The 1,134,100-nt window shown below is 42.5% G+C and overlaps 6 protein-coding genes, 6 long non-coding RNA genes, 1 other non-coding gene and 2 pseudogenes across 30 annotated transcripts; 5 read left to right on the top strand and 10 right to left on the bottom strand.

Moving 5' to 3' along the window:
• The first annotated feature begins 36,940 nt into the window (after nt 1-36,940).
• On the top strand, nt 36,941-54,431 carry Mest (mesoderm specific transcript). 5 transcript variants are annotated; one of them, XM_074062998.1, is made up of 13 exons: nt 36,945-37,097; nt 44,107-44,222; nt 45,012-45,166; nt 46,758-46,837; nt 47,240-47,317; nt 47,421-47,557; nt 47,763-47,821; nt 48,923-48,963; nt 49,648-49,718; nt 49,930-50,031; nt 51,607-51,683; nt 52,647-52,710; nt 53,632-54,431. In XM_074062998.1, exons 3-13 carry the CDS (start codon nt 45,013-45,015, stop codon nt 53,747-53,749), a joined length of 981 nt encoding a protein of 326 aa, XP_073919099.1. In that variant the 5' UTR covers nt 36,945-37,097; nt 44,107-44,222; nt 45,012; the 3' UTR covers nt 53,750-54,431. The 5 variants fall into 5 exon arrangements, with proteins under 5 accessions (XP_073919078.1, XP_073919099.1, XP_073919105.1 ...); XM_074063004.1 differs by lacking the exon at nt 36,945-37,097 and adding an exon at nt 42,191-42,458; XM_074062977.1 differs by lacking the exon at nt 44,107-44,222 and having other exon boundaries at nt 36,941-37,097.
• A 736-nt stretch (nt 54,432-55,167) lies between these two features.
• Copg2 (COPI coat complex subunit gamma 2) lies at nt 55,168-201,918 on the bottom strand. Its single transcript, XM_020183816.2, has 24 exons — nt 201,767-201,918; nt 200,667-200,719; nt 199,805-199,885; nt 197,260-197,331; nt 190,687-190,766; nt 171,039-171,114; nt 169,466-169,558; nt 168,519-168,605; nt 166,936-167,093; nt 144,551-144,684; nt 143,421-143,488; nt 142,078-142,266; nt 106,913-107,008; nt 106,375-106,618; nt 104,484-104,559; nt 103,544-103,647; nt 102,402-102,527; nt 101,461-101,523; nt 100,835-100,974; nt 100,172-100,343; nt 57,202-57,299; nt 56,323-56,461; nt 55,944-56,042; nt 55,168-55,435 (listed from the first exon to the last, which is right to left on the bottom strand). The coding sequence occupies exons 1-24, from the start codon at nt 201,801-201,803 to the stop codon at nt 55,305-55,307; spliced, it is 2,616 nt and encodes an 871-aa protein (XP_020039405.1). The 5' UTR covers nt 201,804-201,918; the 3' UTR covers nt 55,168-55,304.
• Nucleotides 201,919-202,089: 171 nt separating this feature from the next.
• On the bottom strand, nt 202,090-214,644 carry Tsga13 (testis specific 13). The gene is made up of 7 exons (XM_074057666.1): nt 214,622-214,644; nt 212,851-212,929; nt 210,799-210,870; nt 209,746-209,955; nt 205,432-205,574; nt 204,634-204,761; nt 202,090-202,353 (listed from the first exon to the last, which is right to left on the bottom strand). The coding sequence occupies exons 1-7, from the start codon at nt 214,642-214,644 to the stop codon at nt 202,184-202,186; spliced, it is 825 nt and encodes a 274-aa protein (XP_073913767.1). The 3' UTR covers nt 202,090-202,183.
• Nucleotides 214,645-255,508: 40,864 nt separating this feature from the next.
• On the bottom strand, nt 255,509-256,483 carry Klf14 (KLF transcription factor 14). Its single transcript, XM_020183818.2, has one exon. The coding sequence runs from the start codon at nt 256,481-256,483 to the stop codon at nt 255,509-255,511; it is 975 nt and encodes a 324-aa protein (XP_020039407.1).
• Nucleotides 256,484-331,334: 74,851 nt separating this feature from the next.
• Nucleotides 331,335-496,395, bottom strand: LOC141419659 (uncharacterized). 5 transcript variants are annotated; one of them, XR_012444282.1, is made up of 6 exons: nt 487,731-496,395; nt 479,762-479,902; nt 477,562-477,649; nt 415,614-415,671; nt 383,295-383,401; nt 380,493-382,912 (listed from the first exon to the last, which is right to left on the bottom strand). It is a non-coding gene; the product is annotated as an uncharacterized lncRNA (long non-coding RNA). The 5 variants fall into 5 exon arrangements; XR_012444284.1 differs by having other exon boundaries at nt 380,493-382,909; XR_012444285.1 differs by lacking the exons at nt 380,493-382,912; nt 383,295-383,401 and adding an exon at nt 331,335-331,887 and having other exon boundaries at nt 487,731-496,390.
• On the bottom strand, nt 349,515-375,970 carry LOC141419672 (uncharacterized). Its single transcript, XR_012444296.1, has 2 exons — nt 356,692-375,970; nt 349,515-355,795 (listed from the first exon to the last, which is right to left on the bottom strand). It is a non-coding gene; the product is annotated as an uncharacterized lncRNA (long non-coding RNA).
• LOC141416825 (ATP synthase peripheral stalk subunit d, mitochondrial pseudogene) lies at nt 404,074-406,241 on the top strand (annotated as a pseudogene).
• On the top strand, nt 423,407-433,219 carry LOC141419667 (uncharacterized). 4 transcript variants are annotated; one of them, XR_012444293.1, is made up of 3 exons: nt 423,407-424,305; nt 427,357-427,416; nt 428,090-433,219. It is a non-coding gene; the product is annotated as an uncharacterized lncRNA (long non-coding RNA). The 4 variants fall into 4 exon arrangements; XR_012444290.1 differs by having other exon boundaries at nt 423,407-424,309; nt 429,218-433,219; XR_012444291.1 differs by having other exon boundaries at nt 427,357-433,219.
• Nucleotides 496,396-500,729: 4,334 nt separating the features above from the next.
• On the top strand, nt 500,730-789,414 carry Mkln1 (muskelin 1). Of its 7 annotated transcripts, XM_020183812.2 has the most exons (20): nt 500,730-500,868; nt 526,116-526,232; nt 629,561-629,678; nt 688,428-688,497; nt 697,006-697,148; nt 698,688-698,776; nt 700,564-700,673; nt 702,940-703,132; nt 718,069-718,146; nt 720,317-720,382; nt 731,157-731,269; nt 739,494-739,706; nt 748,451-748,672; nt 751,550-751,679; nt 770,191-770,338; nt 771,244-771,358; nt 772,844-772,983; nt 778,871-778,973; nt 781,848-781,902; nt 789,095-789,414. In XM_020183812.2, exons 5-20 carry the CDS (start codon nt 697,114-697,116, stop codon nt 789,214-789,216), a joined length of 1,932 nt encoding a protein of 643 aa, XP_020039401.1. In that variant the 5' UTR covers nt 500,730-500,868; nt 526,116-526,232; nt 629,561-629,678; nt 688,428-688,497; nt 697,006-697,113; the 3' UTR covers nt 789,217-789,414. The 7 variants fall into 7 exon arrangements, with proteins under 7 accessions (XP_020039401.1, XP_073918969.1, XP_020039400.1 ...); XM_074062868.1 differs by lacking the exon at nt 629,561-629,678; XM_020183811.2 differs by lacking the exons at nt 500,730-500,868; nt 526,116-526,232; nt 629,561-629,678 and adding an exon at nt 655,020-655,173.
• LOC141419671 (uncharacterized) lies at nt 551,249-563,315 on the bottom strand. Its single transcript, XR_012444294.1, has 3 exons — nt 563,199-563,315; nt 554,674-554,804; nt 551,249-551,425 (listed from the first exon to the last, which is right to left on the bottom strand). It is a non-coding gene; the product is annotated as an uncharacterized lncRNA (long non-coding RNA).
• LOC141419665 (uncharacterized) lies at nt 594,125-603,397 on the top strand. The gene is made up of 3 exons (XR_012444288.1): nt 594,125-595,851; nt 597,578-597,649; nt 598,641-603,397. It is a non-coding gene; the product is annotated as an uncharacterized lncRNA (long non-coding RNA).
• LOC141421091 (small nucleolar RNA SNORD45) lies at nt 720,439-720,522 on the bottom strand. Its single transcript, XR_012445776.1, has one exon. It is a non-coding gene; the product is annotated as a small nucleolar RNA SNORD45 (small nucleolar RNA).
• Nucleotides 789,415-800,008: 10,594 nt separating the features above from the next.
• Podxl (podocalyxin like) lies at nt 800,009-845,888 on the bottom strand. The gene is made up of 9 exons (XM_020183820.2): nt 845,444-845,888; nt 843,932-844,453; nt 809,839-810,501; nt 808,272-808,492; nt 808,006-808,077; nt 805,594-805,741; nt 805,311-805,372; nt 804,948-805,115; nt 800,009-803,739 (listed from the first exon to the last, which is right to left on the bottom strand). The coding sequence occupies exons 1-9, from the start codon at nt 845,886-845,888 to the stop codon at nt 803,542-803,544; spliced, it is 2,499 nt and encodes an 832-aa protein (XP_020039409.1). The 3' UTR covers nt 800,009-803,541.
• Nucleotides 845,889-922,334: 76,446 nt separating this feature from the next.
• On the bottom strand, nt 922,335-922,788 carry LOC109676712 (coiled-coil-helix-coiled-coil-helix domain-containing protein 2 pseudogene; annotated as a pseudogene).
• A 53,385-nt stretch (nt 922,789-976,173) lies between these two features.
• On the bottom strand, nt 976,174-978,446 carry LOC141417144 (uncharacterized). Its single transcript, XR_012441752.1, has 3 exons — nt 978,268-978,446; nt 976,824-977,130; nt 976,174-976,728 (listed from the first exon to the last, which is right to left on the bottom strand). It is a non-coding gene; the product is annotated as an uncharacterized lncRNA (long non-coding RNA).
• Between the last annotated feature and the right edge of the window lie 155,654 nt (nt 978,447-1,134,100).

The following is a 1,134,100-nucleotide window of genomic DNA, read 5'->3' as shown; positions in this document are numbered from 1 at the left end:
TGGCGCATGCGCAGAGCACAGAGTGGGGGAAGGGGCTGTAGAGTGGGCTCAACATAGGCGTTTTAGTGGAAGAGGGGGCACAAATACCACACCGGTCTCTCCTCCCCCCAGCTTCTTAAGGCCATTCGAAGGAAACACCTGAGGTACTTCTTCCACAATAAAGGACACAATATGAGCCAGGGTTGTTCATCAGGAATGAGAGTATAAAGTTTGTTAGTTTCGGGTTATTATGCAAATTATGCAAAACATCATGTGTAAATATAGTAATTATTGTTGCTCTAAAAGCTTTTAGTCTAGCTAAACAACGGCAGCCTTAATTGCAAAGCACTCACGCACACCATTCAGTGGTTCATCATTCATTTAACAAGTATTTAATAAGCACCTTATGAGAAAAGCTGCAGTAGGTTTTGTGGAGGATGGGAAGATGACTAAAACCCAGTCCCGTCGTCATGGAAACCATTGTGACTCCTGCCACCAGCCACCACCTGTTCTCATTCCAGATCTGAAAATTAAGTCCTAGCACCTTTACAAAACAATTACGCACACAGTTTGACTTGGCTCCTAAATGTCCCACCAAATCCATCAAATCATTTCCTTTTACAGGGAAGGAACAACACAGTAACCCTTTGTCCTTTGCTCCAAGTAGTTTTTCCAGCAGGGGAGAAAGGCTAACCTGGGCTGTTCAAAGGCACTAGCATTGTGAATAATAGCATCCATATGAGCTACAGATGATCCGTTCAGCAACATGGTCTCCCAAGCCCTAGTGCTTCAGCAACCCACTCAGACCCATGCGTTGGATGTGTTCTCATGCAGAGGTGCTGGACCTCTGAACTATGCTCACAGCTGTCTCTTACACTTGTTTCCTCTTTAACACCAAGCTTTATCCTAACTTCTCTTGCCCTTTAACCCCTCTAAAAGTCCTCGTCCCTCATCCTTCCACTACAGTAAGGAAGGGTTTGGGGCTGAAGAAAGTTGGGAGGGGGGCAATGAGGAGGATACTCATCTGTAAGCTCTAGCATAGCAAGCAGAAGTTTCTAGACACACTACTACTTCAAATGTATGCTTACCTGATATATGCAGGGAATCAGGGTGACCATAGAGATTATGGGTAGAATAAACAGGAGAAAGGAGAGAGATAATGAAGAACTAAACTACAAGGTGGGAGGAAAGGAAAGGCTTGAAAATTTTGGTAGGTGAATTAATAGTTATATACACAAGAAGAGATCAGGGAGCTCAAGGAGTAGGAAAGCATCAAGAATGGCTATCAATTTTCTAACTTGGACAGCTGAGTAGATGGGTGACGATGCATTCATCAAGCTAAAGGAAAATGTTCAAGAAGCCAAAGAACAGAAAGCGTGAGACCCTACATCTGACTTCCATTCCTCACTGTTTTGCTTCACGTCTTTGTATGCTCGTTTCTCTTTTGTTCCAGAGGGTATGGAAATATTAGGTTTACTGACTTTAGCAGTCATTGTGATTGTTGAATTTGGGCTGCATAGGAAGCAGATGGAGAGATAATGGAAATGTGGGTTCTTGAATCTGAGGCTGTGTATCTGGGGGTGGAGCAATTTAAATACATGCCCCCCCATTCTGATGTTGGAGGGTCCAAGGGCCACACTTTGCTCCAGAAAAGCCACCCATTTCCTTCACATTGTGCCTCAATGGCATCTTTGAAAAGCTTAAAGCTATAAAACAAAAGGCTTTTAACATCATGATTTCTTTTGGATCCTGCTGTGTTAAAACTGGATCAAAATTAAAGCCAGGTGTTTGTCTTCAATACGAGAAATAGGTAAATGGTGCAAAATGAGGATCCACAGGAGGAAAGCATTCAATAAATATACGAAGTGTCTAATGAAGAAATGCAAAACAAAATGCTAAATTCCATTTGTCAGAAGGCATTTTTCCCTCTTAACAATAATGCTCAGTGGCAAGTGACCCAGACACAAGCCCTCTTAGTGTGAATGAAAAGAAATGTGACCATTTTGAAGAGCAATTGAAGAGGGGGTGCTGAGGAGTCTCTAAGTCTTCAGATTTTAAGAATTTCTCCTAAGGAAATAATCAGAGCACTGAGTAAGAACTATCCACATAGACATTTACTGGAGTCTTTCTTAAAATGATGAAATACTGAAACAACCAAATTGTCCACCAAGTAAAAACTGATTAAAATACATGATGGGGTGTCTATGAAAGGTAATCTTTTAAAACCCTTAGAAAGTATGTTTAAGGAATAATTAAGGCAATAGAGAGCTGTTTCCGATATAGTAATTGAAAAGAGCATAAAACAACTCTTTGTTTAATATGATCCTGATTTGCATGGAAAAAAATACGGGTATCCACAAAAAAATTGAGAAAAAAAAATTAATGCAAACCATCTCTGGATTATAGAATCTGGATATTTGTTTTATTCTTTATACCTTTTATTCAGTTCACAAATTTTCTTCAGTGACTATGAATTCATTCCCCACTTTAAAAACCATATTCTCCCTCTAAGAAACAAAAACCTTGATGCTGACTGACTTCAGCCTGAAAGCTGTCTATGGCTTTTGTCTGGGCTGATTTAGACCAGAACTGAATTCTGGAGTAATTCCTCCATGTGAAGTGCGTGGTTCTTGGCAGTAAAAGACTCTCGAGGCACTCGAGTGAGATCCTTGCAATCAGAGTCGTGATTGCTAAGAGGTTCAAGCTTTGTTTAGAAGAGAAGAAGTTCTGATTCTTTTCTGTAAAAGTTCCTACTTCCACTGATTAATCTTATTTTTCCTGAAGTTAGAAGTGCTCTTGTGAACTTCCATTTGTTTGACGTCTGCTTTTTAACCCGTATGGCTTCTAAAAAGCTTTTAGTCTGCAGAGTTAGGGGGGTAGGGGGAGCCCCAGGTAAGTCAGTATAGCTGATGGAAGAGCTAGTAGTTTGTGTTTTAGGTACTCCTGTGCCTGCTCCCCAGAACTAAATGGGGATTTTGGTACCAAGCAGGCTGGTACTTTCCCATGCCTCAACCCCGCTGAACCCTCCTTCATCCTGAGTGCCTCTGCTGATTCAGCCCACAGCCTACATCCAATTAGCCCTTGTGTCCCCCCCCCCCCCCCGCCGGCCGTGGGTGTTAAGCCTGGTTTCCTGATTAAAGCCCAGCACCTTCCTCTCCCCTCGGACCTGTCTCCTGATGTTACTCCTTGGATACAGTCCTTGGCTTCTTTCCTTGGCTTCATCAACCCTCATTTCCCAAATGACATGCCTTCCAGATGTTTAAGGAAACAATTTGCTCAATCCAGTCCAGTCCTAGGCTCCTTTCCTGGGCCCCCAGAAATGGAACTGCAGCTCAAGCAGTGAACCCCTACCTGTGATGAAGTCCCTGCAGGCGTGGTGACAATTTTTTTTTTTTTTTAATCATTCTCCTGGTGGTAGGATACATCCAAAGGAGGAGCACATCTGCCTCTGGCTCAGGCTAGCATTGAAGAGCTTAGTCCGGGCTGAAGACCTCAACCATGCCTGCAGCCCCTCACCTGGGGTCATGCCACCTCACAGACTACACTACTTTCTGGTGAAACAAAGAAATGGACATAACTGATGTCCTGGTTGCTTTTCTGATGGGGTCGGCATATGCAGCCCTGCAGCCACCTCCTGGAGGTATCTTAGCCCGTGTTCTGTAATTTACAAAGAATAGAGGTTTATTTATACCATGGTGCTGGCATATGTTTGGCACCTGGCAAGGACCCTCTTGCTACATCCTAATATGGCAGAGGGCATCACAAGAAGAGCCTGCTTGCCAGAGGGAGTTCAATTTTATAACAAAGTCACTTTCGAGATAACCCATTCCCCCATTAACCCATCCATCCATGTGTGGATTAATTCACTCATGAGTGTAGAGTTCTTATGACCCCATCACCTTCCAAAGGTCCCACCTCTAAGTATTGTTAACATATGAATTTGGGGATTAAGTTTCCAACACATGAAATTCAAACCATAACAGTGAAACACATGGAACACATAGCCATGTGATAGAAGGGATACATGCCATCCCCTCCCAGAAGCTCCAAGACCTCCTACCTATGATGGAAGCCAGGGCATGTGGTTGTCACATGTCACGTTCTGGCCTTGGGCTTGAGGTTTGCCTAGGACATGTTCTTCCACAGCCCAGTTCTAACAGGGCTCTGAGGAGCTTACCTGAGTCACAATGGAGGAAAAGTCAAGGTTGGGAAGTGCTTGTGACACTCTGGGCACAAGGGACAGCCTATGCCCCATGAAAAGATCAGTAAGTGTGAACCAAGTATGTCAGATGGTCACATTTCTCAAAATAATCTAGAAACCTAGGATTTCATGTGAAATCTTCCAGCCAGTAACTTGCAAGCCCTGTGCTAAATTCTGCATGTATCATTCCTGATCTTCGTGATTTTTAAAAAATCAAGATCACACCCATGTTAAAAAAAAAAAAAAGCAAAAACCACATTTACAGGAATTCTGCTTCCATTTAGGATACAAAAGGCAGCAAGGGACCATCCTGCCCATCCTAACAATAAGAATAAGAAAGAATCTACAAAACCATGTTTCCTTGAATACTTCAGAGAGCTGAGGTCACAAAACAGTCACATAGTCTAACTCCAAAAGGTGACAAGCACCACTGAGGAGAGAAGGGACACAAAACTTTCACATTTGGCAGAGCTCTGGATGAAAAGATGGCAGCCAGGGAAGTGGGGGAAAAAGAACTCAGCTAAAATGTTCTCTAATGCCTAAGGTCTGAACATGGGTTCTGAGAAGCTATACCGATAACTCTCCTACCACCAGGAGAGTTAATTCTTTTCCCCTAGGCCCACCAAAGACACAAGGCTCAGCATAGCTTACCATGGGAGGAGCACTGAGAAGGCCTGGCCTGGCACCCATGCCCAGGAGCCTAGGCCTTGAAGAAGACTAAGGCAGGATCAGGAGAATCAAGAACAACCTCCTGCTCCAACTGTAGCTTGGTGACAAGCAACAAGCAATGACAACTATGGTGGAAGGGGAGGAAGGTATGTGGAGAAGAGCCCACTCAGGTGTGCAGGTACTGCAGGACAATGAGGGGAGCTGGATATACTGTGAAAACCCTTCAGCAGCCCTTCCCACAGCAAGCACACAAGTCTGTAGCCTTCCCTGGTACACTGAGGGTAATGACATCAAAATCCAAACTCAAACCAGTTTAGTTAACTGACCTTATGAATTCAGTCCCCCACCAGGATAGCCTAACAAAAGAAAAGGCATAATCATTTCCTACTTCAGTTTCTATATAATGTCCAGGATTTGATATCAAATTTTGACATAAAAAAGAAAAGGAAAATGAGAGAGGGGCTTATTGTCCGGAGATAAAGCAATTAATAGAACCAGGTTTTGCAATACGGATTCATTGGACAGAGATTTTAAAATAACTATGAGTAATTTGTTAAACGTTCTAGTGAAGCCAGGCACAATAGTGCATACCTGTAATTCCAGCTACTTGGGAGGCAGATATCAGGAGTATCGCATTCAAGGCCAGTCTAGGCAGAAAGTTAGTGAGATTGGATCTCAACCAACAAGCTGGGCATGTCTGTAATCCCAGCTATGTAGGAGGCAGAGGTAGGAGGGTGGCAGTCCAAGTCCTGTCCTAGGCAAAAAGCTCAAGACTCTATTAAAAAAATAATTAAAGCAAAAAGAGGCTGGTATCGTGGCTCAAATGGCAGAGCACCTCCCTAGCAAGTATAAGGCCCTGAGTTCAAACCCCAGTACTGCCAAAAAAAAAAAAAAAAGCTAGAATACACATATGTGAATACATGGAAAATTTTGGCAAATGGAAATTATACAAAAGGAAATGTGAGCAATAAAAAGCACAGTATCAAAGATGAAGAATTCTTGCAAGGCTAGCAGCCTGGAAACACCTGCAAAAGGAATCAGTGAGCTGAAGACAGTGTAATAGAAATGATCTAAAACGAAACACAGAGAGAAGGTCAGGGAAGAGAGTGTGGAACAGACCAGTAAAAACTGGTGGGGCATTATCCAGGAGAGGACAGAATCAGGCAGAAGAAAAATATATGGAGGGCGTTTTCTCCAAAATGAATGGGTGACAGCAAACCATAGATCCAAGATGCTTAAGTGAAACTCAAAACCAAACACTGAAATCAAAATGAAATCTACTTATGCGCTCAGCATAGCTGTTGCTGAAAGCCAAAGGCTCAGATAAAAGTTTCAAAGGCACCAGGGGGAGAAAATAGTATACACAGAAGAAAAAGATAAACTTACAGCAAACTTCTTGTTAGTGACTAACAAAACAAACGGCAATGGAAGGACAGTTTTTAAATGCAGAAAGAAAAAAGAAGTCACCCTAAATTCTAGAAGCAGGGCATGTATACTTTTGTTTGTTTGTTTCTTTTTTTCTTTAAAGGAGGAAGGATTTATTTTGGCTTCCAGTTTCAGAGGTTTCAATCCACCATGGCCAGAAAGTGGCAAAACAGCTCACATCATGGAGGCAAGTATCGTTTTAACATGAAGACAAAATAGATTTTGTTTTTATTACACAAAATGTTGCAGTTCTTTGGAAGAAAGAGCAGGATGCTAGTGGAAATTCTGATCTACACAAAGGAATGAATCAAAACAGAAATGATAAAAATGAGGGTAAGTACAAAAGACAAATAATTTCTATTCTCTTTAAAAGAAAGCCCACTGAATACAAATAGTAATAATGTGTGGTGGGATTTATAACATGCAGAATTCAAATGACACCAACAGCACAGAAGCTGGGAGAGAACATGGCTGTGTATTCGCTCCTGTAAGGCGGCATGTCACTTAAAGGCATGCTCTAATAAGTTTAACATGCATATTGTAAACCTCAGAGAAAGAATTTTTTAAAAAAAGGCATAACTAGTAAGTCCATGGTGGAGATAAATTAATTCTCAGCTTTCTGAAGATGGCAGAAGAGGGGACAAAAAGAACAGAGACAAAATAGGGCAAGTAGAAAACAGGTAGCAAGATGTTAGGTTTAAATCCAATCATCTCAAGAATTAAAATTGCTAGGCGTCTGTAGCTCGTGACTGTAATCCTAGCTACTCAGGAGGCAGAGATCAGGAGGATCGCTGTTCGAAGCCAGCCCAGGGAAATAGTTCATGAGAGCCTATATTGAAAAAACCCTTCACAAAAAAGGACTGGTGAAGTGGTTCAAGGTGTAGGCCCTGAGTTCAAACCCAAGTACCACACACACACACACACACACACACACACACACACACACAAAGAATTAAAATTAAGTACAAATAAAATAAATACAAATGATCTAAGCCAGAAGTAGGCTCAAATGGAGCCTGCTTTCTGTTGTAATACAGGAAGAATTTGTAATTCTGTATTGTTTGATTGTAATACGACAGCACCCATTCATTTAAGTATTGTCCATGTCTTCTTTCTCACTACTGTGGCAATGTAGAGACCTTATGACAGAGACTGGAGGACTTGCAAAACCAAAAATATTTACTATCCGGCCCTTTACAGAAAATGTTTGCCAATCCCTGGTATAAACACCCAAATTAAAAGGCAAAGATCATCAGATTGGATAAAGAAAGCTAACTATTTAATGTCTGTAAGAAATGACTTTACAAGTACAGATTGGTTAAAAGGTTGGCTATGTAAACACTGATCAAAAGAAAGCTGGACTGGGGGAGAAAAAAAATACAAAAACATTCAACAAATGCTGCTGAGAAAACTGAATTCTCACAAGCAAAAGAATTAAGTTGGGCCCTTACCTTCTACCACGGATAAAAATTCACTCAAAGCGAATCAAAGACTTTGTTTTTGTTGCTATCACAAAACACCCTGGTGGCTCATGTCTGTAATCCTAGCTACTTGAGGGGCTGAGATTGGGAGGACTGAGGTTTGAGGCCAGCCCCAGCAAATAGTTCAAGAGACTCATTTCCAAAATAACCAGAGCAAAATGGACTGGAGGTGTGGCTCAAGTGGTAGAGTGCCTGCTTTGCAAGTGTGAGGCCCTGAGTTCAAACCCCAGACCCACTAAAAAGAAAACAAAATGAAAATACCCAAAGAGTAGTTAATTTATTAACTGGTATGGTGTCTAGTCTAGCATAGGAAAGACACCAGTAAATATTTGTCAAGAATAAAAATTTTGGCCAGGTAAATAGTTCACGAGACCTTATCTCAAAAATACTCAACACAAAAAAACAATTGGTGAAGTGGCTCAAGTGGTAGAGTGTCTGCCTAGCAAGTGTGAGACCCTGAGTTCAAACCCCACTATGCTCTGCCCCCCCAAAAAAGTGTGAAATGATATAACTGTGCTCAGAAAGGTGTGTTGGAGGGCCAAAACATGGAAAGTCTCCCCTTTTTCACTCTGGTCATTTTAAACCTTTTTTCCTACTGTCTAGTGTACAGTGAAGTATTACAAGCTAATAAAATAATATCCTTTGATTGTTAAATCAATAAGATCCACACACGATGGAGGTGAAAACATGTCTGCAAATGTCATCCCAAGAAACAGGATGCCTCGGCGCCTGGAAATCTAATCAAGGCATGACGGAATGTGGAGCAAGCCTGTAACCTAATCACAGGCCTTAACAGCTGAAGCAGGAGTATGGGAGCAGAAGGGGGGTGGTCTGTAGGGAGTGCTGGGAAGCAGAGCCAAGGAACAAACATTTGTCATTATGTCTCTAGCCCTGTCAAGGGGAAGAGTTCTGTTTTTGACCATTAGACACAAATATGCAGTCCACCCTCTATCCCTATGGATGCCACAGCGCTCATCCAACTCCCTCCCTGTGCTCTGATTTCATGCTCACAAACAATTTCCTGATTATAATTTGGCTTCCCATGTAGATTTTCCGACAGGAGAGAATGCGCTGACCAGTCAACATGAACATCTGGTTCATTTGGCAAGCAGTGTTCTCTTTGTATAGGAATGCATCCGGGTTCTGGTTTAGACATCAGTCAGTTTCTGCACCCTGGGGACTGCAGGGGTGCTCATCCTCCCCACTCTTGCTAAGATGGCCAGCTAAGGCCTCCTTTATGTGAACCCTCACTCAGCATGGGTGGAGGACAGAGCACCACATGTCGGCTACAGCTCCTCTGGGGTCAAACCCCTCTTAGTTTGGACCCCAGGTCCAGTGTGGTTGAGCAGGATCTGGGCTCAGGGCTCTCCCTCCTCCTCAGAAATCTGGTACTTTGCTCATGATGCTCGTTTCCTCTTTCTATACTGTGGTTTCTTGATAATATGTTCATCCACTTTAGAGATCACATTCAAAAGTTGGGAGAAATACATCCAGAGAACATGGCTGTGATACGTCTGGTGAAGAAGGGTCACCCTGTCAAGGACTCAAGCATAATTGGAATGGAGGGTGAAGAAGAAGGAGGTCTACCTGTACATGGCTGAGTTGTTCTTGCTGGGTTGGTTGCTTGGACAATTCCTGTAGGTTCTGTGGTCCCTACTACTGATTTTGGTGGTTCTGTGGCTGTTCTGAGGAGCTTTGTCTCAAAGGGCTGCTTTGAATTCTAGAAAAAGTTCAGGAGTTAAGTTAATGAGATCACCGGGGGAAAATGACAAATGGATCAAGGGTGTGTGAAAGAGAGAGGCCCTGTGTCTATTCAGGAAGGCAGCATTGGCATCTAAGAAATAAACCCTGAAAATCTGTAATTACAAGGAGAAAAGTAAGCACATATCCTTCTTTTCTAGTAGGAATTTATTTCAGGGTAAGCAAATAGTGATTGTCACAAAATTCCTGAGGTGGGGTAGTTTATGAAGAAAAGAGGTTTATTTCGAGAAGCTGGGAAAAGCCAGATGATTCCATGAGGGAGCAACCAGGTAAACCCAGAGGGTAGGATGTTCTGCAAGACAAGAGACATGGCTTCTTCAAATCAAACTCATGGAAATGACTGTTCAAAGCAACTGAAGGACATCACAGAAAGGTGAAATGTCTGGCCCTAGATTAGATATCACGTGACTCTGGGCAAACTAGCTATAAAGAGCAATTTTTTAACAAATGGGGAATTTTGAATATGGATTGAATATGAGATAGAAACTTATAGAAATGGAAAAAATCACCAAAAATGATTTAAAGAGTATATTTGATAATATATCATTTAGTTAAAACATTGTATATAAGCATAGAAAGAATACAAAGATATTGACGTGGGTCTTAGCAATAATATATCCTATTTTTTATTGTGATAGTTCACCTACTATAAAATTCACCCTCTTGTTGCCATCTTCACTATGTAATTCCAAAACATTTTCATCACCCCAAAAAGAAGCTTCCAAATTCACTAGTACTCACTTCTCATCTTGCCCCTCTTCCCATCCCTAGTAGGTAATTGTAAGTTTCTTTTTCTATGTGATTTGCTTATTCTGGGCGTTGGGTATACATGAAACTGTACACCACATGACCTTTTGTGTCTGGCTTCTTTCACTTAGTATAATGTTTTCAAAGTTCATCTATACTGTAGCATGTATCATTACTTCTTTCCTTTTTATGACTGCATAATATCCCATTGTAAGGACATACCACATGTTGTTTATATATTCGTCAGTTGATGAGCATGTGTTATTTTGGCTGTTGGACTATTATGAATAATGCTGCTATGAACATTCACACACAGACTTTTGGGTGACCTCATATTTTCAGTTTTCTTGCATATGCGCTTAGAAGTGAAATTGTTATATAATTACTTTAACTTTTTTTTTTTTAACTTGGCAGTACTGGGGTTTGAACTCAGGGCCTCACACTTGTAAGGCAGGTGCTATATTTCTTGAGCTATGCCTTTTGCTTTAGTTATTTTTGAGATAGGGTCTCACCTTATGCCCAGGCTGGCCTAGACTACAATCCTTTTATTTTATTTAGGATGACAGGCAAGCATCACGGCACCCAGCTTTTATTTATTGAGATGGGGGCCTTGTGGACTTTCTGTCCCAGCTGGCCTCAATCTCCACCTCCCAAGTAGCTAGGATTAAAGGTGTGATTCACTATGTCTGACTTAAGTTTAATTTTTTTTTCTTTTTTGTGGTACTGGGCTTTGAACTCAGGGTATATACCTTGAGCCCTTCTGCCAGCCCTTTTGTGTGTGTGTGTGTGTGTTAGGTTTTTCCAGATAGGGTCTGGTGAACTATTTGCTTGGACTGGTTTCAAACCAAGATCCTCCTATTTCTGCATCCCAAGTAGCATGAGCCACTGGCACCTGCTTTGAGTTTTAAATTTTAATGAAGTCCAGTTTATCAATATTTTTCTTTTGTTGCTTGTGCTTTTGGTGTCATATCTAAGAAGCCATGCCTAATCTAAATTTATGGAGATGTGCCCCTACACTCTCTTCTCTGAGTTTCATAGTTTTTCTATTACAGTTAAGCTAGTCTTTGATCCATTGGGAATTAATTTTTGTAGATAATATGAGTGGAAACCCAACTTCATTCTTTGTGTGTGTATGTGTGTGTGGTACTGGAGTTTGAACTTAGGGCCTATACCTTGAACTACTCCATCAGCCCTTTTTTTGTGATGGATTTTTTCAAGATAGGGTTTCATGAACTATTTGCCTGGGCTGGCTTCAAACCGCGATCCTCCTCATCTCTGCTTCCTGAGTAGCTAGGATTACAGGCGTGAGCATTTGGGTATACCAAAACATTTGTTGAAAGGAATATTTCTTTCCACCACTGAATTATCTTGGCCTCTTGTTAAAAATCAATTGACCATAAGTGTATGAGTTTATTTCTGAATTCTCAGATCTATTCAGTTCACCTGTATGTCTATCCTGGCAGAACTGAACATTCTTGAATCCTGTGGCTTTCGTAAATTTTGAAATTGGAAAGTGGAAATGTGAGTATTCCCACTTTGTACTTCCAGGGTTGTTAGGCTCCTCTGGGTCCCTTGCATTTCCATTTGAATTTTAGGATCAGCTTGTCAATTTATGTAAAGAAAAGGCATTTAGGATATTCATAGGGATCACATTGAATTTTATAGAGCAACTGGGGGGAGCTTTGCTACCTTCATAATTTAAAAAAAAAAAAAATCTTCCAGCTGGCTGCTAGCTACTTGAGAGGCAGAGATAAGGAGGATCACAGGGCCAGCCCAGGCAAAATGTTCCTAAGATCCCATCTCAACAGAAAAAGCTGGGTGTGGTGGTGCACAGCTGTCATCTCAGCTACTGTAGAAAGTACAATATAGGAGGATCAAGGTTCAGGCTGGCCTGAACAAAAAGTGAGATCTTATCTACAAAATAACCAGAGTAAAAGGGCTGGAGATGATGCTTAAGCAGTAGACTGCCTGCCTAGCAAGTGTGAAGCCCTGAGTTCAAACCCCTGTACCACCACCACCACCACCAAAAAAAAAAAATCTTCCAATTCATAAAGAGGATGTCATTCCATTTATTTATTATTAAAGCGATGTTTTATAGTTTTCATTGTACAAGCCTTGTGTTTCTTTTGTGTTAGGACCAATGAATCCTTCTGATCTTTCCTGACCACATGCACCACCCTGGCTTTGAACGTATGCAAATAGCCTGCTAGAGTCCAGAGAATATACAGCTCACTTTAAAGCCCCATGGACATTTTATTCCCAGATTTTTCTTTTAAGCCTTTTGATTGGTCTATTATTAGTCTCAGCCATTGTTCACTAATTCAAGCAGCCATGAAGTTAAACAATTAGCTGTAATTGTTTTTGACAAACATCCCAGGGAAAAGTGGAGGGCTTTGCACTGATGAACTCTAATCAAATAAAGCAAGCTTTGCAAATGGGGTCTCCAGGGAGACACTAGATAGGTAAACTAATGACAATTCCTTATGAATGAGGCATTTAAGAAGCTGCAACTCCTTCACAGATTGGGAGGGGAGGGCTGCCCTTTCTACCGTGTCACACTGCTGGGTTTCATTGCAATGGCAGATGCTTCATCTTCAAGGTTACTGTGGAGCTGGGAGGAGGGGGCGTGGGAATGAGGCAAGTTAAATTCTCACAAAATTTAGTGTTTTTCCTGTGACTCAGTAGTTTTCTCTGAAGAAATTTTCTCTGGATTTCTGTAAACCTCTGGCTAATTCCCAGGGTCCTAAACAAGTTGATTTGGACAACCCTTTACTAGTTTTGTCATTGCTTTAATAGAGGAGTGAAGTTTGAGGTTCTTAGTCTACCATTTTTGCTAGAATTACTCAGCCATAGCAATTTCTTGGTGATGGTCAGGTAATGTATAATTTTGTTTTAATTTTCTAACTTTTCACAAAATATATGTGTTGTTTATTACAATAATAAGTGGTCATTTATACATAAAGAAAAAGAAATAAAATCTAAAACTGAAGTCCATGAAACTTCAGTTGCCATTTCATAGTGCTGTTCAGACTAGCGACCATAAACTAGAAACATTGTTTTACCTTTCCATTATTGGTTATTTCAGTTGTCACTGTCACTTTATCTCTAGAGATAAAGCCTTTAAAATGAAAAGACTGTCTGCACTTTTTGTAGGGGCAGCAAAGAGAACAGCGTGGTGACAGTTCCAGTTAGTGACTTTCCAGTTAGTTTTGAGGGAGTGCCCTTTGGCATAGGGAGGTGATTGTTAGGGTGACCATATTTATGCCTGGTTTTCCTGGGACAATCACAGTCTATACCTGTTATCAGAGCCTAATTAACGCGTCCACTTTTCACTCTCAAAAGGGCCCCAGTTGGGGTGATGAATTTTAGGGCCACCTTAGTTGTCTCAGCAGCAGGAGATGCGACAGTCCTCCCACAAATGCGGAACCACTGTGGACAATGTGAAGAGCCAGTCTGGTACTAGTCATGGAGCTGGGGATGGACACAGCAGAAAGGCCTGAGCACAGGTCCCCAATAAAGGCACAGAGGTGCCCCCTCCACACACACAGCTTCTCTGGAATCTTTTGGACTTCCATTTGGGAGCAGTTGTTGGTTCAAGCTGCTTCCTCCTGAGTTACTACACAGCAGTCACTAGATCCTCCTCCCACCTGCTCTGACAAACAGGAACCACCTCCGGCCTCTGTGTTATCATTGATAAGAACAGCTGTATCCTAGTCCCTCTGGGCTCCTTAGGCCCGAGAATGGCTTGGAACTTGTGGTACTGAGTTCCTTGGTTGAAGGAGATGCTGTCGTGACGATGTGATGATCTTTCTAGTGTCTGTCACTTGGCTAACGCTACTCTGAAGGTTCAGGAAAAGAGTCACGTTGGGCAAGAACGTGGGTAAGTGATCAGGATGGCAGGCATGGAGCTGAGTCCTGCTGCCTGAAGCTGAGAGAGGACAGGGTTCTTAGGCTTCAGGGTGACTGTTGATGCAAAATCCAGCTGTGGTCAAGAAACAGTGTTGGATTCCTCAGGGTTGAGGGCAGTCTTATTATTGGAGGAGAGGAACACCGGAAAGGAATTCTCCTTGTCTGGGACAAATATCTGAATGTTGCTCATTGAGAAAATAAAAGATATGAATTTAGAATCCTATGTCACTACCCCAGCAGTATAAACCCTTCCTATGAAAGGGATCTTTCAACAAAGTGGTCAGAAAGCAAGGGCGGGTATCACTCTCCGTGTGCCTGAGCTTATCCTCACTTGGAAATCATCCAGGCCTGGCCAGGGGTGTACATAATGCAATGCTTTTCCAAGAGGAGCTGGTGATTAGGTGTGAGGCAAATCAGCAGGTGGGGCCAAGCCTCTCATAGAGCATTAGTCCATATTGAACCAGAGTCAGCTGGAAAGAGACTTGATTCAAAAGTATTCTGAGCGTGCCTACAAAATCATCTGCCTTATTTATGCCTTTTCTCTCTTATTCTGTGAATATATTGAATAACATCAATTGATTTTTGAATGTTAAGGCAACCTTCCATTCCTGGGATAAACCCTACTATAGATGGACTTTCACGAGCAGATATTGGCCTGGTAATCAATTTGTTTGATTGTAACGAATGTGGTATCAGGGTCAAGGTATTGCTGGTCTTATAAAAAAAATTGAAAACTGTTTCCTCCTTTATTTTCTGAGTTTGTGTAAGAATGGTGAAATTTCTTCCTTAAGAATTTAATAGAAACCAGTGAAACTAGCTGGGCCTGGAGTTTTTCTTGTAGGAAGATTGTTTATACTCAACTTTATTGAGTTATAATTTACAAGCAATAAAATGCACTGATTTCAAGCATATAATCCAATGAATTTTGACAAGTATGCATACCCATGTAACCACAACTGCAATCAATCCCCTCCCCCTAAAACCTTCCCTGATTCCAAGTTCAAGAACATTCTGACTCGGATCCTACGCTACGTGGATCTGCTTCTCCTCTGTGGATTAGGTGTGCATTGTCAGGAATTTCGTCTAGCTAGAGTCATGGCATGGTTATTGTCATTCATCAGATTTTCTTTCTTCTTTTTTTAACATATATCTTAGTTTTAATTGGTACAGAGTAATTGTACATATTTATGGGGTACCGTGTGACCTTTCAGGTCATATATACACTAGAAGAGTGGCTCAAGTGATACAGTACTTGCCTAGCAAGTGTGAGGCCCTGAGTTCACACCCCAGTGCCACTAAAAAAAGAAAGAAAGAAAGAAAGAAAGAAAAGTACTTATTCTACTTGTGTTGTTGTAAGTATTAGCACTTACATTTAAAAAATTTTTTTGGTGGCCCTGGGGTTTGAATCAGGGCCTCAAATTTGCTTGAGCCACACCACCGGGCCCACTTAGTCACTCTTTATTATTAAATGTAAATATACCACAATTTGTGTGTCTGTTTACTTATTTGTTGACAGCTCGGTTATTTTCAGATTTTACTTATTTTTGGCAAGACTGGGATTTGAACTCATGGTCTGTAGCTTGTAGGTAAGTGTTCTACCACGTGAGCTGTGCCTTGAGCCCTTTTTTCCCCGCTTTACTGATTTTTTTTCTTTTTGATTGGGTCTCATACTTTCTGCGAGGGCCAACTATGGACTGTGATCCTCCTTCCTATGCCTCTCACATGGGTGGGATTACAGGCATAAACCATTATGCTGTACTCTTAGTTTTTAGCTGTTAGGAAAAAAGTTGGTATGAGCATTAATACACAAGCCTTTCTACGGACATGTTTTTACTTCGCTTGTGTAAATGGTAATAAAATTGCTGGGTTGTTTGGTAAGTGTATGTTTAACTTTGTAAGGAACTGGCACACTGTTTCCTGAAGTGGCTGAACCTCTTTGCATTCCCATCCACAATACATGAGAGTTCTAATTCCTTTTTCCCTTTCCTTTCTCTCTCTCCTTCCTTCCTTCCTTTCTCTCTCCTTCTTTCCTTCCTTTCTTCCTTCCTTCCTTCATTTCCTCTTCCAACTCCTCCCTCCCTCCCTTCCTTCCCTCCCTCCTCTCTCTCTTTCTCTTGTACAGGGTTAAATTTAGGATCTCATGCTTGCTAGGCAGGCACTCTACTTCTTGAGCCACACCTCCAGCCCTTTGTCCCTTTAGCTATTTTTCAGGTAGGATCTCGGCCAGCCTCAGACATTGATCCTCTTCCCTAGGGCCTTACATGTAGCTGGCATCATAGTCCAGTACTACCACTCCCAGCTTATTCATGGAGATGAGATCTCACTAGCTTTTTGCCTGGCTTGCCTCCAACTGTGATCCTTCTGGTCTCTGCCTCCCAAGTAGCTGGGATTACAGGCGGGAGCCACAGCATCTAGTTGTGAGAGTTCCAATTTCTCCATCTTTTCTCTAGCACTCAGTATTGTAATTTTTTAAACCTGTAGTCATTCTAGTGGGTGTGTAGTAGCAAATTACTATGGTTTTGCTTTGGATTTCTCTGATGACTAATGATACTATGTTTTTTGTGTGTTTATTGACTAATTGTATATCTTGTTGTGTGGGAAGTTTATTTTCATATTATTGAGTTTTCAGAGTTCTGTGTACATTCTGGATGTAAGTCCTCTCTCATATGTATGTTGTGAATACTTTTGGGAGGTTTCAGTTATAAGCTATATTTTTAAGGACTTTATTTCATTTAGGCTGTCAAATTTGTTGGCATAAACTTATTGATAAGGATTAATTATCCTTTTAATTCTATAGTGATAATCCCCTTCATTTTTAATATTAGAGATCTGTGTTCCTTATTCTTTGGTCCATCTAGCTACAGACATACCCATTTTGCAGATGCTTTAAGTAAGTGCCTTTTACTTTGGTTTTTCTCCCCATTTCTTTTCTCCTCATTAATTTCTACTCTAATCTTTATCATTTCCTTAATTTACGGGTTATAGATTTCCTTTGTTCTTTTTCCAGTTTCTTAAGCAGAAATTTAGGTTACTGATGAGATCGTTCTTCTTTGGGTCAGGTTGAAGTTTTCCTCTGAGCCCAGAAATTCGGACATAGTGCATTTTAGTGCCATTCTGTTCAAAATACTTTTCACTTCCCTTGTTGATTTCATCATTGATCCATGACTTAATTATTAGTTTGTTGTTTAAACTTGTTTTTATTTGGTCATGAAGACAAAAGGCTTTTGGTAGTTGATCTAGTACTAGACCCTTTATGGAGTCTTTGTTTTTTTTGTTGTTGTTGCTGTTGTTTGTTTGAGGCACTGGGGTTTGAACTCAGGGCTTCATGCTTGCTAAGCAGGCACTCTACCATTTGAGCCAGTCTGTCAGCCTTCCTGCTGCTGATTTGAAGATAGAGAGGACCACATGTCAAGGAGTGTGGGCCACCTCTAGGAGCTGAGAGTGACCTCTCAACCATAGCCAGCAAAGAAATGGGGAACTCAGTCGTAACACCACAAGAAATTGAATTCTCCTAACAAGAATGAGATTTCAAGTAGGTCCTGTCCCCCAGAGGTTTAGATAAAGACTCAATTTGGCTCATTAAAGTCTTGTAATAACCTGAGAAAACCCAGCCACAGCACGCTAGACTTCTAATGCACAGATCTGTGAGTTGACACGTGGTGACTGCTTTGAACGGCTCAAGTTTATGGTAGTTTACAATGTGGCAATAGAAAACTGATGCAGTTCAGCTTTCTCTCTGGCATCGTTCATCAGTCCCAAGTCTACTTCTGAAATGCACACAGTCACTCTAAATTTCTCAAGATTAGTGGGACAGAAAAATGTAAATTGGTGTTTGCATATTATATTTCTTTCCATCTTTTAATTCTAGACTGTTTCTTTTTTATGTCAAGTGTGTTTCTTGTAGCCATCATATACTTGAGTCTTGTTAGTCACTCTGATATATCTGCTTTACCACTGAACTTTGTTTATTTGGATTTAACTGAATTACATATGTGGTTTGGCTTATGTCTACCAGCCTGGAATTTTCTGTTCTTTTCATCTGGGTTTTTTTTTTCTCTTTTTCCTACTTTCCGTCTTCTTTTGCTTAATTGCATATTTTTGGTGTTTCATTGTCCCCCTCTATTGCATTACAGCTTTTTGCTTGACTTTTTTCTGTTGTTGTTCTATGTCATTTAATATCCACCCTGAACCAATTACATTGTACCTTCAAGTAATATTACATCACATTAAGTATGCAAGTGTACATTTTATATGCCTTCCTGTCCTTTGTGCTCTCGTTGTCATATATTTTACGACTACACATATAAATCCTACCATACATCGTTATTAGCTTAGTTTAAAGAAATTATAAAAATAGAAAATTTTATTTATTTTAACCCACATATTTATCATGCTCTTTAAGGGGGAGAGGTAGAGATCCTTTCTTTAAGAAATAATTATTTTTCTTCTGGTATCATTTTCCTTCAGACTGAAAGATTTCATTAACAAATCTTGAGGGATAGTAGTAATGGAAATAATATTTTGGCTAGGTGTTTGTCTGAAAACATCTTTATTTCACCTTCATTTTAAAAACATAGATTCTGGGGCTGGTGGAGTGGCTAAAGTGGTAGACTGCCTGCCTAGTAAGTGTAAGACCCTAAGTTCAAACCCAGCACCACCAAATATAATTTTTTAAAATGATTTCATTTTGAAATAGTTTCAGGTTTATAGAGAAGTTGCAAAGATAACACAGAGAGCTCCCCATAGGACCCCCATCACATCCCCTAGGACTAACAGCTTGCATTATTACATTATGATGATAAATTTGTCACAACTAAGAAGCCACTTTTTGCGGCACTGGGTTTCAACCAAAGGCCTCACGCTTGCTAGGCAGGTGCTCAACCACCTGAGCTATTCCATCAGGACTTGTTTTTGTGATGGGTTTTTCCAGATAGGGTCTTGAGAGCTATTTGCCCAGGCTGGCTTTGAACTGCTATCCTCCTGATCTTTGCCTCCTGGGTAGCTAGGATTACAGGGGTGAGCCACCATGCCCGGTAGTACATTTTTATTAACTAAACACCGAGCTTTATCTGCATTTTCACAATGATGCCACTCATGTCTTCCTTCTGTTTCCAACTCCCGTCAAGGGTAGAGACCACATTGCACTCGTTATTGTGTATCCCTAGTTGTTTGTGGTCTGTGAGAGCCTCTTGGTCTTTCCTTGTTTTGCATGAGTTTGACAGTTTTGAAGAGTACTGGTCAGTTATTTTTAAAGAATGTTGTTCAATTAGGGTTTTTCTAGTGTTTTTTTCACAATTAGATTGAGGTTCTGGGTTTTTTTGGAAGGAAGATGACAGAGGGAAAGTGCCCTCCTGAGCACATCATCTCAGGAGGTCAACATATCCACACAGCATCACTGGGGCTGCTAACCTCGATCCTCCTTCTGTGAAGGTGGTGCTGGCTGGCTTGCTCCATAGCACAGCTAGCCATTCTCCCTTTAAACTTTATTCTTTAGAAAAGTCAGCAAGTGAAAGGAAAGAGGACTTAAATTCTACCTGTTGAAGTGGATAACTTACATATATTATTTGGTTTTTACTGAAGGAAGACTTATCTCTTCCATTCACTTATTTCTTTACTTATTTATTCATTTACTCATTTAATCATTGTATCATTAGGGACTTGTGTACATTTACTCTGCACTTTGGATTAAAATTAAAACTGTACTGCTGTTTTGCTTAAACTGTTCTTGTTGGGCAGTTTGGAAATCTCTCAGGTTGGTCCCTGTGTCCTTTTGTCAGGCCACCATACATTCTTTCTTTTTTTTTTTTTTTGAGCATTTTCTTACTTCCTGACACTACAAGATGCTCCAGGCTTATCTTGCATTTTCTCCTACCTTAGCCCTAGTCATAATTTTTCTTTTTGGTGGTATTTTTTTTTTAACTCAGGGCTTCCTGCTTACTAGGCAGACACTCTCCACTTGAGCCACACCACCAGTCTTTTTTGTGTTGTGTGTTTTTTGAGATAGAATCCCACAAGCTATTTGACCAGGGTGGCTTTGAACACCAATCCTCCTGATCTCTGCTTCCTGTGTAGTTCGGGTTACAGGCATGAGCCACTAGCGTCTATCATTTTTAAAAGATGCCTGTTTTGTTGTACTTTATTTTTGTGGTGCTAGGGTTCAAACCCAGGGCCTTACATGTGCTAGACAATTACCATACCACCAAACTACACACCCAGCCCAGTTTTGTTTCAATTTGAAAATATTGTATAGAAACTCAAGCCTGGCCACTGGATTTATTCATTTCAGTTAGGTGTCACTGCTTTTAGATTTTTTCAGTAGACAGAGCTAGGAAATACACATACGTATATTAATTCATCAATAGATCTCTAATTGGTTTTCCATCTATGTTGTTTTACACATGCGCACAAGCTCTCATTGATGCCTCTGACTCCTATCCAGTCCCAGAGTTCATTCTAAACTTTCCCATCTTGATTTTGTGTTAGTTTCCTCTCCAACAATGGGAACCTTGCTCCCATTACCTTCCAGCTTTTTGCTTAATTTGCCTGTATCCATGTAAAGCCACTGCAGAACTGTTCATCTGAACTCCAACTAGAGAGCAGGGTTTATATAGTTTTTGTCTTTAAGCTTAAAGCTCCATTAAAATGCAGTTTCCTAAGTTCCTTTTTTTTCCATTCTCTTATCATTATGTCATCCATTTGAAATCCAGTTAGATTTGTCATAGTTTACCCTACATCCTGGGATTCCTCTAATGCCCTTGATCTATATCTATATCTACTTATATCTATATCTAGTCAGTCAAGATTACTGACTAATAATATTGGTATGATACCAATATTAAGTCTTGAAATCAGGTAATGTATTTGTCTCAGAATTGTTCGATGACTTATTTCCTTTGCCTTTTCATATGGATTTAAGAATTAACTTTTAGAAATCTACAAAAAAGTTTGCTGGGATTTTGCTTGGGAATGATTGAATCTATAGATGATAATTGATAGAACTGATAACAATATTGAGTCTTCCAGTCTGTGAGCATGGTATATCTCTCCATTTATTTAGATCTTCTTTTATTTCTTTCATCATTGTCCTTTAGTTTTCTTGCACATACTTTGTTAGAGTGATACCTAAGTCAGTTTTTTTGCAGTGGGAGGGGCACTACTGTAAGTGGTATTGTTTTGTTTCTTCATTTCTGGTTCCAGTTTTTTATTGCTTGTACATGGGAATGTATGTTAAGCTGGTATCTTGCAACTTTCCTAATCTCATTGATTGGTTTCAAGAGATTTACAAATGTAAATTCTTTGGTATTTCCTAGATATACAATCATGTTACAAGTGACTAAAGTCAGCTTGACTTTTTCCTTTCTAATCTATATGCCTTTTATGTCTTTTTCTTATCTTATTTTACTAGCTGGTACTACAACTTGAACAGAGCAGTAAAGGAGACATTCTTTCCTTGTTCCATATCCTGGAGAGAAAGTATTTAATCTCTCACCATTAAGCATAATGTTAACTATAAGGCTTTTTTTCTTTTTTGTAGCTAGTGTTTATTTTGTTAAAGAAGTTCCTTGCTAATCCTAGTTTGCTGAGTGTATTTTTCATGATATGATGTTGAATTTTGTCAAAATCTTTTTCTGCATCTATTGAGCAGTCCTGTCATTCCCCCCTCACTTAGTCCATTAATGTGGTGACTTCACTGATTGATTTTTGAATGTTGATACAGATTTGCATTCCTAATATGAATTTTACTTCATCATATGTATTACCCTTTTTATTAGTTGATGGATTAAATTTGCTAATACTTTGCCAACAATTTTTGTATGCATGAGAGATATTAGTTTGTAGTACTCATTTGTAATGTCTTTGATTTTTGTATTTAGGATAAAGTTGGTCTCAAACAAATAAATCAGGAAAGCTTCTGTCTTTTGGATTTTGTGGAAGACAGCATGTAGGGTTAGCATCATTTCTTCCTTAAATATTTAGTAGAATTCACAGTGAAACCATCTTGCCATGGAGTTTTTTTAGGAGGCAAAGTTTTTCTTAACTACAAATTTAATTTCTTTAATAGTCAAAGGGTTATCAGAACTAAGATTATCAATTGCTTCTGAAGCAAGTTTTGGCAGTCTGTGTCTTTCAACGAATCTGTCCATTTTTATCAAAGTTTTTTAATTTGGGGGCACAAGAGTTGTTTGTAACATTGTCTTATTACCCTCTTATCTGTGAGATCACTCTTCTTTTATTCTTAATATTGGTAATTTTAACTTCTCCCTCTTTTTTGGCTTTTAGCAAAGAGGGAGTCATTCAGGGGATATCAACATGCTTGGAAAATCATACTATATAAAGTGAACTCAAGCATCCATCTAAGAACATTCATGAACACTTTTTACTCTAAATGAAAATTTGGACTTCTTGGCATCAGGAAGGTCAACCTTATTGATCCTGCTGTGGACTCATGTAACCAGATGGATACCGAATTTGTGTTCAAACACAATTCTTTAACAACCTGAACTCCTTTAGTTTGCCTCAGTAGCACTAACAACCTTCGTCCCTTTAGACATTGGACTAGAGTACACTCTTGTGATAGGGCTTTAATGGCCCAAGGTCCTGGAAACGCGTTTAAGAGTTCATTCTTTGTAGACTAGTACAACCACTCTGGAAAAAAATTTGGAGGCTACTTAAAAAGCTGGACATCGATCTACCATTTGATCCAGCAATACCACTCTTGGGGATATACCCCAAAAGACTGTTACTCCAGAGGCACCTGCACATCCATGTTTATTGCGGCACTATTCACAATAGCCAAGTTATGGAAACAGCCAAGATGCCCCAGCACTGACGAATGGATTAAGAAAATGTGGTATCTATACACAATGGAATTTTATGCAGCCATGAAGAAGAACGAAATGTTATCATTCGCTGGTAAATGGATGGAATTGGAGAATATCATTCTGAGTGAGGTTAGCCTGGCCCAAAAGACCAAAAATCGTATGTTCTCCCTCATATGTGGACATTAGATCAAGGGCAAACACAACAAGAGGATTGGACTATGAGCACATGATAAAAGCGAGAGCACACAAGGGAGGGATGAGGATAGGTAAGACACCTAAAAAACTAGCTAACATTTGTTGCCCTTAACGCAGAGAAACTAAAGCAGATACCTTAAAGCAACTGAGGCCAATAGGAAAAGGGGAACAGGAACTAGAGAAAAGGTTAGATCAAAAAGAATTAACCTAGAAGGTAACACCCACGCACAGGAAATCAATGTGAGTCAATGCCCTGTATAGCTATCCTTATCTCAACCAGCAAAAACCCTTGTTCCTTCCTATTATTGCTTATACTCTCTCTACAACAAAATTAGAAATAAGGGCAAAATAGTTTCTGCTGGGTATTGAGGGGGGGGAGAGGGAGGGGGTGGAGTGGGTGGTAAGGGAGGGGTTGGGGGCAGGGGGGAGAAATGAACCAAGCCTTGTATGCACATATGAATAATATAAAGAAAAATGAAAAAAAATAAAATTAAATTAAAAAAAATAAGAGTTCATTCTTTTTGAGATAGTTAAAAACATTTTTTGGGGTAGAGGACCTCAATAAAGTTGATAAATCTAGTCATAACAATCAGGAAGAAAAGAGAGATAATACAAATTATGAATATAAGGAATGAAGGGGAATATCACCATTGCTCCTATAGATTAAAAGATAAGAGCATTTATGAAAAAATGTATGCTAAAAAACTTGGCATTGATACAAACTATCAAAACTCACTCAAGATGAAATAGGTCATGTAATTGAACTTGGAGACAAAATTTTCCTTCTCACACCAAAACAAACATGCCCCCCCCAAAAAACACTTCAGGACAAGATAACTTCACTGACAACCTTAACCAAATACTTAAGGAAAGAATAAAACCAATTCTACACAAAGTTTCCCATAAAACGGAAGAGGAAGAACCATTTCCTCAGCCATCTTACTAAGTTGCCAATAGACATTACAAGAAAAGAAAACTATATGCCAATATCTGTTGTGAACACAGACACAGAAATTCCTAAAAGTTTAGCACCTCAAACCCACATCATCAGTATTTAGCTGAGAGAAATCTGTCCACACAAAACCCTCCTCATGCATGTCCAATAATGGCTCTATTTATAGTGGCCTAAAATAGAAATGACCCCAATGTTTATATGGAAGCGACTAGATAAATGAGTGAGTGAGTAGCTAGCGAGTGCTATGTGTTTGACTCAACATGAGGGACTACCACTCAGCCCTAAAAAAGAATACACTATACACATAGCAACACAGATAGGTCTGAAAACCATTGGGTTAAGTGAATGAAGCCTGTCAAAGAAGAGTACATATCATGGGTTCCATTTATGTACAATTCTAGAGAAGGCAAATTAATATATATGAACAGAAATTAGATCAGTGTAGACCTGGGTGAGGACAGCAGATAGGAGGTGGGGGAAAAGGAAGGGCAATGGCTTACAAAGGTGAAGGAGGAAATTTGGGGGGTGGTGGTGAATATGTTCATTATCTTTATGATGATGGAATTCATGAAATGACATACTTTAAATATTTTTGGTTTATTATATATCGGTTATATTTCAAGAAAGCTATTGAACACACACACACACGTACCACCCCACCATACGCATACATACACACACACACACACACACACACACACACACACACACACACACACAGAATGGACACAGGTTCCGAGGAGAGCTTACATAGACTTGGCTCTGGCTGTCACCCATCTCTGGCTCCCCCTCGCCTAGCTCTTGTTCTTGGATTTCCTAGCGCTTGATCTTCCCTGGTTTTGGCTCCATGTCTTATCCTTCATTTCTTGTTGTGGTGTCAGCATTTCCAGGGTTGGAACTTGGGTCTCCGTTTTTCTGAAGTCCCTGTTAGGTCTCTCATTTGCCTTGTTTCCAAAGTCAAGGCCTTTTCCAGAGCAACACTTTGGGCTGGGACCCTTCCACTACCTCTCTATAAAACCGAAAGTTTAATGGTAACAAGAACTGGCAGTTCGTTTGTTTGTTTATAATGCCCTTGAGTTGTTAGCTGTAAAAATCCATCCGTGGATTACAGAAACATGAAGACAGGCTCACCTCTGCTGATGGTCCATCTCTAATCCTTCATATGCAATTTTCTTTCTTTTTCCAGGAATCATTTTAACCAATTCCACAGCCTCCAGTTGCTTCATCTTAAGAGCACAGAGTGCTTCACTAATAGCAGGCAGTTCTCTCTGCAATTTACGGCTTCACAGTTCTGAAAATTACAGTCATTTACAGTCCCCTCCATTAGCGCCCTGACCCTGGCCCATTATGCCTGCATGTGTTTGGTTCCTGATGTCTGATACTCCTTGTTGCTTTCCCACCTGAGATCTCCAAACTGAAAATGTTCCTTTTCCATTTTTTAGGGGCCTTCTGACCTGTAGTCGCTCGATATTAAGACCACAGGGTTGTTTTGTTTGTTTTCTGTTATTGCCTTTACTAATTCATCCACTGCAAACCCATGGTTTTCCATAGCTGCTTCTCCTACAGGGGACAGATGGCCAGGGAATGTTGATGCTTCCTGTGTCCTATCACCTAAGCCAGGTTTGCCTACTTCTCATCTACAACTTGTCTAATTATCTTAAAATCTCTCCAACTGTCAGTCCAACACCTGGATGACTCCAAGTTAGTGAATCTCCCCACTAACTTAAAACCTGACTCAGGTTTTAAAGGACCCCTGCATCCAAGCAAGCTTGCATCCAGAAGCCATCAGAAGCAAAGAAGGGCTGCCTTCAAGCTCTAGGGTGCATCAAAGTTGCACTGAAGATTTGTTGAGATGGATTGCTGGGTCGCATGAGCAGAGTTCCTGGTTAAGGGAACTGAGCATTGGTGTCTTACTAAATCCCGATGGGCTGCTCCTGCTCCTAGCCAGAAGGCTGGACTGCGAGCCACAGCTTGAGTTCACCCTCAGCAGTGGTCCAGGGTCCCCCTTTACATGTTAGCTGACTGTCCCATTGCTCTTGCTTCTGGGCAGCATGGATCTCTCAGTTTTCTGTTAGTTCTGAGTCCTCCCGCTATCTCACTGGCTTTTCCTACTCCTGGTCACCCAAGTAGGAGCCCCTTCTCTAGCTTGGACTCTCTGGGTCCCAGATTCAGAACCAAAATCCTAAGCCATTTTGCAGGGGTGTCCAGATCAATACCTACCAAATCCTAATATAGAAACCTCTTGGGACAGGGTGCCAGTGGCTCATGCCTGTAATGTAGCTACTCAGGAGGGAAAGATCAGGAGGATCATGGTTTGAAGCCAGCCCAGGCAAATAGTTCATGAGACCCTATCTGGAAAAAAATCCATCATCAAAAAAGGGACTGGCAGAGTGTCTCAAGTGGTAAGAGCTCCTGCCTAGTAGGCATAAGGCCCTGAGTTCAAATCCCAATGCTACCAAAAAAATAAACCTCTTGTATTTCCTGAGTCATTTTCCCCATCATTGCCTTGCCTTGAAACTAGTTGGTTAAGATCAGATATTTTGCATTAATAGCTCTGGATGTCCTCATTTGCACCTGGCATCTCAGGTTATTATCACGGGCATCAAGGGGGAGTCTCTGATATTTTTTATATTCCTACTTCTTTGCCAGTGGCTCTCTGAGAACACATCTTGTTAGTATGTGCTGGGACAGAGGCAAGGAGGCAGCCAAGTATATCCCAGTTTGTGCTCCTGGCAAGTCTGCATTTGTCCTTTTAAGTACATTTCTTTCATGTAGTCTAGTCTGGTTTCTAAGATTTCAGCCATCCTTAGTAGTGCTTTTTCTTCTCTTCTTTCTCCCTTAAGCCCTTGTGATTTTCCTATCTGCCATTTTCAAGTTAAGACTGTCTCCAGGGCAACGGTCCTGTGCTCCCCAGTGAGTTCTCAGCCCCTGCCCCTCTGCAAAGGCCCCTCCACTCTCTATGTGCAAATTGGATTTTCGGAACCTAATGCTCCAGGTGCAGGCTGATTGTCTTTTTTTTTTCTTCTTGTCTTTTCTTTCTTTCCTTTCCTTTTTTTTTTTTTTGGCCTTTAGGTTTGCGATTGCTTAGTTGTTTTTTTTTTCAACCGCCTAGGTCAAAGAAGCTATACTGCTAATTTAATTCTTTCATTCCATTCCACCGCGCCTTGTTCTCTGTTCTTTAAAATCCACTGTGATAATCAAGACTTATTGATTAAAATTTCCTGAGGGCTCCCAATCAGGAGAGAGAAAAACAGCAGTGTCCCCGAACAGCTTGTGGTCAGGCTGCAGATTTTGTACCATTGATCAAGAGTTGGTCCTTTGGCCTGTCTTTTTTGTTTTTTATGAGGCTGAAAAACACAGTCTATGTCTTGATTTTATAGTCTTTTTAACTATAAAATTTACTTAAATTGGCACAATCAATATACAAAATATTAACAGTAGTCATTTTGGGAGTTTGATAAACACTTCTCATACAGAGACTAGCAAAAACTATAGGAAGCAAGTTTTCCATCAACGAATCAGCCTGTCCTTAGCTAGGCTCCTTCTGGGGTGATTGTCATACTGTCTCAGAACTCAGGGAAGGAGGACCTGCACTGTCTTGTCACTGACTCTCAGCCTCTCAGAATGATGCAGTCTGTTGGTGGCCCATGTGGAAATAAAAAAGCAAAGGACGCTCAGGTACCAGCTAATGGAGATTTTCCTGGGGAAGGGCTATCACTTTCATTTTGTGCTTGTTACTTTTTATTTGCTGTTATGATGTCTTTTTCTTTTTATAACCCTTCATGTCGTTCCCATATTTATGAAAGCTGGGAACTCGAAGCCTCTGGGCTCTCCATCCCTCTCTTCCACCAATTCTTAAGCTAAAAGCCAGCTCTCCAGCATGCACTGTTTTAAGATGAACTTCTGACCCCAGAAACAAATCTGCCTGTCCAAGAACACCAGATTCCTCCTTCTACCAAGAGACGCTAATCCAGACCCCAAGCCAGGGCAGGGGCCCATACTTTCCACGTGAGATGTCACCAGGAATGCAGCTGCTCTGAGGGTTTGCGCGAGGGGCCCCCCGAGCCCCAGTGCCTCAAGAGTCTGCTTACTTTGGTTCTGCCAGCCCCGCCAGATGTTAGCCCTGTCCTCAGAGTCCCGGACCTTTCCATTCGGAATCCTTGCTTGGCTTGCTCTTCTGGCAGTATCTGGAAGCTGTAAAAAACCTAAGAACATCTTTGCTCCTCAGCTCGTATTCCTTAAAGACGTGCTTCTCACATGTTCCCAGCAAGGTCTTCCTGATGGCAGAGGAGAAAGCTAAACTGTCCTGAAGCTGAGAGGGAGAAGTACTGTGAACCGGGTATTGCCAAGGAAGAAACTGGCATTTGATGTGAAAATCCACACACTGTTTGCATTTGACTTCAGGGCCTGTTCCTGTTTGTGTTCATATAAGTGTTTCAGGTGAATTCCTGTCAGTGCAACAGCTTCATCCTGGAGGTTGTGGGTAGGTGGCATAAGAGGTGAAAGCCGGGGCTGGGTATGGTGGTACTGGGTCCCAGCTACTGTGGAGTGGAAATAGGATTGCAGGCCGAGATTGGCATGAGAACTTACCTGAAAAATAAAGCAAGAGGGACTTGAGGGTGTGGCTCAAGTGGTAGAGTACTTGTAATGCAAAGCCCTGAGTTCAAATCCCAGTACCACCATCTCAACTGGCAGAGTGGCTCAAGTGGTAGAGCGCCTGCCTAGCAAGCATGAGGCCCTGAGTTCAAACCCCAGTACAAAAAAAAAAAAACCAGTTTGCCAATACCACCATCTCTATGCCCCCGACAGCCCTTCCTACAGTCTTTTTGTTTAAAACAGAGTTTTGCTTCGTAGCCTAGGCTGTCCTGGAACTCGCGATCCTTCTGCCTCAAACTCCCCAGGGCCAGGATTATAGGCGTGTACCACCGTTCCTGACTCCTCATGCAGCCCCACCCACTCTCACCTGGATTCAGAGACCCTTCATTCTTCCTGACCCAACTCCCTAGCCATTTCCCTTGAGGGACTATCCAAACCCCACTGCCCTTCGTCTTACCTTCATCTCTCAAAAATTACCTACTGTTTGGCAAGAAAAGAGTTCCCCATCAGATGGCATCTTCCTTAGCTCTTCTCCGATCCATTTCAGAGAATGCTGGCACGCTACATGGCCCAAGGTTGCCCCCTCCTCTTCTCCGCTAGAGGAGCACCAGAGGACATTGCCTTGGGCTCCGTCCTTCTGAAGATTGAACACAAAATAATAGGTTTTTTTCCTCTGATTCCAAAAGAAGAAAATTATAGTCGTCATTACACTAGTCTTTGCTGCCAGGCTGCCTGTCCTGATAGCAGACCCTCTTCTTTTTCTCCTTTTGGAACCCACTCTTTAGTGTGTTCCCCTACCAAACTATCCAGGAACAATGTCTTCTGTCTTGTCCTTGTTCAGCTCCATGGGTGGTCCCACAACCCAGGCCTTCAGAGTCAGTGTTTGGGAAAGAGCATGTATCCAAGCCGGGCCACCATTGGTCCAGGGGCCAGGTGCAGTGGATCACACCTGTAATCCCAGCTACTTGGGAGGTGGAGATCAGGAGATTGTGGTCCAAGGCTAGCCCAGCTAAAAAATTAGACCCATCTCAACATAAAAATCTGGAAATGGTAGAGCACTTCTGTAATCCCAGCTACAGGGGAGGCATAGGTAAAAGAATCAAAGTGTAAAGACTACCTGAAAAATCACTAAAGCACAAAGGGCTGGGGGGGGGGTGTGGCTCAAGTGGTAGAGTGCCTGCCTAGTAAGCATGAGGGGCTTGAGTTCAATGCCAGAACCACATAAAAAAAAAAGAGTTTGTCCAGGACTTTTACTGCCGTGTCCTCCTCTAGGGTTGTCAAGCTAGTAGGCTGCTCTGTTATCATCAAAGGGGCTGAGGCCGCCCGAGAAGAAAGCCAACACAGAGGAGAGGGCAGCCAATAGACTGGGAAAGCCTTATCCACAAGGAATTCACTAGAACTCAGCTGTATACGATCGCCCCCTTCTTCAGGTGCTGAAGCAACCAATTCCTCCTCGATTTAGTTCAAGTCGCATTTCTGTCATTTGTAACCTAAAGAATCCAGAGGACTAATACAGAGGTCTCTTTGCAAAAAGACAACACATGACAGAAACACCTAGTAAAGTGAAATCCGAAGTGTTGTTATGTTTTTATGTCCTAGTTCAGAAATCTTTGCCTAACTAAAGCCCACTAAGAGTTTTCTTCCACAAGTCTCAGTTCTTGTAATATTTAGATCTGTGATTCATTTTGAATACATTTTTATGTCTATGATTCATGTTGAATTAAATTTTGTAAATGATGTAAGAGTCTGGGTTTTTTTTTTTTTGGTTTTGTTTTGTTTTTTCATTTGTGTGTGCGTGCATGTGTTTTGCAAATGTCTACCCAATTGTTTCATTTTCTGGAAATACTATCTTTTCACTACTGGGTCACCTTAGCAACTTGGTTGAAAATCAAATGACCAAACATATGTGGGGTTATTTCTAGGTTCCACTCTGTGACATTGCTCTACACGTCTATTTTTACACCAATATGACTTTTTGATGGTTCTTATATTTTATAGTAAGTCTTGAAATAATAGAAGTCCTCTAGGTTCATTTTTAAAATTGTTGTGGTTATTATAGGTCCTCTTCCTTTCGCCCTCCCTCCCTCTTTTTCTTTCTTTTTTTTGGTGATAACTCAGGGTTTCAACTCAGGGCAAGGCAGGAACTCTACCACTTGAGCCACTTTGCCAGCTCTTTTTTGTATTGGTTATTTTTGAGATAGGGTCTCAAACTATTTGCTGGGGCTGGCTTCGAACTGTGATCCTCCTGATCTCTGCCTCCTGAGTAACTAGGATTACAGGTGTGAGCCACCGTGTTCAGCTTAGTTTTCTATTTTCTATTTCGTCGATTCTGTTCTTCAGCATTTCTTTACTTTTATTTATTTTGGGCTTACTTTACTGTTCTTTCTAGAGTCTGTTTAAGTGTAAGATTAGATTTTTTATTTGAAATATTTCCTCTCGAATATAACCACTGATTGCTGTAAATTTCCTTCTTAGCACAGCATTAGCTATACCTGCCTATGTTGATATGTTGTGTTTCTATTTAATTCCAGTCCAATATTTAATTTTCTTGTGATTTATTATTTGACCCCATGGATTATTTACAAGTCTATTATTTAATATCTAAATATTTGGCGGTTTCCATATATTTTTCTGGCATTGATTTTTAATTTAACTCTATCATTGTTAGAAAACTTATGTCACAGGAATTCAAAATTTGTTGAGACTTGTTTTGATGGTCCAGACAATGATCTATCTGGGTGAATATTTCATGTGCTCTTTAAAATGAGTATGCTCTACTTTGGGTGTGTAGAGTTGTCTTTAAGTGGAAATTAATTCAACTTAATTGATAATATTCAAATTACAGCCTCCTGATTTTCTTTTTCCTCTCGAAGTTACTGAGAAAGGAAGTTCACATACCCAGTGAGCACTGTGCATCCTATATCCCTCTAGCCTCTATCGGTTTTTGCTTCAGCTATGTTGAAGGTCAATCATCATACACAATATTTTTAAAATTAAATTTTTTCTGATGAATTAGTCCCTTTTCATTGTGAAGCTTTTCTTTACCCATGGCAGCACGCCTTGTTTTGAAATATTTTTATATTGATGATGCCATTTTTCTTTAAAGTAACATTTTCTTGGTATTTATTTCTAACACCTTCATTGAGATATAATGCACATATAAGTCACATACCTAAAATTTACAATTCGATGGTTTTTAGTTTTCAGAATTGTGTAACCATCACCACTATCAATTTTAGAGTATTTTCATCATCTCTAAAAAAGCCCTTTGTACCTACTAGCAATTATTTCCCTTCTCTGCCCCTCCTCCAGCTCTAGACAACCACCTATATACTTTCTGTTCCTAGAGATTTGCCTATCCTGGACTTTTTATAGGAATAGCATTGTACAACACATGCTTTTTTGTCACTGACTTTTTTCACCCAACATAATGTTTTCAAGGGTTATCCATATTTTAGCATCTATCAGTCCTTTCTGTGCTTTTATTGGGGAATATTTTTCATTGTATGGGTGTACCGCATTTTATTTACGTGATCAGCAGTCGATGGACATTTGGGATGTATGTGGTGGATTTGTGTCGAAGGACTTGAACATGGGATGAGCAGAATGTTCTGGAAGAGAGGTCATGGGAATGAGGATAGTGGTTGGAAGGTGGATGGCACCTTCTGTGGTTGTAGAACCTTTGTTTATTTTTCTTCCTCATCATCAAAGAGGTGAGTAACTTGTGGATCTGACTTTCTTCGTGGCCCACCCTCCCCAATTTAACACCATGTTCCATTCCCCACTGTTCAGAGAGCAGAAGATAAACGTTTCTGAAATTCCAGCCTCTGTGCAGCGAAAGCTTTTCAAATAAATAATCTCATTCAACTGAAGAACTTCTAGTAGATGACACAGCATGGCGTGGTCTCTGGGACTCACACCAGTCTGTCTGTTAGCTGCTGCCAAAAACAAGAGCTATGTTTCATTTGGAAGTGTTCCTTGTTCTCATTTTAAGGTAAATCTTTACTTTGCAGACTGTAGGCTTTTTACCATTATCTGGAAGTCAACTGTGGAAGCCAGCGATCCTTTGTGGTAGACAACGTGACCAGGACAGCACACTAATAGATCTCAGCTCAGGGACATTCGTGTTTGATATCCACAGTACCTTTGGTACTCACAACTCCTACATATACAGCTGGTACCAACACAGTAAAGAGGGAAGAATTAATTTACAAGCATCAGAAAGTGAGACCCTTGGGGAATGCTAGGACCAGAGTTGGCCTCCCTCAGGGCACCAGAGTCCTGTCCAGAGGCCAGGTGATAAGCCACAGGCTGCAATTTCTATGGCAGAGAAAAGAAGGGACAAGGAACCTAGATCTTCTTTTAATTACAGTGGCCTAGAAGGCATTTCACAAGAAGGTTCACAACTTATCCTTGCTTCCCTGGCTCATTCAGATGCTCCTTGCTCCTTGGCCGGACCACAGTGACAGTTTCCAAACCAGTGCCTCCTCTTCAGGGTCTCGTTTTCCTCCAGTCTCACTTTCCCTGATGGGCTAAGACTGCAGTCCCTACTCCGCCTTCCCTTGAGGTCTAAAAGTAATGTTTGCTTACTGTATAGAAATGCAAAGTCAAGAGCAAGCATCCTTTTAGCCTAACCCACCTCTTTCTCCTGTGTAGTGAGGGGCGAGGTGACAACTGAGAGAAGAGGGTGCAGGATAATAGGGCTTAATAGGGACTCCATGGGAGGCCTTTCTTAAAGGCATTCAAATTTAAATCTAAAACCAACCAACAAACAAATCCTCCTGCAGACTAGCCCAGTCCCTGGGCTGCCTTCCAGGCATTTGTAATACAAAGACATCAGTGTCATCAATCTAAACACAGACATTATATTTAGATACGTGGTATATACGTTTCCCCACAAATAGGATTACATTTTCCCTTCCCAGACCGTTTTGAACTTCGCTTTTTCATGTAACATTGAGAAGTTTTGCATCTTGAATGACTTCATAACTAGGACCCTATAGATGGACATTTGCTTCTAGTTTAGAAAAAAAATTTCTTTTCTAAGTAATGCAGTATTGTTCATCCTTGGACATATGTGAGGGGGTTGAAGGTGTAGCATAATTTGACACAGTGGGATTGCTTGGTCAGTGTCGATAGCTGCTGCCAAAATGTCCTCCAAAAATGTTGAATCTATGTAATTCTACTAACAGTGTTCCTCTGTTTAATTTTGAACATTTTTTCTGTATGTGTCTCATTACTTATTCCCATTGGAATAGCTGCTCTCATTCCCCTGGGGGCTGGAGAGGACTACCCACAGAAAGTCTCTTTACTCTGCTTATTGAGGAATGGGAGGGACGTAAATATGTTTTGCCTACATAAAGTTAACGGCCTGTGGTAAAGAATGTAGACTTTTAAACAGCCTTCCATGTCGCTTGGCTGGGGAAACATTGGGGTACTGTGCTAGACACCTGGCATGGGTTTGGAGGAAAAGGTGGGCCTTCTTGAACTGTACTGGTCAAGTTGGACCATGGCCTCCACAGCCTGCCCCCTCCCTCCTGCTCAATGTACACATCACCACATCTGTGCTCCACTGTTATTCTCGTTGGGGGATGGGAATGTGCTTTCCCATCCATTTGGACTTCTGGAGTCCTGGGCCACACTGTCCTAAGCTCAGCAACCTCCTCCCCTTGCTTCTTGCTCTCATATGATTCAGATGAAAGCCTCCCAGCATTGTTCTGGTTTTAGCAATTTGCTGGGTTTGCAACCATGGGATTTCTAGGTGTCATCTTGTTTCCCTGCCATTCTGTTTGTTCCCTGGCAGATCCCCAAGCTCTCAAAACTCCCATAGAAGTTTGATCATGGCTGTATTATATCATTTACCACGTTTATTATCAGCTTATCTGTTTGTTTCTCTATCACTGGATTGGGAGCTAGTTGAAGTTCTAAACAGTGACAGCAGGGACGGGGATAATACAGCGCTTCTGTGCCTATGAGCCAGACACTCTAGTAAGTGCTTTGTGCATATTATATTAACTCACTGAGAGCTCACACGGCCCTCACCGTATCTTGGTGTCTCTATCTCTGACAGCTTCGCGAACACTGTAGTTACTTTCAATTTAGATTTCTCTTCCCCTACTTATCCATAGTCAGTTTTGAAAAAAAAAAGATTATTGGTTGACAATACATCAGTCTCTTAGTAAAAATATTCATTCCATTTATATATTAAGAACAGATGACATGAAATAATAACTGTATTGTTTGCTTGTTTAGCCTGACATCAAGATTATTTGTTTAGCTTTCTATATACCATTAGTCTAAATTAGAAAATTCTATTTCCAGCCACGAGATTAGAATAGCTATTTGAGTTCCCTTAAAAGATAAATTAACTCTTAAGCACTAACACTTTTAAGAATGATCTGCCATTTTTCAAATATTTTAATTCCAACAACCTTTTTATTCTTGGTGGTGGTACTGGGATTTTTGGCCTTGCTCTTAGTAGGCAAGTGCTTTACCACTTGAGCCATGCCCCCATCCCTTTTGCTTTAGTTGTTCTCAGATAGGATCTCCTGTTTTTTTCCAAGCTGGCCTCAGACCACTATTTTCCCACCTATGCCTCCCTGAATAGCTGGGATCAGACGTGTACCACCACACTCAACTTGTTCTTTGACATAGGGTCTCACTAACTTCTCTCCCACCCTTCCCCTGTCCCGGCTGGCCTTGAACTGCAATCCTCTTATCTCTGCCTCTCAAGTAGCTAGGATTATTACCAAAATTTTGATAAATGGATAAAAATGAGCAGAGAGATCTGGATTCAAATCCTGACTTCACAATTAACCAGTCCTGCAACCTTGGCCAAACTCCTTAATCTTTCAAAACCTCAGTTATCTCATTGGTAAAATTAAGATAATGATAGTTCTTTTATATGGTTTTATATGGTTTGGCAAGGTGTCTGGCACAAAATGACCAACAAATATTTGCTATTACTTATTCTTATCATTATAAAATGTTGGGTCGGCAAAAGAGACACAGAAATAAATGATAATGTCCCTGTCCTCAAGGAGTTCAAATATATGATAGATGAGACAAGACAGATCTGCCAACCTCACCACAAGACAGTGTGATAAGCACATCTGTTGAAGTGTGTGCAAAGGACAGAGATAACAGAGGAGTGAGGGATTATTTCTGTAGAAACGTTTCAGGGGAGGCAGGAGAAGATAGAACAACTAAATTGATATTTGAAGAATGAATAGGAGTTGTTTTTTTTTTTTTTGTAATCAAAGTAGAGAAGGACATATTTGGACAAGGAGAAGGGCACTTCACATGTTTTTGAGGAACTACAGTTAGTAACATTTGGTCAGATTCTGAAGTTTTTGAGGGTGGGCACGATGGGGGGATGGGGAGGGCAAGGCGGGTAAGAGAGAAGATTCTGGAGGAAGGCAAGGGCCAGATTTTGAAGTACTTTGCATGCCAAAGTACAGAGTTTAAATTTAACACGAGTAACAAGTTTTAAGAAGAAAGAGATGTGATCAGATTTGCCTTGTAGAAAATCCACTTTGGCCGATGGTTACAATGAACTGGAAAGGTGCTATGGTGGAGACTGAAGGTCAATCAGGAAGCGGTAGTGCTGGGCTACTGTCGCTCTTGGTCAATTAGAAAGGGAGGGACTTGGGACATTAAGATGAAGGAAATAGTGGGGTTCCGTCCTCAAAGCTGCCTGAACCCTGGGCCTCTTTCCTTGATGCCCCAGGTTCTGGGACTCGTGTGCGGGAGGCTGCAGTGGATGGTGGAGATGTTAGTCAAGCAAGACAGGGAAGACAGAAGGAAGCAAAGGAACGGATGAAGAAAGGGCCTCGTGGAGTGCGAGCGTCTGTGTCCCGAGTGCCTGTGCACTGAAGGCAGGCGAACACGCGGATCTGTGACCTGGAGTAGGGGCAGATTTGGGAGTCTTGGGGGTAACTACGAAGTTAGGGGGGGATGGCTGAGATATGGAGGGCTCCCCGCAGATCGTAAGTATCAAAACACCGCGTCTTCAGCCTTCACGTCCGGAAATCCCCTGTGGATAAGGCCGCGTACGACTTCACAGCGATGTCCCCAACGCCTTGGAGCCGCGTGTTGGGCGCGGCCTGCCATTTCACACCCTTTGCCATAGGTGGCGCTGGCGCCGGGCAGGGACCAGGCGGCAGCACATGCCGGGCTTGGGGGCGATGGGCCCAGGAGCCGAGGTGGCGACGCTCTAGCCCGAGCCGGGCATTCGGTGGCCTGGCCAGGTCTTCCCTGGGGACCCGGCTGAGGCCGAGAACCTCTGGCCCCAGGAGGCGCATGCGCACCGAGTGCCCCGCCATGGAGTCCCGTAGCTCAGGTCTTACCTGAATCAGGTAAGGGGGGAAGCTGCGGAACCCCACCCTCCCCCCGCACCAGGCCGGGATTGGGACCGGGCCCCACGTGGAGAGTGTGGACGGCGTGCGCGGGCCATGTCAGCCCCGGGACCCGGCTGAGTGACAGTGGCCCGGGGGCGCGAGGACGTGCGTGCGGCGTGGGGCTGGGGGGGAGGGGCGTGGGTGCCGGCACGAGGCGGGCCACGTGGGCGAGGGCGTCGCGGCGTCTCCCAGGACACAAAGGCCCGGCCCTGGCCCGAGGCCTGGCTCCCTCCAGCGGGTCGGCGTCCCGTTGGCGTCAGGACTGCGCTCTGGGAGGCGGCCTTGGTGGTCGCGAAGGTCGCCGGCACCCGGGGTGGCCGAGGGGTGGAGGGCGGGGCAGGAGGTGGCGGGATGCTTCTCTGGTTAGGGCGCAGCTGGGGACCCCAGCCTGTGGTGGGCGTGGGGACCCAGGGCAGGAGAGAGCAGGGACGGTGTGGATGGCAAAGGGAGGACAGCTGAGGAAGGTGTGAGTGACGAGAGCAAGCGAGAAACGCGGAACACCTGCTAGGGGTGACTCATCCCGGCTGGATGAATAATGTGGAAGGTAGTTTAAAAAAAAAAAAAAGAAAGAAAGAAAAGGGAAAAAACAAAGAGTCGCATGCTGCAGCCTTTCTTCCTCAGGCAGCCAGCTGGGAAGAAATTGCCTGCCTGTCTGAAAGAAAGTAGCCATGTTCCTTTAGGGGACTGTGGCGAGTAGTGAAGGAGATAACGACGTGGAGGGCTAAAGAGCTGCAAAAAATTAAAGATACCATTAGCTAATTTAGAATCCTTCAACCTCTTGATCTGTTTGAGTGGCTACAATGGCCCCCAGGTGCGGAATCCTGTGTCAGGAGGACCCGGATGCAGCAGTGTCAAGGTGTTCATTTGAGCTGAAGGGTTTATTCTCCGTTTCTTCCCTTCTCTACCACTCAGCTTTGGAATTTTTTTGGTACAAAGAATTTTACCCAAAACTTTTACCCACCAATCACATTAGGAATAAATTGGCTAAATTTGGTCAAGAGATGTCGATGTGGTTTTATTGATAATTTCTTCCATTTGGCTTGTATTCAGTATGAAGCAGCCCATTTTTCAGAGTTTTGGGCTCAGGGACATACCTAAGGGAAGACTGTGTCCCCTGGGTAGAGAGGTCATTTTGACCAAGTTCCAGTATCTCTCTGAGCCTTAGTTTATATCTGATGGGAAAAATACCTTAAAGGTCATTCATTCAATTAGATACCAAGACCTTCCATAACTGCTTCAGGGTTTCCCAGCCCCTAGTGACAGGGAACTTGTCATGTCCCAAAATGGCTGAGCCACTCAACCCCACTAGACGGCCCTGACTGTTGGAGAATTCTTTATGTTGAATTGACATCTGTTTCTCTACAGTTTGCAGTCACTGGAGCCACACAGAATAAAATGTCTAACGCTGCTTCCACAAATATTTGAGGACTGCTAACACATTCCTTCTTCCACTCACTCCACAAGGCTCCTTTCTTCAAACTAAACATGCCCAGTTATTTCAAACAGGGAGGCAGTGTGGGACAGAGGAAAGAACGCCAGCTCTGGAGCCAGACACATCTGCATTCAGCCCCCGACCCCCTCACTTGCTCAGACGGTGCTCTGAGGTGCTGTATCATTCTCTGAGATGTGTGAATGGAAACACTCATCTAGCTGCCTCCTGTGGGGATCAGGGAGATATATGTATGTGTATATATCTATGTGTGTATATATATATTGACAATCTGGGTGATGATTGTGCTCATAGTAGGAGCTTAAACTATGTGTGCTGTTATATCTTCAGTGACATGATTGACAATACATTTTAGTGGCTCTCTGAACACACTACTGTTTGTCTATGTGTCTCTTAATATGTGCTCTGTAGAACAGAATAAAACACTGAGTTCTAACTGGCATAATGGCATAGGTTTGGCTTATTCTGGGTACTTCTCTGTAGTCTATTGTCACAGTAGCTTTTTTGGAGCTGGGTCACACACTGAACCATTTTTCAACTAAAACCCTAGTTAGTCTGTTGTTCAATCTAGCTTTTCCCATTCTGAACTTTAAAAAAAAAGAGATTTATTTAAATCTGTAATTGTGGCTCTTAAAAATGGCAGTCACAGTTCTGTCCTGTTGTCTTAAGAAATATCCTTGGATTTGTCATATTATGGATCTAAACTGGGGTTAGAAAAAATATGATTATTGAGCTCTTAGTACCAGCCCTGCTGGTCTGTTACCACGGTTGTACATCAGCGAGATGGTAAATGTAGCCTTTCTATGCTCGTTTTTACACAGATCTCAAGTCTTACGTATGATATGGAGCCCGTTAGAATTGGAATGTGACAGGAACGTCTGATAAGCTGCTGGCCAGGGGAACACGGCTGACCGTGATGTTGGCCAAGCATGGTGTCTGCTTGGAAGAAGTGAGAGCGTGCCCCAAGAGCAAGCCAGAGGCAGACTGCATTTAGGAACACTGCACGCTCTTCCCAGGCGCTCCGAGGGTTTTACATCTTGGACCAGCTTCTCCCTCTGTGGAGGAAGTTCCTCTCCGAGGGCAGTCAGGCGTGGTTAGAGGTTCCTTAGCTCTGGTTTCTGGGGCATCGCAGCCGCATTTTCTCCCTGGACTTCTGAAAGCAAATTCCCAGCTTGAGCTAAACTGATCTCATAGCCTGCTCCATGGTTTTCCAGACTCCTTGCCTCTGTGCCTTCCAAACGGGAGCACTTTCCCCACCTAACCAAGATCTCGGTTCCTTGCCCTCCTTCGCTGGTGAAGTTGCTCCTAGGCCACCTTGTGCAGGAAGGCTTCTCCTGAGCCCAGAGTTTGGAATTCCTGCTGCCCACCTTCCCCTTCCTTCCGGGGACTTAAACTCTTCTCCCCACCCCCCAACTTGTTCCATGTGGGTAGACTTGCTCCATGGCCTTCAGAATAAGATCCTTTGTGGGGCATTCAGTCTATGAATTAGAAAATTGCCTTCATCTCGGATGCCTGTGCTTCTGGCCTGGTGAGAATGAAAGTGTGGAATTGTTTGTAGGACTCAAAGGTTCCATTGACAACAGATATGAGAACTATACAATGCAAAGTCTCTTGTCATTGTCAGTTCAAATCGGAATGCCTTTACTGTGTTGAAAGGACCTATTTACATTTCCTAAGTAATTCAGTCTTCAAAAGGTGGTGGTAGTTAGTTAGTATAGGTAATCCTCTACTTGTAAAGGGACTAATTTAAATTTTGTTAAGTAATCAATTAAGGCCGGGCAGGGTTTAAATCGGTCAGTGGCTTCTCGTTTTCTTCAGGAAGAATTGCAGACTCTCTTAGTAACTACTCTTTCTACTCTAGTTTTTTGCCGGTTGGTGCCGGCGCCCAAAGGAAGCACTGTTTTCCGTGGAGGTTGTGCGGCCCCGAGTCTCCGGTGCTGTGGGAATGCCCACCCCTCTGGCTGGAATGTTCTTTGTCTCTCTGGTAAATGTCTATTCATCACTCAAGACAAGCCTTCCTCCTTCCCCCTAATTACTTCCTCCCGTGTGCGTCCTCAGATTCTTGTACTCATTCATGCGGTGTGTGTTCGGGCCGCTTTGTGGCCGGCACCGTGGCGGGCTGCGGGGATATAAAGGTGAACAATGCTGTGAGCTCTGCCTTCCGCGTTAAGGAAGCGCGGGCCGACCAGTCACAAAGATGTTGCTAGGAAATCCAAAGGAAATTAAGAAAAAAAAAAAAAAAAAAAGCATCGGTTCTTGTTGGTGTCCCGCTCCAGGTGGCCAGCGTGTTTCTCCAGGGCAGGAGCCATTGCTCCTTTGCGTGTACCCCCCATGCTTAGTTCGCCGTAGGTGCTGGGCAAGCATTTTGTTTCATGCTCCTCTTGGAGGGATCCTGGTGGCAGCATACCCTGTACTGTGCCACAGGTTCTGATGTCTTAAGTAGGGGCATCTCGGTGTGGAGTGGGTGGCCCTGGGCCCCTGGCCACAGCTAGATCGATGCCCGCAGGCTCGGCTGGCCCTGCGGCCGCCTTTGTGGAATTGAGCCCGCCTGCAGTGCTGGCGGCGGAGCCACGGAGCTGGGGAGCAGCGGGCGAAAAGAGGCCTGCAGCGCCCCCGCTGGACCGACCCGCGCCTCGCTCGCTAGCGCGCGGTCCCTAGAACTGCAATTTACAGCCAGAAAATGCACATGCTCTGTGTTGCTCTGCACTTTTCACGGGCCTAACAGATGCCTTTTAAAGGATCGTAGATTAAAAAATGTACGATTTCCCTCCCCTCTAGGACCCTTGCACTGTGATTGCGTTGCATGTACATAAAGGGGCGTTTGCTCTCCCGATCGTGGGGCCCGTCCAGTGCCGCGTGGGACCCTTGCTGCAGGGGCCTCTGGCATGCTGACCACGTCCTGCTGCTGCAGAGGAAATGTGCCTGGCGCTCCCGTGGTGGCCTGAGCGAGCGAAACCAGACTTTCTGCAACTTTGGGCAGCTTTGCTCCATAGCGGCCATCCCGTGATTGTGCCCACTAGCCCTGATGGCGGGTCCTGGAGAGCTTGCCTTCCATAGTCACTTGGTGTGCTCTTCTCTTCCTTCATGGTCACCTATAGTTAGGGGCTGAGGGGGTTTCTGGCACTTGTGGCCCACGCTTTTGGACTCGTGCACTCACAGGGTTTGGCACCCACGCTTTGGGTGTGAAATGAGAGTGGGCACCACGGCAAGTATCCCATCCTCTTTGGTAGGTCAAGCGGTCACCCTTCATAATCGGGGGCCTTTGGGTGGTCCAAGGGGGGTAGGGCTGGGGGGTCTCAGGGGTTGGCCATCTGTGCGCGAAGCGTTAACTCCCCAGGGAAGGGTGTCTTCACCAGGGCCAGGAGCTCAGGGTTGGGGGTGGTCTGCGAGGGAGCAGCAGGGTGCTGGGGGGAGGGTCCACACCACTGAAGGTGTCCGTGATAGGGGTGCCCCATCTCTGCGATGGTGGCAGGGCTGCGGGGAGGGGCTCTGCGGCGGGAGCAAGCGGGAGGGGCGCTGCAGCACAGTGGGCGGGCCAGGGGCGGGGCGCGGGTGGGCTCTAAAAGTCGGTGCCCACTCGCTCTGCACTGCCGCGGCCACCAGCACATCCAGGCGAGTCTCCGCAGGCAGCAGCAGCCCAGGCGCCTCCTCTGCGGCAGCCGCGCCTCGCCAGTGGGCGCAGTGCCGCAGCGCACGCCCAAGTGGCTGCTTGCTGCTGCCGCGGGCTGCCCTGCGCGGGCCGTGTGCTGCGCCTCCGCGGCCACCGACCCTGCACGGCTGCGGGCGCCGCGCCGCGCCCAGTGCTCCGCAACCCTGCGGCGGGCGGCATGGGATAACGCGGCCATGGTGCGCCGAGATCGCCTCCGCAGGTGGGTGTGCGTGGCCGTGTGGCCGCCCCGTGCTGCACGGTGCTGCGAGAGGGGGTGTGGCGGGATCGGGCGGGCTGGCTTGGGGACCGACTGCTGTGGCCAAGACTGGCTCGCCAGAGAACCCCACCCTGCAGACCCAGCCACCGCTTAAACCTTCTCGTTGAGGGTGGGTAGGATGTTCCCAACTCAGGGTCTTCCCGATTTGGGATTAAAAAAAAACCCAGGATCGCTTGCGTGAGATTTAGGATTTTCAGGCCGCAAACTCACCCTAGTGTGATTTAGGATCTCTAGAGCCCGGTATCACTCAGGTACGAATTAGGATTTTTAGACCCGGTCATCACCATCGTGTGATTTAGGATTTTTAAGATCCTGTACTCGCGTGGCACAATGTAGGATTTCTAGACCCCGGGAACACCCAGGTGCGATTTAGGATTTTTAGACCTAGCGCGGTCGTCGCTATGGCGTGACTTAGGGTTTCTAGACCTCGGTGTCGCCCTAGTATGATTTGGGGTTTCTAGACCTTGGTCTTGCCGCGGAGTGACTTGAGATTTCCTGAGCGTGCATCGAGGTGGCACGAGTGGCCGCGACAAGCGGGTCCTGCTCCCTTCGGGTGTTTGCTTCCAGTCTGCGGCTGGTTCCATGCTCTCGGCAGGTTGGTGGAATCACATGAATGTACCTTTGCCCATTTACAACAAGAAATCAAGGCTCAGAAAGACCGATAAATTCCAAAAAGTTTGCTGCTAGAGTTTGCATTTATACTCCAGAATCTTGGCTCGATCAAATAATGGGGCTTTGACTTAAAATATTTGTTTAATCCATTTTGCCTATTGTCACATTGCTTCCCTACAAAGAATCCTAAAATGTCCTTGGGGCATTTTTATGACGGTGATTGAGACAGAGCCGGCTGGGTCCCCAAGGGGTTATCCTGTTTCTCGGAGTAGAAGAGCAGGGTGCAGCGCTGGGGCGCGGGAGTGGAGTAGTTGCCGCCCTCACCCCACCTGGGAGCCCCCCTTTGTCGCCCTCGGAGCCCCTCCCTGGTGCTTTGCTGAGTCATTGCAGACTCCGCTGCCGGGTCGGGAATGGTCAGCCCTGGGCGGCGTGAAAATGTGTGAGCCGAGGCACGGGACGCAGCGCTAGTGCTTTTTGTCATTTACCTCTCACGGAGGCATCGGATGGAGCCTGCTGCTGTTGCCGGCACCGGCTGTGATCTCACCGTCATGTTCCCGCACTTTCCCAGTCATGTCTAGCATTGCCTAGAAAGGTTGAACCAAGTCCTTGTGATTGTTTTCTGAGCAGGTACTTGGAGGGGGGAAGACTGCCCCAGCCATGCCTAAAACAGGCAGAGGCTAGAGATTCATTAAGGGCATCGTTTACTACTGTGAGATGAGTTTGCGGTGGGTAGGGGTTGCAGCCAGATTACAGGTAATACGGTGGCAGGCGGTGTGTGGACAGATGCACAGCCCTCTCCAGGAGGGTTTAGCAACTAATTTCCTGTATTTGCAGCAATTTTCTTGACAGTTCTAATTTTTACTTTTGGAGGGTATTGTTTCCATTCTGTTTTGAGAAACCTGCTGATAACCCCTTTCCATAGTCACCATGGGGAGTCACAGACTGGACAGAGAAGAAACTGTTTCTAATTCCTCTTTAGCTCTTGTCCTCAGTGTGGATAAACTGATCTGGACCTTTGAAGTCCTGGGCATGGCCAGGCTGGGTGTAGACACCAGTGCTCTCCTTCCAAAGACAAAATCAAGTCCTGCATGCTGGGTATGAGCTCTGCCTAATTTGGGGTGGGGGGACGTGTGGGGGGATGTCTTATAAATTAAATACATGGGAACTTGCCCAAGGGTCTACTAAGACAAGCAGAAATACAATGTGCCATCTAGACTTCCCAGGAGATTAGCTCTTCAGGGCCATAACAAAGCTGCTTATGTCCGGAGGAACGGGGGCTGCCTCTGTCTTCTTGCTTTCAGACTCTACTCTGACGCTTTCTCAGCCCCCGTGGGGCTGCAGTTGGCCCAAGAGTTGATGTTTTCAAAATCAGGAACAGCTCTCTGCTGAAAGCCAGGCAATAAGTTACTCTGTCTATCCATCCATCCATCCATCTTCTCCTCCTTGCTACCTGTCTATAGTTAAAGGCATTAGCAGTGAAAAAAACCTTTTTCTGGTGGGGGATGGTCTATAGCTGGCAAAGTTGTTAGAGTTAATATGAGGGAAATTATTAATTTTCCCTGGGAAAGCTTGATAAAGGCCAGGGAGAGCTCTTTAGCAGGTATCACGAGGAAGAGCACAAGAGGAGGGTTGCGGGGTTAAAGTGGGGAGCAGAGGGGAAGATTACATAGTGAAGTGATACATTCTCCCCTTCAAATTAGAATGATGAGCACATATGATGACTGCCCTACAAGGGGAGATGCTATCATTTTTTTTCTTGGTAAATGTCCTGCCGTGGTCCTCTGGAGGACAGTGTAGTCACTGCATGGCATGGAGGTTTCCCACCCTGAGCTGTCATTCTAGTCTGTGGAAGTGTCCATGTTACCCCCATTGCTTCTTCCACAGGATGAGGGAATGGTGGGTGCAGGTGGGGCTCTTGGCGGTGCCCCTGCTGGCCGCGTACCTGCACATCCCACCCCCTCAGCTCTCCCCTGCCCTGCACTCATGGAAGACTTCTGGCAAGTTTTTTACCTACAAGGGACTGCGCATCTTCTACCAAGGTAAGAGCTGGACTGTTGGAAAACCCTGTGGGCGTGGGACACACGCTAAGTCTCAGCTGAGGTACTTAGCGGTGTCCCTTGGCCTTTGGTGCCCCTTAGGGATGGAGGGGAGTAACCCCTTTTTCTGAGTAGTATACTTGAAGGACTGGGCTAATTTCCCTCATTCACTTGGGAGCAGAAGGACTCAGCAAGCTCTGGGAGGGAGGGGTGGACTTGAGTCCACTCTGCATGCATCTGACTTCAGTGGAAATTTTTTCTAGTCTGACTTGTATTCAGGTACTAGTTTTCTCTTTTGAGCGCCCCTAGTGTCAGGTAATATGTACAGTGTTGGAAGATAGGAGTATTATTGGTGGTGGGGGGGGGGCGGCATCCCTGATTTTGTTTTATTGAATTATCCTTTTGTTATATGTGTACCTAAATGTGATTTAAGCCTTCCACTGTCGTACCTAAATTCATTTACTAACGATTATCACGAATGTTGCTTTTCATGTAATTACCACACGTAATTACCACACGTCAGGCCTTGAGTCAGGTTTTCTACATTCACTGTTTCGTTTAATCTTCAGACTAGCACTTGAAGACAGGCGCCACTGATCTCATTTTGTAGGTGAAGAAACTGAGGAAAAAAGTTGGAAAACATTTCTTTTGGGCGGGGGTCAAGAGCAATAACGAAAAATGTTTGTCATAAACCGTTTTTCATTATTGCTCCTGACCTCCTCTCATTTGCTATATTCAATTAAGTAAGTATATAACTTTATGTTGGTTTCTTGGTTTGTTTCCAGATTTTCAATATTTAGTGTTACACAGATTAGTTATTTGTATAGGATTCTTAAGAACTATGCTCCTATGCTAAAGTATATAAAATTTTAATGGCTTCTAGTTAATTCATATTTTGGAAACCTTATTACCAAATTTGCTTACCACTGACAGTGTATCAGTTGGCAAAGCATTTTACTGTTTGGCTAATTTAAGGAATGTTTCATGATTCCATATTGTCAGATGCATTTTGAATATTGTCAAAAATGTTCATGTTGATATTAACCTTTTTTTGTTGTTGTTAATAGAATTTGGTAATAGTTTGAGCATTAGCTTTTGATACTGGATTGGGTCTCCTCTACTGAAATAAAAAGTGCTGATCGAACAGCATAGCTAAAGTGCTCACTGGGAAGAGCTGCTGTATCTCAGGGAGTTTTTGTGATGTATTAGTGATAAGGTAGAAGGATTTTTTTAGTTTGTATATTGTGATTATGTATTTTAACTGAAAATTTATTTTTTACTATGAAAAAATTAATATTAATACAAAAGAAAGGGAAATGGAGATATGCCTTTAAAAAATCTAGTTGAAAGTGAGCTGCCTTCAAATATTTTCACATAAAGTATGCTACTTACAATTTTTAAATATACAGATTAAAGGAATATTCCTCTTTCTACCTAAAACAATAAGCTTGTATTTTAAAAAGCAATGTGTCATTTTCTTATTATCAATTTGGTCATGGTTTCTTGTTCTCTGTACCATATTACTTAGATTTTAACATGTTCAAGCTTTTTTTCATATGGAGTTGGCCTAATCAATCTCTCTCCTTCTTCCCAGACTCTGTGGGTGTGGTTGGAAGTCCTGAGATAGTCGTGCTTTTACATGGCTTTCCCACATCCAGCTATGATTGGTACAAGGTAATGAAGTCAGATTTCTAAGTCCTACTATATCTTAAAAAAATCCAAAATCAAGGATTTTCTTGTCAGCACTGGAAGACCCTTAAAAAATTTGATTTGCTTAATAAAATAGCATTAAATGTTGAACTGTTTCTCATTTTCTGTAAGGGAGTAAAAAACTCTTTGGCAGTCTGGAAAGGATCACTGCCAAGTTAAAAATGTTGGAGTTCCGCCCTCAATAGAGATTAAATGCTAGGAACCAAGCCCTTTCCACAGGATCATCTGCAGGCTTGTGGAGGGTTCACAAGGTTTTCGTCCCATTGATGCATCTGTTTAGCTGAGATAGGGACGAAGCTTCTGTGCTGCTGGGAGTTAAGGGGGAGGCACGGGAGCAGAGTCCCTTTATTCCTTCCTTTCTTACAGATTTGGGAAGGTCTGACCTTGAGGTTTCATCGAGTGATCGCCCTTGATTTCTTAGGCTTTGGCTTCAGTGACAAACCGGTAAGCAGTGGTGTATGTGACCAGTGACGGGTGGCATGGATGTAGATGGATGGCTTAGGCACCTGTGACTTTATGCTGCGTTTCTGGCCTTTCCTTCCCATAGAGACCGCATCACTACTCCATATTTGAGCAGGCCAGCATAGTGGAGGCACTCCTGCGGCACCTGGGGCTCCAGAACCGCAGGATCAACCTGCTGTCTCACGATTACGGGGATATTGTTGCTCAGGAGCTGCTGTACAGGTTAGTGAAGCAACTTCTGAACTCGTCACAGGTTGCACTTGCTGAAGACGCTGGGAAAGTATGTTCCCAGACCTTTCTTAGCCCTTCCCCTTGGGGGTCAGGGTGGGCAGTAGGGGACAAGGTGGTGTGGCATGGAGTGGATGCTGTATTTAGCCACTGCACTGATGCCACTCAGCTGCCTGTGTGTCTCTATTCCATGCTTCAGGTACAAGCAGAATCGATCCGGCCGGCTTACCATAAAGAGTCTCTGTCTGTCAAATGGAGGTAATTGCCTTGGTGGTAGGTAGAAAGGCCACCTTTACATGTCACTCGAACATATAAATGATAATCTGATGATACTGGAAGCAAATGCAAGTAAATGAGGGGATCTTTTAAAGTTTTTGTGCAGTTTTGTGACCTGATGACATTTATGGATCCTTCTGAGGATGTTTTCAAATATAGAAAATAGAGGATGACCAAAGAAAGTGATTCTGTTGACATGTGATCATAGCCACAGTACAGTGACATGTGTTTCTCTGCAGCACTTTAGATAGAGAGATGTAGTGGCGGGTCTCGAACTGCTCTTGATTAGGAGTGAGTGAGGGCAACAGTTTTGCTGTGTAACCCTGTGGTGGGTTATGAAGGAACAGGCTTGAGGATACATCTGTACCATTAGATTCTTAAGCCCTATAATCGATGGCGGTGCCAAGCATCAGAAATTCGAGAGCAGGCCTTTTGGAGAGGTTTCTTTTGTGTGCCATTGAGTACAGCTTGTAAATCCATGACTATCCAAGCATCTCCAAATGCAGGCTTTAAGTGCAGCTTGGGAGAAGAGTCTGTGCCTTTACCAGTGATGCTCATGGCTTTCTTCCACTGGCTCTTGAGCAATGGAAAAGGAAAAAGTAGCTTTTTTTTTTTTTTAGGATTTACACTCACAGCCTCATGCACATGTGGCCTGTGCATGGTATGTGTGTAGAATCCAGACCATTAACTCCACCATGTGTTCTGAGCAAGGCGAGGAAGAGCTGGAACCTCGCTGTCATCTTTATGGATGACCATATAAATGATCTCTCCCATTTCTCTACCTGTATAATGGGGAAAATAGTTCCAGGGGTATAGAATTTGACTGGTGAAACAGAATTTCTTAGAGACATACATATCAGATGACTGTGCGGTCATGCCTCACTTAACATACATTCACTCCGATGCTGACTGAGAGCTGTTACTCAGTGTATGACTATACTAAGCGTTTATTTGTAATTTTGTTTTGGCAGTAAGGCCCAAAGGTGGCAGTGAATAGGGTGGACAGTTTCAGGTAATGAACTTGCGTTCATTACTTAGTTACTTAACGTTGTTGGTAACTAAGAGAAGTTTCTCCTTCTACAGGTATCTTTCCTGAGACTCATCGTCCTCTCCTTCTCCAAAAGGTTGGCAACTCCACTGAAATAGCAACTTGGCCTTAAGATTTGGGCTGACATAAAGCTGGGGACTTTTGAGGGCCACACCTGCTGTGATGTGATTAGTTCAAAGCTTCCTCCTTAGGAATTCACATGCATGAAGCTAATTTTTCGCTTCTGATGAAAACAAAGCAGGGGAAGTTGCTCCCACACAAAACTGAAAACTATTTCTAAAAATAAGAGATGGACAAATATTTGGAGTATACAACTATGTAAAGATTTATGCCACAAGCCGTGTTTTAGTAAATTGGGATCCTGGTCTAAACAATGTATGAGTTAAAAATCTTAGGGCTTTATGGCAGAGGATGGTGGTGTGCACCTGTAGCTCCAGCTTCTGTGAGATAGGAGGATGGCTTGAGCCCAGAAGTTGGCGTCCAGCCTGGGTAACGGAGAGACCCTGTTTTTTTAAAAAGTATTAAGAATTTAGTAAAGTGTAGAAATATAATATTAAAAGGAATTAGAAAGACATCTGTCTTCCATGAGAGAGGAATATAGGTTGGTAAAATAACAACAAAAAAGCCAAATACTTCATTTTTTAGTAGAAGTATATTTGGCTAATGTCTTTTTAGTTCCTTAAAGGCATAGACGCTTTTGTCCTGGTAGGCGCCATCTTTCTCCGGGTTCTGGATTCATATTCTCACTCGTTACCCACAGCTGCTGAAAGATGGAGGCGTGCTGTCGCCTGTGCTCACCCGGCTGATGAACTTCTTCGTGTTCTCCCGAGGGTGAGTTATTATCAGAGACTCTGTGCGGCCTGAGAGTGGTGTTGCTGCCATCACAGTTCTGCCAAAGACTGGGCTTTGATAGTCTCAAGCAAAGGTGTCGGCTCCTTGCCAGGGAGGTAGTAGAAGGGATTCGCAAATCAGTGAAGGGTCACACTGCATGACCTCTGAGGTTCCAGTCATACTTAACATTCCTGCATTTCGCACTCCTCAGTCTCACCCCAGTCTTTGGACCATACACGCGACCTTCCGAGAGTGAGCTATGGGACATGTGGGCTGGCATCCGCAACAACGACGGGAACCTGGTCATCGACAGGTAAGAGATGAGCCCTGACTTGAGCTCCCATCAGGCTCTTTGGGAGAGTGAGGAAGGATGCAGGATTGCTTGCTGTGTTTCTTGTCGGCTGGTTCCCTGTCACAAGAAGTGTAGTTAGGAACACGAGGCACACCTAAAGGCTTGTACGTTCCAAGGAAACAGAAATCAAGCACAGGATGAGCTCTGACTCTTAGCCATTAGGCACAAAAAGTATGGATAAACAGCTGTGAATTCTAACACTAATTCAGCTTGTGACCGACTGACTGGCACATGCTTCTTTAGGCTTCTTGTTGATATTAAATGTTGCAAAGTGTTTAATCATAGTGAAAGGAAATCCTGTGAAAGAAGCCTCATACTGCTTTCCAAGTGTAAGGTTCTTCCTTTTGCGTATCTTTCTGGTAACAACAGGGACTGAGACAAAAGACTTCGGTATCTTTATACAGAGGGTCCCGTGCCTTGGTTCAAATGAGACCATAGCCGCTTGCACTAAGGAACTAGAAATGGTGTTAATCACAGCTACTTGTGATGAGGCCAGCTGGGTTGGTAGAGCTGCCAGTGTTTTAACTGATGGCTTTTTTGAGAATCCTGCATCAGAGGGCACTTTCCTCCTAGCCAACCCCTACAAGATCCCTAAAGATTCCTTTTAATATAAAAAATTAAACACACATCTCTTTTAAAATTCTCTTATTTTCCTTTGCAAAGAGTAAATAGTCTGCTCTCTCTTTCGTGATACTAGGGCTTGAACTCAGTGCCTTGTGCTTGCTAGGCAAGTGCCCTACCCCTTAAGCCACACCCCCAGACCTTTTTAATTTTTTCAGATAGGGTCTTGTGTAGTCCTGGACCACAATCCTACCTCCACCTCCTATATAGCTGGGATTACAGATGTGACCTACCATACCTGGTTTGTTTTTGGAGATAGGGTCTTTTTCATCTGGTCTAGCCTCAAACCATGATCCTCCCTCTCTGCCTCTGCATAGCTGAAATTATTGCCCAGAAATACTATTTGTAAGAGTTGATACCTGACGTTCACAGAAATAACTGTCCTGGAGTTCTCAGGCAGAACAATTTGAACTGTTGAGTTTGAGTGCCGCGGTGTGGCAGTGGCATCTTACACTGTAAGAAAAGGCCTTCTTCCCATTCTATCGATGGTCACGCGAAGTACGTACATGAAGCTTTGTGCTCAGGAACTCAATTTTAGAGGTGGACATCAACTTATTTCAAAAAATGAGGAACTGAGGTCAAAGGATATGTGTTACGTTTTGAGTCACAGACCTGGTTAGTAGTGGAGCCAATTAGTCTTGAACCCTGGCTTTGGTCACATATACTCCACATCAACTCTTAGCCTTCCTAGATCTGGCTCCCTGCTTCATAGATGCACACGACCATAATGCTTATGTTGGTAGCAGGCATGATCCCTGCTGTATCCGCACGGTGGGTGACAAAGAATAAAGTAGGCTATTCCCAGGAATTCCAAGTTGCTTATGGAGTCAGAAATGTTCCTGGTAGCTCCTGTTAGACTTCTAAATTGCACTAATAAAGGTTTCTTGCTCTCCTGCCGACTTATCTGTGCTATAGTCTTTTACAGTATATCAATCAGAGGAAGAAATTTAGAAGACGCTGGGTGGGAGCACTTGCCTCTGTCACTATTCCCAGTGAGTATTTGTGTGTGTGTGCATGTGTGAATGTTTTATATTCTGGATAGGAAAACTTAGGGACGATGGGAGTTAAAATAACCACAGCTTGTATGACCTCCAATTAGGATTACCAGATTAGCAAATAAAAATACAAGATACTCAGCTGAATCTGAATTTTCAATAAATAGTTTTTTTGGCGGTACTGGGATTTGAACTCAGGGCCTCATCCTTGACAGGCAGGTGCTCTACCACTTGAGCCACTCTACCAGCCCTAACACTTTTTAGTGTGTGTCCTGTATAATATTTGGGACATACATATGCCCCCTGCCAAACAATAGCAACAACATACCAAATTAATTTTTTACCTAAGATTCAAATTTAGTTGGGCATCCTTCATTTCACTGGCAACCCTACTTCCAGTATCCAGAACAACTGTGACATGCAGAGTGAGGTGTATACGGCATTGGAGCAATATTGCAAATCCAGTTGGTACTGCTGGCGTCTGTGGCTTCTACATCCAATGCTGAACTTCTGGGACAGGAGGCTGTTGAGATTATTAACCAAGAGACTATAGGTAGCTTATGCTTTATTTGTCTCTTTATTCTTACAAATTAAAAAATTTAGTCAGTATAGTACCTCGTAGTTAGTGCTCAAGAAACTATTGGTTGATTTCAAATGTCATGGGAAGTTATAATGGAAGAGACTTGAATATTGAAAGTGGGGCTTATTCCTTTTGGTCAGGGCACAGAGGAGCTGGAGAAAGGGACCAAATGATTGTATGTGGGAGAAAATGTGCCAAATGAACTGACTGGCTTATTACTAGAAGTTCTTTATAGACTACCTAAATAAAAGAAGCTAAGTTTTCTGTCATAAAAAGTTTTACTTGAAGACAATCTTTTTTATGGAAGGGAGTTAATTTTAGGATAGTAATAGGAGAATAGATGTAAGCTGTTAAGAATTCTTTCCTCTTCTCTTTCCTAGTTCATTTTATCTATGGGCCATTGGATCCTATAAATCCCTATCCAGAGTTTTTGGAGCTGTACAGGTGAGTCTCCCTCACATGTCATTGTTTTGTTAGTATTCCATCCTGACAGAGGTAAACAGAATTACTATTGAGGGTTGCTGGCACTAGTCATTGTCTTTGACCTCATTGGCTGTTCGCTCAGGAAACATAATGAAAAGATGAATTGGGGAATCTTACTCTTATATAAGTGTAAAGATTAAGAGAATCAGTGATACATTCTCTTAATATAGCCTGTTTTCACTGTAATGGCTAGTTCATATATATAGAGGTAAGAAACAGCTATCATGTGAACTAAAGAATGAAAGTGGATGTATCTTAAATGTTTGCTTTAGACTGACTATAAAGCCAGTTCACTGAAACTGAACAGACTGTAAGGAGAGTGAGAACAGGTTACTGTGGAAAAAAGTGCCTTCTCATTGGTTGTTTACTCCCTCTGGGTATATACTCTGAAGGTATGGGAATATGAAATCTTGACTGTGTCCCAAGAAAATGTTCTATACCTTCTTATGCCCTAGTGGGCACAACCCAGTAGTAAACAGCTTGCTTCTGATTTGAAACGGAAACCCCTCTCATTAAGGGATATTAAGGAAGGTCTTTGTTATCTTTGCTTTGGCAGTGAGGTGCTGAGTGATCCATTTGTTGGATGCTTCATGCTTCTCTTAAGGAACTAAAAGTCACCCCTGTTTTGACAATTGTTGCAGAGGAGTTATATAGTCAAGATGTTGTCTATAGGATTATGAACAATCGAAAACTAGTTTGTATTAAGTGGAATTGGCAAGTTTATTTGCTTAAGACATAATTCCAAAGTAGAAGGTGAATAAGCTCCTAGTTGATTCCTTCCAGTGTGGCATGTCCGCAGGGGCACTTACCTGGGCTTCCCACTGGCTTACATCCCCCCTCCTCCAGCCTCAAGTTCACCTACGTGCTGTTCTCTTCCACTAGGAAAACGCTGCCGCGGTCCACAGTGTCGATTCTGGATGACCACATTAGCCACTACCCACAGCTAGAGGATCCCATGGGCTTCTTGAATGCATATATGGGCTTCATCAACTCCTTCTGAGCTGGAAAGAGTAGCTCCCCTGTATTATCTCCCCCATTCCCATATCTGTTGTGTATTCCACTTAGGAAGAAATGCCCAAAAGAGGTCCTGGCAATGAAATACTGTTGTCTCACAAAAGTCCACTTTACTCACATTGGTGAATAGAATATAGAAAAAAGGTAGCAGAAGCTCCGACTAAGGGTGACATCTGATCAAGTGTATGGACTTGCCTTTTGTCTTTGTGTTATTAGGAAATTCTGGTGAGCAATGCTTCTTACTGATGCAGAAAGACAGGCATTAGAAATTCTTTTGCATAAAAGACTTTGAAACACTTCGGTGGGCTTTTCTGTCCTACCCCAATTAGAATCCTGCAGTAAAGGATGAGGAGAGGGGCTTGCTTACCTCTCCTTCAGTGGCTTTAAGGGCATATGGTTTTAAAGTTCTTTAAGCAACCCTGCTTAAGTTAGAGTGAGAGTGAATCTCCTGTCATAACTTAGGATTTAGTTTCATCAGCTGCTTCTAACTGTAGACTTCTGTTAAAATAGATGTTGGTTTAAATAATGAAGTTTTCTTTAAAGACTATGATTTGCCTACACATGTATGTATTTTATAAGGGTACTAAATCTACAGACCCTTCCCCTGTCAGAGTAGTGAACCTTATTAAACATGTAATTTCTGAATAAATTGACCTAAATCCAAACTATTTACAGAATTTTCTAAAATCTGTAAATTTCCAGAGATTTACTGTTACTAGCTGGAAGGAACAATCCTACCAGCAAATAAGAGTCTGACTCCTCATGCTGCAGTGCTTAGAAGCATTCCTCCTGAGCTAAAGTGGAGGGGAGGGGGCCATTGCTCCACCCCAGTTACTGTGCTGAATATACTCTGATTCCTCTTATGATGACTGCGTGGCTTCCCATTGGCTGTCCCAGAGGAGGCTTTCTCATGGAGCTCAACCACTCCTGTATCTTACAGACAGGAGACTTCCCAGACACTTTAAGAACAAATTCTGAAAGACCTATGAGAAAATGGTGCTGAATACTTTTTTTTTTAAAGCCACAGTTTCATTGTCTTAGTAAAAGCAGGATTATTAAGGGGTTATTTTAAATTCATTTTTTAAAAATTAGCAACTTCAAGTATAACAACTTTGAAACTGGAATAAGTGTTTATTTTCTATTAATAAAAATGAATTGTGACAAAAGTGGATTCTGGCTTCCCCTCCCCTACCACCCTTCTGGGATAAAATTTTCCAATATTGCCAGGAGCTTTCACACATTAAATTAAAGAAAGAATACAATGAAGATAGGCAGCTGGAGTATAGAATAGTATTTGATTTTCAATTATCACCCAGAGCTGCAGTCATACCAAAAGCTGACCAAGTGAGGAAAAGAAAGAAAACAAACAAGAACAAAAAACACCAAAACCCAAACACAAAGACATTTGCTTGATCTGCTGGCTCAGGGCCAAATATTTAATTTGCTTTTCCAAAGTGTGTGATTCTGGGAAATTCATGCCACTAGCCTAAAAGCCCACTGACAGGGAAGTGTACATCAACTTCATCTTGCCCAGAAAGAACTTATCCAACAGAAGCCAAGATAACATCTACAGGTGTTCTTTCTTTGCTTCTGACAGTCACTTGCATGGTCACTCCATCTGCTAAGGCCAGCCTGGACCTCACCAATAAATCATAGCCACCTCTGTATACACCTGAGAGAAAAAAAGGAAAATCATTTTAGGAACTCAAAACAAGCTCTGAATAGCAAAATTTATCATATTCTGTCTCCATCTCCTTTCTATTGTTTTAGTTTAGCTTTTGTAGAAACTGTTGAGAAATGAATATTACATTTAAATTCTAACTTTTTCTTTAATATTTCCAAGAGAACCAGGTACATAGCATATTTAATAATACTGATTTGGAGTACTTTAACGGTCGTGTGTGTGGTGTGGGGCAGGCAGGGAATGGCATTGATATCTGTGTGAGAGATTTAAGTAAATGTTTTAAGCCAGATGTACATCTTAGAAGAATAACCTAAACAAAGCATGCAAAAACCCACTATTCATTTTGACTGGGATTCAAATTGTTGCACATTATGAGCGGATGGGACAGTATCTCATATTCTTTCTCAATATTCTTTCATTTATGGGATGCCCATCCAAATTCCTTCCTATTAAAATTTGCAACAAACTATAAGAGAATCTGATGAAAGTCTCTTACCTGCCAGATAGAGCGAATGAGAATTCTTGTTATCAGGTACTTTATCTGACCTCTCACATGGCTGCATGCCCAGAAAGGTGATGATGTTGTTGACAGCTTCTGTGTTGAGAAGATTTTTACAATAGTATTAGAAAAGTTAAGTGTGGGATCAGCCTCTGCACCAGCAAGTCCTGGAAGCTGCAAGTGTAGAGTGTTGTGGATGGTGTATGGAGGGAGGCTACTGGCCTAGAAAAAGGCTGATACAGTTAGATGGTGAAGACAGGGATCTGGCCTTTTAAGTAAATGGGTAAGAAATATTCAAAGAAAAAGGAAAAGCACACATTTCTTTTAGTCTTTACACTGCTATCAGGCAATATGGTAGCAGAGAAATTGTTCTCACCTTCCAGGGTTTTGGTAGAGCTGAGAGCAAAAGTCTCCTCTTTCTCAAAGGTATCTCCAACTTCTTCCCATGCAGCAGCAAAGTTAGGCTTCAATACCTTCTGAATGTGGTCAGACACAGTCACCTCAAGGTCTTCCAGCTGGTAGACAAGAAGCAGGGGTCAGTGAATGAAAGTCCTATGGGTGCAGAACAAAGATGTAAGGAACTAATCATTTATTGTTCTGTGCTATATCCTTGCAGGGGCCTAGGAAAAAAATCCTACCAAAATAGTTTTAAGGTATATAGTCTAGGTAGAGCTAATGCTACTAGGACTTAGCACAGGAAAGCAAGAAAAGTAGGACATCTGGCAAGAGCCAAATTCAGGATCAACATCTAATCCTGAGGTCACAGCAGTCACGTTGCCACACTCAACCATGGGGTTCAGGCCATACAGTACCTTCTAAACTCTGTGTTCATTAATAGCTTGATGTTTTTAAAGTTACGCCTCCTTCCTGTGAAGGCTTTTCACTCCATGATCTATCTGGCTATATTATATCAACTAAAAGTTGCTGAAGCAAAAAAACAAAACAAAACCCACATGAAATAAAACTAACTTCATGTATTATAAACTCATGAAAAAAATCATTACTTATTTTCATCTTGGTTATCCCTATTATAAGGAAAAAGGTCTTTTTCCCCCACTTTATGAAGTGGAAAATTTCAATTTTCTTTGGCATGATGCAATCCCATTACAGAAGAGGATTAGTCCTGGCTCTCCTAAGTTGTCATCCATTTGAGGAATCTCTTACATTTCTGTCAGCTGTTCCTAGAAAAATTCTCTCATAGCAGAAGTCACTTAATGTTACAAAGGTGTCAGAAGTGTCTGCAGGGAAGACTCACCACATACTCATCATCGTACCCATCCTCATCTGGCACTCCAGTGTTAGGGTCACAGTCCCGCACTGTAAACTTCATGGTGCAACTAAAGGTAGATGCAACTGGCAGAGAGAAGACAAGCCCACATGACTAGGTAGCTCAAGCATCATTACTTAGATAGCAGCATCTGTGCTTGACATTTTCAAAACATATGCATGCTCAGTTTCTAGGTAGCGTTCTCAAAGCAGCTTGCAAGAGGGTCAAAAAGACAGTCTCACAAAGTATGATGTTCTACATTGAGGGTTAGAGTGGTACAGAAAGAATGGCCTTGAGCAAACTGTGTGTTGGTATGAAGAAAGCAGCAGGGGAGATACTTTTGGGGGCTTTTTGCCAGGCCTGTCAAAATGGCCTGTATGTTGAAAAATAAACAACTACTAATCTAGGACAAAAGCAAACACACTGATGGCAAAAAGCATATAGATTATCAAAGTGACATTGAGTACATCAGAGTATTAATACTGTCTAGATTGTGGACTGACAGTAAGTCCACAGATCACCAGAATGAACTTGTTTTAAGTCAGTTTCCAACTGGAAGTGAGTAGGTCAATAATGATATTTTAGTACTGGTAAAGGCAGTACCTTAAAAATGGAAAAGTGAGTGAGCAATTACATGTTTCAGATGACTGGTGGAAGTCATAAGAAATGGAGTCGGGCACATTTTTGGAGAGGGAAGTCTTTATGAAGACAGGGTTTTCTAAACTGTTTAAAGAATTTAGCTCGCATAGATGGAGAAAAGGTATTTGGGGTTTAAGCTATGGTTTAGAGAAGGCTTGGAGGTACAAAAAGTATTAGAAATTGGAGTATCAGAAAGTTACTTGGGAGAGAGATAGGCAGAGAGAAAAAAGAACAGACTCGTATATAAAGAACATACATGACAGCTTGAGTAGCAAAATGCATGTGCTTAGTTTTAATTTCACATTTCATCCATTTATCCATCCAATGCTGACATTATATGTAAAGGTATAAGCAAATGTACTAGACAAAATTTAGACAAAAAGATGACTGAGACATGAACTTTGTCTCCAAGAGCTCATGGTCTAGTAGTTAAGTAAGTGTGGTGTGTGTACGATCTATATAGCTGTGATACCATAACTCAATGGCATAGATTTTATTTTGGTTTGTTTTTTTTTGAGACTGAGTCCTACTAGTAGCCCAGGCCAGCCTCAAACTTGTGATCTTACTGCCTCAGCCTCTAGAGTGCTGGGATAACTGATGTGTCCCACCACATCTGGCTCCACAGGTTCTTTAATAGAAATTTTAATAGAGTGCTATGTGAGGTTTCAGGATTTACAGCCTGGGGAAGTTGTAAAAATTGTGAAAGGATATAATTTAGCTGGATCTCAAAAAATGGCAGGAGAGCCGTGACAAGCAGAGGAAGTAATAAACAAAAGGCAAGACTCCAGAAATTCACTGGAGTAGTTAGAAACAGCAAGTTATGCTAACATAGGTGCTGATGAGATTTTGTTTAGCAACAAATTGTGAAATACCTTTTATTTAAAATTATTTTATGATGAGCTCTGAGGTAGTCAAGAGACTGAAAGGTTACAGATAAACTAGATAAAATAGTGACTAATTCAAATCACTAGTAAGAATCCTGTAAAGAATGGGTCTGAATTCAGAGAGCAGAGAGATCCACTAGAATGTATTAAAAACAGATGATGATAGTAGGTTGACCATATAGGAAACAGCGTGTTCCTATCCAGACAACAGAACCTGTTTCAATACTATAAGGGACTGATGAAAGAATGACTGTAGTTAAATTAAGGTAGGATTTTCTTTTGCAGAAAGAGGAAAACGCAGAAGTTAATACAATCCCAGAGTAGGTCAGCTGAGGTATATATTTTTTTCCAATGAAGGCAAGAAGAGATTATGACAAAGCTCTTGACAAGGTCATGATCAAGTAGAATGATGAGTCAGGATAGAGATTAAGTAGTAACTCATCTGAGCTCCAGGAAGCAATAAGGCAGATGAGGAAGAGGAATAAGGAGAGACAAAATCAATGGTAGAACATGGACACTGAATTTATGTAGAAGTAAAGAGAGAGGATGTACAGAGAAAAAGATTGAGGAAATAATAAGACTGGTATTAGTAGAGAAAATGTTCCTGATGTCTTTGTGGCAAATTCTTAAATGGTTTGGTTGGTACAGTGAGAGGTTACAGGGACTCTAGGTGAACTCCAGTAGTAATCTATCAGTGTAGCTAGAGAGGATGACTGACAGGAGGAGAAGAGAAGGGCTTTTCCAGGGCAAGAGCACAATATGGAATCCAGTATCATACTCTAAAGATGAGAGCTTCATGAATAAGGCAAGGAAAATAACCAAAGAGAACAAGGAAAGTATGCCCTGAAGACCTACATTAAAATTGTTCTCAGAAATAAAGCTTATCTTGAGAGGACTGGCTGAAAATGAGCAGATCTAATGATCTGCTGAAATCAGTAGAAAAGAATACAGAATTGGAGAAAGGATGGGTACTGGCAGCTAAGTAAGGAGGGATGTGTGAATTGTTTGCTGGTGTGCAGAATATGTACTATAGCAAATATATGAATAGAAATTTGGGAGGAAGTTGTCAGATCTCCACCACTGGAAGGAAGACTATGACAAAAGAAAAAAGGGGTTATGAAGAAATTCCAGAAATCTCTGTCAGAATAATAATTAAAGGAAAAGGGTATGTCAATTAGGTGAAAAGGGTAGAAAAAGAAAAAAATGAATGGATCTGAAATAGGCTAACTGCAGCAATCCACATAGGTCTGGACTGACCTGAGAAGAGCAGATATAGTATAGTGTGCAGAAAATCAAGGAAGATGAAAGCACATTGAACAATGATTGCCAAAAATAAGCAGCAGATAACTACCCAACATCCATGGGAATGCTACACTTTTGTTTTTCTCTAGGGTAAATGGGGAAAGGGGGAACAGTACAGAAAAGCAACAATAAAGTTAGAAACAGATGAAGTCAGACAATAAGGAATGACAGACGTTACCTAGAAAAGTAAAATAGCATTCCAGGGCCATTTAAGTCAGGAGGGAATAAGAAAGAAAAGGTAAATTATAAACAAGGGAATGGAAATGTATGGTAGAGGGTTGACAGGGAGCAGGTTTGGAATAGAGATCTTAAATGGGGAGTCTTGGACTGGTGGTGTGGCTCAAGTGGTAAAGAATGCCTGCTTAGCAAGCCTGAGGCCCTGAGTTCAAACCCCAGTGTTGCAAAAAAAAAAAAAAAAAAAAAATTGAGGAGTCTTGTTAGAGGTCAAACTAGGTCTAATTGGTCACATATTGGGCAGCAAGGTCACAGGAAATAGACTGATGAGGAAGAAGGACTTGAGTAGGAGGCAGCAGTAGACTAGCTCTTGAAGCTTTGGAGGGAATCATTAATTTAAGGATTTGGTTGAAATAATTAAAGGATTCTGGTTTATAATATAAGGAAGCTGATTAAGATGAATGCTGATAAAACTATTGCTGACAACTTTAGAGGTATTAGGCTTATTTATTAAAGGGTGTTAGGAAGTTTGTCCAGAGAATGGATTATTGCTATTAGATGGGGAAATGAGTGAAGATCATGAAGAGGCAAGTATATCTGCTAGAAGAACACTACATCCATGTATTCTATAGAGAGATGGAAAGTGAATGATGGCAGTTAAGATACTGCAGGTTATTGCATGGTGTGCCATTAAAGAGTTTCTCACAGAAGATACCCCTGCTTTGTGGAGATTGGTTAAAAATGACACATATTTCCTAGAGAGACTTATACAAAAATGTCACAGCTGGAAGATGGAGGCCAGAAGCTAAAAGGAGAAAACAGGCAGGGTTTAGGTCTGGGGATGGGGGACCTACAAAATGTAGGTAGGGAAGGGCATTACAGAGGGCCAGAATGAGTAATATGGGAAAGTGGCAGAGTTGAGAATGCAGTAGAAAGATGTGAGTTAAGCTAGATTACAACCAAAGACAGAAAATGTAAAAAAGTGGCTAAATAAGAATTAGTGTTATGAAGGAGTGCCATCTGGGAATCTTTGCTTAAATGATATTTGAAGCAACAAATAGGACCAATAGACTGAAAGGTCAAAGAGTTGAAATAGATCTGAGCCATGGCCAATTGCAGGAACTCTATGAAGGTCTGGACTAAACTGAGAATGTAAATATATTCAGAGTAGTGTGAAAAGGCAAGGAAATGAAAGAAAAGACTACTGAATTCATGAGAATGACATAAAGATAGATGATGGGAAAAAAGGAACTATGTGGGTAACATAGGTGTTGTAGGGTCAAGTGCTCAAACGAGTGGAAGAGCCCACAGAAAAGATGGGGTCATGTGAAGATGGACAAGTATTAACAAGAGGGAAAGGGAACCACAGTGTATCAAAGATCATATAAAATATGAAAGAGGAAAGAGACTGAGAACAGTGTATTGGGAGTACCATATGAAGAAGAATTAAGAGTAGGAGAAGTGGAGTGGGCAGATGGGATAAGAAATCATGTTTTCCAGAATGGGAAATCGTAAGACCTTATAATGTGGGTTTTGGGGCCTAATGTTGGATATTAATGCCAGACTTCAAAAAGCAGTATATGCAATGGGAGAGGAACAAGAACCTGAACAGTTAGAGGAAGATTTGGTGGGAGTTTTAATTAGAAGGATCAGGAGAAGATGGGTTAAAATGAACTCTGATATAAAGACACCAGGGGAGATCTTTTGAGTAGTTTGTCTACAGAATAGATGGTTAATACTGGGAGATGACTGGCTGAAGATCGTGTTGGGAACCCAACTTATAAGTAAAACTTCATTTGTTATTTCCATGTACAGATGGTAATGAGCTTATATATAATTAAGATATGCAAGTGGGGGAGGCATGGCTCAAGCAGCAGAGCACCTGTTTTGCAATTGTGAGGCCCTGAGTTCAAACCCCAGTTCTACTAAAACAAAAAAAAATTAAGATATAGGTGGACAAATCACCAATGGGAGATAACAAATTAATATTATGTAAAGTGTTGCATTGAAGTTATTCTTAGAAGTTACTCCAGCATGTGAATATTTTTTGCAAAGGAGAGACATACTAGAGAGAGAATCTTGCTAGGGAGTGTTGTTCAAGAGGAAACTGAGTCTATTTGTATGGAATACAGATGGCTTCTAAAAGAAGGGAGGTTGACAATAAGGGAACATATCTGTTTAGGGCAAGACAGGTAACAAGGAAAAAAGGACTGGGAAAGAAGCAGGTGAAAAATGGCAGGTACTGATTGGAGGGAGAAGACTTGATATTTGGGTCAAAAGACATGGAAGATGAGAGATTAAATTCAAGGAGCACTGTATAACCTAGAGAATGATTCAGAGATAGCATGGTAGTTAAGACCACAGCACCATAATTGGTCACATTTGTTGGGTATAAGGCCAGACTGCAGTGATGAACACGTGGGAGAGGCAAAGACCTGAAAGGGAAGGAGAGTCAGAAGTAGAGTCAGTCTTGATACCTTGTTGGGAACTTTTTAATTAAAGGGCCTGGGTGAGGGGAAGTTAAGAGCAATGTTTCTCAAAAATGTGTTGTGTAAGCATCAGCTAGGAATTTGTTAGAATATACATTCTTCTCTTGACCATAGGTCTACTGAAGCAGAAACTCAGAGGAGGGCCCAGCAGTTTAACAAGCTACAGTTTGAGAACTATTGCTTTAGATGAAAGCAGATTAAGAATAATTCTGGTATTGAGGTTTTGCTAGCAACTGTCAGAATTAGCTGACAACTGGAAAAGCAACTGAAGAGACTTGTGTAAAAGGATAGGAGAGAAGGAAAGAATGGAGGAAATGGAAACTAAAAAGGGGGAAGGGAATGATGGATTAGGCTAGAGGTGCAACTTGCAGTATGGTGAAATGGCCAATGGCTAAGGGCATTAAAGAATGACAGAATGAGGAAGACTGACCATGGGAGAGAAGGAACTCTGGGAAAGAATGATTTTATGTTAATCACAATCACTCCAGAAGAGAGAGGAAGGAAAGAATGTGACCAAGTAAGAATTGAGGTTATGAGGGGGAACTGTTCCAGGAAGCTTTGTGGAAGAGTGAGGGACAGAGACAGGCCATGAGGGAGGGGACTAAAATCCAGTGTGCAGAGATTGAACAGTGAGTGCTGACTGAGAGGAGTCTCAGCACAAGGAGTAGTATCCAGAAGAAACAATTGAATCTGTAAGAATATATATGATAGTTGGAAGGAGGAACAAAGAAAGTAAGGACACAAGATTTTCTAGAGCTAAATAAGGAACAAAGAGCAAAGGAACGGAAGTACAGTGAAAGTTTCTTGGTGAGGTGAAGGGATGATCTGAAGAAGGGCAGATATTAACTGGTGGGTTATATCAAATAGCTAGACGTAGGCTATGATGGAATAAGAAGGAAGAAAGTTTGTTAGCTGAGTTAAGGAACAATGTATGAAATACAGAAGATGGACTAGCAGTGAGGCAGATCAGGTGAACAAAAAACAAAACAAAAATAAAACAAAAGATCCAGAATGGCGAATATTGGTAACTTGGTCCAATTAGTGAAATTGGATGGGAAGGCTCAATGTAATGAATGGGGTATCCAACAAAGTTTCAAGGACTTGGATGGGAATGGGAATTAGAGAGTAGACTAATTCTTAATGTCATGGGAAGACTTCTGATTAAAAAGTTAACAGGAGAGGTTGTTTTAGTAAAATGAATTATTTTAAAAGGCATTATTTACTAACCTTAAAATAGATCAGGATGGACTAGTTAGGGAGCACTCTAGTAAGGGAGTGAGTGGTTTGTCTGTACAGAAGACTGTGTTTCTTGAGAAATAGTTGGGAATGATGAGGGAAGAAACCTGGGGAGAAGAGGAATACTGTATCCATTGCTTTGACAACAAAAATGGACAGGAACCAAAATGGACAGGAAAGCTATAGTAGAGAGGTTTTAATGTAACAGGAATGTTGTGTGAATTAGAGCCAAGTTTTGGATGGTCAGAGTGGTAAAAAGGTAAAGAAGCTGTGGGTTAAAAGGACATGGAACATTCTTGAGAAATATGTGAGATCTTAGAAGTGGATAAATGTTTGGTATTAAAGATTGCAGTGAATGGTGTATATAATGAGGGAAGCAGCAAGGGTCTGAAATGAAATAGGGTCAGAAATTAACTAGTTCTTTAAGTCTTAATGGGAATTTTTAAAAAGATAGTATTACATAACATTTATGGATATGCAAATAATTATTAAAGTTATAAAAATATGAGGATAAGTGTCAAATTCCAAATTCTCTTGGAAGAGAAAAAGGTAAATGGTTCTGGGGAGTTGTACAGAAGGTTTGATTATATGTGCAGCATTTTATTTCTTTAAAAAAGACATGAAGAAAATACAAAGTTATGAAGAAGTAGGGTAGTGGGTATATGAATTTTGGGACGATGGAAAGTTTAATTAAAGGGCTTGGTTGTTAAGAAATGTTAGAAGGGAAGATTAAGATGAATCTTGATTTAAAAGCCATCAATAGCAACCTGAAAGGCACTGGTTTGAGGACTGGGATGTAGTTCAAGTGAAGGCCCTGCGTTCCATCCCCAGTACCTCAACAGAGAAAAATTAAAAAGATATTTGAATGACTAATTAGAGACCAGGGTGGATAGTTTACTTGGTAAGAGGACCATCAAATGGGACCCATTCCCATTTGGTGGGAAGTGGGTGGGCATCATTAAGGGAAATACTTCTAAAGTATATTCCTAGAGATGACTTTGGTATCCATCCTTATGATTATAGATGGGGGCTATTAATACAGATTTTAATATATAAGTTGGTGCAAATAATGAAAGGAAATTAGGAAGAACTTGCTTAATGACACTCAAGTTTGTTCAGAAATGAAAGAACTGTTAGTATGAGGTATAAGAGAAACTAAGGTAACTACTGAGAGAGACTAGGAGAAAGTGAAGAAAAAGCTGAAATGTAAGTAAGGAGAAGGGAATATAGGATTTAGGCTAGGGGTGTAGAGCACGGAATTTTACAAAATGTTATAAAAGTTGAAGTATTAAAGAGCACCCAAGATGAGGCGCAATGAGAGACATCAGAATTTCAAGTTTAGTAAAGAGTTGTATGTAAAACCAGATACAAATCAAGGGTGGCAAAATAAGAACTGGAGAAGGGTATATTGATCTGAATGCTTTGTTGGAAAAGGATTTGAAGCAATTGGAACAGTAAGAGAAAGTGGTTAAAGTAAGATTAATGCAGTGGACTTAAAATGGGCCAGAGCAGGAATCCTAGGGAAGTCTAGACTGAATAAAGGAAACAGATTCAGTACTGAATGCAGGCAACAGGAAACTGAAGAATAGTGAAAGCTGAGTGTCGGACAGTATACATATCCAAGAGATGATTATATCCACTGGAATCATCTAGCCGATGGATTGTTGGAAGAAACATAAGGAGTTCACAACAAAAGGAGAAAAGGAGTATAAGAGCAATGTTCAAGTTGTTTACAGATGGAAACTTTTTTTTTGAATTATCATATATTTGATGGCAGAAATGGGTACTGCTTCATCTTTAAGTCAAAGATTATGACAGAAGAAAGAGAATAGAGAAAAGAAAAAAAAAGAAAAGAGAACAGAGGACAGTAAGTAAGGGGATACTATGAATTAGACAGCAGTTTTGAGTACACAGAATGACAAGAAACAATGTGAATCAAAGACACAGAATAGTCAGCTCCCAGAATAACTGTGTATATAATGGGAGAGAATCAGGGGTCAGGAAAAAAATAGGAACTCGCTCAAGGATGATGTGCTGGTGCTTGATGTCTTAATGGGAAATTTAAGTGAATGAAGCAATTGCCTGCTAGGAAAGGTTGGAAAGAGATAAACTAAAATTAAATTAAGATAAAGCCTGATATGAAATAATCCTAGAAATCTTAAAAACATCAGAATTAATCTTTTAAAAGATATAGATTGGAAGCTTGTTTTTTTTTCTTTAGAATGAATGATACTGATTGAAGACTGGTTGAGATCATGAGGTAAACCTCAAGGGAATAATCTGGCACTCACTGATATATTATAGAGTTGGTGAGTGAATGAGTGTACAATGTTTATGATACAGCAAGGCAGTCATTCTTGTTCTTACTCTAGAGATGACCCACATTCAGTCTTTTGAAAGTGTGTTCCTCTCCTAATAAACTTGCTGTCATTTTCAGTATTAAAAAAGATATGGCAGGACAAATGTAATGGGAGGCATAAAAGATGTACCAGTAAGTGTGAAATTAAAATGCCTGTAATATTAAGGAATCATTGTTAGGACTGGCTGAAAGTGAGAGAAGCAACGAGAGGATGGGGTAGGGTGATGCTTGGGTGGAGAGAAAACACATGAATTAGGCTTGTTATGCAATGTGCAAGGTACAAAATGGCAAATATAAGAATGCAGGTATCACCAGCTCTCAAGTCACATAGTCTACATAATAGTTAGCATGAAAAGCTATTATGCACATATCACCATGTGCTTGGAAAACCTGGTATAGTGACTATTTTTGTGCTAACAAAAACGATTCACTTGTGCATAAGCCTAATCGGAATGACATATTTCTGCTGTGATCATAGCTCTTCTATCAGTAGCTCAAAGATTTTAAAAATGTGTGATATTCTTGTCGTCTTCCTCACAATATGAGTGGGACAACTCAAGAAACTCATCAGTTGGTAAGTAAACATTTTCAAAATAATCCTTTTTTATATAGTTCATTTAAAAAGATACAGCATTTATTATTTATCTTGAAAATGTCATTGTTCCACGCAGTATAAAAGGAAAATGTAATTATGTTCTTTATTATAGTATGGGATCATTTTACACCACACACAAACATGTCTGCTAGTGAATGACTTATGTGCAAAATAATTAGGTATTTGTCCTTTAAAATGATTTACAAGACATCCTTAAAATTTTATCAGTATTTTAATGATGGTTGACAAAATATGTGGGGCTTTAAAAGGGAGATGAAGGGCTTTTTTCAAATTTAAGATAATATAGTATAGGCACTTAGTACCAAAAACTGTTATTTAAGTAGAAAAGATAATGAAAAATACTTGTACTTACAAAACAGTTGAGTCAGGAAGAGGACTGTGTAGTGAGGTAGTTCTTAAAGGAAGAAATAGAAATGATAAAGTGATAGCTAAAAACAGGACAGGAGAGGACTAGTGTCCAGGGAAAGAAAAATGAAGTTAATAGAAAAGTTAAGAGACAGGTTGATTGAAGTGGATATAAAACAAAGCAAGGGGTAGGGATTCTACCAGGGAACCAAATGCAGAATCAAAGCAATGTAGCACTGTAGGTAGGGAAGCAGAAATACTGGAAAAGGATTGAGCAATAAACATACCATAAGAATAGATACCAAATAGAAGATAGTGAATGCACAGGAATGATACACAGCATATGAATAGTTAATAAATATAGTTCTGTCAAAGCAGAATAGGAAAAAAGAAAATAGATGGAAAAACAATGTAAAATTTACACTTAGGTGGGAAAGGTCATATGAGAATGACATTGAAAAACAACATTTGCCATTATAATTGAATCAAAGGAAATAAGAATATAGGTGGAAAATAAGAAGAGACAGTATTATAGTTGATAACATTTCATAGTAAACTGAGTAAATATAGGCCAATCAGCATCACAATAAGGAAACTCAGAATCAATGAGGTCAGTAGAGCATGAGCATAACCAAGAAAAGGGATGTAGGATTAAAGCAAGATAAAAAAGACACTAAAGGAAAAAAGGATGACAGTGGGAAAGAAGCAAGTGTATGCATCAGAGAGAAAAGACAGAAAAAGGCAAAACAGAAAACATTGAGTTGTCTACTGAAATGTAATTCCAAACAAAAGAGAAGAACTTAAGAAATGAGTAAAAAGGAATTGAGTTGAGATAGGGGAAAGAGCTCCAGAGAAGAAGGGAGTTAAAAAGTGCTCATCTACGGAAAGGACTGCTAACGATGTCAGAAAAGACAATGATAGAGATGGGGTGAGAAGGGGCAGAGGATGTGACAAGTGAGAAGAAAAGGAGTTATAGATGAATAAGCCAAACTGGGTTATGTGGGACTAAAGCAGCCCCTCAGACAAATAAAAAATGAGATGAAAATATCCTCATTAATAATGGAAGGAAAACAGGAACAAAAGAAATACCTGTGGATTGACAGAGGTGAGATCCTTGAGTGAATGTCAGATGGCCACCAGTAGAAAGCTAGATGCATGAAATGTTAGAGGGAAGCTCAGGAAGTAGGTGGCATCCACAGCAGTGATTCTTAACGGGGATTGGGGGGTGGGTTCCACCCGTGGGGGGCTGTGGGCATGGCCCCCAGGTTGCCTATCAAAACATCAGAGAGGGAGCAGTGATCTGCTCACAAACATTAAACAACAGTAAACTCACTCACAGATGATTCTGATAGGCCATCTGGGGGTCATACATCCCCGGGTGAGAATCACTGGTGGAGGTGGAAGGCATAGAACGGAGATGGGGACAGGACTGGAGGGTGAGCTGACAGCTCCTATGAGTCGAGGTAGATGGAGGCATCAGAGTCATGACTGTCGGATGTGGGAGAAGAGGTCCTGTCAGTCCACGATGAGGATGATAGCAAGGAACTGAATGTAGCTGAGAGGCACCTGGAAGGATGAGGTCTGTTGGGGGGCATCCCTCGTCAGGGGAAGGGAGTGCAGCACCACCACTTCGGTCCCTGCTGAGGGACCTGATATGGAGGAGGTAGGCATGAGAGGTGGACAGCACAGTGCAGATACTTGTGTGGGCCTGGTTATCCAGAACAAAGGCAAGGACAGAGGGAAAAGGAGTCAGTGCTGGAGGCAAGCTTGTGAAAAGAGGTGAGTGCTGAGGAGGGGGAAGAGGAGAGAGGAGGCAGGGAAGAGAGCTGTGAGGCCCAGCAGTAAGTCAGGTTGAGGGTGGGCATGTTGGTGTAGTGGTGGGGTAGATATATGAGAGGGCAGGAGTGAGGGTAGAAGACAAAAGCACGGGTGACACGAATGTGGTAGCATAATCAGAGGCATATACTCCTGAGCTCGTTATCTGTAGACATGTTCAGAATGGAAATGAGAAAGTTTACAGGGAGCTGTGGTGGTGAGGATTCAGAAGGAACCCATGCCCTGGGCCACATGGAGATGAGTAAGGGCTGATGGGTAGCACGTGTAGATTTGGAATGGTCCATCTCATTCAGAGGACTGAATGTAGTGGAACAGTGTGTGCAGGGGTCAGGTCAAGAGGGGAATGTGCACCTACAGGTCTACAGAATGAAGAAGTCAGCTGATAGAAGGGTGGGTGGGAGGATGTGACTGTAATTCACTCTGTAGTAGAGACTAGAGCAGGAGGGCTGATCAGCTGTGCTCAGGAGAGGAGAGGAGTTTGCAACATATGGGAGAGCATGAGAGAGGTGGTTATTGTGCAAGAAGGAAAACCAGCAGGTGAAGGAGCCAGCAAATGAGAGAGGAGGCTATTGAGAGGCTCAGGGAAGGCGCTACATGAGGGAAAGCACTCTCAAGGAAGGTGAGAAAGTGAGGAGGACAGGTGAGCAAGCCCAGGAAGGAACTGAACTAGGCATGGTTAAGAGAGAGGATGATGAAGAGGTCGGGGGAGCCCAAGAAGAAGGAAGCTGTGGTGGTTGTAGAACCTAGAAAGTTCTGGAGACTGTGGTGTCAGTGAAGATCATGGTGAAATAACATGTTGGCAGGAAATGCCCCAAGTGAGGAAATGACTGTCTCTAATATGCTGGATCTGAGGAGCCAGGATGGTTATGGGTGAATTCAAACACAGATGGACTGAGTGTAGCAAGCTGGGGATACAGAGGGTGGCAATGGTGGGAGCAGGGAGGGCAGGTCATTAAGGGAGCAGACATGGAGGGTATGACTCCTGAGTGGAGGGATTGACTGGAAGGTGGCAGAGGAGGTTATGACTAGAGGTTGAAATGGAAGCAGAGGGTCTCTGGAGAACACACAGGGGAAAACATAAGCATGTCATGCATGTGTTAAATCCACAGCCAGGGTGGAATCAGACATTGGAGTCTGGCCACTATGACAAGGTGGTATGTGAAATTTTTGTTAGGTAAAAGAATTGACTACAAAGAAAGGCACAGGAGGCACATAAGAAGGGGAGGGGAGGTACAACTCATGAATTTGTAGAAGGTCAACCTTGAACAGGGGCTAGTTAGAAAAAAGGGTAAATTTCACACACTGGAGGTGTTTGCTGTCTCAGGAGAAAAGTCAGTTATGTGGTCAGTGTTAATGTCAGATCATAGGAGTACAGCAGAGAATCCAAAAGTCAGGCATTTGCAGAGTTGAGTTCTTATGAGAAACTGGGGGCAAAGAACCACAGTGACTTGAGTTAAATGTGGGAAACAGGGCAGTGTTGCACTTTAAGACACCTTCTGCACAGACGGTACTGGCAGGTGATCTCAGGGACATGGAACTGGATCCATACAGATTGAGTCCAGAATGTGGGGAGGACAACACTGCAAATGGTGGAGGAGAATCTGCTAATCAAGGCCAAGGAGACGCTCTACAGAGTTCACTGAATCCATGCTTCCAGCTTCTTAGGGTGGCTAGAAGTTTGGACACATAGTGCATGGGAGACTGACTCTGTAGTAGATTATACTAACGGCAGAGTAGGGTAGGAGGCTGACACTGGACCTCAATGCAGAATTGTAGGCTTAGATGAGAAGGTAAAAAAGGAAGACAAATAGCAACACAGGAGAAAGGAAGGCTCTATGGAATTGGGGGCCTTAAGGAATGGATGTAGGGCTTTTACTTTGGGTTAAATGATCCAGAGGGCAAGAGAGGAGACAGGAAAACAGGATGGAAAGTGGTATGTGCCTAAAAAGAGGGTCTTAAAGTCTAAACACAAGTGTTGTAAAGGTAATGTGCTAGGAAGGAAAGAAACAAGTGGAATCAGACAACCACAAGGGAGCCATGAGAGCTAGCTCTTTGAACAGGAGTGCCTGTGGTCAATGGAGCTCTATTGGGAGGAAATGGAAATGATGGAGGAGAGGAAAAAAGAAAGGGAGAGAGGCTGTAGGACTGGCTATAGAGATTTACAGGAACCTGCCTGATGAGAGTGAAAAAAAGAAAAGGAAGAAATTTTAGTAGAGGAAAAGTAGGAAAAGGCAGTTAAGGAAAATAATAGGGAGAGTAAGTTGAAGAACCGATAAACAAAAGTTCCAGAAAAGAATGTGAGACAGGGAAAGTATGGAGAGAGTATGAGCAGTGAGAGCAGGTCCAAGAAGTAAGCATACCCCTGTGGAGAAAAGAGGAGAAAATAGGAAGAAGTGGCAGGCAGGCACTAAGGAAGGTAAGAGAAGTATGAGCCACAGAGATGAACCAGGAAGCCTTTCCTTGGCCAAGGGGAAGGGGGGTGATGGAGAAGGATGAGGGGTGAGAAAGGAGAGAGAGAGAGAGGAGAGAGAGAGAGAAAGAAAGAGAAAGAGAGCGAGCGAGAGACAGAGAGCGAGAGATGAGACAGAGGGGGAGGGAGAGAATGCACATGAAAGAAGGCAGTAAGAAAGGATGTGTGATGAAGAAGCAGAGAAAGGGAGGTCAGCTATGAAGACAGGCAGACAGGATGGAGAACAGAGCTCAATAAAAGGAAAAGAGCCTAGGCAGCAACATGGAGACAGGCAGAAGGATAGGATGTAGTTCCAAAGTTGGAATGAAAACACTTAAGAGTGCTCAGGCCAACCTGCAAGCTGGCATGGGGAAGGAAAACAAAAGGGATGGACAGCAATGGGCAGGGAGGAATGTGTGATCTTAAAGTCTTGAATATTGTTGCAATGATGTAAATTTTGGGTCAGGGTCTTTACTAATAAGAGTCCAGTAGGGAAGGGTGAGATGGATGGATTTAAGTGTTGGAGTTTGGGGCAGGGATTGGGTCAAGATAAACTGGGTTGGACTGGAGGGCAGAGTTAAGAACAGTAGAGTGAGTATTGGAGGTGAGGGTGGGACATGAGGCAGATGTAGACAAAGAGGTAACAATACTCTTGAATGGAGTTGGTTGAAGATTCTGTTTTCATTGTTGAGGATGACAAATACAGAAGACCACTGAGTCATCCCAATGGTGGGATAAAATGGAAGGCAAAGGAGCTGGTTTATAGGAAACTGGGGATTTTCAGACTAAAGAAGGCTCTGCAAGGACTCCTTGTATCTAAGCAGAAAGAGGAAGAGACATTAAAGAAAAGAGATAATAGAAAGAACCAGAAAGACCAAATTGGAACCAAAGATATTCAACAGAAAGCTGAGTCACATTGGGGGGATGGCATAATGGGTAAGAACAGCTCTCATGAACACTGGGGTTGACTCAAGTCCTGTTACCAAGGATTAACAAAGAAAGCAATGTGGTGGTTTTAAGCAGAGATGCCAGGTCTGTATCAAGAGGGGGAAGAGATGAGATCCTTGAGTGAACGTCAGATGGCCACCAGTAGAAAGCTAGAAGCATGAAATGTTAGAGGGAAGCTCAGGAAGTAGGTGGCATCCACAGCAGTGATTCTTAACAGGGTTGGGGGGTGGGTTCCACCCATGGGGGGCTGTGGGCATGGCCCCCAGGTTGCCTATCAAAACATCAGAGTGGGAGCAATGATCTGCTCACAAACATTAAACAACAGCTACCTCACCCAGCGATGATTCTGATAGGCCATCTGGGGGTCATGCATCCCCGGGTGAGAATCACTGGTGGAGGTGAAAGTTGTAGAATGGAGATGGGGACAGAGATTGGAGGGTGAGCTGACAGATCCTGTGAGTCGGGGCAGATGGAGGCATCAGAGTCATGACTGTCAGATGTGGGAAACGAGGTTCTGTCAGACCATGATGAGGACGACAGCAAGGAACTGAATGTAGCTGAGAGGCACCTGGAAGAATGAAGTCTGAGGGGAAATCTCTCATCATCAGGAGCAGAAGGGAATGAAATGGTCTCTGCTGAGGACTGAGGTGGAAGACTGAAGTGAGAGAGATGGGCAGCACACAGAGGAGATGAGTGCATGGAGCTGGTTGTCCAGGAGGAAGGCGGGGGATGGGGGAATGGAGTCAGTGCTGGAAGAAAGCTCATGAAAGGAAATGAGTGCTGAAGGGGTGGGGAAGAGGAGCAAGAACACAGGGATAGGAGTGCCCAGGAAGACAGCAGTCCAGTTCAGCAGCACGTCAGGCTGAGGATGGGAAATTCTGTGTGAGAATGGGCTGGGCAAGAGTGGGACAGGAGTGAGGACAGAAAACAAAAGCATGTGTGGACAGGAATACTGTAGGATAATCAGAGATCCACCAAGTACATTTTCAGAAGAATATGACAGGAAAGATGTGAAAGGCAATGTGATAGGTCGTCTGGAGCCATGGATGTAGAGCCCAGGAAGGAGCCCATAGCTCATGTTATTGGGAGATGGGCATGCGTGTCTGGGCAGTAAGAGTGTTATCAGTACAAACTGATTGAATATGGTGAAACACTGGGTGCCAAGAACAGGTCAGGGAGTACACATCAAAGGAGGCTACTGAATTAGGCAGAAGATTCATGGACAGTAGCTAAAGCCTGGTGGGTAGGGAGGATATGACAGTATTTTGTTATGTAATAGAGGAGAAAAAAGCAGGAGAAATGATCAATCAGGGTCAAGAAGAGGAGACAGAAAGCTAGAAGTGTTCAACCCAAGGGAGATCACAAGAGCTGAATTGTTCTAATTGCCAAGAAGAATGAGAAAGAACAAAGGAAGGAGCCCAGCAGCAAAGAGAAAAGGCATGTTGAGAGGTTCAGGGAAGGTACTTACCAAGGGAGACATGCAAGCATCATGAAGGTGGAAGTGAATAGGGAACATGCAGGAGCTCTGTCTTAATGCAGGCAAAGTTCATAAGGAAGCCAAGGAAAGAAAATGTCAGAAGCTAAAATAAGAGGGAAATGAAAGAGGGATGTGAGGAGGCTAATGCAAAATAAGATCGTAGTGGTTATGGCACCGCAAAACTGTTGGAGAACACTATCAACAAAGCACATGGTGAGATGATGAAATACTGAGGGAACAGATATAAGCAAGGTGACAACTGTCTAATATACAGCTAGGATAGTTATGGATGAATTGAGAGAGCAGATGGACTCAGTAGAGCCCACTGGGGACAGAGGTTGGCAATGGTGGCAGCCATGAGGTGGTTAGGAAATGAGCAGACACTGAGGGAGAGACTCCTGAGTGCAACAGACTGGGAGGTGGCAAGGGAGGTACAACTGGCAATTGAAGAGGAAGTGGAGGTTCTTTGGAAAACTACAGGAGGGGGAATCACTGGAGATGGCCATGATAGGTTAAATTCACATCAGGGTAGAGAGACTGCTCTAGACTGCCACAGGAAGGTGGAATGAGGGACTCAAGTTGTGTCAGGGGAACTGAAGGGAAAAGAAAGAGACAGGAGGCATTTTGGTCATGGAACAACTTCATGAGCTTCAGGTGGCTTCAGCAAAGTTCAAAGGACCAGTATAGAAAATGGGAAGGCAGAATGCAGATATACACAACTGTGGACATTGGCACATCTCAGGACAAGTTGGTGGGATGTGTGGTATCCAAGCCAGAACTCATGAGCAGAACAGAGATGCAAAAGACCAGCATTTGCAGAATGGGGCCTTAAGGACATAATGGACAAAGTGACTCAGGTTAATTGGAAAAAACTGGTAGCATGCACTTTAACATGGCTCCTGCACAGACAGCAATGGCAGGTAACCTCAGGGACATGGGGATGGACTCATTTGGAGTGAGTCCAGTATGTGGGCTGATAGAAGATGCTTGCAAATGGCGGAGGTGCACACGGGACCCAGTGCGGAACAGGCATTTCGCAGTGACCTCTGAATCTGTGCCTCCGCTGTTCAAGGGTGGCTGAAAGGAGAGAGGTGTACCATGCAGCAGACAGACTCTGCAGGGGAACTGGGGAAGCCCCGAGGTGGGCAGTCGGGGGAGATACCTTCCAATCATGTGTTTTACAGGTAACTTGAAAAGGTAAGGATGATAGGTAACAAAATGAGAAGGCAAGGCTCTATGGGTGTGAGATTTAGGAATTCAGGTACTATGTTTTTGGTCTTTTTTTTTGGTTGGCTGATTCAGAAGAGAAGGGACAAGGAAGTGAACAATATGGAGATTGGTACCTGTGTAAAGAATAGGACTTCAAAGGTGAACATAAGTATTTTAATGTAGTGGATCCAAGAGAGTAAGAGGAAACTAAGGGGACCTGGACTACCTTAGGGGTAGTGGAGGGCAATTGCCATGGACAGGGTGCATTCCCTGTATGAAGCCCTATCCAGTGGAAAGAGGAACAATGGAGGAAGGAAAGATTGAAAGGAAGCAGTATGGAGACTGGTTGTAGACTCCTGAGGAACCTACTTGTTGGAAGGGAACGAGGGTAGAAGCAAATATGTTGGAGTGGGAGAGGCAAAGGAAAGGCAGCCTAATGGTAGGGAAAGACCAGAATTAATGGAAGAGCTGGATGAGTAACAGGTATTGGATGAGTAACAGGTATTGAATGCAGAAGACAAGGTAGTAGGGAGAGGATGGAAGGAGTTTGAGGAAGAGAGCAGGTCCTATGGAGAAACGACGGGATTTGTGTAAAGTGGCAGGCACTAAGTAATTAAGAGAAGTAACACCCTCAGAAAAGAGGCAAGGTAACTTCTGTAACTCCAGATGGCAAGGAAGGAATAGGCAACAAAAAAATGTGACTATGGGACAATGATGTGACGAAAAAGGGCAGTAACCAGGGGAAGACTGAGAATGCAAGAGGTACTCAGAGAGGATGGAAAGCAGTGAGCTGGGTGGAAGGGAGCTAGGCTGGACAAAATGGAAAGCAAGGAGAACTGAGAGAGGTCCCAAAGTCAGAATGAAGTTAACTTATAGAGTGCTCAGGCCAGCTGTAAGGCTCAGCACAGGGAACGAAAAGTGGAAAAGGGCTGAATACTAACTGGCAGGGAGAAAAGTGTGCTTCTGAAGCCTTGCACATTGTTGTGAATTACAGATTTTGGGCCAGGCTCTTTATTATGGATCCAGTAGGGATGGGTGGGTAGGGGGGAAGGTTGGGTGGCTGGGGTGGGATTAACTGGGATAGACAGGAGAGCATGGTTGGAAATAGTAGGGTAGAAAGTGGGAGAATTAAAGGGTAAGGGCAGAATAAAAGATATGAGAAGGTTCCAGGCACTGAGAAAACAATCTTTATTTATGTGAGCCTATAAAAGATTCCATCTCTATTGCTGAGGTTGGTTAAGTACAGGCTGGTGAGAGTAGTTGCAGGTAGGGTAGAAGAGAAGGCAAAAAAAAGGGACTGTTTTATAGCCCATAGGAAAGACTTGCAGACTAGGGCTCCTTATCTGTCATTAAAAAAGAAGACCGAAGATTAAGAAAAAAGAGAAAATACTAAGCAAATAGAAGAACCATATTAGGGCCAAAAGTACTGACACAGCACCTGGCAGGCCAATCTGGTGGGAGTAATGAGGAATGGGGAAGGGTATAAAAGAAAAACTAATGAAGATGGGTTGGCTCACGTCTTGTATCTTCAAGGAAGACCGAGTGGTGGTCCAAGAGGAGATGCTGGGTCTGTAATCAGAGGGGGAAGAGGTGAGATCCTTGAGCGAATGTCAGACGGCCACCAGTAGAACGCCAGAGGTGTGAAATGGTAGAGGGAAGGTCATCAACAGCAGTGATTCTTAACGGGGATGGGGGGGGGTGGGTTCCACCCGAGGGAGGGCTGTGGACATGGCTCCCAGGTAGCCTATCAAAACATCAGAGGGGGAGCAGTGATCTGCTCACAAACATTAAACAACAGTAACCTCACTCATAGATGATTCTGATAGGCCACCTGGGGGTCATACATCCCTGGGTGAGAATCACTGGTGGAGGGTATAGAATGCAGATGGGGACAGAGACTGGAGGATGAGCTGACAGCTCCTGTGAATTGGGATAAATGGAGGCATCAGAGTCATGACTGTCAGATGTGGGAGAAGAGGTCCTATCAGACCAGGATGAGGATGACAGCAAGGAACTGAATGTAGTTGAGAGGCATGTGGAAGGATGAGGTCCGTTGGGGGGGATCTCCCATCAAGTGCAGGGAGTGCAGCACCAGTACTGTGGTCCCTGGTGAGGACTGAGGTGGAGGAGGCAGGCAAGAGAGGTAGACAACGCACAGTGCTGGAGGCAAGCTTGTGAAGAGATGAGTGCTAAGGAGGGGGAAGAGGAGAGAGAAGACAGGGATGGGAGCGTCCAGGAAGAGAGATGACAGGTCCAGCATTAAGTCAGATTAAGGTTAGGTACCTTTGTGTGGGGTTGGGTTAGGCAAATGTTGGGGCAGGAGTGAAGGCAGAAAACAAAAGTTCTTTCTTTTCCACTGGAAAAGCAGAGGCAGATGTTCTCTAAAGGTATTTTCAGAAGAGTCTGAAAGAATAGATGTATAAGCCAGGTGTGGTGGTGTATGACTGAAATCCCAGCAGCACTCAGGAGGCTGAGGGAGGAGCATCAGGAGTTTGGCCTGTCTAGGCTACATAGCAAGACTCTGTTTCAAAAAATAAAAGAAAGAAATGGACACCTGAAAGGTTAAAAGTAGCAGTGATTGTTGAGAGCCAGAAAGAACATCCATCTTGAGACAGTGAAGCAAGCTAGAGGTACTGAATAGTCCAAGTGTATTAGGTACAGTCTATCACATGAAAGGAGTGAATATTTGTGATAAGGAGCTGTTCATACTACAGAGGACTTAGTGAATGTGCTGGGCCAAATCTCTGATGGTAGCTAAAAGAATGGTGGGTGAGGAAGGTTACAGTACTTTGCTATACACTAGAGTAGAAAAACAGGAGAAACAATTAACGTGGATTCAGGAATGAAGGGAGGAAGTAAAAAGTTTAACCTTATGAAGAGGCATGACAGAGGTGAGCAGGTCCAGTGGGCAAGAAGAAGGAGAAAGAACAAAGGAAGGAGAGCAGCAGCAGAGAGAGGAGAGGGATTGTGAGATTGCACTGCTCCAACAGAGGCATTACAGAGACCAAGTAAGAGGAGTACACCTGGGAATCTAGGAACGATTCCCTCCAAATGGGGCAAATTAGGAGATGAAGTCCTTTGAGACGAGAACAGAGCATGGATATTGAAACTAGGAATGAAGCAGAGGTGGGAGGAGATCTAAAGAGAATGAGCTAGTAGAGGATGTGGCACCTGGGAAACATCAAGGGCCACTGAGTTAACAAAAGGCATGTTGAAATTAATTAAGAAAGGTACAGGAAACAACTTTAAGGACATGACTGTCACCAGAGTTAGCACACCCAAGAAGCCAGGATGATTACGGGTAAATTCAGGCAGCAGATAAACTCTGGATAAGCATGTTAAGGACACAGAGGCTGGTAATGGTGGGAGCAGTGAGGGCAGGTCAGAAAGGTAGAAGACACAGAGATAAAGACTCTTGAGTGCATGATGGACTGGAAAGTGGCAGGGAAGGTATGACTGGAGGTTGGAGTGGAGGAACCAGAGGTTCACTGAAGAACAACAGCAGGAGAAAATTAGAGACGGTCATGTAAGGGTTAAGTCCTCAGCCAGGGTGAAATCAGAGAGCCCCTGCGCTGGGCTGACATGGGAAAGGTTATGGTATGTGAGAGTTGAGTAAGGTCAGGTAAGCTGAAGGGAAAAGAAAGGAACAGGAGGCACTTTGGTCATGAAAGAACTTTATGAGCTTCAGGTGGCTTCAGCAAAGCTCAAGGGGCCAGCATGGAAAAGGGGAAGGCAGAATACAGAGATTCCCACTTTGGGGCACTGGCACATCGCAGGACAAGTCAGGTGGGATACGTGGTATCAAAGCCAGACCTTAGAAGTAGATCAGAGAGGCAAAGACCAGGCATTTTCAGAATGGAGACCTTAGGAGATAGTGGGCAAAGGAGAAAGTGACTCAGGGTAATTGGAGGAAACCAGTGTGACATGCACTTAAGATGGCTCCTGCACAGACAGCAGTGGCAGGTAACCTCAGGGACATGGGGAAGGACTCATGTGGAGTGAGTCCAGTAAGTGGGCCGATAGTAGATGCTTGCAAATGGTGGAGGCGCAGGTGGGATGCAAGGCGGAACGGGCATTTCGCAGTGACCTCTGAATCTGTGCCTCTGCTGTTCGAGGGTGGCAGAAAGGAGAGAGGTGTACCATGCAGCAGACAGACTCTGCAGGGGAAATAGGGAAGATGGAGTAGGAAGATCTTCCAACTACTTGGGGTTTGGTAGAGCAAATAAATAAGTGAATTTCTAGTGCAGAGTGGAGCAATGTCCCCAGGCGACATCAAGAGTTGAACTTCCAGATGTGTGTTTGTGTGTGTCTTAATCCAAAGGGCAAGAGGAGGAAGATGGAACAGGACAGAAACTGTTGCGTGTGTGAGAAGAATCTTAACATGGGATCATGTTTGTTGTGAAGGCAGTACAGGCCTCACATGGAATGAGACGGGAGATCAGGATGATCTTAACATGTAGAGAGACACAGCCTGATGGGCAGGACTCTGTTGACTTTGTGCAGTCCTTTTGGGGTGAGGTGAGGGGAAGAGAAGCAATGGAGGAGTAGAAAGGAAGAAGAACAGGAAGTGTAGGATTGGCTTGCTTTAATGTTTTGTATCCATCTGTTGATAGAATGGGAAGAGAGTAGAAGAAAATGGTTGGCATGGGAGAGGTAAAGGAAAAGGCAGCCTAAGGAAAGACATGGTGGAATCAATGGAAGATCTAGGACAGTGATGCTGGATGACTGCAGAATATTCAAGAAGGGAGTAGACTGTATGAAGAAAAAAAATGCATGAATCTGGTCAAGTGGCAGGTACTAGGTAGTTAAGAGAAGTATAGGCAATAGAGGAAAACCAACGGAATCTTCCCTTGACCATGGAGGCAAAGAGAAGAAACAGATCACAAGTAGAAATGCAGCAGGAGTATGATGGAGCACATGGTGGTCACCTACAAAAGACAGTCAGGGAGAATAGAGAGTGGGAAGGAACAGGGAGAAGATGGATTTCAATGGGGAGCAAGGAGACAGGGGCAGTTCTAGAGTGAAAAAGAAGGCACTTAAGAATGCTCAGACCAGCCTGCAAGACTTGGTATAGGAAAAGAACACAGAAAAGTAATGGACATCGATAGGCAAAGGTGGAATCACTGAATTATTGCCTTGAATGTTGTTGCAAAATTTAGGCCAGGCTCTTTACTACGGATCCGGCAGGGGAAGGGTGGGTGGGTGGGTGGGTGGGGAGGGGTAAGGGATGGGATTTACTGGGTTAGATGGGAGGGGTGGGTTGGGAGTGGTGGGATGGGTGGGGGTGGGAGGGTTAGGGTGGGATTTGGGGTGAGGGACATGAGCCAAGCGCCAGGCACTGATAAAATAACTCTATTGTTCTGAGCTGGGAGACAATTCCATATCCAGTGTTCAGACTAACAGACACCTGCTAGGAGAAACAAAGGATCCACCTAAAAGGGAAAGAGTAGGTTCAAGTAGGCAAGAATGGAAAGATAAAACTAAAGGGCTGGTTGTAGGAAGGCTCTGCCCAGCAATCCTTGTCTCTGATTACAGAAAAAGAGGGAAGGCTAAGGAAAAGAGATAATGAAAAACAAACAGAAGAGATTAGGCAAAAAATATTGACAGAACACCTAACAGGCAGATCTGGTAGGGGTCATAAGGAATGAGGAAGGGTGTGTCTTTGTTAAAACAAAAACTCTCACGAAGACAGGGGTTGGCTCAAGTCCTGTATCAAGGATTAACAAGGAAGGCAGAGTGGTGGTCCAAGAGGAGATGCTGGGTCTGTAATCAGAGAGGGAAGAGGTGAGATCCTTGAGTGAACGTCAGATGGCCACAAGTAGAAAGCTAGACTTGTGAAATGGTAGAGGGAAGGTCATCAACAGCAGTGATTCTTAATGGGGATGGGGAGGTGGGTTCCACCCAAGGGGGGGCCTATCAAAACATCAGAGGGAAAGCAGTGATCTGCTCACAAACATTAAACAACAATAACCTCACCCAGAGATGATTCTGATAGGCCACCTGGGGGTCATACATCCCCGGGTGAGAATCACTGGTGGAAGGTATATAATGCAGATGGGGACAGAGACTGGAGGGTGAGCTGACAGCCCCTGTGAGTTGGAGTAGATGGAGGCATCAGAGTCATGACTGTCAGATGTGGGAGAAGAGGTCCTATCAGACCAGGATGAGGATGACAGCAAGGAACTGAATGTAGCTGAGAGGCACCTGGAAGGATGACGTCTGTGGGGGGAAGTCAGGGGTAGGGAGTGCAGTGCCAGTGCTGTGGTCCCTGGTGAGGACTGAGGTGGAGGAGGCAGGCAAGAGAGGGGTGGAGCACAGAGATGGGTGCATAGGCTGGTGGTCCAAGGGGAAGACAGAAGCAGAGAGGAATGGAGTCACGGCTGGTGAAGATCTCATGAAAAGGGAATAGTGCTGAGGAGAGGGCAGAAGGACATAGGAGGCTGGAGGGAGTGCCCAGGAAGAGAGATGTCAGGCCCAGGATTAAGGCAGGTTGAAGGTGAGTGCCTTTGTGTGTGGTGGTAAGGTAGGTATGTGTCGGGTGTAGTGAGGGCAGATGATAAAAATACATGGGAACAGGAACACTATAGCATAATTAGAGACCATTTCCCGTGAGCACATTTCTAGAAGAGTGTGAAAGGAAGACTATGAATGGATATGTGAAAGTTTATAGGGCACTCAGGTTGAGAGGAGCTGGAAAAAACAAATAGTTTGGAGCCTCTGGGATGTGTGAATGAGGGCATGTATAGAGAGTATGGATTTGGGAGAGTCTGATGCAAAGACAGGAAATGTGGTGAAGGACTGGGCATGGGGTGGAGGTCAAGAATTCTATAGAATGAGCTAGAGATTCTAGAAATGGTAGGTGATGAAGGTATAATATTTCTTTGATTGGCAGAAAAGGAGGAAAGCTGGAGAAACAGTTAACTATGCCCCAGAAATGAAGCGAGCAGGTGAATTTATAGACCATTTTTAGAGCATGACATAAGAGAGGTGATGTGATGTATTGGGCAAGAGGAACAAGAAAGAGCAGAAAATGGAACCCCGCACCTAAGACAGGAGAGGGCTATTATGAGCATTCCAGAATACACTGCACCCCGCACCTAAGACAGGAGAGGGCTATTATGAGCATTCCAGAATACACTGCACCAGGAAATCAAGGCAAAGATCAAAAGAAGGGAGTGCATATGAAGAATCCAGAAAATTTCCCCTCAGAGTATGTGAAAGAATGTGACAAAACCCATAAAGGAGAAAGTATGGCACAAGGAAGAAAGGATAATAAAGAGGTAGGAGATAATGACTTTGTACATGTATTGACATCAAGGTTCAATGAAGGGCATGTTGACACTATAAAAGATGAGGGAAGTAACTCCAAAAGAAGTGGTAATTGTCTCCAAAATGGTGGAATTCAGATAGCAGATAAGAGTCAGTAGAGCACACTGGAGACACAGGCTGGCAACAGGAAAAGCAGTGAGGAGGAGTTAGGAAGGGAGCAGATATTGAGGCTGACTCCTGAGTTGATGAATTGGCTGAGAGGTGACAGGGGAAATGTGACTGGAAGTTAAAGAGGAAGTGAGAAGAAACAGAAAGGGTCGATATCCAGCATGGAAAAAAGGAGTCAGTGGAATTAGCTGCTATGGGGAGATGGTATGTGGGACTCCATTTGTGTAAGAGAAGTTAATGGGAAAAAAGGGACAGGAAGCACTGCAGATGATAGAGAACCTCTTGAAAATAGGTGATCAGTGTGATAGAGGTGCCAACCCAGAATAGAAGAAATTTGAATGCAGAGTTTCTATAATGAGGGCATCAGCAGATCCCATGAGACATGTTGAGATGGACAGTATCAAGGCCAGACCTTAGGAGTACAGCAGAGAGGCAAAAGCCCAGATGTAGAGCATGACACCTGGACCCTTTAGAGAAAGAGGGACAAAATACCAACATGAATTCAATAAAACAGGGAGAGGGAGCAGGGCACCTTAAGATGGCACCTGCACAGATAGCACTGGCAGGTAAACTCAGGGACTTGGGGATGGATTATTGTAGACTGACTCCTTCATGTGGGTAGACAGATATTGCAGATAGTGGAGGCACAGCTGGGACCCAGTGCGGAACAGGCATTTCACAATGACCACCAAATCTGTGCTTCCACTCTTCAAGAGTATATGAAAGTAGAGAACTGTAGTGTCTGGCAGACAGGCCCATAGACATGGCAAAGGGGATGTGCGGTGGGTCTTCAAAACCAGTGTAGGATTGCAATTATACTGCAAGAAGTTGACAAAAGAGCAAATTTGTACTGCACAAGAGAGCAATATCCTGGGGGAAGTTAGTGGCTTGGTGTCAGCTTCTTTTTCTGGAGGTTTGATCCAGAAAAGAAGAGAGGCAGAAGGGAGAAGAGGTGGGAGACTGGGTCCTATGAAAGAAGAGGATCTTAACTATTGACAATAAATGGCTGTGACATTAGTGGGGCCAACAACAAGTATGGAAATAGAAGATCTGCTAAGTCAAAGGTGATGGACAAGGATGCATCTGCTTCATGGAGTCCTTTTGATGGCCAAAAGAAATAAGGCAGGAAAGGAAAGGATGAAAAGCAGGAAGTGCCAGACTGGCTGTAGAATATGTGGGAATGATTTTGATGGGACAGGAAGAGAAAGAGGAAGAGGGCTGGACTGGGAGTAAATAGGAAAAGGCGGTCTACTGGAAGCTGCAGGTCAAAATAAATGGAAGATATGGATTGCGAAAGCTAATAGTTCTGGAAGAGTAGGTAGGATATGGAGGACAGGAAAGTTTGAGCGGTGACAACAGGAGCAAGAAGAGAGAAGACCAGACCACAAAAGAAAAATAGGAGGCATGAATCTGCTGAAGAGGCAGAGTGCTTGAGAGAATTCGGGTCACAGAGGAGGCAGGGAGTCTTCTCCTGGCCAAGAAGGCAAACAGAAGAAGCAAGTCACAGCAGAAAGGCAGCATGGAAGTATGTAGCTACAGAAGGATGATGCAGTACACAGAGGAAATCACCTACAGAAGACAGACAGGGCACAGGAGACACCCAGGGATGGTGGAGAGCAGAAAGGAACAGACCCAAGCAGGACAGCAATGAGGAGATAAGAAGAGGGAAGTAGGAATGAAGGTACTCAGAGTGCTCAGGCCAGTCTGCAAGCCTTGGTATGGAGGAAGGACAGCAATGGGGTGACAACAATTGGCAGGGAGGAACACATACTCCTAAAGTCTCAAACACTGTTGTGATGGTGCAAATTCTGGGCTAGGCTCTTTACTATGGATCCACTGGGTAGGGGTGGATGGCAAGAATGGCGATTAGGGTCAGGATTGACTGGCTTGATGGGAGGACACGGTTGGGAACAGTAGGGGATGGGTTGGGAACATAAGCCTAGCTCAAGAAGACATCTTATTGAAGTGAGCTGGTGGACAATTCCATGTTGAGTGTTTATAGTGATGACTTATAGACTACTGAATGCACCCAAGCAGGAAAGAGAGACTAGTTGAAAGGAGGGTAGAAGGGAAGGAGAAGAGGTTGGTTTGTAGGAAAGGAGGAGGGACTTGAGGTATTCTGTAGGAGCATCTTATTCAGGAATAACATATGGGAGGTGCCATTTAGAAAAATGGACAAGAGTAATCTCCAGAAGACCATATTTGAATCAACCATATTGACAGCTGCCCAGTGTCCTATCAGTTGGGGTGGAGTGGTGTCTTCAAAAGAACTCTCTAATGCAGATTGGGGTTGGCTCAGGTCCTGTTATCAAAGATTCAACAAAGAAGGCAATGTGGTGGTTCCAAGCAGAGATGCAAAGTCTATATCAGAGGCAGAAGAGGTGATATCCTTCAGTGAACGTCAGATGGCCACTAGTAGAAAGCTAGAGGTGTGAAATGGTAGACGGAAGCCTAGGGAGTACAGGTGGCATCCACAGCAGTGATTCTTAACGGGGATGGGGGGGTGGGTTCCACCCGAGGGGGGGCTGTGGGTATGGTCCCCAGATAGCCTATCAAAACATCAAAGAGGGAGCAGTGATTTGCTCACAAACATTAAACAACAGCAACCTCACTCACAGATGATTCTGATAGGCTATCTAGGGGTCATGCATCCCCGGGTGAGAATCACTGGTGGAGGTGGAAGGCATAGAACGGAGATGGGGATAGAGACTGGAGGGTGAACTGACAGCTCCTGTGAGTTGGGGTAGATGGAGGCATCAGAGTCATGACTGTCAGATGTGGGAGATGAGGTTCTGTCAGACCAAAATGAGGACGACAGCAAGGAACTGAATGTAATTTAGAGGCACGTGGAAGGATGAAGTTTGTGGGGGTACATCTCTCATCATCAGGGGGAGCAGGGAGTATAGTGGTCCCTGCTGAAGATTGAGGTGGAGGACAGAAGCGAGAGAGATGGGCAGCACACAGAGGAGATGTTTGCATGTAGCTGGTTGTCCAGGTGGAAGGCAAGGACAGGGAGAAAGGAGTCAGTGCTGGAAGAAAGCTCATGAAAGGAGATTAGTGATGAGAAGGGGGAAGAGGAGAGAGGGAGCAAGGAAGAGAGTCATGAGACCCAGCAACAAGTCAGGTTGAGGGTAGGCACCTTTGTGTAGTGGGGGGGTATAGGTATATGAGAGGGAAGAAGTGAGGGTAGAAGACAAAAGCACATGATAGGAATGTGATAGCAGAATCAGAGGCGCATGCTCCTAGGCTTGTTATCAGAACAGAAATGAGAACGTTTATAGGGTGCCATGGTGGTAAGGATCCAGAAAGAACTCATACCCTGGGGCCACAGGGAGATGAGCAAAGGCTCAGGGAAGGCACTGTACTAGGGAAAGCACTCTGAAGTATCAAGATGGGTGGAGAGAATAGATACACTCCAGGGACTCTACTCTCAAAAAGAGTGTAAAAAGAGATAGCATATGTAATGACTCCATTGAGAAAGGCCATGGTATAAGTAGGACAATTGAGGGACAAAGGATAGCTGGAAGAGGCCAAATGAGAATGAGGTTGCATAGATAGAAGCACCGAGGAAAGAGTGGGGACCACTGTGCCAATGAAGGATAAGGCAAGGTAATGAAAGGTTGGAGAAATGGCTCTATGATAGGAAACAACTGTCTTTAACCAGGTGGAACTGAGAAGCTAGGATAGTTAGGGTGAATTCAGATAGCAGGTGGATTCAGTAGAGCTGGCTGGGGCACAGAAGCTGGCAACTGTGTCAACCACGAAGGCAGGTCAGTTAGGGACAAATATTGAGGAAGACTCCTGAATGCCTGGATTCAGTGGCAGTGAAGTACAACTACAGGTGGAAGTCAAATGGAAGTGGAGGGCCTCTACAAAACAGCAACAGGAGAAAATGCAGCAGGTAGGCCACTCCAGAGTAAATACACATCCACTGTGCCAAGTGAGGCAGCCACAAAAAGCACTGGGTGAAAGGCACATTTCTTCAAGGAGACTGATAGGGAAAAATGGAGAGGAGATGAGGGAAATGGGAGAAATCTCATGAATTTGTGTGGGTACTTCTTATTAAAAGAGCCAACATGTAAGAAAGGAAGGAGATATCTAGAGTTTCAAAATTGGGGTTGCTGTCAGATTTCCAAGGGTAAGAATGTGGTGTGTAGGGTAGTATCTCTTCACCATCCCACAGAAGCAGGGTTATGAAGAGAAACAAAAATGTGGGCATGTGCAGTATCAGGCCCTTTGAAGAATGGGTGATAAAGGGTCAAAGTGGCTTGGGTTAAATGGAGGACATTGGGCAGCACTGCACATTAAGATTGCTCTTGCACAGATAGTCCTGGCAGGTAAACTCAGTGATGGACTGATACAGACCAAATTTAGTATGGGGAAAGAAAGATGCTTATAAGTGGTAGGGTGTTAGGTAGGAAACAATGCGGTGGGTAGGAAACAATGCAGAGACATTCTGTCTCATCAAAGTGTTGGTATTTCTACGTTTCCAGGGTTGCTAAAAGGATGGAGGAGTATGTGTTGTAGGTACTTCCACAGTGCATCATACTAGCTGGGGCATGAGGGACTGAAACATGGCAAAGCACAGTACCTTCAGTGGAAGAAGGTAAGGGAAGTAGGAAGTTGGTACAGTAAGAGAGAACAAGACCAGGGTGAGGGGTGTTAAGGGATTGGGGACAAGGCTTCTTTAGGAGGTGGCTAAATCCAGAGGAGAAAAAAGGACAGGTACAAAGAATGGAGAGTGATCAGACATAAGAAGAGGCTCTTTATCTCTGTCTATGGTTCCTGTGCAATAGTGTTGCCAAAACAGAAAGTGAGAAGAAGATCTGGACAGCCTCAATAGAGAGGAGAGGGCAAGGGTGATGAGTAGAGGTCAAGTGGTCAACTGGGGCTCTGCAGGGAGAAGGGGAAGTTATGGAAGTGATGGAAGTGAGGAGAGGGTGAAAAGGAAGTGCAGGACTGGTGTAGAGTTCTGTGGGAACTAAAGTAAGAGGAGGGGAAGAACAGGTGAAATGGGAGTAGATGAGGAAAAGGCAACCTAAGGGAAAGAGGCAGCCAGAAGGAAGGCAATTCTTAAAAGAGTGATGGTCAAAAGGGGGAGGGTGGAAAGAGTTGGAACTCAGAGCAAGTAAAGAAAATGCATGCACACTGAAGAGAAAAGGAACAGGGCTGGTGGAATGGCTGAAGCAGTAAGAGTGCCTGCCTAGCAAGTGTAAGGCCCTGAGTTCAAACCCGAGTGGTGCCAAAAAAAAGTCAGGAGAAAAGGAACAACTCAGACAAAATGGCAGGCACTAGATACATGAGAAAAATGTGGGCAAAGAAGGGGAAGAATTCCTTTAGCATGGAGTCAAAAAGAAGAAATGGGTAACAGAGTGATATAGAAAGAAGGAATGTGATTTATGATGATACAGTAAACAAGGAACTCACCTATGGAAGACAGGCAGGGCACAGGGAGGATGGAGAGCAGTAAGCAGGGAGGAAGGAAGGCAGGCTAACCAGCAATAGGGAGAGAGGGAGTCAGCCCCAGAATTAGACTGAAGGCACTTAAGTGCTCATACAAGCTTGCAGGTCCCAATGGGGAAGGAAGAATAGAAAAGGGCTGGATAGCAACTAGTAGGGAGGAAGGTGTACTCTTAAAGCTTGAATATTATGGCAAGGATACAAAGGTCCCAATATCTTTACTATACAACTAGAAGTTGTGGGTTGGCTCTTTACTATGGATTTTGAGGGAAAAAGTGGGTGCTGGTGAAGACTTTGGGTCAGGATTGACTGAGTTGGAAGGAAGGACAGGGCTGGAAGTAGTATGGCTAAGTAAAGGATAGGGATGGGGTTGGTCTGTATAGTGGAAGAGATGAGACAAACTGCAGAAAATTTCTTTAAGTAAGCTGGTAAGAGGTTTGATGATGAGTGCTGAGGGTAATAAATACAAACATGGCAAAAGAAAATTGAAAATAGTAGAAGAGTAGCTTTAGGTAAAGTGCAAAGAAAGGAAAAAATAAGCAGGATTGTGAGGACTACACAAGTAAGCTCTGTAGGAGTTCTTTGGCTCTTGACTTAAAAAGAAGATGAAGGCCTAATAGTAATCACCCACAAGGCCAAGACTGCGGTAAAAAAATATTGAAACAAAGGAAGATAAGATACACACGGGACAAAGACATCAAAACACCACCTCTCTCATATAGACGAGGGGGTGGCTCAGATCCTATTAGTAAGAATTAACATGGAAGGCAATGTAGTGGTTCCAAGTAGGGATGCCAGGTTTGAGTCAGAGGGGAAAGAGGTGAGAACCTTGAGTGAATGTCAGATGGCCACCAGTAGAAAGCTAGAGGCATGAAATGGTAAAGGGATATCCAGGGAGTAGGTGGCATTCACAGCAGTGATTCTTAACGGGGATGGGAGGGTGGGTTCCAACTGGGGAGGGCTGTGGGCATGGCCCTCAGGTTGCCTATCAGAACATCGGAGTGGGGAGCAATGATCTGCTCACAAACATTAAGCAACAGCAACCTCACCCAGAGATGATTATGATAGGCCATCTGGAGGTCATGCATCCCCAAGTGAGAATCGCTGGTGGAGGTGTAGAATGGAGATGGGGACAGAGACTGGAGGGTGAGCTGACAGCTCCTGTGAGTCAGGGTAGATGGAGCCATCAGAGTCATGACTGTCAGATATGGGAGAAGAGGTCCTGTCAGACCAGGATGAGGATGACAGCAAGGATCTGAATGTAACTGAGAGAAACCCAGAAGGGTAAAGTCTGTTGGGGGGCATCCCTCATCAGGGGTAGGGACTGCAGCACCATTTGCTACAGTCAGTCCATGTTGAGGACTGATGTGGAGGAAGCAGGCAAGAGAGGTGGATGGCAAAGTGGAGATACTTGTGTGGTCTTGGTTGTCCAGAAGGGAATGGAGTCAGTGCTGGAGGCAAGCTTGTGAAAAGAGATGAGTGCTGAGGAGGGTTAAGAGGAGTGAGGAGGCAGGGAAGAGGTAAGTCAGGTTGAGGGTGGGCATGTTGGTGTAGTGGTGGGGTAGATATATGAGAGGGCAGGAGTGAGGGTAGAAGACAAAAGCACGGGTGACACGAATGTGGTAGCATAATCAGAGGCATATACTCCTGAGCTCATTATCTGTAGACATGTTCAGAATGGAAATGAGAAAGTTTACAGGGAGCTGTGGTGGTGAGGATTCAGAAGGAACCCATGCCCTGGGCCACATGGAGATGAGTAAGGGCTGATGGGTAGCACGTGTAGATTTGGAATGGTCCATCTCATTCAGAGGACTGAATGTAGTGGAACAGTGTGTGTAGGGGGTCAGGTCAAGAGGGGAATGTGCACCTACAGGTCTACAGAATGAAGAAGTCAGCTGATAGAAGGGTGGGTGGGAGGATGTGACTGTAATTCACTCTGTAGTAGAGACTAGAGCAGGAGGGCTGATCAGCTATGCTCAGGAGAGGAGAGGAGTTTGCAACATATGGGAGAGCATGAGAGAGGTGGTTATTGTGCAAGAAGGAAAACCAGCAGGTGAAGGAGCCAGCAAATGAGAGAGGAGGCTATTGAGAGGCTCAGGGAAGGCACTGCATGAAGGAAGGAACCCTCAAGGAAGGAGAGAAAGTGAGGAGGACAGGACAGGTGAGCAAGCCCCAGGAGGAACTAAGCAGAGCATGGTTAAGAGAGAGTATGATGGAGAGGTAGAAGGAGCCTATGGGGAAAGATGTTGTGGTGTTCACAGCATCTAGAAAATCTGGTACCACCATGTTAGTAAAGGACATGGTAAGATCAGAATATATCGGAGGAAATGCTACATCTGAGGCAACAACTGTTTCTAATGATTGATCTGAGGAGCCAGGATGGTTATGGGTGAATTTAAACACGGACTGGGTGCAACAAGTTGGGGACACAGGGTGACAATGGTGGAAGCAGTGAGGGCAGGTCAGGAAGGTGGCAAACACTGAGGAAAAGACTCCAGAATGTATGGATTAGGTGGAAGATGGCAGGGAACACTGAAATGGAAGCATAAGGTCGCTGAAGAACAACAGCAGGAGAAAATTAGAGACGGTCATGTAAGGGTTAAGTCCTCAGCCAGGATGAAATCAGAGAGCCCCTGCGCTGGGCTGACATGGGAAAGGTTATGGTATGTGAGAGTTGAGTAAGGTCAGGTAAGCTGAAGGGAAAAGAAAGGAACAGGAGGCACTTTGGTCATGAAAGAACTTTATGAGCTTCAGGTGGCTTCAGCAAAGCTCAAGGGGCCAGCATGGAAAAGGGGAAGGCAGAATACAGAGATTCCCACTTTGGGGCACTGGCACATCGCAGGACAAGTCAGGTGGGATACGTGGTATCAAAGCCAGACCTTAGAAGTAGATCAGAGAGGCAAAGACCAGGCATTTTCAGAATGGAGACCTTAGGAGATAGTGGGCAAAGGAGAAAGTGACTCAGGGTAATTGGAGGAAACCAGTGTGACATGCACTTAAGATGGCTCCTGCACAGACAGCAGTGGCAGGTAACCTCAGGGACATGGGGAAGGACTCATGTGGAGTGAGTCCAGTAAGTGGGCCGATAGTAGATGCTTGCAAATGGTGGAGGCGCAGGTGGGATGCAAGGCGGAACGGGCATTTCGCAGTGACCTCTGAATCTGTGCCTCTGCTGTTCGAGGGTGGCAGAAAGGCGAGAGGTGTACCATGCAGCAGACAGACTCTGCAGGGAAATAGGGAAGATGGAGTAGGAAGATCTTCCAACTACTTGGGGTTTGGTAGAGCAAATAAATAAGTGAATTTCTAGTGCAGAGTAGAGCAATGTCCCCAGGCGACATCAAGAGTTGAACTTCCAGATGTGTGTTTGTGTGTGTTTTAATCCAAAGGGCAAGAGGAGGAAGATGGAACAGGACAGAAACTGTTGCGTGTGTGAGAAGAATCTTAACATGGGATCATGTATGTTGTGAAGGCAGTACAGGCCTCACATGGAATGAGACGGGAGATCAGGATGATCTTAACATGTAGAGAGACACAGCCTGATGGGCAGGACTCTGTTGACTTTGTGCAGTCCTTTTGGGGTGAGGTGAGGGGAAGAGAAGCAATGGAGGAGTAGAAAGGAAGAAGAACAGGAAGTGTAGGATTGGCTTGCTTTAATGTTTTGTATCCATCTGTTGATAGAATGGGAAGAGAGTAGAAGAAAATGGTTGGCATGGGAGAGGTAAAGGAAAAGGCAGCCTAAGGAAAGACATGGTGGAATCAATGGAAGATCCCGGACAGTGACGCTGGATGACTGCAGAACAGAAAGCCGAACAGGATAGAAAGGCAACAAATCCAACAATGTAGCTGACTTGGAGAGTAGAGTTGTGAATCTGTGAAGCGACAGGTACTAGGTAGTTGAGAATAGACAGACAAGAACAAGAAGTCTCTCCTTGGCCATGGAAGCAAACAGTAGAAACAGGTCATAAGCAGAAAAGTAGCATGAAAGGATGTAGTTACAGGAGCATGATGGAGCACACAGAGGAAATCACCTACAGAAGACAGACAGGGCACAGGAGACACCCAGGGATGGTGGAGAGCAGAAAGGAACAGACCCAAGCAGGACAGCAATGAGGAGATAAGAGGGAAGTAGGAATGAAGGTACTCAGAGTGCTCAGGCCAGTCTGCAAGCCTTGGTATGGAGGAAGGACAGCAATGGGGTGACAACAATTGGCAGGGAGGAACACATACTCCTAAAGTCTCAAACACTGTTGTGATGGTGCAAATTCTGGGCTAGGCTCTTTACTATGGATCCACTGGGTAGGGGTGGATGGCAAGAATGGCGATTAGGGTCAGGATTGACTGGCTTGATGGGAGGACACGGTTGGGAACAGTAGGGGATGGGTTGGGAACATAAGCCTAGCTCAAGAAGACATCTTATTGAAGTGAGCTGGTGGACAATTCCATGTTGAGTGTTTATAGTGATGACTTATAGACTACTGAATGCACCCAAGCAGGAAAGAGAGACTAGTTGAAAGGAGGGTAGAAGGGAAGGAGAAGAGGTTGGTTTGTAGGAAAGGAGGAGGGACTTGAGGTATTCTGTAGGAGCACCTTATTCAGGAATAACATATGGGAGGTGCCATTTAGAAAAATGTACAGGAGTAATCTCCAGAAGACCATATTTGAATCAACTATATTGACAGCTGCCCAGTGTCCTATCAGTTGTGGTAGAGGGGTGTTTTCAAAAGAACTATTTTGTGCAGACTGGGGTTGGTTCAGGTCCTGTTATCAAGGATTAACAAAGAAGGCAATGTAGCTAGGTGCCAGGGGCTCACACCTGTAATCCTAGCTACTCAGGAGTCAGAGATCAGTAGGATTGAGGTTCAAAGCCAGCCTGGGGAAATAGTTGCGAGACTCTGTCTTGAAATACCCCAAGGGTATTTCAAGGGTTGGTGGAGTGTCTAAAGGTGTAGGCCTTGAGCTCAAACCCCAGATCTGAAAAAAAAAAAAGGCAATGTGGTGGTTCCAAGTGGAGATGCTGGGTCTGTATCAGAGAGGGAAGAGGTTATATCCTTGAGTGAATGTTAGATGGCCAACAGTAGAAAGCTATAGAGGCATGAAATTGTAGAGGGAAGGTCATCCACAGCAGTGATTCTTAACAGGGATTGGGGGGTGGGTTCCACCCGTGGGGGGCTGTGGGCATGGCCCCCAGGTTGCCTATCAGAACATCAGAGAGGGAGCAGTGATCTGCTCACAAACATTAAACAACAGTAAACTCACTCACAGATGATTCTGATAGGCCATCTGGGGGTCATACATCCCCGGGTGAGAATCACTGGTGGAGGTGGAAGGCATAGAACGGAGATGGGGACAGGACTGGAGGGTGAGCTGACAGCTCCTATGAGGTCGAGGTAGATGGAGGCATCAGAGTCATGACTGTCGGATGTGGGAGAAGAGGTCCTGTCAGTCCACGATGAGGATGATAGCAAGGAACTGAATGTAGCTGAGAGGCACCTGGAAGGATGAGGTCTGTTGGGGGGCATCCCTCGTCAGGGGAAGGGAGTGCAGCACCACCACTTCGGTCCCTGCTGAGGACTGATATGGAGGAGGTAGGCATGAGAGGTGGACAGCACAGTGCAGATACTTGTGTGGGCCTGGTTATCCAGAACAAAGGCAAGGACAGAGGGAAAAGGAGTCAGTGCTGGAGGCAAGCTTGTGAAAAGAGGTGAGTGCTGAGGAGGGGGAAGAGGAGAGAGGAGGCAGGGAAGAGAGCTGTGAGGCCCAGCAGTAAGTCAGGTTGAGGGTGGGCATGTTGGTGTAGTGGTGGGGTAGATATATGAGAGGGCAGGAGTGAGGGTAGAAGACAAAAGCACGGGTGACACGAATGTGGTAGCATAATCAGAGGCATATACTCCTGAGCTCGTTATCTGTAGACATGTTCAGAATGGAAATGAGAAAGTTTACAGGGAGCTGTGGTGGTGAGGATTCAGAAGGAACCCATGCCCTGGGCCACATGGAGATGAGTAAGGGCTGATGGGTAGCACGTGTAGATTTGGAATGGTCCATCTCATTCAGAGGACTGAATGTAGTGGAACAGTGTATGCAGGGGTCAGGTCAAGAGGGGAATGTGCACCTACAGGTCTACAGAATGAAGAAGTCAGCTGATAGAAGGGTGGGTGGGAGGATGTGACTGTAATTCACTCTGTAGTAGAGACTAGAGCAGGAGGGCTGATCAGCTGTGCTCAGGAGAGGAGAGGAGTTTGCAACATATGGGAGAGCATGAGAGAGGTGGTTATTGTGCAAGAAGGAAAACCAGCAGGTGAAGGAGCCAGCAAATGAGAGAGGAGGCTATTGAGAGGCTCAGGGAAGGCACTGCATGAGGGAAAGCACTCTCAAGAATAGAAAGTGAGGAGGACAGGTGAGCAAACCCAGGAATGAACTGAACACAGGCGTGGTTAAGAGAGAGGATGATGAAGAGGTAGAAGGAACCTATGGGGACAGATGTTGTGGTGTTCGTAGCATCTAGAAAATCTGGGACTACCATGTTAGTAAAGGACATGGTAAGATCAGAATATATCAGAGGAAATGCTACATCTGAGGCAACAACTGTTTTTAATGGTTGACCTGAGGAGCCAGCATAGACTGGGTGAATTCAGACACGGGTGGACTCAGTACTGCATGTGCACGGAGGCTGGCAAAGGTGGCAGTAGTGAAGGCAGGTCAGGAAGGGAGCAGACACCTAGGACAAGACTTGTGAGTGTATATATTGACTGAAAAGTCATATGGGAGGTACAACTGAATCTGGCATGGAATGGAAGATTCTCTCCGAAAATACATAGGCATAAAATGGTGTCTGGGCAGTGGAGGACTGCCATTATGGTTAAGTCCTTATCTGGGTTCAGAAGAGACCCTGAAGGATGTAGCCATTTGATGGTATTCATGAAGCAATGTGGTCTGGTGATTGATGGGAAATGAAAAGTTCAGGAGGAGATAGAGCTTCCCTAATTTGCTGGGGTTGACCTTGATAAAAGAGACAGTGTGGAGAAGCAGAAGGCAGAATTCAGTGTTACAAAACTGAGTAGTGTTGTCACATCTCTAGGGATAAGTCAGTGACATGCAGGATTTCATGGCCAGAGTGGAGGACCAGTGTATATAGAGAAATTCATGCCTGGAGATAAGCAAGTGGGTTAATACCCTTAACATCTTGTGCAAACAACTTCCCCAATGAGTAAATACAAACAGAAGCCAACCAATTAAGAAGGTACTGACAGAAACCATTAGAGGTCAGGAATTAGAAATCGTATGATAACTGTAAAATATGCAAATGTGAGCCAGGCATGGTATTGGTATACCTGAGACCCCAGAACTCAGGAGAGGGATGCAGGAGGACTGCCAGTTCAAGGCCAGACTGGGCTACACAAGGAGTCCCTGTCTTTAAAAAAAAATGAAAAAAAGAAAAAAAAAAAGAAAAAAGAAAAAAAACTTAAAAAAAAAAAACAACGAAAACTCAAGAGCTCAATATAAATTGAAATATATTTAACATGGTCTCCAACAACATTAGTAAACTGAAACAGAAGAAATTGGGGTTACAGGACAGTATTCCTTTCAAATCATCCTGGGAATTATTTACAAAATTTAGAGTTGATAAGATCACTAGTGTTGTCCTTTAAACTTCGCTGCATTTCAGAGTAAGGGAAAACGAGGAATGTGGAGAACTGAGTTGTCAATAGGGAATTTGGTGGATGACTGAAAGCTCCATAGATAATCACCTGATGTATGGGTAGGGGCAGGGATAATAAATGATCACGTAAGAGATAAATTAGTTAAGTGGCCTCTGAAGAGAGAGCTTGATCAGCAATATTCAGAAAAAAATGCACCTGGTAACCAGGGATATAGGTGAGTATATTTGAAGCTAAGAGGATGGAAACATTTGAGCACTAATAGCAGGTAAGGAGGAAGCTCATACATATTCACATTGGGAATCTATTTCAATGAAGAGTAAACAGGGCCTGGGCAGCACCAATAGAGCAGGTGTTTTTATTTTTATTTTTCCTAATGCAGAGGAGCAGAAGGAGTGACTGGGTACACCATGTTTGAAGTAGTCTTCTGGAATGATAGCATCATTTAAGTAAGGTTATCAGTCAAGATTACAGACAATGAGGACGATGGGGGATCATATATCTCATCATCTTGAATAGTACATCGACGAGGCTGGGGAGATGGCTCAAAAGAGCATGACAGAAATTTCAGTGAGTTTGAGGAAAGTAAGAGTAGGTAAAGATGAGTAAGAAAGTGAATAAGGAGTTCTTGACTGGGAATGCGGTCAGATCCTGGGACACCTGGAAAGTTTCATAATGGGTCAAATTTTAGGAATACTGATATTAAGACTTAAACAAGTTACAGTAATAAATTCAGGGGAAACAGTGATTGAATAGTAATGTGAATAGTAATGTCTTGCCAATCCAGCTCTGTCAGTATTTGAACAAAAATTTAAGTTCAGTGCTTAGCATTGAAAATGCAAAGTTTTATCAAGGCTTATTAGAGTGGACCCAGTGAGTGGAGGTTAGTCAATGTAAAAAAAAAAACAAACATACTCTAAGATGATTAATATTGAACAAAAAATAATGGATGGCAGACTACAGATACAGAGAGAAAGTTTTAGTCCATTGGATTTGTTGTGGGAACTAAATTTAAGATACACTTAAAGGAAGTGTAGGCAGAAAGCCCCAAAGTGAAGTATAAATAAAAGAATTATGATTTGTTATATGGCAGGGAGTATTTCTAAGTGAAAAAGAGTGAAAGGAAACTCACATACCTATACGGTTGAAGTTTATCTTAGTATGGATATTTTCTATGGAGGACTGTTTAAAATGAGTTATTTGCATTACTGAAATATTTCTAGATGATGAAAAATATGATGTCATAAAGCCTAGCATGATAATACAATAAATTAAAGTAATAAAGGTTTGACATGATTATGAATAGACAATGGAATAAAAATGGTAGTTAGGGATATTAAGAAGGTCCAAAGTGGGGAACAATTGGTAGAACTGTTACTGGTCTAAGAAATATTCAGAGGAAAGGAAGTTGCCAAATGAGAGTGGATGTTAACAAAGAATGTTGCCTTAGAAGTTTCTCTAAAACTTTGTGAATAAATGAGTAATTCTTAGAGGACTAAGATAATAAATGGGAGTGATTAAGTCAAGACCTATGATCAGTTTTCCAAGAAATTTCCCAAGCTTTGAGAGAAGATGTTATGGAATATGATGTTTTGGTTAAGGCAAATGTTTTCAGATAGGGTAGGTTTTTGTACACTTATTAAGTAAGGGGGAATGGAAAAGTTTAACAATTGAGCAAAAAAAGGTATATTTGATGTAACAACCTTTTGGAGGATAATGGAAGATAGTGTCTTTTGAAATGTGGAAGACTTGATTTTAAAACTGATGAAGGGAAAAAGTAGATAATTCCAGAATTAAATAGTGTCTATTATTTACTATGTGTCCAGAGCCATGTCAAACATCATACTTATTTCATCCTTACAATAATCCTAACAGGCTTACACAGATCAAATAATCTGTTCAAGACCATAGCCAGTATGTAGCAGGACCAGAATTCAAATTCTCACCTGTCTATAAAATGTACATTCCTTTCTATTATGATACATTATTTTCAAGTTGAAGGAAATCACAACCAAGAATTTCTGTTTTTTTCCCTGTAACTATAAGGAAAAATATTTTTCTGAAGTGAGATATGTTATAGGTGATAAATTTTGAGGTGACTGGTAAAATTTGGACTTACCTGAGATGAGAAAATGAAAAAAAAAAAGAGAAAGATTGGGTGAAAGACTTTCATTACCATTTATGTCCTAGCATTTCACTTCTTTCATTGCATAGCAAAGACTTTAGATTGGCCATGGATTAAAAGTTGGAGATTTCAACAAAAACTAAAGAATAGAAAGGAGTTTGTTTTTAAACAGGGTAAAAATGCTAGCCTAACTTTAAAAGTCCAAGTGTAAGACAAGATTCCATTCCTTTTTTCCAAGATGCATTGGTAAGAGTTTGTAACCAAATTCTATCGCTGACCAGGAAACACTGTGAGCTTAACATAAAAGAAAAAAAATCTCTGATTACAAATCTTTATAAGCAAAAATTAAAATCCCTAGCCAGCAGACCAAAGGTTGAAATTTCTGGACTAATTTGTGAGATCTATGTTTAACAAAGAATAAATTCCTTAGTGAAGAGAGATGAGGAAACTTTCTCTATTCTTCCCTTCTTGGTGGAAATATTTTGTTGTTGTTGTTTTCCTATCATATATGTAACTTCTGTAATTTCAATATTGTTGTTTTTGGTATTGTGTATTTTGGTATTGTAAAACTGTACTTATTGAGTTCTGTTAATTCTACTCCCTGGAGTGTGGGGCACCTGAGTTATAAGTTATCAAAGTGAAAATGGGAGGAGCTAGTATTACTCAGTTGGGAAGGACTGGATTTTTCAATGGGTTCAGCATTTCACTTCCCTCTGAAATTAAGTGGTAAAGCAATATCATCCCTTAAAAAAACAGAAACTTGATGAGAAGGTCAATAGGAGGAATTCTGAAGCAAGGAGAAATGGCTATTGGAAAAAACTGATAAAATGCAGAGTCTCCCAGGATGATGGCAAAACCACAAAGCTACAAAAAGGGTGGGCCCAGATATTAGTTTGGAACAAGTGAAAAAAACCCAAAAAACTAGCTTTACTTAAGAGTACAGACAGCTTAATTACTGGCTAGTGGACACACTTCAGACACAACTAACTGGAGAGAGAAACAGACCAGGAAAGAAAGTGAAGCTATAAGGAAATGGAATTAGAAAAACCTCACAAAGGGATAAAGGAGGTAATTAGAGGTTAAAGCCAAATGGCCTAAAGTACAAAGGAGAAATATCAGAGGCCAGATAGGAAAGTGCCTTCCCACCCAGGAGGTTACAGATCCAAGGTGGCTGTAGAACAGACATACAGTTCCACCCAGGACCACCCTGGTGGTCCTGGAGGGAACAACCTGGGATTCAGACTCAGCAATGGTGCCAACTTGAATCTACCTCGTGCCAGAGTCTGAGCAGCCTGGTCTAGCGCCCAACACAGCAGGGGCTCCCAGGACCAACATCTAAGAAGGGAGTTAGGAGAGGGGCTATAAAAGAAAGCAGGTTAAGCCCCAGATGTAACTGAAATGATGACCAGGGATAACTACTTACTAGTACTTTTATGATTTCTTGTAACTCTGTAACTTCCCCAATATTTGTTAATATTGTTAACCCTCTATCTGTTTTTCCTGTACTTATAAGTAGTAAAAATTGTTCAAAACATCAGTGTGATGTGTATGCTTATTTCTATGAAAACTGGGTAACAACTGTAAGTGTTTCTGCAATGAAAGTGGGAAGAGAACACAGTGGACTAGAAAAATTAAGTACAACAGATACCTGACATTTACAAGAGGGAGAGCACAAGATCTTTCCAAATCCCCAACTTTATAAATACTTGACACAAGCAGTTGGCTCTCTTTTAGCTTCCTTCCCCTAACACACACACACACACACACACACACACACACACACACACACACACACACACCGCACAAGGTCAAGTAAATGACAAAACCTTTCTCAAATTTGGATATATAATAGTTAGCTAAGCTACTTATTAGGGTGAAACACAGTCTCAGACAATAGCCTTATGCTACAGGACCTTCAAAAAATGGTGTGTTTTAAAATGCCAGCTATCTGCAAAGTAATCACATTTTTCCAGGATGCCCTAGAAAGAAACATCAGAGGTCATGATTCTTCACAGGAGGCATCAATCCCATAGAAAGCCTGAGATCCTTTTCGGACTACCACTGTATACATTCAGTTTCTCTTTTAAGATTAAACTGTCAGCAAATTTTACTCACTTAGTTTTAAAATTAATATTTCTGTAGCAGTAACCAATTTTATATACACACAGGCATACATACACTCATATAACCATTATTACATTAAATTATGGAAAAGAGTCATATTCTTGAACACTAAACATTTGTCCAGACATTCTTGGAGCTCAAGAGTAATGCATTTTTAATTACATAAATATCTTTTGCCTTCTATGGATTAGTACCTGCTGTAGGATCCTCATCAGGCAATCGAACAAGAGTGTAACATATTCCTGGTTGATTATATGTGAGGCTGGGGGCTGGGATGCAACACAGAACTTCATAGGAATCTGATGGTTCCATCTGCACTGTCACCTTCTCTAATAGTTGGTCATTGAGAGTATTGGTACAATCAAACTGCAAAGTCAGCAAATGGGTAAAGTTATGAAGGGTAAGAATTGTTTTGAAGCAAGCTGTTCCTTCCCACTCATAATCTACAATTCAGCTCTGGAATTCACTGTATCTTGCCTCTCTAGATAAAATTATAGGTTTCAAACATTTATTTTCTTCTTCTACTCCTTTTCTCTTTTCTTTCCCCTTCCCCTTCAGCTTCCTCCTTCCCCTGCCCCCACCTCCCTTTCTCTCTTTTCCATCAAATGAAGGGATCTCTATATCTCTGGAAATAAAACTAGAATTGTTGCTACATTAAATCTTTTTTTTTGGGCGGTACTGGGGTTTGAACGCAGGACCTCAAGCTTGTTAGTAAAATGTCTGTGGCACACCTCCAGCCCTAAATCAATTCTTAATACAAAAAACTAGAATCAGAACGTAAAAGGGGAAGTGATGTTTGTCTCCAAGCATACCAGTTTATACTAAATGCCTACAAGAATCAAAGGTACTAATCTTACCTGGAACACAATATGATCAGTAAACATGTGCTTGATACATCGAACAAAATATTCTGTCTCTGCTTCTGTAAGTTGAACGGGCTCAGAAGATTTGAATAAGGGTCCTAGATTCATAAACTCAGGAATGGCGGCCAATTGTTCTAGTAAGAAAAAAAGAAAAAGTAGGAAGAAAGTAAGATATAAAGAAGACAGGCAGAGACTTTACTAAAATGTTTTGGTTTTCATAAAATGGAAAAATGTTCTAGTTTCTATTGCCTTACTAATAGTTGAACACTCAACATGTCCTCAAGCTTAAGTGAAATAACCTTTTAAGTTAACAAGTTTATATATGCTGAATTACTAAAAGCAAAAGAAAGAAACCAAATTTCCAACTTCTTACAATTTAAGTTTCCTGTTAACCAAGAAGATACACCTAAGAACAATATTCCCAGTTAGTAAACTAGTAATTGGAAATTGGAAAGTTCATGGACTCTAGTTAGTCCTGGCAACTATAACCTATGATCTTCAGCCACACAAAAATTTCCTGAACTTCACACTAATCAAATTGAACAAGAGCAGCAGACTTTACTATATTTACAATGCTTAGGAATTATAGATCATTAGTTCTACCCATCAAATCATCATACCTTGAAAAATATCTTGCCTGGAAGGAGCCAACTTTTCTGGCTTAGGAGCCACAAGTGTGATTTCTACAAAGAAAGATATGAGCAATCAACTGAGCTTCCTCCACTATCAAGCTAACAATGCAGACAGAAAGAAATGAGGGTAGAAACCTCTGGCAGCTATATAATGGCTTATTGCTAAATTATACCAATAGGTTCTCTGTCACCTATTGTTTTTTTTTTGGGGGGGGGAACTCAAAGTGCATTTAGTGAATATAATGATATAAAAGAAAATGTAAGCCCTAAAATGTAGAATTTGCTTTAAATAGACTGTAGTGTATAAAAGTTACTCATAAAATGAGAACAAACTTATAAAACAAATCTTTTTGTAATCAAAACAGGGACAGTAGCAACAAAAAACCTCTGAAAATGATGAAAATTAAGCTAAGATCTTTCATTCCCAGTTCTTCTTTGTTCTACCCACTAAATACATTCTTTCTTTCTTTTCTGTTTATTCTTCTTCTCCTACTTTTGTTACCCATTCTGTAGAAATGATTTTTATGATCTTGTCTGACATTCTTTTAAGACAAACCTCCAACAGAAAAACTAAGAGATAAGAAACTCAGAAAACAAAAATAGGTGGTAATAGCACTATTTACTACTCTGAGATACACAGTGGCAGTGGCAACTAACCTCAAATGCTGTAACACTGCATTAAAAGAACCAAAATGAAACAAAAACAAAACTTTCATCTTGGGATATGTTTCACATTCTCAATTTTATGCAAAAATCAGGACACTTAAAAAAAAACCCTAACCAAAAACGTCATCTATTTTAGATCTGAAAGATTTAGGAATAACAATTAAATAAGCAAAACAAATATTAGAGAAAATATGTTAATATTTACTAGTTTTGAAAAACTACTTATAGACAGAAAAACTAACAGAATTAATTGTATTTATTACCTGCTTTCTGTTCAAAGACAGGAGCCATAGCAAGAGGAATTGATTTGAGATCAAAGGGTTTTTCTGAAGGCTCCAGTGTGTACTGGTGTAAGGCCTTTTCCATCCCTGGTACAGAGACCGTCAGGCCTGCAAATGTAGACAAATCTCAGCATTATAACCTCTTACCAATGATTTGTAATGTTTTCTGAAGGAAAGACACCATAACTTAAAACTCTATAACTCATATTATTAAAATAAAGGCTATTATATAAAACTGCCTATAAGCCCAGGCACTGGTGGCTCATGCCTGTAATCCTAGCTACTTGGGAGGCTGAGATCAGGAGGATCCTAGTTCATAAGACCCCCACCTTCAAAATAACAATAGCAAAATGTTCTGGAAGCTTGGTCAAGGAGTAAAGGGCCTGCTTTGTAAGCAAGTTCAAACCCCATTCCCACCAAAACCAACCATAAAAAAACCAACCCAAAAAAACAAAAAACAGAAAAACAAACCCTGCCTAATAGATTTCAAGGAAACATGGGAGAAGAGTATACAAATTTTCAACAAAATGTAAGTACTTCTTGGAATGTAAAGTACCTTAAGCTATATGGAGCAAGGAAAGCATAAGAAAAGGGAAAAAAGTAGAATAATCTAAGAAGGAGATTAAGAAAAACCAAGAATAAGCAATATTCTTTACAGCCTTACATACTTTAAGATGTATCTATATATACATATATCACTTAAATATATACATATACATATATATATATGATACTGAAGTTTGAACTCAGGCCCTTTCATCTGCTAGACAGGTGCTCTACCAAGTGAGCCACTTTGCCAGCCCCTTTTGCATGTTGGGCATTTCACAAACTATTTGTCAGGGCTATCTTTGAATCATGATCCTCCTGATCTCCACCTCCTGAGTAGTTAGGATTACAAGTGTGAGCCACTGGCGCCCAGCAAGAAATACATTCCTACAGATTTTTCTTAGGAATTTCCATTGCCAAATTATGAAATATTTTCCTAGAAATGGAAGTACATTCAAAGTAAAAAACGAAGCATTTACCTGGTGGAGTCAGGTAATATGCAAAATCAAAAAATATGTTTTCAAGACCCTACGTGGGGAGCAAAAGTGTATTTGTCTATATTCTTAGCTCTCACTGACCATTGAAAATATATGTAGCATTGAGTGTTGTCTGCCTCTGCTGCAGCACATTCAGGTAGAAGGTTGCTCGGTCCCGTACCTCATCATCAGTATCCATCATACACCTATCAAGGGGACACAGAATAAGCATGTTTCAATACCCCCAAGATCCCAATAGCTTTGCCACTATACCTAAAGGACGCAATTTGGTCATCTTACACTACCTTTAAAAAAGAGCTCAACAATAGCCAACACTGGCTTAAAGTCTCCACTAAATCTTAGGAACTATTCTGAATTACTAAAGAAATACTGCTTTTGTAAATCAGAAGCACTACATCAGTAGGCATTAAATAACTACAAATAGCATAGCCACATGAGATACTTTAGAATCTATTCCTGCATTGCAACCACATGATCCTGATAAAGACTTAGACCTCTCTATAATTAAAAATGAAAATACTACACTTTCCAAGGATACTAAAAAGATAAACAGAATTCAGAATCTAGGCATTGCTAGTGTTCAAATGGCAATTTGTCTCATTTAAGCCAGCCAGCTTTGGTTTGTGATTTATCTGCTCAATTATAAAATGCATCTTTTTTTGCTAAAACAAGTCACTTTTGCACCAAACAGGGAGTTATGCAGACCATGAAAACCTAGTATTTTCAACTCTTCATATGAACCACAAAGATCTCTTTGAAGGTAGTGCCTATGATACAAACTAAAGGGCATATACTTAGATTACTTCCTCATAATCATACTAAGAGAAATCTAAACTCAAATTTTACATGTATCTCACACATACATAATTATCAGAGAGAACAAAAGCTATATGCCTCTAAATTACTCTATCGGCTCCTCTCTTGGGCCCTACAATACATCTGGTATGGTACAACAAAGAGGATTTTACTACTTAGCCATACAGAACTTTTTTTAAGACCTTTTTTTTTTTTTTAAACTTACCTTTGTAAAAGTACAAGGATGCTTGGAAGAAGACTCTCATTCTGAGCCCCAAATTTAGCCAAAGCACTCACAGCAGCTATAATAAAGCAACATAAATACTGGTGTCTCAGAGTTGAGCAATAATCATCCAAAAAAAAATTAAAGAAGCAGCTAGTGCTCAATGGAGGTAAAGTCTCTTGTTTTATCGAGTGTTCCTTCATCTTATTTCTGCAAGCTCTAGAAAGCTCTATGAAGGAAAAAATCCTCCACGCATCAAGGAAAAAGAATCATGTGTATTTTCTGTAGGAGCTATGTCTCCACTCCACTGCAACTCCTTATATATCATCTGATGTGATGATATATAGTTCATAAGTTCTAATCTCAAACAGTGAGCCCCAAGTATAAAAACTACTATTAATTTTTTTCTTTCAACAGAACTATTATCGAGAGTACTGGGTGAATACACAGAGAATGAGACTTACAACAGAATTGGTGGTGGAGAGTAAAACAAGGAGTTGACACTAACTTAAACTAAACTTTGAAGAAAAAGTAGCATTAGCCAGAGGGAAAAGGCAGGAAAAGAGTATCAAAGGTAGACAGAATGATGAGTACAAATGACCTGTGCCCAGAAAAGAAAGCGTGATGTATTACTGGACCCAGGAGAGCAAGGCTGACATTGGACCTGTGATGGAGCACAAATGATTACAAGTGAGAGATGAGAGATAAATAAAAATTCAGATGTAGTTCAACCTCAAAGTTGTTAATAAAGGACACCAGATATGGGGTAAACTGGTGTATTATAAAGATTTTTTTTTTAAAGCAGAGTATGGAGAATGACTAGATATCTGTGAGACTAGAAGCAGTCAGACCAGCACTAGGCATCTGAAATGAATGAGAACCTAAATCATCACCAATGACAATGACTGCGCTAAGAAATGGACTAAGGGGCTGGTGGAGTGGCTCAAGGTGTAGGCCCTGAGTTCAAACCCTAGTACCACAAAAAATAAAGATAGGGGTTGTAAAGCAGTGAAAGAAGTTTCTATCTTCTGGATGATAAAGTGAGATTTCAGTTTGGGTTAGTTTGTATTTAAAGTGCCTTAGGTAGACTGGATATACAAGATAGAGCACTGAAAATTATCACCAGGAAGAATGTGTATATCAAAAAGATGAAACCCTACAGAGAACTAACATTTTAATCAATGGGCCTGGTAAGAGACGCTCTAAAAGTAAGACTGAAGAACTATAGAAAATACAAGCTACAGTGGAAACCAAGGGAAGAGAAGGCTTCGTGAAGTATTTAGTAAATATAAGCACATAAAGTTGAAAGGTGAACAAGGATAAGAACTGAGTCTAACTTGATTTTTCCAGCCAGTTTTTAAGTATTTTTGAAAAAAAGCTTCAGAGTGTTAAGGGAGAAGGTTAAACTATATTGAGCTGAAGAGTAAACAGAAAATGAGTTCTTGGGAGGCAGCTACTAATGGTATTTCAAGATTATCTCAAAGGGGAAGGAAAGTATAAGAGACAAGGGATTATAGAGGTTCTGCATTTCTAATGGGAGAGATACGCACCTGTTCATATGCTAAGGGGCAGGGAAGATCAGAGAGGAAGAATCACATATAAATACACAGATGCGCCCCCGACAAACTCAGTACACATTCATCTGATGGGAATGGGGAGCCACCACAGCATTCCTATCACACTGAAAGCCTGGGGTTTTGTCTTCAATCCAAGACAAAAATGTTGATGGAAACTGGAACAAAAAGGAAAAGCTATATAGCTGGGCCCAGGCTAGGCTCAATCCCATCATCAAATAAATCTTGCGAATTTATTTTCCAATTTCATTACCACCCTCTTGAGGTAAGTATTTCCACAGACAAGCAACTACATCACTGTTAGTGTTACCGTGACTTACCAGCTCTGACAGCCTCATTCTCCAGGACGACCCTATTAAAGATGAAACGGATATACTTGGAGGGGACAGGAGTTCTGGGGCCCTCTTTGCCCAGCAAGTGTAGAATCTTGGTAGCTAGAACAGTATGTTCACAGTCTTCAATAAACTCACACAGGTGGGCTAGACCTGCTTCTTTGCTCTCAGGATTCTCCTCCACAATGCTGATTATGCAGTCCACAATGGCACGCTTGTATTCAAAGCCTCCCTGGCAAAAGAGAAGATAAAACTGCCACTTGTTCTAAGGACACTTTTTGTAGAAATGCTTATTATACTCCAAGACGCATAACTTAAAGATACTCAAATTTCAGTGCCCTCCCTTCATTTAAAACAAACAAGTTTTTTTTTCCCTCCAAGCAAATAGCATGTTTAGTAATAAGACAGCAAGTGGAATTAAGCATACTATCTGAGAGCATACTGAGATGATACAGAATTATGCTTAAAACACTGTGATAGGTAATGATAATAACGAGAATTTAAGTGTAAAAAGTAGTCCACCTACATCATCTCGGAGCATGTTGGAGAGAAAAGTCATCATGACACTGTGTTTCCGAGGGTATTTCTGACAGAGAGCACTAATTGCCTGTACAACCACCACCTGCCGAAAAAGAAACAGAACATTCACCTTACAATGACTGCACGACCCCCACCTATTAAAAACACACATCTTCACAACTTTAACTTCTAGGCATACTTTCCCTGTGATTTACTGCAAGCTGTATTTACCTAAAATGATAATAATGGTTCTTCATAAAAGATCAGCAAGGAGATCCCCCCGCAGCAAAGTGAAAAACAATGGAAAAATAAAGTTTATTCAAGAGATCTCATCCCTTTGTCCCAAGCAAATAAGCACATACAAATTCTTAAAGTGAGCAGGACCCATAAAAAGCTTGAACAGACTGATTCCCAGAGAGGAAATAGAAAAAGCCTTGCACAAACTATTTTACAAAATAGTTTGTAAGGCAATGTTACCACAAATTTAAAGACCAATGTCAAGAAATGTGAAGGGTATGAGATTTTACCCTCTGTGCAGCTAACAAGTCAATCTGCCACAATTTCATGGGTGCTAGTAGAAAATAAGACTCCTGGTCAGAAATAGAAGACAATATATTACAGCAATAAAAGCAGACAGAGTATTAGTGTTTGGGGGGTGGCTGGGCAGGCACTCTACCACTCAAGCCACACCCCAGCCCTTTATTGCTTAATTTTTCAGATAGGGTCTCATACTTTTTGCCTAGGGCCAGTCTTGGACCCATGCTCCTCTTACCTATGCCTTCCACATAGCTGGGATTATAGGCGTGCACTATCACACCTGGCCCCAAATTCCACTAGACAAATGCAAAGAGAGCCAGAATAAAACTTGGATCCACAAAAGGTTGCATTATAGTATGGCACTTGTAAGAATGACACTTGACTACTTAACAATGGGTATTAAGCCTGCCTACTCTTTGTTCTTAAGGAAAACGTTACTAGACTAGATAGTAAATACATCTGCTCTTACTTCAGAGGGAGCACTTATTTCTAGGGCTATAAAGAAACCTGCCCTTTACTTAAGATGGAAACACTATCTTCTAAGGCTGAAAGACATTGTCTATTATACAAAGAGAAAAAGTAGGAGTAGGAAACAAAGGGTACTTAGTGCAAAATCTGCAAGATGAGCAGAAATGCAAATAGACCTACAGGGAATTGAGAACAGTCTCCCAACAACCATATAGCACCAAATGTATAGATAATACATTGTTTCAGAGAACAGAAAATGTTCATAATCTTTTTCTGAAGCAATGATAACTAAACCTAATTAAGATGATAAACATGTACAGAAAAATTACTGATTGAAACATTTGTGAATATTAATGTAAAAATTCTAAGTAATACATTAGTTAATAGGTAACAATACTATAATAAGAAAGTAATACACTACAATGAAATGGAATTTATACCAAGAATGCAAGGATGCTTCAACATTAGGAAACTGATTAATATAAGTCTTTTTTTTTTTTTTAGTGGTACAGGGGTTTGAACTCAGGGCTTCATGCTTGCTAGGCAAGTGCTATATGAACTTAAGCCACTCTGCCATTACTTTTTGGTGTTGGGTATTTTCAAGATAGGGTCTTGCTAACTATTTGCCCATAATGGCCTCAAACTGCTATCTTCCTGATCTCTGCCTCCCAAGTAGCTATGATTACAGGTGTGAGCCTGGTGACTAGCTTAAATCATCTTATAAATGAATCTAAGGAGAAAAATTATGTGACTACATTCAAAATGCTGAAAAACCTTTGATAAAATAAAATTTTCATTCCAAATAAAAATTGTTGAAAAACACTTGGAAAGCAGAGATCAGGAGGACTGCAATTCAAGGCCAGCCCAGGCAAAAAGTTAGTGAGACGCCATCTCAACAAAACAAGCCTGGTGTGGTAGTATGGGCCTGTCATCCCTACCTATACACAGGAAGTGTAGGTAGGAAGATCATGATCTGAGGCTAGCCTCAGAAAAAAAGTACTGAGAACTTATCTGAAAAATAACTGAAGCAAAAAAGGGCTGGGGCTGGGGCTCAACTGGTAGACCACCTGACGAGTAAGTGCAAGGCCCTGAGTTGAAACCCCTGTTTTTTAAATTCTTGAAAAAATAAGAATGGCTGAATACCTCTATAACGTAAGCATATAGATCTCAATCCTAATGCCAATACATTACTTAATAAGGAACCCCCATGAGATAACAGACAATGCAAGAATATGACTACCTCCATTATTATTTAACATTATTTGGAAGATTTATTTATTTATTTGGTGGTACAGGGGACTGAACTTAGGGCCATAAGGGTTCTATTGCTTAAGCCATGTCCTCAGTCTGTATTTGGAAGATACTAACCAATGCAATTAAATAAAACAATTACAGATATAGGAACTGGAAAAATACAAAATAAAACTGAATTTTCAGATGACATGAACCCTAGAGAGGGGTAGGTGTGGTGGTGCATATCTGCAGTCCCAGCTATGCAGGAGGCATAGGAAGAAGAAGTATGGATAACAATAAAAACAGCATGGTACTGGCACAAAAACAAACATGAAGACCAGTGGAACAGAATAGAGGACCCAGATATGAAGCCACACAACTATGAGCAACTTATCTTTGACAAAGGAGCTAAAAATATACGATGGAGAAATAGCAGCCTCTTCAACAAAAACTGCTGGGAAAACTGGTTAGCAGTCTGCAAAAAACTGAAACTAGATCCATGTATATCACCCTATACCAAGATTAACTCAAAATGGATCAAGGATCTTAATATCAGACCCCAAACTCTTAAGTTGATACAAGAAAGAGTAGGAAATACTCTGGAATTAGTAGGTATAGGTAAGAACTTTCTCAATGAAACCCCAGCAGCACAGCAACTAAGAGATAGCATAGATAAATGGGACCTCATAAAACTAAAAAGCTTCTGTTCATCAAAAGAAATGGTCTCTAAACTGAAGAGAACACCACAGAGTGGGAGAAAATATTTGCCAATTATACATCAGACAAAGGACTGATAACCAGAATATACAGGGAACTTAAAAAACTAAATTCTCCCAAAACTAATGAACCAATAAAGAAATGGGCATGTGAACTAAACAGAACTTTCTCAAAAGAAGAAATTCAAATGGCCAGAAAACACATGAAAAAATGCTCACCATCTCTAGCAATAAAGGAAATGCAAATTAAAACCACGCTAAGATTCCACCTCACCCCTGTTAGAATAGCCATCATCAGCAACACCACCAACAACAGGTGTTGGCGAGGATGCGGGGGAAAAAGGAACCCTCTTACACTGTTGGTGGGAATGTAGACTAGTACAACCACTCTGGAAAAAAATTTGGAGGCTACTTAAAAAGCTGGACATCGATCTACTATTTGATCCAGCAATACCACTCTTGGGGATATACCCAAAAGACTGTTACTCCAGAGGCACCTGCACATCCATGTTTATTGCGGCACTATTCACAATAGCCAAGTTATGGAAACAGCCAAGATGCCCCAGCACTGACGAATGGATTAAGAAAATGTGGTATCTATACACAATGGAATTTTATGCAGCCATGAAGAAGAACGAAATGTTATCATTCGCTGGTAAATGGATGGAATTGGAGAACATCATTCTGAGTGAGGTTAGCCTGGCCCAAAAGACCAAAAATCGTATGTTCTCCCTCATATGTGGACATTAGATCAAGGGCAAACACAACAAGGGGATTGGACTATGAGCACATGATAAAAGCGAGAGCACACAAGGGAGGGGTGAGGATAGGTAAGACACCTAAAAAACTAGCTAGCATTTGTTGCCCTTAACGCAGAGAAACTAAAGCAGATACCTTAAAGCAACTGAGGCCAATAGGAAAAGGGGAAGAGGAACTAGAGAAAAGGTGAGATCAAAAAGAATTAACCTAGAAGGTAACACCCACGCACAGGAAATCAATGTGAGTCAATGCCCTGTATAGCTATCCTTATCTCAACCAGCAAAAACCCTTGTTCCTTCCTATTATTGCTTATACTCTCTCTACAACAAAATTAGAAATAAGGGCAAAATAGTCTCTGCTGGGTATTGGGAGGGGGAGAGGGAGGGGGCGGAGTGGGTGGTAAGGGAGGGGGTGGGGGCAGGGGGGAGAAATGAACCAAGCCTTGTATGCACATATGAATAATAAAAGAAAAATGAAAAAAAAAAAAGAAGAAGAAGTATGGTCTAAGACCAACTATAGGCAAAAAGTACCACACCCTGTCTGAAAAGTAATTAAAGAATAAAGGGCTGGAGGCATGGCACAAGTGGTAGAGTGCCTGCCTGGCCACCAGGAAACCCTGAGTTCAAACCCCAGAACCACAAAACAAAACAAATCAAACCCTAGAGAATCAATATTAAAACTTAGTAAAATAATTCAGTAAGGTAGTAGTATATAACAAACATACAAAATATTAATATTTATATACATAATAATAACCAGCAAGAAAATATAAAGGATTAAAGGGGGGAGGGAAATAGAGGGAGACTGGATGATGAGTACCAAAACAGTTATACAGAAGGAGTAAGTTCTAGTGTTCCACAGCAGAGTGGGTGACTATAGTTCACAATAACCTATTATATATCTTATGAAGAACTAGAAGAAAGAAGCTCAAAGGCTACAACATGAAGAAATGATAAGGAGACAGAAATGCTAATGAACTACTCTGATCTGATGTACATGCTATATACAAGTGTTGAAATTTGATTCTATATCCCATAAATATGTACAACTATTAGATATTGATAAAAATAATTAAAATTCATAATAGCAAAAATATTTAAGAATAAACATTTAGAAAATATTCAAAATTAATTTAAAAATTCTTGAAAGGCACAAATGTATATTTGAATCAATTAACAGTCCTTGTTCTTGCTCAGGATGTCTCAGCATCATCAAGATACCTGTTCTCCCTATGTTAACTTATATACTTAACGTGATCCCAATAAAAATGCCAAGGAGACTTTTTACAAAGCCAGAAAACCTAATACTCAAGTTCATAAGGAAAACAAACATGCAAGAATAGCCAGAAAAGCAATGAAAACACAGAATTATGATAGGAAGAGAGCTAACAGATACTAGCACAGCCTATGAGGCTGTGTGTGGCAGTGGTGTACAGATAAACAAACCAATCTAATAGAACAGAAAGCCCAGAAATAGACTCCCAAATACATATGAAATTTTATTATGTAATAAAGATGGCATCTCAAATAACTGAGGCAAAGATGGCCTTTTAAATAAAAATTGAATGCAAGTGGATAGGAAAGGATAAGGTCAGATCTGTCTCTCACGCAACATACAGTAATAAAAATGCACTGGATTAAAGATCTAAGTGGAAAACATGAAACTGTAAGTGTACTGGAAGACAACATATGTGAATTCCTCTATACTTGAGAAAGGCTTTCTAACACTGACTCAAGAGTTAAATGCAATGAAAGAAAAACACTGATAAATCTGATTACAATTTAAAAACTTTTGCATAACAAAAGATATAATAAAAAAAGTCAAAGCTAGGGAAGGTGGCTCAAACTTGTAATCCTAGCTATGCAGGAGGTAGAGAATGGGAGAATGGCAGTTTGAGGCCAATCTAGGCAAAAAGTTCATAAAACTCTTGTCAACCAGTGGCTAGGTGTGGTGGCATGTGCCTGTCATCCCATCTACATGGGGAAGCACAAACAGGAGGATCAAGGTCTAGGCTGGCCTGGGCAGAAAGCGAGACCCTATCTTAAAAATAACTAACACAAACAGAGCTGGCAGAGTGGCTCAAGTAGTAGAGCAAGTGCAAGGTCTTGAGTTAAACCCCCCAGTAACCATCAAAAGAAAAAATAAAGATAAATGAACAACTGGGAGAAAAATATTCATAACACATTTCACAGATTATGAGCTAGTAAGTCTTCAAATAATTAAGAAAGCAAAAGACCAAAAATTCTACAGAAAATGGGAAATATCTTGAGTAGGCAATTCACAAGAGGTTATTAAATGACCTTTAAAAATATGGAAAGATGTTTAATTTCCCTCATAACAAAAAAATTCAAATTAAAACCATACTGAGTTACAATTTCTCATGGAAGAGGATGGCAAAACTTTGAAAGCTTAACATGTACACACTACTGGAGAAACTGTGGGAAACCGACCATCTCATACATTGCTGGCAAAATTTAGCATTCTCTATGAACTATGTATTTATTTGCCCTTCATATGGTGTTGAAGGAATTTACCCTGATGATATACTTCTAGTGTTTTGAAAAACATGCAAAGAATATCCACTGTAGCATTGTTCATAACTGCAAAACATAATAAACTAAATTACACATACCTGCTGGAGTACTAAAAAGCAGCTGTAAAGACAAATGAGGAGAACCTCTAATTGATTTAGAATGACTTCTATGTGCTTTTAGGTTAAAAAAAGAAAAGCACTGTACAAAAGAGCATACACACTATGCTATCTTTCATGTATAACAGAGAAAATAAGAAACACACATGTATCTCTAAAGCTAGACCTGAAAATTAAATAAAGTTGTCTTATGTGGAGGAAGGGTAGAAGAGATATGAGAGAAAGTGACACTTTTCTGAATATACTTCTTTGTGTAGTTGTGACTACTCTAAGCATTATAATGTTCTACATATTAAAAATTGGATGGAATAGAAAAAAAATAGAAAATGGAGAGGAAAAATACTAAAACTTAAAACAACCTGAAACAAGTGAATTTATCTGTACTACAAAAGATTATGAAACTGAGGCAGGCTAGAGTTAGGGAAAGTTTGGGACTCATACTGAAATAATTGCATTTTAGATCGACCATACTTCCTCACCTTGCCCAGGAATTACCAATGCCCCGCCCCACTCGTTGATACTGGATGAGAATCACCTGGTTCCTTCCTTCCTCTTGGTTAGGGTAGGTTTTAAAAACACCTGGAGAAGAAAAGCTTGCCTCCAGATTCCACCTAGGCCCCACCATGCTCCCTTTTGTATTTCCCTTCCCTAACTTTTAATAAACTCCATTTACACCACATGTGCTGCCATGGATTCTCCCTGCAGGACACAAAGAATTTGGAAGTCTTCTGATCACAAACTCCACCCAGCCACCAACATGTGACAACACCAGTCAGGAGAATCGGTGAGTTCCCAGACTCTATTTCCACTCTCTTTTCTTCTCTTCCCTGTTTCTCCAAAACCATAGCCAAGCGAATGAGTTGAGCTCTACCCTCAGGAAATGCACCTGGGAGATATGAGGTCTGCCCAAAACGCAGGCCTCACTGCAAGTCATGCTGCAGGGGTGGGCAGCCCATAGGACCCGCGGTGTCTGTCTGCCTAATGCACGGCTTGGAGTTCATGAAGAACACTCAACGCGGAGGTTCCTGCATCCCATGCTTTCCCTGGTTTCTCTCCCTGGCATCCCACGTTTTCCCTGGTTTCTCTCCCTTCACCCTTCTCTCTCCTGCTTCTTGGACCCCTGGGCCCAGACAACCACATGGCCTAGGGAGGGCAATTAGGGCCACCCCATGGCCCTGGGCAATGTCAGCTATTGTGGGCACCAGCAATGGCAGGTGTTTTCCCATGTACTCAGGCTGGGCTCCTCTTAGCCTACCCTTCCATCCTAATCTGTCCTGTGCTATAGGCCATCAGCCAGTTCCTGGAGGGCGAGTGAAGGGCACACCCCACCCAACTAAATGGCCCCAGGCCTTAAACTGCCTCTGGAGGTGCTACCAGAAAAATTTACCTTGGTTCTCCCATCAGGTAGAAGAGTCAGTGAAAGTAACAGTAAAGTCTATTAAAAAAAGAACACACTTTCAGTCTATTGAAAGTGGGCTAGAGTGAGAGCGATTGGGTCAGGTTTTAAGATTGAAAAATTTATTAAGAAACTCTTAGCTTTGGGTCATTCTGGCCCCTGGGGTGATTTCCTGGATTTGGGCCATAGTCTTGTTAAGAAAGACATTGAGTAATCTACTAGTTCCTGCTCTAATTGATAATTTGGTTGAAATTCCTAACCTTTGCTCTGTCTAGCTCCTAGGTTTGGGTCTTTGTTTTGTTAAATTCACTTCTGAAAACCTGCCTGCTCCAGACATAGTTGATGCTTAGGATATGGATTACTCTTGAGTAGAGAGTGAATTAAGCTTTAGAGTAGTGGCTAACTTCAAAGCATCCTGTGATAGCCTCTGGGCTCTGGTTACCTGATCTTAAACAGAGATTAGTAGAGCTGGAAAGTTAAATTAAAATGATTTCTTCCTGTCTTCCTCTTGTGGCCATCGCTTATGCCTACCTGCTACATATCAGAGGGACCAGGGATGCACACCATACCCTGAGTCGCTGGCCCCACCTATTAGCACCAGCCTAGGAGCATCAGCTCAGCAGCCTGGAGGCTTGCAGAACCCAGGGTCAGCAGGAAGGAGACTGGGAGGCTTGCGGCACTGGGGCCATAGTGGCCCCACCAGCATTAACAGCAGCATCAGAGGTAGCAGTAGTAGTGGCACCCATGTGCCCATGCTGAGGAGTGCCCGGAAGCCTGCCGCTGCTGTTGGGAATCACATGGCCTAGCAGGCTGGAGGGAGTGGAGCAGACAAAAAGTAATGCCAGCACTGGACACCTCCCAAGGCCTGTCACCCACATGGCCCAGGCCCTGTAGCAGTCCCATAACATAATCAGCCCCATGACATCTTAGGAATGAGGAATTCCCCACAGCTTGACAAAAGAAGAGGAACCGCCCAGGTGAGAGAAAGCTGGAAATACAGAAAGACCTACATGCACCAAGAACCTATAGGACTACACTACATCCTTTTCCTTGTATTAAGGCAGAAGACTTACATATATAAATAAATCAATCCTCCCAAGCTCAGGAGGCACACAGTTTCTGGACCCTGCTGTGCGTTTCTCCTCTTAGCCTTTCTCTATCAATGAAGTTTCTTTCCTGCCTATAACTCCAGTGCTCCAGTCTCTTATTCTTAAGAGTGTTCTGAGAGCAAGAATCCTCTTACACATCACTAGATTCCCCTGTGACATCTTGGTGACCCACAATGGGACACTCTTCTCTCCAGGGTGAAAGGTTCGTATCAGCTGTGCCTAACCTGAGACAGTCTGCCTGGGAAGTGACATGACCGTCCAGTATTCCTACGGATTCTGCCTACTGGGAGAGCCCCTCTGCTGCAGAGTAGTCAAAAGCAAAACTCTCTGGCTGCCTTCTCCTTCTGTTGGTAGAAAGGTTTCTCCTGAAAGTGGAAGGGGAATTTCTTGAGCCCACTAAGGCTTCCAGCAGAATCCAGTGCAACCCTCCTCAGAGTACAAAGTGCTGAGCCTATCCTGGGGTTTAAACAGGACTGCCTATTGCCACATGGATGAGTCTGAATCCCTCCAGCTGTCAGGCTTTTTCTCCCTCTTTCATGACCCAACTGTCCTTTTACCCCTGACAACACTGAGTGACCTTTTTCAGGGACATGGGAGCACACCATGCCTTCATTTAATAAGGAGATAATAAAACATCTTTGCCCTCAGGAGGTTCCCTGCCCTTTTGGGTCCCCCACTTTTCCTTGGATGACATATGCCCCCCTTGACTGAGTGCCAATTTGTGGGATTTTGACAATACCTCACCGAGCACTGTCCCCCCTTATATCTCTGTTGCCCCATCTTTATCTTCAGGACTATCCCAGGGAAAGTATTTGCACTGTTGTTTTGGCACACACACTTGAGTTTTCTCCCATGTCCGCCCCCAGAGTGCAAGGGAGATCGTACTTTCTAAAAGCACACCCTTTCTTTGCAGTCTTCTCCAGAAGATGCGACTGATCTCAGGCTCAGCCAACAGCCCCCAGCCTTCTGTGCCCTTATATCTCTCATTGAGCCCTTCCCCTGGTGAGCTGTCTTTGAACTGAACACCTTCACTAACTGGAGACATTATAAGTATTTGGTGTTTAAGGTTGGCAAAATCGCAAGTGGTCAAGGCCACGCCAGTAGGGTGACCATAACCTGGAAGGCCTTTTTAGCTTTTCCCTCAGTCTTGGTCACAGACAGCAGAAAAGACAAAACACAGGGGAGAGGAGGGATTTCCTTATTGGGACACCAATAAATAGGAATATCCCCTCCACTGTAGACCACGTGTTCTTTTTTCCAGATGGGAACTTGCTCCTCTTGAGTTCTGGAGGGGTCTCCCCTTGCCTGCCTGCTAAAATGCTGGAAGGACATCAATCCTGACAACCTTTGCAAAAAGGCTTTGATTTTCTTCTGCACTCAAGACTGGCCCCAGTACCCCCTTGGAAATCAGAAAAAATGGCCTGAGGGTGGGACTCTTAACTATAATACTATTCTCCAGTTAGATTTGTTTTGCAAGAGGGAGGGAAAATGGATAGAAATCCCCTATGTACAGCTGTTCTTTTTCCTTATAGAACACCCCCAATGGGTGAAATAGTGTAAGAGAGGTACTCAAACTCTAACCATGGTTTGTAAAAACATACCTAAGGAAGGGGATACCTCTAAGACATCCCCAACTGCCCTTAAGGGAGCCACTTCCTCCCCTCCTCTCAAGAGGAGTAAGGAGAGTGGCCACTCAACCCCCATGGCTCCCTTGCTTCCTTACTCAGTGGCCATCAGCTGCTACCCCCTCCAGTCAGTTCCCGGGGGAGTGGCAGCCACCAAGAAAGAATCTATGTCCTCCCCTTCAGATTAAGCAACCTTACGGAAATTAAATGGGACTTGGGCAGCTTTACTGATGACCCAGACTGATTCAAGCCTTTATTACTGTTATCCAAACTTTTGAACTGGCTTAGAAAGATGTCATGCTGCTCCTAGATCAAACCCTCACTTACCTGGAGCGGCAGAGTCCTTGATCAGGCCACTCAGGTAGGCAATGATTATCACCTACAAAAGTCCTTTGTTAAGCCTGCACCCCTAGAAGGGGAAGCTGAGGACCCCAGATTCCAGACTGGGGCCCAAACGTTTCCCAGGACAGATCCCGGATGGGATCCCCAAAGTGAGGCCAACGAATGGGTTAGACACCATTTCATTCACCTCACCACTGAAAGTTTAAAGAGGGCTAGAGTCAAACCCCTTAATTACTCCCAGGTTATTGCTATCCAACAAGGACCCAGTGAATCCCCCACGGCCTTCTTACAGCATCTAAAAGAGACCATTACAAAACACACCATAGTGGATCCCAAATCATAGTCAGGAGGTTCTCCTAAGAGAGAAATTCCTTACCCAATCAGCCCCAGACATTCGTAGAATACTTCAAAAGCTGGTGGCCAAGGGCGACAAAATGTTAGACCAGCTGGTACAGACAGCTACTTTTTGTATACTATAATTGGTACCTTAATAGAAAGAGAGAAAAAGACAGAAGGCACCACGATCTAGTGGTGGCTCTTTGAGAATTCCCCTCAATGGGGACCAAATGTCAGGACCTACTACCAATATGGATAGGAGGGACACTTCAAATGGGAGTGTCCACAAGGGGGGCGGCCCAGGAGACAGACCCTGCCCCCTCTGGAACCCTGCCCTCTCTGTAAGGGTAACCACAGGAAGTCACACTGTCCCCATCCCCACTAAGGAGAAGAGGACAGATGGCTCCCTTGAATGGTGGGTCCCACGGCCTCCTGTCCAGGCTCTGGTTCTTGACATCCAGACTAAAGAGCCCTGGGTAGAGTTGAGAAGTACAGGGTCATCTTCCTTTTGGATAGTGCAGCCCACTTCTGTCATCCCTTTCTCTCCAGGTCTCAGGTCTAACAACAAAGTCAGTGTTTGGGGCACACTGGGCCAGCCCCTAAAATGATATTTTACCTAGCCTTTGGCATGCTCTTGGGGGAACCTCTATTCCTGCTACTCATTTCTACTTGTCCCTGAGACCCCAATCCCCTTATTGGGAAGGGATCTCCTGTCCATACTTGAAGTCCAAATACTACTCCCCCCCTGTAAAGTATTTCTACATGCCCCTAACTGAGGAACAAGTCTGGATGGATGGCTCCACCATTGGGACAGACTCTCCTGTTTGGGTTCACCTATCCCCTCCAGTTCCCTCAAATACAATACCCCTTAAGTCTGGAGGCCTGGAAAGGTCTCCTGCCTACCATAAACAACTTTGAACAACAGGGCCTCCTGGTCAAGTGCTCCAGTCCCTACAATACCCCTATCTTGGCAATACAAAAGGGTCCTCTTTTGTGGGAAGAATTTCTTCTCCCACCAAGAGACCCCTCTAAGACTCAAACGGCCTCATCTCTGGGCTACTGCCTAACCACCAAGGATGGTGGGTCTCCCCTAAAGACAAGCTCCTCCTACCCCAAAAGGTCCTCAAAACTTTACATCAAACCTACCACTTGGTGTAAAAATTAGAGAGACCCTACAAGACATAATTAGGGGATGTGAGATCTGTCAGTATAATAACCCTTGCAACCAACCCTTTCCCCCTGCTGGGACTCAAAAGACAAGGCTCCTACCCTAGAGAGGACTGGTAAATTGGTTTCACCCACATGCCAGGAAATCCTCGCTCTCATTTGCTTCTAGTGCTACTCAACACCTTTATAAGGTGGGTTGAGGCTTTTCCTTGCTTCACAGAAAAGGCCAAAGAAGTGGTCAAAGTTCTAATTTAGGAAATCATTCCCTGATTTGGTCTCTCTCATAGCCTCTAGAGTAACAATGGCCCAGCATTCCAAGCTGAAGTGACTCAGGGGATTTCCAGGGCCCTAGGCATAAAACATCACCTCCACTGTGCCTGGATACCCCAGTCCTTGGGGAAGATGGAACAGGCAAATAGGTTACTCAAGTGGCACCTAGAGAAACTGGCCCAGGAAATACATCTTCCCTGGCCCAAACTCCTACCCTTGGCCCTCCTCTGCCTCTGAAACACCCCAGGCAAGTTAGGTATCACCCCTTTTGAGTCTCTTTATGGCCATCTGTTTCTCACTAATGACCTCATTCTGGACAGTGAAACAGCCACACTTACCTTCCATATCACCCGGCTAGCTTAAGTTCCAACAAATTGTAATCAAATTACACTAAGGAATCTCTCATGCTCCCTGTTCTCCTCCTTTTGTCCTGGTCATTTGGTGCTGGTTAAAATACCTCATGAATCAGAGAGCCTTCGGAGGCCCTATGGGAGGGCGATACCCTGTGCTTCTTTCCACCCCACAGGAGTCTGAGTGGCTAGACTGGAATCTTGGATCCTTATCTCCAGAATCAAGTGTTGGAACCCCTCAAAAGATGTTTTTCCTTAAGACTCAGACTCAGATGAACCACAGTACTCCTGCGAGCCTCTAGAGGACCTCCAACTCCTCTTCAAAAAGGCCCCTCAGGATAAGTGATCTTGTCTGCCTTCTCCCCTGGGGCCTCACATCCTTGGGATAGATAACCATGAGGCTCATCACGACTCTCCTCCACACACTTAAACTCTTACTTTTCAGTGTGGCCCTCACCCAGCCACCCTCATGTAATGAATGTTTTAAAGCTGCTTACTTTGGGGGCTCTAAATGATCTTACTTTTCATCCTACACCCACCAACCAAGTGGATGTTACTTGGGCAAATATACCCCTCAGGTTTGCATACACCCTGGTAAGCAGTACTGAAAGTCCCAGAGTTTGGGAAACAAACAGGCTATACTTGTAATGGGAGGTTAAAGAATGGGTCTGTTGACTTATCTGGGACACTGGGGAGACAGTGGAGTTCAGGACTCAGCCCAAGAACAGCTTGTTAAGGAGACAATTAAAAAAAACTATTGCCCCAACCAAAGCCAATGGCCATTCAAGGCTCCAGTTTATACGATGAACTCAGGGGTGAGATAGGCAGAGGGTTAGAGCACCCATCAATAGAAAAGAAATTCTTCACAGACTTGGCAGAGAAAATTGTCAGAGCACTAAATGTCTCAAATTGTTGGGTATGCAGAGGTGCCCTCATGAGTGAAGAGTGGCCTTGGAAAGGGTCTAGTTTAAATGCTTACCAACTTCTATTATGGAATCACTCCATAACTATCAAGGAGAGTGACCATCCCCAATCCTGGATTTTCATATCATAAGTGATCAGGGAGATTGTCTTGAAAGAACTGGGCCCACATATGATAATGGGTGGGAAAAACCCCTTGTAAATGGGTATTCTCTTATAATGAGACAAATCTAACCTGGAAGCCCAAAAAGCCTACCTGATACTGGGCATTGTCCTCACCCAAAAATGGCTCCTAATGCTACAAGTCCCTAACCAACCACAGCCTCTTAAATTGCTCTCCTACTAATGAGGCCAATCCATTTCAAAATGTCCCTGAGACTGGCAAACATTTAGCCTCACCAGCACTGCCCCAGGATGGTGAAAAATGCCAGATGGGTTATTCCAGATATGTGGAAAACGGGCCTACACCAGACTCCCTCCCACGTGAACAGGAAGTTGTATTATAGGGATTGTCCAGTCTGGGTTTTTCCTTTTACTCAACTCTCAAGGAGAACAACTGGGAGTCCCTCTCTTTGAAACCCTGGGGATCAGAACAAAGAGAAGTCTTAGCGTAGGGGATGATCAGAGGTGGGGAGAAGATGAATGGCCTTCCCAGAGGATTAGTGAGACCTACTGGCCAGACACTTGGGCACAAGATGGGAGTTGAGGTTACTGGACTCCCATTTACATGCTCAATCTAATTATTAGGTTACAAGTGGTGGTAGAAATTATCACCAACCAGACTGCTTCTGCCTTAGAATTAATGGCCAGACAACAGACCCAAAATGCATGCCACTATATATCAAAACCGTCTGTCCTTAAACTATCTTCTAGCTGAGGAATGGGGCATATATGGCAAATTCAACCATTTAAACTGTTGCCTTCAAATTGATGCCAACAGACAAGTGGTTAACAAACATTGCCACTAACATCAGAAAAATCACCCACTTCCCTGTACAAATTTGGGATGGGTGGAAACCTAACAATTTTCTTGGTGGCTGGTTCACATGGCTTTTCCCTTTCCTGGGACCCATTGCTGTTATCAGAGCTGTCCTGTGCTTCAGTCCATGCCTCCTTAACCTTCTCATGCATTTCATTTCTTTTCACCTAGACTCTATCAAACTCCAAATGTTATTCCACACCCACTCTTACTATCATGGACCTTTGGACATGCCCTTGGGTTTGGATCTCTGACTCCCGCTGAGGTCCTTCTTCGCCCCCTCTCAGCAGGAATTAGCTAAAGACTGGATCTCAACGTCCCATCTCCCTAACGGCAGTAAGGGGCTCCAACCCACAGGGGGTAGGAGGAGGATTTGTAGCAGTCCTATAACATAAATCAGCCATGACATCTTAGGAATGGGGAAGTCCCCACAGCCTGAGAAAAGCAGAGGAACCGGCCCGGGTGAGAGAAAGCTAGAAATACAGAAAGCCCCATGCATGCCAAGAACAGACCTATAAGACTACACCACATCCTTTTCCTTATGTTAAGGCAGAAAGCTTACATATATAAATAACTCAACCCTCCCATACTCAGGGGGCACCTGGTTTCTGGACCCCACTGTGCATTTCTCTGCTCAGCCTTTTTCTACCAATAAAGTTTTCCTGCCTGTAATTCCAGTGCTCCAGTCTCCTATTCTTAAGAGTGTTCTGAGAGCAAGAACCCTCTAATGCACCCGTGGATTCCCATGATAGCTCCATGGCCACCAGAGCACCTCTGCTGCTGTGAGTCCCCAGGAAAGACAATAAAGACAACAGCTCTGGTGGCCCCAAACTCTTTCCTGCAGTTGTCTTGTGTCCATGCCAGTGCTCCCCTGTCCCACACCATTGATCTCTTGCCCGCCATGCCTGCTTGCCCTGGGTACCCTGTCCTATCACTCGTGCTTCCCTTGTCCCCATGGCCTGCAGGGGTTGTGGAAGCACTCACCCCAAGGTCACATTCCTCTATCCCTGGGACACATGCCCTGGGCCCACCAGTAAGTGGCTGCCACCCTTCACTGATGGGATTATTTGCCAGATACTAAAGATAGTTTCTAAGTGTACTTTTTTTTTTTGGCTGTACTAGGGCTTTAACTAAGGGTCTTTACCTTGAGCCACTCCACCAGCCCTATTTTTGTGAAGGGTTTTTCGAGATAGGGTCTCATGAACTATTTGCCCAGGCTGGCTTCAAACCACAATCCTCCTGATCTCTGCATTCAGTAGCTAGGATGTAGGTATGAGCCACCCACCTGGCTAAGTCTCCTTTCTTTAGGGAAGCTAACAAGGACTTGCAGAATGGCACGAATGGTAGAACAACTGTCTAGCTAAAGTGTAAGGCCAAGAGTTCAAATCCCACCTTAGTTTGCTTCAGTTATTTGGTCACTTCATTAGGATAATAGTTGGGTTAGCATTCAGGATCAGTATCCCATTTAGAAACCCTCATGCAGGGGTATAAGAGATTGGCCTTCGGAGAACAGTAGGAAGTTGGGGTACTCCACCACTGTTTGCACAGAGAGGTCCACTGAGGGCTAGGTCAGAAGGACCTGCAACTGAGACTTCCTTGATATAAGATGGACACCCAGCTCTTAAAAAGTTAAAAAAAAAAATGCCAGGCACTGGCTAGGATTACACACCTGTAATCCTAGCTACTCAGGAGGCAGAGATCAGGATGACTGCGGTTCAAAGCCAGTAAAGGACTGATGAAGTAGCTTAAGGTGTAGGCCCTGAGTTCAAACCCCAGTACTGCAAAAAAACAAAACAAAACAAACAGAAAAAAAAAACTCACCAAACTCAATGAGTAAGTTCTCTTCATAGTCAATTTGAAATTATTTACTATTCTTTGCACCCTGCCTAAATTCGTCTCTTGCCAGATGCAAAACCCTAAAGTATTTTCCTGGTAACACTGAAGAAACTAAGTTTAAGCTAAGAAAAATTCTTTTAAATGGTTCTAATACTGCTAATGCCTTGTATGTGTATCTAAATATTATAAATCATTTATAGAATCAAAAGTGAACAGCTGCAGTTCTTTTATTTAAAGTACATTGTATCTAATAAGGTCTTTGACATTTCTGCTCTTTATGACAAATGCTGAACATTTTGACATTTAGTCCTGAGATCTGTTTGTCAGGTAAACACTGGTTTATCTGACATTGGCTAGATAAACGTTGTGTTTATATATATATATATATATATATATATATATATATATATATATATATATAAATAAAATATGCAACTGAGCATTGAAACTGAGGCTATTTGAAATTACTGACACTGCATTCCCCTAACCATTGGAAAGTTTAGGGTTTTTAATTGTCAGTACTGACAACCACTAACTTCTTACTTTACCTAATCAAAATTTAAGATATAAACTGCAATGCTGCTACTGGGTCCTTTATATGTTAGGCGTCTTTATGTTCAAGTATATAAACCCTCTAAAATAGTTATAAAAAGACACTATACCAAGCTGGTGTCTTAACCTCTTTTCCAAATTGTAATAAGAGCTTCAAGAACACTATACAAAATTAAAAGTAATTAAACTATTATGTCAATTACTAAATTGTTAACCACAGTTACTTTAAATTTTGCCATTACAGTTCTGATTCTTCTAAAACATTTACAGACAAGCCCATGAAAAATGACTCAGACAAGTGCTATCTGTCAACCAGGACACACATTCTTAAGTATTGGGTCATTTTGTATTTTCCTTGTAAAAACTTTATAACTGTTTATTGGTGACACTTTATGTTGGGGACCAGACATGAACCCTGGACTAGCATATAATGGGAGTTTGCACAGCCTCTCCATGTAGAAGTTTGCACAGCCTCTTCTACCATAATTTTCCTAGTACCTGGTGTCTTGATCTTTGTTCTCACATCTCCTTGAAGAACACAACCTGCTGTGTCTGCATACCAGCCCCATGATGCAAAACTAGATAATGTACCAGAACTGTTAGGAGACTCACAGATGCCAGATTAATCAATACCTTAGATAAGGTGTCCTGAGTGCCTTGATGATTCCAGAACTGATGTGTTGATGTGTTGTAATTAAGCTTCATTAGCTTAGAAAAATTAGCCCACAAAACCTCATTCCTTTTACCTTGCAATAAGAATTGCTAAAGCTTGATTTTTACCTGAGTCTTTTCCTTGTACTGACCTATAAAATAAATACTGTGGCTTAGGTAGGCGCTCACATTTCCCATCAGGAACGTGCACTCCTCCTGATCCCAGCTTTCTGTTTTATGTTTTATGTCTGTATGTCTGTATGTGTCTTATTTCTCATTCCCCACCGCTCTTAGTCAGGTTCATGCAGCATACCCACGCAGGTCCTGGGCAACTTTACGACAATTTAAAGGTGTCAGTACATTCCCTATGGGATAGGCAATTACATTTAATTAAGTCCAGCCTAAGATTCACTTTTTTAATAAACATTTTTGTTGCTTACTCTGGCCAGGTAAATGTCACATTGACACTGACTTCTGATCTGTTTGATGTGTTATTCCCTGTCCTCTGTGGGACAAACCTGACTTTCTGGAAGAAGCTATGACTTTTCAGGAGAAGCTTTTCCTGGCTCTGGGGGGCAAAACTGCCAAAATTGGCAGAATCTTCAGAGATGACTGTTCAGAGAAACAGTTTAAAAGGACACGACCTCTGAGCAGTCAATGCCCCCCAAATTCTTAGAGCAACAAGTGGCATTCAGCCACCTGAGACAGTTTAAAAGGACTACCTACACAGATGAGGGGACTGCTCCGGATCTAAGTGGAGTCAATTATACCAGACCTCTAAAAGTAACCAAAGCCAAGAGATTTTAAGAAGGGGATTTTATGCATGTGTTGCAATATTTAAGCCTTTTAGGCTTCTGGCAAAAGGAAAACTCTTGTCTTTGGCCAAGCCCTTCTGTTTAAGCAAAGGAAATTAATGTGAGTCAACTCCCTGTATAACTATCCTTATCTCAACCAGCAAAAACACTTGTTCCTTCCTATTATTGCTTATACTCTCTCTTCAACAAAATTAGACATAAGGGCAAAATAGTTTCTGCTGGGTATTGAGGGGAGAGGGGAGTGGGTGGTAGGGAGGGGGTGGGGGGAGAAATGACCCAAGCCTTGTATGCACATATGAATAATAAAACAATTAAAAAAAAAAGAAAAAAAGAAAGTGTGGGAGTTGGAGGGGAGAGGCAGGTCCCACCTGCAGGCTTTTAATATGGGTAATAGTTGTCTGGTCAGTCAGGGTGGGGTTTAGACAGTAGCAGGAAGAAAGATCTACTAGCAAAAACTGGAGATTAAAAGCTATGTGCCACAATGGTAGCACAATGCCTGCACTCCCAGTATTCAGGAAGGTGAAGGCAGAAAAAGAAAAAAAAAAGCAAAGGCAATATGACCATTTCTACTAGCTGTCCTTTTAACAGCACTCAGAGTTGTTTATACTCGCTCTTATATTCTACTTTCAATGGTATCTAACATCTGCTTAGGGACACCGTGAGTCTTCGTTCTATACAGAACTGACTTGTTGATGTTTACCCTCTAATTCGACTGGCACCTGCCCCCTGGTATCCTGGCCCTTAATTACCTCAAACAATCAGTTCTTAACTGCCCACTAAAGTGGCAGTCCAAACAGAGGGCTATCCAAGGGTCAAAAATAGCTACAGGTAGACACCTATAAAAAAAATAACCATAAGACTGTCATTTCTTAAAATAAAAATTTAGATTATTTATCTTTCCTGCTATATCTGGCAGGGTCCCGTTCCGATCCTCTTATCCATGTTCATGTTCAGGTCGCCTTCTAAACCAGGTTTCTCTCTTCCAGAATAAAAGCCTTCAGGACCCAATCATGAGACAATAGGGCTATCACTCTCTAGAGACTATTGAGATCTCCATGAACAACCTAGATTTCCATGAGAAACCTGGACTGTGCCTTGTGTCCAAATGAACCCCAAGGGAAAGAAATAGAAGAGACAATTTCCCCTTATATGTAGTCTGCTGCCCCTTGTCAGCTTGAAGCAGATTCAGAAGAAAAGAGAACTCCAGCACCTCTGCAACCTCAAAAAGATTTTTTTCAGGATCTTGTGTCTCAGGAGGAATTTGAGGCAGGATAAGAGTTAGGGAAAGTTTGGGACCCCTAGAAAAATACTGCATTTCAGATTGACCATGCTCTGGCTCAGGGACCGCCCTCAAGTGGCCCAGGAACTGCACATGCCCCTCCTCACTCATTGATTATTGGCTGGGAATCACCTCATTCCTCCCTTCCCATAGGCTACGGCACGTTTTAAAAGCATCTGGAGAAGGAAAGCACACTCTCTCTGCTTCCAGATTCACCATGCTCTTTTGTATTTCCCTTCCGTTCACATATATTCTTCATTGCGGGACACAAAGAATTTGGAAGTCTTCTGAACACAAACTCAACCCCACTGCCAACAAAACTGCACTGAAAAAAAAAAAAGGAGTTTCAAATAATTTAATCAACATTCACCCACTGTGTATGTGTGCAGATTTTAAAAAACCAATATGAACTAGTAGTTCTTTCCATACTACACATACCTATAACAACTGACACTGAAATATTAGCTCTTTGTTATTTTATTTAGATTTCAAAATAACTCTGTAAGTACTATTAGTCCCATGGTATAGCTAAGGAAACTGAAGCAGCCAGAGTTCATGTGACTCACCTTAGCTCACAAATCTGAAAAAGTGGTAGAATCAGGATTTAAACCCAGGGTCTGATTCTAGGGTGTATTCTCTTAACCACCAGTGACTCCTCCAAAATTAACTCAGTGACTGATATTTAAAATGGATCTTGTAAAGCTGGGCGTGGTGGCATATTAACTTTAATCCCAGCATGTGGGAGTCTGAGGCAGGACCACCACGAATTTGAGGCCTGGGCTATATGAGACCCTCATTTTGAAAAGACAAGAGGAGAGGGGAGAAGAGGGCAGGGGAGGGGAAAGGAGAGAAAGGGATCTTGCTTATGCATTTCTATTGGGAACAACTTAGGAGTAAAACTGCTGGGTCACAGGCTATGCATCCATCCAGCTTTAGTAAATACTGCCAGTTTTTCCAAAATTTCTATAGTAGCTTACATCCTCACTCAGCGTATGAAAGTTTTGATTTTCCATGTCCTCATCATTTGTTATTTTCTGACTTTTTTATTTTAGCCTTTCTGATAACTGCATTACAGTCTTGATTACATTTCCTTGATGATTATAAATTTTACATACATCCATGGTTATCTAAGAACCCTTTAGAATAGATGGGCTGTTGAAGACTTTAGACCTTTTGTTTATTATTTGCCTTTTTATTTTTGATTTTTGTTCTTTACATATTCTCAAATTGAACCTTTTAAGGCACAAGCTGTATCTGTATTACAAATGTTTTCCACTCCTTGATTGCTTTTTCATACTCTTTATGATTTTTTTTCTAAATGGAAATTTTTTTTTTCTTTTTTTGGAAGCCAACAGGTTTATTCAATGCCAGACCTAAGGAAAATGGAGGTTTCAGAAACCTTTTCATCTCAAAAGGCACCGGGGGTAAAAAGGGCTTTTGTAGGATGCAAGGGAGTTATAGATGAGGAAATCCCCTAGTTGGGTGGGGTCTTCCTCTTCAGAGAATCAGCTCCTCTTCATGAAAGTTAATCTGGATCTCTACTTCCTTGGGCCAGTATCTGAATTTCCTTTTTGATAATCAGCATCCCAATTTTCCTCCTCCAAAATAACCAATTAATAAATCTGCAGTTCTGAACACTTTTTTTTTCTTTGCTTTTTTGAATCCGTGTCTCACTTATGTAGCCCAGGCTAATCTGGAATTCATTACATAGCCTAGGCTGACCTTAAACTCACCATCCTCCTGCGTCAACCTCCCAAGTGCTGAGATCTGGACATTTTTCTAGGCTTTCACACTTAAAGTATAAATAGTTTCTGCCTACACTATTACATCCACATTGCCAGTCTTTCATCTCATTTCCACAGGACACTATAAGAGGTACTAAACTGCTTTTACTGAAAAGCACTGACTCCTTACTTGGGCCCACAAATTTGCTGAAAGTAGGAAAAAGCATAATATCTGTTCTTCATTTTCTATCTGTCTTTGCCCTAAGACATTCTCTTTTCAGTCACCTTGCAATCACCTTGAATTTCTGGAAAGACAGAACTGGTAACATCTTCATAACACAGGACCAAAACTATCCCAAACAGTAAAACCTCCTCAGGATGGACCATTCTCCAGATAACCTCTCCCAGAACAAGTGCTGAGATAATGGTCAACCAGGCTATACCTGTGACTGGAACTGTTTACACATACCTTTTGTTCCCTGTCCCCAGTTCTTTTGTTTACTTAAACCTATGGCTCATGTCTATACACTGAAGACAGCTGAAGATAGGCTGAGTGCTTACTTTGTCTCTTCCCACAGCATGTCCCTAGTAGTATAATAAATCTCCTTTCTCTATCTTTACCATGCTTCTTTATTTGGTAGATAGGGGTGAGTGGGTGAATCTGACATGTGAAATTCCAGGAGTTTGGGCCTTGGATCTTAAACTCTGGTTTTAGCTTTGGTGAGCCCTGCCAGGAGAAAACACCTTTTTCATGCTAGTCACCCATAGTTAGTGGACCCTGGATGGAAAGATAAAATCGGTTCCCAGCAACTGCTGGAATTGTTTTTATTCCAGGAACCTCTCATCTTTCCACTTTTTTACCATCATCAGGTGAAACAGAGAAATGAGCATCTAGACTGTAGAGTCCTAAAGTTTGACCTTGGTGAGTTCTTCCCAATCAGTGCACCTCGGGCCTTTGCCTTCCTTTTCCTTGTTGTCTGGAGGCTTCTGGGCCATTTGGGGTTCATCTGAACCATTTGGACTTTTACCATTTGTCTGACAAGAAATTTTAGATCCCTTGTTCAGAGACTTCTCTGAACATTTGGGGTCATTTGAGAATTTTGTGCTAGCAATTGGCAGGAAAGGAATGTGAGCAAACAGAAAACCCAGGGTGTGTTGGAGATCCCTGTTGTGAACTGCTTCGGAATAAAAAGCACTAAGTCCACCTTCCCCCTCTAGGGAGAATGCTAGCTGACTAGTCTACTAAAAAAGAGAGAGACAGTATCTAAGAGCGCACTCAGAATTAATGTAATTGTTTTTGTGTGTCATAATGTGCATTTTGGGTATGTCTCTGATGACTGGCATGTTAGAGGCTAAAATTCTGATACCTATAGTAACAGTCTTACTGGAGACTAAGACTGACTCAAAACACTTTTCTAGCATTGATTCTGGCTTCAGCTATCAAAATAAGCCTCCAAAAATGAGTCTTAAAAGAATAGAGTAGAGCACCCTCTCTTGGGACCTGCCCCTCTCCCTCTCTGGGAGCTCTACTCTTTGCTACTTTTCCATCTCAAGAAACTCTCCTGCTTTACTCACTCCCATTGTCTGTGAAGTTCATTCTTTGGCTTCATGAAACAAGAACCGAGAACGCCAATGCTCCACCAGCTAAACACCTAGGCAAGCAAGGTTGAGTGAGGGCTTGTGACCCACACAAATCTCCGTGACAATATGAAGCTACATCTCTGTTCTGGCCTCATCTACATGTCATTCCAGAGTGTTTCCATGCATTCACCTCCCATCAAATCAAATGAGGCTCTGTGCACACCTTATTATCCTCCAGTTCCTAGAAAAGTCTTTTCATTTCTTAGAAAACTCCACAATTACATACACAAAATCAACATACCTAATCTCAGACAGATCAAAATATGCCTAAGACCCAGGAGCCTGGGACTTCTGATTGCTTGGTTGCGCTTGCCCAATCTCAATTTCCTCTGAGACTGTACTTTTGCTTTTGCTTCAATAAGACTTGCTTTGTTAAAACTCTGTATATCTGCCCATGAATTATTTCCTCAGTGGGACCTAGAGCCTGCCATTTGTCTCTGGTGACAAGGGTTACAATTTACTTTTTTTCTCATGTAAATATCCAGTTGATAAACTTTCATAAGGTTTTTATAACATTTTTCTCTTAACTACCACAACCAATACCTCAAGTCAAAGATGTTACAAAAGGCAGACAATTTAAAACAATCAAAAACATGCCAAAATTGTAAATAGACTCTTAGTAAAGAGGATATAAACACTGAAATATTAGGTGGCAAAGAAACAGAATGGCAAACTGGGGGAAATGCATTTGAAATTAGAAAATTTAGGCTTTGTTCTTAGCTGTGTTGCTAATTCACTGTGTGACCTTAGGCAAGTTAGTTATCTTTCAATGCTCTATTTTCCCCAACTGACAAAAAATGACAAAAGAGCAGCATGAAGGAGATTCCAAGATGGCAGCTAGAGGGAGGAAGCAGAAAGCGTGCCTCCTATAGTGAAATCTTGGAGAGATGCTGGAGACACACCTTGCAGGCAAAACCACCGAGAAGAGGCAAAATTTGACCCCTCCACACCTCCAGCTGGTGCAGAGCATCTCCACTTCACCTTAAACGGAGAAACCAGGAGGGTCCCCGGGCTGCCAGTTGCCGTGCCCAGACGGCTTGGGAAGACACGGAAAAGGTGAGCTTAGCGGTACCGCGGTAATCCCACAGAAAACCCTGAGCCAGAGCAGCATAGCCCCCTGGACAGACCGACCTCCACCAGGGGAAAAAAGAGAAACTGAGTAATAAGAAATAAGAACAATAAAGACAAGGGGGAAAGAGGGTGGGGGGTGGGGTGCACTGAGCGCTGAAGATTGGGGGAAGGGAATCCTTCCGGGAATTGTAAATACAAGCCGGGCAGGCCAGAGAGGCTCTGGCGGGAGCGGGGGCGTGAGCCCAGCAACCAGGAGCAGGAAAGCTTGTGAGAGTGGTGGTGGGAGGAAAACTCCACAGAAGAGGGGGGAAGACCCACTTCTTACATGAGCTGTAAACAAACAATGGCTGGCAGGAGCAGCAGCACCACCCAGTAATCAGGAGCAGGAAAGCTTGTAAAAGTGGAGGTGGGAGGAAAACTCCACAGGAGACGGGGGAAGACCCAGTTCCCACATGAGCTGTAAACAAACACACAGGCCTGAGAAAGCAGGTGCAGTGTCACCTCCCCCAGTGTGCTTGGAAAGGGGGAAGCTTGTAGCAGAGGCTCATGCACAGGAGAACTCTGAGTAAACAAAGCCTGCAGGGCCAGATGAGTGTTAAGCTCACCCCTGAGATCTGCATAAATAATGCCTCCAGCAACAGCAGGCTGACAGCAGCGGGCAGGCAGATACCATTCACAGAACTGTCTCCAGACTCTTTTTTCTCTCTCCCTACCTTTGATGAGAAAACAACTGAACTACACCTGCATGCTGGAAAAACTTACTGAAACTGTATTGCATTTGAACTTGGGACACTTTGTGGGTTTTTTTTTTGGGGGGGGGCAGTTTTCTTCTACTTTATGCATCCCCTTTGATGAGACAACTACAGAACAACAGCTGAGGCACCATCTCCAGGATTGGAGACTGAGACAGACACCAAACTTATTAAGAATGAAACTTCATTGCATTTGAACTTGGAGGTTTTTTAATTTTTTAAAATTTTTTTATTTTCTATTTTTCACTTTATTTTATATATATAAATATATATATATATATATATCTTTCATTTACTTATTTTTTATTTTTATTCTTATCTTTATTCTTTTTGGTTTTTATTTTCAATCCTCTCTCTGTCTCTCTAAGGCCTGTTCAGCTTACTGTCGATTAGTACACTAAGGCTCCCTGTTTATGTCAATGAAACTTTCTTGTTTGATTCCTTGTTTTATTTTTTCATACTTGTCTGTTTATTTGTTTTTCCCTTTTCTTTAACTTCTTGCTTTCTATCTCCTCTCACCCTTCCATTCTAAATATTACCATTGTTATTATTACAAGCTAGAAAATACTTAATTGCACACAGTACAGGGACAGTAACAACACCAAGGACAATGACGGGAAGACAGAAAAAACAGGGAAACCAGTTTCCCCACAGCAAAAAACTAGTACAGGAACCAGAGGGGAATGAAGAAAACAGATACTCAGACCCAGACTCAACAAAATGAAGATAAACTATGCCAAAGAGCCCAATGAAGCCCACAAGAATAATTTAAAAGAAGAAATACTACAGATACTCAATGAGAATTTTATAGAGATAATACTGGATATGGTCAACCAAAATGTACAGAACACACTCAAGAAATTCCAAGACAACAAAAATAGAGAATTTGAAAAAGCAAAAGAAGAAATAAAGGAAACCATAGAAGCACTGTATAAACACCAAAGTGAAAAAGAGAACACGATTAATAAACAGATAAATGAACTCAGGACAAAAATAGACAACATTAAAGAGGAAACCACCCAGGATATGGAAAACCTCAGAAAAAAGAATGAAACAGAACTGCAAAACAAAACAGAAGGCCAATCCAGCAGAATAGAACAAACAGAAGACAGAATCTCAGAACTTGAAGATGAAATGGTAATTAAAGGAAAAACCGAAGAACTATTAATTAAACAACTTAAGACCTGTGAAAAGAAAATGCAAGAACTCACCGACTCCATCAAAAGACCAAACTTGAGAATCATGGAAATCGAAGAAGGAGAAGAGGTGCAAGCAAAGGGAATGCATAATATATTCAACAAAATAATAACGGAAAATTTCCCAAATCTAGAGAAAGATATTCCCATAGAGATGCAAGAGGCCTCCAGGACACCAAACAGACCAGATCAAAACAGAACTACCCCACGACATATCATCATTAAAACAACAAGTTCAGAAATGAGGGAAAGAATATTGAAGGCTGTAAGAGAGAAAAAACAAGTAACATACAAAAATAAACCCATCAAAATCACAGCAGACTTCTCAACAGAAACATTAAAAGCAAGAAGAGCATGGGATGAGATCTTCTTGGGCACTGAATGAAAATAACTTCAACCCCAGGATACTCTACCCAGCAAAACTATCATTCAAAATAGATGGAGCAATAAAAGTCTTCCATGATAAGCAAAAACTAAAACAATATGTGACCACAAAGCCACCACTACAAAAGATTCTCCAAGTGATTCGGCACACAGAAAGTGAAACCCAACTTAACCATGAAGAGACAGGCAGCACCAAACCACAGGAAAAGAAAAAGCAAGAAAGTAGAGGGTAACCTCCACTTAGGTATACACAATCAAACCTTCAAACAACTAAGAAAACTAAATGACAGGAATCACCACATACCTATCAGTACTAACACTTAATGTTAATGGACTTAGTACTAACACTTAATGTTAATGGACTTAATTCACCCATCAAAAGGCACTGCTTGATGAAATGGATTAAAAGGGAAGATCCAACAATTTGTTGCTTACAGGAGACTCATCTCACCGACAGAAATAAGCATAGGCTTAGGATGAAAGGCTGGAAGAAGATTTACCAAGCCAATGGCCCCCGAAAACAGGCAAGAGTAGCAATACTTATCTCTGACAAAGTAGACTTCAAACCTACATTGATCAAAAAAAGAGATAAAGAAGGATATTCCATACTAATAAAAGGGGAAATAGACCAAAAGGAAATAATAATCATGACTCTGTATGCACCCAATGTCAACACACCCAATTTCATCAAACATACCCTGAAAGACCTAAAAGCATATATTAATGCCAACACAGTGGTTGTGGGAGACTTTAACACCACATTATCATCAATAGATAGGTCATCCAAACAAAAAAATCAATAAAGAAATCCAAATCTAAAATATACAATAGATCAAATGGACCTACTTGATGTCTACTGAACATTTCATCCAACTTCTACACAATATACATTCTTCTCAGCAGCCCATGGAACCTTCTCCAAAATAGATCATATCCTAGGGCACAAAGCAAGCCTCAGCAAATATAAGAAAATAGAAATAATACCGTGCATACTATCTGATCACAATGCAGTAAAAGTAGAACTCAACAACAAAAGTAAAGACAAAAAACATGCAAACAGCTGGAAACTTAGTAACTCATTACTTAATAAACAATGGATCATCAATGAAATAAAAGAGGAAATTAAAAAGTTCCTGGAAGTCAATGAAAATGGAAACACAACCTACCGGAACCTATGGGACACAGCAAAGGCAGTCCTGAGAGGAAAGTTTATAGCCATGAATGCATATATTAAAAAGATTGAAAGATCCCAAATCAATGACCTAATGATACATCTCAAACTCCTAGAAAAACAAGAACAAGCAAATCCCAAAACAAATAGAAGGAGAGAAATAATAAAAATAAGAGCTGAAATCAATGAAATAGAATCCAAAAAAACCATACAAAGAATTAATGAAACAAAAAGTTGGCTCTCTGAAAAAATAAACAAGATCGATAGACCCCTGGCAAACCTGACTAAAATGAGGAGAGAAAAAAATCCAAATTAGTAGAATCAGGAATGCAAAAGGGGAGATAACAACAAACACCATGGAAGTCCAGGAAATCATCAGAAACTACTTCGAGAACCTATATTCAAATAAATTTGAAAATCTTAAAGAAATGGACAGATTTCTAGATACATATGATCATCCAAAACTGAACCAAGAGGAAATTAATCACCTGAATAGATCTATAACACAAAATGAAATTGAAGCAGCAATTAAGAGTCTCCCCAAAAAGAAAAGTCCAGGACCTGATGGATTCTCTGCTGAATTCTATCAGACCTTTAAAGAAGAACTGATACCAACCCTCCTTAAACTGTTCCACGAAATAGAAAGGGAAGGAAAACTGCCAAACACCTTTTATGAAGTCAGTATTACACTTATCCCAAAACCAGGCAAAGACACCTCCAAAAAGGAGAACTATAGGCCAATCTCCTTAATGAACATTGATGCAAAAATCCTCAACAAAATAATGGCAAACTGAATTCAACAATACATCAAAAAGATTATTCACCACGACCAAGTAGGCTTCATCCCAGGGATGCAGGCAGGGGTGGTTCAACATACAAAAATCAATAAACGTAATAAACCACATTAACAGAAGCAAAGACAAAAACCACTTGATCATCTCAATAGATGCAGAAAAAGCCTTTGATAAGATCCGACACCATTTCATGATAAAAGCTCTAAGAAAACTAGGAATAGAAGAAAAGTACCTCAACATTATAAAAGCTATATATGACAAACCTACAGCCAGCATTATACTTAACGGAGAAAAACTGAAACCATTCCCTCTAAAATCAGGAACCAGACAAGGATGCCCACTATCTCCACTCCTATTCAACACAGTACTGGAATTTCTAGCCAGAGCAATTAGGCAAGAAGAAGGAATAAAAGGAATACAAATAGGTAAAGAAACTGTCAAAATATCCCTATTTGCAGTCAACATGATCCTATACCTTAAAGACCCAAAAACCTCTACTCAGAAGCTTTAGACATCATCAACAGCTACAGCAAGGTAGTAGAATATAAAATCAACATAGAAAAATCATTAGCATTTCTATACACTAACAATGAGCAAACGGAAAAAGAATGTATGAAAACAATTCCATTTACAATAGCCTCAAAAAAAATCAAATACCTAGGTGTAAACCTAACAATAGTTGTGAATGACCTCTACAAGGAAAACTATAAACTTCTGAAGAAAGAGATTGAGGAAGACTATAGAAAGTGGAGAGATCTCCCATGCTCATGGATTGGTAGAATCAACATAGTAAAAATGTAGATACTCCCAAAAGTAATCTACATGTTAATGCAATTCCCATCAAAATTCCAATGACATTCATTAAAGAGATTGAAAAATCTACCATGAAATTTATATGGAAACACAAGAGGCCACGAATAGCCAAGGCAATACTCAGTCAAAAGAACAATGCTGGAGGTATCACGATACCCGACTTCAAACTGTATTACAAAGCAATAATGATAAAAACAGCATGGTACTGGCACAAAACAGACATGAAGACCAGAGGAACAGAATAGAGGACCCAGATATGAAGCCACACAACTATAACCAACTTGTCTTTGAAAAAGGTGCTAAAAATATACAATGGAGAAATAGCAGTCTCTTCAACAAAAACTGCTGGGAAAACTGGTTAGCATTCAACAAAAAACTGAAACTAGATCCATGTGTATCACCCTATACCAATATTAACTCAAAATGGATCAAGGACCTTAATATCAGACTACAAACTCTAAAGTTGATACAGGAAAGAGTAGGAAATACTCTGGAACTAGTAGGTATAGGTAAGAACTTTCTCAACAAAACCCCAGCAGCATAGCAACTAAGAGATAGCATAGATAAATGGGACCTCATAAAACTAAAAAGCTTCTGTGCATCAAAAGAAATGGTCTCTAAACTGAAGAGAACACCCACAGAGTGGGAGAAAATATTTGCCAGCTACACATCAGACAAAGGACTGATAACCAGAATATATAGGGAACTTCAAAAACTAAGTTCTCCCAAAACTAATGAACCAATAAAGAAATGGGCACATGAACTAAACAGAACTTTCTCAAAAGAAGAAATTCAAGTGGCCAAAAAACACATGAAAAAATGCTCACCATCTCTAGCAATAAAGGAAATGCAAATTAAAACCACACTAAGATTCCACCTCACCCCCGTTAGAATAGCCATCATTAGCAACACCACTAACAACAGGTGTTGGCGAGGATGCGGGGAAAGAGGAAACCTCCTACACTGTTGGTGGGAATGGAAACTAGTACAACCACTCTGGAAAAAAATTTGGAGGCTACTTAAAAAGCTAAACATTGATCTACCATACGATCCAGCAATACCACTCTTGGGGATATACTGAAAAGAATGTGACACAGGTTACTCCAGAGGCACCTGCACACCCATGTCTATTGCGCCACTATTCACAATAGCCAAGTTATGGAAACAGCCAAGATGCCCCACCACTGACGAATGGATTAAGAAAATGTGGTATCTATACACAATGGAATTTTATGCAGCCATGAAGAAGAACGAAATGTTATCATTCGCTGGTAAATGGATGGAATTGGAGAACATCATTCTGAGTGAGGTTAGCCTGGCCCAAAAGACCAAAAATCGTATGTTCTCCCTCATATGTGGACATTAGATCAAGGGCAAACACAACAAGGGGATTGGACTATGAGCACATGATAAAAGCGAGAGCACACAAGGGAGGGGTGAGGATAGGGAAGACACCTAAAAAATTAGTTAGCATTTGTTGCCCTCAACGCAGAGAAACTAAAGTAGATACCTTAAAAGCAACTGAGGCCAATAGGAGAAGGGGACCAGGAACTAGAGAAAAGGTTAGATCAAAAAGAATTAACCTAGAAGGTAACACCCACGCACAGGAAATCAATGTGAGTCAATGCCCTGTATAGCTATCCTTATCTCAACCAGCAAAAACACTTGTTCCTTCCTATTATTGCTTATACTCTCTCTACAATAAAATTAGAGATAAGGGCAAAATAGTTTCTGCTGGGTATTGAGGGGGTGGGGAGAAAGGGAGGGGGCGGAGTGGGTGGTAAGGGAGGGGGTGGGAGCTAGGGGGAGAAATGACCCAAGCCTTGTATGCACATATGAATAATAAAACAATTAAAAAAAAAGATCAGCATGAATAGTAGACATTCTTACGGAAGAATCTAAGAGGTAGAGTAGTTAATATCCACCTTGATTATACAAATTTACACTTAGAAGATTCTGATGATGTGATTTTGATATAACTCCAACTGTATGTAGAATGTATCACTGGCTCCTGTTGGAAAGCTTTCCAACAGTATCTATTTTATTTCTTCATTTCCTTCCTAAATGACTATAGAAGGCAGTAAAGAATGGGAAAATAGTTTCGAAAAGCATAGGAGAGGTCTAAACATAGTCATATCCAACGAAATGGTATTGTTACTCAGTTGTGATTAATCCCTTTGTATTACGAAACTCCATACCATCATAGAAAACAACTAAAAAATTACAAAAAATCAGAGTTGACATTTAATAGTGTACTTAGCATTTCACAACTTAATGAGGATTTACTTCATAAGGATGAAAAGCTAGGAACGGGTTGGGGGCATGCCTCAAGTGATACTGCGCTTGCATAGCAAGAGCAAAGCCCTGACTTTAAAAAAAAAAAAAGTTTCTTATAGTTTGAGAGTAAAACAAAAAACCTTTCGAGACAACATTCAAAGGTATCAAAAGGATTTTAACACTAAAATATTAATCTGGGCTCAGCATTAAGTCCTAGCAGATTCAGAATATGGTTCTTATCTTAATTTCTCTATTCTTACAATCTAGCACATAATAGATTTTCAACTGATAAAATGAGAACAAACAACTTAAGAAGTCCAATTAAGAGTAGAACAAAACTGCCACTCAGTATTTCACAGTACCATTTAGTACTAAAGTACATGGACTTTGGGTTCAAGTTGTTCTGCCATTTACATCTCTTCACCTTGTTTTTCTCATTTGTAAAAGGGATTGATCTCAGAATTAAATGAGATAATATATGTTAAAAAGGTAGGTAAATTAGTGATACAGGAAGAGACACTGCCAATTGTAGAAGAGTTTAGCTTTAACAATTTGAAATGGTTTTATAATGTTTTGCAACTCTTTATGACATGTTTCATAAATAAATAAAGATATAAATGTATTAGAAATATGTATTGCAAGTATACAATATATTATAAATGTATATTTAACAAACTAGTACAAAAAACAAATGTCTATGCACTTACTATATACTTTTTAGAAGGAGAATTTCCATTATCTGAAATTCCTATATGCTCCCCTTCCCCTCCAATCGAATTCCATTGCTTCCTTCTGAGAGATGACCATGCTCCTGAGTACCTTCACTACTTTCTTGCTTTCCTTCAGTTTACCAAATGTATCCCCAAATAATATATTTAGTTTAGCTTTGGTTTGTTTGTTTTTTTATAAGTATTTATACAAATGCTATCATGTTGTATAGAATCTTTTGTACGTTGCTTAACATGACATTTGCAAATGTAATATACACTGCATGACTGAAATGATCTCATGGCTACCAAAATGGAATTATTTTAGACTATACATGTTCAATCAGGCATGATGGCAGACACTTACAATTCCAGCACCCAGAAGTCTGAGGCAGAAGGATAATGAGTTCGAGGCCAGCCTGGGTTATTTAAAAGAAAAAAAAAAGGTGTAGCTCAAGTGGTTGAGTGCCTGCCAAGCAAGCAAACTCCAGTAGCAAAGAAAAGAAGAAAAAAAAAAAAGCAATGGGTAATAGAGGACCCAAAAGCCTAAAATATTTATTGTATGGCACTTTAAAGTCTGCCAATTCCTGTTCTTTTTTTTTTAATTTTTTTAAATTCATATGTGCATACAATGTTTGGGCATTTCTCCCCACTTCCCCCTGCCTCCTCCCTTACCCCCCCCCTCCCTTATCCCCTCTTACCCCTGGCTACCTGGCAGAAACTATTCTGGCCTTGTCTCTAATTTTGTTGAAGAGAGAGTATAAGCAATAATAGGAAGGACCAAGGGATTTTGCTAGTTGAGATAAGGATAGCTATACAGGGAGTCTACTCACATTGATTTCCTGTACATGTGTGTTACCTTCTTAAGTTAATTCTTCTCAAACTAACCTTTTCTCTATTTCCTGGTCCCCTTCTCCTATTGGCCTCAGTTGCTTTAAAGTATCTGCTTTAGTTTCTCTGCATTGAGGGCAAGAAATGCTATCTAGTTTTTTGGGTGTCTTACCTATCCTCATACCTCCCTTGTGTGCTCTCGCTTTATCATGCAATCAAAGTCCAATCCCATTGTTGTGTTTGCCCTTGATCTAATGTCCGCATATGAGGGAGAACATACGATTTTTGGTCTTTTGGGCCAGGCTAACCTCACTCAGAATGATGTTCTCCAATTCCATCCATTTACCAGCGAATGATAACATTTCGTTCTTCTTCATGGCTGCATAAAATTCCATTGTGTATAAATACCACATTTTCTTAATCCATTTGTCAGTGGTGGGGCATCTTGGCTGTTTCCATAACTTGGCTATTGTGAATAGTGCTTCAATAAACATGGGTGTGCAGGTGCCTCTGGAGTAAGCAGTGTCACATTCTTTTGGTTATATCCCCAAGAGTGGTATTGGTGGATCATATGGTAGATCAATGTTTAGCTTTTTAAGTAGCCTCCAAATTTTTTTCCAGAGTGGTTGTACTAGTTTACATTCCCACCAGCAGTGTAAGAGGGTTCCTTTTTTCCCACATCCTCGCCAACACCTGTTGCTAGTGGTTTTGGTAATGATGGCTATTCTAACAGGGGTGAGATGGAATCTTAGTGTGGTTTTAATTTTCATTTCCTTTAGTCAATTCCTGTTCTAAAGCATTACCCTTACCAAACCTACTTTCCTTATCATCCCAGTTTATTTTATCTTCTTTTTTTGGGGGGTGGGGGAGGGGTGGTGACACTGGGGTTTGAACTCAGGGCCTTATGCTTGCTAGGCAAGTGCTCTTACAGCTTGAGCCACTTTGCCAGTCCTAGTTTATAAATAGCTGTGAAAAACAACCTTTATAACCTCTCAAAGTTTCCCAACAATTCAAAATGTCCACTTTAATATGCAGGCTAAGTTTTTTTTTTTTAAGTCCAGCAGTATATGAAATAGAGAGTAATAGGGTCCAATATATGACATGGATGAGTATTAAGTAAGAATGTAAGTAAGAATGTAACAACACAGTCTTTTTACTTTTACCCTTTTAACTAAAACTTGTTCTTTTGATTATCTCTAACACTCACTAGTTCTATTCAACACTATTGTGGAAGTACTAGCTGTTTTAATAAGGTAAGAAAAAAGAAAGGAAAAGTATTTTGGTTGGAAATGAAGTAAAATTGTCTCTATTCACAGAGGATATGATTATTTATATAGATAATCTTCAAGAATGTATATTACAATGATTAAAACCAAGAAAAGCACTCAGCAAGGTCACAGAATATCAAGTTAATATGGAGAAGTTAAAAAGAATTTTATACACTACTTGTAAATAACTATTTCATCATTTGCTTTTTAGACAAAGATGTCAAAGAGTAACAATGGGCAAAGGAAGTCTTTTCAACAAATTATGCTGGAGTAACTGTGTATTGGTGTAGAAAAACACTTATCACATAAAGATTAACTCAAGTTGGATCACAGAACAAAATGTAAAAGCTAAAATCATAAAGCATTTAGAATAAAACATGACACACTATCTTTACGACTTAGAGATAGGACAAGGCAGTAACTATGAAAGAAGAAAATTGATAAATTACACTTCATAAAAATTAAAACTTTTACTTCTCAAAAGATACTGTTAAGAAAGGAAATTGACAAGCTATAGCCTGGGAGACAACATGATCATGTTTAAACTCTCACCTTGAACTCATCTGAGATTTCTGACACAAAAGAAGATATCTGCTTCATGAGTCTGTCCACACTGCTCTCGCTTCCTGTTTTCAGCAGTGTAGTAATGGCTAGGGTAGCAATGCTTCTGTTTGAGTCCGTGATCAAGTTTTCTAAGTCCAGGTTACAGGCAGTAACAGCAGAGGGGTGCTTCATTGCCACCTTGTGGAAGGGCAAGAAAAAAAAAAAAAAAGGAAGCACACTGCTGTTGATAAAGGCCAGAACTCAAATGTTAATTAAGGTAAGTGGCAATCCAAAGGGACCAGCATAGGTTAAAAGTAATTGCTTTAAGGAGAATGTTTTTAATTGATGTGGTTTATCATTTGATAAAGGAGTAATTACTACAGTATAGCACAGTACTTCTTTTATTAGGTTCTTACAACCTTTATAGCAATATCACAATCTTTTACTATAGTTGGCCAGTATTTCCTTATGGAACATGTATATGGGTATGTCTGTTCTACTAAATGTTGGGGTCTCTGAGAATAGGATCTACTATGGTAATATTGTTCAACAAAGACTTAATATCTTATTACTTACAAAACACTTCTGTAATTAAACAAGCAAACTCAGCCAAACTGGATTACCATGGTCACTAAAACAAGCCTATCATTCTCCCACCTCCTTGCTTTTGTTGATGCTGTTCACCTCTCTGCCTATCCCACATTGGTAGAGCTCTCTGACCCACAATTCTGAAAATGTGAAAACACTCTGCAAAGCCCTGTCATTAAAACTCATTTAATAGTGAAACATGACTCAAACTAATGGAAAGCTAAGTCTTTATCCCACTTTGCAAGGACCGTCATGTTTTGTGCAGTAATGTCAGTCAGTATGTCTTAATGGTGGGATGCTGCTCTAAGTCCACTGGAGTTAGTATAAAGAGAGAACACTAAATTACCTTTCTAAAATGCACAACTATATACATTCTGAGACACAGCTGGCTGCAGGATTTAGACAAAGGAGTCTTAGAACTGTTCAATATCTGCACTGTCCAATATAATACTAGCCAACTACATGTGGCTAGGAGTACAGCAAGAGGGAGTAGAATGACTAAGAAGCTGAGTTTCTTATTTAACTTTAATTTAAATTGAATACCATATTAAACAGTGTAGCTCTTAAACATAAAGTGCTAAGAAGTCAGAAATGAGTTACACTTTTCTGCTGAACAATAGTAAAAATGGCCATGCCTAAGCTACAAATACAAATAAGGTATGACATAAGCAGACATAAAACTTTGAGGAGAAACCCAATGCTTCACACTGAGTGTTCCTTGATTAAACAATGATATAAGCCATGGTTAGCAAAGGGATGCTTACCTTATTCAAGGTCCTCACAGCTGCATATCTCAAGGCTGGCTTAGGAGAGCTACAGAAAAGTTGAAGAACTAAAAAAACAACAACAACACAACTACTGAAACATGTGCATTTCATCATTCACATAGCTGAAAACAGAATGCATAATGAATTATATTCACTTACTGAATCAAAAATTCATAAGAAAAATGTATCAAAAATAGAAAAGCACTTTTTTGTTCAATTATTAAAAACTTTAAATTAATAGAAAACAAAGTGTACTTTTTTTTAAATTAGTACACCCATTAATATTTGATTTTTTTTTTAAAGTAGTACTTTGGTTTGAGCTCAGGGCTTCACACTTGAGTCATACCTCCAGTCCTTTTCTTGCTCTGGTTATTTTGGAGAAAGGGTCTAGTTTTCTGAGCGCAAGCTTGGACTGTGACTCTTCAATTTTTGATGTAGTTGGGATGACAGGCATGCACCACCATGTCCATCTTTTTTCTGATAAGATAGGGTTTCACAAACTTTTTTGCCCACTCTGGCCTGGAACCACAATCCTCCCAATCTTATCCTCCTGTGTAGCTTGGGAAGACAGGTATATGTCATTGCACCCAGCTATTCATTGAGATGAAGGTCTTGCAAACTTTTTGCCTGGGCTGGCCTTGAACCATGATCTTCCCACTCTCAGCCTCTCAAGTAACTAGGATTACAAGTGTGAGCCACCAATACCCAGCTAGTATTTGAATTTAAATGATAAAAATACTGATGGAGAGTAAATGGGCTTTCTAAATATTACAGGGAACTGAAGATATTAAACCTATTTGTTTTCTAAGTAAAATTCTTTCAAAAAAAATTTTTTGTGGTGCTGAGGATTTGAACTCAGGGTCTCACACTTGCTAGGCAGATGCTCTACCACTTGAGCCTTGCCCTCAGTCCACTTTCAAAAATCTTATGTGGGGAAATTTTTTTAAAAACGAAGTAACTGAGTAAAGAACAACTCAAACAAATAACCTACATATAAGCTATCAGAATGCAAGAGCTGTAAATACAAAACTAAGGTTCAAAACATCATTCTTAACACCTATTCTGCAGACCATCAAATTAAAAAATGTAAGAATATAAACAAAGGACAGCCATTGAATATAACTAACCTGAGACAGCAGGTGCCAACTCTCTTGCAGTACAGTTAGGAAGATGGATGATAGCAGAAGCAGCTTCATAAACAACCATTTCATGTTTATTTCGCAAACAGCTCTCAATGAAATCAAAGAGTGGACTCTCATGGCTGCCAACAAACATAAATAAGTCATTATTTAGATACCAAACAGAGAAGCAATATGAGCATCAGTTAAAAGTACAGATAGACTGAGACCCACTTCTGTACTGGTGGAGAAAGTATTGCTGAAAATTCACTTCTCAAAACAAATTGGTTTTGAGAATTTTTTTAGAACTTTAAAGTTAAACCAAAGATTTGTAACAATTGGTGAGCATTTATTTAAGAAAAACACCTGAATACTGGCAAGAATGGTTAGCTTTCTGGTGTTTTAACTTGACCTCCTTCCAGTTGCTATTCCCTTCTTTCCAGGCTGATCATAGCTTTGGAAACCAGTGGCCTCAGAACCACTAAAGCTGTGAAAGCCTACAGCCTACCAAAACTGTTTTAACATCAGAAAACAAATTCATACTCTACACCACATTAATATAAAGAAGGAAAACTGTATAATTGTGTTTTTAACAAAAAAATATAACATACAAAGAAACAGTGTAATATGGCCCAAATAAGGAAAAAAGCAGTCAATAAAAATTATCACCCAGGAAGCACAGCTATTGTATTTACTAGGCAAAAACTTTAAGTCAGTAATACAAATATGTTTAATGAGCTAAAAGGAAACCATGTCTAAAAAGAATTACAGGGAACTATAATAGCTGGGTGCCAGGAGGTCGTACCTGTAATCCTAGCTACTTGGGAGGTTAAGATCAGGAGGATCACGTTTTGAGGCTAGCCCAAGTAGGGAGTTCACAAGACCCTATCTCAACTAATAGCTGGGTACAGTGACTTACACCTGTCACCCCAAACTATTCAGGAGGCTGTGATTGGGAGGACTGCAGTTCAAGGCCAGCCTGGGCAAAAAAGCTTTGTGAAACCCCATCTCAACAGAAAAAGCTGGCTGTGGTGATGTGTGCCAGTCATCTCAGATACTAAGGGAAGAGTAGAATAGGAAGACTGCACTCCAGGCTAGCCTGGGCAAAAAGCGAGACACTATCTCCAAAATAACCAGAGCAAAAAAGAGCTAGAGATGTGACTCAAGTAGTAGAGTGCCTGCCTTACAAGCATGAAGTCCTGAGTTCAAACTCCAGTACCACCAAAAAACCAACCAAACAAAAAAGAATTAAAGGGTAACATAACAACGATGCCTCACCAAATAGAGATTATCAATAAAGAAATATAAACAATGTTTTAAAGGAACCAAGTAAGAATTCTGGATTTGAAAAATACAATAACCCAAATGAAAAATTAGCCAGGGAGGTTCAATTGCAGATTTGCACTGCATCTGCACTGACAGATGGAAGAGCCAGAAAACTTGAAGATAGGTCAAGATAAACCAGCCAAGGGAAATAAAGAAAAATAAAAAATGGGAAAAAAATGAACAGACATTTGAAGAGCTGTGTAACATGAACCAGGGCACGCACCAACTTTCCTTTAAGAGGAATCCTCAAAGGAAAGGAGAGACATATTCCTAGATAAGCAAAGAATGAATTCATTGCTAACGGACTTGCTCTACAAAAAATATTGTAAGAATAATTTAGACTGAAAGTCCGACTCCAAACAGTGATACTGAGAGGGATAAAGAACACCAGAAATGTAAATACGTGGATGCATATAAAATATTCTAGACATATTTTTATCATTTCTTAATTACTTTAAAGGACAAAATTATATGAAGAAATCATGATAACATTTTCCTAGTGGATTTATAACATATGGATGTTACATACACAACAATAACAGCAAACAGGAGGGAAAAGGGAATGGAACTTTATTAAAACAAACATTCAATACTTTACTGGAATTAATATTAATCTGAAGTAAATTCTGATAAACTAAAGTGTCTATTATAATCTCTACAGCAACAACTAAAACTATAAGGTTAAAATACTGCCAGAAAATGATACACTAAAAATATTTAGCTAAAACAAAGAAAGCAATCAAAGAGGAAGGATGAGAGAAGTAACATTTTAAGAGACTGACAGAGAACAAACAGCAAATGCCAAGCATATATCCAACAATATCAGTAATTATATTAAATGTAAATGGTCTAAACACCTCACCCAAAACATAAAGCCTGTCAGACACTTTTTAAAAAGCAAAATCAATTGATACAAGAGATACACTTTAGATTCAAAGTTAGAAGTAGGATGAAAGTAAAAAGATGGAAAAATATGCCATGTAGATAGTAACCATTAAGAGATCAGCAATGACTATATTAATAATAGACAAATAGAATTTAAGACAAAATACTACGACACAGAGAGACATTTCACAATGATAAAGGGATGAATACATCAGGGAGGGGTAACAATGATAAACACACACATTCAGGAGCAGAACGTCAAAATAACATAAAAAAACAGACAAAAAGAAAGAAGAAATAGATAAGTTGGAGTTGCCTATATCCATGCAATAATTGATAGAACAATTAGACAGAAAATCATCGAGGATATAGAAGATTTAAACAACACAATCAACCAAATCAACCTGATATATAAAATGGGAGATGTAATGACTTATTGCAAAATATACATCCTTTTCATGTGTATTTGGAGCATTTCCAAGGATTGATGCCAGGTCATAAAACAACTGTCAGTACACTTAGAGGGATAGAAACCATACAAAGAATCTCAAACCACATCTGAATTAAATTAAAAATCAACAACAGAAGTCAGGAAAAACCTCAAATATTTGGAAATTAAACACCACACTTCTAAATAACCAAGAAGGGGACCGGTGGAGTGGCTCAAGTGGTAGAGCGCCTGCCTGGCAAGTGTGAGTTCAAACCCAAGTGTACAAAACAAAGGGGGGGGTCTAAATAACCAAAAAGAAATCAAATTGGAGGGAGAGAGGCAAGGGAGGGGAGGGAAGGAAGGAGAGAGTAGGCTTCACATTTACTTTACCTTGCTTTTTTTATGAAGCAGTTTTTAAGCACATGGATACATAATCAATTACTGATTAAATGTTTTTTATAATATCCTAGAACTAAACTTTTTGTCCAATCTTTTCTTGGCTAGATATTGAACAACTCTCAAAATTTTGATATTATAAATAATACTGGGATGGATATGTTTCCTTGTGCACATGACAAGTATCCCTCTGTGGCAGACTCTTGAAGATAAACTCTTGCCCCTGTTGATAACCACAGGCACTATTGGTGTTTTTATTTTTCATAGACACAGCAAGACTACCCTCCCCAGCACTGGCTCCATCTCAACAATGTAGCGTGAGAGTGCTTACTTTCTAGTCAACACTGACACTACAAAATATTTAAAAGGTTTCTAATCTGATAGGTGAAAGTATGGTATGTTGTTTTAGTTTGCATTTCTCTAATCAAAAGTGAGGTGGTACTTCTTTAGTTTTTTTTTTTTTCCCAAGTCTTATCTTTGTTTTTGCAAATGCATTTCTCCTCTGAAGCTATCTGTAATAATCTTCATCCAATTTTCTATTAGGTTGTCTTTTCTCCTCATTTGGGGGGCAGTACTAGGGTTTGAACTCAGGGTTTTTGAAAGGGCCTTCAGCCCTTTTTGCACTAGTCATTTTTCAAATAGGGTCTGGGATCGCATGTTTTTGCCCAGACCAACCTGGACTGCAATCTTCCTATTTACAACTCCAAAGTAGCTTGGATGACAGGAGAGCACCACCATGCCCAGTTTATTGGCTGAGATGGGGTCTCACTAGCTTTTTTTGCCTGGGCTGGCATCAAAACACAATCCTCCTGATCTCTGCCTCCCAAGTAGCAGGGATTAGACCCGGAAAATTTTTTAATTCTAAAAGATATTAAAATATCTTAAAATTAAATTTTTTTTTGTTGTGGTACAACTTATCAATATTTTTCATTATTTTTGCATCCCAAAAGGTCGTGAAAAAGCTGGGCACAGTGGCTCAGGGCTGTAACTCCAGTTATGTGGAAGACAGAGATCTTGGTTTGAGACCAGCCTGGACAAAGGTTAATGAGATCCCATTTCGACCTCACCTGTGGTGGAGTGTGCCTGTCTTTCCAGTTACAACGGAAATACAATCACAGTCCAGGCTGGCCCTAGGCAAAAACACAAGACCCTATCTAAAAAATCACCTAAAGCAAAAGGACAAGGAGGTGTGGCTCAAGTGACAGAACAGTTGTCTACCAAGTGCAAGGCCCTGAGTTCAGACAGATCACAGTGCCACCACCAAAACAACATCATCAAAAAGGTTGGGAAGTTTTTTAGTTGGGTTTTTAAAAAATTTGTTTGTTGATTGTTTGGTTCTATATTTAGTTAGACCCCCTTTACTTCACCTGTAATGTAAGGATCTAAGCTTCTCAAGGTGCCACAATGCTAGAAATGATATGAACGATTAAAATTAAATGACATTAACAGATTAAAGAATACAATCATGTCCATAACTGCAAGAAAAGTATTTGACAAAATTAAAAACTACTCATCACAAAAATTCTGTAAACTAGAAAAAAAAGAACTTCCTTAATTTAATGAATGATTTCCTTTCCTTTCCCTTCCCCCTTCCCTTCCCTCTTTTCCTTTCCTTCCTTCCTCCCTCCCTCCTTCCTTCCCTTCCTTCTTTTCTTCTTTCCTTTCTTCCCTTTTTGTGAGATGGGATCTCACTATGTAGCCCAGGCTGGTTTTGATCTCACTGTGTAGCTCAAGCTGGCCTCAAAACCCCTGATCCTCTTGCTTCCACCTCCTGAATGCTGGGATTAGAAGCATGTGCCCAGCATACAGGATATATTCTTTAAAGAAAAAAACAGGTGAAAACCAAAAACTATTGCTTTTGAGACAAAAATGAGATATGAGTACCACTACTATTTAATATTATACTGGAGGTCCTAGCCAATACAATAAAAGTGGGGGGGAAATATAGGAGAAACAAACCAAAAATTGTCACTTTAAAAATGTCATCTATGAAAATATACAGTCATGATGGACTGCATTTACGACGGGGGACACAGACATCTGGGTTTGTGGAGTACACTCTGCTGTTCACAGGACAAAATCACTTAATGACACATTTCTTAGACTGTTTCACCATCATTACCCGGGGCTGCATAACTCTACATTGAAAATGAAAAAGAACTAACAGAGAAATATGACAGGCATTAACAAATCAGTTTAATTGACAGGCAAGGGTCATTTTGTCCAAACTGACCTGCTGCCCCAACTCCTGAAAAAGGAGTTTATTCCCTATTAACCTCCACTAAGCTGGACTCGGCCGAGTTTGTAAGGCAAAACCCAAAGCATGGACTCCAGCACCTTCCTATCACATCAGCAGAAGGCTAGCACTTTCTCAGCCATAAACATGGACTTGGAGAGTCCTGCCACTGGCATGCCACGTACTGTGGCTGTAAGAATGGGTCCAAGCCCCTGAGTATGGGAGCTTGGAGTGTGCTATGCTCTCAAACAGAACTAAAGCCCAAATTATGCCACATTATGTTGTTTCTACACCTCACCTCTGATCACAACAGTCAGTAGTTCGAATCCTTTCAGCTAACACTGTTTAAAAGCCTTAAAGCCCAAGGATCATAAACCTTCTGAGTGTGAAAACTGCCCTGCTAGACCTCTGTAGACTGACTTAGAATCAATAAGCAACGGAGGGACCAGAGCATCTGGTATTACTCCAGTCTGTATGAGTTTCCCCCAGTGCATGTTACTCTAGTAGAACTTATATGCGTTCTGCTTGGTCTTTTGTGCTTAGTTGCATAAAAATGGTCACAACAAATTGGGCATCAAGTTAAGTTTCTACCATGGCTTTCTGGAAGTGAATCAAAGCATCAGAGGTGAAAGACTCACTTTGGCATTTTAGCAGCATGGCCAGTCACTGGAATGTCTTATCCCTAACTGCCTATGGGAAATAACCTGAAAGCCCCAAAGAATGGAAAACTGGGAAAAAAGACTGCCCAGATATTATGGTTTGGATATGAAGTGTCCCATCCCTCACCCCCCCCCCCCAGGTTTGATCCCCAGTCAGTGGCTATTGAGAGGTGATGAGATCATAAGGGTGCTAACTTCATCAGTGGGTTAATCTGCAGTGAATGGACTATTAGGAAGTAGGGCCTGGTTGAAGAAAATAGGTCAGGGAGGGGGGATGTGGAGTTGGGGATGCCTTTGAAGGGTTTATCTTGCTCTGGTCTCTTTCTGTCTGTCTGCCATGAGGTGAGCTACTCTCCTCCATCATATGAGGCCTGCCATGATAATCTGTCTCACCATGCATGGGATCACAACAGAGTCAAGCGACCATGGACTAAAAGCTCTGAAACCATGAACCCAAATAAATCTTTCTTCCTTTTAAGTTGCTTTTCTTAGGTGTTTGTCACAGTGACAAAAAACTGACTAACACATCAGGAAAGAACTCCTTGGTTGTTAGTAGCAACATTGATGGGAGTCTACCAAGAATATGCAAACTCTGTTGAAGGAAAGGATAAATAATTGCTGAAAAAATTATATAGACACAGACAGAAATAGGGACACAAAAAAAAGCACTAGAAAACATTCTTACAGAAGGATAAGGGAAGAGGTTTTTCTCTAGCATACATCTACACTATGTTTTAATATTTTAATTATGTATTATTACTGTACTGGGACCATTTGTCTACACTATTACAAAACTATTACAATAAGACACTGTGCTGCTGACTCCCAGACAGAAATAGAGAGTAGTAGAAAACGGGAGCTCAGAAACAGAGCTCAAATAGTAACATCTGATTTATGATAAAGCTGACATTGTAGTGGGTATAGACACATATGACACATATTTCAACAAATGGTGCTGAGACCATGGAGCATTCATACGGGGAAAAAAGAAATTAAATTTCTACTTCATATCACATCCAAAAAATAATCCAAAGTTGATTATAGACCTAAAACATGGAAACTGAAATTATAATGCTTGAAGAAAATAATACAGATATATATCCGTGAACTTGGGGTAAAAAAGATTTCTTGATCAAAGCAACAAAAACATTGTCCCTATCAGATGTGGTGGTGCACACATATAATCCCAGCACTTGGGAGGTGGAGGTAGGAGGATAGTGAGTTCAAGACCAACTTGAGCTACATAGGGAGTTGAAGGCCAGCCTGATTTATAAAGTGAGACCCTGTCTCAAAAAAAACCAGGGATGTAGTTAAATGACAGAGTACTTGCCTAGCATGTACAGGTTCTGGATTCAATCTTCCATACTACAAAAAACCAGAAACAAACAACAACCCCCTCCCACACACACATGCTGTTTCTATAGTAAAAGATTGTTAACTTTGACTGTCTTACACTTACGAAGTTCTGTTCATCAAAAGACACCAGAAAAAGGAATAGATAAGCTGTAGAGTGGGAGAAGCTATCTACAATACATGCAATTAACAGAGGACTAACATCTAAAATACATAAGGAACTCCCAAATATCAATGGGAATAAAGCAGATAACCCAATAAAAAAAAAACTAGGCAGAACTTAAACAGGTATTTTAACAGAAAGGATATTCAAATGGATAGTAAACAAAGAAAAAGGTTGTCAAAATCATTAACAATTAGGGAATTACAAATTAAAACCATGATGATTGGCAAAGATGCTAAGATGATTCACAAAATGGTGCTGAAATAAATAGAGGTCTATATTAGTTTTAGCATCATGTGACCAATATCCTTGACAGAAACAATTTAAATTAGGAGGAAAGATCTATTTTGCTCAGTCTCAGAGGGTTCAAGTTGCTTGGCCCCATGCATTTGGGCATATGTATGTATATGTATATATGAATGTATATGAAAAAAATGAACTCAAAATGATCAAAAACCTAAATGTGAAAGCTAAAACTCTTAGAAGAAAACAAATTTTTGTGGACTTGGCAATGGTTTCTTATATGAAACACCAAAATCACAAGTAATCAAAGAAAAAAGTGGGTAAATCAGACTTGATCAGAACTTAAAACTTCAGGGCTGGTGGAGTGGCTCAAGTGGTAGAGCACTTACTTAGCAAGCATGAAGCCCTGAGTTCAAATATCCCAGTACTGCAAAAAAAGAAAAAAGACAAAAATTTAAAACTTCAAAGAACATCATCAAGAAAGAGGAAAAGACAACCTAAAGAATGGGAGGGAATATTTGCAAATTATAAAGAGCTATTATACTTCAATAATAATAAGACAACTTACCTAAATTTTTAATGGGTAAAGATTGTGAATAGACATTTCTCCAAAGAAGATATGCAAATAATAGGCACATAAAAAGATATTCAGCATCATTAGTCATTAGGGAAATACAAAGCAAAATCACAATTAGATTCATGCAACTTCTTTAACCCTTCTAGTATGGGTATAATAAAAAAAGAAAGACAATGATGGGTGTGATACGGACCCAGAAGGAAAACAAGAGCTCTCACACACTGCTGACAGGAAAATGGTGCAGCCACCCTGTGAAAAACAGTTCTTAAAAAGGTATACATGAATTACATTAGGACCCTAGGTATGTACTTATAAAAATGAAACATACGTTCACATAAAACACTATATACACTATTCATAGCAACATTATTCATAATAGATAAAATACAGATAACATCTGAATATTCCTTAATGGATAAATAAAATGTGGAGTATCTACACAACGGAATATTATTTAAACACAAAAAAGAATGAAGTACTTCCACAATACAGATGTACCCTATACAAAGATTACACCAAGTTAAAGAAGTCAGAAACAAGAGGCTATATACTACATGGTTCCATTTATGAGAATGCCCAGAATTGTAACGTTAATAGCGATTAAAACCAAAACAAAACAAAAAGGTGTTTTCCAGGTGCCAAAGAAAGGAGAAATGAAGAATGACTATTAATGGGCTGGGGGTATCTTTCTGGGCTGATGAAAATATTTTGGAATTAGTGATGATGTGTAATGAACCTTTCTGAATATACTAACACACTGAATCACGTACTTCTAAAAGGCAAGTTTTATAGTTTGTGAAAAATGCAAGCGATCTCTTTAGATTTAAAAAATTTTTAAATTTTAGCCTCAGAAAATCTAACACTGCTAGCTAGAATGTAAAATGATGCGATCACTTTGGAAAAATACTTTATATACCTATGAAGTGAAGAGATGTATATCCAATGACTTAGCAATTCCATACTTATATATACCATAGAGAAATGCATGCTTATATACAGAGATAAAGTTCTGGTAATTGTTGTGGTTTGAATGTATCCCCCAAAAGTTTATGGATTAAACCTAATCTCCAAATTCTTATGTTAATGGTATTTAAATTATATTAAATTGGTTAATGGTAGTTAGAGGTATTATATTAATGATATTTAGAGGCCTTTGGGAGGTAATTAGGATTAGATAAAACATAAGTTGCTTTATAGGAGGAAGAAATATCTGAAGTAACACCACGGCTCTTTCAACCACGTTAAGTGGCAGCAAGAAGGCTGAGCAGAGGCGAGCAGCTTTTGATTTACCAATATCAGAACTGAGCCAAATAAACATCTATTGTTTATAAATTACTTGGCCTCAGGTGCAGATGCTCCTTGACTTATGATGTCGTTATGTCCCATTAAACCCATCATGAATTGGAAATCTTTTAAGAAAAAAAAGCTTTTGCTACACGTAGCCTACCAAATATCATAGCTTAGCAACACAATACATTGTAGACTGTCTAACATGTTGATTGCACGCTGGGAGCTGTGCCTCACTGCTGCTGTGACTGCTCAACACCAAAAAGAGTATCCTATCACATGTCAAGAACAGGGAACAGAGCAAAACTCAAAGTACACTTTCTACTACATGCATATAGTACACCAAAAAGTCAAAAAATCCTGGGTGAAACTATAGTAAGTTGGGGACAATCTATTTTGTTAGACAAAAAAATGAACTAAGATAGCAATAGGGTGGTATTGGCACAAGGATGCTGGTGGTAGCAGTTTTATTTGTAATTGCCCAAATCAGACAACAAACCAAATCTCCATTAATAGATTAACAGAAGAAAGAAAAATCTAGGAAATTGCCAAGAAAAACATAATTTAAATGAAGTAGAACTATAATCAGAACCAAGGGTGGTTCTTACAACAAAACACTAAGTGAAACACACACACACACACACACACACACACACACACAACACAGGATTCTACTGATGGAATGTTCAAAATTAGGCAAAGTTAAACTTTTACTATTTAGGAATGCATCCACAGAGGTAAATATCTAAAGAAAAGCAAAGGAATGACCACCTTTAAAAGTCAAGGTTATAGCTTCTTCTGGGGGAAAATAGTCATGATCAAGTAGGATGATACCTAAGGCATGTTTGGGGTAGTAGAAATGTACTGCTTTCTAATGCATGTGATAATTGTATGAGTTTTTCATAGCAATCATATATAGTATACATATAACTACAAATTTTATGCATTTTTTTGTATATACATTATCTTTCTCAATTTAAATTTTTAAAAATCAATATTGCAGGGACCAGGAACTGGAGAAAAGGTTAGATCAAAAAGAATTAACCTAGAAGGTAACACACACGCACAGGAAATCAGTGTGAGTCAATGCCCTGTATAGCTATCCTTATCTCAACCAGCAAAAACCCTTGTTCCTTCCTATTATTGCTTATACTCTCTCTACAACAAAATTAGAAATAAGGGCAAAATAGTTTCTGCTGGGTATTGAGGGGGTGGGGGAGAGAGGGAGGGGGCGGAGTGGGTGGTAAGGGAGGGGGTGGGGGCAGGGGGGGAGAAATGACCCAAGCCTTGTATGCACATATGAATAATAAAAGAAAAATAAAATAAAATAAAATCAATATTGCACATTCTCTATTGAATACAGGGTTCTAAACATGAGGTCAATTTTATTATCAGAGATATACAGATCAACTAGTCTTACATTTTTGTACTTGATTTGTCAGTTTCTGAAAGACATGTGCTAAAATATACTACAAACAGATGAAGAAGACTTAATTTCCTGTAATTCTTTAAGATTGAAACTATAATAAGGGTACACAGTTAATTTTCCTGTTATATTTAGACCAGTGCTCTGTCCAAACACAAAAATCTCACTTGATCATTTTTAATGCTCTGTACCCTGGCTTATATTAGTATGGCCACACTTTTCTTTGTGACTATGTAGCTATTTTCTGATATAGTTACTATAGCTATTTCCTTGTCATTTTGTTTAAAAGTGCTATTTGTTTAAGGATAACAGATCTCTTACTTTTTTAATTCAATCTAAGGCTGGGCTTGAACTCAGTGTCTTATACTTGGTAGGCAGTTGCTCTACCACTTCAGCAACACTCCTAAGTCTTTTTGTTTTAGTTATTTTTCGAATAGTATTTTTCAGGTTTATGCCTGGGCTGGCCTGATGATCTTCCTATTTACATTTCTTACATAGCAGGGACAATAAGTAGGCACCACTACACCTACTTTTTATTGGTAGAGATGGAGTCTTGGGAACTTTGTGCTGTACTACAATCTTTCTGATCTTTGCCTTCTGAGTAGCTAGAATTATAGGCATGAACCACCACATCTGGCTATTCTGAAACTCTTTTAATAGGTAAACCCACTTATATTTACTATGATAAATAATACATTTTGTGTGCTAACCAGCCTCCAACAAGATCTCCCAAAATTTCCACTTCTGAATATTTCCATTCTTGGGTAGTCCCCTCCCACATTATGCCAGGGTTGTTCAGTGTGATTAAGAGAATACATGACAGATGATGTTGGGTCAATCTGAGATTAGGTTACAAAATGCTCATTCTGCTTTCACGCCAGGTTTTCTTTCTCAATTCATTTGCTTTGGGAGAAGCTAGTCACCATGTGATGTGAACATTCAGAGGGCCCATAGAAAGGCTTTCAAAGTGGGAAACTGAAGCAATGGCATTTGACTGCAGCCTCACCAACAACTTCATTGTAAATTCACTAGGAACCCCAAACCAGAACTGGCCTGTTAAGCCCCTCCCAGATCCTTGACCACAGCAACAGCGAGGTAACAAATACTTTTATAAGTGGCTAAATTTGAGGCCACTCTGCCACACAGCAAGAGATACATAATATATTTTTGCATACTTTCATCCAATTTATAGTTTTCTAGTTATATGCTTCACCTTAAGTATTTCTCTAACAACCTGCAATCTAATTTCTTTTTACTTGTTCTACTTTTTAAAAACATTTTTAAAACTTTACTTTCATTTTTTACTCTTAATTGCTGTTATAGTTTGAATGTGTCCCCCAAAATGCATGAGTTGGAAGCTTAAGCACCAACGCAACACCGTTGAGGGGTGGGGTTTTTAGCTGTTTAGGTCATGGGGCACTGACCTCCTGGGTGGTTTAAGCTGTTATCACAGGAGTAAGTTAGTTATAAAGTGGGGAACAATTTTGCCCCTTTCCTCCCTTCTTGCTTTTGCGAATGGGCATGGTCTCTCACCACATCAGGCCTTGGGCCTGGTTATGACACAGCACAAAAGCCCTTGCCAGATGTTGGTGCCATACATTTAGGCATCCCAGTCTCCAGAACCATGGGTCAAATAAGTATCTATCATCTATATTTCACCCAGTCTGTGGTACTGCTACAGAAGCAGAGAGGGACTAAGATGATTACTAACCAATACATTTTCCTGCAAAGTTTAATATCAGTTATTACCATAACATCGTTCCCAAAAGAAACAAAACAAAAAAACACAGTATGCTTTTACTACCATCTAATACCACTTTCTAAACATTATTTATCATGCCACCATTCTTGAAATTTTAGAATTTATTAAATTCTTAAAAATTAAAAACTTTTATACTAATTCTTACTCACAATTACTTTTTAAGTCTCACTGGTGCCCTCTGATTATTAATTTCTTCATGCTGGAGCAAATCTATATAATTCTTACAAAACTATTGGTAAGCTATTTATGGAAAACCCTTATGCTTCAAAGTGTCTTTCACCCTGCTTGTTGAACAACAGTGTGACTGGGTACAGAATTCTGTGTTGCCATTTATTTTCCCACAGCACTACCAAGATATTGCTCCACTGCCTTCCTGTATCCAGTGCAGCTAAGAGAAATATGAAGTAAAACCATGGATCTAATACCCTTATTTCCCTATGACTTTACCCTTGACAAAAAAAAATTCATTGTATGTGCTACTTGTTATCTTTGTCTTTCAGTTTACTCAGCATTTGGCTTTGTTTTTTTAATCAAAGGATTGTATTTTTCTACAGGTATAAGAAATTATCAATCATTTTTTAAAAATTAACTTTGTATTAAGTTATAATAAAAATACAAAAAGATGCATGAGTGCATGAGATAGTTGTTTGGAACTGAATGTTGTCTCTGCCTACCACATATATTGAAGTTCCAAACCCAGTGTGGATGTATTTGGAGATGGAGTCTTTATGAAAGTAATTAAGGCTAAATGAAGTTATAGGGTGGGGCCCTGATTACACAGGATTAATGTCCATGTAAAAAAATAGAGCTGAGAGGGTATACCATAAACTGGAAGCCATCTACAACCTAAGGGGCAGAGCTCTCATCACCAGACACCATTCCTGCTGACACTTTGATCTTGGACTTCCCAGCCTCCACTACTGTGAGAAAATAAATGTCATTTAAGTCACATAATTTGTAATATTTTGTTATGGCAGCCCAAGACTAATCTAATAGCCAAACTTGAAAATGGCCCCCAATGAGTCTTCCTTCCTGCTATTTGTTCCCTTGAATACAGCTGGCCTTTTAATCCAAAAGAATATTGCAAAAATGTTGGCTTGGAGAAAAAAAATGTGCTCTTTTATCACTCGTTCCCCAGAAAGCCAGTCTGAGATAGCCTGCCAACAGCATGTACCACAAGGTACCTTGGAAGGCAGATTCTTCAGCCTCTATTGAGCTTTCAGGTGACTACAGCCCTTGAGACATTCTTGTGTGTGTGTGTGTGTGTGTTATGGTATGGTATGGTGTTTGAACTCAGAGCCTTGAGCTTGTTAGGTAGGCCCTCTACCATGTAAGCCACAGCTCCAGCCCTTTTGGCTTTAGCTATTTTTAGATAGGGTCTCATTTTTTGCTTGGGGCCACCTTTGATCCCAATCCTACCTATGCCTCCTTCATAGCTAGACCACCATGACCAGCCTGCTGGTTGAGATGGTGTCTCACAAACTTTTTGCTGGAGCTGGCCTTAAACCATGATTGTCCACATCTCTGCCTCCCAAATAGCTGGGATTACAGGTGTAAGCCATCCCACTCAGCCCTGGCTAGCTAGCATCCTGATTACAACCTTATGAAATACCCCAAACAAAAACAGTCTAGCTACCATCCTCTCAAGTCTCTAACCCACAGAAATTGTATGGGAAAATAATTGTTCATTGTTCTTTTAATTACTCTTTGAGTAACCTGTTATAGAATAATACATAATTAATACAATGTGAATATCAACCCCAGAAGCTCACTACATGCCAACTCATAGGCACTACTTTGTTCCTACCTCAAAGGTAGTTGTGTGTGTGCATGTGTGTTCTTTGGTTTGAGTTTTTTGTGGGACTAAGGATCAAACCCAGGTTTCATGTATGCTAGGCAAGTGCTACCAAACCATACCCCCCATCCCTATCCTATACAGATTAGCTGCACCTGCTTTCTGAAATTAACATAGATGGAATGATAGAGAATGTTTGTTATTTTTGTTGTTATTGTTGCTGTTGTTATTGTTGTTGTGCTGGGATCAAACCCAGGGCTTTTCACACATTGGGCAAGTGCCCTACCACTGAGTTAAATCTCCAGACCCAGAATGTATTCTTTTGTACATGACTTCTTGGTGAGATTTAGCTGTGTGATCACATTCAACAGTAATGACTGAAGCACTGATGCACATTTGAACTGCTTCCGTTTCAAGCTACTATGAATAATACTCCTCTATACCTTTTTGTACATGTCTTTTCAAACACACTATACGCATATCTGTTTGGTAGCTGCAAGAAGGTGATTGAGATTTTGACTGGGGAGGGGTGCACGGAATCCACAGGTCAATTTAAGATGCCCTACAATTGATGAAAGGATTAGGAAAATGTGGTATTTCTATACAATGAATTACATTCAGCCATAAAAAAAAGAAACTGTCATTTGCAGGTAAATGGATGGAACTGGAGAACATCATCTTAAGTGAGCCAGGCTCAGAAAGCTTTCTCTCATATGTGGAAGATGGGCCCAACACAAATACAAGCAATATTATATATACATAGAAATACACAGAGCATGTATCCAAAAGTGAGACTGGTAAAGGAGATCAAGGGAGGAGGAAAAGAAGGAAAGAAAGATAGTGAATAATAATGAAATATTATTGAAATAAGACAAGGAACATGCTGAAACTGTTAAATAATACAGGACAGGGAGGAAAAGGGAGAAGAAATGTAGAGGAGGGGGGTTACATTGACTTAAGCACAATGCACATACAGACAAAAATGGCACTGACCAACCAACAGACACCTAAACAATGAGGGACAAAAATGAAAAACAGGTCACACTAAGGGGAGGGCACTACATGGAGGGAGAGGATTATAGAAGAAAGTAAAGAAGGTGAATACAGAATTTTAAACCTGTTGAACTCACCACAAGAAAAGGACTAAGGAAGAAAGGAGAAAAATGGAGGGGATGAAACAATTCAGGATAAAATATATTTACATCAGAATGTCATAATGAAACTCTCTGTATAGACATCTTAAATAAAAATGTCTCTTTTGTTTTTTCTCTCATAAATGGAGGACAGGAGCATAAATCAGGTCTTGTCTGGGGGTAGATACCAATGGGAGGAGGAAGGATATAAGGAAAGATTGTAGGAGGGTGAGTATGATAGAAATATTGTGAATTCATGTAAGAAAATGGGAAAATGAGACCTGTTGAAACTATTCTAAGAATGGGGGAGGGAATAAAGGGGAGTGATAGGGGAATAAAGGGGAATGATAGAGGGGGTGAATTTAACTAAAATATAAGTACATTTGTAAATGTCACAATGTACCTCCAGTACAACAATGATAATTAAATCTTTTTTAGAAGAAGATGTGACATCTGTACAATACTAAATATTCCAGTCTAAGAACATGATATGCACTTCCATTCATTCAGGTCATACTTTAAACAATATTTGAAATTTTTCTATACAGAAATGTGTATGGTTTTGGTAGATTTACTCCTAAAGATTTTATTTCAATGCATTTATAAATGGTATCATTTTTCAAAATTTTATCTCATTTGTTGCTTGTTGGAATAAAAAACAAACTGATTTTAGATACTGACCCTTTATCCAGTCACTCTGGTAAATTAATGTTTATTAACATCTAATAAATATACAGATTATTTTGCATTTTCTATATATACAATCATGTTGTCTGCATTAGACAGTGTTATGGCCTCCTTTCAGATCTCAGACACTTTTTTTCCTTCACTTATTCCACTAAGCAGGACTTCTAGTAAAATGCTACTTAGAAAATAGTAGGTCTCCTTTTCTCATTCACAATCTCAAGAGAAAAGCTTTTAATACTTCAACAGTAAACATAAAGATTACAGGAGTTTTCTTGTACACTTTCCAGAATGAAGATGTTCCCTTCTAGCCCTGGTTTGTGGACTTTGCTTTTTTTTTTTTTGTTAGGGTCTCACTATATAGCCTAGGCTGGCCTTGAACTCAAGATCCTCTTGCCTTAGCATCCCACGTGCTGGGATTATAGGCATATACCACTTTATCTGGCTTACAGAGGTATTTAATTATGAATTACCATTGAATTTATCAATTTTTCACACCCTTTAAGATATTAAGATTTTTCTCCTTTATTCTTTAAATGGAGTTTAGTCTCTTGAATTTATGGGGTTTAGCAGTACTGGGGTTTGAACTCAGGGCCTTGGGCTGGCTAAGCAGGCACTGTACTGCATGAGCCACACTCACCCTCCAGTCCTTTTAAGCTTTGGGTCATCTTTCAGATAAGGTCTCATATTTTTCCAGAGGCCAGTCTTAGACTACAATCTTCCTATGGTCTCCGTGTAGCTGGGATCACAGGCACATGCCGACATGCCTGGCTTATTCGCTAAGATGGGATCTTGCTGACTATTTGCCTGGCCTGGCATTGAATCATGATCTCCACCTTCCAAGTAGCTGGGACTACAGATATAAGCCACCATATCCAGCCTAGTCTATTGAAATCTGACTATCACAAAAACCTAGTACTCCTAAAATAAACCCATGAAGAAATACTTAATCATTATTTCTTTATATATCCTTTTTCCTCCATTTTCTCACCTTTCCTTCTGGATTCCAATTACATATATGTTAGGTCACTTGATAGTATCTCACAGTTCTGAGTCTCTATTTTCTTTAGTCTGTTTTCTGTCTGTTCTTCAAATTAAGTTACTTTCTACTGCTTTACCTTCAGATTCATTAATTCTAACTTGTTTGCTCTAGTCTCAAAGCCATCTCTCATCTGCTCTTAAGTCCATCCGGAATATTATTCACCTCAATTTTTGTTCCTGTGCAGCAGGAACCCAAAACACACATACTGTCAAAAAAAGATGCCAATGCCTTTAACTGCTGGATATATTGCAGGTATAATTAATTAATATATTACACAACTGGATTATCCAGGTGGGTACAATCGATCAAATGAGCACAGAGATGTGGTGAAAGAAGAGGTGGAAGAGACATAGTAGAAGAATAAGCCAGACAGATGCAAAATACAGACCTCAACACACCATTGTTGGCTCTGAGATGTGTAAACTAACACACAAGGGACTGAATAGTTGCCTTTAGTGGTTCACTAAAAGCAGAAGGAATGCAGGCAGCCTATAGAAGCATGGCCTCACCCCTGGCTGAAAGGCAGCAAGGAAAGAGGGACCTACAACCTACAACCACAAAGAAAGAAATGTGGCCAAAAACTTAACATGAAATTGGAAGTGGATTCTTCCCCAAAGCTTCCAGGAAGTAACAGGCACTCTGCTAATACCCTGAGGTTAGCCTCCATGAGACCTATATTAGACTTCCAACTTATAGAACTATGAGATCATAAATGGGTGTTATAAGCTGTTGCACTGTGGTAATTTGGTATAGCAGCAATTTAAAAAAAAAAAGGTATTGCTTTTTGTGGGTCTCCTAGAAAGTACCTCCCTGTATGTGCAGTTTGGTGGACGGCCAATGATAGTTTTCTGAGTTTAAGTTGATTTTGAGACTCAGCCCTTTTGTGGCTGCCTCATTTCTATGATTTCCACTCTAAGCTTTCAGTCAACTCTTCCAACTTCAAACTCTGTTCTGAGCCTGTCCAAGAGCCACGGCAGCCTTCTGCCATCTCATACCCAGGAACTGTAGAAACTCAGAAGAGCCAGAAATACACAGACTTCACCAAGCACAGCTTCTGTTTCTTAGTACCAATTGCCCTCCAGTTTTTACTCACCATCCACCAATACTTTGAAATAACAGTGGACTTTCTTTGTTTGGGGAGACATATATGTGTACTAATGATATAATCATAATTTGTAGGAGGGTTAATCTGACCAAACTACACCACCATCACTACAAGCAGGAAGCTCTAATTGAGTACTTTTAAATATTCCATTTTAATCTACTCTGTTAACACTTAAGATACACATCTCTTAGTTTTTTTAGTAGTTACAAGAAACTATAATATTCATCCTATTATAGTATAGCATCAAATAATATACTACTTGAAGAGCAATATAAAACCTTATGCATATGTAATTTCTATACCCCTTCCCCCCTTCCTTTTTTATACTACTGTCATGTATTTTACTTGTACATATTAGCTCTACATGTGCACTTACAAATTTTCCCATGGCTTTTTTATTTACCTACAAATTCACCATTCTTTCTTGATTTGGGTTTTCAACTTTTTACTGATTTTTTTAATTTAATCGTCCCTGGAAATTCAGGTATCCATCTATTACCATTTCTTTTGGGCCTGGAAAGCTTTTAGCAACTTTTATATTGTCAGTGAGCTTAACATAAATCCTTTCAGATTTTTATTTTCTGGCTGAAAATGTATTTATTTCACCTTTACTTAAAAGAATAATTTATAGGCTGTAGGATTCTGGATTGATAGTTATTTGTTCCAATAATTTAAAGATGTCTGCTATCTTCTAACATCCATTTTTCTGGTAAGAAGTCAACCACCAGTCTTCATTACTATAAAAAAGTACCTGAAGCCAGGTAACTTTATAAAGAAAAGAGATTTATTAAGCTCCCAGTTTTGAAGGTTCGAGGGTCTGCATCTGGTGATGGCCTTCTTGCTGGGAGAATCCAGAGGCAAGAGACAGAAAGTACGTCCACATAAGTGCAACCTCTGGTCTTTCCCTCTTCTTATAAAGCCATCAACATTCAAGCATTGGAGTTCCCCCGTGATGATTTTATCAAATCCTAATCACTTCTAGACACCACAGTCTGATGAAGCTCCCACAACAGGGATTAAATTTCAACCCACAACCCCTTGCGGAACACACTCAAACCACATCCAAACAACAGCAACCATTATTCTCATTTTTGTTCCCCTGGATCTAACATGCCAGTTTTGATTTGGCAACTGTCAAAGCTTCTTTTCATTTTGTTTTGTTTTTCTATTTTTTTACTTATGATATACATGATGAGGCGTAGTTTTATTTATCCTACTTGAGTTTCACTGACCTTTTTGGATCTGTGGTTGATGCCTTTCATTAATTTTGGAAAATTCTCATCCTTCATCTCTTCAAATATGCTTTGCTCCATTCTCTTTTCTCTCCTGAGACTTACATTACATACAAGTTAGACTTTGACATTTTCCCCAGGCTTAAGGTGCTCTACTTATTTTATTCTCCCTATGCTTCAGTTTGGGCAATTGTTATTGACCTGTTTTCAAACCCTCAATAATTTTTTCTTTCACTGTGTCCAAGCTACTATTAAGCCTTCATATAGATTTTTATTTCTGATATTATATTTTTGGTTCAATTTTTTTTCAAGTTTCTATTGCTCTGCTAAATTTCTTGCCCATATATATATTCTGTATATCTTTTCCACTACATCTTTTTTTATAATACAGTATTTTTATAATAGTTTTTACATTTTTTATAAGTCTCAGGGTTTTTTTTTAAAAAATTAGATTCAACAGAAACAAAAACACTCAACAGATAGCTTTAAAAGTTTCTAAATGCTTCCTACCAATATCTGTTCTTACCTTCTCACAGACAGCAACATTTGGTGGACAGGCACCAGTATAAGAACCACGCTTTAAGTACTGCTGAAAAACTTAGATACATCCAATTCAGCTAGCAGAACCTCAGTTCAAAATCTGACTGCAGAGCCAAAAAAAGGTCACTTAACCTAGATTCTAAGCCCTGATTTACTCATCTGGATCAGGTAAACAGCATCTATGATTAGGCTTTTTTATGAGAGCTCAATGGTAATGTTCTAGCCTCTCAGGAAACACTCAATTGTTAACTGAAACTAAATAATATAATTCATACATTTACATATTAAACACACATTATTTTCTCTGATCTACACTTCACTATATTTTCTGTGGATAGAAAAAATATGTTCAGTTGATCATCAAATACTCAAAGGACCTTAGAGCTTGTTTGATGTCCCAAATGTAAGCACAGGTACTAAGAGATCCTGGACAAAAACCTGACCTCTCTGGGAAGTCAGGTCTCTGGGAAGCTATCAGTTCAAGATGCAGGAGTGGCTGGCATGCAACTGTATTAGGCATGTTCAAGGATGACATTTAGAAATGAACTAGCATGAAATTCGTTCAAAGGAAAAGGGTTTATCTTTTTTGGTTTGTTTGTTTTGGTGGTGCTGGGGTTTGAATTCAGGGTCTTACACTTGTTAGGCAAGCATTGTACCACTTCAGCCAGGTTCCCAGCCCTTCTTGCTTTTCTAGTTATTTTCAGGTAGGGTCTCACATTTTTTTTTGCCCAGTCTGGCCTGTACCTTGATCCTCCTACTTATACCTCCTTAGTAGCGGGGATTATATGTGTGAGCCACTGTACCTGGCAAATTTTTGTTACTTAATTAATCATTATAGCTACCATTCAATGTGACCTTACTATGGTAAACATACATGACTTCAACCTTTACAACAACATGGACAGATGAGTCATTTCAGAGTTAAGGAAACTAAGGTCTAGAGATGTTTAGTTGCTTAAATCACAAAACTCAGTTCCCAGCTAGTTCCAAATTCTAGGCAGAAACTTTGGCCTGTAACAGGGCACATAATCTCACCCCAGTCATGGTATCAGACATGCCTTTAACGTTAAATGAGCAGAACACAGCTCAACTACCTTTATTGAAGCTATAAAGTTAGCCTCAATCACCAAAAAGCACTTAAATGAAAAAGTGTAACTTTTCATTTCCAGAAAAAGCAGTCCCATGACGAATATGTTACTGAGTGTATTTTTAAATTCTACAGTAGTTGCTTTAAAGTCACTGCATTATTAACTCCAAAATGTGTGTCATCGGTGAGTTTGCTTCTATTGATGCTTTCTCCCCCTTGGTTATGGTCACAGTTCCCTGCTTCTTTGTCTTTTTGATTATTTATTAAACATTGTGATGTAAGTATGTATCACCAGAAAAGTGTAGGTTCTTTTGTTAGCAGCTAGTAGTTAATCTGGGGCTCAGCTTTGTGCAGCTTTAACCATATTCAGCAATCTGCTATTTACAACTGATGTAAAGGAGAGATGAGGCTTCCCTTCTCAACATCACTTTGAACACAGGCAGATGCTAGAGATCTTTCTCTGCTACTTTTCATCTTTTCAGCACTCTCTGTTTTAAATTAAGCCGTAAGCCACTGGGCTAGGAAAGAAGGTCTTTTTTATTCCCTAGAGTCACTCTCAGTGATCTACTTTCACTCTCTGAAAGATCTCTCTTCTCTTTTTGGCCTTCTCCAAAAGATTGTTAAGGAATATCTGGTAAGGCCACATATGCCTCACACTTACAGAAGGATCTTGGACAAATCATTCACTTCAAAACTTTAACATTCTCATTCTCTTTTATAAAAAGTAAATAATATGCAAGATGATTCTAGCTTTCATATTTAATTACCTATACATCTTATGATCCAGAAGCATTTCTTGTTCAGTATCAGTTTGCTAGTATATTATGAGCAATCATAATCTGTTATATACATACAAAAGTGTACATATTAAAGTAAAAAATTATTTTACATGGAATCCCATATTTTTTTTTCATTTGGAAAACATTAAACTTATCTGTAAAGTCAGCTCTGCCCTAAAAATATTTATAAAGGCAATAAACTCAAAAGAGTCTTAACTTGCAAATGGAACAAAACTCAGGTTTAGGACACTTACCCATCCTCAGTTTCTTTTAGTAAGCGACTTGCAATTCGGATCAGCATGCAGTAAGCAAACTGTGACTTCAGACCACATTTGGTGAACTTGTTTAACATCTTGGAAACAGCAAGACGATCATTCTTCCTAAGGTGATAAAGTACTCCCAGTGCATGGTACTAAAGAACAAGGAAAAGAATTTAGCAGGAAGATTACAAAAAAGACAAAACACATGAAAATAGAATTACATGGAATTAGAAAAACAATTTCTAATTAAAAAAAATACCTATGTACACAAACACAATATTCTTTGAATTCTGAACTAAACACAATCAAAACTAAAAAGATAAGAAATTCTGACTTACCCCAAAGTTGTAAATTCAGACTAGACCAGTACAAAAGAAGTGTCTTACATACAACCTGAAGATGGCTCTAGTAGGTTCGACACTGGCCCACACATCCTCAGGTCCAAGGCTTTACCAGTGTTACAGACCTACTTATTTATTTACTTACTTATTTATATATTTTGAAACAGGGTCTTCCTATGTTGTCTAGGCTGGCCTCAATCCTGTGGACTGAAGATCTCAAGTGCTCCTCCTGCCTCAGCTTCCCAGGTGTTAGGACTGTGTCTGACACCACACCTAGCTGCAAGTCTCTTACAGGCTTTAAATCACTTATGGCCACCTTAGGAAAGAATTAATCTCCTAAAGCAGGCTAACGGGGTAAAATCATCATGATACACAGTGATCAGAGTTAGGAGTTGAGTGTCTCCCAAGGAAAAAATCACTACTGTATTTTCACATAATTAAATATACTAACATAAGAAGCTATAAACACTGAAAATGCATAAATACTCCCTCAAATACATATGGAGTATTTTACATACAACTGCCAGTTAAGAATTTAGTCTATTATCACAATGAAATGAAACACCCTCGTATTACTAACGTATGTTAATTCTAAAATATAGTAAGATTATTTTTTTAAAAATTCGTCTAAGCCACATATGGTGGTACACACCTGTAATGCCAGCATTAGGGAGGCTGAGGAAAGAGGGTCTTGAGTTCCAGAGTGAGTGCCTAGACTATAAAGAGTGAGTTCAAGGCCAGCCTGAGCTGTATAATGAGACCCTGCCTCAAGAAAAAAAAAATTAGCTTCTTCCTTTTTAATAAGGAATAGCCCCAAAAATATCATAAGGAGATCTTTTTGACAAAATGATTTCAAAGTGAAAACTGCTCTTTTTGTTTTTATAATGTCTATAATCAAGGCCTCAAAAACTTGGAAAAGAACATTTTTTTACACAAAATATTTTTCAAGTAAAAGACTGCAATGCAGTGTGAAGTATCTTTGGAATAAGCATTCGGACCTACTACTGAACACAAGACTCTTTCCCAAGCATTCCTACAGGAGGTCATCTAGTTTATACTAAACACACCAAGGGCTTATGGAAGTAGTCATAATTAGTGTGATACCTATTTGAAAATATACACTAATAGGTTGCTTAATATGCAAAGGTGTTTGCTTTTAGTTAATACTGGGGAGTCAACACATTGCTCTTAAAGAAAGCTGATCCTGAGACATAACATGACATTCAATGATAGTACCTGCACCATAATATTGTCACTTGATGCAGCTTCTTGGGCTTCATTTATCCAGCGTTTAACCACATCATAGCTTATCTTCATCATATGCTAAATACAGAAAAACATGAATAATGCATGATAATTAGAAGTTTGGGAACATTGAGTTAATTTTCTTGCAAAATACTTATAGACATTTCCCAAAAGACAGAAAACTTTGTAGCTTTATAAGTCTATTTGAAATCTTTATGCCTGGGGTAATAAGCTAGAACCTTTTTCTTCAGTATCCTTTGCAAAGGTAAATATGTGTTTATGAGCTGAAAGGGGTGTATGAAAGGAAGTAATAAACAGGAAGAACAGGAAGCACCGGACAGAATGGTGCTTAAATAATGCTAGCATAAGTTTTACTTCCAGGAAACACCTTTGGAAGAAAGAAACAGTGTGCAGTATATCCCCTACTGTAAAATCCAATCAATGACATTTCAGAATCAGGAATCTTGTGATTCAGATGCTCTAATGCATTCATATAGTTTTAACTGATTTAATCAAAAGCAATGTTAAAGGTTTTAATTAAAAAAAACTGTTTTGATGAAAAGGGGAAGGCAAACAAAGACCAGGAAGTGGGATGGGAAACTTCAGATTCAAAGGACAGATATAGACACAGAGAACCCAGGAAAGGCAAGAAAAAGGAGGCACGAGGGAGAAGTTCAGGCAATATGTTCAAAGAGAACAGCCTCTGTTTCTTCCCTGTCCTCTCTATAACCCTTACCCACTCCATACACACCTTTATTATATGTACAATTTTCAAGTTCCCCAAACCTTCCAAATATGAAATTTTCACGTTTTTACAGCTCATTTTAACTGTTCAAATACTAATAGATAAAACACATTTATAGTAATAAAGATATATATATTTTTTGAACTAGAAACTGTACCATTCATAAGAATCAGAAAGCTGCCTGCTCACTTACTAAGGAAGATACCAATGCAGAACTGGAAACACTGGGGACTTTATCCACAATGGCCTGCTTCATGTATCTTTCAATGGCTTGTAACATTGTTCCCTAATAACATTCAAAAAGAAAAAGCTGTTGAAGAAAACACTGTCATGCAAAATTACTACTTCAAAATAATTTGCAAAAGCTAGTCATATACTTATTTCAATGCAATATTTAGAATGCACTGAAAGGACTATTATAAAATATAATAATATTATTCCAGAGGATAACAATCCCAGAAAGCTCAACTAATCCAGTACAAGTTTCAAGAAAGGCATGTAAGATTCTATATAAGTAACCATAATGAAAGAATTAATCTCAAAATAGAGAATATCCCAGTTTGAAGGAAATACACAAGAAAAGCTGAACCTATTAATAAGGGATGTTATAAAGAAATTCATGTGTGGAGCTGAAAGTTGCTTTTAAAGTTCTGAAGATACTACTATGTGAAGGGAATACATTATATATGGATCCCAGGTAATCCTATAAATTAAATGTGAGCCCTGATCATTTTAGACACCTAAGAAATTAAATGTATAATATCCTTCTTTAGGAAACCCTAAGCATGGATTCTAGAAATAAAAGTTCTTTTTAACTTAACTGAAAAGAAAAAAAAAAGCTTAGCACTGGGAAAGTGGTGGCAGATAAAGATAAGTAAACTGACTTGGATCAAAATATTCAAATAAAAGAGTTTTATTCTTGGTATTGGCATGGTCAAGCCTTATACCGCCAATTTAATACTAAAAAACAACCATAACAAAACAATAGGGCAGCAAAAAATATTAAACCACTTATATTATTCCAGATTTCCTAAGTTTACAATTTGATCTGCCCAAATTTTAAATTTTCAGGAGGTTGGAAACATGCATATGAAATACCCAAGCATGAATGCACAGCTATGGTTATTCGATCTGCTTGGCAATGCTGACCTACCCTTCATTAACCTTTCCTACTTAAGAATCCCTGGAAAGAGACCGCCGAACATACTACATGACCTCATCCCTCTAGATATAACAGACTGGATGGAGATGAAACATCTGACTTGGATCAGGTGGATACAAGCCACGAGCTCACTCCTGGCTAGTCAGATTCTGCCTCTTAAAAATATGTGAACAAGGGAACATGACTCTGGTAAATGCTGGATTGCCACAGTAAATATCTGAGAAATCTTGTTGCTGAGTTCCTTCAAACAGCCCTATTTCTTGCTCTGCTGACAGGTTATAAGGTTTACCTTAAATTCTCAGAGTTCTGTGTTCTATAATAAAGCTTTTCTTTTAAACTAAATTTGAATGGGTTTTTGTTTCCTGTACATAATGTGCTCTAACTACAAAAGTTCGTGAGGGTAAATATATAGAGAAAATAGACTAATATAAATAAACAAAAGGGGGAAAAAAAAAAAAACACCTGAAAGGAAAAAAAGTCTGGAGCCACAAAAACTTCTCCGGTGGTCATGTTTCTTCCCACTGAAGAGTTACAAAGTCAGACTATGGAATCCCATTAAATCTTCATGCCACCTATAGACATAGATAAAACAAAGGGAACTTACATCTGTGATTCTGCAGAGCGCCCTGATGGCTGGGCCACGGTATACATCTTCTTTTCCAGTCATGTCCTTAGTCAGACTAAGAAAAATCGTATTAGTTAACATGAGCTCAATTAAAATGTTTTCTCCTGAGAAGTCAACTCCTACTAATTCGCAAGTGTTCTCATCATTATCTTAACACAGCTGCTGATCTGGCAAATATTTATGGGGCACATTCTTTATGCAAGTGCTAAACCATCAGGTAGAATTAGACTAAATCTAAAAATTACAACAGTGAGCAAAACAAAGTCCCTTGCCTTCATGGAACTTACATTTCAGTGGGGACAGAGATAAAAGTCACATAAACAAACTGAATAAATAATTTTAAATAACTTACAACTACTGTTTAAAAAAAATGGAAGCTGCATGTGGTGGCACACACCTGTAATCCCAGCTACTCAGGAGGCAGAGACTGGAGGATTACAGTTTGAGGTGAGCCTGGTGGAAACGTCAGTGAGACCCTAGTTCAAAAACAAACTGTACATGGTGTTGCATTCTATAATTCCAGCTACTTGGAAAGAAGAAGTGGGTAGATCATGGTCCAAGGCCAGCCCTGGGAAAAATGTGATGCCCTATCTGAAAAGTAAATGAGCAAGAAGAGCTGGGGTATGGCCCTGAGTTCAAACCTCAATTGGGGGAAGGCGCAATGCTATACACAGTCTAGGCCCAAATTCCCCCCAAATCCTGAAAGTTCATATGACTAGACATAACTTTTTACAGAAAACAGCAAAAATGATTAATTTATGAGGTATCTCTCTGTCAGGCATAGCTTTCTAAACTGGCACTCATCAACAGCTTCAGACCTTTCTGCTAAGCTTCAGAAACAGACAGAGGCATGGGCACCACACTGCAAAATTCCACATCCTTACGACAGAAAGGATTTTAGCCTTTCTTTCACCCTCTCTTTTCTAGTCCTCCGCTAATTTATGGTACCCCCAAATTAACTGTCAACCTCCACCTTCCCAAACTCTTGTCACATAATCCAAACTGCCTACAACCCTGACTCACTCCTTTAGGATACTCAGAGGAAAAAAACAGCAAATAACTGAAAGCCCTCTGATTTTTTTTTTTTTTTTTAATTTTCAAAGTAATGCATTTAGGTCTGGGGGCATAGCTGAAGTGGTAGAGCACTTGCCTAGCAAGCATAAGGCCCTAGGTTCAATTCCCAGAACCCAAATATAAATAAATTAATAATTTTTAAATATTCAAAAAAGCATACTTAAGCCTCCTTCATCTAAACTGTAAAGAGTTTCTTAAGAAAGTTTAAAAATATATATACACAACCACAGAGATTTATTAAAATACACACAAATAGATCTTTACTCTTCATACCTTTCTTTTTTACACAATAATATGACTTAAGATTCTTTCTAGATCAGCAGTTATATACTCAGATTTCTTCACTGGTTGGAAATATCTTTTCATACTAAAGTCATATATGAATTTGGGTTATTTCTGTACTTTCTTGTTCCTGCTCATGATGCTTATCTAAGTGATCCTGGTTGCTGTCACAGACTGTTTCAGATGATATTTAAAATCATTTGTCAATACTAACATTGCGCTTGGAAGCAGCCTGTATAGATTCTTTCTACTTTTTTAGGTCTTCTTTAAACATCACCCAAAACCTTTTAAGTTTTAAGTTTTATTCAGATAGGTCCTATACATTTCATAAGTTTACTTTTAAATATTTTATTAGTTTGTGTCCCACTATAAATTGGACCTTTTATTTATTACAAATTCTAGTAAGTGTTTTAGATATAGGAAAACAATTCTTTTAGTCTTCACAAAATCTCTGTAAGGGATTAGGACAATACCTACTTCAGATGAGAAAATCAAAAGAACAGACTAACTTATCTGGAAAGTAAAAGGGTAGGATTTCAAATCTAAACAATCTGGTGGCTGGTGGAGTGGCTCAAGTGGCAGAGCACCTGCTTGATGAGCATGAGGCTTTGAGTTCAAACCCCAGTACTGGGGAAAAAAAAAAAAAAGATTTCATCTAAACAATCTGGTATATTAAACATTTAAAAAATAATTTTGCTACCTCCTTTGCAATATTCTATTTCATTTTACCATGTAATTGAATCAGCTAGTACCTGTAGAACAGTTGTACTATTAGGCATTTCATCTTGTTCCTGATAAAATGGGAATGCTTCCAGTTAACTGTAATGCTATCTTTAGTCATGGTATACTGCTTCTGTAATTGTGTCAAAGCATTAGGTACCTTGTTTTAACAGTTAAACACTATTTTTCAACTATTTTTAAAAAGAACAGGTATTTATTTTGACAAATATCTTTTGGACATATAATCACGTGACTTTTGCCTTTGATATGCTAATGTAATAAAGTATGTGAGAAATTCCTCATATGAAATAAGCCATGGGATGAACCCTCTTTATTGTAATGAATTCTACATATTAAAATCTTATTTAAGATTTTTCTATCAGAAGTGATGCATAATATTGTTCTGTAGTTTTCTGTGCAATACTATTCTTTTATAAAAGTCAGGGACTCACTATGTAGCCCAGGCTGACTTCAAACTCTCCTCTCTCAGCTCCCAATGCAATACCATGCCCAGCTGCAATACTATTTTTCTAAGATAAAAGTTTAAGTAGAATTAATTTCTTCTATAAATATAGTATACTTAGGTTTTCAATCTCTTCTGAGGTCAATTTTGATAATTCATATTTTCATAGAAAATCACTTCCTTTAAGCATTTTCTAAATACTTGTATCAATGTTTTTACAAAATACTCTCAAATAACTATGAACTTTCTCAGTATCATACTTATTTTATTCTAATTTTGTACAAGATTTCTTTTTTCTGAATTAGGTTTATTTATTTTAGTTTTGTTTTAAGGTAAAAAAAAAAAAAAAAAAAAAGCTCCTTGAGCTGGGTACCAGTGGCTCATGCCTGTAATTCTAGCTACTTGGGAAGCTAAGATCAAGAGGATAGTGGTTTCCCAAGACCCCATCTCAACCAATAGCTGGGTGCAATGTCATGTACCTGTCATCCCAAGTTACCAGAGGATCAATCACAGTTCCAGGTCAACCTGAGCAAAAAACTCTGTGAGACCCCATCTCAACAGAAAAAAGCTGAGCACGATGTCACATGCCTATCATTCCAGCTACACCAAAACCCTAAAATAGGAAGATTACAGTCCAGGCGAAAATCAGGATCCTGTCTTCCAAAATAACCAGAGCAAGAAGGGCTGGAGGTGTGGCTCAAGCAGTAGAGCACCTGTCTAGCAAGTGCAAAGATCTAAGTTCAAACCTCAGGACTGTCAGAAAAAAAATAGCTATTTGATCTATTTAATCACTGTTAACTGTTTTTCTGTATTAAATTTTATTAATGTCTGCTTTACCATTATTAATCTCTTCCTTCTGGGTTTCCTTGCACTTTTATAAATTTTTTCTGACTTCGTAAGTATACCTAATTCATTGGTTCTGATTATTTTTTCACTGCAGTAGATACTATAGGTTGAAACACTGAAATCATATTCCAACCATTCCTTTATCATTTGCTTTCCTTTCCTGGCTGGAAAACTAAGAATCTAAATTTCCAGATTCTCTGTAGCTAGGATACAGTCATTTACATCTGACCTAAGATCCACCATGCAGATATAACCAAATAGACTTGAACACAGAGTAGGCAATGTGTAGGAAAATAAGATCTTCAGTCAGAGACAGCTGCTTTTTCTGGTATGGCTGTGATGGAACTTTAGACACTTCATCCTGTGTATATCACAGTGTTTATCAGGTGGTCACAGTGACTATTTGCTGTAGTATGAGTCTTTTCCCTAATGCACTTTTTCTGGTTCTTTAGGACGCAAGCTTGGTTCTCTGGACTTCTAAGGAAACCATAAATTAGATTATATTGTTAGCAACAGAGAATCCTGAATAACACTTTCATATTGCAATTTAAGTGCTAATAAATTTTCCTTTGAGCAAAGTTTTCATTAAAGTTTTAGGTTTTAGTGTGTATGTTTTTAAAATATTCTACAATTTCAAGTTTCACTTATACTTTGACAAAGTTGAAATTTCTTTTTATTTTTCCATTTTGATATATCTAAGTATTATTTATTATTATTTTTCAAAATAATTTATAGTTTGATTACACTGTAATGAGAAAAAGTCTTTGCTATATTTCCACCTTCCAAAATTCAGGGTGTTCAGGGCCTGAATGTAGACTCACCACTCTGTAAGTGTTCCATAAAGACTTGTAAAAGGTGACTTTCTATTATAAAGGTATACTCTTCCTCAGTAATAATTAATCTTTATAAAGTACCTTATTCAGATACTTTATATTCTTTGGTTTGGTCTTTTTATCACAAGGACTCATACTGTTTTGCTTCTATTTGCAGTTTTGGTTTTGGTTTATGTACTTTGATGCTATGTTAATTGAAATAATAATTCATTATAATCCCATCCTCATTTTGAATCATTCTGTATTTGTTATCTCATTCAAAACTTTTCTGCACTGAAACTAACTCCCTAATACTAACACCACGACCTCAGTTTCCTTTCAGTACTGTTTGCCTTGTGTGCCTTCATCAATTCTTTTACACTGAGACTTTACGTTATTTGTTTTATGTGAATCACAATGTATATAGCACATAGTTAGTTGTATTTTATTCTTTAAACTAACCTTTGTTTCTTTTAATATGCCATATTTAGGGTTAGTCTCATCAGTTTATTTAGTGTTTCAGCTCTATTTTGAACACTTCCTTTGTTTCCTATAAGGCAGTGGTGTCCAAAACAACTTTCTGCAATTTTGGAAATGTTCTGTATCATTCAAAAGAGTAGCTATAGGTTAGATGTCACTACTAGGCACTTAAAATATAAACAGTGAAGCTAACGAACTAAATTTTTTATTTTACTTAACTTTAGTTAATGTTTATTATAATTTTTGTAGACTTCTATAGCTATCTTAATGGAGAATGTGGCTAGAGGAGTTGTGTTTTAAGTGTTGTGTTTTCTTTCTGAAATACAGAAGATTTATATTGTATCTTAAGTTCCCTTTGTGGCTATCATAAAGCTCTGAAAGCTAAGGAGAGTAATATACATAAACCATCTTCTCTTTCATAGGCTCCCCCATCTATCACTTGTGTTACTATCACTCTTTTTGCATTATCATAGAAAATACTTTCATTATGAACATTATCACATTCATATTTTATCTTTAACCATTAATTCCTACAGTTGGCTTAACTTTATCTCTATAATTGAATAACTTCAATTCTCACTGCAAATTCATTTCCTACAATCTATTATAGAATTCACTCTTTTAACTTTTGGATTGATGTAATTTGAATTTTTAATTTTTTAAGAAAAGCTCATAGGTATCATGATCCTTAAATTCTTTCAAGTCTGAAAGTCTGTTTGTTGTCTCTGTACTTGAATGTCAACTTGCTTAGCTCTACTAGTCTCAGAGCTCGTTCTTTTTCTTATAGCTTTGCAGATACTGCCCCCACTCTTTTCTGACACTGGAAACTACCATGAGAGGCTGAAAACAGTCTTAATTTTTCTCACCACATTTTTTTTTAAACAGGGTTTGAGGTAGCCCAGGCATCCTCAAACTCTCAAACCTTCTGCATCAATCTCTTAAGCACCAGGATTACAAATGTGTACCACCATGCCTATCTCACTTTAAGTGACTAGATTTTTCTGCTGAAGTCTTATCAATTCTTTCTCTTCATAGTATAAATTAACCAGATGCACCTTGGTATTGGCCTCTCTGTTACAATTTTTGTCTGAATACAGTGCATTACTTTTACTTGTCAATTTCTTTCTTCATGTCAGGAATTTTTTTTTTCTATTTTACTTTTGCTTTATCTATAAATTGAGTTTCTGCTTCAGCAATGTCAAAAGGTTTGACCTCTCACCTCTATTAAGTTGCTCTACTCCCTTTTCTTTTTGTTTTGAATTGCAGCAGACACTATTCCAGACACTTAGTATTATTTAAAGAGCAAAAGACAAGGACTTCTGTCTTTGGCAAACCTCTGATAGAGGACAATCTAAGAAATACGTTAGGCTTTGCAGGCTATATGACCTCCTCACAACTACTCAGTTCTGCGGTAGTAGCATAAAAGCAGCCATATGCATCCATACACAAGAGTGGAGCTGGGAGCCCACAAAGAAAATTACCAAGCCTTGACACCTTGACAGGAAAGTTTTCCTGACTGGATTTCAAAATTGTTTTGTACTAGAGACTCCTTTCTTTCCTTCAATTTTCTGCTTTTTAGAATGGGAATGAACACAGGGTGAGTATCTGTCTATGCCTACAATGCCACTGTATTTTTGGAGCAAAGATGGAGAGATGTGTGGACCTGTGAAACTATAAGACAAGTTATTCTGCCCCAGGATGACTCACACCCAGAAACTCATCCACCCTGCATTTAGATGATTTAGATGATGAGATCTAGGACTTTTGAGCTATGAAATGTAGTAAGATTTTGAACTTGAGTCAATATAATAGGCTTAGTCTTTGGAGAATATTATGACAGGGTGAACATATTTTGTAGTAAATTGTGACGGCAGCATTAGGAAACAGGGTTGGCATGGAAAAGTCTGTTAGTGTTTTAGAGTTTGCAGACTATATATATATATATATATATATAGACTATATATATATATATATGTATATATATCTCCTCAACATGACTCAATTCTTTTGTAGGAAGAAAGCAGTCATACACAACATTAAACAGAGGCTGTGTTTCAATAAGATTTTACTTACAAAATTAGGCAGTGGTTTTGGCCAAGGGCCATCATTTGCCAGCTCATGCTCCACACCTCTGTCTTGTATTCCCTTCAATTTTTTGCTTTTTAAAAGCAAAAATTTTCCCAAGCAAAGGCTTGCATGAGGAATGTGTTCACAGGGAAGCAGCAGCACAGGGAAAGAGATAGGACCAATATAAAGTTTTCTCCAGTTGACCAATGGTGCTGGCAACTAGTTATTAAGTAAGCAATTATTATGGTTTGGATATGAAGTGTCCCCCAAAAGGCTCATGTGTTAAAAAGGCTTAGTTGCCAGCTGACAGGCTTTTTGTGATTTGATGGGATCATGAGGGCTCTGACTTAATCAGAAGATTCATAATTTCAGGGCATTATTGGGAGTTGGAAGAGATGACTCTAGCTGAAGGAAGTAAGTTATCGGCAGTATGCCTTCTGATAGGCGTATCTTGTCCTTGGCCCTTTCCTCTGCCACTCTCTGCCTCTGTACACAAGGAAGTGAGCCACTTTGTTCCCACAGTGATATTCTACCTAATGAAGCACTGACCCAGAAGCAGTGGAGCCAACTGACCATGAACTGAAGCCATGAGCCAAAATAAATCTTTCCTCCATTTAGTTGTTTCTGTTAGGTATTTTGTTACAGCAATAAAAAACTGACTGATGCAGCAATTTTCTAAGGAACCATATGAAGTACATCTCAGAATCACTAGCCCTCTTAGCCCCCACACTGAGCATTAACCTAAGAGTGTCAGTTCTCCCATAATTCTGGGGGATATACAGGTGAGTTACAAGGTGGAGTACCTAATCCCATTGGGCAGGAAACAAAACACACAGTACCTGCTTGAGCTAAGGCACTATAAATACAAGTGGGCTGAGAACTGCACGATACTGCTCATTGTACCACAGCTAGAACCAAAGATAAGGCCTGAAACCATGTGAAGTGGCTCAGAAGAGGTATCCAATACAGTCTACCGTACACATTTCTCAAATTTGTACATGTCCTCTATTAAGTCTACAAAAGACTAAACACAGGAAGGTGAGTAGAACATGGCAGAGCCCTTGCTGCTACAACTCATTCTAAGGCCACAGCTGATATTCATCATCTCCTTCCTATGACCAACCACCTACTCTATTTTTCCCTCACCCTCAGCAGGCACTTCCTCTAGTCTTTGTTATTTACCTGGTAGGTGACTCAAACCTTTATCCCCAAGGATACAAACTGTTTGTTGGACCATTGGTTGTTCCCTATTCCCTATTCACCATTAAAGAGAACAGGGTCCTCATGACCTAGTCACTTTCTATAGGCCCTACTCCTTAGAACTATTGGGCTGAGTTTTGTAGGGACACAAACATTTGAACCATAACAGATGCATAAATTCTATAAGTGGGTCACTGAGAATGAGGGTGAGAGGGGACAATCCTACTTCCTCTTCTTGATTATTATGTCACATACAGTAAGCTCGCCTTGTTCATGGATTTATTACATACCATTATGACCAAGTGTGGTCAAAGATCAATCAGAAGAAATTTCAAAAACAAAATTTTTTTAATTCCCAATCATGCATTGCACTGCTCAGCTGATGTGGAGAAGATCTCAGTCTGGTGTTATTGTCAGTTATGTTTAAATTATTTTGTGATCTGCCAAGTGTTTCCTTGCTCTTAATTTTATGAAACTATGTCTCCCAAAAACCAAAGTAAAAGTTATTGTAATCATCCCAAACCAAAAGAGGCTGTAAGTGATAAAGTGAAAATGTGAGATTTGTTGGAAGGTGGCATGTCTTTGGCAGGAGTTGGGTGGCATTCTGGGAATACTGAATCAAGCATGTGCAGCATAGTACTGAACTCTCTGTGTCCTGAGCACGGGCTTTCCTTGATGGCAGTCTCCTTGGAACCATATACCCATGGATACCAAGGGTCTACTGCATTGCACTTATTGTGACAGTAGTATACTTGCCATCAAGTTAATGCATATACTGCATCCTGGAGTAAGATTTCTCAACCTCTCCAACCTAGCACCTCAATGTGGCATTTAATAGGCCATCCCATCATTCCATTAGGGTGCCTAAGTGAAACAGACTATAATAAAACTATTGGATCTCATAGTCATGTCCACTACCACACTGCTTTTGCCATTAAACAGTAGCAATGTCATGTAGTATACCATGACAGTAAATCAAGAGCTATTTCCATCATAGCTTGGACCTATAGCAAATCCCTGGTTCATTTTATATTTCATGGTGGTTTTTGCTTGGTTGTTTGTTTTAGGTGGTACTGGGGATTGAACTCAGGGCCTCATACTTGCTAGGCAAGTGCTCTGCCTCGTGAGTTATGGCCCCTATCTTTTCTACTTTTAGTCACTTGTCAGATACGGTTTTGCACTTTTGCCCTGGTTGGCTTTGAACTGCAATCCTCCTGTCTCCACCTCCCAAGAAGCTTTGATTACAGGCATGTACTCCCATGCATGGCCTTTTCATGGTATTTTTGACACACCATTTTAGAAAAAATGGTTTAACAAATTTACCAACTTACTGATAATTTATTGCTTCTAAAATTTTAGTCACAATTAACAAAGCTTTTCTCTACATGAAGGTTAATGGGAAATAAATCCATGCTTTCTTCTAGTATGTTTATGGCTTCATTCTTAAATTTTTACATTCCTTATCCATTTGGAGTTTTGTTCACATATATAAGATATGGACTGGCATGGTTTGAGTGTGTCCCTCAAGGGTTCCTGTGTTGAAATTTAATCCCTGTTGTGGGTACTATGAGGGTGGAAACTTAATCTGACTATGGTGTTTAGAAGTGGAGCATTTAGAAGGTGACTAGATCGTGATACTAGTGCTCTTGTGACTGAGATCAGTGTCAGTCTGAAAAACTACAGTGGAGAACTAGCTAGTCTCTGCTACCATGTGAGAATCACTTTGGGGCTTAGGATTTTAAAATATAAAATTTGAGGAGACAAACATTCAGACCAGCAGGGGTTTATGGCAGGGGTTTCCCCTCATAAATCTTATACCTTTATTGTCAATTTATTCCTAAGAATTTAATCTCTCTATAGTTGTTGCTGTAAATGGGACTCTGTCTACCATGCTGACCTCTATGTGTTGTTTGTTCATATGAAGACTTCTAATATTTATGTTAATTTTATACCCTGCTATTGTACTAAATTCTTTTATTGAGTTCCATTTATTTTGATCATTCAGGGTTTCCAGGTATTCAATCAGATCATCTAAAAGCACAGATTTACTTCTTTGTTAACTCATTCATGTTTCATATTGGTTTCTCCTATCTAACTGCACTGCTTAATACCTATAGTACAATGTTGAATAGTAGTGAAGATGATGAAAAACCTTGCCTTGCTGCTGACTCAGTAGAAATATGTTTAGTGTTCCTCCCATTTTAAAAAAGAACAGAATTATTTTTGGCAACTTGTACTTCCCTAGGAAGTTATCCATTTCATCTAGGTTTCAAATAGATCTAAAAGACATCTGTTTGCTGAGTGCCACACCTGTAACCCTAGCTACTCAGGAGGCAGAACGCAAGAGGATCGCAATTCAAGGCCAGCCTGGGCAAATAGTTCATGAGACCCTATCTCGAAAATACCCAACACCAAAAAGGGCTGGTGGAGTGGCTCAAGTGGTAGAGCACCTGCCTAGCAGGCATGAGGCCCTGAGTTCAAACCCCATTACTACCAGAAGAAAAGAGAAAAAGTCTGTTAATTTGTTTCAGGATTTTTATATTTCTTCTGTTTCACTATTTTCTCCTTGTCATTTCTTTTTTTTTCCCCCCAGAGGTAGAGTGCAGTTTATTAATAGTTATACATTATAATGAATGCCCTCATGGATGAACTAGTCACTCTTGTGAAGTTAAGGTTTTTCTAAAATTCACTTCTTTATCCTTTTCTGCTCTGTTCTTCCATTGGGTCTTGCAAGTCTTCCAAATCAAGGTCCAAACACAAATGTTGTACACTTCAGAAGCTTCTACTGCCCATTTTTATCCTTCTGCTACATTTTTCCTGCTTTCCATCTCCACACAACCTAGCACAGTCACAGGCTGTTACATTATTTTAACACTTAATTTCAGTGTCTATTGTCACCAACAAAATATATCCTAGTCTTACAGATTCACAGTTTTCATTATCTATGTATTTGCTCTTTTCTTTGAACTCTTCAGAGATGAAGCAGAAGTTCCATGACCAACTGCTGTTTTATGAATGGTAGGGAGTGAAATAGAAGAACTATCCCCTTTTCCTATTTATCTATAATACATCTTCATTTCTTTTTTTTTATTCATTTATTCACATGTGGATACATTGTTTGGGTCATTTCTCCCCCCGCCCCCCTCTTCCACCCTCTCCCACCTTCCCTCCTCAGTTTCCTTGTCATTTCTTATCCACTCATCTGTTGAAGGGCACCGAAGCTGATTCCATAGCTTGGCTATTATGACTAGTGCCGTAATAAACATGAGTATCCGGGTATCTTTCTCATATGCTGATTCATTTCCTTGAGATAAATATCCAGAAGTGGTATACCTAGATCATAATAAGGTAGTTTTCTTTTTAGGTTTTTGCAGACACTCGATACTCTTTTCCATAGTGGCTGTACTAATCTCCAGTCCCACTAACAGTATACAGGGTTTCTTTTTCTCCACATCCTCGCTAACGTTTATTTTTTGGTAAGAGCCATTCTGACTAGGGAGAGATCGAGTGTCAATGCAGTTTTGATTTTCAGATTCTGATGGCTAAGATACTGAGCATCTTTTACTTCCTTTGAGAGGTGTCTTTTCAGGTCATTTGCCCTTTTTTTATTGGATTGTTTGTTCTTTTAATTTGATTTTTGAATTCCTTATATATTCTGGATATTAATCCTCTGTCAGATGAACAGCTGGCAAAGATTTCCTTCTACTCTGATTGTTTCCTTTGTTGAACAGAAGCTCCTGCCTGGTACTGAGGATTGAACCCAGGGCCTCACAACTAGACAAGTGCTCTACCACTTGAGCCACACTTATAACCATTTTGTTTGTATTTTGTTTTTGAGATAGTGTCTCGCTAACTTTTGCCCAAACTGGTGTCAAACTCATGATCCTCCTGTCTCTGCCTCCCCAAGTACTGAGGATTATAAGCATGAGTCTCTTATACAGAAGCTTCTTAATTTGATGTAATCCCACTTGTCAGTTCTTGCTTTTGTTTCCTGGGCTACTGGAGTCCTGTTCAGGAGATCACTAACTGTGACAATATCTTGAAGAGTTTCCCCTAGTAGTCTCTAGTAGTTTCAAAGTTTTGGGTCTTACATTGAAGTCTTGAAACTTCATTGAGTTGATTTTAGTACAAGATGAGAGATATGGGTCTAGTTTCAGTCTTCTATATATAGATATAAAGTTTCCCCAGCACCATTTGTTGAAAAGGCTGTCTTTTTCCCAAAAGTGTGTTTTTGGCACCTGTCAAGAATCAGTTGACTAGAGGTGAGTGGGTTTATTTCTGGGCCTCCATTAATCTGTCTGTTTTTATGCCAATACCATGCTGTTTTTGTTACTGTGGCTCTGTAGTATACTTTGAAACAGGTATTGTGATGCCTCCAGCATTGCTCTTTGTGCTCAGGAATGTTTAGCTATTTGAGGTTCTTTGTGCTTCCACATGAATTTTAGAATTTTTTAAAGTTGTATAAAGAATGACATAGATATTCTGACAGGGACTACATTGCAGTGAATCTACAGATGGCTTTTTGCATCCTGGACATTTTAAACATGTCCTATTAAAACAGTTGGCAACATTGATGCTTTGGTTTCAACAAGGAATTGACCCAGTCAGTTCCGGATTGCAAGTTCTACCTGTCCTGTGCCTGTTGATACCTACGCCAGCTCATGTTTCAGGTCTTCTCCTGTGCTTCTTCCAGAGTGTTCCACATGTGTGCTGCTTTGGTAAGGCACCCATCCGTCCAGGTCTTTCCTCAAGTCATTCCTCCCAGACTCTCTGGCTCTCAAAAACCCTCTTTCCCAGGTCTGTTCGCCAGAAGTATGTGGGTCTGTGAGTTTTAACCTTTCCTACACAATTTTACACAACTGGGCCCACCCCAGGACAAAGACAAAAAACAGAAAGGAGATAATAATGTGGTCCCCACCCTGCCACCAACTCATCACCCAACAGAAGCTTCTTTTCTAAGGGCTTCAGGTGACCACAACACCACTGTCAGACCAGAATAGTTTTACCACAACTGAGCTGGCCACAGGACAGTACTAAGAGAAAAAAGAGGAAAACAAAAACAAGGTTTGTCCCCCCATCCTCTGCATCCAGCTTACAAGTGGCTTTTTCCCATTAAACCTGTGCTCAGGCCAAAAAGATAGACCTCTCTGTTAAGTCTCTGCTGACTCCCCACCCCCACATCCCAGTACAGCGTTCCTAATTCAGCCTGTCCAGAGTAAAATGAAGAACAATCCATGAAAAGTGGCCATTATTTTATTGGTCATTGGCTAAGTATGGTTTGCTCTCGCCAAGTTGCCTGCTATTATTTTCTTTTTGGAGGCTTCAGGTGGTTGTCTTTGCATTCTTGCAGAGGTTTTTCTTGGGGTTTCTGGGAAAGAAGAGTTGTGATGGCCTTACTTCCTCCTGGCTGGAATTAAAAGACACCACTTTCATTTTTATTCACTACTGTTCAATAGGTTTTGAAGAGGAAGTTTATAACATGGCATCATTTCATCATCTCTCCTCAAAAGTCTGCCACAATTTCATTTGAAAAGAGAATAAGTATTAATCCAAATAAATGAAGACATCTGACTTGCAAACAGGACAGAAGAAAGCAAAAGGAAAACAGGACAAAGGAAAGGCTTCTCAAAACCTATAAAAGCCACCTTTCTTCTTTTCTGCCTAGGTGGCGCAGAGGAGGAAGAAGCATAATCTTTAAGATTCCACCTCCTTTGCTTGGAAGATAGTTTATTTAATGCACTAAACTTTCACTGCATTCCTAATACATGAAAGGTACTGTGGCAGCTATTAACGCCACAAAACTGTGTAAGATAGGATTCTTGCTCTGGAGAAAGAGTGCAGAGAGCAGAACATGGAATCAAATAATTACAGAACAATGTACTAAATACTAGAATAGAGGTAACAACAAAAAGTTGGAAGAATAACAGAGAAGACTAATCTGCCAAGAAGAAAAGGGAAGTCAATACATACAATGACACATATTGAGCTACATGAAAAGGAAGTAGGGTAACTCTAAGCACAAGAAGCAGCATGTAAAAAGACACAGAGAATCAACTAGCTTGCTAGCATGGGCAAGACCACTGGTTTAATCCCAGTACCAGAGATGTTTGGAAGCGAGTTTCACTGCTTTCACTTTCTTGTTCTAACCCATGTCCTGGCAGTCACTCCTCAGAAGTAAAATTGGGGACAACTATACCATTCAAACAGAAGAACTGCATCAGTCTTGTCTATTTCTCGAGTAAGTGGATGGATTTATAGTGTCTCAGTTCTCAACTAGAGTCATGTACAGTACCACAGCATGTTTTGTCACTTTCCTTGGGTAAATATCTCCAAGTAGAAACTGCCCCACCTTGTCTAAGGAGGTGATACCATTCTTGTTCCCATCTATCGAGTATTGCAGGTTTTGAGTGCTCCATAGAGTCTGCACTGAAGCAGACTTTGAGACTTATATTGTAACTGTTCTAGTCAAGATGGCATGACATCTTATGAAAGTTTTTATTTGTATTTCCCTGATGACTAACAACATTTAGAACACATCCATGTGCTTATCATCCATGCAACGATATTCTTTTGTGAACTATCTGCGACCTTGCACTTCCTAGGCAGATGCAACACACCCCCAGCCCTGTTTGTTTTCAGTTATTTTTCAGATAGGACCTCACGCTTTTTCCCCAGCTGGCCTCTTCCCACCTATGCCTCCACCATAGCTGGGACTACAGGCATGTACCACTATGCCCGGCTTACTTGTTGAGATGGAGTCTTGCTATTTTTTGCCTGGGCTGACATCAAACTGTGATCCTCCCAATCTCCACCTCCTAGGTTGAGGACTACAGTTGTAAGTCACCACACCAGGCTGCCTTCTGGTACGTTAACCTCTCATAGTCTTTTGCCAGGTAATCCAATCATCTGTGTGTACATAATGGTCATCTGCATTGTTAGATTTCTATTCCTGCTGAAACAAATTACCACAGTTGGGGCTTTAACAGCACACCGTTAATCATATTACCACTCTGTAGCACTGAAGCCCAACATAGGTCTCGCTGAACTAAAAATTACTGTGTCATCAGAGCTGCATCATTTTACATGCAAAATATATTTACTATCTTAAAATCCCCCCAAAAATCTCACCCACTGCAGCATCAATTCAAAGTCCAAAATCTCATCTAAATTTCACTGATTCCAAAGTTTTAATCTTATTATCAAAATCATTAAATTAGGTTCAGGTGAGATTCCTTTTCATTCTGGACCCATGAGACTAGAATACAAATTCCTTGCTCCCAAAACACAGTGGAACTGTCTTAGGATAACAATTACAGATCTGCCCATTCAAAAACAGAGAACATGGAAAGCAAAGTTGCTGGTAGCAAGTGATTTTAAAGTGTATTTTTGTTATGAAATTCTTATGCAGTGTGTTTTCTATGGCCATGTGTCTTCATTTTCCTCTGGTAAATACCTAGGAGTATAACTGCTCACAGGTAAGTATGTGGCTACTAGGCGAACTGGCAGGTTTCTGTCTGGGCAGAATTCTACATAGTTCTCAGTGCCACCCTTCACGCCCACCCTCTGCTTTTTCATAAAAGGCAGCTAGCACGCATTCAGCTCCGTCAGCCTCTTTCCCGCTGTAGAGTTCTGGGGTACTGACAGCCTTCTTCTACTCTGTCCTCTCTCTGTCCCTCCAAGTCCCAGCTGGTAGTGCTTCTGCTGGTGTAATATTCTTGAGCACCTTGTGGCTCTACCATGTAAGTACAAAGACTTACTCTATTACACAAGAGGCTCCTCCACAGATCGTGCTGGGCAATCCCATCTCTATTTTCAGCTTCGGCTTGGCTGCTTAGGGAATCTACAAGCTTTACAGCATTTGTGTGAGTGAATACGATGACCTTTTGATCTAAGGTTCCAGCAAAAGGTTGTGCCATGATGCCTTTGTTTTTTTTCTAGAGCACACATTTCTGACAGTGAATCTCTTGGTTGTAATAGCCTTTGACATTAGGGTAGACTGAAAATTTCCAAAATCATCAAGTCTTAACTCTCTTATCACTTAAGGATCTCCCCTGGATTTACTTCTCTACTTTCAAAGTTAACTAAAAGCAGCAAAAAAGAAGGTAGGTGCACCTTCAACACTTTGCATGGAATATCCTCTGTTCCTGCTTCCCACATGATCACATGCACAATTCTACTCGGTTTTCTGTAAGCTTCCGAATTATTAATTCTCTTCTGAGCCCCATATCAGCACCTTCCCTGTCCACGTTTTCACCAGCAGTCTACTCACAACAGCTTCCCGATCCTTACTTCTGAGTCTAGCACCATTATTAACAAACACATTTCTACTGGGTTTTTCTATCATGTGCCTCAAAAGTCTTCCAGCATATGTTCATTTCCTCACTCCAAAGCTACTTCCACATTTTTAAGTATTTGTTGCAATAGTACCCACTTCCAGGTACCAAAAAATCTGATACCTGTATTCAGTTTTTTCTTTTGGTTTTTTTGTTTTTGTTTTTTTGGCAGTACTGGGGTTTAAACTAGTGCTTGTCAGGCAGGTGCTCTACCACTTGAGCCATACCCCAAGTCCTTTTTTGCTTTAGTTATTTTTTGAATAGGGTTTTACATTTTCCTCTGAGGCTGGCCTCAGAGCACAATCCTACCTATGCCTCCCATACAGCTGGGACTAAAGATATGAACCTCCACACCCAGTTTATTTGTTGAGATAGGGTCTCACTCACTTTTGGCACTGGCCTCAAACTGCAATCTTCCCAATCCCCACCTTCTGGGTAGCTGGGATAACAAGCATAAGTCACTGTACCAGGACCTGTATTAGTTTTTTGTTGCTGCTATAATAAAGTAGCATAAACTTAGAGGCTTACGGCAATATTCATTTTTTAAATTAGCATATATTAATTAATGCAAGGGAATATCATTACTAAGTTTCCACTCATGCATATAATGTACTTTGATAAAATTCACACCTTTCATTTCTCTTACAGTTATGTGAGTTAAAAGTCCAAAACTGGTCTCCCTGGGCTAAACTGAAAATATCAACATGGCTGTGTTTCCTTGGAAGCTAAAGGGATTGCTATGACTTGAGTATGTTCCCCAAGGGCCCACACACTGCAAGATGAGTGTACAAGTAGTAGAACCTGCAAGAGGTGAAGCCTAGTGGAAGGTGATTAGGTCATTAGAGCACTGCTCTCAGAAGGGACTAATGTAGTTCTCTCAGGACATAGTCCTGAAAGAGCAAGTTATAATAAAATAAAAAAAAAATGGGGGCTAGGATGTAGCTCGGTGGTACAGCGCTTGCCTAGCATGCATGAGGCCCTGGGTTCGATCCCAGCACCAAAAAAGAAAAGACAAAAAAAAAAATGGAAGTCTGGCCCCTGAATCTCTCTGGCTTCCTGTTTTCCTGTGTGACCGTTTCTGCACACAGTCCTACCACTGTGATGCTATCAGCCATGGTGCCCTCCTCAGAGACCAAACAGACGGGGCTACACAATCTTGAACTTTCAGTCTCAAAAACTGTGAGCTAAATAAACGTCTCTTCTTTCTAAAGTACCCAGCTTTAGGCATTTTGTTTTCTCAACAGAAAATGGGTAAGACAGAGGGTGTGCATTTCCTTGCTTGTTCCAGCTTCTGGAGGTCATTCATATTCCCCTATGAGTGGCTCCTTCCAGTCTTCAAATCCAGCAGCAATGCAGCTCTCTGGCCTTGCTTCTGTCATCACATCTCTTTACTGACACTCTTCCTCTGCAGCCCACTTCATTTTTAGCAACCATTGTGTCCTTAAAGGGTCTACTTGAATAATCCCAGCTAATCCTATCTGCTTTAATTCCCCTTTGCTGTATAACATAGTTCCAGGTCCTAGGAACTGGGACTTGTACATGATTAGGGGACCATTATTCTGCATACCATATTTACTACTTAAAATGATCTTGAAGTAAACCATAATTCAAGATAGCCTAATAACACTCTGAGGGAAGTATTAACAGCTAAAAGAAACAACAACAACAAAAAAAACCCAGCTTTTAAAATTTTTCTTCAAATGTTTAATGAATGTAGCAATCTAACGGAAGGTTTTTCTGTTTCTCCTGTGGCAGACTAATACGACTCAAAAGTTTCCAACCCTTCTCCCTTGTCTGCTTTTAATACTTGGGCTGTGAAAGCTAAATACTCTTTTTCCTGGTCTCCTAAGTATAGTCATATAACACACTTGTGCCAAGTGAAGTCTAAAAATTGCCTTGAGAAAGCTACTGCATTCCTGATAAAAGAGGCAGATGGTGCTGGCACTCCCTGGCCCCTGCTCAGTGGCTCTCCTGCCTTGAATGTGGTGCAGAGCCAGTAACTCGGGCATCTATTTTGTAGTAATAGAGTATGTCCAAAAGAATTCAAGAGACAGTAGCCTTGCGGAATGACTGAACCAACACCAGCATATCTATGCCTCCAGATTTATAGTTATAGGAAGAAAAGTAAACTTCCATATTGTTTAGGTCATTGTTTACTTCTGTTTTTCTGTTATTTTCAGCAGAAAGTTATCCTAATTAAAACTATATATTCAACATACCTTCTGGTTAAACAAAAGCACCCTCCTTCAAAAATGCATTTTTTTGTACAAAAAACGTATTCAGTTAAATGAGTTATAATTAATAATTAAAAAGGCACTCTTTTAAGTAACATTTATCATATATAGTACTATAAATTGTACATATTTATTCTAAGACATTTGGGAAATTTTCAAGTTTAAAGAAAACAAATATTTACCACAATCTCAAATACCCAAAGATCACTTACTGGTAATATAGTAGTGTATTTACATTCACTTTTGTATATACATATGTAAAACATCTTGAAAAGTGAACTACATGGCATATACAGATTCAATACAACTCTCACTACAAATTTAGTGAGGATTTTTCCATATCATTAAAGATGTTTCAAAAACAGTTTCAAATATTTCATCATATGATAACATGGTTAATCAAATAATTTTAACAATGATAAGCACATTGTTTGCCCTTTTTGGTAGAATAACAATATTGCAACAAACACCGCTACATATACAGTATTGTTCTGTGTGTGTGTGTGATTCTTTTCTGAAGTTAGTTCCCACAGATGTGGTATTACTGAGATAAAGAGACAAACCTTTTCAATCATTTAATAAACACTGCCAAACTTTTCTAGAAAAACTTAATTTATTACTCAACCTTCTGTGTAAAAGAGTATCAAGCTCTCTTATAAGTACATTAATGTTGCTTTTTTGCCAATCTGATGAGTAAAAATATTGTATCTCATTCTTGAGTTTTTAATTTACACTTTTTGGTTACTAGCAAGAGTGACAATCTGAAGGTTTTAGTATTTTATATTACTTATCTTGTGAACTATAACTTAGTATTGTTTTTAAGTATGAGTTCTTTACATATTAGATGCTAGCCTTCTGATGTTATTTGCTGCAAATATTTTACTTGTTTATATATTTTTTTGTGAACTTTTTGAAGGTAATGAACCGATCAGCATTATCCTTTGTAACTTCTTTCTTTGCTTATCAGATAAGGAAGGTTTTCACATTATGACAACTGTATTTTAGAAGAGAATGCTTTAAGATAGCATTTAATCTTACTGGCAGTCAAAAAAGTAAGAACAGTAGAAAGAGAACAATGTGCAAGTATCTTTTCCTAGACTTTCATTACTCACATACCTGCTAGTGACGATTATCACATCCTCAGAGATGGTGGCCATTTCCTTGATGGTAAGGTAGCACATTCTCCTCAACGTTTGCTGGAAATTATTTATGAAAAGGTAACAGGTCATTCACAAGAAACTTTTTAAAATTTCAGTACAGTTAAAATTCTACTTAGGGTGAGGGCCCCAAGTAGAACAACAGTCTTTAAAACGTTCATATCTACCCAAAAAATCTTTTTAAAAATATCTGGACAAGAAAACATTCATAATATTACTACTTCTTAAAGACAAGCAATTGATGCATTCACACCCTGGAAAACATCAATGCAAAAGTTTTAAAATTCAATTAATTATATGGGTCTTTCTACAAAGAGGTCCATACTTTGATGGTGTAAGTCCAAAGACAGACTTTTTTCTGAAGGTGTTAAAGGCTTGTCCTAGAAAATGTACTTTTAAACTCTTAAAACAGTATGTGTGGAGAGATGTGCAGATTCTGTTCTTTCCTCAGTTCCGTTTAACCAGTGTTTCTCCTGAATCCTAAATGATTTGTGACTGGACGACCAACTTCCTATTTTGATTATCAAAATTTCCAGATGGATACCTAGATCCAAAGGAAGTGCTAAGCTAACAATAACAAAGCTTCCATTCCTCCCTCCTCTCTGCTCTACACAGAATCTGGCTTTTTCACATACTATCGGCAGCCATCAAACCCCAGGCTCCTCTAGTCTGTCCAGCTTCATTCCCTACTAAGGAACTTCCAATGTCCTATGAGTAGAGAAACTTGAAAACACCAGACCCAGTTCCAGAGTCCAGGCTGTAGAAAGAATCTGGTGGATTCTACTGAGCCTCTTGAGGAAAAAGAAAGGTGTGAGGATTCTCAGATGATTTAACAAAACAAAAGATCAAAGAGGAAGCCAGCATAGGGCAGCCCATATAAAGCCATATAAAGTTGCTATGAAAACAAAATGGAAAATAAGAATCAAAATTTCAGAGCTGAAGAAAATCCCATCCTACAATAAAAAATCTATCCCGAAAAACAGAAGAAAACTGGAAATGCAAAGAAAAATCAGCTAAAGCAAAAAATAAAATGGGGGCTCAACATTAACAGCCATCAGGGAAATGGAAATTAGAACCATATTTCAGACACTACCTCACACCCAACAAAACGGCAAACATCCAAAGACCAACAATACAAAGTCTTTGCAAAAATATGCTTAAGCCAGTAAAATAAACCACCCATAGAAATGCTGAATAAAATATGAACCAAAAATTCAAAGATGCAGCCACAGGCAAGATTCAGGGGTATCCACAGGTTCTGGCAATGAAAACAAACTACATATAGCATGCCAGAATCTTATATAAAGTATATGAAGAATTGGATTCTAAAAAGTATATTCTTCAGGCACAAGGAATATTATTCCAGACAATGATTCAGAAATACAGCAAAGAATACAAAGAGGTCAGAGGGGGAAAAAAGGCAGTAAAGACATGACTAAATCTGAACAACAAAAAACCCACAAAAATTAATATGTCATAAATTTTAAGCATTTTTGTATGTAAATGTGCATGTGTCTATACTCTAAATATAAGGTAAGAGTGTTCTAAGATTCTTAAATTTCCTATGAACAAGGAAAAAATAAAGATGAATGTTAGATTTTGGTAGTCAAAAACCATGAGGCAATTTTTAGGGTAACCAAGTAAAAACTACGAAACTATTATCCCATGTCTCTCTGTTGGTCCTCCTTTTCAATGTACTTTTTCTCTCTTCTTTCAGTTTCTGTTAGTACCTTCAAGAACACTGGGGTTTTTTTTTGGTTTTTTTTGTTTTTTTTTTTTTTTTTATCTTATGTCTCTAGTCTGCTACTAACTCCATGGAGTGCATTTTCTTTTTTTTTTTTTTTTTGCTTTAAAAAAATTCTGGAAGTCTATTTGTATCTCTTCTATTTTACTCCTTATTCTTGTTATGCCTTTCAAGAAGCTGATGGTGTTTATAATAGTTATTTTAATGTCATTGCTCATTCCACCAACTTTATCATTTCTAGGTTTATACCTATTGACTACTTTTCTCCTGATCATGCATAGTACTGCTTCTTTACATGCCCAATTTTTTTTTTTTTTTTTAAGATGGAGTCTCCTTACATTGCTCAGGTTGGTCTTGAACTCATGGGCTCAAGTGATCCTCTCTCCTTAGCATCTCAAGCAGCTGGGAGTAAAGGTATGCACCACCATGCCTGGCCTACATGTCTGATTCTATTAGATGCTGTACATCATGATATTTATATTAAGTGCTGGATTTTGCTGTACTATTTTATATATCATTTAATTCTACTCTAATATGAGCTTAGGCTAGCTGGGATCTGTTTTGGATTTTTGTTTTTTTAACCTTTGAGGCTTACTCTTAGGCTAATGTATTCCCATTACTTAAGTGATACCCTTCTAAGAACTGTACCAAATGTCTTATGTATTTAAAAGGTCTTTCTAATCTCACTGGAGGAAATATGCATTATTCTCAGTCTTGTGTTCTTCTGAGTCTTTCCTGAGCCTTGAGTAGTTTCCTTTTACACGTACACAAATCAATTCTTATCCAGACTCACAGGATGGGCCTCACTAGATGGCTGGCTAACTGTCATTTTCTCCCTCTTCCTTTCCCTCCTCCTTCTTTGGTTGGCTGCCCTACAAATTCAAATATTCTTGGCTTCCCCAATTTTAATATGTCTTCCCAACTCAGAAAGACAGGAAGTCTCCTTTACAGTCTGCCCTGCCTGGCCTAAGGCCTGCAACCTGCCCCTGGGCAGCTAACTAGTGTAATCCCAGAGCTTACCTTCTTTGCTTTCCTTCTTCAGATCATAGTTTTGGGATGCCTGTTAGCTAATGTCTGAAAACTGTCACTTATTTCATTTGATTTTATAGGATTTATGGTAGAAGAGTAAATCCAGCCCCTTTATTCTATCATAGCTGGAAACAAAACAGAAATGTGGTTCTTAATATCAAAATACAGGACAAATCATCTGGGGCTTTTTCTCTTTCTCCTTTTCTCCTCTCTATCCCCCTCTTCACTTCCCCTCCCTAGTTATTCTTTCATTATTAATTTCTAACACTATTCCATTAAAATTAAAGAACATAGTCTAGGGATAAATCTAATGAAGATGTATTGTAAGCAATTATGTGTATGTCACACTGTACTCCTGTACAACTAATATATGCTAATAAAAAAAACCACAAAGTCTATATACTGAAGCAGAAAAAAAAAAGAACATAGACTATATGATTTCACTCCTTTGAAATCTGTTGTCTGGTTTAATGGATCAATTATACATGGTTATTTTTGTAAATGTTCTTTTGTGTTCTCCATTTACACTTAATGTAGATAAATCTATGTATGCCATCTGACTATATGATTTATGTTTGTCATGCTAACTACTGTTTCTTTTCTTCTTTTTTTCCTGTTTATTTTCTTATCCTTTTTTTAACCCCACCCCAGATCTTTGGGTTTTTTTTTTTTTTTGTACTATTAGTTTGGAAGAGAAAAACAATGAAAAAAAAAAAAACCCAATGAAACAAAAAGCCATTCTATAAAAAGACCAATAAGATTTATAAACCTCCAGACAAACATCCTAAAAAAGAAAATATCTAACTACTTGGAAGGCTCAGATAGGGAAGATCACGGTTTAAGGGCAGCCTAGGTAAAAAGTAAGTGAGACCCCCCCCCCATCTCAACAAATGGCTGGGCAAGGTGGTGTATGCCTGTCATGTGGGAAAGCACAAACAAGAGAACTTCAGTCCAACCCAGCCCAGGGAATAAAGGGAGACCCCATCTCAAAAATAACCAACCCTAGCCAGGTACTGGTGGCTCACACCTACAACCTTAGCTACTTGGGAGGTGAGATCAGGAGGATCGTGGTTCAAGGCCAGCCCAGGCAAACAGTTCAAGAGACCCCATCTCCAAAATAACCAGAACAAAATGGACTAGAGATGTGGTTCAAGCAATAGAGTGCCTTCTTTACATGCATGAAGCCCTGAGTTCAAACACCAGTTCCACCGGAAAAAAAAAAAAAAAAAACTATCTCAAAAGTAACCAATGTAAAAAGGTCTGGTGGAGTGGCTCAAGTAGTAGAACACCTGCATAGCAAGCACACACAAGGGCCCGAATTCAACTTCCAGTACCACCAAAAAAAAAAAGAGGGAGAAAGAGAAAGAAAATACAACTGACCAGTATCAAAATGAAGAAACATCTCTACAGATTCTGCAGACACTATAAAAATTATGAAATATTACAAACAGCTCTATTTTCCATCCTTCCACAATTTCCAAACACCTCTATAATAGTCTCAGGCAAAGTCCCCTATTAACCTCAAAGTCTTCTCTGAGCATTCCCATCTCTTTCTCTAATTGAATGAATTACAGAAAAATAGAAACCTCAATCTCTCCTAAGGATTGTCCTGCAGCTTTCTCAAAAGGGGCTGTTTTATCTTCCATCACCCTCACACCATCAGATTTACAGATGAGGAAACAGCCCAAGTGGTTCCTTACTGCCATTTCAAATCTTTGCCCCACCTTTTTCACTGCACCTCTTTCTTCCCCAAAACACTCTGGCTTTAAAGCTTATGTCTTTAGACTGTTTCACCTGCTACCATTCCTGGTTGTACATAAGAGACTCCAGGTTGCTTTTCCTGCTTAAAAAAAATATCACTACCTATTCACTGTCACTCTCTGCAATATTATCCCAGTAATAAATACTGGTTATGTTATTATCCTTATTTGCATATGAACCTTATTTCTAAAACTGTGTCTTTTCCATTCTTTGGCCTCCTGCTATGGTGACCACCTACTTCCATTCTCACAGCCTCTATCAATAACAGCATCTCCTTCCATCTGACTTCCAAGCATCTTATACCCAACCTGACTCCAACAATTCTTTCAACTCATGATGAATAAAATCCACTAACCCTGATAACTTTTTCAGACCCATCACCAGACACCTGCCTGCAAAATTAAAGCCACACAGACCATGACCTTTATAACAGCAACCCTCTGAGCCCCATCCCAGCAGCTTGAAATGCTGAGGTTTCTAGTCTAATTCCTCTAATAAATACCTAATCCCATAATACTCACAGTGGTTCTGCTTCCCTGATTGAACTCTATGAACCTGACACTGCTTCTCTTATTGGATTAAAGGCACTATTGACCCTGTTTCCAACGGTTAAGAGACAGGAGTCATCCACAGCATGCAATGGCAAAATATTTAAATTATCATCTGCAGACAAGGACCTAGAGAAGACAAAGCTTTGGGTAAGTAAGTAATTGCTGCCAGACAACATTTTAATGAAAATAAGCTATTAAAACTATGCTAAAAGTAAGTTGCTTAGTAAAAATAATCAGTTAATTAGTTGCTTTTAATTATGCTGAAGAATTCTGTTCTTAGAAAAAGAAAATGATGAGCTTAGAGCTTTAAACACATAGCTCAATGTCTGGATAAGAGACCAGAAATCTCCAACTACCTTAATACAAAGCCTTATGTCATGTGGCCACAAAGCTGCGAAGGTATATCCTGCAGTTGCTGAATTACAATGCAAATTCAATTCACACCCTTGCAGGGCATCTTATGTTAAAATTAGGACTTTAACTGGCAAGGGTGACCCTGGAAATTGAGATGGGCACACAGGGGCAGATTCTAATGAAGCTGAGTACCTGGAACTCCTAAATTCTGCCAAATATCTTCTGCCAATATAAGCAATCTTTCATCCTGTGTCTTAGGAAATTAATCTCCCTTTGCCTGAAGAGTATATAAAGGCCTCCCCTGAGACAGCTGCCATACAAGTGACTCATGATCTTCCTGAGGAACTATTCCTAAAATGTCTCATTATCTAGACACATGGCCAGACTCAAATTCCAGTCTTGGGACTGTAAAATGTGGCCTGTGCTGATATGCAATACTTATGAAAAGAACTGCAAGATTTGGCCAATTTATGTTAACGTGAAATATTGAAACATATATCCCAGAATCCCCCTCCCTGTATGCTTCTATGGTAGAATTGGGCAGAAGAGAAACATATGCCATAGTCAGAAGACAGAAGAAAAGCATCAGCCATTATACTCTGAAGGTTAGGGTGATCTAGGGTAACGAGAAGCAGTTGTAAGAGGGACTGACAGATTTAGTTTGTCCTCGTTCTTTTTCCCTATTCTATGTTCCCATCCCCATTCTACGTTCAATTCTTCTTCTCAACTGCCAGTCCTCCTGACCAACAACAACCCCAGACTCACCAGAAACTTGACTAAGAACTGACAGATGTGGTCGCTATGTGCACTGACTTCTGTACCAATCCATCTTTGTAGTGCAAGGCAGATGCTAGGTCTTAACCATTTTTATAACTGCAGGATAAATTTGTACAGCAACAGCTTTCTACTACATACTTTAGTTCTTTCACGTTCACATGTTCTTAATGAGCATTTATAAATTTTATAAAGATAAACAATTTTTAAGGAATTTTAAACATTTCAAGCAACCATCTCTAATTTGAAACATTCTAAATTCCCTCAAAAAATAAATAAAAGGAGTTTTTTCATCCTAAAAGAATTTTAAAAGACTCACATCATTAGATTGAAACAATCGAGTCATTGCAAAGAAGGCTTCTGTAGCTTCCATAGTTCCAAAGTGTTCACCCTAGGAAAAGTTAAGACAGTTTTTAAAACTTTAAAATATAGGTATTAAAAATTATCTCTTTACTTCTGGAAAAATCTTTTAAAATTCAGTAAGAAAGTTTCTTTGTAAAAATTCTGCCTCTTGGTGGGTTTTCAGGCTTTCGATTTTAAAAACCTGCACAGCCATTTATCCACTTCTTGTTTAAAATAATTCAGTATCACACAATACACTTAAAAATTCTAGAATAGTGGTCTCTCAGCTTTTAGCAGAAAACTGTTTATATTTTCCTCAACAAAGATTTACAACAAGACAGACTATGACAGCAAGTAGTTTCTAATCAGAGCAGGACGTTACTACTGCAGCAGAGGCTGTACCTTATACATTTCTAATGCCCAGCACAATACCTGAGCTATCATAGGAGCATAGTAAATATGATTGTAAAGTACTATCTATGAAGAATTATAGAAAATGGAGTAAAACAAAGTCCAAGCAAAGGAGAGCCCAGATTCATCTCATTAATTAAGAAGACTTGAGAGCCGCTACAGATCCCAAGACCCTGGCCCAAATCCTTACAAACAGAACTTGGACCTGAGCTTCACACAGCATGCCTGGACTTTGTCCCAGGGGAATCCTGAAGGAGCCTGAGGTTTTGCATCTCTAACTGGCTCCCAGTGATGCCAATGCTTGCTCACAGTTTGTGAATAGCAAGGTGTTAGACAACCTATCTCACTAATATTCAAAACATTTCAGATCACAGACTACCTAAAATATTACCATTTCAATATTTAATTTCTTCATTAAAAAGCAATCCTATGTAACATGTCAGGCACAATCTCTTTTCAGAGCTTCAGACTTCACATAAAACACAATTCGTCTTCAATCTATTTGCCATGGGTACAAAATGTATAGAAATAAATTTTTATATAAAATGTTGAATGTTTAGGATTAAAGACAAAATATAACAAGAGTTTACAATTACTTTAATCAGAGTGCCTGACTTGCTCATCAGCAAGAGACTGCCCTTTTTCTGTCATATTTACTGAATATTTAGAAGCTCATGAACTTTTTGGTTATACTGGAAAATCTTAAGTCTCTACCTTTTGACTTGAAACGCAGAGAATATATGGCTCTGTCAACTCTAATAAAACTGAAAAGTAATTTTCCATAACGCTCTACCAAGAACTAGGAAAAGAAATAAAATGTTCTCAAACCTGTTTATGTAGTTAATTGTGATTATGCTGTGCTTGAAAATTTCCTTATCAAGATAGTGTTTCAACATGAGTTACCACATGAAAGAGGTATTGGCCAACATAAAAGTATGTGCTACTCTGGATAACTTTAACTACTGAAAATCCTGTTTATATCATGGATTTAGTCAATTTGGACAAAATGTATGCAATAGAAAGATAAACTGACTTTGGTTTGCATGTTTCTAATATGCTGCCACAAGGTGTTATGCTGTTTGTGAGCAGATATATTTTATTTAAAATTATAAGCTTGCTGTTCAGTCTCCACTTGTAAACAAAACTTTGTTAAATCCCTGGATGAGGTCTTCAGTCACAAAACAAAAAAGACAAAATATTCTCTTAGAATTCAAATTGGAAACTATAGTATTCTTAGCATCATATGTAAGCCACCTGAAGCCTATGGTATATATATATGCATATATGTATATGTAAATATATGATCTATAAAACAAAAACACATTTTCTATGGTTCTATATAGTTCATGAGGTCTGAAGCAAAAAACATAAGCAAAAATAAATCAATTACAATAGGACACAGAATCTATATTCTACAATTACAAATAATTTTTTTGGTTTTGTCTGCTTGTATTTCCAGTACATAGAACAGTACCTAAGACACAGCAGCCATAAAATTTGCTAAGTAACTGAATAAACACCATTCCTGAATGTGTATTATGCATCATGCACTATTCTCAATGCTTAATATTACTATCTCATGTAATCACTGCAATTTTATAAAACAGGTGTTATCATAATTCCATTTATAGAAGACAACATTAAGGTACATAATAGTTAAATTATTTGCCCAGAATCAGGTTGCCAGTAATACTAGAATAAGGATGATAATATAAAATCTGAATATTGATCACATCTTTAAAATATCATTATTATACACACAAAAAAAGACTGAATATCTGAAGTTTGTTTGCCCTTGCAGTGTATTTCCAGAGGTACATAAAGACCTCTAAAGACATGTAAATGATATGTTCTAACTAGTAATTGTTAAATTCAAAGCAACGTATTTATTGAGCATCTACTATGTGGTTAGCTAGCTTAACTCATGAAAATAAAAAATACATTGCAGTCCTTGAGCTCCAGAAGTTTTACATGTTTAATATATTAGTCAAACATTGTGGACTTTAAAATTAGGTAAATTTTAAAAAATTATGCTTTCCAGAAAGTACTTCATTGCAGGTTATATATTTCTATGCTAGGGCACAAATCTAAGTAAAGTCAAAATAATTTACCTGGTTCAGTAAGTAAAGAATCTTTGTAAGAATATGCAAACATCTTCTTGGATTGATGGGCGTTTCATTGAATAGACGAGCCTATGGAAATGTAGAAAAATTATGTTAAATATAGTGTAATTTCTATCTTTTCTAGCACAGATTACCACAAATCAATTATAATACAGACCACTTTAATGAAATATCCAAATAGCATTAGCTGTCTATAGCTCTCAATTTTCTATGGCACATGATAAATTATTAGATGTGGCCTTGATTTTCTAGTTCATAATCTCTAACTCATTTTCTTAGGTCAACTACTTCAACCTTAAGGGCTTTATCTGTTAAGAGTTACAATATTTATCAACACCATATGAACACAATGAGTTTCATATCTGTAACTTCTTCCAATACCCCTGAACTTAACACCTCTTCTGATATTTTATTTAAAATCCTTAATGCAGGGAAGAAGGGAGATAAAGGAGAAACATGGAGGGGGTGAATCTAAGATATATTATAAGCACTTATGTAAATATCACAACAAATCCCCCCTGTATAACCATAATATGCTAATAAAAAATAAAAATAAAATCCTTAACACCACGTCTTTGTAGTTCCATAAGCTCTAGATTCTCCTGTGAGAAACCCTCTTCCTTTTCCCTCAAGTCCATATTCTCTGAACTCAGTTAAATTCTTCAAAATGAATTTAGAGTTTTGCTCAAATCTAGGGAGAGTGATTCTCAACGTCTCCATCTCCCCATAGCAGTGCCAGCATTCCTTAATTCTTATTTTGGATGTCTTGATCATAGTATCCCAGAGGTTCTCTGCCCATCATTCTAAACTAGAACAGAACAGAAAAGCACAATATACTTCCAAGTCATACCTCCTGTAAGACAGCACTCTTCTCCAGATGTTGGAAAGGATTGGAACCACTACCTACAGCAGAAATAAAAGAAGGCCCTCAGTAGTTGCCCTGGAGTTTATTACCTGGAGCAGGGTACTGAATTTTCGGGAAAAGTGATCATTTGTTGATAATCATTACTAACATGCATATAAACTGAATTTCCAATCATTTTGATTCTGGTAGATGTCCTATCATTTCCATACTGAGAATTTGGACTTCTCTTTTGCAGAAACCTTGCCCAAAATGAGTGTCTTTATTCTGCCTTTTATTTTTTAATAAACCCCATAAGTGTTACAAACGTGTTATTTCCCCAACAACCAAAATGAGATTATGATAGGGCACTTTGCTGTCCCTAAAATCAAGCCCTCTGTTTTTCTAACAGTAAGAGGCAGAAATGAAGCTTCCCTGAGAATCACTTAGGGGGTCATGAAGGTTCATTAACCAACCCTCTACCACACTTTGTGAGAGCAGCTAAAACTGAGGGTTTTTGTTTTTTTACGTGGCCTGGCATCTTGCCCATTTGCGCTGGACCACAGATGGGTATGAAGACGCAAAGTCATTTCTGGATGCCTGAATTGAGTCTTGGCCCCTGAGGACAGGACAGTCAGGGCCATCAGGAAAACTGGAAGGCAGAGGCACCTGCATGTTCCCACGCGCACACGCACGCACTGCGGGGACGACCCCAGCCACGAGAGCAACTCGGGGTCCCCACTCAGGGCCTAACCCACAGCACGCTCGCAGACTGCACTTGCGCTCGCACTCCGCCCCCTGCCAGGGGCCCGCGGGGAGGTGGCTCCGAGGGGCTCCGGAGGGGCGGGGGCGGGGCGGGGACGGGTACCGGGCTGGGGCGGAGCCGCCGAGCAGCCCGAGGCGGCGCCCGCGTGAGGCCGGGAACTCGCGGCCCGAGGGGAGGCCCCGGCGCCGGGGGAGGGGCTACAGGCAAGCCCCCGGCTGGAGCGGACGGCCCCTCGCACGGCGGCGCCCACGCCCCCAGCCCCGCCATCCCGGAAAGCAGGTGACGGCGGGTGAGGGAAGGGGATCCCCGCGGCTGAGGGTGGCGTCAGAAGCCCCGCGCGTACCAGACTCCTCGTCCTTCTTGTCGAATTTTTTAATCATCTTGGACGACTTCCCAGCGCCCAGAACCACCGCAACCGTCCCAGGCGCCGCCGGCAAGCGGAAGAGGCTGCAGGAAGGCCGGCCCCATGCTCTCGCGCCGGTTGGGCCGCCGGGCCGTCACTCGGGGCCAAGGCCCGCCCTCCCGGACCAGCGCGGCCGCCCTCGCCCCCTGGGGACGCAGACACGCCCTCTGCTCCTCCCCCCCCCACCGCACAGGGGGCGGGGCCAGTGCTGCCCCCGGGTTCGCCACGCCCACCCGCCCGCGCCTGGCAGCCCAGGCCTGTGGTGGCAGCAGCAACAATGTGGTTTTATTTGATGGGTGATTTCTGCAGGCCCCTCAGTCCCTGGAGAGCAAGGCGAGAGGTCTGATGGGTTTGTTCTCACTTAGTGACAATGGCATTTTTGATAATCCACTGCTGAGCCCTTCCGTTGCGGAAGGCGTTTTCCCCGGGCGCGCTTCTGGTGGGCTTCTCTTGCAGAAGCGATGAAAGTATGAGTGGTTCCCAACGCACCTGGGAAGTTGGCATTTCATTCTCTGACTTCTTGAAAACTGCGACAAAGCACAAGACACCTTGATGAATATGTATTTCCAAAAGTTCTAGAAAGGGACTTAGTGGGAGAGGTGGAGGGACCAGAGAGCCGGTCTTTACTCTCACCGCGTACTGCGTTCCCAGTCTTTTTATAGTTCTGGATTCCTTCCCTTCATCCAAGCTAAACTGCCAGTTTAGTCTTCCTTGCTTAGTCCAACCCTTTTCAACTGAGTCCATCTGCCACCACGTTGACGCTTAGGTAACTAAGTTAACGTACACTCATATATTCACGTGCCTCTGAGCCTTTGCTAAAAGTGTGTGCTGGTTTGTTTTCTTGTCAGAGAGTGTGGTTAGCAAGCTTTTTCTGCCTTTGGCTTCAGTGGCAGCACTTTATCTAGATTCTCTGTTAACCTCTGCCTGGTAGCCTCCATTGTGGGATCTTCTTACTCCCACCCATCCCCATTTTAGGGATACATTTTGCCTTGTAAATGTCCCTTGAATCTGTTCCCTTATCCCTACTACTGTCATCTCAGTTCTGTGGTTGGCCTGTTGGACAGCCTCCGACCCAGCCTTCACAACTTCTATCCAAATCGTTGTTGGTGTCATCTTTATTTGGATGCCTGGGAAACACAGGGTAGTACTGAGGAGAGGAGATGTCTCTTTTGCTTAAAGTGGAAACACTAGTTCAACTCCCTGTCAGATTTGTCTTTGTTTAGGAAATGCAACATAATCAGCGCTTTAGGTACAAAAGTGAACTAAGCATTCACTCCTTTTTCTTAAGGGAAATTGCAAAGGAACCATAAATCTCAATAGATACGGCAGACACCTAATAGTTCTCCTTATAAATGTAAATCAAGCACATCTTGTGAAGGACTGTGCTCTTACAAAATTAGAGAAATTCTAATCTAGGTTAGTTCTAGATCCTAGAGAATTTCTTTCCCCCATAATGTGGATTTCGGATGAATAATGTTCCTCAGTCTTAATAATGGGATCATTTAAGAGTTAACTCCAAATTGACTAAATACACAGTGTTAATTATTATATTTGCCTTATCTGGCTTATAAAGTTCAACCTATACTTTCCAGATAGAGTTTCTCTTGAAAGAAATAGGTGTTTGCACTTATTTGTTCTGGGATTGGAAATAAACAGGCTTTGGGGAAGAAGGGACCTCTTTCCCTTCCTTGGGTCAAGGATATTGGGAACTAGGCAGAAATGATGTCAATAAACCTAAAGATTCCCAAGACTGGGTAACAGGAAGGAAACTGAGGTTGGGATGTGGCTGAGCCTGAGTGGTCCCTTTTAAAGCAAGATAAACCACTCTCTGCTGTTCCTCAACTTTTTTCTACATCTCTCAAGTTTTGTTTCATACCACAGGTTGGTTTTAGTTGGGTATGGGGAGTTAAAGAGAGGCAGTAGATGGGTGGTGGGTAGGTGAAGTAGCAAATAGGAATAGTTGGAGCAGAGAAGCCTGAAGAAGCCAGTTAAGGGATGATACAATATAACTCACACCTTTGGAGACATGGCTACCCTACCCTGAAGCAATAGTTGGTAAAGTCCAAGGGCCCATCAATTACATGCCTATTGCACACTTGTGTATTCAGTGCTCTGAAATGTTCAGTTTCAATGTACAATGCCCTTCATGGTTTAGTCCACCTGTCTCACATATTGTAAATGCTATCACTGGTGTTTGGAAGTGTCCAACACTTAGTATGTACTCCAGAAGTGTTGTTAAGTGACAGACAATATAGAGGAGCATTCTTATTAATACCCTTTTCCATACAACCTTATCCCAAACTTCCTCCACCCTATCTCCTACCCCAGTACCAAAGAGATTTATAGCCCTCTGAGACTCACAGACTTAACCTTTAGCCCTTCTAAAGCAGTTTTCCTCAAAGTATGATATGCAAAAACATTTAAAAATTTTTATATTTATATGCCAAAACCATTATATCTAATGTAGTATTATTTAGGATAAGTATTTTTATATCATTTTAAAGAAAAATGTCAAATAAGTAATACAGCAAACAATATGTCACTATGGTAAAAACTATGAAAGTGATAGGTGATGTAGTTTGGGAAACACTATGCTAGTGCTTTCTTGAAATTAGAGGATTTAAACAGCCTAGCACCACCTGAACTTCTGTTAGTCCTTAACTTCTCTACTACAAGGAAAAATAGCGTCCAGATCTCCCATGAGAGATGCCAATGTGCTTGTCTCTCTAATCCCCACAGACTCTACTTCCACAGCCCACATCTCAGACCAATAAAACATAGTGTTGAAAAAAAAAAAAAGAGCTTACCATCCTTCCTCTTATCTCTTGTACAAACTGGGGCAAAGATGAGCTGAGGGTACATTTTTTTCTGTTTCCTCAAAGCATAGATTTTCGAGTACTTCCCTTCACTCTTGAAGTCATTGTCAGTGGAAAACCTTAACAACAACAACAAATACCCAGTTCACTTTAGTAGATCCTGGGGCAGGGAATTAATGGCACCAATCACCTTAAAGTCAATTACATCCTCAAAGATTTCAAGGGAGAAGAAGGGACAATGACAAGAAGCTGTTGATTGGTCCAGAGTGGGGCTATTGTTCAATGACAAGGGATGTTTTTAGACCATAGTGTTGCAACCCTTTGAGATACTCCAGAATCTCCTCACTTCTCCAAACTAGATAAAGGTTGCTCCAATAACTAGTTTCAAATAAAACTTCTTTTGTCTGTCTTCTCATAGCATTTGTTCCTATACTAGTCTTTAACTGGCACTGAGGACACACTTTTATCCTGTTCCTTAAAACACAGAGCTTAGAATACAGCACTTCCTTTCATTCTTGAATTCATTCTCAGTGGAAAACATTAGTTTGGCATTGCTGTATCTCTTTCATTAGCATGTAAATGAGGTTGAAGATCATATAAGGAAACTGTCGAATATTACACAGTTGGACGTGTTCCCTACAAGCAAATATATGTGGAAAAGCATTCTCATCGCACCCATGCAATCCTCTTTGGGTCTCCTTTTGTGATTGTTAAGTTGTATTGAACAGAGACAGTGACATGAATAAAGAAAAGATGGGAAAGAAAATGATACAAGAGCCAGGACTTTACCTAAACCATTGTTCTTGCTTGGACGTAGGATCATCCAACAGGTTCACAGAGAAGATTGGTTTCGGCCCAGACTTGCATTTCTTTTTCTGGGGCATCAGGGGCAGGCAGAAGTTCTGGGTGGGTTTATGCTGATGGTGGATTTCCTGTGGCAGAGGGGAGAAGAGTAAATGAGGAAGCAAGCTGAGTTCCTTGGGATTAAAGACTGAACTGAGTTCCTGAACTAAATTACATGTCCTCTAACATGATGGAAAAACAAAAAACCTCTCAGGGAGGAAAGTGAATCTTAGACATCTAAACCCAAGGAAGCAGTTCCCTGTGTGAGTTAATATTTATTTGCTTCATTGCCAGATGACTTGTCCAAAGTTTGGTCAGTTAATTGAATTTGCCAGTTACTGGCCCTCGGAAGTGAAAGGCAGAGGAAGTTATGGCAGTCTGGGGAATGATTCAATCAGTGAATTGCTTGGGGAACCAAATATTTGTTAATAAATTGGGAAACAGATCCATGGACCTCTACCTTCCTTTATTGGAGATAGCTGCCTTATCCCATTCTTTTCTCTGTCTGCAGTGAAAAGGCTACAGAATAGGATTTGTGAGGTCATAATTTTATCATTCCTAAAGGTGATAGAATCACAGACTTTCAGAATCTTAAAGTTAGCCAATCTGACCATCTGATACTAATATGCCCTCCAGAACTTCACTTTGAAGAAATAATTCTTCCCATACCTAAAACGAAAATATCAATTTCATCTTTGATTAACCAATAGCTATTTCCCTGTACCTTTTTTTTTCCCAAGAAAAATCTAGTGCCTCTTCCACAGAGACCTCAAAAAATTTGAAGAAATCCATAATTTTCCCCTAGGCTCTATCTCTTCCTGGCTAAACATTGCGGATACCTTGAACTTTTCTTCATGTGGCATGGCTTTGAGTGCCCTTATTCTCCTGATTTACCTCATTTGAGACAGTTACAATTTATGTTTTTCCTAATATGTGGCAATCTGAAATGAAAACTGTTTGCCAGGCGCAGTACTTACATGGTACATCCCTGTCCCCATTCAAGTGTTTATTCAAAATCTTTACCTCTGCAGAGAGCATTCCTAACCACACTGTCTAAAACTGTCACTCACATGCCATCCATTCCACCCCTTTATCCTGCTTTGTCATGGCACCTGCCACATTATACATTCTGTGTGATCATTTATTTGCTATGGTCTGTCTAATCTTGCTACCTAAACTTCATTTAAGCCAAGATTTTGACTTAGTCACTGGTATGCTCCTAGAACCCCTTAATAGAGTCTGGCACATAGTAGGTACCCATTAAGTATTTGTTGAATGAATGAATGAGCAAACTATCAATTCATATATTGAGCTTTTTCTTTCAGAATTTTAAAGCCTTTGAAAAATACTTGCTGCTGCTGAACTATGCCTTTTTAATTCTGAACTTGTTCTCAATCTGTCTAGTTTTAAAAAACAGGAATCTGTTCAAGTTACCTAATTAATAGGTGTCTTAATGAAAGAGCACATGTATCTAGAAACTAAGACATAGCTAATGACCCTAGCCATAAAAAGAGAAGAAACCTTAGCAAAATGGACCTCATAGCAGAAGAACAGGAACTGAAAAGTTATTTCAAATCTAAGATGGCACTGGCTAAGGACCACCATCTTGTCTTGATCTTAACATATTACTAATGTGCCTCTCCTGCTTCCTTCCTCTCTCTCTCCCTCTTGACCTTCTCTCCTTCCCTTTCTCTCTCCTTTCTCTCTCTCTCTCTCTCTCTCTCTCTCTCTCTCTCTCTCTCTCTCTCTTTCTCTTTCTCTTTTTCCACTTCCCTCTTCCTCATCTCTCTCCTCTATAACTTCAACCTACCCATCCTCTACTTTCATGGCCCCTACACTATCCTTATTCCTCATGGTTTAATTATTTTTTCTCTCTTTTTTTTGTTAGGGTATATTAATTATATAAAGGGTTTTCATTGTGATATTTCCATACATGCATATAATGTACTTGAATCAAATTCACTCCCTCTATTACTCTTTCTTATTCCTGGTTTGATTCTTTTATCATCTCACTTATGTGCCCTTCTAACTTTAATTCCTATTTCCTTAATCTTTTTCATTTCCCCATTTAGGTCCCTGGAAGCAAGAATCTGATTAGCTCAGGGAGTTTAGGGGTTGGTACGAGGCTCCAACTCAGAGCTTCACACTTGCTAGGCAAGTGCTCTACCACTTGAGACTCTCTACCAGCCCTTTTTTGTGTTGGTTACTTTCAAGATAGGGTTCTCAAGAACTATTTGCCCGGGCTGGCTTCAAACTGCAATCCTCCTGATCTCTGCCTACCAAGTAGTTAGGATTATAGGTGTGAGCTACCAGTGTCCTGCGGTTTTGTTTTCTTTTTAGTACTGTTTTGGTTTGTAAGTACCAATGTACTCCACAGGACACTAACCAGCCTATGAATTTTGCTTCACTGGGGCTGGTATCCTCTCTCTGGTCCATGCTAGGAGTATAAGATGGGGTCAGATTATATAAAATAAGTCCTCTTCCTTTTTTTAGGAGACGTAGCAGAGCCAGTTTCACTTTAATGGATTGTGGGACCCTGTTACTGTGATAGCCACATCTGTGCATTCCACTGTTTGCCTACTAGAACCCACACTCTTCTTATGCACACTCTGCTTTTCTTGTGTACAATCCTAGGTTCACCAGAAATTGTGCTTCCCAAAAAGGGAAGAAGGGATGTAGCATGAATGAAGAGCCATAGTAGATATTATGCATTCTAGTCTTTATCAAGAGAGAGCTGTAACTCTGTCCATGAATTAAACCGTTACAACAATATGCTCACAGGTATGATCAGGTCCTACTCCTGACCTTGAGGGCCTGCCAAGTGCAAGCTCTTTGAAGAAAGCTCTCCTTGCACCCAGGTTACAAGTTAACTAAGTATTTTCCTTCTCTGTGCTAAGCATAAAAGTCCTGGCCTGGCCTTTCTTTCTTTCTTGGTGCATATTACATCTAGTACCATGAGACACAACTGCTGAGCTCACTTTCAAAAGGCACAATTTCTGAGATCCAAGAGACCCCGGACAATAAATTCATTAATTCCTTTGTAGGAAGATAACCATCAGATACTGGCATTTTATCTTCCACTTGAAGAGGAATCTGTCACTGCCATCCAGGTAGCAACTAAAGAAACACTAATTCCAAATTCATCATATTTTATTATCTCATCTGTCTTGGGATACTCCGTTCCCAGAATCTAATTTCTATTAGATTCTTTTGTTTGTACTTTCACTTATCTCATTTAATTCCTTCCTGTTAGATTAGGCCTACTCTTAAGACTGTCAACATATTTCTTATATCCTGATTCCTAAATATCAAATCAATTTTCTTAACTTCCTCTGCTATTGACTTAGTTCGAATCTTCAGTATGTCTCATCTTGACTATTATAGTAACATCACAACTAGTTTTTCTTGGTTTTGTCTCTTCCACAACTAAAGCACCTTTCTTCAACCTGCAAAATGCTCTTTCTAAAACACAAATTTGATTACATCCTTTTATCTCCTGCCATTTACTCTCTTACATCTCCCTGAAAGCACCTCACTGTCTCAAGTCTCCTTGCCTTCGCACTTCCCTGATTGGAACATTCTCCGATTCCTTTGTCATGAGTCACCTCCTTGATTACTCCTTTTTCCCCAGCAGAGATACTGTTCTCTATTCTGCATTATTTCTGTATCTTGTATATTCTCCGATTATTCATGTATATCCTAGTATATTGGAATTATTTTTATGTGTCTTGTTTATTGGTCTCCTATAGGATTGCCAATTCCTTCAAGATTGCAACTATCCTATAATCATCTTTATGAACTGGTTCTTAGCTTACTGTATGTTCAGCAACTGTTTATTGAATGGGATTTGAACATCTTTACACTATAATAGAGTTCTGTCTGTCTACTCTGATGGTAAATTCTGTCTTTCCCTCTCCTGAAACCTGATTAGATATTCATTGCTGTTCCTTATTCCTTGTCTCCTGTCATCTTTCACTACTTTATTCTCAACTAAAAAGCCAGTGGACAGTTTCTCTTTTGTTCATTACAAACTGAATATCTTTGACCAAAGAGGAGAACTTTCCAACTAAAACCTCATCTTCTCCCTGCAATGAAGTTTCATGGGTCTATTCTGAGTATTTCCCAGACCCTTGAGACTCTGTTCTGTGAAGCCAGCAACGAGAAGGAAGAGGTTGTTTGCTGAGTACCAGTCTCCATTTTAGTTAGCTAACTCCTAATTCTTGAGTCCATGCTTTGGGTGCCAGGAGACTCCCCTGGGACCATTACCTTGAATAGTAACTCCTTGGAGAAGTATCTGGGAGCACCGTCCTTTTCTTGGTTGATCCAGCAGGGAGGTGGGTTGTTGGTCATAATCAATAAGGTCAGATCCTGATCATACTCTGTTAGCTTTAACATGAAGCTGGTGATTTGCCTACTTCGCATCAGCAATTTGTGCAGGGTAGTGGGCTTCAATGGTTCATAGTACTGGGCCTGAGCAGATAGAAGGGTTTCCAGAGAGGCAAAGAGATTGGCTCGAGAATACACCAGCAAATCAGTTGACCAATCTTTTGCCTCTGTGGGGCAGCATCAGAGGATGAGAAGGGCTGAACAAATCCCCACCCCACCCCCAAATTTGTTCATCTGAAACTGCTAGAAGCTCCCTGTCCCCATCCTTCCCTCAGAGCAGTCATTCCCTGTCAATAAACTAAGGGGCTGGAGAAATGCAACAGAAAGGTTTCCACAGTAACAGGAGCAAGATGATTTAAGCCTTTCAAAAAAGGGTAATGGAGTGCCCAGCAGAGTGGGGCAAACTGAGAAGTTTCTATGTGGCTCAACCTGATTGGTCTTCTCTCTCTACCTGTCTCTGAGGCAGAGGAGAAAACCAGGGACTGAAGCTCAATGCTTCCTTTATTTGTGTCTTCCCTCCCACCAGCACCTCTCCACAGGCACAGCTTCTTTAACAGGCATTCATAAGCACAGCGTTCGAAAGCAAAAGCAGTCACGAAGCACAGTGCGTCACCTAAGGTGTGGGTGGGGAAGGGGCAGTCCCACTAAACTCGCTTTTCTCTCAATAGGATTAGAGAGGGGGAGAGCCCTGGTTATAAGTATGTTTTCTCAACTGAAAAAATATCTGCTACATGGACCACTTTCTTCCCAGCCCCGCCCCCACCGCAATTCAGCACCACAGTTCCCAGCGCTGCCTTGGGCATTGTATTTCCAGAGCTGCTCTGCCTCCCAGTCCTGGAATTGCAGGGGTTTGGGGGGGCGGAGGACTTGGAGGCATTAGAGATAAACTTGCCCTTAGCCATCTTGGGGGAATGCTTTTTCACCTACCAAATCTGGATGGTCTGCATAATATCGACGGTTCTCTGGAACAAATTTTGATTGCCCGACTGGGTCAAAAATCTAAAGACAATAATCAGAATTAGTGGTTTCAAGTTGCACCTACTTTTTTTTTGTGGAGGGACTGGGGTTTGAACTCAGGGCTTGAAAAGTAGGCACTCCAGATCTCAGCCTCCCAAGTAGCTAGGATAAAGGCTTATACCACCATGCCAGGCTCAAGTTGCATGCATCTAAAACAGTATTCCACTCCTTGCCTCCCCTTATTCTCACTAAAAAGGAGTCTCTAATGGACACTAAGTGAAGACAGAACTCTTCATGTGCTTCATGTGTTGCACCCTGGAGTTCTGGAACAAGGATGTCTTGTGACATCCCAAGGAGAGCTGGAGATGGAAATGTGTAGCAACCTTTAGGAAATGTCAGGTGAGACTGTTGGGAAGTGACATAGACAAGGACAGCCTCAAAAGTCAGACTAGGACAAATCACCCCATAGAATCACACCCCGTACTCTGCCTTTTCCATATCTACAGGAGTGTGCAGGTGACAATCACAAGCAGGACAATCTCTAAGGAGGAAAGCAACCTACAAATGGGCAACCAACCTAAGGATTATGGCTGTAAAGGGGTTCTAAGGACAACTCTGTAAACTGAACTGGGAACAGACACACTCAGAGAAAGTAAAATGCATTTTGCATTTTTTAACATCTCTGCAAAATATGATTCTTCTAGAGACATTGCAAAAAATACTGAATTTCGATATCACGTCTGTCTACTACTTTGCATCTTTGTACTGGTGGCAGTGTTGTTTATTTGTGGTTGAGAGTGTCACAACTGGCAGTAGGGGAGCCAAACCTCTTCCATCTCCCTCTTCACGTTCCCAGCACTGTTGCCTTCCCACTCACTTAGCCCTAGGTTGTCTAAGGATAAATCAGAGAGAAAACACAAGGAGATAAAAGTTCTGAATGACCTTTTTTTGGCTTGGCATAATCAGAAATCAGAAAAAAAAAAAAAAAAGGGAGGAGTACACAACCCTGTGTTTGGATTAGTGTTTCTAAAGATTGCCACCCCCAAGGAGGTGGGTGCAGGAGAAAGGGCACTTGCACTAGAAGGTGAATAAAGCAAGAAGACAATGAGGGAGGAGGGAAGTAGTAAGGATGGGACAGAACTATGAAGCCTTATTATGCTGCAGGAGGAAAATGCCAGGAGTTGGCAATTCTTAGTTTTGGGTGACGACAGGGAAGAGACTTAGCAGAGTCACTCCATACGTTCTTTCAGGGAAGATAGGATGAAATATGGAATAAATCCAAAGACACGATCATTTAATTTTTATTATCTCTTGGAAAACTGAAATCTTATTGTTCAAAACAAAAATATATTATGAAAAAAACCTGCTTTGCAAGTATGATGTATGTGATATATTAATAATTATTAGAAGTCTAAAAAATTTTACTTGGAGGAAAGGTACTTTTTCTCCTAAAGTTTTCTTTAAAATTAATTTTTAAAAATTTAATTAATTCTTCAGGGAAAATTCCCTGGAGAAAATGTTTCTACTCCTGAATTTGGCTGAGGTATTGGATCTCAATTCCAAATTAGCCTCCAGTATCTGACCACACACACAAAATTGTTCAGATTGAGTATGTTTGTTGTTTTGTTATGTTGACTTGCATTACTGCTGGCTGATGAAATAAAAGTGGTCTGGAAAACTGGCTCAAATATAATAATCCTAGGGAAACAACCAAGATATCCAATGGCATTTTGCTACAAGAGGTAGCCCCAAAGGCTAGTTAAATCCAGGTTTAACACTCCCTAAGATATGTTTCTGGTTCCTAGGTTTTATACCCTGTTTGTTACTGATGTGTCCTCATTGCTCCTTTTTTCCCCCTATGCTTTTGTTTTTCTTCCATAAAGTGAGGTAAATTAACCTTGTTCTGTATGTATTAACTTGTTTTTGCTCTCCAATGGGAAGTTTACAGACCCAATTTGTAAGATTCTCTAAGCAACCCCAATGAAAGATTACCCGTGAACATTTGCTACTGCTCTTCCTTACCTTGTCACCATCATCAATTATTCCACTCTGAGGCTTAACTGGGTTAGCTTCTGGAGTCTTCGGTTCACCATGTTGTAACCTGAAAAAGAGGCAGGACATGTAGTTGTGTTGCTGACTCATAGTCCTACATGTTTTCAATACCCGTCAGCTAAGTCGAGGAGCCTAACTTAGAAAGTTACTTGTTCAGGTGATCATAAAATTGAATGTGTAGCAAATATAGGGCTCATTATTCAGCCTGCATGCTGGAGAAAAGAGAACTGAGGGGAAAGGGTTAACCAAGTGGGAACTCTCAGAAATGTGCTGACTCCAATGAATTGGTTTCTTTCTTAAAAAAAAAAAGTTTTATATCACTCAAAGAAGCGCCCTAGTAGACTGCCTAAGGAAATTATTTTGAGGTAAAACCCTTATAGACCACCTATTATTTTGATTGTTACCCGCCTACACTTTCTCCACATGAAAATGGTCCTGCTTTTGCTTAATGATTGGCCAATGATTAGTCAATGGATACTTGAAAAGAAATATGGTTTATGGAACTTCATGACTAAATTTCCAATCTTGTTGAACTTGCTTGGATTATTGGCTATCTTTTCTTCCTAATCATGTCTAAAGATTTCTCTTCCTAGAACTAGGGTAATAAAGATATCATCAATAGCAAATATCTTCATATTTCACTGGGTTCTTTCACCTACTTTCCCCCTCACTCCCAACCTGACACCAGTTCACTTTAGGAGAAGGGGAAAAGAGGGGAAGAAGTTGCAATATGTAATAATAAGGCATTTTGTATTCTCTGACTCATTCTTTTTAAATCCATTTACTACTTATCTGTAAAATGGGGCTAATGCTGGGGGCTAATGCTGAAAATAAACGGCCCTCTTTCTCCTTGATGATAGTTCCAATCAGAGACTAACGTAGCTAAAATGCAGAAGAATTCTGCAAGTATCTCAACTAGCCCTCTCGCTTTTTAAAATGAGGATAGCTGAATAAGGATCAAAATAAGAAAAGTAGAAATAGCCAAACCATGTGATTGGTAGGTCAATTAACTATAACATGACACAAACAACTCTAAATCCAGGATTAAACCCACCCAAAGACAATTAGCTCCTATCTATTGCTGGACCACAATTAAAAGCTTGGGTTGTAGCTAGTGGTAGAGCATTTACAAGGCCCTGGGCTCAATCCTCAGCACCCCCCACCCCACACACACAGATAAATAAATAAAATCTGGTTCTTCAACCAATAACTTAGTAACTTTAAAAAAAAGTTCCTAAGGGGGGAGAAATGACCCAAGCATTGTATGTACATACAAATAAAAAAAAAAGGTTCCCAGTGATAGGAGACCCCTTGTGGATAGCCCAAAATAAATTCACCCCAACTTAACATTTTAAAGTTTGTACATTTTTGATTAATCTTTTCCTATAGCTTTTATTGTATCACTTTTCAAAATGATTCATTGGTGTCTAAAAGGCAGCCTAGGATCCCAGATAGCCTTCTTCAAGGCCAAGTTCAAACCTAGAACTACTTGAAAAGCTCTTCTCCAATCCAAAAGTGCTCATCTTGAATAGCCTCATGCTTTCTTGTTGGTAAAGCTACTCTAATTTCTGCATGAAACACAGACCCAACTCTGGTTTTTGATCTGTAAGGAGTCAGTCAATGAAAATATATTTAATGAGAGTCTACTTGGTGATTAGCACTGTTTAAAGTGCTCTGGATTACAAAGTAAGTTAGTATAAAGTGGTATTTATAACTTAGTTGAACAAGCAAGGTGACATACTTGGCATACTTCTTTGGACCCATTGCTGTTCACTGACAATTGGGCCAACCCAAGGCAGGCATTCACTGCAGTCCAAATTCAGTGTTTCTAAATAGGTTATATTCTGCAGGGATTCAGTTCAATCCAAATATTGTTTCCTTAGCACACACCGTGTGCCAAGCCCCATTCTTGATCCTGTGTGGAAAACAAGAGAAGACTGGTAGATGATATTGTACATATAGAAAATGCACAAAACATAATGATTTTGCCCTCAAGAAGTTAAGTGTATTTGACCATGAGGGAAGTGATCATTAAATGTGGGAGGTCTCAACTTCTTCATCTGTAAAGTTAAATCATTAACCAAATGATTCAAAGGAGGCATCCTAATTCCATGAGAATGGTGAGACTTGCCTACATGAAGATCTGAAATGAGATAAATTGGTATTTGTCAGTAGTGGGGGAGTCTGGGGAACTACCATCTTTTAATTTAGCTCCCTTTTGACTTAGAACCATGCTCAACTGTAGCCAAGGGTGTGGAGAAGTAAGGATGAGGATGCTGTTACACTTTTTGATATTTATAGTTAGAAACGGGAGAAATGGTCTGAGGGTGTGGAACCCAACATTTAGAGAAAAGAGAGGTCAGTGAGGCTAGCAGAAGAGATTTCCCAAAGGAAAAGGAGCTTGAGAACTTGAGCAGAGCCTTACAGGATGGCGCATGAAGCAGCAGACATGGAAGGTTAGTGGTTGTTGTTTTAAGTAGTAAGAACTAAAGAGAGGTAAGTAGGATGGGATCACATCATGGAGGCCTTAAAAATGAAGTAGAACATGGGTAAGACCCATCATCGCAAGTCACTAAAAAGACCATAGATTTGGTTTAATGATATATATCCATGTTTATAGGTGATTTTTTAGGGTTTGTGTCTAGTTTGATTATCTAGACATAAACTCCAAAGACGATTGTCCAGAGTTTGTGACTAGACTGAATTAAACCCTGGGGAAATAATTTTTTCACCTTTAGCTTTTCTGGAAGTGTAAGTCCAGTTTGAGTATATATTAAAACTAAAATTAAGAAGTTATCATATTGGAAGTTACAAGTCTATGTTGCTTGTGCACAGCCAAGGCTGGAAAAGAAAATCACATGAACACAAACTACATTGAATATAAAAATAGAAAACTATAACTGAATGGCTGGGCATGGTGGCTCACTTCTACAGTCCCAGGAATTAGGGAGGCAGAGAGCAGGAGGATTATAGTTGAGGCCAGCCCAGACAAAAAAGTTGGCAAGGTCCCTGTCTTTATCAATAAGCTAGGTGTGGTGGTACACCTGTGATTTCAGCTATGTGGGAGATCATAAGTAGGAGGATCTCAGTCCACTGCTGGCCCTGAGCAAAGCTTCAAGACCCTACCTGAAAAAGCAAAATGAAAACAAAAAGGGCTGGGGGCATGCCTCAAGAGGTAGAGTACCTACGTAGCAAGTATAAGGCCCTGAATTCAAACCCAGTACCAAAAAAGAAAAGAAAAGAAAAGCTGTAAGTGATGTATGTAAGTGAGCATGGTGATGCACACCTGTAGTCCTAACCACTAGGGAGGTGAGGTGTTGAGGTGGGAGAATTACACGAATCTGGGCGTTCGAAGCCAGCCTGAGCAGCAGAGCAAGACCCTATCTCAAATCAAACAAAACACAAGAGGAAGAAAGAACAAAAGGAAGAAAAGAGAGAGAATAGAAAAAAGGAGGAGGAGTAGGAGGTGAGGGAGAAGCAAAGAGAGGAGGAGGAGGAGAGGGGCAAAAAAGAAGACCTGGTATACAATACCTTTAAGGACACCAGGGCATCTCAGGGAGGAAGATGAGGTTCCTTGATAAGGAAACTTTCCATTGTAAAGCTACCAATGATTCCCTTCCAGATTCTAGAGGCAACACAGGGAAATTGTGATGAACACACACTCTAGAATGCCTAGGTATTCTATGTTGAAGACAAAATGAAAAAGATAAAGACATACTTATAATCTGCTATAGTCTGCTCCCACCCTTACTGACCTGTTCAATATCTCTTAAATCAATCTCTGCCTTAGCCAATATTTTCACTCCATTCTTCAAACACAGTAAGCATGTTACAAACACAGTGAGCACTTCTCTTTTATTTCCTGTACTTAAAACACTCTACTTAGCCATTTGAACTTTCTTTATGTTATTACTCAGGTCTTTCTAAAGAGAAGACTTTTTTTTCCCCAGTCAATTCCACCCCAAACTCTAGCCTACAGGTATTATTTTCTGTGCATACAATCATGTTGTTCCTTGTACCTTTCTTAAAGGCCATTCTTGTTTATCTTCTGGGCAGTAAGAGTCTTAAAATGGAAATGTGACTTTTATACCTATTTGCATCCTCACAGAGCTTTGCATGGTAAGCATTCAAAGTCAGTACTAATATACTTACTGACCATTTGTAATGTGTTAGACACACCCTAGCTGATGAGAACCAAACATAAATGTAAAGTAATCCTTGACCGTAAGGAACTCACTTGTTTTCTAGGAAGAGAAGATAGGAAAGTGCTGATTGCAACAGACTGGACACATGTATTAGAGAGAAGTTCAGAATGGTATGGGGCAAAGGGGAAGAACTCTTCATGGAGACCGAGGAGAACCTGGGAGAGACATGGAACTAACACACAAACAGAGCCTGGAAAAGTGTGAATTAGTCAGGTGAGGAGAAGAGGACATGGCCATTTGTAAAAGGTGACAGCACAAACATAAATGAGAATACAACAAGGCATGGCTTATTTAGAGGAACTGACATAACAGCAGTTGTCTAGGACAAAAGATTTAGAGGGAAGATGACAAGAGGTAAGACTAGAGAGGTAGACAGGATCCAAATCCTAAAATGATATCCTGCTGGGAAGCTGGTAGGTAATTCTGAGTGATGAGAGATATCAGTGAATTTAAGTAAGAAGATACTTTGAACTATAGATTTATAGGACTGTGAAAATACTGGCAGTGTGAAGTATAGATTGGAAAGAAACAAGAATTATTGGAAAGAGGCAAAGATGAGAAAGCTATGGTAGTACCGGGAAGGGCTAAGGACTGTAAGGATCTGTGGGAATCATAGATGTACCACTCACCCCACTGTCCTGGCCCTTGTTAACTTACCCTCTCTGCCAGGAAATTGAAAGTGTGGTGAAGATGCACAGATGAAAGATGACTATACCTATGCCATTTGCTAAGTGTTCCAGGGCTACCCCAGGCCCAGTCTCCCTGAGCATGGTCATTCAGCTTGCCCCGTAATTCCCTGAGCATTCTGAATATCCTTTCAAATATATCCTCCCTTTTTTGCCTATATTAATCAGAGTTCATTTCTGTGGTTTGCAACAAAAAACACCTAAATTGATACAGACTAAAGCAAAGAAGTGGCCATGAGAGGAAGAAAAGACACCAGGAAGAAGGAATTAATAAGACTTGATAGCCAACTGGATCCAAGGGTAATGAAAATAATCACATTTTAGCTTCATTACCTGAGTCAATTCCAAAGCAAATGACTAAGTTAAAGAATAAAAAAGATGGAACAAGTTTGAGGGACAATGATAAATTTTGGTTTGGGTCAGCTGAGTACAATGGCCAGTTAAGGGCATTTCTAGTAAGTGGTTTAAAAGATGAGTCTAGGGCTGAGAGCAAAGCTCAGTGTAGAGCACTTGTTTGACATGTGTGAGACCCTGAGTTCAATCCTCCATAAAAAAATAATAGATGAATCTGGAGCTCAGGAGAGATGAGTTTGGTACTATAAATTGTATGTTTATGCCCTGCCTCCCCCAGTTTATATGTTGATCCCTAATCCCCAATAAAAGGGTATTGGGCAGTGGAGGCTTTGGGAGGTAATTATTAATGACCTTCTACAAAAGGACCCAGGAAGCATCTTTGTCCTTCCTACCATATGAGTGCACAGTGAAAAGACATCATCTATGAACAAGGAAGCGGGCCCTTACCAGGTGTGGAATCCACTAGCATCTTGATCTTGAATCTCTAGCCTCTAGAACTGTGAGAAATTTATAGCAGCCTGAACAGATTAAGACATTTAGAATGGAATTTCATATATGGGAGTCAGCACCCAAGTATGTATCTTAATTGAAGCCACCGGAGTAGATGAGAGCAAGAGGGAAAAATGAGAGACTAGCCAGGTGTGGTATTGCAAGCCTGTAATCCCAGAACTTAGAGGTTGAGGCAGAAGAATCATGAGTTCAAGGTCAGCCTGGGCTACACAGCAACTGTCTCAAAAAGAGAAAAAAAAAAAAAAAGAAAAGGGAAAAAGAAAAAAATGGGCTAAAAAGAGATAGCTGAAAAGGTTTAGTGCAGAACCCCCAATTATGCAAACATTGAAGAAAAAGGATCATAAGTAGATGGTGTAAAAACACTGAAAGAAGAGGCCGGAGGTTGGAGAAGAACCAGGAGAAAGCCACATAAGTCATGGGCAGGGACAAAATCACATAAAAGTAAGCTAAACATCCATTAGCGCCTGAAGTGCTAATTCTGAAGTCATAGAAAAGAATTAGGACGCATCCAAATGATCAGAAGTTAATGAACAACCCCTGGCTGCCAATTATGAGGTAGATAAAAACCATATTGATTGAAAACCCTTCTAAGCTGAGTTTGTGGAAAAGCCAGGACTTGCTCAAAGAAACAGAAACCATCCATTGCTTGTCTTCTCTTTCAGAGACATGGGTGCTGTATCAACCAAAACTCAGGGTGGTCACCCCTTCCTAAAATTCCTTGGGTGTTGAGACACAAAAGGACAATTCTTCCTCATCCCTTTACTTCCATAACTTTCACAGGTAACAGCTTGTCAGAAAAGATGAGGACCTAGAGGTGGCACAGTGCATTCTTCTAGATGTGACCTCAGGGGCAACGAGCAGGAGGTAGGGGCGCAAGGCAGGAAGAATTCGTTGTGGGACTGTTTTCTTCCTCCTCTTCCATTTCTGTTTATAAGATAGAAACTTCTACCCTTTTGGAAGCATTGACATGGACAGCAAGAGCAGAAAGAAAGATCCACCCTTCTTTCCTTCTGTAATTAAAAAAAAATGGCACAGGCAGTGCTAAGCAAGGGTAACTCATCCCATTTTGTCTTCTTCCCTTCTCAAATAGCTGCCAACAGCATGTAACGCTCCTCTTGTGTCAGGCACAGGCCTATCTTTTATTAGTGACTAGGTGAGTCTTTCCAGTTCAGGGGGTTGCATTTGGAAACCTAACTTAGACTCAGAACCCAGTCACAGCCTCCAAACCAAATTTTAGCAAAAGCTGATATTTTGAACTTACCCAAGTATTTATTAATTGCTTACCCAAGTATTTATTAATTGCTTTAGAACCTAAATGGATTCTGGAAAAACTGGATTTCTACCTGTAGAAGATTGAAACTAAATTCCAGTTTCTCAACTTATACTAGTACCAATTCAAAGTGGATCAAAAACCTTAATGTAAGATCTGAAACCATAAAACTACAACAGGAAAGAATAGGGAAACACTGGAACATGCAGGCATAGGGAATAACTTCCTGAATGGAACTCCAGTAGCACAACAATTAAGAGAGAGGATTGACAAATGGGGCTGCATGAAACTAAAAAGCTCTGCACAGGAAAGGAAACAGTCACTAGACTGAAGAGAGAGTCTATGGAATGGGAGAAAATCTTTGCCAGTTATATATCTGACAAGGGACTAATAACCAGAATATACTCAGAGCTAAAAAAAGCAACCCTTCAAAGAATCAATAACCCATTGAATAAGTGAGCAAATGAACTGAACAGACAATTCTCAGAAGAATTACAAACGATCAATAAATACATGAAGAAATATTTAACATCCTTAGCTGTAAAATGACACTGAGATTTCACCTCACTCTAGTCAGAATGGTTTTTATCAATAATACAAATAACAACAAATGCTGGTGAGGATGTGGGGAAAAGAAACCCTTACTGGTAGAGGGAATGTAGATTAGTGCAACTACTATGGTAAGCAGTATGGAGGTTCCTTAAAAAACTAAAAATAGACCTACCATTCAATCCAGTGACACCACTCCTGGGCATATACCCAAAGGAATGTAAGCCAGGATACGTCTGTTTGCACAGCCACGTTTACTGCAGCACTATTTACAATAGCCAAGCTATGGAGACAGCCCAGATGCCCCACAACTGATGAATGGATTAAGAAAATGTGGTAGAGGACTGAAGGTGTGGCTTAAATGGTAGAGTGCCTGCTTTAGAATAATCTAATGGAGTACTAGTCAACCACAGTAAGAATGACTTTATGTTGTTTACAGGTAAATAGATGGAACTGGAGATCATCATATTAGGCAAGTAAGCCATGTTTTCCCTCATATGTAAAAGCTACACCTTAAAGATAAATATATACACAAATACATGTATGATCATATATACATATACATATATATTATATATGTATATATAGTAGAGAGAGAGGGAGAGAGAGAGAGAGAGAGAACATAATTATAATAGTGGGTCTGTCTGAGGGGATTATGGGGAGGTGGAAGAAGAGATGAGAATGATAGAGTGAATAACATTGAAATACATTTCATGTGTATGAAGATATAGCAAAATGCACTGAAAGCTGTTGAATAATGGGTGAGCAGGGCAATTGAGAAAGAGTAAGTAAGTCTATGGCCATACCACCCTGAACACGTCTGATCTAGTCTGATCTCGGAAGCTAAGTACTTGGATGGGAGAAAGAGTAAGTAAGAGAGGGGAGTCATCTGATTAAAATACCTATCTACATGTGTGAAACACCAAGGTGAAACCCCCTTGAACAGTCAATATACACTTTAAAAAATGCAGGGCAGAAAGGTATACCAGGTTCTGTCCAGGAGTGGATACAAAGTGTGTGTGGGGTGGATAAACAGAGATGGTGAAGGAGGGCGAATATGGTGGATATACTTTTATACATGTATGAAATTAGAACAATGAAACTTTTGATATTGTTCTAAGGTGGGGGGAGGGGGATGAGAGAGAATGAGGGACACGGTGTATCTAGCTAAGATACATTGTAAGCACATATGTAAATGTCACAACGAAAACTCCCTGTACAGTTAATATATGCTAATAAAAACTGTAAACTAAAGAAAAGCTACATGGAAAAGAGATGAGGTATAATTGGCACCTTAAATAAATACATCCAGGCTGTCAAAGATGCTACAGCTGTAGTTCTAATGTTCTACATTGGTTTAGACACCATAGAACCAGAACCTAGCAGTTCCAGACAGTTATCTCCTAGCAAACCAGAAATGTAAACCTGATAGAAGCCAGGAATTGTGGGGGAAGCTCTGTCAAGCAGCCTGCCCTCCAACTATGGACAGAGAGTAGAATAGGGTTTACAAACCCATTCACCCCATCTGTTGACCAACACCATGCCTGAACACAATCAGCATTATTCACAGATGAATGATGTGGAATGATGATTTTCAGAGCTGCTGAATTCTATGAGCAGGAGTAGCCACTGTGGCATATAGAGGAAGCCAAAAAAAGACTGGCAGAAATTGAAAGATACTGAGATTAAGCGGAGATAGCTAACCTGAGAACTAGGAATAAAGACCATGAAAGTTGTATATCTGTTCTTTTTAAACGTGGGGAAATCTACTTACAAGAGAGTGGAAGCTGTCTCTCCTCACTGTACTTCCATTCCATTTAGCACCAGACTATCAGGGATATAAGGACCAAAAGAGAAACAAAAAGAAAAGATTTAAGTATATAAGATGTACAGAAAGGAATAGGTCTCTGGTAGAATCTTGGGACTGGAGATGCCCACCATAGCAAATTTCTGAATATTTCCAATATGGCAAGATGATATACATAGGAGAAGAGTGCTTTCCCATTCAAGGCTCCTCCCCAGCCCTCAGATAACTCTCTCATCTTCTGAGAGTCTTTCCCTTGAGCTAGTTTAATAGAACCAGATGGAAGTAGCAGATTCTTAGCTTTTAAGAGACTCAATTTTAATACAGAATGATTTAGGAAATAGATGTGATCAGTTCAGGTGCCTCTGTCTAACAAAAAAGGCAAATTGTAATTCTTACATATTTCTATAGTGTCACAACTGGGTCACAGTTTTGTGTCATAATTGAGTCCGCCCACAAAAGGTGGACTCTAGGTAACTGATACTGATGTATTGGCATCTTGATGAGGCTGAAATGAAGAAGCTTCCCCCACCCTCCTCTTTTTCAGTTCTTCCAAATAACCCCAGATTCTGCATGGTAGAGTAGCCATATATATACATATACATATATTACATATATTCCCAAACATTACATTTTCATACCAAAGCATATATTGAATTTCGGTACTGGCAAAAGCTCTGACATCAATGTCAGTTGAGTTGGGGTGATGGGGGTTTAGGAGTAAGGAAGGGTTCTTGAGGAACTGTCTTCTCACTTTCCCACTTTGTTTTCTGTCAAGAGTGGAATTCATACTGTTCTTTGGCCATCCTTTCCTTCTTTGGGGAGGTATCTAGATATTAAAAGTTCATACACATGGGTTTGGCCTCATCCTCCCTTTGTTCTTCAGTCCTGCGTGTATCAGGCCAATCTAGAAATTGGTGTTAAGTTGAGATAATAGGAAGAAGCTTCTTAGACTCTGTGCTTCTCTTGAGTAGCCTCCAGTGCCAGTTGTTTACCTATCGTCTCTCTGCTGCAAGCCACCGATGCTTCCCTCTGATACAAACTACATTTCCCACATTCCCTTCCCAATGGACTTCCTGTTAGATTGTACCAAGAGGAGACTTGTGGGAGACTGGAATACAGAAGGAAGAAAAATCAGTTCTTGTCAGTATCTCTCTGGCAAAAATCAGTTGGCTCACCTGCAATTTCTTTCAGTATTTTGGGTCTTGATAAATGATATGTTTCCAGTTTGCTTTTTATCATTGTGTCCAGCAAGACTTGAAACTACAAAAATCTAAAGCTCATATTCATTCATTCATTCTAGAAATACTTATTGAACACCTACTATGTGCCAGAGTCTCTTGAAAGTTCCAAGGATACAGCAGTAAAGGAAAGAGACAAAAGCCTCTGTGCTCTTGAAGCCTACATTCTGGATGGAAGCTATATGCAATCGTAGCCTATATCTGCTCTTGGATGTCTACTAGGCATCTCAGGCTTGACAGGTTCAAAATAGTTCTTGATTCCTCTTCTCCTTCAAACCCTTTCCTGCCTCATTCTTTAACCCAGTCTGTGGCATTGCCACTCATTCGATTATTTAGGAAAACACCCCTTGGCATTGTTCTTGATTTCTCTCATTCCCTCACACTATACATCCAGTGTATCCATTGTAGAATCCAAGGCAATCCTGCTGCTTCTACCTTCAGGCATATTCCAAATCTGAAATCGGAATGCTTTTCAGTCAGCCTGGCTCAAGCCAAAGCTCCTTTTTACTTTGGGCTGCTTAAACACTTGGGAGCTTGCCTTGGTATAAATCTCTTTAGTGGGAGAGAGAAAAAGAAAGGGAAGTATTAGTAGGGAGTGAACACTATATCAGACAGCAATTAGACTGCATGCTGGAGGTTTTTACCACCTTTCTTATCCTTAAGAAATTATAGACATTTCATAAGACAGAATTATAAATGGCCCTTCTCAAGCCCTTAAGGAAATTCTAAGAACTTATGCCCTAGGTACACCATTTCCCTGAGTTTGCAAGCTGTACACACACCTAGGAGAAGGGAAGAGAAAGAAATAAATCCACTTCTATAAATACATCATTTTAATATTAAAAAATCACAGAATTTTCTTGTTCAAGAAAAATTAATGAACTTAATGAAAGTTCATTAATATCTTCCTATTATTTTGAATAACATCCAAACTGTAACTATATTATGTAAGACCCTATGTGGTTCTCCCTGCCGCCCCCCTCCCCGCCACTTCACCTCCTGCTAGTCTTCTATCATGCCAGCCATTCTTGCCATCTTGGACTTCCTACTCATCCTTGACGATACTAAGGTCATTCATCCAGGGTTTTCTTTTATTCTATTCTCAAGAACTTCCTGTGGCTTACTACCTCACTTTGTTCTCTGTTTTTTTTTTTTTTTTGCTCAAATGTCCCTTATAAGAAAGACCTTATAGGTATTCTGTCCTAATCATGTTCTCCCTCTTTACCATGTTTTGTTATTCTTCAAAGCCCTTAGGTTTGTCCCTTACAGATTTGCTCATTTATTATCCACGTTTTTCGTGAGATTCTACCCTCCAGTGTGGCTCACTGCATATACCCCCAGTGCCTGAGACCATAGTGTCTGGTACATAGCAGTCTCTTAGAAAACACTTCTTGATGGAATATGTGACTGCCACTCAACTGAAAAGTTCTGTGTAGACTATGTGAGACTTTTGGTTTAAATTTATTAGTGTTAGACATTGTTAGTGATACCTGATACCTATCCCCAATTTTCTTCCTTTTTATCCAGAAAGAATAAATACTCAATCCAAGCAAAATATCAGATGGAACAAAATCAGGGGATTTATATGACTTATCTACAGCCTCTCTGAGGCATTTCCCTACCTCCCTGTCCCCTGCTCTGTGGTCTCACTTGACCTTCATAGGTCCATTAGTTATGATCAAATTACTTATGAGTGCCGTGGCATTTGGCAATGGCATATAGCAATGGCTGGATGGAGATACAGAGGCTTCTTGTTACAAGGAGAATAAAGCAATGATATCCCAAAGGCAGCAAGGTCGGCTCAGGGACCTGTTATGCCTTGGTGGTTCAAATGAATGGAGAACAAAGACTTGAGAATGTTAGTTTTAGAAATTACAGAAAAACTATGGATACATCAGCAGATGAATGAAAAGAGACTGTTACTTGGGGAAGATGTAAGATCTGAAATGTCAAAAGTAGTCGTCATATGAGAGAAAAGGAAGGGAATCCTTCTAAGTTCATATCTAGACCCAACAGCTTTTACATTTAAAGACTAGGCTAGGAAAAGGGTGGGGGGATGTTTTTGATGGTGGTGGGTACCAGGAAGCTTTAATGGAAGGGGAAAGAAATGATATGAGGAAACAATCTGGAATTACACCCCAAGAGGGAGGCTAGATCCAGGAAACTATTGAAAGTCGCCCCCTGATGGTGACAGGTAGAAAGTCCTTAATAAGAGCAATTGGGGGACTTTTCCTTTCATCAAAGGAAACAGGGACAACCACCCAAGATGCTTACAGAAAATTTAGATGGGAAGAAGACCCCAAAATGACCAAAGGATGCTGTAGGCATTCTTTTGTGGGTTCAAGGTGATGTGGGTTTTGTAGTTGGGAAAGCATGGCTGGCATATGCCAGGAGGGTCATGTTCAGGTAACAGGACTCTAAGGAGATGCGCTCCACCCAAAGGGAGCCAGACCCACAGCAGAATGGGTCTATGGCATAAGAGGCAAACAGACCCAGTTCTTCCTCTTCTTCACCCAAAATGTACTTTGTAAATCTTGCATGTTGAAATTTTAAAGGCAATCACTAAAGGAGTGTATGAATTATTTCCTATAGAATATCTTGCTTGTTAATACTGTGAATATTTCCTTGTATTACATACTCGTGCCATAGAAGTAGATCTCTTTCCATCTATTGTCTAAGAAAAAAATTGTATGCATGTCTCTAAAAACTCAATACAGCTTTAAAAATATGTATTTTAAAGATGTGCAAATAATAATTTGACTTACATCCCAAGTACAACTGTAGAATGTGGAAATCATATGTAGTCATTTTAAAAAGCACAAGTATTGACAAAGGGATATGAATTTCAGATGTTACTGGCACTGAGATGCCAAATTATTGCATCAAACCAACTGTTTCTAACAATTCCATTAACTGTTTCTGACGAGAATATAATTTTAGGCATTTTCTTTTTAACATTATAATTTGTTAATGAGATAGATGTTTTAGTTATGTTTCAGGAACTTGATTGGGGGATTTTTGTTGACATATGACCAACTATAATGTTTTCCATTTAAAATGATAGGAAATACACTAGTACTCAGAATTTACAATTAGTATCTGGTTTGGGAAAAAGGATTATTGTAAGTGGGAGATGCCTGAAAATAAATTGATAATTTTTCAAGAAAATAGAAGAAACCAAATATTGATGCAATATAAGTCAAGGAAGAAAATGAATAAAAGCAAAGACAAAAACATGGTATATTGAATACACAAAATAGAATGGTAGGAATAAATTCAAGTAAGTCAACAAACACAATAAACAAATATGTTAAACTTACCTATGAGAAAGACATTCTCAGGTTGTATTTTTAAAAATCTAGCTATGAACTCCTTGCTGGAACACACCAAAAATATAATAACAGAATAGTGGAAAATGGAGTGTAGTTCAAAAAGAAAGTGTTTTCTACTATGAGCACATGATAAAAGCGAGAGCACACAAGGGAGGGGTGAGGATAGGTAAGACACCTAAAAAATTAGCTAGCATTTGTTGCCCTTAACGCAGAGAAACTAAAGCAGATACCTTAAAGCAACTGAGGCCAATAGGAAAAGGGGAACAGGTACTAGAGAAAAGGTTAGTTCAAGAAGAATTAACCTAGAAGGTAACACCCACGCACAGGAAATCAATGTGAGTCAATGCCCTGTATAGCTATCCTTATCTCAACCAGCAAAAACCCTTGTTCCTTCCTATTATTGCTTATACTCTCTCTACAACAAAATTAGAAATAAGGGCAAAATAGTTTCTGCTGGGTATTGGTTGGGGGAGAGGGAGGGGGCGGAGTGGGTGGTAAGGGAGGGGGTGGGGGCAGGGGGGAGAAATGAACCAAGCCTTGTATGCACATATGAATAAAAAAAAAAAAGAATGACTTGAATCTTACAAAAAAAAAAAAAAAGAAAGTGTTTTCTAATTCTCTCTTCTTAAATTCCCCCACTTTTACCTCACCTTCTGTGCCATCACACCTCTATGCTATAGGTGATAGCCAATGTGTCTCCTCAACAGAAAGTGCCAATAATAGCAGCTTGGTAATGCTCAAGTGAAAGTAGGTGGATATTGGATTATCTTGGTTAGGGGAAAAAAAGAGCCCAGAAACTACTACTTTCATTTGGCAGGGACAACAGTACATACCTTCATCATCTTGCTGCAAGTATATCAGGCAAACCTATCAATTTCCTCTACTCTGCCCTTCCTGGTACTGCAGGTAGACTCTGCAAACTTATTTACTTTCCAAATTCCCTCACTAGCTAGCTTCTTGTTAGGTTCTACAAATTGGAGGTACTTTTGGAAATTGGAAAGCAGAGGAAGAAAGACAGTCTTCACTAAAAGACTCCAGCTTGAGTCTGCAGGCTTGCCCACCTATAACTCACAGCTGTAATTCCAACCCTAGCTTCTTTGAGCAGTCTCAGCAATAAACTCAATATGCTCATCAATACACTAGAAGCAACCAGGCCCACCATTTTCTTTTATCCCAGTGACCATGGCCCCTCAAATGGTCTGCCTTCCACCTCCTCAACAGTCTAAGCACTAGAGGTAAAGTGTCCTCTTCTCTAGGTTCCAGTAACATCACTTTCTTTTTGTCCATCCAGCTCTACAGTGATAGCTGCATCTAAAATATTAATACTGGAGGTGCTTCAACCTCTTGTTTTGCTCATTCAGTGTTTGAACGCTTTATAACCAATTCCCTTTATTAAATACCATTCATTTGAAGTACCTAGTGGCTGGACTCTGACTGATACAAAGAGCTTGATCCTCTCACCATTCCAAAGAAAATTATGCTGGTCTACTACATTGAGGGATTAGAAAGCAGGAACTATCCTAAAGGCTTTGGTAAAACACATATCTGGCAGGAAATAGAGAATATGAGGGCTTCTGTATTAAGGTATTTTCTAGAGAGTCAGATCTAGAGTATATGTGATATAGTCTCCCAAGTGGACTGACGAGCCTTACACTAAGAAAAAGGCACAGTGTTTGGTGGCAACAAATGACCTATGTGAGTGTGGTGCATTGACAAGTCCAACAGGTGACTCATTGAAAAACTGCCAAAGTTGAGTGGGGCCCAAATCAAGAAAAGTTTGTTCAGTTGATGCAGATTACAAACAAGCAGTTCTGTCACTCGGTTCTCATGACTTAGTAGATACAATAATGCTAAAAAGTCAGGATGATGACAGAGCCTGGGTGAAGCCTCGATAGGTAGGATAACACTAGTGATAAGGTTAAAAAAAATCATGCCCTTGTCAGCAATTAAATATTCTCTTTTATGAATGTATGCTATAATTTCTTTGTGATTCAAAACTAAAAATGCTGGGTCATAAGATGTGCTTGTTTATCTAATATAATTTGTCTAAGAAATGCCAACTTGTACTTCACAAGGCTGCTTGTCTATGTTCCCACAAGAAATTCCTGTTTTCTCATGTTTATAGCAGAAATTGCTGTTAAGGTCAGAAACTAATGGCTCCTAGTTTCTATGTGGTTTGCTTTTGGCCACATGTAAGATTTTTTAGAGGATTGCTTTTGGGCTATTGAAGCCACTTAGCCCAGAGTGTAAGAAAGTGCCTTATACATCCCAGGATGCCCTGCAATCAACGGTCCATTGCAGTATAAGTATAAAAACCCAGCTCCTTTGCCTTAGAATCGTTCACACCGAGTTATAATTTCTTCTCCAGGACTTGCCTACAGCATCAAGATGAAGCCAGGCTCTATCTGAAATGCACCCTTGTTTTTTTTCTTCTGTTTTTCTGTCCTACGTTCCCAACTTCCTTACTAGTTTATCTTGAGATGACTTTCTTAATAAATTATTGAAACTAAATTCACATTTTTTGTTTCTCAGCCCTGAGTAGCTCAAGTAGTAGAGCCCTACAAAAGAGTAGGGCTCTACTCTTTTGTTTTAGCTTGTTTTCCAAATAGGGTTTTGTGTTTTTGCCTGTCTAGCCTCAGACTGAGATCCTCCTACCTCCACCTCCTGATGAACTGAGATTACAGACGTGCATTACATGTAGCCCTATGAATTCACATCTTAGGGTGACATTCTGGGGAGCATGCTCTCTGACATATCTCCTTCACCATTAGTATTGTTCAACTTTCTAATTTTTTGCTATCTAATAGATGTAAATTAATATCTCACTAAAGTTGTAATTTATATTTCTCTGATTATTAATGAGCTTATGCATTTCTTCATATTTTTGGTTTCTTACATCTACAAGTGCTGGTTCATAACTTTTGGCTATTATTTTACTGAAGTTGCTGTCTTTTTCTTATTAATTTACAAGATTCTCCTGTATATTCTAGTTATCAACACATTGTCACTTTTAAAATTACAAATATTCTTCATTAACTCTATTACATGTCTATTAATTTTCTTCCTGGATACAAGGGTTTTTTTAGTGCCACCACCAAATTTTAAAATATATTTATTAATCATCTGCTTTGTGCCAACCCTGAGTTTGAACTCAGGGCTTTGCACTTGCAAAGTAAGCACTCTACTGCTTGAGCCACACTTCTAGACCATTTTGTCTGATTATTTCGGGGATGAGATCTCTCGAAATATTTGCCAGGGCTGGCCTTGAACCACGATCCTCCTGATCTCAGCCTCCCAATTAGTTAGGATTACAGGCCTGAGCCACTAGCTACCAAATGTTTTTATTAACTATTTTAAAATAGATAATTTGCTGACATTTATTTCACTATAACGTTGTGCAACCCTTGCCTCCATGTAGTACTAAACATTTCCATTACTGCAAAATAAAGCCCCTATGTATTAAGCAGTTTCTCTCCATTCTTCTTAACCTCCTAGTCCTTGGTGATCACTAATTTGTCTTCTATCCCTGTGGATTTTTTTATTCTGGGTATTTCATATTAATGAGACCATACACTAGGTGTCTGGCTTCTTTTACTTGAACGTTATAACAGGTATCATATCAATACTTCATTCTTTTAATGGCTAAATAATGTTCCTCTATAAACATATCATAATTTATTTATCTACTCTGCCATCAAAAGACATTTGTATGGTTTCTAGTTTTTTCACTATTTTGAATAGTGCTGCTACAAACAGGCATGCTCGTGTACTTGTTTGAGCACCAGTTTTTATTATTAGTTTGGGTATACACCTGGGAGTGATACTTCTGGTATCACTAGTAATTCTGGTTTAACTTTTTAAGGGACCATTATATCATTTACCACCGTGGCTGAACCATTTTATATTCTCACAAGCATTGTACAAGGGCTCCAATTTCTCTACATTCTTGCAAATGCTTGCTATCTTCCATTAAAAAAATCATAGCCCATCCTTGTGGGTGTGCAGTGACACTTTTCTGAGCTGCTGGAAAGCTTCAGTTTTGATCTGATCATGTGTGTCAATGTTTTGTCTTATGGTGTGCATTTTTTATGTTTTATTTAAGAGTCTGCCTCTATTCCTAGAACAGAAAGATATTCTCTGACTTTTACTTCTACTGGCATTTTTCTTTTCACACTTAAGTCTTTATCTAGAATTCCCTCTTTATACTTGATGTTAGATAAGGATTCTCTTTGCATTTCTCAACAAAATGATGATGTGGAATTAGGCAATAATCCAGTAAATATTGCTCCACATAGGAAATCAATTTCCTCAACACCATCTACTAGAGAAAATTTAATTTCTCAATGAAGTTATGGTGCCCACTCTGATGTCTGTTAAATGTATATACATCACATACTCAGGAGGCTGAGGTCAATCTGGGCTGCATAGTGGACTCAAGGCCAGCCTGAGCTCTATAATAAGATCCTGTCACAAAAAAAAATTCAGATACATAAATGGTTGTCTTTAAGTTATTTTATCCTACTTGTCTATTTGTTTGGTCTTGAGCCAAAACTTGTTAACAGGTAGGGCATATTCCACCCTACTGTTCTTTTTTTTTTTAGGTTCAATGTTTTTAAAGTTGACTTTGGGTGGGGGGGGGGATAAAGGAGAATGGTGGAGGGGGTGAATTCAAGTATGATATATTTGATATACTGGAAGAACTTCTGTAAATGCCACAATGTAGCCCCCCCCCCAGCACAACAATTAAAAAAGTAAACCAAATAATTTATTGGTATTCTGAAAAGAGTTGACTTGCATTCACATTTATGAGTTAATCATTTTCCTCAAGATGCATAGCTAAAATTAATTTGAATTGAATTATCTTAAGATTATAGATATATTTTAGAGAAAATATTATTATAGATGAACCACTTAAGAACATGATTTTTTTTTTTTCTGTTCAGGTCTCCTTTATAGTATTTATTAGTTTTTCCTTCAAAACTAAGTTGTTGAGGTTTTTTTTGTTTTTGTTTTTGTTTTTGGCAGTACTGAAGTTTGAACTCAGGGTGTCAACTTGCTAGGCAGGTGCTCTACCACTTAAGCCACACCCCCGGTCAAAAGTAAGTATTATGCTATCACATTTCGTATTTGAGAGTATAAAATAAAGTTATATTTATTTAGATATCCTTTATATCCTTTATTGGGGTTTTAAAGTTTTATTCATAGAAGTCTTGTGTGTTTGGGATTAAATTTATCCCCAGCTATTTCATAGTTTTTGTTGTTAATATGAATAGTGTTTTATTCTTATTACATTTAGTTGGGTATTATTAGTCTAAAGTAGTTCTTAAAGGTTTGTTGATCCTGTTGGTTTTTCAAAGTCATATCATTTGCAGATGAAGACAGGTAGATCCCTTTCCTTCCAGTTCCTTCTTTCCTTACAAAGTTGGCCAGGACACTGAGTATGATTAATAGCTGAGGCAGGAGAATCCTTAGGTTTTCAGTCCTTCCTTCCTTCCTTCCTTCCTTCCTTCCTTCCTTCCTTCCTTCCTTCCTTCCTTCCTTCCTTCCCTATCTCCCTCCCTTCTTTTCCTCCTGTCCTTCCTTCCCTCTGTTCCTTCCCTGGCAGTACTGGGACTTGAGCGCAATGCCTCACACTTGCTAGGCAGGCTCTGTACCACTTCAGCCATACCCCCAGCAAATTTTTTGCTTGTTATTTTTCAGTCAGAGTCTTGTGTTTTTGCCGGCCTTAGACTGTGACCCTCCTGCCTATGTTACCTGCTTAACTGGGATCACAGTGTGCCACCACACCTGGCTTGTTTGTTAAGACGGAGTCTCACTAACTTTTTGCCCAGGCTAGCCTTGAGCCTCTATCCTCCTGATCTCTGCCTCCCAAGTAGCTGGAATTACATGAAGAATTTGTTTTTTATTCTGTAAGCTTTTTTCAGTCATTGATAAGTGTCATAGTGTATCAAATGTTTTTGTTACCTATCACTGTAAGTTTCTTCTGCATTTTTTCTTTAGTCTGTCCATGGTGGAAAATTTTTAATACCGTTCCTTTTATAAAATTGTATTTAAATTTCTTAGATAAAATTTAATCGACTGTGATTTTTTTAAATTTTCTATTAGATCCAATGAGCCACTTTAAATTGTTTAATAAAATTTTTTATAAATGAAATGATTCTATACATTTCTTGTGTTATATTCATCCTTTTTTTTTTTTACAGTAGCATCATAAAATGTAGCAGATTTTGCAGGATTTCTCTTTGCTGGAGCAAATTTCATACACAGAAATGAACAGTTCTTTGAAATTTTGGTAGAAATGATCCACGAAGAGCATGTGGAGGGGAGGGACGAAACTTTTGTCTTTTAAGTGTGTCTAATATTTATTTATTCCAAATTCAGTTTCTCCTTGTGCTAAAACTGACACTTTATACATTTCTAGGAATTGATAATTAGATAAACCATTTATAATACTTAAAAAATATTTTATGCCTGTGGTTATTCCCCCCTTTTGGTTGTGTATTGTTTTAATCTCTTCTTTTTCTATAGATTAGTCTTGTCACTGGTTATCTAAGTAATGCTTTTAAATAGCAGTATTTTTGTTCTCTAAGTTACTGACTTCTGGCTCTGTCTTTACTATTTTCTCTCTTCTTATTTTGTGGGTCTGTTTTATTACTCTTTTGTCAACTTCTTGAGTTCTCTGCATAGTGTGTGTGGTTTGTCTATTAGTCACCTCCAGAAGTAGCTGCTGTTGCTTCTTTCTAGCAGTATGTGTTAGCTTTGTCTGATTTTGTATTTTGTATGTGCAGAATCATAAAGCCTATATCCTTTTGTTTCTTGTTTTGTTCAAGCTTATGTTTGTGAAATTTGTTCACATTAGTTGAATATTCTCCATTCACATCTATTTACAGTACTCTGTTGTCAGAATACAGCACAGTTTATCTATTTGACCGCTGATGGGCACTAGGTGAGTTTCCAGGTTGAAGCAATCAGAGTATGTGGCTATGAAAATTCTGATTGAAGTTTTTTGATGAACATATGTACTCACTTTTATTGGGTAAATATTGAAAAGTGGAATTCCTGGCTATGTATATGTTCAGCTATGGTGAATACTGCCAAGCAATTTTCCATTGTGGTTATATTGTTTACACTCACAACATGGATGAGCGTTCTTACTGAATACTCTCCATAGTATCTATTTTTTTCATGTTTACAATTCTGGTAAATTTGTAGTGGCATTTGTTTTTGTTTTTGTTTTTGGTGGTACTGGGAATTGAAATGAGGACTTTGTGCTTGCTAGGTAAGCAGTCTACCCCAGTCCTTTGGTTTTTAGCTTGTTTTTCAAAAAGGGTCTCTCTCTTTTGCCCTGGTCAGCCTTGGACCCCAAAAGTATACACAACCAAGCCAGGCTTGGCTGAATTTTTTATTGTCATTTTCTTGATGGCCAAGAAAGTTGAAGCAACATTTTGTGTCTTAGCTACTCTTTATTTATTAATGTCTTTTCCTATTTCCTGATACATGAATTTATACTTAACAATTTCCATCTCAGAATGCTTTAGCTACGCCCCACAAATTCCTGCCATACTAGCAAGCCAACCGCAAGTCACATCTGCTTCTGCTCATGAAGAATTCCCTATGAACAGTTAACTGAGAAGGAAAAAGCTGACCCTAATTTTAGATGGCGATTCACAATTGCTGGAGACAGAACAGAGTGGTATTGCAGCCCTGCTCAGGTGCAGGCAAGAAGGAAGATAGAGTAAGGAAATGGTCAATTGGGTGGACTTCAGGCAGCGTGACTTGTTGTCTTAATCTCTATTGAAGGTGAAATGATTTGCCATCATTCATGAACAAATGAACCATTTGTTCACTTAGGAACAAACATTTGAGAGGATTTACCCAGTCTTAGAGGTGGAACACAGTATTTCATGTAACATTGTAGGGGGTTTTGTTGGTTGGCTGATTGCTTTGCTTTTCTTTTCAGTGCTGGGAATCAAACCCAGGACGCTGTGTGTGCTAGGTGAGTACTGAAGCACTGAGCTACACCTCCAGCCCTCCTATAATGAGAAAGCCAGTTAATCATAAAAGAGCAGAGCAAAGGGTCAACTCTGCCCCTGGAATCTACTGGTTTTACCATGAACTCCATCATCCAGAAGTAGCTGGGTAGAAGGACCTTCTAAAGACTCAGTCTTGATGCCAGCTGAACAACATTGACTTTGATGCTGATCAGGATATGTGAACTGAACCAGAACTTAAATGTGGGACTTTTTCCCCAAAGCCAGAAGACAGTGGTCAGGGGAAATGCTGCAGTGGTGTTCTCATAGAGTTGTATCTCCTCACTCCTTGGGCTTTACTTGTTTAAACCTCTAAATATCAAAGGAAGGAATGTTTTCACCAGGAGCGCTACAGGGGTCCCATTGAATCAGAAGCTGAGAGTGCCACCTGACCATTTTGGGTGTGTTCCACGTGTCTCTGGGAACATAGGCTAAAAAGTTGGTTTGATGCCAGCTGGTGTTATCCTTGTTGAGGTTGTTCCTTTAGTAAGAGGACAAGAATGGAGGGCAGGGTATGGATGTAATCAGGGGCTCTTAGGTTGGAGATCAGATAAATGTCTGTGTGTCTAATGCAATTGTCTCAGAGAAGAATCTCAACTGTTGGCATAAAATGAAAAGATTTCCTCAATGACTACTGTTAAGTATTATCTGTTCCCTTTTGAAATTCCCTTTCCTATCAATTCAATAATTTTCAGTAACTTTAACTTACTAAAGCAGTCATTCTCAGTTCTTATAATAACTCTTTGCCATTCATTTCCCAACTTAATGTGAAGGTCTCTAACTAAACTGAGCTTAGTTTCTAGTGGCTTAGAGTGGGGACAGGGAGTCTGGCTCTCATCCTTCTGTCTCTCACATGTGTCCCTTTGATGATGGAGTGGGGAAGAGGGATGGCAAAAGTCAAAGCCTTCTGGAATGGTCCGTAGAAACAGTAAAGTCCTCCCTTTGGCTCATTGTTCAAGGTTCTGGTGCAGACAGGTGCTGGTTCCTGCAGATTCTGCAGCAGACTCTCTCTCTCAAGCCATTCTTCCCTTGGTGACCTTCAGCCAGGGCTTCACATTCCACTCATGGGTGTGCATCTTTGCCTGACTGTGGCAGTCTCAGCAAGAGACTCAGCAAGAATGCCTTCCTATTCTCCTGCCCTTTGCAGCTAACTGTTGGGTCCACAGATATTCAGAGGATCCCATGCTCTTCCTCCCAGAAGCTGGGTGCTAGATGAGGGAGCAAGCCTGGCTCCCTCTCTTCTGTGATAGCCTTGCCATACCATCTGTCTACATTTTCCTCCTGATCTCAAGTACAAGGGCATGTCTCTTGGTATGCCTTCAACAAAGAAGACATCCACTTGGAATATCACCTGCCAACTTCCCTCCCAGGACACTGATAGGTATCTTAAAAAGAAAAAAAAAAAGTCACTCAGTCAGGAATTACTATGTTAACATGAGTTTTTCTCTTTTGTATCAAGAAACATGCAGGTGTCCCTGGCTCACGATTATAATCCTAGCTACTTAGGAGACAGAGATCAGGAGGCTAGCCCAGGCAAATAGTTCAAGAGACCCTATCTTGAAAATACTCAACACAAAAAAGGGCTGGTGGAGTGGCTCAAGTGGTAGAGCACCTGTCTAGCAAGAATGAGGCCCTGAGTTCAAACCCCAGTACTGCAAAAATAAACAAACAAAAAGGTGAACTAGGTTTATTGAAACCTGCCTCATTTTATAAGGAAAATAATGGAATCTCTCTTTAAAAACAGGGCCAAGTAGCCAAGCTGGGATCTTCCTCCTTGATAGGCCTGAAATGGAGTCTTTTGGCTCACTCTCTGCCGACATACAGCCCAATAACATTCGGTAGCACTCTGACCCTGTCGCTAAGCTTCTTGCTATTCAGCTTTCCTGAGCCTAGACAACCTGTTATTGCCATTGCACATCCCTGGGGACCAGGCCCAAGCTCGGGTAATAATCCAGGAAACCACTAAGCATCTGGCTCTATTTTGTGCCAAGACTCAAGGTGATGTGCTATGTTTTAAAAAATTATTTAACCTAGTCTCAAATCAGTACCTGACAGGTAACAGAAGGCTTAATTTCTATTCTTTCCTTAGTGATTCCTCTGCAGGAGAGGTTGTTTATGCCCTGGCATAAACCTGTTCCCTCTGTCGTCTATACCTACATTTACAATTGGACACCTTGAACTGACTTCTCCAAATTGATCTACCACATTCTAAATGAGACGAGATGCCAAGCAACAATGTCTTTGGAAAGGAGCATCTCTTGCCCTGTTGCCCAGGATGTGGCTTGATACCGCCAGACATTCTCTCAGAGGTGAATTTCTGAGTTCCCTCTCAGAGCCCTCTAATGGCCACCTAATATTTCTGATGCCACCCAAGTTTGGAGAGTCTCACCCCCATGGGCAGGGATATGGCTGGAACTTGTGAAACAGGAGGCTTTCTAGTCTGCAATAAGATGCAGGTGTTTATAAAAGTCTGTCACTTTCTACTTAAGTCTGTTTTGATCAGATGGAAATTTCTTGATAAGAGTTCTGCTATCACTAATATTCTCTTATGCTTAATTTCAAAGATTGCTCATTACAATTAGAGATAGTGATGATTTCGAGATTGTTGACACAACTTGCCCCTGTCAAAATTTTAAAGTTGCTCACTATGGAACAATACAGGAAAAAAGATATGAGTGTGTATGTATATAAATTATACTTATGTCTGTCCAGCTGTATACATACACATGCATACATACAGAGAGAGCTGAATAAGGCAAATTGGTAAAATTTAGCATTTGGAGAGTCATGAAAGTAGTATGGGAAGTTTTGCAATTTCTCTGTTAAAATAAAAAGTTGAAAAATACAGAAATACCTATGTAGGGTAAGATTAAGACATTTAAAAAACACATCACATAATATTAGAGAAGTGGTTATCGCTAGAATATGGGGTTACAAGGCAGTTTAATTTTCTCTTTTTGGTATATCTGATTTCTAAATGTTCTGCCATGGAAATGTACTGCTTTTGCCCTGTGATAAGGATAAAAGAAGATCAAAATTATAATAAGTAATAAAAGGCAATGTTTTTCAAAATTGACCTTGTTGGCATGCTAACCACGTGCTAGCTATTGCTTTTCCTGGGGAATGTAACTTAGACATGGAGCTCGGTAATGTGTGGTCTACATTTCCTGTTTTGAGTAAGTACAAGATGCAATTCTGTGATAAAAACGAGGAAATAATAATAATAATAAAGGCCACTGTCATTCCTCTAGCTCTTGAAAATTATTATTTTTTCTTCTATCTTGTGTTACCACTCCATATTTACTATTTAATTTTTCTTTTTTTTTCATTACTGGGAATTGAACCCAGGGCCTTGTCACTTGAGCCGCACCTCCAGCCCTTCTTTGGTTTTGAGATAGGGTCTAACTAGTTTTGCCCAGGCTGGTCTTGAACTTACAATCTCCTGCCTCCATCTCCCAAGTAGCTGGGATTACAGGTATGTGCCACCATAGCCAGTCTACTCTTCACTTTTCTTCAGAAGTCTGGCTTAATGAAAACATTCTATTCTTCTTTGAATCCCATTGGGTTTGGCAATGGTAAGCAAGGAACAAAGGATCCATAGGAGGGAGCAGAGTGAACTCTGCCCATTTTTTTTCTTGATTCACTTGCAGGCTTGCTCCAAGTTGGCTTTGTTCCTTACTAGAACATTGCACCTGTCTGATGGCCCTCTGTACTCAGTTCTCCTTCAGATCTAGGGATGGTGATGGTATCTTGAGTTACTTGCTGCAGAATACTAAACGAGCCCTCGCTTAACCTCTGCACACATCTTTGAAGATAGTACCTTTATTAAGCACTCCTCTATTGACACAATTGTAGTGTGCCATATGTTCCTTCCTGTGTCATTTAGCAATGACACAGCAATGTCTGGTGTTCTCTGGTTGTAAAGGAAAATGCAGTCATTGTGCCTGCCAGCCTTTAGATGGAGTCATTTTCCCTACTACTTATCCTCATAGTTCTCCACCGTGGCCTGTTTAAAAAAAAACAAAACTGCACCACAGATGACCAAGGTGGTTGTGCAAGTGTTTAATTTGGCTCAGGTACAATATCTATCATATTTGCTTCCACTGGCATGGTCAATGCTTTCCTTTAGATCCCTTTGTACTCGAACCATAGTACCCCTTTATAGGGGATGCTCAGCAACACATTTTGGACTACTTCAAACCCCAAGTTGACGCTCTGATGTGGTCAAGGGATACACCCTAAATATGAATGGGACCTAGATGGTAGACTGCATTCTCTCTTCAAGGAAAGTTGAGTAGTTGCAGTTGCAAGTAGAAAGTGCGGGCATGCAATAATAATCACACTCCTGTTTTCCAACTGGGAGAAAAACAAGACTGGCCTCTATCTTTAGTACCTAACTTAAACTTGCCTGGAGTTTCAAACCGTGGACCATGGAAGGTGAGTGTGGGACTAAGATACTGAGTTCTTTCCTCGCAGCAACTACTCAAAGTAAAATGTGGTCTGTGGTCTGTGCTAACAGTGCTGTGGGGACAGGGGTGGCAGGTGGTGCCTCTCAGGGAACTTAGTACAGCAGCACAGCCTGGGCATGTACTCTGTGGCTTGGCACCCACAAAGAAGAGGAGAACTTCTGCCGTGGGTGGCTATAGCAACTGCCACCTCAACCTACAGTTCCGTGATGAATAACCTGAGGGAGCTGGAGAGGGCCTTTCTTGGTGCCAAACTGCCCAATCAATGGCACCAAATGGAACTAATGTATGACTTCCCTTTACTCTCATGCAGCATCGTCCCCTAAGTACACTTAGAGGAGTAGAGGGACTTGCACCAAATGAAACTGTGAAGCAGGATCTAATACCTAGGACTATTCTGAGCAATACCAGGAAGGTTGACCTGTGACTCAGTCAATAACATGTCTTGTGCCTGTATCTCCACCAAGGTATAAAGAGCAGATGCTAAGACCCTTTAATCCTAGACCGATTCAACCTACATGAGGGGTTAAGGAGGCATCTCAGAAATATCCCTTGGGAAATGCTGTTGTCAATGACCCAAAACTCATTAAGCTAATTGTTGTCTGGGAAAAGTGTTTTTGCTTCATTGACCCCAACACCTGGGAAGATGGGAAGGTAGGTCCATTTTCTAAGACTCCAGAATAGAAACTGCATCTGTGTCACAGAAACTGTATCAGGATGGGCCAGAGTATAAATACAATGACAGTGATCCTTCACATGTCCAGGGTCCCTGTGCAATAAGGCAAGATGGCCTGTCACAGGTCATGAATGTCACCAAAAGGAAGTAGAGGTGTCACACTGTCCCAATCTGTCTCAGTCACTCCAGTTATAAAGGAGATCAAAATGCCCCATTCAGCCTTGAAAATGGCAACAGGAAAATAAATCACGAGACACTAGCCATCTAAGGAGAAAGGTATGATATGAAAGTCAGAAGCTAACACCTCAAAACTCTTGGTGGATGTTTCCCTTTTACTGTCCAACTTGCAACCCCTCAGAGAAGATAAGTGTCACATCACATGCATTTTAGACTAGTATTCGAGTAACTGAGGGGCTGCGGTAACACAGAGCAGGCCTAAATGGGGAAGAAATCTGAATGGCCCTCAAGAAATCGAAGACATAGGGCTGAGGATATATCTTAGTGGTAGAGCTCTCATCTTGCATGCATGTAGTCCTGGGTTCCATCCTTAGCCTCACACACACAAACACACACACACACACACACACACACACACACACACTGACACACACAAAAGACAAATAGAAATGGAATGGTTTGTTGTGTTGGTATGAGTCAATTTATTGCTCAAAGAAATAGTACAACATCTTTTGATCTTGGGACAATCCATGTCTTCTATATTGCTTGATATTGACTTTTTACAAATAAATACACTATATGGTGGTAATTATAGGATCAAAACGTGGTATATGAATCATTACCACAAACAAAAACAAAACTAAGAAGTGTACCAGTAAAGTGGAGAATGCCTCTCTCTTTGGCATACTGGAATGAAGCAGTAACCATACATTCTAAGAAAAAGCCCTTGAGTTTTGGAAAATACCAACAGGGATCCCTAGGGAAATCTCTCTTTGTTGGGCTTGTACCTTTCCAGCAAAAAATACCATTCCAGTGTTTTGTTTTGCTATAGTGTTACATTTTCGTACTTAAATTAAGGTATAACAATAGTGTATTTCAATGATAAGATTCAATTAGTGCTTCATAAGAATATCTGGGGGTCATTTTCCCATATTTCTTAATAATTTTACCTCCTGGCTTAATATTATATCACTCTTGCCATTGTACTCCTTCTTTCCTTCTTTTTTTTTTTTTCCTGTACTGGGATTTGAGCCTACACCTTGAGCCGCTCCAGCAGCCCTTTTTTGTGAAGGGTTTTTCAAGATAGGGTTCAAGAACTATTTGCCTGAGCTGGCTTCAAATCCTGATCCTCCTGATCTCTGCCTCCTGAGTAGCTAGGAGCCACCGGCACCCCGCATACTACCCTTTCTTTAGTGTTGGTGAATACCATGTACACGTAGATGACTCGTGCTTCTCCATCTTGCTCTTCTCTCCTCCAGTAATGTTCTCCGTCTACCTCTACTACTCATTCCCACAGCTCTAACTTAGATCCCATAACTCACATGCGTAACCTCTCTGATCACCTTCCCCTAGCTTTCCAACTTACTCCTAACCCAGACAAACCTATGGCATCCCATAATCAAATATATATATATTAATATGTGATTATATATTTATATAAATACAGAAGACAAGTATCAGGTAATACAGAAGACACGGATTGTATCAAAGACAAAAAGGACATTTAGGGTCATATCAAATTTAAAGGAATAAATTGGCTTCCACAAAACACATACATACCATTTCATTTGTATGAATAATTTATTTGTCACCGCCCTTCTCCATCCCTGGTGCTCTCATTCCCCTGTATGCCCAGCTTAACATCCATCATTGGGATACTCCCATTCACATATTTTTGGTTCCCTTGACCCCTCTCACTTCTTTTCTGCCAAACTAAAATGTTGGCTAACTCCATTTTTCTGCCAGATCTGTGTCTAAACCCATCTGTATGCGGGGACACACACACACATACACACACACACACACACACTGGTGTCACCTTCAATTTCAAGTACACATGTTCATTACTCTCCCAGTCTCCCGAGTGACTATTTCACACCCCTTCCTCTCCAAACCAAGAGCTCAGGCTGTATTCTCAAGCTCAGTTTCTACTTTTCTTACTCTCTACTTTACTGAGAAATTTTAAGCAGTTAGGGAAGAACTTCCACAGACTCCCATGACCGCTTCTTCCCACCTACCAGGAGACACTGTCGTGTCTTTCCAACTGCTTCACGATGGAGCCTCCGTGCAACCAGCCTAATCAATCCCTCCCGGTGTGCGCTCGCTGCCTTTGCCGGGCCTCTGCAAGGAGACCAAGCAGACCGCTCTGCAGCTCTCCTGTCGCTCTGCAGGCATTAACGACTGCTACTCCCTCTTGGACCATTTCTATTAGCATATAAACAGGTTGCTTTCTTACCCATCTTAAAAAAAAATAAACAAGCAGTTGCTTCTTGTTTTTTTCCTGCAGACTTCCACTCTTTCTTGCGGAAAAATGTCTCCAGATAGTGCTCATACTCGTGATCTGCAGTTTCTCCCCCACCCCCCTTATTTTGGGTGGTACTGGGTTTTACACTCGGGGTCTTGCGCTTGTTAGGTATGTGCTCTACACTTGAGCCACCCCATTAGCCCTTTGTGTGTGTGTGTGTGTGTGTGTGTTGGTTATTTTTGAGGTAGGTTCTCGCTTTATGCTGGGGCTGGCTTGGAACAAGATCCTCTCATTTATGCTTTCCAGAATAGTTGGGATGACAGGTGTGTACCACCATATCCAGCCATTGGTTGAGATGGGGTCTGTAGAATTTTTTTTGCTTTGGGAACTGAGATCTTCTCCATCTCCACTTCCCAAGTAGCTAGGATTACAAGCATGAACCACTGCACCCAGCTCCTCCCCTTCTTTCTTAAATCCCTATCAGGCATCTGCTTCTATGCAACCATGACTGCTCTTTTGGGCACCAGTGACTGACCAGTGGCCAGAGCCAGTGGTCAGCTCCCCAGCCCTCATCCTGCTTACTTCACATGAGTATCTGACATAGTGGGCCACTTCCTTTTTGGATGCATTTTGCTAGGACATGATGCTTTAGGATTTCTTCCTACCTGTGGTCACAGCTCAGTCTCCTGTGCTGGCTCCTCTGTGCTGCCCTCAGTTCATGTTTGAGGGCTCTAGGGATTAGTCTTAGCCTTGCTTCCTTTCACCCTCTACAGTCACTCTTGTTAATCTGATTCAGACTTAGAGCTTTAAATAATATCTATATGCTGTAAACTCCCCAATTTTTCTCTCTGGTCCAGACTTCTCTCTCAAAATATATACTTGTTTCGCCGCCTATACAAATTTTCTACCAGTATGGCTAACACATATCTTGAACTCAACATGCCCAAAACAGAATGCTTTTTCCTTCCCTACAAACCTTCCCTGCTTCTAGTCTTCTTCATCTCAGTGATGGCAACTGCATCCTCCCAGCTGTGATCCCCAGTCACCCTCTTCTCTCTCAGTGCCTATAGTTGGTCCTCCAGGGAAGTTTATCAGTGGTCCTTTAAAATGACCAATTCTCTCCACACCCTCTCCCATCACTCTTGTCCAAGTCACCACCATCTCCTACCTAGATTAAAGAAATTGTCCCTGACATCTCCCTTCATAAATCCTTCAACCATAGCTGACAGGAGATCCTTTGAAATGTACAGCAGATTATACCTGCTCAAAATTCTCAATGGATCGCCATTTCACCCCAAGAAAAGACCAAAGTCATTGAGTGGTCTCTAAGGTACATATAGCTGATAAGCATGAGACTCTGGGATCCGTCCTTAGTACTGCAAAGCAAACAACAAACTAGAGTCTGGCATCCTTCCTTCCTTCTGTCCAGACGTCAGCTCCAACCATGCTGGTCTCCTTGCTTTCTCTTGACCTCCTTATCTAGGGTTGTTTCCTTAGCTCTGCTCTCTGCCTGGAACATTTTTCTTGCAGAGAGTTGCTGGCTGACTTCCTTACCTTCTCCAAGCCTGTGCTCATATCTCACGTGCACAATGAAACCCATCCAGGTTATCCCACGTACTGTCTCCATCTAATCCAGACCCCCCCACCCAGCACTCTTGAATCCACTTAGCTGTCTGCTTTTATCAATTCCCTATCTTCTATTTATTACCTAACACACTATACATTTATTTCTTCTTTATTTTCGATCTCTCTTCAGCTGGGATATAAAATCACAAGGGCAGAGATCTTTGATGGATTCACTTAAGGTTCCCAATATGCCTACAACAGTGCCTGACATATTGTAAGTGCTTGATAAATTGTAATTGGATTTCATGATTGCATGCCCCAACCAGGAAAGCCTGTTTTTATCTTTTTCTTAAGATCAAAGCCATGACTATACAACAGCCCAGAAGGAAAATCTCTTATACCACCTCTAGACTGCTCAACAAATTCCAGTCCAATCCATTGCTGACCCCTGCTGGAACTCACTGACCAAGTTGCTGTCCCTCCCTTGATTGGATGAGAGGACCTAGAACTCCCTGGGGACCAGCAGGACGGTGAGATGTGACTGACAATCTGTTATCTCCTGTGCCCTCCCCTGCGTGGAGCAGTGATAACTGCAATCCTTCCTTTCCCTCGGGCTCTTCCTAATTCTAGGGGCCTTGCAGAAGACAGATTCAAGCTTTGTTTTGCTTTATTTATATTTGATAAATGTCTTCAATTATAAGGACCCAATTAGTTAGAAAGGAAAAAAAAAAGCCTCTGCTCTGGGTTCTACTTTCAGAACTAAGAACTTAATCTTTAGGCAGACTAAAAATTGGCATGAGGGAGAAAAATCTGTTTTGAAAAATATTGTGTGCTTTTTTTCCTTATTTTCTTTTCCATGTGATCATTCCCTTTTCAACCAGAGGCATCCTCTTGCTTCAGAGAGTATCATGGTTGTTAGGGCAGAAATGTAAAGACAAATGGTGACTCTAGTTTATCTTTTGCACTTGACCTTATCCAAAAAAAAAAACAAACCCACAACTACATAGCAGTATTGGAAGTTTTGTTGGGGAAGAAGTGAGAGCTCCAAACCGCCAATGTCTTAAATATTAAGAGTGAAGTGGACATTAAGTTTTCCTATAGTCAGTAGGAAAAGCAAATTTGGGGTGTGCAGGAAGTTACCACTGACAGAGGAAGTACACTGTCCTGCAGAAGGAAGAGCCAAGGCAAAGGGAAGGGCAAAGGGGTTGGCGTTGGACTTCCTAGAATGCTTTGATTCCTGAGAGGGAACCCGTCAGCTCCCTCATCCCTTAGGCCAGGATGGGAAGGAGGTCTGCCACCAGGAACCCCATATCAATTGAGGTAGAATCTGAGCTTCTGGACAAGGCCTCACCTCCACTCCATACTCAGCGCCATGTCCCCTGATGCTACTGAGAGGTAATTCTTAAGTGGCCAAGAGATGTCCAGGCAGATGGACCTGTGTTTCCACCCAGTTCTCACGGCCTTGCTGTGGTATGGAGGAGAACAGAATACTTTTCCCACCTTGATGACAGGGTGCAGAAGTACTGAGAGAACCCCAGTTCCAGAAGAGATAGGCTTTGCAGATGGGACAGGTGCACTGCGGGGGAGAGGGGACCTCACAATAAGAGGTGTAGCAAGACCTCAGACTCTAGAGTGACTGCCAGAAATGCACAAGAACAAACAAACAAATAAAACAGACAAAAGCTGTTGCAGTTTATTCTTTGGGTACCAGCACCATATGCCCAGAGACTCTCAGAATGGCCACACAGCATGGAAATGAATGAAGACCCAGAGAACAGCCCAGCACATTGCCTGACAGTTTCCCTTTCACTGCTCGGAGGCTATGTAAACCCCTCATGAGTCTCTCTGTGAGAGAGTTTGAGCTTTGGATTGACTCAATATTTATCTCAAAACCACCAAGTTAAGTTGAATGGGAAGATTTTAAACTGTAAGTGACTAGCTGAAATGTAACTAAATGATCTTAATTGACAAGTTTGAAGTTTTCCTCTGTCATTAACAGGAGTGGGAGCTTGCTAATAAGATGCAAGAAGCTATAGATAATAAGAATAATGAGAATGCTATTTGAAAGTTTTTCTTTTAAATTGAATTGCAAGTGGTGACAGGTTTTGACTGCTTTACTTCTCTCCCCATTTACTAACCTAGAATGTTTTGAAAGGGGAAAAACTCTGGGTCATAAGAGCTGATGTGAGGCCAGAGTATTTGGGAGAAGGGAGGGGACATTTTCCTGAGGGAATGCAGACTGGGCTCAGCTCCTCTGTGACTTAACCATGTTGACACCCTCTATCTCTACACTGGAACTGAATTTAAGGCCATGGGAAAGATCTCTGAATTCCTTGTGAGAGAAGGGAAAAGACAGACCCCTTCTTTCCTAGACCTAGAATAGGCATTAGAGCACCTGACCTGATTCCCTTCTTGTAGGGGCAAAAGGGTCTTTGAGTGTTTGGGAATCTTAGCATACTATATTTTTTCTCCATGAAAACAATCTATCTTTGCCCCATGCTAATGTTTTGTTCTTTGAATTTTTTTTTTTGGGATATTAATCTTGTCACACTTGCTTGCTTTTATTAACATTTACCTGGTATTTCATTTCCTGAGGTAACCCACCATCTACTGATCTTCCTTCTGTCCTTCTTTCTTTCTTTTTTTTTTTGAGACAATGTCTTCTTATTTAGCATAGGCTGGCTTGAAACTGGAGATTCAAGGTGCCCCTGCCTCCCCCTCCCACTCCCCCTCCCAAGTGATGGGATTACAAGTGTGTACCACTACACCCAGCTGCTGTTGTTTTTAATCAATAGTATTTTTTTCCTTTTTTTTTTTTGCAGACTGAGGTTTGAACTCAGAGCTTCACATTTGCAAAGCAGGCACTCTACCATTTGAGCCATATCTTCTGTCCATTTTGCTCTGGTTATTTTGGAAATGAGTTCTCACAAACTACTTATCCAGGCTGGCCTTGAACCTTGATCCTCCTGATCTCAGGCTCCCAAGTAGCTAGCATTACAGGTGTTAGACACCAGTGCCCGGCTTGTTTCCCTCCTTTAAAATTTTTAAAATGTTATTCTTTTTAACTTATGCAAGGAATATGTAATGATATTCTCCTTTTAATAGAATGAAGACCGGGTTGACCATGGTGGCACATTCCTGTAACCCCAGCTACTTGGGAGGCAGACGTAGGGAAGATTGTGGTTTGAGGCCAGTCTGGACAAAAGCTGGAGACCCTTTCCAAAAATAAATTAAAGAACAAAGTGGATAGGAACATGACTCAAGTGGTGGAGTGTCTGACCAGCAAGCAAGAGGCCCCGAGTTCAAACACCATTACCACCAAAATAAAAAGAATGAAGACATTATTTTTCATTAAGAATAAAGAGATCCTAACCATCACACTCACTCTTAAGATTGGCCTTTTTAAAAATTGTCTGTCACCATTCTTTGATCACTTTTTTGTATCCATGTCTCTTGAATTTTTGATTCCTTATTATATTCTGGATATCAATCCCGTAGCTCAAAAATGTTATATTTCTCACACTATAGCTTGATATTTACTTTCGTTTAGGTTTTCAAATGTAAAATATTTTTAAATTTCGATGCAGTCAAATGTCTTTTCCTTCTTTAGATTTTTATTTTTAAAATTATTGTGTCCTAAACAGGACTACCTTCCTTGTTCAGGAATTACAGAGAGATTTACCAGTATTCTTGACTGGTATATTTGATAGCATTAAAAATGTTTTGGTATTTCTCATTTAGAATATTTTTTGAAAGGCGCGAGGTAGAAAGTCACATGTTTTTTCTTTCCTCATGAAGAGCCAATCGTTTCGAGACTTTTTCAATTACTCTACCTTCTCCTTTCTTAAATGAGGTGCCTTCATTCTCATCCACCAGATTCTGTATTCACAGGCCTGTTTCTGAACTCCAGTTCTACTCATCCCTCTGCCCATTCTTAAACTGAACCACACCATTTTGGTTACTATAGTTTTAATGTTATTTTGCTATCTGGTAAAGCGAGTTCCCTTCCTTTCTCCTATGTTCTTCTGCAGTATTTCTATTAAAAAGCTGCCTGAAAACCATTTAGGGGTTTGGCTTGGAATCTCATGTAGCGATATAGATTAATTTTGGGGAAGAACTGATATCTATCTTCACAGTATTGGATTTTACCATCCACAGACACATTTTTATCCACTTACCTAGATTTTCTTTTGCCATTCAGTAAAAGTTTCTAGTCTTCTCTATAAAGGTCTTTTATGTTATTTATTGCTACCACCTATGAAATCACTTCTTCTATTACATTTTCTGATTGACAAATGCTGGCACATAAGAAAGTAATTGATTTTATTCTTTACTCAATTAATGTAGTGAATTTTATTGATAGAGCTCTATCATTGAAATGATCTTACGTTCCTGACATAAACTTCACATGATCGTGACACACTTTTATTTTTTTCATTTGTTGTAGAGTTCAAACTAATAATGTTTTATGCAGGAAATTTGTATCCATGTTTATAGATTAAGTTTTTGCATTTTTTCAAATCTTTTGTTTTGTTTGTAGGACTGGTGGTATAGCTTAAGTGGTAGAGCGCTAGCCTTCCTAGCAAGACTGAGGCCCTGAGTTCAAACCCCAATACCACTTAAAAATAAAATATTTGCCTTATTTTGGTATCAGGGTTAACTTAGCTACATAAAATAAATTTATCTTTTATCTTTTTCTATGCCAAGAGTTAATTTATAAAAGCCAGAAGCCATCTGTTTCTTGAAGGTTCACAGAACTTGCCAGTACAATTGTCTAGACACTGCCTTTTTGCACCATTTCAATTTCAGATTTTCTACATCTCCTTAGACTGTTTTGAATTTTTATATTTTTCTTACCAAAGTATTCATATATTTTCAACTCTATTGGTAAAAACTTGTTTGTACTATTCTCTTAGAATTTAAAAAATCCACTCATATGTTACATATATATTTTTACACCTGATAACTTCTTTCTGCTATCACTCTGATTTTTAATTTCTATGCCAAATAAAGCTATTTTATTAGGCCTTTTAAAAGAATTTTTCTTGACCCCTGCCCAGCACAACTAAAAAAAAAAAAAAAAGCAAAAGATCAAAAAAAAAAGTTTTGCTCAACTGTACTCATTTTGTCTTCTGTTGCACTAATTTCTGCTTTTATCTATAGTAATATTTTCAATTTTTTCATTATCATTCCTCTAGGATTGTTTTTAGATATTTTTTCCCCTAATTGCTCTCTGCCCCTGCCTGTATGAAATCTTAAACCATATACATACAGTGGCTATCTATTTATGTCACATTTCTTTTGGAAGCTACCCCCATTGTGCTGTCTAAGGCTTTCCCCATCTTCCCTACCTCTGTAATGACCAGTTTTGCTCCTTTGGGGCCAATATCTTCCCAACCCAGTTTGCATGGTCCATGGCAATGTCTCTGTTTACTTTCCGTTCATTTGTTCATTTTCCTTTTCTTCCAGAGTTAAAAGCTTATGTCATTCATTTTTTAATCTTTTTGTTTTTCAAATAAAACACTGAAAGCTACAAATGGCATTTCTTCCCGAGGTGCCATTTGCTGTTACACAGTGGCTTCTGCTTTCATTCAGTTCTAAGTTTTTGTGATTTCCCCTTTTTATCTGAAGAGGTTTGCTTTTACACTTCCCAAAGTATGAATTTTTAGTGAAATTTTTGTTTTATTTTTATGTTATTACCTTCCTGGCATTTATTGAGACTTTCTATCTTACCAAATGGCCAATAAGAATGTTAGTAATCTTTTGATACTTAACTTTGATGTTTATGGTAGACTTCTGGTATATACTCTTTATTTATTTCAGAAATTGCCTTTTGGTACTAGTTTATAGATCAAATCACAGAATGATGTGTCGGTTGTAACAAATACTTACTTTGGGATCACCATGCCCGCTTTATTCCTTGCTTCAATTAGTTTGATGAATTATTTTGATATATTTCATGTGCCTCGTCTTCTTACATTTTCCCTGGAGAACTAGTCCTGAATGTTCTTTGGGCCATGTTCGTGTTCTTACTGACAATGATGGTGCCATGAAACAAAGCTAAATGCATTGAAAGTATGGTCTACAATCTTTGTAGCCACCCAGAATACCTGTCTCAGTGCTGAACAGATGCTTTTCTACTGCTGTTTCCTCTGCAAATTGAGGTAGGTGCTTCTCAAGTATGTTCTTAGACCCGAGATCTCTGGTGAAGGCAGGTGTTTTCTGTTAAATTTCTTTCCAATCACCTCTGCTAACTTAGTAAAGACTAAAAGGCCACCCTCTTTTATAATCCTCTCATATTCATTGTCTCCCCATCTTTTCTCTTTTTCCTTTCATATCATCAATGCCATCATCTAAAGACACCACCTTTCTTCTGAAGAATCCTTCTATTCCTCCCGAGTAACCAGTCTGCTTCCTTTAATTTTCACCATTCTACTGCTTCTCTTTTAATTCAAGATTGAAATAAATATTTGAAACAAATATGGCTCCTATTTAGTTCCTGAATAGAGCTGATTCCTAGTGGGAGAAAAATCCAGGCACAACCCTTTTAAAAGTGTTTTCTGCCTTTGGGGTTATAATAGCATTGCTTCGTTCTTTCTCAAACCCCTAAATAACAAATACTTCCTTTCTTCTTTTTATATCTGTGATAAAACCCATCATTCCTCTGTGGGTGAACACACAGGGAGTTTCAGCTGAGTCTCAGAAATCTCACCCTTGTGGGTCAACAAATCTAGCACCAACAAAGGATAAAAACAGAAGGTGCATCTACCCCACATGAAATAAAAAAAAACTTGGTACCTGCCATCAGGTACCTTCTGTGCCTGAAACAATGCATTTCAAATAAAAATGAATAGGAATTGAATTGAGTGAGACTCATCTACCTGGTAATCTCTAGCACAATTTAAGGGCTAGAATCTCTTAAACTTGTGTTCTACTGACACAATACTGACTGGGGTTTGCATTCAGGCTTCCTAGGAAAGCTCTCTACCACATGAGCCATGCCCCCAGCTAATCTTGTATTTCTAAGTACACGTGGAACTGGTGTCACTGCACCCTAAAGTCTTCACCTGCCTTTGTGGCTGAGAATAAAGGCAGCACAAGTGGGTGCCTTCAATGGTATACTGCCCTTTTTGTAGCAAGCCTGCCACTGCTATATCTATGTGAAATCAAGAGAAGTCACAGTGGCCTGTAAGACCACTTTAGCAAAGGCTATGCCTAGTGCCTCTAAAAAATAGTGTGCAGGTGGTCATTAGCTATTGTAAACCAACTGAGGCCCAAAATCACTAAGATATTAGAGTCCCGTGCCTTGGCACACCAGACTTCTGACCTCCACATATCTTATTTTGCTTCTTTAATACCAGTTGCAGTACCTATTCCTTAAGATCTAACACTCAATGCACATTTAAATGTGTCAGTGCTTTAGGGAGTAAAGTAATCATAGCCCTCCCCTTCCAAATTCTCAACCAAGTAATTAATAGATACAGGAACCAGATTAATGAAAATAAAAATACTAGTACTGTGCTAATGAGGCTGTATCGTGATCAAAATTGAGCTTTCTAATACACTGTCTCCCCAATCTTTCCCAATTCAGGAATGGGTCTTAGCATGACCCACCCAAAGGAAAATGTTCAATGGACACACTTACCTGGACAGCAGCAAGGGGCGCTGTGGCCCCAACACAGGAAAGACAGAAGTGCTCTTCAGACCTGCCTCCTGAAGGCAGGCCTGGGTGCAGCAGGTGTGCTTACCACGTGACAGCAGGAGCTGGGTGGAGTGCATTATATTGCAGCCTGGGAGGTGCAAAGGACATTAGGGATGTAGTGTGTGTGTGTGTGTGCAAGGCCCCTCCTCTGTCCCCGTTGGACAACACAGTGTTTTTCCTTAGGGGAGAAGGGAGACGTAGACCCAAGGCAAAGAGTGAAATTCCTATATGATTCCTTGCTTCTAGAAGAAAAGAGAAATTCTTGCTCCTATAGGTGGAGGCAAAGCCCACAGGAGGAGGGAATCCATTTTCCTCACATCCAAGGTGAATGGAAGTTGTTCCCAGCTTCAAGCTCAGAATACAGTAAGTCTTCTATTAATTGATTCTGTGGCTAGGTCTTTCCTATTGCAGATCTTAGCATGAAAGAAGTGGGGTAAGCGCCCAGAGGTATAGGCTGACCCCAACCAACCCCCAGAGCATTTGCTTCCTGAGCTCCATCTGATTAACAAAAAGAAGGAAAAGAAACACCAGACCAGGGAAGCCCCTTCCAAGGCATTTCACTAATAACTGCTCCCCAAGACTGCCTGGCTGCTGGAGTGAAAAGAGTAATAATACTCAAACCAAGAAAGACCATCCTAAAAGTCTTGTCTCCATTTTCAGGCTACTGCAGGGTCTGGGTGTCTCCCTCTCCACCACCCCAAGACCTAAGAGGAGTCCTACCAATGAAATACATATCACATGTAGGTTGTCAGACAAAAGTCCCCAATGTAGATCCCAAAGAAGGACACTTTTTGGGAGCTTGAGAACTAAGTTATCAATGGATAATTGGAAAAGCCAAGTTTGGATTTTTTTGTTTTTTTGAAGCTCAATTCCAGAATAGCTAATAGGGGTTCTCTTCCTGTTAGCTTCCTTGGTCCACATACCCAATGGTCGATTTTCTGAAGGGGATAAAGGGACCCATAGTGCCCTCAGCACCACCTGAGGAGACAGAGCAAAAGGAAGGCTCTTCTACCACCCAAAATCACCTCCATCCTCAGAGGTCCCCTCTTCCTGTATGTAACTCAAGGTCAGCCCCACCCACCCTGCTTCACCCTCATCAGTAAACTCTGAACCTCTTCAGGGTCACAGGCCCTGGGTTCTTTCTCAGGACCCCTCCCTCATGTAGTGTACAAGGACTTAGCAGTGTTCCAAATGCCGTGTATCACTTACTGTCTCCAGGACACTGACATGCCCAGGACCAGAAGAAGAAAAGAACTGGCACTGAAAATTAATCTAGCGGGTCCAAATAAAGTCTCTCCCAGGATGCCAGTCATTCTCACTTTCAGATGACATGGTATAGAAGATGGGAATGGATTTAACCTGTTGAGAAAAGGGCTTCTGGGTTAAATACAATAGGCAAAGGGCTCGGGCAAAGACCCCAACATTTGAACATACATAGAAGTAATGTGAATAGGGCAGGAAGGGATCTTGGTGGCAGGAAAGTACAGTGATGCCCTCTTGGCCCAGGGAGTGGGAAGATGGGAACCCAAGTATGAGGGAAAGAGTCACTTAAAAGGTTAAAACCCTAGATCTACTCATGGTTGTGGCTAGCACCTCAGCATAACTTTGAGACCACCTAGACTTCTATATCTTCATCTGCAAACTAGGGAAAAGTGATTTGTTTAATCAGGTGCCTGATATGGTCCTAAGAGATATGGCATCCTCCCCAAATATGATCGATGGATTATTATAAGATACCCAGAAAGGGGGCCAGAGGAGACCTCACCAGGTTAGGAAATGCCTTTTGGCCTCACCTCTAAGGAACAAGTCACATGCGTACACATTCACACATATACAAGGAGAGTGGTCGAGTTCATCCACAGTAGCCAAAAGACATAGTAGAAAAAAATAAATACTAGGCCAGGTGTAGTGATTCATAGCTGTAATCCCAGCTATGTGGGAGGAGGACATGGGAGGATCATGGTTCAAGGTCATCCCAGGCAAAAGTCAGTGAGATGTTTATCTTATAAAACAAGCCAGGTGAGCCAGGTGCTGGTGGCTCACACCTGTAATCCTAGCTACCTGGGAGCCTGAGATCAGGAATATCAAGGTTCAAGGTCAGCTCAGGGAGTTTGAGAGACCCTCACCTCGAAAATACCCAGAGCAAAATAGGATGGAGAAATAGCTCAAGTGGTAGAGCACCTGCTTTGCAAGCATGAAGTCCTGAGTTCAAATTCCAGTCCCATCACCACCAAAAAAACCCTCATAAAAACCAAACCAAACCAAACAAGAACAAAAACAACCAACAGCAAACAAACCCTGCCTTGCCCTCTCCCAAAATAGCAAGCAAGCCAGGTGTGGAGGCACATGCCTGTAATCCCAGCTACACAGGAGGGTTGCTGTTGGAGGCTAGCCCTGAGCAAAAGCCAGGGTTCAAGGTCAGCTCAGGCAAATAGTTAGAGAGATCCCCCCCATCTCCAAAATAACCAGAGCAAAATAGGCTGGAGGCATAGCTCAAGTAGTAGAGTGCTTGCCTAGTAAGCACAAAGCCCTAAGTTCAAGCCCCAGTACTGCATAAATACGTACACACATACATGCATATATACATAACTGCTGTTGATGCCTGATTCTTCATAGAGGGCAAAGGGTCTGGGGCCCTTGGAGGAACTCCAGAGTCAGAGGAGAAGGATCCTCCTATCTGATGTTCCTTTGCTGTTCCTTCTCCAAATCCAAAGGAACAGCTCTTTGGAATCAGTGACTCACCTTCCCTTCCCCCACCCTCCAACTCACCTGTAGCAGAAAATAAATGCACAGACACTGAGATAAATAACCCCCAAGGTAGGCACCAAGAAATGGACAGAATCTACCAACAGCAAGATTACTTGGGGTGAGGAGTTGGAACTACATACCTCTGTGTTCCTGAATATAATTGAGTCTGAAAGCCATTTTGAACTTACCCCACCCAAAAATTGCTTGGGCTTGCCATCTGGGTGAAGGGGAACTAATCTGGCTTACCCTTTCCTTTCTCCTGCCTTTATGGATTTTCCAAATTGTTTAACCAATTTCATCATGAGAGTGAGTCAGGGAGCTACCATGCCTGAGCAGGAATTCAAAGAGGGAGAAGAGGGATGACGACGCAAATGCAGGGTACCAAATCCTGCCACAGACCCTGCAACCAGACGCACACCACTCCCCAGACACCAAGAAGCATCGCCCAGCCATACATCCACATAGCGTCTCCTAGCAGAGGTAGAGAGGAGGAGTGGAGGACATCAGTCTCCCATCAACCTGGAATCCTTGTTTAAAAGATAATAAAAATAAATTAGTAAACATTGCTGTTTACAGAAATAGAAATCATTTCTGTTTCCAAAGGCCTCTCACCATCCCAGTCTTGGACATTTCCAAGCCTGCCACCCCTGACACCCTCTCCAAGGTCCGCCCTGGTGGTGGGTGAGACACCAGAGTCCTTTGAGACTGAGAGCTCCTCAGGCATCTGAGAATTCCAGTTTCTCATCCCTGGGTCCAGGGAGGGGGAGGATCTTCAGTACCTTGGAAAGTACCAGAGTTCATCCCTGCTCACCAGTTCCTGGGGGTTGTCTGGAGGCAACCCCTCCTTTGAGGCTGATATTTGTGTTGCAAGAATTCCCGCTCTTTTCTGGCTCTCAGTCCCTCCCCGGAGTCCGACATGCCTGCCTGGACCCACCCTCAGAGCGGAGGGACCAGTCTGTGCCTTGGTCTGATGACTCTGGAAAAGAGGGGTGGGCAGACAGAAAGCAGGGACAATGGCCTGGGGGGGGGGGTCATCCTGGAGGGGACGACAGACAGCAGTGACTGCCCTACAGGCAGCTGGTAAGGCTGGGCTCTTGGCCGGAGCCAGAGCCGCCGGAGCTGGAGCTCTCCACCGCGCTTGCGGGTTGCGGGTCGACGCGGGGGGTGCGACGACGCCCCCGGTACTCGATCATGTCGGGGTGGTAAGATGGGTGGCGGCGGGCGTGCTTGGTCAGGTGGTCGCTCCGGGAGAACTGCTTGGGGCACAGGGGGCAGGAGAAGCGCTTTTCACCGGTGTGCGTTCTGTAGTGGCGGGCCAGCTCGTCGGAGCGCGTAAACTTCTTGTCGCAGTCGAGCCAGTCGCAGGAGAAAGGGCGCTCACCCGTGTGGGTACGCTGGTGGGACTTGAGGTGCGACGACTTGTAATAGGCTTTGGTGCAGCCCGGGAAGGGGCACTGGTGGCGCTTGGCAGCGGGCGTCACCGGCCTCCTCCGGGGCGCCTGGGCCGCTGGGGGCGGGGGACTGGCCCCTGGGGGCCCTCCGAGGTCCCCGCCGTCGGTTGCGGGCGCGCCCGGGAACGCAGGCGCGCTCGGGACCTCGGGCTCGCCGGGGGAGCTCGCGGGCTCGCAGAGCGCGTCGGCAGCCGAGGCTGGGGCCGGCTCGGAGCCCCAGGCCGGGCTGGAGGCCGGGGTCGCGTCGGAGGAGCCGGACGAGGCACGCACAGCTTCCCCCGACTTCGCCGCGCTGCCCTCCCCGGCGCTGCCGCGCAAATCAGCCAAAACGCTTGCAGCCAGCAGGTGGGGCGCGGCGCCGCCCGCGCCAAGGCTTGGGGCGGGGACCTGGGGAAGCGCGGGGACCGACGCGGGCCCGGGGGGTCCGGGACCCGGCAGAGCGGACTCCGGCGGCGCCGCACCCACCTCCGTGCCGGCGGCTCCGCCCGCGCCCTCGGGGTCCGGCGCGCGCTGGTGCAGCACGGCGCCCGCGGACATGGACACCAGGCACTCGGCGGCGAAGTAGTCCAGGCACGCCACGGCGGCCGACATGCTGGGACCGCTCCGCCGCCGGCGAGCGCCGTCCGAGCGCGGCCGGCCGCGGGCGAGAGAGTTCCCGGGAGCGTCCGTCCCGCCGCCGCGGAGCGAGGAGCAGGAGGCCGGTGCGCGCCGCCCGCCGCCCGCCGCCCGCCGCCGCCGCCGCCGCCGCCGCCGCCGCTGCCGCCCGCCGCCCGCCGCCCGCGCGGAGCCCGCCCCGCCTGACGCGCCCCTGACGCACCGGAGCCCGCGGGGGCGGCGGGGACCCGCCCCGGCCGGCAGGACCCCCCCGGCGCGCGGCCCCGGGCTAGGGCATTCCCGGCCGCCTAGGAAATTGTCTTGTCTTCGCGTCCCCGCTGCTGCCGGTGAGCCAGGTAATTTTCATAAAGCGAAAACTCCGCGATCGCAACTTCTGGGCAGCCTGCCGGCCTCGCCCCCCCGCGCCCCCGCTGGTCCCCCGCCAGCTGGGTGTCCGGCGGAGGGAGTCCCAAAGTTTTTTGGTTTTTTTTTTAAGGGAAAAGAAATGCTAATACCTGACTTGTCTTTCGATTCATAATTGCGATTGTTAGCTAAGTGGTCCGAATTACAGTTCCCTCTCGTTCTCCGCTCTCTGACCAAATTGAAAATATCCCCAAGTCTGTGCATCCAAGGGGGCGGGCGGGGGGGTGGGAAGTTTTCTCAGTTAGCACTTCAGCTGTTAATCCAGGGGAGGTAGCAACTCCCTAAATAGATCCACTACGTAGCCATTAATTAATAGCATTCCGAACCAGAAACATTTGTAACCTTGGAAAAGCAAAGAAGCCTCTCCTGGTTGAAATTGAAACTTAAAAATCCTTTGAGTAACGATTTAACTATTCAACCAACGAAAGAAAAATGCATGTTTAAACTGCATTAACCTGTCGCAGGCACACAAACAAATCTCCACGCTGAAATACAAATTATAGACTAGCAGCGCGATAAACACATTAAAATGGACTCCCACAATTTTAATAATAGAAAGTCACGTTTCCAATTAGGCAACATCTTCTGTTTCTCTTTTGACAAAAATTAAAAATCAGAAAATACAGTGAATAATATAGAATGCTAATTTGGTGGTTTATGCTTGTGGGTTTTTTTTTTTCCCCTAGAAGCAAATATGTGAATGATTTCTTTTACATGTCTTCATTGCTTTCCTCCTTTTTTTTTTTAAATTTAAAAACACATAGAAAACTAACAGGATAATTTCTAAAAGCAGTCCCATCACAGTTTTGGATGTCCACAAGCCTTACTTTTATATTATTGAATGATTACCTTTTATTTATAATGCTTCAGTACTTTTTCTTTGGAAAATTAAAAATACATATGCATCAGGAATACCACATGTCCATGTATTTCCTGAGTAGAATAATCAAATGTGATAGTTTTGCCACGTTTGCTTCAGATTTTTTTAGTTTGTTTTAAGTATTACAGAGAGTTGAATGTCACTTTACTTTCCTCTCCAGTTTCATGCACCTTTGTCCCTCCTTAGGATCCCTACGTAATCAGTATTATAAAGTGCATATTCTTCCAGCATTTGCCATTATTCTGTTAGTATCCAGTTACCTACACATGTACACATATATGTATATATCCATGTTTATGTACTTTGATTTTTTACAAGTGTTACAGTGGTGTGCATATCATTTTACAACTCACTTTTCTCCCTCAGTGTGATTTTTATATTAATATTTATAGGATCTACTTTATTCTCTTCAGTTTTAAAATAATATTGGCAGCTTTGTTATTTTTAAGAGGATTCCATTCTAAAACTGGTCGTTTTTGCTAAACTTGCTTGCCTCACATTTTCAGCTAACTTAATAGTCCACACATTAAACTATTATCAAAGCCAGAATTCTTTACTAGCTGCTTTTATTTATGATTTAGAAAAAAACGTTAAGATATTTAAAAATGCTGAGTGAATATTGTAAGCACCCATGTACCTGTCTCCTATAAGTAATAGCTGTTACCATCTTGTCATATTTGCTTCAGATATGTTTTTAATTGAATTTTGCAACCTTTATGATAAAATTGAAGTCCCCTCTGCATTCCTCCCTGATAGCATCCTCCCCCCTACTTCTCAAAAGGCAAACATTATCATGAAACTGCTATGTAACTTTCCAATTGAGGCTTCACACTTTCACTGCATATAAACCCATATGAAATATGCTCTGTAGGATTTTTTTTAATGCACACAGGTAGTATTAGACTGTGCATACCACTCTCTGACTGGTTTCTTCTCCATTGAATGTTTTTGTTCTTGCTTTTCATGTTGATATTTATAATCCATTTCATTCATTTTAGTTGTTGCGTTGTAAACTCATGCATATGAATGTGACATGTTTATTCATGCCCTATTGGTGAATACTTAAGCTGCTGCCAATATTTTGGTGTCACTGGTACATGTTTCCCTTGTACACGTGAGAATTTCTCTAGGTATCCACCTAGGCAGCACAGTTTTTCAGTTTTGCTATACTGCCAAATGGCTCTCCAATTTGCACACCCAGCAGCAGTGTAAGAGAGTTCTTGTTTCCCTCCATGACATTAAATGCTTTCTAGGTTCAGACTTTTCTGATTTCTGCCAGTTTGGTTTTTTAAATAACCCAGTATCTGTTGTTTTATTTGAACTTCCCTCACTGCTGGTGAGGTTGGGCATTTCTTCATATATTTATTGACTGTTGCAGTTTCTGAACCTCCGTTTTTTTTTTTTTTTTTTTTTTGCACTCTTCATTCATTTTCCCATAGGCTGTGTCTGTTTTTATCTTTTATCCTCTGGAATTGGAGGAATTCTTGTGTATAAACACTGGATGTGCTATCCCAGTTTATAGCTCATCTTTTAACTTGTGATGTCTTTTGGACTATAGAAAATTTCAAACTTAGTCATCTTCATTGATCTTTCTTTTTTAAACCACTTGTGGCATTTGTGTGTGATTAAAGAAACCTCTGCACACCTGATGCATGAAGATGGCCTCTTATATCTTTTTCCTGAATGATTTAAAGTTGTGCTTTCCACACGTGAAATTGATCTATCGGGACTTATCTTTTTGAATGCTATAAAGCAGGAATTTAATTTTACTCCTTCTCTGTCCCCCAACATGGAAAGTCTGCTGAGACCCGATCTACTGAACAGCCTTCATGTCCCTATTAATGTGTCATGCACTGTGATTGTAAATTAAATTTCTATATGCATGGATATGTTCCTAGTTTGTCTTACCCAGGGATCAAACCAATTCTGAGCTAATACCACACTCTTACTTATTATGGCTTTATAAGGAAGCTTTATAATGTGTAGAAGGCATTTCTTCTCTATATTCATTAAAAAAGTTATTCCAGTTATTTTTGAACTTCTATAGTAACATTAGTTTGTTAAGTTCTAGTGAAGAACTTTTTTGGTGTTTTGCTGAGGTAAAGTTACAGGATAAACTTGGGAGCTGTGACATCTTTATGAAGTTGAGTGATCAATAACCCAATACATTAATATTATCCTGATTTTTAAATATCCTTCAATGACATTTTATAATTTGTTTATAAAACACTTGTACCTCTTTGTTAGATCCCACCCCAGGTCCTTATAGTTTTTGTTACTATTATAAATGGGATTTTTCTCCTTTAAAAATTTCAATTGGTTATTTCTGCTGTTTGCAAATGCTATTAATTTTGTAATGATCTTGTTTTAAAGGCAAACACACTAAACATTCTTATTAAGTAGTTTATTTTAGGGTTTTTTTGTGTGTGTATTTTCACGTTAATTGTATTGTCTGTAAATAACATTGCTGACACCTTTTCCCCTTCCTTATCTCAGTGGCTGGGCTGGGACCTCTAATGTCACATCAAATAGGAGGGCAAGAACAAGCATTATTTTCCCATTTCTGTCTCATTGAGAGTGTGTCTAACGTGTCATCATTTATCGTATTTGTTGTAAGTTTTTTTTGTAGAAACTCTTCTATCAGGTTAGGGTAGTTCCCGCCTATCCCTCTGTGTTTTTAAGTAGGAATATTTTTAAAACATTAGTAAATATTGAAATTTCATTAAATACTTTTTCTGAAACTATTGAGATGGCTATAGATTTTGTCTTTAATAGGTTCATGCAATAGACCACATTATTATATTTTTCTAACGTGAACCTACTGTTGATTTCCTAAGGTAAATTCTACTTTGCTAGAATCTGCTGTTTTGTAATATGCTGCTTCATGCAGTTTGAGAATTCTTTGTAAGGCATCTCATTCATCAGCGACATTGTTTATAATTTCCCTTTCTTACACCGTCATTGTCCGCGTTTGGCATGAGGGTGACACTGATTCCATAAAATGCAGCTAGAAATGTCTTGACTTTTTTATTTTCTGAGATGAGATAGGTGTTACTTCCTTGAGCATTTGGTAAGTCTCATCTGTGAAGTCATCATATTTTGAAAATTCAACTCAGTTTCTCTAATGCATGCTGGTTGATTTAGGTTTTCTAGCTCAATTTTGTTAATTCACATTTCTCTAAAAACTAGATATTGTATTTCAAACCTTCAGATTTATGGTATATGGTTCATACCCTCTTACTAAAAATGTACATTACCTATAGTAACCTCGATTTTTTTCATTCCTGATATTTGTTTGTGAGTGCTCCATTTTTCTTATCTCTCTTAACAAAGCTTTGTCTATATTTTTTAAACAAACCTAAAGACATTTGCCTGTAGTCTTTTCAAATGGGTAGCTTTTGTTGATTTTATCTGTTTCTTTTAAAGTATGTATTTGTTTAATTTCTGTATTTATTTGGTTAATCCTTGATATATTCATCAAGTTTAACGTTACTCCTTACTAAAAGATAGCTTTCCAAGTTAAATAGCTAACACATTCATTTCCAGTCTTTCTTATTTTTTAACCTAAATTTATGGCTATCCATTTCCCATGAAGAGAAATTTGTCTTGCTTTATTGATAGCTCACAAGTTTCCAAAATTGTACATTCCTTGCCAGTCCATGCTAAATGCTTTCATAATTCTACTAGGGTTTTTTAAACATTAAATTTTCAGAAGGGTGCTTTTCCTGGATTTCCCTGGTATTGTATCACTTGAGCTATTCTGTAAGCAGTGTTCATTGTGAAAACCCTTGGGATTTGGCTCTAGACATGTAATTGGGGATTATTTAAAAATGGAAAATAGAATAAGGGTAATTTCTCTGAATGATGTATATTGTGGCCTTGAAGTAAGTGTTACCAAAATAATCACTCTCCTGAACCCATTCAGAAACTCCCAAGAACAACATCAGAGGGATCCTCCTGAAGGCTTGCGTCACAGCAGGACAGGTATCTGGTAGGTGTTCTATAAATACCACAGGATAAGTGAGTAGGAATGTATAAACTGACAGCTTGTTATCACTATTCATTCATTATTACCAGTCTCAAAAAAAAAAATTCAGCAATACTAAAAGTGTTGCAAACCTGTTTGTACCTATGCCAGCCTTCTTCCTATATTTTGGCAAAAGCCAGCCCGTCCCTGTTCCCACCCCATCACCTCTTCCTTTCTCAGGGTTCACATTTCATTACATATCTTTTCTCTCTCCAATATCTTCTGTCCCTCTTTCTTTACAAAATAATTTGAATCAACGTTAAATAATTGACTAGTAGCTTCAATTTTTTAAAATCCCTCCTCTTTCTTGACTCTCTGTTTTCTTCTAGCTACTGCCGTAACTGGATTCCCCTTCAAAACCAGAGTTTTCAAGGGCTAAATATATTTGGTCACTACTTCCTTACTCCTGCATATTATTAAAATCACTCCAATATTTAGCCCTCATTTTTCTACAAAAATTCTTGTTAACATAACCACTGTTGCACAATTGACTGTACTTAACACCATGAAACTATGCGTTTACAAATTGTTAAGTGGTAAGCTATGTTATACACATTTTACCATAATAAAAACCCTCTTTTCTTAAAAAGAAGTTAAAAAAAAAAAGGATTAACATTGGCCCTCTTGTTGCTAAATCCAACCCTCAAGCAACTAGAACTCTCAGGGAAGTTGAGCAATCCTTGAAACATTCTCTTCTTTTGGCTTCTGTAATTCTACATTCTTTTGGGCTTTCTTCATCTTTCTAAGTGTTCCTGAACAGTTTATGTCTTAATTACTCATTTTTCTTCTTTTACCTAACCTCTAAAATTTAAAGGTCTGCAGAGCTCTATCCAGGACATCTTTTTTTTCAATTCTATCTAATCTGTCGAGGTGATTTTTAATGTTTCCCATGATTTAAGAAAACCTGTATACTAATGACCTCTTCAATTACGATATTTAGCCCAGATCTCTTTTCTAGAAATGTTAGAAAGTCTAATGTCTATCTAATCAGCTGATAATGCCACAGCCCTCCTGAGATATCTCATAGATGTCTCAAGCTATAGATTCAAAAGCTGAATTTGTGTTCATTACTCCCAACTCTGCTCTCCATACATTTGTCCCTGAGTACAGAGCACTTCCAACTCTCCTGTTCCTTGAGCCAGGAAACTGAGACTGTTCTTGACACTTCCCTCTCCATCGGGGCACCCACAGTTAATTCATCCTCAAGTTTAAATTCTACTTTCAAAATATGTCTTGACCATCAACTTTTCTCAGTTTCCCTGTTGATACCATAATTCAAATCGCCATCATCTTTTGATGAAAATACATTGACGCTGAGTTCCCTGAGCTTATTCCTCTGTTTCACTCTTGATGCATTCCCAACTCTTCCCTTTATAGCTGGTAGGAGGTAAAGTCCTCAGAACCTTCCATTTACAGTTAAAAGAAATTCAAAATGGCAGGCAATGGTCTGGCTCCTGTCTATCTCTCCACCTTATCTCCTGCTTGCTCATTGTATTGTAGCTTCTGCTGGCCTTTAAAAATACTAGTTCCTCAAATCTCATGCTTAAAAACCTTTGTATATGCATTTCTGTCAGCCTGCACTGTGCTTCTTTACTTTATGACCAAATGACTCTTACACATCATTCACTCGTTCTTCCTTCTGAGACACCTGATAGCCCTAATCTAAATTGTGTCCTTACTGTTCTGCAGTCATCCACTGATTTAACAAATATTTATTGGGTATCTCTTCTCTACCTGGTATAGTCTATAAACAGTGAGCAAGACAGTCCACACCTTACATTTTAGTGGGAAGACCAGTGACAAGCAAACAAATGGACATAGTATTTCAGACAGTGATTGTATGAAGAAAACAAAACAGGGTCAGTGCAATAGTGAGTTCTGAAAGTGAATATTTTTTATAGGGTGGCCAGGTAAGGCCATTCTGATGAGGTGAACTGGAAGAAGTAAGTCCTGGAAAAAAATCTAAGGAACAGAAAATGCAAGTCTTGAGGCAGGAACATGTTGGGGTGCTGGGCAGCCTAGAGGTTTGCATTCATTTTCTGTGGCTATTCTAGCAAATTCCCACAAATTTAGTGACCTAAAACAAAACATTTTTCTTTTCTCACAGTTCTGTAGTTCAGAAGTCTAAAATGGGTCTCAGGGGGCTAACTAAAATAAAGAAGTCAGCAGGGCTCACTCCTTCTTGCAGGTCCCTAGTGAAAATTGCCTTCCCTGCACTTTCCTAGCTTCTGGAGGCAGCTGTCTGTCTTTTGGACCCCTTCCTCCACCTACAAAGCCAGAAATGATGGGTCGTCTTTCTCTGATTGCATCCCACTGACCCACTCTTCTGTCTCCCTCTTCCACTATAAGGACCCTGTGATGGAGTTGGGCACATGTGAGTAATCCAGGATGGTCTTCCCATTTCAAGATTAGCTGACTCATCTTGTAACCATTATTCCATCTACTTCTAACCCTGCAATGTCGTGTCATGTAACATCTTCATGGGTTCTCGGTGTTGGGATTTGGACATCTCTGGGGTACCATTATTCTGCTTGGCACAAGACTGAAGCAGACTAAGCAAAGAGAAGCATGGGAAGAGAGGAAAGAGGTTGGAATCTGGACCAGGTGGGAGGCAATTCACAGAGCACCTTGTAAACCAATGTTAAGAGCAAGATCCATCTTAAGGAAAATTTTGAGTAGTGATGTGATTTGAATTACTGGTTGCTGTGAATAGATTAGAGCTCAGGAAAGAGTGGAAGAAGGAGACCAGTTAGTAAGCCACTGCAGAAATCCAAGCAAGAGATGATGGTGGTTTAGACCAGAGTGGTAGCAGTGATGGCAGTGAGACGTGATCAGACTCAGGATGTCATTTGCAAGTAGCACGTGGGACATCTGCTGCTGAGCTGGATGTAGGTATAAGAGAAGCGCAGATGTAAGAATGGCTGCCAGAATTTCAGCCCAATAACTGGAAGAAGATATTGTTTTGAGAGGGGGGAAGAAGTGAGTCACAGTGGATGAAAGTTGGGAGTTTGGTTTTGGAGAATTTGGAATGCCTTTTAGACATAAGGTAGAGATGCTGACAAGGCTGTGGACCTCTGAGGCTGGTGCCTTTATAGTTCAAGGTCCAGCTGCATCCCTGGCTAAGCAAGAGGATAAAATGATTTTTTAAAACTCTCTCTATATATATGTTACCAGAGGACTCTTAGTAGAGTTTCTCAAAATTCCATACATATTATTGCTTAATCACCTCTTAGTATTCTCATCAAATATCTGTGTATTATTAAAACCAATAGTTTAATGCTAAGCTATATTAAAATGAAGTTTCTATTTTATAAAAATCTAATCATATTAAATATAGTATTTTAGATCCAATTGGTAAACTCCTGTCTTCAGAGCCATCAGGTTTCTTTCAGATCTCGCTGAACGTATTAACTTACAGGCGTAAGTGATAACATATAGTCTTGCTCTATGGGTCAATGGGTACAAAGTTGCAGTGATGTAGGAGAAATCCATTCTGCTGTTCTATTGCCCAGCACAAAGGCTTAGTTAATAATGATCCACTATATCTCTCAAAAACACAGTAAGCCTTTCTTTGGCTTATTTCACATACTTTTCTGTGTTGCCAGCTTTAAAAATAACCATAGGCAAAAGAGACATAGTAAATACTCAGGAACTATTTTTACATGAGATCTGAGCAAAAGCTCAATTGAGATTCCTAAATTAAGAGAGAAAGAAAGGGGCTGATGTAAGATTCTACGGAGAAATAGCTCAATAGTTCAGCAATATGCCTTGTGACCTGGGAGTTTAACAAGCCAGATTCAAATGACTTAGATCCTTCTTCGTTCCCATGGAAGGAATATAAGTTGGTGCTTCAATTTGACAATAACCTGTCAAGATGACGCTGTGCATACCCTATTACTTAGAAATGTCACGCTTTAGTTACGTGCCTTAGAGACACTCTTGTAGTCAGCCCTTGGAGACGGCTACAAATATGTTCAGTGCAGCATTTGCTGCAATATTTTGAAGCAACCTAAATATTTATAAGGATGCAAAGCAATACAACATAGTATTAAAAATAAATGATGAGCCAAAACTAGCTAGATCGTGGATAATGCTTTCTGTTCAGTAAATACAGCAGAAAAAACCTCCAACATTTCAGAAGGTGTCTGATAGGATAGTGTTTATAAAAATCTTGCTTTTGTTAATACTTGATAATGATTACTTTCTGGGCATATTGTGTTTTGTTAGTAATACAAACTGAGTCAGACTGTCAGATTCAGATTCTGTCTTTTACTGTGCTTAAGCTACTTTTACCCTCATTCATAAAAAGTGAATAAAATACCTAATTCACTGGGTCGTAGTAAGAACTCAATTACAGTGCGATTAGACCAAACACAGTCATGTAGTAAGCACTGGGTTAGTTAGTATATATTGTTTATGCATATATTATCACCCACACTTATTCACAGTATTGTATTTCCATATTTTAAAAGCATAGTACAGCAATAGATTTGATCAAAAACAAATTTCAGGCAGTTTTTATCTCTGGCATGGAAAGAAAGAGAATAGAGTTTCAATTAGTTCTTTAGTGTTTCATCAATTAAATACCAAACAAACTTGAAGTGCAGTGATAGGATTTCTCAATATGAGTGGTACACCCATTGCTGATTGCTAGATTATTCTGTGTACTTTTCTGTGTGCATGAATTGTTTTTTTTTAATCCCAGAGCACAGCCAGAATATTAGGTACACAATAAATACCTGCTAACTGAATGAGTGACTAAGGAGTGGTGGGGAGTGGGGAGATAGCCCCAGGAACATCCAGCCGGCCCTCCTTTTAGCTGTTGTCTAGTTGCTCAGGAGAGCGCAGGCATGGTGGCCAAGGAGAGACAGCTTCTCTTTAGCCATGTGGGTTCAGGGAGACAATGCAGCAAGACTTTCAAGGTTCTGATGGAAAATTGTTTGAACTTCAAATTCTATACCCAGGTGAACCCATCATTCAAGTGCGAGAGCAAAATAAAAACACTCTCAGAAATGTGCAGGGTCACCCAGGACCCTCCCTGGAAGAATACCCAAACAACGGTGTGTTCCGGGAGGATGACAGGTGAATCAAGGATGGAAGGCATGAGTGACAGGAAATTTGGTGACAAAACACAGCAAAAGTTAAAATAATTACTGATTGAGGGGGTGCAAGGGAGAGAGGAAAGGGGGAGGGAAGGATGAAGAAATAACAGTCTGGAACTGAAATCCCTCTGGTCTTTACTTGGGAGGTGGCAGAAGGCAAAGGCGGAAAGTAGAGACAGGAAAGGCTCTTGATTTGTTTGCAGAGAAGGTAGTTATCTCGAATTAAAGATGATTTTATAAAATAAGTTGAAGTGTGTGTTTAAAAAATTAAACAGTAATCACAGGAGAAATTGAAATAAGATACATAACTTCTTAACCATTAAAACATTAAAAATGAAATCAGAGAAATATCAATTCACCAAAAGGAGAAAGTGGGGGGGAAGGCAAAACAATATTAAAGTGTGGTGAATAGAAAAATGATCATAAAATGCAAGCATTTGTCTAAGTGTCAGTAACGACAGTGTCACTGGGTGTCCTAACCTGATGAAAAGACAGCCCCTCAGAGTGGAGTTAGCAAGAGGGAAAGGACCCAAAATCCTAGAAAGTTATATGCTGAATCTATCTAAAGCACCTAAAATCTAATGACCCAGGAATTTCAAATTAAGTAATAAAATCAGACACACTATGCAAGCGTCAACAATACAAACTGGTATGGGTTTTGTTGTTTTGTTTTGTTTTTAACATTTCAAGTAGAGAAAAATAAGAATAGATTCTAAGAACATTATTAAGAAGCCTTATACTCAAGAAATAATGGATATGTAGTCTGTTTAAACTTGTGTGGAGTGTTTACAAGAAAATTTCAATAGATTCTATGAGGCAGAAATTACACAACCCACAATCATTACCACGTGCATAAAATGATGATTTAACAACAAAAGATAGTAAAAAAAACAACAGGCAAAAACCACTATCCTCTTGAAAATGAGCAAGCACACTTCTAATTAACTTGGATTACAGAGGAATTAAATGTGAAATTACAAACTACTTAGAAATGAACAAATGAGCACACTATTTCAAGATCTGCCAGTGCTGCGAAGTGATGTGAAGGGGAGGGTGCTCACTCAGCCTTGGTGCTGGGAAAACAGAAATCGCAAAAATAAACAGACTGAGCATTTGACTCAAGAGCTAGAAAGAGAACAGAAAAGAATAACCCAAAGAAATAAAAGGGAGAAGAGAATAAAAGCAGAAATTAACAAAATACAAAACAACAGCAATAAAAGAGTTGGGCTGTATTAATAAAAACAATTCCTACTTGTCAAAACCAGTAAATATAGGTAAATGCTTGGTAAATCAGAGTATGAAAAAAAATGAAGATATGAATAACGTAAGGAACAAGAACTGTGGAAAAGTTGGATGATTGCTATGTCTAACTTGAAGTAAACACAATTAAATCTAAGATGAAATGTTTGATCCATGAAAACCCAAATCACCAAAGCTGGTTCAATAACATGGAAAAAATTTCCACAGACTATCTAAAAATAAATGGAAAAAGAATCAAAGATCTACTTTAAAAAGAAGAAGAAGAAATAGAATCAGACCAAGTAGTTTTGCAGTCTCTAGCTGCCAAAACCAAGGCACATGTATTTCTCATGTTAAATAAATGGTTGTAGTTTACAAAACAGATGGGACACCTTTTCATTCCTAAGAGGCAGCTATTCTACTGTTTCTGAAATCAGAAAAAGATGAGACTAAAAAGGTTAATCTAACTTACGAGAGTAAGTACAAAAAGCCTGTATCCAGCAGCGCATTAAAGTAAAACAGCGTGCTGCTCAAGCAGTTGGCTGTTTCCCAGTTGTGCAGTAAACAATAATTGACAGAAGTCACTGTAATCTCTGAAGAGAAAAAAAAGATGATTATTTTGATGGGTGACCTTGCAAAGGAATTGATAAAACGCAAAACATATTGCCATTTAAAAAAATCTTAGTAAATAAGTAATAGAAAAAAAAGCATCTTATATTTGAAAATCTATAGCAAACATGAAATATTTGAAGCATTTCCATTGAAGTGAGGAACCACGCAGGTGTAAGAGCCACTACCACTTAGCATTGAACTCAGTGTCTCATTAAGTATCATCTAAGTATCTATGCATCATAAGATGATATTGAAATGAATAATACAAAATTGTTACTTTTTGCAGCAGCTATTTCCAGGTACCTCACATAATCCAAGAAAAATGTCTGAAAAACTTTAGAGCTAGAAAGACATTGATAGGATAACTAAACATTTTCTTGAAGCAAGTATAGAACTGAATTGAAATTCACAAAGTCCTGAATAAACGAAGAGACCCATAGTTTCTTAACAGAAAAACTTAGTATTACAAAATAACAATAGTTAAAACAATTTATAAATTTAATGCCAATCCTATTCAGTATAGCAACAGGTTTCTGACTCAAGTTCACCTGAAAGAGAAACACGGCGAGAGTAACATTTTTCTAGCAGATGTCAAACATCACAAAGTGTTAGTGATTGACTCAGTGTGGTACTGGCATGGGGAGAGCCCCCGCCATGGTGACACAAGAGGCGGTCCAGAAACAGTACAGATGTGTGAGAGTTCAGCATATGACCAAATTGACTTTCCAATGAGTGGGGAAATGGTAGATGATTTTTATTAGCATATATTAGCTGTACATGGGGTTCATTGTGACATTTACATATGTACTTACAATATATCTTAATTAGATTCACTCCCTCCAAAATTTTCCCTCATCCCCCTGCCCCCCTTTTTAAAACAATTTCAACAGGTTTCATTGTTCTATTTTCATGCAAGTATAAAAAGGACATCAACCATATTTGCCCTCCTCCTTCCTCTGCATTCACCACCCCACACTGGTACCCATCCCCAAATAGGACCTGTTTTCCATTCCTGTCCTTCATTTTTTAAGTGCATATCCATTGCTCAAAGGGCTGTCACTGTGGAACTTCACATCCGCTTATATGGTGCTTTAACAACATTACCCACTCTGTCACTCTCTTTTTCTACCCCTCCTACCCCCTGTTATTCACCAGCTTTCTGTTATGCCAGATAGATAATTTATTAAAGACTATTCAACAGTTAGTTAATCATTTGGGAGAAAATAAAGTTCAATCACTCTCACATACAATGTAAAAATAAACTTATAAACTTAGGGAACTAAATATAGAGATTAAACTTAGAGATCTAAGCATAAAAATAAAATGTAAAGCATGGAATAATAATCTCAGTAGATGTGGAATAAGTAGTTGGCAAAATTTAGATAATTTCATGATTTAAAAACTATTAGAACACTAGGAACAGAAAGGAATGTGCTTAATTTGATAAATGACAGCTATGAAATAACTTACATTGTACTTAATGGTGACAAACAGGATGATTTTCCCCTAAGACTGGAAATAAGCCAGGGGTGTTCACTCTGCTGCTTTTACTCAGCATTTAACCAGGGCAGTTAGGCAAGAAAAGTAAAGAAAGCCATCTAGATTAGAATGGAAGAAATAAAACTGATTCAATTCTCAGACATGATATTTGTTTAGAAAAGCCCAAGGAATCTACCAAAAACTTGCTAGAACTAAGAAGTAATTTTAGTAAGATTTCAGACTACAAGGTCAATATACAAAAATCAATAGCATTTCTATATTCTGACAACCAACAAGTGCAAATCAAAAAATTTTTTTAAAAAAGCAGTTCATTTATCACCAAAGCCAGTACAAAAGAGCAACATTTAATAACATTTAATGAAGTACAAGTTATCTGTGTGCATAAAACTACAAAGCACTGATGACAGCACATAGCTAAAGACATGAGTCTTCCATGAATTGGATGACTGGTATTGTGCAGATCTCAGCTCTCCCTAAACAGATTCAGAGCAGCCCGAGTCAAAATCCTGGGAGGACTCTGACTTTTGTAGACACCATATCTAAAATTGATGTGGAATAACAAAGAAACTAAAATGAGCAAAATGATTTTGGAAGAGAACAAAGGGGAAGGACTCATTATTTGATTTCAAGAGTTAGTCTGAAACTGAGTGTGTAGGACAGTGTGATACTGGAGAAAAGAGAGATGTAGATTAATGCAGCAAGAAGAGACATTCCAGAAGCAGATGAAGTTAACCAGTTGTTTTTGGGGAGGCAGTATTGGCGTTTGAACTCAGGGCCTTGTACTTACTAGGCAGGCTCTCTACCACTTAAGCCACGCCCTCAGCCCTTTCTGCTTTAGTGATTTTTCAGGAGTGTGTCACTTTTTTTTGCCTGGCCCAGCCTGGAACTGCAATCCTACTTACGCCTCCTGAAGAGCTGTAATGACAGACATGCACCGCCTTGCCAGGCTTATGGGTTAAGATGGGGTCTTGTTAACTTTTTACCACTGATGGCCTCAAATCACCATCCTCCTGATCTCTGCCTCCCTCGTATCTGAGACTATAGGCATGAGCCACTTTGCCCAGCCCTGGCCAACTGCTTTTTTGACAACTTCAATGGGGAAATGTTAGCCTTCTCAATACATAGTTTCCCAGCAACTGGGCATCCTTATTCAGAAACCAGATCTCAGCTGTGTGTGGTGGTACACCTCTCTAATCCCAGCACTTGGGAGGTCAAGGACGGCCTAGGCGATAATAACAAGACCCTGTCTCAACAAACAAACAACAACAAAACCCCTAAATCTCAACCTCTTCCAAAACTATGGTCAAAATGGATCACAGACCAAAATATAAAATCCAGAACTATGAGGCTTCCAGAAAAAAAATTTTTGTGTTCTTGGGTTAGGCAAAGATTTCTTAGATATGACACCAAAAGCATAAGCTATTATTAATGTAGAAAAAATTAGTCTTCATTAATAATAATAGTTTTTTAAATTAAAAATTTATCTGCAAAAAACATTTAAAAGAATGAGAAGACAAACCACAGATGGGGAAGAAGTATTTGCAAATTGCATATCTGACAAGGGCTATGTGAAGGACTTTTAAAATACAATACAAGAAATAACCCAGTTTTTTTAAATGAACAAAAGATTTGAACAGACACTTCATCCAAAAAGACATATGGGGATGGCAAATAATCACACAAGCAAAAAAGACGCTCAGCATTATTAGTGGTTAGGGAAATGCAAATTAAACCCACAGTGAGGGCTAGCGAGTGACTCAGGTGGCAGAGCACCTGCCTAGCAAGTGTGAGGCCCTGAGTTCAAACCCCAGTGCTGCCAAAAACAAACGAACCAACCAACCCAAACCCATAATAAGGCACCATCGTACACCTGTTGGAAAAGGTGTTAAAACCTGACAACACTAGTGCAGAGCAACAGGAACCTTCAGCCACTGTAGAGAACACAAAATAGTGTAGCCACTGTGAAAGATAGTTCAACAGCTCATGAAGTTAGACTCGTGTGTGTGTGATCCATTAACCCTTCTCCTGGGTATTTAGCCAAAAGGGATGGAAACATATCCACCTAAAAACTTTTATGTAGTGCTCATTGTGATTTTATTTATAATAGCCACACACACAAATCAGAAATAACCCAAGTGTTCTTTGGTTGGTGAGTGATTGGACCAACTGTGGTACTTTGTGTAATGGAACACAATGGAACACACCACCAGTAAGCCATGGAAAGGGCAAATCGTGATTACACACAAGGATCTCTCTAAATATACATAAGACAAGAGACTACATATTCTTTTATGACTCCCATTTATATGAGAAATCACTTACTAACAGATGAGTGGTTGCTCCAGGGTAGATGAGGGAGGAAGGGCAGGAATGGGTTCCAGGATGTCTGTGTCTTGTTTGTGATTATCATCACAAGGCCATATGAATTTGTTCAAACTCACGGAGTAGTACACCCAAAGACAGAATTTTACACTCTGTGAATTTTTAAATGGGAATTTAAAAATTACTATGGGAAAAATGTATGCTATCTTTATAATTGTTCAGTAGGGCAGGTAGAGATGAATCCCAGAAGCTGTGAAGGAAGACACACAGATTTGAAACCTACAAAATATTAAAGCATTCGCTGGATGTAAGTCATCATAAATAAAATATCAGGCCACAGACTCATGATTGTATATTTTCAGCAAATATTCTAAACAAAAGAATAACATCCATAATACAAGTACATAAAATTCAATATGAAAAGTAATGTAATAATCAGGGGGACGAAGTTCATGTAGTGTAGGGTGAGGCACAGGTGAGGCACAGGAGTTCCCAGAATTCAAAGGGTCGAAAAGAGGGATTTCAATCAGAAAACTATGAATTAAGGCAGTAAACCCATATCATTTTCAGCAATCAGAGAGACAGAGTTTTTGAAGGTGGTTAGAACCCCATATTAGTAAGTGTCAAAGGCAACAGGTGTGCTGTGGAGCTTTTTAGAATGTGTAAATTGCACAACTTTTCAAAGGGTAATTTGGAAGTAACCACAAAACCTTAAATGTGCCTACTTCTTGAGTCAGTAATTTCACTTCTATTTATTAATTCTATAGCTTGCACAGGTTTATAAATATGTGTGTGAAAGTTTTTCTATTAGAACATTATTGTGGTAAAAATAAGGACCAAATTAAACATCTGTCAGCAGAGGAATGGTTTTGTAAGTTAGGTAGACCTTGTAACATGACTGCTGTGACAGTAAAAACAGTTATGTAAGTACTGATACTGTACTGTTTCTGTTCATTTGCTATGAAATCTATCATCGAAGAAGCAAATAGTAGGAAAACATATTGATCCTATTGATATTTTTTTTTAATTGGGCTGTTGGAGTGACTTAAGTGTCAGAGCGCCTGCCTAGCAAGCATGAAGCCCCAAGTTCAAATCCCAATACCAAAAAAATATATAATAATAAAAGAAAATGCTAATTAAAAAAACCTACAAATCCATACACACACCCACAAAAAAGTTTGGATAATACACGTCGAAGTTCAGGTAGTGGTTCTCTTTGAGGGTGGAGGATAAGGAGGTTGGGGGTCATGAAAGAAACTTACACTTTTCAGTCTCTATACTTTGGTCTTAATTTGAATTGTTTGGTTTTTTTGAGACAGGGGCTCTCTATATAGCCCAGGCTGACTTTGAACTTCTGATCCTTCTGAGTGCTGGGATTACAATTGTGTACCACCACACCTGACCCTTCATTTGAATTTTAAAATGCAAATGTATTTACCTTTATTTGTGTTATTGTTTTAAATTAATGGAATAAAGAGCTTTAATTCAAATATATTTACACATTTTAAATTAAGCAAACCCAATATAAACACAAAATAACTCATTTCCAGATCATGAATAGGAAAAAAAGTAAATTTGATTACTAGAGTAAGAAAAACAAGGAAGCAAGTATTAAAAATAGAAACCATAAAATAAACAGACAGAAGAAAGACCAAGTGTATTTTTTTGTCATGACGTGGATGGCTTAAAAATATCCATCAAGGGCTGGTAGAGTGGCTCAAGGGGTAGAATGCCTGCCTAGCAAGCACGAGGCCTTGAGTTCAAACCCCAGTACTGCCAAAAAAAAGAAAAAAGAAAAAGAAAAATATCTATCAAAAGACAAAGGTCTCCCAGATTAAGTAAAAAAAAAAAAAATGAAATTTAGCCATAAGCTGCTCACAAAGTGACATTGGCAGAGAATGTAATGACATAGGCAAAATGTAACCTAAAAGAGCCTGTGCATGTGTGCTAGGACTGTATGATCCCCACAAAATCGAATTCAGATACAAGTATGAAGCTAGAGCATTGGAATCTGTCAATCATTTTGAGTAGGGGGAGGGGGAAGTAGGGATGAGCCTAACCAAGGTACATTGTAAGCACATATGGAAATGCCACAATGAAACTTCCTGTACAACTAGTATATGCTGATAAAAATGTTTACAAGATAGAGTTCAGGACCAGAATATGAAATGGAACAAGTGTAATTATTTTGATATTGATCACTGATAGACTGCAGGGGGAAGAAAATAAGGTCAGGAATGCAAAGGCCTCCAAATGGAGGCTTCCTCATATGACGGTTGGTTACATTATAGAAACTGATTATTTACAAAGAAAGAAATTGCTAATGTAGAAAAAATACACAATGGCCTGAAACGTTGTTATAAATTATGAGGCAAGAGCATGGATTATATCCTGTAAATGACTGATCTCAATTTTGTTTTACATGTTTATCAAAAAAGAGAAGAGGATCCAAGGATCACAGTGTCAGGGCTGTGCAATGTGGGTGATGTCAAGCAGGACAGACAGGCAGAAACAGTTCTAGTACAGAACAGTCACATCACTTTTGAGGACATCATACTGGGTGCTCGGCCTGAGAGCTAGACTTTAGGCCAGCCTTGGCTGACATTTCTCTTTCCCTTTTTTCCCATCCTTTTGAGCAGCCTGTTTTCCTGGCTTCTTAGCAGGACTGCCAGTGGTGACTTGTAATCAAGTCATTTCTTGGGACCAGTGTCCACTGTCACAAGCCACCAGTCTTCCCCTGTGATTTACGTGCTTTCCTTACTTGGTTCCATTATTGGCACTGGGCGATACCCCACACAAAGCCCCAAGACATTAGGGGAGCTCAGATTGATCATGCAGGGGAAGTGCTGCATGTCACAAGGGCCAGGTCCGATAAGAAGAGGGGACAGCTGTGGCATCCTCGGAGGACAACATCTGCATCTGTCTCGGAGCTCACTTTGGAAGGCTTACTCTTCCAGTCTCTGCTGGTGACATTGTCATAGCTCCCCTCGGGGAGAAACTGCAGTGGAAGCAGTGGCTGTTGGTTTACACAGCCTCAGTTACACTTAAATGGAAGAGGCTGACTGGCTGCTCAGGCAGTGATCGCAGAGGTGCTGTGCCTCCTCTTACAGATTCAGTAGAGCCCCAGATTAAGGAAAATAATATATGATCTAGATTTTTAATAAAAGATGTTCAGGGCCAGGCATGGTGGTGCATGCCTGTAATAACAGCTATTTGGGAGGTAAAGATTCAGAGGATCACAGTTCAAGGCCAGGCTGGGCAAAAGTTAGTGAGACCCCATCTCAATGCACTTGAGATCACAAGTGCATTGTCATGTGCACTTGTGATCCCAGCCACGCAGGAGACATAGGATGCTCATGGTCCAGGCTGACCTGGGCAAAAACACAAGATCTAGGGCTCATTCCTCAGTGTCGCCTTCATCCCCGAGTCCCTGTCTCCTCTGAGCGCTCTCCCTTCTTTCTCCTGCACTCGACCAGTGAGGATCTGTGTTCCTCTTCTTCATTCCCCAACTCTGTGCACCGGGTGTTGTGGACAATGTGCTCTTGCCTGTCCTACAGTCCCCCTCTTCCTGGTCACAGTACCCCGATCTGCTTTGGAGACCTACCCTGCTCCTAACAGAGATGACATAGTGAGCTGGGAAGCCGTCCTCCAGCTGAGGCCAAGGAGCCGGGCAGCCAGGAGTTGTCATTCTGGACCCTGAACCTGGCATGGGGCCCTGTCCAGCTGCCTCCCCAGGCCTCCCTCTTCAATGTGTCCTGTAATTCCCTGATCTGCTTCCCATCTTCCAATTCCTCCTGCTGCTTGGAAGTTAGCTTTAGCCTTGCCTGAGAGGAAGAGGTCAAGGCCACAGACTGGAGGCTTGTGCTCTAGAAGGGGGTTATATTTCAGCAATACGAAGAACTTAAAGTGGAATTTTATCCACTGTGCCACAGGACTGTGTCCTGAGACCTCCGGCTCCTCACACACTGTCCACTCTCCGTTTCCCTCTTCCATCCTCCCAGCTATCCCTGCTCTGTCTCCTTCCCAGCCTGCTGTGGACTGTCGCCCGCCACAGTCAAGGGGCTCAGTGAAGGCCAATTCAAGGAAGACTGCTCCCTCCTGAAGCGGAACCATGGTCCAAATAATGCATCTTGTAACTCTGCAACAAACCGAGTGCCTACTATGCGCTGGGTCTTACAAACGATGTGTCACTTGATGAACTGGATCACTGTATTCTGTGAGTGCTAGATTAAATAAAAACTCCAGCACTGGGCGTGGTGGTGCATGCTATAATCCCAGAAACCAAGTGGTAGAGGCAGGAGGATTCAAGTTTGAGGCCAGCCTGGGCTACATAGTGAGATCCTCTCAAAAAACGAAACATAAATGAATAAATACACAAAAGGCAACTTTATCAACCGTGACAACCACTTACTAGTCTTAATGTTAAGTAACCAACAAATGGATCGGAGTGGGGCTGTCAAACTGTTATCCAAGATCTAAAGCACAGCCCATGAACTTGAGAACAAAAACATGTTAATGGGTTGTTAAAACAAAACAAAACAAAAAAACATACGGCGGAAACCTACATACTGCAAACCTGAACTCTTTCTTCTCTGGCCCCTTACAGGAAGCTTGCCTTCCTCTGGATCAGAAGACCCTTGTAACAGGTGACTGAGGCTGGGAGTGAAGACCCCGACTCAGGAAGTAGCCCTGGTTGGGCCGTTTGAGTTGAGGATTGTCTGTTGGGATCATGAAGCCCCCTTTGCCTGTCATCTTAGGAGCTGGCTAATTCTGTGATTGAAAAGGAGAGGGGCAGGTTCTGTGACCCCTGGACCCAACTCAGAGGTCACGAGGTGGGGTGAGGGGCTCCCACCATTGGAGGCCACACCCCGGGGGTCTTCATCAGAGGCTTCAGGGGATGTCTGGGCTGAGGCCTTCCAGGATTCTGAGGGTGCGTGTAGGTGAGGTGGTCCTGCCATGGTGGGTGCCATCATGCCTGTGAGTTCCACAGAAGGTGGGGGAGCAGTTGTGGGGAGAGAACCCCTTTCTCTCCGCACCCTACCACAGATCCACCTCAAAGTTTACTGGCTCTCAGACCTCTGGGTGGCACCCATCTCCTCCTCCCTATGTCCCAGCTTCTTCATTAAAAACTGCGCACGCCCTCCTGCCCCCCCCCCACATCCCACTCACTCTCCGTTTATTTTCTTCTTAGTGCTTCTCAACTGCCAGCCCCGACAGCTCCTCCACCAAAACGTGAGCCCCTGGGAAGCAGGACTGGGGTCAGTTCCCTGCTTTAACTACATCGCTTTGAACTGGGCCTGGCACACAACCTGTGCTTAATAAATGCTTGCTGATTGAATTAAAAAAAAATCAAAACACCTGTTTTCTTAACATTTGTGGGAGATGTGGGGAGTGGCTCAAGTGGTAGAGCCCTTACCTAGCATGTGTGGGGCCCAGGGCTCCATCCCTAGTACCACAAAATAATAATCTAACAAGAGTCATGGAACAAAATGCCAGAAAATCTTAATTCCTGGTCAAGAAGGAGTCTAATTTGGTCAGAAAGAGGCTTAAAGTCCCTTCAAATTGATTAGTGGAAACATGACCCTGTGTTGTGTTCTAAACTAATAAAGTGTGACCTATTCGTCACCGCAGGAGCAGCTGGCCAGTGCGTCTTCTTAGCACGATGCTTACACAGAATGCTGTTACCAGCAAGAGGTTTCTTAGTGCAAAATCAGAACACAGGAACCAGCATGTCCTCAGACTTGGGATGTGGTTTCTCGCCACATGTGTGTCACAGGGACAAGTCTTCCAAGTGGATCAAAAAACCTATGAACTGTCCAGGGCCTTTCTCTCCTAAAATAGTAACAGCCCACACTTCTACAGTTCCTGCTTTGGGCCAGACACAATTTGTTGGAAACCGTCTATATGGTTTGTTGATTGAGCTTATGAGTTACAATGAATGTTTGAGCCTTCATTCTGCACAATTTTCACCTTGGACTGCATGTAATCCTCAAGGGAATCCTATTTAGGAGGTTCCCACTGTTCTCATATTTCACACAGGGCATCAGAGGCAAAGTGAGTCGTTCAAGGTCACACAAGTTAGTATATGGTGGAGTTGGAATTTGAATTCTGGGAGCCACCAGGCCTCTCGAGGCTGTGCTAGAGCTATATCAGAAAGCTACTGCCCACGGGTGCCTCTGTTTCCAGACTCCAAGGACCACAGCCCTTAGCAGAAAGATGCTCTCCTTTTTAGTTTTTAACCTCAAACACATTCCAGCCACACCTTTCTCTGAAGGCATCCCTGCTCCTGAGAGTGGACTTGTCTGACCTTCCACTGTCATCAGCCACAGTCGTCCGTCTTTGAATCATGTCCCTTGTAAAAGTGGCTGCCACTTTAATTCTAAAAACAAGACCATATTTTAAGGGTGTCAGAATAGTTTTCTATTGTGATTTTGTGTTGAAATTTTCAGTAAATCTGAAAATGTTCTTATAATCATCACATAATTTTTTATTTTGTAAGTCTGGAACTTTGCCTATTGGGTTTTCTTGGAGTGCACATGATTCAAGGAGAATGTTAACTTTTTAATTCAATTAAGTATTTTTGTACATTTTTAGGGACTAGAACTGAGGTAGTAAATGAGAGAGAAACAAGCCTCAACATCAATTTACTCTCTTGTTGTGGAGGCCAGACATAGACACGGGGTGTAATTTGATAACAGATAAAACTGCTTTTGATAAGTGCCACCATGGATAGAACAAATCTGAAGTACGGGAGTGTCTATAAGGGGGCTATCTTGGGACTATCTAATCTTAGAATAGACATTTCACTCTTAGGGATGGTTTTCATTCTGTCCCCGGCTAGTGGGCTTTGTAATGCCTTCTGGAAGGTTTCTGAGATTGGAGCAGCCTGGTTTAAAAAAAAAAAAAAAAAAAAATCCTATGCTCCAAGAGCTATCTTCATGGGGATGTGGTTCCCTCTAGTGGTGTGAGAAGGAGTTGCAGATATTCTTTTGTAAATTTCCTCCTTTTTTCTTTCTTTCTTGGTTAACAAATCTTGAGAGAGGACCTGCTATACAATAGGCTTTGGAGGGAGACAAATAAAAGAAGTGGTTTCATTTATAAAGACCTCACAAGGTTAGACCAGAGAGGCCAAAGAATTGTGATCAACTCTATCTACATAGCAAGAATAAAGTACAGCCACCCAGTCCAGAGCTGGAGAGACAGGCTTAGACAAGGAAGGACTGCCTGAAAGGGGCAAGATTCATTTGAGCTATTAAAAAAAAATTACTTCTTCCTCTATTCAGTATAAATATATGTTTATTGTTTAAAAGTTAGGAAATACAGATAAGCTTAAAGAAAAAAAGCCTCATTTCTCCATCCTCCAGTGGCAATCATTTATATTTTGCTATCTCAGTTCCAAGCCCCTTTTTATTCATAATTTAATTTTAAGCAAAAATTATGCTCCTAACATTTTGTAATCTGCTTTAAACAAGTTAACACATTTTGAAATTTTTCTTGTACTACTAAATATACTCATGCAGCATGATTACTCGTTTTCAAAATAGTATTGGCTATTTTCCCACTTTTATTTTTGCAGATGAACTTTAGAATAATTTTGTTAAATTTTTTAACCCCCATTGGCATTTAGATTGTAAGAAATATAGAGACTTCTTTGGGGAGAGTTCACATCTTTATAATGTTCAATTAAATCTTCCTACCTAAAATACAGTAGGTTTTCCCATTAGTTTGAGCCGTCTGTTTTGTTCTCTTAGGTAAATATAATTTTCGTCATTATGGTCCAGCAGTTCAATTTAAAGGTTTGTTGCTAAGTATTTTATATTTTATTGAATTGGCAGTTGGGTCTTTCCCAATTCATTGCTTTCTTTCTTTTTTTCTTTTTTAAGGTGGTACTGTGGATTTGAACTCAGGGCCTCACGCCTGCTAGGCAGGCACTCTAACCACTTCAGCCACTCCACCAGCCACAAATTCATTATTTTTCTTACTACTTACTGTGGGGATAGGCATGGGAACACAACTGATATTTAGATATGTTCAACCTTATTAATGTATAAATTTTAATCTTTAAAAAAATTAATTCCTTTGGCTTTCCACGTGGATAGTTGCAACAACTAAAAAAAAAAAAAAAGTCATTTTACCAACACTGTCCCCCAAACAAGTTCTTTAGTTTTCTAACAGCATTTATAGGAAAGTCCATAATTATAAAGAATATCGGGACCCTCATGTTGTTTTTGCTTTTTTGTTTTTTATTTTTTTGTTTTTTGAGACAGGGTCTTGCCCTAGAACCCCTGAGTCTCCTGCTTTCGCCTCCAGGGTGCCAGGATTACAGTCATGTGCCATCACTCCAGGCAAGACATTTTTTGTTTTGTTTTGTTTCATTTCTTTTCTGGCACTGCTGGGATGGAACATAGGCCCTTGTGAATGCTAGGCAAGTGCTCTGTCATTGAATCACAAAACCCAGTCCTTGGTTTTTGGTTTATTCTTGTTTCATCATTAAGTATAGCATTGTCTTTATCTTTTTCTTTGAGAGACATTTTTCTTGACCTGTGCCTAACTTAGCTGTTTTCTTCTTTAGTGATTTTTCTCTTTTCTTTTATATACTTTCTAAAGTTTTTTTTCTCTTTTGTCAGTACAGGGATTTGAACTCAGGACCTGGTGCTTGCTAGGTAAGTGCTCTACCACTTGAGCCACCCTGCAGCCTTAGTTGTGTTCATTTTTATTTGGACACCATTCTTCCAATTTCGTCAGTGCACCAGTCTGTCCTCTCCCTGCTTCCCCTCCTCTCTCTCTTCTCTCTCCCTCTCTCTAACCCCATGCTTTCTTTGCTGAGAGACTGTCACACTGTCTTGCCAGTGGCTGTGGCATGTGGCACTCCTGCTAGCAGGGAATGAGAGTTCCTGTTGCTCACGTCTTCATCAGCATTTAATATTGGCTTTTTACTGGGGGTGTGGCGTGGATTTCAGCCATTTTAATAGTGTAACCATATCTTGTTTCAATTTTCAACTACGTGATGACGGGCGATTCTGAACATATGCTCTTCTGCTCATTTGCTATCTGTAAATACTCTTTGGGGAGATTTTTTGCATATTTGGGTTGTTTCCTTATTGTTGAATTTTAAGAGTTCTCATATATTTTGGATGTAAGACTTCTGTTAAACACACATTTTGCAAAGATTTTCTCTAGTCTGTGGCTTGTCTTTTCATTTTCCATAAAACTGTTGGAATTTTGTCTTCCTCCAAAACATACTTCTGGAATTTTGATAGAAATTTGAGAGGACTTGCTCTCTTTCCTGTGCTGAGCCTTTCACTCTGTGAACATGGTGTGCCTCTCCATTCAGTTAGCTCTTTTGATTCCATTCACTAATATTTTATAGTTTTCAGCATACAATGGGTTAGATAAAATATTGTGATGTAATTTTAGAATCCATGTGTTTCTCTTTTTTGAGAGATCGTAAGTGGTACTACATATTTAAACTCTATGTGGCTCTTGCTAATATACTGAAATACACTTGGTTTTGTAAGTTGACGTTAGACAGTGCTTCCTTGCGCGTGCATTCTAGGAGGTGCTGTGGTAGAGATTCCTTGGTGCGATGGTTAATTTTGATTGTTACCTTGACTGGATTAAGAAGGGCCTAGATTACTGAGGCACACATCTGGGTGTGTCTGTGAGGGCCTCTCCAGACAGGGTTAACTAAGTGGGGAGGGCACACTCCAGATGTGGGTGGTGCCATCCCATAGGCTGGGACCCAGATGGAATAAAAGAGGAAAAAGGAGAAAGCCAGCTAGTGGCTAGTGTGGGGTCCTCCCCCCGCCCCCCACCTCCTGGCCACCATGATGTCAGATACTCTGTTCAAACACCACTATGGACAGGAACCCTGAAATCGTGAGTCAGGACAAATCCTTCCTTCCTTAGGTGGTTTTCTCCTGTAGTTTTGTCACAGTGACAGAGTTGAGTGACACGCATTGGGTTTTCTATGTAGATTATGTCATCTGCAAAAGGGACACTTTTATCCCTTCTTTTCTGATCAGTATTCATTCTTTCCCACGCTATGACATGGTGAGAGGAGGCCTCCTTGGCTTGGTCTTGACCTTCTGGAGGAAGCACTTAGTCTGTACCACTAAGCTTAAAACTATCTGTAGGATTTTGTACAGGACTTCTATGTCGCTGAGGAAGTTCCTCTGTATTTCAAGCTTTCTGAGTGTTTTTAGCATGGATGGGTGTTAAGTTTTGTCAAATACTGTTTGTGCTTTAACTGGCCTGCTTGTGCAAGTTGTCTTCTTTAATTGTCTGTGAATGTGGTAGTCACATTGACTGATTTCAACATGGAATGAACCTCACTTGATCATGGTGCATGCTTTTTTCTCTGCTTCATAGTATTTTAACTTTTGTGTCCAAATTCCTGAGAGAGATTAGTTCTAGTTCTCCTACCCCTTCCCCCTCTCTCTCTCAGTCTGTGTGTGTGTGTGTGTTGTCATTTTGCTATCAGCATAAAAGTGGCCTCATAATTTGAATTGGTCACATAGAATTAATTAGTGCTAATAATTCTTTAAGCATTTGGTAGAATTCTCTACCTTCAAATTCATCGATTCTTTTCTCTGGCCTATTCTGTTGAACTCATTTGTGACAGCATATTGGGAGACAGGGGACTGAGGGCAGGAGGCCCAGGAAGGATGGAACACGGAGGGGAGACACAGAGTGGCCAGGACTGTCCTGCCTTACTTTTATTTGAACACTTATTGTTCTCCGATTATCCTTTTTCTTGGGACCCTATTTTCATTTTATGGCCAAGTGTCCCCTAAGTCACTTTCCCTGAAGATGCTCTGTTCTTTTTGCTCTTTGTTTCCTTTGGGGACATTTTCCTCTTAGTTCTGGTCTTTCTTTTCCGTGTTATGTATTTTCCTCCAAGTTGGTGGTGTTGGTGTGCCTTGCTTCATTTTTCTGCTTGGTTCTGAAAAGTTCCATACCAGTATTTATTTTATTTTATACTTTATTTGATTTTATTTATTTTGAGAAAGGGTCTCTCCACATAGCTCCAATATGGTGCCATGCTACCTCTAGTGACAGGAGCCATGAACATAGTAAAGGTGCAGTCCTGTCTTTGTGGTGGGGGGGGAGTTGTTCCACAGCCCGTCTTACACCTTTATCTTCCAATTTCCCTCAAGGTCAGGCTTTATGTTCTTAGTGGGGTCTGGAAGGAGAAAAAGGTTAAGGAAAACAGAGTGAATAGAAACCCTGTGTAAGCTGGGCACAGTGGCTCACGCCTGTAATCCTAGCTGCTTGGGAGGCTGAGATGAGGAGGATCTTGGTTCCAGGTCAGCCCTGGCAAATAGTTTTGCAAGACTTTATCTCCAAAATAACCAGAGCAAAATGAACTGGAGCTAGCAGTAGAGTGGCTGCTTTGTAAGTGTGAAGCCCTGAGTTCAAACAGTGGTATCACTAAAAACAAAACAAAAAACCCAAAACCCTGTGTGCGAGACCCCAGGTACAGTCATGTAAGCCATTGATACTTCACCAGTTGGTATTTCTTTATCAGGGATGATTCCAAATTGCAGTTCCCTCACCTGGAATGTTAGAATCAGGCAAATAGGTTTCATATTGCAAAAGCTTAGGAAGCATAAGCCTCTGTAACTGAACTCATTATTTACAGTAAAAATGTAGATGACCTTGGAATCCTTGATTTACCTTTAAAATAGAAAAAGAGCTAACAGTCTTTTTCTTTGAAAGCCAATTTAGGCTTAGCAGAATGAAATTCTAGATGAGAAAACTCCAGTGTTATATGACACAATTCTCCTTGCACAGAATAAAATCAAGAAAATTTCTCAAGTATGGTACGAAGGTTTTATAACCAGTATCAGTGCATGTTCTTAGAAGCTTCTTTTGCTGAAAAGCACTGACTCTTCCTTGGGTCCAGGAGAGCTTGGCATCTCTGGCACCATTTTGTGCTGCCCCCCCCCCCATCTCTCTCCTTTTCTGTTTCTGTCTGTCTCTGTCTCTCTCCTTTTCTCTCTCTCCTCTCTCTCTCTTCCTCCCCCCTGCCCCCCCACAATCGTCTTGGGTTGCAGGAAGTAGAATGGGATAAGGAACAACTGCACCACTTGTGAGGATCACTGTTCAGTAATTACACATGCATTTTGACCCCCACTCCTCTGTTTAGCCCTAAAGGTCCTGTCTGTGCCCCAGGAAGCTGAAGTGCTGACTTTGCCTCTTCCTGCAGGTGTCCACGACACATTAATAAACCTTTCTCTGCCCTTTACCACTGCTTGGCTCTTTATTTGGTGTACGGGAGAAGTGGACAGACCTGACTCCAGAACTCTGGAGTTGGGCCCTTGGTCTAGAACCCTGGTCACACACATACGTATCTGTTCTGTACTTACCATGTTGTCCTATACTTATTCAAGAGCTTGCAATTACAAGAATTTGACCTATTAAATATGTTAAGAATTTAGGCTGCAATCCATATTTAGATATCTTCTCTTTCATATATTCATTTTTTACTTATTGTTAAGTGAATAAATGTTTATAGAAAATTTAAATGTTGACAACATACACACTAGTTTGACAGGCTACTAAAATAGGCATTAAAGTATTATGAATGCAGCTGAGCACATGCTTTCCTTCCTAGTCTCTGCTCATTGTACTTTTCAAGTTCTCTCTGGTCACACCAAATCTTTTGTAGGAGAATGGTGGACCTGGTGGTACATGCCTGTAATCCCAGCACTTGTGGAGAGGATCAAGAGTTTGAGGCCAGCTGGGGGTACATAGTGAGACCACCTTAACTCCATGATTTTCCCGTCCATCTCCTCAGACAGGAATTTCTTGGATATGTTTGGAAGCAGAATGGGTAGCGTCCCAAACCAACTTTGAATATTCGCACTAGCCCTCCACCAAACAGTGATATGAAAAGAAAGCTTCTTGCAGTAAACCTGTGGCCCCTTTCCATTGCCTCTCTGTAGAAAAGTAAAATAAAAACAAACGCCACAGTACAAGACAGTGGCCGCTCTGACAAGACTAGGTAGAAAGAGCAACCAAGATGAGTAAGTTCGACTTTGAACCTGAAGATCCCTTATACCCGAGATGAGTTCAAGGGGATGAAAGTAGCCAGGTGGGCTCCCGCCCTCACACCGATGATGACGGTCACTGACGGCCTTAGACACTGCCTCTCGCATGCTCTATTTTCGGTTGGGTCCTCCCCAAGCCACGCTCACAGCTGTAATCCCAGCTACCTGGGAGGCAGGAATTGGGAGGATCACAGTTCAAGACCAGACTGGGCAAAACATTTGTGAGACCTCATCTTGATAAACAAACTCAGTTGGTATTACATCTCTGTGATCCCAGCTATACTGGGGGTGTAGGTAGAAAGATGGTGGTCAAAGGCTGGCTCCAGGCAAAAATGTATACAAAAGATAACTAGAACAGAAAAGGCTGGAAGCATGGCTCAAGTGGTAGAGTGCCTGCCTAGCAAGTGCAAGGCCCTGAGTTCAAATCCCCACTATCATTAAAAAAAAAAAAGATGTATCATGAAAGAGTTAAAAGAGCTGCCCTGACTTTTCTATTCCAGACACCATTTTATTTAGGTAATGATGACCTTCCTGTCCTAAGATGGGCAGTGTCTGGCGTTCTGCCCAGAACTTGCCAGGGTTTCAAGTAGGAGGAGACGAATGATGGTGTGGGTTAATTTGGGGTCCTGGCTGGCTGCAGCTCCTGTGGCTTCTGAACTGAGAAGGCGTCAGAAGGTGGCTAACTGCCTGGTGGGTCCTCTCCGGGGAGAAGGAGAAGGGAAGAGCGCCTGTGCTTCAGATCGCCTCCTCCTGGGACCCAGGGAGCCCCCTGGGGAGGCCCAGCCAGTGCAGAGGCCTGAAGGTCCTGGGAGAAGCAGGAACGTATCTGCAGGAGGCCAGGCCTGAGCACAGAGGGTGACAGGCCTAGGAGACAGTGACACTGAGGCCCAGGTGGCAATGCATACCCCAAAGCAGGCGCTAAGTGGGTACAGGAAAGGGAAACTTCCAGCACTGACAGTCCACAGCCAACATCAACAGTCAATGCCCGGATCACAGGAAACCCCAGATACAGTGCTCCTGTACACACACCACACACCACAAACCACACACCACACACCACACACACACCACACACACCACACACACACCACACACACCACACACACACCACACACACCACACACACCACACACACCACACACACCACATCTCACACACACCACACATACACCACACACACCACACACACCACACACACACCACACACACACCACACACACCACACACACATCTCACACACACCACACACACATCTCACACACACCACACACACATCTCACACACACCACACACACCACACACACACCACACACACACCACACACACACCACACACACCACACACACACCACACATACCACACACACCACACACACACCACACACACCACACACACATCTCACACACACCACACATACACCACACACACCACACACACCACACACACATCTCACACACACCACACATACACCACACACACCACACACACCACACACATCACACACACACACCACACACATCACACACACACCACACACACACCACACACACACCACACACACCACACACATCACACACACACACCACACACATCACACACACACCACACACACACCACACACACACCACACACACCACACACACACCACACACACACCACACACACACCACACACACCACACACACCACACACACACCACACACACCACACACATACCACACACATACCACACACACACCACACACCACACACCACACACACACCACACACACATCACACACATACACACACCACACACACCACACACCACACACACACCACACACACATCACACACATACACACACCACACACACCACACACCACACACACACCACACACACATCACACACATACACACACCACACACACCACACACCACACACACACACCACACACACATCACACACATACACACACACACACCACACACACACCACACACACACCACACACACACCACACACCACACACACACCACACACATACACACACCACACACACCACACACCACACACACACCACACACACACCACACACACCACACACCACACACACACACCACACACACATCACACACATACACACACACACACCACACACACCACACACACACCACACACATCACACACACCACACACCACACACACCACACACCACACACACACCACACACCACACACCACACACACCACACACACATCACACACACCACACACACACACACACATCACACACACCACACACCACACACCACGCATCATACACCACACACACACCACACACACACCACACACACCACACACACACCACACATACCACACACACCACACACACACCACACACACATCACACACACCACACACACATCACACACACCACACACACATACCACACACACCACACACACACCACACACACCACACACACCACACACCACACACACCACACACACATCACACACACCACACACCACACATCATACACACCACACACACCACACACCACACACACACCACACACACATACCACACACACCACACACACACATCACACACACCACACACCACACATCATACACACCACACACACCACACACCACACACACACCACACATACCACACACACACACCACACACACACCACACACACATCACACACACCACACACACCACACACACCACACACCACACACACATCACACACATCACACACACCACACACCACACATCATACACCACACACACACCACACACACATCACACACACCACACACACACACATCACACACACCACACATACACCACACACACACCACACACACCACACACACATCACACACACATACCACACACACCACACACCACACACATACCACACATACACCACACACACACCACACACACCACACACCACACACACATCACACACACCACACACACCACACATACACCACACACACACCACACACACCACACACATCACACACACATACCACACACACCACACACACACCACACACCACACACATACACACACCACACACCACACACACACACCACACCACACACACACACCACACAACCACACACACCACACACCCCACTGTGCACACACAGCACTCACGACAGGCCTCTGTCAGGTCAAGGGTGGAGCTGAACGCCTGCTGAGGCAGGGATGGAAGGACCGGGTTCTTTCACCTTGCCCGGTCCCTGGTGTAAATCCTGCTCTCATCGTCATGAGGAAGACCAAGCTGGGAAGGGGGGAAGTCTGCTTTGTGGCCAATGTGAGTCACCTGCAGGCCACTCTGCCCGGCCTGCGGGGGTCTTGGGGTCTCTGTCCCTGAGGTAGTGACAGCCATAAAAAGGTGACTTTGTGTTGCTCATAAGTGCTAATTATAAATTCCCATAGAATCCAAATCTGGAGCTTGATAGGTTTTAGAAATTTAATGTTTCTACAAAACTTTCTGTAATTGTTAAAAATTCTTTGGCTGCTTTATATCAAACAAACCCACTGGGCAGGGTTTCAAATGTATCTGAAAATTACTGTGAAACTATTAGGGGGATGGCTAAATGTCAATTTAAATATACTTGTGCTGCTAAAATGTGTTAATTAAAATATGCTAATGTCTTTTCAGAGCTGTTCTTGTGGAATAGAAGCAGTGTTTTAAAGCTAGTTAATTACATAAATTGTTCCAATGACATCAAAAACTCTAAAAGTCTCAGATAATTCTGGTGATTTAATTTGTTCATAGTTTCTGACATCGTTAGAGTACACAGCACTGAGACAGCAAGCACTTATTTAAAGGCCTTTTAAAAAGCCAAGTTGAGCATGAAAGCTGTCCATCAGCAGATTGAAATAATCCACCTGCTCCCCGAGACAGAGTTCACAGATGTCACGGGGGCGGTGAGCTCCTTGGCCACCACAAAGGACAGAGGACATTGTGGGGCAGGAGAGATGAGTCCGAATATTTCTTCCCTCTCCTATGCTGGAGTGGAAGCTGAGTCTTTCCAGGAAAACAGTTCCCCTGGCCACCTTCTTCCCTGTCCCTTCCCTGTCCTTTCCCAGTCCCTTCCCTGCCGCACTTGGCAGTTGCTGGCTCTGGGTCCCTGGCTTTCTCTGTTTGCTCCCTGGATCCTGTCCACATTCTAGAATCTCCCCTGGAGTCATTCAGAGTGAATCCTTCCTCCCGCTGGGTCCCATCTGGCACCTTCATATTATATCTTTGATGTGTATTTTATACAAATTGGGAATTAAGTTATAAGGCAGTGGTTGTTCCTTGGGTTTGGATTCTCTGCCAGGAGATAAATTTAAAATCTTGTATCACGTGCGCACCAGCCATTGGCTTCTGAGTTGTTCCAGTGCACTCTGGGAGGATATTAGTCCTTTTTGATCTAATTCCAAGATATCGAGACTGAAAGAAAACACATTTTAAAAATCACTGATGAGCCCTAAAACTAAAATGCTCTGCAGCGAAGGCAGCGGCCTCCAATTGCTTGTCCTGTTGCTTCCTTTCTGAAATGGTCTTTATTTTTAAGTAAAACTGACTTTCCCACAGCTTTCTCTTTGAGATGTGGCACATTTACAAGCCTATGCCCCAGAATCAGAAAAATTCTCACAGAGCAATGGAACCCAAACTTTGGTGTGTGTCAGGGTCACCTGGAGAACTGGACGAGCCCCGGGTCTGGGGTGGGAACTCTCGTCCCTAACACACTCCCTCGTGACACTACGACTGCTGGCCCAGGAACCCGAGACCCACCGTGGAGAACATCCAGAACCTGAAGGCGATTCTTTTCCAGCTTGCATTTTGCAGTGGTGCTGTTCACTCAGGAGACGGTGAGTCACCCGGGAACCGCACTCCCCTCAGCAGAGGTCGCCTTTCTCAAGCCTGTGACCTCTCGAGCCTTATTTTGTGATCACAATGTACAGAATCCTGGGAGACAGTTGGGAAAATGTCTTCCTAAACTTCCTTAGTGGGTTTTATTCAGCTGCTGACAGTGACTATGACTGTGAGTGTGTGTGTGTGTCTGTGTTCTGGAAACCCAGATGCAAATTCTCATAAAAGAGCTAATTAATTTGCATTTACAAAGACATATTTTAATGATTTAGTTCTTTTTGGGAAGCTACTTGTTTCCATTATCAGAGAGAATGATTGGTCAGGCAATCAGTGAAACAAATCAATTTTAATGTTGAACGATTTTTATATTTCCTAACCATCCTTAAAGTGCAGGAAGAACTAAGAAAAGACAAAGGAAAAAGCTCTGGACTTTTTCTGGACTTTAGGACAAAGCAAGACATTGATAAATCTGGAAGCTTCTTTTTGTTCGGAAAAGAACCTACTATTATAATTGGGTTTAATTCCATATTAAAGTTACTCTTAAACATACAGGAAATCTTCAGAGAGATAACTGAGACAAAGAAATAACTCCTAAGTTTTTACTAAATCATAACTACTTTAGCATTTTCACCTTCCTTTAGGTTAGCTCAGAGCTGGCGGAACTACAAAGATGACTAGGTTCTCAACTTGACCCAGATGCCACCGTCTTGGATTGACTTGCAAGCTGCGGGCCTGTTGTGCTGGAGTTTGAACTCTGGGCCTTACACTTGCTAGGCAGGTGCTCTACCACTTGAGCCAGGCCTCCAGTCCTTTTTTAAATTATCTTTCCAATAGGGTCTTGCATTTTTGCCCAGGCCAACCTGGACTAAGATCCGCCTTTTTTGTGCTTCCCACTATCACTGGGATGACAGGTGAGCACCACCCACACCCAGCATTTTTCCATTGTGATGGAGGACTCACAATCTTTTTTTACTCAGGCTGTCTTCAACCATGATCCTCCTAATCTCAACCTTCCAAGTAGGTAGGACCACAGGAGTGAACCACTGGTGTCTGCCTTTGTCTTTTGTTTTTGAGATAGGCTCTCACTTTGCCTGGGCTGGCCTTAAACTCATGATCCTCCTGACTCTACCTCCCAAGTAGCTGGGATTATAGGCATGAATCACCACGCCCTACTTGGTGTTACTTGTTCTTTAAGGGTCTGGTGAAATTCGGCAGTGAATCCATTCAGTCCTTGGGTTTTTTTTGTTTTTTTTTTTTTTTAATTAGGATTCTCTACTATTGCTTTAATCTTGTTGCTTGTTATAGATTTTTTTATATCCTCGTGGTTCAGTATTGGTAGGTATATGTATATAGAAAATTATCCATTTCTTCTAGATTTTCCACTTATTGGAGTATAATTTTTCAAAATATTCCCTAACAGTCCTCTGCATGTCAGAGATATCTATTGTGATGCCCCCTTTTCATCTCTAATTTCATGAATTTGGGTCTCCTTTCTTTTGTGTCATTTGGCTAAGGACTTGTCAATCTTGTTTATCTGTCAAAGAACCAACTGTCTGTTTCAAGGATCCTTTGGTTTCTATTTCATTAATTTCACCTTGGATCTTTATTCTTTCTTTTCTTCTACTGATTTTAGCTTTTCCAAGACCTTGAGGTGCATGGTTGGATTATGTATTTGAGAATTCTCTGATTTTTTTAATGTAGGCAGTCAGAGCTATAAACTTCCTTCTTAGATCTTAGTGGGCAGCCAGCCTTCTCTTGAGGTCATGATCTTCACTACCATTGAGAGGAGAGAAAGCGGACATCAGTTACACTAACACTTCCAAAACCCAGATATTTAAATGTAGTAAAAAAACGCCCACTACAACTATACCCCAATTATGATAGAACAGAAAAGGGCTGAAACACTTGTGGAATAAAACAGGAATTTAAACATTAATAAAGGTGAAAACTTTTATAAGCACTGTGAAGCCAAAACACTTGTGTGACTTGTTTTATTGTGGTACTCACTTTATTGCAGTGCTCTGAACCAAATCTCTGGTATCCCAAAGGAGTGCCGCTCGTGTCATCTCTAATCAACATTGACAGCGGGATGCAATAGAGCCAGAAAAAAATAGTGAAAGGTATACAGGTCGAAAAGGAAGAAATAAAAGTGTGTTCTCACATGGCACGATGCTGGTTTGGAGAAAATTATAAAAAGATAGAAAAAGCCGAGCGCTGGTGGCTCATGCCTGTAATCCTAGCTACTTGGGAGGCTGTGTAGAGGCCAACCCGGTCAAATAGTTTATAAGATCCCATCTCTAAAATAACCAGAGAAAAATGGACTGGAGGTGGGGCTCAAGTGGTAGAGTGCCTGCTTTGCAAGAGTGAAGCCCTGAGTTCAAATCCCAGTTATGCCAAAAAATTTATAAAATTATTATAAATTTATAAAATTATAAAACATTGCTAAGATAAGTTAAAGAGTTAAATGAATAAGAAGACATTGTATGTTCAAGAATTAGAAGACTCCACCCCAAATTGTTAAGGCGGCAATTCTCAAAGTGATGTATAGACTCTGTGAAAGCCCATCCAGTCATTCTGATGGAAACTGACAGGTTATTCTCAAAATGTGCATGAAACCCAAAGGACCCCAGACAGCCAAAAACAATTGAGAAAAGAGTAAGAGTAAGCTGTGGGTACTGGTTTTAACCCTTCCTATACAGGTGAAGCTTGACTGGTTTTCATGGAAGAGCAGATATAGATATTACTGAAAGGGATTGAGAGTGATAATTAAGAAATAAATCTTTATACTCATGGCCAATTAATTTTCAATAAAGACACCAGGCAATTTAATGGGAGAAAAATATCTTTACAACTACAAATAATCTTGAGTGGGAAGGATAAACTTAAGACAACCCACGGCATTTAAAAACTGACAAAATCACAAAATAGATTGTGGACCTAAATATAAGAGCTCAGATTTAACTTCTAGAACACAATGAAGAAAAGTCTTTGGGACCTTGATTGAGCAAGGGTTTCTTAGACATGACACCAATACTGTGACCCTTAAAAGATCAAGCTGATTAAATAGATTTCACCAAAACTTAAAACTATTGCTTTTCAAAAGATATTATTAATGCAGCTTGCAGGAAGTGGCGATCAGGAGGATTGTGGTTCAAAGCCAGCCTGGGTAAAAAGTAAGGGAGAACCCATCTCAACAAAACAAGCTGAATGTAGTGGCAGGTGCCTGGTATCCTAGCTGTGCAAGAGGCAATGGAGAAGGGGATCACGGACCAAGGCTGGCCTAAGGCAAAAATGTGAGACTCTATCTGAAAAATAACCTAAAGAAAAAAAGGACTGGACTCAAACTCCAGCCCTACCAAAAAAAAAAAAAAAAGACACATTTAAAACAAAGTGACTCATAAAGGTAAAAAGAGGCTAGGAAGAATCATACAAGTCAACTACAGAGAAAGCAGGACTTTAGTGTCAGACAGTAGCAAGTCAGAGGCAAAGATCATTTCCTGGGACACAACTGATGACTTAACAGTCACAACCATCTGGTTACCAAATAAAACATGGGAACAGATAAAGTCCAGAGGACCCTCAAAGAGAAATAACAGAGGACCTTAATTCACCCGGTGCTCTGCGTCCTACACTAACACACCTGAAAAGTGTTACGGGGTCATGGTGTCTTTCCGGTAGGTGCGGTGGGTGAGGGCAGTGGTGGAGGGAATTCAGTCTTGAATTGGAGAGTGCGCTCACTATTTTAACCTCATCGGGAGCACCTTGCCTGACTTGCCAGTGAGTGCTTCAAACCCAGCCCAAGGCCAGTCACTGTACAGCGTGCCCCGACCTGTGATTTCTTAGGAATAGATGTGGGCTTTGAACCTGAGTTGGAAAATTTGTTGAGGCTCCCGGGCAAAGTTTCCTCATTCTAAAAAGAAATGGACATCTTTGCTTAGCCAGTGTGAATGTTTTGTGGGAGACTGAGTTCCAGAACTGCTAGGCCATCTTGCAAAGCACCAGCAAGCCAGAGAGTGTACCCCAAGAGCATCAGAGGGACATTGTCTGAGGATGGGGCCCCGGATGACTCACCGTGGGGCTAGCTGTACCTCTGGACTTCTGGTGACGTGCGCCAATAACTTTCATTCTCACTTACACCAGTCTGAGTTGAGTCTTCTGATACCCACAGTCAAACAGGAGTAAGATAGTAAGTTACATCTAATCGAGATAAACAAAACTCCTACCCCAAACCAAGCATGCCTCTTGTTTTGAAGTGCTCATGAAAATTTTCCAAAATTGATCAGGTGCTAGGCCACAAAGAAAACATCAATCAAAGCAGAGGAAAAAAGCAATACCACCATTTCCAATTACACTACAAAAAGTTACAAATGAATATCAAATCTAAAAACCCACAACCTAAAGACTAACATGATAAACAAAGAATAAATAACATGATAAAGCAACAATCACAGAAGTTAAAAGGAAGAAATAACGCCTATGTCTATTAACTGATGTATGGATGAAGAAAATATGGTGTCTCCATACAATGGAATATTATTTGGTTATGATAAAGAATGAGGTACTTATCCACTCTACAACACAGATTACACTAAATAGAAAGAAGCTACATACAAGGAGTACTTACCCATGTGTCCGTCCATATGAAAGTCCTAACTAGTTAAATCCACAGAGATAGAAAGTAGCTTAGTGGTCACCAGTGTCTGCAGGAAAGAGGTAAGGGGGAAGTGACTGTCATGGGTACGAGGTTTCTTTCAGGGATGATGAAAATGTTCAGAATTAGATGATGGTGTTGGTTGCCCAGCTTGTGAATATGCTAAAAATCGTGAAGTTGTACATCTTTAAAGGGTGACTTTTGCATTTGTAAATTACACTTCAATATAAAAGTGGCCTACGGGGCAGGTAGTGTGGCTCAAGTGGTAGACCGCCTGCCTAGCAAAGTGTGAAGCTCTGAGTTCAAACCCCAATGCCACCAAAAAAAGTGGGGGGGGGGGGCCTGCCTCTACCACATTCTCAAGCTTGGTGCAGTCCCGATGCAATTACAGAAAGGTGTAACTTCGGGGAGGCATGGAACATTGGGGGCCTATGCTGGAGGCCGGCTACCATGTCTTCACAACCGTACCTCCTGTTCTGTATCTGCACCGGTGTCGGATGCTGTGGATGGATGCTGCTGATTTGTTAACACTGCACTCCTCTTTCTTTGGCCCATCCAGGCCACGTTTCACGGCTCCTTTTCTACCCCAAATGACACCATTTGAAGTGACTGACACGACTGGGAAACTTTTCTAGCCCACCTCAATTTCTTCAGGAGCTTTCCGAGCTCACGTGTAAGTCTCTGAGGATAGGAGACAAGTGTGTGAGGAAGAACAACGTATCTCCAGTGCATTCACGGGAGACGGGCTGTCTGCAGTCCCAACAGAAACGCTGCGAGGTGGAGTTGCACACGGGAAGGCTGCATAAAGCTATATAACAACATATGAACACACATTTTGCATATGACATATTCCTCTGCATACTCTCCACCTGTCTGTCATTGACTCAGCACCCACAACAATCAGGGAGGCAGGTGTGCTATCAGTGTTTCACAAATGAGAAACTGAGGCACAGAGAGATTATTAACGAGTCCAAGTTTAGGAAGGTGGTGTGTGGCAGAGTGGAACTGGAACCTAGGCTTGTTTGACTTCTGTCAGCTGAGTGGACCCGAGGGAGGGTTTCGGATTCTCCTCCTCTATGCATTCAGGAGGTTATGTAATCTGTTATAGCTGCTCCAGAAAGGACCTGAAGTAGGTAATTCTCTTTTGTGACATGATGAAGTCATTCTCCTCTCAGGAAATAACTGGCTGCAGTTTTCCATGCAGATGTTATATAGAAAGCCCGAGTGGCTTTGTCCTGCATTGTGTCCCAGCCATTTCCCCCTTTTATCTCTCACTATAATGGGAGATGCTGAGCAAAACCTGAGACCCTACTCCATGCAAAGTCTGTGTCCTCATTTCCACCAGGGGGCGCTGTGGTTCAAGTTAGAGCATTTGCTACACTTGGCCTTTCTTTCCTATCTGAATTGCAGGGTAAATTTAGGATCTGAAATGTGTTGGAAAGCTTGCAACCGGGTATGTTTTTTCCCTTTTTCTGTTTTTGGTGGCATTGGGGTTTGAACTCAAGGCTTAGCGCTTGCTAGGCATGCACTCTACCACTTGAGTCACACCTCCGGCCCCTGATTTTTTTTTTTTGTAAGAACTCAACAATCCCTCGCCAAACACAAATCAAACCCAAAAGCCTGATTTTTCTTGGAGGAAAAGGAAGCACCATTCCGTGTAGTCAGCAGGAGAGTGCGTGCTGTCCGGAAGTGACCACACTAGCATAGAATTGCAGACGAGCTCATTCAATGAAAAGGAGTCATCAGGGCCACGCACACAGGTCCTCTCCAGAGTCCCAGAAAGACACCCAGTTATGTGTCCATACGCCATGTTTCAATAAAATGTGAACAAGTGGGATATTTATTTTCATGACAGCCTGGGGTGCTGTTCCTTCTCCAACTTCCCTTGGTCACCTGTTTCCTCGGGTTCAGAGCTTCTGGGTGGCTTTGGGGATGAATTGGATCTGGCTAAAGGGAAGTGCAGCTGGGGACTCCTTTAGTTTGGGCTAAGTAGATGGAATTTGTCATCGTTTCTGTAGAGTGACGTTATTATTAGGTGACCTGGTGCCATCACCCAGGGAGCCAACCAGCCCCTCAGGACATAAAGGTGTGTGTGAATGTCCTGTTGTGATAGGAGCAGGTGCTCAGCATCAAAATGATGTTTGTGGTGGTGCAAGAATTTGGAATGCACAGTAGAAGCTAGTTCATGGGGAATTGTTTTTTTTTTTCTTTCCTGTACTGGGATTGAACTCATAGCTCTACCTCTTGAGCCATGCCCCCACTCCTTTTGCTTTCAGTTGGTTTTTGAGATCGTGTCTCATGCTAACTTTGTCTGGATTGGCCTCAATCTACATTCCTCCTGTCTCTACCTCCAAAGTAGCTGGAATTATAGGCATGAGCCACCACACCTGGCATCCATAGGGAATTCTCACACGTCTTGTTAAGACATGTAAAACCGCAAACTCAGGACTTGATTCTCATAGATCCCTACTCAAGATAAAAGTCTCCTTTTAAATCAGCCGAGGTGCCCAACAAGGACTGTCTGCTGATGGTGGTGGTGGCAGGCGATTAGTGAAAGGGGCAAGCAAAGGATACTGAGGGATAAAGAGGATGGAGTACACTGCACATACGCATCTGAAGATAGCATAAGGAAACCCACCAAACACTGTGTGAAAGAGGGGAAGAAGAGGAAGGGAGAATGGGAATTAATGGAGGGGTGAGCTTGTTCAAAATACACTATTCACATGTATGGAATTACCACAATGAAATCCTCTTGTATTGTTAATGCATACTAAATCAAAAATAAAAAATAACTTAAAAGGCTTCTATGTTCAGGAAATTATCCAATAATGCAGTATATTTGATTATAAACACACCATTTTCATGGGAATCACATGAAAGTCTTCCCAGGGCACAAACCTGTAGCCTGACCACAAACAGTCTCTGCAGTACAGTTGGGTCTTTTCTGCATCCCACCAACCGGTCAGAAAAAGATTCCACCACCATGCTAGCAGAGAGAGTTCCTTTTCTATAGAAAGTGGTATTTCAAAATCACTGTTGTATAAACAGGTCAGCAAGGAGCATCAGCCAAAACACGAGGAGGTTCATCAGGCATTTTATTTTTTAAATAAAAATAGTAGGATATATTTGTGATGTTTATAGTATTTGCCAGGTTTTTAAATGTTTATAATTTTCTATGTTACTTTATCACTTTAAATAATATTTTCATTTGTTAAATTGTGTCCTTTTGATCACCCTGGACCTCCAAAATTATAGACATTTTGGGTTCTGTTCCCCTAAGTACAGATGCTTTCTCTGTTAACCACAGCAGAATATCAGAAATAAAACATTTAAAATTGTCTTATTTAATAATCAGAAATCTCATTTCTGAATTTCAGATTTAATTCCATGAATTTCCTTTGAAACTCGGTTTTCTTGAGGTATAGTTTAGGTAATATGCAGAGATGGATACATTTCAATGCTGGCAAACATGTAAAGCTATGCAGTAACACTCAAAAGAAGATACAGACCACTGTCATTATCACCCCAAATTCCCCTCTGCCACTTTCTAGCAAATCTTCTCCCCAGGCAGGCAATATTCTGATTTTTATCAGTGGCCCTTGGCATTATCAAGTATTTTTTGTCTCATTTAAAACTTTCTGTCAAAAGTCAACATTTTCTGATCTCAGTTGTGCCATCTTGCTTTCTTACTGCCTTGTCTCTCAGCAGTACCTTTACTCTCTCTTTATTTTTAGCCATTCTGACTCACTCTGGTTCAGATGGATTTCCTTAATGCAGTTCAGAGCTGGGCTTTGCTTTGTAAGTCACCCTGAAAGTTCTTTCCTTTAAGAGATGAGTTTCCACCCGTTAGAATAGCCATCATTAGCAACACCACCACCAACAGGTGTTGTCGAGGATGCGGGGGAAAAAGGAACCCTCTTACACTGTTGGTGGGAATGTAGACTAGTACAACCACTCTGGAAAAAAATTTGGAGGCTACTTAAAAAGCTAGACATTGATCTACCATTTGATCCAGCAATACCACTCTTGGGGATATACCCAAAAGACTGTGACACAGGTTACTCCAGAGGCACCTGCACATCCATGTTTATTGCGGCCCTATTCACAATAGCCAAGTTATGGAAACAGCCAAGATGCCTCACCACTGACGAATGGATTAAGAAAATGTGGTATCTATACACAATGGAATTTTATGCAGCCATGAAGGAGAACGAAATGTTATCATTCGCTGGTAAATGGATGGAATTGGAGAACATCATTCTGAGTGAGGTTAGCCTGGCCCAAAAGACCAAAAATCGTATGTTCTCCCTCATATGTGGACATTAGACCAAGGGCAAAACCAACAAGGGATTGGACTTTGAGCACATGATAAAAGCGAGAGCACACAAGGGAGGGGTGAGGATAGGTAAGACATCTAAAAAATTAGCTAGCATTTGTTGCCCTCAATGCAGAGAAACTAAAGCAGATACCTTAAAAGCAACTGAGGCCAATAGGAAAAGGGGACCAGGAACTAGAGAAAAGGTTAGATCAAAAAGAATTAACCTAGAAGGTAACACCCACGCACAGGAAATCAATGTGAGTCAATGCCCTGTATAGCTATCCTTATCTCAACCAGTAAAACCCCTTGTTCCTTCCTATTATTGCTTATACTCTCTCTACAACAAAATTAGAGATAAGGGCAAAATAGTTTCTGCTGGGTATTGAGGGGGTGGGGGGGAGAGTGGGTGGTAAGGGAGAGGGTTGGGGGCAGGGGGGAGAAATGACCCAAGCCTTGTATGCACATGTGAATGAGAAAACCATAAAAAAGAGATGCGTTTCAATGTACAAATCATTCTGCCTCAGCCCCCAGAGTGCTGGAATTACAGGATTGAGGCTTCAGGCCCAGCTTTCTCTAAAACATTTTCTGGATGTTTTCAAAGTTTTGAAAAGGTGTTTTTTTGTTGCCTTGCGATGTTCACATGTCATTCCCCTTGAGTGTGTGCCTGTGCCCAAGGTTCCCTGGAGCACAGCAGCCATTTGTACTAGGCAGTAAGTGTACACCTTAACCACGCTATCTACATGACCTTATTCTCAAGTAAGGTCTCACTCTGAGACACAGCATATGAACCTTTGGGGACACAACTCATGACACAATCTCCATCCTTATATCTGTGGTAGCTTCCTGAAACCCTGTCTTTTGATTCTTCAAGCCAGTCAGATTGTGTGTTTCTACCCTGTTTTAGTCAACTCTGAGGGGGATTGTGCGCTGCACTCAGACTAAAACCCATCAAAATGGGAAAGTTGCTCAGTCTGTTATTCTCTTCTGCAAGTGTCTGCTCTCTTTCCCTCAGTGCCTGCTTTTATGTGGGCTCTTTTAAAAGTGTTTTGAGTAGAATTTGTGGCTGTTACTTGCAAGTGTGTCAGTTCAAAGATGCTCTTGCACTACGAACACATGGTCCTCATTTTACATTTTCCTTCAGGTTTTGGCTATTTTCTGTTTTTTAATTTTTGTATTTTTGCTCTTTGCTTAATGTTTGAATTTGTGATTTTAGGTTTTTGGTTTTTTTTTTCATGTCAGTAAATGTTTAATTCAGGTCAGTAATGGGCATTCATTTCTTATTTCATTTTTGTAGGAGGAAATTTTTTATCAGCTGAGATGTTTTGATTTTCACTTTATGTTCCCTTTAGAGAGTGAGTTAAGTGCTGTCTGCCATTTACCATTTATTTAAAGATGTCCCTGTCTTTCTGGACCAAGCAATAGCAGGCAAGTGTAAGGATGCTAGATGGCTTGCTGTATTTTTAATTCACAAGCGCCCTCCTGTGTTGGTTTAAGGGAATTGCATCTTCTTTAATATAAAACCTTTTTCTTTTTTTTCCCTCCTTGGTTGGTATCTTTTGATTTTGTTTTACTAGTTATTGCATTTAATTTTTAAGAATATTCTTTACTTCCTTGCGTGTGTTCACTTTGTGAAAATTCAGTGAGGTGTACACTTACTGTATGTGCAAATTTATCTCTGTTACTTTAATAAAAAGCTATATACTTAAGCCCATAACTCCATAGTGGCTAATAAATGAAACAGTATTCTACTTAAGAAACTTATCTTCTATATTTCAGCCTTATGCTATTTTTGTCCACGTGATACTCTAAATTTGCACATGTCTAAAAAAGTGTTTTATAAACACATGTAAAGGCATCTTACAGATTACTTGTTTTCAAATAATTCAGTTCTTACTGCAAGTCTTTTCAAACCTTGTCTTATCATTCATGAATTCTTTATCATGACTCATCTTGCAGGTGGCTAAAGTTCAATGTCAAGTAACTTTAGTAGCCTCCACCACCCGGGGCCTCTCCTCCAGGTCCACTGTTCCAAACAGCACAATCTGGCATGTCTGTCATTCTGTTGCTTCATAGAAGGGAAAAGTTGTCAGATATCATAAATATTTCCTTCAAAACTGGTTAGATAGTGTTCTCGTGTTTTGTTTCTTATTGTTTTGGTGGCACTGGGGTTTGAACTCAGGGCCTCTTGCTGGTAGGTAGACACCTTATCACCTGAGCCACTCTACCAGCCCTGTTTTTATATTTCCTAACAACACCTGTGGTGACAGAATATGAAGCCAGCCTGCTTTTTTGTTGTTATGGTTTTTTAGGGTTGTGTGTGTGTGTGTGTGTGTGTGTGTGTGTGTGTGTGTGTGTATGTGTTGCAGTACTGGGGATTGAACTCAGGGCCTTGCACTCGATAGGCAGACGCTCTACCACTTAGGCCATGCCCTCAGTCCCCCAACCTGCTTTTCCCCCTTTTTGTCATTGTGTATAAAAACACATTTCACTTTAAACATTGATCTTATTTATAAATTCTAATGATTATTTTTGAATTTTCCATACACAATTATCTTAAATTTTGGAACATTTGTAAATTTTGCTGCTCTGTACAGGTCTCTCCCTCCCTGCTTTGCTGTGAAATAGCCAATTCCCTCAAGGCAGAGGCTGGGTAAATGTGACCTTGGCCTCATTGCCTTTCCCTTGTTTCGGGTATCAGCCCCTCAAACCTTGCCTGAGTAAATTCTCGAAGTTTAAACATATGTTGTGAATCTATTATAATTGATTCACAATACATGATTGATATAGCAGAATCTGAAATAAGGCATTCCATCATGGCTAGACCAGAAGGTTTTCCTTTGTGAACTTTCTTTTCCCCTGCATGCTTACAGGATTCATTTTCACCCTTCAATTTTAACGTTAGCCAAGACGTGTACAGGGCCCGACTGCTTTCCGCTAACTTGTGTCCTGGGAATCCTTTCCTACGTGCAGTTTCAGGCTTTTCCTCAGTTCCCCAACGATTACTCCATTCATTTTGCTCATAACTCAGTGTCAGTGACAACAGCCACACCCGAGGAGCAGGCATGCCACAAAACTAGCATTTCCCATCCTTGGCTGGAGGACCTCTCATCTCTAGATGAGACCATCTCTTCTCTTGGAAGCGACCCTTCTCATCTCCTGTGTCACCAACGTACTGGTCACTGCTGTCTCCATAGCACACACATACTCCCTAATGTCTCTCATCTACAAACAGTCTCCCTTACCATGTCTCCTACACGTCACTTTCCTTCCCTTCCAGAGTGAAACTTATCGGGCAAATTCCCGATAAGAAATTACTCTCTTTCTTCATTTTCTCAACTCAGGTACACACATCTCTACCTCTGTATCCCCCGAGAGCTGGGCCTCGCTATGTAACACCTTACTCCATAGATGCACTTGGGCAGCTTCCTTCCCCTCCTCACATCTGTTCCTCATCTGCCCCATTTGGGGCAGTGACCCCATCATGATCCAGTTGCACTGAAGGCTCATCTGTGTTCCCTCTGCTTTTCCTTCTTTCCCCAGGGTCTGTCGGATGCAACTATAGAACACCTCCCCCAAACCCCACTTCTATCAGGCTGCCACCACTGAAGTTCAAGCTGTCATCACTTCTTGATATTGCGACTTTCTAAGTGAGCTCTGTGGTTCCGTGCTTGTCCTCAGTGTAGGCCCTCCACCCTGGGGTGTCATCCTCTCACCCAAATCCACCAGCGGCTGCCAGGAATACACACCAAGCTCTTGGGCAGAGTCTGCAGCCTGCATGTGCTCTGACTTTTGCCAGACTCTCAAATCTCATTTCTCACTGTTCTCTTTTTACTTCTCTCCCCACTGGCATCCTTTCTGTTCTTCAAATCCAGCCCACTGCAGGGTGTTTGGACGGGGCAGTTTCCTCAGTCAGAAACACCCTTCTTCCACCCTTCCCACGACTCCCTCTTCGTTAAACAGGTCTCTGCTGAAATGGCACTAAGGTGAGAATGAATGAATGTCACCGTTCCCTGGCACTGTCCACTCATTGGGAAGGCCGGATGATTCTATCCTAACAAACCACAGCAGCTTAAAACAGGCAAGAGTTACTTCTTGCTCATTCTAATATTGCAGGTTGGCTGGGGACCCGATCCCTGGTGTCCTCACGCCAGGCTGCCAGAGCAGCTGCTGTCTGGAGCAATGCCAGTCTCCATGCCAGAGGAAAAGAAGGCTTTGGAGGGCCCTGAAGGGGCAACCAAATGCCTGGCCTGGAAGTGACACGTGTCACTTCTGCTCACAGTCACTGGCCAGAACCAGAGGCATGGCCCCACTCAGCCACAGAGGACCAAAGATACAATCCCAGCAGGTGTCCTGAAGGCAAGCAGCCCTAATGGCCGCCTTTGCCCAGTTTCTCCAGTTTGAGGGATAATAAATAAATCTGCATCCATTTCCTAAGTTAAGAATTTTGAGAGCTTAGAAACTGCTCTTCAGTATGTCGTTCCCTCCCCAAGAGCCAAGCACTGTCCTAGCTTCTCAGCTAGTGACATTGCCCTATCTTCGATCTTAAGTGACTCTAAAGGTCCCTGTGGTAAAGGGGTGGTGTTAGTGTGGTGCTATTGGGAGGTGGACACTTTAATAAGAGGCGGGGCCTAGTGAGAGGTCTTTAGGTCATTACAGGTGACCCCCTCCTTTTGCTCTTTTGCTTCTCGGCCATGGAGTGAGCAGTTGTGGCCCACTGTTATGTACTGCCTTATTATAGGCCCAAAGGCAATGGGACTTACCAACCGTGACTAGAATTCTAAAATTCAGGCCTCAATAAACCTTTCCTAAGCTGATTAGCTTAGGCATTTATTATAGTAGCAGGAAGCTAAGTGATACAAATACCCCATTTACAGTTCCACCACCTAAACATGCAGTCTTAGTGTCGGCCATTTTGGACTCATCTAAATGGCTATATTGGATTTGCTTCACTAGATGAAGTATCTGTAAAGTTTATCTGTATCGCTGAATTAGCTCTTATTTTAATGCATCCATGTTACACCTGTACTTTTTATAGTTTTAGGTGTTTCTGAATAATGTTTCTGTGAGTGATCTAGCCCAGATCTTGTGAGAGTGAAGCTTCTGAGTTATAGGATATGTTCTTTTTACTAAGTGACATGAAACTGTTTTCAAAAGTGATTGTAACATGTGCTTCCAACAGCATGACTTCCAGTCATCCCATGTCTTTGCCAGCCCTTGGTACTGTAGCTTTTAATTAATTAATTAATTTTTGGTGGTACTGGGGTTTGAACTCAAGGCTTTGCACTTGCTAGGAAGGTGCTCTACTGCTGGAGCCACACCTCCAGCCCTTTTTACTCTGGTTTTTTTGGAGATAGAGTCTTACTTTTTCCCCTGAGCTGGCTGGACTGTGATCCTCCTGATCTCAGTCTCCTGAGTAGCAAGGATTACAGACATGAGCCACAGGTACCTGGATATAGCTTTTAATTTTTGCCAGTCTGGTAGGGGGAGGATGGTGTCATTTGGTTTTGTTGATAACAGATGAAGCTGACCACCTTTACATTTTTTTTTTGTTTCTTTACTTAGGGTGACCCACTTACCCTTGGTGCCCCAACATAACTAAAGTAATACCGTTTGAGTCTCTAACAGGTCTCCATTTGAACTCAAGCTGGAAATTTCCTTTTTGTTCTTTAGGGATGATACTCACATGCTCCAGTGGCTTTGAGGGAAGAAGAAAAAAAACTGGGGTAGATAAAGGATTGAGTGAAAACGAGTGAGAGGGAAACCAAATTTATTAACTGTGATTTCTCAGTCTGACTCAGGGTGACAGTCTCCAAAATAATGCTCGAGGGAGATTTCTGATGGGCAAGGCAGGCCAGAGTCAAAGTGAAAGAATTTATTCACTGGTTCCTCAGAAATGACTCAAGTCACAATCATTATTTGAAAATGGTCACAGTGTCGACTGCCACAACTCACTTCCCTTGCAACCTATAATAATTCTCTTAAAAACTGACAGGTGAAACCAAACAGTCCTTCTCTTGAGATTCTCTTATGAACTTCCTTACTCTATTTTAATGACTCCATTGTTGCCAGGAGCTGGTGGCTCACGCCTGTCATCCTAGCTAGTTGGGAGGCTGAGATCAGAAGGATCATGGTTTGAGGCTAGCCCAGGCAAACAGTTCATGAGAACCGCCCCACCCCCCCATCGGAAAAATAACCAGGGCAAAATGGACTGGAGGTGTGGCTCAAGTGGTAGAGCACCTGCTTTGCAAGTGTGAAGCCCTGAGTTCAAACCCCAGTCCCACCAAAAAATAACCCTCTATTGTGCTATTAAACCATTTCCATATTATATTCAAATAATGCTTCATTCCCTCCCCCACAAAAAAAGGGAAGCCAAATATGTAACTTGCTATAATTTATATTGAAGGGTGGCACATACTTGCCAAAATGCTTTACAGATGGCTGACCTTTTTCCTCAAAGAAACCCTGAGGAAGCACTTTCCCCAGCTATGTAGCTGAAGAGGGGGAGACTTGCTGAGGCTGAATGGTGTGGAGTCATTAAGAAGGGGTGGGGCAGAGCCCCTGCTTCAGAACCGCTCCCCCCCATTTCCTCTTAGCAGCAGTGAACAGGTTAAACTTACACATGCACGTGAGCACCAAATGCCAACTTCTGTCTGGCTCAATTTTCTGCCATCATTAATTTCCACCATGCAGTATTCTTGCTTTTCCAAGTTCAGCTCACTCTTGATCACTTGAATAAAAATTACTCCAAGACTCCATGACAAATGTTACTTCTTCCTATTTACAAAGTTCCCTAACAACTGGACAGATAGATGTCTTCTAAATCTTCCAAAAGTTGAGGGAAACACACACACACACACACACACCCTTTGAAACAAGACCAGGTGGGAAGTTTCAGTTGTTTCTAGAGTTATGATTGCCAGACAGAGGTTTTTAAGTGCACATCTGGATGATACAAACGAGAGTGTTTTCTGCAAAGGGTGCTGTGGTCCACAGCTTACCAGATCAGCTCCTGCTGGGTGGGCACCCTCTCCACCAGGGTTTAATACTCAGCCCTCTTCAGATTGCAATGACAGTAATTTAGATGCAGAGTGAGAGTAGCAGGAGGAGCCCAAGTTCACCTGTCTGGAGCCCTTTCCTGAGCCCTTAGTCTGTGCTGTCCAGTATGGAAGCCACTAGTCACAGGGAGCTGTGTTACTTTTCATTGCTGTGACAAAATTCCTAACACAAACAAGTTAAGGGAGGGAGGAATTCTTTTGGCTCACAGTTTCAGAGGTTTCAGCCCATCATCCTTGGCTCCACTGGTTCTAGGCTCACAGTGACACAGAACATCACAGCGGTGGGAGCATAGGACAGAGCTTGCTTACCTTGTGGTGGACAGGAAGTAGAGAAGGGACTGGGTACAGCCTACAAAGGCAATGCCTCCATGACCTACCTCCTCCAGGTTGTCCCCACCCCCTGAAGTTTCACCACCTCCTCAAATAGTGTCACCAACTGGGGACTAAGCATTCAAACACACAAGCCTGTGGGGGATATTTCATATCCAAGCCATAACAGTGGTGACCTGAATTTTAATTGAAATTAAAATTGAAAAGTCACATGCTCAGTCACACTAGCAACAGTTCAAGTCTTCAGTGGCACAGCACAGGCATAAAATACTTCCACTTCAGTGGAAAGTTCTACCAGTGCTGTTTTTTACTGTGTTTGGGAAGCAAGACTTTTGGTGTCAGCCTTGTGAGCCGCCTTGTAGCTCTGTTTCCAGAAGCCAGCCACGGTTGGCTCTACCCAGCCATCTGACTCTTCTATGGGGACACGGTGCCCGTCCACATTTTCTCACCTTCACAGGAAGCCTGTTCCACTCAAACAGTCCTTTTTTGTGAAGGGCTTTTTTTGAGATAGGGTCTCACAGACTATTTGCCTGGGCTGGCTTCAAACTGATATCCTCCTGTTCTCTGCCTCCTGAGTAGCTTGGATTACAGGTGTGAGCCACTGGTGCTGGTAGCTTGTTCAAATTTAGGAACTCACAGGTGTATTAGGAAGGAACACATTTGGGCAGTGGCTTTTAGAGCAAGGTGACAATAATGCCAATTTTACAAGTGCACCCTTTGTAATTCTGTCAGCTTTATTTAGCTCCTGATCCCTCAGCTCGTCCAGGTGTCCCATCAGTGAGCTCACGCGTGTGTGTCCCTGGCTGCAGGTGAGAATGGACAGCATTTTTTGCCTTCCCCTGCCCCTCCCCAAGTCCTGCCCTCCAGGTCCCATACTCCTGATGGTCCTAGATGGGCTGATTCTTTCCTGTCTCCTGTCTTTGTTTCTTTTTCCTCCTGGACAAACCTTCCACCGCTGGGCCACACTTGTCTGTGGACTCAGCAGAGCAGAAAGAAACTTGCATTTCCGAAGAAAGAAGTGAAGCAGTAAGTGTACCAGGCAGGGCAAGATTAGGCAGGACTGGGCCGCAGGAGCCCGTAACAAAGGCTGTTCATAATTACAACCCGATTGCTCACTCCCTTGGAATTTTCTGTCTGTTGGCGCACCGTGGGTGCAAAGGGCCAGCCTCTGGATGAGTGATCTCTTTCTTCCCTCTCCCCGCACGCCTCTGATGGTGGCCCCCCCCCTTGAAAACGCAATGTCACCGCTAACACACGAACTGCATGCTGGAGAGTTCAGTGGCTTGGAGGCCAGTATATTTTGTGCAAAACAAGTGCAAGAGCACAGTTAAGAGTACGGTACATCAGTCCTTAGTCATGAGAGTCCCAGCAGGGGCTGACATTTCATGTCCTTTGCATGTGCACTGGTAATTGCACATATTTGTGCATGTGGTTAGCCATAGCCACTTACACATACACACGTATGAAGAGAGAGGCAGGAGTGAGGTCTTTAGGGTTGTTTTGTCATCGTGGGGGTTGTGGGGTTGGTTGGAAAGTCTGGCAAGAGTTGACGTGGTCTTCGTGGGAGGCTGTCGGGAAGCAGGTTCTCCCTCTTTAGGGACTCAATCATTTTCCTTAAACTGATCAGACAAAATTCATTTACTCAAACTGTCCTGATTGAAATATTAATCATGTCGAAAAAGCCTTCCCAGCAATGTCTAGACTGGTGTTTCACCAAACAACTGAGCAGCAGCCTGGCTAAGGTGACTTGTAACATTCAGCAAATACCTATGAACATGGCAGGGTGTACCTGCTTGGGTACCGTACTAAAGTACCACAGACTTGGTGACCTGAACAGCAGAAATTTGTTCTCCCATGGCTCTGGAGGCCTGAAGTCTAAGCTCAAGGTGACAGCAGGGCTGGTTTCTCCTACGCCTCTCTCCTTGGCTTGTAGATGGCTGCCTTCTCTTTCTGTCCTCATGTCTATGTGTCTGTGTCCTCATCTCTTCTTACAAGGACACTGGTCACACTGGGTGAGGGCCCGTGCTCATGATCTCACTTTAACTTCACTTCCTATTAAAGACCCTAACCATGAATAGTCACATTCTGAGGTACTGGGGGCTTAAACTTCAACATTTGAACTTTTAGGGCACGGGGACAATGGCAATAAGGGGAAACATGGATAACTGTGGGGCAAGGCTGAGTTCAGTGCGACAATCTGCAAGCGATCGCAGTGGGCCTGGAGGTGGGTACCCGGAGGTGGTGGCTGACTTTCCTATTGTAAGCTTTAAAGTGCAACAAGTGTGTTTACCCAACTATTAGGCTGGAAAAAAACCTGAGTTCCTGGAGAAACAACTTGCTAGGCCGAGTTGCAGGCCGGGTGGCTTCCGTGGGCATGGCCTGCAGGTGGCCTTCCTGCTGCTTCTGGGGAGAACAAGCAGGGAGGCCCAGGCCAGGGCACTGTGCCCTCAGTCCTCACACTGATGGAGTCCTCTGCTCCTAGATTTTAAGCTCAGCACTTTTTCTCTAGCTAGAAAAAACAGAACTTTGGCTTGTGGCAGAAATTTGGAAAATGGACAAAACCATGCAGAAATCATTAAATAACCAGAGCAGTTTTACCATATTTAGAAAATCACTTAATAAATTAGATTATTTCTTCCTCACCATTTTTCCTAGGCATGCATATGCTTTTTCAATAAAATTGGGATTACACTTAATATTTTTGCTCCCACGCATTAACTTTAGATATGCTGTCAGGTATTTTTTTATTTTTTGAGACAGGATCTTGGCTCTGTAGCCCAGGCTGCCTCGAACTCATGATATTTCTGCCTGAGTCTCTGAGTGCTTGGACTACAGGTGTGTACCACCATGCCTGGCTCACACAATGTTTTATAATAAACATTTCCATGTTTAGTGTTTTTGAAAAAAATTCAATGGTTTTATGACGCATTCCTGCATAACCATGCAGGTGTCCATCCATTTCAATTTTTAGTGCCTTCAGTATGCCAGGCCCTAGGGATATATTGCTAGATAAAACAAAGGCCTTGCCTCCAAAAGCCTCTTCCCACTTAGGGATCTAGGAGCATTTATTTAAGCAGACCCTAATTCTGCTCAAAGAGAGCTGACTTACCTGGTAGGAAGGCATTTTTTGTTCTTTTAACATTAAAGTAAAATATACATGACTTAAAAACTTAGTATTTTAGCCATTTTTTAAAGTAGGCAACTCAGGGGACTTTAGTCTGGTCACGATGCTGTTCTACAAGTAGCACTGTGTCACTGCTGAGCAGGAAACTCTGTGCAAGTTAAGTAGTCACCACTCCCTTAGCTCGGCCCTGGCAACCACAACCTGCTTTCTGGCTGCATGTTGTGTACACTGTCTGCAGATGGAATTATTAACTATGGAGCCGCACAGCACGTGGTCAGTTAGCGTGTCTTCAAGTATTCATGCTGTAACATGAGTCAGTCCTTTGTTCTTTTTATGGATTTGCGGGGGCATACAGTAACTCTATTTTATTTTTTGAGGAACTGGCAAGCTTGTCTTACACTGGCCAAACCATTTTACATTCCCACCACCGGAGTCAACAAAATATGATAAGCAAATTTTCTTTGACTGACATTTTATGTTTTTGCCTTTTTTTCTAATTTGGAAATTTAAGCAATAGAAATAAGCAAAGAGAATAATAAACCTTTTATACTTACCACCAAGAATTAGTCAGTTAATGCTTTGCTTTTTTGGGCTTCAGATACTTTAAGATAAAATAAACAGGACACAACAGATAATATGTTCAATTCCCTTTTTTCTTTCACCATGCTTATTACACTACCACCAAATTTGGCATTTATTTTTCATATCACGTTTTATTAGTATTCACAAATATTACCAATCTATAACATTTCCTTAAAACTTTTATATGCCATATTATCATTATTCTGCAACTTACCTTTGAAAAAACAGCCTCACTGGGCCAGATATGGTGGTGCACACCTGTAATCCTAGCTGCTTAGGAGGTGGAGGTAGGAGGATCATAGTCTTACGCTAGCCCACGCAAAAGTGTAAGACCCTATGTGAAAACAACTAAAAGCAAAAGGACGGGGGAGCTGCTCAAGTGGTAGAGGGCTTGGCTAGCAAGTGTGAGGCCCTGAGTTCAAACCCCACTACCACACACACACCCCAGCTTTGTTGAGGTCCGAGTGATGTGAGAGATACTGCATGTATTAAGGGTGCACATGCAGTACCCTTGAGACCATCACCACAAAGACATCTCCAGTCTCCTTGTGTCCCTTTAGTCTTCTCTCCGTGTGTTAAGAGCACTTCACACAGACCTGCCCTCGTCGCACACTTTGGGGTGCACATTTGCCCCTGGCCTGTGCTGCAGGCACCTCTACACCTAATCCATCTTGCACAGCTGGAACTTTTTACTAGCTAAGCATCTCCCCGTGTCCTCCTCCAAAATGTGCTTTTTCATGTAGAAATCTCAGGGCTGGCAGACTAGCTCAAGTGGTGAGAGCGCCTGTCTAGCAAGCATAAGGCCCTGAGTTCAAACCCCAGCACCGCCAAAAGCTAAATAAAGTAGAAATCTCTCCCTGTGCGGTGGCTGGAAGTAAGTTTTAACACCAGGCTCCAGCGGGGCAGAAAAGGAATGACCTGTGGTCTTTGCCGGTTTTGATGCTGTCCACAGGGGTGCGACACCACCAGTCGGCCACACTCCTGCACACCACGAAACCACGTCCACATGGAGGCGCAGCTCGGGGTTTTGCTTTTGTCTGTCATCTGAGTGGCTTTAATGACATCTCGTTTCCATTCCCCCTGGGTGGGCACAAGGCTGTTCGGACTTTGCATGGTGGCTGCCACCTCCTCACCTGGCACCCGGCCTGTGTTCCTCAGCCCTCCTTGTCCCCAGGGAGCTGCTCCAGGTGTCCCCCCCATCCACGGCCCCACTGCCTTGCCACCACTTGCTATTGTCACACGCAGCTTTGCCAGCTAACAGGCACAACCCCACGAGTCTATGCATCGCTGTCCTCACCCTGAGGGGGCAGTACCTGCACCTGCGCACTTAAGTAGTGTTTCATTTTTTAAAAAAATATTTAATTCCATCCAGTATTTCTCTCACTCTAGTTGAGTGTAAGGAATACAAGAGCCTGTTAAAGAACCTCAACATCCAGACCCCATGTTAGGCTACCTAGCTTTTCTCTAAGTTTAGGGGAAATATAGAACTTTAATTTGGGGATCAGAAACAGAAGCTGAGATGTGTTTAAGTTGTGCTGATTACTACTTGCTTTTGGCTTCAAGCTGCAAAGAACCACATCAACAGTGACTTAACACAAATATGGTGGATGTTTAGTTAAAGCAATGAGAAGTCGGAATCATAAGGAGACAGTAGGGCCATCCTGATGTTTTTTTGCCATTCTAGTTGTAAGGTGTAATTCTCATGCTGATGACCTCATGGTTGCCAAATGGCTGCTGCAGCTCCAGGCTGCACCATCAGGAAGGAGCAGTGCCAGATCAAGCACATATAAATACCTGTAAAACTTGTTAGCAGTGATTGCCGTACCTGTGCTACAAGGCCACCCAGCTATTTTGACAGGATATACTTATTCTCATCCTCTGAACGAAACAGGATCTTTTGAGGGTGGAAATGAGAAGGAGGTATCTCCCACAGAGTTCTTTGGAATGTAGATTTTGTAAACATTATTTTTCATAATAGCATCAAATAGACTTGAACATGCTATCCACCAGTCAAAAGAATCAGAACATATCATTCCACGTTTCCTTGCTTCGCCAGTGACCAATTTGATCATTTGATACTGCTTATTAAGTATCAGATTTCACTTTTTTGTCCTTTTAAATAATTCAAAAGTAATTTGAAATGTTAGAATTGAGAAACATTACTGGGCCTACGCTACTGTTTTCCAGGCATGCCTCAAGCCACAAAATGCAGAAAACTGTGTGCGAGTTGGCTGGGGGGTGCAGGAGGCGCGTCACTTACCGTCCTGTGTTTGCAAGACGTCCCCTGAATGTCTGCTGTCATTAGCGTGATTCACAAATGCTCATCCAGAGTCGGGGACCCTCAGCAACACATGCAGGCAGAACGGGAAAGCTTGCAACCTGCAGGCCAGTCATGGGAACTGCCAGGACCCAGGATGGAGGAGACCCGAGAAGGAAGCAGGACATGTGCGAGGTTGCACAGTGGCCACAGAGGCAGAGGCTGGACTCGGAGCTGGTAAAGGAAGGGAGAGGGTGAACCGGGGCGTCGTGAGGAAGCTCCAGGGCAGCAGCGCCTGGTTGACAATCAGGCAATGAAGACATCCCAGATTGGGGGGATCACTGACTGACTTCCCCTGCACCCTGCCACATGACTACCCCTGCCCTGTGTCACCATCAGGACACAAGGAGAGGGGGAAGGGTGACGGCCCATGTCACTGTGCAATACTCACGAACTGCATGATAGCCCCCTATGGACGTCCAAGAAGGAGCCAGGTACCCAGGGGCTTCACTTAAACTTTTTTTTCCCTCAATACTGGGGCTTTGAACTCAAGGCACACAAGTGCTCTTCCACTTGAGCCACACCCCCAGCCCTTGTGTTTTGCCCAGGCTGGCCTCAGATCTCCATCCTCCTGCCTCTGCCTCTCAAGTAGCTGGGATTACAGACATGAACCATTACACCTGGCATCATTTAACATTTTTTATTTCAGCAGGAGGATTTCCCTTCTAACTTTGCTGAAAACTTTCCCTTCTAACCCTGAAATAAGAAAGAAAAAAAAAAAAAAGGGAACAATGTGCCTTCTGTCCTATTCCACAGGGTTTTTTTTTTTTTTTAGAAGTAGTCAACACAATTTTATGTCCTGCAGTGACAAGAGGTAGAGATAAAGGAACAAAACCCCACACTAATTGTCCCTTTTTCCCACTGCTGCTTCTTATAGGGTGAAGGAGAAATTTGGGTGCGATATTCAACTTTAGTAACTTTTGAGTGCTTTATTTATATCAGAAAATATTTTCCTTCCAACATGTAACAGTCTCTCCACTGTGATTTTCCTTATGCTGAGGACATACAGATCTGCTGAGTCAGACAGACAGTTCAAATCCTGGCTGAGCCATTAACAGCTCTGCAATCCTGAGTGAATGACTCCACATCACTGAGCCTCTGTTTGCAAACCTGGAAATGGGGTGATAATGTCTGTGGTTTGCAGAGACTGTCGTAAGGATTGAGATTAAGTAAAATACTCAGCCCCTGCCTGGCCTCACACATGACTGAAAGATGCCTATTAAAAGGGCAGGATTTTCATTCCCCGTTAGACATCAAGTTCAAAAGTAAAATGCTAATTAGCAGGATCTGCTGGCTGCCTCACTTCCCCGTGGGAACGCACACGTTAGTCATGACAGGCAGCGAATGACTACCAAGGATGACCTCCCTCACCCGCGCTGTGCGTCGTGTGTGTGTGCAGGTACCTGAGCAAGACAGCTAGGGACACCTACCCTCATCGGTCACTGTGAGGATGGCAGTGGGCCATTCACGTTTCACGCCTGTCACACAGGATTGCCGAGAGTGTCTCTGTGCTCTGGTACCATCTGCTGTTTTTCCAATGGGCTAGCCTCTCGGGAGAGCCATTGAGCAGAGGCACATGATTCTGGAGTCCTGGAGGCCGTGCCTCTACCTTCTTGGTTATGGAGCATTGCAGATACTCCGATTAACACAGCTAGGCCCGTGGACTGAGGGTTGGGGGCGCACCCATGAGGAGGACTTGGGAGTTCTGGGGTTCGCCTCTTTGGCTGATCCAAGCATTAGCTTGGGGAACACCAGAGTGGGCAAAGACAGTTCTGAAGCATGACCGTTTCCTCTTACAAACACCACTCACTTGGGTCTCTGGCCATGGTGCTGAACACCTCTCATCTTGAAAATCCGACCAGGTGCAGGAGACCAGGGCCTCTCAGTTGTGGAAGTGTTAGATGTGGTCTGGGGGAGTGAGTGTCTGTCCTCTCTTCTGCAATTCCTCCAAGCACGTTTAAGCCCTTGAGCTCCTCTTGGGGAGTAAGATTTGGGAAGAATTTCTGGCTGACATGTAGTGATGCGGCTCCAACCAGAAAACAGCTGTGTAAATATGGCATTTTAATTAAACTGCAGGCAGGCTAAGGTCTCTTTTCCCCTTTCTGAAGGATGATAGAATGTCTTAGGCACTAAGAAAATGATGACAAATGGCTCTGCCCTCTGTGTGGATGCCCTGATGTCAGTGTGGTGCTTCACTGCCACCATCCCACAAATGTGGGCTTGCACAAAGCTTGATCACAGGACAACTCTCCATCCTCTGCAAGGTCTGCAGGAAATTGCACTTCTGTGGAAGACATGTGGCTGGGATTCTGACATCAAGGTGAGAAAAGCAGGAGTAAGAGTGACCCTAAGGCAGAGCAGAACAGACCCTATCTGATACCAGAGGTGCCACGTGTCTGAGAACAGTAACACACAGTGGCCTCTTCTGCTTCAGTCCTGAGCTCTGGCCTTGACTTTTCCACTCACCTTCCACCTGGGGCTGGGGCAGACTTCCTTAGCTGATGGGTTCTGGTCAGTCATGTTTTGAGATGATTTTACTTTGCAATGAGAAGCTAGCCATGACCCCTGGGACTTCCGCTTGCCAGGAGCCTGGATGGGTTGGGTTTGTTCCTCCAAGGACTGCCAGCCAGTGAGCAGATAATCTCAGGCAGGTCGTGGCAGTGTTTAATCTGCTCTGTGGACACAAACCGCAGTTCCATCTTCACCACCATGTGCAAACACAGCAGGCAGAAATCAGACAACAACGACATACAGGGATCTGCCTAGAAAGAGGCAGCCAGGCCGTGAGCATGTCCTCCGCCTGACCCAGGAGAAGAGGACCAGAGGGTCTTTCATTTAACTCAACACCACTGTTTTCCCGCCCCTCCTGGGGTCCCTTTCTTAGAACTTAAGGTGTACTTCAAAGGTATGGCAGGTTGGGTCAGACATCAGCATTGTCTAGAAAACACCCTGGGCTTTCAGTAGCAGGGAAGGAGTACCCACCATCAGTTTCCCTGCTGAGCCCAGTACCTTGGTGTGGGAACAGGCTCAGGTGCAGGGGCCTGGGCCTGGCACAGGATGACCTCCTCAGTGCCTAGGAAGTGCCTGTCCAGCATGCTGCACTAACAGAAAGGAAGGTGGCTGCTTCCAATGGCTGATGTGCTTCAGGAGGAAGAGAGGTCAACCTCAGGTCCTGGTCCTTTGGGACAGTTCTAACTCAGTACCGACACTGTTGCCATCATTTTGCAGACTTCTTAATGAAGCATCTTACTGACCCTGCCTTCCAGAAGGGCAGTCAGGCTGGTGGTTTTCTTCATGTCCATTATGGTGCTTCAGGGCCCTTCTTCAAGGTCACTACACAGTCATTTAGAGCCAGGATCCCCCACAACTGTTGATTTGGAAGCTTACCTGTCTTTCACACTCAACTCTGTTTTTGTTTGTTTTCTGACATTTGCAGAAAGTTTGTAAGTGAGGCAGGTTTAGACCAAAGGGTCTGTGGGCCAACCACATATGCCTTTGTGTTTGGTTTCTTGCCTGCCCTTGTCCTTGTCCTCTGGCCTGCTGTCACAGGACATGCAGGGAGAGGCAGTTGTTTGCACAGGGTAAAAAAACGCCTCCTGTAAAAGTATACCCAAGGGCTGTCCTTTATTCTGAGACCAGTTCTGACAGCAAAGAAGGCTGGAGCCCAACTGGCACACTCTGATGTCTTTGTCCTGTCGCCTCCTGCCACATCAAGCCTTTGGCACAGTATTGGTTACTCAACCTCTGCCAGGTCCGCGCCATCTTCTGCCCAACCCATAGCGGGTGGGGGCCAACACAGGTTGGTGCTGGGCCATGCTTTCGCGGACTTTGTTTTCATGGAGGTAGAATGTGCAGAAGCAACTCTTGTCCTTCAATCCTCCTCCCTCTTTGTGACATCCTCCTATTTCTTTAGTGGACAAACTCCTTGTCCACCTGTGACCCCTCTCACCCCCCAGGAGGAAGGGTTTTGTGCCCACTGGCTCTCACGCCTCCTCCGGCTCTGGCAAGGACCAGCCCTAAGACAGCAAGTCTGCACAGTTGGGACCAAAGCTCCCTGGTCGCACCCACATACCAGGGCCATGCCAGCGGTCTCTCTGGGAAGGCGCTCAGCCATTGTTTCTGTGCACAGGAGGGTCAGCCATTGGGCACTTAAGGCTGGTGGGTGGAAAAAGCCTTTTCAAAACAGGGTGCCTCCCCAACCGTTGGCTAGAGTTCTCTTCTTGGCCCTTAAAGAGAAGTGAGTGAATGAAGGGTGTGGAGTTTTTCTAGAAGCAGATTAAACCACCGCCAATGAACCCTTCAGCCAATTTACTAACCATTCACAGTCTCTATAGGGCCCTAAGCTCCATTCTTAGGAAAAAACTCAAGGCCCACTGCAATGGGTGGTCACGGTGCCCTGATGGAATAGACCAGGAATGATGCTAGAACTTCTTCCCAACCTCCACCAGCCCCTCTGTCAATCCCAGGATCCCTTCTCCCTCTGCTGCCCTGCTTTACCAGCTATGGGACGGAGACAAGCGGTGCAAAAAGTGCATCTTGTGGTCTCTTTTAAAAGGAAGCTGCTGCTTGAACGAAATGCATTAGGAAATAGTCAAACTTCACTTAGGAGGCTCAACTTTCTAGGGAAAACTATATCCATTCAATATCCCTAACCTGAAAATCTGAAGTCCAAAAGGCTCCAGAATCAGAAACTTTTTGAGTACCGACATGATGCTACAAGTGGAAAATTCCACACCTGACCCCATGAGATGGGTCATAGTAAAATGCAGGTGCATTAAAAAATGTTGTATAAAATTACCTTCAGGCTTTGCATACATGGCAGATATGAAACATAAATGAATTTCAGGTTTAGACTTGAATCCCATTCCCAAGATATATCATTATATGTATATAAACATTCCTGAAATCCCAAATCTTAAATACTTCTGGTCCCAAGCATTTTTGGTAGCTGGTAAAAGAAAGAAGAAGGAAAGTAAACTGCTAAGGTGAAGGAAGATAGCCTCCCAGCACCCGCCCACCAACTCATGAAGACTCTCTCTGTGGAGTACAAGTGGGGTTCCAGATGCAAACATTCAACGCCACAGGGCTTGGGCTATGCTCACTTCAGGCCCGGAGAGTAGAGACTGCAGCTGCTATGCTGCCCCAGTTTCTTGGAAGCTGCTCAATGGAGACCCTTCCCTTAATGATGCATCCTGACCTAGGCCTCATCTGTATGGAGAAGACATTTGTATTTCTCAGTCGCTGGCCTGCAGCTGCAAAGAAGTCACCTTGCTCCTTGGCCCGGCAGAACATGCACAGAATCCTAGGTGTCCCTCAGGTCCTGAAGAGCTAGAAATAAAAGAGCAAAAATTCCACAGGGCCACTTGGGTACACAGGGATGTTCTGACCTGTTCTGAGCTTTGGTTTGGCTTCTTTCTTGACACCACTACTTAAAATGACCAGCAGTGGTCATTTAAGTGGAGGGTTTTTTTTTTTAGATCTCTGGTCACTCTCCCTCACTAGCCATGCTGGTAGCTCTCTAGAAGTTCATGAGCCGCTGGAACCTCTAAGCCCCTCAACTTACTGGACCGAATTCAGTCTCCTGGACTCTGGTTTTTTTGGTTTGCTCATAAATAGTACATTGACAACTATTTTGTTATCTCTTAAGAAACCAGCTTGCAATATCACTTTTGAAATCTATTATTTTTAAACTTTATAGCTTTGAGAATCAGAATCTCAAATCTAAAAGTGACTTCAGAGATAGGCTAGACTGGGGGTTCTGAACCCCTGAACCTTACGGGTTATACCCTTGAAGGGTCTTGAAATTAAGGTATCAACTTGGGGTGTCTGTGCACTTATGCTCTTTTTTTCTTTCTAAGGGAAAGGGCCTAGAACATGTATTAGTCTTAAAAGGGACTCTAACGGACCAGCTTTACAGAGAAGAAACGTGAGCTCCACAAGAATAAAGAGTAAGATGGCTGGAGCCAGATCCAGGCCCCTTGACTTTGAACTCCTGTACCGTATCACACTACTCATCTCAGAAGCCTTGCAGCCAAACATGGTGAACACTGGGGCTTGCCTCTAGGTCCTGTGAAATTTCACTAGCAAGGGAATGATGTTGATGAAATAAAGCCACAGAGAGTGACAGTGTAGATAGCAGGTGACGACTAGCTGCAAAATCTTAGCAAATGGACAGACATGGTAATTAAACTTAGCACAGCAGAAAATGCTGACACCAGAGATCGCAGAGAAGTCAGCTCTAATACCTGCCCAGAGGACAGGAAGGGCCAGGAGCTGGAGGTGCAGTACCTCTGAAGTCAGGGGTGGGACTGGGAAGAGGAGTCCCTGGGATAAAAGCACACAGATTCAGTTAAATTCTGGTCCCCTCCACCCCAACGCCTTTCAGCATCTAGAGAGCTTGAACCAGAGATGCTCTGTATTTCAGAGACATCGGGCACAGCCGAGGGAGCTAAAAAGAGAGGGTTAAATTGAACAAGAAGACTCCTGGCTCCTTCCTCAGTTCCAGACTATCCTGTAGCCAGGCTTGAGGTAGGAGAATAGGCAAGTAGTTTGACCAAGAGGGGATGGAGACTGACCAGATAAAATGTCGTAAAAGTCCACCTAGGACATGAACCAAATCCCCTTAAGAAGACATCTGGTTGGGAATGTTCTTGGAACCTCCTTTTTGTGGTTAATTCAATAGCCACTATGTTATGATAAAAAAAAAAGATATTTATACAGAAGAGAAAGTCTTGGAGCTAGCACATGTGCTGAGGGCTGGGAAACCTGTCCTCAGATGAACCTTGAGACCTTCCCTCCCTGCCCCCCGCCACTTAAAGCTTCATACATATGGAGTACATCTCATTTTAACAGAATGCATTATGGGTAGGAACACATGCAGTCTAAAATAAGTTATATAACATCCTCCTGTTAACCAAACCTCTCAATCACCCTAGCTCGTCCGCTCAGATTTGTCCTATTGTTTGCCCTTACAACCTGGAATTGCCATCTGGCCCACTGATCTGCCTTGCAATGTTTCCTCCTCCTCTATGCTTTTCTTTTTCTTTCAATAAAACCTTACTACTGCTTGGAATCTGTGTTTCTGGCCAAAGCTTTGTTCTGAGATGGGAGGACCTGAGATCTTCTTGACTAGGTTTATCATCAGAGACCACCCAGTGGCTCCTGTCTTTCATCAGCTCACCACTGCCACCATCATGCTCAGCTAAGGCTAGAACTACATTTCCCAGAATCCCCTTCCCGGTGTGGTTCCAGGCTACAGTAAGAGGAGCCTGATCAGATATGGAACGCGTAGGTGAGTGACAAATGCCATTATTCCAAAGGTCAGATGTGGTGGTGTCACAGTCCTCTCTCCCAGCCCCTACTTGGCAGCCAGTGGATGGTGGGCAGCCACTGTGCCTTCCTGGAATTTTTGGTGACCTCCAGTCTCTACTGCTCCAGTGATATAGGCTGAACATTTAAGTAGCAATTTCTTTAACCTTCTAGCTGCAGCTTTCAGGACCTCCCCTCCCTCAGCAACCCCAGGACCTACGTGAAACTCTATTTTCTTCTCGTAGTATTTGTTGTGATTCTGGTGGAGTGACTCTAACTGACCTGACCCCTACTGGGAGGCTGGAGAGTCCCCAGGGAAAAGCTGATCTCCATTCAGTCACTCTATTCATTTTCCTTTGCTGCTCTGCCAAATTACTGTAGGTACAGTTAGTATCTTACCATTCTGGGGGTAAGAAGTCCCACAGAGCCCTTGCTGGGGTAAAATCAAGGCCTCCTTTTTGGAGGCCTGAGGGGAGGTTTTCTTGCCCTTCTCAGCTTTGAGAGGCAGCCGAATTCCTTGGCCATAGCCCACTCGTTCCATCTTCTGTTGCATCTGACCTTCTTCCATAGTCACGTCTCACTCTGCCAGGAAAGATTGTTTTCAAGGACTTGTGGGATTAAAGTGGACCCACCTGGATAACCCAGAAAAATCTCCCTGTTTCAAGGTGTCTAGTGTTCATCACACCTGCAAAGTCCAAAGGTAACATTTTCAGATTCTGGGGACTGGGACAGGGACACCTCTCTGTGTGTGAGGAGCCATTATTCCTCCTATCACATACCCACACCCTAGGACAGGCCTGATAAGTCCTTCCTGTCAACAGAGACCTTTGACATTTAAGCCCCATTCTTAATAAGAATGCAGTCAAAGACCACCAGACCTTCAAGCAAACCTAAAACATGAGACAAAGCCAAAAACAGAGAATCAAAGAACCCAGAAGAATCCGAGATGTGCAGGGAGTGAAATGCTTTAAAAAGAAAAACCAATTAACATTCTCAGAACATCTGTGAATCCTCAAAACAGGAAGAAAAGCTAAATAAAAAAAATGAAAACAAAACTGTTCCGATATTAAAAATTTATTAGCAGGAAAAAGAATTGAGTACGATATTTCAGAAGTAAAAGTGGGAATTTTCCCAGAAAGTAAAACAAGGCAAAAAACATGGAAGATTGGAAAAAAAATATCAGTTACTTTAAGATGTCCAACAACAGGAAAAATATTAGTTGTAGAAAGAATAGTAAAAATGAGAAAGGAAATAATGTAAGAAATAGCAGTAATATTTTCTAGAGTTCAAAGAGCTAAATCTCCAGAATGAGAAAGGCAGTAAGTGCCTGGCCCAAGGAATGGAAAAGGCTTTTATTGCTGGTGACAGTGGCTCATGTCTGTAATCCTAGGTACTTGGGAGGCTGAGATCGGGAGAACAGAGGTTTGAGGCCAGCCCAGGCAAATAATTCCTGAGAGCCTATCTCCAAAATAACCAGAGCAAAAATGGGCTGGAGAGGTGGCTGAAGAGGAAGAGTTCCTGCTTTGCAAGTGTGAAGCCCTGAGTTCAAACCCCAGTCCCACCAGAAAAAACAGAAACAAAAACAGAAAGAACTGGAAGAACACAAGAGATAAACAGTCTCCTAAAATGGCCAGAAACCAGCACTGTGTGAAACTTCCAACACCACCACTGCTAGAGAACCAAAGTCTGAGGGGAATTGCAGTCAGTAAAATAGAAGTTGAAATGAAAAACCTTTCTCAGGACACAGCTGAAGGATGTGTGCACTCACTGACGCACACAGTAGAGCTAGAATTAAGAGGACTGAGCAAGAAAGACTCTAGGATCCAAAACAGGACCGAGCCCGGGAGACGGGTGTTTCTAAGATGGTGACGGAGTGAAGCCCCAGGTGGAGCCAGGCAGGGTGCACCACCTGTCCAGACCACTGCAGGGGGAAGCTGTGCTCACAGGATACAGTGCGCCACTGAGCGACCATGTGCTGGGTGTCACCACTGAAACGGAAGTTACACACTCCTGCAGTCGGGATTTGGGATGAATTGTTGAGTATCTAAGAAATTAGATTTAAAAATGATAGTTATTCATTTCAGAATTTTCCAATACCATGTGGCCATGGTTATCTATGTAATTATCAGTACTAATTCTTGACTTAACCAAAAATTGCTATAACTAAATTTGGAAGGTAAATGGAGGTGTGTGTGTATGGGTAGTAGTGTGAGAGCTAAATCCTCACCTCCTGTAGAGTGGAAAAAGTAAAAAAAATAAAGTCACATGAAAGAAAAGCAACACATGCACTTTAAAATGGAGGCAATGAGAGAACACAGATAAATGAGTTGAAGATGAGAGAATGGAGGTAGGGCAGAGGACAGCTGTTATTATTGTAGGCTCTGTTTCTGCCAACTTGTATCACACTGAGAAAAAGGAAGGTTCAAAGAACAAGACAATTCAAGTGCCAATAAAACCACTGAGTGGATAAACAAAATGTGGTATGCTCATACAAAGGAATACTATTCAGCCATAAAAAAGGAATGAAGTCTTGGTACATACTACAATGTGGATGAACCTTGAAAACATGCTAAGTGAACGAAGCCAGACACAAAGGGCACATACTGTATGATTCCATTCACACAAAATATCCAATATTTGCCAGAAGTGACAAAGGAGAGAATGAGAGTGTCTCCCTAATGGGTGAAGGGTTTCTTTTGGGGTGATGAGATGTTACGAATTAAGAGCGTGCTTGTGGTTGTACAACACTGGGAGTGGCCTGAAGCCATTACACTTTACAGTGGCAAGCCTTGTTATCTGAATATTGTCTCAATAATGAAAAATGTAAATAATACTGTAAGATGGATTCTGTTTAAGTACTAGATTCTATTTTAGTTTCAGATAAATGAGAGATGGTCACGGTCCCAGCAACACTTAGACATTCCTCTGTTTCAGTGAGCATAGGACGGTATAGAGAACTTCAGCCCTTGATGATGTAGTAACTGAGGATCTGTCACCAGGCTGAATAGCCAAGATTGTATTTCGGGCACAATCAGAAAAGAATGATGAGCGACAGTGTCAAACCCTAACACAGAATTAGAAAAATTACTTCTGCATGCAGTTCTTCAAACTTAACTGCTTTTTTTTTCCTGTCCAACACTTTCATTTCAAAATAGCAGGGCAGAAAACTTGACTTCAGGGTTCTGGGCAATCAGAGCTCAGGAATGAGCTCGCCTGGGTTTTGTTCCTTTTCTCTCAATTACACTTTGTTTCTCTCTTCTCTGGCACTCCCTCCTCCTGCACCATCTTTTATTGTCTGAGTTATATTGTTATTTGATTGAATATTGAATATTGATTTTAAGTTTTGAAATCAAGTGAGCTGCCTACAAAAACAATCTTGACCCCTCAGACTCAACCAAAAGCAAATTTCAGCCACCCTCACTCCTAGTCTAGTGTGTGTGTTAGCTTTATGCAGTTTTGGGTTTTAGGTTTTTTTATGGCTTGTTTCAGGCTTTCTGTCAGATCACCAAAAGGGCTTTAAATCCTGTCTCATTGGCTTTTTAGGTATATGCGAAGCTCAGCTACTTGTAATTCACCTGATTTTCTCACTTATAAAGCTATTTAAAATTCAAGCCAGAGAGCATATGGATTGTTCTTAAGTAGCATTTGGAAATGCTACAAAACACTGCAGCTAAATGTTTAGCAACTTTGGGAACCTGCTTTGCAACAATGCTTAGCGCTGCAGAGTGTTTCCACCATGAAAGGAGCTGCAGTACTTGACAGATAGGTTTTAAAAACCAGGTACGACTATGCCCATTCCTCCTAAAGACACAGGGCCTACAGCCTAGCGGAGGAGACTGGGAAGTAAGCAGGTGACATAAAGTGAAGAGACAGGACCCCAGCCAGACACTGACCGCAGCGTGAGGCTCCACAGGTGAGCACACATTTCATCTGGGGGCTGAGGAGGAGGAGGAGGGGAGGCACCCCGGGCAGAGGAAGCAGCATAGGCACAGGCTGGAGCGGAAGGGACCTGGAATGTCCCCAGCAGCAAGTCCTGGGTCGGGGGTGGGGGTGGGGGGGTTAGGAAACAGGTGCTGAGAGGGATGTGGCATGGGCAGGGATGAGAGTCCCAAGCGTCCTGTACCTGGTGGAGACAGAGTTTGCTGAATGGCCAAGAAAAAGAACAAGATCACGTTCATGTTTTCCAAAGGCTCAGGAGGACACAGGGAAGGGAGGGATTTGCCTGAGAGCCCTGCTGAGTGTGCATGTGGGGCAGGAGGAGGACAGGCACACCACACTAGGGTGATCGGCTTTAACAATGGCACCGAGTGGGAAAATCCAGCTTTGGGGACAAGGCGAGCAGTGTGGCTCAGGCATATTAAATGGGGTCAGGCTCAGAAGAGCAGGTTAAACTAGGCAGAAGCCACCAAAGACATGGAAACCAAAGGTTTGGAGGGAAATGAGGACACAGACATGTACTTAGATCCAGGGAAAATAGTACGTAAGAAAGCAGACGACACAGCTCTGGGGAAATAACCGCAGGAAAGAAAAATGATCTGATTCTCATTGGATCTGTACAGTGGACAGAATGTTCTGGCTACAGATCTGGTGTCTCCACCCGGAGGCAAAGAGAGCTTTCCCAGAGAGATTCAGAGGAGGAGGGGCAGAGGAGGAAGCAGGCGTGGCTGGGCAGGAAACCTGTGCAGAACAGGGGAGGTATTTCTGAACTGTTAGGCCATGTGGCCAGACAGAACAGGACAAGACTGAAGTCCACCAGGAGCCTCTTCAGTGCTCCAGGATGTCACGTGGGGACAGCAGGTGGCAGCAGGTGGACTGGCTGGGGACATTAGTATCTATCTGCTGCAGAAGCAAGTTATGACCCAGGAGGTGGAACGTTCTCTTGCCCCCTCTCCCACGCAGCCCTAGAGAACTCAGCCTCGTTTTCACGCTGGTAGGGACAATTTAGGATCATTACAGGTACAAACTCCCTTTTTTTTTTTTTTTAACAACGCTTTCTAAACTGAAATGCAACCTAGTAACTTAGCTGACACCCAGCTAGCTACCTGAGCCTTGTGTCCTTCCTTGTGTGGTTATGTGTAACTTCTCACCCACTTGAGTATGGGTAGTTAACCAGGGGGCACCCCAAGGGCAGGCAGGCCAGGAGACTGTTCCCAGGTGAACTTGGTGTGAGCTTCTCTCAGTAAACAGAACCTCTTCCCTCACTGCTCCTTTCAAGTCATCTCAGGCAGTCATCCATTTGCCCTTTCCCCCCAGATATCTATTACTCATCACCAAAACAAAAACTCACGAATTTCATGGAATTTCTCTAAAATCTTGTTGCTATTGTAACATGTGTAATACAAGGCAGAAACTCAATTTGAAAACAGAAGGAAGAAAAATCACCTTAGAATTCCTGCTTTGGCTTTCTGTTTTTTTCCATTCTTACTCACAGCCCAAAGGTCACCAATACATTTTCTCTTGTCAATCGGTGGCACGCAGCTCTTCCCCAATCATTATAACCGATTTCAGATGGTGCTAGAAAATTATATTGACTCTGAACACCAAAAGAAATCAGTCATCCTCTAAGGGGTCACAGGAAGCCGTGAGGGTCCAAACCTCAAATATGCCCTTAGCTCAGGCACGATGGAACCTACACGTCAGAGTAAGGTGGCTTACTACATAAGCAAGTATAAAATTCTAACAGTGATCCATTCCATAAAATTAATTTGCTGTAGCCAACACCTCTGCTGGCAGGGAAGGAACGGGCTGGCCAGAACTCAAGGCAGGTTCTCACAGCTGGCTGGCTTTCACTTTTGAGTCCTCCAGGGCCGTCTGGTGCTCTTCTTTTGTGGTTGGCAGCGCAGCTGGTCTCCCCCAAGAACACTGATTTCAAATGGTGCTAGACAATCACTTTTTAAATCTAAACCACCATATGAAACCAGCTTCCTGAAGAAGCTTTATCAATGCTTTGTGACTTCAGAAGACTCTTCAAAAGCTCAAGAACCTAGAGAGAAAAGAGCTGAACTTGGATTTGAGTTACTTAGGTAGTGGCTAACGAGACCTTTAGTAAATGCTCAGATACCAACAGCTCCTGATTTGGAGGAGGGTGGAGAAGGCCCATGAACCTGTCTTGCTGACCTGCTCAAAGGGTCAGTTTTACCTTCTAGAGGCAGTGGTGCATGTCAGCCTGTCACTTCTGGGAGGGACACTAACATGGACCCTCTGCTCATCCTGGTCAAGTACCCAGGGAGGTGTAGGACAGCTGGAGTGACATCTAAGAGCCGTACAGTGTACACACAAACACAACAGGCCAAGCTAGGGCACTGGTAGACTGAAGAAAATATTTTTTAAACCTAGTATTCTCTTTCTCTCTCTTTTTGGCAGGACTGGGGTTTGAACTCAGAGTCTCATGCTTGCTAGGCAGGCGTTCAACCACTTGAAGTATTCCAAGATAATATACTTTGATTTAAAGGGTTGCTGTGATCTGTGGGTCCACGGAGGACAGTACACTAGCTCAGAGGTAAAGTAACACAGCTTTGCCAATGAGAGCCCAATGTTTTTTTTTTTTTTTTTTTTTTTTGGTGGCACTGGGGTTTGAACTCAGGGTCTCATGCTTGCTAGGCAGGTGCTCTACCACTTGAGCCACTCCGATCCCAGCATTTTTAACTTGCTCACACTGGATCTGTGAGTTGAGGGGTTGTGAGCTTGGATTCTCTTCCCCTGTACTCTGAAGGTAGGGCCCTGATCTACTCTCCTTGATGAATTCTTCCCTCCCTTGGCTCTTGACATCATCTGTTAGGCAGCTTACTATTGTTCCCTTCAGTGCTCCAGGGGGCCAGGAAGATGCTTAATGCCCACAGGCCACCTAAATAAAGGGATGCACGGCCTTTCTAAAAATCTGTTAGGGAAAATTTCAGAAACACATTAACTTGAATGACTACTGTTCACCTCTGCCATTTGTTGCTTTAGTTGTGCTAAAATATAATCTATGTTTCTGAATTGTTTGAAAACAAATTGATAATCCCCCAGATACTCTGTTCTTAACTGATTTAGAGGTTTTTCCTTTTCTTCTTCTTTTGGCAATACTGGGGTTTGAACTCAGGATTTTATGCTGTCTAGGCAGAAGCTCTACCACTTGAGCCACCCGTCTGGCCCTTTTCTTCTGGTTATTTTTGGATGGGGTCTTGTTTTGGCCCGGGCCAGCCTGGCTCTCACTTTTAAGCTTCTCTCTGATGCTGGACAACAGGCACACACCACGATGTCCAGATTTTTTGCCCGGCTGGCCTGAACCATGACCCTCCTGCTCTCATCCTCCCAAGTAGCTAGAATTAAAGAATCTTTTTTTAAATTCCCAAATGACACCCTTCTAAGGAAAAAAAACGAGGCCATTCTTCTATATAATAACAATACCTTATCGTAAGTAAAAAAAATGAACAATTCCTTAGAACTATGCCTTGAAATAACTAGTCTATATTCGGTTTTTCTACTTTCTCAGAAAAAAGTGACTTTAACAGTTTTGTTTTCCAAACTTGGATCCCATCAGCATTGACTAAGAGTCTGGGCTTGAACGTTAATACACTCCTCCCCTACTTTTTAAATCATGATGCTGTCCCCTTGTGAAAACCAGCTTCTACAACTGGCTGTACTGCTCACATAGTCTGTTTTCTTGCCTTAAATGAACTTACTGAACCTTGATCTCTTCTTTTAACTTCCCTCCCACGTGGCCCTCACTTTACAGATCTTGCAGGGGGTCCTCAGGTGATCGTGACACTGTGCCTGTGGCAAGGCTGCTTAGCCGAGGTCTTGTTACCATTCTGACTCCTCAGAGGCTCGGTGGTGAAGTGATTCCGATGCACGCTCAGCCTTCCCCCACAGAAGGGCATCCACTCCACGCAGGTTCTTCATGTCTGTAAATAAGGTACTTAGAACACCCCTGGGCTAAGAGATAGGGAGCAATCATTTCCTCAAGGATGAAAGAATTCAGAAACTGCAAAGAAACACATATACTTAGTGAAGTCACAGGCAGTGAAATATTTCAACTGAAATGAAAGCTGAGATTTCAAGCTGAGCCAGTGCTTGGACAGAACCATCACGGCGATTCTCAAATAACTCTTTCACTCATTTTGTGGCTAACCCAGGGTCACTGTGCCCTGCTGTTCACGCAGTGATAATTCACAGGGTCACTGACTACAAGTCTGCAAGGAGTTCTCATCAGTTAGAAAAATACAAAACCCAGTCAACAAACGTCTGTGTGTTTTTCTTTTTTTAACAAACGACTAGTCATAGCTCTTGTTACTGTACTGTCTCTGAGAAGGTTTTTCAAGTGGTTAACACTTTAGTTACAGGGAATCTTTTTTCTGAATAATTTCTTCCTTTTATTTATGTCTGGTAAGATCATACACATCTCATCCATCAAATACTTCACACACATATGTACACACATGCATACACACACCATACCACACACAGAACCGTGCCATTCAGAGGCAAAAACAAGTTTTCTATATTATTTTGAAGTATGTTTCTTAGAGTTCAGAAGGATAAAAGAAGGTATGTTCTTTCATCTCTATGTCTCCTTATACTGGGCCAGTTTGCCAAGACATCTTCACCAAAGTGGAAGCTAAGATGAGTCACTTAGTATATGAGATAGTCCACGCTTTTCAAGTCTTTGGGGAGAGTCTGGGGTACTGAGTTGGTAAACAAAATGCATTGAGTTTGGGCCCCAGTTCTCAAATCATCTTGTACAGCAAGGCCATTTTCCTAAGAACAGGTCCGGCATGAGGGGATTTGCTAACGAGTTAACAAAGAAACTTTCTGCCTGGTTCACTAGCTGGGTGATGGAAGAGCCAGATGACAGATCAACAGGGACTCATTCATTCTCTTTCTAGGACACACACAGGAGAAGGGAGTGGCAGCGAATGGTGAGGACTTTAACTGCTGAGGCTTCAGCAGCCCTCAATTGCAAGGTCAACCCTACTGGGAAGGGATGACTTTACTCAGTAAGTATTAGCATGCCGTTCCTCCCTGCCTTCTCATCTCCAACAACTTGCTTGCTCTGTATTTTAGGCCAGGACACAGTAGGGCTGAATTTCGGTAACTTAGATTGTTTCGTTTAAAGGTGATGCATTATTGGTGGTGGTGGTGGGGTGGACACTATAACTTAACTCTTTTTTTGCAACACAACGCACACTTAAAATGGTCAGTCTTTCTACCCCAGCATTAAATAATCATCTTTCAAGAACAGAATCCTTAGTGTCTCCACTGCAAAAGCCAGTGTGCTCAGTCATGCTGAATGCTGTTTTCCAACAAGTTACCCTTCTCTGTCCTTTTACTTCCAAATCTGATAGTGCAGATGGAGTCTGGGATGTGTGAGTCAATAACCTGCAGCAGGAACTCGTGTGTGGCCAAGCCCGTTCTTGTGCAAGCAAACTGGATTAAGATAACTTCCCTTAGGGTGTGGAGATTTCAGAAGGAGAGCACTATCCAACACTAACACCTCTTTAACAACACACCTTCAAAATTTAGGGACATGGGGACACACAGTCCTAATGAGCATTCAGATCAGACTAAAGAAGCAGGTGTTGTTGCTATGGTGGTGGACCACACATTTGCAAAGTGTGCCTTCAGCCAAGGGTGCTCTTAGGAGATGATGATCGGGTTATATGGGGTCTGCCTGTGTGCAAGTCATTTAATTTCCCTGACCCTCAGTGTCCGAATTTAGAGACAGAGATACAAAGTCCTATGCTGTGTGGTTATTATGGTCATAGTATGGAATTGGTTAGAGATTTTTTTTGACCAGTTTTTTTGACCTGAGTTTGAACTTAGGGCTTTGTACTTGCAAAACAGGCTCTCTACCACTTGAGCCACACTTATTTTAGAGATGGGGTCTTGAAAACTATTTGCCTGGGCTGGCCTTGAACCTTGATCTTCCTGATTTCAGCCTCCCAAGTAGCTAGGATTACAGGCGTGAGCCACCAGTGGCTGGCACAGTCAGTGATGATTTTTAAAGCAATACACGAGTGATTAGTTGACCAGACTGTTTTGAACTCCTCAATGTATTCTCAGAGTAAAGGCTATAGTGACCCAGAAGCAATGGAAGGATATTCTGAAAAATAATCAGAGCATCCATCTTTGCAACACTGACTGTGCTTTAGATGACTGTTCTCAATATTCATCACCACCTAAGGAAGTTGGTGTGTCCAGATGAGGGCCTGGGGGGTGAGGAAAGGCGCAGGGCTAGCTCTAGGTCCCAGGATTTGTGACTGGCACAACTGGGGCTCTCATCCTAAGCCCATGCCTCCGGCCATCCCTCTGTGCTGCCTGGTGCTTTAGAGATACTGCATGAGCTCAACCTTGCCCAGCAACAGGGAGCTCTGAACATCCACTGGCTTCTGACTCAGGGTTTGACAGTGAGCACATGAGCACCCACTAAAACCAGCACTGACCCACAGGCAGTGTGGCCTTAACCAAGTCCCATCTCGGAAGCCTCATTTCCTCACTAACCTTAAACAAGTTCACTCAAGTGCAACTGGTCCCCGGATCAGGCCTGCAGGTACGATGGTGCTGAAACACTGCCCCTCTAGAAACCAGCCTGGCAGTTTATCCTCCTCCAGATTTCCATTTCTATGAGGCAGGGTGGTAAGAGAGTGAAATAAAGACTTCTGGAGCTGGGACGCCAAGCTTTGCCACCAGCTCCCCGCATGACCTGTGGTGAATGAGCTCTCTGTGCCTCAGTCCCCTCATCTGTAAAATGACGGGAACAGCAGTCCCCCAACACGTGAAAGTTGCTGTGAGGATGAAATCAGGTCACCAGGATAAAGCCATGGCGCTGTGTAAGCGCTCAGTGAATGGAGCGAAAACAACACCGTGCTCTTCCTTCAGTCCATGACAGATGTGGCCAAGAAATGTGCACCTGTAATATTTTCTGCCTTCTTTCTTCCCATTGGAAGACCTGCACGTGAGACCTGAATGGTTGCTTTTAAGTAGGAGATGACTTTTTTTTTCACAGTATCATAATAATATTGCTTACTTTTTTTTTCTTTTATTCATATGTGCACACAATGTTTGGGTCATTTCTCCCCCTTTCCCCCTGCCCCCTCCCTTACCTATCCCGCCCCCTCCCTCTCCCCCCCAACCCCCTCACTATCAGGCAGAAACTATTTTGCCCTTATCTCTAATTTTGCTGAAGAGAAAGTATAAGCAATAATAGGAAGGATCAAGCGTTTTTGCTAGTTGAGATAAGGACAGCTATACAGGGAGTTGACTCGCATTGATTTCCTGTACATGTGTGTTACCTTCTAGGTTAATTCTTCCTGAACTAACCTTTTCTCTAGTTCCTGGTCCCCTTCTCCTATTGGCCTCAGTTGCTTTTAAGGTATCTGCTTTGGTTTCTCTGCGTTGAGGGCAACAAATGCTACCTAGTTTTTTGGGTACCTTACCTATCCTGGAGATGATGATTTTTAAGTTCATTGCTTTTAAGTAAGAGTTTGGGACTTTTCCTGATAGCAAATTTGGGAAGAGGAATCAAAACCCTTCATGGACACTTAAAAAATTTTACTGGGGAATAATTCAGGAACAAAATACAAGAAAACTCCTGTGAGGACGAGCATGTACTTACGCACAGGGGCGCAGAGGTCATCTGTTGGCAAACTTTCCAGGCACGACATCCCCGGGAGGCATTTGTTCAGAAGAGCAGCGCCTGGAACTGAAATGACAGCATGAACCTCAGGACACACTCCACAAAAGTAGAGGCCAGTGGTTTTTTTTCTTTAGTAAGTGACTCCTCCAGTGTCTTCAGTCATGCATCTTAAAAATGAGAACCATAAGGCTCCCTCTCCTTCCTGCTTAAGACACATGGCTTGAGAAAGTTCCTGTACGGGTGAGTGACACGTGCCTCCTCCTGCTGCTGCTCACTCTGTGCTGGAGACGTGGCGTGAGGTGTGGCTGTTGTTATGGAAACCGCCCACTGCAAAGAGCCCGTGTGTTAGGCAGATGAGCATGGTGCGCTGTGCAAGGTGTCTTACGAAATACAACAGCATGGTCAAAACCTACAGAGATGTGTGGAAGCACCGTGCGCACAGGAGGGGAGGAGGGTGCTATTTTCAACACTGACTTTTACAGCCTCATGGTTGAGCAGCACAGATTGCAGAGGGCCTGCAAAGGTAGCACCCGCCTGCAGCGCGATCTTCCTTGACTGCTTCGCGATCAGGCGGAGGGTAGTTTGGAATGCAAACCGCGTCACTCACTTTGCTGCTGGAATGCACCGTTCCCCACATCACAAACGAGAAAGCCAGTGCTGAGAGGTGCCATCATCTCTACATCATCAGTACAACAGGAGGGCCTTCACAGTGGCCCTGAGGAGGGCACCTCTCAAGGAACTTATCTCTCAAAAACCTCTTGTTTTACCCAACATCCAGGCTAAGTGACTCAGCTGGGTGACGAAGAAAACTGTCAAGTCACCACCCACTACAGTCTCAAGTTAACGATTACATTGCTGCCAATGGAACGTGAACACAGCCGAACTGCAAAGTGTGCCGTGCTTCTCGGCAAACGGCAATGACAGGGTCCAGATATGTGGGCGGGAACGGAATGATGGAGAAAATGATCCGTGATTTGCAGGTGCGGCCTTTACGCCAAGCACTGTTTAACACAGCCTTTGGTGGCTGCATCTCAAGATGATGTCCTACAGGCCATGTGGTATTGTTGGACTTGTCCAGTACAAGAAATGGTCAGCTAGGTGCAGTGGCTTATGTCTGTAATCCCAGTTACTCGGGAGGCAGAGAGCAGGAAGACTGAGGTTGAAGGTCAAAGGCTAATGAGCCCCCCATCTTGACATGTGGTGCATGTCTATGATCCTAGCTATGCAGGAGGCCATACGTAGGAGGTCGCTGTCAGAGGCCAGCCCTGAGCAAAAAGGGAGACCCTGCCTGAAAAATTAAAGCAAAAGGGCTGGAGACATGGCTGAAGTGGTAAGAGCACCTGCCTAGCAAGTGCGAGGCCCAGAGTTCAAACCCAGTATGCCAAAAAAAAAAAAAAAAAGTCAGAAAAAGCTGTAAATATATTTAACACTGTCTTATAATAGAAAAATAAGTCTTAAAAAAATCAAGCTGAGAAGTACAGACAGGAAGGAAGATCTATCAAGGTCAAAAAAAATGCAAACCAACATGGACCTATTGACTTATACATGTGAGATTCTGGAATATTTAAACACTACCCTAAAATACTAGCATGATCATAAAAATGAGGAAGGGGACCACCATCAGCCAGCTGTGCCACTTTTCACAATTAATTGAGATAGCAAGGAATGCCGGGCTGCTGCTGTCTGGGTTTCCAGTCTTTGGACAAGTGGCTCATTCCTGGTCCTCCTGGGTTAGCCTGCTCCTGACCAAGGGTGTGATAAAGCCTAACTATGAGTCTGGTTCTTTCCCTGTCTCTGCCTCTCCCTCAAAGAACCCAGGAGCCCAATGGCCACGGCTCCTGCAGCCGCCTAGGATGCAATGTTGGGCATTGCCTCCAGATGGGAAAACATGGGCAAGAAGGCTTCCTCAAGAAAACCATGTGACAAGGGTTCTCAGCTCTGAGGACCAGCCTCCCACAGGCATCCCTGGGTCCCCCACAAGCCCTGAAGGCTGGGCTTCAATGCAGCTCTTGGCGGTTCTCATCTAACTGCGTAACTAGGGCTGGGGCTTCTGCCAAACCTGATACCAAGGAGGAGAGCAGCAGGCTGCGGGTCAGCTGGGGGACACGCCTCATGATGGCACTCCACTGCTCTGGCAAGGAGCCAGGGGTCTTGTTACAGGCAGCCCCCACAGGCCCAATTTGGGAAACTTTACAGACCTAGGAGCTTACTCGGCTGATCTCTGGTTCAAATCAAATCCAGTGATACATGTCTTTTCCTTCTATTCACCTTTCCTCATGAATGTACTTTTAATGAGGTGCAATTAAGTGATTCCCCATTTAATGGCACCTTAAACCGGGATGAGAAGGACAAGTAGCCTAAACTTTGGGACCAAAGAACCAGACGTGGCCTTCTCTGCTGCTTGTCATACAGCCTTGGGCAAGCTACTTAACCCTTTTTTGAGCTTTAGTTTTTCAGGTAGAAAGTACAAATCACATGTTAACTCTCAGAGTGGTGAAAACTAAAAAAAGCAAAAAACAAACCAAAGAACTCACACAGTTTACAGTAGGTTTTCAATAAATGTTACCCCACACACTACCATGTTCCCTCAAGAGTGGATGGCACATCTAACATTTTGGCTAAAATTTCCAGAAGGTCTATATAATCGATGTTAAAATTCGTGTGAAAACCCAGGCATGGTGATACAAACTTGTAATCCCAGCCCTTCGGAGGCTGAGGCAGGAGAATCACAAGTTCAAGGGCAGCCTGGGATACACAGTGATTTCAAGACCAATGTAGCTACAAAGCAAGACCCTGTCGCAAAAAAACAAAAAAAAACAAAAAACCAAAAAACAAAAAAACAAGGGCTGGGCATGCAGCTCAGTGGCAGAGCACTTGCTTAGCATGGTCAAAGCCCGGAGTTTAACCCCTGACAAAAAAACAGTGTGAAGGGCTAAAATAAGATTGAGCATGAGTAAAGAGACTGTGGGTAGGTCTGGGGGCCTCTACAGAGGGAAGGAGCAGGCCAAGGAAATGTCCAAATGAGGGATTAATAGTGGAGAAAGAGACAAGACTCTTGATACTGGGACCAGGGTGCTCTGACCACATCCACCTGTCTACTTGTTCACAACTAATCCATTGTGTTTGCCACACAGCAGGGGCCGTGAGAACACAAAAGCAAACTGGAGCCCTGGTCCAGTGTAAGCAGACACATGAACACACCATGACCAAGGGGCAAGTGCCAAACAAAAACACAGGGCAAATGCAGGAGGCACTAGTCCCTGTGAGCCACACACACAGGTGGAACAGGCAATGACTTTGGTGGACAGGACAGCCAACAGCAGTGTGGTCCAGCCACAAGCCACTTCTCAACATGCTCGAGATCCACCAACCTCTTCCAATCAAGCAGGGCTATTCACTGCGTATACTGTAGACCATTAAGAGAAACCCGTCGGCAGGTGAGGTGGGCGTGTCTGTATGTGACCCTGTAAGCCTACTGTGGGATGATGTGTACTGTATAGGGATAAGTAAGTGCTGGAGTGTGTCAAACTGGCAGGGAGCACAATAGACAGTTGGGACTGGAGGGGCTCGGTGGCCCATGGATGAGCCAAGAGTCACTTCACAGAGGACAAGGGTCTGACTGCGTTCTCCAGGGACAGGTGGGAAAAAGGCAGGGGATGATAAAACTTTGTCAAAGGGATAGAGGATGAGGACAATGGGGGAGGGGACCCTGCCTGTTGGAAGTCATACAGCAAGGATGTGAGATGTCAGGAGAGCAGTGTGAGTGGGAGGGCCCGAGTGTGAGTCTATCCCCACCCAGAGCGGAAGGGTGGCCGGGAACAGGGATGGCAGGGGTGAGAACAGACACCAAGTTTATGAGGAGGAGGAGAAACAGGTGTTGGTTAGACTCTAACCTGTGGACAGTGCTTCTGGAGACATGATGGAGTGAGTAAGACATGATGCTAGCCTCCACAGGATTCACAAGCCAGCAGGAGACACAGAGAAGTAAAAAGATATTTATGTACACGGGATAAACCGTATGACGGGGCATATGGCGACAGGTAGGGGAGCAGACTTTGAGATTGGGATCAGTTTTCCCAAGGCCTTGCTAGTCTTTGTCTCCACAGAGGTGAAGCCCAGAGGAAATGGGAGTGGTCAGGTCCTCTGGAGTACTCTAGAGGGGCCAGGAGCCCGTTCTCAGGACACCTTAATGACTAAGGGGCACACGTCTGTCTAGCTGGAATGTGGATTGAATTGGAGATGGAGAACAGGTTACTTACAGGATATCCTGAACCGTCCCTGGGCTCCCCAAGTCTCTTCCCCCTCCCCAGACTCTTGTAGAAGGCAAAGGGGAGTGATCACGTTACAAGACCCTGAATCATACTCACCTTGAAAGTCAACCATTGGAGCGACTTTCAAGTCATAGGTAAGATGTAAGTGCACAGGAATTTGGCCAGAGAGGGGGACGAGGCAGGGCCCAGGAGTGTGCAAAGCCTCTGGCCTGCATCTGCCCACTTCACAAGAGATGGTAAATTGGTAAGGTTCCCCCCAGCCACCCCGCTCCAGAAAGAAATAGCAAGGGAGGCTGGCAACATTTTAATCCAATGTGAGCATAAAAACCCAAAGGAGAAAACAATGCACTGCCTTCTGGTCCATGTTCCCAGCTTACTGTGTGGTTTTCTGTTAGGAAAATTTTACCCACAGCTTAAATGTGAAACAGTTGCTAGATTCTAATTTCCTTTTTCTTTTTGGTGGTACTGGGGACTGAACTCAGGGCCTCACGCTTGCTAGGCAGGCACTCTACCACTTGAGCCACGCCCCAGTCCTTTTGCTTTTGGTTTGTTTTTCAGGTAGGGTCTTGTGCTTTTGCCAGGGCTGGCCTTGGACCGTGATCTTTCTAACTCCACCTCCCAAGCATCTGGGATTACAGGTGTTTGGCATCACTGTTCTTAGCTAGCTCTAGCTTTTAAATATACATAAATATGGGAGAGAAAGGAGGAAAACAATCCAAGGCAGATTTCAGTTAAACACAACTCTCCCTTTCACTTGGCACAGGAAGGATGAGCTCATGTCTACACAGTGCTACCTCCCGGGAAGGGGGAGGGAGTAAAGGCCACTGACGGTCCTAACGCAGCCAGGCTTGTCTCTTCAGCAGATCTTTTAAAAAAATAACCTTAAAAATGAAGACAGCTGAGGTACTGAGAAATATTATCCTTTTTCTCCAAAATTATGCCAGAAGCTAAATAAGATAACTTTTCCTCTACATTGTGCTTAAGGAGGTGGCAAACTAGCACTGTTGCCAGGACCAAGGACCAGTTCCTCCCCAGAAAGACCACTGGCAATGCTAACCTTGACACTTCTCACATACCTGGTTTACCTTCTTGGGGGGAATCATGCTTTGCAATGATTAGGTTATTAAAAGGACGAAGTGGTGAATGACAATTACTGAAATGCTATCTGGAAGGGATGGGCAGAGGAGTTACTCTGCAGGGGCGACTCCATGGGCAGAGATCTGGGTGTGAATCCCCACGTCTTTGACTTGCTTTTTATCCTTAGACAAATTATTTAATCTTGGCTCAGACCGTGGTCCTTACACACTTTGAAGGAGGTTGCTGACAGTGCTGACGCACACTAGGATGTCCAGGGTCTATGTTCTCTCCTGGGGACGCCATGCATAGTAAGGTTGGTCCCTGGCCTTGTGGGGCATAGCGTGTGCCTGGGGGAGACTCTCTTGGGTGTGTGTACTGGCACAGCAGGGGCGGCCGTTCTCCCTCTGGCTTGTGAGGAAACAAGTCCTTCTGCGTGGAGGTCAGGGCTCCCTGACATCCTCGGGTGAGTCAACACTCTCCTCAGGCCCTGCTCTTCCAGCTGCTCCAGATGTTCCAGCTGCTCCATCCAGTTCTTTCTGCCACCTCCCCCTGGGCTCCACTCAAGCGACTAGACCAGAGCATCTTCTCAACACCACATCCACGTGGTGCCCCAACGAGCACAGCACGTTCTCAGTGCATTGCTCAATTCTTTCTCCCATGCTAAGGAGTCAAAGTTTGTTTTGTTTTGTTTTTTTTAAGGACTACTATGGCATGAGTTAATTCTCATCCAAGAAAAAAAAAAAAAAGTATGTCAAGTCTTTTATTTTGGCATACAGATGACCTTACTCTTGTTTCTATCCAGGAGCCAATAAACCCACCCCGCACCGACAGAGAAGGTTTTGAAAAAGCTGCCTGTGGTGCATCACTGACTTGTTTCACTTTGTGAAAATGAGGTTCTCCTTTCTGACCTAAATGATTTTCTGAACATTCCTCAGAGGGCAAGCTGCCTCTTCCAGCCAAGGCCACGCTGCTGAGGTCTGGACTGGGCTGCGTGGGGTGGAGGAAAGAGTCTTGAGCTCTGGACAGACGCCTGGCTGAGACTGGCCACTCTTCCCAGCTCAGTGACCTCTGGCCAACCAGAGCCTCCCTGCTGCCATCCCTTCATTTCTCAAATAAGCCCTCTGCTCTCAAATAAGACGACAGTAAAATACGACATTAAGTGTGAGGCTACTTTCTACTTTGGACCTCACCTAAAGATTTTAGTCTTGAGCCCATGTGTGGAACGCAGCCCTGCCGAAAAAGGAACATTCTGAATCATTCAAAACCATTAAGAATGTTGGCTCTGACATCAGAAAGACAGGATAAACAAACCCGCGCCTACTGACTCTCTGCCTTTAACTCATCAGCGCCTGAGTGCTTCCAAGGCCCCGTCCAGGCTCCCTGTGTGCCACTGTCACCTAGGACCTAGTAACACAGGCTCCACACAGGTGGAGGGCATCCCACTTAGAGCCCGCTGCTCCTGATGGTTAATCTCTCAAAAAAGCTGGGCTGTTCTACAACCTCCATCCAAAGACAGGCACATTCCCCCACCTTCCACAGGCCATATAATGAAGAACAAAGAAAGCTTCCCTTTTAATGAGTGCTGTTTTGCTCCAATCCAGTGAGTGACAAATGGACTCCAGGACTTCTAGCTTCCAATGAGTTCTGAATTAGCATTCGTTGATCTGAAGTCATTAGCGTTGCAGGAATGCGGATCTGGTCCTGGATTCTAGGATTTGCCTGAATTTCTCTGCCTTACAAAACCCAGAAAACCTTTTGACTGCCCTTATTTCTTATGCAGACAGTACTCGTGCTAAGCAAACAGGAAACAAAGCAAACTCCAACTTCCGGTCAGTCTGCAGCATAACTGTCCACTAAGTAGTGGCGTTCCGCAGACTTTGGGGAAGTCCTGGCCAGGCCCAGGCTGGCCCCTGAGACCCCATGTATTTTGAGTTCAGGAACAGTTGCTCAAGAAAATGATGGGGCGTTTCCCTTTGGGGACACTTCAGTTGCATAAAATTAACTGGGCACATGGTGTGTGTGGTCAAAAACTTAAAACTTGTTTTTAAGTTAAAAAAAAAATTCTGTACTTAGAAAGAACGAGCCACGGTGCTATTCCCTCCCATTGTGAAGGCTCTCAGTGGTGACAACACAGTTAATATTGCATGGAACATTTATTTGCATTTGACAACTGACTAATTGTCACCAGACTTTTCCATGGCTGTATTAGCACTGAGCAAGCTGGTGGTGTTTCCCAACAGCCATTATGCAGTCGTGAAGATGGAGAGGGGCTTTTTGTTCGGTTTTCTTTGTTTTGAAAAATACTGATCAGCTGAAATCACTGGGTGGTCAGACGTGTGCCTGTTTTCTTTTGTTGCTGAAGAAGCTCATTTTCCCAGGCGGGAGAGATGCTGTGGCTAACTGGCTGCTCTGGACTGAGGTCACCCATCTCTAGTCACTGGCGTGGTGAGTAAGTTACATTAAAAAACAACAACAACAACAAAAAAAAACTGCCTCCTTTCTCTTCTCTGGGAATGAACAACAACAACAAAAAAATCTTAATTTTTTTCAAAAACATCTATGACTAAATTTTTTTTAAAAAGAGCCTCATTTTCACATTTCTTAGAATATCAATGGTTTAGACTATCTCTGTCATGTTGGTGGTCCTTGAGCTATCTTAAGACACAAGTTCAAACAGGTTATAAGACATCATTTGAAAATTCCTTTTTTTTTCCCCCCTAGAGACTGAGTCTTGCTATATAGCCCAAAGCTGGCCTTGAACTTGTGATCCTCCTGCCTCAGCTTCCCAAGAGCTGGGATTACAGACATGCTCTACCATGCCTGGCTCTATTTTTAAATGATACCTGCAAGTGGGTAATTTTACTGTGCTGAAATAAAATGACTGACCATGGACCATAACTATAATTATGGGAAAACTTCTTTGAGCTTTGCCAAAAACTCCTATTTCCTTCGCTTGCTCTGCCACATTAAAAGAAGCCCTCATAGACCCTGAGGCCAGGTGCAGAGGCTTGATGCACTTCTCCCCAGTCCCAGTTTGCCTGGGACGGCCTTGCCAGGGCACTGTTCCCAGAACAGTGACTCAGCTCAGGAGGACCACCTGCTACTGCCTGGTGTGGCTGCCTCTCGGGTCATTACAGTCACGAGGGCAGAGGGACCCAGAGGATCAGAGAACAGCTTGAAGCCAGGTCAAGGGCAGCACCAGAAGGAAAGTTTCTATTTAGGAAAGGAAGGAGCCAGGCCTTAAGGGTGGAGGGGCCTCACACCCGGACCCTGAGTGTCTAGTTTTACCCCATGAGCCACAAGGCCATGAGGAGGAAACCACGAGAAGGCCACAAGAAATGAAGGTGGCAACACAGGGTGCCTCGTGCTGTTAAGGGAGCAGGATGACCCCAGGTTACCTCTGTACAACGCCACTGTCGTAAGTCACAGTGGTTTTCACTCATCAGCTGCAAGGGACCAGGGTGTGCCTGAGGCCTTCCCAGCATCCAAGTGCAGCCCTCCCCGGCACTCTGCGGCCTCTGCCCTCCCTCCTTCTGGTCTGTGCCCAGAGACTGGCGGAACAGCTCCAGTCGTCCACGCTGCGCCCCTCCACGTGGGAGTCTTTACTGTCTGGTCCTCACGATTCCTGCTCGTTCTATGAAAACTCCCCAGACCGACTCTGCCACACCACCCTTGGTACTTATAGTGCTTGTGCCTCACTGGGTTCAATCAACCTGTGTTCCTGGCCTTTGACTGTGTTAAGTGCTTTCAACCAAAGAGATTTACATGATTCGAGCCACATGTCAGACGTGTGGCAGGTGCCAGAGCTGTAAAGGAAAAAGACCTGGTCCCCTGTGGCAGACGTGCACAGGCACACTGAGCTCATCTTTGAGGCTCCTTACAAAGAGCGTGGATTTGACGGGGGAGAGGGAGGCTGATTCTGCCCACTGTGCCACCAAAGCTGTGGGGACCTCTGTGCTGGGTAGAGGACGTGTTTTAAAGGAAGAACAGATTAGACAAGGCAGGGGAGGAGGAATGAATGTTTAGGGCACATATGCTCAACCACACAGTTCGTCCTCTGCAGCCTGGGGGATGGGGTTGGGGGAGGGGCACCAGAGCCCTGGCCTGAAGGACTCTGACAACAGGCGGGGTACTTCTGATGTCTGTAGCAGCAGTTGTGCCCAGGTGAGAGGCGGCTCTGGAAGGGGTTTCAAAGGGGACAGGCACTTTCGCTGCAGCATTTTATTTAATCACTCCTGCATTCTTGAGCCGTTTACTTGGCGATTAATCACACACCGCTTCGTGGTGGATTCATCTCTGGTGTCTCTATCCTGAGTGTCCCTACATTTCGTCCCCTCTCCAGTGGGTTCAACAGCTCCTCCCAGACACAGAGCCACCACTCCTCCTTCGATGGTGACCAGCAGTGTCTTTCCCTCAGGGAAGGTCAGTGGAACTTTTCTGTCTTGGCGGCGCCGGGGCTTGAACTCAGGGCCTGTGCTTGCTATGTGAGCATTTTATTATGTGAGCCACACCCCCAGCTTTTTTTGCTTTAGCTTCTTTTTGACAGGGTCTTGCGTTTTGTGGCCAGAGGCCAGCCTCAGACAGCGATTCTCCCCCATCGCTGGTACTGCAGGCATGCACCACCATGCCCAGCTCACATCCTGGCATGAGATCTCCCTAACACTTTTTGTAAGGGTGGCCTCTGACCCTGATCATCCCAATCTGGGATTACACCATGAGTGGCCTTCAAAGAAACACCTTTGAATGGAAAAAGAATCTGAGGCATGCTGAGGGCATGGCTAAGAGGGAGGCTGATATGTGCCATGCTTTCGCCACACTGCCTGTCAAATGACTAAGTCATCAGCAAGTGCTTGCTGAGTCCTAAAATATGAATGGTGCTTAGAATCATAGAAAGACAGGTGCAAACATGGGTGGGTTTGGGTCATTCTGTGGAGGCCTGGACTAAAGAATTTGTAAGAATTTTAAAGAACGCAGTGTGACTGAAGCCTTGCTTTAGGAAACTGGAGGCATGGTGGGTGGATGGGGATGGTTTCTGTGGCAGACCCAGGTGAGCTGCTTTCTTTTTCCTCCCAAAAAAAGAACCTGAGGGATGCTAAGGGAAGTGAGCATGGGTAAGAGGGAAGCTGATGATGCCCAGGGTTTCTTGGAGGAGATGACTGTTGCTGAGCAGCCATGAGCCAGGTAAGTCAGAGGGGAGGACAGAGGAGCAGGTGCACAATGCAGTCTGGGGCTGGGGACTGTCCAGGAGGAGCCCCAAAGCAGGGGAAAGACATTTGACAGAAGAGCTGTGGGGACACAATGATTGTGGGCAATGAAACCAAAGTGCGGATTAGAGGGATGCCAAGGCAGAAATGCTAAGTCCCAGAGCTGGGATGCCATGTGCAGGGAGAGTCATGGAGAAGGGTTCACCCAGGGTGGAGCAAGCTACACATGCACTGCCCGCTGCTCGCCACAAGGTGGCAGCCTCACACAGCCACTGCCCTGGAAACTTAAGAGCCATCCAAACTTGTGGCTCTGACCACACAGAGCAGAGCCCCACCATCAATGCCACAGAAATTTCAGAGGAGTTATAAGCGCTCTAAGCGGGCCCCCAAAACACGCTTTGCTCTCACCAAAAATCCCTGCAGAGCAATGAAATGCCACTGGTGTGGAATGAGGGCACAAACACCAGCAGTGCTTCTTTTGGGGTGGGAGGACAGTACTAGGGTTTGAACTCAGGGCCTCATGATTGCAAGGCTCTACCACTTGAGCCACTCCACCAGCTCTTCTTTGTGATGAGGTTTTTTGAGATACGGCCTCTCAAACTATTTGCCCAGGCTGGCTTCGAACCTGATCCTCCTGATCTCTGCTTCCTGAGTGGCTGAGATTATTATAGGTGTGAGCCACTGGTGCCCGGTTGCTAGCAGTCCTCTTGACTCAGGCTATGCCAAGGGCAGCTGTCCATGCTCCAGAAAGCACAGAGAGAGCTGAGCACAGACATCTCTAACCAGCAAGGGAAGAGCGGGGCCCAGGCCTGGGTCTGTCCCTCCCGGCTCCTGTCCCTATCTCTGGGAGGCAGGCCAGCCTTCCGGAGGTCCCTACTCATTCCTCCCCATGGGCCACCCCAGGAGAGGCCAGGCCATGTTCTACTGGAGCTGAGAGTGGCCCCTTTTCCCGGTGAGGCCACACATGAAGGGAAGAATGCAGGGCATGCCGTGAGGAGGTGACAGCCTGACCCTACTCCATGGTCCAGGGGCCACCGTCCTCTCTGTCTGGCTTTCCAGTGAGCACGCTCACCTTATTTGACACATAAGGGCAAAGCAGTTTAGGGGCTGTGGTGGTAACAGATTCCATGGCATGGAATCGAGCACCTGTGACTTTTGCCAGGAGAGGCAAACACCGTATAGGCACTTCACACACATGACCTGCTCTATCCCCAGCACGAGGGTACATGAGGAAACTGAGGCACAAAGTCTTTACATAACTGTAATGCTTCCAGTGTCACTCAGCTTGTAAGTGGCAGAGCTGGGACTCAGGTCCAGGTCTCCTGACTTCAGAGTGTACACCGCAGACGATGTGGTCCTCTGCCAGAATCCCGTGCGCTCGGTCAAAGGGGACAGCCGAGGCTCGGTCTTTTAGTTCCTACTCCAGTGCCTCCAGGGCCCATGGGAGCGAGCTCCCACCAGCAGCACTGGCAGGGTGGGGAGACCAGGAGGCCAGCCTGCCTGGTCACCATGCAGAGATGATAAAGAAGGGGTAGAGCTTTCTGCAGATGTGGGTTTCAACGCTACTGCTTCATCAGACCAGCCTTGTGCAGCTTCCCGTGCATTCCCAAGTTGCAGCCCGACTTGCACACTCAGAGCACAAGCACCTGCACCGAGGTCTCCTGCTAGGATTACGGGGTGGGGAGGACGGGGTTTCGCGGCAGTCCTCATGTTTAAAATGTTCTTCACGTCTCCTCTCACTTGTCTGGTCACTGTCCAAGACACAAGCTCAGCACAGCCTTGTCCACGCAACCTGGTGAGTTGCTGTCTACCTCCATTTCTTCACTGGATGAGAGAATGTTCTTATTTTTTCCCTCAGAGATCAGTACAGGGCAACAGAGGTGAGTGCTTTAGATTCAGGAAAACTTTGCAAAAAAAAAAAAAAAAAAGTACTTTTTAAAAATTTTGCTTGTTTTGCTGGATTGGTGTTAACTCAGCTGAGACTCAGCTAAGTGCTGGCACAGAATCCCTTTTAGACACTCAAGAGAAAAAAAAAAAAAAAACCCACAGAGGGAAACTCCTGCCCAATGTGCTTTTGAGAACCAGCCGCTCTGGCCTCCTCTTGCAGCTTCAAAGATACTCTGCTCGATTGCACAACCCCTAACCTTGAAAAAACTCGGCCTTCCCTGCCAGCAGCTCCTCTGCACCCACCTGTCCCTACAGGTAGTAAAAGATTAGAGCTCGGAGCCAGTGTTGACACAACACTTCTAGGCCTTGCTTCCTTCTAGCCACCCCCTCCCTGCCCTGCCCACAAGGTCCAAGTTCATTTCTTCCAAAGTGGAGGGAGAGTATTTCCAAGAGCACACAGAGCTGGAGGTGGAAGAGTGAATGAGACACTTGTTCATAGAGACAGCTGGCCACGGGCACAAAGGGAAGCCACCGTGTGGCTCCCGGGAGGGTCTCAAGCTCGAGGAGACTGAATATCGGAGCCAGGGTCTCGTGACAGCCCCCGGGGAAAGAAGTTCCCCTTAATTCAGTACCTGACACTCCCCACAATGTTGGGAACCAACAATGCAGGTCCCGCTTTTCAGAATTAGCCAGCGTTTGTGTTCTGCACCCTCCTCTGGCCTCTCCACCCTTGCTTGGTTCTTGCTCGTGTCAACCAAGTGGGTCCTCTCTGCTGAAGGTGGCTCTGGTAAGTCCTGCAGGCATACTGTCACGCTTCTGAGCACTTGGAACGATCTGGTTTGAAATTTCCTGTCGTGAGATTTCGGTCCATCCTTATTTACTCCCCTCACAGGTGACAATCATGGAAGAGGAAGTGGCAGGCAGTGGCCTGGGCAGGGTTCCCCAAATAGTCTGGCAACTTTGTAGGGGCAGACAGAGGGATTCCGCCAGGTTCCGGAAATGGAGATGGCCTCCACATGGCTACCTGTCTTCACCTCGATCCACTCCAGAGAAAACACTCAGCAGCATACCTTTCTCCTCCTAGCACAATTTCTCCTGAACCACTCTTCTGCATGTTTACTAAGATTCCACGATGACAGAAATGACACCTGTGTCCCCAACAGGATCATCATCTGCTCAATCAATGTGAGACAAATGTCATTAGCCTATCCTGGTCCTTCTGAGTTACCCTGACCTTTGAATGTTCTGCAGAAGGCCCTCTAACTGCATCTCTCTCTCTCTGTTCTCCTGACCATGCCTTCTCCCACCCTAAGGGAGCCGCGTTAAATGCAGGCAGGGCCTCTCCTGTAAGGATCCAAATATGAAGGGAGAAGTTCAGACTGACCATGTTGCTGAGGGGACTGATGACCTTGGCCTGCTGTGGTAGCAAAACTCATTTCTCTATGAAATTAAAAACTTCTCCTTTCACCAACATTGCCTTGGGGCCCTAGAACAGAGCAAAACTGAGTTCTCATTTGTTTTTTTTTTTAAAGGTTTAGGAAATGCTTGCCCTGAATCTCTAACTCCTCTGTATTCCTCAAGTTACCTACTTGTGAAAATTCATGTTCAACTCCATGTGTCCAAAGATGCTTCCGGCTCACGTGCTTCCACACTGCAACCCTGCAGGCCTGTGGCGAACACCACCCTGCTCTGCTAGTAAGATCTGCTCAACCGTTTAACTGCACGGCCTGTCCCAGCCAGCAACCTCTCTCCGGCCTCTCGTGTGCCAACCACACCGGCTGCCCACGCACATTTTCTTGCTCACTTTCTCATTACCCAGGCACACATACCTCCCACCCTGTTCACTTCTCACTAACACAGCTATGGTCTTCCTTTTTCATTTGCTCAAGCACTTTCCCCGAATCCCCACTCTTCTAAAAGCTTTACCCACAAGAAAATAGAGAAAGCAGCCAGCCTGGTCCAAACACCTAAGATTCACTGTTGACACCTTGCAACTTGGACAGGTTCCATGGCGTGTCAGTGTAAGACTTTCATTGGAGACGCATGTAGGAGGATGTAACAAGGAAACGGATAAAGGAGAAAAATGGAAACCTATTGATTCTCCTCGGTCCAGCTGAGTAGGGACCGAATGACACACTACTTTTGTGAAATATTCTGAGCACAATTTTACCCCTTTGCTTTGTAACAGCTACATGGTACACTAGAGAGCAGGATTTGGGGCCAGAAGACCTGAATTCATGTCCTGCCAGGTCACCCACTGACTAAGTGTTACATGGGACAAGCTGATGCTTCCTTCTCAGTTCCACAGGGATAAAGGAATCTGCTTCCCAGAGACACTGTGAGATTTAAATAAGGTATGTGAACCAACCTCATATGAACTCTTAAGCACCAGACACTAAATAAATTAGTTTCTACTGTCACCAGGCATGTCATTTCTGTCTCCCATTCAAGCATTCAAGAGTGTCTCTGTGTGCTGATATTTATCCAAAAATAAACACTACCCAACTTCTGGCTCTTAAGAGGTCAAGGTAAGTCAGGGCAGACAGACAAGAAAACAGAAAGTCAGAATGTTGTATGCTGGGCACAAAAGGCTCTGACCCAGTGTGGGGAGGCACGGAGACTGCCTGCAGGATGTCCCCTTGAGGAGCTGCTTGAAGGGCAGGCAGTGGCAGGCCAGGAAGAGGGGAGGGAAGAGCTTCCAGGCACAGGTCGAGCAAGACCAGCTTCATCAGCTGGATGGAGATCACTGAAGGGAGCAGAAGTGGGGGGGCCCTGTGCCATGAGATCACTTGTGCCCCCTCTCCCTCCCCCAATCGGGCATCACATAGTCAGACACAAGACAGTCGTCCTGACACAACAGACCTCTGGGTCCTGACGCTGCCTCATTCAGAGCAGGGCCTGAACATCCCACAAGGCCCAACACTAGTCCCTAATAATGGAAATGGGATTCCATCCCAGGCCACAGCGTTTCTCTCCGCTTGTGGTTGGGGTAGCTGCTTTGTTACTGCCTTGTTTGAACATATTCCCTGACAATCACAGCACATTTTCTGAAGTCACGTGTGCAGGTGAGCTAATACCCATCATTAGTAATGAGCTACGGCCAGGTGATCTAGAACAAAGTAGGGGCATGAGAGTGCCCAGCTATGCGGGAGGTGAGGTGCATCCATTCTTCCCTAATATGTTAAAACCACCACAAATTCAATTAATCCTAAATCCTAAAATATGAGTCATACAACCAAACAGGATGCAAATTCAAAGCTTGGGCCTAGCAGTGCTGCGATCTGAATCCTGGCTTCTCCAACCCTTAGTTTTCTATTTGCAAAATGGGTATTGTAATGGTACATGCCACGGAGGCTTATTGGTCAGAAGAAACAGATCAATGTAGTTCCTTAGTGTCTGTGGGTATATGGTTCCAAGGAGACTGCTGATTCGGAAAGCCCACAAATGCTCAGGATGCATGGAGTTCAGGACTCTAAAATTACTCAAATTTACTGATACTGTACCTGTAGCAGGTCTGAGCACCCACAACTTGAAAACACATGGAGTAGGCGCCATCGCTGTCACAGAAATTTCTGTTGTACACATTGCTACTGCCTGCCAAAAACTGGATCTTATTTCATACTGCCTTTCAACAGATGAAATTTCTCACTTTCTCACTTAAATTAAGCACATTACCTGCCCTTTTTGGCCTGAGAGAATTACCCTAACTTTGATCTTGCTTTTTGGGAGGCAGGTTTTTTCACAAATTAAGGCCAAGGAAACACTCAGCAGATGACACAATGAAGTCAGTTCTGATGAACTGCTCTGCCTGGATTCAGCTGCGTAATGCACTCATGGGAGTTTGTGATTTTTGTCCTTGAAATTTCTTTTGATTTTTAAAATTTATTATTATTTTTGACCACATGTGGCCAAAACTGTGTGAAATAAATCTTTGAAGAAGGTGGGGCTGCTGTAAGGAGCTTGGCACAGCGCCTGGCCCATGGTACCCTGGACACGTGTTGTCACTAACCTTTTGCAGCTTGGCTGACTCAAGTCCACATGGGTTTACATGATGGAGGAACAAGAGACTTAAGTTTTGCCTGTTACCTCTAAGCCCAGAACACCGAGGCCACAGAACTGCAGCTGCAGTGGCCAGGAGTTCTGGGTTAGTCATGAGTAGCACGTTAGGTCACAGTGAATCGACAGTCTATCACATGGTGGTGACATTTCAGTTTCACGTGACAGCCACTCATAGTTAAGTAAGTACACTAAAAATGCCCTCTGGAAAAGATCCACGACCTGTCTAAAACACTGTTCAGTGCCACTTTCTTTTCTTGGGGGGTGGGGGGAATACTTCATTAAAGCTTTCTCTTCAGAATTCATCTTAAAAGTTAAGGCGGCACACCAAGTACTCACTTTGTAGCCCAAGATGGCCTTGAATTCACGGTCCTTCTGTCAGCCTTCTAAGTGCTGGGATTACAGACATATCCACCACGATGGGCGTCAAAGTTCTCTTATTTGCCTTACTAACCTGTTGGACGACTCCACTGCCTGTGAATACATCCAAACTTTACATCGACGCCTCCTTGTTTCTGTCACATTAACCCTTTGGAAAGAGAAGTTCCACACAGACCCGACTAGCCTAAAAAGCCACATCCTCTAATGACGCCTTCCTCAGGATTCCCCATGCTACTTGATGGGAGCAGGGAAGTAGCTTCAACGTCCATTCCACATGATCATGACCTCACACAATCTTATTTCCTGCAGACCTAGTCTGGAAGCTAATTTTTAAAACTAGCTGTGAGTTTAGAAGATGATTCATAAACTCAGTGCATACCAGGGTGGTGACTGGTGCAAGGGGAGATTCTTACATCAGTCTTCCTTACATTTTAACAGTACGGAAATAATAGGTTAGAGGAGTGCTTTCCATCTACCCTCCCTTGCTCCTGGCGGATTTAATAAAAGCCAAATAAGCGAATCCCTTCGTGTCTGCATCTTTGTAAGGTTTCAGGCTGCCCTGGGCAGGGAGAGATGAACGTGGTGGTCTGCTTCCCGACAGAGAGGTGGACAACAGGGGGAAGCTGAGGAGGGCTACATCTTCAAAGGCCGACAACAACACAGTAGGCTCGGGAGGCAAAAGCTGACTCTTCTCAGAGCATAGAAAGGAAGGACACAGGCAGGAGAAAAACTCAGTTTATTATTTTTTTTTTTTCCCTGAAAACCACTGACTCAAATAGAATGCCTCTTCTGAATACTGATGTTACTAGAATATCAATTTAGGTCATGCCTTTTTTTTTTCTTTCAGTATAGTTCATCCTTAAATTTTAAAGCATTTGTTGGCTAGACTTCTAAAAGGTGATAGCATCATTTAGTAAGAGGCAGGGAATTCAGAACCAAGGCGGGACACTAGACCACAGAGTGAGTCTGCCGGAGGTCAAGGCCAGAATGTGGCCAGTAAGGAGCTAGTCAGCCACCCAGCTTCCTGCCAGGAAGGCTCTGTGTCTGCATGACCTCATGCACGCCCTCCCATCCCATTTATTGGACCTTATCTAGCTGCTTTAAAGTCCTAAGCCTAGATCCTAAATCTGGTGAACTCCATCTTGGTAAAGTATTATTCAGAGGAGTGAAAAAAATTATCTTCTCAGGTTTACTGATAAAAGGGAGGATGATAGTGACCTGTATTCTGTGCTCTGGATAAAGAAAAGAATCTTTTCTATCATCTAATAAAACCAGCATGTTTTACAGATAAGAAATTGAGGTTTGGAAGGGTAAAAACAGTACACAAATGAAACCACAGCTCATTTCTTGTGGTGACCCAAGGCGAGTCTTTAAGGCTGACTGTGAATTTTTCCATTTGATTACTTGCATGCTGTACTGAGAAGCAGAGGCAGGGGGTCACTTAACTTTTAGGGCACAGTCACAAACACATCTCTCAGCTGGAGTACTACCAGATCTGAAAACCTCCTGGAAATTTAGGGTGCTGGTCAATTGGGCAGGAAAAGGTGGTAGAACTCCTTAATCCAAGGCCTATGGGGCCTGTTCTCCCTGTGAACCAGCAACACTCAGAGATAGACATCAGGAGGCCTGATCTGGGTGACAGGCTGTCCTTGGCAAAGTAGCCTTCTTGCTAAGGGTCCCCTGACAGAACATGGAAACAGCCAGCTGGAAGAGTGGCCCAACTGGCAAAAGTCTTCTTTTAAGCTCTGGGGGCTCGCTGACCTCTCGCATCTGAGTTGAATCAGATAACTCTCACCTAGGGCTTACATGAAGGAAGGATGAGAGACTTGGGTTTTGCCTGTTAACTCTAAGCCCAGGACACCAAGGCCATAGGAAATGTAGGCACACTTTGCCCCAAGCAGCTCCCTTGCTAGCTCTGCTGAGACCCCCTTCTCCACCTCCTACCCCAATGCCCCTCTTACTGCTGCAGCGTCTCCTTGCTCCTGTGGCCTTTCTGAATTAGTCCTCTCATGGGGACAAAAAGCAACTGTGGTGTCAGAGGATGGCACTCATAGGGAAAAACTCATCTCACAAGCAATCATCACAACCTTTACAGGTGAAGCCATCACTGTGAGTGATACATACTGCGTTGTTCACAAGCTTATTGAACTAATAATACAAGTTCCTGAAATTCTGGAAGCCAAATCTACAAATTAAAAAAAAAATGGCTAAGGGAAAATGCTTTGATATTCCACTTGGAATTCAAATGATGATTCAAAGAGGTTTCAAAATTATCACATAAATACGTAGATGGTAAAGAAAAACTTTACCATCAAGAATCTTAAAATTTACCTCCTTTGAATCAAGAAATTCCCTATAAACAATCAACCCTAAGGAAATCATCAAATTTCTAAGATTCATGTATTTAAAAGAATGATTACTGAAATATAAAAGTGGAAACAGATTAAACTTCCCAATTAGAGAATATAATGCACCATTAAAATGTTTTTAAGGCATTTTTAAGCATATAGATAGCAAAACCCTATGTGCTTGAAATATTTCCTAAAAGAAAATGCTTGACAAAAGTTATGCTCACATCCCCCCCACTAAGGTAGGTACTAATACCCAAACAATTCCTGGCCTCCCACAGCTGGATTTAACAACCCAAGGTGAGGAACAGAAACTAAAGGAAGCTCCACAAGTCACCTGGGGAAAACTGACCGATGACTCAGCACAGCGCTGGGGGATTTACTCTACAAAAACCCCACTGGACGTTCATTTCACACCTTCATTTTAACTTGGTGAGTTTAAGTGAATATTGTCTAACTTGTGAGTATGAAGAAATTTCTAAGCTCAGGGTAGGAGGCTTGGATCACACAGAGGTCACTTATTCAACAAGAGAATCTGAAGGTTCTGCATGTCAAAAAGTGATAAGCAGGGTCAAAAGTCAGAAAAGCTGGAAAGAGTATCTGTCCTAGATCTTATGCACACACAATTTTATAAATAAAAAACTATCACGATCCACAGGAAAGTTCATTATGGACACAGACGGCATTTACAAATGCAAACAAGTGCAAACACACGAAAGAACTTACAATGCCACAAGCTTGATGTGGAGTCATTAAATAACTGTTAGCTGCTGAATAAAGGAACCAAAAATAACGTAACATTTTCATCTAAAGATCATAGAAAAGTGCTGATGAGGAAATGGTGAGATTAAACAGCTCAAAGTAAAGCACACCCACTGTGAGCATACATTGGAACGCCCCTTTGAGCGTCAACTTAAATATTAATAATGAAAATCAGGACTGTAAAATAGGCACAGTGTGTGTGTATGTGTGGGGGATACTTGCGGAAGGGGAGCGGGTGAAGGAAGGAGGTGACGGTATATGATTGATGGACTTCATATATCTATATGAAACTGAACTAAGAAACCTCTCGCAGTTGCTTTGGGTGGTGTGGGACGGGGGCTGAGGGGTTCAGATGATGGCGGAAATGTAAATAACGTACAATATAAATCTGACTGGAATTGTCACTTCGAATCCCCCCTATAATGAATATATCCCAATAAAAAACTATGATAATTTAAAAAAAAATGGTGAGAAAGACATTTCATATTTTGCTAAAGTGTGTACAGCCTGGTACAAGCTTTCTAGAAAACAATTTAGCAAAATTTATCAACAATCTTAAAATTTACCTCCTTTGAATCAAGAAATTCCCTATAAACAATCAACCCTAAGGAAATCATCAAATTTCTAAGATTCACGTATTTAAAAGAATGATTACTGAAATATAAAAGTGGAAACAGATTAAACTTCCCAATTAGAGAATATAATGCACCATTAAAATGTTTTTAAGGCATTTTTAAGCATATGGAGAAAATGCAAATTTAAAAAGTGGGTACAATAGTGCCTATACAGGTGTGTGGTGCAAGCGGTAGAGCTCCTGCCCAGCAAGTGTGAGGCCCTGGGTTTAATCCGAGTACAAAAAAAAAAGTTTCCTATGCAAAATGAGGCTCCTGCAATTACTGTGTGCGTGTGCGTGTGTGTGTCTGTAAGAAACTACTGGAAAGAAATATACATGTTAATGTTGGGGGATCAGAGATAATTTTATTTCTCCTTCATATGGGAATCTAACCAAAAAAAGTCAAGAAATAAGAGTAGAATGCTGGCGGGGGGAGGAAGAGATGGGAGATGTAAGTCAAAGAGCACCAAGTTTCGGATATGCAAGATAAACAAATCTAAACTGCACCATGAGGACAACACTGACATTGAACTAGGCCCTTGGGAGTCTTCAAGAGTGGATTTTAGTGGCTCTCACACACAAAAGGAAAGCATGTGAGAGGGTGTGTTAAGTGCCTTGACTGTAGTATTATGTATGTTTATATTAAAACATCAGATTCCATACCTTTAAAAAGTACAATGAAGTTTTTCTTACAAATAACTTAGAATAAAAATTTTAAATGCTATACAAAAAAGATGATCTTTTGTTTTGGAAACAAGTCTTCACACAAGTCAAGACCACCTGTCCTCCCATCAAATCTTGAGGTCCATGAACTGTCTTCCCACTTGCTCTGCTTCTCGCAGCTCCACGCCCTTTGCCTGTGTGTGCTCTCACGTGCCCAAAGGCCACCCGGTGTTCCCCCAAACCTGTACTTCCTCGGGCATTTCACTTCGTGGTGACCGATACCACATGACAATCCACGCTGCTATCCTGATTTTGCCCTTTTTTCTTTCACACTTCTCTGCTCCTTAAATCCGTAATGGCCGGCACACATCACGACTCTGCTTCCCATCTGCCTCCCTGCCTCACTTGGCCTGTCTCCCCTCCCGACCCCTATCCCCACTAAGTCCTTCTCTTCGCTAAAGGCTGGTGGTCTTCCAGAGTGCTGGGGATCAAACCCAGGACCTTGTGCAAGATACAAAGTACCTTGGTAGTCAAGCCCCCTACCACTGAGCCAACCCCAGCCCATCTTTCCAAAGCACATACCTGACCATGTGCAACACACTAGACCAGCTTCTAAGCTCGTCACTCTGTCCCCATGTTCTCCACCACACCTCTCAGGTCTGCGCCTCTGCATATCTTGGTCCTTCTGCCTGGACCGCTCATGGCGCCTGGACCGCTCATGGCGCCTGCCCCTTTCATCTAGCCAACCATGAGGGCTGTCCTGTAGAAGGCAATTTGAGCTTCACCTCTATCTGGAAGCCCCTGCAGCACTAATCACACACTGTGGTTCTGGTTTTGTACCTGCATTCTGTACCTGGGCCTCCTTACTGTTTACTGAAACAATTAGAGGTGTTTCCACCACCCAGAATAGAGTTACCTACTCTCATCTTGAAAGAGTTATCAATCAAAGATTTCGCAACTTCTCTCAGCTAAGTGCTCAAGTGTCTTATCATCCTGGCAAACAAGGCAGTCTTTCTTATCAATTCATCAGTCAGCAAATTTATTAATCGTATTCCTTGTGTCATGACAATAGCTCTTTGGTTTTATCTGAGTATATTTACTCATCCCTAAATACAACAGGCAGCTATAGTTGCCCAAGGCAGGCACTGTGGGGAGCCAAAGGACACCAGGAGAACCCAGGTGGTTACCACTGTGTACTATCAGCAAGAACTCCTCCAGCCTTTTTCAGGCAAAAACTCTCGTTCCTTTATCTTTTCCTAGAAGGGTGTGTAATTTCGGTTGCTTACGTATCAGTGCTATCATTGTCTAACATCTTTCAAGAGTGACTCAAACAGGACACAGTGACTTGAACGTACAGTCTCATTTTCTTGCTCTTTTATGCTATGCTTCATTTAATACACCCAAGATTTATGTCTGTTTTTTTCCACAATAGTCTTACAGTATTGATTCAGATGTAGCTAAAAGGGAAGAGATTTCATAGTTTTATATGAAATATAGGCAAAAAAATGGGTCTGAGGTGAACCCTCCAGAAGCCAGTTACTGTTAGGTCTTTAAATTCACAATTACTTTACAAATATACTGGATTAAATCGTTAGGGATTCTGGTGATTATCAACCATTCTCTTTTATTTATTTAGTATTAGTCATATGTTCCTCCACACTTGGTCATTTTCTCTGCTTTGCATCCCCACCCAGCAGCCACCGAGAGTGACTTCTGACCTGGATGCTTCCCCTTTTAATCACAGAGCTTTGGGAAGCAGAAGAGCAGCCCAGTCAAGATAGGGTCTGGGTCAAGCCAGCCTCCTGCATCTGGAGCAGGATGGACTCCCTGGGGTCTATGAATGCCTCCAAAATGCAGGCAAATGTTTGCACAAGGTGTGATGAAAGGATTTGTGGCTCCCATTGGAGCCTCAAAGGGGTCTTGCACCCTAAGCAGGTTAAGAACTCCATCTCTAATGCATCTGGACATAATGCAGTAAAAAGAATAAACAGCACAACTGGGACCAGACTACTTCCTCACCCAACCACCTCCCAAGAGAACGAGGATGTGTGTAATAATTACACACCAAGTGCTCTTTGTATCAATTAAAAACATAATTTGAGGGTGTGATTTGGAAGACGGGGATCTAACATAAATGCCATTACTCAGAGACAATCATCTACTTCTTTAAATAACAAGGCTATCTTTTCTCAGTTTCAGCCTTCATCCAAGTTCAATGGACTTTCTTTGTCCTTTTCTGCACTCATCTAGTAACACTGATGGAAAATCAAAACATCATGAATCACAAGTTTCTCTGCACATAAATATTATGTTATTAGCCCAAAACACACCCCTTTCATTAACTCTTAGTAACTATATTATTTTTGCTAGAATACAATGGTATCTTCCATGCTTGTGTTTTAAATAACAATACAAAAAATCATTTAATAGATCAGAACCCAAATGGTCTGTTCCTATCAAAATGCTACCAAATTTTATCAACACAAATCTGAATTCTTAACTTCCATGGTTGTGAGTTATGCTACCTTATATAACTCTTTTATTACCGGCTGGGAGTGGGAGGGGAGGGGGAGGGCTCTTTAATGCTTTTTCCTTAGATGAAATGCCACTCAGGAATTTCGAAGCAAGAACTAACAAACATTGAAATTGCTCTCATCTGTACTCACAGGGAACGGTCACCCAAAGGATCTCCAAGCGCAGGCTGGACTTGTCCTGGAAGCAGATTGAATCCCATTAGGAGAACTGGCTGGTTCTATTGGGGCAGAGATGCCAAGTTACAACCAAGCCTACCCTCCTCCAGCCCATCCTAATCGCAGGAGCATGGATTTTGGAATCTTTCAGCACTAACAATAAAAACCACTCTAGGTTGTTTTCCTAATTCCTCTGAAATGAGTCAGTAGGTCAAGCAACTTAACCACACCGGAGAGAGAACAATTCCCTTCAACTACACTCCCTGCTTCCAGTAACCCTGCTCCCCCACCCCACAATCTGCCCTGGGTAAAAGTGTTCCCAATAAGCCACCAAGAGCCCACGGGGGCCCGATGGACACCCGCCATGGATCCAGCCAGAAACTCACATCCTTCCTGGACGTGTTCTGTCTCCTTAGGAGGGGAGGTCTAGTGAGGAGGGAAAGATGGACGGCGTTTCCTCACTTAAAGAGCGTTAGCCAAACTTTTCCCTCTGTTGAGACCAGGTAGACATTTATGTCTTTCACACAAGAGCTGGACAGATGGCTTAAAAATAAACACAGAAAAGCAATAACTGCACGTCGAAAAGCCCCCCACAAACCACTTCCTTCTGTAAAATAACCTTTCATCTCAAAAGGTCTACCATTCAGAAAATTCCTTGATTATTCAACTGATCCATGTTCTTACAAAACCCAGAGGGTCTCCTGAGGTCCTTCAGCCCATTCCCTGGTAGAGGAGGCAGAAGTGCATGAGAGCTTGCTGGCAGTCTTCTAAATCCAAGACTCCAACGATGAACACTGGTTCTGCAATAATCTTCCGAAACTGCCACCTACTCACCCAGGCTGACACTGCTTGTATGAACGACCTTTTGCACTGGAAATCACCGGCTACTGTAATGAATCCATCATGCCAAGAACTCACCAGTGTAGGGGACACACAGCTCTCAGCGGGGACCTGCCAGGAGAGTTCCTCAGTAGGAGACTGCGAAGCACTTTTGCTTTCTGTATTGACAGTACTTTCTTTCTTGTTCAAGACAAGGTCTCGTTTTGATCTTGGGAAACTCAGTCTGATCAAACCACCAACTGAAAACCTGCCATTATAAACGAGGGATTTCACAACGCTCATTCCCAAAAAACTGTGGCTATTCATTTCTGGAAGTGATTCACTGCGAAAGAATCGTCGTTGGGGGTGGAGAGAGCATTTGTTCAGTTTTAGCAGACAGCCCCACTCTCTGAGAAGCAAGCAGAAACCTCAGAGACGCCCGCCACGTGCCAGCTGACCCCATCACAGCTCCCTGAATCACTGTCCCTCCAGATGACACGCAGTGACCAGTTTCCTCCTGTAACATCCCCCTCTGGGCTCCACACCCTGCCTGGTGTGCTCAGCTCCGGGGCCACTTTCACAGAAGTCTGAAGGCGACAGCAGTATTCACCACCTGTCAGCACTCAGAGGCTGGTGAGTAACGGGCATATGGAGACCCACTTCCTGTGACTATTTGCAAAGGACCTTCTGATATTTCCTTTAAAAAAACAAGTGGCAAGGAAAGCCACTGAGGGAGAAGCATGCAATGTGACCAGTGTTTACCCGGCCACGCCTAGTTTTAATTTGATTTCCCAACCCCTGTGTAATTAAGACAGCCAAAGAGAATGCATCGGGAGGGGGAAAAGACATTTCACAAATGCTTAAACCTTCCCTGCGCGTGACCAGAAAGGTAATTTTAAGATTTGAGAGAACCAATCTAAAGCTGGTGACAGCGTTAACCCTTTTAGCAAGAGAAAGTTGCTTTTGTTTGTCCCCAAAATTTCAAATAAGGAAATTATCTTCCCTACCAGACATCGAGAAACACAGCCTCTATTGCTGGCCCCTGGGTCTGAGAGAAGAAAGCCTGTTTTCAGACTTGTCTTGTTTAGAAGACACGGTCACATTAACAGAGCAGCCCACGTGGTGTCCGCACCAAGGCGCCCTTTGAAATTTGCCACTATGGGCCAAAATATAACATTTTTAATTTCTCTTGGCTTTGGCCAAACCTGTTAATTTATGTCATATAAAATAGGATTTCTTGACAACTGGGAAACATGGTTTAGAAAAAATTCCTTTTATTTCACAGCAAAGAAAGAGTGTCAGTAGCAACAGGGCTGATTTTCTAAAGAGACTCAGACATGTGCTAAAAGGGTGGGTTTTTAAAGCCTCTCCTTTGTTTTTCAGGCTGCTAATGTACTTCCCCCTTGGGTGGGCAGAGTGGAGAGGGGATCTCATGAAGGTAGGAGGTGGAAAACATAGGCCCCTGCTATAGGGGAGCTCAAGAATGGAAGTAAACCCAATTCATACCTGTGTTTGTTATACAGTACCACGAAAGCCCTTATTTCATAACCTGGTAACACTTTGGAACTTACACACTGACTCCTATATATACCTGTATTTTATACTCTGGGAAGAAATTCTCACTAATGTGATAATCTTATTTTTATAATCTTCACCAAAAAGAAGGCATGGAAACATGATCTTCTGCTGAGGGTCGAGTAACTGGAGGGGAGGATTTAACCCAATACCCCATCCCACAGCTATGCCCTCTGCCCTCAGTCTTCAAAACTTATGAATGTCCTCAACTCAAAGGAATATTCTGGCATAGTCAACATCTACAATTTTTAAAAATGCTATTGAGACAGAACTTGGGAGAAATCCTTGACTGGAGGCCTGAAGGCGACCCATTTACTTAAAGTGCTCATGTCCTCTCTTGTGACAGGAAGCTTTCCTGCTGTGTCACACGTATCATGTTTGACTCACAACACTTCTGTGTGGCTTGTACCCTTCTCAGACTGCTTTACAGGACAGTTCCTCTGTAGTCTAGGTGACCAATGCACAGGTTTTACAGAGAAAGGGAAAGTAGGGCAAAATGGAAAACACTGTGCCTAACAAAGTGGCAACTGCAAAGACCCTGCTCTCCTTTAGAAAGAGGTGCCCCTTATAAGGTTGGGGACTTAGAGATGGACTTTCCGGGTCTTGCTGTCACTTGCTATGCTGTGGATACCACTCAAGTGTACAGAGTCTACTCTCCTCAAGCCAAATAAAACTGTGAGACATGCATGCCTTTGTTCAACATTTACTCAAAGTTTTCTTTTAAGCAGTGGAAAGGTGTGCACTCTTTGGTGGCACTGTTATAGACAGGGGAGACAGTGGCCTCCCACTGGTAGGTTGTGTGTTCAAGTTCCAGCTCCTGCTCTTGCTGATGTGTTCTTGATCAGCCTAATCATCAGTTGTAACAGCAAAGTGACACACAATGGTGGCTCAGGCACAACTCAGGCAATCTTCGCAGCTGGTGACTTCTATTATTACCCCATCCTACAGATAAGGAAACCAAGGCCGAGGGAACTTAAGGACTTGCCCAAGGTTACCTGAGGAGTGGGTGGTGGAGCCAGTATTCAAAGCCAGAGAACGTGACCTTGACCAGTATGCTCCAGAACCCGTCACCCACATTCCTGCCGTTCACACCTGGGCGGGGTGCAACCTCGCTGCAGAGCAGCCACAAGTGAGGTAGATCTGCAAACATGTCACATGCAAGTCATCCATTTTCTGCGCAGCTTAAAGATAATTCTTGACAACTAAGTACTAACATCTCTAAAATGAGCACGTTAGTATATCCCATGGAAACAGTTTCATGTAACTTGCCAAACCCTTATTTGCATAATCCGTTCCCGAGTTTTAGAGACAGAAGGGAATCAGGGATCCTGTTTTCAGACAATGTGGGTAAATGAGGCTTCAGCTGGTTCGTCACAGAGGAGTCTGAACCTTTGTGTCTAACTCCCAGCCTAACCATGTCACTGCTGTGCCACAGCCCCACAGTGGTTAAAACGCCATGGGGAACCAGAAAGCGCTTCTTGGGTGCTTTAATCTGACAGGTGTCCATTCATCCATGAGTACATGTGTACTGTGTAATAGTCATGCTTTGAAAGGAATGTTAGTTATACACTGCACTGCATGTTCTTTAGGCTTAAAGATACAAAGGAGCCAGATACTAGTGGCTCATGCCTGTAATTCTAGCTACTCAGGAGGCAGAGCTCAGGAGGATCACGGTTCCAAGCCAGCCTGGGCAAAATAGTTCGTGAGACCCTATCTTGAAAACACCCATCACAAAAAAGGGCTGGTGGAGTGGCTCAAAGTGTAGGCTTTGAGTTCAAGCCCCAGTACCACACACAAAAAAAGATACAAAGGAAAGAATGAGGAAAAAAAAAATTTTCTCTTCCCTTGTATTTATTTTTTATTCAAGGAAAAACAAGGCTTCTTTTTAAAGCTGGATCTAACTGAAGTTCTATGTAATTCTTCTTTCTCTCGCTCCCTCCCACCCTCCATCCCTCCAACCCCTCTCTCATCCTGGTGGTACTGGAGCATTTGTGAGGTAGAAGCTCTACAGCTTGAGCTCCAGCCCTTTTTCCTCTCGTTATTTTGGAGATGGGGTGTTGCTTTTTGCCCAGGTTGGCCTGGACCATAACTTTCCTATTTTAACCTTCCAGCCACAGTTCAGATGACAGGCATGTACCATTGCACCCAACTATTGGTTGAGATGAGGTCTGGCCTTGAACCACAATTCTCCTAGCTCACAAGCAGCTAGGATTACAGATGGGAGCCACCTGCACCCAGCTAATTTTTTGGGGGGGCGGTTATGATACTGGGGATTGAACTCAGGGCTTCACACTTGCTGGGCAGGTGCTCTATCACTTGAGCCACTCCACCAGCCCTCTCATCCAACTTGCTCATATGCATCCAGCAAACTGTCATTCCCAAGCATCTATAAAGCAACATGAAGACACCTGGCTAAGGTGGCAATTTGGGGGCCTGCTCTGCCTCAGTGGTCAATCTTCAAGTAAAGTCCTTTTTCACTTAGGATCTTCAGGTCTTATACATTTCCTCTGCACTCATGTTTGGCCTTATTGTTTTCACTTAGGATTAGTTTTGGTGGGGGTATAGCTTGGTGGTGGAGTGCTTGCCTAGCAAGCTTGAGCCTCTTGGGTTTCTACAGTACAGAAAAAACAACACAACCCAACAATAACAACAAAAAAACCCACATTTTTTAAAAAGGCTCTGTAACATACTGGGTCACTCCAAAATACTTGGAAGTGTCTTCCTAAACCAAAGGCATTTATTAACACGAAAAGCTAGGAAAAGGAAGTAAGACCATTCTGGTATTAGCTCCATTTAAGAGAGCAAAGCAATCGTAGTCAAAATTCTGTAAAATTTATACACGTTAAATTTATAAGCCAGCACTTTTCCCCCCAAAGATTTATCTGGTGTTAAAAGTTACTCCCTGTACTATAATCATAAAGTCAAATATTATTTACTCCTATCGTAACCATTCGACATACTTCCTGTCATAAAAACTTGAACCTGGCTAGAATATTAAATAAACCACACAAAAACTACAGGTAGGAAGTGGCTCTATGAAGCTATATTAAGTTCATACTCTAATCTACGAAAGAGATGAATCAGCCACCCTTGGGAAAGTTGTGTTACTCTTTATCATCTTAGGTGACTAATCTCACTTAGGGCCCACAGAATGAACTTTAACGTAAAAGGGAGCTTTCTTTTTCTCTTGACTTTGGACCAGCAGTTTTGGGGAGGATGCATTGAGCTGCAATACACTTGCAGAGTTTAGGCCCAGAGGTAAAATTGTGAAGATTCAAAGACTTCCACAGGGTAGATGTGCATACTTTAAATGCATGCACACATTTCTTTGATGCCTATTTCTGAAAGAAAACAAAATTCCTAGGCTTCTGTGTGTCGGTAGGAAAAGCAGAGTCAGTGTGCACATCCAAGGATCGAAGAAAACATGCAGGAACAGATTTGTTTACAAAACAGAGCCCAGCAAAGTCTGTCTTGTAGTGCCACAGCAGGATCCATCCACAAAATAAACACACAAACTCACAGGAATCTAGAAAATGGCTCATTCTGATGAAGGTATGAGTCTGGATTCAACTGGGTAGTATGCTGCAATGGGACCATGTGGATCATCCTTGGTTGTTCACAGTACAACAGTTTTAACTCTTCTTCTTTGGCATTAATCTCAAAGTTATTCCTGCAGTGCTAGCCTCTTCTCCTACCTTTCATTCTCTTTCTTTAACCTATTTCTATACTCACAGTCCCTGTAAGCTCATCGGGAAACAACAAAACACAGGAATTCGACTTGTTTTACTTTAGTGACTGCACAGCCATGGTCACTGAGAAGTAAAGATCAAAGAGAGTTTGAACAGTTAAGTGTGAGGAAGAGAATGTCAACAGGTGACTATAGGAGAGATAGACTGTTTAAGAGAATGACTTCTATGCTAAAAAAATTTAAGAGAGTATGTTGGAAAAATCTGACAAAAAATTCTACAAAAAAAGTCACCTTCTCTAGGATTCTGTCTCAGATGCTAACATTCTATCTTTGTTCTAAGAAATAATATTGTGTCATGTCTCAGCTATCTTTTATATAATGTAAAACAAACTAAGCTTTAACATTTTTTATTTCCAAGACTTAATCCCAATAAAATATTAATTTTTTTTACTGCTTGTTTTAAATGGTTGATTCAGTTTAAAGTCGATTTTCTTATAGTAGTAGTAGTTTTGTGGGTATAAGATATTTTTCGGTAACAGAGACCTTCTGAAATGGTAGTGATAGAAAAAGGAAAGAGAAAAACGTTGTTTGGGGCTGGTGGAGTGGCTCAAGAGGTAAGAGTACCTGCTTAGCAAGCATGAGACCCTGAGTTCAAACCCCAGTGCTGTCAAAAACAAAACAAAAAACCAAAAAAAATCCAGAAGATTGTTTGGTAAATAGCAGCCAACAAAACCAGGGCTAATTCTCTAGTGCTCTTTTCACTAGTGCTCAGGCTCAGCTAGTGAAGAGCCATGAGGAAGTCATTCTCACCACTGAAACTACGAGCCATCTGTATGGCCAACCCTTGGGCAAGTCTGACGGTGGAGGCAAAACTAGATTCAGTTAGTTAAATCTTCGATTTAAATCCTAACTTTGCATGACTCTCTGTATTCATTCTGCATTTATGCAGTCATCTGGAGACCTCTACTTGTTTTCAGAAGACAAAGTGAGGAATCAGGAAGAATGTCTTATAATAACCTACTCTAAATAGGCCCCACAATATGGAGAACATTTCCGACATAAAATGTGTATATATTGCATTAAACGGTTTTCTCTTCTATAAATATCCTTCAATCAAAGGTTCAGAGAAGGACTATCCTGTGAAAGATTTAACGGGATTTGTAATGCAAACCCTTAAGTGCACATTGACTTGAAAAAGAAATAGTGTGATTGTCGTGAGCTTGCTTTTTCCAGTGACGTTAATGTCCACCTCCATGACTGTAATGAAATACGGTTGTCTCCCATGTGAGAAAGTAACTGGAGGAGGTACACTTGGAAATACTCAGTCTTAACATTTGTAAGACTGACATTAAGGCACCCACTGCAAGTGACCACAGCACTGTCAGGAAGCGGGTGGCCTTGCCAGACTGCTGCTTGCTCTACAGAAGGTAGCTTGTTCCTGAAGACACAGCTCGGTGATACTCTGCGATTGCCCCCTCTCTGCAATGCCAAGGTGCTACTCTTCATTGAGAAAATCCAGAGCTGTGACCTATCCATTATATTCTGATTGCTTTTCATAGATTTGCAAAGCACACATTTGCTCAACAAGGAGCAGTGCAAAATGAGTATGTAAGCATACGCAAAGGTCTCTCTAGAAATGTGAAATCTGGGACTGGGGTGAGCCCAAGTAGAGGGGAGGAAAAGGTGGCAGCTCTGCAGTTTGGCACTTCTGATTGAGATTCCAAAGGATTTTTAACACAGCATTGGTTTTCTAAAAAAAAAAAAAAAGGTTTTTGTAGCACTGCCCCAAAGGGAGCACAATGATGTCGCTGAAGGGTCTGTGAATGAAGGTGGCTGATAGTGCCATTCTTGCCTGGCAGACAGAACAGAAGCTGAATGCACAAGCAGCTAGCGAGGCAGCGCCGCGGTGCCATGCAGTCCCCAGCGACAGCCAGGCCTGTCCTGGAGCTGCTCCCTCCGGGTGGAATGCTGGTTTTGGAGTGCGTTCAGCGGATCGCATTTGGCTTCCTCCATTTAACGAGGTTACCCAGGCATGGAACGCACAGCTTTGCCAGACCCAGTGTGCTATGGGTGCCTGAGAAACAACGGCTTGTCCGGGCTGCCAATGTGAAGAGGGGCCACGGTTTCCTTTTTCTCTGCTTTGAACAGCAGCCTTGACGTCACAATGGCGAGGAGCCACTGGAGGGACAAACAACAAGGCGCCTCGTTCTGTCACAGTGGCAGGGCTATTTCAGTCTCATTCTGACACCTTCCGTGTGCAGAGGATCAGTGCCCTGGAACCTAAACGTCAAGGCAGGCTCTGGGCTGACAGAGCAGACCTTTGGCCCCTGTTAATGGCCTCCAGATACCAACCAGCCACGGTTCCTGAGCTAAACTTGCTCCTGAGGGAGCAGTCTTCCCAGGGAACACTCCTAAGGATTTGAAATGGCTGATGGTCCCCACAGTGGCAATTTCCCTAAAGGCCTAACCACCCTGTATTTAAAAGCAGACCTCTGTTAAGAGGGACCAGGAAACGTGCACCCCGGGTTTCCAAGGAGCTCACGAAACAGGCATCTTTACAGGAAGAGGACAGAAATGTCCTTTTACAGACTGGCTTGACTGAGTAAGCACTGCAGTAGCATCCAACTGCAGGCACCGGGACAAACGGATGCTGGCAGGCCTAACTGGCCATTATCTGCAAGCTGTCTCTACGTCAGTAAAGCAGTTTGCAAGCATGATCGTGTTTCAACTTGACATCAAAATTATAAATTCAATTTTAGCTATGTCCGATCACTTCTTGACTTTAGAAATGTAATGCTACCTAGCAACACCCCGGGCAATAGGTAGACTGGGTCAGAAAGCATCCTCCACTGCCTTTGCAGGACAGAAGAGCTCTCTGCTCCACTTTTGCTCTAAGTCCAATCCCCTGACTTTGGTGCCCAACAACTCTCCTCAAATCAACCCTAGTCTAAACCTCCAGTGCTCAGGTCCCATAGGGTAACTCAAGCTGGAAAATCAGAGGTCAGGAGGGCATGTACGAGTGTGAGTGTGTGCATGAGGTGGAGGCGTGTGGACAGAACATGGCATACCCAGCCCCTTTTACAGGCGCCGTCTTATCTTAATTAAATGAGCATCCCCAAAGTACTTTCTTGTGAAGTTACTGTGTCAATCTTGTTCCGGGAGAGTGATTTACACACTCTCAAAGATAACGGAGGGAACATTCTGATCCCAGACTCTTACTTAGCAGGCCTAGAACAGAACACACCGCTTCTGCCTCCAGGCGGTCCTGCCAACCTCTGTCCTCATCAGGTCTTGGATTCAAATGATCTCACCTAGGGAGCTAACAAGCACCATGGCTTATTTTTGTTGTTTTTTAAAAAAAAAACCAAAACAAGCGTGTTCAGTGGCACAACAACAAAGGAGTTCAAGCAAAAACAGTTTTGTAACTGCAGTTTTTTTTTTTTTTCAAATGTTGATTATAATCAAGGAGCTGAAACTTATTCTTACCCTCCATGGCTATTATAGTCAAGAGGCAAAAGTTACTGTAGCCCTATCCCCGTTTTCATTTTATAATCACTTTTTATAGCTTAAGAACTATAATTAAGTTCCCTCTGAACTCATTTATTAATCCCAAGTTTTCAAAAGGATAGTGATGTGACTTCTGTGATCATTCCATGTCCAGAGGGAGGACAATTTATTTTTATTGTCTCAGTGTAAAGGATAAGAAAATGAGCGGGAAAAGAAATTTTTTTTTTCCAAACTGTATCCTGATCAGAATTTTTTAATGTTCACATTCCTGGTATAAACTGCAGTGAACAATCAGTCATTCATTAAGATGCAACTGCTGAAAAAAAGGCGATATTTATAAGGGAAAAGTAAAACACGAGGTGATTAAAATCCTACACACGTCTTTCCTCCAAGGCAAAATGTGGCCATCTGGGTATTCAGAAGGTGCCAACCACCACTGGGATCTAGATTTAATTCATGTCATAAAGAAAGCATCGTATTTAATTTGTTCACAAAAGACCTAGAACCTCATATAAATGATGGTGGTGGACTGAACTATGAAGTTTAAAATGAGACTTACTTTAAATTTACTTAAATACGTGACCAATCACAAACCCGAACGAACTTAATACTCTAGTGTTCTGCCCCTGAGAAAAGCTGTGTAAAGATGATTTTCAGCTTTAAGAAGTTTCTGCTCTAATTTTCTCCTCGTTTAAAAATCTTTAAACATTAGTTGGTTTAAAAGCCCAGCTGCTTTTAGTCAGAAGGGCCAAGAAAGAGACCATTTGCTCCAAGGGGACACAAGGACAGATCCTGAGATTCAGACCCTGGACGTGTCATGTGAACCACATCTTTGCCTTTGCTAGGGGATGGGAAAGAATCGAAGCTTCTCCTGTAAGGGACAGGAACAGGACGTGCCAAACACTTTCAGCACACCTGCAGGAGCATCCATGTCAGAAGCTGGGCCACCTGCTGCAGGGCTCTGGGCAGGGCAGGGCAGGGCAGGGCAGTGGCTTTCCTCCTGTCATGCACTCTTCTGCCTCCTCTACAGGAACAGAGGACCAAACCCATTTCCTTCTGAGGCCACTGCGGGGACTTTCTCACGAGTTTCCTCTGGGAATAGGCAACAGGGAAATCAGTACTTCCTGCTCCAACTTATTTGCAAAAACAATTTAAGTTTTCTTCTTCAGTTTATCACAGTTGACTATAGCCATCTAATCCTGTAACGCACACAAGAGAAAGGAGTTTTCAGAGCTTGTTACTTGTGCGCATTAACAAAAACTCTACCTACCTATCTGCTCTCTAGCCTTTATCCACTTGAAAAAAAGTTCTGTAATAGCCGTCTCCAAAAGTGACTATGGACAGCTTTCCAAAACCAAGTCTTCATGCTGACAGAGCTGCCCTCTAGCAGGTAATGACAGAAGAGCTGTCCCAAGCCTCTGCATGTGGACACAGCGTTGACACGTGCCAGGTTTGTTGTGGACACTATGTGGTGAATGTCCCTTCCTTTCGTGGTACATTATAGGCTGCAACTGAGTGTCACCTGTTTCTTCCACTGGCTCCATGAAGGCAGGATTAGTGTCTGTGGTGGTCTCGTATGAACAGTAGTGTAGAAGGGAAAGGAGAAAGGGGAAAACAAGGCAGGAGGAATGCAGGGGGTGGGGTAGGGGTGAGAGGGAAAGGGCCAGACAGAACCAAGAAGAAATAAGAGAGAACGGAAGAGAGGAAAGAGAATAGTAGGAAGAGCCACTACTGGTCTGCGTCAACAGGAGTACTGTGGCAGCTTCATGCACACCGCTTAAAATTCGTCTATTAACTGCGTGACCACTGATTAAAAGATGTATTAAAATACATCTTATGTACGGAATGGAGCCATAGCAATTAGCAATGACTTGCTCTTAGACCTCCTGCTTGATCCAGACATTGTCCACAAGGCAGATGGACCCACCACCACCCTCTTGTGCTATCTGTGTGGGGACACGGTCTACACTTCCCTAAGCTGTGAGTGAAAGGACAATGATGAATGTCCAGCAGTTTTTCCATTTTTATTCATTCCATGTGTCTTCTAAATTCAAAGCCCAGACTTTACTTGGACACATTTTTGTAAAGGAAGAAGTTGTTCTGAAGCAATTCTTCACATTTTTATCACCCACATAAACAAGAAGAGCTTCTGGTAAAATGACATTTCTCAATTTAAAAAAATCATTTATCAGCAATGAGCAGGGTCACTAGGAGCAGAGAAACCTTGGACTTGAGAGCCAGGAAGGCAGGTTGTGACCCCAGGGGGAGGATGCTCACGAACCCTAGGGCCTTCAGCTCTGGGGGAACAGCAGGCAACTTTCCTTATCACGTGACATATCCTACGACGTCAGAGACTGAGGCAACTGTGCCAGAAAACACCTCAGAGGTCAGCGAGTCCCATGCTATCCCTGTCCAGATCAGACAGATCAAGGTACCTGCGTGGGTCTCCTGGTTGCCCACCTCAGGCTCTTTCCCAGCAAAGCCAACAGCGCTGCCATCACCACCACTTCTCAGCTGGGAGAACTGGGGTGGAAGAGCAGGCCTGGCCAGCCAAGTCCACACAGCTTGTGGTGGTCTTAAAGGCTGTGGGTGCTGCCTCCATGAGGAGGCTGCTGAGTCGGGCCATGGCTGGGGTGCAACTGTCACGGGCTACAGGAAATGTCCACAAAGTCACCTGCAGCACACAGAGTGCAGACAAAGAATTTCTCTAAGGGAAAGAAAGTCCCAATAGATCATCCCAGTGAAATGTCTTACCGAGGAATAGTTACCAATGAGAGCTTGATCTGCTGGGTTGGGGACAGTCCTAGGAAGGTCCTTTTTTTTTTTTTTTTGCCATAACTGCCTAATGCCCAATGCCAAGGCAGAGTCAGACACAAACTTCTCCCATCTCTGGCTGCCCCAGAAATTGTGAGAATCGACAGAGAGAGTGCTTGTTCTCGTGCATCCTAACACACGAATGCATTTGAACCCTTTCAGTCCAATCTTGGAGATCCAGTTATGCATCTCCATCAATGCATTCAAGTATGCTATCAGCAATCTTCTGAGGACAAACAGAATAAATCACTCCCTGCACTCTGCCTTCAAGTAGCTTATAGCTCAGACTTTCGTCTCCCTTCCAGATTCCTACATTTGTCTCTCACCTGGCATGGCTTTTTCATTAACATATCAAGCTAAGTGCACAGCACTCATCTCATAGCAAGAGAGGCAGGCAGATGGGCTGGCTCACCTGGCCTTGACCTGATCACCACAGTGTCACTCGAAGGCTACCTTCCCGTAACACCTTCCTAAGAGCAACTAGCTGTGACCTGCCGACTCTGTGGGCAGATCATGCATTCCAGGTTCATCTCTCAGGCAGCCCCATGGCCACAGCAGAGGTCTTGATCCCTTCTGCCTGCCCCCAGGAGGCCCCTTCTGCCTGGGAGATAGACTCAAGGGCCAGTGGTCCATGACCTAGTCCTAGTACCTGTATGAGTTTGTCAAAGACCCTCAGAGAAATTCATGTTTTCCCTGTCACAGCTTGGTTTTCTTGATTTAAAAGAGATTCTTCAATATTTACTGCAGGAAAATTAAGCACTTTCATATTTCTGCCAGATCCCCTGGAGATATATGCTTTCATTAACACAAAACAAATGTGACACTTGAAAGACAGGAGACCCAGATTCTAGTTCCTGGCCCTACTCACTCACTGGGTGGCTTCAGGCAAAGAACTGCAGTTGGGCAGCCATGGTTTTGACAGATGGGCACCCAGGAGCGGGGGGCCATGCCCTGGGAGGGCTGAGGCTGGGTTCAGAGGTGAAATTAGGTACTAAGTCCACATCCCCTTTGTTCGGGAATGTTTTGTATGGTTCAAGGTAGATATGCTAAAAATGTGACCCTAAAATTTCTGAATGGAAGTTGAAGGAGGAGAAGCCTGTCATTTTAAGGACAGCGCCACAAAGGAGCAAAAAACACAGCTTTTAGGATCTGCCCCCATTCATTCAAACTCACCCTTCACGAGCTATGGTTTCCTCATCTGTAAAGCAGGAATGAGCAGGCCCCACTTCTCACTGACTGGGTAAAGACTTAGAGTTAGTGCAGTAGGCACTTAAAGTAGGCACTCAGTAAACACTGGCTGTTAGCTGCGAGCTAACAAGTTACTGTAATCAAATACAGTAATTTCATGTATACAATGATTCAACTGACAAAAGCAAGTTTATCTATACAGTTTTATCTGGACCTCACAGAACTCAAGGAGAGAGAGGTACTAGTCCCAGTATGTAACTCCATACTACCCTTTGGAGCTGGCCCAATCCATTTTCTTCTCCTCATCCCTCCCCCCTGCATGCCACACCTCAGCAAGATGGCCATCAGATACGAAAAGCAGACATTTAAGCAATAAAAAAGTTCACTGTGAATATACAAATCTCAGCTCGTGGGTTAAAGAGCATTTTAGAACCAGCTGGAGAGAGAAGGCCTTGGATGTCACCTCCATGCTGCTATGTCCATCCCTAGGTCAGACTGAGTACCCACCTGCCGATACAACGTCAGCCCTGGGTTTCCTCAGAGGCCTCTCAAAAGCAATATGTCTAAGGCCGAACACCTTGCCTTTCTCCCCTCTTTCCATAAACAAGACTGGGCTTTGAACTCAGGACCTCAGACTTGCTAGGCGCACGCTTGACCATTTGAGCCACTCCACCAGCCCTCCTTTGTATTGGTTTTTTTTCAAGATACGGTCTCCCAAACTGCCCAAGCTGGCTTTGAACCCCGATCCTCCTGACCTCTGACTCCTGTGTAGCTAGGGTTACAGGCGTGAGTCACCAGGGCCCATTACAGCAGATAATTGTGACCGGGTCACACACTAGAACAGTCGAGTAACGCAGATGAAGGAACTGCAGCTAGACCCAACAACATGGATGCATTTTACAAACAACACGAGGAGACTCAAGCTCAAAGGCCTACACACAGTGCAGGATCTTTTTTATATGTCTCAAAACACCTTTAGCAATGCATTAATGTAATTAAAAAATATATATATGTATGTATGTGTTTTAAAACACAAAGAGAATTGTAAATGACATCTTCAGCACAGTGGGGAAGAAGGAGAATGAAGAATGAGGCACCCAGAAAGGATCCCAAAGTATCTGTGTGGTGCTGATTCACTGGCACCCATTTTTAAGTTGTGTTTCTGAGTGTGCTTCTCTGTTACCTATAATCTTTTGTACATACCGAATAACAAATTAAAAAGAAATGTCATCCACAAAAATTAGCTGTGCTGAAAGTAACAAAAAAGTAAGCAATGAAGCCAAGTAAATCTTGCTTAAAAGTCTGAGGAAGCTGCTTTCTGCCGGCAAAGTTGTTATAGAATGTCGCTTAATTTAAGGATTGATAAAACATGCAGCAAGTACATGGATCAAATGCCAAGGGGGAAATGACCGAATCAGAACAAATGCACTTGTCAAGAATCTCTTCTTTCCTAAGAGCAAAATGAACTGATGTGACTCATTCAGTGTTGATTATTTAGCCGGTGGACAATCCCCTCCCTGCCCTGCTGTTCCTGGGTCCCCCGAGGCTGAGGCTGCCCAGAAAGACAGCTCAAGACCCCCGTGCCATGGCGAAGGCCAGTGATTTTAAGCTACTCCTCCCTGTCTGCACCCATAGCAGCAGAGACTTTGTTGCATCCAGACTCTGTTTTCCTCCTTCCACATCTCAGTTGCAATTCTTAAAATGAACACAGTATCAGAGATGAATTTAAAAGGAAGTGACTGTGCTCAAAGCCACACGAGGCATGATGTACCTTGTTTATTTATCTGTTTGAACAGGCATAAAACAGAAAGAGGCCTGTATACTTCTTGTCCTTTTTATATAAGAGTTGGACAGATTTGAATGGCCAAGAAGGAGGAGATAGCCTGACTTAGGTTTGGCATGCGATTTAGGGAAGAAATGTCTTTGTAGCTTGTCCTAAATATTATGGTAACTTGGACTGAGTTAGTCTCCCAGGGAGAAGTTGCCACATGTTGGAACAGAAGCCACCGGGCTTGGCAAGGCAGAGGTTAGAGAGTCACGTTGAAAGTAGCACTGTTTCTCCGCCGTGGTGGAGGTGCACTGGGAGAGGCTCTGCAGGACCCATTCCTTCTCCATGGCTGACCAAAGCACGTACTGTCCCTTCAAACTGGACTTCACCATGTTCTGAAGGACACTAAGTACTCAAGATAATTTCTAACAAATTCTGCCCCGCATGGTGGCTCACGCCTGTAATCCTAGCTACTCAGGAGGCAGAGATCAGGAGGATTGGGGTTCAAAGCCAGGAGGGTAAATAGTTCGAGACCCTATCTTGAAAATACCCAGCACAGAAAAGGGCTGGTGGGGTGTCTCAAGTGGTAGACCACCTGCTGATCAAGATGAGGCCCAGAGTTCAAGCCTCAGTACTGCCCCCCACCCCCAATTTTTTAAGCAAATTCTTAAAGAGGACTTTTTCTTCCTCCTTACTAAAAAGCGAATTAAAAATTCAGAATAAGATTCAAAAGAAGGCATGGTGGCGCACACCTATAATCCCTGTACTTGAGAGGCTGAGGCAGGAGGACTGCAAGTTACAGGACAGCAAAGGCTACACAAGTTCAAAGTCAGTCTAGGCTACATGCTGAGGCCCTGAAATAAACCCAAAACAGATTCCTGAGTTGGAGAAGGATGGGAAAGTGTATTTTTCAAATGTATTAATTTAACAGCTCCAAGAAGATAAGGCTGTCTTCTGTTTTGCTGCAGGTACCACCATACCCATTTAAATGCTTAAAAATTACATTCCTGCCTGTCTCTGTCTCACTGTTTTCACTGGTCATTCCCAGACATAAAAGGTCCTTCCTTGAGACTTCTGGGTGCCCGGCTGGCACACAGCAGGCTGGTAATGAGACTTCACTGCAAGTGTTTGCAAGGCTTTGGCTTGGATATGAATGCTAAGGCATCTTACGCCAACAATAATGGAGTTTCTAGCAATTCAGGTCTTTTTCAGGTGAAAAAAATTATAAAAGAAGGCATAAACATTAGTTCAACAAATATGTACACAGACAATGTACTCACGAATTTAGTGAAATGTATATACAAGTCCAGGAGCTATTCTTCTACACCAGAGGGGAAAATTCACGTTATTTACTTGGACTCTGCCAGGCATCATCACCATATATTTGCATAACTGGCACTTGCAGGCTAAGCATTGAGTGCTGCCTAATTCTGATTTATGGTGTTTGGTCAAACTATTTCCAAGAGGAAAAATAAGCTGATAAACTGATACTAAATGCCTTATTACTGCTCTCCAGTTATAAGAAGAGCAAAGGAAATGAACTCTGAGGGGAGAAAAATGGTACAAAATCTAAACAATACAGTTTCAGTTTACAAAGTTTGTTGTGTAGTACCATGTAACGTTTCATTTAAAAAGCAAGGAGGTATGTTTGAGAAACAGGTGACAAACTAAGGTGTGTGTGTGTGTGTGTGTGTGTGTGTGTGTGTGTGAAGAGAAGCATGAGAAGGTTCTGGAATGATAAAAGAGAGAACTTTATGCATGGTTTAAAAATATAGAATTTGATGAGTCCTTACAAGTACGAGGAATCGCTTTGCTACTGCCCTAGGTGAGTGTGAAGTAAAAGCCCTAAGAAACGGTTCTGCCCGGGTGACAGGGATGTCATCTACACTACAGAAGAGACCTACTGACAGCACCAAGTGTCACCCTACCTCAGCCCAAGCAGGTGTACTCTCTTAAAAGCACAAATGAGAAAATGGCTTCAGGTTAAAGTCCCATGAGTCACCAATCTCTCAGGTCTCTCTTGTCCTGGCCCCACAGTCAATTATAGAAGGGACGTAATGTTCCCCTGCACAGCCACTTAAGGCATGACTGTAGAGAACGAGATGAGTCCATTAGTCACTCAATCGGTAAGCACTAAGCACTGACGAGGCATGAGGCACAGGACGTGACAGAAGCTGAAATATGATGGTGAATCCAAATGAACAAAGTCCCTGCTTGCATGGAGCCTCCAGTCCATTAGGGAGGAGGAGGGCACTGGGGCGTACTCAGTACAGGCACAGCAGAGTGACCAACAGCACTGACATGGAGGCATTCTGATGAGGCTTAAAATCCTTGTTCTGCTGCTTGCCTTGGCAATGGTACAAAAGTCTCCACTGCTTTCTTTTTCTGTAAAATGGGATGGTAATCTCAGCTGACCCCTTTGGCTTCTAGAAGATTCCCTGAGATACATTTAGAAAGCGCTTGAAACAGTGGGTGACACTCAGCAGACCCAATATGGCGCCGTTCTGATGGCTCTTCACCTCAGAACCAAGGAACAGAGACAGAAGCTTGCAGTCATCTTCCTCAGCAGGATGCACAGGGAGCCAACTTCCCCACATTACTGTATGTCCTTGGGCAAAGCAGAGGCCACCAGTGTCACTGCAAATACACCCCAGCACAGCAGGAGGCCTGCCATTGCAGGGAGAATGTTTTCTGTTTTTTTGAGGACGTAAGAAGCACTGAATGGATCGCCTCTTGAAAAAAGAACTCATCTTCTCTTTTAACACAAGCCCTACCAGAGCGTACTCACTACCATAACACATGTGCTGGAGGTGGTTCCAAAGGGACAGTGAGAGCCGTGTGCAGGACATGTGAGGCCAAGCAGCAGCAGAGCGCAGTGATTAAGAGTGTCACCTCTGCAGCCAGGCTGCCTGAGTCCCCAGCCCCCTCTCTCGCTCATGAGCTGTGTAGCCATGACCATGGTGCTGATGGGGCCTCAGTGTTTAAAATCTGTACAATGGGAGTTATATGGTCCCTATCTCATTGGGTAGATGTAATACCTGTGAAGTCATGACAACAGTACCTGACAATAAAAACTCAGTAAGTGTTAGCAATAAATTCAAGCTCAGTAACTTTATTACCTTGCTAATAAAACTATGAGAGCCAGACAGCAAAAAAAAAAAAAAAAAAAAAAAAAAAAAGCAGACGAAAGATGAGGACATCTGTTTCCTCTTGGCTTTCCCATCAGCTTTCTGCATCGCTGTGCTACAACCATGTCTGTGCTATAATTCGCTTTTCTCGTCTATACAGCCAGAAACATACAGGTCCACCAAGGACACCTGGAGAAGCTGGAGGAGTCCTTTAGCCTGGGTGTAAATTGAGTATCTCTAGTCTGAAAATTCAAAATCTGAAACTGTTTTGAGTATCATGCTGGATTTTTAAGTTAGGCATGATCAAGTACTCCAAAATTAGAAAACCTTTGAAATCAAAAACACTTTTGGTCCCAGGCATTTCGGATATGGGATGATCAGCCTCTATTAATAGCCGCAGAACAATTTCAATTTAAATGTCTGTCACTTCCTGTCTGTATTAGCCCGGGAGCTCCAGAACAGAACCAACGGGATGTGTGCGTGGAGGGAAGGACAGATAGCGAGATTTGTCTTATGGAATCCCCTCCCGGGATTATGGGGACTGGTGAATCTGAAATCTGTCAGGCTGGCTAGTGACCCCAGGAAGAGATGGCGTGGTGGGCTTAGGTCTGGAGGCAGACCCTTCTTCCTGGGGGCTTCAGTCTTCTTCCCTTATGGCCTTTACCTGCCTGGCCCATTTATGGGAGAGTGCATCACTCCGCGCCTACTGACTTAAACCGTTAAACTCATTTTCGAAATACCTGTGAAGGACATCTAGCCTGGGGTGTGACCAAGGATCTGGGTAGGATGGTCTAGCCAAGCTGATACAAAACGAGCCACCACTCTGTCCTTTCAGAAGATGAACGGTGACTCGGATGGTCCCTGCTGAGGGCAAGGCCTCTAGACTGCCAGGCAGCTTCATTTTCTAGTGTAGAGCCCAGCGAGGCCAGAGGTTCCACAATGCACCTGCTTCCTCAGAGGTGAATCCCAGGCTGCAGGAGAACTTCAAGACACAGGATCAATCAGGAGGGTGCACCAGTCCCCAGGAAGGACAAGCCTGTAGGGCCAAATGCAGTGCCTGTAGGAAGCGTGGGGGCTGGGTAAAGTGGAGCATGTGACCTGCTGACAGCAGCTGCCACCTTCCTGCCTGGAAGGACACCAAGTCCACTGTATTTCCTGCCACAGTGTGAAGATGCAGAGAAGTGTGTGAAGCCCTGCTGCAGGGGCTTCCATCAAGGAGGCTCACCCCCCCGCCCCCACCCTGGTCCTACTGGTGGTCAGCAACAAGACCTGGACTCCTGTTTGTAGAATGAGATCGTTACTAATTACACAGCAGAATTATTGTGAGTCCTAAGGAAAAAGGACCGAGAACGGGATGATTGGTTGATACAAAAAATGTATTTTAATTATGTATTTTATGTATGTAAAATAAACACAAAGAATACGTATGCAAATAGACTGCTTTTTTCTTTACCAGTCATTTATACAGCACTTACTCCATACAAAGCAATGCTTTATAACTCACTTAATCCTCAGAACAATCCTATGAGGCAGGTGCTCCTTTCATAAACGAAGTACAGAGAGGGTAAATAATTAATCCAAAGACACGCAGCAGAGCATTCTAGAAGATTATCAAAGAAACAGAAAAACTTCAAGACCTCACATTTGGTCAAGCTACTGGAGGCCTCTTTTCTTTGGACCAAAGATCTGCAGTGCTGTGCCCTTGCTGCCTGTGACTTCCGATTTTCCCTCCCCCCCCCCCCCCCCCGTCAGGTCACTCCGGGGAACTGTGGTGTCTCTGAGCCGCTGAGGCCCCACTCGCCTTCCCAGGCCCTCTCACCGGCTCCCAAGCCCTCCCAGCAGGAGGCCGCTGCCCAACACCTCCTCCCCTCACCAACCTGTGGCCTTCAGGACCCGACTGTCCTGTGCTTTACCTATTCTCCGAGAGCCCCTCCCTGGTCTCCTCCTGCTCCCAGCCCTACTCAGAGGTCAGGTCCTGCGGCCCACTCACCCCTTCCCTGCTCTCCCACTCCTCTTTCTCCTCTCCAGCTGTGCGCGCCATCCTCGCAAAGCCCACTCGGAGGGCACCGTCACCAGTTAGTGATGGACCTTGCACTGTCCCTAGTCCCACCAGCAACTTTGGTGACTTCAGCCACCAGCAGAAGACCCACCCAACCACACTAGCCTCTGGCTGTCCTCACGCCTCGTGTCCACAGGCCAGGCTCTCCCTCCATGCCACTCAGCCCTCCAGTGACTCTGTGCTTTTTATCATTTGATCTGCTTCACTTCTCTGCTAATAAATTTCGACATCCTGTCTGACCACGCCTGCCTGGCTCCGCGGCCTCCTTCAGTGCCTACTCAGATACCTGCCCTCTGACCCACCACGAGTCTAACCAAAGCTAACGTCCTAGACCCCAAATCTCATTCCCCCACCGCTTCCTCCAGTTACATGCCAGTGACAACCCAGTCATGACAATCAGAAGCTTTTAGGTTAACTTTCATTCCTCTCCCTTCCCCATCTTGCATCTCAACAAATCCCCGGACCCCCACACATCTCCCACCCCTCCACTCTCATCACCAGCGGTCTCTTACCCAGTTCCCCTGCTTCCACACCTGCTGCCCTAAAACCACCTCTCCACACACGGGTGATCGCTCTGAACACAAGTCTGACCACGCTGCCCCATGCTTAAAACTCAAACTTCCTCATAGCCTTAAAAATGTCCACGTTTCCTAGCCTAGCATCCCAGGCCTTCTTGCTGTGGCTCCTGCCCACCTGTCCGACCACACCCCTTGCAAATGCTCCCCGTGTCCTGACTCCACCTAATCTTCCCTTCTTCAGATGTTCCTGGTCCTCTCCTGCCTCTGGGGTTCTCTTCCCTGCCAGTGTATATGCCATCGCAATCTAGGGTTAACTATCACAACTGCCTCAAGAGGCTTTCTGCCACAGCCAAGGTCAGGGGCTGATACCTGTCAGGTGTTCTGAGAGCCAACTGCATTACCCTCTATGGTAATGTAGAATGGAGGCTCCTCTCCTGCTTGGGAGCTCATCACCTTCACCAGCCAAGCAGGGCTGGTCCCTAAGACACTCAACAAACCCCCGTGGAGCAGATGAACACCCAGGTGACGTGTAGACCTGTAACATCAATTCTCCTGACGTCGTCCTTACATTCAGTTCCACGTCTCCGGCCACGTGATGGACACCTAAACTGTGGAAACCCACAAGTGCCTGGCCCGAGTACGTGCAGAATGGACACTGTGTCTGTTCTCATCACAACTGGACACAGTAGGAGACACAGAGGCCGGGCTGCAGGGACACCCACACTCGGTGCCTTCCTCAGAATCCTACTGGCGGAAAGATCTGGACCAACTGCTAACCTCCCCTAAGTCTTAGCTCTCTCATCTTTGAAATAAAGCAGAAATACCAACTGCACAAGACTGGGGGACTAAATGAGAGAACACCTGTGAAATGTCCCACAGGTGGCACAGAAGGGAACAACTGCTAACCTCCCCTAAGTCTTAGCTCTCTCATCTTTGAAATAAAGCAGAAATACCAACTGCACAAGACTGGGGGACTAAAGGAGAGAACACCTGTGAAATATCCCACAGGTGGCACAGAAGGGAGTGACACCTTGGCCCGAGCATCTGGAGCTGCTCTTGCTTCTGTAGAGGCAGAAGAACCCCAGCAGACAACCCTGATTTCCCAGGCAGTCCCCACGTCCTCCACTGCATCAGTGTCCTCACTGCTTCCTGGACCCTCACAGAGCTCAGGGGGCTCCCCAGCTCTGTGCATCTCACCGCCCATGTCACCCCCATGCAGGACAGGTCCACTGCCCCTCTTGACCAGGAATCAAGTGATCCCCACCACTCAGGCTAAGCCTAGGTTCCAGTGGTCAGGGCCCTCCCAGAGCAAGGGTCCCTAGGGGACAGAGGGGCTTGTGCTCCCTCCAGAGCCTCAACTTCAACACTACCTTCCTTTCACTGTTGGCCTCAAAGGCCCCTTTATCCTGGGAGCGTGTCTTTCACCCCTCACTTCCACCTCAGATCAGTGTGCTTTTCTACAAACTCGTGTTGGGTAATGTATTGATGTCTGTACTTTTTATATGCCGCCTTTCTACCTTTACTCTTTATTTTACCTGTGCAGCACTGGGTCCTGATTCACACTGCCACACTCAGTTTCCTGAGGACCCAGCAAATGGCAGCCCAATGTCTACACTGCCAGAGTCCCACAGAGAGGGACCTCAGTGTCCGCAGTCAATAAGCTTGGACCTCATTGAGTTCCTAGGTCAGAGCCTACACACTGAGTGGCACCTCACAAATAATTTTTTTTTGGCAGTGCTGGGGTTTGAACTCAGGACCTGCACCTTGAGCCACTCCACCAGCCCTTTTTTGTAAAGGGTTTTTTTGAGATGATAGGGCCTTGAGCACTATCTGCCTAGGCTGGCTCAGAACCGCGATCCTCGTGATCTCTGCCTCCTGAGTAGCTAGGATTACAGGCATGAGCCACCGGTGCCCAGCTACAAATGACAATGTTTTCTTTTTTTTGATGGCACTGGGGTTTGAATCAGGGCCTCATGCTTTGATCCACTCCACCAGCCTCTCACAAGTAATTTTCAAGTGAAATTATCCACAAAGGAATTAAAAATTGGCTACGGAAAGAAATTCTGTCCCTTTGGAATATAAATGAACGGAGATGTGAAGAAACCTCCTCTCCCCTCATACTCAGGTACAAACCACCTTCAGGTCAGTCTCTCGCTGCTGTACGGCTACTCACAGCAGTAAGCCTGACATGTGATGCTTGTGCACCTTCTGGATGCCACAAGGGTCCAACTTTAACATATACAAAAGAACCGTTCTTCAAAGTGATGTCCTTTGGGTCAGGTGTGGTGGTTCACACCTGTAATCCCAGCTACTCAGGAGGCAAAAAGTTAGCAAGACCACATTTCAACCAAAAGCCTGGGTTTCGTGGTACAAAGCTATATTCCCTGCCACGCAGGAGGTGCGAGTAGGAGGTTAATGGTCCAAGCTCACCCTGGACGTAAGGCACGAGGCCCTATATGAAAGATAGCCAAAGGCAAGGTGAGTTGGAGGCCCCAGCAGCGGAGCACCTGCCCAGCAAGTTTGAGGCCTTGAGTTCGAACCCCAGAACTGCCTCTCCCCTCAAAAATAAGTCTCCTTTAAAACCACAAAGTTATTCTAACAACATCCAAAAAACCTTTTTGGGTCTCATCTTTTGAAGAGCCACATTTCTTTTGGGGGGGAAAAAAAAGCTTTATAGAATGAAAGTCTTCCAACTGAGAATTTCAGAAATAAATACTACTTTCCTCATCCTTAAAACAAGAGATTGCCCAAGGACTTCCATTTTCACAGTTCTGTTTAAAGTAAGGGACTTTATAAACTGTATGTGCAACTCTGATTTTCCCACCAAATCTCTATCTTCAAATTTTGTTTTCACTCCATCTGGGCTCTAGCAACACTAGGTGTGACTCAGCAGTGGCACCTGCCGGTCTGTAGCTGCTCCTTCTCGGACGCCATTTACCCCACTCAAAGGTCTCCTGCATGCTGGGACCATGAGCTGTTTACCTCCGAACCTGCAGTGCAGACTCTAGGGATGGATGGGCGGCCCACTGGGCGCTGGCAGCAAGGGTCTGGGCCTTTGATCCCTGGCTGGATCGTCTGCTTTCTTCATCAGCACTAACTACCAGCTCCTTCTTACCTTGGAGGACAGAGGTTTCCACCACTGTGGACAGCGGGAGAAGGGGAAAAGTTCTTCAGGCCACGGCAGGTAGGAGGGTCTCCTGTCCCTGGCAGAGATGGCACCGTGGCAATAAAGTTTAGATCCAGTGGTATGTCTGAGTCCCTTGCCATGTGAGTTCAAGTGACCTCTGTCACACTTTATAGACATACTCTCTTTAATTAGATTAGTCCTTTTGAAATAAATAGTAAAGAGAAAAACTGAATTAATTCTACTCATATCATAAAAAGGATAGGTAGTAGTTGGGTATCTAAAAACATGAAAAAATTAAAAAACTACAAAATAAAAAAAAGATGAAACGAGATAGACTGGGAGAGGACACCCACTTCTCTGGCATGATGTGACTACCCGCACCGGACGCCTGTGTCCGCAGACACCCACACTCACTTGTCCCCAGTCCCACAGCACAAACATACCCTTGTTTCCAAGACAGCTCATTACCAACTTGGCGACAGATTTGAAAAAAGAGCTGCAAATGAAATTACAGACTTGACTCTCACATTTGAGCTTAACACGTATATTGTCACAGGTATAAGAAATACCACGTTTCCGTGTCACAAAGAGACTTCTGCAATCTGGCATATGCTGAGGAGTTCGCACTGCTCCCTAGGAGCCAACACGACACAGACCCAATCTCTCAAGATGACTAACATTTTGCTAGCGCATATAAAAACTGAAAATAAAAGTAACTGAAGAATTTTTGAAAACTGTAGAATTTTTCAATTCCAATAAAGTTTTATGAAAGATCTTTCCTTCATAGTTGCGTCAATACATCTAAAAACAGCATGTATTTTGTCCAATGTCAGAGAGGGAAACAGAGGCAAAAGCCTCAATTGTTTTGTTATGAGTACTCAACAACTCCGAAGCAATTAAGCCATGACCCCAAACTCACTAAATTCTCTTGTGCCAAGTTCTCATGAGACGGAGGCTGTCACAAGCTTGCTGCTTAGCTGAAGGACAAACAATGTGAATTATTCCAGTGACTGGTCCACGAAGCCAACCCAGAGCAAGGTGGACATCCGTCATCATCCTTGCCATGTTCTGCACCGAGATGACATGTATGCAGCGTAATTAACAGGTGTCCCCCCCACGCCCTGGACCCTGTCACATGCTGCCATCTTCTGATTATGCCTGGTGGAATGCAAACAGCTTTTTAGCGAAGAAGCAAAAATCAGTAAAACTTTCCACTTTTCCTGCCAGCAGTAGCCTCAAACACCAAAGGGACAGGGACAGGCAGTGGCAATCTCAGTTGACAATATTCTCAGATGCAGTCTGAGCTGAGTTCCAAATGGGCAAATGCACGTTATAGACATTTTTTTTTTTTGCAAGTGCCATGTATGCTTACGGAACTATTCATTCTGAGATAGACAGATCACCAATGACCTTCTGGGTCACTGACTAGAGAGAAAGCTGACTATAAAAAAAAAGAGTGGGAGAAAATAAAAGGGGGGCTTGCTTCCTTCCACCCCAGGCCCCCTACTGCCTTGAATGAAAGAAGACAGATGGCAGCCACCTTCCCCTTTAATTAGGAGGGGCGCTCACAAGGGAACGGTCCTGCCTGCTTAGCACCATCCTAACAAGGCCGCTTCGGTGCAAACGCTGTGCTCACTCACCCTTGTTCCAAACTGCCCTTGATCTGTAATTTACAAACTCAATCTCTGTAAATGTAATTGTGAAAAATTATAGCTCGAACCACACTGCTGTAAGAAGGAACACACTCAGGGTTGTTGGCTGAATGAGTCTTCTCAGACGTCTGCATGAGGAGTCTGAAACGTTTCAGTGTAGTGCAGCCACCCAAGTCCCATCGCTACCGCTTTGAGTTCAAGGTGAATCCACACAACATCCCACACTAGATTTGGAAATAAAACCTGCTTCTAGATTCCAAATCTGCACTGTGCTCACATGCTGTCTTCTCCTTCTACCTTTAAAGTATAATTAATCAAGTCAAAAAAAAAAAGCAACAACATTCTCCAGGAACATTCTAGCCAGTCCATTTGATAAGGAAGGATAACTTTACTACAAGTCACAAGCCACTCTGCATTTCGCGTGCTTTGTATTTTCGAAGCCACAGAACTGTATCTTAATCTTGGAGACAGGTTCAGCATAGAGAAGAAACAGAATGAAGATGGAGGCCAAGTGCAGATTTCGGCTGGTGTGACAGGATCTTTTGCATAAGTGGGGAAATGTACAAGGCACAAAACTTTCTAACACGAAGGGAGAGCTCAGTTTCTGTTGCCAAGACGAGGTCTCCATACACGTTATGCCAGCCTACATGCTTTTTTCAACATCATTAAACCACATGCAGCCCTCAGCTCCTTTCCTGTTCCTGACAGGATTTAAATTTCAGCCGCCTGTCCGTGACCACTTCCCACCTGGTTCCCGCACGGCTCTCACTTGGGGACCTCAGCCCACACACCTGCCTGGGGACAAGCACCCTTCTTGCTTCTCTGCTTTGCTGGAGGGGCTCCTGGTCACAGCATGTAGAAAGCCTTGTCTATGTCACTGTCATCTACCTAGTGGCAAACTTCTTGGACTGTTTAAAAACAAAACAAAACCAAAAAACCTTTCTGCTTCCTTCTTGTCAATACATTTCAATCTCTTCCTATCTCTAAAAAGCAAGCCAGCACTCTAGATGTGGAAAGACAGATTTAAAAAGAGACAAAAGATGCAATTAGTTATATAACAAACTCCATCTTCCACCTCCCAATAAAAGTTAAAAAAACCCAAAACCATGGCACTTGCCAGATTCTGGCTGTCTAACAATGCTAGCAAGAAAAAGCACACAGGAGAGACCGGCTGCAAAGAAACAAACTTACTTTGCTTTCCAGCTCTGGGCGCAGCAGGTTGGGCACAGGATGACAGCAACTCCTTCAAGGCCCCTGCTTTCGCTTTCCAGCTGTGTGCGCTCACACCCAGGTCTGCTGTGGAGCAACACAGCGCCTGCGCATGTCACCCTGGGCCAAGTTCACAGTTCAGCCCAGAAACACCCAAGACACTTCTGAGGACCCGGAATCCTCAGGGCACACCGAGGTGACCTCTGAGTGCCACGTGGCCCCACTGTTATTGTCACACACACACACACACACACACGATACCCACTTGTTACCTCGGGAACCCTGTGGCCACCACACAACTGCTCCCACCAACATCTAGAGGCTGGAGCCTCTGGCATTCTCAGGTTCAAGGTTGGAAAAGGCATTAAGACGAGAGCCACACAGTCAGCAGTGTTCTGCGTCATGAACTTTCTTGGACTTAACATGCCTGTCCAAATAAGAATCAAAGGTACGAAAGAAGAAGGCATACCTTACTCTCGGCTGCACTGCTATTCGCTGTGCTTTGAAAGGACTGGGTGCTATCATGCTCTCTCAAACTGCATTTCACAGTCTTAGATCAACTATTTTTCCTTCCCTCTGTGAGAAACAGAAAAATCAATTTTAAAAAAGACAGAAATAAATACATGCTTAAAAATGTAACCATTGCTAAGTCCCATCTAATTTTTTAAATTTGAAAAAAAAAACACATATAAATATGAAGCTTGTTTAGAAAAATTACTTCATCCATGTACTGTCCAGCTTGTAAAAACAAACCTCCTTCCGGCAAAACGGGACACTTTGCCCTTGTTTACTGCAGTGTTTTGAAACCGTGGGCTCCTAACCCCTGACGTCACGGGCTGTGCATTAGCACCTTTCCTGCTGTTGGCGGCACACCCTGCTTCCCCAGCTCTTGCATGGTCCACAGGTGCACAAATGCTCCTCAGGACAGTAAGGGCAGGGCACTAGCACTAAACCCCTAACAGTCAGGTGGGGCCTCTGGAGAAGTCTCATCTTTCCGACCAATTTTACAGGAAAGCCAAAGCACCCGACACCTGACACTTTTTAAAGTCCTCGCATACCAACCCAGTCCAGGCCTTTCTCTCTTCTGATCCCCTCTGTGCCCAGGAGAGGGGCGTCCAACATTCACCACATACCATAATGGCCAGGATTCCTGCCCAGAGTTTTACTCTCAGAAGATCCGACCTACTTTCCACCCACAATATAAATTCCCACAAACTTCTCAAGAGAAGATTTCAAGAGAAGAATTTATCTTTTTATGTTTTAGAATTTCACAGAGTATGGCACGCTTAAGTCTGTGAAAGTCAAATTTATGAAGTTTTGTTTTACTTTTATAGAACATGCCTTGGGTGCTGTACCTGAGTGTAGTGTTTTTAAAAAAAATAGTTTTTTCTTGTAAGTCTGATACATTTCTTTTCTGTCTCCCCCACTTACTGATCTAAATACATCCAAATCAAAGCAAAGGATGGTTGAACCACTGGAACAGAGACCTTCTGTGGGAACGTCTTCTACAGCTCACCTCTTTGAATAAAACTGAGTCCTGGTCCCACAGCGACAAGTGGCGTTTTACAGAGTAACTACAAACCCACATTTCACCTATCTGATATCAACTGATAACAATCTCATTCCTTTACTGAAACCACTTACAAAGCATCCAGTCCTTGAACTACAGTCAAGACAGAAAGAACACGAAATACACATCCGAGCCATTATTGCCCTTGTTGGTCAGAGAGGAGTAAAAAGAAAGATACACAGAATTAATGAAATTAACTCAGGCTAAGGAACTACTAAAAAGACCCTCCAAACATCATGCTATTCCTATGACAATTGCAAAACTGTGACAGGTTTAAATGCCCCTGCTAAAACAAGTACCATCCTGTGTGCTAAAAATGACTTTCATGTATATCGGGCAGCAGAAAGGTGAAATTATACTTCCAAAAGAGCAAATGGTTACCTTTTCAGAGCTGCTGTACCCTTAGCTTGGATCACAAAAAGAGAAACAAGTAAACAAATCTCTTGGCAATAGGAGTCACTTTGATTTTGGCCCTGCAACTGTACCACCCCACAGTCTATCTAGTTGGCACTTTTTTAATAGTGAAAGCAAAGTCCGATTCAATCTGGAAGGGAAGGGATGGGAAAAAAAAAATCCCTTAACAACTTCTCATCACCAAATATAAATAAATAAGCAAACACACAACCCCCTCTGGGGTTAATAATGAAACAGAAAAAGAAAACAGCATTTTCCCTTTAAAAAAAATTCCGGCTCATAGGAGGCATTCAGGCTGATTTACATTTTACGTAATCTTGATGGCTCAATCAGGAAGTGAGAATTTTTAGTGCGTGTGTTATGGACGGGAGGAATCATGTGACCCACAGCAAAGAAAATTAGGCAGTGTATTAGCACGATGAGAAAAAACAAACTTAGCAGGAGTTTATTTTCAAAGTCGAGTCTTCAGGATTGACTGACCTATGAATGTATCACAGCTTTTGAGAAATTAAGCATTTGTTTGGAAGCCTTGAAAATAAGTCCCCCGGACTGTTAAAAAAAAATTATAAGATCAAAGCAGTACACAGAAATTCAAGTTTAACTATCAAAGGGACTGATTCTTTGAAGATCTCCTCCATTCAAGGCTTATGTGAAAGGCTATTTTTCAAAATGATCTGCAGATCGTGTAATACAGAATGTAATCAAACACACACAGGTTGCACCTATGTACAAATACTTATGCTGTATTTAGTATACGGTGCTGTGCACTCCAGGAGAACAAAGAAACCTGCTTGGATCTATCCAGATTCACACATGTTCTAGACATCAAGAGGCATGGCACTGCACTGTGGTAAATGAATTCTCAAGAGGAAAATGTTAAAGCCACAGACTTCATCTCAGGTATCTAAAACTTCTAAGTAGGCCATCACTAAGTAGTGTCTGAATTATCCTTGTGTATTGCGTAAGTTATGACCCACCCTACAAATCAAAAAATGAGAGATGAGCCTGGAGGTGTGGCTCAAGTGGGACAGCACATGCTTTGCAGGCTCAAAGCCCTGAGTTCAAATCTTGGTCAAACCAAAAAAAAAAAAAAAAAAAAGAGGTGGGAGATGAAGGTTAATGTACCATAATAAGAACAATGAGTTGATCAACAAGTGACTTTATATTATAAAAAGTACTTGAGTTATATTGTTTGGGCTACTTTTCTAAAACAAAATATATTACAAACTAAAAGTTTTAGATGTTGGCTATTCCTCAGTGCAATTTCTGTTTCTAATGTTAATGAACAATTAATACCAATAATAAAAAGTTATCATGGTTGAGAGCAAGTATTTATATCTCCTGCCCATTATTTTTATAAATGCTTCATTATTTTCAAAGTACTATTCCTATTTTTATTTCAGCGTTTGGGAAAAAACCACATTATACCGACAGCCCTAGGCAAGGTGAGACACATCAATCAGTTCTGGATTTTCATGTCTGCTAACTCATTTTTCTTCAATTCTTAAACTTAAGAAGTAGCCAGGGGAAAAGGAGATTATTAGAAAAGAGAGAAATCTTTCTGAAGGGAAGCTTATGGTAGATTCAGAACAGTCCAGGAAGGTAAGAAGCACAAATTCTTCCAAGGTGGAGTATTAAGTGACATTTGCCATCATTTTACTAAACTTGGTGTCACACCTGCTGACCAAATTAAAGAAAGATGGACTAGTGACCAAGAATTATCCCCAACAAACTCATGGCAAACCTGGCTCTGCCACTTGCCTGGACTGTAAGTTCTTCAGAACTGATCTAAGAAAGTAAACATTTCCTCACCTTCACTGTCTAAATCAGGATAGGAGAGACTTTATGAGACTTTGCTGTGTTACACGACTGTTCACAGGTGAAACCAGACCCGTCAGCGATGCTGATTCTCGGGGCTGGGGCTCTTTTTCACCATGAACTGCTGACTTACAGCCTCAACATGAGCTCAAGTGACTCTCCAAAGAGCCAAGTTGTTGTCACTTATCTGTCATGAACCACCCTAACAGTCAAGATTCAGAGAGCCTCACTCTCAACCTAGTCCCCAACTCTTACAGGTCCTCTGACCCTATTCCTGCTGGTCTTTGGGGCCTACCAGCCTGGGCTGAGCATCATGGCTGGCAGGTGACAGAGCCAACTATGTGCGGGGAGAACTTCTACAAGGCTTCCGGTTCCTCTGCCTGGCTCAGGTACTCACGGCTTCTTCATTTTCCCCAGTGGGACACCAAGCACTGAAGTAAGAAAAAGTGCCTACTTTGGTTCACATCACAGCTATAGTGGGAGTTTGGGTACAAAAAGATCATCCCAGCTATGGTGGGAAACAAAATAGGAGGCTGACCTGGGCAAAAGCAAGAATCTATCTCAAAACTAACCAGAGCAGAAAGAGCTGGAGATGTGGCTCAAACGGTAAAGTGCCTGCCTAGCAAGTGAAAAGCCCTAGTCCAAACCTCAATACCACTACCCCCCCAAAATAAAAAAGCCAGGAACAAAAAAAAATATTCAAGAAACTCCCACTTCACAACGTTCACCAAAATTAAATGCTGTAAAATTAATAATAAAGTGCTCGATGTAAAAGGAAAAAAAAAAAACACTCAAAATTAAATTAGAAAGAAGTATTTCTGAATCTGGGATAGGAAAATACATCTTAGCTTTAAAAAGGCCCTTGTCAACCCAAATCCATCTGACTACACTCAAGTTTAAAATGCTTGTGTGTAGAGCACGAGCCTAGCAAGCACATTGCCAAGTTCAATTCCCAGTACTGTAAGAAAAGCAAAAAGGAAAATGACTAGCAAACAAAACTGAAAGGAAGACAAAGAATAAAATGCTCATAACAGGAATAGTATACTTTACAGTATGTGAATGTAAAAGATAAAGTGAATTGACAGAAAGTCACACAAGAAAAGCCAATCAACAAGAAAAAATGTTGAATTTCACTAGTGAATACCAAGATTATTTTCACCAATCAAATTCACAAACATAGACAACAGAAAGAAAAGCCAGTGAAGTGAGGTAAGATGACCACTGTCAGGAAATCAGCAATACAATATATATCCTTTAAGCCCTAAAATGACACTTACTCATAACATGTCAACAAAAAGGACCTGAAGAAACCACCAGAGACACATGGAAGGGACCTACCTGTATAAGGGTGTGCCGACAATAAATAACAAAAAACTGGGAACAAGCAGAACATTCTCAAATAGAGGGCAGCATGTCACAAAATGAACCAGAGCAAATTCATGCACTTCAGTCATGGTTTTTGAAGAATATTTAATGATATTGAGACTCACAAGATAAGTGAAAATGTATATAAATTTACACATTGTGATGGTTATTCTTTTTTTTTTTTTTTTTTTGGAAGTACTGGGGGGGGTTTGAGCTCAGGGCTCATGTTCGCAAGGCAGGTGCTCTTAACTGCTTGAACCACTCCTCTAACCCTGTTTTTGAGTTGGGTGTTTTTGAAGTAGGGTTGGGAACTATTTACCTGGGGCTGGCTTTGAACCACATGAGCCTGGCATAAATTAGTACACATGTAAGTAATTGATTTTGCCAGGTAGGGAGGGAGGAAAGAGGGAGAAAAAGGAAGAAACTAATTTTGAAATGAAAATGAAAGGGAACACATTAAAAAGGTTATGAGAGAGCAGGCAGAGAGCTTAAAATTTTCATTATCCTTTATAATCTTAAGATGTTTGACATTGTCTATAAGAAACATTGCTTTTATAATTGGGAGAAGGCTATTTAAGCGAATGAATACCTATAAATATTTCTCAGCTATGTAAAATCATTAAATTATTTAAAAGACTTTTAAGTCAAGGGAATGCTTATATAATCTTTAATATACAAAAACTTACATTAAAAAGACCATAAGAATGTGGATCAAAATATTAACAGTGGTTGTCTTTATGTAGTGCTATTATTTTTTTTCCTGCCTTACAAGTAAACTACCAAAGACTGTCTATATTATTTTCACAATAGAAAAAAAAACAGGTATCAATAGAGGGATTTGTTTTTCTTCTTTATTTTAGGGATCTCTGGCATGCTTTCAGATAACAGCAGGAAGTGGTGTGGAGAAGGTAGGAGTGAATCCTATTTCTTGGCTGTTCTACTGCTTCCTCCATGCAGCATTCCTGTGAGGGTCTTACTGAAACACCAGACTTTTTTTTTTTTTTTTTTTTTTTGTGGTTCTGGGGCTTGAACTCAGGGCCTTCACCTTGAGCCATTCCACCAGTCCTATTTTTGTGAAGGATTTTTCAAGATAGGGTCTTGCAGAACTATTTGCCTGGGCTGGCTTCAAACTGCGATCCTCCTGATCTTGCCCCGAGTAGCTGGGATTACAGGCGTGAGCCACTGCCGTCCGGCTAACACCACTCTTGACAGTGAAGAACATTACAGATGTCCCCGGCTTACAATGGCTTGACTTAGGATTTTTCAACTTCATTATAGTGTGAAGGCAGCATGCATTCAGTATAAACTGCACTGTGAATATGGATCATTTCACAGCCTAGCAATAACAGTCCATGCTAGGTGCTGCAGCTCCCTGTCAGTCACAAGGGGAACCTACTGACACCCTACTGTGCGGCTAAGCTGTGATTTTCAGTGAGACAGGGATGTTAAATACATTTTCCACTTATGTTATTCTCAACTTTTGATGGGTTCATCCTGATGCAGTTCCGTGGTAAGTGGAAGAGAATCTGTACTGGGAAAATGGTTCGAAGTCAATGGCAGAAAGGGAAGGCAGGTGTCCACAGAAACAACAGAAGCACCAGGAGCTTAGGCTCAGAACTTACTGGATTCAAAACAACTGAATATGGGGACTCAGATATTTGTCAAATCATGTTCACAGCAGCACTATTCACAATAGTGGACAGGTAGAAGCAACTGATGAATGAATAAACAAAATGTTATATACACAGTGGAATATTATTCCGCCCTTAAAAGGAAGGAAATCTTGTCAATGCTAACTCTGAGAGCATTATGCAAAGTGAAACAAGCCAGTCACAAGGAGACAAATGCCATGCAAATCTCCTTATCATAGGAAGCTCCTAGAATTAGTCAAATTCATCTAGATGGAAAGTGGAAGGGTGGCTGCCAGGGGGAATGGAGACCTGTTATTTAATAGGGATAGACTTTCAGTTTTGTAAGATGAAAAGAATTCAGGAGATGGATGGTGGTGAAGGTTGCATAACAATGTGACTGTATTTAATAACCCTCAACGGTACAGGCTGTGTGAGTGTGAGTGTGTGTGTGTCTGAAAGAAAGAACCCCTCAGAATTAGATGTCCTGAAGGTGGCTTCTAATTTGGTACAAAAGAAACTTTAAAGTATGTCAACAGTGCAGGCATCAAAACAGACATTATTTCTGATAAAATTCTTTATATATAATTATAGAAGTCAGCTCAGAAACATGGATCAAAAGTGAAAATAAGAAGGGACCTTGTGTTTAACTTAAGGAGAATCTACCAGGCTTCTTTGTGGTTTTTTGAGACCCTCTCATTACAGCCAGTTTAAAAAATTCCCCACAACTAGGAAAGAACCTACAAATCCAAGCAACATCATCGGCCAACAGGAAAAAACGTAAGCATGAAGGAAATTCTGAGTATCCTAAAAACGTACTCCATAGCCACTCCACATTGTTCTCTCTGAATTAAAAACCCCAGGGCTGGACAATGTTTTAAAAGTTAAATGCAGAGCATAAGTGGAATGCTCATTTTATAGGTCATTTGATTAATTTTGTTCAGAAAGTGTTTGAGTTCATAGTACACAAGTACATGTCAGGCACTAGATGACACACGTTGTCACCATCCTTGCCTTGGCCACCTGGCAATTAGAGTATCACAGAGTGCTGTCAGTACAGGTAAGATTGGTCTCTACTCTGGTCCAGAGAGATGGAAGGTGGAACCCTGGAGGAAGTACCATCTGTAGCAATGAGAGCAGTCACCATGCCATCCTAGCAAGCATCCCTGACTTCCACCATGGGTCATGTGGGCTTTAAGCACTTCCCACGGCAAGCTTGGGAAGTGACATTTTGAAGCCTGGGAGTCCCAGCTCTCAGTAGTGGAGTCAGACCACAATGCAGCTTGGCTCAGAGTCTGTTCCTTGAGGAACCCAAACAGACCAGACGGGTGAAACTAAGGGCCAGAACATTCAGGCAAGAGCTGAGCTGCTCTGAATAGGAAAAGGGGAGAAACAGGGGATAGAGGAACGGGAGGCCCAAGACTAGAAGCTTTGCAGAGGGCAGAAGCGATTGATGTTGTTGAGGTTTTCTTGAGGTTCTGCTGGAAAGAATTCTCTTCCTTTCCCATCTTCTAGGACTCTTCAGGGCTTTGTTTTTTTTGCACTTGCTAGGTAGGCACCCTACCACTTGAGCCATGATGCCAGCCCTTTTTTGTGTTGGTAACTTTTGAGATGAGGTCTCACTTTATGCCAGGGATGGCCTGGACCATGATCCTTTTATTTGTACTTCCCTGCATAGCTAGGGTGACCAGCGTGTGCCACCACACCCAGTCACTGGTTGAGAGAGGGTCTCAGGAACTTTTGCCAGGGCTGGCCTTGACCATTTTTATCCTCCCAACTGCCACCACCTGAGCAGCTAGGATTACAGCTGTAACCCACCATGCCTGGCTGTCTTTAGGGCCTTGTTGCCCTGTTCAGGTGCAGGGCAGGGGCCCCAGTCAATGGGTAGAGTGTGAGCAGCGCAGCACCACTGAATACAGTCAGAAGAATGGGCTGAGGTCAGGGACAAGGGCAGGGTCACCACTAGACGAAAGGTGATGGAGCCATACTAGACAGAAGCTAGATGGATTTGAGAACTGCGGGTGCATGGAATTTTGATCACATTTGGTTGGCTTTGAAGATGACGAGAGAGAAGGGTTAAACCAGTAAGCTAGACGTTGCATAGGGAGGAAGAGGAGGCAGCACGCAGAGACAGTTCTTCCAAAAATGGTGCATGGAGAGGTCGTAGAAAGGCAGGGAATATTGAAGGCCGGTGTTTTTACCAATGGGGACGAGTGGAGGAGTCAGTGCTCAGAGGACAAACTAGGGGGCAGGAGAGGTGCCAAGACCAGAGGGGGAAAGCCTCTGAGGCGAGAAGCATGTGGGTGGGGATGGGGCTCTGGCCTCGAGGTGAGGACAGACTCCTCTCCCCTGAGCGGGCGGAGCAGGTTAAGTGTGCAGAGTGACAGCAAGAACGTGAGTGAGTATGCCCCTCTGCTCCTCTTTTCTCTGTGGCCCAGCAGGGACAGCCAGCCCCTGGGAGGAGTGCGTGTGGCAGAGGAGTCAGAGACTAGGCCATAGGTGCGGGGAGACGACAGGGTTGGGTGGCAAGGATGTCTCCTGGGGGAGGAAGTTATGTGAAGTGGGTTTCTTCCACCTGTCAAATCACTGGTGCCACATCTTAGACCTCTGTGTGTTGACAGCACCTAGCAAATGCTCAGGACATCACCAAAAACACGACTCCACAGAGTGGCCTCCTGAGAGTTCTCGTCTTCAATACAGCAAGGTCTGGGAAGTCAGGGGTCACTAAGAGAAGCCATTTTCCTCACCTTCACCACTACCAACAAGAACAACAGCCATCCTGTGACAGTGCGCCTCCCTTCACTCTCTCGTGAAACTTGGCGAGTACAGGCAACCAAAACTTCACGAACTCCCACCGGCAGTAGGGCACTATCAGGCCTTCCGGTGAGATGCGAGCTGGCTTTTGCTTCCAGCTGGGAAGCACCACTGGGGTGAGGCAGGTCTTGGCCACTCCTCCCAGGTGTCACCTCATTCCTGCTTTTGCCAGGAAACTGCTAGAGAGAGCCGAAATGGGGGCCAGGAGCCGGCACAATTCTGCCAAGTTCAAACACAGGTGAGCGCCTGTGGTATTTCAGGTGAGAGGATGTGGTATCTGCCTTAAGCATGAGAAATGGAGATGTAAACGTGAAATATGTCTTTCCTTGTGAAGTCCTTTTGTACAGACAGAAGTTAATTCCAATAATTAATATAATATGCACCTGGTATTTTCAGAGCATACACCTGAAGGAGCTGGAAAGAAAATACCCGTTTTGTATCCGTTTGGGGGAGAATGCGAGTTGGTAGCAAAACTTCGTACAGTTCAGCCAGTGGGGAGGGGAGGGGCGCTACCATGAAAAGACAGAAATCTCACTCAGGAGACAGTGCAATATACTTTTGTTTTTTAAATTCTTTCCTTGTTTTCTTTTACTATGACAGTAAAAACACCAGCCAAGAGTTATGTAGTCCAGCTCTGAGCCTTTCACCTGCTTCAACCCAGCCTGGAAGCAGGTATTGTTTCTCCCCACTTCGGGAGAATCCCGGGGCTAATTCCTTCATCTCTGGCCAGCAGCAGAGCCCATATTCCAGCCCCAGTCTTGCACTAACCACTTCTTCACAGTAATATACCATGAAAACAAGTCCAATTTGGAAATTTAGGGTGTTTGAAGAGATAATCACCACTTCTCCTTCCTTTCTGCTGTAGTCTGAATGTTCAATGCTGTGAAAAGGCCCATGTGTGAAAGGCTCAATCACCACTGTGGTGGGAATAGGAGGTGGGGCCTTGTGGGAGATCCTTGGGTCACTGAGGGTATCCGAAGAGGATTATGGACCCCAGACCCTTTCTCTTTCCATTTGCTCCCTGGCTCATGATGTCAGAGGTGTTGCTCTGCCAGATGCTCCCACCATGACATGCTGCCTCACCACGGGCCCAAAGCAATGAGGCCAACTGATCATGGACTCTCTTATAAGTTAATTTCCTTAGGTATTTTGTTATAGTGACAGAAAACTGACTGGTGCACTCTAACAGAGTAATTTTGGCATATTACTCTATTAATCCTTTGGTTTTCAAATCAAGTGAATATTTTCATAGAAACAGTTTTACTATATTCAAAATTTTTAAATTGGACTATATTCAAGTAAGTCAAACTGTGTTTTAACCTTTTCAAGTTGAAATTCTACCCATAGACAAAGGCTTGTTTTAAAATCAGATCTGTTTTTGCATACAACGCTTGCTATTAAAACAATTTTTTCTTTAAAGCATCTTTACATAATAGGAAATATCTTTCATTACTTTTGGTCTTGCTGGCCTATATTTAATTAAAATGAGTTTCAAGGCAGGCTTATTTTTTGGGTGTGGTACTAGGGTTTGAACTCAGGGCATCATGCCCACTAGCCAGGCACTCTACCCCTTGAGTCACACCTCTGGCCCTCAAATCAGGTAGTTTTGAATCTGCACACATCCCAGTTATCAAATAGGAAAACTGAAGTTAAAAATACATTGCTCTCCTTAAAGTCCTTCACAGGCTTAGGGTGAACCTCAATTTTTATGTACGTTTCTGTGCAACTAAGAACGTGTAATGTGGAAATGCTGGATCTTTTACCACAGCACACAGCTCTTCAGTGACCAGTGAAGAATGTCCCATGAAACGTACGTCAAAGATCATGCCAGCCGCTTGACGCTTACTAAAGCGAGTGCAGGAGTTCACACCTGTAATCCCAGCACTCAGGAGCCATGCAGGAGGATGGTGAGTTCCTCATGAGCTATAAAGGTAAAGACACGGTCTCAAAGAAAAAAAATGCTGACCAATGTGAGCTGTTATTTCCCAGACTGGACTTCAGTGCACGCCACATATGGTCTATATAAAGATTCTTTTTTTAAGGTTCTTTTGAAATAGACCCGCACATATATGAACAACTGATTTTCAACAAAGGTGCCAACACAATTTAACGAGGAAAGTAAAGTCCTGACAAAAATATATGCAAAAGAAATGAACCCAGACCACTACTGGACCCACATAAAGAGTCAACTGGAGAGGAGTCTAGCCAAAGCACAAAAGCTAAAGCTGTAAGTCTCCTAAAAAGAACACACTAGAAAACAGTGTCACAAACTTGGGGAGGTAAAAGTTACTTAAGGAAGCGAAAGGTACTGATAGTATAGGACCATTTCTTGATTAATTAAATTCTTACTTTAAAATTCATACCTTCTCTCATCTAAAGATACTTCTAAGAAAAGACATTCCACAGACTGGGAAAACATATGTGCATTATAAATTTCTGACAAAAGAATTTTATCCAGAATATGTATAAAACTCCTACCAATCAGTAATAAAAAGAAAATGTTTTGTTTGAAAACAGGCAAATTAAAAAAAAAAAAACAGGCAAAAGACATGAATAAGACACTTGAAAAAAGAAGGTAACATTCATTAATGGCCAAAAACTACCTGTTGTTCATGAAGGAAAAGCAAATTTTAAAATCACAATTAGGTAATACTTCATATCCAGTAGAATGACCTGAATTAGGAAAACCAACATCATACACAAGTGGAGGAGAAATCAGAGCAACTGGAATGCTCATGCATCCTGAGGTGTACTGTAAAGAAATGGGGCGTTTACTCTGAGAAACAACTGGGAAGTTTCTCATCGAGGCAAACACATACCTACCCTAAGGCCTATGAAGTAAGCCTAAATCTAAAAAGGAATGAAAGTAACTGAGATGAACCCACTCATAGCAGCTCAGGATTCCTAACAGCCAAGTGGAGGTCAATGAGAGAATGGATTAACAGTCTGTGCATACAATGGAACACTGCCTAGCAATAAGGAAGAACAACCACTGATACATGTAAGGCAGTAGACCCAACGGGAAGCATATGCCATGACTCCATTTATATGAAGGTCAGGAACAGGACTATGTAACAGAAATCAAAGTTTTTCCAGTGAGGGTGAGGCATGAGGAAAGTCAGGTGTTGGAAATGGTCTGTATCTTGACAGGGGTTTGGTTACAAGAGTTCACTTAAGACTTACGCACTTCCCCACAGGCAAATTTTACATCAATTAAAAAGAAGGGCTCACTGGGTACAGTGACCACGCCTACTACTTGGGAGGCAGAGATTGGGAGGGCTGCAGTTTGAGGCCAGCCTGGGCAAAAAAGTTAGTAAGACCCCATTCTCAACCAATAAAGCCAGGCATGGTTAAGTCTGTGCCTGTCATCTCAGCAAAGCTGGAGGTTTAGGTAGAAAGATCACAGTCCATGCCAGCAAGGGTAAAAATAAGAAAACCTATTCAAAAAATAGTTATAGCAGAAAGAGCTGGGAACATGTTTAACTAGTAGAGCACCTGCCTAGCAAGGCCCTGAGTTCAAACCCCAGCACCACACACACACACACACACACACACACACACACACACGAAAGAACAAAAACCAAAAACAGGAGGGCTAGTAAGTAGGGCTCCCCAGTTGTCCTGACAATTCCAGGACCACCTGAAGAATGTGATTTTATTTGCACTCTGGGATCCCACCAAATGGGAACTGTATTTGAATGGCTTCAAGCATGCCTGGGTGTTCTCTTCAGGACCATCCACACAAGGGATTTCTGCCCAGGAAAGGCAGGGATTTACTTGTTCTTTACTCATGCAGCAGAAATGGCCAACCAAGAGGCCAGGTACCTCTGTGGAGTGCTCAAAATTTCTGCAGGTCACCATGTCCTTTTAGGCCCACCAATTTACAGGAGACAACTGACAACCTGTACTCAGACCTTGCTCACCTCCACAGGCTCCAGGGAGTAGAAGGGAGGGACAGGGGTTGGAACGAAGCCTTTTGGGATAGGCTGATGAGATTCATTCTGGCCAATAACACAGCTAAAATTTCCAGCATATTCTGTTTGCCAGGAACTCCCATGCTCAGAGCTCAGGACACTTCAGTTCTCTCCATGGCTGGTTCCAGGGGCCTCAGCTGCTCTGATCCAGAGCTGGCCAGGTGGTTCCACGCTGGTAAACAACTTACAGGGGTCCTGGGGTCAAGCAATGCCAGAGGTCCCTGTTGTCTTCAAATGGCATCTAAGCTGATGCATAAAGAATGACTAAACCCCAAATGGACGGACAGCTTTGCAAATTCTAGAGGTAGGCTTGTCCTGGAGATGGAGGGGAGCCTGAGAAGAACCTATAAGGTTAATCCTATGTGGTGACTGGCCTCAACTGTGGAGTGCTTCTGGGACTGATCTTCAGGGATTTTTCACAAATAGCCATTTTTTTCCCAAGTAAAATGAGAGACTCATAAGACTGGAAACATTAATTCAGAGTTTCTTGAGACGTAAATGGATACCGCTTGTGCCAGGAAAGCTTAAGAACTAATTAGTTTTTCCCATCTTCATAGTATCTATGTAAGAGACAGGATGTAGGGACGATCAATACAGGTTTGTAGCTTTTCATGAAGGAAGATGTAAGATGCTTCTTACAGGAAGGGGTAGAAGTATGAGGGTGTACTCCCCAGCAAGGAGCATTATAGAAGGTCAGAACTCCAGGCCAGGGAAGAAATTAAAGCAAAACTTATCTACATTTACATTTCTGTCAGGACAGGAGCAATGACCGCTACTTTTTTAGGTTTCTTGTAATGTCTAAGTTGGATGTTTTAGAAGATCTAATTGTCTTCTAGCACCAAGCAGAAGAGCCTCTCGTGGGCTCTATGACTGCTGACTGTCCTTTGGAGCTGGAGACCATCCTCTACAACGACATCAGTTCAGTTCAATTCCAATCAGGTAAATGGAGAGTTTGTTTTCCCAAAACCCAGTGCCCACTGCAGTCACTCTGCCCCACCTAATGGTTCCCCTGCTAAATGCCAGGTGCTACTGAAGTAGACAACTCCTTTAATACACGCTCTCACCAGGGAGTGTTGCTTTGCCACAGACCCAAAACCAACAGGCCAACAGAACATGTACTGAAACCTCCAAAACTGTAAGCCATAAAAAAGAAAAGAGGGGGAGGAGAGAGAGAAAAAAAAAAGAAGGAAAGAAAGAGATAGAGAGAGTGAGTGAGAGAGAGAGAGAGAGAGAAGAAATGAAGGAAAGAGGGAGGGAGGGAGGGAAAGAAATGGATAACCTGTCTTCCTTTTAAGTTGATTACCTCAGGAGTTTTGTTACAGTAGCAGTAAGCAGACTAACATACCTGACTAAAAATTATTTCCAATTTAATTGTTCAGCTACACTTCCAACAAATCAACTGATGAACAACTTCCCATTTTAAGGCACAGGAAAGGTAACATTACAGTTACAAGAAGGTCCATATGCCCACCACAATTTCTATATATGGCAATATTATATATAAGCCTAGGAGCTTTCTAAAAATGCCTGAACACCAGAGGCTGAGGGAGGAGCACAGTGAAGTGCTGAGCAGAGGCGCTCATTGCCTGCAGAGCTGTTTGAGAAGGTGTATTACAGAAGCGACCATGACTTTATTCAGCAGAACCACAACAAGACTCCAAGTTCAAAGACAGCAAGTTCAATGCAGGACAGAGGAAATCAGAAGGGTGGAAGGAGATTAGCTGAAAAGTCTGGATGTCAACGATGATTCCTTCCTGCCTATTTCCTGTGCTTATAAGAAGAACAAACCTTCCAGGCCCCCAGGCAAGAACTTTTAAAGAGGGAGCTGATCGCCTAAGGACAATAATCAACCAGTGAGGTTATGGAACCCTCAAATTAAACCCGCCTCACTCTGACACTTAGCAGTTCCCCAGCACGTGAGCTGGGGAGCCCCTGAGCCATGCATGGTGAAGCCTGCTCATAGCCAGACCCCCCCCCACACACACACACACAGGGCTTCCAGCCAGCCCAATGCGCTTTGCTTTTAATGGAAACAACCAACCAAGGATAAACACACATTTAGAAATGTATGATAGGAAAGAGAAAACCAAGATAAATAACCAGAAGACACTGGGAGAGAGAAAATTCGGGAGAGCAAAGACTTAATTAAAAAAAAAAAAAAGCCTCAAAAAGATCAACTTTTATTAGTAAAACCCAAAATATTTGAGAAGCAATAATTATGTCCACATAACAACAGCAAGAAATAGTTCAAGAAAAAGGTCTATGAAATCAAAAATAGAAGCCCCATAAAACAAGTACTGACAAACAAGGGGCAGGTGCTGTCGCACACTAATGTCCCACTGGAATTCTGACTATTTGATTCTACCATATGGACAGTACCCCACCTAAGATTTGCTATATTTTACAAGAATGCTGCCAGAAGTTTAAAATAGCACATGCACAATATATTCATGGTAAGGTGGCAGTGCCGCCATGCCCCATTGTTCAAGAAAACCTGAGTCCAGCGCTGCTATGCTCCTACAATGTGACTCACAAGCTTCCTCAACCCGTTTTTCCTTTTCCTATAGAAGGCGAGTAAGCAAAGCTCATGCTTGTCGAGTGACATCTGAAGATTCCTGGAAGGGAAGAATAAGGTACACAGACTCCAAGAGCTTAATGGGAAGACGTCAAAATGCTACAGGTGCTAAGGTGGCACGTGTGCAGTTGTCCTTGGAGCACAGCATGAGATACCTCCTCACACACCTGGGTCATATGCATGCTGCCCATCCTTAAAGTAAATGGGAGACTAGGTAGGTCATTGGTTCAAAGACCTGCTAGTCCCAAAGTCCTCTTTTTCTTAAGAATATTTTCTGTCATGTGCCATTTTCTATCCCAAAATAAAATTCAACAGTAATATTAACTAGTGTACATACAGCTGTTGAAAGGCCAATACCCTAAATGTAACATGAAGGAGAAACCAAGAGAAAAGCAATGCATAATAAAAATGCTTCATATTTCAATATATAAATAATTTTCCAACTTAGTTAAGCTATGTAGTAAAATAGATGCTTGTAGCTTACAGCATTCGTGGGAAGTCAAATCAGAAGGTTTCTGTTAAAAGTACAGAAGCCAGGCGCTGTGATCTTAGCTACTCAGGAGGGTTGCAGTTCGTAGCCAGCCTAGGCAAGTAGTTCACAAGACCCTATCTCCAAAAAACCCAACACAAAAAAGGGCTGGTAGAGTGGCTCAAGGTGTAGGCCCTGAGTTCAAGCCCCAGTATCAAAAAAAAAGTACAGGAGAAGGAAAGAGGTGTGATCAAGCAGACAACAAAATGAAAATGAGTGTTTGTATGTGAATGAACATGTGTGTGAACATGCCAAAGATGTTTCGTGGTTTTAGGTGAATGGAGTTAAATCTGGGCTCAGAAAAGTATAAACTGATTTTTCACTGCACTGGGCAATTTTTCTGCCTTTCTACTGTGGGCTCCACCCATCTAATACCCACCTCATGAAACCAAAAGGCCCTCCTCACACGTTTCCCCTCTATCCCTGGGGGAGGCTGGGTCCATGAGACCCTGGCAGATGACACACAGGAGTTTGCTTCTCACCTTCATATTGACCGTACTGAGAATGAATTCCTTGAAGGACCAATCACTCAGCAGCATAGCTAATATATTAAATTTTTCAGTGGCACTGGGGATTGAACCCAGGGGGCCTGCATGCTAGGAAAGTGACCCACTCCTCCCCTTCCCCACCCCTCCTCTTTTGAGATAGGGTCTTGCTAGCATTCCTTGGGCTAGCCTTGAACTTGCAATACTCCTGCCTCCACCTCCCATGCAGCTGGGATTACAGGCACACACCACCACACCCTATTAGAAACGTATGAGTATGGAAAATGGCTAGGACGAAGTTAATTTAGACTGTGCCACCAACAATAGCCCCCATCCAACATTATTTCCTCATTTTGAATTCACAATGCTTGCTTACTCCATACAGAATATGGAGAAGGAGGCTCTATCTCTGTGACGTTTACTTAGGTAGTACAAAGTGACTATGATTGGAGAATTTTTAACATTCAAAACTAACTAATTAATGACAAAAAGGGAGTTTTCATAGAACTCTCCAACTCTCATTTCCTCAAAACAAGAATTAGTGCTTTCTTTCACATGTGGTCATTACAGGAAGGGGGGGAGCCATTTACTGTAAATGCCTTTCTGATGCAATTCTACCTCCTCTTTCAAAGATAGAATTCATCCAAGAAGCCTGAGTCACTTCTTCAAGAAAAATGCCAGTGCTCTGAACATACACAGACTAAACCACATGCTTGAGAAAAGATGAGCAGATTCTACCATCAGAGAACAGATCGCGAGGTGGGGGAAAGAGATCACGGCTTCTTTGTCAGAAGAGATCAAGCAGAACGGCTGAAAACTTGGCCTTTAACACAGGAAAAGTCTAACAGACATATTACAGCATTGTTCCATAAATCAAATGCAAACACACCCTCCGCCACCTAGCTTTAAACGTACTTCCTAAAAACCTAAGACCTCAGTTCTAAACCAGGAACCTATGCGTAATTAGTATCTTAGCAACGACAGGCTAGTTAATTTTAAAATTTTCAGACACAGAAATGAGAAGGGAATCCTACATTTTTAAAATTGAAAACTGAAACGACATTTTAACTCACGTAAGAAAAGGACCGAGGCAGTGGGTAATATGATAAGGCGGTGTGGACAGAGAAACTTCAAGACAAACAGTTCTGAGTTCTTCCTAAAGGAGGACCAGCTCTTCTACAGTCTCCGTAGGAAGGATTTTCCGAGTTTTTGCTTACCTACACCACCACGAGGTCCTCCCCGAGCCAGATGCACACGCCTGATTTGGGAGGACTCACCACAGAGCCGAAGCCCAGGCATCACCAAGACTCAAGGCTGCTGGCGGCTGGCTGGAGCCGAGCTCCCCTGGGTGAATGACACTGCACGTGTAATATAGGCGTTCTGAGCAAGCCATTGGCTCGGTGAAGGCCACGCGTGTGGAAGCCTGATTCGCCACCATGGACCGTGTCAGAAAGCCGGCAGAGTCAAAACGAGAGAGGTTCGTTTTTTCTGCGGCGTTCTCCCTGGCCCTGCGGAAACCACGGGGAGAACAAACCACAGAGAGATCTGACTCCTTCATCAGGCGATGCCAATGAAGAAAGAATTATGATGTCGGCGCTGGCAATTTACAAATAAATCTCGCACCACTGCCAAAGCTTGTTGGCGTTATACAACTGCCTGGGAGTCAGATGTGGGTGCAGGCACAGTGCCATGGTCTTGGGGCTCCGTGTAGGTGGCAAACTCTGTTAAGCAGTGGTGAAGCTTCTTAAAAGTTTCTTCTTAAAAGAAATTTCAACTTTGAGCTACACTGGTGATACACGGAGAAATGAAAAACCAAGAACAACAGGGCAGTAGTGCGACTGATCTTTCTGTAACTGGAGCTTTTCAACATGTAGTCCTTGGACTGTCCGCGTTAGAACTCCCCCTAAAGTTGGACTAAGTTTCTGGGGTGGAGCCAGGACCCTCCTTTCTAGGTTGTTCCTGTAGAGGATGGAAGTGAACAGAGGATTACAGATGCTTCCATCCTCCTGTATTATTCAGTTTGTTTCTGATTCCTGCTGAAATCAGAAACAAGAAGAACACAGGAGCCTCCTGCAGGAGTTTGTGGCTGGAACTGCAGAGAAAAGGAAATCCAGTGTGTGTCTGCCTGGCCTTCCCCCAATCCCATTAGCCCAGGGGAGACTCAAAATTAAGGAACCTGGAAAATGCAGTATTTGAGGGTGAATGCGAACATATTTAAAGATGCCATGATTGGAAGACAAAAAGTATGCCGCTAAAAAAAGAAGAGGACATGAGGGAGGAAGGCACCAGTGCTTACTGATCGTCCCAGGGACCCATCATCAATGACTTCACCCAGAAAAGCAACTGGTTCAGAAGTGCGTGGACACAGAAACTCAGGCTCACAATCTCACTGCAGGGACAGCCAGCAGTGTGCCCTCTAAGGAGTCAGAACAGGCTCCACACACCTACCTCTACCCCAGTACCCAGCAACATAAAGGGTTTTTACAAATGAGATTGAGAAACGCTCTCAGGTGTGTATTTTACATGAGACCACCTTTCCCACTTCTTGTGCTCGTTCCTTCTTTATTCTGCCTACAGTTGGGTCATGTGCTCTTTCAGAAATTCCAGAGTTTTCTATCATCTCTTCTCCATTCTGAAAACCAGCTGATTTCGGTCCTTATAATGTGATACAAAATATCTGAGCATCACCAACAAGCATGAAAACAACACTTAGAAGTGGGGAACTTTGTATTCATGACAATGTCAGAAACACATCTGCACAGTGGATTAAAATGATCTGCCATTTCAAAATCCATGCTTAACCATATTCTGAGTTTCCCTACGATTTTGACTTCAATTTATTATTAAAAAGAATCATGTAGCACCTCCAGTATTTTAAAATACAGTCATCCCCTTATCCACAGGGGTGCATTCTAAGACCCGTGGCAGATGCCTGAGACCTTGGACGGCACCCTATATATATATATATACTATGCTTTTTCTATATGTTCATATATGTGGTAAAGTTTAATTTATAAATTAGGCACAGCAAGAGATTAGCAATAGTAACAAAGACGGAACAATTCCAACAGTATACCGTAATAAAAAGTTACGTGAAGATGGCCTCTCTCTTCATTTCTGGAACTTGACATACAGTATTTTCTGAGTACAGTTGACTGTGGATTACTGAACCCAAGGAAAGTGAAATTGTGGAGAAGGGAGAACTACTTTCTAGACGTCTGGTTAAGAGAAATAAAGGCAGTGAAGCAGTCAGTCCTTAACGACTTAGTCCTGTTCTGACAAAGCATCAATGTTTTAAGTCTGGGGCCAACTTCTCCCTTCGTAATAATGATACTAATGACAGGAAGTAAGTCATTCCACAAAACTGACTTCACTCATAATGCCTACATAACATATAGTGCGTGAAAGCGAGCATGTAGCAACACTAGTAACTGTGTAAGTAATAACAGAACTAAGAACGACATCTACTTATCTGTGTGAAAACACAAGCGGCTTAATCAAGAGGAGGATGAACCAGACCGAGGCTCGAGAGCTCTGAAAGTGGATGGCACTGGTTGTCATGCCCCATTTTATCTCCAAATACAGCGTGTTCTTTTCCCTCAGTGTGCTCACATTGCTACTCTTGAGTTCACCAGCTGTGACTGGCACCACTGTGAGGGTACTCCAAACTGAACAGAGAGAGAAGAAAGAAGAAAACTAACAGCTTAGAAAGAGACCTGCTTAAAAAAGAAGTGTGATGAGAAGAGCGTAGTAACACTAATATCCCCAGCTTCAAGGGCAAAGGTGTTAGTTTGGACACATGCCCTGAACCCGCCCTGCCCTGCTGCTGTGTGGGGCAGGGGCTAAGGGAGGCTGACCAAACGTAAGCGGTATGACTGACTGCATGTGTAACCAGGATGTGTGCAAGGCCAAAGGTCTACAATCTGGGGAGGTTTCATGTAGTAAATTTGGTAAGAATTTGGTGGTCCACCTTCCGAGGAAGTAGCTGTTTGGTCTGGCTGGTGACTCGGTTGACGAGAACCCAGTGAGGGCACAGCATGCTGTATGGTGTGCACTCACCTCTGTTGGTACAAAGCATGAACAGCAGTGAGCTCCCGAAGGTACGGTGCTGACCAAGAAGGACCAAACCAAAGCCAAGAGACTACCCAGCACAGAGCCAGCAGCTCTCCAGAGCAACTCTCAGTAAGAAGCATTCCTGTGCCCGGGATGCTTAAAGTCTTATTTTGTTGGGGAAGGGAAGAGAGGGAGGGAGCTAGGTACCACAACCTGAAAACTTTGCTACTGCTAACGCAGCTAACTAAACTGTGGAAGTTAGTCATTAGACCCGTCTTACAATTTCTATGCATTTGTAATGGTACAGATACACCAGCAGTGAATGTGAAAGACAGTTAACATTTAAAGACCTCTTAAATGGTAATGCAAACTTTGATCTTACCAAATAGATTGGTGACATTTAAAAGGTGTGTGCAAGAGAGAGGTGTGTGAGTATGCATACATGAGGCAGGTGATTTCCAGTTCCAGGGGAAGTCAGGAAAGAGAATGAAAAAGAAGGAATCTTTGGTTGTAATTAAAGGACTCCTCTCTGTCCCCACCTTTCAGTTCTTAACCACAAACTGGCCTGTGGTCAAACTGCAGAGTGATCCATGAGTGGCTTGCAAAGAGAAATTCAGGGCACTTGCAAGCAGGGTTTTTAGAGAAAAAAAAAAAGAAACAAAATAGAATAAAAGAAAAAGATCAGAGTTCATCACACTTAGCATATACACTTATGTGTGTGGTGGGTGTACTTTTTCATAATGCAAAATGTAATCTTTTCTGTCACCATTACAGAAAGAAAATGGTCATTAGGAAAGAAGATTAAGGTGGGGAGGAGAGGGAGGGGGTGGTGTGGGTGGTAAGGGAGGGGGTGGGGGCAGGGGGAGAAATGACCCAAGCCTTGTATGCACATAAGAATAATAAAACAATTAAAAAAAAAAAAGGAAAGAAGATTAAAAATCATGCTTGAAGTGAGGTGCGTTGGTCCTGTGTAGGTTTAATTCTAATTAGCACTATGCCAATTAAATGTAGGCCTTATCTTAAGAACTAAACCACAAACCAGGATGCACTGCACCATGGAGCAACAATGGTAAAGATACAATGCAAGATGTTATTCTCTTCTTTATGAGTTCCACTGTCTACTATCCCTAAAGAGAGGCTGAAATTTGAAAAAAACAAAGGCCCTACTCCATTAAATTAAGTAGGGTCCTCTATTATAACAATAACTACATATACTGAGTGTTTACTGTTTTCCTAAGAGTGTTCTAAACACTTTACACATCATTAACTAATTTGATCCTCTCAGTAATACCATAGGGTAGAATGTAGATACTAAATTGTCCTCATTTTGTGGATAAAGACTCTAAGAAATTAAGTCAGCTGCCTAGGAGGCAAAGCCAGTGTCCAAACAAGAAGTCTAGATCCAGAGTCCCAACTAACTGCCCAGAATCCTAGACTATTAACATCTTAATTATGCATAACAGACAGCAAGACATGTGAAAGTGGGGGAAGGGAGGACAGAACAGAGGTAGCACTACTACCTGTCTAGCCTCCTCTCTCCTGCTACTAACTACAAGCCACAGTCTACGCCACAGCTGGACTCCTCCGTTTTGACCGCCTGGTGCAATCAGTCCATTAGTTCAACCTCCATCTTTCTCCCCCTCTAGAAAACACATGAAAATGCTCTTGAGTGGGCCCTTGAACCTTTCCGAAATAAATCTGAATCTTTGTATTTAAGAGCTGAAGGACCCAAGGTTGGTGAAGGATTCCAAGATGGGCTCAAACTTGCTCTAAAAACCACTGGCTGGGTAGCTTTGGGGGAGATCGCACCCTAAAACCAAAAGGCTACTCAAGTCCTGAGTGAGAGCTCAGCTGCAAGTTGGCAATTCTACCTGAGCAACACAGACTGGGCTTACGAAAGCCAATGTGGCCAAGGTGGACATGGTGGAGACTGTGAAAAGCTACTGAAGGTTCCCGTGGCAGAGGATAAACATACTGCCCTGAAAGACACTGAAAAGGAAGGTGTGAACAGTTATGCTGAGTTGTGTCTCTCTCAAAGGTCAGGATCAAGGAACATGAGAAAGGGCTGGGGAAAGTGAAGATTTAATTCCTTTTGATCAGATCACCACTGAGGACTGAAGCAAGTGTTCCCAGAAACCAAATTAGACACAAAGAAGTGTCTTGGTCTTACCAGCCAAGTGAGAATCTATAAAAATCAAGTCCAAGAGGAACCTCTGGTCCTTACATTACAAACTCTGGGCATTAAAAATAAAAGTAAATATATAAGCTAAAAAAAAAAAAAAAGGAATTCATCCCTGTGTTGAAACTTAAATTTTAGGAGCAGCCATCATCTCTAACATCCCCAGGAGTGCCTGGGGTAACTGCTGCAAGCCTGAGTGCCTAGGGACTCCCTTTCTTTTTCTAAGTAATTTTTATTAGCCTATAATACTTGTACAGAGGGAACACATTGTGACATTTATGTATGTTCTTGCAATACATCTTAATTAGATTCACTCCCTCCATCCTTCTCCCTCATCTGCCCTCTTCCTCTTAAAATAATTTCAACAGGATTCACTGTTCTATTTTCATATATGAATACAAAATACACTCACCATATTCACCCTCCTTCACCCTCTCTTTATCTCCTCCCCCCTCCCACTGGTACCCACATCCAGACAGGACCTGTTTTATCTTCCTGTCCTTCATTTTTTAAAGGGGTGCCCTTTCTTTGCACCCTCTTTGTGCTATGCTCCTGATTGGGTTCAAATAGGATCCAAAAGAACAGAAGATTTAATACACTGTGACGAGTGTACCACCAGGTTTCAAAGATACATACCCAGAGATTATCTTCCCATCCAATCTACTCACTTCAGATTATATAATAAACCTTATATTACGGTAGAGCCTATACAGACAGTAAAATAAGTAAAACTCAGCATGATTCCTTTCCTAGGGATCAGGTTCATGCACATGAATGCTTATTTTTTAAATGCTGCTTAAACCCAAGTAGCCACAATAGGTATCCCATCTCTTACGATGCTGGGTCACCAACTGAGCACTGGACCTTGGCCACATAATTCAAAAATTTTCTCATGAAAGGATCTTTTGGCTAAATAAACATAACATCTTTAATTTTTTTATAGGATTGTCAAAAATTAATGCATCATGATGGCTTATATATTGTGACATGGAGAATTAAGTTTTGTTAATATTTTAGGATACTTTTAGATATAACAAAATACTTGGATAACTTACACAAAATCTGAGGCTTAACAGACTATTACAATGCTTTCCCCACGTGTGTTTGTGTATTCTCGAAATAACTTGTTAAAATAAGACAATGAAAGCTTTACACTCCTTTAAAAACATACAGCTAAGACAGAACACTGTCAAAATAAAAAATCCCTTGAATCGTATGCTCTGCAATGCCAGTGTTGTGATGTAATCCAAGAAGCAGGAAGTATGATTTTAGTATCCATCACTGTAATAATTTTAGGCATATTTAGGCTATTTTTTAATTATTTTAATAAACAGATTAAACTGCTTATTTCTACTAACTATTCACTGTGCCTAAGACCAGTATCTTGTTTTTTCCTTTGGCAGTACTGAGGTTGGAACTCAGGGCTTCTTTCTGGCTTTGCGAGGTAGGTACTCTATTGCTTGAGCCATGCCTCCAGCCCGAAAACCAGTACTTTTAACATGGGCTGAGACACATTCTCTGTGGTTTCAAAAAATAAGATGCTGATTCAATTATGCAGCATGCAGTCAAATCAGTTTCTAAGAAAGACAGAAGAGCAGTAATGTCTGCACTTACGAAAGCAACACCATACAAGTGGCATTAAACTATTGGGGCTTTTTTTTGAGGATGCTGTTCATTTTCCCTGCTCCATTTACCCTGTTTTGTGAGCTGCACTTGGGAGCAAGAGCATTCCCTTGTAAGACAGCCATGAGAAGAGAGTAAAAGCTAATGTGGCAATGACCTTCTGAGGAGCAGTACTGTTTGTGAAAGGAATCCAACAGGGCTGAGGCCTCCCTAGAATACAGACACAGAGTTCAAAAAGGCACCCAGGGCCGAGAGACAGGGAACTTCTCAGGGAGCTAGAACTACTAGAGAAGGAAGCTGTTCCAGGTCTAAAAGCTATCCCATGAAGCTTCACTGTCACTGTGGCCAAGCGGGGCCTCTGTCTGATTACACGTCAGGCTGCCCTGGAGCCAGCGGGGTGAAAAACAAGCCATGAGTGGGGTACGTGGAGACTTTGCTTTGTACCTTTTGTTAGACTGACACTTCATGAATGCACACTTTTGAAAAACCACCCAACAAAAAAGACTGACATTTATACTCATTGTGAAAATTATTAAACTTGTGGCTGAAGAAGTACTGCCTCCCTGTCAGTGCCAGCTGTGCCCTTTCTCAGGTCTTGTAAGAGTGCTATCTACTTTCAGAGACTCGGTTTCTTTTTAAGATGAAAACCGCAGGGTTAAATGTCCTTGTACCTTCTTTGAAATTCCAAGTTTAAATGGCTAAACAGAGGTTATTCTGTGGCTTATCTCCCCCTTCAAATATCCTTGATCTAAGTCTTACTAATTTCGCATTTTAAAAAAAGATAGGACTGGTAGGGGAGAGGTACAGGAGGTCTTGCCAAGCACAGTTGAACCTTCATGCCCATTCACTCCCCCAAACCCCTGGGAACTGTCACCTTACTGCACTCCTATGACTCTGACAGCTCTGTCTGTTTGTCTGTTTTGGCAGTGCGAACATTGGCCAAGCAAGCAGCTCTACCATTTAAGCCACATCTCCATATGTATTTGTCCTTATGTGACGACCTTATTTTACTTAGCACAGCTTCAGGTTCATCCCAATTGTCCCATTTGACAAGATTTCCTTCTTTAAGGCTGTCTCTGACAGACTCTTCGGTTGTATCCATAGCTTGGTTATTGTGAATAACACTCAATGAATATGGAAGTGCTGCTATCACTTTGAGATCCTGATTTTGTTTTGGATATACATTCAGAATGGGATTAATACATCCCATTTACAATAGTATCCAAAAGAATAAAATATTTAAGAGTAACTTTCATCTAGGAGGTAAAATATTTATATGCTGAAAACTGCAACAGGTTAATGAAAGAAGGCACAAATAAATGGAAAGATACCCCATGTTCATGGATCAAGAGACTTAATATTGATTTTAAAAACAATTATCAACCAAAACAATCTACAGATTTAACACAGTCCATATTAAAACCCTGATGGAAATTGTTAACCAAAAGAAAAAAAACCTAAAACTCATGGAACAGAAAGGGACCCCAAATAGTCAAAACAATCTTGAGACAGAAGAACAACAAAGCTGAAGGCATCACACTTTCTGGTCAGCAAATATGTTCGAAAGCGGTAGTAATTAAAACAGTATGGTAGTGTCATTAAAACAGACATTTAGACTAATGGAACAAAATAGGTCAAGAAATAAACCTACACATGAACACCCAACTAACTTTTTGTCAATGGCACCAAGAACACATAACAGGGGAAAGACAGCCTCTTCAACAAATGGTGTTGGGAAAACTAGATACCCACATGTCAAAGCTCCATATGAATGACCATCACGTACATAAAAACGTGCTCAACATCACTCATCTTCAGGGAAACGCAAGTCAAAATCACAATGACTTGTCACTTCACACCTTTTAGGGTGCTATTATGGGGGAAGCATGCTGGCAAGGAAGTAGAGAAATTTAAATCCTGTACACTATTGGTGGGAATGCAAATCACATCTGCTATGGAATATAGCACAGTTTCCTGGAAAGACTAAAAATACACCACCAAGTAACTAGCACTCCCTCTTGTCTCAGTCTTTAACAGAGTCCACCTGAAAACACTGATATAGATACACCATATTGATTTTGTACATTTCAAATGGAAATGCTACTTTTTTTTTTTTTTTTAGCAGTACTGGAGTTTGAACTCAGGGTTTGCTAGGCAGGTGCTCTACTGCTCAAGCCACACTTCCACCCCTTAATGGGTAAAGACTGGCATAGATTTTTTGGGGGGTTAAACTCAGGGCCTCAAGCTTGCCAGGCAGCACTCTGCAGTGTGCGGCACACCCCAGCCAAACAAATTTATATACATTGGGGTGGGGGGGGCGTGCTGGGATTTGGATTCAAGAATGGAAATGATAATTAATTACACTATTCTGTCTTTGAGAGTATAAACTGCAAATGTTTACTTTAAAAAAATTTTTTGGTGGTACTGGGCTTTGAACTTAGGGCCTTTGTACTTGCTAGGCAGGTGCTACTTTAAAGCTTTTAACAACAAAATTATTAAAGCAATGCTTCCAAACTTAGGAAAGCTGGAGTCATTTTTTTCATTATTACAACCTGGTAGTATTTTCTTTGTATCACAGCTAACCAGCCATGTGAATTTAAAACTTTAAATGTGGCTACCATATAATTTAGAGCCAATGGCTGTAATGAGGTCTGGCCATGGTTTAATCCCCAGCAGGGGTCCGTGCTGTGCTCTTTCCTGCCCTGACCTAGCTTCACTTTCTTGTATTATTCACGTTCTTTAAAGACTGGGGTCACAGCAGTACCCACCCTTACGCCTTCAGCCAACGCTTAGCACATAGGAAATGCTTGTTAAATGTTATAAACACAATTGCTTTCTTTGCACAGAAATTAGCAGCAAAAATATACACGAGGTCAAAACCCCTAACTACAAGAAACTCCAGTAAGAAGTCCTATTTTATCTTTGTGGCCAGCAGCAATAGTAGCTACTGTGCATTCAAGCACTTACAATGCACAGTATTTCACGTCAGTTCAAGCTCAAAGTTCAAAACTAGCAATCCATGACACACTGTGTCATCCCTGGTGTTTCCTTCAGTCCACTTTTAAAAGAAATGCTTCGCTGCCTGATGGTGACTTGTCACTCTTTTCACTGTCACCTAGATGCCTCAATAAAAAGTGTAACAGTTTCTGTTTTCACTTCAGTTTCCGTCTCAGAAAAAGACGGAAAATGGGCATTTTTAAAAACAGGAAAACTACAAATTTTTTAAATATACATTCTAGTTGCTTGGAGCTATGAAGCTCAAAACAGTATTTTATGTCCCCAAATACTGTTTTGCTTTCCACCATAATGTGTGCCCTTGAATCACCAACTGTATGGTCTTCAGTTGTACTGCCGTCTGAAGCCAGTGCCATCTTGTCCTCTGACAGTGAGCTTCGCCTGCTCAAATGAGCAGGAAAGATGCAAATGTTTATGAACTGGAGCCAAGGCAGGGGCGAGGACTTAGCTCCATCTTTTGTTTGCTCTCAGCGCTGATGGCTACAGGCCCTAACACACGAATTCTGGTGCTTTTCTACTGACTTCTAGTTGTACTCGAGCACTAAAAGTAAACAAGGACCTGTTAGGGAACAGGGAAATCACTCTTAGAATTCCTTCCAAATAACAACAACAAAAACTCTAGCCAAAGGCTCTTTCTAGAAGATTTTTTTTTTTTTGTAGTACTGGGATTTTGAACTCATGGCCTATACCTTGAGCTACTCTGCCAGCCCTTTTCTGTGCAGGGTTTCTTTGAGATAGGGTCTCTGAACTATTTGCCTGAGCTGGCTTCAAACCTTGGTCCTCCTGATTCCTGTATTAATTTGCAATCTCTCTAATATGACTTCCCAAGCACGTGGTTCCGCCTACATCGTGCTAATACCTTGAGTTCATCAACCAAGGATGACCCATGCCTAACACCAAAATTGTAGGGAAGCTTTTAAATTACTTGGAAGAAATAATCACTGAAGTATGAGAAAAGGTGGAAGGGTGCCACAAAAGGCAAGAGGAAAGAGAATGCAAAGGAATGAAAAGAGTGAACAACAATGGCCAGTACGAGGCCAGTGTTGGAGCAGGTTCAGCGGCAATGACGATATGGGGGCTCCAGCTCAGTGCCCTCCTGGGAAAGGCAGATAGGACGGTGTTCGAGGCTTTTAGGATGAGCTGCTTGTTCAGGTTTTCCAGGTCAGGATTTTTATCAATGCTACCTTCTTCCCTTTTCTGTTTCTCCTTAATCTATACAGCTTTGAATCGCCTACTGGTCTAGCTCTTTTGGCATTTTCCAGGACTGGTCTTCAACGTCCAGAAAAGTACCAATGCCTCTCCCTGGACCTTTCCGGACCCTCCCCCCTCCAGGAAAAGATGATGCAGGATACAAACACACCAGGCTGTAGAAAACTGGGCTGATTTAATTAATTGTTAGAGTAACTGGGGAGTAAAAAAAAAAAAAAGAATATACCTCAAAACTTATAAGAAAACACTAGAATTATTTTTATTATTGCTTGTGTTCTATGACTTCAATTGAAAAAAATTTCACAAATCATTAATATTTGTCTTAGAAAGTAAAAACTGGAGAAAATCAGAATGAGATACCAGATAAATAATGTCTCCCAAAGAATTTCGATAGATACACATTGACATTTACTAGCTATCAAGTCTGTGTTCCCTTGTCCCAATACTTTCGGACACTAGACACTACAAAACAATGTAAGCTGGAGGCCTGGCTCAAGCAGTAGAACACCTGTTCTGGCAAGTGTGAAGTCCTGAGTTCAAATCCCAGTACTGCAAAAAGCAAAAACAACAAATAACACAAAAGCAATCCAAATTATGCTACATGGCATTGAAAATAACTACAGAACACAGAAACGAGTTTGTCTATAGCACTACTAATCTTTGGCTAAGTTTTCAGTGAATCTGCTACATTTATAAAGTCAGAGAAAGGCTTCATTACTCTTAGAGAAATCAGAGCCTACATGAAGACCAAGTAGCAACTGCGGCTCGTCTTCAGTAACAAGATCTTCAGAAGCTTCACACCTGTGATCTCAGCAACTTGGCAAGTAAAGGTAGGAAAGTCGTGAGTTTGAGGCCAGCCTGAGCAAAAGTACTGAGACCCTATCCTCAAGCGGCAGAACACTTGCCTAGTAGGTACAAGGCCTGGGTTCAATCCTCAGCACTGCCAAATAATAATAATAATAATAGCAGCAAATATTTATTATGTGTATTTATACAGTTCCATGACTATTCAAATGAGATCTTTCCAGAACAGAAAAGTAGAGTATATCATCTTGTTTACTGTCTATCATCTTTAGAACTATGTCTCAAAGTGAGGTAGTGAACACTGGTTTAGTTTTATTTAGGAGAACCACTTTGCAAATTTTAATCTTTAAATCTGTCGTATGCATGCAGTGACTTTAGATGTGCGTCACTGCAATTCCTATATACATCAACCTGTCTCTGAAATCAATGAGGATGTTCCTCCGACAGGCACTGCACAGGAGTCACTAGGACATGCTGACTGGGCTTTGAAGTCAACCAACAATAGACTTTAGATTTGTTTTTCCTGCACAAGATTTACAACTAGGACCGAATATACCTCTCGTGTAACAAACCAAGCTGCAAGCCCACACCATTAAAAAAAAATGAACTTCCTAACTTCCTGGGGACAGTGAATCATAATTTCTGAAAGTTTAAAACGAATCCTGGCCTGTGAGTGCCCTTCCCGGTCCCACTGGAAACCCATGAAGCCCAGGCCATGAAATCCTTCTCCTCCCCCAGCCCCTTAAAGCTCGGCTCCTTGAACTAGGTTATAAGGTATGAGTACTTTCCAGTTATCAGATGGGAGCTGGGAATGACAAAAATATTTGACAAGATTCGGTGGGTGCTTCGATGCAACTCCAATATAAAGCTGATCCACACGTTAATGAAGGTGGTAAGGTGGTAAGAAAAGACAGGACAGACTTCAGGACAGAAAAGCAAGGCAATGCTACATCTGTGCCACCAGGTGTCTCTCTAGAGTTCATGATGCCAACCAAGAAGAGCGGTTACAAAACAGCTCGCCCTTGCTTTGCCTGTGTGATTCCTGCACTCTCTAAGAGCATGAATGATGAGATCAGACCACAAGAATAGTTACGTCCTTAACAAAGTGCACTGTCAGAATTAATTAGAGATCGGTATTTTTTTTGAAAACTATATAATAGCAACATCTAACAGCACTGAGGGATTTACTTCATTCCAAATGATAAAGAAAATGACTCTTGGAAAATGTCCAAATTCAAACAGGAAGAAAGTTGAGGAAGGACTGGTAGGTGAGAAGATAGAAACAGAGGCTTAGTTACTAAAGAAGAAGGAAGTTTGGCATGTAAAGAATTAAGTTAGGGCATGTTTGAAAGATTTTGGGGGAAAAAGAGACTTGTGCACATCAGTGCAGAGAGAGCATGGGAGAAAGCCAAGAAAGCATTTTCTCCCACCACAGCCCTAAAATACTGCAACTCCGTCAAAGGACGACTCACTAGCACAATATGAAATCCATCTTGTGTGTTATGACCGGCATTCAGAGAAAAAAATAATAAAAAAAGTGACAGTATGCAACAGACTAGACACAATTCCCACATGCACAAATGTGTGTGCTGGGTTGGGGTAACAAGTGTCTCCTCCAGGCGTTCTAATCAGGTCTGAGAGCCATCGCTGCACTGAGTCACCTTACTCTGCCAACCTTCCTTGAGCTAACACTGGCCACTCGAACCCCTTCCTAGAGAGAGAAAATAACCACAGAAGTAACACTCCAAAATCTCAGCAGGGAAACATGACAAATCAAAGCAACACAGCATCTATAATAAACTAAGGAGCTCGGGAAACAGACGTCGGAGAGAACACACAACTTGAATGCCACCTAGAGAAACGCCACCTAGAGAAATGCCTACCAAACCAGACTTTTCCACTTCCAGCACTGCCCCATACTCAAAGTAGAGGGAGAAAAACCAAGGAAGACAAAGGCTGAGGATGAGTGGGATGGTGGAAGCTAAGCATCATGGTAGGGGTGGTGGCAGGAACCTGAGTCTAAACAGAGTGGCAAAAAAAAAGTCACAGGAATTGGTGCAGACCCAAAGGGGTGTCAGACAAGGGGGGAGAAAGGTGGCAGGTCTGCCATCAGATGAGTACATGGCACATACCGTACCCCTTCCTTATCAGTGTTTGCTCAATGCGTGGGCACACAGCAATGCCAACAGCCTTATTATCCGGGGCTGGAGTCACAGAGGGCTCACCAGTGGGGACTTTCCCTCAAACATGGGAGTGCCATTCTTAATGTCATCCTTACAACCTTGGAAACTTCCCATTAGCCATTTCAGTGGCCACCTGAAAACTAAGCTATGCTCTATTTTCCCGAATGATCAAGAACTTTCTTTTAAGACTTTCAAGGAAGCTTGTTTTGTTTCAAAACTGAAAGCAATCTCACACTCAGGAGGTTAGCAGGCAGAAGAGGTGCTCAAAGATGAAGAAGTTAAATTTCTTGGGGCCACTACAACAGGCCACAGACCAGCCATCAGCCCTCACCGATGACAGTCACACTTGCTTCAGCAGCAGAGGGTGTGGTTTTTGTTGGGTAGTTCCCATGTGCATGACTGGTTTGTTCTGGGCATAGGAACACCTAAAAGAACATACTAATAGCAGCAAACACTTGCACACTCCTTATTCTATGCTAGGTACTGTTTTATAAATATTAGCCTATAAATATTTATGAAGAGTATCCATAATCCCTGTGATTTCAGTTACCTGCTCAGTGGCTTACTCTGTTCCATTAACCTTTCCTCTGCTTCTTCCATTTGTTCTCCTGGAAAAGAGATGGAGAACACGGTTAGTGAGCTGTCACAGACGCACACATGGGTTTCATATCATTACTTGGTATATTCTGATCCTGGGAGCACCAAAAGGGCTTCCTTCAATTTCGGTCCATTATTTCAGCTGCCTAACTTTATTGGGTTTATAAAAGAAACCATTAAAAAAAAAAACATCATCTCTACACGTTCTAATACTAAGGGACTTGAAAACCAAATACCTATGGCTCCAAAGAAAATTAAATTGACCTATTAAAAAGTTAGCTGAGTCAGAAAACTATTTAGAATAAAATTCTCCTTGACTCTGAATCCTTCTGTCTGACATGCCTTTTCCAGCCATACTTCCTCTGCAGTGTACTTTTTTTTAGGTAAGCCAACACCTTCACCCCATGGAGAAAGAAGTGCAGTTTTAAAGGTAAGACCAACTGGTGAATATCATTTCAGAGATTTACTTAAAAATCTAAAACACTGGGAATTAAAGGTGTGGCTCAAGCAGTAGAGTACCTGCTTTGTAAGCCCAAAACCCTGAGTTCAAACCCCAGTCGCATCAAAAAATGAAAATAAATTTAATTTAAAACACTATATAAAACACTTTTTATATGTTATAAAAGACTGTAACATAAATATTTGTCAAAAAATCGGGTACTGGGCTGGTGGAGTGGCTCAAGTGGTAGAGTGCCTGCCTAGCAAGCATGAGGCCCTGAGTTCAAGCCCCAGTACTACCAAAAGGAGGGAAAAGCAGCTGTTGAGAGGCTCTCACCAGGTGACATTCACCCTGCAGAAAGGAATTCATACTGTCCCTCAATTCTGCTGGCTCTAAGTCTTCCTCACTAAGGTTCCAGAAAAGGCTATATTTATCAACAGTCACTCATGCTAATGAAACTCCCAAGAGATGGACGAAGTTATGAGAAGACATGTAAGTTGTAAACTAAGCAGTGCTCCATTTCCCTGGATGATAAAGAACTTTGTAAATTTCAAAGAAGTTTGTTTTGCTTCCAAACTGAAACCAGTCTCACCCTCAGGTTAGCATGAATGGGTGGTGAAAGGCAAAAATGAATAGGTGGCTCAAAGATCAAGAACTTAAGTTTCCCAGGACCACTAAAACAGGTCACAGAGAGGCCAGGCATGATCATTTCTGGAAGCTTAGTGAGACAGATTTTTGTCAGAACAGTCCAGAGATATGTTCCATCCAGTTTGACTAACATATTCTCACATCTTTAATTCACAAATATTCCCTGAGAACCAGTAGATCTCAGACATGGGTGTCTTAGAAGCTAGGTGAAGACCAGGCCCAACTCAATAGCAGACCACACAGACTTCTGTCCTCCTCCAGCTAGCCCACACCACCACCATTCTCCTGGACATACACCTCTAGCCGGTTTTTCTAGCCTCCACACTTTCTCCTTCCCAATCTAGTCTACAATGTGTCTAGAGAAAACATTTGTATTATTTTACTTTTTGGTGGTACTGGGGCTTGAACTCAGGAACTACACCTGAAGCCACTCCACCAGCCCTTTTTTGTGAAGGGTTTTTTCGAGATAGGATCTCCCGAACTATTTGCCCAGGCTGGCTTTGAACCTCGATCCTCCTGATCTTGGCCTCTTGAGTAGCTAGGATTACAGGTGTGAGCTATCAGTACCTGGCAAGAAGACATTTTTAAATATCAAGTAGATCATGGTTCAGCCCTACCTATAACCGCTAATGCTCAGCATAGGTTTTCCCATAAACACTCAAGAACTGACATCGTTCGCTAGATGTCAGAAGCTCCATGAGGGAGGACACTGGACTCATTTTATTAGCGCAGTCCACCACAGTGGCCAGTGAACAGATATCCATCCAATGAATGATGGCTTCAGGCTATTTGAACCTGTTGCATCCATCGCTAAAACAGATTATTCTGCCAGGCAGACTGGGTGGCTGTGCTAAATTGAGGCCACCCTCCCCACCTCCTACTGCAGGAGCACCAGTAATGAGGATGGGGCTCTGTCTACATTCAGGCCTGTTAAGTTTTTTGATTCCTATACTTTGGTGGCTAAAATAAACCTTCAGCTATTAAAAGAGAAACGGCCCAAGTGTGCTGTTCAAGACACACTTGAGAAGCAACTCTGCAGCCAGGACTCTGGTGTGGGTTACTAAGAAACACCATCAACAAAAAAGGAAAACATACATTTCAGCCAAAGGAAATCCTTGATAGGACAACACTGCGAGACAGACAGACAGACACATACACACACACACAAATGCGCGCGTAGCAGTTCTCAGATCAGGGGGGCAAGAAATTCTGAGCTTTCTTGGGTACGCCACCACAACTGAGGGGCTGAGGCTGACAGAAAGTGTAAGGGTCCCTGAAGCAGGCCCTTCTTCTGGACCTCCTCCCATCCGCTGGGGCCCAACCATGTGTGGCACCCAAGAGACCTGCTGTGGTATTCTCCCATTTGCCTTACAAAACAACAATTAATTGGTGCTTCCTAACTCACTGTAGACTGTTTCAAATGGCTCACAGCTGTGGTTAATTTTTAAAAGATGTTCCCTAACACTTCAGTTCTCCATGTTCTGGGGATGAGAACAAAAATGGCAGCAAGAAGCCCCCAGTGCCTCTGGCTCCAAATTCCTAACCAGTCATGAGGTTAGAGAGGGTCAATTTCATTCAGTCATTCAAAAGACAGTGTGCACCTCTAGGTGCTGGAGAGACACGCTGAACAAGACAGACCCTCTTCTCAGGGAGGGAGCGGTCTGAGAAGAGACGATGAATGCTGGAGAAACACGCAGAACACATCACACGGCAAGTGTTGTGAAGAAAAGGGAGTGGGAATGTCCAGGAAGGTGTAACACTTAAACACCGTGGGCCCGGGAAGCTTGAGAAATGGCCATATGAGCTGAGATGTGAAGGAGGGATGGAGCAGAGTCTGCAGACATTTTAAGAAAGACAGTTCCAGACAGAGGGGTGAACAAATACAAGGGCCCTGGGGCTGAAGAGCAGCCATCTGTCCTGGTGCACCCAAGGGAAACAGGAGAAGCAGAGAGGAGGGAGTAAGTAGTGAGCTCAAACCCTGGACTAAAGGCCCTGGCTGTTGCCTGTAAAGCATGGAAGGAGGCGTTTGGGGCAGAGGCACTACACAATCTGGATGCTGTGCTGAGACCAAACTGAAGAAAGGGCAGAAGCAGCAAGACCCGTTACCAGAAGGTCCCAGTAGGGATAAGCCAAGAGCTTGGGAGGACACGAGAGTGGCCTGGGTCACAGTGTGGCAGTGAAGTTGCTTGCAGAAGTTGTTAGACTCTTCTGGAACTCAAAGGCAATGCCTTTGAGTAACCCCCCTAATAGCTCTTAGCAATATTTTTATCGCTGCTAAGGTTTATATAGCTGGTGTTCCCCAAACACCCATGTGTTTACCTTGGTCCCCAGAATACTGCCATTTAGAGGTGGTGGAACCTTTCTGGAGGATCCCTAGGTCACTGGGGCGGAGGGTGCCCTGAGGGGACTGTGGAACCATGGCCCCTCTTCTCTCTCTCTTTTACTCCCTGACCATGAGGTGAGTGGGCTTGTTCCACCCACACTGCCGCCACGACGCGCTGCCTTCACACAGGCCCAAAGCAACAAGGCCAACTGATCATGGACTAAACCTCCAGAACCATGAGCCAAAAGAAACCTTCTCTGTTCATAAGTTACTTAGCTCAGGAATTTTGTTACAGGGATAGAAGGCAACACAATCTCTAGCTGTATTTTTATTTGAATTATTTCCTGTACAAAAACCATAGTGGTTTTAATTAGTATAGAAGTAACGTATCATCATCAAAAAATATTTGTATCATATCATGTTATAAAAGAACTGAACCTACAAGTCCTTCCCGTACAGGCCACCACTATTTATCAGTATTTTGCATTTACTTTGAAAATAAAAAGACTTCTTCCCTAGCTAGGGAAAAAATCCATTTAATTCACACGTCTATGGTAGCTAACAGCTATTTAAAACATGGTTTTCCACTTGAAGACCTATTGATATACAGCAAATAAACACCAAATACAAGCATTCCTAAAACCCAGCATTGGGTCAATCTGTGTAATGTGAACTGTGTGGCTCTCCCAGTTTGAGGTCAGCCCAGCAGCAACACCTGACACATTCCTAAGGAAGCCATACTTTTCTGCAAAAAAGACTTTGCTCCTGAAAAACTCATAATGAAAAGTAAAATGGACATGATGAAATTCTTTAAAAACTAAAGCAGCCTTTTCACTGTCAGCTCTGTTGATGAATAAGACCAGGACGGGGGCGGTGGGGGGACAACGAAGGACCCTGTGCAGAACTGTGGTCATGAAAACCATCCTGCTCCAGGCCAGGGGACCCTCTCTTCACCTGCTCATCAGGCTATGAGCACCTCATCTGTTCAGAAACTCAATTCTTGTCCTCCCCTAACAGAACGCTGCTGTAAGCTTAGGACAGGTGCCATCAGTTGTTCTGGTCTCTAACTACAAACAAAAGTACACCCTGGTTCCTCACAAGTAACTCTCAGAGCCCCAGGATGCATTTGGTCAGCTTCTCTCAAAGTATGCTAAGACAGGCAAGTCACTCCCAGGGGAACCTCTCACCCCTAGGGGACCTAGAGGACCTCTCACCCAGGAGTGCAGGGCTTTGCATGCCAGCTGCATGGGGGCCTTGTTAAATGCATGTTAAGGTACAAACAGTTCCTGTGAAAATATTACCTGTATATTATGTGCTCCTCTCAACTCTTACCTTCTGCACGACTTCAGTTCATCCTAACTCGTTTTGATTAACGTTTCACAGGCATGTATTTCTTTCCTAGCTGGCTTCTGAAGAGTAACACTGGTGACTTTTTTTTTAAGCACCATTTCTTTAGCATAAGGAACCCCAGCATGTTTATGAGAAAGACCCACTTTTTGTTTCTCCATAATTCTCATATAACCAAAAGGCGACAGTGTGGGGGAGGAGGATAACTGACAGTCCACAGGCAGAGGAGAGGCCAGTCTGATACCATGCCTGCTTCCCTGTCTGTGGATACTGAAAAGTAGGAGACAGGGGTCAGGCACAGAGGGGACCCACAGGCAAGAAGGCTCAGTGGCAGTAACCACCTTGGAGCTCACAACCAATTGCTTATAGACTGAAAGAACCAACTCAAATCACCACGGGGTAATTTACAAAGACAAAGCTAGCAACCACAACCATGGTCTATGAAGATACGTAAGCAGAGGTTTACACAGCTAAAGGCCTACGGTTATGGGCAGAAGGCACAGAGCAGACCCGCTCATTCTGCGTGGCTCTTGCAGCTTGAACACAGGCGAAAGGGGACAGGACCAAGGACTCAGTGCGATGTGCTCTGAGCAGCTCCCACCACCACTGACACAGTTTCGCCTGCCATCCCGTTCCTGTTCCTCTCCCCAATCCTGTATCACAAACAAGCCAGGCTGCAGTCACTTCCTGAAGACGGTTTCACAACTGCGTGCGTCACAGGCACTGTGCCTAGAATGCTTCTGCACTTCCAGGCCAGCCCTTCAGACTAGAAAACTCAGCTTCACCCCAAGCTCCTCTGAATCTGGAACTCTCTCCCCTCAAGCAATGTGAACGGCTTGCTCCTGGCTTCTCGTCCAGGCTGCCTCAAGGCACCTTGACGCACCTTTTCCTGGCACCATCTCCCTCTGCTGTATGTCCTTAGATTGGGGTGGGGCAGGATTGTGCCACAGTGCTGGCCACAGTGACTTGCACAGTGTGCACTGGACGACAGAAGAGGAGGAAGAAAGGAAGCGGGTGGAGAGAGACAATGCCTAAGGCAGAATTCCCTTTTCTGTATCCCGAGACTGGGTCGTTTGAATGAACTTGCTCTGCAGAGAAAAACATGAATTACTGCAGCTTTCACTAAGCCTTATCACCTTAGGTATGTTTACGGTCTATTTATAGTGACCACTCAGAGTCTATGCCAACCACTTGCTTTTAAGAACAGATATGCTGTAACAATGCAAATAACTTTCTCTAGTAAGCTTATATGAAAACACTCTTTCACAGTCATGGGAAAATGTGCCCACAGCATTCATTTCCCTGCAGTCTGGAATATGCGTATCATTAAAGCAAGTACAGCAGCTTCTAGTGACAAAACAGACCAGCCACGCCTCACAAGCCTTTGCAAGAACTCTGCACACCAGAAAGTGAACAGTCTTCAAGCGTTCCCTCGTTCAGGGAAACCTTTCCCCAGCTACTGATGAGTACAACGAAGGGGAACTTTATGTTACCATTTGTTCTCTTTGTTCTCAGAATCTAACATGCAGGTTCATCTGCTTTTTCCCCCTCCAATGGCAGCTCTCAAAATGTGACAAGTATGAGTTCTGTGGTCGCCTCCATGAGGGGCCATACTGACTTACGGTTTTTCAGTCTGACATAGGACTTGGTCTGACATGGGACATTTCAAGGGAGTGGTGTATGGGTGAATCAATCTGGGAGGCACAGAAATATTGCTAAGAACTGTCACTACTATTCAGAAGGGTTTCCTTCCTTAAGTCACACCAGCTTGGTTCCCACAAACGCACTGACACCACAGAGCCCGGCTATGCTTCCGCCTGGGGTGCCCACAACAGCACAGCACAGCCTTTCTCCACTCCCCCGCCACACATGGGGCTGTACACACCCCATGTCGGCTGTGCCTGACCTTACCTCCTGACAGCCTGGTTCCTCTGTAGTCCCCTTTGCTTCTCAGCGTGGCTGCCCTGGCTGGCTCTGCAATGCCCAGGCTAACCCAGACTAGAGTCTGGGCGATGCCAACCAGAAAGGCCACACGGTGGGTGGCAGAGCCATTTGCACATGAAGTGCAGCCCTTTTGGGTTCATTATTCCAGGGCAGCCCAGTAGATGCTCTCCATAGCCAGAAGGGAATGGCCTAGGAGGTGTTCATGAAGGCCTCTATCCTACTTCAGAGACTTTGTTCTAAAATAGCATCAAGGGATATATTTTAGAGGCATTAGCAGAAGTGTTCTGGTCTATCAACTGATATAACCTTATTGTACAATAACCTCATTGTAGCCTGTTTCTTTTTTTAAAAAAGCCGTCTTTGTAAGATGGAAATAGGCAGTACAGTACAGCACTGGCCCAAACACAGAACGTATCACACTGATTTCTTTTTAGCATCCGGGCTGTAAAGTGGCAGTGAGAAGTGGCCTGGGCTGTGTGACAGAGAACATGGGTCTGCTTCAAGCTGCAAAGTTCCCACATAGAGCCTTGAAAACAATCCCTGGCCTGGCAGGAGCACAGTGCACGCACTATGGAATGGGATGTCTAGTGGGTACTGTCTACTTGAGGCTGTCCTGCCAGATCTTCCTTATACTGGAGTAAACTAGAAGGGAAATTAAGTGGCAAAATTCAAAGTGAGTGCTTGTTTGCTGCTTCCAAAATTCCTCAGTCAGACTTAAGGGACAAAAAAAAAAAAAAAAAAAAAATGCCACTTTTGGGGCAGACCTGTCCTGACACTAACTATAGGGCTAAGGCCCCTGCACGCCAGCCCCTCCCCAGGCCTGGAAGCTGCCTGAGGCCTCAGAGCCTTCTTCCTATGCTTCCCACATGAGGAACCGGACCTGAGCACCTGCTCTCCTGGGGAGATCAGTGCGCCCACCTGCTCTCATTAAGGAGCAGACCTAGTGAGAGCAACAGGACTGAATGCCAAACAGGCTGGCAAGGAACCAGTCACCCGGCATCCAGCAGACTCACATGGCCCAAGACAGATGCCCCCCCACCAGGGACAGGAGCACAAGTCCCTCTGTGAGGGCTGTACCTACCAGGACACAGGTACAAGGGGCCTACAGCATTCCTAGCCAATGGGAATGGGAGAAGCTAAAGCTCCAGGCAGAGCCAGGCCAGTGGTGTGTCCCAGGACAAAGGCAAGAGGTTTCTATTCCCTGCTACAAGGACAGAAAGAAATCGCAGGGCCACTTCCAAAGATGAACCACGTGCGACACTCTACAGATCATCACCGTGCTGTTGCCCTCTGGGGCTTGGCATAAATTTGCACAAGAGCAACACCAAGATGTAAATAAGGGACTAACGCTGGAGAACAAACAGGGAACAGAGCTGGGGAAGAGAGATAGAGAAGTTTAAAAAAGAAAACAAAACAGCTTTTAGAATGAAAATGTTTGTCTAGAATTGAAAAGAAGCAATGACTGAAGGCTAGAGATGACCGCTCAGTGGCAGAATGCTGGCCTCACATACACAAAACCCTGAGTTCCACCCCCAGCACCGCACAAAAAGAAGAGAACGAAGAAGAAATGACCAGAAGGCCACAGTCTACAGCAAGAACAGAGAGCTCGCATCCGCCTGGGCGTGTGCTCCCTTCCATTCCGCCCACCCACGGTTTCTGGGGCAAACAAATTCTTGGCTGAGCAGGTATGTGTGGGAGGCCTGCTTACTTTCCAGCCATTACAACTTTGCCCAGAACTACTTAATCAGGATTTTTCAAGGTCATACATTCAAATCTGATGTTGCTGCCTTACAAAACAAACAACTCTGGGGTCCATGGGGCAGGCGGATGGGGAGTGTGAGAAAGGACAGAAAGAATTAACCATTCTCGTGGGATCCAGCTTGGTGTGTCGACCACATGCTCAGAAAATGGACATACTGGGCAAACTCACAGCTACAAGAAATAGTAGGTAATTTTATGCATCACGCTGTGTGCTGGGCACAGCTCTAAAATGCTCTGTCGCTCTGTCGTGTGTATGGACTTACTAACCCTCAAGCCCCTTTGGCTGCGGGGGAGGGGAGGAGGTACAACCATCACTTAGCTCTGTACAGGTAGAAGCAGAGGTTAAGCGATGTGCCCAGGAATACAGCCAGCAGGTGCCACAGGCAAGCTGCGCATTTACACGAGACTCCATCTCTGTGGCTCAAAAAAGGCAAAACTGTAACGAGTTCTTTCTGGTTATGGTATATCTAATTGATTTCCCCAGGGCACTTGAGTTTTCTTTGGAGTCCACCCCCACCTTAAAGTACAGATAGGACTCTACCAAACCTGTTCCTTAAAAGGCCATATAATTTGAGGGCTGGAAATGTCTCAAGGTTCAAACCACCATTCACCCTCATGCTGCCTGATTAGCAGGGCTCTGGCCAAAGCTTTCATCCTGTTACAGTGTAAACGCTTCTGGAAGGGGTGTGCTTTTTGCTGTTAGCGTGGCAGAGGAAGTTGCCTTGTTATCTTTTTAAATACAGCTTCATGATAAGAGCTCCAGGTAGTTTCCAGGCATGTGATTCACCTGGCCAGTTCTGACTTGCTCGCTGTTGGGGGCCTGGAACTCTCCAGGACCTGGCACAGAATTCAGTGCTGGAGATCACTAGGATGGGCAAACAGGAATGAATGACTGGCTGTAATTCTTACAAGGGCTGGGATGAGGGCAAACTTATGACGCACACAGGTACCAAAGGGGCGGCCAAGTTGGGCAAAGTTATCACTCAAAGTTAAATCTGAACAAGTAAATCACTGTCAGGCAGGACTAACTCCAAATGACACCTCAGGCATGTGTCAATAGCACCATGTAAAGAATGGATGGGGGAGGGAGGTTTATTAATAATGGATTCTATTTTAAAACATATAGAGCTCATCCAGTTCATGAAGACACCTTCCTTGGGAAGGTAGTGGTAGCCAGATTATTTTCCCCTAAAATCACACTCTCCTTAAAGATAACAAGCCCTGCAGCCCCACCGTCTTTTCTCCCTAACATTCTCATACCCAACTCCTGTGAGTACACAAAGGCCCCCTCCTGCCTCTTCCAGGAAGTTTTCCCTGACTTTGCAGCCACAAGGTTACTCCCTTATTTGTACTCAAATGTACTTTGCTCTTTCTTGTACACAAACTCACTCTTCCGAGTTGTCATTGTTTTCCTCATATGCACTATTGAATTGTCCCCAACTTCATCCCTGTATCCTACAGAGAACCAAACACTGTCCTACCACGAAACAGGCATCCAGTCAGTATCAGACTGTTAAAAAGACTCCTATGGAAGTGCTCCAAGGACACCACAGACATCTGTTTCTAATGTTCAAATATGTTTTAGACATTTTTAAAGCTGTAAAATAAAAACAAAAACCACCCAAAGTGATTTATATGTGAACTCTTCACGAACTACAGATTGCTAACCCGAGAATGTGACCTGTGCCAATGAACCTGCCGGGCACTCTGGTGGCCTTGCCAGGGGGCTGCTCTGCCAGCCCAGCTCAGTGCACAATTTCCTGAGGATAGGGCAATACGGGGAGTTGTACCCCGACTGGGTCTTGTGGAAAACAGTGGTGTGCAGTCCACACTCCAGAAATCCTAATGGCGAGTCCACAAATGCAGAGCTACACCTGAGTGTGCACTCCCAGCGAGCACCAGGGAAGGCCTTGGAACACCTGCATGGCTCACTGTTACCACACTATAATACATCCTCTGTGCTCGTATTCTACCCATCTGTCCTAAGAATGAGGTGTCGCCTGTGGCCGGGTTTGTGACAAGTAAGGTGAGCAACTCTTTCCTTAGTTACAGGGTTACAGCTTTCAAACAAACACTCCCCTACTTTAGACTGGGCGGGCTAAAAAGAATCTTGGGCAAGTTATCTAAAACAAACAAACAAGTATGAATTCTAAATAATTATCTGTAAGAAGAACTTCAAAAAAATTACACACTTAAGGACAGACATGGCAGTTCATTCCTGTAATCCCAGCTACTTGGCAGGCAAGAGATTGGGAGGATTGTGCTTAGCAGCCAGACCAGGCAAAAAGTTAGCCAGACCCCCATCTCAACAAAAAAGCCGAGCATGGTTTAAGTCTATAATCCCAGGCTTACTGGGAGGCATAGGTAGGAGGATTGTGGTCCAGACCAATGCTGGGCAAAAAAAAACATGAGACCCTATCTGAAAAATAATCAAAGCAGAAAAAGGCTGGAGGTATGGTTTAAGTGGTGGAGTCCCTGCCCACCCTAAAGTGCCAGGCCCTCAATTCAACCCCCCTAAAAACTATTCATTTAAAGCAACTAATAAAAAACCAATTTTATTAAACATAGAAGATGGTGCAATTCAACTACTATACAGTTACCAACACCTGATTTAAATTTTTGTATCTCTTGTGTGTAGAGTTCAAAGGCAGAGTGCTTTCCCAACCTGCACAAGGCCCTGGGTTCAAATCACTGGCACCACAAAATAAATACATATTTTAACTTCTTTGTAAGTCTCCTTGTTCTGCCTCTGTAGCAAATAAACGTTAAAGATGTAATTTTCCAAAACAAAATGAGCAAAATCACTTTGTTTTACATGGTAGAGTTTCATACAAGATTTCAGTTAATGAAGGATTTACTGCCTACAAAAAAGTCTGCAAACTCAGTCAGTGTTTCTAAAACACACTGTCTGCAGACCTGGATGATAAGCAGTAAAGGAATCACCCTCCGGTCCGGTCTCATTCAGACGGAAACAGGAGGAACATCCAAAGCGAAACAGGCACAGACAGTGAGAACTCAGCAACCAGGCGTGCACGGCTGAGTGACAGGGAGACGTAAATTCAGATACGGATTCTTCCACTTGCAATCCCCATGAGGCACAATCCCCATCTATGTACCAGTGGGATGACACCATCCAGGGATGTCACGGCAATGGAACCTAGAGTAACGGGACTCCAAGTAGCAAGTTCACAGTAATGTTTTCCGTAGTTCTAAACTGATTTTTTTTTTTTTTAGGAGACTTCTCCTGGTACAGGGTAAACGAACCCAGAGACCTTTGCATTTTGAAGGCAGAAGGTAAAGAATGAGGTGGTGGAGTTTTCTAGGGCTGTGTGTACAAAGGCTGGCCTATGGAGCCAGCAGAGAGAGCCTCAGCCTGGGACCGATTTCCTCAAAACCGGGGTGGGGGGGCTGTAGGGGGTCCCGTAAGGGGCGCCCTCATCTATCATACACGTGCTGCAGGCGGAACTCCACTTGAGGGTGCGGACAGGTTTCTTGTACTGAACACGTAAGTGAGGCAGCCATGGTGACAGCAAAACTGCTAACACTGCCGCCCTTGTGCCATGCCACAGTACACCACAAATGGAAAAGGTCACAAATCCCTCTTCCCTCCTGGGGCGGGGGTGGGGGTGTTGGTGGGTGAGACGTCCCAACAATGATGGCAATTGCATCTTCCAGGCTTTGGAAGGTGGGACTTCACACATTTAACTTAATTCAGAAAACATTACTTCAGTCAGGTTCAGCCTAAGGTCACACACACATCCAGTAACCGCAGAACTAGAGTTCGAATCCAAGTTTATCAACTCCAGAGCCTTCACTGTGGTGATCTATGTTGCCTCTGTGTGAACAAACTTGTTTGAGCATGAGTTCCACTCACAGAGGATCACTGGCAAAGTCTTCGCAGGTGGCAACAGGTACATTGCTTTTTAATTAGAATATTTACTAAGTGAAAGATGTTGTTTCTTGGCAGGACCACTTGGGACAAGCTAACCTAATGAGGCTGCACGTCCTCGTTTCCTTCTATAAAGAGCAAGGGTGGGAGAAAAAAAAGAACTGTAGAACTCTGCATTAATAAAATGAGACGTGCAGGCTCATCTTCAGTTCCTCCAGAGACAAGGTTATGCCTGATGTAAGATACTGAATCCTGGGCTGCGGATGTAGCTGGGAGGTAGAGCACTTGCCTAGCATGCGTGAGAAACGGGTCCACCAGAAACACAGGAAGGATGCTGTGTCCCAAGCATTGCATCTGCCTACACTCTTGCTTTATCTTCACGAAGTATTAAATGGCCATTATCGTCCTTATTTTGCCAATGGGAAAACAGAAAAATGTAGAGAGATGAATGTTTGGCCAATATCACACAGCCAATAAACAGAAGAGCTAGTATCCAAACCTAGTTCTGACCTTCTTAAGAGCAAATGTAGTGGTCACTCAATAAATCATTTAGTGGACAGCATTTCTTTTTCTTTTTGGCAGTACTGGGATTTGAACTCAGGGCCTCACACTTGCAAGGCAGGCACTCTTACCACTTGAGCCACTCCACCAGCCCAGTGGAGAGCACTTCTTTGCAAGGTGCTATGCTGGGAATTGCTGGAAACTGAGACTGCTGTAACATAACTATACTATCAAGTAGAAAGTGACACATCCCAGGAAGGAGCTCTCATGCTGACAGCTATGAGTGGGGGAAGGGGAATGAGGAGAAGGGTGCGGGGAAAACAGAGACACTTATGACAAAGATGGCACTGAACTGCAATTGAATTTGAACAAGCAGATAAAGAAGTAACACCGCGTTAATCTACTGACTCGCCAGGTACTCTCCGTAATACAGGAAGTGTACTGATACATTTCATTAAGGAAGATCTACACCCTTGATTCCAGAGACATTGTCATGTATTTGTTTTTAATGCAACTATCATTCTGGAAACATTCAATAAATAAGTACTGATTGAGAAAGGATGGGGAAGGGGGAATGAGGAGTGGGATTCACAGTATTTCTTAGAATATTTAGTAGCTCAGACATACCGTTCCACAAGTGGTCTGGGTTTATAATACATGTTAATTAAATTTTCTTCCAATCATCAACAATCTTTTTTGTTGTAGGTATTCTCGGCCCTGTCATAAATCTTTACGTGTACTTCATATTCCGAGTGACTCATGTGAATCTCTCTTAACAGCTTCACTTCCTAACTAAACACCAATCGCCTTTCCCCTATTTACCTGTACAGGAAAGGGTGCTTCTTTAGAAAATACCTCCATATTTAAAGCAGACAAAATTAACAAAACACACCCATCTACCTAAAAGAGAAAGGAGGGACCTTCTGAATGCAAGACAACATAAAGGCAAATACAATAAAATTGACATTACAATAAAACACTGGATCCATTCTAAAGGAAAATGTTTTTCTAACAAATATGTTAGCTGAGAAAACGAACCACTTGTAATCTGCCTGAAACAATGAAAACCTGCTTTCTCCTTTCCTTCTTGTCCTTTTGGAAAGACCACTTGTCACAGGGAGACTTTTTCATATATGTAACAGCATCCATCCTTGTAACAAGTGTTTGCCAAGGGTGTTGGGGAGGGAGAGGAATGGAATTAAAAGGCAAATTAGGCAGCGGAGAAAGGAAGCAGCGAGACGCCACCTGCTGACAGGAAGGAGAACCAGGAGGAGATCTGAGAGCCACACTTCTTTCCCTTGTGTCACAGGAGTGCAGCAAGTCAGCGTTCACTCATCTTCATGAAACAGAATTTCATACTGTGAAAATATGTGGAATAAATTTTGCTTTTCCTTCTATGCAGTTCGTATCTTGAAAATGACTATAAATCAAATCATGAAACATCCTACCTCATTCCCCAACTACAGAAAGAATGACACTCCAGACCATTTTAGACATTAGAGAAGCACTGAACTGGATCAAACATGGTGTGTCCCAGCTTATCCAGGCAGAGCCAGTTAAGGGTTGAATTCTTCAGCCAGAAGCAGCCATCCAAGCTCTAAGCAAATTTGGGGCAGGAGAAGGTGTCAGACACTGAAGGACGGCCAGGCCCAGACCAGCCAAATTCTGCCACATCGTTTGTTAGTCCCGAAGATCAGTGACCGATCAGCTTCCTCTTTTATTATCTGTGAAGAGGATGCAGGGCATTACCAACCACTGACTCCAAGACCACTCAGCAAGGTACTGAAGCTTACACAAGTCACAGCTCTGTGGCTGCAAATGAATCCCTGTGACCAGCTGGAAAGAATGCAGGAGGAAGGGAGAGACTTCAGCAAAGGGTGACACTGGCTGCTAGTGCTACTTCAATTTCTAGAGCGCCAAAAACTCTTAACACAATGGGCCTCTTTCTCCCTCTCTGGTTCCCCCTCTTGTCCCCCCTCCTCTCTCTCTATCTCTCCTTCCCTCCCTCTCCCTCTCTCTCTTTCACACACGCGCACACACTGCCTGTTTCAAATGCACCCCATCCCACTACTCCACTTGAGGTGAGACATTTTGGCTTTGCAGGTAGTTTCTTTCAATACCTGTTTTTGATCCATGGCATTTCTTAACACCTAGGAACCATGTGGACATGGAGCACCCCAGGACAAGTTCCCAGCGGGTGTCACAGTGGTTTTCAAGCTGGAGCCCACTGCAAGTTAGTTGTCATCTCAAAGCACTTGGCATTGACTATATCACAACACTGATTATTCCCAGCACTGAACCTATGTCATCCAGCCTCTGCTATTTTCACTGTTTGTCTGTACCGTTCTAATTGGTTGTTTCTGCATCAAACAGAATATAAGGAATGCTTGATATCTTGTAGAAATCTGATCTTAAACTCATGGCGGGCACAAAAGAGCTCACCACAAATGAATGAGAGCCATTGTACAGAGAAAAAGAATGCCTTGTTAGTCGAGTGGTGATGATTAGGCTAACTCTTGAACTGATTAATCAAGTTTTAGGGGAATCTAGTGTTGTGTTAGTATAAATGGGTCTAGCGTAAGTTATTAGAATGTTTCCCATTTTAATTATTAATTGAATTTGTGAGCCAGCCATGGTGGTGCACACATGCAATCCCAGTAGTCAGGGAAGCTTATAGGCAGGAGGGCACGAGTTTCAAGCCAGCCTGGTCTACACGGTGAGTCTCTGTCTCAAAAAAAAAGAAAAAAACTGTTCTTTTTTCTTGTGGTGGCATAGGGTTTGAACTCAGGGCCTCACGCTTGCTAGGTAGGTGCTCTACTGGTTGGGCCACCCCCTACAAAGATTCTTCAAGAACAAATGATCCACAAAAAGCTGATATCCACTTATAAAACATTTGGTAAGGAGAAAAAGGAATGTGAAGAGACCCAAATTAGCTCTCACAGACTTGGTGACCTGGTGACAGCTACAATTTGAATGTGCACCTTCAGGCACCAAAGTCCTCAGGAGTGCTCCCATGGACAACAGCTGTGACGCAAATTTACAGAAAAGGTCATTCACTAGGACATGGCATGGTACAGACAGTGCTGGACTGGCAGCCAGCAAGTCCTGGTATTTTTCAAACTATATATTCTAGGCTGTACTTGAACTCACGATCCTCATACCTCTGTTTCTTGAAAGCTGGGATGACATGTGTGTGCCACCATGCCCAACTTGGAAAATTTTTAATTACTTGCACCTTGAATTCTTTTTCTTTGGACAGACCTGATTTGTTTTTCAGTGCTGGGATTTGAACTCAGGGCCTTCACCTTGGGCCCTTTTTTGTGATTTTTTTTTTTTTTTGAGCTAGGGTCTCTCGTGAACTATTTGTCCAAGCTGGCTTTGAACCTGATCTCTGCTTCCTGAGTAGCTAGGATTACAGGCGTGTGCCACCAGTGCCAGCTCAGACCTGATTTTTAATGTCACTCCTTATCACTCGCGACCTGGAACATTCATTCATCCCTACACCCAGGCTTCATCAGCTCCAAAAGGAGGTGTGCTGTTCTCTGTAGGTCATTCCAGCATGGAATTTCTGTTATCCTTGTTAGTTAATTAACACAAACACACCCACAAAACCATGTCAGATGAGAACAGATTCTGGACAGTGTCTTCTCCAAACACAACTTCCAAATTAGTAGTCCTAGTCAATCTACTAGCAAGAAAATACAGCTCATACCACTCTCCTGAATTTAGGGTTTGCCAATTCCATGGATGACTATGTTTTTGCCACTTATTTTTGTACCCACAGAAGTTCATGCACCTGTTCCCAAGTTTCTCTAGGGTGTACTTGGAAAGGCAGGAAGCAGGGTCTGCTTGTATTAAGCCTCAGTCCTACATCTCTTGCCTGGGACTGCTGATTACATTAGAACTGAGCCTTTAATCCCTGTTGGTTTCTGACTGCGCTCCCACCTGTAGTTCAGCCCTTCGTACTCACAGCCTCTCCCTCTCGCTCAGGAATCCCTGGCTTACTGTGCTGCCCCAGACCAACACAGCCTCGAGACCCCTTCAGCAAGGTGCAAGCTGTGCATGGTATGGGGATGACACTCCAGAGATGATCCACCAACCTCAAAGGCCACCAATGGATGCTTTCAAAGTCAACAAACATTGAGTCCTTACTCTGGGCAATGCACAGAGACCTGACATGTGTATCTGTAGAGTCTGGGGACCATTTGATTAATGTCTATACTCAGTGGACACTAAGATCAAGAAGCCCCAACTAACAGACTGCAATTAACCAGCTGCCATGAGACACCCCTACCTGTGGTCTGGTGACGTTTCCAGAGGAGAGGAGAAAGGAAGCAGGTATGCACAGGGCGGGGAGGCAGCCTTTCTGTGCCTGCGTCCCACTCTACTTCCAGGAATATCTTGCATGCAGGGAGATGGATGGAGATTTTTTTGAGTAATAGTGAGGCTCCTGGATCTTGTTCTGGAGTGTCATCTGCTCCCTGACTCATGCTGAAAAGCCCTGCACACAGCCCTGCACACAGTCAGCCATTGCTCCACACTTGATGACTTTGGGAAGCCATTTGGTCTCCATCATTTAGAACCTCAGTCTCTGCACGTCAGCCTCCTTATGGGGAGAAGGGATGTAGCCCATACTTTCGCCAAGCTTAGAGGAAGACTGTGTGCATGCCCAGTGTGGTTTGTCTAGAGCGCAAAAGACTAAGAATTCTACTACCTCAATATTGCGTGAACAGGGTCTCCCAGGACACCTGGGAGAGCTGCTGAGTCCCGTCCCCCACCCCCCGCCCCGCCCCGAGCATGGGAGCACAGGAGGTAGGGCCCAGCCTGGGAAACGCTCAGAGCAGCCAAGCAAGCAGCTCTGTGTTCCTCTCTTCTCTGCTCCAGTTCCACAGAAGTAAAATTAATAGTTGTAGGCAAAAAACAAGACAGAAAAAAAAAAAAAAGCCAACAAACTTTTTTTCTCCACATGATAAAATCCTCACACTACATCAAAAATTCCTTGACAAAAATCAGCGAAGTTTTCGGTCTCCAAATGAACCTCTAAAATGCTTTGCCCTTGTGTTATCCTGGGGCACAGATGAGAAAAATCAACTAATTAAAAATATAGTTACACACATATGTACATGAAAACAATGCGAGGAATCTCCCTGTATAGCTATCCTTATCTCAACTAGCAAAAATGCTTTCTTTGTCATTCTTATTATTGCTTATATTTTCTCTTCAACAAAATTAGAGGTAAGGGCAGAACAGTTTCTGCCTGGAAGCGAGGGGGTAGGGGGAAAGTGAGGGGGCGGGGGATAGTGGGGAGAAATGACCCAAATATTGTATACACATATGAATAAACAAAAAAATATATATATATAGTTACAGTAAATATTCCTTAGTATTTTAAAACCCCCTCAAGTCTACAGCCATGGGGGGAGACGCTCCATTTTTTAGAAACAAGACTTATTTCATCCTCTTTTGCATGTGGTTTAATTTGAACTTATATGGTCTCAACAGACATTGGTTGCTATTGTCTGATTGCCTAGCCAAACTCCTCTTTGGTGGTTGTTGTTTTGGTTTGGTTTTGAGACAGACTCACTGTGTAGCCCAGGCTGGGCTTGAAATCACAATCCTCTGCCTCCACTTCTTGTAAGCTGAGATTATAAGCGGGTAATGCTATGCCCTGATTCAATTCCTCTCTTTTTAACTGTATGGAAGATGAGTGGCTGTAACGAGACTAGACTTTGGAAACTGTGCCCCAGGGCTTATCACAGTAGGAATTTCCCTGACTTATTCAATAGAAACAAGGCAATGCTAAGGCCTTAAGACATTTTCCTTCTTCCAGGATATTGGGAATAAGACTTGGTATGAAGTCAGATACAATTTCCAAGGTAGACATCCCAACAGAAAGCTTTGGTTGTAACTCACTGGAATACTGTAAATAGTGTCTCAGGAAAACATTCAAGATGAGCTCCAGGAAAATTATGAAAGGTGATATTCTGACAATAAATAAAAAAGAAAAAGAACTTCTCACAACCATAAAACAACCCAATTTCATATGCCAGTCAATGAGCAAGGATTTACAAACTTCACCATAAAGGCGAAAAAAAAGTCTAAACTAAAGCAAAATAATATGGACCTTAATGATGTCAATACCGTCATGGGTCTTTCAAAAAGTTCCAAAAAAGCATCCTTTCCAACCTGTGACTTCACGAAACCCAGACAAGCAGCACCTACCGCAGCCAGAGGGACTCCAGGCGGTACTGCCCTGCAAAATACGGGAGGGGCCGAAAGAATCTGTTCAGCTATGAATCGTTCAGTGCTCAGAGCCATGCAAGCCAACTCCCTGTCTGCATTCTCTTGCAATGAAAGCTTATTGCAAATTGTTCTTAGTCAAGAATTTTTGGGGCTAAGATCTGGATTCCTGCTTTCTGTTCAGAAGCCCTCTTACTAATCACCACCTATGTATGCCTCAGGCGTGCCCTCTTTGCTCATTTTACCCATCCAAAAGGTGGCAGAACATCAAATATCAACACTGTTTGCTCTTAACCCATCCCTGTCCGGAGATACCATGAACGAAGTGTTGAAAAGTCTGTAATTAGCTCCAGTAACTTCCACCAAGAACTGGCTGAGGGGACCTTGTGAGACGCTGGCCCCACCAGCCTTGCTTCCTGGCCATTCTTTACAGTAAAGTATAACTTCCTAAGCCTTAATTAGAAGGAGACAGAATTAGATGACCTCCAAGAGTCCTGCAACAAGGGTTCAAGTGCTGCTTCTGTGAAATACACACAAGCAAAGTGCCCTGAACTGCAGAGGATACAGACTAGCAAATAAAAGCCAACAACACCCAAGAACATTTACCCAGGAGCTCAGGCAGCTCAAAGAGCAATTTCCAAGATCACTATTAGCCGCTTATTGAAAATTTCATGCAGTAGTTAGTCCCACAGGTCACGAAGGTTGCTTTGTTTTGGGGTGAGACAGGGTCTTGCCACGTAGCCCAGGCTGGCCTCAAACTCATTATCTTCCTGCCTCAGCCTCCCAAGTACTGGGATTACAGATGTATGCCACTATGCCTGGTAAGACTTTTTCTTAAAGATTCAATTTCAATTACAATTGTTTCAAAATTTGAGTTAAAGACAGTTAAACCGATTTCTCAACATCATACATTTTCGTAGTTCTAAGCACGCACTGTGAATTTCCAGGACTGGGATTAGAACACAGACTTTTCCTAAACATATCTTCCACAGAATCCTCTGCACAGGGCAAACCCTGCAGATCTAGTACTCCCAGGACCGCGCTTGGAGGTCACCTGCTAAGCACTTCTCTCAGAGAGGACAGAAATGAATAGGTTGGCAGGGTCACTCAGAAGGAGCCCTGGCTGCAGATCAAGAGCCCCATTTCTAGGGCAGGATCTGCTGCACTCCCCAGACCTGTTGTGGCCAACCCCTCGCCCCAGCCCTCCGGCCCTCCACAGCACAGCTGAGCTGCCAGCAGCCTCCCTACTCCACCTCCCTGGCCCCAGCACACAGTGACAGCCACCTCGGGTCTCTGGTCCCCTATGCCTCCATTCTGCAGGGCTGCTCCCAGGTGACAACCCAAATACCTTCTACCTTCATTCGAGAATCCTCATTTCTACATGGCCATGGAGCAGACATGGAGAATGTTCTGGAGTTGTTGCACTGTAAGCAGAATTCTAGAAAACTCCAAATTTTCTTGAAATTGTCTTTAATGCAGATAAAACTAAAGAAAATGAGCCAGAATACCTCTCTTTCAAACAATTCTCTTTTCACAGAAATGGCCTTGTTCTCAAATGACAATTTAGTAAATACTAGAAACCAGAAGCACAACACAGGTTTCTTTGAAATGAAGAACAAAGTTTTTCTGATAAAAATTGTTGTCTGAAATACAGTTAACATGTTTGTCACTTTCAAAAAGCCACAAATGAATTTCTCTGAAAAACCCAACTTCTTAAAAAAAAAAAAAAAAAATCCACAAAATTGGAACTCTGCCAAAGTGAATGTGACGAGCCCATGGCTGCAGGCCACTGTAGATGTCATGGTAACCATGAAATGGCAAGGGCAAAGTGTTTGGGGGATGTGCAATCAGGAAGACACCACATGGACTCATGCTGGCCTCCCTGGGAAGGATCGGGACAAGTTACTCCATGATTCTTTAGCCTCAGTCTCTTCGGCCATCGGCCATCGGCTGTGAATCAGAACATCTAGCCAGCTCACAAGAGTAGTAAGAGAAAGCTGAACTTGCCTAGCAGGTTGGAACCTTCCTGAGGCAAAATTAGGTTTAGGGGACACATAAGTCATGGGCTGACACCAGAGACGTTGCTTTCTGCTGCGGGGTGTCCTTGTGCTCTGCTGCTCCGGCACTGGTGACCAAACTTCACGGGCTATGATGGTGGCATGTGGCATGTGGCCTACAGACTGCAGAATGGAAAAGGGACACAAGAAAGGCCATGCAGAGACACACAACACACTGTCCCCTTAGGAGGAAAGTCCCTCTAATGGGCACGTGACAACTTACAGCCCATTAACCAGCATTTAGTCACTGGTTTGCAGCAGCCATGTGCCCGGCTTAAGTGGGGCCTGGATGCCAGGGCACAGCCAGGAGACTCTGCTTGGAAACTTGGCAGTGGCCAACCTCCTGTGGGCAATAGCTTTACCTTGCAGAAGGATTAATGTCCACCTCAATGATTGGGTATATTCTGTGAGATATACCCTCACATTTAGGAAGTCATGTCTTGAAGTTCCACAACAAAAAAGTCTTTCTTTTCAGCACAAGCAATTCAGGAAAGGACTTTTTCCTAACTAGTTTCCCCTTCATGTTCTTTCCTGAAAAAAAGTATGGATCCTAGCAACTTGCATTAATTGAAAATTTAATTTTGCTGAGTTACAGGGTTTGTTTTTACTCTCTGGGCACTTCATTTTGATGCTGCGACCTCCTACAGGCTGAAATATAGATACAGCAGTGGGGGAGGCAGCTCTGCCCCCACTGTCCAGACTCCCACACTGCTGACCCTTCCCTCTTCATCACAGGGGCAGCTGGGAGGCATGGACGGGCAACGAGAACGTTGGAGGGCAAGACTCGCACGTGGGCGGTGTGAGCCGAACAGGTTCACCTCAATTAACACTGGCATTCATTTCCTTCAAAGACAAGGCAAAGTAAGGTGCTCCAGACCTGGAACAATTTCTCGTCAACCTCATCTTTCCGTCTCAGTTATTTCCAAGAGGTTAAATCAACATTTCCTCTGCTCCATACCCCAAGTGTAAGACCGGTTGTTCATTCAATACTAAGAATATTTTTCTCCTAAGACACAGGAAATTACACGAAGAAAAATAGTGCTACACAATTCTAACTGCTGAACAATAACCACCCTGTAAGCAAAGGTGTACCAGCCCCAGATTCCTGTGTACCATAGGGTATGTGAAGCCAGCCCTCTGTGCCTGCTCAACTGTGTCAATTCTTCCCTCCCTAAGTGACCCCTACTTCTAAGTCACCGATTCTGCATCCTGCACATTTTAAAGACGTTTTTATTTTTCCTTCATTATTTTATTGACTGATTTTCTTTACTGAGTAACATAAGCACGTGTTCATGAGCTACATAAAGAAAAAGGTACACAGTGAACCCTCTCGCTCTCATCTCCCTCTCCCACTGTTTCCCTCCAGAAAAGGAACTATTCTTACTGACTCCTTCCAGATCATGCATTTTCTAACATACATGGTGGCATAAATACATCCTGTTTTGTAATTTTTTGGCCAGCACACTTTCTACTCTGAACTGAGCGGTGGTATTACTGTTATATATTTATGCTATTTTGACCATGTGTGTACATCATCAATTGTAACTTTGGGTAAAATTCTAATCTTAAAAAGCTATCACGACCAATTTTCTTCTATAATTTACTAATAATATAATTTACTAATTCTCAACCCACAGACACTTGGCGGGCTTAGAGAAAGGGTTAGAGCCTTGAGTGGGAAGGGGGTAAGAATGCAAGATCGCCTCCCTCTCCTGGAAATGCTGGTGTGTCTCTTGGGGGAGTCAACAATGCTGCACCCCTCACCTGAGGAAAAGTCAGTGCATTTCATGAGAAGTGCCACAGGGGCCAAGCCAACAGAGCTCCCCATCACGCCACCACCACAGCCACAGGCCACGTGAGGCCAAGGAGCATTTGAAGTCTGGCTGCCAGTGCGATGGGGAGTTCAGTTTTATGAACAGCTATATGTGCCTAGTGGCTACTGGGTAGTGGGAAGGCAGAAAAAAAAGACACCAGCCCATTGTGAAACAGCAGGAGCTATGTGTGTGAATACGGAGGGCGGCCACAGTGGAGGGAGCCCAGAACATCCCCTGAACCGTCTTTCCTGAACACACCCAAGGCTGAGTGGACGAGTTCCAAAAATAATTTGTGGTGTTAAAGTTGGAACGAGCACTAAGATATGTGGCAATTATCTCTAAAAATCTGAAACTGAAATCCTTTAAATTTACCAAACTTCTGTGTTTGATTATATGCTCTGTTTTAATTTTTTCCTGGCATGGTACTGCATGTGGGTCTCACCATATTAACAGTTTCTCTGCTAGGTGAAAAACACAGACTGCAAAACAGTGTGCACAATGTTATGCCAACTGTGTGTGTGTGTGTGTGTGTGTGTGTGTGTGTGTACAGATACATATACATTTATGTTTATATATGGACGGAACACATCCAGATCTGTGCTGTGCAACAGAACACTTTGCAACGATGGAAACAGAAAATCTAAGTCTATGCAGTACAGATGGAGGCAATAGCTACAAAGCTCTTGAAATATGGCTGGTACTGATGAAGAATTTAATGTGTAACTGTACTTCATTTTAATTAATTCACACTTAAGAAGTCCCAATTGGCTAACGGTTACCTTATTAAATGGCACAGGTCTAGAAGAATAAACCCCTAACTGTCAAAATGGCTCTGTGGAGGGATCATAATTGGAGGGAGGAAAACTTTTACTTAAACCTTATACACTACACAATTATTTGGCTTTACTTACCAGTTCTGTACCACTGGCATGTGCAGTGCATTGCATAAACCAGTAGAAGGGGAGGTGTCTTTGCGTGGGCTACTGAAACGAGATACCACAGACTGGGTGACTTAGGTGAGGACACTTTATTTCCCATAGTTGTAGAGGCTAGAATTATGAGATCAAGGGACAACAGACTTGATGCCTGGTGAGAGCTTTCTTCTTTCAAGGAAGGAGGAGGGGAGAGGAAAGAGAGAGAGAAGGGGAAAGAGGTGGGGGGGAGAGGAGAGACAGAGGGGAGGAAGAGAGAGAAAGGAAAAGAAGAGAGAGAGAGGGAAAGAGAGGAGAGGAGAGGAAAATAGAGGAGAGAGGGAGAGAGAGAGAAGGGGAGAAAGAGGAGACAGAGGAGAGAGGGAAAGAGAGAAGAGAGAGAGAGACAGAGAGAGAGGAGAGAGAAGAGGGCAGAGAATTTGTGCTCTGGTCTCTCTTCGTTTTACAAGGACACTAATCCCACGGTGGGGGGTGGTTAGGGAATTTCCACCCACATCACCTATGAGAAACCTAAGTACCCCCAAAGTCCTTAGCTCCCAACACCGTCCTATGGAGTCCTCAATCTATGAATTTGGGGGCTGGGAGGTTTCAGAAACAGTTTATAACAGAAGGAGGAAAGGAAAATAGAAGACGCCTTTTCTTCTTTTGTGTATTTTCACCATTCCACTCACTCAGCTCACTGGTTTTGCTAGAACTGTTACTATCAGGCTTCTGAACTGTGTTTCTTAAGTAGCTGTGACCTTAGCATTTGCACCTGAGCAGAGACACAGCCAAGTCTCTGGACTGCAGGACAGTACCAACTCCAGTGTTGTCACATTTTCACACAATCCCTTGCTGCCCTTAATGATGAATGGAGGAGCAAGACTGACACTACACAAAGCTGGAATGACCCTTCTCATGTTACTTCATCATGCTGCACACAGCGGGCTGCCTGCAAGGGGCCCCAAAGCTCCTCTGGGGCCCTTGACAAGCCAGCTGTTCCCAGCAGGAGCTGCTAAATTTTAAGCTCAGCTTCCCACAAGTCTAGTGGCTTCCTCTTCTCTCAGTTGGAAGGTACTGGGGCTTCCCACAGGCCCCAAGGCACAGGGCATTCCCAAACAATGCAGGTACAAAGCTGGCATCTCAAATCCAGACTTCCTGGTCCTTAGCAGCATGTGTATTTATCTGCCATCAAAGCTGCTTTCTTGTACCCCATTTAAAAAAAAAAAAAAGGTAAATACAGCAGCCGGGGGCAGGGCGAGGGAGCAGTAACGATGATCTGTCTGGGAAACTTCTGCTCGTTTCTAATCTGAAAGCTGCCAATCAAACTTTCCCCAGTGCCCCAGGGTGTGCAGAGTAAACCCCGGGGGACTATTTCTGCAGAGTGTAGACTGATGCAGCACCTAGGGAGATAGGTCACTGTGTATAGCTTGGCACTGCATCTGACCAAGGTCGCACACACGCGCACGTGCATGGGGCACAAAAGAGCAAAGTACCTGCCACAAAATGGGGGCTCCAATTTTCCCACCAGAAGGAAAGGATACAAACAAAACTGTTTTCCTGGGTTGACGGTATAATGCTTGCCTAGCAGGATTAAGGCCCTGGGTTCAACCCCAACACCAGAGAAACAAAACTAAAAATAAAACTGTTTTCTTACAACTTAAAAACAGACACTTGCCACCAGGCATGGTGGCATTTAGACCCCATCTTCCATTAGATGAAGATGAGCAGGGCTGGTGACACAGAGCATTTTAGGTTTGGGGGTGTTGAGGCAAAGGCAAGGAGGTTCCTGCTTGATGGTTCTATGATGTGGAAGAGGCGATCACAGGCAGAGGAAGAGAAGCAGGAAGAAGTGTGAAGGGCGTGGACAAGGCCTGTAGCAGTCACTATGGAAAGAACAGCATGGCACCCATCCTGGCCATCTGAATCTCAGCAACAGGTCCCACCCTGCCCTGCTGGGTGGTTTTCTCCGGCAATGCTCGGCAGCCCCGATGCCAGCGAAATGTTAACATGGTCATGGAAATGGAGGGCTTTAGCAGGAGAGTGGATTCCAAGCTGGCTAAGGAAGGAAACACATGAGAAGAAGTGCTGGCTAGACAGCACGTAAGAGAGACAGTAGACAGGAGGGTTGAGGGGATCGCAGAGGAGGCAGGAACGGCTTCCTGTGGCGAGGTGGACAGGTACAAACTTGGGATCAAATAAGAATTTCTTGCTTGCTGATCTGGGCCATACATTGACATGGTCTATCTACAGAGTGAGGGGACTGGAATGGAGAAGCCCCAAACCCTAAACAGTCAGGAAACAGTGGACAACAGCAACGATCAGGGAAGAAAGTCCATCCACCAGGGAAACCCAGCAAAGTCAGGGCAGAGAACAATGAAGCAATCATTAACAATGAAGGGGAGGAATGAGGAAGTCAGCAGGTGACAGTCACATGGTAATCACATGGTGTGTGGTAGGGCTGCACACCACACACCTGGCTGATGCTCCAAAGAGCAAGCTGTTACAGGAAGGTGGAAAGGAAGGATCCAGTGCAGCCATGCCACAAGGCGACCCCCATCCCACCTTCTGAACAGTCACATTACTCAGTCTACCCCACTAGGTTACTTGTGCGCGCTGTTAATCTGGAAAATGGGTATTAATCTTTCCTATGCATTTGTGAGAAATAAACAGCAGTGGATGATTTCTACAGGCTTCCCAATATAAAATCTTCAGGGAGTAGAAAATTCATCGTAAAACTTTCACAGCAGGTCACATATCTGCCTATATGCTTACAACAGAGTATATGTAAATTCTAAGTTAAGTTTCAAATGTTAGTTTTTGTATCTTACACCAACTGGAAACAAAGGTTTGCCTGAAAATTGGAAATCTACGTCCTTGTCATTTGTATTGGAAGATAGAGGGTTCTGGTAATTTTTTAAATTATCTTTCCATCTTCCAATATTTCGTCACTCATTCAACCTATGGACTCGGATAACATCGTCTTTTGTTACTAAAGAAGTATTTAATGGGGGAAATTTGGCTCTTCTGCCCCTCAGAATAGACTTTTGTCAACTTTGGGGAAAATGTCATGAATGTCCACATCTCTACTGTCTATTTTCCCAACAGGCTACTCCCCTGTTCTGCTGGAACACTCTCAATAGCTCTGTTATTGTACTTAATACACTGGAATGTCAACCGAAACAAGCTTCACAGCCTCGGGTGAGTGCTTCACCTCTCTGGCCAAGTCTCGGGTTAATCTGCTCACGTGTAAAGCTGAGGAAAGAGCTGACAGAACTTTATCGGGCTATGACATAGATTCATGAGCTGAGGCTTAGAAAGCCCTCGGAATGACGCCTGGCACATGGCAAGGGCTGTGGAAGTTGTCACTGTTACTGTAAGGACGTGAGACTTGTTGCATGCTTCTGGTTTTGGCTCTGCTAGCACCCTCAAAACAAGAACCAGGCCCACATTTTAATCTAGATCCTCAATGCCTCCCTTGCCCCATGACCAGCAATGGGAACGTTCAGTGAATAAACCCAAGACTCAATCATAAAAAAATGAAAAAGTAGGTTTTATAAATAAATCAGCCAAAGGATCACCTTATCTATAACACATCTTGTCTGCAAAATAGTTTAAGTCAGTTCATAAAGCACAGCCTAAACTTCTAATAGTAATTTAAATGCAAGGATTAGAAAATTTTCACTTTTGTTACAGAAAAAAAAAAGTCCAAAACCTGTCATTGGGTCTGCTGTGACAGTTTCAGCTGCAGATCTAAGGCTCTAGTGAGGAGGAGAAGTCACAATAACAGAGTTCACCCACTTCATCTGCCACCATCCTACAGTGGGCGTGCCTCGATGTTGCTGGTGACAGAAGGGAGCAACCAGAGCATCTGAAAAAGTTCAAACTACTGTGGCCCTAAGTTCAAAATGTTCTCTAAGCCTCCAGATGCTCCTTCTCGCGTGGGGAGGTGGCCGCCCTCGTTCCCCTCCTGCATCTCATCTCCATCTCGAACCACATCACGCCCCTGAAAACTGGCACTGCTACATTCTGATATTCTAGGTTTTTCAGATTGCACTCTTTTTAAAACAATTGAACATGAGATTGTCACACAACTAGTAGGACCTTTCTCTTTCTCTGCTGCATAAAAAAAAAAAAAAGCCACCTTACTCATTAAAACAGAATTTAATGAAAGCCCGTGTTATTTCCGGGAGTGTTGGTGTTTCATAGAAGAAAAAATGTTTACTGTATTGTCAGGCCTTCCCATCTGAGATGAGGGATGAGGACGAACAGAGAGGAAATCTTCAGCACAGTAAGGTGCTTCTGCTTGCTAGGCGTCCCTCATTCTTCTGAGCAGGTGGCCTTCCTACACTGTCCCTTGAGCCACAGAACAGTCAACTTCAGGACCATATAAGGTAGAGAGAAACAACCAAAATATCAACTCAAGCATGAACACGGGAAGAAGAAACACAGGGTCAGTAAACTTCTCCCCATGCCGGACACTTTGCTCATGACACCGCACTGCCGACACAGAAGAGCGAAGTAATTCCTAATTTTCCCAATCACTCCCCAGCCTACATGCAGTCACCTGAGCTAACAACGTCACTTCTGTGTTCCCAAGTAAGTAAGCTGAAATAGAAGCATAGAGAAGATTCCACTCAGAGAAAGCATATTAAAAGATAAAGATAAATGCAACACACACACACACACACACACACACACACACACACACACACGCACACACACATATCTTAATAACAGTGTGTGTCCTTCCATAATTAAATGTTGGGTTTCTTATTTACTTAATGTTAAATGAAAAATATGTGCATTGTGATCTCAGTCTAACAAAGACTGCATTTGAGGATTAAAATTCTCAAGTGGATACCTTTTAGTTCCTCTTTAATTACTGCTTAAGTGGTTGCCTAGGAAACCTGACTGACTGAAGAGGCACACAGGAACTCTTACTTTCCAGGGAGCAGGCTGACTCCCACCTTCCCTCCATAAAGTCTGTCCTCCTGAGTTACTGGAGCTGGGTATTTTTGCAGCCTGGATGACATTAAGAAAACAAAACAACAACAAAAACCCCCTTGTATTTTGAATATAGGATTCTAACATTAATAATTTTTGATTATTAATTTTTAATTATTTAATTAATAATTAAATAAAAGTTAAAGAAGGTAAGTACCATACCTGCCAAATTCAGAGGAGAAATTCATGATCTCAAAAAATACCTATACAAGCTAAGTGCCAGTGGTTCGTGCCTGTAATCCTAACTACTTGGGAGGCTGAGATTAGGAGGATCGCAGTTTGAGGCCAGATGGAGCAAACAGACCCCATCTCAACCAATAACTGAGTGCAGTGGGGTGTGCCTCTCATCCCAGAAATGCAAGAGTTTGAGATTGCGAGGATTGTGGTTCCAGGCCAGCCTGGACAAAAAAGAAAAAAAATTAGTAAGATCTATCTCGACAGAAAAAGGTGGGTGTGGAGGCACGCATCTGTCATCCCACTGTTGGTGGGAAGCCTTGAACAGGATTGTGGTCCAGGCCAGCCTGGGCAAAAGGTGAGACCCTGTCTCCAAAACAACCAGAGCAAAAGGGCTGGTGGCAGGGCTCAAGTGGTAGAACTCCTGACTGGCAAGCACAAAATCCCGAGTTCAAGCCCCAGTACCACCAGAAAAAACAACAACAAAAAGGAGCCACTCTGGCTCCACCCTACAGCTCAGGTTCCCTGACATCCTTACACCTATCTACACCCCTACTCAGAACGGCAGTGACCAAAGACATCACTCAACGGGTCCGTTTTGTTTTATGTCAACATGATGAGGTGGATCTCAGGGTGCCCACGAGTGTGTGGCCTGGGCTGAGGCAGCTCTGGAGGTGCTGTTCCAACCACAGAGCACACACTGAAGCCAGCTAGAGGAGGACATCTGTAATATTCTGAGGAAGGGCATCATCTTCCTCAATTCCAGCATACAGGGCTCTAGAAGTATCAAGGCCAGCCCCACGTCACGGCCAGGAGACACCAGTATCAATACCAACGCCAGTACCTGGATGTGGAAAGTGCCTGAGGGCAAACAGTGATCAGGCCTGGAGCGTTGAGGAGAGTTGAGTTCCCACTCAAGTTCCCTCTGTGGCTCCCTGGTGCCTCGGGGGTTAAAACCCACACTCCCCTCAGCCTGGTTTAGAAAGCTGTGCCCATTCTGCGCTGCGTCCCACTGTGACCTCAAACCTGTAAAAGGAACCATGTCCTGGGACCTGGCTAAACAGAGCCCAGCTGCAACTGGATAAGTCAGAGCCATTTTGCAGCAGGGCTGACAGTTCTCCTCTCAGTGCTCTGTCTCCTCCATCTCTAACGAACTTGAAGGAGATCACGATGTGCTCTGGGAAGCTCATCCCAGTCCACCCCCTGTCAACTGTCAGTGGAAAGATTTCTGGTCAACTATTGTTTCCAGTGATGACAGTCCTTTCTCCTACAGTAAGTCCCTTGAACAGGCCTACCGGGGCCTTGCCCTACAAAACTGTAAGGAAACAACAGCCCTCGTCCTTAGCTGAACTGTCTGCAAAGTGTTCCTTGCCGACTGCTCCCTAATCTGAAGCAGGCCCTGGGCGCTGCAGTTCTCATGTGCCTCCTGGCCTCTGACCTCTACCAGCCTTCAAGTGCACAGAACCTCCCCCAGAGCACCTGCCGGTGCCCTCCGCCCACTCTTCTAACAACGCCCATCCTTTTTCAGTTGATTCTAGCCATCCTCCACAACCTAGGTCTCACCAGGCCTTTGGATTTCTGTATCCCCCACCCCATCACAGAGCCTGGCTCAAACTGAGTCCCTGGTAAACACCTGTTAAATAAAGGAACGCACACTAGAGGTGTAGAATGGGAGTCAACCTTCCATGGGAAGACCCACTTTTGGATGTTCTGAGTTTGGACCAAGTCAAAAATCAGGTAGACTTGATACTAAGACTACTGTTTCTGCATCTTGGTGCTGAGGAGGGAGGCAAGGCTGGAAAAAAACTCTACCGCAAGTGGTCACCACTGTGCTCCTGTGCAACCTATCCTAAGCTGCCCTGGAAAGACATCCCCCAACCCCCCACCCGGCTGCTCCAGACCAGGCTTGGAGCAGACACTCCAGGGAGTGATTTGAGTGCCCTGGGCCAGGCCCGCAGGAGATGGTGGCAACCTGAGAGAGGGAGCAGGGTTATCTTCTAAAAACTTAAAACCAGAGGAAAAATCCAGGAGATTTTACAGGACAGAAATAAAAGCGTCTTTACAGATCTGAATCTTCTTGGCTCAAAACCAGAAATTTAAGTTCAGGAAAATGTCACGATAGGTATAGTTTTGACATGCAAAGGCATGCTCATGGTTACTGTTTGCTGGGTTTCAGATGGGGTGAGAGGGCTTGCCTAGACAGAAAGATGGTCCAATTTCTCCAGATCTACTCTCAGTAAGAACGAGCCCCCACGGAGGAGTGGACGTGGTGCTGGAGGCCGGCAGGGAGGTCTGAGGGCTGGGCCTCCTGCATGCCACGCACTACAGTTTTGTTCTCATCTCAGGAAACTTCACCTTGGCACACTGTGTGCATGTGCTGGCAGAGGGCCACGTGGCACTGGTGGCAGGTTCCTGCCCCCTGTGGAGAGGCGGGGAGGAACATGTTCCTCCAGGGTCAGAACATGGTACCCAAGCAAACAGAAGTGTGGAACCATCTCTCAGAAGCGTGGCATTGTCTTTCATAAACTCAAGACAGCAAAGGTGGCCCACAAAGATATAGCTCTTACCTCGGCGTATTTCCCCCTTGACTGGGTCACCATTTGTCATTTTTTTGAAGATTACTTCAGGACCTTGAGAAGGGGTCTGAGCAGGTAACTACAGGAGGTGCCCTGGCAGTGGAGCAGGGAAAACGAGCCCCTGAGCACAGGGACGGGCCAGCCTGTAGCTAATGGCCATTGGTTTGGCAGAAGGCAGATAAAGAGGAAGCCAGAGCGGGCGCCAGTGGCTCACATCTATAATCCTAGCTCCTGGAGAAACACAGATCAGGAGGATCAAGGTTCACAGCCAGCCCTGGATAAATAGTTCTCGAGATCCTATCTCGAAAAAACCCATCACAAAACCAGGCAGATGGAGTGACTCAAGTGGTAGAATGCCTGCCTAGCAGTGAGCCCCTGAGTTCAAACCACATTACCACAAAAAAATTTTAAAGCCCCAGAATATATCCAAAGACCTTATGCTTAATAGACATCACCTGCCCAAGAACACACTGACTCATTTTCCATATTTAAATTTATTGTGTCCATCCTTGCACCTCCATTCTTAGGAAAAAAAGAACTGAGTAGTATTAAGATGAAATAATGGTACAATGAACAGACCCCATACAGTTAAGCTATAAGCAGTATGCAACAGTATTCTACATTCTACACAACCATGTAAACTTTAAAAGAATCTTATTCTAGTACATGCGGGAATCCCCGCATGAATTTGAGAATTGTCTGGCTGACTGAAAGTAGGACTGAGGGCCCGGGAAAGATTTCCCCTGTGGTTGATTAAAAACATCACTCTTGGTTTTAGTTGTCTTACCAAGTGACCATGAAGGGAGCAAAAGGCCTCTCTGAACTTTTCCCCTGGTACTGGACACTAAAACTGGCTTCCAGACAAACAACTCTAACACACTTGAAATTCCTGAAGTAAGTTCACAGTAAGAAGAAACATTAGGTCCCAATGTTCTGAAATGAAAACCACTTTAATGAAATGTTTGTGATTGTGGTAAAATTAAATGTCTGCAAATGGGGGAGGGGTGTCCACAAAATGGGTTATTCTGGGCATCACAAAAATTACCACAGGGTGCTGGGCACTTGTGGCTCAGGCCCATAATCCTAGCTATTCAGGAGGCAGAGATCAGGAGGATTGAGGTTCAAAGCCAGCCTGGGCAAATAGTTTGGGAGACCCTAGTTCAGAAGACCCTATCTCGAGAAAACCCATCATAAGAAAGGGCTGGTGGAGTGGCTCAAGGCGTAGGCCCTGAGTTCAAACCCCAGTACCACAAACAATAATAATAATAATAATAATACCACAGATTTCTTTTTGAAATGGTAACTTTTCTAAAACATACAATGGTGATACAGTGAGCATCTTCTTCATTGACATACAGGGTTTCAGGAACATTCCGATTACATACTAAACAGTAATATGTTCTCTCCCATTTTGGAAATGGACTTAAAACAATGAGACACTTAGTACAAAAGAGTGATCAGACAAAAACACCAATTCAGAAAGAATTTCACCAACACTGAAACAAGCTATCTGAAACTGAAGTCCTGAGGCTCAACTCCTTTTAGGTGGGTGTGCAAGGCTAAAATACCTGTTATGCCATCAGAATCCTCAAGACAACTCACACACAGACAGAGTTCTGCCACATTAATCAGAATAATGAATGCTTTAGCCCTGCACCCTACCAGTGAGAGGGAAATGAGGCTTCCTTCATGTAGAAGAGCTGGGAAGAGTCGGGAACAGGCTGTGTGGCCATCTGAGCAGAAAGGAGTGGCTAATGCAGCTCACAGGTCAGGAGCTTTCTGCTAAAGTCATACCGTCAAGACACCGACAGCAACCAGAGGGAAAACTCACAGTGCTTCCAACCAGTCTTAGGTCTAGCCAAGTTCTATCCACTTTCGTCCTTAAGGCTCGAAACCCAAAGTCCACACATTTAGCATCCAGAATAAAAAAAGATGTGCTTTAAAATATGGTAAGGTACCAACAGAGAAGAAAATCAACAAAAGCTTTTAAATTGAGATTACACCAGGCTTAATGACTTGCTTCCACAGATTAGGGAGTGGGAAGAGGACAAAATAAATTCACAGGGTAGAAAACTGACAAACACTGTATCCTGGATCAAGTGACCAAGGTGGTATCAACAATGGCAAATCAGCCAAATCAGCTGGGTACCAGTGGCTCATGCCTGTAATCCCAGCGACTTGGGAGGCTGAGATTGGAAGGATGGTAGTTCGAGGCCCAAATAGTTCTCAAGACCCCAATAATTCTCAAGACCCCCCTCTCTGAAAAAAAAAAAAAAAACGAAACAAAAAATGAACAAAATGGACTGGAGGTGTGGCTCACACAGTAGAACGTCTGCTTTGTGAGCGCAAAGCCCTGGGTTCAAACCTCAGTCCCACCAGAGAAAGAAAAAGCAAGCAGTGGTAGTCATGTAGACAGGAGGCTCCCTTTATAATAAGGGAGAGTGAGGTCTTCTTCCACCCCAAACCCACACTGTCTAAACATCAGAAAAACCTCAACTAAAGGACATTCCTCAGAACTGACCAGCTCATCAAAAATTACAAAGACAGGATGACGAAATGCAATGGACATCTGGAGGGGTGACCTTGGAACAGGACAGGGACATTAGGGAAACACTGGTGAGCTCTGAGTAAATATGGGTCTTTGTTAGTAGAGTACAAGAGTTTGTTTTTTAATTGTGCCACAGGGAACATGACAAGGTAAGCGTGAGCATCAGGAGCACTGAGGGAGGCGGGACCCACGGACGCACTCTGTACTATCTTTGCAGAGCTGATGTACTGAGGCCACAGCATCAGGACTCAGTACTTGAAACAAGTGAGGCCACAGCACTGCTGCACACAGAAGGACAAGACCAGGCTGGGATCCTGACTGCGCTGACCCACTGACATCTCTGTCAATATGGGACCCTGTCTGAGATGCCAGGAGACCACAGATGGCGTGCATGTGCCGAGAGCAAGCATCTCAGAACTGCCTCGCGTCCCCATCTGAAGTGAAAAGCAGGCAATTTATGCAAGAAAAAAAGACAAAGACTAAACAGGTTGGCTGGGAGCCATCAGCACTCTGTGAAAACACATGACAAGCCAGCCTTCGTACTTCTCTTAGCAAACACCAGTGCCAGATCCCGAGCAGGTGTGACAAAGTCACATGGACTCAACAGGGCTCTGTAACCTGCTTCCTGTACCATGAAGAAGGAGAGCACGCTATGGATGTGCCATTCCTTTAAAACTTTTGAGGAGAAAGTAGTCCATGTGAGGAAAAGATTTCCCAACCAAATAGCACATCAATTATTATTTAGAAGACTGTCCAGTCAGGGAACACGTGGTAGCATGCTAGGCAAGCTGGAGGAGGAGGTGGAGAAGCCCTCTGCGTGCCCTCTGGATACAGGAAAACATCTTGTCTTTACGGTACAAACACGTGGCGTGACTGTCTGCTGCAAAGGGTTTGTTTAATTGCCCTCAATTTCATTCCAAGAAGAAATCTGGGGATTAATCTGTTCTGACCAAAAAGTTCCAGAATTTATGAACCAGATGAATTATGTAGTACTCATCAGGCCTGAAAATTAAAATATGTCTTCGAATGTTTTTAGAAAACTAATGCACTGTCAATCAAAATCATTAGTTTTTTTTGGAAACCTGACCAAATTATTCTAAAGTTCATTTGAAAAGAAAACAGATGCAAAAATAGCTCAGAAGAATTCTGGAAAAAAACAGTAACAGTAACAATGATAACACTCAATCACACAGAAAGTTAGCCAGTTCTAGTAATGAAAACAGATGTTTGATACACAGAAGTATCAATGGAAAACAATAAGGCTCTCAAAACCAAACGCACACTTCTGACAGACGCAGGCACACTAAGTTTACCAAGCATCTGCCAGACATGGCTATTGCTGATGGTTACTTAGTGGGGAAACAAACAAACAAAAAAGAAAAAGAAGAAGAAAAAGAAAGAAAATCTGACCAAAGGATAAAGTATTCAAAAACTGGCTAACAGTCCGGGAAAAAATTAAGTTAGGTATTTTCCTCACATCTTCCACCCAAATCCATCTCACAGATGTATATAAAACTCCTAGCATTGCCAGAATAAAACATGGGTGAATGTGCGTATACATTTATCATGACAGGAATGAAATGGATTCTGGAAGAATCACTGTGAAATGTGCTCAGCTGAAGGCTAACGGGAACATCATTAAATAAATTACCGTCCAGGCAGGGCACCCATAGCTCACTCCTGGAATCCCAGCTATTCAGGAGGCAGAGATCAGGAAGACTGTGATTCGAAGCCAGCCCCTAACTTGAAAATACCCAACACAAAACATGGCTGGTGGAGTGGCTCAAGCGGTAGAGCGCCTGCCTGGCAAGTATGAAGCCCTAAGTTCAAACCCTAGTGCTGCAAAAAAAATACTGTCCAGTCAAGTGATGGCTGGTTGCACAACCAATAAATTGTTGTGGTGAGCTCTATTTATTAAGTCATTTTAGTTCTAAAAATCATGCATACAGTGAATGGACTTCAATCAGAATACCCATCTCACAGGGACGCTGATTCTTCACACATTAATCTATAAACCCCATGTATAACCAATCAAGGAGAGGTTTTTCATGACACCTAACTCTAAAACATGGAAGAACAAAGGGCAAAGAGTAGAGAGAGCTTTAAAGAACAAGGAGAGATGACCTAAGACTATCAGACAATGAGACATAATAAAGACAGAGGACAGAATAAGAAAGCAAGCAGGAAAGCAGTGAGAAAAGAAACAGACTACAGAATAAGGAACCCATCACCCACCAGCTCTCACTTTAGAGAGCTGACAGGCGTCACAAGAGGAAAGGCCCTGGTGAAAACACGGCGCCAAGACGACTGGTTGTCTGTGGGAAAACAAAACCCTCTCCATGCTATGTAAAAACTCCGTCTTAGATGGAATACAGAAGAAATTGTGGAAGGCAAATATTTAAAACTTTCAGGAGAAAACAGAGAACAATTAAATTAATCTGACTTTAGCCCAGTGAAGATTTTTTTTTTAATAAGTCACAAAGGAACAATGGCCAAAGGGATACACTGATAGATTTTATTGCATTAGTAGGAAATATTTCTCAACCTCCTGGGTTGTGTATGATAGTAAAACATCACATAGGGATCCAGAATCTCAAAGAGAAAAGAGAATGGAGTAGGGCAAGATGATAAAAAGACTTTCTTTTTATTTGTTTGTTTGTTTTATTTACTTTTTGCTTTAGTAATTTTCACATAGGGTCCCATGTTTTTGTGCCAGGGCTGACCTAGCCTCCTATTTACGCCTCCCATGTAGCTGGTAAGACATGCTAACTTTTTGCCAGGGTTGGCCTTGAACTGCAATCCTCCTGATCTCTGCACATCCTGAGTAGCTGGGATTACAGACATGAGTTACTATACCTTGCTAGATTCAAAGATTCTCTAACTTACTAATTTGAGGCAAACAGGTTCTGTATACATCTGAAGAATCAAGCACAAACAATCCAATTTATCTTTATCCTATTATTAATTATTCATGACTACTAACTATAGGTTCCATGTTTGCTCTAAAAGATTAAAACAGTTGCAAGGAGCAAGGAAACAAAAGTCTCAGACAACAAACAGTTGCTGACTGGGAATGAAATCATTTCCTTCCGCCACTGCTTGTTTCAAATGTAACGCTGTTCACAAATCGTTTTCATTCATGTTCCCAGTAATCTTTCATTCCTACATTCTCAGCCCTGTCTTAGGAAAGAACTCAAGCCTCGGCTCAGGCTCACGACAATGTGGGCGCGCCCTCTTGCGTCATAAAAAGAAACTGTACTGTCCGTTTTCTAGCAGGAACTAGGGTGTAAGTGTCTGCATTTCACAGCAGGACCAGCCCCCTTGCTGCCCCCCAGGTGCCTCAACCAGAGCTGCGACTCCATTCATCAAGGTCCCACTCCAAGGTCATTCGCCACGCTCCTGAGACTGTGATCTTCAGCGTCTGCCCATCCTCCCCTTTTTTCACCAGATCTCCGAGATCCTGACCATGCAGTACCAAAGGCCACACCAGGAGCAACCAGAAAACCTGATTTCAGGCTGGCTGTTTTGATACAGTTTCAAAAGCAACTAGACAGGTAACATTTCGTTTCTGGAAATACAGCACAGTCATCGTTACCAAGCAGGAAAGCGAGGCACAGGCAGGATTTTTCCTAAGGAAGGAGAGTAATTTTCTCCTATAATTTCCCAATATTATCAAAAAGCATACACATAGGAGTTTATTTTATTTAACAAATACTTGTTACCAGAAGTACTTCCTTGAAGAACAGAAATAATCACAATTTCCAAAAGACTACATTGTCACAGACATTTACATACCCTAATGTCAGTAGACTGAATGAGGGAATTTAAGCCCTGTGTTAATGGCAGGTCCGAAAATTTTAAAAGTTGTTGGTTTCCAAACACCTTTGTTATATAGCTTATTATCTTTATTACATATCTTTATCATATGGCTTGAACATGATGATGAAGAGTATCCCTCTCTCACAGGGTTTCAAAGTTAGATGAGCTAACATAAGTAAAGGATTAGGTAGTCTTTTTAAATTATTTACCCTTTTTATCATCTTTGTGCCAAAGAAATACAAAGAATGCAATTTATTAATGGCAAAAATACAGAGACGAGATCAAGTGGAAGAAAGTATCAAAGGAGCTACTAGATTCTTAAATGTGATAGATTTTCACGTGTGAGAGTTTCACTCCATAGATGCCCTACACGTTCAAGAGTGACTTTCTGCGTGAGGACGGGACGGCAGGCCTCGAATGGCCCAAGCACAGCCCGCCATGCCAGCTGTCCCCTTCCTCCCAGTGCCCTATGCTTTCTCCCGAAGCTGCACAGGAAAGGGCTGAAGAGGGTGGGCTTTAATATCCAGCGCCCACTGCCCTCTGCTGATACAGCCGCCAAAGTGGTTCCTTCCTGGTTTCCCAAATCAATAAGCAAAACACCTCAGTGAATGACACTAAGATGGCAAGGCAACACCAGCTTTTCTCCTCTGTTCTCCATATTCCACCAGCCTCAAAGTCCTGTTATTCCCAGTCACTGAATTCCTTGACACTTCTCTCTCCCTTACTCCAACCTGAACAACATGCTTGTTGTCCTTCCATCCTTCAAAGTCAGCTCTTAAATCAGACATGGAAGAGCATGCCTGTAATCCCAGCACTCAGCAAGCTGAGTCAGAAGAATCCCAAGTTTAAGGCCACCCTAGACTACAAAGTGAGACAGAAAGGAAAAAGGAAAGGAAAACACCAATGTTCAGCTCTTAATTCCCTCCTCCCCAAACCCAGGTTTCCCCAAACCCTCCTCTGTACTAAGGCAAGTTCCGTTCCAGCCCCTCCCCCACCCTAGGCCTTTTCATCCTGGTGATGTCTTCTCCTTTAAGATGCCTGACAAATGAAGCATCCTGTAAGTCTCTGTAGAATACCAGGGGCTTGTTTTGAGGGAGCAAAAACACAAATTGGTTAAGTAGCTGATACTTTGTTGAGAAAAGTAGCATTAGGAAATGGTGGTAGAATTTCTCTAATTTTCTTTCAAGTGAGCTCACTGGACAGGTGCTCTACCACCTTAGCCACACCCCCACGCCAAGCCCTTTTTGCTTTAGTTATTTTTCAGACTGGGTCTTGCATTTTTGCCCAGCCTAAGACTGCAAGCCTCCTTCCTATGCCTCCTATGTAGCTAGGATGACCAAGACACGAGCCACCACACTCAGTTTGTTTGCTGGGATGGGGTCTCACTAACTTTTTCTCCCAGGCTGGTCTCAAGCCACAATCTTTCCACCTCACAAGTACCTGGGTTTGCACACATGGGACATCACGCCTGGTTAAATTTTTTTCTATTTGCATTAAACCTGGGCAAAAGATTTTTTTTTTTTGGCGGCACTGGGGTTTGAACTCAGGGCCTACACCTTGAGCCACTCCACCAGCCCTTTTTTGTGAAGGCTTTTTTTTTTTGAGGTAGGGTCTATTGAACTGTGTCCCTGGGCTGGCCTGTTTGCCCTGTCTTGTGTTGGGTATTTTCGAGATAGGAGCTGGCTTAGAATCGTGGTCCTCCTGATCTCTGCCTCCTAAGTAGCTAGGATTATAGGCGTGAGCCACCAATGCCTGGCGATTTTTCTTTTTTTAATTAGGTAAATTTCTACCTAAAAGACGCTGAAATTTAACCTCCTGTTTTAAATACGAGGACATTCAGGCGCAAAGTCAGTGGCCCCAGAGAGTCTGATTCCTGGTCTTGTGCAGATAATAGCCAGCTCAGTGCTACACAGGACTTCTCCATCAGTACAGACTGGTTTGCATTTTCTAGAATTCTAGCTAACTGGAATCTGACAGTATGTACTGTGCGGGTGTCAGGAGGGGATACTGTGTGTGTGTTGGGAGGGGGATGCTGGCTTCTTTCACATAGCATAATTATTTTGACGTCCACACCCAGTGCAGTAAGTATCAATAGCCCACTCCTTTTCATTGCAGAGTAGTATTCTATTGTAAAGATAAACGAAAATCTGCATGTGTTGGTCTGCTGATGGGTACTTGAATTGTTTCTGTTTCTGGCAATCACTAATAAAGGTGCTAATAAATGTACTGTGTCTGCCTCGACATACACTCACTTCTCCTGACGTCCTGCCTGGGATGGAACTGCTGGGTCATGTTAAGTGTGTGGCAAGCTTTCCAGGAAGTTGCCAGGTTTCCATCAGGGCTCTCCCACTTGGCATTACCACTAGCAGTGAGGACCTCCCATTCCTCACCAACACAGGGCTTGTCTAGTCTTCTAAATTTTAGCCACTCTAGTGGTTGTGTGGCAATCTCTTATTGTGGTTTAACATGCATTTCCCTAATGACTGCTGCTGTGTGCGTCAGCACAGTGAGTAGTCAGAGACTCAGGCAGTGATCAAGCCCGCCCTGGGCCTGCTGGAAGCTTCCACGCTCTGCTGATGCAGCTGCACTTGGGTTGGAGGCAGCATTCATTCAAAGCTTCTCTCTCTCTCTCTCTCTCTCTCTCTCACACACACACACACACACACTCTCTCTCTCTCTCTCTCTCTCTCTCTCTACCACTTGAGTCACACCCCCAGGATGGGTGGAGAAGACCTTACCCCAGCCCTTCTGTGACATTCTCATTTCCAAGAGGAACCTGGCACATTTCTGGCTGGTGGCTCCAAACCAGCAAATGGCAAAGTCAAGGTAGCCAAGCTGTAGGCCTCCAGTGACAAAAGGTGCATGCCACTTTTCACCAGCAGAGCTGTGGGCTTTGCCCTCCACTCTCCCCTCCCACTCCAAAGTGGGGCAAATCCATCACCACGGTTACACTGATTTCCCAACTGAGAAGGGGGAGGAGGGGAGTCCCCAGAGCAAGAGGCCACAGGCTGCCACTTGTCTTGCTCAAAGCTCCAGCCTATCAGCACCCTTCCCAAGCTCCTGTCTGCCATGTTGGTGGCCTTGCAGTTCTCAGAAAGAATCATTTTTCATGGCCTTGTTCACTCACCTTTACACTTTTTGAGAACGAGAACAGCTTACCCTCTTGTACCATCATTAATGGAGGCACCCTTGGCTAGCCACTTTTAATTCCTCTGAAGTAACATAGGACTACAACACAAAAATAAGAATGACTACAATTTCCACTTCATGTACCAAATACAGAAACGCTCTCTAAGTCTGACATAAAATTTCCCATCATGATGGAGTATTTCCCAGTAAGAGAGTAACTCTTGCACATGCCGGCAAGCTAACAATGAGTTAAAGTGACATTAACTTCAAGTTCAGTAATCCTGAGGCTCCTGGGGGGCCACTGACTGACCACCTAGACCCCAGACAAGGCTCCTGAACACAAGCTGCATGCTCGATTCTGTGGTGTCATTCGCAAATCCTGACATGCCAGACCCTAGTGACTCTCTTATGAGTTATGGCTCTGCTCAACCCAGACTCTGTGAGCATCCCACTGCTCTTCAGTTGTTCCAAATGCCATGGCAAATCCCCAGGCCGGCCTTACTGTTTGCTCCACACGCCACTGCGTATTTATAGAAGGAACACTCCCCAGGTCACCGGGCTGTCACTCCTCATGTGACCCCACGGCATCCGAAATGCAGAGGGATAGAACACCCCAAACCCAAAATGGGGCATTTTGTGTGAACCATCACTGCCTTAATGACCTCGGATGCTTTGGCAAACTTCTTTAAAAGGCTAACACCAGCTTTTTCAACATTTTTGGTTGAAGAAAACTGGTTTTGACATGTTTCCTTACAAATTTCCTTATCAGAGTGTGAATGATGACAATGAGCAAGAAGAAACCAGGCCAAATTTGGTAAATGCAAAATCGACCTTTGACATAGCAGGTGTCAGCCTCTGTTCTCATTCATCTCTCACCTCCACTCCCTCCCTCCCTCCTTCCCTCCCTCCCTCTCCCCCCCCCCACGCACACACACAGTTCTAAGAAATCATCTTACGAGGGAAACACTGACCCCCAACACACACATGTGCTGGTCTTAAATGTCAGAAATCTGGTGAGCTATTTCAGAAAGCTGACTCAAAGTCTTTCTAACATGTGCCTGGGGAGACTGTGCCACAATTTCTCTCATCTTAGCAAAATCAAGCATTTCTTTGGCTTCTCTTGACTACACAGTTCCTCAAAAGAGGGGCTACACTCACTTCCTTCATTTCTTCCCAGTTCTCTCTTTCACTGGTTTTTGCCTTTTGTGGTACTGGGGTTTGAACTCAGGGCTTTATGCTTGGTAGGCAGGTGCTCTACTACCTGAGCCGCACCTCCAGCCCTTTTTGCTTTGGGGATAGGATCTTGCTTTTCGCCAGGCTCTTTTTGCCCATGACTCTCCTTTTCCTATTTTACGATTTCCACTGTCCCTGGGATGGCATATACTGTCATCCCAGTATATGGGATGACACCCCCCCACACACACACACACAGACACACAGACACAGCTTTTGTCTGTTGAGATATGGGTCTTACAAATTTTTTCATTCAGGCGGCCTGGAACCTCGATCCTCCAGATCTCAGCCTCTCAAGTAGTTAGGATTACAGGCGTGAGCCATAGGGACCCGGCTTCAGTGTTTTTAACTTAAGATTCCAAAACAAGGGGCTGATATAACCTCATCGCTTACTTAGTTTTGTCAAAACAGTTTTAAAGGAGCAATGGCTTTTATTCTGAGAAACCACCGAAGCCAAGATAACTGAGCTAAAGTGCTGAGCCTCACTTTGATATTCTGACTGGAAAGAATGAAGGCCGCCTTCCCCAGCCTCTTCCATTAAGAAACAAACTAAAAACTAGAAAGATTCTGTAATCTTACCTACACTGGAATTAAAAAGAAAGCTTAACTTCTAAGTAGAAAGAAGATATTAAAATTCCATTTCCACTAGACTGGTATCTGTCTCAGGTTGACCAAAATCCATCCACATTAAAGGACAACTTTGATATAGCTTCTGTTGCACTTGCAAGGTTTACGAGTGGTTGCCTTACCAATGTTTCCAATACCTGATATAAAAGTGACTAACACACCAAGGAGAATGCGTTTAAACAGTTTAGTCCTCACTTTGCTTCTTAAAAGCTAAAGTATTACGTATGCATATTATTTTCATTATCAGGGGATTAATTTCTCCCATAATCTACAACTCATTATTAGAATTATCTAATAATTGCCACCATTCTTTAATAACACAATTTAAAGAGCCCAGTTAAAAGTACACAGTATTTTTTAAAAACTTCAAAGTTCTAACATGTTCCTTTTTTTCTTTTAACAGGCTGAGCACCTACTTCCTCAAGCAGTTTCAGGCTGTTGTCACTTGTGTCCCCCGCACACATCAGCAGCCAGAGCTCACACCAGTGAGGCAGAGAAGTTGCAGATGGCAAAATATCCCAAATCCTCTAACCCTGAAAAGCAACAACCCGCTTGTGAGAGAAAGAAAAGTGGAGGTGTCACAAAGCGGAGCTCTAGCAGGTGACTGTCAGAGAGGAAATGACCCCTGCTTCCTCTTTCCTTTCTGTTTATCGAGAGAGGGCTCCGAGCAAGTTAATTTATGGCACCTGATAGGACAACAGCCTTTGTGTTTTAAACCTCTTGGGCAGAAGCCTAAATTGGTGCACTCAAATACTCAGATGGACTCTGACCTGATCATTTTATTTATTTTTTTGCCAGTCTGACCCTTCATGGGGCAGGATGACCCAGATGATCGCCCAAATGAAGACACTTTTGAAAGTGAAAGGGGAGCTTCTAAAAGACTGACTTACTACTGACCAACAAACTGGCTTTTTATAGTGGCCTTTTCCCCCAAAATTAAGTGAATGCACAGCCGCCACATTAAAGCAGTCTCCACGGTGTCTTTGTATTACAGGGACAGCTGAAAGCATCACTCATCTTGCTCTTTATTTATGTACTGTAATTGGTTTCCCTCGGACCTCCTGTCTCTCGCATTGTGTCACTGGTAGATTTTCTAGAAAAAAGAATTCAGTATGGCCTCAGTATTTTTCCTTTTCATAAAGTTCTACTCTCTTTGCAAAACTTCATTTTGAAGCTAGCTGAAGTCACTAGCCTCCTTCACTGTCCCTTCTGACATTCTCTTCACCAAGGAAATGTTCTCTACAGGTGCTGAGGCCTGGCAAGAACCACAGGATAGTCTCAGTTTCGTGTTTACACCAAAACTGAGTATCTTTCAACCTAAATATTTTCGCTGACACTGCCTTTCTAACTAAACTGGTGTGTGTGGGGGGGGAGATAGGAAGTGTCCTACTCTTGCCACTCCAATCCATTCACCAGGACACCTCAGCATAGGTGGCTTTTTCCCAATGCAAATCCCTCCTGGCCACTTGCCACCTTAACTTTCCACAAGCTTCCCACTGCCCTTAGGATAGAATCCACAACCTCCAACACGGCCTCCAAGTGTGGCCAGGTCCCCACCTGTCAGGCCACGCCAGTCTCCTCTCAAATCCCACAACAATCCAGGCTTTCTCTCCCCTGCCTCAGGGCCTCTACAGGACCTGCTCCCCGCACTGCACAGTGGTCCTTCCTGTCTGAGTCACTTTTATATGCCCCCAACCTGAAGTTACCTCATGCTGTTCGCCCTCTCTCAAAAGTACTCTATACCTCTTTTACAAGCTCACAGCCAAACCTGTACTTATTTATTTGTGTGTTTTTAGGAAGCCTGTCTCTGTAGAGAGGGCCACACCAGAGCTCTGCACTTTGCTACTGTCTGTAAGGAGGCACTGTACCTACGACGATACTTAAACTGGAAGAAGGAAGAAGAGCGAGGGAGAGTCTGATTGTGGCTGCCTTCTTCTTAAAAGGCTCTTCTAAGTTGGGCACTGGTGGCTCACACATGTAATCCCAGCTACTTGGGAGGCTGAGATTGGGAGGATCTCAGTTCGAGGCCAGTCCAGGCAAACAGTTCACAAGACCTCATCGCCAAAATAACTAGAGTAAAATGGACTGGAGGTGTGGCTCAAGTGTAGAGCTCATGCTTTGCAAGTGTGAGGCCCTGAGTTCAAGCCCCAGTCCCTCAGAAGGGGAAGAGGGAGGAAGTGCGGGGGTGGGGGGTGGGGGGGGGGAGATATTCAAAACCATCTACATTGTTTCCAGAACCATCATCAACCGCTAAGGGACTGACTAGAAACTACAACTTGTAACACGTTACTAGGGTTTTTCTTAAGAGTCGATATGAATCAATACTGATAAAATCAGGATAGGAAACAGGTAGGGATCCCAATGTGCCTAAAAATATCTATCTAGATGACCTAGTATAAAATTCTAGAGAGAAAGAGAGGTGTAACTCAGTGATGTGAAAAGTCCTAGGTTCAATTCCCAGCACTGATGTATGTACAGCTGTATGTACAGCCATCATCAATAAACCAGTAACTGCACCAGGTATTGTTATCCGCATTGGCATGCTTCATCTTTCTAATAACCCTGTATGTTAGGTGTGCATCAGCAGGCTGAACAATTACCCAGGATGCCCTAAGCCTCATTCACACAGGGTCTTACATTGCTGGCTAGGTGAAGCTTGATCTTTAGTGGCAGGAGTTATTGGGCACTTCTTACCAGATTAGCAGCTGGGAATTAACACCTATGAGAGGGCGACAGGGAGGCTAGACTGCTTTTAAATTTTTTTAGTTAACTGATCCTAGTAGACCCATGAGATCTAGCATTCCTGATAGAAAGTACTATGAGCATACTAAAACTTTCCGTCCAGATTTCCACAGTGAGCTAGACAGCTGACTAGGGCTGTCCCTCAGGTACTTCAAGCACAAGCTGATTCCTTCCTAGCTCATTAGCTCTGAAGACAGAAACTACTGCTTTCCTTTGTATTAATGAACGCCAGCTCTGAAAACTACAGATTCTGCTGTCGCCCTTCCCTCCAGAGTTAACCAGACACTTGTGTGGGTGACAACATTAGATCAGCTCTTGGAGTTCCCTGAAAGATGTTTGCTCCCTTCAAAATTAAGGTTTCACATCAATCATCAAAATAAAATATCTCCCATCAGTCCATGACTGGAGGAGGACTAGAATAAAATAGGCCCCTCTCAAAAAAAAAAAAAAAAATCACATTGATAACATCTGCTATTTTCCAGAAAATAAAATCAAATGGTCCTGTTAGCAGGGTGATTTTTCAAAACTGCTTTCTTTAATCCAGTTCTGAACAGCAGAGGCCCTGGACTCAGTGCCCTCAGAACAACTCAGCACAAGCTTCTCCTTCCTGACTCTGCCTCCTCAAGAACCAAACCCTGAACCTTTTACATAACTGCGGGCTCTTTAAACAAAGATCCACGTGGTCGCTTTCTGTTCAAGTGAAGTTCCAGGAAACGTCTGCTTGCGGGTGTTTGTGTGTCTCTGGTTGTCAACACATAGACACACTGTAATTCTGTGCTTCTAGACAGCAGGAAAGCAAATATACCGTCCAAATCTGTTCAATGCCGAGATGGGCATATTTAATTCTTCAACTTTTTTAGGTAAGACTGTTTTATTTTTTTCTGTAAAGTTATTTACCAAAGGCCTGAAATATGCAAGCTACTTTAAGGTTCTTTGGAAGCATGAAAATTTTTTAAATGTGAAAGACATATATAATGTTAACCTGCCCCTAAGCTCTAGAATAAAATGGAAGTGAAACAAGCACTGTGGTGCTTTTCCACTGAGAACATATAAATACTCAGAATTAGATTACTGCTATCCAAAAGGACCCTTCACCATGAAGAACCCAGACAGCTCTCTACTCTCTTTATCCAAATAAACCAAATACTCAAATATACTCTTGGTTAGTAATACATGTAAGCCTGAAGTTTTTTACAAACTCTATCAGTAAGAGAGTTCTTCAAACACTATTTGGAAAATGAGAAATGCTTTAGAAAAGCCAGCTAAACTTTTGGCAGGTGCACATTTCAGACGCTGCATTTAGCAACCAGTGCAGGTGACCTCGGTTGCTGTTGTCATCGGCGGCAGTAAGGGGTACTGTTTTTAGCTCCTTCACGCCTCACCACTGATAAGTGGCCAAAGTATCAATCAAAATCTTGAAGGTATTTATTCTTATATGTACACCCCATCTCCTCAAAAGTATAATAAAATTGTATTTTATAACTAAAAAAATTTCACGTAAGAAAATACGTATCCTAAGATAAACCAGAGCCTGGGGAAAAAAAAAACCCTACAAATCTGCAGGATGGAAGGTTACTTAAATTAAGCCATGAAACTGGCCCTACGTTCTCTGTAAACACAGCAAAAGGAAGACTAACCAATTCCAAGTTCACAGCTGATGGGATGGGAAGGGTAAGTCTCAGGAGAAATATGACTTGTTCTGGAACTCAAATCTGAGACCGTTACATAAAGCAATGATCTGTGATCTTCAACAGTGCAATATATTCTGATTGGATGGCTCGTCCAAGGTTTCTTACAGTATGTAACATATACAATAAAAATACAAACCTCTCTGATAATCTGGAAGTTCCAACAGAACTTCCCATATTGATGAAAAGTGATATACGTACCGTCAAATATGACAGCCATTAAGTCACATGTGGTAATGTGACTAAGGAACTAATTTGTTTGTCTGGAATGTGACTTGAACCCATGACCTCTTGCACTGAGTTACATATTTAATTCTATTTAATAGTTACTTTAGAATAGCACGAGTCTAAAATATTAAGTTTTGATAGCAAAGTCATTTTAAGGTTGGGAAACCTATAAAATATAACAATTTTTTAAAAGATGGTACATTACATTTACTTTACGTTCAAATGTGTAATATTTCTAGTTGGTGAAACTCTTGAGTCTTCTAGTGGGTGACAATTAGAAACTGAGGGTGACAGGTAAGAGTTATAGACTTAGGGCAGCTCTGGTGACCGTTTTATTTTGGTGTTTTGCTTGGATGCCCTGTGCTGGGCCTTGTGGACTGCAAGCCACACCTTCTGAACTATTCAGTTACCAAATGCCTCATTCGGTGGCCACCTCCCAGGACACAGAGCAGGGCAGTTTCTCTGTGGGAGGGGCCCATGGGGCCAGCCACAAGCTGCTCTCTGTGACATCCAGGGACAGCTCAGGAAATGAAAATCGAAGGTGGGGGCTCGGCGGTGCTGGCTTAAGTGTCTCTAGTCCCAGACAGAGCAGTATGTTAGCTCATGGTCTCAGCCACAGTTTCCAAGGTTCCGTGGAGGACATCCCACTTCTGAAAGCGAGGACCCCCAGGAAAGCTCGAGGCTGCAGCTTCAAGCCAAGCATTCAGCGCTCACGTACAGCTCCTCCCAGTGGCAGATTCTTGCACTAAACAGAGGTCACGGTTACCACAGCACTGCCTAGTCACATAGCTGACTTCCCCATCCCCTTGTTTTTCTTTGTCCTGGCTTGAAAGTAATTTTTTTAATGTTTTTATTAGTACATAATAGTTATATAGGGGATTTCGTTGTGACATTTTCATGTATGTGTACACGGTACCCCAGTGTGGTTCATCCCCTCCACTACTCTCTCTTTTCCCCCTCACCCTTCTTAAAATGACTTGGGCAGGTTCCAATGTTCCATATTCACGCATGTGTAGAAAGTTCCTCAACCACATTCGCCCTCCTTTCCCTCTTCATTTACCCTCCCCTGGCACTGTCACCCTCCCCTTATCATAACCTGCTTTGCACTCCTGTCCTTCAGTGTTTTGGTGTCTCTTCATTGTTCAGTAAGGTTTTCTTTGGTATTTTACTTGCAAATATACTGTATTTAATCAGCCTAACCTCCTGACACTCTTCCTCACCCTTTTGCTGCTACCCTGTGTTATTCAACCGTTTTCAGTGCTTGTACTTCAGTGTCATTTACTTTCTACCATTCTCTTATCGAGTTCAAAAGAACTGAGTAGCAAGTTTATCCAAGGTCAGATTTGTCCTTAAAAAATGCTAAGTGGTTCTCTTCATTCTTTAACCTGCTATTAAAAAAAACTGAACTTGTTTAGCTTTATAAAATAGCTATAACAAAAACCACAATTGACGGTTAAATAGTAGAAGTGTTTTCTTTAAAAACTAAGAAATGCAACAGATGACTATAATTATCACTATTTAATGGTGTAATAGAGGTCTTAGTCGATGCAATAAAAAGTTACAAATGAAGCATAAAAAATGAAATCAAACTGTCTTTACCTTCAAGTGGTATTTATAGAGAGAAGTATGAAGGGAAACTATCACTATAAAAGATAAGAATTTAGGGCAGGGGGGCATGTCTCACGTGGTGGAGAGCTTACCTAATGTGCTCCAAGACCCTGGGTTCACACCTCAGTACTGCAACCCTCCTCTTAAAAAAGCCAAAGCTTCATCTATGTTCCTGGACAGAAGTTCGTAATTTTAGTAGGAAAAACTACAACTGAAGGTATCCATTAAAATTGTAAGTTTCTAAGAGTAATTCTGACAAAAAATCATCAAGAGTTTATGAAGAAGACGACGGCACTGAGTAAATGGAGGAGTATGTGATGTTTACGGATGGAAGACCCAGCACATGCTGCCTGACCTGAACTGGAATTCAGTGGTTCCAATCAAAACCTCTACGGGGTCTTTCACCAAGCAGAGCGCTGGACCCTAAAATTCATAAGAAGGGCCAAGGATAGCCTTGACAACCCTGAAGAAAAGCTAGGCCACATGCCCTCTAGAAATTTAAGATTAATATTAAACCACGGTAAATAAAATATTAAGGACAAATGAAAAACAGTAGAGTGCCCAGAAAAAGACCTATGTATTAAAAAAAAAAAAAAAAAAAAAACCTGTATCATTTGCTATATGATAGCATAGCAAAGCAAATCAATGAGGAAAGGACAGGCTATTGAAGGACAGCTGTCCTGAGACATCTACAGGCCATCTAGAAAGAAGTAAAGTTAAACCCCACCTCACAACACAGAGAAACAGTTTGGGGCTAATTATGAGACTTAAAAATAATATGAAAAAAAAAGAAACTTTGAAACTTTTAGAAAAAAATCCCTGGGACAACGAGTGACTTCTCAAATAACATGCAAAAAGCAGAAATTATATATATAGCAAGAGACTGATAAATGGGTTTCAAATGACAAACCTCTTTGCATCTTTGCAAAGATGCCTCTTTGGCATCTAAAAAGGCTACCAAAGGACTGGGAGAAAGAATTTATAAACTATACGACTGATAAGGAGTTAATCACTATAATTGATAAGGGGTTAACACCCCAATGTTGTAAGTAGTAATCATCCCCATCGTTACTGATCCTGGCCCCAGAAACTCTGCAGCTGCTTTCAGGTCACTTGAATAAACACGGAGATGACAGACTTATCAGTTACCAGGCACTGTGCTAATTCCTAATGACACACAGTGAACAAGATGACGACCCACGCCTATGGAGCTTACTGTCAATTGTGGGACTGACCACCTGTTCAACAATGTGGGGAGTCCATGACAGGAGCCTCACAGGGCACTGGGAGTGATCGAGGAAATGTAAACTGAGAACCTGAGAGGTAAAGAGTTAGCCCGGTGCCTTTGTTGCAAATGAGAGGAAAGTCTCCCATCAAGCAAGATACACTATCCTCCCAACACAAGAAATTCCAAGGGACGATGGCCCAATGACGCCAGCAAATATGCAAGTGGCAGCTGTCTTTCTGCCCTTCCCCTCCCCTTTCAAGGCTTCAAGATGGTTGGTGCTCAGCCCACAGCAGGCAGAACTTCCCGAGTAAGTCTGTTTCATCAGGAAGGAAAATCTTTCCTGATGCTCCCCAGGAGATTTCATTTCCTGTCTCATAGGCCAGAACTGGTTCATATGATCAAAGCAATCCACCAGCAAGACTGGAATCTTCACGACAGCTGGAGACTGCGACTGGGGCCTGGGCTCACCTTCCCCAAAGCATTTGGACATAAAGACAAGAGATGATTCTCGAACAAACTGAGCTTCTTTCAGAAGAGAAAACAGCAAACTAGGCATAGTGGTGTATGCTTGCAATCCCAGTACTGGGGAGGCTGAGGCAGGAGGATCTCGAGTTTGAGGCCAGGCTGGGCTACATAGCAAGATCTTGTCTAAAATAGGGGAGGAGGAGAGTGTAAAGGAGAAGGAGGAGGAGAAGTGTCAGGGGATGTACTACAGTTAGAAAAGGTGCATTTTCTTTGTTTATAATATCACACTTGGCACTACTAGGAAACACAAAGAAATAAAGGACCACCTGCCTTAAGAAACAGCACAGACATATTCAAATTTTTCATAGAGAAAAATGACAGACAAATGAAATTAATATAGTGTGAACCAAGTAATCACAGAGTAAGAGAGGTACAGAGCTGGTGGTGAATCACAGGCAGCTCTGAGAGAAGAGAATAAGACACGGCAGAGAAGCTGATTTGCGCTTAGAGTACAGGATGGAAAAAGTACGCGCGTTAACCTGTAACAGAAAGACTCTGACAATACTGAGACCAAGGGCCTATCTTGACGCCCAGCGCCTGGACTACAGAGGCACTTGACAATACATTTGTTGAATGAATGACTGAATGGAGAATGGACAAAACTGCATTTACTTGACAGTAAACTACCAAAAGTTTATCATTAGAGGAAACCTGTGACCCGATGGAAATGCTTGTTTTCACTTTATAGAATGGACGGAGAAATATGAGACAAAAATTGTGGTTATTCAGCCACCAAGGCATGACATAATCGAGGCCCAGATCCAGGGGTTCAATAACTAAAAACCAGAAGTACAATCCTAAAAAGCAGTGGTTAGACATGAGCAGAAATATTTTGCTTATTTTATTTGCAAAGAAGGTGATGAGCACATAGAAATGCTGTTGTATGTTTTAGACAAAAAAAAAAAAAATAGCATGGCATCTTTAACCTGGCTTATCTGATCCTGAATTTTAAGATGTTTTCATAGCATTTCCAAGTTCAAAAAGAAAGATGCAGAATTAAACCTGAGTCCAGCAAAACCCTGGTCTCTGTGGCCTCCTAGTGCTGGCCACCTAGAATGACAGCTTCTGTGTATGTCACACTTCAGGCAGTTCTGTAGTGGATTCTGTTCATGATACCCATGTAGACTCCTTCTATTCTCTACTGTTCTTCCACACACCACACCCCAAAAGTAACATCTGAGACACCATTCACAACCACACCAAGTCTGTAAGTGACATAAACGAAATGTGTAAGAAGCAGAGTCATCATCACACCCGTCTGCATCACCACTCCCTGCACCGATGCCTGCAAAGCTCTGCCCAGGGATCTTTCTGTTTTGTTTGTTTCAAACAGGAGCGTGGTGATGCATGCTCCTACCTTGTGAACGATTTGCTCACCACTGTACCCCTACCACTTTACCACTCTGCTTCTCCCTGACTCGTCACTAGAGAAAGTTACTCGTGTTCTCGCAGAAGACTTGCACTGGCCAGGCTCTTGCTGGACCGGCACTCTTAAGTCACATGAATGACGCTCCACTTCCAGCCAGACCCTAAGTTCCACAGCCCCTGTGGGAGGCATCAGAGACTAACCCGAGAAAAAGCAGGCTAGAGAGGAAGGCTGAGAGCAGCTGGCCATGCTGGCACCGATGGTGTGATCAGCACAAAACAGCAGGATGGCTGTTTCAGGGCATCCTAATGTTCTAGACAGAAGTCTGGGGAAGAGTGTAGGGACAAGAAAGTGACAGGTATGCAATATCTACCTTACAAACAATGTCCCCAAGAAGTGCCAGTTACTAATACCCAAGAAAGCAAAAGGTTATGCTCCAGCTGGCATGCCTCAGCTGTGAAAAGTGCACTCAAGTCATCCTGTTCACCTGACTGTTGTTCAAATTTTAATTATAATTACAAGGAAGGGGAGAAGGGCTGTGTAGTCCACAGGGTGGGGGTATGTAAGACAGAAATTCTCCTCTATCATAAGAAGGCAACATTTGTGAGTATTTAATGAGTCGATATAAACAAAGTGACTGGAACACAGCCTGGCAGATAGTAATTACTGTCAGATCACAAGAAAAATATGCACACCAAAGTAAGCCTGGCTGGGCACAGCAGTTCATACTTGTAATCTCAGCTGCTGGGAATGCAGAGATTGGGAGGTTTGTGATTGGAGGCCTGCCCTGGCAAAAAGTTGGTGAGATTCTATCTCGAGCAACAAAAAAGCTGGACATGGTGGTGTGTGCCTGCCGTCCCAGTCACAAGGGAAGCATAAACAGGGGGATCATGATCCAGGTCAACCCGGGCATAAACACAAGACCCTGTTTGGAAAACAACTAAAAGCAAAAGGGACCGCACGAGTGGTTCAAGTGGTAGAGCACCTGCCTAGCAAGCATGAAGCCCTGAGTTCAAACCCCTGTACTGCCACCACCCCCCAAAAGAAAGACAAGCCCATGTCTGCCTGACTTTAAGCCCATTAACAACCCTCTTCATTTCATTTCTAAACTAACCCTATTATGTCCATAAACACAAAAGCTGACTTTACTCCTGGGTCCAAGTGACGTCCAGTGAGTACCCAGACAAACCACGATTCACTGTGCATGTGTGTAGACATGTATGATAAAATCTGAGAATAAAAGACCCTTTCTAGCTTTTTTTCTTTCTGGTTTTATTCTATTTAAATCTTTTACTTAGAAATAGTCCCTTAAATGTGTCTAATGAGTGAGGAATGATTAAAACTGAAGTAGTAAAAGGTGAGCTAGCTTCAATAAACAGCAAGTAAATTATTTGTCACTAGAGGGCACTATACTGGATTTTTTTTTTTTTTCCTTTTTCTTTTTTTTACTAGTGACATTCATTGTCAATTTGACTGAGTTGTCAAATTACAAGAATATTTTCAGGAGGGAGAATAAGGTTAAATTACTCCAGTTTTTTATGTTACATCATGGCTTTAAAAATAGATATGACTTAATGAAAACAATTATATGATCAAGTTAAATATTTTTAAACATCTTTGATATCGTAAGTAACTTTTCTGATGACTTCTGAGCAGAAATAGTTCTGTCTCCAGTTTCCAGTACAATAAACAAGCACAAGAATGTATTTCACTGCCCTGGTGTGGTGGTTTATACTGACAGCAACTTGGTTAAGGGGAAGGAACTACACTTCCCAGAATCCCCTTCCTAACATGGCTGGAGGTCAGAGTTGGCCCAGAGGAGTTTCCTTGAGATGTGGAGGGAGGACTGCACTCACTTCTCTTCAAGGTCATTACTCCCTGTGGTTAGATGCGTCAGATATGAGCGCTGGTGTCCTCCATGCTGTCCTCACACCCTCAGCTCCACGCCCACTCCTTTCCCAGATACTGAACTGACGGCCACACAAGAGCCCCAGAGGCCCACTGCCAGATGCCTGATGGGGCACCTGGAGATGACATTCAAGAAGCATTTCCTGATTAACCAGGACACAATCAGCAATCTAGAATAAGGCATCGACAATTAGAGCCCTTCCATGCAACAGCTTCAGTGTAATAAATGTACTGGCAACGTTCTGTTAACTGTACAGAACTATAAATCTTTGCATTATGAAATACTAGGTAACTTTTTAAAAAATGCACATCACAGAGCAACCAGCTTCCTATTTAAATATTTAGAGATATTAGAAATACTTAAGTCGAGACCACAATGTCTGAGGAACATAGTGAGCTATGGAAATCCAAATTATTACTTAGTAGTTTTACTCATTTTTCTCAGAAACTTTCAAATGTTTGTAACCATCCATCATAGTAACCAAACTACTGAATTTGAGAGCCCACGACCAACATGGCTCCTTAGTAAGCCACAACAAATTAGACCTAGCACCAGAGCCCCAGATAGGACAGGTGCATGTAACAGTGTAGAAAACTGTACTACAAGAATGGATGAGTTAAGTTACCTTCACGTCACTATCGGTCTGATTCAACTCCCTAATATCTGAGTTACCAAAAAGCAATACAAAGTATCAAAGAAAACAAACACAACTGCTAGTCCACTTTTGTGGATAACAAAGTAAGATTCTGTGCTCTGCATGGCTGGTTTTTAGGACTGCCTCTGGCAATGTCACCTAGTATCATCAGGTTCCATACAGGTAACTCCCAAAACCTGTTCTCCAGCTCTGAACTTCTAGGAAAGTCATAATCCCTGGGTCCAGGGGGAGCACTCTGATCATTTCTGTGGGTGTGGATGCTGTTTACAGACCACTCACGTGTTCTTGGCGTGGGGGGGCGGGTTTCTGCACGCTTTATAACCACTGTCTCTTTAAGCCGCCAACACCCTATGACTTAGGACATAAATCCTAAGCACCTCTGGTGCTGACGTGCTAGATGTAGAATTTGAATGGTTAAGGGCTATGGAAACAGCTTTCTTCAAGGTTAGATACCTGAACAGGGTAATACCTGAGTTCTAATGCTCAAATGATGGTCTCCCTTCGCCCATGACTGCAGACAACTGAAGAATAAGGACTACATCTGGTTCTTCTTTGTGTCCTCCTGAAGCAAGCAACACCTCTGTGTTTAGTACATGTCAACAGTTATCTGTGGGCTAAAGCCATGCTGAGTGAGAAAGTTAGCTGAGGTGCATGCTAACAAAAAATAATTCCTGCACCAATTTAAAGTAGAGAAGACCAAGTTCTTTAAAAGTCAACTGTGGTGGAGATGGCAAGGACATAAACCAGGGTTAAAGTAAACCACAGTCACGAAACCCCTACACCTCAGACATGCCCCAGTCTTCAGGATTCCACCTACACTGCAGGAGATGCACCTAACAGTACCAAAGCTTGCAGACACCACACTCGGTTGACCACCAGCCTTCCCTCTCCACCCACAGTGCCCCTTCTGCACCCACAGTAGCTAAGTGGACCAAACCCAGCCATGTTCTGAGAGATGACCATCGGAGAGTAACTTCATCTGCAGATTCAGGCTGGACCCATAGGGAACCTTCCTGCCAGCCCCCCAGAGAACATCTAATCTTAAATTAAATGGACGAGTTTCCTCCTATGAAGACATCATATTCTGCTGGTGAGAACCACCTCTTTGGTACTCTGCACTGAAAAGACTGAGGGCTTGCTAGAATACACCAAATTTCACTACCATGATTCTTGGGGATACAAATCCCACTTATCTGAACTTAATTTTAAGTACAATAATCTTACAGTACTCAATTATCACTGAAGGCCTGAAATATTAAAAGGACTTTCCTGGGCTAAAGGGACTTTTTCTCTCTGGCTAACATTACCTTGCAGTCAGCCCTTTCTGTTACACCTCTCCACCTCCACACTGCTCTCGTACCTGAGGTAAGGACAGGAAGTCCTTTCCTTCGTGCTCGTATCTATTCCTCCAGGTCAAACGCTTTCTTCTCCGCTGCTGGACAGACCACACAGCCACTGGGGTTCCCCTTTCCAGAACCTTCCCTCTGCCTGAGCATACACTCAGCCTCACTCGGGTTCTGTTTCGCATGGATTCTCACTCCTTGCCCAAAGTAGTTTCCACAGCTGTGCCCAGAGTCAGCAAGAGTCACACGGATGGCACGCGGTAAAAATGTCCTTTTGCTGTATCTCCAGCATTTGAATAAAACCGTGCACAATCATTAGATTCCGGCCCCTGAACTCGAGGTGGCAAGTGCCCTCCTTGTCTGTGATTTTTCAGGATGAGAGACTTTTCACCGCAGACACAGACTAGTTGTTTTGCAACTCTGAACAAGGGGATCACCGTAAGTCAGAAGAGATTCTGCTCTTGCAAATCACCTCAAAGCTAAAACACTTCACAAACCACCAATGCGATTGAAAAATTTGTCACCTTACCAATCTTCACAAAAACAGAGAGTGGAGAGAGAACACTTCAGGTCCTCCAGGATCTGAGCAGGGCTCACGGTCCCTCTTTGTTTTCCTCATCACAATACAGTGTGACCCAATCCACTCTGCCTGTCCCAAAGAGCCACTTATCCTTTCCAGGGTATCTGCTGCAAGACTGAGCCTGACTTCTGGAACTCTTCTTTCTTTATACTCTTTCCAAAAAGGGCTTCCGAAAGGAGCTCTCTAAAAATTCAACACAAACTTCCGACTTTGGGTCTGTCCAACAATCAATCACAGAATGCAAATGCAACTCACAACCCGGGGTGCCCTCACAGGGTTCAAAGCCAGGCACTCAACAAAGACCGTCAGCTTCAAACCACACCACGGCCCAGCGCTTACTCTCAGAAGTCTGAGTTTTAGAAGGAACACTGTGTGAGTAACTCTGGTTACGGTCTCAGAATCATCCTCTCAAACAACCTTCATGTATCACTGTCATCGCTTAGACCTTCAAAGAAAAATGTCTTTCTCTGGCACAGGATAGGGGATTCAAGAATCCAGAGAAACATTTGTGGATTAAAAAAAACCCAACACTTCTGCATGGCAAATTCAGGTTGTAGTTTTTGGCTTCAAATACTACAGTCAGATTTCTTGAAAAATATTTTGGTTTCAGGAGGTCGTTAAAAACGAGTGGCATGTATTTTTCATTTTTAGAATTTCTCCTTTCCTATTTGTGATCACTCTTAAACAGAGCCAAAAAAGTTATTTTCCTTCAGAAATCCATCCTACCAATCCCATCAACTTAGTTCTGGAACTACCCTACACCAACACTGAATTGAGACAAATACACCAATTGTGGGCTAAATTTACTTAATTACATAGCAAATTCTCCACTCTGGGCAAATATCTAATTCTGTAAGCTTAAATACTAAATCAGAAGAGTTTAATGTCAGGAAGAGCCTCATCCATTTGCTGTACACCATGAAAACCTTAAAAATCACAACCTCGTTAAATTCAAAGCAGAGGCTTGCCTTCTAGAACAGTAATGATCAGAGACTGAGCAGTCAGAAAGAAAGCTGTCTCTAATATCAACAAATTTAGGGTTCAAATTGTGACTCAGTTATCTGCCAGTCGTGTAAACTTGCACAAGCTACTTAAGCAATCTGAAATTCAGTTTACTGAGCTATAAAATCACTTCATGAAAATTCAATGAGTCAAATGAAATATCTGCAACCAATGTAATCGTTCCTGACATGGTTGGTAAGCAGCAGGTATACAAATATGTTAGTTCTTTCCTTCCAACTCTCCCCTAGATAACACTGGTATCACAGGGGCTGGGACGTAGCTCAGTGGTTGAGTGTTTGCCTCGGACACACCAGGTCCTCAGTTCAGTCCCCAGTACCACAAAAATAAAGAATGAAAACTTTAAAAAGCCATTGATATCACAGAATCATGAAACTGCAATGCTTGAGAAATAGTTGTGTTCAAAAAAAAAAAAAAAAACCCTGCTTAAATTATACTTTAAGACTACTGAAAGTCAAGCTTGGTGGCACACATTGCATCCTAGCACTCAAAAGGCTGAAGTAGGGGGAGGACCACGAGTTCAATATCAGCTTGGGCTTTATCATGAGACACTGTTTCCAAAAAAAAAACCCCCACAAAATATTAATAACAACAAAGAAGTACTGAGGTAAATTCTGATGAGTCCTAAATACAGACGGACCTTGAAGACCTTATGCTAAGTGAAGTAAGGCAGTCACAACAGAACAAATACTGTGTGGCACCTCTCATAAGAGTTTCCTAGAGAAGTCCCATCAGAGACAGTAGAACGTGGTGTCCGAGGGAGGACAGCCTGGATGGTTTTTAACAAGTTCCCACTAGGAGAAGTGAAAAGCTTCTGGAGATGGATGGCAGTGACAGATGCACAGCTGTGTGTGTGCACTGGACGCCACACACCTGGACATGTACAAGCGGTCAGGACAGTAAATATTATGTCGTGTGTATTTTCACACACACACACACAGAATAATGAGAAATGCTAGATACTGAAAAGAATCTTAAAATAACTTCCATAAAAATATCTAGGAAAGTAAGTAATTGTGTTGTAATTTACCTGCTCCAGTTCCCAGGCCAGAGAGAGCTCTATGGGAGGAAAACCATGGAACGTTCCCACTCCCCAAGTGACCCGATTTTCCATCTCAGTCAGGCCCTCGCTGCTGGGAATGAATGGTGCTCCTGTCCCTAGTCAGCCCATTCTCAGTCCCTGCAAGGGCTGATCCAAGCATTCACCAGTTTTTCAATTCCTCTAACCAAGCCATTTTGCCACCTCTTCCGGATGCCCAGCCAGATGACCCACAAAGGCGTCTCCATCCACTTCCTTTAGATCCACTCCAAGCCTTGCTCCACTCACACACACCAGGATCCCACCCCAAGGCTCTGGAGAGGGAGAGGAGACCTGCACATCTCCTTCCCTGTACGTCTGGCTTCATCCTGTACCACCAGCACCTGTGAGAACTTGCTTTTCTTTGGTCTGTTACCTCTCCTTCCTCTCCCTCCACTGCTTCTACGAGTGCACAGGTCCACTTGTACTGCCTCATACAGGTTCTCTCTCTGCCCTCTGTCTGTAATCTTCCGCCTATTTCACTTTTTTTTTTTTTTTTAAAAAAAGGGTGCCTACATTTGTTGTCTCTACTCATTAGTGCCCACTGCATGCAGTCGCTGGCACAAAGTTCCTAAACCACTGTTCTATTTCTTCTCACCCATGTGGCCTCTGACTTGACAAACTCAATGGTCTCTTTACTTCTCTTCCCAGTGGGACCACCGGGGGGCCTCTGGAGTTGCTGTTCTGGGATAGCTCATCTCCTAAGTGTGACTTTAACTGCAGGCGTGTCCCAGAGTCCCTTACATGGCACCTATTTCACTCAGTGAGCGCTCCTTGGTGGGACCACACCTCATCCTCCACTCCTAGACACTGGAGTTACATTTCCAGCTGTCTGGTTTGCTGGTGAGTTAGATTTGGATGTCCCATTTTCAATGTCCAAGACCAAAATCAATGCTGCTTTCTATCCTCCCAGCCAATGGCTAAAGGATAAAAAACAAAACAAAACAAGCACTTTCCCTCATTCTCTCTGCCCCTCCCCTGTGACACTGCAATCCAGGTCCTGCGTCCCACTCATCTAATGGCAGCATTTGCCTCCCCAGTGGTCTCTTCTGCTTTTCCCTCCTATCCACTCTCCATGCTGCTGCCATGTATCTTTCTGAAGCGGGAGTCTGGACCTCTCCTGTGACTTGAACACTGGCAATACTCTCCACGGCCACAGGGCAGAGCAGGCATTCGGGGTTCCACAGGTGGCCCTTCCAACCTCACTCCCTACCACTTCCCCACTGTCCTCCTCCCACGAGTCTTCAGCTCCATCTCAACTTCCCCAAATGTGACACTTCCACCTCTTCAGTTTAGGGCACACTGCTGTGGCAATGTCCTCCCTGTCCCTCCTCACATGGCAGGCGACAGCATCTCCTGGAAGGCCCAACTCAGAGCCACTGTCCCCACACCTTCCAGGCGAATGAGCTCTGAGCCTCCCCACCAGCCAGGCCACAGGGCTCAACTCTAAGCACGCAGTCTACACCTATGTACTCACTTCCAATCAGCCCCATGGGCTTCACGTCTCCTGCCCGTGCGGCGACCTCTCTAGCCACAGGACCCAACCCTCAAGGCTCAGGGACTCCATGGCCACACCAATGGACTGGAGCGACAGCACCCACTACAGAGCCTGATAACGCTCACTCATTCATTCAACTAACATCACATGTGGGGAAACCCAGGAGTAGGACTACTAATAAGCTACCAGTAGGGAAAACAAAGGCACAAACAGATGTCAGTGCCACATGTTGTATGAGCCTAGCAACAGAGCGCGGCTTCCAGGACAGTCTGGGGACACGAGGCATGAAGGAAGACAATTTTCCTGGCAAGTGGGGTACTGGGAATGGAACAGGTGATCAATGAGGCTTCTAGAACTGATGAAGACCAAAGAGAATGTACCAGGAAGAAGCGGGGATAGGAAGGGTGGGAGGCAAGAAAAGGAGAATGTATTACTTAACTCAGAATAACTTTTGGTCAACTTCTCCAGTCCAAATGGTAGAAGTCACGACAGAATCTCTGCAAATATGTCTAGATCTTTAATTGTGAAAATGAACCACACAATGACCTCCTGAGACACACATTCTCAACTCTTTTTTTTCTCTCTCATACCCTCACACACACAGGAAAAGCTTAATAGCTACAAAATGAAAACTAATATCCCACTTGGTGTTTGTGACTGATTTAAAGCCTGAGCCTGGTTTTCATGTCCCCTTCACAATCACATGTCACCTGCGTTATCCATGGCCAGTCTCACCACCTCCCTCACTTTTGCCATTCCTTCTCACCATCCCCTGTCCCCTTTACTATCTTCCCATGTCACCTCCTCAAAGAATGCTTTTGTGCTAAAAGGGACTTCAAGAAGACTTCCTTTATCACACCATAAAGACTACTCTTTAATTCAGAACCAGAGTAATTACTGCTGCTGTTTTTCTAAGTCTTTAGTAGACCCAAAGTTTTTCCTTAAAAAAAGAATAACTATCAGAAAAATAAAGTAACTATCACTGGAACCTTTGCTGGACAAAACTCAGATTTAATATCTGGGGTTTTCAAGTCTTCACCCCACAATTCCTTGGTCCCTTTCATCTCAAATTCTTGTAGAACCCTTAAAACAGGTTATGTCACACAAATCAACTTTTAAAATATTTGCATGTCTTTGCTCTATCTTGACAAGTTACTTCCTAAATACATGCACAGGTGTACAATATAAAAGAATACCAAGTAATCTCTCAGCTTAGAATTTACACTTGTCGGTCAGTATTTTAAATCTGAATTCTTATGAATTCATGGCAAGGTAAATGAAACATGAACAGCATTGTGCTTCAGGTGGAAGGTAAGAGAAGCCAGCTGATTCCTGGCGCAGTGGTACTTAACCCCGGAAGGGAGAGGAAGGGGAGCGAGGGAGGTAAGCACAGCTAAAAGCAACGTAAAGTAAATAATAACAATAAAGCGAATTGATCTCACTTACAGTTAAAAGCGTCCCTGGAAGCAAGTGAGGTAACTCCTCCTCTGTTCCCCGCCATCCAAGAGCGAGCAGAAGTGCCCTTCCTGGGATGCTGAAAGGAGGCAAGGAGAAGGAAGCGTTCAGCATCTCAGAAATGAATGGCATGCCAGCCACTCATCCTCCCACCCCAGCACTTTTTAAAAAGTTAATCATTGAATTAAATCTTATAATCCAATTTCCAAAATTGTTCAGCGCCACTGAAACTGCTGTCACCTAGAATAATCTTGCAGGCGATGTGCTGCTTCAAACATCCTGTCTTCCAGTTCTGCAGCATCCAAGCTCTACCTCGCTTCACTTCCTCCTTCCTTCGGGGGAAGGCCGCCCGCTCCCTCCCTCGGCTCCCTCCCTTATCAAACTCCAAAGGCAGCCTTCCCCACAGGCCTGGCACCCAGTGCTCAGTCCTTCGCACACACTCAGACATCACGGGGTCTGGCCAGAACTGCTGGGGAGGCAAGACATTTCCCCCTGCTCCTGGTTGGGAATTTCCCCTTGAATGTCTACAACCAAACCAAGCCCCTTCTTCCCTCAAAACTGGCTTAGCCTCCCAACTCTGCCTCGCCACTCTGCAGGTCTCTTATCCTCTCCTCCTCCTGTCTGTCACTCTTCCATGTGTACTACCTCCCCAGCACCTGACTGCTCTGTTACTTGGTGGGGATTACCTGTTTCTCCCTCTCTTCAATTCATCCTTGACACTGCTGTCAGAGCTATCTTCCCTCTAGAACCATGGTTTTTCTCCTCAAAATCTTACCATTGCTTCTATTCTTCAGAGTGCAAGACCTGGTGGCAGTTTTAAAATTTGCTTCCAGATTCTTTGACCCACCCTCTTTGGCTTTTTGTTGTTGTTGCAGTACTGGGGTTTGAACTCAGGCCCTCACAATTGTTAGGCAGGCGAGTACTGCTTGAGCCATGCCCTCAGCCCTTTTTGCTTTAGTTATTTTTTTAGATAGGGTCTCACATTTTTGCCCACACCAGCCTCAGACTATAATCCTCCTGGCTACGAATCCCACAAAGCTGAGAATAGTGACATGAGTCATAAGTCTGGCTTGTTTGTCAAGGTGGAGTCTTGTTAACTTTCTGCTTAGGCTGGCCTTGACCCAAGATCCTCCCAGTTTCTGCCTCCTGAGTGCTGGGATTACAGGCATGAGTCACTGTGCCCACCTGATACACCCTCTTTAAAAGGTGAAACTTCTGAACTTAGGCTTAATTTACAGCATGCATCTAAGGAATACAGTATGGCAAGAGTGACGGTGTGCTGGTTCCCGGGTGAGGTCCAAGGGCATTGGAGCTTCTGCCTTGTTTGTTTGCCTGGGTGGATCTGGAGAGTGAAGCTGCCAGAACAGATACTCAGCCCATGCAGAGACTCACACAGGGAGGAAGTGAGACCTCCTACCAACAACTGGCACAGAAGTGGCTCCTCCAGCCCAGCCACACCCTCCCAACTGCAGCCTGGCTAATGTTTTGACTTCAGCCTCAGAAAAGACCCCAAGCCCCAAATACCATGGTAACCTGCTCCCGGCTACCTGAGCACAAAAGCCTTTAGAGCTAGTAAACGTGCTACCGTTTGAAATTGCTACATCTGAGGGAGTCTGCTACACAGCAAGTGACCACTGGCTCAGAGGACACTGCTGCCATGTGCATCCAATCCCAAGTCTGACTTCAGGTCTCCTCTCACAGCCGTCTGCCTAGGGCCCTGGTTGGATCTTTGAACACAAACGCCATTTCGGTCGAGGCTGCTTATGTCACTGACCTCCCTGACACAGTGACACTGTTCGTCACTGTGGCCTGGGCTACATGCAATGCCCTTGCTGGTCCTCTCCACTCAGCACTGTCTCTCAGGCTCAACTCCAGGTCTACTACCACGTGAGAATTTTTTAGCGTTTTTCAACCTGATTTCCAAAACTAGGTTGAAGTTATTTAAGGTAGAAGCCATGACTTCTGCTATTTTTTTTTTTCCTCTTCTTTTGGGAGTGGTGGGGATCGAACCCAGAGCCTCATGCATACCAGGCAGGCACTCTACCATGGAGCTGTAACCCCTGCCTCTGTTACTTTTCTATATTAAAACTTTTTGACTAGAATTAACTTTATGATGCTCCTTTAACAAAGTTTTGGAGCACTGCCCATACACGGTGAACTGCACTTGACTTTGAAAGCACGCATCAACTACCTTGAGGGGACTTTGGCAGCACACATCCCCCCAATGTGCACATGGCCGGTGAATAAGCAGTTCCATTCCAGGAAGCTCCTCGACAGACACAGTCCTTCGAGCAAGAAAAATACAGCACAGCAATGCTCCCCACAGTGTTGTCTAGAAGATGGAAAATTTTAAAGCAACGTAAGATAAAAACGTCTACAGAGGAAAACAAATTAAATTAAGGCACAAGAGACGATGACGGACCCATTTATAAAAATGAAACAGGCCAACATGTACGGACCTGTTCAGATATCCACGGCATATTGAGTGAAAAAAAATGAAAGTTGCACAAAGAAAATAAAAATTACAAGAAATACGTAAAACCCACTGGAGGAAATCATTCCTAAAAAGGCACAAGTGAAACTTAAAAAAAATAGTACAAGTTAACACTATGAAAGCATCAGGTCACCATAAAGTCAGTTATAAATTTAAGGTAAACCCCATAAACATTAGCAGGGAGTTTTCTTTATGGAGATAGACAACTGACACCAAACCTCCTACTGAAAACAAATGAACAGTAACTACCAGGAAAATGTGAAAAAGCCAGGGGAGGACTTTGTCCCTCCAGAATCTTATTCTGTGAAGCCTCCATAACAAAAGACCAAGGACACAGAAAGGTCAAAGGCAGACCCAAGTGCAGCTGCAGCTTCAGGTCTGCATGATTGTGGTGGCATCTAAAACCCCTGGGAAGGGGTTTGTGGTCATGCCTGTAACCCCATCACTCAGGAGGCTGAAGTAGGAGGACTGTAAATTCAAGACCAGTCGGTGATACATAGTAAGACCCTGTCTCAAAAAACAGTAATAGTAATATAAACTAAAAAATCACTGGGACAAAAATTGACTTTTAAATAAGCAGTATTAAATGATTGCCTAGCCAATTAGGAACAGATAAAATTGGATCCACACCTCATACCATACACCAGAATAAACTCCAAGTGAATAAGAACCCTAAATGCAAAGCAAGGCTGTCATACTAGTACCAGAGAGGGGAAAATGGTGAATTCCTTTTTTTTTCTTTGTTTTGATGGGATTTGAGCTCGTGGCTTTGAACTTGCAAAGCAGGTGCTCTACCACTTGAGCCACACCTCCAGTCCATTTTGGTCTGGCTATTTTGGAAATGAGGGTCTCATTAACAAGCTCAGCCTCCCAAGCAGCCAGTATTAAATTCTTTTCTAACCCTGACGTTTCCCAGACTGCTGGGATTAGAGGCATGCACCACCACACCCAATTTATTTCTCTTTTTATGACAGTCTTGAGAAACTTGGCACGCCCCCTTTAGAGGGCAAGTTCAAAAGCATTCACAGCAGTGTTGTTCACAACACTGAAACATGGCCCAGCTACAGCAAGAACTACACTGTGGCATGTTCACAATGTAGAAAACTATACAGCAAGGAAAACTACTGACTACAGCGACATGCATGAGAAGGTAAATACTGCAATCTAAATTCGGAGTACATAGAAGGTATGGGGGAATAAATTCAGTGTGACCCCATGGAAAGTGAAGATCAAAGACAGGCAAAAACTGAGTTTACTATTCAGAATTGCATATGCATAACTACAAAAAAAATCAAGAAGTAACACAAATGTGCAGGTGGTTGTTACCTCTGTAGAGGCAGGGAGGCTGCTCCAGTAAGGGGCATCCACAGGCTGCAAAAGGACTAGCTACTTCTTCAAGTACACCCATGTTCAGCTTTACTGCACCTGTGGACTGCTGTGCAGATACAACACAGTGTTGCAATTAAAAAAAAAAAGACATCAGATGCAAATGCCTCCTGTCAAGGTATCAGACAGCCAACTCCACTCTCCTGGTAGAAGTTCTGTTAAATTAGAATTAACCAACCCAGCCAGGTTGGAGGATCGTGGTTTAAGGCTAGCTTGTGCAGGAAGTTCACGAGACTCCATCACGACCAAAAGAAGTTGGGCGTGGTGGTGTGTGCCTATCATCCCAACTATATGGAAGCATAAATAGGAGGATGGTGGTCCAGACCATCCTGGGCACAACAAGAGACCCCATCTCAAAAATAACCAAAGCAAAACATTCTGGCAGTGTGGCTCAAGAGGTAGAGTGCATGCCTAGCAAGTGAGAGGCCCTGACTTCAAATCCCAATGCCACCAAGAAAAAAAGAAAGAAAAAAGAAAAAGATCCTTGCACACATTGATGTCAAGCATAAACAGAACTTTGAACAATGACAAAGCAATGGGTCCACGACACCAGGAAGGAGGAGCCAGCTTGGAGGGGCTGCCACAGGCCAAATCTGACACGAGCTGGACCCCCTGACGAAACAACCACAGAGGAAAAAAGGGAATTCAGAAATTCATACTAAAATGAGCAGTAAGTATAGGGTATTTGCACAGTGGTAAAAGTGTCTCCCTACAGGTGACTTACTAGTTGCAAAGGAAGCAAAAAAACCCAGCAATTATGTAGTGGATGCCCAGGGATCAAAGGTCACCAGAGAGGGACAGACAGACAGCATCACCTCCAGATGCCAGAGTGTGGGAAAACATAGCTCTGTCGTCTATGCGGTGTTCTGGGAAAATCCATAGCCTGAGTCCATTAAACAGCAAGGAGCCATGAGAGGAATTTCCTGATTTTTTTTTTAAAGGGATGGGTACCATATTAGACAGAGTATCTATAGAAATAGTCCAGATTAAAACATATAAGCTGGGCTGCAGGGGTGGCTCAAGTGGTAGAGGACCTGCCTAGCAAGTGCTGGCCCCGAGCTCAAACCCAGTACTGGGGGGAAAAAAAGAATCTGGGGGGCGGAAAGTAGAGCCCCAATAACACACACACACACACACACACACACACACACACACACACACACACACACACCCACCCACCCACCCCAGAAGACCTGAAACTACTAAACTTTCACATGGCCCTAGACCAGATCTTACACTACAGAGGGAAAAAATGTTACAAAGGACTTTATTACATCAGCTGACAGAAATCACAAGGAGCCCATTCAGTGGCAACACTGCAAAAACATACGTGTGAAGTGTTAACCTATATAAGACAGTTATCTCTGTTGTTAGGAAATACAGGGAATAATTAAGATAAGGGATAAAGAGCTGTTACCTTCAAATGACTCAGAAAAATACATAAATACAGAAAACGGAAGGACACGCACAAAACACAAAAGTAAAAGGACGAAGGTGGGGAAGCACAACTTGTTTTCTTTGTATTATTCTTATTTGAGTTCACAGGGGGTTGCTTCTGTTTTGTTTTGTTTGGTGCTGGAGACGAAACCCAGAGCCTATTCTTCCCTAGCAACCACTGTATCACTGAGCTAAATAAATCCCCAACCTTGTGACAACTTTCTTATTTTTATTTTTATTTTTTGGTGGTATTGGGGGTTGAACTCAGCTTCACACCTGCTAGGCGCCTCTACCACTTGAGCCACTCCCAACCCAGTTTGCTTTATTTAGTTATTTTTCAAGTAGGGTCTTGCATTTTTCCCCGTTGGCCTTGGACCATGATCCTGCTACCTGTATCTCCTGTTTGACTGGGACCACAGATTGCATCTGCCACCACACAGGTTTGTTGGTGGAGATGGGGGGGTAGAGGGGTCTCACTAACTTTTGGTGGGGACTGGCCTTGAACCATGATCCTCCTGATTCTGCCTATCAAATTACTGGGATTATAAGTGCAAGCCATGGTTTAATGTTTAATGATCATCCTCTAAACCATTCAGAATTATGAAAAAATGGTTAAGAACATAAATCTTTAAAAAAAAACACAACTACTTGAAGAGTTAGGGTCTGCCAGGCACCAGTGGCTCACGCTTATAATCCTAGCTACTCAGGAGGCAGAGATCAGGAAGAATGAGGTTCGAAGCCAGTCTGGGCAAATAGTTCAAGAGACCCTATACCAGGAAAAAAAAAAAATCACAAAAAAGGGCTGGTAGAGTGGCTCAAGGTGTAGGCCCTGAGTTCAAATCTCAGTACCACAAAAATAAATACATAAAACAGGGCTAAAGTATATTAACAATATCCTTACTTTGTGTTTGTGAGAGAAGATGTCTCAAGAGAGACCAAGCTGTACTCTAAGGAAAACACAGGTAGACAGAAACATGCAAAAGGAATTCCTGCACACAGTGGCTAAGTTAGAGCAGGCCACGTGGAGCTCCTTGCTTCCATGGTCTCTTCTGTCACATGGGAGGGGTACTGTGAGCTGTCACCCAGGGTTGTTGTGAGTACTGAATGGAGTAAGAAAACCATCTTAGCCAGGTCCCCACTCATGGGAAGCACTCACGATTACTGCTAGTGTGACTCGGCTGTGTAACTGTGGCACACCTGGCATAAGGCCACAGGGGTGCTGGTAACTGATTACCAAGGGAACTGAACTAGAAGAATCTAGCAAACACTACACTAAAGACACTCCGATCTGTGACAACTGGCCCCAGGAACAGAAGGCGGCCACTGAAAATACTCATTTCCTCTCCATCTTATTCCTATGGTCACCGACTAAAACTGTGATCCAAGTCTTACCCCTCAATAATCCTACAACAGGCCACTGTCCCTCCTTCCGCTCTGAATTCATCTCTGCGGTGTTCAACCACCTGCAAGCTTGCCTTGCAATTGCCACCAATGCTGAGTGAAGTGATTAAATCGCTTTCTTCACCTGTGAAGTCACAGCCAGGCCTCCTGACGAAGCAGAAGCAGAGCCCAGTTCTCTTGCAGCCACCTGAGCAATCAGAGCCCCTCCCCGACACTGTTGAAAGAGGAACTTTCCAGAAGCCTCTATCAGTCATCTGTCTTCATTAACCACAGGGTGCCTAATGGCAACCCTGCTGGCTTCCAGAGAAGAGGCACGAAGAACCAATCAGTAACTTTGTGTTGGTCATATGAAAACAGAAAATCAGGTGAGGCCAAGTTAGGTCTGAAGCTTACTTTAGGGTTCATGCAACATATCTCAAAATGCAAGGTAAGCTGAAAGAATGACCCTGTATAATTACAGCTGTCCCTCCGTACCTCCTGGGGGATTGGTTCCAAGACTCACGCACGCCAAAACACAGCTGCTCAAGTCCCCTATGTACTGTGGCCTCCTATCTGCATATATCCTGAGCAAATGCCCACACACCCTCGGTCACCTCTAGATTGTACCTAATACAACGTACATAGCTGTTCTGCTGAATTTAGGGAATAATGACAAGGAAATTAAAGTCTGTTCGCATTCAGTGCAGACACAATTTTCTGTCTGTGGTTGGCTGGATCCAGGAACGTAGAGACCAACCATATGGAAGTCTGACTATATATAAAAATTATCACACAAAATAACCCAATTGCTGTCAAGAAATAATTTGCTAATAACATAGATTTAATATTTGCTCAAGAGTTTCTTCTAATTTTCACATAGTCCTCAAAAAACTCAACATCTTTTTAAAAATGGAGAAAATAGCCTGACATCATTTCTAAATGTTAACTCTCCCTTAATTTTTTGTCTGTCTGTCTGGGGGATTTTGATTGATTGTTTTGTTTTTTGGCAGTACTGGGGTTTGCACTCAGGGTGTGCTGTGCACTTGCTGGGCAGGTGCTCTACTGCTTGAGCCACAACTCCAGCCCTTTCTCCCCCTCTGGTTATTTTTGGAGATAGGGTCTTGCTTTTAGCTCACGTTGGCCTAGACTGTGATCTTATTTTACACCTCCCATCCGTCACTGGGATGACAGACGGATACAACCACATCCAACTTTTTCCCATTGAGATGTGCTTCTCCAGAACTGTCTGCCTGCCCCACCCCAGCTGGTGGTGCTATTTTGGAAGGTTCTGGAAACCTTAGAAGGTAGGGCCTTAGTGGGAGGAAGAAGGTCACCAGGGATATGCCTCTGAAGGTTAAGCCTGGTCTCCAGTCCCTTCCTCACTCTCTGCTCAGGAGGTGAACAGCCTCTTCCTTCTCACACTCCAGCCGCCATAATGTTCTGCCCAAATGCATGGGGCCAAACAACTATGGACTGAGCCTTCTGTAACCATGAGCCTAAATAAATAATTCGTCTCTTAAGTGTTTCTCTTGGGTATTCTGTTGTAGCAACAAGAAAGCAAGCTAATACGATGCCCTTACCACCTTTTATTCTCAAAGACAGGACTACATCCTCAAGGTAAACTGAGTTCCATTTGCCATCACCTGTACTTTTCCACTGAAATCACAAAATTCCTTATTTCCCTTCCTTAGAGGAGGTCAAAATTATCCCTTTCTCTAAGAGGAACATCAAACTTTTATCTCCTTTGTGCTTTCTCCTGTGAGACTCCCAGACATTTGGGTATCAACCCACATGTCTTCCTCCCCCACCAGCAGCGTGACTACCTTACACTGAGAGCATCTCTGCCTATCAAGGGGCACAAACAGCAAAGTTCCCTTCTTGTAGACAGAATGCTGCCCCACCCCCTCCAAATTTATTTGTTGAGACTTTACCTCTTATGATGACAGAAGGAGGGCTAGGGCTAAGTAAGATTAGATGAGGTAAACCAGGCACAGTGGCTCATGCCTGCAATCCAAGTTACTCAGGAAAAGATCAGAAGGATCACAGCTCGAGGCCAATCTGGGCAAAAAGTTAGTGAGATCCCATCTCAACAAATAAGCTGGGCATGGTGGCTCATGCCTATGATACCAGCTAAGTGAGAGGAGGACCATGGTCCAAGGTTGACCTTGGGCAAAAACGCTAGACCCTATCTAAAAAATAATTAAAGCAAAAAACGGCTGTAGGTGACAGAGCACCTGCCTAAGCAAGCACAAGGCCCACCACCCTCCCTGAAAAAAAAAAATTAGATGAGGTAAGGAGGGGGGAGCTCTCACGAGCGGGGTCAGTGTCCTTTCCTAAGAGGCCCAAGTAGATGGGCTCCAGTGGCACATACCTGTAATCCTAGCTACTTGGGAGGCAGAGATCAAGAGGATTAAGGTTTAAAACCAGCCTGGCAAATACTTTGAGAGCCCCCATCTCCAAAATAACCACAGAAATAAATGGACTAAAGGTGTGGTTCAAGCAACAGAGCGCCTGCTTTGCAAAAGTCCTGAGTTCAAAAAACAGTCCCCCCTCCAAAAAAAAAATCCCAAGTCAGCTTGCTTCCTGGATCTACCATGAGGACACAACAAAAAGGTGTCATTTCTGAGGCAGGAACCCAGTTCTCACCAGACATGGAATCTGTTTGCATTTAATACAAATGTCCACTGTCCATACCAAACTGTTGCAATCTAAGCAATTTAAAAGCATTACTTTTACCCAAACAACATTTTAGGCTACATTTTCATAAACAGAATCCTGAAATTCCTTACATAAGTGATTACTATTACCTGAATTTTGGCAGAATATTCTTTAAACCTTTGAGATGCCTACTGCCACACTCAAAGGCTCTTGGGAAGTCACACGGCACACACATTTTCCATGCCACACAAACATATGCACCAGCACGAGTGCTACAAACTGCAGTAACCTTAAACATCAGAGTAAATACTGTCTTTACAGGCTACGGTGACAAGGAATGCAAAAGGGCAAAACGGAGAGGAAGAGGAACAGAAGAAAACAGAAAAATGGAAAAAAAACAGTCAGGAGAGGGAGCAGGGCACAAAAAGAGAGAGGGCAGAACAGCAGGACAGCTTGACCAAATGCTGGCTGGCACACCTCTGCACCAAACCTCGGTCTCCCAGCCTCCCATGGAACTTTCAGATACACTCCAGAAACTCTCAGGGCTTTTTTTTATTTGTTTTCTTTCATTTAGTTTTGAACACTAAGTGTGCCCAGAGGAAACATGTTTCCCTGTGCCTGCTTTTCGACTCTGTGTTCAAGATCAGGAGGGTTTAACACCTAAAATGTAACACAGAGGCCACAATCCAAAAGATGCAGATTTACCTGCAATGGCCACTACCCCACAGGGTCCTAGCACAGCCCTCTCACTCTGAAAGAGTACAATGGTGGGAAAAAATGTCTAGCAAGGATTACATGCACTTACACAGCTGCAAGTCCACACTTGAAGGCAAGTACTGGCGTCTCTCAGCAGCAGGCCGCAGTCGGAACCCAGGCGTGTCCAGTGAACTCTCTGGATGTCTGTGATCTTCCCCAAGGATGGAAGGCCACTTTCTGGGTCAAGCAGCGCCACCACTTGGACACAGGATGAGCCTGGGTATCATTGTCACCACAATGCATGTCACGCAGAGGAGCAAATACTCTGCAGTTCCTACCAGGATGGTCGTTTAAAGCAATTCTGTCATTTGTGATCTCAAATGCCCTTGTATTTCTGTTTGTGACGCCAGGGACTGAAGCCAGGCCTCCTGCATGCTAAGGACATGCTCGTCCATGCTCCAGCCCTGATCTTTTATTTTATGAAAAGAGCACATCTTTAAGATATTCTGCAGATGACACAGAATGACTAAACAGGGTACTGATTCACTAAGCCTGTAAAGTCCTTGTTGCAAACTGCTCCTTAGGTAGTAACAAAGATAGCAGGCAAAGGGCAAATCCCTGCTCCTTTTCCAGGAGAATGAAATTCATAGCAGAAGGAATCTTAATTTGAAAATTTAGGGCTTTCATTTTTATTTTAGGGGATTTTTTGGTCTTGCTACATAGTGAGGGCTGGCCTCCAACTTGCAATCCTCCTGCCTCAACCTCCCCAAGTGCTGGGATTATAAGCCTGTACCACCTGACTGGCTTAGAACCCTACCTTCACGTGGGCAAAGAGGGGTTTTCCGATCTTTACTCATGAAAATAAGACAAAAATGAAGACATAAGCATAATAAGTTCTCACACACTAAAAGGCCTAAATTACAAATTTCAAAGATAAAATCCAAAGAAAGGCTATGAATGGCCTTTTTTCACTTGTTGCTACCAAATACCTACATTTTCAGGCAAGAAAAGCTAAAAACTGGGCACTGGTGGTTCCTGCCTGTAATCCTAGCTACCCAGGAGGCAGAGATCAGGAGGACTGAGGTTTGAAGCCAGCCAGGGCAAATAGCTTGAAAGCTCCTATCTCAGAAATACCCAAAACAAAATGGTTCAAGTATAGCAAGCTTAGTTAAGTGTGAGGCCCTGAGTTCAAACTCCAGTACCACAAAAAAAATGCTAAAGACTATAGAGCCATCACAATTCTTATGTGATAGTCTATATGAGGTATTATGAAATTCTGAAAAGCTAAAAAATAGGAAAAGCTAAAGGAATCTGAATGACAGTAATGACAAAGGTGATTAAGTGCTCTTAGCACAGCAATAATTAAACCCTCTGCAAACCAACAAACAAAAAAACCTCCCAGGTTTCAAAAGAGATTGACAATGTGCACCAGGAATGCAGACTACATCAATACCAAATCTAAAAACAAAAACAAACAAAACAAGCGAAAAACATGGCCAGTGGCCTGGACATGACAGATAAGTAGCTGGGTGTGGCTGTGAACATGAGAAGATCTAGTCTGTACTAACACAAATTCCCCTAGAAAGAGGACGCAAGCCCTCAGGGTCACAGGCCCTGTCCAATTGTGCAAGAGGAAGATCTGAGATAACATTTTTTTATGCCTTGTACGAGAACTAACAGAAGTGCAAAGCAGGTTCCCAGAAACTCCCTAGTGGTTTAAATACCATCACTGAAAGGCTGTCATTAGAAGCCGCCTCCGTCAAGATGTAAAGCAGCAGGTTTTCCAAATGAAAGTGAGCCACCTTTCCCCAGTGCAGGATTCAAGTTCAACTACCAGGACTCGGTTAATGGCACAGGTGCAGAAGGGCTGGCGCACTGCACACAGTCTAATTTAAGGAGCTTTCAAAAGCATCACGCCTACCCTGCCACAGTTCTTATCAGGCAGGCTCCAACAGGACTGCCGTGCTCCCGTGACGACGGTCTGCAGCCTTTGCCACCCTTTGAATGGACTCCATCCAGCATCTGAGGACCACAAAGTCCTTTCTCTGCCCAAGTCCTCATCTTAACGGAGGGGCAGAGGGAGATGCACTCCCCTGGGGCAAGGTCTCCAAACAGCCATTCATCACTGTTAGAGATTAACACTGTCCTACCTCAATACTCTTTCCACCAAACTAAGCTCGGCCACAGCACAGAACAAGAGCTTGACAGGAAAAGGAAGAGGGGCAAAGGTGGAGGTAGGACCGTGAAGGAATTCCACAAGGGGGCTTTAGCCAACCAGCACTGAGAAGCTGGATGTCTGGCTGTGAAAGAACAGAAACCTCAGAAGACAGAAGAAAGGAACTGAAAGAGAGGCGAGGAGGCAGACAGATGTTCCCACTTAAGTGCTGGCCTTATTAAACGTAAGAAAAATATATTAAGTGTTTTTAACATCTTAACTCTCTCAAGCCCAGAGGCTTTTTAAAGCTCTTGAGGAAGGAGACAGGGTGAGGCGGCCACGCTCCAGGAAGGACTGGGGAGGGCTCCATGACAACTGACTTGTGGTAGCCCCCAGCACAGAGGGACAACCAGGTCCCCAAACCGTCAAGTGTAAAGAATTCAAAACCATCTCGCAGATTTGAGAAGATTATGTCACAGATATCTGAGTCAAGAAATGACTGTATTTCAGTTCCCGGCACAAAAAAAAAAAAAAAAAAAAAGAAAGAAAGAAGAGAAAGCTGCAGTTCTCAGTAGCAAATCTTTTCAAAGTAATAAACAGATCAAAACCTAGAGCCACATCCGTGAAACACAGTCTAGCATCAATTACATGCATACTAAACCAACTCTAAGATTTCCGGGTTCAACCGCTGCGTCAAAAGCAATTGTAAAATGCAGAATTTCAAGATAAAACTAGAACTAGACGACGTGAAAAGCAGTAGTCTCCTGAGCTTGTGGCCCATTCTATGAGAAGGATCTGTGTCCCGACCCACAAAACACAACGTGGATTGGAAGCGTCACGTGTGCCTTCCAGAAACTTACAAGTTAACGATTGTTAAAGTGATCTAAAAATGTAACACTGCATGACGGGGGAATAACTTAGGGAAGGTGTTTGGTTTAAGTTAGATAATAGGACCTGGTGATGATGGTCAGTGGAAAGGAAAAGGGACGCTTATTAACTTATTATTTTCTAACAAGCTGGGTTGCTAATTAGTCTTCACATAGTTGAGAAGTCTTTAAACATTTTAAAATATTGGAAAATATAAAACATTCCTTCCAGATTCTGAGATAAGGTTACACGTGTTTTGCCAAAAGTCTTCCTTCTTTTTTTTTTTTTCCTTGCCAACAAATTCACTCACATTAGCGTAGGCTGTCACACCTGGCTTCAGCCCACCTCGGACCTTGAGTATGTCCATCTGTCTGACTCTGGGCAACCAGGACTCAGGCTCCATATGGAATGCTTCCTGCTTCCTTCCAGAGCACCACCTGCCCTCTTTGAAGGCCTTAGAATCTCCACCAGCCCCTCCCAAAGCCCCCGAAAACATACACCCCAAGAGCAGTGTGCTTGCTACACACAGGCTGCTTTAAGACGAGTCACCCTTGTTACCAGATCCCACCCCGCAGATCCCTTATTTAGGAACCTCAGGGTCCCACTGTTCCCCACGGGCCATAAAATAGGGAAATACCGAGCCTGAGTTCCTGGTCACCCCATCATGGGCATCTCCTTCCTGCAACCGTGCAGCTATCCTCGGAGGACACTCACAGTCTAACCCAAAGCCATGGAGTTTCCACGAGAAGAAAATCTGTGTCTTAGAAACCCATTTTCTGCAGAGAGCCCAAAATTATACAGTGGGCTTCATGACAGTCTCTAGCTGTGACTGAAAAGGCTGAGGGCACTTGGTTAGATTTCATACAACATTAAGGGTAAGGGAGTGGCAAATAATTTTGTCAGGTAATATTACAAATATCTTGATAAAAATATCTTAACTGGGGACTTCCCTAGGAAAGTGGCAATACCCAACTGTTTTAACAGAGGTGAGGTTTTTTTGGACAAAAATATGGAATTCTCAAACTTACAGAAGAATTTTAACCTAATCCATTCTAAATTTTTAAATCTTGGGGCTGGAGGTGTTGTCTAGTGGCAGAGCCCAGGCTTAGCTAGCATGGGTGAGGCCCTGGATCTAATTCCCAGCACCAAAAAAACAAACCTTTAAATTCAGTTTGTCAGATAGCAAATGTGAGGGGTTTTTTTGGTGGGACTGAGGTTTGAACTCAGGGCTTCTCACTTGCAAAGCAGGTACTGTACCACTTGAGCCACAACTCCAGTCTGCCATACTGCAATGTTTGCGAAACCAAGTAGAGACTGCACTATGAAAAGGAGAGGGGAAAAAAAGGAGAAAAAAATTACCTAATTTAATGGTTCTCCAAGTGTGGTCCTCTGAGCAGCCACATCAGCACTACCCAGAAACATGCAAAAAATGCACGAGTGGAGCTATTGAGTTCAGAAGCTGGGTGGGGTCCAGCAAAGCGAATTCTAGGAGGCCTTCAGTGATTCTGACACACGACACTAAAGTTTGAGAACTGCTAGTCCAGTCCAATCACTTTGCTGAGAATAATATTAAGCCAGTAATTTTGTTGAATTCTTTTATAAAGTACTAGGGTTTGAACTCAGGGCCTTGCACACTTGACTAGACAGGCACTCTACTACTTGAGCCGTGGCTTTTTGGTTTAGTCTTTTTTTTTTAATAAGGTGCCATATCTTTGCCTCTTCTGCCTGAACCTGATCTTCCTATTTACGCTTTCTGCATAGCTGGGATGACAGGTGCAGGCCACCACAATTAGCTTCTTATTGGTTAAGACGGGGATGCCCCAACTAGCCTCAAACTGCAGTCCTTACAATCTCCCCTCCTGAGGACCTAGGATTACAGATGTGAGCCACCACACCCGGCCACTTTTCACTAACTTTTTTGTGTACACCTGAATCTCAGCAGTCCTACAGAATTTTTTCTTTTTTTGTTAATACTGGGGGGTTTGAACTTGTGGCCTCGTGCTTACCAGGCAGGTGGTGCTCTACCACTTGAGCCACTCTGTAAGCCCTGTTTAGTGTTGGGTATTTCTAAAATAGGGTCTGGAGAACTACTTGCCTGGGCTGGCTTCAAACCACAATCCTCCTGGTTTCTGGCTACTGAGTAGCTAGGATTGCAGGCATGAGCCACCGTTACCCGGTAGTCCTACAGGATTCTTCTAGACAGAATACAACTTGATTTCTGCAGTTCTGATACTCATAACGTTACGAGATACTTAGATACAGACAGATATACAGTTTTTTGTGCTAAGTAATTTACATCAAATACAAAAAATAAAAAAGCCTTTGCAAGACAGACCTCCCCACAAAAGTACCAAGTCAAATCAAATCCCACAGGCTTTTGTAATGTATTTGAACATTGGGTTCACTTTTCTTGCTATTAGTAGTGTTGGGTTCTGTCATGGTTGTGTTTTGAAGGCAACGACAGGAATTACTGGGACACACGGTTGACAGTTTGTTTGACAGGCTTTCATTTTTATTTTCTGCCCCACCAAAAAGGTTCACTCCAGAAGTGACTGAAAATTAATCACAAAGAAAATGCTTTTTTAAAAAAAGCCCCTCCACCTGCCACGATTTCACATTTTATCTTGGAATGTATTCTATGACTTTTGTTTTTGGACAACACACTTGTATTTCCTACTCTGTAATAAAATCGGTTTTCACTGGTGGACCCTGTCGTGGCAGAAGGATGGGGGAACAGCATGTGTCCTAGGAACCAGCTGTTGTGGATAGAGGCAGGCGTAAAATCAAGCTGCACATCACAGCATAAGGCAGGCAAATATGTTGCACTGGACGGACAGTAGACAAGGGAGAACCCTGTATCTGCCTTTCTCCCCAGTCCCCAATACAGAATCTACCACACAGAACCAAATCTACAATCTTCCAACTTCGGGTTGTTCTTGATCTAAGCAGATGTTTTCTGTGTCACGTATCTTTTATATAAATATTTCAAAGTCAAGTAGTTATCTACACAATTAAACATCTGTTTCTGTTTATATCTTATATATCCCTCTTGGAGAAGTTTACACCTCGGGCATGAGGACTACTGAGAAAGAAGATGAAGTGTTAAGAACCAAGTGCTCATATTCCTGTTCTCATACCAAAGTTTTTCTCAATGCTGTATCATACACAAAGCAGTATTTTCAGTCCTCTTTTCAGACTCCATTAATAGATAGAATTACCTTTGACTTTACAAACCACACTTTCTAACTAGGGTAGTATCAAAGTCACTAGGTCAACAGTAATGCCCCTGAGAGAGACTGCACACCTGCAAACTGAAAAGCCAGTGTCACCACTGGTCCTCAGCGACATATCATCCAGAGTTAAACTGAAGGGTTGAAATCATCTCAATGCTAATTCACTCACCATGTATTTCTGAGCATCCCTAGGTGTCCAACTTAGAAAAGTGTTGATTTGATTTGTGGGATTTTCATTTGGCATATACACCAAGGGATCAATCATTCAGAATCCTAATTGCTTCCTACTTGCTCTACTCCTGAAAAGGGGAGACTTATAAACTACGACACAGCAAACATAGCACACAGGCAGAAGTGATGAGCCTATGAAGGCCATTACTATCGGAGAAAATTCATACCGTCCTCTGGCCACCAAAGAGTGCAAGTGGGAAGCAAGTGCCAAGCATTCTAGTTTGCCCCTCCCTTAGTATCCTTTCACAAGACTGTGTAGGAAGTGCCACATTCTGTTGGCTTTGTGAACAGGTGTATGCTTTTGGCCAGCAGTTCTTAGCAGAATGAGGACGGGTGACATGGGCAACCACCAACATGGATGATGCAGTTCAAACGGGCGAATTTAACTGGGACCAACACAATGAAGTTACTGGTTGGTTTGGTTGGTTTTTGAGATCGCTATGTAGTACAGGCTGGCCTTGAACTCCAGCTCTTCCTGCCTCAGCCTCCCATGTGCTGGGATTACAAGGGGGGGGGGGTAGACCTCCATGCCCAGCTGAATACAATAAATTTAATGCAGCGTGCCAATGATACATAAGATATGAAAAAAAATCATCGCTCCCACCTTTGAAGAATGCAATTTTTAGTAGGAGCGTCCAACATGCAAGAAATACAAGATGCTGTGACAAAGGCAAAAAGACAAGATGGACACAGGACACAAGGTGACACATGGAGTGTACTTGTTAATGGTTTCGTTGTAAAAATCAGTCAAGCTCTTGAAGGTGGTACCAAGAAGCAGAAAACTAAGCAGAGCTGTGCAAAGGAACCCCAAGTGGTCTGGCAGTGTGGGGCGTGGCAAGGGGATGGAACTGGAAAAATGGGAGGGAGAACTAGCTGCACCCCAAGACCACAGACACTCTTTTTTTGGTGGAGTTTGCCTGGGTTGCTCTTTAAACTTTCCTTACAACTTGGTAACTAATACCTGTCCATGTCTGCCACACAGCCATCAGTACGTGACCACAATCATTGGATTTGTTATATACAATAGTTCTTTATGACACATTGCCACACCAGATATTAGACCACAAAATTATTCTAATTAGAATCCTGTTTTCAGGGAGAAACATAGATTAATGTTTTATATGAAGTATTCTTGGAGATATCATGGAACACATTTTCAAAACAAAACGACTCCCCCCACATCTCAATGTTCCCACCACAGATTATCAGACCAGGGACTGGGGATGGGGTTGAAGCAGTAGAACACCTGCCCAGTATGAGTGAAGTCCTGAGTTCAGCCCCTCCACTCCCACCCTGCGCCAGTATCAGGGTGGAGGGGGAATGGAGAATTAGATTATCTGTCCCGAAGGCAAATCAAACCAAACCAACCCATGGGAGATGTAAAAGGGAAGTTTCTGTACAAAGAGAAGTTGCATTTCGCGGCAGACTTCTCTTAGTCTGTACACCACGTCAGTTTTTGGCTACATCCAGCCCATGAGCATCAAAACTGCATGGGCTCTTCAGCTACTCCTGAATGTGCGTGGGAAACCACTACATCTTCTGATCTTCCCCTCATTTTACACCCATGTTCAGTTCTCAAACCAAACAGAAAACAGTTACAAGGAACCTGTTCTGTTCAAGTGAGTAGGATACCCTCCTTTCTCCACAGTAAACTTGAAAAGGATGACTACAGGCCTTCCAGAATTCACCAAGTACTTCCCCTCCCCTTCAAACAAGTAATTAAAACAAAAACAAAAACAAAACCCTTAAAGTAGAAATGCAGGCACACAAACTCACTGGCCCTCGCGCAAACACATAACTTATTCCTATCCCATGTGGAACAGGCTCTTAGATAAACGTACATTTTCCACACAGCCTAAGTAATGGTTGAAGGCATGGGCTCTGGAGCTCCTTCTGTGATCAACTCGCCCCTAAACCCCCTGAATTTCCATTTCCCCTACAGTATCTTTCTGACTATACACGTATCTGTGTAGCCACAGTGCCTGCCACAGAGGCCTCCTGTAATGACTGGTCAGTGATAACTATTTGAGCTATTTTTACGCTTTCGTCCTTCAACTGGATGACTTAACTCTCTAACCCACCAAGCTGGTTACCCGTAAATCCTCCCTCTTCATTGTGCATCAAAGCCAGTGGAGAGGAGATGGGGGGTAATTCCACTTCATCCAAACTGTTGGGATTTCGGTTCCCTCGGTATGAGACCGGGCTGGGTACTGGAATTAATTTTAAAGCTGTCAGGTTGATCATACGTGCAGAGAGAATGAAAACCCACATACAGGGCTCTCCATCCACAGTGAGACACACACCTGTGAGGTCCGATGGGTCTGGGAGCCAATCAGCGCGGGCCCGCCCTCGGGCCCAGGATCACCTGGATGCTGTGACGACGCACCAAATACTGCTAGAGGACGGAAGGCGACCAACTCCACAGCAAAGTGCCTCCGCACCCGGCGGTGGGGTCGGGTGGGGCAGGCCTCGTCCCTCCCCCCTCCTCCCCGCGCCCTCGCCGCCCGCGCCCAGCCCCCTTCCGCCCCCGGCACGTGACTCGACACGCGCCAGCTGCACGCGGGCTCCATCAAAACAAAAACAGAGGCGGACGGCCCGCCGGGCGGCGCCGGGCACGCGCGGGGGCGGCAGGGATCGGGCGCGCGCCCCCGTCACCATGTTCCCCGCGCCGCGGCCGCGCCTTCGCCTCCCCGGGCGCCACCGGACGCGCGCCCCGGCAGGCAGGGGGGCGGGAGGGCAGAGGGCGCCACCCTGTTTACCGCCGGGGCCCCGCCCGCGTCCGCGCTCCCGGCCCGGAAACGGCCTCTCGGGAGCGGGCGCGCGAGTGCGCACCCACCCCGCGCGGCCGCTGGCCCTGCGTGGGAGGCGCCCGGCCCCGCCAAACCCCGCGGCGCCGTCGCCCCCGGCTGCTGCGTGTCACCCCCGTCACGACTCTACTACGCACTTCGCCCCCAGCTTGCAGCTCCAGCGCTCCTGCAGACCCCCTCACGTGGCTGCCTCCTCCCTGACACAGCGCTCCCGGGCTACCAGGGATGCGGACCCTGGCGCCCAGGGATCCAGAGCTGGTCCCCACCCCGCCTCGGACGTCACCCTTCTCGGACCACCCAACTCTCACCTTCCGCCCCGGGCGCGGAGGGGGAGGGGGAGGGGGAAGGGGGCGGAGATGGCCACAAGCTGTCAGAAGCCTACAGTTTTCCACATGACGAAGCTCAGCCTCACCCCCATCATCTCCACTCACGCAGCAGCCTAACTGCGAGCTGAAACAGACATATAAAGCTGGGGGGGGGCTTGCTTTTTCTCCCTAATTTGACCACCACCCCAAAAAAACCCGCAGCTCTACCCGAAGTCTCTCCATGGTCCTAACCCATTGCAAAACATTTCGCCAACAGAAATGCCCACCCTACTCACCTGCTAGGTAACCTGCCTCCAGGAAAGCTGGAGCCCCACCCACCCCGCCTGCGGGTAACCTGTGCTTGGGATGGGGTAGGAGCGACATGATCTGAAATCCTCAAGTCCCAGGGACTCAGTGTGGACAGGCACCCCTCGCCCCACCCGGCAGCGCTGCACCTTCCAGTTCCTCGTCTCCAGAGCAAACCCAGGCATCCTACGTCCGTTCAGCGAAAAGAGACGAGTCGTAGGTTTGGGTCCCGGGGTCTGCTTCCTCCCTCGGAGAACCGAGACCCCAAGTGCTTTCTACTAAGCAAGCCCCTCGCCCCAATTTCTTGTTGACAGCCAAGGTGGGGGCCGTGGGAGAACGGCGAGAGTTGGCGATGTTGGTCTCCGCGGAGTGAAGAGGTGGGATCTTGAAATGGAAACAGTCCCCCCCCCTCCGCGCTCCCTCCCCTCCTCCTCCTCCTCCTCCTCTTCTACTGTTTACCTCAAGTTTGAATTTTATCTGCGCAACATTAGCTGGAATGCGGACATTGAAAAAAACACTCGCTCTCAACCCGGCAGCAGCTCCGGAGGAGCCATGTGGCATCAAGCCACCGCAAAGGGGAAAAAAGTGCTCTTAGCAACACAAACATGGCGAAATCGCTCCGACATGCCCGTTCCACGCAACAGCCCTACCTTGCCTCGCTCGCCGGCCCAACATCCTGGCCAGGGACCGCAGACCCTCCCCCAGAGAACCTGCGAGGGCGCCGGCGGCACGCGAGGGTGGCAAGGCAGACGTGCCAAGGGGGGAAATTCACAGAGTCCGCCTGGGAAATATTTTGGATGGGCGATCGCACCCGTCTGCCCTACGGGGAGTGAGGGGGTCGCCTTTTTCACCCCCTGAGATCCAAACATAGAACCAAATTCCCGTCCCTAAGTCCCGCTGGACCGGCTTTTCCCCACCCTGCAGAACTTACCTCTGGGCTGCGCACACGCCGCTGCGATCCCTTTCTGGTTCCTTCCTCCCGAGCCCGGCGCCAGGGGGAAAATGATGCGCACGTAGATTCGTGGAGCAAGTTCTTCGAGAATTTCCCTCGGATGATCACGAGGAGCGATGGAGCCTCAGGAGACAGGTGCGGGGCTGCCGACTAAAAGTTGGCCTCCGGGCGGTGGGCGGTGGGGTCCGCTGGCCACAGTCGAGGACCCTCGCTCCCTGCCCCCCCGACGTCGCCCACTTGTCACACTAGGGTGCTGCGTGCTCTCGGCTGCAGGGGAGGTGGCGTAGTTTCTCTTCCTCCCACCTCTTCTCACTCACTTGTTTTTGTAGCCGTGGGCTCCCCTAATGCTTTCCTCTCCACACGGTTGTTTCATTATATCATGTCCATCATGTGACACCGGAGAGGCCTCTCTATGGAAACTTAAAGGGGCTCCCACGTGACTGCAGCAGCAACAACAGCAGCAAGACTGGCGGCGGCGGCGGCGGCGGCGGCCGCAGCGTTTGTACCACCACCCACCGGGAGCCCCTCGCAGCATCCCCAAGGGGCTTCTGGCGCTGCAGAAGCCAAGATAAGGGAGCCACAGCATCCGGGAGCTGTGGCGTCTGTGCGTGCGTGGAACCCGAGCTCACTGCACAGCAAGCCGAACAGAAGGAGCGTCCTTAAATCCTTTCCTACAGTCACAAAACCCACGCTCTGTTAAAATGACATTTCGTGGCTCCTACTTTATTTCCCCCAAGTGCAATGAGTTTTCTAACAGGCTTGATTAAATTTTACAAAGTCAAGAAGAAAAAAAAAACCGGATTTGTCCCTCTGCGACTTCGGTCGCAGCTCGCTTGGGAGAACAGAAATGCCAAAACAGTAAGCAATACAATGAGGCATTTGATAATTACCATCACCACCAATTTTTAAGCTTTCTGGAATTACATTCCTCCGCTGTGTTGATGATGATGCTCGCAGGACGCAAAATGCAATGCAGTTTTTCTCTTCCGCAGCTATATTAGGGCTTTGTTGCTGACAACAGTAAAAACTTGTTTGTGTCAGGAAGTGAGGTATGAAGATATGACCTGCAAGGTACAGACAAAACCAAAGTGGCAGTTTTTGCATTACTTTGACCACATGCTGTAAAATGCGTGGTGTTTGGTGGGAAACAAAGTAACCAGAAAAACATACTTATCCCTGAATCATACTGTGCGTGCTAGACACTAGAAATTATATATGCATATATGTATATATGCGTGCAGAGAGAGAGAAGCATGTGCGTTTTTTATGATATTTTGAATTTTGTCATTTGTAGCATTGAACTGAAGTATCTAACAACTTCCAAAGACTTATTCAAGTCCCGTGATGTGTGGAAACTGTAATAGAATATTCTCCGTATTAGTGACTCACCACCCCTTTAGGTGTTGCTACTTTAAATTTCAATTCTCTACCTTAAAGTTTTTATGGACCGTGGAGATTTGATTCTATAAATCTAAGTTGAATTGTTATTTCAGTGTTCTGGTTTTCATGTTCTTCCATTTTTATAAGGAAGACTATTTGGATTAGGGGAATTATGAAAAACCTCAGGAACCTGAAGGGTGAGATGTAAAACCATTGTTTCTTGGGGCCTTGCCTGGACTCTCTATCTCTTTCCACCTCATCAGTTACTTCATCCACCATGAAAAATGATCACTACAACTCCTCTTAATTCTGTATGACTCCCACCCCCCAATTTTTGCCTTTCAATTTCACGCCTAATTCTTTCATCTTTTTTTCCTTTTCTTCCCTTGCCTCCCAGCTCAGCCCCTTTTCTGCTTGGGTGCTCAGCGCGGGCCTCCCCAAATGCTCAGTCTTCCCCCCCCCAGCTGTGTTCTCAGCTACTCTTACTTCCTTACCTCGCTGACCTGCTTTAATCTCCTCCAACCTGGCCTTTGACTTCGGGGACTCCTCTTACCTTTCTTTACCTGCCATGGCCTGCCCCTTCCCGGGGTCTCCTTCACCCCCTCCTCTCTGGTCCCATCCCTTGTGCGATCAAAGCCCCCGCCTTCCTCCACCGCTCGGCCTGCTCCGCTGAAGCCTCATTTTGTGCCCCTGGGCTGGGAGGGAGTGTGTAGTGCAAAGTGGGGCCAAGACTCCGGCTGGGCCGGGACCCTTTGTCGCCCCCTCCGCCCGTCGCGAGCCAGCCGGGGTTGCGGCGCTTCCTGGGCGGAGGGCTTGGACTCGCTGCGGCAGCTGCGGTTCTGCTGTGTCATGCAAGAAGGAGGCGGCGGCGGCCGGAGCTGGAGGGGGAGGAGGGGAGGAACCTGATCCTCCGGTAGCGAAGGGCTGGAGGCAAACACCGAGCTCCCCCAGAGCCGCCCGGGAGCAGGGAGGGCTCTGCTACCCCGGGGGGCCCTCCCCGCGGGGCAGAGGGTAAGTGGGGCGGCGCAGGTGGTCGCCTTGGGAAGGGAGCGCGCAGGGGGGGTGCTAGGGGACGCGGCGGGGGCATCAGGAGCCACCTGGGCCCAGCTGAAGGAACCCAGGCCATAGGAAGGGTGACTGGCCCGAGGCACTGACAGGCTGGTAATTGCCACCATTCCAATAACGCCCCGCAATTGACACAGGGTGCACATTGGGTGGAGCTGTGCCTCTCCAACTCAGGACTGAGCTGGAGGCAATGATTCAGGGCTGGAGAAATCTCATCCCAGCAGCCCTGGCGGTTTAGGGTACCCCCGAAGAGCCCAAAGTCCACAGACCCCATCTTCTTCTTCTCGCCTGCCTGCATTTTCTGGCTTCTCTTGTTCACATCTAGGGAAGGGGATGGGAAGCCTGTCCAAACTCACTTTAGCCACGAAAGTAATACTCTTGGCCGGTGGCCCTGGACACACAGCGTCTGCAGCAATTAAACGATCAATAGAAAAAAAAGCTTCGTTCCCCTCACTCCCTTCCTTTCCACGGCTCCTTCCACCTAGGTAAGCTCATCCCGCTTCAAGAAAGTGTGTTAGATTCCCTCCCACCCAACCCCCTCACGCACAGCCTCCCCACCACACCAACTGCAATCTGCGCACCCCAGGGCTCACCCCATCTTCACAGCTATGCTTCCAGGAGACTGTCTTAAATTTGCAACAATTTCACTTCCCTTGCCCTCTACCCCTAGGGGATTCAGAAACCTAGAACTCAGAGCCCTGAAATGCAAGGGTAGGGTAGGTGCCTGTGTGCAGTTCTCAAGATGATAATTTTATTATTATTATTATTATTATTATTATTATTTTCCATTTCCCTTCTAGACATTTCAAAAAGCACTTTCTAAAACATGATTTTTTTTTTTTAAATATCAGTCATACATTTAGAAGTAAGGGGTTGAGGGGATTAACAGAAAGGCTAATGACTGTCTCAAAAGCACAGGCAGTTGCTAGGGAACTCAGACTCATCTCCCTCTCTAATCACCAGTGTGTTATGCGGATATCACAGTGCTCAGAGTGTTATTTAAATGAATGGCATTTGCTTAAAGGCTTTCTTGCTCCTGTTGTAGCATCCTGCATTATCACCCACATACCTTGTTTTCCTAATTTGATTTCTGTATCTGCGTCACTGCCAGGGACACTGGGACTAGACCAGTCAGGTTCACTTCCTGTTTCTCAGAACTGTTTTATATTTGGTCTTGCAGCACTAGCTGGTAAAACATTACCACACTGATTCTCTTGGAAAGAAATCTTTGCCTTCCATTGAAAACAAATTAGCCCAAGTAAATGCTAATTCCCCTAGAAATCATTTCAGGAATAAAGTAGACTGCCGTCATTGAAAGGTAAAGCCTTAGAAAAATCCATCCTCTTTATTTCTTTCCTCCTGAGTTCCTCAGCATGGGACCTAAAACAAACTCAAGTAGAGAAAAGATTTGAGCATGATATTTCTAAAATGAAGTACAAAAAGTACATATTGAAGCTGGAGGAATCATTTTGACTAAATAAGGCATAGAACTGAAAGGAATCCAGGCCCAGGAAGGACAGATAAGCTTGGGTTAGCAATTGTGGCACCCAGCGTACTGTGATTACAAGCGCCAATGGGAAATCCCATCACTGGGGACTAATTGTCTCTTTTACCAAGTCCCCTATGTCCCTGGACAAGGCAACCTTGCTTTTTAATTTTTTTTTCTCCATTTCCTTCCTCTTTATATGCAGGATATCACAAAGGATGTTACACAGATAAGACTATGTAAATAGGTAGTTCTGGTGAAGATAATTTGTTTAGATGGAAAATAAAGGCTTTTGAGGAGAGTGTACTTGAAATTAAGGACAGATCAGCTCCCCCTTCTCCTATACGCTGGATGAATTTGGGCTAGCCCTTATAACTCTGTTGGTGTCAGTTTCCTTATGTAAGTGCTGGACTAGCCAGGCATGGTGGTACAAGTTTATAATCCCAGTACTGAGGAGGCAGAGGCAGGAGGATCACAAGTTTGACATGAGCCTAGGCTACACAATGAGACCCTGTCTCAAAACAAAACAAAACAAAAAAACCCCACAAGGGCTAGGGCTGGGGTGTGGCTCAAGTGGTAGAGCACCTGCCAATCAAGTGCCAGCTACTACCAATAAAGGGAGAGGGGGAGGGCTGGGAATGCAGCTCAGTGGTAGAGCAAATGCTAGGCAAAGTCCTGGGTTCCATCCTCAGCACCACAAAAAGAAAAAAGAAAAAATGCTGGGCTAAAGGATCTCTTAAGTTTTCTTGCGTTTTTTAAATTTAGATTGAACTCACTATAAAATTTCAATATTAGCTTGCAATGTTAAACTTTGGTGCTGAATCCCTAATACCTCTATAGAGACTCCATGGGGAAAATGATAATAAACACTTATTTGTTGTTGATGCATGGAATTTGAGTGTTGGTTGCCACACAAGTAAAACCTACCTTGTTCCCAGTGTACTTACTCTCTCCTTGCCTTGTGGTACAAAGGACAAAAGCGTGTACGTGTAGGGAAAGGCCTTCAGCTATTTTAGATGGAGCACAGTAGTGGAATGATGGAGAAAGGCTATCCAAGAAACAATGTACTAAGTCCTTATGGAGCCAAAAATCTGCCTGTTTTAATTGGTGATAGGCAAAAACATACCCAACTCCAATTTTAGAATTTTTCATACTCAAGATATTAACAAGTAGCATGAAGAAATACTAGATTTATGTCAGAAAGAAAAAGTCCTGACTTTGAACTCCAACTCTGCCACTTTAATCTATTCATTATTGAGGGCCTACTGTGGTCAGGTACTGGGCTAGGCCATGGAAATACAGAGATGAGTAAGACACAGACCCTGCCTTGCAGGATCTCATAGTTTAATGAGACACAGTTGATCACACACAGTGCGATGATATCTACAGGGAGGCTCATAGGAGCCACCTAAGCACAGAAGACTTGAGATCGGTACAGAAGAGCATGCAGAAGGAAGCCAGAGAAGTGGGTAAGTTAAAGGGAAAGTGTTCCAGGCAAAGAAAGTATTGTGTATAAAGACCTTGAGGTTAAAAGTTGTGCCCCAAGAGTTCAGCATAGAGGACAATGTCCACACAAGAAAGTTCTCAGTAAACACTTTGTATGGATGCATGGCAGAAGTCCTGAAGGACACAACCAGAAAGATTATCGTGGTTTTGTATTGTGAAAGGTGTTGTCTATCTGAGCGGTCGGAACTCATCCAAAGGCCAGTGGAAAGCCATAGATTAATTTTAAGGCTCATAGGGAGGTGATTGAATGTCTGTTTTTGAAAGAGCACTGCAGTTGGGAGACTTTATCAGTGAATAACAATGTAAGCAGGGAGACAGTTAGGGGTTTGATTCAGCATTGTAAGAGGGGACCATAAGGCAGCAAGAATGGAAGTAGAGAGAGGGAAGGAATCAATAAATACTTAAGACAACTGACTGATTACCGCTTTGGGATAGAGGAATGGGCGGGAGACTTAAGGCTTAGGTAAATTGGAGGACAGAGTTACTATTCACCAAGATGGGGACCGCAGGAGAAAAAGCAGGTCATGGAGTGGAGGTGATTGGTTTACTTTGAAATGTGTTGAGTTTGAAGTGTTCATGGGATGTCAAAGTGAAGGCGTCTACTACATAAACAAGGATCTAGAACGAGAGAGAGAGAGAGAGAGAGAGAGAGAGAGCTACACTGGGGTTATCAGAATAAATGAGACATAGATCACATCCCCAAAAGACGCAGTATAAAGAAAAGAGGAGGACCCATTACAGAGTCTTTTGGAAATGCCAACATTTAAGAGATGGGGGAAGAAAGAAGGAGAAGGAGATCTAGAGCGCTAGGAGGACCAGAACAAGGAACTTCAGAAACCAAGGGAGGAAATACCAACAATACTAAAGGCTAGAGAGAGGGCAAGAGAAAGGAAAAGACCTGGATTGAGCAACAGGAGGTCATGTGCATATTGGCAAGAAGGGGATTGGTGAGGGGTTAGTAGCCAGATGACAGTGGGTTGAGGAGTGGATGAGAGCAGAGGAAGTTTCTAGAGGAAGTTCTTTTGGAAGGACCAAGGGCCAAGTAGGGAAGGAAATAAAGGTATTGGGAAGAGGATATTTACATCCGAGTTCTTTGAGGCTAGAGGGCAAAGGGCATACAGGGAAAAAGGAATTAGAGAATTCTGGATTCTTTCTTTTTAAGTTAAGTGGCATCACCATTCACCAGTAACCAAGCCAAAAAGTATGTGCACCGGCTTGATTCTTCCCTTGTACTCAGTTATCAGGTCCAGTCCATGAGGAATTCGGGTCAACTCTATCTCCAAAACCTGTCTCTCTTTTTCTGCTGCCACCCTAAAACAAATGCTCACCCTCTCTCTTCTCCGCTCCAATAATAGCTTTCTAAGTGGTTCCCTGCTTCTACACTGAACTCATTCTCCACAGCCCAGCTAGAGTGACATAAATCATACATCATAAAACATAAATCAGGCCATACCACTTATCCTTCCATGTTTTCTGACTGCACCTATAATAAAGTCCAGAGTCCTCTCCCGGCCACCAAGCCAGGTGGCATTTCAAAGATTACCTCTCCAGCCTCCTCTCCCTCCCCTGTCCTGGACACCGGTCATACTGACCCCTCTTCTACTTCTCAAACACTCAATTTGCTTTTGTTTAAAAAGGACTTGCTCAGATAATCCCTTTTCTGGGGCATTCTTTTGGTCCATCTGATCTTTGTTTGAATATCATCTGCTCAAAAAGACCCCTTCCTTACCTGCGGTGTCCTTTTCTGTTCACCTTTCTAGCTGTCCTATGCAGTTTCTTACAATAATAGGACTTTCTTACTGAACCCTTCTTATTGTTTGCTTTTATTGCTTATGGTTGAGGACCTCTAAATTATAAACCCAGGAGGATTCCTGGCACATAGTAGGCACTTAAAAATGTTCATTGGCTATGGGGTCCCTGTGGCTCACCCCTGTAATCCTAGTTACTCAGGAGGCAGAGATCAGGAGGATCACAGTTTGAAGCCAGCCTGGGCAAATAGTTCAAAAGACTCTATCTTGAAAAAACAAACAAAACAAAACAAATCACAAAAAAGGCTGGTGGAGTGGCTCAAGGTGTAGGCCCTGAGTTCAAACCCCAGTACCACAAAAAAAAAAAAGAAAAAAGAAAAATGTTCACTGGATGTTTGTAGAAAGAAAGGAGAGAAGCAACAGATTAGTTGAAATTAGAAGCATCAAGAATCGGTGTCTAGAGCCAGGTGTGGTAGAGCACGCATGTAAGCCCAGCACTTGGGAGACTGAAGCAGGAAGATTGCAAATTCGAGGCCAACTTGGGCTACATAGGAAGACCCTGTGTAAAAAAAAAAAGGAGGAGGGTACTGGGGGCATGGCTTAAGTGGTAGAGCACCTGTCTAGCAAGTAAAAGGCCCTGAGTTCAAACCCCAGGACCACCAAAAAAAAAAAAGAAGAAAAAGAAAAAGTAAGCATCTGGTGTGTTGGGAAGTGGCCAGAGATGGTTTCCCAGTGGAGGAGTTACAGTTGTGACCCTGGACAGTCACATTCTCAAGCCTCACTTGTGCTCAGTAGTGCTAATGTCTCTCTGGGATATTAGGAAAACAAAACCATGTAAGCAGAGGCCTAAGTGTAAGAAAAGCACAGCCGTTTTCTGTAAGTCATTCATCACCTCTCATCATGGACTCCCTGTCATGGAGTTGGCCCTTGATAGTTACTTATTACTAGAGTAAGTTTTTTCAGTTGTGACTTAAAAAAAAAAACAAAAAACAAAAAACCTGTATTGAGCTGGTGGAGTGGCTCAAGCGGTAGAGCGCCTGCCTAGCAAGTGTGATGCCCTGAGTTCAAGCCCCAGTACCGCCAAAAACAAACAAAAAGTATTTAAAAAAAAAAAAATAGCTGTATTGAACCTGGAAATTAGATTAAGGTGAAATCAAAGCACTTGACCAGTCGATCAGAAAACTGGAAAATTGGGCAAAAGCTATGACTGCAGTCAAAAAGATGCTCACCTTTGCTCACAAGTGACATCTGTGTTCCAGCCAGATTAGATGTATGCTTTCTCTAGCAGGTTGACAAGCATCTTGCCGGTGGGAGGCAAGTGAGTGCCTCACGCAGTGAGTGGAAGGGAAAGCTGATATGACCTTGGTGGAGGGCAAGCTGGCAGTATTTATCACATTTTCAACACACAAAGCCTTTGACCTAGCAATTCCACGTTTATACATTCACCCAGTAGATAGACTCGCACATGCACTGAAGGACAACGCTTCCAGGACCTTTGCTGGAGCCTTATTTATAGTCATTAAACCCTGAAAACAGCCAGCATCAGAGAAATGGGTATTCAATTATGGTAGAATGGGAAGCAGATTGGAAATATGTGAGGGACTTCCAGGAGTATTGGCCAGAAGAGAGCTTCACAATACATTACTAAGTGAAAAAGAAGGAGGACAAAGAACAACACAGGTGATTTGCATTCCTTTGATCTGGAAACATCTGTGGGGAGATCAAATAGAACAGGGCATGAGCAGGAGGAGAGACCAGTTGGAAGGTATTTCAGTGGTATGGGTGCCTGATGAAGGTGGGAGCAGCCCAGGGACAGTCAAACAGCTATCTTAAAGAATACAATGAGCCAGGTATGGTAGCTCACGCCTGTAATCCCAGCTGTTTGGAAGGCAGAGACATGAAGATCATGAGCTCAAGACCTGGCCAGGCAAAGTTATAGAGATCCTGTCTATTTTGTTTCAGAAATAAAATATAAAACAAAAGGGCTGGGGTCACGGCTCAAATGATGGAGTGCTTGCTTAGGAGGTAAAAGACCCTGAATCCAAAGAACTTAACGATTGATTGGTGGTGATGGGTTATAGAGTAGGAGATTCTGTCATGGTGGACCTGCGAAGTTTCCCAAGATTGATCTCTCTGCATGAGCACGATGGTGGATCCTGGGACAGTCACAGAATTGGCAGGGGAAGAGCAAAAGTTCTGTCCAAAAGAAAGTATCCATTGCAGACTCATAGATATGGGTCTGAAGTCCAGAAGAGCTGCTGGAACTGGAGTTAGGAACTTGAAGAAGATTGTCTGGGGAGGGTAGGTAGAAGGAGAAGAAAAGTGGGACCAGGGCCAAGCTCTGATCCTCTAGAGCGTGGAGGGGGGAGAAGCTGCCAGTGGGGACTGAGAGTCAGAAACCAGAGAAATAAAAGGAGAGTGTGAGGCCAAAGATATTAAGAGAAGGACTGACTTCTTGTGGAGCACTGCCAAAAGGTCTAGAAAGATCTTTAGAGCCGTCTCTCTCCTAGACGCTAATCTCCTTGACAGGTGGGATTATTTTATTTATTTTTGTATCCATAGAGCTTCCTGTGTGCTTCACGCATAGTAAGTGATCAGTAAATTTTTGTTAAATTAGAGAGACAAAGATACACAGATAAAGAGACTGTAGAAATTAAGCTTGAATCTCAAAAAATAAATGAATAGAGCCAGGTGTGGTGGTGTGCACCTGTAATCCCAGCCCTTGGGAGGCAGAGGCAGGGGATTTGTGAGTTTGAGGCCAGCCTAGGCTACATAGTTAGACTTTGTCTTAAAAAGCAATACATAAACAAAAACATTCCTTTGAAGTTTTCTGCAAACCCAACTTGATTTTAAGATTGGAAGTTGCTCGCCCTTTATTTCACTCTTGAGCTAATGGATTGAGTGATGTTAAGTGCCTTCCAAAAACACTGTGATAAATCGTACCTGTGCCTGGCCAATCTGAGTCATTTCTATCTTTACTTAGGTCCCTGTGATGACAAAAAGAGCAATTTGCTTTCCCTATCGTCACTCTGCCCTGAGGGAGTTGGTGGCACCTGAGAAATCTATTTCCCTGCCAACACAGTTCTGGGAGACACCACAGCCACTCCCGGGACCCCCCAGCCCAGGTTCCCACCAGAGAAAGATGACCCTGGGCAGGAAGAGGCTTCTAACCTGCTTCTCAGTCATGGCTTCTGTGTTAAAATGTTGCTGCTGGGGGTTGGGGGGGTGGGCTGGGGGCTCAAGAAGTGGAACATCTACCTGCCTAGCAAGTCCAAGGCCAAGTTCAAACCCCAGTACCACCAAAAACTAACGTTAATATAAATACTAATACTAATACTGAAAATGTCGCTGCTACCAGAAAAGACTGCAGTCAGCTGCCAGTGGCTCACACTGTAATCCTAGCTACTCAGGAGGCAGGCATCAGGAGGATCACGGTTCGAAGCCAGCGAGGGGAAATAGTTCAGGAGACGCTATCTCGAAAAAAAGGGGGGCGGGGTGGGACTGGTGGAGTGGTTCAAGGTATAGGCCCTAAGTTCAAGCTCCAGTACCAAAGAGAAAGAAAAGAAAAGACTGTAGGGACTATCAGCAGAAAAGGGGTGCCTTTATTCTGAAAATGGAAATTTTCTACAAAGAAAAAAGCATTCTTAGGCCAGATGCTGGGACTACACAATAACGATCCCAGGCCCTAGGACCCTTATTCAAAAAAACAAAAAAAGTCCTTGAATTAGAAATTTCAGAAGCTAAACTAATAGGTACAATTTAAACACTATAAAAAATGTTATGACATCACATATTATTTCTTTAGAGCAGAGGTCAGCAAGCCTCCCTATTTTAGGCTTTTCTGTTTCTGTCCCAGGTACTTCTTTCTGCCATTGTAGTGAGAAAGTGACCATAGAAAGTCTGTATATGAAGCTGGGCATAGTGTCATGTGCCTGTAATCCCAGCACTTGGAAGACTGAGAGGACAGTGTTGAATTTGAGGCCAATTTGGGCTATGCAGGGAGACCCTGTGTCCAGAAAAAAAGGTCAATGAGGGAACATGGTTATGTTCCAACAAAGCTTTATTTATGGACACTAAAAATTGAATTTCACATAATTTTTCCATGCCATGAAATACCATTCTTCTTTTGATATTTTTTTCCAAACATTTAAAAATGTAAACCCCATTCTTATCTCACAGGCTGTACAAAACAGGATGGAGCTGGCTTGGCCTGTGGACAGTAGTTTGGCAACCTCTGACAGACAGACAAAGACCATGGCAGGGGAAAGATGTCCGGATTGGAGCTTCTGAAGGAAATGAGCTGTCTCACATGTGCCATTTTTAAAAAAAATTTCTCAAATGTCTTTGACCATGTAAACCCACTGACTTACCCCTGACATACTTGGGACTAAAGTGTCCCCTCCATTCAGGTATTCAGTGGACCCTTTCCTCCTTCTCTTGCTTGTAACGTGCACATGCATGAAGGTAGAAACCTTTCGGCCAACAATGGACCCGTAGATGATGGAGGACCCTTAGGACAATGACGGCGTGAAGATTTCCCATTGCCTGGTGCAGTCATAGCCATCGGAACACCATAGTACAATGCCTCATGTGCGTGGTGACGCTGGGTACTCAGCCTGCAGTGCCAGTCGCCTGAGGGTACAGCGCACACAATCACGTGCAGGACGTAGTTCCTGCCAGCGACAATAAACAGCCATTACTGCTTTATGTATTTGCAGTGCTATCCTTTTTAACTTTAGTTTAGAGCACACTCCTTCTTAGAAAAAAATTACTGTAAGAGACACTACCATGGGCCTCATGTATCTTTTTCCCTGTGTTTAACTTATCCCTTTGCTCATTTGTTTATCATGGCCCTAGGAGCGATAGGCTGTGCCACATGGGAGGACCGTGTAGCTGGGTATGAAGCAGGCTAGACTGTGTAGGCTTGTATACATATGTTCCATGATGCTTGTACCTAAGGACACTTTTCTCAGAATGAGTCCATCAGTTAGCAACTCGTGACTGTGCTTTTGTAGAGAGAGCCAAAGAATTATTAGCTAGTTGACTTTATAAATCCTGAAGCCAAGAGAGAACACAGTAGTGCCCCGAGCCCCGCCCCCAGTCCACGACAAGCGTTAAGGTAAGTTCGTATTGAAGACTGATGCTTACACAGTGCAATATGGATGTGATGGACTCAGAGAGCAAAGAGAATAGAATTGCGAGGTAGATAGATGAAAATCCAGTGGCTGATGAGATCAGTGAGAACGGTGTGAGCATAAACGCATCCATGAAGTCTTTCGGAGCCACAGACAGGCAGACAAACAAAACTTAAGTTTAAATCCCAGCTCATTTGCAACCCACCTGTGTGACCTTGGGCTGATTATATGAACCACCTTAGCTTCAGGTTCCTCTTTTTAAGTCGGGGATAATAATAAATACCTCTGAAGGAGGTTGTAGGAACCAAAAAAGCAGTGTATGCAAATCATGTAGCATGGGACCTGGGATTGGGGCACCATCAGGAGACTGACAGCATGATAAAGCCCTGTAACTTGTTCAGCAGAAGCACTGAGTGTGATGATGCACATCTGTAATCCCAGTTCTTTGGAGGTGGAGATCTAGAGGACTGAGGTTTGAGACAAGCCTGGGCAAAAAGGTTCATAAGACCCCATGTCCATCCCACTGGTAATAGTGGTGTATACCTGTAGTCCCAGCTATGTGGGAGGCATAGGTAGGACTGTGGTCTGAGGCCAGCCTAGGCAAAAACTGACTCTTAGCTGAAAAATAACTAAAGCATAAACGGGCTGGGGGAATGGCTCAAGTGGTAGAGCACCTACCTAGCAAGTGCGAAGCCCCAGATTCAAACCCCAGTACTGTCAAAACAAATAAAAAAGAAAAAAAAAAAATCCAAAGCAAATCGGAACCTTTTAAGTTATGGAATTATAGACATATATGAAAACCCATAAACCTGAGGGTTGACAGCTGGTAGGGAACATTTGGGTAAAAATAAAAGCAAAAGAAGCCTGGTCACAGGGTGATGCAGTAAGGCACCTGGCCAGCTGTCTTCCCTAGCAACCAGCTTGTGGGGGCTTCCAAGAGGCTCTACCTACCTGGAGCTCCCCAGCTCCCCAGCCCTTAAATGCCAGTTCTAACTAGAGAAAGTATGTCATCTTGTTAGCCCCATAGCTTGCTTCCTTCAAGCCAGGCCAGCTGTGAGCCTCAGACATCTACTGTCTGCCCCACCCCCACCCCATTCTGAACTTCCACCTTGACCTCCACCCCATCTCTGGCCGTTGTGCCTTGTATCAAAGTCTCTCCCTTGATGTGGGGCCTACCCTGAACCCTAGCCTACTTTACGGGTGACTCTGATACCTCGCTTAGTTCACCTCTGACCAGTCCTCCTACAAAGGGACTGTATTCTACTGCCCAAACCTCTCCTGTCGTCATGGGACACAGTGCCCTACCATCAAGGGAACCTACTGAAAGGCTGTAGGTAGGAGTAAGGCTGGAGCTTGGAATTCACAGCTTCCTGAACTTTCCCTGGCTTCTCTATTCCAGGCTGGCCTCTGTATTCACAGCCCATGTCCTGGGGAGTCCCCTCACCCCGGAGTTGGTTCTGCTCATGCCCTCTCTCCACTGGTCATGTCTTGTTGGCTAGGTCCCGCATGGCTTGTGGTTCTGTTATGGCAACATCAACAATGCTTTCCCAATACAGATGACAAAATGAATGGTACAGGGGCACAAGATAGGAGTAATGGAGGACTTGCATTTATCTGACATCAACTCATGATGTCATTGTGCTAAAAAGTGAGCCTCAAATAGAATTGGCACAACTTAAATTTAAACTGATTTCTTACTGAAGAGGCACTGCTCTATGCTTCATTCTAACGAGCAGAGAAGAATGTGTTGGTGAAGTAGAAGTGACAAACAAAATAAGTGACCATGGCACCCGGGAAATCGTAACAGCCCAAGAAGGCAGCTCTGCCCTCACTAACCTGGCCTGAAGAAAGCTGAGAGGTCACATGGCCATGAACTAGGAATGAAGCTAAGAGGAGTGACTTGAAAGTCTATTTGTGTACAGTGATCCAGTAAAAAAAAACGGGGGGTGGGAAGATGAAGGTTAATGCAGCTGTTGAAGAAGTGTTCTGATAAGCATTTTTTTCCCCCTTAGGTATGTAGGGCCTTGTACTTGCTCAGCAGGTGCTCTACCACTCGAGTCATGCCTTCCAGTCTCCCACTTTTTTTTTTTTTTTTTTTGCTTTAGTTTGTTTTTTCAGATACGGTCTTGTGTTTTTGTCTGAGCAAGATTCAGACTTCAATCCTTCTACCTCCACCTCCCAAGTGGCTAGAATTACAAGCATGTGCCACCACTCCCAACCCTTTGATAAACTTTTTTTTTTTGGCTGTACTGGGGTTTGAACTCAGGGCCTTGTGTTTGCTAGGCAAGTGCTCTACCACTTGAGCCACGCCCGCACCCCAAAGGACATGGGTGAAATGCAGGAGAAGAGGTATACTGCAGTCCCCTTTTGCTGGTTACATTCCGAGACCCCAGTGGATGCCTGAAATCACAGGTAGTGCTAACCCCATGTATATGGGTTTTTTCCTTCACGTATATACCTATGGTAAAGTCTAATTTGTAAATTAGGGATTAATAATAATAACTAAATGAAATAATTGCAGCCATATATTATAAGAAGCATTATTTAAAACTTATAAATTGTTTATTTTGCTGGGTGTGGTGGTATATGTCTGTATCCCAGCTACTCAGGAGACTCACAAGTTCAAGGCCACCTGGACAACTTATTGAGATGCCGTCTCAAAATGATTTTTTTTTTTTTTTTGGCAGTACTAAGGTTTGAACTCAGGGCCTCATGCTTTCTAAGCAGGTACTCTTACCATTTGAGCCACTCTGCCAGCCCCAAATAAAACCATTTTTAAAAGGGTTAGGGGTGTAGCTCAATGGCAGAGGGCTTGCCTAGCATGAGTGAGTCCCTGGGTTCAGTCCCTAGCACCACAAAAAAAATAATTGCTTACTTCAGGAATTTTTCATTTAACATTTTCAGACTATTGTTGACTAAGGGTAACCAAAACTGCAGAAAGACAAACCCTGGATAACGCAGGACTACTGTGCAACAGGCTACCTTCAAAAGAAGGTAACAGGGCTGGGTGACAGTGGCTCACGCCTGTAATCCTAGCTACTTGGAAGCAGAGATGGGAGCAAATAATTCTTGAGACTCCCCGTCTTCAAAAAAATAACTAGAGCAAACCAGCCTGGAGGTGTGGCTGCTTTGCAAGCTCAAAGCATTGAGTTCAAACCCCAGTCCCACCAAAAAAGAAGGGTACAGATCTGTAGAAATATCCCCATAAGGGTTAATGGCTAGTGGCAGTGGAATCTTAGAGAAGTATTGAAGACAATGACTGTTTGTTTGTTTTTATTTTTTTTGGTGCTGGGATCAAATTGTGAGCTTTATATATGTGAGGCAAGTGCTCTACCACTGAGCTACTTCCCTAGCCTGTCCATTTGGTTTTGTGTCCGTAGTAAAGCATCTTAGTGAAGAAGGGGTAGTGCTACTAAGTGATCAGACTGTGTAATCTTAATAGTTAACTGAAAAATAGGATCATTCAATTGTAGCATTTCCTAGATCTGAATGTATGGTTTCTTTGCTGCACATTTTAAATATTTTTCAGTTTTTGCTTTTATTTTACAAGACAGTGTCTCGTTATGTAGCCCTGGCTGGCCTTGACTCTCGATCCTCCTTCTTCAGCCTCTGACACCAGACTGACACCAGAGAGGCAAACAGTGGCGAAAACTTTCTAAGAAAGGGTAGAGAGACCGTTGTCAGTCCATGGGAGCCAGGGAGTGCACGTGTGTGTCACGGAGCCATAGAGAGGGAGAGGATGGAGATAGAGAACGTGTGTTGAAAGGCCAGGCATGGCCCAAGAAGGGATAAAGGACTGCTATGAAAATACTCAGGACAGTGCCTGAGACAGGGGCAGATGGGTAATGGCCATTGGGAACACATTTTGAACTCTGCCTGGCACATGGTAGTGTGTGCCACTGTGCCCTGCCTCTTCACAATCAATGGATTGACTTAGAGAACAGGGTAGTCTGGGGCCAGAGGCTCTACCAGAATAACTTTGTGGAGAGTTAGAACTGCTGTCTGCTTCTATTCCTTCTTTGGCCCCCATATTAAAGAAGGAACTCAGAGCACTATCGATCAGTTAGTGCTAACTCTGTAGGGTTTAGAAACTGTGATGTACGCAAGCAGTCCAAATATGACTTGAGCATAAAGAGAAAGAACTGTGTCTATTATGACTTTATCTCTAGGGCCTACAGGGTTAATAACAGTGAGACAAATTAGTTTTCAAATGGCAGAGCATTTGCCATTTTCTATTAAGAACAATGAGTTTGACATTGAAAGGTAGAACCTCTCACATGTGTTCCCTTTTTCTCAGCGGCTCCTTCCTGTGTAGTGCTGTGGTGTTCTGGGACTCCACCTTCATCTTCAGGTGGCCCAGGCTAAGCCAATCAGTGAATGGTATCCCTTTGGTCTCAGTAACTGACTCAGGTGTAGAAATGTGACATGGATGTATGACTTAGGTCAGCGCCACCAAAGAGAATACCAGGACTTTTGCTGGGAATGCTAGGCCAAAGATGCTTTCCTTCTGGAAGTGATAGCAAAAGCAGGGAACTGTGAGTTGATTGGGACCACATAAGGAGAGTCTGTTGAGAATGGAGCTGTCACCAAGAGCTAAGGCAATGAAAGCTCAGCTATGAAGTTCTGTCCACCCTGAGTGAGCCACCTCACCCAACCTGGATTGAAGTCTGAACTCCTCCCTTATGGGAGCTGGAAAGCATCCTTTCTGATTCCAAAGGATTAAAAAAAACATGGCTAGGAAGGAATGAGATACATTCTAGAGGATTAAAGAGTTAAGTGTGAGGGCCAGGGTGTGGCTCACGTGGTAGAGCACCCACCCAGGAAGTGTGAGGCCCCAGCACCCAGAGAGAGAGAGTTGGAAAATGACGCATTCAAGAGAATGCAGTGTGTTGAAAAGATGAACGTGGTAGAGTCACTTCTTGACTTAGAGTAATGAACAAAGACATAAATGTATAAACCGTGCATTTTATGGTTCTAAAAGAAAAACGATAGCTCTGATTACATAGAACTTTTTAACTTATGTAGGTAAAACAGCACCATGAACATACTCAAAAGATACATGTGTGATTCTAGAACTTTATAGAGAGATATAGATAGGATGACAGATGGGACTTGATGTATAAAGAGCTCTTACAACTGTAAGAAAAAGCCATCTCAAGAGAATGAGTAAAGAACATGAAAAGGCAAAGAGAAAAAAGAAATTCACGTGGTCAATGAAATGAAAAAGATCAGTCTTTCTGGTAATTAGAATACAAATTGATGTAAAAGTCTGGGCTGGAGCATTCCTCAGTGCGAAAGCCTGTGGTTTGCATGTGTGAGGCCCTGGGTTCAATCCACAGTAGCCCTCCCCCCCCCAAAAAAACCCCAAAACGGAAACAAAGTGAAAGTCAGAAGCCTCTGTAGCTAGCAAGTGTTCAAGACCTTTAGCAAGGCACCAGTAACTCACACCTATAACCCTGGCTTCTCAGGAGGATCACAGTTCAAAGCCAGCCTCGGGAAATAGTTTGCCAGACCCTTTCTTGAAAACACCCAATACAAAAAAAGGACTGCTGGAGCGACTCAAGTGATAGAGCACGTGCTCTATCCTCATGCAAGCATGAGGTCCTGAGTTCAAGCCCCAGTACCACAAAATAAATAAATAAAAACTTTAAAATGATATTTTGAAGGCTGGGGACATAGTTCAAATGGGGGCCCTGGGTTCAATCCTCAGTGTAAAATAATAAAATGAAATAAAGCGGTATCTTACATGGATAATGATGCAGAGAAATAATCACTCATACTATCTTGGAAAAATACATGGGTACGAGCATCCTGGAGAGCAATTGGGCATCGTGTGTGAAAAACCATCACATATGCAGGTGAGGACCATGCTGCACACCTGTAATCCCAGAATTCAGAAAGAAGGCTGAGGCACGAGGACAGAGTTCCAGGCCAGTGTGGGCTACATAGGGAGACCTTGTTTCAAACAAACAAACAAAAACCTTAACGTATACAAACCATTTAACACAGTAATTTCATTTTTAGGACTTTATCCAAAGAAAATAATCAGACACATTCACAAAATTTAATATAGAATATTTAGTGTGGCATGCTTTATTAATCTAAGTGTCTATAAATTGTGGTATTTATTCCTACAGTGAAATGTATGTAGGCTGTAAAAAGCAGGTTTAAGAAGATGTTGTGACATCAGAAAATGTTGCTTATTTATTTTTAAGTTTATTTTCTCAGGGAAAAAAAAGACTAGACAGTTACACAGTATAATATTAATGATGATATCTTGGCAGTAGAGTTGAAGTGATTTGGTTCTTCATGACTTCTATATATTATAAATCTACCTCAGTAGACGTGCAAGCTCTTATAGACAGAAAGAAAAAAATTTAAGATGAAATGGGTGCCCAAGGTGAATGATGGAAAGGGTACATTTAAATCAGATTTAAATTTAAATTTAGATGAGATATTCAAATTTAAATGAGACTCAGAGCTTTTGATCCATCCAAACTACATCGAGGGATACGAAAAGAACTTCCAGGTCCCAGATATGATCACAGATGTGCTATGAGGAATCACTGAGCACTGACAAAAAAGGGTCTCATTATATAAACCAGCCTGGCCTGGAACTCACAATCCTTCTGCCTCAGTTTCCCACGAGGTAGGATTAAGGGCTGGCAGAGTGGCTCAAGTGGTAGAGCGCCTGCTTAGCAAGCATGAGGCCCTGAATTCAAACCCCAGTAACACAAAGAAAAAACTACCAAGTGGTAGGATTACAGGTGTGGACCACCTCGCCCAGCTATGTATGTTAAGGTTTGTTTTGTTTTGTTAAACACAAAATGCCCAACGGCACTCTGGAATGCCTGTCCCAGTTTATATTCCCAATGTAGTATGAACGTGTTTGTTTCTCTTTATCCATGCAAGATCCGTTTTCAAGTTCTGGATCATTTGCTAGCCACATAGGCATCTGTCTTCTACTTTTTTTGATTTTGTGAATTGAGCCCAGGTCTTCAGACATGGGATTACAGGCATGCACCACCATGCCCAGCTAATTTTGTATGAATTCTAGAACCTACCAGCTGATAAATTTAACCGCTTGGGAAAAGAAAGTATCAACAAAAGCCAGCAGGGGTTCACTGATGTTAAGTACCTGCAAACTACTCTCATTTCCTTATCCTCACATTCCTTAAATAAATCATGCAATCCTCATTCCAGACCTCCATGCAGGTTACATTATCATTCCCATTAGGCAGAAGACAGAGGTCATAGATGTCAAGTGATTCTCCCTGGCCCTCTGATCCTATAGTTTTAACTAACTTTTCCTCCCTCTCTCCCTCCCCTCCTCCCCCCGCTTTCCCTCCATCCCTCCATCCCTTCCTCTCTTCTCTTTCTCTTTCTTTTCTCTCTAAATAGCTAAGGTTACTAGGACAGAAGACTAGAGGCATATTTGTCACACTTGGCATTGGACTTAGATTTTCGTGGGACTCTAGTAGAAAATATAATGGAACATGGAACAACATACAGTATCAGGAGTAGATGAAATGATTACATGCAAAACTGTGGGTTCATAGGACAGAGTTTACCTGGAGGCTGTATACTGGCAATATTAACAGTACCTCTCACTGAGTACTTCTGTGTGCAAGGTTCTGTGCAAAAGTGCTTCCCATCCAAGTTCTTGGTTAGTCTCCCCCGACATCTGGAGTAGCAGTTACTATTACCCTCTTTCGACAGGCGAGTGAATCGGTGCTCAGAATGGTTAATGAACTTGCTAATGAATACAGATTTAGTAAGTAGAAGATCTGGGATTCAGTCAGAAAATCTGGGTTCGTTTAGAACTCATAGGCTTGACTATTACATTCAAGTATCTTCTTTTGGTTTTTGGCTCCTGTTGTGCTCAACTTTCTATTAAGAGAAAGGTTTCTTAGTTTTTTGTTGTTTTCTGGATTCTTCGTCTTGACTAACAATTTAAAAGGCATACTCTGCCTTTTAAGCAGGGAGAATGGAAGGAAAAGAAGGCAAGAATACCAAAATTTATTGTTTAAACCTGAGAGCCACTTTGAAATGTGACAGGATTACAGGATTGTCCCTATTTTCATTGATAAGCAAATTGAGATTCAGAGAGATCATATGACATTCAGAGTCCCTGGGCTGCTTAACAAAACCAGAATACAAATGTAGATCTGTAGACTTCTAAGCCCTGGCTTTTTATTACCACTGGCTAAAAAAAAAAATAATAATGATAATGAATGCCCTGCCCCCCGCCCCGCCGCCGCCAAAATGTGAAAATATAGTATTTAGTGGGGAAAAATATAAAATCCCGCCACTGGCTCCCAAAAATCAATTCTCTGAACGTCAGATTTGGGAGAGGAGACTGAGTTGATCATTTCAAGTGCGAACGATCTCGGGCCCCGTGTTGATTGCGAAGCACTGTGAGTCAGCAGTGTGCTTGTCAGAGCACGCACACAGCCTCAGGCAGCGTGACCCAAGCACCCGTGTCCCCTGGACCAGGAACAGAGTGCTCCTTCTGCTTTGCTCACTGCTAGTACCAGAGGGGGACAATTGCGATGAATTCTGAGTGCCACAGTTTTAAAGGGGCTTTGACAGACTAGGCTATGGCTATCCAGAGGAAAACAGCCAGATGGCAAAAAACAAACAGGCAAACATATAAATGCATACATTTGTGTATATAAAAACTAGATTATTTCATAACAATCTGAAAAACCCCAACGGTAACTGAAAACCATCTTCAGTTAGTCTGGGTTGCTGTGTGGAAGAATTTCTTATATTGCGTGTGTCTGGAAGGATTTGGGACAATAAATGACAAACAAAAATATGACCGTCCCTTGCATATCTTTTTTGGACTCTGAAATGCTGAACCTGGTATTTTAGATACAGCAAGTGCTCAAGAAATAGACATTGAGTTGATGTGTTGCTGTGCAAAACAAAACCATGAGAGGTTGTCTGGGGCAGAGGCTACATAAACCACCTGTTATACCCAAGTCTCCCATTCATCCCTCACCCTGGTCCAGCCCCCCTTCCTCCCACCATTACCTGCTTCAGTCCTGGCTATACCCCCAAAAGGAGGCCTCATTCAGGCCTGACCTCTACTCAAGAACTATGTTCAGCCCATCTTCTAGTTATCAAACATTACTGCATCCCTTGTCCGCTTCCAGGGAGAACTGTTGATCAGTTTCTCTGTGAGGATTGCTTCTCATTTTTCTTGCAGAACTCACTTTCCTGTGCCACCTTCAGATTGCTCCTTTCCAGTCCCCTCCCCACTCCTTCTCTGACAGCTGCCTACATCCCTCTCTTTGGGGTCTATGCTTGGCACACGTTGTGTGTACTCCCCAGGATAGCCCATCCACTAAGCCTATACATTTGTCCAAACCTCTCCTTATCAGCAAGCAGACTGTCATTTACTAACACTGTCATTCATTCACACTACAAGCTTGCTTTACTAATAACTGGCCCCTCTGCACTTGCCCTCCTCTCCACATGTAGGATAGTCAGTGTCATTGCTTTTCAACCTTGGTCTGTTTCCTCTGTTCCCAAAACTCTATCTGATCAATAATTGCTGCCTTCTAAATCTCTCTTGGGTGTGTCACTACTTTTACCCCACTGCTGCTATGGGGTGAAGTGTCATTCAGACGTTAATCCCTTCATTAGGCTACTAAAGTGGCCTTTGAATTGGTTTTCCTGGCTCCATTTTCTCCTTGCTCTAGCTCAGCCTTCATCTTGCCACTAATATTTTTATTTTTATTTCTTAAATATGAATGAATAATCACTACTCTCCCTTCTTAAAAACCTCTGATAATTACTTGTTGTCTTCAATGTAAATTCCAGATTCCATTGCCAGTCCTATCCCAGTACAACCGCCTCCCCCCCGGCCCCCCCCCAGCCACTGACTTCTTTTTTTTTTTTTTTTTTTTGCAGTACTAGGGCTTAAACTCAATGCCTTCACCTGGAGACACTCCACCAGTCCTGTTTTTCTGAAGCAGTTTTTGAGATAGGGTCTCAAGAACTATTTGCCTGGAGTGGGTTCGAACCGCAGCCCTCCTGATCTCTGCCTCCTGAGTACCTGTGATTATAGATGTGAGCCACTGGTGCCCAGCCCCAGACTCCTACTTTTTGTGAACACTGCCCCCGACCCCAGCCAAACTTCAACACCTTCAAGAGAAGAAGTCTGTCTCAGTTTCCAAGTCAGGGGGTCAGGAGACACATCAGGTCAAGAGCTGTGGTAGTTATTTATTAATTTAATTAACTAATTTCTTTTTTGTAGTGCTGGGAATCAAACCCATAGCTTCAAGCATGCTAGGCAAGTAGTGTACCATGGAGCTATTCCCCCATCTCCTGAAATATGGTATTTAAAGCAATGAACTGAGCTGGGAGCCAGTGGCTCACACCTGTAATCCTAACTACTCAGGAAGCAGGGATCAGGAGGATCGAGGTTCAAAGCCAGCCCGGGCAAATAGTTCCACAAGACCCCATCTCAAACCGTTCACAAAAATAAGGCTGGTGGAGTGGCTCAAGGTGTAGGTCCTGAGTTCAAGCCCTAGTACCACAAAAAAAAAAAAAAAAAGCAATGGCTTCTGAAGGTGACTTGCAACCTTCAGAGATCAGGAAGGCTCAGCAAGAGACTGAGAAGGTACAGCTAATGTGGTAGGAGGAAAGCCAGCATGGTGTATTGGAAGGTCAGTAGAGGCAGTATTTCTATAAGAAGGCAGCGATCATCACTTTGGAGAGGCTACCAGGAGTGGAAGATGACTGATGTAACATCACAGACATCATCTCAACCTTCTCAGGTGTGCTGTTAGTGGAGTAACAAAGGCAAAAGGTTGACTAGATTGGCTTCAAGAACTAGGCAGAAATGAGAAATGAAGTAGCTGCTTGTTGAATGGGTGAAGGTTGATTAAATGAAGCAGTGATGTCTTAGGGAGGAGTCCATGAGTTGGCCAGGAACTAAAATTGATCAATGAATTATTCTGAACTCTTAGAATAGCAGAAAAGTTCCCAAGTAGAGACAAGGATGTGATTTGCAGGATGCAAAGCTTCTAAGTGACAAGTGAATTCAGAGTGCCATTACCGAGACCACAGGATCAAGTCTAGGGAGGGTTCTGAATGAGTTCTGTTGTGATTGCTTTTTCTCCTTCTGGCCCCAGTTCATATAGGCCTTCACAAAGGACTGCTCAGGAGGCCTTAGGGAACAGGGAGTCGCAGGGAAGAGCTGACTTGGCGTAGGATGTTCAGAGACCATTTCCAAATATCTCTTGCTAGCTTGTGGGGTTGCTGGTAAGAAGCCTAGAAGGCTGATTCTCATCCTTTTGGGGGTTGGGCAGCACCACGCCTAAACAGTCCAGAAGAGGTGAACAGGAAAAACCTGACTCATACAACAGAGTTTATTTACAAATGCAATATTTTGAAGTAATCCTCTATAAAAAGGTTATGGTGAAATTATGGAGTTGGGCTAAGTGACCACCTAGACCTCATGAAAACACAGGATATTTGTAACTCACTCCTGAAATCATAATAGTCAGGTAATATGGAGAAGACGAGCCTTGGGTAGACCAGACTGAGGCTTTGATTTCATGCTATTCCCTGTCTGACATTCCTCAACTAGTCAAAGTTTCCAAAGGCACCGTGGTCACAGATTTCTTATAGAATGTGGTTTTACTTACTTGATATGGATAATACACTTTCCTTTATAGAATCATTTATGCAGATATCCAGGACTTGGATTGTGAAACAGAACCTGCCATGAGATAATTTTAGAACCTCCTGTGGTATGATGTTTCCTGTCCTTCTCCAAATGTGCCATGTGCTCTTATTTGTCTGTGACTTTGCATATGCTGTTCCTGTATCTGGAATACCCAAATTCTCTTCCAGGCATGCCCAGCTCTGGCTGTCTTCTGTAGAAGGCCCTTGTTCTCCCACTCCAGCTGAGCCAGATCCCCTCTCTGTCCTCAAACCATGTTTTTTTTGTGCATAGCTCCATCTCCACCCACACAACAATAAACAATAATTATTTAGTTTTCTGGCTCCCTCCTTGGGCTGTGAGTTTCTTGAAGTCTGTGGATTTTGTCTTATACCTATCTTTATTCTTTAAATTTAAAATAAGTTCTGTCCATTTGGGGCATACAGTTCCTGTTTGTTGAATGGGACACATGAATGTTTGAGAGTGTGAATGAATGAGTAAGTGAATACATAGAAGATCAGAAAAATGTTACCCCTCACATTCAAGCTAATGAAAGAGTAAGAGTACCAATGCAGAATTTGGGCTACACAATGCTACTTTCCAAACCTAGTTAAGATGACAAGATCATGGCAGTGTAACACATTCGGCGTGGGGATGACTCACGCAATCACCTTATAAATGTGTATGGCTTAAGATGAGAACCGGACCAATGAGGAGAGAGGAGTGGGTGGTGAGAACTGATTGGTTTAGATCTACATTCCTGAGGGAGATTTCAACTGAGCATTTTGGTCTTTGTTATTTCTTTTAAGCAGTATATTTTCATTTGAAAGTTTAAGGGCAAGCTACACCTTAATAAACATATTTATCTAAAGCATGGTTTCATTGTTAATAAAAAATGAAAAATAAACCAGCGATGACATGTCTACAATGGAAGTCACATGGAGCCAGTCATCTCAGTCCCTCCTCCCTTGGTTTCTTTCATACCTAATCTGTAAAATTGATAATAGCCCTTACCAGTATTTACATTATCAAAGTGTCATTACTGCAAATTAGGGACTGTAAATGGGGCTGATGTCTTCTTGAAAGACAAGCATTATGTACAAATGAGGTATTACTATTTAGTTTTTCCTTTTCAGTCCCATTAAATGAGAATTAGATGAAAACCCTGCTTTTAGCAATATCCAGCAGGTAAATGATTATTGATGAGTGAAATTGAAAAAAAATTCTCAAGCTGAAAACTGCAGCTTTGTCTGTCTGTACACAAGGCACAAATATTGGTTCACTTGTGATGTTTACCACTGTCCTTTCTCTTCTCTGTGCTCTAATCACAACCCGAAGACAGGGAAGCCTTTGGGTTCAAGCACAGTGTGCATTTTAGAGAACCTAGATATCCAGGAAGGATTTGGACATACTTTCCACTGTCAAGCCCTGTAGCTGGTTTTCTCATTGACCTAGGGCCTAAATGAGCCTCAGGCCTCTGTTTCCAGTCCAGCTCTTTGGCTGGGTGTGCCCATGAGCAACTCCAAGGTGGGAACTTTTGGGTCTTCTTGGAATGCAGGGTGATGATGGCAGGAGAAGGGGCTGTGGAAATAAGGTTTGGGAATGTCAAAACTTTGCTTCTTACCATAAAGGCCTGAGAACTGAAACTGTGCCCCTAAGGATTCTGGGTTATAAAGAGCTTCTAGCAATGTACCCATCTGAACACATAATCATACCTCGCCCCTGTGTGTGTGTAGTAGCTTCACTCACCTCTGCTTCTTTGGTCCCTGCTCTTACACTGCTCCCCGGCTGTCCCTTCCTGTCCAAACCCATTACAGTGTCCGCCCGTTATGACTTGGCTCACCTTCACTCCCCAGGACTAACATTCAGCATTGCTTGCAGTATGGTCATCTGTTTTCCACCTGACCCATTTATTTTGGCTTCTGGATTTTGCTTTCAAAGAGACTCCCTGCTTGCAGAGCTGGCTGGCCAGCTGTGGGCCAGCTGCCGTTCCAGACTCCAAGGTGATCAAATGCCTCTCTCACTATCCCAGTCTCCCTACCTTGAGCCATGGCAATAGGTGAGCATTATCTGAGCACGTCTGGCCCTGTGGAGGTCATTGCATTGGTGGACTACTCAGAGAGGTCAGGGTCACCTTCATGATTATAGTGGGCCTTGGTCCAGGGATCCTGGGGACCTTGGAGAGTTAGGCAGAGAACATGAGGCAGGTTTGATTTACAGTTCTGCTTTAGCCAAGTCCAGTACTGATTGTTGGATCACTGTTCAACGCATGAGTCATGTCCGTCCAGCTACTGGAAAGGAAGTAGGGATCTTCTTAAAGATCCTTTCAAATGGGCCTCCACGGCCTGGGGATGCGGCTCAAGAGGTAGCACCAGGCCCTGAGATCAATCCCCAGTCCCAATAAATAAATAAATAAAGCATCCATGCACGCCCCATTTTCCTAACCTTTGGAGGAAAGTCTAAGGATTGTCTTCCACTTTAAAGGCAAACTTCTTTTTTTTTTTTTTTTTTTGGCAGTATTGAACTCAGGGCCTCACACTTGCTAGGCAGACATCTTGCCTCTTGAGCCACTCTGCCAGTCCCGTTTTGTGTTGAGTATTTTTGAGGTAGAGGCTCTCGAATTATTTGCCTGGGGTGGCTTTGACACTTGTCGTCTGTCCTTCCCTCCCACCCCTCACTGTACCTTCTCTCCGTTTCTCAGGGATTCTTTCTCTTTGTGCTCCTCTGGGTTCTCTCCTGGGTCCTTTTCTCTTCCCCCACACCTTCCCAGGGGGTCTCACTCATCCCTGTGAATTCTATCGTGTGTCATGCTAGCAATTTCTAAACCTGTGTCTTCAGACTTCTACATCAGCTGTCTTCTGATGCTCTGCGCATGCTCGATGGACATCACAAGCAGACATGGCCAAGGCTGCATGCCTCACCTTCTGCCCTAGAGCTCCTTCACCTTGAGTTCATAGTTTTGCTGTCTTAGTGAGTGATATCACTATCCATCCTATCGTCCAAGTTCAAAATCTGATCCCTAGTCTTGACTTATCCTCTTCAAAGCGCCAATATGCTTATTTCAGTGATTCTTTCTCCTCTATAACAGGCCTGTGAATTTCTGGGTAATTTGATGATCTCCAGGTTCATCCCTAGTTGATGCTCTGCCTCACTATGCTGGACAGTGTTAGGACTCAGACGCTCAGCACACAGAATCAGCCCTGTAACTTCTAAAACATGCATATAGAGGAGTTTGCCTCAACAGACTTCCCACTTCTGTAGGACTAACTCGTTTATGCCTTGTAAGTCTTCATGTAGAAGTCACTAACTTCCCATCCCCTTCCTTTTCTTTTTCCTGCTTCCATCTTGTCCTCTACTATGACTCCCTGCAGGCAGGGACTACAAAACAGATGCTGAGTGAATGACTGAACGAATAAGTACAAATACCAGAAGTACCATTGTGAGGACAGAAGATAAATTTCCAGTCAAAGGCCACCATTAATATTTTACCCAACAAAAATTCATCAAATCTCTCTAGCATCAAAAGGATTTAAAGATTTTTTTTTAAATTTAGAATAATCTATCAACATTAGAGTCACAAGCAAACAGTAGTTAATTGAAGTGGATTTCCAAGCTGTACCTGTGGGCTTCTTTTCCAGAGTTCAAGGTGCAGACTCTGAGCCATGCTTTGGGGTCACTCATGCACCCCGTCCTGCTGATTCTACCTAAGCTGTTGGACTCGTAACCCACTCTGCACTTGAGAACATGGGAATAAGGTAAGTGATACCTTTTTGCTTTGTTCTTTTTTTCTCTATTATTTTATTTTATTTTTTTACCATATTCTGTACCTGTAGAGCAATGCTTTGAAAATTCTCCTCTCTGGAGTCTTCATCAGGAGATGTGACTGGCTTCCCGACAATTCGAGTTGTTCTTAAAATGTCTGACTGTCCTGTGTGTCAGAAGAAATGGGGAGTCTCCCAGGAATCAAGGCCTTCTAGATTTTCTTTTTTTTATTTCATGACAAATTAAATTCCTTATTATTGTTCTATTGACTTTATTATTTTATTTCATAGGACTGGGGTTTGAACTCAGGGCTTTGCACTTGCAAAGCAGGTGTTCTATCACTTGTGCCATACCTATAGTCTATTTTGCTCTGGTTTTTTGAAGATGGAGTCTCTTGAACTATCTGCCTCAGACTGGTCTTGACCCTCCATCCTCCCAATCTCAGCCTCCCAAGTACTTAGGTGTGAACCCCTGGCTCCTGACTCCCCTCACACTCCCACCCCTAGCCAATAGTGACTCCAGCTAGAAAAAAGGGATTTTGAGGGATCAGAAAGACTCACTGTCCAATGGGGCACCTTTTGGGCCAGATGCATGGTAAGACTGCAGGTAAGGCAGTGCAGGCAAATAGCTCTGCTGCAGCCCTCCGGCTGTAGACAGCGGCTCTATTCCTTCTGCCAAACTCCCCCCAGCCTCTCACTTGCTTTTGCTTTCTCTAACATTAGTGTTATTTATTTAACTTTAAAAAATTGTCTGTCTCCCCTTCTGGAATGTAAGCTTCAGAGGATTTGGATTTGTTCTGTTCAGTACTTACATAGAAGACACTCAACAATATTTGCTGATTAAACGAATGATGTCTTATAAAAGTAGTTTTGTTTTTAAGAGGGTGATGCACACTTGGGTCTCTACAGAAGTAACACGGTCCTGTTTGCAGCTCTGTCCCCTGTAACACTAACCGATGACTAATGTGATAATATTGATTGCAGAACAAATTTACGGATGACACAACTAAAAGGATAACAAAGAAGTTGGCGGGTATGATTAGGACTTGCTCTCCCTAAATCCTGACAAAATGCAATGATGAATCATATCTAATAATATGACGCTAATGGGTACAAATAGAAAGTACTCAAAGATCCCCCAAATTCAGTTATCCAGGCACAGGGTGGGGGCGGATAGCTTGCATCCACACATACGTCAGGAAGATTTGGAGTCTCCTGTTGATTGTAAGTAGATGGTGAGTCAACACAGTGTGATGTGGCTTGCAAAAAATCAGTCTTCTGTATTAACAGAACTCTAGTGTTTAAGAGGGGAACTTGTTTTCTAGTACCCCTGGTGATCAGACCACGTTTGCTCAGACAACTAGAGATGTTGATAAACAGAAGATTATTCAAGAGGAGAGGAAAGGATTATAAGGGATCTGCTGATAAACAGTGATTCACAAACAGCAGAAGGACCTCAGGCCATATGTGTGTGTGTGTGTGTGTGTGTGTGTGTGTGGAGGGGGTGACAACCAGCATGCATCACCTTCTGAAGTTTGAGGGGCTGTCCTACAGTGGAGAGATTCCATTTCTTCTGGGTAATGCCACACGGTAGACTGAGGGCCAGTGCGTAAAGGATAATAGTATGTGTGTTCCAACCCCCAAGACATTATCAACAGTTAGATTTGTCTAGCCATGATGTGGACAACTGCAGGGGATCACAGATTCCCTGGTCCTGGTGGTGTGATGTTCAGAAGCTGGGCAGTAATGCCATATTTGCTGGATAAATCTGTAATGGAAGTTAACACCATTGGCGGGAATGGGGAACATAGGACTAATCCTAATAGTTAGGACATTCTATGTATGGTGTTTATATCCATCTATAGACGATGTATATGTATTTATTCTGTGGCAAGTGCCATAATAAGTGAGTGCTAGGGTTTTAATTTCTTTCTACTTATTTTATTTTGGTGTTTTCTTTGGGGAGGGGGCAGTACCGGCATTTGAACTCAGGGCCTCACACTTGCTAGGTGGGTGCTGTATCACTTGAGCCATTTTGCCAGCTCTTTTTTGTGTTGAGTATTTTCCAAGATAGGGTCTTGTGAACTATTTGCCCAGACTGGCTTTGAACCACAATCCTCCTGATCTCTGCCTCCTGCATAGTTAGGAATTCAGGTATGAGTCACCAGTGTCCAGCTCCTATTTTGGTGTTTTTTGAGACAGGTTCTCACTATGTTGTCCAGGTTGGCCTTGAACTCTCCATCCTCCTGCCTCTACTTCCTGAGCACTGGGATTACAGGTGTGTGCCATCATGCCTTGTAGGGTTTTAATTTCTGATATGTCAATCTGATTAGTTCCATTTTATTGATGAGAAATGTGAGGCCTAGAGGCTTTAAGTAATTTCCCCAAGATCTTACAAGTTGGTGCAAACCAGATCCAAGATTTGAAGTCAGGCAGTCAGATCCTTGACCTTAATATTATTCTAAAAAGACCCTAAATTCTAGAAATCCATTCTTTCTGACTCTGAGATTTTATCACTCCAATGAAGTACTCAAACCAAAGAGTTTGTTATCTCAAAGAGTTGATGATTCTACAATAAATGGCTCCTTCTGTGTCCAATAGGTGGGACTAAATTTGGTTGGGCATTTGCCATTTGTGTGGCACCCTAAATGGAGTTCAGCTTAGCACCTAACACACAAGAGGTGCTCAGTAATTATTTTTTAATAATTAATAACATAAGACTGACAGCCATACCACCCTGAATGCGTCCTATCTTGTCTCATGAGACTGACTGCGTCTGAAACAGCAGAATTCCAGTATGTTGTGTCTGAAGGAAAACCAGCACTTTCTGGGTGGTCTGTGAAGGACACCACACAAAAGTGATAATCCATCATTCCTGGCAAAGAAAGGCCTGGAGAATTCTTGAGCAATTGTTCTGACAGTATTCATTTAAGCAAGTATTTATTGAGTACCTGTCCTGTGCCAGGTGTGCCCAATGTGCCGAGAGTGCAGAGGTGAGCCGGGGAGGACAGACAGTTAGTGGGACAGATGGACAGGTAAGCAGATCCTCTTAATACAATACAAGTACAGCAGCAAGTGTGTGTGCGTGCACAGGCATTTTAAGTAATATGGAAACAGAGCAGAAAGAAAAATTCTACTTGGTTGAAGGAACTGCCTAAACACTTGATTACGCCTTAAAACTAACTTGTACATATGTTATCTTTGAGTTTATTCTGTCTTCCTAAAGACCATGTGAAGCTGGGATCCTTTCTTGTATAGAAGATGAACTAGAGTCCCAGAGAGGCTGGTTGAGGTCCCCAAGGTCATGCAGTGAGTACTCATAGCTGCTGACAAGGATGGAGAGCTCAAGATAACCCAGGCTCTGTTCTAAACCTTTTAAAAAGACTTTTACACCTCAGAAGCCCTCTAAAAGGTAGGTAGTTATCAATATCACCACCATTCGACAGATCAGAAAACGAAGGTATGAGCTTTAAATAACCCGCCTAAGGTACAGTAGCTAGGAGATAGGACACCTGGCATCTCTGTAGTCCAGCCTTAGCAGACGCACCTACTCCCAGCCCTGAGTCACTGTGAGCTGGAGCCCACACAGTTGGTCTCTGACTCCAAGTTCTGTTTTCTTTCCCATGATCTCTCTAGCAAGATGGTGTATCTGAATGGGAAGAAATGTCACGTGGGGACCAGAAAGTTATGCAGGTCATGTGTGGGTGGTGTTTTGGGAGAGGTATGGTAACATTTAGACTATACCTTAACCCAACTACCAACAAGCATCATAGCACAGGCTTTTGATTTTTTGTTTTAGGCTCACAGGATTTTTCACAACAGCTAGAATTTGGCCTGTTTTTCTCCAGGGCAGTGGTCTGGGCTCTAGAGGATATGACTTGGTACTCATAGTAACCAGCCACCAACACCTACCCTGCAGCTTTTTGAAATATAGTTTAAATTTTTCTAAGAAAGAAGAAGAAGAGACATGAAACATTAAGAATGAAACAAGTCCAGTTCAATACCTTGTAAATTAGCAAGACTGGAGATACAGTGGAGGAAGAAAGCACGTAATTGCTTAAATTGGCCAAGCTTTCTCTCTATAATAAAAATTCTGGGATTGAAAAATAGTTCAATCCAATATTATTGTGCTTTCCTAATTAAGTTCGGTTGGCTCTGTGGCAAATCTAACCGAGAAAGAATTGGTTATTAAAATGAATGAAGTAAATTACCCCTTCCTCAATAATTACTACTTACGCTAATTCAGTCCTGACCTAGGCCATCAAAGCGATTGTGTTTTTAAGATACCCATCTCCCATAATTTTTGGAGACTTGGTAATTTGAAAACCAGCTGCAGGCTGGGATTTCTGTGGTGGGTGGTGGGGCAGAAAAGGTCAATGCTCTTCGGCACCCTTTGGGGTTTGTTTGGTTTTCAGTGTTTTGTTTTGTCATGGAGACCTAATAGATTCAACTGATCATCTTGGTCTTTGTGAGGATGTCTATTTTCTTGACTTCAGGTCCCATGGCTGGAGAGTTGTTTTCACCATGCATTATTTTTGTTGTTCTGAATTTCTTGTATAACTTTAGTTCAAGCCTACTTTCAAGGTGTGAGCCTGTCTTTATGTCTGCACCAACAGAATGTGTCTAGTAGTAACTGGTGTGACCTGATGGGAACAGTTACTGGGATGTCCAGTAGGACTTATTGGCATGCTAGAACAAGGGTCTTTTTGGAAATTAGGGTTGAAATTTATCATTGAACTTAGCATTTAGCATGTGAAATTTCTCGTTTCTTCGATCAATGATTTCTGAGTTACCAAGTTGCTGCGTTCTTCACATATTTTCCTGTTTTCATCACTAAGTCAATAAAACTTGGAAAATTATTTTCTCACATATTCCATTCTTCAAGCCTGAAGGTAAATTACTTTTTAAAAAAACCCCACATCCCAAACAAACAGTTTTTCATAAAGCTAAGATCAAATGAATAAATGAATGGGAGGGGCTCTACTGTCATTTGGGATGAATGTCTAATTAGAACTCTCTGTATTTGAAACATATAATTTACTAAGGTTGAGGTTTCTAATTCTAAACTTTGAATCCACAGGGATGAAACAAGTGACCCTAACTGGCAAGATGTCAAGAATCAAGTTTCTTTAGTTTGTGCCAAACCAAAACACTGTCTATTCTCAGACTTAAAGCTGCCTGAACCTTCTTTAGTTTATCAAAAAGGCCCAGACAGAAGACTGGTGCTGCTCTGCTACTATGAAGAGCAGATCGTCCCCTCCCTCCTTCTTGACACTCACCGTTGGGTTTTGTGTGACAGCATGTGCCACCTGTGTTGGCTCCATCTTTGTTCCAATACTGAGTCATCTTGCTCCTCCTGCATGTCTTCCAGGGTGTGGGGGAACTGAGTACCTGTTTTTTGCAAGCAGATAGATGGATATCACTTTGGAATTGATTTGACATACTTCCCAGTACCAGGCTGGGTGCTAGACGCCGGGGATGACTATAAATGTTCTCAGTTATCATTGTTCATAACTTAAAACTTTGGGTAACTAAAATACTGTGTGATCTTGAACAAATAATTTAACCTCTCTCTGAAATACTTCACAAGGTAATTGTACTAAGTGGTTGGGATTACATATGAAAACAACATAAACCCTGGGTCATAGTTGCAAGTGTAGACTGAGTTTGTGTGGATATGCAAATGGACAAATGGACCCAAGTCAACGTCCTCTGCCTCTGCCGTTTGTTAAGTGAGAAAGGTCATTGCCAAGTGAAAAAGGACTTATACCTTTAATTTTGCTTGGAAGTCTCCATTCAAAATGAAAAGGTACTTCAGGGATAATCCATCAATAGATCCCATAACATACTTCACAGTCAAGGAGAAAATAACATGAACAAAGGAAGGAAGAAAATTAGATTAAATAAAACGTCTTTATTTCAAAGTAATGAAGACGGGACAGTTACCCAATTTTAGAACATTCAGATGATGATTTAACTACATATATAGGCCAGGTACAGTGGCTCAAGCCTACAATCTTAGTTACTCCTGGAGTGGGGATCCAGAGGATGGCTATTCACAAGACCCCATCTTAACCAATGGCTAGAAGTGTTGGTGTGGACCACCATCATCCCAGCTATGCTGGGAAGCACAAACAGGAGGACTGAGGTCCAAGATGGCTCTGGGGATAAAGTGAGACCCTATCATAAAAGTAACCAATGCAGAAAGGGGCTTGGGGTATGGCTTAAGTGGTAGAGCACCTGGCAAGGTGCTCTGAGCAAGATCTTGAGTTTGACTCCCATTATGGCAAAAAAAAATGATACATATAACTATGCTTATTTTTGTATTTGGTTTCAAATTGTTTATTGCTGCTAAAGGACTGATGTTTAAAGGACTCATTTAATGGCTAACCATGCAGTAGCTATTAATATACTAAAAGTACTGTCACGGCAGCTACTGTCATGGTCTACATTTATTTCAGTGATACAACAGGAAGGGTTCAACTTGGTAGCCGCTTGCTCTCGCTGGGTCTCAGAAAGTGGGAAAGAGAAAGACTCCCTCTAACCTCCTGATCTCTCAATAAAGGAGTCTCCCAAGTTGCCCAGAGCTACCACTGTAGTAAAGTTACAAGAACATTTTGCTAAGAAACCTTTTCTCATTTGCAAGTTACTTGATTGAAACCTGAGATGCTGGATTTCAGCACAAAGGTGACTGTGGAGGAGAAACTTTGGGCAAACCTGGATCATTTTCTTTTTTTATGTTATGTAAGAAGGAGAAAATAATTAACTGCTTACTCCTATGATAAACTTAAGATTATCCTCTTACACCAAATGACAGAATTTCTAAACCTTAAACTTTAGAGCATATTTTCATAACTATTACTGGTACCCACTCAAAACTAAATGTTATTGAATAGTAAAGGATTTGCCTTGCTCAGTTATGTTTAAAAGTATGGTTATTTCATTTGTTGTGCCAGAAATGAATGGATGTATTAAAAGTGGTATTGTTAAACAACGTATTTCTCTCTCTCTTTTTGAAGACAGGATCTCACTGTGTAGCCTCGGGCAGCCTCAGACTTGGGCTCTCCTGCCTCAGCCTCCTGAGTGCTAGATCTGTGTACCACCAGGCCTAACTGTAAAATAGTTGTCTTTTTAAACAAAAATTTCCTGATTATAAAGAATCCATGTGAAGGCATGGTGGCTTATTTCTATAATCCCAGCTATTTAGGAGGTAGAGATTGGGAGGATCAAGGTTAGAGGCCAGCCTGTGCAAAAAGTTCGCAAGACCCATCTCAACAAACAATCTGGATATGGTGGCATATATCTGAAATCCAAGCCACAAGGGAGATGAAGGTAGGAGGATAGGATGGAGGCCGGCCCATGCAAAAAGCTCAAGACCCTATCTGAAACATACCTAAAACAAAAAGTGATGGAGGCGTGGCTCAAGTGGTAAGATCGCCTGCCTGGCAAATACAAGGCCCTGAGTTCTAACTCCAGTACTACCAAAAAGAAATATATTTATAGATAGATGGAAATGAGATATAGCTCAATGATAGAGAGTGTGCTTAGCATATATAAGACTCTGCATTCAGTCTCCTGTCCAGTGTAAAATATAGGTAGAATACACAGCAGTGAAAAAGGAAGAAAATAAAATCCCCAAGGCACTTGCAATCATTGTATTTCTCATGACAGTATTTCTACAGGACGCATACGTAGACTCGTGTACACACATATACCTCAAAATATTCGTATGCAAATGCATATGAATGCACAATTACAGAGAATGGAAAATGCAAAACAAAGCTGACAGAGAATATAACGAATCCATGTGGCTGTTAGTCCACAGCTAGCCCATCCATGTTGCCTTTCCCTCCCTGTTTTTTGGTTTTTATTTGTTGTTGGTAGCACTGGGGATCAAGTTGAGTGCCCCTGCATACTATGCCAGTGCTCTACCACCAAGCTGCATCCCCAGCCTGTGCATTTCATTTTGAACCCAACTGAAGATAGTCTATCATCTCATGTATAAATATTTCATCATGGATGTTAAAAGATAAGAACTTACAAACATAACCATTGTCTCATCTAAATTAATAATTCTTTAAAAGTGCAAAACATTCATGCTTGAATTTTCGCTTGTCTCACAAATGTCCTTACTTGTTTTTACAGCTTGCTTATTTGAAGCAGAATTCAGATAAGATGCATCCACTGACACTGGGTTGATGTGTCTTTCTTTAGGGGGTGCTGGGGACGAGACCCAGGGCCTTGATCATGCGTGCTGAGCAGTTGATCACTGAGCTACATCTCCAGCCTACTGTGTGTCTTCAACCTCTGAGCTCCATTCCCAGCATCTTTAAAAAAAAGAAAAGAAAAGAAAAAGCCAGGCATGGCAATGCCTGCCTGTAGTTCCACCACTTATGAACCCAAGGCAGAGGGCCACTTGTGCCCAGGAGTTTGAGACCACTCTGGCAACATATGTGTGTGTATTTATAGAGAGACATAGACATATGTATACATACATATATAAAGGTATACATGTGTTAACCACATTTTTTTTCCTTGCAAGGAGTTTGACTTGTTGACTTTTGCACAGCCTGGAGTTTTCTTTCTTTCTTTTTTTTTTTTAATTGCAACTCCATGATACGGTGTAACATATCCTGTGTTCCTCTGTCTTCTGTTCTCCTGTGACTATCTACAGGCTTTGTTTTTGTTTTTATTTTGGCAAGATTGCTTCATAGGTAATGGTGGGTTTTGTCATTAGCAAGTGCTAACAGTTAGCAGTCTCTTCATTTGTGGTGTTTACTAGGTGCATTAAGAAATGAAAAGTGGTGATATTTTAACCCTATTATTCCTTGAGTTGATTATGTTGCATGTGCCAATGGTGTTTGATTTGTGTTGTTATTTTAAATAGTTTTTTAAAACTTATCATTCGAGCTCATTGATTAAAACATATTTAATGTATTTTAGTACATCTCATTTCTTCTCCCTCCCCCTTTCCCCCTCTTTCTTCTCTTTCCTGCTCTCCTTCTTGCTGGGGATTGAACCCAGGGCCTTGTACTTATCTGTTATTGTTGTTGTTATTATTGTGTGTGTGTGTGTGTGTGTGTGTGTGTGTGTGTGTGGTGCTAGGGATCAAACCCAGGGCCTCACTTGTACTAGGCAAGTGCTTCACCACTGAGCTATACCCCAACCGCTCGTTTATTGTTCTTATTCAATTATCCTTATTTGGTCTGGGACAGCATCTTCAAACTGGCTCTTGACTTCTTTTGATACAATTCTAGTGCTCTTTGATAGCTCCCTTAATATTTGTATCACGTGGTCTAGGCTCACTTTGTATATTTCCACCCTGTGGAAAGCTATAGGATGGAGACTAAAAGAGTAAAGAACTAGAACTGACCCAAAAGTCTGTCAATTCAAGGCTGGTTGAGCAAGCTATGGTACATCCACACAATGGAGTTCTTACAGCTATAAAATGGAATTGGGAATCTTTAGGTATACTTATTATAGACTGGTCTCTAGTATATATTGTTAGTGAAAACACAGAGAGGTGCCAGGCATGGTGGCAGGCACTGCAGCTACTCAGGAGACTGAGGCAGGTGGATTGCTTGAGCCCAGGAGTTGGAGACAGAGCCTCAACACCATGGCAAGACCCCATCTCAAAAATAGGGGGTGTGGTTCAAGTGGCAGAGTACCTGCCTAGCAATGTCAAGGCCTCGAGTTCAAGCCCCAGTACAAGCAAAAAACAAACAAACAAAATCCAAATAGGAGAGAAAAGTATAGGATGCTACCTTATGTATAAGAGTGGATATGTATATTTACATAGATATGCACACACATATGTACATCAATGTACATTTGTATATAAATAAGTACAAAATACATTTTTGTGGTACTGGGGTTTGAACTCCAGGCCTCACACTTGCTAGGCAGGCATCTATCATTTGAGCCACTCCATCAACCCTGCTTTGTGTTGGGTATTTTCCAGATAGGGTTTCATGAGCTATTTGTCTGGGCTGGCTTTGAACCATTTTCCTCCTGATCTCTGCCTCCCAAGTAGCTAGGACTATGGGTGCCTGCATAGCAAGAGCAAAGCCCTGAGTTCAAACTCCAGTACTACTAAAAAAAAAAAAAGGAAGAATAAGCATCACAAAGTACTTGTTACCTGTAAGGGGAAGAGGATAAAATGGAAGAGATAAAGGTAGACTGTTCTGAATTTACCTTGCTATATTGATTTGACTTTGGAATCAGGTAAACATTTTACATAATTATGAAAATATGTTTCAATGAAATTCCTAATTAAAAAAAAAGAGTTTGTGTATCCAATGCGTAGCACACTCATTGAGAACTATGTCAAGTGACCTTAAAACACACTCATTTAAAGGGGCATGGTGGCAAGAGCCTGTAGTCCCTCAAGAGGCTGAGGTAGGAGGCTCACTTAAGCCCCGGAGTTCGAGACCAGCTGGGGCAACATAGCAAGACCCCTTCTCAACACATCAACAGCAACAATACTAATTTGCTGTTGTATCCCTAACTGGGTATAACTGGGACAAGAATTGCAAGAATATTTTAAGCAGTTTTGTGATAGTGTCGATATTGCTGTTCTGGGTAATATGAGATAAGCACATATTACAGAATATTCTAACTCTATCATACTTGGTGTCCTTGACTATAGATGATGCAAAAGAAGTTACATCTAAACCTGCAATCCTGAATTTGAATTGGAAACTGTTGATATAAACTGATGGTGTACAGGACTGTGCATGAATACAATTTCTGAGCTTCTCTGTGCACTGAAAAGAACCAGAACCAGACACTGGTGGCTCACCTGTAATCCTAGCTACTTGAGACGTTGAGATTGGGAAGATCATGGCTTGAGACCAGTCAGGGCAAATAGTTCACAAGACCTCATCTCCAAAATAACCAGAGCAAAATGGACTGGAGGTGCTGAAGTGGTAGAGTGCCTGCTTTGCAAGTGTGAAGTGCTGAGTTCAAACTCTGGTCCCATAAAAAACAAAAACAACAAAACTAAAATCTAAGCCAGTAGCAAAGAGCACCTCTATATCTATATTATGATCTAGCTTAGGCAGGAAAAGTGTCTACTCAGGTATTCATCAATACACATATATCATAAATATCTACCCATCTATCCATAAATTTGCTCTGTGTTTAACACTAGTTATTTAGCTGTTTTCCTATTTCTACGTAATTGTGTCTAGTTCTTTACAGTGTATACAATGCTGTACCTAAGCTTTTGTGCACTTATTACTTCCTTAGTACAAATTTCTAGAAGTGGAACAAACTGACTAGGGATTTGCGACATTTTTAAGCTGTTGGTAGGTACTATCAAATGGCCTCTAGAAAGGTGGTATGTACCACGTGACAAGTGGCAGGGTGAGCAAGTGACCGATTTGCTGCCTTCACAGTGATAGGTAATTTTTGAGACATTTCCACTGATGTGTTTCTGCTAGTGTGATATATCAGGTAGAACTGCTCCTATATTTCTTGGTTTTCCCCCTTTCATTTTCTTATAGAAAAAATTACTATTATATGCAGAAACTATACTGAAAAAACATTCTCAGATTTACATTGTGAATTAGTAATATATATCAACAAAGATTAGGATGGATTTATCAAACTTAACATATTACTTAAAATAAATAATTTGAATTATTAATACTTTAGTTATATACATATATATCATGAATGTATTAGGATATTCATTTTTATAATTTGTTGGTAATTTGGTAGATATCTTTGAAATTTCTGGAGTTTTTAATTATAACCTTACCTTTGCAGACTTAATATATGTGAAATTGATTTCTCAGGTGTAGATTAGGAAGTTAACTAACTTTATAAACATGGTTTTATTTTATTTTATTTCTTTTTTGCATACTGGGGCTTGAACTCAGGGCCTTCAACTTGAGCCAGTCCACTAGCCCTTTTTGTGTTAGATGCTTTTGAGATAGGATCTTGCAAACTATTTGCCTGGGCTGGCTTCAAACCAAGATCCTCCTGCTCTCTGCCACCTGAGTTGCTAGGATTCCAGGCGTGAGCCACCAGTGCCAAACTAAACATGGTTTCATATGGGCTTTGTATATATATACAGTGCCCTACCAATATTATGAAAGCCAAAATGAAATAGCTGACAGGCAAAAACCATCCACGTGGGAGCTGGAGAGATGGCCAAGTTCATCTGGTCTGATCCTTCATTTCGTGCTTGGGAGAACTAACGCAAAGGGCAGTTATGTAACTTTATTAAAGTTGCACAGCTACTTTGTGACAAAAACCCAAATCTGGTTCAGTGCAGAATTCTCTCCAAGTAGCTTCTCAGAAGCTGAAAACTTGAAGGCAAAATGCAAAATTAAAGTAGTTGTTGTGTTAGGGAGATGGCATTTGGGAAGTCTACCTTCAAAATTCTCAATAAAAAACTTACAGAAAGTGGGCCTATGACATGTTATAACAGCACTCCTTTATTTGGGAAGCTGTAAATAAAGTATCGGACTCCTAATACTTAGAGATTTATTGCAGTCTCTAAGTATGCTATAAATGTTTGCAGAATCCAAACGCCTCCTATACACCTGTTCTGTGTGCTGCAGTAGTGCTGTCCTAAGCACATCCTGTGTGTCTCATGGGATTCTAATGATCATCTCACTCAGGAAGCCTCCAAAGTGTCAGACTCAGGGTTTGAACCTTGGCATTCATAGACACACCGGGTTGCTATAACTGCCTGACTCTCCTCAGCTCTCTCCTTGCAGGGTGTAAGTTCAACTTTACACCTTTGAATACTGTGATGGAATTCCTTAGAGCAAAAGCTTTTAGAGATAGTTCTAAGCCCTTCATCTACCACTTGTTAACTCTGGTTTTTCATTGCTCATCTATGAGTGTGATAATCTACCTCATAGGGTTGTTGGAGGAATAAATATGAATTTTATCACTTTAGGTAGAATATCTGACACATCACAAATATTCAGTGAATAACAACTGCTAATCTTGAGCTATTATTATGAATATCTTTATCAACCATATTATCATAATGTTCCTTTCTCTCCCTATTGACCTCATTTTCTCCCCCCACCCTGCCCCCCAGTACTAGGACTGAACTCAGAGCCTAGCTTTTGAAGTGCTGTACCACTTAAGTCACACCCCAGTCCTTTTACTTTCATTGTTTTTCAGATAGGGTCTCATGCTTTTGCCCAAGCTGGCCTCAGATCATGATCCTCCTACTTCCATTGCTCAAGTACCTGGGATCACAGGTGTGCATCACCCTGTCCAGCTTATTTTTGAGACAGGGTCACACTAACTTTTGTCCAGGCTGGCTCAATCCATGATTCTCCTATCTCTGCCTCCCAAGCAACTGAGATTATAGGCATGTGCCGTAATGCCTGGCTGACTTTTTTGTTTTGTTTTGTTTTGTTTTAAATACAAAAACTCCTGGAAGGGATGATGCATTGCTCAAGGGACTAGTGATTCATTACTTGTTTTTCTTGACAGGAGCAAGCAGAGAGGTATTAAAGTGCAAGGAAGGAAAAAAGACTTTGAAGAAAGGTGGGGAGGACTCAAAGAAAACTAGAGCAGAGTCTCCCTTCAAACTAGTTGGGGTAAATTAGTAAAACAGTTCATTTGAAGTCAAATGCTCTTATAGATAATCCCTGTAATCTTTTTTTAGGATTCCGGAAGGCCTAGTAAGAATGAGAGAGGCTGCTATTGGCATGCTGTGGACACAGACTGGGTGTGCAGCCAGACCTCCCATGCCCTATGCCCCATGGCCACTTGAGTATCCATGTGGGCAAACACCCTTCACAGATTCTTCCTTTTATTGTGCTGGGATCAGGCCTTTCACTATGGAAAGTTCCTTACTGTATGGGTGGGTATAGGACCTGCATCGCCCAACATAGTAAGACCTGTCACAGGGGCTGGATGTAGCTCAGTAGCAGAATGCTTGTCTAGCATGTGTGAGGCCCTACAAAATAAATAGGTAAATAAATAGATAAAATAAAACACAACTTCTTGTTAACCTGTCCACACATTGTGCTTCAAGTCTAGGACCAAGTGCCATTGTGAAGCGTCCCTCCATCCTTTGCTCAGAGGTTAAAAGTATACTGGTGGCCAGCGGGAGAGTCCTCATGCTCCCCCCTAGAACCCTTGTCTAGCCACCAGCTTCTCCCTGAGGTCCAAGTGTTCTTTTCCTTTCCCCCCTGCAATGCTGTATTCTTGAGTCTCCTTTTATTTGTCACTGTTCATCATTATGAAAAGAACATAAGCAAATGGTGCAAGCATGACTCGTGCAAGGATCAGCTCAGTCCCATGCCTACTCCTGAGGAAGTAGCCACCTCCTTCCTTCTCAGCCACTGTTCTGGGCACTTAGGGACCAGAGGTGACCAGAGCGTCCAGATTCCTGTCTTCTAGGAGGAGTTGATGACTACAAACAAGAGATCTGGGCAAACCATCCTGCAGCGTTCTAGAAAGTGGTCAGTGCTATGAACAGAGCCAAGCAAAGGTGGGGGATAGCATGGCCAGGGACACACAGGTGACATTTGAACAAAATACTGAAAGGAGAGGAAGGAGCTGCCCCAGGTAGGACAGGTGGCAGTAAATGGTGTGGGGCTGATCCCAAGGTTGAAGTTGGAGGCACAGGAAAGTGCCACCAGGTGTGTTTGTGTGTTTATGGAGATCTGTGTGTGTTCTTCAGGTTTGGGCCCTCTTGGTAGTGAATATGCTTAATGCTAAACTTTGAAACAATTTTCATTTATGGGAAGGAGAGAAAGGTTTACTATTATGTGTACTTTAGTTAAATATGATATCTTATCAAGTAATATTTGGGTCATGAGTAATCACTTCTGTGTTTAGTCTGGAGCTCACAGTACTTGTGGATGTGAACCTGCTTCCTGAGAACAAGTCAACTTTTGCTTCATCAACCCATTGGCTCTTAGGTTACTCAATATTTCGCAACCATCACTACTATTGTAGTTCCAGGACACTTCCATCACCCCCAGACCTGTTAGTGTCATTCTCAATTCTCCCCAAACTCCAGTGGGCCATGTTAGCTAAAGTGGCATCTTAATCACTTGTCTATATTCCTTCCCTTGGATTTGCCCATTGCGAGCACTTTCTGTGAGTGTAATCACGCAATACGTGACCTGGTATGACTGGCCTCGTTCACTTAGCACAGTTTTCAAGACCTATCCAAGCTGTAGCATGTATCAGTCCTCCATTCTGTTTTATGGCCAATAATGTCCCACTATATGAACCTCCCACGTTTTGTTTATTCATCAGCTGATGGACATTTGGGTTGCTTCCACTCTCATCTTACTAAGGATAGCATTGCTATGTACTTTTGTGTACAAGTATTTGTGTTAACAGATGTCTTATAATTCTCTCGGGCATATACCTAGTGGAATTGCTTGGTATCATAACCCCATGTTTAATTTAACAAATCAACTTTTGATCACATTGTATTGCTTAACACTTCACTATTTAGAAGAAGGAAAACATAGGAGCAAGTGGCTGCTTTACAGCTGTCCTATCTATATTCAGATCAGTAATGGGGACTGATTAGTAGTGGTGTCTCCTTTTCGGGGCTTCTTGAATCAGTACCCCAAAAGTCATCGGAGTGCACACTATATTCTCCATGCATACTCTGCTGAGGCCACTTTTTGTATTCCTCTGCATACAACAGCTGGGGAATGACAAAAGGAAAGTCACTCGGGCTTGAGCAACAGCCTCTCCAGGTGCGTCTATGAGCATCTTAAACAGTGTGGAGAGGCTTTGAGATGATTACAGAGGCCTCTGAGAATAATAGCAATGACAGGTTTTGCACTCACCGTATGCCTGACATAGGGCTAACTGCTTCACTGCTTTTTTCTGGACCCACACTCTTCACTCATCACAGTGCTTGAAATGGGGTTCATCTGAATTCAGATTCACTGTTCTGTATGAAGGACCCATTGACTTGCAAAGTCTTTGAATGTGAAATATCTCCCTACTATTTCATCCAAGTTGAAATAGTTTGGACACAGTGAGTAAGATACAGTACTAAAATTAATTTCACCTGTTTCTTTTTACTTTTCATAATGGGCCACTCGAAAAATTTAAACCACACATGTGGCTCCCATTGTGGCTTGCATTAGATTTGTGTTGGACAGCTAGCTCTTGTTCTAGATTATTCCTCGCCGTAATTTGATCAGCTGGACTGTATTATCATTCCCACATTATGGGCGAGGAAATTGAGGCTTGGAGGGCTTAAGTAAATTGCCTGTGATCACCCAGCTGTGGCTTATGCACAAATCTGTCTGTCTCCAAGCCTCCATTCCTACCCGTTATTCAATGCTGCCTCCCCCTAGTCCAGAAATATAACCCATATAATACAGAAATTAATGTGGAAAAAACCCAAACAAACCTGTTTCCATGTCTCTGTTGTAGACCACAAGAAAAATGGCCCATGCAGATCTATGAGGGAGGATTTTGGTGTTGTTGGGGAAAATGTTCATGGAACAGTCTGGAAAATACTCTTTGTAACTGTTTGGGGTCACCTATGGAGGAGAAAAGGGAGCTGGAGCTGCCTCAGAGCTCGCTCTCATTTCTCTAATCCTCTATTCCATTTCCCTCAGGTGAACAGGTCAGCCTCTGCCGAGAGACTCCAAGTGAGAGGGAGCAGAATGAGAATTCATGCCCCAACTGCATGCTTTTTTCCAGTCAAGAATAGGCTTTAATTTTATTCCACTTCATTTGAATTTGTGAAAACGTCAATGGGACATTCTGCGCAGACTCCTGCCCTCTGCTAAGTTGAAGAGAAAGGGGTACTGGGAAGGAAAGAAAGAGCCATTTGGTTCCTTTCATCCCCTACCAGTTAACCCTTCTCTGAAATCTGTTTGGACTCAGCCAATTCTTCCTTTTCCTAAGGCATCAGTGTCTTTATTCATCAGGAATTCTCATGTGTGCATCACTAATGCCACCTATTATTTTTTAAATGCTATGACTTAATTTACATATTACATCTACTTGTGTATAACATGTATCATGAATATAACATTTAACTTCAGATTCCAAAGAGAAAGTCCAGTCTAGAACACACTGGCCTCTTTGAGCTTTTTTTCCAAGTTGGGAAGGCAGGGGGAAAACTAGAATAATTAGGAGTTATACTTGGTCACAGGGCCTCGTTCCCAAATGTATAAACCCTCTCATGTTCTTAGTGGCTAGAAGTGTTGCTGGGAGCTGTGAAGCACACAAAAAAAAAAAAAAAAAAAGAAAGAAAGAAAGAAAGAAGAGAAAACAAAAGCAACTGAAAAACCATATACTTATTTCTCTTTTTCCCCCTAGTGTACAAATTCACAACCTGCCAAGAAACATGACAACTCCTATAAGTAAAACTCAAAACCCAAACTCCAAGAAGCTAAAATTTCTAGAAGGTGTATGTGCTAGTTTTTTGTTCTTTGTTTTTGCTTTTTAATTCGGAGAGTCAGTTTTACTCAAGTTTTCACTCTTGGCTTAAATAGTTCCATGGAAAATAAATTCCAGCCTTTGTTTTTTGCTTAGTCATTCTTTGTTAAAATTCCTCAGCTGTTTCAGATGTAGTTCAGATGAGAGGAATTATAGAACAAAGTCAGAAATGGTGTTGAGAAAAGGGATAGAGGGCTGGGAATCACATGACCTGAATTTTAACTGTTTCAAGAATGAAGCAGCAACAAGGCCTTGGGGATTTTAAGTTCCACAAACATTTATTTGTCACTTACTATGTTCAAAGGATTGCAATAAGTGCTGTAAGAGCTGCTTATAAGGTAACGAGACATGGTTCCTCAAGGGACTTGTCATCACTAGGAAAGAATGCCCAGTCACAGCCTGTGGATAACATGGCACTGGAGTGGGAGCATTCCATCCAGGGAGGTTTGGGGTGCTTGGTGAAGAAAGTGATGGCTTGGGAAGGTCCTAAAAGCATGAATTGGAGTATGGGGTAGACTTGGGGGAAGGGGGCTTTAAACCGAAGATTCAAGAAAGGAGAGAAAATGTAAGCAAAGGCGTGCAGTAAGAAAGTGTAAAGCTGGCTTGGCAAACCTGTTAGACAGGAAGGCACAGTGAATTCTGGGTAGTAATGGGAGATAAGTTTTTACCACTAGATTAGAATGGAATTGGGTAGGGCTTGAGTTCCATTCTGAAGAATTTGGCTCTTACCAGTGGTAGAGAGCAGGGTGACAGCAAAGCTGAAGAACAGACCCAGGAAATCTTGCTAGGGTGATCACTCGTTCAGGCCGTTAGAGGTGGTATGAGGGAGAGGTCAAGGAGAAAACGCTCAGGGTAAGTGTGGCCAGTGGGAATAGACGAGAAGGTAGATGCAAGAGACATTATAGAAGGAGCATCGATAGGGCTTGGTGACACTTGGTTTTGAGATCTAGAAGATGGCTGAGGTTCTGAGCATTGATGAGTCAGAGGACAGAGATGCGGGAATGAATCTTTTCAGGAAAGATGCTCACTTTGGTTTTGAGCATGGGTAGTCTGATTTGAACACACTGGAAAATGTAGCACAAAAAAACACAAGCCTGGCTATGGGAAAGTGAAAGGGGCACCCAGGCCATGGGCCCTGGTCACATTGACCCTGAATGGTTTGTTTTCACTGAAACTCTCCTTCTTCATTTCTTACTGCTCACTTCCCTCAGATCTTACTCAAATGCTATTTGTTTGTTTATTTATTTATACATACTGGGGATTGAACCCATGTCCTCATACATGCAAGGCAAGCACTCTGCCATTAAACTACATCCCCAGGAAATCCCGCCTCTACCACCCCCACCCTTTTTAAACACAGGGTGTCACCAAAGTGCCCACGTTGGCCTCAAACTTGCCATCCTCCTTTCTCAGCCTCCCAAGTAGCTGGGATTATAGGTTGTACCACCACACCTGACTAAATGCCACCTTTTTAGAAAGGCCTTTCCTAATTATTCTGTACGGTACAGTAATACCCACTCATCCCTTCTCCATTTCCCCATTCTCCATAGCTGTAGCCATCTGACTTGTGATTATGGGTTTATTATCCCAGCCCGGAAACTGAAGCTGTTAAGAAAAAAAAGAAAAGAAAAGAAAAAGAAAAATATCCAATGTTTTCAAGGGTACAATGAGGGTTACTGCTCTCATACACCATTCTTGGGACAGGGCATGATAAACAATTTGAAAAGAGATTTGGCAGTAAGCACAAAGAGTCATAAAATATTTGTGTCCTGGAACATTTTATGTTTTGGAAATTCTGAAAGTCAATACTAAGAAAAAATCAAAAATATGGAAAAGAAAATATGCAGGAAAATGTATATCAAGAAAGACTCTAAACATCTAACAAGATAAGATAGGCAAATTAAGCAAATTACTGCTCATTTACTTAATGATATATTATTCACTTGCTAAAAGGATAGTTATGAAAAGCTGGTTAGCAACAAGGAAGTGCTTCGAGACAATGTCACATTTAAAAGAACAGGAGCCCGACTGTGTGCGCTAAATTTCAGTTATACTGATACAAGTGCTCCAGGCTAATAGGATTGTAGATGACTTGTTTTTCCTAAATCTTTTGGATTTTCTGGATTTAGGTTATATCCTTTCTGTAATGTAGTTATTTGTCTTTGTTTTTTTTTTTTTAAGTAATCATTTTTTTTTTTTAATACTAAAAGAAGGTGCTGCTTCAGCTCAACTCACCCTCTGGAGTGCATCATTGGGTCTCCACAAGTAAGCATGAGTTTCCAGGCCTTTCCTAGAACCTGTCCTTAGCACCAAGGGCCACTGAAGTAGATGGCTGGCCCTGCAGTTCATTGGGACCTCAAGGCTCAGTGTCCCCTCATTCCTAACTGCTTCCTCTTCCCCACTTCTCTGCATTTTGTTAGCCTTCATGATACCGTGAAGACTGAAAGAGTGCCTCATGCACTTGACATCTGTACACATGGATGGAGGCTAAACCACCCTCTTCATGGCTCCTTTTGTTTTTCCTGATTTTAGCTCCTCCTTCCCCAATTTAAGGCTCTCCTTTTGCTGGTCTTCGTGTAGTACTGATCATCTGACAGAGTATGTGTTCTTGCATACTGTCGTGATTGAAGAACTGAAGTTATCAAGAAAGAAAATAATAACAACCCAATGTCAACCTACTGAGCACCAGGTAAACTCTTTGTATACATGACTCATTTATCCTTATGAGCCAGAGAAATCGGTGTTACCCATTAGGAAGGATGAGACTGAAGCTTAGAGCGAAATAACTTGCCCAAGCTCACTTACCGAGAAAGTTACTGAACTACAGTTTAAACTTATCTTTCTGCCTCAAATCCCGTGCCTGTAGCAGCTATACGGATGCACATATGTCAGTTACTAAGATGGTGAAGTTAATTTGTTATATGGTCATTGACCAGATGATGCAAACTATTGACTGACTGCTTAATTCAACACAAAACTCATAATCAATCAATGGCAAGTGTCTTTGCATGTGAACAATTTGACACCTAACTGTCTTGGGTATCTTCAGTGTCCTAAGTATTCAGTTATTAACTAATAGTAATTTTATCTGCTTAGATTAATGACCTCCTTTGAAGGACTTGCTTCGGGACAAACAGCAACTTTTTTTGCCAAAGCAAAATCCTTGGTTATTAAATATTAAGTTAGATCCTTTAAAATGGTTATTTGGAATTAAAAATTAAGACTATTAAGAGGAGACATGTAAGATGTTAAAAAGGATAGTTCTGCCAGTTATGACTGATACTATTTCAGAGGAAGTTTCTAACAAGAAGAGATTTTACATATAGCAAACTATTTATTTTAAGCAACAGAATGTTTAATAAAGATCCTAAATAAATTCATTGTAACAGGAATGAAGGAATTGAATAGAATTGCTCAGAAAATATCACTCATGATGTCCACTCTTCTAACTGTTCAGCAGTGTTCTTGTGTGCTTCCTATGGCTAAAATCTTAGGTAGAAAACCTTTCCAATTTCTGAGACAGGCATGTGCAGTGGGCACATGACCGCCCTGACCATAGCCAGGGGCCAGACTTCATTGCACACGTCCCTTGGTCATCTCAGCTTAATGTGCAGAATCTAGCACAATGGGCACAAATGTTCTATTCATCCTAGAGTTAAAGAAACCGAGGCATAGACAGATAAGTAACTTGTTGAAGAGGCAGTATTAAATAAAACAAGGTATGTGACATTGGCTGTCATGCTGAGAGAATATCACCTTTTGAAGGAATATCAAATTCAACTCTACAGCTTTTATGTGGAAAAGGAAAACCAAAGGCAGTGGTTCTTCTGCCAGTGATGACTTCCCCTGGAGAATGGGTTCAGTGAAACCTGGGATTCTAGAAGTCTGCAAAGTGAGAGAATGTGCATCCCTTTCCCTGTCAGCCTGTGCTGTGAGCCGCCTTCCATCTCTGAGGCTTTGTGACTGGGGGAGCTGTCCTTGGTCTGAGAGGTCAGAGGAGAAAACTGTTGCCTTCTGAACCTCTCAGCTGACTTGTAGAGACCCTCCAGCCCACCATGGAGAACAGATTGGGAGAATTCCTAAGAGAAGCTATGAAAACTCTAAATTACTTCATCTTCGCTCATTTTAATTTGAGCAGGGTTTTCCCACCTCAGATCAGGAAATGGGTCACCCAATGTTCACTTAGTCAGAAGGCTTGTATTGAATACTTATTTTGTGAAGCACGCAGTTCTAAACACTGCAAAAGGTCACGATAATGTTTCTTCTCTCAAAGATTTTACATTCCAGTGATAAGACACTCCCACATACAAAATTAAACAGCCCAACATCATAAAGAGATGAATCAGAAGCCATGGAGTGTCACAGACACCAAGTGTTTGAAATCCAAGGCAGGGCAGTGGGGGAGGAGGTCGCTGGGGGCTGAAGCAGTGAAGGAGACTTCAGGAAAGAGGATATTTAATACAGGTTTCGAAGAGGAGGAAGACAGTCATGGGGCAGAGTACATCATACCTATAACTCCACTTACCTAAAAACAAGACAAAGCCTCTCTCTCTCTCTCTCTCTCTCTCTCTCTCTCTCTCTCTCTCTCTCTCGTGTACATATAAATGCAGGGAAGAATTTAGAAGTATACTCAGCAAGTTGGAGGGAGGGACGTCTTAGTCTCTTTTCTTGGGGGAAACACCTTCAAACCATAGCAGGGGGAATACAGTTGAGGGGGGTAGGAAATGCTAGAATTCATAGAAACTTCCAGATCTTACTGTACAGATATTTCTGTATCGTTTGAATGTTGTTCCAAAGAGCATGCATTCATGCATTATTTTGTGTAATTAAGAAATATGTTTAAGCCAGGCATCAGTGGCTCATGCCTTTAATCCTAGCTACTCAGGAAACAGAGATCAGTAGGATGGTGGTTCTAAGCCAACCCCAGGCAAATAGTTCATGAGACCCTATCTCAAAAAAACCCATTACAAAAAAGGGCTGGTGGAGTGGGTCAAGCTGTAAGAGCACCTTCCTAGCAAGCATGAAACCCTAAGTTCAAATCCCAATATCACCAAAAACAAAAAAAAAAAAAAAAAAAAAGAGAGAGAGAGAAAGACATATGATGTTTACAAAGAGCAGACAGGATTTGGGTCTGTAGAGCCCATGGAAGAGGCTATCTCAAGTGGGAAGGACAGTATGAGGAAATGCCTGCAAGGGTTTGGGAACTGTGACTGAAACAGAGGGGTCAGTGAAGAAGGGACATGGTCCTACGTAGGGTGGCCCAGAAGAAGAGCTGTGAGAGGGACCCTTTCGACTTTCATCTTATACCATGATGAGCCTTTGAGGATTTGGCTCAGGCTGGTTAATCTGGCTGCATTGAGTGAACTTAGTGGGCATACCTGAGGACCCTGCAAAATGAGGTGGTATGATTCAAATCTACCTCTCTTGTGCACCATGAGTGGCCACAGAAATGTCTTCTACAGTAAGTTGAGAAAGGCCCTCACTTACACACCTATTGTTAGACTTTTCAGGAAAGAGGGAAACAGACATGCTGTCAGGTGCAATGCAGGTGCTTACCTCTAATTTCACTTCAAATCCTTGTGTAATATTTGACACTTATGTTGGGTTTTTTTTTTCTTTTTGGTGGCACTGGATCAGCCACTCCGCCAACCCCAATATTTGACACCTAATGAGTGATTCAGATGTATGAGTTCAATTCCCAGCATCTGAGAAAAGCCAGAGTCAAATTTGTAAATGGTGAATAAAAATTACTTAATTTATAAACTAAAATCAAGTGTTTTCGGGAATATGTTATTTGTTTTAGTTAGTTTGTCCTTTGCTTGGATGAACTAACAAAATCAATATTTTCTTGAAGTCACACACAGTGGCTCCAATCTATAATCCTAGCTACTTGGGAGGCAGAGATGGCGGTTCAAGGCCAATCCCTGGCAAAAATTGGAGAGACCCCCCCCCATCTCAACCAATGATTGACTGTGGTGGTTCACACCTGTCATCTCAGTTACTGCAGGGAAGCACAAAGAGGAGGGTCCTGGTCCAGGGTGAACCAGGCACAAAGTGAGACCCTATCTCAAAAAAAATCAATGCAAAAAGGGCTGGCAGGGTGGCTCAAGAGATAGAGCACCTGAGTTCAACTCTCTGTTGCAAAAAAATTTTTTTTCTTTAAACTTGTGTTTATAATTATAGCAGTATTCAAACACAATATGTACACATTATATTTTGTACACACACAGACACAACATAACAAGTATCTTTAGAGATTTAGGATCAGGACATAACTGACCTATAACCAGCGTGGAGCAAGCAAACCGAACATGAGGAAAAATCCTCCCGCCAGGTGAACCTTGAGTCATGCATTGTGACTCACTGTCAGGGATTACGTTCTGGATGAGGTGAGTTTCTTTATTGACTGACAAGTGAAAGAAGGGCACAGAGTCTCAGAACGATGATGTGGCTTAGGTTTATAAAAACATAGTCTTCAACTCCTGAAATTATCTTGTAATCAGAAGTGCCATTTGGGGAAGACCCTGACAATGGAAGCTATCAGTTTTCACTTTCTTCCTTCTTCAAACTTTTTAAAGACTTTGAATCCCCAGTTTACCCTCCGCCCATCCTCCCACGCTGTCTGTCCTTCTTCTGGGAGGCAGATGGAATTCTTAAAAGGCAAAGCTGTGTTTCTTTGCCTGGTGATGGGGAAAACAAATAAGAGGAGACAAGAAAGATTCAAAGAGGCTTTCAAAATGACTTTCCTATGAAAATAAGGTTGTGTTTTCCTAACTCTTCTGATTCTCTTAATCATGTAAAATTCCATCGTGGCGTCTCTTGCCATCACTGGGATGAGGGCAGTAGGAGGCACCTGGCCTCTGAGTGGGGAGAAGGCAGGAACACAAGATGACTGTCCCCTACGTGGTTAGACACACTCAGGCACATCTTATGATGATGTTTCTCAGAATGAACACTGACTCTTTAAAAATCTTTTTCTAATCATTTTCATGCATTCTCCCGCTGATCTTGATAAGAATTGATAACTCAATCCAGTAAATACTTAGCACTATCTGCGAGGTTGAATAGTAGGCCTAGTAGCATTGTGCTAATCAATAAGGTTACGAAGAAAGTAAATACATAACCCAGGCCTCGAGGGTAATTCATCCAGGGCACGCCTGTTTCCTGTCTCTTTCTCTGTCTTTAGTCTTTGTCTCTCTTCCCCTTCTCTGTCTCCCTCCCTGATAAATGGTCACTCTCTATAAATTCTAAAGGAGTATATTAAAACCAACCACTATGGTTGTCACCTCACATATTTATATATGTTAGTATGACATATGGATGCACATATACACGGCAGAGAGAGAGATGCTAGAAGTAGCTTCTTCCTGTATTTGATGACCCCCTGCACTTGGGACTTCTGTAAGTGACAATGGCTTCGGCAAAGATGGGAGAGGATCCTGAGTGCAGAACTTGGTGAGAAAGCCATCCTAAGCAGAGAGATGGCAACGGATTCTGCATTCTCACAAAGTTTTGGCAAAGAGAGGAAGGAGTAGAGATTGGTGAAAATGGATACCTTAAGATAATGTCAAGAAAAATGAGGAAAAGCTAGACGCCTACCCTCCAAAAAACACCTTTAGTTTATCTATTGTATATCTACATGTTTGAGATAGAATATGCAACTATATTCAAAAATACAAATATTATCCCATGACGCTGTGACAGAGTCCCAGAAGCCAGGAACAAGCAGCCCATTCATCCCCAGGTGACGTCAGCCTTTCTCTCTGGCTTGTGACCTAAAATGAATTGGAGAATTTTCAAGTTGAGAAACTCAAGAGTCCATTTCTGCTTGCCCTCTAAGTTCAGGAATAAAACTTAAGTTCTAATATAATTAATGTGTTTATTATAGTCAATTTTACTACACAAATATATCAGGACATTGAATACTTATGACTATTTCATTCTATATATTTATAATTTATACTGTGGAATAATTTATTAAAATATATAATAGTGCTCTTAATAGATCTACATATTTTTACATATTAGGGGACTTTTTAATGTAAGTAGTATTTTTTTCTTTGTGTGCTTTTGTTGTTGTTGATGGTGGTGGTTTTTGAGATAGGGTCTTGCTATGCTGCCCAGGTTGGTCTCGAACTCCTGGGCTCAAGTGATGCTCCTGCCTCAGTTTCCCAAGTAGCTGAGACTATAGGCAGGAACCACCACACCCAGCTCTACTTACCCTCTTAAGAATGTTTTAAGTACTTCAATATTTTGCTTTTGTACTAAAATACTTTGTGTTTTTTTCTTAAAGATTCATATTTGTGTTTTTCTAGTTCTAAGCAACAGCTAAATTTAGAAGTCTTATCTATGTCACAAATGATCTTTGTTGGTAGAAAAGTTTATATCTGGAGAGGGCTCTAAAGACTTCTTGTCCTTTAAGCCTTATTTACAGAGTTTTTGTCAATTGTGTTCTACTAGGATTAGCTTGGCAGCAAGAAGTAAAAATAAAGCTGCGGCTGTGTCAAAAACCCCATTGGGCCACATTTACCCTCCTGGGTGGGTTTACTCAATAGCCCCCCTACTCATCCTGGGCCAGCCAGCCAGGGAACAGCTAGTTGTTGTCTGAAATGGAGAAGAATTGGAAACAAGGTGCCTGTTTCTTTTCCTGTGAGCCACAATCCATCCATTTAACATTATTTTGGTGCCCTTGAATTCTGTGGGAGATAGCCTTGTGCTCCTGCTCAGTCGAGGCAGTTTGAGAAACGCTAACTTAGCATGCTACTGCTCTTTCTGGCCGGATGGCGACGGCCACCTGACAGACTGGCCCCTCTGCACTGACCTGGTTCCACACCATACTCTCTGCTTTCTGGAGGTGAATGGGCATCATGCTGGGAGGGATCATAATTGTAACAGAATTCCTGTTTTTATGAGCCCACTTGATGAATAATAAAAAAAAAAACACAAAGCCCAGAAAGAAAGGTTAAAACAGTTGCCAGATGTGACTTTGCCAGCTGTCTTGAGAACAGACACCCGGCCTCTGTCCCCTACACACTCATGCCTTCTTCTTTTATGGCTGTGTACATGATTAATCTTATAAACATTCCAAATGCATTTAAAAAGTTGTGTATTCCTCCCTTTTTTTGAGACAGAATCTCACTATGTAGCCCAGGCTAGTCTCGAACCCAAGATCCTCCTGCTTCCACCTCCCGAGTGCTGGGATTACAGCGTGTATTATCATATGTGCAATATGCCTGGCACATATTCCTTTGTTTTTGGTACTGAGGTTTGAACTCAGTCTTCATTCCTTCTAGACAGGTGCTTTACTGATTGAGCATACCTCCAGCTCATATCCCCTTTTTATAAGGTATAAATATATGATTTATATACTGTTTGCTGATTACAAACATTCTAATGTATATGTATAGATAATAAGCTTTTTAAAATTTACTTTTTATTGTGCTGGGGGTACATTGTTACAATAAGCTTTAGTCTTTTAGATTCTTATTGTTTTTTGTCATTTTCTATCAAGTTCTGAAAGGGAAATATTAAAATCCTTGTCTTTTGATTTTGTAAAAAATTTGTACTTTGATTTTTAGTGCATAATAGCTGACAACTGTTATATCTTTTCGTGCTAATATTTATGCCACAGGAGTTAGGCTGTCTGTGTATAAATAAATAGAAATATTTTTCTCAGGCATGAAAGATGTCTGAGGTAGGAAGTGCAGGGTCTCCACAGTCATCTGAAATACAAGCTTTTTCTACCTTTCTACTCTGCCATCTTTCTTTCATATGTGCCACTCATTTTCCAAGTCCTGGTTGTGAGATGGCTCCTGCAGCTCCAGCTATCATAGGCGGGTCCCAGACAGGAAGGAGAAAAAGAGAAAGGCCAATAGAAATAGCTCCCAGATGAATTAGACTTCAGCAGGCCCCATCTAGTAACCTCAGCTTACAAAGAATTGTAAAAGGGACTGGAAGGCTGGGGTTGGAGGTCAGTGTTGCAAGCACTTGCCTGGCATTTGTGAAAACCTTGGTTTGCTCCCCAGCACTACAAAAAGAAAAAAAAAAGGGGGGGGGGATGAGTGTGAAGATTATTATTTTTAAAATCTGGATGCATTGCCATCTCAAGTTAAACTGAGATAAATGGATTATTGCATCTAGCAACTTCTGCTATGCATCTTTAATCTTGCCGTCTTCTTGTTCCTACTTAATTCATGTGACCTGGGAGCTGATATTAACACTGCCACTCCTGCTTTTGGATTTGTCTGACAGATATCTGTCTTTCCAGTTGGCATTTGCAAACTTTCCTTCTTTTTTTTTTTTGAGGTGAGTTCCTTATATCTATCTATCTATCTATTTATCTATCTTATTTTCTATCTTTTAGCCCAATCTAAACATTTGTCTTTAAAAAGGATCTTCAACCCATTTGAATTTATGTTTCTTTTCACTACTCCCTTCATTTTATTTTATTTTTACTATTTCTTATACTTTGTATCCTATTTTCCCTCTTTCTTTAGGGTTTCAGACATAATCATTTTCAAGTTATTTTCTGTTAAGTATAAAGGCTTCCTTTAAGTGCTTTCTTTTCTCTCTTTTGTGGTACTGGGATTAAACTTAGGGCCTTGCACATGCTAGGCCCAGTATCACTTGAGCCACGCCCCCAGACCTTTTTTTTGTTTGTTTGTTTATGCCCAGGCTGGCCTTGGACTGTGGTCCTCCTACCTATGCCTCCTGTGCAGCTGGAATCACAGGTGCATGCCACCATGCCTGGCTTGTTGTTGAGAGGGGGTCTCTCTAACTTTTTGCCCAGGCTGGCTTCATATAGCAATCCTCTTGATTTCCTCTCTCCCAAGAAGCTGGGATTTCAGGCATGAGCCACTGCACCTGGTCTGAGTGCTTTCTTCTCCTAAGTAAATGCCTTTTTCTGACCTAACCTGTGTCTCAGAGATTCTCTGAGAATATGCACTCTAAGAAGTGCATTGATGTCTTCAATAGCGACATACAGATGGAGGCCTGGGTGCGGGTAGGAATTAAGGATGCTCACTTTCCTTATTTGCTTCCCTGCTGTGTGTAGATGGCCACAAATGCCTTGCCAGCTCTCTCAAGTAGACCTGGAAATGACTCTGTCTTGACCACGCTGGGTACAACTCCTCTCCTCTTCCTTTCCAGGCCTGTCTATAGAAGGGAAAAGAAAAGCGATCATTCCAGAATTCCAAAACCCTCGTGGCAGTGAATTGCAGCTTCAGCCTTATATTTCTCTACCAAATGCAAAACAAGTTCTCATAAATGATAAAACAAATAACAGCAGCACTCTAGTATGTTCTGTGACTCAGAATGCCCACAGCACTTCTTCTTAAAGACATTGGAAACCTTTGTCTGTGAATCCTTTGCTGGAGTCCTGCAGTTTGTTACAGCTCTGTACAGAACTTGCATATAAAATGTGACTTGGGATTGCTTAGCAAAATTATTAATCTTGGTTTGATACTTCTCCATGTCTGTAAAGAGCTTGCTTTTTCTCTGGTCTGGTTCCCAGTTATATCTGCCACCTCATGCCATCAAGTTCAGTTACTCCCAAGAGCAATAAGCATCCTAAAGTTAAGCACACAGTAGGAACGTTACAATTTAGATAGGAACATTCCTGTTTTTACCATGGGGAACAATGTGAAAGAAGAAACCCAATTTTTATTAAAGTCATGTAGCTTCTACCCATCTTCATTATTATTCTAATTTACTTCTTTCTTAAAAATTATTATTTTTGATCTCCCAGGTGTGACTAGGCCATAAACTGGTTTGCATTTTGATAAATCTTAGAATGACAGCTCTATGCAGCAAACTGTATTATGCAAAAATATTTCGGAAATAAATTAAATCGCTAAGCAAACTGTTATGCACAAGAAACTCTCCACTTTGAATCATTTGGGCTATGATATCTGTTCTGGCGCCCTTTCCCCTTTGTGCAGAAATCCTATGACCCCGTTACAGTATTTACCACTGGCCACATAGTGCTGGGGCAAAGGGACAAAGGACCAGGTCTGCTGTTGGAAATGCTTCCCTCCCCATTACCACCATTGTCCTGCAGTCTTCAGGCAAAGGGGCAGAGCATGGTGTGCCAATGAGGGAATGACAAATAAACACATTCGTAAAACTGAAATCCTCCGCCCCCTCCTTTTCTTAGGATTTTCCCTGTGGGACTGACCATGAAAGGGGCATGGCCTCTGTCATCCCCAAAAGAAGTGGACGAGCTCTGAGGGTGAGAAAGAAAAGTACCTGATAAATAAATCGCTAGAGAAAAATGTAGAGGAACAAGCATGCTACCAGCTTTGGTATAGATAGGGTATGACTTTACTGGCTACCACGATCTATTGAAAATGAGGATTGAGGGGCTGGCGTGGGTAGCCCAGTGGTAGAGCACGTGCTTAATTTGCATAAGGCCGTGGGTTCCATCCCCAGTACTTACAAAAATAAAACAAAACAAATGCAAGGGAACTGGAGGAGTGGCTCAAGTGGTAGAGTGCCTACCTAGCAAGTGTGAGGCCCTGAGTTCGAACCCCAGAACTGCGCCCCCCCCCAAAAAAAGTGAGGTTTCACAAGATTGGCTGTCTATTGCCAATTGTTGAAACTGGGTGATGAGTCATGAGGAGGGAAGTTAATGCATTTTTTCCTATTCTTTCTGCCTTTGTATATGTTTAGCATTTACATAACAAAAAGTTATTTAAAAAAATAAACAAGGTTTCAGAAAACTGTTCTGGATGAATCCTGAACCAAAGAGATTCCTGTATTGCGTCCAGCCCTGTAGCATCAGTGGAATTCAAAACTGGTCTGAAGACAGGCCAGGTGGTTCATACTTGTAATCCCAGCACTTGAGAGGCTGAAGCAGGAGGACCAGAAGTTCAAGACCACCCTGGGCTACATAGTGAGACCCTGCCTCAACAAAACAAAACAAGTCCACATTCAGTATGTTGACAGGATTCAAACCTGGGTGCTAGTCCTGCAACTGATGCCTATCATTGAACTTGGGAAAGTTAGGCTCAGCTTTCACAAGGAGCATTTGGAAACGCTGAACTTGGAAAGTTCCAGTGAGGGAAGGTGACGCTTGCCAGAATTCAGTCGTCGGCCTTCTGGTTGGGTGTTTGTTTTCATTTTACAAAATCTAGTTATTTTCACTTTCATGTTATTTGGGCCCACAGAACTGGATGGGGAATCAGGAGTTTATGTAAAATAACTCTAGAATACACAACTTACCTCTGAGTGTCTCCATCGTTTTCCCTGCTAAGATGGAAGGAACCCTGAAACTATACTTGATATTTTCTGGAAACACTGTGAGAAGCAGCCATGTTTGAAGGTTTCTTCTCATGTATCAGAGAGAATTTTGTTCCAGGAGAGAGGTGGTCTTTGCTCAAAGCAAGACACTAAAGACTATAAATAAATGAACCATTCTAAGAGTCTGTTTTATAGTGTCACCTCTTTGTGACATTGGTCACTTTTCATTTTCTGAGCTGGCCTGGGCTTAGAGCAGTGCTGTACCACACTCTTGTCTCAGCTGCGTGCTGGAATACAAAACGAGGCACAATCCTCGCCCCGGGTTCAAGTTCAGTCCTCTGACAGCAGAATGTGAGAAGCTATGAAACCACAGTGAGACAGGAATACTTTGATCTCCATGAGCCCTGCGTGACCTGCATGACCATGGCATGCTCCATGACTCTTTTGGTTGGTTTGCTTAGATTTCAGTCAAATTTGAAGGTGACCAGCACACAGGGCACATATCACATAGTATTAAGAAGATGTGGATTGGCTTTGCTACTCAAAATTAAATCCTGAGAAATAAAACCTTCAAAGGAACTGAATGTTGAGGACAAAAGACAACACCTAATCGTTAAAAACCAACCAAAGCAAGGCACCGGTGACTCATGCCTATAATCCTAGCCACTCAGGAGGTAGAGATCAGGAGGATCTCAGTTCGAAGCCAGCCTGGGCAAATAGGTTGTGAGACCCTATCTGGAAAAAACCCTTTACGAAAAATGGCTATTGGAGTGGCTCAAGGTGTAGGCCCTGAGTTCAAACCCCAGTACTGAGAAAATAACAACCAAAAAACCCCAACCAATCAGACATTACTAAGCACCTCTTCCAAGGACTCCTTACATTTTGGTACCTAGCAAATTTTGATTTACCAAAGACCTTCCCCATGCATTATCTTACTTGATCCTTCCATCAACCAGGCAGGTCAGAGATGCCAGCCCTAAGTGCTTTCCAGAGACCTCCATGCAGCTGGAGAGGCAGAGGAGCAACATGACTTCCCTGTCTGCAAACACTCTGTCCTGAGCTCATTGGCCGTCCCGTGCCTGCATGGTGCCATGTTGGGTTCTAAGAGGAGCTCATACAGGCAAAGACATGGGCTCGGCCTCAGGGAGTTTAGGATCTAGAGGGGAAAATGCAAGTTTTCATAATGAAACAAGCAGAAAATAACTAAGTGTTAAGCTGTATTTCTTAGGCTAGAAATACAACAACTGGACTGTTTTAATCAGAAAATAAGGTGCTATCAATCCCAGCAAATGCTCTGAGAATGTATGTGGCTAGGTGCTGGAGAATACAAGCCCCCTGAATGTTTCTGAAGTTTTCCAGTCAAGCAATTGTTGTTTTTCTGGAGAGTCCCATGGTTACATTCTTGACCAGGAGGAAAGTCAACCAGCCCAATTTTGCACAACTCAACAGGGACACATGGTTGTTTGGAGGAGCCAGTTTGACAGGGCTGTAAACTCAGGGCCTTAAGCTTGACAGGCAAGCCCTCTACCACTTGAGCCACTCCAGCCCTTTAGGTGATTTTTCAGATAGGGGCTCATGCAATTTGACTTGACCAGCCCTGGACCACAATCCTGCTCCCTCTACCTTCTGACTACTTGAGATTATAGACATGTGCTACCATGACCAGCTTGTGTTATGAAACAGGGTCTCCCTAACTTTTGCCCAGGTTGGCCTTGAACCACGATCCTCCTACCTCTGCCTTTCCAAGGACCCAATTCTTGAGTCTTCACATTCTTACTGGTCTATGTCATACCTCGAAGAGAGAACTGAAAGTCTGTGGGAACTGGTCCCACCCTGGCACACTGTCGGGTCCTCTAAACCATTAGTGGAGGCCACCAAGAAGCGCCCTTCATCTCCGCCTATTCACCTAATTTGCAAATGGGGTAAGGGAGAAGAGTCCAGCCTTTTGGAAAAGACTCCCTGGAGGCGGGAGAATGGACTCCTTTGTTCTGTGGGGACATCAAGGATCTGTAGAGACTCTGTGATCACTTTAATTTTGTACCGTCCTAATGTTTAAGCCTAACATGTTCCAAACTCATAGTTGTCTCAGAAGCAAAATTCTCTTCCAAATATCTGTTCTTTGTCTTTTCAGCAGGCAGGCCTGTGGTCAGAGACAGCTGCAGACCAGTCCCTGTCTGTCCCTGCCTTTGTCTGCCTATGGAGTGGCATATTGCCTGGAAGACCCTGTGGGACTTCCAAAGGCCTCAGTGAGCGGCTGGCCACTGTGCTTTTCCAAAAACTGCCAGGGCCAGGCTAGGTTCCCCAGCAGCATTGTGGACAGTCCTGTGTGGGCTTCTTCAGCACTCCCGTTGGCTACACAGTGTCCTTTGAAATCGTCCATGGACCATCAATGAAATGATGGTCTGTGTGTGGTACATAGAAAAGACCAATCCATCATTAGTAAGGCAGGCCACCCAAGGGGCCAGGGACATCAGACTGAGCTTTAACACAGGCGTCATGTTCTGTGAATAAACACGAGAGTGCACCTTGGAGTACCATCCACTCTACCACAACTCTACCTGTGACAATGAACACTTGAGTGTACCTTGGAACACAAGGCTACTGCCTCCCAAGCCCACTCATGTCCTCCAAGATGCAGCCTTTGAATCTCTGCTCCAGGAAGTGAACACGGTGTGAACATGACCTCTGGCACCAGCTCTGTCACATACTAGCTATGTGACCTTGGGAAAGTTAGCATTCCCTATATGTGGCAAAGTGATAATTATCCCAGCTATGAGGACTTGGTGAGTTTAGGCGTGGAAGTTGCTTAGGGCTCTGCAGCACAGGTTCTGGTAGCTAATTTCATTCATTCATCTACTATTCTCTGGGCCCTTCTAAGTATCAAGAAAGAAAGAAACGAAGGATATGACCTTGATGGGTGCAAAGTCTACATCCAAGGCTACTGTTTTATTTGTCCTTTATGCCACGGTTGGAAGGTGCTCAAAATAATGGTTTCTGAACGTGTGATTGGCATGGGGAAATAAGCAAATATACCAGTAATTTCAATCAAATGACGGGATGGGACAGCATGAAGCACATAGTTAGTGCCTGGTAGAGAAGCCTTAGCTATTTCAATTATTAGGTTAGCAGAACGAATGCTGAGAGTCAGTGTGCGGACGGAGGTTGAGGGTGAGGATCTGGGGGTGCACTCGGGGAAGTCTTCCAAGAGGCAGAGTCCTTGAGCTCAGTTCTGATCGGCGAGTAGGCGTCAGCCAGTAAGAGGAGAGGGCTAAGAGTGTTCCAGGCAGAAGGAACATTGTGTGCGGTTAGAGAGGCGTGAAATAGCACAATACATTCAGGGAACTCCAAGTAGGCAAAGTACCAGTGGAGCCCATCCTCACTGTGACATGCAGTGTGCATTTGTTAAATGAGTATTTGAAATGAAACAAAACAGGAAGATATTGCTTGTATAACTCTGGCCTTTAGCAGTAACCAAACGACAAGTGGGGGACTAAGTGGCTAGGGAGTTTGCAGTTGGTCACTGTGGTGCTTGCCCTGCTACAAAGACAGGGCAGTGCCTGTACAGCGTTGCTGCATGATCAGCCCCTTCTTGTCTTCTGCTAGAGGAAGTAAGTCCACTTAATCTCAATCTCTCTCTTTTTCTCTCAAATTAATGAAGACAAATTACAATAAAATTGCTGGCCTCGTGGTATTGGTGAGGATGTTTTTGCATTCTGACACATTGCTCTAGATCGGAGGTCAGCAAACCCTGGCCTGAGAGCCACCTCTGATCCACTGCCTGCTTTTGTAATTAATTTTTACTGGAACACAGCCATGCTTATTTGTTTACGTGTTGTCTGTGGCTGTTTTAGTGCCACCACAGCCCGATGGAATAGTTGGGACAAGGGCTGGATGGAATGAAAGCTTGACATCTTTCCTTGCTGGCCCTCTGCCCAAATGTTTCCAAGCCTTAGTCTAGGTTCAGCGTTTCTAGTTTGACAAGGAAAAGCCAATAATTAAAATGAGGCCTTGGGTTAGTTGAGACCCAACCTGCCAAACAATAGGCTGCATAAAGAATTTTTTTAAATTTACCAGTATGGAGAAAGGAGATTGCAAATATCTTAGCCATAAACATGAGTAAATGAATGACTTTCAAATTTGACTCTAAGCTCTCTGCTGTCAGAAACAAATAAAAAGGAGAGAATTGTACTCTGCATTAGTTACCTCTCACCTCATAACAAATCAACTGAAAAGTCAGTAGTTTCAAACAGCTACCCTTCATTTACACACATTTGCACATTGTTCCCTGCAAGTTGGCTGAGGGGTTCTGTGGATTTGGGCTGGGCCCAGATGATCTTACGGGGCTTGCTAGCATGCTGTGGTCAGCTGGTGTGTTGGCGTGGGGCTGGCTAGCCCACGATGGCCTCCGTCAGTACAGCACAAAACCTCTTGTCCTCCTACAGGCTGGCCTGGCTTCGCTCAGTGAGCAGAGGCAGGTTCAAGAGGGAAAGTGGAAGTAAACATTTAAGGGCTTGGACTTAGTACACTGTTACTTCCGGTACATTCTAGTAGCCAGAACAAATCAAAAAGTCAGATGTCAGAGAAATCCACTCCTTTTTTATTTTTTGGCAGCACTAGGGTTTGCTCAAGGCCTTGCACCTGCTAGGAAGGCAGTTTACCACTTTAGCCATGTCCCCAGCCCTTTTTGCTTTAGTCAGTTTCCTGGCCATGTTTATGCGTGGGCCAGCCTTATCTCTGCCTTATTGTCTTATCTCTGCCTTCTGAGTAGCTGATATTATAGACACGAACCACTGTGCCCAGCCTAGACACCAATTCCTAATGCAAGGAGCAGCAAAGTCACATTGCAAGGGGCAGGGAAACAGAAGGGACAGAACTGGGGACATGTCTGAAATCACAAGCAATCAATCATCATCTAAAACAGCCTGTATTCTGACCACGAATTTGAAAAAAGTCCTCTTTGTGGTCTCAAGTGGAAAGAAATATTCAGCCCCACCCACAGATATGAATCATCAGTGTCTTCAACTAAAAGGATCATTATCTGCCAGCTAATGACAGATACAGAGGAGAAGTGGAACAAAGCCTGTCCGAATTGCTATATATGACCCCAGACCTACATCTAAACACCACTGGACAAATTTCACTGGGGAGCTAGGCTCCGTTTTAGTGGGTTGGGGGGAAGGAAAGTCATTATCACAGATCTCACCAGTGACCATCCTTGAACAGACTTTGAGACCAAAGGCTAAACAAACCTAAGGTATTCTTGCCATCCATTTCAGGTGGTGTTAAACTGCTCACTGATGGCGTTACTATCGCTGTGTATGGATATGACTAAAAAGACAGAGGTGGGATTCTTTCTTAACTCCCTAACCATGTGACAATTTTTTAAACTTCTTGCTGGAAAATCTTCACTCTTACCAAACTGCCCTAATAAGTAATGTTAAGAATGAACAGCAACAAAGATGTCAGAAAAACCTTCATAGCTATTCTTTTCCAGGGGCCATCGGAATGTCAGTAAGCAGAGAGCCAACATGGGCAGCCCTGGCTTCTTAGAGTATTTCAGAATCCTCCAAGGTCTAAAAGCCAAAGTAACACTCCCAAACCACTCAGACAAAACCACACAGCTTAGGTTTGAAATGTTCTCTGTGGGCCAAAGCCAGTCAGGGTCCTTGGCCTTGTCTCCTGGAAGGCAATGAATGCCTTTACACTCAAACTTCCATAGAGCTGTCACCATCAGACTTCTGAAGGGTCCACATTAGTGTGGGGGGGTGGGGAGGGGAGGAATATGGCAGCACTTAGGAAACTATGAGGTGCCTGTTGACTTGGGCACCAGGACCGGCCGCAAATGGGGATATATATTCATATACACAGTGCAGTGTGAGGGAACACAGCTGTTGACGTTGTTGAAGAGGTGAAGACCACGCTTGCAGGATATTTGAGATGACTGATGACAAGGTAGAGTTGTCTTGGGAAGAACAAATGAAGCTTCCAGACTTGAGGTACAGAAAATCAGAAGTTAACCTTGGACAGGTCACATAACAGGTAAAATGATATAACCTGTCTTCGTGGGGGATCTCAACAAATGTGTGCTCCTTTTTTCTCTCTGGGTCTCCCACCCCTCTTAGGGAGTCCTTAAAAAACAAAAATCTTGCCAGCCAGCTGTCACTGGAAAGAAGCTAAATGAGATAAGCTGCTGATAAATGGTGACAGTCAACAGAATTCGGTGGAGGGAGCAGGGCACTTACCTCTTCTGCCCCTCCCTAAGACGTTGCTCCCTTCCTGCAGAGGAAGTGTGTGTGTTCTCTCACCTACCTTGGCATTGCCTGATGTCTTAGAGAAGCAGATGACCCTGGCTGAGCAAGACAGTCAGCAGAAAGGCCGCCCTGGATGCTGCATTTGGAAATTTCCATTCTTTGCTTGCAGCTCTGAAAAAAAAAAAAAAAAAACTAAAGAGCCCAGTAGCTGGGAACTTTCCACGATGGAAAATTTTAACATATTCTTTAGCTCTAAACTATGCAGGTTTATAGACACTGTTTTTTTTTTTGTAATTTCCTTCTTTAACAATAATTTATGAACATGGTAACACTAGAGCTGGACAATAAGGAGGGCAAGATGACCTGGTGGAGAATGGGTTAGTGGGAGGCTGTGTCACATAAACGTGTGACCACCCAAATTATAGAAAGGCAGACCGCTGCAAGACCCACTGGCTGGGAACTCGTCCAAATCTGAGCTAGTTTGCCCTGGGGCACTGCAGAGACATCTGTGTAGAGACTGGAAGTGGAAAGTGGATGGATACGACTTTGGAACAGGAGATGGGGAGTTCTGTGGCTGGCAAAACCAAGTGCAGGCAGATCCTCTGACCCCTGCTGCTTGGATCTAAGCAAGCACAGGAATCACCTGGGAATCCTGAGTCAGTGGGTCAAGGGTGAGGTTGAGGGTGGGGTTGAGGGTGGGGCCAAGACTGCCTTTTTCAACTGGTCCCCAGATGATGCTGATGCTGCCCTTCTGAGGACCACCAAGGGCAGGCCTAGCAAGGCCACAGACAGCAGGCCCTCGTCAACCTGAGGTCAGCACCCAGAAACCCTGCATGGCCTGGGGGTGGCTGCAGGTGAGCTCATTGGGGGTTGCTTTCTCAGGTCACAAAGCCAAGGTCTGAGTGCAGAATTGAATGTGTCCTGGAGACATGCACCATGCCAATCTGGCTAAAAGTAGATCTTTTGGAATGTGTGATGCCTCCAGTTGCCGGAACAATGCCTGCTCCAGCAGATTCAACTCGGGAGCTTCTAGAAATCAGTGCCTTCCCAGAGAAACCTCTTCCTTGAGTTGGTGAAGATTCCCAGATGGTTCTGACTCCTCCAGCATTGAGGCCCTGGGTGAAACACCAGTGAGCTCGCTCTGAATAGCAAGGCGAGACTGGTGACGAAGAGGGAAGGGCCCAGAGAACAAATTACTTCCATCCCAGCTGGAACATTTGTTTCACTATTATTGAAATAAAATTATAAGGGAATTGGAGAATTTTCCATTTTCTTAACAGGTATCTCACTTTTGAGCTACATATCTATACTATATACATATATCTATATGAGAGAGATCGAGATCAAAATATGCAGCATCGTTATTTTAGAATGTCACCACCCTTTGATCTGTAATGTGTCTATCATGCACATTTTGAAAGCAATATTAGTCCCATTTTTTATTTTCCATTCAATTGAGTTTTGGATGGGTTATTACTCCGTACTTTTCAAATGAAAGTACACAAAGGAGCATACGGAAGGAAAGGAGGAGAGAGATTACAATCATGAAAATGTGATTGAAGTCAGAGTGTTAACAAGCATGAAATGAATTTGATTACATAGTAAAAATATTAATGTATTAAAAGTAAATAAGTATTTTGGTATGCTAACGTCAATACAATATTTAAATTTTTCAGTGGCCTACAGGATTGCTTAGGAATTTGAACTTTTAGAGACTAGTGGATGCTGTCCCCTTGGGAAACTGTCACTGTGGGATCAAGGTCTGACTCAGCATTGACACAGGCCTCCTGATTCTTAAGAGATGAGATTGGCTTTTTTCCTTGCTGTGGGTCTTGATGAGCAATTATTCACCTAAGAACCATTTTATAGCCTACAGCCAATCAAACAGAATGTGTTTGGCCTATGAAAACTCATTTTTTTTAGGAGTGCTCTTTTAAATGTTTGAGGTGAAAATCACATCATAAAATTGACCATTTTATAGTGAACAGTTTGGGGATAGTTAGTATTATTCATGACATATTCATGACATTGCACAACTACTTCCAAAACATGTTTGTCAACCCCAAGGACACCCAGGGCCATTAAACAGTTGCTGCACAGTGCTCTTCCTTCCTCTGGTAACCAACCCTTTATTTTCTCTCTCTCTGGATTTATTTACTCCAGCTATTTCCTATAAGTGGATCCCTATAATATGTGGCCTTTTGTAAAATCACATCTTCTTATAACAAAAGTTCTTGCCAGGTGCTAGTGGCTCACTCCTGTAATTCTAGTTACTTGGGAGGCTGCGATTGGGAAGATCGTAGTTCAAGGCCAGCCTGGGAGCAAATAGTTTGTGAGACCCCCCCCCCCAAAATAACCACAGCAACATGGACTGGCGTTATGAATCAAATGGTAGAGTGAAGTATTGAGTTCAAACTCCAGTCCCACTAACAAATAAATAAACATTATAATCATAATAAAAGTTTACACTACTGGATGTTAATGGGTGAGGCATTAATCATTACAATGAGCTCATTAAATGAATACCGGTATTTTATAGATGAGAACATTGGAACTTAAGTAAATTACCTGAGATCCATACAATGTAGCCAAGCAAGGTCTCACTTCCTTTGGCCAGGTCCTCTTTGGTGCTTTTCCCAAGTGCCACTGCTATGTCTCAGCTTTATTTCCTTTATCACAGACAGATGGATAGACACTCCTTCTCAAGTTTAACAGCTTCACAGAGTCTCATTCGAATACTAAATGTGCTGTTAGTTGCTTACAGCTGCTATTTCTCTAGCAGTGCAGTAAGTCCAGGCAAACTCTTTTGAAGAGCTCATTAAAACTGCTAAAATAAAGTCTTAGAAGCAGGTGCATTCATTAGCTGAAATGCAGACGATTATGTTAATATCGCATTCAGGTGACAAATTTAAGGCATCAAAATCAGGAGGATAAAAGGATTTTCACAGCTAAACCTCACTTCTTTCTTTGTAGAACTCTTTGTTCTGTGAAGCATGTGACTGACTGCAGCTGTCCCATGTGGGGACCTCCAATGCTACCTCACAAAAATAAAGCTATTTTGCCATATCATAGTCCCTCTCCAGTTTCTGGGGTCTCTGTTTAGGAAAAGAAAGGCAAGGAAGGAATTGCCTGCAACCCTGGTATGAGATCTGGCCCTCACTGACAACTTACTGTCACACTGGGCACAGAGGAGGGGAAGCACGTTAAAGGAGATGGTTACAATATGTAGATAGGGCTGGGGACACAGTTTAGTGGAACAGCGACTTGTACTAAGGCCTTCATTCATTCTCAGACCAAAAAATAAACCAAAGTAGACAGTGACTCACAGTTTGGAAAAGATGGACTGACAATTCTTTTATTTTGCCTTTTTTACCTAAAAAAAAAATATTAAGCATGAAATACAATGTTAATAAGAGTTTCACCAGGATAATTTTTTTTGGTGGCACTGGGGTTTGAACTCAGGGCCTCATGCTTACTAAGCAGGCACTCTACTACTTGAGCCACTCCACCAGCCCTCACCAGGATAATTTAAGCTTTCTTTTTTGTGTGTATATTTTTGTATTTCCCATTTTTTTATCATGAATATGCAAATTTAAACATTTAAAATTAAACTTTTTATTTTTTAAATTTGTAATTAAAAAAAATTATTAAAATCACATGGCCCATCTAGCCTTTCCATGATCTGTTGTTTTACCTGTAAAACAGGGTTACTGTGAAATTGCCTAGGCGGGTAAAAAGTCCTTCTAATTCCCTTCTTCTTTGCAAATCTAGAATATCCTCTATAAGGAAATATAAGAAAATGCAGCTAGGTATCAAGCCTTAAAAAAAAAAGTGAGTTGGGGGCTGTTGCCTCATGCTTGCCATCTATCTACTCAGGAGGAACATGGTTCAAGGTCAGCCCAGGCAAATAGTTCCAGAGAACCTATCTTGAAAAAACCCTTCACAAAAAATGGATAGAGTGGCTCAAGCAGAAAGAGTGCCTACTAGCAAGTGTGAGGTGTTGAGCAAGTGTGAGGCCCTGAGTTCAAATCCCAGTGCTGCCAAACTGTGTATGTATGTGTATATATATATACATACATATATATATATAGTATATAAAATGTACTGAAAAGATTTTTCTATTTTTCTTCACAACCTCAGTCAAGGGGCATCGCAGTAAATGTTTCTACCACTGGCAAAGGGAAAATGAGGGAGAAACTTGTTTTTAGGACAAATTAATTTTTTTTTAATTATGTACTCCAGGAAGCCTTTGTAAGCTAACACTTGACAGGTAATTTTTTCAAAAATGGTGTGCTAATATGGGCATGAGTGATTGTGAAACATAAACACCAATACAGTGTGTTTACATATAGTGTGTGTTTGCTGAATTGCTTGAAATTAAGCTGCAAGGCCACTTGGATGGTGCAACAGCCCTGTTTTCCTTCCTCCCTCTTCAAGTCTTCTCCTTTATTCTTCTGTGTTATTCCTTCCTCTCTTTTTTCCTCTACACAATTTAAAATGAAAGGCCATATGAAGCAGGAAAATGCCCTTACGCTGGGGGTGGGCAAGCACACAGAGCACCTCTGTACAGTAGTCCTCCTTTATATGTAGGGTGAGAATCCAAGACCCTCCGTGATGCCTAAAACCACAGATACTGCCAAACCCCATAATCTACTGCCTTTTCCATCTTAACTAAGCACGTATCAAATACTGTGGCCAGAACTTTCCCAGTTTGAGGTGTGACAGCCAAAGCAACTCAAATTTCCTTTGCTTTTTCTACCACTTTATAGATAGAAGACTTGTTTTTACTGTAGTTCTCAACAACCTCAACATACATTCTTTTTCTTTTCTTATTAAGTCAAGAATTTTCACCTTATCACTTAAAAAAAGCATCTTATGGCTTCTCTTTGACACATTCAAGTTGTCAGCATCACTACTCTTGTGCTTTGGGGTCATTATTAAGTAAAAGAAGGATTACTTGAGTGAAATCACTGTGATACCGTGATGGTCAATCTGACAACCAAGACGATTACTAAGTTGCTCACGGGCGGGTAACATATAGTCCATGAATACATTGGGCCAAGGAATGGTTGACATCCCAACTGGAATGGAATGAGATGTCATGAAATTTCATCAAGCTACTAAGAACAGCATGCAATTTAAAACTTGTGAATTGTTCACTTGTAGAATTTTTCATTTCATATTTTTAGGCCAAGGCTGACTTGGGGTAGCTGAATCTTAGATAAGGGAAACTATATGTGTATGCATACATACACAGCCCTATCTCTGGTCAAGAATGGCTTAGCTGAAACCCTATTCCAAACTGCCATGGTGAGTCTCACATCCGTGCAGCTCCTCTGACTGCTGGACAGCTCCACGTCTCCTGGGAGAGCTTTCCCACCCATCCTCCGTCTCTGTTTAATTCTCAGAGCTGGCACCCTCACAGAAGCTGTGGATTCTACACAAAATGGGGATGCTGGCCACAAGAGACTCCCGTCTTTCCAATATAGTGCTTTGCTGCCATTAGGATCAGAGGGTAAATTTCAGAGCACAGATTTTAAAGCTGAATATGAGAGGTCACCTCGGTCAGGTTCCCTTTCCACAAATGTCTCTTCTGGAGCATCCTGGTCGCCCTCCAGCCTGACCTTGACATTTTTGAAAGATGAAAGTCTGTCCTACTCCTCTCCACCCTCAGTTTTCTCTGACAGATGGGTCAGCTGTTCACAAATGACATTATTACAACAGTACCAAAAAGGAAGAAGAAGAATTAAAAAAAAAAAAGGATAGGCACTATTCCTGCTCCCTTAAAAAAAAAAATCAGCCATTTTCAAAGTTCTGTTACTGATCCAGGACCCAGTCTCGAGGAAACATAACTCCTTGGGTTCCCCGAGGAATACTGTGAGACTGAATCATTTGGCTCAAAGACACTTAGATGTTATTGGTCCAAAGTATTCATCACATAACGAGAACAAAAACCCAAAAAGGGAAAACTGCGTGACTTATTTATAAGTCTAAATACCAGAGCTTTGGCCAAATCTCTTCCTAATTCATCCCCCTTTTTTTTTGTCTCTCTGACACCTGTATAACAAAAAGAAAATATCTGAGATTATTTCATGCAAGGACCTAGCCTTAAATGATATTCCAACATTTATGCGAACTACTCACATTGAACAGCACGTTCCTCATAATTTACATATTATGATACTCCTTTCAGAAGACCTTGTAGGACTTAGCAATATTCTGAAATGATAAATGTGACAGCACAAAGGACAAAAACAGCAAAGGAAAAATTCTTCTGAGACAGAGTGCTATGTGGAAAAGCCAGAGAGCCCGTCTTTTGACATCAGTTATACAGAACATTCTTTTAAAATGAGTTGCAATGATTAAAGTGTGGTTGAGTTGTTGAGAAGCAAATTTGGAAAATCAATTAGTTAATAGGGAAGATAGAGGACTGTGAACTAAGTAAATAGAATGGAGAGGTTTTTAAATGATTATTATTTTAATGAAATTCAAAAAACTTCAAACATGAAAGAATACAAAGAAGAAAACAAGAAACATACCCCATCACCTAAAAATAACCGTTAGAAATGTTGGATAGTATTTCAGAGAAGGGCATGGAGATATTTCAAATTTTAAAAAGTGGCTCACATTTGCGCAATTAAGCGTGGTCCTATTGCAAGAAACCCCAAACCTGATTTTTGGAAAGTATCTATTTCATCTGAAAAGTTAGGAGAGGAAGGGAATGAATTAGAATTCTCAGTCAATATGCAATTATAACGATGTGAATTCAATAAAATTTAATGGCGATTTTTATTTTCTTCTGTATATCCATGATCTAAACCTCAATTCGGCTGAATCTAAAATATGCTATAATAAGATCTGTTTCCCTGATGCTTTTTGGTCTACAGATGGACTGAACTGAGAGTCATCAGGGTTGCCATTTGGCTGGCTCAGTAGTTGGGTCATTCTATTTTATGTGGTCCATTGTGGTTACTTGGATATCTTTTGTGATTGGTCAGTGCTTATGCTATACCAGTTATTAAATATTTTCAACAATCATCCTTGGAATAAGAAATATAGGAAAACCTAAAACTTTCTCTAGCACTTTACAGTTTGAAAAACACTTCCATTTACTTCTGCTTTTATGCTTACATCCCCACGTTCTTTCATTGGTAGCAAACCCATCTACTGATGGTTCTGTGGTTAGAACACTGTGCCAGTTCACTTGTCCATATCCCTCATTGCGTTTCATTCACGGGACAACAGCTTTGCATGGGGAGGGGTAGAGGAATGGAGAGGCAGCAGTTAAATGCCTTGGGGGGGGGGTGTTTCGGATGGGGGGTTGTTAGTCGTTTTGTCCTTGGTCTTTGCTGAGATAGAGCAGTGGGCCAGCAAGGTCATGGTAGCAGCTCAGTCCAGCAGGATTCCAAGATTATGCAAATCATGTTATTTCTGGTGTAGGAGACTCTGCCTGCTATTCTGGCTAAATTCATGCCCATCACTAAGGCAAAACTAACACTCTTCAATCCAAATTCCCCATTTCCATATTTACCTAGAAACGTTATTCCTGCTTAGTCAAACCTACTTCCCTACAAGAAGAAAGATGACTTCTTTCTATGGTAAGTTGGGGTAGACAACGGTGGAAGGTCTTTGTATATCACATCAAGGTCCAGTTTTTCTAGCTATAGGACTTTTTCTGAGCATCCTAAACTATTTCCCAGAGTCAAGTTTATTTAGTTATTTATTTGCAGGGCCTCATGTATGCTAGATGAGTGCTTAACCACTGAGCTACACCCCCAACCCAAGTTTTATTTATTGATTTATTTTGGGGCAGTACTAGTGTTTGTACTCAGGACCTCATGCTTGCTATGCAGGCTATCTGCCCCCTGAGCCACGTCCCAGCTCTTTTTCGCTTCAGTTATTTTTTGACGCAGGCTGGCCTTGGACCACAATCCTCCTACCGATGCCTCCCTGTAGCTGGGATGACGGGTGCACACCACCATACCCAGCCTATTTGTTGAGGTGTGGTCTCACTAACTTTTTGCCTGGGTTGGCCTCACACCTTGATTTTCCTGATCTCCACCTCCCAGCAACCGGAATTATAGGCATGAATCACTGTGCTTAGCCCCCAAGTTTTATACTTTTAATTTTCTAATCTTTGGTGCTTAAAAAATATTTCCTTTTAACCCCACTTATTCATTAAGGGGCTTCCTCCTCAATAAGGCTCCTGCTCTTGCAGAGGTGAACTAATTTTTACTTACTTAATTATTTCTTTATGGAAAGGAAAGGTTACTGGTCTCCCTCCTCTGCTCCTAACATACCTCATTAAACTCACACAGGGGCAAAAATTTAACTGGAAATTTTCAAACTCCAAGTTTTGCTACTTTATGTTATAAAATCAGGAGCATTCTGGTCTCTATTATCTGTATTAAATTCAGAGGATATTGATACTAATCATGCAGATGGCAGATTATTTCCAGGTTTTTTTGTTTGTTTATAATTGGTATGGAAGTTCTCCAGACGTACTTATATTTGAGTAATGCTAATACAAAATTAGACTCCATTTTCTGACTTACTCACCAACTTACATTGAGAAAATGCAGGTCAAATAGGTGAAAGAAGAAAGTCCGTATTTCCTGGGTAACTCACATATTACAATTGAAGCTAATTGCTTCATCAAAGCACTGGTTCCCGTGCAATTATAACTCTGTTTATCTCATAGGTACAAGAACAGTAGGCGAACTCACTATTTTTCCTGGAAAAAATGTGTTTAATAATTTTATTAAATTAAGTCATATGATTCCACGATTTATATTTTTAAAGATATAATTAATCTATATGTTTAAAGATATATAATCTATATATTTAAAGATATAATTTCATCTTTAATTGATCCAAACTGAGAGTGGCACTTAGCCTTCTCTTAGGACTGATACTTATTAATACATATGGAGCAGTAGATACAATGCTTCTGCTACCTTGTTCTACTGTTATTGTAAAACGTAGGACATCAATGCAAAAGAGATAAGACCCATTTCAAAATACTACTTACTCTTTCCCTAAATTTTTAAGTGACCATCTCAATTTTTTAATGTTGGAAATTCCAAACTTCATTAGCATTCACCAATTAGGCACTTTAGAGAAAGGACTAATTTGAACTAGTGAAAATTATGAATGCTGTGATATAAAAATACATCATTGTATCTGTTTATGGTCCAGGATCCAATCCCAGTCTCCAGAGAAGTATTTCCAAGAACAGCCCCACCACTGCTTTAGTGCTCAGGGCTTCTTTAAGCTTCAGGCAAATGAGTATGGCTAACTGATGTGCTATCTCAACTCACATTCACCGAGCAATAGTAGTATATGCTTGACATTACGCTAGAAAGATCCTGTCCTCTTAATGATTCACCTAAATTAGCATTCATTTTGCCTGGTGACACTTTATCTCATGCTTCATTTGGCACCTGTCAAAGCACTCAGTTATGCAAGAGTCACTTAACAGTTCTAATGGGTTATGGGCACAGATTGAAAGAGACTGGGGGTCTTAGGATGAAAGTCATTCTCCACGTGAACTAACACCAATCAATCAATCAACAAGTTTTCAATTCTCGCTAATATAGGTAGTTCAAGTTTCTCAAACTTGGCACTGTTGCCCTTTTGGACTGGGTAACTCTTTGTGGGGCCATCCTGTGTATTATAGGACACTTAGTAGTATCCTCGCCTGTCTCCACACACACACACTTCCACAAATGTCTCCAGACTTGGCCAAAGGTCCCCAGAGGAGGGAGGGACCTGTCCCTGACTGAGAACCTGAAAGCTAGTGTGCATGTCACTCCTTCCTCACTGGACTAGCAAGACATAGCGGTAGAGATCCAGTCGGAGTCATCACCCCGCCACCCCTTCTCCACCGACTAAATTTAGTGTCTGGCACAGAAAGGCTTGATGAACATTATGAAAAGAACAAAATAATATTGCTGGAATGTGTCTGCTGTCAGCAGTCCTACTCAAGGCACCTTGGTAAGCCTGGAAGAAGCAGGTACCCAGGATGCATTGTCTAACAGGTGTTCACAATCTCAATAACCCGTCTGTCTCTTGGACCCACTTAGGTGCCAATGCCTGTGTTGGAGGTATGTTTCTCATACTGCTGCTTGATTCAGGTGCGACACTGATCACTTTAGCCACTGCTGTTCATAATTAATGTGATCTCCAAGGTCTAGAAACATATTCTTAGTCAAGAGTGGGAGGTATTTTGATTTCAGTAGCATTGCCTTTATCTATTGAAAAGAACTCATAGACTTGGTTTAATGTTAAATTTGAACTTCAGATTTTTTTTTTTGTCTTGTTAGAAGTAGAACATCTAAAGGTCTCTCCAGTGATCTAAGTAATTCTGGTTTACTTAATTCCTGGAAATTGCCAGAGGGCTTGAAGAGAGGATGGGGGAAAAAAAGAGTGAGGAACTTTTCCCTGTGGGCAACTGGGAAAAACAAAAATATTTTTGTGCTATGTAGACTTCTCAGGAAAGGAAGGTTGGCCAGTAGTAACTGCATCTGCGCTAGGGGAATTTCCACATTTGGGAAAACATGGTCATAATTAATGACTTAGGAAAGCCAAGAAAATGGGCCATGTTGGAAAAATATGATCTCCAATGGCCAAGTCATTGTCAACTTACTGGGCCAGAAAATTGGATTGTTTTGAGAGAGATTTTTTTTGTTTGTGGATATTTGCCTATAGGTTCTTCCTTCTGTGGATCTAGTAAGTTTCCTGCCCTTGCCAGGGGCATTGGCTTCCCAGAGTTAGAACTACTCTCTCTCTGTTGTAGGGAGTGTTTGTAAACCTCTGGCCTCAACACGGGCCTGTAGGCTTTTATTTTGATGCTTACTTACTTAGGTTTAGCTAGTTAGGTTTAGTTACTATCTGTTAGAACAGAGGTGTTTATCCAGGACTCTGGGTTGAAGATAAGATTACCTGATCCTAATAATTCTGGATGGCTGAGCCCCGATTTGTGTCCTGGTGAAGCCGATGATTGTAGATGCTGGACCAGAAGTTAAGAGTAAAGCAATCTCAAGGTTAATTAAAAAGAGCAGAGCTCTCACATGGGAGGGGCTTAGGGAAAAGCCAAGCCCTGGTATAGCTAAAGTCTAAGGAGTGATATAGGGCTCTACCTGGCTTAGGTTCAATTATTCTATCTTGAAACTACATTTGTGTTTGGTTGGTGACTAGTCAACCTCCCGCTGAACTTGGTCACCTGTCAGTCCCCATCATTATTGAACAGAACATTCTGAGAAGGTCTGGTCAGTTTGTCTTGGTCTTATAGCCTGCTATCCATATCTTGCAGCTGCCTTCTGTTATCTTGGTAAAAGTTCTGTTATTTCCCTAAGAAATCAGTTATTTCTCATGCGCCTTCAGATGTCTGCTTCTAAAATATCTACTTCATCCAAAATGGAGTCTCCACTGTCTTTCTTTCCCTTCACACTAACACAGCCATCATTGATCAAGGACTGCATATCCAGGCCTTGTGCTAAGAACATTGAAAAACTGTGCTGCTTTAAACATGAGGAAAATGAGACTCAGAGAAATTGAGTCACTTGTCTGGGGCCATGCAGTTTTTACTACAAGGCACTCCATCCTGTATGGGAAGTCTAATCTGAAATTAGAAGGCTCTGACAACCTCTTGCTTTCTGGACTGCTGCTTTCCTCTCCCTCTTCCCCACACCACCTTGTTGAAATGAGGTCTGCTCTGGAATTGTGTTCATCAGAGTGCCCCATGGTTACCTTTCATTCTCAAGAGCAGAAATCTGGGCCAGCAGGCTCAGCCCCATTCATGTCTCGTTTACTTAGGGAAGATTACGTGCTCAGAACATTCTTGACCTGCTTTTGGGTTTTCTTTTATCTCAGTGATCAGATTTATTAAAGTAGGTATGATCCTCTTTTGCCTCTTCACTCATACTTTTCTCAAGATCAGAAATAGCTTGTTGGATGACAACAGATTTTCCAAGGTGAAGATCAAGTTTTTCAGAAAGGGAAATATAGCTAAGAAAAAAGAAAATCCCAATATTTCACACGTGGATGTAGGATCCAGTAGATCATCAATAAAATGCAGCACACTGTTTTGTGACATGAAAAAGCTGCAGGTTAAATCATGTCCCCCCTGAAGCTACAATGCCACACTCTCAACCCATCTGATGTGGCTTCTAAAGTTAGCTCTGTCCTGCAATGCATCTGACAAAACAAATGTAACTAGGATGAAAGAGTCTTACTGTCCTCGACTGAACCTCAGTGAGTGTTGTAATTAACCTAAAATTCACAGCATTTGGAAAGAACTTAATACGTTTCTTTTTGGTTGAACTTAAAACATGTTAAGTACATCTCTTAATATTTGTTTTTACAGTGTTTGTTGGATACGGCCAGACATTATTACCTTTATTTAGAGATGAGAAAACTGAAGGGATGTATTCATCTTCTACTGCTGTGGTATGAAATACCACGAGTTTAGGAGACTATCATTTGTTCTGTAGGTTCTGTCCTTCCGTAGGTCCAAAATCCAGGTGGATTGGCTGGATTCTTGGCCTAAGATGCCATAAGGTAGCAATCAGCTGGAGGCTCTGGAGAACCAGTGGTTCACATGGTCCCACTCACATAGTTTTCTCCATCTTCTCAGCCAGCGAGGTCACCCTTTTTCTCTCATTTGGAATTCTTCAATTCTCTCGTCTGTTACCAGCTGAGGAAAACGATTCTTTTACAAGGCTGTCTGGATTGGGCCAGGACTACCTGGATGATCGTCATAGTTTAAAGTAACTCACTTGGGACTTAAAGTCCCTTCACAGCTGTACCTAGATTAGTGTTTGGCTGAATACCCCAGGGACGTGACTCTGTGGCAGCCATCTTTAGAACTGCACTTACCATAAGGAAATCATCACCCAATAAACTTGAGATACAATCTGGAAACAGACTTCCCAGAATATCAAATCAAAGAATTTAATTTTTATTTTACTTCCTTTATTGTTTTGTTTTAAAACATATACGTATGGTTTATTTTTAGTCTGCCTCTTGGGGGTGCACACCCCCACATTTTTCATCATTCATGGCCATAGTGTTGCCAAACTGGGTTGGGAGATGCTTGGTTTCAGGGGCGTGTGGATATCTGAGAGGGAAGGTCTAGGATTGGGGCCGGCCATGGTGCGTGTGGTGGGGAAGATGGTCCTGGATTTCAGTGAATCCAGAGGGACACCTTATTCTTATTTTAATATATTCATCAAAGACCTTTGAAGATGATAATTGTTTTGTTATTTTCTATTGACAATCCCAGACATTCAAAAATGAAGGGATTCTGTGTGTGTGTAACATTTATGAGTAGTATTGAGAAGATTTTTCCTAAACATAGGGGCGTTTTGGAATATGCTGGAATAGGTTTCACCAGGATGCTTTACTCCTAGTGTGATCTGAAATTCCCCAATTTTTTGTTGCACGATTTCAATGTGTTGTGGCCTGCAGGCATATTAGAAGTCTGGAATGCAGGCTGAGTCTGTGGGCCTGGTTGGCAACTGATCTAAAAGCCTGAGCCTGCAGAGGACCGCCTCAGGATTGGGAAGGCCTAGAAAAGGCTGTGAGGGTCACAGTGAGATAAAAGATGCTATTTTAATTTATTTGATTTTAACACTTTTACCTACCTGACAGTCTATTGAAAAATCTAGTATTTTGGTCAAGTGAGTGGAGATGGTTTTAGGTTTTAGAAAGAACGTATATAGAAATATAAACCTCCTGGCTCAAGTGGTAGAGCACCTGCCGAGCAAGCGCATGGTCCTGAGTTCAAATCCCAGTACTGCAAAAAAAAGAATATATGTAGAAATAGGAAAACCTAAGAAAAAGGTGAAACAATTCAGAATCGAAATATTTCTCTTTTTTCAAGATCTCTTGGGTTTTCCCTTCTTGAAATCCTGGCCAAAAAATGGCGAGGAGGAGAACATTTCCCAAATGGTTCTTCCAGATTCTCCCAGGCCTTCCGAAAATGGTGACAAATGCAACCAGATTATTAAAGAAAGAGAAAGAAGTTGGTGAGGAAGGCCTTCAGTTACTGCCTGGAAAGAGTAGCACAATTTTAAGCACATATGTACACAGAAAGCAGGGCACAGAGGAAAGAGGTCAGGTGGAAGAAATGAATGCTGTTTATTAATTATGATGTCTTAAAGCAAAACATATTTTACATTTTTTAACGAACTGATTTTGTTCTCCAAAAGCTAACTCTAAGGATGGTGATAATAGATTACAGATGTTATTTTTATTCCCAAAACTTCCATCTAAAAACCTTTCCCATTCATGCAGAAACACTTGGTGAGAACTTACCACATAGTCTTGATCTAGGTACCAGGAATACAGTAGTGAACACAAGGGATGGGGTAAGTCCCTGCTTGCATCGAGTGCTGCAGGAGTTAGAAAATATGGTCGGTGTAGAACAGTGATAGCCATGTGGAGAAGTAAAACAGGGTGATGGGATGGATGACCAGGTGACATTTGAGATTGGGTGGTCGAGGAAGATGAAGAGAAGACAATTGAACAGTGATCTTAATGACAGACAGGAGCTGGTCATGGAAAGGTGAGAATGGAGGTGTTCCAGGTGGGGAGAACAGATGATTCAAAGTCCCCAGGTAAGACATTTCAGTTTGAGGAAGAGAAAGAGGACCTTGGTGGCTGGAACTCAGGGACAAGGTGAAGTTGAACAGGTACACAGAGCGTAGGTCATTTAGGCATGGCAAGACATGGTAAGGGATTTAGATTTCTTCTTTTAGATAGGGTCTCACCGTGTAGATGTAGCAGGGCTCAACTCATGATCCTTCTTGAGTCAGCCTCCTGAGTGCCGGGATTACAGGAGTATGCCATCACACCCAACTCAGGAATTTGAATTTAAGAGAGATGGGAGGCCACTGGGAGGTATTAAACAAGGAAGTGATTTTCGTTTGGGTACAACAAACAGAAGAATAAGAGAGGAAGTACAGAGGTCTCTGGGAAGCAAGTGTAGTAATTTAGGCAAACGATAGTGACTTGGTCTAGGGTAGTAGCTATGAAGACAGGGAGAATACAGCGTATGGGGTTTGTACAAAGGCAGAGTCAACAGGGCTTTCTGATGCTTTGTATGTGAGACATAAGAAAAAGAAAGAAAGGGCTGGGAGTGTAGTTCAGTGGTAGAGCACTACCTAGCATGAGCAAGGTCCCAGATTCTATCTCCAGCACAAACGAACAAAAATGGAAAAGAAAGGGATCCAAACTATTGTGTTCTGTTGTCAGCTCAGGCACTAAGTAGATGGTGATGCCATTGGGGAGACAGGTGGCTGAGAATACTAAGTGCAACAGAGCCTGCTAATTCCTCCCCAGTAGCTGTCCCTTCTTCTAGAAGAGTCTTCACTTTGTTTAGGATGACAAGATCTCCAGCACCACGTGATGAATCATGATTAGTGAAATTCAATCTTAGTAATCCCATTCCCTTTTTCTAGATACGTACTCAATTTTCCCATCTCCTTTGTAGCTAAGGGAGACTTTTTCTGGCTAATGAGATCTAAGTGGAAGCCTCTGGGGAGAAATGTGGCTGTCTGGAACACCATCGCAATGCCTGGAACCATGGCACGCATCTTCTCACTTTAAGACAAATGGTATGAGGAGTAAAGGCCAATGTGTTAAGGATGATGAACTAGAAAAAAAAAATTACCCAGGTGCTGGGTAGAACAGTTGAGTAGCTAAACCAACACAAGCAACCATGTATTGCCAAACATACTCCAGACCCCCCAAATTTCTGTGTCATTGCATTTAGACAAGGAAGTGAAGGGAAAGAGTCAAGAGTTCTCATGTGACCATATCACTTGGCCATCATTTGAGATGTGCTTTAGATAGCCAGGTGGAAGTGACAGTCCCATGGCTTCCCTTTGTCTTTGGAACAAAGATTTCTAGACACTTACATCTGTAAGTCACTTGTCTATACAGTAGCATATGACTAGAAAACATGAAAAGATAAATACAAGTGTGCACAAAATTGCAGTGTCTGGGAGGGACCTGAAATTAGAAACTATCAATATATAGGACTGACTCCACAAGTACTGTCAGGTTAAAGCAGGACACATACAGTCAAGATGAGGTGATACAGAGCAGTCAGTCCGAGGACAGGTAGGTCCCTATGTACTTTCCTATACCAGGTGCCTTCCCATACCTTCCCATGTCCTAGCCTACAGTACATACTTCTGTTAAGATACCTTCTTCCCCATACAGAACAGTGTTTGTATATGGCTGTATTTCCTCTGATAAATAACAAACAGCCTAGCAAAAATTCCCCACTAACTTACTAGGGAACCTAAAGTAGGCCAAATTGAGCTTTTAACACAGTTTCTGGTTGCTGATAAAAATCAGGTCTACAAACCCAACTGCACCTGTTTCCATTAGAGCTGTCACCCACGGCTATGCTTCCAATTTTGTAGATTAACTTTGCCAATGCATCTATTATTTTCCCCTAAACACTTTTTTCTGTACACTAGATTGGGTAGGCTCCATCTACAGAAAATATTTTGTTTTTCAGTTGCTCATCAGAAACAAGTATTGATTTCGTGTGGACAACTAACCGAATCTGCAAAATTGGCTTCCCAGGATGAATATTTCATATTCTACCCACACTCTGGATCGGTGGGCTCCCAAGGTTAATCAACATGGTATTCTGCTTTCACGTGCCTCAGTTTATCACTCCCATATCTTCACTTTGTCCTCCCAGCATTTCTTACAACCAACTCTCGTTGTTTTTTTTTAATGGTTTTGGATCTGCATTAATTTTTAAGTCTCCAAGGAACACTGTGTTCCCAAACACTGTGTCCTACTCTCTCATGCTCCCATCACTTTGTGTAATGCCAGACACCTCCTGGGACCCCAGGAAATGGTTTTTTTTTAAAGATGCACAATTATTTGAGATGCTCATAAAATGTCTTTTCCAGTTGAGTTACTCTCACTGTTTGTTTATCCCCAGTGGCTTATGTCAAAATATTGGTTAATAGAAAGACTCTGAGTCATTGGAGAGGGCTCACCGGTCTCTCCTCACTCCTGCTAAGCAGGGATGAATATTGATTGGCCTTACAGGAATGTTGGAAAGAAAGGGTGAGAAGCACAGGAAAGAGAAAGCAGTGCTGGGGAGGGAGCAGTGTCATCCTCGCCCAGCAGGCCTCAGTACAAGCAGAGCTCACTCTCTGCTACAAGCTAGTCACCTGGGTGCGTTTCTGTTGGGGTGAATGCTGCAGACAGTAGGGACTTCTGTCCAAATAGTCAAGACCACTGTGTTCTATCTACAGCTCTTCTCTCAGCTTCTCAGCTCTGGCTACAACACTTCCACGCCTTCCTAGAAGGTAAATTTGAACTTGACTTGAAATTCTGCGAAGGCTGGGGTAGGACCATGGACAGAGGTTTAGCCACCAGTCACTGGTGCAGCAAGGAAGCCAGCTCTCTTCCTGCCGAGAAGCCCTGGGGGAGGGTCTTCAAATGACTCGACTCTTCTCCCCCAGGGTGCACTTTCTCTTTCCTCCCTTCCTGTGAAACACTAGCTCCTCCACCAACCAACTCATTTGTGCAAATGCAACTCTTAAAATGTTTAAATGTACTTTCATTTCAAACTAACAGAGAATAGTTCAACAAATATACTTACCTGCTTTAGGGTTTGTTTGTACAAAGTCTTAGAGAACAGTTGAAGCCACTTACCAACCCCTGCCCCTTTCATTCCTGTTTTCTTCCCTTTTTTCTTCTTTTCCCAAACGTAACCACTACCTTGAAATTGCTATAAAACATTCCCTTGTTATGAATATATATGTGTATATTCATAAACGATATAGTATTCTGTGTTTGTAAAGTATACGTCATGATGTACAGAACATGTCACCAATTTTTTATTCACTATTTGTTTTAAAATTTGTTCATATTGCAACCAAAAGCATTAGCTTATTACCTGCAACTCTTGTTTCTTATGCTTTTGTTTGACTATACAAACATATCCACTGCCTTGTTGTAGGAATGTGTCGGTTACTTTTTATTTGTTGCTTGTTATAACAAACAATGCTGCAATTTACATTTAAAAACCAGTCCCCTGCACCTCATGTGGGAGTTCTTCCAGCCCAGAGTTTGTCTCCCCTGTGTTGAGTGCACCCCTCACTTCTACCTTCCAGATCCCCCAGGTACCACTGCTCCCTGCCCCCCACAGTGTGACAACTCAAAATGTTTTTGAACATTGCCAAATGTTGTCTCCTGGGTAAAATCCCCGTTGGCAGAGGATCGCTGATCTGGGTAGTGTACTGAGTGGGACTCTTGGATCTCAGGATGTATTTTAATATATATTATCATTTTGCTTTCTGAGAGTTCTATATGTCTACATCTTGATAATTTGGGGTATTTTCAGAATTTAAAATTTTTGCTCATTCATTAGTATGAATTAGTGACTTTTTATTGTTTTATTTTGTTTGACTTTATTTCTAGTGATATGAAACATTTCCTTGTATGTCTGTTGGCCGTGGCATTTTTCTTTTCTGTATCCTTTGCAATTTTTCTTTCCAGTTGTTTGGATTTTTAGTGCTTTGTAGAAATTCTTTATACTTTTAGAATACTGTACTTCGATGGTTTAGGTCTGGGAAAATATCTTCTCAATCTAAATTTATCTTTACACTTTATTGATGATTTCTTTTTATTTTAGACTGGTAAAATACATCAATATTTAATGTTTTACACTTTTGTACTTATTTAATAACTTCTTCCTTATTCCAAGGAAGTTTATTGTGATGCAAAATAGTAAATATACAACTATTCCAATATACTTATTAAATAGTTCATCTTTTCACTCCTGGCTTGTTAAACTATCTCTGGTTTTATTTTTTTAATTAAATATTATTTTATTTTATTTTTGAGATAGGTTTTTGTTATGTAACCCAGGCTGGCCTCAAACTCATGATTCAGGAGCCTCAGCCTCCTGAGTGCTGGGATTACAGTTGTGTGCCACCACGTCTGACTCTGTTTGATTTTCTTCATAGACAATTATAATATGTAAGTAAGGAGAGTTAATCTTTCCTTTCCCCTCCTCCCCCTCCTCGGCTAACAGAATGGATGGAGTCACCTAGGCCTGTGGTTGCTAGACTCAGGTTTCTGTCCTATGCCCTATTCTATCACCAGGCAGTAGGCAGAGAGAGACCAGAGGATGGACACATACACTCTCTCTCTCTTCTTGTCTCTTTCCATGTGATGTCCTGTGCCACTTTGGGACTCTGGCAGCAAGAATTTTATCACAGCTTCCATAGCTGAGCTTCCATAGCTGAGCAAAATAAACCTCCTTTTTTTATAAAGGTACCCAGCCTCAGGTATTTTGTTGTAGTAATACAAGACAGGCTAATTCAATAACCGATGCTTTATGGTTAGAATGGAGCAAGGGCCTCAAAGACCTAGGTGCAGTGATACTACCCTCACCAAACTCTGAACTCCAACTTTACTTTTGTAAAGGAGTACAGAATTAGCTTCTGCCATTGCTGATACTTAACACAGCACTTATCACTCAATTCAGTGCTTCCCAGAATTTGCCCAGCGTCCTTCAGGTCCTTGTGCTCTGTAAACACTATAGTTGGATCTGCATTTGGGGACTAGAGATAAATACTATTTTCTACAGTTGAGAAAACTGAGGTCTTGTCATACTTAATTGTCAAGAAAAACTACACAGAGCCACAGTCCTGTGAGCCCAGGCTTCGTTCGTTCTATGCCTCAGACAAAACAACCCCCAATGAAAGCTGTCCAGCTGAGCAAATCAAGCTCCAAGACCAGGCCTGGGTTTGTTAGCAAGATGCCCCATGATCTGAGGGGACCAGTAATGAATGCCCTCAGGATGTCCACAGCCCTGTGATCTGAGGAACAGAAGGAAAAGGAGTAGAAGTAAGAACCTCAGGAGATGATTTTAAGCACAGTGAGTGGGAAGGAATTGTCACAAGCATTTCATCTAGAAAGAGAATTTTGATTGAGGTTTAGATATTTTTCATACTAATCTCTTTATATAAACTAGCTTGGTATGTAAATATAATCAAAATAGCATTCATTAAAATTGCAAAGCTTATTTATTAAAATATGTAAAGCAGCCAGCTGCAATAGTGGTGACTAAGAAGTGTAAAAATAATATTTATTGAGTTCCTACTGTGTGCCTGCACTGTACGGGAAGTGGGGATTGAGGATAAACAACGGAGGACCCTGTGCAGCTAAGAATCAAGTGGGGTCAACTGATGGGCACATATATAAGTCAAATATGATGGGATAAACTTTTGGAAGGAGTGTTAGGTAGGTGTGGTGGTGCACACACCTATAATCCCAGCCCTTGGGAGGCTAAGGCAGGGCAATGGATGAGTTCAAGGCTAGCCTGGGCTATGTAAAGAGACCCTGTCTCAAAAGAGAGAAATAGAGACACACCCGGGGTGGGGGGGAGAGAAAGAGAGAGAGAAAGAGAGAGAGAGAGAAGAGATATTGCACACCTGTGTTCACGGCAGCAGTATTTATAATAGCCAAGAGGTAGAAACTACCCAAGTGTGCATTGATGGATGAACGGACAAGCAAAGTGTGGTGTAAAAAGGGTATAAAATTATTCAGCTTTAACAAGGGAGGAGACCTGGACGTGGTGCACAACTGTAATCCTAACACTATGGAGGAAGAGGTATGTGGATAGTGAGTTCGAGGCCAGCCTACCCTACATAGTGAAACTCTGTCTCAAGAAAAAATTAAAATTAAGATTAAAGAAAATAAAAAGGAAGGAAATTCTGACATGCTACAGCATGGACGAGTGGACCTCGGAGACATCATTAAGTGAAATGAGCTGGTCGCTAAAAGACAAATACCATCTGGCACTACTCATATCAAATGCCTAACATGCACAAAGTCATAGCGAAAGAAAGAATGGGGTTCTGGGGATTTGGGGGAGAGGGAAGGAGGAGCGTTGAAAGGGGATAGAGTTTCAGTTTTGCAAGATGAAAAATTTCTGGAGATTGGCTGAACAGCAATGTGAACGTTCTTAACATTTAATGGTGAATTTTACTACAATTTTTTAAAAGTAAAAAAAGAAAAAAATGAGTGGCTCCAGTGGTTAGCATGGTGAGGTGCTGTGTTCCACCCTCAGTAACATTAAAAAAACCAAAAACCAAAAACCAAAGCGTGTTAGCCTCATGAGGACGGGGCCCGGTGATGGCTCTGCACCCCAACACCCCGCTCAAGGTCTGGTGCGTAGTAGGCTCTTGACTAATATTTTGTCTGCCTTTGGCTTCTCCTCCCCTCCAACGTCCTACACAGCAGGACAAAGGCCAAGTGGTTCTGGTAGCCAACTCAGCAAACAAAGGCCCCTCTCTCCTCGGGCCACAGAGCAGAAGAATTTCGAATATTCGTGATTTGATATTTGTCCTGGTCACACAACCATTCTTTACTTTTCAGTTGTGCTCATCCGAAGGCTCTGGTATTTAAGTTCCCTAAAGACAGAAGGGTTTCTGCTTCCCAAAATGGGCTTTGGAAGAAAGTAAAAAAGTGGAAGGAAGTCTGAGATGAAATCATTAGGCCATGGTACAAATGACCCCTGGACCCTGGGTGCAGCTCCTTGCAGGAGGAAGGTTGATGGAATTGCATGTATTTTGCGCCTGTCTTTGTTCCTTCCCTTCGCTGGCTCTGTCTGATTCTCTGTGCTTGCTTTTTTTTTTTTTTTTAATTTGGCCAAAAATAGAGAGACAAAAAAAGTTTCCTTGTACTTACTTCAGCTTTTGTTTTTTTTCCTGGTATGTTTGGTTTCCTCTTGTGGATTCTTCCTTCTTCTGGCCACCTGCTGGCTTCTCTTCTCCAGTTCAATTTGTCCACATGGCTGGCATGGGCTCTGGAACCCTGGCTTAGAGCAAGGTATTTAGGGCAGAGCAGGGTTTTGTGAGACACAGGCAGGGGATTCCTATTTCCAGTTCCAGCACTGGCCAGCACTCCTTGTTGTTGGTTCTGGCTTGGCCTTGGCAACTTAGAATTTAGAGGGGGGAAAAATGGGCCTTGCCTTCTGCTGGGGGAGAAAGGTAACAGGGTGTCTCTCTGCTGCTGCCTCCTGCTGGTATGGTGGGGGGTTAAGGGAAGACCATTGTTGGACATGGAACCAACCCAAGTGCCCAGGCTTGGACACTTTTGAGATGTGTCATGGTCCCTATTCAGTGTCATGTGCAGGTACTGCTCTAAGTACTTTTAAAATATAAACTCTCTTAATCCTTTAAATTTAACTCGAAATCCTCACAACAGCCCTGTGAGTTGGGAACTATAGTCTGCATTGCATGGATGAGGAAACTGAGCTCCAGGGAGGTCAGGTGACTTGTTCCAAGTCACACAGCTAATGTCACACAGCCTAGCTTCTAAATCCACACTGCATACCACTACTCTTTGCCACCTGTCTGGTTTATGTACAGTTCCCCAGGGTTTCCCTTGGAGAGTTCATGTCTGATTTTACAAAATATCTCCCCCAAGGTATAACATCTTCAGTTGAGTGTTGAGCAACGTGTAGATCCCTCTGAGGCTTCCGGGTGGCCCTTAATGTTTGCCAGCAGTCACAGGCTCACAGACTCCCACCCTGAAGAGGCATTACAATCGGACCTTCTTTCTCTGCAAGGATCAAGGGATAAAAGGGAGCACTTTCTACTCACACAAACTTTAAAAAATAGAATTTTGGCACCTAACACACACTGTGTTATCGTCTTTGTATGGAGTGCCCTGCCTCCTAAACAAGGATCCTATCTTGGGATCTGTCATCAGTCAGGGTGAGTTCGCAGGAGTCATCCGGGACCTTGGAATCAGGGTCATGAATTTTTTAGATGGTTGGCTGGAGTCAGGAGAGTGGTTTGGAGCCGTAGGACAGACCTTCCGGTGAGGGTAGCTGACTGCTCTGGAGGGAAGCCCATGACCTTGGCCTCCTTACCGTGGGAGACCATGGTCTAAACATCATAGCATGCTCTGCCGATCCTTTGACCTTCCCTAACTCCCTTTGGCTGTACCCAAATGGCTTTCCCTGATAAGAAATGAGTGAGCAGAGAAGGACTTACGCAAACTTTAGATGACCTTGGGGTTTTTGTGAACTCTAACTTGTGTGCATAACTCATTGTTACACACACAAACTTGCCTCTGGCTCTTCAATGCCTCCTGCCAGCTTCCTGCTGTAATCCTCAAGGCTCCTGCCCATTCTGCAACCCCAAAATGCTTTGCTTAGATCTTCTGCCCACAGGGCCCTGAGGCCAAGCTGCTACAACTAGTGGAAAGGGAATCCTGATAAGAAATTTGCAGATAACACCTGAATTATAGCCTTTCTTCCACATGCTGTGTTTACATCCTAATAGGGACATCAAAACCAAAAAGCTTAAAAACTTGAAGGAGTGATCGAGGCACGGAATGCCAGGCTCCTTGATACCTGGCAGAGGTGTTTGAGAGCTGCAGTCTTAGTACATTTGGGCTGCTACAACAAAATACCAGAGACTGGGTGGCTCGTAATCAACAGAAATTTATTTCTCACAGTTCTGGAGGCTGGACGTTCAAGATAAGGCACAGGCAGTTTCAGTGTGTGGTGAGGGCTGCTTCTTGGTTCATAGGCTGCTGTCTTCTTGCTAGGTCCTTCCATGGTAGAAAGAGAAAAGGCAGCACTCTGGGCATCTTTTATAAGGGTCCTAGTCCCATTCCTGAGGGCTCTGGCCTCATGACCTCTCGTCTCCTAAAAATCCACCTTGGTGATGAGATTTTCAACATATGAGTTTGGGGGGTGGTGCATTCTGTCTGTAACAGCTGGTGTTTGGAAGCACCCTCACATTGATCTATGCATCTAAAATTGTCCCCAGCCCACCAGTGTCTTCAAGTCAACAAGAAAAACATTCACTGTAGGGCTGGAGGTGTGACTCAACTACAGTACCTGCCTAGCAAGCATAAAGCCCTGGGTTTGTACAGCAGCCCCCCCTCCACACACACACCCAAAGAAACAAAAACAAAGAAAACAAAACAAAACAAAAAAACCATTCACTTTAGAGTAACAGCTGTCTCTCTCTGCAGTGGTTCGAAGGAATCACCCAATCTAGGACCCAAAAGATCACATGTGAGAAGGAGTCCATTGTCAAGTGGGGTATTTCCTGGGCTGCTTACCCAGGCTCCAGGTAGGCCTTTGCCAGGAAGAACCTGCCTGAAGAGGAGGCTTGGCCTTTGGGGAAGAGGCCCTGCATCCTGGCAGGTTGGGCAGGCTAAGCCTGGCCTTTCTTAGCTGCTGTTCTCTGGGTTAATGCTCTTTGCACTCAAGCTGGAAGCAAAGGTGTCACCTGCCCACCTGTGACAGTACTGGTGGGATAGTGATAGCCTGCTGCCTTCCTGGCCTGTTCCCTGCCCTGCCTCCAGCCCTCACCATTGTCCTCCCTGGGCTGCCTCTGAAGACCTGATACCTCCTTGTTCTTCCTTGACTCCTTTCTCAAAATATTCTTCTCTCTTCCCTCTCTCAGTGCCAGACTGCTGGCATGTGACTCGTGTCCTGTGCAGGCTGCGATGTCTGGCTCACCCGGGTTTATAATTGCCTCTGGTTAAAGTTTAAATAGATGGGTTTCAGCCCAAGAGAAAAATGTAAACAAGTCCTTTCTGCAGGCTTCCAGCACTGCCGGCTTCCAGAGCTTCTGAGTTCTGTGCTATGGGAAATTCATTCTGCCCCTCCCTAACCCAGGGACTGCACCACTGCCACAGCCATGGGGATTTTCAGAGCTGTGAGTGCCTCTCCGAAGCCATCAAGAGGCTTTTAGAGGACCTGCACTTTTCCTTTTAACTCAATTAAGCCATCAGGATCCAGTTCCCACTGTAGCGAGGGTGTCTGCAGTGCTGAGGTAAGAGCACAGGGCAGCAGTCCTCCCGGGCAGGCTCCCAACAGGAAGAGAGGGACTGTCATTTCCCCACTGGAGTTTTTTTCTCGAGGGAGAGGGGTTATATTTGTTGTGCCAGGGTTTTTGGTGGATAAGATGAGCTGGGAGTGAGGAGAACCCCGACTTAGGCATGGTAGAAGGAAGAGGGCAGGCAGGCCTTGCGCTCCCAAGGATGCAGGCACAGAACCCCTTGCTTGCTGTCTTTCCTCGGAAGTAATGGACCTTTGTGTGTGTTTGTATGTTTTCAGTCTTGATTAAAACCATTGATTTTCTATATTTTTCTGCTTTGTGTACTTTGTGTACTTACGATCTGGTGTCAGGATGGATTCAGCGATAATTGGAATGTTTTAGTCAAGGATTTGCTTGGATCACTGCCTTTCTTCTCAAAACCTTCAACAGCTCCCTGTTTCCAGTTCAGACTCTTATTCAAACCCTTCCACAGTCTGGCTCCACCCTGGCCTCACCTTCCACTCTCCCAACCAGACCTGAACTCATGTGAACTCTTCCAGCTGCTCCTGAAACCTGCTCTCTTCCTCTGTAGTGGCCCAACTCCTGAGTGTGCCTCCCCCCCACACCCCCGCCACCCCCACTGTCTCTGGGCAGCACCTTCTCAGAATCACCTGCCTGTGTTCTGTTGTTCTGTGGGGTTTCCCTGCCCGCCCTGCACAAGCAGGACCTTTGGTTCTGAAGTGGCCACAGCCACCCCTAAGTCACTGTCTATTATTCAGGCAGTGTTTGTTGCCTCAGTTTCTCCTGTTTGACACTTAGCTCTTTCAGAGAAGGATGAGTTTTTTCTACCCCCACTGCCCAGTCTCAGGTGTCAACCACTGTCAGTGCTCAATAAATATTCAATCTTTATATTTCAACCTTTCTCAAAAGGTGTCAGTATTTTAAAAATAGGGCTTGGGAGGAACTGAAGAGGAAAAAAGGGTTTGGGAGTCAGGCAGATTAGGTTCAAATCTAAGCTCTGTAAGTGCCGGCCACATCCACTTCCTAATTCTGATCAGAACTCCTCTCTCTCCAGATGTAAAATGAAGACAATAAGATCTTTTCTATGGGTGTTTGTACAAATTAAAATGAAATCTTGCAAGAAGAGAACCAAACACAGTTCCATTTCATTCTTACCCTCTCTTGATGCTAAAACTTTAAAAAATATCTTTTTTTTTGAGTTGGGGTCTTGCTATGTAGCCCAGGATAGCCTCAAACTCTGAATTCTCCTGCCTCAGCCTTCCCAGTGCTGGAATTACAGGCATGCATCGCCACCCCTGGCAATATTAAAACGTTTTAAATGCTCAAACATTTTACTGTGAGGCATAGATCTTATCAATCAATTTAGAAGATATGGACCACATTTCCCCATTACTTACATAGTCTTCCTTTATGTAACTGTTTCTTTTCATTTGCACTTGCAAGGTTTTGAAAGGCTTATCCTGTGGATAGGACTTAACTTATTTATTGGTCATTAGAAGACATCTCAGTGGTGATGATGCTGATAAGGCAGCCACTTTCTTTGATGCTGAGTTACTTTGACAAGTAGTGTGAGGTTGACTCTTCATGCCAACCTTAACCTTAAAGAGGACAGGAGATACCAGTGAGAACAGCATTCTTTTTTCCCTTCCACAAAGGACAGTTACTATTTTGCCCATAGGAGGAAGCATTGATTCCATTCATCTGTTCACCATGTATGGATGCCCGCCATGTGCCAGGTGCTAGGATAAAAGTTGCTTATTCCTTTAATGTTTTCTATCCAACTGGGCTTGCTGGGGCAGGGGTGGGAATTGCATAGGGATAAAGCATCTACACAAACCGAGATTGTAGGGATGCAGAGGAAACAAAAGTGCTTAGGGAAAAGCTTCAGAGGGAGGTGACTGAGCTAAGTCTCGAGGTAACAGTCCATGACTGTCAACAGATGGTCAGGACCATGCTCTTGAGGCAAAGGACCCCCAACTCTGTCCCTTCCCCTTTTATCACTGGGACTGCAGCCTGAAGCATTTACTCGCCATCTCTAACGGCTGCAGCCCCTTCTCCTTGGTCTAGAGGAAGCAGCATTAACAGTGCTGGCTGTCATCACAGAACTGATATACTGGAAACTCGGCTGCTGCTTTTGTTGCCAGGGCTAGGGAACAGCTGGAGTGGTTTGAGATCTCTGGGGGGAGGATGGACGCATCCAGGCTGTGCATGTGTGTGTGTGCATTTGAAGCGCGTGTGGGAGTGCGTCCCTTTGGACGGGAGGCTAGATATTTGTATGTAGGCGTTGGCACTGAAAACAGAAGTGGAGATGGAGAGGGCAAAGTGACAGGTCAGGACCTCCCTGGCTGAAAGACCTCTCAGAGAAGGGGAGGTGGGAACAACCCTGAGCAAAACAAAAACAGGGTGGGAACTTGCATCAGAAGAGGGAGAATGCCAAGGCCATGCTGAAGAGCTATAAATGTCACAAAACAAAAATAAAATGAGTGATTCTTGCTTTACCTAGGCAAACACTGTTAACAAGATTTTCCTCTACACTGTTATAAAAAAACTGAAATAATATTTGGCACAGTAAACATGAAGAACGCAGAAAAATACAAACAAGAAATTGCTAGAATTTTAGAAAGTTGCATACATCATATTTTATTTATTTGGATCAGTGATTGATTAGAACTTGGCACTGTACTTCCATATAAAGGGTGTTTTTTCCTTCCAGCGCTTGAAAATATTTTTTAAAAATTATGAAATTGATTTATTGAAGAATATTTAAAAGGTTTGATTATTAGCACAAATTGAAAAATTTTAGTAAAAGTGTTCTAATAATAGTTAAGGGATTGAAGATGTTGGAATAAGAAATATAAACCCCAGGTGTTATTAAGGTCTTGTTTTGTTGTTTATTGTTTTTGAGGCGGAGTGTCACTATGTAGTCTAGGCTAGCTTCAAACTCATATCCTCCTGCCTCAGCCTGCCAAGGGCTGGGATTACAGGCATATATCACCACACCTGGCAAGTGTTTTCATTTCAGTTCAAGTAGAAATGTTAGTGCCTTACCAAAAAGAAGGAAAAAGGTAGTTTTCCTTTTGATTCGACTCTTGTAACTGCACATGAAACATCTATAGGACTGGCTTTAGGTGAGAGAGGTTTATAAAAAGCTGAACAATACTGTAATAAACTTGGCGTTTGGATCTCAGATAAGTTTTTTGAATCTCTTACTTTATAAATATAGTCATGGCTATTGACATTCGATTTCCTTCTTACAATTGTAATGGCTTCAAATGATCAGCTGATTTGCCAATCTCACAAAAAGTTAAAAGGATATTGAGCTCTTGGCCAGGCGCCAGTGGTTCACGCCTAGAATCTCAGCTATTCAGGGGGCAGAGATCGGGAGGATCAGGTTTGCAGCCAGCCCAGGCAAATAGCTCGAGAGACCCTATCTCAAAAAATATCCAATACAAAAGAGGGTTAATGCAATGACTCAAGTGGTAGAGCATCCGCCTAGCAAGTGTGAGGCTCCAAGTTCAAACCCCAGAACCACAAAAAAAAAAAAAAAAGATATTAAGTTCTTGACCATGAACTGGGGAGGTTTTGGCTAATGTGTAAAACCGTACTTCCCAACTGAATAAATTTTTAGCACATATACGAGAGACCAGCAAGAGGAGGTAGAGAGTGGCTTGAGTGGACAGAGTGAAGAGGAAGCAATTGAAGAAAAGCAGGAGTAAGGGAGAAAGGAAAGCTCAGTGAAACGCTTGCCTTGTTTGCATACAGTGTGTACTTCATGAGTAATCACTGAAGGAACGAACAAAGCCAGCAAATGAATTAATAAGGACAAGAGGGTGGCATGGATGCTGAATTCAAGTGAAGTTTAGATTCGGCTTCACTTGAGAATTAAAAATTTTTCCCCATCATACTGCCTCAGTGATCTAGAAAGATGTATAATTTTCAGAAGTTGTGAGACCCTTAAGAAAAGGAAACATCTAAAAAATTAGTTTGGAGAGAAAGGAAATGTACACAAAGCTAAGATTTTAGATTTTTCCAAGATTTTTTTATAAGTCTAAATTCAGCATTCCTTTAGGAATAACAACAAAAATACAGTAAGAATGTATTGGTTTACTTGCAAATTATCAAATATTTAAAATTATAATGTATTCAAATAATATAAATATAATCAAAACTGTCCTTTTCATTGAAAAACTAATTAGTACTGGGGCTAGAAGCTGCTAAACTTCAAGACATCAAATGTCATTTGGCTTCTGCCAGTTGAAAAGAAACCAGCAGACAGAGAAGTCATCAACACCACATGAAAACAAGCAGAACCAGAACAGTATATTTTTCTAGACCTGCTACCTTCCTTATGGTATTTATTTTCAGAAAAGACAGAGGAAGAAGCATTTACTTTCAGAATATCATCCAAGTGGGAGAGCAAGGGAAAAGGCAGAGAAAAATACACCAAACACATTGACTGCAACTTTTTTTCAAGCATTTACAATTTTACTTAATGAGTGAATGTCCCCAAATTTGCCTATTTCTCTGCTTCCTGAGTTTGCACATCTCCAGAGGCCCTCCATCTGGACATCCAGTTGGCCCCGTGTACTGATGGGTCTTGCGTCCTCGGATCCAACCCACAGGAGATTCAAAATATCTGGGGAAAAAAAACCTGCGTGTGTCTTGAACATGTAGACTTCTTTTTCTTGTCAATGATTCCCCAATATAGTATAACAACTATTTACATAGCTTTTATATTGTGGTCGGCATTACCAAGTATCTAGAGACGATTAAAAGTTTGCTGGAGGGTGTGTATAAGGTGTATGCAAACATTTTTCATAAGGGACTTGAGCATCCTCAGACTTTGGTATCCCATGGGAGGTCCTGGGAGCAGTTGCTATGGATACCGAGGAATGACAGTGTCTTCTGACTCAGATTTTGCCAAGATTCTGAGGAGTTGTGCAAACTCCCTGGCCCAGCTTCTGTCCTAGGAGACTCCTCTTTTCTGATGGTGAAAAGACAAGGTGTGAAGTTCAAAGTGCTAAGTTCTATTTTGCATTGTAAATCTAGAGCTCTTTCCTTGAGTGAGGAGCTGGCCATTCTTAAATTCTGCTCCTCCATACTGAAGAACTTAGCATCTCCACCCCTGGACAGCCAAGGAACTTTGCTCTTTGCCCAACATACCTCTGTCCCGAGGCAATTTCCCCTTCTCTGAGAAATGTTGTCTTGTCAAGCTGCACTGCCCTTGAACCAGACAACTTTCTCTTCTTGTCTTTATCTGTCTAAATAAAGCTAACCTACATTTGCTGTCTAATTCATTCAGATGCTTGCTGGTGCTATTTTAAGCACCCCTCAAGGCCCTGAGGAAAACAAGATGTGTTCTCTCCAAGAGGAACCTTAAGGTTTGCTAGTCATTTAAGGAATTCAAGAATCCCAAGAATCTATTCAGTCTTCACTGGCTCAGACAGGAAGGACAAAGGAACTCTTCAGGCTTTTTATTCCAAGCAGCTGTCTTTGACTTGTACATGGCTGGAATGAATTGATAGACAAAGAGAGAGTTAGACAATCATGTGTGTATGTGTGTGTGTATCTGTGTGTGTGTGTGTGTGTGAGACCCGTCTCCAAGTTTCATGAAATCCAACTTCTTTGAAGATTAGTTGCTCAGCAGAATATATTTTTCATTCTGGACTCAGATGACTATGACTTTGCTTACCCCTCTCAGGGGACAAATGTGAAAGTTCAAAAGCAGCTGTCATTTTAACGAATAAATTTGGGGTGAATTTTTCACTTGTTTCCATCTCTCCTTCCTCATCCTCCATGAGTCATTTTATTAAAGAATCCTGTTCCTTCCATATTCCAAAAAAAGCAAAGGAAATTTCACAGGGAAAGGAGAAGAATATTGGGGTTGTAAGCAGGTCTGTACTGTGAATTTATCTATGACTGGGAGTTCACAGAGGTTTCTGATCTGCTTTGTTTTTTCAGATCCCGTATTTATGCGCGTCTGTTGGCTTGCCTAGTGGGAGAGGGAACTGGCACAATGGAATTGTTTTAACCATGGCTGCCTTACAGCTACCTTAAGCACAAGCTTATTATCAACTCTACTTGTTCAGCCAGGATTCTGTGACGTCCATTGCAGCGAGTGAGTCAGAAGCCACAAGCTAACAGGTCTATTCCTTCCCACTGTCACCTAGGAAACCATCACATCATCCACAGGAAATGCAGGCCCGATGGGGAGTTGTGCCCAGATTGGGTTAGAAAGCAGGCAATGAGGTTTTCAAAAGAGGTCAAATAATAGTGTGCAGAACCTTGGTCTAAGGTGGGAGGCGCATCCTGCCTCTTAGTCATGGATCGACGTCTGTCAGGCAAAAATAGCTAGAGAAATTAATCATCTACAAGCATGTAAGATGTCTGCTTTATAAAAAGTTGACCAAGGGCAAGAGATAGGAAGACATGAGTCTATGATCATATGACCCTGAATGTGTTTAATCTCTTCTGATCTCGAAAGCTAAGCAGAGTCTGCCTGGTTAGTTCTTGAATGGGAGATACGTAGTCATGATTTAATTAACCAGCAAATAGCATCTATTTGCTCAATGGCTGAGGGTATTTTAAGTGGGGGGATATAGTTGTACAGTGTGTGAAGCAGGATGAAGAAATTAACGGCATATCAAAACAGGCTTTCTGCTGAATGAAATGTGTGTCCCTCATTCCATGGTCACTATCCCTTGGTTTAAAAATGTCCTGGGCAGAACCTTTCAAGAGAACCACACATTGATTTCCCTTGTGCTTTCACTGTTTGTTGGTACTGTGCCTGAGTTTCTCTTTCCTTGACTGCCACAGTCCAGCATCGTCACTGTCCCTAGAGGATATATCCAATTTATCACACAGTATCTAGATATCTGTGGATATGAGCTTAGTACAGTGGAGAAAAATTACCTGTACATTTCATGTAATTTGACAAGCTTGATGTTTCTGGGCAGATTTACACTTCCATTACTCCTACAAGTGACAAATTCCACGTCAGAGTATGTGAGCAGTCCCGGAACTTCCTGTTGTGCATTCAAAGAATGTTCCAACAGGAAACAGATTCAGTGATCATGAGGTCCAATCACCTCATTTTTCATATGAGAAATTATTCCCAGAGAAGTGAAGTGATTTGGCAAAGTCAAATAGCGAGGTAATATGTATATTAGAAGCAGGGGAGAGGAGACAGTAAAGGTAGAAAGCTTGATCCCAAGTTCAAGATGAGGTACCAGGTGAGATGGCCACCTCAAAGACTACTAAAACACTGAACTATTTTGATTGAAGTATGGAGTTCTGACTGAGAAGGGTATTTGGTCCTGTCATGGGTTGGTCAGTGCATGGGAAGAGAATGATGTTCCATCCTGAGTAATCATTGAATGGGAACAATGACAACCTGGGCAGGCCCAGTGGAGGGCAAAGTCTGTGATAAGAGTTCTAGTAACTGTAAGGTTGGCATGAGTGAGGAATATTAGACTATTTAGCTTGGAGACCAGAGGATTTGCCATGGAAGAGATGGGACTGGGTATCCTCCAATAGTTGAAGGGCCATCTTGAAGAGGGCTTAGACTTATTTTGTGTGCCTGAGGAAGGGTTAAAGGGAGATGGAATTGAGTGCCATATAAGTAATTTTCCAATAATTCAAGCTGATTAAAGTAATTAAATTGACTGATATGGTAGTGAATTGATCCTTTGTCTCTGGAGGTGTTCCAGCTTTCATTCATTCTTCTAAAGACATTTTCTGAGCACCCACTTTATGTCAGTTGGCTGGACAATCAAGATATGAAGATGAGTAACACAGTCACTTCCTGAAAGGAGATCATAGCCCAGAAGGAGGCTCCTCACTTAGACACAGGTACAGATGACAACTGATTTAGAATGCTGGAAAAAGATCCATGCATTGGACAGAAGAGTGAGCTACAGGTGCTTTGAGGTTGTTAATGAAGGCAATACTGGTTGCTCTAACAATCAAACCTAAAAATGTCTCATGGCTCATACATGACAGGAAATTTATTTCTCACTCATACAACAGCCAAAATGGGTGTTTCTGATGGTGGACGGCTGTCTTCTAGGTGATAAGTCAAGGATCCAGGCCCTTCCATCTTAAGATTCTTTAATATTCAGCTTTTGAGGTCACTGTACACATTGTCATCGTGCTTACAGAAAGGAGAGAACATGGAGGGTTAGGAGCGTATTAGTCAGCATTCTCTACAGGAACAGAACCACGAGGCTATATATCCATCCATCCCTCCCTCCATCCATCCGTCCATCCATCCATACATGTGTGTAAAACCCGGTAGCTACTCAGTCCAAGAAGCTGAAGCCACAGAGCAAGGGGGACCAATGATGCAATCCCAGTTCCAGGCTGACAGCCTGGAAGCTCCCAGGAGAGTTGCTGATGTGATTCTGCTTTGAGAGGCTGGAGAAGCTGGAGACTGATGTCCCCGGGCCACGGCAGCTGCAGTAGATGCACTGACTCAGGAAGAATGGAGTGTGCTCACCCTGGCTGCCTTTCTCCCTTTTTCACTTCGATTTCATCCAGGCCTGCAGCCTTCTGAATGGGGCTGCCCATGTTCAGGGAAGGTCTTTCCCCTCGGTTGCTGTCCCATATGTTGTCTCTGGACACACCCTCACAGACGACCCAGAGCGTGCTTTACTAATCTACTAGGCATCTCTCAATGCAATCAAGTTGACAATCAAGATTAGCCATCACTGGGGGGGTTACTGGCTAGACCTGCATCTGGTGCTATACACTCAGTGTGCTCGAGGTCCTGGGTTCAGTCCCCAGTACTAACACAAAGGAAGGAAGGAAGGAGGGAAGGAAGGAAGGAAGGAAAAAAATCTAGCCATGTCCCTAGGAAAAAGAGGAAACAGGTTTTGATGCCTGGATAGCAAATCTTTTACCACAATATTCAGTTCTAAGATCTATGATTATGGTGGCAGAACCAATATAATAAGATTGTGGGAGGGACACTCCATTTATGATTTTTTTAAATTTCTCTTTATTTTCTTAGTTGACTAATAAAAATCATACATATTTATAGTGCACACCATGTTTTGATATATGTATGCATTGTGGAATGACTAAACCAGGCTAATTAACATATATATTATCCCATATAGTTATCATTTCTTTGTGGTGAGACAAAAACTTAAAAATTGTCTTGTTTAACAGCAATGTCATCATGTCACATGTTTTACACTAAGTATCTTCCTACTGAAGATCTCCTGTACAAGATATATTGTTCTGTTGTTGTTTCCTTTTGTTTTGCAGGGCTAGGGATCAAACCAAGACCAATATACTAGGCAAGTGCTCTAGTATATTGAGCTACATACTCAACCTCAAGATATATTGTTAAATTAAAAAAAAGCAAGGTAAAGAACAAAGCAGAGCATGCTACTTTTTGCTCTTGCACCTATGATCAAACACTGAAAGAATGCAGAAGAAACCGTAGAGACCAGGATGAGGGCAGGAGGATGGAGACATCAGAACAAGACTTCTTTGTGTACTCCTTTAAATATTGTTTTGTTATTTACTATTTCTAAAATATATAACTATAAAATATTTCATTCTATTGCAGAAGAATTTTTCACTGACCAACCTCTTTTTGTTTTTGAATGAAGAAAAGCCAAGAATAGAATTACCTGGGAAGGTGAGCAGGGCATAATTTATGAGCTTGAGGCAAAAATAATGGTGAATATGGTGTCTTTCTTGTTATAATGAGTCTGTAATGGATTAATTGGCATTTTCAAAAGAAAGTAATAGAATGTTAGTGCAACAACTTAGTTTTATGTAGAATCATCTAAAAGTCTCTGAGTGCTTTTACAGTCAATATCTTTGTTTATTTTCACAACATTCTTGATTAGTCAGCTTTCTCTCTCTATAACAAAATATCTGTGCTCACACTTGTAATCAGGAGGCAGAGATCAAGAGGATCACGATTCAAAGCCATCCTGGGCAAATAGTTCATGAGACCCTATCTCGAAAATACCCATCACAAAAAAGGACTGGTGGAGTAGCTCAAGGTGTAGTCCCTGAGTTCAAACCCCAGAACTAAAAAAAAAAATACTGTCAGAACCAGGAGTAGGAATTAATTAACTATAAATTCATGTTAGACTTTATAGGCCAGCCCTTTAAATATCTGGCTAGAATCATCATTGGAAAGATGGGATAAAAGGCCTTTATGCATCACAGCATTTTTGCAAATATTTTCTTGTTTAATCTTCTCATCAGTCATGTGAATTCCTTGGGGCTAGTATTACCTCAACTTTAGACATGAAAAAACAATAGTGGCCATTATAAATAAAGTAAAAAGGCTAATGAAACACTAGAGAGTGGGACTCCCAATATGTAAAGCACACAATTGATTAGAAGTCAAACACCTCCCATACAAAAATTAGCAAAGGATGTAAGAGAAAAATTGTACAAAGAGATCTTAGCAACAATCAACTAAACCTTTAAAAATATTTTTCTCTTTAAAGTAGAGATAAAATAGTCTCTAATATTGACCTAGGCATTTGGAAATAAGAACATTGATGTTTTTCTGAAGGAAATATTCATTGGAACAACCTTTCCATAGGTAAAATTTGAAACATTAAACATCTTTACATGCTATAACTTCATTCTACCTATTTATCCTACAGGATATTCAGAGAAGCATAACACTTATGACAAATGATATTAATACCAGCATTCTTATGAATCCAGCAAAATGTGGACCAGATGATACAGTAAGGAAATTGGATATCAAGCTATGATTCAAAAATTATGTGAAAGAATTGACTAAAAATTAAAGGAAAAATCTCACTATCCTGTGTTAAGTATAAAAGCATGATTTTTTTTTCAAATGTACAGACATGTGCAGGCATCAATGAATTCTGAAAAACCATTAACAAACCAACTGACTAAGAGTGACTTACATTTAGAAAATACACTGGTCCTTCAAAGCTTTGAGTTCTCTCTCTTCCTAGCTGATATCCATTCTGCTTGGATTATTTAAAAAGAACAGTTCATATATACAGAAAAACTGGAAAAAGCAGCCTGTGGCGAGCTCTGCCAAGTGTCATGAAGCACTCTTAGCAACTTCCATGAGGGACTTTAATGTTGTGTAGACCTACTGAAAGGTCTGGAACTTGTAGACTGCTCATCCCTGGTGTTAGCAAAAGCTTCAGAATGCCACCTGGATTTCACCACATCTGGACTTGAAGTGCTTCACACAATTCTAGCCCTCACCTGAACTCATAGCTGCATTTTAGGCAGTCAGCATTAAATTCTCAAATTACACATTCACACTTGTTTGCATTCTTTGGTTGACTTCCCATTTTTTGCAGATTACTATTCATTGCCAGCATTTTGCATAGGTTTTCAACCTCCCTTTGTCTTTCAGAATCAGCCTTGTGGGGTTGGAGCGCCTGCCTAGCATGCACCAGGTCCTGGGTTCCAGCCTCAGCATTGGGAAAACAAACTACCCTTGTGGTCTAATGGTCTACTCTCTTCCCTGCATGCAACCTTGGTGACTGTCCTTAGCACATTCACTTTGTTGATCTCTTTATTTTCATCATAACGAGCTTCTCCCCAACAGCACATTCAGCATTCTCGTGACTTTCACAATGATCAGACATATGGGGTTAATGATACTGAAAAATACCCGACACTAAATCCAGAGAGGCCCTGGGACTGGAAAACCGGCAAGCCAAGGCTGAAACCATCACTGTCTTCTGGGTACCTTTCACCTCCGGGAAGGTTCACAGCTTGCCAAACTGCCAAGAACCCCTGCCTTCCCACAGCCAAGGTGCCACTCTGGTGAAACACTGGAGACAACAGCCATCAAATTACATATAAACATGTGACCCACTAAATTTAGTTTTAGATAGCTTGGTGGCTTTATGCTAACTGAATGGGCTGAGGTCATGAGTTTGATCTCTGCGTGAGTCATCTAGCCCAAGTGGTCTCTCTACCTTCATCCAACCATCTCACAGATACGTATTCTTCAGGGGCTATACCTATCACAGTTGTATCATTTTAATACAGTATCTATAGGACACTGTAGTCACCAACCTTTGTAACAATGTGCGACCTTGACTTCTTCAATTCAGAACCTCAATTAGTCATTAACAAGAGAGAAGATGCTTTAGTCATAGGTTTAAATTTTTAAAGTATATTTATGAGTACAGCTTGGATCACAATGTTTTTCAAGTGTGAAATGCTGAAGAAAATTATAAGAGGCTCCTATTTCTAATTGAGAGTGTTAGAAAACTGAAGGATGATACCTGATTCACCTCTTCTTGCCAGGCACCCGATGACAATTAATTCTTATCAAGTTTGTTTTCTGAGATTGCCTAAGAGCAAGTCAGTGTCACTGCAAAATAGTATACTTTTCTCCAAACACAGATTCACAGCTCAGCTTCTCCACCCAAATGGAATTTTTTGCCTGTTTCAGAACCTGCACCTCCTTCCAGCACCAGAGCTGTAAGCAATTCTCCAAATAATACCCTGTCCCTGGCCTCCGAGGTCCCATTTGAAGGGTTCAGAGAGGCTCCTTTGAGGTCTGTCCCCCACCGCCACCGTCTCCCAGGCATCTCGTTGTGTGAGTCAGCCCATGAGTCACCTCACTCATTAGTGGATCCAGAATGCCTCTCCATCCTGTGGATCCCTTTTGTCTCCCTCCTTGGAACTTGTTTCCTGGCAGCCTAAGATCTGGAGACAACCTTGACACTAGAGGCTGAGTTGCTACTAAGATGGCCTCCTCTGGAGCGATGACAGATAGCAAGTAGAATTAAAATGGTGATGATGAGAAAGGGAAGACGAGGAGAATATTGCTCACAGTTGCCTCAGAGCAATGTTAGTGGCCAGAGTTGGTAGTTCTGCCTGTGGAAGTTCATAGGACATCACAGAGGTCCTTGACTCTTGGTCCTTTCTTGTCTCTCCGAGTCTTTTCTCCCTCCTTCCCACCCTCTCCACACATACCCCTGAAATAGTACCAGGTGAAATCTTATGGGCTCCGTTCTCTGGGGATAGGCAAGGAAAGAGCGACAGCCTTGCATTGTGGGCACTCTTTTCTCCTGCCTTTTCAGGTCTGTTGTTCCATTTCTATTCACTCGAGCTTGCATTCCCAACCCTTTTCCTTCTGTGAGAGATGGCTGGGAAAGGATGAATGAGAGGAGTTATCCTTGCTGGTACCTCCTGGGCCTCTGGAGAAACCCAGTGAAATGATGCTGCTAAGAAGCTAAGTTCACTATAGAACATCAGTACTAAAGCACTGTTATTAATTCATTAATCTTACTTAAGCTGAGTATGACACTTTTCATTGAGTCCAGTGATTTCATTTTGAAAAGGGACCCTTTTCATTTAATCAGCAGACATTTACTGAGCACCTATGAGGAGCAAACCGGAGCCAGATGCTCCAGGGCTGTGCTTCTGGACGTCACTGTGTGCATGCGTCACCTGGAAGGTTGCTAAGATGCAGATTCTGGTCCAAGATGCCTGGGTGGAGTCTGGGCATGGTGACACATGCTTCTGATCCCAGGAGGTAGAAGCTGGAGAGTTATGGATTTGAGGTCAGCATGGGTTACATAATAAGTTCAAGGCCAATCAGGGCTATACAGTGAGACCATCACTGTCTCAAATACAAATAAACAAAACGGCCTGGGTGGGGGCTTGTGAGTCTGCATGTCACAAGTCTGCATTCCACAGACAACACTGTGAGTACCAATAGTCTAGGGGCTCGGCATAACCTCAGGCAAGGCTTCACCGTGTCACAGAGGGTCACAGGGGACCCTCATGCTCAGGGATTCTGCCCTGCACATGGTTCCTCCTCAGCTGCTCACATTTTTCCACAAGGCCCAAACAGTGCTGACCTCTTCTAAATGCTCTTGGCTTTCTTAGAACTTCTCTCCCAGATATGGACTTGGGACTAGGACAGGAAAATGGGCCCATCTGTCTTCAGTCTTGGCTATGAGGTCTTGTCCAGCTCAAATTACCAGAAAATTTATAACTCACATTTGAAATGGAACCTAGCTAACCATAAAGTCCTTTTGCTGATTTTTCTATCAGGGTCTTTGTCTTTTAATTATTGATAATTTTTTTGTTAAAACATTAAAGAGAGTAATAAATCTTCCAATAAAATAATCTTCCAATAAAAGATTTATTTTAGCATTTTAACTTTATCTACTAATTTTGGAATTTTGGCTTCCAGACCAACGTTCATTTTCTTGCTAATCTGAGCAAGCCCCTTTACTTGCTGGACCCGGCTTCTGTCTTGGCTGTAAACTGAAGTAGTAAAGGCTACATATCTCAGGGAACTGTCAGACATGAAAGAAATCACATGTGGTTGGTTGTTTTCAGAGCTTACATTAATCCGATAGTTTTATTGAATCTAGTGTGAGGCGCAGATGACAGGTGTTGACAAGTTCCAGTTTTGTCTTAGATTGATTTTGGCTAAACAAACATTCATTGAGCACTTACAAGAACTCTGAGTTGTGTTCTAGGTTCTGGTTGTGTTAAGATACATAGAGGAGCTGGGCATCTGTGGCTCATGTCTGTAATCCTAGCTAATTGGGAGCCTGAGATCAGGAGGATTGAGGTTTGAGACCAGCCTAGGAAAATAGTTCATGAGACGCCCCCCCACCGCCATCTCCAAAATAACCAGAGCAAAATGGACTGGGGGTATGGCTCAAACAGTAGAATGCCTACTTTGTAAATGTGAAGATTTGAGTTCAAGTCCCAGTTCCCCCGTCCCCAAAAAAGATGCATAGAGTTAGAAGTTGCCTATGAAAAGCCTGTATGAGTCAGAAACACCCTTCTGATTCGTGTTTACCTTTTGCCTCCACAAGGACAAAGAAAGACCTCTTTCTAGTTGGCAACAGACTCACTCTTCCCTACTCCTAACACGTCCAACTGTGAAAATGCCTTAGCTCTGAGGCAGACAACATCGTTGCTCCTTGGTTTTTATGCTTGCTGTGTCATCACTATTAGAAATGTATGCTTATTGAAGTTATTTACTTCTATAGAGTAGTTGTATTCTCATTTAGACTTACAGGTTTTTGTTTTAACTTCACTGTTCCACATCTATGGTGTTTAATTTCTTTAAATTCTCTCCACCAACCCTCTAATAGCAGAATTCGAACGTCTAAAGCCAGTATGTTTTGCCTCTGATGGGGTATTTGGGTTTTGATAGAGTCAAAGGAAAGAACCTCTCATGGCAAAATGTAACTATCATCCAGGTAGAGAATACTCCCCCACCCTTCCTGGTACCCCCACTCTGCACACAAATCTGCCTATGGGTCCCTCCACGGAGCATAGACAAAACCAAAAACATCAATATTATTGAATCCCATCCATTTGCCAAGCACTGTGCTAAGTGCTTTCACCTACATTTTCTCACTTAATGGACCCCTTGGTCCTCACTCTCTCTCTGGGGGACCCTCTCCTCCCTGTCTGCACCAGCCTCATACTCTTGACAAGGGAAATCACTCTGAGCCAAAATCCGATCTTTCCATCTCATCCATGTCCTTGGCAAAAAGTTGGTTTCTCATTTCTAGAAGACGAGAGCTGTGTTGTTTGAGGAAGAAGTGAGTGGAGCAGGGCTGAAGGCTGTATGCTTCTTAATAACACGCTGTGGACCTGCGTGGGTGGGTACCTACCTCTGGTGAGGGCTCTCTCTCCTGCTCTGGCTTCTTTCCCAGGTAATCCATTGCTGTCTCTGGGAATAAGGATCCAAATCCATCCAACTTGTCTGATATATGTATGAACATGGGTCAGTTAGCACCCCCACTCACATCAGACCCAAAAAGCAAAAACCAAAAAAAAAGAATCCTGTCTGCTGGAGACCCTTGACAAATCTTATCTGTCTTTGAGATAACCTGCCGCTCTCTCCTCTTGACTCAGGCAAACACTGCCTGGGTTAATTTGCACCAGCAGGAGACAGGAACTTCCCTGGGCCTTGGGAGGAGGCTCTCTCCCTATCTCAGCAATCAGAATGGCTTTCCAGCTGCTGACAGAGTCATGTGGGTTGGGCTCCAGGACTGCAAAGACCTCCCTGGTGACTAATACAAAAAAGAGAGAAGCAGTAGTAGCCAGAGCTGAGGAGAGGCAGTGACCCACTTGTAGAAGTGTCCCCCAAAGACAGTGGCCAGCAGCCCAAGTCACAGTGCCTTGGCATGTGGCTAACTCATAGCTGGCCCAGTCTGATGGATGCTTGGTGCCCAACAAAAGAAGACTCTGGGAAAGGTGCATCAGCATGTGCTGACATATTTATTCCAGAAACTTCTTTGTTCTTTTACTTATATTACAGACATTTGAGTGACTATACTAGGGCCTGAGCTGGCGGCGGGGACTCCTTGCCCTCGAGGGCTGATGGTTTAGCAGACAGTTTGAAAGGGATGCCCATGAGAAGCAGTAGGAGAACGCAGAGGCGAGAGACCCCAAGAATGCGTGGAAGGTTACAGGGAAGAATAGGAGGAGAACACACCAATGGAGGGCGAAGCTGTGCCAAGTCACAGAGGCAAGTGAGAGTAGGTGGCTACTGGGGAAGGAAAGAGGATGGTGGCTGTGGTCAAAAGATGCAGGGGGAGGGGTGAGACATGATGTCAGGGAGGGGAGCAGGGGGTCAGACCAAAAGACGTGAACTTGTGGGTCAGGCTACAGAGTCTGGAGTCCAGCCTGAGGACAATGGGAGTCACTAACTGTCTTTCTGGAAGGAACTAAATGAGCTGCTTTTCTTTCTTTCAGACTTTGGTTTTCTGTTTTCGTTTTGGTTGTTTGTTTGCCAGGGATTGAACCCATCGCCTAGTGCATGCACCCATGAGCTGTCTCCAGTCCTATACCTTGTTTTTAATCAAACAGACTGTATACATAAAGCTTGGAAGTGCTAGGACCATCATGAAAGCTCTTGCAGTTGTTAAGGAAGTAACATGGCCTGAGCTTTAACAGAGGCCACAGGGATGCAGAGAAAGACATGTTTGAGAGATACGGAGGAGTTACACCAACTGACGGCGGTGATTGCTATATCACACAGGTGGTGAGAGAACTTGCAATGACTGGGTTTTGGTTGGTGGGGGCCATGATGGGAGAAGCAGACTTGCTGGAAGGAGGTGATGAGTTCACACTGAAGCAGAAACTCTTCCATTCCACTGATGGAGTTGGGACCTCCCAGGTGTACTCCAAAGGAGGCTTGATGAGGAGGCAAGACCCCAGTGGCTCGTGAGAACAGGGCTCCTAACACCTGCCTGGCTTGTTAAGACTGAATCCATGCAGGATGGAGGCTGCAGCTGAGAGGTCTTCAGTACCTGCTGCCAACCAGGGCCCGAAAAGCTTGTTTCCATGGAGATGCAGCAGCGTGCGCTGGAGGGAGTAGGAGGGCTGATCCATTTCAGAGCCTTTGGTCACAGGCTGTAGCAGGCTAACCGATAAACAGTGAAAAGACATGATCGACCAGAAGAGGATGTTTAAAACTATTGGAAGTTAATTGGGGTTGCAGCGTCATAATTCTAGAGTAAGTCTAAAGAAGGTTTGGATCCTGCTAGTTATTTTGGGTAGCATTTAATGAGAGCACAAGGAAGTGGATGCCAGTGAAGGCTAACTCTAAATGTCCAGGCACTCATCCCAAGCTATTTGACGTCCCTGGACTCTAAGTAGCTATGTATCACTTCCACGTGTCTGGAGGAATAGGTAGAGATAACAGGAAGGCAATCTCCTTTTTGTTTGCCATGGTAATGGCAGAAATACACAAGAAACCTTTTGAGTTCTTTGGAGAACTTAGGTGCTAGCCAAGCCCCAGGCTGGATGTTGTTGTTAAGCAATTTGAGGAACATTCTGCACAGACAGCCAGTAGTCACAGAGCCCCAAGTGTGTATGTGAAATAGATATAACATGAAGTTTACCATTTTGGACATTTTTAAGTGCATGATTCAAGGGAATTGTGTTCACGGGGTGAGGATGTGCCTCAGTGGTATACCATGTGCTTAGTATGCAGGAGGCCTCATTTCCCTGCATAACATTTTAAAAAAAAGATGTTCACAGTCTTGTGTATACATCACTGATCTCTATTTCCAAAAATTTATTATGGTTATACTTTAAGCAATATCTCCCCATTGGGCCCCATCTTAGTCCATTCTGTGTTGTTATAATAAAATCCCTATGGCTGGGTTCTTTCTAATGGAAGGAGGTTTATTTGGCTCATAGTTTTGATTCAAGAGCATGGTACTGGCATCTGTCTGCTCGGTCTGTTGAGGGCTCATGGCAGATGGCATCACGATGGCAGGAACATATGTGGAAGAGAGGGCAGGTAAGACAGGCTGCACCAGGCCAGCATCACTCCATTCGTGAGGGTAGAGTCCCCAGGACCTAATTTCTTTCCATGAGGCCACACCACCTCAATACCACCACACTGGGGCCCGAGAATGTCATATGTGAACCTCTGTGGGACAACCATATCAAAACCATAGTGGTCCTCAACGATTCTAAACCACTTTATTGGAATGCAAAACCTCTTAGGCAGCATAATGGTTTGGCTGTTGCAAGTGAAAGAACTGGAATGATCTTGGTTTGCTCAGTTGCTCTCAATCCAGGCAGGGGAGTAGGATGCAGAACTTTGGCCAAAAAGTCTTCATCCTGTTGGTGAGCTTGTTAAATCTAATGTCTGGGAGGAGATTGATTTTAACCATCTTAATGACTTATTAATCTTGATCTCCAAGGTATCCAAATGTCTGTGGGCAGTGCTTACTAAGAAATTAGTAAAAATGAAGTCATGACCCTCATAAAGATTCTGCCAGAGGCAAACTTTGTTCCAAAGACAGTAGGACATAATTGCAGAGAAATTGTCTAAGAACCAACTTCACTTTAAGTAACCAAAGACATTAGTGCGTATGGAGGGTAAGATGTCATTCTGGTATAGACTGTAACCAGAGGATCAGAACTTGACGTTCCAAATGTCCTAATCCTCTGAGGACGAGGCCTTTGACTTTGCTTGTTCATCCGACAAATTCAAGGCACATAGAGCATGGTTCTTAGGCCAAGGCTCAGTCTGTAGTTCACGGCTCCAAAGCAGCAATGGTCTCTGAAGTTCAAGCAGATGCTTCACAGATACATGGTGCGAGTCACAAAGGATGACAGGAGGAGAATCAATGGAGTCGGTTTAATGAAAATTGCTTCACTTCAAACACAATCTAAATCACAAGCTGTGTTTTGGGGACCATAGTGAAAAATACTTTAATACCATGTACTATTCCTGAGAACTTAGCTTAGAGGAGATTGACTTGCTTATGCAGCATCACTCAGAAAACCAGGGAGAAAACTCAGAATCAGTACTTCTGCCTCCTGACACCTGGTCTAGTGGTTTGGGTTGGTCTGTGTCTGGTATTCTGTGCTTGCAGGGAACAGGGGGATGGTTCTCAGAGCCTGGTTAGCTTTCATTTGGTGAGGGGTGACCTATCAGTATCTTTATCTCCAAATTCGCCTTCAACTTAGCTTTCATATTGCATTGAATTTCCAGCAGAACCCATACTCTGGATAGAAGGAAGCTCAGGAAAATTTAGCAGTGAAGAAAATGTTTAGAGTTATTAAGATCCTATTAGGAGCTGATTTCCAGAATGATGGATTGAGGAGCCCTACAGACTCACTCTCAACAAAACAATCATAACTGGTGAAAATTATTTTAAAAACAACCATTTAAAGTTTCTGGAAATTGTCCTAAGGGCATACAACAAATGAAGAAATATTTACTCAGGAAAAATCTTCTAAGTCTTAGTAAAAAAGAGTGGGAGCCTATGGCATTTGGACCACAAGCTGCTCCCTCCCTTCCACTCCCACCCAACCTGGGGTGATGTGATAAATGCTCTAACCTGAGTAGAGGTGACCTGGAAGACAAGGTTCCCTTTCTCCCAGCTACCAGGCAAGGACTGCAGTGTCTAATTCCTCCTAGGTCCATGTCACAGAGGCTAACTTCCAGCAAAGTGCAGCCAAGGGGTAGGAAGACTCCATTCCTCCACCAAGCCTTCACTTGTAGGGCACAAATTCTTCCCCCAGGTATACTAGACTTACAAAACTGGAATCCAAATTGTACCCACTCCAGTTTGCATGTGGGGCAGAGTTTCCACAAAGGGTAATTCAAGCCAAGGAGACTAGAGGCTACTTTCTTTATCCAGTGCCCTCCTTATAAACCATGACTGTCAGTCCAAGAGAAGTGGGACACAGTCACTGCCCCAAGTTCTAGAGCAGTCTCAACAGTTTACCTGAGAGAAGCGGCAGGTGGTAAGAACAAAAACTCTGAAAAAAGGGAGCTGACTTTATTTGGAACAGAGCACAGAGAAGTTCAAGCTGAAGTTAGTTCTTGAGACCAACAGAGGATTTGGTGATAGCCAGTTAAGAGGAAGCCAGTCCGTGAGAGCAACAGGCTAAGCCCTAGGTTGGCTAGTTTATCGGAGAAGACCATGAAAAGGGAGCACTAAGAAGAGCCCTCCTGGGCTCAGAACAAATCTTAAGGACTGACCTCAAAACTATCCCTGCAACAATGCTTAAATATAATTTGATCAAACTGTGGAACAATTTATGTTCCAGAGCACTGGGGAAAATAATAGAGCAATTAGCTGGCAACTAATGGAGGCCAACAGCTAGGATCATACAACAGAGGCAGACGACTTAGAAGGGTGGGGGTAAAGACAGTCCAAAGGAGCTTTGCTAAAAGCACTGTTATTCCAAAGAGACTATGCATATGACCACGCCTGTACCTCCCAAGGAGTAACATTAAAGATTTATACTATGGCGAAATAGACTTTCTTACTAAAATAATCTAGCCAAGTAACTAAAGGAATAAACTACAATAAACCTTAGATTGACAGAAGCAGTATTCAGCACTTCTATAATATATTATTGAAGATAATTATAAATCATGCTAAGAAACAGGAAATATGGTATGACCCATACTCAAGGAGGTAAAAAGAGTGAATGGAAACTGCCTATGAGAGGGCCTAGATACTGGACTTATCAGATAATCATAGCAGTTATTACAGCTATGTTCAGAGAACTAAAGGAAGCCAAGCTCAAAGGAACAAGGGAAGGTATTATGGCAATGTCTCACTAACAGAAAGTATCACTATCACTAAAGAGATATAAATTATTAATTAATTAATTAATGATATCGTGGTTTGAACTCAGGGCCTACACCTTGAGCCACTCTGCTAGTCCTCTTTTGTGATGGTATTTTCAAGATAGGGTCTCCTGAACTATTTGGGCTGGCTTTGAACTTCGATCCTCCTGATCTGTCTCCTGAGTAACTAGGATTACAGGTGTGAGCCACTGGCGCCTGGCAAGAGATTGAAATGGTTATTATTTTAAAAAGAACATAGTGAAAATTCTGACTTTGAAGACCTTGAAAAATCTAAAACAAGAAATTCACTAGAGAGGTTCAATAGTAGATTTGAACTTACAGAAGAACCAGCAAATTTGGAGACAGAGATTATTTGATCTCAATATCAGAAGAAAAAAAATGAAGAAATGTAAAAAAAAAGAAGAGAAATAAGCATACCAGAATATGTACACTGTATAGCCAGGAAGGGAGAGAGGGAGAAAGAAAGGGAAAGAGAGATTGATATTTGGTGAAATAATGTCTGAAGACATGTGAAATGTGATGTAGTATATTAATCTACACATCCAAGAACAACTAACTCCAATTACAATAAAAGCAATAATAATAAGCACCAAGATGCCTACCCAGAGATGCATCAAAGTAAAAATACTGAAAGAGAAAAAGAAAAGCTTGAAAGAAGCAAGACAAAACAGCAACGAACAAAACAAAACAAGGGACTGAGGTGTAGCTCAGTGGTAGAGTACTTGCCTAGCATGCATGAAGTCCTGGGTTTGATCCTCAGGACCATGCAAAACAAAACCAAACAACAAAATAAAATAATAAAAACTCAGCCCAACCCATGTACAAAGGGGGCCAAACAAGATAAACACCCTACTTCTCTACAAAAATGCATGCCAGGAGGCAGTGAGGGTGGTACACTCAAAATGCTGGAAGTGAAGAAAAAATCATTTAAGAATCTTTTTTGCATGTGGGTGCACTTGGGCTTGAACTCAGAACCTTGTGCTTGCTATGCAAGTGTGCTGCCATGTCAGCTACGCATTTTGTTTTAGTTATTTTTCAGTTAGGGTTTCCTGGTTCAGCTTTGGACTGAGAGCCTCCTATCTATGGCCTCCCTCCTAGCTGACACAATGGGGACATGCCACTGCACCCAGCTTATTGGTTCAGATGGGGTCTCACTATGTTTTTGCCTGGGCTGACCTCAAGCCTCTCTTCTCCTAATCTTGGTCTCCTGAGTAACTGGAATTATATGCATGAGCCACCACGCCCAGCCTCAACATGCATTTCTGAAAAGTAATCACATTTCTGTTAAGTAAACACAGTTTCCTTATCATGCTTATCAAGAGTCTGTACATAGGAATGCAAATAATTTTGTCTGTACCCAACTTGTACATAGTGTTTCAATAACATTGCTTATTCACATTATAAATTTCCTTATTTGTTCCCCAAATGTCTGTTTTAAATTGTGGTAAAATACACACCATGTAAAATTTACCACCTTACCCATTTTGAAGTTCAACTCAGTGGCATTACAGAATTTGCAATACTGTGCCACTGTCACCACTACCGACTTCCGGGACTTGCTCATTCTCCCAGACAGAAACTCTACCCATTAAGAATAAATCCCTGTTTCCCCTCCTCCAAAATGTCTGAATTGTGGTGGACTCAAAGATTCACCCATTTCATTTGGGCATTGAGTTTCTTTTTGTTTTTGGCGGTACTGGGGTTTGAACTCAGGGCCTTACTCTTGCTAGGCAGGCGCTCTACCCCTTGAGCCACTCTGGCAGCCCTGGCATTGTGTTTCTTGAGGTTCCTCTCTCTCCACTCAGATATATTTTATTTTCATTACAGTAGCTTCTTGATGATTCTGAGCTAATTGCTCTACAGAATGTCCAGCATTCTGTGTTGTCTAATTGCTTCTCTGTGGTGTGATTCAGCTTTCTTCTGTTCTCTGTATTTCTTGTCAACTGGAAGTTAGAGCCAAAGGCTTGATAAGAGGCAGGTAAGCATTCTGGTAAAATTCTCTTTCATTGCTGTGTACTTCCTGCTGCATCCTACCTAACCAAGAATTGATGAGGCTAATATTGAATCATTGGGTTAAGGCGATAGCAGCCTGTTAAAAACAGCAAGTTTTTGAAGATGAGACTTGACTATTTGTACTTTTTAAAAAAATAATTATCTGTAATGTATATATTCAAATAAAGGGGCTCTAAGTAGTTGCCTGGCACCTAGAATTCAGTCTTTATCTTGTGTAAAGAACAAGAGGATTGAGACAAAGACTTTTTGCTTTTTATGAAGTAGATCCCAGAGTTCAAGTTTATCACTGAGGATGGTGAATCAGAGTAGAAATTTCTGGAATATGAGGTCTAGTGGAGACTATTTGTTCTTTGGGTCCAGGAAGGAAGGTACTTTGAAACTGGGTAGTACCCAGAGGGTAGTACCCAGAATTTAACCACAGACAAATAGAGCTTTTTGCTAGCAGTCACTAAAGACAGACAGAGCACTTTGGAAATTCAGATACCGAAGAATCTTTTTGGTGTTCCAAAATAACTCTTCCTCCTCCTCCTCCTTTCACAAACTACTTTGGGTTTCAGAATTTAAAAATCAAGGAAGACAATTTATTTGGATGCAAAATAAACAGATCTGTAGATGTTTCTTGAGTACCACTTAAATTTTAGAGCAAACTAAAAAATATATGTGTCCTTTTTCATTGTTACCTCTTGTCTTTTTGCTGTTGCAAACCAACCATCCAATCCAGAGAAAATACAATGAACCAAGTTCAAGGACTTCATTGTTAAAAATAAGAATTTGAACTTCTAAGGAAAAAAATGAATTATTTTTTATCTCCAAAAAAATACTTTGTTTTAGAGCAGTTAAATACCCATGTCAACTAAACTCTGCCTAAGGTTACCCTGGATTTCTTTATCAGCAGTAGGTTTTGTTGTTATTAAGATTTGTTTTCATGTTTGTTTCTTAGCAAGGGCAGTTGCTGTGAGTTTTCTGCATTGAGGAATAGAATTTAACCTTAGGATACTAGACTCATAAGGTATATGACTGCAATTGGAGTCAGTCATAAACCTTTCCTCCATTTACTGGGTAATTTTTTTTTTTTTTGGCAGTAGTGGGGGTTGAACTCAGGGCTTGATGTTTGTTAGGCAGGCTTGCTACCTCTACCACTTGAGCTATGCCTCCAGCTCTTTTTGTTCCAATTAATTTGGATTTTTGCCCAAGCCAGCCTGAACTGAGATCCTCCTATTTTAAGCTTCCCTGTAGCTAGGAAGACAGGCATGTATGCATGTCCAGGTTTTCTGGGGTTTTTTTTGGGATCTCACGAACTTTTTTTGCCTGTGCTAACCTGGAACCATAACCTTCCTATTTACACTCCCTTTACTGCTAGCTGGAATAACAGGTGCCCAACACCACGCCCAGCTATTGGTTGAGATAGAATCTCCCTAAATTTTTGCCCAGGTTGGCCTTGAACTGAAATCTTCCAGATCTCTGTCTCTCAAATAGCTAAGATTACAGGTATGAGTCACTGGCACCCAGTTTACTGGATAATTTTTAAAGAGTCTGGCTTCAAAGTTAACAATTGGGTAGGACAGGTGATTTAAAAAAAAAAAAACTTTGAGGAAATAATTGTTCAACAATAGAACTCCCAGGGAACCTAGCTACCCATGCCTATCACTTCCACTTGGGTTATTAATTGCTTGGTGACAAAAACCCCACAGTTATTTAACAAGGCTAACTAGTGTAAACTCATCCATCTTCTTCCTTTTCTTTTTTTCTTCCTCCTTTTTATACATAACTCCTCAACTTTCCTTCTCCTGCCTCTGTCTTTGTCCCTCTCCATCCTTACCTGCTCTTTCTTTTCTTTTTTTTCTTCCTTTCCTTTGCCACTTGGTAGCCTAGGCTTGCCTCCTTCAATGACTCTCCCCGTTTCCACTACCAAATTTTGTTTTCTAGAAGGATCCCCATCTCACATCAACTCAGAGTATGTCACTGAATACTCGGTAGAACTGAAGGAGTGAAAGAACCCCAAAGGAGGGGAAACTGTGGCTGGGTCTATGTTCTGAGCTCCCCTCTAGCCAACTTCCCTTGTTTTGAACTGCTAGCTGCAGTTTCAAGGCTGGATTGTCTGGACTCCAGGGTTCTCTGAGGATGGTATCAGAGTCAACTGAACTGTGTCCCATACCACAAAAATGCCAGGAAGTTATTGTATGTTTCCTCACAGTAAGGGCTGAAGGGATTGACTAAAATAATGGAAAGCACTGTTCCTTTTTTGGGGGTAAGGGAAGGTGGGGGAGATCTTGCCACACCAACACATTGGAGAAGGCTGCATCCACACTAAGAAGTGATGGGTTGAGTTGTCTGTAGCGTGGAGAACAAACACAGGAAAGGACATGGGTGTGAAGGGGAGGCTGACCAGAAGCCAGTTCCTAGCACTGCACTTGGGGAAATTACCCAACCTCTCCGAGCCTCAGTTTACCCATCTGTACAATAAGGCTTGTAATTTCTATTTTGTAGGCTGTGATGATTCAAAATAATGTGGGTTAATCATTCATTAATCCAATACTAACAAATACTTAGTATTTTTTATAAATGTTATTTAAGATAAAAAATCTTGCAAAACTTACTGCTCTTGGGGAAAAATGAATCCTGATCATTAAAAAGAGATTGGAAGGCATAGCTGTCCAGGGCCACACCAGCCTCCCTCAAAATTGTAAGTCAAGATCAAGGGCTCTGATTAGGGGACAACCAAGGAAGTCCCATACCCCTTGTGCTGATGAATGGACCCCATCTCGAGGGAGATCCTTGTCTCCTGACCATGACTTAGCAGCATTTGCTTAAGCCCACCTGCTCCTTTGCTTTATTCCTTTGTGATTTCTTTTCTTCCTTTCTTTCTTTTTTGGTAGTACTGGGGTTTGAACTCAGGCCTTCACACTTGCTAGGGAGGTGCTCTGCCACTTGAGGCACACCCCCTAGCCCATTTTGTTCTAGGTATTTTTCAGATAGAGTCTGTGGATTTTTTTGGGGGGGGAGTGGGTAAGATTGAACTCAGAGCCTACACCTTTAGCCACTCCGCCAGTCCTTTTTTGTGATGGTTTTTTAAGATAGGGTCTCATGGACTTCAAACCAAGGTCCTTCTGATCTCTAACTCCTGAGTAGCTAGGATTACAGGCCTGAGGCACTGAAGCCTGGCTGGTTTGTGGGTTTTGCAGCCTCTGTCTGTAATCTTCCTACAAGGAGGATTTAGTGGCATCTGCTTGTTTAGATGGGGTCTGGCTAACTTTTTGCCCATCCTGTCCTTGAACCGCAATCCTCCCGATCTCTGTCTCCTGTAGCTGGGATTACAGGTTTGAGCCCCCATGCCTGGTCACCTGTGTGATTTTGACACGGCCATAATGATAACTTCAAGAAACCTCAGGTCTGCTCCTGGCTACCTGTTTATGGAGATACAGGATTGGGGGTGGGAAGAAAAAGGAATAGGGTGTCTTGGGGAAAGGGGTAGAAGACAAGGTATATGGAAAAAATAAGACAAATTAGAGAATTATAGGGCTTAGCTTTCACCCTCTGAAAATGAAGCAATAGAATTTTTTTTCCCCTTAGACTCCTGTGAAAAATTAGAGACTTTCTCCTGGGTCTTGTACCTCTTCCCTCCACCCGGGCTTTGACTGTCTCCCAGGTCAGCTCTTTCTCTAGGCTGTCCTAAGATAGAAAGATTGGTTATACCTTTCCATGAATGGGCCCAGGTTAACTAACAGTCAGAAGCCGTGTAGCATTTTCTGAAGCCCTACTGCTAGACCTATTGAACTTCCTTTGGTGGAGCATTGTTACAGAGATGCCCAGAACCCAGCTTTTAAGTCTGATGCGCTAGTGAGCAGGCCAGCTGAATTGGGGCACGTATTCTCATTTAAGCTGAATTTGTCCTTTATTATTTTAAAGACTGTAACAAGCTATTTTTTAAACGTTTTCCATCAGGACATTTTTATTTCTTATTCTTAATACCCTGAAGCTACTTGAAGAAGGTCTTAAATTTCAAAGTCTGGAAAGTAAACAAAAAGTTTCCTAACAGCATTTTCAGGCAAGCACCCAAAGACCTCGTTTTTGACATGGTATTTGGATCCCCTCTTCATTGCCTGGTGGTACTGTGCTTAACTACAACATTTTATAATCACTTTAAACAACATCCTCCCAGACACAAATTAATTTCTTCTTCTTAATCATGTTTAGAGGGAAAAAACAAAAACAAAAACAGAACCAAGCCGGTTTAAATGTGGTATTATTTGACTGGACTGTAAACATATTAAATAGAATAGGCTGATTTGGGGGTTCATGTGGCACTGAGTTTGGAGATGGTTATTGACTATTCTCCCAAGAGTATAAAAATGGCCAGAGGGATGTTAGAGAAACAGACTCGCCTGTATGGCTTCAGAATTCTGAAGACTTTAAAATTAACTCCAAGCCAGGTGTTGGTGGCACACGCCTGTAATCCTAGCTACTCAGGAGGCAGAGATCAGGAAGATCGTGGTTTGAAACCAGCCTAGGCAACTAGTTCAGGAGACCCTATCTCAAAAATACTCACCACAAAAAAAGGACTGGTGGAGTGGCTCAATGTGTAGGCCCTGAGTTCAAAACCTGGTACCACACACACACACAAAAAATCATTCACTCCAGAAGTCACTTATTGTAATATTCCTTAAGACAGCTCAGTCTCTGATGCTTTCTTTTGTGTTGATCACCTGAGTCCATGTGGTGAGACTCCAGAATTTTACTCATCTCTCTCCTTGTGCCCCAAAAGGAAGCTGGGAAATAGGGCTCTTGGTCAGGATAGGCTAACTGTTACAACAAATGACCTCAAAATCTCAAGGATTCGATCCAATACAAGTGTGGTATTCTTGCCACAGTCCAATATGCATCCATAGGACTGAGGTATGTGTAACACAGTGATCAGTGCTAATCCAGTGATTCAGGGACACTGAACTGTGGTTCTGTCTCCCCTGTGGTTCTCTGAGTCCTTACTATTCAGCCAGTGGGACAGAAAACCTGCAGAGAACAACTGCAGGAGGCCTTTTAAGGGTCAGACCAGGAACCGGTATCCCAATTCTGTTCATGGAACCTCAGCCAGTGGCACTGACCAACTTCTAGAGAGGCTAGGAAGACGGGCTAGGGATATGCCCAGTTCATAGCAGACTCTGTCACCAGGGGAGACAGAGGAACTCTTCGGGGCACCAAAGGGGTGTAAAATAAACACCCTGACCTATTTCAGTTCACTTAATGATCTACCACTGTTCTCTTGGTCAGTTTCAGGGAAAAGTCCTTCTGTTAACATCTGCGAGGATCATAGGATTATCACAAATCGGTCCAAGCTGGAACTTACTTGTTCATCTGCAGGTCTTTCTAGAGTCTTGAGAAACCTGGACTGGGTCCAGGCTGAAATTGTAAATGGCCCTTGAACTTATTCATTGCCCTTCTCACCAGATGGCTCCCATAACAAAGCTGGCTCTGCAGGAAGCCACATGGATTATCTGAACCAAACTTTGTCACATAGGACCTTTGAGGATATAAATATACCATCAACACTTAAAGACATGTCTTCAGGCCTGTCCTAGTCCATTAGGCTGCTGTGACAATACTCCATAAGCTGGGTGGTTTATGAACAACACTAGTTTGTATCTCCCAGCTCTGGAGGCTGGATCAAAGCCCCCCCAGATATGGGTCTAGTGAGGGCCTGCTTTCTGGTTCATAGATGATGTCTTCTCACTGTGTCCTCACATGGTGAAAGATCTCTGTGGGGTCATTAATGAGGGCTCTGGCTTTGTGACCTAATCACCGCTCCAAAGCTTCATCTCTACGTATCACCATCTCAGGGGTTAGGGCTCAACACAGAAATTTTGGGCGTGTTCAGTCCATTGCAGTACTTCTTCAAAAAGAAATTTTTAAAGTCTTTTTTTCAATCAGTGTACTTCTTGATAGTTGTCATGACTCCATTATTATCTGCACCCTTTCTTCCTGTTTCTCTCATTAACCAATTTAAAAAGGCTATTTCCTAGTTCAACCATACTGAAGACATCCATTTGTCCCCATTTACTCACAGGCTAGCATTTCCATTGAGATTTTATCTTCCTCAAGTGATGCTTGTTCATCTTCTGATAGAAAAAGCATAATGAGCCTGGCGCCAGTGGCTCACGCGTCTGATCCATTGATTCATTCACTCAGAACTTGGGAGGCTGAGATCAGAAGGATCTTGGTTCGAGGACAGTTCAGGCAAATAGTTCTCCAGACCCTGTTTCCAGAGCAAAATGGACTGGAGGTGTGGCTCAAGTGATAGAACCCCTGCTTTGCAAATGTGAAGCCTTGAGTTCAAACCCCAGTCCCACCAAAAAAGAAAAAAAAAGTGGATAATGACATGGACTGTATGAGGTAATGGTGGCAAGGCCCTGATGTACACACTGAGCTGTTTTTCCAGGGATAGTGGCGGCTTTTTACTGGTCCACCCATGCTTTCCTTTATAATCCATGTCATGTGCTTTTATGACTCATGGACTCGAGCATATAGTCTTCTTCATTCATATATTTATCCCTTTTTTATGTATTCATTCATTCCAAAATGTATATCTATTGTGTGGTAGACAGTGAGCTAGGTGCTGGGATCAAAGCAAAGAACAATAGCTATATGGTCCCTCCCCTTGTGGAGGTCATTGGAAAGACAGATTCTAAATAAATAATGCAAGACATTCTTTAGAGTTGTTACATTTGCGTGGGAAACATAAACCAGCTTCTTTTCTTTAAGTTAATCATTCATTGATTCATTCGCTCAGAACATTCATCTATTCAGTATCATTATAAAACTACTACTTACCAGACACTCTGCTAAGCTTTCAGAATACAAAAATGAAAGAACAGAATTCCTGCCCTCAAGAATCACAGTCCAGCTGGGCCTGGTGGTACACACCTGTAATCCCAGTCACTCGAGGCATAGGTAGGAGGATTGCAGGTGGGAGGCCAGCCAGAGCAAAAGAGCAAGACCCTATTTGAAAAACAAACTAAAGCAGAAAGGGATATGGTGTGGCTCAAGTGGTAGAGAGCTTGCCTAGCAGGCTTGAGTGCAGTCCCCAATACCACTAAAAAAAATAAATAAAGAATCACAGTCCCTCTAGTTAAGTACCCTGGCAGGCAAACCACACACCACTATGTGTGTGAAGAAAGGAGAAAGGTCAAAGCCCAGGGAAACGGGAAAGGAGGACCTTTGCCAAGGGGACAAACCGAGGAAGGACATGAAATCCTGGTAGACCATGAAAAGACTTGTGCTTTTCCACCACATCTGACATTTTTTTGTTGTTGTTTGGGGTTGGAACTCAGGACCTCACACTCACTAGGCAGGTGCTCCCACTTGAGTCACTCTGCCAGTCCATTTTTGTGTTGGGTATTTTCAAGATAGGGTCTCAAGAACTATTTGCCAGGCTGGTCTCAAACTATGATCCTCCTGATCTCTGCCTCCAGAGTAGCTAGGATTAAAGGTGTAAGCCACAGGTGCTGGGCCACATTTGATATCTTTATGAGTAGTTGTGAAATGGCCCACACAACTTCCAATCCTCCACTCCTGGAGACCCACTGTAATTAGAGGGATCTGGGGTAGGTTAAGAAGTAGGTGTACCTTTGCTTCCTTTTCATTCCCACCTCCCAGCTCCAGAAGCAAAGGACTCTGAAGCTTTGAGGATGGCAAGATTGCAAAGTAGAGAGACCCTGGGAGGAAGGCTGCTTGCCACAGTGAACTGTTTCATGCCAAGAAATAATGTCTGTGTGAATCTACTGATATTATATGGCTGATTTGGTATAGCCGCAAGCTTCTCATAGTTAATAAAAGACATTCAAGCAAAGAACAGTATGTGCAACCACTTCCAGGAGTGAGTGCCTCCCTCCGAGTGTATGTTCAATAAATACTTGATCTCATCGTGATGCAGTAGGAGAAAGCATGAGTAATCTGGCTTTGTCAGAACATAAAATCCATGTTTGGTAAGAGTGAGGGAAGTATAGCTAGATAGATAGGCAGGGGATAATCACAAAAAGCCTTCAATATCTTGCTGAAGAATTTTGCCTTAATTTTATGCATGAAGGGAAGCCGCTGGAGAACATGAAAAGAAGAGAGTCATCATCACTGGAATTGAGGAGTCTTTGCAAAACATAACAGCCAAGAACCTAATGGTTTTTTCCCCTCTAATGTAACATGCTAATCTGAGAGTGAAAGATCCAGGGTTTTTCGAACCAGAAAGCATCATTGTCTGGACAAGTCTCACTTAACAAACAAGGAAAAGTGAGGCCCAAAAAAGTTAAGCACCTTTGCAAAGATCACCCAGCTACAACTTGGCAGAGCTGGAGAGTGACAGGCATGTCTCTTGTCACCGGTCCTTCAGCACCGGTCTTTCCGTCATACCACTGTGCTTCAAAGCAGTGGAGACCAGCTGGCATGTCTGTGTTTTCAGTTCTGTAATGAAGACATTAGGGACTTGGAGGCGGGGTATTTTCCATGGAAGGCCATCTTTTCTGTAATTCCTCATCTGGCTTGAAGCACTGTTTTGGAAAAGATCCATTTTCAACATCACATTTCCCTGGAGGACAACTGGGAATGTGGTTAAGTGGCCTGTGGGGTGCCCTTGTACTCTCTGAGTTTTTGTTGGGAAGATGAGAAGAAAGTAGCAGTGGTTCAAGCTCCTGTAAACACTGTCTGGTGCCTTGGCATCTGGGAGTCTGTTGGCTCACTGACAGGGAGTGTGGCTCAGCGGCCAGCTGATGGTCCTTCAGGGGTCAGATCCAATCATCTTCAGCTTAAAGAGTCAACCACCTATGGCTGACACTTTAATATCATTTTCTGTTCATTGATTCACTTCTTCTGGTTTTCATATATTGTTAAGCTAATCCATTATTCATTAGAATGATTTTCATTCCATATGCTACCCAAGTCAGTATGAGATACATTTGGTGTTTTTTGCAAGTAGGAGTGAAGGGACAAGTGTGTTGAGGCCAATCTCAGGGAAATGTGACATGTGGCATAATTTAAGCAAGACTGGGTATTATGGATTATTTTATAACTGAGGAAGTCAGAGCACAAGTTGGTGGAAAGGGGTGATCATTTGTTCAAAAGTCTCTGAGAAATCTGGAGAAAAATAGACTTGTTGGTGTTTTATGGTCTGGAGTTTTATGATCACTTTGCTCCTTGTCTATTATCTTTGTCTCCTTTGCTTGCTGCTTAATTGATAGCTTAGTTGGTTATTAACAAAGGTATCAACCATGATGAGGTATTATCAAAGATAAGATTGGTGCCTCAGTCCTCAAGAAGTGCCTTGGTGGCACCCAAAGACAAGCTCTTAAGCAGTGAAGAGAGCTTGGACTTTGAAATTAGAGAGACAGCTGACATTCATTAACACTGGGCAAATTTCTTAACTTCTCTGAGCATTAGTTTCCTTCTAGGTGATATGGGAAAATGTCAGAGGTGGTTGTGGAATGTGATGGTTAATCTTGGTTGTCAACTTGATTGAATCGAGAGATGCCTAAGAGATTAGTAAAGCACACATCTGTGTGTGTCTATGAGGGTGTTTCTAGAGACAATTAGATCATGAAGACTTTGACCTAATCAATAGTTTTATCCACTGATGGATTCAAAATTTGAATAGATTATTGGGAGATGATGGAACCATGGAAGGTGGTCCCTACTTGGAGGAAGCGAGTATCTGGGGTTGTGCATTTGAAGGGTATATCTTGGTCATAGTCCCTTCCTATTACTGCTCTCTGCTTCCTGGCTACCATGAGTGAGCAACTTTACTCCTCCACTCTCTTCTGCCGTGATGTTTTGCCTTACCTTGTCTCAGAAACAACATAACCAGTCAACCATAGACTGAAACCTCTAAAACTGTGAGCCAAAGTAAATTGTTTTCTTAGATAAATATTTTTAGTGTTGAGAAGCCTAACACACAGGATTGAATAAACAAATATATGGAAAGCTCCTTTTCTTTATTGTTGGAACAGAGTTGGCTCTTAAATTATTTCCTTTTTGAGTTCCTGAGAAGATCTTATTAATACGATTCTTTACCTACTCTCCACTGCGAGCTGAGGTCAAGAGCAAGCAGTGAGACCAAAGAGTGAGCAGATGGAGACCAAAATATTACTTTTATCTTAGTCATTTCAGGCTATCATAAGAAAGTACCAAAGACCATGTAACTTATAAGCAACAGATGCTTATTTCTCACAGTTCTAGTGGCTGGAAGTCAAAGGTCAGGTTGCCAGCATGGCCAGGTTCTTGTGAGAGGCCTTTCAGAACAACTGCTGGCTTCTCGCTACATCATTGCATGGCAGAAAAAGTGAGTGAGCTCTCTGGCATTAAAGCATTAATGCTTTTTAAGACATTAATCCCATTCAAGAGGGCTCCCCCTGTCACCTCCAATAGGCTCCATCTCCTAATCCTATCACCTTGGGGAATATAAATTTGGGTTGGGGATATTTAATCCAAAACAACTATGATTATTGATAAAGCCTATTTATTGTGAGAGTTAATAGGACTGTTAACTGAATTTCACAATAGGTAGACTTACTCTATCACAGGTAACCTGTGCACACTGGGGTAGGGATTGAATCAGGAAGGGGACCCTACCCCCAGAGGAGCAGAGTCACGTGATACACTCACTACAGGTAGATGGGTATCTCCATGGGAGGAAAGGAGGATCTTGGCTAAGCATGCTTGTGTGCTTTTCACAAACTCATGAACTCCAGAGTTATTTTTTTTTTCGGGGGATGGGGCACTGGAGCTTGAACTCAGGACCTCATGTTTGCTAGGCAGGCACCTTTACTACTTGAGCCACTCTGCCAGTCCATAAACCTATCAACTCTAAAGGGGAAGAATAAGAAGAGAAGTAGGAGGAGCCAGAGGGGTCAAACCTTCACAGGAAGGAAAGCTCAGATGCTTTCCCCGACTAGTTCCCTTCTCTTTTGCCCCTCCCTTTCATTTTGTGCCTGCTACTTTCCAGCTATCCTGCTCATGGCAGACACAGGTGCCAGTGTGGAGTGGATGGCAGTCTCAGAGTAAGAAAGATTGAGAGTAAGGCATGGGGTGGAGGGGACAAGGCTGATAGGGTCATTGGTTAAGAATGGGGTAGACTCTTGAATCCAGAAAGAAGAGTCTAAGTGCAGGGTCAGGGATTAGAGGTGTGAAGGGAGGATTAGGAATCAGAGACCTGTTCTAGACAGGAATCAGAATTCCTAGGTTTGGGGGCTATCCAAGGACCAGACAACTCCCAAGAGGACAGATGGGAAATAGCCTTCCAACCACATTCGGACATGACCCATGAGCTCAAGAGCTGCATCTCCTGGAGATACCCTCTGCCCTAGTTTTTAATCTTTATAAACATATCTGGTGATTATAAAATTAACACATGCTCAATATGAAAAATTTTAAAAATGCAGAGAGGTATAAAGAAGAAAACAAAAATAACCCATAATCTCTTCATGAGGAGAAGCTAATGTTAATTTTGACTCTATTTCTAGTCAGTCTTCTCTGCATATTATTTCATAGATAACATGATCATGTCTATACATTTTAATTCCTCATGGTGAATTTTTTTACTTAAATTATAATATAATCATTTCTCCATGTTATTTAGAGTCACAGTAATTAAACATCATTTGAAAATGACATTTTCCCTGGTTTTAAGCACATCTGGGTCAATCTCTACCAATTTAGGAAACTCCTGAGGGTCTAGAGAGACTTCCTAAGAATTCACCTTCTTTTGGACTGGTGAACAGGGCATTCTGAAATGTCAGGGCTTCCCAGAGGCCTGTGCATGGCAACCACTGTGCAGGACTTGATCTGTGGATTTCTCACATTTTTAACCATTGATGAGAGTGGGGATCAGAAGATATCACCCAACACCATCAATGCAAAAAGCAGTAATTCAAAGCATAGGCCTGGGCTGGAATGTAGTTCAGTGGCAGAGTGCTTCCCTAGCATGTGTGCAAGGCCCTGGGTTCAATTCCCACCACACACACACACACACACACACGTCTTTCTTACATGCCACATCACTGTTTCATACTCAGAAGAACCACTGTATTAGTCTGCTAGGCTGCCGTAACAAAACACCATAGGCTGGGCTGCTTAAACAATAGAAATTTCCTTCTCACAGTTCTGGAGGTTGGCAACACAAGGTCAAAGTATCAGCAAGTTTAATTTCTTCTGAAGCCTCCTTGGAGGGGCTACCTTCTTATCCTCTGTGTGTGCATAGCTTTCCTCTTCTTATAAGGACAATAGCCATATTAGACAGTGGCCCAGTGGCTCACCCTAAATGCCTCATTTTAACTTAGTTGCCTCTTAAAATACCTTATTCTCAAGCCAAGTGCCAGAAGCTCATGCTTATAATCTTAACTATTTTGGAGGCTGAGATCAGGAGGATTGCAATTTGAGGCTAGCTTGAGCAAATAGTTTGAGAGACCCCCCCCATCTCCAAAATAACTAGAGCAAAATGGACTGAAAGTGTGGCTCAAGTGGTAGAGTGACTGCTTTGCAGGCGTGAAGCCCTGAGTTCAAACCCCATCCCATAAAAAAAAAAGCCCTTATCATCAAATATGATTACATTCTGAAGTACGAGGGGGTCAGGGCTTCAACATGCATTGGGGTGAAGCATGTTGAAGAACCACACTTCTTTAAAGAAACCATGAGCACGGGGTCTCTAGGTTTGTGGAAACATATAGCTATAAGATACTCTTGTCAACAAATAATTCATCTCCTAGAAAGACAGGGCCATCTTTACTGTGAGTCCTAGCTACCGAGTATCAGGAATCTGCCTTTTCCCAGCATGCAACAGGTCACCACTGCACAATGCACCAATTTCCTGAAAGACAGGATGCCTCAGTCCCCAGAGAAATTCGTGGAATTGCCCAGTGACTAGAGTGCCTGGCAGGGCTAGGAAGAATCAGCAGAGGTCTAAGAGATAGATGCATCATCAAAACTACATTGTCTTGAAAGCTGGGCTTCTCAAAGGACAGCTGCTCCTCTATTTGCATGTTTTAACTGTATTTTTCTTACATCTGAACTCTAGAGTATACTGTGTGTTTTCTTATGTATGGTAATTTATAATATTGTACTTATAATCCCATTTCACATATACTTAGTTTTTCTCCCTGACAAAAAAGAACATTAATGAAATTTAAGAGACCCCTTCAAGCATTTTTTTCAAGTTCCAAAATTTGTGAAGACAACTTGTGGTAAGTGGTGTTACTCTTCTCTAAGCATCCCAGGTTTCCTCCCTCTGTTCTGTCTCCCTATTGGAGGATTGAATCTCTCCACCTTGTCCTGCAGCCAATGAACTGTGGGTGGCAGTGAGGTACATCGATTTGGAGGCAGAGTTTGGTTCGCCATCTTTCTTTCTTTGCCCTTGTCATGACAACCAGTGATGTTTCAGCTAAGAGCTGCTTCATCAGTCTGGGGCTGGAAGTGAAGAGAAACTGGACCAGAGCCTCAGCTGATTTATAATAGACAAGTAGCATGAGTGAGATATAAACTGTTGTTAGAAGCCACTGAGATTGGGGGGGGGGTCATTTGTTCTTGTAGCATAACCATAATTTTCCTGATTGATATGACACTATATCATTTCTTTCACAAAAGACAGTAAAGGCTAGCTTTCTGTGACTCTCTCTGATTTTTAGTGAGAGTGACTACAAATGTGACAAGCCCCAGTGACAGTCATTCCCTAGCTATGTGACCTGCTTCCACATACCAGCCTCACTCCTTACCTGGCTCAAATTTATGCTCCATTGACTTCATGACCTAGACTTTGCAAGTTAGCCAGAAAGAGTCAAACACCGAGTGGCTATTATATTTGTACTTAATAGATATTGACTAAATTCTTGCGGAATATTGAGTTAGTGGCTAAAATATTGATGGATTTTTTTGATTATGATCAAAAGCTATAAAATCTGCCCAGCTTTCCTTTTCTGTTCTTTTCTGGACCATTTTTCATTAATCTTTCTCTCTTTTCCCTCCTTATTTCTTATTGTTTTCCTTTCTCTATAATCTAGATAATCCCAATAATAATTATAGCTATTAGGTTGGGGCGCGGAATAACTCAGTGGTAGAGTCTATGTTTAGCATACATGAGGCCCTGAGTTCAATCCTCATCCCTCAAAAAAAAGAAAAGAAAAAATTATAATTATAGCTACTATTTATTGAGTTAGTTTAAGGAAGATCCAAATTCTAGGGGTCTTACAAGCTTGTCCAGTCTTGAGGGTGAGACCCAAACATTCTTTTTCCATTGAAAATGCCTTAGTTTGGGTGTTCATTATCCTTCTATGGATCATTGTAATTGTAGAGAGTAGTTGTGGTGAAAATAGTTACTGTTAGCATTTATTGAAAGTTTACAATGAGCTATGTATTTGTGTGCACTGTTGTTCAGCCCTTACAATAACTCTTTGAGCCTCGTGTAATTATTATTATAATACCACTGTATAGGTAGGAAAAGATTAAGTGAAGCCTGGAGGCTAGCCACCGTCCATTCATTCAGCATACGATGAACATGACTGGATGTTTGCTGTGTGCCAGGCACTGTCTTAGACACGAGAGGACAGTAGTGACTGCCACAAACCAGGTCCAAATTCTTACGGAGATTAGATTCTAGTGAGAGACTCGTGGGAACCAGTAAACTAAGAAATAAGGTGATTTCGGAGAGTGATTAATGCTACGAGAAAAATAAAATAGAGTGACTGAGAGTGACTGACAGGTGAGGAAGATGGTGGGGTTCTGAATAAAGGATTTGGCAGACCTAAATTAGGAGGAGCCAGTAGTGCAAAGACTTGGGGTACAGCAAATGCCAGCCAGCATCCTGAGGTGGGGGATGAACATGGTGCTCAGCGACAGTAACTGAGTATACAGAGTTCAAAACTGGCTTATCTAGTTTTTATTTCACTTGTAGCTTTATTGAAATATATTTCATATAGCATAAAAATCACCCATTTAAACTTCACATTTCAATTTTTTTTTTTACTATTTCCACAGACTTGTGCAACCTTGACGACTACTTACTTTAAGAACATTTCAGTGCCCTGAAAATGAAATCTTTTATCCTTCTGTAGCCATTCCCCATTCTTGTTCCCTATCCAAAAACCCACCCCAGTTCCTGGTTACCAGCAATCTCTGTGGGTTTCCCCGTTCTGGACATTGAATGCAGATGAAATCACAATATGTCGTCTTTTGTGAACAGCTTCTTTAGCTTAGCGTTGTTTTCCAGGTTCATCCATATTGTTTCATGTATGCTACATCATCTGCTTTTTATGTAGAAAAATTCCTTTTGGCTTATCCATTCTTGTTTATGGACATGCGTTGTTTTCACTTTTTGGTCGTTATAAATATGCTGCTGTGAACATTCATGTGCAAATCTTTGTGTGGACATGTTTTCATTTCTCATTCTCTATACCCAGGAAGCCAATTGCTGAGTGACTATATGTTCAGCATTTTGAGGAATTGCCAAACTGTCTTTCAAAGTGACTGTGCCATTTCACCTCGCTGACAGTATATGAGGGTTTCAGTTTCCTTAGATCTTCATCAACACTTGTTATTGTCTCCTTTCATTGTAGCCATTCTTATAGATGTGAACAGGTGTGGGATTGTGGTTTTGATTTGTGTTTTCCTAATAAGTAATGATGTTGAGTTTCTCTTTCTGTGCACAGTTTGTATACATTCTTCTGAGGAAGGTTTACTCGAATTCCTTGTGCATGTTTCAATTGAGTTGTCTTTTTTGTTATTATGTCATAGGTTTTTATGTACTCTGGATATAAAAATCCTTGTCAGATATATGATCCACAAAGATTTCTCTGCTGTTCTATAGCTTGCCTTTTTTACTTTCTTGCTGGTATCCTTTGAAGCAAGAGTTTTTATGTTTGAAACCCAATTTATCTATTTTCTTATTTTGTCACTTTGTTTTTGGTGATCTATCTATGAAATTGTCACCAAATCCAAGGTCATGAAGATTTACTCCTGCATTTCTTCTAGATTTATCTATTTATGTTCTGTGGATTGAACCCAGAGCCTCACACGTGCTCAGCACATACGCTACACTGAGTCATACCTCCAACCCAGTGAGAATTATGGTTTTAATTCTCATATTTAGGTCTATGATCCATTTTGACTTAGCGTTTGTGTGTGTGTGTGTGTGTGTGTGTGAGTGTGTGGTGTTTACAAGGGTCCAACTGCACTCTCTCAAATATGTATATCCAGTTATCCAGTACCATTTGTTGAAAAAAATGTTCTTTCCCCATGAAATTGTCTTGACACCTTGTCAAATACTCAGTTGACAGTCGGGTGTGATACTGCATGCCTGTAATTCTAGGTCTGCTTGGGTGGTAGAGGCTGGAGGATTGTGAGTTCGAGGCCAGCCAGGGAAAAGTTATTTAGACCCTATCTCAAGAACAAAAACAAAAATGCTGGGGGGCATAGTTCAAGTTGCAGAGTGTTTGCCTAGCAAATGTGAGGTCCTGGGTTCAATCCCTAGTACTGCACACACGCGCGCACACACACACACACACACACACACATACACACACTTCAATTGACCATAATGAGAGGTTGACTTTAACATGAGGGTTTATTTCTCAGTTCTGTTCCTTTGGTCTACATGGTTTTCCTTATGCCTTATATCTGATTACTATCATTTTGTTCTACGTCTTGACATTGGGTAATATGCAAGGCCATTGTACTTATTCTGAACTGTATTTCCAAATGAATTTTTATGATCAGCTTGTCAACTTCTGCAAAAAAGTTGGGATTTTGATAGGGATTGCATTGGATTTCATTTCCAGACTCCTTATTGCTAGTATATAGGAGACATTGAATTTTGCACATAGACTTTGCATCCTAACACGCTATTGAACTTGCTTTACTGTCCATTCCTAATTATGATGTTTTACTACTTACTCTGTAAGACACTGTGTTAGACACTATAGAAAATACAAAGAAGAACAAGACATGGTCTTTGTCCTGAAAAAATTTAGAGCCTAATTTAAAAGGTAAGACATCAACCTACTGTGTAAACAGTAGCCATTTAGCAATGTGCAAGGGAGCACCTAATTGTCAAGTGAATGTCATACACAGCTAGAGTTCTGGTGAAGTTCAGTGGAGGACGAGAAGATTCGGGGCTGGAGAAGTCTAGAAGAAATGCAGTAGGAAGGATTTGAACTGGATTTGGAGCTTGTGCTGCCCTACTTTCCTGCTTTCTTCTTCTTAATTTTCTTTCTTTTTACCCATTTCTCCCCCTGTCTAACTTTCTTAAAAACCTTGATAGAACATAGCCATAGTGAGTTCTCTCTCTAGCCTGGCTGATTATCAGAATCTCTTGGCAGCCTTTAAAACACAGATTTCAGAGTCTCACCTCAGAATTACTGTGTCATATTCTCAGATGGTAGGGCTCGGACAAACGCGGTAAAATATTTATCTTACTTTCAGCCAGGGTTGGAAATTTCTCCATAGGGTCATAATAGCTATGTCCCCATGTGGACCAATGCCGATCTTCACCCCATTGCTCTGGCTCTATTTAGGATGCTCACACGTCCAGGACGTCACAGGGCACCTGGATAAGGGAGTGTTCGTGGACCGTAAAAGTCCCCTCTGAGCGAGAAACATCTCACTGTGTGCCCATTGCTGTGAGGGCTCATTAGGGTGGTTTGTGTTTATGAGGGTGGCTCATTATACAGAACAAATTTGCATTTCCTGTAATTGACACCCCTGTGGACCTCACAAGATCCTTTTGCTAGGACTCCCCTTGGAGTCACCTGTGGGGAATGTAGTCACTGTCTAGATTTAACAAATGATAACAGTTTGCCACATTTTCTTAATATTTTTTAAATAAAGAAAACATTTTAGTTGGGAGAGAAAGCCTTTTCCTCTCATTTCTCCCCAGAGGTAAGCAGTGTCTTGAAGATGGCAGAAAGACTTCCTACATTTTAAAAATACTTTTACTACATAATATATATAAAATTTGAGTGTTCAAACATGTATAAAAAGAGTATACATATTTTTCTACAGTTTGTTTTTCTCTCATCATCAGGATTTTGGAATTTACCCCTGTGATGCTTCCTATTCTTTATACTATAGTGATTACACTGTAAAGCACATAGTACATAACCCCATGTACTAATATTTGAGACTCTATTCTCCTGTAAGTAGAAAATGGTTCTGTCCAGTTTTTTGCTACTTAAAATCATGGTGTCATTCCCATCCTTGTATGAGTCTCCTTGGAGTTCTAGGGACTATGTCTAGAATGGAAATTGCCAGGGCATAGGATAAGTATACTGTTGACTTTGCTAGGTTGTTCTAACTTTCCAGGCTGTTCTCAGTAGCTGAACCAATTTTTACTCCTATCCATGAAATAGGAAAATTTCTCTTGCCCCACACTCTAACCAACGTCATCAAATTTTTCTAAAAATGTACATCTATCTGGGTCCATTTTTATAGATTCCAGTAGGACGACCCCGGAGTATGGCTGGAAATGGTGAACCTGAAACACAGCCTTGAGGCCTCGCTCCATCTGTGTTTGTGTATCCAGTTGAAGATACTGACGTGGATTGGCACAGTGAGACTCTCTGGTTCTTTGTTTTTTTAGCCTCCATGTTGGCTGCATTTAGATCTTTGAGGAAAGAGGGTAGACAAGTTGCATTGCCAACATACCTTGCTGATCAGTTTAATAAAACAGCAGGATGTGATTTACCCATCCACTTGGTGGAACTTACAGTCCTACCTTTGCCAGCTAGGCCGGCGGGGGGTGGACCCTTTCTGAAAGCTCTTGCCTGTCACTAAGTGCTTGGGTGGGTGTCAGTTGCCAGGGCTTGCATACGTGTGATCGCTTAGGGCAGAGTGCATGTCAGCGATGTCTGCCAGCCTACTGGGTGGTGTCACTGTGTGGAGCATTTGTGGCTTTTTCAAAGCCCTGAGGAATCCGAGAAGCAAGTAAGGGGAATGATGCATGAAAACAAAAGGCAGTGGAAAGAGTGACCAGCCAGCAGGCTCCAGCGGGCTAGAACGCTCTGTCCTTGTTATTACTGCTTCATGAAAATGCCGCTGGCCTTCTGGCAGCATCTAGAAGGTAGAAGCTTCCTGGGAAAACAAGGGTAGGGATGCAGACTCTGAGGCAGGGATTCTGATTCCAGTTCCCCCTTCTGCAGTGGAAGCTACAGAGTGAGGATAGGGAGCCCTGCGCCCCTCGGTGAGTTTCAACCAGTCTTTCCTCTCTCCTGGCTGCTTTCCTAAGAGCTTCTTCCTCCTACTCATAAGCAGCACAGATCTGGTCTCAGAGGCCTAGCAGGGCTGGCTCGGGAGAGAGGCTGGGCGGTGCCCAGGACAGATCTGCTCCCCATGGAGGGGTCTGAAGGTCAGCCTAGGGGAAGAAAAAGGGCCTCAGCTCTAATTCCCATTGGAGGAGTGTTTGCCACAAAGAAGTGCCTCTGGGTTGGCACTTTGAGTCTCACTTTGAGTGAGACAAAGGGGTGCTCTCCTTCCTTGCCTTCCTTCTTCTGAACTCTCAGTGTCCTGCTACTATTACTATGTACTGTACCAGGACAACCTAATTCATTGCTCAGAAATGAGGGAGATACCCAGGAAAGGCAAGAGTTTCCATTGAAGCCCATTCTTGGTGGCCATTTGGACACATCAGAAGTCAATCTCTACATTCTTCCTGATTCCTTCTTCCTTTGACATATAAAATACTTGGATGCAAAACAGGGGTGCAGTCGGTTTCCTATTCTCTTAAGAAGTAGCTATGAGGATAAAGAATAAAAATAGGCCTTTGTGGATGCAATAGGGCTGAGCAGGGTGTGGCTCGTTTGGCAACTGCTCAAAGTTCTTTCTTTTGGTCCTGGAATGCTGTTGATTTCACCCCTGCCTGATGAAGTCCTAAAAAACCAGCTTGAATGTGACTTTTATTTTTTGCAGTAAAACTACCAACACTAGAGTTAATTATCCCCTTCCTTCTTGTTCCTTGGCATTTTGTTCTTATAAAAAGCATTCATTAGTGTTATGTGACACTTAACTTGGGATCATGCCTTATTCTCTGTGTCTGCTTCCTTAGCGCCTATACACTGTATTTTAATAAAGTAATACTTTGATAAATTATTTATTGAATGAAACAAAGTTCCTAAGTAAACACTGGTCCTCAGCTCTTTTTTACCCCCAATGGGGTTTTGTTGGTTTGGAGGGTTTTGTGTGTGAGTGTAAAAGAACAAGGTCATGCCAGGCAAGTGCTCTACCATTGAGCCACACCACCAGCCCTCTTACATTTTCTTAGTCACCAGCTGGTTTTTCCTTGTTGGGGTGAACTTCGAGCAGCTTCACTTTGGCGTGGAATGGAAGGCTCACTAAAACTAGATGCAATACTTTTTTTCCTAAGGAATTGCTCCAGCAGGAATGGGTGTTTCAGATATATCATTCTGTTACAGGTAGAGAAATTGTTTCCAGGAAACACTGCCATCATTATCTCTGAAAGGCAAGTCAGTGGAAATTGTTATTTTCCATTTACAGATGGACAAATGGAAGCTTTCTTTCTCATTTGCCAATTACAGAATGTCCACTCTGTTCAAAGTACTCTGCGAGGAGTTTTATGGGCTCCAAAGATGTGAGAGACAAGGTTCTGGTTGTAAAGAATATCATAATCTTATTTGGATGAAAAGATGTTTGTTTGTAAAAGTAACTGTAATTTGGGAACATATAATCTGAAGCAAAGGAATGGTCCCAAAAGAAATACCAAGGAGAGTATAAAAGACAGGTAAAAGAGTGTTTGGCTAACATGGAGGGATGTCATCATGTCAACTGAGATGAACAGATTTTGTGCCTGTTACTGTCCAGTTGGTTTCCTGTGACGGCTGTAACAAATAAGTATAAGCTGGATATCTTACAACAACAGAATTTTATTTGCTCATAGCTCTAGAGGTTAGAAGTCTGAAATCAAAGTTTTTTGGGGTCAAAGTCTCCTGAAAGTTCGAGGGGAGAATCTGTCTCTTGTTTCTTCCAGTGACTGGTGGTCCCAGTGTTTCCTCGGCTTCTGGCCGCTCTACTCCAATTCCTGTCTCTAGGGTCAGATTGCCTCTCTTAAAAGAATGTGTGTGTGTGTGGGGGGGCAGCGGGGAGAAATGACCCAAACAATGTATGCACATGTGATAAAAGAATAAAAAAAAAGAATGTGTGGGATTGCATTTAGAGTCCACCCCAGGAATCTGGGATAACTACTTTTCTCAAGATCTTGAACTTAAATTACATCTTTTGTCATGTGATGTAATATTCTTAGGTTTTGGAGGTTAGGCTGTGGACATTTCTGGGAGGAGCAGGGACTTACCCAATAGCCCTGTATCGTTCTCTGCCCTTCTCTGTGCCTGATGGGTATTATGTCACCTGGGTTCCACTGCTCTCTGGCTTGCTCCTGGTTTGCCAAGGGGAGGCACTGGCAAGTAGCAAAGGGTAGAGGGGAAAGAAGTTGAGATAGGTCTTTCTTCTCTGCTTAGCACAATGGTTTTGTCAGTAGCTGTACTGCTCCACAATTTCAGCTTTCTGGACTTTGATAAAACTATTTCTTTCTCTTTTCTCTTTAGCCTTGGGCTTCCACTGTTGCTAGCCCTTCTGTACCTCAAGGAGCCCTTAAGTTCCTGTAACTCTGCCTACATCCCTGTGAATATGTCTTCCTCTCATTATTTTTTAAATCACAGCTTCTTCAGTTTCCTGCCACAATCTGGGCTGATAGAGACTCTAAGAGGCAAAGGTTTAATTTCCAGCACAGAGATATACTCAGGTTACCTCAATCTAAGAGGAAGTAATGACCAATGGACACTGGAAGGTGATTGGGCACACAGCATAGCCATGGCAACTGTGGTCCCCCTGTGAGCCCTTGGTGTAAAGATCTGTTGCTCTAATGACCTACTGTTATTGTGACTGCTTCTGCTGGCCTGTTCCTCCATTCTTTTTTCTGTCTCACAGCTCCTATTGCCTCATGGTGACTTGCTGCCACCTCACTTCAGCTTTCTTCCTTCCCTCTGTGTATCTTTTAGCTTTTTCCCATCACTAACAGCTGATTCCCTACAATATAGTTCAGATTCAACTCCTCAAAGGAACCTGACCAGCTTGGCTGTTCAGCATAGATGTGCAAGCCATTAGGCAGAGCTTTCTAGACAAATCATCTCATCAGCATAGGCTTGGTGCCCTAGATTAGGTAGGTGCCCCCTCCTGGCCTAAATGGCTTCGGAATGGCAGAAGTTGAGACACAATTTAGTGTTCTATTAGAAACCCCTGGGAGGGGTTATGAGTGTGGCAGGCATTGCAACACTTGCAGGACTGTAGGACGGAGGGGTAGTGCAGGGCCTGAGTGCCAGGAGTCATAGAGTCACCAAAGATTAGTTTTAAAAGGAACTCTGGGCATTATTCTGGGGGCAGTGACAGGTCACTGAAGACTTTTGAACACGGAAGAGCAAAATAAAAGTCAGTTTTGGGCTATTTACCTGATAGCAGTGGTATTCAGACTGCACCAGGAGTGGGAGAATGTGAAAACAGAAACACAAATTTGAAAGCAGTTTTGATAGTGGGAGATCCAAACCAGGGGAAGACCAGAAATGAAGGAGAAAGTTGGTTTGTGACATTCAGGAAACAAGTGGATTCAGGAGTGAGGCCAGGTCTTCCAAGCAAAACACTTTTAATTTTTTTTTTAGGAGGAATGCACAAATTCCGTCAGGTATACTGATAATACTGACAATATCATTATCAGTCATTTTGGTTTTTTCTCTTTATATTAGCACATATTAATTGCACAAGGGGTTTCATCATGACATTTCCATGATCAAATTCTCCCCCTCAATTACTATCTTATCCTCCTGCCCGTTTTTAAAACAATTTTTAACAGGCTTCATTATTCTATTTTTATACATGTGAATGAAGCACTTCAATCATTTTACTCCTCCCCTTTACCTTCTCCTTTCACCCTCCCCCTTCCCACTGGTTCCTATCACCAGCCAGTTCCCCATTTTACATTGATGTCATTCATTTTGTTTTTTTAGGTCTAGCTTCTGCATATGACAGAGAACATGTGATATTTGTCTTTGTCAGTCTAGTTTATTTCACTTACCATGATGATATCCAGTTATATCCATTTTTCTGCAAATAACATCATTTCACTCTTCTTTATGATTGAGTAATACTCCATTTTGTGTGTGTGTGTGTGTGTGTGTATTTATATGTCTCCACATTTTCTTTACCCATCTACCAGTTGATGGACACCTGGGCTGATTCCACAGTTTGTTTATTGGAAATAACTCAGCTATTATCTTTTGGAACACACTCTTGGAGACTTGGCTTTGAGCCAAGAAGGTAGGTGATCCTATGAAGAAAAACTGAACCCCTTAGCTCATGTTTTCTAGAAAAATAGAACCAAGAATTAGCGCTAATGTTTTATTTAGGAGATGCCATCCCAGGGCAGTGAGAGTGAGAGAAAGGGGCAGAGAGAGGAAGATGGAAAGCACTGCCAAAGGATGCTTGAGCAATCTGCAGAAAGTCAGTAGTAGGTAGCCCGTGTGGCTATGCAGAATATTGTCAGACAAACTATATGGTGAAAACATGTTCAGGTACATTCTGGGAGGAGAAAAGATAAGGAATCCACCTTCTTGCTGCATACTATCTCTTATTTCCCAATGATCAAAACTCACCCTACGAGGAATTACTTTCCTTACACTGTGGGTTGCATCAACTGTTCTCCACAAGTCACATCCAGTGCTCTGTTACATGCCCTTTAATCTTGGTTGAGGAGTAGAAAGAGAAACCAGAAATTCATGCAGATAGCTAGTGAGCTTGGTTATTCAATGGTAGCCAGGCTGGGAAGGTGGCTGATTAGCCCCAGACCTTACTCACAGGACTTGGTGGGCACAAACAGAGCAAGTCAACTGCAATCATGGCTGAGACAAATAAACTGAGGGTTTGGGTGATAATGGGAAGAGGATCTGATGAGGCACCCATGTTTGATACACTGTGAGGTGGAAACTTCTTGCTCAACAGGAATTTGGAAATTCAGAACTAGAACCACTCCAGAAAGATGGTGTTTTGATTATTCTGGAAGCAGTAACAATTCATTGCCATAGTGGATTATATTCCTGGACACCATACATTAATGAGTGGGAGCGTGGGCTTTGGGCCCAGGCAGAGCTGTGCCTCGGTCCTCCTGTATGAGCTCTGGGCAAATACTTCATCTCTCTAAGCCTTGCCCCTAACAACGATGTGATGATACCAGACAGCTCGTGCGTGTAGAGCACTCAGCACAGTGCTAGGACACAGTAAACGCAAAATGAACTGTGGTTTCAGTGCTCCTTAAGATCATCCTTAATGACTCCGTAACTTCTTCAACCTCCTCTTCTCCAGATGGACTCTTCCTCTGTTGCTCCTAAATGTCTCTTGAATGAGGTGAGTCCTTGAGTTTTTCTCAAGGGCAAGTGCCTTAGGATCACCATACACTTGATGTCAGGGAGTGCACCAGGAAGGCTGGTGGCCCTCTTTAGGGTACTAATACATTATGCTCCAAGAAGGCGGCACCATTAACCCATCCTCTGGTATCTAGATAGTATGTTATGTTAATGGCCCATTAGTGCTTATAAGGTTTTCCCTGTCAGCACAGGAAGACAAAGTTTTCTGGTCAAAACTTTCCTTTGGTGCCACAAAGAAACCATAGCCAGGTATGCAAAGTTGCTATAGTCACATACAAAAAGGTTCTTGTGAGACTTTTAAAAATGGGAGATTACTGTATTTATGGTAATTGATAGGGTATTGCCTCTAATTAATAAATAAATTCTTTTGAACATAGCATGAGCAATGACAAGAGAAATACATACCTAAACTGTGTAAATGCTTTGGAAATTTCTGGAACAATAACAGATCAACGCCAATTTTTTTTTTCAGTGTTTGGATTTAGACCCAGGACCTCATGTGACCTAGGCGATTTTTCTACCACTGAGCTACACTCCATCCCTAAACACCAGATCTTTACCAGTGGCCTTTAATGACCCATGGGACCTCCTCTTACCATGAGGAAAAAGCACAGGACCCTATGGTGCTTAAAATCACCAGTCACTAAACTACCTGAGTTCCAAGCCTAGGCAAATCACATAATATAGTTATATGATTTGGGGGAAGTTGCTTAACCTTCTGTGCCTCCGCTTCCTCATCTGCAAGAGAAAGTCAGTATCCACTTCACCTAGGTATTGGGAGGATTAGTTGTGTATTTTTGAGTGCTTATAATAGTGCTGTGTAAGTATTTGTTAGATAAATAAAATACTTCCCTTCATTCACTGCATTCCAGCCACAGTGGCCTTGCTGCGCCTCCCAGCAGGCCAAACACACTCCTGTCCAAAGGCCTTTGTATTTCTTGTTCTTTTAGATGGCCATGTGACCAATATCCTCACCTCTTTGCTCAAATATCACCTTTTAACTGATGTCAACTCTATTTAAAATTACAATTCTTTGGGGTGGGTTCAATGGCTCAAATGGTAGAGCACCTACCTAGCAAGGCTGAGAACCCAAGTTCAAACCCCTGTACCACCAAAAAAAAAAAAAAATTGCAATTCTCCATATACTTCTTACTTCACTAATTTTTTCTTATTAGCACTTTATCTACCATTAATACTCTAAATAATTTGCAAATGCATTTGCTTTCACCTATCTCCCCCAACCAGAGAGCAGGAAAATTTTATTCTCTGATGTACCCCGAGTGCCTAGAATGTCACATGGCACATAGTAGGCACTCAATACTACACCTAATGATATTTTGGTCAAAAAACGGACCAGATATGAGACAGTGGTTCCATACGAGTATATGGTTTAATGACGTCATAGTCATTTCGGTGTGCGTTAAGTATACTCTGTGATATTTACACAATGATGAAATTTCTAACTCCCACATCTCTTTAGAATGTATCTCGTTACTATGCATGGAATGTTTTCAGGTGAACAAAGTTGGAGTCTTCTTTAAAGACTGATTTGTAAATGAGTCTTCTTTAAAGACTGATTTGTAAATGTAAATATGCATGTAAAATACCAAAACTTTTTCCCAAAGTTGTTCAGTTCAGTTGAATAGATGTGATCTTCCTCCTACAATATTGTTTAAGAAACTGATACGTGGACTATTTTATTCCCCGAAGATAAACTTTAGCTGAAGCTTAGGTCAAACTATCTTGAATTCCTAATGAGCATACTCTGAATTAATGAGCTAGATCAACTCCTGATTAATTGCTGGTGGACTCTGTGGCACTATGATTTATCCACCATGACCTAGAAGTCATAGCCTATCGTCAGGACACATAAAGAAGACAACTAGTAACATCTACTCTAGGACAGGGAGCCTGCAGGCTCAACCTGTGAGGCTATATCATCACCATAGTATAGGTAAACAAAACAAGGCCTACGGAGGGCCCAAATCACATACCTAACAGGTGACAGAGCCAGGATTTAAACTATCGGCTTCTAAAATCCATGCCTTTCCCAGTAGCTCATTTTAAGCCTCAGACTTCTCATTTGTAATAGGTAGTAACACTACTTATGTACGGTTGTGGCTATACTTGAGGAATGATGAGATTTTCCCTTGGGGAACAATCACATAACCTCTCTATGGAGAAAAATAAAAGCCCTGAGTTAGCGGGTGGCAGAAATAGGTCCTGACAATGTGGGTTAGTTGGAATAATCATATTTTAAAATTTTTAATTTTTTAAAAAGTTAAAACATTTATGTTTTCCTTTCACTATGAGTTGACCTTATGGATGTTCCCTAGTCAAGTTGGAGATAATCTGGTCATGAAAATGTTGTTTGTATGGATATATAAAAATGTAGGGTTGGCCAGGCACTGGTGGCCCACAACTATAATTCTATCTACTTAGAAGACTGAGATGGGGAGGATTGAGGTTTGAGGCCAGCCCAGGAAAATAGTTTGAGATCCCACCTCCAAAATAACCAGAGCAAAATGGACAGTGGCTTAAGCAGTAGTGTTTGCCTTGTGAACGTGAAGTCCTGAGTTCAAACACCAGTACCACCAAAAAAAAAAAAAAAAATATATATATATATATATATATATATATACACACACACATATATATAGGGCTAGAGATGTAGCTCAGTGGTAGAGCATTGTGAGGTACTGAATTTGATCTTGAGCACCAAGAAATAAAATAAAATAAAATAAAATAAAATAAAATAATGGTTGTGTACAAAGCAAAACTGTGCAGTGTGCACTCAAATGATTTACAGAACAGGGGTAGGTAGAGGAGAAAGGAGAAAAGGGAGAATGGTAAAATAAATCTTCTTTATAGAAAAATGCCAGCTAATGGAAGCTGAAGAAATAAGGAAGCTTAAGAAAACCCCTATTAGAGATAAGGGCAAAATAGTTTCTGCCGGGTATCCAGGGGGTGGGGGAGAGAGGGAGGGGATGGAGTGGGTGGTAAGGGAGGGGGTGGGGGCAGGGGGGAGAAATGACCCAAGCATTGTATGCACATATGAATAATAAAACAATAAAAATTAAAAAAAAAAAGAAAAAGAAAACCCCTGCCTTGCCATTCCCAAATGAATGAGCAATCCAAGCAGGGCTCATCCTGGATGGTGAAACCAGTGAGAGAAAGGTAATGGGCGTTAGTGGTTACTATGTTCTCCAAAAAAAGAAAAAAAAATCAAAGTCCTAGTCCAAAATATTACACAATGTGCTCTTATTAGAAAACAGGGTCATTGAAGATGTAAACTGGTGAAGATCAGGTCATACTGGAGGATGGATTCCTTTCCTTTTGGTGGGATGGGGTTTTAACTCAGGGCTTTGTTCTAACTCTTGAGCCACCCTCCAGTTCATTTTGCTATGGTTATTTTGGAGATGGGCTCTCATGAACTATTTACTCAGGCTGGTCTCAAACTGCGATCCTCATCTCAGCCTCCAAGTAGCTAGGATTACAGGCAGGAGCCACCAGTACCCACCAATGATCCACCATGACCTACAAGTAATAGCCTATCATCAGGATACATAAAGAAGAGAATTAATAACATCTATTCTAGGACAGGGAGCCTGCAGGCTCAACCTGTGAGGCTATATCATTACTATAGTAGGTAGCCAAAACAAGGTCTACAGAGGGCCCAAATCACATACTTAATAGGTGACAGAGCCAGGGAAGGGTGGGTTCCTAATCAGGCCTGACTAGTATTTTCATAGTAAGACAGCCACATGAAGACACAGACAAACAGGGACAACACCATGTGAAAATGGAGGTCGAATTGAAGTGCTGCAGCTGTGTGCCATGGAATGCCGAGGGCTACCAGCAGCTGCAAAGAAGGATTTCCTCCACACATTTCAGAGGGAGCATGACTCTGATGACATGTTATTTCCCCACTTCCAGCCTCTAGACATTTTTATAGTTTTAAGCCACCTCATTTTTGAGTATGTGTTATCACAGCCCTGGGAACTAACCCAGCAGGGAAAAAGGTAGACATGGTGCATCAAAGTATCATCCCACAAACATAAAACAGAACTGTGTTGGTTACCACTTACCTGAGAATCAAGCTGTCAGCATCACTAAGAATGGGACAATCTGACACTGTGTGCCTTCTGATTATGATGCAGTGAGAGGTGCACAGTATCACTTTGATGGACTGATTGTAATAGGAGATAGGCTTCTCTACCATGGGACTCTAGGGAGGCTTTGTTATTTGCTTTTGCCAAAATGATGCTGTTGAAGTGACAGTGCCATACCTAAGCCTAGGCCTCAATAGATGCTTCCTCTCCTTTTTAGACCCTTGTAGTGCTAGCCTGCTAAGTGGGAATAGACTAAGGGAAATGATCCCAGTGGAGGTCATCCCAGACTGGCCAGGCCCTGATCAATTTACCAAATGACTTGGGGCTCAGGAATGGATCAAAAATCAGTTAAGCCAAGCCCAGACTAGCGGAACAACCTAGGCAATGGTTCTTAATATTACTGCCACTTAATATGGGGAATAGTTGGTTAAGCAGTAAGAGCTGTTATCATCTATGTAATATTCTTGTCATGTGTTTAAATAGAAATTAGTCATGAGGAAACAACCAGAAAAAACTAGTGTGGGACACCTACAAAACAACTGGTCTAGGTGTTAGAGTCAGTGTCATGAAAAACAAAGAAAGTTGGGACACAATTTTAGATAGACGAGAACAGGATTTTTCAACCTTGGTATTAACTGACATTTTTGAATGAAGTAATTCTTTGCCACAGGGGTCAGTGCATTGTAGGATAATTGGCAGGCCACTGGTCTCTTATCTAGATCCCTGGTATGGATTGGATGTGGTTTGTCACCTGAAGGTTCCTTTGCTGGAAGCCTGATCCTCAATGTGACAATGTTGAGAGGTGGAGGACCCTTTAAGAGGTGGGACCTACATTAAAGAAATGCAAATAAAAACTACACTGAGATTTCATCTCATCCCAGTTAGAATGGCTATCATCAAGAACACAAACAACAAATGCTGGTAAGGATGCAGTGAAATAGGAACCCTTCTACACTGTTGGTGGGAACGTAAATTAGTACAACCATTGTGGAAACTAAAAATAGAACTGCCATAGGATCCAGTGACACCACTCCTGGGCATATACTGGAAGGAATGGAAGTCAGGATACAATAGAGACACTTGCACACTCATGTTTATTGCAGTACTGTTCACAATAGCCAAGCTATGGAAACAGCCCAGAAGCCCTACAACTGATGAATGGATTAAGAATCCATTGGAGTTTTATTCAACCATAAGGAAGGATGACACCACGTAGTGTGAAGGTAAATGGATGCAACTGGAAGATATCATGTTAAGTGAAATAAGCCAGGTTCAGAAAGACAAAAGCTGCATGTTTTCTCTCATAAGTGGTAGATCCAAAGATAAATACATACACAAAAGCAAACATAATCATATACAACCTTGTATGTAGAACATGTTTGTAATAGAGGGAATTACTCTATGGAACTTGGGAGAGGAGGAAAAGGAAAGAGAATGATAGAGAGTCAACAATATCGAGATATATTAGATCTGTGCAGGTAGAGGATATGACGATATGTACTGAAAACCTCTGAATAATGGTGGGGGAAGGAAAGGGTAAGGGAGAGCAATGGGAGGGGTTGAACAGATGAAAGTAAAGTACACTCACAGCAGGGATACACCGAGAAACCTCTTTGAACATTGACTTAGGAATTAATAGTGAAAGACAGGACTGTAAAATAGGTACAGTGAGTGGGGAGGGGTACTTGTGGGAGGAGGGAGGGTGAACAAAGGAGATGAAGGTGAAGGAATATGGTTCATAGGAAGGATATATGCTTCATATACGTATATGAAATAGAACAATTAAACCTCTTGCAACTGCTACAAGTGAGGTGAGGAGGGAGTTAGGGGGCAGATGATGAGGGCGTTCTAACCAATATACAATGTAAGGCTATTTGGAATTGTCATAATGAATCCCCCCATACAATGAATATATCCTAATAAAAATGGGAAGGAAAACAGGTGGAGCCTAGCGTGATTAGATCATTAGTAGCCTTGCCCTTGGAAGGGATTAATATAGTTCTTGCCAGACCCCAGTTAGTTCTGGAATGTACTGGGTTGTTATAAAGCAAGGTCACTTCATGTGACTGTCTTTTTCTACACACTGCATTCCCTTCTGTTTCTCTGCCATGCTGGGATGCAGCCAAGGGGAAGTTCATAGCAGGCCAAACAGATAGGACTTTCAGTTCCCTAGACCAGGAATCAAAATACCTAGCCTTAGGTATTTTGTTATAGCAACAAAAAAATGAAATAATCCATTGCTAGAAGCACTCTTAATCACAACAATCAAAAACATCTCTAGATATCACTAAATGTCCATCTTAGGACACTGGACTATAAAGAAAGAATCAGAATCAATGTATGGGCCTTGTTAAGACCTCTTGGGCCAAAGGAAAAAATGCCTATAGAAAGCATTTGGACAGTTGAAGAAATTTAAATATAAACTTAAAAGACATTAAATCCTTGCTGATTTTTCTAGGCCTGAAAATGGAATTATAGTTATAAAGAAGAATACTCTTATTTTTAGGAAATGTTTGCTGAATTATTTTAAATGAACTATCAGCCAAAAGTTGAAATAGCTTATTTCCAAATGCTTCAATGATAAAAATGTCTGTTTATAAGAAGAGATTAAAGCAAATGTGAGAAAAAAAAAACAATCTCTGAATTGAGATGAAGGGTAAAGGGCATTTGTTGTATTATTCTTTCAGCCTTTGTGGGTTTGAAAATCTTCCAAATAAAAATCTGGGGAATAAAAGTGGTAGTTGCATCTCTACTGACTCTTAATAATCTATTGTGATAAAAGGAATGGACTGTCTTAAAGGAATCTGAGTGCTCATCCTACATTGCCTGCACAATGCGCTAGCTCAAGCCAGGTGTGGGAGTGGGGCTGGAGCTGAGGCAGGGGCCTCTCCCTACCTGGGAACCACCTGTCCACTAACTCAGCTTTTCATGGGACCTCTGGCTTCCTTTCCCTTGTGTAATATTCCACAGGGCCAAAGTCTAGGTGCTGGGCAGCTTGTGTGTGTTTCCCAGACAACTTCGGTAAACAGCTGGCACCAAAATCCAGGCAGCCTGGTGCCAAGCTAGTCTGATTATTCCTTTCACTGATAAGGCAGCTCTCATACTTGTACACACAAAAAGAAACAGAAAGAGGGACAGAGTTCCCTCCAGGGAACATAAACCATCTGTGAGGCCAGCTGGTCACCCAGGAGAGGTTGGGTCCTCTGCAACTTCTCTTCTCTTACTGCCCCTAGCTTTAGACATTTTCTCTTTTCATAGTAAAACCTAATTTCTCAACCTGTACCATGTGACACAGTGGAATTCAAACCAAACCACAACCTCACAGAGACCAAAATGCAAGACAGCTAAAATCTAAAAATAGGCAAAATGCAGAAACCAGAAGGGAATGCGGTGATAAATGTATTTGTGCAGCCAAACAATTAAAACCTTTTATTTATTTACTTTTGGTTTTGGTGGTACTTGGGGTTTGAATTCAGGGCCTCACATTTGCTAAGCTGGTGCTCTACCATTTGAGCCTCTCCACCAGCCCCAATTAATACATGACAAAAATAAAACAAAACAAAACAAAAACAAAACAGCAGCAAGAAAACACCATGTAAGTGGGGGCAAAGACAAGTGACATAGTCGATAAAATTATTTGTAACCCAACAGAAAAGTGCGATTTATTATACAAAGAGATGTTAATTTACAGTTTTATCAGAAAAAAATGAACAGGAAAATGGACAAAGAATATAAACAAATATTTCATAAAGAAAAGAATGGCAGAAATTACTTGGAAAAAAAGTTCAAGTTCACTAGTACTTAGAAGAATGAAAACCAAACAATATGCTAACCTTTTTACCTAGGAGTGACAAAAAGTTTTAAGTTCAATAAAATTTAGTTTTAGCAAAGTTACAGTGGAACTTAACTAAAAAAGAACAACTTTTTTGGGGTTACAATTTAGATACATATAACCTAATCTTTTTTCTTTCTTTCTTTTTTGAGGTGCTGGGGTTTGAACCCAGGACCTTTTGCAGGCTAGGCAAATGATCTACCAGTAAGTTACATCCCTGTTTCCCCAACCTTAGATGTTCATATATCAAGATCTGGCAATTTCATTGAAAGGAATTTATCCTCTAGATAAAGTCATACAAATCCTCCATGATGTGTATAAGGATAGTCATGGAAACGTTTATAATCATGGTATAAGTGAAAATGATTTAAATATTTATTGATTGGACAATGGTTAAATTTATAGCACATTCAATGACTGAAAGATCTACATATGCTGATATGGAAATATTTCTGATATATTATCTGAACCTAGCAAATCACAGGACACTGTATATTGTATAATCTGCTCTGTGTAGAAATGCTATATTTATATTATATATCCTTTATTGGAAAAAGTACACAAGATACAGTTATTGGTGCTTATTTGTTTCTCCTTCCATTTTAAATCTTTTTTAGTTTTTGGGTGGGACTGGTATTTGAACTCAAGGTTTTGTGCTTATAAAGCAGGCACTACCACTTGAGCCACACCTCCAGTCCATTTTGCTCTGGTTATTTTTGAAGATGGGATCTCTAGAACTATTTCCCTGGGCTGGCCTGGAACTGAGATCCTCCTGATCTCAGCCTCCTGAGTAGCTAGGATTACAAGCATTTCAATTTATTTTTATTATAGTCACTTCTTACTTTTGTAATTTAAAAAATATGCAGATTATGCCTTGAAGCAACTTTCCAAATGTCAATCAATGCCCCTCGTGGCACTTCTGTAGAAAATATTTTAGTGACTGAAGCAGGATGAGGGCGTGTGGGGGTTGAATTGTTTTTAGCTGGGGATGCAAATATGCAATGTACTGAGCCCACTGCAAGTAGGAGTGTGAGTTCTGGAACCAGGAAGACTGCATCAGAACAGTTAGAAAGTTCCTTACACAGCCTCAGGTCATTGACCCTTCTTACCTGGCTCACGCCCAGTCCAGCAAGACTCCTATTTGGAAAGCAAAAGTGGCTGAGCAAAAGGAAAAGTTATGTGTTAAGAAATTTTCTTTCTCCTTTTTTCCCCCTCTGGAGTTTCTTCCGGAACATGAAATTAGAGATATAACCATAATTCAAAAGTACTGAGATAAGGGAAATTTTTGTGTAACTGCTTGGACGATTTCATGCTTTTTACAAACGCACCCTGTCTGTGCCTGGCTGACTCCTCTTTAAAGCACCCAAGGTATTAATCTGTGAGGACAACCTCTATCAGGGGAACGCTTTTTGTTCTCAGTGAAGTGGCACATTCAGTTCCTGGTGCAGGCTCACTTAATTCCCATTAGTCATTTCACAGCTGTATCTTGGGAAGAGAAAATCTCAAATACTTTTGGCTGATTTCACAAGTAAAAACAAGGGCTTTGCAGTTTCCATTTGTTTACGATTTTTCAAGTCAATAAAACACGTCTCTCTTCTTGGATATTTCTCCTAAAGTGGTTTTAGTTGTCTGCTGATCTACCCACCTGGCTTCCACTCAGTTCAAGTACCTAGATTTGTTGCCATCATGTCGCAGGTGGATGCTGGGCCACCCACCCTTGTTTATTATTAAATTGATGGTGCAATTTTTGGCCATTTATGATGCTGAGGTTATTTAGGGACACTGTTAAAAAAAACACAGGTCAACTACCAAGTGAGACATGAGAGCTGATCATAGGTTTGTTATTTTTTAGGTTGTTTAGGGACATTAGATGAGTGCACAAATTTGTTATTGCAGAGTCGCTATGAATACAGAAGATGCACATACGGGGACCATTATTGTAGGCTGGTTTGTGACAGCTGGCCCTGATTTAGTTATTTCCTCAAGAAGACACTTTGAACAATTATTGAAATGCCTCCCCTCTGTAATTACAATAATAATGATGATGATTTTGCAACTGAATATGCAATTCAGGGTGTATACTCTCAACTACTGTTTTTAGCTTGTTTCTCTTTTTACATTGATGTCAGCTGCTGTTGTCAGGATTATTGAAGAATAGAAAACGATTTTTCCATTGAGGGTCAATGAACTATATGAAAAAAGTAATCTAGGGCCAATGCAGGAAATTATTAAAAATGATTATTATAGTTAGTATTTAAGAAGTGAAGTTTTTTTTTTTTTTTTGTCTTTGGAGAGAGATATATTTTCAGTATTGGTCTGCTCTTAAATGAACAACAAAATATTTAATAATTACAAATATTTGACAATGATGTTTTAAACAGAGAGGGATGTGTGCTATGGGCAGGGGGACAAGAATAAAGTAAAAGGAAATGAGACGAATGCAGAAAGAACAGGGAGGACCAGACCGTAAGTAATGGCAGATAGATCAGGGGAAGAGGAATCATACAGAAGACAGTGATGGGGTGGTAGGGCAGGTGAAGGACACAGCAGGTAGGAAAAGAGAAAAAAAGAAGATAAAAATGGATAAAGGAGGAGAAGAATCTCTTGGGAGGCTAAGACAGGAGGATGGCGAATTGGAGGCTAGTGTGAGCTAAATTCTGTTTTGAGATGCTGTCTCAAAAACAGAAACAAAACACACAAAACAACAGCCAATAGGGGAGGGGGAGAGAGGGAACAGACACAGACTGAGTAGACTGGAGGATTTTCTTTTTTAAAGATCAGTGTGGGCTCTCTTGAGCGTGGCATTTATATTACCGTCACCAGTTACCAGTTCTCTTTGAAACACTGATGCACTACTGTTCAAAAGTCTTGTAACCTGGTGGATGAGATGGAACGTGGAAATGAAAATCTGTCAAAGTGCACGTCCACGGTGAGGTCATTACAGCATCAGGATCCTTAGTGCCAACTTCTCAGGAGGAATTAATTCCTAATGGAAGAAACAATTGGTGGCTTCCTGCTCTTTATTGTCCTAAGTGGGGACAGCTCTCAACCTTGGCTGCACAAGGAAATCTTCTGAGGATCTTAAGAAAAAGAATGGTGCCTAGGCCCTACCCCTAACATGTAATTGGTTTAGGGTATGGTGTGAGATTTTTCTTTGTTTTTGGCAGTACTGGAGTTTGAGCTCAGAGCCTCCAGCTTACCACTTGAGCCACACCCTAACCCCCCACCCTTTTTTTTTTTTTTTTTTGCTTTAGCTGTTTTTCAGATAGCGTCTTGTGCTTTTGCTCAGGACCAGCCAGGTGCTGGGGTCATCCTACTCCCTCTCCTGAGTAACCAGGATTACAGGCATCTGGCTGCTGTGAGGTCTTTTAAAAGTTCCCAGGTAATTCCAGCTGCAGCCAAGGCTGAGAACTGCTGTTCACAGTCTTCTCTCTGAATGTGCTGTCCAAAGAATTCCATGATAATGCTGGCTATTTTTTGCCTTTGAAAGCAGTGACCCAAACATCAAGTTGGATAAAATTAAGCTCAACCTCTGTACTATGTATCTAGTAACGGGCATTGCTGTATATTGGCTATGGAGCTGGAGCCAACAGGAGGTCATTTACAGCTTATTTGGAAATCTACAGGAAGAAAGTAAATCAAAATTATCAACATGATAAAAAAGGCCTCTGTAATAATGTGCATTTGAGAAATGATTTAACTTGATTGCAACATTACGAGGGCATCTGGTGTCTTTTTGATGGCAAACTTCAGTTGACCTCAGACTGATCTGAGATGTGGGGAGACATTGGTTTGGCTCTTTCTGCTTGCTTGCTGTACTGCATTGCTCAGCTTGTCCCTTGTCATGCTGGACTGCCCTGGGTCACCTTGCTTTTGAACGTGCCCTCTAGGTTCTCCTCTCTAACATGGAGTCATCTACAATTTCCTGTCACCAAACTCTCCCCTCTCTGTCACTCCCCAGTGCCCTCTGTTTTAGTAACATTGAGACATTTAGCCTGCCCATCACTTATACTCAGTCTCCTAGAGAACAAGTAGAGGAGTAAACTATCCCCAACCAGCCTGGTCCTTTTAACCTTTTATGCCAGGTAACATATACGTATTTCACTTATAGTGACTTTCTGGAACCAAAGCTCCTAATACAGAAGGGCTTTTATTATTATTTTTTTTACTTTTGTTGGTACTAGAGTTTGAACTCACAGCCTCATGCTTGCTAGGCAAGTGCTCTACTGTTTAAGTCACATCCCAAGACCTTTTTTTCTTTAGTTATTTTTCAGATAGGGTCTCGCTTTTTGCCGTGGGCTGGCCTCTGACTGTGGTCCTTTTACTTGTGCCTCCTTTCATATGAATCAGGGAAGAAAGGGTTGCCTGACAGACCCACAGGGGTCAGTGTCTATAAGACTGTGGGATTATCTCTAGATGATTCTACTATATTCTAGGGATAGCTATCATTAGGAAATAGGATATTTGGTCTGTAGCCTTAAAGAGAAAATACTACTGTTACCACCATTACCACTAGGATTATATTTTTATGTCAATCATTTCTGAATGTTAATTAATTCATTTGATATCTGACTACTTCATTGTGGTTCCTTAGCAGCCAGTTGTATTCCCAGTGTTTACTAAATGAATGGATGGAAGTTTAACCAATCCAAGTGATGTGAGTTGGAGCAAGCCGGATAACACAAGGGTAAAATGAGAGAAATTGTCCGGCCTGATCCTTCACAGAGACCAGGCAGACCCTCTGGGTGCAGGTGGGAGAAAAGCAAGGGCTCTCTTTAACCTCATATGGTTCTATCCACATGGCTGGGATACTCTGGGCCAATTTCACTCTTACCCAAAGGTCTTCTGCTTGCAAATGTACTAGGAATCAGTGTTAATTACTTTTTTGAAATATCATTTTGTAAGCTTTGTTCGGATGTGGTAATTTGCAAAGCAACCCTCAGCAGTTGACAGTTCATCCATAGCTGTGTGGTATCCAGACATTTCCTGGGACTTCTGCCCACCTCCTATGTAGCCAGCAGTGGCTGCCAGACCAGGATATGTGCTCAACTGGGATTAATTTGGAACCCAGTAGTGCTTTGTTGTGTCTGAGATTTTTAAAATTCTAAAAGGGTGAAGGCCCAGTTCTACTTAATCCAGAAGATAAAAGTGCAGTAATTCATAAATTAAGAATTACCAGGCATTTCAAGATCACCTAATCCACATTGAGTGGATAAGGAAATTACAGCTCCAACAGGTTCAATGACAACGTCACAGGGCTTGGAGATGGGAGCCCAGCACTAGAATCAATACTTTGCGTGGAACCAAACTGTGAGCTGCTGGATTTATGCTCACATGGGTATCTTTCACTTACTGTTTATCTCTTTTTGAGGCACTTTTTCTCTCGGCAGACTTTCTGATCCTCCTTCACACATGCTTCAAGGTCACAGCCCAGATCAAAACGTTTACAGAAAAAAAAAAAACCTAGGCACTTACAAAGAGGTATCATTGCCAGTTCCTTCATTCCTGGTGCCTACCTCCAACCAAGCTCAACAAACAAAGGAAGGGATAAAGTGGTCTCTAGGACCAGGAATTTCTAGGATTGAACGCCACCAGAAAAACAGATGAATTCTGTTATTTCTCCAGCAGGCAGACGCTGCTGCTGCGGCAGTGGCTGTTGCTGCTGCCACCTCCTGGGAGAAGACAGACCTGAGTGTCATACCTGAACCTCTGCTCAGTGTTCACCTGGGACTTGGGCAAAGGTCCCCATGAGGCAGGGCTGAAGTGCCTTTTTCTAGAAGAGAAAAGGGAAATCTCCTTACTTCACAAACAAAATACTGGTATTCTTTGCTCATTTGCTCCTTTTGGCAATTTTAGGCTTCAAGAAATGATTTCAAGGCAGGGGCTGCAGCTTAAGTGGTAAAGTGTCTACTTGGCATGTCTGAGGCCCTGGGTTTGATCCCCAGCACTACCAAGAAAAAGAAAAAAAGAAAGAAAGAAAATCGGATCCATTAGTTTCAGGAATGTATCAGAGATTCCTTCTCTTGGCTTCCTGAATCCTAGGGTGATGGGAAGAATGCATATAATTAAGAATTTTACAACAGGGAGGCTACTTGTAAGTGTCTTAAATCTCACCCTCCAGGAGTCTCAGTTTATTTCCTGGGCTGTTCTGAGAGTTGAAAGAAAAATGTAAGTTCCTGGTATGTAAGAATGTTCCATGGGAATTATAATGGGGCGAGTTCACTCTTCTAATCTCCCTGGAGATTTTTCCCTTCATTTATTGACCAAAACATGGACTGGAGCCTCTGTGCCTTTAATTCTGTCCATTTTTCTGATTTGTGGATAATTCCTCAACAATCTCTTGTTGTTTTATTTTGTTTAAACACAATTATAAGTTAATGAGAAGCTGAGCCTATAAGACCAGCTACTCGGGAGGATCAAGGGTCAAGTCTGACCCAGGCAAAAAAGTTATCCAGATCCCATCTCAACCAACAAGCCGGGCATGGTGGTGCTATCTGCCTGGCAAGCATGAGGCCCTAAATGCAAACCCTAGTACTGCCCAAAATAAATAAATAAATAAAAATAAATAAATAAAAGGAGAAGTAACTCAGGAGGAACTAGGAGATTCAACTTCAGAAATAGTTCCTGAGTACCTACTATGTGCTTGTCACAGAGGAGAAAAACAGTAAAATTTATTTGCACAGAATTTATTACACAAAATAAAATTTATGTCAGATAATATAAAAATAATGCACAATTTCCCACTAAGTGTAGGTCTGCAAGCAGCTCAGTAGTGTAAATGACTTGGCATGACAGTTAGCATATGTAGATATTCATTTCTTCATCTTGAATGCTTTTGTAAAGGGGCTTTTTTTTATTTCCGGTGGAGGAAGAGGATAGCACTTTGATTTGGTACTGTGCTGTGCTTCACTTGTCCTAATCATGGAAGGCTTAATCCAGAAAATAGAGACTGGGCTTTGAGAGATCCTGGTAAGCTAAAGCAAGACCCTTATGTATCTTTCTGGCTGAAGATTTCTTTCCCTGACTAATGAATTCTGGGCCTTGTTTTAACCAATCATGTACAGAGCTATGGATTTACACCAGTCCATTTCCAGTGTCTGTTTTCAATTCTTTGCTATGGTTTGAATGTCTGCACTTCCTCCAGAATTCATGTGAAAACTTAATTCCCAATCCAACCCTATTAAGAGGTGGTGCCTTCAGGAGATAATTATGCTATGCTTTTTTCTTTTTATCAGCATTGGGGCTTAAACTCAGGCTCATGCTTGCTCTACCACTTGAGCCACTCTGCCAGTTCTTTTTTGGTTGATTTTTTTTTTTTTGAAATAATGTCTGTGAACTATTTGCCAGGCTGACTTCAAACTGCAATTCTCTTGATTTTTGCCTCCTGAGTAGCTAGGATTACAGGGGTGAACTAGTGGATTAGTACTCTTATAAAAGGGCTGGAGGGAACTGGCTAGGCTCTGTTTTTTTCCTTCCCACCTATTCCGCCATATGAGGACACAGCACTCCTCCCCTCCAGAGGAGGAGCAACAAGAAGCAGAGACTAGGCTGGGCCCTCACCAGACCCTAAACCTACTGGTACACCTTGATCTTGAACTGATAGCTTTCAGAACTGTGAGAAGTAAATCTGTTCTTTATAAATTACCCTGTCTCAAGTATTTTGTTATAGCAGTGTATGAGCTGACTAATAAGCATAATAACTATGAAATCCCTTCACTAAGGATGAAAAGCAGACTTTTAACCTCGGCCAACTGGTGTGTCTCTTACCTGAAAACAAACTCAACTGTGTTTGTTTTGTTTCTCAACTCTGGAGGCCTTTATTATTGTCTGACGATATCGTATATTTGAATATTTCTTATAGTTTGCTAAACTCATTCCCATATCTCAACTCATTTGGGAAGAACTGTGATGTGATCAAACCAGAGATTCTGGCTCTATTACTGACTAGCTATATCTCTTTGGATGAGGCACTGTATCAGGCAGAGTCCCAACCTCTGCCTGGAATTTTGTTATTTTCTTATTTATTTTGCTTTTTGGGAGTACTTGGAGGTTGAACTCAGGGCCTCATGCTTGCTAGGCAGGTGTTGAGTCATGCCCCTTAGTCCTTTTGTGATTTTATTTTTTTCTTGGGTGGTACTGGGGTTTGAACTCAGTGCTTCATGCCTGCAAAGCATGAAGTGGCACTGCCCGAGCCACCTTGTTTGTCGTTTTTGTTATAGTGTCTTGGCCGGCCTGGACCATGAGCCTCCTATTTGTGTTTCCCCACAGAGATGCGATTATAGTATGTACCACCAGGCCCATTCATTGCTTAAGATGGGGTCTTGCTACCTTTTTTCCTAGCTGGCCTCGAAACATGATCTTCTGATCTCTGCCTCCCGAGCAGCTAGGATCACAGGCTTGAGCCACTGCACCCAGCACGTGACTGGAATTTTTTTTACCCAGTCTTTGCATGGTTGGCTCTTTCTCATTGTACAGGTATCAGTTCAAGCATTACCTTCACAGAGACGCTTTCCTCTGAACTACCCTGATTTTGTTTCTTTTAGTATTTCATACAAACTAAAACCATCTAGTTGACTTACATATTATATTAATTATATTACTTATTACATGTTACACCACTAGAATGTAGGCTGGATGAGATGAGGTCCTTGCGTGGCTGATCTGCTTAATCCTGTCTTACCAGAATCTAGGACAGGGCCTGGCACATCCTGTCACAGTCTCTTAATTAAGTCTTTCTTGCAGCAAGAGAGTAAGATAGATAGCAGAACCCCAAACACAATCAGTGTGGGGAGTATTCAACACAAAAAGCATACCAAAAAGGTCTATAGAGGTGCTGTTGTGTTCCCATAGCTGCTGCTGATTCCTGAAAAGTGGTGATCCCTAGGCTCTCCTTGAGCCTGTCAGTATGTCCTGATCTTTGAAGACTGTATGGCTGCTATCAGTTTCCAGGCCTTCTCTGTGTATCCTTCTAAACAACTCCTTCAGCTAAACTCAGGTCCTAAAGGCAGAAAGAAGGGAGTAAAGATGTCCCACCAGGAGATCTGAGGGTCTAACTACTATCAACCTCCTGATCTTTGAAGACTGATCTTTGAAGACTGTATGGCTGCTATCAGTTTCCAGGCCTTCTCTGTGTATCCTTCTAAACAACTCCTTCAGCTAAACTCAGGTCCTAAAGGCAGAAAGAAGGGAGTAAAGATGTTCCACCAGGAGATCTGAGGGTCTAACTACTATCAACCTCCTGCAGAATTCTCATATTCTTTAGAATTCAATTTTTATCTTAATAATTATACAAGTGTTGGGTTCAGTATCCTAATAGATGTGCCTGTATTTATGCTGACGTAGATATGCTTTAACTTATTTGGCCAGTTGTGAGATTTGTGCTCTAGGAAACTGTATGGCAATCATATCTCAGGGATATGGATTTGTAGCCTGAGAAGTTTGGCATTCTTTTCCTTTGCACATAGTGTCTAATTCAAGTTCTCTTATAGCATGACTCATTCACTCTTCAGTAAGTATTTATGGAGCGTCTATATGTAGGTTCAACAGATAAGACTGTGAATCAGATACGTAAGACTTCTACCTTCATGGGAGTTATCTTTTAGGAAGAAATAAAGGGGAAATTAAAGCATATTGTTATGTTTGTTAAGCTAAGAAGGGGGCACCCAGGGCGCTAAGGGAAATGTAGAGAAAGCCACCTAGCCTCAAAACGGGTGATGAGGAAAGATTTCCCAGAATAAAATAATCTGAAGAATGAGGAGTTAGCCAGGTAAAATATGGGGGAAATATTCAGGCCTGGGTTAGCCTAAGTCCTGGAGGTATAGAAATAAAAACAGAACATAGAGGTAGCAATTTGGAATGCTAGTGGGGCTGGAATAAAAGGGTGCTAAGGAGAAGAAGAGAGAAAGAAGGAGAGAGAGGGAGAGGGAGAGGGAGAGGGAGAGAGGAGGCAGAGAGAGAACACAAGCTGCAGAGATAATGAAGGACCCTTCTATTAAGTGGTTTACAAGGGAACAGAAAATCAGTGAAAAGTTTTAAACTAAGGAAAAACTGGCTTATCTATGTTTTTAAAAAAAGACTGCTGAGGAACCATAACTCTGTATCTGGAAAAGCAAAAAACAAAAAACAAGGACTTACTAATATTAAGGTCAGAGGGTGGAATTAGCCAATTTTTTGGGTCCCAAACTAACGGGAGTAAGTCTCCATCTTAATCGCTCCCCTTTAAAGTATCTCTTTCCCCCAAAGATAACTATGGCAGGTCATCTCTGGGACTGACCTTTCCTGGTCCTTTCTCCAGGTCTCAGGCAATTCCCTAACTCAAGGGGCTAGCTACAGCCTTCCCTCCAGGATCAAAGACTTTTCCAACATGGTTCAGCACAGAGCACGTGCAATCGACAAGGTTAACACTTGTGCCTCTTGGGAATTCTTGATCTGGTATTCTAGGGGAGGCCAATACTAAACAACCACCCCACCCCATGGGAACAGGAAGTCGGAAAAGAATTGGAGGGCGTTTGGGGAGGTTAAGGATCACAACAAAAGAGAATACAATTATTGACTCACCTGGTCATTCACTGAGAAACTCTGTGCTTGAGTTTTTCCCTCGGTCAGGTGGAGATGATGTCTGGAGGCAATGACTTTTTTTGACACCACTTTGGTAATGCTGTGTTAAGACAAGGACTAGCTATGCATAACCCTGACCCACAGCTATTGGATGGGAACATTATCTAACACTGCCATCTATTTAGACCGAGTGTTCATTTTGTGATAAGAAACTGGGAAGATGCCCACAGGGGTTTCAGAACATCAGGGCTGCTTGCTTTTCCTTCTCCGAAGAAGCCTCGTTCTGTCTTCTTCCTCCCCCCAACTCAAGAATTTTTGGGTTAAATTTCGGACAGAATTAAAAGTGGGCAGATTTACCAACTTGAAAAATGACGCACAAGTTCCCACGGGATTTTTCTGGTTTGTAGGTGACCGTCATTCCTGAGCGCACCAATGCCATACAATTAGTAGGACAGGGTTCCCAAGAACTGTGTACAATGAAAACAGAACCGACCACGGGGACACGCCAGCATTTCCTTCTCCTGTCTCCATCTGACCCTGGAACGGGGTAACAAAGACATCTTTCTCCCAGGACAACTCTAGAATAAGGACATAAGTTATTGTACTCCAATTCTCTACAGTGCTGTTTCCTCAAGGAATTTATAAACCGGCAAAGGCAGGGTTTTGCAAAGTCGCAAAGGCGTCCCTTTTTCCGAGTTGGTCTTCTCGTTTTTCCCTTCTTAATCCGACACTACCATTCCTTTTTCTAATGTTCTCGGCTTTGTCTTTACGTCTGCTGGTAAGAAGTACTCCTCTCCCATCCTGCCAGAAGAGCCCCACGAGCGCTCACGCCCCCAGACTCAGTGTCTGTGGGTCACCTAGAACGGGGCAGCGTGGGAAACTTAGCCTGGGCTGGCCGACTCGGCCGCCCCCGCCCTGCGCGGCAGACGGAGCGACGCGGGCCGCGGCCCCTTTAAGAGAGGCCACGCCCCCACCCCTCCTCCCGGCGCGGCGGGCGGTCGGTGGCGGCCGCTACGGTGCTGACAAGATGGCGGCTGGCGGGGCTGTTGCTGCGGCGCCGGAGTGCCGGCTTCTGCCCTACGCGCTGCACAAGTGGAGCTCCTTCTCCTCCACTTACCTTCCCGAGTAAGTGCGGGGCCCCGGGCTCGTGCTGCCGGCCCTTGGGCGTGCGTACGGCTGGGTCGAGGGTGCAATGGCGGGTTGGGTGAGCCGAGAGGCCCAGGCGGGGCCTGTAGGGGGACGCGCGGCCTCTGGCGTCTCCGTGCAGCCGCCGACAGCGCTGCCCGCCGGGTTGAGGGAAGGTTGCGGTCCCGAGAGCGAGCGAGCTCGCTCGTGGTGGCGGCCGGTGTGTGGCGGGCCTGGGCGGCGCGGCGCAGGGGACGCGGGAGCCCAGCGCGGCGGCGCCGGGATGTGGGAGTTTTGAGGTTGAGGTTGGCGTAGGGGACGCGCGCGGGCGGGCGGGCGCGGGAGGCGGGGCCCGAGCCACCGCGTTCGGGGTCCGGTCCTCCGGCCGACTGCGCCCCGCCGTCTCGGGTCGTCCCGGCTGGCCGGCGTCGGGGGCCGTTCGGTCGAATGCTGCCGGGATCGAGGAGGCGGGGGAAAGCCGAGAGAAGGAGTTGCGCAGCGGCTCGTTAAAAGTGATTCTCTCTGGAGGAGGCAAAAGTCATGGGAGGCCGAGAAGTTGTGCAATAATCCCCTCGCGAGTCCTGACCTGGGGAGAAGTTGTAGGGCTGGCAGAAAGGGTCTGAAGAAAGGGTAGGGACTGAGTGGCAAGGGGGGGCGTCCCCAAAGAAGTCTGTTACATTGGGGCCCGAGGGAAGGTGGGTTTGTGTGCACACGGTCCTAACCCAGAGACTCAGATACGGGAAAGTCTGACTTGAATGAACTTGACTTCTAACACCGGCACGGTCTGGGTTCCCCCAGTTTAGGCTCTAGTCAGAAAGCCTCCCATTGCATTGCTGTCATATGTTGTTCGGCAGATTCCTTCCTTAGTTATCTGTAGCTTATCTTTGAGTACACTGAACTCCAGTTTCACATGTAGACAGAAACTGGTTTAAGATTTGTGCAGATCCTGAAAAAAAAATGTTAGGTGTCCCACGAATCACCATCTCACAAGCCCAGAGATGGTTTATGAACAAAACGAGTCATTAAATACTACGTTTTAAGTTACTAAACAAATAAAACAACTAAATCTGTGAAGTGTATTCACAAAGAAGTTTTTCACCTGTGCTTCAGGAATTCCACATTCCCCCAAATTTGATTTCTTTGGACAAATCAGTCGAGAGTCTCAAATGGAGCTGTAGCTAGAAGACTCTTAAGTCTCTGGATACCCGCCCATCCTCCTATTCATCAGGTCAAGGGTTGGCCGTCACGCACTCAGTGGCCCAGTGAAGAGTGACCTGTGTCGGATCTGACCTGTGTGGCTTATTGATGGTTGCTGCATCACAACGTCCCTCAGTGATGCTGGAATCCAACTTCAGCTGAAGTTGAAACGTGGCCCTAAGTGTGTCTGATTTTCAGTGCTAACTCGTTTTTGAATCTGAAGATTTTCAGTATTTTCTTTTTTTTTATACAATTTATTTTTATTTTTTCTTTTTCTTTTTTTTTCATTTTTCTTTTATTATTCATATGTGCATACAAGGCTTGGTTCATTTCTCCCCCCTGCCCCCACCCCCTCCCTTACCACCCACTCCACCCCCTCCCGCATCCCCCCCCTCAATACCCAGCAGAAACTATTTTGCCCTTATCTCTAATTTTGTTGTAGAGAGAGTATAAGCAATAATAGGAAGGAAAAAGGGGTTTTGCTGGTTGAGTGTATTTTCTGTATCTAGGTTAGCATCACAGGCATTTGGTAAGTGAGGTGGTGGTGTTTGGTCTAATAGTTGTAAGTCCTTTTTCTGGTCTTAAATTAGCCTATATCCAGGTTGTCATTCCTTTAAACTTATGGCGTAGTCATGAGACATATATCGCAAGTCCCATCTGAGTGACTTGTTGTATACACATTTTAAGGAAGAACGCATTTCTAGTTGGAGATGATCTGGTGCAACTTTAATCTGACTTAGGTCTTGTTATCCTGCTCCTGATTTGAATTAGACAGGACGTAGTTTTGGACCGAAATTGGAGAAAGACATTGCTGTAGTTTTCTCACATACGTTGATAAAATAGTATTTGACACATACGGGTAACTTTCAGACACTTTCATTTACTCTTATTTTATTTAATCCTGATGCCATTCTGTTGATAGATGCAGTATAGTTTTTATTTTAAAACACTAGATTATTGTAATTGAAGAGTAATCTGAACGTTTTCTTTGGAAGGAGTATTGAGTATTACAGAGCTTGAGTATGAAAATTTTCACGGGTGTCATGCCTCAGTTGTAAAACTGGGTTAGCAGGTGTGTTGTAGCTGTCTGACAGGAAGTGTGAGAAAGGGATTGACTTTCCTTATTTTTGCTCTGAAATCCCCTCAAATGGTAATTGTATCTTTTCTCAATGGAAGTCATGATAAAAAAAAAAAAAACAAAAAACTTCCTAAACAGATCTCATTTTAGTTATAGCCCTTTGTTGAAATTGTCCACAGAGTAGTAAATGTTTACTGACAAGAGATCTAGGTATTTTGAGGTGGTGATAATGACAAAAATGGTGAACATTTAATACCTTTCTGTGGCTAGAAAGGTATTATGAATACTTGTGTTTTAACTCATTTAATCTTTAAAACAATTCTTTGAGGACTCTCCATTTTCCTGATGAGGAAACGGGCACCAAGAGGTTAGAACTTGCTATGGTCATAGAACTAGGTGGAGTCAGGATTTGAACCCAGGCAGTAGGGCTCCACAGTCTATGGTCCTTACTGTAGAACTTTACTGCTTTTGCACAAAGCTATTCACAGGAAACTAGAGGTTTGAAAGAATTCTTCTATTAAAAGCACTTGAATTTTAGTTGTATAAAGACCTGTGAAGTCATGAAAAAAAATAAAAAGAGAAATCCCAATCTTTGTTTTCTTTCTGAGGATTTAGGATTTTTTTTTTCTTCTGTTAAAGGCAGAAGAAGCACACATTTTTCCTTTTAACTCTTTTGAACTTACTTGGATCTTAAAAATGTTAAAAGAGATCTGGTTGCAGATAACACATTTTTACTTTGAAACTAACAAATTGGTCTTTTATTTTTCAGTGTGTTTAAAAGAGTTTGCCTGTATTTTTTCCTGAAATTTATACCATATTTGGGAATTAAGAGAAATACATTTATTAAAATGATAATTGATCGGATTGCATATACTATATGTAAAAAATGTTTTGTAAACTGCTTATCATTATATGAAAATGTTTTAATTGTAGTTAATGATGCTAACTGATTTATTGAGCATCTCCTATACACAAGATGGGTTTTGTGATAATTTCTTTAATCCTTAGCACAAACCTGCAAGATATTCTCTGTTCTGCAGAAGGAGGAAACTGAGGCTTAAATGAGTTAAAACACAAGTATTCATAATACTTGTGTTATTTGCACAAGGCCATCTAGTTTTCAAAAGGCTTGGCAAGTTCTCTTATTTAAAAAGCACCATTTATTGAGTGCCTTTTATTCTTTAGGCTCTGTACTGAGCTCTTAGAATGTATTCTTAGATTTAGTCTTCACAAAAACTCAGATAAGTATTATTTTACAGCTAGGAAACAGATTCAGAGAGGTAAGTTAACTTGCTTAGGTCTGAGAGTTAAAAGCGTAAGAGTCAGGATTTTGATTTTGGGTCTTCTGACTTGTTATAAAAGCTGCTTTAGCTCCTTTAGTATTTTACATGATGGCGTATGCATTACTGGGAATACAGATGAGAAGGGCTCTAAAGTTAGAACAGTGAGAGAGGAAAAGACATTAGATACATTTTATCTTGATGCTGTTTTTTTTTGGGCTGTGTTGGAGTTTGAACTCAGGGCATTGTGCTTGCTAGGCAGGCAGCTGCTGTACCACTTGAGCCACATTCCCAGTCTTGATTCTTTACATATTATTGAATGGCTTAAATAATTTATATAGTAAAAGTTGACAGGTAGGACAGGTGACTTTGTTTCAACTCCTGACAACTAATTTTAAAATTTCATGTTTAAGAATAAATAGGTATTTTGTTTCGATTGCAAAAAGGTCCTTTCAGTTAATTATTAGAACAATTGCAAAGTATGAATCTGGTAGCAAATGAAGTATAAATTACCTTGATCCCTAACCCAGAGATTGTTAACCATTTAGTAATTTTTATGTAAGTCTTTTATGTCTGTATGTATATTTCAATTCAGTGTTGTCCTCTGTTTGCTCTTTAATACATTGGTTGAGTATGACATGCTCTGAAATCTGAAAGGGTTTTGAGCACCCAAGTTTCAGATTTTTTATTTTTGACTTTGGAGCATTTTGGGTTTTTTATTTCTGGATTAAAGATTCTCAACTGGTAATTCCTGTGAAAATATTCCAAAATCTGAGACTCTGAAGTCTGAGACACTTTTGTCCCAATCATTTTATGTAAGGAATGCTCAATCTTATGTAATTAAATATTCTTTTATATTCATTTGTATAGGTACATTATATTCCATGTGATGACTTTATGGCATTTTATTTGTTTTTCTTTTATTGGACATTTAGATTTTCGGCTTTTATTTTTATTTTTGTTTGCGTTTCTTTGTTCTTTGGCCATTATGAGTAGTGAGATCGTTTGCCTTACAGAAGAAAATGTGAAACTTATTGGTTATGAGTACCAAGATGTTGAATTGCTAAATGAAAGGTATTAGTTTATTTTCCTTCTGGTCTCGTAGGCAGAACCATGGGTAACCTGGATTGGTTTTGGTGTTATTCTTAGTAATTCAAAATTAAGAATGTGTTTTGATCAGAAACAGGTCCTTAGAGGTCTATAGAGAATGCTTATCTAGATTAAAAGGGATGTTGCTCCCAATAATTTCTCTTCCTTCCTACTCTCGCCCTTTATTTTGGGCTTTAAGTGAATTTTGATTTAATCATTATTGATTTAAAAAGTAGAAAATATTTATGAGATTTATTATGTATTTGGTGTATAGATAATGATTGTTGTACATAGGATTTGAAGACTTCTTATAATAATTCCATGGGCTCCTGCAACTCCAGATGTGACTCACTAGTAAGGAGTATCTAACTTGCTGGAGACTGAAAACTATCGTGCCCTTCCTTTTCCTCCATTTTCTTTACTTAAACTGAGTTTAGACACTGGCCTACCTTGGGAAACTTTCTGGTTACCAAAAGTTCTTGTGTTTTCTATATGGGAATCTCCATCAAACCACCTTTGGCAATAAGAGAAATTCTAGATTTTGATTTTAGAGATAAAGCTTTTGTATAGATATTTTAATATGTATAAAAATGTTTTAAAGGATGAGCAGTTCAGAATTTAGAGATCCTGATTATTGCTTGTTTATAACATTAAACAAATAGTATTATAATTAATATTATATTAGCTAAAATCTATGATTAGGGATTTTAGGGAATACAATTTATAAAAATTCTAGGCCTCCATAGGCTAAATCATAGGATAGTTGGTATAGATACATTATTCTCTATCACTTTATTTCCCATGGCATAGTTCCTGATATTGTTTGTCATTAAGGGGTTCTGTGGTCAGATAGGCTCTGAAAAGTGTACTTTGGGAGGTTATTTCTCCTAGAAAGTGTGTGTATGTGTGTGTGTGAACTTCTGGTTTGTAATGGGGGCCCCACTCTGTTGTCCAGGCTGGTCTCAAAGTGATCTCCTGCCTCAGTCTCCTAAGAAGCTGGGACTACAGCTTCTACCATGTCTGACTTTATTGTTTAATTTTTGAACAGTTGGGGAAATATTCTAGTTATCTTTTTTGATATTGATTTCTTAATATTGCTATGGCTAGAAAACATACTCCAAATATTTTCTACTTTTGTTGAGACTTGTTTTATGGCATAGCATTTTGATAAATGTTCATGTATACTTGAAAAGAGTATGCATTCTATTGTTAAGTACTGCCGTCCATACATTTTTATAAGGTCGAGTTTGTGAATTGCACTGTTCAGATCTTCTATATTCTTACTGCATTTTTATTTTTTCTTTTCATTACATAGAGAGGTGCCTTGAGGTTAAGTAGTACACATATTTTGTTGTATGGATTTGTATATTTCTCTTTTTAGTTCTTTCAAGAACCAAACTATTTGCTTTATATATTTTGAAATCATTACTAGATGTACACCAACTTACACTTGCTATATCTCTCTAGTAAACTGACCCTTTTAAAATTATGTCTTTTTTTATTCTTAGTAATGCCACTTGCCTTTTGTTTTAAAAATCAACTTAGTATGGCCAAATCTGCATTATTCTGACTACTGTTTACGTGGTATAACTTTCCTCCACCATTTACTCAAAGCCTTTTGCATGTCAGGCAGTACTCTGCCATTGTGCTACATGCCCAACCTTTCTTTTATTTTTAATGCTCCTGTACCTTTGCATTTAAAGTCTGTCTCATTAACAATACAAAGATTTTTTTGCTTTAATTCAGTCTGAAGTATTAAATTGGGACTTACAAATATCTACTTGTTTGTTTTTATTGTCCTCCTGATTCTGTTACATGTTTTCCTCCATTCTTGTCTTTTTCTGGATTAATCAAGTGTTTTTTTTTTAAACAATATTACTCTTTTCCTACCTTTTGTTAGCTTGTTCTTTCACTGTTCATTTTGTGGTTACCCTAGACTACCACAGGCATCCTTGTTTTATATTGGAGTTGCATATACAGTGGGATTTTGAAAAAAATCTTACCTCAGACAGTGTTAGAATGCCACTTACCGCTCTCCTGCCATTTGTTGTCATTGTCATGCATTTTACTTCTGCATTTCATTTAGATAATACAGACTTTTATTTTGTGTAGTTACTATTCATTTAGTTTTATCTTTTCAATTGTTCTTTATTTTTCTTGCATTTTCATGTTTCTCTTTAAGATTCCCTTTCAGGTATCTTTAATGCTGAATTCTCTCCAGTTTTTGCTTGCCCACAAGTGCTTATTTTCATCTTTGAAGTTTATGTTAACTGGCTATTGGAGTGTCTTCTTTCGTAGCTTCCCAGCCTCTTGTCCTGTGCCAATATACTTTAAAGATCTCAGTCCCATTGTTTTCTGACTTTCGTTGCTTTTGTTGAAAAATTGGCTGTCAGACTTATTGTTGCTTTTGAGAGGTATTGTGACTTTCTTGTTCAAGTACCTTTAAAGCTTCCTGCTTTTGAGTTTCACCAGCTTTACAATGATAAGCATAAGAATGTTTTTCTTTTTATTTTTCTTTGTGTTTGCGGTACCTCTTGAATCTGTGGTGACTTTATCAGTTCTGAAGAAAAATTGACGTTTCTAAAATATTGTTTCTGTCCCATTCTTTCTCTCCAATGAAGTCTGTATTATTCTTTGTTATGTTTCATGTATCTCATGGGTTTTTTTTTTTTCCTCCCTTGTCTTTCCTATAATTTTTTCTGACTTTATCCTGGATAGATTTTATTTGTCCAACTTGCTTTTAAGCCCATTTATTGTTTTCTTAATTTCAGTTATAATGAAACTATAATTCTATAATTTCTATTTGATTCTCTGTTTTTAAAAATAAATTCTAGCTGGTGGAGTGGCTCAAGTGGTAGAGTGCCTGCCTAGCAAGCATGAACTTCTGAGTTCAAATGCTGGTATCACTAATAAATAAAAAAATAAAAATTCTAATCCTCTGATGAAACTATGTTGCTGTCTTTCTTGAACATGTTAATCAAATTACTTTAAAACTGTGTCTGGAAACTCCAATGTCTGGATCTCTTATAGGTTTATTTCCATCATCTTTATTCCTTTTGCTTTTATATCTCTTAAGCCAAATAATAGCATTTTTGAAATAGTGACAGGCATTATAGAATGTATATTAGATCAGTTAACAAATTATAGTGTTAAATTATGTATCTATAATGATACATTATCCAGAGAGGATTTATCCATCTTCTGGCAGGCAGATACTTCAACAGTCAACTGAGCTAACTTCAGGTAAGATTTTAGATCTTATAAGCTTAGTTTCTCTACTTTGCTGTCATTTGGTAGCCCTCCACGGATTCCAGTTGAGAGATTTAGTGTTTCTAAGGCTTCTCTAGCTTTTGCTTTTTTTTTCAGCCTCCTTAGAGTCCTAAAAGCTTCTTCTCTTTCAGTGGATTTCTGCTGGCCATTTTTTTTTTTTTTTGGCAGTACTGGGGCTTGAACTTAGGGCTTCACACTTGGCTAAGCAGGCACTCTACCACTTAAGCCACTCTGCCAGCCCTTCTGCTAGCTTTTTAACCCCTTGCTCTATGCAGTTTAAAAGTTTACAAATGGACTGGGGTCATAGCTCAAGTGGTAGTGTACTTGCCTAGCAAGCAGATGGTCTTGAGTTCAATCCCCAGTACCACCAAAAAAAAAAAAAAATTGGACAAATGCCTCTTGAAAAATCATATATGTTGTCAGATTTGTTCTTCTATGCCTCCCTTCACTATGGGATCATGACCCCTTAAAAATACCATGGGTGTCATGGCAAGACCTAACTATCTAAAGTTTCGTGCCCCTGTAAAACTGCCCCAAAATTTCTTGACTTCTCTGCCTGCCTCGTTGCTGTCCTTTCTTAGCTTCTCAGTCCCTTGTGCTGTGCCAATAAAGAAATAGGTAGAATATTCTGGCAGGGAAATCTGCACAAAATGAGAAGCTCCTTTCAGTGAGTTCTTTGGCAACTCAAGTCTTAGCTTTTAGCTGCCACAGAAAATGCCTCTCACCTCCTTTAATACAGCTTTTCTAGTTCTAAGAGGGACTGTTCATCAGCTATAGGCAATTTTGTTATGTCTAGAAGCAGAAATCTTTCTGTGTTTAGTTCTTTTAATAGATGATATCTTGAAAGCTTGTGAGTTACTTATGATTATCGTAATGTAATAAGGTAGGACTGGAGCACCAGATTTACTTGGGTTCTTGCTCAGGTTTTCTTCATCATACGCTTTAACACCTGTTCCTGATAATGTGATATGAAAAATTGTGGGGTGTAAATGACACTACTTTTTAGCGGTTGGCTTTTTTTTTTTTTTTTTTTTACACCACAGTGTCCCTCTGTAGCCTAGGTTGGCCTTGAATGGTGATCCTCCTGCCTCTGCCTCCTGAGTGCTAGGATTACCGTGTGCATAACCATGCCCCGCTTAGCAGTTTTTTTAAGGCAATAAGCAACTACTTATTGACTAAGAGTTAAAATGAGATTTTAGTTTTGGTTTTGTTGGTGATCTGCAGAACTCTTTTGAAACTTGTGTATGAGGTAAAGAAAGGATGAGTTTAATCTTTGCTATAATTTTTCCTTCCTAAAATGTGATTTTTTTGTATTATCTATTATGTGATGATATGTTTATAAGGAACATAATTTAGTTTAGTGTCAGCTTTTTGGCTTGTAAATGTTGTTAGTATTTAATACTGTTTGAGTATTCTTGTAGTCTTTTACTGTGACTAATACTGTCAATAGTATGACTGATATTTATTATAGTCAGTGTCATCTGTATATTTGTTGTAAAGGAAATTATTATTATTATTATTTTTTTGACGGTACTGGGGTTTGAACTTAGGACTTGCTTGGTAGGTGCTCTACCACTTGAACCATGCCTCAGCCCTGTTTGCTTTAGCTATTTTGAGGATAGAGGTAGCATTTTGCAATTTGTCCAGGCTGGCCTGAATTGCAATCCTATTTATGCTTCCTGCATACCTGGGACCAAAGGCATGGACCGCCATGTCAGCTATTGGTTGAGATGGGCGTCTTGCTAACTTCTTGGTAGGGCTGGCCTCAAACCATGATCCTCCCAAGTAGCTGGGATTATAGGTATAAACCACCATCCCTGGCCAGGATGTTAACTTGTATAGAGGAAATGCTAACGTACTTTCAGCAACTGTGGATATGTCCCCTTCCTCTTCCTTTCATTGTCTGCTTATTTCCTCTTCCCCTTTTGATTTAAATAGTTTCTATTAGAAGAGCCATAAAACTTGTTTATTCTTCAGCTGTCAGTTAAAATGGCTCTTTCTCAGGACAGCCTGTTTGACCCCTCTTCCTCAGTAAGACTGGCATCCATTCCTTTACTTCTGTAGTTAAATGTTTTTATAGCAATGTGTATGTCTGATATAAACTTTTTATAGTTTGTATTCATGCACTTATTTATGTGGTTAAATCGTTATCCTCCCACCCAGACCACAGTTCCATGGGTAATATGGAGTCAGTCCCCCATCATTGTAGTTCAAGTATATTTATTAAATGAATAAATGAGTGAATCAGCTAGCCATCTGGTTCCTTTTTTTAAGTATAAATTTGGTTTTAGATAGGTTCATATACTGGCCATAAGTGTACAATATAAATTTTCATACTTATCAGCAAAATCTGAGAATGTCTTGGCTGGAGGTATGGCTCAAGTGGTACAGTGCCTACCTAGAAAACAGAAGGCCCTGGTTTCAAAACCTAGTACCACACACAAAACAAAACCCCTAAAAACAAACAAAGCACAAAAAAAGAAAAACCCTTGAGAATATTTTATGGGTTATTTCTGGGGTGAGGGTATTATTTGGGAGGATTTGTAACAGCAGAGAACTTCTTATCCAAATCCTGGAGTGTTACAGGCTTTTATTGTGAAGTTACTTATAATTTTATGGGCAATATTTCTAGTAAGATTTGAGAAGCTTATTACAGAATCTGATTTGGTAAATCAGTGTATTTAGAGTATTTTCCCAGTACTTTAATTAATTTTAGGGTAGGGATCATTTCCCTCAATTTCTTCAATGCAAGCATTTATTAGTTGATTTTTAAAATATAATATGTAGTTTATATATCACACATTTCAATAAGAGTATCCAATTCAGTGATTTTTAGTATATTCACAGATAAATGTGACTGTCGACACAGTCATTTAATCCCAAGCAACCACTGAAGCACTTCCTGCTTCTATAGATTTGCCTATTCTAGATACTTTATATAAATGGAATAATAAACTATAGGGTCTTCTGTGATTGACTTTGTCCACTTAGGATACATTCTAAGGCTCATACTATATTACATCATGTATTGTATGTGCTCTTTTTATGCCTGGTAATATGCTTTTGTATTGGCATATCACATTTTTTTTGTTTATTCATTAGTTGGTGTATGTTGGGATGATACACGCTTTTTTGGAGGTGGTACTAGGGATTTGAACTCAGGGCCATATGTTTGATAGGCAAGCACTGTACCATTTGAGTCATGCCTCCAACCCTCTTTTGCTTTTGTTATTTTTCAGTTAGGGCCTTGTGCCTGGCTGGCCTTGGACAGAGATCCTTCTTAACCTTTGCCTCCCACTGGAGCTGGGATCACAGGCTTGTACCACTATGCCCAGTTTATTTTTTGAGATAGGATCTCACTAACTTTTTTGCCTGGTCTGGCCTCAAATCACAGTTCTCTTATCTCTGCTTCCCATGTAGCTGGGATTACAGTCATGAGCCACTGTTCCTGACCTGGATTATGTAATGTTATGACTGCTTAACTATTATGAACAGTGCTTCTAAAAACATTTATATGCAAGTTTTTGGGTGGACTTGTGTTTTCATTTCTCTTGCATGTTTGCCTAGGAGCAGAATTTCTGGGTCATATGGTAACTGTGTATCTAATTATTTGAGGAACTGCCAGATTTTTTGTTAGTTGATTTTTCTCTCTGTCACTGAAGTAGTGTCAAGAAACTGTTTCATGCAACTCTTAATCCATAAATTGAAGGCCTATAAGGAAAATGGTCATCTGGGATTAGATAGCAGATTGCTTGACTTTAAGTCAGTTGCTCTGAGAATTTTCTGTGACAGTTTAGCTAGTCCTTTATCTTTATTTTTGTTGAGATACATACATATATGTATGTAGGTATAGATTATCTCTATGCCTTCATCTTTGAAGATATCTACTCCTACCTGTCAGTGTGCATACTTGCATGTATATACATATGTATGTATATGTATGTATATACATATGTGTGCATACTTAAACAGTTTGTTTTGAGGGCAGTTAGTTGAAAGTTGATACTTTCTTTCCCCCCAAATTTGTAGTTTTTTACTTGTGGAATAGTGAATAAGAGGTATTATTGGAGGGGATGATACTTGTCTATGGACCCTTTCTTTTGGGGGGTGGTTCTGGAGTTTGAACTCAGGGTTTTGTGCTTGCTAGGGAAGCGCTCTCCCACTTGAACCACGCCCCCAGTTCCAATAAACTCTACAGATAGAGGTATAGGCTTTTAAAGAGCTAGAAATAATTTCTGGTTTCTTCAGAGGTTAGACTTTCAGAGGTTAGAAATTTCAGATGATTGAAAAATCATACATTTAGGTCTGTGGCTTTTTGTTTTTTTCTTTTTGCCTTTGGCTCCATGGAGAAGACACTCAGCCTCCATATGACTCTGAATATTTGCAAAAGGAAAGCACAGTGCTCTACCTTGTACCTCAGGTGGAATGCCCAGGCAAGCCAGTGAATGAACTGCACTGTGTAGCTGGAAGGCAGTATAACAGGTGACTTGCACACTGCCCAAAAACATGCTTAGGAAATGTTCTGCTCAATTTCATTTGCAAGGAAAGGGCCTTTTGTCTTTTTCTATTTCATATTTAACTTTCAGATACACAATTTTGGAAGTCCTGATACTATTAAAAGTTATAGGCAGTTCAACACTTTTCCTGCTTTCTTTTAGTTTGGTGCATAATGACATCATATAGAGTAGTAGGTAAGTGTCACCTAGTTAAGCTAAGAAAGTGGGCAGGGCTGTCTCAAAAAAGACACATTTAAAACTAAAGCAGTGATCAAATTTTGTCACTTAAGGTAGTAGACTGAACTGTAGATAACAGTTTATAAGTTGATTTTTTTTTTACATTTTTATTACCATATATTAGTTGTGCAGGGAGTTTTCATTGTGACATTTACATAGGTGCTTCATTATGTCTTAACCATCACCCACTCCATCATTCTCCCTCATCTTTCTTTTCCCCGTTTCTTAGAACAATTCCACAGGTTTCATTGTTCTATTTTCATACACATATACAAACTAGGTCGGTGCTGTTTTTCGATATCTTCATTTTCAGCAACCTGTTATACTCTTGGTGACAAAGGCAAACTTTATTTTTTATTTATATTTTTATTTCCTTATGATATTCTAGTTGCAGTTATGGCTTTTCAGATTTCTGGCTATGTTTACCATAAACAAACTATTGGGTGCCTAATATTTCCAGGGGCTGTTAGGTAAGGGAGAGGAATCTGGTGATGTGCTGTCCATATGTAACGGTAAAGCTTAAGTTCAGAGGAATGATAAAAGTAGTAAATGCTACAAAAATTAGAGTGATATTTAAGGAATGGTGCTTCTGCTGTTGGATAGAGCGTGGGTACTTGTTGAAAGAGGTAAATGAGCTATGCTTCCTTTTGTACAAATCTAACTTTTTATTCTTTTATCATTATTCTCTTCATTATTCACTGTTTTGAGATGCTGGGGATTGAATCCAGGGCCTCAGGCATGCAAAGGAAGCACTGTACTGCTGTTCATTTTTAAAAGGTCTTTTCTTTTGATATTGCCCAAAGTTTAAATATTGTTTCATTTTAGCAAAGGACAAATACTACATTTAAATGAGAAAAAAATAGAGTTTATGTATGTTTGTATGATTTGCTTGTGTAGTTGTAAACACAAATTATAAAGGATCTATGTCTCATGTGGGTGAGTTTAAATTTTACATTTTGGAAACTGAGGAGCCATCAAATGATTTTAAATAGAGAGTGATGTGGATAAGACGTGTATGGCTTAGAATTTAAAAAGTTAAATATTAAGACTCAGTAATTTTTGTTTTTAGTATCTCATTTTGAGAATTGTCAAATTGGGGCATGCTTATTCCTCAGAGTGCATATGGGTACAAGGCAAAAATAGTTTTAAGTAATTCAGTTTCCTGAGTCCTACTCTTTTGTATTCTTTATTAAAATTGATCTGCCTGAGAATTTGCCCGAGGTTTAGGTCCTTGCTACTCAAAAGGTGTGGATCACTCCTCAGTAGTATTGTTATTTCTGGGTATTTGTTACAGTTGCAGATTAGTGGTTCTCAATTCTTTTAAGTCAGTTGCTCTACCATTAAACTACATCCTCCCTGCCCTTTTTGTAAACAAACAAGCAAACAAACAAAAAAAGCAGACCTAATCAATTTGTCAGTTGGTAGATCATAAACATTTTTTAATGCTAGCTTACTATACAGTTATGGGCATGCAATACAGAAAATGGTACAATATTAAGCAATAGTACTAACAGAAACTATTGCTGTTCCATGTGTAGTCATGTGAGTGAAGCTTTCATTTTGTGCACGTGTAAAAAATGGAAATAAGTGTAGACTTGGTATTGAGTCCCTTTTTATTTTGACAGCAGTATTTACCCATATATATGAGGAAATAATTTTTAATGAAGCTTATATATATACTCATGTATTAGGGAATACTTTCTACTACCGTTTTACTCTATAATCATCTGTCAAAGTTGATAATATTTTGATCAGTAGTACATATGATACTGACAGTTGTATATGTCCACTTTTTTTTTTTTGGTAGTACTGGAGTTTGAACTCTGGGCCTCACACTTGCTATGCAGGCACTCTACCACTTGAGCCACTCCACCATTCCTGTTTGTTTTGGGCATTTTCAAAATAGGGCCTCACGAACTATTTGCCTGGGCTGGCTTTGAGCAGTGATTCTCCTGATCTCCGCCTCTTAAGTAGCTGGGATTACAGGTGTGAGCCTCTGGCGCCTGGCTCAGATGTATTTTTTAATCACTTAGAATCTTGTGTTCAAAACCAAAAAAGTTTAATCTTAATTTACATTCTGCCTTCCCCAGAAAAGTCACACAGAATGAACAATAAGAGATCCTGCAGTATAAATATATTATTACACTAGGTAAAATTCTGTGGGGTAAGTTAAAGGAGAAACAGATACATTAAAAAATTTTGACTGTATACGAAGAGCCTTTACACTTAAAAATTAGCTGTTAGTATTTTTATACTATTGTTGCTTTTAAAACAATAAATATAGTGGTTTTATTAAAAGTGATAGTAGAGTACACTGGATTTTCTAACCTTCCCATCATTATAAACTATGAGAAATCTTTCTTGTAGTTTACAAATGGTGAAGATATGCATAGATTTTCAAAATTAATTTAGGGAGCACAGAAAAGCTTGCAACCATTAACTGATAGCATTACATCTCAGTCTTGTTTGCACATTTGAATTACTTGGGGATCTTGTAAAAATCCTGATGCGTAGGTCCAAAATGCTAGACTCTGATGAAGACTCCATAAAAATGATACTTTTCTATAGTTATACACAAACATACTCAGATATTTTCCATAATTTATATACATACACTCAGTAGAGGATCTGGAATATAGAACAAAAAGAGAAAGTTAAGGAAAAGTATTAGTGAAAAGATGGGCATGGACGTTAGCCTTGATGCAGAAGGCCCACCTTCTCGTCTTCAGGACACATGACTTAATAAGCAGACCATGAGTTTTGACCAGCAGTGTTTGACTAGTGGGACACAGTGGAATTTCTGCTTTCACTCTTCAATGGGATTATCTTTTGTGGAGTACTACCTATATAACTGTATGTAGCAGTGCTGTACCTTCTAACCATTAGTAGGAGGTCTGGAAAGAGTAGAAGAGATAAAGAAGGGAAAATATCACTGAGTTGAAGAATGTTTCAGTTTTAAGTCATTAGTTTGAAAAGGCCTGCTGAATGTCAAGAGACTGAGAGCAAAAATACCCACAAAGTGGTACGCGTTCTGATGTGGAAACCCAGTGCTATAGAAGCTGCTTGTGCACAGGAGCAGAGTGTTGTGGAAGCCACAGCATAGAGAAACCTGTAGAGAAGAAGTAAGGAATGGAGAAGCTTGCATTGTTGCAGGAGTCTTCAAGGCAAGCAAACCTGAACCCCAGGAATGGCCTTTGCTTCCCACGATGACTTTCCTGGCCTCTCTATGGACAAAGCTTAACATATTTAAAGGGCCCAAATCCACTTTCAAAGAGTGGTTTAAAAAGCATGAATTTAGATGTGAGTCAGTAAATTTATAATTGGCACACTTGGAGTTTAGCTTTTAATGTGATCTCTAAAGTTGTTTGCTTAGTGTTTAATTTACATTCAAACCGGTTAAATTTACTCAGACATTTCCTTTTGGATCACTTGATGCCCATTATTTCAGTTGGGTTAATACTACTAATAGATTTTTACTTTCCATTCATTCTTACAAAATAGTAGGAATAATGGAATAAAATACTTTAAGAAATTCAAAAATGGACACTGAACTATAAAGATGGCAATGCTGTGGAATTGAAATGTCATTTGGCACCCGGGACCATCATAGTACAATGGCCTGAGCTGTTATATCAACTGCTGAACATTCTAAACTTAGTAAAGGATAGCAACTCTAAGCTCGCACTTAAGATACATGAGTGTGAGTTGCCTGAAAGTTGAGTGAGGAAAGTTGGTTATTACCTATAATAAACTGGATTTCAAAGTCATATCACTAAACTGCTCATATCCTATTTAATTTAAATAGTAAAGACTCCAAATTTATATGTAATGATCTGTAATATGACTTGCCAAATGGCAGGTTTCTCACTGATCTGTGAGGAGAGCATTAAAATTATAGGGGTATAGGGAAATTATCCTTTTGCCCTCTGAAGTTTTGCTGAAATAAACTGACAAGAGACGTTAAATAGAAGAAAAGGCATACTAATTTATTAACATATAAAAGGGGAAAATTACAACATGGGAGAAAATCACAGGAGTGTGATTACCCACTAGTTCAACATGATTCAGAAACTTACATACCCCTTTTTCTATAGGGGAGGAGGAAGATACGGTATGTAGACAATTTTTAGGGGAACTCAAGGGACTTAGAGAATATACAGTGGATTTCAACAAAGTATGTTGAGCCTGCAGAATAGATAGTAGATTATAAATGATTCTTTATAATATCAAAATAGAGGACAATGTTATGTGACAGTGTCTGTCTAGGTATGTTGATGAGTTCACTTTCTTTTTTGTGATATGACTATAATCTCTGATTAATGAAATTTCAGTGAGAATTCTGAAGGCAGTTATGTTCCTCTTTGGCAGATTGGGTCATGTTGGTAAGCAAATTTTGAAGAAAGCCTCTCCTTGTGCTGGGAGGGGACTTTGATTTTGAAGTAGGTTCTAAGGCTTGTCAGCATGCCAAAGCACCAGTCTTTGGGGTGTCTTTTTGTGTGTGTGTGAGATTGGGGTTTGAACTCAGAGCTTCACGCTTGCAAAGCAGGTGTTCTAATGCTTGAGTCACACCTTTGGTCCATTTTTCCCTAGTTATTTTGGAAATGGGGTCTTGTGGGTTGGCCTCCAATGGTGATCCTTCTGATCTCAACCTCCCAAGTAGCTAGGATTATAGGCACGCAGCTGCGTATCATTTTTTTAAGCCCCAACAAAACTAAACAGGTTTGCCCAACTTTTAATTGACTACATTCTAGTTGTAGATTTATTTGTGAATTTTACACAAACAGAAATGTAAAACTGAGTTTTTAAAAGACTAGTATACAACAGCCGTATTTTTCAGTGACAATTTAGAAAACATACATGAAGATGTTGTGGCAATATAGTCAGAGGAGAAACTAAGCAACACTCGGAGGAGTGGAGAACTCAGATTTTATTTTTATGCCAGCGGGCTCAGACGTGTACCTGTGTTTGAGCACTGAATAAAGGATTCACACGATATTTAAAAGGCAGTGCAGGGCATCAGGTTACAAGGAATGTGCTGTCCCATAAATTAGGGGCTAGTAGTGGATTAGAGACCTAAGGTTTAGATTAGAACAGCAGGGGAGTCCTGTTTTGGAAAGTTCATTTACAAGTGGAGACAAAGGAATGCGGGAATGAGTGTTTATCCCTTCACCTGGATCCTGAACTTTTGCATGGCTCTAATGGGCAATTCCTCATGTGTTACAGCTCTGTCTGAGGTTGCGGCTTTTAATTGACAGCTTACCATGTTTTACGACCCTGTTTCAAGGCTATCTTCCTCTTCAGTGTAGAGGTGTTGGGAGAAATTTTATTGGAGTGCTAGCAGGTAATTGTTTTTTTGGAAGTGGTATCCATTGTGGTAATATTTGATCTAAAATAGTTTTGAAGTTTTAGATAGTTTTAAGAGTAGTTAAATATTGTGTTACCATGTTTGTGAATCCTTTGTAGTATCTTGAGAAACAAGTTGGAAAATTATTCTATTTTCAAAAAAGTATCATAGGACTTAATAGACTTGGTCAAAGATACCTGTTGGGGGATGAGTTTTTCATTAAGTAGTTTTGGATTAGTTAATATTGGTTTGACCTTGCATTAGTATGATTTAAATTACTGTACTCCATTGGGGGCTGGTTAGATCTGGTACAAGGAAAACATGAAAGAACTGAGATGTGTAGCATAGAGAGAACACTGAACAAGGAAGGGAGACTTGGTCTAAAGTCTCAGTTCTGCCACCAGTTAATTGGTAATTTCAGATCAGTCATGTCTTTTCTTTACTCTCAAACAGAACAAGGAATTTAGATGTTAAAGTCTTTTTGGCACAAAATCCATAGAGTTGATTTTGCAGAATAATTTTTAAAAGACAAGCAAACCCCTCATAGTAATTCATAAACTGAATTGTTGCCCAGCAAAAATACTTTGAAAACTTGATGGTGTCCAAAGATGATAATGATTATTGAAGTAAAATTATTTACGTACAAAGGAAGCCTTTGAGGGTGCTTAATATAGCTTTAAGTCTTTCTAGTCCTTCTGTATTCAGATTGTTGTTTTGTCTGAGGATGGAAGAATGTGTGTTCCAAACAGTCACCTTTTCCTAGATCATTTCCAACTTTAATAATCTTTCTTTTAGGTATAAAGTGACAGTTCTTAGTTTTGAAATATGTTCTGGAGGGCCAGTCATTTACTTTTTGAAAAGACTGATGGTTCTAGCTTCTTGATATTTAGTAAATGAATACTCTTCTTTTTTTTTTTTTTTAATAAGAATGTCTAGCATATCTTTTTGGTTTTTTTTCTTTTTTTTGAGACACCAATCCATTTTAGCTATCTTTCATTCTTTTTTTAATAAAAAAAAAGTGGTTAGACATGATGTATTTACTCTATAATGGTGAGAAAACAGTACACATTCAGTGGAAGTAATGGTGAGAAAACAGTACACATTCAGTGGAAGCTGAATTCACATTTTGAATTTTCATCATTTCCTGGCTGGCAATACACACCATGATACTCTCTTGCAGTGGTGGACAAAGATAGTGAGACACAACTTCCAGTTAGCCACACAAGTACTAGGATAAAAAACAACAAAAACCCAGAGCCCTACACTGTCCTATGGTGCTAAGCTGTAATGTTTGATAGGTTAGGTGTATTAAATGCATTTTCAACTTACATTTCCTACTTATGATGGGTTTATAACCCAAATGTAAGTTGAAGTCTTTATATGTATATTTGTGAGTATATATTACAAATAGATGGATCTAAGGAGATGTGGATAGATACAACTTAATTTTTATCAGTCTACTTAAAATGACATATGTATAGTAACTTTTCAATGATACAATATGGAAAGGAGGGAATAATATTTTTAATGTGAAATATTTGATTACCTCAAACTTAATAGCAGTAGTGAAAACTTACTTTTCTAGCTTTCTCGTTTGATTTTTTGCCAGTGAGAATTTCCTGTTTTATCATTCTTCTATATAGGAATGTTTATCTTGTTGCCATTGTCTTTTCCCAGTTGTTGCATTTATGTGGAGTACTTTGAGTTCTTAGAGATAATTTTACTACAGGCTCCAACATTTTCAAGTGTTTGGTAATAATAAGTTGACTTGAGTTTTGCTTTGTGTGATGGTAAGTGAATGCTACAGTGGCTTGTGGTTTGTTGGCCATTGACATTTCCGTAGTTTTCAACCTCTGTTTGCACCTATGTTTTTCCTTGTTTTGGTGTATTTTAAACTAAATGTAAGTTATGTTATTTCATTCCTAAATAATTCAGTATGCGTTAAGAAGAGGGCATTGTGTTAATTATCTATTGCTTCATGACAAATCAGCACTAATTTAGCAACTTAAAATGATACACATTTATATCTTATAGTTTATGGGAATTAAGAGTTTGAGCATATATTAGAGGGATCTTCTGCTCTAGGTCTGTCATGAGGTAGCAATTGATATGTTAACTAGTTTTATCTGAAAGCTTGGTGGGGGGGGGTGGTCTGCTTTCAAGCTTATGTGGTCATTGGCAAGATTCAGTTTCTTTACCATGTGAGCCTCTAACATGGTGTTTTTCTTCATCAAAGCCAGCAAGGGAGAGCTGGAAGTTACAGTTTTACATATTCTAGGCCCAAAAATCACATCCCCATATCTTTGCCACATTCTGTTGGCTAGAAACAAATCACTAGACCATTGTACATCACTAGACCCTCCTATACACAAAGGGATGCCCCACACAAGGCTGGAAAAACAGGCAGTGGGGATCATTGGGGGTCTTCTTTGAATTTGCCTCTGAGAGACTTTTTCTTATAACTTCAGTGGTGTTATTTTACTTAATGGATTTGGCAGTGATTCCTTAATAACAACTAATTCTCAGTCCATCTTCAATTTTCTGTTTGTGCAAAAAATGTCTATTTATAGTTAGCATATTTGAACCATTGTATTTGTATGTCTTTTTCAGATTTCTTTTTATCAAGAAAAATCTTCCCTTCTTTTGCTGCTTTTCTCTCATCCACTGTGTTTTTGAAGAAAACATGCCATTTGTCCTAAAAAGTCCCCTGCGTTCTGGATATGTCCACTAGCCCTTTGGAGACACATTCAGCTAATTCTTCTATTTGTCATGCTCTATCTATATAAACACTATTGGGAATTAGATAGAAGGACTTTTTTAGATTTTGGATAATTATTTTAGACTGCTACCTAGATAGTGACATGTACTTTGTTATCACTTTAGAGTGCATAAGTCTGATGGCCACTTTTTTTGGTACAGTTTCCCATATACCTTTCATTAATCAGAATAAACTATTTCATTGTCAGAATAAACTATTTCAATAGAGGTATCAAAATTGGATTTATCTAAGTCTGTCATTTTCATATTTTATCTGTAATTTTTCTTCATAGAATTTTCCTGCAATGAATTAGTGCTTTTCAGCTACTCTGAAATACAGTTCTATTGCTAAGGCAGGATAAATTCCTTATTCCTTTCTTTTAATGACCAATTTTCAGAGTAATGAGTTGGTGTATTCTCCAGGTGTCTAATTAATTTTCTTTTCTTTTTTTTAATAGCATTTGTGAACATTATGCTGTTTATATAGTCACTATGTTTTAAATAATGTTAAGTAGTCTTTTTGATGTCAGATTGTTACGTTTTTGTCCAGTTGGAGCCTTTTCAGGCTTGTTCTTGTGTTCCTTTGACGGACTCCATTCTTTATTTTTCTTGGGTTTTGTATAGGAAGATGCCCTTTAATATGTCGGTGGGAGAATGATGCTTAGAATGTACAAATGGAAACAAGTAATGTTTATTGTTCTCAAGTTGTCATTTCTTTTAAACCATTGTAGGGGATGTAGCTAGGAAGTAATTTTTTTTGTTTTCAGTACTGGAATTTGAACTCAGGGCCTGATCTTTGCAGTTGCTAGGCAGGAATTCTACCACTTGAGCATGCCTCCAGCCCTTAGGAGTAATTTTTCAAAGAGAAAAAATATGAAGAATTCAGAACTATTTGAGTTCAAATTTGATTTATTAAATTGTAACTTCTTTCATTTTACATTTCTGTTTTTGTCTTACGCTGAGAATGTTTCCTAACAGCATCAACATTAATATAAGTGCTACTTTGCCATATCTGTGTGGTGAACATAAATATGAAACGTAGTATCAAAGTAATAACATCATTGCTGAGTGAAGTTGACATTTCTTTGTAGTTTTTTTTCTTTTCCTTTTTAGAGTATTGTCCATTGAAGCTAGACACTTTTTTAAAGGTTAATTGGAATAAATCTTTTTTAAAATAAAAACTTCTGTGGGTTATGTCACCAACTTGATATCCAGTTAGGTTCATTTATTTCAATTTTAGGAATTCTTTTGTTCTTTCTGCTTGTTTATATTATGTAAAACATTTTCTTGGTTTCAAAATTTACATTGTACAGCTTCTATCTATGTCCCTTCAGTACTTTCACTCCCCCCATTATGGATAAGCCATTTTTATTAGCTTTTGATTCATACTTTCATTGTTTCATTTTTGCAAATACGTGTAACCACATGTGTTTCTGTTCATTTAGATGTACCACAGATTTTTTAATCATTCATCAGTTGAAAGACATCTTGATTGTTTTCAGTTTTGGGTTATTAGAAATGAAGCTGCTTTAAACATTTGTGTACAGATCTTTGTTTGAATATTAAGTTTTCATTTCTCTTGGTAAATGTCCAAGAGTCCAGTGACCGGTTCCTATGGACAGCAGTGTCATGAGAAATCACCAAGTTCTTACCTAGAATTGCTATAACATTTTACACTCTCAAAAAAAAAGTAAAAAAGTGTGAGTGATCCAGTTTCTCTGAATTCTTGCTGGCATTTGCTGTCATCACCGTTTTTAGCTATTCTGATAAGTAGTGATATCTGATTGTGGTCCTTGTTGCACATCTTATGTGTTCGTTTGTTGTCTGTATACTCTTCCTGAAACATTCATTTCTTGACTGTTTTCTAATGGAATTGTTTGCATTTTTTTTAAACCACTGAGTATTGAGAATACTAGATATGCCTTTTGTTGGTTACATATCTTGTAAGTATGTTCTTCCAGTCTGTAGATTGCCTTTTCATCCGTTTCACAGAATCTTTTTTAGAACAAGTTTTTAATTTTGCTGCGGTCCAATTTTTGCTTTTATGGGTTGTGCTTTTTATGTGTAAGAGTTCCTAGGATGCAGAGAAAGAATTCTCATACATTGTTGGTAGGAATGTAAATTAGTGTAGCTATAATGAAAAACAGTATGGAGATTTTTCAAAAACAAAACAAAAAAAGCCCTGAAAATAGAACCCCTATAAGATCCAGCAGTCCCACTACTGGGTGTATAAAAATCATTACAGCAAAGAGATACATGCCTGTGTTTATTGCAGCACTATGCACAACAGCCAATATATAGAATTAACCAAGGTGTCCACTGACAGATGAATGGATTTTTAAAAAGTGATACACACACACACACACACACACACACACACACACACATGCACACACACACGGACACACGGAGAAAGAAATATTATTCAGCCATAAAAGAATGAAATCCTGCATTTGTGGCAACATGGATAGAACTCTGAGGATCTTATGTTAAGTAAAATAAACAAGGCACAAAGACAAATACCCCATGGTCTTGCCCATTTTTGGAAGCTAAAGAAGTTAATTACATAGAAGTATAGAGTAGAATAGAAGTCATTAAGACGAGGAAGGGGAGGGATATATAGAGAGGTGGATAATGGATACCAAAATACAGTGTGAGGCGGGTAATTCTAATGTGTAGCATAGTATAGTAACTGGATTCTACAACAATTAACTATACATTTCAAAATAACTGGAGGGGAAGTATTTGAAGGTCCCTAACACATAGAAATGATAATATATGAGGAAATGGAAATGCTAATTGTCCTGGTATGATCACTTTGCATCAAATTATAATGCTGTACCTCATAAATGGAGATATTATATTATCAGTTAAAAATCAGAAACTCTTGGCTTAGTTCCACACCCCGAAGACTTTTCTCTTGTATTTCTAAAGTTTTATATTTTATGGTTCATTAGTTTTTTTGAAGTGTGAACTTTAGATCCAGGGTTTTTTAAAAATCTGTGCATGTCTAATTGCTTCTGCACTATTTGTTGCAAAGGCTTCTTTTCCTTTGTTGACTTGGTTTTTCATCTTTGTATAAAGTCAGATGGACAAATTTGTGTGGTCCTTTTCAGTTCTTTTCTGTTCCATTGATATGTACTTGTCTCTCTGTTAATATTATACTTTGTTGATTACCATAGCTAATATAGCAATCTTTAACATTGGATAAACTGATTCCTCCAGTTTTCTTATTTTTCAAAATTGTTTTGATTGTTCTATGTCCTGTTTTAGAGTAAACTTTATGTCTAGAAGAAATCTTGCTGGGATTTTGATAGGAATTGAATCAAATCTATTGATTATTTTGGGAGAATTGACGTTGCTATGTTGAGTCTTTCAATCTATGACATGATACGCTTTCCTATTTATTTTGGTCTTTCTTTTGTCAGGATTTTCTGATTTTTGGGATAGAGAACATCCTGTGCATGTTTCATGAGATTTATAGCTAACTTCATTTCCTTTGAAACAATTGTAAATTTTTTTGTGCCTTTCATTTTGAATCCCACTTGTTCATTGTTAGTATATAGAAGTGCATTTGACTATTGTATCTTGTGACATTGTTGAACTCATTTATTCTAGAAACTTCTGTTTTATAAATTCCTTGGGACTTCCATGTTATTTGAAAATAGGGACAGTTTTATTTTTTCCTTTCTGAAACTTGTATTTTTGTTGAGTTGAATGTGCCAAGTATTTATTATGTTTTTCTGGATTTTGAACTACATTTAGGGATTATTATCTCAGTGTCTGGCCATAAGGGGTTTACCTATATTTTATTTTACTACTTGTATGTTTTTATATTTTATCTTTAGTTTTCTCATCCATTTTGAAATTTAACCTGCTATACAGTATGAGATACTAGTCCTAATTTTATTTCTAAATGATAACCCAGTTATTTCAATATCATTTATTATACGTTCTATATTTCCTCCCACTAATTTCTGATGCTTTCTTGATAATTTATTAAATTTCATGCAGTTCTCTTATTCTTGGTTGTGTGTTCACATGTAAGTACATGCTTTAATTATAGAGACTTCATAATATGTTTTAACATCTGGTAGAGTCTAAGGGTTTCTACAGTTTTTTTTTTTTTTTTGATAGCACTTCATTTTTTACTTTAAAATTCTAGAAATAATATCAAAAACATTATTTTTCATTTTCCGGGACAAGGGAGGAGAGAATCTACAGATTTTCATGTAGTTAAAAATCGAAAACAACTTCAGCAATAAAAAATAGGCAGTTCCAATAGCTAGCCAACATCTGAAGTGTTGTCATCAGTGTGAGACCAGGTCCCCATCCATTCCTACTGACTTAGCTGATAGGAAAGCTAGGGAAAATGGGAAGCTTATGGCTCTTCCCAGGGAATTCCAGTAGAAAATGAATGACTCTAGCCCTGTATTGGTGGCAGTAGAAGCAGGGCACTATGAAGTATGTGATACTTAGGTGAGACGTTTACAAGAGCCCCTGCGCTTAGTTTGTCAATGAGGCCTGGTTATAGCTTTCTGTAAATGAGAAAACAGCTTCTTTAGGTTGGCACATTGAACCCAGCAGAGAATCTGCAAAAATGCTACTATACCACTTCACAAACAACACAATCCCTTTGTCACTCGTTGGCTTGTTTGATGTCTCTTTAACACTGTTGCAGCCTGTGGACACACGCTAGGCATTGTTCTGAACCAGCAATTTTTTTTTTTCTTATCTCAAACAGAACCTTGTATGGAAATAAAAGGCAATTGGCGGCTAAACTGAACTGTGCATATTGGGCGCAGTTCAGAAAAGAAGTACCACAGGCATTTCTCAAGATCAAAATACTGTGAATTTGCTGTTGTTCTTTGGCTGTTTCTGAAAATTCTGTGTACAAATATTACTTTTTAAATGAGATTTATGATTCATATAAAATACATTAACTTTATTGTCTAGTTTCAGAGACAATTTATAACATGTATGTATATGTATTTTGTGGTACTAGGTTTAAACTCAGGGTCTTGTGCTTACTAGGTAGGCACTCTCCCACTTGAGCCATGCTCCTAGCCCTGTTTGCTTTAATTTATATTTCCGGTAGGGTCTTATGCTTTTACCTGGACAGAGTTTGTTTTTGATGACTGATAGTTTTGAGGTCCATTGTAATTGTAGGGTGCCCATGCTCTACCAATACTCCTCAACACTGGCTCTGAATTCAACCTCTAATACCACCGAAAAAAAAAGTTCTTTGTATATTTTGGATACAGGTCTTTGTTGTATGTGTTTTACAAATGTTTTTAAAGATGCCTTAATTCTGTCTTTTGCAGAGCACAAGTTTTTAATTTTAGTAAAGTCCAACTTGCAATTTCTTTTCTTTTCTAGATTGTTTTTTGTGTTATGTGTAGAAAATCATTGCCTAACTCAAGCCACCCAGATTCTCTCCTATGTTGTCTTGTAGAAGTTTTGCAATTTTATGTCTTATGCTTATGCCTAAAATCTATTTTAAGTTGACTCTTGTAAAAGATGTTTTTTTTTGCCCTGTGGCTATCCAGTTGATAGCAGCATTTGTTGAAATACTCTTTTCTCCATCGAATTGCATTTGTTCTGTTATCAATGATTAGTTGACTCTCTTTTTTGTGTCTATTTCTAGAGTCTGTATTCTATTCCATTATTCTCTGTAGTTCTGTTGACATCACCACCTGTTGATCAATGTAGTGACTTTGAATATGTTTGTGTTTCTTCAGTATTTTGTTGACCCTTTGGGCCTTTTGTTTTTCATATAAACTTTAGAATCCATTTGTTGATATCCATAAATTAGCTTGCTGGGATTTGTTTTGGAATTGGTTGAATGTGTAGATAGGTTGGAAGGACCTGACATCTTAAGAATATTGAAACTTCCTTTACACATGGACATTGCATATATCTCCATTTATATTTTCTTTGATTTCTTTCATCAAAAGTTGTTTTTCTCATTGATCTTATATATTTTGTTATATTTAAGTTATACATGTTTTCAATACTAATATAATGGTATTTTTTTTCTTTTCAAAGACCCAATTATTCATTGTTTGTATGCAGAAAAGCATTTGACTTTTGTATACCTTATATAGTACCATAACCTGTCATAATTGCTTAGTAGTTCCAGGAGTTTGCTGACTATTTGGAATTTTCTGTAAAGACACTCATGTCATTCATGGATGGTGATAGTATTATTTCTTCTCAGTCTCTATACATATGCCTTTTCTTCCCCTTTTTTCTTTTCTTATCTCATTACATTAGCCAGGACTTTCACTATAATGTTGAATAGGAGTAGCTTATTCCCAGTCTTAGGGGAAGCATCTGGTTTCCCACGTTAGCTGTAGGTGTTTTTTAGATAGATGTTCTTTATCAATTTAAGGACTTTCTCTTTTATTCTTCTTTAGCTTCTATTTTAAATTATTAATTTATGTTGGATTTTGTGAAATGCCCTTTCAGTAGCTATTGGTTTGATGACATGACTTCTTTTGGCCTATTGATACAATGCATTACTTTATTGATTTTTTTGGGTGCTGAATGAGTTATATTAACTGATTTTTAGATAATTAATTTTTGATATTTTTGGGTTGTTGCATACCTGGAATAAATACATTTTATTTGTTAATATTTTGTTGTGAACTTTTACATCTATATTTTTTAGAGATTCTGTGCAGTTTTTCTTTCTTGTAATTCCTTTATCTGGCTTTGGTATTACAGTTATGTTGGTTTCCTAGAAAGAGAAGGTCTTTCTTCTGATAATACTTTCTAGAAGACAGTCTATAGAATTAATATCATTGTTTTCCTGAAATGTTTGGTAGAAATCATCAGTGAGACCATTTGGACCTACTGTTTTCTTTTTTGGAAGATTATTATTGGTTCAATTTTATTAATAGTTATTGACCTCTTCATATCTTTCTCCTTGTGTTTTGGTATTTTGTATCTTTTAAGTAATTGCTTTATTTCATCTATGTTATCAATTTGGTGAGAATAGAGTTCATAATAATTTTATTATCCTTTTAATGTCTTAGGTGATCAGTAGTGATACCTTTTCATTTCTAGTTTTAGTGATTTGGATTGCCTCTGTGCTCTCTACTTGTTTTGTTAGCCTAGCTAACAAAAAAAAAAAAAAAAAAAAAAAAAAAAAGGCCAATTTTATTGGTCTTTTTTAAGTAGCCAGGTTTTGGTTTCATTCTTTCTCCTATTCATTCCCTGTCTTCAGTTTGATCAGTTTTTGTTCTAAGTTTTGTGATTTTCTTCTTCATTTATGCCTAAATTGCTTTTCTTTCCTAGTTTACTGGGGTGGAAGCTTAGGTGATTGATTTGAAATCTCTGATTTTCTAATGTGTATTTAATGCTGTATATCTCCTACATGTTGCTTTCATTGTATCCTACCATTTTGATAAGTTTTGTTTTCATTTTCACTTAGAAGTGTGTGCTTAAATCTTTAGATTTATGGTAGGTTTCTCATAGACAATATATTTGAACTTTGTTTTCATCCATTCTTACAGACTTTTAATTGGTTTTAGACCATTCACATCTAAACTGATTATCGATACGGTTGAATTTGGTATCTACCATATTTGTGACTGTTTTCTGTTTATTGCACTTTGTTCCTTTATTATCCTTAAGATATTAATCATAGCTGTTTTTAAAATTTCTTGTCTGATAGCTCCTGGGTCTGGTTCTGATCCTTGTTTCTTCAGAGTATGTTTCTTCTTGCCTTTTAGTATGCTTCCCTCCCCCTTCCTTTCTCCCCCTCTTTTATTGTTTGTTTTGAGACAGGGTCTCGGCTGTGTATCCCAGGCTGGCCTTGAGTGTGCACTCTTCCTGCCTCAGCCTGCCCAGTGTTAACATTACAGACCTGTGTCACCCTGCCCAGCTACAATATGCTTTTCAGTTGGAGCCTGACGTTATCCAGTTCTCATGTTTCCTTGTTCCTGTTGCCAGGATTTGAATTTGTTGGTTCCTTTGTGAAGAGTAGATTTTCCCTTTATCTACCTAAGTTGTTCTTTTTAATTTGTGTAATTAGTATTTTTCTGAGGGGTGTGTGTGTGTGTGTGTGTTTTAAATTTTATGCCCTGTATCAGCATCCTATTACTTTTTTTATAGCACTTTTACCACAGTCTGTAATTATTTTGATTACAACTCTGCTTATTTATTTTGTTCTTCTCATTTGAATGTTAGCATTACAACTGGGGACCATGTCTGTCTTATTACCACTGTATTCCCACAGCCTAATATACTGTCTGTTACATGGTGGGACTTAGTGAGTATTTGTTGAATAAGCAACTCCAGCATCTGGTAGACTCCATACCCCTTCTTAAAATTAGAAAGCATTTGGAATCTAAACCTCTTCAGTGTAAACAGGTATTTGATTTTTGGAAAAGTTCTAATATTAAAAATTGTCTTAAGAGTTGGTCCTTATTTTGCATTTTGAAATTTTGTTGTATACTCTTCGTGTCACATTTTATGTGTGCATTTATTATGTATTAATGGCTACAAATGCTGTTCTTGTACTATTATGTTATTGCCTTAACAGAGTGTTTACATGTAATGAAAGCTCTGTCATAATCAATTTGTATTACTATTTTTAAGGAAATACTTTAATTCTTTATTATTTCTTTACTACTCCTTTTTACCTTTAAATTCCAATTTGCTAGCTTTTTGAAATTATAGTTTTATTTTTAATTGACACATACTTATTGTACATATTTATGGGGTATAGTATGAGATTTCAGTACATGAACCCAGTGTGTGTAATCAGATCAGAGTAACTGGCATATCCATCACTGTAGAAATCTATCTTTTCTCTGTGTTGGGAACATTCAGAATCCTCTCTACTGGCTATTTTGAAATAATTCAGTTTTTGGGACCCATAGTTGTCCTGCTGTGCTATTGATCATTAGAAGTTATTTTTCCTAACTAACTGGACCCCTGTACCTGTTAACTATGCTTTCTTCATCTCTACCTTCCCCACACCCATTTTAGGCTCTGGAACTACCATTCTATTTTTTACTTCTTTGAGATAAGCTTTTTAAGCTTCTTCTGTGTTACTGACTGCTGTGTGGAAAGAAGATTATGAGATTATATGATATTGTGAATGGAATGAAGGATGTGAAAGCTTTTCATAGAATTGTAGAATATTATGCTGAGTGTGGTGTTGCGTACCTGTAATCCCAGCTGCTTGGGAGTTGGAGGATTAAGGTTTGAGGCCAGCTTGTTCTCCCCCTCCCCCCCCAAAAAAAGTTAGCAAGACCCTGTCTTAATCAGTAAGGCACGTTTGATGGTGTGTACCTGTGATCCCAGGTGCATGCGAGGCCATATATAGGAGAATCACAGTCTTAAGGCCAGGATAGGCAAAAATGAGAAACCCTTCTTGAAAAACAATTAAACCTAAAAGGGCTTAGGGGCATGGCTCAAGTGATAGAGTGCTTACCTATCAAGCTTGAGGCTGTAAGTTCAAACCCCAGTACTGCTCCCTACCCCCAATAAAGAAAAAAATTGTGTATTGTTAATATGGCCTCATGAATAGTGCTGCCTAGAGTTGTGCAATTTAACTGCCTTGATTAAACTGGAAAAAATTTAAGATTATGGAACTCAACCTTTCCCTTCACAAGGCAGAAAAGGAATTAAAGCCCTAAGAGATTATGTGATAGATTATCCAGTTAGTGGCCAATGTCCAGAGTTTTAGGATTCCTGGTTGATTTCTTTTAGATACATTTTTTATCATATTCAAAACCAAGCAAGGGTTTTAGGATGGTGTTTTTACATTATTAAAGGAAAAATCAGTCTCAGTTTGCACCCTTCTACATTCTTAAATACTTTACTTCTTTATATCTGAATTAAGGGTGGCTTTTGAGTATCTAAAACTCTCTATTTAAACCTATTGGGCATACTGACTAGTATCCTGAGGAGCCCTAGCAGAAAGTGTTAAATGCTGTATTGCCCATGTGCCACTGTTTGTTTTTTATTTATTTATTTATTTTGCTGTACTGGTTTTTGAACTCGGCTTTGTGCTTGGCATACTACTTCTCCAGCCCTTTTTGCTCTGGATATCTTGGAGATAAGGTCTCAAGTTTTGCCCAGTCTGGCTTGGACCATGCATGGTTCTGCTATTTTATACTTCCTGCCATAGCTGGGATGACAGGTGTGTACCGGTATATCTAGCTTTTTACCTTGAGATGAGGTCTTGCAAACTTTTTTTGCTTGGGCTGGCCTCCAGCTGTGATCCTCCCAATCTCAGCCTCCTGTGTAGCTGGGATAACAGTGTGCGTTCAACTATTTGTTGAGACAGGGTCCTTCAACCTTTTGCCCAGGCTTGCCTTGCCATGCCTTGAACTGCATTCCTTCCAATCTTAGCCTCCCAAGTAGCGAGGATTACAGGTGTGAGCCACCAGTGTCTGGTTTAGGGGTGTGTGTGTGTGTGTGTGTGTGTGTGTGTGTGTGGTGTGGTGTGGTGTGGTGTGGTGTGGTGTGTGTGTGTGGTGTGTGTGTGTGCGCTATGAGTTTTGTGCTGTGTGTGTGTGTGTGTGTGTGGTGTGTGTGGTGTGTGTGTGTGTGTGTGTGTGTGTGGTGTGTGTGGTGTGTGTGGTGTGTGTGTGTGTGCTATGAGTTTTGTGCTTGGCCAGGCAGGTGCTGTATCTCCTGAGCCACACCCCTAGCTCACTGACTTAAGTATTCTTAAGTAATTCAAAATAGGTTTACTTAAGACAAAAATTTGACTGAATTAAGCTCAAAATGTCCAATAAATTATCTTCTGAAGTTTAAGTTTGTTTTTGACATTTAATTGGTAGCGTGTATAGATATAGTACATTAAAATATGCATAAATAGAGACATATAACTTGGCAAAAGTGAATTCTGTATTATGTTTTTCAATTACCTATTTGTGTCTCACTATAAATTTGTATAGTTCTAGTAGAAGAATTGAATTACTCAAGCCTTGCCTTTATAGTCTGTATCCAAGAGACTAAAAATGAGATTCATTTTTATTACTTTCAGTTTTTATCCAGCATTGATAGTAATGAAAATGTTTTTAAATTTAACCTGATGAAAATGGGAAAATGTTTGTCTCCAGCACATCTCCCTTCTCAGTTTTTATTGACCAGTTACAGTTAATTGCTTATAGTTTGGCATCCTAAGTGTTTTAAACATGGTAGATATTTAACTTAATCTTAGTAGATAAATCTTTATTATTTGACTCCTATAGTTTGGCATTGAATTGTGTCTTTCTCTGTTATTTATTTATTGTTCTAAGTAGTATAAATGGAAGTTACAGAGTACCTAGAAGGTGCTGTGGGTCTCATTGTTTTGGTTGTCTGAAAGATTCCTGGCAACTGGAATTAAAAAGCCATCAATTTTCATTTCAGCTGTTCACAGGGGTGTGTGGTCTTTCATGGTGCTGATTAGTCTTTTCTGTCTTTTCTGTTTTCTTCTGAGTCTTTGAAAAGAAAGAACTGCTGAGTCTGATGTGGTCATCTTGTGACAGTGTAGTCAGTTTGCCATAAATACTTGTTTTGTCTCCCTCAATTCTCCTATTTTCTGCAAGAATTATTTTTACTCTTTATATAAGTAATTTTATAAAAATCTGAACAATATGATAAATATAAGAAAATAAATCTCTTATGCATATTTATGCTTCATTTGGTCTCATATTTGTACTTGCTTTCAATAATTTGACAATAAATTAGATAATAACATATTTGTTATTAGCCAATACTTATTCATAAAATTGCATACAAATACATATAATATTTTCTTATAATAAGTAAAAGTACCACACATATTTCTTTGTACCTTGCAATGTAGAAATCCCTTCAAGTTGGCTCCCATATACTTGAAGTATTCTTTAAAATTGCGATAAAATGCTCTGTTTAATCTTTTACTATAAAAAGTGTACACTAAACAGATGTTCAGTTTAGGGATCCTTAATCTGAATAATATATATCTATGATATATAATGCAACAGTAAAATTGTAGACAGTATAATGTACAATATGTAAATATGGTGTTTTATTTATTTTTTAGGTATTTTAAAATTTAGGCATATTCCTTTATATTCCTTTATATTTTCCTTTAAATATTGCTAAAAATACATTTTATCACCTGTTGTGAAGTCAAACTTTTTAAAACAAACTTGCCTCATTTTTTCCATTGCTTGAAATGTGACCTTTATCATATATATTTGTTATTGTTGTTTTGAATCAGGGTCTTACTATGTAGTCAGTCCAGGCTAACCTCAGACTTGAAATCCTCCTGCCTCAGCCTCTTGAGTGCTGGGTGTGCACCACCATGCCTAGTCCCCTTTATCATATTTTAAAATCTTATATATGCTAGAGGCTTTCAGTGCTTCTTATTCTGTTTATATTCTATTCTTACTCAAGCTTTGAACATTATATATCATTATGATTGCTAAAGCATCTGATTATTCTTTTTGTCTATTCATGTTCACTTACTGTTTTAATTAGTTGCTTCAATTTCCTTTTCTTTATTTCAGAAACATTTTAGTGGATAAACCAAATGACCAATCTTCAAGATGGTCTTCAGAGAGCAACTATCCTCCCCAGGTAAGATTATGTGTAGCATTATTGTATGACTATTTCAAAGTCAGAATTTAGATAAACTCTTACTGTGTTGATACCAGTTATCTGAAATCCATTAGTAGTTTATTTTGTCTTTGGGATTGTGAGGCACGTTTTTATTTATTTAGTTAGTTAAATTTTGGAAGAAGTTTGATTTCATAGGCAAATGCAGTGTGGAATTTGATGAAACAGATTTTTATCCCTGTGCACTGAGATTTAAATTCTAATTTATATTTTTTCTGGATTACTAATGATGGAAAGCTAAGTTTCTTAACAGCTAATGAGAATGTTCACCAGTAAGGTCCTGTTGCTGTTCTCATCTGAGTGGAGGTTGTGGCCCCTGTTCCATTAGACTCTAGTCATTCTGTAAATATTTAAGGAAGTATTAGGAAATTCAACTTTGACTCAATGACAACCTTTTGGGGAAAATAAACTTAAGTGTAGTTTGTAATTTTATTAAAATATTAGTATGCTTGATGGTGTTACGACCATAATAAGTCTGTCTAAATTTAAAACTAGTCATTCTTTCTAATTTTACACTTTCAGCCTTAATGCTTATTATTATAGTAGGTACATAGATAGGGAAATAAAACTTTTAGTGGCATTCATGGAAACTTGGTGTTTAAAGTTACTTTCTTTTTATTCCTTCCTTCTCTCCTTCCCTTCCTCCCTTTCTTCCTTCTCTTCTCCCTTCCTACCTCCCTTTCTTCCTTCTTCCTTCCTGTTTCTCCCTCCCCTTCCCTCCCCCTCCCTCTCTTCTTTCCTCTCCCTCAAGAACAATTATTTCATGTTTTTTAAAGCATTGTTTTACTATATATGTAAGTATTTGCAAATACCCTATGATTTAGTTTTTCTGGCTTCAACTTTATATAAAATATAACATAAATTGATTAACTCATTTAGAAGTATTTTGCAGTATGCTTAATAACACGAGGCTTGTTAAATTGTTGCAGGCAACTATAGTTTGTTCATTTTCCTTGCCATATACTATTCCAGTATATAATAAATATGCCAAACTCTGTTTATTTTGCTGCTGAGAGAGTTTTATTTTTTGATTTTTAATTGTTTTACAGTTTTTCACTATTGTGAAACATGTTACTATGGTCTTTCTTGTATGTTTTCTCTTGGTACACACATTTAAAAATTTTTGGAAGTACTGGGGTTTGAAATGGGCACCTCACACTTGCTAGGCAGATGCTCCACCACTTGAGCCACTCTGCCAGCCCTCATTTTTTCAATTGGAGTGTATTAATTGTAGAAAGTGAAGGATTTCATTGTGCTCTTTCCATACATATATAATGTACTTTGATCATATTCACCCTTTCTATTAAGCTCTTTTCTTATTCCCCTCCCCTCTCTGCCCTTCCACCCTTTTTTTTTCTTTGCAGTTTTCAAAGTGGGTTTCATTAAGGTCTTTTCACACGTGTATACAATGTACCTTTTATCATATTCATCCTCCCATCACCCTCAGCTTTCCTTTCCCCCTTCCTGCTATATCTCCACCCCCCCACACCCACACACACACAAGTAGCCCATTGTTTCATATTTCTTGTGTTTCTAGGTTGTGAGTTGCACATCTGTTGGGCTAGATATCTCTTGTCTGGTTTTATTCAGGGGGCTAAAACTGAGAAGCCATCTCTTGAAGACTCAATCCCAGTACCTCTCAGGAGAAAACAAGCAGTGTAACAGCAGCAACACTGTTGAGGCCAGTGCTGTATGCAGGCTGACAGTTGGGCCAGCCAAGGGTCAATTATCAGCTTCTGGGCTGCATGCAGTTTAGAAGCTTCCCTTATCTGTATACTCAGAGCCACTGGTGCCCAAATGAGCTTTGTAGCCTGTGGGCTGGACAGCTTCACATTCTTTCTAGACCCACCAGTTTCTGTACCCACAGGCAGCCAGTGTTCAAGACTAGAAATGTCACTTTAGGGTGTGGAAGAGTAGAGGAGCAGATGGAGCTCTGAGATCTACACTGGAGGGGAAGAACCCAGGGAAACTGATGAGCACTGCCTGTGGGTTTCAGTGCTTTCAGATTCCATCCAGCAGTAAATCACTGCAGGAGGGAGGAGGCTGGGAGAGTGATCACTGGACCAGAACTCAGTGTTCTCAGTCTTGCCTAGCAACAAACCACACTCAGCAGGGAGGCAGCTTCTGAGGCCATAAAATCTATTAGTCACAGGCTTGAGCTCAGAGCCCTCAGTTTCTGCAGTGATCCACTGACTGTGGGGCTCACTCCTTGCCATAGAGGGCAGAGCCACAAACCACTGGACCCTTAACAGCCTGAGCTCCCTACTGCCCAGACTTCTCAGCAGGTTGGTGCCAACCATCCATACCCACCCCATCCCCTTTTGGACTATGTTGCACCCGGTCACTATGGGAGGGTGTTTCTGGGCTCCCTGATTTAGGATTGTATCTTGTTTTCAGGTCCCTAGAGTAGCTTAATCTCAAACAATAGACCTCTCAAAATGGTGCCTGGCTGTAGCTCTCTGAGAAATGGGGAGAGTTGCACTGATACTGAATAGAGGAAAATGAAGAAGAAAACCCATTCTTGAGAGATTATAACTGTGTTCGTCTTTGTTCACATGGGTACTAAGATTTTCAGTTCCTGGCTATCCATAAAACCTGATGGTATGATTTAAAAGTGACTACGGATGAATGGTACTGTTAAAGTTCTCAGCAGAAACAAATGCAGATTCGCTGGAGTGGTAACCTTCATCCTCAGGCCTCAGGTATTCTCCACAAATCATTATTGAAAGTGAGCAGTACACAACCAAATATACCAGCAAAGAAGACACTCTTAGAACAGTAGAGACCTTCAGGATTTTAGATATTGGAATTAAAAGTATTAAAAGATACTGGAATTAAGAGAATTACTTAAATATTAAAGAAAGAACAGATATCTGCAAGGAAGAGGAAACTGTAGAATGTGATTTAGTGAATTTGGAAAAGTAGCAAGAAATTCTATAAATGAAAATTGTAATAACAAAAAATGATTTTTATAATCTTCCAACCAACGAGAGACAGATTTCTTGTTAATTCTGGATTGTCTGTACTGGTAGGGAATGAATATAGAATGAATGAATACCCCATGAATGGTTTAAGATAGAAATTTCACCCATCTCTCTCATCAAATACATCTTAAAGGACTTGGTAATATTGCCATGGAAAACATCTTTTAAGATGACTGATGAATACTCTAGGGTTGGTTAAGTTTATGGGCAGTTACAGATGTCTTGATAATTGCTTTAAGAAAGATTACATCATAATTTTGCAATTATAAGCTCCTTCAAAATAGTTTCAGTAGAGGTATGACTGTTAATAATATTCTTTGTTTTGGGGACTAGAGAGAGGGCAATGAACTCGTTCAACAAACAGCAAGCTTTTGTATAACCTAAGCAGATCAAAGAAACCTTAGTGATTAGTTGATGTGTGGGGGTGCTGTTTTTGCTTTTGCCATACACTCGGATTATTCCTTCTCTGTCTGCCGAACAGAGTGTTACAGGAATGAGGAAAATTACTTAGAAAATGAGGATGGTAATAAAAGAAAACTGGTGCATTCCAATGTAATTTCTTGGTTCATTTTGTCCAAGTTTGTGAAAGAACCATTGTATATATTATGTAGTACAGTTTTAAGTGATATAATTTATAAGCAGTAAAAATGTATGAGCCTTAGGTGTATATTGTATCCAACTTGAAAAATGTGTACACCAATATAATTCATACCCTTACCAAGATAGAAAATATTTTCATCACTCCAGAAAGATCCTTTCTGCCTCTTTACCAAAGAATCACACACTTTCCCATCCTCCACCCTCCACCAAGAAGCAACCAGTTGGATTTCTTTTGCCATTAATTAGTTTTGCTAGTTCTAAAATTTAATGTACTGGAGTCAGAGTGTCTATATTATATGTAAAATATTTATATCATTACAAATGCATGCTATTTATATTACATACAGTTCTTTTTTTATAATATGGCTGCTTATGCACAGTGTATTTTGTTGTTTGAGACAGAGTCTCCCTGTGTTACCTATCCTGTCCTTGAACTGTGGATCCTTCTGTCTGAACTTCCCAAGTGTGATTACAGATGTGTGTGCTTCCACACTCAGTGCTCAGCATGTTTTCTTTTTTTTTTATAATGATTGTTTGACTTGCTATGTGCATTTGTATTACATTTCTTTACATCGCAGAAAATACTCCATTTTATGAATATACTACGGTTTATCAGTTCTGTTCATGGACATTTATGGTGTTTCCGTTTTTGGTGATTATTAATAAAGCTTATATAAATATTCTATAAGATTTGAAAATGTGTATTTTTATCTATTTATATGTTGAATAAATATCTAGGAATAGAATTGCTGCATCTTAAGGTAGGGATTTTTGAATGGATATTGAATTTTGTTGTTCTTGCTATAGCATACCTTAAAACTCTTTTGTGTTACTCTTCTTAGAATAGAGTCCAAATTTCTTACTATGGTCATAAATTCTGGTTCCTTCCAGGAAGAGATGCTGTCTACTCCTTTATGTCTTGAATCTTGAATCTTGGCTGGCCTTGCGACTTGCTTTGGCTAGCAGAAAAGTCTAAGGAAGTGGTATTGCAACTTCTAAGTTGATGATTATCCAAGGCCCTTTGGAACTCTGAGACAACTATCCTTTGAAGGAAGCCCATGTAGTCTTCTTGGGAGTGAATGTTGAAGTGGAGAGGCTCAATTCCAGCTAAGCCCAGCCACCCATCCCCCACCTCAACTAAGCCCACTTCTACTAACTCTCAAACTGAAATTAGGCTAGGAGATAATAGCAGAAACTGTTTAGCAAACCCACAGAATTATGAGAAATCGTAAATCACTGTTGTTTTAAGACAACAAGGTGATTTATACACAGCCTCAAAAGACATTGGTATACAATCTGGGCTTTAGTAGTCTCCCTTCCATGCTTTCTGTTTGCCAGTCCTTCTTCTCAGAATAAATGATGCTTCACTGTTACTCAGAAACTAAATCATCAGACTAAATCATCAGACTAAAGTCAGAAACTAAATCATCTTCCTTATACCTTTCATTCCTCTCCCTATGTCTAATCTGTTACCAGGTCCTATCAATTATTTCTGCAAAACTGTCTTCTCTCCAACTCTCTACCATTCTTATTTCAAATCTTCCTGGTCTTATCTCTTTTCTGAATTATGTTAGTGGCACCTTCAGTGGTTTGCCAGTTCTTGTAATCCATTCTCCACAAAGCAGTCTGGATATATTTGTGTGTGTAATGCGATCATGGCTTTCCATTGTGCTCAATAGGTTTCACTGCATTTATAATTTGAACTCCATAAAATGGCAGACTACATGATCTGGAGACTGCCTGCCTTTTCATTCTCAACACATACCATTTTCTGCCTTGTTTGCTAGGCTGTAGCTACATTGACATTTTGATAGTACTTAGAATTCATTTTTATAATCTATTTTGCTTTTTTTTTTTTTTTTTGCCTGACTGGCAATGTGTAGTGGTTTTTGAATATGTGGAACCTCACAACCTCAGAATGTGACCTTATTTGGAAGAATGGTTCAGTAAATGTAGGTAAGGTAACGGTCTCTAGTTTAGATCATTCTAGATTAGGGTAGGCTCTAAATCCAATGACCAGTGTCTTTATTAGACACAGAAAAGGAAGAAACACAGGGGAGAAAGCTATATGAAAATGGAGGCAGAGGTTGGAGTCATGCTGCCATAATTGTCAAGAAACAACCAGGACCCATCTGGGAGAAGCAAAGAGAGGTCCTGGCATAGGTCCTTTGGAAGGAGACACTCTGATTTCAGACTCCTGGCCTTTTGTATTTAACTTCTTTCATTTAGCATGCTTTTGAGGTTATTCATGTTGTAGCGCATATCAGTACTTCATTCCTTTTTTTGGGTTAAAGATGCTCCATTTATGGAAATTCTGCTTTTTTGTTTTGTTTTTTTTAAATGCAGTACTCAAATTTGAACTAAGGGCCTCACACTTGCTAGGCATGCACCCCACTACCTGACCACTCTGCCAGTACAGAAATACTGCATTTTGTTTAGTTATTGATCAGTTGGCAGATCATTGGGTCGATTCCACCTTTAAGGCTGTTGTGACTAGGATTGTTCTTTGCACTCATAAAATGTTATTTTTTCACTTCCTTTGACTATGTACCTAGGAATAGATACTTTTTTGGTCATGTGGTAATTCTATATTTATCTTTTTGAAGAACTTCCAAACTATTTTTCACAGTGTCTGTACTGCTTGATATTTCTATCAGCAAGGTATGAAATTTCCAATTTTGCCAATACTTGTTATTTTGCCTTTTTGACTTTTTTTTTCTTTTGTAGTCATCACTTAGTGGACATGAAGTGACGTTTCATTGTGGCTTTGATTTGGATTCCCATTATGGTTAATGACTAATGAAGTTGAGCATCTTTTTCATGTGCCCGTTGGCTGTTGGCTTATCTTTGGAGGAAGCTATTCAGATCCTTTGCCCATTTTTTTATTGGGTTGTTTGTCTTTTTGTTCTTAAGTTGTGATTATTATTTATATATTCTTTATACTAGACTCTTACCAGATACGTGATTTGTAGACATTTTCTCCCTGTCTGAGGTCTCATTTTTTCACTTTGTTAGTGTTCTCTGATATAAAAATTTTGATTTTGATGAAGCCCAATTTTATACTTCATTGTTTGTCATTTGTCAAAACTAAAACTATCAAAATTTACTCCTGTGTTTTTGTCTAGAATTTAAAGTTTTATCTCTTATGTTTAGGTCTTTGATTCTTAAAAATTCTGTTTTGATCTTTTGATCAACTTTGAGTTAATTTTTGTTTTTAGTAAGAGGTAGTACCACCAATTTCATTCTTAATAATCACCTTTATCATCTATATACTCATTATTATCATGAAGCATGAAGTCTCAATAAAACATGTAAATTGTTTTTCTGAACAGCTTTTGTATCACATGTATTCAAATCAGTGGTAATTTCCTGCTTAATTTTTATAATTGAAAACAGTCTTTATGTTTTTCCTTATTAGCTGATCCCATTTTATCAAGGGTGTGGTAGGAAAACTTGAGTATATTAGATATAGCTATAGTAAGTCTGTGTCGTGGGCAAGCTATGTTAGAAACGTAGATGGACACGCTTGTGTCTTTCAATAAATTCATAAGCTTTGTCAGTTTCGTTGGCATGAATTTACCAAATACTACTGATTTTCAAATACTACTTGATAGCCATGAGCCATTTGGCAAACAGGTTCTTTTATTCCAATCTCAATTACTAATATTAACTCTTAGTTCACACATTATACTTAACAATAATATTTAGGTAACAAAGTTGCTTAAAGTGGCTGCAGGTTTCAAAGAGGACTTGCTAAGGCAAGAATAGAAACCTGATACAGGAGAATCACTACAGGTGGTTAAATAAGATATTAGCATAAGCCTTGAGGTTTTGTAGGATCACTGTGCAGAAGTAACTCAGGTACAAAGCTGGTTCGAGGTACAGAGCTGCTTTCAAGCTTACTGGATCTTGAAGAACCCTGCTATTTGATAGGGTCATAACCAACAGTGGAATTGAGCTGAGCTGAAGTCCCAGGGATAGGGTCAAGAGTCATCCTTGGTGCATGCACTGGATGCTGTGTGCCACCTTACCCCAGTCTTAGGTGTCCTTGGTTTTATGATTCAGGTGAGGTGGTTTATCATTTTTTGGTATAGTGTGCTGGGATAAGTTTCTGGGCTTGGTTTTTCTGATATGTTTGATAGGCCCATGTGTCCATGTGTTCCTGATTTAGTTTGGTAAGTTCATAGGTAGTAATCTTTTGTTGATATAAATAAGTTATTTATCAGTCTGTTTCATGGTTTTGTGCTGGACATCTGGTGGTTGATTACTTCCACAAACAAGATGCAGAGTCATTCTGTCTCAGTATTTGCACTCAAAATGGAACAAACTGCTGTTTTTTAAAGTGGCATCACTCTGGGCAAGACAACCTGAAAGCTACTGTTCAGTAGAATATGGAATAACTTTGGAGGAGGATAACCTAATCTCCAGTCTGGGATTTTTAATCTGTAAAATTGGTAGAGGTGATTGATACATCTCTATATTTGTTTCTAGGTTTTATCACTGGTTTTGATTATTGATTTAGCTATTAAAAGATAGTCCATAAGAAGATGTAATTGTTGCTTTTGCATTCTAATCTTGTTTAATTTGGTTATTCATAGTCTGGTTGTATCCTTAATTCAATATCATTCTTTGATGAGAAATTATATCACTAGTTCTTTTATTCTTCCTTCATCTACAGATGAAGTCAGAGTGAAAAGTGGCGATAATGTTGATAAGGTTGTTGTATACTATTCTTTAGTTTAAAAAACAAAACGAAACTCTGCCAGTGTAGGATGGATGCTATTCATTCTTCTGTTAATGGACAGAAGTTTTAACTGTTAAAGTTGTCTCTTTGTTTTAAGCAGAGGAGGAGACAATTCATTGTTTCTTTTTTTTTTATTTTAAGTACTTGATTCTGAAGCTTGAAAGGCCAGCTATAGTTCAGAATATCACATTTGGAAAATATGAGAAAACTCATGTCTGCAATTTGAAGAAATTTAAAGTCTTTGGTGGAATGAATGAAGAAAATATGACAGAGCTACTGTCGAGGTGAGTTTTGGCTAAGGGGAGGAAAGGTCTGTTTTCTAAACAAATTATGCTCTTAGTTTAGTAGCTAAGTTTATGTTTCTTTCTTTTTTTTTTTTTTTTTTGAGGCGGTAACAAATAGCTCTCTTGTTTTACTCCTAATGCTTTTTTTTTTTTTTTAACAAACTGTGACTTGAGTTAGTTAAACAAAAAACTACCAGATACAGTTAATACTGACATCAAGGAAGTTTCCATTCTTCTTTTTCAGTTATATTTTTGAACAGCTGATGACTTCAGAAATATTTTCAACTTTAATCAAGATCTTTACTGTAGTGCAAGGTCTTGGATTCAGTCCCCAGCAATGGAACAAAAATCTTTGTCAGGGATTGGGAAGGAAAAAAAGAGTCTTTGCTACAAATATAGACCCTATCTAAAATGTTGATTGCCTGATCCAGAAGAATTAGTATTCTAAGACTTACTGCAATTTGGAGACCAAATAAGAAAAGGTTCTGTAAATGAAAAAAATTAAGTGACTATGCAGATCATCGTGCTTGACATTGGAAGGAACTCAGCAAATTTTGGTTCTTTTTATTTTTTCCAGTGGAACTGGGGATTGAATTTAGGGCCTTGCACTTGCTAGGCAGGCACTTTACCACTTGAACCACTCTACCAGCCCTTTGTGCATTGGTTATTTTTGAGATAGAGTCTTGCCTTTATGCTCAGGTCAGCCTGGATGGTGAGTCTCCTACTTGTACTTCTCCATGTAGCTAGAATGACAGGTGTGTGGCACCATGCCCAGGCGTTGGTTGAGATGGGGTCTTGCAAACTTTTTGTCAGGGCTGTCTTGCCCCCTTACCCCGTACCCTGATTATCAGAAATCGGATAGTTAGGAAAGGGACAAATAAAGGCATAATATAGAATATATTTGTGACACAGTGTGTCCCATTAACAAAATGCTTTATATAAAAAACTATTACTTCTGTGCTCTTAATTAAGTCATGAAAATATTTTAGGACATAAGGCAACCTGAAGTGATTTTCCTGTAAGTACTTGTGTCACTTCTAGTTGGCTAAGTGCAGAGATAATATGGGCTGATTTTTATTTAAGATGCAGCAGATGCTGTTAAATCAATAAAATATGGTTGTCTTTGAAAATGTGCTTAATTATAAAAGGAATTTTGGCTTCTCAATAAGAATTAAGTAATTTAATTTCTTCACAAATTCTATAATTCAGCTTCATTTAAGTTGCTAGATATGAGTGTCAATTGTTTTTTAATTTCTTTCCTACTGCTTGAAATTCAGTCATATATTAAGGAAATTTGGTTCTAGCACACATTTTATGAACTGTAATAGCTCTCATATAATTAAAAGAATACACTTATTTTGTGGTTGATTTGAAAGTGTAAGTTTGGACCTATAGCCTTTCGTTCCACTGTTTATATTGTCTTGGTCATATGTTATGAGCATTGATTTAAACTTAAAATCTGAATATGGCTTTAATTTGTGGTTTAGTGTGTTTGCCAAGTTATGAAGTCAGATTTGATAACTTAATTTCCCCCTACAGTGGTTTAAAGAATGATTATAACAAAGAAACATTCACCTTGAAACATAAAATTGATGAACAGATGTTTCCTTGCCGATTCATTAAAATAGGTAAGGTTTTAGAATTTTGGAATTGAAACAAATTCTTTATGCCATTGGTCCACAAACTACAATGCAAGTACCAAATCTTGCAGGCCCATTTTTTTTAAAAATAAAGTTTTATAGGAACATTGCCACAGTGTTTATAGATTGTCTGCTTTTGCACTCCAAGGGCAGAAGTGAATAATTACAAGATAACTTATAACCCATAAAGCCTAAAAGTTATTGTTTGGCCTTTTACAAATGAAGTTTGCTAACCCTTGCTTTATATATCCATTACTAAGCAACTCTTTTTCCAAGTATTTTTTTTTTAAATGGTGGGGTAGAAAATTACATTATACATTTACATATACAAACTCTAGTTTGTGGATCTGTGGTAGTGTTTTGAATTTTAAGATCACATTTATGAAGTAAATGATTTCATTTTGAGTATCTTTTGGAGGGGGCAGTATTGGGGTTTGAACCTAGGGTCTGAGCCATACCCCTAGTACTTCTTGCTTTAATTTTGGGTAAAGTGTCAATTTTGCCTGGGCTGGCCTTGGACCAAAATCCTCCTGCCTTTGCCTCCTGTGTAACTGGCATTACAGGTATGCACCACAACATCTGGTTGAGATGGGGTCTTGTTAACCTTTTCTTTCCAGGTTGGCCTTGACCTATGATTATCCTGATCTCTACCTTTCCAAGTAGCTTTGATTACATGTGTGTACCACTATACCCTTGTGCATTTCTTCCTGTGCATTTTCATAGTTATGTTTATAAAGCATTTGTTTTCATGCTTTACAAGTAGTATTTTAGCTACTTTAGAAAGAGTGTGTACTAGTGTAGTTTGAACCATGATATTATTTCAGCAATTATTATTTAGAACTTGTTATATTTATAATTTTGATGCTTTTCTAAATGTTTTCACGTGTGTTATCTAGTAGATAACACGTTTTGCTTTTTCAGTTTAAGAAACTGTAGAAGTCACATGACCTGTTGTAGGCTGCATAGCCAGTACACGATGCATCCAAAGCATAGCATTTGTATGTGTAACACTGTTGGATTTGTGCACTTGCGGCCTGTGCCTGTTAGGCCAGTGCTCTGCCACTCGAGCCGTGTGAGCCCTCTTCTGTTGTGTGAAGTGGTGATGGATGCCATAGGCGATTCCCCTACTGCGTTAGCTAAGACCTTTCATACGTTGTTGAGCAGTGGAGGAATTGAGCCTCTTTTTTTGTGTTGTTCTCTCTTGAGTGGGACTACTTAATGTTTCTTCATTAGGTTTAACTTTTTTTTTTTTGGCTGTACTGGTGGTTGAACTCAAGGCCTACACCATGAGCCATTCTACCAGCCCCTTTTTTATGATGGATGTTTTCAAAATAGGGTCCTGTGAACTATTTCCTGGGGTTGGCTTCAAACTTGGAACCTTCTGATCTCTGCCTCCTGAGTAGCTAGGATTACAGGCGTGAGCTACTGGCACCCGGCCAGGTTTAATTTTTAAAGTTTATGATGCATTTTTGTTGTTGTTGATTTCATTTTTTGAATGTAGTCTCACTGCATAGCCCAGGCTGACCTCAAACTCATGATCCTCCTGCCTCAGCCCTCTGAGTGCTGGAATTATAGTTGTGTACCACCAAGCCCAACAAATATTTCTTTTTTGTTATTGTAGCCTTAGAACCTAGCGCAATGCTGGTCTACAGAAGATGCTCAGGAAATTTGTTGAATTAAGTCCTTGTAGGCTTAAATAGTGGTTTTATGTTGCTAAAGTTTTATTTGAACTATGTTACTCCATTTTCTTCTTTTTTTGTTTTTCTTCCTTGAAGTTCCACTCTTGTCCTGGGGGCCCAGCTTTAACTTTAGCATCTGGTATGTTGAACTTAGTGGCATCGATGATCCTGATGTGGTACAACCTTGTCTCAACTGGTACAGCAAGGTAGGACTGTATTTCAAAATTGGACTTCATTACTACCCATGGAGGGAGAAGTGTGTCAATTTCTTATCTTCATGATGACAATTTAAAATATTGAGGATAATAATACAAGTTCCTAGCATGCATGAGGCCTGGGGTTCGATTCCTAGTACCACAGAAAAATAAAAAAGTGGAAAAAAAAAGTTATGATTAATCAACTAGCATTTATTAAGCATTTATAATCTGCCAGCTTTTAAGCAGTGTTAAGTCATTTATTAGTCCTCATTATTTTACAGATGAGGAGATGGAAGACAGAGAGGCTAAATATTTTGCCCAAGAGTCGCACAGTTGTAAGGTGCTCAAGCTAGTATGTGAACTCAGGTGGTTTGGCTCTACAGTTTGCCGTTTTGTTTTTGCATCGATTTGGCCCTGAATTTTGTTTTTAACCTATGTTGGTATAAATAAATATTTTAAACATAAGTTTTAGTGGATTAGTTTCTTAACCTGATGGAAGATTTAAGATGTAGATGTGATTGAGACTCTCAGGAAACATGAATAGAGGTTACTATTTAATAGAGCTGTATAGGGTTATATAGATGTTAATAATAAGTTTTTTTAGAGGCCAAAAGTGAAAAAGTATTCATGTAAAATAAGCATTGGTACAGAATCATTCTTTGATTTTTTTGATAAGGTTAAATGTTAATTATCGTGTGTAAGGAATCAGCTTTTTAATAACCTTTATTTCTCAAGAAGTCTTTTAACTGTACACTGATTTATGCTTCAAGTCTTCATGTCTCATTTTCTTGCCTTATTAAAAGGTAGTACTTGTAAGTTTGATTACTATGTAGTTCTTATGTAGCATAAGATTCTTATTCTATAGTTCGGTACTTAGTAAATTTGAGGAAGTCCCCTTACATATTCTTGAAATTGATATTTTTTTAAAAAAACTTTTAAATGAGCCTGTATTTTTGACATTCAATCTGTTTGAGGAGAAGTTTTATAAATTGAGTGCTCGCTTTTTGGATTCCAGTTAATTGTAATGTCTATTTTATAACTGTTTAATCAATGAGGTATCCCAGCCTTAGGAAAAGATAATAAAATTTAGTCTCTTTCCGATGGTATTTTTGTTTTAAAATCTGTTTATAAATTTTGGCATACTGTTTTTTTCTTTTGGGGGGGACAGTATTGGGGTTTGAATTCAGGGTTTTATGCTTGCTAGGCAGGCATGCTACCATTTGAGCCACTCTTATAGCCTTTTGTGTCGGGTAATTTTGAGATGGAGTCTCACAAACAATTTACTTGGGCTGTCCTCAAACCTTGATCCTCCTGATCTCTGCCTCTCGAGTAGGTAAGATTACAGGTGTGAGCCACCAGCACCAGGCCATTGGCATACCCATATATTTGATGATTCTTGTCATTAAAGTAAAGCTTATTATTAAGAGCCAAGATCATCTGGTGAAGTGGCTTAAGTGGTAGAGTATCTGTCTAGCAAGTGTGAGGCCCTAAGTTCAAACCCCAATACTACAAAAAGAAAAAAGAAAAGAGCCAATATCAAAAAGCATAATGTAACTTAGGTATTTACTTAATGATTTCTGTACTTACAGCACCTGCATTGTACTGTGATTAGTGGGAGTTAACATGTTTACAATCATTTTTACAATCTTAAATGGACTTTAATAAAACATAGTGAATTGCTTCTTTTTCAAAATTCCGACTTTGGAATTAGGTCTGGTTTTTTCTCCTCTGTAACATACTTTGTAACCTTGGGCAAGTTATCACAACATGTCAAGCTTCAGATTTGCTTTTTTTTTTGGTAGTACTGGGGTTTGAGCTCAGGACCTCATGCTTGCTAGGCAGGTGCTCTACCACTTAAGCCGTGCATTTTGCCTTAGTTATTTTTTGAACAGGATCTCACTTTAGGCCCAGGCAGGCCTGGACAACTATGTTCCTACTTATGCTTCCTGTGTAGCTGGGATGACAGGCGCATGCCACTATGCCCAGTTTTCATTGGTTGAGATGGGGTCTTGCAAACATTTTGCCTGGGCTGGCCGCAAACTGAGACCCTCCCAATCTCCATCTACCTACCAGCTGGCATTACAGGTGTGAGCCACTACATCTGGCTTAATTTTGCTATTTAAAAGATGAAAATTATATCAAATGTGTAGGATTAATACAGTGCTTGGGAAATAATAATTGCTCATTTTAGATTAGTTATTTTTGCTGTTATTATTTCCTACCATAACAACTAAGGAAATCTCTTCTTTGTATACTTTTTCTTGTGTTCTAGTAGTACCGTGAACAGGAAGCCATTCGCCTTTGCCTAAAACACTTCAGACAACACAACTATACAGAGGCTTTTGAATCCTTGCAAAAGAAAACTAAGATCGCACTGGAGCATCCTATGTTAACAGATATGCATGACAAACTGGTGTTGAAGGGCGACTTTGATGCTTGTGAAGAGTTGATTGAAAAAGCTGTAAATGGTATGAAACTAAGATTGAGTATTTCAAGAATATATAGGAAACTGCTTTCAAAAAGATATGCTTATGTCAGTTAGTACTCTTGTCTATTTTTTTCTACATTTGTACTCTAAACTTTGTTAGTTCCTTGGACCAGGGAATTCTTTCATGTAATATAGGTCCATATTGAAATGGGACTTTACAAAAAAATAAGTAAATAAATAAAAAGGAACATATTTGAACTCATTTACCTAAATTTAAGTTCTTATTTTGGGAAACCATTCACTTAAATAGCAGGAGGGCAACTTACAGACAATCTTTTGATATTTACCTTCTGTAATCAGTGGCTTGTTCCCTTAAGTATTTTTGTTAATATCCAATATTCTTAAACAGTGTTATTTTGGGTAGGGGAGATTGGATATTCAAAAAGTACGATGACACAGTAAATTTCATAGTGATGAAGAACAGAATATGTACTCAATACAAAACTTGTGGAGTAGAATTGGTGCATCGTTTCATAGAAGCAAATAAGGAAGAATAGACTTTATAGTACTTGACTTTCATATATTTTAGTCTTATTGCTATTATTATTTTCTGTTACTGGGCACTTAACATTTATCATATATGGTGTTGGGAGTTTTACATCTAAGGAAAACACAACTCCACTGCCTTCCTTGAGTTTATAATTGCTTCCATCTCTCCTTTGTTAAGTACAATGACAAACCTGCTTCCAAACCTGTACATTGTTGTTGCTTATTTAATTGGTGATGATTGATGCTTATAAATAAGTGCTCAGTGTTTTTAAAATAGAGTAGACTTCAAAGTATAAACAAATAGAACAGTACATAATTAAATATCATTTTCTTACTAAACCCTTGAAATGCTGCCTGTGCAAGTACATATGTTTGCCTTTTCTGTCAGTGAACTATGTATATATATTTTAACCTCATAGAATGAGGGAGGCATAGGTAATTTATGATGTTTTGATTGGCTTGTTTCAAATCTTTATCATTAAGGCATTTGAAATAATTTTGTTACAGAAAAATAAAGCAAGGATCACCACCATGGGTAATTTTATGAAATTATAATGCTAAAACCAACTACAATTTAAAACTGTCAGTTTAGTAGTATACCCAGTTGATTAAGAGAAGCTGTTAAAAACACATGCAGCTTTGATTACTACTACAGATAATTAATTTATCATTCTGGCTCTAGAAATGCAACCAAGTTTAGGAAAATTGCTATAACTCTGCTTTTGAAAATTAGAGCCAAGTCATACATCTGTTTTGCTATGGGCTTTCTTCAACTGGCTTGGAACACTGTTAGTTAATAAACATTCCTGCCAGGGCTGTTCACTTTGCTGCTGACCTCAGTGGTGATGATTTGTTGGACAAATAAGGAAGTAAACAGTGCAGAGTTTTTGGCTTCTGTTCCACTAAAAACAGCAGAGAAGGACAAGAAGTTCTTGCCTACTAAATAGGAAAGCAGGATATCAGACCATCTTTGTCAAGCTCTTTATAGTGGAGGAAACAAAAAAAGCCTTTGAATGTGGTTAGTATATTCACTAATAGGATCTTCAGGTATGGTCTGTATTTGAAGTAAGTGTAAGGCTATATTTATTCCTCTTCTGTTTGTAGAGAAACATCCTTGTGTTTATACTTAATTTCATTAGAGGTGATTTCTGAAGCAATATTTGCTACTTCTCTGCCAATGTAAATTCTAATAATTCTAGTAATCACCTGTGACCAGAAGAGTTTTACTCAAAGAGAAAGAGGTTGTACTGAAAACCTACCTTTGCACAGCCTGTCTTACTTGCTATAGGGTTAAAAGTTTGCTGTTAGAGACTACGGGCTCTCTTCTTGCTTTTAAAAAATCACCTGTTTAAAATTTTTATATAAGAGATATGTTGGCCATGTAAAAATAGACAAATATTTATTTTACCTTTTTGAGGCTTATTGAAATGTAATTGATAGTCTATACATTGAAATGTATTACCCTGATAAGCTTTACATATATGTGTGTATGCACATTTGGCACTGTTACTATATTCAAAGTAAATATTCCCCATCCCTAATTTTCCTCTTGCCCTTTTGTAGTCCAGTCTTCCTTTTTAGTGCTTCCATTCCCATCCCTAGGCAACCACTCATTTGCTTTCTGCCACTGTAGATAAGCTTGCGTTTTCTATAATTTTGTATAAATGATATTATATTGTGTGTATTCTTTCTTTTTGTCTGGCTTCTTTGACTCATTTATTTTCAATTTCATGTAGCTTGTTGGATGAAATTCTTTTCTTTTTACAATACTCATTTCTTTTTACAACTATTAATAATCCATAGTATGGCTTTACCACTTTGCTTATATATCTGTTGATAGTCATTTGAGTTTTTTACAATATGGGGCTGTTGCAAGTAAAAGTACTATAAACATTTGTGTTTGTGGAACAAACAAAGTCTGTGTGGAAGTATTCTAGGTAGATACTTATAGAATATCTGTGTCATTTGGTATGTGTGTATTTCACTTTTTAAGAATCTGGCAGTTCTTCCCTGTTCCGTTTTTTTTTTTTTTTTTTCACTAGTAGTGAGAGTTCCAGTTACTCCACATGTCAATACTTAGTAAAGTTACCCACTTGTTTTCATGTTAGCCATTCTAATCGCTGTCTGGTGGTATCTTCCCGTTTTAATCTGCATTTCTTTAGTAACTGAGGATGTTTAGCAGTATGTTCATGTACTTATTTTCCATCTCTGTGTCATCTTTGGTGAAGTATCTGTTCAAATCTTTTGCCTGTTTCTTAATTGAGTTGTTTTTCTATGATTGGATTTTAAGAGTTCTTTATATATTCTAGATATGTTCTCTCAGTCTGTGGCTTATTTTTTCATCTTATTGTTTATTTTGGTAGCACCGGGATTTAAACTCAGGGACTCGTGCTTGCTGGGCAGATGCTCTTCCACTTGAGTCATGCCTTTGGCCCTTTTTGCTTTGATTATTTTTGAGGTGCAGACTCTCTTTTGCCTGGGCTGGCCTGAACCACAATTCTCTTATTTATGTTTCTCATGTAGCTGATATGCTAGGTGCACACTGCCATGCCCAGCTTTTTTATTGGTTGAGATGAACTTTTTGTTTGGGCTGGCCTTGAACCTCAATCCTTCTGATTTCTGCCTCCTGAGTAGATAGGAATATAAGCTTGAGCCACTGTGCTCGGCCTGTTGTTTCTTTTGAACATCAGAAGTTTTAAATCTTGGTGAAGATCAATTTATCCACTTTATGGTATATAAATCTTGCTTTTGATATTATTTCTAAGAAATTCTTGTCTCAAAGATTTCCTCTTTTGTTTTCTTCCAGAAGTTTTCTGTTTTGTGGTTTAAGATTTACATGTAAGCTAGGTGCAGTGACTATATCTGTAATCACAACTACTTGGGAGATGGAGATCAGGAGGATCATGGTTTAAGGCCAGCTTGGGTAAAAAGTTAGTGAGACACCATCTCACTTGTGGTGTGCTATGCAGATGGTATAGGTAAGAGGATCACCATTTAAGGCTGACCCTGGGCAAAAATACAAGACCCAATCTGAAAAATAGCTAAGCAAAAAATGGCTGGGGATGTGGCTCAAGTGTTAGGTGCCCAGCAGGTGTAAGGTCCTGAGTTCAAACTTCAGAATGCCAGAAAAACCAAAGATTTACACTTAAGTTTGTGATTCATTTTGAGTTAACTTTTGTATACGGTAGAAGTATGAATGTAAAGATTTTTAAAAATATAGATATCCACTATATTTCACTGTCTTGATGCTGTAGCTTTGTAATAAGATCAAACAGCATAAGTCTTTCAACTTTGTATTTCAAAGCTACTTTGCAGTACCGGGGATTGAATTCTGGGCCTTGTGCATGCTAGGCAAGTACTCTACCACTTGAGCTAAATCTTCAACCTTTTTTTTTTCTTCTTCTTCTTCATTTATTTTTGAGACAGGGTCTTGTACTACCTTTCCCTGGACTGACCTTGACCTCCTCCTGCCTGTGCCTCCTAAGTAGCTGGGATCATTAAAACTATTGGCTATTCTGAGTCCTCTGAATTTTCATTTGAATTTTAGAAACTACTTACCAGTTTCTATAAAAAAAGGTCTTTTAGGGTTTTGTTGGTAAGAGTTAAAATCTTATTATTCAGTGTTTCATTAGTGAACATGGTATATACTCTCCATTTATTTAGGTTTTTTAAAATTTATCTCAGGAATGGCTTTACTATTTAGTGGGTGGGAGTTGCCATTGCTATTTTTCCATTGCTGTAGTATTTTTAAAATTTAAAGTTCTCATTGTTAATTGCTAGCATATCCAAATATAATAGATGTTTGTATATTAATTTTCTACTTTGCAGCCTTGCTAAATTCACATCTAGTTTTATTAGCTGCCTTGTAGATTCAGTGTCCAGTTATATCATCAGCTGTTTTTTTCTTTGGGTGGTACTGGGGTTTGAACTCATAGTGTTACATTTGCTATGAAGGTGCCCTGCCACTTGAGCCACTCTGCCAGCCCTGTCATCTTCCCATCTAATCTTGATTCTTTTTATTTGGTTTTTTTGTTTTATTACACTGGCTAGAACCTTAAGTAGAATGATCTAATAATATGGTGAGAATAGATGTTTTTACTTTGTAAAGCAATCATTAAATACAGTATTATAAATTTTTTGTAGGGTTTTTTTTTTTTCAGATTGAGGACATTTCTATTCCTAGTCTGCTGGAATCATTCAGGAATAGATGTTGGGTTTTATCAAATGATTTATCTTTTCAAATGCAAAGGATTTGTTTTGTTCATCTGTTCATATATTGAGTTATACTGATTTTCAATTTTAATCCAACATTGCTCTGAAAAACCCTGCTTGGTAATGGTGTATTACTTTTTTTACATATTGTTAGATTTGATTTGCTAACTTTTTATCAAACATTCTTATGTCTATTTGAGTATTTTTGGATATTGGTCTGCAATTTGGTTATGATACCATGCCTTGTTTGAGTGTCTGGGTGGTCTGGCCTTATAGAATAAGGTGAGAATTATTCCCTCTTCAATTTTCTGATAATTTTTATGTAGAACAAATAGTAACGTTTAGAATTTACCATGATGATGGCAACTGTGTCTTGCTTTATGCTTGGGCTGGCCTAGACCGCAATTCTCCTATTTATGCTTCCTATGTAGTTAGTATGACAGGCATGTGCCACCATGTTCAACTTTCATTGGTTGAGATTAGGTCTTCAAACTTTTGCCCAGACCTGCCTTGAACCATGATCCTCCTGATCTCTGCCTCCTGAGTAGCAAGGATTACAGGCTTGAGCCACTGTTCCTGCCTTTAATTTGATGTTCTTTTTCTACTTTTTGTAATTTCTTAACATGAACATTGAGCCCATTGATTTGGGATCCTCTTTTTTTTTTGCTTCCCAATGCAGTCATTTAGTGTTAAAGAATTTCCCTTTCAGCTCTGCTTTAGTTTTTTCTGACAAATTTTATTATGGTGTGTTTTCATTTTCACTTAAAAATACTTAGGCATAAGGAAACATACTTCTTTCTTTCCTTATGTCTTTTCTCCTTATGTTAACTCTTTGGGCCAAGATGGCAAATATGTTGAGGGAAGTAATTATAGTGTATATCCTTGTGTAATTCATGATCTCAAAATAAATTCTCTCGAAATTTCATTGTTAAATATTTAAATTTGGATTTTTTGCATATCCCTGTATCAGATTCCTAGATTGATAACTAGTGAATATTAAATTTTATTACTTTCTACCCTTTGTAGTATTAATTTTTTCTACTTTAACCTGTTAATGCTGGAAATCACAGTGATTGATTTTCTAATGTTAAGCTAATTTTGCATTTCTCAGATATACTTAACTTTAACATATATTTCTTTTAGTGTATCTCGAATGTAGATTGATGTTTTGTTAGCATTCTAGATAATTTTATTAGTAAGAAGGCCTCTAATTTTTCATTGTTTAACATTCTTTTCAGGAACATTTTAATGTTTACAGGATTACCTAGAATGCCTTTTTTTGTCCTTTATATTGGTTATTTATGAAGTCTTCCCTTTTTCCCCCATTATTCTCACCAGAAACTTATTAATTTTATGAGTCTTTTGAGAGAACCATCTTTTAGTTTGTTGATTCTTTGTCATTTCCTATGTCCTTGACTTACGCTCTGTTATTGTCTGTCTTTCTCTTTGGGATTTTTTTGTGTCTTTGTAACTTCTTAAGACGGATGCTTCACTGATTAATATTTATACTTTGAAATTTTACCCTATATGCATTTAAAGATATAAAATTCCCTTTACTTGTTTTTTGGTTGTACAGTATTTTCATTTTTGTCCAGTTCAGTATTTTCATTATAAATGAAATGGATCTTGTAGGAGTCACATGGAAATGTTACTTTTAATTTCCAAATCCATTAAGATTTTCTGGTTACTTTCGTTGTTACTGATCTTTAGCATAATTGTACAGGGTCAGAATACATATTTTGTATGATTCCAGTCCTGTGAAATTTAATGAGACTTGCTATATGGCCAAGTTTGTTTAGTGTCTGTAAACATACTTGAAAAGCATGTAAGTTCTTTAGTTGTTGGGTGTTGTTCTACATATGTCCAGTTGGTCAGGTTTGGTAGTCATGTTGCAAAAATCTTTTATCAATAGTGATTTTTTTGTTTCATTCTGTTACTAAGAAAAATGTGTTTAGCACTTTTTAAAGTGATAGTTGCACTGTGTATCTCCTTTTTGTTTGGTATATTTTTGCTTTCTGTATTTTGTTGCCATGTTTTATATAAAATTTTTTTGTATTCAGTTAAATCTTTTATTATGAAGGCCTTTTTTGATCTCTTAATAATTGCGCCTTAAAGTCTAAATTGTCTTTATTAAAACACCCAGTTTTATTTAGTATTTGTATGCCATATCTTTTTCAGTCTTTTAAATTCAGCCTTTCTGTATCCTTTTTTTTTAATCTCTGTATCCTTTTTCAGAGAAATAATTTTTAAACAAGTAACTCCTAAATTTATAGTAATCCAAAAATCCAGTGTTGCTGCCTTCTTTTGATTTGGATGATTAACATTTCATTTACATGATTGGATTACGATTCAATATATGGGTTTCACCCTGCCATTTCACTTTTACTTTGTCATGTTTGTTCTTTTTTGTGATTGTCTCTTGCCCTTTTGCTTTTTAATTGCTTCATTTTTCTGTTTTGTTTATTTAGTTATAATGTATTTTATATTTCATTTATGATTAGTTTAGAAGTCAAAAAAAGTATACATAGTTAACAAATTTGGTTGATACCTTTTCTCTCTTTCTACACAGGAGAGAATGGCTTTTGAATGTAATCTCTTTTAACTTCATTTACTCACCTTCATAACTCATATACTCTATTATTGTCATTCACTTTGGTGCCATTTTCGGACACCCTGGTTATTTTGGAGATGGAGGTCTCATGAATTGTTTGCCTGGGCTGGCCTTGAACTGTGATCCTCCCAATCTCTACCCCCTAAGTAGTGAGGACTACAGGTGTGAGCCACTGTGCCTGCTTCTCTCATTTTCTTAGTTATCCTTTTCAATATTTCTGTTTAATTTTTTGTGCTTCTCTAAATCATTTATTCCGTTTCCATTACTATATTATTGCTAGTATGTTTTCGTCTAACGATTTGGCCTTCAAAACACTTTTCAGTTTTTTGATGTTCCTTTCCCTCAACTTTGACAATTCATGTTTTATTTCTTCTGTTACCTTGCTATATCCTTTCTAGCTATTTATATTCCTCTTTTCCAATTCTTAATATCTCTGTTCTGTGCTTTTGTTTTATACAGAGAATTGTTTTCTTTTTTATATCTATAGTATGACTACATTTTTCCATTGGGTCAGATGCATTTACCACTTTATTTTTATTCCTTATTTTTCCTTTTTATAGCTTAGTATAAATCCTGGATTGGTTTTTAAGAATAAATATGGTTTATTATTCTTTGAATGAGGTGGGTTTTCCCTAACTATTTGAAGGAGTTTCTTGTGAGTCAAGGTAGGGCCATGTTCCAGGGTACCAAGATTTTTTCCTTATTCTTTTTCCCTTAGGATTCTCTTTATTCTCAGCAGTGCTCAAAATGCATAATCTCTTTTTTGCTTCCACCTGAGTGCCAGACTGCTTTCTGAAATATTCATAATTTCCATAATTCCTGCTCATCCATGCCTTTGTTTATGCCATACTCTCTTTGCTCATTACTTCGCTTTTATCATCATTTACTTCAAACTCATTCTTCAGGGCCTGCTCTTTCAAGATAGCTTCTTTTATTATTATTCCCTGACTCAGTGCTCCTCCCCCCGTCCCTTAACTTCTGTTGCCTTAGTGCCATATTTCTCATAGGCTGCATAAAAATAGATGTCCGTTTTTCTGTCAAGAATGGTTCCAAATATTCTGTTATGTCATCATCATAATTAATATATATTTAAGGGCTTTACAATAAGCCATTTGTTCTTAAGCCCCTTATGTGAATTTATTTAATTCTCTTATCTCCCTTTTATAGTGAGTATAGTATTGTTATCTCTGAATGAATGAGAATGATTAATTTGCTTAAGTTATTTTAGCTGGTCATTTAAATATTTTTCCCAGACTCAAAACAATGTTATGGGTATTGTCACATTGTTATAGATAAGAATATCATTATTGTTTCAATCGAGATTTTTTTTTTTTTTGCCAAATTACAGAGTGTATAAGTAAGAATACCAATACAAAAGACTTGGGAGACTTTTTCAAGAATTAGAAATGTAGGGAACATAGTACTATTATTTGGGGTACAGAGGTTACCAATTTTTTGTTTTTAGATATTGAAAGATTTAGAAAGTTTCTTTGCATTAAAACATAAAGTATTTAAAGCAGTCTATTAAACATCTTTAGCCTGTTTTATGCTTGCAGTATTTTTATTTATTGGTTGTAGGGATTCCAAATTTATGAAAGTGTTTCTAAAAATTAAACTTATTATATTAAAAAAGCTTCTCTTGCTTGTCTGTTACGAGTTTTGAACAGAACTTAGCTGTTTATTAAACCTTTAATAAACATATGTATTGTTCATTTCCTTTTGAAGGAGTTAAAGAAGATTCTTAAGCATATTATTTCATCAGTAATAACTACCACATGTAATCTGCTTCGAGTCTGTTGTAGACTATTTATTGGTAACTCAGTTTCCCTGGCAAGCGGCAATAATGCATATTGAGATGGATTAAGTGGCAATAAACTTTAATTTACCATGTTTTTCTGCAAAGTGCAATGTATTTTTTCACCTCTGGAAGTAACTTTTAAAAGATCTCATTAAAGAAGTATTTGTTGTTGGAGTGCTTAGATGATTTAATACTATAAAATGAACATGTCAAGAGTTTAATAAAATAGTGTTGGATAGTTGGGGAGTGTGTATGTGTGTGTGTACAGAAGGGTGTGAGAAGACTGAAATTTGTATGTTTCTAGCTCTTAGGTCTTAACTACAGTTATAGTTTCTCCAAAAGAAGAGATGGTTTCTTTGGGTCTTTTTTCCTTTTCTTGTTCTGGTAGCGCAGCCAGCTTCTCAAACTAGCCATGGCTCATATAGAACAATTTTCGACTGACAGGAATGCTTCTAGTAAGCTATCTGGAATAGTGGCAAACCAGCGCTTTTGAGGAAGAAATAAAACACAAAAAGTACCCTTTAGCCATAGGAACAAGCAGTCCTTTATTTAAAAGAGGCCTTTTATTTTTTCATCTAAATCCTAAGTAATATATTTCAACTTGTTAGTTTTGTTCCTCTTTTATTATGTTGAATTTTTAAAATCATTTGTAGATGATTTGTTTAAATCATTTGTAGAATGATTTGGAGTAATGAGTTTTGTTTTATAAGATCTGATTGTTTTTCATATGTTGTTGAATAGTTGAACTTTACCATATCTATTACAGTATTTTGTCTTATATTGTACTGTAAGGAACTGCTGTAATATGACTGTATCTGTAATTCCAAGTATATATTTGTAGTCTGTGGAGAGGTGGAAAGAATGTAGAATTTGGAATTGGGCTTTATATATATATATTTTTAGAAGATGTAGTTTAACATCTCCAAACCTTGATTTTCCAATCATTGCCATTAGTAACAATAACCATTGCGTAGCTTCATTTTAAGGAGTAAATGAGTTAACTCATTTGGTGTCTTGCATTCAGTAGGATCTCAAAGTCAATTCTTTTCTTCATTGGTGAGATCTTTTTTAAAAGTTAGTTCCAGATTTGATAATACTACATCTATAAGGAATTTTCTAATGATCTCCCTGGAGATGTAAAAGCAATTAAAGAGAATTGTGTGGCTTCTACAAGTGAAGACAAAAAGAGTAAGAGACAGGCAAATAAATAAGTTCCCTGAATATTTTTTTAAAAAATATTTGTTTGATTACTATGTTCAAAATGGTGTGTTAGAGTGCCGTCTTGTGCTAGGAATATGTGCTTTTGGAAGTAGGAGTTTTATGAGCAGTTGGTTTTAGTGTAAAGCACTTAATAGTGTTAAGATGACTCAAAGGAAATGCCAGTCATTTGGCTAGGGAAGCCCTCATCTCTGGCTTTTGAAAAGTTCTAAGCATTTATTTTATTCTGAGTATTTCTGATGGTATGCTCTTAACAGTTCTAGAGATAAATTTCATCTTACCTAAAATAAGATCATTATGATTTATAATATTTTAAGTATGGAATGTTTAATATTTTTAGTTTTAGAAGTAATCTGTGCCAGTCTGGTGGTAAATGCCTTTGGACATATTTGACTTTCTTTATTCTTATTAAAACAAGCTAATACCACCACACAAAGAAGTGCCTATAGAAGATAGCCATTCTAACAGGAATGAGGTGGAATCTTAATGTGGTTTTGATTTGCAATTCCTTTATGGCCAGGGATGTTGAGCATTTCTTTTTTTTTTTGACCATTTAGACTTCTTCCTTTGAAACAGCTGTGTTCAGTTCATTTACCCATCTTTTCATTAGGTCATTGATTTTTTGAGAGTTTAGTTTTTTGAGCTCCCTGTATATTCTAGTTATCAATCTCTTGTCAGATGTATAGTTGGCAAAGATTTTCTCCCATTCTGTCGGCTGCCTCTTCAATCTGGTGACCATTTCTTTTGTCATGCTGAAGCTTTTCAATTTCATGTAATCCCATTTATCAATCCTTTCTCTTAGTTGCTGGGCCATTGGAGTTCTATTTAGGAAGTCATAGCCTATACCTATCAATTCCAGTGTATTCCCTGTTCTTTCCTACACTAGCTTCAAAGTTTCAGGTCTGATATTAAGGTTCTTAGTCTACTTTTAGTTAATACTTGTACAGGGTGAAAGTCATGGATCTAGTTTTAGATACCCAGTTTTCCCAGCAACATTTGTTGAAGAAGCTGTCTTTTCTCCATCATACATTCTGGGTGCCTTTGTCAAAATTCAGGTGGGTGTAGCTGCATGGATTCATATCTGATTCTTCTATTCCACTGGTTTTAATATCTGTTGTGCCAGTACCATGCTGTTTTTATTGCTATGGCTCTACAGTGTGGTTTGAAGTTGGGTATTGTGATACCTCCAGCATTGCTGTTTTTCCTCAGTGTGCCTTGGCTATCCACGGTCTTTTGTGCTTCCAGATGAACTTTAGGGTTGATTTTTCAATCTCTGTGATGAATGTCATTGGAATTTTGATGGGGATTACATCGAACATGTAAATTGCTTTTGATAATACAGCTGTTTTCACAATATTGATTCTGCCAATCCATGAGCTTGGGAGATCTTTCCATCTTCTGTAGTCTTCTTCGATTTGTTTCTTCAGTGGTTTATCGTTTTCATTGTAGAGGTCTTTCACTTTCTTTGTAAAATTTATTCCTAGATATTTTTTGAGGCTATTATAAATGGAATTGTTTTTCTATATTCTTTATCAAAGACTGTTCATTGTTGGTATATAGAAAGGTTGCTGATTTTTGAAGCTGTTTTTATAGCCTGACTCTTTGCTAAAGGTGCTTACGATGTCTGAGAGTTTTTTGGTGAAGTTTTTTTTTGGATCTTTTAAGTGTAAGATCATGTCATGTGCAAATAGGGATAGCTTGACTGCTTCCTTTCCTACTCATAGTCCTTTTATTTCTTCTTGCTGTCTTACTGCTCTGGCTAGAAATTTCAAGACTGTGTTGAATAGGAGTGGAGACAGTGGACACCCTTGTGTCATTCCTGACTTTAGAGAAAGTGTTTTCAGTTTTATCCCATTTAGTATGATGTTGGCCATAGGCTCGTCATATACATGCTTTATTATGTTGAGGTACATTTCTTCTATTTGTAGTTTCATCAGAGCTTTTATCATGAAAGGATGTTGAATTTTGTCAGAGGCTTTTTCTGCATCCATTGAGGTGATCATGTGGTTTTTGTTTTTGCTTCTGTTAATATGCTGTATTATGTTTAATGATTTGCATATGTTGAACCATCCCTGCATCCCTGAGATGAAACCGACTTGATGATGGTGTATGATCTTGATACATTGTTGAATTTGGTTTGCCAGTAGTTTCATAATACTGATTGTGGTTGTATTTGGTCTTTATTCCACATATGAGAGAAAACATGTGCCCTTTGATTTTCTGAACCTGGCTCACTTCACTTAAGATGATGATTTCCAGTTCCATCCATTTACCTACAAATGGAAAATTTCATTCTTCTTTGTGGCTGAATAGAATTCCATTGTATATAAGTACCACATTTTCTTAATCCGTTCATGAGTAGTGGCCATCTTGTCTGTTTCCATAGTTTATGTATTGTGAATAATGCTGCAATAAATACAGGTGCGCAGGTGCCTTTCTTGTAACCTGACTTGCATTCCTTTGGGTATAACCCTAGGAGTGGTATTGCTGGATCATATGGCAGTTCTATTTCTAGTGCTTTGAGGAGCCTCCATAATTTATGTAGTAATTTATATTCCCTTCAACAGTGTAGAAAGGTTCCTTTTTCCCCATATCCCCATGATAGCTATTCTAAATTGTGTGGTCACTGACAAATATATAGGGAAAAAAGATTTTTTTCTTTTGTGTATTCCTGTTTGTTTATTTATTTATTTTTGTGGAACTAAGGTTTGAACTCAGGGCTTCATGCCTGCAAAGTAGGTGCTCTACCACTTAAGCTACAACTCCAGCCTTGTATTCCTGTTTAGAAGTAAGAAAGCATTGCCTAGAAGTTCCATGGAAGACTTCTTATGTTTTACTAGCCAGAATTGGGTTCTCTGCCATCCTTAAACAAATCTTTGTAGAGGGGCAGGGTGTATTTCACATGCAGTGGATGTATGTGGGAAGTCCAGTCTCCATACAGTTACAGTAACTAGTGTAACAACTCCTCTTAAGAAGTAGGTAAAGAATTCACTGATTAAAGAGTTAGAAGTAGGTTAAGTAGAGTAGAATTTGAGTTCCAACACCGGTACTTAATAACTGTGTGATTTTGGTTAAGTTTCTTAATTCTCTAAATATGTATTTCTCCGTCTATAAAATGGAGATTGTAATACTTAGTTCTTAGGGTTGTTTTTAGGATTAAATGAGGTATGACAAAAATCAGATTTTAACATTTGTAAAGAATTCACAAATGTAGTTCCGGTATTTTATTTACTCAAAGGAAACTATATAATAATGGAATTTGCACTTTGAAGAGTTTATCTTTTTTTTTTTCCTTTGTGGTATTGGTGCTTGAATCCAGGTCCTTAATGTATGCTAGGCAAACGCTACCAGTTGAGTTACTCCCCCAGTCTTTTTTTTTTTTGAGGGGGAGTGTACTAGGATTTGAACTTAGGGCCTTGTGTTTGCCAGTCAGGCATGTACCATGTGAGCCACCCCATCAACCCTTTTTGCTTTAGTTATTTTTTGAAAAGTGTCATATGTTTATGTCCAGGCTAGCCTGGACTGCCATCCTCCCATTTACCCTCCCTGTATAGCTGGGATGATAAATGTGCCACCACACCTATGGCTTGGGATGCGTTCTGTTAACTGTTGCCAGGGCTGACCTTGAACTGATCTCTGCTTCCTAAACAGCTAGGATTACAGGCTTGAGGTGCCCAGCTTGTGTTTTGGTTTTGAGATAGGATGTTGCTAATTGTGCCTTGCTAGTCTTGAACATGCTATCTTCCTGTCTCTGTCTCCGCAGTAGGTAAGATTGCAGATGTGTACCACCATCCACCATGCTCAGCTATAGTTTTATCTTTTTCTGAAGATATACTATAAAGTGCCTAGACTGAAGTTGTTGGAGTTCCCATTTCCTTCTTTAGTTCTCTTGTATTCAAATAAAACAAAAAAAAGTACTGGCACAAAGCACTCTTGAAGGGAAGAGATTAGAATTCAGTGAATCATTTCATCGTATGGTATAACCATTCAGAATGTGGTAGCTAAAATAGACAAGTTTAGGGAGGTCACATAAAAGAATTAAATAATATCTCAATCTTTATTTATCCCTTCTCTTCACATTGTATTCATTTTGTTACAGAAATGAGTTTTTAAAGATACATAAGGCTTCATTTCAATAAAATGGAACATTTATTCTGGTTATTTATAGATTATTTTATGCTGCTTCTGTTTGCAGCTTTAAATTATCTTCTGCCCTTTTTTTTTTTAACTCCCAGATGGCTCCCTTTCTCTCCTTTCAGTGTCTCTATATGAACCCTCCATTAATGTCATATGCTTGTGAATTGAGTGCAGTAATAATTTTCTATACAATAGGTACAGTAATATGGGAAATTGTAGTAAGTTTAATACAGGCTACCGCTAATGCAGTTTATGTGGTTGTGTCAACCAACACTTCACTATATTTGGGGTAGCATGAAGGGAAAATGAAGTGCATATTTTATGAAAATGTACTATTGTGTGAGTAACACGAGCAATTTCTCTTAATGTAGGTTTCTGCATTTTAATCATTTTTTGGCTATAATAAAAAGTCTGACAAAGATGTCATTCTTTCATTCTTTGATGTTTGCAGATGGCTTGTTCAATCAGTATATCAGTCAACAGGAATATAAACCACGATGGAGTCAAATCATACCCAAAAGCACCAAAGGTAAGCCATACTTTCTAGATTGTGATACTTTTTGTTGAATGTATTGCTTTTCAATACCAAGTGTCATAGTCCTGTGCTAATGAAGAGCAGGTGTTTAAATCAAAACAGTTTTCTAACAATTGAATCATTAAAGGCACGTAACATTGAGTACTATAGCGAGTTTGGAGCCTTAGATGTTGTGTCCCTCTTTGAGATGTAGAGCATAGAGGGATTTGCTTTTAATAGGGACTATTTTTCACCAAAACTCAAAACATGATTCAGAGTTTAGTCTCCTTCATTAATCCATCATTTTCATAGAGGAGAAGTTTTTGTCATTTCTTCGTCTGTACTCACTGCTTAACATAGCAGAAAGTATAGCAAGGTTTTAATGCATCTACTTGCATTAAAGGAAAGTAGTTCTCTAGATACCAGCTTTTTTTCTTTATGATCTTCTTACATTCCTAAGGACTTGTCTTGAATTGTGAGAAAGCTTTCCCCTGATAGCATTAAACATTAATGTGCATGGAAAAATTGCTTTTGAACTTGTATAATTTCTGTGTGAACATCATTCTCTTATTTTATTAGTCATGTAGGAGGTAATTTTCTGCAAAGATACATGTATTTGCTTGCAAATAGATTAAATATATAAAATGCAAATATACCGAAAATTAGTAATTTAGTGTTTTCTTAATCTAGTATTTAAGCTAGCAATACTGACTGGCAGAGGGAAGAACAAAAGGGTAAGGCTTAAATGATAATGAACCTCAAAATCTGAAACAGCACCTAACTGTTCGAAAGGAAAAAGAATTTATAGGGAACTTGAAATGATTAGCCATTGAATATAGTCAAAATGAGAATATTTGGCTTTACCTCTTGTTTTCTGTGTATAGTCATGTGCTGCATAGCATTTTGGTCAGTGATGGTGGGCCACATAAGCTTGTAATGAACCAGCATTTTGACTGAACTTTTTCTGTGTTGATGGCCAGGTGCTTATCCATTGTGGTACAGTTGCCTGTTCTGTCAGTAATGTGCTGCACAGGCTTGTAGCCTAGGAACAACAGATTTTACCCACGTGACTAGGTATATAGTAGGCTATATATACCATCTAGGTTAGTAAATACGCTCTTACGATGTTTAAAAAATGGTAAAATTTCCTAATGACAGATTTCTCAGAAAGTATTCCCATCCTAAGTGATGCATAACTATATAAAAACACATTTGATTTTTTTTCTTTTTGTGGTTCCCCAGAGAAATTAGTAAAAAAAAATTGAGTGTTCTCAATTTTACCTGGGAGAAATGGGGAAGCTTATTAGCCAAAGTAATTTGTTTCAGCTAATGGGAGATTTATGAAGAAAACCTTAAGCTTTCTGGTTTATGTCAAGTAAAATATTAGAATCATATAACCTTTTGAACCATTAAAAGAAGGTATTTCTTTCAGGAGGCTGAGTCAGGAGGATCATGGATTTGTGGCCATAGCAACATCCTGTCTCCAAGTACCATAGATAGACAGATAGATAGACAGATAGACAGATAGATAGATAGATAGATAAGGTGTAAGGTAGGATTAGGTACAAGTAGAATAGTAGTTTTCTTTAAAAGTTTTTATGAAAAGCTTCCCTATTTATATTTAAATCTGCCTATTAAAACTCTAGAAATAAAAACAGTAAATCTCATGTTTCTTCGTACTCAAGTTAAATAGTTGATAAATTATTTGAGAACTGATTTCTGAAATATTAGCACAAAATAAATACAGTAAGGAACTTATTATTAAAATAAAGCTTGATAACACCTTAATTTTCAGTAACCCCTTTTATCAACCTTAAAACTGCTCATTGTACTAATAAACCATGCCTGGAATGTAGCCATGAGACCTTATTTTGTGATTGTTTTGCACCTTTGCATTGGCACATCAGCAGTTGAGAGATTTTTTTTCTTAAATTTTTGTGGACTTTTGTGTGTCTTTGCTGACTTACACTATTTCTCATAAAAAATTAAAAGTTGTTTCAAATTTCATTGATAGCCTGAAAGGAATTGGAAGGATAAGATAATTACTCTGAACATAGACGTAAGACATGTTTCTTTTATGAGTCCTTTTTCTTATTTTTAATATTTTGAAAGAACAAATTGTTTTTACTATACATTTCCTCTCAAGTTGTAGTTGTTGTAAGAGAAAATATTGTTTCTACTTTAGGTGATGGAGAAGATAACCGACCAGGAATGAGAGGAGGCCATCAGATGGTTATTGATGTTCAGACAGGTGAGTCACACTTGCAATGGAAAGCAAAATCTTTTTAAAAATTATGCCTTTTTTTCAAGGTCTCAGCATAATTCTAGAGGTCAAGTGTTACTATACATCAGCAGTAAATTCAGGTAATACATGTGAACACATCACTGATGTACATTTTTAAACAGCAGATAAAAGTAATTGTGTTTCATTCATTATAGAGGTTAAACGTCACTGGCATCATCTAAGCCAGGCAGCGGCAGTTAGTGAGAGAGGAGAGTTTGTGCAAAGAAAGTACATCACTTAAAAGAAATACAGTGTGAGGCCCTTCATAGTTGAGCACACCATGTGTGTAGTTTATGTGAGTTGCACTTTTATAGAAAACTGAAAAGTTTCTGGATTTTTGGTGCATTTGTATTTTAAAATACTAACATGGGAATTACTGGAATGAAAGAGAATTAAGATGTATTTTTAAGGGAGAGAACATCAAATTCAGTGTAAAGTATTAGTAGGCCCTTAAGTATTAATCATTGTTCACAAGCCCATAAATAATTGGTCTTAGTTGCTGTTTTTTGCTGTCTATTAAATTTTATTCTGAAGCTTTCTACTAGAAGTTTTTCTTAGGTATGTAGAGCCTAGGACAGCTTAATTATCGTTGTATTGGTGGTCCATGTCAAAGTGTAATTGTTTTCAAATTAACATCTTGGAAACAAATAATACCAAGATTCTAGGATAATTGTATTACTTGATTTTAGAAAACTTTACTACATATAGTGCAAGTATCCACTCAAGTAACATTTTACTTTTTCTAAGAGTAATAAAAACTCAGTTCTCTTATTGTATGCTGACTCACAGTGCCTCAGGAATTAAAAATTGCTTTTGTAGAATACTGTTACAGAATAATTACAAAAACATACTGTGTGGATATTAAATCTTCTTGGTAGGAATGTATTTCATGAATTTCTTAAATAAGAGATTATACTTTTCATTTTAAAATTAACTAGTGAATATGTACAGTAACTTCTGAACTGGTTTGAAGATAACGTTAAGTCTCTTTGGAAAAGGTTAATTTCAAGGTTTACTAATTTGCTTTCCTAATCTTGGTCTCTTCTCCAAACTCCTGTCTATCCTATGTAAATATGCTTGAATTCATTATAGAGTTTAAGGCATGTATTTTTTCTGCATGAGAATCTAGCAAATATGCATGCTTATTTTATTGAAGAGCCAGATTTATATACAAATTGTTTTCTTTAATTTAGAAAAATTCAATATTTTATGAAAACAGACATGAAAATTTGTATTAGGTTGTCTATCATAGCCTCTTTTGAACAGAGTGGGATTTGTAATGCCTTTTTTTTTTTCCAGCCCTATAAGGAAAAAATTTTTAAGCTTTTTAATTGAGGTTTTGTTAGTAATATACTAAGGGAGAGTATTCATTTGAAAAAGTCATTTTCTTTTCTGAGTATTGTGCACTTTCTTTATGAAAATAACTGGTTTACTTTGACATTTAAAGCTCACCTTATTAAATAGTAGGAGTTTTTCGAAATGCTTACTCTGTTTATAGCAATGTACCATTTGTGACAGTAAAGTACATGTATGAAAAAAGAGGAAAAAAATATATATATATTTTTTGAGACAGGGTCTTAAAAAAAGTCATGTAGGCTTCAGACTCTCGATGTTTTTGCCTCAGCCTCCTGTGTGCAAGGATTACAGGCGTGTGCCATCAGGTCTAACTGAATTCACCCCCCCCCCCTTTTTTAAAATAATTCATGAAATTTGAAGGTGGGAAATAAAAGATTCAAATGATAGCCAAATGTTATGTCAGAACTTAGTGTGAGTAAAGTGATTGAAAATTAAAAGTTAACATCTCAGGTTAGAAATCCTTGACATGATAAAGGTTTTAACACTTTTCTATAATATCTTTGTTTTGTACAATAGGGATAGGATTTCAGCAGATTCTTGATGATTCACAATCCTTACCTCCACCTTTAAAATAATTTTTTTTTCCCACTGGTAGCTCAAGTAGTAGAGTTCTTGCCTATCATGTGGTGAGGCCTTGGGTTCAATCCCCAGTACCCAAGGGAGAAGTTTCAAAGAAAGGAAGAATTATTTGCCTAACTTGTTTGATTGATTTACTGTAGAAACAGTAGTTTTAAAAAGCAAAGTGAGAATGGCTACTCAAATGAATACTCAAGTGATTTTTTTTTTCTGGGTGAGATCTTTATAGGAGTTATCTCTTTTTGATTGGCTTCATTACGGTTAGCAAAGGTCTGCAAAGAAAAAATCATCGTTCAGTACTGGTACTAGTTTATAAAGAATAATAGAAGTACTTTATTTCTACCATAGAAAATTTAGGGCATATAACCTGTTATTTAGGAGGTTTATTTAGAGCCATTTTGTTTGGGTACTTTTTCTTTTTTTAAGTTTTTGAATCCTGGGTCAAACTTTATTTAGGTCTCTAGGTGACAACAAAACAAGATTTTAGCCTTTAAAAGTAACCAAAAACTTAAGTCTAGTGTAGCTACATAACCGTAAGTGGTCACTTACTATTTAGTTGTCTATACTGAGATGATACTGATTTTTAATATGTTACCATTGCTGCTTATAATTTGGATATACTGCTAATTATACATGAACATTGAGAATGAAAGGTTTAACCAGATTTAGCAATCCTTATTATGAGTAGTAGAGATGGTATGTTAACATTTTTTGTGTGGAATTCTTCCTCCTCTTGCTTTTAACAAAGTTACTAACATAGAAGGTGCTATCATCCCCATTTTGATATCTTGATAGGAGAATTGGAATAGAAGTGATTTTTAAAATTTATTGTTGAGCATAGAAGGGAAACCTGTGAGAACATATACACCAGAATACTCACTTTAGTTATGTCTGAGTGACATATTGACCAGTGGCTTTACATTTTCCTCTTTAAAATAGATTATTAAACATTTTTGTGATTAATATGTATTGTAAGTTGAAGAAAATTTTGTTCACCAGAAGTTCTTTTAGAAAGAGAACTGTATGAGATGGGCATGGTGATAAATGCCTGTGATCTCAGCACTCAGGTGGCCGAGGCTCCAGGATCACAAGTTCAGGACCAGTCTGGGCCATAACGAGTTCCAGGCCAATCTGCGCTTCATAGTGAGATCTTGTCTCAAAAAAAGAAAAGAAAAAGAAACAGAACTGTATTTATCTGTGAGGGTATAAAGTAAAACACTCAGGAGACCTGATTGCAGAATAAAGTATTTTTTTCAGTACTAAAGAGAAGAATTGGCTTGTTAGTACTAGAAAAAGAGAGCACGAAACAAAAACATTACAGTAGTAGAGCCAGCTGGATAACAAGAGTGCCATACTTATTTTGTGACATGACTTTCTCTTCTTCACCAAAATCTTAGGAGTTTTCTCTATTAAAATTGATTGGGAGTTGATTTTTGTTTTTTTTTTTTCCTTTTTGGCAGGAACTGGTAAGATAACTAGGTGGGATACAAATTGAGGTAGTACAGAAATGAGGCAGCTTCTGAGAATTCTGGTGTCTTGCAGCAGAGAAAAACACAAAGAAAGATGCCTTGTAACTCAAGTCATAGAGAAGGCTTTGAGCTTTCATAAGACTGAAATTATGGTAGGGTTAAATTTAAATAGGTGTCACATGAAGGTCAATGGTCTAGAAATCTCTGGTAAAGAGAAAACAAAGCCCCCCCCCCAAAAAAAAAACACTTGAAAAGTCTAGCAACTTTAACACCTTGGCATTCCCAGTCTTTTGCTTCAACTAACCTCTGCTGTCCGTTTCCCTTTCTGCCACCATTCTCTGTTCCTTTGGTATTTCCATGTGTGCGTGTGTGAAGCTTCGCAAATGGCCTTTAAGGGGATCTGCAGCGGTCTGGAAATAAGGTGCAAAATCTTTGTGTGGTTTTCTGGGAAGATTCATTACCTATATTTTTAAAGGGTCAAATACCTATCTTAACTTTTGACATTTCATGGTAAATAGTGCTGAGCTAGGTATCCAAATAAAATTTCAAATAAATACCTTATTCCACATAGGTGGTATTCATTGTTGAAATATTATTACAAAGTAAACTGTATGCTGGAGAGTACACTTGTTTTTAATCTGCACTCTTGGACTCTCGTTTCAGTTTTCATATACACTGTTCTAATTGGTATTTAGAAAGGGAAATCATAAATATACTTTGAAGAATTAAGAAAATATTATTAAAATGCATTCAAGAATTTGTTGGCAAATGTCAAGTAGATTAACCCAGACTCGATGGTGCATACCTATAATCCCAGCACTCAGGAGGTAGAGGCAAGAGGGGATCGTCATTTCCAGTCAGCCTAGGCTGTATAGTGAGTTTAAGGCCAGCCTGACCCTTAAACTCAGCCAGACCCTCCCTCAAAAAAACCAAACCAAAACCAAACCAAACCCCAATACTAGGTAGGTTTAGTAGAAAAAAAATGTTTGAAGAATCTGGAAGTTCCATTTTAACAAAGTTAAAGTAGTAAAATAGAGTTTAAAGAAACTAGGTTTCTAGGGCAAGGGCCTTTCATCCGTTGAAGCATTTTCTTTATGTATTTTGGGGAAGAGAATCCGTGGCTTCAGTTTATTAAAGAGACTCAACTCAAAAAATTAAGAACACTGTCATTAGAGTAAAACTAAGTAAAATTTACTTAAGCTTATTTAATGTAGCATGTATTTCAGAGCAATTATTTCTTCCCAATGTTTCATATACCTGTTTTCTTAAATATTAAAGACTTACTAATAATTAATTTTCCTTTTTAGTTGGGGTGTGTGTGTGTGTGTGTTGGAACTGTATTACTGTTAGTTCTAAGGGTAACACCACCATAAAAGTGTATGACAACATAATTTTTACTATTTAGTTTTCAAAACTTCCTTCCATGCTGTGGGAGTCATGTTATATCATGGAAGCAAAGGAATGTAGTATTTTGGCCTATTGGATTTATCGATTTTAATCCTTGAACCTGATACCTCTCCACTAACATTCTTTAAGTATGCGTTGTGTTTCATTTCTTCGTAAAACAAGTTGAATAGAAAGAGAGAAAAGTTACGTCTATTTTGTTTGAGTGTGGACATTTGTTCAATTAGACATGCAAATATTTAATGTGTCTGTTGTACTGGGCAATTCTTGCTGACTTTTGGGATGTACTAAGACTCAGGTAAAGGCCCATTATTTGATATCTATGAAAGTAGTTGATGGGAGAGTGTGCTTGTCACTTGAAAGTGTCATTTCATGGATGTCTGAACCTTGAACTATTTCTGTAGAAATTATATGGTAGTGCTTTTTTTTAAACATGTCGTGCCACTTTTGGTTTTCCTTAAATTTTCGAAGAAAGTAAAGATGACTTTTGCTTGTCAATTGTAATCATATTCATATGGGTATATTTTTAAACCTGTATATGACATGCATCTTTTTCTTTCGTATAATAAGAAGGAACTGAGATTTAACTAAGAACATTGAGAGTATATCTTCACAGTCATAAGATGCAACTTTTTAGCAAGGAAAATATGTTGAATTCCCCCCAGAAAAATCATTCTGTAGATGAACTCTCTTTACTGCACATGGAGGGAGGCAGGTGAACCCAGTTGATAATCTGCTGGTTCATGGAGTGCGAATCAGTGGCTTAAGAAGGAAAGAGTGAAAGAGCATGTAAATTATACTTCCCCTTCTCCAGAAATTATCAGTTCACCTTAAGGTCTTAAGAACCTGTGATTTCAGGAGGATTTATAAGCTCCCCTACCACCCCTCCCCTTTTTTTTTTTCAGTAGGACTGAGGTTTGAACCATTGCTACATGCTTGCAAAGCAGGCACTGTACCACTTGAGCCACACCTCCAGTTCATTTTTGCTCTGATTATTTTAGAGATGGAGTCTTGAGAACTGTTTGTCCTGGCTGGCCTTAAACTGCATTTCTCCTGATGTCAGCCTCCAGTAGTTAGGATTATAGGAGTGAGCCACTGGCACTGGCTGGAGTTAAGTGCTTAATCTAAATGTTCTTACAGGATTTCAGTTTTAGCTGAAAGATTAATTTGTTTTCATAAACCCCCCCCCCCCGTTTCACTTGTTTTTCTCTTGTTGTCTAGTTAAACTAAGAATTAAGCTAACCTCATTTATCAGTCTGTTAACCCTTCTCTTACCTCTTCTTTTTGACAGTTGATTATGTAAAAAACAGGATCCATATGTCAGTGCCTAGTTGATGCGTTCTGTAGTTGCAAAGTGGAAAAACTGATTTAATTATGAAAATAGTGTGCCATCTTGTGGAGGTTTATGCAGTAAGCACAGTCTGATTTATCCCTCAGGATCAGAGAAGAATGATAGACGTTGCAGTCGAACACTTCAAATAAAGAGCCTGTTTAATTCTGCAAAAATGGTGTGAAGACACTGAATTCTTTAAATGTCTTGATATACCTACTTACTTGTAGTACATGTAAGATATGTAGATTGATACTACTGGTAATAAGTATCTCTAGGGTTTTACTACTACCAAATTGATAAATGTTCTGTACCAAAGAATTTGATTGAATTTTAGTATTTGTGGTCTGAGTATGATTGATAGAGGATTGATTGAGATTTTGTCCATAGGCTCTTACTGGCTATATTACGGCCAGTCCTTCTCATTCTCTGGTTCTTCCTTTTCTGTCCTGCATGCTGCAAGTTTAGATCTTAACATCTGTGGTTAAGATCTTCTGTAGCTTCTTCACTGTCTGGAACCAAATTCAAAGGCCTTATCTTACTGGTTGGCTGTTATCTGTGTTTTTAATCTCATATCTTGATGTATTACCTATGTATTCTTTTAGTTTGATGCGTTTATTCATCATACAGTTTAACTACTTTACATGCAATATTTCATTTTCATAGTAGCTTGAGGAAGGCATTTTTTTTGGCAGTACCAGGGTTTTAGCTCAGGGCCTCACTCTTGCTAGAGCACTTGAGCCACTCCACCAGCTTATTTTCACAGTAGCTTTTATGAGATAGGTACCATGTTACATTTTAGAGATTAGGAAACTAGTGGTTAAGGAACTTTAAGTTGCAGTAATAGAGTTGTGATGTGTTTTCCTGTATTCTTGTTATTTATTCTTTATCCCTCTCCCCCATCCCAACTCAGGACCTCACTCTTGCTAAGCAGATGCTCTGACACTTAAGCCACACCCTCAACTTTTTTTTTTTTTTGCCTTAGTTATTTTTCATATAGAGTGTCAACATTTTTTGCCTGGGCTAGCCTCAAACCACAATCTTCCTGATCTCTGTTACTTTGCTTGAAAGTCATCTCTTCTATTCTCCATTCTGCCTACCCAGAACATAAAATCACCTTCTGGTGCATAGCACTAGTAACTGTAACCACAAACCTTTCCTGACTCCCCTCAACAAGATATACTCTCTCTCTTTTCTGAACCCCCTTTTTACCTTTCTGTTGCATTTAGTCTTCCCTGCATTATGGTGATTTATGTACCTCTTTTATATTACTGACTAGATTGCAGGCTTTTTGAAGAGAGAGACTACGTCATCTTTTTTTTTCATTCACTGAAGTGCTTCACCAATTCAGATTGGTACTTAAAAAATATTGAACAGATACTGCTAAGTGCTGGAAGAAATGCACAACCATGATAAGAAACTGTGCTGTTTTAAGAAAACAACAGAGAATTGAAAGCGTTTTAAAAGACATGGAATTTATAGAAAAAGGGTTGCTGCTTGAGGAAGATTGTACTGCCCCAAAATGTACATGAGTTATAGAACATGTATGCCTGAGAATGGATTTGTAGTAAGCTAACCTACTACACTGCTGCAAAGATAAAGGCTTTCCTTTTTCTCTTCTACTGCCTTATTTTTCTCCAGTGATTTCCACAGTTGTTTCTAAAGGCCTTTTATGTCTTTTGTGCATTAAATAATACTTCTGCTGGTGTTTGTTTCTGGATAATTTATCTTTGAATGACTTAAATGATTACATGATTGAAATTAAAATTTTTCTAATGCATTTTCTCAGGTACATCTAAAGATCCAGTTTCCACCCAATTCCATTTAATTTTAATATTAAACTTCAGCTGGGACCACAAAGCTTCCACGGACAAGAAAGACATCTTGGCTTAATTCCGTTGGGATGCTTGCTCTGTGCCAGATTTTATTTTGCTCAGCTATCAATGAGGCTGTTGTGGAAATGTGGGTTTTCGTTGCTGTGAGAATTTATGCGTACAAAGAGACCTGCTTTTCAGAAAGAACATTGAGAACTCAGAGCCTAAGAGGAAGGGTTATTAAAGTTAATGAACCAGGATAACCTTATCCAGAGGGTGCCCAGAAACACCATAAAACAAAAGGCCAATTGCTATTGCTATTTTAGTTATATGCCCCCTCCCTCTCCGTGCTTCAGAATTTAACAGGGTGAATTGTCTTTATAGTGAGGCCTTGATGAATAATTTTTAAGCCAGATGAAAATTAAAAGATTTTTTCCTATATAATTATTGTCTCTGGACATCACTGCATGCCATATGAAAAGCAGAATGTTACTTAACTAATGATACTCATATTGTTTTATAGTTCTGAGATAAGACAGTTATTTTGTAGTTTACAATAATTGGCATTATTTCACTTTATACAGTGCCAAAAGGATTCTAGCTACTAAAGTAGACATGGAATTAGATATAGGAATACAGTTTTTATTGTATTTTTATATCAGGAACTACAAGGTTTTTTTTTTTTTTTTTTTTGCACATTTTTAAAGCTAGAAATGTTTTTCGTGCTTGACAACCTTCAGGATGTTTTGTGTATCTAATAAAGGAAGAACTTCACAACACTGAAGTTTCGTAAATGAAAAAAGCCAAGACCCAGGGAGATTAAATGACCTGTACTCAATCAGCCAGTGTGCTAGTCAGTTTTATGTCACTGTGACCAAATGCCTGAGGAAACAGCATAGGGGAGGAAGGATTTATGTTGGCTCACAGTTTCAGATGTTTCAGTTTGCTGTGCTAGGGAGGGTGTGGCTGAGTAACTCACATTATGGTGGCCAGGAAGCAGAGACAAACACTGAGAAGATACAGCTCCCAAGAACACTCCCCCAGTTGTCCTAGGGGCTGTGTTTAGTCCCTACCTCCTGAAGTTTCTAGAACCTCCCAAAAGCTACCACCCGGGGATCAAGCCTTCAACAATGAGCCTATTGGGAGCATTTCATATTCAAAACATAAGCCCAGTTAAAACTAGAACTCAGTCCTGCTCTAGCGGGCTTTTTCATCCAGAGAATAGCAACACATTGTCTGGTTGCCCCAAGTTATTGGGGGATAGGGAGGACATTGTACCTAGAAAATTTACTTAGACTTTGAAATTATATGAAAATATGGCAAAACTCTCTTAAAAGCCAGCTCAGCTCTGTGAATGGCAAGAGGTTTCTTAGTGTTAGTGCTTACTCATACATTTTGACTTCTAAACCTTTAAGGTTGGCACAACTTAGATGATCTTCACCACACTTACAGGCTTGGGATGTGTCACTTCAGAGTGTCAATCGATGGCTTTTTAGTTTTTCTGTAGTGTTCTGCTTTTTAAAAGCAAGTGAGCTTGTATAATCAGGCACATTTACAAAGGGGTAAAATATTTAAAGAAAGAAGAGACATTTTTATATTTTGAGGAATGGTCTATATGCATTATTATGTGTAAGGTTCATTATTCACTTAGCCAGAAATAATTTTATCACAGTATTAAAGTTCATGAATCTAATAGACACTTCAGTGAGAAGAAATCCAGTTCTCAAGGTTTCTAGAACGACTTCACGGTTAGACCTTGCACAATATATTTGGAAAAATTTTCCCCAGTTTTCATGGGAATACCAAAACTAAATAATAAAGATACCTAACTTTAACATCTAGCTAGTTTTAACCATTGTTTGTAATACTACAGTAGAGAGAAATCTTTAATGTAACTTTTATTCAGTAATAGCTAGAGGTCTTTACATTATAGTTGTACAGTTTCTTTAAGGTTTCTATTTTTTTCAGTCTGACTAAAAATTCTGTAGGTCATTAGTGGCTAAAATATGGCTCCCTTATTAAGAAGCTGATAGATTCAAACTTTTCATGGCCTATCACAGAAACTCCCAAACCACCTGCACATCACATTCTCTAGGATGGCTTAAAAGTACAGACTCTTTTTTGCCCACTATGAAATCAGAATCTTGGGAACAATGTCTAGTAATCTGGTTTTTAAAATAAAACTCTCAAAATACGGTTCTGCAGCAGTCTTTCCATCTACTCATGTTTAGGAAATGCTAGTTTGGTATATGTTTTAGAAAGCTACCAGTTTAAAAATCTCATCTTAAAATTTATTAAAGTGTACCATGTGTGTGTGTGTGTGTGTGTGTGTGTGTGTGTGTGTGTGTGTGTGTGTGTGACATTGGGGTTGGCACTCAGGGCCTCATGCTTGCTAGGCAGGTACTTTACCACTTGAGCCATGCCCCAGCCCTTTTTTGCTTTAGTTATGTTTTGGATAGGGTCTTGTGTTTTTGCCCTGGGAGGCCAGATTTGGACTAGTATCTTCATACCCATGGCTTCCCACGTATCTGGGTTTTCAAATGTACACCATTATGTCCAGCTTATTTGTTGAGATGGGGGCTCTCAGTAACTTTTTGCCCTGGCTAACCTCAAACCACAATTATCCTGATCTCCTCCTCCCAAGTAGTTGGGATTCCAGGCATGAGTCACTGCTTCTAGCAAAGTATACCTTCTTAAATGATCTATGAAACAAAAGGCAAGGTCTGGTTCCTGTACTATTGTCTTACGGTTTTTTTTTTTTAAAACACATATTTTTGTGATTTTTTTCATAGAGACCGTTTATTTGTTTGGTGGCTGGGATGGAACACAAGATCTTGCTGACTTCTGGGCATACAGTGTGAAGGAGAACCAGTGGACATGTATCTCTAGAGACACTGAGAAAGAGGCAAGTTTTCAGACTTCTTATATATCTATATTGCATTAGAAGAATGGACTTGTACTTCTTTTTCTGCATGATTATTTCCTTCTCTAATTGTTTTTAGCAGTGGCAGCAAAAGGATTTATGGTACACAAGTTTGATTTATGTTCTTCTGTGTTTTAACTTTCATATCTGGTTTGTCAGTTATGGGTAAACAAATCTACTTTATAAAGAGAAATGGATATTTTTATATTGTTTAATTTTTAAACTACTTTAGCCTAGAAATGCAATTATGTAACTGTCTTTTCTCAGGCCCCTGTCACCTCTATTCTTGCTTTTAGCATTCATCTTTGTTTTTTCTTTTTTAGTACTAGGGGTGGAACTCAATGCCTCACACTTGCTAGGCAAGTGCACTCATACTGAGCTGTAAGCCACAGCCCCCATCTTATTTTTATGTCCTCTGGAGAAAACATGCTTTTGACATTCTAGTTCTCCACTATCTCACTATTTCACTATGTAGTCATACACTGGATAACAGTGTTTTAGTTAACAACAGGTTCTATACATGATTCTGGTCCTATAAGATTATATTGCCTAGTGACAGCATAGCTATCTTAGTTTATATAAGTATATTTTATAGTGTTTGCACAATGATGAAATTACCTAACAATGTATTTCTTAGAATGTATCCTTAACATTAAGCTATACCTGTCAGTTTTCAAAAATAATGCGTATCTTATTTTTAATTAAAATTGTATATGTGTAAGCATTTGTGCATCTATCTATACATAAAACATACATATGTATATATGCATTTCTGTAGTGCATAAAATGGCTTGGATTTATGGCTTTGAATATATAGATGCATGATTATACACTGGGAAAAGCAAATACTCATTTAATTTTTTTTCCGAATCTTTTTAGTACTTATATTATATCCTCCATCTAAGCTGCTTCAGATTATAAATTGAAAAATAAATTACAACAAAGCAGAAGAAGTTGAACAGGGAGAAAAAAACCTAATACAAACTCCACTGATTTTTATTTAAGAAAGCCATATAGAAGGATCTGCTGGTGTGTTTTCAATCCTAGGAAATTGCATTCTTTCTTACTCAGTGTATTCCAGAGATTAATCATTTGGGTAATTTTTAAAAAGACTGAAATTCTGATTTCTTTTTCTTACCACAAGCAAAAGTATATAAAGATGGCTTTCCATTTTCAGTACTGAAGTGCCATCTTTTTTATCAAATTTGTTTTTCTCATTAGCAAAAAGAAATCCTGTAACCAAGTCCAGAGTCAGTGTATGGTGGGGGTACTGTTAAAGGTTGTAGATACAAGGAAGTATGAAAAACAGTAATAAAGCAATTTATCTGTCTTAGGTTTTTTTGCTTAAAGTGATAACCCCAAATTTCTCATCAAGATTTGGTCTTTACCTACTTTTCCAGACTCATCTCCTGACTCTTTGTGAAAGCCATACTTGGGGTTTCTGAATTCAAGTTTTTCACTTGTTTCATTTGGCATGTTTTCCTTATTTGAGATTAACAGAGGATCTACCCAAAAGCTTTTACCTAATAAATACCTACTGACTCCTTAAAACTCAATTCAGACTTCACCTCCTCTCTGAAGCCTTTCTTGACCTCCCAAAGCTGAATTAAACACTTCCTTTGATGTGTGCCTTTTAGTTCTTGAAGGGGTTACCATAATGACTGGCTTAAGTTCCTTTTTCCCTCCCTAGAGTCTGAATTCTTTAAAGCATGAATGATATTATTTAGAATTTATGTATTTTAAGGGTATGATACATATGCTTACTCTTTATTGAGTAAATAGGTGAGGTAAGTGAATTGAAAAGTTAATGCTGGAGAAAAGCAAGGGAATGATAAATAGAAAATATCGGAGAGTGGTGCTTTGGTGTAGAGGGTTTATAGGGACTTGAAAACTGTACTGATGTTCTGCTTCTAAAGCTGACCATGAGTACGTAACTGTTCATTCTTTTCAGTTTTGTTCTTTCGTGGTTTTTTTTTTTTTTTTGAGACAGGGTCTCACCAAGTAGCCCAAGCTGACCTTGAATTTGCTGAGTAGCCAGTTGGCCTCCAACTTACAGTTATCCTGCCTCTACCTCCTATAGGCTAGGGACGGGCATGTGCCTCTATGCCTTGCTCATATGCTCATAATACATATGTTGTATTATTTTAAAACTACCACTAAAAATTACAGGAATTATTTTGGTAAGAACACTGTGCTGCTGTTACTTTAAAGCTAAGTAAAATGATTCAATTCTGGTGCTCAGATTTTATTATAGTTTGTTAATACTTTCTTCATATAGACACCAAAAATACTTTTGTTAATCTACCTATGAATTAAATGGTAATATATGACTAGCTTAAATGCTCATTGTTTCTAAAATTGAAATGCTACTATTTCATATATCTTAATTTTTTTCTAACCAGTTTATATAAGTTACTGTTTAAGGATATCCTACGATTAAAGCATGTTACACAAAAATAAAAAGCAAAAATAATTTAATTCTCTTTAATTTACTTAAATGTGTATCTAATAAAACATTTAGGAGATAAAGCATTTAGGAGAGTGAAAGATAATAGAATGAATTCTTAAAGGGGAAATTATTTTAGGTATTTACGTAGATTTGCAAGTAAGTTTTTATAGGTTTATTGCTCCTCAAAGTAGTTAATAAACAAAGCTATTTTTATTAACCTCATTCCATTTCCTTCAGTATTGGATTATGTATTAAAGCTAACTATAAAAATTCACTATTTTAGCTGGTGCCAGTGGCTCATGCCTATATTAGCTACTCCCTGTGCCCAACACCAAAAATGACTGCTTAAGGCACGTTAACATAAATAATATTTTTATTTGAAATATCTTTCTCAAAAAGTTTTGTAGAAGAGTGGCGTTGTTTTACATTTTACAAATGTCTAGTGGAGGACAACTAGATTCTCATGTGTTTCAGTGTTTACTGTCTCGTGACGTGTTGTTTTGAATGAAGTAAATAAAGAAAATTGGATCTTGTGTATATGTGAATTTCGAAGGAGAATGATATTTCAGTAGTCTTTTCAGAGAACTGCATATGTTCTTTGATTCCATGCCATACTCCAAATTGACAAATGATCTGTCCTCACTCCCTTCCTCCCTTGTCACCCCACCCCCCCAACAGTCTTGCTGTGTAGCCCAGGCTGGCCTTGAACTTGTGATCCTCCTGCCTCTGCCTTCAGGTGTTGAGATTACAGGCATGCTCCCCCATGCTTGGCATGATTATTCCTTAAAGGTAGTATAGACTTTGAAACCATATTAGCTAACTCTTTGTAATATATTATATTAAAATCCATTGGTCTGTATTGCTTTTTCGATGGATCTTTTTCCTGTCCATGTTTTTTTGGTTTTTGGTTTTTTCATTTTTACTCACCTTGATCACTTGAAAAATACTGGGTTCCCTGAGTTAAGCATCTCTTCTAATTATTGGCATAGTTTATTATACAATATCCAGAAAAAAATTTGTTAATGTCATCAGTCTCTTAGAAAAGTCTTTTAAGTACTAAGAAAATGTCAAGATCACAGTGGCAGATAAAAGTTCTCAAAAATTCTAATTTTTTCTTAAAAGCATGCATTATATCATTGGCAATGGTTTTCTTTTCATGTAATGTGATTTCTGCATTTATTATTGACAAAATGTCTGTTGTAACCACATCAGCTGTAGGTCTTCTCCCAAGCATACATAGAGTTCTGTGGAAAAGGCAGCTGCATCAGTTTGCAACTCAACAATCGCCTGAGTACTTTTTTTTTTTTTTGAGACAACTGTCATATACAAGTGACAGGTTTCATAGTTTCAGAAATCCCTTTAACGTCTGCTATATCAGCAAATCATGTAGCCTCTGAAAAATTTCTCATACATTCATAGAGAATGAGAGTGCAGAGAAAAATTTGTATCCGAATGCTGTTATGAGAATAACTTTGGCCTTGTAGACTCCCTGAAGTGTCTTGGAGAGTCCAGTCTGCACCAGGAACTGCTGCTGTGATCAAATCCACAGTCCTGTGCATACACAGACTGTTACCCAGTAATGCCCAGCATGCCCGTGACAGGCACCCATTGTGTACTCTGTTTCCCTAACCCCTACCCAGGATTTAGTCCATGGTCATGCATTGTGTTTTAGTTGCTTCTTTTTTTACCCCTTTCTTCATTTCTTTCTTTTTTTTTTTTTTTTTTTTTTGCCTAAATATTTTTGAGGAGTAGAGGGCACTTCTTTTGTAGAATGTTCTTCAGCTGGGTTTATCTGGTATTTCCTTAAGATTGAATTTAGGTAATGCACGTTTATCAGGCATGACACAGGGAATGATAGTGACTCTTCCTCTCTGTATATTGTATTGAGAGACATATTACTTCAGTTTCTCTGTAGTTATCTTTGATCACTTAGCTAAGAAGGTGCCCACTGGATTTTTCCACTTTATAGTTAATAAGAAATTTGTGGGGAGACACTTTAAGAATATGAAAATTTCCTGTCACTCATTAAACTTTTGCTCTTTTAGCATTCATTCATGAAACCATTAAGGCTTTTCCCAAAGTGATTGTAGCATTCTGTAATCCTGTCAGCAATGTTGCTGTCTACCTTCTTTCCCCAAAGATTTGCTTTGGTACCTTGGTCAGAAATCAGATGATCATATATGTCTCTTCTTTTATACTCTATTCTGTTTCCTTATATTGGTCTCTTGTACCCATATGACACTCCTTTGACTGCTGTAGCTTTGTAGTAGCTCATAATGTCAGTTCGAGTAGGACCTCTTTACCTTGACTCTTTCAAAAGTATCTTGACCCTTCTAGGTCCTTTGTATTGTTAGTTTCTAAACTGTTGGGATTATGATTGGGAATATGGTGAGGTGAATCTGTAAACTAATTTGAAGAGAATTTATATCTTAATGATAATGGGTCTTCTAACCCATTAAAATGGTGTTGCTCTCCGTTCATTTTGTCTCTGTGATCTCTCAGCATTTGGAATTTTAGGTTAAAGTTCTTGGCTAATTTAATGAAGTTGATTCCAATGTATTTTGTTTGTTGTGTGTATTAGAACTGGAATTTAAGTTTTTTATTCTCCATTTGTCAGCTGGTAATATGTAACAGTAGTATCAGACATGAATACACAGTTTTCTTTTTCCCCTCTGGTCTTTTTTCTATTTCAACTTTTTGTTATCTTATTTTTTAATGCTTTCTTTATTTCACTGATGTGGACTTCCAGAGCAAGGTTAAATAGAAATGGTGAGAATAGACATCATGTCTTCTTCAGATCTTAATACGAGAATATTCCATATGTCATCATTAAAGGACAAATTAGATTTCAAATTTTCTTATATCCTTTACAGATTGAAGCAGTTCCTTTCTATTCCTATTTTGTTCTGAGTTTTTATCATAAATATATATTGATTTTAGATATAAAATAAACCCCTTTTAGTTATGAAATATCTTGTTCATGTGTTGATGCATTCTGTTAGTACTATTTGTAAGATTCATTTGTGCCCATGCTCATGAGGCTGTGCGCCATCTATAAATTACTCCTGCTTCCTTCTCCTGCCTCCCTTGCCCATTTGTTCCTGATGTTGTTAATTTGGTTTCAGCATCATGTTGTCCTCAGAAAATTAAGTTAGAAATGGAATAGAAGATAAATTTGAAAATGGGGCTTTCCTTCTTCCTCTGTTTTCTGGAAAACTCTGCCTCAGGTTGATAGAATTTCTCTTGCCAAAGCAAGAGTGTCTGATAAAATTTACCAGTATAGACATCTGAGCCTAGAGTTTTTTTATAGGAAGATTTTAAATTATGAATACAATTTTCTATAGATATAAGGACTTCACATTTTTCTCTTTCATTTCATGTCATTTTGGTAAGTTATGTTTTTTCAAGGACTATGTCTATCCATCTTATCTACATATTTGACTTGTCAAAATTTTACCTACACATTTAACTGTTGTCAAATTGTACCTGTTTTTCATAATACAACGTTATTTTCTTTGTAATTTCCGGAGTCTGTAGTGATAGTTCTACTTTCATTTCTCTCCCTTAAAAAAATTTTGCTTAGTGGTTAATTTCTTAATTTTCTGCATTTTTAATGTTTACTGTTCTATCAGTTTCTATTTCTTTTCTTTTTTTCTTCTTGCTTAGAGTGTTATTTATCATTCTAATAGTGCTTATACTAATTTAGCCAAAACAAGAAGTTGTGTTATCTCCTATTTAAAATGTCAAATTTCATACTCTAGGAAATATGTCATATATTTGTTATGTTATTGTCTTTTTTTTTAATTATTGAGGAAATCTCTTTCAATTTCCACATTAGCTGCTGAAATCTTGACAAAAATATTTAAAAATAGATATAGTGATTTGAATGAATGCTAAAACATGTATTCAGGTCAACTTAATATCTGAATTACCAGCAGTAGGGCTGAGGATGTAGTACAGTGGTAGAGCACTTGGTTAGCAGGCACAGGCCCTGGATTCAGTAATCAGCCCCACCACCACCACCACCAAAAAAAGCCTGAATTAGTAACACTTAATTGTCAAGCTGTCACTTCCTGCTTAATATTCCTTCATTTAATCAAGTTAATTTTCCTTTCTTTCTTCTTTTTTTTTTTTTTGGCAGCTTTTTTTTTTTTTTGGCAGCACTGTGGTTTGAACTCAGGGTCTTATGCTTGCTGGGCAGGGATTCTACCACTTGAGCCACTCACCAACTCTTTTTTTTGTGATGGGTTTTTTCGAGATATGGATCTCACAGACTACTTGTCCAGGCTGGCTTTGAACCTCTATCCTCCTGATCTCTGCCTCCTGAATAACTAGGATTACAGGTGTGATCCACCAGTGCCCCGCTGCATTACTTTTCTTATAGTACAACTTTTTAATGTTCTATCTTGCTTTTAGGAACTTAAAGTATTGCCTACAAATTACACTGTTTTCTCTCCCAGGAATTCATCAGGCTTCCTACTTCCTGTACTTGAATTCTGTGATTTCCCTAGTAGGAACTCTTCATCTCAGTCATAACCCACATACATTGTATTAACAAGTGTGTTTTTGCTTTGTTTTTCTTAGCTTTTGGTAAAACCTACTTGCAGAAGTTAAAAGAACATAGTTTTAGTAGTTGGTGGGGCTTAGGTTGGCTATGTTCCTAATTTAACTGGGGACAAATTACTCGGTGAAGTAGTAATAATTTCCTTACCGTGTTGTTGTAAGAATTAAATGAAATGACATTCACAGAACTTAGCAAGTATTTAACATTGGTTAAATGGTAGACCTCTTCTACCTTTTTTCTAATCAAGCCCTGTCCAATTAAAATTCTTCCTTCTCCTCCCATCCCATGAACTCTTTGGCTATATAGTACTGTTTTTGTTTGTGTTTCTGGATTTTTTTATCCTTTTCTTCAGTCCTGTCTTACAGGTGGTCTCAAACTAAGTAGCTTTTGTTTATCATATACTGTTTCCGTTATTGCTCCCTATGTATTTAACACTGCTGTATTGATGATTCAGTTTTATGTAATATAAAGGATGGATGAAGATGTCAGTGACTTGGATTTTCCTGCTTCTGTCACTGTCTTACTAGCTTTTAGGATGATACATTTCCTACCTATGCTTATATTTCTTCATATTTATGTTTTTGTTTTTGTTTGAGGAAAGTCTTGCTATGTAGCCCAGACTGATCTGAAACTCGATCCTCCTGCCTCAGTTTCTCTAGTAACTGGGATTACAGGTGTGACCACCATACCTTGCTTTTTCTTCATCTTTAAAAGGGAAAAATTAAACTGCAGATTTTATTAACTTTTTTCCCAATTTTGAAATTCACTGATTGTAAATATTCTTGAAGTACCTATTTGATGCTTTATTATGAGAAGTACAAAAATGTTTTTAAAGACTAAACGTGTTTAAATAGATTTGACATGTAACAGGGAATTGAGTTATGCACACAGATGACTAAAATGCAATGCAGTGTATAAATAGAAGCCATATGGATATTTAAGCAAGTGCTGTAAGGTACAGAATAGTGCATCTCATCTTTCTTGGCAGACTTTAAACATTGCTAGAGTAAAAACAGTGTCTCTTACTGTTTTTACTCTTGTTTAGAGATTTAAGTGTAGTGTTGGATCTACATTAGTTGACTTCATATGAAGTTTTGAGCAAACCTTTTAATGAAAAGTAACAAAAAAGGATCTTTAATTTTATTTTCTGCTCTATGTTCTATTAAATTCCTACTCTTTTTCTCTCTCTACAGAATGGTCCCAGTGCCAGATCATGTCACAAAATGTGCATTGATATTCAACGGAGGCAAATCTACACATTGGGACGTTATTTGGATTCCTCTGTGAGGAACAGCAAATCTCTGAAAAGTGACTTCTATCGTTATGACATTGACACAAACACATGGATGTTACTCAGCGAAGATACTGCTGCTGATGGCGGGCCCAAATTGGTGTTTGATCATCAGGTGTGATGCATAGCTAAATACATGGTGGAGTTAATTAGTGCTCAGTAATCATTGCCTGTGGAGCTTAATTTAGATGTTCTTCCGAGCTGTTTAACAGTGACTGCATTGCAGATGCCTGTGATGGTCATAGAAATAATCATTTTACAGGTGTAAAGTTATTCTTTAAGTTTTTTTCTCCTTTCTTGGTGCAGGAAATCATAATGGTAACAACTTGCCTTTTTAATATTTTTTATTCTACTTTCCTGGAAGAAATTTAAATCACTTCATAATGACTTTGAGAGTTTGAAATATAGAGCTTTTCTTCTAATAAGATTGAAACATTTTTAGTTTGTTTGTAATCAGAAACTTGTTACACACTTGGGTATGAATTTGACATACATTAGATTAATTTTAAAACTTGCCACCAGTGAAAGTCATATCATTATGCCATAGACATGAAGACTGTACATGGTAATATTATCAGCCACTTTAACCTTACTATGGATATAGCTGTCATCATCAGCACCATAGATGTCATTGTCTGCTATCTGGTTTTCAGGACTTATTCCATATCAGTTCAGCATAGGTCAAATAAAACAGTAACTACCTTTTAACTTGGCTCATCCCATTTGCAGTTTTTTTTTTTTTCTTACTGTATGGGGGAGAAAAAGACTTTAAAAGATCTCTAACACTGTATTGGTGATAGTATTGTGGAGGTAATGCTAGAATCATGATAAAGTCCAGTGTAAGTCTAAATCTTATGTAGGAGTTAAAACCTGTCTTTATTTATTGATTTACAGATTTTTGTTAATTATTTGTTTTAAAACTGTCTTACCATATTTATGTTAATATATGATTGCTGTAGGAGAATGGTAAGGAAAAGAAGAGTGAGTTTGCCTATCAAGTAAGTGGTAGTTGGAAAATCAAAAACACTAGTTTCCAAAGTACTCCCTGGATTGAATTTAGAACTTCTCCTGGCTCTAATAACTGAGCTCTGTATGTAAAGGTGTGCATGTCCTTCCTGATAATCCTCAGCATTGTTCACATAGAAAATGAGAACTCCAAGAAGTTAGACTGGTTCTGATATTTTAAAAACAGAACATCAGCAGATAACATTGTTATGGGACTGTTATCCTCATGATCCCAAATTATATATTTCTTTTTTGTTGTTGTTTTGTTTTTTCCTTTGTTGGTGGTACTGGGGTTTGAACTCAGGGCCTCGAGCTTACTAGACAGGTGCTCTACCACTTGAGCCACTCTGCCAACCCTTTTTCTCTGGGTTATTTTTGAGATAGGGTTTTGCTTTATTCACTGGTCAGGGAGGAATCCCCTGTAGTTGGTTGACATGGGGTCTTGTGAATTTTTTGTCTAGGTTGGCCTTGAACTGTCATCCTCCCCATTCTCCTCCTTCCCCTAGTAGCTAGGATTCAGACTTAAGCCATCAGGCCTGGCTTCAAATTGTTACATGTTTATAACAATTTGTAATATTGATATATATAACAATTTATATGTTTCTTTTTACAAAAGATGCCAGTGTCTTTATTTTTATAAGTTGAAAAATGAATAGCTTAGGGATTATCTGACTATAGCACATGTAGAGTTCTTGTATGTGACTTTCAGCTGATTAGTTGGTATAGCAGAATACTGGGGATGAAAAGAAAACCCAGGATTTCAGTCTTACTTCAACTAAAAACAACTAGCTGTATGCTATAGGGTAAGTAGCACAATCTGTATAAGCCACTGTTTTCCTATTTTATTTCATCCAAATCTACATTAGAACTTACTAGCTGTGGTGTTCATGACACTTCAGAAAATAATTTATGGTGTTCATGATGCCTTAGGATATAATACTTAATGATCAAATTTGAGAAGAATGTGAGAAAGCTAGAGACATGAAGATATGCTTAAAAGTTATTTTGCCTTTTTTTTTTGTCACTTTCCTTTTTTATTTATTTATTTTTGGTTAGGATTCATTAATGGTACAAGAGGGTTCAATGTGAAAATTCCATATATGCATACAGTGTATTTTGAACAAGCTTACCCCCTCTATTACATTCCCTTAATTTTAACATGGAAAAAAAAAGTAAAATTTAAACTTCCAGATTGCTGATGAACATAGTGGGAACTTAGTTTTCAGGTTTTCTACATTGTTGTTTTGTATGATTTTTTTAGGAACAATGAGAATCAAAAAGATTTTTAAAAACACACATGCAAAGCAGATATTCAGCAAAACTAGGAGCCAAAGAAAACTCACAATTCTCAGTTCCTTGTAAGTTTAATCAAAAACAACTGAAATACCCAAAATGTGTTGAAGCCCACACTGTGTGATGGGGAGAGAACTGGAAATGAAGACAGCCTAGCAGTGGAACATCACAGTGGGGAGTGTCAGGAGTACAGCAGCCACTGGTAGTCAGTGATTTGAGATACAGAAAGTGTCAGAAATGCCCAGGGGTGGTAGATATCAGGAAACACTGTTTTCTAAAGGTGAAGGGGTAGTGGTAGGGGTAGGAGGTGAAGAGGGGAGACAGTGGCTCCTTTTGTAATAACCATAGCAATTGGAGGAACTCACAGCTTAAGATAGAAGCCCTTTCCTACCAACTGAGGCTCATAGAGTCAGAGAAGGCGTGGCTTCACAGAAGCATCATATTTTGAAGGAATCATTCAATTCAGTAGCACCAGAGGAAGTAGTCCTTGAGCAAGACCATTCCCCCTTATACAGGAACCCTCTGAAAGTTATTTGGTCTGAGAAACATCACCTTGCTTAAATATAAAAAAGTAAAAATAGCATCAAACACAAAATTGTTAGATATGTACCTTAAAGAAAATAATGAAAAGAAAAATAACAGTAAGACTGTCACATAAAAGCACAAGAAAATTATATTTTACTAATCTCATAAGAATTAAATGACTTAATGAAGCTTGAGACTGAAGAATACGGTAAACCATAAATTCACAGATGTAAATGAGATAGCCAAATGTAGGAACAGGTGAAACATAGAAAAGAAATTGGAGAAAAACATAGTATCATTTGCAAAAATGAAGACTATATAACAAGGAACAGAAAGAAGAAAAGGTAAATACCATGTATCATAAGAATAGTATGAAACAGAAATAAAGAAATGAAAGGTATTTGCCGGAGAATTGCAGAGAAGATTGGCAAAGGAGAATCAGAATACAAGTAATTGGCAACCCTAAAGAAGAAAACGAAAACAGTAGAATAGAACAAATATGTATAAGTAAAATTCAAGCAAACTTTACAGAAGAAAGACTACTCCACATAGGTAATGTGTGTGCTATTTTCATGGAAAAGAGAGCTTGATATCTGTCTCTTAAGACATGTATTTGTAACATCAAATTTAATAGATAGACTGTTTTTAGCTACTAGACAAAATGATGAAGTCATCCATAAGAGAACTAAAATGAGACTGGTATCAGGTTTCTCTATGTCTACATTCAGTGTTATATTAGCTTTCTATCATGATAGTAAATTAATTACCTGAGGCAGTTAACTTAGAAAGAGAAAAGGTTTTATTTTTTTTTTTCCACTTGTCACTTTTTTTTTTTTTTTGAGATTTATTTTTTATTGTGCTGGGTGGGGGTACATTTACAAAAGTTTTCACAATATATCAAATATATCATACTTGAATTCATCCCCTCTACCATTCTTCTTTATTCTCCCCTCCCCCCATTCTTGGAATAGTTACAACAGGTATCATTTGTTCATTTACATACGTGTGTACACAGTATTTGCACTATTTTCACCCTCCCATTTCCTTTCCCCACCTTCTCCCTGCTCCCACTGGTACCATTCCCCCCAAGGCGGGACCTGTTCTGACCCTCTGTTTTCTAATTATAAAAGGAAAAAAAAAAAAGACAGTTTTGCTTATTTAAAAACCATTTCTTTTGTTGTGCAGAAGCTTTTTAATTTCATGTAGTCCCATTTGTCATTCCTTTCTCTTAGTTGCCTGAACCATTTGAGTTCTATTTATGAAACCTATAAACCATTAAAGAAAGAAATCAAAGAAGACTACTGAAGATAGAAAGATCTCCCATGCTCAGGGATTGGCAGAATCAATATTGTGAAAATGGCTATATTAACAAAAGCAATCTACATGTTCAGTGCAATCCCCATCAAAATTCCAGTGACATTTGTCACAGAGTTTCAAAAATCAACCCTAAAGTTCATCTGGAAGCACTAAAGACCATGGATAGCCAAGGCAACACTGAGCAAAAAGAGCAACACTGGAGTTATCACAATACCCAACTTCAAATTATACTACAGAGCCATAGCAATAAAAACAGCATGGTACTGGCACAAAAGTAGATATGAAGACCAGTGGAACAGAAAAGAAGACTCAGATATGAATATATGCACATGAACCTCATTTTTGACAAAGGCACCCAAGACATACGATGGAAAAAAGAGCCTCTTCAACAAGTATTGCTGTGAAAATTGGATACCTGCATGCAGAACACTGAAACTAGATCCATGTCTTTCTGTACAAGTATCAACTCAAAGTGGATTAAGGACCTTAGTATAAGACCTGAAGCTTTGACGCTTTTGCAGGAAAGAGCAGGGAATACACTGGAGAAAAGGTTTATTTTGACTTATGGTTGTGGATGTTCCCATTCAAGATCAGATGCTGCCATTGCTTTGGGCCTCTGGCAAGGACAGCACTTCATGGCTTACACATAAGCCATGAAGGAAAAGATAGAGGACAGGCTGAGTTTACTGGGGTCACACCTCTAGTGACCTAGTGATCTTTTATAAGGCCCTTCCACCTAAAGGTCCATAATACCTCCCAATAATGCCAGCCTGCGGAGTAAGCCTTTACCAGGTAGAACTTGGGGGAACACTGATCATACTAAAACCACAGCAAGTATCAAGCGACAGTAGAGCAACATCTAGGAAACTCAAGACAAGGACTTTATATCTAGCCAAACTGCTCTTCAAGTATAAACACTTTTTACTAGAAAATACAATGTGAGCTAGCCAGGAAGGAACAGACAAAACTTCAACCTAAAAATGGAAGATTTTAGCTTATTGGCATTCCCCTGTGCCAAACTGGGTCATTGACAGACTAAACATATACTTTAATGTTCTCCTTACCAACATCCTCTGAAATGACAAGGGAATACATAGCAATGGTGTTGAAAAACAAAGATTGCCCTCTGGGCACCTCAAAAATTGAGGGGAATTTTAGAAAACAAATAGCATCAGATTCAACCAGAAGAAACCAGAGCCTTTAAAAAGATTACATCAAAGACTAGGAAATGACTTGAGTCTCAAAGTTTATACAGCTGAAGCAAACATCAAATTATCAGTTGGTGACCAAAGAGCAGGCCATTCTCTAGTTTAACTAGCATGTAGCAGTGGTAATTGTCTAAAGATAGAGCCTAGGGCTGGAGAGAGAAAGCAGTACCCCAAGGATCACTGGAAAGCTGCAAAATCCTTCAAAGCATCATGTCTTACTCCTTCCCACACTATCTCTTAGGGCAGGCAACAGTATAGGCAGTGAGCATATGGGTTGAGAATTTTCAGATGCAAAGAGGACTAGACTGAAAAAAAATAGTTATTTGGACATAACTAATGAGGCAGTCACACTGAACTGAACAAAGTAGTGTTTACAGAAAAATAGATAGAATAAATGGAAGAAAGTTTTAAGACAAGTTGAAATGATACCTGTAGTTCTAAAGGGATTTTGCGTTCATGAAAAGGAGAAATGTCTAAAATTATAAATTGAAGATTTGATAGTGATTTTAAAACTCAGTAAATTGATTTTTTAAAAAGGATGCATATACCTCTGAGTACGCTAGTGATCTGAAATTATGTAAGAAACAAAAAAGGTCCTAAATTTCCAGTAGTTGCGATATCTATCAAACAGGAGTTCCTAAAAGAAATGGAGGCAGGGCCACACTACTTGGATGGCGGAGATGGGGAGCATCACAGTTCGAGGCCAGTCCAGGTAAAAAGCAAGAATTCCAACAAGTAAGTCAGGTGTGGTAGTTCATTTCTGTAATCCTGGCTATATGGGAGACAGAGGTAAGGAGGATCACTGTCCAAGGCCAGCTGTAGGCAAAAATGTGAGACTTTACCCACCCCCTACCAACACTACCAGAGAAGAGCTGGGGCATGGCTCAAGTGGTAGAACACCTGCCTTGCAAGCATGAGGTCTTGAGTTCAAACCCAGTTACCTCCAATTAGAACAAACAAAAAGAATGGAAGCAAAAACTAATCAAGGGAGAAAAATAGTTTTCAGATTAAAAGTAACCACCAAGTACAGATCAGGATGGAAGAGTAGAAGGAAAACAGAACAAAACAAAAAACCCTCTACCAAAATAGTTCCTTAATGAAACTTCAGAAACAAGGATTAAGAGAAAATTCTGAATAGGCCACAGAGAGAAAGCTAGTTGCTCCTGTAGATAAGCAGGAATCAGATTGACATGAGGCATTTTGGAGTTAGTGGGCAACACTGGATACTTAGAAGACTTTATAGCAAAATCATTAAGTTTCATAAACATTTTTCAGAGACTTAAAAACTACAAAACAAAAGTAATAGTGATTTAAAAAATGAAGAGCAAGCCATAAACTGTTAGTGTAAAGTTTTCTGGAGGGATTAAAACATGGAAATTACATATCTTGTTTGAGGAAGAACCAAGCTCAGGGATAAGAAGTTGAATAAATAAAATTATTTCTGTGTGTCCTGTTTGTTAAGATATGGCAAGGAATTGCCATGCTAATATATTTTACTCTTTTCTTGAATTGGTTTGGACTCCTATGCTATGAGAGCTACCCACATAATGATGTTTGTACTGTAGCTCTGCTAACAAATGAGGATAAGTGTCCCTAGAAGGAAAAAGACACTTCTTTGTAGCCATATGAAGTATAGAGACTTGGTAACAGGATTGGCTGATGTTGAATCTGTGAAGTTATGAAAATGGGGATAGATTCACTTAATGTTGGTCCCTCAGGATTTTCTGCATGATTCCCAGGTATTTGGAGAGATTTGAGCCTTAAGCACTTAGGACACAGTAAGGCAACCCAGCGTCAGTGGCACACTAGGCAGAGGCGAAGTAGCTGAGTGTTCTTCAGCAGTGTATCAGTTGTGTTTAAGCATATCATTAAAGAGTGGAAATGCTTTCTGTGGAATGCCAGGGACACGAAAACTTCGGCATCCTGGTTTTTCAACCATTTTTGGAATGTAGTAGATTTCCATCTTACTTTATGGGAGTTTTGAGAAACCTGGGAAATAGCAAATGAGGATCTTTTCAGTGGTGTTAGAAATGCCGTTCCCAAACAGTGATCAAAGAAATACATGGGAGTCACTCAGCAAGACAAAAAGAAAAGTTTTACCTCTCTACAGAAGAGTGCAGCCACAGACCATAGCCTGATCGGCAGAATGCACTGAGTGGGAGTCAGCTTAGTTTTTATCTCTTTGCCCCTTACCTTGATGGATTGGTTTTGGTTCACAATCTTTGGGATTGATTACTTAGAAAAGGAGGCATGTGGGGTGAGGGGAACCTTGAAGCAGGGAGAACAAGAAAATTCTTTTGGGCAATATTCATCTTTAAGCAAGCAGTTTGAGATTAGGATATCTGACGGTAAACAGCTCTTTGTTTGACTGCAAGAACCTTGCAAGGTCAAGCAACGTTTCACAAAGCATGTAGGCAGCAATTCAGGGAGGTTAGCTGACATCTTCACAATGATAGTTAGACATTAACTCCTTTGACAGAAAAGACCTAACTTCAGTTGATTCTCACATAAGTAATGATTGGGAAATACCAGAATGTTCTTTTTATAATAGTTTAAAAAAAAACTTTAAAATTACTGAAGTAGTTTTTTATTAAAAATACAAAAATAGATGAGGGAAGCAACTTAGTAGGAGAGAATTGAACATAAATCAGCCAGTAGTTGTATTTTAGCAAAGAATAGATGTTTTGTGTACACAGTTTTATTCTTTAAATATAAATGTCATTTGGGTTCAATATCTGATTCCCAACTCAGACATACATTCTTTGAAACAGAATATGAGTCTTACTATCTTATGACAAATGGCTGTTTTCTCACGTTTTGTGGCTATAATCTTGAATTGAAAGAATGTAAGAATCAAGATTGGCTTTTAAACATGAATTGAATAGCTTAATTAAAAGAAAATTAAATTTACAGTATATTAAAAAGAAGCAAAATTCTTTACACTATAGAAGTCATTCTGGGGCCAGATTGTTGCAGATGCCTGATTATTGTTACTGTCTTGTAAGATCAAAATTTGAAGAGTTCTGTAAAATAAATCAGGGACGAATTTGGCTGTGTCACTCCTGTTTGCCTGTTTGATCTCCTGTTAAACCAGTAGCTTTACTAGTAGGATGTTTTCCTAGAGTAGAAAGAAGGGAATTTTTATAAGGAAGATGAGAAGGAGGGTATGATCACTATTTAGTCACACAGTATGGTCAGGATTCAGTCTTAGGTATAAATCAACACATGGTTGATCTTAGTAAAAATTATACAGTGTCAAGAAAACAAAGTTTCTTAAACCAACATGTTTTACTTTCACTGGGACAAAGAGGTAATTAGAAATCTATCCTGAATCTCTGCCAGACACTGGATAGTATCACAGTATCTATATATTAATCAGGAGGTGGTATTTAGTGTCATTAAGGACAAAGTTCACCTGTTTTGAGATTGTAAAACTGCATACATTGTTTTCATTTTGGTACACATAACAGGAACAACTAAAACTATTCAATCTTTTGTCTTGTTCTGATAGATGTGTATGGACTCAGAAAAACATATGATCTACACATTTGGTGGTAGAATTTTGACGTGTAATGGCAGTGTAGATGACAGCAGAGCCAGTGAACCACAATTCAGTGGGTTGTTTGCCTTCAACTGTCAGTGTCAAACCTGGAAACTTCTTCGAGAGGACTCCTGTAATGCTGGGCCTGAGGACATCCAGTCTCGGATAGGACACTGCATGCTGTTCCACTCAGTAAGAATATTCTGTACATTGCATTATTATTTTTTCATGTACATCTTTATAGGAAAAGAAGTAGTGGAATGCAGTTCTTCAGCAGAAGATCAAAACTTTTCATTAGAAATAAATGGTTATTGTAGCAATGACAGAAAAAAAAAATACAACTGTAAGTGAATTGTGTGCTAATTGAGACTCTTTCCATTAACCTAGCAATTCCTAAATTGTTAGTACCTGAATGCCAATCTGGACAACTGCATGTCTGATTTTATTGCTGCTTCAGGTAGTGTGTAGTGATGTGCTCTTACGACTTCCTACTTACTAACTTTACTCAGTAGTTAAAAGAATAATTTTTAATGTTATTTACAAGCATTAGTACAATGAAATAAAGAATTGATCTTTTTGAACTAGAATTAAAATTTGTCTGCAAAACTTTTAACTTTTTCAAATATTTTAAAGAAATTTGGGTCTTGTTTTTTATGAATACAGCTTTATAGTAACATGGAATTTTACATATGTCCTTTAGTGTGTGTTTTAAACATGTTCTTTCTATGAAGTAGAAAGAAGTGCATAATAATAAATTTCTGTGTAACTCATCTATCAGTTTTAGCAGCAATTAATCATCTGTTCATTCTTTACATATCTACTGTTATTTAATTTCTTTCTTTTTTTGTGTGTGTGGTATTACTAGGGATAGAACTCAGGCTCCCAGCTGTACTTACAAGTACTAGAATACAGGTAAAGACTAGAATACAGGTAAAGACTACAAACACACAAAGTACAATTGCATTATCATACCCAAACAAAAATATATAAATTTCTAATATGTATAGTACAGTGATCAGTCTGTATTCATTTTTTTTCTAATACTGTGAAAAATACCTTTTCAAAGTAGAGTTGTTTAGGTCAAAATCCTAAACTGCCCCCCCCACCAAAAAAAAGGTCTGTATATTGCATTGTATCTCTCCCTCTCCCTATTTTTCCCCTCACATACAGCTTACTTGTTTTTAAAAACAAAAAATAAAGAAATCCAAGTCATTTGTGCTCTAGAATGTCTCACATTCTCAATGTGGTTGGTTTTATTTTCATGTCATTTAGTGTTCATTTGTCCTTCACATTTTCTATAAACTAGTAGTTACATCCAGGGACTTGATTTCAAATTTATTGTCCTTTTTTGGGGAGCTAAGAGCAACATGCAGACATATTTCATAAGCACTCTAGTTACATAGTATGGAAAGGATTCAAGTCTAGTGGACAGTATGCAGTAGTGGGTCCAGTTGCAGCAGCCTGGGCCATGACTGTGAGGTTGCCTGTGCACTTTCACCCAATGTTTTAGCAGCCATTGATAGTCATTGTCTGAATTTCATTGGGGGCTTTTTCCAATGGTGTCATTTCTTCTATATTTATTACCTACAGTTCTATTTTATTAAAAAAAAATTTCTCATGAACTTTTTGGTTACTCTGAAATGTAAACCATACAGGATAGGCAGTATAAATATATAATTCTTTCCTTGTATTGATATTCACATTAGTGAATTGAGGTTCCAAAGTTATCCAATGAAGTTTTTTAAGAAGTGTAATTATGAACTCATGGAAGTTAATATATTTGATGTTTTCAGATTCAGCATTGCCATTGTTCTGTTTGATACTCAGTTTTTTCCCCCACTTCGGTAGTAGGAAACTCTTCCACTTGCATATGTATGCATTTCTTTTTTTAGAAAGAGAAAAATTAAATCATGAGGTCATCCTGACAAATCCAGCTCAAATCAAAGATTTTTTTTCTTTTACTTAATAATGACTTTGGTTTTTTAATTTGTATATTTTTTAAGGTTAAAACCCTATGTCATAATAGTCGTATTACATTACTTGCTTTAATAGTTTTAAAAATAACAAAGCTAACAACAAAATCACCAAGTACTATGCAAGATTGCTTTCTGATTGATTGATCTGTTTGGCATTTAGCTCATTAGGAATGCATGGTCAAAAATCTGTGAATCAAAAATGACTAGAAATACTTCTCAGAATGATCATGATTTTATGTGGTTATACTTTTATATACGAGTAGGGTCCTTTCCTCCCTTCCTCCTCCTGCCGCCCTCCCTCCCTCCTCCCTCCTTTGCTTTATTCCTGATACCCTCCCTTCCTTGATTCCTTCCTTCCTTTCTTTTTGGTATGGTACTGGAGTTTAAACTCAAGGCCTTGTGCTTGCTTGAGCCATACCCCCGCCCTAATCCTTTTTCTTTTAGTTATTTTTCAGATAGGGTCCCCTATTTTTGCCCAAGCCTGGCCTCAGATTGCCTCTGCCTCCCACTTAACAGGTATGCACCATCACATCTGGCTTGTTCTTTGAGGTAGGGAACTTTTTGCCTGGAACGGCTTCAAACCATGCTCCTCCTGTCTCTACCTTCCAACAGAGAAGTTTGTTTTGTTTTGTTTTTTAATTTTGTTTTCTAATTGAATAAAAGCGTATATATGGTTATCAAGTCAAAACTGTAAGTCAAAATACTTTTGACTCTTGTTTTTGTCCCTGTCTTCTAGACAGGGATTAAAAGGAATTGTTTCTTCCCTTGTAGGTATTTTTTTTTTTAGGTTTTGATTTATTAAAACATATATTTTCATATTCATTCTCTCTCACACACAGACATTGCTTTTTATCTTTTCTTACACAAAGGTAGCAAACTATATACATTATTCTGCACCTTGCTCTTTTACTTTAATAGGACATCCTTGAGAGCACCTGTTACTAGTATGTAGAAAGCCTCTTCTTTCCTCCTCATTGCAGTACTGTTGCATGGGATCTGTCATAAAATTGCTTTTGTAGAGGTGTAAATTTTGAAAGGATCTTTCTGGATTGTTGGGGGAAGTGACAGCTTTCTCCCTTTTTTTCTTTTTCAGAAAAATCGTTGCTTATATGTATTTGGTGGCCAGCGATCAAAGACCTATTTGAATGATTTCTTTAGTTATGATGTGGACTCTGATCACGTAGACATAATATCAGATGGCACTAAGAAAGACTCTGGAATGGGTAAGAACATTTAGTGATCTCTGCTTCCGGCCCTTAACTACTTTAGGTAGAAAACTACAGCCCATTTCTATTCTTTCTAACATTCCTCGCCTTTGCCTTCACCTTCTCCTTTTTGGGTGGGGGTCACTGTTCTGGAGTTTGAACTCAGGGCTTTGTACTTGCTAGGCAGGCAGGTACTTCCGCTGCTCTTTAAATGTAGTTATTTTTCAGGTAGGGTCTGGCCTCAGACCTTGATCTTCCCACCTCTGCCTCCCACCTAGCTGGGACCACAGGAATATGCCACCATGCCTAGCCTATTGATTGAGATGGTTTATCACTAACTTTTTGCCCAGATTGACTTTGAAGTGCAGTCTTCCCAGTCTATATCTTCCAAGCAGCTTGAATAACAGGCGTGAGCCACTGTGTACCAGCACTCCATTTCTTTAACTGGAATAATTCTGAGTAAGAGGAATAAAATTCTCTAGTTCTATCTGTTTAAAAATATGTGATTTACTATTATTATTTCCTTCAAGCAGAAAGAACTATGTGAATTTCTAAAGTAATTGTTTTTGTGCTTATGTGGGGGCGGGGGGTAGGCTTTGCAAGAAGCAGTATTTAAAAACTATTATTTTGTATTTGCTAATCCTTTCAATCTTCTGTTTTCCTAATAGTGAACTATATATTAGCATACTAGGGTATGTCGTTGTTCTGAGGGAAGTCTTCACACGATTGGTAATAACTTACAAGTTTACAAATTTGGCGTCTAAGAAGGTGATTCGATTTGCTCAATTTATGCATATTGTCATGGTATAATTATTAATAGTGCTGCTTCGCTATCAAAAGTGTCTTGCTTTGATAACACACACAGAATAATAGTTGCATTGCCTGTGATTACTATACCCAGAAGAATGGCTTGCATTAAGTGCCAGTGATGTAGAAGGACTCATTCAAACAATGGGACTAGAGAGTATAGCAGCTTGCTTTCCATTTAGGTCTTAAATATAAACTAGATCTTTGTATTGCTGGCTCTTTTGCAAAAATAAAAATACCTGTCATAGGTATCATTTCTGGGTGCTTTGTCGATAGTATAAGCTTTTCTAAAACAAACAAAACCAACAAAAAGCTCTTTTCATTAAAATTGTTTACATTTAAGAAGAAAAAAATTTTTTTAAAGATAGCACTAAAGAAAATCTGCGCTTGGAGTACTTATACTCACAGGACACATACTCCTATCCTTCCTGCTAGCTAGAAGGCTAGAGATTAATTCCCTAGGGGTTTAGTCTCACTACTACCACCACCACCACCTAGTAAAATGGCTGATCTTGCTATATTGTCCTGATACAGTGGCCAAGTTCCCCTTATAGTACCCTGCAGTACTGCCCATTAACTTTTGTTTTTTCACTCTTTCTGAACAGTTAGTTAAACATCTTCTGTGTTAGGACCTTTACCGTGAAAGAGACAATGACTAAACAAATCCATAGTAACCACCTTTCTTAGAGTAAATGACACTGCATTGATTAAATAATAATAGGGTACAATGAAAGATCAGAGACCAAGAAATACCTTTTAGGGAATAAATTTTAATAGAATAGAAAAAGTAGAAGCACTGTAAGCTCAACAAAGGGTGTTATCCCCAAAAGTACACAGAGCTAGAGACGGAAATTTGAGATAAGCAAGGTCTTAATAGATTAATCCAAGAAGTCCACTAAAGAACAAGTAAGAGTTTTTCCAACAATAGCGAACAAAGAAAATGGAGGACACAAGACTAAAATAAATACTTGGAAATTTCCTCAAATTTAGAAGCACTGACCTCCTGATAGCAAGTAATTCTCTACAGAAGTTAGTACACTGAATTAAAAAAAAAAAAGCACGTCATGATGCATGATGTACTTTCACATTCCAGCACAAAGACAAGTTCCTAAAAACTTCTAGAGAAAAACAAGGTAACAGTCTAAGGAAAGAACTTAGAATGATGTAGAAATTTTCAGCAATGTTGGAAGGTAGATCAGGAAGAGCAACATCTTACAAATGCTTAGAGGAAAATTATCACCAACCCAGAATTCTATTCCTAGCCAAACAGTGAAACAGGAAAGAAGAAAAATATTTCAGATACACAAGGTCAGTCAGTAGAATGCGTTTGGTTGCTCGTAATAGAAAAATCCCTTAAACAGTGGTTTAAACAATTATAGAATCATTCCTTTCACAGAACAAGAAATCCAGTGTAGTGATTCTACAGTGTCATCAAGATCTCCAGGTTCTTTTTTTCCTGTCTTTCCTCCCCTTTCCTGTCTTTAACATGAGGTTTTAACTTTGTGGAGAAAAGTGTCTAAAGCACCTTAAACGTTGTGCTTTGGTTCCAGGTAAGAAAAAAGAAGGAAAGCAAAAATTTCTCAGAAACCTTCAGTGGGATTCTGCTTAGATTTCATCGGCTACAGCTGTGAAAACTGGCTTCTCTAGTCTGGGGAAGTAGTAGTTAGCTTTTCTAGCCTCATGTCATCCACAAGGGAAAAGGTTTGGGAATGGCTGATGGATCATGCAGGTTTCCAAGTCTGCTACCCAAGGTTATGCATTCGTTCCTAGGAATTTACTGTACCACATGCACTAACAAAAAGAGTAAAAAGTAGCAAAAGAGGAAACACAGGAGGTATGAAAAGAAAGATCCGACATAGGAAAGCAGGAAAGGGGTCCTAAAATGATTCCTGCACAGCAAACCTAATGACCATCAACTCAGATGGGAGTAGGAGGACACAGGATTGAGACCCACCCTCTTCACCAAGAATGCGGTTTCCAGATCAAAGCCGCTTCTCCGCCCCCCCCACACACACCCTAAGGTGGAGGGTTGCCATTTAAGGCCAGCCCAGGCAAAAAATTACTGGGTCCCTATCTCAACCAACATAGCTACTCCCTAATCTCCATAGCTGGCCTTTATTCAGACCATACTGTATGACAGACTCTTACATTGGCAATATTATTCTCATTTACAATATGGGAAAAGTTGAAGTCCCCTGAGGTAGAATAATAGATTCAGCATTATACAAGTAGATTGTAGAACTGAGATTTAGGAATTTGAGTGCAAAGAAGATATTCCTTCCACCATATTGAACTCAAGACTAAAAGAAAAAAGTGGCAGAGAGCTAGTTAAAAAAAAATGTTTTTACTGTAATAAGTAGGCTTGAATGACTATCATTTGAACAAACTTTAAATGAGCTACGATGATAAAGTCTGCAGTTTATTATGATGCTCTCGTCATGGTTATGCTAGCTTTATAGTAGCAGAGTGTGGCTGTTTTGTTCAGTTTTTATTGTGATTATAGAAGTAATAATAGTGTCACAGTAGAAGATTTTTAGAATATAGATTAATACCAAAAAAAAAAAAAACCAAACCAGTATCAAGCCATCCAGAGATGATCTGGATCAAAATTAACATTTTGGTGTATTTCCGTCTAGTCTCTTCAAAAGTTATTTGCGTAAAGTTGGGCACAATTCTTTTTTCTGTTATTGAATTTTATAATTTTATATTAAATAATTTTTAAATCATTATGATATTACAATGAACCAGAGGTAACGGTACAAAAAGCAAGTGAACTCATTCCCAAATTATTGCTGCAGTCAACTTTTCTAAAATCAGAATCACCTTTTTTTTTTTTTTGAGAATCATTGTCTTTTGCTGTGCATTGTTTAAATTTTAGTTGAGTATAATGAACTACCCCACAATGCAAACAGACTCATTCATTAATAATATTTTCTGATTATCTACTAGCATCCAAGTTTGTCTCTCTTAGTCCCTTCTTCCCCACATAGTTCATTGTCTTCTGTGCATCAAGGAGTGTTTCAGGTACTCAGGACTCTGCTGTGAACCCTGGGGAATAGATCCCTTAATTCACAAGGCTCACATTCCAGTGGAGAAATACTAGCAGCTGTGTTCTAAGTATTATGAAGAAAATAAGTTGAATGCTGTGATAATAAGTAACATGGGAGGTACCATTTGCATGGAGTAGGTTGGGAAACCATCTCTAAGGAAGTAATCTTCAAGGTGAGAAGTAAAGATACAGGAAGAATTAACTGAAGAATTGAGAGAGGAGCAAGTACAGAGTCTAAACCAGGAAAGAATGTGGTGTGTTCTAGAAACAAATGGGACTGGTAAGAATTGATTGTGCTTGTTCATGCCTTCTCTGTGGGTAGAGATGAATCAACCCTCTGGTTTGGGCTCATGTTATTGTTGGGTGTCTCCATTTTCTCATTCTCTTGTCTGTACTGCCCTCAGGTAATACTGATGTACTCAGTAACCATCAAGTTATGTCAGTTCTATTGCATCTTTTCTCTGTCTGTTGGTTTGGGCTATCATCACCTATTTGAGTTCCGTCTTCAGTCTGTAGTCTTTTCTTCTGTGCCTCTCTTTTCCCCAACCCATTCTCCACACTGTGAGCACAATACAGCTTTTCTGTATTTACCAGTCAAGAACTGAACTATGTGCCCTAACATTTATTCAACTGAATTTTTTTTGGTGCCAGCTAATCTCTAGGATTATGGCTGTGAATCAGGGCTCTCTATCTTCAGCACTATTGTACTGCATGGGGAAGAAAAAGAAATAAATTGGTCTTTTTAATGAATGCTAATTCAGATAAGAAGATAGCTTTTAAATGAAAACTTAGTGGGTTTTTTTTTTTTTTGTCGTTGCTTAAAATCTTTTGTTCTGCTTGCTCTCAAGATCAAGTCTGAACTCAGCCTGACTCAGTGCCCTTTACCATAGGCTGTAGCTTAGTTCTCCAGCCCTGTTTTTGGTATCTGCACTCTCCTTGCCACCAACCGTTTCATGACCACTGAATATTAAAGCTTTATAGATAGCATACTTTTTCTCACCTTTAGTGTTTCTACCATGCTGTTCCCCCTACTTTTCCCTCCTGCCTCCAAAATCTAATTTGTACTCTCATCTCACAGATCTTAGCTTGTAGATTATTGTTTCCCGAAATTCTTTTCAAGCCAGCTTAGGAATTAAAGCAAATGCTTTGGTCTTAATTGTTAACACAATTACAGGTATCATCTGAAAGTACAATCTTGACACTGCTTTTCAGAAACTGAAAAACTGGGGAAGTATACATCTTACTCAGGATTTCTTCACGAGCATTAGGTCTTTCCAGAATGAATCCAGATTCAATCTCCTAAAAACCTTATTGGGGTATGTTAGACTATTCAGAAAACCTCTTATAGGAACTATGGTATATTATTGTCCACCCAGAAAATTACATTTGCCTCACTTACACCTGACATTCTGTTTTATCTTACTAGACTACTACTTATTTTATAATGCATGAAAAGTTTTTTTAAGAATGAGACAGATACTATTTAAATTCCTACATTATTAGATATTCTTAAAAAACATCAATTTTACCTATTGTGCAGATGTTTGGTAGCTTGTGTAACCATTCTATTATTTATTAACTGTTTAAGCTTTTTAAACTTCAGTTAATATAATTTGAGATGGACTTAATGTATAATTACTATGTTTATGAATCACTAGTTAGGTGTTATTTGATTAAAACTGCGTTTACAATGTTAGCTTCAAATTGTATTCTTTGAAACTATGGAACAAATTTTTGAACTGTTGAGATCACCAATTAGAGATGGTATAAATAGTAAAAATTTCTGCTTCTTAACTATACTTTTGTATGTTAGATACTATAAGATCTTAAATCACTGCTTCTTATAATTATTTAAATGTATTACCTTAGGTTTAACATTTCAAGATCTGTGAAAAAACTTGAGTACTTTTTAACTTGCGTTACAATAGTTTTTTGCTTTTCTCAGAAGGAAATTATAATTTAAATCAGTGGACTGCCTAGAAAGAAAAAATTTATTAGAATTGTGTCTAACACATAAAAAAGTGCATCAAAATTCACTAAAGTTTGGGTTTATTTCTGAACAATTTTTGGCAGTAAGATGTGAACACAAGGGATTTAGCAGACTCCCCGTATGTGGGATCTGTATTTAATACTAATTGAGAATTATGTGTAGAAGATGATCTGTCACATTACCAGAGCTTTATGATTTGCCGTAGGCACTCAGTCAATTATATACTATAAGAGAGAGTACTTTTCAAACCTGTATTCATTCAAGGTAAGAAACCTGGCGCCTTTACCATTTGCTAGATGCTAAGTCAAGCATTTGGTGACACAGAGCTCCTACAATCTATTCCCATTCTGTAGTGGTTACATGTTTACTTTTGTTACTTGAATTCTGTCAAGTCTGTTTTTCCACACCTGTCATTATTTATTCCATTCTGTTCTAACAGTTATAGCAGATTGGTATAATTGAAGGAATAGTGAATCAAGAATCAAAAAACTTGGTCTCTCTTCATCTGGGTCTGCCACTCATCCTTCTGCAGCTTTGGCAAAATTGTATAACTTCTCTGGACCTGACCATTTATCTGAAAATGAGGATATTGAACTGGTTGATCTTAAGGCTTCATCTAGCTCCAAAACTTGAACTATTAAATTTCATTCCCTTTTGCTATCAGGCTGTGAAACTAATATATGAAGACTGTTTGAGTTATGTTTATAAGATCTGATTTATCTATAAATGTGTTTTCATGCAAACTTAAAAGCAAAATCTTATTTTAATTTTGGCCCTGGGAATGTGCTTATTGACATTTTTTTAAAAGCAGAATCATAATAAATCCTTATGTTTTTGATCCTTTTAGACTTTGATCAATTGAGTAAGACCAAGTCAGCAGACAGGAAAGACTGAAGCTAATGGTTTGCTGCCATTAATGCATTACTGAGCCAGAAATAATAATTCTTATTTTCAATGGAACTAGGCTTCATTGTTTGTGTTTTTGATACTGATTGTGCCATTTCTCTGATTAAAAACAGATCATGAATTTTTCTCTCTCTCAAAATTATTAGTAAAAATAACCTGTAATTTTTCCTTCCTACCTTGTTAGGACAGAAGCTTTCCTAGTTAAAAGCTTATGAAAGTGTTTAATATTTTAAAATAAAATTTAAATTATTTAATTGTAAATGCAAATGAATTAAAGTTTACCTATCAAAACAAGCATGCAGGAACACTTAAAGACAACTTCAAAAATGAAAGTTACTGAAGTAGTATAACATGGTAGTTTGATACAGATTAATGGAATAACATAAAATCATCCCCAAATACATATGAGACTTTAATATGTAGTTGCTATTTCCAGCTGAGAGGAAAATAGTTTATACACGAAATGACATTGATGTATCACTTAAGAGTTGGCATTAAAAAAAACCAGATCCATAGGTGACTTCTATATTTCAAAGAAAATTTCAGGTAGACTTAAGTTTTGTACTTAAGAAATAAAACTATAATTTCATTCATTATTAGTACTTTAGGATTGGAAGATCTTTCTAAGTATGCCACAAAACCTGGAAGTCATAAAGAGTTTGTTTGGTTTTTGCAAAGTAATACAATTACAGATGAATACTTACATAGCAAATAGTAAATGACCACCAGCAACTAATACAAAGCCTAGTGTCCTACTGTAAACAAAAGGCTATTGTAAGTGAATAAGAAGGGATATCCTCTAGTAGAGCAATAGCAGATGACATGAATAGATTCAGAGGAGGAAAGAAAAATCCAACAGCCAGTAAATTTACTTAGGTAAAGATGCTCAACTTTATTCATAATGTTTAAATGTAAATTAAAATTTTAACATTGAAAATGAATGTTGGTATGGTCCTGAGGAAGCAGATATCCTCTTATACCCTCCATGAAATATAAATTGGTGCAGCCTTTTTTGAAAGTACTTTTACCATAGTTCATTAAAATATAAAATATTTATACTGCTCTTTCTCCATGCATTTTTTGGGGAATTTATCCTACTTACATACTTGTGCAGATGTATTTAACAGATGAGATGTACATAGATATGTACTACAATATTGTTTGCAAGAGGAAAAAATCTGGAAATTTTAATTGACCACCAGTTTGTTTATTTGATTGTCCTTCAGTTAAATAAAAGTCAGTCCATCTATCCAGGCACCTGTGGCTCATGCCTATAGTCTTAGTTACTTGGGAGGCTGAGATTGTGAGAATCTTGGTTGGAGGCCAGCCTGGGCCAAAAGTTCATCCCTTCTCAACCAGTAGCTGGGTGTGGTGGTGGGTGTTTGGCATCATAGCTACACAGGAGGCTGAGATAGAGAGGATTGTGGTTCTAGGCCAGCTTGGGCCAAAAAAAAAAAAAAAAAGTTTGCAAAATTCATCTCAAAGGACAAAAACTGAGTGAGGTGGTGCCTGCTCTGTTGTTCCAACAATAGTGGGAAACCTAAAATAAGAGAATCATGGTCCAGACCAACCTGGGTGTAAAGATTCTTTCTCAAAAATAACCAGAGTAAAAAGGGTTGGTGGTATGGCTCAAGTAACTGAGTTCAAATCCCAGTACTGCCAAAAAAAGAAACAAAAATAAATCCATTCAATGAGATTAATTCTTCCTAGTTAATTAATGAGATTAATACAGCTGAGGTAGATTAAGAAATACTGTATTATTGAATGTCAAAAATTAGTTGCAATTTTACAAAAATAATGAGTACTAGAAACCCAGGTTCAGGTAAAATAATAGAAGTTTTAAGCTGGAGCTTCTTGAGGTTAATAGGGTCCTTCCCAACATTTAAAATGTCCAAAATTTAGAAGATAAGCATGACAATACTATTGTTTTTCTACTCAATAACCATTGATCTTTTAAAATTTTTGCTGCTGTAATTTTGTTTTTTAATTTCCATACTTTAATAATACAAGGGGATTTCATTGTGATAATTCTGCACATGCATACGGTATACCTTGAACAAGTTCATACCCCTTCCATTATATTTCCACTCTCTCTCTCTCCTTCCTTCCCCACTTTTCAAACAGTGTTTGGTGGATTTTGTTTTGCTATCTTTGTATGTATATATGCTTCCCTTTCCTCCTCCCTGCCTCCTGGTGACTCTCCCAGACAGTCCTCCATATACATTCATGTCCTATTCTTATTAATATTGTCATATCCTCTTCCTCCTCATCATCATTTTTAGGTCTTGGTTCCACAAATGAGCGAGAATGTGCAATATTTGGCTTTTTGAGCTTGATTTTTTTTAAATCAAATCATAATTTTATTTGATGGCAAATTGTCCAGCCTCAAAGGGTAATCATGATTACCTTAAATCTGTCATTATTATCCTTTCACAGATTATTTCACTTTACCTCTCTCCTATGTGACATAGTTCTGACCAATCAGGCAAATCTACTGAAGAATGTTTGAGAAAAAAAATCTCCTTCTAATGAAAAAGCCATGCAGAAAAGTCCTGCTTTGAATGCTCTATATTACGGATGTGATGCTTAGACCTGGTACTGGCAACTTTCAAAAATGGGGGAAGGCCAAGAAAATTACAGACATGTTAATGTAGCACCATGATTTGGTTGAATTATTGTGACAATCCTGGAATGGTCTACTTGCAAAATTTTGTTTCATGAGCTAATTTATCCACTGTTGGTTAGGTTTTCTGTGACTTGGATCTGAAAATACCGAACAATTCATGAAGAGCTGTTTTTGCTAAGTTTCATATTTCTGTAGTCCTGAAAATTGTTCTTTTCCTGTGTCTATTTAATAATGAATATGCTTCAGACCATGAAGCAAATGTAGAGGTGAGATTAGTTCATGAATCAATGCAATAATGTATCTTCCTCATAAATTGAAAAGACTTTGAAAATATTTATATTATCTTTTTGTCCCCTCTCTAAAGTTTCTTTATAAGTTAAAAATCCTGGCATCATCCGCATTTACCTGTTGGGTAAAGCAAAGGAGGAAAGAAAAAAATGTGATGAGGACTGTCAGATAAAATAGTCTTTTTTTTTTTCCTTTTTTTTTTAGGGGAAGAAATAATATAAAGATTTTATTTATCTTTTATCATTTTATACATTTACTTACATGTGTATATATTGTTTGTGCTACCTCCTCCCTCCCCCCAGATAAAATATTCTTGACTTTTCCTCTTTTCTATCCTACTTTAAGTTTTAAGATGCTAAGGAACAAATAGGAAAGTAGAAGGGTTATCATAATTTCCTTGGAAAAACTCTAAAAATGACATTGGTAGTGATAGCTGTTTATTGTGCAGTTACTCTGTTTTCTAGACAAGTGTCCTTCCAAAATGTGTTCATGACTAATGTATAGTCTCATTTACTAATCTGCTTGATTAATTTTTCTAGTCAGTTTATAAAGACTGGTTAAGACTTTTGGCTTCTTAAAAATTTTTTTAAATCGTGTATGTTGCAGATTTCCTATCCTTCTCCCTGTCCCACTGGCCATTAGAGACTATTAAATTGAAAAGATAGCTTTGCTTTTTTCTTTGGAATAAAATTAAGATTGAAGGTATAGCATATTAGAATGAAAGCTTCTTTTTGGCGTTTGATCTTTAGATCTTTTTGGTTTTTGATAATTCTCTTTTTATTCCATCCAGTTTTGTTTTATCATTATACTTACAAGTAATATAATAATTAATAAAGCAAAATTGAAACAATGTGGAATGCTATAAAATGAAAATTATTTATGCCAAAGTAGCAAGTAATACAAGCACTAATTCCCTTATCTAAAATCAACGCTGGAGAAGTGAAAGTGAGAGGCAGGTGGATTTTAGGAACTCATTTTCAATGAATCTAAGGCTTTATTTTCCAGTTTATGTTGAGTTAATTCTTGTCCCTTTCCTACAGAAATAAGTAGCAGTAGCCCATCCCACCAATGGCAGAATCTAAAGAATAGCATTAATATCCTAGTTTCTATGAACTCACAGCATAATAGGTGTAAAAGACAAACGAAGACCTCTAAATATAAAACAATTTTTAAAAAAAGAAACTGGGTGCTGATCACTCATGTCTATAATCCTAGCTACTTGGAAGGCTGAGATCAAGAGGATTGTGGTTTGAGGCCAGCCTAGAGAAATAGTTCACGAGACTCCATCTCCAAAATAACTAGAGTGAAATGAAAAGGAGGTGTGATTCAAGCACCTGCTTTGCAAGCGAAGCCTAGAGTTCAAACTCCATTCCCACACATGCACAGACACAAAAGCACTAGTGTATTTAAAGATCTAAGGGAATAAACTATAGGGGTAATATGAAATACTATCTTAAAAAATTATAAAAAATAAACCAGGTGCCAGTGATTCACACTATAATCCTAGCTACTTGGGAGGCAGAGATCTGCAGGCTTATGGTTCAAGGCCAGCCTGGGCAAATAGTTTGCAGGACCCTAACTTGAAGTTACCCAGTATACACCAAAAGGGCTGGTGGAGTGGCTCAAGCAATAGAGCACCTGCCTAGCAAGCTCAAGTCCCTGACTAAGTCAAACCCAAGTATCCCCCCCAAAAAATTATAAAAATATAGCCTGTTCAGTATGAAAAATAAAATTGAAATGAGGCTGCAATAAGTATAAATGGGGTGATATGGGTGAATTAATCAAAAGTTTACAATGAAAACTGTTCCAGAAAAAAAAAGGAAAAAAATGAAGACGTAGAAAATATTAAAGACAACTAAGGGATAAGGAGAATGGTTGTGTAAGTGCCAACATCTTAAAGGAATTCTAGAAGGAGAGAAAAATAAAAATTTAAGGAGATGAACTAATTAAAAAAATTAATGGAAGTTGATTTCCAGAATTCAGAACCAATGAAAGGATGTCAAGCATGTGGTTCTCACCTGGAATCTGGCCCTCAGTAGAAGGAGCCAGGGGAATCTCCAATTTGAGGCCAGTTTGGGCTAAACAGTGAGACCTCTTCTCAAAAAACAAACAAAAACAAAAATGATGAAAGGCTTCATATTAGCAAAAGAACTCAAGGTGTACCAGACAAGACCAGTCAGGGAAGAATGTATATTTAGGTATATGAAAGTAAAGTTAAGAATATCAAGACATAGAGAAGACTCTGAAAGAATCTTTCAGAGAGAATGAACATACGACCTGCAAGGAAGCAAGAAAATACCTATGTATCAGACAGTTCCACAGCAATATTGAATGAGAGAAAACAGTAAAGTCAAAAACTACCCAAGGAGAACAACATACAACCAAGAAATTTAAATCCTCCTAACTTTGACATATGAGAGTTAAATAAAATACTCTCATGTATATTCATGTCACAAAGTTTGCCATATAAAGACCCACATTGGAAATGGATTTGGAAATATGATTCAGCGAAAAATAAATCTAGGAATTGTTACAATTTGTAATAAATGCTGGTCAAACCTCAAGGAAATGAAACCATGATGGGGGAGGGGAAGGAGCACACTGTATATTAGAGGTGCTCCCCAGGAGTCTTCTGCTTTTGTATTTGATGACTTGTTTGGAAATTCTCCATCTTTTACCTGTTGTGCATTGGGCTGTCTCTTTATTGACTTGAGTTCTTTTGTCAGTATGAACCCAACTGTTTCCTTTCAAGATGTTTCAGATTTTCTTACCTCCAAATGATAGACTATCTTCATTTCTAGTGCTATTTTTTCTCCTTTTGCTGTAATGTCTTTTCCGCTAATTCACTGGGGTGAAGGAAAAAGGGGATAATGTAGTTTGTGTTTAGTTTGCTATCTAATACCAAAAGGTCAACCTTTGTATTTCATAAGAAGCTTCTGCTAGTAAAAATTCAAGAGTCTTATGTGCCCACTAGTGCTAAGCATAATTTTTATCTATGTATCAGATGTGTTAGATATAATTTTATAAGTGGTCTTTACACTTTTATTTTCTTTAATGAGAATGCATAAAATCTCCACTTAAAAGTTTAAAAATAGTTTTTGCTTTCTTTTTACAAAAGGGAGGTTAACAAGTTGGATTTTTAGTATTATGGAAATTGACATTTCATAGTTTAATCTTAGAGAAATCCAGATTGCTTTTGAAGGTAGATCATGAACTTTATTTTTGGTTTGCTTTTTATTGGAATGTTTTTTGAATTGTTACTGTGGAGTGGGTAGAAATAGAAATTAAGCCTTAGTGCAATTTATAAAACAGGCAAAAATCCATTAACATGGTTACATTCAGAATAAGTTTAAATGGCCTTTCCCCACCTCTATCTTTAGGAACGTCTTAGATGAGTCATTTTCATTTCATAGAGGAAAAAGCTAAACTACTTTAATCTTTTAAAATAGCACTTAGTTTTAGTTTTGTAACCATATCAGCAAAATGACTTTGAAGCATTTGTTTTTAGTGACAGTAAGACTGTCTTTTGAACTTATCTGAATGGCAGTGTTCCAAATATTAATGTAAGATTTTCTTCATGAGAAATTTGGAATGTGTGCGAATTTTAAACTTACTACTGAAAATCCTAATGCCAAGCTATGCTTTTTTTTCTGTATTTTGGTTTCGATTTCTTTTTTCTTATATTTATAAAAGCATTGTATATTGGAAAATTCATAATATAGAAACTAAAAATACCCTAAGAAGGGTGAAATTACCATCTTAAAGCGTTATGGAGTTTTATCATTTGGTATGTGTTCTTTTTCTGTTCACTTGCAAACATACATTTTACATCTAAACACTTTTCCTTATGTTTGAAAGGGACTGCAGTCTTAAGGTTTGGTAGAAATTGTGTAGACAATTTACTTTTGAGCAATCTTAGGGGAAAGTGTACTGATAAAAAATTTGATGCAACATTTTACTCTTGTTTTTTTACAAATTTCTCCTCTAGTCTTGGTTTCTGTTCTGCTAGTCCAGAGATTTTTTTCATTTAGCATATAAATAAGTGCTCTTTTTGCATGGATTATGTCCATTTGGTGGGAATAAAGCCTTTACTTACTGCTTGTTTCCAGTCCACTTCATTGCAGTTCTAATAGCCTCTACTTGATCTCTGTGTCTCAAGAGCCTGTCTTCTTGCTTCCCCATGTTTACTATTATGAAGAGCTGTCATTCTACCACTCTCATTGTAACAGAAATTTCCACCTTCATGAGAACCAGTAAACTGTAGATCAACTTTTGAATTTTTTGATGAGAAAACTGAGACTCCCAAACTTTTCTTGCATGAGTTACATAGATTTCTTACTTAAATTCCCTTTTCTTTCCAATAGCAATTGGTATTTAAATTCCTAAGCTGGCCCTCAAAAACCTATCAAACACACAGTTTTGATTTCTGTATTACAAGCATGATAACTCCATACTGATGTTTGATTACTTACATCTTACAAAGAGGGATAATATTAACAAAAATATTTAATAACTTTGATGTGCTGTTAAAGAGACCATTCTCAAGAAAATTAACCATTTTGTCTATACCCTAAAGAATTTTATTAGGACGTATAAAGATTAAAGATTCATGCCAAGTGCAGTGGTTTACACCTGTGATACTTCCTACCTGGGAGGTGGCATTTGGGAGGATTGCATTTCATGGCCAGCCCGCGCATAAAAAGGAGACCATATCTCAGAAATAAAGCAAAAAAGAACAGAGCCTCAGCCTAGCCAGTGCAAGGCCCTGAGTTCAAACCCCAGAATACCCCCCGCCAAAAAAAGAAAACAAAATAGTAAGGAATAGTAAGGATGTATTGATTTGAAGTCATTTGAAACACTGAAGCGAACATTAAAGACTTCATTTGGCTGTAATGTGATACTGTTTGCTTTGAAGAATGGTGTCTTGGCTTTAGACTTAGCATGTTAAGTAGCTACACCTTACTGTGTCCCAACTAGCACGAATCAGCAACAACACAAAAAAATAAAATAAGTTTAAAATCATTGTGCTCCAAAGAGCACCATCAAGAATGTGGAAACACAGCCCACAGAATGGAAGAAAAAGTTTGCAAACTATTTATCTAGAGGACTTGTAACTTATAAGTCAGTCCTGAAAAGACAGTAACCCAATTTTAAAATGGGCAAAGAGTTTTCAAGATAATACAAATGGCCACTAGGTACAAGTACAGGTATTCAAAATCAATAGTCATTAGGAAATGCAGAGCAAAACCATCCCCCCAAATGTCTTAAATTAATACTTTAGCTGGCCTGGTGGCTCACTCCTAACAGGAGGCTGAGGCAGGAGGGTCATGGGTTCCAGGCCAAGCTAGACTACATAGCCAGAATTTGTCTCAAAAGACAAACCAACAACAACATAAAACAACCCACTCCACATGTACTAAGATAACTACCTAAGTTACTAGCAGGCATGAAAAATGGTACAGCTGTCCCATAGGGGGATGTAAAAGAGGGCATGAGAGGTAAGGATTGCTGGTGGGTACAGGGTTTCTTTTTGAAGTAATGAAATTGTTCTAAATTTAGATTGGGATGGTTTTCAACTGTGTGAAAGTGTTTACTTTAAATGAGTGAATTGTGTAATGTGTGAATTATATTTTTGTTGTTTTTTGGGGGGGGGTTTGGTGGTACTGGAGTGTGAACTCAGGGTTTCATGCTTGCTAGGCAGGTGCTCTACCACTAGAGCCATTCCACCAATTCCATTTTAGGTTGGTTCTTTTTTAGAAAGGGTCTCAAGAACTATTTACTTGGGCTGGCTTCAAATCGTGATCCTCCTGACCTCTGCCTCCCAAGGAATTATATGTTTTGTAAAGCATAAAAATGTGGATAATAGCTTTGAATGTGTAAATTGGAGGCAAAAATCAACATTAGTTCAGAGTAAAAGTCATACTGTTATCAAAGAAATTGTGCATGTATAGTTTGTAGTATGCTCTGTAATAAAAGCAATTTTTATAATACCATAAAAGATTTTATAAGCATAGTGGTAATCTTACCTGAATCTGAATCTGAATATTACAAACCTGCCTTCTGTTTTTACAAGACAATTGTCATTCTCTCTTTTACTGCTTAAGTTGGTTTCAAGCAGAATGTGACAATATATACAGGGAAACATGTTAAATTTGGTTTTATATTCTTCCACAGTTCTACATGCCCCTCCCATCCCAGTGTTTCTTTAATCCTTTCTTTTTAATGATAGTCTCCCCCTTCCTGTTTTATAAAGTACAAAATTTCTTTCCCTCCCCATTAATTTCGATTCCTCCCCCAAATTTCTGTTCCTTTAGTGGGTCCTTATTTAGGTATTTTAAGATAAGCAGTTTGTTGTATTGATTCATATGAGACCTACTTACTTGATACGTGTTTTAAAAGATTATAGAACAGAGGCATAACCCTAGCTACTTGGGATCTGAGATTGGGAGGATCACAATTTCAGGCCGATCCAGGGAAATAGCTCCTGAGACCCCCATCTCCAAAATAACCAGGGCAGAAATGGACTGATACGTGGCTAAAGGAATAGAGTGCCTGCTTTCCAAGCATAAAACCCTAAGTTCAAAACCCTAGTCCCACCAAAAAGAAAAAAGAAAAAACGTTTTTATAAAGAGCCAGGTGTAAATATTTTCAATGTTACAGGCCATCCATTTGCTGTTGCTATTTTAGGGTAAAAACAATCATGGGCAACATAAAAATGAGCGGACATGGCTTGATTTGACTGTGAGCATGCCCGCATGGTTTGCTGTGCCACGTTTTAAAATTCTTAATTCATATGCTTGGCACAAGGCAAAGTGAGTATTTAAGTGCAGTAAGTTAAGTAAGTTAGGTAGTTGCATTCCCTGCTTCTGCCAGTTTACAGAAGTGATTCCACAGGGTTGACCGTGTGCTGCCTAGCCAGCACACGCATCTGAGTTCAGACACCAGTACCACCAAAAACCAGTGCAGGAAGGGGAGAGTGATTCCATTTCTTCACTGTTTTATCTTTCTTCCACGATTGTCTGAGGAACACAGGCCTTCTGCACATTGCTTTTGAAAGTTTTTATTAAGCTTTTTAAAGAAAAGACCAGACTTAGCCAGGTGTGGTAGTATGTATCGATAATCCCAGCACACTATAGGCTGAGACAGGAGGGTTGAGAGTTCCAGGCCAGTCTTGGCTACACAGTGAAACCTTCTCTCAAAACACAGACAAATAACAACCCAAAAAAATTTAAAACAAAATAAACAGTGGCTTGAGGTTGTTATCAAGATTAGGTCAGGTCAAAGCTGGACATAGTGGTGCATACCTACTAATCCCAGTTACTTGAGAGGCAGAGGCAGGAGGATCATGAGTTCAAGACCAGCCTAGATAAAGTTATCAAGATTCTGTTCCAGAAACAAAATATAAACAAAAGGGCTGTTGGCATGACTTAAGCAATAGAATGCTTGCCTAGTAGGTATAAGGCCCTGGGTTCATCCCCAGTACCATAAAAAAACCTAAAAGGTCAATTATATGTTTGTATAAGTATAGAAATTAATATAAATGTATTCATGTATGCATGTAGATTATTATGTTTTTATATGTGTATATAATTTTGTAATATATTTATTGTAGAATATATTTGTGTAGCCTTTAAAATGTCCCAAATTTATTAGGACTGTAAACTAAACAAAAGTAAATTCTGGATTATTTTCCCTTGCAACAGTAAAGAATCAAGGTTAATATGGCTAGCATCTCCTGTGATAGTATTTGAGAGTGGTTTAGTTATTTTACTTCAATATTCGTTTAGCTTTTTCAGCATATGATAATTGTTCATAGGTTGAAGAACTGTAGTGTTGAAGTAATGACATTATATCATGACAATTGTTGTAAAGTATCATGGCAGTTATGCTTTGAAGTAGTCCATAAGATATATGGACTATATATAAAATTGTATTTCAACTAATATTTCTAAATAAAGTTAAGAAAAAAATTGTATTTGCCTTAGCAATATTTAAAAAATTACCAGATAATACAGAATTACCATAACTTATTTAATAGATTTCTTACCAAGGTAAAGCATTAGCAACTCTGGAGAATTTAAGGTACTCTGGAAAATAAAATGGCATAATGTACTTTAAAATTTTTAATTTTTTTCTTGACTATTATATGCCACAAACAAATACTTTAAATTACTCTGGCCGTGTTAATCAAACATGTTTCACTTTTTGTTTCAGTTTTGTTTTTCCAGGTCATGATTTGAATATTTTATCTCTACTATTAAATTAGAGCTGGCCCAGATACTAAATCACTTATCGTACATTAAAAAGATTCCATTGTGTACCTCTTTTTTCCCTCTGCTTTCATTCTGGTAGTTGACATTCATTTATTGTTGTAAGAAATAGTTGAACCAGGCAATGGCGGCTCACACCTGTAATCCTAACTACTCATGAGGTAGAGATCAGGAGGGTCGCGGTTCGAAGCCAGCCCGGGCAAAAGTTCTTGAGACCCTATCTTGAAATAAACCCATCACCAAAAAAGGGCTGGTGGAGTAGCCTAAGGTGTAGGCCCTGATTCAAACCCCAGTACTGCAAAAAAATTAAATTAAATTAGAAAGTTGAGTAATTCCTGTATGCCAGGCAGTATTCTAGGCACTGGGAATGAAATAGTGAGCAAAACTACCTCTGCCTTTGTGGAATTTATATTCTAGTAGGGGAAAGGCAACAAACAGTTGTCTGTGGTTTAATTGAAAGATTATGAAGTGTGTTAGAAGATAAGTACTGTGGACAAAGAACAGAATAAAGATGTGTAATCTTTTATAGAGTTAGTGCTAATCGGCTCTCTTACATGAATATCACCATGTTATTTTTTTCCTTCAATTTATAGTTCCAATGACAGGATTCACACAGAGAGCAACTATTGATCCAGAACTGAATGAAATACATGTCTTATCTGGTCTCAGCAAAGACAAGGAAAAGAGAGAAGAGAATGTCAGAAATTCATTCTGGATTTATGATATTGTGAGGAATAGTTGGTAAGGATCTTTTCTCTGTGCTGTAACCTCTGTATAATATTTATGTGAAGCTGTTGGTTTATTCAAAAAAATGAAATAAATGGTAGACTTCTGTTAATTTGTGACATTGTATATTTAAAGGTAGTATTGCTGTTTTTATTTTTTTAATCAGTATTATGAGCCAAATTGTTGCTTGTGTATACAGTGGTGGTGAGTGAATGGAATTTTACATCTGTGTTTTTCCATTAGTAAGTAGTTCTTGGTCTGGGAATCAAGAAAATTGTATTTTAGTCTAGGTTTGGTTTTGCTGCTAACCAAGTAGATGGGTGAACTTGAGAACATTGCTTTTTTAATGTACTTATGCCTTAGTTTTTATGAAGTGAAAAAGTTTGACTCATTTCCAAAATAGGACCCTTTGTCACAAACATCTCACAGAACTGGCATGCATGTTCTGCTTTGAAAACACTAGCCCAGAGGATCCAGCGCTCACATTCCACGATTGCTCCATAGGTGAATATTCTGTAGAACATAAGCACTTCCAAGAACTTGGTCCATTCAGTAGTAGAGAGTAGTGCTCAGCAACTAAGGAATTTATCGCTTTCTAAATAGGACATTTGTTTGCAGTCAAAATAAAAGCAGTGCACTTTTGAGTATTTTTATTGTGAGTAAACAGGATCACATCTCTTTCATACTTCTATTTGAGCCTATGTGTACTGTTTGTGTTTCACAGCATGAGACAGGTTGTTTTAAATTGAGCCATTTGATGGCTATTAAAACAATTTCACAGCTCTGTTCTAACATATACCAGAACTTTTTATGTTGTTGGTGATTGGACATTGACAATGAACTTACCTGCTAGGCTGTATTAACATTGTGTTTGCTGCTAATTTTCTGGGGTAGAGTCCCTTAAAAGCAGTGTCTTACAGGTCTTGTGTGTATAAGAATGATCAAGCTGCAAAGGATAACCCAAGTAAAAGTCTGCAGGAGGAAGAACCATGTCCAAGATTCGCCCATCAGCTTGTTTATGATGAGTTACACAAGGTATGATGACCCCTTTGACCTGTAAACTTTCCACAGCCTGCAATCCAAAAGAATCCCCAAGCATATCTGCTTATGGTCACTTTAAGTGGATTGCAATAAAAAGTTGTAATACAGAGCAGATATTTAATAGAATATGTAGCAGGCTTTCAATATTACGTCTCCCTAAAATTCTATAAAAGAGAGTAAACATTTTTATGTCCTGGTACTTTTCTTCTTCGGTTTTTTGAGATAGGGTCTCACATATAGCCTAGGCTGGCCTCACACTGTGATCCTCCTGCTTCAGCCTTCCGAGTGCAGAGATTATAGATGTGTGCCACCATTACCAGCTACTTTACCTCTTTTGCAAATAGTGGCTGCTTCTTAGCTGCATAGATCAGACATATAGTATTGCTTATTGTTTCTACACTGTGGTTTTCCAAGTAAATTGCACACTTTTTAGCCTTGAGAATGACTATATAGCACTGTGGTTTTAGATTTTCCCACTGTATAAGAAATCATTCTATCTGTATTTGTCTTAAATGACTAACCTCTGTTCTATCAGCTCTGTGAAAATAGTCTTGCATTCTGTTGTTTTCGTGTCATGAAGCACTCAGTGGTTTCTGTAACTATTTCTCCTTTAAATTTGACATGAAGTTTAGTGATTGGACTCAAACTATATGGAAACTGACTGACAGAGCATAATTCTTTCTCTTTAGGCCATAGATGAAAATTTAAAGTCTGTGCTATACAGTCTGACTTCTGGGTAAAAGATACCACCGGAATGAATAAAAGCCCAGTTTTAAGGGGTTCATGAATTTATATCTATTGTATAATACCATTGAAAATAAATGTTTTCAATATTTCAGGGAAATGCTTTGAAGCTTTGTATAAATTACAGAATAACATTAACATTCTAATGTAACAATGAAATCATTATTACATTGCCTTTTAATATTAATTGAATAATGGAATAATAAAGTTATTTTACAAATTATATGTGCCATTTAATATTTGATATTTAGATTAAAGCAAAATATGTTAAATTTTGTTGAAGAGTGTAGTTTGGTCTTGACCTGCAGTGATTCAATTCAACATGTATCAGATTTTTTTAAGATGTTATTTGCTGTTTTGATCAACACTTAATACACTTGATAGTCCCCATTATTTGTTGTCCTCCACAAACTGTATTTTGGATTAGCTTCTTCCTATTACTGCTTTTGTTTCATCTTCCATTATCATTATAATTGTGATAGAACAACTCAATCTAGTATAAAATGTAGCTTAGGAAAATAGCCACAGTGCTTTAAAGTAAAATGGAAATGAGAAAAATTAAGAGACACTTAGTAAAAATGAAGTGATTAAAAATTTTTTACATGAAAAAGGCAAAGGAAGTTAGCTAGCTATTATGGACTGCTTCTAAAATGAAGAAATTTTAGTATAGCCTCTGTACTTAATTCTTAAGACTGTATGAGTTGTTAAAAATCTCATTTGTTTTGTTTATTATAGGTTCATTATTTATTTGGTGGGAATCCAGGAAAATCTTGCTCTCCAAAGATGAGACTAGATGACTTCTGGTCACTGAAGTTGTGTAGACCTTCAAAAGATTACTTACTGCGGCACTGCAAGTACCTCATAAGAAAACACAGGTACAGTAATTCACTGAAAACGTTTAATTAACATTATCAGCTGTTAGTATCACTCAGCTTTGAAGATGCAACTTTTTCTTTGCAACCTTCATAAGAAGATGGCATCAGTACTGTGAAGAGGTTGCATTTTGTAAATGCCCTGTTATTTTTACTTTTCTCTTTCAAGGGAAGATATAAAGTGAAGATAGATATAGGTGAGCAAGTGAAATTTTGCAGATACTAGAATAATAGAAAAAAGTTTCTGTTAAGATAATGTGCCTGCCTTGGAGTAACTCAAGTTCTAACACTCCAAATCACAACAGCCCTAGATTATTGATGTGTACCTGACCTATTGGTAATTCTTAGTGGTGGATGTGGTGATATTGTTGACCTACGTAATATCTTTATAGTTTGATGTTCCACAATGCAATTTCAAAACACAGTTTTGCATCATTACCTTTGCCAAAAATTTCAAAATGATGTAATCAAACATTTCCCTGTATGTCTCCTCGGATATATTTGCTTTTCAGTCTTAGCAGGTGATAAACCACTGAAAAATGTGGAAAGGTGTATCTGTTTTGTGGGTTACTAATGAAAGAATTGAAATCAAAGTCCCAAAGAAATACTTGTACATGCATGTTCACAGCAGAATTATTCACAAAAACATGTTTGATGGTAATAAAAATCTGTAGTTTGGAAGGAGAAGGTTAGCCTTTATTAAGTAATTATTGTGTATTAGATCTTGCATCATATTCTTACAGTAAGTTAATGAAGTGGGTACTGTGTTACCACTATTTTATCAAAGAAGAAAACTGAGGCATTTTTTAAATGCATTTTATAACTCATGGAAGGTCAAAAAAACCCTAGATTGTGATTCCATCTCAAATGGTCATCCAACCATAAGTGACAGAGCCAAGATTTGATCTTGAATATCCTGACTCTACCCTTAACCTCCCTGTATATGGGTGTGTATGTGTATACCTGCATACAAATGCATTTTTGTGTATGTTTATCTGTCATATGTGTTTATGTATTATATTTTTAGATAATGTAAATGCCTAAAATCTCTGTATATGTATAAATTAGATTTGTGTTCCCTTATCATATGCTTATAGTTCTTGGTGTGCTTTCACAAGTTGTACTTGAAACATAAACTAATGCATAAGCTACTTTGGGAAATAATTTTGAACAATTGCTGTATTTCCTACAGAATCTAGAGGGGGAGAGTTCTGAATTTTCACAATGTCTGGATGGCAAAGGAAAAACTCTTTCATTAACAAGATTGAAGTTTTGAAGTACCTTCCTTCAACCAATATTGCTAAAATTCATTCCTTAATATTTTACTTAATTTTAATTTTAAAAGGATAAGAAAAATTCAGAAAAACTACAATTTCTGTTTCACATAGGACACCTAGTAATTGGAAGATTAAAAATTGTTTTAACTCCCTGACCATAGTCCATTAAAAATTAGACTGTTTAGTGCTAAATGTAAAGAATTGGAATTCACTGATAAACTCTTTCCTCTGAGCTTAAGTGGAAAAAGTAATGTATGCTTAATAAAGAAAAACAAAACAACTCTCTCCTCTCAGAAAAATAAAATCACTCATCCACATTCACAAATAGTAGCTTAATATTTTGGTTATATCCCTTAAACACTTAATTACACTCATAGGCTATTATTTATTTAACTGAAAAATAAGAATTTCATTCCTTTGAATCTGCCAGTGAATGAAGTGTCATAAACATTCTTTTTAGGTTAATAACTATAAGTAGTAATCATAATTATAATGGCTGCATGGTTTTCTGTTTTATGTGTAATTAACTAGTCTCCTTTTATATAGAATATTTAGATTACTTTCCAGCTTATTTGCTGTTATAAGTAATAATGTTATAGTTAATATTATATTTTATTTGGTCTCTTACCTAGAAATTCTATAGAATAGTGGTGGAATTGATGAGTTATCAAACTGTCCTCTAGAAAGCTGTTAATTTTCATTCCTTCCAAAAGTATGTAGGATCATTTTCTACAACCAAGCCAGCCTGAGAAGTGCTTTCTTTCTTTCTTTTTTTTTTTTTAAAGATATATCCATTGCTTTCCTTCTTTAAGGCATTTCTGGATGGTGTGGGGGCGGGTGTAACTCAGTGGTACAGCACTTGTGTGGCATGCATGAGGCTGTCTGTGGGTTTCTTCCCAGCACAGAAAAGTAATAATAACAGTAAGAACAACAACAATAATAAGTACAGCACTTTCAGTGGGCCGGTGGAATGAAGATTTATGGGAATCAGAAATATACATTACTGCAAGTTTAAGTTTCAGGTACAGACATTACTAGTCGCTTGTGCTTAGTCAAGACATGAAGTGAGAAGTAAAAGAGGATAAAGAATTTTTTTTCTTTTTTTTGTGGTACCAGGGTTTGAGCTCAGGGCCTCAAGCTTGCTAGATTTGCTAGGCAAGTATGTTATGAAAGACTAGCAAATCTTGTGAGTTTGATAATAATTCTTGAAAAAAGTAAGTGAAAGGCAGGAAATTTGTGACTGGGAATTTGCTACTAAAAGAAAGAACTCATCTCAGAACTTCAACCAGAAAAAACTTGAAAGAGAATTAAAGACTGTATAAAGGCCCAATCCATTCATATAGACAGTTTTCAATTATGGTAATAATAGTAGCAGAAAAGTATGGAACATAGTAGTACTCTTTTCTGATTGCAATTGGTTTTTGCCTTCAAGAGCTAATATCTAATATTGGAAAAAGCCCAGACCTAGATAGCCTTTGCGTTCATATTTCAGTCTTTTATCTTAAACTCTCTGGAGATGACTTACTCACTTGTAAAGTGGCAAAAGCAACCACACAAGGGTCTGTAAATGCATCAATAAAACTGTTCGTTTATTTAAAAAAAACAAACATTTATCAAGTACCTACATGTGGGAGACATTGTCTGAGGCCCTGTGGCTATTATCAGTGAAGAAAACAAACTAAAATACCTGCCCTCAAGTTTCTATTCTTATGAAGGGAGACCAACAATAAGTGTATATTAGATAATACTAATACAAAATAAACAATAAGTTTATCTTTGTTCATACAGGTAAGGGTGCCGGAGGTCCACTTTTAAATAATAATATTAACATCTGGCTGGTTAGCTCTGTCACCTATGCTAATAAATAAGAATGTTAGCAAACACAACTTTTATTTTTGTTTTGAAGTTTCTACTCAGAGACCTAAATGGACATGGTGGGATGAATCATATGAATAGTTGGGGGAGGAGTGCTCTAGACAGATAATAGGCAAGGCTCTGGGATTTTAACTACTCCTGAAATACTGTGGAGGGTAGCATGGTACAAATGGAATCAGTTGACATGATTATGGCAGATGAGGTCAGAGGGACACAGAAATGGACAAATTGTGAAAGTCCTTCAATTTTGAAAAATTGTAGTAGAGTAATGAAATATTCACTTTGATAAACTCACTGTGGATTTTCTTTCCAAAAAAACTGGGTAGAAAGTTGTGGCTACTTCCACTCCAGTGGAGAATTCAAAAACATTGAATTTATGTATTGCAAAAGATGAATTTGGTTTGGGACACTTTGGGTTTGAAAAGTCTGTAAGACATGTGAGTGGAGATTGTACATGAACTTGGCCTAACATTACAACCTTGAGTCACTAACACGGAAGAGGAGCTTTCTCAGAGACAGTGAGAAGAGTAAAGATGATGTTGCATGTTTCTGGGGACCATTTGAGAGAGGGACAGCAGAGGAAGAGACATTCCACAGAAGAGGTTGGAAAAGTATGGTAAGATTCTGTATAAACTTTGAAGGTTGTACAAACTTTTTTTTATATAGGTATGAGAGAGAGCAAGCAGTAAGAATGGCTCTAGAGCATCTTGAGAATCTTGTCTACTACCAATTCAGACTGACAAGAAAAGGCCATTGTGTTCTGCCTCTTGAGCCAGACCTCCAGCCATTATTCTGACTGAAAATAGTTACTTACTCTGTTCAGTTAAAATATGAATTTAGAGGGAAAGAATTATATTGTGTGTCAGGATGTAAATTAAGTGCCACTATTTTTTTAATACAACATTCAACTTTCCGAACTTGACAGTGATTCAAGGGCAGAAAGGTGCAAAAAAAAAAAAAAATTATAGCATTAATGTTAGTTATTTTGGCACAGGAGAGAACTAGCTGTTGGTTAAGATATAATTCTAGACTGCAGGTACAAGTCCAGTGATACTTTCTTACAGGCCAAGAGAAGCCTAGAAAAGAAGAGGGAAAACAACTTCCAGGAAACTAATCTCTTTACTCAGTTTAATAGGATGGAAAGTGTGTTGCTTATTTTAGGTTGCAAAGGATAAGGATGCTTAGGATAACCTCAACTGAAAGAGAATTATTTAAGAATAGTCAGGGCATTGCAGCACCTTTTCTGCATTTGAACGATGAGGCCGAATGGAGGATTGTTTAGGATACTAGAGTGATTCTAGTGGCCAGGAGCTGCACTAGTGACTTTTTTTGTACTTGCTGCTGCTTTGTCTGCTTTTCCTGTTCACCGACTACTTCTGGCTTTGCTTTCCCTCAGCCTCGGGGCCTACCATTTCATGACTTCTGCTCACTGCTTTCTGTGTTTGTGTCTGCCTTTTATGTGTCCTTATATACCTCACCTTTAGAGAGGTATACAATTGGAAAGAATTCTGTCAAGCCTCTTTATAAGCTGCTGATCAAGCTTGAGATGATTGCCTTTGGCTCAGGTACCAAACCCTCATTGAATCTGTTGTGGATAAGATGGTAGAGTAACATGACCTCTGCCTAAGGGATCCTCATCTCAGAGCTGGCAGTCTGACTGGCACTGTCAGGATACCACCTGGTACAAGGGAGCTGTACTATTCTGCTAGTCTTTTTGCCCCTTTCTAAAGAACAGACACCCTGTGGCTGAGGCTGCTGGGAACCTGAAAACCATTGGGAAAGGCTCTTCATTTTCCTTACCAGAGGAAATTAAGTGAGTCTTACTGTCTTCTGTGTTTTGAAAAGCGTAACAACTTATAGAAGTAAATCCATGTATAATTATGTTATAAAAAAAGGACATTATCTTATTTAAATAAATAAATACAAATAGATTAAGGATTTTTTTTTTAAGCTTTTTCCTTTTTAGTTTTGGTATCAGATACATCTGTGTTTGATTCTGCTTCTTGTTCTTACCACCTCTTACTAGTCCAATTCATTTTGGGGCTTCAGTTTTTTATTTTTTAAAAATGATGGAAAATATATCATCATTATAGAGTTATTTTGCAGATAAAAGAAATATGTGTAAAATACCTGGTATAGTGTCTAGCATATTACAAATGCTTAATAAATGATTACTGCAGTTGCTGCTTCTGTTACTTTTGTTATCACTGACTGAGACATGGAAATAGTCTCATTAAAAATACTTAGCATTAATGATACTTATTAAAAACAGACCATACTCATTTCAGTTTCCAAAGTATCTGTTAAACATTTCCATGGGACAATGTATTATAAAAGCAAGTGTTTTAATTTTATGTCTGTTTGGTTTTAATGAGACACATTGGACTCTTTTTGCAGTTGTGTTATGTGAAGTATTTGGTACATTCACTATTTTGTAGTTGATTTAATTCTTAGTTGTTGTTTAAAGAAGGTAAAGAGTACTCTCACCTGTTTTCTAGCACCACAACTTCCAGGCAAAAGTTTGTGAGACCCCTATTTCAACAGAAAAAAGCTGGATGTGGTACTTTCCAAAATGATCAGAGCAAAAAGGGCTGGAGGTGTGGCTCAAATGATAGAGCAACTACCTAGCAAATACAAAGCCCTGAGTTCAAACTGCCAAAAAAAAAAAAAAAAAAAAAAAAAAAAAGACATTTCTCATAATTCAAGGTAATTTATTACTCTTGTGTTATATTTTCTAGGTTTGAAGAAAAGGCCCAAATGGATCCCCTAAGTGCTCTGAAATATTTACAAAATGATCTTTATATAACTGTGGATCATTCAGACCCAGAAGAGACAAAAGAGGTAAAGAAAGATGATAGTAAACTTTAGAAATTGAGTATTTTTAGAATGTCTGTCTAATTTGAGTATTTAAAGGAAAATGAAGAAAATATGATGGCACTAATCTTAAAAAATGGCACAGAGCAGGTGAAATAAAATTTGACAGGCATATTTTCTTGTAGTAAGAAAACCCTTGTTCCATTCAGAAAAGAATTCTTAAGTGTAAAGTTTTAACTTAGATGTTTTGTATTTCGAGAAGAAAAATTGTTTTACTTTTTCCATAGGTCCATGGTTGTTTTATGTAAGAATTGTAAAGTGTTCAATATAAACTTTTCTGTTGATACACAAGATTTCTCAAAAGTAGAGTGAAGACTCATCTGTTTTGGTAGGGAGAAAGCAAAGAGAGGTCAGCAGGAGTGGAATCTTTGCTGGTTTAGTGTTTAGTTACAGGGATGTTATTGCTGTGTAACTTGACCGTAGTCTACTAACTTCATTCATCAGTAATTCCTAAGCTTGAGAAACCAGTAGCTGATCACGACTTACTAGTTTTTTTGTTAGATAAGATAGAATCAACTATTTCTAAAGATTTCCTGTTCTTTGGGGTATATTTTTTTCATTCTGTGTGTGACTATACCTGCAACGAGTTTCATGGTTTCTAGCCTATCTTTATACTAACTTGCAAGATTTCCTTTTGCCAGCCATCTAAGAACATCTGAACTGTAAACCATTTTGCCCTCCCACTCACAGAACTGGTGCTGATGATTTGTAGTTTGTCCCTTATATCTATTTCCTTGTTAGCTGTTGCTCTGCTTTGGCTTTGTAATAGCAATATCAAACAGTGATTTTTTTTTTTTCTCCTTCCTTCAGCATTTGCACAGGTTTCACATTTATTGTCAAATCACTTTTAGGCTCCAGGTTCATTATACTTTCAAAGCAATAGATCCTGCACATCCTCAGTACCAAAACAAAGAGATACTCTTTCAGCATTTTCTGCTGTGAAAGTAAAACCTATTTTTCTCATTCAGTATTGGTTGCAACTTTTCACTAGGTATTGAATAAGCAGAATATACTTCAGAATGTTCTGTATAGGGTTGTGTTTCTTTGAGACCTCAGTTAGTTCTTGATACTACTGGAAATAGGGTAAATTATAGTAGTTTTCCTGAGCAGCAGAATGTGTTTAGTTTAATCTGCTATGATTTATAACTCCAGGTAGTTGTGAAGAGTTCATTAATGTTCTTAGACAATGCATTTGAGAGTTATATATAGATTTTGTTATAATTTCTCCATATTCTACATAAGATGACCATAACTGGGCATAGTCATTTTTACCTTCTTTTTAAAAATCAAACCAAAACAAAATGTTCCAAAGTAAATAATTTCAGCTGTGTGAGCTGTAAATCAGCCAAAGTAAACAGACAGTTTGTTCTTAAAGCTAAGCTAATGGGAAAAAAATCAGAACTCAGGTTCAAACGGAGCTATTGTAAAATTTTTGGTAGCTGTTTATATTCTTTTATTTTTGAATTATAACATTTCATGTTACAGACTTCTATTTCCTAAGAGCTTCATAAAGCAAGAGCTATTTAGTAGAAGCTAGTAAAATGTGTGTGTGCTAACATCAGAAATTTTCAAAGCAATACCTTCACTCAAAGAATCTCCTTTGTCTGTATGTATAACAAAAAAATGAAAAAATACTCTTGATATTGAGAATTAGTGGTCTGCAAGATTATTATTTTATTTAAAAATGTATAAAAGGGTTAAACTTTTTACATTCCAGTGGTCTGTTTTGGTGACAGTTAAAGTCCATACATACTTACAGTATTTGTCAGTGACGCAAATTGACCTTCATTCTCATTACAGGAAATCGTTTCACTCCTTTGAAAAGGACTGGCTGCTATTCATTTTCTGTAGTAACTTGTTTTTGTTTTGTTTGTTTTATAAAAATTTTCATTTATTTGAATGGCTTTTTCAGTAACCAAAAGGGTTTTTTTAGACTTGGTATATGTGGTTATTATCATGATCATCATTATACCTATTATTAGGACAGTGGAAGTTGACTTCCAGCTCTATACCAAAACATGGCTCTTTACTTCCTTCAGTATCCAGAATATGGGTTCTGAATTGGTGACAAAGTTCTCATATCCTTAGAAAACAGTATTTTTCGAGAAAAGGTTGCCAAAATAAAATCTACCAAATTTTCAGCCAGTATAGCACATTTTGTATTTATTAACCACTACTTCTGCTAAGTTTCCAAAATACTAGTAGCATCCATTTAATAGCTGTATGTTGATTCCTGACAAAATGCCAGGCATTCTAGGGATGGGAGCTGTGTCAGCAAACCAAAAGACATCCCTGCCAGGTGGGAGAGACAATAAATAATAAACATATTGAATAAGGCAAATTATATAGCACATTAGAATTTTGTAAGTACTATGGAAAAATAAAGCTATGGAAGTGCAAAGGAGACCAGAGATGTCAGAGTTGGGCAGTTGCAGTATTAAATAGTATGAAGTCATAATATACTTCAGTTAGAAATAAGATTTGCATTGAAGGATGTGAGGGAGTGATCTGTGCAGATAGTTTGGTGAAGATAATTTCTGGCGAATGGAGGACAGGATCAGACATGCTAAGGAGTATGAGAACATGATGTGGTTTAGGAGAATAGCAAGGAGGCCATACTGATTGGAGTGGAGAGGGAAAGGTGGCAAAAGCAGTCATAGATGAGGTCAGGAATTGGAAGAACAAATTGTGAATAGCTTCATAAGCAATTGTTAGGAGTTTGGCTTTTACCTTGAGTGAGTAAGGCTTTATCAGTAATTCTATCAACCAGTAGTCAAAGTTATAGAAGTTATTTTTCATAAGTATTCTAGCCTGCTAATTTCCTTCTGTTTTTCTTTATAGTTTCAGCTTCTGGCTTCAGCTCTATTCAAATCTGGTTCAGATTTTACAGCTCTAGGTAAGTATGCCACTATAGTTTATCCAGTCAATTGTTCTAGCATTTGGAAGGCTGGATTTTGGTTGCCCTTAAAGGAAACATTAGGTGAGATATATATCCAAACAAGGGGAGCAAGTTTCAAGGTACTATGCAAAATCTGTTAAATCTGCTACTATCCTAATCTGCTAAAAGGTTACTTTCTAAGCATCATTTGCCAGCTCATGGGTCATATTGTATGTAATTCCTTTTATACCAGTTGCTGCATTGTGATGCAAACTGATAGCAGTAGAACCATGGTAAAGGCACAGTGGTTCAACCATATAATCCTAACTTCTGTGGTTTCAGGCCAGCCTAAGCAGAAAGCTCGCAAGACCCCATTTTCAACCCATTAAAAGTTGAGTATGGTCATCCCAGCTAGGTGGGAAGCATAGGAGTGCGTTCTGGGTCCAGGCATAAGTTCAAGACCCTATCTCAATAGTAACAAATCAAAAAAGGCTTAGGGGTTTGGCCCAAGTGAGTACCTTCCTAGCAAGTATGAGACCCTGAGTTCAAAACCTAGTACCACCAACCAAAAAAACCAAAGAAGCATAGTTAAAATAAATTAATTTGTTTAGCACTGCTTTGGAATTCAAGCTATATTACTGATACACTTTCTGTGAGGAAATACTTGTTGATTTAATGGTCTTTTCCTCTTAGTTTGTTCCTTGTGGAATTGTGTGGTGTCAGAAGAATGGTAAATAGGGAAGGCATTAAAATAAGTGTTTTGGAAGCAGAGAGCATGAATTATCTTGTTCTTAAAAACGAGAATTTTTATTTGTTGGTATCTTAATTGTTCAAGATAAGTTCTCTTTGAAACTGAGGTATGGGCATTAGTGTTCCTTAAGAAGTAGTCTAATTTTAATGAGTTATTTGGGGGGAGAGAGAGAGAGAGAGTGTGTGTGTGTGTGTGTTTGTGTGGCTGGGGATCAGATAATATTACTGAATTATTAAAGTAGCTAAACTTGCTGTAGAAGTTTCAGGACCCAGAGCTTTACTCAGCTGAGTTTTTCAAGGATATTTTTGTTAAGGCAGCTCATTGTTGGGCACTTCAATGTTTTCCAACATAGTAATCTTTTGAAATGTGAGAATTTCCAGCTCTCCAGTTGTCATTAGAAGATGCAGCAATACAGTGAATGCGTGTTAATCCCATTCATGCTGGTGCTGTGACTATCTGCCTTACAGTTGAGCAATAGCTTTGAAATTTCCTAGTGAATAGAATATACATACCACTCTTTTTATTTGGAATAAAATAACACTTGGGGATGTTATTTTGATTTCTTCATTGTCATTTTGTTTCAGGTTAACTCTTCATCAAAGGGGGACATAAATATATAATTCTGGTGCTTTTCACTGGGCTAGGAAAGAATAGCAGTGCTCCTTGGGGTTTTGCCCTTTTTCCATAGCAAGTAATTGAGGCTTCTCTGCTGATTAAGGCAACTCCAATCCTAAATTCTAATTCCAGAATATTTACATTGGCCTCCACAGGCCAGACTGAACAGGCTGCTGTAAAATACGACTTCAGTGGGTTCTCACAAGAATTAAATAGTGGTTCACTTGAAGGCTTTTAAAAATGTCTTCAGAAATAACAACCCTATGATGATGGAAAAACCAGGTATAAGCATTATTTTAGAAAGCACATGCCCTTCTGAATTTTATCATTTAAAACAGAGCTGTAGTTGGAAGGCTGGCCTCGATCTGAATGATGTGTACCTTGTTATAGATAGATAGTATGGCCCAGGTATATTACTTTAGTTTATTGGTGGGCAGCACTAAATTGTCTCTGGCTGACTAACTTTTAGAAGAAGAATTTCTTAGTAGTAATTTAAATATACTAGGATGGTACCTTCAGCTTAATTCCTTTTCTCTGTCTCTTCCCTGTTCTCTGCCAGCTAACATATTGTAAGAACAGTTTATTTCACTTGGATTCTAAACAGCCTGCAGATGCACAAAGAATAATGCAAACACAACAGATAAAAATACAAAAGGGAAAATTCCTGTGAGACCTTGTTTCGTACCTTGTCTGAAGAAAGCCATATACTTCAGTAGTTAAGAAGTTAGATTATGGCATAGTGGCCATGAATCAGAATTGACTTCAGATACCAGCTCTGTTATTGGCTAATTTTAAAAGTGACTGTGAGGCCTGGCACAGTAGCTTATGTCTGTAATCCCAGCTCCATGGTTGATGGAGATCAGGAGGATTATGCTTCAAGGCCTGCTAGAGCAAAAAGTTAGACCCTCATCTCACCCAACAAGCCCAGCAAGGTCTGTAGAGCATGGTGGCTTTTTCAGTGTTCACACATCTTTTAGAAGAAAACTTACAGTAGTTCTGACAAATGTTTAAAACCCTTGATGCCTATAGTGCAGTGCTTTTTGGCACTCTGTTGGCATTTGTGAATTAGGAGCCTTAAGGATTTCACAGCATTTGCTCTACCCATTTAACCTTTATATTTTTCTTTAGCCTTCTCTCTGCAACCCATATGTTTAGGGATGATTTTTATAGAAATAATTTTTGTAGTAAAAATTAGAAAGTACACATTAAAAAAAAAAAAAAACAACTTGTAGGCCTGGGGATAAAGAAATCCTCACTGGTTCTCTTTCACCATAAATAGGATAAGCCAGCCAGTCTGTGCAGGATATTAAGTTAAAAGTATATTTCTAGTAGAACGCCTTTTGAGCAGTCACTGTGTTCAGTCATAGTAGTAATGACGTAGCAAGAGCGAGTTAGTATTTATTGAGCACTTACTCTAGGGCTGGTTCACATTCCGCCTCTTCCCTCATCAGCTGTGAGACCTTATGAAATTACTGATTCTCTAGTTGTTCCATCTGAAAATGCAGTTTCTGTACTACTTTACTACTTTTGTAGCAATGTAATTTTGGTCCTACATGAAGCATCTGGCACACAGTAGGAACTCAGTGTTTCCCTCCTCCTTGCATCCTCATTCCTTTTCCCTCTTGTTTTGCTTTGTTTTTTTGGAGTTGGAGATGAAACCCAGGGCCTTGCATATGCTTGGTAAGCACTCTTAACCACTGAGATACATCCCCAGCCCCTTCCTCTTTCTTCAGTCATTTGATCTCATGAAAATTGTATTACCTCATAAATGGTATTAAACTCATTTATAGAATAAATGTTTTCTATTAAACATACAAGATACCATGGCATTTTTACAAATTCAGAACAAAATAAAGAATAAAACCAGGCTGAGCGCCGGTGGCTTATGCCTATAATCCTAGCTTAGGAAGCAGAGATCAGGAGAGTCGAAGTTAGAGGCCAGCCTGGGCAACAAAAGCAAGACCCTATCTTAAAAATACCCAGCATACAAAAAAGGATAAGGATGTGGCTGGTGGAGTGGCTCGAGTGGTAGGGTGCCTGCCTAGCAAATGTGAGGCCTCAAGTTCAAAAACCAGTCCCACAAATAAGTAAACAAACAAAGCCAAAGAAGAGAAGAATCCTAAAGTTGAATGCATACAGAAAGAAACAAATCTGTTCAGCAAATTGGCAACACAGAAGGGGGAGAGAACTAAAATTTAGTGCTTAGACTATATTCTCTCTGCGTGATACATTCCAAGGACAATAAAAGCAAAGAAATCATGTTTTTGTTGGTAATGGTATAGGTATAGTAATTCTGGGACTCTTTTTGTGTTTTAATTTGAGCAAGTGACTAGATACTATGCCATTGCTGGAAGTAATGATTTTCCTGGTGGAAGAAAGGAGATATGGAATGGGATTAAAAGAGGGAGAACCTGTGGGGTTTTCAAAAAATGGAATTAGCAGTAAAACTGTGAATTCATTATTTTGCTTAAAAATAAGTATGTATATATAACAGTCCTAGAAATGACATCTTGCCAATTAGTATAACTGATCTTTGTGTTTCTAAACACAATTTGCCACTAAAAGAAATGAGGACTTCTTGAGAAATGACTGACTCAAGAGCTGTGCAACAATGCCTTGAATATCTTGGTTTATTAGAACAGAAGGAAGTGCTCAAAAACTGATAAGATGTATTTCAAAAAAACGTGAAGCCAGATGAGTGAGCTCTGGCCAAATCTGGGATGACACGAGGCTCACGGTGAATAATGACAGTGACGAGCATAACGTTGAACAAGAGACGAGTCCAAGAATATGTACTGATACAGATAAATCAGTAAAATGGATAGAGGGGAGAACAATAGAATTCTTCGTAGTACAATGCCAACTAAATGTAGAAGGAATTAGAGGTAGAAACCACCATAATATAAATAACAATCGTTTAGCAAGAAGCATCACTGATTACTAAATCATTGGGTACAGATGTTTTGATAAACAAGGTTTTTTTTTTTTTGCGGGGTGGGGGGGGGTACTGGGGTTTGAATTCAGGGCCTACACCTTGAACCACTCCACCAGCCTTTTTGTGTGAATGGCTTTTTTCGAGACAGGGTCTCACAAACTATGTATCTAGGTTGGCTTCAAACCATGATCCTCCTGATCTCTGCCTCCTGACTAGCTGGAATTGCAGGCATGAGCCACCAGTGCCTGGCTTAAACAAGTTATTTATATAATGTCAAACCAGCTCCCCATCAACAGTTTATTAATTACATAGGTAGAAAAGAGCAACTTTACATTAGGGAAGTCTGGCATGCACCATCTTTACCATGTGATCAAAGTTAATATCATTGATACTGGAACAGAGTGATTACATGAGCCTTCTGATTCCATGCACTGAGGACGCACACCATCACTTACTTCTATAGTGTTCTGACCAGACTGCACAGCTTGCATCTGCACATGATCTTAGAAAATCCAGCTTAAAGGCTGCATCCTTGGGCCAGCGATGAAGCTGAATGGGAGAGCACTTGCCTAGCATACATGAGGCCCTGGAGTTGATCCCAGCACCACAAAAAAAGGAAAAAAGAAAAAAAAATCATATGTATGTTAATATGTATAATTTATATAGTGGTTTTATGTAAGTGGATATTCTTGTTCTTAGCAAAATTGAGCTCAAGAATTTAGGGGTGAAGTGTGTAAAATTTGTCCCTAAATAGATCCACAAAAAAGATAATGAGTAGAGTATACACAATAAGAGCACATGTGGCATAATGTTAACAACTGATGAATCTAAGTGAAGGATGTACATGTAAGTTCATTTAACTCTTCTTGAAACTTTTCTGTGGGCTTGAAATTCTCCAGATAAAAATTTGAAAATAAAAGTAGAAAATTCAGAAAAGCATGATAGAGAAAAATTAAACTCCCACTATTCAGAAATAAGCTTTGTTAGTTATTTTGGAATATTTCCTTCTGTTTATTTCTATGATATGACATTTAAAGTCTGAAGCCAGCTTAAAAAAGGAAATATTTTCCCTTCAAGCTTAAAACGATAATAATACAGTTTTTAAAAATGAAAAGGAATGTGCCATTCTGGAGGCACATTCCTTCCTTCCTTGCAGGTAACTGTATCCATGACAATGTCATATTCTGTTCCTGCTCTTTACAAGATTAAAACAGATTGTATTCCAAGTTAAGTGGAATCCGTACAATTTGAGTCTTCCCTGAACCTGAACAGTCATTGCTTCAGATGCTGTGGTTTGAACTCAGGGCCTTGTGCTTGCTAGGCAACACTGTACCACTTGAGTTATTCCCCCCCAACACACACACACACACACACACACACACACACACACACACACACACACCAGGCACTGTACCACTTGAGTTATTCCCCCCAACACACACACACACACACACACCAGGCACTGTACCACTTGAGTTATTCCCCCCCAACACACACACACACACACACCAGGCACTGTACCACTTGAGTTATTCCCCCCCAACACACACACACACACACACACACACACACACACACACACACACACACACACACACACACACACACACCAGGCACTGTACCACTTGAATTATTCCCCCCAACACACACACACACACACACACACACACACACGGCACTGTACCACTTGAATTATTCCCCCCAACACACACACACAGACCAGGCACTGTACCACTTGAGTTACTGAGTTATTCCCCCCCAACACACACACACACACACACACACACACACACCAGGCACTGTACCACTTGAGCTATTCCTCCCCAATGCACACACATAAAAATACATACAGAGTCCAGCCCTGTTTAGTTAATTTTCAGATAGGGGCTCGAGTTTATGCCCAGGCTGGCCTGGACAGCAATCCTTCTATTTAGCTAGAGGATGGACTCAAGCTGCAATCCTCCTGAGTAGCTAGAATTAGCCACCACACCATGCCCAGTGCCTGTATAACTCTTTATGGCTCAGGTTTTGTTTCTGATGGCACTTAGCAGAGCTCTTATGTCTCAGCTAGCCATTTCAGGAATGAGAAAGTCATTTATCATTGAAATACCTCATTTCTGTATTACAGATCTGTAAACTGACTAAAAGAAAGGCATTTCACTGAATATTGTATTGGCTTGTGTGAACTTGAAAATCAAATGTTTATTAGATTTTAAGGGGTTATTAGAGGTTAGATTAACAGACCTCATCTTTTAAGAATGTCATCAACTTTGTAGTATTTATGTGAATAAAAGTAGTTCTTTACTCCATTCTCATGCAGTATGTACTCAGCACCAAGGTACATAGGACCATAATGCATGGTATTTGCTTTGGGCAGGTCCTGTTCTGTGTATATTGTACATGGATTGCCTTCTTTCAGTCACCTGTTTTCACTCAGTTCTCTGATAGTACTTCCAGCTCTTAAGACCATATCGGTTTTAGACCACTTTCTAAATTTATTTTATTATATTTTTACTATCAAAAAAATTTAATTGGTCAGAAACATTAATGAGCTGGTGGAAGAAAAAATCTTGTAAAGAAGAGACCAGAAATCCATATTACTTAGATACTGAAGTGCCAGCTTTCTGCTAGGTGCTTTTCCCATAATTTGCATTTAATCTCCAAAATAATTTTGTGAAGCAGAAAGGATTATCACAGATTCACAGTTGAAACAAGTGCTAAATCCCAAAGAGGCTGATATTACCTAAGTCCACACTACCACCGGGTAGTACAACTGAGATCACATTAGTAGAGTCTAGCTAATTTTGAAGCCTGATTGGATTGGGGTTTTTATGTTGTACATTGCTGCTGATCATGACTAACTTTTGTTAGTCCATGTTGAATTTTCTTCGTTTTCTCTTCTTCCCCAGGCTTTTCAGATGTGGATCACACCTATGCTCAAAGAACTCAGCTCTTTGACACCTTAGTAAACTTCTTTCCTGACAGCATGACTCCACCTAAAGGCAACCTGGTTGACCTCATCACACTGTAAGGGAAGTGGAGCACAGGAATCTGCTCTCAGTGTTGACAGGTGTGAAGTTGCAGTGATTGAGGGCTACATCCCGATGTTGAAGGGGTCCTCACCATCACAAGTTCTAACCCTCTTCCTTCATGCCTGACCTCACCCCATTCTTCTCCTCTTGTTCCTGAATTAGGTTAATAAAGTGAAATTGGTATACTTTCCATTTAATTATATATATTTTTCTTATTTTTAAGAATTAAAAAGTATAAAAGAAAAATTAGGCAATTTACCATTTTCTATTTTTTTAATTTATTTTTTTTTTATTAGGAGAACAGCACTATTAACAGACTCAGTGCTACAAGAGTTTTGGGTTTTGTTGGGTTGTTTGGCCTTTATTTCCTTTTTCTCTTCCCCTCCCCTTTTACTTTACTTCGCATCACACAAATACGTGTAAGCGATATCACTAGTTTACCTCTTCATTCTTAACAGGTATGTAGTTCTTTAGGACAGTTGATGTCTATTAAGGTGATATATGTGTGAATGTTGATTTGTCTTATATTACATTATACAGTAGGCAGGATGTAGTGTTCATATTTGCACTTCTGCCATTGATCTAAAAAAAAATGAAATCTGGGGTTGACCTAGGCACCCTGTGAGAGATTGGTATATAATATTTCTATATAATATATTTTATAGTTGATAATTACAGTAGCATTTGGATTTGAGTCACAGAAACCTGAAACTAAGAAGATTATGATTCAAAAACTTTTAAGAGCCTTTATACAAACAGCTACCAGAAGAGGTCCAGTAGTGGTTGATGTGTTCATGGATGTCTCTGGTAATTCTGGAAGACAATGACTCTTCATGCTGGCAGAACCAGGCTGTCCTTTTTCCCGTGTGCTAGCTCTGGAGGGTCTCCAGAGCTGTGCTTCCTTTTTTTGTGACACATCTCTGCATATGCTGGTGTTTTGAAGATGAATGGTTTGTTGTTGTCCACTGGTATACAAACTCATAGGCATTTCATTAAGTATGTGGACCAGGCTTTTAAAAGTGAACAAAATGAAAAAATAAGAGGGCACTTATTTTTTTCATTAAACAGAAAAAGTACAATACATGGGCTTTTTGGTGGTACTGTTTTTGTGAATGTGGGAATGGAGGTACATGTCTTCCCATTAGGTGCTGTGGAATGTTTTTTGAGAAACCTATGTCTGCCTAGTGATCAGATTTGCTCAAAAACTGCTTTATGCAATGATACCCACTGTACTGAAAGTAGACTCTGTAATGTTCATCTGTCAGCTATTAAGGGTGAATGACAATTGAATTGAGTACATGTATGTCCCTATGTAGCAAGATTAGGACCCACCGGAGTGGAGAAATTGACCTGCACTTTCAAAAAACTTCTGTTGTGTGGGAATGAGACCTTGAACTATCTTTTCACTCTGTCTTTATTACATGGCTTTACATCTTTGAAGGGTAGACAAGAAAGATATTTTTGGTAGTTCTAGGCTTAAGTCATGGGCTTCTTAGCTTTCTACCCATCTCAAAGCAATTAATAGTGATTTATTAAACATTTAGGTGTATACCTTATCTTGTGAAAAGTATGCCATATAATTCAGCAAGTACCAAATTGTATAGATGCAGAATAACCATTTAATTGACTATACTGTTGAATAAATACATCCTATTTATAGACTTGCAGAGTTTCATAAAATAATTCCCCTGAATGACAGCCAAGAACATAAAATATTAATATCACTAATATTATAGCCTATTGGATTTTGTGGAGGCAGATACAAATCAGGTTGACTGGGAAGAACTTCAACTTGATGACTGCCAAAATTTAAAAGCTCTAGCTTGGTTACTGTGAATTCTGGCACTTTGAAGACATTAACCAAATGAAATTCTGCTGCCCTCCACCATTTATTTTTATAGTGCTTTCTTTGTGATTTTTTTTTTAATCACTTCCTCAGACTCCATATTACTTGGAGGAAATTTAGTTGACTTCAGTGATTTTATTTTTCCCTACTATTTTTTTAAAAATATGTGCCTGTTTTAATTTCACCTTTCTTCACTTCATGTGGAATTTTCCCCTTCATTTCTGGAATTTTTTTTCAGTACCTTGTTTAAGTGGAGTTGAATCAGAGTGAACTACTTGGTTTTGCATAAGTGAGATGCACTCACTCACTGACGAGATAATTGACTACGTAGTCAGAATCTGTGCCTTGAGGGTTTAGTGGGACCCTGCCAGGAATGACTTCATGGGTTTCATATATCCATGTTCAAGACTGACACTTTGTTGACAACTTTTCACATCAGAAGCTTGATTTGAAAGTTGTTTATATATTTGCTATGAAGCTGGATGTATATTTCCAAGAGTTCCAGCAGTACATTATTTAAATAATCAAACTTGGTATTTTAGTGGCCACGTATGTGTGCTTTACTACTTAAAAAATTCTTTCTTTCCAGTTTATTGAGTCCCAAATTGAAACACCAGCTGATGCTTTAGAAGCATTAACTAGTAGGATAAAAATTGCTTAGTTTTATCCCTAGCTTCAGCCCTAGTCTCATTTCTCTTTTTCCCAATGAAATGTATTATTTTCAGAAATAAACTAGATCTCTATTAATATTATTAGTACTTGTATTTCATGAGAAATGATTTGATTTGCAAGTTATTTCTCAAATGCATTTGTGTTTTATTTTGTGAGATGAGAGACCTCATATGGCCAGCTTGATTAATTCAGAGTGTACCACTCTTAAAAAGCAAAGGAATTCAGAGTCGGATGCCTATCTCTATGTTAGAGCTGACAGACAATATTAACCTTTATCAAGGTCATCTTTTCAGATGTGGTTTCCATTTATATTAAAACTGGCCTGGCCATGTCTAATAAGTAAAAACTGATGGAAAACATTGGAAGTTAAGTCATAGAAATACTTGCCATAGATTTAGGGATCAAGGATTTGTTTAAGCTTATAAAACTGCATTCTTGAGAGAAATAGGTAATGTCATATGTAAATGGCTGGCAACTTATCATTCCAGTGGATCTCACACATCTGCCTTAAAAGTGCTAAATAGAGATTCACATTGTTTCATTTAATAAAACTGGATTTTAAAATCTAACCTACAAACAAAAACTAGATTGAGTCACTTAATCATTTAGAAGAGATTTGAGAATGTTATTTATGGGCCAAAAAGCTCTTAAGAATTCTGTCCCTGATTTTATTCCCTAAGTTAAACTCAGTGTTATGGTAATTTAACAAAGAAGTTATTATTACTGTAATTATTCTTAATACTATATGGAGTTTATTGGGTAATTGAGGGTTGTTTGATTATTTCCTAAGTAAAAGTTATATGAAATCCTTAGCTGGTTGAGTGTTGCACAACAGTTAAGGATTATGGTTTGAAGTGGTTCTGTGGGAGGGGATTATGACAGTGTACTCTAAACATTAAAGTCATGTAGCCATAGTTTAAAAATGCCCTTCTTAATACTTCTTTAAAGCCCTGTTCATCTTCAGTCTCATCTCTTTGCAGAAATTCTTGTCTGAATTTCCAACAAGTTCTAAGTTGGTCTGGGATATGCAGGTGCCTCTACTTCCCCTCTGAAAAAATTTATAGCTATTGGAGGAGTGTCATAGAGATGTGCATGTAACAGTGCTTGTAGAGTAAATCTTTGGACTCTTAAATGCAAAGATTTTCTGTGTTAGGTAAATAACATTATTCTTTTATGGTTTTTTCACTGAGGCATCTTATCTCTGTGTAATTTATCTTAATGCTAAATGACTTGACTATCCAAAACTTCTTGTCTAGAGGTAGATCAGTTGAAGGTCAGAGTTTCCAAGTTTGTTGAAATAACATTGAGCCAATTAGCTTAGCTGAATGACATTTGCCATAGTTCTTTTCCAGGAGTGGGAGGAAGAGTTCATTATTGTAGCCTATCGCTGTTTTTGTTTTTCAATGCTATCTCAGAGATTTTATTTATACATGATTTTTAACCTTGAGTTCCTCCTATTAACCAAATACTGTGAATTGCATTTCCATTTATTTTTCTTACCTAATTTAACTTTATTCTTGAGTTGTATAACCCTAGATTTCCCAGACTTTCTGTGGCATTATTTAGTTAGAACTGTTGTACGACTTGAGAAACACAGGTCAGAATCATTCTGAGGCAGTCATGCTGTATTGTCCTTGTTTATGATAAGAGAATAGTGAAATTCAAAATTGTATGTATTAAAGAAGTAGTATCATTTACATCTTGCTATAAGAATGTGTATCGTTTTCATTTGGGGATAATAATGGCTATGGCACCTTTAACTGAGGAGCCTGTGTGGCTTCTTTTCCTGGCACTAGGACTATACTGTCTTAGAATTATTGGTAGAGTATTACAAGTTTTATAAGATTGCTTGTGGAATTCGGCATACCACCAGAATTGCCATTTGCCTGTTATCTTTTCATTTTATTGTATTTTTAGCCCATTTTTTCTGTTCCAACTTCTATGGGTAGCATTGATTTTCTGCTGAAGTTAAGAACTGACTTTTAATTTCTGATGCAGTTGAAAATTAGGAATGGTTTTAATTGCCATGAAATGATTGGTGTTCATTTTTTTCTTAAATAAAAAATAATACAACCATGTACATGTCTCTTCCCATCTAGAATGTGGATTTAGCTCCAATCCAAATGACTAAATCTCATTGTCAGCCATCAAGCCAATGGTAAAGATCATCTGGCAGCAGCATCTTCTGTGGCCCTTAGTCGTTAGAGGCCTTAGGAAATTAAATTGGCTAGTGCTGCAGAAAGAAATATCCTGTGGGAAACGGACCTGGATCCCAGTTCACAGCTTAACACAAAAAGCAAAGGATGCTTCTAGTTGATTCTGCATTAAAGGTAATCATTGCAAATTAGATTTGCTAATATGCAGTAGTGTCCCCCAACACCGCCAAGCTTGCATGAAAGTAGAATTCCATGCAGATGTCATCTGACAACCAGTGGAGTCAACAACAAAGAAAAAGGTGGTGGTGGGACGTTTGGTAGGAAAGGAGGCCAGTTCTAAGAAATCATTTACAATTCGGAAATCGCATGTCTTCCTTTTTATTTGCTATTCAGATAGCCTCGTAAGCTATAAGGCATTTGTGTGCAATGTCGTATTTTTGCCTGTCCAAGGCATTTTGGGTGGGAACTATTGAACCTCAGGACCAGAGCTTCAGAGAATGTGGAAAAATGGGAGCTTGTTGCTTATGTATTTGAAGGTTCACAAATCTAAATGAATCAGAGCTCTTCATTTTTGTGCAGTGCATAAAACGACACAGTGCTAGGTAAAGACTGTCCAAAGGAATCAAAGCTCATGTTCTAGACCATCCAGTTACTTGGAATAGTCTTAGGAAGTAATTTCTTAGGTAGTTACCCATACCTTGCTCCCAAGTAGTTGTGAGAATCCTTAAAACAAAATCCTGTAAAATAAGCTTGAGATCTTAAGCTAGATGAGCAGTTTCCTGTGTACAGCCAGGTCTTCAGTAAGGATTCAGAAGAAAACAGCAATAAAATATTTTAATGTGCACTTGCTGGGCTCCCAGGGGACTTGCCTGTTCATCATGTTTAAGCCCTGACTGCAGCATAGCTTTGGTCTGTCTGGGATGCTAGCAGTCCCAGAAGTCTGAGCTGTCTGCCACACAAGTACCAGCCTGAAGCTCATCATGCCTTAGTTCCATTTACTGCTTTGCAAATGCCAAATTACTGGCAGGAAGGAGAAATGCCCCATGTGTGATTTTAAGAAGAGTGAACAGTCCTGTGTGCATGATTAAGGAGTTGCTCAAGTAGCCAATTGTGAGCTTTATTTCTCTCCTTTGTTAACAAATCTCAAAAAACTCTTACAGTTTAGCTAGTGTTACTAGGTTCGTGTTTATTTGCTAGTCCATTAAAATAGGAAGAAAATTGTCATTTCATGTATAACTTATAACCCATACAGAATTGAATTGACATGAATTTTCATACCTTAAAATAAATTAATCATATGTAATCCCAGGGGTCTGTGTTTATTCTGCTTTGCCATAAATACATGAGTTCTGGACATTGAAAACATTTGATAGTTTTGGTTTATTTTAAGTTTAAGTGTCAATTCTTTACAAATTCAGCTATAGTAAGAGAGGATCTTAATCTCTCAAGGCCATGCTCGCTTGCATTTGCAATAACTGTTCAGCATGGTACCCTGAAGTTGCTGTATTTTCCTTCTGGAGATGAAAGGAGGAACACTGAAGACAGAGGTGTGTGGCTTTACATTTTTTAATTGTCCACTGTAAAAGTCCTAGTGTACTTCTATCTTTGTAAAGATTTGGCTTAATTTTACATATGCATGGTAGTTATATCTGTAAAAGCACAGACTACATAGATAACATGGGAAGGTAATTGTCAGCCCAACTCAAAATTCAATAAGACTGAAATGAGTAGTCCTTTAAAAAGTCATGTACTTGATCTCCTTCTTGAAATTTTTTTTTCCCCACAAAAGTGATTTTGGTAACTAGCCAGTTGCAAACAATTTTCTTCCTCAATTGTAAATCATCCAGTTAGAAAAATAGAAGTGAATTTCTTTTCCTAGCCATTACCTTTATCCCAAGCAAGAGATGCTGTGATTGGCTATCCTTTAAGCCAGCCTGCTTTTTTGACTTTTATGAAATGTAATTTGAAATGAATTACGATTGTATAGTATTAATTATCCTTTATGTATATAGCCTTCAGCTCAATTTAAAGGCTGCAGAATGATGTGATAATTTTCTCTGAGCAGATTTCTTTGTGGCTATATGAATATATGTATGTATTTTTTCTTTTTAAAGAGATTCTTTCCTTACCACCATTCCATAAGCTATGAATAATTGATTCTTTGGCCTCAGAAGCATTTTTAGCCTCTGAAAGCTAAGCTGAACACCTCTTGTCTTAGTCTTGAGAAGAAACAATATTTCATCTTTCCAAACTGACATGCTTATAAGGCACTTTGGGAAAGTTAGGCTTTCTTAAAAAGTCAACTCTTTTATAAATTATACGTACTCAGTGACCAGAAATTAAGATTCTTTCCAATAAGGAAAGATCCTCAGAACCAAAATTGGGGGCTAGAAGTTAGATTAAGAAGAAAGGTAGGATTCCGCCACAGCCAGGAGACCCTCACCTTTCTAGGCCTGCTTGAGTAATGCAGCCAGCCTCTTCCCTGTGAGGCCTCGCAGCCTGGAGCCATTATGACAGCAGCCAGTGCATTTGAAAGTCGGAGTGCTAATTGTCCTTTACCAGACTTCAGTAACATTTACTGACTTCATAGTTACAAAAAACAAAATTGCTACATATAAAGAAGGAAAATCCTTATTAATTAAAGAGATCTCTTCATTTTCTTTCCCTGACTTCTTCCCGTCATCAAATGTGGTAAAATCCAGAAAAGGTTTAAAAAAAAAAAAGGGTAACAAGCCATGCTTTTCTACCACATGCCAGGTTGCCAGCATATGTCCTCACCCTTATTCATAAGCATTGCCCTTTTCTAGACAGTCTGAAAATAATTGTATTGCTATGTGTCTGCAAGTCTGGAGAGCTGCTTGTTCAGGTCATTGGAAATTTCATCCCTAAGACTCATTTGAATTTTTAAGCCCTTTAGGCACCACTGTAGGCATATGGAGCATATTCATGTCATGAGGAGCCTTCTGTTCCTGATGGAGGTTTTTTTGTTTTGTTTTGTTTTTTTTTTTTTATGGCCATAATTAAATCCACACTCAAAAAAGGATGAGGTATTTCTTAAAGGCCAGAAACAAAGCAAAAGAAATAATGGAACAATATGAACATAAATGTAAGGAGTCTATGAAATGAGTTCCTGTGCTTAAGCAAATGTCTCTCAAAAAACTTGTATTTCTCTAAACACTAAGATTCAGAAGTTTTCCACCTTGGTATTTCGAGTTAGATTCTTCCTCTTAGTATGTTGGGAGAAAACCAACTTGTTGGGTTCTCCCCTTTTCTGTGGCAGTGTTGGGGTTAGACTGTACCCCAAGTACCTACATCAGAAGGGGCACTTGTTGGAGCATTTAAACAGTGCCTTTGGGGTTCTGATCTCTTCCAGTGCTACTGTTTTAAGTTATTGTTGGACTCTGTTATGTTCTGCAGACTTTCCCATCCCCTTCCTGACTCTCTCTGGTTTATCTTTTGTCCAATTTATCAGGACTTTTTAGGATTTCTTGTTGGTACAAGTAATTTTCTGATCCCTAGTTTGGTACACACTACTTTGTGAATAAATAATGAGTGATCTGCTGAACAGCTGCAATTATAGAATTACATTGTATGTAATGTACATATGAAGAAAGAATGTATTTTGTTCATTTTCTTAATAAAAAAAAGATATATGGCACTACAGGACGTCTCATGTTTGCCACAACTACTTTGAAGTTAGCCTTTGAAATTTTTGTGCACTTTACAGTCTTTATACTTTTCCCTCAAAAAGGTGTTTTACTCAGGTTCACATGCTCTTTGGCTTTGTAATCCTGCATTCTGGAGTTGTTAGCTGTTTGCTCACATAGGGATTATGTTTTAATTTACAAATTAAATAGCTCACATCTTACTGCGTGGTTTTCATTTCTAGGATGTGCTTTGAATACGGCTCAGAAGTAACATTTCTTTGTGTTCTCAAAACAGGAAAACATGAGGTACAGTGATAAGGTAAGGAATTGGCCTTTCCTTGGTTGAACCTCCAGAGAATTAACTCAAAAGGATCAAAACATGGGACACCGCCCCTGGCGTATTTGTTACTGTCTCCTGTTGGGAAGACAGTAGTAAGCAAAGCAGCCTTTGTGCTAAGCACCTTTGAGATGCTGGCTGTTCCAGGTTGAGTGAGTGTGGAGACCTAGGGCTAAGGGAAGCTGCTACTTTAAGGCCACAATGTGCCCATACTCACTTAACTTCCTAAGTGACAAACAAGAATTTATAGAAATGGGGAATGGGGGAAGATATGGTAAAGGCAACCTTCTTTACCATAACTTCAGATTCTGCAGGTCTCTTGACTGGAAAGAGCAGCTGGTCCTGGTAGGAGAAGTTTAAATCACTCACTCATGCCATTTCCTTTCTGCGGCACTTTATGACTGAGTCTTCCTTTGCTTATTGAATGTCTTGGGAGGAGAAAAGGGAGAGTAGAGATTGTATTGCTATGTGACTGCAAGTCTGCACTGCCCAGCAGCTCTGGAGAGCTGCTTGTTCAGGTTATTGGAAATTTCATCCCTAAGACTCATTTGAATTTTTAAGCCCTTTAGGCACCACTGTAGGCATATGGAGCATATTCATATATATGAATATGCTTTTGTGGCACAGGGAAGGTGGCAGCAGAGCCTGATGCTAGAGATAGCCAGTTACTCCTGTTCTTCAAGGGGCAGTCAGTTATACCCTTGCAACAGACTTTGTCATAGGGAAGAGAAAAGCCAGGTAAAAGCGATCCACCTGATGCTGTGCTAGGAAGTTTTGATGGTTGGCAAAACACAAAAGGAGAGATGGTCTAGAACACTTGGCTGTGTACATAGCACTTGTCATAAGTCTGCCATGTGAACTTGAGCCAGAGGATGGGCAGTCTAGGAGTCCTGAATTCTGTTTTTATCTCTACATCCACAAAACTTTGTGTAGTATTGAGCAGTCTCAGCTTCCCTGTTAGTAAATATTGGCAGAAGATCCTGTCTGCCACGATCCCATCAATTTTGCCAATCTAAAATGCCAAGGTCATTAGAAAATGCTATCAGAATTTACCACTAGAGTTCATTTAGAGTAGCCAGCCCTGTTTGGGGAGGTTGTGAATGTCAAGAGGTTTAACAGAGTCACGTTCCAATAGAGAGTACTTCTTGGTTTGGCAGGGCCATAGGGAGCTGGGTCAGTGACTCACTGAGGAAGAGAATGGAGTCTCAGATCTAATTGTGACCTTTGATAAACTGTGAGTCATACAACAGTGGGTCTGAACCCAGCCAGGGTCTTGAAAGAGTTTCTGGCATTTGGATCCTTTCTGTATACTTGGCACACTCATAAAGTTAACCTCAGAATACTCTGGCCCAGCTCTGGCCCACTCCTTTGTAGGGTAATAGTCTTTGCATTCTGGAAGTGAATTTTGGTTTTGGAACTCAAGCATGAATTTGGTACTGAAAAATGAATGTGGGGCTCAAGACCGAAAAGATGGAGTCAAGGCCTGAGACTACATTTAGATGGCAGTGTAAACCCGAAGATTTGTCTCTGCAACTTTGCTTCCTCATATAAGCTGGTGACAGTTTCCTATAAATATGCATTGTGAAATGTTTTGTAAACTGTAAGGTGGATCTAGCATCCAAAGTCACTTCCCTCCTGCAAGCTGGGAATAATGGTTTCCCCTGTCCTGGGAATGTGCAGCTGTTGATAGATGGCAAGAATTCTTATCTGAACACCCACCCTCACCGTGTACAAAGAGACAGGGAGAAGGATCTTGGGGCAAGTAAATTGATCCTTTTCCAAGCAGAAATGGGGCCACTCATTTTTTATGTTTGTGTTTGTCCCTTGGCCGTGTTTTCTTTCCACACCTGATCAGGGCTCAGCAGCCCCCAAGGGATCTTTGGTGGTGGTGACTCATAGTTGTATCCCAGGTAGAAGTAGAGGGCATGGAGAGGGGCAGACATTTATAAAACAACCTTGGAGAAAATGATCTCTGACAGCCTGAGGTGGCGTGGAGAACATCACTACTTCAGGAGCTGCCACACGTGGGTATTCTGGAAGGTAACTGATATCTTCAGTACTTCAGTGATGAGACTTGTGCAGGTGAAGAATTTATACCAGTCAGAGCAAAAAAATACTAGGGCCTGAACCAGCTTACACAAAAGTATTTTAATTGATGGTGTACAGTTTTCCAAAATATATTTTGTAAGAAAATGCAATAATTAACTATAGTCTTTACGAACAAGTTTCTCAATAAATTCCAGTGTACTTCAGACCCCTGTCCAATAAGACATGTGCTCTCCCAGTCTCCTGGGCAAACAGTTTAACATTTCGCTAACAAGACCTCCATAAAATAGTAATCTTTTTTCACCCCGTGTTGGGTTTTCAGCAGACTTGAAGGAATCAGCTAGTGACAATGACAGAAGCTACACTGTGGTTTTTACTCTTGCCCTCTGCTTTTCCCCTTCTTGTTCCCTTTGATTCTTGGTCTACCAAAAGTTTCTAAGTGAAGTTCATTCAAAATTGTCTCTTGGCAGAAAGAAACCATTCATTTACATTTTCGACCCAAATGACTCCAGAGAAAGTGTAAAGGACCAGTGGCCTTCCTTTTTTATTTGTGCCCTCTTAGCCTTCCAGGGTAATTTTCAGGGAGGAATGGCAGGCATCCTGTGTTACCTGGTGCCTGTGACAGTACTTACTTCAGATGCACACAGCACAGGACTGTGGGCCCAGGTTTTAATCTTGTTTCTCTCACTGCTCATGTGATTTTGGTGAAGTCACTACTTCTGTGGGTTTCAGATTGTTTTCCTTGTAGAAAGATTAGGACTAGATCTGTAAATCTTTCTCCCTGTGACTACTGTCATTTTCCAACCTGTGCATACCAACTCCAGCCTTTACTGTCATGGGACTGGGACTTGGCTAGGGAGGGGCAAGAATCATATTTTAAAGTAAAAATGCCCTATCTGCAAGACACAGTTTATCACCAGCCTGTCTTATTTCATTTTTTGTTAAAAAAAAAAAATGTCATTTCTAGTTAGGGAGACATTTACATTCTAGTTCAGAGAAAAAAACCCAGCTATCTCTCTTAGCTAACTATATTTTTTTCTCAAAGTATATTCACCTAAAGCAGTGCAGGGTAGATTAACATGTGGCTGGTGTATTTACATTATCCAAAAAAATACATATACCTACCTAGGTATCTGTTTGAACTTGTTCTTCAAAGTTTCTCCAGAATACTGCTTCCCCTACCCCTCCAAAAAAAAAAGCTCAAGAAGTAGTTTGAATAAATCTACTGGCTTTCGTCATCAAGAAGGGGAAAAATCTGGAGTCTACTAAATTAAACCCCTACTCTTTCTTATGATGCAGACTGGTGTGTACCTCCTTCATAAGCATGGCTGTTCTTCTCCCCACTCATGAAATTATGCTGCCCAGTGGGTTTATCCCATTACCATCATCAGGTCCGTGTGTTTTGCAGATTGGGGAAACCACAGTTTGCCACTGGAACAGAGTTCTAATTTCTCTTTGGTACAGTTGGTTTTAAAGTCTTGTTGAGCCCCTAGTGTTCCTTTTACCTGTTCTTGGCCCTAGAACCTGAATTATCAGACAGCACTGAGAGCCCAGTAAAGATGAAGATGGAGATGACTTACAGAGATGCTGGCAGTGTGGCCTGTTGGACATTGATGTCCTAAGCATTGACAGCCAGGTGTACAGACTGGATGTACAAAAAAGAGCCCCTGGACCAGCCCCAAGCTCCTCCAGGTTCTCCAGGCAGAGCCAAGATTTCTGTTCTCTAGTTCATGCAGTCATCATCCCTCGGAGAGGCCTAGGAGTTGCAGAAGCAATATTTGCTGTCCCTGTCAAATGCCCTTGTTAGTGAATGTGACCCACAACCAGTGAAGAAGCAATAATTCAGTCTGGCCTGTTACACAGAGGCCATGACAGATCCCCCTCTCTGGGGGAACAAAACCTAATTCTGGCCAGAAAGGAAGCAAGATCTTTTTACAGAGTAACTAGATATCCTTTGCAGACCCCAGACTGGCAGGGGAGATGCTTTTGGATCCCTGTTCGCCTAGCAGCTCTCAACTCTTGGGAAACTTGTTGGAGGCCTTTCTGTCCCCCTAGGTATCAAACGGCTTACAGGCTGTAAAAGAGGAGTCAGGCAGCCAGAGAAGTTCACTGATTCCTCCACTTAAACAAACTGTCCCAAAGTAGATCGTTGGTTCTAGGGAATTTATGCCCAAGAGCAATACTGACTACGGCCAATGTTCAAAATTTTATGAGGGTCCTCCTTGTCAGAAAACCAGATGAAACCTCACTATGCTCAGTCCTTGGCAGCCTTCTACCAGGCAGCTGACTGCTGAGCCTATGAACACCGTGTTGGGGAATGTTTCCCTGAGATGCCACCAGAAAGAAGAACTGCAGAGGGAAGGGAAAAAAGTGTCAGACACTCTAGAAGGTACTACATGTCCTGGGCCTTCCTTTCTCCATGGCACAGGACAATCGAAATTAGATCAGTTAACTGAAAGTGTCCAGTGTTTTGAGCGTTGGCCTCTGGCAGTGGAGGGGCTGAATTAAAGAACAACACATCACTCAGCAACTTGCAAATCCCTGAGTTTCCTGTGAAACAATGCTTGTCCTCTAGCAGCTTCAGCTGATTGTCTACTGAGGCACATTTCTGCTGACCAGGCCCTGGGACAGGTCTGTCCCTAGACTACTCTTTAAAGCTGGGCTTCAGGGATGTACCCCACTGTAGTGAACAGAAAGGAACATCTTGCTTTCAGTAGCTACTGTAGGGTTTAGTCACTGGTGGGAGCGCAAGGCCAAAGGAGATCCCAGGGACCGTCTTCAAGGAGTGCATTGGGTGATGAGCCAGTGTCAGTGCTGAGCCAGCTGCCACGAGGAGGCCCTCCTGGGATGAGAACCTCCCCTTTTCTCTTCACCTGCCTGCCCACGAGTGGATCTCATTCACACAGGGAGGTCTGTGTGGGTTAGGATGCAATCTCATTATGCAGATGCAAGGAAATTAGAATCCAGAACAAGAGATTTGAGGCCTGAGACAGAGTGAAAGGGTGGAGGGGACAGAGGAGGAGAAGGCTGGCAGAGTCCGGGGTAGGAGATGGAAACTTGAGAGCATGTCCTTCCAAGCAATCAAATCCTATAGACAGAGGTTACAAGCCTGCTCTTCCCACCCACCCACCCACTGGAGCATCACCCCTGCCTGGGGCAGCCCTGAGTAGTGGGAACAGCAGTGTGGCATGGAACAAACACACACTGAACCAAAAGGCGGAATTTGTCACCAAGGGGTTGTGTGACCCTGTGCAAGTCACTTGGCAAGTCTCTTTAGGCCTCAAGTCATCTCACCTGCAAGATGAAGGGTTTCAACTGGAAGGTCTCTAAAGTCCCTTCTATGGCTCTTTCTCCATCTCCCTCCCACTTACCTTCTAGCAGCTCTGAGCTCAGGCACTAGTGGGTTATTTTACAAGAGGAATCTAGACAGAATGTGATTTGTTCAGCTTGAAAGGGAAAAATTAAGGCCCTTGGGGGATTGAAGGAGGTAATCCTCAGTCCATGCTCCCTCCTCAGTCTCCCTCCTCAAATGGGGAGGGACTTTCCTCCCCTGTCCAAATGGCACTTTGGGTGGTCAGTCCAGAGCTCTATGGCACTATCTGAAGCGGCCAGCAACGCAGTTAGAGGTGTGTGTCTTCCTCTTCATCAAGGTCATCCTTGGTCAGGTTGTCCAAGGGGACGATCCAGCTGTCCCCCAGCTCCCCATTAAGGTTGACCACCTTCTTCTCCTGCATCTCGGAAGTGGTCTCCATCACTTCCAGGGTTGGGTTGTCATGGTAACCATTCTCCACTGTCTGCAGCTCCTCTGTGAGTCTTTGCTAGAGTGGGAACAGTGATGGCAGGAGAAAAGGCAATTTGGGAGGGCTGTGAGCCTTAATATGATACATGTCCCCCCTTCAGCCCAGGGGCCCCAATTTGGCTACAGCGAGCACTTACTGCTCACATGTGGGGGCTGAGTGCTCCTGGAGGCCACTCTAGGCTTTCCTGCCTCATACAGAAACTTGCCCAAATCCTAAAATACCACCTTTGCCCAGGTGGCAAATCTGTGACATCAGTGAAGGGGGACTTTTTAAGAGGACTTTAGACCTCTCGGCTCTTTCTCCTCCAGTCCTCCCCCAAGACCTCTTCAGGATCCTAGCTCACCTTCAGGAGTGGACTGAGCAAGACTGTAAGAAAATGACCTCCCTCAGGACCTCTCGAAGCCTGGGTGAGATGGGTATGATGGTCCATGAGGCTGTCCCTGCCACAGACAGTGGCCAGGTGGCAATGGTGTGTTCTCGGGCATTCAGCCTTGGTTGCAGGTTAGAATCACTTGGGGAGCGTTTAACACAGAGATTCAGGTGTTTTCAGTTGTGTGAGGAAGCTGGGCATGAGGGTTTTCTTTTTCTTTTTGGGGGGGTGGGGGAGCTGGGGAGTGGGACTGGGGCAATCTACTGCTTGAGCCATACCTCCAGTCCAGGGTAGTGTGTGGGCAGGCCTGAGAACCACAGATCTGGGTGGAGCTATAAACATGGCAGGGGTTTTTTGTTTGTTTTTTGAAACAGGGTTTTGCTAGGTAGCAGAGGTTGGCCTTGAACTCAAGATCCTCCTCTATCTCCCAAGTGCTAGGATTACAGGCCCTGGAAGATGGGAATTCTAGTAAGGCAGATGAAAGGAGTTTTGGTCAGAAGGGCACATGTAGGGCCATTTATATCAGTGACTCCCCAGAACAGTTCTGCAAGGTCGCCCACTATGTAGGTGACAGCTGAAGCTCAAAGAAGACTTGTGACTGACTCAGGGTCACAGAGAATGGGGGGTGGGGGCGTGTAGCCAAGGCCTAAACGCAGTCTTTCTGTCTAGAACCCGCCTCTCCCTTTCACCCTGACGCTTCTTCAATATCTAAGGCACATGAACCTGGAAGTGGGCTGGGGTGGGGGTAGCTATCTACCACGAGGGGCTGGGCACACTCACTTTCCCCTTCTGTTTGTAAGTGGTGAGAGTTCGTCTCGCAACAGGGCTGCTCCCTGCTAGAGGAGGGAATGCTCACCTGGTCCTTCCTCTGAGAAAGACGCTGGTGACAGCAGCCATAGAGGGCTGCCACGAGCAGCAGGAAGGATGCCATGCAGACGATGGTGATGATGAGGGGCATGCTGAAGTGGTCCTCAGCATCATCTGGTGGGCCCTCGTTCCCCAGCTGCATATCACTGACTCCCGCCTGGCCAGAAAGGGAGGTTAGGTGGTAGAAAGTGGAGTCTGGGAACCCCTTTGAGCCCCCATTCAGTCATGGGCTCTCCTGCTGTCTCACCCCACTACCTGCTGTTGCCCCTCTTCTGTGCCTTTCTTGCATGGTCAAGAGAGCACCAAGAGACTGCTACACTTTCTGGGACCATGCATGGTGGAGCCAGCTTACCTCTCTCAGGTCACCCCACTTGTCCTTCAACCGTTCATATACATCCTTGGGAAGCAGCTTGGCTGTGGGCAAGAGAGAGATGGCTGTCTCCAGGACCCAGTCCAGAATGAGGGGATGAAGTGAAGGTGGACCCCAAGAGGAGAGTGTACTGCAAGTATCCCAGTCTCAGATCCCTGGGAGGACACGTGGCTTAACAATTGGTAGGGAATTGATTGGGTACCTCCCCACCCCAACCTCCAGTTCTACTGCCCCATAGGCTCAGGACTCTCTGACCTCAACTCACTCTCAATAGTGATTCCTTTCACTGCCACCGCCTGGCTCTCGAGAACAGGTGCCACCTGTACAGTGCACTCATCTTGAGCAGGGTTGAAGCTGGTTTTGACTGATTGGCACAGCAGAGTGACCAGTCTGTCATCCGGAGGGCTCCCTGCCTGTTATGGAGAACACAGGTGAGTCCTGAGGGCTGAGGGCTGGTGACTGCAGCCATGGCGTGTGCTGCTGCCCTCTGTCACCCTGCTGGGACTGACTCCACTGTTGCTATTCCCAGGAATCGGGCTTTGTGTTTTTTCCAGACTAGTCCCTGCCTTCTCTGCCTCATTCTGGCTCTTCCCCTGTCCCGCCAGCCTTGTCCTTGGGTCACAAAACCTTTTCCCCCAGTGTCCCTTCCTCCCTGCAAGCTCTGTGAGGATCAGAAGCTGGCACCTGTACCATGTCTCTCGCTGGAAGGAGCAGAAGAGGCAGTCCACAGTGCCAGGGAGTCAGTGAGAGGGACTCCATTGCTGTCTGAAACTGCCATTCACCAGCCTCTCATGCCCCAGCTCAAAGAACTCAGGAGGGGATGACCACAGCTCTCAGCTCAAGGGGGTCTATACCCAAATGATACCCTATGCCTCTCTCTAGACTGAAACTGAGACCGTGAACAGGAATGGCAACGTGCCACTGAATGGGGCAGTCCAGGGATCCTTAAGCACACATGGAACAGCATACAGAGACAGGCAGAATGAACAGAGGTGGGGTGAGGAGGAAAGTGTGGGTGGCTTTTACCCAGGCCCCCCACGTCATCAGAGCGCCCTTCCCTGGCCATCATTTCTCTGACCTGATTCTGGAGTGAACAGCTGAGCTAAAGAAAATGACATTTTCATTACTTATTTTGTGGTGCTGGTGATTAAACCCAGGTTGCACAGGCCAGGCAAGCACTCTTAACAGAGTTCCACTCCTGTCCTTGGTGTTTTGAGACAGGGTCTCCCTGTGTAGTCTCAATGGGAATGTAGCTTGGGCTGGCCTAAAACTCTTTGTCCTTTTGCCTCTGCCTCCCGAGTGCTAGGATTACAGGCATGTACCACCACACCCAGCTGAAAAGGATTCTTGGCCTGGCTTCCTTCAGGACTTCCAAAAAACACACCTGAGGTTTCTCCTGCAATTTCCTTAGGCTTAGAAACTCCCCACCCCAATATCAGAACTTTTCATCTTCCTTCTCTAGCAAAGGAGGGAAATGCTTGTCACAAACAAACTGCCTAGTTTAGCCCAAAGACTGTCCTTGGGCCAATTTCAATGTTTTGTCTGTCTTCTCCCAAAAGCATGACCCTAGTACACCATTCCGTTTTTAAAATTCTGATGCTCAAAGGTAGGCTTCTGTATGGTTCACCTGGAAAATGCTGGCAAAGTAGATGTCCAAAAGACAATGGCAGAATACCAGCAGCATTAAAGTGTGAGAGCCCAAGGTCTTCAACCTATGGACATCAAATCCTGTTCTAGCTCCTAGCAGTGGTTGCAAAAGTAGGCAGTGGACAGGAGAGGGCAGCAGCGAGCCAGCCACCAACTGCACTCACAGTGCTCAAGGGCTCTTCCCTGAGGAAGTGCTGTGCAGCCTGAGCCCTTGGTCTCAGGGAGGCTGAAGGCATCTGCACACACTGCTACATCCGCTCACATAAATGTGCACACATGTGCACCTGCACACCACCAGAGTGCAAGAACAACTGTAGTTTTCTTGCCCCAAGTTCAGCATTGGACCCTACTGTCCCCTCTCTCCTCGGGTTAGAGTGAGACTCCAGCCACACTGTTCTCTGCTGAGACTCAGCACAAGGGACCAGGAAATACAAACCACTATTAGAAAGGGGAAAGTTGGAGGGGAGGAGAGGAGAGGGAAGGGCCTCTGAAGTACTTAAACTCGATATTTTTTGTTTGTTTGTGGTGATACTGAGGATAGAACTCAGGTCCTCTTGCTCTATTACTTCAGCAATACCCCAAGTCCTTTTGCTTTTAGTTTTAAAGACTTTTATGTTTGCTTTTAGTTTTTTGCTAACGTTGCCTGGGCTGGATCCTCCTACCTCTGTCTCCCAAGTAGCTAGGATTATAGGTGTGCACACCAGGCTTTTAAATTCTCATTTTCAAAGAGGCCAGGTACCACAGTCACACCTAGAGCCACAGGTAAACAGGGTCTCCTGAGTCTCAAACCACTGTGGGCAGTTATAATTATACAATTGCACTGTTCCGGCCCTGTGGCAGCCCTGTGCACATGCCTGGCTTGCAAAAGTATGGCCCTTAAGTTGCTGCTGTCTAAGACTGGGCAGGATAGATCCCTACGTGAGGCCATGGCTCAGTACCTTTGAGAAAGGGCACTTCAGGCCCTTGGCCTCCTTGTCCTGCAGCCTGCAGGGGTGGGAGGTGGGGCTGGGGCTCTAACAGGGGTACTCACACAGAAGCTGGCTGCTGTGAGGTTTAGGATGAGCAGGTCTTCGCTGGGCTTAATGGCAGGGTCACACTTTACCTGAAAGAAGCCAGAGATAAGGTTAAGACCCCCGAGTCAGCAGACCTTGAACTCTTCCCCTCTCTGTGGTGGCAAGGACAGGAAGAGAGAGGTGAATGGATGAAGGCTCCTCACAGCCCTAGCCCTGAGAGGGAAGAAGAGATATGCTTTTCTTGGGATCTCAACAATCCTTGTCCCAACCCTGCTGGAATTACCTTGTTACGCCCAAGAGTCCAGGTGGGAGAGGGGGTGCTGGGGCCTTGGGGGGTCGTTGGAGCCAAGTCAGTGCTGGATCTTGTGGGTCCCAAAAAAGCAGGCATGCTCCCAGTTTCCACCAGAGTGCTCGTGGACTGCGGCATCATGGCAGAGGGCAGGTCTGGGCTGAATGGCACCTGGCTAGAGTTCTGCTGAGTATCTTGAGAGGCACCCAGTGGTGCTGTAATTGGCAAAACAAAAGACTGTGAGAAGACACTAGTGATGCATGTCCTGCAGATTAAAGGACCATTTTCTCTGGCTCCATAGTTCTCATCAGCTGGGACCAGAAGGCTATTGAGGAAGAAGAGGCAGAGGGATGAAGTGGGGTCCTGGACCCTTTTAGGGGTCAGACTGGATGGGCCAGTGTGAGTAACATGCCAAAGGAAGTCACAGCAATGACGACAACGTGACACTGGCCGGGCACTCACTTTGTGGTTGGGACTGTGCTAAAGTGCTTCAGAGGTACTTTCCTAGAGGGAGGTGCCACTATAATCTCTATTTTATAAACAAGAAACTGAGGCTGGGAGGGGCTCATTGATTTGCCCAAGGTCATGTGCAGATCAGGTATTTGAACAGGCTCATCCAGCTCAGCACTTGTGGTCTCACCATAGGATGCAGCCATCTTCTCCCCGTGGGGCAAGCTGTGTGGGCCTCAGGATGCACCTGTGTACCTGCAAGTTGCTAGAAACACAGTCCAAGGCTCACATCTAGAAAGTCTGGGTCAGTATGCCCAGGGTGGGTCATGATTTCAAAGTCTATGGCCCATCAGTGGATTCTGAAATTAATTTATTAGGTTAAGACCAGCATGTCCTTGTCTCATGTCTGTGTGGTGTTTTTGGATCATGATGTGACATTAAAGTGTGGTTTGGGGTTTTGGTTTTGGTATTGGGGTTTGAACTCAGGGCTTTGTGTTTGTCAGGCAAGTGCTTTACCACTTGAACTAGGCCTCCAGCCCTTTTTACTGTGGTTTGTTTTGAGAAAGGGTCCTTGCTTTTTTATTTTTCCCACTCTGGCCTGGACTGCAGTCCTTCTGTTTATGCTTCCCACAGTAGCTGGAATGACAGGTTCATGCTGCCCTGCCCAGCTTTTTTTGTTAAGATGGGGTTTCATGAACTTTTTGCCTGGGCTGGTCTGTTAACTGTGATCCTGCTGATTTCTTTCTCCCTAGTAGTAGCTTGGGAGACAGTGAGAGCCACTGGCACCCTGTTTTAAGTGTGTTTCTTATGGTGGGCTGCCATCAAACAAGTCTGAGAAGCACTTTCTAGAGTATTATAACACTCTGCCACCACAACCTGGCTTGCTTAACATGCTACCCTGAGCAAGCCAAGACACAGTGCTCCCTCCCAGCATCCGGGCATACTGGCCTCTGCACACCCTTGTAGGTGTGAATGAAGATAGAAGAACCTCAGAATGTTTAACACTCTGCATATACCCATCTTCCAGCTAAGCAGCTGCATGGGAAAGGGTATCAAAAGGTTTCTTCTTCCTTGCAGAAAACAAAACCCAAAACACCGAGGCACTACTTACTGGGTGTGATGGGTATCCCCTGGGTGGAGGAGGTGAAACCAGGGCTGGTCACAGAGCCTGAGCTACTGGACACTGTGGCAGGGCTGTGGTGTCCCTTGAGAGAGTTCGCCGAGGTCACTGAAGTAACATCAGTCCATTGGCTAGGGCTTCCTGTATTGGGTGCTGAGGCAGCAGGGGTAGGTTTTAAGGTGCTAACTGGGTCTGTAGATTGGTGGGCTGACTGGATGCTTCCTGGAGTGGTCATGGAGTTAGTGGTCGTCTGGCCTCCAGAGATGGTTATCTCTTTGATTCTGTCCTGTTGACTTGTGGCTTCAGTGCTGGTTGGGACCACGTGGAATAGAGATGAAGTTTTGCTGTCGTGGAAGCCGCTGGCTGTTATAGTAGGGCTATCCTTGTTGAGTTTCTCACTCAGGCCAGTGGACAACGTAGTGGGTCTCTGCTGAGCTGTGGTTGAGTACACCACAGGGTCTTTGGTCGTTGGGGGACTTTTTCCCTGTGCTGGGTCTGTCACTCTTGGGCCAATAGATGTTGGATCTGTGACCAACTTAGGAGTGGCTGAGCCGGTTGTCACTGTCGTGCTAGTCGTGCTACTGACAGTAGGGAGGTCTTGCTTGACAGCAGTTGTAGGTTTTATTGTGGCACTTGAGTTGTCGAGCTGGGCTGCTGTTGACAGAGACAACACAGAATGAAGTGGGGATGTTAATCAGAGTTTTTCTCTGCCCCTCCCATCCCTGGTGTTTCCCTTGCTGAAAGGCCTGTGTCATTTCTGAATCCAGGGTTTTCCCAAAAAACCTCAAGGAGGGAAGCTGAGAGTGAAAAGAGGGAGTATAGGAAAGATTTCAGAAGATGATGGCGAGGCCAGCTACTCTGGCTGCACATGGACATGGCGGTGTCTTCACTGTCCTCCTCACCAGGCCGGTGCACAGCCCCCTCAGGTGTGTCACATGGTATGTCACATGGCTTTGCCTTCTCCCCTGGCACCCAACCCCAGACGAGTCCACAAACTGATGCTTCATGAACTACCCTGGTCTTGCTGCAAGTAGAACCATGAGCCACAAGGCCTTTCCCAGGAGAGGCTGTTGACACACTGGAGTTTGACAAATCGCCATTTCTGTCCCACCGTGGGCTATGCTAAGGAAGATCACAGAGAGCTTGGGCTGTGCTTAGCATGGTGGCTTGACCTTGGGGGTTAGGGAAGGAAGGTCTTTCATTGGTCTGTTTAGCGTAATATTTATTGAGGACACTGTTTTACAACAGGTTTTGTGCTAGACTCTGCATATACCACAGTGATCAATACCCAGAATTGATCCCATCAGAAGGTTGACGCGCAGACAAAAAAACTAAATGTTAGACTCTGGTCACAAGGAGGAAATGGAAGGAAAGGAAACAGAGATGGGCAAGGAAGATGACCAGTAAGTGAAGACATAAAGAATAATAAGAACAGAAGGAACAGAACCTGCTAAGGCCCAGAGGCAGGACTTGACTGGAGTTTAGGGAGTCGGGAGGGGTAGCTCAGAAGTGCAGGGCCTTTCAGCAGTGAGCTCACTGTCCAAACCAGGCTTTTTTTAAAAAAAATAAAAGAAGGTACTCTTAAAAGTCATATGAGCTGGACGCCCTCAAGCCTGTAATCTTAGCTACTAAGGAGGTAGAGATCAGGAGGATTGAAGTTCTAAGCCAGCCTGGGCAAGCAGTTCATAAGACCCTATTTTGAAAATACCCAACACCAAAAAAAGCTGGTGGACTGACTTATGCCGTAACAGTGCCTGCCTATGAGTTCAAACCCCCAGTACTGCCAAAACAAAAACAAAAAACATGCAGAGGCCATAATAGGCTTTTGAATTTTACTCTAGATGTAAAAGGAGGCTACTGAAGGCAAGAAAGACAGGAGGTGAGAAACAGGCATAGCACTTTGGAGGCTGATGGAAGGGAAAGAGCGCATGGGAAGGAAGACAAGCTGAAGTTAACCTATCATAGTCATCCAGCTGTTATGGATAATGGCCACTGTATGAAGCAACTGACACTGGAGGCGGAAGATGATTCAGGATGGGACTGCTAATGTAGCAAGTGAAGGGAAGGACAGAGTCTGGGTGATGTCTGGTGTGCTGCCTTGAGCAGAAGGATGGGCGTGGTGGGAAGTGGTGCTGTGGCGGTTGTGGCTGTCTGTCTGGGCTGGGCAATCACCCTGCCATGAGGCTGGACAGAGTGAGATGTGCTTCCTACCATAGGCTGAGAAAGCCAGACACTTGCTTCTCATACCCTACTGAGGGCAGGGGTTACAGGTGTGCACCACATTCTGGTGTGTATGCTAAAAAATCAGCATAGATGGTGTGTGATCCCAGCACTCTGGAGGCTGAGGCCAGAGGCCACAATCAGTATTGTTAAGGCCATCCCAGGCTGCACAGTGTAGTGCTATGGTCTGATTGGGCATTTCCCTTCTTGTAGTTCATAAAGTCAAGGTGCTTCTGGTGAACTGCTGGTGCTATGGTGTCACTGTCAGAAGATAGTACATTGCTGAGGAGGTACGGCACAGTTGGGAGATTAGGGGATTCCGGGGATGTGGAGTGGGGTGGTAACTTCTTACTGTTATGAACACCTGCAAACAAGTTTCTTACCTCTGTTTCTACTGACATTTTGGACTGGATTCGTCCTTGTTATAGGAAGTTGTTCTAAGTATTATTTAAGATGTTGAGTGACATCCCTGCCTCTGTCTACTAGATGCAGGTGACATATATACATCCCTCTCTCCATTTGTGACAACTAAAAAGTCTCTCAAGATATTGCTAAATGTCCCCTGAGGGAGACAAAACTTAAAAGCCAATGAAAACTACTGGCTCAAAGAAAGAGAATATCAAGTTCAAGTTTACAAATCTTGCTGTCAGGCACAGAATAAAAAGACTTTCTGAGATCAAAGGAATCTCTTCCTGTTTGCAGCTGAAGGACCGAGAAGACCAAAAGACAAAAGTTCAATACCATGAATTGCCAAATTTAATTCCTAACCTCACCAGGTCTCTTCTGTAGAAATAGGTCCTTGAAACTTGGACGGTGACATCAAGAGGACACAGATCCCCATCTCCAATGGAATTCCCACATCTGTAGACTCAAGCATGGTTCTCCTATCTTATGAGGCTATTCCCACTTAAGACTCCCTAACCTCCCCCGAGCTCAGAGGCACTGAAGTCAAACCTCCATGGTGTTTCCATCACTCTTCATGTTCCTTAAACCTAAAACAGTCAGATTCCAGCACATCCCATGGGGACAAATACAGAGTCTGACCTAGAAGGCTTACATGCTAAAAATTCCTGCAAAGAAATCTGGCAAATATATACTAGATGGGGGGGGAAATGATTTTCATGTTGGCTAATTTTACCAATATGGGTACACACACCAGATTTTGTGTTCCACATGCTGGCTCAAGCAGCGAGAAGCCTTCTAATTATTTTCTTAGTTGGCTGATTGAAATCCAGACTCAATGGTAGCCTACATTAAATACAGTCAATGCTATGGTTTGGCCCTCAAAGCTCGTGGGCTGGGAGTTCGTTCCCAGTGTGTCAGGACTAATCATGAAGAGATTTAATGCTGGCCTCATGGCATGGGTTAGGTACTGCAGGAATGGGTGAGTTCCAGCGGTGTAACAAAGGGAGCCTGGCCACTCCCCATTCTTGTTTCATCTCTCACTGTGTGAGCTCTCTGCCATGCTGATGCCAAGAGACCCACACAAGACCCTAGTGCTATGCTGCTTGGACTTCCCAGACACCAGACTCATGAGTCAAAGAAAACCTTTTTCTCCAAAAGAACAAACCTTGGGTATTTTGTTACAGAAACACAAAATGGACTAAGGTGGTTTGTGGGGAGCAGATTAAAGCCTATGAGAACTGGATACAAGCAAGGCGAAATGCAGTTAATTGCTTTTGCTTTTACCTATAGGCCGGGATAGGCACAGCCCCCGCACGAAACAGGGAAAGACAGAACAGCTGTGTCTCCAAGCTGTGTTCAGAGAAGCAGGAATGCTGGTTTCTCCTGTTGCAATGTCATACCCCTCCCCATGGCTCCACCTGTTTGCCGCTATAAAACACCCCTGAAGGAGGAAGAGGGGCTTTTGGCTTTGGCTTTTGGACTTTTTGCCTTTGAATATTAGGAAGAAGCTTTTACTTTGGGCCTTTTGGGTGTGGGAAGCCTTTGGAAGGGAAAAGAATTATTGAAGGGAAAAATTACTGAAGGGAAAAGAAATGTTGAAGGGAAAACGCTAAAGGGAAAAGGGAAAAAATGCTGAAGGGAAAATGCTAAAGAGGGTTGACAGAAAGTCTGCACTGAGAACTTTAACATAGGCTTCAGAAAGCAAAGCTGAGAAAGAACTTCATGCAGAAGCCTTAGGAAAGCTAAAGCCAAAGAAAGCAAGAGAACACGGGACAGTGCACAGTGCAAGTCTGAGGGCCAAGACTTTAAGGGTTACGCATGTGCAGGTTGTAGGCGTGGCTGTTTGCACGCGTTTGAGCACTGAGGCTTTGAGAGAGCTAAAGAGACATGGGACAGTGCAAGCCTGGGGGCAAAAGACTAAGAGCGATTAAGCTAAAAAGCTGAGAGCAAACATGAGACAGTGCAAGCCTAAGGAAAGAAGTTTTAAGCACGGTTTTAAAGAACTGCAAGGAGGCCAATAGGAAAAGGGGAACAGGTACTAGAGAAAAGGTTAGAACAAAAAGAATTAACCTAGAAGGTAACACCCACACACAGGAAATCAATGTGAGTCAATGCCCTGTATAGCTATCCTTATCTCAACCAGCAAAAACCCTTGTTCCTTCCTATTATTGCTTATACTCTCTCTACAACAAAATTAGAAATAGGGCAAAATAGTTTCTGCTGGGTATTGAGGGGGGGTGAGAGGGAGGGGGTGGGGGCAGGGGGGAGAAATGAACCAAGCCTTGTATGCACATATGAATAATAAAAGAAAAATGAAAAAAAAAATAAAGAACTGCAAGCAGCAAGGCCTTAATCACTAGAGAAAAAGAAGCGATGAGCGTTTTGCGTCTCCAGCCAAGCGTACAACACAACTGATCCCAAATTTCTGTCTGTCTGTCTGTCCTATATCTTCTCTAAAATCTACAGTCACCTCCAGTTAAGCCCAGTTAGGTCCAGTAATAACCAAGTAGCGAGAGAGAAAAGCTCGCTCCAGCAAGGGAGGGAGCACGAGAAACAGCGCCCCCTTCAGTGGTTGAGTTGCCAAAAATTCTCTAGAATAAGGTATAAGAAATCCAAATCTTGGAGAGAGAGAAGAGTCTTTATCACATACGACCACATACTCACTCCCGCTCTGTTACCTGACAGCTCAAGTGACACTCCCTTCAGAAATTCTTTCTTCATGATTCTAAGGGTGCTTGTCTTTTCATCTCTGAAATGAGGATATTTTTAAATGACTGTAGGTCACACTTTCACAGTGACTTGTTTTTTCTAAGTGGTTCATAAAATAACAATGTACCTTATAACTGATGGCAGCTTGGATTTGATTAAATGTGGCTCACTATCCTCCTAGCTGCAGGACCAGCAAATTGAGAGCTGGGTTGAGTGACAAGAGACAGTACAGCTACTCATCTGGCTCCCAGACCCAATGTTTTCACAGCCAGGTGCCTGCAGTGAAGTGTGGGTACCTTCAGAACGCTGCTGCAACAAATGACTCCCAGCTGGGTGGCTTCATACACCATGAGGGTTTCTCTCCTGGTTCTGGAGAATGCTGAAATCGGCAGGCCCATGCTCCCTCTGGTGGCCTAAGGGAAGACTATCCTGGCCTCTCCCCAATGCTGGTGCTCCCTGGCTTGGACCTGTGTCTCTGGCTCCATCAACACATGGCCTTCTTCCCTGTGTGCCAGCTTTGGAGAGAGGGGCTCTGAGGATCAAATCCAGGGCCTTGCACATGCTAAGCATGAAGTCTGCCACTTAGGCAGACACCCTCAGACCTGGCATCTATAAAGTTGTTGATTTCCTGTTTGGTGCTGAGGACTGAACCCAGGCTTCACAGATGCTAATCACACACTCTGGGTTGTCTCACTAGCTTCTCCTTTCACAAGGACCCCAGTTCCTAGATTTAGGGCTCATCCTAATCCAGGATGAAGTCATCTTAACCTGATTACATCTACAAAGACCTATTGACAAGTGAGGTCACATTCACATTATCAAGCATAGGACTTGGGACATATCCCTCTAGGGGACACTATTCAGTCCCTAACGAGCTCCCCATATCCTACTATGAGAACAAGAGTTCTCAGTTTCCAACATGAGAAATCAACCTGTATGCTTTCACCTGAGTAAACTTATTACAAAGCTTAGTTAGCTAAGAAAACATTTGGGGTGGCTACAGAATCTGCTTTAAGTCCCACAGTGCTGAGACCTCTTCCCCTGAACTCGCCTGAGGTTATCAGTCCACCAGCACCAGTCACAGCGGCTTCAGTTGCACGACTGATGCCATGAGTACTGCATTCTGGGTTCAGTTCTGAGAGATGCAGACTTTAGGGCGTTCTCAGTAAGAGGTCTCTCCATGTACTTTTATTATGACAGGGAGTCCCTTGAGTCTCATCCATTTTCCTCCCTGCTTCATTATTTAGCAGCATGAAGGGTTCATGGCAAGACAAGTGGATTGCTCTACTATTTTGCCTTCAAGCAAATTCTGTGCTCTGCAGACTAGCATGGCAGTGGGTAAGGCATTAAGTCCATGCACAGTGCTGCTGGTAGAAATGTGGCAGCTGGGGCCACAGGCAGGTCCAGAGTGGCTTGTTTTAGCTCTCAATACCATGGTCAATTGGTTACAAGCCTGCAGAGCAATCACTGGGTGGTGAAACAGAAGCACAGACACGCCCAATGGGCCATCTGGACCACGGACCCCGCCATGACCTCCCCAGAGGAAAACAGGCGTCTCACTGTAGATGCATCTCAATGGTCCATCCACATGTGACATCCCTAGGCTTCCACGCCCTGATTCTCCATTCCTGCTTCTTCTAAGTTGCTCATCTTTGCTTTAAAACTCATCAGCTACTGTGTGAATCTGTTCACAGGATCACCTCAGTATATCAACCCCCTTCAAAAAGGGGGGAAAAAAATGCATGAAATTTGTAACTCAAAGTCATGACCAATGGAGAATTCAAAGCCATGCTGTCCTTTAGGGTCTCCCCCAAATAGGACTAGGACCCCACAGCAGTCCACTTTTGGCTGTCACCAGCATAGTGCCCCTCATTGTCTATGAAACAGTTTGACTTTTTCACTCCTCAGCCAACTGATCACATGGAACCAACCATCTTGGAGACCAGAGACCCACAGGCATGGGCCGAGGGGAAGGAGCAGCATGCCAGACAGGAACAGGCACACCGAAGATGTGAGTCTTTCTTTAGCACCTGTGTGGATCTGGTCCTAAATGTTTCTTCAGTTTGATAATGGAAAAGAAAAATTGCATAATGAACCAATGAAATAAAATCAATGTACTAAAACAGAAATCAATGAAATAAAAACCAAAATGCAATAGCAAATATCAAAAATGTAAAAACTCATTTTTTTTCTGAGATGAGGGCCTCACCATATAGCCCAGGCTGCCCTCAAACTATCTCAGCCTCCTGAGTAGCTTTGACTAAAGGCAGGTGTAGCCAAGCCCAGAAAAAAAAATTTTTTTCAATGAGGCTAATAAAATGATTAAGCAAATTTAATCAAAGAGCAAAAATCTGAAGGCATAAATAAACAATGAGGCATAAATGTTATTTAAAGCATAGGCCATTATGCAAAAATGCTGATAAATTTGAGGCAGATGAGACAAAGGCCCTAAAAATGAATGAACACAATTTACCAGAGTGACTCAAGAAGACATAAAAGGCTTCAGGTATGGCTCAAGTGGCAGAGCACCTGCCTAGCAAGCCTGAGATCAAACCCCAGTACTAAGGGGTGGGGCAGAGAGGGTAGGTAGAAAGAATCATTTGTCCTATAATCACAGGCTGAATATGTGGTCAATACTTTCCTCATAAAGAAACTCAAAACTTGGATTCAAGGACTGAATAATTCTAGCTTACACAAACTTTCTCTAGCATATTCTGTTTTGCCACAATTTGTGAGGAAAATGCAGTAGTTTATATGCAACTATCCAACAAAACATGAAAATGGCACCCCAAAGAAAAGACCAAGAAATTTGACTTCATCAAGGTCAAGAACTTGTGTTCAAAGGACACATAAGACTTACAGTTTCAGCTAACAAGAGTAGAGAGCTGGAAAGAATTTCACTCCCACTCTTGCAACAAGAAAAGAGCTAAAGCCGGGAGGGGCGGCTTATGCCTATAATCCCAGCTACTCGGGAGGCAAAGATAGGGAGGATTCCAGTCTAGCCCAGGCAAAAAAGTTAATGAAACCCCATCTCAACTGGGCATGGTTGAGATGCCCAGTAAATAGGAGTAAATAGGAGAACCACAGTCTGGGAATAAAATGAGACCCTATTAAAAAAAAAAAAAAAAAACTAAAGCAAAAAGGTCTGGGGTCATTGCTTGAGTGGTAGAGCTCTTGAATTCAAACCCCAGTATCAAAACCAAAAGTTAGTAAATAAATAAAGCTGAGAAACCGAAAAGTAACTGACTTCTCTTCAGCCTGTGGGAGAACTGAGGTGGCTGAGGATCAAACCAAAGGCCTCTTGCATGCTGGGTATGCACCCTACCATGGAGCTCCAGTTCCAGCAAGCTCTGGGTAACACAATCAGGGGCAAGCTACAGGCTGGGCACAGACTAACCTGAAAGCCGGATGCCCTAGGAGCTGCAGGCATGGAAGGGGTCTAGCAGAGTGTCCCAGGAAGCCCAATGCTGGACTCCAGACAGCCAGCCCCATAGCCCTTTCAGATAGAGCACAACAAAATCTGCAGCTGAGGACATAGGTGGAAGGCCACTGCATCTGGGGAAGAGGACAGCTGTGTCAGCTCTGTGCAGGGCACAGCAGCTGAAAAAGAGCCAGTTTCCCTGTTGCCTGAGTAAGCCCTAATCAGAATGTCAGAAGTCCCCTCCCCAGTCCCCCCGCCCACAATGCCAGCAAGTGCTTGTAACAACACAACACTGTTGTGGGGAGCTGAAGAGGTCAGACTCTTGGGAGCGATAAAAAAGGATGTACAGCCACACAGGGAGACAAATGGGCCTCCCCCCACTTCTGGTCCACTGAAGGTATCCATAGCAACAGCAGATTTTAAACCCATCCCTGCCAGAGTAACATAAACCCTGACACTAAAGACATAGCAGAAGAAAAGTGCTGTGGTTGCCATGGGCAACCATGAATCTACTTTCTGTCTGTGGATTTGCCCATTGCTGGACGTTTCATGCAAAATATTACCATACAATGTGCCACTGTCCTCCGTGACCAGCCACTTTCACTTTGCTCTCAAGCCTGTCACTGCACTTGGGTTTTCAGTTTATCCACAGGTAGCCCTCACTGTCAATCTTCATTCCTTTTTACTACCAGCTGCTTCACTGTCCAGATTGCCATTTCCTTTGTCCTCAGCAGCTGATGAGCATTTGAGTTGTTTGAATTTAAGGCTCTGGTGAATGATGCTGATGTAAACCTTCATGTACAAGTTTTACAGCTTTTACACAGCATGTGTTGTCCTTGCTCTGGGAGGTATACCAAAGTAGAACTGCCAGGTCATCAGGTAACTGTACCAAGCATGTTGAGGAACCACCCTGTTGTGTGTGACAGCCAGCAGCTTCTTGTAGATTCAGTTTTTCCACATCCTCGCCAACAAGTTCATCTCTCTCTCTCTCATCATGGCCACGTTAGGAGGATGAAGTGCTGGCTCACTGTGGTTTTAATTTTCCTTTCCCTAGTTATTAAGTCAATCCAGCAAAAATAAGAAGGAAACTACTCCATGACCAAGTAAGGTGCATCTCATGGAAAGTTCAGAATTTACCATATTAACAAACAAAATTAAAAAATCATCTTATTCATGATTTTTAAAAAGCCAACTTCTAGGGCTAGTGGTGTGGCTCAAGTGGTAGAGTGCCTGCCTAGCAAGCTTGAGTCCCTGAGTTCAAACCCCGATGCTGCCAAAAAAACCCCAAAAGAACAGGCATAAAAAAACCTAAGTATACCATGGATAGAAGGGAGCTTCCCTTATCTAATAAATGATGTCTCAAGTAAGCTGCCGGCTACCTTCGTACTTACAAGGGAAGAGTCAGTGCTTTGTCCTGAAGGCTGGGAAGAGATAAAGACACCCTCTTTTCCAGTCCTGAACACTACTGCAAAACAAGCCCATGGTGGGGGGAGGGGGTAGATTCTCTTAAAACAATTAAAAAAAAAACCCTCAATTTTTAAAAATGGCCAAAAAAGGCCTGGGAAGTGTAGCTCAGTGACAGAATGTTTGCCTGGCACATGGAAGGCGCTGGGTTTCATTCCCTCCCAAAAATGTAGGCAAAATATCTATGAGGAAATTAATTTGCCAAAGCTATACAAATGGCAAAAAAATATATATAAAAAGATGCTCAACATTAGTCACTAGGCAAATGCAAATTAAAACTACAATGCAGTATCATTACACACCCCCTATTATAATAGCTAAAAACAACCTGACAGTACCAAACACTAAATTAAAACTTGCATGCATTGCTGCTAGCAATGCAGAACGGTGCAGCACTGTGGAAGACAGTTCAGCGGGATGTGTGTGTGTGTCTGGGGATGGAACCCTGGGCCTTGAGCAGGCCAGGCAAGTACTCTACCACAGAGCTACAGCCCCAACCATTGGTTTCTTGAGACGGGGTCTCACTACGTAACTCAGGCTGGCCTTGGATTCACTAAACAGCCCAGGCTGGCTTCAAACTCAAGATCCTCCTGCCTCAGACTCCCAAACACTAGGATTACAGGCATGTGCCACCATGCCTGGTTTAAAGCAGTATTATTTATAATCACTCAAACCTGGAAGCCACCAAGATATCCTTTCAATAGCGAATGGAGCTGGGCATGGTGGCTCATGCCTATAATCCTAGCTACTCAGGAGGCAGAGATCAGAAAGATAGCAGTTCCAAGCCAGCCCAGGTATAGAGTTCCTAAGACCCTATCTTGAAAAATACCCAACACAAAAAAGGGCTGGCAGAGTGGTTCAAGTGGTAGAATGCCTGCCTGGCAAGTGTGAGGCCCTGAGTTCAAACCCAACTACCAAAAACAAAAAAAAAATTGTGGTATGTTCATAAAATGACTACTCACCAGTAAAAAGAAAGAACTAGTAAGCCATGTGACATATAATAGCATAGTTCAATCTTAAATATATGTATTTTGTTCAATGAAAGAAGTTGACAGGCTACCTAATGTTTGGATCTACCTATATGATATTATGAAAAAGGCCAAACTGTGGGGATAGAAAACAAACCATAGTTAGCACAGGGCGAAGGATGGGGAGGACAGCTACGCACGAGGTATTTTTAAGGCAATGGAACTGTTATATACGCTGCTGGAGCAATGGGTAGAAGAAGACATCCACAAATCGTACATTTGTATGAATTACCTTTACTTCATACAAATTTAGAAAAGCAGTGAACTGGAGTGTTCCAGGAAATCCAGGATGTAATGGAGACGAAGAAAACAAAAATTATATCACACGTGTGACGTAAGCTTCCAATGAGCAAGACTAACCCTCTTTCCGGTGCTGAGATGGGCGGTTCAAGTTTTCTTTATGTGATCATCTCTTCAACCTTCTGCACATAAAACAGCTTGAGATTGAGAACGCAGTCCCACTTGGGAAACAGTTTTACTATTCAGGATACACTGTCTAGTTGGGCGCTGGGGGCTCACACCTGTAATCCTAGCTACTCAGGAGGCAGAGATCAGGAGGATCATGGTTCAAAACCAGCCTGGACAAATAGTTCGAGACTCTATCTTGACAAAAAAAACCCATCACAAAAAAGAGCTGGTGGAGTGGCTCAAGCGGTAAGAGTGCCTGTTTAGCCAAGTGTGAGGCCCTGAGTTCAACCCCAGTACTGCCAAAAAGAAAATATAAATATACATACACAGGGTCTATATACAGCTCTGTATTTTACAGTACCCAGCTGAACAACTATTTTTCAGAAGAGTTACAGGAGCACAGGCTAAATGAACCCAGCGCTGCTTGTAAACAGACATCACTATGACCTCGTGTTTCAGTACATGTACAGATGGACAGACAACAGACGTGTGGTTCTATGCACCACCAGCGCCTAGAAGCAGTGACAAACCAGCAGCACAAAGCACAACTGGTGACCAGAATCTCTCCAATTCTGTTCTTCAGTAAAATGAACAGGGCTCCTTGGAGAAACAGCTTGGTTCTGGTGCCCGTGTAGGAAAACACAAGGTGAGCCCGGGGCATCTTGTAATGCTAGAAAGTTAGGAAGGGCTGAAAAAGAAAAAAGAGGCAAACACAAAAGGCACAGGAGCCAGCCTGCCAGAGCTCCTGACAGCCAAATCTGGAGCAGTTTGTGCAACAAAATGAAAGTATTGGGCTGGAACTGAAAGAATGAAGAAATACTCATGAGTCTATTCTGATGAATGATTGAACAGAGAAATAAGAGAAGGAACAAATTATCCTTATTCCAAAAAATTGTAAATGTTCTCCCCCCAAACTTCTATACCAGAAAACAACAATCCAACAGAAAAATAGACAAAAGGGCTGGGGTGTGGCTCAAGTTGGTTGAATGTCTGCCTAGCAAGCACAAGTTCCTGAGTTCAAATTGAGTACCACCAAAAAAAGAAAGAATAGACAAAAGAATTAAACACATCCTGGTTTGGATATGAAATGTCCCCTGAAGGCTCACTGAAGACTCGGTCCCAAAAGGACAGCATTACTGGGAGGTGGGAGGAGGTGGGAACTAGGGCGTGAGGCTTAGTTGGAAGAGTGGGTCACTGGGGGCATACCCTGAAAGGGTAGGCCTTGTTCCCAACCCCATCCCTTCCCCTCCCTCTCTGCTTCCTGGGGGCCATAAGGTGAGCAACTTCCCAACCTACACCCTTCTCCATGATGCTCTGCTTACAGCCCTAGAAACCCAGAGCCACACAACCATGCACTAAAAATTCTGAAACAGTGAACCAAAACAAATCTTTCCTCCTTTAAGGTGTTTATCTCAGGTTTGTCACAGCAATGAAGTGACTAACACAACAGGTTTTCATAGAAAAAACTTGCAAAAATTGCCTGTGAACATCAAAAAATGTTAGCATTAGTGAAATGCAAAATAAGGAGGAATTATCACTTCACACCTGCCAGATTGGGAGAACTTTTGAAGCCAGATGAGTGGTATTGAGAATATTTGCTACAAATAGTTTGGAAAACAGAATGGCATTATCACGCATGCTTCTCAACCCACAACTTTCCGGTTGTACCATGAGGCGTTCACCCTTTGGAGATGTGTACATGCCTCTAAGAGTGTTTTTATGTTGGCTCCATGTAGGTAAGAAGCAAAAACACTAGTATGGGATAAATAGTCATATTATATGCTGGAATACTATACAGCACTGAAAGAGTAAGCTATTTATATAGCTTATAAATAATGCTATATTTATAAGCATTAACTAATCAAACAATAAAAGCAAGAACAAGAATACTTGTCTGAAATCCAGGCGTGGTAGCACAGGCCTGTGATCACAACACTCAGGAGGCAGAGGTAGGAAGACTATGCATTTGAGCCCGTCCTGGGCCGCATAGTGAGGCCGTCTCAAAAAGTTTATTTAAACAAACAAAAAAAGAATACTTAGGGCCCTTCATGGAGACAGCACACCTGTAATCCCGGCTACTCAGAAGGCAGTGACAGAGGATTGCAGTCCAAGGCAAACTAAAGCTGGCAAAGTGGCTCAAGTGGTAGAGCACCAGACAAGCCAGTGTGAGACCATGAGTTCAATCCCCAGGACAGTAAAAACAAAATAAAAACTTATTTGATTCCATTTAAAGAGTTCAAAATTTGGCAAAAGAACAGAAACACAGAAAACACCAAGTAAAACCTTCCAGAGGATGTAATACTGAATTTGGATTTCAGGTACCTCTCAGTGTAATAGGGAGGTGCTCCAGGGACTTCTGGATTTTACTGTGAAGGCGGGTGTGGCCAGTTGTGCTGAGGGATGAGCCTGGACAAGGAAACCACCAGCAACCCTAACTTCCACCTTTCTTTTGTGGTACTGGGGCCTGAACTCAGGGGCTACACCTTGAGCCACTCCACCAGCCCTTTTTTTGTGATGGATTTTTTCAAGATAGTATCTTGCAAAATATTTGCCCAGGCTAGCTTCGACCACAATCCTCCTGATCTCTGCCACCTGAGTAGCTAGGATTATAGGTGTGAGCCACTGGCACCTAGCCCAACTTAGTTTTAACGGACACAGTGCAGGTGGAAGCTGGACTTGGGCTGGCTATAGACCGAATGCAAGGTAGGACAGTAAGCTCTCATGGGTGACCTCCTCTGTCAGAGGCTGGGAAGCAGAGAGAACAGCAACAGCTGGAAGAAGGTGACAGAGACCTCTGTACATCTATCTGTAACATGGGTGTGAGGAGATTTTACATCGACAGTGGAGGAGTTTCTGTGTGATGGACTCAGTGCAGGCTGCATGCAATCAGCTGCAGGGTGCAGAGGAAACAAGAGACAGAGCTTCCGTGGAAAACTGAAGGAAAAAGAAAGCCTGAACCTGTGGGAGAAGTGCTTCCTAAACCTCACTGAGGTCAGCATCCCCAGAGGGCTCCTTAGAACAGTGCCTGCTGGGACCGACCCAGTGTTCCTCATTCTGCAGTGTCACAAAGCACAACAATTTGCAGTTCTCTCAAGCTCCAGAGCAGTTCCGAGGCTGCTGGTCAGAGAACCACACTTTAAGAAGTAAGATTTGATGGATGGCCAGCTAGCATTTGGACCCAGATCAAGACATGGCATCATTAATTCAAAATTAATCCAACCAGCCAGACTGTAGGCTGTTCAGCTGCTGGGGCAGAGGATGGAAAAAAGTGAAGGTGTTGCTCCCCTGGGAATGGGGTTTTGCAAAGGCAAGGATGATGGCAGGAGAAGGTGCAGGGGTTTAGGGCAGGACTGCACCTGTGCTGCTCGCATACAGACTTTTTTCTTGTCATTATTCCCTAAACGATACCATATGACTACTTACACAGCATTTGTATTGCATTAGGTATTACAGGTAATCCAGAGATGACTGAAAGTATACAGGAGGCCATGTGTAGGTCACATGCAAATACTGTGACATCTTACTGAGGGACTGGTACATCAGTGGATTTGGGTACCATGGAGTGGGGGGGAGTGGAAGATCCTGCAGAACTAATCTCCTGCAGATACGAAAGGATGATTGTACAAATGGAGCACAGAGACAGTGACCTAGCACGGGGAGTCAGCACTCCACTTTAGGAGTTGGGGTGCTTTGCAGTGGTGATAAGGTTCGGGTGTGAGAGGGGGAATGTGAACGAAGAAGAGATAGAACCAGGGTCAGGACACAGAGGCTAGGCTATTTCTTGATTTATACACGTGAGTCCTGAAGTCACCAAATGATGACAAGCACTGAGATGGAGAGCACGCAGAGGTCAGCAGATAGCAGGGAGCAAATGACAGGGATGCTGGTCCCCAAGGCCATGTTAGCCTGGGGCCAGGTTCCCCCCAAGGGGTGGGGAGAGCTGGGCACTGCTTAACCCTTCTTTGAGGGCTGGCTTATTTCTGGTCCCTGCCACTTCCAGACATGGGGCTAATTCAACTATTAATAGCAGGAGAGGAAACAGGAAAGAATGCCCAGGAAGAGGGCGTGTGGATGGCAGGCAGGAAGGCAGGGGGACGAGGCTACCACCTGGGCACTCTAGTCTGACTGTCCTCCCTCCTTTATCCTGGCTCACCACCCCTAGCTGTCATCTGTCCATGGAAATAAAACCAAAACGCTCTGAAGGCAGGGACCACACAGGACCAGCTGCTGTCCTCCTGGGCTGTTGGGGTTAAGGGACATGCATGGGCTGCCTCTGACCCCGAGGTCCCCCACGGGCCATCTTCCCTGTTGAAACTCATCTGAAGTGGGCCAATGGTTTTCTGGGGTTGTGGATGTCCTTTCCTGAGAGTGATTCTGGGGTCATACCAGGTCTACTTTTACTGTGACTTCTCCTGTGTACCCACTGCCAGACCTTGCTCTGGGCCTTCCATAGGGTCTCAGGGGTCCTTCCCCAAGGCGGCTGAGCTGAGCACTCACTTTCCCAGCGGGTGACATCTGCTCCGTGGGCCCTTCCTTCTTCCCAGGAGGGAAATGGAGATAATGCCTCTGGCATTGCTCTCTGGACTGCTCTAACTGGCCCTGGAGCTGGCGCTGCTCAGCTTCCTTGGCAGAAGGGGTATGACAGACTGAATGTCTGTGCCCCCCACTTCCTGAACCTGCTGTCAAGGCCCTAACCCCCACTGTGAGGGAAGTTAGGTTTGGATGAGGTCACAAGGATGGGGCACCACCTCCGCTCCCATGGCATGAGTGTTCTTTTAAGAAGAGAGACCAGAGCTTCCTCTCTGAGCCGTGTGAGGACACAGCACACAGGTGTCCATCTGCAAACCCTCACCAGAACCTAATCACACCGCCACCCCGATGTTGAACTTGGGTATCCAGAACTGTGACTAAGTACCTATCATTTAAGCCACCAGTATAGAGTATCCTATAGTCTTGCGACAGGAGCTGAGCTCACTAAGACAGGGGCTCTCGGTGGAAGCTGCCAGCAGGAAGGGCAGTCCCCAAACGGCCCTGTCATCCCCACCCAGCCTGAGTATCAGGTGACAAGTATGCCCAAGTCCTGGCCATGCTCCCTTCCTGTTGGCTAATGTGAACCTTGGTGACTGTGGACAGCCAGACAGCAGCCCAAGGGGAACAGGTCCTGCTCCTCAGCATGAGGGGGCCAGAGTAGCCCCTCAGGGGAGATAGTGTCAGCCATTCTTCAAATCTGGAAGCATTCTGATCTTATCAGCTTGTTTCAGCTGACCTGCCTGGCACTTGCTCCCCAGGGTGGGGTTGTCTGGCTGCATCCCTGGGCAGAGGAGGGCAGCCACTGTCCAGTGTGGGCATCTCAGCCATGGGGAAAAGCAGCCTTCCATGCAGGAATACACCCTGGCTCACCCCACTGTCTCCTCATCCCTCCTGGTCCACCCTCCTCCCTTGGAGTGGGGCACAGTGTCCGAAGATAACCCCCACTCCGATCTGCCACACACCCCTGCCCGGTCCCACTGTGACCTCCATAAGCAGTGCAGAACAGTGGGCAAGAGGCTGGTCACCTGGTTTCAAGCCCACCCACTGGCAGTGTGGCCAGGCAGGGGTCTCAATTTAATACAAGGGTCTCAACTCCATTCCTCAGTTTCCCCATCTGTCAAAGAGGGCAGGGCAATCTGGTATCTTTAAGTTCCTTGAGCAGTGGGTGCACAGCAGTACTCAGTTAACATGACCTGTGATTGTCTACAGGGAGCTGTGTCCAACGGAGGAGGGAAAGGCGCCTCCACTTCTGGCCCTCAGTTCTGTCCCCACCTACTTCCTGTTATAGAGCTGTACTGACCACCTCTTCCTCCATCCCTCAGGGTGTCCACACCTGCACAGGACTTGGTAAGGGGAGTGTGGGTCCACGGCTCTTCCCTCCCAGGCTTCCCGGGAAAAGCAGGACCAATTTGAGGAGGGAGACATGATGGCAGCGTGAGGGGGCTGTGGCCAAGGGGAGACCAGACAAGAGGCTGCCTGCAGAAGGAAGAGGAAACCAGGGCCTGGGCAGGCCGGCTCCAGGAAGTATGTCCTCACCCCCTCAGAGAAGGGGCTTTCCTGCTATCAGCCTGAAGTTGTGCCCTGCCAGCAACCCCAGACCCCAGTCTCAGCAGGAAAAGGCTGGGCAACTGGGACCTCATCTATCAGTGCTGGGCTTCCCACACCTAGTGTCAGACCACTTGGGTGGCGGTGGGACAGTGTGGGAGAGAGGCTGACTCCCCTGGGTGTAGGAAGTGAAGCTCAATCACTTCCGCCTCCTTGTTCCTGAAGGGTGTGGGTGAGATGGAAGGGACACTTCAAATGATGGGGCAGGTGCTTCTACCTGCCCATGCTGGTCTCAAACCATGATCCTCCCAAACTCAGCATCCCAAGTAGCTAGGATTATAGGCATGTGCCACCAGCGCCCATGTAAAGCAACTTTCCTGGTCCTCCCCTGCTCTCATACCCACCAAAGGCAGCAGGCTCCCAGTACAGTACCATCCATCCTTATGGACATTTGCTAAGACTCCATGGCAACCAGATCCCTCCCAGTCACCTGCACCTCTTCCCATTACAGAGTCTCACTTCCCCATGCTCATGGGAACCCCACCCCAAGTCACATTTAGGTGACCAAAACATGGTTTTCACCCCAGTGAATCACCGTGGGAAGTGGAGCTTGACCCACAGGAAGTGACTGACTTGGCCCAGGCTTTTCCTCACTTGACAGCTGGATGACCTGTCTGTAAAAGACCTCTCTGGGCTTTGAATTTAAGGACCCATTGCTCCCAGTATGGAAAGAAGGCCTCAGGAGGACCTGGCAGGCATGGGTGAGTGTGCACGTAAGTACCACGCGTTCCACCACCAAATGGTAACACAATACACACAATGAGTATTCTTTTTTTGAGGGTTCATGTTTTGTGATAATTAACCCTGACTGTACTTGGACACTAAGTAGTTTTGTAAGGAAGCGCTCTGGATTTATGTGAAATACTTGTTTTTCAGAAAAGAAAATGTTTCTCTGAAGAATTAGAGACTTTCAGAACACAGTACTTTTTTTTTTTTTTTGGGTGGTACTGGGGATTGAACTCAGGACCTCACACTTGCTAAGCAGGCACTCTACCACTTCAGCCACTCCACCAACCCTAGGACACAGTACATTAAGATCACAAAATAGGACATCGTATCTCAGATGCCTGTGCTGTGTTCCCACTCTGTCTCCCAAGGGTAACCGCTGTTCTGACTTAAGATATCACAGGTTAGCTTTGCATGGCTATATGTCTGTCTATCTGTCTGTCTATCTATCACCAATCTATCTGTCATCTATCTATCTACCTGTCCATCTACCTATCTACCTGTCTATCTATCATCTATCTGGTCTATCTATCTGTCTGTCTAGTCCTATCTAGTCTGTCCATCCATCCATCCATCCATCTCTCTGTTTATCTAGTGTATCTGTCTATCTAGTCTATCTAGCTATCCATTTTTCTATCTGTTTATCTAGTCTGTCCATGTGTCTATCTGTCTGTAGCTGGCTGTCTAGCTAAGTCTTATCTATCTATCTAGTCTATCTGTCTATCTAGTCTATCTTTCTATCTGTCTGTCTATCTACCTACCTACCTAGGGGTGCCACACATGCTAAGCAATCTTGCTGTTTCTGACTTTTTTATCAATGGCAGCACTCAGCTCTGGCTTCATTCCCTGGGCTTGTGTGACTCTTCCTTCTCTCTGTGTTGCCATTACAGCCTCTGCTGCGTGAATGTGCCACCACTTATAATATCCCACTGCTTGTGGGTATTTGGGTGGCTTCCGGTTTATGAAGAAGGCTGTCATGAACACTGCAGGCCATGACTTTGGGGAACCTCTGTGCAAACTTCGAAGGTCAGGCATAAAGAGATGGACCAGGAGGGCTGGCTCCAATGCATGCTGGGCCCCAGGCCCCGGCCTCCTCACTCACACAGTAGCAGGCCATGTCTGCGTGGGCCACTCCACTCATCTCCATGTCCCAGGCCTGCTAGCTGTCATGCGAGTGGTGGGTACAGGCAGATGGTAATGTGGAGCCAGAGGCCTGCCTAGGCCAGGTCTGCAGCTAAGCAGGCCTCAGTTTCCACATAACACACAGAGAGGTTAGGGCTCAATTGCCTCTGCCATCCCTTCTGAAAAAAAAAAAACTGTAGGCCTAGACCAAGCACAGTGGCTCACACCTGTAATTCTGGCTACTCAAGAGGCAGAGGATGGGAAAATTGCAGTTCAGGAGCAGCCTGTGCAAAAATTCAGCAAGACCGCATCTTAACCAATAGATGGGTAGGTGCTGTGCACCTGTCGTTCCTGTTAAATAAACAGGAGGATTGTGGTCCAGGATGGCCTGGACATAAACATGAGATGCTAACCTAGGAACAACTAAAGCAAAAGGGCTGGGGGAATGGCTCAAGTGGTAGAGTGCCTGCCTAGCAAGCAAGAGGCCCTGGGTTCAAACCCCAGTACTGCCAAAAAAAAAAAAAAAAAAATTGAAGGCCTGGAGTTGGTCACATCCCACCTCCACATCTCTCAGAGGTCAGAGGCCAAACCCCACTCCTAAGCCATACTGCTGAGCCTGTCATCAGGAACCTTCCAAGTACACTCCTTGGAGAACTCATGACCACAGTTCTGTACCTAGAGACAGAGGTGTCAGGAGAGCCTAGAATGCCAACAACCATGCCAAAGATGCAGCTCTGCTGCCACCTTTAGCAGAGCCCACAGCTCCTCTCTGCCCCCTCCCCTTGCCTCTCAACCCCTATCACAGCTGCTGCTGACAAGGGGGGCCAGGCAGAGGCCCTGGAGGCTTTGTCTGGAGAGCCAGCCTACCCAGGGAAGGGGCTGGGATCTTCCTGAGCAGGAAAGAAAACTAACCTCCTTAAAACAATACCCTCGCTGGGCCTCCTAATCCCTGGGCCTGCAGCAGACCATGTGAACCCTGATTTGTCTGGCTGGGCAGGGCGCCCAGGAGCAGCCAGCCTGCTGCCAGTAAGCGGGCAGGGGCAGGGTTGATGCCCAGCTGCCTGGGCTCCCCTCACCTGTCTAGAGGGCTTCTGGACAAAGGTCACCACAACAGGATAGCACCTGGGGCAGGACAGTACCTAAGCTCAGTTTCAATGGTCACCTGTGCGACAAGTATGCAGCCACCAACAGTAAAGGCCAAAGTGAGCTCCTGCAATGAGAGGCCTGGGTTCTGTGTGGGCCTTGATTTACTGTCCTTCAACAAAGGGAGCAATAGCCATCTTGGGACAATATGAATATTAAATAAATGTATACAGCTTGGGGAAAATATCTGAAAACTCCAAGTTTACAGAGACTGTCGTTCTGAGGGGCAGGACTGGCTGGATGAGGAAGTCAGACCTGCCAACATCCTTAAGGGGACTGGGGACACCAATATCAGGGACCCGTCTTGTCACTGCATGTGTACTGCTACCTCTGCGACCACTGAGACCAGAGGGCACAGGTGTGGACATGCTGCCTCTCTCGTATGCTGGAATTTTCTATGCATCCACCTGTTACACACCTACTCCCATCACGGTTGCACTTAAGACTTGATGACTCGCATTTACAGAGGCCTTCCCATATTAGCCAGACCCTGCCTTTCGGGAGGTGGGTTACTAGACCAGGGAAGGCCACAGGGCCCAGCGTAGCCCAGACCATCTGGGGAGCCCCGTGCACCACTCCTTCCCACACCGTGTGGCACTGGTCCCCGCCTCCTCCCAGGAGGGCCTGCTATGTGACCTTGGGCACACGCACATTTCCAGAGCCAAAGTGCGTGCGCATTTGGCTCTCAACTCTTCCCTCCGCAGTTAAGTTCAAAAACAGCCTTGGTAAATATTTTTCCGAGGGAGCACATTGTCATTCCCACGCCCCATCCCCAGCCGTGAAAACAGCCAGATGTGTACAGTTTCTCCTTGGCCAGGGACCGGCCTTCACTCCTGACCTGTCACAAACAAAGGCCTGAGGCCAGAGGAAAGTCCTGCATCCTCAGCTATGGGACCATCACCTCTGAAACCAAGAGTGCCCCTCCGGGAATGAGGGAGAAAGTTCTGTGAATTTCCCAGGGAATGACGGAAGCTGAAGGTCACAGCTTTCCAAATCTCCACGCTCTGTTCTGTGTCACTTTCCAGGAACAACACCTGTGACCTTCTCACTGCAGAACTACCCACAGTGATGGCAGCAGAGCATTCCAGGCTCACCCCCATACTTGGGGCAGGAGCTGTCCAGCTCACAACTGTCACCCCACTTACTTTCAAATTTGGCTCCAAACTTCATCACTCAACTGCCCAGTTGGCCCTGGAAGGTGGAGAAAAAAGCATGACACCCACCATGGGCACAAAATCAGGATTGCTGGTGTTTGAAGACAGTGGCACTGGCGGGGAAGTGACATAGGGAGGGAGGGTGTCAGGGTATTCCTTCAAAAGAACAAACCAGGTAATGGGCATAAGTAAACATCAGAACTAGGCGTCTTGTCGTCCCTGGGGAGTTAAAGGCCAGGCTCCTTTGAAACAAAGCCAAGTCCTCACCCGCTGGAGAATCAGGGCTGGTCAAGAAAGCCAGTTCCCTGTGGCTCCATCTAGGAAGGGAATTGAGATCCCAGCCAGGTGTCCAAACAGCAGCACATTCATCCCCTCCACCGAAGTAGTCAAGGAGGTTAAATGACACCAGAGGGGGACAGAAGGCGTGAGCACAGTAAACAACACAGATGATCCCACGTGGGTGACCTTCACAGCGCTCTTCCCAAGAGACTGGAAGCTACACGGAAAGTTCCCTCTGAGGTTTCGCAAGTCAGGAAAGAGGTTGGGCTGGCTTAGGTCCCTCAAGACTGCTTCTGAAGTCAGCCTTGGGGCAGGGTTGAGGGAAGGAAGGCACCATCTGTGGCCTGCACTCCTATCCTCACCTTTTTCTTTTGGGGTGGGGAGGGTTTTGAACTCAGGGCTTCACGCTTGCTTAGCTGGCGATCTACCACTTGAGCCACTCCCACAGCCCTCTTTTATTTTTCCCATTAGGGTCTTGTGTTTTTGTGCAGGCCTTGCTCAGCTGATTGGTTGAGAATGGGTTCTCACTAACTTCTTCCTCAGGACTGGACTCAAACAGCAGTCCTCCCAATCTCCACCTCCTGAGCAGCTGGGATTACAGGCATGAGTCACCACATCTGGCCCTTCAGCCTCATTTATCTCTGCTCTCTTTGCTGTTTCCAGTCTTGGTACTCCACAAGGTGGCTGCAAAATCCCAGAGGTGGAGGCCAAGTTTCTCCAGTCTCTCCCATGCCCAGAACACTAAGGGAAACCTAAAGTGGAAAGGGACCAGGTGTATCATGCCTGTAATCCTAGCTACTTTGAGAGGCTGAGATCAGGAGGATCGAGGTTCCAGGTCAGTTCGTGAGACCCTGTCTCCAAAGTAACGAGAGCAAAATGGACTGGAGGAGTGGCTCAAGCAGTTGAGCACCTGCTGTGCAAGCGTGAAGCCCTGAGTTCAAACCCCAGTCCCACCAAAAAAATAAAAAATAAAGTGGAAGTGGCTTCGTGGGACCTCAAGACAAGCCTCTGGGTAAGTTGCCACTCTCCTCTCGCCTTGGAGGACCCATCTGGAAAGTGGGAACACAGCAACTCCCTGCCTCTGGAGGAGGCAACAGTACAACCAGGCCTGTGGGATTTCAGCGGCCCTGGGCCCCGGACCTGCTGCGTGTCTTGGCCTCTCTTACTGCCTGGTCTCTGCGGGCACAGGGATGACAAGCTGCCCAAAGATGTCCAGGCAGAGGAGCCGATGCCCACTCCTCAGACTGGAGGAGCAGAGGCCAGGGCCAGGCTGTGCCTGCACCCACAGTGCCCCGTGAACAGTGCTGGGAATGGTTCTTCCTCTTCAAAACCAGGGGAGGCTGGGGGAGTGGCTCAAGTTGTAGAGTGCCTGCCTAGCAAGCAGAAGGCCCTGAATTCAAACCCCAGTACTGCCAAAAAGAAAAAAAATTTAAAAACTAAACAAACAAAAATAGGGGAGTATCACTGTCCTCTGCAGTCCTGTCAGAAGGAGGGACCCTTGCCAGGCTCCAGTAATCCTAGCTACTCAGGGGGCGGAGATCAGGAGGATCATGGTTCCAAGCCAGCAAACAGTTCATGAGACTCTATCTTGAAAACACCCAACACACAAAAAAAGGGCTGATGGAGTGGCTCAAGGTGTAGGCCCTGAGTTCAAGTCCCAATACCGCAAAAAAAAAAAAAGTAGGAGCCCTTGGTGCTACCGGATCCCCCCACCAGGGAACAATATCAACAGATGGGCAGAATGCAGGGTGCCAGTTCTTTGGCATCAAGATCTCAGGGGAATGAGGCAGCCAGCCTCACCTGCAGGGCATAAATGCCCCTTGATGCCCTCCTCTCTTCCCAGCCGTTGGGGACAGAGGAGTTGGCACACATCTCACCTGCTGTGAGATGAAGGGGAGACAGTCCCCACAGGTGCTCAGGCCCTTCCATGATAGCCAAGTATCTCCAGGAGCTGCTGGGTTTCACACATGAGGAAACTGAGGCTAGCAGGGAGGACTCCTGCGTGTCTGGATGGAGCAGCTACTCCTTCTCCAAATGTGTCTTCTTCTCCCTGCTCTGCAGTTCGATACCTAGCTCAGATGGCCCCACCTGCGTTTCTCCCCATACACCTGCCACCACCCCCATACACACACCTTTCCCCATACATGAACACCCAGGAGGCCCCCAAGGGAGCTATGGCTATGTCCTGAGGTGCCTGTGGAATTCACTATGTGATTTTTGTGTAGAAAGTATCAGACTTCCAGATTGTCCCAGGGCTCCAGGGTAAAACCACAGAATTTCCTGGCCCAAGAACAGCCTCTCCAGAACAGTGGACAAGGGGCTCCCAGCTCGTATCTCCCCAGGAGCCAAGCCAGCCGCACACTGCAGAAGCTCTCTATCTGCTGCCTTGGTCCACTGTGGTCATGGAAAAGCCAAAACCAGGGTGGCCTCAGGATGAGAAGCAACTTCATGGTGTGCTCCAAGGTGGGCTGTGGGCCCACAGCACAGGTGACAGTGCAGGTCTAGGGAAGACAGCCCAGCAGGGTGGCTATAGTCGCCAGCATTTACTCAGTAGCACCCCCCTCAGGCCTGGGGTGAGGGCTGTACCTCACTGTCCCACCTAGGAGTGGTGCTTTGAGGGCTAGCTGTGGTTTGGAAGGCACATGCAAGCTGGTGGCTTCCTGCAGACCCTTTGGCTGAGTCCACACACTGACTGGGCCATGGTGGCAGTGTGGGTGATGGCAGTGCTTGTCCTCAGAAATCCCCAACTCCAGGCCCCTGGGGTAGGGACATGGGACAAAGATGGTAGGACTCTGACTGAATTGAAAATGGAAACATGCTGCTGAAGGAGGGACTCAAGGAAGCAGGAGCAGAGGTACAACAGGAAAGGAGCAGCCAAAAGCAAACACCAAGCTGTGTATGCCCCCAACTGACCAGAAAGATCAAATACCAACACACATCCACTGTTCTTTTACTACTGCCTGCGACTTCTGTCTGAGAAGCGACACTGTTAACTCCCAGAAGGGCACAAGCCTGGGCTGCAACTTGTTCCGATGGACTCTGGACCAAGCCTTCACAGCTGCCATTGCCCCACATATGGTTTCCCATACATCTAAAACATGCTGGGTGTGGTGGTGCATGCCTGTAATCCCAGCACTTGGGAGGCCAAGGCAGGAGGATCTCGAGTTCAAGGCTAGCCTGATCTACATAGCAAGACCTGCCAAGAAGAGAAGAGACAAAGAAGAGAAGGGACTTCCAAGTTTCATTTTCCTTTCCACAAGGTCTCGCCTTGCCAACTCCAGACACATACGTGGCGTGTTTTTGTGGCTGGGGCTTTCTCAGCATGGCCCAGGATTTCACACAGGACAGTCTGGGCTTCAGTACTGAAAGTCCCACATCCCAGATTAGCCTGCCTGTCCTGGGCAAGCTAGAATACTTGGCCACGCTACCTTTGTGTGGCCAGATCCCCCCATGTGTCCTGGAAACATCACAAAATGTGTGTACACGTTCTCCCACAAAGAGGATGGGGAGCCAGAAACAGTTCCATGGGAAAGTAAACTGAGCCACTTGAAGCCACATGGCTGTGTCTCCCACGACGGGGAAGGAAGTGGGCAGCACTTCCCCAACTTTTGGATCCTTTAATTCATACACCAAGTTTTTTTTGTTGTTTTGGTGGAACTGGGATTTGAACTCAGGGCTTCGGTGCTTGCAAAGCAAGCACTCAACCACCTGAGCCACCCCTCCAGTCCATTTTGCTCTGGTTATTTTGGAGATGGGGTCCGTGAACTATTTGCCCACACTGCCTTAAACCATGATCCTCTTGATCTCAGCCTCCCCAGTAGCTAGGATTACAGGAGTGAGATTAAAATCTTGAGTCCTGGCTTCTCTTTGGAAGCTTGCATTGTGGACTGTACAAGTAAAAACAAAACTCCCATATGGTGCTAGCCCTGTTCACTGTTTGAGTAAACTGAGGCATGAAGCAATGCCCTATGCAGTTAGTGCAGGTCTGTAAGTGCTTCCCCACCCCTGCTCCCTTTTATTTTCCTCCCACCTCTCTTCTTTGTAAGTAAATATTCCTTCCCTGATTCATATTAGTGGCTGGACTGTAACTTCACACTTACTTCCCTCCTCCTCTCCCCTTCCAAGGAGGAAAAAGTGAGCTGGTTTCATGCTTCATTGCCTGGCTCATGGTGTCACAAGGAATTTAGTGCCAGAGTCCAGGGAGGGTCAGATGCCAGGAAGGAAGCTACTTAGAGAGAGAGAGAGGCTGCCGGGCTCAGGTAGGTGTGCAAGCAGGGCTGGCCAGGGCAGCTCCCAGTCAATCACAAGAGCATTCAGCCAGGTAGAAGAGGGATGGCGGACCCCACTGATATATACCATGGGCACAACCCCAAGGGGTGCCAAGGTGACTTCAGGGAAGCCCATTTGTACAAAATGCTCACAAGTGGGGAGCAGTGCCCCCTAGGGCTGGGATTTGAAACACCTGCAAGAGAACTGAGGCCACCTGAGCTCGGTCTTAGCTGAGCCCACCCTGGCCACCATCATCTGCAGCTAAGCCTCAGAACTGGGCTGCTGCCCAAGTGACCTGGGCAGTAAGTGGGCCAGGACCTCACTGCAGAGAGCCTGGCCCTGCAGGGTCACAGTGCGTGCTCCGGTGCAGGAGGGGTCAGGCGCGGGACCTGTTTAATCACAGCCTGCGTTGGGCTAGGAAAAGAAACAAATCCCAACACACATTGATGCCTACTGACTAGGGGTCAGGCATACCACCTCCGTGAGTGTACTTGACCTTCACTGTGGAGGGAGACATTGTGTTCATTTCATTGTGGGGCAGAGGCCAGGGAGCAAGCTAGCAAATGTCAAAGCCTCTATCTTCAAGGTCAGGGGCATCACATCAAAAGGTTCTATTTTTTCCTCTCAAAGAAACTTCCATGTGGAGAGTCATATGGTATGGACCAGGACAAAGCAGGGCTGTGCTCCGTGGATACACACCAAACCCCTCTCCTATGCCCCTAGTTCTCCCTCCAGGTGTGCACCCCAAGCGCTGTGGCCCCCAAGCCAGCTCCACAGAGCGCCTCCACCAAGTTTGAAAGCCTCCAGCCCAGAAGCCACCTCCACAGAGCGCCTCCACCAAGTTTGAAAGCCTCCAGCCCAGCCGCTCTCACCAAGGGGGCAGGAATCAATCACCTGAGACTGTCTCCCTCAGAGTGCCTGCCTCATTGGTGCAGCTCAGGACTGAAGAATCTGGGTAGGAGGTAGGCTTCCTTTTTTTTTTTTTTTTTTCCTTGATGGTAATGAGGTTTGAACTCAGGGCCTTGCACTTGCTAAGCAGGTGCTCTTATCACTTGGGCCACACCTCCAGCCATTTTTTTTTGCACTTCAGTTATCTTTCAGATAGTCTCATGCTTTTTGCCTGGGGACAGCCTCAGAGGGCAATCTTCCTACCTATGCCTCTACTGTAGCTGGGATCACACTCCTGAGCCACCACGCCTGGCTTGTTTGTTGAGATGAGGTCTGGCTAACTTTTTTGCCCAGGCTGGCCTCAAATCATGATCCCTCTATCTCCACTTCCTGAGTAGATGGAATTAAGGCGTGTGCCACCATGCCTGGTCCTGAGGAAGGCTTCCTTGTGCATCAAAGGTAACTGCTCCCTCAGTACCACAAACCCAGAGCCTCTAAAACAAGGGGCAAGCTAGGCAAGACAAGCCATAGACCATCAAAGCCTGGGTCCATGGAGGACATGGATGACAGTGCTCAACATGGAGGACACTGCTCAGCTTTCCCTCCTGCACAGGTGAACTTGACCTGGCTGGCAAGGGGAGGACTGACAGCAGCTAGAAGCTCACAGTTTTCAGGGACCAGCATTGTGGCTGCATTTCCCAGTCATCTAATCCAATATCCATTCTCTGCTGCTGCTTTATAACTGGACCACTGAGTTTTGGTGAGGCATCTGGGTGCCTGAAATAAAAATTACTCTGCTCTAAGCAAAGTGCTCTTTCCTGCTTCCCTTGCAGCTAGGTATAAGCAAGTTCTGTTTAGCAAAATCTAAGTGGAAGTGCTATGCATAGTTTGGGCACCCTCAAAGGGGGAGCTGCAGCCTTCTTGTTCCTTCCTTTTTCCTGATGGCTGGAACCTCAGCAACCATCCTGGACCAGCCCAGGGTGCGGACCATCCTGGGCTGTGTGCTACCAGCCCTTTGAATTTCCGTTATATGAGAGAAATAGAACTTCTGCCCTGTTTAATCCACCAAATCCAGTTCTAACAAACTGCAGCCCTTACACTCCACTGAAGGATCCTCAGGGAGGGAACAGAACTGGAAACCTGAGGCTGCTGTGCCTCCCATAGCCTCTCTCCCACCAGGAGTAACCTGCTCCCTACTGTGCCCACCCAACAATCTTTCCTGCCACCTGCCTCCCTTCTCCTGGAGTCAGGTCAGGAGCTGTGCAGTTGGAGAACACAGAGTTGGCAGCTCTGCCACTCACTCACCCAGCTGGTATCTACTGAGCATCCACTATGTGAGTCAGGCACTTTTCTAGATGCTGTGACTACAAAGACCCTGCTGTCACGGAACTCGATGTCTATGAAGAGAGTCAGGTGATGGGTGCTATAGAGAAAATAAACCAGGGTGAGAGGACAGGGTGTAGGCCAAGAAGGTCTGTCAAGAAGGCTGCTTTCAAGAGAGGTGGAGGAAATGAGGACATGAGCCATGGGAAGAGTTGGCTATGTAATTAACTGCAAGTCCTGTGTCAGTGCCTCAGTTTCCCCCTCTCTAAAATGAACCATGTAACCTTTTACTAGGCCAGCCAGGGTGCTCTGTGGCTCCAGCCAGCATGCTCTATCTAGTAGGCTGGCACTGGAATAGGACTGGATGGAAATGGAGAGGACTTTTAACTCAGGCAGAATCCCATGGGGTTTCTGCTCTGTGGCTGCAGCCTCACACCAAGTTGATTTATTTAGGAATTACAAGGTGGCCTTCTCCCAGGCCTTGTGTCAGCACTGCACTGCTGGCCAGAGTCAGGCAGCTGGATGATTAAAGATCAGACAGCTTTGGGATCCTGGTCAGCCAAGGTCTCCAGGGGCCTGGTTCTGGGAGAGAGCCTGCACCCCAACCTAGGACTGAATGCAAGTCTTGCTCAGCCTGTACTCATAAGTCTTTTCCCCTAGGCTGAGGCACACAGCTTTCCGGCCATGACAATTGGCGGACGGGTGCCACCCTGCACCCTGGCCCTAGGGAAGTGCGAGGTGGCTGACCCAAAGGGGAATAAGGATACAAAGGAAGAGAGGGTGGTGGTGGTGTGTCAGGGAGAGGGTGGGGACAGTGAAAGGGGAGGAAGGATGGGTGGTCCAGAGGCCAACTCAGGCTGGGGGTCTGAGCTGGGTGCTGTTATGATGGACCCGGGATGTGGGAGATGAGCGGAAGGTCTGCTCCTGGGTCTGCATGTGACTCTGCACTTTTGTGGCCAGTCTTCCCACCAGTGTTCCTTGAACAGCTGTTTATTGCGAGTGCTGGCTGGAGGCTGTGCACACCGCAGGGACTTATGGGCCTGTGGGAGGCACATTCATAACACATGGTGGCCAGTGCTGTGACAGTATTTGACAGTCCTTGGAGGGCCTAGCTTCTAAGTAACCAGGTGGCTGCAAGCCTCGGTTTACCTTTATGGGAAGAGACTTTGGCACAGTCTAGATTTGTCACTGTTGCTGAGTTTTATCAATTCCCAGCAGCGATCTGGCGCAGTTGAGTTGAGCTCCCTGACAGGTTACAGGTGGCTGCACACACTCACCTCCTGCTCAAGTCCCTGGTCTGCAGCCCTCCACTAGAAAGCAAGTGGGGTACAGAAGGTGCCTTCCAGAGATGCTCCAGCAATGTAGATCTGTTGACTTTCCACGTTATTCAGAAATGGCGTGGACGTTAACCCTCTGCACGTGTGACCAGCCCACAGGCTACCACTCAAAGGAATCTTAGGGAAATGCTACTGCAAATACAAAGCGGCTCCTTGTAATGTGTCATTTGATGACATTTTCTTGAAAGCTTTTCTTAAAGAGAATAACTGTAGTCACTCGGTTGTACCCAAGAGTCCTGACCCCAAATCTGCCACTCCCTTCCATCTTCTAACAGACCCATAAGTACAAGAGACACACAACAGCAAGACTCCTCCAACTTCATGGTGTTCCTGGGAACAGGATGTGACAGGAAGCCCCACCAGCCAAGCTCTCTGCCTGGTCTCGTACCCATGGGCACAATCGGAAAGGAGCCCAGAGCGAGGTCAGAGGTCTGACAAGTCTCCAGATGGGCTCAGGCTGTTAGGTGGGGGCCACACAAAACACAGTCACCCGTTTTGTACAGCTGTGGAGAGAGCCGAAGCAGCCCGGGGCCTCTGTGCGAAGGGTGTGAGGGAGCAGCCCCTTCCCAGAGTTGGGATGTCTACACCTGAACCCCTCCCCAGAAGGCCACAGCTGTAGAGGACTCCTCACATTGTCTTTTGGAGGAGAAGGCTTGGAGCGATGCGCTAAGCTGTGATCATGCCAGCCACCTGCACCTGTCACAGCAGCTGGGGATCCCTAACGTCATCAGCTGCCCCTACCAGTTCTGGTCAGACACTGCCCAGATACAAGCTGGCCTGCGACACTCCTTCCAGAGAGCTGAACCCCTTCAGGTCAAGGGTCCAGAGGAAATCTCCCAAGGTGTTCCGAATGTCGACTGAGCTAGGCTGGTAGGTGGAAATGAACTCCATGTTGACCCCTCCCCCGAGGGCCACAATGCGTGCGGGACGCACGGGCGGCCACAGCACATACCCTGGCTCACCTAGGAAACAAGGACAGCCTCCCAGCAGAGGCCACGGCCAGCCCTCCCCACCCAGGATGCCAACCTGGACGCCCTTCCCCCTCAGCTTTCAAGGGCACAGGCATCAAAGCCAACAGGAGCCCTTCCTCTCCCTTCCAAGACGGAGAAGGAGCAGCCTCTCCCCTTTTACAGGCCTCAGTGGACCCCTGAGGACCTTCTGGGTCACTTTAAGCTGCAGGCCACGGGTCTGGCAACACGGTCACCAGGTACTCTGCCTGAGAAAGGTTTGCTCCTGACTCCATGTCCTGTCCCAGCAGCGCCCTGCTAGCAGCACCCCATCCCACGGACCCTTTAGAGAGCTCATCTCCCCAAAACCTTCCTGCTTAACACTGACCTCGACTCAGGGGGTCCCAGCCCCCAACCTGCACTTCCCCCACAGCCTACAATCCTTTTGGTCTCAGCTGGTGGCCTCCACTCTAGCCTTTTTACTTTAAAAAGGCCACCTCCTTCAGGAAGCGTTCCACAGCCCCTCCCCCACCCCCAACCCTCACGGTTCTTTTCCACAGGCCTCCCTTGCCCCTGAGGGGCAGTACTGGGCTTCAGCTTCTATGACGGACACCCAAAAACATCAGCTGAATCCTGGTGCATGGGAGCCCTAAACCAGTGGGTGCTCGATCCCCGTGCTCTTACTAAATCATCAAAGCTGCTACTGTAGGCCCTGAGCTGTGGCCGGGCCCTGTTCATGTACCTAGGAGGTTTGTGATCATTTCACAGAGGAGCAGACTGAGGCCACAGGGGTCGGCTAGCTGGTCCCCAGTCACACCCAGTCTGAGTGTTCCACACCTCGTTGCCTTTCTCCTGCCCAGAATTTATCCATCAAATGACTATGAAGTTGACAGGATTAAACTGGTCCATTCTTTCACAGCTGAGGGAACACAGAAGCCCAGAATCTTTTAACGGTGGAACTAGTCTTTATTGTATCTCACGAATAAGAAAACTGAGTCTTCACAGGGATGACATGCCGAGTGGTTCAGCCAAATGGCTAAGAGAAGGAAAAGCACTGAACACCTAAGCTCCCAGCTTTAATTAACCTCAGAGGCTGCTAGATCCACCTCGTTATTAGAAGGTAAGCTCCAGGAGCACTGTTGGGATAATTCTTTGAAACAGACTCGCACTACCAACCTATGTTGTTTTGCATCAAATCACAGAATTTCAGCTATTAGGGGGGGTTATGCCATTCCTGGTCACAACAGTCAGGTACAGCTGGCCTCCCTGAGTCCCCAGAGAAGAGTGTAAAACTCAACACTGCTACCCAGCACCAAGCCTGCCCCCTCAGCCTTTCTTGACCTCGATGTGTGCAAATCATCACTGTCATCATCCTGATAACTCCCCCACACCTCATTCTTCTCAAAGCACTTCCCTATATTACTGTATATTATAATAATGGGTATTTTGAGGATTGGGCATTTGGGGTTCAGAGGCCCAGAGACTTGCTGGTTGGAGTCAAGGCTACTTTTATTTGCACAAATGAAGCTCTGACCTTGAACCATCCCTGTATTAGGTTTGGAGAAGGCTTCAGAGCAGAGACATGGTTTCTGGGCACTGCCCAGGTGCCAGGAAAGAGCCCCAGCCTTGAAGCCAGCAGTGAACAGGGATTGGAGCTTTTGTAACCGGTGGCTCTGGAGCATCAGGGCAGGACTGAGGGGGGTCTTTCCTCTAAGAAAGGGTGGACCAGCCTCTTTCAGCTCAGAGGGAGGATGGACTAACCCATCTGGTTTCTGGGTGGTGCTAGGTGCCTTCCCCTGAAAAGGTTGCAAGTGGAGGCCCACCCTGAAATCTGGCTGCCCTAAGAGCAGGACTGCGGGGAGCGGAAGCACTTCTCATGGTGGAGGGTTGTGCAAATCCTCAAAGCCGCTCCCCTCCCCCAGGGGCACACAACCTTCTCCCAGTGGAAGTCCCAGGCCACCCACCAAAGGTTCAAGCCAAAGTGCTGAGTGTCAGCCAGCAGTGCCCAGAGGAGACTGTACTGTCACCTCATCGTCCCCTCCACATGGAATCTAGTCCCAAACGGCCAGCACCTGCAGCAGCACAGTCCCTTCCCCGTCTGAGCTGTCACCACAGTCCTCCAAGCTCTAGGGCAGGGGCCACCCCTCTATTCTTTCTTCCTGCAGACACATGCTAAGGTAGGCGAAAGAGAATACGAATCGGATCTCCCCTGCCGGGAGACTGTGGCTGTTCTCAGGGGCTTTGGGACACCGCCTAACTCCTCACCCCCAAGAGAAAGTAACATTTCGGGGTTAGAAGGAAATAGTGGGGGTGTCGCTTGTCAATGGCAGTTCTCTTTCATGACATAACACCTTAGTTTGTCTCTAAAATGTTTCTAAGATGCCGCCCAAATCTCTTAAGAGAGAAGTTCCTGTTTGCACAAAGGGAAGGGAAAGGGTCTCATCACCCTGTATGTACATGCACTGAGAAGTCCTTTTGCTAACAGGGAGGCAGGGTTCCCACTCAGCCAGGTGAGTCTGGAACTATGGAAGGTCACTGAGTCCCCTCCACCTGCCTCGGCTCGGACTCAGGGAGTCTGAGCCTGCACACTTGGAAAAATCCCTGCAAACCAGTAAGCACACGGTCCGCGTGGGCACTTACTGGAGGCTTGTCACCTGCTTCAGGGACTTCCTCGTAAGCTTCCAGCCTGCCGCTTTGCCTGGTTTCCAGGACTACACTGTACTGTCCCTCACCCCCGCCAACAGGCAGAAAAGGAGTAATCGCACCATGGGGTCGCAGCAACCCGGTGCCTGGCGGTGCCCTAAGTTTCCTCTTGCACCGCCGCAACCCACTCCGCGCCGGCGCGCCCCTTGGGCCATCGCACGCTCCGCCGCTCACTCCACCCGAGTGAGACCAGGGGCAGATCCACGCTGGGGCCCCGCACCTGCCGCATCCTCGAGTTTGGAGGGGGCGTGGATGGTGCAAGGTCAGGGCTCCGCGCGCAGCCCAGGTGCACAGAGGCTAATCGGGGTCGGACCACGCAGTGCAGCGGGCTTTCCTGCAGCCTGGCCCCGATGAGGCATAAGAAGGCAAGGGGGATCCCGGCGGACCCGGGCTGGTCACTCACGGTCATCCTCAGAAAGCGACGACGGCAGCAGCAGCAGCAGCACTGAGAGCGCCAGCGCGGAGCGCATCGTGTCCTCGCCGCAGGCCCGGAGCAGGTGGCTGCAGAGCTGGCGCAGGGTCCGTGCGTCTGGGTGGCGGGAGCGTGGGCGCCGCTCTGGGAGGCCTGGCGGTGGCTCCCGCGGCCTGGCGATGGCCCGAGGCTCCCGAGTCGCGCTCCGGCGGCCCCTCCTCCCTGCCGCAGAGCTGGACTGGGGCGCAGAGCCAGCAGCAGAGGACCGGCGGCGGCTGCGTCCCGGGCGGTGTCTGCGCGGCTGCGGGTCCGCGGGCGGCTGCGGCGACTCCCGCCCCGTCCCGTCCGCGCCGGCCTCCGCCCCCTCCCCCAGGAGCGCGTCCGCGGCGGAGGCTGCCGGGCCGGGCGGGGCGGCTGCTGGGCGGGCGCTGGGCCGCGAACAATGAGCAGAGGAGGAAACTCCGCCCTGGAGCGCGGCGGGCGGGGGAGCGCGGGCGGGCGGGCGGCCCCGCGCTGGGGTGGGGAAGGTGGGGTGGGGGAGGGGAAGTGGGGGAGGGGAGCGGAGGGAAGGAGGCGGGGGCTCCCGCCTGGCAGTCAGTCTTGGCGCGCAGGTGTCGCCCACACAGCTTTCGAGGGCGACACTCCCCGCCCCCCATCGCCGGCGCCCCAGTACGCACCAATCCTGTGCGACCCCCAGCCTGTGTGTTCCCTAAGGATCGACCCTTCCAGGCCTTTGCTGCGCGTTCTGAGGCGAAGCCCAGGAAGTATGTCTCCCACCCGGCAGGTGCAATTCACCTGCGGCCTGGCCCGGATCGTCTGAGCAGGTCCGTGCTGCAGGATGTGCGCTGGGCGATCTGGACCAATTTGTTACTTAACCTCTCCAAGCCTAGGTTCTCTGTGAAGTGGAGATGATAGTTTTCAAAAAGCAAAACTTTCAATTATTAATATGTGTCAGTCCGTTCTAAGCGCTTTGCACGCATTAATTCCCTTACTCTTCACAACAGCCAGCTCGTCGCCTCATTTTGCAGACAGGGAAATTGAATCAAAAAGACGTTAAAAACCCTGTTTGTAATCACATAGCAAGGCAAGGGGCGGAACTGCCTCTGAGAGTAGTTTAGAAAAATACTTTGCAGAGTGCCTGGCATACAGTACGTAATGGCTCGATAAGAGTTCGTTATTCTGGCTGTATAAAAAGCAGTAATAGGGATTTGGGGCTTTGGTATCAAACCCAACTTGGCCTCAAAACATAGATACATCTGCCAGATTATTCTCTGTGCCTTAGTTCTTTTCATCCGAAAAAAAGGGACAATGGTATCTACCTCCAAGAGCTACTACTGGGAGACTTAAATATGATAAGACAGGAAAAGCACTTAGCCTTGGGTCAGGAACATGGAACGTCTCAATGGAAACAACTGGCACTCGATGCGGGGACAATAAAGGCGCAAACTTGGGGTGGGAGGGAGGGCGAGGGAGGCATGGAGTATTCTATAAAGCCGAGTTTACTTGGTGAAAGAACAAAGAAGCCACCCTCTTTTTCTTTTTGTTTTTCCCCGTCTTGGGGGATGCAGACCTGGAACCCGCTGCAAAGGAGGCACCGCAACCGCGCCCGGATGCAGAACTGGCGGGTGGGGGAGGGGTGGCTAACACCAAAGGGGAAAGGTGTAAATTTGTCGCGCTTGACTCCTGAATAGCTAATCTGGACGGTTTCTGCCAGATAGGACTGTGTAGAGGGATTGTCCTCTGAACCCAGCAGCCTCCCCGGGACGGTGGACTTCGGAGCCCCTCCTGTTGGCTGCGCGCAGGCGCTGCAGGCGTCAGCCAGCCGTGGAGACGCTCTGGAGCCCGGCAGGGGTTCCACGGCCGCCCGTTCAAACTTGGGAAGGGCTGACGCTGACCAACTGTTTTCATCAGGAAGTTTCTGCAGGATCGTTCTGGCCCCGTTTTCCATGCCGCATATGGGAAAGACAGAGGGTGTTCCCTGTGAATGCCCTGGGATAAGTGTGCGTTGATCTTTGATGTTTTTTTAGTGCTGTTACCGAACATCCGTGCCAACTAAAGGCTTGCTTCTCTTCTGAAACCAAGCAGCACTTTTTAAACTGGGACTTTAAATTTTGTATTGTATGCTGTCTGATTTAATCAGTGTTTTTACAAACTCAGAAACAATCACATTAACTTTGCAAAGCTTGGGACATTTTAAATTCACACGGTTTAGGATTGGCCCCATTACCCAATCACAAAAAGTTGAAATGAGAGTAAATATCAGGGCTGAGGAAAAGGGCTCCTCTTTGAAAACAGTGATGTCAGAATTGTGCTGAATAGTCTCCAACTCATGCACAAGGAAGCTTCCAAAATGAGGCTGACTGGACTGAGTGCTCACCTGGGTCAGCGAGCAGAACTGTCCAGAAATAACTGGCCTGTGCCTTTGGCCTGTTCAGCACTGTGCTCCAACCAAGTGCACTTGCAGGCTCAGAAGTGAGAAGGTAATTGAAAAGCACAGCCCTTGGTAAACATGTCATTCCTCAGTCTTTCTTTCCTGCACTTGGGTATTTGTATCTCTTTGCTAACTCTCTTAGTAGACTTTCAGCTTCTTAACGTGGGGTCTTTCTTGTTCATCTTTTACTTCCTCCGGCCACTCAGGACAGCACAGCCTATCTTATATACAGGTGCAGACACAGCTACAGAGCTACAGATGCAGATGCTGAATGCAAACGCCAAATCGAGCTGGGAGCTATTACAAAGGGACCCATGGCACAAGGTTTCAAATTGTGTTTCCATGGCAGTCAATGTTACAGGTCATGATTTTCGCCTGCAAGTGCAATTTGGTAACACTGCTGACCACATCCCTAAGTGCAGGACAGATAAATCCTCTTGATCCCCATCCTGAAAGGCTTTGATCTCAGTCACGATGTCCAGTACTAGGACAGAGCCTCTCCCACCACACCTCCAAACATGAAGGTTGAGTACACACATTTATCCCCCTGAGGCCACAGCACCGACTCATAAGAAGCCAGGGATTCTAGGCTTTCTAACCCTGGACCAGAGCAGTGTCTCATTCATCTTGGAATCCAGTACCAGAGGTAGTGTCTGATGATGCTCAGTCCACAAAGGCTGGGTAGATCAAGTGGTTGAATTTTATCAACAAGGTGGGTTCTATCTCTGACTGCTGAGTTGTGTGATTCTGAGTAATTTCAGCTGGGGTTCAAGTTGAGCATGTCTCCCAAAAATAATGCCCTATATATTATTATCCAACCATATCTACTCTAACAGGCACTGTGCCAGGCACTGTGCACCATGCCAAGAATGCAAATGTCCATGGCATAGCTTTCAGCCTCGCAGGGGAGAAGCAATACTTGTACGCAAACATGGCTAGCAGGTGGTAGTGATTGTGACAAATGGCCTGGGCAGCACAGAGTAGGACTGTACAGCTCACTTGGGGAGGACAGGGAAGACACCTGAAGGAAGGGACTTGGGTGTCTGGGGAGATGCAGGACCCCAGGGGAAGAGCAAAAGGCAAGGCATTTCCGGCAGATGAAACAACAGGTACAGATGAGGAAAGGAGCTGAGCTCTGCAGGGATTTTCCCCTAAACACAGCACAGGGTTTGTGGGAGTGATGGAAGATGAGGCTGCAGAGATGAATAAGGACAAGATCCTCAGGACGGCTTTTCATATGAGAAAGATCATTCTAGCTGTAGTGCACTTAGCAATGGGTGGGCAGGTGGAAGGTGGGAGGTAAGCACAGCACAATGGGAGACCAGAGCAGCTGTCCCTGAAGGCAGTGAACTCAGACAATGGTGGCAGTGGGAAAGAAGAGAAGGGGCCTGAGGCAAGAGGTGTTTGGGGGCAGAAGGGTGTAGATGCAGGTATGGTGCAGTGCGTGTGGAGTGTGGAGGGTATAAAGGCATGGTAGGGTCTAGGTTTACCACTGAGATGCTGGGTAGGTTTTCTGAGTGCCACCTGGATAGGAGATGGATGGTACTGAAATGGAGGAGATAAGACCAGACACAGATTTGGGAGAAGAAAATAAAAATGTATTGACACTCAAGGCCTAAGACACAGTCAGGGTCATTTCTGGAAGTTCCATGTGTGGCATTGAACCTCAGACCTGAGATTAGGACTGGACTGGGAATAGAGATTGGAAGTGACCAATGTACATAAGGGGTTGTCTGGGCGACTGAAGAGGATGTGCCCAGAATGCACTGTGGTGGAGAAGGAAGAGATGGTAGATGGAGCCCTGTAAAAGATTTATGTTCATGGAAAGGGAGATACAGAATGCATTGCCGAATGCATTCAACCAAGAGAGCAGGTGCTGCAGAACTGGAGGGAGGAGCATGTTTTAGTAGCAATGAGATGGTCAGGGTATTGTCATCTACCAGAAGGACTAGAGTCCACTGCCTGTGTCTGGCAGTAAAAGGGTACCTTTGGTTCTTACCCAGAGTGAGTTCCATATAGTGTGATGACTTGGGGGCAGGGAGGGGGAGTAGAAAATGGAGCTGGGAAATGGAGGCAGTGTGGACGTGAAGGGAAGGAGGGAGAACCCAAGGCCAAGAGAAAATCTTGTGTGCATTGCTTTGTTTGAAGAGTGGAAAGTGTCGATGGTTGTGGGCTGGGAGAAAGAAGCCAGTTGAAGTAGAAAAGTTCCAAGAGACAGGATGGGAAGCAGGGACAGAGGGACTCATCTTGGGCTAAAGCACTCTCTTGCTAAAGGTGTGTGTCTGTCTGGCAGCTGGGAGGTGGCCTTGGAGTGAGTCAGCCCAGAATGTAATCCTGCACTGTGGCTTAGTGGCTTAAGTCTCTATAAAATAAATAATAACAATCGTACAGAATCCCTGTGACAATCTGAGGGAGGCATAACGCCTAGTTGGTACCTGACAAATGGCCAGTGGTATTTGTGTACCCACAGAAGAGTGGCTCCCATGCCTATTTGGTTCCCAGTTTCACCTCCCTCTTGAAAGCTGTGTCCCAGGTCAGAGAGGCAGGTCATGCCCCAGGGCAGCAGATAGAGAGGGCTTTCCACAATGGCCACGTCCATCACGGGCCAGGGCTACAGGTTCTAAAATCAGATGTCCCTTCTGCTTAACGGAGCTATGTGTACAGGGGCCTCTGAGTTCTCACACACCTTGGATTCAGAGAGAGCCCAAGGCTCAGCGGATGTTAGAGGTCATTGGGCCCAATGCCCTCCTCCATGAGAAGAAAGCTGAGGTCTGGAGAGCTGAGGTGACATCCTCACTTGCACAAACAAAGAAGGTTCCAGAAGTAGCCTATACCTCCAGTTACTGTTCTAACAAAGCCCCTTACCTCCTTGTCACGATTATCCCTTAATCATACATCTGTGACCCACAACTGCTGGTGTCACTACTCGGATAGCCACAGGTCCCCTGGCAGGAGCAGAAGAGACATGCCCTGGAGATGGAACTGGGCAGTTGTAATTAAAAAAAAAAAAAAAAAGCCCCTAAGGCATCAACTTCGGTTCAGTCTTCATTATACATCTAGAGGTGCTTTCCAGAGTCATCTGGACCGGGACCATCCTCCATTCCTCCGGATGGGACAATGAGACCAGCATACAATGGGCTTCCTCCACCCCCAAGGCTGACCAGGCCCACAACCATCTGGGCCTGCTGCTCAACACGTCTCTGTCCCAACATGACTGAATCCTCAAAATTCCAGAAAGGTGAATGGGTTATCATTCTCCTGTGTTACAGGTGAGGGAATGAACACCTTGCTTCGCTGACATCCGCCTCAAGGTACACATAGCTTTGCTCTGTGGCCGTCTGTCTGGACGTTGACCTGCCTGTGCTGTATTTATGGGATAAACTCCAAGCTCCATGAAGACAGAATTGTGTCTGGCTTCCCTGGGACCCTTGGCAGGGCCTGGCTCTCGCACCCTCACTTCTCTCCTCCCCTGCTTTCCCTCCAGAGTACTGGCCTCAGAATGACATGGGATTGTGTCCCTCACCTGCTCAAAGTCCTCAGCTTTTCTGCTGCCCAAATTCCCCAACTTGGCATTCAAGACCTTCCAAATTCTGGCTCTAAGTAATTTTCTTCCTCTCCCACTGCCTGGGAAAAGGTATTTATTTAGATAGGAAGGTGGTATGGGGGTTGAACTCATGGCCTCACACTTGCTAGGCAGGCACTCTATCACTTGAACCACTCTACCACTCAACCACTTTTTGCTTGAGTTAACTTTTACAATAGGGTCTTGCATTTTTACCCAGACCAGTCTGAACCCTCCTATTTATACAAATACCCCATAGATGGAATGGCAGGTATGCACCAGCTTGTTGGTTGATATGGGGTCTTTCTAACTTTTTACCTGGATTGACCTAGAACCGTGATCCTCCAAATCTCTGCCTCCTGAGAAGCTGGGATTACAGGTATGAGTCACCACACCTGACTCCCTTTATTTGTTGCATGTGCAGACAAATAAAGCACAGTGTCTTTAGCACTATGTCAGACATAAGATAATACTCAACGGTTGGATACTTGGGTCTTAGGCCATTTGCTGTTGCTGTAACTGAATCTCTGAGACAGAGTAATTTACAAAGAATGCAAGTTTATTTAGCTCATGCTTCTGGAGGCTGGGAAGTCAAGAGCATAGTGCCGGCATCTCCTTGGCCCCTGTAGGAGGCCTTCTTGGTGCATCACGACATGGTGGAGGGTATCACACATCGAGACAGAGCAAGCACGCTAGAGAGAGCTTGCTTTTACACCAAAGCCACTTCCAAGATAACCCATTCATAACAGAACCCTCATGCCTCAATCACTTCTGGGTCCCCCTTCTCAACACTTTGGGGACCAACTTCCCAATACATGAAATTTGGTGGCATATGCAAATCTTAGCAATGGGCATTGAATTGTAAGAACAATGTGAGCGGCGGCTGACAAATCTGCCAGTACCAAGTCAGATGAAAACATGGCCGGCACCATTTAATCTTCACAAGTCCATCAAACGAGTGCTTTTATTAATCCTAATTTCCTGATGAAGAGATTGGGCTCTTGTGGAAATGAAGTAACTTGCACAAGATCCCACAATCATTGAGTCGTGGAGTCAGGGTTCAACTCTGCCAGCCTGATGCTAAGAGTGACTGCATGTGGTCTAACCACAAAGTGATGTTAATTGTATTAGATTTTTGTCTGCTGTCTCATAAACAAGGTGAAAAAATGAAATATCAGCTCTTACAAATGACATAAAATATACCATAAAGATGAACCGATGAGGGCTTGCCTCCATTCCAAGAAATGATTGGCTCATCCACACAACGTACTTGCACGCTCATCACATCCACACTGCCCTGAATACCCCTACAAATTCCTCCCAACCCAAATAAAAAGGCACATGGCCTTAGCCTTGCAGTTTTTAGCTACTGAACCCTTGCTATACAATACACAGAGACCATGCCCTCCCTGCGTTTAAATTAAATACACACAAGAACTTGGCATTGAGTCACTGGATCCTTCACATCCCTGAGCTTCTTCCTCCACTTGCAAAAAATCAGAATGGCCCCAGCATGCAGCATTTCACCCTATTGCTTCCCACATCCTTTTCACTGTCCCATGAGTCTTCCAAAAGTTTTGTTGTTTTGCAGTACTGGAGTTTGAACTCAGGGCCTACACCTTGAATTACTCCACCAGCCCTTTTCTCTCTCTTTCTCTCTGTGTGATGGGTCTTTCAAAATAGGGTCTCGAAAACTATCTTCCTGGGGTGGCTTTGAACCATGATCCTCTGGATCTCTGCCTCCTGAGTACCTAGCATTACAGGCGTGAATCACCAGCACTCTGCTCCAAAAGGTCTTGGTTGATAATTGTTAAGGTGTTGAGGGTTTGGTGTTCTTCACCCCCTCCCCCCCCAGCCTTCCTGGTTAATCGGTTCACAACACCCAGGTTTTTGTAACCCCCTTATTTCTTCTGTCTTGGACATTTCTGAACGTTAGGGAAAGTCTCTAGCTCAGGTGTCCTTCCCCCTGGTACAGAATGGGGACAGCTAGAGCAGCCCTGCTAGGACCCCCAGGGAAGGCCTGCAGACTGCAAAGGTAAACACACTGGCCCAGATATGGACAGATGACAGCGAGGGACAAGGCGGAGGTTCCCATGACTTCATTAACCCCTGGGGCATTGTTTTTTCCCGTGTCATCGGAGCATTTTGATAACATTTGCACACTGAGGCACACAGCTGGGAGCAGTGAGCCTGTAGCAAAGGGGGCTGGGACTAAAGAAAAGGAGCTCCCCCCACCCCCCACCCCCGTCCCCCATTCCCCCATCATCAATAGTGCCTTTTGCAGAGGCCCAGTGAGAATTCCAGAGGGAATTCCAAGTGAAACCCTCAAGTTGGGAAGAATCCTGACCTTCCAGAAGTTGAATGTAATCACAGACTTGGGCGAGGGGGTGTAGCTCAGTGATAGAGCTTGCTTAGCATTGCAAGACCCTGGCTTTGATCCCTAGCACTGCAAATAATAAAATGAAATAATCACAGACTTCAAGAACCATAGAGTGTAAGGAGTATCCCCGATAGCTCCTCTCTTCCCTCATGGCCGGTGTGTCCATTTCTAGGTGTGTCTCTGTGTGTGCAGTACTGGCTTCCCAATGTACTCAAACTCCATGAGGTCACAAGCCTTGTCTCTGTGTCACACCTATATCTTAGTGTCTACCACCATGCCTTGTCTTGGTAGGTGCTCAGTAAACACTCGCTGGGAAAATGAGTCCATTTCCAGAGATAATTTTAAAAGCAAAAAGTCATGTTTCTATACTTTGCCCCGCAGCCCACTAACTTTTGTTTTGTTGTCTTGTCGGGATTTTTTGAGACAGGGTCTCGCTATATAGCCCAGACTGACCTTGAACTCTCAATCCTCCTGCCTCAGCCTCTCCAGTGCTGGGATTACAGACATGTGCCACTATACCCAGTGCAGTCCAGTAGTTCCAGATGTCAGGAAACTCTTTAAACGGTAGTTCCTTATCTGTGGAATGAGGGAAGAACATCGACCCTCACTCCTTCAGAGACAATTCCAAACTCTGGAGGCAAAGTTGATGGAAAGCTGGGACGAATACATTACTCTTTGTAGCGATTACCTCTCTTGCTCTTATGAATGTTTGTTTTATCGTGGTCTCTCGTGGGCATAGGTGGCTCTCTAATACTGACCAGGGCAGTCACTTCAACTCCAAGGGTGACTGCTCCATCTTACGTCACAAAAATGCTGCTTTGGGCAGAGCACTTGCTTAGAACGTGGGAGGCCCTGGATTGGATCCCGGCTCCGTGAAAAAAAGAGGGAGGGGAGGGGAGGGGAGGGGAGGGGAGGGGAGGGGAAAAAATGTCTTTTTCAACTTCAACCCATGGCAGGAGAATTTTGATTGCCTGCTCTGTGCTATTTGCCATGAACCGTGTACCCATGGCCTAGACAGGGAGATGGTGGGGGGCGGGGGGGGGGCAGGGATGTGGGGGAGGGGAGACCCAGCAGTTTGCTCCGGGGTCCTAGGTGGGTCATCACCTAGCTCCTTCTGAAGGAAGCAGACAACTGTCAGGTTCACCGGCTCCCTTCTCTGTGGAGGGACCTCAGTCACTCCATCCCAGAGTTCTTACCCCAAGTGTTTTCTGTCCATACAGAGAACTTATGAGGACAATAGTTCGGACTGTTTAGAAGAAAAGCCTGGAAGTTTAATTAAGATGTCTGTGCCTAGGGACCATCGGTCACAAAGGGCACACCTCCTCCCCCTCACCGTGGTAACCCAAGGGGGCTTGACTTTTCTAACAGCGACCACCTACAGGATCAAAGGACTGCCCAGTCTGTACCACTGTCGGGCATCCGGCTCAGCCAGCTGCTTTGCACCCAGAAATAAGGCTCCAAGCCATCCTTCAATGCGTGGTGTCCCACTCATTCCCAAACCCCAGGTCTCTGCACTGCACCATTCCAAGCCCAGAGTCTTCAGTTTCCTCTCGGGACCCATCAGCATTTTTCTCTCCACTTACTGTTTTTGAGACAGGGTCACTCTAAACCAGGCTGGTCATGAACCACTGGGCTCAAGGGATCTTCTGCCTCTGCCTCCCAAGAAGCTGGGACTACAGGCACCACTGCCCTAGCCCCATCTCCTCACTTGAAAACCAAAATTCCACTCCAGGCTGCAAAGTTTTACTTGGAAACTGAAACACACTGAGTCCATGGAATGAGGGGCTCCTGGGGCCACAGGAAGTCAGAGAGCCTGGACTAACTGTGGATCTCTAAAGTTGGATTCAGTCTTGGACGATGTTTTCTTCTTCATGCATCGGATAACAATCTAAGGTCCAATAATTATGGCTGCTGTTCGCTGAGGACTTACTTTATAACAGGTCCTCTTTGAAATGTGTTGTAAGAGCCAGCACTGGTGGCTCACACCTATAGTCCTTGCTACTCAGGAGGCAGAGATCAGGAGGACCATGGTTTGAAGCCAGCTGGAGCAAATAGTTTGTGAGACCCTATCTCAAAAATACTCAACACAAAAATGGCTGGTGGAGTGGCTCAAGCGATAGAGAGCCTCATTAGCAAGTGTGAGGCCCTGAGTTCAAACCCCAGTGCTGCCAAAAAAGAAAGGCATTGTATTATTCAACTTTCATACAAACCTGTGAGGAAGGAACGACTCTCTTCCTACTTACAGATAAGAACACTGAGGCCTAGTGGATTGAATGCTTGCCCGAGTCACAAAGGTAGTAGTGGCAGACCTGGGCTTCTAAAGCCAGACAGTGAACGGTGGCCTCCACCGTAGCTGTGTTAAAGAACTGCACGCTTCAAGGGAACCCTTTTCTCCCCCAGAATCCTCTGTGTTCTTTAAAAGGCATGTCTCAAAACTGCCCAATCGTGAAGCCGGTTTTCTGCCTTTTTCTCCCTTTAGGCACTCCTTCATATTGCCCTGGGAGCCTTTGCCACACGCTGATAAACAGGTCCTCACGTTCTCCTCTGCCTTCTGCTGCCTCCTGTCCATCGCCATCTCCCAGAAGCAGCTCTGCAATGGTTGCTGAGTGAAATCGTGATGGAGACATCAAGGTGCTGGATCCGTCACAAGCATTCTGGGGACCTGGTGGGCATCACACATCACTGGAATCCTGGAGGATAGAAAATGAATGAGAGAAAGGCACGACACTGGGCTGTCAGAAGTTTAGAACCTGACTGCGACATGTGTTGAAACACGTAGCTGAGGCTTGACAAAGTGACGTATCAGCGAAGGCACAAGTGTACACAGGTGACCAGGTAAATATTGACGGGGTGGGGAAAACAGTTTCCAGCATAGGTAGTAATTCACAGATTCACAAAGTACAAGATGGCCGCTCTCTCTCCTTCCCCTCCTCTCCTTCCCCTGCTCATAGACATCCAGTGCTTTCAGTGTCTTTTGGATTCTTTCAGAGAGATTCTATTTGGGATTACAGGAGCACACGCCAACTCTCCTGGTACTTGTTGAGATGGAGTCTTGCTAATTTTTTGCCTGGAATGGCCTCAAACTTTGATCCTCACAATCTCTATCTCTCAAGTAGCTGGTAAACTACCATGCCTGGCTTGGGATGAAGTTTTAAGGGAGAAGGAATCATGCTTCTCTACTTTGTGCCCCTGGAAGCTAATCAGACAGCAAATCACCGTTAAGCAGGTCATATCTTCTCCATAAAATAATGCTGCGGTTGGGAGTAAAAACTTGGCAACAAAAACCCAGATGTGACTGGAGATGTCATAAGACCAAAGAACTATAAACCTTTTATAGCCACTTAAAATAATAAACGTGTGCTCTGAAGCTTTTAAAAAGTATATATAAATGTACAGATCACATTAATTACACAAAAGTCTCCAACAAACCATAAAATGAACACGTGACACATAAAACATTACAACATTGCTGTCTCATAAATTTTCCTAAGGACTGATATATCACTTATGATAAGCATTAATTAAAAGATTAATTAATAATAATTCTCCCTACCCTTTGTAGAATTTAATAAGACTTTTGTGAGAGTGATTTGAAGATATCTTGAGATAATGGTTTGGGAGGCATTTTTTTTTTCTTTTTTTTTTGCAGTACTGTGGTACTGGGGCTTGAACTCAGGGCCTACACCTTGAGCCACTCCACCAGCCCTTTTTTGTGATGGGGTTTTTAGAAATAGGGTCTCACTAACTATTTGGGCTGACTTTGAATCATGATCTGCCTGATCTCTGCCTCTCGAGTAGCTAGGATTACAGGCGTGAGCCACTGGTGCTCAGCTTGGAGGAGCCTGGTATAGAACCCAGGGCCTGCTGTATCCTGGGAGAGAGCTCTACCACTGAGCTACGCCCTCAGCCCTTGGACGCATTTTTTGACTTGATACTTCATTCAGAGTTCATTAAAAACGTATTCAAAGCCGGGCACTGGTGGCTCATGCCTAAAATCCTAGCTACTTGGGTGGCTGAGATGGAGAGGATGGAGGTTCAAAGTCAGCCTGGGGAAATAATTCAAGAGGCCCCATCTCCAAAATAACCAGAGCAAAATAGACTGGAGGTGTGGCTCAAGCAGTAGAATGCCTGCTTTGTAAACGCGAAGTCCTGAGTTCAAACCTCACTTCTGCCAAAAAAAATTTATTAAAGAAAGCAAAGTAAAACTAAAATTGTGAGGCGCTAGAGGTGACTGTAGGAGACCAAGCATCACAAAACAAAAATAAACAAACAAAAGACAGTTGATCCAAGAAACTTTGAACCATTGCCTAAGTCTCAATTTTTTTCTTTTGTGGTGCTAGGCTCACACCAAGGCCTTGCACTTGCTAAGCAGGTATTTTTTTTTTTTTGGTTTGTTGGAACTGGGATTGAATTCAGGGTTTTACACTTGCAAAGCAGGTGCTCTACCACTTGAGCCACACCTCCAGTCCATTTTGCTCTGATTATTTTGAAAATGGGGGTCTTACCAACTATTTCCCAGAGCTGGCCTCAAACCGTGGTCCTCCCAATCCCGGCCTCCTAAGTGAGTAGGATTACACGTATGACTGGCTCTGCTTTGTTTTTGAGATAGGATCTTGCTAATTTTTGCTCAGGATGGCCTCAAACCTTCATCTTCCTTTCTCTGCCTCCCTTAGAGCTGGGATTACAGGTATGTACCACTGAGCCCAGCCTTCAGTAAAATATTTTTTAGGGAAATAGAAGTTATTAAAAATCACTTATTTGACTTTAGCATTGCCCTCAAAATGGCAGCTGCAAAAATTTTTAAACACTAACTAACTTTGTTGGACACTTGGATTAAAAGGAAAAAGGAATAAGCCATGGTCCACACTCATGGCAGGTTGGCCGGTTATGAAGTCGGTAATGACCACCACTACTTTTTAAAGTATTTGTTAGCAGCAGGCTAAGCGTTAGACACTCATGAATTCATTCAGTATCTACTTTAGGAGGAAGATACTTTCACTGTACCATTTAAGAGAGGAGAAAACAGTTTAAACGTGCTCACGCGTTCTGGATTGAATTGTGTCCCCAGAAAGCCCCATGCGTTCACACTTTGAAGTCTGCGATTTGATCTTAGCAATGTGGCCTGACACGCCTGGTGATGGTGCGTGCACGTTAGTTCCTCGTCAGCCACAGGCCAGGGGAAGCGACGCCTGATTCTCTTCTGTGTTTCTAAGCTATGACAGCCAGTGGGTTTGGTTAGTAAACACACTTCCACTTCGGATGGGCTTATTAGGACTCAACCCCATCGTGGGTGGGTAGGGTGGGCGCAGATGTGACTAGCTGAGGCGAAGTCCTGGTGGGGAAGGGTGGACCCTGATTCCCGTATGGTGGTGTTATAAGAAAAGAAGTGCACTGAAGGTGTAGGTGAGTGGTAGAGGGCTTGCCTAGCATGCACAGGCCTTGGGTCAAACCCCTACCACCACGGAAGGAAAAAGAGAAGACGCAGAGACGGCACGGGAAGGTGGAGTGGAAATTGTTGCTGCATGTCTGCAAGCCAAGGACTGCCAGCCTCCACACATTATCCCTGAGACCCAAGAAAGAACCGACGTGGCCCGTGCCACTTCAGGGTGTGGTTTCACTCCGGGAGACAATGAGTTCCTGTTGCTTTAAACTGCCCAGTCAGTGGTATATGTTACAGCAGCCCTGGGAAAATAATACAGCGTGTCACACAGCTGGCAAGGTGGAGTCAGGGCTGAGTCTGCCTCCCCAGCCCACTTTCTCAACTGCCACCTCGTGGAGGAGAGCAGGCACAGGCTCTGAGGAAGGATGGGGGTGGGGGGAGCAGGCTCTTCTACCTGCCAAGAGGAATCAGGGAGGGCTTCTCAGAGGAGGGAGCTTTTGAGCTGGGTCTCAGTGTTTAAGTAGGAGTTTGCTAGGGGTGGAAGGGTGCAGGCCTTGCTGGGAAGAAGAATCAGTATGTGTGAGGTGAGAGGTCAGGGAGATGACAGTGGATTTATGCTGCTGGTGGAGGTGGGAACAGTTTGAGCCTGAAAAGAACTTTCAGAGTGAGGGCTGAATCTCTCCTCCTTCCTTTCGCTCTCTCGTGCCTCATAGGGATAATGGGGACAGAGGTTCATTCCTGAGCCCCTGCTCCAGCCCACCAGCCTTCCTTAGCCCTGTCTCCTACCCTCAGAGCCTCTGCTCTCCCATTCCTTGGCCACCCCACTGGACGTCAGGGCCCAAAGATCACTTCTCAGAGAGGCCTCAGCAGAACCCTCGGCCTCCAGGTCTGTCCTTGGACCCATTATCAGGCTGCTTTCGTCACGGCACTTTTTCAACTTGAAACCGCCTCGTGACAGCTTATGTGCTCTTCACTATCTGTCCTCCTCCTACCCCTCAGGTCACCTCTGTGTGACCTGGGACTCCATCTGGCTTGTCCTCAGATTTGAAGCTTAAGAATGGCTGGTTGAATGATTTTTCCACCAGGTAAAGCCATTTGTTAAATAAAATGAGCTGGGCACCAGTGGCTCACGCCTGTAATCCTAGCTACTCAGGAGGCAGAGATCAGGAGGATCGAGGTTTGAAGCCAACCTTGGGCAAATAGTTCTGTGAGACCCTATCTCAAAAAACCCTTCACGAAAAATGGATGGTGGTGTGGCTCAAGGTGAAGGCCCTGAGTTCAAATCCCAGCACTGCAAAAAAAAATAAGTAAACAAAATGGATGGGCCCAGGAGGGCCTATGGCTGAAAGGGTTGAAAGGCACTGCAGGTGAGTATGCAGGGCCTGGAAGGGCCCAGACCGCCAAAGCCTTGACACACTGAACGAGGCTCTGCTTGTAGCCAGGGTCCCACTCAATAGAGGCTAGCCTATGTGTCCCTGGGGGCTGAGGCTGCCAGTGGGAGGCCTTTACCCACATGGAGAACTCAGAGCCTCACAGCAGTTGGGTCATCCTGGGAAACTAGAGACACACACATAGCTCAGGTGTGAAGAGAGGCCGAGGCCAGAGAAGATGCAGTGCCGAGCACAGATGGTCTGTGTCCAAGGCTGCTCCCGAGAGAGGGGACTGGACCATACAGAAAACAGATGCCAGGCAGCCAGAGGGCCTGGGGTATCAGTGACCCAGGCTGCAATGGCCAGAAGTGGACAGCCAATGACCGGCAGGCGTCAGCAGCAGCAGCAGCTGGTGGTGATCGTCATTGCAGGAACCTGAAGGTTGCAGCACACGCTTAGATAGCTGGTGCCTGGTGTGTGCCCAGGGTACATGGTGCCTCCTTCTAGTCACCAAGAAGGGACACCTGGGTCTGGAACCATGGTGAAGGGCAGGAGGAGAGCCACGGGACCTACAGGCTGGGACTCAGGGAGGGCTGGATACATGGGGAGATCTTTGGGAAGGCAAATAATTCAACCCTACCCTGTCTGTCATATGTAGCAATGCTATCTGAGGAATGGCGAGTTAGTTAGATTAAACAAAGTCCAATCACGTATCACTTAACCACAGGAATGTGTTCTAAGAAATGCCTGGTAAGAAGATTTCATTGTGCAAACATTACAGAGGTGACTTACACAATCCTAGGTGCTATAGGTTAATCCCTCCATGTGGCCCCCTTTTTGCTTTCTTTTGAGACAGGATCTCACTGTGTAGTCCAGACTGGCCTCATACGCGTAATCGTTTTGCCTCAGCTTCTCCAGTGCTGGGATTATAGGCGTGTACCGTCACTCCCGGCTTGGATGGGGCTTCTTGATATAATCAGGAGACAAAGCGAGAATGAAATGTACAGGCTGCTGTTGGTGTAACAGCAAATACCAATGAAAAGTATAGTACAGGAAATTTACAAACCAATAGCCTTGTCACTTGCCGTCATTAACAAGGACTGTGCACTGCACGTAATCGTGCTATACTTTGCTACGACTCGAAGCTCAGTAGCCTTGTGCACACCAGCACACCATGGAGGTGTGAGCAATGTGTTGTGCTCTGCTGTTACTCGGCTGCAATGTCACTAGGTGACAGGAGTTCTTCAGTGGGCTGACCATGGGATATGTCGCTGAAACGTCCCTGTGTGCAAGTGCTATGGAAATGTCCAAGTCTGTGCAAGTGTGAGCTCTCATCATCCCTGGAACGTCTCTGTGTGGCCTCTAGAAGTGTCCAGGGCCCCCACACTGAGCAGAGCAGAGGGGATTCGTAATTGTTACTGAACTATTCGTCCTTTCCTCCGTGGGAATCGGGTGACTGTGAGAGCGGGGTGGAAGTGAGGAAACGCTTTCGCAGGAATAAGGCAGGGAAGCAGGGTTTTGTCAAGTGAGTGTGTAGACCCGGCAGGATCACACCTTATACCTTAGCCCAGAAATAAACTCTGAGGAGGTGGACTTGTATCCTAGGTGAATTTTTGAGTCGAGGGGTTATCTCATCTAACTAATTTATAATTCTTCTTTTTTTTTTTTTATGGTACTGGGGTTTGAACTCAGGGCCTATACCTTGTGCCACTCCACCAGCCCTTTCTTGTGATGGGTTTTTTTGAGATAGGGTCTTGTAACTATTTGCTTGAGCTAGCTTCGAACCACAATCTTCCTGATCTCTGCCTCCTGAGTAGCTAGGATTACATGTGCGAGCGCCGCTTTTTAAATTCCTTCTATTTTGCATGAAGGCATAGCAGACATACAGAAAAATGGTGCAGTCATTCCTCATGGTTCTGGATGTCAGTTTTCTGACAACTTCATCTCTCTAGAACAGGGGAAAGAACTCAAAGGGAGCTAGGCATGGTGGCACAGCCAGGATGCTGAGGCAGTAGGATTGCAAGTTCAAGGCCAGCCTGGGCTACATAGCAAATGAACAAACATACTTACTAGAAAGGGAAAGGTCACTGATTATTCAAAAGTTGCCACAAGCACACACACAAACTCACATGCTTGTGTGTCTTCTTGGACCTATTTGCTCTTACTTTGCATGTAGTTCTAGCAGACGAGATAGTCAAAAACTTGAAAGACAGAACATCTGCTACTGTGGCTACAAACAATGACCCAAAATTAGCTTTAAAACAAGGTTGTGGACAGTAGAGTGCATGCTGACCATTCATGAATCCCTGGATTCAATCCATAGCACCAAAAAGAAGGGGGAAAAAAAGGAGGGGAAGAAGTGAAGCGAATCTACCAAAGGCAGTATGAGAACTCAAGAAGTCAGTTGTGAGTAGGCCTGGCACAGAGGTTCACACATGTAATCCCACATACTTGGGAGGTGTATTCAGGAGGATCAAAGTTCAAAGCTAGCCTGGGAAAAAAGTTAGCAAGACGCCATTTCAACAAATAAACTGGATGTGGCGACCTGTCATCCCATCTACGTGGAAGGAATAGGTAGGAGGATTGAGGTCCGAGGCTGGCCTACGAAAGACCCTATCTGAAACATAACTAAAGCAGGAAAGGGCTGGAGGGGTGGTGTGGCTCGAGTGGTTGAGTGAGGCCCTAATTTCCAAATCCCAGTATCAGGTGCTAGGGACGTAGTTCAGTATTACAGCACTTGCCTAACAGGCACGAGGCCCTAGGTTCAACACCCAGCACAGCAAAACCCCAGCACCACCAATTACGATAAACACTGTGTGTCGCCAGACCAACCTCTGAGTGCCAGAGAGGTGAAGGAACTTGCTCCATATTGCATAGCCAGCCAGGCAGCAGGAGGAATGGAGCCCAGCTCTCTTGGACCTCCACGGTCAGGGTTCTACTTCTCCACACAGTGCTCAGAGTCGAGACCCCAAGTTTCCAAGCAAAACTAAAATTCTCTTCTGCATCTTCTGTCCTTTCAGAAAGAAGAATTCCATGTAAATATTGATCATGGAGAAGATTGAGGGTAACGGGGTCCCCCATGAGCCACTACCCACAAACACATGCCCAGCTATGCTCAAACAGAGGTGAACCCCAGAAAGCTGGCAAGCATGGTTTTCCTATGGTAGAAAGAAGTGGCCCCTTCTTTCAGGGCACCCCACACGTGCTGAGGATTTGGCAGACAGACTGGACTCACAGGCCATAAAGACCCAAGGTGGGGCCACCACAGGGCTGTTTTGTGGGTAGGCTGTGAAGCCTCAGAATGTGCCAGCACAGCGTGTGGAATGTTTAGCAGGTATATAAATACCAGTCAGGTTTATTACCGGTGTATATGGTGACATTATTTTAATTTGGCTGTCCTGCCCCAGCGGGCACCCTGCCAGTCTGCATTCCCACATCCTCTGCCGGCTCCTGGGTCCACCCGTTTCTATATTGAGCTGCTCTTCTCCATAAATAACGAACAGGAGCCAGGCACGAAAGAAAGGCTGTCACATGGCCAACAAAGGGCAGGAAGTGCTGGGCGGTGGCCTGTGTGTCCCTCTCAGGACCCAGCTCACCTGGCTGGGCTATGAGGCCTTTGTGCAAAAAATGTCAGGCCCAAGTCCCCAACTTCCTGCCATTCGTCAGGCTGGGCCATGACCCGGAGTTCACTGAAATACATGCCGCTCCCAACATACATCCTTTGGAAAATTCTCTCTCTCCCATCCAGGCATGGTGGCTTTTTATGGAAGCAGCTGGAGGGACCCAGGGTAAGCAGTGGAAAGCTTAGGCTGTGCTTCTCAGGGCTCATGGGGAGGGGTGGGAATGGGGTGGGGGGTGGGAGCAGAAGCATAACCGTCCCCCAGGAGCCATGAAGCCATGGTATGGGGGGAACACTCCAGACGACCCATCTCCCTGCCTCCCCTGGGACTTGAGGATGCCACTGCTCAAGAGCAGGACACAGTCGGTGCTGCTGCACAGGCATGGCTGCAGAGCCAGGCTACTGGCAGAACAGAATCAGGGGCAATGCCTCAGGCAATGCTGGAGGCCAGGCCAGGCTCACACACTGCCCACCACGGCCATGGTCATGAGCCCATCCCAGGCTTGGGCTTCTCCAACAACAACTGAACAATGGCTCCACCATCTGCTCTGCCTGCTTGATCTGTGCTCAGCCCTGCACTGGGAGGACATTGATAAAGTAGTCACCTGTTCTCTATGTGTGGAGAAAAAGCAACTTGTGATGAGTCTTCCATCTTGCTAGGTGACTGTCCTTTTACTCTGGGATTATGTTCTGAACTGAAGAAAAAGATACATGGGTTCTGCCCTACTGCCCAGCTTACTCAAGTTCAAGGATGGCCTGTATTCCAGGACGACACTCTTCTTCCTTTCTTACTGTTAAAATGTGCTTTTATTTATAGAAACATGGTAATTAAAAAATATATTTATTGGATAAAACACAAAGTTGGCAGTCCTGTGCTAGTCTTCCAAACAAAAACAAAAACAACACATAAGTCTAGGAGCCCTGCCCTGGGGGCACCGCAGATGCAGAAGACAAGGCTTCTGTCCTCTGGGAGCTTGTGACACAGACAGCATAAGGGCTACAGACCTGGAGGGTTACAGACTTGTGATGGGACAGTCATAAACCTCCATGGATTCTGTGAGAACATGTGGCAAAGATGTTATGCTACTGAACGTCAGAGAGGAGGCCTGTCGCTTGCCTCTGCCTGAGTCATAGAAAATGCTCACTGCTACTGACTGAATAAATAAATGAATGGCCAGAAGGATGTCTCAAAGAGGTTGTAACAAAACTAGGACTTGGGGAGATAGGAGGTCTTGGACAAGGTGGAGGAAATACCAAGAGAGTTCCTAGTCAGGGGGCCAGCCCAGGCCAAGGTGTGGAGGCGTGTGGGCAGTGAGGGGCACTACTTACTATAATAGTGGTGTGTTAAATCAGTGGAGGTGCACCTCGAGAGTCTACCAACATGGTCTGGCTTGATGCAGCCAGGAGCAGGGAGCCACGGAACATTCTTGAGCAGGTGAGTGCCTGGTGAAATGAAGTCTATTTTCTGGAGCCTGTGTGTAGGAGGCTGGGAACCCAGAGCCTCAGGAAAGGCTGTTAGAGGACTTGATCTGGCAGGACGGAGGGCCTTTACCATGTAGTAGTGTTGGTAAGACACTTTGCCAGGATGCCAAAGGTACAGGAGGATGACTGAGGTGTTAACTTGGGAGTCCTGGCAAGTTGTGAAGTGACTGCACCGGTGGCATTATGGGAGAGGTAGAGGGCTGAAAAAAGTGGAAGTCAGCTTAACTTTGCGTCTGACATTTTTGAGGGGCAACTAGACTTGCAAGTGCAGGGTCCAGCTGCCTGGCACTGGTGAGAAGGGAGAGGCTCACTGACAGCAGCCACCGTCCGAGGACGAGAGAGGAGACCAGGGTGTTCCACAGGAGGGGGACCTGGGGGAGAAGGAAGTGCTGGGCCTCCCAGGAAGGTCTCAGCTTGGCCTAACAACTGTGGAATTCAGGTCTGGATTAAAGGATGAGGGATGAGGGGGCACTGCCCCTGGGGGTGGGGTGGCTGTCAGACAGGCCAGTCCCACCCAGGCCTACAGCCTAGATAACCCTGAGCTATTTCAGGAAGAAAGCTCTAAGAAGATAAACAGGCTGGGGCCAGCAGATGGACAGATAACCCGCCCTTATCCCCAAGGAAAGGCAAGAGAGGGCCCTTTTGGGGACAGGAAGGTGCCAAAGTGCGTCAGAGGGAAAGAAGGAGGGGCTGGAGGAGTGCCCAGGAGCTGTGCTGCAGCTGGGGAAGGGGCAGCACGTCCCCTGAGTTTAGACATGGATGTCAGGAAAAGTCCTCATGCTTCTTATGGGCGATGGGAGTTTCCTGAGGTCACCCCAAAGCCGGGAGACCCAAATCCTATTTGTTCATCAAGGGTGTAGTCTTTTGCATTTTTCTCTTTCAGGTTATTCATAAGTCAGTTTACTGTAGGCACAGCTCTAATGAGGGGTGGTGTGTGTCCTTGCTGGGTGGGGGGTCGTGTGTGCATCTTGTATGGTGTATGGTGTGTGGTGCAGTGGTGCGAGGGGTATGTGCCCAGCATGTGAGTAAAGCAGAGTGACAGACTGTGGACCCAAGGAACTGCCCGCATCTCTCTTGGAAGCCCAACTGGGCCCACTCAGAACACCTATGGCTGGGTTTCCTCAGAGCAGGTCCACGAGCCTCAGGCCATCCTTTTTGGCCCCCAACCCCTCGCCCACTTGTGGACCTCCTTGTCTCCTGTGCAGACTGCGTGTGCGTTCCTTCATCTGGACTGCCGTTTGCAGGGATGGCCCTGCCCATCCTCTCCACCTTAGAAGGCATCTCTGTCCTTGAAGCCAGGCCCAGCACCTTCGCTGGCTTTCACCTCTCATGCTCCCCCAACTTGTCCCTCAGGGCACTCCCATCCCAAAGCACCCCATCCATCCTAGGCTGAGGCAGAAGGGCACAGCTATGGCTGAGTGCTGTACCACCCCAGGGCTGAGGGTCCCCAAGGACTAGGAGCCTCCAGGCTCTGCCCCTCTCCCCCAGGAGCTTTCCGTGCCAGCTGGAGCAGCCTGGCTCCTTTACCCCTGCCTGGCATCTCGCCTCTCCTCTGAGTGAGGTGCATATCAGCTCTGTGCCTCAGCACTCCTGGCTTTCCTGAGGCCCAGGACACCTTACCTGCTCCCAGGTTAAACACCTGGGCCTTCCTCAGGCTGCCCTGGCTCCTCTGTAAGTCAATTTACTAACCACGTTTATTCCGTTCTCTTTTGTTTGTCCCTCTGTCTCTTACATTCCTACTCCAGTGTGGGTTTTTGTTTCCTTTTAATTAGACTGTAATAATAACAGCTCATATTTATGAAGCATTTTTTTAGACTTAGGCTCTGAATTAGTCAAATCCCCCAAAGTTGCTTGCAGTCTCTAACTCCCCACTGGAGATAATGCTGCGGTGAGCATGAAGGGAGGCCCCTCATGGACCTAGGAGACTATTTACTTGGCTGGATACTCAGTAGCCAAAGAGCTGAGTCAGGTGGGAGTCTTTCACAGGCGCCCAGAACGGCTGGCTCACAACCATCCACACTCGACACTCCCTTCTGTCTGTTGCTGATCACAGTCCCTTTTCACCTGCTCATTAGCTATTCAGTCTGCTGCCATCTTGTGCCCATCTTCTGTTGGGTTTCAGCTGGCTCCTTGTTGTCTTCTACAAGTCCTACGAATATTCTAGATATTAGAATAGATTCTTCTCCCATTTCATTATTCAACTGCAAATTTTGTTCGTGGCATCCTGTCTTGGTGATCAATGTTTCATTTTGATTGTTCACCGTCAGTCCTTTAAGTTTTGGTGTCTTTGAAGTTTTAAGATGCCTTTCTAATTCCTGACTTACAAAAATATTCTCCTATTTTTTTTTTATGTGAGCCTTATATTGTCTGTGTTGTGTCTTGCAGACTGGCAGATATTCCACAAAGGGCTTTGCAGATGCAAGTTTATAGGTGCAGACTGTGTGACATACTCTGCACGTATGAACTCACGCACAACCCTTATAAAAACACTGTGAGGTAGGTACTATTTATCATCACTCTCCTCGCCATTCCTATGAGGAGCAGAGGTGCTGACAGGCTCAGTACACCCCTCCAGGGTCACGCAGGTACAGAGTTGAAATGTCAAGGATTCTGGCTGAGACCTGTGTTCTCAACCTCCGTGCTAACCACCTCTCTTAGCTGACCTTCACCAAGGCCCTCGGTTAGATGATCAGATTAGATAAGATTAGATTAGATTAGATTAGTCCCTGGCCTCAGCTCCCAGCCCTGCCAGGTTCAAAGGCAGCCCAAGTCCCTATTGCTGCTTTGGCCTCAGCTCCTGCTGGGGAAGAACCCCTGAGACAGATGGGGTTGGTGTGGGGCGGGGGAAGCAGGGGGAATCCAAGTGGGCCTGCAGGGAAGAGATCTCAAAGAACAGGAGTGGGACTGGAGTGAGGGACAGGGACCGAGAGCAAGCCAAGCCAATTGGGGGCGGGCCCTGGTTGAGAGCAGCTGGGGCTGGGAATCTCTGAGGAGAGCATAGAATGGGTCACAGAATCATCGTCCCTGGAAGACTAGAAGGGCACTGCATCTATCCCCCAGCTCCCATCTCCCACTGGCCAAGGGTTATCTCATTCATACGTGGATGTCCACAGGCCTGTCCTGGTCACAGAAGAGTCCTGGGGCAGAAGTGAGCTGGTTACAGGTGTGGCAGAGGGCAGATGATGTCACATAACTCCTGGGCGGAGCTGGCTGAGAGCAGGTACACAGGGCACTGCCTGCCCTGTGTCATTACTGGTGACCCAGCCCAGATGGTCTCCTCAGTTTTCTCTTGCTCTGTGTCTGGCTTACTTCTCCTGGCAGACAGCTAGCTTCTGGTAGGCGAACACTTGAGTCCCTGCATCGTTGTGTGCCTAGTGTGGCTCTCGGAACAGAGCACGGGCTCTGATAACAACCCCACCTTTTACTGAGCACCTTTAGGTTCCAGGCGCCAGGGTGGGCTCTCCGCAGATACTATGGCTTGCATCCTGGCCAGTACCTGCTATACTACTGTCAAATGGGACATTGAGACTAGGAAGTTAGGGACTTAGAGTAGCACAGGTAAAGTCATAATTCACTTGGAGCCACACAGGATCCCAGAGCTGCTTCTGTGTTGGCTGGAGGGCAACAGCTCCCAGCTTCTCCTGCCTAGACCCTGGAGACCCCTGACACAGGCGGGGAGGGGCCCTTCAAGCAGAGGAAACAGCTAGAGTCTTTTTGTTGTTTTATTTTTATTATTGTTGTACTGGTGGTACATTGTGACATTTTAGAGTCTTAACAAAGGATCCAAGGCAGGAAAGACAGGACCAAAAGTTTGGCCAAGTGTCCAAATGAAACTCATGAGAGGCCTCGGGAAAAAGAGTAGCCACTGTGTTGGGGGGAAGGGACAGGAGGAAGGGAGTAGGCTGGGGGGGAAGGGAGGCTCATCCTTCTAAGATTAGCTGGCAATGGCTGGTGCTGTCACACTGCAGACTCCTGAGCCTGGGGGATCTCTGTTCTTGTTTGTGTTAGGGGAAAGCAGACGCCACCCTTCTATCCACCCAGGTCTATATATGGGACATGTCACCTGTGTCATGGATACAGAGGATGGGGAGATAAGCCTGGAGTCTGCCAGGGTGGGGACTGCTCCTGGCTGGCCTTCCCAGCTAATCCCCTTGGTTACCCTCTCTCTCCTATCCTAACCGCCCACCAGAGTCACCTCCCACCCATTTGTCATCGCCTCCCTTGGCTGGAAACCCCTGAGCCAAGTGCCTCAGAGTCCGTGGAGGCAAAGGAGCTGCACTGTGTTCTGAAAGGCAGCAAGAGTGCTCTCCCTTTGGGCTCCTACGAGCTGCCACCCCACCAGACTTAATGCACTGGTGGTAGGCATGAAGAATGGTTCAGATCCCTGGAACTGTGTGGCCAAGGAGTGACAGAGATGGAATTTGTCCTTGCTCCTCTCCTGAATTTAGTTTTTTTTTTTTTTTTTTTGGCCTGCAACTAGTTGGGCTTATGTCTGGCCTCCTCCAGCCTGGCCCTGGGCCTGGCTTCTGGCTCATAGTCCAATCCTACCTACAAGAGGTAGCACTGTGAACAGTTTATCCTCTCTCTCTCTCTCTCTCACTCACTCTCTCGATAGTGGAGATGGAACCAGAGCCTTGCGCATGTCAGGCAAGTGTTCTATCACTGAGCTACACCCCCAGCCCTCCCCCATTGTGTACTGAGATCCTGTCAGGGACACAGCTCTGTTCTGGGAGCCAGAATTTCCATTCTGTTACAGGAGACAGGAAATAGACAATCAAGTCTATTATAGCAGGAACATGACAGACAGTGGTAAGTGTTATTGGGAAAAACAGGGACTGAGGGTTTCACGGAAAGTGTCATTATGGAAGTGACCTGACAAGTCAAACTCGAACATACGGATAGCACGTGGGGTGCATCCTTGGGTTATGTCTAGTTTGTGTTAGCACACACACTGCTGATGGCACCTTGAGTCAATGTGAAGCAGAAGGTGGAGATGACTGTGGGATGTCAGATGGGATGAGCCCTGTGGTACTAGTTTTCCTTAGGTGGGAGTGGCTACAGGCAGACAGATGCACAGGCCCACACATCCTGTGTGTAAACTTCCACAGCTTAGCGGGCATGGTAGAGCATTAGACAGGCCCAGCTCTGAGTACTTCTCCACCTTGTGACCTTAGGACTATTACTTTGTGCTCTTGCCAATTCTCTTTGTTGTTTTGTTTTGATGGGACTGGGTTTGAACTCAGACCTTCAGGCTTGCAAAGTAGGCGCTCTACCACTTGAGCCACATCTCCAGTCCATTTTGTCTGGTCTTTTGGAGATAGGGGCTTAGGAACAATTTGCCGAGGTTAGCCTCAAACTGTGATCCTCCCAATCTCAGACTCCCAAGTAGCTAGGATTATAGCCATGAGCCATCAGAGCCTGACTGAGGGGCATTCTTATTTGTAAAGCAGATAAAACACCTCTCACATGCCTTCACATGATGGTGCACAGTAAAGTGGTGTGAGAGAGGAAAGTAGCCATGTGAATTTGCTGGAGTCACTGTAAAAGGCACCATGAACTGGGTGGCTCCACATAACAGAAGTTCATTGTCTTACAGTTCTGGAAGTTAGAGGTCTGATGTTGAGGTGTTGGTAGGGCTAGTTCCTTCTTGGGGGTGCGGGTTCAGAGGGAGAAGCTACTCCATGTCTCTCTTGTTTCTGGCAGGTGGCAGCAATCCTTAGCAATCCTTGCTTATGACACTATCACTCCAGTCTCTTCCCCCCTTCATTACATAGCATTGTCCCTGGGTGTCTGTGTCCAAATTTCTCCCTTTTCATAAGGACACCAGTCGTTGGATCAGGGTTTACACAATGACCTTATTTTAACTTGTTTCTATATACCAAGCTCTTATTTCCAAATAAGGCCAAATTTGCAGGTAGAAGGGGGACAGTTAGAACTAGAACGTATCCTTCTGTGGGGGACCACAATCCAACCTGCAACAGTAGCTAATGTCACCTTCCTTATTGGCACCATCACTGTCATCATTACAAAGAGTCAGTGTTAGAAAAGACACCAAGTGTTCACTGTCAACAAACCAGATCTTCTTGTTTTGCTTTGGGATTGCCACCTTACTCTATTTGTCCACTATGACACTAGCAAAGGGGTGACAAATTTGCAGGAACCAGGAAGAGACAGAGACAAGGTCCTGCTCAGTGCTTCTAAACTACAGGCATGTACAGACAAAAAGCAGAGCTAGGGTGGTCTGATGTGCTGCATTTCTGTCAAGCCCCCAGGGAGATGCCTTTGATGCTGGACCACCGACCATGCTGTGAGTAGCAAGGTTCTGATGGGTCTCTCCCTGGACAGGGGGAGTCAAGGTGCATCAGTCACCTTGAAGAAGACTGACAGTGCCCTTTGATTGCCTTCTGCCTCCTATGACCTTTAATGTTTTCAAGCTCCAGCCTAGCAGAATTTGTGCACATCACTTCCCACTTAGGTGGTCACTTAGGTGGTCCCGGCTGTGACGTCTATACCTCTCCTTCCTTAGCCTGCATTAGTATTTACCCACGTGGATGCACTGGAGGAGTGAGAGGAAACCTAGCAAAGGGAGAGCAGCAAACCCATCAGAACACGAAACACTTGCACTTGGCCAAAGACCCTTGTTTTTGGATCCCAGCCAGACCTGTCCCTCGATTATTTTTGTTCTTTTTCCTCTTTAACTAGATCTTGCCTGAAAACAGCCTGGGCGTTGCTAAGGTAACGCCTTAGAGCCTCCCTGAACACATCATTGTTTAATTCCAGCCACAGCAGCAGCCCAGAGGAATTTGCTATTTGTTTAAGAGATGAAAGCCACAAACTTCCACACATTCTTCTCCAGTTTCACTCCCCTTCAAGTGGAAAGCCCAGCTGGACAGGAGCACATGGGGTGGAGGGGACTTGTGGGATCCAGCAAAATAGTAGGTGCTGGCAGATGGTCCCTACTACTCAAGGATGGAGAGATGAAGGTACCTCTGGGGTGGGTATGGGGGAAGACTTGTCCTCGTGTGTGAAGGAAGTGAAGTCACAGATATCAAATCTGTGTGTGGTAAATTGAGCCAAACCTCCCCAAGGGCCAGTTTCACAGATGGTCACTAGAGAAATGGCACAAGAGACCCTGATGAGCAGCAAACCTGGCATCCATGCAGGAGGGCCAGGCCCCTCTGCATAAATGAAAATAGGCTCTGGAAAGAAAGGTCAGTTTCCAAGGGACAAGAGTGGGGATCGCCAAGGAGCTGGCCTCATGGCTAATGGGATGTGACTTGAGGGAGGGGAAGTGTTTCAGGGATCCAGACAGAGGCCACTAATGGGCTGTATGGGAGCAAAGGTGCACAGTGACAGATGTCCTGGGGCTGTACACTCCTTGGCCCTGCAGCTTCTGGCCAGTAGGAAAACACACCTTTGCTCTTTCCTCTGCTAACATGTGGCTCCATCCCTCTGTCCCTGCTTCACTTGCTGTGCCATTCTGCTTCTCTCAGTGACCATCACCTGGATCCACCTCTGTATTGCATCGGGAAGAATTTGGTGCAGGCAATCACTCATAGAATATTGGCCAACGAAAGGAGCGGCAGCCTTCAGGTCATGTACACAATTGGCTGTGGCTGTGGTGCAGCATAGTGCTTTTAAAGGGGGCTGCAAACACCAAAAGTCTTCCAGAGGCCTGTCAATCCACCCACTCTAAAGTAAATGGTAAAAGTGGTGCTTTTAGGAGAGTTCTAGGGCTAACTGGGAGGTGTGATTGAATCTTGTGGTGTGATGTTTCTCACTGAGACTGGTGAACAGTATACATTCTCTAAGATTTAGACTCTCTAAGACTTTGGCCTTAGACTTGTGTTTTTGAGGGAGGTTGGCTGTGTTGACTCTGGCCTCCAGAAGGGCGCAAGTTTAGGACAGAGGCTGCCCCTGGAAGTCCTGCAACAACTAGTTATTTACAGAAAAAACATGAAAAGTTTGGTAGTGAGTGGAGGAGAAAATAGGGTGACAACCAGGGCAGCAAGAACATCTGCACATAGACCTAGAGGTGCCTGTATAGAAATAGCAAGCAGACAGAGATACACTGACACTCACCTGGACAGACACTGTGATGGAGGCTCCAAGAGATACAGAGAGATGTGTAGGGATGTACACAAAGCCTGAGAGCAGATAGACACAGAGATAATGACACGTGGAGAGACACACAGGCACTGAGACACTAGGAGAGCTGGGGACAGTTTGTGGCTCCAGTGGAACAAGTGCCATGGAAGTGAACCTTACACCATCCTGGGAGGAGGAGGATGAAACCATCTGGTGCAGAAGGAAGAAAGGCATCTTTTTTGAGGCAGGCTAGAATTAGGGAAAGTTTGGGACTTTTAGAAAATGTATGACTTAATATTGTATTTCACATTGAACATTCCTCTCTTTCTTTGAGCCTTCTATTCAATTGCAAATGTGTGAAGCCTACTCACACCCTAGCTCAGGGACAACTCAAACTTCCCTTACCTGTCGGGGAGACCACCCATGCCCTCCTCACTCATTGATTATTGGTTGGGAATCACCAGGTTTTTCCCTTGCCGTAGGTTAGCATAGGTTTTAAAAGCACCTGGAAAAGTGAAACTTGCTCTCTGCTTCCAGCTTCCACCTGGTCCCACCATGCCCCTTTTGTAAATCCCCTCCCTAACTTTTAATAAATTCCATTATATCTATGTGTCCTGACGTAGATTCCTCCACGTAGGACACAAAGAATTTGGAAGTCTTCTGATCACAGACTACACTGGCACCATTAATACCCTGGAAAGTGGTGCTCAAAGTGGGGGTCTTCAGTGTTGTGACCCTGGTCAGTGTCTGGAGAAATGACCAGTCTGGGCTACATTGTACAGGAGGGCAGCTGTTGCCTGTTTGTGGTTTTCATTCTACAGCCATGCATGGGACTTAAGCTGCAAAACACCTAGATGCTGGATGCCAGAGGCACCTGAGGGGCTTAGGAGGCCATGGAGGAGCTGCCTCTGAAGCAGGAGCTCACACTTGAGCCCTCATTGTCAGTCAGGAAGGATCATGGAGGCCTTTAGGGCCAACCTTTCTGTTTCAGAGAAGAAAACTAAAGACGTGATGTGACCTCCCCAAGGTCCTGCAATAAGTGACAAGTGACCGGTGGCTTAGCAAACTCACTTACCCAAGCCCACCACTCCACAGCTTAGGTCAGTTTTCTTTTCACCTCTTGGAGGGGCTGTGTCTGGGCTGGGGACAAATCCTATAGGTACAAGCATCTCTGAGAGGGGCTGCCGAGCTTACTGGGAACTGTTAAGGAACTCTTGAGCTGGAGGCATGGCTCAAGTGGTACAGTGCCTACCTAGCAAGCGTGTAAGACCTGAGTTCAACCCCCAGTACTCCGTTCCCCCCCCAAAAAAAGAAAAAAAGTGCATTTTCTGTAGGGATCTTTCCTTCTTTGGCCTGATAAAGGCTTCATTTTGGTGACAAAGGGAGCAGGGTGACACAGTAGACAATGAAACACCAGCCCTTCAGTTAGTTGGTGACCTTGGCTCAAGGCAGGAAGGTGAGAGGAGAACCCCCCACTTCCCAACAACCACGGCTTGGGAATCAGTTGGTTTGGATGCAAAGTTTCATGGGAGAGGGCGAGCAATTCATGGCCGTGTGTGTGAGAAAGGACTGGTGTCTCCAGTTGGTAACAGGGCTCTTCATTCACAGTAGAGGTAAAGCCTTGCAGGCATGGAAGTCTGACACTCCTCTACAGAGGGGCTTCCGCTAACCTCTTTTATTTTCAGTTCTGGGTACTGAACCCAGGGCCTCACCCATGCAAAGCACGTGCTATGTCACTGAGTTGCATCCCCAGCTCCTGGCTGACCTCCTAATGGAATTTGGCCATGGTGACCCCATCTCTTGTTAATGTTCTTACCCAGAGCCTGCCGTGACTCACCTTTCCTTCCCCATCAGGTGTGAGAGGACAAGGCTAAATTCGCTCATTTCCACCTGGGAAAGTAGTAGGAACGTGGCTTTGAGGTCCACGGGGGTTTGCTTGCAGTCTTGTAGAGTCATCAGACCCCAGGTGTGTGGATTGGGAGGGCGGGTACGACCCCCCCCCCCCCCCCCCGCACAGGTGCCTTTAAGCCCTCCTGGGACTGGAGAGTGAGGAGGGCAGCTATTCTCAGAAGGGAGCATCACATTTACACCCATTAGGACTTGGAACAGATAATAGATGAGAGAGGGAAATGCAGGGAAGAAGTAGCAAAAGAAAGTCACCTCCCCGTCATTGCCCCCTACCCCAAATGACTGGGTTGGCCATTGAGATGAAAAAGAGTCTGGGGAATTCTTTTCAGTGCTCAGCTAGGATCTTCCTTTTGAATGCTAAGGAGAGACTGGGAACTCTAGTGGAATAAAATGCAGGTCTCCATCTCAATGCCCAGAGACAAAGGCCAAAAAATGTCAGGAATTTCCAAAGTGCCTCCTTCAAACAGCATCTCCCCCCTCTCCGGGCTCCACTTGCTGCGGATGGAAATGCGGCTTTCCTCTCCAGGCCTGCCTGGCCCACTGCCCACTCGATAAAAGCTTCTATCTGAGGAGAAATGGAACTAGGAATCTCCCGGCCCAGCCCTTGCACTTGTCCTCGGGTAAGAGGATACTTCTGTGAGCCGGATGGGCAATGGACCTGGTACACGGTTCTCCCAGTACACGGCAGGCACGTTTGCACGGGGGTCACACTCTTGCACGCATGCATGGGCAGCTGCTGGATGGCCGGGTGAGGAGATCAGCATCCCAGCTGCTACAGGGCAATGGGAGCTGGCCGAGGCCCGAGGAGCCCTCCTCTGCTCAGGGCTCTTTTGTTCTCCTTTCCCATTGGAGGCTGAACAAAAGACTTTCATTACATCACAGGAAGGAAGAAAGAGACCGGGAAAGAGCAACAGATCCTCCCTTTAAGACACCTTGGGGAAACAGAGTGACGCTTGAGGTACCAGGGGTCCCTGGCAGTCTGGGCAAGTGTCTGTCTGCCCTCACTCTGTCAGCCCCCCCTTCTCTGCAGACCACTGGGTCTCTGGGGGTCTCTTTGATCTCTCAGAAGGTGAAACAAAGATGACAACACAGAGATCATCTTTGGGGGAGGGGTTGGCAGTGATCATAACTGATGGCACAACCCGTACGAGCTGGCATCTTTAGGGACACACACACACATCTGTGTTGCCTGACTTTCCTACTGAATCCAGGGTTTTGGACCCAAGGCTTAAACTCCTGAGATTCCATTTGCCAGGTCCAGCCACCTGCCCCTAAACGCCGAATAAAGAGGTGTGGTGAAGGCAGGGAAAGGGTTATTGCACAGTCGGGACATGCCATGGGAAGAGGAAGAGTAAGCACTCAGTTCATCATCAGCCATCTTTGGGGTACAGACATGAGTTAGCTAGTTCTTTTAGACAAAAGAACTGGGGACATGGGACGAAAGATGTTCATAGTTATAGTCCAAGTCTTGGTCAGGGAGGTAGTCTGGTGTCTGGTCCAGTTCTGGAAAGTTATCACCTGGAGGGAGCAATCTGGTTCCGCTTTGAGAGGATTTCTCTGGCTTGGGATGTGAATTGTCCTCACTGGGACAGTGAGGTGCCACACTGGTGGCAGCTCCAGATGGCTCTCATTCCTTGTCATAAAGATTTTATCAGTTCTGTCCTTTCTGGAATCCAAGGTGATTGTAAAGGTGTCTTAGAGCAAAGACAGATACAAAAATGGAGGCAGGGATGTCAAGCTTCTCCTGTTTTCAGTTAATTTGTGGGCCCAAGTAAGGAGTCTGCTTTTCAGCAAAAGCAGTTTGAGCGCCTCGTATACTACTTGGTAAATTTGCCTCAGGCTCTTCTTGCTGCCTCCGTCAAAATTAAAACAGGTTTCATCCTGCCATGCCAAGCTCAGAATCCCCAGCAGCACCCCTGGCCGCTGAGTCTGGCCCACACAGCCCTTCAATAAGGTTCCCCACCCTTGCCATGTTCCTCATTCTTCTCATCTCCATAGGACATCTCACAAACCCCCCACTTCTTCCCAGCCAATCTCTTTCATCATCTATCTTGAGCCACTTTTCCTGTAGGAAGCTTGCCTGATCAACCCTCTTGGCCTCTGTGTCAGGCCCACCTGGCCTCCGAACCCCGGGTGACTTGTCTTCCTCCTAGCTGCTTAAGCCTGGGCAAGTGATAGATCTTTGGGCCTCTGTTTTCTCATCTGTGACGTGGAGGTAGGGATTCTCCACCTTACAGATCTGATGATGACCCAGCGAGAGAATGACATGGCTGTGGTAGGCACCCAAGGAGTAGCTTCCCTCTTGCCCTGAATCCTCTCAGTTCTAGGGTATTTAGCCTGCATTGCATTCAGTGGCAGGCTTTGCTTTGAAACTGTCTCTGGGAATACATTTAGGACTATGTCAGGTAGGTATTGGTCATTTCAAATGATGTACAAGTTCCTTGAGGCCAAGAAAGAGGCTATTCCAGTGGTTCTCAAAGTGAGGTCCCTGGACCACCAGCAGTAGCAGCAGCTTTGCTGGTTAGGGATGCATATATCTGGGCTCTATCCCAGTCCTAATGAAGCTCTAATTCTGGCGTGAACTGGCTGGTTTTTTGTTTGTTTGTTTTTCTTCTCTCTTGGCAGTACTGGGGGTTGAACTCAGGGCCTTGAGTTTGCTAAGCAAGTGCTCTAACCACTCGAGCCACACCCAGTCCTTTTGTTTTTAGTTTGTTTTTCACATAGTCTTGCACTTTTGCCAGGTTGGCCTCAGACCATGATCCTCTTGAATAGCTGGGATTACAGAGGTATACCTCCATACCTAGCACCGTATGTATTTAATAAGGCCTCCAGATGATGCTGATGCATACTCAAATTTGAGTGCTGTGTTCTAGTGCTCAGGACATGAATGGTCTGCTTAATAACATAGAACTCCCCAGGCTGCATGGGCATTGAAAAGTCAGTCATCTAACCCTCTAAACTGAGAAGGCCCCTGCCAGCTGCCCCTTTTCTAGAACTGACTCCCCTTTCTGTCCCTAGATATAAATATCTTTGAGCCAGCTTCCCTCTCTCTCTCTCTCTCTCTCTCCACCTCAGTTTATCAGAAGAGAAAAAATGTTTCTTCTGAATGCTTTGTTTGTGTGTGTCCTGTCTTTGAATTCCATGGCAGCCAGGAGCTGGAATGATGACAGAAGAGGTACACTGGCTCACCAAAGACAGCTGGCTGGTGTGTGTGGCGTGGTTCTGGGACTCTGAGCTGGTATCAGGATTTCTCAAAAGGTCATGTGGGTGGAGGGAGGGATTTCAGTCAGCTTGTGCCAGGCCGGCCTCCATGATCGCCAGAGGGGAAGATCACTCTGCACCCTGGGCTGCTTCATGCAGGGAGCAGACGGCGTGTGTGGCCAAGAAGGATGAGCCTGGCATGAATGGAGACCTTGTACTGAAGCCCTCACAGGAGCTGGGAGTCACAACACAGGGGCTTTTCATGAGGAATCTCACAACAGAGATGGCATTGAGCGTGACTGGTGGCTCTTGGGCAGACATGGGGTCTGGCAAACGCGTGGCATCAGCCACACAACATTGCTGCTCCTCCTGATCCTGCCTCGGCTTGGGGAGAGGCTCACAGGTCTCTTTCCAGAAGGTGCACACTAAGAGTCAGATTGTCCCTAGCTAAAGCCACCCTGATCGGCCTCCATAGTAGTCACAGTGGTACAGGGGCACAGAATGTGAGTGAAGGGGTTGCTGTGTACATGGTGTAAGCTGGGCGCTGGGCAGGAAGGAGTTAAAGACAGCAGCCCGGAGACATTACTAAAGCCCAACTCCATGGGTGCCAGTGCTGGAGGAGGAGGAAGGAAAGGTGCCAGGTGCCACACTATTTGTTAAAAGGGCATAGAGTCTCAGGGGAGCCCCTCTATGGGGTCACTGAATGGTAAGGAAGAGCTGCAGCCTCACTGAGGGGGCTGTGTGAAAGGCCTTGAGCCAGGAACAGTCAGCAACTGCCCAGGGACGATGATTGGAACAGAGGGTGACAATGGAGGTGGGGACATGGAGGGCTATTCATTTGGTGCTGGGGAACATGGTAGGTGTAATGCTCCACAAGGAAAATGGTCTCCTCCTCTCTGTTCTGTCTACCTACAGCCAGCCCTCCCCTACCTAAGGTGGTTAACCAGTGGATTAGCTAGACCCCTGGCCTCTTCTTGCTTATACTGCATTCTTCTCCTTCTTTTTCTCTCTCTCTCTTTTCTCTCTCTCCCTCTCTCCTTTCCTTTCTTCCCATCTTCCTTCCTTCCTTGCAGTACTGGGATTTGAACTGAAGGCCTCAGCCACAAGGCCATATCCCCAGTCCTTTTTTCCTAAGTTATTTTTCAAATAAGGTCTCTCTTTTTTTTGCCTCTGATCAGACTGTGATCCTTCTATCTATGCCTCCCACAAACCTGGGATTACAGATGTGCACCACCACACCAGGCTTGTTTTTTGAGATGGAGTCTTGCTAACTATTTCCCTGGACTGGCCTTGAATCACAATCCTGATCTCTGCTTCCTAAGTGGTTAGGATTACAAATGTGAGCCACCGAGCTCAGCATCTCACTGCATTCTATTTTAGGGTGACCATTTGTCTGGTTCCCATGGGACATGGGATATGCATGTGTGTACATACATGTGCAATACATGTACATGTATGTAATGCAACATGTGCCTCACACTCTCTGTGATCAGCTCTTCCAGTGCATTGTGATCCCTTCAAGGAAGGATTATTATATTTTTTCTCTATGGCTGCCACATGGAAGATTCACTGAGTGTTTGCTGATAAACAAATGAGCAAATTATTCCCATCCAGGTGAGAGAACTAAGGAGCACCTCGTGGAGAAGGGGCCTAAAAGGTTGGCTTGGGTGTTGCAAGGCAGAGATGGGTCAGTGGCCTTTGGGGCAGGAGGGTCTGGCACCAGGCAGAGCTCAGGCTTGGGTTTCTCTGGGTTGCCTCCATCCCATTCCTGTCCTGCCTCCTCAGTAGGCCTGTGTCACCCTCACCCTCTTCAGTGTTATCAGTGTCTGTTCTCAGGTTGCTCCCAGGCTGGGCGCATTGCTGTGGTGATGCACGGCTCCCTGGAGCTTGGCTTCTTCCTGCCTGCATGTGTTGGTGAGAAGACCCAGGAGAGTGGCTGCCTCATGGAGGCCTTGCATACCCAGCCTTCTCAGAGTGACAGTAGCCTTTCTGGGGGCCCCTGGTTTTCAGGGAAAATGCTGCTGGGGTTCAGTCTTCCATCAGGGACAAACAAATGCTCTCGACCAGGACATCTTGGCTCTAGTGCTTTACGTTTGGCAGTCACTCCTGGGCGCATCCATCCCTTCCTTCAGAGGCCTCCCCAGGGCCTCATAAGCTCTAGCAGGGAGAGTGCTTAGGGGGTTCCCTGGAAAGAAGATGGGGTGGGGAGAGAGAGGACCCCAGTGTGCAGCAGACAAGAATAGAGTCCTGCGCCATCTCCCCCCAGCAGCTCCTGCCCCTAACAGATCTCTGCTAACCAGGGCAGACTGAGGCCACCTGTGCAGATGCTAGGAACTCACAGCCTTATGCATCCTGCCCTACTCAGCAAACCACTTCCTCTCTTTTTTTCCCCTTCCTCCTCTTTGCTCCTCATGGGGCATGTCCATCCCTGGCTTTCTCCTCCCCAGCTGGCAGTCCCCCTATCTTAGCCTGGGAGAGGGTGACATAGAGGAAGTTAGCCATCCTAACCACCACCCATCACCCTGTTTTGTTCTTGTGATTACCTGAAACTGATCAGAAGTTACTTGCATTCCTGTTTTGTGCTTACTACTCTCTGGGCCCCAGCACTTGGCATCATTAACAAGTCAGGCCAAATCTTCAGCCCCATGTGCCAGGTTCCGATGCCCAGGCTCTGTGTTTACAAGGTTCCCAGAATGTGACAGTGACTCTGGAAATCATATGTGTAACCTGACAGCCAAGCCTGGAAGTGCCAAGTAGAACCACTTGACACTTACTGGACTTAGCTTGCGTCTGAAAATATGCATATGAACATCAAAGGGAAAGAACATTTTTCCTTTGATGGAGAATAGGATTGGAGGCACAAAGGATTTTCAAATGTGTTGGCTGTATTCTCTCTGTTTGTTCTGGGTTTAATATGTTTTTTAGTTATTGGGTTTGAATTCAGGGCCTCACACTTGGTAGGCAGGTGCTCTACCACTTGAGCCACTCCACCAGCCCTTTTTTGTGATTTTTTTTTCAAGATAGGGTCTTGCAAACTATTTGCCTGGGCTGGCTTCGAACCACAGTCCTCCTGATCACTGCTTCTTGAGTAGTTAGGATTACAGTTGTGAACCACTGGCATCTGGTCTTTTATTTTTGCAGCACTGGGGTTTGGGTTTGAGCTCAGGGCTTCAGGCTTGCTAGGCTCTGCCACTTGAGCCACTCTGCCAGCCCTTTTTTGTGATGGCTTTTTTCCAGATAGGGTATCAGGAATTATTTGTCTCTGCTGGCTTGGAACCACCCTCCTCCTAATCCCTGCCTCCCAAGTAGCTAGGATTGCAGGTGTAAGCCACCTGCATCTGACCTCTGATACATTTTAATGGTTTACTCTCTCTCTTTTTTGAGCTGTGCTGGGGTTCAAATTCAAGGACTCACACTTGCTACACAGGCTCTCTACCAATTGAGGCATACTCCCGGCCCTTTTTTGCTTTGGTTATTTTCCAGTTAGGATCTTGTGTTTTTGCTGAGGGCTGGTCTTGGACCATGATCCTCCTACCTTGTCCTCCCAAGGCTTCTCATACATGCATACAATGTGCTTTGACAAATTCACGTCCCTATTCCCTACTCTCGTGCTCTCCCCCCACGGGTCCTCTTCCCAAACAGTCCCCTTCTGCTTTCATGTCTCTTTCTTATCTTAGATTCTGTGTGTAAGAGAAAACATGCATGTATATGTATATATGTATACACACACTATTGGGTGGGAGGTGTAAATCGGTCTAGCATTCTAGCCCCTTCTGCGAAAGATAAAAGAAATATTGCTTAATTAAGAATTTAAATACAGGATTATGCTGTATATGCTGTCATTTATGGAAAAAGACCGTGTGTGCGTAAGTGTGTGTATGAGCCATCCGAAATGGTAGAGGGAGTGTATGAGGAAAGGGGTGTGTGAAGAAGGGAAGTGGAGATTTGTAAAGACATGGATCCACATGTGGGAAGTGAGAAAAAAGAGCCTTTGGAGAGAGGGAATGCTGGCCAGGGGGCAGGCTGCCAGCCTGCACCAGGAGTTGATGGAAAGTCACGGTCCCTGCAGGAAAACAATGGCAGGCACAAAGAAGGTTCCTGAGGAGAGTTGAATAAAGGGTCTATTCACAACAGGTAGGCAGGGTTAAGGGAAACTCACAGAGATGGCATAAGACAGTATAATTATATGGCAGCTGAGCCATCACTGTGTCCTGGCTTGAGGGGAAAGGAAGGAGAAGCTGAAAAGACGGCTATGGAGACAGGGCCACCTGGCAGGATTGGGGCAGCCTGGGTGGCCGAAGAGGGAAGCAGTGGAACATAATCCCAGTCTCACCCTCCTCCTGGATTCTCATCTGTTGGGGTTCCAACTGGCAGAAGCCAGAGGGAAGCCCATTCAAACAGGCCACAGGAGAAGGAAGTTGTGTAAGAAGGAGTTTCCAAAATGTCAAAATGCTCTATGGGGCTGGGCGTTAGTAGCTCATGCCTGTAATCCTAGCTACTCAGGAGGCAGAGATCAGGAGGATTGTGGTAGAAAGCCAGTTTTACTTCAGAATGTTTTTGTTTTGTTTGTTTTTGAGATCGGGTCTTGAGTTGTAGACTAGGCTGCTGTCAAACTCTAGATCTTCCTGGCTCCGCCTTCTGGGATTATAAACATGCATTACCACACCAAGCAAGAATGGTTTTTGATGAAGTAGTAAGAAGTATTCATTTATTAACCCTTAACCCATGATTCTTTTTATTTCTGTGTGATCAAATAGGAAGAATGGTACTGAAGTATAATGGTTATCTGGTGATTTTTCTTTGGCTATTATCTGAACTAGCCCCTTGCTTTGTGGAATCTTTTTTTCACTTGAAAGAAAGACTGATAAATTGTGGTTGTTCACACTTGGAAATTTTGTTGATATTTTTCTTGAACAAAATGAGCCTGTCACTTCAAGGAAAATAGCTGATAGTTTTTCAGCTTTAAAGCAGAAATTGGAATTTTGTAAAACTTGTATCTGGTGCTATGTGTTTGATGAGTGCCTGACATGGAAAGGCTTTTCAGGAGAGATTGGTGTTATCAGGTGCCAATGGCATCTTGCCTAGCTGGGGTCTGGTGGCTCATGCCTATAATCATAACTACTTGGAAGTTTGAGATTGGGAGGATCGAAGTTCAAGGCCAGCCTGGGGAAATAGTTCATGAGACCCCCATCTCTAAAAAACCAGAGCAAAATGGACTGGAGATGTGGCTCAAGCAGTAGAGCACTTGCTTTGCAAGTGCAAGGCCCTGAGTTCAAACTCCAGTCCCATTCCACCCTCCAAAATAAATAAATAAATAAATAAAAATGAAGAAGAGATCGACTGTGTTGACTATAATGAATGAAGCCTTTTGATATTGTAGAAAATGGACTTACACTTGGAACTTTTCTCTTTTTTTGCAGTACTGGGGTTTGAACTCAGGGTCTATACCTTGAGCCACTCCACCAGCCCCTTTTTGTGATAGTTTTTTTTTGAGATAGGGTCTCTTGGACTGTTTGCCTGGGCTGGCTTTGAACTGTGATCCTCCTGATCTCTGTCTCCTGAGTAGCCAGGATTACAGGTGTGAGCCACTGGCACCCAGCTTGGAACATTGTTATAATTCAATGGGCCAATATTTTTCAAATGACTAATTCGTGAGATTGTAAAATTATGCATAGCTAAAAGACCCACTCAAAATGCAAGACAAGACAGACTAGTATATTTTATTGGTACAGAGTATAAAATGTTACCGCTATTGTTTCAGATTTCACCTTGCAAGCTACCTTTAAGAAAGTATCACTTGAGGCTTGGGAATGTAGCTTAGTGGTAGAGCGTGTGCTTAGCATGCCCCCCCCCGCCCCGTTCCCCCAAATCACCACTTATTGAGTTCTAGTGTGCAATCAAAGAAGAATACCCAGAATTATCTGAAATGGTCATCAAAATACTCCTCCCTTTTTTGTTACAAATCTGCAATGCCAGATTTCCTTCATATTCTTCAAACAAAACAACGCCTCCCACAGACTGAATACAGAAGCAGATCTGAGAAGCCAGCTGTCTTCTATTAACTCAGGCTCTAAAGAGATTTGCAGTCACGTAAAACAATGCCAGTCTGCTCATTATGTTTTTGTTTTCTAATAGAATTATATTTAATGAAATATGTATCGTTCATTTAATAAATTGTATTTAATAAAATATGTTTAAGTGTATTTAATAAAAATATGTTAGCATGCCTTGGGTATTTTACTGTTATTTTAAATGTACAAATATTTAATTTTATTGAATTTTATTTTCTTAAGAGACAGGGTCTCTGCCAGGCATGGTGGTGCATGCCTGTAATGCTCACACTCGGGAGGTACAAGCAGGAGAATTGAGAGTTTGAAGCCAACTTGGGTAACATAGAGAGAACCTGTTTTTATTATTTTATTTTTATTTTTTTGAGATAAAGTTTTGCCATGTAGCCCAGGCAAAACTGTCTCAAAACAAAAAACAAAACAAAACAAAAAAAAGGGAGGGTTTTGCTATGTTGCCCAGGCTAGCCTTAAACTCTCCATCCTCCTGCCTTCTGCTCCCAAACAGCTGGTTTGCAGCACTTTGGCTTTGTTTTACTTATTTTTATTTAAGAGGGTTTTTTTTTCCGTGTGTGTGTGTGTGTGCTGGGACTGGAGCCCAGGACCTTGTACATGTTGAGATCATTCTCTATCACTGAGATACATCTCCAGCCCTTGTTTTAAATTGTATTCTTTTGGTGGTACTGGGGTTTGAACTCAGGGTTTCACACTTGTTAGGCTAGTGCTCCTCCACTTCAACCACTCTGCCAGCCCTGTTTTGTGTTGGGTAATTTCAAGATAAGTTCTTGCGAAGTATTTGCCTGGACTGTCCTTGAACTGGAATCTTCCTGATCTCTGCCTCCTGAGTAGCTAGGATTACAGGTGTAAGCCTCCAGTGCCTGCCTGGCTTGTTCTACTTTTAATGTGGCAAATATCAGTCCATGCAATCCAACTATGCAGTGTTTTCCACAGTGGTTAAGAGTGTAAAGGAGTCCTGAAACCCCCACGTTTGAGCTCCACTGCAAACTGAGAAAACAGAACACAGCAGTTAGTGTGCAGACAAGCAGGACGATAGGAAGGCCAGGCAGGTCAGCAGGCCAGGGACAGCTTCCCAGTGAAGGAGCAGGGGAGCAGGTGGGGAGTCAGAGACCCTGTGCCCTTAGGACCTGGCCTCATGAAGGAGTGCCATTTGGAGTCAGAATCCTGGCATAGACTGCCAGATGGCAGCTGAAAACATGGTGAAGACCCAGCTCCCGCATAGGTCACCCAAAGCAGAGAGAAGAGAAGAAATACCCTGCTTGCTCACTTTCTCCTGCTCCCCAAGTGCATGGGACACTACTGACAGAAGCAAACTTGCAACACAGCTGGGGACCACAGCTTGCCTGGGTCAGTCCCCCTTGCAGTTCAGAGCAGAGCAAGGCAGAGTTAAGAGAGATCTGAGAGCAACAGGTGCATGGTTGGCCTGGGAAGGGAAGGAGAGAGCCAGGAGGTTGACTGAGGGAGCCACAAGGGTGAGATTCTCACTATGGGAGAATCTTGTCCTGGTGTGTGTGGGAGCCAACATAGAGGAAGACAGGTAAATGCAGCCTGGGAGGGCATGAGGCAGGAGGGAGAGCTAGTGGACACTAGATGGAGTACTATTTCCATAGGACAAGGTTTAGCAGCTTAGCTGGGTGGAACTGGAAATAGAAACTTGTTTAGAAATTGTTTGCAACTATTCACAATGGCCAAGTTATGGAAACAGCCAAGATGCCCCACTACTGATGAATGGATCAAGAAAATGTGGTATCTATACACAATGGAATTTTATGCAGCCATGAAGAAGAACAAAATGTTATCATTCGCTGGTAAGTGGATGGAATTGGAGAACATCATTCTGAGTGAGGTTAGCCTGGCCCAAAAGACCAAAAATCGTATGTTCTTCCTCATATGTGGACATTAGATCAAGGGCAAACACAACAAGGGGATTGGACTTTGAGCACATGATAAAAGCGAGAGCACACAAGGGAAGGGTGAGGATAGGTAAGACACCTAAAAAATTAGCTAGCATTTGTTGCCCTCAATGCAGAGAAACTAAAGCAGATACCTTAAAAGCAACTGAGGCCAATAGGAAAAGGGGACTGGGAACTAGAGAAAAGGTTAGATCAAAAAGAATTAACCTAGAAGGTAACACACACGCACAGGAAATCAATGTGAGTCAATGCCCTGTATAGCTATCCTTATCTCACCCAGCAAAAACCCTTGTTCCTTCCTATTATTGCTTATACTCTCTCTTCAACAAAATTAGAGATAAGGGCAAAATAGTTCCTGCTGGGTATTGAGGGGGAGGGGGGGAGAGGGAGGGGGTGGAGTGGGTGGTAAGGGAGGGGATGGGGGCAGGGGGGAGAAATGACCCAAGCCTTGTATGCACATATGAATAATAAAACAATAAAAAAAAATTGTTTGCAAGCTTTGACTTAGGATCTGTTTCTTTGGGGGGAGACCATTGGATATTAGGCATATAAAGGCTGACGTTCTCTCTTCTTGGGGGTCATAATTTGCAAGCCTCTGCATATAATCTAGTCTGCTCCCACATCCACTGCCTGATCCCCACTGGATGAGGGGTATCTACACAGTTATCCTCCTGCTTGGGTAAGTCTTCCTCACCCTTCAGGTCTCACCCTTAGATGGGCTTTTTCAGGAATCCGTCGCTGGCTATAGTCTGGGGTCTACTGTCATTAGCAGTTTAATGCCTGTCTCTTCCCGCTAGAATGTCACTGCCTCTCTAGCTCTAGCTCCTAGTGCAGGACTTGGACAAGGTAGGCACTTAATACATATCTGAAAAGTGAATAATGACTGGTTGTCATAGGGAAGTGTAGAATGTGGGGAGCATCTTCATCCTCAGAGCTTCAACCATCCCCTCTCTCCTGCCTCCAGGAGATCCCAGAGGAGAGAACTGAGTGGACAGGCTGTCTTCCCAGACTGTGCAGTTCACATTGAAGAACCAGGAGCTGGGGCTTTCATCTGGCTGTTGCATAGTGGCTGTGAAATCTTGGCCAAGCCACATAACTTTTCTCAGTCTTCATCTTCTCACATATGAAACAGAGCTAACAATACCTGCTTGCCCCACCTCTCAAGGTCAATGTGAAGGTGAGAGTTGATGTTACTGATGAAGTAGCACTGAATTCAGAGGATTCCCCTAAACAGCCTCCCTGGCTGTAAGTACCCGGTGGCCTCTCAGTGTCTCAGGTCCCATTGTTTATCTCTCTCAGAAAGGAAACATTGAGAGGAAGCACTTTAAGAGAGATAGCTCTAGGCTGGGTGTGGTGGCTCATACTCTTAATCCTAGTTACTTGAGAGGCAGAGGAGCACATTTTGAGGCCAGGCTGGGCTCACACCTGTCATCCCAGGTACATGGGATGCATAAATAGGATTGTGGTCCAGACCAGCCAGGAAAAAACAAGACAAAACATGAGACCCTATCCCATAATAGCTAAAGCAAAAAGGATTGAGGGTGTGACTCAGTTGTAGAATGCCTGCCCAGCAAGTATTCAACGCCCAGGACCACCGAAGGGGATGGGGCAGAGAGAGAGAGAGAGAGAGAGAGAGAGAGAGAGAGAGAGAGAGAAAATGAGAATGAGACTTTGGCTGTGGTGCTGGCCATGGCTTCAGAAAGCAGGGGTGGAGGAGCCTCTGCTGCATGCACCAGCTCTGCTGAGGGGCCCAGCCCATCTTCCTTCATTACCCCACTGTGGCATCAAACTCAAACTTACAGATGCGCACACAGGCAGCTGGTGCAGGCAGAGGAGTGGGTAAGACTTAGGAATTCTGATTCCCAGACCAGCTCTGGTCCCAGGACAGAATTGGTTCTGCCAAAGATGAAAGAAAGAGATCAATCTTATAGAGAGAGGAGTCTTCCAGAAAGTTCCCTTCCTTGAAGATGGTTCTCACAGAGGCCATTGTCAAGTACTTAGAATTATGGGTTAACCGTAGAGCTCACACCCCAAACGGCTTGTGACCGAGCGAGGGGTAGAATGGCTGCCCTGGGGTGGAATGTGGGCCGGTCTCTTCTGGAAGCAGTGAAGAGAGCCTCGGTGGGGACAGGGCCATGGGCTGCGAGTGCTGGCTGGCTCCTGCCCCCCTGGAGCTGTTGAGGCAGGACTGCCAGGCACTAAGGAGGGCGCTTCCTGGCTCCGGGCACTGGGGTTGACTCAGGGGCAGTGTGAAGGAGATGCCATGGGAAAGGGTTTGTTTGAGAGGAAGGCTTGAAGTTCCTGGAGAGAAAGACCTCATTTCCTCTTTTCTGTAGCTGAAATGCTACAGTCTTCCTCAGGGCCCCTGGGCTGGGATAGTAGAAACCTGAGAGGCCCCTACAAGGCAGGGGGTTGAGGTAAGGTGGTCCAAAGGAATGCAGGAGCCCCCTACCTACCCTAATCCTGAGGGCCTGGGGGAAGGGAGTGGCTGGTACAGGCTGGGACTGCATTTTCACCTCCAAAGCCGCTCTGAAGTGGGAGGCTGGGTTGTGTGAATTATAGGCCTGGCCCAGCTGGGTAAGGGGCTGAGCTGGAAGTCCTGGGCCTCACATCCCTTTAGGGTAGATAAAGACAGATCAAAGGGAGCGGCTCCTGGGCCCACCTCTCAAGTACCTCTGTTTACAGGATCCACTGTGCAGTGGCTGGAGGGACCAGACAGATACTATTTACAGGCATAGTGGGCATTTTGTCTCTCCTTTTGCAACCCCTTGCACACGCCTTGAGTGTGTGAATCAGCCTGTGTACCTCCCCTGTGCAGCCCAGCAGACCCCTCCTGAGGGGCCTTGAAATTTTCCTTCTAATTTTGCCTCCTTGGCTGCGTTATTCTTTGGAGCCCAGGTTGGCCTGAAATGAAGGTGAAGGGTAGCTTCTTTGAACTTGGGCACGACCTGCTCCTGGTGGGGACTCCTGTGCCTGCCCTGTGCCAGGATTGTGGTCAGTCAATACTTTGTTACAACCTCTAAATACAAATTGACCCCCAAGTCCTGGGCAGAAGTGTGGATCTTCTTCTTAGAGGGCCCGGTTGTGTGTGTGTGTGTGTGTGTGTGTGTGTGTGCGTGTGTATGTGTGTGTAAGAAAGTGTCAGGCCACACATCAGTCACCCAGCAACTCATAACCTGAGACTTCCAACCCAGTAGATGTCTCTGCCCTTTGCTGCATCCTTGTTCCTTAGACTACCTCTTCCCTTCCTGCTCCTTATCCAGACTTAGAAAACCCCTCTGCTCTCCCGGGCAGTGGGGCCTTTCCCAGGTCCCCCCCTCTGGCCTCCATGGGAAGTCCCTTAGCTTGCAGATATAGCTGTGGCTCAGCAAGAGTACCAGAGCCCAACTCAGCGAATGAGTCCTGGTAAGAAGCTGAGCTGCAGCTGCCTATGTCAGTTAGATCAGCCCAGGGTATATTCCTCCTCACTCCATCTTGCTCTGGCCACCCAGCAGGTGGCCTGCCCACGCCCCTGTGCACCTGGGCTTGGTTCCTGGCATTTTTAAAGCTGAGAACCAGGGTCTTGGTCTACTGTCAGTGTCCATGTGACCATCCTTGACACCAAAAGCCTCAACAATCTTTTCTCCCTTCAGATAAAGAGTTCTTTTGATCTCTGTCACTCTCTTGGCACACACATGTCAATGTCTTGAGTAATAAAAATAACATCATAAAGGCACTTACTATAGTCCAGGTACTATTCTAATGACATTAGAGTTATTGACTCCTTTAGCCTCAGTGGTGTGGGGAGATCTGTCTGGTTTCTTTACCTATACAGTGAAGTCCTCCAGGGCAGGGACTGGGGCAATATAGGGGTGATACATTTCTTCCCCACCATTCCTTATACCCTAGGAATATTGTGGACCACTCAGTCTGCTGTTGTGAGGTCCTGGCCTGTCATGGTCACTCACTTTCTCTTTCCCTTTCCCTTCAAACAGGGCTAAGGTTCCCACCCTTTCCTACTCCCCTGGGGAGAAAGAGTGTGAAGGAAGAGATTGGGAGAGGTTTGAGGAGCCAAGGGAGACACCCCTGGGCTTCCTGGAAGGAGGGAGAGGGAGCCACTTGTGTGTGTGTGTGTGTGTGTGTGTATTCTGGTTGTCTTGGGATGTGGCATGCGAATGACTTGGATTTTACCCCTTTTTTGCTTTCCTGGTTTGCCTACCATGAGCACGTATGACTTTTACACTCTTAAAAGGAGAGTTTGGAATTTAAAAAAGTATTAGTGGAGCACTTGTTGAGCGGTGACTGTGGTAGTAAGTTTTCAAGGGTGAGTGCAGAACTCTAAAGCTGGGCTGGCCTTCAGGAGGTACCTCCCAGTCTTGCTGGTAGTCACCTGTCATGATAGTCAGGAGCCTGCCCTGTCCAGCCAGCACACACGCCACACCTTAAAATCCCTCCTGCCTAGAAGCCATGGTCTCTGCTCTGGAAGGGAGGAAGTTTCAATCCTGTGGCCAACTCCTTTTCCTGGGCCAGCCTCTTCAGTCTAATGAGCCTCTTACTGTGTTGATCTCTTTGACCAGAAACATGGTTGCGTGTAGGGGATTCCGCCAGCTCCCATCTGGGTTAATTGTTTCAGTCTCTCAGCCCTGAGAGTTGGGAATCACTGGCTCCCAGATGGTGTCCACACTCTACAGCAGGAGTCCTCAATACTGCTGCATGTTTGAAAATATACCAGGGCCTCTGGGATGTGCCCAAACAGGAATACTTGATAGGTTTCTGAGGGCTCTGTTGTGTACCCAGTTGACAGCTACCGAGGCAGCTGGTCAGATGCAAAAACAACCCCACTGTTGACAAAGGGTAGTGTGAATGTTCTTGTCCTGTACTAGATGTTAGGAGGGAACACGATGACTAGTTAGAAATTCAGAACCTGTACACAGAGACAGGAATGCCCACAGTGTGGCGTTCACTGCATCAATCGTGTTCCAACTCAGACATGAGAACTGAAAATGCTGAGGAGGCAGGGTAGGATCATCAGGCCAGTCTTTCTGGAGAAGATTCTGGAAGCAGTTTAGCCGGGAAAGAGTCCCTTATGTTGGTGAACGGACTTTTGGGTTCTTTCTAAGGGTTTTCTCAGGGGCTCCTTATCTGATGAGCCAGCCCCATTTTGACTCTGGCTCATGTTCCCCAACCCCCCAGGCCCTGTTGGGTGTGTCTGGCCTCTCTTCAGTCACTGCCCCAGCTCTCCAGGACACCCCGGCAGGACTAGGCCTGGACAGATAAGAGCCGTGCTTGTTAGCACAGCTGTTTTCTGCAACACCCAAGCCTTGTTTTCAAACCCGTGGAAACTTGGGTGCGGAAGTGTGGCTACATCCACCCAACTTCAGAGTTGGGCTAGGTTCCAAATGAAAGGAAATTCAGTCAGTTTTTCCCAGACACAGTGACAAAAATAGAGTTGACAGGAACCTCATGGGGTCTGCTGAGGTTCCAGCGTCAATTGTGTCTTTGGTCTGGATGCTGTTAAATACCCTGTTCAAACTTGAACTTTTAGCATTAACAGCAAAGATCCCCATGAGGGATCTTTGGAGAAGATGCCTTACAAGGTGATGTTGTCCCACAAGAAAGTCATTTTGTCCTTCTGTTGTTGACAGTACAAGAGTTTCTGTGGGCTTCCTAAACTTCTTTGGCCAGTAAGCTCAGAACATACCAAGTTCTGAAATAAGTAGTCCGTATGGTCAAGGAGATTGCACTTGGAGAGAGACAGGAACAAGATGGTGTAATTGGTGTTTGGATAGATTACACCCTGGCACAATTTGTCAACCCAGATGCAACCTTGGACTTTATCTCAGGTGTTTGTGACCTGGTACAGAATGGGGACACCTTCCACAGTAACTTGCTCTGCCTCAACACCCGTCTCCCCTGGAGGACTGCCCTGAACAGGTAGTGACATCCCACACATCCTTTGTCACACTCCTAGAAGACATTCTTTTGACTGCCCTTTTACCAAATGGGCACCAGCACTTTGAGCTTACATGGGTCCCGGGAGGATGCCCTAAGGGGGCAAGCAGTTTTCCATCATTTGATCTGTAGGTGAGCTGCAGAACTGAGCCTGAAATTCAATCTCAGTGGGCCAAGTGTGACAAGACCAACTTGTCAAAGGCCCCAGAAGCTAGAAATTATGTAATGCAGGAGCTGTATCATCAGAGTTGAAAGAGACCACAGACGTGCACACCCCCATACATTTATCTGTGAGCCCGTGCTGAAGGAGGCCTGAGGTGACCATGGAAAAGTTCCTGGAGGTCTTTGGCTTCCTGTTGTGTAGATGGTAAGGTGAATGGACATAGAATGGTTGGACAGAGAAATGCAGCACAGACGTGCCAGGGACAAATGATTTAACTGTGTAGAGTTTAGTGTCTGTAAAGTGGGAACAATACAAGCACCTCCTTCCTGGAATGCCGTCAAGATTAGGTTGAGATACACAGGACACTTCATAAGGCTGAGAAATCGGTCTTTTTTTCTTAAAGGCTGACTGTTCTGAGTGAACTTCTCTCTCCTTTTCCCTTGTTCAGGAGGGGTCCTGGCCCTTGAGAGGTGGGTATGGGATGATGGGCCTGTCCCTTTGAGGAAGAGACAAGGATGCATGTCCTCAGGATAACTGATTTGGCTCTGAGACATGCAATGAGTCAACAGCTCAGAGATCCTGGAGCCTGGTGTCTCCCTGCTCATGTAGGACTCTCTGCCAGTGCCTTGAGTTTCTGCCTTCAGCTGCCAGACTGGCCCTACCTCCCTCTTCTGTCATCCCCTGCCGGAAACCCCTCCCCATTGTCCTAGGGCCTGTGCTCAGGAGTCCAACTGTACTGGGCTGACATTTCCTTCTGTGGCTGAGATGCCTATCGGGTTCAGGGAAAGGGGAGGCTCTGAGCCAGCCTTTCTGTGCAGTGATGTGGGGTAGGCAGTGCTTAGAAAGAAGATCGCTGAATCCTATACCCTGCTCCCACCAATTTTCTCCCTTTCCTCTCCTTCCCCTTTTCACCCCCCTCAGAGGCCCTGGTGAGTCTTCCACCAGAAGCTTGAGTGTGTCTGTTGGTGTTGTGGGTAGGAAGGTGGCACAGGCGACTTCCGTGGATGGTCTGAGCCCCCAGGAAGCAGGAACAGGGTGGCTTTGGGGCTGGGACAGATTTTAGTAGGGATGGTTCAATTGCACTTGTTTTGTCCCAAGAAAAAGTTTTTTTGGTGGCTAAGCTTTGGAGTCAAGCAGATCCATCATGGTTGAGGATAATGACCTTAGGAATTGTACATTCCTTCTCCAAGCCCTGGTTTTCTCATCTAAGTGTGAATAAAAACACCCAACACTTAAGGTTACAAAGAGAAAATGGTCTCATACATGCTGAGACCCTAGCAGAGGGCCAGGCACAAGGGAGCCAGCCTGGTGGGTGGCTTTATGACAAGAATGACTAGGAACATCCTACACTACACACTTTACTGGAAAAAGTGGCTCAAATTCAGATGGTAAGTCAGATGGGTCATCTTGGTGTGGAAGGAATAATACTTCATTCATTTGGTAAATATTGATTGAGAGCTCACTACATGCCAGGCATTGCTCAAGTGCAGGGGATGACAGTGAGTGAGACAGTCCTCTTCCTCAGGGTGTGGATGGATGTGCAGGGATGGGGTGAAGGGTGGGATGGGGTGGGTGGGGCAGGAACAGATAACAAGTGAGTAAAAACAAGTAAAAATAATCTACTTAGGGCTGGGGGTGTAGCTCAGGAGTAGCCCAGCCTGTGTGAGGCTCTGGATTCCATCCCCAGCACCACTAAAAAAAGGAGAAAAAGAATCTAACTTCACATAGAGATGGCTACTTTGAAGACAATTAGAAGGAGTTTGAAGGGGAGAGTGGCCTGCGTGCAGTTTTAGGGTGTGGAGAAGCCTTTCTAAGGAACTGATATTGGAGAAATATTTGAAGGAGGGAAGGAATGAGCAGTGAAAACATATAACTAGAGAGTTTCCAGTGTACAGAACAGAAAGTTGAGGGACTCCAATGTGGAGACCCAGGGTAAGGAAAAATCAGGAAGACCCGAGTAGCTGGGCGGGGAGCACTGGCTGTAGGAACTATAGCTGCTATATCATCCATTTGGGTAACTTAGTGTCTTGGAGGCCCCTTGAAGTGAGCTCCCACAGCTGTGACCTCTGTCCCTATACAGGTGGCCTGTTGTGTGTGTGTATGTGTAGGGGGAGCCAGGATGCAGCAAAAAGCTGACCATGGTGGACTGCATTTTTTTTTTTCAATTAGGATGATGGCAGGCAGCTGTTGTTGGTTTCTTTTTATTTATTTGTTTAGTCCCTGATTTCTGATTAAACTCTCTGGTGCTATTTGCTGATGCCAGAGGCAGTTCTGAGTTCTGAAAACACAGCAGGGTCCAGCTGCTCCCCCTGGGTCAGTCCTTCACTTAGCACCAGCTTACACATGTGCCCAGGTGCAGAAGCACTGGCAGCCAGGGGCAGTGCCTCTACGTGAAGGGGCTGCCAATCCAGTGCCCTCATTAGGGCCAGAGTTCAGGGAGAAGAATGTTTACCTCTATCTCCAAGTCAAGCTAGTTGCTTGACTGCATGATGGGTTCTTCCCCCATCAGACTGATTCAGTCAAGTCGTCTCAGTATAACATTTGGTTCCTGGAAGCAGGCTTTCCATAGGATATAAACCCAGCTGGTAGCCATGGTGATGGTGTGCTGGATGACAGCTATTTTTATGAGTGGGACCCGTGCTCCAGTTACAGATTTCAAGCCAACACACAGCAAGGATAAAGGGTATCTCTGTCTCCCCAGGAGCAGGCACCTTGTTGAACTCCAGGAACCATCCCACAGGCCTAGCTGAAGTAGGGATTTCACAGTTGGGTAAACCAAACACCAAGATGCACACCAACTGTACCAAGATGCACACCAACTGTACCAAGATGCACACCAACTGTACCAAGACGCTAACTTTCCCAATAGTTATTTCCTGAGTTCAAACCACACATTGCCTAGTTCCTCTGCCTGACTTACCCAGGCAACCTATTTCTAAATCTGTGCCGATTTCCTTACATTTCTTCTGGGGCTTTCTGATACCCTCCGAGGACTACTTCTGAGGTATACTACTCAGCAGGCCTTTTTGTGATTTGCATTCCCCGGATTCCCCATTCACACTGCTCCCCTCGATCTTCCATCAAAACTTCAGAAACTTCCGGTCGCTCCCTGCCTGTTCCAGTTCTAATTCTGCTTCAGGGTCTCTTGGTAAAGCTCTGGGTCTCTAGGGACTCACAGGGTAGTCAAGGGCCATTTTTCTAGGTACAGCCCCGTGCTTCTCAGGGCAGGCTTTCTGTGGTCTTCCCAGGACATCCCTTCACTGTTCAGTCTCAGTTCCTTATTTCTAGCTCTAATGGCATAGGGTGATTTTGTTCCCTTCCAGTGGGCCAAGGCAGGGGAAGTCAAAGGGGGACAGTGGGATGTGCCGTGGAGTTTTGGGGAGTCTCCTTGTACTAATGTTGAGTGTGATGCCTCTGTGATGAACCGAAGGGCAGGCAGGGAGGGGCTGATAGCTGGGGAGTCCATCCAGCAGCTCTTTGATGGGACTGGGGTGGGAGGGTGGGCATGTGGTGACTAAAATCCAAGCTTGGGTTCATTCTGGGGTACCCAATGAACAGGTGGTGGTGTGGAAAGCGAGGGACATTGTTTCTCTGACCTCATCTAACCTGTTTTCCTTTGCCTCCCCTGGTCAGAAGCTGCTCCTAGTTGTTGTTTGTAACTATCAAGGCTCAATACACACTGCATGGGCTCTGGACTGCCTCTCTCGCTGTCCATTTTCTCAACTTGAGCCCAGGGCCAGTGGACTAGGGCTGGATGGTCACCTCAGTGTAGGGTCCTTCTCAGAAAGCCAGTGGAAGTGTGCACCGGGAGTGGCCCCAAAGTTCCTTTTCAGCCTTTCCCCTTGAGCTGGACAGTGACTCACCCAGAACAATGATGTGATCACAGAAACATGCATGGGAGTGACAGCCAGGCCTGTCATGGGGTTTAGGTCAGGGGACCCAGGACAGTCAGGAGAGGCCTGAGAGAGTTGACTCTCAAGACTGAGACCCATCGTGTGACGCAGAGCAGATTGCTGCCTATTGGATCCTGGAGGAGGGTGGAGAAGAGAAGCAGGCACAAGAGACATAGAGACAGAGCAAGTGGGGGACAAAATCTCAAACAAGAAGGGACCAGGAAAAGTGTTCACAAAACATCAATAAGGCAAATTTGTGACATGGAACCAGTAGTTTTGGAGAGCTGAGGGAGGCCCAGGTGAACACAGAGAGAATCAGATTTATGAAGATGATGAACCCAAAGTCTCCCCAGCAAGGCAAGGGGCTTGGTTCCAGATCATTCAGCCTCAGAGAGGGCGAGTAGAGCCTAGAATAAGCTCTTTCTTCTTCCCTTTGACACCACCAGGAGTGTGAAAACTTTAGCTGGGAAAGTTAAATGGGTAGGGTTTCCTGGGTGGGGAATGATTTGTACAAAACACTGGTGGAAACACTGAGGTCAAAGCAGGGACAATAATCAGATCTCATGGATGACCCTCAGAATGTTCTTATTCCTTCCTCCTCTCCTCTGTGTTCACCTGTCTCGGCTGTCTCCTCTCCCCTTTCTTCCTCCTTACCCGGTTAAGCATTGGTGCTGCCAAGCAGCATGCATCCTTCTTCCTGATCCATTTTGATTCCCAGTCAGTTTGCTCTGTCCTCCCCATGCACAGACTACGGGACCACCAGGAATAGCCAATGAGCCAGCAGATGGGGTTTCTACTCCTACAGAGTGTGGTATCCAAGTGGAAGACATTTATCCAACAAACAAGGAATAGCTTGCAGGTGCTGGGTTCTAGGCTGAGCATTGTTTAGTGAGGGTGACTAAACATAGATGACTCAAATATTAAAGAGAATGGGAAGAGGGAATACTAAAAATGTGCCCCAGTCAGGAACTGGTTCCGCTCCTTTCTTCAGTCCTCTCTCCCTCCCTTCCTTTCTTCCTTTATTCTTTTTTTTCCTCCTTTTAGTTTCATGTTTTTACATTTACTTACATGTCTATACATTGTTTGTGCCACCTCCCCCCACCCCCCACCTTCCTTCATTCTTTCCTCAGTCTTGGATGGATCTGTTGAGCTCTGAAACTTCATTTCTAGTTTCTTGTCAGACTCTTCCACCTGATGTCTCACAGACATTCCACTCAATTTGTCCCACCTGAAACTCAGGATCTACTTTTCCAAAACTACCTCTCTTGATTTTCCATTTCAGGGGAAAGCACTGCTGTCTGACTTGGGTCAGAAACTTCTGGCCCTGTTTTCATCTCTGGCCTTTTCCTCACACATACATTCGGTAGCAGAGGAGTGAGGTTCACTTCCATACTCTTTCCAGTCTGCTTACCACTGGTTCACTTGGCCATTAGCTGGGGCTCTCACCATGTCTGTGATACCACTGCAGGGGTCTCCTGCCCTGGGCCCTACTGCCTACTCCCTTAATGCAAAGCCCTGCCAGGAAAGTTTCTAAATGTTTGCAGATCCAATTCCATGTATTTTGACACTGAAATCATTATGTGCCAGGTGCCATTTTAAATAGTTCATTAATGTTAATTCATTTAATCATCCTTTTTTTGCAGTGCTTGCTGGGGATTAAATCTAGGGTCTTGAACATACAAGGCCCTCTTAAACCATCTTACGAGACATGTGCAGTTATTACCCTATCTCATTGACTTTAAAATGCTACCGATTTTAAGATGCACCTGATTTTTGTAACACTAAAAAAGAAAAACTATGACACACTGCTTTCAAGCCAGAGTTTTTATTTTATATTAAAGAAAGCAATCTTTTAGACTTGCTAGACATGGATTTTTCAAAATCCTGCATATATCTTGTGCATACATAAGAAGTTTTTAGATGAAATAAATTAGTTGATGTAACTTTTTTTTCTTTTTTGTTTTGGCAGTGCTAGGGATAGAACGTGGGGCCTTACATATGCTAAGCAGATGCTCTACCACAGAGCTACACCACCAGCCCACTCTCCATGACTTTAAAACTTCACCAGAGTCCCCACCTCATCACAACTCAGTTGTTTCTCACACAGTGTTCTCTCTACCATTACAAGGGATATTGTCTTTCCTAATAGTGTGGATTTTGTTCCAAATGGCTGAAGGTCATTTTTGATATGCATGATAAATGATGACAATTGTGTCATTATTGCCACCTAAGCAATGATTCTGTGATGATGCTAGGCATGTTAAAATGCTAAAACAGAAAAACAAACATTGAGCATCTTATAGTTAATGAAAAATGTTATCCTATTACATGGATGACAAAACTAAGGTGTGGAGCGTGAGGCGTCTTTCCCAAGGTCACATAACTAATAAGTGACAGAACTGGACCTTGAGCCTAGGCAGTCTGCTTCTGGGTCTGAGCTTTTTTCTTTTCTTTTCTTTTTGTTTTTTTTGAGACAGGGTCTTGCTATGCAGCCCAGGCTGGCCTCAAATGCTCCATCTTCCTGCTTTAGCCTCCCAAGTCCTGAGATTACAGGCCTGGTTTGGGGCTATACTTTTAACCATTCTCAGAGTGCTCTGACGTCCTTGCTGTCAGTCCACTGCCCGGGACAAATGAAACCCAAGCTCTCCTCCCAGCATTCAAGTCCTTTTGACCTGGCTCTGCTTTCGTTTCTAGTCTCATGAATTCTGAGCTCTGGCTGCTTTGGTAGGATCAGGCCTGTCACACTGGGCTCCTATTCTTTAGTACTCCAGTGGAAGACAACCGAACTACCACTTGGAGCTTCATGCTTGGCTCAGTAATGCCTGTTGTGAGACACAGCCCAGCCCGAACTGGTGCCCTTGCAGATCCCAGTCTGCTGTAGTGTCTGTCTGGCATGGGCCCCTCAGTGGGGCTTTCACATCTGTGCCACTGTCCCTACACAGTGCCCACAGCTGTGGCCTCAAGTACACCAACCTCCCTCTCCCCTCCCCCTCCACCCCTGGAGTGACAGGAAACCAACCTGATGACTTGAGGAGCATTTTGGAGGTCTGGAATATTCTATAATGGCCACCTGGATGCTGACCAGTTGGCCTCTCTGTTCGTATTGTATGAGTAATATCCTGTCCACAGGAGATGTGCTTTTCGTGTAGGAATGAGTTGTGGGAAAACACCTGATTTGGTGTGTTGAAAACTTAGATCATCCTTGTCTCCTGAAACCCCAGTACCCTAACAACCCAGGCTCACAATGACATGGGCATTGCTGGCCAGAGGACTCATGGGTGTAGAAATGTGAGTGCCTGAGTGTCCACATACAAGTGTGCAGGGAGGGTCAGAAGTGTTGGCAGACACACCTCCTTCTTTTCTGCTACAAATCTCATTTCCTGGAGGCCCCAGGACCCTCTCTTCCCAGTTCCTGCTGCAGACCATGAGTCAGCAGCTCCAGTGGGAGACACCTAGACCAGCGTCAGCCTGGTGTGGGGGTGGCAAATGCCCCTGTGGGAGAAGCAGAGGAGGAATGTTCCAGGCCTGCTCAGTTATTAAAGACTTCTCAAGATAATGAGGCACAGGGAAGAACAAAGAAACAGAAAAGCAGCTAAATTAAAAAATACCTCCCTCTGCCCTTTGACCATCAAGTCTGGGAGAAGGCATTTGGCAGATAGTCAAGGCAGTTGGGAGGAAGGAATTTCTGACTGCCATAGGCATGAGGGACTCTGGGTGTCCATGAGGCTGTAGGACATGACACTGGCTTAGGTCTGTGGTCCACTGAGCTGAGGGGCTGTGTTTCTTATAAGGAGTGCCCTGAGTTTATGGATGATCATTCTCCCGGATGCTGACCTTAAAGATTGAGTTTGGAGGCAAATCCTGCCTTGCTTTTAATATTCCCCAGTGTTGATGTCCACTTACATAGCTAAGTCTGCAAGAGTACTGATGGTTTAAGCTTCCTTTTGGTGTCCTGGAATTTGGAGACTCACATATCATTGGAGAGCATAGCCATTTTTGTAGGGAAAGATTTAAAGAGTATATATCTGGTTAAGAGGTGGTGTACCTGTGCCTTAATTTTAGGTTTCTGTAGTGGGGTCAAGCCCTAAGAGTCTCCATGAAGGTGTAACAGAGAAATTTGTTTCTTAGCCACTTCTAGAGGAGAAGGTATGAGTTCAGGGGAAGTTGGAGAAGCAATTATTTAGGTCCTTTGAAGAGATAAATTTTGCTGAGTTAGGAATTACTGGCAAACATGCAATGCAACCATTTTGTGTTGGTGGCATACCTGCAAACATGGGCCACCACACAGGGAAGGAGGAACGGGGCATTTGCACTTTTTCTTCCCAGGAACCATCCTAGGTCTAGTGCTCTGGCTCTCCTTCCAGCTTCCATCCTTGAACTTGGTAGAGAAATGAACAGACATCAGCCTGTGCCCTCCCTCCCTGGGATGATTGACATCTCCTCCCACCATCCTGATATTTGGTAAAAGAACAGAAGACCAACCCCAGACGACAAGATCAAGAATGGCTTTGAGACAAACAAGCCCTGTGCCCTTGCCTTTGCCAAAGAGACCATGGGTTAAAGAATCTTCTGGGACAGGGCCGGATGTGCTAAGAAAGGGTGGGTGTTGGCTTTAGTGTTTTATTAGCAAAGAATCATTCAGAGGTTGGAGGTAGATGGCAGCTGGGGAACTTGAAGTTCTCCCCCTCCAAGGCTCTTGTTGAATTTTGTCATGTAGAAATCTTACAATGGCTTTGGGCCGGCATCTTTCTCTCACTTAAGTCAGGGTAAGATATGGATATGAGATACAATGACAGTTTCTGCTAAGGGATCCATGCTGTCATGATTCTTGGCCAGAACGTGGAAATGTACCTTATATATTTGGTCTTGGCTGTGGTCCTGTTCAGGTGATTATGGATTGCCAGAAGGGGAGGTGATGGTCACCAAGCAGCATGTAGGAAACAAGGTCCTTGACCCTCACTGGTGGTGGTGGTCTCCTGACTGCAGGAGCATAAGGAGGGACTGCAGAAAAGCCCTTAGGTGCCATTGCAGAGCTAGGTGCTGAGCAGAGGCAAGAAGCAGAGCCAGGGGATGAACAGCTCCTGGATGATGCTCAATGATATTCCACGCACAATACTCCAGTGCTGGTGCTAGAGGAGGTTCCTGGAAAGTCACATTGCACATTGACCTCAGATCACAGGACAGATCATGGTGACACAGACCTTGTTTCTTTTTTTGTGGGATTGGGGTTTGAACTCAGGCTTCATGCTTGCAAAGCAGGTACTCTACTGTTTGAGCCACACCTCCAGTCCATTTTGCTCTGGTTATTTTGGAGATGGGGTCTCAGAAACTATTTGCTCAGGCTGCCCTTGAACCTTGATCCTCTCGATCTCAGCTTTCCAGGTAGCTAGGATTACAGGTGTGAGCCACTGGTGCCCAGCTAATATCTTGATTCTATACGTACTCAGAAGGCTGGCAGATTTGTTTGGCATGGAATAAGAGTGAAATCAGCGTGGACTAGAGGGAGAACTGGATGGCCAGGTCTTGAGGTCCACAGGATGGACTGCAGAGGTAAGCTGGGGGGCAGCCTGGAAGCAACTTTTGATACTTTAAACTTGAGTTGTCTGTAGCTACCACAGCGTGTGCCTAGGCCAGACCTCTCCCTTGTCCTTTAGGGTCAGGGAGTGCACAGTCGCTGGAAGGCCATCTGATCCTACTTCCTCATTTTAGAGTCAGGAAAACAGCTCAGAGAGAGTGACTTGCTAGGCTCACACAGCCTAGGACCCATGGGCTCCTGATCCTTGAGCTACTGATCTTTGCACAGAATCATTGGCCTCAACGTGACCAGTCTACTGCTGCACTTTCTCACCAGCAGGCCGTGGCCTTCTCTATGCCAGGACTCACAAGGACAAAGTTGCCATTGGGATGAACGTGTGGCCACCTGACAGGAAAAGGAATGGAAGAAGCATGAGGGCTCCTGAAGATACAAGGTAGGAATAAATATTGAAGAGTGAATTTTCAGCATCAGCCAATGGCTAATGGTGGTTCTCAGGTGCCCACAGCGTCTGCCCAGCCCAGGGCTTCTGTGCTAACGCTGGCATGGGCCCTGGTGCTGAGGTAGAGGAGCCTGTCTGTCCAAACGTCATGGCTCACGTGGTCACATCCGCACAGGTCGGGGATCACTCACTTCTCTGTAGGAAGAGAACACAGAGCAATCAGGACTGGACGTGCGGGGAACACATCTGTGATGAAACTACAGCTTTCCCACTGTGGGTCGTGTGGGTGGGCAGCTCAGGGAAAGCTCTCCCAGGAGCCCCATCCTCACACTCCCTGGAGCCTCCTTATCACCAGAAGTAACACCAGAGCCTCTGAGAGCAGGTACAGGAACCAAGCCCCCGGCCACATTCCTCTCATAAGTGGAATAACACAATGGTCCTTTTAACTTCTTCTTAATTGACTGTGCCTCAGAGGGGGCCCTCCATCATCCCTCCTCTGCCACCCTCACTTCTTCTCAGAGCCCTGCTATGGCCCCTGCAGAGGCTGAGGCTGGGCTGACAGGCTGGGCTGATGTGAGATAAAGTCAAAGCCTGCCCCTTCTGCAGCTTCTGGCCTGGGCTGCGGCAGGAGCTGCCTCGTACCCAGGCCTCTACTGTTTAGAGAAACTTCAGACGTGCTTATGGACTCCCCGTTCCTGGTACAACTCGGGGAATGATGTCAAATAGTGTTGGTCAGCAGCCCTGGAATTCCAGCGGCCCCGTTCTCCCAGCCTCCCTCTCTAGATATGTGCAAGACAGGCAATACACTCTGTCCAGGAAAGAAAGCCATCCATGCCCCTAGAAGGGAGTAAGGTGGCCCAGGTTTCCACAGTCAGGCTCTGGCCAATTTTGAGAGAAAACCCAGAAAGTCTAGGTAAGGTAGGGGACAAAGGTTGAGAACTCAAATGCAGCAGCATGGTGGGCAATAGGTCTTGGCCCAGGTGGACAGGCTCCCTCATCACCTTAGGGTCCATATTGGCATCAAAGGTGATGTGACATGTCTAAGCTATGTGCGATGTGTTTTGGGGAAAGCCAATGTTGGTTTCCTGAAGAGGGGAGAGAGGTGGCTGAAGTGGGGTTACTGAGGGCTCAAAAGCCCTGGGGAACCAGGAAGCGTTTGGGAGGAAGAGCATGTGACTGCATGCTCAGGTCTAGATCTGGAAAAACACCTCTGGTGGTGAGTGTGGAGGAAGCTCTGGAGCCACTTGAGAGGCACTGGAGTAACAGATAGGTGACAGACGATCCAAGTCTGAGCTGGTGCTGTCGTGGCGAGAGGGGACAAGGAGATAGGATCATGAGGTGTATTGACATTGGAACAGCCTGACTCTTGTGACCATACAGATTGAGCATGGTGACTGCAGACGTGATGCACATCTACCTGTGGCTCACGGATGGGCCTTTAAGGGAGTCAGGGAACCCAGAACGGGGAGCCAGTTTGGGGAAGGAAGTCAGTATTTTGACTGTCAGTCAAGCTATAGTCTATAGGAGAGTCAGCAGTTGGGAGGTCCTCAGGCAGTTGGCCTGTTTAGCCTGGAGTCTGGGACTAGGCATTGGGGACTGAAAAGCTGGACTCCATCAGCAGAGGGGGAGGAAGCCAGCACAGGGCAGTGTGGATAAAGAAGACCAGAGAGCTGAGGACAGAGCCTATGGTACCCTGCCTGTTAAGAGATGGTCATTGTGGTTCGGTGTCCAAGAGAGGACAACCAGAGACAGGGGCCACTGAAGTTTGGAGAAGAGCAAATGTTTAGCTCAGAGTCTGAGCCCACAGGTTGCTTCTCAACATTGGCTAGCTGAAATTGGGTCATTCTGATGTCAGTCATCCTGGTGGCTAAATAAAGCCTCAGCCTGCCCTGTCCATTGTGACACATGGCACAGAGGGCGAGAGGTGCTGTGTTGAGTAGGAGCTGATGGAGTTCAGAAGGTCCCGAGGGGCCTTGGTGACACCAAGTGTCATAACCGTGAAGCTGTTGGGTCCAGGGATCACAGACTCCTGCTATGGCTACAGCGGGCATAGGGGACTGCAGGCTGTCACACTGGGGAATTGAAACAACTGAGCCCTTTGTGGTTGTCAGTGATTAGGGTCTTCAGAACCCAAGTGAATGCTCTCAGCTGTTTTATGTATACACAGTTTCTGACAGTCTTAGGAAGCTCAACATATTCCAGCTTTTAGGGGAAGAGCATCTGTAATGTGGGAAATTGGTTCCTGGTCCCTCCTATCTTGATCTCTCATGTCATCATTTATTAGAGACAAGCCACCTAGAGAACTCCCCTTTTCCACTGATTCCACCTACCCTACAGAGGATCCTGAGGCTGGGGGAGGCAGACCATGGCTCTGGTTCTCAGCCATTCTCAGGGGTGGGGTGCCATCTCCAAGTCTCTCTTCTTCCCTTGGGAAGTGTGAGCTGGGGAGCAGATGCAGAGAGGATTCAGGTGTAGTGCCACCACACCTTGATCCATGATGTGCTGGGAGGTCCCACTGAACCCTGAGCCCCACCAGTTAAAGCAGAGTTTGATAGCATCCCAAGGATGAGTGTCCTGAATCATTTCTTCTTCTTTTTTTTTCCCCTTGGCACTGGGGTTTGAACTCAGAGCCTCATGCTTGCTGGGCAAGCAACCTGCCATTTGAGCCACTCCACCAGCCCTTTTCTTGTGATTTTTTTTTTTTTTTTTGAGAACTATTTTTTTCTGGAACTATTTGCTCAGGCTGACTTTGAACTGATATCCTCCTGATCTCTGCCTTCTGAGTAACTAGGATGACAGGCGTGGGCCACTGGCACACCACCTGAATCATTGCTCAAGCAAAAATCCAATTATGGCTCTCTGTGCTCAAAACCTTCCAAATCTGCCTGCCTATTGCCCTGAGCAACCCCAGGGTGCTCAGCAAGCCCTTGGCCTCTGTGCCTGGCCCTGCTGCTTTCTACCTCTGCCCATCCCTCAGCCCTTCCCTCCTCCTTCCCTCCTGCCAGCGTACCCTGGTCATGCCGCTTCCTCCATAGAGTTTGTTTTTGGTTCCAGGTCTGTGGATGAACTGTGTCCTCATCCTGCTGGCTCTGAGATGTCCACTCCCCAGTCACACCCTAGACTCCTGCACAGAGCTGGAGTGCAGGCGTCTAACCCAGAGGAGTGAATTGATGGGTGCATAAGCCCTGGCCACTACCAAAACAAGGGTGTGGGGTTGCCATCCAGGGAAAACATATTTGTGACACCAGGAACACAAGCAAGGGGCTGTGACCCGCTTTACAGGCTGTTAGGGAGGTCAGGTGTTAAGAGGTACAAGTTTTGGCCCCAGTTAGATCTGAGTTCAACTCTCAGTCCTGCCTCTTGGGAAGAGTTTCTTAATTCTGCATACTTAACTTTCCTCATTAAAAAAAATGAAATTGTGATAAATACGAATTACATAAAAATGTATCACTGTAATCATTTTTTTCATCGTAATCATTTTTCTGTATACAGTCCAGTGGAATTAAATGCAGTCACATTGTTGGGCCACCATTACCATCATCCACCTCTAGAACCTTGTCCTCTTTTAAGACTGAAACAAGGAACGTGCTTCCCATTCCCTCTCACCCCTGGCAACCCCCATCCTACTTTTTGTCTCTATGAATTTGAGTATTCTTGATACATTGCATGAGTAAAATCATGCAGTGTGTGTCTTTGTGCTGGATTATTTCACCTAACATAACGTCCTCGAGGTTCATCCATGTTGTAGCATGTATCAGAATTCCCTTCCTTTTTAAAGCTCAATAATATTCCACTGCATGCATGTACCACATTTGTTACCTAGTTTTAAAGCGAAACATTTTTATTAGCATAGATTAGTTGTACAGGGGGTATACATTATGAAATTCACATGTGTGCTTACGATATATCTTAATTAAATTCATCCCCTCCATCATTCTCCCTCCTTCCCTTTTGAGAACAATTCCAACAGGGTCATTGATCTTTTCTCGTACACAGATAAAGTACACGGACCCTGTTCCCCTTCTCTGTTTGCCCTTGCTCCTCCCGCTGGCACCTCTCCTGAACAGGACCTTTCTTACCATCCTGTCCTTCATTTTTAAAAGCGCATATTGACTGTCCAAGGGGGTTTCACCTTGGTATTTCACACATGTGTATGTCATATTTTAATCTGATTAACCCCCTCTATTACTTACTCTGTGCCTGTCACCCTGCTCCCCTGTTATCCAACAGCTCTTGGTGTACTCCCTTAGCTATCTTCATACACAGATGCAATTGCAATATTGTTGGTGCTAGGAATCGAACTCAGGACTCCATGCATGCTTAAGCACATGCACTACACGCTAAGCACACTTAGTTATACCCCCAGCCCTTACCATGTCTTGATTATTCATTTATCCACCATGGACTCTTGGGTTGCTTTGACCTTTTGGCTATTATGAATTTACTACTCTGAATACGAGTGTACACATTTCTTCATGCTCTGTCTTTCAATTTTTGGGTATTACCCAGAAGTGGAATTGCTGGACCATATGGTAATTAAATTTTCAGTTATTTTATTTTATGTTTAAAATTTATTATGAAAAATGCTGTTCAGGCTGGGCCTAAAACTCTCCATCTTTCTGCCTCTGCCTCTGGAGTGTTGGGATTACAGGCATGTGTCACCACGCATGGCTTCTAATTAAAAAAAAATTCACTCTATTTACTGGTCATAATGTATGACCTGGTACCTAGACAGGTGAAGCCATGCCTGTTTTTGTGGCTTTTAGTTTTTTGAGGAACCCCTGTACTGTTTTCTTTACAGCAGTGTCTCCATTTTACAATCCTATGTGCAGTGTACCAGGGTTCCAATTTTGCCTCATTCTCACTAACACTTGCTACTTGGTGCTTTTGACAGTAGCCATCCTAATGAGTGGGAGGCCATTACTGTTTGCTGTTTGGATTTTAATTCCCCAAGTGGCCATGGTGTTGAGTCACTGTCTTAATGGTGCTGGTGGTGTTGGGGGAGCCCCACCTCATAGGGTGGTGAGGACAGCACACCCCTGGCCTAAGAGTTCACGCAGGTGGCCAATGGTTCCTTTTCCTAATTTCTCCTGAGAGCTGCCACAGCACGGGCCCTTTGGGGGACTCAGGCATACTTGGCGTTGCTGCTGGTCTCTCTGTGGGTGCCTGGGTCTCCTGAGCCCCTGTACCAACACTGTTCCTTGCAGCTTGGACAGTGTGAGGGCCGCAAATTTACACAGGCAACATGGGGGGTGGGCTGTTGGAGGGGAGCAGAGAGACAGACCAGGGTGGCCCTGAGTTCCTCTCATATCTTCCTGAAGACTGGACACTACCTGTTCACTGCCTTAGTTTCTCCCTTTGCCCCCAAAAAACGCCACCTGGAACGAGGCAAGATTCACAGTGAGGACTGAAAGTAGCTCTGGAATCTGCCCTGACAGCCTGGCTCTGGTTGTGGAACCTGAGGAAGGGGGGGTTGGGGTGGAGGTGCTGCCTGCCTCTGTTTCTTCTCACAGATTTACTGCTGCCTGGAGGACAGACTGACAGCCAGAACCCACTGCTAGCCCTAAAAGGCCTTTGAAGTGAAGCAAGCACTTTTAAGTGTAATCAACTTGAGATAACCTACCTCCCTGCCCTCTGCTCAGGAATGTCTCAACCTCCCCAACCCACCCTGGCTCAAGCCCTAACTCCGCCAGGCAGCCTCTGTTCTTTTGTGGCTGTGTTGTTGGTTTTGGGTATTCTGCAAAAAAAAAACCCCAAATTTAAGAGATTGAGGAGGAAAGATATGTGCCTAGTAGGAATGCTCTGACTAGGATTACAAAACAATCCCAAGGGCTGGCAAGGGAGGGGAAGGAAAGAGGAAAACGGCAGAAAACAGAGCTGGAGGAAAAGAAAGGCTCCACTGGGCAAGGATTCAGCGTGAGGTCAAATTTTCCCAAAGCCTGGGGTGACCTGAGGCTAGCAAGGCAGGAAGGAAAAGTTCTTATAGATGGAATGAAGGCCCAGGATGGTTTGGAAATGAGCAGGGGTTGGGAAATTAAGGGAACTGGGTACAGTGTTGGGGCTTGGCTGAGACCCTCACTGCCACACTTCCTATGTTGGGTTGGGCTGGGAAGATTTTTTTTTCTTGGTGCTGCTGGGGTTTGAACTCAGAGCTTCATGCTTGTAAAGCAGGCGCTCTACCACTTGAACCACACCACCTCCAGTCCATTTTTGATTTTTGCCCTGGTTATTTTGGAGATGGGGTCTTACCAACTATTTGCCTTGGCTGGCCTCAAACTGAGATCCTCCCGATTTTAGCCTTCCAAGTAGCCTGGATAATAGGTGTGAGTCCCTAGTCCCTAGCAAGGGAAGATGCTGTCTCAGGAACATCACTGTCACTGTGTCCAGGTTCTGGACCCGCCAGGCTGACTGCTGAAGTGTGAGACAGTGGGGCGGAGGACTGTGCTGGGACCTCAGTACTGGGACTTGAACATAGTCCCTCTTCCATGCTGAGCAAGTCCTCTCACACTTGAGCTATGCCCCCAGTGCTCGTGTTTCTGAGACAGGGTTGAGCTAGCTTTGCCTGAGCCTTCATCTCAAGAACCTCCTGCCTCCAGCACCTTCAGAGTATCTGACTATTTCAGTGTCTTACAGGCTGATGAGTAAGAAGCCCTTCCAATTTCAGGACCCCCAGAGTAGGGTCTTTGTTGCTCCTACCTCCTTGACCCCCAGAACTCTGAGCGCTCCTGATTCCTGTTGTGTGTACTGCTTTGAACACAGGATTGAGCTGTGAGCCTGTACTTCTCTGACAGGCATCTCAAAAAGTAAGTATTACTAAATGAGAACTAACAACAGATATTGTAGTTAAAAATCTTTCACCCCTGCTCCCCTTTTAAGGCTTGAGAGCAAGAGTTGTCTCACTTGGTCATCATATCGATTGTGTGAGATTTCTGATCTCTGTTTTCCACATGAGGAAATAGAGGCACTGCATCCTGGGGGGAGGGGAGGGGACCCCTGTGGGATTGGGCAATAGACTGGGGGAAGCAGCAGGGCTCTAGGGTGGCTGCAGTGCCTGCCCTGAGGGAGCACCTTTGCATTTGGTCCAGAGTGGACAGTGACTTCCCTGAGGGGAGCACAGCTGCAGTTGGTCCAGGGTGGGCACACCTGCCTTTGATCCAGGCGTGCTCTGGGTACCTCGCTTGTCTCACCCTAGTCCTGGCCCTGGACTGGAGACTGAACCTGAATGGGGTCTGCAGCTGTCTCCAGCCACAATGTCTGAGAGCTAACCTGAAGTGGGTTCACCCTGCAAAGTGCTCATGGCTGCAGTCACTGAAACCACCAGGGCTGGGCTCCTGGAAAGCAGAGTTGGCCTGGGCGGGGAAGCTCGTGTCTGAACTCACATCTGAGTTGCCTAGTGTCCACAGGCTGACTCTTTGCCTCTCATCACACTCCTGGGATGTGGATTTGAGCCTCTGAGCAGAGGTCCTCGTGCCCCCCGTCCCTCCCTTCGCACCAGGGCTCCCCAGAGCAGCTGGGTATGTGGGGGACACAGAGGCCAAGGCCCTCGCTGGGGTCTGAAGAGTTGGCCTCTTGTCCTGCCCATCAAGACGGCCAGGACCTCAAGCTCACAGGGACTCTGCCTCCTTGTTACACAAAAGCAATGACAATATTTGTGTCATAGGATGGTTGACACAGATGGGAAGGCCAACGAGAAAGCACTTGAGGAAGCAGAGAATGCTTGGCTCGGGGAGGGTTCTTTTTCTCTCTGTGGAAGGGTGGTGGAGGAGAAGGGCCAGGGCAGGAGAGCTTGGGGACAGTGAGAGGCTTGGAATTTGCACAGGCACAAGAGAAAGGGGGAGGGGCGGAAGACAGATAAGCTGGAAAGGAGGGGCTGAGGCTCCCAAAGTGGGGGAGGGACGTGGCAGGCTGTGTGCTTGGTTGCTGTGTTGTGGTGTGCATAGTGTATGTGGTGTGTGTCATGTTGTGGGTGCTGTAGCGTGTGGGTTGTGTACAGTGAGTGGTATATGTGTGGTGTATGTGTTGTGTGCTATCTTGTATTGTAATATTTTGTATGCTGTGCAGGTTGTGGCATGTGTGTTGTAGTTTGTGTGTTGTGTGTGTTGCGATGTGTGTTGTAATGTGCTGTGTTGTGTGTCATGTTGGGTATATGCATGTGTTGTTATATGCTGTGTTGGTAAATGGTGTGTGTTGTGATGTTTTGTGTGTCGTGCATGTTGTAGTGTGTGGCACGTTGTATGTAGTGTATGTGGTGTGTTATGTGTGTGGTGTAATGTGCTGGGCTTCATGTGGGTTGTATGTTGTAGTGTGTGTTGGGTGTGTTGTGTGTGTGGCATGTGTTGTGGTGTGGGTTGTAGTAGGTGTGTTTCGCATTTCATGGTAAGTATGTGTGTGTGTTGTGTGTTGTGTTCTGTGCTGTGTATGTATTGAAGTGTGTTGTGCTGTAGTGTGTGTTGTGTTGTAATGTGCTGAGGCATGTATGTTGTGTTATATGTTGTGTATGTGGTGTAGTGTGCTGTGGGGTGTGTGCTGTGTAGGTATTGTAGTATGTTGTGCTGTAGTGTTTTGTGTGGTGTTGTAGTCTGTGTGTGTGTGTGCATTGTATGTGTTGTGGTATTGTGGCATGTGTGTTGTGCTGTACCATGTGGTAGTGTGTTTGTAGTGTGTTGTGGTATTGTGGCATATGTTGTGCTGTAGTGTATGGTGTGTGTGCTATCTTGTTTTTCTTTTTTGTGGTATTGGGGTTTGAACTCAGGGTCTACACCTGAGACTTTCCACCAGCCCTTTTTTTTGTGATGGTTATTTTGAGATAGGGTCTCTTGGACTATTTGCCCAGGCTAGCTTCCAACCGTGATCCTCCTGATCTCTGCCTCCTGAGTAGCTAGGATTACAGGCGTGAGCCACCAGCACCTGGCATGTGTGCTGTCTTGGAGTGTGTTGTGGCCTGGGTGTTGTGTTGTACTGTGTTGTGGAGTATGTGCTGCGGTGTGTGTTGTAATGTGTTGTAGTGTGTGTGGCATGTATTGTGCTGTGTGTAGTGTATGGTGTGTGCTGTCTTCGAGTGTGTTGTGGCCTGGGTATTGTGTTGTACCATGCTGTGGGTGTGTGCTGTGGGGTGTCCTCAGCCATTCCCACCTTTCAGTCTGGCCTCTCCTCTTGCTGCCCTCTGGGCACAGTTTCTGAGTACAGGGATCAGGTTGGGTGGCCTGGGCCCGCCACCTGGTGGCCGAGAGTGGCAGGGTGCGTGAGTGTTCTGCCCCGCAGAGTGGTCTGGGCACATCATCCAGGACTCAGTTCCTGTCCTCTGTTCTGCTCTGCTCTCCTGCTCCTCTTAGTACCTTGTCTCCACCCCTCCCCTCCTTCTGTGTCTGTCCTTGGGTCTCCCCAACTTCTTTGGCATGAATGAGGAGAAGCTGCCCTTCTCCGCCCAGGTGGCATGGATGAGGAGAGGGGCCATGAAAGAACTTGGAAGCTTACCCTCCCATGTGCCTCCATCCCCTGGTGAATAGAAGTATCAGTGTGACACCAATGTGCCACCCATTCCCAGTTGGTCAGATGGCCCTTTGTGACAGTCCCTCCAGAATCCCAGCACACTTTCCATCCCTACTGGAACCTGGGAGTCATGACAGGGTGACAGGTGGAATGTTTGGGTTCAGGCATTTGACTTCACACAATATCTAACAGCTTAATTTTTCTAATAAGGATTTAAAAAACAAACACAGAGATTGTTTGAGCCTGATAAAATTACACTGTGTGTTTCTGCCAAGCAGTTAAAGCAAACACTGTGACTAATTTTGGGTGTGCTGTGCAGGTGTCTTTCTGTTCTGAACTACTGATCCCTCCTCCTCAAAGAGCTGGCCCTGGCCCTGCAGACACAGCCCCATGGGCTGCTGACTCTGCCCCATTAATGCAATGATTCATTTACTCACTCATGCCTTTGGCTACTGATGAGACAAGTAGTTACCCAAAGCCCAGTGCCTATGTGGTGCTGTGCTCCTGTCTGGGACAAAAAGGTGACCTAAACCCATACTGCCCTCCCCCTGTGGCTACATTCACTTCAGCTTCCACAAGGCTGCAGCAGGGGGCTCCACCTGAGCGAGCTGTGGTCCCCAGTTCAGAGGCTCAGACTACACCAACCTGGGTCCTACCTGACTCATTGGTGTGAAAGTCACATCTTGATGCTCTGGGATGTTACCAGGTCTGGATTGGGACCAGGAATTGGATTTCTGGAACACTTCTGGAAGACTAGGTTTGAAGACATTTTCTAGAACAAGACATCAGATTTCAAGGTGACAGGCTGGAGGCCTCGCAGGGTAGAGTGGCTTTCAGAGAGTATCAAGGTTGGGAGGCTACAGGCCTGTGTGCTTTCTTGGCTGCAGCCAGCTGTCACCAGGCGGCAGTCATCTTCACACGGACCATGGGGACCTGCCAATAGCAGCTTCCTTCTCTGATACCAAGCGGGCCATACATTTTTGTTAAATAAATGAGTGTTTAATGACATTATTATTACTATTTTATTTTTCGGCAACACTAGGGATTGAACTCGGGACCTCATGCTTGTTAGGTATTAGGTGTTGAATCACTTGAGCCATGCCCTAAACCTTTTGCTTTTAATTTGTTTTTCAGATAGGGTCTCCTGCTTTTGTCTGGCCAGCCTTGAACCACAATCCTCCTACCTCTGCCTCCTCAACAGGTGGGATTACAGGTATGCACCATAATACCTTTCTTTTACTGTAGTCCTGCCTGCACCTGGCTACAACACCACACTGTGGCTGAGACCGCTCTGTGATCTCTAGGGATGACTGCATCATTCACCAAGAAGCTGAATAAATAGGTCAACATCACCATCACTCATTTGAGGAAACAAAGCAACTCTGTCTGTGGTAGCACTTGCAAAAATCAGTTCTGCAAATATCAGCTCAAAGTAATTTATAGTATTAATTCATAACTATTAATTTCCAATACAGAAAGAGAGAGAGAGAGACAGAGTGGAGAAGAGAAAAAGAGACTGAGTGTATGGTCAACTTAATTTAGACACATTAGTGTAAAAATAGAGCCCTACTAGAGTTCCAGAGACATTAGTTTGGGAAACACTTCCTCTCTATCCGAATCTAGTAAAAGAGAACAAATCTGACTTCAAATGTGGCTGGCATTCTCAGACAGAGAGATGACCCCTAAATGATGAAATTGCTTGTTTTGGTTTGTTTTGGAGGTACTGGGGCTTGAACCCAGGGTTTTGCACTTGCAAAGCAGGTGCTCTATTGCATGAGCTATGACTCTAGTCCATTTTGTTCCTTAGGAAAGCAATTATGAAAATATGAAGGGTTGAGGGATGTCATAGAGGCTTTCAGCTGGTCAGACTGGGTTGGGGATGGCTCTGCCTTATTCCTTGAGGTAAATTGTTAAGCTCTCTGTGTCTTAGGAAATTCTTGTAAGACAGCTGTGAGCTTTCATGAGATGAGCACGGTGATTAATTCATGGAGGTGTTTGAAAAAATGGAGGGTAGGGCTGGGATGTAACTCAGTGGTTGAGCACTTGCCTAGCAAGGTCAAATCCTTGGGTTCTATCACCAGCCTCACAACAAGCAACAGCAACAAAAAAGAAAAACAGAGGTGGTCAACAGGCCTTAAGCTCTGCTGTCCATGCTAAGTGAGTTGGAGCCTCATCAATGAACCACCATATTGGAGGTGCCTGCCTTTAAGGTGCCTGCATGAAGATGGAATGATCTTGGTAGCACCAGGCTGGAGGAAACAGGAACACACCATTTTAAAGCTGACGAGGCAAACAAAAATGGAGTTTAACCTGGGGGCAAGGAGGAACTCTATCAAAAAAAGAGCTGATAGCTGGGTGCTAAACTGCTCCCCAAGACACCAGAGTCCCCGACCAGCGGGACTGGCCCCTTCAGGACCACACTACCTGCACCCTGGTATCAGAGGCTGGGGCAGACACGAGGTGGGTGGGACAGATCAAGGCAGGAAATGTCTGCTGGGCCTAAAAATAGTGTGGGAGGGAACAGGAAATGAGAAGTTCGGCCAAGGTGGAAATGCTTTCTGAGTTATCAGGAAATCAGGATTAGAGCTGTGGACTCAGCCACCACCCTGCATCCAAATTGAGAGCTCATAGGGAAGGAAGCAACTGGAGAAAGGCAGGAAGGGGCTGCTTCCCACCTGGGAGCCAGGCTCTGCCTTTGCTTTCTTCCTAGCCCAGCAAGTCTGTACCCTGGCGATCTTTAATTGTACATAGATGTCATGCAGTACTTGAGTGACAACCTACCCAGGACTGCAAAGTTCCTGGGACGTGGAGCTTTGAGTTTTAAAACCAGGGAAATATAAACGAATTGACATGTCGTCATGCCATTCTTGAAACAGGAGGCGCAAGTGCCTTAAAGCAGCATCTTCCCTGCATAGCCGATCACCTAGGGAGACATTAAAAGTTCCCAGGCTCAACGGGCATGGTGGTGTACGCACAGTATGAGTGCGTATCCCGGCACTTGGGAGGCTGAGGCAGGAGGACCAAACTTTGAGGTCAGTCTGGGCTACAAAGTGAGACCATGTCTCAAAAGACTAAATCCTGCCCTCCTCAGACCACCAATTAATGTAGCCTTTGGGGTGGGATCGGGCCACTTGGTTTTTGGAAAGCCCTCTAGGTAAGGTTATTCCAAGCAGCATGAGCTGTGATTTTAGCATGAACAAAACCTCACTGGAGCCTGTTGCCTGGACCAGGGCGTTCTGGTTAGTGGTTTGCAGTGGAGATTGGGGCTTCGCTTAATACTAAGTTGTGTAAGGGTTCCCCTGGGCATACTTTGAGAAACACTGACTTAGCTGGGTCATTCTCTTCTTATGGGTCTTGAGATCGGGCACGAATCATCAGTTTCATTGCTGCCTATGGGTGAAGCTGCCGAGGTGGTGGAGAGCACCCCCATCCTCCTCAGGGGTGTTCTTACAAAGCAACTCATACTGTGAGTGCTTCTAACTTCAGAGGCTCAGATGTGACCAATCCCAGACCTGCAGGGATGAGCGCTTGCAGCCCTGGGCCTGAGGGAAGCCACAGGTGACCCTCTTTACTTCGTACTAAGTTCCCTGGTCCTTTTGTCAGTATGTGGGGAACTCAGGTGGAACTCAACAATAAAAATCTGAGGCTGGCGGTGCACAGTGGTGCATACCTGTAATCCTAGGTACTTGGGAGGCAGAGACTGGAAGGATCATGGTTCCAGGCTAGCCTAGGCAAAAAGTTCGTGAGACCTCATCTCAACCAATTGCTGAGTATGGTGGTGCACATCTATCATCCCAGCTACGTGGGAAACAAAAATACAAAAATATTAGGATGTTAGTCCAGGCCGGCCCAGGGAAAAAAATGTGACCCTATCTCAAAAATAACCAATGCTAGCTGGGTACCAGTGGCTCATGCCTGTAATCTTAGCTACTCAGGAGGCAGACATCAGGAGGATCACAGTTTGAAGCCAGCTGGGACAAATAGTTCGTGAGGTCATACCTTGAAAATACCTATCACAAAAAGGGCTGGTGGAGTGGCTCAAGGTGAAGGCCCTGAGTTCAAGTCCCAGTACTGCAAAAAAAAAATGCAAAAAGGGTTTGAGGTGTGGCTCAAGTGGTAGAACACCTGCCTAGCAAGAGCAAAGTCCCGGCTTATATGTGTATATGTGTATATATTTATAGGCAGCTCTGTACCCTTTGTCCTTGAACCTGGGTGGGGGATGGTGCTTTAACTCCAACTTCTGTGTGGATACTTTTTTAGGTCTCTTTAGCTCCATCCACTGGAATCCCTTGTCCTCCCCTTTTGCTGCTGTCCTGAGTCACTGCCCAGGCATTTTGGGTTCAAGGCACTCTCAGTTCATGATGTGTGAGCAGAAGGCAACTCTCTGATCCTAGGGAACTGGGAGTGAGGTGAGCCTGGTGGCTTGCGGGGTACTGCTGGGGCATTGCCCATACGTGGTCATGTTCAGAGGAGCCATCCAGAGCTGGGGTGCAGCGAATGTGGGCGGTCCCCAGGAAGCAAGAACACAGATTACCCTAGGGGCCACCTGGCTCAGGTAGCAGGGTAAGCATCCCACTCAGGTCTGGTGATCATAGCCATTTCTCCACATGGGGGTCTAGTGAAGCCAACAGAGCCACAGATGGCAAGGCTGACCCCACACTGTGCCCCCCAGGTCTCTTTATTTTCTGCCCATCAGAGACAGAACCACCAAAGCCCTTGAGTCCTGACTGAATCTGCAGAGGTAATAACGGGATGGAGGTGGGGAGGTGACAGAGGAGGAAGCCAGGCAGGTCCTGAAGTCAGCAAAACACCCTGCAAAGATGGGAATAGAGCCTCAGTCATGTTTTCTGGCAAGATCAAAAGTTCCTAGGGGACATCCCCTAGGTGGCTGGGAAAGGTTCCCCTGCCCTACACTGGGGCCTCAGCCTCACCCCTGCATCTTTTCTGATTCTACACCAGCCCAGCCCTTCTGTAAGGAAGTTTACCCTCCTTGTCTCCAACCCCAACCCAGACAGACATAAGCCACCCTGTTTATGAATTTTAATTTTGTTTTCAGAAAAGTCAAGGGAACACAAAGGGTATTAAAACACCCTGGAAAAGTACGCAGATTCAGGGGTTCCCTCCCTGTGCAGTGCTGTGTTTCGCTCAGTGGCGTGAACGATTACTTATTGTTTAGGATGGATGGATGGCTGCGAAGTGCAATAGTTTTACGTAAGTAGTTTTGTGGTGGATAGAGGAGGTTATTTATGCACTATGGCTGCTTTCTAGTTCAAGGTCTCTTGAGTAATCAATATGCTTTTATGTGATTTAAGAGCAAAGTTTTATGATTTTTAAGCAGTTGTGGAGGCTGGAGTTTGCATTTGGCTATGATTCAGTTGAAGTTGAGAGCTTATGTGGTTAAGAAGGGATCCGTTATGAGCCCCATAACCCTGAAGTGCTTCTCTGAGCCTCAGTTTTTTATTCTGTACAATGGCGAGAACATATCACAGAGCCTCCAGGACTGAACACAACAGCACATGTGAAAGTCCTTTCTGGAATGACAGAGTTCTGCCCGAGGGAAGGAAATTATTCCTGCTGTCCTCACTCAGTGTGACATTGTTTTCACGGGGCAGCCCAGGCTGCTTACGACAACTGGAATTACAATGTAGTTTCCAGGAATGCACTGTCTCAAGCAGTCGGCCAAAAGCAACATAACCTACCTGACCTAAGGGTGAAGTGCACTTTGGCAAAAGGCAGGGACCACCTGTCCAGGTTTTACAGAAAAAGAAAATTTGTATAAGCCATGATACTCATCTTACCCATCTGAAATTAAGTCTTTGTATTAGTCAGAGTTCTCAGAGAGACAGGAAAAAGCAATGGGTCTGTGTCCATCCACCATCCTTCCATCCATCCATCCATCCATCCTGTATCAATCTATTTGTCATCTATCTATCTATCTATCTATCTATCATCTATCAATCATGTATCATCTACCTACCATTTATCAATCTATCAGTCATCTATCTATTAATCTATCAGTCATCTATCTATCTATCTATCTACCAGTCATCTATCTATATCTATCATCTATCTATCAATCATCTATCATCTATCTATCTATCTATCAGGCATCTGTTTATCTATCTGTCTATCTATCTATCTATCATCTACCTAAGGAATTACCTCATGCATTTGTGGAAGCTGGTAAGTCTAAATCCTCAGGCTAGGCCGTCAAGCTGTTCAAATCCATCTTCATCTGTGAAGAATTCTCCCTTGGCTGAGGCAGGTCAGCTTTTGTTCTATTCATGCCTTCAACTGCTGGATAAAGCCTACCCACATTATAGAGGCAAGTCTACTTTCCTCAAAGCCTACTGATTTAAATATTAATCTCATATAGAAATTTCCCTTACAAATCATGTTTAATGAAATATCTGGGTACCATGACCCAGCCAAGTTGACACATAAGATTTACCATCCTAGGGCTAGGGATGCAGGTCAGTGGTACAGCGTGTGCTTAGCATGTATGTGGCCCTTGGTTTGATTCTCAGCACCAACAAAAAAAAGTCACCATCTGCATCCCTTCTGCGCCCTTTCCTCGCCTCCTCCCTCCCAGGGCATAGCAACTATGCTGAGGGTTTATACTATTACTACACAGGTGTGTGTGTGTCCAGGTATGCTAGGTCAAGTGGAAGCTTCCATTGTGGCATCCAGAGGATAAACAAAGGTTGTGTCCCTGTCCAGGGATTTACTAGAGGAGCGGCTGCAGAACCAGTAACCCTCAATCACCACCAGAGAACACGTGCGTCAGGCTTTGAGCTTGGAGGCGCTCTTACGTCAGCTGTGGTAAGTGGCTCTAAGTCACATGCACCAAAGGGGACCAAAGGAAGGGGTGGGGGGCTAGCTCCCGCTCCAAACACGATGAACCTCCTCTGCCCTTAGGAGTGATCAGGGCTGCAGTCAGACCCTCACTGGAGAGACACAAAGGGTGGTCACTGGCTGGCCACCTGCTTTGAAGTTTAGAGAGGGGAGGTGGCTTCTTTGGGGGCTACCGGCCCTTTCAGATGCCCAGGGCTGTGGCCAGCCATGTAGGACATGCATTGGTGGTCGTCAGGATCCCGGAACTCTGAAGACCTGGAGACCCTGGTGAACCTGGCGAACCTATGGAAGTGTTCACAAGAGACACCTTCCACCATCTCATGGTCCGGAGACCGTGATGCTTCTGCTGGTCCAGTAAGAGCTCTCATGCACCTTTTGTCTCCCCCCTCTCTTCTGTGACCTGGAGGGGTCAGGAAGGTGGGGGAGGAGGGGCAAAAGTACCACATAAAGAAGGAAGGAGAAGCCAGCCTTTTCCTCTACTGGAAGGCTTGTTTGCACAGTGGGAGAGTGGCTTGGGATTTTGTGAATATTCCCTCCGCTCATCACCCACGATGGCAGAGTGGACTTCCCCACGCCCAGACTGTTGGGCTGCTGGGTAACTTACCAATGGGATGTCAGCTGGTGCCACGTGAGTAGAGGCTTGCATTGTGCTTGACGGAGGGCTTTCTTCTTGCATTTCTGCCAACACCGTGAGACCGTGACCTGGTAGACTTCAGTCCCTTAACAATGAACACCTAGAGCCAAGCCTAAGCAAACCACAAAGTCATCTAGCTAGCCAGTAGTGGTAGTGATGCCTGTAATCTCAGTTACTCAGGAGTTGGAGGAAGGAGGATCAAAAGTTTGAGGCCAGCTGGACACAGTGGCTCATGTCCGTAATCCTAGCTACTTGGGAGGATGAGATCAGGAGGATCATGGTTTGAGGCCAGTCTGGGCAAATAGTTCCAGTTCCCATCTCCAAAATAACCAGAGCATAATGGACTGGAAGTGTGGCTCAAGTGGTAGAGCACCTGCTTTGTAAGTGTGAAGCCTTGAGTTCAAATCCCAGTCCCACTCCCCCAAAAAATTGAGGTCAGCCCAGGCAAAGGTAGCATTGAGGCTCTTGCTAAAAACAAATATAAAAGAAAAGGACTAGGGGTGTGACTCAAGTGGTAGAGTATGTGGAAAAGGCCCTAGGTTCAATCACCAAACCAAGAAAAACCAAACCCAAACCATCCATCCAACCAACCCAGAAACCAAATAAAAACCCCAAAGCCATCCAGGTGACTCCTAGACTTGTGAGCTAGAAGTAGCTGCCCATTTTCTTTCTCCCAGAGCTCACAGAAATTACCTTTGGGAGGTTTAGTATGTGGTATTATGATAATAACTGCTGAAAGGAGTAACCAAAGAAAAACTGAAATCATCCTGAATGCACTAAGACATTATTACGTGACCAGAGACATTATGTATTGGCTAGAACTGCCTAAAGTTCATTTTGGGGGGGGTGAGGTAAAGACATGCCTAACTAAATAAATTTAAAGGACCGTGAATAGGCTCTTTTCTGATTAGACTCGGGAGTCCTGCTTGTTTTACTCAATGGTCATAGATACCATCACAACCAGTACTTCAGAGTAGTACATATGTCTAAAAATTTACAGAAATAGCACCATGTTGCGTTTTACAAATGGACCTTTTTACTCAATTTTATATTTCTAAGCTTTAGCCGTGTTGAGCTGGGGTGTAGCTCACTGGTAGAGGGCTTTCCTAGCATGTATAAGGTCCTGGATTTGATTGCCAGCACTACCCAAGGTAAATAAATAGAAAACAAAAAGGGTTTAGCTATGTGGATGCTTATAGCTTCAGTTTTTCATTTGCACTTTTGGAAAAAAATGTCTTATTATTTAAGAAGATGACAATTACAAAAATATGTTCTCCCAATAAAATACACTTAGATCATCCCACCTCTTTTTTTTGTTTTTGGCTATTACAGACTATGTATCAAAAGCTATGCTTGGGAGCCAGGTGTGGTGGCACATGCCTGTAATCCCAGCACTCTGGAGGCTAAGGCAGGAAGATTGCAAGTTTGGGGCCAACCTGAGTAACACAGTGAGACGCTGTCCAAACAAACAAAACAACAACACTCCTCCCACCTGCCTGTAACGGAGTCCTCCTGACCCAAACTGTATCTCTCCATCTTTCCTTTTCCAGACCACAAGACCCAATGGCACTCCCTGTCCCCTCAATCAGACCCAGCCATATGACTTCTGTGCTCAATGAGATAGATGTGGAAGTGGCACATAGGCCACTCATGCCTGAATGCTTTTAGGACCTACGGTGTGCTTCCTCCTCTTTTTCTTCCTGTCCCATGACCGACATTGCTCCCCTTGGTGAGGCTCCATCAGCAGCTCCTAGGAGTGAGAATGGCATGGAGCCAAACCCCATGATGGAGCCAGACTGAGACAGATACATAGCACGAGGAAGAAATATACCATGTCTTACCCTTGAGCCTTTGTGGCCTGTCTGGAACATGGATCAGTGCCTGAGGAGGGGGACTCTGAGGCTGAGTCCCTGGCTATGGTACTGGAGCCAGAGCAGCTGTGGGACATGCATAAGGAACCGGACTGAAGGCTGGAGAACTGGGTGTTCACAGTGGGGCGTTAGGCAGTGGGGACTGTCAGACTCATTAGCATTTGCCATATTTCTCATTCTCCTGAGTGTTGTGCTAAGTGCCCCTCAGGTCTGGCACTGATCATGCAGGGAGTTGAGTGACTTTCACAGTACTATAGATGTGCATAAGGAAATAGACATTAAAAAAAGAGATGGGGGAGTAACAAGAGCAGGCTCAGCAGGACAGAGATGTGAGCGGTTTCTCTTGGGCCACCTCTTGGAGAGGTATGCCATGCAACCCGTAGTCAGAGCTAGGAGGGCATTTCGGTGGAAGGCTCCTTGGGGCTGTTAGGCTCCCTGTTTGTAAGGAAAGTATAAGACTGTGGCTTCATTAGAGGGGAACACTGCATGCTTGGGGTGGGCTGTCTGCACTTGGGTACTGGCTTTACCAGATTATCTAGGGACCTTGTGGCTTCCCACTCTGCTGGGGGAGGAAGATTCAGGTCCAAGTGACTGAGCTCGGGCGCTGTCCTTCCAGCTGAGAGCGGGGAAGTCTCCCCAGTGCCAGTAAGCTTGCTGGCTGGGCAACCTATGGTTGCACCCTAGGATTGCACCCCATTTTCCCTAGAAGATAAAGTATCTGTGTGCTTGCTCTGGCCAATAAGTGCAAGCATTTGAAGCTTCCCAGAGCCTGTGGGCAAGTTGCCTTGTCCTCCCTACTGTAGTGGCTGCTGAAGTTGCAGAGAAGGAGACTCTGTAAGTGGGGACAATGTGAAGACACCCCTGCAGAGCTGGGACAAGCAGCATGAGGGGGGAATGGACCTTGGTTGTCTCCAGCTACTGATATTCATGAGTTGTTCTTAACTGCATTGTCACTGACTAGGCTACCCTGGTCGATACCAATGGATCTTCTCGGTGATGGGGTCACACATGCTCGGCTTTTGTAGAGCTTGACAAATTGCCTCCAGAGTAATTGTTTTGGCTTATGCTGTTCCTTACAGGAGAGAACTTGGAGCTTCGTCTTGGTCATTCCATGAACTCCTAGCTCTCTGCAGAGGTCACCATTGGGTTCTTATTAGTTTGGGAGATGCTGGGACTCAGAGTAGAATCAGATCAATCTGGGAAGAAATGAGGGCGGGGCATCTAGGCAGCTAGGATGAAGACCTAAAGCCAGGCAGGTCTGGAGTCAAACAGAGAAGTCAGGGAGACAGGGTGGGGATGGGGATGGGGCGCGGGCAGGATGGGACAGGACGGGGTGGGAGCCTGAAAGAGTGTCCAGGTTCAGCTGGAGATGGGCAGGGCCAGATCCATGGTGGCAGATCCTAGAACACAAACTTGAGCTGTGGAACACAAAAGAAGGCTCAGAGCCCCAGACCCAGGGCCTGTGCTGCAGGGGCCAGGATTTGGGCAAGGATTTTGGTCAAAGGCGAGGGCCTCCTTAGCAGGCTTGGAGCTAAAGCTGAGTTAACTGCCTTCTCTTAGGGCAGCATTGGCCTTGACATTCACGTAGGTCAATTTGCAGAAAGCAGACAGACACACCCGAGCTAAGTGGATAAAGGTTGGAGAAGGGGAGCTGGAATTCCAGGCCCCTGCCCCACCTTGATGAAATGAACTACCACCCTGGTAACTGCTGTTCCTTCTTTGAGCTGCCTGGCCCAATCCACCTGCAGGTCTCCAGGCTTTCCTCCTCAAATTTCTGTAAATCCTCACTGGTTCCTGGCCAGTGGGGAAGAGGGGAAGAGAAGAGAAGGGAATTAGCATTTGCCAGGTTTGCACTATGTGTAGAGACTGCATAGGCAATTTTATTTAATTTTTTATTTTTTGGAAGAAAGTCACTTTATTCTAATTAATGCAAAGTAATGTCAAAACAGCTGGGTTCAGGAGGCCACACAAACCTTGGCAGCTCCATCCAGGTAATAGTCACAGTAGCACTCCTTCCATGCCTGCTCTGGGACAATGAAGGTATTAATCAGGAGAGGTTTAACTTCTGGCTTTACACTCTGCACTTTCACTATTAATTACGTTTCTATGTTAAATTAACTCGGTCATCAGAGGCGATTGTCCATTTCTTCAACCTGAACTTCTTGGTTAGGCTAATCCATTTGCAGTCATGCATTGTTTCAGCACCTCATAAAGCCCTCACAGAGTTTATTGTCACCCTGATTCTAGGTATACTCTGAAAACTGTTTTATCTGATAAAGGCAAGGGCCACCACGCTGCTGCTGCTGTTGTGCTGACTGGCTTCCCTGGGGCTCCTGACAAGTGACGTCAGGTCTGGAGCTCTCAGCATTTCCCCCTCCATGGATGCCCCCAGTGATGGTGTGACCCAGTGTGTGTGCAACAGTAGAGCCCATAGCCAAGCCAAAGGTGGTGGTTGCCACTGGGTCATCAGCTCTGGCTGCCGTTGTGCAGCCGCAGGTGAAGCTGGGGTTGCTGCAGGCAGCTGCGCTGTGGGTGCTGGCCTGGGCGCAGCTCTCATCTGAGAGGCCCAGCTGGCCAGAGGGGCCATGCAGGAAGTATGACTTCAGCTTCCATGTGGCATCTAGATGCGAGGCAGCTCGGCCTCTACAGATGTGAAACTTTGCCCTGCACCAGGGATTTTATGCAAACTCTCTCATTTAGTCCTCCCAGGAACCCTTGGGGTAGCTGTTATCTTGTATAGGTGAACAGCCAGGGGTCTGGAGTGGTTGCGTAATTTACCTGCAGTCACATGATCAGAAAGTGGCAGAGCCAGGATCCAGGTCTGTCTGGTGTCAGTGCCTGGGCTCTTTTTGCTCTTGCTGGGAGGACCAACTGTCCTTCAGCCTCAAGTCACTGCCCTTCAAATTTAGTTTTGGGCCAGTTGAATGTTCAGTGCAGACCCCTCATTGGCACAGGTTGGGCCTGCCTCTGTGTCCTCAAGTGTGAAGGTCATCCTGGTTGTCTCTAGGGAACAAGCCTTAGTTAGCATCTTGTTTGCAATACTGGTGGCATATTAAAATGTGTAACTGGTGAGCCCACACAGAAGTGTCACCAGGACAGACAGGACTGCTCCTGAATGCAGGAACCAGTGGTCCTGTGGTGTGGCAAGAGGGGGGGGGGTTGGGCAGGAAGTACTTTGGAAGCGCCCTGGGGGAGTGATTGATAGTTAGGGCAGGAGCAGAGGAGGGGCTGGCAGGGAGACAGCTGTTCCCTGTGGCTCTGAGTCACGTTCAGAGTCTAAATTAGCCTTGTTCTTTCCCAGATCATCCGTGGGCTTGCTGCAGGCTGTCTGGCTGGCTCTTCTCCTCTGAGGTTTTGCTTTGTCACTATCGCTAGCTTATGGAGAAGCTGGATGGGGTGGCCTAAGTGCGGGCTGAGGTCTGGAGGGGATGCTCAAATCTTGTCTCTTTTCATTCCTAGGGGGTTCTTGCTTGAAGTTTTACCATTGATTCTTTTACTAGAATGCAACTTGCAATAAAATCTTAGCAAAATTTTTCAGCTTTTCCTCTGTAGACAGTATTTTGAAAAACAAGCCAAAGCATTACATGCGTCTACAACCACATAAGGTAATCTTGTCTACCTCACGCCACCAGCTCTTAGATGGTGGCCTGGTGGAGGAGAAGGGGCTTGATCTCAGCCAGCTATGCTGGGGACTCGACACCTCCTTCCATCCACACTCTTCAGCTGCCTGGTGAAAGTTACTTCTCCCTTCAGAGCCTCTGCTTCCTTTCATGGGAAACACAGTTTTCAGATGACTCCTCCCCACAAGGCCCCTTCTTGTCTGACCATCCTACCAGTATATGACTTTCTTCTGCAGCAGTTCCATAACATAAATCAGCCCCAATGACAGCTGAAAAATGCAGAAATCTCCATAGCCTGAGAAAAAGCAGAAAGTACAGAAAGCCCTGGGTGCGCCAAGAACAGATCTATAGGACCACTCCACATCCTTTCTTTGTGTTCCGGTGGAAGCCTTACATATATAAATACCTCAGCCCTCCCAGGCTCAGGGGGCACCTGGTTTCTAGATCCCACTGTGTGTCTCTCCGCTCCGTCTTTTTCTATCAATAAAGCTTTCTTCTTGCCTGCAACTGCAGTGCTCCAGCCTTTTATTCTTAAGAGTGTTCTGACAGCGATAGCCCTCTAGTGCATCTGTGGATTTCCCCATGACATCTTGCATTCGTGACACTTCTGCAGACCATGCAGGGCAGAAATTTTCTGTTTTGGTGTTTTGTTGGCTCTGCACCATGGTGCCCTCTGGTGAAAACTGATGGGTGCCCCATGACTGATCTTAAAAAGACATTGGCAAAATCACGCCAGGTGATTTTCCTATGGAGTCTGCAAACAGCCAAGGCAGCTCGTGGAAGGCAGCACTTGACTGAACCAGGCTTTGCTCCCAGGTGTGGTGTGACAATGTTCCCTGGGGACAGCATTGGGATAGACTGTGATGAGGACACAGCCTGACAGACTCACAGCATTCTGGCTTTCCATTTGCCTGGCTGCACATTTTCTAGACCTGCTGGGGCTCCACCTGACTGTGGGTTCAACATTGCATTAGAGGCACTTCCTGTCACCCAGCTTGAGTTTTTCTGGGACTCTTTTCCCAGACCAGTCATTCTTCTTTCTTTCCACTTTTATTTCTTTCTTTTGTGACTAATTATTGTAAGCATTCTTATTTTATAGTCTCTTTCAACTTTTCTCTTATCTCAAAGTTTTGGGGCTCTAACACTCATTTGTTTTGTCTACTGGCTTTTGCTCATGGTGGGTATTTCCCTGTAACTTTGGATTGTGATCTTTCATCTTCAGTGGGGCTTTATCTGGGGTTATGAGTATGGTGGTTTTGCATTGGCTTCTTCCTGATTTCCTAATTTTCCTATCTCTTCTTCCTGTAGAACCAATTTTATATGAATTTCTCTACTTGGGGCTCCCAGCTCCACAGGGAATATAATTCCAACCCCCAGCTATAGATCTAGTGTCTAGAATTCTTAGGGGAGATTCTCTGATAAACCTGGAAGGAGCAGGTACCTTTCCTTGCAGTCGCCTTGTTAGGAAATGCATTTGTCTAATCCGTCCACTGTTAAACCCAAGTCTCTGGGAATTCTGTCCTTATGTTGGAACCTTAGTGGCAGCTCTTTGCTTTACAAAGTCTGGTTTCCTATACTTGGGTAGAGGTAGCTCCTGGGTGCTGAGATCACTAGGGCAGATTATCTGTCTTGGATTAATCAGGGCAGAGGTGAATTGTGCTTTTACAGATCTCCTTTCCCACTTGGCTCCCAGCACCTGGGAATCCCCCTTACTTTTAGGTTATTTTTGTTCCTATCTTGCTGGAATCTCAAGCATCCCAGGTCCTTCTTTTTATTGAATAGGATCTTTATGCTTCTTGCATAGAAGGGGAAGAAGAGAGAGAGCAGCAGAATCGATCATGCTGATTTGTAGATAGTTTCTTTGGAAGTGATGGCTATCATCTATCTCAGTGGTCTTTATATCCTTTAACTTAAAAGAATATTGAAAAATGATATGTCTTGTAGCACACCTTATGAACATTTTCAAAATAAATTGAAATAACTGTAGAAGATGATTTTCAACATGTTTGAAATCTTTTCATTTAAAAAATAAAATGGCTATGCTACTTTAAAAAACTCAATGCAATCTAAATACCTTAGTGATTTCATACTATTTATTAAAAAGTGTGCATATGATTTCTTTAAAAATTTGAAGCCTGGCATTTTTTCTTTTTGAACTCATTTTTCTGTTCTATTTCTTTCTATTTTGCCTTTAAAAATGTTTTATTGATCATCCTCTCATTCTTCCCAGCAACACAAACATGCTTAGGAAATTAAATCTTATTTCCTGTGATCATAAATCCCTAACTGTTGAACACATTTCTTCTGGATTGAGATGTTTTTGCATTTATTACTAATGTGCTATTGAGCAAAACAACAAATATAAATTTTGAGAAATAATTAAGAAATTGAATGTATCTTTTCATGAGATGAATTAGGTCAAGTACCAATGGGCAAGGATTGCTTATTACTTGAATGAGACAGAATTCAGCATTCCTTTTGTTCTGGTTTTTTTTTTTTTTGTAGATGTGAGTACTGAATGGCTTTGTTCACATAAATACAAGGGTGGGAGGAAGGAGTTCTGTTTTATCTGTTATTTGATTCCTTAACTTTCTTCTATCCTTCCAAGCTCTAATTGCATCATGATCTATCATCAGAATTTATTTTTAGTTAACAACTTGATTAGGCACTCCTATAATTTTGAGAAAAGTGAAGAGTTGAACAATCACATGACTTTCAAAAAGGAAATGGAATCACTTCTTTTCTTACCATGGAAACCAAAAGTGGAGCACTCACCTAGCATGCATGAGGTCCAGGGTTCAATTCCCAGTACCATGCAAAAAAAAAAAAAAAAAAATTGCTGTTTTGTTTGTTGCCCTGAGGTTTCTGCATCTGGGGAGAACACTGCAGTAAGGTTTGGTGGGTGAGAAAAGATGTACTTTTCTTTCATAAAGTGAGAGAAGGAAAACTTGAGAGAGGAGTCCTCTGCTGTATTTTACAAGAAGATCAATTTTACACAGTGCATTTGGAAGTTGAGTGTCTGAAATGGAAATTTATTCCCTTTTGAGGGTACCAGTCCTATGCACCCTCCCCAAGGCTTTTTGGACCCCCAATCATTTGCTGGAAAGAAGCCTTTGCAGCTAGACTTATGTGGGTGGGACTGTGCCTTGCACTGTGCCCTTACTGTCCTTACAGCTTCTCATGTTAAAGGTATGCAGTAATTGACCACCACCTCTTGTGTATTCACTGCATTGGCACCTTAGTGGTGGTGTAGGTACCTTAGCTTGGTGAAGCCACAAATCAACTCCATGTTGAATTTGTTCTCATGAACCCTAACTTACAGGTGAGGAGCATAGGTGTGGAGGGGCTACAGAACTTGCATTAGGTTGCATGACTAGTAAGTGGATTGAACCTGCAAGAGTCTGTCTAATATCAAAACCCAAGATTTTACCAACTGCTACAGAAAAGGGAGGCCTCAGGATGGTCCCTGACTCACCTTCCTTTCACTCAAGTTGAGGAAAGAGAAAATTTCTTGGATAATTAAAAACAATAGAATGTTAGTGTTAGAAATGGCTTTTTAAATGAGTTACCTTATATGGGGTACGTTAGTTCACTTGTCTCAGTCCTAAGGTCACCACCTGTGATGGTGGTGATGTAGCAGTGATGGTGGTGATGATGGTAGCGATAATGATGGGTTGATGGCAATGTTGATGACAGTGATGGCAATACTGCATAAAGAAACAATGATGCTACAGCCAGTATCTTCCATTGTTGGACTGTCTAGCTTTCTTGAAGTCTCTGTTCTGTTTAGGTCATCTTTTACCCCCTTACTATACAAAAATTCTCTTTGTAACAAACCTTTAGCTGTTTGGGGTTGGACTATATCTTCCCTTTGGTTTCTCTTCTCCAGGATGAATTATGAGGTTTTTTTTTTTTGGTTTAAATGGAATTTATCATTTTAAGACTTCTTATTCTCCTGATTGCTCTCCTCTGTATAGAATCTTAGTTGTCAAAATGAGTTTTAAAATACGGAGCCCAGAGTTTATCATCATATCCCAGATGTGGTTTGACCAGGGCGGAATGCTGCGAAGTTGGTCTTTGCTCTGATCTTAGATAGCACCTGAACACTTCATAGTTTCTCTTGGGCATACTCCTGTTGACTCTGTACAATTTCATCAAACCACCATTCACAGAGTCTGATGCAAGTGCTCCAAGCCTAATCTTTCCTCCTTCCCTATGATTTTGTAATTGACAAGTCTGTAACCTTGACCATGAGACTTCACATTTACCACTGGGAAATTCCACCTTGATGTCTAAAGTTCATGTTCCAGCTTGTTAAAGTGATTTTGAACCCTGTTTCTGCTCATTAAGGAGGACAATGCATGACAGACAGGATGCTTTAGTAGACAGAGCAGGGAATGGTGTTGTAAACTTAACCCAGGTCATGAGGTGGCTTACTACTTTAGGGTCCTTTTGCTTGACATCAGTCACTTACATGATTTAGAGATAAGTGAGGGATATAAGCTTCTTTTTTGCCCGTTAAGCTTTATACCTTGTGGCATGTTCCAGTGAAAGTAAATCTCTAAACAAATTTTGTTACATGTACAAAAATCTATTAGCAGTCTGGCGTAATAATGGTCATAAAATCCACTTATGTAAGCTCCAGGATGTCCCAGCTCCTTGCTTTTGGATTTTCTTAAGTATTTTGCATACTCAGGTGGATGAAGAAATGCCTGAGCAGAAGATAAGTGTTAATCTTCTCATTGGGATCAGGTGGCTCTGTTCCCTAAGCCCCGGATGGAACCAGAAGTCCTGGATGCTATCCCTGCGGGCTGAGCTAACTGCCTGCAAAGGCTTCTCTTACCCCGTTCACACTGGGGTGGGAGTGATTGGAACCATGTTTACCCAATCCATGCATCTGAGAGTGCACCCGCTTCAGTAATGAAGGTATTTTCTAATATCCGTTATACTAATTGACAGAAGCTGCGGTATTGATCAGAAGTGGGGTTGGTGGGAATGCTGTGAGCAGCTGTGGGGTTTCATGAGAGTATTCAGATCTAACTACCCACCCCTGTCGTGAGCATTCCACATTAAGGAACTTGAAACGTTCAAGAACTTCCCGCAGGCTATCTGTGTATGATTGCTGCCTGTGTTTATGGTACTGCCATCTATGCTGAAGTGTTATGAAGTAAGTTATAGCAACGTAGCAGATAGGGAGTCTGGGTTCCTTCCCAACTATTGCTGCCTATTGGTTCTCTGTATGGCACAAGGTGTCCTGTCATGGCCAACACTGTCACACAGGAGATCCCTTTTGGGTGCCCACCCATTGCGTGATTGAACTCAGTTCACATTCCATGATGTCACAGGGCATAGGATAAGAAGCAGAGTTCTTCTGGGGGTGAGAGTGGATAAAGGAGACATGGGGTGCAAGGCTAGATTAGCAGGAAGAAAGTATACAGATTCTTGTCCCTACTGTTCTCCCGAAGAGACATGCTGGGCCAGGTGCTCTGCCAGATGTGCAATGTGGCTTTGCATCCCCATGGAAGGGCCTTCCTTGCCCACCTGGTGGGTAAACTGATGACAGGGAAGGGGAAACCACTTGGGCACTGGGAAGGCTGACTTTCAGTGCCACCCATTCTGAAGGCTGTCTGGAATGCCAGATGTTCAGTACCTGGAGACCGGGGCCTATGAGAAGGTACAGCCCCACTGGGTGTGGTGGTGGATGCCTATAATCCCAGATACACAAGAGGCAGAGATGGGAAGATCAAGGTTCAAGGTCAGCTGTTACAAAAGTGTGAGACCTGATCTGAAAAATAAAACTAAAAGCAAAGAGGGCTGGGGTGTGGCTCAAGTGGTGGAGCGCTTCCTTCATAAGCAGGAGGCTCTGAGTCCAATCCTCAGTACCAGGAAAAAAAAAAAAAGTTGCAGCCTTCTGCAAGAGGAGTGGGGTAAGAGAGAGGAGGAAGCTCACTGGTCCCAGGGGAGACACCTGGGTAAGCATTTCTTGCTGGGTGAAGTCGTGGAGGGGGCACTTTGCAGTTGGCTCAGAGCCCAGAGTGGGGTGAAGCCTCAGGGCTGTGTTTAGACAGTTCTGTTCCTGACTGCACAGGCATGCCCCTTCCTGGGCCCCAATCTTCTCATCTTATAGCATGAAGAAATTGATTTTTGGTGCCTCTCCGGCTCTGCATTCTAAGTAGTGAGACACCCACTTAACAACAAGTACACAGACCCTCGATATAGAAATGGTGTATGTCAACTACATGAAACTCCAAGCTTCAAAACATTGAGAAGTCATCCTTCAACTTTTCTTGCACAAATGAGCAAACCATGCAAATGTTAATACCTGCTGACAACGATGTGAAATAATTTGAATGTGGAAAGAGGTTTTAAGAAATGACTGATAAAGGTGTCACTTTGTGACTGTGACTCCGTGAGTCACTCAGTAGGAGGATAACAGTTTTCCATCATTTTTTCTGAATAGGTTAGAAAGGCACGTAAAGAGTTTGTGCTCATAGAGTTCTTTTTCCTGCAGAATGCCATTGCATTTGTTTTCATTCTTTGTGTGACTAATTGTTGCACACTAATTATGCAACTAAGGAGCCCTTTTCAGACCTTCTCAGCTTTAAAACACAGATTCAGTTTTTACATTTTCATGACCAAATGGAAAAAAGATTGTGGAGCTATTTTGGTGGATGTGTTAGCCAGCTTTCAGTTACTGTGACAAAATACCTGAAGTAATCAACTTATAAAGATGAAAGATTTATTTGGACTCAGAGTTTGAGGTTTCATTCATAATGAAACCTGGCTGGCTGCCTTGTTTTTAGACCTGTGGTGAGGCAGAGCATAATCGTGAGGAGTGCATGGTGAGTCGAAGCTGCTTGTCTTATGGTGGCCTAGGAGCAAAGACAGAGAGGAAGGATGGGGGGAGGTCCCAATATCCGGCAAAGGTAAATCACCAATGACTTAATTTTCTTCTGTGAGGCCCCACCTCCTAAAGGTTCCACAACCGCCAAATATACCATTCGCAGACAGGTGACCAAGGCTTTAGTCTTTGGGAGGACATTTAAAATCCAAACCATAACAGCAGGGCTGGGTGAGAATTAGAAGAGACTGACCGACATGTCAGTGGAACCCACTCAGTTACCAGGCAGTAGAATGAACAGGATGGCATCATTTTCCTGCATTTGGCAGAATTTGCACACAGAGCAATCTGACAATGTATGCCGGTCCAGATCATCTTTGTTTCTCAACGCCTCTGCATTTGTCTTCTTCCTCCACGTGACATATTTCAGAGGCAGATATTCCTCCTTTTAAAAAATCTTTGGGGGAATTTCTCTTCCAGTTTCCTTTTTCTGCACCTGGCAAAGTGTCCTGCCTCTAAGAGGTAGTCAGTAACTCGCTGTGGTGGCTGATGATGACGGGAGTGAAACTGAGGAGGCCTTTCATGTGTTCGTAATGACAGGCTGTGGGAGAGATTGGTGGGAGGGGTTGCCAGAAACATGGGTGATTGCTGCGGCAGCCCCAGTTCCCTGCACCGACTTAGCCAGCCTTTGATTGAATGGCAATAAAGGCACCATTTTGCTGCATTAGAGGCAAAGGTATATGGAGATTTAACGTGCGTGGTGTTTCATAATTTTCTCTTGGTAAAAGAGCTGCATTTGTCTTCTTTCATCTAAGGCTGAATTATTTCTGAAATGGAGTCCTAAATTTTAAGGTATGGAACATTTCAAGTTAAAGATCCTTGAGAAGGTTTGTTTCATGTTTTTCTGCCCAAATGGGGAGTAAGAGTGCAGAAACCTGTTACATCTTGATGATGGAGTTCTGAGTCAGAGTGTGGTGAGGGCAGCTGGGGAAGGTGCCTAACTCCACCGTGGCTTGTGGCTTTTGTTTCTCCTTAGTGCTGCAACTCAGGTAGGTGGAACTTGGCCAGGAGCAGTGGTGTGGGGAGCGGTGGTTTTGAGGTGCAGGAATAAAGGACAGTCCTGAATAGTGGCATTTCTTGGGTACCCATTGTGTGCCAGGCACTATGACAGGGTGCTGGGCTCTGTGAAGGTACCGAGAACGGGCACCTAACCCAGTTCAGGGGAGTCAGGGAAGCTTTTGGGGTGGGGGTGGAGGTGGGGGTTGGGAGTGGAGGTGGGGGTTGGGTGGCACCGTTTGCACTAAGTCCTTAATAGATGCTATGAGTTAACCAGATGAAAGTGACATGGGGCTGGAGGTGAGGTTCTGGCAAAGAGTAGCACATGGGAGGGGTGGAGGCAGGAGTGGTCTTGGCAAAGGAATTTTTTTTTTTTAGCAAAAAGAAAGGAGGAAGTTAGCTCTAGAAGGGAAATGACAAAGGAACAGAAAAACACAGCTTGTCTCCAATACCTCCATTCTGGTATCAAAACTTTAGGCCATTCTGGTTCTACTTTGTCTCCACATTTAGTTAGATACAAACTTGTCTCCATAGTGCTCAGGAATGCTGTCATCCCTTTCACTGCCATGGCCTCAGGCTTCATCCCCTGGCCAAGACCCTAGAATAGCCATTTTGTTTTTTAAGGTAGGCTCTCATTATGTAGCCCAGGCTGACCTGGAACTTGAGATCTTCCTGTCTTGGTCTCCTGAGTGTTCGGATCACAGGTGTGTGTCACCACACTCTGCCTGGAATAGCATTTGTGTTAACTGGAATCTGGTTCAGTGTTATAACAGAGACCACAAAGAATGGCTAAAATGTGAGTGAACTAACAACCTGGCCACCAGCATACTGGATATCACAGCTCCCTGGTGTCGCCCTGTGTGCTCGCTCTGCTGTGCCTGAGGTGTCGCCCTCATTTGCATGGCCCCAGCCTTCTCACCCCGTCTGCAATCCAGCCAGCAGGGGGAGGCGGCAGAGGAAGGGGAGAGTCCTTTCTTCACAAGCGGCACCTGGAAATTGTTTCACAGCTTCTACTTACATCCCCCTTAGCCATAGGGCTACTTGTCAGTAAGGAAGGCTGGTGTCATACTCTGTGCTGCTGTTATAAAATACTCAAGACTGGGTGATTTGTAAAGAGGGGAAATGTATTTCTCACAGTTTGGAGGCTGAGAAGCCTAATATCAAGGTGCTGACAGGTCTGCTTAGATGGTGAGGACTCTCTGCTTCCAACATGGTGCTTGTTACTGCATCCGCTGGAGGGGACGAGCACTGTCCTCCCTTGGCAGAAGGGCAGCTAGGCCAACACTGTGTGAAACCTCTTTTGTAAGGTCTCACCCCCTTATTTAAGCTTAAGGGAGGAGCCCTTGGGCTGATTATCTCTTAATTACCTACTTCTCAGCACCTCTCTATTGGCCGTTAAGTTTCAACACCTGGATTTTGGAAAGGACACATTCAAAGCATAGCAGCAGAGAAATGTAGGTTTTTATTTAGGAGGACTGAGACTGAGATAAACCCCAAGGGTTCTATTGCCATATAAAGAAGGAAGGGTTATTGCAGGACATCTGGTCAACCAACCCTGGTCTTGCCCTCCACGTCAGCTCTGAGAGTGTAGGTCACATGGCCCCTTACCACACAGTCCTCCTCACACTGCTTGGCCTTGGCCTGCCTGGAAACACTCCCCATTGCTGCCTCCACACACTTGCTCATGCTCTGCCTTCTGCTAGAGAAGCAACAGAATATGGTACAAAGAACAGGGGACTAGGTTCAAATCACTCCCTGGCTTTGGGGTCAGGGCCCAGCTACCCTGTTGCTATGAGTCACTGTCATTGCCAAAAGTGGGATCACAGTTTCTGGGTCAGGGTGAGGATGAGCAACGATGCAGGTAGTCAGGAGACAGTACTTCCACTACTCATTTTGGGGAGCTGGCTGGCATATCAGCCCAGGCAGGAGTCTGGTCACTCACCCCACAAAGCCTCCCTCTAGGGACTCCTGGGTCACTGTCCTCATAGGGTCCTGGTTCAGCACCCAGCACATTCTGGTGCCTTTTAGCCACATCCACTTTTCCTGATGGCCTGGTTTGTGGGCTCCTCACTGTCCTGCTTACTGTGTCTAGCACATTGCTTGCTAAAGCAGAGGTTTGGTCATTGTTGTTTGAATTGAAGTTGCCGGAGCCAGGCTGAGGAAGCAAATCAAACAGACCTGGAAAATAGGCATCCTGGACCCTTGAGGCTGGTGGCCACAGCTGGGCATCTGGGGCTAGGTCAGCCCTCACCTGCAGTCAGAGCTCTCAGTGGGTGAGAGGAGCTCAATCAGTCCGGCAGAGAGCAGAGGTGATATTCAGGCCAGGGGCCTTGGAAGGAGGGGTTGCAATGCAGAAGGGCCCAGTGGCAATGATGTGGAAGGAGCTGGACACTAAGCCAGGCGGTCCCTGACTGCTGGGGTCAGGAAGGACGTGATCCTGGTCTGTGGGAGGTGAGGGGAGTGGAAGTGAGGTAGCAGAGCATTCCCCTCTCCGTTAGGGTAGCCCTCGTGGTGTCATGTCCAGATACAACATCCTATGGGAAAAAGAACAGACTGAAGGGGCTGTGTGTGTGTCTCTGGGTCGAGGGGGTGGGGAGGGCATACAGGTGATTTCGTCTGCATTTGGGAGAGGGGACACGGTTGCACTGCTGTAGTCTGTCCACCAGAGGGCAGGAGAGACCCATACATGAGGCTCTGAGGACGATGGCTGCCAAACTGCTGAAGGTCACTGGCCTTGCTGGGGGCTGGGTGCGCAGGAAGGACTGGGGAGAGTAGAATCTTCTTATTCTCCCCAAGAAAACTCTGGATAGTTGTTTCCTGGCCCTCAAGGAACACAGAGCATGGCATAAATTGTGAGGCAGGATTGCCTTGGCAGACGGTGGCATTAGAAGGTGGCTTCTGGTGGCACCAGTGAGGGCCCTGGTTCTGACTTCTCATTAGGCCACTTCACTTCTGCACTCTGCTTCATCGTTCAGAAATGGGGATTCTCTGCCCCTTCCCCAGGGGCTGTCGGAGAGGACAGTGGGTTTGTGAGAGCCACCAATCAAGGTGGCAGGGCCACACTCCTAGTTGTGTTGACCCAGCCAGTGGCTGTGTCTCTGTCTGGGGACCAGTCACACCTGTCCCTGGTCATGGCTGAAGGACCTGCCTTCAATTGAGGGCAGGATTGTTTTGGGGTCAGGCTCAGGCTGGGGTGACCACACATCTCTCTGAGACTCTGTTTCCTCTTCCATAAAAATACAGATTTGAAAACCCAGGGTCATGGGAGCCGCAGATGAAGTCAGTAGGTGGAAGTTCTTTTTGAGAGATAAGTGATACAGAAATGTGACTTTCTACCATTGCCCATCCCTTTCCACCATGAAAGTTTACCGGTGACAGGGATGCGTGGGCCCATTCTCTGTCCCTGGAGGCTGAGCACTGGATTGGCCCATGCAGCAAGTGGTTTCTATGAGCAAGAAAGGCTGTTGTAGGGAGGCGGTGAAGGTCAAGGTTGCCCAGGCCTGACCTGTCCTGAGGCCATGGTGCTCCGGAGTGGTGGGTGAAGACCCCAGAGCTCCCTTCAAGGTGGTACTTCCTGTGGAAAGTATCCATGGGCCCCCAGGTGGCAGAGAGGGCTCAGGAATGACAGAACTTGGCCAGGTAGGCAGGACTAGGGCTGACTGAGCACTGGTGCTGCCAGGCTGAGCATGCTGGTGGAGCTGGCTTCATTTTCTCCTCTGGTAGCTTTCCTTTCTAGCTGGTGGGAGCATTTGATTGGAGCCCCTGCTTGGGTGCACATTTTATTTCCAGAGAGATTGCTCTGTAGCTCACAAGGGTCTTAGATTCCTCCACTTGTCTTTCTTCTTCCTTGAGAGCAGACATGTGTGGGGGTGTTCATGGGCTCTGACAGGTCCCATTTCCTTACGAATAAATATTCTTCCTCTTCTAAGTGTTAACAAAAATCTAGAGGAAGAACAAGTCGCCCATTTGTCACCTGTTCCCAGTCCATAGCAGGGGATGCATTTTGCTATCACTTGTGGCTGACTCAGAGACAGGGTGAAAGATGGACTCATTTCTGCTCAATCAGTTCAGTCCTGCCCTTGAGCCTGACATGGTCATCAACTGGGGGAGAGACCGGAGAGGAAGGGGTGGCACTGGGCAGTGGTTAGGGCAGGATTGGAGGAAATCAGACCAAATCAGGGAGGATGGAGGAGAAGCCAAGATGGAAGGTCTGGGAAGTTGACCAGGGAGGAAGAAGAAGATGGATCCATAATGAAGAAGGAAGTTCAACATGTGTTGAGCTCCAAGAATCCGATTTTCTTCAACTCAGGACTTCTGTTCTTTCCTGTGGTCATGCAGGTCACTTGCTGGGTAGCAACAGAGGCACACAGGACACGAGCAGTCATCTAAACTCCAGCCTGTAGCAGGGCCAGCCCAGCACGGGAGCTCCTGGATTGCCCTTCTGGCTACACTGGGAGGGGCCTCCAACTCTAAGAGCCTTCTGTTTTCTCGGATCTCTGCTGGTCTCCCATGGAAAACACAGGCCATTACCAGATAGGCCTTTCCCCGACCACACCTGCCTGTCACCAGGTGACAAGCAGAGTCTAGCCCTGTGTGTGGGAGGGCTTTTGTCAGGACAAGATGCCATGCTGTGAATGTTCTGGGACACATTACTGGCACCATATGTCAGAGTGCTGGACAAGGAAATTCCTTCTGCGCTTGGCTGTGTGACTGGGACTGGGTGATACAATTCTTTGGACTTGCTCGTTCTCTTCTGCACAATGGAAGGAACCATCCTGGATTTCAGGGATGTTCTCGTGAGATGTGATGACGTTGTCATTATACTCATTCTTCAGGCAAGGTGGGAGCTCTCTTTTCTTTACTCTCCTTCTCCCTCTCATCTTCTCTGATGTCTGTCCCCTATTTTTGAGCCAACAACTCTCCTGGGTGTAGCCAGTTCCATGGCCCCAGTGGGAACCCTGTGTGTTCCCTGTTGAAAGGTGAATGGAGGAGGGGATGCCCTTCCTGCCTGTTGGATCTTATCTTTGACATCGGCCTGGAATATTCTGGAATCTGCCAGCAGGGGGCAGTAGCACTTCATGTCTCGGTCCCTCCCTTGTGCTACCTGGCCACAGCCTTGGGCCTGCCAGGAAGGCCATCTCAGTGAGCCATGTGTGTGGTGCTGGTGCATGGCAGGCAGGTTGAAAATATCTTAATGACCTGTGCAGTGGATTAGCCGAGGGCCACCCAACAGCCGGGTTTGGCCAGATATGCTGATTTCCTTTAGAGGGGAAGCCGTCTGGATGATGCTCAATAATGGTGATGTCCCCAACGACCCCTCTGGAGCTGCCTGTGTCACACTGAACCTCTGTCCAGAGGGAGGGACTATGGATGAGGCTCAGATGAAGCTTGAGTATGGGAATGGAGAGTATTGGGGCCTTCAGGGCACCCTGCTGAGTCCAGATGGTGACAAGAGGAAGGGTGCACCTGGCAGGACTTGAGGCAGGTTCCCTTGCCTCTACCGGGCCCTCTCCTGACCCTTGTGCAGACTGTAAGGATGTCCTCTCTCTCCTATCAGTGTTTCTTCAGCTCCCTCCTAATCCACTTCTGACATGATCCCTGGCCCCAGTGGGCCTGGCTCCTAGAAGCACAGCCACTTGCGCTCTGGATTCCTGGACACCCCAGGACATGACCCCAGGAGTCATTGATTGAGGGCAAAGGTGGCACCAGGTCTTGCCCCTGGTGACTTTTTTTTCCCACCTGGGGGTCTGGCAGGGTGATGTTTCAGGGTTATTCTCACAGACCACAAAGGACTTGGCCCACGGTTTTGAGAGTTTATAGCCTGGCTCTCCAGGGAGACAATATAGCCTGAACGGGGATTTCTTTATTAGCCTTTGCCTAGAGGAATTTTGTGGGAACCTCAAGGAAAGGGGTAACCCTTGGTCCCTTTATTCTTGTCCTATCCTTGCTCCCATTGTTCTTGTCCTATTTGAAACAATAGCCAGTCCTGTCCTGAGCCTTGCAAATCACTCTGGCTTAGCAAGGGTGATGGCAGGGTCTCTCTCAGTACTCATCTCTAGAAGGTAGGGATCAAACAGAAAGTTTATTCTGAGGAATACACTGCTGCAGAATATTCTGGGTGAAGATGTTGGGGTGTCCTGTGCTCTGCCCTCCTCGGCTTCCCAGTGCCACCATCACTACAGCATTCACTCAGGAGCTTTTCTCTGCCCACTCATTGGTTGAACCCACACAGATGAACTGAGGCGCTAACTTCATACCAGGCTTACCCACCTCTCTCTCATTCTCTCTCTCTCAGAGAGAGAGAAGGATATCACATCTCAGGCCCTAGGAACACTCTGGCTCCTTCTCTTCTAATGAGAACCAGCTGTGGATCCAGATGTGGGGCTAGAGAGCAGGATACAGCCAGGTGACAAGGAACAGCCTCAGGACAGCATGGCAAGACAGATCGGGGGCACAGGAGGACAAAACCAGGCAGGAGACAGGACAGGACAGATTGGGGAAAAAGACAAGGGGTGGCAGGATAGATCAAGGAGAGGGAAAGGAGGCAGAAACAGGAGAAGGGGCACAGTTTGGGGAGGAGATTGTGGGGAAACTGGACCTATGGGGGTAGGGGATGAAGAGCTGGAGGGAGGGCCAGCTGGCATCAGTCTAGGAAGACAGCCTGGAGTTCAGGTTTGACCTGGCAGCCCTGAAGCATGTCTCTGGGGACCTCATGGTCACAGCTTCTGCAGTGGGGTGGCCTCAGTGCCCTGCAGCCAGTGAGAGCAGGCCCACATGTGGTGGGTCTGTGAGTGTGTGCATGTTGTATGTACCTGATCGTGGGCCTGTCTGTGTGTCGGGGAGAGTGACAGGTGCTCTTTGAGGACCTGGGAATAAAATCAAGACCAAGCCCCTGTCTTTGCCTTTGGGGAACTCCTGTTTGAGGAGACTAAGGTAGAATGAGCCAGGACCAGGAGGAAATGACCTTGGTGTTGGGCCCTTCCTGCTTTAAACTGAGCTCTCTCAAGGCTGCTGGGTTGGTCCTGGCAGCTGTGCATGGCTGTTCTTGGCCCCCTCTCTGGCTTTCTTTCATCTAAGGCTCAGCTCAAGACAGGCTTGTTCTATGTTCATTTCTACTGAGTGACAGGAGCTGGTGGAATAAGTGGCTGCCTTGAAGACTGCTAATGACTCCACAGATAATGCCTTCTAGGTTGGAACCATAAATAACTTAAAACAGCTAATAAGTACGACAGGCCTGTGGGGTTGTCAGGCAGGCCAATGGGTAGGGTGCTGTGTGGCGGGGCATTTGGCTCAGGGTGCACCACACCCCACTATGTGGATGGTCGAACTTTCTGCTTAGAAACCAGCTTGTCCTCATCCAAGAATCCATACCCAGTTTTTAGGGACTCTGAGGAAATCTGCGGGGAAATGGGTTTCACTCTTCTCTCTGTGGTCCGCCAGGGCCTTGGAATGCTCCAGCCAAGGTCAGTGTGGTGTCCCCTTAAAGCCCCTTAAAGAAAACAGCTGAGCTGTTTTCTTCCTTTTATGAAGGTTGTTTCTAAGTTTCTTTCAGCTCTTTCCTCTTCAAGCTCACAGAAAATCTAGTTTTAAAAAACCTTTCCTCCAGGTCTTTAATCCCCGATTGTTTTTGCAATTTCTGTGCTCTAAATCTTTCGCAGTTTTTGCTTCTCAAGTGAAACCTTAAATTGGACACCTTAGGAGTTTGGGGAAATTAATGAAATTATTGCTTCTTGGTTTCAAATATCTTCCAACTTGATAACGACAAAAAATAAAACAAAACAAAACACGAATGTTTTCATACTTTTTTCTTCCTGTGTCATCTCTGTTTTGGGAGCTTCTCTTATTCTTAATTTATTCTTTATAACAACGAGCCTGTAAGAAGGCATTATCACCTCCATTTTACAGGTGAGAAAATGAGGCTCAGAGAACTTAAGTACTTTGCCCAAAGTCACACAGCTAGTTACTGTAGGTGAAAGTGAGCTACAGACTGCCAAGCTGACGTCTCTCAGTATGGAAATTTGTCTTTAGCCAAAATTTCTTATCTTAATAATTCATGAAATTATTTTGTATTGTGCTTTACGTAAAACCCACATTTGTAGCTGGGGACAGGGGTACATGCCTGAAGTCCCAGCACTAGGAAGGCTGAGGCAGGAGGACTGGGAATTTAAGGCCAGTCTCGGTTATATAATGAATTTGAAGCCAGCCTGTGCTACATAGTGAAACCCTGTTTCAAAAAAACAAAATCCCAAATCCACAGCAAGCCAGTGCCAGTGGCTCACGCTAGTAATCCTAGCTACCCAAGAGGCAGAGATCAGGAGGATCGCGGTTTGAAGCCAGCCAGGGCAAATAGGTCTGTGAGACCTTATCTTGAAAAAAAACTTCACAAAAATAGGGCTGGTGGAGCGACTCAAGGTGAAGGCACTGAGTTCAAGCCCCAGAATAAAAAAAAAAAAACCAAACAAACCCAAAAAACAAAAGAACCAACCCCCCAAAATTAACAACCAACCAACGCTCTAGATTTTCTTCAATACAAAAAATAACATTTAAAAAAATTTCTATGAACCTTGGGATAGAATTGATGTTTTGAGGAGACACATTGCACTTTTGCTGTGGCCTCAAGCCCCCCAGATGTATAGGGATCTGTAGACACCCTTGGATTTCAAATACCCCAGTAGGGAAAGCTATTCTAGGGCTCACTATTTCTGGACTCTGGTCTCACCAGATAGCTCTAGAACTTTGTTTGCATCTTTTCTTTCTCCTAAGTACCAGTTCCCACCTTCTGAGATGCAAATGATTTGTTTCTTGGAATTGTTTTGAAGATAATGTAGAATAATAGACATGAAATGGACTGTGGAGTGCAAAAGCATGACATTTTGGGTTAATAGATGATAACCCAAGCTTAGATTCTAGTGTATATGTGCACTGGATACACATAAGTAAAAGCCTTGGACACTAGGAAGCTGTTTGACCCACACTGAGCTTCTAACTTACTGCGGCTCCAGGTTTACTCTATTGCATTTCCACACATTTATTTTACCTGGAGTTTTCGTTCTGCTCAATCCCAATTTCCCAGGGCCAGTGGAAGTTCATGTTTCCCCGATGTGATTTCATTGCCTTGTTAATAGAATTTCTTTTCAAGGGAAGAGGAGGTCTGGGAAGCTGCAAGGCAAAGAGGCGTCCCTGCCAGGGAGAGTGGACGTGAACCAGAGCCATAGCAGTCCCCAAAGTTGGAACTGTCACAGAACAGTCACCCTAAGTGATCATTAATATTTTTTGAGTACCCACAGGAAGGATGGGATGCAGGGATGCTGTTTACAGAAACAAGGATGACTCCAGGTGATGTGATAGTGGTTTTTGCAGTTCTGCTCTGAGGCAGAGATTCTTCTAGGGCTTGAGAAATATTAATAGAGTGCATAAGGATCCCTGCTCTTGGGAAGCTTAGCTTCTAGTGTATATGTGCACTAGATACATATAAGTAAAGGCATGAGGAGGCAAATCATAGAGTACATTAGAATGACAGAGTTTCGGGAGCAGAGAGGAACCAGGGTTATTAGGAGTACTGGGGTTGTGGTGGAACCAGAATTAAATAGGGTGTTTGGGAAGGCCTCACTGAGCAAGTGAGATTGGCACACAAGCTCTTCAAGTCTCCATTTAGAGTTAGTCAAATGTATGTCTGAGGAAAGTGTGGTCCCAGAAGATAGGACAAAGGCATTAAGACAGGATTATGCATGATGGGTCTGAAGAATATCAAAGTGACCACCATGGCTGCAGTGGAGAAGATGAGAAGAAAAACAGGGTAAAAGGTCAAAAGGAAGAGATAGGACAGGATTTATATACAGCATTCTAGGCCCCTCCTCTAAGGGTCATGGAGCCTTTGCTGAGTTTTAGGTAGAGAGAAGACATAGGTGACATCCATCCTCTTAGCAACTCCCCAAATTCCGCACAAGTTCGTGATCAAGGCTCCTAGGGTCCCTTGGCCTAGCCCTGAACCAAGTCCTAGCCTTGGAGCCAGGGGTGGAGTCTTGTTCTGGGGTCAGAATGAGTAGAATTAGGCAAAGGTGGTTCCCGAGTGGGAAGTCACATTACTGGAAGAGAGAAAAGATCTTTCCTAGATAGAAACAGTGGCTGTTCACGCCCACTTGCATTTAGCTGCTGGTGGAGATAAGGACTGGTCACAAATATCATTCAGATAGAGGGCACTGGTGAGCAGAGAAGAATGGGGTTATTATGAACTCAGAGGATTCAGGGTTTAATTTGGGGGGATGTCATTTAATCTGGAACTTCATTGATGGTATTTAGATAGACAGATACAAGAGAAGGGTCATATCATATGCTGAAAGTAAGTCCAGAATGTGCACTGGGCTATAAAAACAGAGCAATTGATTACATACCAGGCAACAAACATGTTTGCTGCATTGTAGGACGTGTAAGAGGGCAGGTAGAAAGGTTGAGGTGGATTTGCAAGGTTCTCACATACCATTTTGGATGCTCCAGGGAATAAGTACAGCATCACAGTTCTAAGATTAAAGGACCATGATACAAACTTGTTAGAATTCCATAAAAGCATTAGTAGGGAAAGGAATTAACACAACTAAATTCAGAGAAATGGGTAGCACTAAGAACCTGGTTTTGAAATTAATTGTGCTGCCATTGGGCTTTAGGTATATGACTCATTTCCAGAGACAAGACAATAGGACCGAAAACAGAGTAGAAATAAACTTATAATGATCTGAAATAGACTTTAAAATGCATAATTAACATAGGAAATTAGATTATAAGGTACAGAGTTTCAATACAGAATTGGAAAGTACCAACATCCAAAAAAAGAGGAAAATTATACAACTGTAAAATATAACAGAATATGGGTTCAATAGCAGATCAGATATGCTAGAAGAAAATAGCTGGAAAATGTCAGAAGAAAATATATAGAATAAAGCAAAAAGCATAAAATTCAGAAAAGAATGTAAGAGAGAGAAGGAATATGGTAAAAAGATCTAATATATATGCAATGAGAGCCCCAGAGGAGAAGAGAGAGACAATGGGGTAAAACACCATCTGAAGATGTAATGATCAAGAATTTCGCAAGCTGTGTACCAGTGGCTCATCCCTGTAATCCTAGTTACTTGGGAGACTGAGTTCATTGGGTGAATCATGGTTTGAGACTAGCCTGGATAGAAAGTTCGCAAGACCTCATCTCAACCATAGCTGGACACATTGGCATACTCCTGTCATACCAGTCCATGTGGGAGACTGAGATAGGGAGGATTGTGGTTCTAGGCCAGTCCAAGTCAAAAAGTTTGTGAGACCCCATCTCAACAGAAAAAAGCTGGTGTGGTGGTGTGCACCTGTCATCCCAGCTATGCTGGAAAATGTAAAATAGGATAGCAGTTCAGGCAAAAAGCAAGACCCTATCCCCAAAATAACCAGAGCAAAAATGGATGGAGGTGTAGTTTAAGAAGTATAGCACCTGTCTAGCAAGCATGAAGCCCTGAGTTCAAATGCCAGACTGCCATCCCTCCCCCCAAAAAAGAATTTTGCAAAAGTGGTGAAAAACATCAAGAAGCACCATGAGCCTCAAGAAAGAAATAAGAGTTGATGGCATGGCTCAAGGAGTAGAGTACCTGCCAAGCAAGCATGAGGTCCTGAGTTCAAACCTCACCATCACAAAAAAGGGTAAATTAAAAAAAAGTCAAAGCCCATCATAGTAAAATGACCAGAAATGAAAAATAAAAAAAATTAAAAACACCCAAAGAGGGGAAGTAGACGTTAATTTCAAATAAGCAGCATTGAGATCAACTCTTGACTTCCCATCCGAAATGTTGGAAGCCACAAGACAATGTAATGAAATCTCCCTAGCGCTGAAAGAAAAGATTTGCCAACCTAGAATCCTATGCATTGAAGACATCCTTCCCAAGTGAAAGTAAAAGGAAGCATTTTTCTTTTTTGGTCATCAAAAACAGAGTTTTTTCACAAATGGACTTATCTGAAAGGAAATACCAAAAAATTTCTTCTAACAGAAGGGAACAATCCCAGATGGAAGCATGAAGCTGTAGGAAGGAGTGAGAAGCAGGGTGACCCCATGAATCCTAAGACTCACACAGCTACTTCTTATGAAGCACATCTTATGTTCCAGGCAGTGCACATGCCTGTGAGCACGGTACTGCTATCCATTGCTTTTGGTAGACAAACAGACTGAGTTTAAAGAGGAAGACCAACTTGCCTGAGGTTGCCTAAACAATGAACTTGAGTGGCTCTTACTTAAGTTTGTTTCCCTTACTAAATTGTTGTGCTTTTCTGAGATGCTAGTAGCTGGTCCCCTTAAATTCCAGGGAGAACCAGTGAATGGGGACGGCCTGGATCATATAGATGTCTGTCATTTCTATGTGTCCCACTCCCTGTGGAAGGACAACTCACTGGAGCTCTGGAAGTTGTCACAGCAGGTAGTGGGATTGTTTCCTCTCCTTGTGGGGCCGGCAAGTTCCTTCTGCTTCAGACAGCTTCTCTTCTCATCTTACCTACCCAATCACTAGCCATCCTTCAAGATGTAGCCAAAATCTTGTACTGGCCATGTTGTCTTCTGTGACATTGTTATTTATTCTGACCTCTTCACTCCTAACTTCCTTGTGGAAGGCAGATGCTAATGCGTTATTACAGGCAGCCTCAGTTGTTTCCCTCCTGCTGTAAGGTTGTAAGATTGGGGGAGCAGAAGCCATAAATAACTTGTTTAACTTTTTACCTCCCAATGTGTTTAGTACAGTACCTGCGGCTCTGATGGTGCACAGGCAGTAAATAATTTAATAATCGACTTCTTAATTATAGTTCATCCTATCTACCACTGGTAGCCAAGCCAGTGTTTTGGCTGGGAGGATCATGGGAACAGTTGCATAGTGTCTCAAGTTTCTCTGTAGTTAGCAGAGCACTGGAATGCAGTGGGGTCCAATTGCGGATGTATTTCTACAGCATCAAGACTATGAATTAAAATGGGAACAATGGCGCCTGGTGAGTTACATTTGGATGATCAACTGCCCAAGATTCCCAAGCACCACTCACAGCAGTTGTTTAATGGAATTTGACTTTCTCCTAGGATCTTCTGTCATACTGACTTGTGAGTGGCGATGAAGTCAAAACACTTTGGATGCCTCCCTCAGCATCCGTGGCTTGGGACTCCACTTCAGGGTTCTGGGCTCTCTCTGTTGACTCACTACTGATTTTTAATTGGCTTTCCTCAGTGCTGATATTTGTGGAAGTCTAGACACATCTGTGTTTCGAGCAGATATCTACAAAGGTGTCTAACCCTGCACCTACATGCACACATGCGCACACCCACACAGGCATACTTTCTTTCAGTTGAAATCAATAAAAACAGTTTGGCTTAAGAAAATATTAAAAATGATAATACACTAATATTTCAGTAGTAACTGCAATAAACCTGTGCATCAATTTGAGGAGAAATGACATCTTTACTACGTCGAATGTTCCAATCCACACACCCGGTGTGTCTCTACTGCAGTTAGATCTTTGATTTCTTTCATTGTTAGCGTTTTGTAGTTCTTAGAATGTAAAGTTCGTATATGTTGAGGTTTCTTTTCAAGATTCATGCCTAAGTATTTCATCTACTTTTGAGTGATCATGCATACCGTTATAATTGTATCTGGTTTCCATGTGTTCAGGCTGGCAGAATTACAGCGGGCTTTTGCACATTGATCTCATATTCCAGGACCTTGCTGAATTCACTCACCAGCTCAACAGTTTTTGTTGCAAATGTTCTGGAATTTTCTGCATAGATGATTATGTCTGCTGTGGGTAGGAGAATCTAATTTCTTTCTTTTTAAATTTGTGTACCAATTGATTTTTGAAAACAGTGCAAAAATAATCCAATGGAGGAAGTAAGTGAATAAATAAGTACATATAAAAACAAAAAACAAACCCCCAAATCCCAAAATATATTGACTTAAGCTTACAATATTACAGTTTGTACAAAATTAGCTAAAAGTGGATTTTAGGTTTCAGTGTAAACTATAAAATTATAAACCTTTTAGAAGAAAATCAAGGACCTGGAGAAGAGTTCTTAGTCATGACACAAAAAGCACTATCCAAAATAGAAAAAAATTGATAAATCAATTTTCATCTGAATAAAAAATCTTTCATGAAACCCTGTTAAGGGATTAAAAAGACAAGCCACAGACTGGGAGAAAATATTTGCAAGCCACATATCTGATAAAGAACTCATATCTAGGGCTGGTGAAGTGGCTCAAGCAGTAGAATGCCTGTCTAGCAAGCATGAAGCTCAGAGTTCAAACCCCAGTACCACCAAAAAAGAAAAAAAAAACAGAAAAGAAGTCACATCTAGACTATATATAACACTAAACAAACAAATAAACAAACAAGAAACTGGGGAAAAGACACAATGTCATTTCATCAAAGAGAATATATAGATACTAAGCACATGAAAAAATGTTCAATGTCACTAATTGTTAAGGAAATGCAACTAAGACCATGGCAAGATGTCACCACACATTCATCAGAACAGCTAAAGTAATATAAATTATAAAAATAATGGCAATACCAAATGCTGTTGAGAATGTGGGGAAAATTGCATCTATATCTTGTATCTCTCGTGTATTGCTGATGGGAAAATAAAATGGTACAGCCACTCTGGAAAATAGTTTGTCAATTTCTTTTAAAAAATACACTTAGCATATAACCTAGAAAAGTTACTCCTACACATTCACCATAGAGAAATAAAAATTTTTTGTTCATACAAACCTTCTTCATGATCACTCATTGTGGCTTTGTTTGTTATAATCCCCAACTGGGAGCAACCAAAATGTTCTCCACCAATCCAATGGTTGAACAACGTGGGGTATGTATGTTCCATGGACTATGATTGAGAAATGAAAAAAAGATTATTCATACATGAAACAACTTGGGTGGATCTCAAAGTCAGTTTTCTGATTGGAAAAAGCCCAATCTCAAAAGGTGACATATTGTATGATAGTATTTGCATAATATTTTAAAGTGACCAAATGGTAGCATCGGAGAGCAAATCTGTTCTCCAGAGGTTACGGATGGTGGGGTGACAGATAGGGAAATTTTTGTGACTATGGACTAGTTCTGTGTCTAGATTGTAGGTTTCAGGAAACTACACCTGTGGTAAATGAATCAGAACTGATGCCTCAAGTACCAGTGTCACCATCCTTGTTTTGAGACTGTCTCACAATTAAAACAACATGAAAGTATTGGGGGAAACTGGGTGAAGGAGATGGAATCTGTCTGGACTATGTCTGCAACTTCCTGTGAGTAAGTAATTATTTCAAGATAAAAAGCTAAAAAAAAAAAAACCTAAAAAACTTCCAGCCATATCAAAAGATTAGAATACAAAAAACCTACTGTATGCCACCACCTAGTATAAGAAAAGAGATTAGGAAGCTCCTTGTGCACCTGCTCCCTTCCACCACAGTCCCCTTCCTTTGTCTACTTCCCTGAAGTCACCACTAACTTGATTTGGGGGTTTATCATTCTCAGATTTATACCCCCACTATAAATATATGTATCCTTAAATAATACATAGCATTGTGTTGCATATTTGAAAACTACATAAAAAGGATTTTGTTATCAAGCTGTGCCTATCCTTCTATTATTTGCCTGTTTCATTCAAAGTTATGTTTTGAGACTTGTCAAATTGAGACGATGGCTTCAGCTTATTCTCATGGTGATGCAGCATTCTACTACAATCAGTATGCCACAATTATCCAATTCTTTGACAAAAATTTAGGTTTTGCCCCAACGCTGCAGTGGTCATTTTTATGTCTTCTTGGCTCTGTGTAGAAGAGTTTTTAGGGGGACATATTTTATTTATTTATTTTTGATTATTTGTAGGGGATATAGTTTAGAATGGAATTGTGAGGTGATGTGTTACATGCATTTTTCAGGACTATACAGCATTGATCATTTGCTCTCCAAAGTGGTTTTGTCAACACCACCTAAGAAGTACTGTGCTGCACGGCTACCAGGATCTGGTGGTGTGTGATAGGCATGAAGTGGAATTGTATTCGGGCTTAAATCTGTACCTGCCTCCTGTCGATGCCAAATATCCAAAAAACATGCTGTTTCCGTTGTTCTCTATTCATATTCTTCTGTTGGGTGGTTTGTCTTATTCTTCCTAGAAGTTCCTGATGTAATGTAGACACAATTTCTGTTTTGCTCACACACATTACTAGTAATTTTTCTAAGACTGAGTTATGTTCATTGTGCTTATGATGCCTCAAAAGTTTTAATTTTAATCTGGTTGAATTTATCAATATTTTTATAATTTGTGCTTTTTGTGTTTTGCTAAGACATTTCTTTCCTTTTTTTTCCCCTTTTTTTTTTGGTGGGACTGGGGATTGAACTCAGAACCTCACATTTGCAAAGCAGGCACTCAATCACTTGAGCCACACCTCCAGTCCGTTTTGGTTTGGTTATTTTGGAGATGGTGGTGGTGGTGGTGGGAGGTCATGAACGATTTGCACAGGCTGGCCTTGAACTGTGATCCTCACCATCTCAGTCTCCCAAGCAGCTAGGATTGCCGGTGTGAGCCACTAGCACCTGGCTTTTTCCTATGTTTTGAATATGTCTAAAAGTTTTAAGGTTTGCTTTTCTTATGAGGGTCTTAATTCACTTGTGGCTGCTATTTGGCGTATGGTGTGTGGTAAGGACCAGCTCAAGTACATTTCCCTTTGGATAATCATCCCAGCACCACTCATTCATTACATATTCCATCCTCACTCTTAAGATCTGTCAGGTGATTTTTCTGTGTGTATTTTTACTTTTTTATGGTTGTCTTTTTGGACTCTTGATTCTTGCTAATTAGCTTAATTATCTCTCTCTCTGCCACTCCTGCACTGTCCTGATTACTACACCTTATTAGTAGTGTTGTTTTCGGGTAGGGGAAGTCCACCCACCTGATTCCTCTTTAGCAAATTGTCTTGGTTATTCTTGGTCATTTGCTTTTCCAGAGAAGTTGCCAATTTCTATGAAAACATTCTTTGGGGTTTTTGATTAGAAGTTCGCTAAATTTTTTTTTTTTGGGAAAATTAGTGTTTTTAAGATATTTGGTCTCCTTAAAGCCCATGAAATTTCACTCCATTATGGACTTAGGAAACATAACCCAATGTGATTTTTGTCATTAAGTGGACACTGATTTGAATAACTATTCTTAAAGTACATCCCTGAAGATACCTAGTATATTTCAATATGAATTACATATTTAAAAATACTAAGAATTATTTAGCTTGGTTAAATTAGAAAATATCACCCTTATGGAAGAGAATGACCTTTTTTTCTTGAGATGCATAGCTCAGATTCTGAAACTCAATCTAAATTTATTACACTTCCTTGACACTTGAAATGTGTAAAATTAGAATAAAACAAATAATAAATGTGTTTGTATTGATAAAAGTCAAGTGATTAAAAAGGGAGATAAAGTGATGATGAATGGCAAAAGTGAAGAAAATAATAAAATTCTTCACTTTTGACTCTAAAAGCATCAGTTTCACCCATCTGTGACTCACTCAGGCATATCTGTGTAAAATGGCATATAATTTATTTTAAGTAATTCTCCCTCCCTCTGTCCGCCTCCCCACCCCTCCTTTCCATTACCCCCACCTTTCCTTTGTTGATATGGGGTCTCAGAGTGTTGCCTAGTCTGATCTTGAACTCCTGGATTCAGTGATCCTTCTGCCTCAGCCTTCAGAGTGCTGGGACTATTAGCGTGCTCCACACACCTATCCATAGATACTTTGTGGTTTACTTGCTATTGTAAAGTGCATTTAAAATTGTTCTTTTTGAGGCTGATGTATAGGATTGTGATTCATTTCCTATAATAATTTTATGCCTTCCACCTATGCTGAATTTTCATATTATTTTTGCTTTTTCAAAAATTGTTATTGGTCTTCCATATAGAAATAATGTATTTGTGGATAATTCCAGTTTTACATTTCCAGTTAAATGCTCAAAAGAAGGAAGGAAAGAAGAATCCTCACCTTGTTCCTGATTTGAAAAAGAAATACTTTTATTTCACCTTAAGTATGATTTTTAAAAGGCTTTTTATTAAGAAGTTCTCACCTATTTCTAATTTGATAAGTCCCTAATGCCTTTGTTAGGCAAAAGATTTTCTGTCACTATTAAGATGGCTATACAGTCCTGTAGCTCCTTCTGTAAATGTGATTTGCTGTATCAGTAGATATTCTGTTACTGAACTTCACTTCTCCTCATGGGATAAATCTTAAATGGGACTGGATGATTGTGATTTTACACATTATTTGGTTCAGTTTGATAAAAATTTCTTTACCATTTTACATTGATTTGCATAAAAGAGGTTGACTATTTCTTGTATTATTATTGTATGAGTTTTAGAATCAATGTTTTGGAAGTCTCATACATCAATGAGTTTTTTTACTTTTTCTTGTCTCTGGAACAGTTTGAATAAAATTAAAATTATTTCTTGTGGTTTTGGTTTGTAAAACAATCTGGCCCAGGGACTTCCCTCTGGACCTGTAGAAAGGAGTGGCCACTATTACTTATGTTGGTGGTTAGTGTATACTAGTTTTGTAACCTTTTGTTTTTGATGGGTTTTTTTTTGGCAGTCCTGAGGATTGAACTCAGGGCCTCACACTTGCTAATCAGGTGCTCTGCCACTTGAACCACTCCACCAGCCCTTGTTTTTTGGGCATTTTCGAGATAGGGGGTCTCATGAACTGTTTGCCCAGGCTGGCTTTGAACCGTGATCCTCCTGATCTCTGCTTCCTGAGTAGCTAAGATTACAGGTGTGAGCCACCAGTGCCTGGCTAGCTGTGGATCTTGAAAACAGTGCAGAATTTTTTTTTTTTTTAAATCCAACTTGACAATACTTGACTTTTATCTGGAGCATGTTGTTCATTTACACTTATAATTATTGACATGTTTGGATTTGTGTGTGCTGTTATATTTTGTGCTATATTTTTCTTTTGTTTTTGAGAGAGGATTTTGCTCTGTAGCCCAGGCTGACCTCAAACTTGCAGTCCCCCTACCTCAGCCTCTCAGGTGCTATGATTGTAGGTGAGGCCACTACCGCTGGTATGTGCTACATTTTCCACCTGTTCTATTTCTTTTTTCCCCCTCTCTTTTGTCTCCATATAAATTGATTGAACATGTCTTTCTTTAAAAATATAATAAACTCCCATGGGCCCACACTCAGATTTAACATGCCTAATCTTCTTTCATTTATTACTTCATCCCTATTTCTCTGTCCTTTTAGGTTATTTGAAAACTAGAACATCATATAATTTCATTCTTAGTATTTCAGAATATATCTCTAAGATAAGAATTCATTTTAAAAACACACAATCATAACACCATTATGACACCTAAAAGTTAGACAATTTTTAGCAGTATTTAAATTTCTCATTTTTTTCTGATTCTCCTTCTTTCTCTTGCTTTTACAGTCACTTCCTTTGAATCAGGATCTAACGGTCCACTAATGGCCAGTCATTCACGTGTCCCTTACATCTCCTTAAATCTGCAGCGATCCTTCTTTTTGTGTCAATGTTGAGAAGCTGGGTAGTTTGCTCCTTGGTTCCCTCCAGTCTGGACTTGACTGATTTCATTCTGACTGTGGTAGGGAGCATGTTCCTGTGAGTCGGTGGCTTGATCTAGAGGCTTGATTTGATTAAGAGTTCTTTCCGAGAACGCCTGTTCTGGAAGCTCACAATGTCTGCTTCTCTTTTGATGATATTAGCTACATTAGTAGTTATTACTTTGATATATTAATTCATCTGGGGATAGAAAATGTGGAGATATTATGATTCTATTGTTCCTTCTTCATTTATTACCTGGAATTTATTATTATTTCCTCTGCAAAGGGAAACTTCCCATCCTTAGCTATTTGGTTTTGTGAAAGTATAGAAAGGTAAGGCAAATGCTTAATTCCTTCTTTTTGTCAGCGTTCAAGGTAGCAGTTTAGTTCTTTAGCACACCCTAAAGGTGGCCAATGAATTAAAAAAGCAAACTGCTATGAACTCTGTGTAGACAGCTGATGTGATTCGATCCATTGCAATTATCATTCTTAGGCAGGCATAAATCGCTCCACGCTTGCCCAGTGAAGTCTTTAGGTCAGTCCCTGACTTCTTTCCCCTTAAAAAGGTATCTGATCCATCTTGTGACACCTACTGCCTTGACATGGAATAGTCACTTCAGGAGCCCTGGTCTCTTTTAGGGAGAATTAGTGTGAGAGACCCACAGTCCAGGTGCCCGGTGTGCCTGGCTCTGGGCTAGCCATTGTTTCTGACTTGTCAGTGACAGATTCAGGCAATAGGCTGTTAAAGAAAAAGATCTTACATATCACAAATTCATACTGGTATTTTCAGTTCAAATTCTAGGTTACAGACTTTTATAGGCAGGGCACGCGTCACTGTGCCTAGCCTGTAATTTCCTTATTATGTAAAATATTTACGTAGTTCTACATAGCCAGCAAAACCTATTTTCCTCCACTGTATTAGTTTTTCACTTTTGGGAAATAATTGAAATACTTTTATGCCTATCTTTCTGTTATTTATTTTTAATGTAAGTATATATATATAACCCCTTGCCTTTCTTAGATAAAATGTTAACGTACTATAGCTGTTTCTCTCTACCTCACCTTTTTTCCACTTAGCAATGTAGCTCGGCCATCAGGAGATAGGATCATTCCTTTTTTTCAGCTGCATAATAGTCTATTTATGAATGTATCATAGATTAGTCAACCAGTTCTCTGCTGATGAATATTTGGCTTGATTCCAGGATTTTGCTATTATGAAGATTTTTGCAATGAGTATTATTATGTGTATGTTTTAAAATTTTTTTTTACCAATGTCTCTTTGGTATACTTAAAATAATGACTTTTGAGTTAAAGTCTAAACACATATGTAACTTTGCTAATTACTGACGAGTTTACCTCCAGAGGGGTGCACGGTTTTGCATTCTCTCCAGCAATGTGTGTGAATGCTCGTTTCTTTATAACACGTCCTACAGGATAAATGTCAAACTCTGCAATCCAGTAGGTGAGAAATGGTGTCTCAGGGGAGTTTAGCTGGTTTCTCTTTTGTAAGCAAGGCTGGATATCTTCTCAAAAGGCTAATACCATTTCCATAGCTTCTGTTTAAAGCATTAATACACACAGAGTAAAAGCCATTCTATTTAGTTTATAGCCTTAAGTTCTGACAGATGCAAATGTTGTGTAGCCAACACCACACCCAAAATGTAGAATCAATGCATCACCTCCAATTTTCCCCTGAGCATCTTGCATGTGAACTCTCCCTCTGCCCCATGACAACCACTGATTCTCTTTTTGTCCTATGGTTTGGATGTGGCTCGTCCCATGAGTGTCAGGTGTTGCAAGCTTGTCCCCTGTGTGGCACTGTTAAAGGCAGGACTTTTAAAAGTTGGGGCTTAGTGAGAGTCATCAGGTCTTTGGGGTCACTGTACTAGGAAGGGGTTCATGTAGGTCTCACAAGACCCCAGCTGGTTTTTTTGTGAGAGGAATTGTTACAAAAGAGCAAGACTGGCCCCTCCCTCTCTGTGGCTTCCTATCTGATCATGTGATCTCTCTCTCTTGCATTCACTGTCACCCTGGTGCCATTTGACAGCCTCCCCAGAGCTGGGGCCATGCTGTTTGTGCTTTCTGTCTCCCAAACTGTGAGCTAAGCGAAACTCTCTTCTGTATAAATTTTCCTGTCTCTGGTATTTTATTATAGCATTGGAAGACTGATTAATACAGTTTCTGTAATTTTGCCTTAGAAAATGTCATATAAGTGGAATAAAGCATTACTCAGCATTTTGAATCTGGTTTCTTTCACTCGATGTAACACATGAGATTGTTGTGTGTAGCACAGGTCATTCTTCGTTATTACATTGTCTGGATTTGCTTATCTGTTCCTTAGTCGAAAGAACATTGGGATACATGATAGGTGTTTCTTATTCTTTTTTGGAGATGGGGGTTTCACGGTGTTGCCCAAGCTGCTCTTGAACTTCTGGGATCAAGTGATTCTCCTGCCTCAGCCTCCTGAGTAGCTGGGAGTACAGGTATGTGCCACCATGCTTGGCTAAATTCTAGGCTTGGTATATTAAGAATAAAGGTGCTATAAATATCCACACGCAGGTTTTCTTGTAAACATAGGTTTTTGTTTCTTCCAAGTAAATATCTAGGAATGCAGTTTCTGGGTTGTTTATATAGTAAGACAATGTTTAACTTTATAAAAAAAATGTCAAAGTATTGCCCCTAGTGTCTATGTTAGTATTTTAACTTTTGTTTGTCTTTTTACCGTTATATTAGGTATGCAGTGGTATGTCATTGTGGCCTTAATTTGCATTTCCTTAGTGACTAATGATGTTGAACCTGTGTTTATCTGCCATTTGCATATCTTCATAGGTAAAAAGTATGCTTAAATCTTTAGTACATTAAAAACAAGGCTTGTTTGTTCGTTTTGCTAGTTCTTTATGTATTCTAGATGCAAGTCCTGTAACACTTCTGTGATTTGCAAATATCTTCTCCCAGCATGTGGGTTGTTTTTGCACTTTCTTTATAGTGTCTTTCACAGAGCAAAACATTTTAAATTATGATAAAGTCTAATTTAGCAATTTCCTCTCAAAAATTGTGCTTTTGGTATGGTAGCTAAGAAATTATTGCTTACCTAAGGCAGTAAAGATTTTCTCCAGTTCTTCTTCTAGAAGTTTTATACTTTAAGCTTCTACACTTAAGTCTGTTACTAATTTTGGATCAGATTCTGAACTCAGAGCGGGTGTGAACTGCGGTTTGCTCTTTTTGCATGCGGATATGGATGTGTCCCAGCATCGTTTGTTGGAAGGACCGTTTCTCTCCATTGCATTACCTCTGCTCTTTTGCCAAAACCAGTTTACCACATATGCGCAGGTCTGTTTCTGGCTTTCTGACTGTTCCCTGCCAGATGCACTTGTCTCTTCCTCAATCCCACGCTAGCCTGGCTCCACAGCTTATGGTATGTGGGAGATCAGGGGTTGGGAGTCTTCTAACCCTGTTCTTCTTTCCCAGATTTGTCTCTGCTCTCCTAGCTCCTTTGCCTTTCCATGTAAATTTTGCAATCAGTTTGTTGATTTATATAAAAATTATGCTGGTGTTTTAGTTGGAATTGTATTAAATCACTAGAATGTTTTGGGGAGGATGGTCATTTGCCAATCTTGAGTCTTCTGGCCTGATGTGACATATCCTCTACTGACTTAATTTCCTTTCCCATGGGTTTTGTGGTGTTTCCATGTAGGTCTTGAACATGCTTTGTAATGCTCACACCTAAGTGTTTCAGATGTTTTGCTGTATTTATAACTGCAATTTAAAAACTCTTTTTTGTATTTTCTGAGGTAGGGTCTCACTATGTAACCCAGGCAGGCCTTGAACTCGTGATCCTCTTGTCTCAGTCTGCCTAGTCTGGGATTGCAGGCTTGTGCCACCACACCCAGCTAAAAATTCAATTTCTAATTTTAATTGGTAGTATACAGAAGATAGATTGATTTTGTATACTGATTTTGTGTCACAACCTTAATAAGTTCACATTATTTTAGTGGCTTTTTTTTTTTTTGGTGATTTTTCTCTGTAAATAGTCACATTGTTAATAAAGGGAGGTAATTTCTTTCTCTGCAATCTCTTTATTTATTTTGCCATGATGGGGATTAAGCCCAGGTCCTCGCTCATGCTAGGCAAGTGTTCTAGCTCTGAGTTACACCCTGGCCCTTTCTTCCCAATCTGTATGTAGGCTTTTCCTTTCATACCAATTAGTATGATGTTATATAGGAATGGAGAGAGTTGGCATCTTTTCCTTAGTCCCAGTCTAAGGGGGAAAAACATTCAAACTTTCACCAGAAAATATGACATTATTAAGTCTCTCACAATTACGTATCCTGATGGCTATAGAGTTTGGAGATGCCTTTTATCAGCTTGACAAAAGTTCTTACTATTCTTAGTTTCCTGAGAGTTTTATTGTTTTATTTTGGTAGTACTGGGGTTTGAATTCAGGGTCTTGCACTTGCTACCATTTGGGCCATACCTCCAGCCCCCAGAGTTTTATTTTTTACCATAAGAAGATGTTGAATGTTGTCAAAAACTTTTTATGCTTCCATTGAGATGATTTAATCTGTTGATTCAGTGACTTACATTGACTAATTTTGGATTATTGGATTATCATTTGGATTATTGAATTATCATTGCATTTCTGAGTTATGATAAATCATACTTATGATAATTTTGGGTCTGACATGCTAGTATTTTGTTAGAGATTTTCAAAGCTATATTTATGGAGAATGTTAGTTTGGAATATCCTTTTCTTTTTTTTTTTGTCTGGTTTTGATGTATAGTTAATGCTGGACTTCTAAAATGAGTTGGGAACTGCTCCTTTCTTTTGTATGTTCTTGAATACTTTGTGTGGAATCAATATTATTTCTTCTTTGCTGTTTGGGAAAATTTACCTGTGAAATCACCTAGGCCTGGAGTTTTCTCTGTTGGAAGGTTTTAAACCACAGATTCAAGTGAAAAAATAGATATTCAGGTTAAGACAGAATTGTTTGTAGTATTTATTTTTTAGTTTTTTTAAAACCTCTGAGGGTAATGATCTCTTTTCCTTGTTCAGTCTAAATATACACTTATCACTTATATTTCTATTTTTAGTTTTGCTGTTTTTTAAAAATTGCCTTTCTTTTTTAACTTTCTTTTTCTTTTGTTTGTTTTCTTTCTTTTTTTTTTTTGTGTGTGGAGGCTCAAACCCAGGGCCTCTGGGGCATGAGGCAAGTGCTCTAATATTGAGATACACCCATCCTGATTTCTTATCTTTATTATTTTCTCCTTTCTGTTTGCTTTAGGTTCAATTTCTTCTGATTTGAGTTCTTTTTTCTTTTCTACTATCCGTAATTAGAGCCCTATATACACAGCCCTACCAAAACTGTATCCCCCAAATTTTGATACTTTTTGTTTTCATTCAATTCTAAATATTTTCTCTGTGATTCCTGTGGATGTTTTAAAAGTATATTGTTTAATACCTTAGAGGTTTTCCAAATGTCTCCCTATTACCTGTATGTGCTTTTCCTTTATTATTGTCCTGGGACATATTTTAAGTAAGAATTCTCTCTTTAGATTTCTTTTCTCCCAGGCCTTCAAGCCAAGGGAGACTCTCTTGGGATCCCTCCACCCTTGTTCCCAATTTTCCCTGTGTGACTTTGGTGAGGGGGATTTGCAGAGAAGAACCTGCCAGGGGTGTGAGTTCTTCCCGTGTCTGTGGTGCTCAGCTTCTATTTCTCACATTTCTTCATACTCGGCCTTTAACAATAAGTGTGATGTATCAGCTGGATTCTTCTTATCAGTACTTCTAATGCAGCCTCTGGAGTATTTTCCCTAGTGCTCAGTCCTTCCTCTTCTGGGAGGTGCCCGGCATTCCCTGGATTTCAGGTTACTTGACAACCTGTAAACTTAAAACTCTACTGGGTTTAAAAACACAAAAATGGCCAGTTTTCAGATTGCTTGATTTCTTTCTTTTCCTTCCTTCCTTCCTTCCTTCCTTCCTTCCTTCCTTCCTTCCTTCCTTCCTTCCTTCCTTCCTTCCTTCCTTCCTTCCTTCCTTCCTTCCCTCCCTCCCTCCCTCCCTCCCTCCCTCCCTCCCTCCTTTCTTCCCTCCCTCCCTTTTTTTCTTTCTTTCCTTTCTCTTTCCAGTGCTGGGGATCCAATGCAGGCTTTGTACATGTGAGGCAAGAGCTCTACCACTGAGCTACATTCTTTGTCCTTGGGTTTTTGAGACAGGTCTCAGTCTGTAGCTCAGGCTGGCCTCATACTTGTGCTCTTCTTGCCTTCAGCCTCCTGAATGCTGGTATTGCAGGCATGTGCCATCCTGCCTGGTTCTGCTTGGTGAGTTTTGATTATGGATGTACGAAGAATGCTCTTTCCATCTTTCTGCAATCTCTAGAAGAGTTCCCTCCCCTTCCCTTCTATTCCCTCCCATTCCCTCCCGTTTTCTCCCCTTCCCTCCCCTCCTTTCCCCTCCCCTTCCCTTCCCTCTTTCTTTTTATAAACTGTTCATAACTCTTATCCATTTTCCCCTGATGTTGTTTTTTTCTACTATATCTTCTACTTAATGAATTATCTCTTTAGATTTTCTAAATCCATTCACTGACTCTTTTTTTGGATTTGTTTGGCCAATTGTCAATTAGTTTTCTGTCTTCCTGCAAATTTTTTAAAGCTTGCATTCTATTTCTTTAAAGAAAGAATGCTTAATTTTTAAGATAACCTAACACCATAATTTACATACGCTGCCTCTGCAGTCTGCTTTCTGCTGGGTGCTGTTTCTGTTATTTTTACTCTGTGCTTTGCTTACTTGTCTGCTTGGAAATTTATTTTTTTACTGTAATTTGCAAAGTTTTTAATGGATGATTATTTGTAGTGTTTCTTTGAGGTCTAGGATAAGTGTCCAGAGAAAAGTGTGTTTACTTCTTCATGCTGAAGGATGTTACTGGCACTTGAAGCTCCTCCGAAAGCTGAATTTATTGTTGAGATTATTTGGACCATGCAAATGTCTGAAAATCTGACTTGTGGCTACACTTTTTTTGTGATAGAATTGCTACTTAGGTTTTTGGCTCTTGCTCTCCTCTGTACTAAGGGAGCTTCTCAGGTGGTTCCCTGGGAACATGAGAATGGGTTGGGCTTATTCCTGTTTTGTACTTACCTTGAGGGTATAGAATTTTGGGTTCCCAGCTCATGGGAAGAGCTCCACTGTTAGACTTCCGATGTTAGCTTTGGGCTTTTTCTTCTCTCTCATGTCTCATGAGACTGAGAAACTCAAGATGGAAGGTTTTTTTTCTCTTTTTTATTATCATATTATCGTACTGGGGATACATTTACAAAAGTGCTTATAGTATATCTTAGTTAAACTTACCGCTGCCATTATTCTCCTTTATCCTCCATTCTTAGAATCGTTTCAACATTTCAGTTTTCCATTTTCATGCAAGAGTACATAATATTTCTACCATATTCACCTCCCACACCCTTTCCTTATACCCCCCTACCTCATTGGTACCAACGCCCAGACAGGACCTGTTTTACCTTCTTGTCCTGTTTTTAAAAAAAGATGTTTTTGTTTGTCTAAGATATCTATACAGAAGTTTCAATATGACATTTCCATGTATATATGTATTGTATCCTAGATTGGTTCATCCCCTACATTTTTCTCCTTTTTACTTTAGTCCTCTTCTTATGATAATTCCAACAGATTTAAAAATTCTATATTCATTCATGTATAGAAAGTATATCAACCATATTCACCTTCTTTACTTTCTTCTTTTACCCTTCCCCTTCCTTTAGTGCACTCCCCTTAGTGTGACCTGATTTTCATTTCTTGTTCAAGGTAGAAGTTTCTTTTACTTTGGCAAAGTGCCCCAGGGCAAATGTCACTTCAGGCCCGTGTGTGTGTGTGTGTGTGTGTGTGTGTGTGTGTGTGTGTGTGAAAGAGAGAGAGAGAAAGAGAAAGAGGGAGAGACAGAAAGAGAGAGAGAGACAGAAAGAGAGAGAGAGAGAGACACAGAGAGAGAGAGAAATGCTGGGGATTGAACTCAGGGCCTTGCTAAGACTCAGTTATTGATAATTTGAATTATTAGTCAAAATCCATATGATGGAAGAATGCTGGGGTTCTAAACAATAAGCAAAATGTCTCAGCCTATCTAAAGATGGTTCTTAGGTAGGTACCTGTTTAGACTGTTTTTGTTCATCCACAAAAAGTTTCTTCTGATTTTGTACACATTAAGGCCTCCCCTACCTCCAAACTAGTGTTGGCAAAAAGGACATAAATTTGGTGGCTAATAAAGGAAATGCAAATTAAAACCACACTAAGATTCCACCTCACCCCTGTTAGAATAGCCATCATTAGCAATACCACAAACAACAGGTATTGGTGAGGATGTGGGGAAAAAGGAGCCCTCTTACACTGTTGGTGGGAATGTAGACTAGTACAACCACTCTGGAAAAAAATTTGGAGGCTACTTAAAAAGCTAGACATTGATCTATCATTTGATCCAGCAATCCCACTCCTGGGGATATACCCAAAAGAATGTGACACAGGTTACTCCAGAGGCACCTGCACACCCATGTTTATTGCGGCACTATTCACAATAGCCAAGTTATGGAAACAGCCAAGATGCCCCAGCACTGACAAATGGATTAAGAAAATGTGGTATCTACACACAATGGAATTTTATGCAGCCATGAAGAAGAACGAAATGTTATCATTCGCTGGTAAATGGATGGAATTGGAGAACATCATTCTGAGTGAGGTTAGCCTGGCCCAAAAGACCAAAAATCCTATGTTCTCCCTCATATGTGGACATTAGATCAAGGGCAAACACAACAAGGGGATTGGACTATGAGCACATGATAAAAGCGAGAGCACACAAGGGAGGGGTGAGGATAGGTAAGACACCTAAAAAATTAGCTAGCATTTGTTGCCCTTAACACAGAGAAACTAAAGCAGATACCTTAAAAGCAACTGAGGCCAATAGGAAAAGGGGACCAGGACCTAGAGAAAAGGTGAGATCAAAAAGAATTAACCTAGAAGGTAACACCCACGCACAGGAAATCAGTGTGAGTCAATGCCCTGTATAGCTATCTTTATCTCAACCAGCAAAAACCCTTGTCCCTTCCTATTATTGCTTATACTCTCTCTTCAACAAAATTAGAGATAAGGGCAAAATAGTTTCTGCTGGGTATTGAAGGGGGTGGAGAGGGAGGGGGCGGAGTGGGTGGTAAGGGAGGGGGTGGGGGCAGGGGGGAGAAATGACCCAAGCCTTGTATGCACATATGAATAAAAAAAAATTTGGTGGCTAGCAAGGCCATCCTATTTTGGTGACTTCTGTCCTAGGCCATGTGTACATGTAGCACTTACTTATTCCATAATTCTTTGTAAGGACACCTACCAATGCAATGTGATTACATCAAAAGATGCTGCTAACAGTCCCCAGTCCCCCAGGGTTATGCATATGTGTTCATGCATATACATGTCCACACATACACATGTTTGAACACACATGTATAAACAGGTATATGTATTATAAGTGCACTGCCCTGCTGGAAAGATAATTACAGCTGTATCTAGGAGTTTGTAGATCCAGGCGGGCATTGCTGGGTGTGCTAGGCCTTGGGAAATGAGTACCCATGTAACTGCCTGCCCTCATAGTCTCGTCCTGTGGGGTTCTTATCCCTACCAGGCAGAGTGTAGCTTCATCCAAGGGTTTCCCACAGAAAGCTCTGCCAGGACTGACCGATGAATTACCAACCAAGGTGGGTGTTAACCAGACATTCCCAAGCATTGGGGGCTCCTTTGAGTGGGGATTCCATTGAAAACAGCCAGTAGCCACCAGACCAACCTCCTCCTCACATTTCCTCTTTAGGATGTGTATGATAAAGAGATTTTCAGGCTGCTTCTGGATGAGATGGTCTTAATTATACACAGTGGCTCCAGGCAGTTTAAGAAGCAACAAGTCACTCAAGTGGCAGTGCACTTTCCTTGCAAGTGTGAGGTCCTGAGTTCAAACCTCAGGAATGCCAAAGGAAAAAAAAAAAGAAGTAGCAGCAGCAAGTGGAGGATGGTGGGATGGGAAGAGGGGGAGCAAGGAGATGGTGGACTCTAGAGCTGATAAGCAAATGAAACAGCGTTTGCTCTGTGCATGGTGTGGGGAGTGGGCATGGGGAGGCCACTCCTAATCCAGAGACAGATTCCTGGGAGCTGTGGTTTATACTGATTATATATTTGTATTTGAGGTTTCAGAGGAGTGCTGAAACCAATGCAAATGGATGTGGCATTGACTACCAGACAATAAGAAACCACAGGCCCATTCTCCATCTAGTTTTATAATTAGACAGTCAGGCAAACACATGCCATGCCTTCTACTACAAACATTAGCTGTAACTCCACAGAGAAGCTAGCCAGAATGCCAGTCTATGTACTTCCTGCCAGATTCTGTAGGGAGATGTATGTCAACTATATAACCCACAAAAAGATTTGGCCTTAAAGCCCTATGTGCAAGTCCAATCCTAAGAAGTCAAGTGAGACCACATGGGTAGTGGTCTCCTTTTATCTGGGTCCAAACTTTCCTGCCTGTTTCCTTTCCCTTGCCCCCTCCCAGGTTCTTGTTTTGTTTTCTTAGGGAGTGGGGCATGGAAAAGGGATTGAGGGAAATCCTGGGACCATTTGACTACACAGTGCTCTTGGAAGGTCAGAGACAAGAAAGTGTAGATGACAAGAAGGAAAGTCACGAGGGCCTGACCCTGGAACTCCCAAGAGATGAGTGTCAGTTCCAGTACTCTGTGTCTTCCTGCACTGCATCCTTCCCATCAGCTTGGCCTGATGGTGTCTTTGGTCTTGGGTTATATTGTTGCTTCTTGAGACAGAGGCAGAGAGGAGAGTCTTGGGTTCCCTCAGAACAAAGAGACTTAAGAACTTCCTTAAGGAGAGTGGCCAGGGTATCTTTCCTCTGGACACTGTTTGCCTTGCCTTGCCTGAGCTAGTGCCCCATTGTTGGATTGCCTATCCCCTACAACATTCCATCTCTATGCCGTGAGTTTTCCTTGGCTCACAAGTACGTGGACTTCTGCCACAGATTGTTGTGCCCCTGAGATCCAGAGCTTTCCTCTGGATGCAACCCTTTGCTGTGGGCAGCAGACACTTGATCAGGGACACTTTCTTGGGGGCTTAGTCTGCCCCCAACCCCAACCATCATGGGTTAAGTGTTAGCTCCACATCCCTCCAGTTTTACCTGGTCATCTGCAAGTGACTGTCTATAGCTGGGCTCTTCCTGAGATGTGACTCTCATCTCTAGGATCCCTTGGGTTGTTGAGTTGAGAACTAACTATAACTGCAGCTACTGCAGAGAGACCACTTAAGAGGCCACCACAGTGCTCCAGGTGAGAGGACGGTGGGCTGGCTCAGAATTCTAGTGGAGAAGTGGAGACAAGTGGCTGGATTCTGAATGTATTCTGTAGGTATCACCAATGGGCTTTGGACATGGAGATTGGATATGGAGTTTGAGAAAAAGAGTAGTCAGAAATGACTTCAAAGTTGTGTTGCTATTAAGTGATGTGGGGAATTTATATGGGGAGCAAATTTAGAATTGGAGAAGAGAACGTGAGGCATTCTATTTTAACTATGTTAAATTTAATAAATGTATGTGTTAAATTTATGTATTACCATGATCTGGATCTGGCATGTTCCCTAAAGGCCCATGTAATAAAGGCTTGTTCTACAGTGTTGTTATTGGAAGGTGATGGAACCTTTAAGAGGTGGGGCCTAGTAAGAGGAAGTTAGGTCACTGGGGGTGTGCCTTTGAAGGGGATATTATGACTCCAGTCCCTTCCCTTTCTCTTTATTTCCTGGCTACCTTCATGTCGCAAGTGCTTATTGGTTCAATTGAGTACAGAGAGACAGTACTCAGGAGACTCTTATTTCAGAGAACAGGGTTTTTACTCAAACAAATTCACACGGCACTTTCCTATGGATCTTAATGCCTGTCTCTGCTACCCTAGCCAGCCAGGAGTTACTCAGACCTTCCCCCAAGTCTCACTCGCCGTGCTATGTCTTCTCAGCTGATGGGGGTGGGGGGCGTATCTGAGCCCCAGGGGATCCTCACAGCCGCCTTCAGTGCAGGTCCAGTTTCATGGTTCACCAGCGACACCCAGTGGTCATTGGGAGAAGGGGCACATTCACAAGTGGTAGTTGCCCCCATGTCAGGGTCTCAGGACAGACTCTGACAGCGTGGTCTCCGATGGGTGAGGAGGCGAGTGAGGTTTTGGGTTCTGGCCTGAGTTTATATACCCTGTGGTGACCTCACCACTTCTGTTATCTGCACTGTCACCTTAGGGTTAGCTTGTTTGCATATCAGCCACCACCTTAGGTTTGGCTTATTAGCATATCAGCTACCATCTTAGGTTTGGCTTATTAGCATATCAACCTGTCACACTCCGGCTGGCTTCTAAGTTCTAACACACACTATCTAATACTTCTTATTTCAACAATTTTTCAATACAGTCCTTCAGTATAACAACAATCTTATATGTGTTCACCACACCTCAGGTGAGAAGTTTCCTTTGCCATGTGCTCACATCATGATTTACTGATGTATCAGAGACTCAAAAACAACAGGCCAACTAACTGTGGACTGAGACCTCCAAAACTGTGAGCCAAAACAAAACTTTCCTCCTTATAAGCCGATCATTTAAGGTATTTTGTCACAGTGACAGAAAGCTAACTGTCTCTCTCTCACACACACACCTGCATACACACACACACACACACACACACACACACACACACACACACACACACACATGTCCAAAGTAGAGAGTAAATGTGTAAATACTTGGATATGAGGCTGAGTTCAGGGAAGATCCTAAGCTAATGATGCCAGTGGTATAGACAAAGAAGAGAAGTCTAAGGACTGAGCCCTAGGATACTTAAATAGGTTGAAGAGATAAAATTTCATTTACTGTCACCCTCTTTATGTATCTTTCTGCCTTTCACCAAGAACACAAGCTCAGTGAGGGTCACGGCTCACCACTAGCTACTCCAAAATTCTGTAGACTTAATGAATGTAAAGACTTATACCATTCACGTCATCTCTGATGATAAAGAGGGACTTGGCAAGCTTAGCTACTGATCTAGGTCAAGTCAGCCTGGTGTGTGGTGGGATGGGATTCTGACCGTAGCCCTCTGCTGCACACATGTGCCTTGAAGCTGCTTTGTGGGAGCTGAACAATGAGAGAGGGGCTGCGAAAAGGAGCCCAGAGAACTTCAGAACGACAACAGAGGCCACAGCTTTTGAAGGTGGCAGCTTACATGTCCCTGTGAAGTGGCTCTATGGGTAGGGGACTCTGCTGCTCTGAGTAAGCTTGTTGGGGCATTTGCCTTCCCACTGTGATACTCTATCTGTATGTGTTGAAGGGGCAGGAAGTGCTGTAATCCTGTTATCCTCCTTTCCTGCTCAGGAGTTCAAAATCCAATTTCCTAAGAACATCAGCAAGCATAATGGATGCAGAGCTGGAGGAAATGCCAGAGGGCTTGGAGTTTTCACCACTCCCTATTAGAGCTAGGCTCCAGTGAGTTCATCCCTGAGGGGTGAACTTGAAAAAGGCTCAGCGCAGCCTCAGGCCTTCCCACCTGTCTATTCTCTCCCCTTCATAGGACCAATTACCCCATCTCCATCCGGGTCAGGTGCACCCTTCTTTCCCACACATGCTCCTTTCATTCTGCATCCTCTTTTGATCCTCATATATCAGACTCTTGTCTTTGACAGAGAGTCATCTTGTCAAGCAGAATTTCTTAAGATTGATGCTTTGCATTCTTGGCCTCCTGGACTCCTCCCCAGTCTTGGCAAAAGCTTCCTTTCTTGGGGTTATTTCCACCTGCAATCTTCAGTTCGGAGAGCTGGGCATAGATCCAAGGGCATTGAATGGCTGACCCCGGTCTACCCACCAGCTTTCTGGCTCCTGAGGGTCTGTCTGGAACTGCTGTCTGCAGTTGTCCTTTCTTACTCTCTTGATAATGCACTTTCAGATGGCCACTCACTCCTCATGCACCAGGAGCCAGCAAGCCTGAGTGGACTGTTAAGAAGACTAATTAGCGGGAGTGCAGATGGGTAAGAAGCATACAATTTTAAATAGAAAATTAAAAATCACCTGCTATTCCATGACCTAGAGGTAGCCATATTAAATAAACGCTGCAGGGGGGTGGGTATTCCTTCCAGGTCTTCCTAGGAATATACAAAGCCTTGCGGCGATCATTCTGCTAAGTACACTTTTCATCCAGTCTGCATCAAGGTGGCTTTACAGGTACAGAGGAAGGATGTACCATTCTTCCTGTGTCTTGGGAAGAGGAGCCTTAGCTCTGCAAGGGTGGAGGTCCGTTCAGCTTCTCACCGCCTGGCCCAGACTCTTCCTTTGCTGCACTGAGAAGTGGGCATTTTCTTTGGGTTTCATCAGCTTCAAGCTCTGATCCAAGTAGAGCTCTCCCTGCATGCACTTGACCCCAAGAGAGTGCTAGTTCCTCTATTCCCATTTTATTCTCAGCTCAGGGACACTGTCCCACTTGGGCTTTGAGCAGCAAAAAGTGCCTAGCCTAGGTCACACCTGCTGGGGAACAGAGGCAGCTCATCACACCTCCTCTGTCTCCTGGATGTACCATCTTTCTATTTGGGATTCAGGAGCTTTTTCTGCTTTTCTCCTTCATCGAAAGGCCCAGAGGCTGCTTGCCCTTGTGTTACCAGGGCAGGCTCCCTTGCATAAAGCAGCTGTTTCCCATAGATTGGAAGGAAAACAGCGCTAAGCTAGCATAGTCACAGGAGTATATAGGAAGGCAAGGGCTTCTCCTGACAAAGCCAGTGTCTCCTCCAGCCATGATGGAAGCACTGCAAGATGTAGAAGCACACTGCTTTAGTGTCCTCTGCACCACTGCTCTGTCCCTGACACTTCCCAGTGCAGGGTGTGACCTCACTTACCCCCAGTAAGCATACTATGTCATCTATTGAAGGTTTTGCTCTTGGTGTGAATGTCTCCATGCCCGTTGTCCCTCCAGGTCCTGTGCACAAGAGTGCACTCTGCTCAATTCTCCCTCCATATAGAAGCCTTGTCTTCCCTCTTCCAGACAGTTTGTCCTCAGTTCTTGTAGCACACGTTGTCACACAGCACTACCCTTTCATCTAGCCAGCCAGGGCCCCTGCCCTCCAGTCTCCTCACGCCATGACCTTTCCTATATTTTTAGACTATGCTCTGTATACCTAAGATACCAGAACTCCCCACTCAAGTGAAGCCTGGTCCTGTTATGTCCTGAGCATGATACCAGCAGCTGGGGTGGGCCACAGCTGTTTGGGAGGGCTAGGGGTATGACCTGGTGTGTGTGCATACAGGTATGCAAAAGTCCCTCAGGGCTGGAGAGAAGAAGAAAGGGACAAGAGGAAGGGACTCATGCCCAGGGTCCTTTTTTTTGTATGCTGATCTCTGCTGTTGCCTTGGGCTCTGCCTATGCTGGAGTACCTGGTCCCCACAAATGTTAACATTCACCCCTCCCTGCTTCATTCTCAAGGCAACAGGAATGGAAGCCTTCTGTGGGTGAGACTCAGGGGTCCTCTTTTTCCATCTTCCATCCTGTTAGGAGGCTCTGAGTGAGAAACTGGCTGGGCTCATCCAGGGAGGACTTTGGCTAATGGGCACCAGCTGGTTCTTTCCACAGCCTCCTCCCCAGAACATCTGCCAGCCAAATCTGTCCAGCCCTAAGTTGGGGGGAAGAGGCCAGAGGTCCCCAGTCCTGGAGTAACAGGTCACCTTCTTTTTTACCCTCCAAGGCAGCCTGTGGACCACCGGTTGTCAGAGGACACAGTCTATTTCACTCTGATGTCCCTTGTGATTGGAAGATTTTTGGCATGTGATGAGGACCCAGTAGACATGGGTTGAGTTAATAAGTGTAGTGACAGTGCGTGATTCTTTGTAGGAAGAAGAGGTGACATAGGCTACCCTGGGGTGTGAGGGGCTGGAAAGGATGCCAGGGAGGGACATTGGAGGCCAGGGAAGGGGAGGCCTTAAATCAGTGAAAGGCTTTGAGAAGTTTCCATCACAAAATACTGCAACTCAGCACTACAAAGACTCAAGGGGCTCCTGGTGGGAATGAGCGTGGAGAGAGGGGGTGTTGGTTCTGTGATGGAGTGGTGATGGAGTGGTTTGGCTCAGTCATGGGGAGCGTTCCCTCAGGGATAGGGGTACAGGGCCAGGCCCAGGCTTGTTCTAGCTGCTGGGAGTCCTGTCTGTCTTAGCTGGGCTGTAGGCCCCAGTGTCTAACCTGTGTGTAGAAAATGGGGTTAAGTCTAGAAGAAGGAAATCCCTTCTCCATCCTGCCTTGCTGCTGCTTTTGGTCCCAGAGATACTGTCAGGCTGTATATCCTAGGGAACAGAAGGTGCTACTGTTAGAATTTAAAAATGGCCCAGCTCCATAGAGGCTCCCTGGCCTTTCTGGTGGTTTCTGCTCCTTTCCCACACCTGTGCTTTCTCCTAAACAATTAATGCACAAGACTAAATTCAACTTAATTTGGAGGATTATATGTCTTATAAATTTAATACTTAATATTCAAGCAGAGGCTCCTCCCCCCCAGCATATTTATTAAAGATATCCTGGGAGGAGTGCTAATGAGTCATGACGTCATAAATATTTAGACTGAGGATGTTGGAGGCAAGAAAGAGAGGAAAACTGATCATTTTGAGAACCAAAAGGGAATTAAATTTTCCTCTTGGATTGGGTTTGTTGTGGAGGCTGCCTGGGCATTCTGGATGGGACAGAAATGCAATGTCAGGATTCAGAGCCATGTTCTTGTCCAAAGCCAAGTGGTACTGGGGGTATCACATGAGAGCTGGCTAGGTGGGACTAATCTTGAATTTGATGCATGTGGTGCTTTCAGAATGCCAAAGCACACACTTTAATGAATAGTGGAAGAACACATCCTGTCCAGATGTTGCATGCATACGTGTCTTTTCTGGTCATTTGGAATAACATCAGTATAGATTCAGCCCTGGGTGGCAGACTCTGAACCTCTATCCAGATGCTTTATATTGATAATTAGAGCAGTATTTTGGTGAGTGGGGAGAGATGTGACAGAGAGAGGGAGGGGAGGAGATTCTCCCTGGGGTTTGCAGAAGCCTGAAAACACATCTCCAGACCCTGGGGAAAACTTCTTGGTGATTATACCTCCAACTCCCTAATTCCTCCACACCTGGAAGGCTCACAAGTCCCTCTTTCCTGATGGAATTGACTTATGACCTGTCTGGATGGAGAGGAGTGCAAAGGAGCCAGGATGGATTTTCCGTGTCATCTCTTGGTGACATCTCAGAGGTCTGGCTTTCTGGTCCCTTTGAAGAGCTAAAGGTCTGTGTCAATCCAGTTCATCCCACTGCACATCCAGACCTCACACGAGGTGGCTTGATAGCCGTGGCCTCTCAGAGGGTGGCCCTGGCATAGGCTGCTCTTTCAGGGTCCGGATCTCTTTACTTAGTGATGCTGTAGGAGTTAGCTCTCTGCTGTCTGTGCTGAGGAGGGGGGATGTCCAACAGACCTAGGGGCTCCCCAGCTGGCCTCCTCTTGCCAGGACGGTATGAGATCTGCATGTCCTTGTGCAGATGCTTCTAGTCTCTAAACCATTTCTGCTGGTGCCTGTTTCACCTGACTCAGACTTAGGTGAGCACCTTCCTCCTCTCTCCTCGGGATGGGAGGGAAAATGCACAGAACTCCCCTGACCCCTGGCCCATAGCTCTGTACAACTAAAAATCATCTTGACTTCTTGACTTGTGTTTCTATAAATGAGATTAGGGATGGGTTGTGATTATAGTTGGGGGTATGCCTTCTCATAAGTTTCTGGAAGCTTTCTTAAGAATGTAGGGAATACTTCATGTCTACTATTTTTTTTTGTTCATTTTATTTTTACATTTACTTACATGTGTATACATTGTTTGGGGCTCCTCCCCCTCCTCTCACCGTTCTCCCTGATTCAGGCAGAACCTGTTCTGCTCTCTTGTTCTCTGATTTTGTTGAAGAGAAAACATGGGTGATAATAAGAAAGACTTAGCATTTTTGCTAATTTGAGATAAAGTTAGCTAAACAGAGAGATTCCTAGCATTGCTTCCATGCACATGTATATTGCAGCTCACAATGGTTCATCTCTGCCAGACCTCTTCACTACTTCCTGGTCCTCTTCCCATAGTGGCCTCTGCAAGTTTAAGATTTCTATACTGGCTCCTCAACAGTAAGCACATTAACCACATTCAAGTTTTAGGTTTCCTTTCCTTCCCTTTCCCTATTCCTCCTGTGCACGTTCTCCCCTTAGTGTGTGTCCCATGTCCAATAATATTACTGCATTTGTTTTAGGTCTATAATCCACATATGAGAGAGATCATGTGATTTTTGGGCCTCTGAGCCTGGCTAATTTCACTTAAGATGATGTTCTCCAGGTCCACCCATTTACTTGCAAATGACAAAATTTCATTCTTCTTTGTGGCTGAGTAAAATTCCATTGTGTATAAATACCACATTTTCTTGATCTATTCGTCAGTAGTGGGGCATCTTGGCTGTTTCCATAACTTGGTTATTGTGACTAGTGCTACAATAAACATGGGTGTGCAGGTGACATTGTAGTAACCTGAGTCACATTCTTTCAGGTATATCCTTAGGAGTGGTATTGCTGGATCATATGGCAGATATGTTTAGTTTTTTTAAGAAGCCTTCATATTGTTTTCCAAAGTGTTGTAACTAGCTTACATTCCCACCAGCAGTGTATGAGGGTTCCTTTTTCCCTATCCTCACCAACATTTGTTGTTGGTGGTGTTCTTGATGGTAGCTATTCTAACAGTAGTGAGGTGGAATCTTAGTGTGGTTTTGATTTGCATTTCCTTTATGGCCAGGGATGGTGAATATTTTTTTCATGTGTTTTTTGGCCATTTGGACTTCTTCCTTAGAAAAAGTTCTGTTTAGTTCAGTTGCCCACTTCTTTATTGGTTCACTGATTTTGGGGGAGTTTAGTTTTTTGAGCTCCTGGTTATCAGTCCTTTGTCTGATGTATAGCTGGCAAATATTTTCTCCCACTCTGTGGGTGGTCTCTTTAGTTTAGAGACTATTTCTTTTATTGTGCAGAAGCTTTTTAATTTCATGTAGTCCCATTTGTCCATCCTTTCTCTTAGTTGCTGGACTACTGGAGTTCTACTGAGGAAGTCCTATTGCTTTCAGAGTATTCCCTGCTCTTTCATGTCCTAACTGCAAGGTTTCAGGTCTGATATTAAGGTCCTTAATCCACTTTGAGTTGGTACTAGTAAAGGGTGTATGTCTACTATTTTTAGGCTTAAAACCTTAACTGGATTTTGACTGTCACAAATGCAGACTCCTCTTCCACCTTCTCATTTCTTCATTCATTCACATATTGAATTTCTTAGCTCTTGGTTCCTACAAGAGGAGCTGATATGAACCAAAGCAGTCACCCTCCTTCCAGGAGCCTTCAGTCAGGAGGCAGCCCAGCTGATAGATGCTCACAATACATGTGATGCAATGTCAAAGAGGGGAAGGATAGGGCATGGGAGAGCACTCGGGGGATCCAAGGTTGTGTTTGTGGGGCCGTCAGGGAAGGTTTTCTGGAGTGATAATGGAGTCTTGAAGGATGAGTAGGAGTTAGCTAGAGGGAACGACGTGTGCAAAGGCCTGGATGGGAGAGGATATTTGGTCCATTTGGGGAATTATCAGAAACTCAGGAGGATGGGAGCATAGAGGGCAGGGCAGGTTTGAGAATCAGAGATGAAGAGATCGCTGGCACTGAAGAAGTGGCTGTGTCTGTCCACGAAGGGCCTAGCAGTAGGGGAGGACTTCATTCCAAGGACAATAGGCAGTCTCCAGTGGGTGTCCAGCTGGGGCTGATAAAACATGTTAACCAGTTACAACACTTGATTGTGCATGGAGAATGGATTGTGGGAGCCTGTCTTCAAGTCAGGGAGATCAGTTGGTCACTTCACTGCTCTCTGGTCCTTTCTGCCACTAGCTGAGTCCAGGCAAGAGAGGCAGGTGGTCTGGGCTTGAGCAAGTGCTGGATAGGACCAGAGAAAAGCAGTGGAAACATCCGGTTTCTTATTTATTTACTCCATAGTGTATTGCAAAAAAATCAGAGAAGGCCCCATCAGGGCAGGCGCTCCTCCATCTGCACTCACACCTCTGTGTGTTTACCAGCATCATTGACGCCCTGCACAAGGATTTATAAGTACAGACCCTAGTCCCTTAGCTCTAGGGTCAAAGCATATGTGATTGGGATATGAGTTGCCATGGCAACCCAAAGCAAGTTTGGCTTTGGCCTGGAGCATCGGAGGTGTTAGATGCAGAATAATGTGATGAAAAAAAGGGTTTGTGACTCTGACCTAGAGCTGCAGAAAAGGGGGCTGTCCTCATATGCCTAGCTATGTGTCCTTGGGTGGTGGGCTGTGAGGCCAGGCAGCCCTGGGGGAGGAGACAGGTCTGAGTTCTGTTCTGGTGGGAGCCAGTGCAGCAGCTGTGATGACCCAGTGGAAGGAGGTGCTGAAAGAGTGAGGGGTGGGCTCCTAATAGGTGGATGGAGTACTGTCCTTGCAGACCAGGAGGCCACTTGTGAGGGGCACTCAATGCTGCACTGATCACGTTTCCTGTGACACCTCCTCTCTGGTGGCATCTTACCTCATCTGCAGGACAGAGTCCAGGGGACTCTCATCTCTGGCCCTCTCCCTTCCAGCCTGCACAACTGCCCTGGGTCATCTTTGTGACTCCCTGCTTCTGCAGCCTCCAGTGGAGGTGGGTCCCACTCCAGGGCAGGACTGGATGTCCACAAAGGGATTTTACCCCTCACGCCCCTTCAGGAATTTGACCCAGGATGGTGACATCCTGACATACATCCTGGTATCCCCAACAATGTTCCAAAGCCCGAGAAATAGAAGTGGATAAGCTAGCCCCAGAAAGGCCTCAGAGTCCCTTCCCGCTCTATCCCCAGGGAGCCTACCTCATTTCCTCCTCTCTACATCTGAAGAAGAGAAGAGAAGGGTGAGGAGATGCTAACTAATGCCCCTAATCTGGTGAATAGCTGCCATGTGCCAGTGGTGGAACTGGGGCCTGAACTGAGGACCTTGTGCTTGCTAGGCAAGCCATCTACCACTTGAGTCCTGCCCCAGTCCTTATGCTTTTGTTTATTTTTCAGATAGGGTCTAATCATTTGCTCCTGCTGGCCTTGGACCACAATCCTCCTACCTCCACCTCCTGTGTAGCTGGGATTACAGGTGAGCCCTACCATGTCCAGACCTACTTTATAGTATTTTCTATTTTCAACATAATAGCTCATCACAGCCACCACAGCAATGAGGTAAGTAGTATGTCATGGAGGAATGGTGCTCAGAGAGTGACATGAACTCATCTGGCACCTTTCAGTGGATGGTGGCAGAGTAGCTGTGTCCTGAAGCCAAGTCTCCTTCTTTATCTTGGCCTCACAGCATTGCTTGGCATAGCTGACTGTGCCCTCCTCTTCACTTGGCTTCTGGATGTGTCTTGCCCAATGGTTGCTCCTTTTTAGACCCTTTTGTTGGATATTCCTCATCTTCCCGACTTCTGGTCATAAGGCTCTTTGTCCCTGTCTCTTTGTGCTTGCTCCTCTGGTGACCTCATTTAGTATCATAGCTTTAAGTGCTGACCACGTCCACATTTCATTATATATATGTGTACATATATGCATATATGTATGTAAAATTTGGTGGTACTGGGTTTTAAATTCAGGGCCTATTGCTTGCTAAGTAGGCACTCTACCACTTGAGCCACTCCACCAGCCCTTTTGCATAGGTAATTTTTGAGTTAGGGTCTTGTTTTTTGCCTAGGCCAGCCTAGACCACTATCTTCCTATCTGAACTTTCCTGCATAGCTGGGATGGCAGGTGCATGTCACTGTACCCAACCATTGATTGAAATGGGGTCTCTTGAACTTGTTGCTAGGGCTGACCTCAAGCCACAATCTTCCCAATCTCTATCTTCTGAGTAGCTCAGAATACAGGTGTGAGCCATTGCACCCAGCCTCAGTTGTCAATTTTTACCCAACTACTATTAGACACCTCCATTTAGAGGTCTAAAGAATCCCATAGTTCATATGTCCAAATTGAAGTTCCCCATCTGGCATTTGAAACAACAGCATCCTGTAATTTTCCCATCTCTGCATTGCTTAGGTCATGCACCTTCCAGTCTTCCTGAACTTCTCTTTCATTCTCCACACCAACCATCGGATCTACCTTCAAGCTATATCCCAGTTCTCACCACTTCTCATGGCCTCCTTCACTCACTTGGTCCGCACCACACCCATATCTTGTTGCCGACTCACAACCCTCCAGATTTCCTGCTTTCTCCAGGTCTATTTTCAACCCAGTAGCTTGGGTGATAAAATAAATAACTCACATCATGTTATTTATCCTCTCAAAACCTTTCACTGGGCCCCATCTCATGCAGGGAACAGCCACTACCTTCATAATGGTCTTCAAGGCCCCGTGTGACTTGGCCCTGGCATCTCTTGGCCCTTACTTCTCATTGCTCTCCCCAGCTTTCTCTGCTTTGGCCACACTAGCCTTTTTGCTATTCCTTGGGTGTGCCAGCTGCTTTCTCACCTCAGGGCCTTTGTTACTGCTGGTTTTTCCACCTGGAATGTTCTTCCCCCAAACAAGTGTGTTCTTGTTGATTGCATGTTTGGGAGGCTGGTGGGAGCTGAAGCACAAACTCCATTCTGTGAAGTAGGGGGTGTATCCCCAGCCTTGTCTACTCTAAGCAGCACCTTTTTCTAATTTGCCTAGAGGCTTTCTGTGGGCCACTGGCTGTCATGTGGTCCATTAAACTCTGTGGGCCTCACAATCAGGGGATCCCCAGACAGTAAGCAAAGGCTAAATGTGGTTCTGGGAAGGTGACCTTGACAGTGAGGAAGGCATTGAGGTCCTGCCTTTGGAAGTCTCCTGGTTCCTCTGGAGCCTTGCTGATTGCTAGAGGGTGTTGAACAGAGGCCTGTCTCTTGCTTCCCGGAATTGGTGTACAGCTTTTACCTGAGGCCCATTGGTAGGTTCTGTGTGGAGCCTGGCAGGAAGTGAGACTTGATCTTTGAATTTCCTGGATCCTATCTCTGTCTAAACTTCTGGACCAAGATGCTCCTTGTGTTCGAAGCACTGAGAGGTGAAAAGCATACACTCTTGAGCCAGACCACCAGGTTCAAATCCCAGCTCCTGCAGTTATTTGCTATGTGACCTTGAGTGAGTTAGCCAACCTCTCTACCTTCCCTTATCTATAAATGGCAATAATAATAATACACATTAAATGAATTAATATACATTTGAAATTAAAGAAAAAAATTAGGGATAGAAAATGTAGCAGCCAAATTCACTCCTGGGGAAATACAAAAGAATGTATGCAGCTTGGTGAGTGGTTGGCTCTCTGAGTTGGCAGGTACCTCCCTCTACAGAGCCCCCATTCCTGGAGCCCTGAGATGTCTGGGTGACGGAGGAGCAGTCAGGAGGATGCTCACAGGCTTGGACAACAGTGAACAGTCTGAGCCCCTGTGGGGGGCGGCTCTGGAAATGGTTCTTACTGGAACAGGCATGTCGACGCTGCCCAGGGAACCCTGCAGTCAGTGGGGCCTTGGCCAGAGCAAAGATAAGCTCATGGTAAGTGTGTGTTATTTCTACTGGGCTGGAGTGCACCTCACTCAGAGCTGGGGGCTTTGGGAAGAGAGGTCTGGACTGGCTTGAGAGGAAACATTATTTTGCACACTCCCAAGAACCTTTGCACATCATCTGAAGCTTTCTTGGGGCAGAGACTGACCTGATTCTCAATGGCTGATGTCAGAGCTACAGGTTTACATCCAGGAGGATAGGGGTAGATGAAGGCAGAAAGGTGAGACTCCTAAGCCTGATGGTGTCTCAGGTACTCAGGATAATCCAAGGAAAGTGGCCAAGGTCAGTAGGCAGCCTGGAGCCTTAGCCTTCTAGTTCCAGCTGTGGATGTAGGCACCTGTGTGGAGAAGTGGGAAGAAGTTGCCCTGACCCAGGCATCCATCCATTCTGGAAGGGATGGGGGTGGCGGGGAGGGGTGAACTGAGGCACATACACTGCACAGATCAAGAAAAATAAAAACAAGCCCCAGGCTTACCTGAAGTAGCTAACTTCTTTTGTCAAGTAAGGAGGTTAAAAAGAAAAGGAAAAGAAACAACTCTTTCCCTACCCTCATAGAACAATAACAATATGACTGTTATTAACAATTCATAAAAGAAAGGATATTTTAACAAGAAAAAGGCACTATTCCCAGGAAGGGAATAATCTTAGAATAAAGGACTTTTTTTTTTCCAAGAAAGGTTAGTTAGCAACCTTGCACGTATGTACATCCCACCACCCCAGCACACAATTCTGAATTATCCTTTTTAAATTTATTTCTATCATTTTGCTAAAGTTTGATGAAAAATTCCCATGGATAGACCTGGTCTTTAGATTGGCTCTGGGGACAAATGATTCCAGGCTCACCAAGCTGTGGAGTATGGAGAGAGGATAGAGGCAGGAATTCAGTGGAAGCCCCCTCTGGGCTGAGGGATGGCCTGTCCCTCAGAAAGGAGACCTGGAGGAGGGAATGATAAGTATCCTCTGAAGGTCAAATCCAGTGTTCCCCATGAAGTCATCTTCTATTCCCTCCCTTGCTCACATACCCCTCCACCATTTGCTGACTCAACGGCCATCACCCTCTCTCCAAAGGTGGCCAGAATTTTCAGAAAGAAACTGTGTCTAAACCAAAGTCCTGAGTGCAAATTCAGAGCTCCTGGCAGCTATCTGATTATTTGTCTTTGACTGGTTGGATCTCTCCCTGGGCCCAGGCGACGAATCAGTAACAACCTCTCAGAGAGACCCAGAATTTTAGCTGCTTCACCTCCAGAGACTTTTCTCATTGGTTTAGCTTTTTGATCTGTGGTTCTAACCTGCTGACTTACACAGTCTTTATCTGCTTTTATGGTGAGTTCTGACCGTCTCTCGAGTAGGAAAATGCCTAGCAAAACATCAATTTCCTCTGGATGGAGATTCTGAATCATCCATGAAATGAAAGTTTGTTCCCTGTAAGGTCTTTAATAGAGTCACAGCACAAAGGCAGCAGCTGAGCCATTTGGACTTTTGGTGGTGCTAGGGACAAAAACCTTCAATATATTGTGATGCACAGAATTAGTGGGCACCACAGCACCCATGTATGTATGTATTTACACACACACTCACATGCCACATACCTCTGCCGAGCTGGGGTATGGAGGGCAGAGCTTGGGAAAGAAAGGACAGGGGGACTTATAAGGAGAGCTGTTTTCTACCCTGCCACTGAAGAACTCTGGGTTAAGGGGAAGAAGTTGACTCTGGTCTCAGCTCTGCCTTCACAGTTCTGCTGTGGGATCTTGGCAAGTCACTTCACTTCTCTGAGCATTGTCTGCAAAATGAGCACAAAGATTTGTATCAGTCATGATTTCAGATAGGAAACAGAAACCACTCTAGGTATCTCAGGCAGAATTAGAGCTTTCTCACATCACTGGAAGAGCCAGAAAGATGGAATCAAGGACCATCAGGCCAGGAAACTGCCACCACCATGCTTGTCTCCATTGTCACCATCACAGCTGCCTCATGCCTATGAAGTTGGTGACAAGATGGTGGATCCTGGAATGCAGTCACCACCAACATTGATTGTCCAATTGGAGCACTGCCTCTGCCTCTGCAGAGAGGTGGTATCCCCACTGTTCCAGCCTCCAGATCTGGCACAAATGCACTGATGGGTAGATCCTGAGCAGCAGAGCCACAGGAGGGTCTGGGATGTGTTGCTTTAGCTTTGCAAGTTCTGGAGATAGAAGGGTGAAATGGAAGTTGAGAACAGATCTGAGCATTTGGCAATTTCTTTGCTCCAAAGTTCCATGGTTCTGGTGGGGAGATTATACCTGGAGAGTCTCATCACAAATGCCATTTCCTAAGTTTCACTTAGCCCCAGCGTATGGCTCACAGCCCAGAAGGGCTCATGTAGCCTGCATGCTAGTGTCGTGGGTTTCAATGCCCCTTGGGTACTACTTCTCGTTATCTCTGTGTGGGGGTGGGAGGGACATGAATGCTGCCTTTTTTTCCTACAATTCCTCCTGTCTTAATTTTACTCTTGTGTAAGACTGAAAGATAGGAGTCCCTCGATTTTTATTAGGCTATATTTTATTAGCATATATTCGTGGTTCAGGGGAGAGTCATTGTGACAATTCTGAATAGGTTTACATTGTACATTGGTTAGATCACTCCCTCCATCCTCCTCCACACACACCAAAAACCCCTCCCTTCCCCACTTAAAGCAATTGCAAGAGGTTTTATTGTCCTATTTTGTATATGTACATGAAGTCCATCAGCCATATTCATCCTCCTCTGTCTCACCAGTGCCCCCACTGTACCTATTTTACAGACCTGTCTTTCATTAGTAATTCCAAAGTCAATGTTCAAAGGGGTTTCTCAGTGTATCCCCACTGTGAGTATACTTTACTTTCGTCTGTTCAACTGCTTCCATTGCTCTCCCTTACCCGTCCCCCGCCCCATTATTCAACAGCTTTGGATACACATCATTATAACCTCTACCTGCACAGATGTAATGTATGAAAATAGGATTTGAATGACAGAGAAAAAGTAAAGTTCAGGGGAAAGCAAGCGTTCTTCTCTGGGGTCACATGGCCAAGTTCTTGGACTCATTGTCTAAGCACAGATGGCTCCTCCTCATCTGGGAGGGACCAGAGCGTGGCAGGGTCAGTTTAGCAGGGTTCTTATCAGGGAGCACGGAAAAGGACCGGGTCCTACTCCCCCACTCTACCCTTCCTTCCTGACAAGGGCAAGTTGAGATAAGGAGCAGAATGGAGAGCAGGAAGCTGCCACTGGTGGTGGGTTATGGGGACTGGGTCAGAAAGAAGGCATAGAATTTTAAACATTGATAAGAAACCTTCCCCATGCCTACCTTACTCCTTCAAATTGGCACCTCCTCCTGCCAGACCTGCAGGGAGAAGAGCTGCCTCTCCTTTAAAAGCTGGTTCCAGATCCAAGCAAGTAGGGAAGCAGGAGAAAGTGGTGAGGATGTCCCCTGTGAAGAGGCTCTGGTGGGGACTTGGGGACACTCAGAGGGCTCTAAGCTCTTCACAGAACTTTGTCCTGTGGAAACTTTCCGAGAAAGACCTGGGAAACAGACTTGTTTTTCTAATAAGAGAATCACTCAGAGATAAGAGGACAGTTAAACATGTGAGCCTCTGTCTGGCTGTGACCTTGGCCTTGGCACAGAATGCACGGGGAGGCCTCATTTCCAATGAGGAATGCTATGGACTTAAAAGAGCCAGCAGGTCTTTGTGGCTCTAAGTCCCAGAAGCATCCAGAGGGGCTGAGTGTGTTAGAGCACTCTGTAGTCCTTTGGGCCAGAGAAGCAGCTTGGGCTGGGGTCCATCGCTTCACCTCTCTGGCCAGTGCCTCCTCACCTGCTGTAGGAGGGAGGTGGCCCTCTGCCTAGGGCTTCACTGGTCTTGGTTCCAGGTCTACCATTCACCTGTCCCACAGGTTGCTCCCCTGGCTCTTTCTCAGGCAGGTGGAGCGCCCCAAAGACCCCCTTCGGCTGTTGGGAAAGAGCCCTATGTGCTCTGAATGCACGCACGGATGTTGTTATGCAGCAGGAAGAAATGAGAGGGAGAAAGCAAAGGGAGAAGATATTGTTTGGGTACAATCTGTGTTTGCAATTTTCCACATCGGTTCTTTTTATGAACGCTCCAAAAACAAGACAACAGCAGCGGCTGATTCAATATGCGCCATGCAGGAAAACAATAAGGAAAAAAAATAACGGTTTTTAATAAGCACTTGGAAAGGCTGTAATTAAATCTCGGGCTCTGTTTGGAAAACAAGAATCTCATTTAGTGCTTTTGCCCCGGCGCTCCCTAACATCTGCACCCATGTTTTCTGCTGGGCAATTATTGCGTCCTGCGCGGCTTGATTAACAAATACAGGTGCGGGCGGCGCTCAGGAGGGAGATCCCGGGGTGGAGGGAGGGGCGGCTGCGCTGAGGGTGGGGAGCCAGAAGACTTGGCGTTTACCCCAGCAGGTGTGCGGAACCCCAGGGAGCTGGGGAAGGAAGAGACATCCCCGGCCTGCTTTTCTTAGAGTCCGATTCCACCGTGGAGCTGAAGGTTATTGGAACAGGAGGGCTCCTCTGGCCCAGGATTTAGGGTCTTTAGGAGGTGACCAGAGGAGGAGGGACATTTTAGTAAGATAATGGAGCATGAGTTTGTGGCCATGAATTTCCTCCAGGAGATAACTCCAGTCATAGGGATGGGCTTGTCTATTATATTTCCTTCAGTTAACAGCAGCTGCCTTGGTCTCTGCCTATCCCATAGATGGGCCTCACCTCCCCCATGGTGTCAGAGTCTTTTTTACAGAATAATCACTGGGACCCAGGCTCCATGAAGAGCACCCTCCCAGGGCTTAGGTGTTGCTGTGGCATCTCTGCTTCTCAGATGATTGAACTCAGGACTTGTGCTCTACCACTTGAACCAGACCCCTTCCCCGAGTCATTTTGCTTTCTAGTTTGTTTTTCATATAAAGTCTTGTGTTTTGCCCTGGCCTCAGACTGTGATCCTTCCACACCTCCCCCTCCCAAGTAGTTGGGATTACAGGTGTGCCCTATAGTGCCAGGCTTGTTTTTGCGACAGGGGCATGCTAACTTTCACCTGGGCTGACATTGAACTGTGATGCTCCTGTCTGTCTCCTAAGTCTTAATGCATTCATCAAATGTCCTGAACTGTGAGAACATGTGGTATTGCTTGTGTGCTTTGCCTAAAGTGCAGCTCAGGTTGGTGTGCCCAGAGGGCTGGGACACTCTGTTGATTTTGTCCTCTTGTGTTTATTTACAGGCTCTCTCCTTTTTCAGCTCTCCGACACAGGGCCCAAGTCCTTTGGAAAGACTGGCCTTTCCATTCCACTGTGACCTTCAGGAAAGGATTCTCCCTCCCTCAGTCTCAAGGACAGATGGATTTCCTTCTAGAGATCGTGTCCAACTCCATGGTGCTGCCTTATGGCTTTGAGATCCCCCTCTCTTGTCCTGGCTGCTCTTATTTCTAGCCAGAAGTTGGCTTTGGTCCTTCCTTCCTTGCTTCTTCAGCTCCTCCTGACAGCACCAAGGTTGCAGCTCCCCCTGCCAGCTGGAAGCCACCCTGTTTGGTGTGTGTGTGTACTCATGGCAACTCCTGTGCCCAGTGGCAGGCTTTTGAGGAAGGGCTAGGATGCTGGAGCAGCTGCCCCACTTGCCAGCTCTTGGCACTGCTTCTTCCACTTCCTGAGATGGAGGCTCTGGATGCTCTGCTAGCTGCTGCCTCTTCTGTAACTGTTGACATTGTGGCTGCCTCTTGCTGCTAGGGGTGCTGTGGCAACAGGTTTTGGGGAGTTGTTGCCTGTATTGACTCAACAAAAGAGAGAGAGAGGGAGAGAAAAGTGGGGGAGGGGTAGAGAGAGAGAGAGAGAGAGAGAGAGAGAGAGAGAGAGAGAGAGCACAAATGTGCATCACCAAATAAGGAAGTCAATTAATATTCTTGGAACTACCTCGCTTACAGTAGTATCTCCTGTCATTGGTAAGCCAATGCAAATGGTGATAATCCAGATAAAGACGAAAGTGGCAGGTCATTCCTTTTATGCTGGGACATTCTGCTTCATGTAGTGTTAAGAAGACGAAATAGTTAACCATTACCCTTTCGTACTAATTGCAAACTTTAGAAAGCACCTGAGTATGTCATTAATAACACCACCTGGCATGCATATTATACTTTCTTCTGGGAGCTCTAATGGCAGAGAATGTATGGTTTCATTTATCATCACTGCCATGCTGGGAGCTGGCATTTCCCCCCCATTTTTCAGATTCAGCTAGAGAGGCCAGGGAGATCATTGCATGTTAATGGCTAAATCAGGTTTCTCAGTCCCGAGCCATTGCTCCTTCATTGAAATTCCTTAACTCAACAGCATTTTGAATTTAGGCTCATTGGAGAGACCTCCCGGCAACAGGACTGCTTAGCATGCTTCAGGGAAGATCGGTAAGAACTTTAATGCTCAACAGATGGCTGTTTTAAAAGGTGCTGCTGGACTGATGACTGCAGTAGTTGACTTTGATTGTGAGGGCCACTGAAGCACCTACAGTGGCCCACACTCCCCAGTGGCCCAGGTTGGAAAAGTGGCTGTACCTGTGGTTTCTAGATTGTTTGCCAAGTTCTGCCTCTTAGGCTCTTGTGTATTGTCTTCACTAAGTATTTATAAAGGATCCAGCCATGTCAGCTACAATGAATCTGAACAGACATGACTTTTCTAGGCAAGTGGGTCTGACCCAAAGAGCACGTGACATAGACAGCAGACCCATCTGCAGTGATGCTGGCCATGTGGAAGAAGATCTACGCTGTAATCATTGACAGCTCCCTCCCTTTCCATATCCCAAGCAAAACTACAAGCAGTAACTTTTCCATGAGTGTGGTTGGAATTGATGAGCTAAAATCAGAGGTGACTGTACTTAGAATTGGTACTTTTTTGGGGGAAAGGTGTAAAAGCAAAATTAAAGGAGATTAAAATAGTCTAAAGGAACACAGAGTGCCTCCAGGATTCCCTGGGCAAGGCTGGACTTTTATGTAGTCTTTTATTCCTTTCTGGGGAAGTGGAGGCAGCTCTACCAACCGGTTAGGTAACAGACCTTGGAGACACTCTGGCTTTCATTGCCTCTAGAATATAAGTCAATAACCTTTTTTGCTGCTCATCAATGCTAGAAAATATGCATGTTCTTTGTATGACCCTGGACAGACTTTATACTTAGCAGGGAGAAGAGGACAACAGGAAAAACCAGTTCTATACTAGAAGGGTTCTGAGCAGGATAGCCTCTACTGTTCCTTCCACACGTGTCTCCCTGCATCTGTGATTCTTTACACAGTTGAGCAGAAGGAAAGAAAGAGATAAATGTGAAAGTGATCCTTGTGGTAAGATGTGGGAGTGTAGCAGTACCAGTTTCCCAGGGTGACCTGGCCTCTATCTCCCACCTGACATGGGTGTGCTGACCTGATTTGTGACTCTGTCTACTTACCCTCACAGTTCTCGCTTTCACTGGATTGAAGCTGGTTTTAAAGGCCCTTTGTAGTGGAACTGAAGTTTAGTCTCATTTATTCTTTAACATGTCTTCTCTTGAGTGTTATTTTATCCTCATGTCTCAGCGTTTGGAAAAAGGAACTTCCCAAGTGGGCTTTACCAGCCCAAATTTGGAATTTTCTGTCCCCTAATGAGCCCCTCTTTGCTTGGACAGGCATGGTGACTTCATCCTGGGCTCAGGTTTTTCTGTCCAGAAGAAGTCGGGCCAATTACCTCCCTCATTTCTGGTTCTCAGTAACTAGGTAAGAGTGCAGACTCAGGCCACTGTGGACATAAACTCCTTCACAGGAGATTCACAATGACCCCCACCCCGTGCCCTTCATATCAACAACCTGCTGGCTGGGGAGAAATGTGGGTCTCACATCCATTGTCCTTCATCAGGAGAGCAAAGTGTTCATGGGCAGAGTGGCTGTAGGAGAGATAAGATGAATTTGACATATCAGAGTATTCATTGGTGGCATGGCCTCAGTGCTGAACCCTGCCTACTTCAGCCAAGCCCCCAGGTCCAAAGTCTGAAGCCAGGAAGTCTTATGGGAGTCAGGATTCCTAAGTGTGCCATCTGGGATGTCCATTGCCAGCTGCCAGCAATCTCCCCAGAGCTGGCCTATGAGTGGGAGTGAAGTAGACAAACTGTTACCTAATGACCATCCTCCAAGTATTAGGACCAACTCAGGCTGTGTCTTTACTACCACCTTTGGTATGGGCTGTTCTAGTGACATAGAATGAAGGGTTGGCTCTCAATGTATTGTTTTCTGCTCTCTTATTGGCTTGTATTTTATAGGTGAGCCACATTTTTCCATGCTCTGTTCCCATATAAAAAAGAGAAAATCATCTTTGAATAATCTGTTTTATTTTTATGGAACTGGGAGTTGAACTCAGGGCTCTGAGCTTGCAAGGCAGGTGTTCTATCACTTGAGCCAACCCCCCCCACCAGTCCTTTCTGCTTTAATCTTTTTGGGATAGGGTCTCATGTTTGTGCCCAGGCTGGCCTGGACTGTGATCCTGGGATGCCAAACTATTGCTTGAAATGGGGGCTTGCTAACATTTTTCCTGGGCTGGCCTTGAACCACGATCCTCCTGATCTCCACTTTTGGAGTAGCTGGGATTACAGACATGAACCAATGTATCCAGGCTTAAAAATCTTTCTGATTTTTAATTGGAATGATAATACTGCATTCAGCCAGTATTTTGAGCATGTATTGCATGCCAAGTGTGGTTTTGTGACACTAGCTAACAAGTGAACAAAACACAACCCAGTCCCTCATGGAAACTTCTATTCTAAAAGGGGAAAGAGAAGATAAAAATACAAAAATAATATTTAGCACATCAGAAGGGATAAGTTTTAGGAAGAAAAATAAAGCAGGAATGGTAGGTAGGGAATATGCTACAGGGTGTGATCAGGGAAGGCTTGACTGCCACTCTGAAGGAAGCAAGGAAGCAAGCCATGTGGCTATTTGGGAACAGATTTCTAAGAGCAGGGAATAGCAAACACTAAGGCTTTGAGGTAGGAGTCTGTCCAAGCAACAGCAAGGCAGTCAGTGTGAGGAGACAATGGTGATGATACAGATGGCTAGCTAAAGGTTATATAGGCACTCTGGCAGAGCTTAGGCCAGAGAGCTTGACTGCAGGGCCTGCTCTCTAAGCCAGCACTTGCAGCACATGGCAGGATGTGGGAAGGAGTCAAGTACAATCAGCTTGAGAGAGAGAGAGAGAGAAAGAGAGAGAAAGAGAGAGAGAGAGAGAGAGAGAGAGAGAGAGGGAGAGAGAGAGAGAGAACACTATGCACATACATAGTGAAGTGGGTGCCTTCCCTTCTCATTCTCTATGAGCTAATCAGTAATACGGTAGTGTAATAAGTCAGTCTTCATGGACATATGGACACAGCAGCCCCGAATGAATCCAGAGGGGAAGAAGCATCAGAAACAAAAGAAAAATAAGGACCCCATGGCCAACAACCTATAGAAGGATTGTATTTTCTCCTGGAAGCTCTTGATGGGTCTCTCTCCTTCCTGCTGTCTCAGGCGCTGGCCATGGTGCTGAATGCAGATGTGCTGAAATGCAGGGTGAAGTCGGCTGTGGTCGATGATTTTTGCTAATGCAGCAGCCAGTGTTGAGGGAGTGTGTGCTTGTGTGTCTGAGGCAGGATATCAGTATGAGCATGTGGTAGAGTGGAGAGGAAGAAGGTGTGACAAGAGTGAGGTTGGCCAGCCCATTTCTGGTTCTAGGATTGGTCCACAGTGAATGAAACATAACGGTCTCAGGGGTCCAGTTTGGTGGCAGTGGGGTGCTGGCTAGGTGGCTGTGCCAGAGAAGTTTGAGGTATCCACCAGTCTCCTACTGCCAAGGGTGATCACTGTTCATATCAACAAACCTGCATTCCCTGTATCTTAGACCATTCACATCTCCACCTTTGTGCTTTGGTTGTTTAGTTTCCCAGTCCAGGAATGTTAAAAACCTGCCTTAAACTGTCTTTGCCTTCATGAAACTATACTATTTCTCTTTTAGAATACAGGTATACGTGTAGCTTATTTTGCACAATTTAATTGTCACCTATTCCTATTCTATTGTCTAATCAGCATTTCTTTGAGGTCGCAGAAACTATTTTCCATTTTTTTGTGCATCTCACTGTGCAGTTCTAGGTACAGACAGATTTGCAAAACTCTCAGATCCTGGTGCTTTTCACAAACTTCTTGTATGCTTTCCAGGGTTTCTCTTTCATAAGGGCCATGATAGTCTTTGTACGGTTAAAAGCTTATCTGTTAATCCAGTTGATTTTTTAAAAAAAGATGTTGAATAGTTATGTATGTCTTAAGCATTCTAGAGGAGGGGCAGAGAAACATAGGTAAATGATAAGGAGGCAAGAATGGGTAAAAGTAAAGGGATAATATTTATGCTCCTTGACAGGGAAGATAATTATGTTGCATTTTGTGAGTTAATTATGAAAACTAAGGATTGCTTTGGCTTGTCGTAAACTGCTGTGCCAGATGGCAGCTTGCCAGGTTATTGGTCTTCTATGGATGCATAGCTTGTGTGCCTGAGCTATTGGCATTTCTCTATATTACCTCATTACTCTGGTTCTTTGGCTTGGATATATGAGTAGACTCAACAAACATTATTCTGCCTGGGAGGATTTATATTCTCCTGAAGTCCAGGACAAATGAGAAGAACAGAAAAAGGGCCATGGATTAAGCATGACCACCGTTTCCCAATGACATGTATCCCATGTGGTGACTCAGGCAAAGGTGTATAGCTATCTGCCTCCATCATTTCTCCCTGGCACTTGGCAGGTGGTTTTGTAACTTGGATAACAACAATGTACTAAGCAACGGAACTTTTTCTCAGCTTAAGGAGAAGCTTACAGATGTTTGAAGATGGCAAGGCTATCACAGAAAAAGCATCAAACTTTCCAACAAGGCTGGGGCTAATATTAATGATCTGTCATCCAGGAATCTCAGCAAGCAGGAAGGCGAGAATCAGCGTGTGTGTGTGTGTGTGTGTGTGTGTTTGTGTGTGTGTGTGTGTGTGTAGGGTGGGTTGAGAGTCTGAGAGAGAGCAGTTTGGGAGGGAGAGGAGGAATGATTAGAAAATAGTCCAGGGGAAAGAAGAGCAGATGAACTGGGGAGGAAAGAGAAGGAAATTAAGGAACACATATGGAACAATGAAAGGGTACCAGACAATGCAAGAATGAGTGAAAATTATTTGAAATGCATAAGGCTTTAACAATGCAATATTATTACAGGTAGGCATGCAGAGGAGAGGAGATGGTAGAAAAAAGGGGAGGAAGAAGAAAAATAGGATGGGTAAGAAGGATGCCCTGATAGGTTGAGTACAGACAGTGAGACAAAGACACAAACAAAGAGGAAATGAATGTCCCAGGGTCACAAGAAACCAGGGACTAGATATATTGTGGCATCAACAGAAGGCAGAGACTGCAAGACAAAAGGCAACTTAAGCCATTTTCTGGTCTGTTAAGTCACCCTGGCAGCACAATGCTCTGGGAAATGATGTCTGCCTGTGATCATTGTTTACTTAGAAAGTCGGCTGACATGAGACGAAATTAACACAATAGGATGGAAAATTGCTAATAAAACAAAAAATCCCTGCCGTTAGATTTTCATAGCCTAATTATTCAGCACATTACTCACTAATGGCACGAGACATTACCATGCTAGTGTGTAGTCTGCATATGTCGAGGAGAAAGGGTGGGAGGGACTTTGACTCTGTGCTATTGGAGAAATTCCACATTCCCAGATGGAGGATGGTTCAGATGAGTGGGGTACCGGTGGCCAGGAAGGGGGTAGCTATAGATTTTCTAGGCATGGGCAGGAATTAAAACCCTAGGTTTTGTTTCTCTGTACTAATGGAAGAACCACGGGCCCTTCCAAGCCTATCTGCTCTCAGTAACCACTGTGTACCCTTTCTATTTGAGGATCACATTACTGACAATGAATAAGATTTGAGCACAAATGATAAGAAGTGAAAGCTGTCTCTAAGTGCACTCTATAAACGTGGAAACCTGTCTGTTTACTTTCTTACTTGGCATCCTCTGATCACTATCTGATAGAAATCATACAGAGCTAAGTTATTCTTATTGTTACTTTTATTTGTAAATCTGTTCTGTTATGCTAAGAAGTATTCTCATTGTCCTGGATAAAGTAAAAAAATCCCATAGTCTTGTCTTTACTTACAAGTTCCTTGTCCTCTCTGCCTATGGATCCATAGGTCCAGGCATGCATCCAATTCCTAGGCCTTGTGACAGAATGAAAAGAGAAAATCCAGACTGGAAATTTCTACATGACATACTTGTTCTCTTGGTGGGGTACAAGGTGGGTAGTTATGTTACAAAGTGTGTGTGTGGGGGTGTTCAACCAAGTAAAGAGGCTGAAAGAGTGTCTTTAGTCAAGCCCTATCTTCATAGAGGATGGTGGGAGGCCTGTGGCTCTGTAGGAGTGATTCTTAAACAGTCCTGGAACTATAACCCATTTCCAAGTTGGGCAGTCCAAGGATGGAAGGTTTAGATGAACTTGTGTGTGTGCCTGTGTGTACATATGTGTGTACATATTTGTTTGCTTGTTTATCTCCCCTATAACCCTCTTCCCTTTCTACTCAGTTCTGGAAACTGAAATGTCTTTTCTAATAAGAAACCCGTTTTAAGGGCTGGGGATAGAGTTCAGTGGTACAGTGCTTCCCTAGTGTAAACGAAGCCCTGGCTTCAACCCACAAAAACACCCCCCCCCCTCAAAATGCCAATTTTATAAGCCATATAGAGGAAATTGACCTGAGGATGAAATCAACACAGGGGATCTGATGATAATGTTGAAAATAGTTTCTCAATCTACCTGTCTGTGAACTTCGTGGCTTTACAGAACAACTCAGTCTCATACTTATGCTAGCTGAAGTTAATTAACTCTTTGTCACATGCAAATCAAGTAGTCCTTGTAATACCTTTTTCTTCCACTTATTGCAGCTTTAGAATGCTTAAGGCATTCTTGGCCACATCAACAGAACATGACTTTATAATTCTTTGCAATGAATGTGTCCTTTTGTAGCCTGCCATCTGCTTTTGTGGTGGCAGGTGAAGAGACGGGTCAGGCAGCTTGCAGAGCAAAGCCCAGCGGAATGAAAGCTGGTACAGAGGTCCTTCATCTCCTTACCTACAAAGGCTTTTTGAAACACACTTTTCTCAGCCTTCCTTCTGTCACTCTTTGGACTTTTTTCCCTCTTGTAAATTGATACTGAGGGTATGAAGCCAAGACAGAATTTCATAAAAGAGCTAGGTTTTTCAGGAGGGATTGCAGAGTGAAGAAGCAATTAGGCAGGTGGAGCATGCTTGAGGCATCGCAATGTCAGTAGCAGGGATTAGTGGGCTTGCAGAGCCAGTCTCCCAGCAGCCGCCATGTTTCTCTGCAAGTTGGCATGGAAGTTTCCTGTGTGTATTATTGTGTGTGTCTCTTGGTGGTAATGTTGGGCCAGGCAGCAGGAGGTGGTAGTCATTAGGACCAATGACTGGTATTCTGATTTTTCTTTCTCTTGGCACATGATAAAATTGTGCTCCCATTCCCTTAATGGTAGGTGTGGTTAGATGACCTGCTCGTAATGAAATGTGAGCTGAAACTATACACCTCTTGGGATACATGGCCACTGTGTGGTTTTTTACTTTTTATTTCTTGGTGAGTGGTGATATTCAAATGGGGAGTTTTCATCATCCAGGCTATCTCTGAATGGTGAAAAAAGAGCCAACCTGATGTGCTCATAAAGTTTGAGCATGAAAGAACCATTACTATAAGCACCATTTAAAAAAGTTACTGAACTTTCTTCTCCAGCACAGTTTTAGATTTACAGAAGTTCTGAGCAGGTTGTTCAGAGATCCCATATGCTTACCTTCCCCACTAACAGTTTCCCGTTATTAGCATCATGCTTTAGCATAGCATATTGGTTGCAATTGATAAACCAATATGGATAAACTATTATTAACTGAACGACACGTACAGTTCTCTGGGCTTTTACAAATTCATATCATGTGTTCATTATTACAGTATCATGGAGAACAATTTCACTGCCCTAAAAATCCTCTGTGCACCACTTATCTATCCCTCTGTTGCCCGACCTGGAGCCAATGACAACTGATAATCTTTTAAATGTCTCTGAAGTTTTTCCTTTTCCAGAATGTCATCTTATTGGAATCATACAGAATGTATATAGACATTTCATACTGGCTTCTTTATTTACCAATGTGCATTTAAGTGCTTTAATGTCTTTTCATTACTTGAAAGTTCATTTCTTTTTGTTACTGGACAATAATTCCATTGTATGAAATAGAGTTTGCTTATCCACTCACTTTTTGAAGGTCATCTTGGTGGTTTCCACATTTTGGTAATTTTTTTGTATAGTCTCATTTTTTATTATCATATTGTTGTACTGGGGGTATGTCGTGACATTTACAAAAGTTCCAGTTTTTGGTAATTATAAGTAAAACTGCTATAAACATTCGAGTGCAGGTTTTCTATGGGCATAAGTTTTCAACTTGCTTGGGTTAAAATACTTAGGAGTGTGATTTCTGGGTGGTATGGTGAGACTATGGTTAACTTTGTAAGAAAGTGCCAAACTGTCATTCAAAGTGGCCATCCCACTTTGTATTCCTACCAGCAATAAATGAAAGTTCTGATTGCTTTGTATCCTTACCAGTATTTGATATGGTCAGATGTTTTTTTTTCCTCTCTTAGTAGGTATGAAGTGGTTTCTCACTGTTGCTTTAATTTGTAATTCTCTAATGATATGATAGCAAGCTTATTCACATGCTTGATTGTTTGTCATCTGTGTGTCTTCTTTAGTGCAATATCTATTCAGACATTTTGCCCATTTTTAAGTCAGGTTGTTTATTTTTCTTATTATTGAATTTTAAGTCATTTTTCTATTTTTGATACAAGGCCTTTAATAATGTGTATTTTGCGATTTCCTCCCAGTTTGTGACTTGTCTTTTTATTATCTTAGTATCTTCTGTGGAGTAGAAGTCTTGAAATGGGCACATAGGAGAGCAATTAACTTTTGTACATTAAACTTGAATCCTACATCCTGCCATAATTGCTTGTTACTTTAGGAGGGTTTTTTTTTTTTTGCTTTGAAAGGAGGTCATTTCTTTGGGATTTTCAACATAAACACCATATCATCTCCAACAAAAACAATTTTATTTCTTTCTCCTATCTGTTTAATTTTTATGGCATTTTCTTATCTTACTACATTAGCTAGGACCTCCAGTATGATGTCGAATTGAATGATGAGAGGATACCTCCTTGCATTGTTCCTAATCTTTGGGGAAAAAATCACCTAGTTTCTCATCAATAAGTATAATATTAACTCTTGGAGTTTACAGACTTTCTATATCAAGGTAGGAAGTTTACTGCTATTCCTTTTTGCTGAGGGTTTTTAAAAAAATCATAGATGAATATTGTATTTTTTTCAAGTGTTTCTTTTTGTATCTATTGATATGAACATATATTTTCTTCTTTAGCCTGTTGATGTCATGGATTGAGGGAAGTGACTTTTGAATTTTAAATCAGCCATGCCTACCTGGAATGAACATTACCTGATTATAATATATAAATATTTTTCTACATTGTTGAATTTGTCTTGCCAATATTTTGCTAAACAGTTTTGCATTTTGTTCATGAGTAATATGGTCTGAATATTCTTTTTCTTATAATGTATTCATCTGGTTCTGATGTTAGGGCAATGATGCTCTCATGGAATGGGTTGACATATTTTCTCTGATTCTATTTTCTGGAAGAAATTATAGAGAATTAGTATCATTTCTTCCTTAAGTGTTTAATAGCATCCATTAGTGAAGCCATCTGGATCTGTTGTTTTCTTTTTGAAATGTTATTATTTAATTTTTTAAATCAATGTAGGATTATTCATACAATCTATTTCTCCTTGTGTGAGTTTAATAGTTTATTAGGAGATTGGTTTATTTCATATAAGTTGTTAAATTAGTAGGCATAGGGTTGGTCATAATAGTCATTTAATAGCCAAGGAATTAGTAGATATGGCCCTTTTATCATTTCTCAGATTAGTAACTTTTGAGCACAAATAGAAATTTATCATTTTGTTTTTTTATTTTTGAAAGGATCAGCTCTGGGTTTGTTAACTTTCTGTATTGGTTTTCTGGTTTTAGTCTCATTGGTTCCTGCTCTAATTTTATATATTTTATTATGCTTCTTTAGCTTTGTATTATTCTCTTTAATTTCCTAATGTTGAGGCTCAGATGACTGATTTTAGGTCTTTCTTCTTTTCTAATGTATACACTCAGTATTAAAAATTTCTCCCTAAACCCTACTGCTTCATCCACCAATTTTGATAAGTTGTATTTTCATTTCATTTAGTTCAAAATATTTAAAAATTTATCTTAGGAAAATTCAGCCAAGTTAGGGTCTACACAAAGTGTGAACAAGAAAGAAATCGCTGTCATTTTAAGACACCAAAGGCTTTTTTTTTTTTTTAGTTGTGGAAAACCTAGCTTATCCTGCTAGTTAAAGGGGCAAAGGATTTAGTAGCTATTGCATTCATGGTTCTTATTGTTTAGCAACAGAAACCAAATCTGGTTAATTTACACAAAAATGACCTTATGACAATGAAAATGTGGTGGTTAAGAACATCCTCAGGAGGCCTGCAGGACCTGCACTGTAGACTATACACTTGGGAACAGTCTTCCAAATCATGTGACAAGATTAAGACAGTCAGTGGTAGAACACTTGCCTAGCAGAACAAAGCACGGGGTTCAATTCCCAGCACCTCAAGAACAGAGCAGCAGCAGCACAGAAAACAACCAGAAAACCAATACTAAGGCAGCAAAGACATCATTGTCATTTCTTCCAGACACTGACACTGTGGATTGCCTTGTAGACACCACCAACACTGGATGCAGGAAGTAGTGGCTGCCATCTACAGAGTGAACTGTGTCACGCTGGCCTTTTCATAGTCCTCTCTTCCAATATAAAGTCTGGAAGGGTATGTATTCACTAGTTCAACAGAATGGTGTCTCCTGTGTTGAATGATAGAGTGCTATAACTGGAGGCCCACTGCACTGTAAGATGACCTGTTTGCAGTCTAGACTCTCATGGGGGGAGCCTGAGAAAACCTTTGAGAGCTTGCAGGGCAGCATGAAGATGAAGGGAGACCAGGGTTTTGAGGGCTGTGAAATTCTCTACAAATGAATGCTATTATGCGTTTGCCACCCAGGTGTGGTCAGCGTAGTGCCCAGCATCTAGGCTATGTAGCCAGCAATCTGTGCTTCACACTAGACACAGACTGGGAACTCAATATTTAGAGTAAGTGAGGGGTCTGAACTTATGCAGGTTGCAGACCTTGACCTCTCAATACTTGTCTATCTCCCGTACCAGAGTGTAAGGAATTTCCTAGGGACTGTCATCTGCTTCATGCAATGATGTAGCTTTACCAGCAAGAACAGGCCTAGAAGAATGCACCCTTAAGAAATATTTGTTAAATAAATAAATGAGCAAATGAAAGAATATCTCTCTTCTGTCATCTGAGGCCAGAGTTTCCCACTCTGGACCCATATTTCTATGTCCATCTGAAGAGTTTCTTCCTGACTTAGTTTCACCTTTCTTCAGCTTCAGTGAAGAGACTTCAAAACAGCATCCAACAGCCCAGGCAGCTAACGTCTATCATCACTTCTCCAGGTCTGTGGAGCCTGCTGGGCGCTGTGGATGGGAGCTGGCTCTAGGCTTTACCCTGTCCCTTTTAGCACAGCACCCAGTTATTTCTTTGCTCTTTTAGGTGTACTTCTCTCTGTCTGGGCTTGGTTCTCATTTTCCCTTGCTCAGTTGGACCCCAGCAAAGCAAGTCTAAGTGTATCACTCTCTGACTCTTAGTGACAGCAATCAGCCTGTGAAAGAATTGCCATCTGACTTACCCCAGTGTCCAACACAAAAGTCACATCCTGACCACAGAGAACATAAGATAAAGCCTATGGGACCTTGAAAGGACTTCAGAAGTCATCCAAGCTTGCTTCTTCTGAGGCAGACTTTGCACTTGCTGCCCCTCTGCTGGCCCTACATCTCCCCCTTGATCTTGGGATGGCTGATTCCTTCTTGTTATTGGAGGTCTCAGGATAAAATTTACCTTTTCACCTGGGTCTGCCCTGAGTACTTCAGCTAAAGTAGCCACCTAAGACCTCTCCATCGTAAGACCATATAATGATCTGCGCATTCCTTTGCACACACATTTAATTAATTAACTAAATTAATTACTTAATTATCTGTGGTGCTAGGGATCCTGCATGCTAGAGAGGTGCTCTACCACTGAGCTACAGCACAGGCCCCACACATTTTTATTAATTTATTCACCACAAAAGCAGACGAGTAACACCTGACATATATTAGGGGCTCAATAACATTTGTTGAATGAATGAATCCAGTTTAAGCCCTACTGGAAACTGAAGCCAGGGAAGTAAAGTGACCTTAGCTAGGTCATACCTCATAAGTGGAAGTACATGAACTTGAACCCACGGATCTTTTCTTTTCTGTGTTTTTGGTACTGAACTGAGGGCCTTGCACTTGCTAGGCAGGTGCTCTGCTGCTTGAGCCACACCCCCAACCTTTTTGCTTTAGTTAATTTTCAGAAAGAGTCTTATGTTTTTGCTCCAGGTTGGCCTCAGACCTCGATCCTCTTACCCATGCCTCATGCACCACCACTCCTGGATTATTGGTTGAAATGTACTCTAACTAACCTTTTTGCCCAAGCTGGCCTGGAACCTCGATCATCCTCATCTCCACCTCCCAAATAGCTGGATTAGAGGGATGAGCCAGTGAGCATGACTGAAACCATGACTCTTGATTCTTGTCCTTATCCAGGCTCTTTCTACTATGCCAATTTTCATGATAAAGGTAAAAAGGATAAAAAAATTTCTTTTCTCGCAGTACTGGGATTTGAACTCAGGGTCTTAAGACACACTTGTTGGGTAGGCACTCTACCACTTGAGCCACACCTCTGGCATGAACAAGTTTTGAGTTCCTAGTATGAGTCAGTCTTTATACTGGCTGTTTTATACATGTCAGTCATTCTTGTGACAACCCTACAAAGTTGGTAGAGTTCACATTTTTCTAACCAAGGACACAGTGCCTTTGGGATGCTCAGTAATTAGCCAGGCATCCCACTGCTGCTGCAGAGCGAGTGCTGGGGTCTGAGCCCAGCTGGCACCGACTCTCAGGCTCTTTGTACTGCTTCTGCTGCATGACTCCCTTCAGATCACATTTGTGCTTTATTAGTATTTCTAAACAGAAAACCTATGCAGTGAATAATAGGGAAATTTCAGGCATGATGGCGGCTGACAGAAGGCATGGGGTAGGGAGGCTCCACAGCTTTCCCTTTGTCCTTAAAATCACACTGGAGAGGTGACATCTGTCTCTTTGTCTTACAAGTGAAGCCCACAGCTCTGAGGTTCTGGAATGCAACTGTTACACTGTTTAAGTGGCCTGCAAAGGTGTGTCATATGGATGAGAGCTCTGCCTAACTCTCTTCGGTTTTTTCCTTGGAGGACAAGGAAAGTTGGGGTGTATGTAATTGGTGCCCAAGTGGCTAGAAAAGCAAACACCTCATCAATGATTTATATGATCCCGTAATATACAATAAAACTTGTAGACTGAATGATAACAGAGATCCTGTGGTCATTGTTCTCTGCACCTCTGTTTCCAGCCTGGATCTCGTGTTCATTGTGGCTCTGTCCCTTCCTTTGTTCTCACCAGCTCATATAGCACCTACCCGGCTGTCTCCTCACTGTAGACGAATTCAACCACCCCTTCTCCACGCTGTGAAATATTCCTTAAGAAGCCACATAGTTGTCTGCCTGGCCTCCTCCCCAAACCATGTTCTGCCTCAGCAGGGCCTTGATGCAGCTCAGTGATGCTTTTGATGTTCTCTCTGAGTGCCAGCCCCTCCTGTCCTCACCACTGCAGGGGAAGCCATTCAGAGACATGGGTCCAAGTGCACACACCAGGTCTGACAGCATAGAGAGAGCTGCAGGGCTGGGAAAGGGATTCCTGGCACCCGGAACAGCTTCTTGAGTGATTGTGGCCAGTTCTTTGAGCCATGGGCTCAAACTCTGATCCCTACACCTCTGCCAAAGGACTTGAGGGTCATTGTGTTAGAAAGCTTGGTCTTCTGTGTCCTTGCCTCCCTTGCCTTCTCACCTTTCTTTCCACAAAAACCCAAGCACCTACTATATGCCATTCTAAATTCTGGAAAAGAAAGGCCTGAGTCTCTGATAGCTTGGCACTTCCATGTAAGTCTTGGTTGACTTCTGTGACATATTAACCCAGCTGGCTGTGCCTCCTGAGTCCCTGCATCCTTACTTGCTCATTAAGCTTAGTTATATTCTTGGGCTGAAACAACCTCTTGGGGCTCAAGTCTACTCTGCTAGATTTCTCTTTCTGAGACAAGGAAGAACAAAGGCAAAGGCAGTAAGGATGCAAGGAGAAGATACACCTGTTCAAGACAGAAACCCTCAAAGCAGCTCTTGTAGCAAACCAAACATTAAAAGTAATTTTGGTTGAGCTGAGATCCCCCTGAACTCAAAAGCACAGGTGTAAGGAAATGAGAGGAAAGAATTATCTTGGAGATACAGTAATAAGCTAATACAGTCTGCATGACAACTTAGGGACTGAGAATTCATAAATATATTCATGTTTTTTTCCAAGGAAGATTGATTAAATAGCCTAGCAGAAAGTTAGAGTCAAAGCGATTGAAAGAGCAAGAGAGAGAAAGGGGGAGCCAGCTCCAGAAGTTCTGTAAAACATATCAGGTCCGAACAAAGAATCCTTCATCAAACACACAAACAGCCACTGCCTAATACATTTGAAAGTGGAAGTACCATAAATTAACCTGCCAAGAAACTTTGCAAAAGGTCATATTTAACATTAATCAGGCACTGGCAGTGTGTGCTCTTATAGCTGAGAGAGAGAGAGAGAGAGAGAGAGACTGTGCTTTCTGCACTGTATTTTCAAAACTGCCTCCTAATTATTTAGCAGGAGAGGAAAAACAGAATTCCAGATGATTTTGGGACAGAGAATTGATTTCTTTGTCACCTGGGGACAAAGGTGTGACTGTTGAGGCACAGAAAGGGAAGGGAACGTTGCCTGTACCTATTGGTTCACTTTCAATTGACGTCCTTTCTTCTTCCAACAGCATGGCCGTCTGACTTTGAAAAGTGCTCACCCACAGGTGAAAGGATCCTGGGAAAGCCACCAAGGAAAAGAGCAGCTTATCAGGAGGGACCCAGTCAACAGAAAGTTGAAAGTAGAAGAAAATGAACAATTAGTGGTGGCTGGTTTGGAATCTAAGCTTGCTTCCTTTGAGGCTCTGGGACTCTGAGTCACTTAGCAGTTCCAGAAGAGATGTTGGGACTTAGCGTCCCCTGTACTGGGTGGGTGTGATTGCTCTTATTTAGAGAACATTTAAGAATGTGCCCCAAATCCTGACTCTTGGTTTTCTCAGAATTCCTGTTTTCTTTCTTTCTTTTTTGGTGGTTGGGAGTTGAACTCAGGCCCTTGCACTAGCTAGGCAGACACTCTACCACTTGAGCCACTCCACCAGCCCTTTTTGCATTAGTTATTTTTGAGATAGGGTCTTGTTTTTTTGCCCAGGCTGGCCTGAACTGCAATCCTTCTATTTGTGTTTCCCTGTGTAGCTGGGATAACAGGCGTGAACCACCATGCCCAGCCATTGGTTGAGATAGGGTCTAGTGAACTTCTTGCTCAGGTTGACCTAGAGCCATGACCCTCCCAATCTCTGAGAATTCCTATTTGTTTGATCTGACTTTGCATGGACACTTCTGTCTTGATTGCTGGCTGCTCCAGACTCAACTATTCCATTCCTATCAACTGCCTTTCTCAATTGGAGATTGTAATTCTCCCCAAGACAGATCTATGCTAATATATGCATTTATTAACAATATTTATGAAGCACTTGCTCCATGTGTCAGGCTGTCTTTGGTGATGAGGGTGCAGCTGTGAACAAGGCAGAGAGAAATCCCTCTTCTCACGATATGCAAATGCATAGACGTATGTTGTGGCCAACATATGAAATCCATGCAGTGCCTGAGTGGCTAAAAGGGGATGGGTGCCATGGGACAGCAGAAGAGGGTAATGGGTTTGGGAATGGAAGGGGATTACACTTTAAATAGAGGGTCAGTGTGGGTGCTGCTGGAGTGGCTCATGTGGTAAGAACTCCTGCCTAGCAAGTATGAGGTCCTGAGTTCAAACCCCAGTGCTGCCAAAATAAAAAACATCAAAGAATTTAAACAGAGGTTAGTGTGTCCTCACTGAGAAAGTGAATCAAAACAAAGCCTTGCATGAGGGGAGCGAGGAAACAGTTGGATACCCCAGGGACAGAGCATTCCGGGCGTGAGAACAGCAATGCAAAGGCCCTGAGGTTGATGTGTACATGGTATAAGGAGGCTGGTGTGTCAGGAGTAGTGTAAGGGAGGGAGAGTGAAGCTGAGAGATCTTCTAGGGCCTGGCAGGACAGTGTAGGCTGTTGACTTTCACTATGAGAGAAACAGTGTTCCTTGGAGGGTTCAGAGTAGAAGAGATACAATTTGACTTTCAAATGTGAAAACTCTTGCTAAGATCATCCAAAGGAATTCAACTTTAAGCAGGCAGGCACCAAGGGAAGCTGTAGGCAGGGCTTGGCTGGCCACTCCTGGAGCAGCACCGCAATTTGTAGTAAGGCTTGGGCCAGGTGCTGTGGGGAGTAAGATACACACCCAGGACCAGGCTGGAACCCTGGGGGCAGTCACAGGCACAGGCAGGGAACATCTGGAGACCTTCAGAGGTTCTGGATGGAAAGTGGGTACAAGGGTGACTAACCTTATTATCTCAGGGAATGTGGTGGAAAGGCTGGGAGAATTCATTACTGCTGCAGTGGCCATTCTCCCTCTTTTGTAAACAAAATCTGGCCCTATAACAAGCATTGTCCAACTTCCCTAGCAACCAGGGGCATCCAAGTCAAAGCAAAAGTCACAGAATGGGACTTCCAGGAAGTCCTGATACGAGGGGCTAACTGTACTTAAAGAAATTCTCTGTTGTCCCTTTCTACTCTATTTCCTCTTGATGACTGGAGCCTCAGCAGCTGTCTTGTGACTTTGAGGATGAAAACCAAGAGCTCAGAATGGCAGAAAAATAGGTATCTGGGTTTATGGGACCCTCTTATTTGTGATATAGCTTTTATATTTGGTCTTACAACAGAGAATATAAACCCGATTTCTTTTTCTTTCTTTCTTTTTTTACATAGCATGTATTAATTGTACAGGGGGGTTTATTGGGACTTTTATATTAGATTCACCACTCCATCATTCTCCCTTCCTCCTTCCCCCCTTCTTAGAACAACTTCAACAACAGGCTTCATTGTTTTATTTTCATACACGTATACAAAGTACATCCCCCATATCTGTCCCCTTTCACCCTTTCCTTATGCTCTCCTCTCCCACTGGCACCCACCTCTGAACAGGACCTGTTTTACCTTCCTGTTCTTCATTTTTTAAAGTGTCTATTGATTGTTCAAGGGGGTTTCACCTTGATATTTCAGACATGTATGTATCATACTTTAATCAGATTAACTCCCTCTATTACTCACTCTTTATCACCCTGTCCCCCTGTTATTCAATGCCTTTTAGTACATTTCATCATAAACCACCACAATCAGCAGATGTAAGAATTCTCAACTGATTCAGAAAACAGCTTAGTGTAGAAGGCTCTTTTGATCACTTGAATGTGCAAATGGATGTAGGAGCTGGAAGAGCTGAACTTGACTCCCGTGTCTGATATAAATATAGATGATTTTGACCAAACTATGACATAGAAATAGTTAACATTAATTATGTAATTATTATAAGTGCTTTAATTTTTTTTCTGGCTTTACTAGGGCTTGAACTCAGGGCCTCACAGTTGCTAGGAAGGTGCTTTACCCCTTGAGCCACTCTGCCAGCCTACAAGTGCTTTAAATATTCAAAAACACATTTTTATTTCTAGTTGACACACAGTAATTGAACAGTAGGGTACAGTGTGACATTCCATGTATACATGTGTAATGCTAAGATCAGGGCAATTGACGTATCCATCACCTCAGACATCTATCCTTTTTCTGTGTTAGGAACATTCAGAATCTTCTATTAGTTTATCCCCCCTCTGTGGTGTTAAGGATAAAACCCAGAGTCTCACACATGCTAGGCAAGTGCTTTACCACTGAGCTATATCCCCAAGTCCTCTAGTTACCTATTTTGAAATATTCATCTAGTTGGTGGCAACCATAGTTATCCCACTGCTATTGAATATTAGGAAGTTGTTCCTCCTGAACAGTGGAATCTTAATCCATTAACCCTCCTCTCCACCCCACTCCAGCCCCTTGTGAGTGTTGACATGCTTTACTTCATTATGTCCCACAGCCCATCTTATAGGTTAGGTATTATTGTGTGTATCTCAGAGATGAGAAAATAGAGACTCATAGGGATTAAGTCCAAGGTTACAGAGCAGGCAAATTGTAGAGGTGGTGGCTTTACACCAGACTAATTCCAAAGCCTTTGTTCTCACCTGCCAGGTGATGCTTTCATTCATTTTTTTCTAGACTTCAGTTTTCTCCTCCTATGCCATCATAGTAGGAGTAGACAGTCTTTGAACTCCCTTTCTACTCCGAAACTCTGGACTATCTAGTCCTTTTTATATCTTCTTGCCTTGATAGACTTCAAGGTCAAGTCCAAGCTTGACCTTGATGTTTCTCCACCTTGAGATATTTGCATATTTCCAAGCGGTGCCTTTGTTAAAGTTGCTGTACAGGGAGCCTTGGTCTCTCCTCCACCAGGAGAGTGGGGGGGGCATCTGCCTTTGTCTGCTCGCCCCAGCCTGCTCCCATGACTGCAAAGCCTTCTGTCATCCACTGAGACCACTCACCTGGGGAAGCCTGAGGAATATCCTTCTGCACCAGCCAGGTGATGAAACCTCCCCCAGGTGCTGGCTGCAAGGGGAGGTGGGAGGAACCAGCACTGCGCTGTGTAAACACATTTACAGGACGGAGCCGTGCGTGGCCCTCTGGGGCCCATTTCCTGAGCTCTGTGGCAGGAGCTGTCTTCTTGGCACGATTGACAGGGCCGGTGGGAAAGCTAAGCAGCTCTTGATTTCTCTCCTTGTGTCGGTGCATTTAACTAATGAGCAGAAGGAACGGTCTGGAGAGGCTCTGCGACAGGGGACCACAGGTGGCTTCAGAGTGAAAAACTCCTGATCTTGTGATGTGAAAATACTCAGCCAGGCCCTCCGTGTTTCAGGTTTCCTCAGCCCAGGAATTTCAGGGGCAAGCAGAGAACTCCCTTTGGGTGTTGCCTGGATTGGAGTGGCACTGTTTGACTGTGCGTGAAGAGCCCTGTGCCTCAGTGCCCTAATTTGTTCTTTGGCTCACAGGGAGGGGAGGAGAGACAAAGTGGTGGATGTGAGCTGGTGGTGCTAAGTGGGGCACACAGAGCCACAACGCCACTGTATTAGTGCATAGCTAGTCCCTTTGATTAAAATGGGGTTATCTGTGGGGGCAGCTCACCTACCACAGAGCTCTCTTGAGGGGCTTGTCTTATTCAGTCAGGGTACCGTAAAGAAACATGGCAAACTAAGGGAGAGTGTATGTTTAATAAACCAGTGAAACATTTCTAACAGTACTGGAGGCTGGAAGTTGCAGGTCTGGCTGCCAGGGTAGTCTGGCTCTGATGGGGATCCCTTCTGGGTTGATGGGTGACTTCTCATTTTGTCCCTGGCAGAGAGCAGGGAGACTTAGCAGCCAACTCAGCACTCTTACAAGGGCACTAATCCCATTGGTGAGGGTACTACTCTTGTGACCTCATCTACACCTAGTACCTCCCAAGGTTCACCTGCTAATGCATTCATGTCAAGGGAGGGTAGGGTTTTAACAGATGGATTTTGGAAGGACACAAATATTCAATCCCCTACAGGTTCTCATCCTGGCTAGGAGTGAGGTATCTTGGATTCAGTCAGTGTGTCTGGAACACGTGAAACAGCTGTCCAGTCACTGTCTGGCGTCTACAGTGGCCCATGGTTTCTGAGTGTTAAGAGTCCTTGTGTTTTATTTCTGCCTCCTTCGGCATTTTGACTCTCGATGGTCCAGTGATTGGTCTGGCAGCCTTTCTCGTGGTTGGGCCTGTGGGTGCCAATTCTTTGCAGGAAAATGCTTTGCTGGTGTCTCTCTTTCCGGGGTGGGCTCTTGGGAAGGGCTTGCTAATGTGGCAAATAGGACTCTCACTCAAGAAGTCATTGTGAACATCTGGCCGCTGGCAGGAGAGGCTGTGCTTCTGTTCTCTTTCAAGAAAAACAGCCCCGTCATCCTTCTGTTTGGTGTCCTGGGGAGGAAGAATTCCAGGCACAGAGACATATTCACTCCCCAAGAGAAGAAGCAGAGACCCCAGCTTCGGAGTCATTACAGGAGGACTGGAGGATCCCTGGAGATGGAGTAAAGACAGATTCTCCTCTGCCATCTTCCTTGGAGATGAGGCGCCTGACCCACTAGGCTGTCTCCTTGAATTTCTGCAGTTTGTCAGTTTGGTGTCTAGGGGGAAAGAAGCCAGACAGTGAGGAATTCTTGAGCTGCAGCCTCTGGAGTAGCTGTGGCTTAGATTTGGGTGTCTTCATTCCAACTTTTCATACATTTGGTCTTTTGGCCTCCCTTCTTCCATTCATCTCTCAGCCCAAGAATGGCTGGTGTGCAAAGCTGCAGAGCCATCATCCCTGGGGGATTCTTTTTTTTTTCTTAGCTTGTGTTGGAGGCACTTGGAAAAGGAAGGATTTAGCTACAAATGCAAACCCAGCTTGGATTCCTTCCAGCTCAGAGATACAAATAGGGAAGGGATTAGAATTGGAGATGTGGTAAGTATCTATGGAGGACAACTGCGAGAATGTGGAGAGGTAAAAAGAGCAAGTCAACCTGGGCCCAGGATGGAGGAAATGAATTTCTAACACAGAGGACAAACCAGGCAAGTCTTCCTGCCTGTGCCATTCCATACCAGTCATCGGAGTATCTTGTAAGCCTCTACTTTGGAAACCAGCTGGTGCTGGGGCCCAATCCAGGGTGTGCTTCAGAACTAATGCTCAGAGGTAAAATATAGCGGTGGAATTAGACTCCCATCCTAGTTCCCCCTAAACAATGGAACAAGGAAGGATCTCGATAATCATCAATTTTCAGCATCCTTATTTTACAGAAAAAGAAACTGAGTCACAGTGGAAATAATAACAGAATAGCAGCAACAGATACCGTTTTCTTGCTGACTCAGTGTTCTATACTGTTGGTCTAAGCAATTTCTTGATTCATCCTCACAAAACCCCACAAATGAGTGGGCATTGCTTTTTACTCCATTGTATGGAGGAGGAAGCTGAAGCAACAGACTGAAGAAGGCTAAGAGGCTAAGAAACTTGCCCAAGGATATTCAGCCGGCAATGGAAATAGAACCTGAAGTCAATCGAAGTTGGTTCTGATAGCCAAACTCAACTACTATGCTAAGTCACCCTGGTCATTGGGCAACTCAGGACCCATACACCAAGCTTCGTGCATCCTTCTAGAACTTTACTATTCAATATGGCAGCCATTAGCCATCTGTGGCTGGTGAGCACTTGAATGGTGTCTTGTTCAAAGGAACATGTGCTATCAGTAGAAAATACACTCTGGGTTTCAAAAGCACTAGCTATTTCTTTTTAAAGAATGTACAATGTTTAATATTTTTATATTGATTACATGTTGAAATGATAATCTATTGGATATATTGGTTTAAGTAAAATATCAGCATAATTAATGTCACTATTTCTTTTTCTTAACATGTGGCTTGCATCTGTGACTTACATGAAATTTAACATTGCTTATGTGACTTGCATTTGCGGACAGTGCTGTTCCATAAAATTAGCTGCCAGTTGGAGAGCAAAACCGGAATGTCCCAGCACTGCTGAGGCTGTATCTTGGCTCCAGCCCCAGTGACTGTGGCCCCTGGCGCAGAGGCATCCCACCCACACTTGACCTTGTCTGCATCTATCACTCACATCCTGTCCTATGATGAGCTGGAAGCCACCATGGGAATGATGTCATCAGGAGAGGAGCTCACCATCAAACTCTTTGGGGTTAGTGAGGTTAATGGAAAGGGAACAGACTCACAGATGCACATTTGAATCCTGTCTTCCTTCTGTGTTAGTTGTGCTACTTACACACTGGGCTTCACTTCCCTTAGCTGAGAATGGGGGTCGTAATACTGTACCTCAGAGCTGTGGGGGCAAATAAGGTATCACACCTATAGCACTCAAAGCAGAGTAATGACCCACTAATGACACTGATCCTTGCCTTTCCACCCTTTGTTTACAGAAGACAGCTTTCTCTACTGCTTGTGATAGTAGGTGCTGGTTACAAAACTCTAGAGAAAACACCAGGCAAAGAGTTGTTATTGCTTTTGCATTTCTTGATTTCCTTAGTAACTTTGGATGGGTCTGAGCCTCAGTTTCCCACTCCATGAAGGACATATTGTCCCTTAGAGACAGACACTGCCCATGCTGCCCAGTGATGGGGGAGATCCCAGATGCCAACTGGTAGTGTGCAGGTGAGCAGGAGAAAGGTGCACTGCGGTCACCTCCAGGTTATCGGCTTCCTTCCATCCCTGCTGTGGAACTCAGCCAGCTCGGCCAATAGCTCAGGGTAAGATGGAGGTGGGAATCTGGCACCAAGAAGACCCAAGCCCTCCTGGTGAGAATGGCCAAGGCAGGCCATGCCCCATGGGTCTGTCCAGGAATGGAATAGTACTAGCATTTTCCCTGCTTCCATGTGTGTGCATTGTGTGTGTGTGAGGTATACTGAGCACCCAGGTTGGCTTCAGTGTCTTAAAATTAATTAATTAAAAACAGCAGATAAAATTATATGTATCATGTACAACAGGATGACTTCAGGTGTATATACAATTGAGAAATGATCGAATATAGCTAATTCACCTATGATGACCTTGCATAGTTACTGTGTTTGTGGTGAGGAGCCCCGGCTTCTTTGCAGGTCTCTCGGCTGTGACTGGAGGATCCACATAGTGTGAGGAGAAAGTCGCGTTAGGAAGACATGATGGAAACACACATCTACTCAAATTAACAAGAATGGACTCAACCCTGAGGCTAAATCTGTCAGGTGTGTTGACCATGGACACCATTCAACCTCTACAGCCTGTCTCTTTTATGAGGAAAGAAAAGAACATATTGTCAACAGTCAACATACAAAAATCAGTAGTTTTTCCATATGCCAATAACACACATGCTGAGAAAGAAATAAGGAAAACTCCCATTCACAATTGTCTCAAAACAAACAAACAAACAAACCCCTTGCAATGAACTTAACAAGGAGGTGAAAGACCACTACAATGAAAACTCTAAACTCCTAAAGAAAGAAACCAAAGAAGACACTAGAAGATGGAAAGCCCTCCCATATTCATGGATCAGCAGAATTAATATTGTGAAAACCGCTATATTATCGAATTCTTTCTACAAATTCAATGTAGTCCCCATCAAAATGTCAAAGACATTATTTACAGAAATAGAAAAATCATTCCTAAAATTCATCTGGAAGCACAGAACTGAATAGCCAAAGCAACTCTGAGGAAAAAGACCAATGCTAGAAGTATCACAATATTGGACTTGGAAATTATATTCTAGAGCCAGAGTAACAAAAACAGCACACATAGATGAACGGAATAGAACAGAGGCCACCTGATTCTTTTCAAAAGTGCTGAAAAATATGTTGGGAAAAAGATAGCCTCTGAACAAATGGTGCTGGGAAAACTGGATAGTAACACACAGAGAACTGAAACTAGACCTCCATCTCTCAGCCTGTACAAAAAAAAAATTCAAAAATGGCTCAAAAACTTTAATGTAAGACTCAAAACTTTGAAACTACTATGGGAAAACTCTGGAAAATCTAGGCATGGGCAATGATTTTCTGAAAAAGACTCTAATAGCTCAGGACATGATAACAAGGGTGGATAAATGGAATTGCATCAAATTAAAAAGCTTCTGCATAGCAAAAGACACAATTTCCAGAGTAAAGAGGCAGCCTACAGAACAGGAGCTATTCATTTGGATAGAACTAGAGATCATTATGTTAACTGAGATAAGCCAGCCTCAGAAGTATCGCATGTTTTCTCTCATATGCAGAATCTAGATTAAAAAAAGACACATAAAAGTAGAAGGGGGACTATTTGGAATTTTTTATTAAGACAGGATCTCACCATATAGCCCAAGCTGGTCCTCAATGCATTATGTTGCCCAGGCTGGCCTCAAACTCAAGATCCTGCTGGAGTGCTGGGATTACAGGCATGCACCAGCACACCCGGTTTAGCAGGGGGACTGTTTGGAAGGAGAAAGGGACCTATGGGGGAAGGAATGGAGTCTAAGAGAAAGTAACAGGGGTTATGAAGTGATCAAAACACATTATATACATGTATGAAAATATCACAATGAAACCCATTATTTTGGATAATTAATATATATTAATAGAAATGTGCATTGTTGGCAGTCATTAGTGGCAACTATCAACATGGAACTGTGTTTGATGCATCTATAGCAGAGACATTTCCCTGTTTCTGTTGTTAAGAGTGCTGTGTCTGTCCAGAGGAAGGCTGCAAGCAGCAGCCCACTGAAGGAAGGTCTCACTGGACTGCGAAAGCTTGCTAACATCTGCCCTTTCCCAGTCCATAGCTTTGGCAGCATTGTCCATTGGATGATCTGAATCGTGAACACAAGACTGAGAGACAGAATCATTTCCTTTTCACAGCTCTGTAGGTAAAACCCAGCAAGTAGAAGAACAATTTGGGGCTAATTTCAACCCCCTGTATGGTTTTGAGCAAATTGATGACTAATGAGATGCCTTTGGCCAATCCATGTATCCCTTGGGACTTCCGCTTCCTCTTAAAAAAATGGGATGAGTAATCCTTGTCTCTCCTTCATTTTACAAGCATGTAACAGGGATGAATCAAATAATGGCTGTAGGAGAAATAGGTGCTATATAAATGCAAAGTATCCTGTCCATTTCTGTTACATTGTGATTTGCAAATAAACATATAAGCCTACAGCACATTCATGTCAATGCCTGTCTGGCCAGTTTTATCTGCCATGTGCATTTTTTAGTGCAATAACCATCCTCATACATTATTCCTTGAACACAGAATTCCAAATCCATAGTGTGTGAGATTATCTTATTATTATTTTTTCTCTTTGGCCACCCAGTGCAAACATCTGTTCTGCCTCATTTCAGCTGCTGGAATTTCTGACAGAGCCATCCTTGGTGATGTGTGTATGGGGGAATTTCTCAATATTATCAGGGTCCTAGACCCAGACCAATGAGGGATTCATGCTCAATGTCATTGCATTCTCTTTTCTTGGCCCCCTTAATTGAGTTGTGAATTCAGAAGAGAGTCCCTGATATCCATTAGAGAAACAACTTGCTTGCTCTTCTTAAGACCTTCAGCCAGTAGATTCAGAGGATAAGATTGTGGAAAATAGTTTGAATCTTGTAACACTTTAACCCACCAGGTGACTCACTTAGGTCAGAATAATTAAGCCCAAAGATGTGTGAGTGGTAATTTTCTAGCCATGCTTCTGAAGCTTAAAAGTTTATGCTTAGGTGAATCGTAGCTCAGGGCTGAGTTTTTTTTACCTTTCAATAAAAATACACAGAAATTTGGCCTCTAAGGGAAAAGGGAGTATCGATCCCAAATTGAAGGAGAGACATTTCTGTGTTTAAGAAGTCTCCTGTGTCTTGTACTCAAATGTAGACAGTTGAGGTCCTCTGGGCTCATGTCTCCTGGGATCACCCATATTCATCATCCATCGACCCTTCTCCAAAACAGCTTTTTGAGACTTGATTTATTTTCACAAAATCCTCAGGCACTGAGGGTTGGAACTTATGAATTTTCTACTTTTATAGAAATCAACAAGAAAATTCTAGTTCAGTGCTCTTCTGCAAGACTCGGACCCCAAGTGTCCTGTTATCCAGCCCTCTGTCTGATTATTTTGAATAAATGTTGGCACACCTAGGGTACACCACTGGTCACACTAAATTCAAATTCTCCCTTATTGAGGCCTCTTCCCCACTGTTCCTGAGTGTCCCTTCCCTCAGCTGAGTGCATCCTCTCCCACATTTTCTACTGCAATATCTCCTTTTTCTCCAGGTCTTCTTCCTTAGCCCTGATCTGCTATAGTCTCCCCTGTAGTCCTATTGGCACCTGAGACTCTAAATGATAAAACCAGACTTACTGTCTTTCCTTCACATCAGCTCTACTTCTTACATTCTTTGCCTTGGCAAACAAGTAAACCGACTGAACCAGAAATGTGAGAGTTGCCCAGCATTCCTCCTCTTTTTTTCCATTCAGGTATGAAATCACGTCAGTTTCTCTCAACCTCTCCTTTCCATTCTTTCTGCTGCTCTTGGAAGAGTTCAAGTTCTTGAAACATCTTTGTATTCATAGTGGTATTACGGTCACTGCTCATGTCAGATCTCAATGCCACCTCCTCTCCTCAGTGTACCCTGCTTAAGGTTTTTTTCAGACCAACCAGATCATCTCATCTGGCCTACAGTATATAGTTCCCTTCATGTCCTGGCTTTTGTTTCCTACTTTACTATGAGACTCCCAAAGGTAGGGACTCTGAGTGATGCCACCTGTGTAAGTCAGATTTCAGTATAGCGTGAGAACTTAATGAATTTTCAGTAATCTAAGGGTTTAGCATAGAAATAGCATCATGGATGCCTCTGGGATGCTGTCCATGGTGCTGGTGCTCCAATTCTTTCACCCTCCCCTGGGTCTCTATGCAGTATTCTAAATTTGCGTGCATGTGAATCATTTGCTCTACACAGTGGAAATCCTGTATTTAGACTCAGACTCTCCTGCGTGCCCTTCATCCCATGGAGTCTTCTTGTAAAGAAAGCCCTGCGTCCTCATGGACCAGTAATGGAACCTGGTTTTCTAGTACAGGTTTTGTTTTTAAGCAGCAATGGACCTCAGGATTATCATTTTCAAGATGAAGGGGTTGCACTGGGTGATGTCTCTGGCCACGTGCCCCTTTAAAATTCTGGTATCCAGCATGTACATCACTGGCTGGCCTCTGGGAGAGGCAGGTGGAAAGTTCACTGGGGTAACAGCCCTGACCATGTGCTACTGGACAGAGCATCCTCTCGTATAGGGGATAACTCACATTGCCTTTTCTAGCCCATCACCTCTCTATTTTCTACTTTAAATGGAGCAGGACAGCCAGCACACCATATTTCATGTGCCAAGGCAAACTAGGATGACAGTCCCAGTGCTCACTTCTCTCCACTTGGCCACTCAATCTTTTATTCCCAGCACTTATCTCTCCATGTCACTGGTAATCCGGCTTTATCATGTTTCTGAGGTCTTGGGCTGCCACCCATTCGTTCTCACCTCCCCAAATTCCTGGGAAAGTAGTTATGAGCATTTTAAATTATGGAATCCCACTCATTCTGCTGGATAACATTCCTTTCTCTAAAATCTACTTTGTCTAATACTAACAGAGGTATTCCAGATTTCTTTTGATTAGTGCTTGCATGGCATACATTTTGTTTTTTACCTATCTATGTGGTGATTTTCAAAACATGTTTCTTACAGGCAGCAGGTAGTTCAGCCTTATTTTCTTATAACCCACTCTGTTAATTGCTGTCTTTTAGTTTGTTGAATCACACCATTTGCATTTAATGTATTTTTGGAGATAATAGAGTCTACCATTTGTTTTTGTTCACTTCCTTCTATTTTCATTACTATTTCCCTTTTCCTACTTTCTTGAATCACTTGGATATTTATTTTAGTATTCCTTTTTGATTTAATTATTGACATTTTTGTCTGTATCTCTGTAGTTTTTAGTGATTGCTGTAGGGATTATATGTTCATAACTTAACATTTACAATGTAATTAGAGTTAAGATTTTACTACATCAGGTAAAATGTAGAAACTATTTTGTAATAGTTGTTATATATATATAGATATCTATATATATCTATATATGTCTTCAAATGTGTTATACCTACCTCTATTGAAAACTCCATCAGATAATACTATAATATTTGTTTTCAAAAATTTTAAAGAATTTAAAAGGTAAAAATATAGCACATTGTATTTTTCCACTTTTAGGCCATTGATTTGCTCTTCCTAAAGTTCTAAGTTTCTCCCTACAATTACTTCCCTTCAGCCTGAGAAATTTCCTCAGAGTTTCTTTTAGGACAGGTCCACTGATAGGAATTTCTCTTAACTTCCTGTCATTTGAGAATGCCTTTCTTTAACTGCAATTCTTGAGTGTTTTCACTGAGTATGCTATTCTGCCAACAGTTCTTTTGCTTCAACACTTTTAAAATGCCATTCCACTGTCTCCTGGTCTTTATGTTTCTAATGAGAAACCCACAATCATGTGAAGTTTGGTTCCCCTAACTTCCTTTTTGGGTGATTTCAAGACTTTGTCTTTTTTTTTTTTTTTTTTTTCATTTTTCTTTTATTATTCATATGTGCATACAAGGCTTGGTTTATTTCTCCCCCCTGACCCCACCCCCTCCCTTACCACCCACTCCACCCAAGACTTTGTCTTAACTTTAGTTTTCAACTGTTTGATTATGATGTACTTAGGTGGGACTTTCTTTGAATTTATTCTATATTGAGTTTGCTGAATTTCCTGGGCCTGTAAAGTTATTTCTTTTATCAAACTTGGGAAAATTTCTGTCATTATTTGTATAATTGTTTTAGCCTGTATCAATCTTTTTACTCCCTTCTGGGACTCTCGAGACTCGAATGATAGAACCTTTGATTTTGTCTCAGAAGTACTTGATGTCCTTTTTTCTTTTCAATCTCTTTGTTTTTAAGATTGGACAATTGTTATTGATCTCTCTTCAAGTTCACTGATCTCTTCCTCTGTCATCGCCATTATCCTACTGAGCCAATTCAGTGAGTTTTTGATACTATATTTTTCAGATTTAAAATTTTTTTTCCTTTATTTATCTTCTGCCTCTGCTAAGATTTTTAATTGTTCTTTTTTTTTTAAATTTCAAGAGAGTTTCATTCTCACTTCTTGGAGCATGGTTATAGTAACTGCTTTAAAGTCTGTCTAATAATTCCAACATCTGTCTTTTTGATCTTAGCATCTGTTGATTGTCTTGAGAGTTGACCAATTCTCAGTAAACAGAATGGGTTTTTTTGTGTACTGAGTACTTTTGAATTGTTTCTTGAACATTTTGGATATTGCATTATGAACCTATGAGTCCTATTAAAATGCTATAGAAATGTTGATGAAGAAAGTAGATTATCCATTCAGTCAGATTCAGACAGTAAGTTGAGCCTCACCTTCTCTGCATGGAGGTTTTAATGCCAGATCAATTTTAGGAAGGCTTCTCTTGATACTTTGAGTCTGATTCATGAATGTGTAGCTTAGGGTATGCAAGTTCACGCATAGAATTGGGGTTAAGACTCTTTTCTTGGTACCTCCTGCCAGAAATACATGTGTTATTTTGGATAATTAGATGTGTTTATTTTCACAGTCCTAAAATTAAGTTCTCTCATAAGACATCCTTGTGGGAAGGACAGAGAGAGAGAGAGAGAGAGAGAGCGAGAGAGAACACTAGGAATTCCTTCACTGTATCTAGTTTGCAAAGATCCCCTTTTTTTTTTGGTCTTGTTGGCAGAAAGATGGAATTGCTCTTGGAGTTTTTGTTCCTTGTATCTTATTGGGTCTGCTCTTGGATCAAAGCCAGTAGACAAAAGACAAGCAATAGATTATATATTTTTAGGTTGTTCTCAGAGGGAAATTTAATCTAAGACAAGCTACTGTATTTTGTTTTTTTTTTCTAGAAGATGAACTTCCAAACCTAGTTGCTTTATGGCTCATTACCTATAATATTATGGGTCTAATTTTATTAGCTTTTTTAAAAATTGAAATCATCTTGCCTTCTTGTGTGCCTGGTTATCTTTCAATAAGTAATTGAAGTTATTGATCCAAAAGATATAACATGATTGTAGGCTGGAGGACTCAATATTACTCTGATGGCATTTATCCTTAAGTTGATTTGATGCAAATAGATTCAATGTAATCCCAATAAAAATTTAAAAGACTTTTTTGGTGGAAAATGCATACAAATTCTAAAATTCTTGCGGAAACACATATCTTAAGGTTGAAGGAAATACAATATCTGATTTTGAGATTTATTTGAATGCTACTACAACAGCTTAATTTTTAGTGAAGTCTAGATTCAAATATCAATGAAATAGGATAGAAAGTTCAGAGAGACTCTGTCACATAAAAGATCAATTTATTTTCAATAAAGTGTGGGTCCTGACTCTGTGTCTCTCTTCTGCCCTGAAAGCTGCGGTTCAAGTTCACTTGGCTCAGCAAATGTACTCAAGCAGAGGCAGTTTCTGGGATTCACTTACCTCTGGGGCTTCTGTTTTTGGTTATAATTTGAGTGTTCCTTTGTAGCCTTGTCAGCTCACTGATGACTTAAAAACATTAAAAAATATCTTATCTAGCATTTTTAGTTTCTTTTTCAGTGGGATGGTTGGCCAGGATCCCTAAGTTGCCATACTGCCAGAAATGCACATTCCATATTGTGTTCTTTAAACATTAATATTAAAATTCTCTATGAATGATTCTGAAACTTGTCTTTTCATTCATAGTAAGTTTTTAAAAGCTAGCCACATGAATGCATATATTTCTAGGTTATTGCTTTTGACTACTATTCAATTATGCTATATATCACATTTTTATTTGGCCATTTCCCAGTGGGTATTTTGGTTGTTTTCAAATTCCAAAGTTTTGTTTATAAGCAATACTGCAAAAAAATCCTTGCATATGTCTTTTTGTAATACATATTTCTTTCTGAAATATCAAGTTGATGCCAGAGATCACTGGCTCACGCCCGTAACCCTAGCTACAGTGGAGGCTGAGATCAGGAGGACTGCGGTTCCAGTACAGTCCTGGCTAATAGTTTGCAAGACCCCGTCTTAACCCATAGTTGGGTACAGTGGTTCACACCTGTCATCACAAGCTCTGTAGGAGGATCAGGGTTTCAAACCAGCCCGAGGGACACAAAGTTAGGGAGACCACATCTCAATGGTAAAAACCTGGGTATGGTGGCCTATCTGTCATCCCAGAGACATTGGGAAGCATGAAAGAGGATCATGGTCCAGGTCAGCCTAGGCAAAAAGTGAGACCCCGTCTCCAAAATAACCAGAGCAAAAAGGACTGAATGGATGACTCAGGCAATAAAATGCCACCTCACAAGTGTGAAGCTCTGAGTTCAAACCCCAGTACCACACACAAAAAAGAAAGATTTCAAGGAGAATGCCAGCATGTCAGAGAAAATGAACATTTGTATTTGAATAGACACTTGCCATATTGCTCTCAAAGTGACTGTGTTGATTTATGATCCCAGAACTCCTTTCCCGCAAAACTCAAATTCTAAGACTTAAGATTTCTATACACCTCCATGACTCCATAGAGATCATGTGCAGCCTATGGATTGGCTGTCATCAGGTCAGGTGCCACTTGTTCCAATCACGGGTGGTGGGAAAGAGGAAGTATGAAACTTGATGACAAAGGGTGCCAGTCAACAGCATCAGAGGCAGATCTGAGCCAGTTTTTCTTAGAAGGAGCTCCACAAATCTACATGATTTTAAAGTGTATCTGCATATAATATTTTAATACATTATTTACCATGATGATCCTAGCAGGTAGCATTGTTTTATCTTCATTTCATAGATGAGCAACTGGACAACAGAAAGATTAAGTGACTTTCCTAAGAGCATACAACTTGGAGATAGCCAAGGTGGAGTTTGTGCTCAGGTAATTTGATTCCGGATACTTCCTTTACCTACAACTGTGTCCTGACTGTGAACAGAGGGAAAGAGTAGGTGGCTTTTTCTATTTTGTTGGCACCAATGTGAGAGTCTGCCTAGCCTGTGCTTGGCCCCATCTCTACACTGATAGTCCCTTCCCTGGCAGACCCCTGCTCTCTTCATTTTTCTGTCTCCACTGTGCTCACTCTACAACTGGGTATTGAGACTCAGCAGCTAGTGTCAACGACTTGGTGACTTTATGTGCTAAGAGTTGAACCCAAGCATCTTATGTAGCAGATGTTTCATTTTTGGGGTGCAGGAAGGACACTGGGATAAACTGAGCCACATAGCCCACTGCCAACTTGCCTTCCAAGAGGAGGGTGGGTGGGGAAGAAGCTCTGGCCCAGGTACCATGCAGGTAAATTGCAATGCTGGAGAGGGCAAGGAGAAAAAAGAATCCATCTGAGTTTCATGGCTGTGCTCTGAATAGGTCTCTACTTGACCTGTGCCAGGTCACAGGGTCTTCCTCCTTGAAGAGGACACTGACCCTTTACAAATGAAGTATTCAAAACTTAATACTACCACTTTGGTTCATTTCAGAGATGACAAAGTGAGGCCTGAAAAAGCAACTCACACGAGTGCCAGCCAGGAGATTCCAGGTTGGCCTTTGTTGACTGAACATGACCTCTGAATGCTGGTGTCTCTTGGTGGGTATTTTTCCTTATGGTTTGCTGCCAGGATAGGAGGAGAGAGTCACAGTGTTCCATGACTTCCTGAGGCCTATGTATTGGGTGCCATTTGGGCTGCAGTGCTAATGTTTAGCCAGGATGCTACAGCACCTTGTTAGATAAGACACAGCGTCTTTAAAGATGGTATCTGCCCTGGATCCTGGTATCAGGAGTGAAGATGTGCTTTTCTAATGACCTTATACTGTAATATGACCTGGCTTTGTGGAGAGTGTTATATGAGCCAGCAGTGAACCAAAGGGAGCCACAGGCACAGTAGTGGTCATCTGTGACTTCAGAACTGGCTTGTGTGCACACCAGAAGACCCAATAGCCCTTTGTTAGGACACTAGGCCATTCATTTTCCTCCTTAGCTATATGTTGGACTCTTTGGGGAAATTAAAAAAAAAAACTTGGATCCTCAAGATTCTTCTCAGATCAATTAAATAATATCTGTGGGACCAGAACTTGCATATCAGAATTTTAAAATCAAATTCATCATGATCTAGTTTATCTGTGATAGTCAGCTTTCAGTTACTATGACTAATACACAAGATAGATCAGCTTAAAAACAGGAACGGTTTCTTCTGACTCACAGTTTCTGAAGTATCAGTTCATGACCAGTGGGCTGTGTTGCTTTGGGCCTGTGATGGCACAGGATATCACAGTGGTGGAGGAGCCCTGTTCATCTCATGACCAGATACAAAAGAAACAGGAGTAGGGGGATCTGGGACCTCCATATCCCCCTCAAGGGCACACCCCGAAATGCTCTAAGGCCTCCTACTAGACTCTGCCCTTAAAGTTTCCACCCCCTGCAACAGTACCAAGTTGAGGACTAAGTCTTTAACACATGGGTCTTTGAGGGACATTTAAGACCCAAACTATAGGAACATACACTATAACTCACGCTCTGAAGCATATGGTTGTAAGAGTTTCCACAGACGTATAGACTCAGGTGGCCCTCACCAATCAAGACGGAACATTTGCATCACTCCAGAAAATTCCCTCATGCCCCTTTGCAACCAGTTCTCTTCTCCCTCTCCCAGAAGACTGTGATCTACTTTGTATCACTTATGTTTTCTTTTTGCCTTGCTAGAATTCCATATAAATGAACTCTTACTTTGACCTCTTTTGCACAGCAGAATGTTTTTGAGATTCGTCTGTGGGGTATTTTTTTTTTTTTTGTACTGGGCCTTGAACTCAGGGGCTTCACCTTGAGCCATTCCACCAGCCCTTTTTGTGAAGGGTTTTTCAAGGTTGGGTCTTGAGAACTATTTGCCCAAGCTGACTTCTAACCGTGATCCTCCTGATCTCTGTCTCCTGAGTAGCTAGGATTACAGGTGTGAGCTACCAGTGCCTGGCTCATCTGTGATGTTATGTGTGTCACTATCCTTTCTTTTTATCCCTGAGCACTCACAGTATGGAATGCAACAGTATGTGTTTCTGAATAGTTACCTGTTTTGGACACTTGAGTTATTTTCAGTTTTTAGCAACGAATATACTATCCTAAATATTCATGGGGACTTTGTGGGAACCTAGAGCTCCAGTTCTCTTGAGTAAATCCTTAGTAATAGAATCAATAGGTCACGTAGTAAAGTGTATGCCTAACTATTTGAGAAACTGAATTATTTTCCGAAGTGACTGAACTTGCTTATATTCTTATCAGCAGTGTCTGGGAATACCAGTTGCTCCACATTCTCATCAGCAGTTGATATTTTCAGGCATTTAATTTTAGATATTCTCGTGGATGTGCAGTGACATCTCATTTTAATATGCATTTTTATTTTTGTGGAACTGGGGTTTGAACTCAGGGAATTGAGCTTGCTAGGCAGGTGCTCTACCACTCAATCCAAGCTTCTAGCAGTGTCTACCTTCTTTAAAATTGAATTGCCTTGTTAATATTGAGTTTCAAGAGTTCTTCATATTCCTTAAATTTTAAAAAAAATTGACAAAAACTGTGGGTTTATGGTATACAACATGTTGTTTTGATGTGTACATTGTGAAAGGGCTAACAGTTCTGCATATTCTTGATAAATTTTTGTCTGGTATAATATTTGTATATTTGTATTTACATATATCATATGTATATTGCAAATATTTCCCCCCAGTCTGTGGTTTGTCATTTAATATTTTTAATAGTGACTTTCAAGGAGAAGAGATGTAAAAAATTTGATGTTTAATTTATCAAATTTTTTTCTTTTGTAGTTCATGCTCTTTGTGTTGTAAGAAATCTGTGCTTGCCTCAAATTGCAAAGATCCTGTATATTATTCTAAAAGTTTTGTAGTTTAAGTTTTACATTTAGGCCTATGATCAATTTTGAATTGATATCTGTGTTTGGAGTAAAGGAGAAGTCAAGGCTTATCTTTTTTCCCATATAGATATCCGATCCGATTTTCCTAGTTCATTTATGAAAAGACTGTCTTTACTCTATTGAATTATGTTGTCACCTTTGTAAAAAATCAGTTGGCCCTGTGACTGTGTGGGCCTATTTTTGGACTAACGATTCTGGTGCATTGATCTGTGTATCTATCCTTACACTGATAAGCACTGTCTTGATAATCGTGGTCTTACGGGAAGCCTTGAAATCTGTTAGTGTAAATCCTCTATGACTATCCTCTTTTTTTTTTTTTAATTGTTTTGGCTATTTTGATCTTTTGATTTTCCATATGAATTTTAGAATCAATTTGCCAATGTGTTAGTCAGCTTTCTGTTACTATAAGAAATTCCTGAGATAAATCAACTTATAACAAGGAAAGCTTTATTTTGGCTCCCAGTTGCAGATTCCAGTCAATGATCAGTTGGCCCTGTTGCTTTGAGCCTGTGTTGAGGCAGCACGTCATGGCAGGAGTACATGAAAGAGCGTGACTGGAGAGGAAAAGAGAAAGAGAGGGAGGTGTTGGAGTCCTACATTCCTTCAAGGGCACACCCTTAGCAACCTAACTTCCTCCAAATAGCCCTTCCTCCTAAAGGTTCCATCATCTTCCAGTGGTACCACCCTGCTCTCTACAACTTTAGCAGATGGGCCTTTGAACTACATTTCAGGTACAAACTACAGCAGCCAATTTCCACAAAGGAAGTCTGCTGGCATGTTGATTGGGATTACACTGAAGCTGTAGATTAGTTTGAGGAGAACTGATATCTTAATAATGTTTAGTGTGCCACACTGAACATGGAATGTCTCCATCTGTTTAGGCCTTGTTTATTTCAGTCATGTTTTACATTCTTCAGTGTGGAGGTCTTAGACAACTTTGCTAGATTTATTGGTAGTATTTTATGGTTTGGTGTCACTATAAATAAAATTACTTTAAAATTTCATTTTCCAAGTATTTGTAAGTAACATGTAAGAATACAATTAAATCTTTCAAAATTAACTTTGAATTTTTTTTTGGCAATATTGGGGTTTGAACTCAGGGCTTTGCACTTGCAAGGCAGAAGCTATACTGTGTGAGCCATGCCTTCAGTCCTTTTTGTCCTGGTTATTTTGGAGATAGGGTCTTGCTTTAGGTGCAGGCCAGCCTGACTGCAGTCCTCCTATTTTAGGTTTTCTATGTTGCTGGGATGACAGGCACACACCACCATACCCAGCTTTTTTCCACTGAGATGAGGTCTGGCAAATTTTAGCCCAGTTGGCCTGGAACCACGATGTTGCCTATCTCAAGCCTTCCAAATAGCTTGAATTATAGGTGTGAGCCACTGAGGCCCAGCTTAACTTTGAATTTTATGGCCTTGCTAAATTCATGTATTAGTTCTATTACTTTGATGTGAGGTATTTCTGCATTTCCACAGCTGTCTTTCCATGTTTCAGTGTACAAATCTGTCCATATTGTTAAATTTATCCTTAAGCTGGAAGCAGGGCCACTAATTTTATTTGTTTTTCTTCCTTTGTTGTGATGCTTATGGATGGCTCAGATCACTGAAGCAACTGAGAGACCCATCAACAAACAGAATCATTTGTACCTGTGGCAAAAACCAAGCCCTTGTGATTTCTCCTAATGGAAAACGTTATTGAGTTTTAAAGATGATAGGCTCCTACAAGTGACTTAATGGATCTTGAAGTAGGTTATTGACCTAGTGTCGATCAGACTGTGCAGATGGGCTGAGCCTGAACTTCAGCTCCCTAGGGCTGGCTGTGTACTGAGAGGTGATCTTTATAATTTCATGGGTTACCTGCTTTCCCCTGAGGTTGGTGGGGATGGGCGGGGGGAGAGCACATGGGAGTTGTTTTTATAGCTCTTTTTTTAATTAGGAGACAAGAAATGGAACCTCAAATGTGAGTCTGCAACCCATTCTTTATTCTCCCCAGTGCTCTGGGTAATGGTATTTAACAGAAAGACAAACCCATCCATCTTCTTGGCGTCCTAGCACAGGGAAGCTGTGCATGCTACTGCCAGAAGAGATATTAGGGGCTATAAAAAACCATCGGATTCCCTGCCCTCTTTATTCTCACTTTGTAACCCCCTTCCCAGGGAGACTGGTGCCGTGGTTACTGACTCTCCATCACCTGGAAGTTTCGGTCTCATGGGCATTTATTGCGATTCAGATTGGCTCTACCATTCCATTCTTCTTCCTTTTATCTCCATCATTTCTCTTCCAGGGAAGGCAACACTACAGAAGAATTTGTCTGCCTGCTTTATTCTGATGATTTTTAAATGAGCTGCTTGCTGCGCCCCTGGGTGTGGAAGAGCAAGCCTGAGACCAGTAGCATGCTCTGAGCCAGGCTTAGGAACCAGCACTCCTGCCTTTCCTCCATGCTCTTGTTTTACCTTTTGGCATCTGTACCTCGTCTCAGCTCTTCCCCCAGGAGCACCATTGCCAGGGACACCTTGGCCAGCATTTGCCCCTTTTGATGATGAAATTGACCCAGGGGAGAGATTTGTTTAAGAAGTTTCTTCCTTTGCTCTTTATTGTCACGTTCTCTCAGGTTGCTATGTCCCCAGGCTTCTGGTCACATCCCTCCTCCTCTATTTCCTTTTGTTTTTCATGGCAGGTTCCTAAATTCAATTCCACACCAGGTATTTAGCACCAACTCCATGCCAGGGATATGATAAAGATGACAAAGATGATAGGCTCCTACAAGTGACTTAATGGACCGTGAAGTAGGTTATTGCCCTAGCGTGGACCAGACTGTGCTGATGGGCTGCACTTGAACTTCAGCTCCTCAGGACTGGCTGTGTGCTGGGGTGTGATCTTCATAAGCAGAGAGATGGCAGGAAGCAGACAGGGTCCAATCCTGACTCACAGGGGTAGGTTCACTGAGGAGACAGACTTAACATGCATGCAAATTGTCACTCAAGGAGGAATGGTGCACAATGGCAGAGGTAGGAACAAAGCCCTCTGGTGGTTAATTCTAACACTGATGAACAGGTGAATTTTTCACTGCCACAGAGAAGGTGATGAGGGTGGAACGGTGGGGAAGGACACTAGCAAGGGGAACAGCATTAACAATGACCCAGAGGAGAAACTTGCGTGGTGGGCATTTGCAAGTCATCCAGTGGAATTTGGAGGGCAGTGTATGTGGCTCAGGAGAAGTGGGAAGAACAGAGCCAGAGCGGAGACCAGAAGGGCAAGTTGGGACATTCTGCGGGTCTTGACTGCCACACTAAGGAGACAACCCGGTGGGAAGCCAGCAAATGCTATAGACATGGCCACAGCTGGGTGTTAGGAAGCTCCCTCTCCCAGAACCGGAAAGCATGAATTAGAGAGACTGCAGGGACAGAAACCCACATTTTTTTTTTTTGTCTTAGTTTTTTGAGACAGGTAATTGAACCATACATTTCAAACAGGTAAACTTTATGGTATATAAACTATATGTGAATAAAACTGCTTTTTTAAAAAACCTGAACAAAATACTACATTAAAAGGACGAACAGGTATGTAGTAGAATGGCTAATATTAAAAACAAAACAAAAATGATTTTGTTTTGATAACACTGGGATTTGAACTCAGGGCTTCATGCTTGTTAAGGCAGGTGTTCTACCATTTGAGCCACTCCACCAGCCCTTTTTGGTGATAAGTATTTTCAAGATAGGATCATACAAACTATTTGCCCTGGCTGGCTTTGAACTGAAATACTCCTGATCTCTGCCTCCCAAGTAGTTAGGATTACAGGCGTGAGCCTTTGGTGTCTGGCTTCAAAAAATGATTTTTTAAAAAAACCTGACAATTCGAAGGATTAACAAGAATATGGAGCAACTGACACCTACTAGAAATATAAAATGGTAAAGCCACTTTGAAAACAGTCTGGCAGTTTCTTATAAAGTTAAGGATCTACCTACCGTACTATCTGACAATCTGACTCCTGGGATTTATCCATATGTCCTTATAAAAGCTTGTACACAAATATTCATTATATGTGAGTTATATTTCAATGAAGTTTATTTTTTAAGATAGGTGAAACAATTATCACTCTGTACACTTAAACTTGAAGCATTTTTGCATGTAAGTTGTTCCCCCAATAGAATTGAGATTTTACAGTGGAAAAATGTACGTTATATGTGTTCATTTTCACGGATCAGTAAATATTTTTTAAAGTATCTTAAATTGAAGATTATACAGTGATACTACTCAATGTTATAAATGACCTGCAGTTTAGCCAGTGCATTATTGCTGAATACTTAGGCCATTTCTCTCTCTCTCTGCACTTAAAAATAACATTTCAGCTAGGCACCAGTGGCTCACTCCTGTAATCTTAGATGTTCAGGAAGCAGAGATCAGGAGGATCACAGTTCAAAACCAGCCTGGGCAAATAGTTGTGAGTTCCTATCTTGAAAAAAAATCACAAAAAAGGGCTGGTGGAGTGGCTCAAGGTGTAGGTCCTGAGTTCAAACCCCAGTACTGCCAAAAAATGAAAAAAAACAATGTTGCAGTGAATATCTATATGCGTCAAACTTGCTTCAGTTTAGATCCTGTGCTGCATTGTCATCAAACTCACCATTGCTGGTTGCTGGGCAGCTGTCACCTACATAGTAACTTCACTGCTCTCAACTGGAAGTGGTAGCAGATGGTGGTCCTGTTAGAAGAGTCATACAAAACTGTTCAGTGTTGCAGGAACCTTTTCTTGTGGTGAGGGCATGTCCCTTTTCTAAAAACACAATGCACTAAATCTATTTTAAGAATGTAGTTAATTCTACTTATTCATTAGGATGACATCTTCTTGTGCTTTCGGCGTAACTACAAAACCCTGGCTCTCCTTGTTTTCTCACTTGCTTTCTTGTTCTCTGTTCTTTAAACTAATTTTTTACCTTATGAATACATTTGTGACATTTGTAATAAATGTCTGATTAATAAAAAAAAATGTTTAGATTCCTGGAGGACAATTGAGTCAAAGAGCAGAAATACTTGTCAAACCTGTCAATTCATTCACAGCAACAACTTGAAGTTGATTGCCTTCAACTGTAGGAGTTAGAAGTGAAGAATTGTTCCTTCCTTCCTAACACCTCTACTAACCAGGAGAAGCACCTTTTGTGTATTCCCAGTGAGGGGAAGCCTGCATTCTTGTCTGGCACAGTCTCTCGCTATGTAGCCTTCGGTCCTTTCCCCTTTGTTGAATACAGAGGGCCTTTATCCACGTGGGAGACATTCCAAGACTGCCAGTGGTTGTCTGAAACCGTGAATAACCCCAAACCATATCTATATTATTTTCTCCTAAAAATACATATTTATGATAAAGCTTAATTTGTAAATTAGGACAGTAAGAGAGTTATAGCAATAATAAAAAATATTAAAATAAGAACAATTGTAACAAAAATTATATTAGAAGTTACACAAATGTGGTTTTTCTCAAAGTACCTTTTTAATTTTTTTGGAGGTACTGGGGTTTGAACTCAGGGCCTTGTGCTTGCTAGGCAGGTGCTCTGCCACACCTCCAGCCCTTTTTGTTTTAGCTATTTTGTTTTTCTTGTATATTTAGAGTTGTGCAACCACTTGACATAATTTAGTATTGGAATATTTTTATCTCATCAAAAATAAATTTTGAATTCATTAGTTATCTCTTTCTTTTCCTACCATATAATGTAATAAGTGAGAAAGATACAACCCAAAAAGTATCATTACAATTTTGTAAAAGATACAAATATATATATATTTAAATTTCTATATCATATACATATATAAATAATACAGTCTTTTTATTAGGATTTACAATATGAATATGTATATGGATATACATATATGGAAAAAGACTAGAAGGAAATGCAGTAAAGGCAAACCTTAATTGTCTTTTGGTGGTACCATTTACACATAGCTTTATTTTCTCCTCTGAATTTTTTGGAATTTCAGAATTCCCCACAGTGAGTATACATTATCTTTGTAATTTAAAAAATCATTATTTATATAAAAAAAAAAGAGAGATTTCTTCAGGTTACATCTAGGCAGCATCTTTCCAGCTCTGCTCACTCTATATTTGCAGTCTGATTTCCCTTGGGACAAAAGCTTGTAAAATCTTACTCTTCTCGATCTCTGCTGTGAGCTGGCAGTATAAACTTGCTGTTTGCAATATTTACGTGAACTGCCTGGGGGAGTCCTGTAAACTTCTCTGCCAGTTGGTTTTTCCATTGACAGACTGTGGAGTGCTTAGAAAATACTCTCTGGAAAGCAAATCCATACGAGAGTTGACTCAAGGGGTACATGTTGTCTTATGATACGTCAGGAAAAGCGGAGAGGCTGCTGTTTGCTGGAGCCTCATTCTCCTGGTTTGTGAATTGTGTTTATGACTGTGCATGAGTGCATGCTTGATTGAAAATGTAACACATATTTTTACCTTGTAAGTCACTATGGGTTGAGAGGAATCAGGATATTGACCTTCTAGTTGTAGTTTAAGGACCATTGTGCAGTTTGATTGAGGTCCTAACAATGACAGCATAGGTGTGTGTATAAAATGCAAAGAGGAACAATTTCATTCTAGAGAACCTCAGAGGACAGATTCCTGTCTCATGGGATTTATGTCCTCATGTAACCCCTTTCCACTGAAGGTGGGTTACGCCTAGTGATTCATTTTTAACCAAAGACCATGACAAAAGTAAGGAGTGTCACTTCTGAGTTAGGTCTCTAAAACAGTGTGATTGCATTTTCTTCTTTCTCTCTCTCTCTCTCTCTCTCTCATATTAGTAGAAAAATATACCACGTTGTAAACTTCCCTATGAAGAGGACCATGTGGCAAGAAACTGAGGGAGGCCTCTGATCAACATCCGCAAGGCACAGAGACTTTGGTCCAGTATCTGAGAGAAGGTGAATCCTGTCATCCACCAAGTGAGTCAACTTGATAGCAGATACACCCCAGTTGAGCCCTGGGGATGCCTTAGTTGTAGCCTATGAGACACACAGAGGCAGAAACAACCAGCCAAGCCACACCAAAATTCCTGACCCACAGAAAGTGTGAAATACTAAATGTGTATTGCTTTAGTTAATCCTCTTAGGTTATGGGGTAATTTGTTACACAGCAGTACATAATAAGTAGATAACTATTGATATTCTATTGACATAGATTCTATAAATAGAACCGATATTTTATCAATAGAATAGCTATTGATTATACATTGTTAATCAATATTATCTATTGGTTAGCCATTGCTAATGCTGTTGTTAAGGGACAGGACCAGACTTCCTTCAAAACGAGTTGTAAGAGGTGCTATGACCCCAGGAGCTATCTGAGGAAATTGTTTGGGCTACAGTACCAGTCTCCTCCAGCACAGCAGGTTGAGTTCAAGAACAATGTTCCATGTCCCCTGTGTGACCAGCTGGACAGGAGAAATTATGTTCTAACCATGACAGCATAAATGCATAAAATGCAAACAGGAATGATTTCATTCTAGAGAACCCCAGAGAACAGTAGAACGAGTCAACCTGTGCTGTGCTAAGAAGTGGGGAGAATTGTACCTGGTGATTTGGGAGTCCTCAATTCTAGATGACAACAAATCTCAATATGAGGCCAAGTCCCTAAGCCAGCACTCAAATGCTCCTGGAGAGCTGATGAGGACTACAGGGGAAGGCTCCGTCCTCGGGAACATCCTGGGATGGAAGGTTAGATAGGGGAGACCGTTGTATTTCAGAGTCTCACTGGGGCATCATTGGGCTGAGCGTGCATGTGACCCAGTCATAGCCCCACACTCCATGCCATGAGCTCTTGATGAACCAGGACTTCTCAGAGTCCTGTATCTTCCAGCAGATTTCACAGAGGTACTAGGGTGTTCTCCCCACCCCTTTTTAATTAGCCAACATTTAGGGAGTTCTTTTGACAGAAAGAATAGTTTCTCACTGCTTTTGTTCCTGGACAGATTTTTGTTTCTAAATATTTTCTAAGCATCTACCAAGAAAATGCTTGCACCTCAATTCTTGTCTCTGGCTTCTGTGCCTCAGTTTCTACAAAGCTTCCTCTTCCTGAAGCCAGATGCCTCCTTGTTCTTCATCAATGTCCTTTTATAGGTCTACTGGTTGCATTTCAATGATAATACACATTTGAAGCATTTAAGCACAGGTTTATTGATATAACATCCTGTCCACACAGGAGAGTCTTTTCCTTTGTTCTTTCAAAAGCAGAATTCTTTAGATTGCTGCATGGAACCTTTAGCCTGGGAGGCTGGAACTTGTGGAAGAATAGGCAGTGCCGAGCTGATGAAACAGGGCAGGGCCCTACCCAGTCAGCCAGAGTCCTGATTTGATGGCTCAATATGCAGAAGAGGAGGGGCCATTGTTGGTGTCATTACCCACACAAGGCTATGAATGGATAAGTGGGCTTTGGAGGGAGGTGGATAAGGGAAGAAACAGAATTGAAGAAAAGGGACAGTTATTGTGTCTGACTTTCAAGTTACCTGTTGAGAGGGAATTGAAGCTCCCTTATGGCCTGGGAAAGCAATTCCTTTTTGATAGCTTCCTAATAAAGAAGAAAGACCCTTTTGTTAACCAGGCCTTATATTTATCTCACGTCTCTCTAGCGACAGTGCTTCAGAGATTTTATCTGTATGAAAAGCTGATGAGTAGGTGGGAAGACCTTCTAGTGAACCCAGCCTCACTGTCCCTAATCCAATAATTTGCCCACAGTTCCCTGGCTTCTTCCTGGATGTGATGGTTAACACAACAGGTGGGAGATCACCATTGGAGTGGGTGCCATATACCAGGGTGCAGGGTAGCCCATTTCCACTCAAAATCCTTCAGTGTCTCTTGTTCATGAGTGCCCAGCAGAGTCCCACTCCAGCTGTCTTAAATTAAGGGGACTTTATTCAGAGGAATTGAAAATATGGCACAGAATTCAAAGCTCATAAGAAGAGCTAAGTCTCATGAAGGTCCAGAACTGGTTCCTGGAAAGCCATCCTTTTCTCCTTTTTGCTTCAGAGTCATGCATTTTCTTGGGCTTACTTTTCTCTGGGAGCTTATTTCATCTACTGCTCCTTTCTCTCTTCTATGGCCCCTTTCTCTGCTTGCTTCTCTGGATGCATGGCAGGCTTGACACCTGAGTTTTCAGTTTCAGGGAAGATGACTCTTTTAGTCTGGTCATCCTATGGGTGAAAAAGGATTGGCTCAGCTCTGAGCTGGTGTTACCCTGATCCAGTCTGGAGGGAGCAGCACTGTGGTAGGAAGGGCTTACTTTACTCCTCCAGGAAGAAGGTTTGACCCTTTGTCTCTGCTTCTCTTTGTTTGGATTGGCTTTAGCCTTGACTCCTATTTGACCCTAAGCCCCTGTGTACCTTTCTTTGAGAGGCATCCTGAGCTACTCTCCTTGCCTGTTCCACTCCTGCCTGCTCTGCAGAACCCATGGCCCCCTCTACTACTTCACCGTTTTGTAACTAATTGCTCATTTTTCTACTTAACTCTCTTGGACTTGGATGAGAGTGCCTTGAGGGAAAACCTTTTTGGCTCATTCATTTTTGTATCCTGAATGCTAGCACAGTTCTCAGTAAATGTTTGTTGAATGAATGAAAAGCAGTATACCTCATCACACAAAATTATTATGCTGATATTTTGTTAGTAGCAGGAGAAGTTTCCTCCTTTTTTAATAAGCACTTATGATGACCTAATAAAGAGGCTTAGGAGAAAAGTTCATTTGCTACCAGGTCCTTTCATTTTGGGGGAATAAAGGAGGTACCTCTGGTCTGTAGCTACAGTGTGCAGTGCAGTGTGCTAACACCTGTAGTCAGGAGTTCTTGTCCTTTTATTGCAATGAGTGATATTGTCACTGAAGTGCAGGTGCCAGAGAATCAGCCTTGTACGCTGTGATCTTTCATTTTATTTTTATGATAATGTAGAAATAGATTAGTGATAATATGAGTTATGGTAATGTTGATTTATCCCACCTGCTTCGCAAATTTGTGAGGATCATTTCTCATTTAAATTTGCACCAATAATTTTAAACACGGCAAGTCACGGGCCAGGCTTGATATGGTACATGCTTGTAATTTCAGCTGAGGCAGGAAGATCACAAGTTTAAGGCAAGCCTGGGCTATATAGTGAGTTCCAGGCCAACCCAGGATACACAGGAAGAGTCTCAAAGCAAAGCAAAGCAAAACAAAACAAACATGGAAAATCACTTTATAACAGTAGGTGGGGCGGTGAAGGGGAAAGGTAGGTGGCAAATCAGACTCATCTAGGAGCTGTCCAATTATTCTATCCAGCACTCATTCCTGTATTGTTCCCCAGGTGAGTCCTACCCTATTCTCTCTCCTAGGTGACCATTGCTGCTGATGCCTCTTTGGTCATTGCTCTGTTTCATTCCACTAAGTTGAGGTACAAATAGCATGGAAGAGGGGAAGATTAAGAGAGATGGATAGATAGCCACTCTTGTGTTTTCAATGCTTCCCCATACCTCATTATTCTGTGCTGAGAGAGCCTCTTCCTCAGTTTCCACATCTCCCATGATCCTCCTTAGCAACAAACTAATACCTTCACTGGAGTGTGCCAGCTGTGGTGCTGGCGTTGAGGTGTTTGGACATAAACATGTTCTCATCCATGATTAAGTCCTTCAGTTTGTGTTCGTGTAGCATTACCCATAATGAACTCTTCACATACTGATGTCAGTTTAATATGCTGCTTCCCCAGGAAGGGCCTGGTAATTTAGCGTTAATTAATGATGACTTAGTGCAAATTATGTTACTGACTTACTGATGCTCCTGGGTGATACGCACATCTTTCAGATGAAACCATAACATCATTACTTAGCATCCACATAGTGCTTCACACATCCGAACACTTGGTAATTGAGTTAGCTGCATTGTCACTACCCCTCATGCTGATCCTGTCATCTGGATTAGTAGAGGTGTCTCTCATTATAGGTAAACTTGACACACTGAATTTCAAACTTGCCAAGATGATACAGTGGAGGAATTCCGTTTGAGTGGCTCAGAGTCAACAGTGTAAGGTGTCTGGGATTGGGGTTGATCAGGTATTCCATGGACATAGACACCTGTGAGGCACCATGGGATAGGTTGGCTCTGCCAGGCATTGTAGAGACCCAAAAAGAAGGAGGGGGCTCAGGTCCAGGAAGCAAAGTGTCACCAGAGCTGTAGATATTAGATAAGGGAGAGAAGGTGGCAGCCAGGGGTAAAGGGGACCTCTACTCTTTTTTATGGAAAAAGCCACAAAGGGAAAAATAAATCATCACATTGGACCAAATGGCTAAGAAATATGACCTAGGCCTTAATTTTTTTCTTGTCAGAATTTTCTACCTCTTTTATGGGAGGCATTTTCAGTAGGAATACTCTTAGCATCTAGGTAATCAGCGTCATTTGGAAAAGGAAATTTGCTGTAAATGGTGGGTGTTGCCACCAGTGTTGTTGGGATTTGTGTACACTGTAGAGCAGGGGAAAGAAGTCCCCATCTTATTTCCCCTATTCTCAGAGTGGAGCAAGTTTAAGGATGAAGGAACAGCCGATAGTCCAAGTCTCACAGGACAAGGAGGAACTGATTGGAGAGAAGTCTTTGGTCATGCAATTCAGGACCATTTCTCATCTCTTCTCTAACCTCTGCGGCATGCCTACCCTGGCTGCCCTTTTGTGCTGGACACATTACATAGTCTGAAATATTAAGCACATTCGTTTGAAACAATATTTTGATTTCTAATAAATGATAAGAAGAGGGGAAATGAGATTCCCCTCTGGCCAGAAAAGGGCAATCTTCACTCTCCATGGGAGAAAGATAAGCCCAGTTGATTTGTGGAGATGGTGTCAAAATTAAATTATTTTTTAAGAAACATTATATATATATCCCAACTTGTCTTTTCTGGAAGAAGCACTATTACCATGTCCCTGTGCCGCTGTTTTATGGCAAAATCTGGGACCCTAATTATCCCTGCTCTTGGTTTTATTGGTTCATTTCTATCTTTTCCTTGTCTTGTTGGCTAACACAGAAATTGGCCCCCATAACAGACATCTAGAAATTCGTTCCGAGCTCAAATATGAGTAGAGCTTAGAAACTTTTGTTTATTATTCTTCGATTCATGTATTAAAACCTTCTGATGGGACCCAAGCAAACCAGTGACACATTCAAATCTGATTAGCAATTTGCACCTTCACAGAGGGCTTAGCAGAGAAACTTTGTTCTGGAGCCTTTACAAAAACCCATCTGTACCTGTCAGAAAATGGGACCTTATTTGATCTATGTCCCTGGGTGAGGAATGAAGCTGAATCAACTTGTGTCTCAGCAGGGCTGAGGTGCTCAAAAGATCAGATTTACCTAAGAGAATAGGATGTGGCCCTGGGGTGACCTTGGCCTCCTTGGTCCACTGTGTTGCAGAAGCTTCCAGGTGGGGAATGGGCAGAACCACTTAGAAGGGAAGACAGTGTGGTGTGCTGCTCAACAAAGATGACCCAGGCATCTATCTGAAATTCAAATGCTGACACTTCTTTCTGATGGACTAGCTTGGGAAAGCCACTTGACCTCTCTGAGCTTCAGTTTCTTCATCAAGAAATGGGTACTTATATCTACCATGTAGTGTTGTAAAGATTGTATTAAATGAGATGATATATTTAAGACACTTGACAGATGATGAGTGCTCAATCCAACCCACTTTTCTTATCTCAGTATGTAAGAGTTAAGCTATGGTGAGAGAAACACAGGTAGATAAACAGCAAATCTCTGGGAACCACAGACACAGAGAAAGACTAATTTATGGCTGACTTTTTTTTTTTCTGACACAAGATCTCACTATAGACATGTACCACCATACCTGGATAAGTTTTTTATTTTCTTGGGCTAGGGATTGAACCCAGGGCCTTGTGCATGTTAAGCAAGCACTCTACTACTGAACTACCCATCCCCCCACCCCCCACCGCTGACATCTTGTTGCAGAGACTCACTGAAGCACATAAGTTACATTGCTATGCCGTGGGCTATGTGGGCAGCAGAAGCTTTCCAGAGCTCCTGGGAAAGTGGGCACCACCTACAACATGAAGTTGAATGACCCACAGACAGGCTCTCAACTTCCGCAGGTGTTGGGAAGATTGGAATGGAAACCAGCTGGATTGACAGGTCACTGTACTTCTGGGGTTCCTTATCTACAAAATAGACTGCTTATGAAGAGATCTGGACTCCAGGGAGAGAAAGCGGCTCAGTGCTGCCTGTTGTTGGTGTGTGGCAGTTCAGTGTTTGTTTGTGCTTTGTTTTTTTGTTTATTGGCAAAAGTTGGTATCTGTCTCTGCCATTGTCTCTGACAAGCTCTCGGGTTTCTAAGCAACTCTGTAGATCACATCAGTGCCTTCTCAGTGGGTCCTAGGTCTTTGTTTTTCAGTCACTGCGGGACCATGATTGGGCTAGGGGTTTGGCATGAATGAAATCCCAACCTTAGGATTGGGCTGGCTGGGACTGTTTGTTGGCTGTCGTGCTGGAGAAACAAGGCTTTGTCCTCCCTTCCACTGCCCTCCTCCTCCTCTTAGCCAGTGCTCATGCTGACGATTTGAATGGACCTCGTCCTCTCATACACACCTGCCATGCCCTCAGCCGTTTATTCTAATGAAATTACACTGAGGGTGCATTCAAGGTACCACGAGACAGTGGCTTTGAAGCTTTTGACAGCTTTTGCCAGGATTCTGGTTTGCAGCCTGTGACTGCCAGTCCCTTATACAAGGGTCAGAATTTTCTGCCTGGGCTTGTCTGTGCTTTGGCTTTAGCCTCTTCCACAGTTACCATTACGGGACAATTGACTGCAGCCAGCCTGGGAGACAATCTCCCCCTCTAGTAGTCTTTCTTATCCCTGCTTGTTTTTTGACATAGGGTCTTGCTAACTTTTTTTCAAGTAGCTAGGATAAGCTGCTTGCTCAACTTCAGGACCTCACGGAACCAAATCTATCTTTTTGACTGTGTACCCCAGCATCTGTAAGAGTGCTGTGAATACGGCACTAGGGAATCTGGGGATTAGGATGGAAATGGGGCTTCCCAATGAAGGCGATGTCAGGAGAAGGTGGAAGAGCAGGAATTGGACACTTAGTGTTAATTTCTATTACAACCCTGAAAGTTAAGAATTTTCATCTAAGGAATTTGAGCTTGAAAAGATGAATGACGTCCCTGAACCAGCAGCATCTGAGTCCCCTGGGAACGTGTTAGAGATGCTTATTCTCCTGTCCTAACCCAGACTTTCTGAACCCAAGGCTCTGGCAGTGGGGCCACTACAGGTACTCTACCACTTGAGCCGTGCCTCCAGTCCATTTTTCTCTAATTATGTTGGACTTGTTGGACTTGGCACTCTTTACCCGGGCTGGTTTTGAACTGTGATCCTTCTGATCTCAGCACCCCCTACCAGCTAAGATTACAGGGCTGAGCTATCAGAGCCTAGCCCCCACTACAGTTTTAAATAGCCCTCCAGGTGCTGTGGACTCATGCATTTGAGTACCACTACTCCCGAGCTGTTCTCCACCTGTAGCGAGCATACAAATCACCCGGGGACCCTGCTAAACTGTAGATGGGGATTCAGTAGAGCTGAGGGTCGTGTGTTTTGGAAATGATAATGGAGATACTGTGTGTGCACGGACCATGTTTTGAGGATCCAAGATCTGCCCCACTGGCCAGGCTCCTGTTCTCAAAGTAAGATCCTCAGGCTGTCTACAGTAGAACCACCCGGGGTATCGATTAACATGTGTGCAAATGCCACCAGGACAATGGGGAAGGGCTGCTCCAGACTTTCCGAATTCAAGACTCTGAGGATAGGGTGGGGCAGGGCCCATTTAAACAAACCCCATGAAGGGGTTTTATAACGTCTGAGTAAGTTTAAGAACCTGTGTTCCCAAGGGACCCATTTTACATTGCCCCTGTAATTTACATGGGCAGCCCACCAGCTGGCCAGGTTGCCAGGGTCTGGACAGTAGACTTTTGATGCTACCGCTTCAGATAATGCAAGCAGAAGCAGGAGGCCTCAGGCTAATCATGTGCACTTGCAGCTGGGGGTTGCATCTCTGTGTGGTGCTCACGGAAGGTGGAGAGCAGGGAGTATTAGTTACCTAGTCCCTGACTGTGCCCCAGCACACACCTGGATCCCTGAGGCAAGAAATACAACTCTCCTTTCCTGCTTTGAAGTTTTGGCGACTGCCTGGCTTGCGCAGCCATGCTCTGTATGTTTAGGACAGACCCTGCAAACCACAGCCAGGCCACAGGTCCGCAGGCTAGGAGCTGGTGCAGTCCTCTGTGGATGCACAGCAGATGGAAGCCGGCTGTTTTAGTTCAATGCAGCCCAGAAGAGCAGAGACCTAAAGCTGGGCTTAGTTCCCCTGGAGAAGAGTGATGGTCCTGTGGGTCCGTGCACAGCTAGAAGCAGGTTCTTCGTAGGCATCAGCCCTCAGTCTGTGACGGTTAGGTGGAGTCCATCACCAGGTCCATATACATCCCCCCATGGCCCTGAGCCTGTCACTACTGCAATCTGAGACCGAGGGGTGGGCAAGATGGGCAGGGCCAGCTTTACCCTCAGTTTACCTGCAGGCTCAGGAATGGCTCTGTCTTCGGCATTCCCATCCATGCCTCTTTCTATAGATCAGCTTTTTCACCTAGGAGAAAGCTTGGGGCATCTTTGCTTCAGCTCTCACAGGCTTTTTGGTCATAGTCTGCTATGAAAACATACAATACAAATACTCCCGAGCTGTATCCTTATCTCTGACATAGGAACCCTCATAAGAATTCAGGGTGAGGATTTGGTGATCAATGTGTGAGAAGAAAAGCAGTCAGAAGACAACATGGCAGGCAGTAGAGGCTCTGTGCTAGCTGCTATCATCATTATTATTACCATACAAGGTAAGAACAGATATTCTTTCTGGGGGATGGATAGACTTGCTTTTCTTCTAGAAAAGTATGCCATCAGGCACATGGCTGAGGCCTGGGTACAAGGGAAAGAGTGCTTAAATATCATGGGACATCCCTTCTGTCCTGAGCAAGGAGGGGCTCTGATGTCACTTAGTCTGGCAAAAGGACCTGACCGCTGGGCTGGAGGTGTGGCTCAAATGGTAGAGTACCTGCTTAGAAAGCACAAAGCCCTGAGTTAAACCCCAGTACTCCCAAAAAAGAAAAAAGAAAAAAAAAAAAAAAAAAAAAGGCCAGGCCATCACACAGACTTGTTAATGAATCTTGTGTGGCAGATGAACAGGAATGGTCAATTGGTCAACTTGAATTGCAGTGCCCTCCTGTGGACCAGGCACATTCCTGAACCCTGGCGGGCAGCACGGTATGGCTGAAGGTGGCCCTTTTCTACATAGTTTAGGCTTCTACCTGCCCAGGGCCTCTGGAGGGAATATTAGCGGTTCAAAAGCCAGTCTTGAGGGGTCAGTGGTGAATTCCTTCATTAAGTGCAATGAAACAGATAGGACAAAATGTAGTCTCTAGCTGTTACTGCCACAAGGTGGGGTCTCCTGCACTGTCCCTGCCTAGAACACAACAAATCATGGAGAGGTTTGCAGAGGTTTCCCAGATCCCACCAGCCAGGCTGCTGTTGTCCCTGGTCAGAGCCACCCTGTCCTGGTGTCCTGGTTTCCATGCTGCCCCACTACCACCCAGGTCCCTTGTAATGGTGTATGTTGTCAGCTGAGCACAATAGGAAGCTAGGGGAAACAAGCAGGCACTGGATGCAGATTTCAGCAGGTTACAGTGGAACTGGTATTTGAGGGTGGCTCATAGGTCCATGCACTACACCTCTGAGCCTTCTTCATAAACACAGAATATGCTGGCCATCTGCAGAACTCATTGGTGTTGGCTCCTTCCACCCCACTGCCATCCCCTCTGCCCCCTGCCTAGCCAGCTGGGGCTCAGGGAAGTGTGATGCCCATATCCTGGAGAGGACTTTGCATGTGGACTGCAGAAGACAGGGGCCTAAGAAGCAAGGGCTGAGTTCCTTACTTTGCCAACAGTGCTTTCAGAGACCTGTGATCTCACAGGACCCTGGAGGGAGGAGAGGTATTCTTTTCCTTCCCTCCCCAGTCTTACATAGGGAGAAATGAGGAATTGGAGAGGTAAAGTGAATTACCTAAGGTCACTGGTTGGATCCTGACTGAGACAACTTCTTAATAATATAGTCACCAGGACAATATATATTCTTCCTGTGTATCAGCTTTGTTTTCTCATGCTAAATGTGACACCTCGTGAAAGGACCACCCAGGATAGCAAAGGTATTTGCTCCGCAACTGAAATAGTCCTGTGTTGCCTTAACTTTTCCTAATCATATATATAACTGTTGGGATACATGCAGACTGGCTTTGCGATGTGAAGGTAGAAGGTTCAACTAGAAAGTGAAAATCTTAACTCTTCCCATCTAGGGAAGGCTCTGTATAGGTCTAGAAGGATGCAGGATAGGCTAGACCTTGCTCCTCTGTCATTCTGTGGGGACATCCATCACCTGTGTCTGTCCAACTCTTCCTTCTTGTTCCCTCTCAGGGTCTAGAAGATCAGGGAGGCAGACAGAAGAGGAGATAAAAGCAGGGTGTGGAAGAGTGGGGACCAGTGTTAGGAAAAAGAAGAGGGCCAGAGATTGTATTGTTTGCTTATAGAAAACTGAGATGTTAAAGGAAAGACCATTAATAAAAAATATTATAATTTCCCCCTAATCACCATCCTTAGATAGTGAGGACAGGTGGAGAGTTGGTCACCCATGCAGAGACCCCGAAAGCATGACTAAGATACTATCCTGTGTCAGCCATGGTAATCTCTGATTTTCTATCAGATCACAGGCTTCAGAAGAATCGGTTCAAAGCCACACACACCATGTCCATTCTAGCATGATCTGTTGTCATACATTCATCCTGACTTTTTTGTTTGTGCTTTTGTGGTACTGGGGATTGAACTCAGGGCCTCACACTTGCTTGGCAAGCGCTCTACCACTTGAGACATGTCCCCAGTTCTTTTTGCTTTTAGTTTGTTTTTTAGATAGGGTCTGTGCTTTTGCCTGGACCGGCCTCAACCATGATCCACCCATTTCTACCTCCTGAGTAGCTGAAATTACAGTTGTGCACCACCACTACCCAGCTTATTTGTGAGATAGGATCTCACTAACTTTTTCCCAGGTTGGACTCATACCATGATCTCCTATCTCTACATCGTAAGTAACAGGGATTAAGGCATGCACCCCACATCTGGCCTACTACTATGTCCTTAAACTTTTCAGTCTCTGCACTCTGCTTTCTCAGAGAGAGGCTACACCCCAGAGTGCTCTGTCCTGGAGTCAACTGGACAGGGTGTCTGCCCTCCTTGAGAACAGACTATTCTCTGCTGTGTACATATATTCCTTGCTCAAATGCCTGAGGCCATGAGGCCCGAGGACAGCAAGCCACCCATATGCCAAGGACACGAGGACTGGGTTGTAGTCTGTTGCCCATGGCAACCTATTCCAAGGCCAGTTCTGGCTCTGGCTTGGTCATTTGTGTTTGAGAGCTACTATATTTTCTTTACCTTTTTCTTTTCAGCTTCATTGAGGTATAATTGACAAAATAAAAATTGTATATATTTAAGATGTATATGATATTTTAATATACATATACATTGTAAAATAATCACCATAATCGAGCTACTTGCCAATGTATATCATTACATGGCATTGCCATTTGTGTGTGTGTGTGGTGAGAGCACTTAAGACCTATGCTCCTAGAAAATTTTGAGTGCCCAATACAGAGTGGTAGCTATAGACACCACTCTGTACATACTGTACATCCTGCATAATCAAGTCTATTTTTTTGTCAGAACTAGAGATTGAACCCAGGGCTTTGTGCATGCTAACAAGAGCCACTAAGCAAGTACCACTAAGCTAATATCCTTAGCTCTTTTAAAAAATTATTTTGAGATATGGTCTTGCTCTGTTGCCCAGGTTGTCTTCAAACTCTAAATCCTCATGCCTCAACCTACCAAGAAACTGATTACTGGTGTACACGACTCTACTTGAATTTTGTAAGCTTTGACCAACAATAGCCTCCTTCTTTCTCTTCCCTGTGCCCCAGGCAACTATTATTCTGTTCTTTTCTCTATGCCTTTGACTATTTTAGATTCCACGTTTAGGGGAAAGCATGCATTATTTGTCTTTCTTTGTCTGGATTATTTTGCTTAGCATAGCATCTAGTTCGTCCATGTCTTCACAAATGGCAGGACTTCCTCTTTCTTAAAGGAGGAGTCATATTCCATCATAGGTATATCTGGGACCATGGTTTATTTATTCATCCCTTCATTGATGGGCATGTCTTGATTGATTTCATGTTTTGCCTGTTATGAACTTCTGAAATGAACCTGGGAGGACAGATATTTACAAGATCCTACAAGATCCTAATTTCATTTCCTTTGGATACAAAGCCCAGACATAGTATAGCTGGGTCATTAATGTAGTTTTATTTTTTTAGGGGAACGGGGGTTTGAACTCAGGGCCTCAGACTTGCAAAGCAGGCATTTTACAGCTTGAGCCACACTCCTCCAGCCCCTATTTTTAGTTTTTTGAGGCCCCTCCATACTGTTTTCCACAATGGGTGTACTAATTTACATTCCCAGCAACAGGGTACAAGGCAGAAACTACTGTATTTCATTGGTGGTTGATAGTTTGTAAGTTTTCCCTCCCAACATATGAAGTGGTTTTTTTTTTTTCAGGTAATACACACACACACACACGTACATGCACACACACACACTTTTCTTGAGGCTTGGTCAACATGTGAATACATACCTTAGTTGTTGGTGTTGTAGAAGCTTCTGGAACATTTCCTCTGAATTTGAGCCTGAAGGATCTCCAGGTTGATAAATAAAACCCAGATAACAACCGTGGAAGCCATGCTCACCTGGAGTTGGAGATCTGGGTTCTCCTAGTTTGTTTCTAAGTAGCAGTGGGCAAGGTATGTAATGTTTCTGAGCCTCAGTTTCCTTACCTACTAATTGGGCTAAGATATGTATCTTGCTAGGTTATGGCGAGAATTAAATGAAATAATGATTGTGGGATGGAATTTTATGCAGCCATGAAGAAGAATGAAATGTTATCATTCGCTGGTAAATGGATGGAATTGGAGAATATCATTCTGAGTGAGGTTAGCCTGGCCCAAAAGACCAAAAATCATATGTTCTCCCTCATATGTAGACATTAGATCAAGGGCAAACACAACAATGAGATTGGACTTTGAGCACATGATAAAAGCAAGAGCACACCAAGGGAGGGCTGAGGATAGGGAAGACACCTAAAAAATTAGCTAGCATTTGTTGCCCTTAACACAGAGAAACTCAAGCAGATACCTTAAAAGCAACTGAGGCCAATAGGAAAAGGGGACCAGGATCTAGAGAAAAGGTGAGATCAAAAAGAATTAACCTAGAAGGTAACACACACGCACAGGAAATTAATGTGAGTCAACTCCCTGTATAGCTATCCTTATCTCAATTAGCAAAAACCCTTGTTCCTTCCTATTATGGCTTATACTCTCTCTTCAACAAAATTAGAGATAAGGGCAAAATAGTTTCTGCTGGGTATTGAGGGGGTGGGGGGAGAGAGGGAGGGGGAGGACTGGGTGGTAAGGGAGGGGGTGGGGACAGGGGGGAGAAATGACCCAAGCCTTGTATGCACATATGAATAATAAAACAATTTAAAAAAGTAAGTAAGAAAAAAAAAGAAATAATGATTGTGGGAATGCCTATAATGACTGACAAAAATGACTTGGGATACCTTTGTATGCACGGTGTGAGACGTTACTGGGAAGTGTACAAAAGAAATTAACTTTTAATCAAGATTACATATGCCTGTAATCTCAGCAGTTAGGAAGCTGAGGCAAAGAGTGGCAAGTCCAAGGCCAGCCTGGCTACTAGTGAGAATTTGTCTCAACCATCCCCTCTCCAAAAAAAAAAAAGCTGAAGTGGACTTTTAAAATTATGGTAAAATACATATAACATAAAATTTATCATCTTGACCATTTTTAGGTGATAGTTCAGTGGCTTTAAACACATTAGTATTGTTGTACAATCACCATCACTATCTCCAGAACTTTTTCATCTTGCAGAACTAAGACTGTATCCGTTAAACAACTCTCCACACCAGAGGGGAATGAAGAGAACAGAAACTCAGATCCAGACTCCAACAAAATGAAGATAAACTATGCCAAAGGACCCAATGAAGACCACAAGAATAATTTAAAAGAAGACATACTACAGGTACTCAATGAGAATTTTATAGAGATGATACTGGATAGGGTCAACCAAAATGTACAGGAGACACTCAAGAAATTCCAAGACAATAAAAATAAAGAATTTGAAAAAGCAAAAGAAGAAATAAAGGAAACCATAGAAGCACTGTATAAACACCAAAGTGAAAGAGAGAACACAATGAATAAATGGATAAATGAACTCAGGACAAAAATAGACAACAATAAAGAAGAAAACTGCCAGGATATGGAAAACCTCAGAATAAAGAACGAAACAGAACTGCAAAACAAAAAGGAAGGCCAATCCAGCAGAACAGAACAAACAGAAGACAGAATCTCAGAACTTGAAGATGAAATGCTAATTAAAGGAAAAACCAAAGAACTATTAATTAAACAACTCAAGACCTGTGAAAAGAAAATGCAAGAACTCACTGACTCCATCAAAAGACCAAACTTGAGAATCATGGGCATCGAAGAAGGAGAAGAGGTGCAAGCGAAGGGAATGCGTAATATATTCAACAAAATAATAACGGAAAATTTCCCAAATCTAGAGAAAGATATTCCCATACAAATGCAAGAGGCCTCCAGGACACCAAACAGACCAGATCAAAATAGAACTACTCCATGACATATCATCATTAAAACAACAAGTTCAGAAACTAAGGAAAGAATATTGAAGGCTGTAAGAGAGAAAAAACAAGTAACATACAAAGGTAAACCCATCAAAATCACAGCAGACTTCTCAACAGAAACATTAAAAGCAAGAAGAGCGTGGGGTGAGATTTTCCGGGCACTGAATGAAAATAACTTCAACCCCAGGATACTCTACCCAGCAAAGCTATCATTCAAAATAGATGGAACAATAAAAGTCTTCCATGATAAGCAGAAACTAAAACAACATGTGACCACAAAGCCACCATTACAAAAGATTCTGCAAGGGATCCTGCACACAGAAAGTGACACCCAACTTAACCATGAAAAGGCAGGCAGCACCAAACCACAGGATAAGAAAAAGCAAGACAGTAGAGAGTAACATCAAGTTAGGTACACACAATCAAACCTTCAAACAACTAAGATAACTAAATGGCAGGAATCACCACATACCTATCAGTACTAATGCTTAATGTTAATGGACTTAATTCACCCACCAAAAGACACCGTTTGACAAAATGGATTAAAAAAGAAGATCCAACAATTTGTTGCTTACAGGAGACTCATCTCACCAACAGAAATAAGCATATGCTTAGGATGAAAGGCTGGAAGAAGATTTACCAAGCCAATGGCCCCCGAAAACAAGCAGGAGTAGCAGTACTTATCTCTGACAAAGTAGACTTCAAACCTACATTGATCAAACGAGATAAAGAAGGACATTCCATACTAATAAAAGGGGAAATAGACCAAAAGGAAATAATAATCATCAATCTGTACGCACCCAATGTCAACGCACCCAATTTCATCAAACATACCCTGAAAGACCTAAAAGCATATATAAACGCCAACACAGTGGTTGTGGGAGACTTTAACACTCCATTATCATCAATAGATAGGTCATCCAAACAAAAACTCAATAAAGAAATCCAAGATCTAAAATATGCAATAGATCAAGTGGACCTAGTAGATGTCTACAGAACATTTCATCCAACTTCTACACAATATACATTCTTCTCAGCAGCCCATGGAACCTTCTCCAAAATAGATCATATCCTAGGGCACAAAGCAAGCCTCAGCAAATATAAGAAAATAGAAATAATACCGTGCATACTATCTGACCACAATGCAGTAAAAGTAGAACTCAACAACAAAAGTAAAGACAAAAAACATGCAAACAGCTGGAAACTAAATAACTCATTACTTAATGAAGAATGGATCATCGATGCAATAAAAGAGGAAATTAAAAAGTTCCTGGAAGTCATTGAAAATGAAAACACAACCTACTGGAACCTATGGGACACAGCTAAGGCAGTCTTGAGAGGAAAGTTTATAGCCATGAATGCATATATTAAAAAGATTGAAAGATCCCAAATCAGTGACCTAATGATACATCTCAAACTCCTAGAAAAACAAGAACAAGCAAATCCCAAAACAAATAGAAGGAGAGAAATAATAAAAATAAGAGCTGAAATCAACAAAATAGAAACCAAAAAAACCATACAAAGAATTAATGAAACAAAAAGTTGGTTCTTTGAAAAAATAAACAAGATCGATAGACCCCTGGCAAACCTGACTAAAATGAGGAGAGAAAAAACCCAAATTAGTAGAATTAGGAATGCAAAAGGGGAGATAACAACAAACACCATGGAAGTCCAGGAAATCATCAGAGACTACTTTGAGAACCTATATTCAAATAAATTTGAAAATCTAAAAGAAATGGACAGATTTCTAGATACATATGATCATCCAAAACTGAACCAAGAGGAAATTAATCACCTGAATAGACCTATAACACAAAATGAAATTGAAGCAGCAATCAAGAGTCTCCCCAAAAAGAAAAGTCCAGGACCTGATGGATTCTCTGCTGAATTCTATCAGACCTTTAAAGAAGAACTGATACCAACCCTCCTTAAACTGTTCCACGAAATAGAAAGGGAAGGAAAACTGCCAAACACATTTTATGAAGCCAGTATTACACTTATCCCCAAACCAGGCAAAGACACCTCCAAAAAGGAGAACTATAGGCCAATCTCCTTAATGAACATTGATGCAAAAATCCTCAACAAAATAATGGCAAATCGAATTCAGCAACACATCAAAAAGATTATTCACCACGACCAGGTAGGCTTCATCCCAGGGATGCAGGGGTGGTTCAACATACAAAAATCAATAAACGTAATAAACCACATTAACAGAAGCAAAGACAAAAACCACTTGATCATCTCAATAGATGCAGAAAAAGCCTTTGATAAGATCCAACATCATTTCATGATAAAAGCTCTAAGAAAACTAGGAATAGAAGGAAAGTTCCTCAACATTATAAAAGCTATATATGACAAACCTACAGCCAGCATTATACTTAACGGAGAAAAATTAAAACCATTCCCTCTAAAATCAGGAACCAGACAAGGATGCCCACTATCTCCACTCCTATTCAACATAGTACTGGAATTCCTAGCCAGAGCAATTAGGCAAGAAGAAGGAATAAAAGGAATACAAATAGGTAAAGAAACTGTCAAAATATCCCTATTTGCAGACGACATGATCCTATACCTTAAAGACCCAAAAAACTCTACTCAGAAGCTTCTAGACATCATCAATAGCTATAGCAAGGTAGCAGGATATAAAATCAACATAGAAAAATCATTAGCATTTCTATACACTAACAATGAGCAAATGGAAAAAGAATGTATGAAAACAATTCCATTTACAATAGCCTCAAAAAACATCAAATACCTAGGTGTAAACCTAACAAAAGATGTGAAAGACCTCTACAAGGAAAACTATACACTTCTGAAGAAAGAGATTGAGGAAGACTATAGAAAGTGGAGAGATCTCCCATGCTCATGGATTGGTAGAATCAACATAGTAAAAATGTCGATACTCCCCAAAGTAATCTACATGTTTAATGCAATTCCCATCAAAATTCCAATGACATTCATTAAAGAGATCGAAAAATCTATTGTGAAATTTATATGGAAACACAAGAGGCCACGAATAGCCAAGGCAATACTCAGTCAAAAGAACAATGCAGGTGGTATCACACTTCAAACTATATTACAAAGCAATAACAATAAAAACAGCATGGTACTGGCACAAAAACAGACATGAAGACCAGTGGAACAGAATAGAGGATCCAGATATGAAGCCACACAACTATAAGCAACTTATCTTTGACAAAGGAGCTAAAAATATACGATGGAGAAATAGCAGCCTCTTCAACAAAAACTGCTGGGAATACTGGTTAGCAGTCTGCAAAAAACTGAAACTAGATCCATGTATATCACCCTATACCAAGATTAACTCAAAATGGATCAAGGATCTAAATATCAGACCCCAAACTCTTAAGTTGATACAAGAAAGAGTAGGAAATACTCTGGAATTAGTAGGTATAGGTAAGAACTTTCTCAATGAAACCCCAGCAGCACAGCAACTAAGAGATAGCATAGATAAATGGGACCTCATAAAACTAAAAAGCTTCTGTTCATCAAAAGAAATGGTCTCTAAACTGAAGAGAACACCCACAGAGTGGGAGAAAATATTTGCCAGCTATACATCAGACAAAGGACTGATAACCAGAATATACAGGGAACTTAAAAAACTAAATTCTCCCAAAACTAATGAACCAATAAAGAAATGGGCAAGTGAACTAAACAACTTTCTCAAAGAAGAAATTCAAATGGCCAGAAAACACATGAAAAAATGCTCACCATCTCTAGCAATAAAGGAAATGCAAATTAAAACCACACTAAGATTCTACCTCACCCCTGTTAGAATAGCCATCATCAGCAACACCACCAACAACAGGTGTTGGCGAGGATGCGGGGAAAAAGGAACCCTTTTACACTGTTGGTGGGAATGTAGACTAGTACAACCACTCTGGAAAAAAATTTGGAGGCTACTTAAAAAGCTGGACATCGATCTACCATTTGATCCAGCAATACCACTCTTGGGGATATACCCAAAAGACTGTTACTCCAGAGGCACCTGCACATCCATGTTTATTGCGGCACTATTCACAATAGCCAAGTTATAGAAACAGCCAAGATGCCCCAGCACTGACGAATGGATTAAGAAAATGTGGTATCTATATACAATGGAATTTTATGCAGCCATGAAGAAGAACGAAATGTTATCATTCGCTGGTAAATGGATGGAATTGGAGAACATCATTCTGAGTGAGGTTAGCCTGGCACAAAAGACCAAAAATCGTATGTTCTCCCTCATATGTGGACATTAGATCAAGGGCAAACACAACAAGGGGATTGGACTATGAGCACATGATAAAAGCGAGAGCACACAAGGGAGGGGTGAGGATAGGTAAGACACCTAAAAAACTAGCTAGCATTTGTTGCCCTTAATGCAGAGAAACTAAAGCAGATACCTTAAAGCAACTGAGGCCAATAGGAAAAGGGGAAGAGGAACTAGAGAAAAGGTGAGATCAAAAAGAATTAACCTAGAAGGTAACACCCACGCACAGGAAATCAATGTGAGTCAATGCCCTGTATAGCTATCCTTATCTCAACCAGCAAAAACCCTTGTTCCTTCCTATTATTGCTTATACTCTCTCTACAACAAAATTAGAAATAAGGGCAAAATAGTCTCTGCTGGGTATTGGGGGGGGGAGCGGGAGGGGGCGGAGTGGGTGGTAAGGGAGGGGGTGGGGGCAGGGGGGAGAAATGAACCAAGCCTTGTATGCACATATGAATAATAAAAGAAAAATGAAAAAAAAAACCACACACACAAAAAAAATAAAAAAAAAATAAAAACAACACAACCTTATGCCAAGCAACAAATGATAACGTACAAGTTTAGACAACTTTGCTTTTAGTAGAAAACACTTGACAGCACTTGAACAAAAAAATATTGTTGCTCTTAAGAGTTTTTCTGTCACTGTTATTCCTACTTGTAAATGTTGGACTCTCAAGAATTTTCAGTGGGTGCATCTGCATCCCTGCCTGTTGTTACCTGCAAAATAAACACTTGCTCTAAAAAAAAAAAAAAAAAAACAAGTCTCCACTTCTCCCTCAGCCCGTGGTAACCAGCATTCTAGTCTCTGGCTCTATGAATTTGACTTAACTCAGTACCTCACATAAGTGGAATGTGCAGTGCTTGTCATTTTGCCACTGACTTATTTCACTCAGTATATTGTTTCAAGGTTCATCCATGATGATCATGCCTCAGAGTGTCCTTTCTTTTAGGCAGATCTTTTAAAAATGTCTTGATAACATGAAAAACAGTACATGTGAAGAAGTCATGAAAAATAACCAAGTAGCCTGGGACACAATGCACCCAGTGTGAAACAGTAGGGTAATGGCAAGAGTGGGGAAGAGTCCCCTGTCCCCTGCTCTCTGCTACCTCAGGCCTCAGCTTGCCTGGTGGACTGTATCTGGGTCAATTGTGTTCATCAGAACTCTGTGATTCAGGACAGTAAATTCTCAACAAATTGCACTAAAGAGTGATGAACAACTTGAAACTGCTGCTGGGCTTTGGAAGGGGCAGAGCTGGGGAGCAGCCAGTGAGTGGCCCCTGGGCTGGAGAGCAGAGGGTGGTGGTCAGTAGTTTCCTGGACAGCCTGAGTTTTGCAACAGGGGCATTTCTGTACAGGTGATAAAGATAAGCTCCAGGCAAGAATGCAAAGAGGCCCTACCTAAGATATTTGAAGCCAGCTAGTAATTCTTGGCCTTGACCCCTTCCTTCCTTGCTCCAATAGGCCCCTGTGACCTGCAATCAGTGGGCTCTTACTGATGGCAGCATTATGTAGGCACTCAGGTCATCTTGCTGAGCAGGGAAAGCTGGCATGAATCAAGGTTAATTCACATTAAGAAGAGACCTAGAGATGGAATAAACAGTGATTGCCTTTCTCAAGGTTGTTAATTATGTTAGTGACTTGTTTCTTGGTGTCCTAGTTCTTCAGGCTTTGCTCTTAATTTTTTAGATAACTGCTCATTATTAATTATGAAACAAGCAATGTAATGTATTAGTAAAAAGTAAGCAGATGAAACTTAACCTGATTATAAACCTAACTTCATCTTTAACTTCCATATCATTCATAAAAGCACCATCTATGGAAATTACTGGAAGTGAATGTTTCATGTCAAAGATGAAAACAACCAACCAAATGCCAGAGGACTTGCTTGGTAAAACCATGCCTTACAAGTGACAGCAACTATTCAAGTGACTTGGGAAGACTGTGTTAGTGTGGAGAGAGCAAAGAGTCAGAGCAAAGCTAGGAAGAAAATGAAGTCATAGGTAGGAAAAAAATAGCCTGTCTGTTTTTAACCAATCAAGGATAAATATCCAAAATATTTGACTATTTGTACAATTCAATAAGAAAAACCACATCTACAAAATAGCCCAAGGATAAGGGTGAAGCAATTCACAGGAAAAGAATTCTCAATAGCCCACACATATCTGAAAAGTGTTCAATCTTCTAGTGCCCAGAAAATGCAAAAAGAAAAAAAACACCACAAGGAGATGCCTGGCAATTTATCAAAAATTTAATTTTAATAATATCAAGTATCAGCTAGAATGTGGGATAATGGGGACACTCTTACAATGCCAGTGGGTACAACTAACTCTGTAGCATCCAGTAACACTCATGGTATGTAATTCTGACCCAGCAATGCTACTTCTAGGTCTACATACTCTGAGAGAGTCGTATATAAAGGAGATGTGCACAAGGATGCATGCTGGTCTCATTTGTAATGATTTTCTAAGAAAGCAAGTTGCAGAATATTCTAGCATAAAGTCATTTCTATAAAATACAAAACCATGTAAAACAATCCTACATGTTTTTATGGAAACATGTTCAAGGCTCAAATACACAGAGGCTATATATGCCAACTTTAGGATAAGTGTCTTACAGGAAATGTGAGAGGAAGGGTTTGGTAATTTCACCATCCTAGAATATTTTACTTCTTTAAAAAAATTCTTAAGGGAATATGGAAAAATATAGTGATTGTTAGTTCTCAGGGGTAAATTCACAAGTATTAGTTTTATTATTCTCTGTGCTGTTTGTATGGCTGAAAATTTTTTTTTTAGTAAAAAAGGTGATGAAATTCTTCCTAACCTGGGCAGAACTGGATTTTGTCTTTCCTCTGAGATCCTGCCCTTGTCTGTCTGAGAACTGTTTCTTCTATATATCTGTGTTGGAAGAAGCTTCTGCTGGGCCAGGCAGAAAGGAGAGAGTGATCTTACAGCTGTGGCCACTTCCCATGCGAGGCTCCATTCAGTCCAGGCACCCTGCCCACAGCACTCCTAGGAGTGGTCACTGTGACTCTGCCAGCACGACTCTTAGCAGACAGTCCCTGTCTCCTGCATGCTTCACCATTCCCTTGCTGGGGACATCTTAAGAGTGAATTGGAGTTTTCTCCTGTGGCTTTTACCATGTTGCTTTGCCACGAGAACAATGATAGCATAGATACCTCCTGACCCAGACTTTGAATGGAGACCATTCCACATCTCTCACACTTTGTTTATCCATCTTTAGATGCTCTGAGATATGTTATGTGGTGTCCAAAGATGAAGCATGTGCTGTGGATGTGATCTGACTACATCAGAGTACAAGAAGCCCGTAATTCATACAAACTGAATGTTGTATCTTCATAAGTTTGCATTAGTTCTTAAATGGCCACATCATATTTGACTGCCTAACTGCTTCCCTTGTACCACAAGATGCTTTCTGCATAAGTTACTGCCAGATTGGTGTTCCTCTGCAACTATTCTGCAGATGTACAAGTGCATTTCAAAGATTGCTGCTGGGTCATGCATTTATTCTTGTTAAGTTTTATCCTCTAGGCTTTGGCTTTGCATACTAGACTGTTGAGATCATTCTGAATTTTGATTCTATCATCTCTGGCATGTGCTCTATCAGGTTGGTGCATCTGAATAATTGATTGACAGATATTTTCAAGAGGACAGGGTCAAGGACAGAATCCTGTATCTAGACAATGGAATGTTGTATCTGCATTGACACAGAACCATGATTCAACAATCTTTGATTACTGCCATTCCACTGGTTATAAATTTGCCTCAAATTACTATCATTGCTGCTGTGGAAGTTTAAGAGATCCAATGATTAGGAAGACTTAGAGCTATAACGATATCAGCTATCTTCAGATGAATCTATAAGTTGAATACAATTCAAGGCAAAATCCCACTAACTTCTTTTCATAGAATCCCATGAGCTGGTTCTAATGTTTTTTTAGGGAAGAGGAGAGCAAAGGAAGGATCAGGAATATCCTGACTGAGAAAAAAACAAAAACAAGGATGGGGGAAAGGAGCTTTCAGAAGTCAGAAATCAAGACTTACTATAAGGCTATAATGATAGTTTGCTATTGGCATAGAAAAAGAAAAAATCAAAGGAAAAGAAAAGAAATTCCAAAAGTAAAACCATGCAGTTGTGGGAATTTGATATGCTACAAGGAGCCCTGCACATCTGTTAGGAAATACATAGGTTATTTTTAAAAACAGCACTGGAAATCATGGCAATCTAGAAAGGAAAAAAGTTCTATCTTTATTTCAAACCCATATGAAAGTTGATCCTGGGATGTTTAAAGACCTACATGTAAAAAGGAAAACGTCAAAATATTGCAGGAAAATGTGAGAGTGACTTCAGGACCTTGGAAGAGAGAAAGGTCTCTTAAGATGTCAGAAGCTCTAACCAAAATGAGAAAGTGATACATTTGATACATATTAAAATTACAAATATTCACCATTAAAATACAAGTTAAAAGGCAAGTTACAGACTTGGAGAAGATGTTTTTGTGGTTTATAAAAGATAAAGAATTAGTATTTGGAAATTGAGAAAACCTCTTATAAATGCTACAAATGAAAATAACCTAGGAGGAAAACAGGTAAGGGATATTATGAGGGTGTTTTACAAAAAGGAAGCTAAAATCACCAGTGAACATGGGAGGATGTGCTTATCCTCTTAGTAAATTGAAATCACAGTGAGATATGTTTCTGACCCATAGATTGACAAAATTTTAGGAAGTCTGATGATAGCAAGTACCAGTTAGAATGTAGAGCAAGGTACCATTCTCTGCGGTACGCTCAGGGAGAGAAAGTTTGGAAGTAGGTAGGAAGGCATATTATGTATAACTGCTTTGCAGCTAGAGGGGAAAAGGTGCATAGTTGAACAGAACTAGTCTAGCCTTAAAAGCCTAAAATATTTACTACAGAAAACATTTGTTGACCCCAGGAATATACATGCATTGGTGAGACTAATATACAACTTTTATGGTATAATCAAGAGAGAAGTTTATTTTCCTCATTTGCAATTAGGTAAGTGGTTCAGAGCATTGAGGTAACTCAACAATCATAGGAGGCCCAAAATCCTTCCACATGGTTTCTCTGTCACTCTCACAGACTTTGTCCATCTCAAGATCTAAGATGTCACTCCAGCTCTCATAATCACACCTTTCCAGCCAATGAGAGGGTGGGTGGTGGCAAAGGATGATTGCCTGAGGACCTTCATCTAAGGCCAGATCCACCTGCAAGAAAGTGAGAAATATAGACATCCCCTGGGCTCTTGTGTGCTCAGTTTAAAATCCCATTACTATGTAAAACAGGAAGATTGGCTGTGGGGAAGCATCCAGCAGCTTCCATAACAAGTCTGTTTGTGATAAAAGAATAAAGACATGAAAAGAAATGAAGAACACTGAATGGTTTTTACCTTTAGGCAGGATGTGGTCACTTTTAGACAGGAGGATGTGCAAAAGAAGGGGTAAAATAGAAAGAGATAAGGTAAAAAGCTATGTGTCCCTGGAATGTAGATTCAAGATTTGGTTTTATGCCTTTAAGGTCTTGGCAGAAGAGGATGAATCAAACATATATATTGCTGAACATACACACATGCATATATTTAATTAGAAGAGTAGAATGATCCTAGGAAAATATCAAAGGAATAATAAAAGGGGCATGAGAAGGTATCTTGCTACCAGAAAGATGACAAAATATGCTAAGTGAAGTGTCAGTATAAAGTACATAATCTTCTCAGTTAAAGCTGTGGTAAGTGCAGTATAGTTCTTGAACTATCTATGATGCTGGCATTTGGAGCTAGTAGGCCAAAGGACCAAGTCAGGCCATATTGCCTAAAAATAGGCTTTGGTTATTTTGTGGTTTAAATCCTGACAAGTAACAGGAGACGTTTAGGTGGGAGCTTGAATTTCACAAACACTGTCTCCCAGAATATGTACCTGCTCATCTGGGAAAGAAGTAGAGCAGTACCCTCTTGTAGGGCTTCTGTCTGATTGGTATTAGAAGCCTGGTATGGAAGATGGTGAATCAAAAAGGTCCGGGCCTTCAGTCTTCAAAAGAGAACCTCAGCCACAGGAACAGCCTTGCCCTGCTGGTGGGCATATAGGCTGTGCAGCTTTTGGGAGAGCCATCTCACACTATCTGGTTCTAAGAATACATTTCCCTTGGCACAAATCCCAAAGAAATTCTGCCATAGCCCCTCGCAGTGTGCTCCACTGTTTCACACGGGATGGGGCGGGTTGGCCATGGTAAAGGAGGGTCATTTGGAGGTAATCTTAGTGACCAATCTAGGGGAGCCAACACTTGGCATGTGCAGTGGTTAGAAACAGAGATCTGACTATACACATGGCCACATGGAAGGATCTTAACCAAGTACTGATTGAATGAGATTCAAATGATAACACTTATATAAATGAAAATGCATGCATGAAAACCATACACTCATTTTTCAGGAGCATATACAAACAAAAAGATGCACATTAGACACATTAAAATGTTTACCTGTGATGGGGTGAGCGAGACACACCATTCCCTCCCACAGTGACCCTATGGGGACTTACTTAGACTGACTCTTCATTCACTTTCAATACCTTGCCTTCTTACTGGCTCTGGCCAGTTTGACCTTGACTGTGCTACCTTTGACTCTCCACCCTTACTGGATTTGGCATCGGTTTTATTCTCTTGGGGTTTTAACCATGACCATGAACTCTGCCACTTAGACTTGGCTTTGACATCTCGCTGTTGCTCTCTGGGTTTCTAGCCCCATTGCTCACCTTCTGGTCTGGACTTCATTACGCCTGCCTCATTGCTGACAGCTTGTAGTGGTCTTGCTCTGCTTCCTGGCCATACAGGTCAACTGGTGTGCAGAAGATGGAACTGCTTGAAATTGTGCAATGGATCAGTGGTGGCTAATGCTTGCCTCAATCTGCTGTCTCTCCAGACCATTTGTCCTCCACCCTCTCTTCCCCAGGCTTAGCTCTTGCTCTGGAGGGCATGGGCCCTGTCTTGTCTTTTCCTTAAACTCCTGTGCAATGAGGCTTTGGCTTTAATACCTTGACTTGCACTGACATATTTTAAAATAAATTTTCCATTCACTTCAAAAGCAAAGAACTACATTTGTGGAAGCTAGGCTTAAAATGATGTTGATAATAATAATGGGACATGAATGTGAAAGAGGGATAGTCTAGGGGACCAATGGGTTTGGGGAGGGGGAAAGAAGATAGAAATATGCTACCTATGTATGTTTGAAGACAGCATAATGAAACCCACCAAACACTGTTTGAAAAAGGGGGGAGGAAAAAAGAGGGAATGGTAATTAATGGAGGGGGTGAACTTGTTCAAAGTACACTATACATGTATACGGAATCCCTGCCATGAAATCCCCTTGTATCATTAAGGTAGACTTGCTCGAAAGAATAATAAAACTACTTTAAAAATCAAAATCAAAGACCTGGATGATTTAAAGTGTATTGAAATGTTGAGTTATTGGAGAAGGGAAGGGCAAGCCTGGTACACCATGCCACACATTCCATGTCCATTTGTCATGAGCATTATTCTCCATTCAATGGAGTGAGCTCACTAAGCTGAAGACGTCAACTAAGGGCTCAGTGACTGAGAGGTTACCTGGAGGGAAGATACCAACAGTTAGGAAAGATGCAGATCTTTGCTTTCCACCTGCTGTCAGCTGAGAACCAATCACTTGGAGCGTGGCCTCCATGGCTCTTGGCCACGGATATTTTTGGTGTTTCTTGGACATGACCCAGAGGAGGGTTGTATCAACACATGTGTGGGGGATGGGTGGATGGGAAAGGACCTGCACAGTCCATAAACTCCAGGATTCACAGACTGTGTGGCCACATGTGTTCCTGGCACCAGTGAGACCTCCAGGCTGTGTGACCCAGCCAGGTTTATTCAGGGCTCGCTGCCACAGCACAGCAGCACGACAAGGGGAGTGGTAAAGACTTGCTTCGGTGCTTTACGACAATCTGCTGACTGTTCTCTAGGGAGGGAAGTCAGGCTGCTGGAAAATGGTAGTACTACGAGCAGAAGTCCATACTGGGTAGGAATTGGCTCAGTGATGATGGCTTCAATCAATAGGTATATGGAGGCTAATTAAACACTGGAACTGTGACTGAGATGCCCTGCCTCAGCTGTGGCGATTATACCACGTGGCACAATCACTCTGCTAAAGTGTAAATTAGCTTCAGTTGTGAGCAAGTGAGCTAAAACTACCTCATCATGGTATGAAGGAGTGCACAGGATGCCAGGCTGTGCCTCCAGAGCCTTGGGGAATTTTGATAAGAGAAGTCTGACAAAAGAATCTGGGGTCCATTTGGATGCAAGAAGCAGAGAGGGATCTGGCTTGCATGTGAATATGTTAAAATTTCTCTAATGTTTTGTGGCTTATATGAAAATAGGTGACAATATCGAAATTAGTCTGGAACAACTGGACCATGTGGTCACAGTGGTATGGTAAACAGTAAACAGATGTTTTGGGGTAGAGTGATAATAACATATCAAAAAAATGGCTGCAATAAACCAACGGTCTGTTACTTGGAGAGTCCTCAAATAAATTTTTTGATATTGTTGGCTCTTTCAGCTGAAAGACCTCATGAAGATGCATCAAGTTGGTTCTGGTGGGAGAGAGGAATGAAATCTAGGGGCGGGAAGGCTAAAGCATTGCCAAGAGGTGGCTGAGTGTGATGAGTGAGTTCAGGTTCATATCTGTGTGTGTGTGTTTTTTTTCAGACAGGGTCTCACTATGTAGCCAAGATCTCAAATCTGCAATTCTTCTACCTCCACCTCTTGAGTGCTGGGATTACAGTCATGCAACACCTCCTCCAGCCGTCATATTGATACTGAACTGGATTGTTGTTCCCCGAGAGTTCATGTCCTGGCAAAGCGGATGATTGAAGGCACTGGACAAGCAGTTAAGAGTTAAAGCAAGTTCATGCCACAGACCAGGAATTAAGAGTAGAGCAAGCATAACGTTTATTGAAAGGATAGGAAAGCACCTTGATGGGTGGGACTTAGTGAAAGAGGTAAACCAAAGGATGGCTGAAATTCATGGGATTAAGTAGAGGCCCGACTTCAGGCATGCAACCCCCTCTACTTTGAAGCTGTGGCTATAATTGGCTGCTTGATTAACTTCTTGCTGAACCCACTCATCCACCATCTGGCTGCCCCCCATCTCTATCAGGACAGGAGATTCCAAGAGGGTCTCTTTATTTCATCCTGTCCTTGAAACTTATCACCTACATTTTATGACTACTGCCCATTATCCTGGCGAGACCCCTTTCTTTGTTTATCTTGGGAAAGTTTGCTGTGTAACTCCTTTTAGGGGTCTATACCTCATCCCTCGAGGTGTTTGCCCTTAGGAATGTTTTACCTTGCTTTCCTCGCCTAAGAAGAGAAACTACTGTGCCTCAGCACCTGTGTGCAGCTGGTTTCTCAGTCTCCTTGAATGTTTTGCTTTGAAGTAAGCCTTCCCATCGCCTTTATCTAAAACAAAGTTACTTCTGCCACCCACCCTTAAAATCCGTAGGGTTATTTCTGTCATTTGTTCCTAGGGATAGTTCTGCCATTTTATTTCCCCTCATATTTGTCCCATTACAATATCATAACTTCAGCAACTAATTGTGTGAACTTGCGCAAATAGCTGAAATTCTCTAAGCTCTAATTTTCTTTTCCATGTTTTGAAAATATTAAATCCATGTATGGGTTTTAGCATGTGGTAGCTGAAATATAAAAAAGTGCTAAAAATAAACTTGCAATTTTAGTCATTATGAGTCTCTCACCTTCTCAATAAATGTCTTAACTAGCAAGGTATTTTTGTTGTTGTTGTTTATTCAGTTGGACTCCTGGATGAGTAACACTTCAGCTGCAAGGAGGACAATGATAATGATTGGCTGGAAGTCAATGATAATGATTGGTAAGGAAATCCTATCACTAAGTCTGTAAACTGCTCCTAAAGAAATCAATCACTGGAGCTAAAGAGAGCAGAGTAAAGTTCATGTGGCTGAAATTTGTGGACTGAAGCTGAGGTTTGGGGTGCAAAAATCCCTATTTTGCCTCATTCTCTGAATTTCTTGCTGGATCATGAAAGAACCAGGTTTTGGGGAGGGGCAGTGGGGCTCTGGGTGGGTGTGAGGATGATCCTGAGAAAGGAAGGAATTTGTGGTCAGATGCACCAGGCCAAAGAGTAGGTCACAGTATGTAATTTAAAACATGTAATGAGGCCATGTTTGAATTCACCCCAAATTTGCCCCCTGGAGAGCAGAGGACAGCCTAACAAATACAAAAAAATGTTTCCTTGAAACAGTTTCTTCACAGTCGAAGAAACTGTGGGGCAGGTTTCAACAGTGAGGTTAAAGAAAGGAAGACACTGTCCTTCTGGTTGGATGAATGCTGATGTCATCTATGGCAGTGGTCCAGGGTGAGCGGCATCAAAGCAAAAAGGATCTGAAAAGGAGTGAGGATGAAGTGGAGGGCTCAGGATGTCCGTGAGGATAGAGCTCTGGGCATGCTGTGAAACCAATGAGGGCGACTTGTTCCTCCCCATAACCTCTGGGGTTCCAGAGAGACTGAGATAAAAAATAGGCTGGGCTTCTGGTTTCTGTAGGACATTGGGGTTCACCATCCTATGGGCAAAGGACTTAGTATTGTTTAGATATTTTGAGGTTTTAAGGAATGAAAATCTCATGGGGTGTGGCGAGATTAAGGGCCAACTATGTTTGCTAATTGTCGCTTGTGGAAGTTAGACTTCCACTGCCTGCAGAGAATGGGAGTCAGGGGACCTTCCTTTCTGATGATTGCCATTCAGAGGGATGGCTCTGAACTGCTGAACCTTCCTGGTTGGGAAAATGGGCAAGGGGCTGGTTGGTCTCCAAGGGGCCATGAGGAGGTTATGGTTGCAAGTTTGCTAAAGTACATGTTCCAAGAGAAGAGAGGCTGGGGCCTAAGACTGGAAGAAGCCCATCCACAGCTCAGGGAGGTTGAGGGGACGCTTCAGGCCTTCTGGGTCATTTGGTTTTGGAGGTGGCCACCACATGCAGCATTGCTACAGTACTTTTGTTTCTCTCCTTACTTTCCAGAAACAGATGCCAGCCCAAGAGTCCTTGACTGGCTCTTCTGCCCATGACCTCTCAGTGGAGGAGCTGGTGTCCTTACTCCTTGCCTAGGCCCTTCATGGCCCCTGCATGATTGTGTCTGTACCTTGACTCTGTGCCAACCTCTGCCCTCAGCCCATTGTCCTCAGGGAGGTTTGGCACCAGCATGCTTCCCTAAGCATTTATTGCGGAGATAAGAGCCTGCTGCCCCTGATGGGTGCTTGGCAGCCTGGAGCCTTCTGGAGGCAACACTTTGTATGCTAATTCTGCTGATTACCAGATTCTTCTGAGGATTCTACTTCAGTCATTCTATTAGCCATACTATCTGCCTCTGGGGACAAAACCAGGAGCTGACAGCCATCTGCACTTTGCCTTCCTCTCCTGTGCTGGCTGGCCCCCAGTCCTCCAGCCCCTCAGCTTCCCAGCCAACCTTCCCAGGGAGACTTAGAACCTTTTATTCAACTTATTATATCCCAGGCAAAGTCTGATTCTTCATTCTGAGACTAATAGTCAAATATCTGTGTTTAAATGTGTTGTCTGAGTCAGGAAGGCTGATATAGGGGCCTGGTGCTGCAGAAAGATGTCCTAAGGAGTGGGGTCCTGAGAGACAGGGTTTGGGGGATAGCTCAGACTTCTGTAGATCATTCTTCTCTCTACTGGGAGGAATCCCAGCATGTTGAGCCCTATTCTCATCGCTATTATCTCCCTCTGAGAACTGGCAGGTCAGTTTTCACTGTTCTCCAAGGCAGTATTACCGGGACATAGTGACTAAGCCTCAAATCTAGGGATGTTATAGGATTAGGTACCTAATTTTGCAGGAGTCTATTCACCCTAACCCACTGATCATGACACTGCTGTGCATTTCCATCCCTTGGGGAGCTGTAAAAGCTAGTGATGCTTGGGTAACCGTCACTGAGATTTGGATTTAATTGGTCGAGAGTGTGGGCTCAGCACTGGAATTTTTGAAAGGTGAATCCATTGCTCAGCCAAGTCCCTAAACCACTACCCAGCCTATGTCATAGGTGTCTGCCTCATAAGCCGAATGCTCACTTGTTAATACAAAGTGAGAAACACAGTCATCAAGAATGTTGGGTCTGGGAACCTAAGGGACAGACTGGTGAGTCAGTATCCCATCCCCCATGGAGAGCACTATGAACCCTGCACCCTGAGAAACGGATACGTGGTCTCATAAATCTGCCCTAGGGCTGATAGACAGAATCTGTTCAAGGTTGTTCCCCACCCCCAATAAGGGGCAGACAGACCAGCTCATCGAAGAGAGTCCACATGCATGAATCTACAACCAATGGAAGGAACCCACCTAACCCTTACCCTAACCCAGAGTTAAAGTGTCCATAAAAAGTCCCAGCCTTCACCTGAGCAGGGAGCCACCGGTTTCTAGGCTCCACTGCACTGCTCTAGCTGCAACCTTTTCTTTCTCTTATAAATCTGCCTGTGTGTGCACTATCCGTGTCTTGTGAGCTTATTTCTAAGCCCAGAAAAGACAAGAACCCCTGGATCAGCCCCCCTGTACCCCACAACAAGAAGGCAAGTCATTCCATGATTCTTCTCCCTGGTTGAAGAGTCAATGTGGAGACCCCAAGTGCTCCAGGAATCAGCTTACAATCCTAGAGAGAAGTGAGGTTTTATGAACTCAGGCTCTGCAGTCATCAGGACTTGGTTTATGACTTAGTTCTCCTGCTTTAAGATACATGACATATAGCAAATAACTTAATCTAAGCCTCAATTCCATCCTCCATAAAATGGGGTTAATCATAACTATCCCAAAGAGTTGTGAAGATTAAAGGAATTAATGTGTGCGAAGAAGCTAACAGAGTGCGCTTACAGTGATTAAAGTGCTCATTAAAAGGTAGCATTACTACCGCCATAATAAACCTGGTGTCCCGGTGCTCAGATGGCCCTGATGCTGAGCTCTCCTCTAATGCTGATGAATGCACTTACTGTTTGCTGACCATGATTCTGTGGTCACAATTCTAGGACCTGGCATATATTAACTGAGGCACCAAGATGTTAAGCAGCATGCCTAGATCCACAGCTGATCCACAGCAGGGTCGGGATTTAAAATAGCCAGGCTGATGCCAGGTCTTGTCTGATCCATGTTCTACAGCACCAAGTAGACCAGAACACCTGGGTGTTGGTGGAGACCTTGAAGGAGGAGTGTGTTCACAAAAGAACCATCCTGCATGGAGGGCTTTGAAGAGGGAGCATGGCTTTGTTATGGTGACATTCTGAAGAATCACTAATTTGGTTATAGACTTCATTAGTTTTTACACCCTGGTCCCAAGGACGGCTCAGGTCACCTTGATCAGACCTGACTGTTTCCTAATCTGGATGCCTTTGCTCATGGCTTGGACACTTATGCTAGTAGGCACAACCACTTTCTGCCCATCTTTAGGTAGTAAACTGACCTTGTAGACTTTTGACAGTGATATTTTAAATGCTAAATAATCAGCTGTGAAGAGGATGGCTTCTGTTTGGGCCTCTGTGATTGGGTGCTGGTTGACCACCTGGAGTGTGTATTTTAGAGCACCTTGAATGCCAACCACTTCTAGAATGCATGTAAGAGGTAGTTCTACACATACCCCATCTTGTTTATATGAAAGTTTTAAAAATTATCCCATAAACAATACAATATTCTTCTTGGAGGATGGTGTTTTACTTGAACTTGTTCCCAAATATCATGACAGACACGTATACAGACAGAAGCCCCACACGCTCCATGGAAAAATGTGGACAAATGAAATTCCTGTAGGAAAGTTCCATGTTATATACTTTCACTGAATTGCCTGGAGCCTTTTTACAGAACTTGGGCCAGCTCATATTCCTGGGATTGTTTGGTTGTCCCAGAGTTGAGGCATGGTGTCAGGAAGGCTCTCTATGCCCATGCCCAACTCTGCCCTTGGATCCCCCTCCCTGCTTTTCAGCCATTTGCAGAAGGGGATGGATGAGGACATGTAGCTGGAGGAGCCTCCCTTAGCTTACACATGGTTGGGATTAAAGAGACCAAAAGGAAAACTGAACACACCCCTTGCCCTCCAAGTCCCTGGCCTAGCTATTTTTCTATCAACTTTCCACACTTGGCTCAACCATCGCAACTCCACTGGCGATTCCCTTCCCAAATTGTCTTCTCTGACTTCATAGCATAGAACAGGATGCCCCAGTCCTGCCTGGCAGAGCCTGTGAGTGTGTGGCCAGGTGGCCAGGCCTTGCCTGTGTTTTCCCTGCACTTGACTTCTGTCCTCTGTGGTTCTCTCTCTTGCCTTTGTCATTATTACCTGCCTAGCTCTTTCTTCTCAGTCCTCTGAGAGCTGAAGGCCAAACCTTCATCCAAGACCCACTAGCAGATAGGAAAAAAGAAGGACCAGGCATTTCTATTGAGTCTCATCACACACCAGGCATTGTCAGAAACTCAACTGTCATTACATCCTTCTGTCCTCATTGCAAAGCCTGGAGGTATATATCTCCCAATTCCAATATTGGCGCAAGACTGAGGCTCTGAGGGATCAAAACACTTGCCTGAGGCAAACAGCTATTCTTCATAGAGCATGGATTCCAATGCAGTCTTTGGGGCCCAAATATGGTGTTCTTTTCCATGATACTGAATTGTGTCTGTTTTCTGGCTACTGATACCATACATTAAATGGTCTTTGTCCTTGTCCTTGTCCCATCAACTGGGGGAGCACCCTTGGCTCTCAATCTCTGTTAGCATCCTTTTTCTCTTTGTGGTCCAAGAAGGGATCCATTGGGGATCCAAGGGTCCATTAGCACTGGATACCCAGGCTTGGACATCCATGAGGCCAGGGTGCAATGTTCACTCCCATTGAGCATGTTTCTCCATTTGCCCAATTTAGCTTTGCAGGAAATTTCAGAAACTCCAAGGAACAAGTGATGGCAAATCAGGAGCTAAAGTAACATGGCAACTGCTGATGTCAGCAGTCAGGTGATCCTCAGAAGCTAGTTGTCAATCTGGGGGCCAATTACTGTTTATCCAGTCAGCACCAAGTCCTCACAATGGTGACTGCAGCACGGAGCTTAGCATTCCTGCCCAAGAGAACTTAGAGTGTGGACACTGGAGAATGATTATTCCTTTTTAAAAAATCAAGGTGGTTTTGAGTGTGCTGCATATGTTGTGTGTGTGCATGTGTGCTCACTGGATGAGTATACTGATGTTTGGGCACACACCCTGCGTTCTTTTATGGTGGAGTTAGTGTGGCAAAATTGGCAGGGAATTGAGAGTAAGGCCCTTAATTTTTGTTCTGGTCCTAGCATGCGCAAGCTGTGTGGTCTTGGACAAACAATGTATCCTCTGGGCTTTAGTGAGAGGATCATAGTACGATTTAAGGATGGTTTCAGACTCTTTCACTGCGCAGTTTCCTGTATCTTTTGTGAGGAGGAGCAAAGCTCTTTCTGACTTACTCCTAGGAAAACTGAAACAGGAAGCAAGGATTTCCTGCTTTCTTGATGCCTTTCCCTGGTCTCTGGAGCGGTAGGGGACATATGTAATTGTCCCTGTCTAGCTGTAGTCCTTCTGTGTGGAGCCCCTCTTCACCCAGGGGTCTGCTTAGTTTCCTAACATGTGAAATCAGGAGGAAAATTTACCAAACAGGGATATTTTTAAAAGTTCCTTGACTTCCTTGGGGGAGGCAGGGTAAAGTTCAACCTCATTAGTGACCAAGGAGAGACCTGGGTTAAGTTTTACCTCAGTACCACCTCAGCCTTGTTCATATCTTCTATTCTTTTTCAATAGGTTTTTTTCTGCCCCCAAGCTGTTCAGCTGTCTTTCTAGGGAACCTCTTGAAGGCAGGGCAGAAACTTTTAGTCTGATCCATCAATCTCTTCACAGCCTAGATCAGGGCTTGGTGAACTACACTACTAGGACCAAATTTAGTTTGCCACCTTGTTTTGTAAATAAAGTTTTATTGGAGCTGGGCCACGTACATTCATTTCTGTAGTTGGCATAGCGACTGAAAGGCTTGACAAGCCTGAACTCTTTAGTAGCTGGCCCTTTTCCGAAAGAGATTGCCCTCCTGGGTCTGGACTGCATGCAGCTGTCAGGTTCTCCCCTGTGTAGCACCATGATCACTCAAAACTCACAATCTGTCATGCCACTTTGCAGCTTTAAAAGCCCACAGAAGTGTACCACACTCTCTGCTCATTAGATACCAAAGCTCAACTCTCTTAGGTGGCACCAAGAGCATTTGCGGAGGACCCAGCCTTCCCTTGTGCCTCCATCTTTCTTCTTTCTCAGTTGTCTCAATGTGTCTTGGCCATCCTGAGAATCCGTGATCCATCCAAATGGCTTAGGCCTGTTTTCCTCTTCAGCTTCTCTCTGCCTGGTACATTCTTTCCCTTCTTGCCTGGCAAAATCACAGTGACCCTTTCAAAGCCTACTGTTTAATGTCACCTCCTTAAAAGACTCCTTAAAAGGGAAGGTTTCTTCCTTTTTAACATTTTGTGACTCTTTGTTCCATGTGGACTGACCAGGACAGAGGCAGACAGGGGACAAGCAGGTGGGACTTCCAGAAGCTTGAATGCACGAAGTCCTCTGAGAGAAGGTAGAGGGACCAAGTCTGAAAAGGGTGGTTGTGACCTAACAATGGAAGTGCCCTGGGAGGACAAACAAGGAAAAGGATGAAGGCCATAGATGAGACCTCACTCGTTAATCCTCTGCCAGCCTGTGAGTAGTTCTCATTCCTGTGCCTCTGAGCCTTGTTTCTTTTGTTTGGAGACCTCAATCTCTCTTCCGTCCTGAAACTCAGTTCTTATGTGTGTCCTGTTAATCCTCCCTTTACTGTCCTCAGAACTTAGCTACAGGACCTGCCATTTTTTTCCTTACCAGCTCCTTCCTATCATCATTCTTTCTGATGATAGGAAGCCTGGGCTTTGGAGCAACAGGGAACATATGTGACTATCCTTGCTTAGCTGTCATTCTTCCTTTCTCATGGGTAGTCTCCTGGCCATTTTCCTCCTAGCAGACTCTAGACTTGGCCCTCCTACTCTAAATGACCCCAACAATGCAACCCCTTAAACTTTGTCATCCTTACCTTCTTTTTACCAACCATCCACCTCTTTCCTCTCCTGACCCAGATAATCTTACCTTTCAGATAAGCTGTATCCTTGTAGCTTTTGCAGACTTTGATCTCTCCCACTACAGGTCTGAGCCCTGGCATGCTGGTGGAACCTGCTGGTTCTTCTCAGCTTAGTTATTTGGAAGACAAGTCTTGGAGTCAAAGGACCAGGTTTCAAGCACCTGCTCCTTATCTCCTGTGTACTTCATTACAGAGCAAATCTTGTGATCACTCTAAGCCTCCATTTGGTGACGTGCAAATTGGGGACAATGATATAGTAACTGTTTCATAGGGTGAATGTGAGAGGGAGAGAGCATACTGCATGTGTAGTCATAGTGTGTGCCCGGCACATAGTAGGTCCACACTCTATGCCATGTGATAGCAACATCAGCAGTGGTGATCAACTTCTGGCAATACTTTTCTTATGCCAATGTTCAGCAGGGCTCCTGGAGAAATCACTTTCTGGAGGGCTAGAGGAACTCTGTCTTATTCCAAAGAAAGTGGAAAAGGCCCAAGGATTTCTTCTCATCTCTGCAAGGGCCCAGCTCATCAGAAAGCCCTGTCTTGGGTCTCCTGGGCTGGGATCCCACTCAGGTTGGGACAGATGACAGGTGGGTTGTAGGACACTTCCACTCTGTGCTCAGCAGCCTGTCCCCCACCCCTCCCAGCTCTCTCTGGAGGTTTCCACTGCCCTATTCTGCTCTGTGTGCTGTCATTGTCACGTGGATTTGATTACGGCTGTCAGGGACACTCAGAGCCCAGCCTCTCAGACCGGGTGGGGGCTCCTCTCATAGCTTGTCAATTTCCAGCTGGAAATTTTCTATCTCGGCTCCCCTCATCTGGGGGCTGGGTATGGGCCAGGAACCCCCTCTTTCATGGATAGGTTTTAAAGCTGGAATTTGACCAGAATGGCTGGGATCACTGATCTTCTGTCGTCTCATGCAGGGCGATGGCAGGAAGATCTCATTAACACCTTTCCACAAAGGGGAAAAATAATATTTCAGCTTGTTCCCTTTGTGTCTTCAAGCGGTGATAAGGTACCACCAAAGTGCCAGTCTGAGCTGCGTTCAAATGAAGGATTATTCTGATAAGATGGAGAGTAGAGATATTCTGGGAGGGGGATGCTCGGGGAAGGGGGGCATGCTGGTTTAAGGTTATTAAACAGGAAATGCCTGGCCACGGCAGATCAAGGGGAAATTACACATTCTGTCACATTTGCTTATTGAATCCAAGTTCTATTGAAGCTTGAAAGGGGGAAAAATAAGACCACCCCCATCAGCTTCCTTGTAGCTCTTATTAGATTTCACAACCTTTCAATATTAAAATGCTAGTGCCAGTGGCAAAATTCCTTGTCAGTTTTTAATATCAGTAAGGGATTGTGGTATTAGGTTTAAAGGGGATGGAGGTGGGAGTAGGGAGGGGAAGCAGACAGTATGCAGAATTCCCTGCCCCCAAGGCTTCAGGGGTCTTTGCTTTGCAGAGTTCATTGCAGGTCTGAGTAGCTTCTGTTCTCACAGAGAGAGATTGACAAGCAGGGAGGAACCACGGGCCATTCTGAGTGTCACAGAAAGAGCCACTGTTCCACAAGCTCAAGTTTAGCTCACTCCAAAATTCTGATTCTCCACAACTGCAGGGCAGAATTCATCCTTGCCTCTTCCAGCTTCTGGTGCTTGTGGGCCTCCTTGGTATTTATTGGCTGGCATCCTTGGTATTGTCCCATGGCTGTCTTTGCTCTGTGTCTCTTCTCATTTGGATACCAATTATGTTGGATTAGGGACCCACCCTCCTCCAGCAGGACCTCATCTTAACTAAGTACATTTGCAGTAACATGGTGTCTAAGTAACGCCGCTCTCTGGGGTCCAGGACGTTAGGGCTTCAACTGATCTCTTTAGGGGGCACGATTCAATTCATAACAGTGACCTTAGTTTGAATTCTCTCCCAGATCATCCCCGAGGCAAGTACTTCAGTGCAAGGTGACTTGGGATGCCTAGTGTGGGAGTTGGGCAGGGGGAGTGGCAAGGGAACAAAACCACAAGAGTGGGGTAATGTGTGGTCAGTGCTGTGATCGCCTGATGCTTTGTCCCTCTGGAACCCCTTGAGAGGCCATGGGAACATGCTGAGGGCAAGGCAGTGGAGCACTCAGAATGTCCCTCAGCCAGAGAGTGACTCCAGCAGAATGTCGGGGAAACCACTGGCCATGAAGTGTCTGACTTCAGGGGTCTCCTGGGTGGCACAGAGGGACATGGGCAGCCTCCTCTCTTCCAGAAGAGCAAAGAAGCTGGGCCAGAAGTTCAGGCATGTAAGCACGTTGGTCTGAGGATACCTTCTGTCCAACTGGCAGGAGTAAGGCCTTTTCCTGACCATTGCAGCCATATTCCTGCCCCGCCATTTACCAGCCTTGCTTCTCTGTGGCTGTTTTTGCCAAGTCTTGGTTCTTCTAGACTGTGGGTGCTTCTTCAACTTCCACTTTTCCTTCCTGTTCCTAACTCCTGACCCAGAGAGTCAGGTAAAGCCACAGAAGTCCTCCATTATTGGTGGCTTCATTCTCTGCAATTCAGTTGCCGGAGGTCAGCTGTGTCATAAAAAATATTAAATGGAAAATTCCAGAAATGAACAATTCATAAACTTTAAATACCTTTTATTACAGTATCTTGTTAAAATTGTTCTATCTTATTATTATTTTTTATCATCAGTCTCTCACAGTCCCTAATTTATAAATTGAACATTATCATAGATATGTATCTGTGGTTTCAGGCATGCACTTGGAGTATATCCTTTGCAGATAAGAGGAAAGTGATATGTTAGACAGTTTTCTATTGCTATAACAAGGTAACTGAGACAATCAACTTATAAAGAGAAAATATTTATTTTTCTCACAGGTTTAGAGGTTCTAGTCTATGATCAGTTGGCCCAGTTGCTTTGGAAGAGGTAGCACATCATGGCAGGAGCACATGGTGGGTAAAAGTACTCCCCTTGCCACCAGAGAGCAAAGAGAGAAAAGAAATAAGCTGGGTACCACTATCCTCTTTGAGAGAAGGCCTCAGTCACCTAGAGTCCCCCTACTTAGGCCCCACCTTAAAGGTTCCATGTCCTCCCAATAGTGCCATCCCAGGGACAAAGCCTTTGGGGGACAGTCAAAATCCAAACTGTAACAGGGGACCACTGTATTGTCCAAACTTGGTCCAGCCAGGAATTCCTCTTGACCCACAGCAGGATTGTCTCTCAGCAATTTGTCACCACCAAGCCTATGTCCTATTTCCTTCTCCTGTCCTTCCCTCCTTACAGTGACTGTTGCCACCCCAAACACAGGTGACCTCCAATCCTTCTTTTCTGGAGCCACCCACTTGGTGAGCTCAGCTATTTAAGAATTTTGGGAGAGGAGGATGCTAAAACCAAAGAGGAAGAGGCTTTAAGCCAAGTATTTTCTGAAATCAGTCTAGGAGAGAGGAGAGACACATCTTGGCAAAAGGATTCCTAACTGGCAGGGCCTGCCCTGAAATACTGACCACTTACTGGCTGCACTAGGCCCCTCTCTATTGCCCTGCTGCCCACCAGATCTAAGTATGGGCCCCGACAATCTCCCTCCTCCCAAAGATTTTTCAGGGTCATGACTGCCCTGCCCCTTGGGTGCAAGGTTTCTCCCCAGTCTTATCTCTGCTGGTTTATGTCCTTATCATTTCCATGCATAGTACCTCACGCTGTATCATTAGGTCCATGGGAGTGGCTTGAACAAAGCATGAACTCTTCATGAGTACTTAGATGTCACATAAGGCATCTGGGCACATCTGTGTCCCCGTCTGGGGTTCTGCAGGGGATGCAAGATGGCCCAAGAGTGAACTGTGCATGGCTACCCATAGGAAGCACAGAAGGCTAGAGTCTGGAGATTGGGATACTAGTCCTGCCTCTGTAAAGCTGTTTCATTTCATTTCATTTAACTTTATTTTGCTTTATTATTTTGTTACTATTTATTTGCTTGATCTCTGTGAACCTCAGCTTTCTCCTTGGCTAGATGAGGCCCACCTTCTCCCAGATTTGCTGGGATGTTACACAGCTTTTCAGGAGAGTGGTCTTCTCCAACCTGTTCACAAGAAGCAAAGTTATTGTGACAGTGATAATGGGAAAGAAAACAGACCTAATTTAGAAGAGGGCTGTGGCAGGTGAGTGATCCAGGTGACAGGTCTATATTGAGCATCTGAATCGATGGGACTGGAGACAGGTACAGCAGGCAGGCCTGGGTGAGGTAGGGCTCAAAGCTAGGGGGAGGAGTCCCTGCCTGCCAGCACACAGGTGGCCTGTCTGTTAATGCTGTTGATTGCCTGCCTTTCCTGAACACTCACTCTGCCTGCCACCTCTGCCCCTGGGGAGGGCTCCAGGGGTTCCCCAACTTCTTCCAGGTAACTATACACACAACACATCAATCATCCCTTTCTTTCCATCCCAGGCAAACTCACAGCCTCCACCTTCAGAGCAATTGCTCTGCGCTCAGCATTGAGTTTGAAGTTTGGGGCCTAAGTGGACAGCAGCTAAGGGAGGATCCCTGGGCATGAAGTGGAAGGTGGGAAGGGACCCACAGGGATGGTGCAGCCCTCACTGTGTCTCCTTCCTGGAAAATGGGGAAAATCCTGAGGACATTATTGGCTTTGACTTTGTCATCTCATGGAGACCTACTATTGTCAGTGTCATTTGTCTAAATTAGTTCAAATAGACAGGGAATTATTGACACCATCTCTCTTTTTGATGCATAATTTTTGCTTCAGCATTAACTTGTAAAACTGTGCTCTGAAGACAGAGATATCACCCTTCCGAGTTTCTCGCTGGACTGATTGCTCACATCTGAGAGCTGTTGAGGGTTAAGCAGATCTCACTCCCTTGGTGCCATGGTGAGGAGTCCCTGTGTACAGCATGGCTCTATGGCCTTGCCTCTAGGGACTGTGGCCTGCTAGATACAGGTGAGTGCTTACTGATGTGTGTCTGAGAAGCAAGCTCCTCAGTGGGCAGATTCCAGACTTCTTTGTGTCCCCAGAACTCCAGGCACGTCTGGCCTCTAGTCAGCCCTATTTGTGTGTTAAGTGAGTAAAACTCTGCTCTTGGTCCTGGAAACTGGAGGCCTCACTGAGAACCCTGTGTGGGTTGGGGAGCCAGGTTGACAGCTGAGCAGCTGTCTCCCGGGAGCAGCCTTATAAATCTGTTCTCATTAGCAAGAGGCCCTGGGAGAGAGAGAGAGAGAGAGAGAGAGAGAGAGAGAGAGAGAGAGAGAGAGGAGAGAGAGGAGAGAGAGGAGAGAGAGAGAGAGAATATATGTTGGAGTGCCATTAACCTGTCAGTGTCCCCCACCTCCACTCTATGGTGCTTTGCATCTGCTCCTGGGCATGCTGTGTTGCTGTGTTTGCAAGTGGTAGGCATTTGGGATTCTGGAGAAATTCTGATTCTGAACCCCAGTGTCCTGTGAGCTTGCATAGTGCCCCATCCAGAACATCATAGTCTCCTCCATCACATTTCAATTTCCTGGTGCACGGAATGGCCATATGTGAAGGAGGAAGAGCTGAAAGTTTTCCTTGTTTTAAGCACTCTATTAGGGTCACTGCTGGCAGCCTCAGCTGCAGGTGACATTTGGCTGTTTAAGCTAAAGGTCATTTCTGCCAGAGAGGTAAGACATTTGAAAAAATGGACTTTCTGACCTACCATGTGTTACAACTATTACCAGCAACCAGGGTTCAGGCCCTTGCAGGAATGATATCTTTTCATGGAGCCAGCGCCTGTCCATCTGGCCAGATCTTAGCCTTGTCCCTTCTTAGCTAGAAGGAGAGTCACAGGCAGGCTACCATCTGCTGTGGGTCTCAGGCTGCTCAGAGTGCACGCCAGTGCCCACTACAGCCCCATGCTAGCCATCAAGGTAAAAAGTGCTCGTTTCCCTACTTCCTGTTTAAAGTTGAATACCACGAGGATAATAAAGCACATCTCATTTATGGAAGGTCACTTAAACTAGTTTTGGCACAGAGAAAATAAGGCGGTCACAAGAACGAGCAGGATTAAGAGACATACACATGAAGGAACAGGAGTCCCGGGTGAGTGCATCTCAAACGCTTTGCTTGAGACTGGGTTTTTAAACTGGCATTGCTAGCATCATTACTGTCAGAGTCTTGTCCCAAAGTGTAATGAACCTCACACCTTCCACTCCTCCCTTGAAGATTTTTGCTCCCTGGAAAGACAGGACTCAGACTTTTCCCTTGGGGCCCAGACTACACATGTTCTCTGATTGGCTTGCCTGACAGCTGCTGGACGGGTGTGGTAATGGATTCCTATGAAAGGAATCCATGGCTATGGCTTCTTCCTAAGTCCCCTTGACTTTGCATAATCCCTGCGTAGGCAAACCTGGGCCCAGAAGTTCCTCTGAACAGCAGAATGAGCTATTCACAAATACTTTGCAATTTTTTTTCTTATTATTACCAAGAGTATATAGGCAGATTGTTCCTGCTGGGACCTCAAAGGCCTAGAGAAATTAGAAAGAAAGGTTCACACTGAAGGCCTGGGCTTGCATCTTGCTATGCAACAGTTCTGATGTCAAAGTCACCCAAGAGCCAGGTTTGAGTCCAGTCCCCCACTCTCTCCTCTTTCATGAGGTGGATATATTACTGAATCTCTATAAGCTTTGTTCCCTTTCAATAAAAAAACATGAGAACGATAAAAATTATAGGTGTTATAAAGATTAAATGAGATTATGTTTGTGAAAAAAGTTCCCGTCTAATTCTTAGTCCATGGAAAGCTTTCAATAAAATGTTACTTCCTATCATTACTTCCTCAGTAGTACAAATTTAAACAAGTTTTTATCTTAATTTTTTTTGTGTGAAATAAGGGTAGCAATATCTGCCACAGAGTCTTTTGTATTAAATGAACTAAAGAAGTGTGATAATGCTTATGGAGGGAAGTAACTGGGGATGTATGCAAATGTCCAAAATATCAGCCTTCCCTACCCGAATGGCGCAGACAAAATTGGGATTATCTAACATATGAGTTATTGGAGTGAAATAGAAACATGCAGTTTGACCAAGCCTCTTACCATTTTTTCCTACAAAAACATAACTCTTTGTCAATATAACTATGGTTCTTAATTATGAGACAGAACAACGGGCCACAATGTCGAACAATATTAAGAGAAATAAAAATGTCTGTCTTCAAATTAAGTACCTTTTTATCTCATCCTTTTGGGCCATTAATTACCACTTTAACCTCATCTTGGTCTCCCTACTCCACTATAAGGAGAACACTTAACTTTCTTTTGGTGGTTCAAGTGTCAAAAACACCCTCAGCCTGGTGTTTAGTTTTTGAGAAAATCACTTCTAACGCTCCTCCTGCTGATCTATTTAATAACCCCACTTATGATTTATTGGAGGCAAAGTGTTAAGTATTTCATCACTTCTCTAATTAGTTCTAGAGGATAATAACAGCTCTTTCACAAAAATAAACCATTTTTCAAAAAATTTTCTCCAACTTTTGCTTCTAGAATCTCTTACCTATCTTTTCCCTTTAGCTAACTATCTCATTTGGAATGGTGTTAGAATAAAATGTAATAATCATTTCTACTGATTTGTTTTGAGCACACTTATTTATGGACAGGTACTTTTCTCAGTAATTTACATTTTTAATCTTATTTAATTCTGAAAAAAAATCTCTGTGAGGTGGTTGTTCTTTCCCCCTTTGTCAAGATGAGGCTACTGAGGTCAGAGAGCAAGTGGCTTACCCAAGGTCCTGGAGAGCCAAGATTCAAATGTGGGTAGTGTTGTTTAGAAACTGCCCCAAACTCCCAGGTGACAGTGCCAGGCGCACACAAATACAAAATGTGTTTTAGTCAGTCGGTGACGAGGGTGAGTCTTAGAAAAAGTGTGTAGAGTAAGTAGGATATGGTCAAGATGGTATAGCTGAGGAGTGGCAACAGGGTCCATGCTGCACCTGCATCCTGAAGGTCAAGTGAAGTGAGAGATGTTTGGGTTGGAATCTGGGCTTTCCCACTTGGATGTCCTCATCTCTGGGCCCTAGTCCCCATTCTCTTTCTGCAAACAGCGAAAAGTCCCAGTAAGAAGGAGTCTTTGAGTTCACCACAAACCTTCCATTAGCCATTCTTCTCTTTCTTTTTCAACATGTCTTTTACATTCATGAAGATGACAGAATATCATGGTTCTCTACAATTATAAAAAGATTTTCCCACAGCCTTATGAAAAGAACCAACTTCTTCCTTCAGAATAGTTCACATATGAGAATAATATAGAATAGTTTGAATAAGTTATTCCATATACATTAATTAAGAGTTTTTTTTTTCTCTCAAACAGCAGAAGCCAATTCTGGCTGCTTAAGCAATAAAAGTTTTTATTTATTTATTTTTTTTTTTGAGAGATACTGAAGAATCTCATGAACTGTAAGAAATATAATCCATCAAGACATAGAAGACAGAAGAAACTGAGGTATGTCTGGAAACCCCACAGTAGAAAGACCTGGGCCTCCTTCCCAGTCTTGTCACTGTGCAACTTGGTTTTCTAATTTTAAGGTCTGACTACCCATAACATAAATCTCAGTTGGATGAAAATGCAGTTGGCAGAGATTTACTCAGGGGTCTATAAATGGATCAAACAGCCATGGTGAGAGTGAGGTCCAGACACTCCCAGCAAGGGACAATTGTGAGATGGTTTTATCTGGATTCTTTACATTGACTCTGTAGTGAATTGCATGGTCCGGGATACTTAGTCAATTAGAGAACTTCTACAGGGAAGAAGAGATGGTTAGAGAAGCTCATTGGACCTCTTTTCTGTCCTCTTTCTCCCTGTGTAACCCCTCATCACAGCAAGAGTTCAAAAGTGCAAGGAGAGCAAGCAGTAGTAGCCACCAAATATCTCCCAGATCTCTTTAGGTGACAAGACAACAGCTAGCTGGGGAGTGATGGTGCCAGCTGTGTGGTAGCTGAGGAAGTGCAGCCTCCATATAGTGTGGGTGCCAGGCAGCTAGAGTTCCCAAGGACTCTTTGTAAGTAGCTGGTACCCAAGCTCAGAGCATTTAGCAGTCAAACTCGGACAGTTTTATTTCACTTTTAAGGCTACTATTATGCTTGCCCTAAACAAAGAGAGGCCCGGAGGGTGGGGTCCTTCCAAAGATGCAATGTCTTACCATGTGTGAACATGAAACAAACAGGGGTCTTTGCAAGATGCCTAGAGAATGAGAGACCCTGGTGGGTTAATGCCCTTCTGCTCGTGAACATAGTCTACACTGTGCAACATTTGCTGGTGTTCACCCCAACACTTTTGCCCTCCAGGAAGTACAAAGCAATTTGATAAATGGAGTCCAAACTTAGAGTGGGGTGAGGTTGTTAAGGGAAAAGTTATAAATAATTCTAGGTTGATGGTAATTCTCAGGACTAGGTAGAGTCTGAGCTCTCAACCAGGGAAGGCTTAGGGAAAGGATGTAGGTTCCTGGTGAGAATTTGAGGAATTCCATTAGCTGGGGGGAGACTGCCGTTTTTGCCATATCTCTGGCAGTCACTTATGACTTGATCTTGGGCAAATCTTTTGCCTTTTTTGTTTCTTAATTTCTTTGTTGTTATTCAGAAGTGTAATATGTATACCCCACCTTGGAGGGTTGCTTGGAGACTAAACCCAAAAGTTAAACATGCTGCGAATGTTGAATTCTTGTCAGCCTGGGGAAACTGAGTCATCCCCAGACTAGAATGCAGCCCTTGCAATGTGCCAGTGTAGGCAGGATAATTAGTTGCCCTACAGTCCTTTCACTGTGCTTTGAATTGAGAGGTGACTGTGACTTCTGCTAAGTTTCCTTAGGATCACAGATTTCTCTGAGCAGAACTGTAGCCATAATAACTTAGCAGGCTCCCCTAGATCGATAACTCGGAATCTAAGGGCCATTCAGTGGCTAAAGGCTTTTTATTTAGCCTTTGTGTTTGGTATTAATGTAATCCCCATGACGTCTAAATGGCAGAGCTATTTATGGATTCGAAGTCATTCTGACAGTGTGGCTCTTGGCTATCCATCGTGGGCAGGGAGAGAAAAATCTAGGTGAGCAAAATTCCCAGGATAGGCAGGACAGACAGGGATATTTAATGCTTGCTGATGCTATGGATTCTACCTACTTTCCTTGTAAGCAACAGTAGCAAAGAGCATCATTCTTTGAAAAGGTAAGAGATAAGGTTCCTAGCCTCTGCATGTGAGGTATAACTTCTCTGAAATCTAAGTCACTATAAAAACAACATTGTAAAATGTATTGGTGCTTCTCTGCCTTTTTTTTGAGTTTTAGGATTCTTTTCATTGAAAAATAATGGAAATTTCAACATGGGATTAACTGTACTGTAATGATCTTCACCAGTTGAGAACATATATAATTCCTGGAAGGTACACTGTATTAATTTCCAATAGGTTTATATTTAATTCATTAAAATGACATACTTGAAAAATAGCAGGTACGTGATTGAGATGTATTTCTTTCAGTTTAAAGGCTGAACACATACCTGGCTGCTAATGATAACATAGCTAACACTTTTTGAGTGCTTGCCATGTCCCAGGCGTCGTGTTAAGCATTTTAAAGTCATTATCTCATTGACTCCTCATGACAACTCTGTGAGATAGGCACCGATCACCATTCCCATTTTACAGAGGAGGAAACAAGGTCATAGATGGTAAAGAATTTGGTGCTGAGTGATGCAATAGATACTCGGCCCTGAGGTGTCTAACACTGTTGTCTGTAACTGACACTGACATTGCCAGCCTGGTGGGCGAAGCTCTCCCTGTGCAGCACTTTCTGTGGCACTCATGGGGAGAGAGGGTGGGGGGAAGAGCGCTAACGCTCTGCTCAGGTGGTTTGAAGTCTACCCTCCAGGTGAGCACGTGCCAACCTCCCGTGACTGTAAGCTGCCTTTCTGCCTTGTCTTCCTCTCCCCTCTTCTTCCCCGATCTATTATCCCATCTGGCCTGTGCATGCATGGGCTCAGGAGGGAGGAGGGGACTGGTGCATGCATGGGCACAGAGGGGTAAAGGAGTATCAGGGATTTTGAAGTGATGTTGATTCTGAATCCTATTTTCTTTCCTTTTTAACATTTTTATTAGCATATATTAGTTGTTCAGGAGATTTAATTTTGACATTTCCACATATGTTTATAATGTACCTTGGTTAGCTTCATCCCTCCATCAGTCTCCCTCATCCACCTCCCCCCTACTTAAAAGAATTTCAATAGGCCTTGTTATTTTATTTTCATAGAAGGATATAAACATATTCACCTTCCTTTACCCTTTCCATTCACCCCATCCTGCTACTCCCCCTCAATGGAGTCTGTTTTACATTCCTGTCCTTCATTTTGTAAAGTGTGTATTCATTTTCAAAGGGATTTTGCCATGGTATTTCACACATATATATATATTGTACTTTATTCAGATTAACCCTCCCCATTATTCTCCCTTACCCTTTCCCCCTTCCTTGTGCATTTCACTGTGGCATTTTCCTACAGATGCAATGCATTTCAATATTATTCACTCTTGAGCATTCTCTTTTCCTCTTCCTCCTTCCCTTAGTCCCCTCAAACAGTCCCTCCATTACAAACATGTTCTCTCTATATACGTCTATATGATCATGTTTGTATTTGTGTATACATTTATTTTTTGGATCTATCTTCCACTTTTGAGACAAAACATTGGACCTTTGTCTTTCTGAGCCTGGCTTACTTAACATGACCCCCAGTTCCATGCATTTACCTGAAAATGGTAATAATTTCATTCTTCTTTATGACTGAATAGTATTCCATTGTGCATAAATACCAGTTGTTTAATCCATTCGTCAGTGCTGGGGCATCTTGGCTGTTTCCATAGCTTGGCTATTGTGGATGGGGCTGCAATGAACATGGATGTGCAGGTGCCTCTATTGTATCCTGACTTGTATTCTTTTGCCCAGGAGTTGTATAGCAGGGTCATATGGCACTTCTCCATCTGGTTTTCTGAGGAGCCGCCATACTGATTTCCATAGTGATTATGCTAACTTACATTCCCACCAACAGTGTACAAGGGTTCCCTTTCCCCATATCATTGCCATCATTTGTTGTTATGTTCTTGATGTAGCTATCTGACAGGAGTGAGGTGGAATCTCAATGTGGTTTTGATTTGCATTTCCTTCATGGCCAGGGATTGTGAGTGTTTCTTCATGTATTGACATTTGGACTTCTTATTTATTTATTTATTTATTTATTTATTTATTTTTGGTAGCACTGGGGTTTGAACTTAGGGCTTTGTGCTTGCACAGTCTGTGATCTACCACTTGAGCCAATCTCTAGTCCATCTTGCTCTGGTTATTTTGGAGATGGGGTCTTGAGAACTATTTGCCCAGGCTGGCCTCAAATCTTGATCCTCCCTATCTCAGACTCCCAAATAGCTAGGATTATAAGCATGAGCTACCAGTGCCCAGCTATATTTCTTCTTTTGAAAATTGTCTGCGCAGTTCATTTGCCATTTCTTTATTGGGTTGTTGATTCTTTGGGAATTTAGTTTTTTGAGCTCCTTGTAAATTCTGATTATTAATTCCTTGTCAGATGTACAGTTGGCAAAGATACTCTCCCATTCTAGAGGCTATCTATTTAGTCTAGTGACTGTTTCTTTTCCTGTAAAGAAGCTTTTCAGTTTGATCCTTTCTCTTATTTGCTGAGCTATTGGAGTTCTACTCAGAAAGTTATTGACTATGCTTATATGTTCACTGTTTTCCCTATTCTTCCCTACTTTCAAGTCTTACATTGAGGTCTTTGATCCACTTCGAATTGATATTGTACAGGGTGAAAGACAGGCATCTAGTTTCAGTCTTCTACATGTGGATAACCACTTTTCCCAGCACCACATGTTGAAGGGGCTGTCTTTTCTCCAACAATATTTTGGGCTCCTTTGTCGAATATTAAATGGTTGTATCTGTGTGGATTTATGTCTGCGTCTCTATTCTGTTCCATCAATCTTCATGTCTGTTGTTGTGCCAGTACCATGCTGTTTTTATTACTATGGCTTTGTAGTATAGTTTGAAGTCAGACATTGTGATACTTCTAGCATTGGTTTTTTGCTCAGTACTGTTTTGGCTATTTGAGGAAATCATGGGGAGAGGCATTCCTGCTTCCCTTAGCCTGAACTAGAAAGAGGTTGGTGGAAGTGATATTGGGGTTGTGATGACTGAATTCTGCTATTCGAGCATGTCACTCTGACCCCATCATAAAATATTATGGCTTTATTGCTCTACTGTTTTAATAAAAACCCAGCTTAAGCATGTATGATTTTGGCTGAACATGTTACCTGGAAGGCCCTTGAAGACAAATTGCTGAGTTTCTTCCCCAGGTTCAGATTAGAATGCCTTCTGCAGACTACTGCATGCTGGAAAGGTATAAAATGACAGGTAATTTCAGCATCTATGTTACCTTTCTTTATCCCTGTCATTTCTCATTTTATCTCTTTTTCCCCTGATCCACTTACCAAATCTTTAACTGTGGACCATGACCTTCCCTCTTGTCCTCATATTGGCACCTTAGGGGAGTCCTGGATTTCCTCCAAGATGGTGGCAACTGGACTGGCTTTTCCAGAGACTCACATGACAACTGCACTGGGAGGGAGGAGAGAGGAGATCCAAGTTCTTGCTTTTGGTAAGCCTGTGACTCTGGGAGGAACTTAACCACCCTCCCCCATCCCTGCCCCAGTTTTCATTCTCTGAGATTCAGCAGCTCTTATCTCCCTCTGGCTGCTCCCTGCAGAGTCTGGGACATTCTCGGTCATTTTCACGGTGCTCGCTCCTCTTTTTGGCGTCTTTGGTCACACATTGTGTTGGCCTTGGCCTCCTTCTTGGGTAGTTCTAACCTTCCTTCCCTTGCTCTCCTGCTTGTCAGCTGCTTAGATGAATGAGAACTTGCTCATTTCTGAAAGAGAGGGATACAGGGAAAAGTGTCTCTGTACCTTTTGCTCATCATCACCACTAACACCAGGCTTGGGGCACTGGGGGCTTGGGAGTCGCTCAATAGCCTACATCCTCTGCTGTCCTCTGGGGCCCACCATGACCTTACCCTTGGTCTGCCTGGCTACTCCGTATTCTGAAGTTCACTTTATTGAACTCAACAAAGAACAAGGTCTCAGGGCTTTGCTGGCCATGGCTCTGGAAAGTACCTTATAATGCAAGTGTCTAGGCAGGGAGCTGAGGGATTTTATCTCTGGCTTTTGACCTTTTCCTGTGATCAGGAAGCAAGCAACATTTCCCAGGAAAGACCTTGAGCTTCTGCAGAACTTGTAGAGGAATAAAGGGAATTTTTAGCTGAGGTGATCAAAACTGAGTTTAGAGGTCAGCATTGGTGGTGACTTTCTATTGATATCTGATAACTTTCTATGGATATCTGGTGTTACCACTTTTCTGCCTTTTGACTAGGAACAGAGTATCTGGTTAAAAGAACACACCTTTGGGAGTTGTGTTAGCTGCATTGCAGTTACAGGTTTTCCATTCACTCCTGAGTGACTTTGGGTAAACTGTTCATTTAACCTCTGTAACCTTCAGCTTTGTCATGTGTAAATTAGGCAATAATTCCCATTTTTATGGTGGATTGTTTTGGTAGTTGAATGAGATAATGGGCCACCTTGCTCCTTGCTGGTACTATTGGTTTTTATAGGACAGTGCAAAGGTTATAGGAGCCAACTGACCTGAAAACCATTTGGCAATTGGAAGACTAGGCAGCACCAAACTGAGAAGGGCAGGGGTGTTACTGAGCAGGACGTGTGACCTTGGCCATCTAAGGGGAGGGATTAGCTACACAGTCTCAGCCTTCCTTGAGCTCTGGAGGTTTCTTCTCTTCACTGTTCTGTCTCTCCCCATGTCCCAGGGAAGGAATAGCTATGGCCTTGTTTCCTCCTTTCTCATCGCTCAAAGTCAAGCAGTATTTTCTGACTAAGGTGGATGAGCCTGTCTAAATATTTAACTGGCAGATCAATCTCTGGCAACAAGGAGAGGCATTAAGAAAAAAGGCAAGATATTCAATGACGACTTCATGTCTAGCAGCATGCTTCAGGGATGGAGCCAGGCTCTGTCTAGGGTATTTTGTTTTGGTGCAGTTCAGAAGGGGAGAGAGTGGACTCAAAGTCCTTCTCTGGCCCAAAATCAGAGCCATGTGCTTGGAGCAATGGAAAGCAGACAGAAAAGAGATTCACTGTTCATAACTTCAGCCAGTCTCCCAGCATGCATCGCTCCTGGATAGTCTCTAGTTTCTACAATTGCCTGCACCCCTGATGGAGTGTGCATGGAGAAGTGAGGTCAGATGGGAGGAAGGAGGACACGACAGAAAGGAAATCCAACTGTGAACTGTATTTTATTTTATTTTACATGCTTGATAGAAGGCAGGGCTGGGCTTGTCAGCAAGATAGTGTCTCCTACTAATGGAAACCTGTCTAGGGCACCCTGAGGACAGGATATGGTAGTCCCTGCTGTGCAAAGAGGCAGGTGACATCTCCGTGCTGATGTTGTGTTATGAAGAAGCTGCAGGCTTTATTTTAGTAGAGCTGTGAGTGTAGATGTGGACTTCAGAAATGCATACAGGATAGTACAGGATGGCGAAATCAGGCTTGTCACCACACTTACATTGTCAGAAAGCAAAGACAGCATTAGTAGATAATATGTATTGTGTGCCTACTATGTGCTAGATGCCTTGGTAGAGAATTTATCTATTTATTTTTTTGGATGGTGCTGGGGCTTGAACTTATGCTTGCTAGGCAGGTGTTCTACCACTTGTGCCATACCTCCAGCCTAACCTACTTATTTATCACTTAAAATAATCCTGAGATAAACAGAATATGGGAGCAGAAATGGAAACATACACACCTATAAGTACATTAAATATTCATATGTTTATATGTATGCATGTATATACATATAATTTTGCATAAATCATTTACCTTCATTATTTCTCTTTAAAATGGAAAGGACTGTATCTACTCATTTATATACTCTAAAAAAGTTTTTATTTTTTTACACTTTCTCACCCTTTAGTCCTTTCTAGTGACACAAATGTATCTAATACATGACTATGGGGAGGTTCCAGAGAACGGGGGAGCTGCTGAAGCCAGACCATTGATGTGGGAAGTCTGCCTCTTCAGCCAGGGTCAACTCCAAAGGCAGCTGCAGTAGACTGGCAGTTCCCACCTGCTGGCCACTAGGATAAGCACTGACCATGGCTCAGGTGTGTACAGGTGCCTGATGGCTCCTTGCTCACAGCTGTATCTGCAGTGCTTTGAGTGGTCCTGGGCACATGGTAAACACACAACAAATCTTTGTTGAATGACTGAGGAGAAGGAAGGAGGTGTCTCCATTTTCAAAGTGAAGGAGGAGAGCTCAGTTTCCATCGCTTCCTCTATAAAGTCCCAGAGTGGATGAGTGGCAGTAACCCTCCATATCCCACCCCCAAGTAAGCACTCTTGGCTACCAGGCCTGAATGGAAAAGCAGACAGGGTTTATCTCCAGCTGGTTTAATATTCTCAGCATTGAAGCCATTGTTTTCTGCAATTTTCTTTGTCCCTGAGAGTTAAAGATTTCCTTCATGTGGCTTTCACCTCTCCTTCTAAGTAAAAGTGCAAAGTCCACTTTCATTTATTCATTTTTTGTGGTACTGGGGATTGAATTCAGGGCTTCATAGCAAGTACTGTACCACTTGAGCCATGTCCCGGTCCTTTTTCTTTTTTAGTTTGCTTTTCAAATAGAAACTCAGACTTTTGCAGGGGCTGACCTCAAACCACAATCTTCCAATCTCTGCCTTCCAAGTAGCTGGGTTTATACCACCATGCCTGGCACAAAGTCCAATTTTAAGCGATGTTAGGGATGAGGTAAAATCCCACTGTCACATGGCTCTATGTGTGTGCACTCGTGTGCATGTGTGTATGTGTGTTTATGCATGCACACTTGAACTGCTGAGAACACTGCTCTTGTTTGGTCTCAGACATGTTAGCTCCACAATTTCATAATTAGGGGGAAGCTAATGTTCCATGATTGGAAAATGTCACCCTGCATGACTAATTTTCCTGTAGGGCCAAATTGAACCTCAGCATCATCTGTGGCTTCTGTAAAGTCTTTCTTCTGAAGTGTGAGGGCAGGCAGTGGCAATGGCAGTGTGGTGGCAGTGAGCCAGGCTGGGCGAGCGGATGGCAATTTATTGCTCCTCATTTCACCATGGTTCTGAAGGGTTGGGTGGGACATCAGCTGGGGCTAAAATGCAGTTGGCTGTAAAGAAAAAATCCAGGACTGGACTAACCCATGTGGCAGGTGGCACTCAATAAATAGCTGGGCTTTCCCCAGGGAGAACTTTCTTTTTTCTGTTGGAGTGAGGGGGTCTTTTGTGTGTATGCAAACATCAGAGAGCAGCAGAGCCATGGCAGAGGGCAAAGTCTAAGGAGTTTGTTCCCATGGCACTGCCACTAAGCTGTGGGATCCTTGCAGTCAGGGATGCATGTGGATTTGTCCTTGGGCTCTCAGTGCCTATCACGACTCTCTGCATGAAGTGTCAATCATCTTCTGTGTGTCTAAGGAATGGCAACCTCTGCTTGTTGAAATCAGATGACTTGACACTGGAGTTTTGACCTGGATCATAGAGTGAGTACGTAAGGAAGGAGGATGCAGGATAAGGGTATTCAGTGTTTGATACCTTCATTGATCCAACAAGTATTTATTGGGTATGTTTTGTGTGCCGACATGAGACTAGATCCTGGGTATACACTGGTGAACAAATCATCGTGCATTCTGTTTTTGTGGAGGTTATATTCCAGTGGGACAGGCAAATAATCAACAAAGTTACAAGTTTAAATTTGTGACTATTGAAAATGACAGTAGATTAGACAAGGCCAAGAGTGCATGCCTGTGTGTGCTCATGCTGCTTTCCACATAGTCATCAGAGCAGGACTCTTTCAGAAGGTGACATCCCAAATGACTCATGAACAATGAGAAGAAGGCAGCCCTATGAAGAGAGAGGGAACAACATTCCAAGAAGAGGGAATAACATGTGAGGAGGATCTAAAAGAAGGGTTGAAATTGGGATAGGGAGGCAAGGATCAATGAAGGAGTTGTTGAAAAGGTGGGAGGAGCTGCTTCATGAAGAATCCTGTAGAATTTAGGGATGAATTTGGATTTCCAAGTACGATAGGAACTCCTTAATGAGTCGTAAACGGGGGATACAATTCAATGGAGATTATACAATTATTAGCCCAGGTGTGAAAAATGGATTATGAAGTGGAAAGGGCAAGAATTGAACCAGAAACCCTAGTTAGGAGGCCATTGGAGACATCAGAGATATCCTGGGGATTGGGGGATGCAAAGGAGCTGGGGTATCTTCTTACAGATGGTGGAGAGCCATTGAAGGGGCTTGTCTAGTGGGAAGGGCACCTAATAGCATGTGTTTTTTAATGATTGCTTTAGTGGCAGTGTGGAAAATAGACTGGAGGAAAGAAAGAAAGGGCGGAGGAAGACAGTGTCCTGCTAAGTTGTCATAATCATTTGTGCAGGGGGCCAGTGTACAAACTGTAGCTGATCAGATGGCCATAGAGGTGGAAAGCAAGTTTTATAGGTTGAGTGTCTGTTATCCAAAATGCTGGGACAAGAAATGTGTCAGATTTTGGATCTTTTTGGATTTTGGAGTATTTCCATATATATAATGAGCTATCTTGGGAATGGGACTCAAGCCTACACATGAAATTCATTTTAGTTTCATATATAACTTAGACACATAGGCTGAAGGTAATTTTATAAAATATTTTTAGTATACCTGTGTTTTGCCTGTGTCCCATCATATTAGGTCAGGTATAGAATTTTCTACTTGTGGCATTGTGTAAGTATTCAGAAAGTTTCAGATTTTAGAACTTTCAAATTTTCAGATTAGGGATGCTCAACCCATATAAGGAAGAGCCAAAGGACCCAGTTTTATTTCACATGGAGAAAGATAACTGCCATCCAGAATTGGAGTGGCTTCATCCACATCCAATGGGTGGAAAGTATGGGGTGGCTGATTGAAGCTCAATGTGAACATGGTTCCTTCTGTTTTTTTTCCCCATAGCATGTGAAAACAGTTGGATGACTTTTCACCAAATTTGAAGGGTCTGTGCTAGTTGTTGTGACAAAATACCAGAGATAACTTATGAGGAGGAAAAGTTTATTTTGGCTTCTGATTTCAGAGGATTCAGTGCATGGTCACTTGGTCTCATCACTTGAGGCCTGTGTGGAGGCCATGGTGTGAATGCATGGTGGATCTTATTGTAGTTAGGAAGCAAAGAGAGGAGAGAGGAAGGGGCGGGAGTTCCAATACTCCTTTCAAGAGCAGAGCATGCCCTCAGTGACCTAACTTCTTCTACCCCATGAAGTTTCCACCAGCTCCTAGTTAGCACTGTTAGCCAGGGACCAAGCTTCCAACACATGAACCTTCTGGGGATATTTAGGTTCCCCACTGTCAGCGTGTTTGGGATGGTCTACTGTAAGATAGAGACCAGGTGACCCATTCAACTCCTCCTTGGGACTCTCCAGGAATCTCAAAGAGTTTGTGTTGTTCTAAAGCTGGGGAACAAGGAGATTCTAATGGGACTGATTGTAGGGACATGCAGTGTGCAGACAAACTTTGGAAACAGACCATTCTCCTGCCCTTTCCATTTTCAGGATGAAAAAAGTATTTTTAAAGACACCATTTAAAAAAAAAAACCCTTTTAATTCAAGAAGCAGAGAAAAACCCAACCTAATCTGATTTTAACATCCTCTTGGATCATACACAGGGATTTCCTTGTTTTAATCTTCCCACTGCTTTCTCCCTTTAACTCTTAATGCTTCACCAGCCTCCCACCTCACCCAGCAGAGCTCAAACTCAAGCACAAAACTAAAACAAAAAGGAAATGCTCATGGAAAACCCATCACTATTGTTACCATCAGCAGCTCCCACCCCTACCCCAAGCTCTCTGCTCAGAATTAATTCAGGAGGAGAAACTACAAGCAGATTTCAGGTTAATAATGTACTCAGCAGCATTATTATTCTGTTTCCTGCAATTCTTTCCTGCCTAAGCCTATCCAGCTGTCACCCCCCCCCCCCGCCTTACTCTTTACATCAAGTCCTATATCACATTCAGGCCAGTCTTTCCATATTTGATTGCTTCACCTCCCAATATTTAATTTTAATTCAACCCCCCTTCCCTTGCAAATCCTCTGACAACACAGATCAACCCGGTTTTCCCTCTGATTCCCTTCTGCTTTCATTATCAGTGGGTCAGATTAGTATCTAACAAGAGTGTTGAATTGACTGTATTCTGCCTTGGTTTCAAAACCTAAGACCGATTATTGTCCCTTTTATAAATACAAAGGACATTTTAATTTTCTGGGAGCCAAGACTAGGTATCTCACCCAGTGTCAGAATAGAAGGGGGTTCCATGGCTCTACTCCCCTCCCTCTACCCCTTCTTTTTGGGAACAATCCCTCTCCCACCCTACAGGAAGGAGGAACCTCATTCCTGGGCCTGGTCAGGTCAGGCAGGTCTCACTCCCTGGGTCTGAGTGAAAGCTGATAGTAACTCACAAATAACTCAGAGACTGGTCAAGATGCTGGGCTGGGATATTTTGATGTTCAAGGAGGAGGGTCTCAGCTACAAGGGAAGTCAGGAAACCCTGGTGACAACAGGATAAGCCCACAGTTCTTACAAGCCTTAAATCCAATGGGGTAATTAGGTGTGACAGTGACTTGTAGCAGACCAGCATTAGAGAAGAAATCTATGTTGTCACTCTTCATATTCAGAGTACTACAGTCAGGTGCCACCTTGAAAGAGGACCTATTGTTTGAGACTGAGCTACTCTGGGAAACCTGAAAACAAGGAACAATCTCAACTCAGGAAACCTGGGGATACTCTGCCACAGTGTCTAGTGGGAAACAGCCATGAGAGGCAGTCATGGATGGATGGGAAGGGCAGATAGGATCTGGGCTGTGGCTATGGAGGCTGCAGTGATCTGTAGCCCTACCCTCTATAGTGAGGAACAAACTCCTTTGCCTGAGGATTAGTGCAAGATTCAGAGCTCCAGGAGCATGGCCCATGGATTGCTCAGACTCCTGAGCTGCCTTCTTGTCACCTGTAGTTTCCCACTGTGCAGGACTGAGAGCTCTGAGCCTAGGCCAGGTGGATCACTGCATTTCCCCAGCCTCTACCCTCCCACAGAGAGGTTTTCTGTTCATGGGTTCTGAAACACTGAGACCAGCAGGCAGAGTGCTGGGTCTCTTGGTTCTATTCTTCCACTGAACAACTCATTGCTCAGTTTGCTTCTCCCTTGAACCCTCAAGAGAAGGCTGCTCCCAAAGAAGACCCCTGAATTAAACCAGAAGACATATCCATTCCAACAGATGCACAGATCACCATTTAGAAACATAAGAAATATGAAGAAGCAAGGCAATGTGACTCCAAGAAAAGTTCATAACTCTTCAATAAGTGAATCCAAAGACATTGAAATGCTAAAAAGCCAGACAAAGAATTTAAAAAAAATCTAGTTTTAAAGATGATCGATAATTTCAAAGCCATTCAAATAAGCATCTGGATGAAGTAAGGAAGTCAATTCAAAACCTGGATTAGAAATTTAACAACTTGGATAAAAACATTCAACAACTTGGATGAGACATTCAGCAATGAGATAGTGATTCTGAAAAATAAACCCAAAATGGAAATCTTGGAAATGAAAAACTCAATAAATTAAATAAAAAACTCAATGGGTACCATTGTAGAGTAGACCAGGTGGAAGAAAGAATGTCAAGTATGGAAGACAAGGTTGAGGGATTATTACATTCAGATAGCAATAAAGAAAAAAAAGCACTCAAAACCATAACATCCAAGACTTCTGGGACAAGATTAAGAGACCAACCAAATCTATGATATAGAACAGGGAACTGAGATGCAAACTTAAAGGCACAGAAAATGTTTCAATGAAGTTATAGCAGAAAACCTGAAAATCTAGGGGGAAAATGGGCATTTAAGTATGTGAGGCAGTTAGAACCTCAAATAGATATGACCAGAAAAGAACCTCTCAATGTCATATTATATATAGTTAAAGTGCCAAGAGTACAGAATAAAAAAAGAATACTGAAAGCTTCAGGAGAGAAGTTCCAAGTCACTTACAAAGGCTGATGCATCAGAATAATAGCAGACCTCTCAGCAGAAACCCTAAAGTCTAGGAGAGCAAGCATAGATGCATTTTAAGTCCTGAAACAAAATAATTGCCAATCAAGAATACTGTATCCAGCAAAGTCATCCTATAAAGTCAAAGAAAAAAAATTAAGACCTTTCATGATAAATATAAACTAAAAAAATTCATGACCAGTTAGCCAGCATGTAGTGATATTTAAAGGAGTACTTCACACAGGAGAGGAAGAAAGATATACACAAGCACAAGAGCTCAGGAAAGAATAAATCTCAAGTGGGGATTCCAAGATGGCGGCTAGAGGGAGGAAGCAGAAAGCGAGCCTCCTATAGTGAAATCTTGGAGAGACGCTGAAGACACACTTTGCAGGCATAATCACTGAGAAAAGGCATAGCTTTGACCCCTCTACACCTCCAGCCTCCACTTCATGTTAAACGGAGAAACCAGGAGGGCCCCCAGGCCACCAGCCGCCGGCGCCCAGACAGCTTGGGAAGATGCGGACCAGGTGAGCTTTGCAGTACCACGGTAATCCCACAGACAAGCCTGGGCCAGAGCAACATAGTCCCCTGGACACTGACCTCCACCTGGGGAAAAAAAAGAGAAACTGAGTAATAGGCAATAAGAACAAATAAGACACGCAGGAAAGAGGGTGGGGCGCACTGAGTGGGATTGGGGGAAGGGAATCCTTCCCGGGACTGTAAATAAACAAGCCGGGCAGGCCGGAGAGCCTCTGGCGGGAGCGGGGGCGCACGCCCAGCAACCAGGAGCGGGAAAGCTTGTGAGAGTGACAGAGGGAGGAAAACTCCACAGGAGAGGAGGGAAGACCCATTTCCCACGTGAACTGTAAACAAACATGGCGGCTGGCAGGAGCAGCAGCACCACCCAGTAATCAGGATCAGGAAAGTTTGTGAAAGTGGAGGTGGGAGGAGAACTGCACAGGAGAGGGGGGAAGACCCACCTCCCACATGAACTGTAAATAAACATGCAGGCCTGAGAACGTGGGTGCAGTGTCACCTTTCCCAGTGCTTGGAAAGGGGAAAGCTTGTAGCAGAGGCTCACACACAGGAGAAATCTGAGCAAACAAAGCCTGCAGGGCCAGGTGAGTGTTAAGCTCACCCCTGAGATCTGCATAAATAATGCCGCCAGCAACAGCAGGCTGACAGCAGCGGGCAGGCAAGCCACAGCCACAGATACCATTCTCAGAACTGTCTCCAGACTCTTTTTTTTTTTTCTTTGTCTCCCTACCTTTGATGAGAGAACAACCGAATTACATCTGCAAGCTGAAAAACATACTGAAACTGTATTGCATTTGAACTTGGGACACTTGGTAGGGTTTTGTGTGTGTGTGTGTGTGTGTGTGTGTGTAGTTTTGTTCTTCTTTATGCGTCCCCTTTGATGAGACAACTACAGAACAACATCTGAGGTACCATCTCCAGGATTGGAGATTGAGACTTCACTGCATTTGAACTTGGAGGTTTTTTTGGTTTTTTGGTTTTTTTAAATTTTCTATTTTTTCATTTTATTTTAATACATTTTTATAAATAGATTTTTCTTTCATTTACTTATTTTTTATTTTTATTATTACCTTTATTTTTTTATTTTTGATTTTCAATCCTCTCTCTGTCTCTCTAATGTCTGTTTAGCTTACTGTCGATTAGTACACTAAAGCTCCCTGTTTATACCTTTGAAATCTTCTTGTCTGACACCTTGTTCTGTTTTCTCCCTCCAGTCTGTGTATTTGTTTTTCCCATTTCTTTAACTTCTTGCTTTCCATCTCAGCTCACCCTTCCATTCTAAATATTACCATTGTTATTATTACAAGCTAGAAAATACTTAATTGCACACAGTACAGGGACAGTAACAACACCAAAGACAATTATGGGAAGACAGAAAAAACAGGGAAACCAGTTTCCCCACAGCAAAAAATTAGTACAGGAACCAGAGGGGAATGAAGAAAACAGGTACTCAGATCCAGACTCCAACAAAATGAAGATAAACTATGCCAAAGGACCCAATGAAGCCCACAAGAATAATTTAAAAGAAAAAATACTACAGGTACTCAATGAGAATTTTATAGAGATGATACTGGATAGGGTCAACCAAAATGTACAGGAGACACTCAAGAAATTCCAAGACAACAAAAATAGAGAATTTGAAAAAGCAAAAGAAGAAATAAAGGAAACCATAGAAGCACTGTATAAACACCAAAGTGAAAGAGAGAACACGATGAATAAACAGATAAATGAACTCAGGACAAAAATAGACAACATTAAAGAGGAAAACAGCCAGGATATGGAAAACCTCAGAAAAAAGAACGAAACAGAACAGCAAAACAAAACGGAAGGCCAATCCAGCAGAATAGAACAAACAGAAGACAGAATCTCAGAACTTGAAGATGAAATGGTAATTAAAGGAAAAACTGAAGAACTATTAATTAAACAACTCAAGACCTGTGAAAAGAAAATGCAAGAACTCACCGACTCCATCAAAAGACCAAATAGAATCATAGGCATCGAAGAAGGAAAGAGGTGCAAGCGAAGGGAATGCGTAATATATTTAACAAAATAATAACGGAAAATTTCCCAAATCTAGAGAAAGATATACCCATACAGATGCAAGAGGCCTCCAGGACACCAAACAGACCAGATCAAAATAGAACTACCCCAAGACATATCATCATTAAAACAACAAATTCAGAAACTAAGGAAAGAATATTGAAGGCTGTAAGAGAGAAAAAGCAAATAACATACAAAGGTAAACCCATCAAAATCACAGCAGACTTCTCAACAGAAACATTAAAAGCAAGAAGAGCTTGGGGTGAGGTCTTCCAGGCACTGAATGAAAATAACTTCAACCCCAGGATACTCTACCCAGCAAAACTATTATTCAAAATAGATGGAGCAATAAAAGTCTTCCATGATAAGCAGAAACTAAAACAATATGTGACCACAAAGCCACCACTACAAAAGATTCTTCAAGGGATTCTGCACACAGAAAGTGAAACCCAACTTAACCATGAAAGGGCAGGCAGCACCAAACCACAGGAAAAGAAAAAGCAAGAAAGTAGAGAGTAACCTCAACTTAGGTACACAAAATCAAACCTTCAAACAACTAAGACAACTAAATGACAGGAATCACCACATACCTATCAGTACTAACGCTTAATGTTAACGGACTTAATTCACCCATCAGAAGGCACCGCTTGACGAAATGGATTAAAAAGGAAGATCCAACAATTTGTTGCTTACAAGAGACCCGAGACCCATCTCACCGACAGAAATAAGCATAGGCTAAGGATGAAAGGCTGGAAGAAGATTTACCAAGCCAATGGCCCCCGAAAACAGGCAGGAGTAGCAATACTTATCTCTGACAAAGTAGACTTCAAACCTACATTGATCAAATGAGATAAAGGACATTCCATACTAATAAAAGGGGAAATAGACCAAAAGGAAATAATAATTATCAACCTGTATGCACCCAATGTCAACACACCCAGTTTCATCAAACATACCCTGAAAGACCTAAAAGCATATATAAACGCCAACACAGTGGTTGTGGGAGACTTTAACACCCCATTATCATCAATAGATAGGTCATCCAAACAAAAAAATCAATAAAGAAATCCAAGATCTAAAATATGCAATAGATCAAATGGACCTAGTTGATGTCTACAGAACATTTCATCCAACTTCTACACAATATACATTCTTCTCAGCAGCCCATGGAACCTTCTCCAAAATAGATCATATCCAAGGGCACAAAGCAAGTCTCAGCAAATACAAGAAAATAGAAATTATACTGTGCATACTATCTGATCACAATGCAGTAAAAGTAGAACTCAACAACAAAAGTAAGACAAAAAATATGCAAACAGCTGGAATGGATCATTGATGAAATAAAAGAGGAAATTAAAAAGTTCCTGGAAGTCAATGAAAATGAAAACACAACCTACTGGAACCTATGGGACACAGCTAAGGCAGTCCTGAGAGGAAAGTTTATAGCCATGAGTGCATATTTTAAAAAGACTGAAAGATCCCAAATCAATGACCTAATGATACATCTCAAACTCCTAGAAAAACAAGAACAAGCAAATCCCAAAACAAATAGAAGGAGAGAAATAATAAAAATAAGAGCTGAAATCAACGAAATAGAAACCAAAAAAAACCATACAAAGAATTAATGAAACAAAAAGTTGGTTCTTTGAAAAAATAAACAAGATCGATAGACCCCTGGCAAACCTGACTAAAATGAGGAGAGAAAAAACTCAAATTAGTAAAATCAGGAATGCAAAATGGGAAATAACAACAAACACCATGGAAGTCCAGGAAATCATCAGAGACTACTTTGAGAACCTATATTCAAATAAATTTGAAAATCTTAAAGAAATGGACAGATTTCTAGATACATATGACCATCCAAAACTGAACCAAGAGGAAATTAATCACCTGAATAGATCTATAACACAAAATGAAATTGAAGCAGCAATCAAGAGTCTCCCCAAAAAGGAAAGTCCAGGACCTGATGGATTCTCTGCTGAATTCTATCAGACCTTTAAAGAAGAACTGATACCAACCCTCCTTAAACTGTTCCATGAAATAGAAAGGGAAGGAAAACTGCCAAACACATTTTATGAAGCCAGTATTACACTTATCCCCAAACCAGGCAAAGACACCTCCAAAAAGGAGAACTATAGGCCAATCTCCTTAATGAACATTGATGCAAAAATCCTCAACAAAATAATGGCAAACTGAATTCAACAACACATCAAAAAGATTATTCACCACGACCAACTAGGCTTCATCCCAGGGATGCAGGGATGGTTCAACATATAAAAATCAATAAACGTAATAAACCACATTAACAGAAGCAAAGACAAAAACCACTTGATCATCTCAATAGATGCAGAAAAAGCCTTTGATAAGATACAACACCATTTCATGATAAAAGCTCTAAGAAAACTAGGAATAGAAGGAAAGTACCTCAACATTATAAAAGCTATATATGACAAACCCACAGCCAGCATTATACTTAATGGAGAAAAACTGAAACCATTCCCTCTAAAATCAGGAACCAGACAAGGATGCCCACTATTTCCACTCCTATTCAACATAGTACTGGAATTCCTAGCCAGAGCAATTAGGCAAGAAGAAGGAATAAAAGGAATACAAATAGGTAAAGAAACTGTCAAAATATCCCTATTTGCAGATGACATGATCCTATACCTTAAAGACCCAAAAAACTCTACTCAGAAGCTTCTAGACATCATCAATAGCTATAGCAAGGTAGCAGGATATAAAATCAACATAGAAAAATCATTAGCATTTCTATACACTAACAATGAGCAAACTGAAAAAGAATACATGAAGATAATTCCATTTACAATAGCCTCAAAAAAAATCAAATACCTAGGTGTAAACCTAACAAAAGATGTGAAAGACCTCTACAAGGAAAACTATACACTTCTGAAGAAAGAGATTGAGGAAGACTATAGAAGGTGGAGAGATCTCCCATGCTCATGGATTGGTAGAATCAACATAGTAAAAATGTCGATACTCCCAAAAGTAATCTACATGTTTCATGCAATTCCCATCAAAATTCCAATGACATTCATTAAAGAGATCGAAAAATCTATTGTGAAATTTATATGGAAGCACAGGAAGCCACGAATAGCCAAGGCAATACTCAGTCAAAAGAACAATGCAGGAGGTATCACAATACCTGACTTCAAACTATATTACAAAGCAGTAGCAATAAAAACAGCATTGTACTGGCACAAAAACAGACATGAAGACCAGTGGAACAGAATAGAGGACCCAGATATGAAGCCACAAAACTATAACCAACTTGTCTTTGACAAAGGAGCTAAAAATATACGATGGAGAAATAGCAGCCTCTTCAACAAAAACTGCTGGGAAAACTGGTTAGCAGTGTGCAAAAAACTGAAACTAGATCCATGTATATCACCCTATACCAAGATTAACTCAAAATGGATCAAGGATCTTAATATCAGACCACAAACTCTAAAGTTGATACAGGAAAGAGTAGGAAATACTCTGGAATTAGTAGGTATAGGTAAGAACTTTCTCAACGAAACCACAGCAGCACAGCAACTAAGAGATAGCATAGATAAATGGGAACTCATAAAGCTAAAAAGCTTCTGTTCATCAAAAGAAATGGTCTCTAAACTGAAGAGAACACCCACAGAGTGGGAAAAAATATTTGCCAGCTATACATCAGACAAAGGAATGATAACCAGAATATATAGGGAACTTAAAAAACTAAATTCTCCCAAAACTAATGAACCAATAAAGAAATGGGCACGTGAACTAAACAGAACTTTCTCAAAAGAAGAAATTCAAGTGGCCAAAAAACACATGAAAAAATGCTCACCATCTCTAGCAATAAAGGAAATGCAAATTAAAACCATGCTAAGATTCCACCTCACCCCTGTTAGAATAGCCATCATCAGCAACACCACCAACAGGTGTTGGCGAGGATGCGGGGAAAAAGGAAACCTCTTACACTGTTGGTGGGAATGTAAACTAGTACAACCACTCTGGAAAAAAATTTGGAGGCTACTTAAAAAGCTAGACATTGATCTACCATACGATCCAGCAATACCACTCTTGGGGATATACCCAAATGACTGTGACACAGGTTACTCCAGAGGCACCTGCACACCCATGTTTATTGTGGCACTATTCACAGTAGCCAAGTTATTTAAACAGCCAAGATGCCCCACCACTGACGAATGGATTAAGAAAATGTGGTATCTATACACAATGGAATTTTATGTAGCCATGAAGAAGAACGAAATGTTATCATTCACTGGTAAATGGATGGAATTGGAGAACATCATTCTGAGTGAGGTTAGCCTGGCCCAAAAGACCAAAAATTGTATGTTCTCCCTCATATGTGGACATTAGATCAAGAGCAAACACAACAATGAGATTGGACTTTGAGCACATGATAAAAGCGAGAGCACACAAGGAAGGGGTGAGAATAGGTAAGACACCTAAAAAACTAGCTAGCATTTGTTGCCCTTCACGCACAGAAACTAAAGCAGATACCTTAAAAGCACCTGAGGCCAATAGGAAAAGGGGACCAGGAACTAGAGAAAAGGTGAGATCAAAAAGAATTAACCTAGAAGGTAACACACATGCACAGGAAATCAATGTGAGTCAATACCCCGTATAGCTATCCTTATCTCAACCAGCAAAAACCCTTGTTCCTTCTATTATTGCTTATACTCTCTCTACAACAAAATTAGAAATAAGGGCAAAATAGTTTCTCCTGGGTATTGAGGGGGTGGGCGAGAGAGGGAGGAGGCATAGTGGGTGGTAAGGGAGGGGGTGGGGTAAGGGGGGAGAAATGACCCAAGCCTTGTATGCACATATGAATAAATAAAAGAATAAATCTCAAGTAATAGATAAGTAAATGAGAAGTGAGAAAGAATCAAGCATCATTAACTCAGTAAACCAGCAAACCTTCAAGATGTAGAAGGGAGAAGTTAGTAATACCCCCTTAATAATAAACCTAAATGTAAATGGCCTTAACCTTCCAATTAAAATATGCAGGTTGGCTGAATGGATTGAAAAACAGAATCCAACTATTACTGTCATAAGAAACTCACCTCACTGGCAAAAATAATCACAGACTGAAAGTGAAAAGATGGAAAATTATATTCCAAGTAAATGGAATTTGAGAGCAAGCTGGAGTATCAGGCTTCAAGTCAAAATAATTCAGCAGGGATAAAGCAGGTTATTACATATTAATAAAATAAACAATCCATTAAGAAGGTATAACAATATAGTTATATATATGCACTAAATATTGGTGCACCCAATTTCACAAAACAAACATTATGGAGACTAACAGATAGTTCATGATCCAATAATAATGGATGATTCAATACCCCACTCTCATCACTAGATAGGTCATCCAGGCAAAAATTAACAAAGTCCAGAGCTAAATTGCACCATAGATCAAATGGACTTAACAGACATCTACATAATATTGAATCCAACAGTTATGGAATACACATTCTTCTCAATAACCCATGGAACATTCTCCCAGATAGATCACATTTTAGGCCATAAAGCAAGTCTTAACAAATAGAAGGAAATTGAAATAATTTCTTGTGTCTTATAAACCACAATGGAATAAAATTAGAAGTCAATGTCAAGAGAAACTACAATACAAGCAATGCGCTTTTGAATGATCCATAGGCCATTGAAGAAATCAGGGAGGAAATTTAAAAACTCTTACAATCAAATGAAAATGAAAACACAACTTACCAGAACCTCTGAGACATAGCAAAGGCAGTAATAAGAGAGAAGTTTATAGGTATGAGTGTCTACATTAAAAATCAGAGAGAACTCAAGCAAATAACCTAATGATACTTCTCAGTTCTTAGATATACAAGAGCAAGCCAATCCCATATTTAGTAGAGAGAAAGATAAAATAAAAATCAGAGTGGAAATCAATGGAATGAAGACTAAAAGAAACAGAAAGGATCAATTACATGAAGGGTTGGTTCTTTATGTAGAAAAATAAGTATGTTAAACTCTTAGACAAGATAACCAAAAGAAAGTGAGAAAAGACCCAAATTAATTAAATTTGAGATGAAAAGGAAGTTATTATCGCATATTTCACTGAAATCAGAAGATCATTAAGGAATATTTTGAACATGTAAATTCTTTTTTTTTTTTTGATGGTTTGAACTCAGAGCTTTGCATTTGCAAAGCAGGCCTTCTGTTTGAGCCATACCTCCAGTCTGAAAATATATTTTAATAAGTTGAAAAATACAGAGGAAATGGATAAATTTCTAGACACATATGACCTAACAGAATTGAACAAAGAGAATGTCAACAACTTAAACAGATTTATTATAAGCAATGAGACTGAAGCAGGAATAAGGAGTCACCCAAAGAAGAAAGCCTAAGAATGAATGGATTCATTGCTGAATTTTACCAGACCTTTAAAAAGGAACTAAAACCAATGATCCTTAAACTATTCCATAAAAAAGAAAGGGAAGGACTGCTTTCAAACTTATTTTATGAAGTTTATTATTTTATGATAATAAAACTGAATAAGGGCACAACAAAATGGAAAACAACAGATCAATTTCCTTGATGAACATAGATGCAAAAATTCTCAATGAAATTCTTGTAAACAAAATTCAACAATACATTAAAAGGATCATAAACCATGACCAGATTAATTTCATTCCAGAGATGCAAGGATGGTGCAACATATGCAAATCAATAAATGTAATTCAGTGCATAAATAGAATCAGGGACAAAACTCATATGATTATCTCAATAGATGCAGAAAAAGCCTTTGACAAAATTCAACATACTTCATGATACAGGCCCTGAAGAAATTAGGACTAGAAGGATCATATTATAACATAATAAGGACTATATACATCAAACCTATATTTTATCTTACACTGAGTGGGGAAAAACTGAAAGTATTTCCTTTAAAATCATGACCAGGATGAGGGCTGGTGGAGTGGCTCAGGTGGTAGAGCACCTACCTAGCAAGTATGAGACTCTGAGTTCAAACCCCTCCCCCCCCAAAAAAAAAAAAGAAAAAGAACAAGACAAGAGTATCTACTCTTTCCATTCTTACTCAACACAGTGCTTGAATTCCTAGCCTAGCAATAAGGCAAGAGAAACAAATAAAAGAGAAGCAAATAGGAAAGGAAGAAGTCAAATTATCTCTCTGCTGATGACATGATCCTATACTTAAAAGACCTTGAAAATTCTATGAGAAAACTCTTGGATCTGATAAACACTTTTAGCAACTAGTAGGATACAAAAACAACATATAAAAATTAGTAGTTTTTCTGTATAACCAGTAATGAACATGCTCAGAAAGAAATCAGGAAAGCAATCCCAATGACAATAGCCTGAAAATATACTTAAGAATAATCCTAACAAAAGAGGTGAAAGACCTCTACAATGAAAACTATAAAACACTGAAGAAAGAAAATGAGGGAGATACTGGGAGTTGAAAAGATCAACAGAATTAATATAGTGAAAATGGGTATATTACTGAAAGTGATCTGAAAGATTCGATGCAGTCCCCATCAAAATTCCAATGGCATTCTTCACAGAAATAGGAAAAACAATCCTAAAATTCATATGGAAGCACAAAAGATTCCAGAATAGCAATCCTGAGCAAAAAGAGCAATGCTAGAGGTATCACAATACCTGACTTAAAATTATACTGCAGAGCCATAGTAACAAAATAGTATGGTACTGACACTAAAACAGACATATAGGCCAATGTAATAGAATAGAGGACCCAGAAATAAATCCACTTGGCTACAGCCATCTGGTTCTTGACAAAGGTGCCAAAAACATACACTGAGGAAAAGACAGTCTCTTAAACAAATGGTTTTGGGAAAACTGGATATCTATATGTAGAAGACTGAAATTCAATCCTTATATCTCTTCCTATACAAAAATCAATTCAAAATGGATCAAAGACCTTAATGTAAGACCAGAAACTTTGAAATTGTACAGGGAAAACACTTCAAGGTATAGGTAAAGTCATTTAATGACTTTTTAAATAAATAATTTATTAATAGGAATTAACAAATTCCTATTAGCTCAGAAAATAATAGCAAGGATTGACAAATGGGATTATGTCATTAAAAAGCATCTGCATAGCAAAGGAAAGAATTACCAGAGTAAAGAAACAGACACAGAATGGGAGAAAATCTTCACCAGCTATTCATTTGGCAGGGGATTAATATCCAGAATATAAGAAGAACTCAAAAAACTAAACACCAAAAATAACAAAATCCTAATCAATAAATGGGCAAATGAATCGAACAGATCTCAAAAGAAGAGGTACAAATGGACAAAAAATACATGAAAAATTGTTCAACAATTTTGCCATTAGGGAAATGCAATGATTTTGAGATTCCATCTCATTCCAGTAACAATGACTATCATCAAAAAAGCAAACAACAAATACTGTAGAGGATGTTGGTGGAAACATAAATTAGTCCAGCTACTGTAGAAATTAGTGTGGAGGTTTCTTAAAAAACTAAAAATAGAACTATCATATGGTCCAGATATCTTATCCTGGGTATGTATTCCAAGGAATCGAAGTGTACAATAGAAATACCTGCACGCTCGTGTTCACTGCTAATTATGCAATTAGCCTAGGTACCCATGATGGATGAAAATTATGTGATGTGTGTGTGTTTGTGTGTGTGTATGTGTGTGGGACCAGCAGGAGAGTATGGGAATAAGAAGGGTAGCAAGGGGGTAATTATGATCAAAGTACATTATATCCATGTATGAAAGTATCATAATGAAATCCATTATTTGTGCAATTAATATATTTTAATAAAAAGACTTGTTACTAGGGAAAAAAGAGAGAAGAGTCAAACAAATCCTGTTTTCCTCCAGGAAGCAAGGCGGCAAATTTAAAAGTTAACCTCAGCAATTAGAATGCCTTCTAATGATTTAGAGATCTGTATTTTCCTTGTAATTTTGGTCTGAATTTTCTATTTTGCTGCTTAAGAGTGTGTATTTTATTTTAACTTATGCATGAATTTGTTCTGTAATGAAAGAAGATATAACTTTAAAAATGTATACTGACTATTAATCTTTTCATCTCTTTTTTGTGGTCCTGGGGTTTGAACTTAGGGCCTCATGCCTGCTAGGCAAGTGCTCTACAACTTAAGCCACTCTCCTAGTCCTTTTTGCTTTTGTTTGTTTTTTGAATAAGGTCTTGCATTTGGACTGGCCTTGGACTTTGATCTTTCTAGTTCTGCCTCCTGAATAGATGGAATTCTGATGGTAAAAATTTAAGCTACCAAAAAGATATAAATTTAAAAAGTAAGAGAAAGAGCAAGAACACAACAGCACTTATTTTCTCCCAGCTCTGGTGAGTAGATGGATAGATGTTCAAAATCAAAATCAAGATGTTGGCAGGGTTGGTTGCTGCTGGAGGCTCTGGCGGAGCTTGTGCATAGCCTCCTCCTACTTCTGCTAGTTGCTGGCCATCCTTGGTCTTGCTTGCTTATAGATGAGATGTATCTCATCAGTCTCTGCCTCACCTGGCATTCTTCAGTGTGTCTCTGGGTGCCTTCAAAAGCCTGGAAGTGGGGGGGATAAAGGAGAATGATGGAGGGGGGAAATTCAAGTATGATATATTGCAAGAACTTTTGTAAATGCCACAATGTACCCTCACCCAGCACAACAATAAAAAAATAAACCTTTTCACCATCTCCTCATGTATCAGAGATGACATGGTATAAAGAAAAGGCCAAAAAATTTAAGAAGGTGAGTTCAAATTATGGTTTCTTCATTGACTGTGTCATTGGTAAGATCCTTTACCTCTCTGAGCCTTCATGTCCTCATCTGTTAATTGGGAATAATGGCATATCTACCCTGTTACATATTAAAAGGGATAATTTGCTACACTGTAACAAAAAAATAAAAGCCTGCTTATAAGGACACCAGTTCTTGGATTTAGGACCCACCCCACTAATTTGATTTCATCTTTACTTGATTACATCCCCTAAAACCCTTATTTCTAAATATGATCAATTCAATTAGGGAGGTGGCTAGGATGTTAATGTATCTTTCTTGGGGCACAATTCACCCCACAATAGAAATCCACTCAACCTATCAGAGGATGGCACACCCTACAAGAAGCTTAGTACAGTGGAGAGAGGAACTCACTCCTCAGTGCTAGAAGCTGTGTTATCCTAATGTCCCTTTACCTTTCTGGGCCTCAGTTTCTTTGCAGGACAAGAATCTCTGTCTAGATCTCTGAGGTAGCTGCAGTTGTAATTTCCTGTGATCTTAATTTATTTTTGATTTAGTCATTCTGCTGCCTCAAGGAAAAAGACAAAGAGCAAATAATCAAATAATAAGAAAGACCAAGATAGCACATAACAGCAACAACAAAAAAATGCAAACTAAAAAGAGGAGTAGCAAAATGAGTAGGAGAAAGAGGAGGAAGGTAGGGCAAGGAGAAGAACTGAAGTGAGCGCAAGAGGCAAGCCAAAAGCAAAGAAGGGAGTCTGAGTGAGTCTGAGTGGAAACCGAAGCCCATTTACCTCTGCATGTGAGTATGTGTGCCATCTAACACTGTTTGTTCATAATCCAGCCACAAATAAATATAGCTATTTAATAAGAAGTTGTATACACTCTCCTGCTTTATAAACCAGTATTTCCTGAGGCTATTTATTTGGAGCATATCGTGCAAAGGACTACCAAGGCACGACCTGCCGAAGGTGTTCTCTCTCTCTCTCTCTCTCTCTCTCTCTCTCTCTCTCTGTGTGTGTGTGTGTGTGTGTGTGTGTGGTGTGAAAAGAAAGTGTCTTCTTTTTTTCCCTCCTTTAAATAAAGCAGTGTGCAGGCAGACACAAGGTCAGGGAGAGGGCCATGTTTCAGGGCCCATAGCCTCAGCCTGTTGTCAGCTGCCTCTCTCATGTTCTACCTGGAAAGACTGATGCAGAAAGTCTTCCTTGTTGGGCCATCTCTGGACCCAGTAATGCCAGCACACCCCCAGATGGCCATGCTCCACAGAAACTGCAATGACAGCCACCTAGGATTTCTTTCTTGCTTTCTCGAGGGAAAGTGGTAATCCTCATGTTGAGGTCGCCCCACAAAATATCTAATTTGAAGAAGCTGAAATCCCTGCCTCCTTTACCTACTGTTTTCAACTCCAGAGCACCAAGCAGTTCACCACCTCAATTCACGATCCTCTACCCACTCACCTTGTGGTTGCTGCCCTTGCCCTAACAGCAGGTCTGTAATCACGCAGCTGGTAGGCTTGCCAGACTAAGCAAAGAAAAATCCAGCATGCCTAACACATTGCAATTTCAGATCAACAATGAGTTTTTTTTTCTTATGAGTATGTACCACATATTGAATAGGACATATTTGTACAATTATGCATTTTTTCTCAGACATTCAGAGAGTTGGGTGTCCTGTGTATTTTCTGGCAGCAGGAGAAACAGACAGTGGAAGATCTTTTGCCCTCTGTTTTCCTGCTTCCTGGGTCTTGGGCAGCCAACTCACTGCACTGTTGGCAACTTCCTCTTCCTCACCCCACCAGGCATTTTCACAATGCACTGTTAGTTCTTTCTATTCTTAGTCCGCTTTGGATAAAAGGAGTCTGAGAAATGACAAAGATACACAAACACCAGTGTGGCTCTTGGGAACTGTGGCTGCTCTGTATTGTGATTCATCAGCCAGGGCCCAGGGCTCCTGTTTTTCACGTATGTCTCTTCATGGGTATTTTATGTTTTGCCATTAGGACACCAGGGAGGGTGGCATGGTGAGACACAGAATCCATCATAGAGGCAAATGTATCAGCAATCACGCTTCTAAGAATCTGCCCCAGGGACATAGCGATGTGCAGAGATTTACGTGCTGTTTATAATAGTGAAATGTTGAAGACTCTTGAAATGTTCAAAAGTGGGAGAATGGTAAATGATGGGGCATTCTCAGAGTGGAATATTATGTGACAACTAAAAATCACGTTTTTAGAAAAATGTTTTATGACATAGCTGTGTTAATAACACAGACAGTGGGAAACAATGATTCATGGCAGTATGATCTTAATAAGCGTAGAAGGAAATTCACCCACTTGTTTGGCAGAGTGTGGGGTCCAGCCTGCAGAACTGCACGCAGCTCACTTAAGAAGTTCTCTTGGCCAGGCAGTGGTGGCTCACAACTGTAATCCTAGCCGCTCAAGAGGCAGAGATCAGGAGGATCACGGTTTGAAGCCAGCCCATGCAAGTAGTTTGCGAGAACTTATCTTGAAAATACCCAACACCAAAAGGGCTGGAACAGTGGCTCAGGTGGTAGACTGCTTGCCTAGTAAAGCGTGAAGCCTAGAGTTCAAACTTCAGTACCACAAAAAAAAAAAAAAAAAAAAAAGCAACTCCCATTCTGATGGTTACAACTCCACGGAGGAAAATCAGTGCACTGTGGCTTGGCTCACCTTTTCTTAGGGCTGGGGTATTTGTAATTTTGCAGCACTCGGGCAGGGTGTGGAGAGACAGGGCATTGAAACCAACACTTCTGATTATAAAGTCATGTCTCCCACATTATTGAGGCAATGACACACCTTGAAGCACCCACAAGTGACTTGGACTCCCCACTGATTCTTCCGTCTCCTGTCTCTGCCTCCCCCATGCCTGCCAGGCTGCTGGTTAACTTCCTCAGACTCAATCCCATCATTCTGCGTTGCCCTCCTCTTACCATTAGTCGTGGTTCCCAATCTGCAGAGGACCCTGAGAACTAAGGTTCAGCAGCTCACGTGTGCTTTATGAACAGCCAGTAGACCCAGTAAATTCACGTGTCATTCTGCAATGCAGGGAAATGCTGTTGTCGTCAGCATGATACCCAAAAATTGGTTTAAAGAACCTTTTGTTCTGGGGAGGAAGGGGATTTTTAGAGCGGTGTAAGTCTTATCCTGTACCCCACTGTCAAGGTGGACACACTCCATCCCACAGGATGCACAACACAGAGTGTGCCCTGATGTCAGCCACAGACTTCAAATGACAGGAATGTGTTGATATTGGCTCATCAATTGTGACAATGAATGTACCACACCAATGCAAGACAGTGAGATGGGGACATGGAGTGGGGCAGGTGTGGAAACTCTGTGCTTTTCAGTTAATTTTTTTCTGTAAGCCAAAAATTGCTGCCCTCAAAGACAAATTCAGTTTATTAAAATTATGTATATAATGTAGTTATTCTTTTTTGTAAGCTTTTAATAAACTTAAAAATATACTCAAGTGAAGGCCAATGAAGCATAGAGAAATTACTTGCTTTTTAAAATTGTGATGACTAACCTTTGTTTCATGTTTCTGTAGTAAAAATAGGGACTTCATGGTTTTTAGACTTTCCAGTTTTATCTCTTCTGTCTGAATAAATGATTAATCCTCATACAGCTTGTTTTTAAAGACACTTTAAGCCAGATGTGATAGTACCTGACTATAATCCAAGCTACACAGGAGGCAGAGGTAGGAGGATCATGATCTGAGGACAAATGGGAAAAAGTGAAACCCTACCTGAAAAATGAAGAAAATGGGCCTCATGTGGTAGAGTGCTTGCCTGGCAATCGCAAAACCCTGAATTCAAACTCCAGTACCTTCTAAATAACTAAGTAAATAAATCGCCTTTAAAAGGGAGAGAATGCTCCTACCTGAATAGTTTGGGAACCACAGGTCTATCAGTCAAAATCCAACAACTCAGCACCAACCGGCTTTTCTGGTCTCATCACATCCACAGTCCCACCTGCTGAGTTCTTTCCTCTAGGCCATCTGCCTCCAAACCATTCCTTCTTCGAGCATCTTCTTCCCCTTTGTCCTCCCATTTTACTTTATTCCTGGGTTTCGTTCAAACACAGCATCCTCTCTGGAGGTTCCTTGAGTTTCCAGATAAGAAATGACATTTTTCTTTCACTTCCAAAACATCTTGTTCACACTGGACAGAGACACTTGCCACGATTTGTTTGTGTCTCTGTCTCCTTCATGGATCGGTGGGCAATTTGGAGGTGTGGGAGATCTGTGTTCGATTCCTTTACAGAGACTTCCCAGCTTCTTGCACAATGACTAAAAATATGTTTTTGAAGCAATAACTGTGTCTTCCACCCAAGTAGAGGTCCCAGTTCAAGGTGGCTGAAGCATTAGTTCATCTATCCATTTAGCAATCCTTATTTTTTCATCATTATTTTTTTTTAAGATCCTGGGGATTGAACTCAGAGCCTTGAGCTTGGTAAGTATTCTACGACTTCAACCACACCCCTAGTCCATTTGCTTTTAGTTATTTTTTTCAGATAGGGTCTCTCACTTTTGCTAAGGCTGGCCTCAAACCTTGATCCTCCTGTCTCAGCCTCCTTAGTATCAGCAATTTTTTTTTTACTGAACACCTACTATGGGTTACATATTATTCTAGGCACTTAAGAATGTGGTGTGAAGAAGACAGATGGGATCTCTGCTCTCAGGCAGCTCTCATTCTTGGTAGAGATAAATAATGAGTAAACAGATAAAGAGAATCTCAGAATGAAACAGGATAATGCCATTTATTCAGTCATTCAACAGATACTTATTCATAGGTATGGCATGTAGACATTATTCTAGCTGCTAGGCATACAGCTACTTCAAGGACACTCTTATGATAGGAAAGATAGGATAGGATGGTCAAGGTGCACATCTCTAGGGAGATGCCTGGGATCTCAATAATGAGGAATAGACAATGAGGGAGGAAGACAGTCATGAAAATGATTGGAGAGAGTTATTCCAGGGAGAGGAGAAAATAAGTGTAAAGGCCCTGAGGTGGGGTGAGCTTTGCCTGCAGAACACAAAGTAGACCCATGTGTCTGTAATGGTATAATGTTAGGTTCCCACAGTCGGTATTAAGGTGCTTGGATTTCACTTCATTTCATTTCAAATTTAAATTTAAATGCATGGGAAGTTATTCATTGGTGATGGGTAAGTGTGCTTAAGCAGTCTTGGAGATTTGACTTAGTGTGCCTGGTGTGAAGCCTAGAAATATGGTGGTCCCAAAGCAAAAAGTGTACGACCCCACCTTGATGTTAGGTCTTAGATTGCCACCAAGATCTGGAGGTAAAATTAGCACAGAGGAGGCTCTGGAGCAATGTGCTGCTGATCCCTAGCCAGGAGAAGCGTGTTGCTGCCACAGTCCATGATCTAAGACCCCTCTCTGCTCCGAAAGTCCTTGGTGAGTCTGGGGAGCTGTAGGGGTCCCAGCACCCAGAACAATGATCCAGAGTCAAGCTGCTTAGTGAGCAGAGTGCTGGAGTTCAGCCTCTGAACTTCTCTGTATTCTAGTTTTCTAAAATGTTTCCAAAATAAAACCAAGGAACTGGATGAGAGTTGCTTGAAGATGCGCCTCCCTAGAGATAAAGCAAAATAGAGTTTGGAGCTCTATTATTTCATCAATTCCTCATGGTCCTAGTAGGAAGCAGTCAGCCCCTGAGGGCCCATGGAAGTTTGGGTTGAGAAGCCAGGGTTGCCTGACCTATGGTTCCATACTCTTCAGGAGACCCATGCTCAGCCACTGATTCCTAACACCGGCTCAAATCCTCCAAAGTGTTCCTGGTCTGTCCAGGATGCACAGGATGGCACACAGGCACATGGAGCTCTACTTTCTTTTAAAGATGTCAAGGGAAGAAATGTTCCCAACCTCTCTTCTGTGCCCATTCTAGGCACAGGAAAAGGAGTCAGGGCTGGACTCCATGCTGAGTATTGAAGTTGACCTCTGCTACTGATGCACTGTGTGAGTTTAGGCAAGCCCTGTCTTTCCCTGGGCCAGAGTTTGCTCCTCAGGAACATGAACTTGTGAGATGAAATGAAACTTTCCATAAAACGTGAGTCACTCACTTTATAGAGCTGGTGAAACTGAGGCCGCTCACTATCTCTAGAGGATGGAATTACAACTGCCCTGGGTTCCCTGCTCAGTTTGCTGGCCATCAGAGCACGTTCTCTCCTAGCAAGGTTTTGTTCAGAGCAGCACACAGAGAGGCTGGAATGATCCCCTGGCCCCTCACCCTGTTCTTTGTTTCCCATTCCTTTGTATTTAGGTGGGAGCTTTTCCCACCTCTTTTTCCCTTTGGATTCCTTTCTTCCCTACTTGGTTGCTGCTGTAAACACAGATGGGACAAATGCTAATTTCATCTAGAGCTGGAAACTGAATTCTTTTTAAAATGGAGGTGGTCCTGGAGTCAGTGAAGGGGTGGGGGGTCGGGTAGGATGCTGTGTACAGGAAGCCACCTCCTTGCTCTTGGCATGAAAAGGTAGATTCAAGAGTTCCCTGCCTAAAATGACATTACCTTTGTCCAGGCAGTATTGCTGTCTGCTGGAAAATGTGAGGTTGTTCCAGGGAATAACTTTAAGGAGTCCTGACACAGGTGCTGATGGTGGCATTGGACACCTGAACAGTGTTGTATTTGCCCTGTGCTTTTCCTTGGAGTCAGGCAAAGTGGACCTGAGTGGCAGCAGAGGACATATCAAGTCTGTCCAGTGGAGGGCACCAGTGTCTCCCCCTCCACCCACCCCTCGCCCCCCACCCCAGCCATAGAGCACCCTTAAGGTGGACACCTGGCTTCTTTCAATGGAGCAGAGCGTTGACAGGCAAGGCTACTTGGCTTTCCAACTATGCAGAGGTTTAAGCATAGCCTCTATCCTTTCAGGGAGGGCAAAGGGCCCCAAACCCAGAATTAGGAGCCTTGGGTTTTAGTCTTGGCTTTGTGACCCCAGGCAAGCCAAATACCTTGGCCTTAGTTTTCTTATCTTCAAAACTTGTAATAATTATTTCAGAGGTGTCTTTCAGCTCAAATAGCCTGCGGTTCTACAACCCCTAAGTTTGGCAGATACTCTAAACAGAAAATGAGATCAACTTGAATGCCCTGAAGGCTGGGCTTGGCGTAACAGATGTGAACAAGTAGGGGTGATTTGTGGTCTTTTATTTAGAGGTAAAGGGAATGCAACCATCTCTCCACGGTCTCAATTCTCTTGGGTCAGAACTGTATGCTTTGGACCATGGGCTATTTGACTTGTTTCAGGCAAGAATGTCAGAAGGAAGCAAGATAGTCTGACTTTCATTAGGGTAACTATCCCAAAATGTTAGGGGATGAAACAACCAAATCACACATATCACATACTCATATCCCAGTCTGGTGCAGTTTGAAGAAGGAGGAGTGAGCTTGGCTCTTTGAAGTCATTCAGGGACTCAAGTACTTCCAATTTATGATCCAACCTTCCCTGGTCCACAAATTTTCTATTCCGCTAGTGGATGGAGAAAAAGACAGCACAAGACTGTCTAGGGGTTGATAGAGCAAGAGAAGAAATGACGTGATAGTGCTCACCCATGTTCCATTCAACAGGAATGATCACATGGCCCTATCTTGATGGTGGCCCAGAAAGAAAAGGAGAGTGACTTAAGGGTCTTGGTGAGAATTAGTAGTGTCTGCTTTTCTCAAGGCTGTTTCTGAGCACGAAGCAGAGGATTTCTCGCCTCATGCTCGCTCTAGTTTATTTGATGCACTATTTTTATGAAGCAGCGTTCCTGTTATTGTAGAACTGAGTCCCTTCTCCCAGATGGCACCTTTTTGGTTTTACCCAAATGCATTCTATAGGCTAGCAGTGGCCTGGGATATTCTCTGAAGTCAGATATAGCTATAAATAGATACGTCTATATATTTCTCAGCTCCAATAATTAACTGTGAGAACTTGAATCAAGAACCCAGTTTCCCAGAGAACAGGAAGGTTAAACAGGTCCTGCCTGGAGGTTGGCACCAGTAGGAGGGGAAGGATATAAGGAAAGGGTGTAGGAGGGTAAATATGGTGGAAATGTTATGTATTATGTACTCATGTATGAAAATGGAAAAATGAGATCTGTTGAAACTACTCCAGGAATGCAGGGAAGAGAGATAAAGGAGAATGATGGAGGGGGTGAATTCAACTATGATATATTGTAGTAGGGAGGAGGGGAAGATATGGCAGGAAACTGAAGTTTAAATTATCTGAACCTGAAAATTGTCATGTAGCACTGAGGATGAAGTAGCCAGTGAAATTACAAATAATCATATATGGGTTAAATATTGCTTCTCGCTTCTGTAACCTGCTTGCAAGGGTATATAAGGAAGGCCCCTTTGTTTTTGGGGCTCAGCCTTTGGATGTGAATCTGCTGAGCTGCTGCTGGCATGCTAATAAATATTGCTTCCCAAAAAGTCTTGGTGTCCTATTCCCCTGCTTGAATATCCTGCAGCATTTCTGGGGGCTCAGTCTGGGATTCAGAGATGGTGTCTTTCACCTCCTTGTGTCAGGACTTGTCATCCCCAGCTTGTTGGGTGGGTCATCCCCACCAGGCACCAGTGGACCTGTTGATCTGACGGAGGGAGTCACTCTTCCAGGCGCACTGGTGGGGCGAGTCTCAGTTGCACAAAGGAACCTGGAGAAGGCTTGGAAACCAATTGGGAGCCCTGCCTGTCAGACTAGGAGGAACCCAGGTTCAAATAATAGGCCTGCCTTTGGGAGGCAGAATGGGAGCCTGATGACCTCCCAGAGACACCCGAGTAGCCCTATCTGTAGTGAAATCATGTCTCTCAGGTTAAGAGAGCAGGGTGGAAATGTGTGAGTGTAGTCTGAGATGTATCCTGGCTATAAAGTGAGTGAGGACCCTGTGTAGGTGTAGTTCCTGGCCAGGCAACCACATCCAGATCACCAATAAGGGGCACATATTGTTCTTCCCTGTGTGTTGGAGAAGAGGACACCTTACCTCTCCTCTAAAACCCCTACCCCTCCGTGTCTGTCTTGATGTCTGGTAATGGGAGGAAATGGGTGGAAATCAGAGTAAGGGCACCCCCTTGGATAGTATGCTTAAAAACTTTAAAAAGGGATTTAATGGAGACTATGGAGTCAAGTTAACTCCTAACAAGCTTAAGACCCTTTGTGAATTAGATTGGCCCACTTTTGATGTAGGGCGCCCCCCCCCAGAAGGGTTGATAGACAAAAATGCAGTAAATTAAGTTTTAAAGGTAATTGCAGGGAAGCCTGGACACCCAGATCAGTTTCCCTATATTGATTGCTGGCAGGATGCAGCTCTCAGCTGGCCGGCATGGCTAAGACCTTGTCTGGAAGAAACCTATAGTATTCTGGTATCTAGGGTGGCTGCAACTTCCAAGTGTAGGGAGAAATCCCCGAAGAGCCTGAGGAAACACCACCGCCCTATGTGCCGCTCTATCCACCCTGCCACCAGCACCCAGTTCTGCACCCTTGCCTTTGACATCAGATGGGAAAGCTTGAGGAATGGTCACACCTGTAAAATCCGACCTGGAAGCCTCTGGGGCCTCAACTCCCCTGACCTCCCTCAGGCCTATGGACCTCATGCCCACTTCAAGTCCACCAGTTCTCACCCCACACCCACCATTCAATCGGGGGTATCCAACCAGTCTCTGCAAGACCCCTCCCATCCTCAGACTCCCACCTCCCTGCAGATGACCCTGGGAGGTCCAAGGCCCAATGCATTATGACCAGCATGGTTAAATACAAGGAGGAGGGCAGATATTCATCTACCAGCCCTTTACTACCACAGACCTCCTCAACTGGAAACATCACACCTCCTCCTTCACAAAAAACCTCAAGCTCTGGTTGATTTAATGCAGTCCATCATCCAAACTCATAAACCCACCTGGACAGACTGCTGACAGCTTCTGACTCTATTCAATACTGAAGAGTAGCACTGTATAATGTTGGTAGCCCTAAAGCGGTTGAAAGATTGTGCCCCTGTGGGCATCTTAAATGGCCAAGCCTATGCTCAGACTCAGTTCCCCAAGGAAGATCCCCATTGGGACCCTAATGATGACCAAGGCTACCAGCATCTTGAAAATCCCAGGAAGCCCTGTTGGGACGCAGGAAGGAAGGAGGGAAAAGGCCATGAAAACGAGCAAAACATCAGAGGTCCTGCAAGGGACAGACGAGAGTCCCAGCCACTTTTATGAGTGTTTATGGAGGCCTTCCATTTGTACATCCCCTTTGACCTGGAAGCCACTGAAAATAAGTGGATGATTAATGACAATTTTGTTGGCCAGGCCCAGGGAGACAAAAGGTGAAAATTGCAGATTTTCTGGAGGGATTTGCTGGAGTGAATGCCAGCCAGCTCTTGGAGGTGGCCACAAAGGTTTTTGTCAATTGAGGTCAGGAGGCAAAATGAGAGGTGGACAGGGAGATGAAAAGAAAGTGGACCTCCTTGCTGCAGCCATTGTTGAATGATCAAGTGGGCCCCAATGGGCTGGTCTGAACAGGGGCAGGGGCAATCACCGTGGATGGTAACCAGTGCCCACGGTACGCTCCACCCCAGGGAGGAAATAGGGCAAGATTAATGTGCCTACTGTCGCCAGGATGGGCACTGGAAGAATGAATGTCCCCAATGGGCCAGGGACTCCCAGAAGTCCCCTCAGACCAGAGGCAGAGGCCGAGCTGTCAAGGGAAAGTATCAGCCCCTGGGAGGAAAACACTGTAGGACTGGCAGCCCTGGAAGGCTGAGGAGGAATAGGACAGACCCAGCTCCATTCTACTAGGCCCCTTGGAGCCTATGGTCAGAATGAGGATAGGGGTCATCCCATGTGTCTAGACAATGCAGGCTTGGGAGCCATGAAGTAAGGCATGAGTACTTCTATCTCCCTGATTTCCCTGTGACCCTGATGGGCAGGGACTTATTATGCAAACTGAGGACACAGGTAAATTTTGATCCTGATGGCACAGCAGCTTTAAAACTGAGAGGACCTGAGACAAAGACTAACTGTCTTGGTCACACAAGAAGAGGAATGGCAGCTCTATGCCCCTGAGGGAAGTTCTAAGATTCCTGAGCTTCCCTTCAAGATTCCAGGTGTATGGGCTAAAGATAACCCCCAAAGGGCTGGCCCAAAATGTGCCCCCAGTAGTAGTGGAATTAATGCTAGGGGCCACCCCCATCAGCCAAAAGCAGTACTTCATTCCCTGCAAGGCCCAGGTCAGGTCAGAATTCAAAAACACCTTGACAGATTCTTACAGTATGGAATCCTTCAATCACGCCAGTCATCCTGGAACACCCCTTTAAAACCCATCCAAAAACTGGGGACTGAGGATTTTAGTCTGGTTCAGGACGTCTGGGTGGTAAATTCAGCAACCATCACTCTTCATCCTGTGGTCCCAAATCCCTACACACTCTTAGTCCTTATCCTGGCTGAGGCAACTTTTTTTTTTTACCTGCCTAGATCTTAAGAACACATTTTTCTGCATCTGCCTAGCCCCACAGAGCCAGCCTATTTTTGCCTTCCAGTGAGGAAATCCCAATAATGAGGAAAAGGGGAAGCTAACCTGGACTCGGTTGCTGCAAGGTTTCAAAAACTCCCCAACCATATTTGGAACTGCCTTGGCATCAGATCTCAAAGCTTTCTCAGCCAACCAGCACAGCTGTGCACTCCTTCAGTATGTAGATGAACTCCTGCTGGCTGGACCAACTCAGGAGGACTGTATGAAGGGACTCGTCTCCTTTTCTCTCTTTTATGGGAGGCAGTACAAAGTTTCTGAGAAGTAGGCCCAGATTTGCCAAAACGCCGTCAAATACCTTGGCTTTCACCTGTCACAGGGGTAATGAAAGCTCTTCCCTGAAAGGAAACAAGCTGTCTGTTCCATTCTAGCCCCCAAGACCCACCAGCAAATCAGAGAGTTTTTGGTGCCATGGGTTTCTGTAAAATCTGGATCCCTAACTACTCTCCCTTGGCTAAGCTCCTTTATGAAGCCACAAAGGGGCAGAACGGGAACCCTTGGTATGGGCAGAGGAACAAGGGAGAGCCTTTAGAGAAATTAAAGGCCTTGCTCTAGACCTGCTGGATGTGACAAAGCCCTTTTTCTTGTATGTCCATGAGTGAAAGGGGACATCTGTCGGGGTCCTGACCCAGCTACTAGGCTCCTGGCCTTGTCCAGTAGCTTGTCAAAACAACTCAATGACATTTCCTGAGGTTGGCCAGCTTGCTTGGGTGCCCTGGTAGCCACTGCTGTCCTAGTGGCTGAAGCAGACAAGCTTATCTTAGGGCAAGAACTGTCTGGGTTCCCACTCCGTCCTGACTCTCATGGAGTACAAGGGAAATTATTGGCTGACCAACTCTTGGATGGTCAAATACCTGAGTATGCTATGTGAAAACCCACACATTCGGCTGAAAGTTGTTAAGACTCTAAACCAAGCCCACCCTATTGCTGGTTGACTCAGGCCCCCTGGAACATGACTGCTTAGAGGTCATGGATGAAGTTTTCTCAAGCCAGCCAGACCAAACCAATCAGCCTATCAGTCATCTGGATATTGAATATTTCACAGATGGCAGCAGCTTTGTCTGGGATGGCATGCACTTTGCCAGGTATGCAGTGGTAACTCTGGACACAGTCACTGAAGCCTGCCTGCTGCCAGTTGGAACTTCTTTGCACAAAAGGCTGAACTTGTCACCCTGATATTGGTGCTCCAGCTCGCTGAAGAAGTAGGGGTAAACATCTACACTGATTCTAAATATGCCTTCACAACCATTCATGTCCAAAGGGCCTTATATAAAGAGAGGGGACCCATTAACTTGGGAGGAAAAAGTATTAAGTATGGGAAAAGATCTTAGAACTGCTAGATGCAGTATGGGCCCCTAAATTGGTGGCACTTACACACTTCTGAGGGCACCAAAAGAGAGATGCAATAATTGCTTGAGGAAACCAGAGAGCTGACAGAGAGGCCAAACAGGCAGCCCTCACAAACAGGCTGCCCTAACAGCTGCCTTGTTCCTGTGTCCCTTAGTTGAATGGGACCCATGGTACACACCACAGAAACAGGCCTGGTTCAGGATTGAGAAGGGAAGCTTTCTACAGGACGGATGGTGGATGTTTGCCGATGGTCACATTCACCATCCCTGAGTCACTGGCTCCTACATTTGTTAAGCAGATCCACGAAGGAACCCATTCAGTGTGAATGAACTTTGAGACCATCCTGGCCCAGCACTTCTATGTCCCCAAGCTCTCCAGCATAAGAAAGGCAAAATGTGTAGCTTGGGTGCCAGAAACAATCCCCGGCAAGGGCCAAGGGGGCCTCCCCAGGTGCAGAGTGTTGGTGGAACTCCTCTTGAAAACTTGTTCGTGGACTTCACTGAAATGCCACAAGCTCAAGGATGCAAATATCTATTGGTGTTTGTCTGTACTGTCTCAGGATAGATGGAAGCCTTCCCCATGCAGACTGAGAAGGCCTGGAAGTGGCCAGATGCCTGCTGGTCATCCTTCAATTTGGGACACCCGTGTCTATTGGGTCGGGTAATGGGCCAGCCTTTGTGGCTGAGGTTGTGCAGCTGGTAGCTAAGGGCTTAGGAATCACCTAAGAATTGCATATGGCCTATCACCTCCAAACTTCAGGAAAAGTGGAACATATGAATAGGACCCTAAAATTATAGCTGGGAAAACCTGTGTACAGTGGGATCAGTTACTTTCTATAGCATTACTAAGGACCAGGTCAAGTCCCACAAAGTGGACAGGGCTTTCAGGTGACCTCACCTTAAGACAACAGAGGCAGGTGAGTCTTGGGTCGACTTTCTTGAAAATCAGTAACTGGGTCTGGGAAAGACTTCCCGTTAACCTGACAACCCCAATGGACCCTTACAAATCAGGGGATGCCATATGGGTGAAAGAATGGAATGTCCAACCATTAAAATCCCATTGGAGGGGCACTTTTATTGTATCTTGTCTACTCCCACCACAGTTAAGGTAGCAGAAATTGCTCCCTGGATCCATCACAGTGGGGTGAAGCCAGCCTCTCTTGAGTGGGAGTGCATCCTTGTCTCTGCCTCACTGTGCAAGATCACCCTCTGGAACGCCTGCGCCCTTCCTCAGCAGGACCCTTCAGAATCTCTGGCTACCTCTGGGCAGCCTTGCTTTAGTTGCTCCAGAAGGTGACTAATCTACGCATGGCAGAAGACGGAGGAATCACCTTCCTTTCCTAAAGGATTGGTCCTTTCCATGTTTTCCTCTTGTTAAACTTAATTAATTTTCTTCTTAGGGGGTCCCCAAACCTCAAACAGTGATTTATGCATACATGCTATCAGGACTTTGCTTTTTCATACTTACTACTCTTGTGCAGGCCCTGCCCTTGGGTTGTTCACCCACAACCATACCATCTTTTCAGAGTGCTCTCATGGAATCAGCATATCTACTTCAACCCCACCTATCGCCCTCAGGAGCAAAATGGTTGAAGGTCCAGTGATTTGATGGCACTATGGGGGAGTGGATTAGGGACCTCATTAATGGTACCCAGGTGTTCCACCCTGATAAGCCAGTGTCAGTGTTCTCTGATGTTTGTGCAGCCATGGGCCAAGACAGCGAGGAATGTGGAGGCCTAGCCTGGGAAAGAGCCTATATGTCAAATGATAAGCATATGTGCCAGGGTGGTGAGTCCTGTGGAGGCATGGGTTAGCATTATTGTGCTTACTAGAGTTGTGTTTCATGGGCTATCTGGCAGACAGCAGAACACTAAGCCCTCCTTTGTAAGGGGATGACTACCCTTGGCACCTGCAACCCCATAAATTTTACTATACTTAAGTTCTTAGATTGGGAGCAGGGACGTATGGTCAGTATAAAGATAAATGGAATGGGATAAGACCCTGGTACCCTGCTACTCTTCAAACTCATCACAATCACCCATGAGAGTTCCTCATACCAAGTCTTTCACTCTTTCTATGAGATGCAGAGTGAATTTCCTATCTATCAAGACCAAAAACCTGTTCCTCTCACTAGCCAAGTCCATAACCTACACACTAAATGTTACCTTGCATTAAATTTGTGGGGGAACCAAACTGGGAGACCCTTGGTCATGGGAAGCTAAGAAGCTGGACCCATGGGAGCCCTTTAATAAGACCACCTTCTCCAATCACAGGAAAAGCATCTGTCTCCTAAAAACTTCTATCATTGGGAATTAATGTATCTCCTGCCCCAAAGGCCAGTTCTCCCCTCTGTAGGGGATTTAACTTGTTTAGGGCAGAAGTTTTACAATAATATTGCCCCAAAAAACCCAATGGCGGGGAATTCCAAATCACACGGAACCACAGCCCCACCCACTAGCCAAGATCTCTGCTCTCTGAGAAGATTGGAACAGTCTCACCGCAAACATAGATTGGCGGGCACCCAGGAGGCTCTATTGGGCCTGTGGGAAGCAAGCTTAGACGGTGCTACCCAGCAGTTGGTTTGGGTCCTGTGTACTAGGCACAATCCAGCCGTCCTTTTTCCTGCTCCCCCTCACACAAGGGGAAAACTGGAAGTTTCCATATATGGGGAAAGAGCAAGCAGAAAGGGGCAGGGTACCTCACAAATTGGAAACTGGAAAGATCACGAGTGGCCTCCTGAGTGAATCGTTCAGTATTATGGTCCTGCCACTTGGGCAGGAGATGGGTCCTGGGGCTATCACACTCCAATTTATATGCACAAGTGCATTTTTTGGCTCCAGGCAGTAGTCAAAATTCTAACTAATGAAACTGCAAGAGCCCTTGACATACTGGCCAAGCAGCACTCAAAGGTGTCCAATGCAATATACCAAAACTGCCTGGCCTTGGACTACTTACTTGCCTCCAAGGGAGGTGTATGTGGAAAGTTCAATCTTAGAAGAAATCACAGACAGAATGAGGAAAAGTGCCTATGTCCTGTCCAGACTTGGAGAGGATGGAATCCCAAAGACCTGTTTGGAGGTTGGTTCTCTGCCTTGGGCAGATTCAAGACCCTGATGGGGCGATGGCTCTTGTGTTGGAAACATGTTTGATACTATCCTGTCTTGTTCCCTTGGTATTGCAGTCTATCAGGACCACTATGGAGGCCACTATAGAAAGGAAAACAGCCACCCATGTAATGATGCTGTGAAAAAACAAACCCCTAAGTCAGGATGATGCTCTTTGACCCTAGGTGTGTCCGAGCATCAAAGGGGGGAGTTATGTAGGGGAGAGGAGGGGGAGAAACTGAACCTGAAAGCAGTCACATAGCACTGAGGATGAAGTAACCAATGAAATTACAAGCAGTCATATATGGATTAAACTTTGCTTCTCACTTCTGTAACCTGCTTGCAAGAGTGTATGAGGCAAGGCCTCTTTTTCCTCATTCTCAGGGTTCAGCCTTTGGAAGTGAATCCACTGAGCCGCTGCCAACACACCTAATAAATATTTCTTCCTGAAAAGCCTTGGTGTCCTGTTTTCCTGCTTGAATATCCTACAACAATATTGTAAAAACTTTAGTAAATGTCACAATGTACCCCCAGTACAACAATAATATGATAATAATAAAAAACTCCAAACTGATATGAAAAGTACCCAGTTTCTTGATGACAGATGATACCGCCGACAGTTAGGAGGGATGGATTTACTGAATCTCATAGGGTTGTTGTATTATGTGAAGTAAAATATTTTAAGGTGGCTGTTTACAGGGTAGACACTCAGTAAATAGTATCAGAACTCTTGTTTCACTTCTGTTTGGGAATGGTTCTAATACTGCAAGAGCCCTTAGTAGGAATGTTGGTCTTTGGCTAGGATCATTATGAGTTTGGGCCAATTCCAGCTCTTTAAGACATGGTAAGTTCTTTTCTGTGTCTGCTGAAAGGCAGGGTTAACAGCAGCTCAGAGTCTGATTGCCTTTTAATGGCAGTGAAACTGGAGTCTTCTCGTGAGTCTAGGGTTAGTAACTCAGTTGATCAGAGCGTTGTCCAGCTGAGTATGCTAATTAAGTATGGGAAATATACATTTTCTATTGGCCCCTTTAGCTATGAATGGTCTGTGAGGTCGGGACTGGACTTGACCTCAGTCTCCAGAGGTTGGGTCCTAAACTCAGAAGATAGTCAACAAGGTCCGTCCTGCACTGTCCCCTTTTCTCTTCTCCCCCATTTCCTTAGCTAGTGAAGTGCCCCTTGTGGCTAGGATGTATGGATGGCATATGACTGACTTTCTTTTTTATTTGTGTGGTTCCTAGGATCTCAGGATTCTTCCTGCCTTTGTTCTCTTTCCTGGCTAGGGTCAGACTTGGGCTCTTTGCTCTTTGTGGGATATTAAGAAGGAAAAACAGCATGTGTCCCAGTGTTCTGCTTACATGGGTCCCTCCCTTTCTGTAAATGGGGATGGGGGCTCCCTGTCTTAACTGCCTAGAGTTAATACTACCTCCTATACTCAGCAGCATTCAATAAGACATAACATAAAAAACTCAGAACCATCTAGAATAGCAGCAACTGAGATAATTATATGAAAAACCCAGGTAATTTAGTCACTGCAATGGGATATGTGAGGTGTTTTTTTTTGCTTTGTTTTGTGCTTGGGATTGAAGTCAGGGCCCTGCACTTTGCTGTGCACATGTTCTCCCCTCAGCCCTGAATGTTTGAGTTTTGAGATGTCTGGCAGTCCAGATAAAAAGAGGGAATAGAATGGCTCACACAAATGTCATTGTCTGGTTTAAGAAAGACACCTCTTTGTAAGGGAGCATTGACTATTTTCCTGGGGCTAAACTATAGAAGACATTTATCAGGTGCTGCCTGTAGATAAAGGTCATCTAGCAGCATGGCCCTTCTCTTCCCTCCATGTCATTGACTCTGAAAACTGCCTTTGGATTTTGGAAATCTCCATCTGGGGCAGGGTGAAGAAAGATGCCTGCCCCCCAGGACTGAGTAGAGGGTGTCATGCTTGTTAGGCACATGCTCCAGCATTTGGGCCATGCCACTGTTGCTTTTGTTTTTAGTTTGTTTTTCACTTAGGGTCTCATGCTCACTTTGTCTGACCTGGCCGTAGGCTATGATTTTCTTGTCTCTGCCATTTGAGATTACAGGTGTGTACCACCGTGCCCAGCTATAGGCCAGTGTTTTTAATAGTAAACAAATGCCTCTTGGGTGGGTGAGATTTAAAAGAGGTATACAAGGAGCACAAAGGAAAGGATTCTATCTTCTTTAGGCTGGATTCTAAGAGCCAGGAATGCCCACACAGGGAATGGGAATTCAACAAAGGCAGAGCAATAGGGCAGCCATGGACCCTCTCTACAACTCCCTTTCAATAGCCCTGCCCAGCCAACATGCAAGGATGCAGCTGAACTGCCCAGGGCATGCCCTGCTCTGTTTACTCTCTGCTGAATTTAAGTCCTTTTGGAATGGTTTTGCATTTGCTGCAGAAGCCAATTTGCCCAATTGTAATGGTAAAACAACATTATATGCAGATGTCTCACTATTTTTAAAAACCTAATTTGCTTTTAATTAATGCTTGACATGGCACTAGGGGTGTCAGGCATAGGGCTACTGGCACCAGGAGACAGAGCTATTGAAATAGGAGAACCACTAAGCGAAAGTATTATTTTCTTTTTAAACCAAACTTTTAGGGAAAGGGTCAAGTTAAAATCTACAGGAAACACATCCATCCAGGAAACTTCTCACACCCTTGCCAGCATCAACATTAATGAACCCATTTGGAAAGTGCTTTGCAAACCTTCCAGTTCACAGAGCACTCCACATCCTAAGGAAGGTGATGACAGGTGGTATTTATAGAACACCCATGGTGGAAGAGCTGTTAGTGCTGGGTCTTTATTCTTAAGTGTCATTTGTTTACTGGGACCTCGAGGTGACAGGAAATCATTTTCCTTTTTAATATATGAGGAAATTGAGTCACAGAAAGCAACTGAGTGACTTCATTAAGACTTAGGGTCCATCCCCCAGTCGTGATGTGGGTTGTCCAGGTTGCTGCCTGGCAAGTTTATGGATTGACCACTTGTGATTTCCAACATGGTCTCCATCTGTGGCTAGGGTGGCATTTATCAGGGAAACATGCATCCAGGATGACCTGTCAACCATTTCCTATGTGCAGAATTTGATGAAAGCACCACCAGGCTTCTTCCAAGCCTCAACACTTTTCTCATTTCCTGTCCTTGTTCTACTTTCCACCTCTTCAAAAAAGATGAGGACTAAGCAGGGAGCAAGGAGACTTGACGACTGAGAACCATGTGCTGGATGTTGATAAAGAATCGCATCCTAGACTGATGACTTTAACAAAATGGCTTGTGACATACAACAGGGTTGCTGGAGCCCACAGAAAATAACAGTCTCAGTCTGACCATCCAAGGCCAAGATTCCCTTGGCCTTGGATGTGGGAGGAGTTGATGACACATAGCCCAGTCTCTGTGAATTAATGACACATATCCCAGTTTTCCAGGATTGACCACTCCATTCTAGACCGCAGTAAAATCTTGAGGTCTTGGAACTCCCAGCACTGTGCTTAGGTGGACTCTGTCCACCTCCTGCTGAGGATGCACTTTTGCTTTGCTTTGGCTTTGCCTTACATAAACAACCTGCCCAACACTCCTGTCAGAGTGGTAGTACTCCCTTGTGCTCAGCTGCCTGCTGCTTCTACTACTTTCTTGTCTTGGTAAATTTTCCTTCCTTCCTTCCTTCCTTCCTTCCTTCCCTCCCTCCCTCCATCCCCTCCCTCTCTCCCTCCCTCTCTGTCTCTGTGTCTGTCTCTTCCTCTTTCTTTCTTTCTCTCTTGCTATTGTTGTGCTGGGTGGGGATACATTATGACATTTACAAAAGTCCTTACAATATATCAAATATATCTTACTTGAATTCACCCCCCACCCCTCCTCTTGTCTTGGTAAATTCTTCTACCAACTCAAAGTGCCAAAAATTCCTGACAAAAACGTTTTGGGTTCTAGGTAACTCCAGGCCAGCACTGCACACTTCACCACCCTGGGCTTAGCATCAGAAGACAATGATTCTCCTGGGAACTGGTCAGAGGTGTGGTGGTCACAGACTGCGGTTGGATCACCGTTCAGGTATTTTTACAAGGTGTAATGGTGGTAGATAACTTAGTTTCCATGGTATCTCCTCTGAACACCTCCACATGGGTTTCCAAAGCAGCAACATCAGCATAAACTGGTAATTGGTGTAGAAATACAAATTCTCTGGGCACACCCTGACGTAAACACGGACAATGTGGACTCACTCATGTCACTGCGTGCCAGCACACTAGAGCTTGAGGACACACCCATCCAAACTGGGAACACCCAATACACACCCAGGGGTGTAACCAATCCGTTCCACTGCAGGACAGATGACACCCAAGAAGCACACACAGGTTGACACTATAAAAGCTGACCAGCTGGGCTGGACCACCAGAGCGCATGTCTCTGCATCCTCTGCACTCAAGCAGTCTCTGCCAGCATCAAGGGACCATTCCTGTGTGCCTCCTTGCCAGCCTTCTCGCCACTTCGGCGGGCAACCTTCCTTGGTCTGTCTTGATCTCCTGTGGGCTGCCTCCAGTGATCTCTCCTCCTCCTTCATGAGGACCTGCTTTCGGTCAGTGACGCTTTGGCCCAGGACACCTTCTCCCATTTGGTGAGCCTTATGTGTGTAATCCCTCCTTGTGGCTCTGGGTCCTTGTCACGTGTGTCGCCGGCCAAGTGTGGTTGAACACCGCAACTGAGTGCACACTTTTGTGGGCCTGTTCACTACGCACCCCAGACCTACCAAATTACCAGTCATGGAGTTGGGACTCAGCGTGATTCTGATACACGCTGAAGTTTGAGAAGCACTGCTGTAAATAATAGCCTTCAAGGGATGGGTGAGGCTTATAATTAACAAGGTCAAGTGCATAGCCATGTGAGATGCTCAGAAAATAATGGCAGTCAGTGGTTTATCATTATTACTGTCACCAACCTCATTTCTTCTCTTAAAGAAACTTTCAGCATGAGAGAGGTCACTCACCATAATCATTCAAGGGTGTGCCCAACCCATTGGACTTTCTTCCCTGTTTATCACCTGGAGAGACAGACTTGCACGTTCTTACTTTCTTGGCATTTTATTCATGTCCTAGACCTGTGGGCCGGGTTTTGTGATGGGAAGAAAGGTCAAATACACAGGGACTATCTGGCAGGGGGGTTGTATGGAATAACTTCACTTTTTATGATGAGAATGTTAGGAAGGAAGAACCTGACCGGGGGTAGTAGGAAGAAGGGATCCCTAGATTCTAGAAGGGACCTTCATTCGTTCACCTTAGCTTGTGTTGTTTTGTCTTTCCTAAGTATTTGTCCTACTTTTCCCTGGTTCTTTAATCTCCTCTGATAGGACACAGGGTCCTGTATAAGAAACCTTGTCTTTATTCCATAATAATCTCACAAAAAGAGAGAGCTCTTCAACGAAGTACAACAAGCACACTCCAAACATTATAAAGAGCTTATAAGAAATGTTTCCTACCCAAAGTGCTCTTTTTGCCCCTCAAAATATACCTTGAGATTAGATGGGACAGAGAATAGTGTCCCTATTTTACAGATGTGGAAAGTGAGGCAGTGAGGAGTGAGGAGAGTTGCCCACATCACATGGTGGCCCCAGTGTCAGGATCCCAGACTGAGGCTCTCAGTGCTTGTTGGATGGACGATCTGAGGCCTGAGAGTTCCAGGGGCTGTGGTGGACATGGGGAGACCAAATATTTATCAAGCAAGGGGCAGACCTAGGGGATTTACCACCCTGGATGGGAGAGTCTTCTCTGTAGGGTGCAGCAGGGAGCTTTGCTCTGAGCAAAGTCTGCAGATGCTGGCCTGGGCAGTCCATAAGGGAAAGAGCAGCTTGGCATGCTTTTCAGAAAAGGTTTGAGGTTCCACGCAAGGAGTCCCAGAGGTGAGACCTGCAGGTCAAGCGCCCTGGAAAGGTCTCTGCCTGTAACAGAATGTGGCAGATTGGTCTCAGGCACTACTGTTTTGAAATAGCAGGTTTGGATCTCCTCATCCGAGGTTTGGGACTGGTGCTTTAAATTGTCTCCATACTTCACTTTTGTTTTCTCAATCCTGTTGCCCAGGGCGAGGACCTGAGCAGCTGGTGTGAAGCCCATCTAGGGAAACTGAAGCTGGCTGAAAGGACAGTGGGTTGGAGTTCAGGACTCAGTCACCAGGTGCACTCAGTCACTGGGTTTTCCCTAACCCAGGCACTTGTACCAAATGCAGGCTGGTTCGTGGCTCACTGTAAGACAGACAGGGAGTGAGGCTCAAGGTCCCTGATCAGCAGGAGGAAATCCAAGATAACTCAGGAAGATGGAATCCAGGAATCCAGGAATCCAGCTGTTCGCCATCTCCAGACAACTTATGTGTGGGGGTGGGGTGGGTGGGGGAGGGTGAAGAGCCTCTGCTGTGGGATGCAGCAGAACCGGATGCCCTAGCTGGTGCTGATGCTGTACCCAGAGGATGCGCACCTTGGGTCCATGTGGGAGAAGCACGTGAGGCACCAGGCACAGAGGAGGGATGTATTTGTGCTTGTGCGTGTGCTCATGTGCCTGCGTGTACAAGTGTGTTCATGTGTGCGTGTGTGAGGGGAAGTCCTCATCCCGTCATCCCAGCTTCTCACATCCAACCAAGGCAACCCGCAGCAGCCTTGTTCAGGAGGGAAGAATGTGAGGAGAAGAGAACAGGGCAGCTGAAGGTAAGGTGACCAATTTCCAAGTGGGGGTTTCCCTCGCTCCTAGAAAAGAGCAGACAGTGGAGGTCCTCCTGAAATCGTGCTTCCGGCGCGTGGACTCAGCTCCTGTTCAGAGATGCGCATCTCAGGTGGAAAGAAACTGAGGAGCATGTGGCCCCACCCTTTGCACAGATAAGGGACTGGGTGGGGCCCAGAGAGAAGGGATGATTGAGACGGCTCTTGCTAAGCGGTACGGTACCCTTGTGCTCAAGCCAATTCCATTATGTCTGTAAACATCTTTATTCACTGACCACATCTTTTGTTTCATTACAGTGATAAACATGTCTAATTCTAGATGATTAGCTCAATTATTTCTAGTATGTAATTGTAACAGAAATCTAATAATGATAACTTAATTTTATAGGGTGATTTCTGTGCTAATTGCTTTCCATCGTTTTTTTTTGGTGGTATGAGCTCAGGGTCTCATGTCTCCTAGGCAGGACTCTACCACTTGAGGCACATCTCCAGCCCACCAATGGTATTTCATTTAATATCCCAACACTTCTTGGAGGTTGATACCATTCCTACTCCAGTTGATGGATGAAGAAACTGAGGCTTGCATTAAGATGCTGGCACCAGGCTCATGGCGTTTATTATCATACAGCTGTTTCTTGTTGCACAAAACCTCTGAAGAGCCTGGATGAAGGCAAGTGGCCCAAGGTGACTTTAGATTTCTGTAATTCAAAAAGGAAGTGAGAGACCAGGATGGGAGCCAAGCTGTCAACTCCAGCTCATGGGTTTTAGCTCCAACTCTGCACTGTTCACTCTGCACCCACCACACCACACATTCTCTCATCTCCTTGTATTTCACTTATTTTGACAGTGCACCAAGCCTATAAAAATTTCTAGGTGCTACTTTAATAAGCTGGGTCTCAAGTCTAGTAGCCCCCAAATTTTTGTAGTATGCAATGTCTAGAGCTATGGGTAAGGATGTGCAAGCACCCTGTCAGTTGATGGGTGTTGAATTAGTTGAAAAAAAAAAAAAACAAAAGAGACTGGGTAAAAAGGAGATTGGAAATGGATTTCTGTTTGCTAATGGGAAATGATCTTTTGAGTCAGTACCCCTGATGGCAAGGTAAAAAATACTGAAATTATGTTTCCTTCTGAAGTACCTGCTTGCAGTAACTCACTTTCATGCCAAGAGCAAGTGAACAAAAAAGAGCTGACATCTTGTGTTCTAAGAAGTGCTTTTGTTGCTGTTTTCCCCAAATTTATGTAACTGGCTTTCATTAAGATCCAGCTGTTAAGTAATGTATACAATATCTGAAGAGCTAAGTGAAGTCAAGTGACTGAAGATGCTTTTTCACTGTTGAAACACAGCTGCAGCTGGGATCCTGGAGTTCCAGGCTGGGTTCCACCACCTGTTGACCTCCTTGGGAGGCTCTGCTGTTCCCAGTCTGGTTATCAAAGGTCCTTGTGGGGTTGAGGACTTTGGATAAGTAAGATTAGAATCTGTAGGGAGCACCAGTGGGGATAGAGGTATCTCCTGGGTCCTTCCACTGATGGGGATCAGAGTCTGGGCTAGAGATGGGGTGAGGCACACCTGGTGGGAAGTTCTGGGTCCCCGCTACCTCTTCCTGAAACTTCTCAACAGTCTTCTGCTCAGGACCCTGCCATTTGCTATCTCCTCTGCCTGGAAGCCGTGTGACTCTCTTTTCCCCTTCTTGGCATCTTTGTGCCGACATCACTTTCTCTAAGAGGTCGCCTCTACTTCCTTATTGAAAAATGAGCCCCATCACCCAGTACTAGGGAATGCTCTCTTTTCCATCTTGTTTTTCTTGATAGCACTTTCTTTTAACATCTTTTACAAATATTTATCTGGTTTCTATCTCTTGAAGAATCACTTGAATGTTAGCTACGTATAAGGGGAGGGATTTTGTCTGTTTTATTCATGGTGGTTTCTCTGGGCCTTAGAAAGAGCCCTGGCACATAAAGGGTCTTCAACGTGTGTTTGTTGTGCATGCATGAATGTGAGTATTTGGAGGCCAGAGAACAGACTGTGGTGTAGACATGAGAGAAGTGGTTTCTGCCTCAACTGGGTGGAGACAGGGGGTCCTTCCACCTACGGCTATGTTCTATTGAAGCAGCTGGTACAGGGAAAGTCTAAGATCCAGAATATGAAGAACCATAGGCAAGTGAGAACACCAACGTCAAGTTCATAAGGTCTTGGACAGGTGACTTCACCTCTTGTGCTCCATATTTCTCACCCACAAAAGAGACACAATAAAGACTCATGTCTGCTTGTCTGCTTTTCACAAACTTTGGGCCCTGCCCACTCCTCTCCTACCTCCTGCACACTTGCCCACAATCAGCGTCCCTCAAACATTCCAAGTTCATTTCTGTCCCGTCAGAATCTTCACACTCACCGTTCCCTGTCCGAAGGGTTCCTAGAGATCAAAGTTGTCTGATCATGTAGGCCTCTGTTCACGAATGTCATCTTTTTCTAGAGGTCTTGACCACCCTGTCTCTATGAGCACTGTCTGCCTGCCACAACACACACACACACACACACACACACACACACACACACACACACACATATGCATACTGTAAGTATAAAAGGGGGACTGTCTGGGGAGGAAACCAACAGGAGGGGGAGGGCAAAAGGAGATAGTAATGGGAGGGGTGAATTGATTGAAGAACTTTATATGCATGTATGAAAATAAAATAATGAAACCCATTAGAGGGGTGAATTTTATCAAAGCACATTATATGCATGCATGGAAACATCACAATGAAACCCCTTTGTACAGTTACTATATGCTAATAAGAAACAAATCACCCTCATTGACATCCCCAGCTCCCTCCTTCTCATCAAACATTGTCGTGAAATGACCCAAGCCTTGTATGCACATATGAATAATAAAAAAAAAAGTGAAAAAAAAACCAAAAAAAGAAAAACCATTGTCGTGTGTCTGTATCCCATGTTACGCTTTGTGAGACTGGGGACTTCATCTGCTTCCCACTGCATCCTCATCAATGAGGACAGCACCTGGTGCCTCTGTGCCCTCAGTGAATGTCTGCCGATGAATGTGTGCACTCAGTGAGATCGTGAGTGTGGGTGTGCTTTGCAAGATGCATAGAGCTCCACAGACATGAATACCGTGGTCTCTGGGGTTTCTTCTCTGCTCCTGCCTCCTCTCCTAGGGACTATGCTCATGGGAACTGTGGCCTTTGTCCCTTGTCTCAGGGCACAGGGTGGGTAGGCTCCCTAGAAGCAGGGTAAGACCACCTGAGGAGGAGATGCCATCCCCAGACAGGTGGAAGCTGTCCTCAGACCTGCCTTGTGGCAAGTGGAAGAGCAGAGCCAGTGGGCAGGTGGCAAGATCTGCTTCACACCGAGCCACAGAGGAAAGTGAGTGAACTCCATGAAGACCCAGGCAGGGCAGCTTCTGCCCAGGAAGGACCCAGAGTCCCAGCTGAGCAGGTTCTGATGATTCTCAAAGAACAAGGACCTGGCAGGAAAAAAGCCCTATTGCCCAGGCCACATGTCATTAATGGAGTCCCCACTGGGTGCTCTGATCAGTGGCTCCCTGAGTCACACTGATTTCCTCTGTCTCATGTAATCTCACCTCTGCCACCTTGACTCCCAGTCTAGGGTGGTCTCTTCCCGCTAGGGAATCTCCTTCCTTGCCCTGGACTTCTAGTGTCCAGGTTCCAGACTCAGCCCATGTTGCCTTCCTTTGGACGTGCTCCTCCAAGACACAAGATGGTAGTAAAGGCAAGGGTGGTTGATGATACAGGCCACAGGGGCCTGAGCTGCTGTGAGGCAGAGATGTCTATGCATCCTCTTCTGTGCTCTCCTCTTGTCTTCTGTTCAGGGTCCTGGTGGGGCCAACAGTGACAATGATCTGCCAGCCTGCCACGTGTTTCCAGAGCACAGGAAAAAATTCACCCCTTGTGTCTGGTTAATGTGGTAAACAGGCTCATCAAAGCCTGTGCAACGAATTGACGCCATGACACAGAGGAGATGTCAGACTGAGGTTTCTCCCACACAGTCCTCAGAGCAGACATTCTCTGTTTCTTTCAAGGAGGGAGGTCTTTCTCCATGACTGTCTAAGAGTCTACGCACTTTTAATGATCCTTAGAGAATTTCCAGAGCCTTCACTTATATATTCATAGTGTCAATAATAGAAATGAGTGGAGACCTTCACTTTTTGTGAAGGGAAATTGAGGTAGCCAGAAGAATCTGACAAACTGTGCATCCACTGCGTTGGATCTCAACTAATCAATCAATGCCTAGGCTCCTCCCTGTCACTCATCACCACGTGTGGCAATGAAATGCCTTGGTTATCCTACCCCAAATGATAGCCAAGCACAGAGCCCATGGGGAGATGACTCTAATGAGATTGGTAGGAAGAGACCCTTTGTCCTTTCTTGGATTTGCTTGGAATGTCAGTCGCCTGTGGTGGACATGGGGAGAGAGGGAAAACATCAAAAAAGATCAAGTTTCTGTTTGTGCAATTTGAACTTTGCCTCCACCCTCTTCTCCTGGGTGAAGGAATTCTTTTTTAGACATGTCTAATGCTTTTGGTTATACAGCAGTGTCACTCATACATGGGGGAGATGTCCCAAGACCTCCAGTGGATACCTGAAACCATAGATAGTACTAAACTCTACACATACTATGTTTTTCCTATAGCCCCTGGGCTTTTGCTCAGCTATCCTTCCATGTTTTATATCCTGGTGCCTCATTTGGATTACTACTTTTATTATTTGTATCATTATTAAAGAAAATAAGGGTTACATTAACACAAGTATATGATACTGTGACAATCTGATAATGGGAATAGATAAGTGACTAACAGGTGGGTAGCATATATAGTGTGAACCTAGGGATGATAGGTACCTTGGGTGGGACAAAGCAGGATGTGAGATTTCATCAACACGTTCAGAATGGAGTTTATTTCTGCAATTTTCCATTTAAATTTCCAGTTTGAAGTTGAATGTAGGTAACTGAAACTTTAGAAAGTGGAACCCTAAGGAGGGACTACTATACCTTCATCTAATCTCTACCCTGTCATTCCTTAATGACAGTTTATGTGTGCCAAGTACTTTCTATAACTTATCCCTAATCCTCACAGTGACCTTGAAAGGTTCAAGCCATTATCCCTGCTTTACCAGTAAGGAACTCTGGTAAAAAGGGCAGGACTTGTCCAAGGTCATGTCACAGTAAGTGGCTGGAATAGAGATAGTGCCTGGTAGTCTCTGATTAAAATTCTAAGCTATTTGTACTTTCTGGGCTCATGTTGCTTTTTTGCCTTCCCCTGCCCTTGCCCTCCCTTCTGCCTCTACCCCTCCAGGGCCATATCTGTGGGTAGAAAGATACCTTGGTCCTACAGATCGCATGAGGGTGGAGCATAAGCATACTCTTCAGAGGACATAGTTCATAGTGATGAGGCTGCCATGGCTGATCCAATTTGTCTCCACAGTGCCCTTGACCGGCAGAAGAGGGCTAGTGAAGCAGGATGGAGTGGCTGGCTACAGCCCTGCGTCTGTAGACATTAGTGCTACTGAAGGTGGAGGCCTCAGAGAATTGCCACGAAGATTTGATGGTAGACAACAGGAATTAGAAAGACTTGGGTACAAGTTCATTATTGGCTGTGACCTTGAACAAGGTACTCAGCTCTGTGAGTTTTATAAAATGCTCACAGAAGGAGGGGGAGAGGGAAATGAGGCAGTGAGTGGCAAACCTTTAGCGAGGACCTGACAAAGAGCAGACACTTAAGGAGTAGGAAGGATTGTTTTTATGAATTGTTGTCATTGCTACCTTCAAAACTAGGAATTAAGCTGCTGAGTACAGTTTCATAAAGTTCCTGTATCCTTCACCTTTCCTTCACCCTTCCTTCTGGACCTCCCTTCTTTTCTTCCCAGTTCAACTTTGGATTACTTTGCTTCCAAACAAAGCAGTTCTAGACCATTTGACTCATAGGATCCATGTCCTCCAAGCTCTCACAACCATCCTGCTGCCTCTGCTTGGCTGACCCTGCTCCCCAGGAATATGGCTTGTTGTCCTCTGCCTGGAAGCCACTCTCACTGCTATTTAGTGACAACGCTCTTGTTTGCTTTTGTGTCCCTCCCTCTGGCTAAGGCTGGGCCTGGCTTCCCTTGGGAGGAATTAGATAGCCTGGCCATAATGAGTTTGTGGCATTATTTTTCTCTTGGCCCCTCTTGCAGGGATCAGAATGAAGCTGTCATTGCTTGGTTGCCAGAGTGGTCCCCAGAAAAAAACACAAATAACCTTCCCCCAAGCGGCAGCATTTGGGGCTTAATTGTGTTTTGTTAATCAGAAAAATAATTAATTTTCCCGCTGCCTCTTTGGTGAGGTGTTTTTCTATCTTTTTTTAATATCGGAGATGCTGTTAAGATGACCCATGTGAGGTCTCTGGATTCAATTTCTCTCTGTCCCCAGGGCAAGGAATAACTCGTATCCATGACATCCAGAGACAGCAGGGCAAGGCAGAGGGTTTTCTAAAGAAGGCTGGTTTCTGACACTTCCTGTCTGCTTCATAGGCTGTTTCTCAGGCTCTCACATAGTTCTGGGAGTAGGATTGACAGCCAGTGAGAGACCCAGAAAGCTCTTATTTCTGTTCCCCCCACCTGACCTCCCACCCCCATCCTAAGTGACAGAAATGGTAAAATAGACTAGAAGCTCCTGTAGAAGCCACATTGCAGACCTCAGGGAATCACTAGACAGAGACCTTAAAGGATGAGTATTATCCGGGACAAGCCATTTTGGTGTCTGGAGTCTCAGTTTTCCCATCCATAAGTGGGGTATAATAGTGAGTGTCTTGTCTATCTCTCAGGAAAGCCATGAGGAGCAATGAATTGAGGCTGGCCAAGGCTCGTGTTCTGACTGGACAGAATTGTATGTGAGCTTTTTCACAACCACATATGCCAGGGTTACATCCAAACCCACTCACTCAGAGTAATGGGGACAAGGGCCATGTTTGAAAAGCAGTGCTCCTTCTAAGTGTGGTGGTACAAGCTTATAACCCCAGCACTTAGGTGGAGACAGGAGGATCACAAGTTTGAAAGCAATTCTGGGCTACATAGTGAGATCCCGTCTCAAAGATCCAAGAGTTGGGAATGTTAACTCAGTGGTAGAGTTCTTGCCTGGTATGCACAAGGCCCTGGGGTCAATCCCCAGTAATACCACCACACACACACAAACACACATACACACCATGCTCCTTTAAGAAGCCCCCAAGTAAGACCCTTGGGAACTATAAAGTTCCCCAGAAAGTATCTTGTGGACTGGAGAGCTCTGTTGGGATGGGTGGGGGAGGGGGAGCCATCCCTGATCCCAGCTGCAGGTGGTGCTACAGCGCTCTCTTCTCTGGCCTGTCAGATCCTCACACATGTTTGATGACCTAAGCAGATGGTGGCATGTCTTGTGGATATTTGGAAAAAATAGGACAGGCTCCCATCTGCCCATGATGATTTTGGGGCTGCCTGTCTTTCCCAGAGGCAGGGACAGTGGCCACATATTCTGTAAGGATCCCTTTGGCCCCAGAGAGCCTCCACAGTGCCTCCTTCCAGCACTGGGCCATCCGGGGAAGATGTTCATAGGACAAAGGGAAGGGGTACCACTAACCAAAGCCCACCAAGTGCAAGTGTGAGGGGTGGGGACTGGGTCCAGACTCTGGATGGCCCATCTTCCTGTGCCAGAAGGGAGGGTTCCTGGTGGCCCTGAGTGTGGAGAGGTAAAGGATGGAACTGGAGTATCTTTCTCCCTTCTTTGAGTAGTTACCTAGCGACATTGGGCGGGTGACAACAGACAGGAAAGGGCCTTGCTAGCTCTTAAGCTCCATGCAGGTGGGGAGAACCATTATAATAACCTTCACTATAGGGGCTAATACGACTATGGGTTTCCCTCTTTCCCCCATCACAACGAGACTCAAGTTGAGGTGGACCCTACTTGGCTGACCCCTGACCTCTAAAGAATGGCTGTGGCCTGCTCATCACCTCTCCTGCTAGAAGCAGGAGGAAGCTGTGGGCTGGGGTGTTTCTGGTCACTGTCTTTTCCTCAGCAGAAGGGAAAAATGGGAACCCTTTCAGATTCTTCAAGTTGGGGCCCACACAATGCTCCTCTTCTCCTAGGGACAAAGTGGAGGTGCCTCAAGGTGATTGCAGCAGCTCAGAGGAGCCTGCAGTTGGGAAGTGTCTTGACTCACAGTAGGTTTTACTCTGGCTTTAGAATCAAATGCCTCAGATCCTTGCCCTTTGCCTAAAAACACAGAAAGCTCATGGGTCTGTCAGCTCCTAACTACCCCTCTGGTTGTCCTCCTCTGACCCCAGGCTACTGCCACCAGTCTTGTCTCAAGATGCCCATCTCTCCCTGACTTTATTAAGGTATGACAGTCCCCATTTACTTGGAACTTCCCTCCTTTTTCCTTAACCCTTGTGTTTCTGGACAGAAAACACTCACTGTTCTGCTTGACTACTCTCCAGGGAAAGATTTAGTCCAAGTCAGTTCTGCTGTGAGCTGTAAGCTGTCTGCCAGGAAGCCCCAAGTCTCTGGATCTTTGAGAAAACTCCAAACTAGGGAGCTTCCCTTTTGCTCCCCGGGAGGTTAGGACATTTCTCCCCGCACCTGGATGGCTGGTCACTCTGCCCCACTTGCTTACAGTTGCCCTTGTCTCATGTTGTGATGGAGAACTGAGGAACAAGGAAAGGCTAAGATATTGGACTAGAGGATCATGGGAGTGATTTTATTATACTCTGTAGCATGGGTACAAAATCCTGAGAATAAGAGAAAATACTAAAGAGAGGAATAAAGTTCATTTGCAACTACTTAAACTTCTAGACCAAGATAATCCAACCCTTGAAATTGAAAACAGAGAGGAAATATCCACATGTGCTGAGGATGTTGGTCAGTCCTAAGTATCATTTAATCCTCTCCTTCTCTCCTTCACATCCATACATTCCAGCACATGCATGTGCATGCACACACACACACATGCACGTACATACACGCACACTGAAACATGCACACCTAGACTGGGGCACTCTGCTCATAGGTATGTGCCCAAACTGGCCCGAGGGTTTTTACAATGGCCTGTTTGTCTTTCTGTGGAGCACAGATCCCTTTTCTTTTCTTTTTTCTTTTTTGGCAGTCCTGTGGATTGAACTCAGGGTTTTGAGCTCCATAGGCAAGTTCTCTGCCACGTAACCCACATCCTCAGATCTTTTACTTTTTGTTTGTTTTTCAGGTAGGGTCTCCTGCTTTTTCCCAAAGCCAACCTTTTACCACAATCCTCCCACCTCTATCTCCTGAGTAGCTAGGATTATAAGCACGTGCCTCAATGCCCAGCCTACAAATCCCTTTTCTTATGACCTGTGCTGTGCCTGTGTGTATTAGGGGCTGGGTTGGCTGTATTTCCTCATTCTCAAACCCTGGGAGGCAGACTCTGGTTATTATTGTACATATGGAAAGAAACACAAGGGCAGGGACTAGGAAGAGGTAAGGTCAAAGCTGTTCTTTTCAGGTTCAAGGTTAAAGGATGACCTGAGTACTCTCTGTGTCCATGTTCTCGTCTACCTGTTTCCCATTTAAAAACTAGAATAATCAGGGTGCGTGTGTCTCTGTGGAATAAGAAGGAAGGACTTATTAAGGACAGTGTCTTCAGGACTTAAACAAACTATTTAGAGGAGAGAAGCAGACAATGCAGTGTGCAGGGAAGGAGCCCTAGGGAGAAGCCAGAGGACTCTGCAGGAATGCTAATCTAAGAGGCTGTCAGTCAGGGATGCGACAGGCGCTGCTCCCTCCCTTGAGCCACACACATTTATTTCAGCAACAATGTCTGGCCCCATCCCAGGGCTCAAGGTCACCTCTTGTCCCATTACTGGTGCCCCACAAGCTGTACAGTTAGTGCCAAGGATGAACACCTCCCAGGGTCCTGGATGCTCAGAGCATCTCTTTTGAGGAGGTGGCAGCAGTCTGTGCTGAGACTTCTCATAGCTGCTGCCTGACCCTTGACACATCCCTTCTCAAAGGGCTAAGGAACAGCCCCTGGTGGGGGCCCAAAGAACTCCCATGGGGGCTGCCTCCTTGATTATAAAAAGTGTAACAAATAAGTATGTACTTAGGCAAATGGGAGCATTCATTTCAAGATGGAGATAACTTCTCCGTATTATAAAAGAAATGCATGATTATAGTGGAAAAGGAGAAAATTCAAACACCTATAAAGAAAAATATAAAGTTTTACCATTCCATCCCCCAGAGATAACCATTATCAATACTTTCTGTTATGTGCCTTTTCTCCCCCCATTCTTTCTCTCTCATCTTCTCTCTCTCCCTCTCTCCTTTCCTATCTGATAGACCTTATCATTTTACTTATCTAGCTACGTTTAAACAGTAAGATTCTATTATATATCTTTTCTGCTTCTGCTCAGTTAGCATGTTCCACATCAGTAAATGGAGCTTCACTTTAGGTGGGTGAGGTGATTTGTTATATGGCTGAATGATGGGTGAGGGGTTTTGTTTTTGTTTTCCCTGCTCCCAGGAACTCTGTCTCCTCACCACTCAAGGTTTGATGCACAAACTAGCAGCATAAACACCATCAGGGAGCTTGATAGAATTGCAGAGCTCAAGTCTACCTCAGATCCACCGAGACAGATTGTGATGCTAACATGGTTCCCAGGTGACTCATGAACGTGTAATCTTTGAGAAGAGCTGGTCCAGCCCTGTGTCCAGGAACCATGAACCCAGATTGGGTGAGTGCTTGTGTTAGCTCCTTCTATTCTCAAAACAGCTTTCATCTGGGCAAATGTTACCACCATCTTGGCTGGGAGGTATTGTAGCTACTTGTCCAAGGTCACAAAATTGGGGGCTCAAATTCAAGACAGGTGACTTGAAGCCAGAGCCCTTCTGCTTCCAAAGGACCGTGTGAGCTGGGGACATAGCTCAGTGGTAGAGTTCTTGACTAGCATGCACAAGCCCTTAGAAGAATTTTGCTGGAAGTGTGGCTCAAGTGATAGAGCACCTGCCCAGCCAATATAAGAACCTGAGTTCAAACCCCATTTCTGCAAAAAAAAAAAAAAAAAAAAATCTTCAAAGGGCTCTGTATGTCCCTCTTTGATCCCTAGCACTGTGGGAAATCAGCTGGCCCATGCTTTGTGCTTGTCAGGTATGTAAACAAGGATAAGCCATGCAACATGTAGGGGGCTTGATATCCTTGTCAACATGACAGGCACTGTTCTCTGGTGGGATATTATGTCAGATAATGCATTGCAAGAGTCCCTTTATTATTCTCTTGTATTTGGTCAGCCTTCCAGAGTCTCTTCCTCTCTTCACTGAGCATCCTGATCAGAGGAACAACATTCACAGGGATATTAAACATGAGGTGGATTTTAAAAAAGGTAATGGGCTCAATGTATGTGCCCTTCCCTCAACCCCTGCCAAATTCATGTTGAAGTCCTAACCTCCAGGTATTAAAGGTGGGGTCTTTGGGAAGTGATTAGGTCTTGAGGACAGAGCCCTCATGAATGAATGCAGTGTCCACACTAGACAGCTCCCTGGCCTCTTCTACCACGTGAAGACATGGCAAAAAGGTGCTCTCTCTGATCCAGAAAGCAAACTCTCACCAGGCCCTGAATCTTCTTGGGTCTTGGACTTCACAGCTTTCAGAACTGAGAGACATGAATTGCTGTTATGAATTAAGCCTCCTCGTCTATACTATTTTGTTATGGTAGCATAAACAGACTAAGACAGCCTTTACTTTTAGGTGTCCTATTTGGTGAATAAAAGGTATTATTCCTGCTCCTCTGGCCTCTGTGGCAGGGAGTCTAGGACGTATCAACTGTGCTTGCACTGCAAAGCCCAGGGCTGTGCTTAGAGCAGGTCATCTGGCCAGGTTTAGGGCCAGCCTCCAAGGGCCTAGAAACTCTTTCTGGTTGTTACCCCACAAGGGAAGGATGACACAGAGATTCAGCCACCCAGAAGTTCCCCCTCACTCAATAATAATTGGTCAACTATCTGCCATTGCACCAGATAGGCCAAGCTGACCAATGTAGGGAGGAAGAGGTGCCTCTTACTAATTCCTCGTTAGTCGGGGTGTCCAGTTTGCTCAGCAGAGCTTGTCTGTGCCTGTGTCCAGAGAAAGCCCATTTCTGCCTCCCATTTGTCAGACGTTACCATGTCTCCCTTGTACTGGGCACTGTGCAAACACTTGTCCTCAGGAATCTCCTTTAATTCTTTTCCTTCCACCACATCACCCCTGACCTGCAAGTATTGCATTCTGAGGAGTCCATCACTTTCATGAATGAGTTTCTCTGTTCCTCAGATTCAGGCCTTCATTCTGGGGCTGGCACTCAGAGGTAACATGGTGCCCAGTTGTGTAAAGCTTATGGAGGCTTTCCCTTCCAGGGCTGTGGAAGACCTGACCCTGCCTCACCTTCTTAAGCCCAGATCATTGTAACAGCCCCCTAACTATTCTCCCTGTCATCCATCTTTCCCCTGCCCAATACAGCTTTCATCTGGCAACCAGAATTTTCTGTAGCAAATCATATCTGATCTCATTATCCTCTCATACTGTGACTGTTCTTTGCCTGCACTCCATGGTATGAGGTAAAACCTCTATTGTCTATATGGTTTTACTCTTCCTGCTGTGTTTATACTCTATGTTCCCACTCAGTACAAACCTGGCCTTTGAATTGTTCTGAAGTTTTTCTCATTTTCAACCCTTTTGGGGATGTCATTGCTCCTTTAGCCCCTTCCTCTCCCACTTAGTAAACTCCTCCTACTTCCATACCCAGCTCTCAAAGCACCGTGTGACTCTTTTTGGAGTCTCCTCCCCAGAGTTGTTGCCTCTCTGTTTTCCCATCATACTTTGTAATTGTCTGTAGAGCCTTTTATGACAATTATCACTCATGTTTTCCTGTTTCCCACCAGACTGTTGCCTCCTCCAGGACTGCCTGCTAGTTTTCCATACATTTTGGGGTTCCATGGAATGGTATGACTTCCTGAGTAGATGGAGGCTGACTCTGGGGGAGATTCTAGAATGTGGGCGAAAAGGCTAAAAGGGATGTTTTTTAGTTTCTAGAAGAAGTGGGGTTAGGAAAACAGTTCTTTTCATGGTTCCTTCTTGAGAGTCAACCTGAAGTCTTGGTCCCAGTTACTGTAAGAGGAATTTGGATTAGTTCTTCACACTTTTTGCTAGAATTTCAAACATATTTTTTAAAAAAAGAAGTACAAATAATGCCTGTATGGTACCTATCCAGATTAGCTGATTGTTAGTATTTTGTCTCATTTGCCACATCTCTCTAATGAAATAAACACAGCATTTGTTTTCTGGACCATTTGAGAGTAAGCTCCATACATGATGCTCCTTTATCATTTAAGGATTTAGTATACATTTCCTAAGAGCAAGGTCATTTTCTTTTGTAATCTTAGTACGAGTATTGAAATCAAGGCATTTAACATTGACATGATAGTGACATTAAATCGGTAGTCCACATATCCAACTTTTAACCATGTCCCCAAAAATATCCTTTAATGAAAGTTTTTTTTTCTGGCTTAGGGTCACACATTGCCATTAGGAACTATGTTTCTTTACTTTTCTTAATTTGGAATAGTTTCTCAGACTTCCTGATGTTTTGTGACCTTGACATTTCTGAAGAGCACAGACACTTTACCTTGCATCATGTCTCTGGATTTGGACTTGTCTGAGGTTCCTCTGGATGAGGAGTGGCCCAGACTGAGTTGTGCTCTGCCTCCAGGGGGAGGCATGATATCCACATCAGGAAGCAAACCATGTGGAGTTGTCCCATGGCTGAGACATTTGCTTCAGTCCCTGGGTTATGGTGGTATCCACCAGGCTTCTGTGCTCTTAATTATTTTTTCTCTTTCTTTTGTATTTGCCAAGTAATTTGTGGAAAGATTCTTTGAGCATCTTGTTACTTGACAACTGCCACCATCAGACACTTATTTTCTCAGCCTTCCTTTACCTTTTGTGCCATCCGCCTCTGTCCCAAGCACTTGTTCTCTCTGGTGGCTCTTGCAAAACCATTTCCTCTAAATGGGGGTGGGGAGAACCCAAGACCTGCACGTTCTAGGACTTGGCCTGGAATCTTCTGAGGGCTGTAGGGGTCCTGGTTATCTTGAACCTGTAGTTCTTGCACCTCTTGATGTGTGGCCCTTCTTGGGTCAAGGAACCCAGAGCCAGCTCCTTTGCATCATGGTGTAATAGCTTAGCTGCCACCGTCTAAAGGGCAGAACCATATTGGACCAAAGAAATAAAACCTACTCTAGAAGTTTGTGGGAACAGAGAGGAGGGAGTTCTAATTCCATCTGCATCCAAAAATGCTGCCAGGTGAGGAGATGATAAAGGGTTATTGGAGAAGAGTAGGAGTTTGCTGGGCAGAGATGAGCATTTGCACAAAAGGGGGTCGTGCATGCAAGGCCAGGATTGAGTGGGCACAGCCTGCAGCAGGCACAGGGGAAGTAGTGGGCTGGATTAAGGTCCATGTGTCAGGTGAGGATGGAGAGAGATGCTGAGCCAGCTCCATGGAGACCTTACTTATCCTTCAGAGTAGATGGAACTCATATTCGACAGAGAAGTGTGGGCACCATATGGTTTAGCCTGGTGAATTTTATGTACACTATGTGGTTTGAATTTTAGCCTGGTGACAGTGGCAAGTGAGGAAGGATGGATGAAAAGGGCAAATGAGGAACAGATACAGGTGAGGACCCCGGGATCCCATGGAGTCAGCAGAGGCCAGGATGAGGGATATGGGGACATGAGTGGAGTAGAACCAACAGGGCTTGGTGACCAGTTTGATGTGTGTACACAGTGAGGGAGAGGAGGGGGTACAGGAGGCATTTGAGATGATCCCAGCAGATCTGTCTCTGGGGAGTGAGCAGATGGTAGGCTGTCTTCTGGAGGTCAGGGTACAAGATGGCAGACAGGTTTAGGGTAGGGAAATAGTGAGTCCAATCACTCTGTCTTGTTCCCACAGCCATCTTGGTACCTCTTCTCAGCTATATTTGCCTGGAATGCATGCCTTACACTTAAAGTCTGTCCAACACCCAGGATCTTTTCCTGAGACAATCAAGACTGAGCTCAGATGACCTGAGGTCAGTGAAAATGAAAAGCTGTGCTTTCCCAGCTGGCCAAATACTAACGTGCTTTCCTCGCTTTACCTTGACATGCTGTAATAGAAGGAAATGTGGACTTAGACCCTAGCTCAAGCCCTTAGAAAACACAGAAGAATCTTATTACACGAAGTTTCCACCTGTGATATGGCCTTATGGCAGGGCCTTCCAAAAACAGAGCAAGAACAGTTTCAATTTGGGTACATTGCAAAGTGTGTACACACTGGGGTTTAATTGTAGCCTTGGTCTCTCCCACAGCATTAAATCCCTGCAGGACTTATGGGAAATGATGGGGGTCTCTAAGCCTGCTGGGTGTTTCCTCAGCCCTGTTTATTAAGCTGACTCCTATGTACAGGCATTTCTTTCTCTGCCTGTTTCTGGGTTTGTGTGACCCACGTGCTTGGACCTTTGTAGCGGGAAAGGTGCTTAGTGAAGAGGGCCTTGTCACTTCCCTGAGAAGCAACGTCTTTCTTCTGCTCTTCTCTTGGGGAGGGAGGTTGGCGAGTAGGTGTACGTTACTTCTGTTTTGCTTGGTACCCACCAGCACTGCCTGTGGGCAACCTTGTCTTTCCCTGCTCTGTCCAAGAAAGTCTTACTGGACAGAGCTATTTTATTCCAGTACCACCAGGACCAGAGGTGTGTGTCCAGGACCTTTCCACTTTCAGGTGGTGCTTCTTGGAGTCCTCTGTGGAAGGGTAGGAAGCCACAACCCTCATAGGCCTTATGAATGAGAGAGGGACAGTGCGGAGGAGCAAGAGGGCTCAGTCTAGTGAAGCTGTTTAAGAAAAGTGATCCACTGAAGTAGCCTCTTGCAAGGCTGGATTCCAACAGCCTCAGAGCCAGGGCAAGGAGTCCTGGGGTGTTTGGGAATGCACAGGTGGATTTGGCTTGCTTGTTTGTTATAGAAAAAACAGTGTACCCCGCCTTCCCCTTCCTGCACCTTTTCCAAAGGGATATCAGAGCTGGAGACAGGGCACTATAGAGTCCTTGGATTGCTCTGTCTGTACCCTACCATATCTGATGTAGTGGGTACTGATTTTGTCTGGACTGTGACCATCAGGGCACCTGCCAAGCCTTTTCCATCTTCTCTGAGCTCTCTCCAAAGCTGTGGATACAGGGCGGGCATCAGTTAGGATGGTACTGCCAACTGCTTGAAGCCTTGGTCCTTTCTGAGAATCTGAATAATTGCCAGAGGCATTGGTTTCCCCATTTTTAAATGTACTTCACAAACTGGCAGAATGTCACTTTGGGGACAGGTCATTGAGATGAACCAGATGGACACTGTGGGGAGAGTCTCAGAAAGGATTTGTCTTTAGTGGCTAATTGGTGGATAGAATGGCTGACTCCTGTTGCCTGATCTTGCTTTCTGGTCCTTCCTTCTCATATGAAGGTTTAAGAGTGGACAGAGGAGCCTGTGTCTTCTCTCTGTCATTCTCCGGTCTCCTTGGCAAGAGTCCTGCCCCCTCAGTGAACACCTCTTTCAGATTTTATGAGACTGGACTTTCTCTACAAAGCTATCAGTGAGACATGGACATATATAAGTCACATGGCCCACAGCCAGGGCTTCCTTCTGTCCCTCAAGCCAGAAGGGATGAGGGCTGCAGAAAACTATTACATTTGTGGGCTTTTCTACCCTATCTTGGCAGCCCACAGAATTTTGAAGACCCCATTGCATGAGTCAAAGTGATTTTGTTGTTTGTCCTCCTGTTTTTTGGAGGAAGAGAAGGAATGTGTTTTATCCACTGCTGGACCTATGCCTGTAAACCTGTTTCCCTCTCTTTCCCCTTCAGCAGTTCAGGCTCGTTTAATTGGGGAGAACAAAAATACCCACTGGCCAGTAGAATCGACCAAAATCTATCTTAGAACAGAGCATGGACATTACTGCCGAGATGAGCAAAAATTTCATGGCAGAAAAAGGCAGTCATAAGGCTGCCTTAAAGCAGGAGATATTGGTGGTACTAAAGTGGAATTTTAGGAACATCATTTTGGTCTAAAATTGCTCCATCTAAAACTGATAAGATCTGAGATTCGACATTAGAGACTCAGTATTTTGGCAATAAAAATTGTCTTTTAAAACAATTTAATAAAAATATCTATGTAGTGATAGACCCTTTTCTTGAGCACATAAAAAGTATATATAAAAAAGTATAAGTATATATAAAAAGTAGAGCAGGCAATAATGATCTGGGATGAGTGTCATTAAAAAACTGAACAGTTTTATACCTCAGAATCTTGGTATACCAAAATTTCTTATGTACCAATTTCACTTGGGCCTGGTTCCAAGGAATTAATCTACATTGAGTTTCCTTCCTTCGTTCCTTCCTTCTTTCCTTTTTTCCTTCCTTCCCTCCTTTCTTCCTTTTTGTCTTTCTTTTTCTTTTGATAGGGTCTTGCTATATTGCCCAAGCTGGCCTGGAATTCACAGTCCTCCTGCCTTAGCTTTCCAAATGCTGGGATCACAGGTGTGCACCACATGAACCTTAGATTGAGTTTCTTAATTTGTAATGCGACTAAATTCAACATGATTTCTTAATGCCTTAATTTCCCATGTTCCATCTTATCACAGTTAGGGACTGGACTTCAGAAACACTG

This window comes from Castor canadensis, chromosome 2 (assembly GCF_047511655.1).
Source record: "Castor canadensis chromosome 2, mCasCan1.hap1v2, whole genome shotgun sequence".
In the NCBI taxonomy this organism is placed as follows: Eukaryota; Metazoa; Chordata; class Mammalia; order Rodentia; family Castoridae; genus Castor; species Castor canadensis.
The sequence above is the reverse complement of the archived record's forward strand: the minus strand, read 5'-3'. Positions and strand labels throughout refer to the sequence as shown.

Coding starts and splice junctions, on each gene's coding strand:
- Copg2 (XM_020183816.2), bottom strand. CDS start 201,803: ATGATTAAAAAATTCGACAAGAAGGACGAGGAGTCTG. Junction 144,685..166,935: donor CTAAAAGAAACTGAGGATGG/GTAAGTGTCCTA, acceptor GTTTGTTGGCAG/CCATGAGAGTCCACTCTTTG. Junction 100,975..101,460: donor CAGGCAAGATATTTTTCAAG/GTATGATGATTT, acceptor TTTTCTTACTAG/AACAATTGGCCGCCATTCCT.
- Mest (XM_020183817.2), top strand. CDS start 42,433: ATGGTGCGCCGAGATCGCCTCCGCAG. Junction 42,459..45,011: donor CGCCGAGATCGCCTCCGCAG/GTGGGTGTGCGT, acceptor CTTCTTCCACAG/GATGAGGGAATGGTGGGTGC. Junction 50,032..51,606: donor GGGAACCTGGTCATCGACAG/GTAAGAGATGAG, acceptor TCTGTGCTATAG/TCTTTTACAGTATATCAATC.
- Mkln1 (XM_020183811.2), top strand. CDS start 655,076: ATGGCGGCTGGCGGGGCTGTTGCTGCGGCGCCGGAGTGCCGGCTTCTG. Junction 772,984..778,870: donor TACCTCATAAGAAAACACAG/GTACAGTAATTC, acceptor TATATTTTCTAG/GTTTGAAGAAAAGGCCCAAA. Junction 778,974..781,847: donor ACCCAGAAGAGACAAAAGAG/GTAAAGAAAGAT, acceptor TTTTCTTTATAG/TTTCAGCTTCTGGCTTCAGC.
- Tsga13 (XM_074057666.1), bottom strand. CDS start 214,644: ATGGGTCCAAAGAAGTATGCCAA. Junction 209,956..210,798: donor ATGCAGACCATCCAGATTTG/GTAGGTGAAAAA, acceptor CTATCTGCTCAG/GCCCAGTACTATGAACCATT. Junction 202,354..204,633: donor AAGAGATAAGAGGAAGGATG/GTAAGCTCTTTT, acceptor GCTTTGTCGCAG/TTTTCAAGAAGTCAGAGAAT.
- Podxl (XM_020183820.2), bottom strand. CDS start 845,888: ATGGAAAACGGGGCCAGAACGATCCTGCAGAAACTTCCTGATGAAAAC. Junction 808,493..809,838: donor GGGGATACCCATCACACCCA/GTAAGTAGTGCC, acceptor TGCCAATTACAG/CACCACTGGGTGCCTCTCAA. Junction 805,373..805,593: donor GAAAGGAATCACTATTGAGA/GTGAGTTGAGGT, acceptor TCTTGCCCACAG/CCAAGCTGCTTCCCAAGGAT.
- Klf14 (XM_020183818.2), bottom strand. CDS start 256,483: ATGTCGGCCGCCGTGGCGTGCCTGGACTACTTCGCCGCCGAGTGCCTG.